At 46.5% G+C, this 1,153,433-nt stretch overlaps 20 protein-coding genes, 4 long non-coding RNA genes, 5 other non-coding genes and 3 pseudogenes across 63 annotated transcripts; 19 read left to right on the plus strand and 13 right to left on the minus strand.

Annotated features, from left to right (window-relative positions):
- Positions 1 to 8,852: 8,852 nt before the first annotated feature.
- On the minus strand, positions 8,853 to 16,542 carry LOC140207435 (uncharacterized; annotated as a pseudogene).
- A 2,393-nt stretch (positions 16,543 to 18,935) lies between these two features.
- LOC140208245 (NACHT, LRR and PYD domains-containing protein 3-like) lies at positions 18,936 to 100,048 on the plus strand. Of its 10 annotated transcripts, XM_072276776.1 has the most exons (19): positions 18,936 to 19,302; positions 31,454 to 31,547; positions 36,211 to 36,503; positions 60,640 to 60,854; positions 62,573 to 62,703; positions 74,104 to 74,196; positions 75,592 to 75,929; positions 81,332 to 81,503; positions 81,604 to 81,669; positions 83,042 to 83,208; positions 84,938 to 85,109; positions 85,209 to 85,274; positions 89,601 to 91,335; positions 92,610 to 92,696; positions 92,852 to 93,022; positions 97,219 to 97,389; positions 97,545 to 97,715; positions 98,999 to 99,166; positions 99,322 to 100,048. In XM_072276776.1, the coding sequence occupies exons 6-19, from the start codon at positions 74,136 to 74,138 to the stop codon at positions 99,404 to 99,406; spliced, it is 3,630 nt and encodes a 1,209-aa protein (XP_072132877.1). In that variant the 5' UTR covers positions 18,936 to 19,302; positions 31,454 to 31,547; positions 36,211 to 36,503; positions 60,640 to 60,854; positions 62,573 to 62,703; positions 74,104 to 74,135; the 3' UTR covers positions 99,407 to 100,048. The 10 variants fall into 10 exon arrangements, with proteins under 10 accessions (XP_072132877.1, XP_072132876.1, XP_072132875.1 ...); XM_072276775.1 differs by lacking the exon at positions 60,640 to 60,854; XM_072276774.1 differs by lacking the exons at positions 60,640 to 60,854; positions 62,573 to 62,703.
- Positions 100,049 to 118,471: 18,423 nt separating this feature from the next.
- trnae-cuc (transfer RNA glutamic acid (anticodon CUC)) lies at positions 118,472 to 118,543 on the plus strand. The gene has a single exon. It is a non-coding gene; the product is annotated as a tRNA-Glu (tRNA).
- An 8,927-nt stretch (positions 118,544 to 127,470) lies between these two features.
- On the minus strand, positions 127,471 to 127,552 carry trnas-uga (transfer RNA serine (anticodon UGA)). The gene has a single exon. It is a non-coding gene; the product is annotated as a tRNA-Ser (tRNA).
- Positions 127,553 to 218,313: 90,761 nt separating this feature from the next.
- On the plus strand, positions 218,314 to 233,366 carry LOC140208315 (uncharacterized). Its single transcript, XR_011888724.1, has 2 exons — positions 218,314 to 218,357; positions 229,855 to 233,366. It is a non-coding gene; the product is annotated as an uncharacterized lncRNA (long non-coding RNA).
- A 17,546-nt stretch (positions 233,367 to 250,912) lies between these two features.
- On the minus strand, positions 250,913 to 379,541 carry LOC140208249 (NACHT, LRR and PYD domains-containing protein 3-like). 7 transcript variants are annotated; one of them, XM_072276793.1, is made up of 11 exons: positions 379,350 to 379,541; positions 280,676 to 280,825; positions 277,249 to 277,338; positions 273,290 to 273,865; positions 272,547 to 272,713; positions 269,368 to 269,539; positions 269,196 to 269,261; positions 253,668 to 255,405; positions 253,112 to 253,198; positions 252,789 to 252,956; positions 250,913 to 252,642 (listed from the first exon to the last, which is right to left on the minus strand). In XM_072276793.1, the coding sequence occupies exons 3-11, from the start codon at positions 277,256 to 277,258 to the stop codon at positions 252,555 to 252,557; spliced, it is 3,072 nt and encodes a 1,023-aa protein (XP_072132894.1). In that variant the 5' UTR covers positions 277,259 to 277,338; positions 280,676 to 280,825; positions 379,350 to 379,541; the 3' UTR covers positions 250,913 to 252,554. The 7 variants fall into 7 exon arrangements, with proteins under 7 accessions (XP_072132894.1, XP_072132893.1, XP_072132889.1 ...); XM_072276792.1 differs by lacking the exon at positions 379,350 to 379,541 and adding an exon at positions 284,394 to 284,524; XM_072276788.1 differs by lacking the exon at positions 379,350 to 379,541 and adding an exon at positions 284,394 to 284,524 and having other exon boundaries at positions 280,676 to 280,829.
- LOC140208242 (uncharacterized) lies at positions 285,494 to 295,639 on the plus strand. Of its 2 annotated transcripts, XM_072276770.1 has the most exons (3): positions 285,504 to 285,565; positions 288,140 to 288,272; positions 292,426 to 295,639. In XM_072276770.1, the coding sequence occupies exon 3, from the start codon at positions 292,749 to 292,751 to the stop codon at positions 293,619 to 293,621; it is 873 nt and encodes a 290-aa protein (XP_072132871.1). In that variant the 5' UTR covers positions 285,504 to 285,565; positions 288,140 to 288,272; positions 292,426 to 292,748; the 3' UTR covers positions 293,622 to 295,639. The 2 variants fall into 2 exon arrangements, with proteins under 2 accessions (XP_072132873.1, XP_072132871.1); XM_072276772.1 differs by lacking the exon at positions 288,140 to 288,272 and having other exon boundaries at positions 285,494 to 285,565.
- LOC140208309 (uncharacterized) lies at positions 304,111 to 596,709 on the minus strand. The gene is given in 7 exon segments (XM_072276898.1): positions 304,111 to 306,508; positions 323,067 to 323,455; positions 369,334 to 370,005; positions 490,290 to 490,553; positions 490,890 to 491,448; positions 560,789 to 561,346; positions 595,640 to 596,709. Coding segments are annotated over 7 exon segments (5,091 nt in total). The 5' UTR covers positions 596,626 to 596,709; the 3' UTR covers positions 304,111 to 304,845.
- Positions 343,646 to 404,024, plus strand: LOC140208282 (uncharacterized). 3 transcript variants are annotated; one of them, XR_011888716.1, is made up of 3 exons: positions 343,646 to 343,823; positions 350,725 to 350,892; positions 403,828 to 404,024. XR_011888716.1 is itself a non-coding variant. In XM_072276863.1 (3 exons), exon 3 carries the CDS (start codon positions 359,167 to 359,169, stop codon positions 360,454 to 360,456), a length of 1,290 nt encoding a protein of 429 aa, XP_072132964.1. In that variant the 5' UTR covers positions 343,650 to 343,823; positions 350,725 to 350,892; positions 358,927 to 359,166; the 3' UTR covers positions 360,457 to 362,799. The 3 variants fall into 3 exon arrangements, 2 of the variants coding, with proteins under 2 accessions (XP_072132964.1, XP_072132965.1); XM_072276863.1 differs by lacking the exon at positions 403,828 to 404,024 and adding an exon at positions 358,927 to 362,799 and having other exon boundaries at positions 343,650 to 343,823; XM_072276864.1 differs by lacking the exon at positions 403,828 to 404,024 and adding an exon at positions 358,927 to 362,799 and having other exon boundaries at positions 343,650 to 343,823; positions 350,729 to 350,892.
- On the plus strand, positions 359,291 to 386,953 carry LOC140208304 (uncharacterized). 2 transcript variants are annotated; one of them, XM_072276892.1, is made up of 2 exons: positions 359,291 to 359,337; positions 385,488 to 386,953. In XM_072276892.1, exon 2 carries the CDS (start codon positions 385,825 to 385,827, stop codon positions 386,527 to 386,529), a length of 705 nt encoding a protein of 234 aa, XP_072132993.1. In that variant the 5' UTR covers positions 359,291 to 359,337; positions 385,488 to 385,824; the 3' UTR covers positions 386,530 to 386,953. The 2 variants fall into 2 exon arrangements, with proteins under 2 accessions (XP_072132993.1, XP_072132991.1); XM_072276890.1 differs by lacking the exon at positions 359,291 to 359,337 and adding an exon at positions 380,077 to 380,147.
- Positions 388,191 to 397,400, minus strand: LOC140207463 (uncharacterized). Its single transcript, XR_011888560.1, has 2 exons — positions 397,335 to 397,400; positions 388,191 to 388,951 (listed from the first exon to the last, which is right to left on the minus strand). It is a non-coding gene; the product is annotated as an uncharacterized lncRNA (long non-coding RNA).
- On the plus strand, positions 408,389 to 457,453 carry LOC140208308 (uncharacterized). The gene is given in 4 exon segments (XM_072276897.1): positions 408,389 to 412,130; positions 415,214 to 415,220; positions 434,337 to 435,371; positions 455,405 to 457,453. Coding segments are annotated over 4 exon segments (5,766 nt in total). The 5' UTR covers positions 408,389 to 409,455.
- Positions 423,333 to 425,951, minus strand: LOC140208319 (uncharacterized). The gene is made up of 2 exons (XR_011888729.1): positions 425,662 to 425,951; positions 423,333 to 424,771 (listed from the first exon to the last, which is right to left on the minus strand). It is a non-coding gene; the product is annotated as an uncharacterized lncRNA (long non-coding RNA).
- Positions 447,278 to 484,986, plus strand: LOC140208285 (uncharacterized). Of its 4 annotated transcripts, none has more exons than XM_072276868.1 (3): positions 447,278 to 447,315; positions 475,053 to 479,243; positions 484,920 to 484,986. In XM_072276868.1, the coding sequence occupies exon 2, from the start codon at positions 475,460 to 475,462 to the stop codon at positions 476,747 to 476,749; it is 1,290 nt and encodes a 429-aa protein (XP_072132969.1). In that variant the 5' UTR covers positions 447,278 to 447,315; positions 475,053 to 475,459; the 3' UTR covers positions 476,750 to 479,243; positions 484,920 to 484,986. The 4 variants fall into 4 exon arrangements, with proteins under 4 accessions (XP_072132969.1, XP_072132968.1, XP_072132971.1 ...); XM_072276867.1 differs by lacking the exon at positions 447,278 to 447,315 and adding an exon at positions 467,068 to 467,139; XM_072276870.1 differs by lacking the exons at positions 447,278 to 447,315; positions 484,920 to 484,986 and adding exons at positions 467,068 to 467,139; positions 480,458 to 482,282.
- LOC140207370 (probable G-protein coupled receptor 139) lies at positions 506,512 to 510,235 on the minus strand (annotated as a pseudogene).
- Positions 522,059 to 544,831, plus strand: LOC140208269 (NACHT, LRR and PYD domains-containing protein 3-like). The gene is made up of 8 exons (XM_072276838.1): positions 522,059 to 522,119; positions 523,340 to 523,506; positions 524,272 to 524,443; positions 524,541 to 524,606; positions 530,424 to 532,161; positions 543,862 to 543,948; positions 544,430 to 544,597; positions 544,744 to 544,831. The coding sequence occupies exons 1-8, from the start codon at positions 522,059 to 522,061 to the stop codon at positions 544,829 to 544,831; spliced, it is 2,547 nt and encodes an 848-aa protein (XP_072132939.1).
- LOC140208300 (uncharacterized) lies at positions 575,638 to 585,784 on the plus strand. Of its 2 annotated transcripts, XM_072276886.1 has the most exons (3): positions 575,648 to 575,709; positions 578,284 to 578,416; positions 582,571 to 585,784. In XM_072276886.1, the coding sequence occupies exon 3, from the start codon at positions 582,894 to 582,896 to the stop codon at positions 583,764 to 583,766; it is 873 nt and encodes a 290-aa protein (XP_072132987.1). In that variant the 5' UTR covers positions 575,648 to 575,709; positions 578,284 to 578,416; positions 582,571 to 582,893; the 3' UTR covers positions 583,767 to 585,784. The 2 variants fall into 2 exon arrangements, with proteins under 2 accessions (XP_072132988.1, XP_072132987.1); XM_072276887.1 differs by lacking the exon at positions 578,284 to 578,416 and having other exon boundaries at positions 575,638 to 575,709.
- A 64-nt stretch (positions 596,710 to 596,773) lies between the features above and the next one.
- LOC140208281 (uncharacterized) lies at positions 596,774 to 796,850 on the minus strand. Of its 7 annotated transcripts, none has more exons than XR_011888714.1 (3): positions 796,640 to 796,836; positions 788,744 to 788,911; positions 596,774 to 597,032 (listed from the first exon to the last, which is right to left on the minus strand). XR_011888714.1 is itself a non-coding variant. In XM_072276861.1 (3 exons), the coding sequence occupies exon 3, from the start codon at positions 753,820 to 753,822 to the stop codon at positions 753,118 to 753,120; it is 705 nt and encodes a 234-aa protein (XP_072132962.1). In that variant the 5' UTR covers positions 753,823 to 754,159; positions 788,744 to 788,911; positions 796,640 to 796,850; the 3' UTR covers positions 752,715 to 753,117. The 7 variants fall into 7 exon arrangements, 4 of the variants coding, with proteins under 4 accessions (XP_072132962.1, XP_072132963.1, XP_072132961.1 ...); XR_011888713.1 differs by lacking the exon at positions 596,774 to 597,032 and adding an exon at positions 735,626 to 735,822; XM_072276861.1 differs by lacking the exon at positions 596,774 to 597,032 and adding an exon at positions 752,715 to 754,159 and having other exon boundaries at positions 796,640 to 796,850.
- Positions 611,544 to 625,751, minus strand: LOC140208251 (uncharacterized). Of its 4 annotated transcripts, none has more exons than XM_072276798.1 (2): positions 625,639 to 625,751; positions 611,544 to 615,898 (listed from the first exon to the last, which is right to left on the minus strand). In XM_072276798.1, exon 2 carries the CDS (start codon positions 615,489 to 615,491, stop codon positions 612,426 to 612,428), a length of 3,066 nt encoding a protein of 1,021 aa, XP_072132899.1. In that variant the 5' UTR covers positions 615,492 to 615,898; positions 625,639 to 625,751; the 3' UTR covers positions 611,544 to 612,425. The 4 variants fall into 4 exon arrangements, with proteins under 4 accessions (XP_072132899.1, XP_072132898.1, XP_072132897.1 ...); XM_072276797.1 differs by lacking the exon at positions 625,639 to 625,751 and adding an exon at positions 620,350 to 620,915; XM_072276796.1 differs by lacking the exon at positions 625,639 to 625,751 and adding an exon at positions 620,003 to 620,915.
- LOC140208293 (uncharacterized) lies at positions 625,960 to 635,161 on the plus strand. Its single transcript, XM_072276877.1, has 2 exons — positions 625,960 to 626,001; positions 630,228 to 635,161. Exon 2 carries the CDS (start codon positions 630,775 to 630,777, stop codon positions 631,828 to 631,830), a length of 1,056 nt encoding a protein of 351 aa, XP_072132978.1. The 5' UTR covers positions 625,960 to 626,001; positions 630,228 to 630,774; the 3' UTR covers positions 631,831 to 635,161.
- Positions 653,065 to 655,755, plus strand: LOC140207436 (uncharacterized). The gene has a single exon (XM_072275958.1). The coding sequence runs from the start codon at positions 653,065 to 653,067 to the stop codon at positions 654,436 to 654,438; it is 1,374 nt and encodes a 457-aa protein (XP_072132059.1). The 3' UTR covers positions 654,439 to 655,755.
- Positions 672,591 to 675,317, plus strand: LOC140208277 (uncharacterized). 2 transcript variants are annotated; one of them, XM_072276850.1, is made up of 2 exons: positions 672,591 to 673,268; positions 673,353 to 675,317. In XM_072276850.1, exons 1-2 carry the CDS (start codon positions 672,678 to 672,680, stop codon positions 674,217 to 674,219), a joined length of 1,458 nt encoding a protein of 485 aa, XP_072132951.1. In that variant the 5' UTR covers positions 672,591 to 672,677; the 3' UTR covers positions 674,220 to 675,317. The 2 variants fall into 2 exon arrangements, with proteins under 2 accessions (XP_072132951.1, XP_072132950.1); XM_072276849.1 differs by having other exon boundaries at positions 672,591 to 675,317.
- On the plus strand, positions 742,250 to 751,460 carry LOC140208317 (uncharacterized). The gene is made up of 2 exons (XR_011888727.1): positions 742,250 to 742,315; positions 750,700 to 751,460. It is a non-coding gene; the product is annotated as an uncharacterized lncRNA (long non-coding RNA).
- LOC140208272 (uncharacterized) lies at positions 764,912 to 836,297 on the plus strand. Its single transcript, XM_072276842.1, has 6 exons — positions 764,912 to 765,097; positions 769,233 to 770,494; positions 816,335 to 816,829; positions 817,082 to 817,334; positions 835,615 to 835,914; positions 836,080 to 836,297. Exons 2-6 carry the CDS (start codon positions 769,724 to 769,726, stop codon positions 836,295 to 836,297), a joined length of 2,037 nt encoding a protein of 678 aa, XP_072132943.1. The 5' UTR covers positions 764,912 to 765,097; positions 769,233 to 769,723.
- Positions 836,298 to 849,942: 13,645 nt separating this feature from the next.
- On the minus strand, positions 849,943 to 872,015 carry LOC140208313 (uncharacterized). Its single transcript, XM_072276903.1, has 3 exons — positions 870,956 to 872,015; positions 852,215 to 852,389; positions 849,943 to 852,133 (listed from the first exon to the last, which is right to left on the minus strand). Exons 1-3 carry the CDS (start codon positions 872,013 to 872,015, stop codon positions 850,960 to 850,962), a joined length of 2,409 nt encoding a protein of 802 aa, XP_072133004.1. The 3' UTR covers positions 849,943 to 850,959.
- A 31,456-nt stretch (positions 872,016 to 903,471) lies between these two features.
- LOC140208750 (U2 spliceosomal RNA) lies at positions 903,472 to 903,654 on the minus strand. Its single transcript, XR_011888906.1, has one exon. It is a non-coding gene; the product is annotated as a U2 spliceosomal RNA (small nuclear RNA).
- A 6,617-nt stretch (positions 903,655 to 910,271) lies between these two features.
- LOC140208806 (U2 spliceosomal RNA) lies at positions 910,272 to 910,403 on the plus strand (annotated as a pseudogene).
- A 5,061-nt stretch (positions 910,404 to 915,464) lies between these two features.
- On the plus strand, positions 915,465 to 915,657 carry LOC140208850 (U2 spliceosomal RNA). The gene has a single exon (XR_011888953.1). It is a non-coding gene; the product is annotated as a U2 spliceosomal RNA (small nuclear RNA).
- An 8,619-nt stretch (positions 915,658 to 924,276) lies between these two features.
- LOC140207371 (uncharacterized) lies at positions 924,277 to 926,886 on the plus strand (the record flags this gene model as incomplete). Its single annotated transcript, XM_072275917.1, has 1 exon — positions 924,277 to 926,886. A coding segment is annotated over one exon (774 nt), but the record flags the coding sequence as incomplete, so codon positions are not given.
- Positions 926,887 to 934,193: 7,307 nt separating this feature from the next.
- On the plus strand, positions 934,194 to 934,275 carry trnas-gcu (transfer RNA serine (anticodon GCU)). The gene has a single exon. It is a non-coding gene; the product is annotated as a tRNA-Ser (tRNA).
- Positions 934,276 to 975,007: 40,732 nt separating this feature from the next.
- On the minus strand, positions 975,008 to 1,015,917 carry LOC140208260 (NACHT, LRR and PYD domains-containing protein 3-like). 2 transcript variants are annotated; one of them, XM_072276824.1, is made up of 10 exons: positions 1,015,776 to 1,015,917; positions 990,248 to 990,414; positions 983,836 to 984,007; positions 983,673 to 983,738; positions 977,605 to 979,360; positions 976,906 to 976,992; positions 976,580 to 976,750; positions 976,254 to 976,424; positions 975,932 to 976,099; positions 975,008 to 975,768 (listed from the first exon to the last, which is right to left on the minus strand). In XM_072276824.1, the coding sequence occupies exons 2-10, from the start codon at positions 990,338 to 990,340 to the stop codon at positions 975,609 to 975,611; spliced, it is 2,844 nt and encodes a 947-aa protein (XP_072132925.1). In that variant the 5' UTR covers positions 990,341 to 990,414; positions 1,015,776 to 1,015,917; the 3' UTR covers positions 975,008 to 975,608. The 2 variants fall into 2 exon arrangements, with proteins under 2 accessions (XP_072132925.1, XP_072132924.1); XM_072276823.1 differs by lacking the exon at positions 1,015,776 to 1,015,917 and having other exon boundaries at positions 990,248 to 991,225.
- Positions 1,015,918 to 1,025,013: 9,096 nt separating this feature from the next.
- LOC140208307 (NACHT, LRR and PYD domains-containing protein 3-like) lies at positions 1,025,014 to 1,103,388 on the minus strand. Its single transcript, XM_072276896.1, has 11 exons — positions 1,101,907 to 1,103,388; positions 1,095,518 to 1,095,607; positions 1,091,653 to 1,092,084; positions 1,090,911 to 1,091,077; positions 1,088,080 to 1,088,251; positions 1,087,908 to 1,087,973; positions 1,027,251 to 1,028,988; positions 1,026,717 to 1,026,803; positions 1,026,391 to 1,026,561; positions 1,026,068 to 1,026,235; positions 1,025,014 to 1,025,921 (listed from the first exon to the last, which is right to left on the minus strand). The coding sequence occupies exons 2-11, from the start codon at positions 1,095,525 to 1,095,527 to the stop codon at positions 1,025,834 to 1,025,836; spliced, it is 3,099 nt and encodes a 1,032-aa protein (XP_072132997.1). The 5' UTR covers positions 1,095,528 to 1,095,607; positions 1,101,907 to 1,103,388; the 3' UTR covers positions 1,025,014 to 1,025,833.
- Between the last annotated feature and the right edge of the window lie 50,045 nt (positions 1,103,389 to 1,153,433).

The raw sequence follows: 1,153,433 nt of genomic DNA on the forward strand, positions 1-1,153,433 counted from the left end.
ATTCCATAGAGGATTAACAAAGAGGTTAGAGAGTATTTGTTATGGAGAGTGCAATGAAGATTCACCAGACTGATCCCTGGAGTGGTGGGGTCATCATATGAAGAAAGATCAAATGTGATAACCCTTTCATTTAGAGAATCGAGGACTGAGAGGTGAACACATTGAAATGCACAACATCATTACTGGTTGAACCAGGGATCCCAGTCTCTGAAAAAGGGGGTGGACTGTCTGGGACTGAGATGAGGGGAAATGTCTCCACTCCGAGGGTGGTGAATGTCTGTAAATCCTCACCACAGAGGGCGGTGAAGACTTGGTGATCGTCTTCACATAAAACAGAGGCCGGCAGATGTGTGCAGACCGGAGGAATCGAGGAAATGAGGATCGGGCAGAAACGTGGCTGAGATGGGAGAGCAGCCGTCATCTTGTTGATGGTTAGAGGGGCTGAATGGCGACCTCCTGCTGTTTCTCACTTGATGTTTCAGTGTTCCTGTCCAGTGAGGCTGGAGGAATGTGAATAGAAATTAGTGTTTATAAACAGAACTGATTTAAATGAAACCTGCACATTTCCAGTTTGGTTCTGAATTGTGTGTTGCACCGGAATGGGAATCGAGCCTGTGACTCTATGACCTGGGCGTGGAGGGAAAGGGACAGGGAAGATCCGGAGGAAAAAGTAAAAATGTATCTGGTGTAAATATGGAATGATGTGGGAAATGAAGCATGTGAGGGGCGAGGAGCAGAGTCACCAGTTCAGATGGGAGACCCTCCACCCGTCATGTGATCCCATTTCCTGTTCACGCTTTTCCACAGACCTGCATCATCTGTAGTTCACTGCTCTCCGTGTCCGTGTACCTTCACCTTTCACCCGTTCAGACAAGGCAGTGAGATCCGGATCTGTCACGGCCTCTCGTTGTGGGTGGACAATGATTTATTCTGCAATATTTTCAGCATGTTTCCATAGAGCCACATAACAATTACAGCATGGAAACAGGCCATCTCGGCCCTTCTAGTCCGTGCCGAATGCTTACTCTCACCTCGTCCCAGGCCTCAGACCATAACCACTGGGCTGAGGCCTTGGATTAGGCCTCATTCCACTGTTTTTACCTGCTGAAGGGCAGCCAATGTTTCTGGCTGTATGACCCATTTATGTGAGAATTTAGCCTTTTGTATTTATCTGAGCTTTTCATAAGTTTAGTTATAGTTTAGTACAGTTTAGTTAAGCTTCACTCCAGAATTTCCAAAATAACAACCCAGTCAGTCAAATAGTTCCACACAATTAAAATAGTTTACAGTATTACATTTTTAAAATGTTTATGTACTACTTATATAATTTAACTATTTAATATGTATATTCTTATTTTAAATCACAATGGTTAAAATCTATTGTTACGAATTAGGTTCTATTGCTGCCGCAGAGACAACAAATTACATGATATCTGCCGGTGCTATTAAACCTGATTCTGATAATTGGTCTGGGAGACCCACCACCGGTCACCTGATCCCATTTACCGCAGATCGTAATGTGAGATTGAAGCCTTTTCTATTTATTTGCATTCCTCAGAAATGACAACAGTTAAGTTTCCTTCTCTGGTTCCAGAGCAGAAGCTCAGTCTGTCTAATATTTCCACACAATTAAAATGGGGAATTTGTTTATTCTTATCACGCACTAAGCTACAGTGAAAATCTTGCCTGACCTACCATCCACACAGATCGATACATTACTACGGTACATTGAGCTGATATACGACAAAACAATAACTGTAACAAAGCATTATGGCTGCAGAGAAAGTGCAGTGCAGATAGACATATGGGGCAGTGTCACGTCGAGTAACATTGTGAGGTCGAGTCCATTTTATTGGACTGGAGACCATTAATTTGGCTGACAACCGCAGACAGGAAGCTGTCCATGAGCCTGGTGGTACGCACTTTAAGGCTTTCGTATCTCTTCCCCGATGGGGGATTGGGTTTGCAGCAATAATGTCCAAAGTTGTGGGCATCTTTGAGTGCACGGCCTGCTTTCCCGAGGCAGGGGAAGTGTAGGCAGAGTCCATAGAGGGGAGGCTTGTTTCTATGATGTTTCCAGATGAGACCAAAGATCTCTTCAGTTCCTTGCAGTCATGGGCAGAGCTTTAGCCATACAAAATCGTGAAGTATCGACAAGAAGCTCAGAGACCTCGGCCTTCACCCTGCCTTGTGCAGCTGGATCCTGGACTTCCTGTCAGATCGCCGGCTGGTGGTAAGAGTGGGCTCCCTCACCTCTGTCACTCTGACCCTCAGCACACACGCCCGACAGGGTTGTCTCCTTGGCCCCCTCCTTTAGTCTCTGTGCACTCATGACTTGTGTCGCCACCCACAGCTCCAATCTGTTAATTAAATTTGCTGACAACACTACATTGATTGGCCTAATCCCAAATAACAACTTTCAATCGATCAAATGCTTCCTGACAAGGCTTGGTCCAAGCAAACTTTTCACCCTTCTTCAGGAGATTAGTCAGAGGAAGAGCGATATCAGCAAAGTTCTTACACAACTTACGATAATATCCAACCATTCCCAGAAACCTTTCAAGAGCCTTCTTACCAGTCTGTCACAAAAACTGTAGGTCAACTGTCTAAGAAAAATAACAAGATGGCTTGAGTCACAAAAATAGATTGAGGTGCTTTTATTTACAAAAAGAGTGGAAAAACAAAAACTTGGATGTCCTCATGAAAACAAGATCTTTTTTTTTTAAAAATACATATATATACACACACACACACACACACACATACATACACAGCTTGCAATTGTCACTTGTCTGGTTAACAGCCACCCTCAGACTAAACAGAAAAAGAAATGACCCAAAGCCTTGGTAACCTGAGGCTTATAACTGCTAAGCCAATCCCCCTAGACTAACCAAAAGCTAATTAACTCAATTATCTTCCATTTCACACAATCTGAAACTCTACAACCAGTTCTCACAGTAAACACATAGACTTCATCACAGGATTCACCATTTCCCGGTTAAATAAGTTGTATAAACCCCAAAACTTTACCACAAGATGAGTAATTAGGTAACATAACCCTTGTCCCAGGTAAAGATGGTATCCTCCACCATCGGCACACCTGTGCAGGTTGCTGCTGCCTCTATATAAGACAGCTCTATGCAGCAGCTCTGCTTCAGACCCAGTGACTGTGGAGGAGAGAGACGTCAGATTATCATGACACTTCGGCAAAACACTTACTGGAAAGATGACTATGAATAAATTCACCTGAGATAATAAAACTGTGACATAGTGTGTTTCTTTTTTTCATACCTGTTACTGCTGGGGATGAGTGTAAAATTGTGACTGTGCACTCACCACAATAACAGAGGGAAATAACGTGTGTGGATTACCCTTTGAGTGTTTTACTGAGTGTGCCATGAGATGTCTGTAATCAGTGACGGGCCTTCGTCACACAGTCGGAATAGGAACGTCAGAAATTGCCTGGATTTTGCCTGCACAGGAGCCAACTTGCCTTGACCTACAACACAGCCAAGACAGATCACGGTGGCATGGCCAAATTCACTCTTAGCTAAGTCAACTGTAAGGTTGGCCCTGGAAAGCCTGTCAAACAGCTTTTCTACTATAGAGATATGCTCTTCCCAAGTGTCACTCCCTGTGACTAAGTCATCAATATAGGCATCTGTGTGTCCTAACCCTTGAATTACAGGATCAATCATTCTCTGAAATGTTCCTGGAGCATATTTCATTCCAAATGGCAAAACATTGTATTCATACAACCCAGAAGGTGTCACAAATGCAGAAATTTCTCTACCTCAGTCCATCAATGGAACACACCAATACCCTTTCAACAGATCAATCTTTGTAAGAAACTACCTTTTCCAACCTTATCGATGCAATCATCCACCCTAGGGATAGGATAGGCATCTGTTTTTGTTACTGCATTTACCTTCCTATAATCAGTGCAAAATCTAACACTACCATCAAGTTTGGGCACAATAACGCAGGGTGAGCTGCAATCTGCTGTTGAAGGCCTAATAATACCATTTTCAGCATATATTCAATTTCCTGCTCAGCCAATTTACACCTTTCTACATTCATGCGATATGGGTGTTGTTTAATCGGTTTGGCTTGACCAATATCTACGTCATGTACTGCGACCGTGGTTTGCTTGGGAGCATCAGGAAATAAATCTTTAAACTTCAGAATTAATTCCTTCAGCTGATATTGTTGCTTTGGCTGCAGATGAGCCAACTTGTTGTCAATGTTTTCGAGAACAACCGAGTTCATTAGCCTAACTGAGACCATGTTTGGCTTGTGTAAAGTTACAGACGAGTCAATTGTTTCATTCTCAGGGTTGTTAGATTTATATGTTTGACAACACTCACCGATGGTGCCTGCTTGCCAGAATAAGGCTTTATCATATTGATGTGAACCACCTATGTTAGTTTACGTTGGTTGTGTGTTTTAATAACATAATTTACATCATTAATTTGAGAGACTAATTCATACAGTCCATTGAATTTCACTTGAAGTAGAATCGTCAACATTGGAGATAAGGCAAGCACATTATCCCCCACCTTGTATTTTCTTTTGTGTTCGTCCACTTATCAAACCAACACTTCATTTTGTTTTGAGAAATCTTTTAAGTTTTGTCTCGCTAGACGACAGGCTTGGTATAGTTTATTTTTGAACTTCAAAACATAGTCTAACAAGTTAACATATACATCCCCCTCAATCCACTGTTCCTTTAACAAGCTCAAAGGTCCCCTCACTCTATGACCAAATACAAGTTCAAATGGACTAAAGCCCAGTGACTCTTGTACCAACTCTCTTAAGCCTGATTTATACTTGTGTGTCAAGTGTACGCCATAGGCACCACGTACCCTACGCCATACCCAACGCCGTAGGGTGACGTGCACCATCTAAAAAGTAACTCACGCGTCACAGCGACGCAGACCACAACAACTGTGATTGGTCCGCTTGGTAGCATCGCATTTCTGGTTGCTTTACTCCGCCATGTCTGTACACTGATGCGAAATAAATGGTTGGAGACAATGAACCAAATCGTCAAATCTACCTGCCGACATGGGAAAATATTTGAAATGCATTTCCTCATCTATGTCTCTTACGAAGAAGCTCAACAGTGTCAGAGAAACCCCACCACCAACATGCGTTTTGTTGGTGAAGTGCAGAGCAATGCAGACACAACTTATGCATGCTTGCTACGGCGTAGGGCTACGCAAAAATTAAATTGGGCCTATGGTGTAGGATATGGCGTATCCCGAAAGCACAAGTATAAATCAGCCTTTACAGTGAACAAAAGCAAATGTATTCCTTCATTCCAGTCGTTTCCATTTTCAACACAATATGTTTCACTCATTGTTTTGAGGGTAGAATGAAATCTTTCTAAAGCCCCTTGTGATTCCGGATGGTACGCAGACGATGTAATTTGTTTAGCTCCCAGTTCATAAACTACCTGCTGGAATAATCCAGATGTAAAATTACTTCCTTGATCACATTGGATTTCTTTAGGCAAACCAAATAAAGTAAAAAAAAACTTGTTAAGAGCCTTCGCCACAGTTTTAGGTTTAATATTTCTGAGAGGTATTGCCTCTGGGAATCTGGATGCAGTACACACAATAGTTAGCAAATACTGATGGACAGCTTTAGTCTTTGGCAATGGGCCAACACAATCCACTATAAATTTGGAAAAGGGTTCACTGAATGCAGGTACAGGCCGGAGTGGGGTCACTGAGGTGACCTGATTAGGTTTACCCACAACTTGACAAGTGTGACAGGATCTGCAAAAGGTCACAACATCTTTCCTCAAATTAGGCCAGAAAAATTCTCTCATAATCCTGTTTACAGTTTTATTCTCTCCAAAATGGCCACCTAAGGGCATACTGTGGGCCAAAGTTAAAATTTCAGTCCAATAAAATTTAGGAACTACAACTTGGTGAACAATTGCCCATTCCTCACTCGCAGGTATAGCAGGTGGCCTCCACTTCCTCATTAACACTCCATCCTTGAGATAATACCCTACTGCCACTTTCTTAATCTCATCGTCTGAGAGAGCTGTTTCTTATAAAGCTTCAATCTCAGGGTCTCGGTTCTGTTCTGCTATAAACTCCTTCCTAGACAGGGATAAATCTTCCTCATCAGACTTACTACTTGAATCCTGTTGAAACAATGAAGGCTGAAAGGTCCCTTACAAGTCATCATAACCTGAATCCTGGTCAACCTGATTTTGGCTATCATGGGTATCAGAATCATGCTGCACAGAACCGTCTGCATTGGCAGACTTTTTAGCCATACCTCGAGTTACTGCACAGGAAGGATAAATGTTAAAATCCATCTGTGGGTCGTCAGTGGTTGGCTTAGTTGTCAACTGCACTGCAGGAACAACCTTACCATCCACCAGGTCATTCCCTAACAGCAAAGTAACATCTTCCACCTGTAAACTGGAGCATAGTCCGATCTTAACAGGTCCCGAAACAAACCCTGACTGTAAGGTTACCTTGTGCAATGGAACAGAAACAATGCTGCCCCCAATGCCTTTAATAAGATTTACCTCATCACTGTTCGTCTCTTCACCAAACTTTAGAACGCTGTCTCATGGAAGTGACTGAGAATCCCCAGTATCTCGAAGAATTTTCACTGGTACCGGGGTTGACCCTTCCATTACTAATACAAACCCATCTGACATAAAATGATCAAATCCCTTCTTAACTCAGTCAGACCTCTCAGTCCTTAACTGAGCCTCAACAGAATGTTCAGAACCCTTTGGGTTTATAGGTGCTTCAACATACTGATCACAGGCATTTGGGACTGTCTCCTTTTCCTTCTTCAGGACAGAACAATTAGCCATCATATGACCAGCTTTTTTACAATAGTAACAAAAAAGACCAGAATATTTCTCCTTCAACTGCTTCCCTTCATCCTTACTCTTGTCACTAGTCCCAGCTTTAATTTCTGATTTACCCTGGTTATCCCTGCTACTCTTTTGAAAGGTCTTATTCTGGGTACACTTAACCTTATGAGTTAAAGCAAACACATCTGCTAATCTAGCAGACTCCTGCAAAGTGGCAGCATCCTTTTCACCTAAATACATCTTTATGTCATCAGGGACGCACATTTTGAAATCTTCAATGAAAACCAGCTCTTTCAAGCTGTTAAAATCATCATTTACATTTTTATATGTGCACCAGCGGTCAAAACACACAAACTTCTCATCAGCAAATTCCATATAAGTTTGGTTCAGAGATTTCCTCAAATTTCTAAACTTTTGCCTGTATGCTTCTGGGACCAACTCGTAAGCTTTGAGCACAGCCTGTTTCACTGTGTCATAATCAGTTGCTTCATCAACTGTCAAAGCAGAATAGGCTTGCTGAGCCTTCCCCTTAATTACACTTTGTAAGAGAATAGGCCAACCCTCTTTTGGCCACTTTAAACTCTGAGCAACTGTCTCAAATTGCTGGAAGTATTTATCAACCTCTGCCTTGTCAAATGGAGGTACCAATTTAACTTCTCAACTGGCCTCAAACTTATCACCAGAGTCTGACGTGAGACACCTTTGCTACAATCTTTCTATCTTTTCCAACTTGAACATCCACTGTCTTTCTGCTTCCTCTCTGTTCTTCTGCCTGTTCTCTCTGATTTCCTGCCTCTCTAGCCTCAAACTGACTCTGCCTTTCCACAGCCTCCATCTTTAATTTTTCTAACTTGTACTGGAGCTCAAGCTGACTCGGTTACTTTCAGGAAACACCTCCAACTCCTGCACTTTAAACACACTCTAAGATACATAATGCTCAGTTATGATCTTCTGCATCTGTGTCCTTCTCATTGTCAATTTCACCTTAGCAAGTTTTAACCTTTTAGCAATACTCAACAACTCAATCCTTCTGGTGTCCTTTACTGCCTCAGAGGTTGATGCTTCCAGAAATCTATCAACATCCATTGCTGCTGATTTTCCACACACAAATAAATCAAAAGGGATTTCCCCAATGAAATTGATAATTAATCAATACGCCTCCAAATCTTTTCCTATATCGGATGCAGGTCCCAATTTTGTCCCTGTAACACTTTAGAAATGAACCAGCAGCAACAAACTACAACTGGAGTCTGGTTTTGATGTTAAATCCACTATCTTTAATAGTATCTACTTATAATATCGTAACTTAAGCAAGATAAGCAAAAGTTAACAGTGCTATGTGTATATCTGTGTGTAAATATAACTCCCAAACTATTGAGCTCAGGGGAAACAAGGCTTAGTCTTGAGATGGTGAATTATGAAAGTTCAGTTCATCCACAGAATAGGTGATGAGAGAGAGATATTTGTAGTCCAGGGTAAATGTTGAGAGAAGGCAACTATGTCAAATTCCACAGGTTCCACAGTGGTAAAACAAGAGAACAGTAGCTGTAGATTTTATCCGTTGTCGTTTCACATCCACATACGAATTATCACCGAAAGTGACTTGTCACAAGGGGTATCGTCTTCAAGTGAATTTCCACACCACACCCAGGCAAGGGTTAACACATAAGTGGTCTCCACAGGATACCCCAAATCAGATCCACTCCTATTGATCAAACGAGGTGACAACCACACGTTCGATGTATGCTGAGTTGATAATTAACCCACCCTTGTCGGCATAGGAAAGTTCGAAACAATGACCCTTGGCCACTAGTTCCCTGGTTTCGATCCTTCCACTTTTCCGCCTTTGTCTCCATCTGAATCTGAGTGTCTGTGTCCTCAGTTAAAATTAAACAAGCTGTGAGTGATGTGAACAAGCTGAAAGTCAGACTGATTCACTTTCTTAATCTCTCTCTCTCGCTCTTAAAATGACAGTCCACAGCAAACGAAACCTTGTGATTCAGAACAACAGTAACTCCCCATTGTGAACTGACTGGTGTGCCAGTAGTTTGGATGACCGAGTGAATCCTTTCCCACATTCTGAGCAGGTGAACGGCTTCTCCCTAGTGTGAACTCGCTGATGACTCTGTAGGTGGGATAACTGAGTGAATCTCTTCCCACAGTCTGAGCAGGTGAACGGCTTCTCCCCAGTGTGAACTTGCTGATGTCTCTGTAGGGTGGATGACTGAGTGAATCTCTTCCCACATTCTGAGCAGGTGAACGGTTTCTCCCCAGTATGAACTCGCTGATGAATCTGTAGGTAGGATGACTGAGTGAATCTCTTCTCACAGACTGAGCATGTGAATGGCCTCTCTCCAGTGTGAACTGATTGGTGTGCCATTAGTTTGGACGACTGAGTGAATCCTTTCCCACATTCTGAGCAGGTGAATGGCCACTCCCCACTGTGAACTGACTGGTGTGCCAGTAGTTTGAATGACTGAGTGAATCCTTTCCCACATTCTAAGCAGGTGAACGGCTTCTCCCCAGCGTAAACTCGCTGATGACTCTGTAGTTGGGACAACTGAGTGAATCCCTTCCCACAGACTGAGCAGGTGAATGGCTTCTCCCCAGTGTGAACTTGCTGATGTCTCTGTAGGGTGGATGAGTGAGTGAATTGCTTCTCACATTCTAAGCATGTGAATGGCTTCTCCCCAGTGTGAACTCGCTGATGACTCTTTAGGTGGGATAACTGAGTGAATCTCTTCCCACAGACTGAGCAGGTGAATGGCTTCTTCCCAGTGTGAACTCGTTGATGTCGCCGTAGTTGGGATGACTCAGTGAATCTTTTCCCACAGACTGAGCAGGTGAACGGCTTCTCCCCAGTGTGAACATGCTGATGTCTCTGTAGGTGGGATAACTGAGTGAATCCCTTCCCACATTCTAAGCAGGTGAACGGCTTCTCCCCAGTGTGAACTCACTGATGACTCTGTAGGTGGGATGACTGAGTGAATCCCTTCCCACATTCTAAGCAGGTGAACGGCTTCTCCCCAGTGTGAACTTGCTGATGTCTCTGTAGGCTGGATGAGTGAGTGAATCCCTTCCCACAGACTGAGCAGTTGAACGACTTCTTCCCGGTGTGAACTCGCTGATGACTCTGTAGGTGGGATAACTGAGTGAATCTCTTCCCACATTCTGAGCAGGTGAAAGGCTTCTCCCCAGTGTGAACACGCTGATGTACCCGTAAGTGGGATGACTCAGTGAATCTCTTCCCACAGTCTGAGCAGGTGAATGGCTTCTCCCCAGTGTGAACTCGCTGGTGTCTCTGTAGGGTGGATGACTCAGTGAATCTCCTCCCACAGTCTGAGCAGGTGAACGGCTTCTGCCCAGTGTGAACTCGCTGGTGAGCCATTAGGTTAGATGACCAACTGAATCCCTTCCCAGAGTCTGAGCAGGTGAACGGCTTCTCCATGGTGTGAACTCACTGGTGAGCCATTAGGTCAGATAACTAAGTGAATCCTTTCCCAGAATTTCAGCAGATGACCAGCCTCTGCCCAGTGTGAACTGACTGGTGTGTCCACAGGTGGGAAGACCGACTGAGTCCCTTCTCACACACAGAACAGATGAATGGCCTTGTCCAGTGTGAACTTGCTGATGTACCTTCAGTTGAGATGACCGATTGAATCCATTCCCACTGTGTGAAATGACGGGTGTGCCAGTCAGTCAGATGACCGAGTGAATCCCTCCCAACAGTCTGACCAGGAAGGATGGTCGATTGAATCCCTTGCTCTACTTCTTAAATATCTAGACAGAGACAGCAAAACTGGCGTGCTGTGTTTGCAATTCCTGGAGAAAAATTCCTTCTTATTTTTAACCTGTAAAAAGATCATCAAAATCCATCAGTGGATGTAGGACAACATTTCAGATGAGATTACTTGAGTTGCCAAGGTTTGATCTGGTATCACACTGTTACAATGAGGTTCAACCCAAGTCCGACAAAGAAATCATCTTCTGACTGGTCACAGTGCTGGTATCTGGAATGACCATCAATTCCCTGATGCTCTTCCTGTCTCTATCAGAATGGGGCATTTCTGCCATCTCCAATCTGTGACTTGGCTCAGTTTGACTCTCTCCATTGTTGTTATTCCCTGTTCCTGCTGAGCAGCATGGGTGCCTGGCCCCACAGTAAGTGAAACAGTCTCACGCAAATTGTCTTTCTTGACGTGCAGCGAGGATTTACTTTTATGTATTATTAACTTGAAGTGCCACAGTTTTAACGCCATATAAAAAAATCCTGCTGAGATGAATGGTTGGTCCACACAGCTATGAAAAGGACTTAGAGTGAATTTTTGTATTATTTCAGGTTCTTGTCACAGTCACAGAAAATTACAGCACAGAAACAGGCCCTTTGGGCCATCTGGGTTGTTCTGAACTATTTAAACTGCCCACTCCCATACCCCTACCATCCAGGTACCTGTGCAAACCTCTTAAATGTTGAAATTGAGCTCGCATTCACCACTTGTGCTGGCTGCTCATTCCACACCCGGATGACCATCTGTGTGAAGAAGTTTCCCCTCATGTTCCCCTTAACGTTTCACCTTTCACCCTTAACCCATGTCCTCTAGTTGTAGTCCCACCCAATCCCAGTGGAGAAAGTCAGCTTGCTTTTACCCTGTCTATGCCCCTCTATCACAAACAAATCTCCCCTCAGTCTTCCACATTCCAAGGAATAAATTCCTGACCTGTTCAATCTTTCCTTATAACCCAAGTCCTCCAGACCTGGTAACATCCTTGTGAATTTTCTCACAACTCTTTCAACATCTTTTACATCTTTCCTGTAAGTAGGTGACCAAAACTGCACACAATACTTCAAATTAGGCCTCACCAATGTCTTATACAAGTCAACATAACATCCATCTATTGTTGTCAGTACTTTGGTTCACAAAGGCCAATGGGCTGAAATCCTGCTTTCCGTCTCTATCTTACTGTGACACCACTTTCAGTGAAGTAAGGACTTGTACTCCCAGGTCCCTTTCTTCTACAACACTCCACCGTGCCCGACCAGTCACTGTGAAAAACCTGCCCTGGTAGGTCATACCAAAGTGCAACAACTCGCACTTGTCTGCATTAAATTCAATTTTCCGCTTCTCAAACCATTTTCCCAGCTGGTCCAGATCGCACTGCAAGTCATGATAGTCTTTCTCGTTGTCCACTACACCACCAATCTTGGTGTCATTCACAAATTTGCTGATCCAGTTAACCACACTATCATCCAGATTACTGATATAAATGACAAACAACAACAGATCCAGCACTGATCCCCATGACACACCACTAGTCACAGGCTTCTAGTCAGAGAGGCAACCATGTGCTACCACACTCTGGCTTCTCCCAAAGTCAGTGTCTCATCCAATTTACTATCTCATCTTGAATGCTGAGTGACTGAACCTTCTTGACCAACCTCCCATATGAGACTTTGTTAAGTGCCTTGCTAAAGTCCATGTAGACAACACCCACTGCCTTGCCTTTATCCACTTTCCTGATAACTTCCTCGAGAGACTCTATAAGATTGGTTAGACATGACCTACCGTGCACAAAGCCATGCTGTCTATCCTTTATCAGTCCACACCTAACCAAATACTTACAGTATATATCCGGTTCCTGCACAAATGTTCCAATAACTTACCCAAAAACTATTGGGAAACTTTCAGAAACCAACAGCAGACAACTAAAAAAAGAGTCAAATGAGCTCAGGGTGTGGAATCATGATATTGTAGTCATTAATGGGTTTTGGTAGCACCCAACAATCTGAGGCATTTAGAGGAACAAAATATCCCGGGCCTCAATATCTAATGACAAGCAAGGTTCCCTGCACCTGTAACTTTTCAAATTTTATTTTGGCAGGCATATACAAACTCTACATCCTCAAAATTTCACTTCTGAAGGCCTCCTACTTACCAAGTACTCCTTTGCCAGAAAGCAGCCTGTCCCAAACCACACTTGTCAGACCCTTTCTCATACCATCAAAATTGACCTTTCTCCAATTTAGAATCTCAACCCGTGGTGCAGATCTCTCTTTTTCCATATTTACTTTGAATCTCATGCATTATGATCACTAATTTCTGTCACCAGCCCTGGATCATTTCCTAACAGCTTATTGCACACTTCTACGTCAAGAATTCTACGTACTGATTAAGGGCACATTTGACAAACTCTACCCCATCTAGTCCTTTTACAGTATGGGAGTCCCAGTCAATATATGGAAAGTTAAAATCACTTACTGGAACAACCTTTGTATCGTGGCATGGTGCAATCTCTCAACAAATTTATTCCTCTAAATTCATCAGACCGTTGGGTGCAACCAAGTCCCAACAATGGCTACAATATCATAATTCCCTTTCCTGAGCTCATCTGGCTTTCCTGCGATGCTTCTTGCATTGTGATATACACAGCTCAGCACATCATCACACCATGCTCAACCATTTGATTGCTGACTCTGTCTGAGGTCTGAACAACATCTGACTGGTGTCAAGAAAACAAACTCTCCCTCTTTGTCACAAAAACAAAGGAGCAGATTGTGGATGACAGGAGGAATGGAGACAGGCTAACCCCTATTGACATCAATGGATCTGGGGTTAAGAAGGTGAACAGCTTTAAGTTCCTCAGCATAAACATCACCAAGGATCTCACATATAACCATATAACAATTACAGCATGGAAACAGGACATCTTGGCCCTTCTAGTCCGTGCTGAATGCTTAATCTCACCTAGTCCCACCGACCTGCACTCAGCCCATAACCCTCCATTCCTTTCCTGTCCATATAGCTATCCAATTTTACTTTAAATGACAATATCGAGCCTGCCTCTACCAGTTCTACTGGAAGCTCATTCTACACAGCTACCACACTCTACCACTCCCCTCATGTTACCCCTAAACTTCTGCCCCCTAACTCTCAACTCATGTCCTCTTGTTTGAATCTCACCTACTCTCAATGGAAAAAGCCCATACACATCAACTCTATCTATCCCCCTCATAATTTTAAATACCTCTGTCAAGTCCCCCCTCAACCTTCTACGCTCCAAAAAAATAAAGACCTAACTTGTTCAACCTTTCTCTGTAACTGAGGTGCTGAAACCCAGGTAACATTCTAGTAAATCTCTGTATTCTCTCTATTTTGTTGACATCTTTCCTGTAACTCGGTGACCAGAACTGTACACAATACTCCAATTTTGGCCTTACCAATGCCTTGTACAATTTTAACATTACATCCCAACTCCTATACTCAATGCTCTGATTTATGAAGGCCAGCATACCAAAAGCTTTCTTCACCACCCTATCCACATGAGATTCCACCTTCAGGGAATGATGCACCATTATTCCCAGATCCCTCTGTTCTACTGCATTCTTCAATGCCCTCCCATTTACCATGTATGTCCTATTTTGATTAGTCCTACCAAAATGTAGCACCTCACACTTACCAGCATTAAACTCCATTTGCCATCTTTCATGTACATGGTCTGTACATACCGGCTGTGTTGTAAAAAGAGCACAGCAGCACCTCTTTCACCTCAGATGGTTGAAGAAGTTGGGGATGGGGCCCCAAATCCGAAGGTCTTTCTACAGGGACACACAATTGACAGCATCCTGACTGGCTGCATCACTGCCTGGTATGGGAACTGTACTTCCCTTAATCGCAGAAACCTGCAGAAAGTGGTGCGGACAGCCCAGCGCATCTGTAGATGTGAACTTCCCACTATTCAGGACATTTACAGAGACAGGTGTGTAAAAGGGGCCCAAAGGATATTGGGGACGCAATTCACCACAACCACAAACTCTTCCTGCTGCTACCATCCAGGAAACGGTACCACAGCAAAGGGACCAACAGGCTCCGGGACATCATCTTCTACCAGGCCATCAGACTGATTAATTCATGCTGATACAATTGAATTTCTATGTTATATTGACTGTCCTGTGTACAAACTATTTATTATAAATGACTATAAATTACACATTGCACATTTAGATGATGTAAAGATTTCTACTCCTCATGTATATGAAGGACGTATGCAATAACGTCAATTTCATTCAATTCACCCTCTCCACTATCTGTTCTGTCATCCTGGCTCCCATTTCCCCTACAACTTATTTTAACCACACCACCCCTCCCCCCAACACTAGCACTAGCGAGCCTTACCACTGGGATATTAGTCCCCTCTTGTTCTGTTCCTCTAACTAACGAATCCCCTATCACCCCTTTGATTTTTCTCTGCCAGGTAATCTCAACAGTTTCTAAAGTGGTCCACCTGTTGTTGTGCGGGATGGACACAAGAGTACTCTGCGATGGCTATTTAACCTCATTCCCCTTCCTGACTCTCACCCAGTTTCCTGTGTCCTGCACCTTGGGTGTAACTCACCTCTCTTCATGTCATGTCTATCACCCCCTCCAACTCCTGGATGATCCAGAATTCATCCATTTCAAGTTCCAACTCCTTAAAGTGCAGGGTTACAAGCTGCAGCTGGATGCACATCATGTACGTCATGGCATCAGGGACACTGGAGGTCTTCCCACCTTCCCACCAATCTCCCCTCAAATTTGTAATGACCAGTGTGCACATAAAGCTTGTATTATGCAATTTTCCCACATGTGCACAGTGAATTTTATATAGAGAGGTATTCATTTTAACAGCTATCAAATCACTGTCTGTAAGAACTTTGATCTCCTCTGGGTTTGTTTAAGTTCATCTACACTCTCACACAACCTATGTTGCAGGCCTGTAACAGGTAATGATGGATTTTCTTGCCAGAGCTTTTGCACACCGTCCATATGTCATTTGCTTGCTAAATGACACTTAAAAAAGTCAGATTTCAAGCTATCACTCCACTTCTTCCCACTTGCAAATTCTCCAGTAACTTTTGCATCGCCACAATACACACAGGTAACACCAGTTTCTGTATTGTACGTAAATATTTCCCCTGAACCCTCCCCCAGGTGACTGACGGTGGTGAACTCAGTGATGGCAATGCCAATGAATATGAAGCGAAGGGCAGTAGTCTGTCTCATTGGAGTCTGGCACATTTGTGATGTGAAAGCTACTTGTTGCCCAGGGCAAAGGTGTTTGATATCATTATGTACCCAGAGAGAGTGGGACAAAACATGTTCTCACGGGTAGAAAGTCCAGAACAAGAGGGGGTGGAACAAGCAACAGACACAAAATGCTGGGGGAACTCAGCAGGCCAGGCAGCATCTATGGAAAAGAGTACTAATGCTGAGTTCCTCCAGCAATTTGTGTGTGTTGCTCGGATTTCCAGCATCTGCAGATTTTCTCTTGTTTGTGACTGGAGGCAGAACAAAGGTGATTTTCTCAACAGCTGATGTAAAAGATTTTGTTCTCTTTCTCCGAGTTCCCGATCCTTGCATTTAGACAGCTGGAGCTCAGCTCTGTCTGAGAGACCCATCGGTTCCCATTCCCTCATCAGCCGGAAGCTCCCCGGGGCCCGTGTCCGGATGATGGGGCTGAGAGAGAGGGAAGAGAGCAGGACTGTCCCGGGATTGCGGGTCACGGAGTCCGGAGTCACAGCAACTACCCGAAGTCGGTGTTGAAAACGCCGCCCGGTGAGACCCCCAACCCGGAGACCCCTTCTCACCTCAACCGATCATCCGGGGCCTTTTGTGCCCCGCGCGCTGGTGAGCTCGAGCTTGGTCGGTTTAACGGCTGGGCTACTAATCACGTGACCAGCCCCTTCCCCACCGCTGTCAACAGAGGAGTCAGGCGCTGCGATATTCCCATTGGTACGAAGCAATGTCAATCACTGCTTCCAACCAATAGCGGAGGCGGACCAGCCGAGGGGGCGTTACCCCCGCTGACTCCGTCTCCCGAACTTTCCGTCACGGCGGGACAACCGTCAAAGTAAATGTCCGCTTTCTGATTTATTTCCATTTCCCTCCGAGGGAAGTTGGGGCGTTTGTGAAGCGTCTCCTGCGGCCGGAGTCTGATGTGTCGCTGAGAGGTAGGAGGAGACCGCTCGGCCCGTCGGTTTGATGCCGGTTCCCCGGGGAGGGAGAGGATGAAGACGGTGAGAGAGGGGGCGGACAGGATGTTTGTCCCGGTGGGGACAGGAGGGGCTCATCTGTGGAAATGTCTGAGCCCACGGTGGTGGCGATTCACCACATTGGGGGGCAAACACCGGCAGACTGTTGCCCTGCAAGCGGGGCCAATGGTCCGGGCAAAGTGACAATTATTTGTGTTTTGTTGAGACTGTACCGGGAATATGGTGTAAAATCCCGCTCCCCACACTAACACGGGTCACACAGACCAAAGAACAAACTGCCGGAGGAACTCAGTGGGTCGGGCAGCATCTGTGGAGGGAAATGGACCGTCAACATTTCGGGCCGAGACCCTCCCTCTGGACTGAGAGTGGACGGGAAATAGTCCGAGAAAAGAGGTGAGGGGTGGGGATGGGGCAAGAGCTGGGGAGTGAGAGGTGGATCCAGGTGAGGGGGAGGTGGGAAGGTGGAAATAGTGACGGGGTGGGAGGTGAGTGGTTGGGGCAACACGGGGCTGCAGAAGATGGAAATTAATTCCATAGAGGATTAACAAAGAGGTTAGAGAGTATTTGTTATGGAGAGTGCAATGAAGATTCACCAGACTGATCCCTGGAGTGGTGGGGTCATCATATGAAGAAAGATCAAATGTGATAACCCTTTCATTTAGAGAATCGAGGACTGAGAGGTGAACACATTGAAATGCACAACATCATTACTGGTTGAACCAGGGATCCCAGTCTCTGAAAAAGGGGGTGGACTGTCTGGGACTGAGATGAGGGGAAATGTCTCCACTCCGAGGGTGGTGAATGTCTGTAAATCCCCACCACAGAGGCCGGTGAAGACTCAGTGATTGTCCTCACATATAACAGAGGCCGGCAGATGTGTGGAGACCGAAGGGATCGAGGAAATGAGGATCGGGCAGAGACATGTGGCTGAGATGGGAGAGCAGCCGTCATCTTGTTGATGGTTAGAGGGCTGAATGGCCACCTCCTGCTGTTTCTCTTTCTATTCAAATATTTTTATTGTTACTATCCAAAATTAATAAGAGTACATCGAAGTAACCAACACTTACAATGTCTGTCTCAAGAAAAAAAGACATTGTTTTTAAGATTGAAAATTGTTTCAATTCTCCTGCTGTTTCTCACTTGATGTTTCAGTGTTCCTGTCCAGTGAGGCTGGAGTAAAGCGAATAGAAATTGTTTTCAACACAGAACTGATGTAAATGAAACCTGCACAATTCCTGTGTGGGTCTGATTGTGTGTCTGAGCGGGATGGGAATTGAACTAAAGCTCTGAGAACTCTGTGACCCGGGGGGGGGTGGAGAGGAAGGGACAGGGAAGATATGGAGGGAAAAATTAAAAATGTTGCTGAAATAATACGGGAAATAATGAAATAAAGTGGGAAACGCGTCGGGCAGCGTGTGAGGGGCGAGGAGACGTCACCGGGTCACGTGATCCCGTTTTGCCGCAGAGATGCGGCATCTGCAAACACCAGGAATTCTGCAGATGCTGGAAATTCAAGCAACACGCATTAAAGTTGCTGCTGGACACAGCAGGCCAGGCAGCATCTCTAGGAAGAGGTACAGTCGACGTTTCGGGCCAAGACCCTTCGTCAGGACCAAATGAAAGAAGAGCTAGTAAGAGATTTGAAAGTGGGAAGGGGAGGGGGAGATCCAAAATGATAGGAGAAGACAGGAGGGGGAGGGATGGAGCCAAGAGGTGGAAAGTTGTTGGCAAAACGGATATGAAAGGATCATGGGACAGGAGGCCTAAGGAGAAGGAAAAGGGGGAGGGGAACTCAGAGGATGGGCAAGGGGTATAGTCGGAGGGACAGAGAGAGAAAAGGAATGTGTGTCTATAAATAAATAAATAAGGGATGGGGTACAAGGGGGAGGTGGGGCATTAGCGGTAGTTAGAGAAGTCGATGTTGATGCCATCAGGTTGGAGGCTACCCAGACGGAATATAAGGTGTTGTTCCTCCAACCTGAGTGTGGCTTCATCTTTACAGCAGATAGACATATCAGAATGGGAATGGGTTGTGGAATTAAAATGTGCGGCCACTGGGAGATCCTGCTTTCTCTGGCGGACAGAGCGTAGGTGTTCAGCGAGTCGATCTCCCGGTCTGCGTCGGGTCTCGCCAGTATACAGAAGGTGCTGTGGGAGGAAGTGCACGGGCATGTGTAGCACTTGTTCCGCTTACAAGGATAAGTACCGGGAGGGATCTCCCAGCCCGCCCGCGCAGCATCCCTGGTTTGGTTCCGAGGCCCCGCCCACCGCGCTGATGACGCGCAGACGACATCGCGCATGCTCAGTACGGGCAGGGCGGTGTTGTTTTCCGAACTTTGTTGAAGTGAGTCGGCGGTGGGATCGGGATCGGGATCCGGGAACGGATTATTCTCTGCGGGGCAACACCGACAATTTCCATTCGGTGAGTATTGAAGTCGGCCCCGAGTGGGGGAGGTCTGATGTTGGGCAGTGAGTCCCTTTAACTTTCTCGAATTCAAACAAGAGAAAATCTGGAGTTGCTGGAAATCCAAGCAACTTCCGCAAAGTGCTGGAGGAACTCAGCAGGCCCGGCAGCACCCAGGAAAAGAGTACAGTCGCGTTACCGGCCGAAACCCTTCTGCAGGACAGGAGAATAAAAGGTGGGGGTGGGAAAGGGAGAGAGAAACACAAGGTGATCGGTGAAACCTGAAGGGGGAGGGGATGAACTTTCCCGAACTGGCGGCCTCGCCTCGCTTCCTTGACAGAATCTGCCGGGGTCGGTCCGGGTTGTGAGACCTTCACACCGAACCGTCTGAGATGAGCCGCCGCTCAGCCCCTGTTGTTCTGGTCCTGTTAGCAGGATGACGTGAAACATATTTCTATAATGTTACTGACCAAGAATCGTATAATTTGTTTTCCGTGTGTTATCTGAATGCACTTGCCTATGATGCTTCCACAAATCAGTGATTTTCTCTACCTGTAACTTCCCGTACTTGCGCACTTGTCAATAAATTCAACAGAACCTGAGAAAACTCAGTGAGATTTGATTAGTGACGATCATCTTGGCAGCTCGGTTGGCCAAATGTAAAGATACAGGACACTGTTAAATGTAAGACGCTGAACAGTGTTGATGATCAGAGGGTTCTTAGAGTCCAAATTCATCGCTCCCTGAAAATGACTGCACAGATTGATCGAATGGTTAAGAAGCTAAATGGTATGGTTGTCTTTATTAGTCGAGACATTGAGTTCAAAAGTCTGGAAGTTGTGTTGCAGCTTTATAAAACCCTGAGGGTGGCTTCATCTTGGCACAGGAGGAGGCGATGGGTTGACACGTCGAAACGGGAAAAAAGGAGGACATCTCCTTCATCGCGGAATGAAAAGCCTCATCCTGAGAGCAGATGCGGCGAAGACGGAGGAATTGTGAGAAGGGGATGGCATTTTTGTGAGAAACAGGGTGAGAAGAGGAATGGTCCAGGCAGCTGTGAGAGTCTGGTGGCTTATCGAAGACATCAGTAGATATGCTGTTTCCAGAGATAGAGACAGAAAGATCAAGAAAGGGGAGGGTAGTGTCAGAAATGGACCAGGTAAACTTGAGGGCAGGGTGAAAGTTGGAGGCAAAGTTAACAAAGTCAACAAGCTCAGCGTGCGTGCAGGAAGCAGCGCCAATGCAGTCATTGATGTAGCGAAGGAAAAGTTGGGGACAGATACCAGTATAGGTTTGGAACATGGATTGTTCCACAAAGCCAACAAAAAGGCAGGCAGAGCTGGGACCCATACGGGTGTCCATGGCTACACCTTTAGTTTGGAGGAAGTGGGAGGAGCCAAAGGAGAAATTATTAAGAGTGAGGACTAATTCTGCTAGATGGAGCAGAGTGGTGGTAGGGGGGAACTGGTTAGGTCTGGAATACAAACAGAAGCGGAGAGCTTTGAGACCTTTCAGGTGGGGGATGGAGGTATACAGGGACTGGACATCCATGGTGAAAATAAAGCGGTGGGGGCCAGTAAACTTAAAATCATCAGAAAATTTCAGAGTGTGAGAAGTGTCACGAACATAGGTAGGAAGGGATTGAACAAGCGGGGATAAAACAGTGTCAAGGTATGCAGAAATGAGTTCGATGGGGCAGGAGCAAGCTGAGACAATTGGTTTACCTGGACAGGCAGGTTTGTGGATCTTGGGTAGGAGGTAGAAATGGGAAGTGTGGGGTGTGGGAACCATCACCAACTTTATCTGCACAGGGGATCTCCCATCCACTGCTACCAACCTTATAGTTCCCACACTCCGCACTTCCTGTTTCTACCTCCTACCCAAGATCCACAAACCTGCCTGTTCTTTTTTAAAGAAAGGGGTTTCCCACCTCCACCATCAACTCTACTCTCAAATGCTTCTCTCCCATTTCACGCACATCTGCTCTCACCCCATCCTCCCACCACACCACTAGGAATATGGTTCCCCTTGTCCACACCTACCACCCCACCAGCCTCTGGGTCTAACATTTGATTCTCCTTAACTTCCGCCATCTCCAAGGGGATCCCAACACTAAGCACATCTTTCCCTCCCCACCCCCCCCCCCCGCTTTCCACAGGGATTGCTCCCTATGCGACTCCCTTGTCCATTCGTCCCCCATTCCTCCCCACCGATCTCCCTCCCGGCACTTATCCTTGTAAGCGGAACAAGTGCTACACATGCCCTTACACTTCCTCCCTCACTAACATTCAGGGCCCCAGACAGTCCTTCCAGGTGAGGTGACACTTCACCTGTGAGTCGGCTGGGGTGATATACTGCGTCCGGTGCTCCCGATGTGGCCTTCTATATATTGGTGAGACCCGACGCAGACCGGGAGACCATTTCTCTGAACACCTACGCTCTGTCCGCCAGAGAAAGCAGGATCTCCCAGTGGCCACACATTTTAATTCCATGTCCCATTCCCATTCTGACATGTCTATCCATGGCCTCCTCTACTGGCAAGATGAAGCCACTCTCAGGTTGGAGGAACAACACCTTGTATTCCGTCTGGGTAGCCTCCAACCTGATGGCATGAACATTGACTTCTCTAACTTCTGTTAATGCCCTACATCCCCTTCATACCCCATCTGTTATTTATTTACTTTCCAGCTCTTAGCTCCATCCCTCCCCCTCCTGTCTTCTCCTATCATTTCCGATATCCCCCTCCCCCTCCCACTTCCAAATCTCTTACTATCTCTTCTTTCAGTTAGTCCTGACCAAGGGTCTCAGCCCAAAACATTGACTGTACCTCTTCCTATAAATGCTGCCTGGCCTGCTGCATTCACCAGCAAATTTTATGTGTGTTGCCGGCCACTTATTCATTTATTTACCAGCTATCTGCGCTCCTGAAAGATGTATTCCCTAAACTTAACTCTCCCTGCGGAAAATCCCAATCAGCAACCCAGGCGGTCAATTTGCACACACTTAAAATTGTGAATGCCCCTCAGGATAGAGGGATGCATATTTAAAACCGAGATGCAGCAAAATTTCTTTAGCCAGAGTGTGGCGAATTTGTGAAATTAGCAGAGGCAGCTGCAGAGGCCCAGCTGGGGGTATTTAAGACCAACAGTAGATGGGAAATTGAGAAGATAGGTGAGAGGTGGGGATGGGGCAAGAGCTGGGAAGTGAAAGTGGATCCAGGTGAGGGGCAGGTGGGAAGGTGGAAGTAGTGTTAGGGGTGGGAGAAGAGTCATGGTGGAAACACGGGTGAGGTTAGACAGTGCAATGAAGGTTCACCAGACTGATCCCCGTAGTGGTGGGGTCATCATATGAAGAAAGATCAAATGTGATAACCCTTTCATTTAGAGAATCGAGGACTGGGAGGTGAGCACATTGAAATGCACAACATCTGGAACCAGGGATCCCAGTCTCTGTAAAAGGAGGTGCACTGTCCGGGACTGAGATGAATTAAATGAAATTGAATTGAATTTATTTCTTATGTCCTTCATATACGTGAGGAGTAAAAATCTTTATGTTACATCTCCATCTAAATGTGCAATGTGCAATCATAGTTATTTAAAGTAATTTATAAAAATAGAACAGTCAATGTAATATAGAGTACACTCGAGTCAGCGTGAGTTAATCAGTGTGATGGTCTGGTGGAAGAAGCTGTCCAGGAGCCTGTTGGTCCTGGCTTTTATGCTGCAGTACCATTTCCCGGATGGTAGCAGCTGGCACAGACTGTGGTTGGGATGGCTTGGTTCCACAATGATTCTTCAGGCCCTTTTTACACACCTATCCTTGTAAATGTCCTGAACAGTGGAAAGTTCACAACTACAGATGCGCAGGGATGTCCGCACCACTGTCTGCAGGTTCCTGCGATTAAGGAAAGTACAGCTCCCATACCAGGCAGTGATGCAGTCAGTCAGGATGCTCTCAATTGTGTCCCTGTAGACGGTTCTTAGGACTTGGGGGCCCATATCAGACTTCTTCAACCGTCTGAGGTGAAAGAGGCACTGTCGTGCTTTTTTCACCACACAGCCGGTAAGTATGGAACTGTGATATCCTCAGAGATGTGGATGCCGAGGAACTTAAAGCTGTTCACTTTCTCAACCCGAGATCCAATGATGTCAATAGGGGTTGGCCCGTCTCCATTTCTCCTGTAGTCCACAACCAGCTCCTTTGTTTTGGCAACATTGAGGGAAAGGTTGTTTTCTTGACTTCTTTCCTGTAGGCCATCTCGTTACTGATTGAGATTAGGCCAATCAATGTAGCGTTGTCGGCAAATTTAATTAGCAGATTGGAGCTGTGGGTGGTGATACAGTCATGAGTATACAGGAAGTAAAGGAGAGGACACAATATGCAGCCCTGAGGGGCACCTGTGTTGGCAATTTGAGGGTTGGAGGTGAGGGAGCCCACTTTTATAACCTGCTGGCAATCTGACAGGAAGTCCAGGATCCAGCTGCCCAAGATGGGGTCAAGTTGAGGGCTCTGAGATTCTTATTGAGCCTGGATGGAGCTATAGTGTTGAATGCTGAACTCTAGTCCAAGAGCAGCATTCTCACAAAAGCATCCTTCTTCTCCAGATGTGTAAGGACGGTATGTAGAGCTGTGGCTATTGCATCATTTGTCGATCGATTGTTTCAGACTAAACACATTGATGAAGGGAGAGCCATGCAGTGTATATGGGATTTCAGCAAAGCATTTGATAAGGTACCCCATGCAAGGCTTACTGAGAAAGTAAGGAGGCATGGTATCTAAGGGGACGTAGCTTTGTGGATCCGGAACTGGCTTGCCCACAGTGGTTATAGACGACCCATATTCTGCATGGAGGTCGGTGACCAGTAATGTGCCTCAGGGACCTGTTCTGGGACCCTTACTCTTCGTGATTTTTATAAATGACCTGGGTAACGAAGTGGAGGGATGGTTCGTAAATTTGCTGATGACAAAAAGGTTGGGCATGTTATGGACAGTGTGGAGGGCTGTCAGAGGTTACAGCAGGACATTGATAGGATGCAAAACTGGGCTGAGAAGTGGCAGATGGAGTTCATCCCAGATAAGTGTGAGGTGGCTCACTTTGGTAGGTCAAATATGATGGCAGAATATAGTATTAATGTTAAGACTCTTGGCAGTGTGGAGGATCAGAGGGATCTTGGGGTCCAAGTCCATAGGACGCCCAAAGTAGCTGCGTGGGTTGACTCTGTGGTTAAGAAGGCGTATGGTGCATTGGCCTTCATCAACCGTGGGATTGTTTAAGAGCTGCGATGTAATGTTGCAACTATATAGGACCCTAGTCAGAGCCCACTTGGAGTACTGTGCTCAGTTCTGGTCACCTCACGACAGGAAGGACGTGGAAACCATAAAAAGGGTGCAGAGGAGATTTACAAGGATGTTGCCTGGATTGGGGAGCATGCCTTATGAGAATAGGTTGAGTGAATTTGGCCGTTTCTCCTTGGAGCGACGGAGGATGAGAGGTGACCTGATGGAGGTGTACAAGATAATGAGAGGCATTGATCATATGGATAGTGAGAGGCCTTTTCCCAGGGCTGAAATGGCTATCATGAGAGGGCAGAGTTTTAAGGTGCTTGGAAATAGGTATAGAGGAGATGTCAGGGGTAAGTTTTTTACGCAGAGAGTGGTGAGTGTGTGGAATGGGCTGCCGGCGACGGTGGTGGAGGCGAAACGATAGCATCTTTAAAGAGACTCCTGGATTGGTACATGGAGTTTAGTAAAATAGAGAGCTATGGGTAAGCCTAGGTAGTTCTAAGGTAAGGACATGTACGGCGCAGCTTTGTGGGCCAAAGGGCCTGTGTTGTGCTGTATGTTTTCTGTTTCAGGATCCGTACTCGGAGATATAATGTGGTGGCCATTACAGAGACTTGGATGGCTCAGGGTCAGGAAAGGTTACTTCAAGTGCCGGGTTTTAGATGTTTCAGAAAGGACAGGGAGGAAGGCAAAAGAGGTGAGGGTGTGGCACTGTTGATCAGAAATAGTGTCACGGCTGCAGAAAAGGTGGACATCATGGAGGGTTTCCCTACTGAGTCTCTGTGGGTGGAGGTTAGGAACAGGAAGGGGTCAATAACTTGGTGGTTTTTATAGGCCGCCTAATAGTCACGGGGATACCGAGGTGCAGATAGGGAAACAGATCCTGGAAAGGTGTAATAATAACAAAGTTGTCATGATGGGAGATTTTAATTTCCCAAATATTGATTGGCACCTCCCTGGAGCAAGCGGTTTAGATGAGGTGGAGTTTGTTAGGTGTGTTCAGGAAGGTTTCTTGACACCATATGTAGATAAGCCTAGAAAAGGAGAGACTGTACTTGATTTGGTATTGGGAAATAAATCTGGTCAGGTGTCCGATCTCTCAGGGCACTTTGGAGATAGTGATCATAATTCTATCTCCTTTACAATAGCATTGAAGAGAGACAGGAACAGAGAAGTTAGAAAAGTGTTTAATTGAAGTCAGGGGAATATTGAGGCTGTCAGGCAGGAGATTGGAAGCTTAAATTGGGAACAGATGTTCTCAGGGAAAAGTACGGAAGAAATGTGGCAAATGTTCAAGGGATACCTGTGTGGAGTTCTGCATAGGTATGTTCCAATGAGACAGGGAAGTTATGGTAAGGTACAGGAACTGTGGTGTACAAAGGCTGTAATAAATCTAGTCAAGAAGAAAAGAAAAGATTACAAAAGGTTCAGAGAGCTAGGTAATGCTAGAGATCTAGAAGATTATAAGGCTAACAGGAAGGAGATTAAAAAGGAAATTAGGAGAGCCAGAGGGGCCCATGAGAAGGCCTTGGTGGGCAGGATTAAGGAAAACTCCAAGGTATTCTACAAGGATGTGAAGAGCAAGAGGGTAAGATGTGTAAGAATAGGACCTATCAAGTGTGACAGTGGGGAAGTGTGTATGGAACTGGAGGAAACAGCAGAGGTACTTAGTGAATACTTCAGTATACACTATGGAAAAAGATCTTGGTGATAGTAGTGATGACTTGCAGCAGACTGACAAGCTTGAGCATGTAGATATTAAGGGAGAGGATGCGCTGTAGCTTTTGGAAAGCATTAAGTTGGGTGAGTCACCGGGACCGGATGAGATGTACCACAGGCTACTGTGGGAGGCGAGGGAGGAGATTGCTGATCCTCTGGTGATGATCTTTGAATCATCAATGGGGACGAGAGAGGTTCTAGAGGATTGGAGGGTTGCGGATGTTGTTCCTTTATTCAAGAAAGCGAGTAGAGTTAGCCCAGGAAATTATGGACCAGTGAGTTGATGGAGAAGATCCTGAGAGGCAGGATTTATGAACATTTCGAGAGGTATAATATGATTAGGAATTGTCAGCATGGCTTTGTCAAGGGCATGTTGTGCCTTACGAGCCTGATTGAATTTCTTGAGGATCTGACTAAACACATTGGTGAAGGAAGAGCAGTAGAAGTAGTGTATATGGATTTCAGTAAGGAATTTGATAAGGTACCCTATCGCAGGCTTATGGGAAAATAGGAGGCATGGGATCCAAGGGGACCTTGCTTTGTGGATCCAGAACTGGCTTGCCCACAGAAGGCAAAGAGTGGTTGTAAATGCATCATATTCTGCATAGAGTCCGGTGACCAGTGGTGTGCCTCAGGGATCTGAAATGAGAGGTGGTACACTTTGGAAGGACAAACTCCAAGGCAGAGTACAAAGTAAATGGCAGGATACTTGGTAGTGTGGAGGAGCAGAGGGATCTCGGGGTACATGTCCACAGATCCCTGAAAGTTGCTTCACAGGTGGATAGGGTAGTTAAGAAAGCTTATGGGGTGTTAGCTTTCATAAGTCGAGGGATAGAGTTTAAGAGTCATGATGTAATGATGCAGCTCTATAAAACTCTGGTTAGGCCACACTTGGAGTACTGTATCCAGTTCTGGTGGCCTCACTATAGGAAGGATGTGGAAGCATTGGTAAGGGTACAGAGGAGATTTACCAGGATGCTGCCTGGTTTAGAGAGTATGGATTATGATCAGAGATTAAGGGAGCTAGGACTTTACTCTTTGGAGAGAAGGAGGATGACAGGAGGCATGATAGAGGTGTACAAGATAATAAGAGGAATAGATAGAGTGGATAGCCAGTGCCTCTTCCCCAGGGCACCACTGCTTAATACAAGAGGACATGGCTTTAAGGTAATGGGTGGGAAGTTCAAGGGGGATATTAGAGGAAGATATTTCACTCAGAGAGTGGTTGGTGCGTGGAATGCACTGCCTGAGTCAGTGGTGGAGGCAGATACACTAGTGAAGTTTTAAGAGACTACTAGACAGGTATATGGAGGAATTTAAGGTAGGGGCTTATCTGGGAGGCAGGGTTTGAGGGTTGGCAAACATTGTGGGCTGAAGGGTCTGTACTGTGCTGTACTATTCTATGTTCTATAACTATTGCAGTAATTAAATCATCCAGATCGTTGACAGAGATGATGAGCAATAATGAACCCAGCACTGAACCCCGCTGCACTCCACGAGTCATTGGTCTCCAGTCAGAGAGTCAAACCATCTTCCACCACTTACTGGCTTCTCCCGTGAAACCAATGTCAAAGTCAGTTTGCCACCTCATCCTGAATGCCAAACCCCTGGACCTTCTTGACTAATCTGCCATGTGGGACTCTGCCAAATGTCTTGCTAAATTGTACTAAACTATATATTTTTAATTCAGTAAAGTAACTGCTCTTTTTCCTAGAGCAGTAATTGTCTCGTTGTCCCAGTCTGATAACTGACCAACAACATTCTTGCACGTTATACTTTCGCTGCTCCGGGGAGAAACTAACCATGAAAGTTATGAAATATGAAATTATACAGTTGTGCTGTTGCCCAATGCCCAGTGTCTGAGTCCAGGATCTGATGACCCCGGGGCTGCTGCAGCACCGTCCACACTGCAAGTGTCCTCTCAGGGCAGTGGAGTGAGTCTGCTTCAAAAAGCCTGGGATATCCCTATGAACACAGCCCCAAATCGGCAATGTCCAGAGTCTGGCTGTGTGGAAAGTGAAATGAAAAAGATGGTTTCCCATCTCCAACGAGCAGAGCAGTGGCATTACTGCCCCACAGCGGCTGTGATTGGGTCCCAGGGATAGGGAATGTGATCTTTGTCTGTCTATCTGCACAGTTTGTTATTGGGGAACGGAGAAGAACATGGGAAGTGGATCTTCAGCCCGATGGACCAATCAGAATTAATCCCCGAAGAGTCATCAGGACGATGTGTCATATCATAGGCATATGTTTCAACATTATTGGCTTTGTGACAGCAGTACAATTCAATATATGATAATAGAAAGAAACTGTATTACAGTAAGTATCTGTCACTAAAAGTTAAATTAAATAAGTTATGCAAAAATGAATTCAGTGAAGTAGGTTCATGGGTTCCATGTCAATTCAGAAATCAATTGGCAGAGGGAAGGAAACGGTTCCTGACTCATTGAGTGTGTGCCCTCAATCTCCTGTACCACCTTCCTGGTGATACCAATGAGAAAAGGGCATCTCCTTGGTGAAGCAGATCCCTAATGACTGATGCTGCTGTTTTGAGGCATCGCTCCATGACGATGTCCTGGATGCTATGGAGACCACTGCCCATGATGGAGCTGACTGAATTGACAACATTCCTGACAGTATTTCGGTCCTGTGCAGTAGCTTCTCCACTTACCCCACCCCACCATATCAAGTGATGTGCAGCCAGTTAGGACAATTTTTATGGTACAACTGTAAAATCTGCGAGTCTTTGGTCACATCCCAAATCTCGTCAAAGTCCTAATGAAATATAGTCTGTGACGTGCATTCTTTGTAACTGCATCGATACGTTGGCCACTGGATAAATCCTCAGAGATGTTGACACACAGGAACATGAAGTCGCTCACTTTTTCCACTGCTGACCGATCAATGACGATTGGTGTGTCTGTGCCCTCATCTTACCCGTTCAGAAGCCCACAGTTAGAGTGTTGGTCTTACCGATGTTGAGTACAAGGTTGTTGCTGCAGCACCACTCATCTAGGTGATATATCTCACTCCTGTTTGCCTTCTCGCCATCTGAAAATCTGTCAACAATAGCGGTGTCGTTAGCAAATCTGTCACTGGCATTTGAGCTGTGCTTAGCCGCCCAGCCATGGGTGCAGAGAGAGTGGAGCAGTGGGCGAAGCATAAGTCCTTGATGTGCACCAGTATTGATTGTCAACGATGTGCAGTCGTTATTTCCGATCCGCACAGATTGTAGTTTTCCAGTGAGGAAATCCAGGATCCAGTTGCAGAGGGAGGCAGAAAGTCCCAGGGGTTTGAGATTTTTGATCAGAGCTGTCAGAATAATTGCATTACACACTGAGCTCTAGTCGAGAAACAAGCCTCGTGATGAGCCGATGAGTTCGCATTGTGACCTATTACGGATACAGGAAAATTGCGATAGGCAGAGCTAACTCTCGTCATCCAAACCTCTCAAAGCATTTCATCACAGTAGTTGTGATTGCTGTGGACGATAGTCTTTAATGCAACTCACACTGCTTTTCCTGGGCACTGGTATAATTGTTAGCCTCTTAAGGGATGTGGAAACTTCCAACTGCAGCGAAAACAACCCCATCTCCGAGACGTTCATAGAATACAACTCCTGTTGTTCTGGGTGGCTGAAATCCCTTGTAACTCTCTGTGACGACTGCATCCACCACATCCTCTCTCTCCCAAAATCGATGGAAACACAAACATTTTCCCACGATGCCCCAGGATTAGTCTCAGTAAGGGTCTCTATAAATGCCATCAGCGTCCCATGATGGGGTGCAGAATGGCGCACTGTAATGCTATTTAAAGACCCAAGTGGGGCTCGGTTTCAGACACCAGTAATGCCATCAGTGTCCCAGGATGGGGCACAGAATGGGACACCAGTAATCAAATTCATTATCTCAGGGGCGAGGTTATGTGGGGCGAGAACCCGTTTGGCTGTGTTACCCAAATTACCAAATTTCCCCGGGATTAATAAAGTATATCTATCTATCTATCGATCTAGCGAGAACCCGTTTTGGCTGTGTTATGAGGTCGGTGCATCTGGACCGTTTACTCCTGGACCTGTTGCAGCCTGTCTGTATAATGTTAATTTGATAACTATCTCAGCAGTTGATCTACAGATATATTTGGACACGCTGCGGCACTGTAATTTTATATCAATGCAGAATGGTGATAATTGGGAACAATTTAACTCATTACTGTCAATTTGTTAATGATGGTGGATTTAAAGTCTGGAAGAAAATGTCGAAGTCTCATGGGTCAAGGACAATGGAAGCAGACAGATCAGTTGTCTTTGCTCCTGCCTCGTGCTTGGAAATGGAGACTGCCATTTTGTGGAACTGTTTTACATCCTCCATTTTGATAGACAAAGTTGCTTTGCTTTCTGTGTTTTAAAATAGGCACAATGATGCTTCAGGTCATCAACTGAACTAGAGATCTTTTCCAAAGAAGTTATTTGTGAGGTGTTCTTTGATATAATATAACATGCAGTTTTGTGAATGCTGGGGATGGTGCCAGCCTAATGTGATTCGAGATGATTACTGAAGAGAACGCATTACGGTTCTCTTCCTAGTTATTCCCCTGCTCTTGATGAATGTATAGAATGGCATAGGATTCACCTTCATCCAACTTGCCAAGAATTTTTCATGACCCCTCTTGGCTTTTGTAATTCCCTTTTTTAGTTATTTTCTGGTGTATTTATACTGCTCATGTGTCCTGTTTGATCCTAACTCTGAAGCTTTACATACATTTCCTTTTCCTTCTTGATCAAGTTTATCACCTCCCGGTTATCTCTAATGTTTTTGAGTCTTTTCATCCCCGTCCTTTCGTTTAACAGGAACATTTGATAAATATCAAATGTTGAATGGTTCACACAGTAATTCCCCAAGAATAGTCCAACAGCGTTTTGACACATTGCAAACTGCCACACACACGTTCCTCACAACTGCTGAAATCAAATGGAACCGGTTCGACAAATCACTCTCAGTCTGATGTGAACAAAGTCACTTTAATATTGTATTGTATGGTCCTGACGAAGGGTCTCGGCCTGAAACGTCGACTGCACCTCTTCCTACAGATGCTGCTTGGCCTGCTGCGTTCACCAGCAACTTTGATGTGTGTTGTTTGTTAATATTGTATTTATCCATTTCTGCTGCAGGGTAGAGTGATCGAACCCTTAACGTGATATAAAGAACATGACCTATGGTCTCGAACCCATAACGTTACAAGTTACAGTTACTGCCCTGTTTGCTGTGAGTTTACAAAATTTTATTTTTACCTCAGCTCTCATCATCCGCAGTTGCTTTTTTTTAATTCCAAGATTCCTTCAAATAAACCAGTCTGTGCCATTCCCAACTGCGGCATTCTGTAAATTAACGAACATTACCCTCGGGTATGGAAGCTGCAGCGTTCCCAGTCACGGATCCCACTAAACGTTTAACTGCTGTTGATGTCAGGGGGAGACCGTGAGGGTAAGGGGAAGGGCAGGGTGACTGTGTGGAAGGTGGAGAGGGACAAGCTGAAATTGTGTGGGGCAAGTAGAGAGATGGGGAATGAAGGGAGAGGGCAAGAGAGAGGTGGAGTAAGAGAGTGAGATGTGGGGAGGGAAAGAAGGGGAGAGGGACAAAGGGGGGAGTGAGGTGGGGAGAGGGAAAGCAGGGTTAGAGGTCTAGCGCGAGGGGAGAGAGGGATAGAGAGGGGGAGAAGTACAGAGAGGGAAAGAAAGGGCAGTGAGAGGGATGGATGGATGGTGAGAGGGTAATGGGAAGCGTAGAGACGGGATTGGAATAGGAGAGAGGATGAAGGAAAGAGGCAGAGAGAGAGAGGAGCGAGAGTGTGGAAGGAGTAAATGGGGAGAGTGAGGGAGTGACATAGTAGGAGATAGGGTTAGGGAGAGTAGGAGGGGAAGGTAGAATAAATGTTGTCGATGAGGGGGTGAGTGAGTGGGATGTCGAAGGAGGGGTGTGCAGGAGGCATCGAAGAGGAATGGGTGAGTGAGGGGGGCAGCAAGTAAGGAGGGGTGTGACTAGGTTGACAAGGAGAGAGGGATGGGTGAGATCATCAGTGAGTAGGGAGGGGCGGTGGGCTGTACATTGAGGAGGATGTGTGACCGAGTTGGGTGGCGAGGAAAGACAGGCGAGTGAGAATGACGTCAACGACAGAGCAGCGAGGGAGATGGGATTGGGGCAGAAGGAGTGAAGCTGTGGGGTGCGGAGGGGTAGGAGGGTGAGCACTAGGGGGGATGATGAGAAAGGATGGCGAGGTTGATGGGTGGTGAGTAGAAGGGGCGAGTTGGGAGGGGTGAGGGAGAAGAGAGCAGGGTGAAGAGTGGTGGTGAGGAGGCAAGGATGAGTGAGGGAGGCCAGAATTATTGGATTAAATATTTATTCATTCACAATGTCAGGGATGTTTGTCATGTCTGATCACAAATCACTGAACAAATCCACCCTGAGATTGTGGTTCCTAGTCTTGGTATTCCACAGCTGGGGTGTTTATTATGCACGTTTCCCAGTCTCCAATCCCACACGGGGGTTTTCCACAAACAATTCTCGGTCTTTGGATATTATCGTGCACCATTCCTGGTTTCCATATCCCACACCGGCTGCTTTACTGCGAATGATTCCTATTCTCCCTTTCCCACACCGGGAGCTTTACTGTGCACAGTTCCTGATCTCCCTGCCGAACTGTTAATCTGTCCAGATCCATTGACCTGCCCTCCATCCCCTCCCATCCATGTACCTATCCAAGTTTCTCAAATAGATGTTGTTAAGACCTCAGACAGAGTCAGGAATGGAAGGTTAATCATGTTGTGACTCGTGTTCTGAGCTGCTTATATTTCAATGCAACAGTATTGAAGGAAAAGGCAGATGAGCTTGGGTCATGGATCAACACATGGAATTATGATATTGTTGCCATTATTGAGACTGGCTTGCAGGGAACTGGCAGCTCGATTTTCTGGGGTTATGTTGTTTTAGACATGACAGAGCATGAGGGATTAAAGGGGTAGGGGTGGCTTCACTACTCAGGGAAAATGTCACGGCAGTGTGCAGTAAGGACAGATGGGGCAACTCATCCAGTGAGGTCTTATGGGTAGATCGGAGAAATTAAAATTGTTTAAACATGTTAATGGGTCTGTCTTATAGACCACCCAAGAGTCTGAGGGATTTACAGGAACAAATTAGTAGACATTACAGAAAATTGCAAGAAACATAATTGGTTATAATTTGATTTTAACCTTCCACATACGGACTGGAACTCTCATACTGTAAATTAAGTAGATGTACTCATGTATTTGACAAATGTCTTCAGAAAAGTTTTGTTAATCAGTACATTGAAGTCCAAAAGACTCAAGTGTGATTCTTGATCTCCCATTAGGGACTGGGACAGGACACATGTAACAGAAGTCTGTGTAGGGAAATTCTTTGCATCGGTGATCATAATGTCATCAGATTCAAAGGAAGTGTGGACAACGATAGCTCTGCTCCAGGGGTTGAGATGCTAAATTGGAGAAAGAACAATTTTGATGTTATGAGAAAGAATCTGACTAGTGTGAATTGGCTATATTCTGACAAATGAATACTTGGTAAATGGGAAACCTTGAAAGATACAATTTGTAGACTTCAATGTATTTATGTGCCTGTCCGAATAAAAGGTAAATATACCAGTTTATCAAGAGAGATTAAGGCCCTGGTATAGAAAAAAAATAGGTGCATAACAGGTGTAGGCAGGTAGAAAAAATGTGAGGTATTTTTGGAGTCGAGGAAATACAGGATAACATTGAGGAAAGAATGGCTATCGGGTGGCATAAGGTTGTCCTAGCAGACAAGGTGAGGGATTATACCGATATTTTAAAAGCAAAAGATTGCAGGGTGCACAATTGATCATCTGGATTATTAGAATGGTAATGTACGCATGGAGCAAAAAAAGATAGAGGAGTTCTTAAGTGGATTTTTGCTTCTGTGTTCACTCAGGAAGAGAATCTATAGAAGTGAGGCAAAGGAGAAGTGAGGCCATGGATGTTATACAGAGTATGGATGAGTAAGTGTTTGGCATATTGGGCAAATTCGAGTGTATATATCCCCAGCGACTAAGAAGTTCAGCCATCAGACCCCAATGGATGCGAATGCAGAAATTACAGGGACGTAGCTGATATGTTTATGTTATGCTCAAAGACAGGGGAAGTACCAGAAGATTGGAGGATAGCTAATTTTGATCTGCTGTTTAAAAAAGGCTCCAAAATTAACCAGGAAATTATAGGCCAGTGTGCCTGACATCAGTTGTGGGAAGACATTGGAAGGACGGGATATAGCAGTATTTAAATAAACAGGACTGATTAAGGATATCCAACATGACTTCATGTGTTCTAGACAATCTTACTGAGTTTTTTGAAGAAGGCACGAGGAATGTTACCAGGAAAGTTGATGAAGGAAAGGCACTGGATATTTTCTAAATGGGCATTTGACAAGGTCCTGCATAGGGTGTTGATTAATAAATTTTATTCTCTTGGTGTTGAGGGTGAGGTAGTAAATGGGAGTAGACGTTGGCATGGAGGAGGAAGGCAAATAGTGGTAGCAGATGGTTGCCGCTCTGACTGGAGACCTGTGACTGGTGGAATTCCGCAGGGATCGGTGCTGACATCCGTTGTTTGTCATCTATATCAATGACCTCGATGATAATTAGATTAACCGGATCAGCAAATTTGTGGGTGACACCAAGGTTTAGGGTGTATTTGACAGCGATTGAAGACTATCAGGGTTTGCAGCGGGATCTGTATCAGGAGGGAAATGTCAGATGGAATTGGATGCAGACCTGTCAGCTGTTGCACTTCGGTAGGATCAACCAGGATAGGACTACACAGTGAGCAGTAGGGCACTGAGGAGTGCGGTAGAATAAAGGCGCCCGGGAATACAGGTCCACAATCCATTGAAAGTGGCAGCACAACTAAATAAGGTAGTGAAGAAATCTTTGGCACATTGGCCTGCATAAATTAAAGTATTCAGTACAGGAGATTGCATGATTTAAGAGGGTTATGAGGCCTAATTTGGAGTATTGTGTGCAGTTTAATAACCTACCTATAGGAAAGATGTAAATAAGGTTGACAGAGTACAACGAAAATTTAAAAGGATGTTGCTGTGATTGGTGGACCTGAGTTATAAGGGAAGATTGAGTAGATTATGACTTTGTTTCTTGAAACGCAGAAGATTTGGGGGAGATTTGATGGACGTCTACAAAATCATGGTGGGTATAGATGGGGTAGAGGGATGGTGATAGTGAGGGTTAGGTCAGGGGATAGAGGGGAGTGATGCTCCCATTTTTAATCAGCACACAACTCCCCCCTCCCCCGTGCTCATTTCAATCAGTTCGTCATTCCCTCCCTGTCGGCCATTTCAACGTGTGTGATAATTTTCAGTGAGCGCGTCACTTCTTCGGTAAAACTTAGGACCATTTGGAATAAATTACTTTTAAGAGAAATAAATTCAACAAGTATTTCCGGCGGGGTGTGGATCAACGACCTCTGCTTGTGAAATGAAACCCGCTGTTAACCGTGGGCGAGGAGGTTTCTTGGGGCAATAGTTGTCCGGTTGGAAATGCAATAATCTCTCCCAGTTTTCTTTCCATTTGGTGGAAAAATATAGTCGAACGTGTTTGGTTTAATTTCAGCAGAAATGCGGTTCCCTGTGCCTGAACAAGTGAGGGACGTTTGAGCTGAAATTATACCTACTCCGACAGTCCTGTTTACAAACGGAGCGGAGATCAGACCCTCCCAGAACCTGGGCTGGATCAAATTCGCAGCCTGGGACTCGCTGAGTTAAATGGAGAAACTCCGCCCCACTGGTTGCGATGAAAGAAAAAGGAGAGATCGACACGGAAATCTGGACAGAAAGGTTAATTGAGCCTGTTTGTTTTCCTCTTCAGTGTTTGCTACACCGATCCCACTCCCGCCTGCTCCCGCTGTCAGACCCGTCCTGAGCCGGTGAGAGGTAGTGTGACCTGGACTGCGGCAGTCCCGCTCTACCCCGGCTCAGCCGGCCCTGTCTATCTGTAATGAACGATGGACACATCACAGCCGAGTGGCCTCGGGAACAGCAGCTCAGACTCAACTCTCCGTACAGGGTGAGAACACCGGCACAGGAACATTGTCGGTCACCCGGGTAGTCAGACTGATTTCCCGGGACCACACTGAAAGCCGTCCGGTTACAACATCAGAGGTAAGTGTTGTCTATGATTCTGCACAATTATTTAGTGTTTACAGCGAGGCTCGGCTTTGGTCGGGATCGGGAGTGAATTTAGTGGGAGAAGGGAGTCCTGACATGTTCATGTTAACGAGTCAATTACTGTCCAAATGGATTAAAAGAAATGAGGTCTTTGCCATCAACCAGAAATACTCTCAAGGGTGGTTACTACTGAGTGCGAGCAGAAGAAATCTTTCACCCCGGTAGTGACATGTGAAACATCCCACGCGGCAGTCGACCTTCGAGACCCCAGCTAATGTACTTTACATCGCGTCACTGGCTCTATCGCTCTTCCCTGTAGCAGGAAAGATTAAACTTTCTTCACGCTTGACTGACAGTGTTTTGTCCAACCGGTTTGGATTTGATTTCAGCGGAACGGCCGCTCCCTGTTCTCAGGAATGTGCCGGGACAGGCTGCTGCTTGCTCACAGACCCTGAGCACTGAGTCTCACAGAACAACAAACCGCACCTTCCATATCAGTCAATCATCTGCCCGCTTCCCCTTTCCATTCCAGTCCTGATGAAGGGACTCGGTCCGTAATGTCGACTGTTTACACCCATCCATAGAGCTGCCTGACCTGCTGAGTTCCTCCAGTGTTGTGTGTGTTACCATGGTTACGAGAGAACCGTGTGGGGCGGTGGGCGGGGTTATTTGTAAGAAACGATACACCGTATCCACACTATCAGAGTATTCTTCGGGAATTAAGGTGAAAATAATTCAGCTTCTGATATTTATTTCCGATCTTTATGTCCAAACGCCGAGTTGTCTGTGCATTGGATCAGCGATCAAGGAGATTTTTGTTTTTTTTAAATCGCTTCTGGCTGTGGTGCCTTTTGTGTTCCAACTGTTTCCTGCTTGCATGATTTAAATTTTCCACAGGTTAGGTAAAGATTAAGATCAGCTCTAAAATAATGGCCTCCTGTTTCAAAGCAAGGGTGTGAGAGCTGTACAGCGAACACACGTTCCTTTTTCAGAGTTTCTTATTTCAGACGAATACATCTATTGTTCCTGTGTCGATTGTGAGCTATTTGAACTCTTCTCGTTTATCGCCAGTGGACGCTAAGTCTTTGATTCTGTCGAAGGCTGAGATTATTGATAAACAGCGGGTTTGAAGTATTACAGGGATGGACATGGGGAATGCATGATGAAATTTTGGATCAGTTCAGCAATGATGTCAGTATCTGCATCAGCAGTTTTGAGGGGCCCGTGTGGTCCGGTTATGCATGTTGGTCCGCTGACCAGAAAAAACTCTGACAATTTAATTAATGTAAGCTGGTATAATGATTGCATTGGAGGGAGATAGGACTTTATTTATGTATTTGAACTGAAAACAAACATTAATTACTTACGCAAACATATCAAAGTTGCTGGTGTACGCAGCAGGCCAGGCAGCATCTTTAGGAGGAGGTACAGTCCAGCTTTGTGGGTTATTTATGTGCCCCAGCTGCGTTAGGGGGTCGGATTTATGACTAACTCGGGGTGCTGGACAGCACGGTATCGGACCGAGAGACACGCTCCCCGTTCCCTGTCAATCCCGGTGCAGACTCCCTGGGGTTCTCGCGCACCAGCTCAGCTCACCGCCCCGCCCACTGCCCGACACGCGCGCTCTCGCGGAGCTCATTACTCTCGCGCTCGCGGGCTCACGATGAGACCATTTGGGAAACCTTGCGCGCCCGTCATCTGTTGTCAGGTGATGTGCGAGTTATTTAGCACCCATTGGAGTCCGAAAATGTCAATTTATGCCTCATCTCAGACTGAACTGTCTGTGCAGCTTAAGCACTCTGATCCAGGTCCATTATCGCTCATCCAGGAAGTCAGACTGTGGTTACCCGGCACCGCGCTGAACACCATCCGGTTACGGGATCAGATGTAAGTGGTGTCTCCTATATCAGGGTATAGGTATTATCGGTTTCCCTGCTGGAGAAAGGGTTAAAGTGACTTTGCTCATTCCATAGTGAGAGTGAATTGGGACGTTACAGGCGGAAACCCTTCGGCAGGACTGGAGAATAAAAGGTGGGGGTGGGGGAGGGAGAGAGAAACACAAGGTGATCGGTGAAACCTGAAGGGGGAGGGGATGAACTTTCCCGAACTGGCGGCCTCGCCTCGCTTCCTTGACAGAATCTGCCGGGGTCGGTCCGAGATGTGAGACCTTCACACCGAACCGTCTGAGATGAGCCGCCGCTCAGCCCCTGTTGTTCTGGTCCTGTTAGCAGGATGACGTAAAACATATTTCTATATTGTTACTGACAGAGAATTGTATAATTTCTGTTCTGTGTGTTATCTGAATGCACCTGCCTGTGATGCTGCTGCAAGTCAGTTTCTCTGTACCTGTTTGAGACGCATTGATGACGTATTCACAAGTGGACATAGAGTGCAAAACGTCAGTGAAGGTTCACGAGCAATGGCTGAGTACAGTGAGTGGACAATCAACTCAAATGAACATAAATGTCATTGACAGACGATGGGAGAATATAACAAAAGAATATTTCCAGACAGGATGAAGATTAACATTGTATCCTGCACTCCACAACCTGGAAGGACTTCATAAAGATCATCAGGCTCCTACGGCCCCGTGACGTTCGTCTGAAAACTGATACAATATTTAACAAGGAAGAAGACGATGTTTAGACCATAAGACCATAAGACAAAGGAGCAGAAGTCGGCCATTCGGCAAATCGAGTCTGCTTAGCCATTTTATCATGAACTGATCCATTCTCTCATTTATTCCCACTCCCCCGCCTTCTCACCATAATCTTTGATGCCCTGGCTACTCAGATACCTATCAATCTCTGACTTAAATACACCCAATGACTTAGCCTCAACTGCTGCCCGTGGCAACAAATTCCATAGATTCACCACCCTTTGGATAAAAAAAAAAATCTTCGCATTTCTTTTCTGAATGGGCGACCTTCAATCCTTAAGTCATGCCCTCTCGTACTAGACTCCCCCATCATGGGAAACAACTTTGCCACATTCACTCTGTCCATGCCTTTTAACATTCGAAATGTTTCTATGATGTCCCCCCTCATTCTTCTAAACTCCAAGGAATACAGTCCAAGAGCGGAAAAACGTTCCTCATATGTTAACCCTCTCATTCCCGGAAACATTCTGGTGAATCTTCTCTGTACCCTCTCCAACGTCAGCACATCCTTTCTTAAATAAGGAGACCAAAACTGCCCACAGTACTCCAAGTGAGGTCTCACCAGCGCCTTCTAGAGCCTCAACATCACATCCCTGCTCCTATACTCTATTCCGCTAGAAATGAATGCCAACATTGCATTCACCTTCTTCACCACTGACTCAACCTGGAGGTTAACCTTAAGGGTATCCTGTACGAGGGCTCCCAAGTCCCGTTGCATCTCAGAACTTTGCATTCTTTCCCCAGTTCACTAATACTCTGCCCGTTTATTTCTTCTGCGAAATGTTGGCATTTGCCCCCACCGGCTTTCTGCTCGCTCCTATAGGTCTATCCCATCCTTCTCATTGTTCGCCCAATAACCCATTCTCCTGCGTGGGTTGTACTGAGTCGCAAAGATTGAAGTAAAAGATAAGGTAATAAATCGCTGGAAGTCATCACTTGGAGTGTTCAGGCATTTAATTGTTTAGATGGATTCAGTTTTCTACCAACACGAAGATTCAAGGAGGAACCTGGAGAGACAGAGGGATAGATTGTACACGCCATTTGGACGAACTGCAGTTCACGAGTAGGGTATCTGTATGCGGGAGGATGTCCGTTTGATATGCTGAATGAGGAGAAGAGTAAAGGAACGTCATGTTCAGACTTCAAACTTCAAAGTTCAAAATCAATCTTCCATCGAAGTACGTATATATCACCGTAATATTAGTCTACGTTTCATTATCTTTCGGTCATTCATAGTAGATACTAAGAACTATAATAGAATCAATAAGAAATAAAAACACAAACACAGACGAATAAACAACCAAAGTGGCAAAGAATGGAAACTGCAGCTGGAGGCAGTTTGAAGAACTGGTCGGACGGTGAGTCTCTCAGCCGCATCGACTCAGAGGACAGGTGAGGAGCCGGGGCTTGATTTCGAGTTCTGCAGTAAGGACTGAGTTCAGGGGCAAAAGGTACAGAGAGAAGACATCCACCCGTTTAAACCCAGCCGCGGCACCCCTCCACCTCCCCTATCCTCCCCTGGTCCTGAAACAAATCCAGACACGTCTGAGCCCAGATTAGGCTGCGCTCTGGTCAACGTCAGTTCTCTATGTCTGGGGGGGCGGGGGCTAAAACGAAAACCTGGCTCTCGGTATAAAAAGCAATACTCTATGGCTTTCGAAATGGAGAGATGTCAATGGAGCAGACTGATACGGCCGCTACCTGGGGATCGCCAGGGAGTGCCTGGAGCTGGGGCTGGACATGACAGTCAGCGAACCGCTGGAGGTGCATTGTTGAATAGGCGGTGGGCACTGGGAAACCCGAAAAAAAGATACTGTCAGAATACAAAGCAGTCCATTAAGACCACAGGCTGCGACTGTTGTACGTGTTTCTCAGGAGAGCAGTCCACTTACAACGGAAATCTCCAGGGCAGTTAAGAGAAGAAAGACACACATGATATGGTCATTAGAAATAAACACGTTTATAATGCATGTATGCTATTGAGTAATGGAACTTCAGATTCATATGACAGGAGACAGGGACAAACTTAACATAAGAGGCATAGGAAATAGGAGCAGGAGTAGGTCATCCGGCTTATCGAGCCATTCAATAAGATCATCGCCGATCTGTCCGTAAACTCAGCTCCAGTTTCCTGCCTTTTCCCAATAACCCTTAATTCCCCTTTGTAAAAACCTATCTACCTGTATCTTAAATAAACTTAGTGAGGAAACCTCATCTGCTTCCCTGGGCAGAGAATTCCACAGATTCACCTCTCTCTGGGAAAAACAGTTTCTCCTCATCTCCGTCCTAAATCTTCACCCCTGACTCTTGAGGCAATGTCCCCTAGTTCCAGGCTCAAATACCAACTTTCCTACTTCTATCTTATCTATCCCTTTCAAAATTGTGTATGTTTCTGTAAGATCCCCTCTCATTCTTCTGAATTCCAGAGAGTGCAGTCCCAGGCGACTCAATCTCTCCTCACAGGTTAACCCCTTCATCCCTGGAATCAACCTGGTGAACCTCCTCTGCACTGCCTCCAAAGCCAGCATATCCTTCCTCAGGTATAGAGACCAGAACTTCACACAGTACTCCAGGTGTGGCCTCACCAGTACCCTGTATAGTTGCAGCATGACCTCCCTGCTCTTGAATACAATCCCTGGAGCAATGAAGGCCAACATTCCGTTTGCCTTCTTAATAACCAGTTCCATCTGCTAGCAAACTTTCTGCGATTCATGAACAAGCACTCCCAAGTCCCTCTACACAACAGCATGCTGCAGTCTTTGGCCATTTAAATAACAATCTGCTCTTCTATTATTCCTTCTAAAGTGGAAGATCTCGCAATTACCAACGTTGTATTCCATCTGCCAGATCTTAACCCACTCACTTAACCTATCTATATCCCTCTGCAGACTCTCCACATCCTCTGTGCAATTTGCATTTCCATTCAGTTTAATGTCATCAGGAAATTTTGCTACGCTACACTCAGTCCCCTCTTCCAAATCATCAATGTAAATGGTAAACAGCTGCGGGCCCAGCACCGATCTCCACGGCACCCCACTGACCACAGACAGCCAACCGGAGAAACACCCATTTATACCAACTCTCTGCATTCTATCGGCGGGAGTTCGGCCAAGACCCCGAGACAAGAGGCAGGATGTATGTAGGAAATGTGGGCGAAATGGGCATTAGGTCAGAGGGAGCCGAGGCGGCGTGGAGGGAAGGGGTAGGCGAGGGCAGTGAGAAAGGATGACCAGCGAACACCCCCGGGAAGTGACATGTTTCACTCTGCGTGAGCCCTTCGGGTCCCAGTAGGGAGGTCACGAGGGGAAGACGATACAAGTGGCGATGATCAGGCTCCATGTGAATCCGCTAGACGATCCACTCCTGGATGTAGAAACAGTAAACAAACGAGGACATGTCCTGATCGAATTCAGGGCCACTATATCGTCCGTAAGCCCCTTAGTAGGGACCGTGGACAATTCTGATTTGATGGAGACAGACGTGAAAGCACAGAGGAACATCTGGAGAAATTTCTGAAATGCCGGTGCGCTGCCCCTGTTACTGTTGGATCGAGAATCTCTGGAGGGAAGGCCCCCAAACCCCCGGCTTTGCCTGCTGATGGCGAACGAGGCTGAGGTCGAAGCATTCCAATAGAGATGGTTCTCGGTACTCGGTGTCGGAGGGCTGATCAGAGCTCGAAGTTTTCTGACGACTCAAGTCGGACTGTCGTCGGGCATGGCAGGGAGAATTTTCTTCCTTCTCCCGTCTGCGTGAGATGTGGGACTTTTGAGAGACTTTGAACTTTTTTACTGTTCCATGGCCTGTTCTTCATCAAGTTATGGTATTGCTGCACTGTTGTAACTATATGTTATAACTATGTGTTTTTTGTCAGCTTTTCAGTCTTGGTTTGTCCTGTGTTTCTGTGATATCACACCGGAGGAATATTATATCATTTCTTAATGCATGCATTACTAAATGACAATAAGAGAGGACTACGTGTCCTCATAATCTAATTTAATCAAATGTAGTGGCACTGCCTGAGAGTACTATGACTATAGAAACAGCGGGGATAGCTGGCGTCAGCATGGCAGATCCATTTCCCAAGCCCATAGAAGTTAGAGTAGAAGGTAGAGTGATTGAGGAAACGTTCGTTATAGCCAATAACTCACCCGTTAACACACTAGGACGCCGGGCTTTGTGCAAACTAAACGTCGTAATCCATTGCACCCCCGCGGGATGGTACCTCGAGCTGCCCAGTAAAAAGTTACCTGAGCTTCGCTCTATAATGCTGCAAAAGACGGGACCCACAGACCATCAGACACAAACATTTCTAAACGTTTCGCTATTTCTTCCTTAATGACAGCTTCAAGCATTTTCCCGACTACAGATGTTAAGCTAACTGGCCTATAGTTGCCCATCTTTTGCTACATCCTTTTTTAAGAAGTGGCGTGACATTTGCTGTCTTCCAATCCGCCGGGATCTGCCCAGAGTCTAGAGAGTTTTGATAAATGATTATCAACGAGTCTACTATAACGCCCTCCAATTCCTTCAGCACGCTGGGATGCATCCCATCGGGACCAGGGGACTTAGCTACCTTCAGGCCCTCTAGTTTGCTCATCATTATCTCCTTAGTGACAGCGATTTTATCGAGGTCCTCATCTCCCATTTCGTCCATAACTTTCTACTTTGGCATATTAGACGTGTCCTCCACCGTGAATACCGACACAAAATAGTCGGTCAATGCCTCAGCCATTTCCTCAGCACCCATATCAATTTCCCCTTATTGTTTTCCAAGGGACTTACGATTATATCCGGACGTGTATCATGTATGGCCCTATCTCTAATAATGGATCGGTCGTAATATAATTGTAGGACTCTGACACTAAAACTGGTCAGAAATGTATTTATAGTAATGTCCAGTATCTTTCATAAGTTTGTATTTTAAAGCGAGATTTTGGTGAACGATGCGTGCCACGAGATGGTTCTGTGTAAGTAATCAGATTGAACTAGACTCTAACAGGATCCTGGACTGTTTTTGGATAGTTCCTCGTTCCTCTTGGCATTGTCTGCTTTAATTGTCTTGAATTTGTTCTTTCTTATTTATATAATGTTGATATATTTGTGTTAATACCCTGTTAGGGAATGTCCTTTTCCACACAAAACTCAGATCCAGGTATTCATTAGGAGTCTCTTTGTTTACGTGACCTGGAGAGCCGTACCTCCGGAGAGAAACGTCTCTGCTGACAATCAGCACACGCACCGTGTTTATGGTTGATTCTAACTGGTATAGCTTATTCAACATTTCCATCTTTGGTTTTGCTCCAAGGAAGCGAGAGCGGAAAACACCGAAGTCACGTGGCCTGGTGGCGTACAGCTGCAAGCTGGAAGACAGAACAATGCAGTCCTATGTCTACAGCAATAGGCTAAAGGGCAACGCCAGGATTCTCTGCTGATGCAGGCACTGAGCAATACAGACACTCAATTCTACATTCTTGCAAAGAACCAGACCAGACCCAGATGGCTAAAATCCCTCTCCTTTTCGATCATTCCAATTAATTCTCCTCCTCGGGAAAGGGGAGTTCATATGAAGGGGGAAGTGGACGCGTGGCCAGACAGGCCAGAGGGGGACAGTGCAAAGCAGTTACCAACTTGCAGGCATTTACAAAGTTCCCCAAGAATCTCCAATTCCCCACTTTCACCATTATTCCGTGTCACAGCCAGTTTCGCCAGGGGAGCCACTTTATATGTCAGCATGTAAAGCCACCTGCGTGTCTATGGGTCCCGTCTTTTGGAGCACCATAGAGAGAAGCTCAGGCAGCTTTTCAATGGGCTGCTCAAGCTACCATCCCGTGAGAGTGCAATGGATTATGACGTTTAGTTTGCAAAAAAAAAGCCTGGCGTCCTAGTGTGCTAACGGGTGAGTTATTGGCTATAACGACGTTTCTTCAATCACTCTACCTTTTACTCTAATTTCTATGGGCTGGGGAAATGGATCGATCATGGGGACTCCGGCTTTTTACAGTAGTAGTACTCTCAGGCAGTGCCACAGAGGGGCTTACGGACGATAGAGTGGCGCCGGTATCGATCAGGACATGGACTCGTTTCTTAGCTATTTCTACATCCAGGAGAAGATCCTCCTGCGGGTTCGCATGGAGCCTGATCATCACCGCTTGTATCGTATTCCCCTCGTGACCCCCCTACTGGGAATCGCAGGGCTCACGTAGAGTGAAATGTCTCATTTCCCGGGGGTGTTTACGGGTCATCCTTTCTTACTGCCCTGGCCTATCCCTTCCACCCACGCCGCCCCGACTCTCTCTGGTCTAATGCCTATTTCGCCCACATTTCCTATATACGCCCTGCCTCCTGTCCCGGGGTCTTGGCAGACCTCCCGCCTTCCACTTCCATTTTTGTATGTACTGCCCCCTTTCTCCCGTGATCTTAAACAACCCATTTCGTTGCATGTCGGTCAGGGTCTGGGTTACCACATCTGTTACTGGGTCTGCCAGTTCAGACTGGTCAATTAAAAGACATGGCGGAGCTCAGGTCGGGGGCAGTTCGGAAGGTTTGTACAGCTCACGGGGCATTTGGCTAGTCCAGGAGTATTTCCGCATTAAATTCCCAGGTGTATTTGATCGGGCTATGAAATAATTGACAGTCTCTCCTTTCGTTTGCATGCACCGGGTAACCTCTCTGAATTCTCCGTGTTGTGGGGCCGCGACAAGAACAGGGCCTTTAATTTCGCGCACCCTCGTGTCCATAGCCCGTCAGGCTTCCTCGCCGACTGACGGTGGCCAGTCTCTCTCGGGAGTAACCCTGGCAGCGAGAAGTTGGGTTCCGCCACAGCCCAGGAAGTTCCGTATATGATACGGAGCAGCGCCCGTAAATCGGCAGGCGGCGGGTAAAGTATTTGACAGGTCCGAGTAAACCAATTATGAAACGCTGGAGGTTCATAAATCATGGTGTCGCTGATCAGATTGCGAACCTCAGGCAGGGTCCAACATTTTAAAATACGGATATTGTCCACAATTATCCGGGGGAATTGAGAGTTCCCTCCCTTTGCTATCGGGCAACACCTCTCCCCTGTCTGGTGGAAACGCGACCCTCTGTGAACGGAGGGTCCGTCCCCGCCCGTAGGCTGCGGAAGAAACGGGCACAGGGGCGGGGCTCCGGTCCAGGTGGGCGAACATCCGGTGCCGCCACAGCGTGGGCTGGCTGCCCGTTCTGGGGTCTTTTCTGTTGCAATCAATGGATTCTATTAAATTCCGTAAAAAAAATATATTTTCTCCATCAGGTGAGATTTCCCTCTCCCAGTTTCCTTCTTGTTCTCACCAGAACCCAGGAACTGGGCACTGGCTGGTCAGGGACAGCTTTACTCACGCCTCACCCTGGTCCTGGTCTTGATTCCCCTCTTTCAGGGAAGTCTCACAGGGAGGGATGGAGATTCCTTTCAGAGGGATAGGATATAGGGATATACGGGGATCCCCTCCTTGCCGCCAGGTTATTAGGGAATGTCCTTTTCCACACAAGACTCGGACCCAGGTATTCGTTAGGGACTCTTTAGGGAAGCCGATCCTCCGGGGAGCATCGACCCCGCTAACAATATTTATAGTTGATTGGAACGGGTATGGTCTGTTCAACATTTCCATATTTGGTATTGTTCTGTGCAATCTCGAGGGAAAACACTTAAGTCACGTGGCCTTGTGCTGTATAGCTGCAGGCCAGAGGGCAGTGCGACGTATTCTTTTGTCTACAGCAGCCCGCCAGAGGGCGACATCAGGAAGTTTTGCTGATGCAGGCATTAGGCAATACAAGCACAAGATGCTATATCACAAATAGGGCTGAGTGAGACCCCAGTGATCCTCTTGGCGGTCTTCACTGTCCCCTGTGGTTCGATGCCTTGCAGCTTCCGCACCATAGAAAGATGGAGCCGGACATGACACTGCCCATGGTGTTCTGGTACCATAGAAAGATGGAGCCGGACATGACGCTGTCCATGGTGTTCTGGTACCATAGAAAGATGCAGCCGGACACGACACTATCCATGGTGTTCTGGTACCATAGAAAGATGGAGCCAGACATGACACTATCCATGGTGTTCTGGTACCATAGAAAGATGGAGCCGGACATGACACTATCCATGGTGTTCTGGTACCATAGAAAGATGGAGCCGGACACGACACTATCCATGGTGTTCTGGTACCATGAAAAGATAGAGCCGGACACGACACTTTCCATGGTGTTCTGGTACCATAGAAAGATGGAGCCGGACATGACACCGTCCATAAAAGCTCTGGTACCATAGAAAGATGGAGCCGGACATGACACTGTCCATGGTGTTCAGGTACCATAGAAAGATGGAGCCGGACACGACACTGTCCATGGTGTTCAGGTACCATAGAAAGATGGAGCCGGACACGACACTGTCCATGGTGTTCTGGTACCATAGAAAGATGGAGCCGGACATGACACCGTCCATAAAAGCTCTGGTACCATAGAAAGATGGAGCCGGACATGACACTGTCCATGGTGTTCAGGTACCATAGAAAGATGGAGCAGGACACGACACTGTCCATGGTGTTCTGGTACCAGAGAAAGATGGAGCCGGACAGGGCACTGTCCATGATGTTCTGGTACCATAGAAAGATGGAGCCGGACACGACACTATCCATGGTGTTCTGGTACCATTATCCATGGTGGTCTGGGAGACGCTGCTCTGTAGTGAGGAAGTGTTGTGAGTACAGGTTAGATCGCTACCTATGTGAACACGCAGGAAATTCGTGCTCCTGACCCTCTCCAGAGCAGAGCCATTGATGCGCGATGGAGACTGGTCGATCTGTCCCTTCTTGGTCCCCCATCATCGTATCCACGCTGACACTCCTGCTGCTGTTCTTTCACCATTTAACAAGCGCCTCTACCTCCTCTCCCTATGCTGACTCACTATTGTTGCTGATGATACCAGCCTCTGTCATATCATCGGCGAACCTGATGATGTTGTTCGAGTGCAGACGTCAGACAGCAGTTTGGGGAGCGGCGGACTGAGTACACAACCTGAGGGTGGGGGTGATCCGCGCTCAGCGTAATGGAGCTTCCGATGTTGCTGGCAACACGGACTGACCGAGTCTTCCCGTCAAAAAGGCCAACATCCAGTTACGGAGAGGAGTGCTGTGTCACAACGAGAGCACTTTACCCACCAGCCTCTGAGTTATGACCGTGTCAACGCCCAGCTGAGGTGTGTGAACAATATCCTGGCGTAGGAACCATCGTCTTCTCGGTGGGGCAAATCGGGGAGAAGGGCAAGACCATGACGTCATCAACGGAACCGTTTGAGCGAGAGAGCGAACTGGAAATGACCCAATGTAACCGGAAAGTGATATTTTATTCGACCCAGTACCAACCTCACAATGCACAGCAAGACTGTTGAAGACAGTGACACTGCGTGTTATCTTTTAGCCCAGTTATCGTTGTTCTCCTGGGCACCGAAATCGTGGCGGCTGCCTTGAAGCTTGAAAAGACATTGGACTCTTTCAGAGAGAATTTAAATTTGCCCGTCAAGAGTTCTCTTACCGGGGCCATATGGTCCCTTGGCACCTGACTGGGTAAGTTGTCCGGCTCTGCGGGTTTGTCTAGGTTGTCCCTGAGTAGTTTCCTCCTCATTTCGGCTCTGGCCAGACAGGGTGTCTGTTCTCTGGAAGAGAGGGAGCTTTTCTTCAATGGCACATCATTCCATTGGTCCAATCGTGCACACAAATCATTCAGCCGATCAGAAACGGAGGCGTCTCCGTTATTGAGGTGTAGCGTCCACTTGTAATCCGATTGGCATTGGTACCTTGCCATATCCTCCGCTTGTCCCTGCTGTCACAAAGGTGTCTGTGCATTTTCTGTGCGAACTGTCACATCTACTCCCTGAGGGCACGCTATCCGCTCTTTTGCCTTCTGCAGTTCTGTTCCGTGCGATCATGAATGGTTCAGGACAGACAGATTTGAGGAGGACAGAATTAGCAGGAACAGAGAAGCAGAACATGCTGACAATTTACCTGAGCAAAGGAGACAGGAACAAATACAGTAGTTGTTGGAAATATCGAAGGGTTGCAGGAATTTGAAAATCACGGATGTCCGAATGATTCTAAAAAGGGGACACTGGTCGGATTTAAACATTGCTTGCCAGGTGTTACAGTCTCAGTGAAACACTCCCACCGGCCCTTCACTCTGCCTGGGAGCAACGAAACACCCTCACACAAACAGCAAAAACACCTCAGGTCGCTGCTACTGATATAACTCGGCGTTTAACACAATCATCCGCTCAGTACCGATCAACAAGCTTCAGATTTGGGCTCCCCACCTCGCTCTGCAGCTGGATCCGCAGTTTCCTCAGCTGGAGTTCACAGTCAATGCAGATCAGTAGAAACCACTTCTTCCTCGCTGAGAGTTGTGATGAGCCGCTGGGTTTATCTTGCCGTGGACTGTCATTCTGAAGAGAGAGTGCCTGAGTGACGTCAGCCGACGGCTGTCTCGGCTCCTGTTTGATTCTCACTGAGAGAGAGAGAGGGACGGAGCTATGGGACTCTGCAGCTTGTTTTGATTGAAGCAAGGACACTCACTCACAGACGGTCAGTCGCAGTTGCAGTCGGACAATGGAAGGAAGTCGGTGACTAGAGGGTCACTGGTTGGAACTTTCGAGAGCCCACGAGGGTGGGTTGAGTATCGACCCAACACATCGATAAGTGGCTATCACGTTGTGTGATCGGGGCAACCTTGTGGAATCTACCTTTGTGTTAACCCTTGCCTGGGTGCTAGTTCCCTTTAAAGGTACCCCTGTGATAAGCTACTATTGGCGATGATTCGTAAGTGGATTTGGAACGACGACGGGTAAAACCTACAGCGATTGTTATCCTGTTTTACCACCGTGGAAACTGTGGAATACGATATAAAGGCCTTATCTCGACATTCACCTTGGTTTACAAATATCTCTCTCACATCCTTCAATCCGTGGATGAACTGAACTTTCATACCTTACCATCTCTAGAATTTAAGCCTGGTGCTCCTCCCCGCGAGCTCAATAGTTTGGGAGTTATATTGACACATCTGTATGCTGATAGCACTGTTAACTTTTGATCATTCTTGTTTACGTTGCTATATTAAGTAGATACTAATAAAGATAATGGTTTTAACATCACAAGCAGACTCCGGCTGTGGTCTATTGCTGCTGGTTCATTTAACCCGTTACGGGTCCGTAACAGAGTTAACACAGACACGCCTGAAGGTTGCGTGTTTAGTCGACCGCTGCACGATCTGTCATCTTTGTATATCTAAACACAGCTACGAGATCTGTGCTATATTCGCATGTTCTTATGATTTTTTTTGTTGTTAGAATCACAGCTGACGGCGAAAATTGCAAAGTCTTGCAAAATTTCATGGACGTACATGTTTGTGAAAGTCACGTGCGCCCTTTTCCCGCTCCCTTTTCACCGCAGACCTGCCTTGTTTCCGAGGCTCCGCCCCCAGCTGTGATGACGTAAATTACAGTCCTGACTTCCCTTCAGTTCTGTGTTGAAGTGGGTCGGCGGCGGCGGATCGTCTGTAGGATCCGGATTGGGAGAGGACCATCACCCCCAGAGTGGGGAATCGGGAGGACGGTTCACTGTCCGGGCGTGAAGAGAACACGTTCTCATCGGTGAGTACTGAGCCTAGTCCCGAGGGTGGACATCTGATGTAAGGTCGTGCATCCAGTTAACTTCCCCGATCTGGCGGCCTCTCTGCGCTCGCTGGAAGAACCTGCCGGGGTCGGTCTGCGTTCTGGGACCTTCACAACAGACCGACTGAGATGACCGCCGCTCAGCCCCTTTTTCCCTGGTCCTAGGGGCGTGATGAGGTGGTGATACCGAGACTGTAGTCATCCGTTGAGGTTTGTGCTGGGAACTTTCCCTTCATCACCCAGCCCCGCATTGGGTCCAAACTTCACCTGGATCGATAGCCGGAGTTTACAATTGTTTTACATCATTCCAGGGAGAGGGAAGCGGCCCGTCCACCTGTTGTGTGTTCTTGCAGACAGAGAAGGTTAAAGAGGGTAATAGCACCTTCGGGACACTGTTCCATCTGCCTGAGTAGATCCACCTTTCACCCGTTCAGACAAGGCAGTGAGATCCAGATCTCTCACGACCTCTCGTTTTGGATGGCCATCGTTGTGTTTATTTTTGTTGAATCCATGCCACTGTTCCGACTTGCCGAAGTGCAACCAAAGTTTCCGCTTTTTTAACCCCATTAAATGCTAGAAATAAGCCTTTTCCATTTATCTGGGCTTCTCAGAAGTTTGTAAACTTCAGTTAAACCTTCCTTCAACGGGTGTTACATATCATCCACACAGATCAATATAACAGCACATCGAGGTGATATAAGGTAAAACAATAACAGAGTGTAGCAAAGCGTTATGGTTACAGAGACAGTGAAGTGTGCATCGAGTTAGACGGTGAGATCCAGGGTACAACTTTTCACGCTGGGAATATTCAATGTGCTTACAACAGCAGCTTGAAAGGTTTCCTGGAGCCTGTTGCTGTGTGTTTTCAATGTTGTTTTAAATCTTCGACCCGGCTGAGAAGAGAGAATATCGAGGGTTATGAGGATCTTTGATGCTGCCGGCTTTACTGTTGCAATGGGAAGTGCAGTCACAGTCCAGGGAGGGGAGTCTGGTTTCTGTCATGTCCTCAGCTATGCCCACAGTTCTCTGTAGTTCCTTTCAGTCAAATGTAGAGCAGCAGACTTATGAAGGCGTTATGTAGACGGATGGGATACTTTCTACGGCGCTTTGATAAGGTTTGGGGAGGGGCAATGTGCCTAAGCCAAAGTTATTGTTGTTTGATCGAGGTTTGTCATTTTAGGATCTCTTTCTATCCTATTATTCAGTAGCCGTGCATTGCTGCATGGCCACCAGTGACTGTCCTTGATCCCTCACCCACATGGTTCCATCTCCTCAATCACTCACATCTTGTGCAACCTCTCTCCAGCCCGTGTGTGCCCACCTCATTGAGGTACAGTGCTTCATCCAACATTTGACTTCATTGTGAAATATTATCTTGCATCTCCTATCTCACTGAGCTTTCCAGAAATCGTTTTTTGTTAGCTAGAACTACCAGAGGTTTAATTAAATGCAGCATCTGGTAGGGTAAGACGCACAAGCTACGAGCCACGGTTATGACCAGAAAAATTCTAGCATGGATAAAGAAGTAGTTGGTAGGTAGGAGATAAGGGGTGGGGAAAAAAGCGAGTCTTTACGGTTTGAAAGAATCCAAGGTAAATTACACAGGTGCAGGTGGATGGGACATTGCAGGGATTGGCACGGACGGGCTGAAAGCCCTGCTTCTGCGCTGTAGGAGAATGAATCGAAATTAGGTGTTTCACTAACGTCCCAAATGCTCAGAGGAAACATGTTGTCGGGCCCTGGAGATTTATCCATCCAAATGCGCCTCAACAGAGCAAGCGCCTGTTCTGTAAACTGTATACAATCTGTGACTTGACGAACGTTTCCTCATTTCTATCGTCTCTATATCTGTCTCCTCAGCACATGTAGACACGGAAAAGAAACACTGAAGGTCTTCCCCATCTCGTTTGGCTCCTTGCATAGTTTAGCACTCTGATTCTCAGAAGTTCTTTTGTCCAGTTAATCGGGCAGGAAGGGAACCACAGGTTTTTATTTTCTTATTTATCTTGCCACCAAGAAGTTTGTTATTCATGGAAATGTTTTCATCCCAGTAGTTCTTCACAAAGTTTACAAGAAAGATACTTGGAATGAAAAGCTTTATCTATGTGATACATTTGTTGTCCCTGCGCCTGTTCTCAAAGGAGGGATGGGGGCGCTGGGAGTAGGAACCTCACTGAAACCTACCAGATACTGATGTTTCGATAGAGTGGACGGGTGAAGATGTTTTCATCAGCAGTGGAGTCTAGGAACTGAGAGCCATTCAGCTGTATCTAGAAAAATTTTCTCCTCCATCATTCTATGCAGTCGCAGGGGCCAAACTTGATTGTATTGTCAAATGTAGTTTTACGTTATTCAAAGGTACAGTAATTTGATAGAATTTTTAATAGCTTAACTAAGCAAAGACGAAAATTTCATTAATATCACCACAATATAATGTACTTTTTAAATAACAGATAACCGACGTTTGAAGCAGACTTATCGTATTGAACGAAGTGCTTTATTTTGGAACAGCTTCTGCACTGCTGAAGTTCCGTAGAGTTGGAACTACCAGCAGGTTTACTGGATGCACCTCGACAGGGTTAAAACAGCAACTGGTATACTAGTTTCACCATTACAAAATGGCTGAGTGTTCAGTGCTCACTGTGGTCATAATGAAACTCAGTAAATATGAGGTTGAATGTTGCTTCCTTTTTCGTTAAGTTCTGGTGGGTCTCTTCCTCAGTCACCAGGGAAACAGCCCACCAAAGCTTCAAGGAGTGTTGAGGATTTTTATCACTCTGTAGTCAGAGCCCCTTAGCGGAGAGACAGTGGCCTCAGGATTCAGTGTGGTTTCGAGGATTTACTGTCTGGAATATATGATGTCTGTGCTGGAATAAAGAGATGACTAATGAATGTTGGGATTGTATATATGCAAATCTATTTAGAAGGTCACAAACATCTTGCAGTCAGTCAATATTTGTGAATTAAAAGAAGAGAAAAATCTCTATACTCTGTTTCCAAGGCTATATTTACTGCTTAATACTAAAATATAATTTTCCTGTTCCACTACGGGAAAAGTGGTGGCTAACTGACCTGGTGTAGATCCCATCCAATAATAAAATAATCATCAATATACTCAATTTATCTGTGGAGACAAACAGAAGGCAACAAAAGTTGTTAAAAAAGTAAAGGTACAGTCGAGGGTCTCGGCCTGAAACGTCGACTGTACCTCTTCCTAGAGATGCTGCCTGGCCTGCTGCGTTCACCAGCAACTTTGATGTGTGTTGCTTGAATTTCCAGCATCTGCAGAATTCCTGTTGTTTGTGTAAAAAAGTAAAGGTAAAATACCAAAGTAAACAAGCCAATAATATTAAGGAGGTTTGTAAATGTTTGTTCAGATACATTAAGTGTGAAAGAGAGGCAGGACTGGATATCAGAACGCTGCAATACGTTACCAGGGATGTAGTAAATGGGGACAAGGAATGGCGGACGAACTGAATAAGTATTTTGCACCAGTCTTCGTGCAGGAAGACACTAGCAGGATACTGGAAACTCCAGGTGTCGGGAACATCAAGTGTGTGATGTTACCATAGCTAGAGAGATATTTCTTGGGAAACTGAAACGTCTGAAGTTAGATATCTCACCTGAACTAGATAGCGTGACCGAGAATTCTAAAAGCGGGGGCTGCAGATATGGTGAGACATTAATAATGTTCTTTCAAGAATCACTAGCTTCTGTAATGGTTCCGGAAGACTGGAAAATTGCAAATGTCACTTCACCTTTAAGAAAGGAATAGGACAGAAGGGAACCCATATGCCAGTTTGTCTGACCTCAGTAGGTGGGAAGATATTGGAGTCGATTATTAAAGATGTGGTCTCAGGGTACTTGGAGACCCGTCATTAAATAGGTCGTAGTTGGCATGATTTCCTCAAGGGAAAATCTTGCCTGACAAATCGGATGAAGTTCTTTGAAGAAATAACAAGCATGATTGACAAATGCGAATCGGTTGATGCTGTGTATTTGGATTTTCAGAAGATCTTCGTTACGCTACCGCACATAAGGTTGCTTAACAAGTGACGAGATCACGGTATTACAAGAAAGATTCTGACATGGATAAAGCAGTGGTTGATTGGCAGGGAGAAAAGCGTGGGAACAAAAGAAACCTTTTCTGAATTTCTCCCAGAGACTAGTGATATTCCACAAGGGCCTGTGTTGGGACCGATTCTTTTACGTTATATGTCAAAGATTTGGACAATGGAATTGATGGCTTTGTTGCAAGTTTTCAGACAGTATGAAGGTAGGTGGAGGGGAATGTGGTTTTGAGGAATTAGAAAGGCTACAGAAGGACATGGACAGATTAGGAAACTGATCAAGATGTGGAATACAGTGTCGAGAAGTGTATGGTCATGCTCTTTGTTAGAAGAAATGAAAGGGTTAGCTATTTTCTAAATACAGCAGAAAACGGAGGTGCAAAGGGACTTAAGCGTCCTTGTGCAGGATTCTCTAATGATTATTTTGCAGGTTGAGGCAAGGTGAGGAAGGCAAATGCAATGTTAGCATGTATTTCAAGCGGAAAAGAATATAAAAGCAAGGATATAATGTTGAAACTTTATAAAGCACTGGTGATGCCGCACTTGGAGTGTTGTGAACAGGTTTAGGCCTCTAAATGTCGAAAGAAATGTGCTGAAATTGTATAGGGTTCAAAAGTTGTTCACGGAAATGATTACACCATTGAATAGCTTGTCGTATGAATAGCGTTTGATGGCTCTGGGCCAGTATTCACTAGAATTCAGAGGAATGAAGGGTGACCTTATTGAAACCTATCGAATGGTGAAAAGCCTTGATAGAGTTGATGTGGAGATGATGGTTCCTCTGGTGGGTTAGTTTACCTCAGAATAATAGGCGCCCTATTAGAACGGGGTGAGCAGGAATTTATTTTGCCATGGCATGTCCAATCTGTGGATATTTTTTTTTTTTTTTTTTTTTTTGCACAGGCAGCTGTGGTGGCCAAATCGTTGTGTGTATTTAAGACAGAGTTTGATAGATTCCTGATTGTTCAGAGCATGAAAGGATAGATTCTTGATTGGCCCCTTAGCGGAGAGACGGTGGCTTCTGGTTCCAGTGTGGATCCAGTATGCTGTGAGCATTTACTGTTGGAATATACGATGTCTGTGCTGGAATGAAGAGATGATGAATGAATGTTGGGATTGTATTTTTTCAAATCTTTTTATAATGTCACAAACAATTGCAATCGTTCAATATTTGTGAATCAAAAGAAAAGAAAAATCTCGATACTTTCTTTCCAGGGCTACATTTACTATTTAATGTTAAAATATATCATTCCTGTTCCGCTACGGGAAACGTGGCAGCTAAATGACATGGTGTAGAACCCGCTCAACAATAATATAATCAACAATATGTCCAATTTATACGTGGAGACAAGCTGAAATGTATCCCGGGCCATTTTTGAACCACGGGCCGGAACACAACCTCGACCCCCGTCCAGACACAGGTTCCTCAGGTTACAATTCGGTCACGGGTTGGTGTAGGAGTGTTAGTGTTTGAACTGGGAATAGCTGAGACACCGCGGCACATTAGCGGCAGTAAAGAGTCCTGGGAGTGCTGGCCCATTCGTTATAATCCTGGGATGGGGGTCCAGGAATATGGAATTCCCACTGTTTGGATTTCCCCCGAGCTCACTGCTTCTACAGATGACATTGGGCATTCCTCCTTCCGCAATGAAGCAGACGACTCAGACAACAGTTTGCGAGGAATTCTGATTACACTATCCTGTGTGAGACAGGGGGTAGACTTGCGAAAATCTTGGGGGTGGGTTGGGATCCAGTGAGGACGGATCCTGGAATACCATACAGGTTTTGACACATATATAATGGAACCGTCTTTCAAGCTGCCCAGGCGTATGAAATGATGCGTTAGTATTAATGTTTTGTGCTCAGATGTTTGGCTCTGGAGTTCCTTTGGAAACAAGAAGAGAATGAGTTGCCATTCCTTCCCTCACAGTGAGAGGCTGTGAGTTAATGGGCTGTTCCATGATTGCAGCAGTAAACATGGACCCGGGGTTTAGTGTTCAATCCGTGTTTGGAAAGTCCCTCTTACTGTCCCCTGTCTGTCAGCTAGTGGGAGTCAAATAGAAACTAAAGAAGGAGAAGCTAAAGACAGACCAATTGATATTACAGAAGTAGCAGCATTACAATGGTGGGAACTACAGAGGCATGAGAGGGGAATTTGCCAGAATTGATTGGAAATGATGAGATGCCAGCAGAGCAGCAATTTGTGGGAAGTTGGAGGATTTGTCCTGACCGAGGGTCTCGGCCTGAAACGTCGACTGTACTTCTTCCTAGAGATGCTGCCTGGCCTGCTGCGTTCACCAGCAACTTTGAATGTGTTGCTTGAATTTCCAGCATCTGCAGATTACCTCGTGTTTGGGAACCTATATGCCAGTTTCTCTGACCTCAGTATTTGGGAAGATATTGGTGTCGATTATTAAGGCTGTGGTCTCAGGGTACTTGGAGACCCGTCATAAAGTGGGCCATAGTCTACTGGATTTCCTCAAGGGAAAATCTTGCCTGATAAATCTGACGGAGTTCTTTGAAGAAATAACAAGCATAATAGACAAAGGAGAAGCAGTTGGTGCTGTGTATTTGGATTTTCAGAAGGTCTTCTTTACTCTGCCACATATAAGGTTCCTTGACAAGCGACGAGATCATGGTATTACAAGACAGATTTTGGTATTATTAAAGCAGTGGTTGATTGTAATGGGGCAAAGCGTGGGAATAAAATAAACTTTTCTGAATTTCTCCCAGTGACTAGTGATATTCCACAAAGGCCCGTGTTGGGACCGATTCTTTTACGTTATATGTTAAATATTTGGGCGATGGAATTGATGGCTTTGTTGCACAGTTTGCAGACAGTGTGAAGAAAGGTGGAGGGACATGTGACTTTGAGGAATTAGAAAGGCAACAGAAGGACATAGACAGATTAGGAAACTGGTCAAAACGTGGAATACAGTGTCAAGAAGAGTATGGTCATGCACTTTGATAGACGAGATGAAAGGGTTAGTTATTTTCTAAATACAACAGAAAAATGAGGTTCAAAGGTACTTGGAGGTCCTTGTGCAGGATTCCCTAATGATTAATTTGCAGGTTGGGGCTGTGGTGAGGACGGCAAAGGCGATGTTAGCATTCATTTCAAGAGGATTAGAATATAAAAGCAAGAATGCAATGTTGAAACTTTATAATATCCAGGCCACACTTGGAGTATTGTGAGCAGTTTTGGGCTTCTTAACTTCGAAAGGAATGTGCTGAAACTGTATGGGGTTCAAAGGCTGCTCACGGAAATGCTTCCACGATTGATTGGCTTGTCATATGAACAGCGTTTAATGGCTCTGGGCCAGTGTTCACTGGAATTCCGAGGAAGGGAGGGTGACCGTATTGAAACCTATCGACTGGTGCAAAGCCTTGACAGAGTTTATGTGGAGATGATGGTTCCTCTGGTAGCAGAGTCTATGAGCAGATGACTCTACCCCAAAATAGAGGGGCGTCCTATCAGAACGGTGTGAGCAGGAATTTATTTTGCCATGGAATGTCGAATCTGTGGAAGTTTATTTTTCCCCCACAGGTAGCTGTTGTGACCAAATCTTTGTGTATATTTCAGACACAGGTTGATAGATCGCTGATTGATCAGGCCATGAAAGGGTGTGGTGAAAAGGTAGGAGACTGGGAATGACAGGAAACTTGGATCAGACATAATGAAATTGTGGAGTAGACTCGATGGGCTAAATGGCCTAATTCTGCTCCTATATGGTATGGTCGAATGGAGATAGAACATCCCATGGAACATAGAATAGTACATCACGGGAACACCTTCTTTGAAATCAAACCTGGAATCATTTTCCTGAACCGCCTTTTAACCCTCTCCATTTTTAACACATTTTTCTCATGTTAGGGGCTCAAACCTGCTAAGAATACTCTAAGGGTTGCCTCATCAGGACTTTATAAATTCTCAACAGTCCATCCTTTCTTTTATATTGCAGTCCTCTTCAAATGAATGCAAAGATCGCATTTGCCTTCTCCACCATCAACTAAACCTGTATATTAACCTGTAAGGAAATTGCACAACCACTGCAACCCTCTTTGCAACTCAGTTGTTATTGTTTTTTTTTTTTTGAATTTTGGGCCCAGCCTGTCCATAATCTCCACACAATTCAAATAGGAAACCTGCTTATTATTCTCAAGTACAGAGGTGCAATGAAAACCCTGTTTAGCATCTCATCCATACAGATCAATAGAGCACAACAGGACATTCAGGTGATATAAAGTAAACAATAACAGAGTGTAACAAAGCATTATGGTTCCAGAGAAACTAAAGAGCAGGTAGCCATGTGGTGCAAGGTCGTAACAAGTTACATTGTGAGGTTAAAGTCAAACTTATAACGTCGGGGACCATTCACATATTTTCTGCTCCAGCTTGCCGCATTTCCATCTGTTATCTAACTCATTAATATCAATACCTGCAGCACCCCGCGAGTCTCATGCCTACGTTCGGAGAGACAACCATTTGCAAGCACTCTCTGGCTTCTGCACTCGCTTCATCCTGAATTCTAAGGACCTTTCCCTTTTGGACCAGCCTCCCATACAGAACTTTTTTCAAACGCCCTGTTAATATCAATGTAGGCAATGACACCCACATTACCTTCATCAAACTTCTTGATAACTTCCTCAAATATTTGAATAATTTGATTAGACATGACCTGTCAGGCTGACTGTCTCTCATCAGGCCCGGTCTTTCGAAATTTTATAAATTCTGTTTATTAAAATACCTTCCAATGACATACCCAAGACTGATGTCAGGATCCAATGACAGACCCAAGACTGACGTCAGGATCCAATGACAGACCCAAGACTGATGTCAGGATCACGTGCCTATAATATCCCTTCTTACCTTTCGAGCCTCTCTGGCCTAAATGAGCAAAACCAGCTATCCTCCCATCCTCTGGCATATCACTCATAGCTCTGTACATTTTAAATGTCTCTGCCAGTGTTCGAGCAGTTTCTGCACTGGCCTCCCACAGGGTCCGAGGTACACTTTGTCAGGCCCTGGGGATTTAACTTTTCTAATTCAGCAAGCACCTGTTCCGCAATCTGTATACAATCCATAACAAGATTAACTTTTCCCGATTTCTATATTCTCTGTATCTCTCTCCCAAGTAAATACAGGCAAACAAAAGGTATTGAAGATCTACCCCATCCCTTTCGGTTCCTTGTCTAGATAGCACGCTGATCTTTTCTGACAGTTAATTGGGCAGTGAGAAATATTTGGCTCAATAAATTATTCTGCCACCAAATTGTCTGTATCCCTGGAAAAGCGCCCATTACAGTTGTTGTTTACAAAGTTCACAAGAGTGATTCTGGAATAAAAAGTTTTATGTATGAGGAGCATTTGGTGTTTCTGGGCCTGTTCTCAATGGAGGGGTGGTGACTCTCGGAACAGGAACCCCAATGAACTCCTGAGGTCTAGATAGAGTGGATAGGGACAAGATGTTTTCAACAGCAGGGGAGTCTAGTAACTGAGGTCACAATTTCAATCCATTCAATTGTACCTGGGGACCTTCCCTTCCATCATTCTGTCCAGTAGCCAGATCTGAATTGAACCTGTATCAATGCCTGCGGTCGATCATTGATATAAGCTATTTGCAGACTCAAGAATATAATGGCATTTTAACCACTTAATTGAACAAACAATTAAACTTTATGGTTATCAACATGAAGCATTGTGTGACATCTTTTGTAAATATCCCATAGTTGCCATCTGGAGTGGATAGGCCGCATCCAACAACGTGGATTTGATTTTGGAACAGCTTCTGCACTACTGGAAGTTCTGTAGAGATGGAAATACCAACAGATTTACTGGATGCACCTCGAGACAGGGTTAAAACAGACATTGGAATCTTAGCTTCCCCATTACAAAATGGCTGAGGGTTCAGTATTCATCTTTGTCATAATGAAACTCAGAGCATGTGAGTTGATCCTTATTTCCTATTTTCAGTTAGTTCTGCTGATCCACTTCCCCCATCACCAGGGTAACAGCCCACCAGAGCTGCAAGGAGTGTTGAACATTTTATCACTCTCTGGTCACCGCCCCTCAGTGACCTCAGAAACCGGGGTGGATGTCTGGATGCCTTGAGCATTCACTGTACGGAATATATGATGTTTCTATTGCAATAAAGAGATAACGAATTAATGTAGGGATTGCATTTATGCAAATCTCTTCAGGATGTCACAAACATCTCGCAGTCAGCAATATTTGTGCATAACAATGGCAAAAACCTGTACTGAGTTTCCAGTGATTTATTTTCAATTTTATATTAAAAGCATTTTCTTATTGTTTCACTGTGGGAGATGTGGCGGTGAATTGCACTGATCCAGGTCCCGCTCCGCAATAAGTTAATAAACATATGTGCTCAACTCACCTGCTGAAGACAAGTTAAAATATATTCCCACCCACTGGTGACCCATGGTCCGGGTTCCCCACCCGGTTAAATCATTATCGGGTTCTAGCCCTGTTATGGGATGGAGCGGAGTGTTAATTTTAGAAGTGGGATTACACGAGACACTGCTGAATATTACCAACAGGAAAGAGTCCTGGGAGTGTTGGTGCTTGGGCTATAATCCTGGGATGGGACTTCTGGATTACGGAACTGGCACAGTGTTATCCAAAGAGATATTACATCTAAACATATCCTTACCTTCCTCGCTCGCTACCGCCTTCTTCCTTCAACAGGGATCACTCCCTCCACAATTCCCTTGTTCATTCATCCCTCCTCTCTAATCTCCCTCCATCCACTTATCCCTGCAAGCGGCCTGAGTCCTACACCTACCCGGACACCTCCTCCCTCACCTCCACTCAGACACAAAACAGTCCTTCCAGGTGAGGCAACACTTCACCTGCGAATCTGCTGGGCTTATCTATTGTGTCCCGTGCTCCCGATGCGGACTCATTTACATTGGTGAGTGCCGCCATAAACTAGGATTCCATTTTGTTGAGCATCTCTGTATTATCTGGCACATGGGGGACTTCGCAGTGGTCAAACAATTTAATTCTGATTCCTATTCCCACATCTCGATCGGTGGCCTCCTCTTGTGCCAAGATGAGACCACCCTCAGAGTGGAGGAGCAACACCTTATATTCCATCTGGGTACCCTCCAAAATGATTGAATGAATATTAAATTATCCTTGCAGTAAACAATTCCCATCCTCCCCCAAAAAAAACTCCTCTATTCCCCAATCTGAACTTTAATTTACCCTCACGAAACTATTATTTCTCCCTGGATCCTCCCCCCCCCCCCACCACCGCTTCCCTTTCTCCTATTGACAAGTCTCTGATTCTTTCATCTCCAGCCCTTGACCTGTCCTACAGTTGACTTCACCTGACACCTTCCAGCTCGCCTCTCTCCCCTCCCTTACCTTTTTATTCAGATATCTTCCCCCTCCTCCTCAGTAATGAGGAAGGCTCTTTGCCTGAAATGTCGACGGTTTACTCTTTTCCATAGATACTGCCTGATGTGTTGAGTTCCTCCAGTATTTTGTGTGTATTGTTTGGATTTCTAGCGTTTGCAGGCTTTCTCATATTTAAGTGTGGTAATTACCGTAACAATTGTTTAGGCTTTGTTGAGATTATATCTGGAATATGGTGTTAAAATTCTGCTCCCCATACTAACACATTTCGTTATGTAGACCAAAGAACAAACTGCCGGAGGAACTCAGTGGGTCGGGCAGCATCTGTGGAGGGAAATGGACCGTCAACATTTCGGGCCGAGACCCTCCCTCTGGACTGAGAGTGGACGGGAAATAGTCCGAGAAAAGAGGTGAGGGGTGGGGATGGGGCAAGAGCTGGGGAGTGAGAGGTGGATCCAGGTGAAGGGGAGGTGGGAAGGTGGAAATAATGACGGGTGGGAGGTGAGTAGTTGGGGCAACACGGGGTTGCCGAAGATGGATTTTAATTCCATGGAGGATTATCAAGGAGATTAGAGAGTATTTGTTTTAGAGATTCAGCAGACTGATCCCTGGAGGACGATGATGATCACTGATCGCCTTGACATGAAACAGGTCGGCAGATGTGTGCAGACTGAAGGGATCGAGGAAATGAAGATTGGGCAGGAACGTATGGCTGAGATGGAAGAGCAGCCGTCATCTTGTTGATGGTTGGAGGGGCTGACTAGCCAACTTCTGCTGTTTCTCACTTGATGTTTCAGTGTTCCTGTCCAGTGAGGCCCCAGAGGAATGTGAATAGAAATTAGTGTTTATGAACATAGAATTTGGTTGAATGAAACTTGCACAATATCCATTCAGGTCTGAATTGTGTGTCAGATGGGGATGGAAATCGAACCCATAACTCTGAGACGGGTTGGGGTGTGGAGAGCGATGGGGACGGCGAAAGTACCATGGAAACATTAAAAGAAATGTAGCTGGTGTAAATATGAAATAATGTATAAAATGCGGCAGGTAGGTCAAGCATCATTTAGAGCATGGGGGGCATCACTGGTACAGTCAAAGCTATTTTCCCTAACGCAGTCTGCAATGCCGTTGATGCCCAGTCAAATAGACCAAGGATTGTTCCCCAGGGTTGGGGAGCCCAAAGTCAAAGGGCACAGATACAAACGAGCGTAGAGATCAGAGAGACCTGAGAGGTAATATCAGTACACAGAGCGAATGAGTATCTGGAACAGGCTGTGTAGTGTTTGCATCGTTGGTTATCTACCTCGGGTTCAGTATTTTCACCGTGTCTGGAAGTTCCCGCTCCTGTCGCCTGTCTTTGAGCAGCTGGAAAATAAAGAAATATTCAAGTTGTTCGAGACCTGAAATCAGATCCGAAAATGTTTGAAACCATTCCGACACAGGGAGTTGGAGCTGAAGCATTAACTTTTATCCTCTTTATCTGTAGTGTTTCTTGTATTTGCAGCATTTTCAAACATTACGTTGAAATGATTTAAGTCTCCTGGGAAATAGACTTGTGTAGGACGTTCAATTTAAATTCGTTCCCTTTCAGCACAGAAAGAGGGCTTTCGGCCCATCTAGTCTGTGCCTTCCTCTGCCTGAACCCATCCACATGCACCCAGACCATATCCCTCGATACCTCCTTCATCCATGTACACATGCAAACGTCTCCTAAATACTGCATTTGAAACCTGCATCCGCATTCGTGCCACCCTCTGAGTGAAATAGTTCCTACTTCGATTCCCTTTAGATATTTCACTTTTTACTCTAAGCCTATGACCACACTGAACATGAAGCGCAAAAGCCTGCCAACATTCACCCTATTTACACCATCATAGGTTTGTTTACCTCCAACAGGGGTTCCCAACCTGGGGTCCACAGATCCTCCCGTAAATGGTAGGGGTCCATGACAAAAAAAAATGTCTGGGAACCCCTGCTAGCATCTCCCCCCTCATTCTCCTGCGCTCCAAGGAATCAATAGATTATCCTGCAACCAGCTTGTCTGCTATTCATGGAAATGTGTACATAACAGTTTCACAAGAGTGATTCTGGAATGAAAGGTTTTATGTATGAGTGGCATTTGGTGTCTCTGGGCCTGTTCGCAATGGAGGGGTGGCGACTCTGGGAACAGAAACGTGAATGAAATCCCGAGGACTGGATAGTGCGAAAGGGGCAAGATGTTTTCAACAGTAGGGGAGTGTAGGATCTGAGTCACAACCTCAATCTATTCAGTTGTATCTGGGGACCTTCTCTTCCATCCTTCTGTGCAGTAGCAGGATCTGAATATCACCTGTATCAATGCCAGGGTTTGATCGAGGTTATAGGGTATTTGCAGACGCAAGAATATAATGGAATTTTTAACCACTTAATTGAACAAAGAAGAACACTTAATGGTTATCACCACAATGCATTGTGTGATGTCCTTATGTAAATATCCTATAGTGACATTTGGAACAGACCGGCCGCATCGAACAATGTGTTTTGATTTTGGACCAGTTTCTGCACTGCTGGAAGTTCTGTAGAAATGTAAATACCAACAGATTTAATGGATACACCTCGAGACAGGGTTAAAACAGCCATTGCAATTTTAGCCTGCCCATTACAAAATGACTGAGAGCTCAGTATTCATCGTTGTCATAATAAAACTCAGAGCATGTGAGGTTGAGTTCTTTATTTCCTATTTTCAGTTGGTTCTGCTGAGCCACTTCCTCCATCACCAGGGTAACAGCCCACCAGAGCTGCAGAGTGTTGAACATTTTTTATCACTCTCTGGTCACTACCCCTCAGTGGCCTCAGGAGCCGGCGTGGAGGCCCGGATGCCTTGAGCATTCACTGTCTGGAATATATCATGTTTATATTGCAATGTAGAGATAACTAATGAATGTAAGGATTGCATTTAAGCAAATCTGTGCAAATCTGTTTCGGATGTCACAAACAGGGGTCAACAGGGATCACTCGCTCCACAATTTCCTTGATCATTCATCCCTCCTCACTAATCTTCTTCCAGATACTTATCCCTACATACGGCCTGAGTACTACACCTACCCGTACACCTCCTCCCTCACATCCATTCAGAACCCGGAACAGTCCTTCCAAGTGAGGCAACACTTCACCTGCGAATCTGCTGGGATCATCTATTGTGTCCCGTGCTCCCGATGCGGACTCATTTACATTGGTGAGTGCCGCCATAAACTAGGATTCCGTTTTGTTGAGCATCTCTGTATTATCTGGCACATGGGGGACTTCGCAGTGGTCAAACAATTTAATTCTTATTCCCATTCCGAAGTCTCGATCGATGGCCTCCTCTTGTGCCAAGATTAGACCACCCTCAGAGTGGAGGAGCAACACCTTTATATTCCATCTGGGTACCCTCCAACCCGATTGCATGAATATTGAATTATCCTTCCAGTAAACAATCCCCCCCCCCTCCACACACACACTTCTCTATTCCCCACTCTGAACTTTCATTTCTGCTCACCAGCCTATTACTTCCTCCTGGATCCCCTCTTTCCCTTTATCCTATTGACAACTCTCTGATTCTTTCTTCTCCAGCCCTTGACCTACCCATCACCTGAATTCAGCTATCACCTTCCAGGTCGCTTCTCTCTCCTCCCCGACCTTTCTATTCAGATATCTTCCCCCTCCTCCTCAGTAATGAAAAAGGCTCGTGGTCCAAAAAGACTCGTGGTCTGCCTGTTGTGCTGAATTTCTCCAGCATTTTGTGTGTGTTGTTTTGGATTTTCAGCATTTGCAAGCTTTCATCATGTTTAAGTATGGTAATTACCATAACAATTATTTGTGCTTTGTTGAGATTGTACCGGGAATATGGTGTAAAATCCCGCTCCCCATACTAACACGGGTTATACAGACCAAAGAACAAACTGCCGGAGGAACTCAGTGGGTCGGGCAGCATCTGTGGAGGGAAATGGACCGTCAACATTTCGGGCCGAGACCCTCCCTCTGGACTGAGAGTGGACGGGAAATAGTCAGAGAAAAGAGGTGAGGGGTGGGGATGGGGCAGGAGCTGGGGAGTGAGAGGTGGATCCAGGTGAGGGGGGAGGTGGGAATGTGAAAATAGTGACAGGGGTGGGAGGTGAGTGGTTGGGGCAACACGGGGCTGCAGAAGATGGAAATTATTTCCATACAGGATTATCTAAGAAGTTAGAGAGTGTTTGTTTTAGAAATTCACCGGGCTGATTGCTGGAGGACGCTGAAGTCCCACTGATCGTCTTCACATAAAACACAGATCGGTAGATGTGTGAGGACCGAAGGGGTCGAGAAAATGAGGCTGAGATTGGAGAGCAGCCGTCATCTTGTTGATGGTTAGAGGGGCTGAATGGCCACCTCCTGCTGTTTCTTACTTGATGTTTCAGTGTTCCTGTCCAGTGAGGCTCCGGAGAATGTGAATAAGAATTAGTGTTTATAAACATCAAAGTGATTTCAATGAAATCTGAACAATTCTTGTTCGGGTGGGAATTGTGATTCATACCTGGATGGGAATCCAACCCGTAACTCTGAGAACCGATAGATGGAGAGATGGGGACGGGAAGATACAGAGGGAAAAATTTCAAAGTTAGCTGGTGTAAATATGAAATAATGTGTAAAATGCTGCACAAAAACTCAAGATGCTGGGGATCTGCACCAAAAACGGGACATGGTTGAAGTCATTCTGACGAACGGTTGTGAACCCAAATCGCTAACTTTGTTCCTCGGGAACTGGGCCTGTGTTTAGTCACTTGTTTTAAAATACTTAGAGGAAGAAACCACATTTCTCCCCTGCAAATTATCCTGGTACCACATTCCCTGTTATTCCCGGAAATGTGTTCAGTACAACTGTTGCTCACGTGCTTCACAACAGTAATCCCTGTAATGAGAGGCTGCATGTACGACAAACATTTGATGACCCTGGACCTGTACTCTATGGAGTTCAGAAGTACAGAGGTGGACGGGTTCTTATTTAAACCGACGGAATGCTGAACAGCCTGGATCCAGTGGACATGGAGGGATGTTTCCAACAGATGGGGAGTCTGTGGTCTGAGAGGACAGCCTCCGAATAAAGAAGTTTCCCTTTAAAACTGAGATGAGAGAAACTTCTTCAGCCAAAGAGCGGTCAATGTGTGGACTTTGGTGCAACAGATAGTGATTGAGGCTGCCACTGGGTATATTTACGGCAGAGGTTAATATATTAATGATCATTTTTGTTAGCCAGAACTACTAGAGAATTAATTGAATACAGCACGAGGCATGGTGAAAAACAGCCTTTACAATTTTAGTTTCACCGTTACAAAATGGCTGCACTGTTAACCTTTGGCATAATGAAACTCGCAGCATACAATGTTCAGCTTGTTATTTCCCTTTTCGGTTTCTTTTGGTGAGCCACTTTCTCCGCTTCCAGGGTAACAGCCCACCAGAGCTGCAAGAAGTGTTGCATATTTGTTTTTATTTCTCTTTGGTCACCGCCTCTCAGCGTAGAGACAGTGGCCTCGGCAGCAAATGTAACAGAATGACAGTGGGAGGAAAGGATGCTGTGAGTATTGACTGTATGGAATGTATACACCAGGGTCCCACTGAGCTCAGAACTAACAAACCGGTGGGGGTGGGGGGGACATTTACACAGTTTGGGGTGTTGCTGATATTTTGCAATCAGTTACTATCTGTGCATTAAAATGAAGAGGAAAAAAACTACAGTTACAGGAAATTTAAAGTAAAAAAAGAGAATGCTGGAAATATACAGCAGATCGCAGCACCTTGGACAGTCTAATTCTGTAACTGGGTCTTACACATTTCTCCTTTCACAGAAGTACCCTAATGTACTGAGTTTAAAGCAGTTTCTATTTTATAATTTTACATTTTGTTCCTGCTACACTGCAGGGAAACATGACAGCCAACTGTGCTGGGCAAGATCCCGCCCAGCAATGATATTGTGATCAAATGTGCTCTGTTGAGCTGATGGAGACAAGCTGAAATTCCAAACAGCAGAAGAAGACAGCAAAAAGGAAAATATCGACCAGTTAGCCTGACCTCAGTGGTTGGGAAAATGTTGGAGTCAATTGTTGAGGATGATGTGATGGAGTACTTGGTGACACAGAACAAGATAGTATATAGTCAACATGGTTTCCTTCAGGGAAAATCCTGCCAGTCAAACCTGTTGGAATTCTTTGAGGAGAGTACAAGTAGGATAGACAAAGGGGATGCAGTGGATGTTGTATATCTGGACTTTCAGAAGGCCTTTGACATGGTGCCACACATGAGCCTGCTTACCAAGTTAGGTGCCCGTGGTATTACAGGAATGGTACTAACATGGTTAGTGCATTGGCTGATTGGTAAGAGGCAGCGAATGAGAATAAAAGGATCATTTTCTTGTTGGCTGCCAGCGACTAATGGTGTTCTGCAGGGGTTGGTGTTGGGACCACTTCTATGTATGCTGTATTTAAATGATTTAGATAATGGTATAGATCAGAGTCAGAATCAGGTTTATTATCACCGACATGTGATGTCAAATTTGTTAACTTAGCAGCAGCAGTTCAATGCAAAATATAATCTAGCAGGGGAAAAATAATAACCAAAATAATAATAAATAAACGAGTATTACAATTACGGCATACATATATTGAATAGATTTTTTTAAACAGTGCAAAAACAGAAATACTGTAAAAAGTGAGGTAATGTCCAAAGATTCAATGTCCATTTAGGAATCGGATGGCAGAGGGGACGAGCTGTTCCTGAATCGCTGAGTGCGTGCCTTCAGGCTTCTGTACCTCCTATCTGATGGTAACAGTGAGAAAAGGACATGCCCTGTGTGCTGGAGGTCCTTAAAAATGGACACTGCCTTTCTGAGACACCACTTCCTGCAGATGTCCTGCGTACTTTGTAGGCTAGTATCCAATATGAATCTGACTAGATTTACAACCTTCTTTTGGTCCTGTTCAGTAGCCCTTCCATACCAGACAGTGATACAGCCTGTCAGAATGCTCTCCACGGTACAACTGTAGAAGTTTTTGAGTGTATTTGTTGACATACCAAACCTCTTCAAATGCCTAATAAAGTATAGCCGTTGTCTTGCCTTCTTTATAACTACATCGATATGTTGGGACCAGGTTAATCCTCAGAGATCTTAACACCCAGGGATTTGAAACTGCTCACTCTCCCCACTTCTGATCCCTTTATGAGGATTGGTATGTGTTTCTTCATCTTACCCTTGCTGAAGTCCACAATCAGCTCTTTTGTCTTACTGACGTTGAGTGCCAGGTTGTTGCTGCGGCACCATTCCACTAGTTGGCATATCTCAGTCCTGTACGCCCTCTCGTCATCACCCGAGATTTTACCAACAATACCTGTGTCATCAGAAAATTTGTAGATTGTATTTGAGCTATGCCTAGCCACACAGTCATGTGTATACAGAGAGTAGAGCAGTGTGCTAAGCACACACCCCTGAGGTGCGCTAGAATTGATCATAAGCGAGGAGTATATGTTATCACCAATCGGCACAGAATGTGGTCTTCTGGTTAGGAAGTCGAGGATCCAATTGTAGAGGGAGGTAAAGAGGCCCAGGTTCTGCAACTTCTCAATTAGGATTGTGGGAATGATGGTATTAAATGCTGAGCTATAGTCGATGAACAGCATCCTGACGTAGGTGTTTGTGTTGTCCAGGTGGTCTAAAGCCGTGTGGAGAGCCATTGAGATTGCATCTGCCATTGACTTATTGTGGCGATAGGCAAATTGCAGTGGGTTCAGGTCCTTGCTGAGGCAGGAGTTCAAACTAGTCATGACCAACTTCTCAAAGCATTTCATCACTGTCGATGTGAGAACTACCGGGCGATAGTCATTAGGGCAGCCCACATTATTCTTCTTAGGCACTGGTATAATTGTTGCCCTTTTGAAGCAAGTGGGAACTTCGGCTCGTAGCAGTGAGAGGTTGAAAATGTCCTTGAATACTCCCGCTAGTTGGTTGGCACAGGTTTTCAGAGCCTCACCAGGTACTCCATCGGGACCTTCTGCCTTGCGAGGGTTCACTCTCTTTAAGGACAGCCTAACATCGGCCTCTGAGACAGATATCACAGGGTCATCAGGTGCAGCAGGGATTTTCACGGCTGTAGTTGTGTTCTGCCTTTCAAAGCGTGCATAGAAGGCATTGAGTTCATCTGGTAGCGAAGCATCGCCGCCATTCACGCTATTGTGTTTCGCTTTTAGGACGTACAGACCCTGCCGGAGTTGCTGTGCATCCGAAGTCGCTTCCTACGTCTTTCGAAATTGTTTTTTCGTTCTTGAAATAGTCCTCCCCAAACCATACCTGGTCCCTGCACAGGCCTGGGTTGCCAGACTTGAATGCCACAGATCTAGCTTCAGCAGACGACATACCTCCTGGTTCATCCACGGCTTTTGGTTTGGGAACGTACAGTCAGTCTTTGTGGGCACACACTCATCTACACAGGTTTTAATGAAGTCAGTAACAACTACAGCATACTCAAAGATGAATCCCTGAATACAGTCCAGTCCGCCGATTCAAAGCAGTCCTGTAGGGGCTCCTGTGCTTCCCTTGTCCAAACCTTCTTGGTCCTCACTGCTGGTGCCGCAGTCTTCAGTCTCTGCCTGTACTCAGGGTGTAGAAGTACAGCCAGGTGATCAGACTTCCCGAAGTGAGGGCGTGGAGTAGCACGGTAGGCCTATTGATGGTGATGTAACAATGGTCCAGTGTGTTGTTTCCTCTGGTATTGCATATCATCTGTTGATGGTAGTTGCTTGGTGATGTTTTTCAGACTGACCTGTTTAAAATCACCCAAAACGATATTTTGTTAAGCAGATTTGTCCCTCGCCATTTATGGAATTCCCAGCAGTTCAATATTGTAGTTAAAATTGTGAAGTGTTACGGATTTGCAAGAAAACATGCTTCTTTTAATGCTACATCTCACAATAATATTTAAAATATATGTTTAAAATCCGGCAGTATTTTTAGCGATCGGTCAATAACGTTGGTGTCTATTTCCCAGTTAGAACCCCAACACTTCTGGGATCAGCAAGAGTGAGATGCAGAGATATTTCGTGTTGCAACTCGGGGCTTCATTATGGCCAATTCTCTGTTTCCACAGCAAGCGTTACTAACAAGGCCATAAACCGAGCACTGTCAAAATGACTGTGGGGTAATCTAGACAGAACGTGTTAAGAACACTAGCTGTGAAGCACATTGCAATCGATGCACGTTAATTGCGGTTAGCCAATATTTTGGAACATGGCCTATAGCACGGTCTCATCAAGAATGATGAGTTCGGAGAAGGACATAAAGATGCGGAAGGTGCTGGCGTGGAGGGCTATGATTGAGATGAAGGAAATCCGGATGTCGAACCTGACCAGAGGGCTTAAAAAGAGGATTTTCATAGCAGTCATAGAGTCCATTCTCACGAACGGATGCGAGACATGGACACTCACCAAGACTATACTAAAGTCTGTAGATGGTTGCTATACACAAATGCTCTGAATGGCTCTTGACGTGAGTTGGCAACAGCACATGACGAACGTCGAGCTCTATGACGACCTACCGATGCTCACCACTAAAATCCAGGCGAGAAGACTGCAACTAGCGGGGCACTGTCTACGCCACCACGAGCTACCTGCCAGCCTAGTCATCATATGGGAGCCCAAGCACGGGAGGATGAGCCCTGGGCGCCCTCCCAAGACTATGGTCAACATGCTGCTAGAAGACAGCGGCGCGGCTAATGTGGATGAACTGAACACACTGATGAGGGACAGGGAGAAGTGGAGAGTCCGTTATCGTGCCCGACGCCGGCCCCCTCGGCCTGAGTCGACGTAGTGGTAGTAGTAGTAGTAGTAGTATTAGTACTAGTCGTACTATAGCATGGCTGAATAGAATGAACAGAACTCCTTCACCAGGACATTCTCTAATAACGAAAAGAAAATGAATAGCACACAAAATCAATTTGCCTCACCAGGGGGAATATATAGAGGGGCGATGCAGCTTATGAGCCTGAGAAGCCATTACTTACAAAATCCAAATATTCTGGTAGCTTTTTATTTCCAGAAAAATAACATTAACAAATTGATAGATCGTTAACGCTGTTGCTAAGTTAAAGAGTGAATTATATCTATAGGCTTCAATGGGTACATTTAATGTCAGAGAAATGTATGTTTCTTCGCAAATATCCACGAGAACAGAGGAGTGCCCCAAAGTATGAATGACAGTCAAATGTTAGAAACTCAAAGACAACCCGCAGCTCCTCTCACTCACACATAAACAGCAGCAAAACAACGACCGCCCCTCCCCACCAGCAAAAAAGCATCCGCACACTCCACCGAGCACTCAAGCGTTTGGCAAAGCATCAGTAAAGATACAGACAAAGCCTACTCTTTCACCCGGTAATTCGACATACCACAGGCTCTCTCTGTCCCTAATAAGGGATAAAAAGAGATGTCCCTGTTTCGCAGCGAGAGGAGAGACATAACAAACAACTCGCTGATTTCCGATGTTAAAAAAGTCAGTTGTGTTGCTTTTTCCGAGCTCTGTGCCCAAAGAACTCGAGTCCCTGGCACACAGTCATCTTGTTGCTTCTGATCCTCCATCTCCCACGACACACCAGTCATCAGAGGGAATGCAAATCATCCTTTCACTGTCAGGTTGAACGTTGTAAACATTATCTCCAGCACAAACTTATCCAGCCTGGAAATGTCAAAATTATCCCCAGCCTTGTCTTCAGAAAGTAGGAAATACTGCACAATATTTATTAATTTGAAGAACCCAGTCAATAACCGAGGTTTGAATTTGACTTCCACAGGTTCTGAACCACGATTAGCACCACTACAATTTGAATGTGCAAATTCCTAGTTTGGTAAATTAATGGACCGCGTGCAAAAGGAAAGGTGAACTCAAATACTCAAAGTTCACAGTCCCATCTGCAGCCTTTCATTGATTCCTGGAGGCAGATTTCGTTACAGTAATCGCTGTCCCCCTCCCTCTTCAGTGGATCATCAGATAATAAACAAGTCATGCATTAAAATTTAACCAAATGCATTAAATGTAATCATGATGCATGGTATCGCACTAGTCCACAGGATGAGCTGTTTTTTTTTAATATATATGAAGGTCAGATGTAAAGGTTGGTGAAGGTATAATCACTGTTAGTAGGCACAGATTTAATAAAGGCGAGGAAATGGTGCAAATCGTTTCATCAAAGCAAATTGCACAAAAATTAATCCACTGAGACTTTAGAAACCTTCTAACATCGCTCCTGTATTTAACTTCATGGAAACTTGCCAGTGACATCCATGTTAAAATGAAAGGAGAATCAGGTGTGATTAAGAAATCTGCGCAATTCCGCAACAAGAGGAATGGAAGTCGCATGGTCAGCAGGAGTGTTATGGGTTTCGCTGTTGTTACAGACGTCCGTTGATCATCACAGCGCCACCAGTGGTGGGAGGGTCAAAGCAGTGGGTACTGTCTGCTCAGACTCTCCAACCTGCATTGAAATTCCACCGATCCACAATTCGGTATGACACCACTCCGGGTCCATGCCACAGGACTGGTTCCTGAAACTTGTTCTTGCTTTGAACAGCGTGAGCAGATCAGCCGGTAATGCGGCCAACGTGGGTACTCCAGGGATTGTGTGATTGGGGGTGTGAATGTGTGCAGAAGGATCAGGCCATATCATGACTGCATTGGATATGAACATGTTACTGTCAGTGTGTAGCTGAATGGACATGGCAAAGTTCTCCTTTGTGCCTTAATTGATGTCTGACCCGTCTGCTAATTTTACTTGTTACAGAGAACCAGAAGCTGCCCACACTTATCCTCAAAATGGCTGAAGCAGCAAGTAAGGGAGGGGTTCCAGAAGCTACAACATCAGGAAAACAGATGGGTATGTAGGAATCATTTTGTTGACACCAAATTGGGCAATCTCATATTCAGCATCTGCTCTGTACCTGACATGTATATCTCAACTTCCCACACCGGTTCAAATCAATCATCAGAATTTCTTCAGATATAACCACTGCATCCAGATTTGTCTCATAAACAAATGTGGAGATGTCACAGTTATCTCCATAGTCAAAATCGCCATCTGAACAGCGCGGGTCCTGGCACTAATTCCAGTGACCCACAGGTCACTCCCTGCCATTTGGAAAACAACCCATTTATCCCTACTTTATGTCATGTTGACCAACTAATTCCGTATCCATATAAATACTTTATCCCCAGCACCTGGTGGTTGAAGTTTCCCGATGAATCTCCAATGTGGGATGTTACTGAAAATCCAAATGCTCCACATTCTCTGGTCTCGCCTTAACTATTCTGCTAGTTGCATCACCAAGAACATTCCAGTGGATTCAGTCAGCTTAATTTCTCCTTTACAATTCATTGGTGGATTTGTTCGATCCTTTCAACTTTCTCCTGTCATAGTGTTTACTATGGCTGAACATTATTCACACCACTGAGGTCAAACTAACCAGAATACTGTTCCTAAATTTTACTCTAACTTTTTCTTATGCAATTTTAAGTATATCAAACCATTCAAACTGTCTCGGTTTACCTGTGCCTGTAAGGTTTTCGGGACACCATTTAGAGCAGCATTTACCCGCTGAAGGCAATTTTTTGAAGTAGGTAAATGCAGGTGGAATTACTGAGAACTGAGTGTCTCCAAAGCTGATCCATGTTGCAACTGCACACAATACTCGAACTACGACTCGCGAACGACCCCTACAACTCCAAAATGACATACCAATTTACCTATTCAACTGAGACGAGACAACCTGCAGAATCGGGAATTCTAACCAACGCACACAAAATGCTTGAGGGGCTCGGCGGGCCAGACATCAGCTACGGGAAAGAGTAAAGTGTCGACGTTTTGGAAAGGGTCTTGGCCCGTAACATCGACTGTAGACAGATTTCCACAGTTGCTGCCTGAACTGTCGAATACTTACAGCAGTTTCTGTACGACTCTACTCACAGTTTGACTTATAAAATCCAATGTACCAAATATTTCTTTACAACCCCAACTGCACGTGACACCACTTTCAATAAACTAAAATCCCTGGTGTCATATCCATGTTCGTCAGTGCACTACTCACTACCCTGACTTTCACTGTGTAATTCCTTCTCTGATCTGTCCTTCCAAAGTGTAACACGTTTTTGTGTCTGTTTCAGATTGTGTTCGGCGACGTGCTGCACAAAAACCCCGTCTTTAGGATCCAGAGAGAAATTTGCTGTCCAATAGGTGTTCGATAATGTCTTTAATTTCCCCCATTTTCCTTCACAGGTCCGAGCTCAGTGATCACCGAGCTCCTGGCAAGCTGTGACGATTTCCAGCTGCTGCTGTTGATGGATTTCTACCAGGACAGGCTGGAGCAGGCGATGCTCCCGGATCCCAGTACAGATCCCTTGTGGCCGCTCAATGCTCACAGCGAGTGGAGCAGTTCACAGTTCTCTGACGCTGGAATAAACGAGTTTAAATGGAAATACGGCAGGAACTTTAGTTTCGGGAAGACTGTACCGTGTGACGGCAGGATGTCAGCGAGGACTGGGACATCATCAGTGGTGAACGGAGTGAGCCTGGCGTTAACGGCCGAGAATCAGTTCAGTGGAGAGGAACATCGGGTGAGTGGGAGGGAGAACGTGTTTGAATTTTCGCACATCACAGCACTGATGGGTGTCGGAACTCTGATTAATAGGGATATCAAAGCATAAGAACAAATCACAAATAAATAAATATAATTGTTAAAAATGTTAATCTCAAGCAATGATTGAAAAGGTTGTAAATACCTCTGGCGGCGGCTCAATGATCAGAGCGAGGGGAGTATCTCACAATTCTGAGGTTGCAATAAACGAGTTTAAATGGAAGTACGGCAGAAACTTTTATCTCGGGAGGACTGTACAATGTGACGGCAGGATGTCCGTGAGAACTGGGGCGTCATCAGTGGGTGCCACAGGAGCTGGAGTGTGTTCTGTTCTGGGTGATGATAATTGTGTTACAATCTGTAACTGCAAGGCTTATTGAGAAAGTAAGGAGGCATGGGATCCAAGGGGACATTGCTTTGTGGATCCAGAACTGGCTTGCCCACAGAAGGCAAAGAGTTGATGTAGAAGGGTCATATTCTGCATGGAGCTCGGTCACCAGTGGGGTGCCTCAGGGACCAGTTCTGGGACCCTTACTCTTCGTGATTTTCATAAATCACCTGGACGAGGAAGTGGAGGGATGCGTTCATAAGTTTGCTGATGACACAAAGGTTGAAGGTGTTGTAGGTAGTGTGGAGGGCTATCAGAGGTTACAGCGGGGCATTGCTCGGATGCAGAACTGAGTTAGAAGTGGCGGATGGAGTTCAACCCAGATAAGTGTGAAGTGGTTCATTTTGGTAGGTCAAATATGATGGCAGAATATAATATTAAAACATAGAACATAGAATAGTACAGCATATTACAGGCCCTTCGGCCCACAATGTTGTGCCGACCCTCAAACCCTGCCTCCCATATAAGCCCCCACCTTAAATTCCTCCATATACCTGTCTAGTAATTCTTAAACTTCACTAGTGTATCTGCCTCCACTACTGACTCAGGCAGTACATTCCACACACCAAACACTCTCTGTAAAAAAACTTCCTCTAATATCCCCCTTGAACTCCCCACCCCTTACCTTAAAGCCATGTCCTCTTGTATTGAGCAGTGGTGCCCTGGGGAAGAGGCACTGGCTATCCACTCTATCTGTTCCTCTTATTATCTTGTACACCTCTATCATGTCTCCTCTCATCCTCCTTCTCTCCAAAGAGTAAAGCCCTGGCTCCCTTAATCTCTGATCATAATGCATACTCTCTAAACCAGGCAGCATCCTGGTAAGTCTCCTCTGTACCCTTTCCAATGCTTCCACATCCTTCCTATAGTGAGGTGACCAGAACTGGACACAGTACTCCAAGTGTGGCCTAACCAGAATTTTATAGAGCTGCATCATTACATCGCGACTCTTAAACGCTATCCCTCGACTTATGAAAGCTAACACCCCATAAGCTTTCTTAACTGCCCTATCTACCTGGGAGGCAACTTTCAGGGATCTGTAGCCCTGTATCCCCAATTAATTGTAAGACACTTGGCAGTGTGGAGGATCAGAGGGATTTTGAGGTCCGAGTCCACAGAACACTCAGAGCAGCTGCGCAGGTTGACTCTGTGGTTAAGAAGGCATACGGCGTTTTGGCCTTCATCAATCGTGGAATTGAATTTAGGAGCTGAGAGGTAACGTTGCAACTATATAGGACCCCAGTCAGACCCCACTTGAAGTACTGTGCTCAGTTCTGGTCACCTCACTACAGGAAGGATGGGGAAGCCATAGAAAGGGTGCGGAGGAGATTTACAAGGATGTTGCCTGGATTGGGGAGCATGCCTTATGAGAATAGGTTGAGCGAACTCGGCCTTTTCTCCTTGGAGTGAAGGAGGATGAGAGGTGACCTGATAGAGGTGTATAAGATGATGAGAGGCATTGATCTTGTGGAGAGTCAGATGCTTTCTTCCCAGAGCTGAAATGGTTGCTACAAGAGGACACAGGTTTAAGTTGCTGGGAAATAGGTACAGATAAGATGTCAGGGGTACATTTCTTTTACGAAGAGAGTGGTGAGTGCGTGGAATAGGCTGCCGGCAACGGTGGTGGAGGCGGATACGACAGGGTCTTTTAAGAGACATTTGGATAGTTACATAGAGCTTAGAAAGACAGAGGGCTATAGGTAAGCCTAGTAATTTCGAAGGTAGGGACATGTTCGATACAACTTTGTGAGCCAAAGGGCCTGTGTTGTGCTGTAGGTTTTCTATGTTTCTATGCAAACAGTGTGAATCTGGGAATACTGCCATGTTGTAATGTGTAATCACTGAATAAACCTCCACTGGAAAAGGCAAAGGAAAGGCATCAGGTGTCAGCCGGTAATCCGCTGTAACTTTGGACACTGGCGGACTGAGGAGATGAATCACATCTTCTTTTCTGCGACTGTTCACTCTGTTATAAAAACCTTCTGACTTCTTTCTTCCTCTGTGATCGTTACTTGTCTGGTTTCTGTTTTACACCGTCAAATCCGATGAGGAATTATTTATGGATTTGGAGCCACGTCAAAGAAGCGGTCACAGACTAGCCAGGATCTCATTGAAACATAGAAATATAGAAAATAGATGCAGGAGTAGGCCATTCGGCCCTTCGAGCCTGCAACACCATTCAGTATGATCATGGCTGATCATCCAACTCAGAACCCTGTACCTGCCTTCTCTCCATACCCCCTGATCCCCTTAACCGCAAGGGCCATATCTAACTCCCTCTTAAATATAGCCAATGAACTGGCCTCAATTGTTTCCTGTGGCAGAGAATTCCACAGATTCACCTCTCTCTGTGTGAAGATGTTTTTCCTCATGTCGGTCCTAAAAGGCTTCCCCTTTATCCTCAAACTGTGACCCCGCGTTTTGGACTTCTCCAACACAGGGAATAATCTTCCTGCATCTAGTCTGTCCAATCCCTTTAGGATTTTATACATTTCAATAAGATCCCCCCGCCCCCACAATCTTCTAAATTCCAGCGAGTATAAGCCTAGTCGATCCAGTCTTTCATCATATGAAAGTCCTGCCTTCCCAGGAATCAATCGGGTGAACCTTCTTTGTACTCCCTCTATGGCAAGAATGTCTTTCCTCAGATTAGGGAACCAAAACTGCACACAATACTCCAGGTGTGGTCTCACCAAGGCCTTGTACAACTGCAGTAGTACCTCCCTGCTCCTGTACTCGAATCCTCTCGCTATAAATGCCAGCATTCCATTCTCCTTTTTCACCGCCTGCTGTACCTGCATGCCCACTTTCAATGACTGATGTATAATGACACCCAGGTCTCGTTGCACCTCCCCTTATCTAATCGGCCAGCATTCAGATGATAATCTGTTTTCCTGTTCTTGCCACCAAAGTGGATAACTTCACATTTATCCACATTAAATTGCACCTGCCATGCATTTGCCCACTCACCCAACCTATCCAAGTCACCCTCCATCCTCTTAGCATCCTCCTCACAGCTAACACTGCCACCCTGCTTCTTGTCATCCGCAAACTTGGAGATGCTGCATTTAATTCCCTCATCCAAGTCATTAATATATATTGTAAACAACTGGGGTCCCAGCCCTGAGCCTTGCGGTACCCCACTAGTCACTGCCTGCCATTCTGAAAAGGTCCCGTTTATTCCCACTCTTTGCTTCCTGTCTGCCAAACAATTCTCTATCCACATCAATACCATACCCCGAATACCGTGTGCTTTAAGTTTGCACAATAATCTCCTGTGTAGGACCTTGTTAAAAGCCTTTTGAAAATCCAAATATACCACATCCACTGGTTCTCCCCTGTCCACTCTACTAGTTACATCCTCAAAAAATTCTATGAGATTCGTCAGACATGATTTTCCTTTCACAAATCCATGCTGACTTTGTCCGATGATTTCACCGCTTTCCAAATGTACTGTTATCGCATCTTTGATAACTGACTCCAGCATTTTCCCCGCCGCTGATGTCAGGCTAACCTGTCTATAATTCCGCGGTTTCTCTCTCCCTCCTTTTTTAAAAAGTGGGGTTACATTAGCCACCCTCCATCCTCAGGAACTAATCCAGAATCTAAAGAGTTTTGAAAAATTATCACTAACGCATCCACTATTTCTTGGGCTGCTTCTTTCTGCACTCTGGGATGCAGACCATCTGGCCCTGGGGATTTATCTGCCTTTAATACCTTCAATTTACCTAACACCACATCTCTACTAACATGTATTTCGCTCAGTTCCTCCATCTCACTGGACCCTCTGTCCCCTACTATTTCTGGAAGATTATTTATGTCCTCCTTAGTGAAGACAGAACCAAAGTAATTATTCAATTGGTCTGCCATGTCCTTGTTCCCCATGACAAATTCACCTGTTTCGGACTGTAAGGGACCTACATTTGTCTTAATCAATCTTTTTCCTTTCACATATCTATTAAAGCTTTTACAGTCAGTTTTTATGTTCCCTGCCAGTTTTCTCTCATAATCTTTTTTCCCCCTGTCCTAATTAACCCTTTGTCCTCCTCTGCTGGACTCTGAATTTCTCCCAGTCCTCAGGTGTGCCGCTTTTTCTGGCTAATTTGTATGCTTCTTCTTTGGAATTGATACTATCCTTAATTTCCATTGTCAGCCACAGGTGCACTACCTTCCTTGATTTATTCTTTTGCCAAACTGGGATGAACAATTGTTGTAGTTCATCCATGCGACCTTTAAATGCTTGCCATTGCATATCCACCGTCAACCCTTTAAGTATCATTTGCCAGTCTATCTTAGCTAATTCACGTCTCATACCTTCAAAGTTACTCTTACCCAAGGGGCCTCGCACAATAAGATTGCAATCTAACTCTTCCTCATTGCTCAACACCCAGTCTAGAATGGCCTGATCTCTAGTTGGTTCCTCGACATGTTGGTTCAGAAAACCATCCCGCAGACGTTCCAAGAAATCCTCTTCCTCAGCACCCTTACCAATTTGGGTCACCCAATCTATATGTAGATTGAAGTATCCCATTATAACTGCTGTTCCTTTATTGCACATATTTCTAAATTCCTGTTTAATGCCATCTCCAAACTCACTACTACTGTTAGGTGGCCTGTACACAACTCCCACCAGCGTTTTCTGTCCCTTAGTGTTATGCAGCACTACCCATATCGATTCCACATCCTCCAGGTTAATGTCCTTCCTTTCTATGGTGTTAATCTCCTCTCTAACCAGCAACGCTACCCCACCTCCTTTTCTTTCACGTCTATCCCTCCTGAATATTGAATATCCCCAATGTTAATTTGGTGGAGCAGATTCACTGTGAATGTGCCTCCATGTGCTCTGCACTCAGAATGTACAGTCCATGTCCAGACAGGATCAGCACCTGTCCGGGTGACTGCTCAGTGTGATCCCGTTACAGAGCACATCATTTATTTCTCATTCTCTGTGTGAATCTGTCAGTCCCCAATAAGTTCACTGTTACTCTTCACAGAAAATCTCTGATCTTGCTGATAAGGGAGAGCGGGCAGACAGTTCTAAACTCCTCCTGAGCCTGGTGATGGAGAAAGGCTCCCGCGCCTGGAGGGTGATGTGGGAAACGGTTGTGAAAATGCGGAATTGTGTCCCAACGTTTGACGAAATACTGAAGGAAATACAGGAATATGGTGAGAAAATATCAGAGATTAATTTAAATTTTGGATCGCATCACAGCACACTTTACAATTTTACAAAAATGATTTCCTCAATTTGTTTAAATTTAATCAGGTTATGATCCTTCCCATCGGCCAAGTCCCGCTCAACTTTCACTAAAGGGTCTCAATGAGCTGAACGGTAAGTGAACGTGCATTGAACATTGCAGAGTATAACACAGGAATAAGCCATTAGGCATATCATATTGTGCCAAACCAGCTAAGAAGTAAATCAAATGTACCCAAACTCTAATCTCTCCTTCCTACACCATGTCCATATGCACCTATCCTCCTTACATCCATTTGCCTGTCCAAACGTCTCTTAAAAGCTTCTAATAGTTTGCCTCTATCAGCTTATAAGGCAGTGCATTCCAGGCAGCCACAACTCTCTGATTTAAAAAAAAAAGCTATCCCTCACATCCCCTTCATTCTACACCCTCTCACCTTCAATATATTCCCTCTGGTAATAAACACTTCAACTGTGGAAGACCGATTCTCTCTCTCCAATCTATCTAAGCCTCTCATAATGTTGTCAACCTGTGTTAGAGCTCCCCTTGGCCTCCGATGGTCCAGAGAAAACAACCAATTTTTTCTCCAGCCTCTCGTGATAGCACATACCCTCTAAACCAGGCAGCTGTCTGAAGCCTCAACACCCCTCCGGTAGTGGGGTGATCGGAACGGTACGCAATGGCCCACATGTGGCCGAAGGAGAGTTTCTAAAATTGAAACTTGACGCCTGTTTCCACCAACGGTTGTAAATTGACTTAGGTAATGTTAAGTATCTCAAACCGTTCAAACTGTCTCGGTTCATCACTGCGTGTCAGGTTTCTGAGGCACCATTTGCCCGTTGAGGGCAAGTTTCTGAAGTAGCTAATCGCAGGTGTAATTACTGAGAACTGAATGCTTCCAAAGCTGATCCAAGATGGAACTGCACACAATAATCCAAATTAGACCTTGCGAATGACCCATTAAACTCCAACATAACATGCCAATTACTCTACTCAGCCGAGAAGAGATAATCTGCAGATTCCGGTAATCTAAGCAATGCACACAAACTGCTGGAGGAACTCAGGGGGTTAGGCAGCAGCTGTGGGAATCAACGTTTCGGGAAGCGTCCCGGCCTACAAAGTCGGCTGTATACACATTTCCTTAGTTGCTGACTGCCTGCTGAAATTCTCCAGCACCTTGTGTGTCTATCCTCAACAGTTAGATTTATAACATCAAATGTATCAAAGCTTTCTTTACGACCCTTTCTCCACATGACATTACTTTGAATTTAATTAAATTCCTTTGTGCTGTATCTACTTTCCTCACTGCACTGTTCAGTGCCCCGTCCCTCGCTGTGTAATTCCTTCCCTGACTTGTCCTTCCAAATTGTAACACATTTGTGTGCCTATTTTGGATTGTATTTGGTCACCTGCTGCACAGACACCCCGTCTTTAGGTTCCAGAGAGAAATTTTCTGCCCAATAGGTGTTGGGAAATGTCTTTAATTTTCTCCATTTTGCGTCACAGTTCGGAGCTCAGTGATCACCGAGCTCCTGGCAAGCTGGGACGATTCCCAACTGCTGCAGCTGACGGATTTCTACTGGGACAGGCTGGAGCAGGCGGTGGAAGGAGGGGTGCACGGAGTGAGCCTGGTGTTAACGGCCGAGAATCAGTTCAGTGGAGAGGAACATCGGGTGAGTGGGAGGGAGAATGGGTTTGAATTTTCACACGTCACAGGACTGATGGGTGTCTGAACTCTGACTCATTGGATAATAAAGCATAAAAACATTTCACAAATGTATATAATTCTTAAAACTGTAAATGAGAAGCAATGATACCCCCAGAGGCAGCTGAATGTTCAGAGCGAGAGGAGCAGATAACAATTGAATGAGGTTGCAATAAATGTATTTAGATGGAAATAGAAACATAGAAAACATAGAAAGCCTACGGCAGAATACAGGCCCTTCTGCCCACAAACTTGTGCCGAACAGGTCCCTACCTTAGAAATTACTAAGGTTACCCATAGCCCTCTATTTTTCAAAGCTCCATGTACCTATCCAGAAGACTCTTAAAAGACCCTATCATATCCGCCTCCACCACCGTTGTTGGCAGCCCACTCCACGCACTCACCACTCTCTGTGTTTAAAAAAAACTTACCGCTGACATCTCATCTGTACCTACTCCCCAGCACCTTAAACCTGTGCCCTCTTGTGGCAGCCATTTCAGCCCAGGGAAAAATCCTCTGACTATCCACACGATCAATGCTTCACATCATCTTATACGCCTTCATCAGGTTGACTCTCATCCTCCGTCGCTCCAAGGAGAAAAGGCCGGGTTCACTCAACCTGCTCTCATAAGGCATGCTCCCCAATCCAGGCAACATCCTTGTAAATGAGGCCACCAGATCAGAGCACTGTACACCAAGTGGTGTCTGACCAGGGTCCTATATGGCTGCAACATTACCTCTCGAATCCTAAATTCAAGTCCACAATTGATGAAGGCCAATATACCGTATGCCTTCTTAACCACATGGACAACATGCGCAGATGCTTTGAGCGCCCTATAGACTCGGACCCCAAGATCCCTCTGGTTCTCCACACTACCAAGAGCCAACATATTTGACCAACCAAAATGAACCACTTCACACTTACCTGGGTTGAACACCATCTGCCAATTCTCAGCCCAGTTTTGCATCCTATCAATGTCCCGCTGTAACCTCCACACTATCCACAACACCACCAACCTTTGTGTCATTAAATATGGTAGGAACTTTTATTTTGGGAAGGCCGTGCAGCGTGACGGCAGGATGTCAGTGAGAACCGGGACATCATCAGTGGGTGCCACAGGAGCTGGAGTGTGTTCTGTTCTGGGTGGAGATCACTCTGTTACAATCTGTAACTGTAAACAGTGTGAATCGGGGAATACTGTCATGTTGTAATGTGTAATCGCTGAATAAACCTCCACTGGAAAAGGCAAAGGAAAGGAATTATGTGTCAGCCGGTAATCCGCTGTATTGTTGGACACTGGCGGACTGAGGAGATGAATCACATCATCTTTTCTGCAATTTATCTGAGACTGTTCACTCTGTTATAAAAACTTTCCTGACTTCTTTATTCCTCTGTGATCGTTATTTTCTGATTTCTGTGTTACACCGTCAAATCTGGTGAGGAATTATTTATGGATTTGGAGCCAGGTCAATGAAGCGGTCACAGACCAGCCAGGATCTCATTGACTGGTGGACCAGGTTCACGGTGAATGTCCCTCCGTGTGCTCTGCACTCAGAATGTACAGTCCATGTCCATTCAGGATCAGCACCCGTCCGGGTGACTGCTCAGTGTGATCCCGTTACAGAGCACATCACTTACTTCTCATTCTCTGTGTGAATCTGTCAGACCCCAATATGTTCACTGTTACTCTTCACAGAAAATCTCTGATCTCGCTGATAAGGGAGAGCGGGCGGACAGTTCTAAACTCCTCCTGAGCCTGGTGATGGAGAAAGGCTCCCGCGCCCGGAGGGTGATGTGGGACACCTTTGTGAAAATACGGAATTGTGTCCCAAATTTGGACAAAATACTGAAGGAAATACAGACATATGGTGAGATAATATCAGAGATTAATTTAAATTTGGATCGCAGCACAGCACACTTAAAATTTTTACAAAAATCATTTCCTCAATTTGTTTAAATTTAAACAGGTTGTGATCCCTCCCCTCGACCAATTCCCGCTCAACTTTTACTAGAGGTCCTCAGTAAGTTGAAAGGTAAGTGACCGTGCATTGAACATTGCAGAGTATAAGATGGGGATAAGCCATTCGGCGTATCACATTGTGCCGAACCAGCTAAGAAGTAAATCAAACACACCCAAACTCTAATCTCTCCTTCCTACACCATGTCCATATGCCTCCATCTTCCTTATATCCATGTGCCTGTCCAAACGTCTCTTAGAAGTCTCTAACAATTTGCCTCTCCCACCTTACCAGGCAGTGCATTCCAGTCATCCATGACTCTCTGATTTAAAAAAAAAACTATTCCTCACATCCCCCTTAATCCAACCCCCTCTCACCTTCACTGCAGGCCCCTAGTGATAGACATTTGAACCCCAGGAAACCGATTCTCTCTGTCCACTCTGTCTAAGCCTCTCATAATTTTGTCAACCTGTGTCAGATCCCTCGGCCTCCGATGATCCAGAGAAAGCAATTCATTTTTCTCCAGCCTCTCATGATAGCACATGCCCTCTGAACCAGACAGCATCCTGGTAAACCTCTTCTGCTCCCTCTCTAAAGACTCAACATCCCTCCGGTAGTGGGGCAATCGGAACGGTACGCAATGGCCCAGATGAGGCTGAAGCAGAGTTCATAATGTTGAAACCTGACCTCTGTTTCCACCAACGGTGGTACTTTACGTCGGGCGGTTAAGTTGTTGAGCCACAAAGATCTGACCAAGTAAATGTTGGCACTGTGACAGAGAACACAGTGAGACACAGGGAAACGTGTTTGCTAGAGGGAGAGTTTTCAAAGGACACTTTGAGGAAAGAGGCAGAGAGCTGGCGAGTTTGACTAAAGTGGTCACACCGCTCTGGGACCTGCAACCACAGATCTCCACCGGAGTCTGGCTGGAGAAGGGGGTGATCCAGAGAATAGAAAAATAAACGCACCAAAAAGTCAAAACCTTCTCTTGCCAGCCACTGCCCCCTCCTGAACAGCCTCATCCTTAACCATTTTCTAAACTCCCCCAGTTCCTGCAGATTATCCTTTCTTAGAGTTGGGCGTCCGCTGAAGTTCCAGTCACAGAACAGTAATAATAGCATCACTTTAATTAGAAAAGCAGGTAACATCCCAACCGGTCTGTTCAACCACAGAGCAGCATATGAACACCGCTGTGTTCACATCTGCACTCCCCAGTACAAACACTGTTACAGTGTTAGAGAGGGTGAGATTGGGGGACAAATTCCTCAGCTCAGTCCACAGAAGCTGAAATTCATGACTGCCGGTGTTGTGTGATGGACACTGTGGAAGGGTCAAAGATGGGAATTAGGACAGAGAAACCGAGCGTTGTGGGATCGCGGCATGGAAGGTGCTAAGAACTGAAAATGTCTATAAATAATATTGCAATTAGTTGAATTGTGACCGTCTGGATGGGAAGCTCACTGCATCCATAAGCCCATCATGTCAGTGAAAATAGAGCCCGGGGCAGTGCATGAGCTCAGAGATTGTGAGGCTTCATCATTGCAGACTGAGTTGGATCACTCAACTGCATATTTAACAGAGGAGAGAGCGTAGGAAAGACAAATATCACAAAATTTATTAATATTGCATCAGCGCATGTTTTAACTGATTATTCGAAGCACTTAACAGAAATATAAGGAATCTCGGCCAGAACGCTGGTTCAGTCTCTCTCATTTACAATAACAAATCCCAAAGATAATAATTTAAATATGGGATCAGAGACAGACGAATCAGGAAGTTTACAAACTACTAACGTCTCTGTCACCTCTGTTAAAGCTGTTCTAGTCCACATCCGGTCAATGAAACCCCTCAGTTTCCCTGCACCATTGATTTGGTAAATCGCTACAAGATTCTTCTTCACTATTCCTCATGTTGTTTGCCGAGGGAACAGACACGACAGTGAAATTCCCACAACCATTTCTGAATACGAAACAGATACACTCCTTGATTATTGAAGAGCATCATACCTACCACTGTCACATTCTCTAAAGTAAATATGTACACAATCAATGTTTTCCTATGCTCCCAATCACAGCCAAATACATTGAATGGAGACCCACACACGCCTGACAGGGTCCTGTCACATTGTGAGACACCACACAACCAGGGCAGGGTCCAGGCACATTATGAGTCCCTACACATCGCTGGCAGAGTCCTGGCACATTGTGAGACCCCACGTGACTCTGACAGGGTACTGACACACTGTGAGACCCCACACACCCCTGACACGGTCCTGACATACTGTGAGACCCCACACACCCTTGACAGGGTCCTGACACATTATGAGACCTCACATACCACTGACAGGTTCCTGACACACTATGAGACCCCACACACCTCTGACACGGTCCTGACATACTGTGAGATGCCACACACCCCTGACAGGGTTCTGACATACTGAGACTACACACACCCCTGACAGTGTCCTGACACACTGTGAGACTACACACACCCCTGACAGGGTCCTGGCACACTGTGAGACCCCACACACCCTTGACAGGGTCCTGACACATTATCAGACCTCGCATACCACTGACAGGTTCCTGACACACTATGAGACCCCACACACCTCTGACACGGTCCTGACACACTGTGAGATGCCACACACCCTTGACAGGGTTCTGACATACTGAGACTACACACACCCCTGACAGTGTCCTGACACACTGTGAGACTACACACACCCCTGACAGGGTCCTGGCACACTGTGAGACCCCACACACCCTTGACAGGGTCCTGACACATTATCAGACCTCGCATACCACTGACAGGTTCCTGACACACTATGAGACCCCACACACCTCTGACACGGTCCTGACACACTGTGAGATGCCACACACCCTTGACAGGGTTCTGACATACTGAGACTACACACACCCCTGACAGTGTCCTGACACACTGTGAGACCACACACACCCCTGGCAGGGTCCTGGCACACTGTGAGACCCCACACACCCTTGACAGGGTCCTGACACAGTGTGAGAGCTCACACACGCCTAACAGGGTTTCTGACTCACTGTGAGACCAGATCTTATCAGGGAGATTAATGCAAATGTACCCTTAGGAGGCAGCTAGGGACTGTATAAAGGAAATAGAAACAGTATATAACGTAGCGAAAGTGAGTGGGAAGTTAGTTAATTGGGAAGCTTTTAAAATCTAACAAAAGGCAACAAAAAGCATAAAGGAGGGATGAAGGCAAATGAATTGAAATTATAGACTAACACACATAGAATGATGGAGAAACCCAACAGACCAGGAAACATCTATGGTGAAAGTACAGTCAACGTTTCGGGTCGAGAACATTCTTTTGCATAACTGTGGCGGACTGGAAGTCTCTACAAAGGCCAGCCAAAACTGCCCAACGCATCACCAGCACCCCTAGCCTTCCTTCCATCAGGGACATATATACAGGAAGGCTTCAGAAAATGGCCAGCAGCATCAGGAATGATCCCACCTATCCCGCCTATGGGCTGTTTGCCCCTCTCCCACGAGGCTCCTGTCTGAACCACTTGAAGTCAGAGTGGCTCCTGTATCATAGGTATCTACATTGATTGTGTTTTTCATTGCGTTCTTAGTTTGAGTTTTTGGTGCTGTATCAGATCCGGAATAACAACTATTTCCTTCTCCTTTATACTTGTGTATCTTCAATCTTGAATCTGTTGAGCATTTGCAACACACACTCCTTAAGAGACACGAGACTGCAGATCTGCCGTCTCAAGCCATTTTCTGGAGGAATTCAGTGACCTGAGCAGCATCTGTGATGATGGAATGATGGAACGGGGAGGGGGGGAGGCGGAATTGTCTGCGTTTTGTGTCAAAATGCTGACTATCTCAATCTCCTGAACAAGACACGGACATTTTCTCCCCCAACCGCCCCTCCCTCCACCCCCCAATGTGCACGTGCTGATCAGCAAAGCAACTTCTTTGCATTTTGAATCAGTGACCCTGGGAGGGAAAGCTGTGATTCCCTGATCTGTTCCTTTGACAGAATGCCCATTTTCCTTTTCTCCATCTCCATCCGCTACATCAACACTGGGGATTAAAAGTTTCTTCCACAGGAACCATCATGTCTGTGGCGGTACTTGGGTTTGTCCAGTACGGGACAGTCGGGGGTCAGTAAACTACCAAGAAAAATAAAACGTTCACAGCACAATTAATGTGGAAATGTGATGATCTGGTGTTTATCAAGATCGCGCCTCTCTGTCTAGTTTGGGGTCTGTTAATCAAAATTTACTTCACTGTACGAACATCCATTGATTAATGCAATTAATGCAATAGTGTTGAGCTAACTCTTGCGTACTTAAATACTTAATTCTGAGTTGAGGCATCTAACAGTTTGTCCACTGTCTGTTCCCATGGAAGATGTTCAACAGAAGCACAAGGAGACTCTGCGGGCACAAACTGAAACACTGAGAGTCAACACGATCCTGATGAGGGAGAAGGTGAAGGTTTTCCAGCTGGTTGATCGATACGCTGAGCTCACGGTCATTTCTACTGTTCGAGATCGGACACTGGTGGAACATGAGCTGCTGGCAAGAGGCAGAGACCACGAGGAGTGGAGAGTGAAACATCTCCGCAGAGAGCTGGAGAAACTCCGGACAGATCGGTTGTTCCAGAGCAGCTTTTCCCGGAGTAACTCCAAATCTGGGAGTTCAGCAGCAGTGGCTGGAGTTGCGGGGATTGGGAAAACAACAATGGTTCAAAAGATTGTTTATGACTGGGCCACAGGGAAAATATACCAACAATTCCAGTTTGTCTTCAGTTTCAAGTTCCGGGATTTAAACTCTATTAACTGCAGAATAAACCTGAGGGAACTGATTCTGGATCAGTATCCTCACTTTGGGAATTTACTCAGAGAGGTCTGGAAGAACCCAGAGGGATTGCTGTTTATATTGGATGGTTTGGATGAATTCAAACACAGAATCGATTTTGCTGACAGTCGGAGAGATACAGAACCCAAGCACCAGTGCTCAGATCCAGAGTGGTGGTGTGAAGTGTCTGACATTGTGTACGGTTTAATCCAGGGCAAGCTGCTCCCAGGATGTTCAGTGCTGGTGACCACCCGCCCCACTGCGTTACATTTATTGGAAAAGGCTGATATCTGTGTCTGGGCTGAAATCCTGGGATTTTCTGGTGAGGAACGGAAGGAATATTTCATCAGGCATTTTGAAGATCAGACAGTGGCAGCAGCTGTTTTCAAACACGTGAAGGAGAACGAGATCCTGTACACCATGAGCTACAACCCCTCCTACTGCTGGATCCTCGTTCTGGCACTGGGCCCCTTCTTCACACAAAAAGTCAGGGACCCGCAGCGAGTTCCCAAGACCATCACCCAACTGTATTCCTACTATATTTACAACGTCCTGAAAAACCACGGCCGTGAGATAGAGAACCCCCGTGATGTGTTACTCAGGGTTGGTCAGATGGCCTTCAGAGGAGTGTTCGATAAGAAGATTGTGTTTACAGATGGAGATTTGATCAACTACAATCTGCAGCCTTCCCAGTTCCTGTCCGGGTTCCTGATGGAGCTTTTGGAGAGAGAGGATTCTGTCCGGAGTGTGGTGTACACATTCCCACACCTCACCATCCAAGAGTTTATAGCTGCAGTCTCACAATTCCTGAATCCACATCCCGGGGATATTGTGAAATTCCTCACTGAAGCCCACAGCAGGACAGATGGGCGATTTGAGGTATTTCTCCGTTTTGTTGCTGGTCTCTCCTCCCCAATGACAGCTCGGGGCCTGGAGGAGTTTCTGGGCCCATTTCCTCATCAAACAACCTGCCGGGTGATTGACTGGGTGAAGGAGGAGGTTAAACGCCAGAGTGGAAACAGCAGTGAAGCTGGTAAAAGGAGCCTCCTGAACACATTGCACTACCTGTTTGAGTCTCAGAATAGTGGACTGGCTCAGGCCGCACTGGGATCTGTGGAAACACTTTCATTCCGTGAAATGACACTGAATCCGGTTGACTGCGCGGTCCTGTCTCATGTCATCAGATTCTGTGATACAATAAAACTGCTGGACCTGTTTCGCTGCCACATTCAGTGTGAAGGAATCCAGCGGCTGGGACCCGGGCTGTACAAGTGCCAGGAGCTGAGGTATCAGAATTTATCTCTCAATCTGAACTGTGAAACTGTTCCATTGTGTTGTTTCAATGTAAGGAACTGTGACAAATGCCCAGGGTTCGGTCAGTAAATCCCCAACGACGGGACGGTTCTGTGGTTCCTTGTGAAGGGATGTTGGAGACTTCATCAGATCAGTGAACAACGACCATTGGTTTAATGGTAATAAATCACAGGAATGGCCGTGTTTCTCGCTGCCTGTGACACGTCCATCGACAATGTTCCTTCTCACTGTCACTGACACCCAGAGTGACACTGACTGCAGCAGGTGGGTCAGAGATTCACACCCCATTCCGGAGAAAGACAAACGACCGTACAGACTCTACATCCACTTCTCGGTGTTTGACGGGAGACCATCACCGGTCTGTCCCAGCTTTACAACGTCTTCCCGGTCAGAGAAAAGAGACCATTAGCGGACCATCCCAGTGAGAGGGAGAGACTTACCTCTGTGAGATTATCCTCCTTCTGCCCTTCCCCGTGTGTGACTATCACCATCAGTCCACCTGTGTGACTATGTGCACGACCCCGCCCCAGATGTCCTCTGCTGATTATGGGCTCTTCAGCATACAAGCGACCTACCTCAGCATCCGATCCTCCTAAGGGATTTCTCTTCCCCAACCCTTTCCACTTCGCCATCCCCCTTCCTCCTGTGGGATCTTTCTTCCACATCCCCGCTTCAATATGTGGAATCTTCCTTCACCATCCCCTTCCTGCCAAGGTATATCTCTTCCTCACCCCGTTTCTCCTGTCGGATGGCTGTTCCCCATCCCCCATTCTCCTGTGGGATCTCTCTTCCCCATCCCCCTTCCTCCTATGGGATCTATATTCCCTATCTCCCTTCCTCCTGTGGGATCTCTCTTCCCCATCCCCCTCCCTCCTTCAAGTTCAGTCTTCCTATCCTTTTTTCTCAGGTGGGGTCTGTGGACATTTCCCCATTGACAAATCTTCACTGTGGGACTTACTCCCCTTCAACCCTGTATCTCCCGACCCGCTCACGTCAGGAACACTTTTCTAACCATTAGGGAATGGGACAGAATATGTGGAGTTTACAGGGTCACACCGACAGACTAAATTACTGACATTCGGTGAATACCCTGGAGCTGGGCAGTGAGGGACATTGACAGTGATGGGAACTCCGATCAGTGATTTACTGAAGGGTTTAATGTTTCCTGAAATATCCGAGTGAGAGAAATTCCCTCAGACCCACGGTTTGAATCACTTTGTTCATCAGTTTGTCTGTTTGTGTTTAGACTTGGGGAGAATGAACTGGGAGATTCAGGAGTGAAACTGGTGTCTGCGGCTCTGAGGAACCCGGAGTGTAAAATACAGAAACTGGGGTAAGTACCAGACTGTGGGAGATTGTGTTTACAGTCACTGGGTGTCTGACACTGAACATTAATGTGATCAGTAATTGTGTTACTGATAAACAGTGGGGATCTGTACCGTCTTCTGTCTCTATGTGTCCTTCACACTCACTCTCTTTTATCTGCAGGCTGGACGAGGTTGGTCTCACAGATTTTGGTGCTGAGGATCTCGCGTCTGCTTTCAGTACAAACCCATCACTGACAGAGCTGGATCTGAGTGGTAATAAACTGGAAGATTCAGGAGTGAAACTGGTGTCTGCGGCTCTGAGGAACCCGGAGTGTAAAATACAGAAACTGCGGTAAAGGCCAGACTGTGGGAGTTTGTGTTTATAGTCACTGGGTGTCTGAACATAGAACATAGGACATAGAATAGTACAGCACAGCACAGGCCCTTCGGCCCACAATGTTGTGCCGACCCTCCAACCCTGCCTCCCATATAAGCCCCCAACTTAGATTCCTCCATATACCTGTCTAGTAGTCTCTTAAACTTCACTAGTGTATCTGCCTCCACCACTGACTCAGGCAGTGCATTCCACGCACCAACCACTCTCTGAGTAAAAAACCTTCCTCTAATATCCCCCTTGAACTTCTCACCCTTTACCTTAAAGCCATGTTCTCTTGTATTGAGCAGTGGTGCCCTCGGGAAGAGGCACTGGCTGTCCACTCTATCTATTCCTCATATTATCTTGTACACCTCTATCATGTCTTCTCTCATCCTCCTTCTCTCCAAAGAGTAAAGCCCTAGCTCCCTTAATCTCTGATCATAATGCATACTCTCTAAACCAGGCAGCATCCTGGTAAATCTCCGCTGTACCCTTTCCAATACTTCCACATCCTTCCTATAGTGAGGTGACCAGAACTGGACACAGTACTCCAAGTGTGGCCTAACCAGAGTTTTATAGAGCTGCATCATTACATCGCGACTCTTAAACTCTATCCCTCGACTTATGAAAGCTAACATCCCATAAGCTTTCTTAACTACCCTATCCACCTGTGAGGCAACTTTCAGGGATCTCTGGACATGTACCCCGAGATCCATCTTCTCCTCCACACTACCAAGTATCCTGCCATTTACTTTATATTCTGCCTTGGAGTTTGTCCTTCCAAAGTGTACCACCTCATACTTCTCCGGGTTGAACTCCATCTGCCACTTCTCAGCCCACTTCTGCATCCTATCGTGTCTCTCTGCAATCTTTGACAATCCTCTACACTATCTACAACACCACCAACCTTTGTGTCTTATGGATCCTTGTCAAATGTCTTACTAAAATCCATATAAATCACATCCACTGCACTACCCTCATCTATGTGCCTGGTCACCTCCTCAAAGAACTCTATCAGGATTGTTAGACACGATCTGCCCTCACAAAGCCATGCTGACTGTCCCTGATCAGAGCATGAATCTCTAAATGCCCAGAGATCCTATCTCTTAGAATCTTTTCCAACAGCTTTCCCACCACAGACGTAAGGCTCACTGGTCTATAATTACCCGGACTATCCCTACTACCTTTTTTGAACAAGGGAACAACATTCGCCTCCCTCCAATCCTCCGGTACCATTCCCGTGGACAACGAGGACATAAAGATCCTAGCCAGAGGCTCAGCAATCTCTTCCCTCGCCTCGTGGAGAAGCCTGGGGAATATTCTGTCAGGACCCAGGGACTTACCTGTCCTAATGTATTTTAATAACTCCAACCCTTCCTCTCCCTTAATATCAACATGCTCCAGAACATCAACCTCACTCATATTGTCCTCACCATCATCAAGTTCCCTCTCATTGGTGAATACCGAAGAGAAGTATTCATTGAGGACCTCGCTCACTTCCACAGCCTCCAGGAACATCTTCCCACCTTTATCTCTAATCGGTCCTACCTTCACTCCTGTCATCCTTTTTTGCTTCACATAATTGAAGAATGCCTTGGGGTTTTCCTTTACCCTACTCGCCAAGGCCTCCTCATGCCCCCTTCTTGCTCTTCTCAGTCCCTTCTTAAGCTCCTTTCTTACTTCCCTATATTCCTCAATAGATCCATCTGAGCCTTGCTCCCTAAACCTCATGTATGCTGCCTTCTTCCACCTGACTAGATTTTCCCCGTCACTTGTTACCCATGGTTCCTTCACCCTACCATTCTTTATCTTCCTCACCGGGACGAATTTATCCCTTACATCCCGCAAGAGATCTCTAAACATCGACCACATGTCCATAGTACATTTGCCTGCAAAAACATCATCCCAATTCACACCTACAAGTTCTAGCCTTGTAGCCTCATAATTTGTCTTTCCCGAATTTAAAATGTTCCTGTCCTCTTTGATTCTATCCTTTTCCGTGATAACTATAAAGGCCAGGGAGCGGTGGTCACTGTCTCCCAGATGCTCACCCACTGAGAGATCTGTGACCTGACCCGGTTCATTACCTAGTACTAGATCTAGTATGGCGTTCGCCCTGGTCGGCCTGTCCACGTACTGTGACAGGAATCCATCCTGGACACACTAACAAACTCTGCCCCATCTAAACACTTGGAACTAATCAGGTGCCAATCAATATTAGGGAAGTTAAAGTCACCCATGATAACAACCCTGTTATTTTTGCACCTTTCCAAAATCTGTTCCTCTGTATCTCTGCTGCTACCAGGGGGTGTATAGAATGCCCCCAGTAGAGTAACTGCTCCCTTCCTGTTCCTGACTTCCACCCATATTGACTCAAAAGAGGATCCTTGTACATTACTCACCCTTTCTGTAGCTGTAATAGTATCCCTGACCAGTAATGCCACCCCTCCTCTCCTTTTTCTGCCCTGTCTATCCCTTTTAAAGCACTGAAATCCAGGAATATTGAGAATCCATTCCTGCCCTGGAGCCAGCCAAGTCTCTGTAATGGCCACTACATCATAATTCCATGTATGTATCCAAGCTCTCAGTTCATCACCTTTGTTCCTGATGCTTCTTGCATTGAGGTGCGCACATTTCAGCCCCTTCTACCTTACTGTCTTTACACCGTTTATTCTGCTTATCTTTCCTCAAAGCCTCTCTGCATGTTAGGTCTGGCTTTACTCCATGCACTTCTTTCACTGCTCTATCGCTCTGTGTCCCATCCCCCTCGCAAATTAGTTTAAACCCTCCCGAACCATGCTAGCAAACCTTCCTGCAAGAATATTGCTCCCCCTCGAGTTCAGGTGCAACCCATCCAATCTGTACAGGTCCCACTTTCCCCAGAAGAGATCCCAATGATCTAAAAATCTAAAACCCTGCTCCCTGCACCAACTCCTCAGCCACGCATTCAACTGCCATCTCCTCCAATTCTTACCATCACTGTCAGGTAGCACTGGCAGCAATCCTGAGAACGCCACCCTTGAGGTCCTGCTCTTCAGCCTTCTGCCTAATTCCGGAAACTCACACTTTAGGACCTCATCCCTCTTCCTGCCCATGTCGTTGGTGCCAACATGTATCACGACTTCTGGTTGCTTTCCCTCTCGTACCAGGATGTCGTGCAGCCGGTCAGAGACATCCCGGACCCTGGCACCCGGGAGGCAGCAAACCATGCGGGTGTCCTTCTCACGTCCACAAAATCTCCTGTCTGCTCCCCTGACTATAGAGTCTCCAATGACGACAACTCTCCTCTTCTCCGTCCCACCCTTCTGCACCACAGGGTCAGACTCAGTGCCGGAGGCCCTGCCACCGTGGCTCACACCTGGTCGGTCGTCTCCGCCAACAGTATCCAGGATGGTAAACTCACTATTCGGGGGAATGGCTAAAGGGGTGCTCTGCACTACCTGTCTGCTCACCTTTGCTTTCCCCCCTCTGACTGTCACCCAACGACCTGCTTCCGACAGCCTAGGTGTGACTACCTCCCTGTAACTCTCATCTACGACTGCCTCATTCTCCCTTATGAGTCGAAGGTCATCCAGCTGCTGCTCCAGATTCCTTACATGGTCTTCCAGATCGCCCAGCCGTATGCATTTCTGGCAGATGTGACTCTGCGGGAGAGGGGCGTTCCCCCAAGACTGCCACATCTCACATGAGAGGCACATCACCATCTCAGGAGACATTGTAAAAACTATCTGCGAGCTAGCTTGTCCTCCGCCTCTTCTCGCCGAAGACTCTCGTGTCGAAGCCTCAAAGCTCCACTCCTTCACTGGCCCACTCACGCTCTGGCCGCTTCTCTTGAGCTATCCCTCTATTTATCTGTTTGAGCTTTTCAAAATGTTTGGTCACCTGACAATCAGCTGCTTTCTGCTGAGTCTGAGCTATTCAAATCTTGATTGTCTAATCAACGGCTTACTGCTGATCTATTCAAATCTTGATTGACATGATTGCACAGACCAACTGCCAAAACTGCCAGAACCTCTCGAGTCAAAGCCTCAAAGCTCCATTCCGTCACTGGCCCACTCACGTCTGACACTGAACATTAATATAATCAGTAATTGTGTTACTGATAAACACTGGGGATTCGTACCGTCTCCTGTCTCTCTGTGTCCTTCACCCTCACTCTCTCTCATCTCCAGGCTGAGTAATGTCGGTCTCACAGATTCTGGTGCCGAGGATCTCGGCTCCGCTCTCAGTACAAAACCATCAGTGACGGAGCTGAACCTGAGTCGTAATAAACTGGGAGATTCAGGAGTGAAACTGGTGTCTGAGGCTCTGAGGAAATCAAAGTGTAAAATACAGAAACTCGAGTAAGTACCAGATTGTGGGAGATTGTGTTTACAGTCACTGGGTGTCTGACACTGAACATTAATGTGATCGGTAATTGTGTTACTGATAAACACTGGGGATTTGTACCGTCTCCTGTCTCTCTGTGTCCTTCACCCTCACTCTCTCTCATCTCCAGGCTGGACAATGTCGGTCTCACAGAATCTGGTGTCGAGGATCTCGCCTCCACTCTCAGCACAAAACGATCTCTGACGGAGCTGAACCTGAGTGATAATACTATAAGAGATTCAGCAGTGAAGCTGGTGTCTGTGGCTCTGTTGAACCCGGAGTGTAAAATACACACACTGCGGTAAGTACCAGACTGTGGGAGATTGTGGTTCCAGTTACTGGGTGTCAGACACTCAACATTAATAGAACATAGAACATAGAAAACCTGCAGCACAATACAGGCGCCCAGAAAGCTGTGCTGAGCTCATCGCTACCTTAGAACTACCTAGGTTTTACCCATCGTCCGCCATTTTTGTAATTTCCATGTAGCCATCCAGGATTCTGTCAAAAGATCTTATCGTTTCCGTCTCCACCACCGCCACCAGCAGCCCATTCCACACAATCATCACTTTCTACGTAAAGAAACTTACTCGTGACATCTCCTCTGTACCTACTTCCAAGCACCATAAAACTGTGCCCTCTCATGTTAGCCATTTCAGCCCTGGGGAAAAGCCTCTGACTATCCACATGATCAATGCCTCTCATCATCTTATACAACTCTATCAGGTCACCTCTCGTCCTCCGTCGCTCCAAGGAGAAAAGGCCGAGTTCACTCAACCTATTCTCATAAGGCCTGCTCCCCAATCCAGGCAACATCCTTGTAAATGTACCCTGCACCCGTTCTATAGTTTCCATGTCCTTCCTGTAGTGAGGTGACCAGAATTGAGCACAGTACTCCAAGTGGTGTCTGACCAGGGTCTTATGCGGCTGCAACATTACCTCTCGGCTCTTAAACTCAATCCCACGATTGATGAAGGCCAATACACCGTATGCCTTCTTAACCACAGAGTCAACTTCCGTAGCAGCTTTGAGTAACCTATGGACTCGGACCCCATGATCCCTCTGATCCTCCACACTGCCAAGAGTCTTACCATTAATTCTATATTCTGGCACCATATTTGACTTACCAGAATGAACCACCTCACACTTAACTGTGTTGAACCCCATCTGCCACTTCTCAACCCAGTTTTGCATCCTATCAATGTCCCGTTGTAACCTCTGACAGCCCTCCACACTATCCACAACACCCTCAACCTTTGTGTCATCAGCAAATTTACTAACCCATCCCTCCACTTGCTCATCCAGGTCACTTATAAAAATCACTGTGTTGGGGTCCCAAAACAAATCCCCAAGGCACACCACTGGACACCGGCCTCCACGGAGAATATGAGCCGTCTGCAACTACTCTTTGCCTTCTGTGGGAAAGCCAGTTCTAGATCCACAAAGCAATCTTCCCTTGGATCCCATGCCTCCTTACTTTCTCAATAATGTGATCAGTAATTGTGTTACTGATAAACATTGGGGATTTGTACCGTCTGCTGTCTCTCTGTGTCCTTCACATTTCCGCCCCTCTCTCATCTCCAGGTTGCACAATATCAGTCTCACAGATTCTGGTGCCGAGAATCTTGTCTCCGTTCTCAATAAACTCCCATCACTGACGGCGCTGGACCTGAATGCAAACTTCCTCCATGTTGAATCTGTCCCCGCTCTCCGCCGCCTCATACTGACCCACCCGAGTCTGACGTGGATCGGGTGAGTGTTTGTGTTCATGTTCAATGTGATAAAGTATCAGGGGATCCGCGGGGTTTCTGCTGATATTTGTCTGTGAGTGTTGTAGAATGATGAACTCCAGTCCCCTCTCACTGACACTGCTATTTATTTCATTTTTATTCATCTATCTCTTTCAGCATGTGGAACAATCATGCAACTGGCGGGAGGGAGGAACTGGAGTCTCTGCAGAAACTCAGACCCGGAGTGAGAGTGCAATATTAGATCTGAATATGTGAACATCCGCGCCCACGGGATGGGGACGTTTTGGCCGATTTCCCGCCCTCCCCTTTAATGTTCACGCTCCGGGTTTAATTCCAAATGGTTCTAAAGGAACACGCTCCAGCAGAGCGCTCTCTGACTCAGAAGTTGTCCTGCAGTGACGTCCTTCTGCCTCCTGTATGGTGCAGCTGCTTCTGCCGTTTATCTGGGTCCGAGATCTTCCCCAAGTAGGACGCCGGGGAATTACATAGAAAGAGAACGGTGGTGGTGGGGGGCTCAGTCTGGGACACCGGTGTCCCGGGGTGGGATTATTCGGGGAGAGAATCCTTCTGCTCACTTTGCTGAGGACGGTGCATTCGGCAGTCTGGCTGATAAAATGATGTTAACTCGACAAATATCTCGGCGGTAACCCTCGATCTGCAGCGATATCGGACATGGCCCTGAAATGTGATTTTATAATTAACCCCGATGCAGAATGACGCTGAGAAACGGGACTGATTATTCAACGTGTCATTCATTGTCGCCGGTCAGTTAATTGTGTGTGACTCTGGGTGAGTCGGAAGCAGGCTATTTATTCCCGCACCGTCAGCAGCTCACACATTGTTTAATTTACATTTGTCATGATGAAATCAATAAATCTGTAACTTCCTGTCTTGGTGTCGGACTTGAGTCTCATTTGAGGTTTCTGCTGCCCCCTACACCCTGTGCAATGCAACAGTGGGTCGGAGCTCCTCACACTGACACAGTAGCGTCTCAGCTCCAGACTGAGGGAGGTCGGACTGCGAAAGTCTGGGTGCCCAGGATCTCATCTCCACCCAACCCACTTCCTGGCTAACTGACCCTCTCCTGCCCCTCGCAGACAGTTAAAATTGACGTGATTCCATACTGTCAACGATTAATATCAGACGTGAGTCCACTGAGGTCCCAAGTACGGGAGGGATGGGGGATGGAACATCGGCGTTAAACACGGAGTAAAGCTCCCTCCACACCGTCCCATCGCACACTCCCGGGATCAGACACAGAGTGAAACTCCCACCACACCGTCCCATCACACACTCCCGGGGTCAGAAACAGAGTGAATCTCCCTCCGCACTGTCCCATCACGCACTCCCGGTGTCAGACACAGAGTGAATCTCCCTCCGCACCGTCCCATCACGCACTCCCGGGGTCAGACACAGAGTGAATCTCCCTCCGCACCGCCCCATCTCGCACTCCCGGGGTCAGACACAGAGTGAATCTCCCTCCACACTGTCCCATCACACACGCCCGGGGTCAGACACAGAATGGAGCTGTGCTGACTGAGCTGGGAGAAATCGAGGCAAAACTATTGGATAAAGTTCGTGGAATACTTTGGAGGTGGCTCTAAAAGTCTCTTGGACAACTGAGTGAGTGACGGCGTTGGTGTGGAAGCTCGGTGTGGAGTTTTACTGCCGGTTTGGACTGGGTTTCTCGGCGGCTGCTAACTGCGTAGCTCCCAGCTGCGGCCGCTGGCAGCTCGCCAGGAAGCCGGTTCGCTCCAAAACCGGAGGCAAACGCCGTCGTTCCCCCCCCCCCCCTCCATTGACATCGGGGCAACGTTCCTCCTCCTTTATCTCCCTGATTTTCGTCCGGTGTCAGAGCCGGAGCATCTGAAAGGACGTTTCGACCTCTCCCGGCCTGGGTTTCTGCAAGTCCGACGGAGCCTTTCCTGGCGCCGAGCCAGCGAGGAACTGTCGACTGCAAACTTTCCCGGACAGTTATTGGATTCGTTCCAGGACTTCTAACCGACACCGCTGTAAAATTCGCGGACTAGAAACAGCTCCAGCATGCCGGACCGGTCTCCAGGGAGTCGCGGGCCTGCGGGGAGTTACGCAAGGGCGGCTGCCTCCCCGGCCTCGGACAACGCCCTGTTTCGGTCGGTGAAGGTGGAACGCGGGGTACAGTGTATTTTGCGCCCGGGAATGACACTAGAAAAATGTGCGGAGGCCATGGTGGACCTTGTGGGGAAAGGCGGCATTTTGGCCACCGAAAAGGAGCTCGGAAAGGCGGTGTTCTATCTGGCGAATGAAGAGCTAGTGCACCGGGCCCTAAGCAGGGGACTCACGGTAGACAACATCTTTTTACCGATGTAGCTGGTGACGGCCCCCACGCAACGTATCGTGCTTGGGCATGTTAAGCCTTTCATTCCGAATGAGGACCTGCTTCCCCCACTGGCCCGTTTAGGGTAAGTAAGGTCGGAGATCACTGCCATCCGAGACAAATTTAAGAGACGCACCCTCCGCAATGTAATCTCTTTCCGGCGTCGGGTATTCATGCAGCTGGAAAGAGAGGACGATGTTGAGGGCCGGTTTACTGTCTGGCACGAGGGAGTAGATTATCAGGTGTACTGGAGCTCCGAGCGCCCACGGTGCCATGCGTGCAGGGAGGTGGGGCACTTTCGGAGGGACTGTCCTACCACCCGGAAACCGAGGGACCCCACTTCGGGCACCAGTGCCCCAGCTACCTCTGCCCCTGATCCTACTCCTGCGCGTGCACCTGCGCCTGCATCTGACCCTGCCCCCGCCCCTGATCCTACCCCGACCCCTCACCCTGCCCCTACCCCTGTCCGTACTCGTATGGTTGGGTCGGTCCCTGCTCCTCTCCCTGTGGTTCTGGTGGGGGACGGGGTGGAGTCTGTGCGGAGTAAGAAGGCAAAGAAGAAATCCAAACACACTTAGAAGTCGGCCTCTGAGGCCGCAGAGCTCACGCCCATTTGCCCTGAAGTGGAGCGTGGGGCTCGGGAGGTGCGCAAGCAGACGGGGAGATGGAAACAGAGAGCACCGCCCCATTGGTGAATCCTGCACCTGTCTGCTCCTCAGGCGTGAAGAGGAGAAGGGGATGTAGATGCGGGGGAGTCCCAGGAAGAGGTGGGAGTCCGGGCGGATGTTAGTTCGAAACCTGAGTCCCCAGATGTAGCCACCAGTCCTGGGGTAGCTGGTGTGGTTGTGCAAAAAGCTTGTGACAGCCCTGTTTGCACAAATGAGGCAGCCCTGGAGGCCTCCACCCAGGACTTACTAGTCAGCGCCTCCCTGGAGGCAGGTGAACCGAATAGTGTAAGAGGAGACGAGACAAAGCTCTCTCACTCTCAGCACCAGGCTGCTTGTGAATCCCTTGGACCAAAGGTGCCGGGTTCCCCTTTATACCTGCCTCCTGGGGAGGACGATATTCTATGCACGTCGACCCCAACAATAAATGGCTTGCAGGGAGTCCCTGGGGATTGTCCCTCCACCGTCGCAAATGTGGATGAGGCTGATGCGACGGTGGAGCGGGCAGGTAAGAGCGAGGTACCCGCTGCGCAGTGTGGGTCACAAGCGCGGCCATCTATTGGAACATGCGGGAAGGACGATGGGGAATCTATCTGCAGTGAAGGGTTGGAGGGGGACTCCTTCGATAGTGAGACAATGGAAATCCTCACCCCTCCTGAGAAATCCCCATTGATACCTGTAGAGGAAATTAAGCATATCATTCTCACCTCTGAGGGTGCCAAGCACCGGCCTCACCTAGCCTCGCTTCGCTGGCCCAGCATGCCGAGGCTGGTGAAGTCCCTGCGAGTCATCCTCAGACGGAAGGGAAAGGGGAAGAGGAATGCGGTGTCGGGGAACGGCAGACGGCAACTAAAATCTTTCCTGGATGACCTGGTAAGGGACATCAGAGGGAGAAGCAGCCTCCCTCCTACGGGGGATGGTGAGTCACAGGGTGGCGTTGGTACCGCTCGAGCCCGGAAAGCAAAAAGTATCCTTGCTTTCTTTCCGGACAGTGTGGTGGAGGGCGCCTCCGCTCTCACCGAAATGGACACAGCTGCTGAGGCCTAGTGTGCTCCCGCCATGAAGCTTACCATAGCTAGTCTCAATGTAAACGGCAGCAGGGGTCCTCTTCGCAGGCATAACAATCTCTCAGTTCTCAGAGATGGGCGGTATGCGGTGAGTTTCCTGCAGGAAACCCATACCATCCCTGGGGACGAGTCTGCTTGGCTCCTGGAGGGGCGGGGCGGGGTCTACATGAGCCACCTCAGCTCCAACTCTAGCGGGGTGGCGATCCTGTTGGCTCCGACCTTCCAGCCAGAAATCGAAAGGGTCCAAGACGTTGTGCCCAGCCGTCTGCTCCACCTGGCTGTGCGCCTGGATGGTGTACCATTGCACTTTATCAATGTGTATGCTCCCAGGCGCGGTGTGATGCAGACGCGCCTATTCTGTCAGCTGTCCACCCTGCTGAGTTCCATCGATCCTGGGGACTACGCCATCCTCGGGGGAGACTTCAACTGTACCCTCGAGGCGGAGGACCGCTCGGGCCTCCAACGCGACCCAGCATCGGCAAAAAAGTTAAAGGAGCTAGTCGGCTTCTTTGACTTGGTGGACAGCTGGCGGAATCTTCACCCCGACTCTAGCGCCTTCTCGAGAAGGTCTAGAGAGGGAGGTTCCAGGATAGACCACCAGTCTACCTGTCGGGCTTCTGTCTCCCGTGTGTCAGCGTCCTCCATGCGGCCAGTGTCGTGCTCGGTCATCACCTTGTGTGGATGGAATTTATTCCACTACACCCTCGGGTGGGATCCGGGTATTGGCATTTTAACAACCGGCTGCTGGAGGACAGCCGATTCCGGGATTCGTTCCGAGCGTTCTGGGTCTCCTGGAAGGAGAGGCGGAGAGAGTTCTGCTCCCTACGGCTGTGGAAAGCCCACATCCGGTTTTTGTGTCAGGAGTACACTAGGGGGTCGACAAAGAGGCGGGGCTCTGAGATTGAGCAGTTTGAGAGAGCATTGCTTGACCTGGAGTCCCGCCTCGGTCCGACCGCTGGAGACCAACAGCTGTGGCAGGAATACCAGGAGAAGAAGGACGCACTAAGGAACCTGCAGCTCCAGCGGTCCCGAGGTGCGTACGTGAGGTCACGGATCCAAATGCTGCAGGATTTGGACCATGGCACACCCTTCTTCTACTCGTTGGAGAAGTGGCGGGGAGTTCAAAAGCAGCTAGTGGAGTTGCTGGCTGCCGATGGCTCCTCCATCACGGACCCCGAAGGAATTAACAACGAAGTCCATTCATTCTATCGGTCCTTATTCTCGCCTGATCCGTCAAATGCTGAGGCGTGTAATGAGGCCTGGAAGGATTTGCCTAAGGTCAGCCCAGAGGACGCAGTGCGTCTGGATGCCCCCCTGACTCGGGAGGAGCTGTCCACTGCCCTTCCGCAACTCCGGAGGGGTAAGTCCCCTGGCTTAGATGGACTGAGTGTTGAGTTTTATCGGGCTTTTTGGGATGTCCTGGGGGATGATTACAGCCTTGTTCTAGGGGAGAGCCTAGCCACCGGAAAAATGCCCCTCTCATGGCGAAGATCTGTTGTGGTCCTGCTGCCCAAGAAGGGAGACCTCCGCCTGCTAATGAACTGGCGGCCGGTCTCCCTCTTGTGCGCGGACTACAAGATCTTCGCCCGGGCAATGGCTAACCGTCTGGGTTCGGTAATTGGACAGGTGGTCCATCCTAACCAATCTTACACAGTCCCGGGCCGCTCCATCCTGGACAATGTCCACTTACTACGGGACCTGATCCACCTGCTCCAGGAGACTGGGTCCCCGGCAGCGTTTCTTTCTCTTGACCAGGCGAAGGCGTTTGACCGAGTGGACCACAGTTTCCTAGTGGGCACCCTGGAGGCTTTTGGGCTCGGACCACACTTTGTGGCCCGAGTTCGGCTCCTGTACTCTTCCGCAGAGTGCCTAGTTAAGATTAACGGATCATTGACAGGACCTATTCCCTTCCGAAGAGGAGTGCGTCAAGGGTGCCCCATGTCTGGTCAACTGAATGTGATCTGTGTCGAGCCATTCCTCAGCCTTCTTCGGCGAAGGCTGACAGGTCTGGTTCCGCGCGAACCGGACATGGAGGTCGTCCTCTCGGCCTACGCCGATGACGTACTCCTCATGATGACAGACCCCTGTGACCTGCGGAGGATGCGCGAGTGCCAAGATGTTTTCTCGGCGGCATCCTCCGCCAGGATCAACTGGGCGAAATGTTCCGGACTCTTAGTAGGCCAGTGGCAGGTGGACTTCCTGCCGGAGGAGATGAGAGCTTTTGAGTGGAGCACCAGACGCCTTCTCTATCTGGGAGTCTGCCTGAGTCCTTATGGGGAGACCTGGCTGGCGAACTGGCAGGACCTGGAGACAAAGGTCATGGCCCGGCTGGGGCACTGGTCAGGCCTTCTCAGGGTGCTTTCCTATCGAGACAGAGTGGTGGTCATAAACCAGCTGATGGCCTCCATGTTGTGGTACCGGATGGTCACCTTGGCCCCTCCTGCCCCTTTTGTCGCGAGAATGCAGATGAAGCTAGTGGACTTCTTCTGGGGTAACAGGAAACACTGGGTCTCTGCAGCGGTTCTGAGTCTCCCAGTAGGAGAGGGCGGACAGTCGCTGGTGTGTGTACGCACACGGCTGGCGGCTCTCCGCCTCAGGACTCTGCAGAGATTCCTGTACGCCAAGCACCCTCCCAGGTGGCACGTGTTGGCGACTTTCTTCCTCCGGAAGGGCCGCTGTCTTCACGAAGATATGCAGCTACCACCGGCGGGCGTCAGCCGTGCAGCTTTGCAGAGGCTGCCCGGCTTCTATCAGGACCTACTGAGAGTCTGTAACATGGTTGCCTCAGGCCGGGAATCCCCTCCTCTGGCAGAGGGCGGGGTCCTGGCCGACCCCTGCCCTGCCTCAACGGATGTCGGTGCGGCTCAGGTGTGTGGATCGACTCAAGTTGAGCTGCTCGTCGGGCCCAGGCCCCGCAGCCTTACCCGAGAGACGAATCCACACAACTTGAGCCGTCTTTCATCGACACCCACAATCTCATTCAGGGATGCAGGCAGGAGGTACCTTTATGGGCTGCTGCTCCACACCCTCCACTTCCTAACATTTGTCCACCGTCCCGACACGTCATGGCGGTCGGTCTTTCCACCTGGAGGTGAGGGGGGTCCCCAATGGAAGTCCCTTTACAAGGGAGTCCTTCCCATGCACCTTGGGGATCTCGGTTGGAGGGTGCTGCATAAAGCGGTGCTTTGCAATAAGTTCTTTAGTTTGTACACGGATCTCCCAGCCGCGTGTCACTTCTGCGGGCTGGAGGAGACCGTGTACCATATGTACGTGGAGTGTGTGAGGCTGCAGCCCCTTTTCGCGTATTTGCGTGGGCTGCTTCTCGCCTTCTGGTTGCATTTCAGTCCCACCCTATTCATATATGGTCATCCAGTAAGGAGGGGGGCACAGAGGGATGAGGATGTCCTTGTCAACTTGCTCCTGGGGCTGGCGAAAATTGCCATCCGTGGCTCCTGGAAAAGGGTGCAGGAGGTTCTCCCCGGGCGGACTGCCTGGCTATGTTTAGGGGGTATGTTCGTGCCCGGGTGAATATTGAAAAGGAATACGCACAGTCCACGGCGACCGTAGAGATGTTCCGGGACCGTTGGGCTCCGCGGGGTGTAAATGCCATCATTGATGAGGATGGCAATATATTGGTTTAACATGTATTGTCTGTTTGTACTGTAGTAAATGTGTTAGTCACTGGTTTTGTAAAAATTTATAGCACCGACATTTGTAATAAAGAATTTTGTTTAAAAAAAAAGGGGTCAGACACAGAGTGAAGCTCCTTGCACATCGTCCCATCACACACTCCCGTGGTCAGACACAGAGTAAAGCTCCCTCCAAACAGAATCATCCATCACTCCCGGGATCAGACACAGCGAGGAGCTGTTCTGCTTCAGCAGGGAGAAATCGAGGAAAAACTGCTGTATTAAGTCCGTGAGATACTTTGGAGGTGGTTCGAAATGTCTCTTGGACATCTGAGTGAGAGGCTTGTTTAGTGTGGAAGCTTCGTTTGGAGTTTTTTTGCCAGTCTGGACTCGGTTTGTTGGCGGTTGCTAACTGCGTAGCACCCAGCTGCGGCCGCTGGCAATTCGCTGTGCAAACTTTTGCGTCCGGTTACTCTACTCACTCCAGGACTTTATAAACGGTACTGTCGCATATTTCTCGATTCGGACATAGTGCTAGCATGCCGGACCGGTACCCAGGGAGTTATGCAAAGCCGGTTTCCTCTCCAGCCGTGGAGAATACCCTGCTTCAGTCGGTGGAAGATGAAAGCGGGGTGCAATGTATTTTGCATCCTGGCGTTACTCTGGAACAATTTGCGGAAGTCATGGAGAACTTGGTTGGGAAAGGTGGTATTTTGGCCACCGAAAACGAGTTCGGGAAGGCAGTGTTTTATTTGAAGAATGAGAGTTGGTGCACCTGGCTCTCAGTAAGGTGATCACTGCGGAAAACATCTTTATGCAGATGGAGCTGGTGGCAGCTCCCACGCAACGAATCGTCTTCGGTCACTTCAAGCCTTTCTTCCCCAATGAGGACCTGCTTCTTGCACTAGCCCACTTGGGACAAGTAAGGTCGGAGATAAATGCCATCCGTCCCAAATTTAAGAGGCGCACCCTCCACATCGTAATCTCTTTCCAGCGTCAGGTATTCATGCAGCTGGAAAGGGAGGACGAAGTTGAGGGCCGGTTTACTGTCCGGAACGAGGGGGTAGATTATCAAGTGTACTGGATCTCCGAGCGCCCACGGTTCCATGCGTGCAGGGAGGTGGGCACTTTCGGAGGGACTGTCCAAACACCAGAAACCCGAGGGAGCCCACTTCGGGCACCAGTGCCCCAGCTACCTCTGCCTCGATCCGACTCCTGCGCGTGCACCTGCTCCTGCCCCTGATCCTGCCCCCGGCCCCTCACCCTGCCCCTACCCCTGTCCCTGCTCCTGCCCCTGCCTTTCAGGTGGGGGACGGGGTGGAGTCTGTGCGGGGCAAGAAGGCAACGAAGAAATCCAAACACCCTAAGAAGTCGGTGCCCGAGACCGCAGAGCTCACGCCCATTTGCCCTGAAGTGGAGCGTGAAGCACGGGGAAGTGCGCAGTTAGACGGGGCGATGGAAACAGAGAGCATCGCCCCATCAGTGAATCCTGCACCTGTGTGCTCCTCCGGCCTGAAGAGCAGAAGGGAATGTTCCCGCAAGAGGGCAGGAGATGTAGATGCGGGGGAGTCCCAGGAAGGGGTGGGAATCTGGGCAGATGTTGGTTCCAAACCTGAGTCCCCAGATGCAGCCACCAGGCCTGGGGTAGATGGTGTGGTTGTGCAGAAAGCTTCTGATAGCCCTGTTTGCACAAATGAGACAGCCCTGGAGCACGCCACCCAGGACTTAGTAGTAAGTGCCTCCCTGGAAGCAAGTGTATCGAATAGTGTAAAGGGAGAGGAGACAAAGCTCTCTCATTCTCAGCATCAGGCTGCCTGTGAATCCCTTGGACCAAAGGTGCCGGGGTCCCCTTAATACTTGTCTCCTGGGTAGGATGATATTCTATGCACGCTGACCCATCAATTAATGGCTTGCAGGGAGTCCCTGGATATTATCCCTCCACTGTCGCAAATGTGGATGAGGCTGATGTGACGGTGGAGCGGGCAGGTAAGAGCGAGGTACCCGCTGCGCAGTGTGGGTCACAAGCGCGGCCATCTATTAGAACATGCGGGGAGGACGATGGGGAATCTATCTGCAGTGAAGAGTTGGGAATCTATCTGCAGTGAAGAGTTCCTTCGATAGTGAGACAATGGACATCCTCACCCCTCCTGAGGAATCCCCATTAATATCTGTGGAGGAAATTAAGCATTTCATTCTCACCTCTGAGGGTGCAAAGCATCGGCCACAACTAGCCTCGCTTCGCTGGTCGTGCATGCCGAGGCTGGTGAAGTCCCTGAGAGTCATCATCAGACGGAAGGGAAAGGGGAAGAGGAATGCGGTGTCGGGGAACGACAGACGGCAACTGAAATCTTTCCTGGATGACCTGGTAAGGGACATCAGAGGGAGAAGCAGCATCGCTCCTACGGGGGATGGTGGGTCACAGGGTGTCGCTGGTACCGCTCGAGCCCGGAAAGCAAAAAGTATCCTTGCTTTCTTTCCGGACAGTGTGGTGGAAGGCGCCTCCGCTCTCACCGGGATGGGCACAGCTGCTGAGGCCTAGTGTGCTCCCGACATGAAACTTACCAGAGCTAGTCTCAATGTAAACGGCAGCAGGGGTCCTCTTCGCAGACATAACAATCTCTCAGTCCTCAGGGATGGGAGATATGCGGTGAGTTTCCTGCATGAAACCCATGCCATCCCTGGGGACGTATCCGCTTGGCTCCTGGAGTGACAGGGCGGGGTCTCAGTGAGCCACCTCAGCTCCAGCTCTCGCGGGGTGGCGATCCTGTTGGCCCCGACCTTCCATTCGGAAATCGTAAGAGTCCAAGATGCTGTGCCCGGTCGTCTGCTCCACCTGGCTGTGCGCCTGGATGGTGTACCATTGCATTTTATCAATGTGTATGCTCCGAGGCGCGGTGTGATGCAGACCCGCCTATTCTGTCAGCTGTCCGCTCGGCTGAGCTCCATCGATCCTGGGGACTGCGTCATCCTCGGGGGGGAATTAGAACATAGAACATAGAATAGTCCAGCACAGTACAGGCCCTTCGGCCCGCAATGTTGTGCCGACCCTCAAGCCCTGCCTCCCATATAAACCCCCACCTTAAATTCCTCCATTTACCTGTCTAATAGTCTCTTAAACTTCACCAGTGTATCTGTCTCCACCACTGACTCAGGCAGTGCATTCCACGCACCAACCATTCTCCGAGTAAAAAACTTCCTCTAATATCCCCCTTGAACTTCCCACCCCTTACCTTAAAGCCATGTCCTCTTGTATTGAGTAGTGGTGCCCTGGGGAAGAGGCGCTGGCTATCCACTCTATCTATTCCTCTTATTATCTTGTACACCTCTATCATATCTCCCCTCATCCTCCCTCTTTCCAAAGAGTAAAGCCCTAGCTCCCGTAATCTCTGATCATAATGCATACTTTCTAAACCAGGCAGCATCCTGGTAAATCTCCTCTGTACCCTTTCCAATGCTTCCACATCCTTCCTATAGTGAGGTGACCAGAAATGGAAACAGTACTCCAACTGTGGCTGAACCAGAGTTTTATAGAGCGGCATCATTACACCGCGACTCATAAACTCTATCCCTCGACTTATGAAAGCTCACACCCCATAAGCTTTCTTAACTGCCCTATCCATCTGTGAGGCAACTTTCAGGGATCTGTGGACATGTACCCCGAGATCCCTCTGCTCCTCCACACTACCAAGTATCCTGCCATTTACTTTGTACTCTGCATTGGAATTTGTCCTTCCAGACTGTACCACCTCAAACTTCTCCGGGTTGAACTCCATCTGCGACTTCTCAGCCCACTCCTGCATCATATCAATGTCTCTCTGCAACCTTTGACAATCCTCTGCACTATCTACAACACCACCAACCTTTGTGTCGTCTGCAAAACTGCCAACCCACCCTTCTACCCCCACATCCAGGTCGTTAATAAAAATCACGAAAAGTAGAGGTCCCAGAACAGATCCTTGTGGGACACCACTAGTCACAATCCTCCAATCTGAATGTACTCCCTCCACCACCACCCTCTGCCTTCTGCAGGCAAGCCTCTTCTGAATTCACCTGGCCAAACTTCCCTGGATCCCATGCCTTCTAACTTTTTGAATAAGCCTACCGTGTGGAACCTTGTCAAGTGCCTTACTAAAATCCACATAAATCACATCCAGTGCACTACCCTCATCTATATGCTTGGTCACCTCATCAAAGAACTCTATCAGGCTTGTTAGGTACGATCTGCCCTTCAGAAATCCATGCTGACTGTCCCTGATCAGACCATGATTCTCATTCTCTAAATGCCTATAGATCCTATCTCTAAGAATCTTTTCCAACAGCTTTCCCACCACAGACGTAAGGCTCACTGGTCTATAATTACCCGGACTATCCCTACTACCTTTTTTGAACAAGGAGACAACATTCGCCTCCCTCCAATCCTCAGGTACCATTCCCGTGGACAACGAGGACATAAAGATCTTAGCCAGAGTCTCAGCAATCTCTTCCCTCGCCTCGTAGAGCAGCCTGGGGAAAATTCCATCAGGCCCCGGGGACTTATCTATCCTAATGTATTTTAACAACTCCAACACCTGCTCTCCTTTAATATCAACATGCTCCAGAACATCAACCTCACTCATATTGTCCTCACCATCATCAAGTTCTCTCTCATTGGTGAAAACCGCAAAGAATTATTCGTTGAGGACCTCGCTCACTTCCACAGCCTCCAGGCACATCTTCCCACCTTTACCTCTAATCGGTCCTACCTTCACTCCTGTCATCCTTTTTTGCTTCACATAATTGAAGGATGCCTTGCGGTTTTCCTTTACCCTACGCGCCAAGGCCTTCTCATGCCCCCTTCTTGCTCTTCTCAGCCCCTTCTTAAGCTCCTTTTTTGCTTCCCTATATTCCTCAATAGACCAATCTGATCCGTTCTTCCTAAACCTCATGTATGCTGCCTTCTTCCATCTGACTAGATTTTCCACCTCACTTGTCACACATGGTTCCATCACCCTACCATTCTTTACCTTCTTCAGAGGGACAAATTTAATCCTAACATCCTGCAAGAGATCTCTAAACATCGACCACATGTCCATAGTACATTTCCCTGCAAAAACTTCATCCCAATTCACACCCACAAGTTCTAGCCTTATAGCCTCATATTTAGCCTTTCCCCACTTGAAAATTTTCCTGTCCTCTCTGATTCTATCCTTTTCGATGATAATGCTAAAGGCCAGGGAGCGGTGGTCACTGTCCCCCAGATGCTCACCCACTGAGAGATCTGTGACCTGACCCAGTTCATTACTTATTACCAGATCTAGTATGGCATTACCCCCTGGTCGGCCTGTCCACATACTGCGACAGGAATCCGTCCTGGACACACTTAACAAACTCTGCCCCATCTAAACCCTTGGAACTAAGCAGGTGTCAATCAATATTAGGGAAGTTAAAGTCACCCATGATAACAACCCTGTTATTTTTGCACCTTTCCAAAAACTGCCTCCAAATCTGCTCCTCTGTATCTCTGCTGCTACCAGGGGGCCTATAGAATACCCCCAATAGAGTAACTGCTCCCTTCCTGTTCCTGACTTCCACCCATATTGACTCAAAAGAGGATCCTGTTACATTACCCACCCTTTCCGTAGCTGTAATAGTATCCCTGACCAGTAAAGACACCCCTCCTCCCCTTTTTCCGCCCTCTCTATCCCTTTCAAAGCACTGAAATCTAGGAATATTGAGAATCCATTCCTGCCCTGGTGCCAGCCAAGTCTCTGTAATGGCCACTACATCATAATTCCATGTATGTATCCAAGCTCTCAGTTCATCACCTTTGTTCCTGATGCTTCTTGCATTGAGGTGCGCACATTTTAGCCCCTTCTACATTACTGTCTTTACACCGTTTATTCTGCTTCTCTTTCCTCAAAGCCTCTCTGCATGTTAGGTCTGGCTTTACTCCATGCACTTCTTTCACTGCTCTATCGCTCTGTGTCCCATCCCCCTCGCAAATTAGTTTAACCCCTCCCAAACCATGCTAACAAACCTACCTGCAAGGATATTGCTCCCCCTCGAGTTCAGGTGCAACCCATCCAATCTGTACAGGTCCCACCTTCCCCAGAAGAGATCCCAATGATCTAAAAATCTAAAACCCTGCTCCCTGCACCAACTTCTCAGCCACGCATTCAACTGCCATCTCCTCCAATTCTTACCATCACTGTCATGTAGCACTGGCAGCAATCCTCAGAACATCACCCTTGAGGTCCTGTTCTTCAGCCTTCTGCCTAGTTCCCGAAACTCTCACTTCAGGACCTCATCCCTCTTCCTGCCTATGTCGTTGGTCCCAACATGTATCACGACTTCTGGTTGCTTTCCCTCTCGTACCAGGATGTCGTGCACCCGGTCAGAGACATCCCAGACCCTGGCACCCGAAGGTAACAAACCATGCGGGGTCCTTCTCACGTTCACAAAATCTCCTGTCTGCTCCCCTGACTATATCATCTCCAATGATGACAGCTCTCCTCTTCTCCGACCCACCCTTCTGCACCACAGGGTCAGACTCAGTGCCGGGGGCACTGGCACCGTCGCTCACACCTGGTCTGTCGTCCCCGCCAACAGTATCCAGGACGGTAAACTTATTATTCGGGGGAATGGCTACAGGGGTGCTCTGCACTACCTGTCTGGTCACCTTCGCTTTCATCCCTCTGACTGTCACCCCAACGACCTGCTTCCGACAGCCTAGGTGTGACTACCTCCCTGTAGCTCTCATCTTTGACTGCCTCATTCTCCCTTATGAGTCGAAGGTCATCCAGCTGCTGCTCCAGATACCGTACACGGTCTGCCAGATCGCCCAGCCGTATGCACCTCTGGCAGATGTGACTCTGCGGGAGAGGGGAGTTCCTCCAAGAATGCCACATCTCACATGAGATGCACATCACCGTTTCAGGAGACATTGTAAAAACTACCTGCGAGCTAGCTTGCCCTCCGCCTCTTCTCTTCGAAGCCTCTTGAGTCAAAGCCTCAAAGCTCCTCTCCTTCACTGGCCCACTTCAACTGTACCCTCGAGGTGGATGACCGCTCGGGCCTCCAACGCCACCCAGCATCGGCAAAAAAAGTTAAAGGAGCTAGTCGGGTCCTTTGACTTGGTGGACAGCTGGCGGAATCTTCACCCCGACTCTGGCGCCTTCTTGAGAAGATCTAGAGAGGGAGGTTCCCGGATAGACCGCCTGTATACCTCTCGGGCTTGCATCTCCCGCGTGTCGGCGTCCTCCATGCGGCCAGTGTCGTGCTCGGATCATCACCTTGTGTGGATGGAATTTATTCCTCTGTGCCCTTGGCTGGGATCCGGGTATTGGCATTTTAACAACCGGCTACTGGAGGATAGCCGTTTCCGGAATTCGTTCCGAGCATTCTGGGTCACCTGGAGGGAGAGACGGAGAGAGCTCTGCTCCCTGCGGCTTCCGGTTTTTTATGTCGGAAGTACAGTAGGGGGTCGACAAAGAGGCAGGTCTCTGAGGTTCAGCGGCTTGAGAGAGCGTTGCTTGGCCTGGAGTTCCGTCTTGGTCCGACACTGGAGACCAACAACTATGGCAGTAATACGAGGAGAAGAAGGACGCATTAAGGAATCTGCAGCTCCAGCAGTCCCGAGGTGCGTACGTGAGGTCACGGATTCAAATGCTGCAGGATTTGTACCGTGGCTCACCCTTCTTCTACTCGTTGGAGAAGTGGCTGGGAGTTCAAAAGCAGTTATTGGGGTTACTGGCTGCCGATGGCTTCTCCATCACGAACCCCAACGGAATTAACAAAGAAGTCCGTTCATTCTATCGGTCCTTATTTTCGCCGGATCCGTCAAAAGCAGGGGCATGCAATGAGGTCTGGAAAGATATGCCTAAGGTCAGCCCAGAGGACGCAGTGCGCCTGGACGCTCCCTTGACTCGGGAGGAGCTGTCCACTGGCCTTTGGCAACTCCGGAGGGGTAATTCCTCTGGCTTAGATGGACTGTGTGTAGAGATTTACCTGGCGTTGTAGGATGTCCTGGGGGTAGACTATACCCCTGTTCGAGGGGAGACCTTTGGCACCGGGGAAATACGTCTGTCATGGCGTACAGCTCTCGTGGTCATCCTGCCCAAGAAGAGAGACTTCCGCCTGCTAAAGAACTGGCGTCCGTTCTCTCTATTGTGCACAGACTACAAGATCCATTATGACCAATCTTACACAGTCCCGGTCCATTCAGGACGATGTCCATCTCGTCCGGACCTGATGAACCTGCTCCAGGAATCTGGGACCGCGGCAGCCTTTCTCTCTGTTGACTAGAAGACCGTTTGGCATCGCGGGGCATTAGCGCTGTCATGCACAGAAATGGAAAGATTTTCATTTAATGTCGTTTGTTTGCTAATTGTGTCTTATTTACTTTGTATATATTGTAGCATTGAATTTATAATAAAGACATTTTCTTAAAAAAAGGTTGAGATGCCACAGAGATATGACACAGAGAGAAGCTCTCTCCGCACCGTCCCATCACACACTCGGGGGGGGGGGGGTCCGACACAGAATCAAGCTCCTTCCACAGCGTCCCATGCCACACTCTTGAGTGAAAGATACAGAGAAGCTCCTTCCATACCGTCTCATGACACAGGGCCAGGTTCAGACACAGAGTGAAAGGTCCTCCGCATATTACCTTCCAAAGACCCGGGTCTGACAGCGAGTGAAGCTCCCTGTGCACTGTCCCATCTCACATCCCGGTGTCCGTGTCACCGGAGTACTGATATGGCCCAATTGCGGAGGGAGAAACTTTGAAACGGGTCGAGAATTCACAGACTTTTATGCGACCCGTGATAGAGTGAAAGGAAAGCAATAAACGCACGGCCAAGCAGGGCCGTTAACTAAAACGCTCAAATCGAACGAAGCCTACACTGCGGATGAAGAGAACAACTAAATATAAAACTAATTCCGCTGGTCTTCAGAATCAGTTGACTCGACAGTCCTATTTCTCAGGCAAGGACGAATGCAAGCAGCGAGCGAAGCGTTGCTGTGCTGTGCTGTGCTCAAGTCTCGACAAGCACTCGACGGAACGAATTGAGTTAAATACTATCACAATGAAATAATAATTAGCAAATACTTGGATCTTCACGAGCACTATTGCCGTATCTGCTGCGCTGCCGAATCCGTGTTTCTGAGACGCCCCACCCGCACAAAGCGCAGCCCCTGAGGCGCCACAGCCCTACGCCCGCTGGAAGTCCCTGATGAGTGTCTTGTTCAAGAGGTCCCTCGCTGGGATCTAAGTACGTTCTTCTGAACCATACCTTTCCCAATCCACAAGTACCACGTGCCCAGCGAGATGCCAGGAGGCGCCGCACCGTGTAGACAACGGAACCAATTACCAGGGGAGGAGAAGGGGGAGGTGGGGTGACTGGGGCTAGGGGAGAGGTAGTAACCGACTTGAGCTGGGAAACATGAAATACTGTGTAGGTCTTCAGTAAAGCTGGTAGAAGCAATCTTTCCGACTCCTTGTTGACAGCCTTGTCTACTACAAACGGTCCCACTTAGCGCGGTACCAAATTGCCGCTCTCGACTTTCCTCGATGACAACCAGGCCTCCTCCATTGGCTTGAATGGCCTTACCTGTCGACGGAGCCGATCAGCCTGCCGGGAATGCTGTTTCTGGGCGTGCAGCAGAGAAGCCCTGGCTCGCTTCCATGGGCGCGTGTAGCGCTGGATCAGCTGTTCAATGATGAACTCCTACGTCAGTCTCCCGATCAGGGAAGAGCGGGGGCTGGAATCCCTTCTGGCATTCAAAGGGAGACATACCCGTGGAGGAAGAATGGAGGTTATTGAGGGCGATCTCTGCCCAAACCAACTGGGAGCTCTAGGACGGGAGTTTGGAAGAGGCAAGGCAGCGCAGGGTTTCTCCAACTCCTGGTTCACTCTCTCAGTCTGACTATTGGATTGGGAGTGGAAAGCAGATGAGAGGCTGGCTGTGGCTCCTAAAAGACAGCAGAACACCTTTCAAAACTGGGAATTGAACGGAATTGAATTGAACTGATCAGACGTTACGTCCTGAGGAAAGCTGTGAAGACTGAACTCAGGCTGAACCATGAATGCGGCGAAGGGAGCTTGGGGACGGCAATGAAGTAGGCAGCTTTGCAACATCGATCCACAGCAGCCAAAATAGTGGTGTTTCCATTGAGTGGGGTCCACCCAGTGATGCACTCTACATAGAGGTGGGACCAGAGGCGGTGGGGCACTGACGGTGGACATACCAGGACCGCAGGACGTTGACGTGGTCTTGCTCTGAGCGCAGGTGGGACACGCAAATACAAAGTTGTGGACATCCTGGGACACTGATGGCCGCCAAAATGTTCTCTTTATAAACTCCAGGGTCCGTTGAATTCCCCGATGCCCATCCAGACGGGAGGAGTGACACCATTCCAACACTTTGGAAGGCACCGCAGTATGGACAAACATCCGGTTGGGAGGTCCCCCACCCCGGCAGTGGTCCCACTCTTATGCAGCATCACCTCTGCCTCCCCAGATCACCCGCGAAGCAATACACAAGCGAAGAAGAACAGGCTCTGGATCGGCATGTCCTCGGATGCGTCGAACTGCCAAGAGAGAGCGTCGGCCTTGGTATTATTGTTTCCGGGACAATAGGTGAGGATGAAATTGAACCGTGAGAAGAAGAGAGCATACAAGGCTCGGCGAGAGTTGAGTCTCTTTGTATCCTGAACTTAGGAGTGGTTCTTGCGATCTGTTCAGACAAAAAAAGGATGGTCTGCCCCCTCCAGCCAGTCTTGTCATTCCGTCAGGGCCTCCCTGACAGCCAGAAGTTCCCAGTAGCCAACATCGTAATTCCTCTCGGCCGGAGTCATGAAACGGAAAAGAAAAACACCAGCGTGCACCCGGCTATCCGCAGACTAGGGCTGAGAGAGGACTCGACTCGACTATGAATCGTTGTGATGTGTGGCTAAACTTGGGATCAGGGGGTATGGAGAGAAGGCAGGTACAGGGTTCTGAGTTGGATGATCAGCCATGATCATACCGAATGGCGGTGCAGGCTCGAAGGGCCGAAGGGCCTACTCCTGCACCTATTTTCTATGTTTCAATGTTTGGTTGTTTCAGCACCGCCAAAGTAGTGAAACTACGCTTTAGCTCCGAAAATACTTGGTCGGCACCGTGTGTCCAATGCAATCCTGCCGATGTCTTCCCGGTGATGCATTTGTACGAACCGCGTTAGAGCCGGAATTCTGTATGAAGCGGCGATAAAAGTTTGCAGACCCAATGAAGCGCCGTACCTGTTTGACTGTAGATATTTTGGGCCACTGTTTAACTGCCTGAACTTTACTGAGGTCCATTTCAACACTGGCCAGGGTAACTTTATTGCCCAAATAGGACACTTGATTGAGAGCACGAACACTGATTCCTTCTCACCCATCACTGAAAATAAACCCGAGTGGATAACCTCGCTTACTCCATCACTGAATTGATTCCACAACCCACTGACAACCTTCAATGACGGTACAGCTCACTCATTTATTTATTTTAATTATCTATATTCTAAAATTTAATTTGCATTTTCCTTATTGGATAGTTGTCTATCGTTGAGCGTGGTATTTTGGCAGTTTCCCTGGTGGTCTAGTGGTTAGGATTCGGCGTTCTCACCGCCGCGGCCCGGGTTCGATTCCCGGTCAGGGAATTAGAATATTTCTTACTGTAATTTATTGCGTTTATTGTAACTTATCGTGTTTATTAACTTACTATCACAACAGCAGCATTTTTGTCTATGTTTCGCCTACATCCACCTAATTCAGGACCATAATACCATATGATACAGTAGAATTAGGCCGATTCGCCATTTCATGATGGATGATCCATTTTTTTTACTCAGCCCCATTCTCCCTGTATCCTTTTATGTGAAGCCAAGTCAAATCAATTCGCTTCTGTTGTCATTTCGACAATAAACCTCTGGTACAGTACACAGTAAAAACGGGACCATGATGCTACGTAAAACAACACAAGACTACACTAGACTATGTGAGACAGCACAAGGCTACACTAGACTACGTAAAAACAACATAAAATCTGCACTAGAATAGAGAACTGCACAGGACTACATAAAGTGCACAAAACAGCGCAGGGCAGTACAATAAATAATAAACACACAATAGGCACAGTAGAGGACAAATTACAATATAATAATAAATGATGTAGATATCAGTCTAGTCTCTGAGTTTTGAGGAGTCTGATGGCTTGGGGGAAGAAACTATTGCACAGTCTGGTCGTGAGAGCCCGAATGCTTTGGTACATTTTGCCAGGTGGCAGGAGGGAGAAGAGTTTGTGTGAGGGGTGCGTGGGGTCCTTCGTAATGCTGTTAGCTTTGCGGATGCAGCGTGTGGTGTAAATGTCTGTCATGGAGGGAAGAGAGACCCCTATGAACTTCTCAGCTGACCTCACTGACCGCTACAGGGTCTTGCGATCCGAAACGGTGCAATTCCCCGAACCAGGCAGTGATGCAGCTGCACAGGATGCTCTCGATACATCTTCTGAAGAATGCGGTGAGAATGGGGGGTGGGAGATGGACTTTTCTCAGCATTCGCAGAAAGTAAGGACACTGCTGGGCTTTCTTGGCTATGGAGCTGGTGTTGAGGGACCAGGTGAGATTCTCCGCCAGGTGAACACCAAGAAATTTGGTGCTGTTAACGATCTCAACGGAGGAGCCTCCAATGCTCAGCAGAGTGTGGTCGCTCCGTGTCCTCCTGAAGTCAACAACCATCTCTTTTGTTTTGCTCACATTCAGAGACAGGTTGTTGGCTCTGCACCAGTCTGTCAGCTGCTGCACCTCCTCTGTGTGTGCTGACTCGTCGTTCTTGCTGATGAGACCCACCACGGTCGTGTCATCGGTGAACTTGACAATGTGGTTCGAGCTGTGTGTTGCAGCACAGTCGTGGGTCAGCAGAGTGAACAGCAGTGGACTGAGCACACAGCCCTGGGGGGCCCCCGTGCTCAGTGTGAAGGTGTTGGAGATGCTGCTTCCAATCCGGACTGACTGAGGTCTCCCAGTCAGGAAGTCTGGGATCCAGTTGCGGAGGGAGGTGTTCAGGCCCAGCAGCTTCAGCTTTCCAGTCAGGTGCTGAGGAATGATTGTGTTGAACTGAACTGAAGTCTATGAACAACATTCGAACATATGTGTCTTTTTTGTCCAGGTGGTGGTGGAGATGGCGTTGTCTGTTGAACGGTTTTCCTGATCAATGATGAATCGTTCAACCTCTGCCTTAAATAAGCATACAGACTTGGCCAGACTTTGTCTGTGGTAATGAATTCCACAGATTCACCATTTTGGCTAAAGAACTTACTCCTCATCTCTGTTCTCAGAGGATGTCCTCTATTCTGAGGCTGCGTCCTCTGGTCTTAGCCTCTCGCGCCATAGGAAACGTCCTCTCCACATCCACTCTATCAGGGCCTCTCACCATTCCATAGGTTTCAATGAGGTCGCTCCTCATTCTCCTGAATTCCAATGACCACAGGCCGGAGCCAGCAAACGCTCTTCATATGAGAAGACATTCAATCCTCGAATCATTTTCATGACCCTCCTTTGAACCCTCTCCAGTTGCAACACGTACTTTCTAAGATAAGGGACGCAAATCTGCTCACGATGCTCCGTGAGGCCTCATCAGTGCTTCGTAAGGACTCTAAATCACATCCTTGCTTTTATATTGTATTGTGTTTGGAATGAAGACTGACATCGCATTTGCCTTCCTCACCACAGACTCAACCTGCAGAATAACCTTTAGGGAATCCTGCACAAAGACTCTCAATTCCCTTAGCCTCTCTGTTTTGTTTTGCATTTTCTCCCCATTAAAAAAAAATGTCTACTCTATCACTTCATCTACCAAGGTGCATGTCCATATATTTCCCTGCACTGCATTTCATCTGCCATGTGTTTGACTGTTCTTCCACGGCCCTTCAGAGGATCCCATTTTGCTTTCGCTCTGAAGAACCTGTGTTTGCTGAGTGGAGTGATTCGACCATTCCTGGTGCCTGACCTGGAACTGTTGGAATGTTTCATTAATCAAGTTGTTTTAACGGGATCAAAGACTGTTTAATGACAATATTCTGTACCCATTTAGCGCTCGAGTAAGCCTCTTCATCTGATCTATTTGCCATCCATCTACATGTGCACCAGCCGGACAGGTTAATTAGAAAGAGGGCAGTCAACATGCCTGTGTCCATTCTGATTCTGACTACTGGTGATTGATCAAAGTCTTCTTGTTTACACGTTCGTCCCGGTGATGAAAGCACCACGTGATTCCACTGCTCTGCATGGCTCAGAAGAAGCGGAAAGTGAGTCAGAGACAATATCATTGCTCAGCAATATGGCAGTATCTCCATCGCCTGATCAGAGCGGTACTTGGCTTCGTAACCAAGCATTCTCATTTACCATTGACTTCCATGTCATGTCTGTCCAATGATAACTGTCGCATCCCACTGGTAAGAGTCGTGAGGAAATTATAACCATCATGACCACCAGCGAGTCTCAGTTTCCTGCGGGAGGCCCATATTCATCCAACCCCCGGCCTTCGTGAAAGTGTTATACCTGCCTAATCTACTTCTTCTGGCAGCTCATTCCACACATCCACAAAACTCTGTTAAAATGTTGCTGCACAAGTTCCTTTCAAATCTTCCCTTCTCACTCTAAATCCATCTCCCGAGTTTTAGTCTCCCCTGCACAGGGAAGACTTTTATTGGCCTTATCGCTGCCTTTCATCATTTAAATCGCATTCTCCTCATATTGTAATGAGCAAATGCCAAGCTTGAACAAACCTTTAATATAACCTGGTTCTTCCTGCCCGGACAACGTCATTGTATAACTTACTTCCACTCGTTCCAATTTGACGGGATATTTTCTCTAATACAGCGTCCGAAACTGTACATAGCACTCTATCCACAACCTCAACAACGAGCTATACAGCTGCATTGTAATGTCCCAACTTATGTTCCTTCCTGCTGCCCTGGACCAGGAAGGCCGGGGTGAGACAACGGCTTTTCAATATTCTATCGACCCGTGACGCCGAAATCAGCGAACTGTGCACTTGTGCCGCTGGGTCCCTCGTGTCAATTGCACTCCCTCATGCCCTGCCATTTACAGCACAAGTGCTTTGCAAATTCGATTTCCAAACTGCACTACATTATACTTACCTGCACTGGGATCCACTTGCCACACCTCCGCTCACATCTCTATCTGATCTACATACGCCTGTAATATGCAATAATCGTCAACAGCACCGCCTAAACTTGCGTCATGCAGAAACCTCCTGATCAGGACGTGATTTCACATCAAAATTGCCGACATGAAGGACCAATAAGGAGCAACAGCGACGACTGTGGCATACATCGAGTGTCCGATATCCAGCTGACTATCACACCTCCTGGTCTGCACTCTCCAGTTCCTTCCCAACTCTTGCCCCATTCTTAGCTCCCCATACTGGTCATCTACCCTCTACGGTCAGTTCAGCGTAAGTGTGTGGATCCGAAATGGGTGCCGTCTATTTCCGTCCACAGATTCTACCTGACCTGCCGTCCACTGCACCTGGAGAGATTTGTTCTATGTGTTAGATAAGAAGAGCATGAATTTGAAAAATATCCGATGTGCAGAATCAATAAACCTCAAAATAACTGTGTGAGGTCTTGCAGACAGTAATTTTCAAGAAAACACGTTTGATCTTCTTCAGTACTCACTGCATCTCAATCCCTCGCCGATTAAACACACACAGAGATGCTGTCTCTCTGTAGAAGAGGGTGACCATACATTTCCCATATTGGACTCTAGTCCTATTCACTCAGTTTGACTGCATCACCTTGACTCATCTGGACGTGATCATCGCTGCTCAAAGCTCAGTGAGTATTGTCTGGTCCAGTCGGGTTTATTGCTGTGTGCCCAGGGACGGTGAGGTACAGGTACAATGAAAAACTTGCAACATCATTGCAGGCTCGAAGAGACACAGACATAAAGCATACATACAGACAGTCTCAATAAAGCCCGAAATAGCTGTGCGAGGTCTTACAGACAATTCCTTACAATAAATACAATGTATAATTTGATCTTCATCACTACTCACTGCACCTCAATCCCTCGCCTATTAAACACACTCAGAGATTCTGTCTCTCTGTAGGAGAGGGTGACCATACATTGCCCACATTGGACTCTAACTATAATTGCTCAGTTTGCCTACATCATCTGGACTCATCTGCTCAAATCTCAGTGAGTATTGTCAGGTGCAGCCGAGTTTATTACCGTGTGCACAGGGACCGTGAGGTACAGGTACAAGGAAACATCATTGCAGAAAGACAGTACGCAGAACATAAATTATACAATGCTGCATCATTAACAAATGATAGATATAATTGTGTACCATTTTCAGACCCGGCCATGATTCCTCGACCAGACTATTGACATAGATTGGGAACAAGTCATCTCCAAGCATCTGTCCCTATTATATCCACTGGGATAACATCCGGCCCAAGAAAGGCCTGTCTATTGCTTTTCTTTAAACACCCAGACAACAGAAAGAAGGTCAGGCCTCTCGCCCTCTTCAGCCAGCCCTGGCATTCAATAAGATCATCCTGGCCCAAACTTACCCTCAATCCTCCTCTCCATTCCACACTTTCCGGTTAAAAGTCTTCCGCTGTTCTCCACCAAGTCTTCTTCCTTCTCCGTGGGTGAAAAGAGATAAACTTCTTTCTTCCGCCTTTAATTCGATGTACTGACTACGCCCCCAACTTTGGACAGATGCATACGGATATAAATGTCAATAAAAAAAACGGGACATTGTTAAGTTTTGCTCAGGATTGACTGGACTTAAGGGAGGCAGAAGCAGTCAGGGTCTGCGGGAGAGAACAAGCCCCGGGTAAAACCATTTCCGCCATTGGTTAACACATTAGATTGACATCTGCACACACCAATTGGAGTAGGCAGGTTGCACATCATCTGAGGAGGGTTGGCTTGTGGGTTGTTGGCTGCTGACTGGCGCGTGCGCAGCCGGTGCACCGCATCAGGGACAACCTGCTCGGGTGATATTGATGGAAGATCAGCGAACCTGCCTGCGTCAGGCAATAGGCGGGGTCACTCTCTGCCCAAGGGAGCAATGGAGAGTCTGTAGAGTGAGTGAAATGAACCGTTCCTGCTTGCACCAGTCTGCGCAGTTCAGCAACAGAGTCATAATCTCACCATCCCCCTCCCCCTCCACCTCGGCTGAACAGCATTTCTTATTAAAATATGTGAATAGTTTATTGGTTCAAAATCCAAGCCTTTTCAGCTAATCGAATTTCACACGGTGGTCGTCTACTAACGGAGCACTGAACCAAAGTTCCGGGAACAGGTTTGTTGGGAAAACGCGAGTCCTTCATGCCCTTTCTCCTGTTCTCCCCGATATTTCATCAGCAGTTCACACCCCCTCCCCTACACTCTACCCCCGCTGTCTTGTAGAAGAATACCCATAAATTCCCACTCCAATCACGCAGCACTTTCACCGAACACCGACATTGCTCGCTAAACTTTTGCCTCAGCTTGTGAGGAAACTATGGGTGTCAGAAGGAAATGAGCGAGAGAACGAGAGAGAGAGAGAGAGAGAGGGAGAGAGATGTGCGTACCCGTGTGTGTGTGTGTGTGTGTGTGTGTGTGTGTGTTAGAGAGAGAGCGAGACATGGAAGTAAGACAGGAAAGAGAGGCACATCGTAGACATGAAAAGATTGATAAATGGAGGAGTGTGAAAGGCAGTGGGTGGGAGAGGGAGAGGTACACGGCAATTTCCCAATTTCATGTTCACATTGGGCCACTGTTTTCCGCACTGCTTTCTTGACCATCAGAGAGCAATATTTCATCCCAACAACAAAAAGTAGTGCTGACGAAGGGTCTCGGCCTGAAACGTCGACTGCACCTCTTCCTAGAGATGCTGCCTGGCCTGCTGCGTTCACCAGCAACTTTGATGTGTGTTGGTTAACAAAAAGTAGTGGATCTTTATGTCCCTTTATTCAAAGTCGGAAGCTGGTGGGCTCGTAAGTATTGTCACCCTTCGGACTGAGGAGGGGAAATGGTTCATGCGTTTACACATGACCGTCCAGCAGAGGGAGCAAGAGATGGCGACACGATACAGTTACTGATACCACTTCTCCCAGTTTCTTCAATTATAAAAGAAATTAACATTAAATTGGTGTCATTAATTCTTAAAATTCGTAACTTCGTGCTGCTTTGGATGCAAGAATTCTGCTCAGTGCGGTAAATCGTCCGCAGTCTAACTGAAGGAAGTAGGTTGGTGAACGAAGTGAGGCGCTTTGTATCCATACAGCTGTAGAACCCACCGACATCAGTCGCTCTGTTTCTACTCAAAATCAATCGTTAGACACTCGGTTGCGAAACAAAAACATCGTAGCTAAATACACTGTTTTGGCATGTCCATTTGGCTCGTTTCCTCCTGTCCCCACCCATCAGCAAGTAGATGTTTCATCGCACTTGTGTGTACACTAACATAAATTCCAGTTCACTTTGAAGTAATCACCAATTACGCGTAATACACGTCCCCCTCGATTAGATCCGTCACCAGATACGGGTGAATTAAATGACTGTCATTAAATTTTCTGCAGTAGGAGCTCACCGGGTCGACCAGCCTCTGAGGGTGTGGTGTGGAGGGGTGCGTGGAGGCTGTAAGAAGTATGTAATATTTTGCGTTGTAACACTGAATCAGGACCTCGGTAATCTGGTGTTGAACTGACAGAAATATGGGATGGTTATCAACTCCACAGCTTCTCGAATCTCCCCAGCCGAGGGAACAGGATTTATTGAAGAACGTGTTACCGGCTCCAGTGTTGCGTTGGAAATCAGTACATCGACATTCTGTCGGTAATGAAACTCGGATCGGGAAAGTGCCGCGTCGGGCAGAGCTTCCACCTCACAACCTGAGACACCCAGGAAAACTAATACCTGGTGCCATCCGTGTCGACGTTGTTCTTTTGCAGTTTGGAAGAATTTTGATCGGGAAGCGTCAGGATGGTTCACTATTGTCGCTCATTAATGAGCTGTACTTACTGCTGAGCGTGTGAGGCTGATGACGTGACGTAGCCGGACAACGGGCTGCAAAGAGAATATTTAGGCTCCGATTGGTTAGTTCAGCGAGGGGCTCAAACAGTATTTATTGCAGGAATGTGTGAGGTCATGTATTTCGGTGGGGTTGATATTAAATAAGGGACGATAGGTTGCGGTGAAACTATCAGAGGAAATTGTTCACGAAACAGAGATGGCGAGCCGGTGAGTGGATCAGGTATTTTTCAAAGCAGCTGCAGATTGTAGTTTATTTGAACTAGATTGGAAATTTGAAATAGAGAAACCATTGTCATATATTTGTACGGGGTTGCTGAGGTCGGCGCTGGTGCGGTGACGATACTTTTACTTCGCTTATTTGCTGAAGGGTGCAGTCGCACTGGAGAGGCTCGGAACAATTTGACTGACCCACCTCCCGTGATGAATGCATGTGCTCTAACGAACAACTGAATTTAAAACTGTACTCTGTACAGTATAGAATTAGGGCTGAATCTAGGGTCATGGCTGAGACGTGCCGTCTAGGAAAATTAGTTCAAGTATGAGAAATTATCATTTAAAACCGAGTTAAACCGGAATAACCGCGCGTACCTTACTGATACCATAAAATACTCCACGAGATATGGTTGCGGATATTATAACACAGGATGCCACTTTACATAGGACATGAGTGCATTTCTGAAATATTAAGGACATCTTGGATTGTGAAAAAGGTAAAGACGACAGTTTGAAACGTGGGGAACTGCAGCCATGATCATACGGGATAACTGGACGGAAGCCATCTGTAACTGGCGTGGTCCCCCAGACTGGAAGGAACGTTTCAGAATTTTCTATTCAGCAGCTAATTAAACTCAAGGGACTGACCTCCCCGGTTGACGTTCGTGCAGAACGGCGATTAAAATGCCAGGACCCTATTATCAATTAAATGCCGTCAGGCTGACGAATAGTATCTCTGTCAGGAACTGTACTGCATGAAACCTCAGGGTTTGGGGCATCTGTAGTCAATGACACTGTTTGTCACTCGCCACACATTGCCCGCTTCTACCGCTTGCTGCCCGTGATCGGCAATATTTCCGGGTGCAGAGACGTACCGGAGATTTAATCAGGGGGATGCTACTGCTCTTGTAGCTGAGGGAGACGCTACTGCGCTTGCGTGGATTCTGCCAGAACTACAGTAATTGATTAAGGTCAGAGTCTGACAGAGGATGAGAAGACGTCACCATGTGTATCGTAGAGCGAAATGCTGGAGTCCGCTTCTCCCCGCTGACGCTGAAGAATCTGCTCTGCATATTTCATTCTTTCAGTTTTATGAGACGCAGAGAGTTTAAGCTGCCTCAAGGAGACTGATCAGAGTTGGATAGAAATGAACTCTTCACGCTGAGTAGAAATGCATTGGACTGAATTGTACTAAAGAGTGTAAAAGCCTAGAAAAGCCTAGTCTTTGCAGGCGTCAACTCAGGGAAGATGCGGCGCTCAGACAGCAGACAGAGGGTCAAATTTTATTGGCAGGTATTTGGATTTCTGTTCCTTCATAGCGCTGCGAGCAGGGCTCGAACCTGCGTGGGGAATCCCCATTGGATTTCAAGTCCAACGCCTTAACCACTCGGCCATCGCAGCTCCATCTATGTTAGTTACCCACCGCAGCACTGCAGCTGAAGCGAGGAATGAACGTGATTTATTTTCAGTAATGGAACTGATGAATCATCATTCCGATACGAATAGCATAATTGGACAGTTTTGGAATTTGTTTCAACACCGTTAGGTCAGAGTTTGAGTGTCAAGGAATAGCATTGGCGTCAGTGTCGTAAATGAAGGAGATTTCCACGGTTTGAGATAAAAGTCAAGATCAGAATCAGTTTTATTATGACGGACTTTTTTTTTTAGTTTTATAGCAGTTTTATCTTGTAACACATAAAGAATAATTATATAAGATCATAAGTCCATAAGACAAAAGACCAGAAACAAGTCATTCGTTCCATCGAGTCTGTACCGCCATTGTCGTACAGCTGATTTATTATCCCCCTCAAACACATTCTATCGGACATTGGCATTGACATCCTTAACAATGAATAAGTTATCAACTTCTGCTTCTAACTCCCAATGCCTTGGTCTCCATAGCCGTCTGTGACAACTAATCCCTCAGCTGCACCACCCTCCGGCTAAAGATATTCCGTCTCATCCCTGTTCTAGACCATCATCGTTCTCTTCTGAGGCCCTGCTCTCCAATCCTAGATTGCCCTACGAAAGGAAGCATCCTCCGCACTTCTACTCTAAGTATGCATTTCAAAATTCGATGAATTTCAATGAGATACCCTTGCAGGGAGCACAGACACGGAGCTATCAAAAGCGCCTCGTTTGAATGCGTTAACCCATGCGTTCCCGTGAACCTACCCTGGACCCTCCAAGTGTCTTCTGACCAGTATCCTACATCTGTCAACATTACATTGTTGCTTTTATATTCTACTTCTCCTGAACTGAATATTAAAATTGCATTTGCCTTCCTTTACCACTGACTAAGCCTGGAAGTAAACATTTAGGGAATATTGCACAAGGTCTCTTTGCACCTCTGATTTCTGAAAACTATCATCATTTAGAGACGTTTTTTCAATTTTTTTTCTTCCAATATGCATCACCATACTACACGATTATCAATTTGACAAATCTTCGTCCATTCTCCTCAACTGTCTGATCTCAAATGTGCTTTGAATCTTTTGAATTTTTGAACACGTTAAAGGTACTACCTGGCATATAATTTCCTTTTTTTTAGCCTCCCTTCCTTCTTCCAGAGTGGAGTGAAAATCGCAATTTTGCAAACATCAGGATCTATTCTAGAATGTAATGATACATGAAGAAGTACTACAAGTGCCTACAGAATCTCTTCAGTTACCACTTTCAGAACCCTGGGGTGTGGTGCAACTGGTCACGATGATATATAACTTCAGACCTTTCAGCTTCACAGGCACCTTCTCCAGAATCATAACATCTACTCTCACTTATGCCCTCTGACACATGTTTATCGGTGCCACTATGCTGGTGTTTTCCACAGCGCAGCTAGAAGCAAAATATTCATTCAGTTCGTCCGCCTTTTCTTTTTCCCCCATTACTACTTCTTCCGTGTCATTTTCCAGCTTTCTGATATCCACTCTCGCATTCCTTTTATTCTTCATATGTCTGAAAAATGGCATTTTCTCCATTATTAGCCATTTAATCTTTACTATCATCAATTTTTATTTGCCTTCTTTTGATTTTTGAAAGCGACCCAAACCTTCAGCTTCCCACTAATGCATCCCAAAAGCCCTCACTTTTGCCTTTAATCTGTCTTTACTTTCCAGTGTCAGCCACTGTTGTCTCATCCTCCCTATCGAATATTTATTCTTATTTGTGATGCATCTATCCTGCGCCTTTCCAGTTGCCCCCGGAACACCAGCCCTGCTGGATCTGCCGTTAACCCTGCTGGTGCCCCTTTCCAATCCATTTGGACAGCTCCAGACCTAGGTCGCTGTTGTTTTCTGCGAGTGACGGGGTCGAGGACTGTTATCCTCCCTGATTTTATTTCTGTGAGTGATGGGGTTGAGGGCTGTTATAGTCCCTGATTTTTAAATTTCTGCGAGTGACGTGGTCGGGAACTGTTATTGCTGTTGTTTTTCCATGCGGCTGACGGGGTTGAGGACTGTTATCGTCCCTGATTTTTTTTTTCTGCCAGTGACGTGTTCGGGGACTGATATTGTCGCTATTTTTTTTTTTTTTGCTGCGGAGGAGCAGGCACTTTGGGGTCTGCGAGATTTGTTTCTCTTTTTTTTTCGTGCTGGGGTTGATGTTTGTCCGTACATCAACATCCATGACCTCTCTCTATTTAATTGCTGTCTGGAGCAGACAAATATCAGAGTTGTATTGTACGTGCAGGCTTTGACATTAAAACTAACCTTTTGAACCTTTTTATTCTCTTCACTCGTGCCACTGCAGTTCCTCTTACTGCAAAAAATACTCATACGTCTAATTTTAGCTTCTCATTCTCGGACTGCAGGATAAAATCGATCATATTACAATCACTACCTCTCAAGTATTCCTGTATATTAATCTAACTGGTCAAATCACAACGCAACACACAATCCACAATTGCCTTCTCCTAATGGGCTCAACCACAGCGTGTTTTTAATTAGCTATCCTGTAGGTATTGCGGAAATTACCTCTCTGGGGATCCAGCGCCCACTAGACTTACCCAAACCACCTGAAATCCTACAATGATCATCGTAATATTGCCGTTTTTACATGCCTTGTACGTCTCCCGTTGTCATTTGTACTCACAAAGTCGACAGCTCGAGGCCTGTATATAACTTCCGACCTCTGATCCTCTGTTACCTCTCTCTAAGGATTAAGATTATGAGGACACGCCGTCCCCTTTTTTATTGTTATTTGGTAATACATGCATTAAGAAATGATACAATGTTTTTTTCCAGAATGATATCACGAAAACACATGACAAACCGACTTAAAAACTAAAAAAAACCCACATAATTATAACATATAATTACAACAGTGCAAAGCAATATAGTAATTTGATAAGAACAGACTATGGCACAGTAAAAGTCTCAAAGTCTCTCGAAAGTCCCATCATCTCACGCAGACGGTGAACCTCCAGCGCCGCCAACTTGCCAATGCAGCATCCTGGAAGCATCCGACCACAGTCCGACTCCGAGTCCGTCCGAAAACTCCAAGCCTCCGACCAGCTCTCCGACACCGAGCACCGAGCACCATCTCTGCCAAGCGCCTCGACCCCGGCCCCGGCAACAGGCAATAGGCAAAGCTGAAGATTTGGGACGTCGTCTCCGGAGATTCTCGATCGCACAGTAGCAGCAGCAGCGAAGCAGGCATTTCAGAAGTTACTCCAGATGTTCCTCCGCGCTTCTCACGTCTGTCTCCATCAAATCCGGATTGTGCACAGCGTCCTACTTAACAAATTCGATATTCATTCTGAACGGAATCGATTTATTTGCAATATATCACCATAAATTACACTAAAATAAAGGAAGTAGATATTTACAAAGGGAATTGTTAGCGAGTGTTCATGTGTTGAGAAATGCCTAAGCAGAGGGGAAAAGGCTCTTAATAAAATAAAAAAGATTTTCTATTTTCAGAATACTATTTCCACCACCCCACGCCACCCCACTCCCCACCCTGAGGGTAGTAATGGTGTTTGGTCTGGTGAAGGTCCTGAATGACGCACGCAGCCTTCTTTTGGCACCGTATTTCTAACATGCCCTCGATAGTGGCGAGGCGTGCCCGTGGTGGAACTGGTTGAGGATACAGCCCTCTGTTCCTTCTTCCGATCCTATGCATTGGAGCCCCGCCCACACCAGACTGTGACGCAACGACTGACAAAGCTCTCCACGTACGTCCATAGAAACTCATTTGATTCTTTGACGACGCTCTAAATCTCGTTAGTGAACAGTAATGGCGTCTGGTCCATGTCGGGACCAGGATAGATCCTTTGAGATGTTGACCCCCAAGAACCTGAAGATATTCACCCTTCTGAACCCTCAGTGAGGACTTGCGCTTGTTCTTCTGACGCATTAATTCTCACTTGACAATTAATTCCTTTGTTTTACTGAAATTGATTAGGTTGTTGCTTCGACTCCACCCGACCAGTGTATCTATCTGAAGTTTGTACGCCTTTTGGTGTCATTAGAAACGGGATTGCATGCTCAGTGAACACAAACTATGTGTTCCTTCAAGTTCGGAGTGGTTATCAGGGAAAACCACTGCCCCTCGGGTGCTTTACCCGTCCCAGTCATTCCTAAGCAGTACAGTAAACACATTGGCTGTTCCTCTGGACTACCCGGTGTGAATGACTGTGAGTAGTCTGTTCTCCGTCGTTGCTGAAATGGTTCAGTATCTACAGAATGGAGCAACGAGAGGCGTCACGGGGAACGACACGCTTCATGACGGGTTTGCACATTTCATTGCAAACGCAAGATGGGCTGAGATTGACGTTCACGTGAATGGTTTTAGCTCGTTATGTTGTCAGATATTACTGGTATTCGACTCAGAGTTGGCTTATTATTAGTGATCACACCCGCAGCCTCCAATTGGAACACAACCTAGTCGTGGTTTGAAGGCTTGCGTGCCTCAGTAACCTGGACAGCGAAGCTGGCTGGCGTTAGGAGTTAATGCTGTGGCTCTTGGTAGGGTCACTCATGCCAAACAAGTCAAATGGTAGAGGGCAGACTGAGAATGTTCCACCGGTCCTACAGTTTCGAGGTTTGAGCTCAGAGATAACAAGCCGAACTGGTCAAAGAAAAGTTTAGGGGAAAAAAAATGAAGAGTCCGTCTACACATCTATCCGTCGGTATTTCTGAAACGCTACCCGGGATTTGGCTGGCAATTGTGCAAACCGAGAGGAAGCTACTGACACGATGAATGAATCCCTGAACATCGCCGACTGACAGGGATGGAGGATCTTCATTGCTGCCGGGAAAAGCCAGTGGCGAGACTGGCAGTAAGTTATGAAATTATTCAGCTCCGCCACGGGGACAAGCCTCCGTTGTATCCAGGACGGAGATGGGAGAGAGAGTGGTAGGTGTAGAGAGAAGTGAGAGACGGGGAGGGGGGCGAGAGACGTGAGAGGCAGGAGAGGACCTCCCAGGCGGCGCTGCGGGGAACCTCCTGCTAAACGCAGGCGCGGTGCCGACCGCAGCTGGCACTGGCGCTTTTCCTAATCGGGCGGCGGTGAGTTAGGGCTGATCCCGTGGTTGTGTAAATCGGGGGTTACATCGGGAAAGGGCCGGGCCCGAGCTTGCCGTCCGAAGCAGGGGTGCAGTGCCAGTTATTTAGGTGCCGGAGCTGTACAAGGGGTGATGATAAGTTCGTCTATATATATGTGTGTGTGTGTGTGTGTGTGTCTGTGATTATATATATATATATATACATGTATGTACACACTCACACATATGTATACATATGCATGTATATGTAACGCTCAGCTATATCGACTCGTATTTATCTCGGAGAAACCTTGTCCGCCGCCCAACCGTGTCTCCCGGTTGCGTCCTTCGCTGTGTAATAACACCTGGTACAAAGAATGTGTATAAAAATAAGTAACAGATGGGGTACGAGGGGGAGGTGGGGTATTAGCGGAAGTTAGAGAAGTCGATGTTCATGCTATCAGGTTGGAGGCTACCCAGACAGAATATAAGGTGTTGTTCCTCCAACCTGAGTGTGGCTTCATCTTTACGGTAGAGGAGGCCGTCGATAGACATGTCAGAATGGGAATGGGATGTGGAATTAAAATGTGTGGCCACTGGGAGATCCTGCTTTCTCTGGCGGACAGAGCGTACATGTTCAGCAAAGCGGTCTCCCAGTCTGCGTCGGGTCTCGCCAATATATAAAAGGCCACATCGGGAGCACCGGGCATAGTATATCACCCCAGCCGACTCACAGGTGAAGTGTTGCCTCACCTGGAAGGACTGTTTGGGGAACCGCTAATGCCCCACCTCCCCCTCGTACCCCATCTGTTACTTATTTTTATACACACATTCTTTCTTTCACTCTCCTTTTTCTCCCTCTGTCCCTCTGAATATACCCCTTGTCCATCCTCTGGGTCCCCCCCCCCCCACATCCTTGTCTTTCTTCCCGGACCTCCTGTCCCATGAGCCTCTCGTATTCCTTTTGCCTATCACCTGTCCAGCTCTTGGCTCCATCCCTCCCCCTCCTGTCTTCTCCTATCATTTTGGATCTCCCCCTCCCCCTCCAACTTTCAAATCCCTTACTCACTCTTCCTTCAGTTAGTCCTGACGAAGGGTCTCGGCCTGAAACGTCGACTGCACCTCTTCCTAGAGATGCTGCCTGGCCTGCTGCGTTCACCAGCAACTTTGATGTGTGTTGCTTGAATTTCCAGCATCTGCAGAATTCCTGTTGTTTGCGTTAAGATAGATAGACAGTCAGATAGATAGACAGATAGATAGATAGATAGACAGACAGATAGACAGTCAACTAGACAGATAGATAGATAGACAGAGTGATAGATAGAGAGATAAATAGAATGAGAAATAGACAGATATACAGACTGATAGGTAGATAGACAGATAATTTTATCTTGAGTCAAATTAGGGTGGCTAATGTTCAGATACTAGAAAAGTTGTCCAAGCGAACCTTGTGGGAAGCAGGTCCATTAATTTGGGGTCTTGGCTGAGCTATTTAAACGATGTTTAATCGCGGTTAAGAGACAGGGTGAACAGCTATTGTCATGTTTTTTCTGCTCGGATTCTGTCAGGAAATTACTGGCCTGTGAGTCTGACGCCAGTAGTGGGTAAATTATTTCAAGGTACTCGAAGGGACAGTATATATGTGGTAGGTATTTCGATAGACACGACATTATTGTTGAAATTCAACGCGGCTTTGTGAGTGGTACGTCCTATCAAAGCAATTTTACAAACTTTTTTTCTAGGAGTTACCGGAAAATCTGATGAAGACGTGGCAGTGGATCGCGTTGACTGGGACATTAACAAGGCTTTTGACAAAGCCCACATGGGAGGTTAGTCCAGACGGTTCAGTCCCTTCCTTTCAGTGGGATGTAATAAACCGGATTCAACATGACTACGGTAGAAGCTTGAGAGTGAAGTTAAATGGTCGCCACTCTGAATGGAGACTTGACACTAATGGCGTGGTGCAGTGATCACCTCTGGCTCTGTTGTTAATGCAGACGTGTGGGATGTTGCACCCTGGGAGGACTGACCAGCGTAGGACGTGCACATGGAATAGTATGTCACTGAGGAGTGCAGTGGAACAAAGCGGTCTGTGAGTACAGACCAATAATTCATTGAGAGTGGCGCCGTAGGTAGTTTGGGTCGTAAAGCGGGGTTTTGGGAAGTTAGGCATTGATAAGTCAGACTATTCAGTTGCGGATGTAATTCTGAAGTTGCATTGTACGTTGGTGAGGCTCCCTTTGGAGTATTGTGTGGAGTTCTCATCAACTACCTGCACACAGAAATCACTGCGAGTGAACAAACACAGAGAAAGTTTGCAAGGTATTTGTCGAAACTTGAGGACCTGATTTCTAGTGAATGTTTGAAAAGGTTAGGTCATTGTTTTTTTTCCTTATTTTGAGCGCAGCAGAATCTGAAGAGATTACATAGCGGCACGCAAATTATGAGGGGTAAGCGGAAATAGGCTTCTGTCACTATTTGAGTGAGACTAAAACAATCGTTCATAGATTAGGGATGAACAGTAAAATATTAAAGGGAAAACTGATGGGGGGTTCTATTCTAAGAGTGGGGAGAGTGTGCAACTAGCTGCCAGCCAAAGTGGTGACGTGGATTTGATGTAACATTTCAGACAAATTTGGGTAAGTACGTGAATGTAACGGTATGGAAATCCCGGCAGAATTTGTCACGAACTGGATGGGTCCAGGTCTTTGTGCTGTGGTACACTATTTCTCTGACTCCTCTAAAATACATTGAATGAGCATCGAATCCATTGTTTGTCATGCCCCGCGAAGAAAAAAGTGTGTTACCCAATGTCACAATGAGTAAAAATAGACTGAAACAAGCACTAGTTGTTTGTTCACGGTCCTGTAGCTAATCTGACTAAAGGGACATTAATTGGCTTAAGGGACATTCCTTCTGGTGTATAAGAGCTCACTGAACCAGCGCTTCTGGACAATTGGCACCTTTCGTAAAACTGATCGCCGCTTCTGGCAGACAATGGGATATCCAGCAATTTATTACATCGTCTCCATTTACTATCCCGTACTGGCAGCCGTTGGGATTCCAGGTAAGGTCGCAGAAATGCCGAGATGTGTGACATACTGTGGTCTTTAAATTATGCGCTGCTATTTAGAGCAGACGTTGTTTTGATGTTCAAGTCTTTTCATATAAAATCACTTAGGAAATAATGAAAAAGAAGCACGTTTCATCGATTTGTTTAAAATATGACTTACGTGACTTTGAAGCCATGATTATTTTTTCTTTGTTTTAATGTACTGTATCATAACCTTACACATTTATGTTTTGGAGGTAATTAAACGAGTCTGGTTCAGACGCTAATACACCGTGATTGTGTTTGATTCACGATGTCCTCGGCCTGGAATAGTTAATGTAGCTGTCCTGTGTATTCAGCCAAATGGTATCTGCTGTCCTGGTTGTCAGTTCACTGGAAAGTTGTTATCTGAAGGGTCATAGGAGATACAGGGGAAAAGTAAAATTACTCCAGAGAGAAAAATGTTCTATGGAAATACCCTGAATTTAGGATTGACGAGAATCCTAATTTATTTTGGAGGGATAGAGTTATGCAGCACAAAAAAGAGATATTTGATCCAAAGGTTCCATGCCAAATAAGATGCCGGGCGATGGTTCAGCGTTCGCCTCACAACCTTTCAAACGCTTCATAACCATTTACCCGTCCAACTGCCTTTTATCATTGGGCCTGCCGCAGCCACATCATCGCGCAGCATATTTCACCTAATTGTCTCATTTGTATACACGTTGCCCCTCAAATACCTATTGAGCCTTTCCCACTGTATTTATAGCCAGGCCGGCAGGATCAGAATTCCTCAACCCTGTAAAAATAGACTGGGTGAATTTATACTGTCTCTGTCCCTGGTGGTTTTCTGTGCTTCTGTGTGTTTAACTCCCATCTACCTGCGCTGCAGCGAATAATGCCCGGCTCCGATCAATCTCTCTCTGCAAAGCAGTTTCTAAAGTCCTGGAAACATTCTAGTAAATCGTTTCTGGACTAATTCAGTGTGAGTCTTTCCAACTATAATCTGTCCACAATGCTCACAGTTCTGTGTGTACAGGTGTAGCAGAGTCGTGCGCATTTGAATTTCCATCCAAACTTTTCTACTCAATTACTTCACTGATGAATCCTATCGATCCTGGTTTCATAACCACCCTGTCCACCTTATGTTCCACTTTCAGTGAATCATGTTCCTGAAATACACACACCTCTATTCTCGAGACTCCACGGAGCCCTAATGTTCACTGAGAAACTCCTACCTTGCTTATCTTTCCAAAAAAAACCCTCCATGTGTCCCAATTAAACTCCACCATTCCATTCTTTCAACAACTTACTGAACTGATGAAGATAATAACCTAATGCTTGATAGCTGACCTCGCTCTCCACTAGACAATCTATTTTGTTGTCGTCTGTAAATTTATTCCCCGGGTTTTGAACCAAGTCTCCGATATTGATGACACATGACAATTGGCCCAGCAAGAATCCTGAACAAATCACTATCAGCTAACTCGCGATCCCAGAAACAAATTTCCACCATGGTTTTCCTCTTCTACCATCAAGAATTATCATTATGGAACTGACGTCTTTGTGGCAAAGTTTGCGGATGATACGAAGACAGGTGGATGGGTGGGTATTGCTGAGGAAGCAATGCGATTGCAGCAGTTCATAGACATATTGGAAGAAAGAGCACAAAAGCGGCAGATGGAATGCAGTATTGGGAAATGTACGATAATGCATTTTGGTAAAACGAACAATAGTGTGGACTGTAATCTAAACGGCTCGATATGGACTACCAGCCTTACCACGCACGCAACGTCACACTGAGCAATCGAGATACATTATGAATAACTGTCTCACTCTTTCTCTCTCTTTTCTGAGTTAATTTAGCAGCGATTGTGATCCTGTCTCGCAGAAATTGTGGGCTTTCCAAATGTATCACTCGCTACCTCGTGGCCATGGCGGTTGCAGATCTGACGGTCGTTGTCCTTGGTGTTGTATTGAACAAAATCAATGCTCTCTATTTGTATGCTGATTTTCTGGTGAAACCCCCACTGTGTGGTGTGGAAATTATTCTGGGGATTGCAGCCATGGATTCTTCCGTTTGGCTGACTGTCGCTTTCACTTTCGATCGCTACGTCGCGATCTGCCTTCCGAAGCTGCGGACCCGATATTGTACGGAGAGAACAGCGACCGTGGTGATCGTGGTAGTGGCCATAGGTAGCTGTGTTCAGTCATTTCCATTTTACTTTGCAAGTGAACCAGGGGAGTGCATTCCCAAACCCGAGTACTATACATCATCCCTGTGGAGAGGTTACGAGCTATTTGACACAATCATAACCCCGTTATTACCAGTTGGTTTAATTCTGCTGTTCAATGTTTTAACCGCCAGATCTATTATAGCAGCGAATATGGTTCGCCGTGGACTTCGGAGCAATACTGACAACAAAAGTGATCCAGAGGTTCAGAACCGGAGAAAGTCAATGGTTTTGCTGTTCGCTCTATCTGCCAATTTCATATTATTGTGGATAACCAATATTGTGCACTCCATGACCTGGGCAGCGGTAAACGTGTTTTTCACTGACAAATATTACAACACGCCTATATTCATCCTACAAGCGTTCGGGGAAATGTTGATGTTGCTCAGCTCCTGCACCAACACGTGTATCTACGGACTGACACAGAGGAAATTCAGGGAGGAGCTGAAGAATGGGGCGAAGTATCTGTTTACACTAAATGGGAAGCTCTCTAAATAAAATGTAAATATAATTATCCCTAATTGTGTTTTACCATAATTATGTAGAATATTTTACTTCTGTATCGCTGTTCAGTGGCTGTTTCAGCTCTCGCTCTATAACTCATTGTGTTTTGCATGGAAACGAGACCAGGAGATTAAGCAGCAACAATGTGATTATTATCTTTGCGCACCACGTGACTATTCAGACCTATAACATTAGGTCAAAGTCCTCTGTGGTGGATGAAGAACTGAAACTCAGAACTAAGAATGACGAAGTTCAAATATCAGAGTAGTTTTATAGAATAAGTGCACCGATGACACGAGATGTGACAATGAACATACAAAAGCAGACAAAATGTACAAACCACTGTGCGTCTGTAGAAGTTTGTAAAAGTTTAAATGCCGAATCTGGAGAGGCTTATATGAATATACTTGTAACACAACCTCGCAATAGGTCGTCTCGAATCCAACCACATTACGTTACTCTGACCTCTGCTGACTTCTTTTCCATTCCGAATGAGGTCGGGTGTCACAACTGCAAATTTCCTTCCATAGATGCTGCCTGGCTTGCTTAGCTTTCTGTTGCGTGTAAAAAAAACACCTCGGCTGAATCCAAAATGCGAGCTGTACGTCAGGGTCTCTTATGCATGTGCTGATGTCAATGATGCCTATGTCACGTGCTAATCTTCAGTAGTATGACGTCAACACCTATTCATGTTGGGGGAGCGGGGTGTGACTGGGGACATCCCATTCCCTTCACAAACACGTCATAAGGATTTCAGGAATTTATGACCATGTACGGGTTTCAGGCACCTGCAGGATCTCTACCCAGTGCCTTTCGTTGTTCCGTCTTTTTTCCCGCGTTTATGCAAACTCATTGGGAATATAGTACTGTGTCACTTAGTTTCCTTCCATTAAATCTGATCTAGCTATGTTGTAGTCCAGGAGTTTCCGAAACTTTTTATGTCATGTACTCCTATCATTAACAGAGGGATACGTGGACCCCAGAATGGAGACCTCTATTGCAGCAGAAAATATTCCTGTTGAGTCTTGCATTATGTTCACTGGATTTCAAAGCAGAGCATGCTCCCTTTTACATTTCCGTGAGCAAGGGACGGAAGCAATCTTTCATTGCCCGGTGACCGTTGCAGCTTTGTCACATATGGGCGTATAACTGTGGACCAGGGGAAAACATTGTATGTATTTTCCAGATTTATTTTGTAATTGAAACTGGTCCAAGTATTGTTTTGCAGCACCTGAGGTCAAAGTGTCCATCCATATCCGAACAAAGTACCCCGGCGATAAAGACCCCAGACGAATCCTAAGGAAGAGCCGCAATCAGAAACATCGTCTGTTCATTCACCTCCAACATTTTGAGTGAATTTCGCCAGATATCCGTTATGTGCCTATTCTATTATATTTCAGATATAATCGGCATTATAATTGTTTGATTTTGAGAGCATTCTGTATGCAATCATTTATCACTGAGAGTGGCCACTTCAAGCGCATGGCTTTGCTGATTTCTCTGTACGGGTGTTATTCTCCGGCTCCGGGATGAACTAAATGCCTAGCAGTCTATGCTTAAGTAGCAGTGTTATCCTCTTACCAGGGAACTGACCCGGCAGCACAGAAGTCTTTGTAAAACACAACCACCTTGCTAATTCCTAGGATGTAATTAATACTCCAGGCTGTAAGTTCTTCCTACAAAGGATAATCCGTTTATATCTGCATTTTACCTGAGTTTTGAAGAATCAAGGGCGATCTTGTTCAAAATGCAGGTTTGAATTGAGACAGGAAATATGTTGAATAATTTTCATTTGTCTGTCACGCATGAACAAGAGACATTTTTTGTATAAAATCTGATCTTAATTGGATTGTATTAACACAACGTACTCTGTAAGCCAGATCATTAAAAATGTTCCATGCGCGTTAAACAAACAATAAAACACCAACTGAAGTCAGAGCTCTAGCGAGCGTTTCGGCACTGGCATCAAAGGACTGTACACGCCGGCACAGATCAGCCATTACTGAGACCAATACTAACGGAGGCGTGTGAGGCCCTTTGGCCCACTGCCTGCGCAGTCTTCCTCTGTTCTGCCTGCCTCTCCTCTCCATTCGTATTGATGAAAGCTGGAAGCTGATATGAAAGAGAGCACACCGCATATGTGAATGACGTCAAATGCATTGAAAAATAAAGCTCATCGGTCATTTCTAAAATGAATAGCATCCCTAGTTAATAAATGTTATGTAGGGGAGAACAAGGGTAACAAAATGCTAATCCAGCTGATTAGTATTTGGACCATAAGGATCAGTCATGGACATGTCTGATGGGATTTTAATCAAGCAAGCGCGGGGCGCTGTACATGGAGTTCTAATATGTGAAAATATGCCATTAATGACAGATCGTTAATAGAATTGTACACTATAGCTTTAAAGAGTATCTGTCCGCCTAAGCATAGAGATCACAGACAGTGTGTACACAAGCTGGCAGGATGTTAAAAGCACAAATGACATGTTTGCCTTCAGTGGGACGGCCAGTGGGTGGAATAGTCAGGAGTTCATATAAACCTTTGGTAGAACTCCAGTTATAGTTTTCTATACAATACATTGTGATATAATACGTATAACATTACAGCACATTACAGGCCCATCGGCCGGCGACGATGTCCAGACGCTTCAATGTACTCTAAATTCAATCTAACCATCCGCGACAACACAGCCTACTATTTACATAGCCAATCTGCCTAACTGAGAGTTTTTAGATAATAATCCTCCACGCTGTCGACGACTCAGTCAACTTTCGTCTCATCTGTAAAGCTTCAAATCCCCACTACACCAAACAAGTCGTTTTTAAATATCTCAAAGAGCGGTGGTTTCAGAACAGGTTCCCCTGAAGACAGCAATGGTCACAGTCCTCCAAGCGGAATAGTCTCCCACTACTAACATCCTCTGGTTTCTCCGCGAAAGCTAATTCGGTATCCACACAGCCACATTTTCCGGCTCGCATGCCTTCAGTTTTTATTAATGACCCTACAATGGGGAACCTTATCAAGTGCCTTACTAACGTCCATAGGCACCACATCCACTGCTCTACCTTCATCAACATCCTTCGTCACATCATCAAAGAATTCAGCCAGACTCGTGATTCATGACCTGTTCCTTACAAAGCCATGTTGACTGTCCTTAAGCGGACTATATTTCTTCATGTACTAGTAAATCCTGTCTGTCCAATAATTCAGCCACCGCTGAAGTAAGACTCTGGTCTGTGGTTCTCAGTTTTAACTTCTCCCCATTTCCAGAAGAAAGGAATAACATTTGTCACCTTCCAATTGTCTGGTACTCCTGTGGCAAATTAGAATTTGAAAGAGTGCTTTACCAGGGTGTGACCGGGAAAACAAGGAATCAAACTACAGGACCAGTAGTTCAGGAAATCCCGTGACTTTCGGAGACGGGATTGCAGAATGTGAAAGTAATGAAAAACCACAGAGGAATAATCGACCGAATGTCATGTGTCTACTTGGAAGGATTTGTTATGATGCGTCCGACCAACAGTCTCCGCGTTTTTCCGCATCGTGAGTGGCTCAATGATTCAATTGGGCACTCTGAGATCGGGCATCACATGACGAAACTGGCATGGCGGGTGCCTGGACTGTGGGCAATTCCATCATCTCAGTTATTCAGGCTATAAAAGAGAAATCTGGACCCCTTGTGAAGCTTACTGTGGGAAATATGGTGCTCCCGTTACTGCGTCACTGTGAAGAGATTCACCCTCAAACATAATGTCTGTTTCACTGTTAAATATAATGAAAATACTACCCCCTTGGTCCGAACATTCAGGCATTTTGTTCGTATCTAACTGGCTCCAGTGCAAACCCTTCAGTTGCCCCCTGTTTCATGCGTTCCACGTAGTTACAGCATGTTTCAAAATGTAGTTACAAAATGTTTCCCATGATGGGAGAGTCTAGTACGAGAGGGCATGAATTAAGGATTGAAGGGCGCTCATTCAGAACAGAAATGCGAAGAAATTTTTTTAGTCAGAGGGTGGTGAATCTATGGAATTTGTTGCCACGGGCAGCAGTGGAGGCCAAGTCATTGGGTGTATTTAAGGCAGAGATTGATAGGTATCTGAGTAGCCAGGGCATCAAAGGTTATGGTGAGAAGGCGGGGGAGTGGGACTAAATGGGAGAATGGATCAGCTCATGATAAAATGGCGGATCAGACTCGATGGGCCAAATGGCCGACTTCTGAACCTTTGTCTTATGGTCTTATGGTCTTATTCTCCGCCCAACTGACTTGTCCAGTGATTTGCATTTTTTTCCTCAAATGCAACGCCTGTTAACCTGTACATGCTGATTTGCACATAATTTACTGTCACTGTTGCAAAATATTTCCCTACACTCTAGTTGGAAAATTGTCTGAAATTTCTAGTTTTGGGAAAAACTCCCTCATATTTCCGGTATCACTCCCGAAATGATTTATTATCCAAATAGGTCATCGGAATTGAGTGCAGCGCTACTCTCGACAGTGGCAGGAGGAGAGCCATCCACCATGTGGGAAGTCTGATCCAAGTTCACAGTAGAACGGGGTTGAATGAGAAAGATTCAAATGTGTTGGAACTTCAACGAAACATATCTTTGTTTCCGGTTCAGTGATGCTTTATTATTGTCGGGGCCAAAACCAGACTGAAATGCTCCATAATCACAGACGCTTTATCGGCCCGCGGTGCTGGAGCCCAAGATGCTAAAAGCGTTTTCCGCATTGCTCCGTCTGGTCGCCATTTCTTTGCCGGGTGCTTTGCTGATTCGCCTCTGATATTGTCTCCAGCTGTTTGCATTCGGGTCTGATGACCTTGCTGTGTGGAATAGTGATTCTAAATTCCTGCAAATCTGCTGATATTTTATTAACATTCCTGAAGCTGAAATGGTCTGAATTGATAACGTGTGGCAGCTTCTGTGTTATTTTGAGGTGCACCGCCGTTGTGAGACGTTGGGTTATTACAGAGTGTTCCTCATTCGTATAAAATCCATCGCTATTAGGAGCAGAAAATCAGAAGTGATGCTTTTTCGTTTATTTTTGTGCTGAATTTTGTTCCTGAAGAAACTGTGATTCCAGATGATTTTCTTCTTTTTCACATTCTCTCCGACAACGGAATCTCCAAAAAATACGGCGTGAATTATTTCTGAATGATTCACTGGTCCTTGCGTCTCCATACATTTCAAATTTTCAAATATTTAAAACCCAATTAATTCAGCAGATGCTGGGAATCCAATGCGACACACACACGAAATGTGGGGTGAATTCAGCAGGCGGGCAGCATTTATGGAAATGAATAAACTGTTAACGTATCGGGTCGAGATCATTGTTCAGGTCTGGAGAGTCAGGGGGAAGTCGTCAGAATAAAATGGCGGGAGGAGAGGAAAGTGATGGATGAAGCGAGGTGAAAGGCGAAGGTCTGGCGGTGAAGGAATCTGATAAGAGAGGACGGTGGAGTACAGGAAACCGGAAGCATTTTGGGACGCCGTGTGAGATGATAGGTGGGTGAGAATAGGCATGAACCCGGGGTGGTGAATAGAAGAAGAGCGCAGAGAGGGGAATCATTTTTTTCTCGACGTTCATGCCACCAGGTTGGCTACCTAGACGGAAAATAAATTGTCGCTCCTCCGTCTTGAGGGCAGCCACACTGTGGCACAAGAGGAAGCCATGAGCCGAAAATGTCGGAATGGGAATGGGAATCAGAATTAAAACGTTTGAACGCCGGGAAGCTCTGCTTTTCACGGATGGAGCGATGGCGCTGAACGAAATGAGACCCAGTTTATCACAGGTCTCAGCAACGTTGCGAAGGCCGCGCCAGAAGCCCCAGACACAACAGACGACCGCAGCAGATTCGCAGGTGAAGTGTTGCCTTACCTGGAAGAACTGTTTGGGACCCGGACTAATGGTGAGGGAGGAGATGAATGTGCCGTTGTGGCGCTTTGGGTGCCTGCAGGGATAAGCGCCGTGAGGGAGATCGGTGCGGAGGGTGAATGAGACAGGGGTTCATGGAGGGAGCGATCCCTGCGGAAAGCGGAGAGATGGGGATGGGAGGTAGTGATATCTTTGTTGGTAGCATCGCTATAAAAGTGGGATCGGCCTGTCCACACTCACCAAGTCTCCCGCCAGTTTAACGGCGATGGAGTTCCTCTTGCTGTTACCTACCGCTCCATGGCGTTACAACCCTAAAATTCATAACTTCCGATTTCCACCATCTCCAGACAAACTTATCGTTACCTCTCCATCACTGCCCCCGCCCCCCAACCACGCTCCGCTTTCCACAGGACGGCTTCCTTCGTTATTCCGTTTTGTTTCCGACCCTCACCATTCACCTCCCTGCCGGCGCTTACCCCTGCAAGCGGCCACAGCGCTACACCTGTCTACCCAACTCCCACATCACCACCAGTCTTTGTCCCCAAACAGCACTTTCAGATGAGACAACAATTTGCCAACGAATCCACTGGGGTAGTCGGAGTGTGCAATGTTCCCGAAGCAGTCTTCTCTACATTGGCAAGACCCATCGTTAATCGGAGGACCACTTCGTCGAGCCGCTCAGCTCCAACCGCCGAAAAAAGATCTTCCCGCAGGCCAAGCATTTAAATTCCGATTTCTGTTCCTGTTCTGACATGTCGTTCCTCAGCTTCCTCTCGTTCCACGATGAGACCCTCCTCAGGGTGGAGGAGCAACAGCCTGTATGTTGTCTGGGCAGCCCCCAACCTGACGGCATGAATATCGATTCTCCTTCCGGTGGAAAGAATGATCACCCTTCCCCTTTTGTCCTATTCGCCAATCTGGCCTTTTACCTCTTCTCACCTGCCCATCACCTCCTTGTCGGTCCTCCCCAGCTTCCCTTTCTCCTGTGGACCATTCTCCCGTCCAATCAGATTCCTTCCTCTCCATCGCTTTAGTTTTCCCGCCCACCAGGCTTGACCTATCACCGTCCAGCTATCCTTCCCCTCCTCCGTTACCTTTTCATTCTGGCGTCTCGCCACTTCGTTTCCGGTCCTGAAGAAGGGTTTCGGCCCCACACTTCGGCTGTTTATCCATTCCCATAGATGCTGCCTGACCTGCGGAGTTCCTCTCGCAGTTTGTTTGTGTCGCTTTTAGTATTTTTGCTGTGAGGCATCGTGACGGAGGGTGCGAGTCAAACGTGTTATTACAATGTTTTTGAGCCATTGATGCCTCACTGCGTTTCAATAATGACGTTGAATTAAAAACCGGGTGACCCATAATGTCCCGGTTATCAATGACTCCGAAAACCTGTACTCAGATAAAGCGATTTAAAGGCCAGGAGCTTTCCATCCTTACAGCTACAAACACCTGGAACTCGTTACTCTCATAAACGTCAAGCTGTCATTGCTCTCACGATGTCATTTTGAGATGGTCATTGGTCTAATGATTCATTAGTAGATTTGTAGGTCTACAGTGTTGAATTTATCTTTCAGCTTTGTGGCTCCGATTTGTGACTATCTCATTAACGAGCTGTATGTTATGAGGAAGTTTATTAGGTCGTGGTGTTTATAACACCAGAACTTTCAATGTGTTTTAACAGCAATATTGCAATGTGTTCCATACTTATTTTGTTTACCTTCGTACGTTTCCAGTGTTAAAATTTGGGGGTTATACCGCAGCATGTATGTGGTTCTAGTGTACTGTGTGCGATGCATTCGAGAGGCTACCGAGTGTTTCAGCCTCATTCACGAAATGAACAAAGTTGCAGATGACAATATAGGAGGTTGGTCGGGATCCTCAGGGAAGAGTGAGGGACATGACGTGTTGAAACTAGAGAGTTGTGTCCATCCATCCAGGGAGAATTTGGAGCGACACGGATAATCATTGGACAACATTTCGACCTCCTTCTGGAAAGCAATAGAGAAGGACACTGGTCACATAGACCATCAGTGTCGAATCCTTTTCACAATGAGTGCCGGAGGAGAGTTCAACACCTCCTTCATCTGCTCCCTGAGCTTAGTCTGACAGACGAGGTAAAGAGCACAGATGTTGCAGCATGGAGCACAGTTCATTGAAAAATGAAGGTATCTTCAAACAATGTGGGACGCCCACTGCATCAGTCATCCTGTTCCCGATAGCCATCACCGATACAATGCCCATACAGGGTGAAATTTTCCGAGACGATCAGTAGTAAAACGAGGGACTTCCTGCTACTCCGCACCTCCGGGTCTCTGGAACTCTGACCATTGCTGGGACCCCGGAGTCAGCGGTGGACTCTACTGGCCAGTAGAACGATGGTGATGGTGAAAGCATTGAGCAGGGTAATAACAACAAATGGGGTAATAGTGATGGTGATGGTGAAAGGATTGAGCAGGGTAATAACAACGAATGGGGTAATAGTGATGGTGAAGGTGAAAGGATTGAGCAGGTAATAACAACGAATGGGGTAATAGTGATGGTGAAGGTGAAAGGATTGAGCAGGTAATAACAACGAATGGGGTAATAGTGATGGTGATGGAGAAAGGACTGAGCAGGGTAATAACAACGAATGGGATAATAGTGATGGTGATGGTGAAAGGATTGAGCAGGGTAATAACAACGAATGGGGTAATAGTGATGGTGATGGTGAAAGCATTGAGCAGGGTAATAACAACGAATGGGGTAATAGTGATGGTGATGGTGAAAGGATTGAGCAGGGTAATAACAACGAATGGGGTAATAGTGATGGTGAAGGTGAAAGGATTGAGCAGGTAATAACAACGAATGGGGTAATAGTGATGGTGATGGAGAAAGGACTGAGCAGGGTAATAACAACGAATGGGATAATAGTGATGGTGATGGTGAAAGGATTGAGCAGGGTAATAACAACGAATGGGGTAATAGTGATGGTGATGGTGAAAGCATTGAGCAGGGTAATAACAACGAATGGGGTAATAGTGATGGTGATGGTGAAAGGATTGAGCAGGGTAATAACAACGAATGGGGTAATAGTGATGGTGATGGTGAAAGCATTGAGCAGGGTAATAACAACGAATGGGGTAATAGTGATGGTGATGGTGAAAGCATTGAGCAGGGTAATAACAACGAATGGGATAATAGTGATGGTGATGGTGAAAGCATTGAGCAGGGTAATAACAACGAATGGGATAATAGTGATGGTGATGGTGAAAGCATTGAGCAGGGTAATAACAACGAATGGGATAATAGTGATGGTGATGGTGAAAGCATTGAGCAGGGTAATAACAACGAATGGGATAATAGTGATGGTGATGGTGAAAGGATTGAGCAGGATAATAACAACGAATGTGGTAATACTGATGGTGATGGTGAAAGGACTGAGCAGGTAATAACAACGAATGGGGTAATAGTGATGGTGATGGTGAAAGGACCGAGCAGGGTAATAACAACGAATGGGGTAATAGTGATGGTGATGGTGAAAGGACTGAGCAGGGTAATAACAACGAATGGGATAATAGTGATGGTGATGGTGAAAGCATTGAGCAGGGTAATAACAACGAATGGGATAATAGTGATGGTGATGGTGAAAGGACTGAGCAGGGTAATAACAACGAATGGTGTAATACTGATGGTGATGGTGAAAGGACTGAGCAAGTAATAACAACGAATGGGGTAATAGTGATGGTGATGGTCAAAGCATTGAGCAGGGTAATAACAACGAATGGGGTAATAGTGATGGTGATGGTGAAAGGACCGAGCAGGGTAATAACAACGAATGGGGTAATAGTGATGGTGATGGTGAAAGGATTGAGCAGGATAATAACAACGAAATGGATAATAGTTGAAAAGACTGAACGAAGGACATCCAGTACAGTGACACCTGAAATTGCCAACTCCGCAGGCAAGGCCACCCTATGTTAGAAGAAGAATATATATCTTGGACCATGAAGAACCAGAAAATGTTCTTTAAACGACTCAGTGAAGCCACAAAGATCAGAACCACAGGCGTCGTCCTCCCAGTTCAATACTAAGCGTTTAGATCCTGGAAGCAAATGCCCACAAATCTGGTCTGGTTGGAAAGTGGAGATAGTAGACATGAGATTATTTTACTAGTGACTTTTGTGGTTAGACACAAGAACGGTGGCTCTTTTGATTTAAAGCAAATTAAATACGTATTTTAAGCAACATACTTGGGATTATGGTGATATAAATACTTGTTTTGATTTATGCAATTTACTTTGTTTATTTGAGCGTGGTTTATCGGAGGATGTAAGTAGTTGTGCGTTGTGTGTGCTGGGTCGGAGAAACGTTGTCTCGTTTGTCGGTGTGCAAGTGTGCAGTTAAATGACGACAAAATTAAGTTGACTTGAATAAGTGCTGGAGGAAGCTAAGAAATCAACCTCTAAACCTCACCCCCGCAAAAAAGAGCCCACTTGACCCGCAATAGAAGGCGATTTTGGATTCCCCAGTGGAGAAATGATAATGACAGAGACAACGTTACCAGTAGAAAGTGGTTAAAGGGGAGAATGTAAGGCTGCCAATGTGGGGCATCCCGTTAGCATAGTGATTTTGGAGAGGTTACTATGTGCACACAGAAAACAGGAGAAAATGAAACTTTATATCCCGTTTCCTTGACACATGGGAATCATCTGCTGGTACAGACTTGCAGAACAACTCTGCGCTAGCAGTACAAACGGAAACTGCATAACGACATTTATCAGAGATTAAGGGAGCTAGGGCTTTACTCTTTGGAGAGAAGGAGGATGAGAGGAGACATGATAGAGGTATACAAGATAATAAGAGGAATAGATAGAGTGGATAGCCAGCGCCTCTTCACCAGGGCACCACTGCTCAATACAAGAGGACATGGCTTTAAGGTAAGGGGTGGGAAGTTCAAGGGGGATATTAGAGGAATGTTTTTTACTCAGAGAGTGGTTGGTGCATGGAATGCACTGCCTGAGTCAGTAGTGGAGGCAGATACAGTAGTGAAGTTTAAGAGACTACTAGACAGGTATATGGAGGAATTGAAGGTGGGGGCTTATATGGGAGGCAGGGTTTGAGGGTCAGCACAACATTGTGGGCCGAAGGGCCTGTACTATGCTGTACTATTTTATGTTCTATGTTCTATTATCAAAGACCGCTTATTCTGACATGCCGGCCTCTGATACATTCCTATTGTTCCGCCCGATACACTGAAACATCTCAGCCGAGCAATCACCAAAAGGTTCTTTCCGTGCTTAAAAGAGCAGGGACTCTTTCTTTTACCGGACACATCTATTATCGTCCAGAGGGCATAGTGGCAGAAGTGTTTTTGAGTGAAGAACAGAATGAGCGATTTAAATTGCCAAACCTAACCTCTCATATCACTGGAGCCATCAAACTCCCCGCAAATCCTGAACTACTTGGACCCGTGCTTCAGACTTTACAGGAGTTAAACTCACGCAGTGTATAACTCTGCCTAATACTAATGCTACCCGGCAACTTCATTCCGCTCAGGCTGGTTGAATAACATTTGCCCCTTACATCGATAAAACTAAGTTTGACCTGTCAGTTCGTCCTGCTTTGCCTGAGCATATTGCACAATTGTTGTTATTGAAGATACCTCCCTCCCTGTGGGCGATAAACAAAGATCATGTGGAACTTGTATATTCCGCCCCGCCTCACGAAGACCAGTGCTATACGATCCTCTGTACGGCAATATAATTTGTCACCGGCGGCAGGAGAATTTATCCGGTCTGTCATTGAATCAGGAAGGTCTGGTACCAACCTGTAGTCCCTGTAATTCTCCTAGTTTACCAGTTCCGAAAGCAGGTCGTGATAATGAGTGACGATTTGTACAAGAACTAAGGGCTATTAACAAGAAAGTTGTATACCTCTTCCTCCCACCGTAGCCAATACTAACGTCATCTCCATATTCCTGCCGCATCTGCATGTTTTTTTTTTCTGTTATAGACCCTGTTCTGCCTTTTTCTCCATCCCTTTACATAAGGGTAGTCAGCATTTGTTTGCTTTCACTTACAGTGCTGGACAGTGATCTGGGACCAGGTTGCATCATGGGTAAACTGACAGCCCCTGGGTTTATGCCGCAGCGGTCATAGGAGATTTAAACACCCTCCGGTTGCCAGGGCAAAGTAGAATTTTACAAAGTGCCGATTATCTGCTTATTCTCTCCCCCGTCCCCATTAATTGTGAAAAAAATATTGTTGCTTTATTGACAAACCTGGCTGAAAAAGGACACAAAGTATCCCTCAATAGACTGCAGCTTTGTCAGCCCACTCTACAATATTTCGGACACACGCTTTCTCAAGGAACAGAGCAACTTACCAAAGAACGAATTGCCGCTTTTATTAATGCACCGCCTCCCTGCACCCGAAGTGAAATGCATCCCGTTTTGGGAATGGCCAATTATTGTAGACATTGTATTCCTGAAGATCGAATGATGGAGTCTCCTCTTCGACGAGCCTCATTACCGAACATGTCTGCCGAAATACAGTGGACTCAGGAAATGAACACAGCCTTTAAAGCTCTTAACACCGCTTTGTCAACCCTCCCTGCTTTGGGCATATCTGACTATCCAGCTCTTTTCCAATTAATTGTAAATGAAGAGCAAGGATTTCATTAAAACCTGTGTGGATGAGTGTATGCCTGCTAAATCTTACTGATGAAGGGTCTAGGACCTGACCTGCTGAGTTCTTCCAACGATTTTTTATGTATTACTCTGATTTCCAGCTCTGCACATTTTCTCTCGTTTGTGATGAGACAGACGGCAATTAACGAAAGAAGGACATGAGCTGCATACAGACAACACAGTCAACCCCAGGTTATTACCATCTGTGGAATGAGATGGACTAGTCATTTAATCTTATCAGGAAGTTATGCTGTAGTCCGTAAGCCACTCAATCTGATTGGGTTTCAATGAGCCAAAACTGGAATGAACGTTTGGCAGTGTGGAGGATCAATAGATAATAAACAATAGACAATAGGTGCTGGAGTCGGCTATTCGGCCCTTCGAGCCAGCACTGCCATTCACTGTGATCATGGCTGATCATCCACTATCAGTATCCAGATCCTGCCTTATCCCATAACCCTTTGATTCCGCTATCTTTAAGAGCTCTATCCATCTCTTTCTTGGAAATATCCAGAAACTTGGTCTCCACAGCCTTCTGGGGGTAGCGCATTCCATATATCCACCACTCCCTGTGTAAAAAAGTCTTTCCTCAACTCCGTGCTAAATGGCCTACCCCTTATTCTTAAACTGTGGCCTCTGGTTCTGGACTCACCCATCGGGCATGCTTCCTGCCTCCAGCGTGTCCAATCCCTTAATAATCTTATATGTTTCAATAATATCCCCCTCAGCCTTCTAAATTCCAGAGTATACAAGCCCAGTCGCTCCAATCTTTCGACATATGACAGTCCCGCCATCCCGGGAATTAACCTTGTGAACCTACGCTGCACTCCTTCAATAGCAAGAATGTCCTTCCTCAAATTTGGAGACCAAAACTGAACACAATACTCTAGGTGTGGTCTCACCAGAGCCCTGTATAGCTGCAGAAGTACCTCTTTGCTCCTATACTCAATTCCCCTTGTTACGAAGGCCAGCATGCCATTAGCTATCTTCACTTTTCTGCTGTACCTGATCAAAGGGATCTTGAGGTCCGAGTTCATACGCCACTCAAAGCTGCTGCGCAGGTTGGCTGTGTGGTCAAGAAGGCATACAGTGCCTTGCCCTTCATCAACTGTGGGACTGAGTTTAGGATCCAAGAAGTAATGTTACAGTTATATAGGAACTTGTTCAGACTCCACCTGGAATACTGTGCGCAGTTCTGGTTATCACACTACAGGAAGGATATGGAAACTATTAAACAAAGGTGCAGAGGAGATTTGCAAGGATGTTGCCTCGATTGGGGAAAATGCCATATAAGAATAGGTCGAGTAAATTTGGCCTTTTCTCCATGGAGCGACTGAAGTTGATTGGTGACCTTATGGAGGTGTATAAGATGTGAGGGACATTGATCGTGTGGATAGTCAGAGGGTTTGTCCCAGGGCTGAAATAGATAACTCGCGGGGGCATAGTTTTACGGTGCTTGGAAGTAGGCGCAGAGGAGATATCAGCGGTAAGTTTGTTACATCGTGAGTGGTGAGTGCGTGGAATGGGCTTCCCGCAACGGTGGTGGAGTCAGATACGACAGAGCCTTTTAAGAGACTCCTGTATGGGCACATGGAGCTTGGAAAACTAACGGGCTATGGGTAATCGGAGGAAACGTCTAAAGTAAGTACACGTTTGTGGAGTAGGTTTACTCCGTCTGCATGTTTCTAAGGCTCTTGGAATTGAGACTGTTATTGCGTTCACGTGGTGGTCGGAGATGGGATTTAATACTTCCGTATCATTGCAAATATTATTAATTAGAAATTGTTGAGTTACTAATAACTGGCCCATGGTGCGCAAATCTATTCTGCGCTCGAATAGTTACCCGTCGTGTCAACTTCCGTCAAACCTCGAGCGAGAATAATCACAGCTGATCGGTTGCAGGACAGACATCAGCGAGACGGAACTGGAAATGCAACAGAGGGAGTAGTGTTCCGTCAGAAAGCGGTACAGCACCTTGTAAAGTAATTCAGCGGCATTTTTTTTGGCTTGCCGCATCAGATAATCAATGTAAAAGGTACACTGTTCTAATCCTCAGACACGAGGTATCTGACCTTTTTATTTACCCTTGTGATGAACGGTAAGCATAGATGACTGAAATATTAATGAATATTTTAACCCACCGTATCTTACAAGCTGAGCGTCTCCGGTAATTTATGTTTCAATTCGAATTTCCAGTATCATTCTTTTTCACCAAAAATCGATTATACTTTCAGATAGAACTGAGTTAGTTCAGAGAGAGAGCGAGAGAGAGGGGGAGAGAGAGAGGCAGAGAGACAGAGAGAGAGAGAGAGAGAGAGAGAGAGAGAGAGAGAGAGAGACAGAGAGAGAGAGAGAGAGAGAGAGAGAGAGAGAGAGAGAGATCAAGGGAAATTTTCCCGTGGCTTTGGAAGTTCTCTGAAGTTTTGCGTGCATTTATTATCAGTGTAGATATATGTTCCTACCTACTGCAATGCGGATTATTTTGTTCAGTAGAGCATCAGACAGGGAGAAGCATAGCACAGAAGGAGAGGGAAGGAAACAGACTCTCACGCGTCCTTGGGATGGGAACAGAGATGCAGACGGAGTTATGCGCGGACAAAGAGGGAGCAGTCGGCAGATGGAGACAGAAGTTAAAAAAAAAGAAAACAAAAACACATTTGAGCCGCTATGTTGCAGTCGGAACATGTCTCCCTCATGGTGAAACTCACCAATCTAAACTGGTGTAATGTATCAGTGTGGGAGAAGAACTAAGCGGGGGTGTTTATGGGGGATCACGTGCATCCTGAGAGAGATTGTGAATAAAATACTGGGAGCGTCACTAACAGAGAGAATCAGAAACAGTGGAGAGGATGGAGAGAAAAGACCGGATCCATCTTGACTGGACAATCCCGGAGCAAAACGCTGTGACCATCACCTGAAGGAAGAATGAGAATAACGGAGAGAATGAAAATAAAACGGGAGGGACTTGACTGGACCGTCCCGGACAGTTTCCGAGTTCTACAGAGCGTCCATCGGGGTCAATTACAGCTGCGATGATCCTTACACATTTGACATGAATGTGATGAGGGGCAAATGTCATTTCTACAGTATAGACAGCGAGTGAAATATATCACCACTAAATGCACGCGTATTTCAGAGCGCTCAGCTGTTAGCCGTGGTTCTGCCTATCGGCAAGTGGATAGCTTATAGAGGAAACATGACGATTGATTTAATTCCATTGCAGAAACCAGCTGGTTGCTCTATGATTTAACGAATTTGGGTAACAGTTTCAGCGGGTATTTCACCGCGTTCTTCAGCTGCTGTCTGAACTTGCTCTGAGTCACGGCGTAAATACACGTGTTGCTGCAGGAGCTGAGGATCTGCAGCATCGTCGCCGCGGACTCTGCGATGTAAATCGGATCAATGTCCGAATAAACGGTAATGTTTGCAATCCGTCGGTAGATATCAAATACCAGCCGCGTTAACCATAGGAATATAAAACTACCGGTTATACTGAATAGCAAAACGACCGATTTCCTGCGGTTCTCCATCTCCGGGTCCTTGTCTTCCTTTCCGTTGCTGCGGCCCCGGAGCCCCCTCCGGACTTTACTGGCGGAAAAGATCCGTCTAACTGTCAGAGAATTGAACAATAAAATCAGAATAAATGGCAGACAAGGCATGAAAATGCGATGAATAATCTGAAGTGCGGCCCACGAGGGGGACGTATAGAAGCTCGCTTTGGTCAAGCAGCCATAGGAAACTCCATTAATTATCAACGAAGACTCAAATGTAAAGTAGAAAGGGATACTTTCCAAACACCCCAGCACACTGACTGTCCCGATAACCACAGCCGCCGTTCTTTCGGTACAATATTTTGTTTTCAGCTTTTCACAACAAATGGCCACAAATCTGTCAAAGGTGAACGCGATTGTCAGCCAGACAGAGATCCCGGTGCTTGCTAAAAGTAGACAACAAACGACCCTACAAACGGGAGTCCTATTGAGAATAGAATACTTAAAGTATATGTAAACAGTCCATTTCAGCAGAGGGTCAGAGATAACGACCAGGAGATCGGCTGCTGCCATTCCCAGCAGGTAGCGAGTGATACATTTGGAGAGACCGCACTTTCCTCGGGCCAGGATGACAATCGCCACTACGTTCACTGCAAGAGGGAGGGAAGGAAGCAGAGAAATTACTGACTAGTCAGGGAAATAGAGCAGCAGTTTGTCAGAATCTAATTAGACCTTATATTATTTTTCTTCCAAGGTGGAAACCGAACCCAAAACACATGAAGCCGCTGACAGTGCGCATTATCGGCGCGACACAGAATTTGCCGCGAGTTTTGTAAATGGGTTAAGTCTGGGGGAATTTCCAAAAGCGACAGGATAGCGGCTTAAGTGCCCCCTCGGCGCAGTAAGGGATTGACATTAAATATCAGCATCATTGCCTCTGAGCAGAACAGGAATGAAATGAAATCCACATCTGCACTTCCTTCTGCTCACATCTCTAAAATAAATGTGCCTTTCGCGTTGTCCCATCACCCAGTGACGCAATTCACAGGCAGTTCCTACCGACAGAACTACAGAGGGACGGCTGGTTCCCACACATGTAGTGCAGCCCGGTGTCCTCGTGTGCAGACATTTCAATTCACAGTTATTCCATGACATCCAGGCAGCATAAGGAGGCACCTTGGCTTCAATATGCAACGATGTCTGCTGCTAAAGCAATGGGATTAATATAGTCAGCGCCTTCCGCCCATGACTGAAATGCGGGCACTGGACAGGTGTCTGTGGAAACAAGTAGCGAGAGAAACACTTCAGCACATCGGAATGAACTCTCAGTTTCTGCTGTTTGCAGGTGTGACAGCGGCTTACCGGGAATTCCAACGGCTGAAATAACTGGGTGGTAAATGTCTTCAATCCGCCAGATTACCGGATATCCCATTTGAGTGAGGCAGTGAACGCTATTGCTCTGAATTCCACAGCTCGACAAGACACTCTGGGCTGACGTACTGCAACAGGCTCTGATTTATACCGGGGATCAATCTCCAGTGACAAGGTCCCACCTCTGCCCATTGTTACTGATCAAACAAATTACATCACCGGCAGTGTCTCAGCTTCAAATGCTGTGGGCATGTAACACGAACACGTCAATACCATTAACATTAACTCAGTCAGATCCCACTGTGTCATTCCATCCAATGCGCAATGAGACCAGCAGGTGAACAATAAGTGGCTTCATTCACAAAGTTTACACAGTTGTATTGGCAGTGGTCAGGACTGCTCTTATTTTCCAACCAGAAACTTTCAGTGTGGTTCTCTTTCCACAAGCATTCCGGAATCGATGTTTCCAGCATTTGCGGCAATTTTCACTGTCACGCCTGCTGTTTCATCTACAAATAAATCCCGCTTCCCCTCAGTGTGCTCTGGATCCGGGGACACATGAAAATCCCTCTCAGTCTCCTCCTGCTGAACTCAGGTCAATGTCATTCACTTTCTTCTTTTCATTCAGCAGCTCCACTTTGGCCTGTCAGCTATTCAACCCACCCCATCCCGTCCCACTATGTGCCACCATATAAAACATACCCGCTGTGTACACAGTGAACACAGACACTCTGTCCAGTTCTCCATCAGGTATAAAACATATCCGCTGTGTTCACGGACACTCTGTCCGGTTCTCCATCAGATGTAAAACATACCCGCTGTGTACACAGACACTCTGTCCGGTTCCCCATCAGATATATAACATTCCCGCTGTGTACACAGACACACTGTCCGGTTCCCCATCAGATATAAAACACACCCGCTGTGTACACAGACACTCGGTCTGGTTCCCCATCAGATATAAAACACACCCGTTGTGTACACAGACACTCTGTCCGGTTCTCCATCAGATATAAAACATACCCGCTGTGTACACAGACACTCTGTCCGGTTCTCCATCAGATATAAAACACACCCGCTGTGTACACAGACACTCTGTCCGGTTCTCCATCAGATATAAAACATACCCGCTGTGTACACAGACACTCTGTCCGGTTCTCCATCAGATATAAAACACACCCGCTGTGTACACAGAAACTCTGTCCGGTTCTCCATCAGATATAAAACACACCCGCTGTGTACACAGACACTCTGTCCGGTTCTCCATCAGATATAAAACACACCCGCTGTGTACACAGACACTCTGTCCGGTTCTCCATCAGATATAAAACATACCCGCTGTGTACACAGACACTCTGTCCGGTTCCCCATCAGATATAAAACATACCCGCTGTGTACACAGACACTCTGTCCGGTTCCCCATCAGATATAAAACATACCCGCTGTGTACACAGACACTCTGTCCGGTTCTCCATCAGATATAAAACACACCCGCTGTGTACACAGACACTCTGTCCGGTTCTCCATCAGATATAAAACATACCCGCTGTGTACACAGACACTCTGTCCGGTTCTCCATCAGATATAAAACATACCCGCTGTGTACACAGACACTCTGTCCGGTTCCCCATCAGACAGAAAACACACCCGCTGTGTACACAGACACTCTGTCCGGTTCTCCATCAGATATAAAACATACCCGCTGTGTGCACAGACACTCTGTCCAGTTCTCCATCAGCCCTGGACGACATCAATGATTACGTCACTTGATCAACTTCCCCGGCATAATACTTATTTTCGATCAACTGAATTCGGAGATTTCCATGGTTCCCTCCATCTCTCAAACCATCTTCTCCACATCTGTAGTATCTGTGTGTGTGTGTGTGTGTTTACAAGCACCTATTACACATTCTTTTAAGCAAAGGAATAAAATTTCCGACTAGTGCCGTGGATTTTGAAGCGGTGAAGTAACGGAGAAAGGCGCTGCTGAATCTACCTGAGGAACGGTTGGAGGCTGAAATACTGCGGCGTTTAATTAGCTGTAGAAATATAATGGGCTGATAAGGCTGCATTCCCTGGCCTGTGGGTTACGAGCACCAAAATCAGCACGTTTCTGTCCAGTGTAAATACCGGCATGATATTTTCGATCATGTATAGATTCAACTCCGTAAACAGATGTCTTCATCTCCTGCTTATCATAAAATAGCTGTGTGCTTGGGATTATCTCCACAGTGCCCTGCTAGTAATTCATGTAATACCGCCAACAATGGCCACACACCAAATAAATTTAAATTAGAAACCATTATCACCACACACATACACACACACACACACACACACACACACACACACACACACACACACACACACACACACAACTCACAATTAGAAACATACACACACACATACACATTTTCTCCATCTCTCTCTGGAACACACAACTTCCTCAGTCTCTCATATATATCCTCCATCTATCTTTCTCTCTAACTCTCTCTCTCTCTCTCTCTCTCCCTCTCCCTCTCCCTCTGTCGATCTCTCCCCAGTTATTCGCCGATGGCCCTGCTCATGCCTTTATATCCCGTCACTGAACGCGTTAAACAATATATTTCACGGTTGGGTCTGCATATCATTCAAGGGACAGAACAAAAACCCGAAGTGACATTGAAACAGTCGCAGGTCCATGTTACAGAAACAGGAGATATTCACAGCAGAATGAGAGATAAAAAAGAGCAATAAGTTGGAAGAACATGGAGTAATAGCTCAGTCTGCTGGCGAGAAAAGGATTCATGATGCAATAGGTTTTAAGCAGATAATGAGGAGAGGATTGACATGAAATTCACGTAAATCACGGATTAGTGAGAGAGAACGACAGCAGTGCAGAGACAATCAACAAACGGGAGACATTCAGTCGGATAATACGAGAGTGTGTTTTCAGTCTCTACCTGCTTGTCGCAGGTATAGTGCGGTTCATACAGAACCCACCGGTCTCAACGCACTGTGAGAGTGTGGGGTTCATTCTGTAGAAATCAGACCCTGTTACTGACTGAGAGGGAGTGGTTCGGTAGTTGTCACTCTCTGGTTCAGTTGGAGTGTATGCATTTCATTCTGTATCTGTCAGTCTCTGTTATAGTGTGAGAGTGTGGGTTTCATTCTGTATCTGTCAGTCTCTGCTACAGTGTGAGAGTGTGGGTTTCATTCTGTATCTGTCAGTCTCTGTTACAGTGTGAGGGTGTGGGTTTCATTCTGTATCTGTCAGTCTCTGTTACAGTGTGAGAGTGTGGGTTTCATTCTGTATCTGTCAGTCTCTGCTACAGTGTGAGAGTGTGGGGTTCATTCTGCATCTGCCAGTCTCTGCTACAATGTGAGAGTGTGGGTTTCATTCTGTTTCTGTCAGTCTCTACTCAAGCATTAAGTGAGTCGTCTCAATCCTGTACCTGTGAACCTCTGGTTCAGTCTGAGCGTGTGTATTTTTATCTCCATTTCCCGCTTCTCCTCAAATCTAGTAAATACTCTTAAAATAGATTTTGTATTCCGTGAGCTATTTTTAAAAGAAGAGTCTTCTGCAGATGGTTTGTAAGACAATGAGACCATAAAATATAAGAGCAGAAGCAGGCCATTCGGCCCATCGAGTCTGTTCCGCCATTCAATCATGAGCTGATCCAATTATTCCAATCATTCCAGCTCCCCTGCTTTCACTCCATATCCTTTGTGCTCTGGCTAATCAAGAACCTATCTATTTCTGCCTTAAATACACCCAATGACTTGGCCTCCACAGCAAATCGACAGATTTACCACGCTCTGACTAAGATAGTTTCTCCTCATCTCAGTTCTCAAAGTACGTCCTTCAATCTTGAAGTGGTGCCCTGTTGTCCCAGAATCCCCTATCATGGGAAATAACTTTTCGGTATCTCATCTGTTCAGACATTTTTAACATTCGTAATGTTTCTATGAGATTCCCCTTTCATTCTCCTGAACTCCAGGGAATACAGCCCAAGATCTGCCAGACCTTTCTCATAGGGTAACCCTTTTATTCCTGGAATTATTCTCGTGAATATTCTCTGAACCCTCTCCAATGTTAGTATATCTTTACCAAAATAAGGAGCCCAAAAACTGCACGCAATACTCCAAGTGTGTTCTCACGTGTGATTTATAGATCCTCAAGATCGCATCTCAACATCACACCTGCTTTTTTTATTCTATCCCTCTAGAAATTAGCGCCAGCATTGCATTCGCCTTCTTCATAACCGACTCAACCTGGAGGTTATCCTTTAGGATATCTTGCACAAGGGCTCTCAAGTCCCTTTGCATCTCTGCATTTTGAATTCTCTCCCCATCTAAATAACAGCCTGCCCGTTTATTTCCTCCACCAGAGTGCATGAGCATGCACTTTCTATCATTGTATTTCATTTGCCACTTCTTTGCCCATCCCCCTAAACTATCTAAGTCTCTCTACAGGCTCTCTGTTTTCACAACACTACCCGCTCCTCCACCTATATTTGTATTATCCGCAAATTTATCCACAAATCCATTAATACCGTAGTCCACATTATTGACAGACATCGCAAAAAGCAGCGGTCCCAGCACCGACCCCTGCGGAACTCCACTGGTAACCGGCAGCCAGCCAGAATAGGATCCTTTTACTCCCACTCTCTCTTTTCTGCCGACCAGCCAATGCTCCACCCACGCTGGTAGTTTCCCCTGTAATATCATAGGGTCTTATCTTGCTAAGCAGCCTTATGTGCAGCATCTTGTCAAAGGCCTTCTGAAATTCCAAGTACACCTCGTCTACTGCATCTCCTTTGTCTACCGTGCTTGTAATTTCCTGAGAGATTTGCAGTAGGGTTTGTCAGGCAGGATTTGCCTTTCAGGAAGCCATGTTGGTTTTGGCCTATCTTACCATGTGCCTCCAGGTACTCAGTAATCTCATTCCTAACAATCGATTCCAACAACTTCCCAATCGCTGATGTCAGGTTAAAAGGTCCATAGTTTCTATATGTTAAAATGGTGAGATGGACCATGCATTATGAATGATGACGTTTTACGGAGCAGCACATTCTGCGTAACAGAGTCATAAGGCAAACAGACTGTTCGGCCCGACTTCATTCTGCACGTTATTCGTTGCTCAACCTCATCGAGCCAATTGGGCAGCGCCTGATCCATAAATTTCTACGGCTTGACAACACAAATTCTCAAATGTTGAATTAAAACAAATAAAATAAATAAATTAAATTATTTAAATAAATAAGTGCGTAACTATTTTCATAATTTAATCGAAATAAATCTCAGAATCAGCGCGTTTCATGTTCCAGCAGCATTTATATGAATACATTTCTCTCAGCAATTCTAAGTTGCTCCCTTCACCGTGTATCTCTGCACTCTTATGTTTGCCGGGTCTGTTATCCGTTCCACTGTGTGCACCAGAGTTTGAGTTTATTCGAGCGACGTCCCACTTAAATAATATAATATTCATTTCGATTTTCTTGTGACAGCTTCAGGCTGGTCTGCAATATGTCTTGTATATTTTTCATGGAGTGTGATGGGACGGTGCGGAAGGAGCTGCACTCTGTGTCCGACTCCGGGAGAGTGTGTGATGGGACAGTGTCGAGGGAGCTTCACTGTTTTCGGACATCCGTGATATACTGTATTTAATGAAGCAGCTAATGCTGTCGAGCCCCTGTCATCTATCGCGATTGCATTACTGTGCTGGACCTATGCCGGATCCTCGGAGATATTGTCGCCCGAGATTTTGACACTTCTCTCCGTGTCCACTGCTGAGCCATCAAGGAGGGTTGCTGTTTCCTGCCGGATTCCTCTTCCGGAATGCTGCCGTCAGTCCCGCAGTCATTCTGATGTTGTTGTGCGGGGTGTGCGTTTCCGCAGCAATTAAGTGGTCGGACCGGTCTTGGACGGTTCGCTGATAATCTCTAAAATGCTGATGGGTTTACTTTCCGTGTTAACCGGGGAGCTGCAAAGGGATAGGGAACATATATGGAGTGAAGAATGGGGATTTGCGTAATGGGGCATGACTGTGGAAAATAGAAAAAAAATGAAAAATAGAAAACCCACCGCACAATACAGGCCCTTCGGCCCACAATGCTGTGATATTACCCAGGGTTACCTATAGCTCTCTATTATTCTAAGCACGATGAACCTACCCAGGAGTCCCTTAAAATGGTTTGGAATAAATTTACATTTGAAATCGCTGCAAGTAGATATCCGTTAACCCGTGAGGACCTCAGCGCAGTGTATGATTCCACGTAGGTCATGCATGTGAAATGTTAACTTTGCTGGAGGGGTTTGGGTCCGGGTTAACGTTATGAAAATTTATGTTATGGACCGTATTTACTCTGTACGATTATTTGCTTCGCTTGGTTAGAATTCCTGTCACGTAACACTCAGTATGTTTGTGCAGATCTATCAGTCCGAGGACTTGAGGTAATTGTGGACGCTTCAATATATTCGATACAATATCGTCAGGTTCTTGTTGTTCTCATCTGTTTGAAGGGGGTCATCTTGTTCTGCTACTTTAGGAAGAATTCCCTCATTCATTGTTTTGTACGGGTCAGGGAGATCCACTATTTGAACTCATCTGGAAATTTTGAGCTGAGTTATTCCTGGTTTTCTCTAGGGACAGAAGGCTGAATTATGTGGAGGTTTCGGGAGATTATACATAGAAGCTATTTTTGGCATTGCATGGTTCTTATATTCTTATATTCTCTATCATTCAGATATATTTCAGAGACAATTTATCTGCATTCGGCACTGTGTTACTGCAAAGTGTTTTCTCGGAGAGAAATGTCAACATTCAATTTATTTTCAATGGTTTGTCCGTTTAATATTTCATCTAATAATCCCGATTTATAAAGCTGCGATTTTAAATTTCAGATAGTTTGCTGACATAATTCTTTCTACTGTTTGATGAGTTACCAGGCTGCGTCTCATGCTGAGAAGAATTGTGGTTCAGCGTTGCTATATTATCACCACCGCGCCATCATTGTGAGCAAATTCATCACTTTTTAGGAGTTTAAAATGGCACCTGATCGGCTGTTTACTTGTGTCATACCCTTGAGTGGTTTGTTCTTGAGAGGGGATTATCTTTTTTGTTTATTTAGTATATTTGCCGGTTTTAAGATTGTATCGGACATTGTATACGGAGAGAAAATAATGACTGTCATTACACTGTTCAACTAGACTCTGCATCCAGTATGCTCAAGCAGCTTTGTGCGCGGTGTTACATGCACAATGGGGCAAGGCACAGAGATACTGTGTTTATTTGGAGAATGGCCTGCCTGACGTGTTAGAATTTTGAATGTTTGAGTTGTATTCTGAGTCTCGTACATTGTTTGACTTCAATTCACATCGAAGTATATTCTGTATATTACGGTACCAGGGTCACGGTTTATTAGGGGGAGATCACTAATAATGCTGTGATGTGTGATTTTCATGTCCTCTTTGGCCCGAACAGTTATACAACTTCAACTAACGTGTTCTATCGGAGCCTTGTTTTATTTGTTTCATGTACCGTCAACTTTTGTTACTGTTGTGGGCAATGCCAGACTGCAATATAGATGCTTTATCGGCAATTTCTTTGCCGGGTGCATCGCTGATTCGCATTTGATCTTGTCTCCATCAGTTTGCATTCGGATCTAATGATCCTGACCTGTGGCTCAGTAATTCTGAATTTCACTGATTTTCTCAGATTCACAACTATTTATATGTATTTAATTGCGACTTCAGAAGCTGAATTGTCTGAATACAGTGCATTGGCCTTCATCAATCGTGGGACTCGGTTTAAGAGCCAAGAGGCAATGTTGCAGCTGTATAGGATCCTGGTCAAACGCCACTTGGAGTACTGTGCTCAATTCTGGTCGCTCACTACAGGAAGGACGTGGAAACCATAGAAAGGGTGCAGAGGAGATTTACAAGGATGTTGCCTGGATTGGGGAGAATAGGTTGTCTGAACTCGTCCTTTTCTCCTTGGAGCGACTGAGGATGAGAGACGAACTAATAGGGGTGTACAAGATAATGAGAGGCATTGATCATGTAGATAGTCAAAGCCTTTTCCCCAGGTCTGAAATGGCTAGCAGGAGAGGATATAGTTTTAAGGTGTTTGGAAGTAGGTACAGAAGAGAGGTCAGGGGTAAGTTTTTTACTCAGAGTGATGAGTACGTGGAATGGGCTGCTGGCGGTGGTGGAGGCGGAAACGATAGGATCTTTTAAGAGACTTCTGGATGGCTACATGGAGCTTAGTAAAATAGAGGGCTATGGGTGAAGCCTAGGTAGTTCTAAGGTAGGGACATGTTCGGCACAGCTTTGTGGGCCGAAGGGCCTGTATTGTTTTGTATGTTTTCTATTTTTTTTCGAAAGATAAAATATGACTAGTTCTTTATTATTTTGGGGTACACCACCGGTGTGAGGTCTTGTATTACGACAGGGTGCTTTGTCGTTCAGATAAATTCCATCACTGTTGGGAGCAGAAAACCAGACGGGATATATTTTCTTTATTTTCGTGCTGAAATTTATTCCTGCCACAATTTCTTCCTTTCACATTTCCCCCGACAAGTTAATCTCCTAAATCACATGCAGTGAGAAGCATTTATTAATGATTCTCTCATCCATGCGTCTTCAACCATTTCAAATTGTCAAAAAAAAATCTTCATATTTTAAACATGTGAAATTCAGCACATGATTGAATCCAAAACAACGCACAAAATGCTGGAGGAACGAAGCAGGTCAGACAACATCTCTGGACATGAATAAACAGTTGACGTTTATTCCATCATCCAGCCAAGACCTTTTTTTCAGGTCTGACAAGTAAGCGGGGAGACGCCGGAATAAATGGCGTGGGGAGGGAAAGGGTGATAGATGAAGAGAATTGTGTATAAAAGATAAAGCGTTGGAGCGGAAGGAAACTGGTACGAGAGGATAGAGGAGCACAGGGAAAACGGAGCAGGACGGGGACGAAGTGTGAGGTGATCGGCGGGTGAGAATAAACATGAGGCCAGAGCGGTGAACAGAAGTAGAGGGGAAGAGGAGGGATTTTTTTGACTGACATTCATGACATCAGGTTGTTGCTCCTCCGTCTTGAGTGCATCCTCACCGTGGCACAGGGATAAACCATGGACCGAAAATATCGGGTCGGGATTGGGAATCAGGATTCACATGTCTGGACACCAGAAAGCTCCGCTTTTCACGGCTGGAGCGCTGGTTGCTCGACGAAATGAAGCCCAGTTCATCACGGGCCTCGCCAATGCGGAAAAGGCCGCAACAGATCAGGTGAAGTGTTACCTCACCTTGAAGAATTGTCCGGGGGACCGGAATAGGAGGAGGTGAGTGGCAGGTGTAGTAGGCTGGCCGCTCCGGGAAAAGGACCGTGAGGGAGATCAGTCGTGAGGGACGGATGACAAAGGGAATCACGGAGGGAGCGATCCCTTCCGAAAGCGGAGTGATGAGGATGAGAGGGAGTGATATGTTTTTTTGAGCGACCCTTTAAAAATATGGTCGACCCATCCGCACTCACCTAATCTTCCCGTCGCCTGAACAGCGACAGTGTTCCTCTTGTCACTACGTACCACCCAATGTCACCCTGCATTCAACATATTCTACACTGACTGCTCCTTTTGTCCTTATCTACCACTCAATGTCACCCCGAATTCAACATATTCCACACTGCAATTTCCAGCATCCTACGAAGAAAGTTAAGCTTACCTCTCCCTCACCCCCGACTCTCCGCTTTCCGCATGGTTCAGGCGCAAAGATTTTTAATTCTGTCTGGGAAGTCTCCAACCTAATGGCGTGAATATTGGGTCTCCTACCGTTAATAACGCTCTCTCTCCGCTCTTGATCTATTCTCCACACTGGCCTCTTCTCACTTGCCTATCACCCCCTCGTGGTCCCCTCCTCCTTCCCTTTCTCCTGTGGTGCATTCCCCTCTCCCATCCGAGTCCTTCCTCTCCAGCCCTTTAGCTTTCCTGTCCGGCTGGCTTCTCCTATCACCTTCTTGCTATTCTCCTTCCCCTCCACCAGCTTTTCTATTCTGCCGTCTTCACCCTTCCTTTCCAGTTCTCAAGAAGGACCTTGGACAGAAACGCCAACTGTTTTATTTTTCCACTTCCGTGGATGATATCTAATCTGCTGAGTTCATCCTGCATTTTGCGTGTGCTGCCTTTAATTTTTGGTGGTGAGATATCGTGCAGGAGCATCCGATTCAAATGTGTTACTGCAATGTTCTCTTTGAGCCAGTGATGCCTCGCTGTATTTCAATGTTGAACTTGCTTTAAAAATCTGTTCCCTATAATGTTCATGTTGCTAATGACTAATGAAACTTACACTCATATAAGGTGTTTCAGAGGCCGGGAACTTTCCATCTTTGCAGCTACAACAATTTGGAACTAGTTACTCTCACGAATCACTGTGTGATTTTGAGATGGTCATTTGTCTGATATTACATTGCAGGAAGACAGTGTTGAATTTATTTGTCAGTTTTACGGCTCCGAGTTGTGACTCGGAAAGGAAAGGCTGCACCTGCTTGAAACAATTGGGCTGCTTAAGGTACTGAAACCAAATGAACAGAGTTGCAGATGACAAAGGATGAGACTGTATCAGGGCAGCGTGAGTGTCAGGAAGTGTTGAAACCAGAGAGTTGTGAACGTCCATTCAGGGAGTATCTGGAGCGACAGGATAATCAAAGGACAACATTCCATTGAAAGTAGAAGAGATGGATGCTGGTCAGATGAACCCTCAGTGCCAATTCCGTTTCCGAATGAGAGTGAGAGGAGAATTCAGCACCTGCTTCAGCTGCTGTCTGAACTTAGTCTGGCTGACGGCGTAAAGAGCGGTGTTTGTGCAGCAGCTCAGAAGTTGCAGCATGTAGCACAGTTCATTGAAAAATGAAGGTATCGTCAACCAATATGGGACGTCCACTGCATGAAGCATCCTGTTCCAGATAGCCATCACCCCATACAACGCCCATAACAGGATGAAATTTCCCGAGACGATCAGCAGTAAAACGAGGGACTTTCTGCGGCTCTGCATCTCCGGGTCTCTGGAACTCTGACCACGGCTGGGAGCCCGGAGTCTGCCGCGGGCTCTACTGGCCAGTAAAACGTGTGTGATGGTGAAAGCATTGAGCAGGATAACAACGAGAAATGGGATCACAGTCGAAATGACAGAACGTACGACATCGATTACTGTCCAAAATAGTGACTCAAGTAATTCCCATCTCCGCATGCAAGGCCACCGTATGTTAGAGGAAGTATATATATCTTGGACCATGAAGAACCAGGAAATGTTCTTTAGACAACTCAGTGCAGTCACTGTGCTCAGAACCACAGCCGCCGTTCTCCCAGTGCAATACTTAGCGTTTAGATCCTGGAAGCAAATGGCCACAAATCGATCAAAGGTGAAGGCGACGGTGAACCAAACAGAGCAATCTGTGGCGGCCTGCAAAAGGAAGACGTGGGTTCTGCACACGCGGACGTAAAACAGGAAGGAAAAGTCATCCGGAAAAGCCTTCGGAATTTTCATCAAGATGACGTCGAGGAAAACGACCGCTAGGTCAGCGGCTGACATGGCCAGCAGATAGCAGGTGACAGTTTTAGAGAGTCCGCACTTTCCCCGTGATAGTATGACTATCGTCACCACGTTCACTGTGAAAAGCAGGACAGAAATTATACATCAAACTGAGAGCATCGTTGTATAATTTGCTAAGAACAAAATCAAATACTTGCACGCGTCAGAGGTAGAAGAATTTATCGCGGATTGGATACAGTTTTTGGGTCAGTCAGGAATTAATATTCAATACGAATGCTAATTAGTGAAAGTGACGTATCCCACTGGACAGAAGACGCTTTGAAATCCGATATCTGAGTGAGGACAACAATGAGCGGATGTCGTTTGCATCATTTCTCTCCCCAAATAAAATATACAGTCTGAGAGAAGCAGCTAATATGAAGTTCAACATGAACCAAATTCAGTCGAACAAATGGAGCTGATACTTGCCCCGGTTCAGTGCAGTATCACCGATCTCCGCAAACGAGACTGCAGGAGGGTATGTTGCCTCCCTGGTGCATGGTTCAGGGATGTCTCTGAGCGGCTGCAAGACATTCTGGAGTCGGAGGGTGAACACTCAGTGGTCGTGGTGCACATAGGTACTAACGATATAGGTAAAAAACGGGATGCGGTCCTACAAGGTGAATTTAGGGAGTTAGTAGATAAATTAAAAAGTAGGAACACAAAGATAATAACCTCTGGATTACTACCAGTGCCACGTGCTAGTCAGAGTAGAAATAGGAGGATATTTCAGATGAATACGTGACTTGAAACATGGTGCAAGGGGGAGGGTTTCAAATTTCTGGGGCATTGGAATCAGTTCTGGAGGAGGTGGGAGTGGTACAAACAGGACAGTCTGCACCTGGGCTGGACTGGAACCAACGTCCTAGGGGCAGCGTTTACTACTGTTGTTCAGGAGGATTAAACTAACGTGGCAGGGGATGGGAACAAGTGCAGAGAGACAGAGGAGTGTAAAATGAGGGTAGAAGCAAAAAGTAGAAAGTTGAAAAGTAAAAGTGACAGGCCGGCAAATCCAGGGCAAGAACCAAAAAAGGCAACTTTTCAACATAATTGTATACGGGCTAAGTGTGTTGTAAAAGCAAGCCTGAAGGCTTTGTGTGTCAATGCAAGGAGCATTCGTAACAAGGTGGATGAATTAAATGTGCAGATAGTTATTAATGAATATGATATAGTTGGGATCACAGAGATATGGTTCCAGGGTGACCGAGGATGGGAGCTCACCATTCAGGGATTTTCAATATTCAGGAGGGATAGACATGAAAGAAAAGGAGGTGGGGTGGCATGCTGGTTAGAGAAGAGATTAACGCAATAGAAAGGAAGGACATTAGCCGGGAGGAAGTGGAATCGATATGGGTAGAGCTGCATAACATTATGGGGCAGAAAACGCTGGTGGGAGTTCTGCACAGGCCACCTAACAGTAGTAGTGAGGTTGGGGATGGCATTAAACAGGAAATTAGAATTGCGTGCAATAAAGAAACAGCAGTTATAATGGGTGACTTCATTCTACATATAGGGTGAAATAAATTGGTAAGGGTGCTGAAGAAGAGGATTTCTTGGAATGTATGCGGTATGGTTTTCTGAACCAACATCTCGAGGAACCAACTAGAGAGCAGGCCATTCTAGTCTGGGTATTGAGCAATGAGGAAAGGTTAGTTAGCAATCTTGTTATGCGAGGCCCCTTGGATAAGAGTGACCATAATATGGTGGAATTCTTCATTAAGATGGAGAGTGATATAGTTAATTCAGAAACAAAGGTTCTGAACTTAAAGAAGGGTAACTTTGAAGGTATGAGACGTGAATTAGCTAAGATAGACTGGCAAATGATGCTTAAAGGGTTGACGGTGGATATGCAATGGCAAGCATTTAAAGATCTCATGGATTAACTACAACAATTGTTCATCCCAGTTTGGCAAATGAATAAACCAGGGAAGGTAGTGCACCCGTGGCTGACAAGGGAAATTAAGGTTAGTATCAATTCCAAAGAAGAAACATACAAATTATCCAGAAAAAAGCGGCACACCTGAGGACTGGGAGAAATTCAGAGTCAAGCAGAGTAGGACAAAGAGCTTAATTAGGAAAATAAAAAAAAGATCATGAGAGAAAGCTGGCAGGAAACATAAAAACTGACTGTAAAACGTTTTATAGATATGTGGAAAGAAACGGATTGGTTAAGACAAATGTAGGTCCCTTACAGTCAAAAACAGGTGAATTGATCGTGGGGGACAAGGACATGGCAGACCAATTGAATAACTACTTTGGTTCTGTCTTCACTAAGGAAGACATAAATAATCTTCTGGAAATTGGAGACCGAGGGTCTAGTTAGATGGAGGAACTGAGGGAAATACATATTAGTAAGGGAGTGTTGTTAGGTAAATTGAAGGGATTAAAGGCAGATAAATCCCCAGGACCAGATGGTCTGCATCCCAGAGTGCTTAAGGAAGTAGCCCAAGAAATAGTGGATGCATTAGTGGCAATTTTTCAAAACTCTTTAAATTATGGATTAGTTCCTGAGGATTGGAGGGTGGCTAATGTAACCCGGCTTTTTTTAAAAAAAGAGGGAGAGAGTAAGCGGGGAATTATAGACCGGTTAGCCTAACATCTGTGGAGGGGAAAGTGCTAGAATCAGTTATCAAAGATGTGATAACAGCACTTTTGGAAAGAGGTGAAATCATTGGACGAAGTCAGCATGGATTTGTGAAAGGGAAATCATGTCTGACGAATCTCATAGAATTTTTTGAGGATGTAACTAGTAGAGTGGATAGGGGAGAACCAGTGGATGTGGTATATTTGGATTTTCAAAAGGCTTTTGACAAGGTCCCACACAGGAGATTAGTGTGCAAACTTAAAGCACACGGTAGTGGGGGCATGGTATTGATGTGGATAGAGAATTGGCTGGCAGACAGGAAGCAAAGAGTGGGAATAAACGGGACTTTTTCAGAATGGCAGGCAGTGCCTAGTGGGGTACCGCAAGGCTCAGTGCTGGGACCCCAGTTTACAGTATATACAAAGTCTTAGGCGAGGGAATTAAATGCAACATCTCTAAGTTTGCGGATGACACGAAGCTGGGCGGCAGTGTCAGCTGTGAGGAGGATGCTAAGAGGATGCAGGGTGACTTGGATAGGTTAGGTGAGTGGGCAAATTCAAGGCAGATGCAATTTAATGTGGATAAATGTGAGGGTATCCACATTGGTGGCAAGAACAGGAAAACAGATTATTATCTGAATGGTGGTCGATGAGGAAAAGGTGACGTGCAACGAGACCTGGGTGTCATTGTACACCAGTCATTGAAAGTGGACATGCAGGTACAGCAGGCGTTGAAAAAGGCGAATGTTATGCTGGCATTCATAGGAAGAGGATTCGAGTACAGGAGCAGGGAGGTACTACTGCAGTTGTACAAGGCCTTGGTGAGACCACACTAGAGTATTGTGTGCAGTTTTGGTCCCCTAATCTGAGCAATGACATTCTTGCCATAGAGGGAATACAAGGAAGGTTCACCAGATTGTTTCCTGGGACGGCAGGAGTTTCATATGATGAAAGACTGGATCGGCTATGCTTATACTCTCTGGGATTTAGAAGATTGAGGGGGAATCTTATTGAAACGTATATAATTCTAAAGGGATGGATAGGCTCGATGTCGAAAGATTGTTCCCGATGTTGGGGAAGTCCAGAACGAGGGGTCACAGTTTGAGGATAAAGGGGAACCCTTTTAGGACCGAGATGAGGAAAAACTTCTTCACACAGAGAGTGGTGAATCTGTGGAATTCTCTGCCACAGGAGACAGTTAAGGCCAGTTCATTGGCTATATTTAAGAGGGAGTTATATATGGCCCTTGTGGCTAAAAGGATCAGGGGCTATGGAGAAAAGGCAGGTACAGGGTTCTGAGTTGGATGATCAGCCATGATCATACAGAATGGCGGTGCGGGCTCGAAGGGCCGAATGGCCTACTGTTGAACTATTTTCTATGTTTCTATGTTTTTATCATGGTAACAAACGGCCAAAGTCAATAAGGCAGAGGTTGACCGTTTCGATCGATTACCGTGGCTGCATGCAAAATGGTACTGGGGTCAATAAAATTCATAACATTTCATCTTGACATGGTTCGTTTAACCATATAACCATATAACAATTACAGCACGGAAACAGGCTATCTCGGCCATTCTAGTCCGTGCCGAACGCTTAATTTCACATAGTCCCACCAACCTGCACTGAGCCCATAACCCTCCATTCTTTAGTGTCCAGATAGCTAACCGATTGAACTTTAAATGACAATATCGAACCTGCTTCAACCACTTCTGCTGGAAGCTCATTACACACAGCTACCACTATCTGAGTAAAGAAGTTCCCCCTCATGTTACCCCTAAACTTCTGTCCCTTAATTCTCAACTCATGTTCCCTTGTTTGAATCTCCCCTATTCTCAACAGTAAAAGGCTATCCACGTCAATTCTATCTATCCCCCTCATAATTTTAAATACCCCTATGAAGTCCCCCCTCTTCCTTCTACGCTCCAAAGAATAAAGATCCAACTTGTTCAACCTTTCTCTATAATTTAGGTGCTGAAACCCTGGTAACATTCTAGTAAATCTTCTCCCTACTCTCTGTATTTTGTTGACATCTTTCCTATAGTTCGGTGACCAGAACTGTATACAATACTCCAAATCTGGCCTTTCCAATGCCTTGTACAATCTCAACATTACATCCTAATTCCTATACTCAATGCTCTGATTTATAAAGGCCAGCATACCAAAAGCTTTCTTCACCACCCTATCCACATAAGATTCCACCTTCAGGGAACTATGCACCATTATTCCTAGATCCCTCTGTTCTACTGCATTCTTCAGTGCCCTACCATTTACCATGTATGTCCTATTTTGATTAGTCCTACCAAAATGTAACACCTCGCATTTATCAGCACTAAACTCCATCTGCCATCTTTCAGCCCACTCTTCTAACTGGCCTAAATCTCTCTGCAAGCTTTGAAAACCTACTTCATTCTCCACAACTCCACCTATCTTAGTATCATCTGCATACTTACTAATCCAATTTACCACCCCATCATCCAGATCATTAATGTATATGACAAACAGCATTGGACCCAGTACAGATCCCTGAGGAACACCACTGGTCACCGGGCTCCAATCTGACAAACAGTTATCCAGTTATCCACCTCTACTCTCTGGCGTTGCCCATCCAGCCACTGCTGAATCCATTTTACTACTTTAATATTAATACCTAAAGATTGAACCTTCCTAACTAACCTTCCGTGTGGAACCTTGTCAAAGGCCGTACTGAAGTCCATATTGATAACATCCACCGCTTTACCCTCGTCAACTTTTCTGGTAACCTCTTCAAATATTCAATAAGATTTGTCAAATATGACCATCCACGCACAAATCCATGTTGACTGTTCCTAATCAGACCCTGTCTATCCAGATAATTATATATACCATCACAAAGAATACTTTCCATCGATTTACCCACCACTGACGTCAAACTTACAGGCCGATAATAGCTAGGTTTACTCTTAGAACCCTTTTTAAACAATGGAACAACATGAGCAATACGCCAATCCTCCGCTCCATCCCCGTTTCGAATGACGTTTGAAATATTTCTGTCGGAGCCCCTGCTATTTCCACACTAACTTCCCTCAAGGTCCTAGGGAATATCCTGTCAGGACCCGGAGACATATCCACTTTTATATTCCTTAAAAGTGCCAGTACTTCCTCTTCTTTAATCATCATAGCTTCTATAACTTCCCTACCTGTTTCCCTTAACTTACACAATTCAATATCCTTCCCCTTAGTGAATACCGAAGAAAATAAATTGTTCAAAATCTCCTCCATCTCTTTTGGCTCCACACATAGCTGTCCACTCTGATTCTTTAAGGGACAACTTTTATCCCTCACTATCCTTTTGCTATTAATATAACTGTAGAAACCCTTTGGATTTATTTTCACCTTACTTGCCAAAGCAACCTCGGATCTTCTTTTAGCTTTTCTAATTTCTTTCTTAAGATTTGTTTTACATTCTTTATATTCCTCGAGCATCTCATTTACTCCATGCTGCCTATATTTGTTGTAGATATCTCTCTTTTTCCGAACCAAGTTTGCAATATCCCTTGAAAACCATGGCTGTCTCAAACTTTTAAACTTTCCCTGCAACCTAACAGGAACATAAAGATTCTATACCCTCAAAATTTCACCTTCACATGACCTCCATTTCTCTATTACATCCCTCCCATAAAATAAATCGTCCCAATCCACTCCTTCTAAATCGTTTTGCATTTTATTAAAGTTAGCCTTTCTCCAATCAAAAGTCTCAACCCTGGGTCCAGACCTATCCTTCTCCATAATTATATTGAAACTAATGGCATTGTGATCACGTGCTCCCCAACACGTACCTGCCTCACCTGACCTATCTCATTCCCTAACATGAGATCTAACACTGCCCCTTCTCTACTTGGTACCCCTATGCATTGCTGCAGATAACTATCTTGCACACATTTTACAAACTCCAAACTATCCGGTTATTTTACAGTATGGGCTTCCCAGACTATGTGTGGAAAATTAAAATCTCCCACAAGCACAACTCTGTGCTTACGACAAATATCTGCTATCTCCTTACAAATTTGCTCCTCCAATTCTCGCTCCCTATTTGGTGGTCTATAATGCACCCCTATAAGTGTTACTATACCTTTTCCATTCCTCAAATCCACCCAAATATCCTCCTTAGACGAGCGCTCTAATCTATCTTGCCAGAGCACCACTGTAATATTTTTCTCTGACAAGCAATGCAACACCTCCCCCTCTTGTCCCTGCGATTCTATCACACCTGAAGCAACGAAATCCAGGAATATTTAGTTGCGCAACCTTTGTGTCTTCTACTGATTTCGCTCCTGCGTTATCAAATCAGACGTTTCACAAAAAGGCACGGATCGAACAGTATATTATACTTGAACATCTCCTAAGTTCCTTTGTAAGGGCAGTGTTTCGGGTGCATAGAAAAGCTGAAAACAGTAGAGTACTGCAGTCTGATGTTTCAGATGGGAGTAATGCTGAGAAACACTCGGATATAGTTCCTGCGGAAACTGTCGGACGCTCATTGAGCGCCTCGGCCATTAGACCACAAGTGGAGTATATTTTGAGAGTGATTGAAAGCATTAATACCCAATGAACACACGGGTACACAATGAGAGTGTGAAAAGGCTGCAGAGAATCGAAACTGGCGGCATGAACAAAAAACAAGAATATTTAGGTCAACCCAAAGTGTAAAATAAAATAATCAGGTAGGGGTCGAGAGTAAGGCAATGTGACCAACAGCAACTTAGGTACGGGTAGATTGAACGTGCAGTGAACGCACTGTGAATGGCTGGGGTGGTCTATTTCAATTTCCTCAAAGCCACCGGGTCAAGAAAATGACAACATTAGTGAACCAATAAGCACGAGTTTTAATGTGGCGGGATACAGGTTACGTAGTAACTTCACTCACTGAATAGATGGTCTTCAGGTTTTCATTAAATCTAAACCCATTGATTTTCCGTCTCACCCACTGTCGTCTTGCATTCAGTTGCAGATCGACCGTAATATCCCAAACTCTCTAACCTCCCACCGCACCCACCCCCGGACTGATCGAGCTGTTATTTCTGGGCCATTTTACTTCTTTCGCTAAGGTTAATAATCTGTGTATACTAATCTTCCTGATTTGTTCCACAGCTACTCTTTCTGCGGATAGAAAATGTTCGACTGGTTTGTCAGTGGTGCAGATGCCATGTACTGTGTTCGTTTAACCCTGTCAGAATTTGCAACCCGTGTTTTGGACTAACAAACCATAGAAATGCAGAAGGGGCTATTTTTTTCTCTTCACTAATCACTATGTGCTCCGGGCTGAATACAGTGCGTGCCTGACCGGCCTTTAGCGAGAAAGTCAGACATGGCCCACGTCTTCGTGAGGAGCAGAGTCTGAAATGCCGCACAGATATTGGTCAGAGCTTCGGGAGGGGGACAGAGTGTAGATGAGACTTCTCTCTCTCTCTCTCTCTCTCTCTCTCTCTCTCTCTCTCTCTCTCTCGCCGAAGACAGGAATTGAATCGGGAATACGGGTTCATCGTGCCCGGTGACAGAGAGCATGAAAGTCTTTATTAGCCGAAGGCGTTTGATTCTACAGAGGAGGCGCTGATCTGTGGGGTTTACTTTGAATATTGAGTAATGGAGAGGACAGAGACTTGTACTGAGCCCAGAGTTAAAAACAAACAGGCGGATGAAGACGTCCATTGTAGCTGTGTGTGATATTTATGGAAGGTTAGTGCAGCGGGCAGGGATAGAGTTTGGAATCGACGCGAAGGTAAGTTTACATTCTCGATAAGTAAAAAACAACACAAAAAAAGAGAACGGCGCATATCTCTGAAAATCGGCGGTAATTGGTTCTGTCTACACGAAACGCTAGAGCAACTCAGCAAGGCTTGTTGACGACTTCCTAACCTACGACAGCGACCATCTAGAAGTTCGGGAGCAGCACAGCATGGGGATTCCGCTGCCTGGACATTTCCCTCTAAAATACGCCATTCAAAATCGAAATTCCCTCACAGTCTCTGAGTCAGGACCCTGGTACTGTCTCCCCAACAGCCATGCGGGATACCCAGTCCTCAAGTACATCAGCTGTTCCACAAGACAACTGGCACACCCGTTCTCAAAGACAGGTCGGGATAGATAATGCAATGCCGGGTCAGCTTGAGAAATTCACCGCTCTTGAGCAAGTAAAACTGAAATTGAATGTAAAGATTTGACAGCATCCTTAACTGTCGGAAAAGACAATAAGTCGTCAGTCTGTCACGGGCGTTTTCAACATTTACCGACTATAAATGCTGAGTTACGAATATATATCAAGCAAACAAAAAGGACAGTGTGTATTTGTGGGTAACATGGGGAGTAGTGGACGTGACATGCGTGTTGTTTGCGATAATAAGACCTTGGTACAGCTACCGCTCGAAATAGTTTCAACATGAGACTTCGACTTACCAGGGATGGCAACGACAGCAAGAATTGGATAGTAAATCGGCGCGAAGTCCAAGAGCGCAATGTGGATCCTTCGCGATAATGTGAGGTCATTTGAATGAGTTTTGAAGTTAGCATCCCCATTGAAACGTTCCGATCCATTGGTGTAACTTTCCACTGAACCGATCCCAGATTCCGACCCATTCTTGAACTGTCCCGCTCTACTCTCCAGGATCGGTGTGTCGGAACTCCGATTCCCAGGTCTGTTGAACAATGTCATTACCGGAGGCGTTGCTCGTACTGACAATCATTGTAGGCGACCCCTATTTGTACTAAAGAAGCACAAACCGATGACGCAATCAGATCCCGTGGATGTTCACTTAATTAATCCCAAAGCATGAACAGGTGCAGTTAACCCCTGCATAGACAGTGAAATAAAGCGGCAGGGATAGAGTGGAGGGAACAGTATGTAAGGAGCGGGGTTTAAAGCCGGATGTCATTGTCATCTGGTAGAGAAAACTATCACCGGGACTGATACACCGAACATTTTCTCCAGACGGCTGGAGCATCAGATAGTTGTTTCTTTGTTTGTCTGTTTGGCTTGCGCCGTCTGTAGTCGGCTTGTATAAGCCATCGGTGATAAACTTTCTAAGGCTCAAGGTCGAGATCAAAACCTCAACTTTACAAACGTACAAACCGATAAAAAGCCACAACTTATAAAAAGAGAAAGGTTGGAAGCAATGTGGCGCCTTTGAAATTTCGATGTCGAAACATGATAGAGTATCTGGCGGACAGTGATGCTCTAATGAAAATATATTGCATTCTCCGATTATAATTTATCTTGTACACTTGGATCTATACTCGGCATCATCCCCACCTCCCACCACGTTCACTTTTCATAAATTACGATGCCATTTAATTACATCTTTTAAATCACCAAGCGAGGGAGAAGTAACAATTTCTTGTCAATTACTTTGCACCATCAGAAGCTTCTGATTATATTTCTCCTCCCTGAATGGGCATTCTTTACAACGACGAGAAAATCTGCAGATGCTGCAAATCCAAGCAGCACACACAAAATGCAGAAGGAACTCAACAGGTCAGGCAGCATCTATGGAAAGGAGTGAATAGCCGACGTTTCAGGTCGAGATCCTTCATCGGGACTGGGAACAAAGAAGCCTGAAGTCCCACAGCAGCGGGCCGAAGAACGATAACTTCACTTTACCCATTCGATTCCCAAACATGTAATTAATTCTGTTCAGCAGCACTGTTCCCAACTTTGCATTAAAATGGACTGAGTTTTATTCTAATTGTCTTTGCTTGGAAAATCTGTGATTAATTTATGCATGGTTTATGTTGTTCCTTTTTTTTGGCGAATGCTGTTTGAATGATGTTGCGTGCCTGTAATAACCGTGATACTGCCGGAAATAAGTTTATATTTGCAGCTGCGCATACACGTAGCTCTCCACACAACTTTAAGCTCAGATTGCTACTTCCGAACTGTCACATACCTTGAGACCATAAGATATCGGAGCACAATTAGGCCACATCGACTCCGCTCCGCATTCCCACCATGGGCGAGTCATGAGCCCTCTCAACCTCTATCACCAACTTTCTCCCCCGATACCTTTGACATCCTTACTTATCCGGAACCTATCAATCTCCGCTGTAAATATACCCGATGACCTCCCCTCGACAGTCGTCTGTGACAACTAATTCCACAGATTCAGCACCTGCTGGCTCAAGACATTCCTCCCTATCTCTCGTTCAAAGGGGCGGCCTTCTATTCTGCGTCTGTGCCCCGTCTCCTGGACTGCCCAACATCTGTGCCCCCTCTCCTGGACATCCCCACAATAGGACACATCATCCTCATCTCCACTCTAAGTTTCCAATATGTGATGGATTTCAATGGTTCCCCCGCCAACTTCCATTTGTTTTCTAAATTGTCAGTGAATACACGCTGTGACCCCTCAAATGCTCCTCATAGGCTAACTTTTTTCATTCCCTAGATCATTCTCGTGAGCCTAGTCTGGACACTTTCCAACGCCGGCCCATATTTTATTTGATTAACGGTTTCAAATTGCTCACAATACTCCAAGTGCGAAGAGTCCAATGACACCTATGATGCCGTACGGCAAGAGGTACAGCAGAACACGGGCAAGGACTGTAGGAGGAGAAACAGTTTTTTTTCAGTAAGACTACTGAAATATCTGCCATGTCACATCACGTACGATGCCTCTGCACCGTTACGTTATTTACTTTTTTATTTGTATCGTATATACATCTCATAATTTGTGAATTTATGTGTGTAACATTACTTCAGTGCTGAGAGTGTGTCACGGGTATTTTGTTGTGCACCGTGATCTGGAGGAACGCTTTCTCGCTTGGCAATACACATATGCACAGTTGAATAAGAATAACCTTGAACATAATTGTTTCCGTATTCCATGTACAGTAAATGAATGCTAACTTTTTTTTTGCCTTTCTAATCACCGACTCAAGCTGCAAGTTAATCTGTCAGAAATCCTGCATCAGGTTCACCACGTCCCTTTGCACCTGTGATTTCTGAATTTGCTCCCCGTTTAGACAACAGGCTGCGACTTCATTCAATTTCGCAAGTTGCGAGAGCATACACCTCTCTACACTGCATTCCATGTGTCGCTTCTCATCCATGTGCTATCATAGAATCTGTCTAAATCCCTCTGCAGACTTCCAGCTACCTTGAGCATTACCAGCCCTGCACCTATCTTTCTCTAATGCACCACCCTGACCACAAAACCATCATCTCCATGTTCAATATTACTGACATTTACCGGGAAACCCCTCATGAACATAAACCTCTCCAGAAGATCACATCTTCCAATTATCATTATTATTATTATTAATATTATTATATTACTACTAAAACTACTGCTACTGCATTTCCGCAGCTCAAGCTGGTAAAGCATCAGGTACGGGCTTAGCCAAGCACATTCATTTATCCATTGCTGGGAACTTCCGGGGTATTCTGGTGGTTTTTAGTATTGTGGCTTCCTGAAGATCCACATAAGTATTTCTAGGCCTAATTACCTGAATGCTATTGTGCAGTGATTCTGTGACGATAACAGTTGTAGGTATTTCTATTGGGACAATCTATGCCCTGCTCATGTTCCACAGTCTTTCAATTTTCTCTTTTAATTCAGATTATTCTGGTGCTTTCTACTTTTTGATTCCTGCAGGTTAAGTGTGTTTGGACTGACAGTATCGATTAAGTGAATTGTTCTTTCTGGTTTATTGTCTAACAATACAATTGAACGGTTATATCTTATCTATAATAATTGTTCAGGCGTAATGTAATTTGAAGGACTCAACTGCGTGACTTAAGCAGGCATGTGTGTTCAGTAGGATATGCTGTATTTTATTGTTGAATTTGGAAAATATGTTTAGCATTTAATTGAATCCACAAAAGTAAAGTGAGTTTGTTTATTATTTATTTATGGAGACAGAGAGTGGAACAGGCACTTCCGGCCCATCGAGCCACACACACCGCCCAGCAATCCACTGATTGAACCCTAACCTTATCACGGGACACTTTACAATGACAAATTAACCTGTCAATCGCTTCACCTTTGGTATGTGGGAGGAAACTGTAACACCTAGAGGATACCCACGCGGTGAAGTGGGGAACGTACAAACCTCTCACAGGCAGCAACAGGAATTGAATCCCCATCGCCTGTACTGTAAAGTGTTCTGCTAACCACTACGCTACCGTACCCAAAATATACAGCGTCCTCCAATAAATCCACTCTAATCGAATAACGCCAGGTAACAATCATTATGAAGCTCTCTGGACAGCTGATAATAACAGCACCAATCCTGCGACACAGGGCACTCACTAATACGGCTACCTACAGAATCGCTCTACGAGAAATGCCATGGCATCTGTCAGAATCTGTCCCTGCCTCAACTCGTAATCAAGGAGACATAGAAACATAGAAACATAGAAAATAGGTGCAGGAGTAGGCCATTCGGCCCTTCGAGCCTGCACCATCATTTATTATGATCATGGCTGATCATCCAACTCAGAACCCCGCCCCAGCCTTCCCTCCATACCCCCTGACCCCCGTAGCCACAAGGGCCATATCTAACTCCCTCTTAAGTATAGCCAATGAACTGGCCTCAACTGTTTCCTGTGGCAGAGAATTCCACAGATTCACCACTCTTTGTGTGAAGAAGTTTTTCCTAATCTCGGTCCTAAAAGGCTTCCCCTCTATCCTCAAACTGTGGTCCCTCGTTCTGGACTTCCCCAACATCGGAAACAATCTTCCTGCATCTAGCCTGTCCAATCCCTTTAGGATTTTATACGTTTCAATCAGATCCCCCCTCAATCTTCTAAATTCCAACGAGTACAAGCCCAGTTCATCCAGTCTTTCTTCATATGAAAGTCCTGCCATCCCAGGAATCAATCTGGTGAACCTTCTTTGTACTCCCTCTATGGCAAGGATGTCTTTCCTCAGATTGGGGGACCAAAACTGCACACAATACTCCAGGTGTGGTCTCACCAAGGCCTTGTACAACTGCAGTAGTACCTCCCTGCTCCTGTACTCGAATCCTCTCGCTATAAATGCCAGCATACCATTCGCCTTTTTCACTGCCTGCTGTACCTGCATGCCCACTTTCAATGACTGGTGTATAATGACACCCAGGTCTCGTTGCACCTCCCCTTTTCCTAATCGGCCACCATTCAGATAATAATCTGTTTTCCTATTTTTTGCCACCAAAGTGGATAACTTCACATTTATCCACATTAAATTGCATCTGCCATGAATTTGCCCACTCACCCAACTTATCCAAGTCACCCTGCATCCTCTTAGCATCCTCCTCACAGCCAACACCGCCACCCAGTTTCGTGTCATCCGCAAACTTGGAGATGCTGCATTTAATTCCCTCATCCAAGTCATTAATATATATTGTAAACAACTGGGGTCCCAGCACTGAGCCTTGCGGTACCCCACTAGTCACCGCCTGCCATTCTGAAAAGGTCCCATTTATTCCCACTCTTTGCTTCCTGTCTGCTAACCAATTCTCCACCCACACCAATACCTTACCCCCAATACCGTGTGCTTTAAGTTTGCACACTATCTCCTGTGTGGGACCTTGTCAAAAGCCTTTTGAAAATCCAAATATATCACATCCACTGGTTCTCCCCTATCCACTCTACTAGTTACATCCTCAAAAAATTCTATGAGATTCGTCAGACATGATTTTCCTTTCACAAATCCATGCTGACTTTGTCCGATCATTTCACCGCCGTCCAAATGTGCTGTTATCACATCCTTGATAACTGACTCCAGCAGTTTCCCCACCACCGACGTTAGGCTAACCGGTCTATAATTCCCCGGTTTCTCTCTCCCTCCTTTTTTAAAAAGTGGGGTTACATTAGCCACCCTCCAATCCTCAGGAACTAGTCCAGAATCTAACGAGTTTTGAAAAATTATCACTAATGCATCCACTATTTCTTGGGCTACTTCCTTAAACACTCTAGGATGCAGACCATCTGGCCCTGGGGATTTATCTGCCTTCAATCCCTTCAATTTACCTAACACCACTTCCCTACTAACATGTATTTCGCTCAGTTCCTCCATCTCACTGGACCCTCTGTCCCCTACTATTTCTGGAAGATTATTTATGTCCTCCTTAGTGAAGACAGAACCAAAGTAATTATTCAATTGGTCTGCCATGTCCTTGCTCCCCATAATCAATTCACCTGTTTCTGTCTGCAGGGGACCTGCATTTGTCTTTACCAGTCTTTTCCTTTTTACGTATCTATAAAAGCTTTTACAGTCCGTTTTTATGTTCCCTGCCAGTTTTCTCTCATAATCTTTTTTCCCCTTCCTAATTAAGCCCTTTGTCCTCCTCTGCTGAACTCTGAATTTCTGCCAGTCCTCAGGTGAGCCACTTTCTCTGGCTAATTTGTATGCTTCTTCTTTGGAATTGATACTATCCCTAATTTCTCTTGTCAGCCACGGGTGCACTACCTTCCTTGATTTATTCTTTTGCCAAACTGGGATGAACAATTGTTGTAGTTCATCCATGCAACCTTTAAATGCTTGCCATTGCATATCCACCGTCAATCCTTTAAGTGTCATTTGCCAGTCTATCTTAGCTAATTCACGTCTCATACCTTCAAAGTTACCCCTCTTTAAGTTCAGAACCTTTGTTTCTGAATTAACTATGTCACTCTCCATCTTAATGAAGAATTCCACCATATTATGGTCACTCTTACCCAAGGGGCCTGTCACGAAAAGATTGCTAATTAACCCTTCCTCTTTGCTCAGAACCCAGTACAGAATAGCCTGCTCTCTAGTTGGTTCCTCGACATATTGGTTCAAAAAACCATCCCGCATACATTCCAAGAAATCCTCTTCCTCAGCACCTTTACCAATTTGGTTCACCCAATCTACATGTAGATTGAAGTCACCCTTTATAACTGCTGTTCCTTTATTGCACACATTTCTAATTTCCTGTTTAATACCATGTCCGACCTCACTACTACTGTTAGGTGGCATGTACACAACTCCCACCAGCGTCTTCTGCCCCTTAGTGTTACGCCGCTCTACTCATATCGATTCCACATCTTCCCGGCTTATGTCCTTCCTTTCTGTTGCGTTAATCTCTTCTTTAATCAGCAACGCCACCCCACCTCCCCTTCCTTCATGTCTATCCCTCCTGAATATTGAATATCCCTGAACGTTGAGCTCCCATCCCTGGTCACCCTGGAGCCATGTCTCCGTGATCCCAACTATATCATAATCATTAATAACAATCTGCACTTTCAATTCATCCACCTTATTACGAATGCTCCTTGCATTGACACACAAAGCCTTCAGGCGCTCTTTTACAACTCTCTTAGCCCTTATACAATTATGCGGAAAAGTGGCCCTTTTTAATGCTTGCCCTGAGACGTGTGTGAGAATATTGTTTGTGAATTTTATTTCGGCATTCAAATCGGTTGCGTCATCGACCAGGTTGAAGAAGCTCCCACTTCCCCTTCTGAGTAGACCACCGTGCAAATGGGTGTTGGACTTCCTAAACAACAGATCTCAGATAGTCAGTGTGCACAGCAACTCTCGCTTTCCTTATTTTTCAGAAATGGTGCTCCAGGTCCCGGACTGTGTGCTGAGTCCAGCGATGTACAAACTGCGCTCATCCCTGCATGAAAAGCACCCGAGTAATGGCGTTGTTGATATCGCAGATGACACGACAGTGGTGGGGTTCATCGTCAATAACAATGAGGAAGTAGAGGTGACCGCAGCTCACCGCCAGGCAGATAACTTCAGCCTCACTGTCAACAAGGCAATGGAGATGGTTATCGCCTTCGGGAGTCCCCGCACCACTCCTACCCCTCCAGAAATCTGCGGCGCAGCAGTGGAAATTGTGTGTGGTCTCAAACGCTTTGGGATGCATATATTGCACAACCCCTCATGGTCCCAGGTAAAATCCTACGCAATTCAGAACGCTCATATACGCCTTTCCTATCTGAGGAGGGCGGATGGTGTACATCAACCATCAGGACCACTGGCAGGTGTGTCGTGGAGGCCGATCCTGGCAGTAGTCTATTTGCCACGTATACAAACAGCCTGCTGAATAACTGTGTATCTCACCTCCGTCGTGGATCAGGCTACGGAGCTTCCACGCCACCATGACTGGACTCAGTAAATTACTTTCCCCATGCTGTAAAACATCAAAATTTCCACTCCACAGCGTACCGTCAAAACCACAACATAGCTAGTATTTTACTATTTCCTGTCAGACACGTTATCCAAATAAAATAATGATACTGATAATATCATGATAACAAGAGAAATAAATGAATAATAAATATTGAGAACGTCAGCTGACGATCCTTTAAAAATGGGATCTCTAGTTTGTGGGAACAGGTCAGTGATGGGGCGAGTGAATCTGTGTGAAGTTATCCCCTCTAGTACAAGACTCTGAGTGTTAAGGGGTAATAACTGTTCGTGAACCTGGTGCTGTTGGTCCCGAGACTCCTCCAGCTTTTTCTGATGGTTATGGCGAGAACTGAACATCGCCTGAACGGCGAGCTCCGTGATGATTTATACTGCTTTCCAGCGCTCTGTTTAGATGTGCTCAACCTCGGGAGTTAGGCTTTTCAAGTGATGGACTGGGCCGTGTCGAGTACTTTTTGCAGGGTTTTCCGTTCACAGGCTCTGGTGATTCCATTCATCCGTGAAGCAACTGGCTGTCCACCACACATTAATGTCAAAGTTTGAGATGTCATGGCCAGGAAATTATAGTTACCTGAAAGGCCGTGAATGTTGTCCACATGGACTTTCGCAAGGCCTTTTGCCAATGACCCGCTTGGGAGTTTGCTCAATCAGTCCCAATTGTCATTCAGAATGAGGTAGTAAATTTGTTTAGTCAGTGGCCTCGCCGGAATAGCCAGAGAGGGGTTGTAGATGGGTGTTTCTCTGACTGGAGGCCTGTGACTAGCGTTGTGCTGAACGACACTGCTTTGCGTCCATTGATGCAGGGCATCTGTATCAGCGATCTGGGTGATGAACCGGTAAACTGAATCAGCCAATTTGTGTATGACACCAAGACGTGAAAGGCAGTGGACAGCAAAGCGGGCTGTCAAAGCCTGCAATTTGGGAAAAGAAAATTCCCAAATATGGGAGATGGAATTTAATGCAGACAAGTGTGAGGTGCATCATATGGGTGGAAAAACCAGGTTAGGAGTTGTATGGTTAACAATAGGGAACTGAACTGAAGGGTGTGGTAGAACAGACCGATCGGTGAGTACAGATATATAATACATTGAAAGTGCCATCAAGATTAGGTAGGATCGTAAAGACAGCTCTTAGCGCATTTGCTTTAATAAATTAAGGACAACACAGCAGATCTGCAAGACAGCTGTAAATACCTAGGGATCCTGCAGACGCATGGAAGCCACGATAAGGACACAATAAATAATGAAAAATCCAAGACCTCCAAAGAGTGAGACAGGTTGTAAAAGGTCAGCTGAATGGGAAGAGGAAGATCGGAGCCATCAATACATTCGCCCCAGCGGTTATAAGATACCCCGTCACAATATTGTGCTGGCCAAGGAGCGAACTGGAAGCTGCTGATATCAATACCCGGAGACTACTAACAAGACATGGAGGATTCTATCCAAAGTCCATCGTCGAGCGACTATACACCCACTGGAATAAAGGACGACGGGGACTAGGAAGTGTCAAGGACACAGTCATGGAACAAATGAGAAACACCCATGAATATGTCAGGAAGATGGTCCCTGAGGCACCTGGGGGAATACCTCACACAGCAGGCAGGGGATATGGAAGTAGAAGAGGGTGAACCAGAGCCAGAGGACCAGAGGCCATGGAAGGACAAGCCGCTGCACGTGTGATGTCCCATCGCCAGATATCAGAGGCGGCTGACGTAAGCAAGTCCAGTCAATGACGAAATGGCCGGGCTGAGGGGCAGCACAGAGGCGCTACTCATGGCGGCACAAGAAGAGGAGCCGAACACACGAAGTGTGTCGAAACCTGAAGAGCGAATGGATGGACAAACCTCTGGGCGTCCACAGCCTTTCACAGGGTCTTCTGAGAATCAACGCCTCTGGCAAAGATAGTTCCACATTCGACAGAGATCGATGACGTACCAGAGGACGAGAGGATTCCTGTTATTTCTGAAGGAGGAGCTAGGGAACTGAGGGCCAGTGAGCCTCATATTATAAGTGAGAAATGCATAGTAAGGATTCTGAAGAGCCGGAATGGGCGATAATGTCTCGCGAATTGAACTGAGTTTATGAGCAGGTGAACAAACAGTTAGAAGCATATATGGTGCTAGGCATTTAATACCCGAGCATTGGCAAGTCCCCGCAAGATGGTCTGCTCCAGGATGTTACAATACATAGTGTCCAGCAATTAACATCGTGCTAGGTGGCACAATGTGCTGGTGGGATGGGGGGGTGTCATTATTTAGGATTGCATGCCTGTGACCAGTGATGTGCGGCAGCGATCGATGTTGGGTCTTTGATAAATCTTTTTCCAGGTCCTAAATTATCGGTCCCGCCTTCAATACCAGGGAAGCATGACTTGCAAAAGGATTCACTGTTACAAAACAACCTCTGAAATAGAGTCTGTAAGGTTTCTGGCGGCCCAAAAGTATGACATTGTTTCATGTCAAAACAGCGGAGGTTTAGATGCGAACTGCTCGCGTTTTGGAATTTATGAATTGTATTGTCACGCTGAACACTGAAAGATTTAACAAAACTGGAAATTTTATTAACCAAAGTGAAAAAAAACAAAACAGTAGAAATTACACATTCTTGTATAATTCAAAATAATTGAACCATAATGTCATTAGAGGCAAGGACGGTACGACGGAGCCCCGAAGGGTTAGCACCGCCACTTTAAATGCACTCCAGGGTACAAAGGAATCTGTGTCCAGCTAAGTAAAACCCCGACTCGTGACAAGCGTACAGGTAAACATTGTGATAAGCGACAAAAGTCCAAGCATACTGAATTGCGCACCCGCAAAGTCCCGAGGAAAGTTAATTGGTGCTACCCGAGGACAATGGCTACTGAAATGGAAACGAGCGAAGACCCAACTATAACACGTTAAAACACGGAACAATATATTATAACTGCCATTATTAAAACTCAGGAAACACACGCCCAAAAAAATTTTTTTAAAGAACACACGAAACAGGAAGCAAGGTTAGAGCTGTCAGAATCCTCCGTCGACGACCCGAGATTGTGACAGAGCCCGTCCCCCTATGGCCGGCACCTGACAGCCCAGCGCTACATAGAATGTACCACGGAATCCTGAAGTAAAGCCAAGATCCAAAATACCTCTGGTTCCTCCGGACCCTGTCAGTCCCAAACTATTGTATTGTCGGAGTCCCTTTTACTTCGTGAATTAAACAGTCTATGGATTGTGTAAACACTTTCACTGTCTAAGCTCCTAGGTGGAGTGTGTGACTTGGGATTCCGGGTCAATATCAATGTTTCAATGTGGATACAAGGAAGGTGGGATGAAATCTCATAGAACGAGAAGTTGTAACGGGTTAATTTTCCAAATGAATTTAATGCACTGATAAAGCGAGTCGCTAGTTTACGTGATTCTAGTTTGAGTGGAAGATAGTTATTTCAAAGCCAGATTGCTGACCGGAGCTTGGAAGTGAATTGAGCACCTCAGTCCCAAGCAGTATCAATGGGAAACTGTGTATACGGAAAGCCTGGTGTGTGAGATGCTCTGCGGTTTGTCCGGCTGATGGTACCTTGTTCAGAGGAATGAATCAGCAAGACCTGAAAAACCTATGGGGCAGAGCTGAAATAGTGGTGAATGAAAGTGACTGAGGCAGACTGGCAATAGACCAGGGGCGTGAAGGACAAGGTAGAGGAATGGGTGCTGCTCCGCACGACGGTTCCTCCAGTTTCCGGCAGTCGGCAGTATAAGTCAACGTCGATTGGATGAGCAAAAGCCAGGGTTTCCAAGGCGATAAGAGTGAAGACCATCGAAATCAGAATGAGGACAAAGATGAGCAAGTAAAACGGTCAGTTTTCGGGGGTGAGAATCCCTGTTAGCCACGGAATTAACCCAGTGAACTGTAAACACGGATGTCATCAGCCCCATAGTCTTTTCGCGGACAAATATAGGATCCACCTCGAAAACTCGGCTCCCTGTCTTTGCGTTGCCCTTAAAGTCTCCTGGTGAACCTATCTCCATTACAGTACCGGGCAGCGCTTTCCAATTCACAACCAGTTATTCTTTGTAAAACACATCGTGATGTTCAAGACACCATCAACCCCACTCCCGCATTCATCAGGCCCGGAAAGCAACAGATTTGGAAAGGCCATCGAAGAGGAAGAAAAATCGCTGCGGAACACAGAAAATGGGATAGAACTTCGGCGCTGATACAGGGTTTCGATTCGAAACGTCGACAATTACTTCACCCTACAGATCAAGCTCGATCTGACTCCTAATTGAGGTTGTATGCTGCCATGGAAATCTCGACCCTGGCCTGCGTATTGCGTCCGATAGCACGCATAGTACCTCAGGAAATACAAGGAAGTTCCCGGACTGTACCTTCTTGAGCAGCGGAGTTCACACTTTGTGCAGAGTCAGTTCAGGATGGATCGTACAAACAAAACAAGAAGCATTTGAACGGGTGCGAATCGGATGACTGACCGGAGAACTGCTGAGAACGTGGAAATCTGCGGAGTCAGTGGGAGCTGGTGGAAGAAATATGGTGTTCATTGAAAGGTGGAAGGTTCATGGTGTCATGGAAAACCTATGGGGAAGCGGGCAACCCGTTGAGTTTGGTGGCGAGGTGTAGGGTCATTGGGAAATGTCGGTATGAGTAGGGTTAGTGGGCACTAGTCGGGATGTGTTGGGGTTGTTGTCCAGTGGGGAGGTATGGTTTCAATGGAACTATCACGAATGTGCTGTGGTAGAGGAAGCTGTTGGAGAGGAGGTTTCAGAACGGAACAGTTTGTCGAGGATTGGGTTAGTAAGCAATATATTTGGAGGTGTGTGGTTGGTAGAGGGTCTGGTGGAATGTAGGTCAATGAAGCGGCCGATGTGTGATTGCCCGATCAGGGGTTAATGTGACGGCGTAGCTGTTGGAACGATTAGGTCAGCGGAAAATCTGATGGGAAGGAATGGAGTCACTGTCATACGTCGATCATGAAGACGTAGATTCTGAAGGAAAGCTCAGTGAATTGCTGTGATAATTGGGCTTGTGTAAAACTTCTGGTGTCCGTGATTTCAGTGGCAAGGACCCGTGGTTATGGAATGGACTCATTGTGTTTTGCTCGACAAGGTTCCGTCTCACTGGGAAGAGATCTTACAGAGAGTTGAGGTCAGTGGGAGCAGGTGGAGGATGGGTGTGTTCAGTGTGAGAGCGTGTGTCAGTGGTGGAGGCTTGTGGAAATTTCTGGATCAATGGGTACCGGTAGCGTGCAAGGCGTTGGGGGATTGGAAGAGGCTTGTGGAGGAGTTGTGCTGTCTGTTTTGTTAACTGAAGCCGAGCCGAGGTCAATGTGTCTCGTTGCAAACATGAGTCGTCAGTGCTTGAATGTGGTACAAGAGGCGTGATTTCATTGGGATTCATAATACAACACTGCTCAGTCCTCAGTGTTGAATTTTAAATGCCATATTTCCCGTTACTCTATTACTCGTCCTGCATCACCTGGTTTTGCAACTCCAGACTTACTCAGCTCTTTATTAATGTTACGAGCAACAAAGTTCTGCTGCAACTGATCTCTGAGGAAATCCAGTGTAACTGTTCCACCTTCCAGAAAAAGGAAACATACCAGTGTTCTGTTTTGTTTCTGTACAGAAGCAGTTTCTATTATCCCAAGATATTTAATCTTTCTGACAGTCAATTGTCTTGCATCATCTTATATACCTTTTGGAAATCGGGACCTATCCCATTTGTTTATTCATCCACTGCATCATTGGAGGATTCTATCCCGTTTACTTCTTTTTTTTAGTTTTGGAAGCGATTTCACTTTAGAAATTCAAATTGTCGAAGTGACGACCGATAGAGACCCTTTGCGGCATTTTATTTCTCTGTTTGGAAAGCTGCTTTGATTCGAGGCGCATTATTTGTGTTTACCCCGTACTGACCATTTACAATGCGGCCCGTTGTTTCTGCGCTCCTTTTTTTTTAATATTCCCTGACAGATTCTCTCTCATCTTCCATCATTCAAGGATAATCTAACCCCTATCCTTCCGAACTTTTCATATAAATGAAAGTCAACTGATTTTAGCAATTGTATTGGAAAATTTTGTTTAATTGGCAAGAAAAGAAAGTTTAACATGAGTAGTAACACTTAATATTGTAATTTACCTTACTAAGGCAAAATTGGCAGGTATACGTTAGTTCCGCCGAAGATAATGTGAAATACCAAAAAGCATCCATCTTCATAACAATGAATGACTCATGACTGCCGCCTCCAGGAATAGTTGGAGTAGCGCTTGTTCCATTCATCCAGTGTGGTCACAGGCGACAGGTTCATTCTCCTGCTTCCATTTCATTTCATTTCCTTCAGCAGACCGGCAACAGCTACGGTTGTAGGATAAGTGGATCAGCTGCAGAACTTCCTGCTGAAACTTTGACAGTGTGGAATATAAACATCTATAAATCCACTTTGATTGTCCTACTCACGAATCATGGTGGAAATGTGTTTTTATTCCGTCATGCTGTTGGCATGGTTGAGTATCGAGGAATTTGTTCACAATTTAACAGCGTTTCTGGCAATTTGAATTAAGCTCAGTAAACCAATAGAATACCGCCCCCCCCCGCCCACTTAGTTAGGAAAGCTAGTTCCAGAGGGACATGTGGTTGTATATTCCAGTTGGGTCACTGGGGAGGTTCAGCTGTCTAAACCTACGGTCCGGCCTGGTCCAGCCCATCAAAAAGGTGAAGACATTCACTGCCTACTGATATCTACAAACACTGTACTCAGTTCATTTGTAATTAGGCTCTGTGATCGTTGCCGACCCTGTCAGCGATACCGCACCCCGTGACGGGAGGTATGGATCAATGACATTGGAGAGCAAGGAACGGGGAGAGTAAATACAGGAGAGCAAATAACTCCGGAAAATCTGAATTTCATTCATTTTATCTTCCTTCAATGCCGGATTAGAGATCAGATCGCCATTGCCAATATGATTATTATACATTCTGCAGATTTGCTGAAAATCTATCAGTTTTAATTGCAACAAACACTCTAATGTAATGGGTTTACCTCTGTTGGCATCACAGTGATACTCGTTATCTCCAAACACTACTCCCGCGGATAAACTCTGAGAGAGGGTCTGCATTACCACCGACAGATCTTTTGATAAATTAGTTTAATGTTAAATAAGCATTCATGGCTAAATGAGATTTAGCCCCACTGGGCCATGACGCAGCACCATTAGAGATTGTTCTCGGCTCATTTTACTGGGTGATCATAGAAATATAATTATAAAAGAAGCAGCGGGAGAGCCAGCAGCTTCCAGTAGCCTCAGTAATACACAAGTGAGATACGGCTTTGTCTGTCAGAGACGGATTCTCACGTTTGGATCCAAGTACGCAAATTCAAATGTCTGAATTTGAAAGCATTCATCAAATTGTGATTTCACCCAGAAGCAGATGGGAGTTCCGGATTGCTAAACTGAATTTACACCAAACACACCCTGTCTACACCATTTCGTTTAGAAAAGGCTAATGTGAAAGGAAGTCGGGTAACCTGTGCAACAATTTCGAGACGGTTGTGATATTTAAGCAGATGGAAACTACTTGTTGATTACTTAATGTTTTTAAAGTGATATAGCAATTCTGGATTGTACAGTACGTTTCCAGACATCTCGAATTAGACGAAGGGGCAGCTGCATCGTTATGTACTCCATCAAACGGCCAGGTCAATAGGACATGGGGACTGATTTGTTGTCAAATTAGAGCAAAATTGGGCCGAGCACGATCACATCTCATTCACAGTGTGGGTTTCGATTTGTGCTGAAACTAGAGAAGTTCAGCCAGACAGGAAAAAAAGGCAAAAAAAAAAAAAAAACGTCTCCCAGTAAAATGGTGATTATAGTAAGGAAACTGAAACATTAACTAAATGGAAAACTCCGAACAATACAGAAAGGGATTGGATGTCGCGATTGGCAGCCACGGCCAGATCACTCCAAAGGCTCAGGTAATGCAACTTCGAGAATGGATCGATGCGCTTTCAATTTTGGATACTTGGGTGAGTTAATGTGCAAGGTAAAACACATTTTACTGAAGGGAGATAAACAAACAACTGACAACTATATAGGACCCTGGTCAGACAACACTCGGAGTACTGTGCTCAGTTCTGTTTACCTCACTACGGGAAGGATGTGGAAACCATAGAAAGGGTGCAGAGGAGATTTACAAGGATGTTATCTGGATTGGGGAGCATGTCATATGGAAACAGGTTGAGTGAACTTGGCCTTTTCTCCTTGGAGCGACGGAGGATGAGAGCTGACCTGATAGAGGTGTATAAGATGATGAGAGGCATTGATCGTGTGGGTAGTCAGAGACTTTTACCCTGGGCTGAAATTGTTGCCAAAGAAGGACACAGGTTTAAGATGTTGGGCAGTAGGTACAGAGGAGATGTCAAGGGTAAGCTTTTAACTCAGAGAGTGGTGAATGCGTGGAATAGGCTTCCGGCGATAGTGGTGGAAGTGGATAGGATTGGGTCTTTCAAGAGACTCCTGGATGGCTACATGGAGCTTAGAAACATAGAGGGCTGTGGGTAACCTGAGGTAATTTCTCACTAAGTACATATTCGGCACAGCTTTGTGAGCCAAAGGGCTTGTATTGTGCTTTAGGTTTTCTATGTTTCTGTGTAACTTATAACAGGAAATGAGAGTCTTTTACTGAAAGAAAGGGAAAGCTGAACTGTTGGGAACAAAAGTATTGTTTGAGGACAGGAACGTTTTCACAGAGTATAATTTATTCATATGTTTGCAGAGCAGATGTGGATTTATTTTTTCATGACACACGCCGGTGATAATAAACCGGATTCTGATTCCGAAATGGGGAAGTTATTTGACTCTTTCTCCTGCGGGTACAGACTTCCAAACAATTTCAAAACTAAATTAGCGGGAGAGAGCAGAAGAACTTTCAACTGCCCTCTGAATCTGGTCTGGGTCACTCCGTAAATAAATGTATTTGTGCAAGTGCTGAAATTCTGAATCACAGAACCTCAAAACTTTCTCCATCTCTCGCATTGTATCCTGCTGATTTATTTTGCATTTTGTTAGTCTCATTATACCTTTCTTTATGCTTAATATTCTGCACGTATCTAATCCGAAGATCATGTTTATAACGTCAGAAAATAGTTCAACTATTTGAATTAATTATGTCAGTTTTATTGACGAAGGAGCGTATAATTTCAAATCGCTCATGCATAAAAGGTATGCCAAGATCTAATTCAGATTGTTGCTTTTGATTTGATTACCAATTTTAGTCCGTTTTAGTAAATGAGAGATCTACTGAAGTTTGATTATCGCCACAGTAGTTTACGGCAGACACAATCTCAATGGTTCCTCACATGGCCTTAGATCACCTGGGGGGGGGGGGGAGGAGCCTTTGTGTCAGGATGCTGTTAGTTGAATATAGCTCAGCGTTTAACTCCATCATACCCACAGTCCTGAATGATAAACTATATAATCTGGGCCTCTGTACCACCCTCTGCAATTGGATCCTGGACTTACTAACCGGAAGACCACAATATTGGAAATAATACCACTTCCTCCACCACCCCCAACCCCGCTAATGATCAGCATGGCGCGCCTCTGGAGTGTGTGCTCAGCCCACTGTTCTAGTCCCTCTATACACACGACGGTGTGCTAGGTATAGTTCAAATACCGTCAAAAAATCGCTGATGACACAACATTGTTGGTAGAATCTCAGAGGGCGTACAGGAGCGAGATATACCAGCTGATTGAGCAGTGTCGCAGCAACAACAATGTCAGTGAGACGAAAAACCTGATTATGAAGTTCAAGAAGGGAAAGAGAAAGAAACGCCAACGGATCCCCATAGGAGGATCAGAAGTGGGGAGATTGAACAATTCAAAATTGCTGGGTGTTAAAGTCTCCCAGGGTCTAACCTGGTCCCAACATGTCGACAGAACAATTAAGAGGCAAAGACAGTGGCTATATTTCATCAGGAGTTTGAAGACATTTGGCTTGTCACCGGAAACACTCGAGAACATCTACACTCGTACTGTGGAGACCATTCTGACAGGCTGCAGCAGAATAATTGAAGTTACAAAGAATTGTAAAATTAGTCAGGTCCATTTTGTTTTCTAGCCCCCACAGGATTCAAGACACCTACAAGGACCGGTGCATCGTAACCCAATGTCCATTACTACTGACCTACATCACCCAGGGCATGCCGACCTCCCATTACTGCCGTCCGGAAGAAGGTACAGAGCATGAAGGCACACGTTCAGCGATTCAGGAACAGTTTCTTCCCTTCTGCCAGACATTGAAACCACGAGGATGCACTTGCTGTCTTGAGACAAATTAGCGTGGATCAATCCACAGGTCCTGACAAAATGTCCAGCGGACCCAGTGGGAAGCGAGAGATGAAATTGGACTGGCCTTGGTACAGGAATTTTATATATCTTTAGCCATGGTTGAGATGCCGGCGGAATGGAGTTTTGGAGGATAGCTAAAGTTGTTCATGGATGACTGTAAGAAGTAGCTTGGTAACTATTAGCCGCTGAGCCGGACCTGACTAATATAGAACATAATAGGTAAATATAGGTAATATAGAACATAAAAGGTGACTAATATAGAACATAATAGGTAAATATAGGTAATATAGAACATAAAAGGTGACTAATATAGAACATAATAGGTAAATATAGGTAATATAGAACATGAAAGGTATACTTAGGGATATGAAAGACAGTGTCTGATTAAGGATTGCCAACAGGGCTCCGAGCGCGGTAGCTTGTGTCTAATTAATCTTATGGAGTTTTCCACGAAGTTTACCAGGCGGATTGATAAAGGAAGGATAGTGGCGGGTCCGTTGATGTTTATTAACGATCGAGATGATAATGAGGTAAATTTGGTCAGTAAATTTGTGGATGATACTAAGGCTGGAAGCGTAATGGACAACGGGGAAGGTTGTTAAGGATAGCAGCGGAATCTTGAACATCTGGAAAAATAGGAAGAAGTTTACAGACGGAATATGCAGAATGAAGATGCTTTTTGAACACGGATTCTGGGTCTGCCCACAACGAAATGACACTTCTGGAGTGGGCGTCATGTAATGAACCAGATTTGATTACAGTAAAGGAACTCCTAATGAGACAATGAGCATAATATAATGGAAGAGGATTCATCCTGTGTTCTGAGAGGGACGAGCTAAATTTAGATGTGTCGGTATCATAGTGGAATCAAAATCAATTCAGAGGCATCCGGAAGTATCTGAGGAAAGGAAGGAGACAACAGCAGGGATGGTGGCAGAGCATCAGTGGCTGGAGTTTCAGCCAGCAGTTCAGATGGCGCAGGGTAGATTCCTCTATAAGAAGATGTGTTCTAAAGGGAGGATGAGGTACCCATGTCTGACAAAATAACTCGTGTCTCTGTTATTCCCCACGACAGCATTGAAGTGTTTATAAAAGCACAGACTGTTCTGTTTATTGAACTAAAGTGTCATTTTGAACGTCCAAATTATGGATTTGACGGCTCTAACAATTCAGCATTGCATTCAGTTAATGTCGGGTCTGCAGACCTCTCCAATCCCGGTGGTAGCTCTCCAGGAAGTCACAGACACGCGGTCAGTATGCCGAGTTGAGAGTTTGTACCGATCCGATAGGAACTGATCCACGTCCTTCCCCGTCTGCAGATCAGCCTTGATTTGATTCCCTGCTGCGTACAGACTCACATTCACGAGTCTTTAAAACGCACCTTCTCAGTATTAGGATTCTTTGCAGAGTTTGTGGGGATTTTGTGTACATCAGTTGTTGCAGCGTTTCTCTGTTTATGTATGGCAGTTCGGAAAAGAAACGTTTATTTTTCTTCCTCACCCTTCTGTAAAAGTCAGCAAAGAAAAAGATCTGAAGATAGGATATGAAAATACATACGGACTTTGATGATAGTCTTACTTTGAACCGGTAATTTCTGAAGTATCCTGTGATTCGAGCAACACAGGGATTCGTATTTTCATTGAAGATCGTTTAATAACTTGTCTTAATTTGATTTTGCGCAAACGGATAACTGAGTAGTTCATCCCTGTAGTTGCACACTTTGCCTCTTGATGGAAAATTAACAATTTAGTATCCAGACTAGGGGGCGGGCATTTAGACTTAAATGTAATATCAACGCGCCGAGTGTGCTCGGATATTCAGTCACTGTGCGTGGTCAGTGATGATGGGGTATTGCTATTGACAGTAAAATTGTGTTAAATAACGAATTTAAATATGAACATCGCTGTTACGTCCAAGTTAGGACAGGAAATGTAACGACAGTGTTAGTTTAGTGAGGGAAGTTCTGATTGAGCAAGGAGATGATCTGCGCGGATATTCATGGAACTGATACAAACATTTCTAACATGATTGCCGAAGTTGAGGGAGCGAGCTCGTCTGTGTGCTCAGTGATCGGTCTGGATAGGCAGTGATAATACCAGAGTGGTCAGTGACGCGCCGCCAGCCTCGTGATTGTTCTGTTTACTGTGTGTTGAAATGATGGGTCACTCTGAATGAGGAAACCCTGCCAGCGATCTCACTCACGTTCGAGAAGCGCAATAAAATTAATCGTTAATCTTCACGCTCGATGGTGAAAGTTTTCTGTCATTCATGAAATACCTGATTTTGCAACATATTGTTTGCGTGAGGTCGCGGTAACCTGTCGAGTGCAGGAAATTGTTCGATATGAACAACTGGGGATGAAGGAAATCCCGGCTGACGTCATAAAGATTAATGCGAAGGTGTTTATTTTCAGCATAGCATGGGCGAGCAAACGCTGGTGGAAAGTGCTGGTACCGCAGGGGGACTCTACGTGCAATCTAAACATAGAGTAGAAGTTATGGTAAAGGACACAAAATTAATACTCCCCGTCGATACACGTCAGGAAAGCGGTCTTTACAGTTGCAGTATTCACTGAAGGGAGGGGGAAATTCTGCTGCTGTTCTCCACACATAATGTCGATATTCTCATGTCTGTAAATAAGAACAAATTTCCCGAACTGAGAGAGATCGTATCCCATGGTGTGTGTGGTAGGCTGGGTGGAAATTTCTAAAGACATGGAGAAACACAGCACAGGAACAGGCCACTCGGCCCGTGTAGTCATGCTGAACTATTCTGCCGGGTCCCATCGACTTGTGCCACGACCATAGCCCTGCCCTGCACGCCACTCCCGTCCATGTACTTACCCTAACTTTTGTTAAATGTTGTAATCGATCCGGCGCTCGTCACTTCCTTTTTTTTTTGATTTTTTTAATTTTATTTTTATTTGGATAATGAATTCACAAATATCATGTACTTTTTTCACACATATAACCTTTTCCAGCCTGTTCCACTCTCGCCACCCTCATGTTCCTCTTAATCATTTCACCTTGCACCCTTAACCGATGACCATAAGACCCACCCAACCTCAGTGGGAGATTGCCTGCTCGCACTTACCCTGTCTATACCCCTCAAAATGTTATACACCTATATATCAAATCTCCCATTATTCTCCTACGATCCAGGAAATAAAGTGATAACCTATTCAAGCTATCATAAATCTATCCTCAAGACCTGGAAACATTCTCGTAAAATCTCTATGAACTCATTCAATCTTATTGATATCTTTCCTTCAGACAGCTGAGCGTAACTGCGCACAAATTCGGGCTCACAAACTCCAAAATAACATCTCATCTCCAATACTCAATACCTTGACTTATGAAGATCTATGTATGTACCAAAAGCTCTCTTTACGACCCTGTCGACCTGTGATGCCGCTTTCGAGAGATTATGGATCTCTATTCCCGGATCCCGCTGTTCCACCGCACTCATCGGTGACCGAACATTCAACGTGTAATTCATCCCAAAGTGCAACAGCTCGCAGATACCTGAATGAAATTCCATCCACCACTTTCCTGCCCATTTTGCCGGCTGGTCCATTGACCCTAAATGACCTTAATAGATCTGGGGAAGTCTGGCAAGTTTAGAACACACGCCAATGACATTAGGTCTGTGCTAAGTCTGAAGGAGCAAGCCGTTCCAGAGTTTTAAGTCTGTAGATCCCTATAGGTAAAACACCAAAGTATGTGCGCTGTATTTCCCCCGTATTTCCCGCACTTTGAAATCCAGCAACTTGTCTGTCCTTGCCATCCCCCGCGGCCAAGTTGGGGCTTCAATAAAAAAAAACTACAGCAATTGCACCCCGAATGGCGGACTGACATTTGCATTTCCACAAAATTAACATCAATTTTTTTCAAACTTCAGTTAACATTGAGATTGCAAGGTGTTTCTTGATCAGCGATATCTGGGAAACGAGACAAGAGCTTACCTCCAGTCTCGAACAGCGAACTGGGGGGACTGGTCTGTTAAACAAGAGAAGTTTCGGCAACACAGAATCGCACGCTGGAGCGGTGCAGTGCATCCGAACCAGGCGGACAGTGGGACTTGCAAGACAGAACTGCGGGCCACAAGGGCGTCACTGATCTACACTAACAAACGTAGGTCGTTCACTCGGTAAGAGAGGGGTATGTAAACGAGTGAATGCAGAAACTAAAAACGATTGAAAGGATCGTCAGTTGAGCTGGAGTGAAGAAACATGCGCGATAGTAAGGCGAGTGAGGAATGAGAAGACCACGTAATTACACCGGTTCCCATTGGTGCGGAGTTTGCCTGCAATGAGTGGCGAATTAGTTGGGCCAGTCTGCGAAACATCACTAATTCATCACATCCTCGCAGCAATGAGAGCCAGGGGATGTTTTATCGCGTCCTTCAGTTGCTCCCTAAACTTGGTCTGGGTGACGGCGTAAAAAGCCGTGTTTGTGCAGCAGCTCAGAAGCTGCAGCATCGAGCCCAGTCCTCGCAGAGAATCAGGAGGATGCAGCAACGCAGAGCAGCAGACGAAATTGCCAGAGATGACCAGCAGTAAAACGAGGGATTTCCTGCGGCTCTCCATCTGCGGGTCCCTGTCACCCTGTCCCTTGTCAGCACGCCGGAGTCTGCTGCGCCCTCTGCTGGTGACTAGAACATGCCGGACGGTTAATCCATTCGTCAGGAGAACCAGCAGGAATGGGATTACAGGATGAGGAGGTAATTAAATAATTCCATTGGTATTGAGACGGATAAAGACATATAATGCGCGGTATCCATACAAATAAATGGATGAATTATCATTGCATAACGCCCTGGGAGCCGAAAATACCAGTAGGTGTTTCTTAAACAGCTGATTGCAGTCACTGCCCCCAGAATCACAGCCGTAGTTTTCCCTGTGCAATATTTTGTTTTCAGTTTCTGGCGACAGATGGCCACAAATCCATCAAATGTGAAAGTGTCGGTGAACCACACCGGACAATCGGTGGCGGCGTAAAGCAGGACGGCGTGGATATTACACACCGGTGTATCCGCAGCCCAGAGGAAAAGTTCCATTGATGCGGGATCCTGCTTAGTATTAGGTCCAGTGCAACGACCATAAGATCCGCCGCTGCCATGGCAACCAGGTAGCGAGTGACAACTCTGGAGAGACCGCACTTTCCTCCCGACAAGATTAAAATCGTCACCAGGTTCACTGCGAGGAGCATAGAAAATAATCAGTAGACACACATCAGGGAGCCTTCTCTGTGAGGTGGACATACAATTTATCAGATTTGTTTTCTGTCATGTTAGTAAATCATTGCTCCTCAGGAAGTCTATAGAGAAAATTAACTACTAGATTCAAATCCTGGGTGAAATTAGCGAAAAAATCAAAGGCAAAATTTGCCGACAGATATCACCCAAGAGCAGCAGCGAATAACACAGATGAGGATCACTGATAATTTCGCAACTTCGGGCGTGTTTGGGGAGAAGATGTAAATGGGACATCAAACACGAACTCTACAGAAACTTAAATAACTTTCCGGAACAACGACTGCTTACATCAACGGCAGGCTTGCGCCACTGATCACTATACCCGCCGTCCTGCCGTGCAACAGTCTTTGGCACATATATATAGCTAGGGAGCCTGAGAATAGGACACAGTCCCGTGTTGTCAACGTGGAGTGGAGAACCGGCTTGCAAATCTGGCGGGAGAAAACTATGTTGCGAATTACTGACAATTACAAAATGTCTCCCTGGTGTTTCCCGCTCCCTCCACTCTCCCTCCCGCTTTTCTCAACTATGAGCCCCTCTCCCTGATCCCTTCCCACTCTCAGTCCACAGCAGAGACCCGTATCAGAAACAGATTTGTCATCAACATCTTATGTCAAGAAATTAGTTATTCTTGCGGCAGTAGTACAGTGTAGTACATGCAATTACTACGGTACTGGGGAAAGGTCTCCGGCACCCTCGCTATATATAAAATACTGTCACCGATCATCCGATCTGCAGTAGCTCCAGTGAATTCGCTCAATGAGCGAGTGATTCGGAGAAGCGGAATCTATCTAAGTTTCACACGACCCATTGACTGATTCGCAGCCGCTGACCTAAAACTCGGAGAAACTGGTCGACTCCCTAGGACACGTTGAGCAGGAGATCTGACTTTGCGGCGGCGGAGGCTATGTTCACAGGCCGGAAGTTAACTGGGATGGTGATATTCCTATGATTTTTTTCCTCCAAGGTTCTTTATCCCCTTCAGTTACTCCTGCCCTTATTAAAGAGATTTTCCTCCATTTCTCTGCATTTATTCCATTCCAGCTGAAATTTTACTTACCCGCAATAATGTCCTCTTTTATCCCCAAAGCAATGCATCGCAGCCCGTTAGTAATTTTTCAGTTTGCGGATTTTTCTGTTTTTCTTTTCGCTTCAGAACACCGACAGGGTTCACAGTCAACTGCAAACATCCACATAGTTAACAGCATTCTGAAAGACCCCACGCATTCCTCATACAAACTCTTCTCCCTCCTGCCATCTGGCAAAAGTCACCGAAGCATTCGGGCTCTCACGACCAGACTATGTAACCGTTTCTTTACCCAAGCCATCAGACTCCTCAATACCCAGAGTCTAGACTGACACCAACCTACTGCCTTCTACTGTGCTTATTGTCTTGTTTATTATTTATTGCAATGCCTGCACTGTTTTGTGCACTTTATGCAGTCCTGGGTAGGTCTGTAGTCTAGTGTAGTTTTGTGTTGCTTTACGTGTTCCAGCCTGGTTTTTGTATTGTTTCCTTTTGCACCATGGTTCCGAAAACTTTGTCTCGTTTTTACTGTGTACTGTACCAGCAATTATGGTCGAAATAACAATAAAAAGTGACTTTACTTGACTTGACTTGAAACGCTGACCATAATAAAATAATTAGTGATGAATGTTTTTGAATGGAATCAGTTTGTACAAAGACTACTCGAAATCACTGAGATCACTGTCAAATGAGCTGGCCGAGAATTAAAAGAGAACAACAGTAAGGACACTGGCATTTTATAATAGTGGAGTTCTAATTGTAGAATGACATCTGATACAGACATCGTTTGGAGGACAGTCAGAGGAGAGCGAATGATCACGAGATTATTTTAACGATAGTATAGTACAAATCGAGATGCCTTTCCTTTTTTTTTGAATAAAATGCCAATGGAATTCAAGGAAGAAATCTAAACCTCAGACGGTGTTGCACTATTCAGTCCATACAGACAGCTACATTTTCTGCTGCACAATGTTATTCAGATGAATATTGTTTGAAATGACCACAGAATAAGAGAGTCGGGATTATAGTCACCATAATGTAACTCCTCTCAAGAGAAGACAGATAATGAGCCGTCTCTCTTTATCATTATTATAACCCAATTCTAAGAAAGCCTCAGAGTGACATTTGAAAAGCGAATGAAGGATTGTTTTAAATTACGTGAATTACCACGGGAAAGGGCAGAGGTGGAACAATTCAGACATTTGCTCACAAATTCCGGTAATGCGGAGATGGAGCTGCAGCGGGACGAATGCCAGTGGTGAACCGTGAGGAAAGGATCACGGATTCCCTGGACAGCCCGGGAGTTTTAGAACAGACAGTCGGTTCTGGGAGAAGTGGGAAGGCGGGATGTTCTGTTCGATGACGTGGCAGGCACGTACGGAGCCGGGCGGTGCTGGGTGAGCGGTGACGTTGGCGGCTGGTTGATAGTCAGACCGGTTGTCTGTGAGAATAATGCACGTTTAGAAGTCAGATTAAATTCCGTTGCAAACACAAGGAGAGGAAGCAACTTGATTCAAAGCCGATATTTTCGAACGGAGGATGGAGCCACTGAAAGAAAGCAACGCTTCCAGAGGCAAAATATTAAACCTCGTTCATGAACTGATGTGAGCAACGGTTGAACGGAGTTTACCGAATGGATCATTGGCCATTGCACCAGCACAATTACAAGAGCCACAGTGAAGAGCATCGTTGCAGAATTTGAACTTTCGGAGATTTCTTACCTGGAGCAATAATTTCAATTGGGTGATAAACATTAGAAAGCAGTTAGGTATTGTTTTATAGTTGAACTTTGGAGAGAGACTCACCGGGAAGAGCAATGATAGCGAGACCGGGGTAGTAAATAACTTGAATGACTTTTAATTTGTGCGTAATTCGAAGATCCAAAGTCAAAGTCGCAAAGATAAATTGAGCAGCCCAGACGATATTCTTCGGAATTTCTGCCACATTCCACTCTGCTGTTCCCGGTCTCTGCTCGATTACGGAACCAGAAAACCTTCCTTCCGCAGAGTGTGCTCTCTCTGTCCGCTTTGAAGATCAGCGAATCGCTGTGAGTGTCTGAGCGGCTGCTCAGTGAGAACTCTGTGATTCAGATGCTATTTAATAGGAGAGGGAAACTCTCTTGTGACGCCAGAATCCTTCGTGGATATCGGCATTTAATGAAATGACACATGCATTTAATTATTTCTGCATAGTTCCTGAGCAGCAGGTGTGGTGAGGTGCTGTTAAATAATTTCCAGCATTTCGAAACAATTTTGTAGATTCAGCGAAAATGAAGCTGAGTAAAATTCAAAGACAAAGATAACTAAAATGTGCAGATTTTCGTTGAGAGGAAGATGAAATTTGTTTCAAAAGCTTACTTTTGAATATTGTTAATGTGTCATGGTCTGGTCTGTGAAGTCCGCATTCCGGTTCACGGTTCGGTCCGTGGACTCAAGACTCTGGGTCTTCCAGTTGTCCCTTGTTCAGGTTGAGTTAATCATAGGCAACTGATTCCTATCTTGGGGCTTGGAATATCAGCAGCCTTGGGGTTGAGTGTGGGCTGCTGGTTTGTCTTGTCAAGATCCCCTGGGAGCAACCTCCCGGTGGAAGGCCAGAACGGCCACTTGCCATCTTTAGGCCGCGGTGGGGAACCATCCCCTCATGGAGCCTTGCTGTCAGTAGTCGCAGCTGTCTTTGTGGTATGGATTCGGCCGTTTCCTGGGCCAGCTGAAGGGCCGTCAGCCACTCCGAGCTAGGTAAGGATCCGGCTGTTCCCGTAGCCAGCCGAGGCCGTTGGACGTAACTGCAACTCGGAGCAACCCCGAAGCAGGGATAGAACTGTCTATTGTTCTTCGATGTTTGTCTCTTCTTGCCTTCGCCTCCGTGGAGTAAGTCAGGCCGTTCTGCAGTTGCCCTGCGGGGGGATCTGTCTTGTCTTGTCCTCGCCTCCGTTGGGTAAATCAGGCCGTTCAGCCGTTGCCCTGCGGGGGGACATGTCTTGTCTTTGCCTCTATTAAGTAAGTCCGGCCATTCTGCCGTTACCCGACGGAGGGACCTGTCCCATCTTGGTGTGGAGATAAAGTTGAGTCCCGGCTTGTCTAAGGATAAGTCCCGGTTCTATGTCTATGTACTGTCCAGTCTCGTGTTCGTGTCATGTTAAAGATGAGTCCCGGCTTTTCGAAGGATAAGTCCCGGCTCTATGTTGATGTTCAGCTCCCAGTCTGTCTCTGAGCTCAAGCCTCCGAATTATCAGACTCCGCATTTCAAGACCCGAGACCCAGACCCCAGCCTCAAGTCCCAGACCCCAGCCTCAAGCCTCAAGACCCAGACCACAACCTCAAGCTTCAAGAACCAGACCCCAGTCTCAAGCCTCAAGACCCAGACCCCAGCCTCAAACCTCAAAACCCAGACCGCATCCTCAAGCCTCGACCCAGACCACAGCCTCAAGCTTCAAGACCCAGAACCCAGCCTCAAGCCTCAAGACCCAGACCCCAGCCTCAAGCCTCAAGACCCAGACCCCAGCCTCAAGCCTCAAGACCCAGACCCCAGTCTCAAGCCTCAAGACCCTGACCAGAGCCTCAAGCCTCAAGACCCAGACCCCAGTCTCAAGCCTCAAGACCCAGACCCCATCCTCAAGCCTCAAGACCCAGACCCCAGTCTCAAGCCTCAAAACCCAGACCCCAGTCTCAAGCCTCAAAACCCAGACCGCATCCTCAAGCCTCAAGACCCAGACCCCAGTCTCAAGCCTCAAAACCCAGACCCCAGCCTGAAGCCTCAAAACCCAGACCCCAGCCTGAAGCCTCAAGACCCAGACCCCATCCTCAAGCTTCAAGACCCAGACCGCATCCTCAAGCCTCAAGACCCAGACCCCAGCCTCAAGCCTCAAGTCCCAGACCCCAGCCTCAAGCCGCAAGACCCAGACCACAGCCTCAAGCCTCAAAACCCAGACCGCATCCTCAAGCCTCAAGACCCAGACCCCAGCCTCAAGCCTCAAGACCCAGACCCCAGCCTCAAGCCTCAAGACCCTGACCGCATCCTCAAGCCTCAAGACCAAGACCACAGCCTCAAGCCTCAAGACCCCAGGACTCCAAGCCTGTCTCTAAGCCTCAAGACCCTAAGACGCCAAGCCTGTCTTCAAGCCTCAAGACCCCAGCCTCCAGTCCTGCAGGCATGTCATGTCCATGCCTGGTTCTAGGGCCTGAGCCCGAGGCAAGATCCCGGTTCTGGGTCCTTGTCCAATCTCTGGCTCTGGGTCCAAGCCCAAGTCTGCGTTCTTGTCCCTGCTTCTTATCTGTATCCTGTCACGTCCCTACTCTAGTCAAGTTCTGCTCCTGGTACTTCAGTGTCTGTGTCTTGCATTTGGGTCCGCCATCTACCAGCGCCTCCATTGTGACAGAATGTAAAAAAGAGTGACATAAGTATTTGGCTTAGGGAGACGGGGAGAGAGGGGGAGAGAGAGGGAGTGAGAGGGAGATAGTGGGAGATTTACCTCCACCATACTTCTCACACTCAACGTCACCGTTCAGGTGATGGGGGAAAGAGAGGGAGACGGCAGAGAGAGAGAGAGAGAGAGAGAGACGGGAGAGAGACGGGAAATAAAGCGCTCTGGGATAGAGAGTCTGGAGGGAGACTGAGAGTCTGGGGCAGACAGACGGGGGTGAGGAGAGAGTGGAGGACCCTGGAGGAAGAAAACCCTGTCTAATTTCCATCAGCAGATATATTTTAGTGATTTTATTATGGTTATTATTTTATGTTGTTTTTTCTGTGTATGCCTGCAAGAAACTGACTTGTTCGGTACAGCTTTGTAGGCTGAACTGCCTGTATTGTGCTGTAGGTTTTCTATGTTTCTATGTTCTATGCTTTTAGAATGAATCTCAGAGCTTTATGTGGTGACATGGATGTACTTTCATAATAAATTTGCTTTTAACATTGAAAGAGACTGTTGGAGAGAGAGAATCTGGGAGGGCGGAGAGAGAACGACTGGGGAGGGAGGAGAGTGAGACGGGGAGAAAGGCCAGTGAGAGAAAGGGAGAGACCAAGACGGGAGATAGACCAGGAGGAGAGGGAGATAAGTCGTAGATGAGAGAGCAGCCGGGGTGAGGGAGAGATTTGGGATGAGACCCGGGATATAGAGACGGGGCGAGGTGGTGTGGGGGAGGGTAGAGAGACTGGGGGCCTAGAGAATGATAGAGGGTAGGAAGTGACGGGTGGGAGCAAGAGGGGTAGAGAGAGAAAGAGATAGGGACAGTGGGAGAAACGAAATAAAGGGTGGTGAGAGGGGCTGGAGGACAGGGTGGGGAGAGAGAGGTGGGGGAAGAGATAGAGAAGGAAAAGGAGACAGGAGGAAGAGAGGGGAGTGAGGGAGAGAGAGGTTGAGGGAGTGGGTAATGGACGACGAAGAGGCGATGATGGTTTTACTCATCTTGTCTCCCCTCCTCACCTTTTCTTTCTCCCCTCCCCTCCTCAATCTGATCCCTCCCTCTCACCCCGCCCCTTGCTAACCAGCCCGCACCGACAGACCTCGCCTCCATCTTCTCCAGCGAGCCCGCGCCCACTCCTGCCTTTGACGGGCCTCAGTGACGTCACGTGCCCCACTGCACGGGACAGCCTGAAGGATTCGGGCCGAGCGGCCTGAGGGGGGGAGGGGAGGGAAAACAGTGAAGGCGGTATTTTGGAGATGGGAAGGGGTGGTAACGGTGCCAACCTCTTCCCGTAGCTACATTCCTCCCCAGTGTTCCAGCTTCCTTGTTACGAGTCGCCCTGTCCCACCCTCGGCATCCTGTCACCCCTGACACACTCCGCTCTCTGTCCCCTCTATCACCGCCCATCTCATCCTGGCTGGCGGCCATTTTGTGATGGTTACCATTGACAACTGCTCCCCCAGCATCGTAGAATGAAGCACACCCTTTTCCTCACCTTCCACTCACTTCCCTCCCTGTTTATTCAATCTCAACTCCTCATCCCTCCTCTCCTTTCCCTCGGTGCCCGCTGTTGCAACTCTCTATTTAACCTTCTGCCGACAGCCATTTTGCGGCAGTGTGTGACCCTCCCTCCCACTTTCTCCACCATGAAGTGTGTCACTCCCTCACACTCATCATCTCGTCACCCTATTTCCCATCCCATCACCTGCAAACCCATTCCCGCATACAACTCGCTTTCCTCTCCCCACCACTTCTATGTTGTGCATGTGCACTTTCTGCTGGGTGGCCACCATTTTGCGATGTTAATTTCCGCCTCTCCTCGTCGCCCTCTATCTCTCTCTCTCTCTCTGTTACCCAGTGAGTCACTCCCTAACTCTCCCCGTCACCCCTGACACCCTCCCCTCTCTGTCCCCTTGTCCTTTCTTCCGCCACCCACCACATCCTGGGTGGTGAACATTTCCATATGGGAAATTTCGCTCCCCCACCCGATCCCTTCCTTCCGTCGTTGAGTGAGTTTCTCCCCTCTCCCTCCGTTACGACACTCAACTCTCCGTCCATCAGCCCTGACCGCGTCCTGACCCCTCGCTCTCCCTTTGCCCCTCGAGCACACCCCTCCCCTTTCCTGCCGTCCGTCTTATTAGCGAAGGAAATATCACCACCCACCCTTCATCCACTATTGAGTAAGTCACCCCTCCGCACTCCCCATCCTATTACTCCCCACCCTGTCCTATCAGCCCCCTGCCTCCCTTCAAATTCTATAACTTCCCCTCCTTCCCCGTCCCATCACTTCCCCTCCCTCCTCGTCCCATCAGTCCCGCTCCTTTCCTGACGTTTCACTCTTCCTCACCCCGACTTTATCTTCTCCATGTCGGCCACCAGTTTGTGACAGGAACTGTCTCCTCCCCTTTTCGTCCCCTATTGAGTCAGTGACTTCGCCACGGTCACCGTCTCATCAGTCCACTCCTCGTCCCGTCACTGCTCTTCCTCCCAATCCCCTCACCCTTCCTCCCCAAAATCCACAGTTATATGTGTATGTGTGAATATCTGAGATATATACATAAGTTTATTCAATGACAACATTATTAGAATTAAAACATATATACAATGCCTAAGACTATATAAAACACAAATTAAAATACTGTTATTACAATCATTAAGACACTCGATCCCCGTATTGTATCCACGGGCACCGCATGTTCCTTCGCCATAGATTCTGTGAGCGACAGAGGCCATTGCAAGTCAGTGTCTCACTCCATCCCTGGCGGCCACATGAACCAAGGATTCGCTCATTTTAAATCAGTGCCTCCCTCCCTCTCTTGTGCTCACTTCTACCAAAGCCGTCACTCCCTCCCCAGCTGACATTTCCAGTGAAGCGTCGGCCATTTGAGGTGTGGTGAGCAGCAGCAATAATTGCAGAGTTCAGCACCGACAGTCACTCTCGAAATTGCATTCAGCAACAGTGATGGACAAATACCCAACATGCAGCTTATTGAAACTTCCTCCCAGTGTGAACACGGTAGTGTGTCACAAGGTTAGATGACTGAGCGAATCCCTTCCCACATTGAGAGCAGGTGAATGGTTTCTCCCCAGTGTGAACTCGCTGGTGTCTCTGTAGGCTTGAGGACTGAGTGAATCCCTTCCCACAGTCTGAGCAGGTGTAAGGCCTCTCCCCAGTGTGAACTCGCTGATGTACCTTCAGTTGAGATGAGCAAATGAATCCCTTCCCACAGTCTGAGCAGGTGTATGGTCTCTCCCCAGTGTGAACTCGCTGGTGTGTCAGCAGATCGGTTGACCAAGTGAATCTCTTCCCACAGTCTGAGCAGGTGAACGGTCTCTCTCCAGTGTGAACTCGCTGATGTGTCAGCAGATGGTATGACTGAGTGAATCCTTTCCCACAGTCTGAGCAGATGAATGGCCTCTCTCCAGTGTGAACTCGCTGATGTACCTTCAGTTTAGATGAGCAAGTGAATCCCTTCCCGCAGTCCGAGCAGGTGAACGGCTGCTCCCCGGTGTGAACTGACTGGTGAGACATTAGGTCAGGTGATCGAGTGAATTCTTCCCAACAAGTTCAGCAGATGACCAGCCCCAGCCCAGGGTGAACTGACTGGTGTGTGCACAGATGGAAAGACTGCCTGAATCCGTTCTCACACACAGAACAGCTGAATGGCCTTGTCCCAGTGTGAACTTGCTAATGTACCTTCAGTTGAGATGACCGATTGAATCCATTCCCACAGTATGATCAGATGAATGGATTCCCCTCTGTGTAAAATGACGGGAATGCCAATCGGTCTGATGATCGAGAGAATCACTCCCCACAATCTGAGCAGGAGGGATGATTGAGTGAATGCCTTGCTCCACTTCTTCCACTGTATGGTGCAACTGTAACGAAAACCAATCTCCCCCGGGATCAATAAAGTATGACTATGACTATTAAATATCTGGACAGAGACAGCGAAACTGGCGTGTTCTGTTCGAGATTCCAGTAGACAAATTCCTTGTCATTTTTAACCTGTAAAAAGATTTACAAAATCCATCAATTGGTATTGGAAAACCTTTCAGATGAGGTCACTTGAGTTGTCAAAGTGTATTCTGGCATCACACTATTACAGTGAAGTTCAACACAAGTTGGAGAGAAATCAACTTCTAACTGGGCACAGTGCTGGTATCTGGAATGACCATCAAACTCTCTGATGCTCTTCCTGTCTCTATAAGAATGGGGTATTTCTGCCATCTCCAATCTGTGACCTGGCTCAGTTTGACTCTCTCCATTGGTATTATTCCCTGTTCCCACTGAGCTACTTGGAATCCTGGCCCCATGGTAACTGAAACACTCACACAAATAGCCGGCTGTGCATTCCACGCACCCACCCCTCTCTGTGTAAAAAACTTACATCTGACATCCCCTTGGTATCTATTTCCAAGCACCTCAAAACTATGCCCTCTCATGTTAGCCATTTAAGCCCTGGGAAAAAACCTCTGGCTATTCAAACGATCAATGCCCCTCATCATCTTATACATCTAAAACAGGCTCCAAACATAAACAAGAAAATTATACATTGCTTTGAGGATTTGTTAGAAGTATATAAAATTATGAGGGTATAGATAGGGTAAATGCAAGCAGCTTTTTCCACTGAGGTTGGGTGGGATGACAACCAGAGTTCATGGGTAAGTGGGGAAGGTGAAAATTTAACAGGAACATTGAGGAAAGCTCTTTACTGAAATGGTCATGAGTGTGTGAAATGAGTTGCCAGCACAAGTGGTGAATATGAGCTCAGTTTCACCATTTAAAAGAAGTTTGGATGGGAGCCTGGATGGTAGGGGTCTGAAGGTGAAAGTCCCAGTGCAGGTAGTTGCAGTAGAGACCTTAAATGTTTTTTCCAGCATTGACTAGATGGACCAAATAGCCTGTTTCTGTACTGAACCTCTCCATGTTTCTGTGACAGAGAAGCTGGACAAACTTGTTTGGAAGGGAAAAGGTAGGAGTGACAATGGAGCAGCAATGGCTGGAGTTTCTGGGAGCAATTCGGGAGTTGAGTGATCGATACATCCCAAAGAAGTGGAAGCATTGGAAAGACAGGAGGACACAACTGTGGATGAAATGAGAAGCCAAAGCCAATATAAGATCCAAAGAGAGGGCAAACAAAAGGGGAAAAACTATTGGGAAACTTTTAGAAACCTGCAGAAGATGACAAAAACAAAAAGTCGGATGAGCTCAGGGTGTGGAATTATGATATTGTAGTCATTAATGAGTGTTAGTAGCACCCAACAGTCTGAGACATTTAGAGCTACAAAATATCCGGGGCCTCAATATCTCTTGAAACCCAAGGTTCCCTGCACCAGTTACCTTTCAACTTTTATTTTGGCAGGCACATACAAACTCTACACCCTCAAAATTTCACTTCAGAAGGCCTCCTACTTACCAAGTACTTCCTTGCCAGAAAACAGCCTGTCCCAAACCACACTTGCCAGATCCTTTCTGATACCATCAAAATTGACCTTTCTCCAATTTAGAAGCTCAACCTGTGGTCCAGATCTCTCTTTTTCCATATTTACTTTGAATCTCATGGAATTATGGTCACTAATTTTTGTCACCAGCCCTGGATCATTTCCTAACAGCTTATTGCACACTTCTACGTTGGGAATTCTATGTACTGATTAAGGGCACCTTTGTTTGTTGGCATGGTCTGCGATCACTTTACAGATTTGTTCCTCTAAATCCCTCAGACTGTTGGGTGCAACCAAGTCCCAATAATGGCTACAATATCATAATTCCCTGTCCTGAGCTCATCTCGCTTTCCTATGATGATTCTTGCATTGTGATATACACAGCTCAGCACGTTCATCGCACCATGCTCAACCATTTGATTGCTGACTCTATCTGAGGTCTGAACACATCTGACTGGTGTTAAGAAAACAAACTCTCCCTCATGGTCCCAAAAACAAAGGAGCTAATTGTGGATGACAGGAGGAATGGAGACAGGCTAACCTCTATTGACATCAATGGACCTGGGGTTGAGAGGGTGAATAGCTTTAAGTGCCTCGGTATAAACATCACTGAGGATCTCACATGGTCTGTACATAGCGGCTGTGTTGTGAAAAAAGCACAACAGCACCTCTTTCACCTCACACGGTTGAAGAAGTTTGGGATGGGGCCCCAAATCCTAAGAACTTTCCACAGGGACACAATTGAGAGTATCCTGACTGGCTGCATCACTGCCTGGTATGGGAACTGTACTTCCCTTAATCGCAGGAACCTGCAGAGAGTGGTGCGGACAGCCCAGCACATCTGTAGATGTGAACTTCCCACTATTCAGGACATTTACAGAGACAGGTGTGTAAAAAGGGCCCAAAGGATATTGGGGACCCAAATCACCACAACCACAAACTGTTCCTGCTGCTCCCATCCAGGAAACGGTACCACAGCAAAAGGACCAACAGGCTCCGGGACATCATCTTCCACCAGGCCGTCAGACTGATTAATTCATGCTGATACAATTGCATTTCTATGTTATATTGACTGTTCTATGTACAAACTATTTATTATAAATTACTATAAATTACACATTGCACATTTAGATGGAGACGTAACGTAAAGATTTCTACTCCTCATGTATATGAAGGATGTATGTAATAAAGTCAATTCACCCTCCCCACTATCTGTTCTGTCATTCTGGCTCCCATTCCCCCTACAACTTATTTTAACCACATCACCCTCTCCCCACACTAGCACTAGCAAGCCTCACCACTGGGATATTAGTCCCCTCTTGTTCTGTTCCCCTCACTAACGAATCCCCTCTCAGCCCTTTGACTTTCCTCTGTCAGTAATCCCCCTAACAGTTTCTAAAGTGGTTCCACCTGTTGCGTGGGATGGCAACAAGAGTACTCTGCAATGGCTATTTAAACCCATTCCCCTTCCTGACTCTCACCCAGTTTCCTGTGTCCTGCACCTTGGGTGTAACTCACCTCTCTTCATGTCATATCTATCACCCCCTCCAACTCCTGGCTGATCCGGAATTCATCCATTTCAAGTTCCAACTCCTTAAAGTGCAGGGTTACAAGCTGCAGCTGGATGTATATCTTGTGGGTGAAGGCACAGGGGACACTGGAGATGCACAGTGAATTTTACCTGGAGAGATATTTATTTGAACAACCAGCAAAGCACTGTTGATAACAACTTTGATCTCCTCTAGGTTCGATCGAGTTCATCTGCACTCTCACACAACCTATGTATCAGGCCTGTAACAGGTTATGAAGTATTTTCTCACCACAGCTTTTGCATATTGTCCATATGTGTTTTGCTTGCTAAATGACGCTTTAAAAAGTCAGATTTCCAAATATCACTCCACTTCTTCCCACTTGTAAATTCTCCATCAACTTTTGCATCACCACAATACACACAGGTAACACCAGTTTCCATATTGGACATAAATATTTCCCCTGAACCCTCCTGAGGAATTGAGGATGTATTTTATAAAATCATTTTGAACCTGCGTAGCCTCTGGATAAAAGAATAATTGAGACTGAATAGGAATTTTTTAACTGAAGTAAACTCTGTCTTCAGCGGTGAGCTAAGACAGGCTCATTACTGGTTCTCTGCGGCTTGCAGAGAGAGACACTGAGAGCGGATAACATTATACATTGTACCCTCGTTTGAGTGAAGGGAGGAGGACTCGCCGATAAGGACAGGAATGACAGGACTGTAATTAAATCAGGGCCTTGCAGAGGGAATACCTGATGAGGACTGGAGAGCACATCCATCTGTATTTAAAACTTCATTTTTTGAACTCTCTTATCTAAGTAATTAAGTTTTGCACCAACAGACTTGTTGGGTGTACCAATTCAAATAACATCTTGCAATAGTAATGTATGGGGCTTACTATGTGTAAATATACGGCTGTAACCTGACTAAGTCAGTCCACTTGTCAGATGGCGGCAGTGTTTACGTACCTTCCCTTTGACAACTGGGTCTCAAACTCCCACAGGAGAATGCACAATAAACTGTGGTGATGATAAGAAGCTGGTCTCCCGAGTTTTATTCAGATTCAATGTTAACATTTGGCGTTATGAACAGGATCCCAGTACAGGGAGAGACAAGCAGACAGACTGAGTTTTATTCAGATTTAATGTTAACATTTGGCGTTATGAACAGGATCCCAGTACAGGGAGAGACAAGCAGACAGACTGAGTTTTATTCAGATTCAATGTTAACATTTGGCATTATGAACAGGATCCCAGTACAGGGAGAGACAAGCGGACAGACTGAGTTTTATTCAGATTGAATGTTAACATTTGGCGTTATGAACAGGATCCCAGTACAGGGAGAGACAAGCAGACAGACTGAGTTTTATTCAGATTTAATGTTAACATTTGGCGTTATGAACAGGATCCCAGTACAGGGAGAGACAAGCAGACAGACTGAGTTTTATTCAGATTCAATGTTAACATTTGGCGTTATGAACAGGATCCCAGTACAGGGAGAGACAAGCAGACAGACTGAGTTTTATTCAGATTTAATGTTAACATTTGGCGTTATGAACAGGATCCCAGTACAGGGAGAGACAAGCAGACAGACTGAGTTTTATTCAGATTCAATGTTAACATTTGGCGTTATGAACAGGATCCCAGTACAGGGAGAGACAAGCAGACAGACTGAGTTTTATTCAGATTTAATGTTAACATTTGGCGTTATGAACAGGATCCCAGTACAGGGAGAGACAAGCAGACAGACTGAGTTTTATTCAGATTTAATGTTAACATTTGGCGTTACGAACAGGATCCCGGTACAGGGAGAGACAAGCGGACAGACTGAGTTTTATTCAGATTCAATGTTAACATTTGGCGTTACGAACAGGATCCCAGTACGGGGAGAGACAAGCGGACAGGCTGAGTTTTATTCAGATTCAATGTTAACATTTGGCGTTACGAACAGGATCCCAGTACGGGGAGAGACAAGCGGACAGACTGAGTTTTATTCAGATTCAATGTTAACATTTGGCGTTACGAACAGGATCCCAGTACAGGGAGAGACAAGCGGACAGACTGAGTTTTATTCAGATTGAATGTTAACATTTGGCGTTATGAACAGGATCCCAGTACAGGGAGAGACAAGCGGACAGACTGAGTTTTATTCAGATTCAATGTTAACATTTGGCGTTATGAACTGGATCCCAGTACAGGGAGAGACAAGCGGACAGACTGAGTTTTATTCAGATTCAATGTTAACATTTGGCGTTATGAACAGGATCCCAGTACAGGGAGAGACAAGCAGACAGACTGAGTTTTATTCAGATTCAATGTTAACATTTGGCGTTATGAACAGGATCCCAGTACAGGGAGAGACAAGCAGACAGACTGAGTTTTATTCAGATTTAATGTTAACATTTGGTGTTATGAACAGGATCCCAGTACAGGGAGAGACAAGCAGACAGACTGAGTTTTATTCAGATTCGATGTTAACATTTGGCGTTATGAACAGGATCCCAGTACAGGGAGAGACAAGCAGACAGACTGAGTTTTATTCAGATTGAATGTTAACATTTGGCGTTATGAACAGGATCCCAGTACAGGGAGAGACAAGCAGACAGACTGAGTTTTATTCAGATTCAATGTTAACATTTGGCGTTATGAACAGGATCCCAGTACAGGGAGAGACAAGCGGACAGACTGAGTTTTATTCAGATTTAACGTTAACATTTGGTGTTATGAACAGGATCCCAGTACAGGGAGAGACAAGCGGACAGACTGAGTTTTATTCAGATTTAATGTTAACATTTGGCGTTATGAACAGGATCCCAGTACAGGGAGAGACAAGCGGACAGACTGAGTTTTATTCAGATTTAATGTTAACATTTGGCGTTATGAACAGGATCCCAGTACAGGGAGAGACAAGCAGACAGACTGAGTTTTATTCAGATTTAACGTTAACATTTGGCGTTATGAACAGGATCCCAGTACAGGGAGAGACAAGCGGACAGACTGAGTTTTATTCAGATTTAATGTTAACATTTGGCGTTATGAACAGGATCCCAGTACAGGGAGAGACAAGCAGACAGGCTGAGTTTTATTCAGATTTAATGTTAACATTTGGCGTTATGAACAGGATCCCAGTACAGGGAGAGACAAGCGGACAGACTGAGTTTTATTCAGATTTAATGTTAACATTTGGCGTTATGAACAGGATCCCAGTACAGGGAGAGACAAGCAGACAGACTGAGTTTTATTCAGATTCAATGTTAACGTTTGGCGTTATGAACAGGATCCCAGTACAGGGAGAGACAAGCAGACAGACTGAGTTTTATTCAGATTCAATGTTAACATTTGGCGTTATGAACAGGATCCCAGTACAGGGAGAGACAAGCAGACAGACTGAGTTTTATTCAGATTCAATGTTAACATTTGGCGTTATGAACAGGATCCCAGTACAGGGAGAGACAAGCAGACAGACTGAGTTTTATTCAGATTTAATGTTAACATTTGGCGTTACGAACAGGATCCCAGTACAGGGAGAGACAAGCAGACAGACTGAGTTTTATTCAGATTCAATGTTAACATTTGGCGTTGTGAACAGGATCCCAGTACAGGGAGAGACAAGCGGACAGACTGAGTTTTATTCAGATTCAATGTTAACATTTGGCGTTACGAACAGGATCCCAGTACAGGGAGAGACAAGCGGACAGACTGAGTTTTATTCAGATTCAATGTTAACATTTGGCGTTATGAACAGGATCCCAGTACAGGGAGAGACAAGCGGACAGACTGAGTTTTATTCAGATTCAATGTTAACATTTGGCGTTATGAACAGGATCCCAGTACAGGGAGAGACAAGCAGACAGACTGAGTTTTATTCAGATTCAATGTTAACATTTGGCGTTATGAACAGGATCCCAGTACAGGGAGAGACAAGCGGACAGACTGAGTTTTATTCAGATTTAATGTTAACATTTGGCGTTATGAACAGGATCCCAGTACAGGGAGAGACAAGCGGACAGACTGAGTTTTATTCAGATTCAATGTTAACATTTGGCGTTATGAACAGGATCCCAGTACAGGGAGAGACAAGCAGACAGACTGAGTTAGTGTCCGGGCCACTCTGGGGCTGCGGAGACCGACCGGGCGCCCAATAGGTATTTTACCTTTTGTCTCTCTCCGTTAGTAACTCACCTCTCCTCATCTCACATGGGGGCAGAACAAAGGTGATTTTCTCAACAGCTGATGTAAAAGATTGTGTTCCCTCGGAGGGAAATGGAAATAAATCAGAAAGCGGACATTTACTTTGGGATTTGTTCCGCCTTGACGGAGAGCGGTAACGCCCTCTCGGCTGGTCCGCCTCGGCTATTGGTTGTAACCAGTGATTGACATCGCCTCGCACCAATGGGAATAGCGCGGCTCCTGAATCCTCTGTTGACAGCGGTGGGGGAGGGTCTAGTCACGTGATTAGTAGCCCAGCCGTTGAACGGACAAAGCTCGAGCTCTCCAGCGCGTGAGTGACGTAAGACACGGCGCACGTGAGCGCAGATGTCGGCGTGGGGGAGCCCATGTGTGACGTCAGGCGCGTGGGTGCACCTGTGTGACGTCACCTGTGGGGGAGCGCTCGTATTTAAAAACACCTGAATGGACGTTTCTGATGATTTCGGTGGGACAACAACATTAATCACGGGTTTCATCACTGAATCCAGTGTTGTGAGATGTAAAGTCCCCTGTTATGTGTCCGGCTGTGCCGTGTTGTTGGTGGAGTGGGCAGCCTGGTGTTTGTCTCGATTCGGGTCACAACACCAGAATTGCCAGCGGGGTCCACACACAGTGTATTAGTCAACAGAAAACCTCTCGTCCCTGCGGTCTCTGTCTCCTGGTAAACTCAACACCCTGACAATGTGAACCATAGACACCCCTTCCTCTCAGAGTCAGGGAATCAATCAGACAGCTGATCACTGAGAGGAATTATATTTATTGGTCATTAAAGTTCACCCAGATTGGTTTGGACGGATTTGATGTGGAGTTCGGGGTGTCACAGTGAAAGGGCCGGACGGCCGAACTCTCTCCGTTGTCCAAACTTCCTTCCAGGTGAGGCGACACTTCACCTGTGAATCTTCCGGGGTCGCCCGTTGTGTCCGCTGCTCCCGATGCGGCCGCCTCGACACTGGTGACACCAGATCCTCCGCAGTTGTGCGGGGTCGGGTTGTGTTTTGGTGGGGGGGGGGGGTCGATGTTATTGTTCCCTTTTGTGCGGGAGGGGTGGGTTTTGGGGGTTGATGATCGGGATGCCGTTCTTTTTGATGTAGGGGTGGGGTGGGAGTTTGATTTTTCTCTCTGAACGACTTTCATGTTCTTTCTTTGTTTCGTGACTCTGTGGAGGAGAACAAAAACTCAGTTGTTCATAAATACCTGCTTTGACAGTAAATTAACCTTTGAACTATCCGCTCCTAGCGTGAATTCCCGGTGTCCAAACATTTTCATTCCCATTCCTTCCCATTCCCGTCCCGACGCGTCAACCCATCGCCTCCTCTTGTGCCAAGGTGAAGCCACCGTCAGGGTCCAGGATCAGCACCTTGTATTCCGTCTGAATACCTCCTCCCCAACCCGATGGCATGAATATCGATTTCTCCTTCCTTTGAACAAATCTCCCCCTCACCCCTCCCTCCCACTCCCTCTCTTCCTCTCTGACTTTTCACGTCCTCTCACCTGCTGATCACTTCTCTCTGGGTGCACTGCTCCATCCCTTTCTCCTGTTCTCCACTCTCCTCTCCTATTAGATTCTATTTTCTTCAGCTCTTGACCTTTCCCACCTACCTGGCTTCACCTATCATCTTCCTGCGAGACATTTCTTCGCCCGCCCCGATTTTATTCAGATATTTCCCCCATTGCATTTCAGTCCTGAAGGAGGGTTCAACTGGAAACATCGACTGTTGACTCTTTTCGATAGATGGTGCCCGGCCTGCTGAGTTCTGCCAACATTTTGTTTGTGTTGCTTTGGATTTTCAGCATCTGCAGACTTTGTCGTGTTTGTGATTTACCTCTCCGTTGTCGCTCCAGCCTCCGACCACTGGTGGCGCTGCATGGACCTTCGGCCACTGGTGGCGTTGCACGGACCTCCGGCCACTGGTGGCGTTGCACGGACCTCCGGCCACTGGTGGCGCTGCCGCGAACATCCTGCTAACGCATGCGCGGTGCCGAATGCAGCTGCCGTTGGTGGGTCTCCGATTCGGGGCGGCGGTGAGTGGAAACATCCCCGAGTTTGTGTGAATCTGGGCCGCTGAAATTCGGAAAGTCCCGGGCCCGAGCTCTGCCTGACGGCTGGAGCAGGGGTGCAGTGACAATCTTTTAGGTGCCGGAGCTGTACGAGGGGTGGTTGATAAGTTCGTGGCCTAAGTTAGAAGGCTTGAAGTTTACAGCTGTCGTTACATGTACGTGTAGTTCCGCTCTGTGAGTGATCATGCAGAAAGTTTGAAGCTAATAACTGTTGTGGTATTTCTGTGTCAGATAATTGAAAATTGACAGGTTTTCTAAAATTGACTCCTTCCACCTTAGACCACGAACCTATCAATCACCTCTGGTATGTCACACCCAGTGTGTGTACCTGCTCATTTCATGTACTGGGCAACTTCCTTGTCCCATTGATGTAATGAGCAGGTACACAAATTGGGTGTGGTATATGTATGTAGATATATATGAATAGGGCTTTTTATAATGTCAAGCACTAAACCAAGATGCAAGAAATATATGAATTCCAGAGCTCCACAGAACTTTACAACTCCTCCCTTGGAGGATCAGACACCCTGAGCCGATAGGCTGGTCCTGGACTTATTTCATAATTTACTGGCATAATTTACATATTACTATTTAACTATTTATTACTATGTTTCTATTACTATTTATTATTTCCATGACTATTATTTCCGAGGACTGAGAGCACCAACTGGAGAGAACCCTTCTGACTCAGGGTTTCCATTAATTCAGTCAGGAGCAAGTTTGGTGAGTCTCATTTACTCAAATACTGGTCCTTTAGACATTACATATCTGTACAAAGTAAGGTAGGGAATAGTTGTGGTGAGACTGAATGTGCCCAGAAATACCAGTTATGCCTCTGTCAGACCCAGTTGCAATCACTCCAGGTCTGGTAATGTACTGTCAGTATCCCAGCTCTTTAAAGTCACTCACGTTCCCTCAGTGTTTGTTCATTTGAAGAACTTGCATCTTCTGAAGTAGCTTTTGGTCTGTTCTGAGTGTGGAGAGAGAAAGAGAAATAATTGTTTGAAATGACTTGTTGCAAACTCACTCCCCATACCCTGTGCATTCTCAACCAGATTATTGATTTAGATGACAAGTAGCAATGGGTGTAACCCTGGGGAACTCCACGAGGCACGGGCCTGGACTCCAATAAACAGCCTCCCATCATCACCATCTGCTTCCTCCCATCTAGCTGTTCCCAGACTCTGGGCTCTGTGACAAAGCCCAGGTCCCTCCTTTCTCTGCCAGTGTAAAGTCTCAGGCCATCCAGTTCTGTAGCACCGTTTGGTGAATTGTAATCATCCTGGTGGATATCTTGGTTACCTGTGACAAAGCCCAGGTCCCTCCTTTCTCTGCCAGTGTAAAGTCTCAGGCCATCCGGTTCTGTAGCACCGTTTGGTGAATTGTAATCACCCTAGTGGATATCCCTGTTACCTGTGCTGAGTGTCAGTCAGCGCTCCAGCTGTATTATTGGCCAATTCTTCCAGAGCGGCTGCTGAATTAATTATTTCCCTGGAATTTCTGGCTCCCCCACAGGAGGGGAAGGCAACCATCCCCAATCCGTTATATGCCTTCGTTGCCTATTCCATTGGGGGTGATCCAGGACCCTCCAGTGTGACACACGGTCGGCCAAACAGCAGCGACCACTCCAACCCTCGTCCCGCCCTGGAGGACCCGTCCGGTCGGGTGTGGCTCCGTGCCGCTGCCCTGTTCTTTCTCCCGACAGCCAGGGATAGGCCCCGTTTTCCTGATTGATTCCTGGGATGGCAGGACTTTCATATGAGGAAAGACTGGATCGGCTAGGCTTATACTCGTTGGAATTTAGAAGATTGAGGGGGGATCTGATTGAAACGTATAAAATCTTAAAGGGATTGGACAGGCTAGATGCAGGAAGATTGTTCCCGATGTTGGGGAAGTCCAGAATGAGGGGTCACAGTTTAACGATAAAGGGGAAGCCTTTTAGGACCGAGATGAGGAAAAACTTCTTCACACAGAGAGTGGTGAATCTGTGGAATTCTCTGCCACAGGAAACAGTTGAGGCCAGTACTTTGGCTATATTTAAGAGGGAGTTAGATATGGCCCTTGTGGCTAAAGGGATCGGGGGTATGGAGGGAAGGCAGGTACAGGGCTCTGAGTTGGACGATCAGCCATGATCATACTGAATGGCAGTGCAGGCTCGAAGGGCTGAATGGCCTACTCCTGCACCTATTTTCTATGTTTCTATGTTTTTCCACAAACCCAGTAAGTTCCATTTACTGGTCCAGGGGTATGATAAGTTTGGTTCTTGGTACAGTCACTACCTCCCACTTGGTAGGGTGCACTCTCACTGTGGTCACACCAACAAGTGGTACTGACCACTGCTGGAGAGGTAACTCGTATCCCCAGCCATAGCCTGGAGGGGACCGACGACTCCGTCCCTCAAAGCAACACCTTCATCAACATAACACGGTGTCTGGCCTTCCAGACCTGGATATGGTGCAATTGATAATGCCACCATTACGGCTACCAGAAAACACCATGACTGAATTTACTTCACTGGTATTCAGGGGCACCACTGACATGGGGTTCGTAGTCTTACCGTGCTGGGGAATTTCGGCACATACCCAACGTGCTCCCCGCTCCACTTGCTTAGCGTAGGTGTGGCAGAGGGACAGGAAAGTGTGAACCTGGGGGCTCCCGAGACAGGGGCAGGTCCCCTTCGGGTCATTAAAGTCAGCATTAGCCAGTACGGTTTTCAGTCCTTATCAGTCCGGCCAGTAACGTGTTTACAGTCCATTCGACGTACCCTCCGGAGCGGCCCTTCCCCCTTCACTGCAGTAGGTGTTGTCAGTGGCACTCGGTACAGTCCTTTCCACCTCGGTCCCAACATCTTCCCATCCCAGTTCTTCAGCAGGACAAAATCTCCAGGCTCGATGGTGGGGTCGTCACCCTTAGGCTGGGTTTCGTCCTCTCGGTAGGCCTGTCGTACCTGGGAACGCAAGCTTTGCAGAGTTTTAGTTAATTTGCACAAGTATTTTCCCATCTCCTCCCCCAAGGTCTGTATATCCAATGTTGCAGGTACGTTCTCAGGGAGGAGCGGCAAACGAGGTCGGGGTCCCCATGGGGTTCTCATCGGCTTCCCATAGATAATTTCTGCAGGTGACAACCCCGTCTTACTTGATGGCGTGATTCTCATATGGAATAGGGCCAAGGGGAAAACCTCCAACCAGGTCAGTCCAGTTTCTTGTGTCAGTTTGGCCAACTTATCTTTCAAGGTACCATTGGCTCGTTCCACTATGCCGGCTGCTTTCGGATGATGGATGCAGTGGAACTGTGGTTTTATAGCAATTTCTTTACAGATTTCCTCATTTATTTTGGCAACAAGATGTGGCCAATTGTCCGAGCTTATCATTTCTAAACGTCCATAGCGAGGAATTAATTCTTTCAGGAATATTTTCACAACGCTCATAGCGGTATTATTAGTTGTAGGAACAGCTTCAGTCCATCTGCTAAATACATCTACTATCACTAAGCAACACTGACAACAGTGTACTCTAGGTAATTCTGTAAAATCAAGTTGTAAACAAGACAAAGGTCCACTAGGCAAGGAGGTAGTTCTGGAACCACATGGCATCCCCTTTCCAGCATTCATTTCTTTTGACAAATTGAGCGTGCTGTGGCTCACTCTTCAGCTAGTTTCTGGAGATCAGGGTGCCGCCAAGATGGTAATAATGTATTAAGCATTCCCTCCTTGCCCAGGTGTATACAGTTATGTACATAATCTATCAGAATAGGTGAGAACACAGAGGGAACACAGACCTGTCCTGCAGGGGTCACCCATAAATTGGTCTGAGGTTCAAGGTGGCAACCCATTTGGGACCACAGTTTGCGTTTTCCTTCAGGGGCGTCCCCATGAAACTTACATATTTCCCCCATGTTTGGCATGCCCATCCTTAGATTGTGTCTAATTGGAGCTTGCTGGGTTCCCGAGGCTACTAAAAGTGTGGGGTTCAGGGCTGTCTGTTCGGCCGCTGCATCAGCCCTAGTATTACCCTTAAATATGTCATCAGATTCCCCAGTGTGGGTTGCATATTTAATAATAACCAAAGCTCGAGGTAACTGTGGAGCGGTGAGTAACTTGTCTGCAAAGGAAGCATTACTAATGGGGTGGCCAAAGGAGGTCAGGAATCCCCAAAGCCCCATAGTCAGTGCATAACGGGAATCTGTGTAAATGTCTGCCCTTTAGTCTGTTGCTAGGATACAGGCACGAGTTATAGCAAACAGCTCAACCTTCTGGGCGGAGACAGCTGCTTCCATTACTTCACTGTCCGTCACTATCACATCGTTTCCCTGCTGGATCCACAAAAGAGCTTCCATCCTCATAGAACGTTGCCTCGGGCTTGAGGGGGTATTGCGGAATGGGTGGGAGAGTCTGTCCTTCTTTCACGGTGATCTGGACAGGGGGCAGTTGGTGCGGCCGACTTCATGGCCTGAAATTGCCCAGAGATGGGGTACAACGTCTTGGGTTCAGTCAATATTAAAAGAATGTCTTACCTTCACCTTCAACTCCTTCCAGTATCGGAGTTGGCCGGTGGCCAAGCCTTGTTATTCACCCTCGGTGCTGGAGGCTTGTTTCATCAGGGTGTAGGCAAGGAACCCGAGGCTCTTTGGCTTGAACCCAGGGAAAACCCTAACGGTGGTATGGGGAACCACCAGTCCTGTCTTTCGCCAAAGGAAATCCGGAACTTCGGCCAGTAATGCACAGTCCTCTCTTCCTTTAACATCTCCAATCACCATGCCTGGGAACTTCTGTCCCTCGAGGGGTGCATAATATTAGCTTTCCTCAGTTGAGCACCCCTTAGGGTCATAGCCCAGGGTCACATGAGGGTTGGCCGCTGGCAGAAGGGGTTCAAATGCAGTGGAGTCCAGATAAAGTGCCCACCACTGGGAGGTCGGAAACTGGGGAAGCTGTTGGTTGTTCGCTAGTCCCAGGGAGACACCCTTGTCCATGCATAGAATCTCGACTTCCAGCGGACTGAGCAAGTCTCTCCCTGCTGGATTACACCCCAGACTGGTGGTGACTGTAAATGAAACCTCACACTGGAATTCCACCTGCAGTGGCTGGGTACGTGAATACGTATGTTCCGTGCCTTCGAACCCAGACACAGTGATTGTAGCGTCTGATGGCTGGAATCCCTTTTCCAGTACTATTTCCTGATCGAGAGTGGTTGTGGTGGCCCCCGTAAATGGAATTGGAATTGCAGCAACTTGCAATATTTCATTGGGTTTTCCTGAGGGGTGGTACTCACAGCAGGAAGCGTCCTTGCTTGTCAATTTCCAAACAGTTTTTGTCCCTATCTGTCCCTTGGTAGGTTTGTGTTCCCATTTCTGATCCCCAGATAAAGCCCGCTCGCATCCTTCTACCCGCTGAACATATTCAGGTCTAATATTAGTTCCTTTCGGGGTTGATCGGAATTCGAAAGCCGGGTCCCAATAATATGTCAAAGCTCGTCGCATTTGATTTTGATCATTGCCAGGCCGATCCATATTATTTGTTTTAATCACGTTGGCTAACTTAGTTGGTAAGCATTGGAGCAGAAAGGCATTAAACTGGGGGGACGGATTTCCATCATTGAAGGCTTGGTGTCCTGCGAAAGTGCTGCAGCAGGCCAGAAATCGCTCCCAATAGTCTGGTCCCCATTCCCCAGGCTTAGGTTTGCATTCAGGTACTTTAGTGATGTTTACAGGTTGCTGGAGAGCCCTTTCCAAGGCTTGAATAATCTGGTCTGTCTGTTCATTCTCATTATGGTTTTCCACCTGTAACTCCTGATAGGTTTGGTATCTCAATTCTGCTTTCCATTTCTGCCCCTCATTAGCTGAGAGAATCATGCAGCAGAGACCGAATGAATCTTCCCGGGTCACATTATACATTTGTATAGTACTGCGGACATACTGAGCAAACTGTGCAGGTTTTTCTTTTCTATCTGGGGCTGAATCATGATCATTATCATTTCCTGAGGCTTCCAGGGTGCATACACAGGAATCACTGAGGACTGTCCCTCCTCCTGCTCGTGGATTGGGCAGCATTTGGGTCGGCAATTGTCTTCGTGGAGCCATTAACTCTGGGGTTTTATTGGATTCTTCCCTCCCTGTCTCGGAATAATCCTCAGTATTCCCGTTCTGGATCTCAGGATATAGAGAGCCTCCCCTTCCCTGCCGCCGCTGTTTGACCCGAGCGGCCACCGTATCTGAGTACTGGGAGGATTGGGGTTCAGGAGCACTGGGTGCACTTGGCCCTTGGTAAGGTGGGGGGTGCCCACTCCTCATCACGGTCACTGTCCTGACACAGGGTCAGTATGCCAGACATGGGTTCCGGATCCCTTGTTTCCCAAACAGTTCGAACTTCAGACTGACGTTCCTGCCCTTCTCTGCTACCTAGGCCACCCTTGGTTTGCTTATGTTGTTTTTCCTGCTCTCGTTTTCGGTGCCCATCCACCCATTCACGCTCCGCTTTTAGCGTCTCCCAACCTTTGGCGTTCCTTCTGCAGTACATACCTCTATCCCTTTGTCACATGCATTATCCCTCCAGCTTGCTGATCATATACTGTTCCACTTCACATCTACCTTTTCCTTCCACCCCCTTTTCAACAATTTCCACTTCTTTCCACAGTTCTTTCTCCAAATCAGATTGGCTGCTTGTTTACATGAGCTTATATACCAGGTTCTGCACTCCACAGCGGCCACATTTTATTCCCCAATTTCTTATTCAGCCCTGCACTCAACATTCGCAAATCTTTTTTCCTTGTCCGGAAAACTCTCATACAGATTGTGTAGGGCTGCTCCTGGCCTGCTCGTGTCAATCGACTGCAGTTGACCCGTGTTCTCTAAGTAATTTACCCGGCACAAAGCCTCCAGCTCAATTAACAATCAGATAAATTCACCCGGCTGGCACCCCCTGATCAATTGATAAACTTACACGGCACGTCTGCCTCCTGCCCACTTTGCAAAATTTAGCCAGTACTGCCTCCTGCCCATTTGGTAAAATTTCTCCCGACAGATTCTTTCCCGATCCCATCAAGGTTATATGATCAGTCTCAGGCGAGGGACCATACCTCCAAAGGAACTAACGGAGAGCGACAAAAGGTAAAATACCTATTGGGCGCCCAGTCAGTCTCCACAGTCCCCAGAGTGGTCCAGACACTAACTCAGCCCGTCTGCTTGGGTATACTGGGATCCTGTTTGTGACGCCAAATGTTAAAGTTGAATCTGAATAAAACTCGGGAGACCAGCTTCTTATCGTCACCACAGTTTATTGTGCATTCTCCTGCAGGAGTTTGAGACCCAGTTGTCAAAGGGAAGGCACGTAAACACTGCCACCTTCTGACAAGTGGACTGACTTAGGTTACAGCCGTATATTTATACATAGTAAGCCCCATACATTACTTTTGGAGGATGGTATTTGAACTGGTACACCCACCAAGTCTGTTGGTGCAAAACTTAATTACTTAGATAAGAGAGTTTGCTAAATCAAGGTTTTAATTACAGATTGATATATTGTCCAGCCCTTATCAGGTATTCCCTTTGCAAGGCCCTGATTTAATTACAGAGAGATGTTCATTCCTGTCCTAATCGGCGAGTCCTCCTCCCTTTACTCAAATGAGCATACAATGTATAATATTATCAACTAATGAGAGTACAATGTATAATGTTATCAGCTCTCAGTGTGTCTCTCTGCAAGCCGCAGGGAACCAGTAATGAGCCTGTCTTAGCTAACCACTGAAGACAGAGTTTACTTCAGTTCAAAAATTCCTAAACAGTCCCAGTTATCCTTGCAGCCAGAGGTTACATAGGATCAAAATGATTTTCTTTATATATCCTCAATTCCTCAGGAGGGTTCAGGGGAAATATTTATGTACAATACAGAAACTGGTGTCACCTGTGTGTATTGTGGTGATGCAAAAGTTGCTGGAGAATTTACAAGTGGGAAGAAGTGGAGTGATATTTTGAAATCTGAGTTTTTGAAGCGTAATTTAGCAAGCAAACCAAATATGGACAATGTGCAAAAGCTCTGGTGAGAAAATCTTTCATTACCCGTTACAGGCCTGCGACATAGGTTGTGTGAGAGTGCAGATGGGACTCGATCAAACCCAGAGGAAATCAAAGTTCTTATTGACAATGATTTGATAGCTGTTAAAATGAATACCACTCTATATAAAATTCACTGTGCACACTAGGTAGAAAAAGCACAATACAAGATTTATGTGCACACTGGTCATTGCAAATTAGAGGGGACATTGGTGGGAAGGTGGGGAGACCTCCAGTGTCCCTGAAGCCCTCACCTACAAGATGTGCATCCAGCTGCAGCTTGTAACCCTGCAGTTTAAGGAGTTGGAACTTGAAACGGATGAATTCTGGATCATCCAGGAGCTGGAGGGGGTGATAGATATGACATGAAGAGAGGTGAGTTACACCTGAAGTGCAGGGCACAGGAAACTGGGTGAGAGTCAGGAAGGGGAATGAGGTTAAATAGCCATCGCAGAGTACTCTTGTGTCCATCCCACACAACAACAGGTGGACCACTTTAGAAACTGTTGGGGGGATTTACCTGGCAGAGGAAAGTCAAGGGGTGATAGGGGATTCGTTCATTAGGGGAACAGAACAAGAGGGAACTAATATCCCAGTGGTAAGGCTTGCTAGTGCTATTGTGGGGAGAGGATGATGTGGTTAAAATAAGTTGTAGGGGGAATGGGAGACAGAATGACAGAACAGATAGTGGAGAGGGTGAATTGAATTGAATCGACTTTTATTACATACATCCTTCATATACATGAGGAGTAGAAATCTTTACATTATGTCTCCAGCTAAATCAGCAATGTGTAATTTATATTAAATTATAATAAATAGTTTGTACATAGGTCAGTCAATATAACATAGTTATGCAATTGTATCAGCATGAATTAATCAGTCTGATGGCCTGGTAGAAGATGATGTCCCGGAGCCTGTTGGTCCTTTTGCTGTGGTACCGCTTCCTCGATGGTAGCAGCAGGAACAGTTTGTGGTTGTGGTGATTTGGGTCCCCAGTATCCTTTGGGCCCTTTTTACACACCTGTCTCGGTAAATATCTTGAATAGTGGGAAGTTCATATCCTACAGATGTGCTGGGCTGTCCGCACCACACTCTGCAGGGTCCTGCGATTAAGGGAAGTACAGTTCCCATACCAGGCAGTGATGCAGCCAGTCAGGATGTTCTCAGTTGTGTCCCTGTAGAAAGTTCTGAGGATTTGGGCCCCATCCCCAACTTCTTCAACCGTCTGAGGTGAAAGAGATGTTTTTGTGCTTTTTTCACAACACAGCCAGTATGTACAGACCATGTGAGATCCTCGGTGATGTTTATGCTGAGGAACTTAAAGCAGTTCACCCTCTCAACCCCAGATCCATTGATGTCACTAGAGGTTAGCCTGTCTCCATTCCTCCTGCCGTCCACAATCAGCTCCTTTGTTTTTGTGACAATGAGGGAGAGTTTGTTTTCTTGACACCAGTCAGATGTTGTTCAGACCTCAGATAGAGTCAGCAATCAAATGGTTGAGCATGGTGCGATGAATGTGCTGAGCTGTGTATATCACAATGCAAGAAGCATCGTAGGAAAGCCAGATGAGCTCAGGACAGGGAATTATGATATTGTAGCCATTATTGGGACTTGGTTGCACCCAACAGTCTGAGGGATTTAGGGGAACAAATTTGTAGAGAGATGGTAGACCACGCCAAGAAACAAAGGTTGATTCATTAAGTGATTTTAACTTTCTCTATTTTGACTGGGACTCCCTTACTGTAAAAGGACTAGATGGGGTAGAGTTTGTCAAATGTGCCCTTAATCAGTTCATAGAATTCCCAACATAGAAGTGTGCAATAAGCTGTTAGGAAATGATCCAGGGCTGGTGACAGAAAATAGTGATCATAATGCCATGAGATTCAAAGTAAATATGGAAAAAGAGAGGTCTGGACCATGGGTTGAGATTCTAAATTGGAGAAAGGACAATTTTGATGGTATCAGAAAGGATCTGACAAGTGTGGTTTGGGGCAAGCTGTTTTCTGGCAAAGGAGTACTTGGTAAGTGGGAGGCCTTCAGAAGTGAAGTTTTGAAGGTGTTTACTTTGTATGTGCCTGTCAGAATAAAAGTTGAAAGGTAACTGGTGCAGGGAACTTTGGTTTTCAAGAGATATTGAGGCCCCGGATATTTTGTTCCTCAAAATGCCTCAGACTGTTGGGTGCAACCAAGACTCAATAATGACTGCAATATCATAATTCCACCCCCATGCTCGTCTGACTTTTTTTTTAGTCGTCTTCTGTTGGTTTCTAAAAGCTTCCCAATCATTTTTGCTCTTTTGTTTGCCTTCTCTTTGGCTTCTCATTTCAGCCGTGGTTGTGTCCTCCTGCCTTTCCAATGCTTCCACTTCTTTGGGGTGTGTCTATCACTCCGATCCCGAATTGCTCCCAGAAGCTCCAGCCATTGCTGCTCCGTTGTCACTCCCACCTTTTCCCTTCCAAACAAGTTTGGCCAGCTTCTCTGTCATAGAAATATGGGGATGTTCAGTACAGAAACAGGCTATTTGGCCCATCTAGTCAATGCTGGAAAAACTTTTAAGCTGTCTGATGCAACCTCCTGCACCGGGACCATCGCCCTCCGTACCCCTCCCATCCAGGCTCCCATCCAAACTTCTTTTAAATGGTGAAACTGAGCTCATGCTCATCACTTACGCTGACATCTCATTCCACACTCTCACAACCATTTCAGTAAAGAGCTTTTCCAAATGTTCCCGTAAAATTTTCACCTTCCCCATTTACCCATGACCTCTGGTTGTCATCCCACCCAACCTCAGTGGAAAAAGCTGCTTGTATTTACCCTATCTATACTGTCATAATTTTGTATACAGTATTTCTGGCAAATCCTCAAAGCAACGTATAATTTCCTTGTTTATGTTTGGAGCCTTTTTTGGTGTATAAGATGATGAGGGGCATTGATCGTGTGGATAGCCAGAAGCTCTTCCCAGGGCTGAAATGGCTAACACGAGGGGGCATAGTTTTAAGGTGCTTGGAAACAGATACCGAGGGGATGTCAGGGGTAAGTTTTTTACACAGAGAGTGGTGGGTGCGTGGAATGCACTGCCGGTTATTGTGTGAGAGTGTTTCAGATACTGTGGGGCCAGGCACCCATGCAGCTCAGTGGGAACAGGGAATAATACCAATGGAGAGAGTCACACTGAGCCAGGTCACAGATTGGAGATGGCAGAAATGCCCCATTCTTATAGAGACAGGAAGAGCATCAGAGAGTTTGATGATCATTCCAGATACCAGCACTGTACCCGGTTAGAAAATGATTTCTCTCTCTAACTTGGGTTGAACCTCACTGTAACAGAGTGATGCCAGATCACACCTTGACAACTCAAGTGATCTAATCTAAAATGTTGTCCTTCACCCATTGATGGATTTTGTAAATCTTTTTACAGGTTAAACACGACAAGGAATTTGTCTACGGGGATCTAGAACACAACACACCAGTTTTGCTGTCTCTGTCGAGGTATTTAATATTTGATATCACTCAATCATCCTTCCCGCTCAGACTGTGGGATCATCGGACCGACTGGCATGCCCGTAATTTTAAACGGGATCCAATTCATCTGCTCAGACAGTGGGAGTGGATTCATGCGGTCATCCCACCTACAAGCACACCAGCGAGTTCATTCTGGGGAGAGGCCGTTCATCTGCTGAAGCCTGAGTTATACCTCTGCGTAGGCGCTACAGTGTAGCCTACGCAGTAGCCCATGCAAGTGGCCTACGCCATTGTGAGCATTTCTACTTGTGTGTCTTCGTCGCTCTGCCAAAATGCTAGTTGGCTTTGGGCTTTCTATCCCACTGTTTTGAATTGACTCGTGTTGAGCTGGAAATGGTGGCGACTGCTGAGTATATCTTGTTGGAGTTGGAGCTAATAGACGTTGAACAGGAGTTACTTTTATTGAAATTACTGCAACGCAGAGTTTTTCCATTGTGCATTCCACGACGTCCAAACCGGTTTGTCAAAATTTCTTTCCACGAATTTGATGCTATTTGCAAGTCTTCATAGTCTGCCGACAAAGCGTGGTACAAATGTACATATTTTCTGACTTCCTCACTTAACCTCTCCTCGATTAGGTCCATTTTCCAACTTCGAAGCAACAGGAAATGCGTAGGAGGAAATGCGCTGCTACCAAGCGGACCAATCACAGATCCTGCGGTCTGCATCGCCGTGACACGTAGTTACATTTTTGGGAAGGTGCATGTTAGGCTACGGCGTATGTTACGGCCCAGCATGCCGCATCAAGTATGCGTCTACGTGGAGCCTGGGACGTAGCTTCGAAGGAGAAGTACAATTCAGGCTTCAGTGTGTGGGAAGGGATTGACTTGGATATCTCAACTACAGAGACACCAGCGAGTTCACACTGGGTAGAGGCCGATCGCTTGCTCAGACTTTGGTAAGAGAATCTCTCAGCAAAATCAACTTAATATACATCTTTGAGTTCACACTGGAGAGAGGCCGTTCACCTGCTGTGAATGTGGGAAGCGATTCACTCAGTATTCTAACCTTATGTAACTCTCACTTCAGCTAGCAGCAGGGGATAGCCCCGCAGCCCGGCCAAAGTTAAGAAATCTCATTTGGGTGGATGCTGTGTGATGTGTCCCCTGTTACAAATCAGTACTGTACCCTGAAATAAGAAACAGTCCACAATATGTGATAAAACGATTGAGCTTTATAATTCTTATTTTGACTATATGGTTAGTGAAGTAAACAAAACAAATGGAAAAACAGTCCACTGTCTCCAGTTGCATCTTCTCATCTGTTCCCAGCAAAAGACCATGAAAATCTCTCTTCCAGACTTACAAGGAAGAATATTTCTGTCATTGGATAGCTCCACACTTGAAAACCCTGTTATCTCTAGTCGTAACCTAAACATTTCACTTTTTGTGTTTGCCCTGTTCGTGACATTCTCGTTAGACATTCATTTCGTCCATGATATTCTTTGCATCATATTGAACATGTGATCAGGAAAGAGGAGTCAGAATGCACGGTAATTATGGGAAAGATTGAAGGGAAGAAATCAAGAGGAAGACAAATGATGATGGAGACAGCAGCCAGAGAATTGGAATGGAATACCAATGAATTGATCCACTTGACCCGAAACAGGAGTGTGTGGGCCATGGCAGTCAAAGCTCAAACTGGGCTTGGCACCTGATGATGATGATGATAATGAACCTAAACATTGCTGCTACAGACAAACCTCAGCAGTGAAACAGTGTAGAGAGGCCATTACGTTAGCAGTGAAACCTTACAGCATGTTACTCTTATGACACACTACCGGGTTCACACTGGGGAGGAAGTTTCAATAAGCTGCTTGCCAGATGTTGCTGAATGCAATTTTGAGAGTGACTGTCGGTGCTGAACTCTGCAATTATTGCTGCTGCTCACCACACCCAGTTCTGCACCCTGGTCACTGGGCATGGGAGGAGTTTCTTCTACATACTCACCTTTAATGGTACTAGATCTGTGACAAATAAATCAGTTCTATTTTAAACACTGTCTCCAATACTCAGTGAATTTATAACACCTAGTGTACAGTAGAGAGTCAACTCAGGCCGGCTGGACACTGCCAGTGATTCTGTTCCACGACAGTCCTTTCAAATGCTCCCCTGCTGTTCACCCCTGGTTTTCCCTGTGGATGAGTTCCAAATAGTCACCACTCTGTGGGTGAAGAGGTTTCCCTTGAATTTCCTGCAGACTGAAGAAGTGGAGGTGACTGCAGTTGTGTCTGCGATGTTCTTCACCCCTCTAATCTCTGGGCTGAGGAAGAATGACATTGGTAGTTAACCTCCTTATTCAGGGCTCATTTCCACGTTATGGGTCATTTCCCCTGTTTCTAAAGGGTTGTTGAAAACACCCTGTCCTCTAAAGACTGAAAGCAGAATGGGAAACCATTAGTTGGATCTTCAACAAAGAAGGGTCAGAAACCAGAGGGGGGTCTGCACAGGGCAGAGTTTGGGGCTCTGGACAATGGTCGGGGTAAGAACATATGATGAGGAGAAGGGAATCAGCAGTGGGGCGTGGCGATGAATGACAGAGTAGCAACATTTGGAAGCTGATAGACAGAGAAAATAATTCAGTTGTCAGACTGATGACACAAACAAAACCTATGGTGAGGTGCCCCACTGGTCGAGGAACATGTGTGTGTTGGGAATGGTTTTATCTATTGAGGGAGTTGTTCCTGCTAGTTTATCCTGTAATATTATACCCAGATGGTTATTATGGATTGTCCTCTCTGAAATAATGTGCAGTATTGATTATCATATAATTTGTAATATTTTGACTCTAAAACTGGATCAGGCTTGAACTTATGATGCCTTTATGGAGTGATGGAGGGCATTCATGAGTTTGTATTTTAAAGCACGATTTTGGTGAATGATATTTGCCACTTGATTGTAACTTTGTCGGTAATCAAATTCAGTTAAACTGCTGCAGGATCCTGGAATGTATTGGATTGTGTCTTGTTTCTCTTGGCATTTTCTGCATTTATTGCCTTGTTTGTTTGTATTGTATGTATTTTTGATTATTTCATTCTTTTTATTAACCATCTTGTCCTGCATCTATTGCCTTGTTTGTTTGTATTGTATGTACTTTTGATTTTTTCATTCTTTTTATTAACCATCTTGTCCTGTATTTCTGCAAGGAACCTCTCTGTTTCTAGGAAGAGGTCTCCAAAACTCAGTCAGGTGCTTGATGCTCCTCGTCTGCTCAGATCATTGGGATGTCTCCGATGGAGGGTCATACGCATTCCACTGGTTAATGTTTTCTTCCGTAGTGATGATTCATTTTTCTGATTTGGCCTCTCATTTTGTCTTCTGGTCTGTATTTCTTATCACTATTGCAGACACACACAGGGAGTGCTGAATCCAGTTCATTTTTGATGAAAATATATACTTAGAAGTTTTATCTGACTGTTGTGTGATTTTTTTTTCATGTATGTTATTTCTCTCCCTCCTTCTGTCCAAGGTAGTGTTAATCCAAGTGGGTCTGAGTGTAAGTAGTCTTTTCTAAAGTTTTCTAAATTTCTTAGTTACTTTTGTATATTTTACTGATTGAAATTTGACCAAGATATTGTTTATTTAAAAAAAAGTCAGTGTCGGTATTGATGCAAGTGTTTACTGCCTTTGTTGTATTTGCTAACTATTGTGCTCTGTTTGGCAGGGTGTTTTTAACCCTTGAACTAAATTTTGTCAAAGGTTTTCCTTATTTTGCACCACTTTCTATTGTCTTTGACTGTTGATATTCCAGATACGTGGGTATCAAGATTCCCGATGAAGGGTCTTCACCCGAAATGTTGATTCCCATCCATAGATGCTGCCTGACACGCTGAGCTCCTCCAGCACTTTGCGTGTAGTTCTCTAGATTTCTAGCATCTGCAGGTTCTCTTGTTTCCCAGATACTTATATATTTGTTGAAAGAACAAGCTAGTCGTGGGGTTATCTGGCTCTGTTGGTAAAATATTAAATAAAATCATTAGAAAGAGGTGGCATAGGGTTGGAAGGTGTAGAATCTGTGGGTAGAATTAAGGAACAGCAAATGTAAAAAGAAATCTCTGATGGGAATCGTATGGAGACCTCCAAACAGCAGTAAGTCTGTGGTCCACAAATGACAATGGGAGATAGAAAATGCGTGCCAAAAGGGCAATCTTACAATCGTCATGGGGGATCGTCATGCAGATGATTCAGAAAATTAGGATGGTGTTGGTCTCAAGAGGAGGAATTCCTAGAATGCCTACAGGATGCTTTTTTAGAGCAGCTCGTGGTTTAGCCCACTTGGGGATCAGCTCTTCTGGATTGGGTGTTGTAATGAACTGGAATTAATTAGGTCACTAAATTCAAAGAACACTTAGGGGCAGGTGATCTTAATATGATCACATTCACCCTGACATTAGAGAAGCAGAAGCTAAAGTCAGATGTGGAATAATTAGAGAGGCATGAGAGAAAAAATGGTCAAAATTGATCTGAAAAGAACACAGGCAGGGATGAAAACAGCAGCAATGGCTGGAATTTCTGGAAGCAATTCGGAAGGCAGAGAGTGAACACGTCACAAAGAGGAAGTAGTATTCTGAAGGTAAGGGGACAAAACCGTGGCTGATAAGAGAAACCAAAGACAACATAAAAACCAAAAAGAGGGTATAGAGCAAAAATTACTGCGAAGTTAGAGGACTGGGAAGCTTTTAAAAACCAATAGAATGTAACTAAAATAATTAAGAAGGAAAAGATGGAATACATAGGTGAGCTAGCCAGTAATATTAAAGAGGACGCCAATATTTTCTTCAGGTACATATAGTGTAAAAGAGAGGCGGATGTGGATATCAAACCACTGGAAAATGATGCTGGAGAGGTAGTAATGGGGTGGGGGTGCAAGGTGATGGCAGATGAGCTGAATAAGTATTGTACATCACTCTTATCTTTCAAAGACACTGGCAGGAATATGGAATTCCCAGATGTCAGTAGTCAGAATGTGTAAAGTTACGTTACTTGGGAGAAGGTTCTTGGGAAACAGAGACGGTCTGAAGGTAAATAGGTCACGTGGACCAGATGGTGTTCACCCCAGAGATCTGAAAGCGGTGGCTGAAGAGATATGGAGGCATTAGCAGTGATCTTTCGAGAATCGTTAAGGAAATTATATCCTAAGAAGTTTTTTCCTTCACTAGTCCCCCTCTCCCAGTTTCACCTATCACCTACCACTTCTTCCACCCCTCCAACCCCCACACTTCTTCCTCTGACGTCTCATCTTTTTTTTTCCCAGTCCTGATGAAGGGTCTCGGCCCAAAATGTCGACTGTTTACTATTTCCCATATATGCTGCCTGGCCTCCTAGGTTCCTCCAGTATTTTGTGTATGTGTTGCTTGGATTTCCAGCACCAACAGATTTTCTCCAGTTTTTGATAAAAGCAAAAGCGGGGTCATATAATATTCTAAGAAAATGGTGGGAAGTTAGAGGATTGAAAAGCTTTTACATAACCAACAGGAGACAACTAGAAAAAAAAAATCACAGAGGAGAGACAAGATGAAAAATTGAGTTAAGTAAGCCAATAATATCAAGTATCAAAAGTTTTTCAGATATATAAACAGTAAAAGGGAGGCAAGAGTTGATATTGTACTGCTGGAAGATGATGCTGGCGAGTTAATAATAGAGCAAAGAAATAGTGGCCAAATGTAGTAAGTATTTTGTGTCAATCTTCACTGTGTAAGACACTAACAGTATAAGACCTTAAGACATAGGAGTAGAATTAGGCCATTCAGCCCCATCAAGTCTGCTCCGCCGTTCTATCATGGCTGATCCCGGTTCTCACTCAACCCCACGCACCTGCCTTCTCGCCATATGCCCTGACTGATCAGCAAACTATTAGCTTCTGCCTTAAATGTACCCACAGACTTGGCCCCCACCGCCGTCTGTGTCAGAGAATTCCAACAGACTTGGCCCCCACCGCTGTCTGTGTCAGAGAATTCCACAGATTCACTGCTCTCTGACTAAATAAAATCCCCCTTAACTACTTGTATAGGTAAGCATATGATGTATGAAAATTGGCACGGCAGAGAAATGATTAACAATTACGAATCTGTGGGTCTGTTATGTTGTTGGGCGGATTGACCCTTGATACTAGATAACGGGAGAACATTATATGTGACTCTGGTCTACCGATCATATGCTTCAGAGCAAGCTGAAAGTTCTGATTTGTGTAAAAGTAATTAATCACCTTGTCTCTAAAGAATGTTTTTTTTTTAACATTGTTTGTTTGTAAGATTAATAGGATGTATTGTCCCTGAAGGAGGCAACGGCCGGTTGTTGCCTGTCACCCGACCATCGACTGGAGGGGGGGGTGGCGATACAGGTATAAAGGTGGGAGAGTCCGTTCTTGGGCCGACTACTCGCCTGGGCCCCAGCTTCGGGCCGAGCAGCCGAACCGGCGCCAAGGACCTCCACCCCAGCCAGTCCACGGTCGATCGCCTGCCTCAGGGACCACGCAGGCGTTGCTAAGTATACTCGGAGGTGTAGACTACCAGGGGTTGCTTAAGTTAGCCCTACCTGTTTGTGGTGTAGGTATGTATAATAAAAAAGCATTTCTCACAACTCTCTATTTCCTTCTCTGTATTAACAATGAAGCGAGTACTCGGAGGAACTACCGAGTCTGGGTTGATTTGTTCATGCAAAACCAAATAGTCACAGCAGCCACCCGTCACGGTTATTCTTATTGGGTATCAGGTCTGTGAAACAATTGACGGCGTCGCAGCAGGATACGTGGATTGCCGAAAGTGTTTCACTGGAACAAAGAGGTTTCCCCGGAACAATATCGCATACCTGGCAATGAACACGCTGGTAAAATCTGCAGAGCCGGAGTGCCGAGGTCCGAAATGAAGATCTGGGATCCGCCAACCACCAATACGAGCCTTCGTGGATGATCTGACCATCACTACGGAGTCAGTGCCCGGTGCTGTGTGGATTCTGAAGGGGCTGGAAAGGGTGATGAGGTGGGCAAGGATGTCCTTTAAGCCTGTAAAATCAGGATCTGTAGTGCTGGAGAAGGGGGAGAGCACAGGAGAAATTTCTCTATTGAGGACATTCCAACCCCTACCATCACAGAGAATCCTGTTAAAAGTCTTGCGAAGAGGTTTGATGCAACACTCAGAGATAAGGCAGCAATAAGGAACACCTGTGGGGAGTTTGAACAATGGCTGCCAGAGGTGACATGACTGGCCTTCCAGGGCGGTTTAAGGCATGGATTTACCAGCATGATGTACGACCCAGAATCCTCTGGCCGCTGCTTCTCTATGAGTTTCCAATTTCCACTGTTGCTGAATTAGGGAGGGTAATCAGCCGGTTCCTGCGAAGATGGCTGGGTTTACCAAGGAACATCAGCAGCATCGCTCTGTGCGGGAATAACTGCAAACCGAGGCTCCTCCTGAAATCCATCGAGGAGGAGTTGAAGGTTTTGCGAGCAAGAGAGGTGCTGCAGTTTCGGGAATCTTCAGATCCACAGGTTGCCGGAGCAAGAGTGGTAGTGAGAACTGGAAGAGAGTGGAGAACGGAAGCTGCGGTGGAAGAAGCTGAGGCGCGACTGTGTCACAAAGTGCTGGTGGGGGCAGTCGCCAAGGGAAGAGTTGGACTCGGAGGCCTTGAAGTCCCCCAGTTTGACAAAGTACAAGGGAAAGAGTGACGAGAACTGGTCCAGAATGAAGTAAGGGCAGCTGTGGAGGAGGAGAGGACCAGCAGAGCGGTGGCAATGAAACAACAAGGAGCCTGGACCAAATGGGAGCGGGTGATCGAGCGAAAGATCACGTGGAATGATCTCTGGAAGGTGGATTCACACCGCATCAGGTTCCTTATCCAGGCTGTTTATAACGTCCTTCCTAGTCCGTCCAACCTGCACTGCTGGGGCCCTGCAGAACGACCAGCTTGCCCCCTCTGTGAGACGACCGGTACGCTGGAGCACATTCTGTGCTGCTGCCCCAGAGCTCTTGCTGATGGCCGTTATCGGTGGCGGCATGACCAGGTTCTCCGGACAATTGCGGAGACAATCTGCAGCACCCTTAACATCTGCCGGAAAATAAGTCCGGTCAAGAATACCATCTGCTGTGTCAAAGAGGGGGAAAGACCAACAGAGCACCAGAAAGCAAGCGGGTTGCTCTTCACTGCGCAGGACTGGAGCTAAAGGCAGACCTGGGAAAACAGCTGCAGTTTCCTCCCCACATCACAGAGACTACACTGCGGCCCGACACTGTGTTGTGGTCCGACTCATTGAAGCACGTCCCTATGCTTGGGCTTACCGTGCCGCGGGAAGAACGCATGGAGGGGACCCACGAGCAGAAAAGAGCCAAGTATGAAGATCTGAAGAACAACTTGCAGAGAAGAGGCCGGAGAGCAGGAGTGCTGGCCCGTGGAGGTCGGGTGTCGTGGCTTTGCAGGCCAGTCGCTCTACAAAGTACACACTGCCCTTGGAATCACGGGAGAGAGAAGAAGGAGAGCCGTTTCTACCACCATAGATGCGGCAGAGAAAGCGTCAGGATGGCTCTGGATAAAGAGGGCAGATCCGTGGGTAGCTGCTAGGACACAGGCCGGGGTCTGATCAACCCCGGCTGGGTCGCCTTGGGCGAGGGTGTATGATGTTGAAAGACCCGAAACACCTGACGACCCCAGGTAACGTCACTGATGATGTGTCCCAGCTTAGCATCAGTCAGATGTTTCTGTAAGAAGAAGGTGGGCGGATAATACTGATGGGTTTGCTGCGCTTGCTAACACCCTTGCTGAGCTGGGACCTCCCATAAGCTGGGATGATCGCCTAGATAATACTGGCGAGAAATGGGGAAGTAAGATGGCTAGTCTGTTGCGAGAAATAAATTTTCCATCAAAACAAGGTTCTCATACTGATGACTATTGGCTGCTGGCCACAGCCTTGCGCCAACAGTTGGAAAGGACCCGTGAGGTGGAACAAGAAAGAGATACGTTGAGGGATGACGGATTGCTGTGAAGGAGAGGTGCTCAGTCATGATTGAGGTGGTGAGGACCAGTCAGAATAGGGCGCAGGAAGCTGAGGAGAAGGGAATTCAGATGGCATGTAGGCTAGTGCAAATTAAACATCAGGAGGTGCTCACCGCCAGAATTATACCCCCGATGCCGTGAAGATAAGATCAATGTTGTTACCCAAGGGAGATCCAGATACCTGGGATGGGGATATATGGTATGATGATAATGATAATGGGTCCTTTGGTGAGGGGGAAACTGCTTTTCCCCCAGAACCATTGTAGGCTCGGCCTGCTGTGATGAATTCTCAAAAGACTGTACCTGGGCAGCCGGGAGTACAGACTCTCGAGTATAATGATAAGGAGCTATCTGAGATGGCTGTCCGTTTTAAGCAAAGGTCTGGGGAGTCGCTAGCGGAATGGTTACTCTGCTTGTGGGATGATAGAGGTGCTGGTATAACCTTTCACAGGTACAGTGGGACTGGGAGACTGCCGCTGAAGGCATTCACCGCTGAAGACAACAGGCCCTGGTCAATAGGATGTCTGGGGACTGGGACGCACAGTGGCGGCAGGGTCGAGATCCCGACCAAGAGGAATTCACCGGAGGGATGTACACGAGATTGGTGCGGTCAGCCGCCCCATCCATTCGGGCTGTGGCTCTTGCATTGTTGGGGCCCTCAGTTCAGGAGGATGTGGAGGACGTGACTAGTGCTTCGGCGAACCTTTCGGACTTGCAGGTGGTTAAACCCCGAGTCCGTTCGACACGGCTAACGAATATTGGAGGGGAAGGTACTAACGGTACCAATGGGACTAGGAAACCCGCCCTGACGCGCAGGGGAGATGTTCGCTACCCTTTTGAAAGCAGGCGTCGGTAAGGAGAAGATTGACGGGGTGCCGACTAGTGTATTGTATGCTACGTATCGTGAGCACATGGAAGCTGGGAAGACGCCGGTGGACCCTCCTGCTCCTCCTGCCTTCTCACTGTACCCATCGTCAGCTGGATTGCAGGACGTAATGAAAAAGGCCATACAGGAGGAGACCGGGAAATGGCGGCCTCCCAAACCCTCCCGGACCTAGTGGGATGACCGGGTTCCCCCGACATATGAGATCCATTCGATGTGGACCCGGGGGCACCGTAGGCGTTATATACCATTATGTCCATTGGGCTAAGGGAAATTATCAACGGACTGTTGCTCTGGTCGATAGTGGGGCAGAACATACTGTGATCCCGGGAGACCCCGATAAGTGGAGGGGACCCGAGTATAATATTGAAGGGATGGGGGGTGGGGGTAGTGCCCTTACTAGGGCCCAGGAAGTAACGGTATGAGTAACGATTGACAAAAACGTCCCGCGTTCTGTGTCTGTCCTAATTGCTGTAACCACCAAGCGTATCTTCGGAATGAATGCGTTACGGGGAATGCAATTGAAGACATCGTTAGGGACCTTTAGTTTTGGGATCCGGAGCATGCGGGTGTAGTCGGGAGGGCAAAGTGGGAGCCCCTGTTTATGCCTCCACCGACGCAGATAGTGTCGGTTCCACAATACCGGATCCCGGGAGGTCACAAGGAAATGACTGAAACTATTGCCTCCTTGGAGCAAGCTGGGGTTATTCGACCCGCCACGTCCCCGTACAATAGCCCAGTCTGGCTGATAAAGAAGCCAGACAGGTCCTGGCAAATGACTGTTGACTATCGACAATTGAATCAATACTCTTCCCCGTTGAGTTCTGCTGTGCCCGACATAGTGACGCTGGTAGATGATATTCCGGATGATGCAGATGGTCGATGTATGCTGTTATTGATCTGGCCAGCGCCTTCTGTTCGATTCCCTTGGAGGAGGAATCACAGGAGCAGTTGGCTTTCACCTGGAACGGTCGGCAATATCCCTTCACTCGTTTGCCACAGGGACCTGTCCATAGTCCGACCTCATGCCGCGGGATAGTGGCAGGTGATCTGGAGACCTGCGCACTGCCCCCTAACGTCGGAGTTCACCACTACATCGATGATGTCATGTTACAGGGACCGGACGGGGAGGGTGTCGCAGAGGCGCTGCGGTCCCTGTTACAGTGTGTGAGAGAGGGGATGGGCTGTGAATGAAGATAAGGTGCAAGGTCCCAGTCAATCCCTGACGTTTCTGGGCATCCACTGGCATGCTGGGGAGAGGATTATACCGGAAAAGGTACGAAATAAAATACAAACCACAGCTACTCCCGCTAATAAACAAGAAGCTCGGCGCTTTATGTGGTTATTGGTATATTGGAGAAGACATATTCCCGAATTGACTCTCCTACTGAAACCACTGTACGCGGTCACTCGTAAGAAGAGCAAACTCACATGGGGAGATGAGCAAAAGGAGGCATTCGAGCAGGCCAAAACAGCAGCTGAACAGACTCTTCCCCTTTCACCTCGGGTCCCGGGGGCCCCGTATGAATTACGGGTGTTTGTTCACGATAACGAGGCCGTGTAGAGTCTGTGGCAGCTGCAGAATGGGAGGAGGGTGCCCCTCGGGTTCTGATCACGCACTATACCGGAGGCTGCCGGACGATATACCCCGTTAGAACGACAGCTCCTGGCTTGTTACTGGGCCCTGGTGGAAATGGAGTCCATCACGGGATCAGACTCCACGGTGTTGCGACCTGATTTGCCTATTATGTCCTGGGTGCTCGCCCCAGATGCGAAGATGAGGCAGGGGCGTGCACAGCAGTCATCCATATGGAATTGGAAATGGTATATACAGGACCGGGCCGCTAAAGTATCCGAAGGAGTCAGCCGTCTTCAGGAACAAGTAGCCAGATGACCTATGACAGCGGGAACCGAGGAAGAGAAGGCGGCTCCCCCTCTCGAACCCTCCCCCATTCGATGGGGCCGGCCGTACGAGGAATTGACATCGGGTGAAAAGGCTGGTGCCTGGTTTACCGACGGCTGGAACCGTTGGGTGTGAGAGGGCCAACCGTGGAAGGCCGCTGCCCTGCGACCCTCGGACGATTCTCAGTTAATACAAGAAGGAGAGGACGGATCCAGTCAGCTGCCGGAACTTGTGGCGGTTACCCTGCCCTCTTCCCTCCCCACCAAGGAAATTAGAATATATACCGACTCGTTGGCGGTGGCTAATGGAATGGCTGTCTGTATGGTGAGCTGGCAGATGCACCAATGGGCAGGTCATAATAAACCTATCTGGGGCAAGGAATATTGGCAGCAGGTATGACAAGAGGTGCGGAGGCGCGATATTTATGTGTATCATGTGAATGCCCACCAGGAGGACATTACGACGCTCCACAATAGTCACGTAGACGGATCGGCTGCGGTATCTGCTATTACAGTGCCTCTAGTTAGATGGGCCCACGAACAGTCCGGCCGTCCCGCGGAGAAGGGGACGCGAGAGTGGGGACAAGACCTTTGACGGTGGATGACTGTCGGACTACTGTGTCGGAATGTCCTATCTGCCAGCAAGTCAAGTCTCGCTCTGTCCCGGGTGGACCTTTCGGCCATATTAAGAGAGGCTCCGTACCCGGCGAAAGTATGTCAGATTGATTACATTGGACCCCTGCCCCCACATAAGAATGATAAATATGTCTTGACAAAGGTGGACACTTATTCTGGATTCCTGTCGGCCAGACCCTTTCCTAGTACCAGTCAGGAGTCCACTATTCCGGGGGTGGAATACCTGTTGTTACGAGCGCTCCCCCACAGGTGACGTCACACAGGCGCACCCACACGCCTGACGTCACACATGGGCTCCCCACACGGGGATCTGCCGTCACGTGCGCGGTGTCTACGTCACCCACGCGCTGGTGAGCTCGAGCTTGGTCGGTTTAACGGCCGGGCTACTAATCACGTGACCAGCCCCGCCCCCCACCCCTGTCAACAGAGGATTCAGGCGCTGCGCTATTCCCATTGGTGCGAGGCGATGTCAATCACCGCTTCCAACCAATAGCGGAGGCGGACAAGGCGAGTGGGTGTTACCCCGCTGACACCGTCTCCCGAACTTTCCGTCACGGCGGGACAACCGTCAAAGTAAATGTCCGCTTTCTGATTTATTTCCATTTCCCTCCGAGGGAAGTTGGGCGTTTGTGAAGCGTCTCCTGCGGCCGGAGTCTGATGTGTCGCTGAGAGGTAGGAGGAGACCGCTCGGCCCGTCGGTTTGATGCCGGTTCCCCGGGGAGGGAGAGGATGAAGACGGTGAGAGAGGGGGCGGACAGGATGTTTGTCCCGGTGGGGGACAGGAGGGGCTCATCTGTGGAAATGTCTGAGCCCACGGTGGTGGCGATTCACCACATTGGGGGCAAACACCGCAGACTGTTGCCCTGCAAGCGGGGCCAATGGTCCGGGCAAAGTGACAATTATTTGTGTTTTGTTGAGACTGTCCCGGGAATATGGTGTAAAATCCCGCTCCCCACACTAACACGGGTCACACAGACCAAAGAACAAACTGCCGGAGGAACTCAGTGGGTCGGGCAGCATCTGTGGAGGGAAATGGATCGTCAACATTTCGGGCCGAGACCCTCCCTCTGGACTGAGAGTGGACGGGAAATAGTCCGAGAAAAGAGGTGAGGGGTGGGGATGGGGCAAGAGCTGGGGAGTGAGAGGTGGATCCAGGTGAGGGGGAGGTGGGAAGGTGGAAATAGTGACGGGGGTGGGAGGTGAGTGGTTGGGGCAACACGGGGCTGCAGAAGATGGAAATTAATTCCATAGAGGATTAACAAAGAGATTAGAGAGTATTTGTTATGGAGAGTGCAATGAAGATTCACCAGACTGATCCCTGGAGTGGTGGGGTCATCATATGAAGAAAGATCAAATGTGATAACCCTTTCATTTAGAGAATCGAGGACTGAGAGGTGAACACATTGAAATGCACAACATCATTACCGGCTGAACCAGGGATCCCAGTCTCTGAAAAAGGGGGTGGACTGTCCGGGACTGAGATGAGGGGAAATGTCTCCACTCCGAGGGGGTGAATGTCTGTAAATCCCCACCACAGAGGCCGGTGAAGATTCAGTGATCGTCCTCACATAAAACAGAGGCCGGCAGATGTGTGGAGACCGAACGAATCGAGGAAATGAGGATTGGGCAGAAACATGTGATCTCTGTCCCTCTATCCCTCTCCCCTCCCTCTCCTCCTCCCTCTTCCCCGGTCATGTCCCCCCTTCCCCTCCCCTCCCTCCTGATCTCTGTCCCTCTCTCCCCAACCCCGACCCCGACCCCCAACTCTCCCCTCCCTCTCTCCGTCTCCCCTCCCTCTCTCCGTCTCCCCTCCCTCTCCCTCCTCTCTCTTCCCCGGCCATGTCCCCCCTCCCCACCCCCTCCCTCCTGATCTCTGTCCCTCTCTCCCCGACCCCAACCCCGACCCCCAACTCTCCCCTCCCTCTCTCCGTCTCCCCTCCCTCTCCCTCCTCCCTCTTCCCCGGCCATGTCCCCCCCACCCCCTCCCCTCCCTCCTGATCTCTGTCCCTCTCTCCCCGACCCCGACCCCCAACTCTCCCCTCCCTCTCTCTGTCTCCCCTCCCTCTCCCTCCTCTCTCTTCCCCGGCCATGTCCCCCCACCCCCTCCCCTCCCTCCTGATCTCTGTCCCTCTCTCCCCGACCTCGACCCCCAACTGTCCCCTCCCTCTCTCCGTCTCCCCTCCCTCTCCTTCCTCCCTCTTCCCCGGCCATGTCCCCCCACCCGCTCCCTCCTGATCTCTGTCCCTCTCTCCCCGACCCCGACCCCGCACTTCAACCCCAACTCTCCCCCCCCTCTCTCCGTCTCCCCTCCCTCTTCCCCGGCCATGTCCCCCCACCCGCTCCCTCCTGATCTCTGTCCCTCTCTCCCCGACCCCGACCCCCAACTCTCCCCTCCCTCTCTCCGTCTCCCCTCCCTCTCCCTCCTCTCTCTTCCCCGGCCATGTCCCCCCATCCCCTCCCTCCTGATCTCTGTCCCTCTCTCCCCGAGTCCCCCCGTCCCTCGACACTCCCCACCGTTCACGGTTTACGGTTCCCGGTCTCCGGGTCCCCCCTTATCGCATCCCCCTCTCTCCCCCTCTCATATCCCTCCACCTCTCTCTCCCCCCTCTCAGGCTTTATCCCTCTCTGTCCCTCCTCCCTTCATTCACACTCTCTCATTCCTCTCCATTTTCACCTTTCTCCCCCTCTCCCTTCCAATTTCTCTATCTCTCTCTCTCTCTCTCCCTTGTTCCCCTCCGCTCTTCCTTTCGTTTTCCTGCCTTCCTCTCGCCGCTCTCCTCCTTTCCAGTCTCTCTCTCTCCGTCCATCCCCCCTGTCCGTTATCTCTCTCTGTCCCATCACTGTCCCTCCCCACCCCCTTCTCTCTGTCGTTCTCAGTCTATCTCTCTCTCTGTCCGCCCCCCCCACTCACACACACTCTCTCTCTCTCTCTCTCTCTCTCTCTCTTCCCCGGCCATGTCCCCCCACCCCCTCCCTCCTGATCTCTGTCCCTCTCTCCCCGACCCTGACCCCGCACTTCAACCCCCAACTCTCCCCTCCCTCTCTCCGTCTCCCCTCCCTCTCCCTTCCCCGGCCATGTCCCCCCACCCCCTCCCCTCCCTCCTGATCTCTGTCCCTCTCTCCCCGACCCCGACCCCGCACTTCAACCCCCAACTCTCCCCTCCCTCTCTCCGTCTCCCCTCCCTTTCCCTCCTCTCTCTTCCCCGGCCATGTCCCCCATCCCCTCCCTCCTGATCTCTGTCCCTCTCTCCCCGACCCCGCACTTCAACCCCCAACTCTCCCCTCCCTCTCTCCGTCTCCCCTCCCTCTCCCTCCTCTCTCTTCCCCGGCCATGTCCCCCCTCCCCTCCCTCCTGATCTCTGTCCCTCTCTCCTCGAGTCCCCCCTGTCCCTCGACACTCCCCACCGTTTACGGTTTACGGTTCCCGGTCTCCGGGTCCCCCCTTATTCCATCCCCCTCTCATCCCCTCTCTCCCTCCCTCTCTCATCCCATTCCCCTCTCATCCCATCCCCCTCTCCCTCCCCCCTTATCGCATCCCCCTCTCATCCCATCCCCCCTCCCTCCCCTCTCTCATCCCTCCACCTCTCTCTCCCCCCTCTCAGGCTTTATCCCTCTCTGTCCCTCCTCCCTTCATTCACACTCTCTCATTCCTCTCCATTTTCACCTTTCTCCCCCTCTCCCTTCCAATTTCTCTCTCTCTCTCTCCCTTGTTCCCCTCCGCTCTTCCTTTCGTTTTCCTGCCTTCCTCTCGCTGCTCTCCTCCTTTCCAGTCTCTCTCTCTCCGTCCATCCCCCCCGTCCGTTATCTCTCTCTGTCCCATCACTGTCCCCTCCCCACCCCATTCTCTCTCTCTCTCTCCCTCTCCCTCCCTCCCTCCCTCCCTCCCTCTCTCCCTCTGCGACAGACCATCGCCTGCCTGGTCGCGAATGTGATCTGCGCTCTCGCCTGCACTCCTGCCGTCATCCTGTACTCGCTGACCGTCCGGGTCTTCCCCTGCATCGGGTACTGCTACACCGGGTGCCGGATGGTGAGTGTTCCGCCCCCCGCCCCGCACACCCAACACACTGGCGAACCAGCCCTCAATCCCCCCGTCAACCCCCGGAGATCTCCACTCGGCCTTCCCCTCTCCCGCGACGCTTTCCTCCCTCCCGGTAGCGCTCCCTCCCTCCACGCCAAGCTCCCTCAGAACCCTCCCTCCCCTCGGTTGTAGCGTCCCCTCCCCCGGCAGCTCCCTCCACAGACGGGCCACCCTCTGGGTGAAACAGTTTCCCCTCGGGCTCCCCTATTAAATCTCTAAAACCTGCGCCCTCTGGATCTCGATTCCCCGACCCTGGGGAAATGTCTGTGTTCGTTCACCCTGTCTGTGCCCCTGGTGGTTTTACACACCCCTGTCAGGTCACCCCGACACTCCCGGGAATAAATTCCCAACCCGCCCGACCTCTCTCCGTAACTCAGTCCCTCCAGTCCCGGCGACATCCCCGTAAATCCCCGGGATCTCCGGTCTCCTGTTCCCGGTGTCCGATCCGGCGATGGCGGGGATGCCGAGCATCGCCTTCACCGCCCCGTCTCCCCGTCACCCCACTTTCAGGGAACCGTCACCCGAAACCTGGTGTGTTCCATCACCACTGTCACCCCCCTCTCCGTCTCCCTAAACCTGTCACCCCTGTCACCCCCTCTCCGTCACCCAAAACCTGTCACCCCTGTCACCCCCTCTCCGTCACTCAAAACCTGTCACCCCTGTCACCCCTCTCCGTCACCCAAAACCTGTCACCACTGTCACCCCCTCTCCGTCACCCAAAACCTGTCACCCCCTCTCCGTCACCCAAAACCTGTCACCCCTGTCACCCCCTCTCCGTCACTCAAAACCTGTCACCACTGTCACCCCTCTCCGTCACCCTAAACCTGTCACCCCTGTCACCCCCTCTCCGTCTCCCCACTTTCAGGGAACCGTCACCCAAAACCTGGTGTGTTCCATCACCACTGTCACCCCCTCTCCGTCACCCTAAACCTGTCACCCCTGTCACCCCCTCTCCGTCACCCAAAGCCTGTCACCCCCTCTCCGTCACCCAAAACCTGTCACCCGTCACCCCCTCTCCGTCTCCCTAAACCTGTCACCCCTGTCACCCCCTCTCCGTCACCCAAAACCTGTCACCCCCTCTCCGTCACCCTAAACCTGTCACCCCCTCTCGTCACCCAAATCCTGTCACCCCTGTCACCCCCTCTCCATCACCCAAAACCTGTTACCACTGTCACCCCCTCTCCCTCTCCTCACTTTCAGGGAACCGTCACCCGAAACCTGGTGTGTTCCATCACCACTGTCACCCCCTCTCCGTCTCCCAAAACCTGTCACCCCTGTCACCCCCTCTCCGTCACCCAAAACCTGTCACCCCCTCTCCGTCACCCTAAACCTGTCACCCCCTCTCCGTCTCCCCACTTTCAGGGAACCGTCACCCGAAACCTGGTGTGTTCCATCACCACTGTCACCCCCTCTCCGTCTCCCAAAACCTGTCACCCCGTCACCCCCTCTCCGTCACCCAAAACCTGTCACCCCCTCTCCGTCACCCTAAACCTGTCACCCCTGTCACCCCCTCTCCGTCACCCAAATCCTGTCACCCCCTCTCCGTCACCCAAAACCTGTCACCACTGTCACCCCCTCTCCGTCTCCTCACTTTCAGGGAACCGTCACCCGAAACCTGGTGTGTTCCATCACCACTGTCACCCCCTCTCCGTCACCCTAAACCTGTCACCACTGTCACCCCCTCTCCGTCACCCAAAACCTGTCACCCCTGTCACCCCGTCTCCCCACTTTCAGGGAATCGTCACCCAAAACGTTAACAGAGATTTCTCTTCACTCCCCCCAACACTGGTAAACACATCTCCCTCTCCCACACTCCCCCTCTCTCCCCACCCAACGCGCTCCTTCCCTCTCCCCCGACTTTACCACCATACCCAAACAGCTCTTCTCCTCCTCCTTCTTACTGGCCATCTCTCCCTCTTCACTCCCCCCCCACTATCTCTTCCCCTCTCACCCCTCCCTCAGAACTACCCCTCTTCTCTCTCACACTCTCAACTCTCCCACACTCTATATCTCCTCTCTGCTCAGCTTTGTCTTTCACCCCCCTTTCCCCTTTCCGTCTCTCACCCCCTCTCTCCCCTCTCCCTCTTTCACCCCTCTCTGTCCCTCACTCTTCTCGATTTCCCACCCCTCTCCCTCTTTTACCTCGTTCACCTCTCTCCGTCTCTCCCCCCCCCGTTCTCCACCTTTCCCTCCCTGTCCTACCTCTATCTCCTGCCTCTCACGTTTCCCTCCCCCCTCTACCCTCTGTCTCCCACCGCTCCCTCTTCCCCCGTCTGACTCTCCCGCTGTCAACTATTCCCTGCCGCCTCTCCTCTTTCTCCCCATCTCTCTCCCACCCACCCCCTCTCTTCCTCACCCATCGCCCCCCAGTCTGGGTCTCCCACCTCCGCCTACTCCACACTCCCGCTCCCAACCCTACCCCCATCCCCCTCTTCTGTCTCTCTCTCCCCATCTTTTGTCTGTCTTCCCCGGCCCGAGCCCTTCTCTCTCCCTCTCTCACCCCATGTCTCCCTCTCTCCCTCTGGCAGAGGTCTGTGAGCGGGGTGACGGTGATTTTGCTGGTGAACTGCCTGGTCTCCCTGGTGATGTCCGTCCTCACGGCCATCGTCAACTGCAGGAACCTCGAGTGCTGTGCTGCACGGCCTCCGGTGGTGAGTGGGATCTTCCTGTGCACCTGGGGGGTGGGCGGCGGGGGATGGGACGTGGGTAGAAGAGATGAGGGGAGATGGAAAGCGGGTCGGGAGAGACAAGAGGGAGCAAGAGAGCAGGAGAGGTAGAGAGATGGGGGCAGAAAGGGAATGAAAGGGGTGGGGAGAGGAGGATAGGCTGGGGAGAGAGAGAGGTGGGGGGAAGAGATGGAGGGACAGAGGGAGTGGAGAGAGGGGACGGAGGGAGAGGGAGGCTGAGGGAGTGGGTAGTGGATCCCATCTCCTCTCCTCACCTTCTCTTTCTCCCGTCCCCTCCTCAATCTGATCCCTCCCTCTCCCCCACCCACAGAGAATGGTGGTGATCCACGCTAACCAGCCCGCACCGCCGGACCTCGCCTCCATCTTCTCCAGCAAACCAGCGCCCACCCCAGCCTCTGACGGGCCGCGGTGATGACACGTTTCCCGCTCCACGGGACAGCCCAAAGGATTCGGGCCGAGCGGCCTGAGAGAAAAATCAAGGCGGGATTTTGGAGACGGAGTTGGGGGGGGGGTTGGTGGGTAATATTCCTGTGGTCACATTCCTCCCCGTGGGTACCCCGCAGTTCAAGCTCCCTTGTTACAAGTCGGTCTGTCCCACCCTCGCCATCCGGTCACTCCTGAAACACTCCGCTCTCTGTCCCCTCTATCACCGCCATCTCACCCTGGCTGGTGGCCATTTTGTGATGGCTGCTATTGATAACTGCTCTCCCAGCATCGTAGAAATAGTCACACCCTTGTCCTCATCTCCCACTCGCTTCCCTCCCTGTTTATTCAATCTCAACTCCTCATCCCTCCTCTCCTCCCCCCCACCCCCAGCTCTCCCAACTTTCCATTTAACCTTCTGCTGACAGACACTCAGTGACCGGGTGTGACCCTCCCTCCCACTTCCTCCACCACGAAGTGTGTCACTCTCTCACACTCACCATCTTGTCAACCCCTTTCCCATTCCATCACTCACAAACCCCTCCTCTCCCTCCCGTCACTTTCCTCTCCCCACCACCTCGATGTTGTGCACTTTATGATGGTCGTCTGCCATTTTGCGATGCCAATTTTCGCCTCTCCTCATCGCCCCTTCTCTCTCTGTTACCCAGTGAGTCTCTCCACTACTCACCCCGTCACTCCTGACACCCTCCCCTCTCTGTCCCCTTGTCCTTTCTCCCGCCATCCACCACATCCTGGGTGGTGAACATTTTCCGATGGGAAATTTCCCTTCCCTCCGTCGTTGAGTGAGTATCTCCCCTCTCCCTCCGTTACGACACTCAACTCTCCGTCCATCAGCCCTGACCGCGTCCCGACCCCTCGCTCCCCCTTTCCCCTGTCCGCACCCCCCTCTTCTTGCAGCTCGTCTTATTTGCGAAGGATCGTAACCACCCACCCTTCCTGCTCTATTGAGTAAGTCACTCCCTAGACACTCCCCATCCTGTTCCTGCCCACCCTGTCCTATCAGACCCCTCTCTCCTAGTCCTGTAACTTCCCGTCTCTTCCCGTCCCATCACTTCCCCTCCCTCCCCGTCCCATCAGTTTCCCTCCTTCCTGCTCACACCACTCTCACTCCCTTCCTGTCGTTTCACTCCTCCTCACCCCGTCTCAAACCACCAGTTTGTGACAGGAACTTTTACCCCTTTTCGTCCCCTATTGAGTCAGTGACTTCGCCACGGTCACCGTCTCATCAGTCCACTCCTCATCCCCTCACTCCTCTTCCTCCCAAACCCCTCACCCTTCCTCCCCAAAACCCACATGTATATGTGTATGTGTGAATATCTGAGACATATGCACATTAGTTTTTTCAATGAGAAAATTATTAGAATTCAAACATACATGCAATACCCAAGACGATATAAAACACAAATTAAAATACTGTTATTACAATCAATAACACACTCGATCCCGGGATTGTATCCACGGGCACCGTATGTTCCTTCGCCATAGATTCTGTGTGCGACAGTGGCCATTGTAAGTCAGTGTCTCACTCCATCCCTGGCCGCCACATTAACCAAGGAACACACACAAAAATGCTGGTGAACACAGCAGGCCAGGCAGCATCTCTAGGAAGAGGTACAGTCGACGTTTCGGGCCGAGACCCTTCATCAGGACTAACTGAAAGAAGAGATAGTCAGAGATTTGAAAGTGGGAGGGGGTGGAGAGATCTGAAATGACAGGAGACGACAGGAGGGGGAGGGATGGGGCCAAGAGCTGGACAGGTGATTGGCAAAAGGTATACAGAGATGGAGAAGGGGGAGGGTCATGGGACAGGAGGCCCAGGGAGAAAGAAAGGGGGAGGTGAAACCCACTATAGTGAGAGGCACAGTGGGAGAATAAAGGGAGAGAAAAAAATGGGGAAAAATAATAATGATAATAAATAATAAATAAGGGATGGGGTACGAGGGGGAGGTGGGGCACGTGTGAGTGAGGCGAGGGACAGAAGGAATATACAGATCAATAGTGGCTGAGAGGATAGTGCAGGAGGGAGGGCTTCAGGGTTTTAGATAATTGGGCTTTGTTCCAGGGAAGGTGGGATCTGTTCCGACAGGACGGTTTACACCTGAACTGGAGGGGTACTAACATTCTTGCAGGAAAGTTTGCTAGGGCTGCTTGGGGGGGTTTAAACTAAATCTGCAGGGGGCAGGGATCCAGAATGTGAGAGAGGATAGCGAGATGAAGTATAAAGGACAGGTGGGGACTACACGGTTCCAGAATGCGAAGTGTGAAGTAGAGAAAGGTGAGGCGGAACGAGTGATAAGGAGGATACATGTGCAGAGGGATGGTCTGACGGAGCATGGAGTTAAATGTGTGAGCTGCTGACGTGCGGGAATAAATAAGCTGCTCCCGACTCAATCACAGTCACACACAATTAACTGACCGGCGACAACGGGTGACCGGTTGAATAATCAGTCCCGTTTCTCACCGTCACTCCGCATCGGGGAACCGATGATTATTAAATCACACTTCAGGGCTGTGTCCGGGATCGCTACAGATCCAGGGTCACTGCCGAGGTATTTGTCAATTTAACATCATTATATCGGCCAGACTGCCGAATGCACCGTCCTCAGCAAAGGGAGCAAAAGGATTCTCTCCCGGGATAATCCCACCCCGGGACACCGGTGTCCCAGACTGAGCCCTGCCCCCGGGCTCTTCCTGTCTGTGTAATTACCCGGGTCTCACGTGGGGGGGGTCTCAAACCCGCACATCCGGTGGAAGCAGCGCCGCTGGACAGGAGACGGAAATACATCACCTCGGGCACGCAAAGATCAACACAAAGCGCGAGCACGGAACTGGCTCCGTTAGAACGGTTGGGAATTAAACCTGGCGTGTGGACATTAAAGGTAAGGGGAAGGTGGGGGGGCGGGGCGGGAGTTAAAGGGGAGGGCGGGGAATCGGCTAAAATGTCGGCATCCCGCGGGCGGGGATGTTCACACATTCAGATGTTCACACGGACACTGTCAGTCCAGGTCTGGGTTCCTGCAGAGATCTCAGTTCCTTCATCCCGGTCTCACTGAACTGATTGTTCCACAGCCTGAAACAGATGGGAGAATAAAGATGAAATAAACAGATTCCACAACGGTGTCAGTAACAGGGGACAACACTCACAGACAAATATCACCAGAAAACCCGCGGATCCGCTGATATTTTATCACGTTGAACATTAACACAAACACTCACTGGATCCACTTCAGACTCGGGAGGGTCAGTATGAGACGGCGGAGAGCGGGGACAGATCGGTCTGTCAGCGAGTTTAATCCCAGGTTCAGCCACGTCAGTGATGGGTTTGTACTGAGAGCGGAGACGAGATCCTCGGCACCAGAATCTGTGAGACCGACATTCTCCAGCCTGGAGATGGGAGAGAGTGAGGGTGAAGGACACAGAGAGACAGGAGACGGTACAAATCCCCAGTGTTTATCAGTAACACAATTACTGATCACACTAATGTTCAGTGTCAGACACCCAGTGACTGTAAACACAATCTCCCACAGTCTGGTACTTACCAAAGTTTCTGTATTTTGCACTCTGGGTTCCTCAGAGCCGCAGACACTGGTTTCACTCCTGAATCTCCCAGTTCATTCCGCCCGAGTCTAAACACAAACAGACAAATTGATGAACAAAGTGATTCAAACCGTGGGTCTGAGTGAATTTCTCTCACTCTGATATTTCAGGAAACATTAAACCCTTCAGTAAATCACTGATCGGAGTTCCCATCACTGTCAATGTCCCTCACTGCCCAGCTCCAGGGTATTCACCAAATGTCAGTAATTTAGTCTGTCGGTGTGACCCCGTAAACTCCACGTATTCTGTCTCCTTCCCTGATGGCTAGAAAAGTGTTACTGATGCGAGAGGGTGGGGAGGGGCAGGGGTGAAGGGGGCAGGGGGATGGGGAAGAGAGATCCCACAGGAGGAAGGGGAATGGGATAGAGAGATACCGTAGAAGGTAAGCATTTGTTACAATTCTTCACAATTTTACTTCAGTTTTACCCAAATCCCTTTACATTGAAACAGCACAATGGGACAGTTTCACAGTTCAGAGTGAGAGATAAATCAAGTTACCTCAACTCCCGGCACTTGTGCAGCCCGGGTCCCAGCCGCTGGATTCCTTCACACTGAATGTGGCAGTTCCACAGGTCGAGGTGTTTTATTGTATCACAGAGTCCGATGGCCTGAGACAGGTCCGTGCAGTCAATCGGGGTCAGTGTCATTCCACTGAATGAAAGTGTTTCCACAGATCCCAGTGTGGCCTGAGCCAGTCCACGATTCTGAGACTCAAACAGGTAGTGCAATGTGTTCAGGAGGCTCCTTTTACCAGCTTCACTCCTCGTGTTTCCACTCTGGCGTTTAACCTCCTTCTTCACCCAGTCAATCACCCGGCAGGTTGTTTGATGAGGAAATGGGCCCAGAAACTCCTCCAGGCCCCGAGCTGTCATTGGGGAGGAGAGACCAGCAACAAAGCGGAGAAATATCTCAAATCGACCATCTGTCGTGTTGTGGGCTTCAGTGAGGAGTTTCATAATATCTCTGCCGTCTGGGATCAAGAATTGTGCGACTGCAGCTACAAACTCTTGGATGGTGAGGTGTGGGAATGTGTACACCACGCTCCGGACTGAATCCTCTCTCTCCAAAAGCTCCATCAGGAACCCGGACAGGAACTGGGAAGGCCGGAGATTGTACTTGATCAAATCTCCATCTGCAAACACAATCTTCTTCTTGGACACTCCTCTGAAGGCCATCTGACCAACCCTGAGTAACACATCACGGGGGTTCTCAATCTCACGGCCGTGGTTTTTCAGGATGTTGTAAATACAGTAGGAGTACAGTTGGGTGATGGTCTTGGGAACTCGCCGAGGGTCCCGGTCTCTTTGTGTGAAGAAGGGGCCCAGTGCCAGAGCGAGGATCCAGCAGTAGGAGGGGTTGTAGCTCATGGTGTACAGGATCTCGTTCTCCTTCACGTGTTTGAAAACAGCTTCCGCCACCATCTGATCATCAAAATGCCTGATGAAATATTCCTTCTGTTCCTCACCAACAAATCCCAGGATTTCAGCCCAAACACTGATATCCGCCTTTTCCAATAAATGTAACGCAGTGGGACGGGTGGTCACCAGCACTGAACAGCCTGGGAGCAGCTTGTGCTGGATTAAACTGTACACAATGTCAGACACTTCACACCACCACTCGGGATCTGGACACTGGTGCTTGGGTTCTGTATCTCTCCGACCGTCAGCAAAATCGATGTTGTGTTTGAATTCATCCAAACCATCGAATATAAACAGCAATCCCTCTGGGTTCTTCCAGACCTCTCTGAGTAAATTCCCAAAGTAAGGATACTGATCCAGAATCAGTTCCCTCAGGTTTATTCGACAGTTAATAGAGTTTAAATCTCGGTATTTGAAGCTGAAGACAAACTGGAATTGTTGGTATATTTTCCCTGTGGCCCAGTCATAAACAATCTTTTGTACCATTGTTGTTTTCCCGATCCCCGGGACTCCAGCCACTGCTGCCGAACTCCCAGATTTGGATTTACTCCGGGAAAAGCTGCTCTGGAATAACTGATCTGTCCGTATTTTTTCCAGCTCTCCACGGAGATGTTCCTCTCTCCACTCCTCGTGGTCTCTGCCTCTTGCCAGCAGCTCATGTTCCACCAGTGTCCGATCTCGAACAGTAGAAATGATCGTGAGCTCAGCGTATCGATCAGCCAGCTGGAAAACCTTCACCTTCTCCCTCATCAGGATCGTGTTCACTCTCAGTGTTTCAGTTTGTGCCCGCAGAGTCTCCTTGTGTTTCTGCTGAACATCTTCCATGGGAACAGACAGTGGACAAACTGTTAGATGCCTCAACTCAAAACTCAGTATTTAAGCACACAAGAATTAGCTGAAAATTATTGCATGAATTGGATTAATCAATGGATGCTCGAACAGTAAATTCCATTAACAGACCCCTGACTGGACAGAGAGGCCTGGTCCAGATAAACACCAGATCATCACATTTCACAATTAACTGTGCTGTGAAGGTGAGTATTTCCCTGGTAGTTTACTGACCCCCGACTGTCCCGTACTGGACTACCTTCCACTGCTGTTCCAGCTGTCATTTATTCCTGTGGAAGAAACTTTCAATCCCCAGCATTGATGTGCCGAGTGTGTGTGGTGTCTCACATTGTGTCAGGACCGTGTCGGGGGTGTGTGGGGTCTAACAGTGTTTCAGGACCCTGTCAGGAGTGTGTGGGGTCTCTCAGTGTGTCATGACCTTTTCCGGGGTGTGTGTGGTCTCACAGTGTGTCATGACCCTTTCAGGGACAAGTGGGATCTCACAGTGCATCAGGACCCTGCCAGGGGTGTGTGGGGTCCAACAGTGTGTCAGGACCCTGTCAGGGGTGTGTGGAGTCTCGCTCTGTGTCTGGACATGCTCAAGGCTGTGTGGTGTCTCACAGTGAGTCAGGACCCTGTCAGGGGTGTGTGGATTCTCACCGTTTGTCAGGAACCTGTCATGGTTGTCTGGGGTTTCACAGTGGGTCAGGACCCTGTCAGAAGTGTGTGGGGTCTCACAGTCCGTCAGGATCTTGTCAGGTGTATTTGGTGTCTCACAGTGGGTCAGGACCCTGCCAGGGTTGTGTGGTGTCTCACAGTGTGTCAGGACCCTTTCAGGGGTGTGTGGATTCTCACCGTATGTCAGGAACCTGTGAGGGACGTGTAGGTTCCCACACCGTGTCAGGACCCTGTCCGGGGCTGAGTGGGGTCTCACAGTATGTTTGGGCCCTGCCAGGGGTGTGTGGGGTCCGACAGTGTGTCAGGACACTGTCATGGTTGTCTGGAGTCTCACAATGTGTCAGGATCCTGGCAGCGGTGTGTGCGGTTTCACAGCGTGACAGGATCTTGTCAGGGGAGTGTGGGGTCTCTCAGTCTGTCAGGACCATGTCAGGAGTGTGTGGGATCTCACAATCTCAGGACCCTGTCAGGGGTGTGTGGTGAGTCACAGTGTGTCAGGGCCCTGTCAGGAGTTGTGAGGTCTCACAGTGTGTCAGGACCCTGTCAGGAGAGTGTGTGGTCTCACAGTGTGTCAGGATCTGTCGGGTGTTTGTGGTGTCTCAGAGTGTGTCAGGATCCTGTCAGGGGTGTGTGGGGTCTCACAGTTTGTTAGTACACTCTGAGGGGAGTGTGGGATCTCACAGTGTGTCAGGAACCTGTTAGGGGTGTGTGAGGTCGCACAGTGTACCAGGACCGTCTCAGGTGTGTATCGGGTCTCTCAGTTTATCAGGAACCTGTCAGGGGTTTGTGGGGTCTCAGTCTGACAGGATCTTGTCAGGGCTGTGTGTGGTGTCTAACTGTGTGTCAGGACATTGTCATGGTTGTCTGGGGTCTCACAGTGGGTCAGGAGCCTGTCAGGGTTGTGTGTGGTCTCACAGTGTGTCAGGACCTTGTTAGGGGTGTTTGGGGTCTCACAGTGTGTCAGGCCCTGTCAGGTGAGTGTGGGGTCTCACAGTGTGTCAAGATCTGGGCGATCTGGAAGACCGTGAGGAATCTGAAGCAGCAGCTGGATGACCTTCAACATAGAACATAGAATAGTACAGCACAGTACAGGCCCTTCGGCCCACAATGTTGTGCCGACCCTCCAACCCTGCCTCCCATATAAGCCCCCACCTGAGATTCCTCCATATACCTGTCTAGTAGTCTCTTAAACTTCACTAGTGTATCTGCCTCCACCACTGACTCAGGCAGTGCATTCCACGCACCAACCACTCTGAGTAAAAAAACCTTCCTCTAATATCCCCCTTGAACTTCCCAACCCTTACGTTAAAGCCACGTCCTCTTGTATTGAGCACCGGTGCCCTGGGGAACAGGCGCTGGCTATCCACTCTATCTATTCCTCTTATTATCTTGTACACCTCAATCATGTCTCCTCTCATCCTCCTTCTCTCCAAAGAGTAAACACCTAGCTCCCTTAATCTCTGATCATAATGCATACTTTCTAAACCAGGCAGCATCCTGGTAAATCTCCTTTGTACCCTTTCCAATGCTTCCACATCCTTCCTATAGTGAGGTGACCAGAACTGGACACAATACTCCAAGTGTGGCCTAACCAGAGTTTTAATAGAGCTGCATCATTACATCGCGACTCTTAAACTCTATCTCTCGACTTATGAAGGCTAACACCCCATAAGTTTTCTTAACTACCCTATCCACCTGTGAGGCAACTTTCAGGGATCTGTGGACATGTACCACGAGATCCCTCTGCTCCTCCACACTACCAAGTATCCTGCCATTTACTTTGTACTCTGCCTTGGAGTTTGTCCTTCCAAAGTGTACCACCTCACACTTCTCCGGGTTGAATTCCATCTGCCCACTTCTGCATCCTATCAATGTCTCTCTGTAATATTTGACAATCCTCTACACTATCTACAACACCACCAACCTTTGTGTCCTCTGCAAACTTGCCAACCCACCCTTCTACCCCCACATCCAGGTCGTTAATAAAAATCACAAAAAGTAGAGGTCCCAGAACAGATCCTTGTGGGACACCACTAGTCACAATCCTCCATCTGAATGTACTCCATGCGCTACCATTCTCTGCCTTCTGCAGACAAGCCAATTCTGAATCCACCTGGCCAAACTTCCCTGGATCCCATGCCTTCTAACTTTCTGAATAAGCCTACCATGTGGAACCTTGTCAAATGCCTTACTAAAATCCATATAGATCACATCCACTGCACTACACTCATCTATATGCCTGGTGACCTCCTCAAAGAACTCTATCAGGCTTGTTAGACACGATCTGCCCCTGATCAGACCATGATTCTCTAAATGCCTATAGATCCTATCTCTAAGAATCTTTTCCAACAGCTTTCCCACCACAGATGTAAGGCTCACTGGTCTACAATTACCTGGACTATCCCTAATACCTTTTCTGAACAAGGAAAAAACATTCGCCACCCTCCAATCCTCTGGTACCATTCCCATGGACAACGAGGACATAAAGATCCTAGCCAAAGGCTCAGTAATCTCTTCTCTCGCCTCGTGGAGCAGCCTGGAGAATATTCCATCAGGCCCCGGGGACTTATCTGTCCTAATGTATTTTAACAACTCCAACACCTCCTCTCCCATAATATCAGCATGCTCCAGAACATCAACCTCACTCATATTGTCCTCACCAACATCAAGTTCTCTCTCATTGGTGAATACCGAAGAGAAATATTCATTGAGGACCTCGCTCACTTCCACAGCCTCCAGGCACATCTTCCCAACTTTATCTCTAATCGGTCCTACCTTCACTCCTGTCATCCTTTTTTCCTTCATATAGTTGAAGAATGCCTTGGGGTTTTCCTTTACCCTACTCGCCAAGGCCTTCTCATGCCCCCTTCTTGCTCTTCTCAGCCCCTTCTTAAGCTCCTTTCTTGCTTCCCTATATTCCTCAATAGACCCATCTGATCCTTGCTTCCCAAGCCTCATGTATACTGCCTTCTTCCTCCTGACTAGATTTTCCACCTCACTTGTCATCCATGGTTCCTTCACCCTACCATTCTTTATCTTCCTCACCGGGACAAATTTATCCCTTACATCCCGCAAGAGATCTCTAAACATTGACCACATGTCCATAGTACATTTCCCTGCAAAAACATCATCCCAATTCACACCCGCAAGTTCTAGCCTTATAGCCTCATAATTTGCCTTTCCCCAATTAAAAATTTTCCTGTCCTCTTTGATTCTATCCTTTTCCATGATAATTATAAAGGCCAAGGAGCGATGGTCACTGTCCCCCAGATGCTCACCCACTGAGAGATCTGTGACCTGACCCAGTTCATTACCTAGTACTAGATCTAGTATGGCATTCCCCCTGGTCGGCCTGTCCACATACTGTGTCAGGAATCCATCCTGGACACACTTAACAAACTCTGCCCCATCTAAACCCTTGGAACTAATCAGATGCCAATCAATATTAGGGAAGTTAAAGTCACCCATGATAACAACCCTGTTATTTTTGCACCTTTCCAAAATCTGCCTCCAAATCTGCTCCTCTGTATCTCTGCTGCTACCAGGGGGCCTATAGAATACCCCCAATAGAGTAACTGCTCCCTTCCTGTTCCTGACTTCCACCCATACTGACTCAAAAGAGGATCCTGTTACATTACCCACCCTTTCTGTAGCTGTAATAATATCCCTGACCAGTAATGCCACCCCTCCTCCCCTTTTCCCCCCTCTCTATCCCTTTTAAAGCCCTGAAATCCAGGAATATTGAAAATCCATTCCTGCCCTGGTGCCAGCCAAGTCTCTGTAATGGCCACTACATCATAATTTCATGTATGTATCCAAGCTCTCAGTTCATCACCTTTGTTCCTGATGCTTCTTGCATTGAGATACATGCACATTAGCCCTTCTCCCTTACTATCTTTACACCATTTATTCTGATTCTCTTTCTTCAAAGCCTCTCTGTATGTTAGATCCGGCTTTACTCCATGCACTTCTTTCACTGCTCTATCGCTCCGAGTCCCATCCCCCTCGCAAATTAGATTAAACCCTCTCGAACCATGCTAGCAAACCTACTTGCAAGGATATTGCTCCCCCTCGAGTTCAGGTGCAACCCATCCAATCTGTACAGGTCCTACCTTCCCCAGAAGAGATCCCAGTGATCTAAAAATCTAAAACCCTGCTCCCTGCACCAACTCCTCAGCCACGCATTCAACTGCCATCTCCTCCAATTCTTACCATCACTGTCACGTAGCACTGGCAGCAATCCTGAGAACGTCACCATTGTTCTTCAGCCTTCTGCCTAGTTCCCGAAACTCACACTTCAGGACCTCATCCCTCTTCCTGCCTATGTCGTTGGTCCCAACATGTATCACGACTTCTGGTTGCTTTCCCTCTCGTACCAGGATGTCGTGCACCCGGTCAGAGACATCCCGGACCCTGGCACCCTGGAGGCAACAAACCATGCGGGTGTCCTTCTCACGTCCACAAAATCTCCTGTCTGCTCCCCTGACTATAGAGTCTCCAATGACGACAGCTCTCCTCTTCTCCGTCCCACCCTTCTGCACCACAGGGTCAGACTCAGTGCCGGAGGCCCTGCCACCATGGCTCACACCCGGTCGGTTGTCCCCGCCAACAGTATCCAGGACGGTAAACTTATTATTCAGGGGAATGGCTACAGGAGTGCTCTGCACTACCTGTCTGCTCACCTTCGCTTTCCCCCCTCTGACCGTCACCCAACGACCTGCTTCCGACAGCCTAGGTGTGACTACCTCCCTGCAGCTCTCATCTATGACTGCCTCATTCTCCCTTATGAGTCGAAGGTCATCCAGCTGCTGCTCCAGATTCCTTACACGGTCTTCCAGATCGCCCAGCCGTATGCACTTCTGGCAGATGTGACTCTGCGGGAGAGGGGCGTTCCCCCAAGACTGCCACATCTCACATGAGAGGCACATCACCGTCTCAGGAGACATTGTAAAGACTAACTGCGAGCTAGCTTGCCCTCCGCCTCTTCTCGTCGAAGCCTCTCGAGTCAAAGCCTCAAAGCTCCACTCCTTCACTGGCCCACTCACGCTCTGGCCGCTTTCCACTGGCCGCTTCGCTTGAGCTATCCCTCTATTTGACGCAGACGGGAGAACGAGGCAGTCATAGATGAGAGCTACAGGGAGGTAGTCACACCTAGGCTGCCGGAAGCAGGTTGTTGGGTGACAGTCAGAGGGGCGAAAGCAAAGGTGTGTAGTCTGGTAGTGCAGAGCACCCTTGTGTCCATTCGCCTGAATAATATGTTCACCATTCTGGATACTGTTTGCGGGGACAACCGACCGGGTGTGAGCCACGGTGGCAGGGCCTCCGGCACTGAGTCTGACCCTGTGGTGCAGAAGGGTGGGACGGAGAAGAGGAGAGCTGTCGTCATTGGAGACTCTATAGTCAGGGGAGCAGACAGGAGATTTTGTGGACATGTGAAGGACACCCGCATGGTTTGTTGCCTCCAGGGTGCCAGGGTCCGGGATGTCTCTGACCGGGTGCACGACATCCTGGTACGAGAGGGAAAGCAACCAGAAGTCGTGATATATGTTGGGACCAACGACATAGGCAGGAAGGGGGATGAGGTCCTGAAGTGTGAGTTTCAGGAACTAGGCAGAAGGCTGAAGAACAGGACCTCAAGGGTGACGTTCTCAGGATTGCTGCCAGTGCTACGTGACAGAGATGGTAAGAATTGGAGGAGATGGCAGTTGAATGCGTGGCTGAGGAGTTGGTGCAGGGAGCAGGGTTTTAGATTTTTAGATCATTGGGATCTCTTCCGGGGAAGGTGGGACCTGTACAGATAGGATGGGTTGCACCTGAACTCGAGGGGGAGCAATATCCTTGCAAGTAGGTTTGCTAGCATGGTTCGAGAGGGTTTAATCTAATTTGTGAGGGGGATGGGACACAGAGCGATAGAGCAGTGAAAGAAGTGCATGGAGTAAAGCCAGATCTAACATATAGAGAGGCTTTGAAGAAAGAGAATCAGAATAAATGGTGTAAAGATAGTAAGGGAGAAGGGCTAATGTGCATGTATCTCAATGCAAGAAGCATCAAGAACAAAGGTGATGAACTGAGAGCTTGGATACATACATGAAATTATGATGTAGTGGCCATTACAGAGACTTGGCTGGCACCAGGGCAGGAATGGATTTTCAATATTCCTGGATTTCAGGGCTTTAAAAGGGATAGAGAGGGGGGAAAAGGGGAGGAGGGGTGGCATTACTGGTCAGGGATATTATTACAGCTACAGAAAGGGTGGGTAATGTAACAGGATCCTCTTTTGAGTCAGTATGGGTGGAAGTCAGGAACAGGAAGGGAGCAGTTACTCTATGCGGGTATTCTATAGGCCCCCTGGTAGCAGCAGAGATACAAAGGAGCAGATTGGGAGGCAGATTTTGGAAAGGTGCAAAAATAACAGGGTTGTTATCATGGGTGACTTTAACTTCCCTAATATTGATTGGCACCTGATTAGTTCCAAGGGTTTAGATGGGGCAGAGTTTGTTAAATGTGTCCAGGATGTTTCCTATCTCAGTATGTTGACAGGCCGACTAGGAGGAATGCCATACTAGATCTAGTACTAGGTAATGAACCGGGTCAGGTCACAGATCTCTCAGTGGGTGAGCATCTGGGGGACAGTGACCACCGCTCCCTGGCCTTTAGCATTATCATGGAAAAGGGTAGAATCAGAGAGGAGAGGAAAACTTTCAATTGGGGAAGTGCAAATTATGAGGCTATAAGGCTAGAACTTGCGGGTGTGAATTGGGATGATGTTTTTGCAGGGAAATGTACTATGGACATGTGGTCCATGTTTAGGGATCTCTTGCAGGATGTTTGGGATAAATTTGTCCCAGTGAGGAAAACAAAGAATGGTAGGGTGATGGAACCATGGGTGACAAGTGAGGTGGAATATCTAGTCAGGTGGAAGAAGGCAGCATACATGAGGTTTAGGAAGCTAGGATCAGATAGGTCTATGGAGGTATTTAGGGTAGCAAGAAAGGAGCTTAAGAAGGGGCTGAGAAGAGCAAGAAGGGGGCATGAAAAGGTCTTGGCGAGTAGGGTGAAGGAAAACCCCAAGGCATTCTTCAATTATGTGAAGAACAAAAGGATGACAGGAGTGAATGTAGGTTCCTTTTAGATAAAGGTGGGAAGATATGCTTGGAGGCTGTGGAAGTGAGCGAGGTCCTCAGTGAATACTTCTCTTCGGTATTCACCAATGAGAGGGAACTTGATGATGATGAGGACAATATGAGTGAGGTTGATGTTCTGGAGCATGTTGATATTAAGGGAGAGGAGGTATTGGAGTTGTTAAAATACATTAGGACGGGTAAGTCCCCGGGGCTAGACAGAATATTCAGCAGGCTTCTCCATTCGGCAAGGGAAGAGATTGCTGAGCCTCTGGCTAGGATCTTTATGTCCTCGTTGTCCATTGGAGGGAGGTGAATGTTGTCGCTTTGTTCAAAAAAGGTAGTAGGGATAGTCCGGGTAATTACAGACCAGTGAGCCTTACGTCTGTGGTGGGAAAGCTGTTGGAAAAGATTCTTAGAGATTGGATCTATGGGCATTTAGAGAATCATGGTCTGATCAGGGACAGTCAGCATGGCTTTGTGAAGGGCAGATCGTGTCCTGCAAGCCTGATAGAGTTCTTTGAGGTGACGACCAGGCATATAGATGAGGGTAGTGCAGTGGATGTGATCTACATGGATTTTAGTAAGGCATTTCACAAAGTTCCACACGGTAGGCTTATTCAAAAAGTCTGAAGGCATGGGATCCAGGGAAGTTTAGCCAGGTGGATTCAGAATTGGCTTGCCTGCAGAAGGCAGAGGGTGGTGGTGGAGGGAGGACATTCAGATCGGAGGATTGTGACTAGTGGTGTCCCACAAGGATCTGTTCTGGGACCTCTACTTTTTGTGATTTTTATTAACGACCTGGACGTGGGGTTAGAAGGGTGGTTTGGCAAGTTTGCAGATGACACAAAGGTTGGTGGTGTTGTAGATAGTGTAGTCAAAGATTGCATAGAGACATTGATAGGATGCAGAAGTGGGCTGAGAAGAGACAGATGGAGTTCAACCCGGAGAAGTGTGAGGTGGTACACTTTGGAAGTACAAACTCCAAGGCAGAACTAGGATGCTGCCTGGTTTAGAGATTATGGATTATGATCAGAGATTAAGGGAGCTAGGGCTTTACTCTTTGGACAGAAGGAGGATGAGAGGAGACATGATGGAGGTGTTCAAGATATTAAGAGGAATAGGTAGAGTGGACAGCCAGCGCCTCTGAACATCTGGAGGAGAGTGATGCTTATGTGAGAATGCTGTTCTTGGACTACAGTTCAGTATTCAACACCATCATTCCCTCCAGGCTTGACAAGAAGCTCAGAGACCTCAGCCTCGACCCTGCCTTGTGCAGCTGGATCGTGGAGTTCCTGTCAGATCGCCAGCAGGCGGTAAGAGTCGGCTCCCTCACCTCTGCCCCTCTGACACTCGATGTAGGTGCCCCTCAGGGCTGTGTCCTAAGCTCCTTCCTTTACTCTCTGTATACGCATGACTGTGTCGCCATCCACAGCTCCAATCTGCTAATTAAATTTGCTGACAATACTGTATTGATTGGCCAAATCTCAAATAATAACGAGGTAGCCTACATAGAAGGAATCATCACCCTGACACAGTGGTGTCAAGAAAACAACTTCTCCCTCAATGTCGCAAAAGCAAAGGAGCTGGTCGCAATGTCGCAAGAACAAGAGGAATAGAGACAGGCTAACCTCTATTGACATCAATGGATCTGGGGCTGAGAGGGTGAACAGCTTTAATTTCCTCGGCATTCACGTCACTGAGGACCTCACATGGTCTGTGCACACCGGCTGTGTGGTGAAAAAGGCACACCAGCACCTCTTTCACCTCAGATGGTAGAGGAAGTTTGGGATGGGCCCCCAAATGCTAACGATTTTCTACAGGGCCACAGTTGAGAGCATCCTGACTGGCTGCATCACTACCTGGAATGGGAACTGTACTTCTCTCAATCGCAGGGCTCTGCAGAGAGTGGAGCGGACAGCCCAGTGCATCTGCAGATGTGAACTTCCCGCTATTCAGAACATTTCAGAGACGGGGTAAAAAGGACCCAAAGGATCATTCTGAACCCAAGTCTCACCAAGCGCAAACTGTTCCAGCTGCTACTATCCGGGAAACGGTACCACAGCATAAAAGCCAGGACCAACAGGCTCCGTGACAGCTTCTTCCACCAGGACATCAGACTGATTAATTCACGCTGATACAAATCTATTTCTACAATTGTACACATATATACACGCTCACCGCACACACTTTACTGTAATTGTGCTGCTGGTGCAGAAAAACAGTTTACACGACATGTGTCTGTGATATTAACCCTGATCTGAGAATTTTTATCTGGCTGTTGTCTCATTTTTTTAGATCTGTTATTCATCGTACTCATACTGTCCTCATTCATATCAATCTAAGTGTGATCCAGTGCACATGGTGTTTTCTAGAAACTGTCATTTAAGTTCTTATTTTTCTTTGCATATTTTCCAGATCTGTTTCAGACCAGGATATTATACCAAAATTATACGTCAATATGGGCATAGTGAGTGTTTACTACCTTTGTTATATTTTTACTGTTCAGCTCTGTTTGGCAGATTTTCTTGATCCTTGATGTAAATTCAGATTTTCTTTGGTCTTAAAGTAAATTTTGTTGGAAGGTTTTCCTTTATCACACGATTATCTATTTTCTTTGCTATTGATATCCTAAATATATGTTTCATATTCTGTTGCATTGTATCCTGATGCTCTGTTTGATATTCTACTGGCTCCATTGCACTGTTCTTTATGTTTCATGTTCTGTACTTTTCTAGTCTAAATTTCATGCTTATATCTTTGGAAATTAGTTCCATTATTTGAATTATTTGTTTTAGCTTTGTTGATGCAAGAGCAAATAATTTCAAATCATCAATGTATAGCTGTGCAAAGGTATAATTCGTATTTTTACCTGATTTGATACCTGATTTTTGTCCATTTCAGTAAATTATAAGCAGGTTTAAAGCCAAACCAAACCATACTGGCCCTAGTGAGTCACTCTGGAAAATCCCTCAATTTATTTTGATAATGATGGTTGTCCCTTTGTGGTTGTTAATAGGACGATTATTTTACGCCAATGATTCATCAGATGTTGTAGAAATTTCACAAGTATTGGATGAATTTCATATCTATTTGTAACTTCTCTTAACCATGTGAGGGAGAGAATCAAATGTTTTTTGATAGACAATATTACACTGAAAGATTTCTGTTTTCCACAGGGTTGGAAATAGAATTACATAATCTGTTATCTGTTGTTCATAACCGAACGGTATTTTTTCTGCTGTCCTGTGAGTATATTGTGGTTATCTGAGTTGTTATTAGTCACGGGATGCACGATGCTACAATTATATAATTGTCTTATTATTATTATTATTAAGAGCCAATAATAACATAGTAAGTGACCATTCAGTAGTCTTTTAAATGCAGAATTAAAGCTGTCCCTGAGGCTGGTGGCACATATCTTCAGCCTTTTCTATCTTCTGCCCCACGGGAGTATGAAAGAGAGAATGTTTGAGGTGGTTTGGGGTTCAGCACAGCCAAGAAGGGCCAAAACACCTGTTTCTGTGCTGTAGTTTTTTTATGGTTTCTATGGTTTCTAAACAACATCCATGTGTAACTTCATCCATCACCTTTGTCACATCCTGGAGGAACTCAATCAAGTTGTCAAGACGCAAACCCCATCCAAAACTTTTAATGATTATGGACCTGTATTCCCAGATCACTTCGCTGTACCGCACTCCTCAGTGCCGTACCGGTAACTGTATAAGACCGACCCTGCTTGGTCTTTCCAAAGTGCAACACGTCACGCTTGTCTGCAATCTGCCCAATTTATTCTTAAATGTTAAAAAAGAACCCGCATTTACCACCTCATCTGGCAGCTCATTCCACACTCCCACCACTCTCTGTGTGAAGAAGCCCCCCACCCCGCACTGCCACTAATGTTCCCTTTAGACTTTTCCCCCATCATGCTTAACCCACGTCCTCTGGTTTTGTTCTCCCCTTGCCTCGGTGGAAAAAGCCTGCTTGCCTTCACTCTATTTATACCCATCATAATTTTATATACCTCTATCAAATCTCCCCTCATTCTTCTACGCTCCAGGGAATAAAGCCCTCACCTATTCAACCTTTCTCTGTAACTGAGTTTCTCAAGTCCTGGCAACATCCTTTTAAACCTTCTCTTCACTCTTTCAACCTTATTAATATCCTTCCTGTAATTTGGTGACCAAAATTGAACACAATACTCGAGATTCGGCCTCACCAATGCCTTGTACAACCTCATCATAACATTCCAGCTCTTATATTCAGTACTTTGATTAATTAAGGCTAATGTACCAAAAGCTGTCTTTATGACCCTATCTACCAGTGACGCCACTTTTAGAGAATTTTGTATCTGTATTCCCAGATACCTGTTCTACTGCACTCCTCAGTGCCTTACCATTTACCCTGTATGTTCTATCTTGGTTTGTCCTTCCAACGTGCAATACCTCACACTTGTCTGTATTAAACTCCATCTGCCATTTTTCAGCCCATTTTTCCAGCTGGTCCAAGTCCCTCTGCAAGCTTTGAAAACCTTCCTCACTGTCCACTACACCTCCAATCTTTGTATCATCAGCAAATTTGCTGATCCAATTTACCACATTATCATCCAGATCATTGATAGAGATGACAAATAACAATGGACCCAGCACTGATCCCTGTGGCACACCACTAGTCACAGGTCTACTTGTATATTGGTAGAGTCTTTGACAAGGTCCCACATGGGAAGCTCATACAGAAAATTAACATGCTTGGGAACTGTGGGGAATTGTCCTGGCTGGCGGGGACGCACACTGGGAGAAACTTCTTGGCTGGCAGGTGGTGAATCTGTGAAATTATTGTCATGGACTGCTGAGGAAGACATGTCATTGGATATATTTAAAATGCAGGTCGATATGTTCCTGATTAGGAAGAGCGTCAACATTTACAGAAGGCGGGATAATGGGGTTGAGAGGATTTGGGGAGCAAAATCACTGAGCCGATTGGCTTAATTCTGCTCCTAAGTCTTATGATTTTAGGGTGCATCTGGAGTATTGTATTCACTTCTGATTGTCCAGCTTTCAGAAGGATTGGAGAGGGTACAGAACAGGTTCATCAGGGTGTTGCCTGGATTCGGTGTCATGTGCTACAATTGGAGGTTTGATAAACTTGGTTTGTTTACTCTGGAGTTAGAATAGAGTTCTGACAGAGGTACACAAGTTTGAGAGATAAGATGTGGGTCGACAGCCTGTATTTTGTTTGTTATTTTTTTACATAAGACTGGTGTCTAATATCAGAGGGCATTTGTTAAGATGAGATGTGGTAAATTTACAGCAATTGTGAGTGTTTATTTTTCCATAGAGTTCTGGTACCTGGAATTTACTATCTGGGTCATCGAAGGCAACTATGTCATATACGCTCCTAGATATACATGAATGTACAGCAAATGCAAGCATATGGTCAACAATATAAGAAAGAATAGCAAAGTATTTTTTTTTTACTTTCCCAGATACATAAAGCGCAAAAGAAAATGGAGAGGATCGATATAGGACTGCTCGAAAATGCTGTTGTCGTTGCCGTAACAGGTGAAAAGGAATTGCCAGACAAATTCTGTGGAAGTCACGAGCGGAATTACAAAAGGTAATGAACACCAGTGAACAGAATTGTGTGTTGTGCTATTACAAAGGAAAAGGGGCTTGGAAGATGGAAGGTCTGAAGATAGAAGAGTCACCTGGACTGGGTCGTACAGTGTATCAGGAGCCTGCCTGGGGTGTGTGGGGATTCCCAGAGCGTTAGGACCTGGAGTGAAGGCTTCAGCAGAACCAACAGATGGATTAATGGAAAAATAAAATGTAGAATATTCAGGCTGCAAAGAGAAATACTTTGGATTGTTACTTCAATCCAGAGATCAGCGAATGGCTAATGGTGAATTTTGATTCCCAGGTTTTGCCAAGTCACAGACTAACATTTGAGATGTGGTTTGAACTGAGCATTTCATCACTCACCTATCAGTTGAGTGGGTAATTCAGATAACCCTTGGGTGATGTTCATGTATTCCTGTGGATCAGGACCTGTTTAAATATAAAAAGAATCCATGGAAACAGAGCTAAAATAATTAAAATAACTAAAATGTTTATTTCAATGTGCTTTTGTGTTCAGTGTGTGGTTTTAACGTACCGAGTTCCTGTATTTCCCTCAGTATTCTGTCCAACTTCGGTAACTCAGTCCTCCACATCACAAAGGATTCCCACATCGCCCTCCGGGCCCAGGAGCCTTTACCCATCACCAGACTGAGGAAGAGTCTGGAACTCTCTGTCCGGTTTCCCTTCTCTGTCAGTTCAGTGACTTTCTAGAAAAGGAAAGTAATAAATTTACCGCGGAGCAGACAGACAGACATGGAGAATGTGCAGGAAAATATCTGTTCATGGTGCCAGTAGCTTCAGAAATGATGCAGTCACTGGGCTGCTGCCTCATCCTCCCTGGGTTCAGTCGTTAACAAAGAAACTCTAGCTGAGGGAACTTCTAAATCAATATTGTGAAAGAATAAGGATCTACTGACACCCTGCAGTATATTCATCGTGATTAATTTACTTATCCATCAATGTGTAACATTACATCAAAAAGATGTGACAACAAGAACAGAAGACGGGGAGAGCGAGGGAGCAAAAAATGGATGGTGGGCATCACTGAATCGTGGCTGAAAGATCATGTTTGGCTGCTCACATCCAAGGATAAATATTTAATCGATAGGATAGGCAGGTGGGTGAAAGGGTTGCGTTGACTCTGTTGTCATAAAAAAATAAAAGTCCTTCTAAAGAAGTGATAACAGATTGGACGATGTAGCTGTTAAGATACTGCGTAGGGAAAAATGACCCTGATGGAACAGTAACCAGGATGTGGGATACAAATTCCAGTGGGAGAGAGGAGAGGCACGTAAAGAGGTCAATGTTAAAATAGTCATGGGGAATTTCAATATGCAGGTAGCTTTGGAAAATCAGGTCAGTGCTGAACCCCAAATGAGGGAATTTATAGAATACCTATGAGATGGCTTTTGAGAGAAGCCTATGGTTGTGTCCACTATAGGAAAGGCAAATCTGGATTCGGTGTTGTGTATTGCACCAGATTTGATTGGGGAGCTTATGGTAAATAAACCCTTCAGAGGCAATGATCATAAAATAGCAGAACTGACACTGCAGTTTGAGAGGGAGAAGGTAACGTTAGATGTATCAGTATTACACTGGAATAAATGAATTACAGAGGATTGAGAGAGGAACTGGACAAAGATAAATTGGCAGAGGACATTAGCAGGGGCAACAGCAAAGCAGGATTAGATGAAGATTCTGGGAGCGATTCAGAAGACACAGGTAGAGGTAGATAATCCGAAATATGAAGGATTATTCCAAAGGGAGGATGATCAACAATCTCTATACATAGAATATAGCAAAATATAGTGGAAAGCTGGAGGACTGGGAAGCTTTTACTAACCAGTAGAAAGCAATTAAAAGCTGTAAGTACAGAGAGTGTGAACTATGAAGGTAGGCCAGCTAATAATGTAAAATAGCTTACCAAATATATGCCCTTTCAGGACAACCTATTGATTTTTGATGTCATGCGATATCAGCTTTGTGCGTGGTAGTTCCTGTCTAACCAATCTGAATGTTGGACCAGGAAGTTACCGGGAAAGTTGATGAATGGAAGGAAGTGGGTGTTGTCTCTATGGACTTTAGCCCAGCATTTGACAAGGCACCGCAAAGGAGGGTGGTCAAGAAAGTTCAGTTGCTCAGCACTCAAGGTAAACTGGTAAATTGGATGAGACAATGGCTTTTTGGAAGAAGACAGAGTGTGGTTAGAGACTGTTGAATCTCTGACTGGGAGTTTGTAATATGTGCGGTGCCACAGGGATCGGTGCTGGGTCCGATGTTTGTCATCTATATCAACGATCTGGGTGAAAATGTGGTTAACGGGATCAGCAAATTTGCAGATGAGACCAAGAGTGGGGACGTGTAGTGGAGAGTGAGGAAGACTACCAAACCTTGCAGTGGTGTCTAAACTAGCTGAGAAATGGGCTGAAATGGGGTGAAAATGAATATGTTATGATTGCACTGCCCCTGAGGAACGTTGTCTCATCCTGCCCTGCAGAGCTGATATATAGTGAGAATGACAATAAAGTTTTTTGAATCTTGAAAATGGTGGATGCAATTTATTGCAGATAAGTGTGACGTGTTGCACTTTGGAAGGACCAAGCAGGGTCGGTCTTATACAGTGACCGGTAGGGCACTGAGGAGTGTGGTAGAGTGAAGTGATCTGGGAATACAGGTCCATAATCATTAAAAGTGGCAGCAAAGGTTGATAGATTGGACAGGAAGTATCTGGAACACTAGCCTTCATAAATGAAAATATTCAGTACAGGAGGTGAGATATGATGTTGAACGTGTATAAAACGTTGCTGAGGCCTAGTTTTCAGTACTGTGTGCAGATCCGATCACCTACTTAGAGGACAGATGTAAAGAAGGTTGGAAGAGTACAGAGAAAATTTACAAGGATGTTGCCGGAACTGGAGGACCTGAGGTATAAGGAAAGACCAAACAGGTTAGGACTTTATGCCTTGGAATGCAGAAGATTGAAGGGTGGTTTGATAGAGGTACACAAAATTATAAGGTGTATAGACAGGGTAAATGAGGGGAAACTCTTCACTCAGAGGGTGGTGAGAGTGTGGAACGAGCGAGCAGTGCGAGTGGTACAAGTGGTTAAGAGAAGTCTGGATAGATACATGAATGATAAGGGTATAGAGCACCATGACCCGGTGCAGGTCAGTGGGAATAGGCAGCTTCAGTAGTCTGGCATGGAATAGATGGGCCAAAGGGCCTGTTTCTGTACTGTACTTTTCTATGACTATGACAAGTCAGCCACTCTGTTAGGGAACTCAGATGGAGACCAGACCAGCTGTGGTTAGCAGGTTCCCCTCCCTCAAGTACCGCAGTGAAGCCAGTTGGCCCAGTTTACAATCTGACAGCTTCATATTCATCCTGGATTAATGAGCTGAGGTGAATTTGACTGACGGTCCCGATAAGACGTGAAATTAGTTTTAGACTGAATGTCTGTTCAACAGCCCAGATATGCAGCCACTGCTCGTATATCACACTGATAAATACAGCAGGTGTGAGAGGAAAAGGTGACGCTGAACCTGTAGCTCCCAGTGCTCCCCACCTTAACAGCTGAAACCAGATCGGCTGGAGACAGTCAGAGATCAACATCTCCATTGTCATGTAGACCTCCTAGAACGTGCAGGAGATGAATATTGATCACTATTCCCTCTGATACCAGCAGTTCGGTGACAATAGACTAAACACACTCACTTCATTTTCCTCTCTACTGAAATGTCCCTCCTTTGTCAACACCCAACCGAGTCTTTCAACCTTTTCTTCAATCGCTTGTTTGAGTCTTTCCCTGTAGAACTTTGTCAGCTGGTACAGTCGATATTCCTCCCCCTGTGCCAGGAGGTCGGAGATGGTAAACTTTGGCTCTGCGAATATAAAAAGTGAATGTAGTCACAAACTGAAATATCGCTTGTCTCCACCGCTGTCACTCAACCCAACAAACCAGTCATGTCTTGAACCTCAGTGTTCACCTGCCTTCAGCTAGAAACATGGATTTTGTCCTAATCTCCAACACTGGCCTTAAAACTGACCCATCAATGCGCTGGGCATGACGTTACCAGAAGGATCACATTTACTAGAAACCTGTCTCTCCCACCATCCCACCCACTCACCTATCGTAGTTTAAGATGGGCAATAAATGTTGGGATTGTCAACGATAGTTGCTTCCCAGAGATACTCTTTCCATCCTGGCGAATACATTTCCATTAAATCATATCACGGAAATACTTCCTTATCTGAATAGCTGCATTTCCTCTGATACACATACTGCAAATCATCAGAGCAGGTGGTACATTTCCTGTAGTGGGGTTAACGGGTGCCCCACTACACCACATGTACCACACCTACACATTTCCCCTTTCTGACCAACCCTCCAACAAGGAATCACATTTACCCGCTTCCTGCCTCATTCTGTGAACACATTACCCTCATATTTCACTCACCTGCTCCTTGTTGGACACTTGACAATTCCATGTTCAGTGAGCTTCCGAGTTGACAGACAGTCGTCTCACTTGTACCGGTTCCAGGGTCCTGCTCAGTGTCTCTGACATCACTGTCTCTGGGCTGACAGACAGTCGCCTCACTTGTACCGGTTCCAGGGTCCTGATCAGTGTCTCTGACGTCACTGTCTCTGGGCTGACAGACAGTCGCCTCACTTGTACCGGTTCCAGGGTCCTGATCAGTGTCTCTGACGTCACTGTCTCTGAGCTGACAGACAGTCGCCTCACTTGTACTGGTTCCAGGGTCCTGATCAGTGTCTCTGACGTCACTGTCTCTGGGCTGACAGACAGTCGCCTCACTTGTACTGGTTCCAGGGTCCTGATCAGTGTCTCTGACGTCACTGTCTCTGGGCTGAATTTGCTCCACTTCCGCTGCGGCCGGACCGCATTCCACTGGGACATTGCTCTCAATCTGACCCTGCTTTGGTACCTTGCTTCCCGTGTCCCGATCATCTTCCCGCGATGATCCACCTGGTAAAAACCACTTGAGTACTTTCTGTACCCGATTTAACTTCCCACCTGAAGTAAATGAGCAATAGCAGGTTTAGAGTGATTTATACTCGAACAAGGATTCACAATGAGTGTCTGCAATGGAGCCGAGACTCTGGCTGACCAGATTTGGAGTGGGACTGTGCTGGTCAATGTGAACCACACTTCCTGCTAGGTGACCATCCCGATAAACCAGTGACTGGACACATCCACTCCCAGAAAAAGAACTGGACAGACACAGTAATACTGATCACCGACTATACATTAGTTGAACACTCTGATAAGCAGCGGTTATTAATGGAACAGCATCAGGTGATACTGGGAATTATTACTGGCATTATCTTCCACAAACATAAATCTCCCTGGATCACAAACTGTCCAGTCACCTTGTGCCACTCACAGACAAGCCACTGGATTACTCATGGTCCAATCCTCTAGATCACACGTTTTCCGTTTCCTTTGTCACACATTGTCTTGTCCCCTGGGTCACAGACTGACCATTGCTTTGAAACAAACAATGTCCAGTCCCCTGGGTGACAGACTGACCATAACCTTGAAGCCCGTGATGCCTGGTCCCCTGGGTCCCATCCTGTCTCCTGGATGATGATTGTCATGTAACAATTATACAAGTCATTGGCAAAGAGAGAGTCTTGCGTGCATTTCGAATAGCTGAGCTTAAAGTCTAGCCTTTGCCGTTGCTGATCTATAGGATGGATGTGATTCAGCTGGAAAGAGTGTAGAGGAGATTGACAAGTACGTTACTGGATGGGGCTGTTTGGTTTTTGTGTTATATGGTTCAGCTGGGACAGTTTGCCCTGGATCATGGGAGTTTGAAGGGTAACCTTACACATGTACATAAAGTAATCAGGGGTGCAGATAGGGTGGATAGTCATAGTCTTTTTCCCAGGTTAGGGGAGTCTGAGACTCGAGGGCAGAAACTTAAAATTATGCATAAAGTAAAAAATTGTCAGTTACCACAATGTATCCAAAGGTTGTTTAAAATGAGAAAAAGTCAACATGATTTGAGAGAAACGTGTACATTTCAAAAACAAAGGATAAGAACAAATGTAAAATAAATCATTGTATTTCAGTCAGAGGGGTGAATCTATGGAACAGTTGTAGTGAGAAGTTAAAAACATGCACCACATTTAACAAGTTTAAAAAATATTTAAAAATAATTTAATGAACAGATATTAATATACATGATTTAAAATCAGTGGGCGTAATGTAAATAAATGATACTTGGAATTGGATTTTGTGTTAAAAGATTATATTTTTTTAATGTGATTGTTGACACCAAATATGTTTTTTTGCATAAATAAGTGGGGTAGGTGTAATAAGCTGTAGCTTCAGTCTACACCTTTTCAGTTAGTTTTAAAGAATATCCATGTTTTCTTGTTTTTTTATTATTTAATTTTGTCTTATGAAATCATTGTTGGAAATGATTTTTTTTGTTATGTTTGTACTGACCAAAATAAAATTTCATTCATTCAAAAGGGACCGAAGGGGCAATTTTTCATGTGGTGGGTGATGGATATAAATTACATGCAGCCAGAGGAGGCTGTAACACAAATAAAATTACAAAGTTGAGAAGATGTGGGCAGGAAAAAGGATAGAAGAAGCCGCCAAGGGAAATTTGGGAAAAGCTGCTGGGAAATCGGGCAAGCTCAGGGACATTTAGAGCAGCATGAATTAGATGGGCCGAAGGACCCGTTTCCAGGCTGTAATCTCTGTTTTATTCCACCTGGAATCACAGAGTTGAGCACAATCACAATGCCCACCGGAGACAGAGACAGTTGGTCACTGGTTATACCGGGTCTCCCATCAGAGGTACTGGGAATTTAAATTCAGGTAGCAGATCATCTCAAGAGGGAAATATTGAGAAATCACTTTCACCATTTGGCCACAGACCAGACATGGATCGGGGTATTAAAACAGAATCAGAATCAGGTTTATTATCACCGGCATGTGATGTGAAATTTGTTAACTTAGCAGCAGCAGCTCAATGCATTACTTAATCTAGCAGGGAAAAAAATAATAATGAATAAAAAAATAATAAACAAACAAGTAAACCAATTACAAATATTGAATAGATTTTTTACAAACTTGCAAAAACAGAAAGACTGTATATAAAAAAAAACTAAGGTAGTGTCCAGAGATTCAATGTCCATTTAGGAATCAGATGGCAGAGGGGAAGGAGCTGTTCCTGAATCGCTGAGTGTGTGCCTTCAGGCTTCTGTACCTGCTTTCTGATGGTAACAGTGAGAAAAGGGCATGCCCTGGGTGCTGGAGGTCCTTCATAATGGACGCTGCCTTTCTGAGACCCCGTTTCCTAAAGATGTCCTGGGTACTTTGTAGGCTAGTGCCCAAGATAGAGCTGACTAGATTTACAATCTTCTGCAGCTTCTTTCGGTCCTGTGCAGTGGCCCCTCCATACCAGACAGTGATACACCAAACCAGACCACAAGTTTATCTAAAATGAAGTGTCTCCTGATCCTCAGCCATTTCCAAGGCTGGCAATGTTCTCGGCTCGGCTACAGAAAACAGAGTTCGGAAAATTCCCCTCATCTACTTTGCGCATCGAGGGGGGAGTTGATAGCTGCCCTGCCAAAACCTGAAATGTTGAATTATCACATAATATCTGAAATCCCGGAAATGCTCTTATCACCTGCCTCTGAATTTTATAAATGAAATTTGGAGATCTCTTTCACCTCTAAACAGGCCCTGGTGTGCAGCAAACCCTGAACCTGGACTTTTACGTAACAAACAATACCGTTGTCACATTCCCGTTTGTGTTTCACTCTCAACCTGCTGATTCAGGGTTTCCGGCTCCTTTCACTCAGGTGAAGTTTTGCATGGTGAACTGAGTCATTCAACCATTTCTGGTGTCAGGTCCCTGTGCTGGACCTGTTGGATTGATTGATTACACAGAGCTGCTTTAATATTGAAAGGCAGAGTGGATGTGGCAAAGTTGTTTCTCATGATGGAGGAGTCTAGTACGAGAGGGCATGACTTAAGGTTTGAAGGGCGCCCATTCAGAACAGAAATGCAAATTTTTTTTGTAGCCAGAGGGTGGTGAATCTACGGAATTTGTTGCCACGGGCAGCAGTGGAGGCCAAATCATTGGGTGTATTTAAGGCAGAGATTGATAGGTATCTGAGTAGCCAGGGCATCAAAGGTTATGGTGAGAAGGCGGGGCAGTGGGACTAAATGGGAGAATGGATCAGCTCATGATAAAATGGCGGAGCAGACTTGATGGGCCAAATGGCCGAATTCTGCTCCTTTGTCTTATGGTTTACCAGTGGGATCAATGACACTGCTTGATGAAACTTTTTTCTGACCTGTTAGTGCCTGTGTAAGTTCCTTTATCCAACAGGGCAGAAGTTTAATTATAAAGATCCCAGTGAACGTACCTGTAGCCATTCTGATTCTGACTGACGATTGTCGTTGTCTTGTTTACACTTTGGTCCCGGTGCAGGACAGCTCCACCTGCTGGTGATGCCCTGAATTACACACAACAAGCAGACAGTGAGTCAGAGAGAGTAGGATTACTTTGCAAATGTGAGAGTATCACCATCCTCTGCATCAGAGCAGCAGTTCGCTTAGGGACCAAACATTCCGTGCTAACTTCAAATCCCACACCACGTCTGTATGTCCGTCCAATGATATCTGACGAATCCTACCGACAGAATCACAGAGCAACAGAGCACAGACACAGACCCTTCAGCCCATCAAGACAATGCTGACCACAGTGCCCACAGAGATGGTCCCAATTTCCTGTGTTTGATCCATTTCCCTCCTGGCCTCTTCACTCTATCTACACATCCCAAATGCTTCTAGAATTATACAATTGTGCTGCCTCGTCCACTTCCTCTGTCCGTACCCTCCACATCATCACCAGCCTCTGCATGAAACCGTTGCTGCTCCTGTTGGTTTTACAATCTATTTACCACTCCTCTGCCCATTTAGATCCCCTATAAACTACGATAATCTTCACCGTGAGTACCATCCACTAATTTTGTGTCATCTGTGAACTTACTGGTCAAGCTTGTGCACTTGCATTCAAATCATTGCTATCAAATAACGAATATCAAATGTCCCAACTTGTAGCTTTGTGGTACACCACTAGTTACCCGCCCCCATTCTGAGGAGAAGCCTTCAACCACCACTCTTTGCTTGCTACCTTCAAGGCAATTTTTAAATCCATCTAACTTTCTCTCTCTGTACCGCATGGGACCTTATCTCCCAGACCAAGCTGTCATGAGGCATCTTGCCAAAGGCTTTACTGGAGTTAAATGTACAACATCCACTCCCCCACCCTCACTGACAATCATCTTCAAAACCTTAAAATGTATTGTTCAACACAACTTTCCATGCACAATGCCATGGTGACTCCTGATCAGTCTCTGTCGATCCAAGTGTTGGTAGATATTGTGTGTGTGATCGGTCCATATTGTGGAAAATTATCTCCGGCACCTCCCCTTCCATTTTCTCCACTTACCACCAAAAAACCAAAGCGGCACCCCGTAGTAAGCTTATGTTTCTCCAAATGCTCAAAGTTTCTGTCCCCAAGTATCCGTTCCAAGGGTTGGCCCACCCCCTGATGTAACACTCACTGGTCTATAATCCCCAGGATTAAACCCACTGGGTTTAGTGAATCACAGAACAACATTTGACAGCCTCCAATCATGTGTTACTACCCCTGTGGCCAGAGAGGATACAATGATCATTGTCAATGCCCCGTAACCTCCCCCTTCACTTCCTGTAGTAACGTGGTGTGTATTGGTAGATTCAACAACATCTCTTTCTGAACGTTTCCATGCTGCTATGTTATCGTCACAATCACTGTCCATCTCATTGGTAACTCTGAAGCAAAGCATTCATTAAACATCTTGCCAATCACCGCATCCTCCAGGCACATTTCCACCTTTGCTCCTGAGTAGTCCTAGTCCTATCCTCAATCTATTCACCATCCTCTTCTTCACCCACATGTAGAATGCCTTGAGCTTTCCTTTATCCTACTTCCCAAGGACTTCAAGTTCCCTTTGACCTCTAAGTCACTTCTTAAGCTCCATCCAGGCTACCTTATAATTCTCTGGAGCCTTGCTTGAATGTTGCTTCCTAAACCTAAATAATGAGTCCTTTTCCCTGTTGCTTAAATGTTCCCATCTCTTGTGAACCACGGTTTGTTTATATAAACATTCTTTCACTTTTTGTGGAACAAATCTACCTCGAACTGCATTGAGGTGTTCCTGAAACAGCCTTCACAGTTCCATTGTGCATTTCCCTTTAAAAATGTTTTCCCAATTTACACTCTCAAGTTGCTCCGAATACCATTGCAACTATCCATCCACTAATTAAATACTGTCTCGTATGGTCTGCTATTATCTTTGTCCATGACCATGATAAAAGTTGGGGTGTTGTGGTCACTGTCTCAAAAAGGGCCACCCATTGTGACATCAGTCACCTGACCAGCATCATTGCCTCATACTAGATACAGTATGGCAACTCCTCCAGTGAGCCCATCCACATACTGTGTCAAGAATCCTTCCTGGACACGCAACACATTCTGCCTCATTGACACATTTTGGAACAAGGAGGTGGAATCAACATCAGGAAAGTTGAAGTCAACAGATATAACAACCTTGTTGCTTCTGCACCTTTCCCAACGCTGCCAAGTTATCTGCTCTCATTATCCCGGTGGCTTTGGGGGAGGCCTATAGAATACTCCCAGAATGATAGCCCCCTTCCTATTTCTGAATTTCACCCACATTGATGTCCTCTGTGTATGTCGCTGTGATACCATCCCTAATTAGTACAGAGAATTCCCCCCCATTCACCCCCCACCCCCATATGTATTATGAAACAACTAAAACCTGGAGCATTAAACACCAATCCTGCCCTTGTAACAGTCAGGTCTGTGTAATGGTGATAACATGTACCATCCATGTTCTAAGTTACTTTTACTCTTAATACTTGTTGTATTGAATTAAACACATCTCCAACTCACTACCTGATGCCCTGTCCACAACTGATCCTTCCACAGTCTCTTTGAACGTTGCATCTACCTTTATATCAACTGTTCTATCATCTGACCAAACACTCCAGTTCCCATCCCACAATGACTGAGTTTAAACTGACCCCGGCAGCTCCAGCTGACCTGGCTGCAAGAACATTTGATCATCTCAAGTACAGATATAACCCATGCCTTTGGTACAGGGTCAAATGGGAACATTGTAAAACCTAATTCTGCTTCATCACAGATTCGTAGGTTCTGACAATTTATTAGTAGAAAAGCACTTGATGACGACAGGGTATGTAAATGTAAATTATTGGTTGGCTGTTGCTAGTTAGGACTGAATGAAATGTGGTGCTGGGACATTTGGTTTCAAGAGGGTTTGCTCTTTGCAGAGGCTTGCTCAACCATATTCTAGGCAACTATATCATTACAGCTTGCAATAGACAGAGGAATCAATGACATGTTGCTGTAGTTCATGGTCACTCCACATTTCTGCGGTCACTACAGCAGGAGACAACTGCGGCGTCTTCTAAAGGGAGGAAATTCTCAACGCATTTTGAGATAATTGTGACCTAACACAGACAAGCAAGGAAACATCAGAAGTGATGTTTGAAATGAGCAAACAATATGAGGGAATGTGCATGGCTTCACAGAGCTGCTGCTGACAGTACATTAGTAGATCTAGAATGATTGCAACTGGGCCTGATAGAGGCATAAATGGTATTTCTAGGCTTATTAAGTCTCACTTCAGCTATTTCCTACTTTCCATGGTACAGAGATGTAATGTCTAAAGGACTAGAGTTTGAGTAACTGAGACTCACCAGACTTTCTCCTGAGTGAATCAGTGGAAACTCTGATTCAGGATGGTGCTCTCAGTCCTTGGGCTGTTTCATTGTTGCTGTTCCCTCATCTTCAGTTGTGGTTTTGTTCCAGTCATGGGCTTTTCTTCCAATAAATCTCTCAGCCCAGATCTAACTTTAACCGGAGAGATAATGAAGCATAGACATAAACCAGATAGAGGTTTATAAGATTATGAAAGACATAGATAGAGTAGACAAGGAGTATCTTTTCGCTGTTTAGAAATGTCTAATACCAGAGGACATGCAATGACGGTGTGAGGGAGTGGATGCAAAGGAAATGTGAGGGTAAGTTGTTCTACTCAGAGAGGTGTAGATGCTTGGAATCCGCTGTCTGTTATGGTAGTGGAAGCAAATACACGGGGGCTTTTAAGAGACGTTCAGATAGGCACATGGGTGTGAGGAAGATTGAGAGCATATGGAAATTGTATAGGTAGGAGTTATTGGGGAGGTTGATTAACTTTTCAGCTGGTTTGGCGCACCATTGTGGCCGATGCGCCTGTTCCTGTGATGTACTGTTCTGTCTTCAGCATCTTGAGTTTCTCTTTGACTCCCACTGGCAGATAGACAGGTGACAGTGAGGGGGAATTTCAAAATGTCAATTGAATTCTGAAACCCCTGTCTATATCTACTGGTGCAAACAGACAACAGCATATTTAATCACAGCCACTCCCTGTGAGGGATGGAATGGAAACTCATTTCCTGCTTTGCTTCCAAAGGAACTTCAGAACCAAACATCTGAGCACAGAACAGAAATACTCGCTCAACATCTCATAAACCCGGACAACCTGATCCCCTGATTCATTTTATCTGGGTCAAAACATGTGTGATGTCCCGGAATCCAACCTCTGAGGGTCACAGCCCACACCGAGAGCCTCGCACATCTTTCCCACATCTCACACTGAAAGATTCACGCTACCAATATCCAGCCCCTGGAGACGTCTGCTTCACTGCGGAAGGAGGAAAATCCAGCCGCATCTGTAAAAGCGCCAACGTGGACCGAAGCCCAAACACTGCCAGTTCCATATTCCTGGAGACCCCATCCCAAGATTGTATCTCAAGCACCAACTCTCCCAGGGCTCTTTGCTGCCGGTAATATGCGGCAGTGTCTCAGCTAATGCCAGTTCAATCTTCTTGCTGCGTGGGATCTCGCCCAGTACAGCTGGCTGCTATATTTCCTGCAGTGTAGCAGGAACAAAATGTAAAATTATAAAGTAGAAAATGCTGGGAACTCAGTACGCCAGACTACATCTCTGAAAGGACAAATGGTGGAAGACCCAGTTTCAGAACTGAGACTGTCCAAGGTGCTGCTGATCTGGTGAGCATTTCCAGTATTTTCTCCTCCTTCCTTTAAATTTCCTGCAACTGTAGTATTCTCTCCCTCTTCATTTTAATGCACAGATAGTAACTGATTGTAAAATATCAACAACACCCTAAACTGTAAATGCCACCCCACCCCAACCCATTTGTTAGTTCCTCAGTTCATCCTGACCCTGGTGTAATACATCCCATACAGTCAATGCTCACAGCATCCTTTCCTCCCACTGTCACTCTGTTACATTTGCTCCTGAGGCCACTGTCTCTACGCTGAGAGGCGGTGACCACAGAGCGATAAAAAGTGCAACACTTGCTGCAGCTCTGACGGGCCGTTGCCCTGGAAACGGAGGAAGTGGCTCACCGAAAATAACTGGAAGAGGAAATAACAAACTCAACATCAGATGCTCTGAGCTCCATTATCACAATGATTAACACTGCAGGAATTTTGTAACGGTAAAACTAAAATTGAAATGGCTGTTTTTACCCTGCCACGTGCTGCGTTCAATTAAACCTCTGGTAGCTCCAGCTATCAAAAACCCAATCCTGGAAAAGATGCAAAACAAAACTTCACAATGAAGACAAAGTTTGAAAGAGAGATTGCTGAAATATATCATTGCAGCAATGGTACTGTATACAGGCTGGGCAGAGGTTGAACAAGATGGGTGACCATTGAAGTGGTGAGATACAGGCTGGACAGAGATTGAACAAGATGGGTGACATATATCATTGAGGTGGTGAGATACAGGCTGGACAGAGATTGAACAAGATGGTTGATATATATCATTGAGGTGGTGAGATACAGGCTGGACAGAGATTGAACAAGATGGGTGATATATATCATTGAGGTGGTGAGATACAGGCTGGACAGAGATTGAACAAGATGGGTGATATATATCATTGAGGTGGTGAGATACAGGCTGGACAGAGATTGAACAAGATGGGCAGGGAATGAGCAGATGGAGCCAGATGGGAGCAGGGGATCAAGGGCGATCTCTGATGGTCCTCCAGCAAAACACAGATCCTGAAATGATAGTACTCACTAGTAGATAACAGATATCAGTAGTATACCAAAGCCAGAACAAACAATAACTTTGGTATATGCCCTTTTCCACTTCACACACTTCATCAATGCTCCACAGAAAGTAACCCATCCGGGTACTTCACATCTTCACACAGCTACTGCTCTTCCTTTAACTGAATGAAGTAGTGGAGAACTGTGGACACAGCTGAGCACATCATAGAAACCAACCTCCCCTCCATGGACTCAGTCTACACTTCCCACCACCTCAGTAAAGCTGCCAACATAATGAAAGATCACCACAACCCCAAACATTCTCACTTCTCACCCTCCCATCGGGGCGAAGATAAAGTAAAACAGAAACATCCCACCCAGGCTCCGTGACGGTGTCCATTCGGCTGTTAAGAGAACCGAATGTACCCAGCGGGATGAGTGGACTCCTGACCTCACAGTCTAAATCGATGTGACCTTGTACTACATATCTACCTACACTGCACTTTCTCTGTAACCATAAGGATTTATTCCACTCTGGTATTGCTTTACCTCAATGAACTGCTGCAATGTATTGATCTGTGCGGATAATACCGAACTCACGGTTTTCACTCAACCTCTGTACATGTAAAACAAAATAAAGATTCCCCATTTTAATCGTGTGGAAATATTAGACAGACTGGGTTGCTCCTTTGGAAATTCTGCAGGGAGTGTACATAATTATGAGAAACCCAGCTAAATGAACAAGACTTAATTCTCTCATTAACCGAGCCAGATATCGGGAAACACTGTCAGCATTTCGGCAAGTCGTAGTCATGGAAAGAAAATGGAAATAAACTTCCCAGACCCCCGAGAGGACGTGAGAGATCTGGATCTCACTGTCCTGTCTGAACGGGGAAAGATGAAACTACTCATACACGTGAAGCAGTGACCCAAGGGTGCTATTACTATGTTTAACCCTCGAGTCTGCAAGAACACAACGGGACGAATGGCCGCTTCCAGTCTGCTGGAAATATGTAAAACAACTATCGATCCAGGTGAAGTTTGGATCCGAGACCGGGCCGGGTGATGGAGATAAAGGTCCCCAGGTACAACTCACCGGATGGGTTCGGTCTCGGCATCACCACCTCATCCCGCTCCGGGGACCAGATCACCAGGGGCTGAGCGGCGGCTCATCTCAGACTCTTCCGTGTGAAGGTCTCACAACTCGGACCGACCCCAAGGCCGCCAGTTCGAGGAAGTTAGCGGAACTCACCGCCAAACATCAGGTCCCCGCTCCCCCCGGGATCGGCTTCAGTACTCTCCGATGGGAAATTGTCGGTCTCCTTCACCCTGGTGACCGGCCTCAATACTCACCGACGGGAACCTGCTCTATTTGCCCCGCAGACAGCGATCCGCTTCAACAGAGAACGGAAAGAAAACCAGCGCCCATCCGGGGACTGTGAGGGCGGGGCGGAGGCGGGGCCTCGGAAGCAGAACCCCGCGGATGCTGCAGATCTGCGTTTAACGGGAGCGAGACCCGGGATCACGTGACGGGTGGAGGGTCTCCCACGTGACCCGGTGACTCCGCCCCCTCACTCCTCGATCGTGGAATTAATTTCCATCTTCTGCAGCCCCGTGTTGCCCCAACCACTCACCTCCCACCCCCGTCACTATTTCCACCTTCCCACCTCCCCCTCACCTGGATCCACCTCTCACTCCCCAGCTCTTGCCCCATCCCCACCCCTCACCTCTTTTCTCGGACTATTTCCCGTCCACTCTCAGTCCAGAGGGAGGGTCTCGGCCCGAAATGTTGACGGTCCATTTCCCTCCACAGATGCTGCCCGACCCACTGAGTTCCTCCGGCAGTTTGTTCTTTGGTCTGTGTGACCCGTGTTAGTGTGGGGAGCGGGATTTTACACCATATTCCCGGTACAGTCTCAACAAAACACAAATAATTGTCACTTTGCCCGGACCATTGGCCCCGCTCGCAGGGCAACAGTCTGCCGGTGTTTGCCCCCCAATGTGGTGAATCGCCACCACCGTGGGCTCAGACATTTCCACAGATGAGCCCCTCCTGTCCCCACCGGGACAAACATCCTGTCCGCCCCCTCTCTCACCGTCTTCATCCTCTCCCTCCCCGGGGAACCGGCATCAAAGCGACGGGCCGAGCGGTCTCCTCCTACCTCTCAGTGACACATCAGACTCCGGCCGCAGGAGACGCTTCACAAACGCCCCAACTTCCCTCGGAGGGAAATGGAAATAAATCAGAAAGCGGACATTTACTTTGACGGTTGTCCCGCCGTGACGGAAAGTTCGGGAGACGGAGTCAGCGGGGGTAACGCCCTCTCGGCTGGTCCGCCTCCTCTATTGGTTGGAAGTATTGATTGACATCGCTTCGCACCAATGAGAATAGAGCAGCGCATGAATGCTCTGTTGACACCACTGGGGGAGGGGCTGGTCACGTGATTAGTAGCCCGGCCGTTAAACCGACCAAGCTCGAGCTCACCAGCGCGCGGGGCACAAAAGGCCCCGGATGATCGGTTGAGGTGAGAAGGGATCTCCGGGTTGGGGGTCTCACCGGGCGGCGTTTTCAACACCGACTTCGGGTAGTTGCTGTGACTCCGGACTCCGTGACCCGCAATCCCGGGACAGTCCTGCTCTCTTCCCTCTCTCTCAGCCCCACCATCCGTACACGGGCCCCGGGGAGCTTCCGGCTGATGAGGGAATGGGAACCGATGGGTCTCTCAGACAGAGCTGAGCTCCAGCTGTCTAAATGCAAGGATCGGGAACTCGGAGAAAGGGAACAAAATCTTTTACATCAGCTGTTGTGAAAATCACCTTTGTTCTGCCTCCAGTCACAAACCAGAGAAAATCTGCAGATGCTGGAAATCCGAGCAACACACACAAATTGCTGGAGGAACTCAGCATTAGTACTCTTTTCCATAGATGCTGCCTGGCCTGCTGAGTTCCCCCAGCATTTTGTGTCTGTTGCTTGTTCCACCCCCTCTTGTTCTGGACTTTCTACCCGTGAGAACATGTTTTGTCCCACTCTCTCTGGGTACATAATGATATCAAACACCTTTGTCCTGGGCAACAAGTAGCTTTCACATCACAAATGTGCCAGACTCCAATGAGACAGACTACTGCCCTTCCCTTCATATTCATTGGCATTGCCATCACTGAGTTCACCACCATCAGTCACCTGGGGGAGGGTTCAGGGGAAATATTTATGTACAATACAGAAACTGGTGTTACCTGTGTGTATTGTGGTGATGCAAAAGTTGCTGGAGAATTTGAAAGTGGGAAGAAGTGGAGTGATAGTTTGAAATCTGACTTTTTAAAGCGTCATTTAGCAAGCAAATCAGATATGGACAATGTGCAAAAGCTCTGGCGAGAAAATCCTTCATTACCCGTTACAGGCCTGCTACATAGGTTGTGTGAGAGTGCAGATGAACTCCATCAAACCCAGAGGAGATCAAAGTTCTTACTGACAGTGATTTGCTAGCAGTTAAAATGAATACCTCTCTATATAAAATTCACTGTGCACATGTTGTCACTGGTTAAAAGAATGAACAGTACAAGATTTACTTTACTTTGTACTTTATTGTCGCCAAACAATTGGTAGTAGAATGTATAATCATCACAGCGAAATTTGATTCTCCGCTTCATACTCCCTGGATTACAAATATTAAATATTATAAATATTAAAATTAGTTAAAATTAGTAAATATTAAAAATTTAAATTATAAATCATAAATAGAAGATAGAAGAATGGGAAGTAAGGTAGTGCAAAAAAACCGAGAGGCAGGTCCTTGCTCCAGATATTTGGAGAGTACAGCCCAGATCCGGGTCAGGATCCATTCAGCAGTCTTATCACAGTTGGAAAGAAGCTGTTCCCAAATCTGGCCGTACGAGTCTTCAAGCTCCTGAACCTTCTCCTGGAGGGAAGAGGGATGAAAAGTCTGTTGGCTGGGTGGGTTGCGTCCTTGATTATCCTGGCAGCACTGCTCTGACAGCGTACGGTGTAAACTGAGTCCACGGACAGAAGATTGGTTTGTGTGATGCGCTGCGCCGTGTTCACGATCTTCTGCAGCTTCTTTCGGTCTAGGACAGGACAACTTCCATACCAGGTTGTGATGCACCCTAGAAGAATGCTTTCTACAGTGCATCTATAAAAATTAGTGAGGGTTTTAGAGGACAGGCCAAATTTCTTTAGTTTTCTCAGGAAGTAAAGGTGCTGGTGGGCCTTCTTGGCAGTGAACTCTGCCTGGTTGGACCAGGTCAGGTCATTTGTGATATTTACCCCGAGGAACTTAAAGCTCTATGTGCAGACCGGTCATTACAAATTAGAGGGGACATTGGTGGCGGAACCTCCACTGTCCCTTATGCCCTCACCTACAAGATGTGCGTCCAGCTGCAGCTTGTAACCCTGCACTTTATGGAGTTGGAACTTGAAATGGATCAATTCCAGATCATCCAGGCAGTGATGCAGCCAGTCAGGATGCTCTCAGTTGTGTTCCAGTAGAAAGTTCTTAGGATTTGGGACTCAATCCCAAGCTTCTTCAGCCGTCTGAGGTGAGCAAGGTACTGTTGTGCTTTTTTCACAACACAGCCGGTATGTACAGACCATGTGAGGTCCTCGCTGATGTTTATGCCAAGGATCTTAAAGCAGTTCACTGTCTCAACCCCAGATCCATTGATGTCAATCGGGATTAGCCTGTCTCCATTCCTCCTGTCGTTCACAATCAGCTCCTTTGTTTTTTTTAGATTAGATTGGATTCAACTTTATTGTCATTGTGCCAAGTACAGATACAAAGCCAATGAAATGTGGTTAGCATCTGACCAGAAATGCAAAGAATCGTGTTATTTACAAAATAACTGAATAAAAAAGTGCTACAGCACACAAATATAAAAGTACTGAGACAGTACAATATGGATGCAATACTGCTTAGCGCTGTGACGAGAGGTTCAGCAGGGTCACAGCCTCAGGGAAGAAGCTTTTCCTGTGCCTGTTGGTGTGGGAGCGGAGGCTCCTTTAGCACCTCCTTGATGGGAAGAGAGTTAAAAAGTCCATGGTTAGGGTGAGATGTATCCTTGATAATTCTTTTCGCTCTACCCAGGCAGCGTTTATGGTAGATGTTCTCAATGGTGGACAATGGGCTGTCGATAATCCGCTGGGTAGTCTTCACCACACACTGGAGTGCTTTGCGCTCTGATACAGGACAATTGCCATACCACACTGAGATGTAGTTGGTGAGTATGCTCTCAATGGTACAGCAGTAAAAGTCTGTCATATCCTGGGACAGAGGTGAGCTTTCTTGTTGTTCCGCAGGAAGTAAAGGTGCTGTTGTGCCTTCTTGATCAGGATGGAGGAGTTCAGGGACCAGATGAGATCCTCGGAAAAGTGGACACCAAGGAATTTGAAGCTTGATACACGCTCCACTACAGTTCCGTTGATGTAGATGGGGACGTGAGTGTGGCTCCTGGCATGCCTGAAGTCCACAATGATCTCCTTGGTCTTCTGGGTGTTAAAGGCCAGATTGCTGTCGGCACACCACGCGGCCAGGTGCTGGACCTCGTCCCTGTAGGCTGTCTCGTCATCCCCTCTGATCAGACCAACCACCATGGTGTCATCTGCGAACTTGATTATGGAGTTAGAACCATGTACAGGAATGCAGTCATAGGTGAAAAGGGAGTACAGAAGAGGGCTCAGCACACAGCCCTGAGGCACGCCGGTGTTCAGGGTGAGAGTGGAGGAGGAGAGGTTATCTAACTTAACTGATTGGGGTCTGTTCGTCAGACAGTCCAAGGTCCAATTGCAGAGGGATGAGCTGATACCAAGCTGGCCAAGTTTGGTGATCAGCTTGAAGGGGCTTACAGAATTGAATGCCGAACTAAAGTCAATGAACCTCATTCTGACATAAGAGTTGGGGTTGTCCAGGTGGGTCAGGGCAGAGTGAAGTGCCGTGGAGATGGCGTCCTCTGTTGACCTGTTGGTGTGATAGGCAGATTGATGGGGGTGCAGGGTAGTGGGCAGACAGGATTTCAGATGTGACAGAACCAGTCTTTCAAAGCACTTTGCAATGATGGGGGTGAGTGCAACTGGGCGGAAATCATTCAGGCTCGTGGCAGTGGAATGCTTCGGCACTGGCACGATGGTGGCGATCTTGAAGCTTGTGGGGACAACACCCCGGGCCAGTGACAGATTAAAAATGTCCGTGAAGACCCCGGCCAACGGCCCTGCACAGACTCTGAGCACATGGTCAGGTATTCCATCCGGACCAGCTGCCTTCCGTACATTCACCCTGCTCAGGGTCCACAAACATCAGAGGTGGAAAGTGAGAGAGACAGTTCACCAGGTGGGAGATCCGCTTTGAGGGTGACCTCCTTGTTCCCTCGATCAAAGCGAGCGTAGAAGTAATTGAGCTCATCAGGGAGGGTAGCAGAGCTGGAAGGGGGCACAGTACTAGGAGGTTTGAAGTCTGTAATGACCTGTATGCTATGCCACATGGGCTGGGGGTCAGAGGAGTTGAAATGCTCCTCGATTCTCTGTTTGTAAATGTGTTTAGCCTGAGAGATTCCCCTCCTCAGGTTGGCCCTGGCTGAGCTGTAAGCCTCCTGGTCTCCAGACCTGAAGGCTGAATCTCTGGCTTTGAGTGGGAGGTGAACCTCTCTGTTCATCCATGGTTTCTGATTGGGGAAAACTTTTATTTGTTTTAGTGATGTCTCTCTATCTACACACTTGTTGATGTGCTCAAGGACAGAGTTGGTTTATAAATCAATGTTAATCTGAGAGTCTGTGGTGGCATGGGCAGCAAACATGCTCCAGTCTGTGTGCTGGAATTGGTGCTGAAGAGCAGAGTCAGCCCCCTCCAGCCAGATCTTAATAGTCTTCATTGTGGGTTTCACATGGTTAATGACTGGGCTATACTTGGGAAACAGAAACAGTGAAAGATGGTCAGATTGTCCCAGGTGGGGGAGGGTAGTGAGTTTGTAAGCATCAGCCACATTTGTGTAGACATTGTCTAAGGTTTTATTCCACGTGGTGGTGCATAATACATTTTGGTAAAATCTTGGAAGCACGGTACGTAGGTTACAATGATTAAAGTCCCCAGCGACAGTCAAAGCTCCATCTGGATGCAATGTCTGCAGCTTGCTAATAGCAGCACTGAGGTCTTTCATGGCTACTTTAGCATTAGCATCCAGTGGAACATAAACTGCGACAGCAATGATGCATGTTTTGTGACAATGAGGGGAGGTTGTTTTCTTGACACCAGTCAGATGTTGTTCAGACACCAGATACAGTCAGCAATCAAATGGTTGAGCCTGGAGCCTTCTCCTCCCCACCCTCCCGCCACCTTCTTTATTGGGTCTCTGCCCCTACCCTCTTCAGTCCTGACGAAGGGTTATGGCCGGAAACGTTAACTGATCATTTCCACGGATGCGGCCCGACCTGCTGAGTACCTCCAGCGTGTTGTGAATGGTGCGATGAATGTGCTGTGCTGTGTATATCACAATGCAAGAAGCATCGTAGGAAAGCCAGATGAGCTCAGGACAGGGAATTATGATATTGTAGCCATAATTAGGACTTGGTTGCACCCAACGTCTGAGGGATTTAGAGGAACAAATTTGTAGAGAGATCGCAGACCATGCCAAGAAACAAAGGTTGATTCAGTAAGTGATTTTAACTTTCCATATATTGACTGGGACTCCCATACTGTAAAAGGACTAGATGGGTTAGAGTTTGTCAAATGTGCCCTTAATCAGTAAGTAGAATTCCCGACGTAGAAGTGTGCAATAAGCTGTTAGGGAATGATCCAGGGCTGGTGACAGAATTTAGTGATCATCATGCCATGAGATTCAAAGTAAATATGGAAAAAGAAAGGTCTGGACCAGGGGTTGAGATTCTAAATTGGAGAAAGGTCAATTTTGATGGTATCAGAAAGGATCTGACAAGTGTGGTTTGGGACAGGCTGTTTTCTGGCAAAGGAGTACTTGGTAAGTGGGAGGCCTTCAGAAGTGAAATTTTGAAGGTATCTAGTTTGTACATGTCTGCCAAAATAAAAGTTGAAAGGTAACTGGTGCTGGGAACCTTGGTTTTCAAGCGATATTGAGGTCCCGAATATTTTGTCCCTCTGAATGCCTCAGACTGTTGGGTGCTACCAAGACTCATTAATGACTACATTATCATAATTCCACCCCAAGCTCATCCGACTTTTTTTTAGTCGTCTTCTGTGGGTTTCTAAAAGCTTCCCAATCGTCTTTGCTCTTTTGTTTGCCCTCTCTTTGGCTCTTATGTTGGCTTTGGTTTCTCATTTCAGCCACGGTTGTGTCCTCCTGCCTTTCCAATGTTTCCACATCTTTCGGATGTATCGATCACTGAGCTCCCAAATTGCTCCCAGAAACTCCAGCCATCGCTGCTCCATTGTCACTCCTACCTTTTCCCTTCCAGACAAGTTTGGCCAGCTTCTCTGTCATAGAAACATGGAGAAGTTCAGTACACAAACAGGCTATTTGGTCCATCTGGTCAATGCTGAAAAATCATTCAAGCTGTCTAATGCAACTACCTGTACTGGGACCATCGTCCTCCAGACCCCTACCATCCAGGCTCCCATCCAAACTTCTTTTAAATGGTGAAACTGAGCTCATATTCACCACTTGTGCTGGCATCTCATTCTGCACTCTCACAACCATTTCAGTAAAGAGCTTTTCCAAATGTTCCTGTTTAATTATCAACTTCCCCACTTACCCCTGACCTCTGGTTGTAGTCTCACCCAACCTCGGTGGAAAAAGCTGCTTGCATTTGCCCTATCTATACCCTCATAATTTTGTATACTTCTAACAAATCCTCAAAGCAATGTATAATTTCTTTCTTTATGTTTAGAGCCTTTCTTAGATGTGTAAGATGATAAAGGGCATTGATCATGTAGATAGCCAGAGGTTTTTTCCCAGGGCTGAAATGGCTAACATGAGGGGGTATAGTTTTACAGTGCTTTGAATCAGATACCGAGGGGATGACAGGGGTAAGTTTTTTTACAGAGAGTGGTGGGTGCGTGGAATGCACTGCCGGCTACTTGTGTGAGTATTTCAGTTACTGTGGGGCCAGGAACCCATGCAGCTCAGTGGGAACAGGGAATAATACCAATGGGGAGAGTCAGACTGAGCCAGGTCACAGATTGGAGACGGCAGAAATGCCCCATTCTGATAGAGACAGGAAGAGCATCAGAGAATTTGCTGGTCACTCCAGATACCAGCTCTGTGCCCAGTTAGAAGATGATTTCTCTCTCCAACCTGGATTGAACCTCACTGTAACAGTGTGATGCCAGATCACACCTTGGCAACTCAAGTGATCTCATCTGAAATGTTGTCCGACACCCATTGATGGATTTTGTAAATCTTTTTACAGGTTAAAAATGACGAGGAATTTATCTACGGGAATCTTGAACACAACACACCAGTTTTGCTGTTCTTGTCCAGATATTTAAGAAGTAGAGCAAGCGAATCACTTGATCGTCCCGCCCGCTCAGACTGTGGGGAGGGATTCACTCAGTCATTTCAACTGAAGATATATCAGCAAGTTCACACCGGACAAGGCCATTCATTTGTTCTGTGGGTGAGAAGGCATTCAGTTGCTCATCCCACCTGTGGACACATCAGTCAGTTCATCCTGGGCAGAGGCTGGTCATCTGCTGAATTTGTGGGGGAGGATGCATTCAGTCATCTGACCTAATGGCTCACCAGCGAGTTCACACCAGGGAGCAGCCGTTCACCTGCTCAGACTGTGGGAAGGGATTCACTTGCTCAACCAAACTGAAGGTACATCACAGAGTTCACACTGGGGAGAGGCCGTTCACCTGCTCAGACTGCGGGAAGCGATTCAGCATATCATCTCACCTTCTGATTCACCAGGCAGTTCACACTGAAGTGAGGGATTTCATCTGCTCAGTCTGCGGGAAGAGATTCTCTCAGTCATCCAACCTACAGAGACACCAGCGAGTTCACACTGGGGAGAAGCCATTCACCTGCTCAGAGTGTGGAAAGGGATTCACGCGGTCATCCCACCTGCAGAGTCACCAGCGAGTTCACACTGGGGAGGGGCTGTTCACCTGCTCAGACTGTGGGAAGGCATTCACTCAGGCATCTCACCTACGGAGACACCAGTCAGTTCACAATGGAGAGAGGCCATTCACCTGCTCAGTCTGTGGGAAGACATTCACTCAGTTATCCAACCTACAGACACACCAGCGAATTCACACTGGGGAGAAGCCGTTCACCTGCTCAGTCTGTGGGAAGGGATTCACACAGTTAGCTAACCTACAAACACACCAGTCAGTTCACACTGGGAAGAGGCCGTTCACCTGCTCAGACTGTGGGAAGGGATTCACCACATCGTCTCACCTACTGAGTCACCAGTCAGTTCACACTGCAGTGAGGGATTTCACCTGCCTAGACTGTGGGAAGAGATTCTCTCAGTCATCCAACCTACAGACACACAAGCGAGTTCACACTGGGGAGAAGCCGTTCACCTGCTCAGACTGTGGAAAGGGATTCACTCGATCATCCAACCTACAGAGTCACCAGCGAGTTCACACTGGGGAGTGACTGTTCACCTGCTCAGACTGTGAGAAGGGATTCTCTGTCATCTGATCTTTTGGCACACCAGCGAGTTCACACTGGGGAGAGGCCATTCACTTGCTGTGAATGTGGGAAGGCATTCACACGATCATTTCATCCACTGAAACACCAGTGAGTTCACACTGGTTAAAGGCTGATCACCTGCTCACACTTTGGGAAGAGATTCTCTCAGCCATCTTCACCAAGGGTGCATCATTGAGTTCACACTGGGGGGAGGCCGTTCTTCTGCTGTGAATGTGGGAAGGGATTCACTCAGTCATCTAACCTTGTGACACACTAGCAAGTTCACACTGGGGAGAATGTTTCAATAAGCTGCCTGCTGGATATTTGTCCATTACCATAGCTGAATGCAATTTCAACAGTGACTGTCGGTGCTGAACTCTGCAATTATTGCTGCTGCTCACCACACCCAGTTCTGCACCCTGGTCACTGGGCATGGGAGGAGCTTATTCTGCTGCATATTCACCTTTAATGGGACTGGAGATTAATATTCTGGATCTGAGACAAATAAATCAGTTCTATTTTAAACGCTGTCTTCATTACTTAGTGAATTTATAACACACCTTGTACAGTAGAGAGTCAACTCAGGCTGGCTGGACACTGCCAGTGATTCTGTTCTACAACAGTCCTTTTAAATCCTCCCCTGTTGTTCCCCTTTTGCTCTCCCTGTGGGATGGGTTCCAATCACCACTCTGCGGGTGAAGAGGTTTCCCTTGAATTTTCTGCAGACTAAAGAAGTCGAGCTGATTGCAGTTCTGTCTGAGATGTTCTTCACCCCTGAAATCTCTGGGCTGAGTTAACCTCCTTATTCAGGGCTCATTTCCACATTATGGGTCATTTTTCCTGCTTCTAAAGGGTTGTTAGAAAACACCACTGTCCTCTGAAGACTGAAAGCAGGATGGGAAACCATTAGTTGGATGCTCAATGAAGCAGGGTCAGAAACCAGAGGCGGGTCTGCACAGGGCAGAGTTTGGGGCTCTGAACGATGGTCAGGGTAAGAATGTATGATGAGGAGAAGGGAATCAGCAACGGGGTGGGGCAACGAATGACAGAGTAGCAACATTTGGAAGCTGATTGACAGGGAAAATAATTCCGTTGACTGATGACACAAACAACGCCTGTGGTGAGGTGCTCCATTGATCGAGGAACATGTGTGTGTTGGGAATGGTTATATCTATTGAGGGAGTTGTTCCTGCTTGTTTATTCTGTAATATTATATCCAGATGTTTATATTTTAGATTATCCTATCTGTAATAATGTATTGATTATCATATAAATTGTGAGATTCTGTCCTGAACTGGATCAGGCTGGAATTTATGGTGCCTTAATGAAGTTATGGTGGTCATTCATGAGTTTGTATTTTAAAGCAAGATTTTGGTGAATGATATTTGCCACTTCATTGTGCCTTCATATGTAATCAGATTGAGTTAAACTGCTTTAGGATCCCGGAATGTGTTGGATTGTGTCTGGTTTCTCAGCATTTGCTGCATTTATTGCCTTGTTTGTTTGTATTGTATGTGTTTTTGATTTTGTTTCTCTTTTTGTGAACCCCCTTGTGCTGTATTTCTGCAAGGAACCTCTCTGTTTCTGGGAAGAGGTTTCCAACTCTAGTCAGGTGCTCGATGCTTCCCTGTCACCATCTCGTCTGCTCAGATCGTTGGGATGTCTCCCATGGAGGGTCATACTCTGGTTAATGTTTTCTTCCATAATGATGATTTATTTTTCTCAGTTTGCCTCTCATTTAAGTTTTCTGGTCTGTATTTCTTATCATGATTGCAGATACACACATGGAGTGCTGAATCCTGTTCAGTTTATATACTTAGAAGTTTTATCTGACAGTTGTGATTTTTTTTTTCATGTGTGTTATTCCTCTTCCTCCTTCTGTCCAAGGTTATTTTAATCTAAATGGGTTTGAGTGTAAATAGTCTTTTCTAAAGTTGTCATTTCAGTTCTTATTTATCTTTGTAAATTTTACTGATTGAAATAGGACAAAATATTTTCATTAAAAAAGTCAATGTCTGTATTCATGAGAATGTTTATTGCTTTTGTTGTATTTAACTATTGGGCTCTGTTTGGTAGGTTTTTTAAAGCCTTGAACTAAATTTTGTCAAAGGTTTTCCCTATTTCACACTACTTTCTATTGTCTTTGCTTGTTGATATTTCAGATACGTGTGTATCAAGAGTCCCGATGAAGGGTCTTGGCCCAAAATGCTGATTTCCATCCATAGATGCTGCCTGAGCTCCTCCAGCACTTTGTGTTTAGTTCAGAAACAAAGGTTCTGAACTTAAAGAGGGGTAACTTTGAAGGTATGAGACGTGAATTAGCTAAGATAGACTAGCAAATGACACTTAAAGGATTGACGGTGGATATGCAATGGCAAGCATTTAAAGGTTGCATGGATGAACTACAACAATTGTTCATCCCAGTTTGGCAAAAGAATAAATCAAGGAAGGTAGTGCACCCGTGGCTGACAAGAAAAATTAGGGATAGTATCAATTCCAAAGAAGAAGCATACAAATTAGCCAGAGAAAGTGGCTCACCTGAGGACTGGGAGAAATTCAGAGTTCAGCAGAGGAGGACAAATGGCTTAATTAGGAAGGGGAAAAAAGGACATAAATAATCTTCCAGAAATAGTAGGGGACAGAGGGTCCAGTGAGATGGAGGAACTGAGCGAAATACATGTTAGTAGGGAAGTGGTGTTAGGTAAATTGAAGGGATTGAAGGCAGATAAATCTCCAGGGCCAGATGGTCTGCATCCTAGAGTGCTTAAGGAAGTAGCCCAAGAAATAGTGGATGCATTAGTGATAATTTTTCAAAACTCGTTAGATTCTGGACTAGTTCCTGAGGATTGGAGGGTGGCTAATGTAACCCCACGTTTTATAAAAGGAGGGAGAGAGAAACCGGGGAATTATAGACCGGTTAGCCTAACGTCGGTGGTGGGAAAACTGCTGGAGTCAGTTATCAAGGATAACAGCACATTTGGAAAGCGGTGAAATGATCGGACAAAGTCAGCATGGATTTGTGAAAGGAAAATCATGTCTGACGAATCTCATAGAATTTTTTGAGGATGTAACTAGTAGAGTGGATAGGGGAGAACCAGTGGATGTGGTATATTTGGATTTTCAAAAGGCTTTTGACAAGGTCCCACACAGGAGATTAGTGTGCAAACTTAAAGCACACGGTATTGGGGGTAAGGTATTGATGTGGGTGGAGAATTGGTTAGCAGACAGGAAGCAAAGAGTGGGAATAAACGGGACCTTTTCAGAATGGCAGGCGGTGACCAGTGGGGTACTGCAAGGCTCAGTGCTGGGACCCCAGTTGTTTACAATATATATTAATGACTTGGATGAGGGAATTAAATGCAGCATCTCCAAGTTTGCGGATGACACGAAGCTGGGTGGCAGTGTTAGCTGTGAGGAGGATGCTAAGGGGATGCAGGGTGACTTGGATAGGTTGGGTGAGTGGGCAAATTCATGGCAGATGCAATTTAATGTGGATAAATGTGAAGTTATCCACTTTGGTGGCAAAAATAGGAAAACAGATTATTATCTGAATGGTGGCCGATTAGGAAAAGGGGAGGTGCAACGGGACCTGGGTGTCATTATACACCAGTCATTGAAAGTGGGCATGCAGGTACAGCAGGCGGTGAAAAAGGCGAATGGTATGCTGGCATTTATAGCGAGAGGATTCGAGTACGGGAGCAGGGAGGTACTACTGCAGTTGTACAAGGCCTTGGTGAGACCACACCTGGAGTATTGTGTGCAGTTTTGGTCCCCTAATCTGAGGAAAGACATCCTTGCCATAGAGGGAGTACAAAGAAGGTTCACCAGATTGATTCCTGGGATGGCAGGACTTTCATATGAAGAAAGACTGGATGAACTGGGCTTGTACTCGTTGGAATTTAGAAGATTGAGGGGGGATCTGATTGAAACGTATAAAATCCTAAAGGGATTGGACAGGCTGGATGCAGGAAGATTGTTCCCGATGTTGGGGAAGTCCAGAACGAGGGGCCACAGTTTGAGGATAGAGGGGAAGCCTTTTAGGACCGAGATTAGGAAAAACTTCTTCACACAGAGAGTGGTGAATCTGTGGAATTCTCTGCCACAGGAAACAGTTGAGGCCAGTTCATTGGATATATTTAAGAGGGAGTTAGATATGGCCCTTGTGGCTACGGGGGTTAGGGGGTATGGAGGGAAGGCTGGGGCGGGGTTCTGAGTTGGATGATCAGCCATGATCATAATAAATGGCGGTGCAGGCTCGAAGGGCCGAATGGCCTACTCCTGCACCTATTTTCTATGTTTCTCTAGATTTCTCGAATCTGCAGGTCCTCTTGTTTCCCAGATACTTTTGTTTCTTGAAAGACCAAGCCAAGAACAAGCTGGTAGTGGGGTTGTGTGGCTCTGTTGGTAAAATATTAAATAAAATCATTGGAAAGAGGTGGCATAGGGTTGGAAGGTGTAGAATTAAGGAACAGCAAATGTAAAAAACAAAAAAATCCCTGATGGGAATTGTAGAGACCTCCAAACTGAAGTAAGTATGTAGTCCACAAATGACAATGGGAGATAGAAAATGCATCCCAAAAGGGCAATGCAGAGGAGATGTACAAGGATGTTGCCTGGATTGGGGAGCATGCCTTATGAGAGTTGGTTGAGTGAACTCGGCCTTTTCTCTTTGGAGTGACGGAGGATGAGAGGTGACCTGATAGAGGTGTATAAGAAGAGGAGAGGCATTGGTTGTGTGGACAGACAGGTTTTTTCCCCAGGGCTGAAATGGCTAACACAAGAGGGCACTGTTTTAGGGTGCATGGGTGTAGGTACAGAGGAGATATAAAGGGTAAATTTTTTATGCAGTGAGTAGTGAGTGCGTGGAATGGGCTGCCAGAGACAGTGTTGAGGTGGAAACGATGGGGTCTTTTAAGAGTCTCCTGGATAGGTACATGGAGCTTAGAAAAATAGAGGAGTATGGGTAAGCCTAGGTAGTTCTAGGGTAAGGAAATGTTTGGCACAGCTTTGTGGACCAAGGGGCCTGTTCTGTGTTGTAGGTTTTCTGTATCTCTAAGGTGCTGCATGTGAGGTTGCTTAACAAGATCACAGCGCATGGAATTACAGGAAAGGTGCTTGTATGGGTCGAAGCTTGGCTGACTGACCAGGGAGAAAGAGTCAGAATAATGTGGCAATTCTGTTTTGCTGTCACTAACTAATGGTGTTCCATGGGGGTCAGTATTGAGACTGCATCTTTTCATGTTAAATCTGAATGATATGGATGACGGAATTGATACCTTGGTGACGAACTTTGCAGTTGATACAAAGATAGGTACAGGGCAGGTAGTTTAGAGCAAAGTGGGAGTCTGCAGATGGACTTCGATAGGTTTGGATAACAGGCAACTAAGTAGTAGATGAAATACAGTGTATGCAAATATATGCTCACGTACAATTGGTAGGAGGAATAAGGGCGTTGGAAAAAAAAATAAATGGGAGAAAATTCAAAAATCTGAGGTGCATAGGTACTTGGGAGTCCTTGAGCAGGAGTCCGGAAAGGTTTGCTTGCAGATTGAGTTGATAAAAGATGAAAACGGTAATGTTAACATATAAGAGCAAGGATGTGACACTGTAGCTTTATAACACATCGGTCAGTTCGCTGTTGGTGTATTGTGAGCAGTTTCCGACCTCCTGTCTGAGAAAAAGATGTGCTCGTATTGGAGCGGGTCTGGAGAAGGTTCATGAAGGTTCTAGGAATGAAAGGGTTAACTTAGGATCGTTAGACGGCTTTGACCCTGTACTCACTGGTCCAGAAGAAAGAGAGGGGATCTCATTGAAACCTATCAAATATTGAAAGGCCTGGACAGAGTGGCTATGAAGAAGATGCACCCTACGCTGTGTGAGTCTGGGACCAGAGGCCACGGCCTCAATGTATAGAGCATCCACTGAGAGCAGAGATGAGGAGGAATTTCTGTAGTCAGGGAGTGGTAAATCTTTGGAATTCATTGCCACAGATGGAGCAGAGGCCAAGTCAGTGAGTGTATTTTAAATGGATGTTGAAAGATTATGGGGAGAAGGCAGGAGAATGGGGTTGAGAGAGATAATCAATTGGACACGAAGGAATGGTGGAACAGACTCGATTGGCTGAGCAGCCTCTGTCTCACATCTCATGGCTCATGGACTGAAGAGGCTAGTGCGGTTGCATTAGGGTTAAGGTATCGTGAGGGTATCCACGCCTGGATTATTTCCTATTGATGCTGCCTGGCCTGCTGCGTTCCACCAGAATTTTCTGTGTGTCGCTTGAATTTCCAGCATCTGCAAATTTTCTCGTGTTTACACCCTGGATTATTGTATTCAGTTTTGGTGGTTCTGCTGTAGGAGAGAGGACGTCAAGCTGGAATGAGTGCAGGAGAGATTTACGAGAATGGTGCCGGTACTCGAGGGACTGAGTTCTGGAGAGAGGCTGGGCAGGTTGGGACTTCACACCTTGAAGTGCAGGAGATTGAGGCTGACATGATGCAAGTGTTCCAAACCCTGAGTGTCCAGAACTGGGGAACGTGCGCAGTCCTTTTCCCCACTTTTGTGGAACCAACAACCAGACGGCACTGGTTCAAGGTGAGAGAGGATTGATTTAATAGGGATGCCAGGGGAAAATTATTAATCCGCTCTCCCTTCCGGTTCATCGTTTAACTAACTCGATGAGTCCACTCTCAGGTTAAAGGAGCAACACCTCATATTACATCCGGGTAGTCTACAACCCGATGGCATGAACATCGATATCTTTAACTTCTACCTCTTCCTTTTCCTTTCATCAACACACACACCCGTCTCCTCCATTCTGTCTCCCCACTTCTCTCTTCTCCACTGTGGACCGTCTCCCTCTGGTTCCTCTTTTACTTCCTCTTTTCCCCATGGTCCGCTCTCCTATCCTATCAAATTCCTTCTTTTCAGTCCTTTGCATTTTCCACCTCCCACCTCTCAGCGTCTCACTTCATCTCCCACCTCCCCCACCCACTCACCTTCACTCTTACCTGGCTTCACCTACCATCTACCAGCTTGGACTCTTCCACTCCCCGCATCATCTTGTTCCAGCTTCTCCCCACTTCCAGTCCTGATGAAGGGTCTCGGCAGGAAATCTCTGTTTTGCTTTATCCCCCTCTATAGAAGCTACCTGACCTCCTGACTTCCTCCAACATCTTGTGTTTCTTACTCTGCATCTCCAACACCTGCAGAATCTCATCGGGACAGAGTGCAGAATGCAGAGAGTACATTGGGTCTCACTAATGTCGAGGAGGACACACGTGGAAAACTGGAAACAGTAGATGACCCCTGTTTGGGACCCTGTCTAGTGGTGAGGAGAGTGGTTTGGGGCAGGTCTAGAACTTCATCCACTTGCAGAGTTGGCTTCCAGCCCCCTACACCCCTCCTTATTGCTGTAAACCTCTCTCTTTTCTGGACAGCACTTCCACTTGGTGGTGATTTGCCACAATAACAGGAGCCCCTGATTTGTGGACTCTGTTGTCACCGGGTGGTGCTCTGCCGCAGTAACGCTGAGAGACAGAAATGTGACGCTGCAGACTGCTGAAATGTTTATTCAAGATTCAAGGTTGTTTAATTCCATTTCCAACAGACAAGTGTAAATGAGATCGAAATAGTTATTACTCCGGCTCCAAAGCAACACAAAAACACAATAGTAAAAACATATATCCACAGCTTATGTACTGTGCACGGATTGATCATATGATACTCTATGAAGATGCTTCATAAATACCCTATCGTTTGTGAATATGTTCTAAATTTCAGGGCCAAATCATCTCACCTCTGCTGGTAAATCATCCCATGTAATACACTGGCAAAACTGCACTGCTGGCTCCATAGCTACTCTAAGATTTCTTTCTGCTTGGGGATTAAAACTGTGCATAGAATTCCAGATGTGGCCTCACTAACACCCTGTGCAATAGTAGCTACACAGGCCCGTTACATAATCTCCACTCCCTGTGCGGTGAAGGCCAAAATACAATCTGCCTTTTGAATTACTTGATGCAGAACCAGAACGTCGTCATTAGATTTCCTTCCTTTGCTTCTGTGTTATCAGCAGATTTGGACATTTCCCATCTCGTTCCCTCCTCCAGGCAATTAAGCAGTGAATATGTTTACTGAACATACAAACATGTACCAGAGCCTGTCTGCAGGGTTAGTACTTTGCTCTGGGTGTAAGATGTGGGAATTCCGGGAATCTTCCCGTCTCCCAGACGGCCATATCGGCGCCCGGTGTGCTGAGATGCAGCTGATGAGAGAACGTGTTAGGGATCTGGAACTGCGGCTTGATGATCTACAGCTTATAATGGAACGTGAGCAGGAGATCGATAAGTGGGTGACTGTCAGGGAAGGGATGGGAAGAGCTCAGATAGCAGAGAGCACCCCTGTGGCCATCCCCCTCAGTAATTGTTATCTCGTTTTAGATGCTGTTGAGGGGGATGACCTGACAGAGGACGACCACGGCGATGCGGTCTCTAGCATTGGGTCTGGTTCCGTGGAGCAGAAGGGAAAAAGGAAGATGATCTCTGTTTTAAGTCATCATAACCTGAATCCCAACTTTGGCTATCATGGGTATCAGAATCATGCTGCACAGAACCGTCTGCATTGGCAGACTTTTTAGCTGTACTTCGAGTTACTGTGCAGGAAGGATAAATGTTAAAATCCATCTGTGGGTCGTCAGTGGTTGGCTTAGTTGTCAACTGAACTGCAGGAACAACCTTACCATCTGCCAGGTCATTCCCTATCAGCAAAGTAACATCTTCCACCGGTAAACTGGAGCATAATCCGATCTTAACAGGTCCTGAAACCAACCCTGACTGTAAAGTTACCTTGTGCAATGGAAAAGATACAATGCTGCCCCCAATGCCTTTAATAAGATTTACCTCACCAATGTCAGTCTCATCACCAAACTTTAGAATACTGTCTAATATAAGTGACTGAGAAGCCCTAGTATCTCAAAGAATTTTCACTGGTACCGGGGTTGACCCTTCCATTACTAATATAAACCCATCTGACATAAAATGATCGAATCCCTTCTTAACTCATTCAGACCTCTCAGTCCTTAACTGAGCCTCAACAGAATGTTCAGAACCCTGTGGGTTTATAGGTGCTTCAACATACTGATCACAGGCATGTGGGACTGCCTCCTTTTCCTTTTTCTTCTTCAGGACAGGACAATTAGCCATCATATGACCAGCTTTCTTACAATAGTAACAAGAAAGACCAGAATATTTCTCCTTCAACTGCTTCCCTTCATCCTCACTCTTGTCACTAAACCCAACTTCAATTTCTGGTTTACCCTGGTTATCCCTGCTACTCCTTTGGAAGCTCTTATTCTGGGTAAACTTAACCTTATGAGTTAAAGCAAACACATCTGCTAATCTAGCAGACTCCTGCAAAGTGGCAGCATCCTTTTCATTTAAATACGTCTTTATGTCATCAGGGATGCACCTCCTGAATTCTTCAGTTAAAACCAAATCTTTCAAGCTGTTAAAATCATCATTAACATTTTTATATGTGCACCAGCGGTCAAAACACACAAACTTCTCATAAGCAAATCCATATAAGTCTGGTTCACAGATTTCCTCAAATTTCTAAACTTTTGCCTGTATGCTTCTGGGACCAACTCATAAGCACTGAGCACAGCCTGTTACACTATGTCATAATCAGCTGCTTCAACAACAGTCAAAGCAGAATAGGCTCGCTGAGCCTTCCCCTTAATTACACTTTGTAAGAGAATGGGCCAACCCTCTTTTTGCCACTTTAAACTCAGAGCAACCTTCTCAAAATGCTGAAAGTATTTATCAACCTCTGCCTCATCAAATGGAGGTAGCAATTTAACTTTCCGACTGGCCTCAAACTTATCCCCAGAGTCTAACGCGAGACCCTTTTGCTGCAATCTCTCTATCTTTTCCAGCTCGAACAGCCTCTGTCTTTCTGCTTCTTCCCTGTTTTGCTGCCTCTTCTCTCTGTTTTACTGCCTCTCTAGCCTCAACCTGCCTCTGCCGTTCCACAGCCTCCATCTTTAATTTTTCTAACTTGTACGGGAGCCCAAGCTCACTAGGTTTACTTTCAGGAAACACCTCCAACTCCTCCACTTTAAACACACCCTCATATACATAATGTTCAGCTATTATCCTCTGCATCTGTAACCTCCTCATTGTCGATTTCACCTTCACAAGTTTTAACCTTTCAGCAATACTCAAAACGCAATCCTTCTGGTGTCCTTTAGTGCCTCAGAGGTTGGCGCTTCCAGACATCTATCAACATCCATTGCTTCTGCCACACAAATAAATCAAAAGGGATTTCACCAATGAAGTTGGTTAGTAATCTATACACCCCCAAATCTGTTCATATCCAGGATGCAGGCCCCAATTTTTTTATGAACCATAACGCTCTAGAAACGAACCAGCAGCAATAAACTACACCTGGAGTCTGGTTTTGATGTTAAATCCACTATCTTTATTAGCATCTACTAACAATATAGTATTTTAAGCAAGATAAACAGAAGTTAACAGTGTTATGCGTACGTGTGTGTAAATATAACTCCCAAACTATTGAACTCGGGGGAAACAAAGCTTGGAGTCTTGAGATGGTGAACTATGAAAGTTCAGTTCAACCACAGAGCAGTTGAGGAGAGAGAGATATTTGTAATCCAGGGTAAATGTCGAGAGAAGGCAATAACGTGAATTCAAGTTTCCATGGTGGTAAAACGAGAGAACAGTCGCTGCAGATTTTATCCGTCATCGTTCCAAATCCATTTACGAATTATCACAGGAAGTGACTTGTCACAAGGGGTATCGTCTTCAAGTGAATTACCACACCACACCCAGGCAAGTGTTAACACATAGGTGGTCTTCATAGGATACCCCAAATCCGATCCACTCCTATGGATCAAATGAGGTGACAACCACACATTTGATGTTCGCTGAATCGATAATTAACCCACCCTTGTGGGCAGAGGAAAGTTCTAAACAGTGACCCTTGGCCACCAGTTCCCTTGTTTCGAACCTTCCATTTTTCCTCCTTCATCTCCATCTGACTCTGAGTATCTGTGTCCTCGGTTAAAACAAGCAGCGAGCGATGTAAACAAGCTGCAAGTCAGACTGATTTCCATTCTTAATCTCTCTCTCTCTCTTAAAATGACAGTCCACAGAAAATGAAACCTAGGGATTCATAACAATGGCCCAGTGTGAACTGACTGGTGTGCCAGTAGGTGGGATGACTGAGTGAATCTCTTCCCACAGTCTGAGCAGGTGAACGGCCTCTCCCCAGTGTGAACTCGCTGATGACTCTGTAGGTTGGATGAGTGAGTGAATCTCTTCCCACATTCTGAGCAGGTGAACGGCCTCTCCCCAGTGCGAACTGACTGGTGTGCCAGTAGGTGGGATGACCGGGTGAATCTCTTACCACATTCTGTTCAGGTGAATGGCTTCTCCCCAGTGTGAACTCGCTGGTGTTTCTGCAGGGTGGACGAATCAGTGAACCTCTTCCCACAGACTGAGCAGTTGAACGGCTTCTCCCCAGTGTGAACTCGCTGATGTCTCTGTAGGTCGGATGACTGAGTGAATCTCTTCCCACATTCTGAGCAGGTGAACGGCCTCTCCCCAGTGTGAACTCGCTGGTGTTTCTGTAGGGTGGACAAATTAGTGAATCTCTTCCCACAGACTGAGCAGGAGAATGGCCTCTCCCGCGTGTGAGCTGACTGGTGTGCCAGCAGTCCGGATGACCTAGTGAATCTCTTCCCACATTCTGAGCAGGTGAACGGCTTCTCCCCAGTGTGAACTCGCTGATGACTGTGTAGGTTGGATGAGTAAGTGAATCTCTTCCCACATTCGGAGCAGGTGAACGGCTTCTCCCCAGTGTGAACTCGCTGGTGACTCTGTAGGTGGGATGAATCAGTGAATCTCTTCCCACATTCGGAGCAGGTGAACGGCTTCTCCCCAGTGTGAATTCGCTGATGACTCTGCAGATCGGATGACTGAGTGAATCTCTTCCCACAGACTGAGCAGGTGAACGGTTTCTCCCCAGTGTGAACTCGCTGATGTCTCTGTAGATCGGATGACCGAGTGAATCTCTTCCCACATTCTGAGCAGGTGAATGGCTTCTCCCCAGTGTGAACTTGCTGATGTCTCTGTAGGGTGGACGAATCAGTGAATCTCTTCCCACATTCTGAGCAGGCGAACGGCTTCTCCCCCGTGTGAACTCGCTGATGACTCTGTAGGCAGGATGACCAAGTGAATCTCTTCCCACATTCTGAGCAGGTGAACGGCCTCTGCCCCGTGTGAACTGACTGGTGTGCCAGTAGTCTGGATGACCTAGTGAATCTCTTCCCACATTCTAAGCAGGGGAACGGCTTCTCCCCAGTGTGAACTTGCTGATGTCTCTGTAGGGTGAATGACTGAGTGAATCCCTTCCCACAGACTGAGCAGGTGAACGGCTTCTCCCCAGTGTGAACTCGCTGGTGACTCTGTAGGTGGGATGAATCAGTGAATCTCATGCCACATTCTGAGCAGGTGAATGGCTTCTCCCCAGAGTGAATTCGCTGGTGTTTCTGTAGGGTGGATGAATCAGTGAATCTCTTCCCACAGAATGAGCAGGTGAACGGCTTCTCCCCAGTGTGAACTCGCTGATGTCTCTGTAGGTCGGATGACTGAGTGAATCTCTTCCCACATTCTGAGCAGGTGAATGGCTTCTCCCCAGTGTGAATTCGCTGATGTCTCTGTAGGATGGATGAATCAGTGTATCTCTTCCCACAGACTGAGCAGGTGAATGGCTTCTCCCCAGTTTGAACTCGCTGGTGAGCCATTAGGTTAGATGACTGAGTGAATCCTTTTTCCTTTCCCAGAAATTCAGCAGATGACCAGCCTCTACCCAATGTGAACTGACTGGTGTGTCCGCAGGTGGGAAGACCGACTGAATCCTTTCTCACACACAGAACAGATGAATGGCCTTGCCCAGTGTGAACTTGCTGATATACCTTCAATTGAGATAACCGAGTGAATCCATTCCCACTATCTGAGCAGGTGAACGGCCTTTCCCTTGGAAAGTTATGGGCATGTCAGTCGGTCAGAAGACTGAGAGAATACCTTCCCACAGTCTGAACAGGAACGATGGTCGATCCCTTGCTCCAGTTCTTAAATATCTTGACAGGGACAGCAAAACTGGCGTGCCGTGTTTGAGATTGCTGGAGGCAAATTCCTTCTCGTTTTTAACCTGTAAAAAGATTTACAAAATCCATCAATTGGTGTAGGACAACATTTCAGATGAGATTACTTGAGTTGCCAAGGTTTGATCTGATATCACACTGTTACAGTGAGGTTCAACCCAAGTTGGACAGAGAAATCATCTTCTGCATGGGCACAGTGCTGGTATCTGGAGTGACCATCAAATTCTCTGATGCTCTTCCTGTCTCTATAAGAATGGGGCATTTCTGCCATCTCCAATCTGTGACCTGGCTCAGTTTGACTCTCTCCATTGGTATTATTCCCTGTTCCTGCTGAGCCCCATGGATGCCTGGCCCCACAGTAACTGAAACACCCTCTCACAAATAGTCTTTCTTGACATGCATCTGGGATTTTCTTTTATGTATTATTAACTTAAAGTGCCACAGTTTTAACGCCATATAAAAAATTCCTGCTGAGATGAATGGTTGGTCCACACAGCTGTTAAAAGGACTTGGAGTGAATTTTTGTATTATTTCAGGTTCTTGTCACAGTCACAGAAAATTACAACACAGAAACAGGCCCTTTGGGCCATCTGGTTTGTGCTGAACTATTTAAACTGCCCACTTCCATACCCCTACCATCCATGTACCTATGCAAACCTCTTAAATGTTGAAATTGAGCTCGCATGCACCACTTGTGCTGGCTGCTCATTCCACACCCGGATGACCGTCTGTGTGAAGAAGTTTCCCCTCATGTGCGCCTAATATCTCACCTTTCACCCTTAACCCATGGCCTCTGGTTGTAGTACCGCCCAATCTCAGTAGAGAAAGCCAGCTTGCATTTACCCTATCTATACCCCTCTATCACAATCAAATCTCCCCTCGGTCTTCTACATTCTAAGGAATAAAGTCTTGACCTGCTCAATCTTTCCTTATAACCCAAGTCCTCCAGACCTGGCAAAATCCTTGTGAATCTTCTCTGAACTCTTTCAACCTCTTTTACATCTTCCTGTAGGTTGGTGACCAAAACCGCACACAATACTCCAAATTAGGCCTCACCAATGTCTTGTACAAAGTCAACAGAACATCCATCTATTGTTGTCAGTACTTTGGTTCAAAAAGGCCAACGTGCCAAAATCTTTCTTTCCATCCCTATCTAACTGTGACACCACTTTCAGTGAAATACAGACCTGTATTCTCAGATGCCTTTCTTCTACAGCAATCCTCAGTGCCCTAACATTCACTGTGTAAGACCTAGGTCCAACCAAAATGCAACACCTCACACTTGTCTCCATTAAATTCCATTTTGCATTTCTTATCCCATTATTCCAGCTGATCCAGATTGCACTGCAAGCCATGATAGTCTTCCTTGCTGTTCACGACACCACTAATCTTGGTGTGATCCACAAATTTGCTGATCCAGTTAACCACACTATCAACCAGATTACTGATATAGATGACACACAATAACAGATACAGCACTGATCCCTGTGGCAAACCACTAGTCACAGGCCTCCAGTCAGAGAGGCAACCATGTGCTACCACACTCTGGCTTCTCCCAAAGACAGTGACTCACCCAATTTACTATCTCATCTTGAATGCTGAGTGACTGAACCTTCTTGACCAATCTCCCATATGAGACTTTGCCCAGTGCCTTGCTAAAGTCCATGTAGGCAACATCCACTGCCTTGCCTTCAACCACTTTCCTCATAACCTCCTCAAGAGACTCTATAAGATTGGATAGACATGACCTACCGTGCACAAAGCCATGCTGTCTATCCTTTATCAGTCCACACCTATCCAAATACTTACAGTATATATCCGGTTCCTGCACATACATTCCAATAACTTACCCAAAACCTGTTGGGAAACTTTCAGAAACCAAAAGCAGACAACTAAAAAAAAAAGTCAGGTGAGCTCAGGGCATGGAATCATGATACTGTTGTCATTCATGCGTCTTGGTAGCACCCAACAGTCTGAGGCATTTAGAGGAACAAAATATCCTGGCCTCAATATCTCTTGAAAAGCAAGGTTCCCTGCACCTGTAACTTTTCAACTTTTATTTTAGCAGGCATGTATAAACTCTACATCCTCAAAATTTCACTTCTGAAGGCCTCCCACTTACCAAGTACTCCTTTGCCAGAAAGCAGCCTGTTCCAAACCACACTTGTCAGAGCCTTTCTCATACCATCAAAATTGACCTTTCTCCAATTTAGAATCTCAACCCGTGGTGCACACCTCTCGTTTTCCATATTTACTTTGAATCTCATGGCATTATGATCACTAATTTCTGTCACCAGCCCTGGATCATTTCCTAACAGCTTACTGCACACTTCTACGTCAGGAATTCAAATTACAGATTAAGGGCACATTTGACAAACTCTACTCCATCTAGTCCTTTTGCTGTATGGGAGTCCCAGTCAATATATGGAAAGTTAAAATCACTTACTGGAACAACCTTTGCATCTTGGCATGGTGCAATCTCTCTACAAATTTATTCCTCTAAATCCCTCAAACTGTTGGATGCAACCAAGTCCCCACAATGGATACAACTTCATAATTCCCTGTCCTGAGCTCATCTGGCTTTCCTACGATGCTTCTTGCATTGTGATATACACAGCTCAGCACATTCATCGCACCATGCTCAACCATTTGATTGCTGACTCTGTCTGAGGTCTGAACAACATCTGACTGATGTCAAGAAAACAAACTCTCCCTCATTGTCACAAAAACAAATGAGCAGATTGTGGATGACAGGAGGAATGGAGACAGGCTAACCCCTATTGACATCAATGGATCTGGGGTTAAGAAGGTGAACAGCTTTAAGTTCCTCAGCATAAACATCACCAAGGATCTCACATATAACCATATAACAATTACAGCATGGAAACAGGCAATCTCAGCCCTTCTAGTCCGTGCTGAATGCTTACTCTCACCTAGTCCCACCAACCTGCACTCAGCCCATAACCCTCCATTCCTTTCCTGTCCATACAGCTATCCAATTTTACTTTAAATGACAATATCGAGCCTGCCTCTACCACTTCTGCTGGAAGCTCATTCCACACAACTACCACACTCTACCACTCCCCTCATGTTACCCCTAAACTTCTGCCCCCTAACTCTCAACTCATGTCCTCTTGTTTGAATCTCACCTACTCTCAATGGAAAAAGCCTATACACGTCAACTCTATCTATCCCCCTCATAATTTTAAATACCTCTGTCAAGACCCCCCTCAACCTTCTACGCCCCAAAAAAATAAAGACCCAACTTGTTCAACCTTTCTCTGTAACTAAGGTGCTGAAACCCAGGTAACATTCTAGTAAATCTCTGTATTCTCTCTATTTTGTTGACATCTTTCCGATTATTCGGTGACCAGAACTGTACACAATACTCCAAATTTGGCCTTACCAATGCCTTGTACAATTTTAACATTACATTCCAGCTCCTATACTCAATGCTCTGATTTATGAAGGCCAGCACACCAAAAGCTTTCTTCACCACCCTATCCACATGAGATTCCACCTTCAGGGAATGATGCACCATTACTCCCAGATCCCTCTGTTCTACTGCATTCTTCAATGCCCTACCATTTACCATGTATGTCCTATTTTGATTATCCTACCAAAATGTAGCATCTCACACTCACCAGCATTAAACTCCATTTGCCATCTTTCATGTACATGGTCTGTACATACCGGCTGTGTTGTGAAAAGAGCACAGCAGCACTTCTTTCACCGCAGATAGTTGAAGAAGTTGGGGATAGGGCCCAAAATCCAAAGGTCTTTCTACAGGGACACACAATTGAGAGCATCCTGACTGGCTGCATCACTGCCTGGTATGGGAACTGTACTTCCCTTAATCGCAGGAACCTGCAGAGAGTGGTGCAGACAGCCCAGCACATCTGTAGATGTGAACTTCCCACTATTCAGGACATTTACAGAGACAGGTGTGTAAAAGGGGCCCAAAGGATATTGGGGACCCAATTCACCACAACCACAAACTGTTCCTGCTGCTCCCATCCAGGAAACGGTACCACAGCAAAGGGACCAACAGGCTCCGGGACATCATCTTCTACCAGGCCATCAGACTGATTAATTCATGCTGATACAATTGTAAACTATGTTATATCGACTGTCCTATGTATAAACTATCTGTTATAAATTACTGTGAATTGCACTTTTAACATTTAGATGGAGATGTAAAGATTTCTACTCCTCATGTATATGAAGGACGTATGTAATAAAGTCAATTCAATTCAATTCAATTCACCCTCTCCACTATCTGTTCTGTCATTCTGGCTCCCATTTCCCCTACAACTTATTTTAACCACACCCCCCCTCTCCCCACACTAGCACTAGCGAGCCTTACCACTGGGATATTAGTCCCCTCTTGTTCTGTTCCCCTCACTAACAAATCCCCTATCACCCCTTTGACTTTTCTCTGCCAGGTAATCTCAACAGTTTCTAAAGTGGTCCACCTGTTGTTGTGGGGGATGGCCACAAGAGTACTCTGCGATGGCTATTTAACCTCATTCCCCTTCCTGACTCTCACCCAGTTTCCTGTGTCCTGCACCTTGGGTGTAACTCACCTCTCTTCATGTCATATCTATCACCCCCTCCAACTCCTGGATGATCCAGAATTCATCCATTTCAAGTTCCAACTCCTTAAACTGCAGGGTTACAAGCTGCAGCTGGATGCACATCTTGTACGTCATGGCATCAGGGACACCGGAGCTCTCCCCACCTTCCCACCAATCTCCCCTCAAATTTGTAATGACCAGTGTGCACATAAAGCTTGTATTATGCAATTTTTCCACATGTGCACAGTGAATTTTATATAGAGAGGTATTCATTTTAACAGCTATCAAATCACTGTCTATAAGAACTTTGATCTCCTCTGGGTTTGTTTAAGTTCATCTACACTCTCACACAACCTAAGTTGCAGGCCTGTAACAGGTAATGATGGATTTTCTTGCCAGAGCTTTTGCACACAGTCCATGTGTCATTTGCTTGCTAAATGACGCTTAAAAGTCAGATTTCCAAATATCACTCCACTTCTTCCCACTTGCAAATTCTCCAGCAACTTTTGCATCACCACAATACACACAGGTAACACCGGTTTCTGTATTGTACATAAATATTTCCCCTGAACCCTCCCCCAGGTGACTGACGGTGGTGAACTCAGTGATGGCAATGCCAATGAATATGAAGGGAAGGGCAGTAGTCTGTCTCATTGGAGTCTGGCACATTTGTGATGTGAAAGCTACTTGTTGCCCTGGACAAAGGTGTCTGATATCATTATGTACCCAGAGAGAGTGGGACAAAACATGTTCTCACGGGTAGAAAAGTCCAGAACAAGAGGGGGTGGAACAAGCAACAGACACAAAATGCTGGGGGAACTCAGCAGGCCAGGCAGCATCTATGGAAAAGAGTACTAATGCTGAGTTCCTCCAGCAATTTGTGTGTGTTGCTCGGATTTCCAGCATCTGCAGATTTTCTCTTGTTTGTGACTGGAGGCAGAACAAAGGTGATTTTCACAACAGCTGATGTAAAAGATTTTGTTCCCTTTCTCCGAGTTCCCGATCCTTGCATTTAGACAGCTGGAGCTCAGCTCTGTCTGAGAGACCCATCGGTTCCCATTCCCTCATCAGCCGGAAGCTCCCCGGGGCCCGTGTACGGATGGTGGGGCTGAGAGAGAGGGAAGAGAGCAGGACTGTCCCGGGATTGCGGGTCACGGAGTCCGGAGTCACAGCAACTACCCGAAGTCGGTGTTGAAAACGCCGCCCGGTGAGACCCCCAACCCGGAGATCCCTTCTCACCTCAACCGATCATCCGGGGCCTTTTGTGCCCCGCGCGCTGGTGAGCTCGAGCTTGGTCGGTTTAACGGCCGGGCTACTAATCACGTGAGCAGCCCCTCCCCCACCGCTGTCAACAGAGGAGTCACGCGCTGCACTATTCCCATTGGTACGAAGCGATGTCAATCACTGCTTCCAGCCAATAGCGGAGGCGGACCAGCCGAGAGGGCGTTACCCCCGCTGACTCCGTCTCCCGAACTTTCCGTCACGGCGGGACAACCGTCAAAGTAAATGTCCGCTTTCTGATTTATTTCCATTTCCCTCCGAGGGAAGTTGGGGCGTTTGTGAAGCGTCTCCTGCGGCCGGAGTCTGATGTGTCGCTGAGAGGTAGGAGGAGACCGCTCGGCCCGTCGGTTTGATGCCGGTTCCCCGGGGAGGGAGAGGATGAAGACGGTGAGAGAGGGGGCGGACAGGATGTTTGTCCCGGTGGGGACAGGAGGGGCTCATCTGTGGAAATGTCTGAGCCCACGGTGGTGGCGATTCACCACATTGGGGGGCAAACACCGGCAGACTGTTGCCCTGCAAGCGGGGCCAATGGTCCGGGCAAAGTGACAATTATTTGTGTTTTGTTGAGACTGTACCGGGAATATGGTGTAAAATCCCGCTCCCCACACTAACACGGGTCACACAGACCAAAGAACAAACTGCCGGAGGAACTCAGTGGGTCGGGCAGCATCTGTGGAGGGAAATGGACCGTCAACATTTCGGGCCGAGACCCTCCCTCTGGACTGAGAGTGGACGGGAAATAGTCCGAGAAAAGAGGTGAGGGGTGGGGATGGGGCAAGAGCTGGGGAGTGAGAGGTGGATCCAGGTGAGGGGGAGGTGGGAAGGTGGAAATAGTGACGGGGGTGGGAGGTGAGTGGTTGGGGCAACACGGGGCTGCAGAAGATGGAAATTAATTCCATAGAGGATTAACAAAGAGGTTTGAGAGTATTTGTTATAGAGAGTGCAATGAAGATTCACCAGACTGATCCCTGGAGTGGTGGGGTCATCATATGAAGAAAGATCAAATGTGATAACCCTTTCATTTAGAGAATCGAGGACTGAGAGGTGAACACATTGAAATGCACAATAACATTACCGGTTGAACCAGGGATCCCAGTCTCTGAAAATGGAGGTGGACTGTTCGGGACTGAGATGAGGGGAAATGTCTCCACTCTGAGGGTGGTGAATGTCTGTAAATCCCCACCACAGAGGCCGGTGAAGACTCAGTATCGTCCTCACATAAAAAAAAGAGACCAGCAGATGTGTGGAGACTGAAGGGATCGAGGAAATGAGGATCGGGCAGAAACATGTGGCTGAGATGGGAGAGCAGCCGCCATCTTGGTGATGGCTCGAGGGGCTGAATGGCCACCTCCTGCTGATTCTCACTTAGTGTTTCAGTGTTCCTGTCCAGTGAGCCCGGAGGAATGTGAATAGAAAGTAGAAACATAGAAAAACTGCAGCAGTATAGAGGCCCTTCGGCCCACAATGCTGTGCCGAACATGTTCTTACCTCAGAAATTACCCAGGGTTACCCATAGCCCTCTGTTTTTCTAAGCTCCATGTACCTGTCCAGGAGTCTCTTCGAAGACCCTATTGTAGCCCATTCCACACACCACTCTCTGTGTAAAAAAACTTACCCCTGACATCTCCTCTGTACCTAATCTCCAGCACCTTAATCCTGTGTCCTCTTGTGGCCACCATTTCAGCCCTGGGAAAAAGCCTCTGACTGTCCACACGATCAATGCCTCTCATCATCTTATACACCTCTATCAGGTCAGCTCTCATCCTCCGTCGGTCCAAGAAGAAAAAGCCGAGTTCACTCAACCTATTCTCATAAGACATGCTCCCCAGACCCAGCAACATCCTTGTATATCCCCTCTGCACTCTTTCTGTGGTTTCCACATCCTTCCTGTAACGAAGCGACCAGAATTGAGCATAGTACTTCAAGTGCGGTCTGACCAGAGTCCTACATTACCCTTCGCCTTTTAAATTCAATCCCATGGTTGATTAAGGCCAATGCACCGTATGCCTTCTTAACCACAGAGTCAACCTACACAGCAGCTTTGAGTGTCCTATGGACTCGGACCCCAAGATTCTCCTGGCGGAGAATCTCACCTGGTCCCTAACACCAGCTCCATAGCAAAGAAAGCCCAGCAGTGTCCTTACTTTCTGTGAAGGCTGAGGAAGGTCCATCTCCCACCCTCCGTCCTCACCACATTCTACAGAGGACGTATCGAGAGCATCCTGAGCAGCTACATCACTGTCTGGTTCGGAAACCATCTCGGATCGCAAGACCCTGCAGTGGATACTGAGGTCAGCTGAGAAGATCATCGGGGTCTCTCTTCCCACCATTGGAGACACTTACACCACCCACTGCATCCGTAAAGCAAACAGCATTGTGAAGGACCCCATGCACCCCTCATACAAACTCTTCTCCCTCCTGCCACCTGGCAAAAGGCACCGAAGTTTTCAGGCCCTCATGACCAGTCTATGTAACAGTTTTTTTCCCCCCCAAGTATTCAGACTCCTCAATACTCAGAGCCTGGACTGACACCAACCTACTGTCTTGTTTATTATTTATTGTAATGCCTGCACTGTTTTGCACACTTTATGCAGTCCTCAGTAGGTCTGGAGTCTCGTGTAATTTTGTGTGTTTTTTTTTTACGTAGTTCAGTGTAATTTTTGTATTGTTCATGTAGCACCATGGTCCTGAAAAACATTGTCTCATTTTTACTGTGTACGGTACCAGCAGTTATGGTGGAAATGACAATATACAGTGCCTTGACTTGACTCTGATCCTCCGCACTGCCAAGTCTTGCCATTAATGCTACATTCTGCCATCATCTTTGACCTAATACAATGAACCAGCTCACACTTATCTGGGTTGAACTCCATTTGCCTCTTCTCAGCCCAGTTTTGCATCCTATCAATATAGATAGATAGATAGATGGATAGATATACTTTATTAATCCCGAGGGAAATATGGTTTCGTTACAGCCGCACCAACCAAGAATTGAGCGTAAATATAGCAATACAAAAGCCCCAACAATCGAACACCAAAATGCAAACTATGCCAGATGGAAAATAAGTCCAGGACCAGTCTATTGGCTCAGGGTGTCTGACCCTCCACGGGAGGAGCTGCATGTTCGATGGCCACAGGCAGGTACGACCTCCCGTGCTGCCAAGTGTTGTATCACGGTGGAATGTGGCCGAAGTCCAACAGTAAAAAGTTCAATATCCAGTCTGCAAACACATTCCTCAATCATAATATACCCCGGATTGCACTATCCGTTGTTAGCCAGATCAGTAAGCACCGAACTCCTTTACGCTTACTGCTCTCAGTGCACTTCCGGTCAGCCGGAACGGTATTACCCACCGAACTCTTCTCCAAAAGTCTCTGTTGTCTCGACCCGGTCCTCTTTCCTTGGCTTTGTGATCCCCCTCTGTGTGTTTTCCTCCGGATTTCAGCAGGGGTGGCCGCCGCTCTGTTCGCTAAGCCGGCCGGTGTTTGCTGGTCCATGAAATATACAATGCGACCTTGCTTCTGTCCGGCGTGTCGGGATGTAACCATTTCCAGTGCTAAAGAAAACCCAAAGAAAACTCTCTCTACCAGCATGTTAGGTAGCGTGCAGCTTCGACGTGTTACCGTGAGAAAAAAAATACAAAAGATAACGTAAATTAAAAAGTAAGAAGAAGAAAGTAAGAATAGATCGGAACGGCTGTACCAGGCTGCATGCACGACCGGTGCATGCACAAGATATATCTTCAAGTCTGTGAGCCAACACTATAGATAAAATTTTAGTATCAAAATTGAGTAAAGTGATAGGTCTATACGAAGAACATTCAGTAGGATTCATATTCTTTTTGAGAATGAGCAAAATGGAAGCTCCGTAAAAAGACTGCGGTAGTCTTCCTTCCTCTAATGGTAGAACATAAATGTGGTAGAAGCAAGGAGGAAAAAGCCTAATAAAATTCTCCAGAGAATCCACCGGGTCCTGGGGATTTCCCAGAATGCAATTCTCAAATAGCCTGAGCAATTTCATCCTGGGAAATAGGTTGATCCAATTGCCTACGATCATCTAACGAAAGATTAGGAATATTTAATTGATCTAAAAATTATTCTTTGCAATATTATCATTAACAGAGTCAGAACTATACAATTTAGAATAAAATTCTCTAAAAGTGTCATTAATTACAAGGTGGTCAGTTGTCATATCCCCATTAATTTTATGTATTTCTTTAATTTGCTGCTTGGCTGAAAATCGCTTCAATTGATTAGCCAGTAGCTTACCAGTTTTATCTCCATGAATGTAAAGTTGTCTTGTATCTTTTAAAAGTTGGCTTTCAATTGGATATGTTATAAGAAGATCATATTTAGTTTTAGTTTCAATACGTCTCTTATATGTTTCAGGATCAGGTACCGAAGCATATTTATGGTCCAGTTGCTTTAACTGATTGGCTAATTCATTTCTTTCTTTGTTAGCTTTTCTAATGATGTTTGCAGTATAAGAAATAATTGATCCCGGATGTATGCTTTAAAAGTATCCCATATAATAAGGCTAGACGCCTCTTCCAACGTATTTTCTTCAAAAATAAAGGGTAATTTGATTCTCCATAAATTTTTTAAAAATCCTCATCGGATAACAGAGTTAAATTAAATCGCCAAAATCTACACATGGGGATAGTACCAGGAAGATTTAAAGATAGAATTACAGGAGAGTGGTCAGAAATAGCAATCTCTTTATATTCAATTGATCGAATTAATGGAATCATTTGACTATCAATAAAAACAAAGTCAATCCCAGTATAAGAATGATAGACATGAGAGAAAAAAGAATACTCCCTGTCCGTCAGATGCAGAAACCGCCAAGCATCAACTATACCACATTTAGTTAGAAAAGATTGGATAAACAAAGCTGATATACTAAGTGTGGCTGGTTTAATAAATGAGCGATCTAATACTGGATCTAACCAGCTGTTACAGTCTCGTCCCATCACAAGGGCGTAAGTACACAAATCTGGCAAAAATGAAAATAGACGTTCAAAAAATCCAGGATCATCTATGTTGGGGGCATAAACATGAGCAAAAACAATCAACTTACTGTCTAAACTCCCTGATACAATAACAAATCGACCGTTAGGGTCCGAAACATCTTTATGCTGAATAAAGGAAACTGTATTATCTACAAAAATCGAAACTCCACGTGATTTTCCCTTAAACGAAGAGTGGAATTGCATACCCTTCCACCCAGTAAAAAAAAAACGTAAGGTATCACAGCTGTGTATCTGTGTTTCTTGTAAAAAAAAATAATGGGTGCTTTTATTTTTTAATATAAGCAAACACTTTGTTCCTTTTGGTGGGGTAATTCAGCCCTTTCACATTCAAACTAAACAGGTTAATATTTTGAACCATTTTAAATACCAATCAACAAGTAATTAAAAGATCTAGCCATAAGTTATTAAAACTAGAAAGCAAACGGTAAAGTAAGGTATTCAAACGAACAATCATATATTCAACCCAATACAGCTCCCAGAGAGAAATAGGCCCTACCCCCTCCCCTACCCAAAGCGAGAAAGCTGACCAATAGACAGTCAGTGAGCTAAGAACTAAGTACCGGCCCCCAAAAATCCCGTTGACAGAAAAAAAAACTCCAGTCCTGCAAGGTCATTATGTCCCTACCAAGACACAACATAAAAAGTAAAATAACTCAGTATTCGAAAATATGAAAGGATCACTTCAAACAAATTCAAAGAAAGCTATATTAAAATAAAGCCTCAAAACGGGATAAAATAAAGTATCAAAAAAATATATAACAAAAGACAATATATGAATAGCCAAAACATGAGTTTAATAAAACCTTATTTCAATTTCATATTAACAGAAGAAAAAATTTGATCAAATAAGAAATATAAGTGTTAGACTTCATCCTTTAGAAACTCTTTTGCATCTTCAACTGAACTTATTCTTTTTCGCAATCCGTTCTTCAAAACAATACTCAGACGTGCGGGGAACTGAAGGGATGGTTTATATCCTTTATTATAAGACTCCAACATAACTTGTTTATATTTCATGCAATCAGCCAAAACTTCAGGCGAATAGTCTTCCACAAATCTAACCTTGTAATTTTGGAAATCGATCATTCCTTCTCTCTGGGTATGGCAAATTAAAAGGTCCTTAATTTGAAATTCATGAAAGGCTAGTCCGACCGAGCTGGGTTTCGCCGCCAAGGACAATGGCTTCTAAGTCAGCTCGGAAGTGAATAAAGCAGGGAAAAGCTGATTCAGAAAGTTTGCAAAAAATTTGTAGGGTCAGCACCTTCAATTGATTCTTCAAGACCCAGGATTCGCATGTTACTTCTCCTGTTTCTATTTTCGAGACTGATGATCCTTTTCAGCATTTTATCATTGGATAAAGATCACTCTTTGCAGAGTTTAATTGTATCTTCAATGTCCTCTTCAAGTGTCATTAGCTTCGCAGTATTCTCCTGAATTCGGTTCTCATACTCAAATAAAGTTCGCTGAATTGTATCCAATTTGTCGTTGAGCCGTTCAAACTCGTCAGAGAATTCCGATTTTTGCTGTTTAAGCAAGTCACTGATTGAATCCAAAGTGACTGGGGATTCATCTTCTGTTTCTCTTTCTTTTGCAAACGCTTTGGTTCTTTTCCCAGCCACAGTAAAGCAGTATTGAAGTATTCTAATAAGGTTTCAAAAAAAAAAGACTGGTAGGAAACAATTAAGTAAACAGGGTAGGAGCAATCGAAAAGTGACCAACAGGGCTCTGACTGCTTCTTATATCTAACATATGCTACCTTCTTCCACTTGACGAGTTGCCTCACTTGTTTCGTCAGCCACGGTTCCCTTTTCCGACCATTTTCTCCTTGGCTCAGTGATACAAACCTATCCTGAACCCAGCACAAGTAGTCCCTAAACTTCCTCCACATTACTTCTGTGCTTTCACCTTTGAACACCTGTTTCCAATTTACTCTCGCTAGTTCCTGCCTCATACATTCATAGTTAGCCCTTCCTCAGTTAAGCACTTTCCCATTTTGTCTGTTTTTATCCTTTTCCATAGCTATGCTGAAGCTAAGGGAGTTGTGGTCACTCTCACCAAAATGCTCCCCCACCAAGAGGTCTGCCACCTGACCAGGTTCATTACCCAGAACTAGATCCAGTATGGCCTCTCCTCTCGTCAGCCGGTCCCCATACTGTGTCAGGAATCCTTCTTGAACACATCTGACAAATTCAGCCCCGTCTATCCCCCTTGCAGTCAGGAGGTGCCAGTCAATATGAGGGAAGTTGAAGTCACCCATAACTACAACCCTGTATTTCCTGCACCATTCTAAAATCTGCCTGCTTATCTGCTCCTCAGTGTCCCGAAGGCTATTTGGGGGCCTATAGACTACTCCCAGCACAGTGATTGATCCCTTCCTATTTCTGACTTCCACCCACACCGACTCAGTGGACACTCCCTCTGCAGCATCCTCCCTTTCTACAGGCGTGATACTATCCCTGATCAGTAATGTTACTCCCCCCCTTTTCTACCTCCCATCCTATTCCTTGTAAAACACCTAAACCCCGGTACCTGCATCAGCCAATCCTCCCCTTCCTCCAGCCAAGTTTCAGTAATGGCCACAACATCGTAGTTCCATGTACTGATCCATTCTCTAAGTTCATCCCCTTTATTCCTAATACTCCTAGCATTGAAATACACACACTTCAACCCCTCGAACTGGCTACATTTATGATTTGTCCCCTGCCTGTCCTTCCTCACCAACTCAGAACACACAGCATCGTGCCCTTGTCCTTCTACCCTCATCTCTGCACTCACATTCTGATTCCCACCCCCCTGACAAACTAGTTTAAACCCTCCCCAACAGCTCCAACAAACCTGCCCACCAGGATATTGGTCCCTTTCCAGTTCAGGTGCAGCCCGTCCTTGTTGTACAGGTCAAACCTTCCCCAGAAGAGATCCCAATGCTCCAGAAATCTGAACCCCTGCCCCCTGCACCAACTCTTCAGCCACACTTTCAACTGCCATGACTTCCAGTTCCTACCCTCTGTCTCGTGGCACAGGCAGCAATCCTGAGATTACCATCCCTGAGATCCTGCTTTTTCACTTTTTTCCTAACTCCCAATATTCCTACGCTCCAAAGAATAAGGACCTAATTTGTTCAACCTTTTGCTGTAACTTAGGAGATGAAACCCAGGCAACATTTTAGTAAATCTCCTCCGTACTCTCTCAATTTTATTGACATATTTCCTATAATTTGGTTACCAGAACTGTATACAATACTCCAAATTTGGCCTTACCAATGCCTTGTACAATTTCAACATTACATCCCAACTCCTATACTCAATGCTCTGATTTATAAAGGCCAGCATACCAAAAGCTTTCTTCACCACCCTATCCAAACGAGACTCCACCTTCAGGGAACTATGCACCATTACTCCTAGATCCCTCTGTTCTACTGCATTCTTCAGTGCCCTACCATTTACCATGTATGCCCTATTTTGATTACTCCTACCAAAATGCAGCACCTCACATTTATCAGCATTAAGCTCCTTCTGCCATCTTTCAGCCCACTCTTCTAAGTGGTCTAAATCTCTCTGCAAGCTTTGAAAACCTCCTTCATGATCCACAACTCCACCTATCTTAGTATCATCTGCATACTTACTAATCCAATTTACCACCCCATCATCCAGATAATTAATATATATGACAAACAACATTGGACCCAGTACAGATCCCTGAGGTTTAGTCATCAGAGACAATTGTGCTGTCCCTGACTTCCCACATTCTACAATCGGAGCACTGGATTGCCCTATCTACTGCCTCCATTACCAACTCCTAAGTTAATCAAAATAATTAAAGAAACATACCCAGCCTTACCTTACTGGGAGCAAGCTCGTCCTCTGCCTTTGCTCGCCGAAACTTCTCGAGCCAAAGCCTCAAAGCTCCACTCCTTCACTGACCCCACTCACTCACTGGCTTGAGCTGCCCCTCTTTTCACTTGTTTGTTGAGCTTCTCAATTTTCAATTGCCCAATCAGCTGCTTTCTGCTGGGTCTGAGCTGTTCAAATCTTGATTGACTTGATTGCACAACCCAACTGCCAAAATCTCTTGAGCCAAAGCCTCAAAGCTCCACTCCTTCACTGGCCGCTCTCCACTCCAGTCCACGTTAAACTCCAGTCCCATTAAAGGTGAATATGCAGCAGAAGAAACTCCTCCCATGCCCAGTGACCAGGGTGCAGAACTGGGTGTGGTGAGCAGCAGCAATAATTGCAGAGTTCAGCACCGACAGTCACTCTCGAAATTGCATTCAGCAATGGTGACGGACAAATATCCAGCATGCAGCTTATTGAAACTTTCTCCCCAGTGTGAACCCGGCAGTGTGTCACAAATAACATGCTGTAAGGTTTCACAGCTAATGTAACGGCCTCTGTGCAATGTTTCACTGCTGAGGTAATGTTTTCTCTGTAACAGCAATGTTTAGGTTACGACTAGAGACAACAGGGTTTTTGAATGCAGGGCTATCTAATGACAGAAATGTTCTTTCTTGTTCGTCAGGAAGAGGAATTTTTGCGGTGTTTTACCGGGGAGAGATGAGAAGACATGAATGGAGAGAGTGGGCCCTTTTTCTTCTTTATTTTTTCTTTACTAGCCCTATAGTCAAAGAAAGAACTATAAAGCCTAATCGTTTAATCGCATATTATGTACCATTTATTATTTCGGGGTACTGATATGTAACAGGGAACACATCAAGCAGCTTCCACCCAAACAAGATTTCTTAAGTTTGGCCGGGCTGGGGGGCTATCACCCCCTATATTAAGCTGCTAGCCAAAGTGAGAATTACATAAGGTTAGAATACTGAGTGAATTGCTTCCCACATTCACAGCAGGTGAACGACCTCTCCCTGGTGTGAACTCAATGATGCACATTCGGCAGAGATGGCTGAGAGAATCTCTTACCGAAGTCTGAGCAGGTGATCGGCCTCTACCCAGTGTGAACTCAATGATGCACATTCGGTGGAGATGGCTGAGAAAATCTCTTCCCGAAGTCTGAGCAGGTGATCAGTCTCTACCCAGTGTGAGCTCGCTGGTGTTTCTGTAGGTTCGATGACCGAGTGAATCCCTTCCCACACACTGAGCAGGTGAACGGCCTCTCCCCTGTGTGAACTCGCTGATGTACCTTCAGTTGGGATGACCAAGTGAATCCCTTTCCACAGTCTGAGCAAGAGAAGGGCCACTCTCCAGTGTGAACTCGCTGATGAAACTTCAGGTGGGATGAGCAAGTGAATGCCTTCCCGCAGTCGGAGCAGGTGAACGGCCTGTCCCCAGTGTGAATAGACCAGTGTGCTTGTAGGCGGGATGATCGAATGAATCCCTTCCCACACACTGAGCAGGTGAACGGCCTCTCCCCAGTGTGAACTCGCTGGTGTCTGAGTAGGACACATGACGAAGTGAATCCCTTCCCACAGTCTGAGCAGGTGAACGGCCTCTCCCCAGTGTGAACTCGCTGATGTACCTTCAGTTGAGATGAGCAACGGAATCTCTTCCCGCAGTCTGAGCAGGTGAACGGCCTCTCCCCAGTGTGAACTCGCTGATGTCTCTGTAGGACAAGTGACGAAGTGAATCCCTTCCCACAGTCTGAGCAGGTGAACGGCCTCTCCCCAGTGTGAACTCGCTGATGTACCTTCAGTTGAGATGACACAGTGAATCCCTCCCCACAGTCTGAGCAGGTGAACGGCCTCTCCCCAGTGTGAACTCGCTGATGTACCTTCAGGTGGGATGAGCAAGTGAATCCCTTCCCGCAGTCGGAGCAGATGAACGGCCTCTCCCCAGTATGAAAAGACCAGTGTGCTTGTAGGTCGGATGATCGAAAGAATCCCTTCCCACACACTGAGCAGGTGAACGGCCTCTCCCCAATGTGAACTCGCTGGTGTCTGTGTAGAACAGAGGATGAAGTGAATCCCTTCCCACAGTCGGAGCAGGTGAACGGCCTCTCCCCAGTGTGAACTCTCTGATGCACCTTCAGTAGGGATGAGCAAGTGAATCCCTTCCTGCAGTCTGAGCAGGTGAATGGCTTCTCTCCAGTGTGAACTCGCTGATGAACCTTCAGGTGGGATGAGCAAGTGAATCTCTTCCCACAGTCCAAGCAGGTGAACAGCCGCTCCCCAGTGTGAACTGACTGGTGTCTCAGTAGGTCAGATGAGTTAATGAATCCCTTCCCACAGTCTGAGCAGGTGAACGGCCGCTCCCCGGTGTGATCTCGCTGGTGAGCCATTAGGTCGGATGACCGAGTGAATCCTTTCCCACAAATTCAGCAGATGACCAAATTTCTGCCCAGGGTGAACTGACTGGTGTGTCTACAGGTGGGATGACCAACTGAATGCCTTCTCACCCACAGAACAAATGAATGACCTTGTCCGGTGTGAACTTGCTGATATATCTTCAGTTGAAATGACTGAGTGAATCCCTCCCCACAGTCTGAGCAGGAAGGATGATCGAGTGAATCCCTTGCTCCACTTCTCAAATATCCAGACAGATACAGCAAAACTGGCGTGTTGTGTTCGAGATTCCCGTAGACAGATTCCTTGTCATTTTTAACCTGTAAAAAGATTTACAAAATGAATCAACGGGTGTCGGACAATATTTCAGATCAGATCACTTGAGTTGTCAAAGTGTATTCTCGCATCACACTATTACAGTGAGGTTCAACCCAAGTTGGAGAGAGAAATCATCTTCCAACTGGGCACAGTGCTGGTATCTGGAATGACCATCAAACTCTCTGATGCTCTTCCTGTCTCTATAAGAATGGGGCATTTCTGCCATCTCCAATCTGTGACCTGGCTCAGTTTGACTCTCTCCATTGTTATTATTCCCTGTTCCTGCTGAGCAGCATGGGTGCCTGGCCCCACAGTAACTGAAACAGTCTCACGCAAATTGTCTTTCTTGATGTGTAGCGAGGATTTTCTTTTATGTATTATTAACTTAAAGTGCCACAGTTTTAACGCCATATAAAAAAATTCCTGCTGAGATGAATGGTTGGTCTGCACAGCTGTTAAAAGGACTTAAAGTGAATTTTTGTATTATTTCAGGTTCTTGTCACAGTCACAGAAAATTACAACACAGAAACAGGCCCTTTGGGCCATCTGGTTTGTGCTGAACTATTTAAACCACCCACTCCCATACCCCTACCATCCAGGTACCTATAGAAACCTCTTAAATGTTGAAATTGAGTTCGCATGCACCACTTGTTCTGGCTGCTCATTCCACACCCAGATGACCATCTGTGTGAAGAAGTTACCCCTCATGTTCCCCTTAACGTTTCACTTTTCACCCTTAACCCATGGCCTCTGGTTGTAGTCCCACACCATCTCAGTGGAGAAAGCCAGCTTGCATTTACCCCATCTGTGCCCCTCTATCACAATCAAATCTTTGCTCAATCTTCCACATTCCAAGGAATAAAGTCCTGATCTGTTCAATCATTCCTTATAACCCAAGTCCTCCAGACCTGGCAACATCCTTGTGAATTTTTGCAGAACTCTTTCAACCTCTTTTACATCTTTCCTGTAGGTAGGTGACCACAACTGCAAACAAGACTCCAAATTAGGCCTCACCAATATCTTCTACAAGTCAACATAACATCCATAAGACCGAAAGAAGCTGCAGAAGATCGTGAACACGGCGCAGCACATCACACAAACCAATCTTCCGTCCGTGGACTTACATTACACCGCACGCTGTCGGAGCAGTGCTGCCAGGATAATCAAGGACACGACCCACCCAGCAAACACACTTTTTGTCCCTCTTCCCTCCGGGAGAAGGTTCAGGAACTTGAAGACTGGTACGGCCAGATTTGGGAACAGCTTCTTTCCAACTGTGATAAGATGCTGAACGGATCCTGACCCGGATCAGGGCCGTACCCTCCAAATATCCGGACCTGCCTCTCGGTTTTTTTCCACTACCTTACTTCCCATTTTTCTATTTTCTATTTATGATTTTTAATTTAAATTTTTAATATTGACTAATTTTAACTACTTTTAATATTTTAATATTTAATATTTGTAATCCAGGGAGTGTGAAGCGCAGAATCAAATATCGCTGTGATGTTTGTACATTCTAGTACAAATTGTTTGGCGACAATAAAATATAAAGTATCTATCATTGTCAGTACTTTGGTTCATGAAGGCCAATGGGCTGAAATCCTGCTTTCCGTCTCTATCTTACTGTGACACCACTTTCAGTGAATTAAGGACTTGTATTCCCAGGTCACTTTCTTCTACAACTCTCCACTGTGCCCAACCAGTCACGGTGAAAGACCTCCCTTGGTAGGTCATACCAAAGTGCAACAACTCACACTTCTCTGCATTAAATTCCGTTTTCCATTTCTCAAACTATTTTTCCAGCTGGTCCAGATCGCACTGCAAGCCTTGATACTCTTCCTCGCTGACCACTACACCACCAATCTTAGCGTCAGCCACAAATTTGCTGATCCAGTTAACCACACTATCATCCAGATTACTGATATAGATGACAAACAACAACAGATCCAGCACTGATCCCTGTGGCACACCACTAGTCACAGGCCTCCAGTCAGAGAGGCAACCATCTGCTACCACACACTGGCTTCTCCCAAAGACAGTGTCTCATCCAATTTACTATCTCATCTTGAATGCTGAGTGACTGAACCTTCTTGACCAACCTCCCATATGAGACTTTGTCAAGTGCCTTGTTAAAGTCCATGTAGACAACATCCACTGCCTTGCCTTCATCCACTTTCCTGATAACTTCCTCCAGAGACTCTATAAGATTTGTTAGACATGACCTACCATGCACAAAGCCATGCTGTCTATCCTTAATCAGTCCACATCTATCCAAATACTTATATATCCGGTTCCTGCAAATACATTTCAATAACTTTCCCACTACTGATGTCAAGCTCACCAATGTACAATTTCTTAGTTTATTTTTACAGCCTTCCTTGAACAGCGGAACAACATTGGCTGCCCTCCAATCCTCCAGTACCTCACCTGGCTCTAAAGATCATTTAAATATCTGTCCTTGTGCCCCGACAATTTCTGCACTTGTCTGCCGCAGGGTCCCAGGGAACAACTTGTCAGGCCCTGGGGATTTATCCACGCTAATTTGCCTTAAGACAGCAAACACCTCCACCTCTGTAATCTGTACAGGGTCCATGAAGTTGATGCTGCTTTGCCTCACTGCTATAGACTGTGTGTCCATCTCCTGTGTAAATACAGATGCAGAAAAAAATCTCCCACATCTATTTTGTCTCAGATCAGAACTACTGTTCTGATCTTGCATAGGATTAATTTTTTTTCCCCCCTTGCAATCCTTTTTGCTCTTAACATATCTGCAGAATCCCCGTGGATTCTCCTTCACCATGTCTGCTGGGGCAACCTCATGTCTTCTTTGTCTTTCTTAAGTGTTCACTTGAATTCCCTGTACTTCATAAGTACCCCATTTGTTCCTATCTGCCCGTACCTGGTATGCGCCTCCTTTTTATTGATCTGGCAGATGAAGCACAAAGGGCTGATAGAGCTGCATGGTGGGAGGTGGGGGTGGGGGAGGGTTAAACTAAAGTTGCAGGGGGAATGGGAGCCTGAATAACAGAACAGATACTGGAGACGTTGTGGAGACAGTTGTTGTTCAGACCTCAGACAAAGACAGGAATGAAAAAGTTAAGCATGGTGCAGTGAATATGCTCAATCCTGTATATTTCAATACAAGGAGCAGCTTAGGAAAGGCGGATGTGTTCAGGGCATGGATCAACACCTGGAATTATGACACTAGGATCTGGCAACTGTGGCCTGGGACAGGCTGTTTTGTGGCAAAGGTGTGCTTGGTAAATTCAGGCCTTCAAAGCAAAATTTTGTAAGCACAAAGTGGGTATGTGCTTGTCAGAATAAAAGATAAAGATAGAAACTGTATCTCTTGGTTTTCAAGAGATATTGAGACCCTGGTGAAGCACAAAATGGAGTTGCATCACAGAGATAGGCAGGTAGGTTCTTATGGAGTATAAGAAATTCAAGAGAACACATTAGAAATAAATCAGGATGGCTAAAAGAAAGCATGAGATTGCCCTCGCAAAAAAGATAAAGGATAATTGTCAGAGATTCTAGAAATAGATTAAGAACAAAAGGATTGCAAGGCACAAAGTTGGTCCTCTGGAAGACCGGAATAGCAATCCACGTGTGGAACGAAAGCAGATGGGTGAGATCTTAATTTTTTTTTTATCTCATTTATCAGGAGATGGACAGAGTGTCAATGAGAGTGTGGAAAAGCAGCATTAAAATTGTGGACCCTGTACAGATTAAAGAAGAGGAGATGTTTGCTATCCTGAGGCAGATTAGGGTGGATAAATCTCCGGGGCATGACAAGGCACTCCCTCGGACCCTACGGGAGGCAAGTGCAGAAATAGTTGGGGCCCTAGCAGAGATAATTAAATCATCCTTAGTAATGGGAGAGTTATCAGAGGATTGTAGGGTAGCCAAAGTAATTTTGCTGTTCAACATAGAACATAGAAATCTACAGCATATTCCAGGCCATTCAGCCCACAATGTTGTGCCAACCATGAAACTTACTCTAGAAACTGCCTAGAATTTCCCTAGCACATAGATCTCTATTTTTCTAAGCTCCATGTACCTACCTAAGAGGCTGTTAAAAGACCCTATTGTATCTGCCTCGACCACCACTGCTGGCAGTGCATTCCACACACCCACCACTCTCTGTGTAAAAAAACTTACCCCTGACATCCCCTCGGTATCTATTTCCAAGCACCTTAAAACTATGCCCCTCGTGTTAGCCTTTTCAGCCCTGGGGAAAAACCTCTGGCTATCCACACGATCAATGTCCCTCATCATTTTATACATCTAAAAAAGGCTCTAAGCGTAAACAAGGATATTATACATTGCTTTGATGATTTGTTGGAAGTTTAAAAAGGTATGAGGGTATAGATAGGGTAAATGCAAGCAGCTTTTTCCACTGATGTTGGGCGAGACGACAACCAGAGGTCATGGGTAAGTGACTTCCCCATTTATACAACAAATACAATACAGCACAATACAGGCCCTTCGGCCCACAATGCTGTGCCAGACATTACTTACTTTAAAAATTACCTAGAGTTCCCCATAGCCCTCTATTTTTCTACGCACCATGTACCTATCCAGGAGCCTCTTAAAAGACCCTATTGTATCCGGCTTCATCACAGTGGCCGGCAGCCCATTCCACGCACTCACCACCCTGTGTAAAAAAAACTCACCTCTTGTGGTGATGTCACGTGTCAGGACGTGACTGGGCAGAGTTCCCAGCATGCGCAGAAATGAAGAATTATCAAGAAGCATGGCAGTGTAAAACTTGTTTTTTTCTGCTGTTAAATACAAGTTCAGTTCTGCAGAATATGGTTTGTTATCAGTAACCCACGGTACGTATAAAGAACACAACACCCCTGACATCTCCTTCGTACCTACTTCCAAGCGCCTTAAAACTGTGCCCTCTCTGCAGATTTTCTCTTGTTTGTGACTGGAGGCAGAACAAAGGTGATTTTCTCAACAGCTGATGTAAAAGATTTTGTTCCCTTTCTCCGAGTTCCCGATCCTTGCATTTAGACAGCTGGAGCTCAGCTCTGTCTGAGAGATCCATCGGTTCCCATTCCCTCATCAGCCGGAAGCTCCCCGGGGCCCGTGTACGGATGGTGGGGCTGAGAGAGAGGGAAGAGAGCAGGACTGTCCCGGGATTGCGGGTCACGGAGCCCGGAGTCACAGCAATTGTCCCTCCCACTCCGCTCTCCCCTTTCCATGTCTCCCCTCACCTTCTCCCTTATCCCCGGGGACGCGCTCTTACCTGCTGTCGGTCTGCTGAGGCCTTCCGTATACTGCGCGCATGCGTGATATTCGGCAACGTCGCAACGCTGACGCCTGCGCATTTGATCGGTGCTTCGGCAAGGGCGAAATTTCTATCGCACAGCTTTATGGGTAATCACGGTGCCATTAAAAGTTTCTGCATACACCAGTTCCACTTCCATAGCTCAGTTTTTTTTGTGCATATAGAAAATTCAGCAGCTGTTTTAATGCAGAAAGCGGCTCCCGTAAAAAATATACTCAATATCACCGTGTATCTAATACCAAAGTACAATCCTCGTACAAATGTAGATATAAAACTCAAGAGATTCTGCAGTTGCTGGAAATACAGTACAGAGACACACACACACACAAAATGCTAGAGGAACTCTGCAGTTCAGGCAGCAACTAAGCAGAGGAGTACACAGTCTAGGTATGCTGAAAGGGCTCGTCCTAAACGTTGTCTATTTATTCCACTCCACATTTGCTGCCTGATCTGTTGATTTCCACCACTAATTTACAGAAATTAACCACCTTTTTCTTCCAATCAAACTGTTTCAAAATGTTTCTGATCTTTCATTTGTAGCTATATCCTGCCGGCCTGATTTCTCTTCCTCCTCCTCCTTGTAAACTCTAAGTCCCATCTCTTTCTGGAGCCCCAAAGCCCTGAATCAGGCTGACAACTCTTTGTTTTCTGACTCTGCTCCATCAATGATTCACTCGCTCGTCTACTGTCAGACTTTAGAGGCACATTGCAACAACCCAGCTGTCTGAGACACAGTCCTTTGAAATTAGTGAAAATGACCCAAAACGTTGAAAAGAGCAGGGAAGAAGGAGCTTCAGCACCTTAGTCCAGAGCCCTGAAGAACGTTAAAACCACAGTGAGCTCATCGTCTTATTCAGCCTGGAGAAAAGCATGCAGAAAATTTCTTGCAGGTGAATAAGATGATGAGAGGCATTGGTCGTGTGAATAGCCAAAGGCTTTTTCCCAGGGTTGAAACGGATAACACGATGGGGCATAGGTTTAAGCTGCTTGGAAATAGGTACAGAGGAGATGTCAGAGCTAAGTTTTTTTAAACAAAGAGTGGTGTTTGTGTGGAATGCACTGCCAGCGACGGTGGTGGAGGTGGATACAATGAAGTCTTGTAAGAGAATCTTAGAAAGGTACATGGAGCTTATGAAAATAGAGGGCTATACGGTTGGGTAACTCTAAGCAGTTTCTAGAGTAGGTTACATGGTCGGCACAACATTGTGGGCCGAAGGGTCTGTAATGTGCTGTAGATTTCTATGATTCTATGACATTCAAGGGAAATCTCCTATCCCACGGAGTGGTGACATGTTGTAACCTGTCATCACAGGGAGAGTGAGAGGGAAATGGCAGGGATAGATTGTGATATACTGATATGGAACAGAAACATGGGCAGGAACTAAATGGGCCGAGTGGCCTCTCTACTGTACATCGTGAGTGTGGTAGAGACAGTAAGTACCTGAGACACGGAATTTGATACAGAACTAATTTGTCTTTCACAGATCCATAATATTAAACACCACTCTAGTTTAGGGCTAACATCAGCAGAACTGACTCCTCCAATGCTCAGTGACTATGGTTCGGTCCTGGGTGGGATGAGCAGCCGCAAGAACTGCAGATTTTGACAGTAACAGAAAAGGAAGATGAGGCTCTGTTCTGGGGAGATGTTGAAAAAGAGGATTTGCCATAAATGCCAGCTGAACTGAATGTGGATAAATCATCTGGTACAGATAGATTGTATGTGAGGAAACTGCGAAGTTGTGGTCAGAATCTTCCAACATCTACAGCTTTGGGGTGCATCTGAGGACAAGAGAATAGGATATACAGTATTTTTGCTCAAAAGAGATGCAAGGATAAATCTAGCAATCCTAGATCAGGCAGATTAACCTCAGTGTAGGAAAGCCTTGCAAATGATAATCAGTCTCAGAACTAACACTTCGACAAAGTGTGACAATAACAGAAAAAATAGATTTATGAAAGGCAAGTCATGTTGAACTGATTAAATAATGGAGAGGGGGATTGATAGTTAGATATGGCCCTGGTGGCTAAAGGGATCAGGGGGTATGGAGAGAAGGCAGGTACAGGGTTCTGAGTTGGATGATCAGCCATGATCATACTGAATGGCGGTGCAGGCTCGAAGGGCCGAAGGGCCTACTCCTGCACCTATTTTCTATGTTTCTAACAGTCCCTCAGTTACCTTGATGGCTAAATATTTAACATAGAGCTGATTTGAAGTTCCTCCCTGATGTGAAGTTGCTGGCGTTGCACCAGCTGGGATGATTGAGTAAACCTGTTTGCTCACTCCGGACAGAAATGTGGCCTCTATTTTATTGTAAACTCACCCGAGCATCATAAAGTGGATTAAGTGAATGAGTCATTTCGCACACACGGAGCAGATGAACGGCCGAATCCCAGTGCGAAACTGTTGGTGCACAGGTATTTTAAAATCTATCCCTGCCGTTCAGCTCTCACTCTCACTGTGATAACAGGTTGGAACAAGTCACCACTCCCTGGGAGAAGAGACTTCCGCTGAATTACATAGAATCACAGGAACCTACAGCACATTACAGTCACTTCGGTCCAGGATGTTGCTCCAGCATTTTGCGTGCGTGTTTGTGTGTGTACATGTCAAGCAACTGCAGAATCTCTTGTTTTTTATATCTGCATTGTAAGAGGGTTTTACTTTGGCATGAAACACAGGGAATGCCTGTTGATATTCAGTATATTGTTTATGGGAGTTGCTGTCTGCATTAAAACAGGTGCTGAGTTTTTTGTACATACAAACACTGATCCATGGGCATGGAACCGGTGCTTGCAGACACTTTTAATGGCATCGTGATTACCCAGAAAGCCCAGCGTTTAAATTACGCAGTCGCTGACTCACCGATTGAATGCGCTGGCGTCAGGGTTGCCGATGTTCCCGAATATCACGCATGCGCACAGTACACAACCGGCCTCGTGTGCATCCGATTGCAGGTAAGAACGATTCTCTGGTCGGACTTTTTCCAACACCGATTCTTCCCTTTCTCTCTCGATCACTATAAGGGCCCCAGGGGGCTTCCGGCTGATGAGGGAATGGGAACCGATGGGTCTCTCAGACAGAGCTGAGCCCCAGCTGTCTAAATGCAAGGATCGGGAACTCGGAGAAAGGGAACAAAATCTTTTACATCAGCTGTTGAGAAAATCACCTTTGTTCTGCCTCCAATTACAAACAAGAGAAAATCGGCAGATGCTGGAAATCCGAGCAACACACACAAATTGCTGGAGGAACTCAGCATTAGTACTCTTTTCCATAGATGCTGCCTGGCCTGCTGAGTTCCTCCAGCATTTTGTGTCTGTTGCTTGTTCCACCTCCTCTTGTTCTGGACTTTTCTACCCGTGAGAACATGTTTTGACCCACTCTCTCTGGATCCATAATGATATCCAACACATTGTCCTGGGCAACAAGTAGCTTTCACATCGCAAATGTGCCAGACTCCAATGAGACAGACTACTGCCCTTCCCTTCATATTCATTGGCATTGCCATCACTGAGTTCACCACCGTCAGTCACCTGGGGGAGGGTTCAGGGGAAATATTTATGTACAATACAGAAACTGGTGTTACCTGTGTGTACTGTGGTGACGCAAAAGTTGCTGGAGAAAGAAGGATTTTGGCACATTGGCCTTCATAAGCCAATGTACTGAGTACAGGAGATGGATGCTATGTTGACTCTGTATGAGAAATTGGTGATGCCTAACTTGGGACTATTGTGTGCAGTTTTGGTCACCTACCTAGAGGAAAGAAGTAAAAGAGGTTGAAAGAGTTCAGAGAAAATTCAGAAGGATATTGCTACGTCTGGAGGACTTGGTTATAAGGAAAGATTGAACAGGTCAGGACTTTATTCCTTGGAATGTAAAAGATTAAGGGAAGATTTGATGGAATTGTACCAAAATTATGAGGGTTATAGATAGGGTAAATGCAAGCTGGCTTTAACCACTGAGATGGTGTGGGACTACAACCAGAGGCCATGGGTTAAGGGTGAAAGGTGAAACGTTAAGGGGAACATGAGGGGAAACTTTTTCACACAGATGGTCATCCAGGTGTGGAATGAGCAGCCAGCAGAAGTGGTGAATGTGAGCTCAGTTTCACCATTTAAGAGGTTTGTGTAGGTACCTGGATGGTAGGGATATGGGAATAAAACATTTAAATAGTTCAGCACAAACTAGATGGGCCAAAGGGTCTGTTTCTGTGTTGTACTTTTCTATGACTGTGACAAGAACCTGAAATAATACTAATATTCACTCTAATTCCTTTTAACAGACCAACCATTCATCTCAGCAGCAAATTTTTATATGGCATTAAAACTGCGGCACTTTAAATTAACAGTGCATAAAAGAAGGTCCCAGCTGCAGGTCAACAAAGGCTATTTGTGTGAGAGTGTTTCAGTTCCTTTGGGGCCAGGCACCCATACAGCTCAGTGGGAACAGGGAATAATACCAATAGAGAGAATCAAACTGAGCCAAGTCAGAGATTTGAGATGGCAGAAATGCCCCATTCTTATTGAGACAGGAAGAGCATCAGGGAGCTTGATTCCAGATACCAACACTGTGCCCAGTTAGAAGATGATTTCTCCTTCCAACTTGGGTTGATCCTTACTGTAACAGTGTGAAGTCAGTTCACACCTTGGCAACTCGAGTGATCTCATCTGAAATGTCCTTCACCCATTGATGGATTTTGTAAATCTTTTTACAGATTAAAAACGACAAGGAATCTCTCTGCAGGAATCTTCAAAACAATACACCAGTTTTTCTGTCTCTGTCCAGATACTGAAGAACTGGAGCAAGTGATTCACTCAATCATCAGTCCTGCTCTGACTGTGGGGAGGAATTCACTTGGTCATCTAACCTGAAGGTACATCAGCGAGTTCACACTGGGGAGAGGCCGTTCACCTGCTCAGACTGCGGGAAGGGATTCGTTCAGTCATCCGACCTACTGGTGCACAAGCGAGTTCACACTGGGGAGAGGCCATTCACCTGCTCAGACTGTGGGAAGGGATTCCTTTCATCATCTAAACTGAAGGTACATCAGAGAGTTCACACTTGAGAGAGGCCATTCACCTGCTCAGACTGCGGGAAGGGTTTCACTCGGTCATTCCACCTGCAGAGACACCAACGAGTTCACATTGGATCGAGGCCTTTCACCTGTTCAGACATTGGAAAGAGTTTCTCTCAGCCATCTCCATCAAATGTGCATCATTGAGTTCACACTGGGGAGAGACCGTTCACCTGCTGTGAATGTAGGAAGGGATTCACTCAGTCATTTAACCTTGTGACACACTACCGGGTTCACACTGGGAGGAAGTTTCAATAAGCTGAATGCTGGATATTTGTCCATCACCGTTGCTGAATGCAATTTCGAGAGTGACTGTCGGTGCTGAACTCTGCAATTACTGCTGCTGCTCACCACACCCAGTTCTGCGCCCTGGTCACTGGGCATGGGAGGAGTTTCTTCTGCTGCACATTCACCTTTAATGGGACTGTTGTTTAATATCCTGGATCTGAGGCAAATAAATCAGTTCTGTTGGAATTCTTGTCTCTGGTACTTAGTGAATTTATAATGCACCTAGTGTACAGTAAAGAGTCAACTCAGGCCAGCTGGACCCTGCCAGTGATTCTGTTCCACGATAGTCCTTTTAAATCCTCCCCTGTTGTTCCCCTCTTGCTCTCCCTGTGGTGATGGGTTCCAAACAGTCACCACTGTGTGGGTGAAGGGGTTCCCCTTGAATTTTCTGCAGACTGAAGAAGTCAAATTGACTGCAGTTCTAGCTGACATGTTCTTCACCCCTCAAATCCCTGGGCTGAGGAAGAATGACATTGGTAGTTCACCTTCTTATTTCCACATTATAGGTCATTTTCCCTGCTTCTGAAGGGTTAACAAAGAAACATAGAAAACCTACAGCACAATACAGGCCCTTCAGCCCACAAAGTTTTACCAAACATGCCCCTACCTTAAAAATTACTAGGGTTACCCATAGCCCTCTGCTTTTCTAAGCTCCATGTACCAATCCAAAAGTCTTTTCAAATACCTGATCGTATACACCTCCACCACTGTCGTCGGCAGCCCATTCCAGGCGCTCACCACTCTCTGCATAAAAACTTACCGCAGACATCTCCTTTGTACCTACTCCCAAGCACCTTAAATCTGTGTCCTCTTGTGGCAGCCCTGGGGCAAAAAAGCCCCTGGCTATCCACACGATCAATGCCTCGCATCATCTTATACACCTCTGTCAGGTTACCTCTCATCCTTCTTCACTCCAAGGAGAAAACGCCGAGTTCACTCAACCTGTCTTCAGATAGCATGTCCCCCCCCCTCCCAATCCAGGCAACATCCTTGTACATCTCCTCTGCACCCCTTCTGTGGTTTCCACATCCTTCCTGTAGTGAGGCAACCAGAACTGACAACAGTACTCCAAGTGGGTTCTGACCAGCATCCTACATAGCTGCCAGGGTTGTTAGAAAAAGCCACTGTCCTCTCAAGACTGAAAACAGAATGAGAAGCCATTAGTTGGATGTTGAACGGAGCAGGGTCAGAAACCAGAGGCGAGTCTGCACAGGGTAGAGTTTGGGGCTCTGGACGATGGTCGGGGTAAGAACGTATGATGAGGAGAAGGGAATCAGCAGCGGGGTGTGGCAATAAATGACAGAGTAGCAACATTTGGAAGCTGATTGACAGAGAAAGTAATTTGGTTGTCTGACTGATGACAGAAACAATGCCTGTGGTGAGGTGCTCCACTGGTCGAGGAACATGTGTGTTGGGAATGGTTTTATCTATTGAGGGAGTTGTTCCTGCTTGGTTATCCTGTAATATTATATCTGGATGGTTATTATGGATTGTCCTATCTGAAATAATGTATTGACTATCATATAAATTGTGAGATTTTGACTCTAAAACCGGATCAGGCTTGAATTTATGGTGCCTTTATGAAGTTACGGTGGACATTCATAAGTTTATATTTTAAAGCAAGGTTTTAGTGAATGATATTTGCTATTTGATTGTACCTGTGTACGTAATCTGATTGAGTTCAACTGCTGCAGGATCCCAGAATGTGTTGGACTGTGTCTGGTTTCTCTTGGCATTTTCTGCATTAATCACCTTGCTTGTTTGTATTTTATGCATTTTTGATTTATTTTCTTTGTTAACCACCTTGGCCTGTATTTCTGCGAGGAATCCCTCTGTTTCAGGGAAGAGGTCTCCAACTCTCAGTCAGGGGCTCGATGCTTCCTTGTCACCATTTCATCTGCTCAGATCATTGGGATGCCTCCCAAGGAGGGTGATACTCATTCCACTGGTTAGTTATTTCTTCCATAGTGGTAATACATTTTTCTGAGTTGGCTTCTCAATTAAGTTTTCTGGCCTGTGTTTTTTTTTATCAGACTTTCATATATACTCATTATACTCATATAATCATGTTTATTTTTGATGAAAATAGATAGTTTAGAAATTCTATCAGACTGTTGGGTGATTTTTTTTTAATGTTTGCTTTCCAACCCTACGCCACCTTCCTGATGATTTGATTTGATTTGACTTTTTACCAACACAGCCACAGCACCCTCTCTGCCTACCTGTGTCTCCTTTCCAGAAACGTACCAGTATATGGGACACAAGAGATACAGCAGATGCTGGAAGTTTAGAGCAACAAGACAATGTATGTGAGGAGCTCAACAGGTCAGGCAGCATCTATCGATGGGAATCAATGTTTTGGGCCAAGACCCTTCATCGGAACTCTTGATACACAGTTATCTGGAATATCGTCGGCAGCCCATACCATGCACTCACCACTCTCTGAGTAAAATACTTACCCCTGACATCTCCTCTGTACCTACTCCCAAGCACCTTAAACCCATGCCTTCTTGTGGCAGCCATTTCAGCCCTGGGAAAAAGCCTCTGACTGCCCTAAATGATCAGTGCCTCTTGTCATCTTATACACCTCTATCAGGTCACCTCTCATCCTCTGTAGCTCCAAGGAGAAAAGGCCAAGTTCACTCAACCTATTCTCATAAGGCATGCTCCCCAATCCAGGCAACATCCTTGTAAATCTCCTCTGCACCCTTTCTATGGCTTTCACATCCTTCCTGTAGTGAGGCGACCAGAACTCAGCACAGTACTCTTCAGTGGGGTCTGACCAGGGTCCTATATAGCTGCAACATTACCTCTCGGCTCCTAAATTCAATTCCACCATTGATGAAGGCCAATACACCGTACGCCTTCTTAACCACAGAGTCAACCTGTGCAGCTGCTTTGAGCATCCTGTGGACTCGGACCCCAAGATCCCTCTGATCCTCCACACTGCCAAGATCTTACCATTAATACTACATTCTGCCATCATACTTGACCTAACAAAATGAACCATCTCACACTTATCTGGGTTGAACTCCATCTGCCACTTCTCAGCCCAGTTTTGCAGCCTATCAATGTCCGCTGTAATCTCTGACAGCCCTCCACACTATTGACAACACCACCAACCTTTGTGTCATCAGCAAACTTGCTACCCCATCCCTCCACTTCCTCATCCAGGTCATTTATAAATATGATGAAGAGTAAGTGTCCCAGAACAGATCCCTGAGGCACATCACTGGTCACTGCTCACCATGTTGAGCCCAGCTGGGGATCAGCTATTCTGGATTTGGTGTTGTGCAATGAACCGAATTAGAGCACTTAAGGTAAAAGAACCCTGAGGAGAGAATGATCTTAATATAATTGAATTCACACTGAAATTTGAGAAGGAGAAGCTAAAGTGAGATCTATCAATATAACCGTGGAATAAGGACAAATACAGAGGAATGAGAGGGGAATTGGTCAAATTTGATAACAGACAAAAAACACTGGCAGGGATGACGGTAAAGCATCAAAGGCTGTAAATGCGGGAAGCAATTCGGAAGACACAGGATATATACATTGAAAAAGGAACGACTATTCTAAAGAGAGCGTCATACAACCACGGCTAATGAGAAGGCAAAGCCAACATAAAAGCCAGAGAGAGGGCATATAACAGAGCAAAAATTGGTGGGAAGCTAGATGATTGGGAAGCTTTTATAAACCAACAAGAGGCAACTAAAAAATTAATTAAGAAAAAAAAGATGGAATACGAAGTTACAAGATGATACCAAATGTTTCTTCAGGTCTATGAAGTGTAAAAGAGGCAAGAGTGGATGTCGGACCGGGGGAAAACGATGCCTGGGGAGGGTGGGTGACAAGGAGATGGCGGCTGAACTGAATAAGTATTTCACACCAGTCTTCATTGTGGATGCACCTAGTGGGATGCTGTATGTCCAGATGTCAGTGGTCAGAAGTGTGTGAAGTTGTCGTTACTCGAGAGAAGGTTCCTGGCAAACAGAAAGGTCTGAAGGTAAATAGATCACCTGGACTAGATGGTGTACATCCCAGAGTTCTGGAAGAGGTGGCCGAAGAGATTGTGGAGGGATGAGCAATGAAGTTTCAAGAATCAGTGGAGTGAGTCTGGTATGGTTGCGGAAGACTGCAAATTCGGAAATGTATCTCCACTACTCAAGAAGGGAGAGAGATTGAAGAACGGAAATTTTAGTACAGTTCGTCTGACCTCACTGGTTGGGTAGATATTGAAGTCGGATGTTGGGGATGTGTTTCCAGAGCATTTCGAGGCACGTGATAAAATCGGCACTCAGCATGTTTGCCTCCAGGAAAATCTTGCCTAGAAAGTGTGTTGAAATTCTTTGAATTTATTGAAGTCATTATAAGCAAGCTAGACAAAGGAGAATCGGGTAATGATGTACATCTGCATTTTCAGAAGGTCTTTGACGAGGTGCCACACATGAGGCTAGTTAACAAGTTATGAATCCATGACATTACATGAAAGATTATTGTATGGATAAAACAGTGGCTGATTGGCAAAGGATAGTAATAAAGGGGACGTTTTCTGTTTGGCTGCCAGTGATTAGTGATGTTCCACAGGACTTGGATGGCAGAATTGATAGCTTTATTGGAAAGTTTGCCAATGATATCAAGATAGCTGGAGGACCGGGCAGAGAGGCTATAAAAGAGGCTATAAAAGACCAGGCAGAGAGGCTGTAAAAGGACTTTGACGATTCAAGGAATGGGTGTAAATATGGCAGATGGAATACCGTGTAGGGAAGCGTATAGTCATGCACGTTTGGAAAAGAAATACTGGGGTACACTATTTTCTAAATAGTCTAAACTTAGGAGCCCTTGTGCAGGATTCCCTAAAGGATAATTTATAAGTTGAGGTGGCAGTGAGGCCAAATGCGATTTCAGGAGGACTAGAATATAAAAGCAAGAACTTAATGTTGAGGCTTTATAAAGCATTGGTGAAGCTTCACTTAGATTATTGTAAGCAGTTTTGCACCCCTTATCTTAGAAAGGATGGGCTAAGACTGGAGAGAGTCTAAAGGATTGAATGTCCTATCCTATGAAGACCATTTGATGATTCTGGGCCTGTATTCACTGAAATTCAAAAGAATGAAAGGTGATATAATTGAAACTTATCGAATGTTGAAAGACCTCAGTAGACTGATATGTCCCATGGTGGGAGAGTCTAGGACCAGAGGAAACTGTTTCGGAACAGAGGGGCGTCCTTCTGGAACGAAGCTGAGATTAGACAGAGGGTGGTGGATCTGTGGAATTCATTGCCACGTGCAGTTCTAGAAACCAAGACTTCATGTCTAGCGATCGTCCGTCTATAGAGAGTTTGTCAACCTATAATAATTATTGTTTTTCAGCTGCAGCTGGTAAAACTTGAGGTGCAGGCATCGCAAAGCATAATCATTTCTCAGTTTGCGCGGAATCTGTCTACTCAGATCGCGGGATGTCTCTCTGGAGGGACATGAATGGATAACTTCATCTTCCATAGTGACCATTTCTTCATTTTTCTGGATAGTGCTTTCATTTAACTTTAGTGTTGTGTACTTCTTATTAGTTTTACACACGGTGGCATGGAGTGCTCAATCCTGGTTTCGTTGAGGAAAACTTTATCCTTGGGTATATTACTTCACCCCTCCCCATCTCCAGTTTCACCCATGACCTCCCACCTTGGACTTCTTCCTCCCCTGTCCCCTCTACATCCCTTACCCTGACTTTGCATCTTTTTTTCCCCCAAAAATGCCAAGACCTCAAGAATATTGGGGCAGAAGTGAGAATAGGTGCTATTACAGAGGAGAAAATGTGCTTTGGAAGCTGGAAGGTCTGAAGGTAGATAAGACTCCCGGCCAAATGGTGTAAACCCAAGGGTTCAGGAAGAGGGAGCTGAAGAGTTTGTGCAGACATTAAGGACATAGAGCACGACAGCACAGAATAATGCCATTCGGCCAATCTGGTCTGTGCCAACCTATCAATCTGCTGAGTTCCAGCAACTTCCACTGGGACCATATTCCCCCTCCCATCTATGAACCCATCCAATCTTCTCTGAGATGTTGAAATCGAACCTGCCACTTGCACTGGCACCCCATTCCACAACCTCACCGCCTCTGAGTGAAGAAATTCCCCCTCATGTTTCTCTTAAGGAATGAGTAATGATCTTTCAAGAATCACTAGATTTGGGAATGGTTATGGTGAACTAGAAAGTTGCAAATGCCACTCCGTTCTTTAAGAGGGGAGGGAGGGATAAGAAAGAAAATTATAGGACAGTTAGTCTGACCTCAGTAGGTGGGGAGATGTTGGAGTCCATTAACGATGAGGATTCAGGGTACTTGGAGGTGCACAATACAGTACGGCCAAAGTAGGCATGGTTTTCTTCAGGAGAAATCTTGCCTGACAGATCTGTTGGAATTCTCTGATGAAACAACAGGCAGGACACACAAAGGAGAGGCAGTGGATGCTGTTTGTTCGGATTTTCAGATGGTCTTTAACAAGGTGCTGCACATGAGGCTACCTAACAAGATCATAGCTCATGGTGTTTGATGTTTCTGTGCCTGTTCCCACAGGAAGTTTGGAAGTTCCTGAATACTGTAAAACCCGAGATAGAAAGGATGTGAGAGGACGTTTCCCATAGTGCAGAGCCCAGGACCAGGGGGCAGACTCTCAGATGAGACGGAAATCAATTTAGACCAGAAATGAGGAGGAATTCTCCTGCTGTATCTCATGATCTTATGATTGTTTAACACGGCCGTTTCTGACCTGTACTTTTGTGGCCATCCCCCTCACTCTCTTACATACTTATCTCTCTCCACCTCAGATGCACCCAGCCTTCACACCCTCGGGGCAGTGAATCCCAAAGATTGTACACTCAGCCAGATAGATGGACACTTCCCTGATCCCAGTGGAACTGCATCTCCACACACACTCCTCACTTGAGATGACTGTCTATACTCATGACACAGGACATCACATCACTGTCATTCTCTTAATACCTTGTGTGACCTGCTGATCTCTGGGTATCCTCCCTCAAAAAGCTTCTCCTCGGTCACCATCTGTGAGATTATATAAAAAACAATTAAAACGATCTCTCAGACAGCTCCTGTACTCCTCCACCCCGGACTATGTTTCGCTGCTTAAAACTCTCCCACTTCAGCCCCTTCCTTTCTCCCTTTCCCCTTCCAAACTCCAGATATCCCACCAGATCCGAATCCACTGTAAGGACATTTATATCTCACAAGCGGCTGTACAAACCCGTGTCCTTCTCTGATACAGAGGTCACTGACGCTCCACCGCCATCCCAGTCTGCACCAACAGCCCATGACTGTGACAGCTGTTCCCAGACTCTGGGGTTTTGTAACAAACACGATGTTAACAGCAAGATTAGACAGTGATGAATTTGAAAAGAGATTGTTGCTCATTGAAAGGATGCCCGAGCGTCCGATACAACGGAGCAGATCCTCCCGTTGACAACTTTATTTGACCGACCCGGGTCACGGAACGTCCGATCATCCCAGTTCCTCACAACAGCAACCCCACCCGACTACGGTCCCACACCCTTCCCTCCACTCACCCCACACCCACAGTCCACCCATAACCTCTACCCACACACAGACAGATACCCTTCGCCCCAAACCCTCTCCCAGCCTGGGAACAACAACTGATCCCACCACCCGGGCTCGGGGGCAAAGCTAAAATCGGGGCTGCGGGACCGGAGAGCCCGGAGCCTCCAGCCGTCCAGCAGAACTCGGTCCCGGCCCTTTCGCACTGCAGTCAGCCCCCAACTTACACAAAAGCGGGATCGGTCCTTCCTCACCGCCGCCTGAACAGGAGAACCGCCGGCGACGGCTGCGGTCGGCACAGCGACTGCGTTTAGCGGGAGGTTCGCCGCAGCACCACCCGTGGTCGGAGGTCTGCACATCGCCACCGGTGTCGGAGCTCCTCCACAGCGCCACCGGGGTCGGAGCTCCTCACAGCGCTACCGGTGTCGGAGCTCCCCACAGCGCCACCAGTGGCTGGAGCTCCCCACAGCGCCTCCAGTGTCGGAGCTCCCCACGGCGCCACCAGTGGTCGGAGCTCCCCACAGCGCCTCCGGTGGCGGAGCTCCTCCACAGCGCCACCGGGGTCGGAGCTCCCCATGGCGCCACCGGGGTCGGAGCTCCCCACGGCGCCTCCAGTGTCGGAGCTCCTCCTCAGCGCTTCCGGTGTCGGAGCTCGCCACAGTGCCACCAGTGTCGGAGCTCCTCACGGCGCCACCGGTGTCGGAGCTCCCCACAGCGCCACCGGTGTCGGAGCTCCTCACAGCGCTACCGGTGTCGGAGCTCCCCACGGCGCCACCAGTGGTCGGAGCTCCCCACAGCGCCACCAGTGTCGGAGCTCCCCACAGCGCCTCCAGTGTCGGAGCTCCCCACAGCGCCTCCAGTGGTCGGAGCTCCCCTCAGCGCCACCAGTGGTCGGAGCTCCCCTCAGCGCCACCAGTGTCGGAGCTCCCCACAGCGCCTCCAGTGTCGGAGCTCCCCACGGCGCCTCCAGTGGTCGGAGCTCCCCTCAGCGCCACCAGTGTCGGAGCTTGCCACAGCGCCACCGGCGTAGGAGCTCCCCACCGCTGAAAACCAACGCTCCAGGAGCTGCGCTATTGCCATTGGTGAAAAGGAATGTCAATCACTGGTTAGACCCAATAGCAGAAGCGGACCAGCGGAGAGGGCGGTAACCCCGCTGGTTCCGTCTTCCGCTTCGGCGCCGATTTCTCCGTGAAAGCGGAACAAACCCCGAAGTAAATGTCCGCTTTCTGATTTATTTCCATTTCCATCCGAGGGAAGCCGGGGGCGTTTGTGAAGCGTCTCCTGCGGCCGGAGTCTGATGTATCGCCGAGAGGTAGGAGGAGACGTACGAAGGCGTGAACTCGGAGACCTGGGCCTTCACCCGGCCTTGCGTGTCTGGATCCTGTCAAATGTCCGGCAGGTGGTCAGAGTGGCTCCCGCACCTCTGTCTCTCCGACCCCCGGCACACACACACCCTGTCCCCTTCACTCTCCGTGTGTTCACCCGTGACACACACACACACACACCCTGTCCCCTTCACTCTCCGTGTGTTCACCCGTGACACACACACACACCCTGTCCCCTTCACTCTCCGTGTGTTCACCCGTGACACACACACACCCTGTCCCCTTCACTCTCCGTGTGTTCACCCGTGACACACACACACACCCTGTCCCCTTCACTCTCCGTGTGTTCACCCGTGACACACACACCTACACCCTGTCCCCTTCACTCTCCGTGTGTTCACCCGTGACCGTGACACACACCCTGTCCCCTTCACTCTCCGTGTGTTCACCCGTGACACACACACACACCCTGTCCCCTTCACTCTCCGTGTGTTCACCCGTGACACACACACACACCCTGTCCCCTTCACTCTCCGTGTGTTCACCCGTGACACACACACCTACACCCTGTCCCCTTCACTCTCCGTGTGTTCACCCGTGACCGTGACACACACCCTGTCCCCTTCACTCTCCGTGTGTTCACCCGTGACACACACACACACCCTGTCCCCTTCACTCTCCGTGTGTTCACCCGTGACACACACACACCCTGTCCCCTTCACTCTCCGTGTGTTCACCCGTGACACACACACACACCCTGTCCCCTTCACTCTCCGTGTGTTCACCCGTGACACACACACACACCCTGTCCCCTTCACTCTCCGTGTGTTCACCCGTGAGACACACACACCCTGTCCCCTTCACTCTCCGTGTGTTCACCTGTGACACACACACACACCCTGTCCCCTTCACTCTCCCTGTGTTGACCCGTGACACACACACACACCCTGTCCCCTTCACTCTCCGTGTGTTCACCCGTCACACACACACACACACCCTGCCCCCTTCACTCTCCGTGTGTTCACCCGTGACACACACACACACACACCCTGTCCCCTTCACTCTCCGTGTGTTCACCCGTGACACACACACACACCCTGTCCCCTTCACTCTCCGTGTGTTCACCCGTGACACACACACACACCCTGTCCCCTTCACTCTCCGTGTGTTCACCCGTGAGACACACACACCCTGTCCCCTTCACTCTCCGTGTGTTCACCTGTGACACACACACACACCCTGTCCCCTTCACTCTCCCTGTGTTGACCCGTGACACACACACACACCCTGTCCCCTTCACTCTCCGTGTGTTCACCCGTGACACACACACACACCCTGTCCCCTTCACTCTCCGTGTGTTCACCCGTGACACACACACACCCACCCTGTCCCCTTCACTCTCCGTGTGTTCACCCGTGACACACACACACACACACCCTGTCCCCTTCACTCTCCGTGTGTTCACCCGTGACACACACACACACCCTGTCCCCTTCACTCTCCGTGTGTTCATCCGTGACACACACACACACCCTGTCCCCTTCACCCTCCCTGTGTTCACCCGTGACACACACACACACACACCCTGTCCCCTTCACTCTCCGTGTGTTCACCTGTGACACACACACACACCCTGTCCCCTTCACTCTCCCTGTGTTGACCCGTGACACACACACACACCCTGTCCCCTTCACTCTCCGTGTGTTCACCCGTGACACACACACACACCCTGTCCCCTTCACTCTCCGTGTGTTCACCCGTGACACACACACACCCACCCTGTCCCCTTCACTCTCCGTGTGTTCACCCGTGACACACACACACACACACCCTGTCCCCTTCACTCTCCGTGTGTTCACCCGTGACACACACACACACCCTGTCCCCTTCACTCTCCGTGTGTTCATCCGTGACACACACACACACCCTGTCCCCTTCACCCTCCCTGTGTTCACCCGTGACACACACACACACACACCCTGTCCCCTTCACTCTCCGTGTGTTCACCCGTGACACACACACACACCCTGTCCCCTTCACCCTCCGTGTGTTCACCCGTGACACACACACACACACACCCTGTCCCCTTCACTCTCCGTGTGTTCACCAGTGACACACACACACACACACCCTGTCCCCTTCACTCTCCGTGTGTTCACCAGTGACACACACACACACCCTGTCCCCTTCACCCTCCATGTGTTCACCCGTGACACACACACACACACACCCTGTCCCCTTCACTCTCCGTGTGTTCACCCGTGACACACACACACCCTGTCCCCTTCACTCTCCGTGTGTTCACCCGTGACACACACACACACCCTGTCCCCTTCACCCTCCGTGTGTTCACCCGTGACACACACACACACACACCCTGTCCCCTTCACTCTCCGTGTGTTCACCCGTGACACACACACACACCCTGTCCCCTTCACTCTCCGTGTGTTCACCCGTGACACACACACACCCACCCTGTCCCCTTCACTCTCCGTGTGTTCACCCGTGACACACACACACACACACCCTGTCCCCTTCACCCTCCGTGTGTTCACCCGTGACACACACACACACCCTGTCCCCTTCACCCTCCGTGTGTTCACCCGTGACACACACACACACACACCCTGTCCCCTTCACTCTCCGTGTGTTCACCCGTGACACACACACACACCCTGTCCCCTTCACTCTCCGTGTGTTCACCCGTGACACACACACACACCCTGTCCCCTTCACTCTCCGTGTGTTCACCCGTGACACACACACACCCACCCTGTCCCCTTCACTCTCCGTGTGTTCACCCGTGACACACACACACACACACCCTGTCCCCTTCACTCTCCGTGTGTTCACCAGTGACACACACACACACCCTGTCCCCTTCACCCTCCATGTGTTCACCCGTGACACACACACACACACACCCTGTCCCCTTCACTCTCCGTGTGTTCACCCGTGACACACACACACCCTGTCCCCTTCACTCTCCGTGTGTTCACCCGTGACACACACACACACCCTGTCCCCTTCACTCTCCGTGTGTTCACCCGTGACACACACACACACACCCTGTCCCCTTCACCCTCCGTGTGTTCACCCGTGACACACACACACACACACACACACCCTGTCCCCTTCACTCTCCGTGTGTTCACCCGTGACACACACACACACACCCTGTCCCCTTCACTCTCCGTGTGTTCACCCGTGACACACACACACACCCTGTCCCCTTCACTCTCCGTGTGTTCACCCGTGACACACACACACCCTGTCCCCTTCACTCTCCGTGTGTTCACCCGTGACACACACACACACACACACCCTGTCCCCTTCACTCTCCGTGTGTTCACCCATGACACACACACACACCCGGCCCCCTTCACTCTCCGTGTGTTCACCGTGACACACACACACCCTGTCCCCTTCACTCTCCGTGTGTTCACCCGTGACACACACACACACACACACCCTGTCCCCTTCACTCTCCGTGTGTTCACCCGTGACACACACACACACACACACCCTGTCCCCTTCACTCTCCGTGTGTTCACCCATGACACACACACACACCCGGTCCCCTTCACTCTCCGTGTGTTCACCCGTGACACACACACACACCCTGTCCCCTTCACTCTCCGTGTGTTCACCCGTGACAGACACACACACCCTGTCCCCTTCACTCTCCGTGTGTTCACCCGTGACAGACACACACACCCTGTCCCCTTCACTCTCCGTGTGTTCACCCGTGACACACACACCCTGTCCCCTTCACTCTCCGTGTGTTCACCCGTGACCCACACACACACCCTGTCCCCTTCACTCTCCGTGTGTTCACCCGTGACACACACACACCCTGTCCCCTTCACTCTCCGTGTGTTCACCCGTGACACACACACACCCTGTCCCCTTCACTCTCCGTGTGTTCACCCGTGACACACACACACCCTGTCCCCTTCACTCTCCGTGTGTTCACCCGTGACACACACACACCCTGTCCCCTACACTCTCCGTGTGTTCACCCGTGACACCCACACACACACTGTCCCCTTCACTCTCCGTGTGTTCACCCGTGACACACACACACACCCTGTCCCCTTCACTCTCCGTGTGTTCACCCGTGACACACACACACCCTGTCCCCTTCACTCTCCGTGTGTTCACCCGTGACACACACACACACCCTGTCCCCTTCACTCTCCGTGTGTTCACCCGTGACACACACACACACACACCCTGTCCCCTTCACTCTCCGTGTGTTCACCCGTGACACACACACACACACACACCCTGTCCCCTTCACTCTCCGTGTGTTCACCCATGACACACACACACACCCGGTCCCCTTCACTCTCCGTGTGTTCACCGTGACACACACACACCCTGTCCCCTTCACTCTCCGTGTGTTCACCCGTGACACACACACACCCTGTCCCCTTCACTCTCCGTGTGTTCACCCGTGACACACACACACACACCCTGTCCCCTTCACTCTCCGTGTGTTCACCCATGACACACACACACACCCGGTCCCCTTCACTCTCCGTGTGTTCACCCGTGACACACACACACACACCCTGTCCCCTTCACTCTCCGTGTGTTCACCCGTGACACACACGCACACACACCCTGTCCCCTTCACTCTCCGTGTGTTCACCCGTGACACACACACACACACACACCCTGTCCCCTTCACTCTCCGTGTGTTCACCCGTGACACACACACACACACACACCCTGTCCCCTTCACTCTCCGTGTGTTCACCCATGACACACACACACACCCGGTCCCCTTCACTCTCCGTGTGTTCACCCGTGACACACACACACACCCTGTCCCCTTCACTCTCCGTGTGTTCACCCGTGACACACACACACACACCCTGTCCCCTTCACTCTCCGTGTGTTCACCCGTGACACACACACACACCCTGTCCCCTTCACTCTCCGTGTGTTCACCCGTGACACACACACACACACACCCTGTCCCCTTCACTCTCCGTGTGTTCACCCATGACACACACACACACCCGGTCCCCTTCACTCTCCGTGTGTTCACCCATGACACACACACACACCCGGTCCCCTTCACTCTCTGTGTGTTCACCCGTGACACACACACACACACCCTGTCCCCTTCACTCTCCGTGTGTTCACCCGTGACACACACACACACCCGGTCCCCTTCACTCTCCGTGTGTTCACCCGTGACACACACACACACACACCCTGTCCCCTTCACTCTCTGTGTGTTCACCCATGATACACACACACACCCGGTCCCCTTCACTCTCCGTGTGTTCACCCGTGACACACACACACACACACACACACCCTGTCCCCTTCACTCTCCGTGTGTTCACCCGTGACACACACACACCCTGTCCCCTTCACTCTCCGTGTGTTCACCCGTGACACACACACACACCCTGTCCCCTTCACTCTCCGTGTGTTCACCCGTGACACACACACCCTGTCCCCTTCACTCTCCGTGTGTTCACCCATGACACACACACACACCCGGCCCCCTTCACTCTCCGTGTGTTCACCCGTGACACACACACACACACACACACCCTGTCCCCTTCACTCTCCGTGTGTTCACCCGTGACACACACACACACACACACCCTGTCCCCTTCACTCTCCGTGTGTTCACCCGTGACACACACACACCCTGTCCCCTTCACTCTCCGTGTGTTCACCCGTGACACACACACACACACACACACACACACACACACACACACACACACACACACACACACACACACACACACACCCTGTCCCCTTCACTCTCCGTGTGTTCACCCATGACCGTGTCGCCATCCACAGCTGCAATCTGCAGGTTAAATCCGCTGACTGACCGGTCTCATCTCCAATAATAATAGGTCAGCCGGCAGAGAAGGAGTCATCACCCCGACTCAAGGAAACAACCTCTGCCTCCCGGTGACAGAAACAACGGAGCTGGTTGTGGGCGACAGGAGGAATGGAGATAGGGGCCAAATTCAACATTTCCAAGTCTGTTATTGACACAAAATGCATATTTCAATACTGATCAAGGCACAATGTGTTTTATTTATTGTTAATGGCATAAAACATATTTATAGATGGTTACTGACACAGAATCGTATAATTTGTGTTCTGTGTGTTATCTGAATGTACTTGCCTGTGATGCTGCTGCAAGTCAGTGTTTCTCTGTTCCTGTACCTTCCCGTACTTGTGCACTTGGCAATAAATTCAACAGGACCTGAGACAACTCAGTGAGATTTGATTAGTGACGATCACCTTGGCAGCTCGGTAGGTTGAATGTCTGAGACAGTACGCTGTTAAATGCAAAACCCTGAACAGTGTTGATGATCAGAGGGATCTTAGACTCCAAGTTCATTGCTCCCTGAGAGAGACTGCACAGATTGATCAGGTGGTTAAGAAGGCAAATGGCGTGGTTGTCTTCATTAGTTGATGCATTGAGTTCAAACGTCAGGAAGTTGTGTTGCAGCTTTATAAAACTCCAGTCAGGCCACATCCGGAGTGTTTCATACAGTTCTGATCACCCCACTCTGGGAAGGATGACGGGGCTTTGGAGAGGGCGCAGAAGAGGTTAGCCTGGGTTAGAGGGCATGAGCTGTAATGAGAGGCTGGACAAACTTGGGTTGTTTTCTCCAGAGCGGAACAGGCTGGCCTGAGACTGGATGGACGTTTATAAGATTATGAGAGGAACAGATGGAGTGGACAGACGATTCAAAGAGGTTGAAAAGTCGAATACATTTAAGGTCAGAGGAGATGTGAGGGGCAAGTTTCAGTGAGTTTTGTTCTTAGTAACATTAAGCAGAAATGTTTGTTTTTCCTTTTTATTGTTAATGTGCTTCATTGTCTTTCATGTTAAAGTTAGACCTGCGGTGAGAGATTTATTGGAAGAAAAACCCCAACTGGAAGCGAACCACGACTGAAGATGAGGGAACAGCAACAAGTGAACCAGCCCGAGGATTGAGAGCATCAACTGGAGAGCACCCATCTGACTCGGAGAATCCAGTGATTCAGTCAGGAGAAAGTTTGGTGAGTCTCATTTACTCAAACACTGGTCCTTTAGACATTGCGTACCTGTACAAAGGAAGGCAGGAAATAGTTGGTGTGAGACTGAATGTGCCCAGAAGAACCAGTTATGCCTCTGTCAGACCCAGCTGCAATCACTCCAGGTCTGGTAATGTGCTTCCAGCAGCCCAGCCCTTTAATACCACTCCCATTCTGTGGAAGTCGAATCCAGATAAAGTCTCTCAGAGACCGTGTAAGTACAAACTCTTTATTCCACGCACTTTGGCCTTACTCAGTTAGCCGCTCAAACAGGAACAGTGTATGACTGTTCTGCCCAATCCACTAACTGACTAACAATTCCCCTTACACCACAGATATATCCGTCCAGATACCCCCCACACAAGACAGGCTGGAGCCAAAGTTATTTGCTAAAGACAAATTACAAAATAGTCATAATGGCTTACACACACACAACAGACTGAATCTGTCCTACCTCTACACATGAGTGCACAAGGAGATAAGCATCCTGAAACCCCAGCTAGCCACCCTCAAGGAGAAATGTGGCTCAGCGTGGCTTAGCACATCTGTTGACCATCAGCAGTTTCTTTCAGAAAAACAGGCTGCTATTGTTTAACAAAGAGTTAATCCTTTAACATATCTTATCATTAGATTCAACTTTATTGTCATTGTGCTGAGTACAAATACAAAGCCAATGAAATGCATTTAGCATCTGACCAGAAATGCAAAGAATAGTGTTACTTACAAAATAACTGTGAATTAAAAAAGTGCTACAGCACACAAATATGAAAGTACTGAGACAGTACAATATGGGTGCAATACTGCTTAGCGCTGTGATGTGAGGTTCAGCAGGGTCACAGCCTCAGGGAAGAAGCTCTTCCTGTGCCTGCTGGTGCAGGAGCGGAGGCTCCTGTAGCGCCTACCGGATGGGAGGAGAGTAACAAGTCCATGGTTAGGGTGAGATGCATCCTTGATAATGTGTTTCGCCCTGCCCAGGCAGCGTTTATGGTAGATGTTCTCAATGGTGGGCAAGTGGGTGCCGATAATCCGCTGTGCAGTTTTCATCACACACTGGAGTGCTTTGCAGTCCGATACGGGACAATTGCCATACCACACTGAGATGCAGTTGGTGAGTATGCTCTCAATGGTACAGCGGTAAAAGTCCGTCAATATCCTGGGACAGAGGTGAGCTTTCTTCATGCTGCGCAGGAAATAAAGGCGTGTTGCGCCTTTTTGATCAGGATGGAGGAGTTCAGGGACCAGGTGAGATCCGCGGAAATGTGGACACCGAGGAATTTGAAGCTTGATACACGCTCCATTACAGATCCGTTGTTGTAGATGGGGACGTGAGTGTGACTCCCGCCATGCCTGAAGTCCACAATGATCTCCTTTTGACCAGTACATGATGATCAAAGCAGTAATGTTTTACAGAGAAAGCAACCGAATACAGCATTGACTTATCAGTGGGTAAAAACAGTGTACAACAGTAATTATAACAATGATATCTACAACTATTAGGCCATAATGCAATATCATGCCCCACATATTACCGAACAGGCCTTTGAAGACCCCCATTTCGACCCTTTGGTGACCCCATGTAAATCCTGCCCTATTTAATGCTGCAGTCTCCTCGGCCAGAGAGGGATGTAATGTTAGTAGGCTCATTAGGGAAATAAGTGTAGCATTCTGCGTCAATAATAGCACAGGTTCCCCCTTTCTCAGCTGGGATAAAATCTAAAGCCATACGATTCTGTAGGACTGTTTGCCAAATTGCAATAATTTCAGTGGATATTTTTGTTCCTTGGGCCTGTGTTTCTGTCAGGGCCCCTGCAGTATTGTGGCCAGCTCCTCAAGTGCTGTAGCCAAATTGATTATCTCTCGTGAATTCCTGGCTACTCCATAGGAGAGAAAAGTGATCATCCAAAGTTGTTCAGTCTTAGTTATTCTTCTCTGCTGCTGGCCACCTGCAAGTATGGCCAGGATGCATGTTTCCCAGTATAGGAACTTCTGTTTGGTGGAGGCCTGAGATACCATCCCTCAAAACACTGACAGCCATGGTCATCTCTGACTAGACCACAGTTCCTCACCTCTCTCCCCCGGGTGTTATTTGAGAAAGCCCAGGCTGAGAGTTCCTCACTCTGGTTGAGCGGGATTTCTGACATTGTAATCGTAGTTTTACCATGCTGTGGAGTTTCAGCACAAACCCAGCAGACACCTAGTTCTACCTGTTTGGCATAGGTGTGACAGAGAGACAGAAAGGTGTTAACATGGGGGCCCCCGGATGCTGGGGTGAGCCCTCTGAAAGACATAAACACAAATACCACTATCAACCAATACATCTTCCTTTAGTCCGAGAGAGTCCTTCTACTCAGTTCCTTCAGTAACATGTTTGCAGTCTGTTCGATGTATCCACCGAGATTGCCCCTTCAGTTTCACAGACGTGGGAGTGGTCAGTAACACCTGATATGGTCCTCTCCACCGAGGTCTGAGATTCCCTCGATCCCAGTTCTTGATCAGGACAAAATCCCCAGGTTCTAGGGTGAGATAGTCACTCCTCTCTGCGGGGTAGTTCTCTTCCTTGCAAGCCTGTCGTACCTGTGAATGTAATGCTTGGAAAATTTTGGTTAGTTTGCATGTATATTTCCCCATCTCTTCCCCTAGGGTATGCATATTGAATTTTGCTGGTAGACTTACTGGGAACAATGGTACCCAAGGTCTTGGTCCCCAGGGTGTCCTCATGGGCCGTCCATAAATGATTTCAGCTGGTGACAACCCTGTTTTCCCCTGTGGGGTAACCCTCATGTGGAACAGGGCTAACGGTAGAACCTTCAACCAAGTGAGTCCAGTCTCCACCGTTAGTTTGGCCAATTTACTCTTCAGAGTGCCATTGGCTCTTTCCACAATGCCAGTGGGCCGTGGGTTGTGTACACAGTAGAATTGTTGCTGGATAGCCAAGTTGTTACATGTTGTTACATGTCTCTTTATCTACTTTCACCACAAAGCGTGGGCCATTGTCAGAGCTCAGTATCTCTCAGTTTCTCAGTACCTGGGAATTATTTCCCATAATAATACCTTCACAACAGTCATACCAGTATTATTGGTAGTTGGAATAGCTTCAATCCATCTACTAAACACATCTATAATAACTAAGGAGTATCTATAGCAATATACTCTAGGCAATACAATAAAATCAACTTGTAGACACGAGAAAGATTCACCTGTCAAGGGAGTCGTACCCGGTGTGCAGGGTACAGGTTACCGACCATTCCCTCCTTTTCCAGGTGTGTACAATTATGTATATAATCGACCAATATTGGTAAAAACTGTGTAGGAACACAAACCTGTCCCACTGGGGTGATCTGAAAACCTGGGTCGGGGTCTTTCCGACACCCCATCTGGGACCACAGTTTGAGCTCCTCCTCAGAGGCGTCCCCCTGAAAAGTACGTACCTCCCGCATGTCTGGCAAACCCGTTCTGCTTCAGTCACAGAGGGTTGCTTGACGGGAACCCGAGGGGACTACAACTACCGAGGATTGTGCTGCACTTTTCACTGTCTAATCTGCTAAAGCGTTGCCTTTAGTGACCCGGTCAGACATGTGGCTGTGGGCCGCACATTTAGTAATAGCCAGAACTCGGGGTAGCTGTAGAGCGGTGAGCACGAGGGGTGATTGATAAGTTCTTGGCCTAAGGTAGAAGGAGTCAATTTTAGAAAACCTCACATATTTATTTTTCAACATAGCCCGGTCCTACATTTACACACTTAGTCCAGCGGTCGTGCTGCATACGGATCTTGGACCTCCAGAAAGTGTCCACAGCAGGGGTGATTGATAAATTTGTAGCCTAAGGTAGAAGGAGATGAGTTATACAGCTCTCGTTAATTAAGATGTTCACCTTTAATACTAGTTCCTGTTGGGGTTGATATGGTTTGGAAAACCGGGTCCCAATAATATGTCAAAGCTTGTTGCATTTGATTTTGGTCATTGTCAGGCCAATACTTATTATTAGTTTTAATCATGTTGGCTAATTTAATTGGTCAGCATTCTTAATTACTTAGATAAGAGAGTTCACTAAATCAAGGTTTTAATTACAGATTGATAAATTGTCCAGTCCTTATCAGGTATTCCCTTTGCAAGGCCCTGATTTAATTACAGAGAGATGTTCATTCCTGTCCTTATCGGCGAGTCCTCCTCTCTTTACTCAAATGAGGATACAATGTATAATATTATCAGCTAAAGAGGGTGCAAGGTATAATGTTATCAGCTCTCAGTGCATCTCTCTGCAAGCCGCAGAGAACCAGTAATGAGCCTGTCTTAGCTAACCGCAGAAGACAGAGTTTACTTGTTCAAAAATTCCTATACAGTCCCAGTTATCCTTGCAGCCAGAGGTTACATAGGATCAAAATGATTTTTTTAATATCCTCAATTCCTCAGGAGGGTTCAGGGGAAATATTTATGTACAATACAGAAACTGGTGTTACCTGTGTATATTGTGCCCATGCAAAAGTTGCTGGAGAATTTACAAGTGGGAAGAAGTGGAGTGATATTTGGAAATCTGACTTTTTGAAGCGTAATTCAGCAAGCAAACCAAATATGGACAATGTGCAAAAGCTCTGGTGAGAAAATCCTTCATTACCCGTTACAGGCCTGTTACATAGGTTGTGTGAGAATGCAGATGGGACTCGATCAAACCCAGAGGAAATCAAAGTTCTTATTGACAATGATTTGATAGCTGTTAAAATGAATACCACTCTATATAAAATTCACTGTGCACACTGGGTAAAAAAAAGCACAATACAAGATTTATGTGCACACTGGTCATTGCAAATTAGGGAGGACATTGGTGGGAAGGTGGGGAGACCTCCAGTGTCCCTGATGCCCTCACCTACAAGATGTGCATCCAGCTGCAGCTTGTAACCCTGCACTTTAAGGAGTTGGAACTTGAAACGGATGAATTCCGGATCATCCAGGAGCTGGAGGGGGTGATAGATATGACATGAAGAGAGGTGAGTTACACCTGAAGTGCAGGACACAGGAAACTTGGTGAGAGTCGGGAAGGGGAATGAGGTTAAATAGCCATCGCAGAGTACTCTTGTGGCCATCCCACACAACAACAGGTGGATCCACTTTAGAAACTGTTGGGGGGATTTACCTGGCAGAGGAAAGTCAAAGGGGTGATAGGGGATTCGTTTGTTAGGGGAACAGAACAAGAGGGGACTAATATCCCAGTGGTAAGGCTTGCTAGTGCTAGTGTGGGGGTAGGGGGTGATGTGGTTAAAATAAGTTGTTGGGGGAATGGGAGCCAGAATGACAGAACAGATAGTGGAGAGGGTGAATTGAATTGAATTGACTTTTATTACATACATCCTTCATATACATGAGGAGTAGAAATCTTTACATTATGTCTCCAGCTAAATCAGCAATGTGTAATTTATAGTAAATTATAATAAATAATTTGTACATAGGTCAGTCAATATAACATAGTTATGCAATTGTATCAGCATGAATTAATCAGTCTGATGGCCTGGTGGAAGATGATGTCCCGGAGCCTGTTGGTCCTTTTGCTGTGGTACCGTTTCCTGGATGGTAGCCGCAGGAACATCCAATGGTTGTGATTTGTGGTTGTGAATTGGGTCTCCAATATCCTTTGGGCTCTTTTTGCACACCTTTCTCTGTAAATGTCCTGAATAGTGGGAAGTTCACATCTACAGATGCATTGGGCTGTCTGCACCACTCTCTGCAGGTTCCTGCGATTAAGGGAAGTACAGTTTCCTTACCAGGCAGTGATGCAGCCAGTCAGGATGTTCTCAATTCTGTTCCTGTAGAAAGTTCTTAGGATTTGGGGCACCATCCCAGCCTTCTTCAACCGTCTGAGGTGAAGGAGGTGCTGTTGTGCTCTTTTCGCAACACAGCCGGTATGAACAGACCGTGTGAGATCCTTGGTGATGTTTATGCTGAGGAACTTAAAGCTGTTCACCCTCTCAACCCCAGATCCATTGATGTCAATAGGGGTTAGCCTGTCTCCATTCCATCAGTCATCCACAATCAGCTTTGTTTTTGTGACAATGAGGGAGAGTTTGTCCTCTTGACACCAGTCAGATGTTGTTCAGACCTCAGATAGAGTCGGCAATCAAATGGTTGAGCATGGTGCGATGAATGTGCTGAGCTGTGTATATCACAATGCAAGAAGCATGATAGGAAAGCCAGATGAGCTCAGGACAGGGAATTATGATATTGTAGCCATTATTGGGAATTGGTTGCAACCAACAGTCTGAGGGATTTAGAGGAACAAATTTGTAGAGAGATCGCAGACCATGCCAAGAAACAAAGATTGATTCAGTGAGTGATTTTAACTTTCCATATATTGACTGGGACCTCCATACTGTAAAAGGACTAGATGGGGTAGAGTTTGTCAAATGTGCCCTTAATCAGTACGTAGAATTCCTGACGTAGAAGTGTGCAATGAGCTGATGATCCAGGGCTGGTGACAGAAATTAGTGATCATAATGCCATAAGATTCAAAGTAAATATGGGAAAAGATAGGTCTGGACCGCGGGTTGAGATTCTAAATTGGAGAAAGGTCAATCTTGATGGTATCAGACAGGATCTGGCAAGTGTGGTTTGGGACAGGCGTTTTCTGACAAAGGAGTACTTGGTAAGTGGGAGGCCTTCAGACGTGAAATTTTGAGGGTGTCTAGTTTGTATATGCCTGCCAAAATAAAAGTTGAAAGGTAACTGGTGCAGGGAACCTCGGTTTTCAAGAGATATTGAGGCCCGGGATATTTTGTTCCTCCAAATGCCTCAGACTGTTGGGTGCTACCAAGACTCATTAATGACTACAATATCATAATTCCACCCCCAAGCTCATCCGACTTTTTTTTTGTTGTCTTCTGTTGGTTTCTGAAAGCTTCCCAATAGTTTTTGCTCTTCTGTTTGCCCTCTCTTTGGCTTTTATGTTGGCTTTGGCTTCTCATTTCATCCACAGTTGTGTCCTCCTGCGTTTCCAATGCTTCCACTTCTTTGGGATGTATCGATCACTCGGCTCCTGAATTGCTCCCAGAAGCTCCAGCCATCACTGCTCCATTGTCACTCCTACCTTTTCCCTTCCAAACAAGTTTGACCAGCCTCTCTGTCATAGAAACATGGAGAAGTTCAGTACACAAACAGGCTATTTGGCCCATCTAGTCAATGACGAAAAATCATTTAATCTGTCTAATGCAACTACCAGCACTGGGACCATCGCTCTCCATACCCAAACCATCAAGGCTCCCATCCAAACTTCTTTAAATGGTGAAACCGAGCTCATATTCACCACGTGCTGGCATCTCATTCCACACGCTCACGACCATTTCAGTAAAGAGCTTTTCCAAATGTTCCCGTTAAATTTTCACCTTCCCCACTTACCCATGACCTCTGGTTGTCATCCCACCCAGCCTCAGTGGAAAAAGCTGCTCGCATTTACCTTATCTATACCCTCATAATTTTGTATATTTCTAACAAATCCTCAAAGCAGTGTATAATTTCCTTGTTCATGTTTAGAGCCTTTCTTAGATGTATAAGATGATGAGGGACATTGATTGTGTGGATAGCCAGAGGTTTATTCCCAGGGCTAAATGGCTAACACGAGGGGACATAGTTTTAAGGTGCTTGTAAATAGATAACGAGCGGATGACAGGGGTAGGTTTTTCACACAGAGAATGGTGGAATGCACTGCCGGCTATTCGTGTTTCAGTTACTGTGGGACCAGGAACCCATGGAATTCAATGGGAACAGGGAATAATACCAATGGAGAGAGTCAAACTGAGCCAGGTCACAGATTGGAGATGACAGAAATGCCCCATTCTCATAGAGACAGGAAGAGCATCAGAGAGTTTGATGGTCATTCCAGATACCAGCACTGTGCCCAGTTAGAAGATGACTTCTGTCTCCAACTAGGGTTGAATTTCGCTGAAACAGAGTGATGCCAGACCAACCGTGACAACTCGTGATCTCATCTGAAATGTTGTCCTTCACCCATTGATGGATTTTGTAAATCTTTTTACAGGTTAAAAATGACAAGGAATTTGTCTATGGGAACCTCGAACACAATACGCCGGTTTTGCTGTCTCTGTCCAGAAATTTAAGAAGTGGAGCAAGGGATTCAATCAACTATCCTTCCTGCTCAGACTGTGGGGAGGGATTCACTTGGTCATCTGACCGACTGGCACGCTCGTCATTTTACACAGGAGAGAGGCCATTCACCTGCTTAGACTGTGGGAAGGGATTCACTCTGTCATCTGACCTAATGGCACACCAGCGAGTTCACACCGGGGAGCGGCAGTTCACCTGCTCGGACTGTGGGAAAGGATTCACTTCGTCATCTCAACTGAAGGTACATCAGCGAGTTCACACTGGAGAGAGGCCGTTCACCTGCTCAGACTGTGGGAAGGGATTCGTAGAGTCATCTCAACTGAAGGTACATCAGCGAGTTCACACTGGGGAGAGGCCGTTCACTTGTTCAGTGTGTGGGAAGGGATTCACTCAGTCATCTCAGCTTAAGGTACATCAGCAAGTTCACACTGGAGAGAGGCCGTTCACCTGCTCAAACTGTGGGAAGGGATTCAGTCAGGCATCTCACCTACTGAGACACCAGTCAGTTCACACTGGAGAGTGGCCATTCACCTGCACAGACTGTGGGAAGGGATTCACTCAGTCATCCCCCCTAATGGCACACCAGCGAGTTCACACTGGGGAGAGGCCGTTCACCTGCTCAGACTGTGGGAAGGGATTCACTTGGTCATCTGACCTAATGGCTCACCAGCGAGTTCACACAAGGGAGAGGCCGTTCACCTGCTCGGAATGTGGGAAGGGATTCACTACATCATCTCAACTGAAGGTACATCAGCGAGTTCACACTGGGGAGAGACCATTCACCTGCTCAGACTGTGGGAAGGGATTTACTTTGTCATCGAATTTGAAGGCGCATCAGAGAGTTTACAATGGAGAGAGGCCATTCACCTGCTCAGATTGTGGGAAGGGATTCACTTCGTCATCTCAGTTACTGAGACACCAGTCAGTTCACACTGGAGAGTGGCTGTTCACCTGCTCGGACTGTGGGAAGGGATTCACTTCGTCATCTCAACTGAAGGTACATCAGCGAGTTCACACTGGGGAGAGGCCATTCACCTGCTCAGACTGTGGGAAGGGATTCACTTCGTCATCTCAGTTACTGAGACACCAGTCAGTTCACACTGGTGAGAGGCCGTTCTCCTGCTCAGTGTGTGGGAAGGGATTCATTCTGTCATCACAACTAAAGGTACATCAGCGAGTTCACACTGGGGAGAGGCCTTTCACCTGCTCAGACTGTGGGAAGGGATTCACTTCATCATCTCAGTTACTGAGACACCAGTCAGTTCACACTGGTGAGAGGCCGTTCACCTGCTCAGACTGTGGGAAAGGATTCACTTCGTCATCTCAACTTAAGGTACATCAGCGAGTTCACACTGGGGAAAGACCATTCACCTGCTCAGAGTGTGGGAAAGGATTCACTCAGTTAATCCACCTACAGAGACACCAGCAAGCTCACACTGGGTAGAGGCTGTTCACCTGCTTTGGTTGTGGGAAGGGATTCACTCGGTCATCTCAACTACAGAGATACCAGCAAGCTCACACTGGGTAGAGGCCGTTCACCTGCTCAGACTGTGGGAAGGGATTCACTCGGTCATCTCAACTACAGAGACATCAGTGTGTTCACACTGGGGAGAGGCAGATCTCCTGCTCGGACTTTGGGAAGAGAATCTCTCAGCCAAATCAATCAGGTTTGCATCATTGAGTTCACACTGGGGAAACCCGTTCAACCGCTGTGAATGTGGGAAGCGATTCACTCAGTCATCTAACCTTGTAACTCTCACTTCGACTAGCAGTTTAATGTGGGGGTCGATAGCTCCCGGCCCGGCCAATCTTAAGAAATCTCGTTTGGGTGGATGCTGCACGATGTGTCCCCTGTTACAAATCAGTACCCCAAAATAACAAGCAGTACACAATATGTGATTAAATAATTGAGAATTATAATTCTTATTTTGACTACAGGGTTAGTAAAGAAAACAAAATAAAGAAAAAGGGCCCACTCTCTCCATTCACGTCTTCTGATCCCTCCTTGGCAAAAGACCATGAAAATCTCTCTTCCAGACTCTCAAGAAAGAACATTTCTCCCATTGGATAGCCCCGTACTCCAAAACCCTGTTATCTCTAGTCATAACCTAAATGTTACTGCTACAAACCACTACCTCAGCAGTGAACCATTGCAGAGAGGCCATTACATTAGCAGTGAAACCTTACAGCATGTTACACTTGTGACATACTGCCAGGTTCACACTGGGGAGAAAGTTTCAATAAGCTGCATGCTGGATATTTGTCCATCACTGTTGCTGAATGCAATTTCGAGAGTGACTGTCGGTGCTGAACTCTGCAATTATTGCTGCTGCTCACCACACCCAGTCTGCACCCTGGTCACTGGGCATGGGAGGAGTTTCTTCTGCTACATATTCACCTTTAATGGGACTGGAGTTTAACATTCTGCATCTGTGACAAATTAATCAGTTCTATTTTAAACTCTGTCTTTGGTACTTAGCGTGTTTATAACACAACCAGTGTACTCAGGCCTGCTGGACCCAGCCAGTGATTCAGTTCCACGACAGCCCTTTTGAATCCTCCCCTGTTGTTCATCTCTCACTCTCCCTGTGGGATGGGCCCCAGTCACCACTGTGTGGGTGAAGAGGTTTCCCTTGAATTTTCTGCAGACTGAAGAAGTTGAGCTGACTGCAGTTCTGTCTGAGATGTTCTTCACCCCTCAAATCTCTGGACTGAGAAAGAATGACATTGGGAGTTAATCTCCTTATTCAGGGCTCATTTCCACATTATGGGCCATTTTCGCTGCTTCTACAGTGTTGTTGAAAACACTACTCTCCTCTAAAGACTGAAAGCAGAATGGGAAACCATTAGTTGGATGTTCAATGGACTCAGGGTCAGAAACCAGAGGTTGGTCCGCACAGGGCAGAGTTTGGGGCTCTGGACGATGGTCGGTATAAGAATGTATGATGAGGAGAAGGGAATCAGCAGCGGGATGTGGCAATGAATGACAGAGTGGCAACATTTGGAAGCTGATTGACAGAGAAAATCTTTCCATTGTCTGACTGATGATACAAACAATGCCTGTGGTGAGGTGCTCCACTGGTCGAGGAACATGTGTGTGTTGGGAATGGTTTTATCTATTGAGGGAGTTGTTCCTGCTTGTTTATCCTGTAATATTATATCTGGATGGTTATTGATTGTCCTGTTAGTAGTAATGTAGTGATTATTATATAATTTGTAAGATTTTGACTCTGAAACTGAATCAGGCGTGAATCTATGGTGCCTCAATGAAATTATGGTGGTCATTCATGAGATTATATTTTGAAGTAAGATTTTGGTGAATGATATTTGCCACTTGATTGTACCTGTGTAAGTAATCAGATTGAGTTAAACTGCTGCAGGATCCTGGAATGTGTTGGATGGTGTCTGGTTTCTCTTGGCATTTTCTGCACTTGCTGCATTGTTGGTTTGTATTTCATATATTTTCATTTGTTTGTTTCCTTTTGTTACCCACCTTGTCCCGTATTTCTGCAAGGAACCCCTCTGTTTCTGGGAAGAGGTCTCCAACTCTCAGTCAGGTGCTCGATGCTTCCTTGTCAACATCTCATCTGCTCAGATCGTTGGGATGTCTCCCATGGAGGGTCGTACTCATTCCACTGGTTAATGTTTTCTTCCATAGTGATTATTCATTTTTCTGAGTTGGCCTCTCATTTAAGTTTCTGGTCTGTATTACTTATCACAATTGCATATACACACCTGGAGTGCTGAATTGTGTTCATTTTTGATGAAAATATTTACTTTCAAGTTGTATCTGACTGTTGTGTGATTTCTTTTTCATGTGTGTTATTTCTCTTCCTCATTCTGTCCAATCTAAGTGGGTTTGAGTGTAAATAGCCTTTTCTAAAGTTATCATTTCAGTTCTTAGTTATCTTTGTAAATTTTGCTGATTGAAATGGGACCAAGATATTTTTATTTTTAAAAAAAGTCAATGTCGGTATTGATGAAAGTGTTTATTGCCTTTGTTGTATTTGTTAACAATTGATCTCTGTTTGGCAGGTTTTTTTTAAGCCTTGAACTAAATTTTGACAAAGGTTTTCCCTATTTCACACTACTTTTTATTTTCTTTGCTTGTTGATATTCCAGATAGGTGGGTATCAAGAGTCCCGATGAAGGGTCTTGGCCCGAAATGTTGATTCCCATCCATAGATGCTGCCTGACATGCTGAGCTCCTCCAGCACTTTGTGTGTAGTTCTCTAGATTCCTAGCATCTGCAGGTCCTCTTGTTTCCCAGATACTTGTATGTTTGTTGAAAGAACAATCTAATAGTGGGGTTGTGTGGCTCTGTTGGTAAAATATTAATTAAAATCATTAGAAAGAGGTGGCATTGGGTTGGAAGGTGTAGAATCTGTGGGTAGAATTAAGGAACAGCAAATGTGAAAACAAAGATCCCTGATGGGAATTTTATAGAGACCTCCAATCAGTTGTAAGTATGTGGTCCACAAATGACAATGGGAGATTAAAAATGCGTGCCAAAAGGGCAATGTTACAATAGTCATGGAGGATTGTCATGCAGGTGATAAGGAAAATTAAGTGTGTTGTTCTCAAGAGGAGGAATTCCTAGAATGCCTACAAGATGCTTTTTTAGAGCAGCTCGTGGTTGAGCCCACTTGGGGATCAGCTATTCTGGATTGGGTGTTGTAATGAACTGGAATTAATTAGGTCACTTACGTTCAAAGAACCCTTAGGGGCAAGTGACTAAATATGATCAAATTCACCCTGACATTAGAGAAGGAGAAGCTCAAGTCAGATGTGGAATAAATGTGAGGCTGCTTAACAAGATCACAGCTCATGGAATTACAGGAAACATACTTGTCTGGATCGAAGGTTGCCTGACTGATAAGGGAAAAAGAGTCAGAATAATGTGGGCAATTCTGTTTTGCTGTCAGTAACTAATGGTGTTCCGTAGGGGTCAGTATTGAGACCACATCTTTTCATATTAAATCTGAATGATATGGATGACAGAATTGATACCTGGGTGATGAACTTTGCAGTTGATACAAAGATAGGTACGGGACAGGTAGTTTAGAGCAGAGCCGGAGTCTGCAGAAGGACTTTGATAGGTTTGGAGAACAGACAATGAAGTAGCAGATGAAATACAGTGTATGCAAGTGTACGGTCATGTACAATTGGTAGAAAGAATAAAGACAGAGAGAAAAAAAATAAATGGGAGAAAATACAAAAATCAGAAATAGGTACTTGGGAGTCGGTGAGCAGGAGCCCCTGAAGGTTTGCTTGCAGATTGAGTTGATTAAGGATGACAGCTGTAATGTTCGCATATAAGAGCAAGGATGTGACACTGTAGCTTTATAACACATCGGTCAGATTGCTGTTGGTGTATTGTGACCAGTTTCCGACCCCTTATCTGAGAAAAAGATGTGCTCGTATTGGAGCGCGTCCGGAGAAGGTTCACAAGAATGATTCCAGGAATGACAGGGTTAACGTATGAGGAGCGTTAGACGGCTTTGACCCTGTACTCACTGGTCCAGAAGAAAGAGAGGGGATCTCATTGAAACCTATCAAATATTGAAAGGCCTGGACAGAGTGGCTATGAAGAAGATGCACCCTACGCTGTGTGGGTCTGGGACCAGAGGCCACGGCCTCAATGTATAGAGCATCCACTGACAGCAGAGATGAGGAGGAATTTCTGTAGTCAGGGAGTGGTAAATCTTTGGAATTCATTGCCACAGATGGAGCAGAGGCCAAGTCACTGAGTGTGTTTTCAATGGATGTTCACGGATTAAGGGGAGAAAGCAGGAGAATGGGGTTGAGAGAGATAATCAATTGGACACAAAGGAATGGTGGAACAGACTTGATAGGCTGAGCAGCCTCTGTCTCACATCTCGTGGCTCATGGACTGAAGAGTCTAGTGAGGTTGCATTAGGGTTAGGGTATTGTTACGGTATCCGTGCCTGGATTATTGTATCCAGTTTTGGTCATTCTGCTGTAGGAGAGAGGACATCAAGCAGGAATAAGTGCGGAGGAGATTTATGAGAATGTTGCCGGTACTCGAGGGACTGAGTTCTGGAGAGAGGCTGGGCAGGTTGGGACTTCACACCTTGAAGTGCAGGAGATTGAGGCTGACATGATGCAGGTGTCCCAGACCCTGAGTGTACAGAAATGGGGAACGTGAGCAGATGAGTGAACTCGGCCTTTTCTCCTTGGAGCGACGGAGGATGAGAGGTGACCTGATAGAGGTGTATAAGTTGATGAGAGGTATTGATCGTGTGGATAGTCAGAGGTTTTTTTCCCAGGGCTGAAATGGCTGCTACAAGAGGGCACAGGTTTAAGGTGCTGGGGAGTAGGTACAGAGGAGATGTCAGGGGTAAGTTTTTTTTTAACGCAAAGATTGGTGAGTGTGTGGAATGTGCTGCCGGCAACGGTGGTGGAAGCAGACACGATATGGTATTTTAAGAGACCTTTGGATAGGTACATGGATCTTAGAAAAATAGAGAGCTATGGGTAAGCCTAGTAATTTCTTAGGTAGGGACATGCTCGGCACAACTTTGTGGGCCAAAGTGCCTGTATTGTGATGTAGGTTTTCGATGGGTTTTTTTCCCTTTTTCCCCACTTTTGTGGAATCAACAACCAGTGGGCACCACTTTAAGGTGAGAGAGGATCGATTTAATAGGGATCGCAGGGGAAAGTTATTAATCCACTCTCCCTTCCGGTTTCACTAACACGATGAGTCCACTCTCAGGTTAAAGGAGCAACAACACATACTACATCTGGGTAGTTTACAACTCGATGGCATGAACATCGATATCTTTAACTTCCACCTCCACCTTTTCCTTTCATCAATCCACACGCCCGTCTCCTCCATTCTGTCTCCCAACTTCTCTCTTCACTGCGGATCGTCTCCCTCTGGTTCCGCTTTTACTTCCTTTTCTCCCCATGGTCCGCTCTCCGATCCTATCAGATTCCTTCTTTTCAGCCCTTTGCATTTTCCAGCTTCCACCTCACAGCGTCTCACTTCATCTCCCACCTCCCCCACCCACTCACCTTCACTCTTACCTGACTTCACCTATTATCTACCAGCTTGGACTCTTTCCACTCCCTGCACCATCTTATTCCGGCTTCTCCCCACTTCCAGTCCTGATGAAGGGTCTCAGCAGGAAATCTCTGTTTTGATTTATCCCCCTCTGTAGAAGCTACCTGACCTCCTGACTTCCTCCAACATTTTGTGTATGTGACTTTGCATCTCCAATATCTGCAGAATCTCATCAGGACAGAGTGCAGAATGCAGAGACTACATCGGGTCTCACTAATGTCGAGGAGGCCACACCTGGAAAACTGGAAACAGTCGATGACCCCAACAGGCACGATGTTGAAAAGTTGCCTCATGTGGAAGGACTGTTTGGGGCCCTGACTGGTGGTGGGGAGAGTGGTTTGGGGCAGGACTGGCACTTCATCCACTTGCAGAGTTGGCTTCCAGCCCCCTACACCCCTCCATATCGCTGCAAACCTCTCCCTTTTGTGGACAACACTGCCACCCGGTGGTGATTTGCCACAATAACAGGAGCCCCTGATTTGTGGACTCCATTGTCACCGGGTGACGCTCTGCCGCAGTAACACTGAGAGACAGAAATGTGACGCTGCAGACTGCTGAAATGTTTATTCAAGATTCAAGGTAGTTTAATTCCATTTCCAGCAGACAAATCTGAATGGGATCAAAATAATTATTACTCCGGCTCCAATGCAGCACAAAAACACAATAGTAAAAACATATATCCACAGCTTGTAAACTGTGCACGGATTGATTGTATGTCCATAAAGTGACGCTCGGTATAGTCAAGTCAAGTCACTTTTTATTGTGATTTCGATCATAAACTGCTGTTACAGTGCACAGTAAAAACAACATACCTCCAGGACCATGGTGCTACATGAAACAACACAAAACTACACTAGGCTAAGTGACACAACGCAAAGCTACACTAGACTACGTAAAATAACACAAAAACTACACTTGACTACAGACCTACACAGGACTGCATGAGGTGCACAAAACAGTGCAGGGCACTACAATAAATAATAAACAAGAAAATAGGCACAGTAGAGGACAAATTACAATATAATAATAAATGATAAAATAATAAATAAAAGTATGCCTGCATATAAGATGACAGACAGGAAATGATAAAGTAGAGGTGTTTGGTGGTGTGGAAGGGTGGGTTAGTGGGTAGAGACATTTATCAGCCTAACTGCTTGGGGAAAGTAGCTGTCCCAGAGGCTGGCCGTCCTGGTGAGGATGCTGCGTAGTCTACCCAGATGGGAGTGGGACAAACAGTCCATGAGTGGGATGGGTGGAGGTTGATTATGAAAATCAGGCTGGTGTTTGATCTCAAGAGAGGGAATTTGGAAAATACCAATGAGATGCCTTTTTGAACAGCTTGTAATTGTGCCCATTAAGGAAAAGTTAATTTTGGATTGGGTGTTGTGTAATGAACCAGGTTTGATTACGAAGCTTATGGTAAAGGAAACGTGGACTTGGTGATCATAACATGTTAGAATTCACTCTGCACTTTGAGAGGGGAAAGGTACAAGAAGATGCATCATTATTAGTGGAGTGAGGGGAACTACGAAGGCATGGGAGAAGAGCTCACCAAAGTTGATTGCAAGGGGACACAAGCATGGATGATGGCAGAATAGTAATGGCTGTTTTCCTGCCTGTCCAGCCTCAACCTGCCTCTGCCTTTCCACAGCCTCCATCTTTAATTTTTCTAACTTGTACGGGAGCCTAAGCTCACTAGGTTTACTTCCAGGAAACACCTCCAACTCCTCCACTTTAAACACACCCTCAGATACATAATGTTCAGCTATTATCCTCTGCATCTGTGACCTCCTCATTGTCGATTTCACCTTAGCAAGTTTTAACCATTTAACAATACTCAACAACTCAATCCTTCTGGTGTCCTCTAACACCTCAGAGGCTGGTGCTTCCAGAAATCTATCAACATCCATTCCTGCTGATTTTCCACACACAAATAAATCAAAAGGGATTTCTCCAATGAAATCAATAATTAATCAATACACCTCCAAATCTGTTCCTATCCCGGATGCAGGCCCAAATTTTGTTATGAACCGTAACGCTTTAGAAATGAGCCGGACGCAATAGACTACACTTAGAGTCTGTTTTTGATGTTAAATCCACTACCTTTATTCGTATCTACTAACAATATAGTAATTAGCAAGATAAACAAAAGTTAACAGTGTTATGTGTACTTGTGTGTAAATATAACTCCCAAACTATTGAGCTCAGGGGAAACCAGGCTTGGAGTCTTGAGATGGTGAACTATGAAAGTTCAGTTCAACCACAGAATAGGTGATGAGAGAGAGATATTTGTAGTGCAGGGTAAATGTCAAGAGAAGGCAATTCTGTCGAATTCCACAGTGGTAAAACGAAAGAACAGTCGCTGTAGATTTTATCCATCGTCGTTCCAAATCCACATACAAATTATCACTGAAGGTGACTTGTCACAAGAGGTATCGTCTTCAAGTGAATTCCCACACCACACCCAGGCAAGGGTTAACGCATAAGTGGTCTTCACAGGATACCCCAAATCAGATCCACTCGTATGGATCAAACAAGGTGACAACCTCACATTTGATGTTCGCTGAATCGATAATTAACCCACCCTTGTGGGCATAGGAAAGTTCTAAACAGTGACCCTTGGCCACTAGTTCCCTTGTTTTGATCCCTCCATTTATCCTCCTTCATCTCAGTCTGACTCTGAGTGTCTGTGTCCTCGGTTAAAACTAAACAAGCTGTGAGTGATGTAAACAAGCTGCAAGTCAGACTGATTTCCATTCTTAATCTCTCTCTCTCTCTCTCTCTCTCTCTCTCTCTCTCTCTCTCTCTCTCTCTCTCTCTCTCTCTCTCTCTCTCTCTCTCTCTCTCTCTCTCTCTCTCTCTCTCTCTCTCTCTCTCTCTCTCTCTCTCTCTCTCTCTCTCTCTCAAAATGACAGTCCACAGGAAACAAAATCTAGGGATTCATAACAATGGCCACTCCCCATTGTGAACTGACTGGTGTGCCAGTAGGTTGGATGACCGAATGAATCCTTTCCCACGTTCTGAGCTGGTGAATGGCTTCTCCCCAGTGTGAACTCGCTGATGTCTCTGTAGGTTGGATAACTGAGTGAATCTCTTCCCACAGACTGAGCAGGTGAACGGTTTTTCCCCAGTGTGAACTCGCAGATGTGTCAGTAGGGTGGATGATTGAGTGAATCCTTTCCCACATTCTGAGCAGGTAAACAGCCACTCCCCAGTGTGAACTGACTGGTGTGCCAGTAGTTGGGATGACCGAGTGAATCCTTTCCCACATTCTGAGCAGGTGAATGGCTTCTCCCCAGTGTGAACTCGCTGATGACTCTGTAGGTTGGATGAATCAGTGAATCTCTTCCCACATTCTGAGCAGGTGAACGGCTTCTCCCCAGTGTGAACTCGCTGATGTCTCTGCAGGGCGGATAACTGAGTGAATCCCTTCCCACATTCTGAGCAGGTGAATGGCTTCTCCCCAGTGTGAACTCGCTGATGAATCTGTAGTTTGGATAACTGAGTGAATCCCTTCCCACATTCTGAACAGGTGAACGGCTTCTCCCCAGTGTGAACTCGCTGATGACTCTGTACGGTGGATGAATCAGTGAATCTCTTCCCACAGACTGAGCAGGTGAACGGCTTCTCCCCAGTGTGAACTCGCTGATGTCTCTGTAGGTTGGATGAATCAGTGAATCTCTTCCCACAGACTGAGCAGGTGAATGGCTTCTCCCCAGTATGAACTCGCTGATGACTCTGTAGTGTGGATAACCAAGTGAATCTCTTCCCACAGACTGAGCACGTGAACGGCTTCTCCCCAGTGTGAACTCGCTGATGTGCCATTAGGTTGGATGACTCAGTGAATTCCTTCCCACAGTCCGAGCAGCTGAACGGCAGCTCGCCGGTGTAAACACGCTGGTGAGCCTTTGTGTCAGATGACTGAGTGAATCCTTTCCCACAAATTCAGCAGATGACCAGCCTCTGCTCGATGTGAACTGACTGGTGTGTCGACAGGTGGGAAGACCGACTGAATCCTTCCTCACACACAGAATAGATGAATGGCCTTGTCCAGTGTGAACTTGCTGATGTACCTTCAGTTGTGATGACCGAGTAAATCCATTCCCACTGTCCGAGCACGTGATCGGCCTCTCCCCTGTGTAAAATAATGGGTGTACCAATTGGTCAAATGAACGAGTGAATCCCTCCCCACCTTCTGAGCAGGAAGGATGGCTGATTGAATCCCTTGCTCCTTTTCTTAAATGTCTAGACAGAGACAGCAAAACTGGCGTGTCGTGTTTGAGATTCCTGGGGACAAATTCCTTCTCATTTTTAATCTGTAAAAAGAATAACAAAATCCATTAGTGTGTGTAGGACAACATTTCAGATGAGATTACTTGAGTTGCCAAGGTTTGATCTGGTATCACACTGTTACAGTGAGATTCAACCCAAGATGGACAGAGAAATCATCTTCTAACTGGGCACAGTGCTGGTATCTGGAATGACCATCAATTCTCTGATGCTCTTCCTGTCCCTATAAAAATGGGGCATTTCTGCCATCTCCAATCTGTGACCTGGCTCAGTTTGACTCTCTCCATTGGTATTATTCCCTGTTCCCGCTGAGCAGCATGGGTGCCTGGCCCCACAGTAACTGAAACAGTATCACGCAAATAGTCTTTCTTGACATGCATTTGGGATTTTCTTTTACATATGATTAACTTAAAGTGCCACAGTGTTAACGCCATATAAAAAAATTCCTGCTGAGATGAATGGTTGGTCTGCACAGCTGTGAAAAGGACTTAAAGTGAATTTTTGTATTATTTCAGGTTCTTGGGCCATCTGGTTTGTGCTGAACTATTTAAACTGCCCACTCCCATACCCCTACCATCCAGGCACCTACTCAAACCTCTTAAATGTTGAAATCGTGCTTGCATGCACCACTTGTGCTCTTTGCTCATTCCACACCCGGATGATCGTCGGTGTGAAGAAGTTTCCCCTCATGTTCCCCTTAACGTTTTACCTTTCCCCCTTAACCCATGGCCTCTGGTTGTAGTCCCACACCATCTCAGTGGTAAAATCCCTATCTATGTCCCTCATAATAGTGGTATACCCCAATCAAATCTCCCCTCAGTCTTCTACATTCCAAGGAATAAAGTCCTGACCTGTTCGATCTTTCCTTATAACTCAAGTCCTACAGACCTGGCAACATCCTTGTGAATTTTCTCTGAACCTCTTTCACATCTTTCCTGTAGGTTGGTAACCAAAACCGCACACAATACTCCAAATTAGGCTTCACCAGTGCCTTCTACAAGTCAACATAACATCCGTCTATTGTTGTCAGTACTCTAGTTCATGAAGGCCAATGGGCTGAAATCTTTCTTTCTGTCTCTATCTAACTGTGACACCACTTTCAGTGAATTAAAGACTTGTATTCCCAGGACCCTTTCTTACTACAATACTCCTCCATGCCTGACCAGTCACTGTGAAAGACCTCCCTTGGTAGGTCATACCAAAGTGCAATACCTCACACTTGTCTGCATTAAATTACATTTTCCATTTCCCAAACCATTTTCCCAGCTGGTCCAGATCATACTGCAAACCATGATACTCTTCCTCGCTGACGACTACACCACCAATCTTGGTGTCAGCTACAAATTTTCTGATCCAGTTAACCACCCTATCATCCAGATTACTGATATAGATGACAAACAATAACAGATACAGCACTGATCCCTGTGGCACACCGCTAGTCACAGGATGCGGTCAAGAGGCAGCCATCTGCTACCACACACTGGCTTCTCCCAAAGACAGTGTCTCATCCAATTTACTATCTCATCTTGAGTGCTGAGTGACCAAACCTTCTTGATCCACCTCCCATATTCCACCTCTGTAATCTGTACAGGGTCTAGGAATTTGATGCTGCTTTGCCTCACTTCTATAGACTCTGCGTTCATCTCCTGAGCAAAAAATATCTCCCACATCTATTTTGTCTCCTCATATGGATTACCATTCTGATCTTGCAGAGGATTAATTTTTTCCCTTGCAATCTTTTCACTCTTAACATATCTGCAGAATCCATGAGGATTCTCCTTCATCTTGCCTGCTGGGGTAACCTCATGCCTTCTTTGTCTTTCATAAGTGTTCACTTGAATTTCCTGTATCTCACAAGTACCCCATTTGTTCCAATCTGCCTGCACCAGGTATGCACCTCCTTTTTATTGATCTGGGAGATGAAAGCCAAAGGGGTGATAGAGCTGCTATGGGAGGTGGTGGTGGGGGAGGGTCAAACTGAAGTTGCAGGGGGAATGGGAGCCTGAATAACAGAATAGATAGTGCAGGGTTTGCGGAGACAGTTGTTGTTCAGTCCTCAGACAAAGTCAGGAATGAAAAAGTTGAGCATGGTGCAGTGAATATGCTGAGCCCTGTATATTTCAATACAAGGAGCAGCGTAGGAAAGGCGGATGTGTTCAGGGCATGGATCAACACCTGGAATTATGACACTAGGATCTGGCAACTGTGGCCTGGGACAGGCTGCTTTATGGCAAAGGTGTGCTTGGTAAATTGAGGCCTTCAAAGCGAAATTTTGAAAGTACAAAGCGGGTATGTGCTTGTCAGAATAAAAGGTAAAGATAGAAACTGTAGGGAACCTTAGATTTCAAGAGATATTGAGACCCTGATGAAGCACAAAATGGAGTTGCATAACAGGGATAGGCAGGCAGGTTGAAATGGAGTATAAGAAATAAATCAGGATGGCGAAAAGAAGGCATGAGATTCCCCTTGCAGAAAAGATGAAGGATAATCCTCAGGGATTCTGGAGATAGATTAAAAGCAAAAGGATTGCAAGGCACAAAGTTGGTCCTCTGGAAGACCGGAATGGCAATCCATGGCTGGAACCAAAGCAGATGGGGGAAGATCTTAAATATTTTTTTCATTTCTATTTACTCAGATGGACACAGTGTCAATGAGAGTGTGGAAAAGCGGCATTAAAATCGTGGACCCTGTACAGATTAAAGAAGAGGGTGGATAAATCTCCAGGGCATGACACATGACAAGGTGCTCCCTCGGTCCCCATGGGAGGCAAGTGCAGAAATCGTCGGGGCCCCAGCAGAGATAATTAATTCATCCTTAGTAACGGGAGAGTTATCAGAGGATTGTAGGATAGCCAAAGTTATTTCACTGTTCAAAATAGAACATAGAAATCTACAGCATATTCCAGGCCATTCAGCCCACAATGTTGTGCCAACCATGAAACTTACTCTAGAAACTGCCTGGAATTTCCCTAGCACATAGACCTCTATGTTTCTAAGCTCCATGTACCTATCTAAGAGGCTGTTAAAAGACCCTATTTTATCTGCCTCGGCCACCACTGCTGGCAGTGCATTCCACACACCCACCACTCTCTGTGTAAAAAAAACTTACCACTGACATCCCCTCGGTACATATTTCCAAGCAGCTTAAAACTATGCCCCTCGTGTTAGCCATTTCAGCCCTTGGAAAAGCCTCTGGCTATCCACATGATCAATGCCCCTCATCATCTTATTCACCTAAAAAAAAGCTTTGTTGGAAGTAGGCAAAATTATGAGGGTATAGATAGGGTAAATGCAAGCAGCTTTTTGCACTGATGTTGGGTGGGACGACAACCAGAGGTCATGGGTAAGTGACTTCCCCATTTATACAACACAATACAGGCCCTTTGGCCCACAATGCTGTGCCAGACATTACTTACTTCAGAAATTCCCTAGAGTTCCCCATAGCCCTGTATTTTTCTACGTGCCATGTACCTATCCAGGATCCTCTTAAAAGACCCTATTTTATCCGGCTTCATCACAGCTGCCGCAGCCCATTCCACGCACTCACCACTCTGTGTAAAAAAAACTTACCCCTTGTGGTGATATCACGTGTCAGGACGTGACTGGACAGAGTTCCTAACATAAGCAGAAATGAAGAATGATAGAGAAGCATGGCAGTGTAAGACGTGGTTTTGCTGCTGTTAAGTAGAAGTTCAATTCTGCAGAATATGGTTTGTTATCAGTACCCACGGTACGTATAAAGAACACAACACCCCTGACATCTCCTTCGTACCTACTTCCAAGCATCTTAAAACTGTGCCCTCTCTGCAGATTTTCTCTTGGTTGTGATTGGAGGCAGAACGAAGGTGATTTTCACAACAGCTGATGTAAAAGATTTTGTTCCCTTTCTCCGAGTTCCCAATCCTTGCATTTAGACAGCTGGAGCTCAGCTCTGTCTGAGAGATCCATCGGTTCCCATTCCCTCTCAGCCGGAAGCTCCCCGGAGCCCGTGTACGGATGGTGGGGCTGAGAGAGAGGGAAGAGAGCAGGACTGTCCCAGGATTTCGGGTCACGGAGTCCGGAGCTCACAGCAACTGTCCCGAAGTCGGTGTTGAAACCCCACCAATCTCCCTTCTCCCCACCCCGCAACAGTCTCCCTACAGCCGATCTCCTTAAGCTTACCGTGTACTGCGCGCATGCGTGATATTCGGCAACGGAACAGCCCTGACGCTTGCGCATTTGATCGGTGCTTCGGCGACGGCGAACTTTATATTGCAGGGCTTTATTGGTAATCACGGTGCCATTAAAAGTTTCTGCAAGCACCAGTTCCACGTCCATAGCTTTTTTTTGTGTGTGTAGAAAATTCAGCAGCTGTTTTAACGCAGAAAGCGGCTCCCATAAACAATATACTCAATATCAACGTGTATCTAATGCCAAAGTACAATCCCCTTACAGATGTAGATATAAAACACAAGAGATTCTGCAGTTGCTGGAAATACAGAGACGCACACACACACAAAATGCTAGAGGAACTTTGCAGTTCAGGCAGCGACTAAGCAGAGGAGTACGCAGTGTGGGCATGCTGAAGGGGCTCGGCAGAAATGTTGTCTATTTATTCCTCTCCACATTCGTTGCCTGATCTGCTGATTTATTCCGGTATTTTGCAGACCCACTTTTTTTTTCAATCAATGTTTCTAAATGTTTCTCATCTTTGATTTATAGGCACATCCTGCTGGTCAGATTCCTCCTCCTCCCCATAAACTCTAGACCCCATCGCTCTCTGGAGCCTCAAAGCCCTGACTCAGGCTGGCATCTCATTGGTTTCTGAATCTGCTCCGTCGAAGATTCATTCGCTAGTCTGCTGTCAGACTTTAGAGGCGCATTGCAACAACCCAGCTGTCTGAGGCACAGTCCTTTGAAATGAGTGAAAATGACCAAAAACGTTGAAAAGAGCAGCGAAGGAGTTTAGCTAAATTATTTCACAGCACTGAAGAACTTCAAATACACAGGGAGCTCATCGTCTTATTCAGCCTGGAGAAAATCATGCAGGTGTATAAGATGATGAGAGATATTGGTCGTGTGAATAGCCAGAGGCTTTTTCCCAGGGCTGAAATGCCTAACACGAGGGGCATAGTTTTAAGGTGCTTGGACCCAGGCGCACAGGAGATGTCAAAGAGTGGTGGGTGTGTGGAATGCACAGCCAGAGACATTGGTAGACGTGGATACAATAGGGTCTTTTAAGACACTTGGACAATCGACAATAGGTGCAGGAGTAGGCCATTCAGCCCTTAGAGTCAGAACCACCTTTCACTGTGATCATGGCTGATCGCCCACAATCAGTATCCAGTTCCTGCCTTCTCCCCATAATCTTTGATTCCACTATCTTTAAGAACTCTATCCATCTCTTTCTTGAGAGCATCCAGAGACTTGGCCTCCACAGCCTTCTGGGGCAGAACATTCCATATATCCACCATTCTCTGGGTGAAGAAGTTTTTCCTCAACTCCGTTCTAAATGGCTTACCCCTTATTCTTAAACTGTGGCCTCTGGTTCTGGACTCACCCATCAGCGGGAACATGCTTCCTGCCTCCAGCGTGTCCAATCCCTTAATAATCTTATGTTTCAATAAGATCCCCTCTCATCCCTCTAAATTCCAGAGTATACAAGCCCAATCGCTCAAATCTTTCAACATATGACAGTCCCGCCATCCCGGGAATTAATCTTGTGAACCTACGCTGCACTCCCTCAATAGCATGAATGTCCTTCCTCAAATTTGGAGACCAAAATTGCACACAGTACTCCAGGTGTGGTCTCACCAGGGCCCTGTACAACTGCAGAAGGACTTCTTTGCTCTAATACTCAATTCCTCTTGTTATGAAGGCCAGCATGCCATTAGCTTGCTTCACTGTCTGCTGTACCTGCATGCTTGCTTTCAGTGACTGATGTACAAGAACACCTAGATCTCGTTGTACTTCCCCTTTTCCTAACTTGACACCATTTAGATCGTAATCTGCCTTCCTGTTCTTGCCAGCAAAGTGGATAACCTCACATTTATCCACATTAAACTGCATCTGCTATGCATCCGCCCACTCACCCAGCCTGTCCAAGTCACCCTGCATTCTCATACGTCCTGCTCACATTTCACACTGTCACCCAGCTTTGTGTCATCAGAAAACTTGGTGATGTTTTAATCCCTTCATCCAAATCATTAATATATATTGTAAACAGCTGTGGTCCCAGCACTGAACCCTGCGGTACCCCACTGGTCATCGCCTGCCATTCTGCCATTAATCGCTACTGTTTGTTTCCTGTCTACTAACCAATTTTCTATCCATGTCAGTACCCTACCCCCAATACCATTTGCTCTAATTTTGCACACTAACCTCCTATGTGGGACTTTATCAAAGGCTTTCTGAAAGTCCAGGTACACTACATCCACTGGCTTTCCCATGTCCATTTTCATAGTTATGTTCTCAAAAAATTCCAGAAGATTAGTCAAGCATGATTTCCCCATCGTAAATCCATGCTGACTCGGACCTATCCTGCCACTGCTATCCAAATGTGCCGCTATTACATCTTTTATAATTGATTCCAGCATCTTCCCCACCACTGTTGTCAGACTAACTGGTCTATAATTGCCTGTTTTCTCTCTCCCTCCTTTCTTCAAAAGTGGGATAACATTAGCTACCCTCCAATCCACAGGAACTGATCCTGAATCTATAGAACATTGGAAAATGATTACCAATAGACAGGTACATGGAGCTTAGGAAAATAGAGGGCAATGCGGTCAGGAAATTCCAGGCAGTTTCTGGAGTAGGTTACATGATCGGCACAACATTGTGAGCCGAGGGGCCTGTAATCTGCTCTAGATTTCTGATTCTATGAAATTCAAGGGAAATCTCTTCTCCTGCAGAGTAGTGACGAGTTGCAACCTGTCATCACGGGGACAGTGAGAGGTGAAGTGAACGACAGGGCTAGATTTTACAATACTGATATGGAACAGAAACATGGGCAGGGACCAGACGGACTGAGTGGCCTCTCTAGTGTACAGAGTGAGTGTGGCAGAGACAGTAAGTATCTGTGACATGAGATTTGAAACAGAACTGATTTATCTTTTACAGATCCACAATATTAAACATCAGTCTAGTTTAAGGCTAACATCAGAAGAACATTTGATTTGATAAGGTACACCATGCAAGGCTTATTGAGAAAGTAAGGAGGCCTGGGATCCAAGGGGAGATTCCTTTCTGGATCCAGATCTGGCTTGCCCACAGAAGGCAAAGAGTGGTTGTAGACAGGTCATATTCTGCATTGAGTTCGGTGACCAGTGGTCTGCCTCAGGGATCTGTTCTGGGACCCCTACTCTTGGTGATTTTTATAAATGACCTGGATGAGGAAGTGGAGGGATGGGTTAGTAAATTTGCTGATGACACAAAGGTTGGAGGTGTTGCGGATAGTGTGGAGGGCTGTCAGAGGTTACAGCGGACATTGATAGGATGCAAAACTGGGCTGACAAGTAGAAGATGGAATTCAACCCAGATCAGTGTGAGGTGGCTCACTTTGGTAGGTCAAATATGATGGCAGAATATAGTATTAATGGTAAGACTCTTGGCAGTGTGGAGGATCAGAGGCATCTTGTGGTCCGAGTCCATAAGTCACTCAAAGCTGCTACGCAGGTTGACTCTGTGGTTAAGAAGGCGGTACGGTGCATTGGCCTAAATCAACCCTGGGATTGAGTTTAGGAGCTGAGAGGTAGTGTTACAGCTAAATAGGACCCTGGTCAACCCCACTTGGAGTACTGTGCTCAGTTCTGTTCGCCTCACTACAGGAAGGACGTGGAAACCGTAGAAAGAGTGCAGAGGAGATTTACAAGGATGTTGCCTGGATTGGGGAGCATGTCTTATGAGAATAGGTTGAGTGAACATGGCCTTTTCTCCTTGGGGCGACAGAGGATGAGAGGTGACCTGATAGAGGTGTATAAGATGATGAGAGGCATTGATCTTGTGGATAGTCAGAGGCTTTTTCCCAGGGCTGAAATATTTGCCACAAGAGGACACAGGTTTAAGGTGCTGGGGAGTAGGTACAGAGGAGATGTCAGGGGTAAGTTTTTTTTTTGCACAGAGAATGGTGAGTGTGTGGAATGGGCTGCCAGCGATGGTGGTGGAGACGGATATGATAGGGACTTTGAAGAGTCTCCTGGACATGGAAGTTAGAAAAATAGGGGGCTATGGGTAACCCTAGGTAATTTCTGAGGTAAGGATATATTCGGTACAGCATTGTGGCTGAAGGGCCTATGTTCTGCTGTAGTTTTTCTATGTTTCTAATTTCAATTCACATTCCCCCTTCCTCACTGGACAGGAACATTGAAACATCAAGTGAGAAACAGCAGGAAGTGGCCATTCAGCCCCTCTAACCATCAACAGAATGGTGGCTGCTCTCCCATCTCAGCCACATGTTTCTGCCCGATCCTCATTTCCTCGATCCCTTCAGTCTCCACACATCTGCTGGTCTCTTTTTTTTATGTGAGGACGATACTGAGTCTTCACCGGCCTCTGTGGTGGGGATTTACAGACATTCACCACCCTCAGAGTGGAGACATTTCCCCTCATCTCAGTCCCGGACAGTCCACCTCCATTTTCAGAGACTGGGATCCCTGGTTCAACCGGTAATGTTATTGTGCATTTCAATGTCTTCATCTCTCAGTCCTCGATTCTCTAAATGAAAGGGTTATCACATTTGATCTTTCTTCATATGATGACCCCACCACTCCAGGGATCAGTCTGGTGAATCTTCATTGCACTCTCCATAACAAATACTCTCTAACCTCTTTGTTAATCCTCTATGGAATTAATTTCCATCTTCTGCAGCCCCGTGTTGCCCCAACCACTCACCTCCCACCCCCGTCACTATTTCCACCTTCCCACCTCCCCCTCACCTGGATCCACCTCTCACTCCCCAGCTCTTGCCCCATCCCCACCCCTCACCTCTTTTCTCGGACTATTTCCCGTCCACTCTCAGTCCAGAGGGAGGGTCTCGGCCCGAAATGTTGACGGTCCATTTCCCTCCACAGATGCTGCCCGACCCACTGAGTTCCTCCGGCAGTTTGTTCTTTGGTCTGTGTGACCCGTGTTAGTGTGGGGAGCGGGATTTTACACCATATTCCCGGTACAGTCTCAACAAAACACAAATAATTGTCACTTTGCCCGGACCATCGGCCCCGCTTGCAGGGCAACAGTCTGCCGGTGTTTGCCCCCCAATGTGGTGAATCGCCACCACCGTGGGCTCAGACATTTCCACAGATGAGCCCCTCCTGTCCCCACCGGGACAAACATCCTGTCCGCCCCCTCTCTCCCCGTCTTCATCCTCTCCCTCCCCGGGGAACCGGCATCAAACCGACGGGCCGAGCGGTCTCCTCCTACCTCTCAGCGACACATCAGACTCCGGCCGCAGGAGACGCTTCACAAACGCCCCAACTTCCCTCGGAGGGAAATGGAAATAAATCAGAAAGCGGACATTTACTTTGACGGTTGTCCCGCCGTGACGGAAAGTTCGGGAGACGGAGTCAGCGGGGGTAACGCCCTCTCGGCTGGTCCACCTCCGCTATTGGCTGGAAGCAGTGATTGATAGTGCTTCGCACCAATGGGAATAGCGCAGCGCGTGACTCCTGTGTTGACAGCGGTAGGGGAGGCGCTGGTCACGTGATTCGTATCCCAGCCGTTAAACCGACCAAGCTCGAGCTCACCAGCGCGCGGGGCACAAAAGGCCCCGGATGATCGGTTGAGGTGAGAAGGGCTCTCCGGGTTGGGGGTCTCACCGGGCGGCGTTTTCAACACCGACTTCGGGTAGTTGCTGTGACTCCGGACTCCGTGACCCGCAATCCCGGGACAGTCCTGCTCTCTTCCCTCTCTCTCAGCCCCACCATCCGTACACGGGCCCCGGGGAGCTTCCGGCTGATGAGGGAATGGGAACCGATGGGTCTCTCAGACAGAGCTGAGCTCCAGCTGTCTAAATGCAAGGATCGGGAACTCGGAGAAAGGGAACAAAATCTTTTACATCAGCTGTTGTGAAAATCACCTTTGTTCTGCCTCCAGTCACAAACAAGAGAAAATCTGCAGATGCTGGAAATCCGAGCAACACACACAAATTGCTGGAGGAACTCAGCATTAGTACTCTTTTCCATAGATGCTGCCTGGCCTGCTGAGTTCCCCCAGCATTTTGTGTCTGTTGCTTGTTCCACCCCCTCTTGTTCTGGACTTTCTACCCGTGAGAACATGTTTTGTCCCACTCTCTCTGGGTACATAATGATATCAAACACCTTTGCCCTGGGCAACAAGTAGCTTTCACATCACAAATGTGCCAGACTCCAATGAGACAGACTACTGCCCTTCCCTTCATATTCATTGGCATTGCCATCACTGAGTTCACCACCGTCAGTCACCTGGGGGAGGGTTCAGGGGAAATATTTGTGTACAATACAGAAACTGGTGTTACCTGTGTGTATTGTGGTGATGCAAAAGTTGCTGGAGAATTTGCAAGTGGGAAGAAGTGGAGTGATATTTGGAAATCTGACTTTTTATAGCATTATTTAGCAAGCAAATCAGATATGGACAGTGTGCAATTGCTCCAGTGAGAAAATCCTTCATTACCTGCTACAGACCTGTTACATACGTTGTGTGAGATTGCAGATCAAAATTATTACTGACAGTGATTTGCTAGCTGTTAAAATGAGTACCTCTATATATAAAATTCAGTGTGCACATGTTGTGTCTCCACTTTAAGGAGTTGGGGCTGGAAATGGATGAATTCCGTATCATCCGGGAGTCGGAGGGGGTGGGATAAAGAGAGGTGAGTTACACCCAAAGTGCAGGACGCAGGAAACTCGGTGAGAGTCAGGAAGGGGAATGAGGTTAAATAGCCATCGCAGAGTACTCTTGTGGCCATCCCCCACAACAGCAGGTAGGCCATAGATAGGGTGCAGAGGAGATTTATAAGGACTTTGCCTCGACAGGCGAGCGTGACTTATGAGAATATGTTGAGTGAACTCGGCCTTTTTTCCTTGTAGTGACGGAGGATGAGAGGTGACCTGATAGAGGTGTATGAGATAATGAAAGGCATTGATTCTGTGGATAGTCTGAGGCTTTTTCCCAGGGCTGAAATGGCTAGCACGAGAGGGCATAGGTTTAAGGTGCTTGGAAGTAAATACAGAGGAGATGTCGGGGATAAGTTATTCATGCAGAGAGTGGTGAGTGCGTGGAATGGGCTGCCGGCGGCAGTGGAGGAGGCAGAAACAATAACGTATTTTAAGAGACTCCTGGATGGGTACATGGAGCTTAGAAAAGTAAAGGGCTCTGGGTAAGCCTCGGTAGCTCTAAGGTAGGGACATGTTTGGCACAGCTTTGTGGGCCGAAGAGCCTGTTTTGTGCTGTAGGTTTTCTATGTTTTTTTATGTTCTATGTATTCTACCACTTTAGAAACTGTTGGGGGGAGGAGATTACGTGGCAGAGGAAAGTCAAAGGGGTGATAGGGGATTTGCTAGTTACGGCAACAGAACTAGAAGGGGACTGATATCCTAGTGTTAAGGCTTGCTTGTGCTGGTATGGTGGGTGGGGGGGTGGTGTTAAACCAAAGTTGTAGAGGGGATGGGAGCCAGAATGCCAGGTAATAGAGAGGGTGAATTGAATTGACTTTCTTACTTACATCCTTCACATGCATGAGGAGTAAAACTCTGTGTTGCATCTCCATCTAAATGTGCAATGTGCAATTTATAGTAATTTATAATAGAACAGGACAGTCAATATAACATAGAAATACAGTTGTATCAGCATGAATTAAGCAGTGTGATGGCCTGATAGAAGAATCCTGTTGGTTCTGGCTTTTATGCTGCAGTACTGTCTCCCGGATGGTAGCAGCTTGGAACAGTCTGTGGTTCGGGTGAGTAGGGTCCCCAGTGGTCCTCTGGGCCCCTTTTACACACCTGTCCCTGTAAATGTCCTGAATCATGGGCAGTTCACAACTACAGATGCGCTGGGCTGTCCACACCACTCTCTGCAGGTTCCTGTGATTAAGGGAAGTACAGTTCCCAGACCAGGCAGTGATGCAGCCAGTCAGGATGCTCTCAGTTGTGACTCTGTAGAAAGTTCTTAGGATTTGGGGCCCCATTTCAAACTTCTTCAACCGTCTGACGTGAGGGAGGCACTGCTGTGCCTTTTTCACCACACAGCCGGTATGTACAGACCATGTGAGATCCTCGGTGATGTGTATGCCGAGGAACTTAAAGCTGTTCACCCTCTCAACCCCAGATCCATTGGTGTAAATAGGGGTTAGCCTGTCTCCATTCCTTCTGTAGTCCATAATCAGCTCCTTTGTTTTTGTGGCAGTGAGGGAGAGGTTGTTTTCTTGACACCAGGCAAATGCTGTTCAGACCTCAGGACATGGAATTGTGATCTTGTTGCCATGACTGGGGCTTGTTTGCACCCAACAATCTGAGGAATTTGGAGGAACAAATTAGCAAGAGAGATCGCAGAGTACGCCAATGCTTGATATACTAAGCGATTATAAATTTCCATAGATTGACGTGACTCCCATATGTAAAAGGACTAGATGGGGTAGAGTTTGTCAGATGTGCCATTAATCAGCACATAGAATTCCCAGCATAGAAATGTGCAATAAGCTATTAGAAAATATTCCAGGGCTAGTGACAGAATATTAGTGTATGGGAACACTTTGCATCTAGTGATCATAATGCCATGAGATTCCAAGTTAACATGGAAAAAGAAAGGACTGAACCATGGGTGGAGATTCTAAATTGGAGAAAGGTCAATTCTGATGGTATCAGAATGGATCTGACAAGTGTGGACGGGCTGTTTTCTGGCAAAGGAGTACTTGGTAAGTGGGAATTCTTCAGAAGTGAAGTATTGAGGGTGTAGAGTTTGTATGTGCCTGCCAAAATAAAAGTTGAAAGGTAACTGGTGCAGGGAACCTTGGTTTTCAAGAGATATTGAGGCCCTGGATATTTTGTTCCTTCAAATGCCTCAGACTGTTGGGTGCTACAAAGACTCATTAGTGACTACAATATCATAATTCCACACCCTGAACTCATCTGACATCTTTTTTTAGTCATCTTCTGTTGCTTTCTAAAAGCTTCCCAATAGATTTTGCTCTTTTGTTTGCCCTCTCTTTGCTTTTTATGTTGGCTTTGGCTTCTCATTTCATCCACGGTTTTGTCCCCCTGCCTTTCTAATGCTTCCACTTCTTTGGGATGTATCGATCACTCAGCTCCCGAATTGCTCCCAGAAACTCCAGCCATTGCTGCTCCATCATCATTCTTACCAGCTTCCCCTCCCAATCACGTTTGGCCAGTTCAGTACAGAAACATGCCCACTCTGGACCATCAGAATGGTAATCTGTATGAGGAGACAAAATATATGGGGGAGATTTTAAATATTATTTGTGCATCCATGTTTACTCAGGAGATGGACACAGAGTCTATAGAAGTGAGGCAAAATGGCATCAACTTCATGGACCCTGTACAGATTGCAGGGGTGGAGGTGTTTGCTGTCTGAAGGCAAATTAGTGTGGATAAATCCCCAGGGCCTGACAAATTGTTCCCTGGGACTCTGCGGAAAACAAGTGCAGAAATTGTTGGGGCACAAGCACAGATATTTAAATAATCCTTAGTGACAGTTGAGGTACTGGAGGATTGGAGGACAGCCAATGTTGTTCCGCTGTTCAAGAAAGGCTCTAAAAATAAAGTAGGAAATTATACGTCAATGAGCTTGACATCAGTAGTGGGAAAGTCATTGGAACGTATGTGCAGGAACCAGATATGTAAGTATTTGGATAGATAGATTAAGGATAGGCAGCATGGCTTCGTGCATGGTAGGTCATGTCTAACCAATCTAATAGAGTCTCTCGAGGAAGTTGTCAGGAAAGTGGATGAAGGCAAGGCAGTGGATGTTGTCTACATGGACTTTAGCAAGGCACTTGACAAAGTCTGATATGGGAGGTTGGTCAAGAAGGTTCAGTCACTCAGCATTCAAGATAAGATAGTAAATTGCATGAGACACTGGTTTTGGGAGAAGCCGATGGTTGCCTCTCTGACTGGAGGCCTGTGACTAGTGGTTTGCCACAGGAATCGGTGCTGGATCTGTTGTTGTTTGTCATCTAGATCAGTAATCTGGATGATAGTGTGGTTAACTGGATCAGCAGATTTCTGGATGACACTAAGATTGTGGGTGTAGTGGATAGTGAGGAAGGATATAATGGCTTGCAGTGTGATCTGGACCAGCTGGAGAAATGCAAAATGGAATTTAATGGAGACAAGTGCGAGGTGTTGCATTTTGATAGGACCTGGGTCTTACACAGTGAATGGTCGGGCACTGAGGAGTGCTGCAGAAGGAAGGGATCTGGGAATACATGTCCATAATTCACTGAAAGTGGTGACACAGTTAAATAGGGACGGAAAGAAAGATTTTGGCATATTGGCCTTCATGAACCAAAGTACTGAGTGCAGGAGATGGATGTTATGTTCACACTGCACGAGACATTGGTGAGGCCTAATTTGGAGTGTTGTGTGCAGTTTTATCACCTACCTACAGGAAAGATGTAAAAGAGGTTGAAAGAGTTCAGAGAAAATTCACAAGGATGTTGCCAGGTCTGGAGGACTTGGGTTATAGGGAAAGTTTGAACAGGTCAGGGCTTTATTCCTTGGAATGTAGAAGATCGAGGGGAGATTTGATGGAGGTGTGCCAAAATTATGAGGGTTATAGATGGGGTAAATGCAAGCTGGCTTTTTCCACTGAGATGGGGTGGGACTACAACCAGAGGCCATGGATTAAGGGTGAAAGGTGAAACATTAAGGGGAACATGAGGGGAAAGTTTTTCACACAGATGGTCATCCAGGTGTGGAATGAGCAGACAGTCCAACTGGTGCATGCGAGCTCAATTTCAACATGTAAGAGGTTTGTATAGGTACCTGGATGGTCGGGGTACAGGGGTAGACAGTTTAAATAGTTCAACATAAACTAGATGGGCCAAAGGGCCTGTTTCTGTGTTGTACTTTTCTATGACTCTGTGACAAGAACATGAAATAATACTAATATTCATTTAATTCCTTTTAACAGCTGTGCAGACCAACCATTCATCTGGGCAGAAAATGTTTTCATGGCTTTAAAACTGTGGCACTTTAAACTGACAGTAGATAAAAGAAAATCCCAGCCGTACGTCAACAAAGGGGAGAACCCATTCATCTGCTCAGACAGTGGGAATGGATTCAGTCGGTCATCTCAACTGAAGGTACATCAGCAAGTTCACACTGGGACAAGGCCATTCACCTGTTCTGTGTGTGAGAAGGGATTCAGTCGGTCTTCCCACCTGTGGACAAACTGGTCAGTTCACTTCGAACAGAGGCTGATCATCTGCTGAAGTTGTGGGGAAGGATTCACTCGGTTATCTGACCTAATGGTACATCAGCGAGTTCACACTGGGGAGAGGCCGTTCACCTGCTCAGACTGTGGGAAGGAATTCACTCAGTCATTTAAACTAAAGGTACATCAGCGAGTTCACAGTGGAGAGAGGCCATTCACCTGCTCAGACTGTGGGAAGGGATTCCCTGAGTCATCTCAACTGAAGGTACATCAGCGAGTTCACACTGGGGAGAGGCCGTTCACCTGCTCAGACTGTGGGAAGGAATTCACTCAGTCATCTCAACTGATGGTACATCGGCGAATTCACACTGGAGAGAGGCCATTCACCTGCTCAGACTGTGGGATGGGATTTACTCAGTCATCTCAACTGAAGGTACATCGGCGAATTCACACTGGGGTGAGGCCATTCACCTGCTCAGTCTGTGGAGAGGATTTCACAAAGTCATCTGCTGTACTGAGACACCAGTCAGTTCACACTGGGGAGAGGCCATTCACCTGCTCAGTGTGTGGGAGGGGATTCGTAGAGTCATTTGAACTGAAGGTGCATCAGCGAGTTCACACTGGGGAGAGGCCGTTCACCTGCTCAGACTGTGGGAAGGGCTTCATTCAGTCATCTCATCTGAAGGCACATCAGCGAGTTCACACCGGGGAGAGACCGTTCACCTGCTCAGTCTGTGGGAAGGGCTTCACTTGCTCACCTCATCTACTGAGACACCAGTCAGTTCACACTAGGGAGTGACGATTAACTTGCTCAGTCTGTGGGAAGGGATTCAGTTGGTCATTTCACATACTGACACACAGGGAAATGGCCGTTCACCCGCTCTGTCCGTGGGAAGGGATTCATTACGTCATCTCAACTGAAAGAACATCAGCGAGTCCACACTGGGGAGAGGCCGATCACCCACTCAGACTGTGGGAAGAAATTCTCTCAGCCAAATCAACCAATTGGGCATCACTGAGTTCACACCGGGGAGAGGCCGATCACCTACTGTGAATGTGGTGAAGTACTCGTGGTGGACATGGACTGTGCCTTTAAATAAGAGAGAGAGAAAAACTGTCTACAGTACTGCTAGTTGCTTCTTGGTTGCCATGGTGAGAGAGAGGCGGGGTTATGTGATGGACAGTTCGATGTTCACAGTTGCTTCTTGGTTGCCATGGTGAGAGAGAGGCGGAGTTATGTGATGGACAGTTCGATGTTCACAGTTGCTTCTTGGTTGCCATGGTGAGAGAGAGGCGGAGTTATGTGATGGACAGTTCGATGTTCACAGTTGCTTCTTGGTTGCCATGGTGAGAGAGAGGCGGAGCTATGTGATGGACAGTTTGATGTTCACAGTTGCTTCTTGGTTGCCATGGTGAGAGAGAGGCGGAGTTATGTGATGGACAGTTCGATGTTCACAGTTGCTTCGTAGCGTGTTTATTTAAGCAAGGTCAGATGACTCTCCCAGAGACACACAGTGGGACACCGGTTACGGCGACCGGTCAGTGAAAGGAGGCCAGTGACAGAGGAGTCACTGGGTGGAACTTTCGAGTGCCCACAAGCGTGGGTTGAGGATCGATCAGGAGAATCGATCAGTGGCTGTCACGGTGTGTGTCAGGGCTGACCCTGTGGAGGCTACCGGTGTGTCTACCCTCGCCTGGGTGGTAGCTCACCCTCGAAGACGGTCCCCTTAGTGATAAGCTGCGTCTGGCTAACTCGAGAGTGGATTCTGAGCCTGACGACGGAAGATCAATGGGACCTGTTTACTCGTTCTTCTCCAAGTGTGGTTTTCACCTTGGATCACAAATATCTATCTATCTCTCTCTCTCTCTCTCTCTCACACACACACACACACACACACACACACACACACACACACACACACACACACACACACTCACACCAATTCCGTGGATTGAACTGAACTTCCTTACATTTCCATCGTAAGACTTTAACTCTTGCCACCCAAGCTTTAACAAGTTTGGGAATTGTATTTACACACAAATATATGCATAACATGGCTAACTTTTGATTTACCTGGTTTAAGTTACTATATTGAGTAGTTACTAATAAATAGTGGTTTTTAATATCAAAACCAGACTCCAGGTGTGCTCTGTTGTTGCTGGTTCATTTAGACCATTGTGTGTACGTAACAGATTCATTCAGTTATCTATCCTTATGACACACTACCAGGTTCACACTGTTGAGAGGGTGTTCACCTGCTCTGAATGTGGGAAGCGATTCACTCAGTCATCTAACCTCATATAACTCTTGCCTCAGCTAGCATCTTAATATAGCTGGTGATAGCACCCCAGCCCGGCCAGACTGAAGAAATCTCGTTTGGGTGGATGCTGCGCGATGCGTCCCCTGTTACAAATAAGTACCCCGAAATAAGAAACAGTACATAATATGCGATTAAACAATTGAGGTTCATAATTTTTACTTTAACTATTGGGTTAGTGAAGTAAACAAATAAAAGAAAAAGGGTCCACTCTCTCCATTCACATCTTCTCATTTCTCCCCGGCAAAAGACCGCAAAAATCTCTCTTCCAGACTCACATGGAAGACCATTTCTGTCATTGGATAGCCCCACACTCCAAAACCCTGTTATCTCTAGTCGTAACCTAAACATTACTGCTGCAGAGAAACCATTACCTCAGCAGTGAAACATTACAGCATGTTATACTTGTGACATACTACCGGGTTCACACTGGAGAGAAAGTTTCAATAAGCCTCATGCTGGATATTTGTTCATCGCCACTGCTGAATGCAATTTCGAGAGTGATTGTCGGTGCTGAACTCTGCAATTATTGCTGTTGCTCACCACACCCAGTTCTGCACCCTGGTCACTGGACATGGGAGGAGTTTCTTCTGCTGCATATTCACCTTTAATGGGACAGGAGTTTAATATTCTGGACCTGAGACAAATAAATCAGTTTATTTTAAACTGTCTCTGGTACTTCGTGAATTTATAACATACATAGTGTACAGCAAAGAGTCAACTCAGGCAGGCTGGACCATGCCAGTGATTCAGTTCCACGACAGTCCTTTTTAAATCTTCCCCTGTTGTTCCAAACAGTCACCACTGTGTGTGAAGAAGTTTCCGTTGAATTTTCTGCAGAATGAAGAAGTGGAGCTGACTGCAGTTCTGTCTGAGATGTTCTTTGCCCCTCTAGTCTCTGGGCTGAGGAAGAATAACATCGTTAGTTAACCTCCTTAATCACGACTCATTTCCACATTATGGGTCATTTTCCCTTTTTCTAAAGGTTTGTTAGAAAACATTACTGTCCTGTGAAGACTGAAAGCAGAATGGAAAACTATCAGTTGGATTTTCAACGAAGCAGGGTCAGAAACCAGAGGCGGGTCTGCACAGGGCAGAGTTTGGGGCTCTGAACGATGGTCGGGATAAGAACAAATGATGAGGAGAAGGGAATCAGCAGCCAGGCGTGGCAACGATGACAGAGTAGCAAGATTTGGAAGCCAATTGACAGAGAAAGTAATTTGGTTGTCTGACTGCTGACACAAACAATGCCTGTGGTGAGGTGCTCCACTGGTCGAGGAACATGTGTGTGTTGGGAATGGTTTTATCTATTGAAGGAGTTGTTCCTTCTTGTTTATCCTGTAATATTATATCTAGATGGTTATTATGGATTTTCTTATTAGTAGTTATGTATTGATTATCATATAATTTGTAAGATTTTGACTCTAAAACTGAATCAGGCTTGAATTTATTGTGCCTTGATGAAGTTACAGTGGTCGTTCATGAGTTTGTATTTTAAAGCAAGATTTTGGTGAATGATATTTGCCACCCGATCGTACCTTTGTAAGTAATCAGATTGAGTTAAACTGCTGCAGGATCCCAGAATGTGTTGGATTGTGTCTGGTTTGTCTTGGCATTTTCTGCATTTATTGCCTGGTTTGTTTGCCTTTTATGTATTTTAGATATTTTGAAATGTTACCCACCTTGTCCTGTATTTCCCCAAGTAACCCCTGTTTCTGGGAAGAGGCCTCCAACTCTGAGTTGGGCTCTCGAAGCTTCCCTGTCACCAGCTCGTCTGCTCAAATCATTAGGATGTCTCCCATGGAGGCTCAGACTCATTCCACTGATTAACGGTTTCTTCCATAGTGATGATTCATTTTTTTGAGTGGCCTCTCATTTCAGTTTTCTGGTCTGTATTTCTTATCAGAATTATATATACTCGCATGGAGTGCTGAATCCTGTTTATTTTTGATGAAAATATATACTTTAGAAATCTGATCAGACTGTTAGGTGATTTTTTTTTTATGTCTGTTATAGCTCTTCCACCTTCTGTCCTCAGTAGTGTAATCTAAGTGTGTTTGAGTGTAAATAGTCTTTTCTAAATTCATCATTTCAGTTCTTATTTTTCTTTGTAAAGTTTCCAGATCGGAATGGAACCAAGATATTTTGCCGAGAAATATGTTAAAATGGGAATAGTAAGAGAGTTTATTGCCTTTGTTGTATTTGTTATACCATGGACATATGGACATAGCCAACATGGGGGCATCCTTATCACGTGCCCCAGCCACTGCAGCTGACGCTGGGTGATCATGGCCTCGATACTCCTGCAGTTGGTCTTTACAAGTATTTCAGTGTGAGGCACCCGCTCACGCCAGGTAATTCCCAGAATGTGCTGGAGACAGCCGATGTGGAAGCGCTCCAAGGACTTGATGTGATGGCTGTAGGTTACCCAAGCTTCACGGCTATAAAGGAGGGTGGTGACACAGACCGCTTGGTGTATGGTGACCTTTGTGGAGGGACGAAGGCTCCTGTGCTGAAAGACTCTACGCCGAAGTCTCCTAAAGGCCGCTGATGCCTGTTTAATGCGGCTCTGGATGTCGTTGTCAATGCTGCTATCCTCAGAGAGAATGTCCTCAGATGTTTGAAAGATGGCACTACTGACAGCTTTTCAAAACCAACAGTGAAGGTAGGTAGAGTGGGTGGAACACTGGTACTCCAGTGGCAAACCACTTCCATCTTGGTGGTATTGACAGTCAGCCCCATCCTGCTGTACGCTCTCACTGCCACAGTAAGGACAGTCTGGAGATCCTCTGGAGTATGGGCCAAAAGAGCACAGTCGTCTCTTGATTCAGTTAGTGATTTGGTGGTAGGTGTTGCGCGGAGCCTCCTGATGTCAAAGAGGTTGCCATCTAATCTGATGTCCACTGCCACACCGCTGCTGTCTTCAATAAGCTTGGTAACACACAAGAGGAAGATGTTAAAGTGCATTGGTGCTAGCACACACCCCTGCCTCACCCCTGTATATACAAGGAAGGGCTTCGACTCTTGTCGTCCTATGGTCACCCGAGCAGTCATCCCATCGTGGAACTGGCAGAGGATGTTAACAAATTTATTGGGATAGCCAAACCTGAGGAGAACATCCCATAAGAGCTCTCTTTGCACAGTGTCAAATGCTTTGGAGAGGTCAACAAAGGCCATAAACAGCTCCTGATGTTGCTCCCGGCACTATTCCTGAAGCTGCCGGGCTGTGAAGATCATGTCGATTGTGCTCCTGTTCTTCCTAAATCCACACTGCGATTCAGGCAGCATTGACTCGGTGATGTTGCTGATGAGTCTCTGAAGCATCACCTTGGCCAGGAATACAAAGGTAAGCTCGCCAATAAAGAGGATACTAAATGTTTCTTTAGATGCATAAAGTGTAAAGGAGAGGTGAGAGTGCATATCGGAAAACGATGCTGGAGAGGTGGTAATAGAGGCAAGGAGCTGGCGGATGAACTGAGTAAGTGTTTTATATCAGTCTTCACTATGGAAGACACCAGCAGGATGCTGGAAGTCCAGATGTCAGTGGTCAGAAATATTTACAGGACATTACTCGGGAGCAGGTTCTTGGGAAGTCTGAAGGTAAATAGGCCACCTGGACCACATAGTGTACATCCCAGAGTTCTCAAAGAGGTGACTGAAGAGGTTGTGGAGGGATTAGTAATGATGTTTCAATAATCAATTGAATCTGGCATGGTTCTGTACGACTGAAAATTTGGAAATATCACTCCACTCTTCAAGAAGGGAGGGAGGTAGATGAACAGAACTTATAGACCAGTTAGTCTCACTTCACTCTTTGGGAAGATATTGGAGTCGGATGTTGAGGATGTATTTTCAGGGTATTTTCGGTCATTTTCAGCATGGTTTCCTCAAGGGAAAATCTTGCCTGACAAGTATGTTGAAAGTCTCTGAATTCATTGAAGAAGTAACAAGCAAGATGAACAAAGGAGAATCGGTTGATGCTGTGCACGTGAAGTTTCAGAAGGTCCTTGACAAGGTGCCACACATGAGGCTGCTTATCAAGTTATGAGCCCATGATATCACAGGAAAGACCCTTGCATGGATGAAGCAGTGGCTGATTGGCAGGAGGTAAAGAATAGTAATAAAGGGAACCTTTTCTGATTGGTTGCTGGTGACCAGTGGTGTTCCACAGGGATCTGTGTTGGGACCGATTCTTGTATATTATATGACAGTAACTTGGATGACAGAATTGACGGCTTTGTTGCAAAGATGCGGATGATACCAAGTCAGTTGGAGGGACAGGACGTTTTGAGGAAATTGAGAGGCTCAAAAGGACAGCCAGATTATGAAAAATACTTTAGTCAGAGGGTGGTAAATCTGTGGAATTTGTTGCCATGAGAGGCTGTGGAGTCTAAGTCATTGGTTGTGTTTAAGGCAGAGATAGTTAGTTTCTTGATTAGCCAGGTATTCAATGGGTATGGGATGAAAGTAGGGGAGTGGAGATGACTGGAAGAACTGGATCAGCCCATGATTGAATGGCGGAGCAGACTCGATGGGCCGAATAGCCTACTTCTGCTCCTGTATCTTATGATCTTATGGTTTGAAAGTGGTGAAGCCTTGAATTCTAATCCTGCTAAGAAATGGACACACAAGAAGTGCGTCTTTAGAATGTAACATACCTGGAGTATTGCTTTATTCCCTTTGTGTCAGATCAGCGATGCCCCATGTGTCTTACTTGTAAACAACGAAAGCATCAAGTTTGCAGAAACACTTCCATAAATGACACACTGAAAAAGATGCTTGTGGTTTTACTCAGTTCCGGAAGATGAAAGAAGCATTTGAAAAGCGTTGCACACTGGAGGCATTCGGAAAGAAAGCTACAAATGACTTTGATCGTGGTCTCATCGCTTCTCATAACATTTCCACAATGATAGCAAAAGTCTGCAAGGTCTCATACAGTTAGTGAGAGATTAATAAGGCCTGCCGTATCAGGTACACACCACTGTTCTCAAAACAGATACCAGTATTTTAAAATCGATTCCTCTGAGTATTAACTCTGTCGCACCTCAGATTGATGAAATGAGTGAAGACATTGAGTATCAGTATGCACAGAGCTAAAGAAAAACAGAATTTGGGAACCAACTGTATGAGTCAACTGCGTGAGACATCAAGGCATTGATAATGGCATATGTACAGTTCATCAAAAATGGAACAATCGATCAAGAGATTCTCGATTGTAAAAAGTTGAAAATAGATATCAACAGAGAATCAGTCCACGACGAGCTCAAAGTGAAATTGATAACAAAATTATTCTGATTAGGAACATGATTTCTTGTCCAACGGATGGAGCACCATATATGACAGGTTGCCATGCTGGTTCAGTGGAATTTATGAAAATGAAATTGTGTCTATTGTGTCATTCATCGTCAACGTCCCGCAGCTACTGTTCAGTGGGCAGGTGCTGTCAAATCTATGTTTAAAGATAAATATGAAGTTAAAGCAGAATATTTTTTCATGTTAGCATATGGTAGCCATGTTTTACACTATGGAGGCGATGGAAAGTATATTGGGCCTAAGAGGGGTGTTGGTAAGTATGTGGGTGTTGGGCTAAAAAGGTTGGCAAACACTGCTATAGAAGAAAGAGTTAGCCAACGGATGAGCATCACCGTCCATGGGTGAAATCCCCGCAATCTGAGCAGACTAGGTGTCGACGAGAAAGTGTGCCAAGACTGGCTCAAAGTTGGAGACGTCTTCCCAGAAACAGAGTGTTTCTTTGTGGCAATACAGGACCAGGTGGTTAAGACAGGACATCAAAAATGCACAATCAAAAAAAAACTAACAAATTCAAGATGATAAAAGTAGAATATGCCATGTGAAACCAGAAAATATCCTGCAGTATCCTGCAACAGTTTAATTCAATCTTACACAGGTACAATCAGGTGACAAACATCTTTCACCAAAATCTTGCTTTAACATACAAAACATTCTATACATTATTATACAGTAAATACAATCCTAATCGAGTTTTGGAGTCTCTTATGACCAATCCATTACTAGAGATGGGGCAATACCTGGTACCTGTCCGGATCTAACATTACAGGGTAATAGGGATGGTCATTCCGAACACACACAACGCATGAAAATCAATAAGCCAGAAACACCAGAAATATGCTGACTTGAATGAGGAAAATGAAAGACTGTGTGTACATGAACATTGTCCCATTTGTGATTTACACGACTGGCATCATTCTAAAGTCACCACACAACAGTATTAAACAATTCGACCCGCACGACAATATCTATGTAAATCTCCAGACAGCCACAATACGCAACACCATCAGAATCGGCCGAAAGTTCCAAGCGATTGAGAAATCAGTGGGCTTCTCCATGTCCATGTCCATACCGCAATTTTTATCAGTTTGAGCTGAGATAGAAAATAAAAATAATAATAAATATGCGATTCTACCTGAGTGAATGCAGAGGAGAGTCAACACGCAATTTGATCGGATGGAAATTTATTAAAAATCAGGAAGTGAGATGACATCATTTTCTTTGAAGCAGACTAGGCATCGGAGGTTTCCGTGAAAATTTTGGCAATTATGCAAGAGTTCTCTGGTGTTGAACATACCCCCGCAACATCTTTGTCTAATGCGACGGACAAGTGCGAGCTTTACTGTAAATTCGTGCAGTCTGTTGACATTTTTTTCCATTTCATTCTTATGCAAGAGACCAAAGTAACTAATGAGTTGCATTTTTGCCTGTTTGGTCTTGAATGTTCCCAGAGCCTGTCCACTTTATCATGACCGAAAAGGGTCTGGCGGTGGCGAGCGCGGAAATATGGTGGAAAACTAAACATTAAAGGTAGGATGAGTTTAATAATTGGTAGCAGTGGAGGTGGCGGGGTGCGGGTGTCGGAGAGTCTGTTCCTGTGCTGCGTCTCTCTCTCGGGCTCGAAACCAGATTTACTCTCCCCGCTGCCACCTTCTCCGATGATCATTGGTTCTGCAGAGTCAAGATCAGAAACATTGCGAATCCCTCCGAGAAGAGCTTAGATATGTTGTTTGTTAATTTGTTGAATAATTGACGTGAGCGGATATTTCGCTGCGCTAATGAACTGCTCTCTGAACTTGGACTGAGTTACCCCACAAATAAATGTGTTTGTACAACAGCTTAATATCATCGGCATGTCTCCGGAGTGTTGAAAAATGTATCCAGAATCGTTGTAATTATTCTGATCCAACCCGGCGATGGTGTTATAAAGGAATTCGGCAACACTCACCGACCACAGGATGATGAAGCTTCCGGAGATGGTGAGAAGTAAGATCACAGACCTCCTCCTGCTCTCCATCTCCGGGTCACTGCGGTTCTCCGCCTTGCTCTGACCCCTCAGCCCCTTACGGACGCGACTGGTCACTAAAATGTGTCTGACTGTCAGAGCGTTAAACAGGAGTATTAACACGAACGGGAGTAATGGCGTTAGGACGGTAGAAAGCCGGTCATATCCCACCCACTCGGGATCCGTACAGTAGCCCGGTATTTCAATACAGTCCCGGGGTATAATGTCGACTACTTTCAGAGGACGATATATAAAGAAGTAGGACACATTATTAAAACAGATCAGAACGCCGGTTGTTGTCAGAACCACAGACGCAGTTTTCCCGGTGCAATACTTTATTTTCCGTTTCTGACAACAAATGGCGACAAACCGATCAAACGTGAAGCTGACGGTGAACCAGACAGAACAGTCTGTGGCTGCTTCTCCCAGGGCAGCGATCACACTGCACACGGGGGTGACGTCCAGGAAAGTCCCAGGGAGGTAATAATAACAGACCCGCCACAATATCACCGCAAACACGATGGTCAGTAGATCCGCCACTTCCGTGGCCACCAGGTAGCGAGTGGAGCGGGTGGAGAGGCCGCACTTTCCCCGGGACAGGATCACCATCGCCACTAAATTCACTGGGAAACAACCGAGAGAGCGAATGAATTACTGTCTGTCCACTCCGTGGGTCTCGGGGCAGGGAAATGCTGGAAATGGAGAGCAGCTCATTCCCGGAGGGTTAAAGCGCGGAAGGCGGGGATCGCCGGCGCCTCAAAGGTGCCAATGCCGGGAGAAACGTTACGGTCCGGGGCGCTGACTGCACGGCGGGCAGGTTTCAGGAAGGAGGCCGGGATCGCTTTGGAAAATCAGTGTAAATCTCTGTCCATCGGATTTCTGACTGATGTGCAAAGCCGAGAAAGCCTCGGTAACTTTCTCAGCCATAGTGATTCCCGCGATCCCGTCACATCTGTTCACACTGTCCGGTACCGCTCAGCCCCGCTGTCTCCGACTTTGTCCATGGACAATTTCCAAAGCTCGTTGCAGATTTACTTCCCCTGTTCGCAGGCATCGATCTCCTCCTTGGCCTCCGCCCACACGGGCCCGGCTCGGCTCGGCTCGGCTCGCTTATTTTAAAATCCGCAGCTACTCTTCGTCGCGGTTCCTTCATACTCTGTCAGGGGTTCGGATCAGAAAGTTCCCATGTTGGTTTTATTTAATATTCTCCCTGACCCGCTCCGAATTACTGCGACGTTACTCTAAATGCTCCGGTGCTGGGTGTCCCGGAGCGGAATGTCGCCGCTAACTTACCCCGTCTGACCTGTATCGGACACCGCTGTGTCGGCTCTGAACTCCCTCTTCACCACATCGATATGGAAACAAACCCCGGGAAGCAAAAACGCACAGCCACTCTCATTTAATTTTTCCAAACCCCCGTAACTCTCGGGTTCTAATATACAGTTGGTGTCATTTTCAGGATATAAATATACATTTTTTGTCAATAAAAGACTCTGGAATGTTGATTTGGTCCCTCAGCCAAATTGTTGACTCAGTTTGGGAACAACTGGGCTCCGAGCACTGGTTCCTATAATACCAACTGGGACATCCTGCAGGCCCAAGAAGAGTCTGGTTATTCCTTGTATCTAACACACACAGACACCAGGAACAGCATTAGGCCACTCGGCCACTCTAGCACGTCCTGTCATTCAATAAGACCAGGGCCCCAAACACCACTCCCTTCCCCACTTTGCCCGGAGCATTGGCCCCGCTTGCAGGGCAACAGTCTGCCGGTGTTTGCCCCCCCACCCCCAATGTGGTGAATCGCCACCACCGTGGGCTCAGACATTTCCACAGATGAGCCCCTCCTGTCCCCACCGGAACAAACATCCTGTCCGCCCCCTCTCTCACCATCTTCATCCTTTCAATAACCCCCCCCTCCCTCCCCGGGGAACTGGCATCAAACCGACGGGACGAGCGGTCTCCTCCTACCTCTCAGCGATACATCAGACTCCGGCCGCAGGAGACGCTTCACAAACGCCCCCACCTTCGCTCGGAGGAAAGAGGAAATGAATCAGAAAGCGGATATTTACTTTGGAAATGGTTCCGCTTTTACTGGGAGGTCAAAACGGTGGCGAGTCACGTCTGCGAGGCGTAAACAGTGATTGAAATTGCCTCGGGCCAATGACTATAGCGCAGCGGCGGTGAGGGATCTCGTGGTCGGTAGAACCATAGAAAACTACAGCACAGAAACAGGCCATTTGGCCCTTCTTGGCTCCGCCGAACCATTTTCTGCCTAGTCCCACTGACCTGCACCCCGACCATATCCCTCCATACACCTCCCACCCATGTACCTGTCCAAGTTTTTCTTAAATGTTAAAAGTGAGCCCGCATTTACCACCTCATCTGCCAGCTCATTCCACACTCCCAACACTCTCTGTGTGAAGAAGCCTCTCCCCTCCCCCCAAATGTTCCATATATAACCATATAACTATTACAGCACGGAGACAGGCTATCTCGGCCCTTCTAGTCCGTGCCAAACTCTTAACTTATCCTAGTCCCACCGACCTGCACTCAGCCCATAACCCTCCATTCCTTTCCTGTCCATATATCTATCCAATTTAACTTTAAACAACAACATACAACCTGCCTCAACCACTTCTGCTGGAAGCTCGTTCCACACAGCTACCACTCCCTGAGTAAAGAAGTTCCCCCTTGTGTTACCCCTAAACTTTTGTCCTCTAGCTCTCAACCCATGTCCTCTTGTTTGAATCTTCCCCACTCTCAATGAAAAAAGTCTAACCACGTCAACTCTATCAATCCCCCTCATAATTTTAAACACCTCTATCAAGACCCCCTCAACCTTCTACGCTCCAAAGAATAAAGACCTAACTTCTTCAACCTTTCTCTGTAACTTCGGACTTGAAAACCAGGCAAAATTTTAGTAAACCTCCTTTGTACTCTCTTAATTTTATTAACATCTTTCCTATAATTCAGTGACCAGAACTGTACACAATACTCCAGATTTGGCCTTACCAATGTCTTATACAAATTCAACATTACATAGAAACATAGAAAATAGGTGCAGGAGTAGGCCATTCGGCCCTTGGAGCCTGTACCACCATTTATTACGATCATGGCTGATCATCCAACTCAGAACCCTGCACCAGCCTTCCCTCCATACCCCCTGACCCCCGTAGCCACAAGGGCCATATCTAACTCCCTCTTAAATATAGCCAATGAACTGGCCTCAACTGTTTCCTGTGGCAGAGAATTCCACAGATTCACCACTTTCTGTGTGAAGAAGTTTTTCCTAATCTCGGTCCTAAAAGGCTTCCCCTCTATCCTCAAACTGTGGCCCCTACATCCCAACTCCTATACTAAATGCTCTGATTAATAAAGGCCGGCAAACCAAAAGCTTTCTTCACCACCCTATCCACATGACATTCCATCTTCAGGGAACTATGCACCATTATTCCTAGATCCCTCTGTTCTACAGCATTCTTCAATGCCCTACCATTTACCATGTATGTCCTGTTTTGATTATTTCTACCAAAATGTAGCACCTTACATTTTTCTGCATTAAACTCCATCTGCCATCTTTCAGCCCACTCTTCTAACTGTTCGAAATCTCTCTGCAAGATTTGAAAACCTACTTCATGATCCACAACACCACCTATCTTAGTATCATCTGCATACTTACTAATCCAGTTTACCACCCCATCATCCAGATCATTAATATATATTACAAACAACATTGGACCCAGTACAGATCCCTGAGGCACACCACCAGTCACGGGCCTCCAACCTGACAAACAGTTATCCACCACCACTCTCTGGCATCTCCCATCCAGACACTGCTGAATCCATTTTACTACTTCCATATTAATGCCTAACAATTGAACCTTCCTAGCTAACCTTCCATGTGGAACTTTCTCAAAGGCCTTACTGAAGTCCATATCGACAACATCCACCATTTTACCCTTGTCAACTTTCTTAGTAACCTCATCAAAAAATTCAATAAGATTTGTCAAATATGACCTTCCACGCACAAATCCATATTAACTGTTCCTAATCAGACCCTGTCTATCCAGATAATTATATATACCATCTCTAAGAATACTTTCCATCAATTTACCCACCATTGACGTCAAACTCACAGGCCGATAATTGCCAGGTTTAGTCTTAGAACCCTTCTTAAACAATGGAACCACATTTAAACTTTTTAAACTTGCCCCCTTTCACCCTTAACCCATGTTCTCTGTTTTTCTTCCCTCCTCCAGCCTCAGTGGAAAAAGCCTGCTTGAATTCACTCTATCTATACCCACCATAATTTTATATACCTCTATCAAATCTCCCCTCATTCTTCTACACTCCAGGGAATAAAGTCCTCACCTATTCAATCTTTCCCTGGAACTCCATTTCTCAAGTCCAGGCAACATCCTTATAAACCTTCTCTGCACTCTCTCAACTTTATTAATATCCTTCCTGTAATTTGGTAACCAGAACTGCACACAATACTCCAAATTCGGCCTCAGCAATGCCTTATACAACCTCATCATAACATTCCAACACTTATACTCAATACTTTGATATACAAGGGCGAATGTAGCAAAAGCTCTCTTTACGACCCTATCTGTGTCGCCACTTTTAGGAAATTTGTATTTGTATTCCCAGATCCCTCTGTTCTACTGCACTCCTCAGTGCCCTACCACTTACCTTGCATGTTCTACCTTGGTTAGTCCTTCCAAAGTGCAATACCTCACACTTATCTGCACTCAACTCCATCTGCCATTTTTCAGCCCATTTTTCCAGCTGGTCCAAATCCCTCTGCAAGCTTTGAAAACCTTCCTCACTGTCCACTACACTTCCAATCTTTGTATCATCAACAAATTTCCTGATCCAATTTACCACATTATCATCCAGATCATTGATATAGATGACAAATAACAATGGACGCAGCACCGATCCCTGTGGCACACCACTAGTCACAGGCCTCCACTCAGAGAAACAATCCTCTACTACGACTCTTTGGCTTCTTCCGTTGAGCCAATGTCTAATCCAATTTACCACCTCTCCATGTATACCGAGTGACTGAATTTTCCTAACTAACCTCCCATGTGGGACCTTGTCAACGGCCTTACTGAAGTCCTTGTAGACAATATCCACTGCCTTCCCTTCATCCACTTTCCTGGTAGCCTCCTCGAAAAACTCCAATAGATTGGTCAAACATGACCTACCACACTCAAAGCCATGTTGACTCTCCCTAATAAGTCCCTGTTTATCTAAATGCTTTTAGATTCTGTCTCTTAGGACTCCCTCAAATACCTTACCCACTACCGACTTCAAATTTACCAGCCTATAATTTCCTGGATTACTTTTCGATCCTTTTTAAACAACGGAACAACATGAACCACTCTCCAATCCTCCGGCACCTCAGCTGCAGACAGCGACATTTAAAATATTTCTGCCAGGGCCCCTGCAATTTCAACACTAGTCTCCTTCAAGGTCTGAGGGAATGCCCTGTCAGGTCCTGGGGATTTATCCACTTTAATTTGCCTCAAGATAGCAAGTACCTCCTCCTTTTCAATCTGTACAGTTTCCATGATCTCACTACTTGTTTCCCTTAATTCCATAGACTTCATGCCAGTTTCCTTAGTAAATACAGATGCAAAAAAAAATACATTTAAGATCTCCCCCATTTCTTTTGTTTCCACACATAGCCAACCACTCTGATATTCAAGAGGACCAATTTTATCCCTTACAGTCCTTTTACTCTTAATATACCTGTAAAAACTCTTCGGATTATCCTTCACTTTGACTGCCAAGGCAACCTAATGTCTTCTTTTATCCCTCTTGATTTCCTTTTTAAGTATTTTCTTGCACTTTTTATACTCCTCAAGCACCTTATTTACTCCCTGTTTCCTATATATGTCATACCTCTTCTTCTTTATCAGAGTTGCAATATCCCTTGAGAATCAAGGTTCCTTATTCCTCTTCATTTTGCCTTTAATTCTGACAGGAACATACAAGCTCTGCACCCTCAAAATTTCTCCTTTGAAGGCTTCCCACTTACCGATCATATCCTTGGCAGAGAACAACCTGTCCCATCCCATGCTTTTTAGATCCTTCAAATTTGGCCTTCTTCCAGTTTAGAACCTCAACCCTAGGACCAGATCTATCTTTATCCATGATCAAGTTGAAACTAATGGTGTTATGATCACTGGAACCAAAGTGCTCCCCTACATACACTTCCATCACTTGTCCTAACTCATTTCCTAATAGGAGATCTAATATCACATCCCCTCTAGTTGGTACCTCTATATGGGAATGGGAAGTAGAGTTGAAGTGGGTGGCTACTGGGAGATACTGTCTGTTGTGGCGGATGGCAACACTTCACTTGTGACCACCATTCAGGGCCCCAAACAGTCCTTCCTAGTGAGGCAACACTTCACTTTTGAGTCTGTTGGGGTCATCTGTTGCATCCGGTGCTCCCGGTGCGGCCTCCTCTACATCGGTGAAAACCGACGCAGATTGGGGGACCGCTTCGTTGAGTACCTCTGCTCCGTCCGCCACAACAGACAGGATCTCCCGGTAGTCACCCACTTCAACTCTGCTTCCCATTCCCATTCAGATATGTCCATACATGGCCTCCCTACTGCCATGATGAGGCTAATCTCGGGTTGGAGGAGCAACACCTCATATACCATCTAGGTAGTCTCCAACCCCTTGGTATGAACATAGAATTCTCCAACTTCTGGTAATTCCCTCCCCCTCCCTTCCTCTATCCCTATGTAACTCTGCCTCTCCCCCAGCTGCCTATCACCTCCGTCATGGTTCCGTCTCCTTCTACTACCCATTGTTTTCCTGCCCATCACCTCCCTGCTTCCCCTCCCCCACCCCTTTGTCTTTCAAATTCCTGGTTTTTCAACTGAACCTACCAGCCTTCTACTTCCAACCCTCCCCCACCTCCTTTATAGGGCCTCTGTCCCTTCCCTCGTCAGTCCTGATAAAGGGTTCCGGCCCAAAATGTCGATTCATCATTTCCACGGGTGCTGCCCGACCTGCTGAGTTCCTCCAGCATGTTGTGAGTGTCAGTAGGATCTTTATTCTTTTTAAGAATTAAAGAAATAGAAGCTTCATAAAACGATTGTGGTAATCTGATTGCTTCTTTGAATATTCTAGACAACCAAGGAGAGAGAATAGAGGAAAATGTTAATTTTCTTATTTAAGATTTTAATTTTAATTTTAGTCTGATATTTACATCCTGGATTAAATTGTTATATTACACCCCTGTAGCTTTGGTTTGTACTAATAATCAAAGATCTCCCTTTTATCGTCTATCTCGGGGTACCAGGCAAGGAGGCCCTCTTAGTCCATTATGATTTAATATTGCCCTTGAATCTTTAGCAATTGCTATCTGAGACTCGCCCAACATTTTTGGTATTACTCGCAAAAATGAAATACATAAATTATCATTATATGCAGATGATTTGTTATTATATATCTCTAATCTGGAGAAATCAATTCCTGTAATTTTATATTTGTTGGCTCAATTTAGTAACTTTTCTGGTTATAAATTGAACCTTAATAAGAGTGAACTATTTCCCCTAAATAAGCAGGTTCCTATTTATGGATGTTTGCCATTTAAATTGGTTATTGACTCTTTTATATATTTAGGGGTTAAAATCACGAAAAGGCATGGAGATTTATTTAAAGTTTTTTTTTTACCTTTAATTAATCAGATTAAACTTTTCTTTACTAACTGGTCACCAATGTCTTTGTCACTGATCAGTGGGATCAATGCTATCAAGATGATTATTTTGCCTAAATTTTTATATGTATTTCAATCGGCACCAATTTTTATTCCAAAATATTTCTTTGATAATGTTGATTCAAAAATTTCCTCATATATATGGCAGAACAAAAACCCTAGGTTAGGTGAAAGGCATTTACAGAAATCTAAAAAAAGTTGGGGGGGGAGGCGGTGGTGATAGATGTCATTCTGAGATAGCTTCTTTAACTCACATGTTTTGGTCATGTCCTTTGTAGAAGAAATATTGGAAAGATATTTTTGATATTATTTCAATGGTTTTGAATATAGATTTACAACCTCACCTAATTACTGCTATTTGGGGGTTACCAATGATAGAATCAAATCATTTAACCTCTTCAGCTCATCGGATGATTGCATTTCTTATTTTCATGGCTAGAAGATCCATGTTGCTGAACTGGAAAGAAATTAATCCTCCTACCACATTTCATTGGTTTTCTCAAACAATGCCGTGTTTAAATTTGGTAAAAAAAATAGAAGTGTTGTTTATGAGCCCTCTATTAAATTCGAAAAGACTTGGAGGCCATTTATTCAACATTTTCAGATGAATGTAAGTTGACCATTTCCAAACTTATATTATTTCTTTGTAATATTGGTTGAGAGGAACGGAGTGGTTGACACGAAGGTTTTCTCTTTTCTCCTTTGTTTTAGAATGTTACAAAACAGCCCCTTTTTTATACCCTGGGCCCGAAACGTCGACTGTACCTCTTCCTAGAGATGCTGCCTGGCCTGCTGCGTTCACCAGCAACTTTGATGGGTGTTGCTTGAATTTCCAGCATCTGCAGATTTCCTCGTGTGTGCATTTTTTTTTAGTTTAGTTGATTAATTCTGTTTAGATTAGTTTTTTTGGGAGGTTATTATCTTTTTTTCCTTTTTTCATGTTTTTTTTAGATTTTTTTCTTTGTTTTATATTATTTATTTGTATCCTATATGATTGGGAGTTTTATTATTTAAGTATTATCTGGCTTTATAATCACTTATGCTAATTATAACAAAGTATTCCCAATAACTTTGTACTACTACTATGTTATGTTTATTTTTATTGAACTAATAAAAAGATTGAAAAAGAAAGGAAATGGAACTAGTGCTTGCAAAAACCTTTCATGGCACCGTAATTACCCATATTTCCCTGCGTCCAAAACGCACAGGCGTCAGCGTTCTGACGTTACGGAATATCACGCATGCGCGCAGTACACAGTTGGCCCCTCCAGCGCGGCTGCAGGTAAGCGTGAGGTGTGGGCAGCGGTGGGGAGACATGGAGAGGGGAGAGCGGAGAGCGGAGAGCGGAGAGACAATTGCTGTGATCTTCAGACACCGTGACCCGCAATCCCGGGACAGTCCTGCTCTCCTCCCTCTCTCTCAGCCCCACCATCCGTACACGGGCCCCGGGGAGCTTCCGGCTGATGAGGGAATGGGAACCGATGGGTCTCTCAGACAGAGCTGAGCTCCAGCTGTCTAAATGCAAGGATCGGGAACTCGGAGAAAGGGAACAAAATCTTTTACATCAGCTGTTGTGAAAATCACCTTTGTTCTGCCTCCAGTCACAAACCAGAGAAAATCTGCAGAGAGGGCACAGTTTTAAGGTGCTTGGAAGCAGGTACGAAGGAGATGTCAGGGGTGTTGTGTTCTTTATACGTACCGTGGGTTACTGATAACAAATCATATTCTGGCGGAATTGAACTTTTATTCAACAGCAACAAAATCACGTTTTACACTGCCATGCTTCTCGATCATTCTTCATTTCTGCGCATGCTGGGAACTCTGTCCACTCACGTCCTGACACGTCATACACCACAAGGGGTGAGTTTTTTACCCAGAGTGGTGAGTACGTGGAATGGTAACCGTGATGAAGCCGGATACAATAGGGTCTTTTAAGAGGCTCCTGGATAGGTACATGGCGCGTAGAAAAAAAACAGGGCTATGGGGAACTCTAGGGAATTTCTAAAGTTAGTAATGTTTGCCACAGCATTGTGGGCCGAAGGGCCTGTATTGTGCTGTATTGTATTTGTTGTATGAATGGGGAAGTCACTTACCCATGACCTCTGGTTGTTGTCCCACCCAACATCAGTGGAAAAAGCTGCTTGCATTTACCCCATCTATACCCTCATATCTTTTTAAACTTCCAACAAATCGTCAAAGCAATGTATAATTTCCTTGTTTATGCTTAGAGCCTTTTTTAGGTGTATAAGATGATGAGGGGCATTGATCATGTGGATAGCCAGAGGTTTTTCCCCAGGGCTGAAATGGCTAACACGAGGGGCATAGTTTTAAGCTGCTTGGAAATAGATACTGAGGGGATGTCAGGGTTAAGTTTTTTTACACAGAGAGTGGTGGGTGCGTGGAATGCACTGCCAGCAGTGGTGGTCGAGCCAGATACAATAGAGTCTTTTAACAGCCTCTTAGATAGGTACATGGAGCTCAGTAAAATAGGGGTCTATGTGCTAGGGAAATTCCAGGCAGTTTCTAGAGTAAGTTTCATGGTTGGCACAACATTGTGGGCTGAATGGCCTGGAATATGCTGTAGATTTCTATGTTCTATATTGAACAGTGAAATAACTTTGGCTATCCTACAATCCTCTGATAATCCCCCGTCACTAAGGATGATTTAATTATGTCTGCTAGGGCCCTGACAATTCCTGCACTTGCCTCCCATAGGGTCTGAGGGAGCACTTCATCATGCCCTGGAGATTTCTCCAGCCTAATATGCCTCAGGATAGCAAACATCTCCTCTTTTTTACCAGGGTCTCAATATCTCTTGAAAACCAAGGTTTCCTACAGTTTCTATCTTTACCTTTTATTCTGACAAGCACATACCCGCTTTGTACTATCAGAATTTTGCTTTGAAGGCCTCCCATTTACCAAGCACAACTTTGCCAGAAAGCAGCCTGTCCCAGTCCACAGTGGCCAGATCCTAGTATCTTAATTCCAGGTGTTGTTCTATGCCCTGACCACATCTGCCTTTGCTATGCTGCTCCTTGTATTGAAATATACAGGCCACAGCATGTTCACTGCACCATGCTCAACGTTTTTCATTCCTGGCTTTGAGGTCTGAACAACAACTGTCTCCACAACCCCTCCACTATCTGTTCTGTTATTCAGGCCCCCATTCCCCCTGCAACTTTAGTTTAACCCCCCTTACCCCACCCCACCCCACACCATGCAGCTCTATCAGCCCTTTGTGCTTCATCTCCCAGATCAATAAAAAGGAGGTGCATACCAGGTACAGGCAGATAAGAACAAATGGGGTACATATGAAATACAGGAAATTCAAGTGAACACTTATGAAAGAAATAAAAGAAGGCGTGAGGTTACCCCAGCAGACAAGGTGAAAGAGAATTCTCAAGGATTCTGCAGATATGTTAAGAGCAAAAAGATTGCAAGGTAAACAAAACTAATCTTCTGCAAGATCAGAATGGTAGTCCTAATGAAGAGACAAAATAGATGTGGAAGATTTTTTTTGCATCCATATTTACACAGGAGATGGACACAGAGTCTATAGAAGTGAGGCAAAGCAGCATCAACTTCATGGATCCTGTACAGATTACAGAGGTGGAGGTGTTTGCTGTCTGAAGGCAAATTAGCATGGATAAATCCCCAGGGCCTGACAAGTTGTTCCCTGGGACTCTGCGGAAGACAAGTGCAGAAATTGTCGGGGCCCAAGCACAGATATTTAAATGATCTTTAGAGACAGGTGAGGTACTGGAGGATTGGAGGACAGCCAATGTTGTTCCGCTGTTCAAGGAAGGCTCTAACAATAAACTAAGAAATTGTACGTTGGTGAGCTTGACATCAGCAGTGGGAAAGTTATTGGAACGTGTGTGCAGGAACTGGAGATATGCTGTAAGTATTTGGATAGGTGTGGACTGATTAAGGATAGACATCAGGGCTTTGAGCATGGTAGGTCATGTCTAACCAATCTTGTAGAGTCTCTCGAGGAAGTTATCAGGCAAGGCAGTGGATGTTATCCACATGGACTTGAGCAAGGCACTGGACAAAGTCTCATATGGGAGGTTGGTCAAGAAGGTTCAGTCACTCAGCATTCAAGATGAGACAGTAAATTGGATGAGACACTGTCTTTGGGAGAAGCCAGTGTGTGGTAGCAGATGGTTGCCTCTCTGACTGAAGGCCTGTGACTAGTGGTGTGCCACAGGGATCAGTGCTGGATCTGTTATTGTTTGTCATCTATATCAGTAATCTGGATGATCAGGAAATTTGTGGATGACACCAAGATTGGTGGTGTAGTGAACAGTGAGGAAGACTATCATGGCTGCTGTTGCGATCTGGACCAACTGGGAAAATGGTTTGAGAAATGGATAATGGGATTTAATGCAGACAAGTGTGAGGTGTTGCACTTTGGTATGACCTACCAAGAGAGGTCTTTCACTGTGACTGGTAGGGCACTGAGGAGTTTTGTAGAAGAAAGGGATCTGGGAATACAAGTCTTTAATTCACTGATATTGGGGGAGTCCAGAACCAGAGGCCACAATTTGAGAATAAGGGGTAGGTCATTTAGCATGGAGTTGAGGAAAAACTTTTTCAGCCAGAGAGTTGTGGATCTGTGGAATGCAGTGGAGGCCAATTCTCTGAATGCTTTCAAGAAAGAGAGAGATCTCTTAATGATAGCAGAGTCAAGGGATATGGGGAGAAGGCAGGAACGGGGTACTGATTGTGGATGATCAGCCATGATCACAGTGAATGGCGGTACCGGCTCGAAGGGCCAAATGGCCTACTCCTGCACCTATTGTCTATTGAAAATGGTGTCATGGATGTGACGGAAAGAAAGATTTTGGCCCATTGGCCTTCATGAACCAAAGTACTGACAACAATAGATAGACGTTATGTTGACTTGTAGAAGACATTGGTGAGGCCTAATTTGGAGTATTGTTTACAGTTTTGGTCACCTACCTACATGAACATTGTAAAAGAGGTTGAAAAAGTTCAGAGAAAATTCACAACAATGTTGCCAGGTCTGGAGGACTTGGGTTATTAGGAAGGATTGAACAAGTCCGGACTTTATTCCTTGGAACATAAAAGATTGAGGGGAGATTTGATGGAGGTATACCACTATTATGAGGGGTATAGATAGGGTAAATGCAAGCTGGCTTTTACCACTGAGATGGGGTGGGACGACAATCAGAGGCCATGGGTTAAGGGTAAAAGGTGAAACGTTAAGGAGAACATGAGGGGAAACTTCTTCACACAGATGGTCATCCGGGTGTGGAATGAGCAGCCAGCACAAGTGGTGCATGCGAGCTCAATTTCAACATTTAAGAGGTTTGTTTGGTACCTGGATGGTAGGGGTATGGGAGTGGGCAGATTAAATAGTTCAGCACAAACCAGATGGCCCAAAGGGCCTGTTTCTGTATTGTAATTTTCGATGACTGTGACAAGAACCTGAAATAATACAAAAATTCCCTGTAAGTTCTTTTAACAGCTGTGCAGACCAACCATTCATCTCAGCAGGAATTTTGTATATGGTGTTAAATCTGTGGCACTTTAAAGTTAATAATGCATAAAAGAAAATCCCAGATGCATGACAAGAAAGACAATTTGCCTGATACTGTTTCAGTGACTGTGGGCCCAGGCACCCATGCTGCTCAGCAGGAACAGGGAATAATACAAATGGAGAGAGGCAAACTGAGCCAGGTCACAGATTGGAGATGGCAGAAATGCCCCATTCTTATAGAGACAGGAAGAGCATCAAGGAATTGATGGCCATTCCAGATACCAGCACTGTGCCCAGTCAGAAGATGATTTCTCTCTCCAACTTGGGTTGAACCTCATTGCAACCAGATCAAACCTTGAGAACTCAAGTAATCTCATCTGAAATTTGGTCCTAACCCAATGATGGATTTTGTAAATCTTTTTACAGGTTAAAAACGAGATGGAATTTAGCTCCTAGGATCTCAAACCCGGTACGCCAGTTTTGCTGTCTCTGTCCAGATGTTTGAGAAGTGGAGCAAGGATTTCAATCAACCATCCTTCCAGCTCAGACTGTGGGGAGGGATTCACTTGGTCATCTGACTGACTAGCATGCCCGTCATTTTGCACAGGGGAAAGGCCGTTCACCTGCTCAGACAGTGGGAGTGGATTCACTCGGTTATCTCAATTGAAGGTACATCAGCAAGTTCACACTGGACAAGGCCATTCATCTGATCTGTGTGTGAGAAGGGATTCAGTCGGTCATCCCACCTGTGGACACACCAGGCAATTCACACTGGGCAGAGGCTGGTCATCTGCTGAACTTGTGGGGAAGGATTCACTCGGTCATCTGACCCAATGGCTCACCAGCGAGTTCACACCGGGGAGAAGCCATTCACCTGCTCAGTCTGTGGGAAGAGATTCACTCAGTCATCCAACCTACTGGCACATCAGCGAGTTCACACTGGGGAGAAGCCGTTTGCCTGCTCAGTCTGTGGGAAGAGATTCACTAATTCATCCACCCTACAGAGACATCAGCGAGTTCACACTGGCAAGAAGCCAATGACCTGCTCAGTCTGTGGGAAGAGATTCGCTGATCAATCCACCCTACAGAAACATCAGCGAGTTCACACTGGGGAGAAGCCGTTCACCTGCTCAGAATGTGGGAAGAGATTCACTGAGTCATCCAGCGTACAGAGACATCAGCGAGTCCACACTGGGGAGAAGCCATTCACCTGCTCAGTCTGTGGGAAGAGATTCACTGAGTCATCCAACCTACAGAGTCATCAGCGGGTTCACACTGGGGAGAAGCCGTTCACCTGCTCAGTCTGTGGGAAGAGATTCACTAATTCATCCACCCTACAGAGTCATCAGCGAGTTCACACTGGCGAGAAGCCATTCACCTGCTCAGTCTGTGGGAAGAGATTCACTGATAAATCCACCCTACAGAAACATCAGCGAGTTCACACTGGGGAGAAGCCGTTCACATGCTCAGAATGTGGGAAGAGATTCACTGAGTCATCCAGCCTACAGAGACATCAGCGAGTCCACACTGGGGAGAAGCCGTTCACCTGCTCAGTCTGTGGGAAGAGATTCACTAATTCATCCAGCCTACAGAATCATCAGCGAATTCACACTGGGGAGAAGCCGTTCACCTGCTCAGAATGTGGGAAGGGATTCACTCAGTCATCCAACCTGCAGAGTCATCAGCGAGTTCACACTGGGGAGAAGCCGTTCACCTGCTCAGTCTGTAGGAAGGGATTCACTAATTCATCCAGCCTACAGATTCATCAGCGAGTTCACACTGGGGAGAAGCCATTCACCTGCTCAGAATGTGGGAAGAGATTCACTCAGTCATCCAGCCTACAGAGTCATCAGCGAGTTCACACTGGGGAGAAGCCGTTCACCTGCTTAGAATGTGGGAAAGGGTTCAGTCAGTCATCCAAACTGCTGGCACACCAGTCAGTTCACAGTGGGGAGTGGCCGTTCACCTGCTCAGACTGTGGGAAGGGATTCACTTGCTCATCTAAGCTAATGGCTCACCAGCGAGTTCACACTGGAGAGATGCTGTTCACCTGCTCAGTCTCTGAGAAGAGATTCACTGAGTCATCCAACCTAGTGGCACATCAGCGAGGTCACACTGGGGAGAAGCCGTTCACCTGCTCGGTCTGTGGGAAGAGATTCACTCAGTCATCCAACCTACAGATTCATCAGCGAGTTCACACTGGGGAGAAGCCATTCACCAGCTCAGAATGTGAGAAAGGATTCACTCAGTCATCCAACCTACTGGCACATCAGCGAGTTCACACTGGGGAGAAGCTGTGCACCTGCTCAGTCTGTGGGAAGAGATTCGCTGATCAATCCAGCCTACAGAGACATCAGCGAGTCCACACTGGGGAGAAGCCATTCACCTGCTCAGTCTGTGGGAAGAGATTCACTGAGTCATCCAACCTACAGAGACATCAGCGAGTTCACACTGGCGAAAAGCCCTTCACCTGCTCAGTCTGTGGGAAGAGATTCGCTGATCAATCCACCCTGCAGAAACATCAGCGAGTTCACACTGGGGAGAAGCCGTTCACCTGCTCAGTCTGTGGGAAGAGATTCGCTGATCAATCCAGCCTACAGAGACATCAGCGAGTCCACACTGGGGAGAAGCCATTCACCTGCTCAGTCTGTGGGAAGAGATTCACTCGGTTATCCAACCTACAGGGTCATCAGCGAGTTCACACTGGGGAGAAGCCGTTCACCTGCTCAGAATGTGGGAAGGGTTTCACTCAGTCATCCAACCTACAGAGTCATCAGCGAGTTCACACTGGGGAGAAGCCGTTCACCTGCTCAGAATGTGGGAAGGGATTCACTCAGTTATCCAGCCTACAGAGTCATCAGCGAGTTCACACTGGGGAGAAGCCGTTCACCTGCTCAGTCTGTGGGAAGAGATTCACTAATTCATCCAGCCGACAGAATCATCAGCGAGTTCACACTGGGGAGAAGCCATTCACCTGCTCAGAATGTGGGAAGAGATTCACTCAGTCATCCAGCCTACAGAGTCATCAGCGAGTTCACACTGGGGAGAAGCCTTTCACCTGCTTAGAATGTGGGAAAGGATTCAGTCAGTCATCCAGACTGCTGGCACACCAGTCAGTTCACAGTGGGGAGTGGCCATTCACCTGCTCAGACTGTGGGAAGGGATTCACTTGCTCGTCTAAGCTAATGGCTCACCAGCGAGTTCACACTGGAGAGATGCTGTTCACCTGCTCAGTCTCTGAGAAGAGATTCACTGAGTCATCCAACCTAGTGGCACACCAGCAAGGTCACACTGGGGAGAAGCCGTTCACCTGCTCAGTCTGTGGGAAGAGATTCACTCAGTCATCCACCCTACAGAAACATCAGCGAGTTCACACTGGGGAGAAGCCGTTTACCTGCTCAGTCTGTGGGAAAAGATTCACTCAGTCATCCAACCTACACAGTCATCAGCGAGTTCACACTGGGGAGAAGCCGTTCACCTGCTCAAAATGTGGGAAAGGATTCACTCAGTCATCCCTCCTACTGGCACACCAGTCAGTTCACAATGGGGAACGGCCATTGTGATGAATCCCTAGATTTCGTTTGCTGTGGACTGTCATTTTGAGAGAGAGAGAGAGAGATTAAGAATGGAAATCAGTCTGACTTGCATCTTGTTCACATCACTCACAGCTTGTTTAGTTTTAACCGAGGACACAGACACTCAGAGTCAGACAGAGATGAAGGAGGAAAAATGGAAGGTTCAAAACAAGGGAACTACTGGCCAAGGGTCACTGTTTCGAACTTTCCTCTGCCCACAAGGGTGGGTTAATTATTGATTCAGCATACGTTGAATGTGTGGTTGTCACCTCGTTTGATCCATAGGAGTGGATCTATTTTGGGGTATCCTGTGAAGACCACTTATGTGTTAACCCTTGCCTGGGTGTGGTGTGGAAATTCACTTCAAGACGATACCTCTTGTGACAAGTACCTTCTGGTGATAATTTGTATGTGGATTTGGAATGACGACAGATAAAATCTACAGCGACTGTTGCCTCGTTTTACCACCATGTATGATGTGGAATTCAACGTTATTGACTTCTCTCCACACTTACCCTGGATTACAAATACCTCTCTCTCCTCAACTATTCTATGGTTGAACTGGACTTTCATAGTTTACCATCTCAAGACTCCAAACCTTGTTTCCCCTGAGCTCAATAGTTTGGGAGTTATATTTACCCACATATATACATATAACACTGTTAACTTTTGTTTATCTTGCTTAAGTTACTATATTGTTAGTAGGTACTAATAAAGATAGTGGATTTAACATCAAAAACAGACTCTAGGTGTAGTCTATTGCTACTGACTCATTTCTAAAGTGTTACAGGGTCAAAATTTGGGCCTGCATCCGATATAGGAAAAGATTTGGAGGCGTATTGATCAGTTATCGGTTTCATTGTAGAAATCCCTTTTGATTTATTTGTGTCTGGAAAATCAGCAGCAATGGATGTTGATAGATGTCTGGAAGCGCCAACCTCTGAGGCGTTAGAGGACACCAGAAGGATTGAGTTGCTGAGTATTGCTAAAAGGTTAAAACTTGTGAAGGTGAAATCGACAATGAGGAGGTCACAGATGCAGAGGAAAATAGCTGAGTATTATGTATCTGAGGGTGTGTTTAAAATGCAGGAGTTGGAGGTGTTTCCTGAAAGTAAACCTAGTGAGCTAGAGCTCCCGCACAAGTTAGAAAAAATAAAGATAGAGGCTGTGGAAAGGCAGAGGCAGGTTGAGACTAAAGACGCAGAAAAACAGAGAGGAAGCAGAAAGACAGAGGCTGTTCGAGCTGGAAAAGATAGAGAGATTGCAGCAAAGGGGTCTAGCGTTAGACTCTGGTGATAAGTTTGAGGCCAGTCGGGAAGTTAAATTGGTGCCTCCATTTGACGAGGCAGAGGTTGATAAATACTTTCAGCATTTTGAGAAGTTTGCTCAGGGTTTAAAATGGCCAAAAGAGGGTTGGCCTATTCTCTTACAAAGTGTAATTAAGGGGAAGGCTCAGCAAGCCTATTCTGCTTTGACAGTTGATGAAGCAGCTGATTATGACATAGTGAAACAGGCTGTGCTCAAAGCTTATGAGTTTGTCCTAGAAGCATACAGGCAAAAGTTTAGAAATTTGAGGAAATCTGTGAACCGGACTTATATGGAATTTGCTTATGAGAAGTTTGTGTGTTTTGACCGCTGGTGCACATATAAAAATGTAAATGATGATTTTAACAGCTTGAAAGAGTTGGTTTTAATTGAAGAATTCAAAATGTGTGTCCCTGATGACATAAAGATGTATTTAAATGAAAAGGATGCTGCCACTTTGCAGGAGTCTGCTAGATTAGCAGATAAGTTTGCTTTAACTCATAAGGTTAAGTTCACCCAGAATAAGAGCTTCCAAAAGAGTAGCAGGGATAACCAGAGTAAACCAGAAATTAAAGCTGGGACTAGTGACGAGACTAAGGATGAAGGGAAGCAGTTGAAGGAGAAATATTCTGGTCTGCCTTGTTACTATTGTAAGAAAGCTGGTCATATGGTGGCTAATTGTTCTGTCCTGAAGAAGAAAAAGGAAAAGGAGGCAGTCCCACATGCCTGTGATCAGTATGTTGAAGCACCTATAAACCCACAGGGTTCTGAACATTCTGCTGAGGCTCAGTTAAGGACTGAGAGGTCTGACTGAGTTAAGTAGGGATTCCATCATTTTATGTCAGATGGGTTTGTATTAGTAACAGAAGGGTCAACCCCGGTACCAGTGAAAATTCTTCGAGATACTGGGGCTTCTCAGTCACTTATATCAGACAGCGTTCTAAAGTTTGGTGATGAAACTAACATAGGTGAGGTAAATCTTATTAAAGGCATTGGGGGCAGCATTGTTTCCGTGCCATTGCGCAAGGTCACTTTACAGTCAGGGTTGGTTTTGAGACCTGTTAAGATCGGATTATGCTCCAGTTTACCAGTGGAAGATGTTACTTTGCTGTTAGGGAATGACCTGGCAGATGGTAATGTTGTTCCTGCAGTGCAGTTGACAACTAAGCCAACCACTGACGACCCACAGATGGATTTTAACATTTATCGCAGTAACTCGAAGTATGGCTAAAAAGTATGCCAATGCAGACAGTTCTGTGCAGCATGATTCTGATACCCCTGATAGCCAAAATCAGGTTGACCAGGATTCAGGTTATGATGACTTGTCAGGGACCTTTCAGCCTTCATTGTTTCAACAGGATTCAGGTAGTAAGTCTGATGAGAAAGATTTATCCCTGTCTAGGAAGGAGTTTATAGCAGAACAGAACCGAGACCCTGAGATTGAAGCTTTATAAGAAACATTTCTCTCAGATGATGAGATTAAGAAAATGTCAGTAGGGTATTATCTCAAGGATGGAGTGTTAATGAGGAAGTGGAGGCCACCTGCTATACCTGCGAGTGAGGAATGGACAATTATTCACCAAGTTGTAGTTCCTAAATTTTATTGGACTGAAATTTTAACTTTGGCCCACAGTATGCCCTTAGGTGGCCATTTTGGAGAGAATAAAACTGTAAACAGGATTATGAGAGAATTTTTCTGGCCTAATTTGAGGAAAGATGTTGTGACCTTTTGCAGATCCTGTCACACTTGTCAAGTTGTGGGTAAACCTGATCAGGTCACCCCAGTGACCCCACTCCGGCCTATACCTGCATTCGAAGAACCCTGTTCCAAATTTATAGTGGATTGTGTTGGCCCATTCCCAAAGACTAATCAGTATTTACTAACTATTATGTGTACTGCATCCAGATTCTCAGAGGCAATACCTCTCAGAAATATTAAAGCTAAAACTGTGACGAAGGCTGTTAACAAGTTTTTTACTTTATTTGGTTTGCATGAAGAAATCCAGTCTGATCAAGGAAGTAATTTTACATCTGGATTATTCCAGCAGGTAGTTTATGAACTGGGAGCTAAACAAATTACATCGTCTGCGTACCATCCAGAATTACAAGGGGCTTTCGAAAGATTTCATTCCACCGTCAAAACAATGATTAAGACATACTGTGTTGAAAATGGAAAAAAATGGGATGAAGGAATACATTTGCTTTTGTTCACCGTAAAGGCTGATTTATACTTGTGCATTCGGGATACGCCGTATCCTACACCGTAGGCCTGATTTAATTTTTGTGTAGCCCTACGCCGTAGCGAGCATGCGTAGTTGTGTCTGCATCGCTCTGCACTTCACCACCAAAACGCAAGTTGGCGGTGGGGTTTCTCTGACACTGTTGAGTTTCATCATGAGAGACATGGACGAGTAAATGCATTTCAAATATTTTTGGATGTCGGCAGGTAGATTTGACGATTTGGTTCATTGTCTCCAACCATTTATTTTGCATCAGTGTACAGACATGGTGGAGAAAAGCAACCGGAAATGCAATGCTACCAAGCGAACCAATCACAGTTGTTGCGGTCTGCATCGCCGCGACGCGTGAGTTACTTTTTTGAAGAGGTGCACGTTACCCTGCGGCGTAGGGTACATAGTGCCTATGGTGTACACTTGACGCACAAGTATAAATCAGGCTTAAGAGAGTTGGTACAGGAATCACTGGGCTTTAGCCCATTTGAACTTGTATTTGGTCATAGAGTGAGGGGACCTTTGACCTTGTTAAAGGAACAGTGGATTGATGGGGATGTATATGTTAACTTGTTAGACTATGTTTTGAAGTTCAAAAATAAACTCTACCAGGCCTGTAGTCTAGCGAGACAAAACTTAAAGATTTCTCAAAACAAAGTGAAGTGTTGGTTTGTTAAGCGGACCAAAACAAAAGAAAATACTAGGTGGGGGATAATGTGCTTGCCTTATCTCCAATGTTGATGATTCTACTTCAAGTGAAATTCAATGGACTGTATGAAATAGTCTCTCAAATTAATGATGTGAATTATGTTATTAAAACACACGACTGACGTAAACTAACACAGGTGGTACACATCAATATGACAAAGCCTTATTCTGCCAAGCAGGCACCATCGGTGAGTGTTGTCAAACATATAAATCTGACAGCCCTGAGAATGAAACAATTGACTCATCTGAGACTTTTCACAAGCCAAACATGGTCCCAGTTAGGCTAATGAACTCGGTTGTTCTCAAAAACGTGGACAACAAGTTGGCTCATCTGCAGCCAAAGCAACAACAACAGCTGAAGGAATTAATTCTGAGGTTTAAAGTTATATTTCCCAATGTTCCCAAGCAAACCACGGTTGCAGTACATGACGTATATATGGGTCAAGCCAAACCGATTAAACAACACCCATATCGCATGAATATAGAAAAGTGTAAATTGGCTGAGCAAGAAATTGAATATATGCTGAAAGTGGTATTATTAGGCGTTCAACATCAGATTGGAGCTCACCCTGCGTTATTGTGCCCAAACTTGATGGTAGTGTTAGATTTTGCACTAATTATAGGAAGGTAAATGCAGTAACAAAAACAGATGCCTATCCTATCCCTAGGGTGGATGATTGCATTGATAAGGTTGGAAAAGGTAATTTCTTACAAAGATTGATCTGTTGAAAGGGTATTGGTGTGTTCCATTGACGGACTGAGGTAGAGAAATTTCTGCATTTGTGACACCTTCTGGGTTGTATGAATATAATGTTTCGCCATTTGGAATGAAATATGCTCCAGGAACATTCCAGAGAATGATTGATTCTGTAATTCAAGGGTTAGGACACACAGATGCCGATATTGATGACTTAGTCACAGGGAGTGACACTTGGGAAGAGCTGTAGCAGAAGAGCTGTTTGACAGGCTTTCCAGGGCCAACCTTACAGTTGACTTAGCTAAGAGTGAATTTGGCCATGCTACTGTGATCTGTCTTGGCTGTGTTGTAGATCAAGGCAAGTTGGCTTCTGTGCAGGCAAAATCCAGGCCATTTCTGAAGTTCCTATTCCGACTGTGTGATGAAGGCCCGTCACTGATTACAGACGTCTCAGGGCACACTCGGTAAAACACTCAAAGGGTCATCCACACACATTATTCCCCTCTGTTATTGTGGTGAGTGCACACGTCACAATAAATCAACAGTCACAATTTTACACTCATCCCCAGCAGTAATAGGTATGAAAAAAAGAAACACACTATGTCACAGTTTTATTATCTCAGGTCAATTTATTCATATTCATCTTTCCAATAAGTGTTTTGCCGAAGTGTCATGATAATCTGACGTTTCTCTCCTCCACAGTCAGTGGGTCTGAAACAGAGCTGCTGCATAGAGCTGTCTTATATAGAGGCAGCAGCAACCTGCACAGGTGTGCCGATGGTGGAGGATACCACCTTTACCTGGGACAAGGGTTATGTTACCTAATTACTCATCTTGTGGTAAAGTTTTGGGGTTTATACAAGTTATTTAACCGGGAAATGGTGAATCCTGTGATGAAGTATATGTGTTTATTGTGAGAACTGGTGGTAGAGTTTTAGATTGTGTGAAATGGAAGATAATTGAGTTAATTAGCTTTTGGTTAGTCTAGGGAGATTGGCTTAGCTGTTATAAGCCTCAGGTTACCAAGGCTTTGGGTCGTTTTTTTTTCTGTTTAGTCTGAGGGTGGCTGTTAACCAGACAGGTGACAATTGCAAGCTGTGTGTGTATGTGTATAGTATTTTTTTTTTAAAAAATTCTTGTTTTCATGTGGACATCCAAGTTTTTGTTTTTCCACTATCTTTGTAAATAAAAGCACCTCAATCTATTTTTGCGACTCAAACCATCTTGTTATTTTTCTTAGACAGTTGACCCACAGTTTTTGTGACAGACTGGTAAGAAGGCTCTTGGAAGGTTTCTGGGAATGGTTGGATATTATCGTAAGTTGTGTAAGAACTTTGCTGATATCGCTCTTCCTCTGACTAATCTCCTGAAGAAGGGTGAAAAGTCTGTTTGGACTGAGACTTGTCAGGAAGCATTTGATCAATTGAAAGTTATTATTTGGGATTAGGCCAATCAATATAGTGTCGTCAGCAAATTTAATTAACAGATTGGAGCTGTGGGTGGCGACACAAGTCATGGGTGCACAGAGAGTAAAGGAGGGGGCCAAGGATTCAACCCTGTGGGGCACGTGTGCTGAGGGTCAAAGAGACAGAGGTGAGGGATCCCTCTCTTACCACCTGCCAGCCATCTGACAGGAAGTCCAGGATCCAGCTACACAAGGCAGGGTGAAGGCCGAGGTCTCTGAGCTTCTTCTCGATACTTCACAACTTCGTATGGCTAAAGCTCTGCCCATGACTGCAAGGAACTGCAGAGAACTTTGGTCTCATCTGGAAACATCATAGAAACAAGCCTCCCCTCTATGGACTCTTCCTACACTTCCCCTGCCTTGGGAAAGCAGGCCTTGTACTCAAAGATGCCCACAACTTTGGACATTATTGCTGCAAACCCAAACCTCCATCGGGGAAGAGATGCAAAAGCCTTAAAGCGCGTACCACCAGGCTCATGGACAGCTTCCTGTCTGCAGTTCTAGGCCAAATTAATGGTCTCCAGTCCAATAAAATGGACTCGACCTCACAATGTAACTCGACGTGACCCTGCCCCATATGTCTATCTGCACTGCACTTTCTCTGCAGCTGTAGCTCAGTACATGATAAGTCCCCATTTTAATTGTGTGGAAATATTAGACAGACTGAGCTTCTGCTTTGGAACCACAGAGGAAAAGTTAACTGAACTGATGAACACCAATAAATAGAAAAGGCTTCAATCTCGCATTACGATCTGCGGTAACTGGGATCAGGTGACCGGTGGTGGGTCTCCCAGACCAATTATCAGAATCAGGTTTAATAGCACTGGCTGATCTTATGTAATTTGTTGTCTCTACAGCAGCAACAGAATTTAATTCATAACAATAGATTTTTACCTTTGATTTAAAATAAGAATATACATATTAAATAGTTAAATTATATAAGTAATACAAAATAAAATTAAAATGTAATACTGTAAACTACTTTAATTGTGTGGAACTATTTGACTGACTGGGTTGTTGCTTTGGAAATTCTGGAGTGAAGCTGAACTAAACTGTACACATTTATGAAAAGCTCAGATAAATACAAAAGGCTAAGTTCTCATATGAATGGGTCAGACACCCAGAAACATTGGCTGCCCTTCAGCAGGTAAAAACAGTGGAATGAGGCCTAGTCCCAGGCCTCGGCCCAGTGGTTATGGTCTGAGGTCTGGGACTTGGTGAGAGTAAGCATTCGGCACGGACTAGAAGGGCCGAGATGGCCTGTTTCCATGCTGTAATTGTAATGTGGTTATATGGAAACATGCTGAAAATATTGCAGAAAAAAACATTGTCCACCCACAACGAGAGGACATGACAGACCCGGATCTCACTGCCTTGTCTGAACGGGTGAAAGATGAAGTTACACGTACACTCCAGCAGTGACCGGCAGATGCTGCAGATCTGCGGGAAAACGTGAACAGGAAACGGGATCATGTGCTGGTGGAGGGTCTCCCACCTGATCCGGTGACTCTGCTCCTCGCCCCTCGCACGCTGCCTGAACTATCCGCCACATTTCCCACATCATTCCATATTTACACCAGATATGTATTTACTTCATCCCTCCAAATCGTCCCTGTCCCTTTCCCTCCACCCCAAGGTCACAGAGTCACGGGCTCGATTCCCATCCCGGTCCAACACACAATTCAGACCCAAACCGGAAATGTGCAGGTTTCATTTAAATCCGTCCATGTTTGTAAACACTCATTTCTATTCACATTCCTCCAACTTCACTGGACAGGAACACTGAAACATCAAGTGAGAAACAGCAGGAGGTGGCCATTCATCTCCTCTAAGATGATGGCTGCTCTCCCATCTCAGCCACATGTTTCTGCCCGATCCTCATTTCCTTGATACTTTAGGTCTCCACACATCTGCCGGCCTCTGTTTTATGTGAGGACGATCACTGAGTCTTCACCACCCTCTGTGGTGGGGATTTACAGACATTCACCACCCTCGGAGTGGAGATATTTCCCCTTATCTCAGTCCCGGACAGTCCACCCCCTTTTTCAGAGACTGGGATCCCTGGTTCAGCCTGTAATGATGTTGTGCATTTCAATGTGTTCACCTCTTAGTCCTCGATTCTATAAATGAAAGGGTTATCACATTTGATCTTTCTTCATATGATGACCCCACCACTCCAGGGATCAGTCTGGTGAATCTTCATTGCCCTCTCTATAACAAATACTCTCTAACCTCTTTGTTAATCCTCTATGGAATTAATTTCCATCTATTGCAGCCCCGTGTTGCCCCAACCACTCACCTCCCACCCCGTCACTATTTCCACCTTCCCACCTCCCCCTCACCTGGATCCACCTCTCACTCCCCAGCTCTTGCCCCATCCCCACCCCTCACCTCTTTTCTCGGACTATTTCCCGTCCACTCTCAGTCCAGAGGGAGGGTCTCGGCCCGAAATGTTGACGGTCCATTTCCCTCCACAGATGCTGCCCGACCCACTGAGTTCCTCCGGCAGTTTGTTCTTTGGTCTGTGTGACCCGTGTTAGTGTGGGGAGCGGGATTTTACACCATATTCCCGGTACAGTCTCAACAAAACACAAATAATTGTCACTTTGCCCGGACCATCGGCCCCGCTTGCAGGGCAACAGTCTGCCGGTGTTTGCCCCCCAATGTGGTGAATCGCCACCACCGTGGGCTCAGACATTTCCACAGATGAGCCCCTCCTGTCCCCACCGGGACAAACATCCTGTCCGCCCCCTCTCTCACCGTCTTCATCCTCTCCCTCCCCGGGGAACCGGCATCAAACCGACGGGCCGAGCGGTCTCCTCCTACCTCTCAGCGACACATCAGACTCCGGCCGCAGGAGACGCTTCACAAACGCCCCAACTTCCCTCGGAGGGAAATGGAAATAAATCAGAAAGCGGACATTCACTTTGACGGTTGTCCCGCCGTGACGGAAAGTTCGGGAGACGGTGTCAGCGGGGGTAACGCCCTCTCGGCTGGTCCACCTCCGCTATTGGCTGGAAGCAGTGATTGATAGTGCTTCGCACCAATGGGAATAGGGCAGCGCGTGACTCCTCTGTTGACAGCGGTGGGGGAGGGGCTGGTCACGTGATTAGTAGCCCAGCCGTTAAACCGACCAAGCTCGAGCTCACCAGCGCGCGGGGCACAAAAGGCCCCGGATGATCGGTTGAGGTGAGAAGGGATCTCCGGGTTGGGGGTCTCACCGGGCGGCGTTTTCAACACCGACTTCGGGTAGTTGCTGTGACTCCGGACTCCGTGACCCGCAATCCCGGGACAGTCCTGCTCTCTTCCCTCTCTCTCAGCCCCACCATCCGTACACGGGCCCCGGGGAGCTTCCGGCTGATGAGGGAATGGGAACCGATGGGTCTCTCAGACAGAGCTGAGCTCCAGCTGTCTAAATGCAAGGATCGGGAACTCGGAGAAAGGGAACAAAATCTTTTACATCAGCTGTTGTGAAAATCACCTTTGTTCTGCCTCCAGTCACAAACAAGAGAAAATCTGCAGATGCTGGAAATCCGAGCAACACACACAAATTGCTGGAGGAACTCAGCATTAGTACTCTTTTCCATAGATGCTGCCTGGCCTGCTGAGTTCCTCCAGCATTTTGTGTCTGTTGCTTGTTCCACCTCCTCTTGTTCTGGACTTTCTACCCGTGAGAACATGTTTTGTCCCACTCTCTCTGGGTACATAATGATATCAAACACCTTTGTCCTGGGCAACAAGTAGCTTTCACATCACAAATGTGCCAGACTCCAATGAGACAGACTACTGCCCTTCCCTTCATATTCATTGGCATTGCCATCACTGAGTTCACCACCGTCAGTCACCTGGGGGAGGGTTCAGGGGAAATATTTATGTACAATACAGAAACTGGTATTATCTGTGTGTACTGTGGTGATGCAAAAGTTACTGGAGAATTTGCAAGTGGGAAGAAATGGAGTGATATTTAGAAATCTGACTTTTTATAGCATCATTTAGCAAGCAAACCAGATATGGACAGTGTGCAAAAGCTGTGGTGAGAAAATCCTTCATTACCCACTACAGGCCCGCTACATCGGTTATGTGAGAGTGCAGATGAACTTGATCAAACCTAGAGGACATCAAAGGTTTTATTAACAGTGATTTGCTAGCTGTTAAAATGAATAGCTCAAAATATAAAATTTAGTGCCCACACATTGTCACCAGGCAAAAAATTGCACAGCACAAGATTTTTCCGCACACTAGTCATTACAAATTAGAGGGGAGTCCTCCAGTGTCCCCGATGCCCTCACCTACAAGATGTGCATCCAGCTGCAGCTTGTAACCCTGCACTTTAAATAGTTGGAACTTGAAATGGATGAATTCTGGATCATCTAGGAGTCGGAGGGGGTGATAGATATGACATGAAGAGAGGTGAGTTACACCCAAGGTGCAGGACACAGGAAACTGGGTGAGAGTCAGGAAGGGGAATGAGGGTAAACAGCCATTGCAGGAGACTCTTGTTGCCATCCCCCACAACAACAGGTAGACCACTTTAGAAACTCTTGGTGGGGATTACCTGACTGACCAAAGTCAAAGGGATGATAGGGGATTTGTTAGTTGGGGAACAGAACTAAAAGGGGTTGAATATCCTAATGGTAAGGCTTGCTGGTGCATACCTGTGGGGTGGGTGGTTAAACTGAAGTTACAGGGAATATTGGAGCCAGAATGATAGAACAGATAGTGAAGGGGGTGAATTGAATTGAATTGACTTTATTACTTTCATCCTTCATATACATGAGGAGTAGAAATCTTTGCATTACGTCTTCATCTAAATGTGCAATTTATAGTAAATTATAATAATTAATATGTACAACAGGGCATTCAGTGTAACATAGAAATACAATTGTACCAGCATGAATGAATCAGTCTGATGGCCTGGCGAAAGAAGCTGTCCTGGAGCCTGCTGGTCCTGGCTTTTATGCTGTGGTAGTGTTTCCCGGATGGTAGCAGCTGCAACATTCTGTGGTTGGGGTGACTCAGCTCCCCAATGATCCAATGGGACCTTTTTACACAATAATGTTAATATCCTGGATAGGGGAAAGTTCACATATACAGTTGGGCTGGGCTGTCTGCACCACTCTCTGCAGAGTCCTGCGACTGAGGGAAGTATTGTTCCCATCTCAGGCAGTGATGCAGACTCTCAGGATGCGCTCAATTGTGCCCCTGTAGAAAGTTCTTGGGATTTGAGGAGCCATACCAAACTTCTTCAACAGTCTGAGGTGAAGGAGGCGCTGTTGTGCCTTTCTCACCACACAGCCAGTATGAACAGACCAGGTGAGATCCTTGGTGATGTTTATGTTAAGGAATTTGAAGTTGTTCACCCTTTCAACAGCAGATCCATTGATGTCTCCATTTCTCTGTAGTCCACAACCAGCTCCTTTGTTTTTTGCAAGATTGAGGGAGAGGTTGTTTTCTTGACACCAGACAGATGTTGTTCAGACCTCAGGGAAAGTCAGTAATCAAAAGGTTGAGCATGGCGCAGTGACTCTCCTAAGCTGTCTATATCACAATGCAAGAAGCATCGTAGCAGAAGCCAGATGAGCCCAGGACAGGGAATTATGATATTGTAGCCGTTACTGGGAGTTGTTTGCACCCAACAGTGAGGGATTTAGAGGAACAAATTTGTAGAGAGATCGCAGACTATGCCAAGAAACAAGGGTTGAGATTGTAAGCAATTTAAAATTTCCATATATTGACTAGGACCCCACACCATAAAAGGACAAAATGGAGTAGAGCTTGTCAAATGTGCCCTTAATCAGTACGTAGAATTTCCAATGTAGAAATGTGGAATAAGCTATTAGGAAATGATCCAGAGAGAGTGACAGAAATTACTGTATGGGAACACTTTGTATCCAGTGATCATAATGCCATGAGATTTTTTTTTAGCTGTCTTCTGTTGGTTTTTAAAAGTTTCCCAATATTTTTTGTTCTTTCTGCCCTCTCTTTGGCTTTTATGTTGGTTTTGACTTCTCACTTCAGCCACGGTTGTGTCCTCCTGCCTTTAGAGTGCTTCACTGGGATGTATCTGCCGTGCACTCAGCTCCCGAATTGCTGCCAGAAACTCCAGCCACTGCTGCTCCATTGTCACTCCTACCAGTTTCCCCTTCCAGTCAAGTTTGGACAGCTTCTCTGTCAAAGAAGTTTGGAGAAGTTCAGTGCAGAAACAGGCCACTTGTCCCATCTAGACAATGCTGAAAATATTTAAGCCGTCTAAAGCAACTACCTGCACCAGCACCATCGCCTTCCACACCCTACCATCCAGGTACCTATCAAACTTCTCTTAATGGTGAAATCGACCTCACGTGCACCACTTGTGCTGACATCTCATTCCACACTCTCAGGACCATTTCAGCGAACAGCTTTTCCAAATGTTCCTGTGAAATTTTCACCTTCCCCTCTTACCCATGTCCTCTGGTTGTCATCCCACCCAATCTCAGTGGAAGAAGCTGCTTGCATTTACACTATCTATACCCTCATAATATTGTATACTTCTAACAAATCCTCAAAGCAATGTATAATTTCCTTGTTTATGTTTAGAGCCTTTTTTAGGTGTATAAGATGATGAGGGGTATTGATCGTGTGGATAGCCAGAGGCTTTTCCCAGGGCTGAAATGGCTAACGTGAGGGGCATAGTTTTAAGCTGCTTGGAAATAGGTACCGAAGGGAAGGCAGGGGTAAGTTTTTTTACACAGAGAGTGGTGGGTGTGTGGAATGCACTGCCAGCAGTGGTGGTCGAGGCAGATACAATAGGGTCTTTTAATAGCCTCTTAGATAGGTACATGGAGCTCAGTAAAATAGAGGTCCATGTGCTAGGGAAATTCTAGGCAGTTTCTAGAGTAAATTTCATGGTTGGCACAACATTGTGGGCTGAATGGCCTGGAATATGCTGTAGATTTCCATGTTCTATGTTGAACAGCGAAATAACCTTGGCTATCCTACAATCCTCTGATAACACCCCTGTCACTAAGGATGATTTAATTATCTCCGCTAGGGCCCTGACAATTTCTGCAGTTGCCTACCGTAGGGTCCGAGGGAGCACCTTGCCATGCCCTGGCGATTTATCCATGCTGATCTGCCTCAGGATAGCAAACATCTCCTCTTTTTTAATCTGTACAGGGTCCATGATGTTAATGCCGCTTTTCCACACTTCCACAGGCTCTGTGTCCATCTCCTGGGTAAAGGAAAAGGAAAGGTACATTGCATCCGGAGTTTCTCCGGTTAGCGGGCGATTCCCTCTACGCCTCTCTGACGTAGTGGGGAACCGCGTACGAGGCAAGTTACAGCGGTGGTTTGCCATTGCCTTCTGCTGGGTGAGTTTCCAAAGAGATCACCAGCTCGTAACCCAGCACGGATGGAAAGCGTGCAGGGGAGCCGGCTGGATTCGAACTCGGGACCTTTCATCCCAAAGTCCGTCACTGATGCCACTACGCCACCAACCGTGTCTCTCCTGAGTAAATAGAGGTGAAAAAAAATATTTCCCATCTGCTTTGGTTCCAAACATGCATCGCCAACTTTGTCCCTTGTAATCCTTTTGCTCTTAATCTATCTCTAGAATCCCTTAGAATTGTCCTTCATCTTTTCTGCAAGGCCAGCCATCCTGATTTATTTCTTATGTGTTCTCTTGCATTTCTTATACTCCATAAGAACCTACCTGCCTATCCCTGTTATGCAACTCCATTTTGCGCTTCACCAGGGTCTCAATATCTCTTGAAAACCAAGGATCCCCACAGTTTCTATCTTTACCTTTTATTCTAACAAGCACATACCCGCTTTGTACTTTCAAAGTTTTGCTTTGAAAGCCTCCCATTTACCAAGCACACCTTTGCCATAAAGTAGCCTGTCCCAGGCCACCGTTGCCAGATTCTAGTGCCATAATTCCAGGTGTTGATCTATGCCCTGAACCCATCCGCCTTTCCTACACTGCTCCTTGTATTGAAATATACAGGCCTCAGCATATTCACTGCACCATGCTCAACTTTTACATTCCTGACTTTGTCTGAGGACTGAACAGCACTATCTCCACAACACCTGCACTCTCTGTTCTGTTATTAGAACATAAAACATAGAATAGTACAGCACAGTACAGGCCCTTCGGCCCACGATGTTGTGCCGACCCTCAAACTCTGCCTCCCATACAAACCCCCACCTTAAATTCCTCCATATACCTGTCTAGTAGCCTCTTAAACTTCACTAGTGTATCTGCCTCCACCACTGACTCAGGCAGTGCATTCCACGCACCAACCACTCTCTGAGTAAAAAACCTTCCTCTAATATCACCCTTGAACTTCCCAGCCCTTACCTTAAAGCCATGTCCTCTTGTATTGAGCAGTGGTGCCCTGGGGAAGAGGCGCTGGCTATCCACTCTATCTATTCCTCTTATTATCTTGTACACCTCTATCATGTCTCCCCTCATTCTCCCTCTCTCCAAAGAGTAAAGCCCTAGCTCCCTTAATCTCTGATCATAATTCATACTCGCTAAACCAGGCAGCATCCTGGTAAATCTCCGCTGTACCCTTTCCAATGCTTCCACATACTTCCTGTAGTGAGGCGACCAGAACTGGACACAGTACTCCAAGTGTGGCCTAACCAGAGTTTTGTAGAGCTGTATCATTACAACGCGACTCTTAAACTCTATCCCTCGATTTATGAAAGCTAACACCCCTTAAGCTTTCTTAACTACCCCATCCACCTGTGAGGCAACTTTCAGGGATCTGTGGACATGTACCCCCAGATCCCTTTGCTCCTCCACACTACCAAGTATCCTGCCATTTACTTTGTACCCTGCCTTGGAGCTTGTCCTTCCAAAGTCTACCACCTCACACTCCTCCGGGTTGAACTTCATCTGCAACTTCACAGCCCATTTCTGCATCTTATCAATGTCTCTCTGCAATCTTTGACAATCGTCTACACTATCTACAATACCACGAACTTTGTGTCATCTGCAAACTTGCCAACCCACCCTTCTACCCCCACATCCAGGTCATTAATAAAAATCACGAAAAGTAGAGGTCCCAGAACAGATCCTTGTGGGACAGCACTAGTCACAATCCTCCAATCTGAATGTACTCCCTCCACCACGACCCTCTGCCTTCTGCAACCAAGCCAATTCTGAATCCACCAGGCCAAACTTCCCTGGATCCCATGCCTTCAGACTTTCTGAATAAGCCTACAGTGTGGAACCTTATCAAATGCCTTACTAAAATACATATAGATCACATCCACTGCAATACACTCATCTATATGCCTGGTCACCTCCTCAAAGAACTCTATCAGGCTTGTTAGACACGATCTGCCCTTCACAAAGCCATTCTGACTGTCCCTGATCAGACCATGATTCTCTAAATGCCCAGAGATCCTATCTCTAAGAATCTTTTCCAGCAGCTTTCCCACCACAGACGTAAGGCTCACTGGTCTATAATTACCCGGACTATCCCTACTACCTTTTTTGAACAAGGAGATAACATTCGCCTCCCTCCAATCCTCCGGTACCATTCCCGTGGACAACGAAGACATAAAGATCCTAGCCAGAGGCTTAGCAATCTCTTCCCTCACCTCGTGAAGCAGCCTGGGGAATATTCCATCAGGCCCCGGGGACTTATACATCCTAATGTATTTTAACAACTCCAACACCTTCTCTCCCTTAATATCAACATGCTCCAGAACATTAACCTCACTCATATTGTCCTCAGCATCATCAAGTTCCCTCTCATTGGTGAATACCGAAGAGAAGTATTCATTGAGGACCTCGCTCACTTCCACAGCCTCCAGGCACATCTTCCCAACTTTATCTCTAATCGGTCCTACCTTCACTCCTGTCATCCTTTTTTCCTTCATATAGTTGAAAAATGCCTTGGGGGTTTCCTTTGCCCTACAACCCAAGGCCTTCTCCTGCCCCCTTCTTGCTCTTCTCAGCCCCTTCTTAAGCTCCCTTCTTGCTTCCCTATATTCCTCAATAGACCCATCTAAACCTCATGTATGCTGCCTTCTTCCACCTGACTAGATGTTCCACCTCACTTGTCACCCATGGTTCCTTCACCCTACCATTCTTTATCTTCCTCACCGGGACAAATTTATCCCTAACATCCCGCAAGAGATCTCTAAACATCGACCACATGTCCATAGTAAATTTCCCTGTAAAAACATCAACCCAATTCACACCTGCAAGTTCTAGCCTTATAGCCTCATAATTTGCTCTTCCCCAATTAAAAATTTTCCTGCCCTCTCAGATTCTATCCTTTTCCATGATAATACTAAAGGCCAGGGAGCAGTGGTCACTGTCCCCCAGATGCTCACCCATTGAGAGATCTGTGACCTGACCCGGTTCATTAACTAGTACTAGATCTAGTATGGCATTCCCCTTAGTCGGCCTATCCACAAACTGTGACAGGAATCCGTCCTGGACACACTTAACAAACTCTGCCCCATCTAAACCCTTGGAACTACTCAGGTGCCAATCAATATTAGGGAAGTTAAAGTCACCCATGATCTCAACCCTGTTATTTTTGCACCTTTCCAAAATCTGCCTCCCAGTCTGCTCCTCTGTATCTCTGCTGCTATCAGGGGGCCTATAGAATACCCCCAGTAGAGTAACTGATCCCTTCCTGTTCCTGACTTCCACCCATACTGACTCAAAAGAGGATCCTGCTACATTACCCACCCTTTCTGTAGCAGTAATACTATGCCTGACCAGTAATACCACCCCTCCTCCCCTTTTTCCACCCTCTCTATCCCTTTTAAAGCACTGAAATCCAGGAATATTGAGAATCCATTCCTGCCCTGGTGCCAGCCAAGTCTCTGTAATGGCCACTACATCATAATTCCATGTATGTATCCAAGCTCTCAGTTCATCGCCTTTGTTCCTGATGCTTCCTGCATTGAGGTACACACATTTCAGCCCTTCTACCTTACTGTCTTTACACCGTTTATTCTGCTTCTCTTTCCTCAAAGCCTCTCTATATGTTAGATCTGGCTTTACTCCATGCACTTCTTTCACTGCTCTATCACTCCGGGTCCCATCCCCCTCGCAAATTAGTTTAAACTCTCCCGAACCATGCTAGCAAACCTACCTGCAAGGATATTGCTCCCCCACGAGTTCAGGTGCAACCCATCCAATCTGTACAGGTCCCACCTTCCCCAGAAGAGATCCCAATGATCCAAAAATCTAAAACCCTGCTCCCTGCACCAACTCCTCTGCCACACATTCAACTGCCATCTCCTCCAATTCTTACCATCTCTGTCACGTAGCAGTGGCAGCAATCCTGAGAATGTCATCCTTGAGGTCCTGTTCTTCAGCCTTCTGCATGGTTCCCGAAACTCACATTTCAGGACCTCATCCCTCTTCCTGCCTATGTCGTTGGTCCCAACATGTATCACGACTTCTGGTTGCTTTCCCTCTCGTACCAGGATGTCGTGCACCTGGTCAGAGACATCCCGGACCCTGGCACCCGGGAGGCAACAAACCATGCGGGTCTCCTTTTCATGTCCACAATATCTCCTGTCTGCTCCCCTGACTATAGAGTCTCCAATGACGACAGCTCTCCTCTTCTCCATCCCACGCTTTGCACCACCGGGTCAGACTCAGTGCCAGAGGCCCTGCCACCGTGGCTCACACCTGGTCGGTTGTCCCCGACAACAGTATCCAGGACAGTAAACTTATTATTCAGGGGAATGGCTACAGGGGTGCTCTGCACTACCTGTCTGCTCACCTTCGCTTTCCCCCCTCTGACTGTCACCCAACGACCTGCTTCTGACAGCCTAGGTGTGACTACCTCCATGTAGCTCTCATCTATGACTGCCTCATTCTCTCCTATGTGTAGAACGTCATCCAGCTGTTGCTCCAGATTCCTTACACGGTCTTCCAGATCACTCAGCCATATGCACTTCTGGCAGATGTGACTCTCCGGGAGAGGGGCGTTCCCCCAAGGCTGCCACATCTCACATGGGAGGCACATTACCATCTCAGGAGACATTGAAAAGACTAACTGCGAGCAAGCTGGTCCTCCGCCTCTTCTCGTCGAAGCCACTCGAGTCAAAGCCTCAAAGCTCCACTCCTTCACTGGCCCACTCACTCACTGTCCGCTTTGCTTGAGCTACCCGTCTATTTATCTGGTTAAGCTTTTCAAAATACTTGGTCACCTGTCCTCAACTGCCCAATCAGCTGCTTTCTGCTGAGTCTGAGCTATTCAAATCTTGACTGTCTAATCAACGGCTTTCTGCTGATCAATTTAAATCTTGATTGACTTGACTGCACAGCCCAACTGCCCAAAACTGCCAGAATCTCTCGAGTCAAAGCCTCAAAGCTCCACTCCTTCACTGGCACGCTCACTCACTGGCTGCTTTCCACAGGTTCCCATTCCCCCTTCAACTTTAGTCTTACCCCACCTCCCACCTCTTACCCCACCTCCCACCATACAGCTCTATCACTCCTTTGGCTTTCCTCGCCCAAATCAATAAAAACAAGGAGGTGCACACCAGGTACAGGAAGACAGGAACAGTTGGGGTACTTATGAAGTACAGGAAATTCAAGTGAACACTTATGAAAGAAATAAAAGAAGGCATGAGATTGCCCCTGCAGACAAGGTGAAGGAAAATTCTCATGGATTCTGCAGATATGTTCAGAGGTAAAAGATTGCAAGGGAAAAAATTAATCCTGTGGAAGATCAGAATGGTAATCCATATGAGGAGACAAAACAGATGGGGGAGATCTTTTCTGCATCTGTATTTACTCAGGAGATGGTCACAGGGTCTATAGAAATGAGGCAAAGCAGCATCAACTTCCTGGACCCTGCACAGATTACAGAGGTGGAGGTGTTTGCTGTCTTAGGGCAAATTAGCGTGGATCAATCCCCAGGGCCTGACAAGTTGTTCCCTGGGACTCTGCAGAAGACAAGTGCAGAAATTGTCGGGGCTCAAGCACAGATATTTAAATGATCCTTAGAGACTGGTGAGGCACTGGAGGATTGGAGGACAGCCAATGTTGTTCTGCTGTTCAAGAAAGGCTCTAAAAATAAACTAGAAATTATACGTTGGTGAGCCCGACGTCAGTAGTGAGAAAGTTATTGGAGACGGATGTACAAGTATTTGGATTGATGTGGACTGATTAAGGATAGACAGTATGGCTTTGTGCATGGTAGGTCATGTCTAACCAATCTTATAGAGTCTCTCGAGGAAGTTATCAGGAAAGTGGATGAAGGCAAGGCAGTGGGTGTTGTCTACATGGACTTTAGCAAAAGCACTCCACAAGTTCTCATATGGGAGGTTGGTCACGAAGGTTTAGTCACTCAGCATTCAAGATGAGATAGTAATTTGGATGAGTCACTGTCTTTGGGAGAAGCCAGTGTGTGGCAGCAGATGGTTGCCTCTCTGACCGGAGGCCTGTAACTAGTGGTGTGCCACAGGGATTAGAGCTGGATCTGTTGTTTGTAACCTATATCAGTAATCTGAATGTTAACATGGTTAGCTGGATCAGCAAATTTGTCGATGGCACCAAGAATGGGGTGTAGTGGACAGCGAGGAAGACTATCATGGCTTGCAGTGCGATCTGGACCAGATGGAAAAATGGGTGAAGAAATGCAAAATAGAATTTAATGGAGACAAGTGTGAGGTGTTGCATTTTGGTCTTACACAGGGAATGGTCAGGCACTGAGGAGTGCTGTAGAAGGAAGGGATCTGGGAATACAGGTCTATAATTCACTGAAAGTGGTGTCACAGTTAGATAGGGACAGAAAGAAAGATTTTGGCAAATTGGCCTTCATGAACCAAAGTACTGAGTACAGGAGATGGATGTTTTGTTGACATTGTACAAGACGATGGTGAGGTCTAATTTGGAGAATTGTGTGCAGTTTTGGTCAGCAACCTACAGGAAGATGTAAAAGAGGTTGAAAGAGTTCAGAGAAAATTCACAAAGGTGTTGCCAGGTCTGAAGGACTTGGGTTATAGGGAAAGATTAAACGGTCAGGACTTTATTCCTTGGAACGTAGAAGATTGAGTGGAGATTTGATGGAGTATATGACAATTATGAGGGTTATAGATAGGGTAAATGCAAGCTGGCTTTTACCACTGAGATGGTGTGGGACTACAACTGGAGGCCATGGGTTAAGGGTGAAAGGTGAAACGTTAAGGGGAACATGAGGGGAAACTTCTTCACATAGACAGTCATCCGGGTGTGGAATGAGCAGCCAGCACAAGTGCTGAATGCGAGCTCAATTTCAACATTTAAGAGGTTTATATACGTACCTGGATGGTAGGGGTATGGGAGTGGGCAGTTTAAATAGTTCAGCACAAACTAGATGGTCCAAAGGGCCTGTTTCTGTGTTGTAATTTTCTATGACTGTGACAAGAACCTGAAATAATACAAAAATTCATTCCAAGTCCTTTTAACAGCTGTGCAGACCAACCATTCATCTCAGCAGGAATTTTTTTATATGGCGTTAACACTGTGGCACTTTAAGTTAATCATACGTAAAAGAAAATCCCAAATGCATGTCAAGAAAAACTATTTGCGCGAGAGTGTTTCAGTTACTGTGGGGCCAGGCACCCATGCTGCTCAGCAGGAACAGGGAATAATACCAATGGAGAGAGTCAAACTGAGCCAAGTCACAGATTGGAGACGGCAGAAATGTCCCATTCTTATAGAGACAGGAAGAGCATCAGGGAATTGATGGCCATTCCAGATACCAGCACTGTGCCCAGTTAGAAGATGATTTCTCTGTCCAACTTGGGTTGAACCTCACTGTAACAGTATGATAGTTCAGCACAAACAAAAGGGCCTGTTTCTGTGTTGTCCTTTTCTGTGACAGTGAAAAGAACCTGAAATAATACAAAAATTCACTCTAAGTCCTTTTCACAGCTGTGTGGACCAACCATTCATCTCAGCAGGAATTTTTTATATGGCATTAAAACTTAAAACTGTGGCACTTTAAGTTAATAATACATAAAAGAAAATCCTCGCTGCACGTCAAGAAAGACTATTTGTGTGAAAGTGTTTCAGATATGATGGGGCCAGGCACCCATGCTGCTCAGCAGGAACAGGAAATAATACCAATGGAGAGAGTCAGACTGAGCCAAGTCACAAATTGGAGATGGCAGAAATGCCCCATTCTGATAGAGACAGGAAGAGCATCAGAGAGTTTGATGGTCATTCCAGATACCAGCACTGTGACCAGTCAGAAGATGATTTATCTCTCCAACTTGGGTTGAACCTCACTGTAACAGTGTGATACCAGATCAAACCTTGGCAACTCAAGCAATCTCATCTGAAATGTTGTCCTACACCCATTGATGGATTTTGTAAATCTTTTTACAGGTTAAAAACGAGGAGGAATTTGCTTCCAGCAATCTCAAACACGGCACACCAGTTTTGCTGACTCTGTCGAGATACCTAAGAAGTGGAGCAAGGGATCGACCATCCTTCCTGTTCAGACTGTGGGGAGGGATTCTCTCAGTCATCTGACCAACTGACACACCCGTCATCTTACACAGGAGAAAGGCCGTTCTCCTACTCAGACAATGGGAATGGATTCACTCGGTTATCTCAATTGAAGGTACATCAGCAAGTTCACACTGGGCAAGGCCATTCATCTGTTCTTTGTGTGAGAAAGGATACAGTCGGTCTTCCCACCTGCGGACACACCAGTCAGTTCACACTGGGTAGAGGCTGGTCATCTGCTGAATTTCTGGGAAAGGATTCACTGAGTCATCTAACCTAATGGCTCACCAGCGAGTTCACACTGGGGAGAAGCCATTCAGCTGCTCAGAATGTGGGAAAAGATTCACTCACTCTTCCGCCCTACTGGTACACCAGCGAGTTCACACTGGGGAGAAGCCGTTCACCTGCTCAGAATGTGGGAAGAGATTCACTCAGTCGTCCCACCTACAGAGTCATCAGCGAGTTCACACTGGGGAGAAGCTGTTCACCTGCTCAGAATGTGGGAAGAGATTCACTCGGTTATCCCACCTACAGAATCATCAGCGAGTTCACACTGGGGAGAAGCCGTTCACCTGCTCAGAATGTGGGAAGGAATTCACTCAGTCGTCCCACCTACAGAGTCATCAGCGAGTTCACACTGGGGAGAAGCCATTCACCTGCTCAGAATGTGGGAAGACATTCGCTCATTCATCCAACCTACAGAGTCATCAGCGAGTTCACACTGGGGATAAGCCGTTCACCTGCTCAGTCTGTGGGAAGAGATTCACTCGGTCATCCCACTTACAGAGTCATCAGCGAGTTCACACTGGGGAGAAGCCGTTCACCTGCTCAGAATGTGGGAAGGGATTCACTCAGTCATCCCACCTACAGAATCATCAGCGACTTCACACCGGGGAGAAGCTGTTCACCTGCTCAGAATGTGGGAAGGGATTCGTTCAGTTATCCAACCTACAGAGTCATCAGCGAGTTCACACTGGGGATAAGCCATTCACCTGCTCAGTCTGCGGGAAGAGATTCACCCACTCTTCCAGCCTACTGGTACATCAGCGAGTTCACACTGGGGAGAAGCTGTTCACCTGCTCAGTTTGTCCGAAGAGATTCAGTCGGTCAACCCACCTACAAAGTCATCAGCGAGTTCACACTGGGGAGAAGCCGTTCACCTGCTCAGAATGTGGGAAGAGATTCTCTGAGTCATCCCACCTACAGAGTCATCAGCGAGTTCACACTGGGGAGAAGCCATTCACCTGCTCAGAATGTGGGAAGAGATTTACTCAGTTATCCAACCTACAGAGTCATCATCGAGTTCACACTGGGGAGAAGCCATTCACCTGCTCAGTCTGTGGGAAGGGATTCACTCGGTTATCCGACCTACAGAGTCATCAACGAGATCAGACTGGGGAGAAGCCATTCACCTGCTCAGTCTGTGGGAAGAGATTCACTCGGTCATCCGATCTACAGAGTCATCAGCGGGTTCACACTGGGGAGAAGCCGTTCACCTGCTCAGTCTGTGGGAAGGGATTCACTCAGTCATCCAACCTACAGAGTCATCAGCGAGTTCACACTGGAGAGAAGCCATTCACCTGCTCAGTCTGTGAGAAGAGATTCACTCACTCTTCCGCCCTACTGGTACATCAGCGAGTTCACACCGGGGAGAAGCCGTTTACCTGCTCAGAATGTGGGAAGAGATTCACTCGATCATTCACCCTACAGAGTCATCAGCGAGTTCACACTGGGGAGAAGCCGTTCACCTGCAAAGAATGTGGGAAGGGATTCACTCAGTCATCCCAACTACTGGCACACCAGTCAGTTCACAATGGGGAGTGACCGTTGTTATGAATCCCTAGGTTTCATTTGCTGTGGGCTGTCATTCTAAGAGAGGGAGAGATTAAGGCGGATCAGTCTGACTTACATCTTGTTCACATCACTCGCAGCTTGTTTAGTTTTAACCGAGGACACTGACACTCAGAGTCAGGTGGAGATAAAGGAGGAAAAATGGAAGGTTCAAAACAAGGGAACGAGTGGCCATGGGTCACTGTTTAGAACTTTCCTATGCCCACAAGGGTGGGTTAATTATCGATTCAGCATACATTGAATGTGTGGTTGTCACCTCGTTTGATCCATTGGAGTGGATCTGATTTGGGGTATCCTGTGAAGACCACTTATGTGTTAACCCTTGCCTGGGTGTGGTGTGGTAATTCACTTGAAGACGATACCCCTTGTGACAAGTTACTTTTGGTGATAATTCGTATGTGGATTTGGAACAATGATGGATAAAATCTACAGCAACTGTTCTCTCGTTTTACCACCATGGATACTGTGGAATTTGACATAATTGCCTTCTCTCAACATTTACCCTGGATTACAAATATCTCTCTCTCATCACCTATTCTGTGATTGAACTGAACTTTCATACTTTACCGTCTCAAGACTCCAAGCCTTGTTTCCCCCGAGCTCAGTAGGCTGGGAGTTATATTTACACACATATGTACACATACCTCTGTTAACTATTGTTTATCTTGCTTAAGTTATTATATTAGAAGTAGATACTAATAAAGATAGTGGTTTTAACATCAAAACCAGACTCCAGGTGTAGTATATTGCTGCTGGTTCATTTCTAAAGCATTACGGTTCGTAAAAAAATTGGGGCCTGCGTCCTGGATATGAACAGATTTGGGGGCATATAGATTACTTCTCGACTTCATTGGTGAAATCCCTTTTGATTTATTTGTGTGTAGGAAATCAGAAGCAATGCATGTTGATAGATGTCTGGAAGCGCCAACCTCTGAGGCATTAGAGGATGCCAGAAGGATTGAGTTATTGAGTATTGCTGGAAGGTTAAAACTTGCTAAGATGAAATTGACAATGAGGAGGTCACAGATGCAGAGGATAATAGCTGAGTATTATGTATCTGAGGGTGTGTTTAAAGTGGAGGAGTTGGAGGTGTTTCCTGAAAGTAAACCTAGTGAGCTTGAGCTCCCATACAAGTTAGAAAAAATAAAGATGGAGGCCGTGGACAGGCGGAGGCTGTGGACAGGCAGATGCTGATTGAGGCTAGAGAGGCAGAAAAACAGAGAGGAAGCAGAAAGGTAGAGGATGTTCAAACTGAAAAAGATAGAGCAATTGCAGCAAAGAGGTCTAGCGTTAAACTCTGGTGATAAGTTTGAGGGCAGTCAGGAAGTTAAATTGGTACCCCCATTTGAAAAGGCAGAGGTTGATAAATACTTCCAGCAATTTGAGACAGTTGCTCAGAGTTTAAAGTGGCCAAAAGAGGGTTGGCCCATTCTCTTACAAAGTGTAATTAAGGGGAAGGCTCAGCAAGCCTATTCTGCTTTGACAGTTGTTGAAGCAGCTGATTATGACATAGTGAAACAGGCTGTGCTCAAAGCTTATGAGTTGGTCCCAGAAGCATACAGGCAAAAGTTTAGAAATTTGAGGAAATCTGTGAACCAGATTTATATGGAATTTGCTAATGAGAAGTTTGTGTGCTTTGACCGCTGGTGCACATATAAAAATGTTAAGTGGTGATTTTAACAGCTTGAAAGAGTTGGTTTTAATTGAAGAATTCAAAAGGTGCATCCTTGATTTAGATTTAGATGAAAAGGACGCTGCCACTTTGCAGGAGTCTGCTAGATTAGCAGATGAGTTTGTTTTAACTCATCACGTTAAGTTTACCCAGAATAAGAGCTTCCAAAAGAATAGCAAGGATAACCAGGGTAAACCAGAAATTAAAGCTGGGACTCGTAACAAGAGTGAGGATGAAGGGAAGCAGTTGAAGGAGAAATATTCTGGTCTTACTTGTTACTATTGTAAGAAAGCTGGTCATATGGTGGCTATTTGTTCTGTCCTGAAGAAGAAAAAGGAAAAGGAGGCAGTCCCACATGCCTGTGATCAGTATGTTGAAGCACCTATAAACCCACAGGGTTCTGAACATTCTGTTGAGGCTCAGTTAAGGACTGAGAGGTCTGACTGAGTTAAGAAGGGATTCCATCATTTTATGTCAGATGGGTTTGTATTAGTAATGGAAGGGTCAACCCCGGTACCAGTGAAAATTCTTTGAGATATTGTGGCTTTTCAGTCACTTCCATGAGACAGCGTTCTAAAGTTTGGTGATGAGATGTACAATGATGAGGTAAATCTTATTAAAGGCATTGGGGGCAGCATTGTTTCTGTGCCATTGCACAAGGTAACTTTACAGTCAGGGTTTGTTTCGGGACCTGTTAAGATTGGATTATGCTCCAGTTTACCAGTGGAAGATGTTACTTTGCTGTCAGGGAATGACCTGGCAGATGGTATAGTTGTTCCTACAGTGCAGTTGACAGCTAAGCCAACCACTGACAACCCACAGATGGATTTTAACATTTATCGCAGTAATTCGAAGTATGGCTAAAATGTCTGCCAATGCAGACGGTTCTGTGCAGCATGATTCTGATACCCATGATAGCCAAAATCAGGTTGACCAGGATTCAGGTTATGATGACTTGTCAGGGACCTTTCAGCCTTCATTGTTCCAACAGGATTCAGGTAGTAAGTCTGATGAGAAAGATTTATCCCTGTCTAGGAAGGAGTTTATAGCAGAACAGAACTGAGACCCTGAGATTGAAGCTTTATAAGAAACATCTCTCTCAGATGATTGGATTAAGAAAATGTCAGTAGGGTATTATCTCAAGGATGGAGTGTTAATGAGGAAGTGGAGGCCACCTGCTATACCTGCGAGTGAGGAATGGGCAATTGTTCACCAAGTTGTAGTTCCTAAAGTTCATAGGACTGAAATTTTAACTTTGGCCCACAGTATGCCCTTCGGTGGCCATTTCGGAGTGAATAAAACTGTAAACAGGATTATGAAAGAAGTTTACCGGCCGAATTTGAGGAAAGATATTGTGACCTTTTGCAGAACCTGTCACACTTGTCAAGTTGTGGGTAAACCTAATCAGGTTACCCCAGTGGCCCCACTCCGGCCTATACCTGCATTCGGAGAACCCTGTTCCAAAGTTATAGTGGATTGTGTTGGCCCGTTGCCAAAGACTAAAGCTGTCCATCAGTATTTGGTAACTATTATGTGTACTGCATCCAGATTCTCAGAGGCAATACCTCTCAGAAATATTAAAGCTAAAACTGTGACGAAGGCTCTTAACAAGTTTTTTACTTTATTTGGTTTGCCTGAAGAAATCCAATGTGATCAAGGAAGTAATTTTACATCTGGATTATTCCAGCAGGTAGTTTATGAACTGGGAGCTAAACAAATTACATCGTCTGCGTACCATCCGGAATCAAAAGGGCCTTTAGAAAGATTTCATTCTACCCTCAAAACAATGATTAAGACGTACTGTGTTGAAAATGGAAAAGACTGGGATGAAGGAATACATTTGCTTTTGTTCACAGTAAAGGCTGATTTATACTTGTGCGTTCGGGATACGCCGTATCCTACACCATAGGCCCAATTTAATTTTTGCGTAGCCCTCCGCCGTAGGGAGCATGCGTAGTTGTGACTGCATCGCTCTGCACTTCACCACCAAAACGCAAGTTGGCGGTGGTGTTTCTCTAACACTGTTGAGCTTCTTCATGAAAGACATGGACGAGGAAATGCATTTCAAATATTTTCCCATGTCGGCAGGTAGACTTGACGATTTGGTTCATTGTCTCCAACCATTTATTTCGCATCAGTGTACTGACAAGGTGGAGAAAAGCAACCAGAAATGCGATGCTACCAAGCGGACCAATCACAGTTGTTGCAGTCTGCGTCACCGCGACGCGAGTTACTTTTTTGAGGAGGTACACATCACCCTACGGCGCAGGGTACATGGTGCCTACGGTGTACATTTGATGCACAAGTATAAATCAGGCTGAAGAGAGTCGGTACAGGAATCACTGGGCTTTAGTCCATTTGAACGTATTTGGTCATCGAGTGAAGGGACCTTTGACCTTGTTAAAGAAACAGTGGATTGATGGGGAGGTATATGTTAATTTGTTAGACTATGTTTTCAAGTTCAAAAATAAACTACACCAAGCCTGTCGTCTAGCGAGACAAAACTTAAAGATTTCTCAAAACAAAATGAAGTGTTGGTTTGATAAGCGGACCAAAACAAAAGAAAATACATGGTGGGGGATAATGTTGACAAATCGTCTTCAGGCGAAATTCAATGGACTGTATGAAATAGTCTCTCAAATTAATGATGTGAATAATGTTATTAAAACACACGACTGACGTAAGCTAACACGGGTGGTACACATCAATATGATAAAGCCTTATTCTGACGAGCAGGCACCATCAGTGAATGTTGTCAAACATATAAATCTGACAACCCTGAGAATGAAACAATTGACTCGTCTGAAACTTTACACAAGCCAAATATGGTTCTGGTTAGGCTAATGAACTTGGTTGTTCTCGAAAATATTGACAACAAGTTGGCTCATCTGCAGCCAAAGCAACAACAGCTGAAGGAATTAATTTTGAAATTTAAGGATTTATTTCCCAATGTTCCCAAGCAAACCACGGTCGCAGTACATGACGTAGATATTGGTCAAGCCAAACCGATTAAACAACACCCATATCGCATGAACGTAGAAAAGTGTAAATTGGCTGAGCAGGAAATTGAATATATGCTGAAAATGGTATTATTAGCCCTTCAACATCAAATTGGACCTCATCCTGCGTTATTGTGCCCAAACCTGATGGTAGAGTTAGATTTTGCACTGACTATAGGAAGGTAAATGCAGTAACAAAATCAGATGCCTATCCTATCCCTAGGGTGGATGATTGCATCGATAAGGTTGGAAAAGTTAATTTCTTACAAAGATTGATCTGTTGAAAGGGTATTGGTGTGTTCCATTGACGGACTGAGGTAGAGAAATTTCTGCATTTGTGACACCTGTGTTGTATGAATATGCAATTTCTCTGCAGCCATAATGCTTTGTTACAGTTATTGTTTTGTCGTATATCAGCTCAATGTACCATAGTAATGTATCGATCTGTGTGGATGGTAGGTCAGGCAAGATTTTCACTGTAGCTCAGTACGTGATAAGAATAAACAAATTCCCCATTTTAATTGTGTGGAAATATTAGACAGGCTGAGCTTCTGCTTTGGAAGCACAGCGGGAAACTTAACTCAACTGAGGAACACAAATAAATAGAAAAGGCTTCAATCTCACATTACGATCTGCGGTAACTGGGATTAGGCGACCGGTGGTGGGTCTCCCAGACCAATTATCAGAATCAGGTTTAATAGCACTGGCAGATGTCATGTAATTTGTTGTCTCTGCAGCAGCAATAGAACCTAATTCATAACAATAGATTTTAATCATTGTGATTTAAAATAAGAATATACATATTAAATAGTTAAATTATATAAGTAGTACAACATAAATATTTTTTAAATGTAATACTGTAAACTATTTTAATTGTGTGGAACTATTTGACTGACTGGGTTGTTGCTTTGGAAATTCTGGAGTGAAGCTGAAGTAAACCATACACATTTATGAGAAGCTCAGATAAATAGAAAAGGCTAAATTCTCACATAAATGGGTCAGACATTCAGAAACATTGGCTGCACTTCAGTAGGTAAAAACAGTGGAATGAGGCCTAGTCCCAGGCCTCAGCACAGTGGTTATGGTCTGAGGTCTGGGACTTGGTGAGAGAAAGCATTCGGCATGGACTAGAAGGGCCGAGATGGCCTGTTTCCGTGCTGTAACTGTTATGTGGTAATATGGAAACATGCTGAAAATATTGCAGAAAAATCATTGTCCACCCACAACGAGAGGACGTGACAGATCCGGATCTCACTGACTTGTCTGAACAGGCAAAAGATGAAGCTACACGTACACGTAGAGCAGTGAACTACAGATGATGCAGGTCTGTGGAAAAACGTGAACAGGAAATGGGATCACATGACTGGTGGAGGGTCTCCCACCTGAACCGGTGACTCTGCTCCTCGCCCCTCACACGCTGCCCGAACCATCCGCTACATTTCCCACATTATTCCATATTTACACCAGATCTATTTTTACTTTTTCCCTCCAGATCTTCCCTGTCCCTTACCCTCCACCCCCAGGTCACAGAGTGACGGGCTCGATTCCCATCCCGGTCCAACACACAATTCAGACCCAAAACGGAAATGTGCAGTTTTCATTTAAATCTGTCCATGTTTATAAACACTCATTTCTATTCACATTCCTCCAGCCTCACTGGACAGGAACACTGAAACATCAAGTGAGAAACAGCAGGAGGTGGCCATTCAGCCCCTCTAACCATCAACAAGATGAAGGCTGCTCTCCCATCTCAGCCACATGTTTCTGCCCGATCCTCATTTCCTCGATCCCTTCGGTCTCCACACATCTGCCGGCCGCTGTTTTATGTCAGGACGATCACCGAGTCTTCACCGGCCTCTGTGGTGGGGATTTACAGACATTCACCACCCTCGGAGTGGAGACATTTCCCCTCATCTCAGTCCCGGACAGTCCATCCCCTTTTTCAGAGACTGGGATCCCTGGTTCAGCCGGTAATGATGTTGTGCATTTCAATGTGTTCACCTCTCAGTCCACGATTCTCTAAATGAAAGGGTTATCACATTTGATCTTTCTTCATATGATGACCCCACCACTCCGGGGATCAGTCTGGTGAATCTTCATTGCACTCTCCATAACAAATACTCTCCAACCTCTTTGTTAATCCTCTATGGAATTAATTTCCATCTTCTGCAGCCCCGTGTTGCCCCAACCACTCACCTCCCACCCCGTCACTATTTCCACCTTCCCACCTCCCCCTCACCTGGATCCACCTCTCACTCCCCAGCTCTTGCCCCATCCCCACCCCTCACCTCTTTTCTCGGACTATTTCCCGTCCACTCTCAGTCCAGAGGGAGGGTCTCGGCCCGAAATGTTGACGGTCCATTTCCCTCCACAGATGCTGCCCGACCCACTGAGTTCCTCCGGCAGTTTGTTCTTTGGTCTGTGTGACCCGTGTTAGTGTGGGGAGCGGGATTTTACACCATATTCCCGGTACAGTCTCAACAAAACACAAATAATTGTCACTTTGCCCGGACCATCGGCCCCGCTTGCAGGGCAACAGTCTGCCGGTGTTTGCCCCCCAATGTGGTGAATCGCCACCACCGTGGGCTCAGACATTTCCACAGATGAGCCCCTCCTGTCCCCACCGGGACAAACATCCTGTCCGCCCCCTCTCTCCCCGTCTTCATCCTCTCCCTCCCCGGGGAACCGGCATCAAACCGACGGGCCGAGCGGTCTCCTCCTACCTCTCAGCGACACATCAGACTCCGGCCGCAGGAGACGCTTCACAAACGCCCCAACTTCCCTCGGAGGGAAATGGAAATAAATCAGAAAGCGGACATTTACTTTGACGGTTGTCCCGCCGTGACGGAAAGTCCGGGAGACGGTGTCATCGGGGGTAACGCCCTCTCGGCTGATCCGCCTCCGCTATTGGCTGGAAGCAGTGATTGACATCGCTTCCCACCATTGGGAATACCGCAGCGCCTACTCCTCTGTTGACAGCGGTGGGGGAGGGGCTGGTCACGTGATTAGTAGCCCAGCCGTTAAACCGATAAAGCTCGAGCTCACCAGCGCGCGGGTGACGTAAGACACGGCGCACGTGCTGACAGATCCCGCTGTGGGGAGCCCATGTGTGACGTCAGGAGCGTGGATGCGCCTGTGTGACGTCACCTGTGGGGGAGGGCTCGTATTTAAAAACACCTGAATGGACGGTTCTGATGATTTCGGTGGGACAACAACATTAATCACGGGTTTCATCACTGAATCCAGTGTTGTGAGATGTAAAGTCCCCTGTTATGTGTCCGGCTGTGCCGTGTTGTTGGTGGAGTGGGCAGCCTGGTGTTTGTCTCCATCGGGTCACAACACCAGAATTGCCAGCGGGGTCCACACACAGTGTATTAGTCAACAGAAAACCTCTCGTCCCTGCAGTCTCTGTCTCCTGGTAAACTCAACACCCTGACAATGTGGACCATAGACACCCCTTCCTCTCAGAGTCAGGGGATCACTCAGACAGCTGATCACTGAGAGGAATTATATTTATTGGTCATTAAAGTTCACCCAGATTGGTTTGGATGGATTTGATGTGGAGTTCGGGGTGTCACAGTGAAAGGGCCGGACGGCCGAACTCTCTCCGTTGTCCAAACATCTTTCCAGGTGAGGCGACACTGCACCTGTGAATCTGTGAATATATATATGAATAGGGCTTCTTACAATGTCAAGCACTAAACCAAGATGAAAGAAATTTATGAATTCCAGAGCTCCACAGAAATGTAGTGATAGTTAAGACATTAACAAGATTATAGCCTATCACTGCATTTCAGTGTGTAACTGGTACAATAAAACATATAATACTTAATTTAATAATATGACACGGTTGCACTCACTAATTATCACAAAATATAATTAGCAAATAAAGTAACGTTGTTTGCTTAGAAGCCATAGGGTTGTTGGTGAAAAAATTTAACTTTTGTATTAGCGAGTTCTATGTCAATGCATCGGATGACAGATTTACGAGTGAAGTCGAATATTGAAAGGAAAGGACAGAGAGGTCGTGGAGGGCTGTCATCTAGTTATCACAACGCCATAAATACAACTTAAGTATACCAACGATGGGCTTGCTCTGCGGCTTGAGATACTAAACAGAAGAATGGCGCTTTATTCACAAAATCCTCATAGCCCACAGTGACTGTGCACTGATCCCAGCAATGGAACCCGCCACTGCAGCCCCACAGTGCACTGTGTACAGATTGCAAAACTACGAAAGAGTATGTGAATAGCCTCCCCTCCCCCACTCCGCTCTTTCTGCGTCACCAGCAGACTGGGACATCTCACGTCTCGCTGCCTCCGCCAGGCCATTAAACTGTGAAGAACTGTGGTCAGGGACTGATCTCTGGGGTACTCCAAACGATACCTCCTTCCGGTCTGAAAACGACCCACTCATCCGACCACACACAACCGGCAGTTTATCGGTCTCCAAAGAAGAAAACCTAATCAGGTACTCCTGAGGATCAATACCATTGCTGGCTCCTAGTTTACCACCATCAAATGCCAGGAGGGACATAATAATCAGAAAGTCTCCAGTCACAGCCGTGTAAATAAAATGTGATCTTAGTAGGTGTGTGGCACATGCTCAGAATGCGAAGGAGACAGACAAACTGAGCCAAGTCACAGACTGAGGAAGGGGAGGAATGATCCATTTTGATACCGAGAGGGAAGCAGAACGTTTCTTATTGTGCCTGATGCCAGAACTGTAGCTAGTTAGAAGATGAAATCTTGTTCCTCCAAATTGTTTTGAGTTGTGACAGTGTTTTACCAGAAGGCACCATGGAGACTAAAATTATCTCAGTTGAAATGTCCTTCACCCACTGACGTGCTTTGTAAACTTTTAGCAGTGTAGAAAAGTCAAAGGATTTGTGTATGGGAATCACAGCCACAACAGGTACTTACTGTCTCTAGTGAGTTCACAATAAATAGAGGCCACATTTCTGTCGAGAGTGAGCAAAGAGTTTTACTCAATCTTCACAGCTGCTGCAACACCAGAAACTTCACATCAGGGAGGAAGTTCAAATTAGCTCCGTGTTAAATGTTTAACCATCACGGTGACTGAAGGCAGCTGCAGGTTCATGAGGGACTGTTACTGTCAGAATCTGCAGTTCTTGCGGCTGCTCATCGCACCCAGGACTGAACCCTGGTCACTGAGCATTGGAGGAGTTTGTTCTGCTGATAATTAGCCTGAAAGTAGACTGATGTTTAATGTTGTGGATCTGTGAAAGATAAATCGGTTCTGTATCAAATCCCGTGTCTCAGGTACTTACTGTCTCTACCACACTCACAATGTACACGAGAGAGGCCACTCGGCCCATCTGGTCCCTGCCCATGTTTCTGTTCCATATCAGTATTTTAAAATCCATCCCTGCCGTTCCCCTCTCACTCTCCCTGTGATGACAGGTTGCAGCTAGTCACCACACCGTGCGATAGCAGACTTCCCTTGAATTTCATAGAATCATAGAAATCAATAGCACAGTACAGGCTGTTCGGCCCACAGTGTTGTGCCGACCATGTAACCTACTCTCCAAACAGCCTAGAATTACCGTCGCACATAGCCCTCTATTTTTCTAAGCTCCACGTACCTATCTATTCTCTTTAAAGACTCAATTGCATCCGCCTCCACCACCATCACCGGCAGTGCATTCCATACGCCCACCGCTCTGACTTCTGTCTTGCAAATACTTTCAAACACCTTAACGCTCTGCCCCCGAGTGTTCGCCATTTCAGTCCAGGGAAAAAGCAACTGGCTATTCCACGACCAATGCCTCTCATGATTTTATACACCTGTACGAATTCCCTGCATGATTTTCTCCAGTTTGAATCAGATGATGAGCTCACTGTAGCTTTGACATTCCTCAGGACTCTGGACTAAGGGGGTTAAATTCCTTCTCCGCTGCTCTTTTCAACATTTCGTGTCATTTTCAGTAATTACAAAGACAGTTGGGTTGTTGCAATGCGCCTGTGAAGTCCGACAGCAGACTAGCGAGTGAATGTTCGATGGAGCAGAGTCAGAAACTAGAGTTGGCATCCTGAGTCAGGGCTTTGGGGCTCCAAAAGGAAATGGGGCCTATCATTTACAAGGACGAGGAGGAAGTGAATCAGACCGGCAGCATGTGGCTACAAATGAAGGATCAGAAACATCTGGAAACTGGTTAACTGAAAAAAGTGTGGGTAAATTCTGCAAATTACTGGTGGAAATCAACAGATCAGACAGCAAATGTGGAGAGGAATAAATAGACAACGATTAGGCCGAGCTCCTTCAGAATGCCTAGACTGTGTGCTCCTCTGCTTAGTTGCTGCCTGAACTGCAGAGTTGCTTCAGCATTTTGTGTGTGTGCGTCTCTGCATTTCCAGTAACAGCAGAACCCCTTGTGTTTTATATCTATATTTTTAAGAGGATTGTACTTTGGCATTAGATACATGTTGATATTGAGTATATTGTTTACGGGAGCCGCTTTCTGCGTTAAAACAGTTGCTGAGTATTCTATATACACAAAAAAAACTGAGGTGGACAAGGAACTAGTGCTTGCAGAAACTATTAATGGCACCGGGATGACCCATAAGGGCCTGCGTTAAAAATTTCGCCGGCGCTGAAGCATTGATCAAATGCGCAGGCGTCAAGGTTGATGACGTTGGTGAATATCACGCATGCGCGTAGTACACAAAGGCCTCGGGATCACGGCTCCAGGATCGGGCGCAGGTAAGCGAGAATCTCGGGGCGATGCTGTGACTCCGGACTCCGTGACCCGCAATCCCGGGACAGTCCTGCTCTCTTCCCTCTCTCTCAGCCCCACCATCCGGACACGGGCCCCGGGGAGCTTCCGGCTGATGAGGGAATGGGAACCGATGGGTCTCTCAGACAGAGCTGAGCTCCAGCTGTCTAAATGCAAGGATCGGGAACTCGGAGAAAGGGAACAAAATCTTTTACATCAGCTGTTGTGAAAATCACCTTTGTTCTGCCTCCAGTCACAAACCAGAGAAAATCTGCAGATGCTGGAAATCCGAGCAACACACACAAATTGCTGGAGGAACTCAGCATTAGTACTCTTTTCCATAGATGCTGCCTGGCCTGCTGAGTTCCCCCAGCATTTTGTGTCTGTTGCTTGTTCCACCCCCTCTTGTTCTGGACTTTTCTACCCGTGAGAACATGTTTTGTCCCACTCTCTCTGGGTACATTATGATATCAAACACCTTTGTCCAGGGCAACAAGTAGCTTTCACATCACAAATGTGCCAGACTCCAATGAGACAGACTACTGCCCTTCCCTTCATATTCATTGGCATTGCCATCACTGAGTTCACCACCGTCAGTCACCTGGGGGAGGGTTCAGGGGAAATATTTATATACAACACAGAAACTGGTGTTACCTGTGTGTATTGTGGTGATGCAAAAGTTGCTGGAGAATTTGCAAGTGGGACGAAGTGGTGTGATATTTGGAATTCTGACTTTTTAAAGTGTCATTTAGCAAGAGAAACACATATGGACAATGTGCAAAAGCTCTGGTGGGAAAATCCTTTATTACCCGTTACAGGCCTGCTACATAAATTGTGTGAGAGTGTAGATGAACTCGATCGAACCCAGAGGAGATCAAAGTTCTTACTGACAGTGATTTGCTGGCTGTTGAAATAAATACCTCGCTATATAAAATTCATTATGCACATGTCACTGGTTAAAAGAATGCACAGTATAAGATTTATGTGCACACTGGTCATTACAAATTAGAGGGGACATTGGTGGGAAGGTGGGGAGACCTCCAGTGTCCCTGATGCCCTCACCTACCAGATGTGCATCCAGCTGCAGCTTGTAACCCTGCACTTTACGGAGTTGGAACTTGAAATGGATGAATTCCGGATCATCCAGGAGTCGGAGGGGGTGATAGATATGACATGAAGAGAGGTGAGTTACACCCAAGGTGCAGGACACAGGAAACTGGGTGAGAGTCAGGAAGGGGAATGAGGTTAAATAGCCATCACAGAGTACTCTTGCTGCCATCCCACGCAACAGCAGGTGGACCACTTTAGAAACTGTTGGGGGGATTACCTGGCAGAGGAAAGTCAAAGGGCTGATAGGGGATTCGGTATTTAGCGGAACAGAACAAGAGGGGACTGATATCCTAGTGGTAATGCTTCTAGTGTGGGGTGAGGGGTGATGAGGTTAAAATAAGTTGTAGGGGGAATGGGAACCAGAATGACAGAACAGATAGTGGAGAGATTGAATTGAATTGACTTTATTACATACATTCTTCCTATACATGAGGAGTAGAAATCTTTGTTACTTTTATGTCTAAATGTGCAATGTGTAATTTATAGTAATATATAATAAATAGTTTGTACATAGGACAGTCAATATAACGTAGAAATGCAATTGTATCAGCATGAATTAATCAGTCTGATGGCCTGGTGGAAGATGATGTCCCGGAGCCTGCTGGTCCTTTTGCTGTGGTACCGTTTCCTGGATGGTAGCAGCAGGAACAGTTTGTGGTTGTGGTGAATTGCGTCCCCAATATCCTTCGGGCCCTTTTTACACACCTGTCTCTGTAAATGTCCTGAATAGTGGGAAGTTCACATCTACAGATGTGCTGGGCTATCTGCACCACTCTCTGCAGGTTCCTGTGATTAAAGGAAGTACAGTTCCCATACCAGGCAGTGATGCAGCCAGTCAGGATGCTCTCAATTGTGTCCCTGTAGAAAGTTCTTAGGATTTGGGGCCTTATCCCAAACTTCTTCAACCGTCTGAGGTGAAAGAGGTGCTGTTGTGCTCGTTTCACAACACAGCCGGTATGTACAGACCACGTAAGATCCTTGGTGATGTTTTTGCCGAGGAACTTAAAGCTGTTCACCCTCTCAACCCCAGATCCATTGATGTCAATAGGGGTTAGCCGGTCTCCATTCTTCCTGTCATCCACAATCAGCCCCTTTATTTTTGTGACAATGAGGGAGAGTTTGTTTTCTTGACACTAGTTAGATTTTGTTCAGACCTCAGATAGATTCAGCAATCAAATGGTTGAGCATGGTGTGATGAATGTGGTGAGCTGTGTATATCACAATGCAAGAAGCATCGCAGGAAAGCCAGATGAGCGCAGGACAGGGAATTATGATATTGTAGCCATTATTGGGACTTGGTTGCACCGAACAGTCTGAGGGATTTAGAGGAACCAATTTGTAGAGAGATGGCAGACCATGCCAAGAAACAAAGGTTGATTCAGTAAGTGATTTTATCTTTCCATATATTGACTGGGACTCCCATACTGTAAAAGGACTAGATGGGGTAGAGTTTGTCAAATGTGCCCTTAATCAGTAATTAGAATTCCTGATGTAGAAGTGTGCAATAAGCTGTTAGGAAATGATCCAGGGCTGGTGACAGAAATTAGTGATCATAATCCCATGAGATTCAAAGTAAGTATGGGAAAAGAGAGGTCTGGACCATGGGTTGAGGTTCTAAATTGGAGAAAGGTCAATTTTGATGGTATCAGAAAGGATCTGACAAGTGTGGTTTGGGACAGGCTGTTTTCTGGCAAAGGAGTACTTGGTAAGTGGGAGGCCTTCAGAAGTGAAGTTTTGAGGGTGCCTAGTTTGTATATGCCTGCCAAAATAAAAGTTGAAAGGTAACTGATGCAGGGAACCTTGGTTTTCAAGAGATATTGAGGCCCCGGATATTTTGTTCCCCTAAATGCCTGAGACTGTTGGGTGCCACCAAGACTCATTAATGACTACAATGTCATAATTCCACACCCTATGCTCAGCTGACTTTTTTTTACTCATCTTCTGTTGGTTTCTAAAAGCTTCCTAATAGTTTTTGCTCCTTTGTTTACCCTCTCTTTGGCTTTTATGTTGGCTTTGGCATCTCATTTCAGCCACGGTTGTGTCCTCCTGCCTTTCCAATGCTTCCACTTCTTTTGGATGTATCTATCACTCAACTCCCGAATTGCTCCCAGAAACTCCAGCCATTGCTGCTCCATTGTCACTCCTACCTTTTCCCTTCCAGACAAGTTTGGCCAGCTTCTTTGTCATAGGAACATGGAGGACTTCCGTACAGAAACAGGCTATTTGGCCCATCTAGTTAATGCCGAAAAAACATTTAATCTATAACGCAACTATCTGCACCGGGACCATCGCCCTCCATACCCCTGTCATCCAGGCTCCCATCCAAACTTCTCTTATTTGTGAAAAAGAGCTCATATTCACCACTTGTGCTGACATCTCATTCCATACTCTCATGAGCTTTTCCACATGTTCCCATTAAATTTTCACCTTCCCTACGTACCCATGACCTCTGGTTGTCATCCCACCCAATCTCAGTGGAAAAAGCTGTTTGCACTTACCCTATCTATACCCTTATAATTTTGTATACTTCCAACAAATCCTCAAAGCAATGTATAATTCCCTAGTTCATGATTAGAGCCTTTTTGAGGTGTATAAGATGATGAGGGGCATTGATCACGTAGATAGCCAGAGGCTTTTCCCCAGGGTTGAAATGGCTAACATGAGGGAGCATAGTTTTAAGGTGCTTGGAAATAGATACTGGGAGATGTCAGGGGTAAGTTTTATTACACAGAGAGTGGTGGGTGCGTGGAATGCACTGCCAGCAGTGGTGGTCGAGGCAGATACAAGATGGTCTATTAACAGCCTCTTTGATAGGTACATGGAGCTTAGCAAAATAGAGGTCTATGTACTGGGGAAATCTAGGCAGTTTCCAGAGTAAGTTACATGGTTGGCAGAATATTGTGGGCTGAATGGCCTAGAATATGCTGTAGATTTCTATGTTCTATGTTGAACAGCGAAATAACTTTGGCTATCCTACAATCCTCTGATAATCCCCTGTCACTAAGGATGATTTAATTATCTCTGCTAGGGCCCCGACAATTTTTGCACTTGCCTCCCATAGGGTTTGAGGGAGCACCTTATCATGCCCTGGAGATTTCTCCAGCCTAATCTGCCTCAGGATGGCAAACATCTCCTATTCTTTAATCCGTACAGGGTCCACGGTTTTAATGCCGCTTTTCCACACTCCCACAGACCCTGTGTCCATCTCCTGAGTAAATGGGATGAAAAATATATTTGAGATCTCCCCCATCTGCTTTGCTTCCACACGTGGATTGCAATTCTGGTCTTCCAGAGGACCAACTTTATGCCTTGCAATCCTTTTGCTCTTAAGCTATTTCCAGAATCCCTGAGGATGATCCTTCATCTTTTCTGTGAGGGGAATCTCATGCTTTCTTTTAGCCGTCCTGATTTACTTCTTATGTGTTCTCTTGCATTTCTTATACTCCATAAGAACCTACCTGCCTATCCCTGTTCTGCAACTCCATTTTGTGCTTCACCAAGGTCTCAATATCTCTTGAAAACCAAGATTCTCTACAGTTTCTATCTTTACCTTTTATTCTGACAGGCACATACCCGCCTTGTACTTTCAAAATTTCGCTTTGAAGGCCTCCCATTTAATAAGCACACCTTTTCCATAAAGCAGCCTGTCCCAGTCCACAGTTGCCAGATCCTAGTATCTAAATTCCAGGTGTTGATCCATGCCCTGAACACATCCGCCTTTCCTACGCTGCTCCTTGTATTGAAATATACAGGGCTCAGCATATTCACTGCACCATGCTCAACTTTTTCATTCCTGACTTTGTCTGAGGTCTGAACAACAACTGTCTCCACAATCCTTCCACTATCTGTTCTGTTATTCAGGCTCCCATTCCCCCTGCAACTTTAGTTTAACCCCCCTTACCCCCACCTCCCACCATGCAGCTCTATCAGCCCTTTGTGCTTCATCTCCCAGATCAATAAAAAAGAGGTGCATACCAGGTACAGGCAGATAGGAACAAATGGGATACTTATGAGATACAGGAAATTCAAGTGAACACTTATGAAGGAAATAAAAGAAGGCATGAGGTTGCCCCAACGGACAAGGTGAAGGAGAATCCTCGGGGATTCTGCAGATATGTTCAGAGCAGAAAGATTGCAAAGGAATAAATTAATCCTCTGGAAGATCAGAATGGTAATCCATATGAGGAGACTAAATAGATGTGGGAGATTTTTTTCTGCATCAGAATTTACTCAGGAGATGGACACAGAGTCTATAGAAGTGAGGCAAAGCAGCATCAACTTCATGGACCCTGTACAGATTACAGAGGTGGAGGTGTTTGCTGTCTTAGGGCAAATTAGCGTGGATAAATCCCCAGGGCCTGACAAGTTGTTCCCTGGGACTCTGTGGCAGACAGGTGCAGAAATTGTCGGGGCCCAAACACAGATATTTAAATAATCGTTTGTGACAGGTGAGGTACTGGAGGATTGGAGAACAGCCAATGTTGTTCCGCTGTTCAAGAAAGGCTCTAAAAATAAACTAGAAATTATACGTTGGTGAGCCCATCAGTAGTGGGAAAGTTATTGGAATGTGTGTGCAGGAGCCAGATATAGAAGTATTTGGATTGATGTGGACTGATTAAGGATAGGCAGCATGGCTTTGTGCACGGTAGGTCATGTCTCACCAATCTTATAGAGTCTCTCGAGGGAGTTATCAGGAAAGTGGATGAAGGCAAGGCAGTGGATGTTGTCTACATGGACTTTAGCAAAAGCACTTGACAAAGTCTCATATGGGAGGCTGGTCAAGAAGGTTTAGTCACTCAGCATTCAAGATGAGATAGTAAATTGGATGAGTCACTGTCTTTGGGAGAAGCCAGTGTGTGGCAGTAGATGGTTGCCTCTCTGACCGGAGGCCTGTGACTAGTGGTGTGCCACAGGGATCAGAGCTGGATCTGTTGTTCTTTGTCGTCTGTATCAGTAATCTGAATGTTAACATGGTTAGCTGGATCAGCAAATTTGTGGATGACACCAAGATTGGGGTGTAGTGGTCAGCGAGGAAGACTGTCATGGCTTGCAGTGCAATCTGGATCAGCTAGAATAATGGGTTAAGAAATGCAAAATGGAATTTAATGGAGACAAGTGTGAGGTGTTGCATTTTGATAGGACCTGGGTCTTACACAGGGAATGGTCGGGCACTGAGGGGTGCTGTAGAAGAAAGGGATCTGGGAATACATGTCCATAATTCACTGAAAGTGGTGTCACAGTTAAATAGGGACGGAAAGAAAGATTTTGTCATATTGGCCTTCATGAACCAAAGTACTGAGTACAGGAGATGGATGTTATGTTCACACTGCACAAGACATTGGTGAGGTCTAATTTGGAGTATTGTGTGCAGTTTTGGTCACCAACATGCAGGAAAGATGTAAAAGAGATTAAGAGAGTTCAGAGAAAATTCACAAGGATGTTGCCAGGTCTGGAGGACTTGGGTTATAAGGAAGGATTGAACAGGTCAGGACTTTATTCCTTGGAACATAGAAGATTGAGGGAAGATTTGATAGAGGAGTACCACTATTATGAGGGGTATAGATAGGGTAAATGCAAGCTGGCTTTTACTACTGAGATGGGGTGGGACGACAATCACACCATGAGTGTGGCCATGGGTTAAGGGTGAAAGGTGAAACGTTAAGGGGAACATGAGGGGAAACTTCTTCACACAGACAGTCATCTGGGTGTGGAATGAGCAGCCAGCACAAGTGGTGCATGCGAGCTCAATTTCAACATTTTAGAGGTTTGTAGAGGTTTGCACAGGTACCTGGATGGTAGGGGTATGGGAGTGGGTGGTTTAAATAGTTCAGCACAACCCAGATGGCCCAAAGGGCCTGTTTCTGTGTTGTAATTTTCGATGACTGTGACAAGAACCTGAAATAATACAAAAATTCACTCTAAGTTCTTTTAACAGCTGTGCAGACCAACCATTCATCTCAGCAGGAATTTTTTATATGGCGTTAAAACTGTGGCATTTTAAGTTAATAATACATAAAAGAAAATCCCAGATGCACGTCAAGAAAGACAATTTGCCTGATACTGTTTCAGTTACTGTGGGGCCAGGCACCCATGCTGCTCAGCAGGAACAGGGAGTAATACCAATGGAGCGAGTCAAACTGAGCCAAGGAACAAATTGGAGACGGCAGAAATGCCCCATTCTGATAGAGACAGGAAGAGCATCAGGGAATTGATGGTCATTCCAGATACCAGCACTGTGACCAGTCAGAAGATGATTTCTCTGTCCAACTTGGGTTGAACCTCAGTGTAACAGTGTGATACCAGATCAAACCTTGGCAACTCAAGCAATCTCATCTGAAATGTCCTACACCCACTGATGGATTTTGTAAATCTTTTTACAGGTTAAAAACGAGAAGGAATTTGTCTCCAGGAATCTCAAACACGACACGCCAGTTTTGCTGTCTCTGTCTAGACATTTAAGAAGTGGAGCAAGGGATTCAATCGACCATCCTTCCTGCTCAGACAGTGGGGAGGGATTCACTTGATCATCTGACAGACTGGCACACCGTCATTTTATACAGGAAAAAGGCTGTTCACCTGTTCAAACAGTGGGAATGGATTCACTCGGTCATCTCAATTGAAAGTACATCAGCAAGTTCACACTGGGCAAGGCCTTTCACCTGTTCTGTGTGTGAGAAAGGATTCAGTCAGTCGTCTCACCTGTGGACATACCAGTCAGTTCACACTGGGCAGGGGCTGGTCATCTGCTGAATTTCTGGGTAAGGATTCACTTAGTCATCTAACCTAATGTCTCACCAGCGAGTTCACACCGGGGAGTGGACGTTCACCTGCTCAGACTCTGGGAAGGGATTCACTCAGTCATCCCACCTATGGAGACACCAGCAAGTTCACACTGGGAAGAAGCCGTTTACCTGCTCAGAATGTGGGAAGAGATTCGCTCGGTCATCGCACCTACGGAGTCATCAGCGAGTTCACACTGGGGAGAAGCCATTCACCTGCTCTGAATGTGGGAAAGGATTCACTCAGTCATCCCACCTACTGGCACACCAGTCAGTTCACACAGGAGATTGGCCATTCACCTGCTCAGACTGTGGGAAGGGATTCACTCACTCATCCAAACTACAGAGACATCAACAAGTTCACACTGGGGAGAAGCCGTTCTCTTGTTCAGAATGTGGGAACAGACTCACTCAGTCATCCAACCTACAGAGACATCAGCGAGTTCACACCGGGGAGAAACCGTTCACCTGCTCAGTCTGTGGGAAGAGGTTCACTCCGTCATCTCACCAACAGAGTCATCAGCGAGTTCACACTGGGGAGAGGCCATTCACCTGCTCCGAATGTGGGAAGAGATTCACTCAGTTATCCCACCTACAGAGACATCAGCAAGATCACACTGGGGCGAAGCCGTTCACCTGCTCAGTATGTGGGAAAGGATTCACTCAGTCATCCACCCTACTGGTACATCAGCGAGTTCACACAGGAGAGAGGCCATTCACCTGCTCAGTCTGTGGGAAGGGATTCACTCAGCTATCCCACCTGCAGAGACATCAGCAAGATCACACTGGGGCGAAGCCGTTCACCTGCTCAGTATGTGGGAAAGGATTCACTCAGTCATCCCACCTACTGGCACACCAGTCAATTCACACTGGGGAGTGGCCATTCAGCTGCTCAGAATGTGGGAAAGGATTCAGCCAGTCATCCCACCTACTGGCACACCAGTCAGTTCACACTGGGGAGAAGCCGTTCACCTGCTCAGACTCTGGGAAGGGATTCACTCAGTCATCCAACCTACGGAGACACCAGCAAATTCACACTGGGAAGAAGTCGTTTACCTGCTCAGTCTGTGAGAAGAGATTCACTCACTCTTCCACCCTACTGGCACATCAGCGAGTTCACACTGGGGAGAAACCGTTCACCTGCTCAGTCTGTGGGAAGAGATTCACTCGGTCATCGCACCTACAGAGTCATCAGCGAGTTCACACTGGGGAGAAGCCATTCACCTGCTCCGAATGTGGGAAAGAATTCACTCAGTCATCCCACCTACTGGCACACCAGTCAGTTCACACAGGAGATTGGCCATTCACCTGCTCAGACTGTGGGAAGGGATTCACTCATTCATCCGAACTACAGAGACATCAACAAGTTCACACTGGGGAGAAGCCATTCTCTTGTTCAGAATGTGGGAACAGATTCACTCGGTCATCCAACCTACAGAGACATCAGCGAGTTCACACTGGGGAGAGGCTGTTCACCTGCTCAGACTGTGGGAAGAAGTTCACTCGGTCATCTCACCTACAGAGTCATCAGCGAGTTCACACTGGGGAGAAGCCATTCACCTGCTCCAAATGTGGGAAAGGATTCACTCAGTCATCCAACCTACAGAGTCATCAGCAAGTTCACACCGGGGAGAAGCCGTTCACCTGCTCTGTCTGTGGGAAGAGATTCACTCAGTTATCCTCCCTACAGAGCCACCAGCAAGTTCACACTGGGGAAAAGCCATTCACCTGCTCAGTCTGTGGGAAAGGATTCACTCAGTCATCCAACCTACAGAGACATCAACGAGTTCACACTAGGGAGAAGCCGTTCAACTGCTCAGTCTGTGGGAAGAGATTCACTCAGTTATCCTCCCTACAGAGTCATCAGCGAGTTCACACTGGGGAGAAGCCGTTCACCTGCTGCAAATGTGGGAAAGGATTCACTCAGTCATCCAACCTACAGAGACATCAACGAGTTCACACTAGGGAGAAGCCGTTCAACTGCTCAGAATGTGAGAAAGGATTCACTTGATCATCCACCCTACTGGTACATCAGCGAGTTCACACAGGAGAGAGGCCATTCACCTGCTCAGTCTGTGGGAAGGGATTCACTCAGTCATCCAACCTGCAGAGACATCAGCAAGATCACACTGGGGCGAAGCCGTTCACCTGCTCAGAATGTGGGAAAGGATTCATTCAGTCATCCCAACTACTGGCACACCAGTCAGTTCACAATGGGGAGTGGCCGTTGTTATGAATCCCTAGGTTTCATTTTCTGTGGACTGTCATTTTGAGAGAGAGAGAGATTAAGAAGGTGAATCAGTCTGACTTTCAGCTTGTTTACATCGCTCACAGCTTGTTTAGTTTTATCCGAGGACACAGACACTCAGAGTCAGACGGAGATGAAGGAGGATAAATGGAAAGATCGAAACAAGGGAACTAGTGGCCAAGGGTCACTGTTTCGAACTTTCCTCTGCCCACAAGGCTGGGTTAATCATCGATTCAGCATACATCGAATGTGTGGTTGTCACCTCATTTGATCCACAGGAGTGGATCGAATTTGGGGTATCCTGTGAAGACCACTTATGTGTTAACCCTTGCCTGGGTGTGGTGTGGAAATTCACTTGAAGACGATACCCCTTGTGAAAAGTCACTTTTGGTGATAATTTGTATGTGGATTTGGAACGACGACAGATAAAATCTACAGCGACTGTTCTCTCGTTTTACCACCATGGATGCTGTGGAATTCAACGTTATTGCCTTCTCTCGGCATTTACCCTGGATTACAAATATCTCTCTCTCCTCAACTATTCTGTGGTTGAACTGAACTTTCATAGTTTACCATCTCAAGACTCCAAGCCTTGTTTCCCCTGAGCTCAATAGTTTGGGAGTTATATTTACCCACATATATACACATAACACTGTTAACTTTTGTTTAGGACTCATTTCTAAAGCGTTACAGGGACAAAATTGGGGCCTGCATCCGATATAGGAAAAGATTTGGAGGCCTATTGATTAATTACCGATTTCATTGGAGAAATCCCTTTTGATTTATTTGTGTGTGGAAAATCAGCAGCAATGGATGTTGATAGATGTCTGGAAGCGCCAACCTCTGAGGCATTAAAGGACACCAGAAGGATTGAGTTGTTGAGTATTGCTAAAAGATTAAAACTTGCTAAGGTGAAATCAACAATGAGGAGGTCTCAGATGCAGAGGATAATAGCTGAACATTATGTATCTGAGGGTGTGTTTAAAGTGGAGGAGTTGGAGGTGTTTCCTGAAAGTAAACCTGGTGAGCTTGGGCTCCCGTACAAGTTAGCAAAATTAAAGATGGAGGCTGTGGAAAGGCAGAGGCAGGTTGAGACTGGAGAGGCAGGAAAACAGAGAGAAGAGGCAGAAAAACTGGAAGGAAGCAGAAAGACAGAGGCTGTTTGAACTGGAAAAGATAGAGAGATTGCAGCAAAGGGGTCTAGCGTTAGACTCTGGTGATAAGTTTGAGGCCAGTCGGGAAGTTAAATTGGTGCCTCCATTTGACGAGGCAGAGGTTGATAAATACTTTCAGCATTTTGAGAAGGTTGCTCAGGGTTTAAAATGGCCAAAAGAGGGTTGACCTATTCTCTTACAAAGAGTAATTAAGGGGAATGCTCAGCAAGCCTATTCTGCTTTGACAGTTGATGAAGCAGCTGATTATGACATGGTGAAACAGGCTGTGCTCAAAGCTTACGAGTTGGTCCCAGAAGCATACAGGCAAAAGTTTAGAAATTTGAGGAAATCTGTGAACCGGACTAATATGGAATTTGCTTATGAGAAGTTTGTGTGTTTTGACCGCTGGTGCACTTATAAAAATGTAAATGATGATTTTAACAGCTTGAAAGAGTTGGTTTTAATTGAAGAATTCAAAATGTGCGTCCCTGATGACATAAAGATGTAATTAAATGAAAAGGATGCTGCCACTTTGCAGGAGTCTGCTAGATTAGCAGATAAGTTTGCTTTAACTCAAAAGGTTAAGTTCACCCAGAATAAGAGCTTCCAAAAGAGTAGCAGGGATAACCAGGGTAAACCAGAAATTAAAGCTGGGACTAGTGACGAGACTAAGGATGAAGGGAAGCAGTTGAAGGAGAAATATTCTGGTCTTCCTTGTTACTATTGTAAGAAAGCTGGTCATATGATGGCTAATTGTTCTGTCCTGAAGAAGAAAAAGGAAAAGGAGGCAGTCCCACATGCCTGTGATCAGTATGTTGAAGCACCTATAAACCCACAGGGTTCTGAACTTTCTGCTGAGGCTCAGTTAAGGACTGAGAGGTCTGACTGAATCAAGAAAGGATTTGGTCATTTTATGTCAGATGGGTTTGTATTAGTAATGGAAGGGTCAACACCGGTACCAGTGAAAATTCTTCGAGATACTGGGACTTCTCAGTCACTTATATTAGTTCGGTGATGAGACTGACACTGGTGAGGTAAATCTTATTAAAGGCATTGGGGGCAGCATTGTTTCTGTGCCATTGCACAAGGTAACTTTACAGTCAGGGTTTGTTTCAGGACCTGTTAAGATTGGATTATGCTCCAGTTTACCAGTGGAAGATGTTACTTTGCTGTCAGGGAATGACCTGGCAGATGGTAAAGTTGTTCCTGCAGTGCAGTTGACAACTAAGCCAACCACTGATGACCCACAGATGGATTTTAACATTTATCGCAGTAATTCGAAGTATGGCTAAAAAGTCTGCCAATGCAGACGGTTCTGTGCAGCATGATTCTGATACCCATGATAGCCAAAATCAGGTTGACCAGGATTCAGGTTATGATGACTTGTCAGGGACCTTTCAGCCTTCATTGTTTCAACAGGATTCAGGTAGTAAGTCTGATGGGAAAGATTTATCCCTGTCTAGGAAGGAATTTATAGCAGAACAGAACCGAGACCCTGAGATTGAAGCTTTATAAGAAACATTTCTCTCAGATGATGAGATTAAGAAAATGTCAGTAGGGTATTATCTCAAGGATGGAGTGTTAATGAGGAAGTGGAGGCCACCTGCTATACCTGCGAGTGAGGAATGGGCAATTGTTCACCAAATTGTAGTTCCTAAAGTTCATAGGACTGAAATTTTAACTTTGGCCCACAGTCTGCCCTTAGGTGGCCATTATGGAGTGAATAAAACTGTAAACAGGATTATAAAGGAATTTTACTGGCCTAATTTGAGGAAAGATGTTGTGACCTTTTGCAGAACCTGCCACACTTGTCAAGTTGTGGGTAAACCTAATCAGGTTACCCCAGTGGCCCCACTCCGGCCTATACCTGCATTCGGAGAACCCTGTTCCAAAGTTATAGTGGATTGTGTTGGCCCATTGCCAAAGACTAAAGCTGTCCATCAGTATTTGCTATTATGTGTACTGCATCCAGATTCTCAGAGGCAATACCTCTCAGAAATATTAAAGCTAAAACTGGCGAAGGCTCTAACAAGTTTTTTACTTTATTTGGTTTGCCTTAAGAAATCCAGTCTGATCAAGGAAGTAATTTTACATCTGGATTATTCCAGCAGCTAGTTTATGAACTGGGAGCGACACAAATTACATCGTCTGTGTACCATCTGGAATCACAAGGGGCTTTAGAAAGATTTAATTCTACTGTCAAAACAATGATTAAGACATACTGTGTTGAAAATGGAAAAGACTGGGATGAAGGAATACATTTGCTTTTGTTCACGGTAAAGGCTGATTTATACTTGTGCGTTCGGGATATGCCATATCCTACACCATAGGCCTGATTTAATTTTTGTGTAGCCCTACGCCGTAGCGAGCATGCGTAGTTGTGTCTGCATCGCTCTGCACTTCACCACCAAAACGCAAGTTGACGGTGGGGTTTCTCTGACACTGTTGAGCTTCTTCGTGAGAGACATGGACGAGGAAATGCATTTCAAATATTTTCCCATGTCGGCAGGTAGATTTGACGATTTGGTTCATTGTCTCCAACCATTTATTTCGCATCAGTGTACAGACATGGCGGAGTAAAGCAACCAGAAATGCGATGCTACCAAGCGGACCAATCACAGTTGTTGTGGTCTGCGTCGCTGCGACGCGTGAGTTACTTTTTAGAGCAGGTGCACGTCACCCAATAGCGTAGGGTACAGCGAGGGTACGGCGTAGGGTACGTGGTGCCTACACCGTGGGTACGGCGTAGGGTACGTGATGCCTATGGCGTACACTTTACGCACAAGTATAAATCAGGCTTAAGAGAGTTGGTACAGGAGTCACTGGGCTTTAGTCCATTTGAACTTGTATTTGGTCATAGAGTGAGGGGACCTTTGACCTTTTTAAAGGAACAGTGGATTGATGGGGATGTACATGTTAACTTGTTAGACTATGTTTTGAAGTTCAAAAATAAACTATACCAAGCCTGTCATCTGGCAAGACAAAACTTGAAGATTTCTCAAAACAAAATGAAGTGTTGGTTTGATAAGCGGACCAAAACAAAAGAAAATACAAGGTGAGGGATAATGTGCTTGCCTTATCTCCAATGTTGACGAATCCACTTCAGGCGAAATTCAATGGACTGTATGAAATAGTCTCTCAAATTAATGATGTGAATTATGTTATTAAAACACACGACCGACGTAAACTAACACAGGTAGTACACATCAATATGATAAAGCCTTATTCTGACAAGCAGGCACCATTGGTGAGTGTTGTCAAACATATCAATCTGACAACCCTGAGAATGAAACAATTGACTCGTCTGAGACTTTTCACAAGCCAAACATGGTCCCAGTTAGGCTAACGAACTCGGTTGTTCTCGAAAACATTGACAACAAGTTGGCTCATCTGCAGCCAAAGCAACAACAACAGCTGAAGGAATTAATTCTGAATTTTAAAGATTTATTTCCCAATGTTCCCAAGCAAACCACGGTCGCAGTACATGACGTAGATATTGGTCAAGCCAAACCGATTAAACAACACCCATATCACATGAACGTAGAAAAGTGTAAAGTGGCTGAGCGAGAAATTGAATATATGCTGGAAAATAGTATTATTAGGTCTTCAACATCAGATTGGAGCTCACCCTGCGTTATTGTGCTCAAACCTGATGATAGTGTTAGATTTTGCACTGATTATAGGAAGGTAAATGCAGTAACAAAAACAGATGCCTATCCTATCCCTAGGGTGGATGATTGCATCGATAAGGTTGGAAAAGGTAATTTCTTACAAAGATTGATCTGTTGGAAGGGTATTGGTGTGTTCCATTGACGGACTGAGGTAGAGAAATTTCTGCATTTGTGACACCTTCTGGGTTGTATGAATACAATGTTTTGCTGTTTGGAATGAAATATGCTCCAGGAACATTCCAGAGAATGATTGATTCTGTAATTCAAGGGTTAGGACACACAGATGCCTATATTGATGACTTAGTCACAGGGAGTGACATTTGGGAAGAGCATATCTCTGTAGTAGAAAAGCTGTTTGACAGGCTTTCCAGGGCCAACCTTACAGTTGACTTAGCTAAGAGTGAATTTGGCCACGCCACTGTGATCTATCTTGGCTGTGTTGTAGGTCAAGGCAAGTTGGCTCCTGTGCAGGCAAAATCCAGGCCATTTCTGAAGTTCCTATTCCGACTGTGTGACGAAGGCCCGTCACTGATTACAGATGTCTCATGGCACACTCGGTAAAACACTCAAAGGGTCATCCACATACATTATTCCCCTCTGTTATTGTGGTGAGTGCAGGCGTCACAATAAATCAACAGTCACAATTTTACACTCATCCCCAGCAGTAATAGGTATGAAAAAAAGAAACACACTATGTCACAGTTTTATTATCTCAGGTCAATTTATTCATATTCATCTTTCCAATAAGTGTTTTGCCGAAGTGTCATGATAATCTGTCGTCTCTCTCCTCCACAGTCACTGGGTCTGAAACAGAGCTGCTGCATAGAGCTGTCTTATATAGAGGCAGCAGCAACCTGCACAGGTGTGCCGATGGTGGAGGATACCATCTTTACCTGGGACAAGGGTTATGTTACCTAATTACTCATCTTGTGGTAAAGTTTTGGGGTTTATACAAGTTACTTAACCGGGAAATGGTGAATCCTGTGATGAAATCTATGTGTTTATTGTGAGAACTGGTGGTAGAGTTTCAGATTGTGTGAAATGGAAGATAATTGAGTTAATTAGCTTCAGGTTGGTCTAGGGGGATTGGCTTAGCTGTTGTAAGCCTCAGGTTACCAAGGCTTTGGGTTGTTTTTTTGTCTAGTCTGAGGGTGGCTGTTAACCAGACAGGTGACAATTGCAAGCTGTGTATACATATATAGTTTTTTTTTTAATTTCTTGTTTTGATGTGGACATCCAAGTTTTGTTTTTCCACTATTTTTGTAAATAAAAGCACCACAATCTATTTTTGCCACTCAAGCCATCTTGTTATTTTTCTTAGACAGTTGACCCACAGTTTTTGTGACAGACTGGTAAGAAGGCTCTTGGAAGGTTTCTGGGAATGGTTGGATATTATCGTAAGTTGTGTAAGAACTTTGCTGATATCGCTCTTCCTCTGACTAATCTCCTGAAGAAGGGTGAAAAGTTTGTTTGGACCGAGCCTTCTCAGGAAGCATTTGATCGATTGAAAGTTATTATTTGGGATTAGGCCAATCAATGTAGTGTCGTCAGCAAATTTAATTAACAGATTGGTGCTGTGGGTGGCGACACAAGTCATGGGTGCACAGAGAGTAAAGGAGGGGGCCAAGGAGACAACCCTGTGGGGCATGTGTGCTGAAAGTCAGAGAGACAGAGGTGAGGGAGCCCACTCTTACCACCTGCCGGAGATCTGACAGGAAGTCCAGGATCCAGCTACACAAGTCAGGGTGAAGGCCGAGGTCTCTGAGCTTCTTGTCGATACTTCACGCCTTCGTATGGCTAAAGCTCTGTCCATGACTGCAAGGAACTGCAGAGAACTTTGGTCTCATCTGGGAACATCATAGAAACAAGCCTCCCCTCTATGGACTCTTCCTACACTTTCCCTGCCTTGGGAAAGCAGGCCGTGTACTCAAAGATGCCCACAACTTTGGACATTATTGCTGCAAACCCAATACCCCATCAGGGAAGAGATACAAAAGCCTTAAAGAGCATACCACCAGGCTCATGGACAGCTTCCTGTCTGTGGTTGTAAACCAAATTAATGGTCTCCAGTCCAATAAAATGGACTGGACCTCACAATGTAACTCAACGTGACCCTGCCCCAAATGTCTATCTGCACTGCACTTCCTCTGCGGCCATAATGCTTTGTTACAGTTATTGTTTTGTCATATATTAGCTCAAAGTACTGTTGTAATGTATTGATCTGTGTGGATGGTAGGTCAGGCAAGATTTTCACTGTAGCTCAGTACGTGATGAGAATAAACAAATTCCCCATTTTAATTTTGTGGAAATATTAGACAGACTGAGCTTCTGCTTTGGAACCACAGAGGGAAACTTAACACAACTGAGGAACACAAATAAATAGAAAAGGCTTCAATCTCGCATTACCATCTGCAGTAACTGGGATCAGGTGACCGGTGGTGGGTCTCCCAGACCAATTATCAGAATCAGGTTTAACAGCACCGGCAGATATCATGTAATTTGTTGTCTCTGTCTATTCATAACAATAGATTTTAACCATTGTGATTTAAAATAAGAATATACATATTAAATAGTTAAATTATATAAGTAGTACAACATAAACATTTTAAGAATGTAATACTGTAAACTACTTTTATTGTGTGGAACTATTTGACTGACTGGGTTGTTGCTTTGGAAATTCTGGAGTGAAGCTGAACTAAACTACACGTTTATGAGATACTCAGATAAATAGAAAAGGCTAATTCTCACATAAATGGGTCAGACATTTGGAAACATTGGCTGCACTTCAGCAGGTAAAAACACTGGAATGAGGCCTAGTCCCAGGCCTCAGCCCAGTTGTTATTGGTCTGAGGCCTGAGACAAGGTAAGAGTAAGCATTCGGCACGGACAAGAAGGGCCAAGATGGGCTGTTTCCATGCTGTAATTGTAATGTGGTTATATCGAAACATACTGAAATTATTGCAGAAAAAATCATTGTCCACCCACAACGAGAGGACGTGACAGATCCGGATCTCACTGACTTGTCTGAACGGGTGAAAGATGAAGCTACACAGACACGTAGAGCAGTGAACTACAGATGCTGCAGATTTGTGGAAAAACGTGAACAGGACATGGGATCAGGTGACGGGTGGAAGGTCTCCCATCTGAACCGGTGACTCTGCTCCTCGCCCCTCACACGCTGCCCGAACCATCCGCCGCATTTCCCACATTATTCCATATTTACACCCGATACGTATTTACCTTTTCCCTCCATATCTTCTCTGTCCCTTTCCCTCCGGCCCCAGGTCACAGAGTCACGGGCTCGATTCCCATCCTGGTCCAACACACAATCTAGACCCAAACCGGAAATCTGCAGGTTTCATTTAAATCAGTTCTATGTGTATAAACACTAATTTCTATTCACATTCCTCCAGCCTCACTGGACAGGAACACTGAAACATCAAGTGAGAAACAGTAGGAAGTGGCCATTCAGCCCCTCTAACCATCAACAAGATGACAGCTGCTCTCCCATCTCAGCCACATGTTTCTGCACGATCCTCATTTCCTCGATCCCTTCGGTCTCCACACATCTGCCGGCCTCTGTTTTATGTGAGGATGATCACCAAGTCTTCACCGGCCTCTGTGGTGGGGATTTACAGACATTCACCACCCTCGGTGTGGAGACATTTCCCCTCATCTCAGTCCTGGACAGTCCACCCCCTTTTTCAGAGACTGGGATCCCTGGTTCAGCCGGTAATGATGTTGTGCATTTCAATGTGTTCACCTCTCAGTCCTCAATTCTATAAATGAAAGGGTTATTGCATTTGATCTTTCTTCATATGATGACCCCACCACTCCAGGGATTAGTCTAGTGAATCTTCATTGCACTCTCTATAACAAATACTCTCTAACCTCTTTGTTAATCCTCTATGGAATTAATTTCCATCTTCTGCAGCCCCGTGTTGCCCCAACCACTCACCTCCCACCCCCGTCACTATTTCCACCTTCCCACCTCCCCCTCACCTGGATCCACCTCTCACTCCCCAGCTCTTGCCCCATCCCCACCCCTCACCTCTTTTCTCGGACTATTTCCCGTCCACTCTCAGTCCAGAGGGAGGGTCTCGGCCCGAAATGTTGACGGTCCATTTCCCTCCACAGATGCTGCCCGACCCACTGAGTTCCTCCGGCAGTTTGTTCTTTGGTCTGTGTGACCCGTGTTAGTGTGGGGAGCGGGATTTTACACCATATTCCCGGTACAGTCTCAACAAAACACAAATAATTGTCACTTTGCCCGGACCATTGGCCCCGCTTGCAGGGCAACAGTCTGCCGGTGTTTGCCCCCCAATGTGGTGAATCGCCACCACCGTGGGCTCAGACATTTCCACAGATGAGCCCCTCCTGTCCCCACCGGGACAAACATCCTGTCCGCCCCCTCTCTCACCGTCTTCATCCTCTCCCTCCCCGGGGAACCGGCATCAAACCGACGGGCCGAGCGGTCTCCTCCTACCTCTCAGCGACACATCAGACTCCGGCCGCAGGAGACGCTTCACAAACGCCCCAACTTCCCTCGGAGGGAAATGGAAATAAATCAGAAAGCGGACATTTACTTTGACGGTTGTCCCGCCGTGACGGAAAGTTCGGGAGACGGAGTCATCGGGGGTAACGCCCTCTCGGCTGGTCCACCTCCGCTATTGGCTGGAAGCAGTGATTGACATTGCTTCGTACCAATGGGAATAGCGCAGCGCGTGACTCCTCTGTTGACAGCGGTGGGGGAGGGGCTGGTCACGTGATTAGTAGCCCAGCCGTTAAACCGACCAAGCTCGAGCTCACCAGCGCGCGGGGCACAAAAGGCCCCGGATGATCGGTTGAGGTGAGAAGGGGTCTCCGGGTTGGGGGTCTCACCGGGCGGCGTTTTCAACACCGACTTCGGGTAGTTGCTGTGACTCCGGACTCCGTGACCCGCAATCCCGGGACAGTCCTGCTCTCTTCCCTCTCTCTCAGCCCCACCATCCGTACACGGGCCCCGGGGAGCTTCCGGCTGATGAGGGAATGGGAACCGATGGGTCTCTCAGACAGAGCTGAGCTCCAGCTGTCTAAATGCAAGGATCGGGAACTCGGAGAAAGGGAACAAAATCTTTTACATCAGCTGTTGTGAAAATCACCTTTGTTCTGCCTCCAGTCACAAACAAGAGAAAATCTGCAGATGCTGGAAATCCGAGCAACACACACAAATTGCTGGAGGAACTCAGCATTAGTACTCTTTTCCATAGATGCTGCCTGGCCTGCTGAGTTCCCCCAGCATTTTGTGTCTGTTGCTTGTTCCACCCCCTCTTGTTCTGGACTTTCTACCCCTGAGAACATGTTTTGTCCCACTCTCTCTGGGTACATAATGATATCAAACACCTTTGCCCTGGGCAACAAGTAGCTTTCACATCACAAATGTGCCAGACTCCAATGAGACAGACTACTGCCCTTCCCTTCATATTCATTGGCATTGCCATCACTGAGTTCACCACCGTCAGTCACCTGGGGGAGGGTTCAGGGGAAATATTTATGTACAATACAGAAACTGGTGTTACCTGTGTGGATTGTGACGATGCAAAAGTTGCTGGAGAATTTGAAAGTGGGAAGAAGTGGAGTGATATTTGGAAATCTGAGTTTTTAAAGCGTAATTTAGCAAGCAAACCACATATGGACAATGTGCAAAAGCTCTGGCGAGAAAATCCTTCATTACCCGTTACAGGCCTGCTACATAGGTTGTGTGAGAGTGCAGATGAATTCAACTGAACCCAGAGGAGATCAAAGTTCTTACTGACAGTGATTTGCTAGCAGTTAAAATGAATACCTCTCTATATAAAATTCACTGTGCACATGTTGTCACTGGTTAAAAGAATGAACAGTACAAGATTTACTTTACCTTGTACTTTATTGTCGCCAAACAATTGGTAGTAGAATGTACAATCATCACAGCGAAATTTGATTCTCCGCTTCATACTCCCTGGATAACAAATATTAAATATTATAAATATTAAAATTAGTTAAAATTAGTAAATATTACAAATTTAAATTATAAATCATAAATAGAAGATAGAAGAATGGGAAGTAAGGTAGTGCAAAAAAACCGAGAGGCAGGTCCGGATATTTGGATAGTACGGCCCAGATCCGGGTCAGGATCCGTTCAGCAGTCTTATCACAGTTGGAAAGAAGCTGTTCCCAAATCTGGCCGTACGAGTCTTCAAGCTCCTGAACCTCCTCCTGGAGGGAAGAGGGATGAAAAGTGTGTTGGCTGGGTGGGTTGCTTCCTTGATTATCCTGGCAGCACTGCTCCGACAGCGTACGGTGTAAACTGAGTCCACGGACGGAAGATTGGTTTGTGTGATGCGCTGCGCCGTGTTCACGATCTTCTGCAGCTTCTTTCAGTCTTGGACAGGACAACTTCTGTACCAGGTTGTGATGCACCCTAGAAGAATGCTTTCTACAGTGCATCTATAAAAATTAGTGAGGGTTTTAGAGGACAGGCCAAATTTCTTTAGTTTTCTCAGGAAGTAAAGGTGCTGGTGGGCCTTCTTGGCAGTGAACTCTGCTTGGTTGGACCAGGTCAGGTCATTTGTGATATTTACCCCGAGGAACTTAAAGCTCTATGTGCAGACCGGTCATTACAAATTAGAGGGGACATTGGTGGCAGAACCTCCAGTGTCCCTTATGCCCTCACCTACAAGATGTGCGTCCAGCTGCAGCTCATAACCCTGCACTTTTTGGAGTTGGAACTTGAAATGGATCAATTCCAGATCATCCAGGCAGTGATGCAGCCAGTCAGGATGCTCTCAGTTGTGTTCCAGTAGAAAGTTCTTAGGATTTGGGACTCAATCCCAAGCTTCTTCAGCCGTCTGAGGTGAGCAAGGTACTGTTGTGCTTTTTTCACAACACAGCTGGTATGTACAGACCATGTGAGGTCCTCGCTGATGTTTATGCCAAGGATCTTAAAGCAGTTCACTGTCTCAACCCCAGATCCATCGATGTCAATTGGGATTAGCCTGTCTCCATTCCTCCTGTCATCCACAATCAGCCCCTTTGTTTTTTTTAGATTAGATTGGATTCAACTTTATTGTCACTGTGCCAAGTACAGATACAAAGCCAATGAAATGTGGTTAGCATCTGACCAGAAATGCAAAGAATCGTGTTATTTACAAAATAACTGAATAAAAAAGTGCTACAACACCCAAATATAAAAGTACTGAGACAGTACAATACGGATGCAATACTGCTTAGCGCTGTGACTAGAGGTTCAGCAGTGTCACAGCCTCAGGGAAGAAGCTCTTCCTGTGCCTGTTGGTGTGGGAGCGGAGGCTCCTTCAGCACCTCCTTGATGGGAGGGGAGTTAAAAAGTCCATGGTTAGGGTGAGATGTATCCTTGATAATTCTTTTCGCCCTACCCAGGCAGCGTTTATGGTAGATGTTCTCAATGGTGGACAATTGGCTGTCGATAATCCGCTGGGTAGTTTTCACCACACACTGGAGTGCTTTGCGCTCTGATACAGGACAATTGCCATACCACACTGAGATGCAGTTGGTGAGTATGCTCTCAATGGTACAGCAGTAAAAGTCTGTCATATCCTGGGACAGAGGTGAGCTTTCTTGTTGCTCCGCAGGAAGTAAAGGTGCTGTTGTGCCTTCTTGATCAGGATGGAGGAGTTCAGGGACCAGATGAGATCCTCGGAAAAGTGGACACCAAGGAACTTGAAGCTTGATACACGCTCCACTACAGTTCCGTTGATGTAGATGGGGACGTGAGTGTGGCTCCTGGCATGCCTGAAGTCCACAATGATCTCCTTGGTCTTCTGGGTGTTAAGGGCCAGATTGCTGTCGGCACACCACGCGGCCAGGTGCTGGACCTCGTCCCTGTAGGCCGTCTCATCATCCCCTCTGATCAGACCAACCACCATGGTGTCATCTGCGAACTTGATTATGGAGTTAGAACCATGTACAGGAACGCAGTCATAGGTGAAAAGGGAGTACAGAAGAGGGTTCAGCACACAGCCTTGAGGCACGCCGGTGTTCAGGGTGAGAGTGGAGGAGGAAAGGTTGTCGAACTTAACTGATTGGGGTCTGTTCGTCAGACAGTCCAAGGTCCAATTGCAGAGTGATGAGCTGATACCAAGCTGGCCAAGTTTGGTGATCAGCTTGAAGGGGCTTACAGAATTGAATGCTAAACTAAAGTCAATGAACCTCATTCTGACGTAAGAGTTGGGGCTGTCCAGGTGGGTCAGGGCAGAGTGAAGTGCCGTGGAGATGGCGTCCTCTGTTGACCTGTTGGTGCGATGGGGGTCCAGGGTAGTGGGCAGACAGGATTTCAGATGTGATAAAACCAGTCTCTCAAAGCACTTTGCAATGATGGGGGTGAGTGCAACTGGGCGGAAATCATTCAGGCTCGTGGCAGTGGAATGCTTCAGTACTGGCACGATGGTGGCGATCTTGAAGCTTGTGGGGACAACACCCCGGGCCAGGGACAGATTAAAAATGTCCGTGAAGACCCCGGTCAACTGCCCTGCACAGAGTCTCACCACACGGCCAGGTATTCCATCCAGACCAGCTGCCTTCCGTACATTCACCCTGCTCAGGGTGGCACAAACATCGGAGGTGGAAAGTGAGAGAGACAGTTCACCAGGTGGGAGATCCGCTTTGAGGGTGACCTCCTTGTTCCCTCGATGAATGCGAGCGTAGAAGTAATTGAGCTCATCAGGCAGGGTAGCAGAGCTGGAAGGGGGCACAGTACTAGGAGGTTTGAAGTCTGTAATGACCTGTATGCCATGTACATGGACCGGGGGTCTGAGGAGTTGAAATGCTCCTCGATTCTCTGTTTGTAAATGTGTTTAGCCTGAGAGATTCCCCTCCTCAGGTTGGCCCTGGCTGAGCTGTGAACCTCCTGGTCTCCAGACCTGAAGGCTGAATCTCTGGCTTTGAGCAGGAGGTGAACCTCTCTGTTCATCCATGGTTTCTGATTGGGGAAAACTCTTATTTGTTTTAGTAATGTCTCTCTATCTACACACTTGTTGATGTGCTCAAGGACAGAGTTGGTGTATAAATCAATGTTAATCTGAGAGTCTGTGGTGGTATGGGCAGCAAACGTGCTCCAGTCTGTGTGCTGGAATTGGTGCTGAAGAGCAGAGTCAGCCCCCTCCAGCCAGATCTTAATAGTCTTCATTGTGGGTTTCACACGTTTAGTGACCGGGCTATACTTGGGAAGCAGAAACAATGAAAGATGGTCGGACTGTCCCAGATGGGGGAGGGTAGTTAGTTTGTGAGTGTCAGCCACATTTGTGTACACATGATCTGAGATTTTATTACACCTGGTGGTGCATAATACATTTTGGTAAAATCTTGGAAGCACGGTACGTAGGTTACAATGATTAAAGTCTCCAGCGACAGTCAAAGCTCCGTCTGGATGCAATGTCTGCAGCTTGCTAATAGCAGCACTGAGGTCTTTCATGGCTACTTTAGCATTAGCATCCAGTGGAACATAAACTGCGACAGCAATGATGCATGTTTTGTGACAATGAGGGAGAGGTTGTTTTCTTTACACCAGTCGGATGTTGTTCAGACCTCAGGTACAGTCAGCAATCAAATGGTTGAGCATGGAGCGATGAATGTGCTGAGCTGTGTATATCACAATGCAAGAAGCATTGTAGGAAAACCAGATGAGCTCAGGACAGGGAATTCTGATATTGTAGCCATTATTGGGGACTTGGTTGCACCCAACAATCCGAGGGATTTAGAGGAACAAATTTGTAGAGAGATCGCAGACCATGCCAAGAAACAAAAGTTGATTCAGTGAGTGATTTTAACTTTCCATGTTTTGACTGGGACTCCCATACTGTAAGAGGACTAGATGGGGTATAGTTTGTCAAATGTGCCCTTAATCAGTACATAGAATTCCTGATGTAGAAGTGTGCAATAGGTTGATGATCCAGGGCTGGTGACAGAAATTAGTGACCATAATGCCATGAGATTCAAAGTAAATATGGAAAAAAGAGAGGTCTGGACCATGGGTTGAGATTCTAAATTGGAGAAAGGTCAATTTTGATGGTATCAGAAAGGATCTGACATGTGTGGTTTGGGACAGGCTGTTTTCTGGCAAAGGAGTACTTGGTAAGTGGGGGGCCTTCAGAAGTGAAATTTTGAAGGTGTAGAGTTTGTATGTGCCTGCATAATAAAAGTTGAAAGTTAACTGGTGCAGGGAACCTTGGTTTTCAAGAGATATTGAAGCCCTGGATATTTTGTTCCTCTAAATGCCTCAGACTGTTGGGCGCTACCAAGACTCACTAATGACTACAATATCATAATTCCACGCCCTGAGCTCTGACTTTTTTTTTAGTCGTCTTCTGTTGGTTTCTAAAAGCTTCCCAATCGTTTTCACTCTTTTGTTTACCCTCTCTTTGGCTTTTATGTTGGCTTTGGCTTCTCATTTCAACCACGGTTGTGTCCTCCTGCCTTTCCAATGTTTCCACATCTTTCGGATGTATCGATCACTGAGCTCCCAAATTGCTCCCAGAAACTCCAGCCATCGCTGCTCCGTTGTCACTCCCAACTTTTCCCTTCCAAACAAGTTTGGCCAGCTTCTCTGTCATAGAAACATGGAGAAGTTCAGTATAGAAACAGGCTATTTAGCCCATCTGGTCAATGCTGAAAAAACATTTAAGCTGTCTAATGCAAGGGTCCCCAACCTTTTTTGCACTGCAGACCGATTTAATATTGACAATATTCTTGCGGACCGGCCAACCCGGTGGGTGGGGGGGGTGTTGGTGGGTAGGGTTGCCAACGGACAAGAGTAGCAGTCAAATACGTTGCGTTTACCCAGAGAAAGACTACAATGACCATGAAGCCTTGCGCGGGCACCAGTGCGCATGCGCGTCGTGACTTGCCGATTTTTCCTGCAAATCCTTTTTGGTGATTCTGTTCGGAGTGGCAGGAGTTGGGGGGGGGGGGCTGTGTTAATCACGACTGGAATATAGGTGATAAATGGCTAATACACCCAATTTTGTTTCTAAAAGGGTTTATCTAACGAATTTAATATTAAACACACAGCACATATTTTCCTCGCATGAATATAGTGATAAGTCAATTATCAGAGGAGCTTGAAGTAAGTGATGAATGAACTTCCAGTAGAAGTGGCAGAAGCAGGTTCGATATTATCATTTAAAGAAAAATTGGATAGCTATATGGACAGGAAAGGAATGGAGGGTTATGGGCTGAGTGCAGGTCAGCGGGACTAGGTGAGAGTAGCGTTCGGCACGGACTAGTAGGGCAGAGATGGCCTGTTTCCATGCTGTAATTGTTATATGGTTATATAGGTAAGTCAATAGCATCATGACATTTTAAGTAACATTTGGATTTTAAACACACAGCACATATTTTCCCCGTATGAATATATAAGATCATTGGAACACACCAATATCGCTGAATCAGTGGGAGCCCTGGGCTTGTTTCCCTGCGACAACACGGTCCTATCGAGGGATGGTGGGAGACAGCGATACTCGAAGTGAGTTCCTGTCCAGTCTATTCCGCAATTTAGTTTTCGTTGCATTCATTGGAGAAAACTCCGCTTCGCAGAGATATGTTGGAAATGGAAGCAACGTTTTCAGTGCTTTCGTGGCTATTTCAGGATATTTAGCCTTGACTTTGATCCAGAATGCCGACAGGGATGTTATGTCAAACATACTTTTCAGCCCGCCGTCATTTGCAAGCTCGAGGAGTTGATCTCCTTCCCGCGCTGACACAGATGACGTGCGGGTCATGACCTCACATGCGTAATGGCTGATCAGTGGCCGTGACAGGGAATGGGAAAAGGTGCAGCTGACTCATATCACCAAATCATATTGTTTCCTTGTGGCCCGGGAGCACATGCTTTGCGACCCGGTGGTTGGGGACCGCTGGTCTAATGCAACTACCTGCACCGAGACCATCGCCCTCCATACCCCTATCATCCAGGCTCCCATCCAAACTTCTTTGAAATGGTGAAACCGAGTTCATATTCACCACTTGTGCTGACATCTCAATCCACACTCTCACGACCACTGCAGGAAAGAGCTTTTCCAAATATTCCCATTAAATTTTCACCTTCTCCACTTAACCATGACCTCTGGCCATCCCACGCAACCTCAGTGGATAAAGCTGCTCGCATTTACCCTATCTATACCCTCATAATTTTGTATATTTCTAACAAATCCTCAAAGCAATGTATAATTTCCTTGTTTATGTTTGGAGCCTTTTTTAGATGTATAAGATGATGAGGGGCATTAATCGTGTGGAGAGCCAGAGGTTTTTTTCCCAGGGCTGAAATGGCTAACAACAGGGGACATAGTTTTAAGGAGCTTGGAAATAGATACTGAGGGGATGTCAGGGGTAAGTTTTTCACACAGAGTGGTGGGTGCATGGAATGCACTGCCGGCTATTTGTGTGTGAGTGTTTCAGTTACTGTGGGGCCAGGAACCTATGCAGCTCAGTGGGAACAGGGAATAATACCAATGGAGAGAGTCAAACTGAGCCAGGTCACAGATTGGAGATGGCAGAAATGCCCCATTCTTATAAAAAAAGGAAGAGCATCAGAGAATTTGATGGTCATTCCAGATACCAGCACTGTGCCCAGTTAGAAGATGATTTCTCTCTCCAACTTAGGTTGAACCTCACTGTAACAGTGTGATGCCAGATCACACCTTGGCAACTCAAGTGATCTCATCTGAAATGTTGTCCTTCACTCATTGATCGATTTTGTAAATCTTTTTACAGATTAAAAATGACAAGGAATTTGTCTACGGGAATCTCGAACACAACACGCCAGTTTTGCTGTCTTTGTCCAGATATTTAAGAAGTGGAGCAATGATTCACTCGATCATCCTTCCTGCTCAGACTGTGGGGAGAGATTCATTTGATCATCTGACCGACTGGCATGCCCGTCATCTTACACAGGGGAGAGGCCGTTCACCTGCTCAGACAGTGGGAATGGATTCACTCCATCATCTTAACTGAAGGTACATCAGCAAGTTTACACTGAGACAAGCCCATTCACCTGTTCTATGTGTGAGACGGGATTCAGTCGGTCATCCCACCTGTGGATACACCAGTCTGTTCACACTGAGCAGAAGCTGGTCATCTGCTGAATTTGTGGGGAAGGATTCACGCGGTTATTCGACCTAATGGCTCACCAGCGAGTTCACACCAGGGAGAGGCCGTTCACCTGCTCAGACTGCGGGAAGGGATTCACTCAGTCATCTAACCTGAAGGTACATCAGAGAGTTCACACTGGGGAGAGGCCATTCACCTGCTCGGACTGTGGGAAGGGATTCGCTCGATCATCCCAACTGAAGGTACATCAGCGAATTCACACTGGGGAGAGGCCATTCACCTGCTCAGACTGTGGGAAGGGATTCACACAGTTAGCTAACCTACAAGCACATCAGCGAGTTCACACTGGGGAGAGGCCGTTCACCTGCTCAGACTGTGGGAAGGGATTTGCTCGGTCATCTGATCTACAGATACATCAGCGAGTTCACACTGGGGAGAGGCCGTTCACCTGCTCAGACTGTGGGAAGGGATTCACTTCGTCATCTCAACTGAAGGAACATCAGAGAGTTCACACTGGGGAGAGGCCGTTCACCTGCTCAGACTGTGGGAACGGATTCACTTCGTCATCTCAACTGACGGTGCATCAGAGACTTCACACGGGGGAGAGACCGTTCACCTGCTCAGACTGTGGGAAGGGATTCACTCGATCACCTGATCTGCAGATACATCAGCGAGTTCACACTGGGGAGAGGCCGTTCACCTGCTCAGTCTGTAGGAAGGGATTTACTCAGTCATCTCATCTGCAGATACATCAGCGAGTTCACACAGGGCAGAGGCCGTTCACCTGCTCAGACTGTGGGAAGGGATTCACACAGTCAGCTCACCTACAAGAACACCAGTCAGTTCACACTGGGGAGTGGCCATTCACCTGCTCAGTCTGTGGGAAGGGATTCACTTCCTCATCTAAACTGAAGGTACATCAGCGAGTTCACACTGGGGAGAGGCCATTCACCTGCTCAGTCTGTGGGAAGGGATTCAATTTATCATCTCATCTGAAGGTACATCAGCGAGTTCACACTGGAGAGAGGCCGTTCACCTGCACAGACTGTGGGAAGGGATTCACTCTGTCATCTGACCTACTGAAACACCAGCGATTTCACACTGGGGAGAGGCCGTTCACCTGCTCAGTCTGTGGGAAGGGATTCACTCGATCATCTGATCTACAGAGACACCAGCAAGTTCACACTGGGGAGAGGCCGTTCACCTGCTCAGACTGTGGGAAGGGATTCACTCAGTCATCCCAATTGAAGGTGCATCGGAGAGTTCACACTGGGGAGAGGCCGTTCACCTGCTCAGACTGTGGGAAGGGATTCACTCAGGCATCTCACCTACTGAGACACCAGTCAGTTCACACTGCGTAGCGGCCATTCGCCTGCTCAGTCTGTGGGAAGGGATTCACTCGATCACCTGATCTGCAGATACATCAGTGAGTTCACACTGGGGAGAGGCCGTTCACCTGCTCGGTCTGAGAAGGAAGTCACTCAGTTGTCCAACCTACAGAGACACCCGCAAGTTCATATAACCATATAACAATTACAGCATGGAAATAGGCCATCTTGGCCCTTCTAGTCCATGCTGAACGCTTACTCTCACTTAGTCACATCTACCTGCCTCTACCCTCCGTTCCTTTCCTGTCCATATACCGATCGAATTTTTTTTAAATGACAAAATCAAACCCGCCTCTACCACTTCTACTGGAAGCTCGTTCCACACAGCTACCATTCTCTGAGTAAAGAAGTTCCCCCTTGTGTTACCCCTGAACTTTTGCCCCTTAACTCTCAACTAATGTCCAGTTGTTTGAATCTCCCCTACTCTCAAAGGAAAAAGCCTATCCACGTCAAGTCTATCTATCCCCCTCATAATTTTAAATACCTCTATCAAGTCCCCCCTCAACCTTCTACGCTCCAAAGAATAAAGATCTAACTTGTTCAACCTTTCTCTGTAACTCAGGTGCTGAAACCCAGGTAACATTCTAGTAAATCTCCTCTGTATTCTCTCTATTTTGTTGACATCTTTCCTGTAACTCGGTGACCAGAACTGTACACAATACTCCAAATTTGGCCTTACCAATGCCTTCTACAATTTTAACATTACATCCCAACTCCTATACTCAATGCTCTGATTTATAAAGGTCAGCAAACCAAAAGCTTTCTTCACCACCCTATCCACATGAGATTCCACCTTCAGAGAACTAAGCACCATCATTCCTAAACATGAGGAATTCTGCAGATGCTGGAAATTCAAGCAACACACATCAAAGTTGCTGGTGAACGCAGCAGGCCAGGCAGCATCTCTAGGAAGAAGTACAGTCGACGTTTCATGGGTATGGTGGATTTCTACCACTGTTTCCTCCCCTCAGCAGCCCGAATCATGCGCCCCCTGTTCACCCTGATGTCGGGTAAGGGCAAGGACATTACCTGGGATAAAGAGGCCGCAGCCGCTTTTGTTAAAACCAAAGAACCCTTAGCAAACGCCGCGATGCTAGTGCACCCCAGAATGGGCGTTCCTACTGCCCTCACGGTGGACGCATCCAACACAGCAGTTGGTGGAGTGCTGGAACAACTCATCGAGAGTCGCTGGCAACCCCTGGCATTCTTCAGCAAACACCTACGACCACCCGAACTCAAATACAGTGCTTTCAACCGGGAGCTATTGACACTATACCTGGCAATCCGGCATTTCAGATATTTCTTAGAAGGTAGGCCCTTCACTGCGTTCACAGGCCACCAACCGCTTACCTTTGCGTTCACTAAGGTGTCCGACCCCTGGTCTTCCCACCAGCAGCAACATCTGTCCTACATCTCCGAATATACGACGGACATCCGGCATGTCCGGGAAAGGACAACGTCATGGTGGACACACTATCCAGACCTACCATACAGGCCCTGCCCCAGGGGGTGGACTATGCAGCGCTGACAGATGCACAGCAGGCAGACGCTGAGATCCCCAGTTACAGGACTGCAGTCTCCGGTTTGCAGCTCCAAGACCTCCCCGTAGGCCCAGGTGAGAGGACCCTACTGTGTTACGTAGCTACCGGCCAACCCCGCCCCATCGTCCCAGCAGCCTGGCGCCGGCAGGTTTTCGAATCCATTCACAACTTAGCGCACCCCTCCATCAGGACAACCGTCCGGCTGGTCGCCAACAGGTTCGTGTGGCATGGACTGCGTAAACAGGTCTGTGAATGGGCCAAAATGTGCATGCAGTGCCAAACGGCCAAGGTGCAGTGGCACACCAAGGCTCCGCCGCAGCAGTTCGAACCCACCTGACGGAGGTTCGACCACATCCATGTGGATATCGTGGGGCCCCTGCCAGTATCACGAGGAGCGCGGTACCTCCTAACTATGATAGACTGGTGCACCAGATGGCCACAGGCAGTCCCGCTCACCGACACCACCTCCGAATCCTGTGCCCGAGCACTGATCGCAACCTGGGTAGCCCGCTTCGGGGTACCTGCCCACATTACCTCCGACAGGGGTGCCCAGTTCACCTCCAGCCTGTGGTCGGCTATGGCCAGCCTTTTAGGATCGCAGCTACACCACACAAATACCTTCCACCGTCACCTGAAGTCGGCTCTCATGGCCGTCCTGGAGGGGCCTAACTGGGTGGATGAACTTCCCTGGGTCCTGCTCGGAATTCGCTCGGCGCCCAAGGAGGATCTGCACACCTCATCAGCCAAGTTGGTGTACGGCGCACCCCTGGTCGTCCCAGGAGAGTTCATACCAGCCCCAAGGGGGCAAGAGGAAGAACCCACAGCAGTCCTGGTCTGACTACGGGAGCGTCTCAGTAACCTGGCCCCCATCCCCACTTCACAGCACGGACAGAGCCCGACCTGCGTACCCAAAGACCTGCAGAACTGTAAGTTTCTTTTTGTACGACGGGGCGGACTCCGGGCACCGCTACAGCGGCCCTACGAGGGGCCGTTTAAGGTGATCAGGAACAACGGGTCCACGTTCGTGCTGGACATTGGGGGGGGGGGAGAGGAGGTTTTCACGGTGGACCGACTCAAACCGGCCCATGTGGACTTGGCGCAGCTGGTCCAGGCTCAGGCACCGCGGCGCAGGGGCAGACCTCCCAAACAGAGGCCAATCCAGACTGTGGACATTGGGGGAGGTATCGCCGGTTCTGGGGGCGGGGGGTGGTTACGTGGTGACCCACTTTCTAGCACACACGAACCGGCGCGCGCTGGCAGAGAGGCCGGCCCCAAAAAGGGCGCCAGGCCATCTTCAGCAGCAGGGGGGAAATCCCGTGCGCGTTAAGGGTCTGTGATTATGCATTCCCCACAGCAGTCCCACCCAGGGAGGGCGGGAACAGGAAGGCTTTAAAGCAGGCCGCGAAGTTTGAATAAATCTCTTTTATCACAACCCTAACTCACCGACTACGTGTGGTTATTTTTAGCGCTGTGTGTAGCACACAGCTACAATATAATATTTTCAAGTCTGCGAGCCAATACTTTGGATAAAATTTTAGTATCGAAATTGAGTAAAGAGATTGGTCTATACAAAGAACATACAGTAAGATTCTTATTCTTTTTGAGAATGAGCGAAATGGAAGCTTCGTAAGAAGACTGCGGTAGTCTCCCTGCCTTAAAGGAATCTGTAAGGGTAGAACATAAGTGTGGTATAAGCAAGGAGGAAAAAGCCTTATAAAACTCTCCAGAGAATCCAGCGGATCCTGGGGATTTCCCAGAATGCAATTCTCAAATAGCCTGAGCACTTTCCTCCTGGGAAATAGGTTGATCCAATTGCCTACAATGATCTAATGAAAGATTTGGGATATTTAATTGATCTAAAAATTATTCATTGCAATATTATCATTAACAGAGTCAGAACTATACAATTTAGAATAAAATTCCCTAAAAGTGTCATTAATTTCAAGGTGGTCAGTTGTCATGTCCCCATTAATTTTATGTATTTCTTTAATTTGCCGATTGGCTGAAAATGGCTTCAATTGATTAGCCAGTAGCTTACCAGTTTTATCTCCGTGAATATAAAGTTGACTGAGAGAAGACGGTGGCGTGACGAAGCGCACAGCGACCACTCCAGCGATGAATATTGTTATTTGTCAAGTAGGATGCTGTGCACAATACTGATTTGATGGAGACGGATGTGAGAAGCACGGAGGAACATCTGGTGTAACTTCTGAAATGCCTGTTTCGCTGCCGCTGCTACTGTGCGATCCAGAATCTCCGGAGGGGAAGGCCCTGAATCCTTGGCTTTGCCTGTTGCTTGGCGGCCGGGACCAGGGTCAAAGCACTCAGCAGAGATGGTGCTGGATGTCGGAGGGCTGGTCGGAGGCTCGACATTTTCGGATGGACTCAGAGTCGGCTGTGGTCGGGTGCTTCCAGGGTGCTGCATCGGCAAGTTTGCGGCGCTGGAAGTTCATGGCAGGGAGAGTTTCTTCCTTCTACCGTCTGTGTGAAATGATGGGGCTATCGGGACTTTGAGACTTTTTTTTTAACCGTGCCCATGGTCTGCTCTTTATCAAATACAGTATTGTTTTGCAGGGTTGTAACTATGTTATAATTATGTGGTTTTTGTCAGTTTTAGTCTTGGTCTGTCTTGTGTTTCCGTAATATACTGGAGGAACATTGTATCATTTCTTAATGCATGCATTACTAAATGACAAACGAGGACTGAGTGTCCTCATAATCTAATCTTATCTTTTAAAAGTTGGCTTTCAATTGGATACATTAAAAGATCATATTTAGTTTTAGTTTCAGTACGTCTCTTATATGTTTCAGGATCAGGAACTGAAGCATATTTATGGTCCAGTTGCTTTAACTGATTGGCTAATTCATTTCTTTCTTTGTTAGCTTTTTTAATGATGTTTGTGATATAAGAAATAATTTGACCCCAGATGTATGCTTTAAAAGTATCCCATATGATAAGGCTAGACGTCTTTTCCAACATATTTTCTTCAACAATAAAGAGTAATTTGATTCTCCATAAATGTTTAAAAAATCTTCATCGGATAACAGAGTTAAATTAAATTGCCAAAATCTACTCATGGGGATAGGACCAGGAAGCTTTAAAAAATAGAATTACAGGAGAGTGGTCAGAGATAGCAATCTCTTTATATTCAACCGATTGAACTAACAGAATCATTTGACTACCAATAAAAAAAGTCAATCCCAGTATAAGTATGATGGACATGAGAGAAAAAAAAGAATACTCCCTGTCCGTCGGATGAAGAAATCGCCAAGCATCAACTCTACCACATATAGTTAGAAACGATTGGATAAACAAAGCTGATTTATTAAGTGTGGCTGGTTTAATAGATGAGCGATCTAATACTGGATCTAACCAGCAGTTAAAATTTCCTCCCATCACAAGGGAGTACGTACACAAATCTGGCAAAAATGAAAATAGACTTTCAAAAAATCATAGATCATCTACATTGGGGGCATAAACATTAGCAAAAACAATCAATTTACTGTCTGAACTCCGATACAATAACAAATCGACCATTAGGGTCCGAAACAACTTTATGCTGAATAAAGGAAATTGTATTGCCTACAAAAATCGAAACTCCACATGATTTTGCATTAAACGAAGAGTGGAATTGCATATCCTTCCACCGAGTAAAAAAAAACGTAAGCTATCACAGCTGCGTATGTGTGTTTCTTGTAAAAAAAAAAAGGTGCTTTTAATTTTTGAATATAAGCAAACACTTTGTTCCTTTTGGTGGGGTGATTCAGCCCTTTCACATTCAAATTAAATAGGTTACTATTTCAAACCATTTTAAATACTAATCAACATGTAACTAAAAATATCTGGCCATGACTTATTAAAACTAGAAAGCAAACCATAAAGTAAGATATTCAAACAAACAATCATATATATTTTTTTCTCTTTTTCAATCTTTATTAGTATCATAATAATAAACATACCACAGTATTGATACAAAATTATTGGGAATACAGCATTGTAATTTTCATAGTTAAATATAAGCCCAGTTGACACATGAGTATTAAATCTCCCTATCATACATGATACAGATGAACAATATAAAACAAAGAAATCTATATAAAAAAATCATGAAAAAGAAAAAAAAAAACAAAAATATATCCCGGAAAAAAACTAACATAAACAATGTTAATCAACTAAACTAAAAAAAGGCATGGGCTGTTTTGTAACATCGTTAAAAAAAGGGAACCATTAGTGTTGTTGACTCCGTTCCTCTCACCATGTATTACAAAGAAATAAAATAAGTTTGGAAAAGGTCAAGTTACATCATATGAAAATGTTTAATAAATGGCCTCCAAGTCTTCTTCGAATTTAATAGAGGGATCATAAACAACACTTCTAATTTTTTTTTTCAAATTTAAACACAACATAGTTTGAGAAAATCAATGAAATGTGGTGGGAGGATTAATCTCTTTCCAATTCAGCAAAATGGATCTTCTAGCCATTAATGTAAGAAATGCAATCATCCGACGAGCTGAAGGGGTTAAATGACTTGATTCTATCATTGGTAACCCAAAAATGGCAGTAATAGAGTGAGGTTGTAGGTCAATATTCTAAACAGTTGAGATAATATCAAAAATATATTTCCAATATTTTTTTCAACGAAGGACATGACCAAAACATTTGAGTTAGAGAAGCTATCTCAGAGTGACATCTATCACAGATAGAATTTATATGAGAATAATAACGAGATAATTTATCCCTAGACATATGAGCCCTATCTACTACTTTAAACTGTATCAACGCATGTTTCGCACATATAGATGAATTAACTAATTGAAGATGTTTTTCCCATTTTACAATTGGTACAATAATCTTAAGTTCCCTTTCCCAATCACTCTGATTTTTATTAGACATATTTTCATAATTATATCATAAATAATTGCTATTACACCATTCTGAAGAGGCTTTAAATCTAATTTTGTTTTTCCAAAATATCCATTGAATATACAAACGTTTGTAAATTCGGGAAGGTAGAAAAAACAGTATTTTAGAAAAATTTCTAACTTGTAAATATCTAAAAAAGTGAGATCTAGGCAAATTATATTTATTAGTTGTTCAAAAGACGTGAAACAATTATCTGAAAATAAATCACAAAATCGTACTCTACTTTTAATTTTCCAAGCCAAATATTCTTAATCTATAGTAGTGGGTTGAAAAAAGAAATTAGATACAATAGGACTTGCTAAAGTAAATTGATTCAACCCAAAAAGAATTCCAAATTGAAACCATATATGTCAAGTATATTTAACTATTGGGTTATCCATTTGTTTATACAATTTAGAAAGAGTAAAGGGAAGCGAAGACCCTAAAATAGAACCCAATGAAAACCCTTGTAAAGAATTACATTCAAGACTCACCCAACGTGGACTTGAAGTTGCGTCCAAGTCTCATAACCAAAAATTTAAATATCAAATGTTAATTGCCCAATAGTAAAATCTAAAATTCAGCAAAGCTAAACCTCACCTCCTTTTTAGATTTCTGTAAATGTCCTTTGCCTAACCTAGGATTTTTGTTCTGCCATATATATGAGGAGATTTTGGAATCAACATTATCAAAAAATAATTTTGGAATGAAAATTGGCACCACTTGAAATACGTATAAAAACTTAGGCAAAATAATCATCTTGATAACATTGATCTGACCGATCAATGATAAAGACATTGGTGACCATTTAGTAAACAAAAGTTTAATCTGATCGATTAAAGGTAGAAAAATTAGCTTTAAATAAATCTTTACGCTTTTTCGTAATTTTAACCCCTAAATATATAAAAGAGTCAGTAACCAATTTAAATGGTAAACATCCATCAATAGAAACCTGCATATTTAAGGGAAATAGTTCATTCTTATTAAGCTTAAATTTGTAACCAGAAAAATTACTAAACTGAGCCAACAAGAATAAAGTAACAGGAATAGATTTTCCAGGATTAGAGATACATAATAACAAATCATCTGCATATAATGATAACTCCTGCATTTCATTTCCATGGGTAATACCAAAAATGTTAGGTGAGTCTGGGATGGCAATTGCTAAAGGTTCAAGGGCAATATCAAATAATAATGAACATCCCTGCCTAGTACCCCGAGATAAACAAAAAAAGGAAGATCTTTGATTGTTACTACAAACAGAAGCTACAGGGGAATGATATATCAATTTAATCCAAGATATAAATATCGGACTAAAATTACATTTCTCAAACACAGTAACTAAATATGGCCATTCAACTCTGTCGAAAGCCTTCTCAGCAGCTAATGAAATAATACATTCCAGAGTGTTAAATGAAGGAGTATAAGCAATATTCATTAACCTCCTAATATTAAGAAAATGAATAATGATTTTGAATAAATCCTGTTTGGTCCACAGAGATAATTTGAGGTAGTACCTTTTCTAACCTAGTCACTAATATTTTAGAAAAAAAATTGGAGTCTACATTCAAAAGCGATATCGGTCTGTATGATGCACAATCAGTAGGATCTTTATTCTTTTTAAGAATTAAAGAAATAGAAGCTTCATAAAATGATTGTGGTAATTTACCTAATCTGATTGCTTCTTTAAATATTCTAGATGACCAAGGAGAGAGAATAGAGGAAAAAAAACTTTAAAAATTCCACTGTAAAACCATCAGGACCAGGTATTTTGCCAGAATTCATTGTTATTTCTTCATCTGTCATCGGAGTTTCTAATGTTGAACATTCTTTGTGTGATAATTTTGGAAAGTTCAATTTCCTTAAAATATCATGCATAGTGTTAGAGTCATGAGGAAAATCAGAATTGTATAAAGAAATATAAAATTCTTCAAAAGTTTTGTTTATCTCGTCATGATCAACTGTCAAAGTGTCATCATGTTTACGAATCTGGATAATTTGACATTTAACTGAAGTAGTTTTCAATTGATTAGCTAATAATTTACCCAATTTATCACTATGAATATAGAACTTATTTCTAGTTTTCATTAATTGATTTTCAATTGAGGATGTTAATAATAAGTTATGTTCCATTTGAAGTTCGACTCTCTGTTTGTAGAGCTCCTTACTAGGAGCAATAGAATATTTCTTATCAATTTCTTTAATTTTATCAACCAACAAAAATGTTTCATTCTTAATATGTTTGTTTAAACCAACAGAAAAAGAAATAATCTGTCCGCAGATATAAGCTTTAAAAGCATCCCAAACTGTGCCTTTGGAAATTTCTTCCGTAATGTTAGTTGGAAAAAAAGAAATCAATCTGTTCCTTCATAAATTTAACAAAGTACAGGTCTTGAAGCAAATTGGAATTAAATCACCATTGCCTATTAGTACAAGTGGTATCCATTAACTTGATAGAAAGTTTCACTGGAGCATGATCTGAAATGGCGATAATGTCATATTTGCAGTCGATTACAGATGGAATTAGACGAGTCAATAAAAAAGTAATCAATTCGAGAATAAGAATGATAAACATGTGAGAAGAATGAAAACTCTTTGTCCTTAGGGCGCAGGAATCTCAAACAATTATATATTCAACCCAACACAGCTCCCAGAGAGAAATAGGCCCTACGCCCTCCCCCATCCAAAGCGAGAAAGCTGACCAATAGACAGTCAGTGAGCTAAGAACTAAGTACCGGCCCCAAAAAAATCCTGTTGACAGAAAAAACTCCAGTCTTGCAAGGTCATTATGTCCCTATCAATACACAACATAAAAAGCAAAAGAACTCAGTATTCGAAAATATGAAAAGGTCACTTTAAACAAATCCAAAAAAGCTGTATTAAAATAAAGCCTCAAAAAGGGATAAAATAAAGTAGTATCAAAAAAAACAAAAGACAATATATGAACAGCCAAATGTAAGCTTAATGAAACCTTATTTTAAATTCATATTAACAGAAGAAAAAACTTGATCAAATAAGAAGTATAACAGTTTTAGACTTCATCCTTCAGAAAATCTTTTGCATCTTCAACTGACTTTATTCTTTTTCACAATCCGTTCTTCAAAACAATACTCAGATGAGCGGGGAACCGAAGGGATGGTTTATATCCTTCATTATAAAATTCCAACATAACTTCTTTATATTTCATGCAATCAGTCAAAATTTCAGGTGAATAGTCTTCCACAAATCTAACCATGTAACTTTGGAAATCAATCATTCCTTGTCGCCGGGTATGGCAAATTAAAAGGCCCTTAATATGAAACTCCTGAAAGGTTAGTCCGACCGATCTGGGTTTCGCCGCTGAGGACAACGGCTTCAAAGTCGGAGAGCGAAAAGCTCGATTGAGCTTCGGCTCAGAAGTGAATAAAGCTGGGAAAATCTGCTTCAGAAAGTTTGCAAAGACTTCGAACGGTCAGCGCCTTCAACTGATTCTTCAAGACCCAGGATTTGCAAGTTATTTCTCCTGTTCCTGTTTTCGAGACTGATGATCCTTTTCAGCATTTTATCACTGGATAAAGATAACTCTTTGCAGAGTTTAATTGTATCTTCAATGTCCTCTTCAAGTGTCATTAGCTTCGCAGTATTCTCCTGAATTTGGTTCTCATGCTCAAATAAAGTTTGTTGAATTGTATCCAATTTGCTGTTAAGCCATTGAAACTCCTCAGAGAATTCCTATTTCTGCGATTTAAGGAAGTCACTGATTGAATCCAAAGTGACTGGGGATTCATCTTCTGTTTCTCTTTCTTTTGCAAATGCTTTGGTTCTTTTCCCAGCCACAGTAAAGCAGTATTGAAGTATTATAATAAGGTTTCAAAAAAAAAGACTGGTAGGAGACAATTAAGTAAACAGGGTAGGAGCAATCGAAAAGCGACCAACAGGGCTCTGACTGCTTCTTATATCTAACATCTGCTTCCTTCTTCCACTTGACGAGTTGCCTCACATGTTTCGTCAGCCATGATTCCCTTTTCCTACCATTTTTTCCTTGCCTCAGTGGGACAAACCTATCCTGAACCCTGCACAAGTGGTCCCTAAACTTCCTCCACATTACTTCTGTGCTTTCACCTTTGAACACCTGTTTCCAATTTACTCTCGCTAGTTCCTGCCTCATCCATTCATAGTTAGCCATTCCCCAGTTAAGCACTTTCCCATTTTGTCTGTTTTTATCCTTTTCCATAGCTATGCTAAAGCTAAGGGAGTTGTGGTCACTCTCACCAAAATGCTCCCCCACCAAGAGGTCTGCCACCTGACCAGGTTCATTACCTAGAACTAGATCCAGTATGGCCTCTCCTCTCATCGGCCGGTCCCCATACTGTGTCAAGAATCCTTCTTGAACACACCTGACAAATTCAGCCCCGTCTATCCCCCTTGCAGTCAAGAGGTGCCAGTCAATATGAGGGAAGTTGAAATCACCCATAACTACAACCCTGTATTTCCTGCACCATTCTAAAATCTGCCTGCTTATCTGCTCCTCGGTGTCCCGAGGGCTATTTGGGGGCCTATAGACTACTCCCGGCACAGTGATTGATCCCTTCCTATTTCTGACTTCCACCCACACCCACTCAGTGAACACTCCCTCTGCAGCGTCCTCCCTTTCTACAGCTGTGATACTATCCCTGACCAGTAATGCTACTCCCCCCCTTTTCTACCTCCCATCCTATTCCTTTTAAAACACCTAAACCCCGGTACCTGCATCAGCCAATCCTGCCCTTCCTCCAGCCAAGTTTCAGTAATGGCCACAACATCGTAGTTCCATGTACTGATCCATTCTCTAAGTTCATCCCCTTTATTCCTAATACTCCTAGCGTTGAAATAGACACATTTCAACCCCTCGAACTGGCTACATGTATGTTTTGTCCCCTGTCTGTCCTTCCTCACCAACTCAGAACACACAGCATCATGCCCTTGTCCTTCTACCCACATCTCTGCACTCACATTCTGATTCCCACCCCCCTGACAAACTAGTTTAAACCCTCCCCAACAGCTCTAACAAACCTGCCCACCAGGATATTGGTCCCTTTCCAGTTCAGGTGCAGCCCGTCCTTGTTGTACAGGTCAGACCTTCCCCAGGAGAGATCCCAATGCTCCAGAAATCTGAACCCCTGCCCCCTGCACCAACTCTTCAGCCACACATTCAACTGCCATGACTTCCTGTTCCTACCCTCTCTGTCTCGTGGCACAGGCAGCAATCCTGAGATTACCACCCTTGAGGTCCTGCTTTTTCACTTTTTTTCCCCTAACTCCCCATATTCCTTCTTCAGGACTTCATCCCTACTCCTATCTATGTCATTGGTCCCCACGTGGACCACGACATCTGGCTGCTCACCCTCTCTCCTGAGAATACCGAGAACTCCATCCGAGATATTGTGGACTCTGGCACCAGGGAGGCAACAGACCATCCGGGATTCTATATCTTTCCCACAGAACCTCTTATCTGTCCCCTTAACTATCGAATCCCCTATCTCTACTGCTCTCCTCTTTTCACTCCTTCCTTTCTGAGCTGAGGGTCCAGTCTCGGTGCCAGAGACGCGACCACTACAATTTGTCCCTGGTAGGTCATCCCCACCAACAATATCCAAAACAGTATACTTATTGTTGATGGGAACGGCCACAGGGGTGCTCTGCTCTTTCTGTCTATTCCCCTTCCCTCTCCTGACAGTCACCCGACCTGTCTCCTGGCTTTTAGGGGTGACTGTCTCCCTGAAACTCTGATCTATTACTGCCTCTGCCCCCCGAATGAACCGATTTGACAGGAGCTGCAGCTGGATGCACCTCTTGCAGGTGTAGACATCGGAGAAAATTGTGCTGTCCCTGACTTCCACGTCCTGCAATCGGAGCACTGGACTGCCCTATCTACTGCCTCTATTACTGACTCCTAGGTTAATTAATTAAATAAACTTACCCGGTCTTACCTCACTGGGAGCAAGGTCATCCTCTGCCTCTGCTCGCTGAAATCTCTTGAGCCAAATCCCCAAAGCTCCACTCCTTCACTGGCCCACTCACTCACTAGCCGCTCCACTTGAGCTGCCCCTCTTTTTATTTGTCTGTTGAGTTTTTCAATTTTCAATTGCCCAATCAGCTGCTGTCTGCTGAGTCTGAGCTATCCAAATCTTGATTGACATGACTGCACAATCCAACTGCCAGAACCTCTCGAGCCAAAGCCTCAAAGCTCCACTCCTTCACTGGCCGCTCTCCACTCCAGTCCATATAAAACTCCAGTCCCAATAAGGTGAATACACAGCAGAAGAAACTCCTCCCACACTCAGTGACCAGGGTGCAGAACTGGGTGTGGTGAGCATCAGCAATAATTGCAGAGTTCAGCACCGACAGTCACTCTCGAAATTGCATTCAGCAATGGCGACGAACAAATATCCAGCAAGCAGTTTATTGAAACTTTCTCCCCAGTGTGAACCTGGTAGTGTGTCACAAGTGTAACATGCTGTGAGGTTTCACTGTTAATGTAATGGCCCCTCTGTAATGTTTCACTGCTGAGGTAATGGTTTCTCTGCAGCAGCAATGTTTAGGTTACGACTAGAGATAACAGGGTTTTGGAGTGCGGGGCTATCCAATGAGAGAAATGTTCTTTCTTGTGAGTCTGGAAGAGAGATTTTCACGGTCTTTTGCTGGGGAGAGATGAGAAGTCGCAAATGGAGAGAGTGGGCCCTTTTTCTTTTTTTCTTTACTAACCCTATAGTCAAAGTAAGAACTATAAAGCCCAATTGTTTATTCACATATTATGTACCGTTTGTTATTTCGGGGTACTGATTTGTAACAGGGGACACATCGAGCAGCATCCACCCAAATGAGATTTCTTAAGTTTGGCCGGGCTGGGGGGCTATCACCTCCTACATTAAGCTGCTTGCCGAAGCAAGAGTTACATAAGGTTAGATGACTGAGTGCATCCTTTCCAACATTTACAGCAGGTGAACAGCTTCTCCCCAGTGTGAACTCAATAGTGCACATTTGGTGCAGATGGCTGAGGGAATCTCTTCCCAAAGTCTGAGCAGGTGATCGGCCTCTACCCTGTGTGAACACGCTGGTGTCTCTGTAGGTTGGATGACCGAGTGAATCCCTTCCCACACACTGAGCAGGTGAACGGCCTCTCCCCAGTGTGAACAGACCGGTGTGCTTGTAGGTGGGATGACCGAGTGAATCCCTTCCCACACACTGAGCAAATGAACGGCCTCTCCCCAGTGTGAACTCGCTGGTGTACCTTCAGTTCAGATGATGTAGTGAATCCCTTCCCACATTTGGAGCAGGTGAACGGCCTCTCTCCAGTGTGAACTCGCTGATGTATCTTCAGTTCAGATGACTGAGTGAATCCCTTCCCGCAGTCTGAGCAGGTGAACGACCGCTCCCCGCTGTGAACTTCCTTGTGTGCCATTAGAGTGGATAACTGAGTGAATCCCTTCCCACAGTCTGAGCAGGTGAATGGCCTCTCTCCAGTGTGAATTCTCTGATGTATCTTCAGTTTAGATGACTGAATGAATCCCTTCCCACAGTCTGAGCAGGTGAATGGCCGCTCCCCACTGTGAATTCGCTGGTGTGTCAGTAGGGTGGATGACCGAGTGAATCCCTTCCCACAGTCTGAGCAGGTGAACGGCCTCTCCCCTGTATGAACTCGCTGATGTACCTTCAGTTGCGATGAGCAAGTGAATCCCTTCCCACAGACTGAGCAGGTGAACGGCCTCTCCCCAGTGTGAACTCGCTGATGCACCTTCAGTTCAGATGACTGAGTGAATCCCTTCCCACAGTCTGAGCAGGTGAACGGCCTCTCCCCAGTATGAACTCGCTGGTGTACCTTCAGCTGGGATGAGCAACTGAATCCCTTCCCGCAGTCCGAGCAGGTGAACGGCCTCTCCCCAGTGTGAACTCGCTGGTGTACCTTCAGTTCAGATGACTGAGTGAATCCCTTCCCGCAGTTTGAGCAGGTGAATGGCCTCTCCCCAGTGTGAACTCGCTGGTGTACCTTCAGGTGAGATGAGCAAGTGAATGCCTTCCCACAGTCTGAGCAGGTGAACGGCCTCTCCCCAGTGTGAACAGACCAGTGTTCTTGTAGGTGGGATGATCGAGTGAATCCCTTCCCACACACTGAGCAGGTGAACGGCCGCTCCCCAGCGTGAACTCGCCGGTGTCTCTGTAGGACAGATAACCGAGTGAATCCCTTCCCACAGTCTGAGCAGGAGAATGGCCTCTCCCCAGTGTGAACTCGCTGATGTAGCTTCAGGTGGGATGAGCAAGTGAATCCCTTCCCACAGTCTGAGCAGGTGAAGGCACTCTCTCCAGTGTGAACTCGCTGATGTAGCTTCAGGTGGGATGAGCAAGTGAATCCCTTCCCACAGTCTGAGCAGGTGAACAGCTGCTCCCCAGTGTGAACTGACTGGTGTCTCAGTAGGTGAGATGAATTAGTGAATCCTTTCCCACAGTCGGAGCAGGTGAATGGCCTCTTCCCAGTGTGAACAGACAGGTGTGCTTGTAGGTGGGATGATTGAGTGAATCCGTTCCTACACACTGAGCAGATGAACGGCCTCTCCCCAGTGTGAACTCGCTGGTGTCTCTGTAGGACAGATGACGAAGTGAATCCCTTCCCACAGTCTGAGCAGGTGAATGGCCGCTCCCCAGTGTGAACTCGCTGGTGAGCCATTAGGTCAGATGACCGAGTGAATCCTTCCCCACAAATTTAGCAGATGACCAGCCTCTGCCCAGTGCGAAATGACTAGTGTGTCCACAGGTGGGAATACCGACTGAATCCTTTCTTACACACAGAACAGGTGAATGGCCTTGCCCAGTGTGAACTTGCTGATGTACCTTCAGTTGAAATGACTAACTGAATCCATTCCCACTGTCTGAGCAGATGAATGGGTTCCCCCGTGTAAAATGACGGGAATGCCAGTCGGTCAGATGATTGAGTAATTCCTCCCCACAGTCTGAGCAGGAAGGATGATCGAGTGAATCCCTTGCTCCACTTCTTAAATATCTGGACAGAGACAGCAAAACTGGTGTTTTGTGTTCGAGATTCCCGTAGACAAATTCCTTGTCATTTTTAACCTGTAAAAATATTTACAAAATCCATCATTGGGTGTTGGGCAATATTTCCGATGAGATCCCTTGAGTTTCAAGGTGTGATCTGGCATCACACTGTTACAGTGAAGTTAAATCCAAGTTGGAGAGAGAAATCATCTTCTAACTGGGCACAGTGCTGGTATCTGGAATGACCATCAAATTCTCTGATGCTCTTCCTGTCTCTATAAGAATGGGGCATTTCTGCCATTTCCAGTCTGTGACCTGGCTCAGTTTGACTCTCTGTGCTGGTATTATTCCCTGTTCCCACTGAGCTGCATGGGTTCCTGGTCCCACAGTAACTGGAACACTCACACAAATAGCCGGCAGTGCATTCCACACACCCACCACTCTCTGTGTAAAAAACTTACCCCTGACATCCCCTCGGTATCTATTTCCAAGCACCTTAAAACTATGCCCCTCGTGTTAGCCATTTCAGCCCTGGGGAACAACCTCTGGCTATCCACATGATCAATGCCCCTCATCATCTTATACATCTAAAAAAGGCTCTAAACATAAAGAAGGAAATTATACATTGCTTTGAGGATTTGTTGGAAGTATACAAAATTATGAGGGTATAGATAGGGTAAATGCAAGCAGCTTTTTCCACTCAGGTTGGGAGGGATGACAACCAGACATCATGGGCAAGTGGGGAAGGTGAAAATTTAACGGGAACATTTGGAAAAGCTCTTTACTGAAATGGTTGTGAGAGTGTGGAATGAGATGCCAGTACAAGTGGTGAATATGAGCTCCGTTTCACCATTTAAAAGAAGTTTTGATGGGAGCCTGGATGGTAGGGGGATGGAGGGCGAAGGTCCCAGTGCATTGACTAGATGGTCCAAATAGCCTGTTTCTGTACTGAACCTCTCCATGTTTCTATGACAGAGCAGCTGGACAAACTTGGTTGGAAGGGAAAAGGTAGGAGTGACAATGGAGCAGCAATGGCTGGAGTTTCTGGGAGCAATTCAGGAGCTGAGTGATCGATACATCCCAAAGAAGTGGAAGCATTGCAAAGGAAGGAGGACAAAATCCTGGCTGAAATGAGAAGTTAAAGCCAAAATAAAAGCCAAAGAGAGAGCAAACAAAAGAGCAAAAACTAACAGGGAATGGCCTTGCCAGTGTGAACTTACTGATGTACCTTCAATTGAAATGACCAACTGAATCCATTCCCACTGACTGAGCAGGTAAATGTGTTCCCCCTTGTGTGAAATGATGGGAATGCCAGTCAGTCAGATGATTGAGTGAATCCCTCCCCACAGTCTGAGCAGGAAGGATGATCGAGTGAATCCCTTGCTCCACTTCTTAAATATCTGGACAGAGACAGCAAAACTAGCGTGTTGTGTTGGAGATTCCCGTAGACAAATTCCTTGTCAGTTTTAACCTGTAAAGAGATTTACAAAATCCATCAATTGGTGTAGGACAACAGTTCAGATGAAGTCAAGGTGTGATCCGACATCACACTGTTACAGTGAAGTTCAAACCAAGTTAGAGAGAGAAATCATCTCGTAACTGGGCACAGTGATGGTATCTGGAATGACCATCAAATTCTCTGATGTTCTTTCTGTCTCTATGAGAATGGGTACAGAGGAGATGTGAGGGGCAAGTTTTTTTATGCAGAGTGCTGAGTGTGTGGGATGGGCTGCTGGCGACAGTGGCAGAGGTGGATACAATAGGGTCATTTAAGAGACCCCTGGACAGGTATATGGAGCTCAGAAGATTAGAGGTAATTTCTCAGGTAAGGACATGTACGGCACAGCTTTGTGGGCCAACGAGCCTGTCTATGTTTCCACTGTCCCCAATCTGTGACCTGGTTCAGTTTGACTCTCTCCATTTGTATTATTCCCTGTTCCCAGTGAGCTGCATGGGTACCTGGCTCCACAGAAACTGAAATACTCTCACATACAAATAGCCTTTGTTGACATGCAGCTGGGAGTTTCTTTTATGCGTTATTAACTTGAAGTGCCACAGTTTTAACACCATATAAACAATTCCTGCTGAGATGAATGGTTGGTCCGCACAGCTGTTAAAAGGACTTAGTGTGAATTTTTGTATTATTTCAGGTTCTTGTCACAGTCACAGAAAATTACAGCACAGAAACAGGCCCTTTGGGCCATCTAGGTGGTGCCCAGCTGCTTAAACTTTCTACTCGCATACCCCTACCATCCAGGTACCTACACAAACCTCTTAAATGTTGAACTTGAGCTCGCATGCACCACTTGTGCTGGCTGCTCATTCCACACCCGGATGACCGTCTGTGTGAAGATGTTCCCCCTCATGTTCCCCTTAACGTTTCACCTTTCACACTTAACCCATGGTCTCTGGTTGTAGTCCCACCCAATCCCAGTGGAGAAAGTCAGCTTGCATTTACCCCATCTATGCCCCGCTATCACAATCAAATCTCTGCTCAATCTTCCACATTCCAGGGAATAAAGTCCTGATCTGTTCAATCTTTCCTTATAACCCAAGTCCTCCAGACCTGGCAACGTCCTTGTGAATTTTCGCAGAACTCTTTCAACCTCTTTTACATCTTTCCTGTAGGTAGGTGACCACAACTGCAAACAAGACTCCAAATCAGGCCTTACCAATATCTTCTGCAAGTCAACATAACATCCGTAAGACCGCAAGAAGCTGCAGAAGATCGTGAACACGGCACAGCACATCACACAAACCAATCTTCCGCCCGTGGACTTACATTACACCGCACGCTGTCGGAGCAGTGCGGCCAGGATAATCAAGGACACGACCCACACAGCCAACAGACTTTTCGTCCCTCTTCCCTCCGGGAGAAGGTTCAGGAGCTTGAAGACTCGTACGGCCAGATTTGGGAACAGCTTCTTTCCATCTGTGATAAGACTGCTGAACGGATCCTGACCCGGATCCGGGCCGTACCCTCCAAATATCTGGACCTGCCTCTTGGTTTTTTTGCACTACCTTACTTCCCATTTTTCTATTTTCTATTTATGATTTATACATTAAATTTTTAATATTGACTAATTTTAACTACTTTTAATATTTTAATATTTAATATTTGTAATCCAGAGAGTGTGAAGCGCAGAATCAAGTATCGCTGTGATGATTGTACATTCTAGTACAAATTGTTTGGCGACAATAAAGTATAAAGTATCTATCATTGTCAGTACTGTGGTTCATGAAGGCCAATGGGCTGAAATCCTGCTTTCCGTCCCTATCTAACTGTGACACCACTTTCAGTGAATTAAGGACTTGTACTCCCAGGTCCCTTTCTTCTACAACTCTCCACCGTGCCCGACCAGTCACGGTGAAAAACCTCCCTTGGTAGATCATACCAAAGTGCAACAACTCACATTGTCCGCATTAAATTCCATTTTCCATTTCTCAACCCATTTTCCCAGCTGGTCCAGATCGCACTGCAAGCCTTGATACTCTTCCTCACTGACCACTACACCACCAATCTTGGTGTCAGCCACAAATTTGCTGATCCAGTTAACCACACTATCATCCAGATTACTGGTATAGATGACAAACAATAACAGATCCAGTACTGATCCCTGTGGCACACCGCTAGTCACAGGCCTCCAGTCAGAGAGGCAACCATCTGCTACCACACACTGGCTTCTCCCAAAGATAGTGTCTCATCCAATTTACTGTCTCATCTTGAATGCTGAGTGACTGAACCTTCTTGACCAACCTCCCATATGAGACTTTGTCAAGTGCCTTGCTGAAGTCCATGTAGACAACATCCACTTCCTTAACTGATAACTTCCTCGAGAGACTCTACAAGATTGGTTAGACATGACCTACCGTGCACAAAGCCCTGATGTCTATCCTTAATCAGTCCACATCTATCCAAATACTTACAGCATATCTCCAGTTCCTGCACACACGTTCCAATAACTTTCCCACTGCTGATGTCAAGCTCACCAATGTACAATCTCTTAGTTTATTTTTAGAGCCTTTCTTGAACAGCGGAACAACATTGGCTGTCCTCCAATCCTCCAGTACCTCACCTGTCACCCAGGATGATTTAAATATCTGTCCTTGTGCCCCGACAATTTCTGCACTTGTCTTCCGCAGGGTCCCAGGGAACAACTTGTCAGGCCCTGGGGATTTATCCACGCTAATTTGCCTTAAGACAGCAAACACCTCCACCTCTGTAATCTGTACAGGATCCATGAAGTTGATGCTGCTTTGCCTCACTTCTATAGACTCTGTGTCCATGTACTGTGTAAATACGGTTGCAGAAAAAAATCTCCCACATCTATTTTGTCTCAGATCAGAACTACTGTTCTGATCTTGCACAGGATTAATTTTTTTTCCCCTTGCAATCCTTTTTGCTCTTAACATGTCTGCAGAATCCCTGTGGATTCTCCTTCACCATGTCTGCTGGGGCAACCTCATGCCTTCTTTGTCTTTCATAAGTGTTCACTTGAATTTCCTGTACTTCATAAGTATCCCATTTGTTCCTATCTGCCTGTACCTGGTATGCACCTCCTTTTTATTGATCTGGGAGATGAAAGCCAAAGGGGTGATGGAGCTGCATGGTGGGAGGTGGGAGTAGGGGAGGGTTAAACTAAAGTTGCAGGGGGAATGGGAGCCTGAATAACAGAACAGATACTGGAGAGGCTGTGGAGACAGTTGCTGTTGAGACCTCAAAGACAGGATTGACAAAGTTAAGCATGGTGCAGTGAATATGCTCAATCCTGTATACTTCAATACAAGGAGCAGTGCAGGAAAGGCGGATGTGTTCAGGGCATGGATCAACAGCTGGAATTATGACACTAGGATCTGGCAACTGTGGCCTGGGACAGGCTGCTTTATGGCAAAGGTGTGCTTGGTAAATTGAGGCCTTCAAAGCAAAATTTTGTAAACACAAAGTGGGTATGTGCTTTTCAGAATAAAAGATAAAAACAGAAACTGTATCTCTTGGTTTTCAAGAGATATCGAGACCCTGGTGAAGCACAAAATGGAGTTGCATAACAGGGATAGGCAGGTAGGTTCTTATGGAGTTTAAGAAATGCAAGAGAACACATAAGAAATAACTCAGGATGGCTAAAAGAAGGAATGACGTTGCCCTTGCAGAAAAGATGAAGGATAATCCTCAGTGATTCTGGAGATAGATTAAGAGCAAAAGGATTGCAAGGCACAAAGTTGGTCCTCTGGAAGACCGGAATGGCAATCCATGGCTGGAACCAAAGCAGATGGGGGAGATCTTAAATATTTTTTTCATTTCTATTTACTCAGATGGACACAGTGTCAATGAGAGTGTGGAAAAGCGGCATTAAAATCATGGACCCTGCACAGATTAAAGAAGAGGAGATGTTTGCTATCCTGAGGCAGATTAGGGTGGATAAATCTCCAGGGCATGACAAGGTGCTCCCTCGGACCCTACGGGAGGCAAGTGTAGAAATTGTTGGGGCCCTAGCAGAGATAATTAAATCATCCTTAGTGCTGGAGGAGTTATCCGAGGATTGTTGGATAGTCAAAGTTATTTCGCTTTTCAACATAGAACATAGAAATACACAGCATATTCCAGGCCATTCAGCCCACAATGTTGTGCCAACCATGAAACTTACTCTAGAAACTGCCTGGAATTTCCCTAGCACATAGCCCTCTATTTTTTCTAAGTTCCATGTACCTATCTAAGAGGCTGTAAAAAGACCCTATTGTATCTGCCTCGACCACCACTGCTGGCAGTGCATTCCACACACCCACCACTCTCTGTGTAAAAAAACTTACCCCTGACATCCCCTTGGTACCTACTTCCAAGCAGCTTAAAACTATGCCCCTCTTGTTAGCCATTTCAGCCCTGGGGAACAACCTCTGACTATCCACACGATCAATGCCCCTCATCATCTTATCCATCTGAAAAAGGCTCTAAGCATAAACAAGGAAATTATACCATTTCTTTTGGATTTGTTAGAAGTATACAAAATTATGAGGGTATAGATAGGGTAAATGCAAGCAGCTTTTTCCATTGATGTTGGGTGGGACGACAACTAATGGTCATGGGTAAGTGACTTCCCCATTTATACAACACAATACAATACAGCACAATACAGGCCCTTCGGCCCACAATGCTGTGCCGAACGCTACTTACTTCAGAAATTCCCTAGAGTTCTCCATAGCCCTGTAGTTTTCTACGTGCCATGTACCTATCCAGGAGCCTCTTAAAAGACCCTATTGTATTTGGCTTCATCACAGTCGCCGGCAGCCCATTCCACGCACTCACCACTCTGTGTAAAAAACTCACCCCTTGTGGTGATATCACGTGTCAGGACGTGACTGGACAGAGTTCTTAACATGAGCAGAAATGAAGCATGATCGAGAAGCATGGCAGTGTAAAACCTGGTTTTGTTGCTGTTAAATAAAAGTTCAATTCTGCAGAATATGGTTTGTTATTAGTAACCCACGGTACGTATAAAGAACACAACACCCCTGACACCTCCTTCGTACCTACTTCCAAGCACCTTAAAACTGTGTCTTCTCTGCTGATTTTCTCTTGGTTGTGACTGGAGGCAGAACAAAGGTGATTTTCACAACAGCTGATGTAAAAGATTTTGTTCCCTTTCTCCGAGTTCCCGATCCTTGCATTTAGACAGCTGGAGCTCAGCTCTGTCTGAGAGACCCATCGGTTCCCATTCCCTCATCAGCCGGAAGCTCCCCGGGGCCCGTGTACGGATGGTGGGGCTGAGAGAGAGGGAAGAGAGCAGGACTGTCCCGGGATTGCGGGTCACGGAGTCCGGAGTCACAGCAACTACCCGAAGTCGGTGTTGAAAATTAAGCACGGAAATTCACTCTCACCTTTACCCGATACTTGCAAGGCCGTTGTGAACTGCGCGCATGCGTGACATTCTCTGAGGTCAACAGCGCTGACGCCTGCGCAGTTGATCGGTGCTGCAGCATCAGCGAAATTTTTAACACAGAGCTTTATGGGTAATCAGAGTACCATTAACAGTTCCTGCAAGCACCGGTTCTCTGTCCATACCCCAGAGTTTTTTTTTGTGTGTAGAAAATTCAGCAGCTGTTTTAACACAGAAAGCGGCTCCAGTAAACAGTACACTCAATATCGACGTGTATCTAATGCCAAAGTACAATCCTCTTACAAAGGCAGATATGAAACACAAGAGATTCGTCTGTTGCTGGAAATACAGAGACACACACACAAAATGCTGGAGGAACTCTGCAGTTTAGGCAGCGACTAAGCAGACGAGTACACAGTCTAAGCATGCTGAAGTGGCTCGGCCTAAACGTTGTCTATTTAATCCTCTCCACGATTGCTGCCTGATCTGTTGATATCCACCAGTATTTTGAAGAAATTAACCACCCTTTTTTCGATCAACCAGTTTCCAAATGTTTCTGATCTTTCACTTGTATCCACATCCTGCTGGTCTGATTCCTCTTCCTCTTCCTTCTGGTAAGCTCTAGACCCCATCTCTTTCTGGAGACGCAGAGCCCTGATTCAGGCTGGAAACTCTTTGGTTTCTGACTCTGCTCCGAAGAAGATTCACTCGCTAGTCTGCTGTCAGACTTTAGAGGTGCATTGCGACAACCCAGCTGTCTGAGGCATAGACCTTTGAAATTAGTGAAAATGACACAAAACTTGAAAATTGCAGGGAAGAAGGAGTTTAACCATCTTAGTCCAGAGCCCTGAACAACGTCAAAACCACAGTGAGCTCATCGTCTTATTCAGCCTGGAGAAAATCATGCAGGAAATTCATGCAGGTGTACAGGATGATTAGAGGCATTTGTCGTGTGAATGGCCAGAGGCTTTTTCCCAGGGCTGAAACGGCTAACACGAGGGGGCTTAGTTTTAAGCTCCTTGGAAGTAGGTACAGAGGATATGTCAGAGCTAAGATTTTTAAACATAGAGAGACAATAGACAATAGACAATAGGTGCAGGAGTAGGCCATTCGGCCCTTCGAGCCAGCACCGCCATTCACTGTGATCATGGCTGATCATCCACTATCAGTATCCAGTTCCTGTCTTATCTCCATAACCTTTGATTCCACTATCTTTAATAGCTGTATCCATCTCTTTTTTGAAAGCATCCAGAGACTTGGCCTCCACAGCCTTCTGGGGCAGAGCATTCCATATATCATCCAATCTCTGGGTAAAAATGTTTTTCCTCAACTCCGTTCTAAATGGCTTACCCCTTATTCTTAAACTGTGGCCTCTGGTTCTGGACTCATCCATCAGCGGGAACATGCTTCCTGCCTGCAACATGTCTAATCCCTTAATAATCTTATATATTTCAATAAGAGAGGTGTGTATGTGGAATGCACTTCCAGCGACGGTGGTAGAGGCGGATACAAAGAGACTCCTAGATAGGTACATGGAGCTTAGAAAAATAGAGCGCTATGTGGTAGGTTTCTTGAGTTGGTTACATGGTCGGCACAACACTGTGGGCCGAAAGGCCTGTAATGCGGCGTAGATTTATGTGATTCTATGGAATTCAAGGGAAATCTCTTCTCCCACGGAGTGGTGACTAGTTATAGACTGTCATCACAGGGAGAGTGAGAGGGGAGCGGCAATGATAGGGCAGTGACAGAAACATGGGCAGGGACCGGATAGACTGAGTGGCCTCTCTAGTGTACATTGTGAGTTCAGCTGAGACAGTAAGCACCTGCGACACGGGATTTGATACAGAACTGATTTATCTTTCACAGATCCACAATATTAAACACCAGTCTAGTTTGAGGCTAACATCAGCAGAACAGACTCCTCCAATGCTCAGTGACCAGGGTTCAGTACTGGGTGCGATGAGCAGCCGCACGAACTGCAGAATCTGACAGTAACAGTCCCTCATGAACCTGCAGCTGCCTTCAGTCACCGTGATTTAACACAGAGCTGATTTGACCTTCCTCCCTGATGTGAAGTTGCTGGTGTTGCAGCAGCTGGGATGATTGAGTAAAACTCTTTACTCACTCCGTACAGAAATGTGGCCTCTATTTATTGTGAACTCACCGGAGAATCACAAGGTGGGTTAACTGAATGAGTCTCTTCGCACACACGGAGCAGGTGAACGGCCGCTTCCCAGTGCGAAGCTGTTGGTGTATCTGGGATGTCCCACTGAATCCCTTCCAAAATGAGAGCCAGTGAATGACATCACACTGCTATAACGTCATGGCAATGTATCCAATCAGATCACGGACATGGACACGTGATCGGGATCTCCTTGTAGCGAGTGGGGCGCTGTCTTCTCCAGCATCTTCGCCTCCACATTCAAGGATCGGCGGCATTCAAGCGCTGGTGAACTGACAGATACAGCGGAACTAACGTGCTGTTGTGTTTGAGATTCCCATACACAAATCCTTTGCCTCTTCTACCCAGTTAAAAGTTTACAAAGCACGCCAAGTGGGCGAAGGACATTTCAGCTGAGATAATTTTGGTCTCCATGGTGATCTCTGATTAAAAACTCTGTCACAGCTCAAAACAATTTGGAGGAACAACACCTCATCTTCTAACTGTCCACAGTTCAAGCATTCGGGCATAGTGTCAAACTCTCGGCAAATCAAAGTGAAAAAAAGACTATCAAACACCGAATGTTCACAGAGAAATATATCGTGCAAACGTCCTTGTGTCTGGAAGAATTATTTTCCTCGCGCTGCCGTTTAGTAACGCCTCTGATGCTGTCTTTCTATTCCTTTGTTTCTGTGTCGACGGGGGATCTTATATTCCCCCAAACCTGTGTTGAGTTGTGGTCACCCCTCACCGGGACAAAGTCTGCCATTTCTCCAATGTCCTGCCGGTGACCACAGTAACACTATCTGCCTTTCACCCTGCACTCATAAATTCCCTGCTGTGCAGAAACCTGCCCGTGTCTGAACTACACGCAACATTTGGTACACCTGTATACCTGTGCGTTGATGCAAATAGCGAATCAGCCAATCATGCGGCAGCGTCTCAACACATAAACATTGTGCAGATATGATGACGAGGTTCAGTCCCTGTTGAGACCAAACGTCAGACAAGGGAAGAAATGTGATTGAACTGACTTTGAGCGTGGGATAATTATTGATGCCAGACGGAATGGTTTGAGAATTTCTGAAGCGACTCAGCTTCTGGGATTTTCACGCACATCAGTGAATCAAATAACTACACGTTGCCACAGCGGCTGCGGAAGAGCATTCCTGAACACACAACACGTCGAGCCTTGTCGTGGATGGGCTGCAGCGGCAAAAGGCGGCACCGGCTTCCACTCCTGTACCTGACAACCGGGCCACTGAGTGGGTGTTTACTGAAGTAGCTTCAACTGCTGAGGAGTCAACAGGTTCACCACCTTATGGGAAATGCACTTCCCCCTCATCTCCGTCCTAAATCTAATTCCCGAATCTTGAGGCTGTGATCCCCAAGTGTAGTCTCACCCGCCAGTGGTAATGATTTCCCTGCCTCTGATTTACCCATCCCTCTTTCATTACTTGGTTCATTTCAGTCCGATCCCCTCTCTTTCTTCTGAAGTGCAGTCAGTTTACTCCCAGGAGACACATAGGCTTAACCCCGTCATCACTATAATCTATTCCTCGGTACTACCTCTAGAGCCAAACCAAATTCCGTGACATAATGTTGCAGGTCTACAAAACTATGGTTAGAATACATTTAGAGTATTGTGCTCAGTCCTAAACGTCCAACATTGACCATAGCACTGTGCAGCACAGGAACCGGCCACTCGGCCCACAAAGTTGTGCCGACCAGCATGAGTGGAGCCACTGGAAAATGGGCTGAAAACTTTGCAGATGTGATTCAATGCAGGAAAGTGTAAGGTGTTGCGCTTTGGGAGCTCCAACCCGGGTAGGAATTACACAGTAAACGGTAGTGAATTGTGGCGTGCGGGGGAACAGAGAGATCTGGGAATACAGTCCCATAATCCCGAGATAGGGTCACAAAAAAGCTTACTACACCTTGGCCTTCATAAATCAAACTACTGAGTACAAGAATTGTGACGTTATATTGCAGTTGAATGTGACGTCAGTGAGGACAAACTTCTATTGTTTGTCGTTCTGATCAACAATCTACAGGAAATATGTGAATAATTTGAAAGATTGCAGAGAAAATTTCAATGATGCTCCCAGGACTTTGGGATCTGCGTTATAGGGTAATATTCAATAGGTTGGGTCTTGCCCAAATGAGGCTTTACCACTTCAGGTTGGATGACTCTAGAGGAGATCATAGGTTAAGGGTAAAAGATGAAATACTTAAGGGTCAGAGGAGAGGGAAGTTCACTCAGAGGTCGGTGTGAGTGTGGAATGAGTTGTCTGGGGAAGTGGAGAACGTAGGTTCAATTGCAACATTCAGTAGCCACTTGGACAGCTACATGGATTGGGGGGGGAGGGGTGGATAGTAGGAAAGACTCTTTTCCGGGTGCAGGCCGATGGGACTAGAGCAGGGAACAGGTCAGAACAGTTTGGAAGAAACAAGGTGTATGTTTATGTGTGTTTTGTTCAATAAGTACATCCCATCCCAAAGAATGCTCTCCAGTAATTTACATATCCTGACGTGAGGTGGGTCATTGTATTCCAATATTATTCATCCGGCTTCCTAAATAATATAATAACATTTATCCCTGGCTTTCTGGGATCTTGCTTGTGGCTAGAGAGAGGACAAATGTATTGCTGAAGTCCCCAGTAATGTCATCTACTCCATCTCACAATAATGTGCAGTGTAGCCCCCCAGGCTCTGGAAGGTTCTCGAACTTAATTCTCTTTAAGTCAGTGGACAAGACCTCCTTACTGGTGCGGTATTTACAGCAGGAAAAATACCCTTCAGCCCATGTGCCAAAGCGACCGAGATCTGCATTCGATTTAATTCCAGTTTCAGGGGGAATGGGTCAGACGCAGACAGACAGAACTAGTTTAGGTGCTCACCTGGTCGGCATGGAAGGGCTGTGTTGAAGGACCCGTGCCAATGTTGAAAGGGATGGATCTCTTCCGAGACATTGATTCTGTATCTTTCAATAGATGCTGCCTGACCTGCTAAGTTTCTTGAATTTTTTGCATCCCGTTCTGGTCAACATTCAGTCGAGAAGATGTCTTGTGCTGGGAGAATGCAGAGGAGGTTTACCGGGACTCTGGGATACGTGTCATGGGGTGAGATTGGATTGTGTTGAAGTCCAGTGTTAATGTGCAGAAGGATCCCAGGATCCAGTTCATCGCTCCCGGAAAGTGGCTGCATGGGACAATGAGATGGTAAAGAAGGCGTACGGTCTGTTTACTTTTAATAAGCGTGGCAGTGAGCCCCAATGTCAGGTAGCTGGGTTGCAGTTTACTAAATCTCTAGATGAACCGCATCTGGCATATTGCATTATATTACCGGGAAAATGTCGATGCTTTGGACAGTGAGTAGAAGAGGGTAAACATGACGCTGCCTGGATAAGGAGAGATTGAGCAATCGAGGGATATTTGCTCGGGAACAGTAGAGGCTGAGGAAGGCCACACAGAGGAGTATGGGTATATGAGAGTCGCAGACAGAGTGGATAGACGCTTCCTTTTTTCCTTGAGGAAGAAATGTCTGATACCAGAGGGAATGTATTTAAGGTGAATGGGGGAAACAGCATCTCATTACAAACAACAGAAAATCTTCCGATGCTGGAAATCCAAGCAACGCACACAAATTGCTGCAGGGACTCAGCAGGCTCGGCAGCATCGATGAAAAATAAAAGTCCAGTCGACATTTCTGGTCGGGAACCTTATAGTCCTTTTTCGCAGCATTTATTTATTTGTTTGTTCATTTGTTTGTTTGTTTACTTATTTAAATTTAGTGTAATTTTGTATCATTTCCAACCACTCCTGTTGTAATAAAACAACTTATGTAAGCCAGTGATGTTAAACATGATTCAGAATGTTTAAAGGAGATGTTCTTTACGTTTTTTTTTTCATTCTCATCGTGGCGGGTGTCTGGAAGGATTGCCGAATGTGATGGTGGAGGCCGATTCCATGGAGGTTATCAGATACCACATGAATGCGTAAACATGGAAGGATGTGCACCTTGTGTAGGCAGAAGGAATGGCTGTAGTTAGTCATGAAATTGTCCGTTCGATTAGTTCAGAACAACGCAGTGAGCAGGAGGGCCTGTTCCCCTGCTGTACTTTTCCATGCAGGCGAGACCACAGCGGAGTAACTGTGCGCATTTCTGGTCGCCCGCCTCAGGGAGGACGTGTTTAATCTAGAAAGGCGCAGAAATGACTCACGAATTTGTTTGCTGGGACCGGAGGACTCGAATCAAAAGGAGACGGTACAGTGACTGTGCAATGATCCCAACACCGAGGGCGATGCAGCACCGATTATCCTCCCCGACCCTACCCTCAGATTCAATTGTAGGTGACGTTAATGGTGGCAAATGGCACAACTGGTCCATAATGGAAGCGGCGTGACGTAATTCACAAACACCGTCATTGAGTTGTTGTGCTCGCAATGAGAGGTGGTGCGTGACGTAATGACCAGAGTCTGAGGGGATTATTTTTAGGTTTCCTCATAATGGAAGTAAAGGCACACGAACGGGGCATGTTTTGTTCGCAAATCTTACGAGCTGGCAGTAAATGAGCTCTGATTCCAGAATCTGTACCCGCGCCTGCAGCCCACAGTACTGACAGCATAACTAAGAAAATGCATGTGAATTGCCTCCCCTCCCTCACCTCCAGCCACACAGTGACTGTGGGTAGAACTTACCAACAGGATGGGACACTCTAGTGGAGCTATATCAGCGGGAACCTGAACTCTCATTGTCCAGCTTCCCAGAACCGATGGCAACTTTAATCGTTTCCATTTGGTTGCCTCTCACTCTTCGAAGATCCAAGAGATAAATACCCATCCTGGCAAACTCTCCCCATAAAAGAGCCCCAATGTCCAAGCAACATCCTTAAATATCTTTTCTACATTCCTCCCGGTCTAACCACAGTCCGCTCTTTTTCACACACACACACACACACACACACGCACACACAGACAGACAGGCGCGCACATATATACACACACACACAAACACAATATCTCTCCTGTTCTCCCAACCCCACGCGTGCACCGCTCTCGTTTCATCACCTCATTCAGCCACTCTCTCACGTCTCTCCCTCACACTCGCGTCCCTGTCTCCCTACCTCTATTTCCCCTCATTTCCTATTTTTACGGTCCACATCACTGTTGTTACTAATTTCCCGGAGCTGCCGGTCGATGGGACAGTTCGCCCGGGAATAACACCTGGGATCGGGCGGTGAATCTGGGTTGTGCTCAGGACGCGGCTTTATTAATGACCTGTCGCACCCAGTTGAACGAATATTTCACCGCGCTGATCACCTGCTCCCTGAATTTCGACTGAGTCACAGCGTAAATAAATGTGCTCGTGCAGCAGCTGAAATTCTTCAGCAAAATCCTGGCGTTGTGAAAGATCACCTCAGAATCATTGAAATCGAATCCAATTCCTTTGATCTCATAATACATGAAATTTACAACTAGTGTCAGCCACAGGGTGATGAAGCTTCCGGAGATGGCGAGGAGTAAGATCACAGACCTCCTCCTGCTCTCCATCTCCGGGTCACTGCGATTCTCGCCTTTGCCCTGACCTCTCAGTCCCCTACGGACCCGACTGGCCACTAAAATGTGCCTGAATGTCAGAGCGTTGAGTAACAGGATCACAACGAATGAACGGATTCAAAACTATATCAAGCTAATCGTATACTACCCATCCGGGGTCAGTGAAAGTATATTCCATAAGCTTGCAGAACCATGTTACATTCTCGATGATCTCTCTGGGTTCCCAGAGGAAGTAACGGGGAACATTTTTTCAGAAAGGACAGCACGGCGGTTGTTGTTAGAACCACAGCCGCAGTTTTCCCGGTGCAATATTTTGTTTTTAGTTTCTGACAGCAAATAGCGACAAAGCGATCAACAGTGAACATGACGGTGAACCAGACAGAACAGTATGTGGCTGTGAACCTCAGTACCTCGACAACTCTGCACATCGGGGTAGTGTTCAAAAAATTCCACGGAAAGTAATAATTTATGACTTGACGCACAAAGACCTCGGTGACAACGGTCAGTAGATCCGCCGCTGCCGTGGCCACCAGGTAGCGGGTGGTACAGGTAGAGAGGCCACACTTTCCCCGGGACAGGATCACAATCGCCACTAAGTTCACTGCAGGGAGAGAGACAGAGAACAGACACTGGGAATTATTGAACACATACTCCGGGAATGGACACGGGTTCGGGTTTCCGCCAATGGCCATGAGCGCCAGAGGCGGTGAACAGCTGCTCAACTAACACCAAGCACGGGTCACACTGTCTCAGACCTGCCTTCCCCACTGTGGAGATATGACGAGATGTGGGTAATCGTCGGGAACAACAGCGATCCAGTTCCGATGGGGCCAGTTTCACTGATTTAACCTTGACTGACCGGGCCTCTGGAAAACCCAACACTCATGTGGCTGGAAGTAGGTGCAGAGGAGATGTCAGGGGTAAGTTTTTTTTAAATTACTTTATCTACAATTTTCAGTTTTACAAAGACAAAATATATTGAAGACAAAACAATACAAAGGAAATACCGCGCCAGGCGGAGAACAGACAAAACAAATCAAAAACCAAAAAAAAAAAAAAAACAAAAAGGTTGCCAGACAATTTACAAGATTACATAAGCAATGTGCAGTAAAGTGAATGAAGGAATCCGGTTAGGCACCACACCCGCTCATGAGACTATGCAGGTCAAGGTCACTGTGTATGTGAGGTAATGTGACACTGAGCCAATAAGGGTCCCCATATTCTCTCAAATGTATTCTGTGTATTGGGTTTGTGCGGACGCAGTCTTTCCATTTGTATAACAGACAACATCTGCTTGAGCCAGTGTGCGAAGGTGGGTGGAGTAGCAGACTTCCAGCTCAGAAGAATAAGTTTCTTCGCCACCACCATTCCCAGATGCAGAGCAATCTGCATGTCCCGGCAACTCAAGAGTCTCTGCAGAGCATCCAAAGATGGCGAGGTCGTGATTGGGCTGAATGTCTCTGGAATAGACTTTTGAGACCCACTCAAAGATTGCAGTCCAAAAGTTGTATAATGTAGGGCAAAACCAGAAAAGATGTGCTAGTGAGCCCTCGGCAGAGCGGCACTTGTCGCATTCAGGAGACACGGATGGGAAGATGCGATTCAGTCTTGCTTTTGAATAATGCAATCTATTTATTGCCTTGTACTGCAGGGGTCCCCAACCTTTTTTGCAGTGCGGACCGGTTTCATGTTGACAATATTCTTGCGGACCGACGGACCAGCCGACCGGAGGGGCGGGATGGTTGCCAACGGACAAGAGTACCGGTCAAATACGTTGCGTTTACCCAGTGAAAGACTACAATGACCATGAAGCCTTGCGCGGGCATCAGTGCGCATGTGTAATTTGCGCATGTGTGCACCTGTTGATTATTTTTTCCGCAAATCGTTTTTGGCGATTCTATTCGGAGGTGGATGTTAATCACGACCGGAATATGGGTGATAAGTGGCTAATACACTCAATTTCGTTTCTAAAAGGCTTTATCTAACGAATTTAATATTAAACACACAGCGCATTTTCCTCGCATGAATATAGCGATAAGTCAATGATCAGGGGAGGACAGGGGAGTTTGAAGTAAGTATTGGACGAACTTCCAGTACAATTGTCAGAAGCAGGTTCGATATTATCATTTGAAGATAAATTGAATAGGTATATGGACAGGAAAGAAATGGAAGGTTATGGGCTGAGTGCAGTTCGGTGGGGCGAGGTGAGAGTAGCATTCGGCACGGACTAGAAGGGCCGAGATGGCCTGTTTCCGTGCTGTAATTGTTATATGGTTATATAAGTCAATAGCATCATAACATTTGAAGTAACGTTTGGATATTAAACACAGCGCATATTTTCCCCGTATGAACTTATAAAATCATTGCAATGCACCCGCGGAATCAGTGGGAGCCCTGGGCTTGTTTTCCTGCAACAAGACGGTCCCATCGAGGGGTGATGGGGGACAGCGATACTCGAATGGGGTTCCTTATGTTCAGTCTAATCCGCAATTTAGTTTTTGTTACATTCATCGCAGAGATATGTTGGAAATGGAAGCAATGTTTCCGGTGCTTCCGCGGCTATCTCAGGATATGGAGCCTTGACTTTGATCCAGAATGCCGGCAGAGATGTTATGTCAAACAGACTTTTCAGCCCGCCGTCATTTGCAAGCTCGAGGAGTTGATCTCCTTCCTGCGCTGACATGGACGACGCGCGCGTGATGGCTCAACAGTGCGTGACAGGGAATGAGGAAAGGTGCAGCTGACTCCTATCGCCAAATCATATCGTTTCCTCGCGGCCTGGTAGCGCATGCTCTGCGGCCTGGTTCGGTCCGCGGCCCGGTGGTTGGGGACCGCTGCTCTAAATCACATTTCCCCTTAGAGTTGTCTTTCAAAAGCCCCGATAGAACTCTAGACAAGGTGCCACTCAAACCATCCCATTCAGATCTCCCTGGAGAGCTGCTTGTCTCCAGCACTGGGGCAATTCAGAACAAGGTGTCACCAAAGGCCCAAGAGCTCGCTCTGATGAATAACTCATAAGCAGTCAACACCCCAATGTAAAACTTTCCCAGTCACGCATGCGCGGAGAGATGTCCGTCCCGAGCACTGGCACCACTCTGGTCAACGTCCCATTAAAGGCAAGAGCAACGTTCGAGTCGATCCCGTGAGTTAGGGGAGAGGCGGAGGTGTACTTTCTTTTGTCATTAAATATGAACATTCAGAATGTTCTTTTTACAGGTTCGATACCATTGACGGATCATTGACGGTGCACTGAACATTAAGTTAGAAACTTGGAAAGTGATCATAAACAGGTTCACGCCGGTTAACACACAGAATAAACAAACATGAATTGCTCTGCTCACTCACCAGGACCTCCCATGACGGCAATGAACACTCGTAATATTTTATCCACACTCAAGTACCTGTCCAACATTGCAGACATTTTCCCTGTGCAGTAATTTGTCCTCCTGTGCCACAGGCGATCTCCCGGAATGAAATGTTCATGCAGCGCATGCCTGGGGTTTTAATACCATTCAGCGACTCCACGGGGACAGATTCCAACAGCTTTAAAACTAAAGATTTAAAAAAAATATTTACATTCCGATTACGTCAGGCAAGTGCAATCCCCGCCGAGACCGTTTGTGATTAATTTAGGAATTAATTGTGAAACTGCAAACAATGGAAATTGTGATGGTTCTGAAGGGTGTATATTGCTGGAGGCAGTCCTCCAGCAAAGGGGTTTTGTTTCAATGACCATCAGACCCAACTCTCTACCTCAGTTTCGTCCATCGGTTGAAGAGATTGACTGAGAGTAAAACAGCCATTCCACTCTGATTCACCGCCAATTGTAATCACAGCTCACCGCACTTTACCCTTATCTCCCACTCCCGATTACCAGCAGCCATCCTCAGCTTGTTTGTGTGAAGTGTACCAGACAGTGCCCTGGGTCAGAAACATGTTCACCACCATTGAGAGACATATACCGTCTCAGACAGGAACGTGCTGCCTGCTGTTTCTCTGACTCCGACAGAGAACAGAGAAAGCTAAAGCACAGGATCAGGTCGTTCGGCCCACAGTGTCTGTGCCGACCATGACGTCACATTAAGCCGATCCTACCTATCTGCACATAATCAGTCTCCTGCATTCACTGCCTGTCCAATCTTCGAAAAGAGTAATCTTGGGCTCCTGGGTTCTCTGCTTTCAGAAGGCTTTGACCATTTGTTCGAATTAGTTGGACTCAACAAAATTGTCTAAGCCTTCAAAAGCGTCATCAATTGCAACGTGTTTCCCCTCTAACCCTAATGCTTGGCCATCAAACTCAGAGTGGTGAGTATTTGTCAGAAAACACGACGGAGAAATGGAGATGTGGAAAAGAAAGTGCAGTCGCGTATGTGTGTGCGTCCGCCTGTGTGTGTGTGTGTGAGAGAGAGAGAGAGAGAGAGAGAGAGCGTTTGCACCTCTCCGTGTCTGCCTTAGTTTGAGAGTGTGCGTGTCTGTGTGTTTGTATGTCGTGTACATTTCTGTTTCTGTATCTGTTTTCGTTATGTGTTTTACCCTGACTGTGTTTGTCCCTTTTTGATTGTTTGTGTGTGTCAGTGTGTGAGTTTGTGTTTGTCTGTGCGTTTGCCTGTTTCTGTCTGTCAATGTGTGTGCCTGTGTGTTTCTGTGGCTGTATTTCCGTACGCCTACGCCCAGCTATGTGCTGGTTTTAGTGTGAAGATCTGCGTGTTAGTATGTGTCAGTTGTGTATTTCGATCTGTGCTTGCGTGTGCGCGCGCGAACGCGTAAGCGTGTGTTTCTGTGTGAGGCAGTGTGTTGTTGTGTGCCTGTGCACGCATTCCTGACTATGTGTGTGTGTGTCTGTGTAGTAGCCCGCGTGTACATGTGTGTCCCTGTATGTGTGAGTTTTCGCGTGTTGCTGTGTCTGTGTGTATTCGTGTGTTTGTGTCGCTGTCTGTTCATATATGTGTACGTGTCTGTGTGTCTGGTGTGTGCGCGAGTCCGTGCTTCTGTGTGGGTTTGGGTGTTTGTGTGTACATGTGTGTACCTTTCAATTTGCGTGTGTGTCTATGCAGATCTTCGCGTGTTTGCTTCTGTAATTGTGTGTGCGCACCTGTGTATGTGAGTGTGTCCCTGCGTGCGTCTGTCTGAGTGTGAACGTTGAGTGTCTCCAGTATGTTTTTTTTGCGTGTGTCTGGGTGCGCGTGCGCGTTGCTATGTTTCTGCGAGCATGTCTGATTCGCTTTCTTGCTGGCACTCTCAGTAGAACAGAGAAATACAATGGAATCAACAAAACCCTACACACAAATCCGACAAACTCATAATATTGAAAGCATGAGCTGTACAGTTCTGGAAAGAGGGTCCATAGACGGCGGAGTCAGTACTGAGTTGAGCTGAGTAAAGGTATCCACCGTGTTTCTGGAGCCTGATGATTGAAAGATAAATGCTGTTCCTGAACCTGCTGGGGTGGGCTCCTTGTCGATGTGTTCAATTTGCTCTCTATGGGCTGGGGTGAGTCCTGCACATCCCCCGACTCGGTCGCGTGTTTCCATCCCAGAAGGTGGTGAGTTATACTGCTCTCGTTACATGCACGTATAGTTCATCTCTTTGTGTGATCATGCAGAAAATTTGACGTTAATAACTCATTTCCTTCTACCTTAGGCCACGAACATATCAATCACCCCCTCGGTGCACCACCTCTGGAGGTCCAAGACGCTGACGCCCACAAAGAAGGGATCTGTATGCTCCACGACCGCTGGACTAAGTGTGTCAATGTGGGAGGGGACTATGTTGAAAAATGAATGTGCTAGGTTTTCTAAAATTGACTTCTTCTACCTTGGGGCACGATCTTATAAATCACCCCTTGTATTCTCCATCGCGCGTCTAAAAATAGCTTTTTTTTTTAAGCTTTAGATGCCATGCCAAATCTTCGCAAATTTCTACGGAAAACCTAAAGGTGCTGTGGCTTTTTTTAATATTTCGACAATAAGACCATAAGAAATTGATGATGGTTATGATGATGATGATGATGATGATGAAGATGATGATGATGATGATGATGATGATGATGATGATGATGATGATGATGATGATGATGAGCATGACGGCATCCGTCTGTCTCGAAAGACAGTGGAAATATAGTCTGCGCTATGGGTCGGTCCGTAGTAGAGCTGCCGCCTCCTTCTGCATCTGTACAGTCCAGTTTTGGAGGGGCAGGTCGAGCTGCAGTTTCTGCCAGTGAATGTTGTGTCAGGCTATGGAGGCGACCCACGCCGATCTTAACAGCTCCTTCCTCTGTTGTTTCTGTCTCTACAAACAGTGACAGTGGCGTGGGCTCTCCAGGGTAGAGCTTGGGTGGAAGGTACAGAGATCTTAAGATACCCAGTCGTCAAGATCCACTCCCCCCCCCCCAACCCCGGTCTCGCCGGTGTAGTCCAGAGGAAAGCGAAGCACTGTGTTTCTACCGGCTTGGTTTCAGGAGCTGCCGGACGGATGTCCTGTGACGTCCAGCACGTTAAAGGCGTCAGTCCGGATTTTCTCGTCTGGTTTACACCCGTCGCCTTCGCCTCTCCCGGGGCTGCCACAATCCAGTTGGGTAATTACCTATAGCTGGGGATTTGGTTCACGAGCACCAGGGCGTGTCCACACGCTGGTGGGTCTGCGTGATACGAGTCCGTGGGCCGACCCCTCCCCGTCTTCTATAGTCCTGCCTGAGACTGAAGGGTGTTCAGTTTTCCTGTGTCGCCAGCGAGAAGCACCACATGAGGCTTGGTCTTGGAGAGTCAATGTACTTGCAGGAAAAGAGTTACACATTATTATTACAATTCCTCCTGTTTTCCAAGAACATGTTGCCGCTGACATGTCAATGCACCAAACACTGTTATGGTGGTGTGGTGTGGGAATCATTGTTCCCTCTGAGCTCCACGGGTGCGCGGCCGTGTTGTCACGTAAATGCTCCCGCGCACGTGGCCTCTGTTGCAGCGCAGATGGAATTGCGAACAGCTAGAAAACAATTTCGAAACGTGAAAGCTTCCTTTTGCTGTACTGTATTTTATAATACCTTCAATTGACAAGTAAAATCGAAAATATGTGATTTATTTTACATTTCATTCTAAATATTCATAAACGACGCGTTGCAAGGGCCGCACAGCTTTCAGGCCGTGTAAACATTTCCTGTTGCGAGCAATGGTTGGTCCGCGCCCCTGTAAAAAATAGATAGAGGGGACGTTGAAGCCTGCACAACGTTACAACCCATGCACATTAATCACGATTAACCAATAGATTTCAATAAGTTTCAGCACCACCGGGAGGGAATACGTTACGACCAAACGAGTTCTTAAAATCTCCTCCTCTCCGCTAGACTGCAGTTCACCCCAGAACAAGGCGCAGAACCTGGTTAGCTCGACCCCCCACTCCCCACAATCAGGTCCCTCGAAGGCATGAGAAAAGATACTGGATTGTTCTATGAGCAGCTGGCAAATATCACAAGTCCTGGTTATACTCAGGCATACACTCTCTGACGAGTATTGATATTAGCACCCGTCTAGTAAACACAATAGCAACGGCAAACCACGTCTTAGAAAAAATTGCCAAGAGCAATCACGGTCCTGGAAAGACCATCTTCGCAACCTCATACAACAAGGCACGTAACGACAACGATAACAACAGTACAGTACCGAACTTTCTATTGCAGACGGGACACTAAGGCTCAATAGAATAGACAAAACAGTTTGACCCGAAGGTCTATGGCGTCAAGGAAATAGTAAAGTAAACACAGAATAAGTTCATTTCGCCTCGTTTGAATAAGAGATGAGCTTTAATTACTTAACAATACGGAATGAATGTGGACCAGCGAATGCTCAGAAACCCGATTACAGTAATTATTGATGATTTTCCTTGAAAATTCACTGCGAATGCTTCCACAATCTCTTCAGCCGCCCTTTGCAGAAACCTCGGGTGAAGTCCATCTGGTTCAGGTGAGTTTTATAACTTCGGACGTCACAGCTTCCAGTCACATCGTTCTTAGTCAAGGCAATTGCAGATACGTTAGAATTTGGACATATCCCTAGTGATTTCCACCGTGATGACTGATACAAAATACTTTGTAAGTTCATCCACCATTTCTTTGTCCGCCAATGCTACCTCTCCAGCGATCTGATACCCACTCTTGCCTCTCTATTACTCTTCATATATCTCAAAACAAAAGTATCCTCTTTTATATTACCGGCTGTCTTACCTGCAAATTTCTTATTATTCTCCTCTCTTTATTACTTTTTAGTTGACTGTTACAGTTGTTTTTCAAATCAGCCCAATATTTTCGTTTCTCACTAATTTTGGTTATATGGTAAGCTCTTACTTTTGCTTTATTTTTGTCTTTTACTTCCAATGCTGGTCACGTTGCCTCATTCTCCTTTTACACCGTCGATCTTGGCACCTTTCTGAACTCTGAAGACAGAAATTATAGGATTATTGACGAGTGGAACTGTGCAAAATTCGCTCTCAAGGGAATTAACGAATCCCTTCAGCACATTGGATCAACTTTCTGAGCGTTTCCAGCGGGGACCCAATGCGGATGAATATGTTATTGGAAGCGCTGTACTTTCCGTGCAGTATCACACTAGGGGGAAAGCTCCTCATCGCCCCGAATCGACTTCAGCTCTATGCTTCTTGCAGCCGGAGTCGGACCCTTCCACATTCTGTGCTTCAGTGTTCCCGGACGGAGGGATTGGGGGTCGCGTTATTTACTCCTTCAATGCTGGGGCCGTCACTATCAGTCCATCCCGGCTACCCTTCAGTACGTAGGTGGGTGGGTAATTCGGAAATCTACCCACATTGACAATGAAAATTAAGCGGTGGAAAAGAGGTGATTATTCCATTATAGAGACTGTTGCTGAGATCTAATGTGGGTCAACGCATATACGGTGCAGTTTTCTTTATGTCAAACGGTTGTCGCAGTTCAAAGGGTAATTAGTACATTGGCAGCTGGTTTGTTTGAATTTTCTTGTGAGGACATGTTTGTGAACCTCAACATGTTTTTGCGGATTCAGTAGAAACAGAGTTCAATCTCTTTTGGTTTTTTTTTGCGTTGTTACTGGATGAAAGTCGGATTATTTTTCACTGCATTCGCAGGTATTAGATAAATGATGGAAGACGATGGTATTCGCTGCTATTTAGATGAATGAGAGGAGACTTTATCTGCTTGTTCAGATAAATGAGTAGAGCGGTGACAGGTTTTATACAACATGATGAGACATCTTGACAGGAATGTGGAGAATACGTTTGCTGCTGTAAGGGGAGCTGAAACTGGTGAAGATAGGTGAGATTATTTTTACGAAGTGGGGCTAATGTGTCTTTGAATTCTCTTCTTCAAAAGAAAAGAGAAGCAGAGTTTTTTTTCGTGTTTAATTCCGCAGAGCACATATTCTTGACTGGCAAGTGAGTGAAGTGTTGCAGGCTGTGGCCGGTTTGGGCCGCTGAGATCACAGTTCAGTCGTGATCATAGAATCAGAGAACAGCGGAACAGAACTGAGAGTCCGAACGCCCTGCTACTAAGTCAACAGGGCCAGCATCAATCTCAGACAAACAGGCCCTGTGTAATTAATGTTTACATCGTTTTCTATTAGTCAATGAGGAGAAACCGTTGATGTATACGCAAAGTAAATACGCTGTCAGACAAATTCACCAGCGGGAAATGATCCAAATCTCATATGATGGCGCTGTGATCCTGCAATTTGTTTCCAGTCAGTGAGTAATAGACTGAAGGAGAAGGGTATCCTTATCTTGTTAACGACTTTGACTGGTAGTTATCTCTGGGAGATGGTAATCTTGGCACAGCCGCTCCCGAGTTGTCCATTACCCTAATGTTACAACTGCGGACAACTGTTAACGATCGTATTTAAATGGGCCAATTTAAAATCAGAGCAGGTCCAGGCTACGGGGGCACAGTTAAATCTGGGAAAGGGATTGTCCACTGTTCAAGAGAGAACATTATTCCAAATTTATAATGTTTCATCAGATTTGAGAGCGCCCTTCCTTCTGCTGTCTCTGTGCAATAAACCCACAGCGATCTTTGCCCTGAGCTGTCGCTGGAGTTTATAATCTGACAATAAACTGGGCCCAAGGTGAACAATAACTGAAAGCGACGGCACCAACCGAACGGAACCGGGATGCGAGTAGTGATTCCTCTCTGGAGGTGGTAAAATTTCTCGCACTGAAGTATTAATTCTGGGTCGGACCACAAGTTAGAAAGACTCATTCAAGCAAGGTGAATCTTTGTGTGGTTTAACAAAATCGTTGTGGAGGAAGGTGTGGCGTTACATGCCGAATAGCGTGAAGTTCAGGTTTATGAGCGTGTTACCAACTGAACATTGCTCAGGGTGTGTTCACTTACTGTTAGAGTCCATAAAATTCAGATACTCGGATCCCCTGAAACCAGACCCATGAGTTCTGCATCAGGTAGGAACATGGACTGTATTCGGCAGTGTTATGGTATTTTAATAAGCACACTTGTAACGACAGTATTACTAATATTTCTACTATATCACTATTGTCATTGAAATTGCGCGGCTGTACGGATCTGTGTGCTCGATTATTTTGTATGTGTTTTTTTTTTAGCTAAGACCAGGTAGATCTGGCAGTGATATTTATATTAACAAATATTGTGGTAATTCTCACTGGCCGTAGATTAAAATAGCAAATTCTGCACTCATTAGGCACTTTGCTATGAACTTCCTGTACCTAATAATGTGGCCACTGAGTGCACGTCCAGGGGATTCTGCTGCGTTCCCCGTCCGCTTCAATGCTGACCACTGCGCTGTATTGGCTGGTATTCGATAAAGACGGGGATTTTATTGTATTCGCTGTTACTGAGATGAAGGAGGGGAGATTTTATCCACTAGTGGTTAGATAAATGAATTGAGTCCTTGCTGGGGACACTGAACACCACGCGGAGTCTAGACAGGAATGTGGAAAACATGTTTGCTGCTGTAGGGGGAGATGAAACAGGTGAAGATAGATGAGGTTATTTTACTGAGGTGGAACTAGTGTGTCTTTGGAATTCTCTTCCGCAAAGGGAAAGAGAAGCAGAGCTTTCTTTCAATGTGTTTAATTCCACTGAACACAGATTATTGACAGTCAAGGGAATGGTTTGTTCCAGGCGTTCGCAGGGATGTGTCACTGAGATCACAGTGCGCCTGTGATAATAAAGAATGGCGGAACAGGACAGAGGGAGCGAATGTCTTATAACTATTTAAACATGCCAGCAGCGCACTCTGAGAGATCAGAGAAAAAGTGAATTTAATGTCTGGTGTTTCTCCATCGATCTCAGACGAGGAACGGTTGATGTATTTGTAAAATAAGTGCGATGCCAGGCAAATTCGCCATCGGGAAATAATCATAATTTCTTATGATTCTACTGAGACATGGTAGCTTGTTTCCAGAAAGTGAGTAATAAACTGAAAGGGAAGGGCGTTCTATCTTACTGTTGAATTTCACCGGTTGTTATCTCTGGGAGGTGGTTATCTCGGCACAGTTGCCCCCCAATCGGCCCATTACTGTAATGGTACAACTGCGGCCTTCTGTTAAAACTGGCTTTCTAAACAAGCTGACATTGACTTACCTCCTTCAGACAGCACTTACAGAATGCCCAGTGTTAAAAAAAAGCAAAAAATACTCCAAATGCATAGTATTTTACAAGAGTTGACGGCGCCCTTCCTTCTCCTCTCTGTGAGTAACAAACCCACAGCGATCTTTGCCCTGAGCTGTCTCTGGAGTTTATAATCTGACAATAAACTGGTCCCGAGGTGAAAAATAAATTAAAGCGACGACACCAGCGGAACCGATCCAGGATGCGGGTTGGGCTCCCTCCCTGGGGCAGATCAAATTTTCCAGACCAAGGCAATCATTGCATGGCGCACTGAAGTCGTACTTTTGGCTCGAACCACATGTTAGAAAGGCTCATTCAAAGAAAATGAGTCTTTGCGTTTTTCACTACAAGCGTTGTGGAACAGGGTGCGGCGTGACACGCTGAATAAGCTGAAGTTCAGGTTTATGAGCGAGTTATCAACTGATCATTGCTCAGGGTGTGATCACTTACTGTTAGGGACATAACATTCAGATGCTCGGATTCACTGAGAACAGACTCGGGAGTCCAGCACCAGGTAAGAACAGGAACTGTACTGGGCTGTGTTATGGTGCTCTAATAACCCTATTCGTCACGGAAGTATTTCTAACTTTTCTACCGTATACATACTATCAGTTGCTGTTCCCGGGGAAGCTGAAGCAGGTGAAGATAGATGAGGTGGAACAGTTTTCAAGGGAAACGACACGCAGAGTTTTTTTTTCCCAATATGTTTAATTCCGCAGCGCACAGATTCGAGAATGACAAGGCAGTGAATTATTCCAGGCGGTCGCAGGGATGTGCCACTGAGATCCCAGTCCTGTTGTGAATGGCGGAACAGGACTGAGGGGGTGAATGTCCGGTTACTAATTCAACATACCAGCAGAGCACACTGAGAGATAAGAAACGCAGTGAATTTAATGTTTTTTTTCCCCATCGTTCTCTGAGGAGGAACGGTAGAAGTATTTGTAAATAAATGCGATGCTGGTTGATGTATCTGTGAAGTAAATGGTTTGTCAGGTAAATTCGCCGGCGGGAAATGATCATAATTTCATACGATTGCTGCTGTGACATGGTAACCTGTTTCCAGTCAGTGAGCAATAAACTGAAGGGGAAGGGTGTCCTTATATCGCTGTCGACTTTGGCCATTTGTTATCTCTGGGAGATGCTTATTTCGGCACAGTTGCTCAGTTACTGTAATGGTCCAACTGCAGACAACTGTTAAAAATGGCTCTTTATAAACAGGGTGACCTTGAAGTCAGCTCCAGGCAGAGGGGGCACAGTAAAATCTGGAGAAAGGGAATGCGTCCTGTTCAGAAGAGAACATTATTCCAAATACATAATATTCCATCAGAGTTCAGAGCGCCCTTCCTTTCCCTGTCTCTGTGCAATAAAACCAGGGCGATCTTTGCCCTGAGCTGTCGCTGAGGTTTATCATCTGACAATAAACTGGTGCTAAGGTGAACAATAAATCAAAGCGACGGCACCAGTGGAGCGGACCAGGATGCGGGTTTTCTTCCTCTCCGAAACAGTTCAAATATTCGAGAGAAACGTAATCTTTGCACCGCTTGCACTTAAGTATTAAATCCGGCTCGGACCACTTGTTAGAAAGACGCGTTCAAGCATAATGAGTCTGTCTGTGGTTTAACGCAAGCGTTGTGGAACAGGGTGCGGCGTTACAAGCTGAATAGGCTGAAGTTCAGGTTTATGAGCGAGTTATCAACTGAACTTTGCTCAGTGTGTGTTCACTTACTGGTAGGGATATAAAACTCAGATGCTCAGATTTGCAGGAAACTGAATCAGGAGCCTAGCAACAGGTAAGTACAGAGACTATACGGGGAAATGTTATGGTGTTTTATTACGATAGTATTTCTCGTGTTTCTACCAGTTCAATATTGTGGATTAACGGATTCGTGTCTCTTTTTTTTATTCTGTGTATTTTTTTTTCATTGGCAAAGACGGTGTATATCTGTCAGTGATAAAATAAAAATCCCAGCAATAAAATTCGCCGGCAGTTTAAGTAAATATGGAAGTCTGCTCTCAGTGGGCATTTTACTTTGTACAACTTGCACCTAATGGTGTGGGCACTGAGAGTGTTCGGGGTCTCCTGCTGCTCTACGCCGTCCAAAATCAATGTTCGGCGTTCAGTGACGCCCTTCTGCACCCCGCTGTTGGGCGCATGGTTATTTGAGTTACTGTCGCCTTCCTGTCAGATTATATCAGTCTGGCCAATCTCCTTGATCTCTCTCATTAACAAGGCGTTTTCGTCCGCAGAACTGCCGCGAATTTGGGCGTGCAAATCCAAGGAGAAGGGCATCCAATTTGATAACTTTTTCGCTGTTAAAATAAAGAACTATATAAAGGAAATGTGTCATATAAACAGATAGTATTTAAAATGATTAGCAAACTGAGGAACATCTGTAGCGGCCAATTCTAACCAAACCAAGTTGTCATTGCCTACGATCCCCACGGACTTGATATACTTGTATGACGCGCCCTCGGCTCCAATAAAGGTTGTTTCAAAAGTCAAAGGCATGTACTCGATCCTTTATTAGCGATCAGCAAACGTACAACCTTGAAGCAAAGACGCGTACAAGTACACAAGTGTAACCTCAGCGTAAACGAGCCGATGATTACAGAAGATACGCCCCCCGGCTGAATACTGCGCCGAACAAAGCATAAATATGTAACTGATCCCTTCGCGTTTACCACGTCGCCACTGATGCGACAAGTTACCATAAAAAGCATCATAAATACACAACGCAGAATACAATGCAGATAGAGAACAGATACGTGGCTCCTACAGACAGGCTCAGCTCTGATACAGGGTTTTCCACCTGGAATATTAACAGGCTGTCTGTTTTGTTGAATAATTCTAGTATTTTGTTTATTTATTTTAAAAATGTTTTTGTCAGCTCGCTCTTTTGGATGCATGGCGGATCTACATTGTGTTTAACAAGTGTCATGTAACTCTGATAATGGCCATCTGAATGCTCAAAGAAATCTTGACCGGAGTTCAGGCGTTAATTATGTTCTTAAGGTCCTGCTGGAGAAACTAAAGTGCTTCAGGACAAAATGTCGCGAAGTTATGGGTGATTCTGCGTTGTTCAGGATGGCAGAGGGTTTCTATATAGACTCAAACCGTATATTGCCAGAAGCGTCAACGCCAGGCGATGTTAAACTGAAATGAGGCGGTCAGAATCAGGTGTGACTGAGAAACCTGTATAATTCAGTGACGAGAGGAATAGGTGTCCCATTTGTCCATTACTCACCATAGCACCACCAGTGGTAGGAGGACCAAAGCAGTCTGCTCAGCCTGTCTAACCATTCCATTGACACATCACTCCCGGTCCAAGACACAGGATTGGTTCCTAAAACAGAATTGCCTACAATATAGCGAGCAGATACCCTGGAGAATCCTGGCCCAGTGTACAATCCATGGAGAGAGTGGAAATGGGCATTGTGTGGCTGTGGGTAGCTGGCCGCGGGTAGGTCAGGCCATGTCGAGTGTTCGGTGGATAGGCCCAAGATGTTTGGAAGAGAGCGACTCAGTTAAAGTGCTTTCATTTACACCTCAAATAATATCTGAATTTTCTGTTAATCTTGTTTGTTACAAAGCAGAAAAATCTGACCAGAACTGTCCTCAAAATGGATAACGGAATGAGCAGTGGAGGAGTTCCAGTGACGTCAACATCGGGAAAGGACACGGGTATGTTGGCGAATTATTTTAATTTATAAATATTGCCTTGACTACGTGTCTGGATTTAATTCAATATCGGCAAGTCACAAAATATTTGTGAAAACTGAGCAGAGAGATGAGAGAGAGAGTTACCATCTCTGGGGGAAACACAGTCACACGTGGAAGGGGTACAATTACCGTCTGCTCCTGCTCCTCCAGAAGATTGAGATACACATTAAAACAGTGAGGTGTTCCAGAGCACAGGAATTCTGCAGATGCTGGAAGTTTCGAGCAGCACAAAGATACACAAAATTTTGGCTGACTCAGCAGGTCAGGCAGCATCCATCGAGAGGAATAAACAGTTAACGTTTCAAACCAGGACCACAAGGAATAGAAAGTAATCTGACAATATCCAGAATTTCTGCCCCTTCATTTCCAGTCTGATGAAGGGCCTTGGCCCGAAACGTTCATTGTTTATTCTCCACCGTAGATGCTGCCTGGCATGCTGAGTACCTCCAGAAATTTGTGAGATATCCCAGAGATTTTCTGAGGAAGGGGTTGACCGGAATTGCAGAAAGTAACCCAGGGCAAAGCAGTGGTGATGGGCAGTACCAGGAGAGTGATGGTGATGGGTTACTACTGTATATTCTCAGCAATAGGCAGAGTCCTTTCCAAACACGGAGGTATATTCTCGGGGACACGAAACAGCAGCCTTCCACAGATGGAACTATACCCCCTTCTACACCCCCCGTGCCCCCCAACACGCACCCCCCCGGCCCAAGCCCTTTCCTCTCCCCCCCCCCCCCCACCCAACCAATGTATATATATTCGGACTGTATTTGGTGATCTTGTGGGCACATGGCCAAGTGGTTAAGGCATTCGACTAGCGATCTGAATGTCGTGAGTTTGAGCCCCAGCCGAGGGAATGTGTTGTGTCCTTGAGCAAGACACCTAATCACACATTGCTCTGCGATGACACTGCTGCCAAGCTGTATGGGTCCTAATGCCCTTCCCTTGGACAACATCAGTGTCGTGGAGAGGGGAGACTTGCAGCATGGGCAACTGCTGTCTTCCATACAACTTTGCCCAGACCTGCGCCCTGGAGTGTGAAGACTTTCCGGGCGCAGATCCATGGTCTCGCAAGACTAACGGATGCCTTTATTATTTGGTGATCTTTAGGTTCCAGAGAGAAAGTTGCTGCCCAATATGGGGTCGGTAAATTCTTTAATTTTCGCCATTGTGCTTCACAGGTCCGGGCTCAGTGATCACCGAGCTCCTGGCAAGCTGGAATGATTCCCAGCTGCTGCAGCTGACGGATTTCTACCGGGACAGGCTGGAGCAGGCGATGGAAGGAGGGGTGCACGGAGTGAGCCTGGCGTTAACGGCCGAGAATCAGTTCAGCGGAGAGGAACATCGGGTGAGTGGGAGGGAGAATGGGTTTGAATGTTCACACGTCACAGGACTGATGGGTGTCGGAACTCTGACTCAGCGGATAATAAAGCATAAAAATAAATCAGAAATGAATATATATAATTCTTAAAACTGTGAATTTGAAGGAATGATTAAAAAAGGTGTAAACACTCCAGTGGCGGCTCAATGTTCAGAGCGAGGGGAGCCGGTAACAATTGTATGAGGTAGCAGTAAAGGAGCTTAAATGGAAATATGGTAGGAACTTTCATCCTGGGAAGACTGTACAGCGTGACGGTACGATGTCAGTGAGAATTGGGACATCATCAGTGCTTGCCGCAGGAGTTGGAGTGTGTTCTGTTCTGGGTGGAGATGATTGTGTTACAATCTGTAACTGCAAACAGTGTGGATCGGGGAACACTGTCATGTTGTAATGTGCAATCACTGAATAAACCTCCACCAGAAAAGGCAAAGGAAAGGCGTCAGGTGTCAGCCGGTAATCCGCTGTCATGTTGGACACTGGCCGACTGAGGAAATGAATCACAACATCTTTTCTGCAATTTATCTGAGACTGTTCGCTCTGTTATAAAAATCTTCCTAACTTCTTCATCAGTGATCGTTATTTTCTGATTTCTGTTTACACCATCTAATCCAGTGAGGAATTATTTATGGATTTTGACTGCTCAGTGTGATCCCGTTACAGAGCACATCATTTATTTCTCATTCTCTGTGTGAATCTGTCAGTCCCCAATATGTTCACTGTTACTCTTCACAGAAAATCTCTGATCTCGCTGATAAGGGAGAGCGGGCGGACAGTTCTAAACTCCTCCTGAGCCTGGTGATGGAGAAAGGCTCCCGCGCCCGGAGGGTGATGTGGGAAACCTTTGTGAAAATGCAGATTGGTGTCCCAAAGTTGGACAAAATACTGAAAGAAATACAGATATATGGTGAGATAATATCAGAGATTAATTTAAATTTGGATCACACACAGCACACTTTACAATTTTAGAAAAATGACTTCCTCAATTTGTTTAAATTCATCAGGTTGTGATCCCTCCCATCGACCAATTCCAGCTCAACTTTTACTAGAGTTTCTCAGTAAGCTGAAAGGTAAGTGAACATGCATTGAACATTGCAGAGTATAACACAGGAATAAGCCATTAGGCCTATCATACTGTGCCAAACCAGCTGAGAAGTAAATCAAACGTACCCAAACTCTAACCTCTCCTTCCTACACCATGTCCATATGCGTCCATCTTCCTTACATCCATGTGTCTATCCAAACGTCTCTTAGAAGTCTCTAACAATTTGCCTCTACTACCTTACCATGCAGTGCATTCCAGGCAGCCACTACTCTGTGATTAAAAAAAAAATATTCCTCACATCCCCCTTAATCCAACCCCCTCTCACCTTCACTGCAGGCCCTCTAGTGATAGACATTTGAATCCCCGGAAACCGATTCTCTCTGTCCACTCTATCTAAGCCTCTCATAATGTTGTCAACCTGTGTCAGAGCTCCCCTCAGCCTCCGATGATCCAGAGAAAACAATTCAATTTTCTCCAGCCTCTCGTGATAGCACATGCCCTCTAAGCCAGACAGCATCCTGGTGAATCTCTTCCGCACCCTCTCTAAAGCCTCAACATCCCTCCGGTAGTGGGGCTATCGGAACGGTACGCAATGGCCCAGATGAGGCTGAAGCAGAGTTCATAATGCTGAAACCTGACCTCTGTTTCCACCAACGGTGGTACTTTACGTCGGGAGGTTAAATTGTTGAGCCACAAAGATCTGATCAGGTAAATATTGGCACTGTGACAGAGAACACAGTGAGATACAGGGAAACATGTTTCCTAGAGGGAGAGTTTTCAAAGGACACTTTGAGGAAAGAGGCAGAGAGCTGGTGAGTTTGACTAAAGTGGTCACACCGCTCTGGGACCTGCAACTACAGATCCCCACCGGAGTCTGGGTGGAGAAGGGGGCGATCCGGAGAATGGGAAAGAAAAAACACACGAAAAAGTCAAAACCTTCTCTTGCCAGCCACTGCCCCCTCCTGAACAGCCTCATCCTTAACCATTTTCTAAACTCCCCCAGTTCCTGCAGATTATCTTTTCTTAGAGTTGGGTGTCCACTGAAGTTCCAGTCACAGAATAGTAATAATAGCATCACTTTAATTAGAAAAGCAGGTAACATCCCAACCGGTCTGTTCAACCACAGAGCAGCATATGAACACCGCTGTGTTCACATCTGCACTCCCCAGTACAAACACTGCTACAGTGTTAGAGAGGGAGAGATTGGGGGACATATTCCTCAGCTCAGTCCACAGAAGCTGAAATTCCTGTTTGCCGGCGTTGTGTGATGGACACTGTGGAGGGTGAGAGATGGGAATTAGAACAGGGAAACCGAGGGTTGAGGGATTACGGCAAGGAAAGTGCAAAGGACTGAAAATATCTATAAATAATATTGCAATTAGTTAAATTGTGACCGTCTGGATGGAAAGCTCACTACATCCATAAGCCCATCATGTCTGTGAAAATGGAGCCCGGGACAGTGCATGGGCTCAGAGATTGTGAGGCTTCATCATCGCAGACTGAGTTATGTCCCTCAACTGCACAGTTAACAGAGGAGAGTGCGTAGGAAAGACAAATATCACAGAACTTATTAATATTGCATCAGCCCATGTTTTATCTGATTATTCGAATCTCTTACCAGAAATATAAGGAATCTCGGCCAGAATCCTGGTTCAGTCTCTCTCATTTACAGAACAAATCCCAAAAATGATAATTTAAATATGGAACCAGAGATAGACGAATCAGGAAGTTTACAAACGCCTCACGTCTCTGTCACCTCTGTTAATGATGTTCCAGTCCACATCCGGCCAATGAAACCCCTCAGTTTCCCTGCACCATGGATTTGGTAAATCGCTACAAGCTTATTCGTCACTATACCTGATGTTGTTTGCCGAGGGAACAGACACGACAGTGAAATTCCCATACTCATTTCTGAATATGAAACAAATATACTCCCTGATTATTGAAGAACATCTTTTCTACCGGTGTCACATTCTCTAAAGTAAGTATGTCCACAATCAATGTTTTCATGCGCTCCCTATCACAACCGAATATATTGAATGGAGACCGCACACACCCCTGACAGGGTCCTGAAACATTGTGAGGCCCCAAACACTCCTAACAGGGTCCTGACACACTGTGAGACCCCACACACCCTGGCAGGGTCTTGACACACTGTGAGACCTCACACAACCCTAACAGAGTTCAGACACACTGTGAGACCCCACACAACCCTGACAGGGTTCTGACACACTGTGAAACACCACACACCCCCGACAGGGTCCAGACACACTGTGAGACCCCACACAACCCTGACAGGGTCCTGACACAGTGTGAGACCTCACACAACCCTAACAGAGTCCAGACACACTGTGAGACACCACACACACCTGGCAGGGTCCTGACACAGTGTGAGACCAGGTCTTATCAGAGAGATTAATGTAAATGAACCCTTACGAGGCAGCTGGGGACTGCATAAAAGAGAAGGAAATGTATTATCATGTAGCAAATGTGAGTGGGAAGTTAGTTGATTGGGAAGCTTTTAAAATCCAACAAAACGCAACAAAAAAAGCATAAAGAAGGGATGAAGGCAAACGAATTGAAATTATAGGCTAACACACATAAAATGATGGAGATACTCAACAGACCGGGCAGCATCTATGGAGAAAGTACAGTCAACGTTTCGGGCCGAGAACATTCGGTGGGACTGGAGAAAATCCGCTGAGGAGTAGGTTTGAAAGGTGGAGGGCTGGGGTGGGAGGGGAGAGAGAAACGCCAGGCGATAGGTGAAACTTGGAGGGCGAAGGATGAGCAAAGAGCGAGGAAGTTGGTTAGTGAAAGAGACAGAAGGCCATGGAAGAAAGGAAAAAAGGGGGCGGAGAGAGCACCAGAGGGAGGCGTAGATGATCTCGGTATGGCCTGTTGTACATCAGTGAGACCCAGCATAGATTGGGAGACCGTTTCGTCCAGTATCTACGCTGTGCCCGCCAGAACAAGCGGGATCTCCTAGTAGCCACCCGTTTTATTTCCACTTCCCATTCCCATTCCGATACGTCAGTCCATGGCCTCCTCCAGTGTCGGGATAAGGCCACACTCAGGTTGGAGGAGCAACACCTTGTGTTCTGTTTGAGTAGCTTTCAACCTGATGGCATGAATATCTCAAACTTCCAGTAAAGCTTCTCCTCCCCCTTCACCGTTCCCCATGCTCTCGTACTTCACCGTTCCCCATGCTCTCGTACTTCACTGTTCCCCATGCCCTCGTACTTCTCTCATGCCACCTCCCTCTGGTAACGCCCCCACCACCACCACCTTTTTCTTTCTTCCAGGGCCTTCTGTCTCTATCAAGAATCAACTTCCGAACTCTTTCCTTCATCCCTTCCCTTCCAAGTTTCATCTATCGCCTGGCATTTCTCTCTTTCTCCCCCTCCCCCCCCACCCCACCACCGTTCAAATCTAATCCTCAGCTTTCTGTCTCCAGCCCTGCAGAAGGATCCCGGCCCGAAACGTCATTTGTTCCATAGATGCTGCCTGGTCCACTGAGTTCCCCCAGCATTGTGTGTGTGTTGCTTGGATTTCCAGAATCCGCAGATTTTCTCTTGTTTGTTAAATTATAGGCCAGTCAGCCTAACCTAAGTGATTGGGAAGCTGCTGGAGTCTAAAAATTATTTTAAATTATTATGATTGCACATTGCACATTTAGATGGAGACGTAACGTAAAGATTTTTACTCCTCATGTATGTGAATGATGTAAGAAATAAAGTCAATTCAATTAATGTTCAGGTTTCGAGGTATTTGGAGCCTAATGATAAAAGAAGTCAAAGTCAGCGTGGTTTATATGAGGGGAAATCTTCCTTTACAAATTTGCTAGAGTTCATTGAGTAAATACCAAGCAGGGTGGACAAAGGCGAGGCAGTGGATGTCATTTACTTGGATTTTCAGAAGGCATTTGATATGCTGCCAGACATGAGGCTGCTTAACAAGATATAATCCCATGGCGTTACAGGAAAGTTACTGGCATGAATAGAGGAATGGCCGGCGGCTAGGAAGCAGGGAGTGGGAAGAAAAGGAACATTTTCTGTTTGTCTACCGGTGACTGGTGGTTTTCCTCAGGCGTCAGTATTGGGACCGCTACTTTTCACATTGTTTGTCAACGAATTAGATAATGGAACTGATGGCTTTGTGGCAAAGTTTGCGGATGATACAAAGATAGGTGAAGGGGTAGGTGGTGCTGAGAAAGCAATGTGATTGCAGCAAGACAGACAGATTGGAAGAGTGGGCAAAATGTGGCAGATGGAAAACAGTGTTGGAAATTGTATGATAATATATTTTGGTAAAAGGAACAATAGTGCGGACTGTTATCTAAATGGGGAGAATGTTTGAACATTCGAGTTTAATGTGGCATCATGCCGGCACCAAGGTTGTGGGCCGAAGGGCCTATTCTTGTGTTGTTCTATGTTATATGCAGGTCCTGTGTCAGATCAAATCCTGTACAACCTGCTACAGAAATTTATCCGTCTCTGCTCTCTTCTTCACCACCCGACCTGTAATCGGCATGGTTTTCAAACTTGTATGTCAGGACATAGACCAACAGCATCTCCCCTTTCTCCCCTTTCCACAGACGTTGTCTGACCTGTACTCACATCTACACCCCGTCCTTCTACAGCCGTGCTGCAGAGGGCAGGTCAATATGCTGCATAACAGTGGCGGACTGGAAGGCTCTACAACGGGTAGTCAAAACTTCCCAACGCATCACCGGTACCCCCAGCCTACCTTCCATCAGGGACGTATATACAGAAAGGCTCCGGAAAAGGGCCGGCAGCATCAGGAAGGATCCCACCTATCCTGCCTCTGGGCTGTTTTCCCCTCTCCCATGAGGGAGGAAGCGACGTATCATCCACAGCAGGACCACCAGACTCAAAATCAGTTACTTTCCTCAAGCAGGAAGACTGATCAACATCTCCAATGACTAAGCGACCACTCCACAACTAACAACCCCCACCCCACCACCAGCACGGTTTGAAATCTTTCTGTCAGAACCACCTGAGGTCCGAATGACTTCTGTATCGTATATATTTATATTTATTGTGGTTTTCATTGCGTTCTTTATCTGAGTTTTTTGTGCCATATCAGATCCGGAATAATAATTATTTCCTTCTCCTTTACACTTGTGTATCTTGAATCTTCAATCTGTTCAGCAATTGCAACACATACTCTTTACGAGACACGATACTGCAGATCTGCCGTCTCAAACCACTTCCTGGAGGAGTTCAGCTGTGCAGCTTCTGTGATGATGGAGGGGGTGGGAAACTGTTTGCGTTTTGTGTCAAAATGCTGATTGTCTCAATCTCTTGAACAAGACATTCACATTTTCTCCCCCAATCACCCACCCACAGTACATGTACTGATCAACAAACCTAATTCTTGGTATTTTGAATTAGTGACGGTGAGAGGGGAGGGGGAGCTGTGATTCCCAGACCTGTTCCTTTGACAGAATGCCCACTACCCTTTTCTCCATCTCCATACGCCACATCAACACTGGGGACTAAAAGTTTCTTCCACAGGAACGATGATAGCTGTGACAGTAGTGGCAGTTTGTCCAGTACGGGGCAGTCGGGGGTCAGTCAACTACCAGGGTAATACTCACCTTCACAGCACAGATAATTGTGAAGTGTGATGATCTGTGTTTATCGAGACTGCGCCTCCTGTCCAGTCAGGGGTCTGTTAATCGCATTTACTTTACTGTACGAACATCCATTGATGAATCCAATTAATGCGATAGCTTTGATCTAACTTTTTTGTACTTAAATACTGATTTCTGAGTTGAGGCATCTGACAGTTTGTTCACTGTCTGTTCCCATGGAAGATGTTCAGCAGAAACACAAGGAGACTCTGCGGGCACAAACTGAAACCCTGAGAGTGAACACGATCCTGATGAGGGAGAAGGTGAAGGTTTTCCAGCTGGTTGATCGATACGCTGAGCTCACGGTCATTTCTACTGTTCGAGATCGGACACTGGTGGAACATGAGCTGCTGGCAAGAGGCAGAGACCACGAGGAGTGGAGAGAAAAACATCTCCGTGGACACCAGGAAAAAATCCGGACTGATCAGTTGTTCCATGGCAGCTTTTCCCGGAGTAAATCCAAATCTGGGAGAAAAGCAGCAGTTGCTGGAGTCGCGGGGATTGGGAAAACCACAATGGTACAAAAGATTGTTTATGACTGGGCCACGAGGAAAATATACCAGCAGTTCCAGTTTGTCTTCAGTTTCAAATTCCGGGATTTAAACTCCATTAACTGCAGAATAAACCTGAGAGAACTGATTCTGGATCAGTATCCCTATTTTGGGAATATCCTGAGAGAGGTCTGGAAGAACCCAGAGGGATTGCTGTTTATATTTGATGGTTTGGATGAATTCAAACACAGAATCGATTTTGCTGACAATCGGAGAGATACAGAACCCAAGCACCAGTGCCCAGATCCCGAGTGGTGGTGTGAAGTGTCTGACGTTGTGTACAGTTTAATCCAGGGCAAGCTGCTCCCAGGGTGTTCAGTGCTGGTGACCACCCGTCCCACTGCGTTACATTTATTGGAAAAGGCAGACATCAGTGTCTGGGCTGAAATCCTGGGATTTGTTGGTGAGGAACGGAAGGAATATTTCATCAGACATTTTGAAGATCAGACAGTGGCAGAAGCTGTTTTTAAACACGTGAAGGAGAACGAGATCCTGTACACCATGAGCTACAACCCCTCCTACTGCTGGATCCTCGCTCTGGCACTGGGTCCCTTCTTCACACAAAGAGTCAGGGACCCGCAGCGAGTTCCCAAGACCATCACCCAACTGTATTCCTACTATATTTACAACATCCTGAAAAACCACGGCCGTGAGATTGAGAACCCCCGTGATGTGTTACTCAGGGTTGGTCAGATGGCCTTCAGAGGAGTGTCCGAGAAGAAGATTGTGTTTACAGATGGAGATTTGATCAACTACGATCTGCAGCCTTCCCAGTTCCTGTCCGGGTTCCTGATGGAGCTTTTGGAGAGAGAGGATTCTGCCCGGAGCGTGGTGTACACATTCCCACACCTCACCATCCAAGAATTTGTAGCTGCAGTCATAAAATTCCTGACCCGAAATCCTGATGATATCCTGAAATTCCTCACTGAAGCCCACAGCACGACAGATGGGCGGTTTGAGGTATTTCTCCGTTTTGTTGCTGGTCTCTCCAACCCAATGACAGCTCGGGGTCTGGAGGAGTTTCTGGGTCCATTTCCTCATCAAACAACCTGCCAGGTCATTGACTGGGTGAAGGAGGAGGTTAAACGCCAGAGTGGAAAAACGGGGAGTGAAGCTGGTAAAAGGAGCCTCCTGAACACATTGCACTACCTGTTTGAGTCTCAGAATCGGGAATTGGCTCGGACCGCAGTGGAATCGGTGGAAACACTTTCATTCAGTGAAATGACACTGACCCCGATTGACTGCGCGGTCCTGTCTCATGTCATCGGAATCTGTGATACAATAAAACACCTCAACCTCCAGGAATGCCACATTCAGTGTGAAGGAATCCAGCGGCTGGGCCCCGGGCTGCACAAGTGCCAGGAGTTGAGGTAACTTGATTAATATCTCACTCTGAACTGTGAAACTGTCCAATTATGTTGTTTCAATGTGAAGAGATTTGGTAAAACTGTAGTATATAGGATTGTGAAGAATTGTGACAAATGACATGTGGCATCTCTCTTCCCATCACGCATCCCCCAGACTCTTGTGGGGTCACTCTTCCCCATCCCCTTCCTCCTGTGGGATCTCTCATCCCCATCCCCCATCTTCTTGTGGGATTTCTCGTCCCCATCCCACATCCTGCTGTGGGATCACTCTTCCCCATCTCCCTTCCTCTTGTGGGATCTCTCTTCTCAACCCACATCCTTGTGTGGTATTTCTCTTCCCCATCCACCTTCCTCCTGTGGGAACTCTATGCCCCATTATCCGTACTCCTGTGGGATCTCTCTTCCCCAACCGCCTTCCTCATTTGGCATCTCTCTTCCCCTCACCCATCCTCCATCCTCCTGTTGGATCTCTGTTCCCAACTCTCATCCTTCTGTGGGATCTCTCTTCCACATCCCACTTCCTCCTCTGGGATCTCTCATCCCCATCCCCCATCTTCTTGTGAGACCTCTCGTCCCCATCCCACATCCTGCTGTGGGATCACTCTTCCCCATCTCCCTTCCTCTTGTGGGATCTCTCTTCTCAGCCCCCATCCTTGTGTGGTATTTCTCTTCCCCATCCACCTTCCTCCTATGGGAACTCTATTCCCCATTATTCATACACCTGTGGGATCTCTCTTCCCCAAACGTCTTCCTCATTTGGCATCTCTCTTCCCCTCACCCATCCCCCATCCTCCTGTTGGATCTCTGTTACCAACTTTCATCCTTCTGTGGGATTTCCCTTCCCCATCCCACTTCCTCCTGTGGGATCTCTCTTCCCAATCGAACGTCCTCCTTAGGGATATCTCCTCCCCATCCCCCTTCCTCCAGTGCGATCTGTCTCCCCCATCAACTTCCTACAGTGAGATCTCTCGTCCCCATCCCCCTTCCTCTGTGGCATTTCTGTTCCCATCCCTCTTCTTCCTGTGGGATCTTCCTTCCGCATTGTCCCTCATCCTGTGGGACCTCTCTTTCCCTTCCACCTTCCTGCTGTGGGATATCTCTTCCCCATCCCCCTTCCTCCTGTGGGATATCTCTTCCCCATCCTCCTTCCCCCTCTGGGATCTATCCTCCACATCCCCCTTCCTCCTTTGGCATTGCTCGCCCATCCGACTCCTCCTGTGGGATCTCTCTTCCCAATCTCCATCCTCCTGTGGGATCTCTCTTCCCCATCCCTCTTCCTCCTGTGGGATCTATCTTTCCCATCCCCGTTCCTCCTGTGGGATCTTTCTTCCCCATCTCTCTTCCTCTTGTGGCTCCCTTCCCCACCTCCTTTCCATCTTAACGATCTCTCTTCCCATCCACCTTCCTCCTGAGGGATCTCTATTCCTCATTAGCCATACTCCTGTGGGATCTCTCTACCCAACACCCATCCCCCATCCTCGATCCTCCTGTGGGATCTCTCTTCCCAATGCACTTCCTCCTGGGAGATCTCTCTTCCCAACACCTTTGTCGTGTCGGATCTCTATTCTCCCTTCCCATTCCTTCTGTGGGCTCTCTTCCCATCCCCATTTCTCCTGTAGGATCTCTCTTCCCCATGCACCGTCCTCCAGTGGGATCTCTCTTCCTCATCCACTTCCTCCTTTGTGATCTCTCTTCCACATTGTATTTCCTCCTGTAGGATCTCTCTTCAGCATCACGCTTCCTCCTGTGCGATCTTTCTTCCCCATCCCCTTCCTCCTGGGGATCACTCGTCCCCATCCACGTCCTCCTGTGGGATCTCTGATTCCCATCCCCCTCCCTCCTGTGGATTCCCTCTTCCCCGTCTCGCTTCCTCCTGTGTGGTCTTTCTTCCCAATCCACTCCCTCATGTGGGATCACTGTTCCCAATTTCCCTTCCTCCTATGGGATCTCTTCCCCATCTCCCTTTCTCCTGCTGGATCTTTCTTCCCAACCCCCTTCAACCTGTGGGATCTCTCTTCACCATCCCCTTCCTCCTGTGGGATCATCCCCCTTCCTCCCCTCGGATCTCTCTTCCCAACCCACTTCCTCATGTTGGATCACTTTCGCCCATCCACTTCCTCCTGTGGGATCTCTCTTCCCCGTTCCCATTTCTTCTGGTGGGATCTCTATTCCCAAATCCCCTTCCAACAGTGGGATCTCTATTCCCCACCCCCCTCCCACCTGTGGGATCTCTCTTCCCTAACACCCTTCGTCCAGTGGGATTTCTCTTCCCCAACCCCCTTCCTTCTGTGGGATCTGGTGCAGGAAGCAAGGATTTATATTCTTGGACCACTGGGGTATGTTTTGGTGTAAGGATGAATTGTACAAAAGGGACGGGTTGCATCTTAATAAGCGGGACACCAGCATTCTGGCAGGCAGGTTGCGGGGTGTGTTTAAACTAAGTAGTGGCGGTGTGGGGGGGGGGGGAAGGGGCCGAACTGGCAACATAAGGATGGAGATAAAGGGAAAGTGAGAATAAGAACAGCTAAGAAACAGCAGAATCAACAGACCAGAAAACTGAAGAAAGGATCGTACGGTATGGCCAAGTGAAATAGGAACTGATATGGGAGGTGAGGGGAGTAATGAATTAAAAGTATTGTATATGGATGCACGGAGTATAAGAAATAAAGTGGATGGGCTTGAGGCACAGTTGGAAATTGGTAAGCATGATGTTCTGGGAATAACAGAGACATGGCTTCAAGTGGACAGGGCCTGGGAAATGAATATTCAAGGTTACGTCCTATTGAAAGGACAGACTGATGGGCAGAGGGGGTGGGGTAGCTCTGTTGGTGAGGAATGGGATAGATATAGGATGCAGAAGTGGGCTGAGAAGTGGCAGATGGAGCTCAAACCGGAGAAGTGTGAGGTGGTGCACTTTGGAAGGACAAACTCCAAAGCAGAGTACAAAGTAAATGGCAGGATACTTGGTAGTGTGGAGGAGCAGAGGGATCTCCGGGTACATGTCCACAGATCCCTGAAAGTTGCCTCACAGGTGGATAGGGTAGTTAAGAAAGCTTATGGGGTGTTAGCTTTCATAAGTCGAGGGTTAGAGTTTAAGAGTCGTGATGTAATGATGCAGCTCTATAAAACTCTGGTTAGGCCACACTTGGAGTACTGTGTCCAGTTCTGGTCACCTCACTATAGGAAGGATGTGGAAGCATTGGAAAGGGTACAGAGGAGATTTACCAGGATGCTGCCTGGTTCAGAGAGTATGGATTATGATCAGAGATTAAGGGAGCTAGGGCTTTACACTTTGGAGAGAAGGAGGATGAGAGGAGACATGATAGAGGTGTACAAGATAATAAGAGGAATAGATAGAGTGGATAGCCAGCGCCTCTTCCCCAGGGCACCACTGCTCAATACAAGAGGACATGGTTTTAAGGTAGGGGGTGGGAAGTTCAAGGGGGATATTAGAGGAAGGTTTTTTACTCAGAGAGTGGTTGGTGCGTGGAATGCACTGCCTGAGTCAGTGGTGGAGGCAGATACACTAGTGAAGTTTAAGAGACTACTAGACAGGGATATGGAGGAATCTAAGATGGGGGCTTATATGGGAGGCAGGGTTTGAGGGTCGGCACAACATTGTGGGCCGAAGGGCCTGTACTGTGCTGGACTATTTTATGTTCTATGTTCTATCTTCATTCAGTCCCTTGCGAGGGGCGACATAGAAGCAGGAAACGTAGAGTCAGTATGGATAGAACTGAGAAATTCTAAGCGTAGAAAGTCCCGAATGGGAGTTATCTACAGGCCCCCAAACATTAGCCTGGATGGAGGGTGTAGGTTGAATCAAGAGTTAAAATTGGCATGTCGCAAAGGTAATGCTACAGTTGTTATGGGGGATTTCAACATGCAGGTAGACTGGAGGAATCAGGTTGGTACTGGACCCCTAGAAATGGAGTTTGTGGAGTCCCTCCGAAAAGGATTCTTAGAACAGCTTGTACTGGAGCCTAGCAGAGAGAACGCAATTCTAGATTTAGTGTTGTGCAATGAACTGGATTTGATCAGGAACTTCGAGGTAAAGGAGCCATTAGGAGGTAGTGACCATCATATGATAAGTTTTAATCTACAATTTGAGAGGGAGAAGGGAAACTCGGAAGTGCCAGTCTTACAGTTGAACAAAGGGAACGATGGTGCTATGAGGGAGGAGCTGGCCAAAGTGCAATAAAATAATACCCTAGCAGGGATGACAGTGGAACAGCAATGGCAAGTGTTTCTGGGAATAATGCGGAAGGTGCAGGATCAGTTCATTCCAAAGAGGAAGAAAGATCCTAAGGGGAGTAAGGGGAGGCCGTGGCTGATGAAGGAAGCAATGGAAAATATAAAAATAAAAGAGAAGAAGCATAACGTAGCAAAGACGAGTGGGAAACCGGAGGATTGGGAAACTTTTAAAGAGCAACAGAATGTAACTAAAAAGGCAATATGTGGTGAAAAAATGAGGTACGAAGGTAAACTAGCCAACGATATAAAGGAGGATAGTAAAAGCTTCTTTAGGTATGTGAAAATGAAAAAAATAGTTAAGACCAAAATTGGGCCCTTGAAGACAGAAGCGGGTGAAGTTATTATGGGGAACAAGGAAATGGCAGAAGAGTTGACCAGGTACTTTGGATCTGTCTTCACTAGGGAAGACACAAACAATCTCCCAGATGTAATAGTAGCCAAAGGACCTAGGGTAATGGATGAATTGAAGGAAATTTATATTAGTCAGGAAATGGTGTTGGATAGGCTGTTGGGTCTGAAGGCTGATAAGTCCCTGGGACCTGATGGTCTGCATCCCAGGGTACTTAAGGAGGTGGCTTTAGAAATCGTGGACACATTGGTGATCATTTTCCAATGTTCTATAGATTCAGGATCAGTTCCTGTGGATTGGAGGGTGGCTAATGTTGTCCCCCTCTTCAAGAAGGGAGGAAGAGAGAAAACAGGGAATTATAGACTGGTTAGCCTGACGTCGGTGGTGGGAAAGATGCTGGAGTCAATTATAAAAGATGAAATTACGACACATCTGGATAGAAGTAACCGGATCGGTCCGAGTCAGCATGGATTTACGAAGGGGAAATCATGCTTGACTAATCTTCTAGAATATTTTTGAGGATGTAACTATGAAAATGGACAAGGGAGAGTCAGTGGATGTACTGTACCTGGACTTTCCGAAAGCCTTTGATAAAGTCCCACATAGGAGATTAGTGGGCAAATTTAGGGCACATGGTATTGGCGGCACAGCACTGACATGGATTGAAAATTGACTGGTTGACAGAAAACAAAGAGTAGCGATTAACGGGTCCCTTTCGGAATGGCAGGCAGTGACCAGTGGGGTACCGCAGGGTTCAGTGCTGGGACCGCAGCTGTTTACAACATATATTAATGATTTAGAAGAGGGAATTAAAAGTAACATTAGCAAATTTGCCGATGACACAAAGCTGGGTGGCAGTGTGAAATTTGAGGAGGATGTTATGAGAATGCAGGGTGACTTGGACAGGCTGGGTGAGCAGGCAGATGCATGGCAGATGCAGTTTAATGTGGATAACTGTGAGGTTATCCACTTTGGTGGTAAGCACGGGAAGGCAGATTATTATCTAAATGGAGTCAAGTTAGGGAAAGGGGAAGTACAACGAGATCTAGATGTTCTTGTACATCAGTCACTGAAAGCAAGCATGCAAGTTCAGCAGGAAGTGAAGAAAGCTAATGGCATGCCGGCCTTCATAACAAGGGGAATTGCGTATAAGACCAAAGAGGTCCTTCTGCAGCTGTACAGGGCCCTGGTGAGACCACACCTGGAGTACTGTGTGCAGTTTTGGTCTCCAAGTTTGAGGAAGGACATTCTTGCTATTGAGGAAGTGCAGCGTAGGTTCACAAGGTTAATTCCCGGGATGGCGGGACTGTCATATGTCGAAAGATTGGAGCGACTGGGCTTGTATACTCTGGGAGTTTAGAAGGCTGAGAAGGGATCTTATTGGAACATATAAACATAGAGACATAGAAAATAGGTGCAGGAGTAGGCCATTCGGCTCTTCGAGCCTGCACCGTCATTCAGTATGATCATGGCTGATCATCCAACTCAGAACCCTGTATCTGCCTTCTCTCCGTACCCCCTGATCCTCAACTGTTTTCTGTGGCAGAGAATTCCACAGATTCACCACTCTCTGCGTGAAGAAGTTATTCCTAATCTTGGTCCTAAAAGACTTCCCCTTTATCCTCAAACAGTGACCCCTCGTTCTGGACTTCCCCAACATCGGGAACAATCTTCCTGCATCTAGCCTGTCCAATCCCTTTAGGATTTTATACGTTTCAATAAGATCCCCCTCAATCTTCTAAATTCCAATGAGTATAAGCTTAGCCGATCCAGTCTTACATCATATGAAAGTCCTGCCATCCCAGGAATCAATCTGCTGAACCTTCGTTGTACTATAATATTATTATTATAGAACATATAAGCTTATTAAGGGATTGGACACGCTGGAGGCAAGAAGCATGTTACTGCTGATGGGTGAATCCAGAACCAAAGGCCAAAGTTTAAGAATAAGGGGTAGGCAATTTAGAACGTTTTCACCCAGAGAGTGGTGGATATATGGTATGCTCTGCCTCAGAAGGCTGTGGAGGCCAAGTCTCTGGATGCTTTCAAGAAAGAGATGGATAGAACTCTTAAATATAGCGGAATCAAGGGTTATGGGGATAAGGCAGGAGCTGGATACTGATTGTGGATGATCAGCCACGATCACAGTGAATGGCGGTGCTGGCTAGAAGGGCCAAATGGCCTACTCCTGCACCTATTGTCTAATGTCTATTGTCTATCTCTCTTCCCAATCTCCCTTCCATCTGTGGGATCTCTCTTCCCCACACCTTTCCTCCTCTGGGATCTCTCTTCCCAGCCCTCTTCCTCCTATGGGATCTCCTTTTCCCATTCCCCTTCCTTTTGTGGGATCTCTTTTCCCAATCCCCATCCTCGTGTGGTATCACTCTTCCCCATCCCCCTTCCTCCGGGGAAACCTCTCTTTCCAATCCACTTCCTCCTGGGAGATCTCTCTTCCAAACCCCTTCGCCCTGTCGGATCTCTATTCCACATCCCCCTTCCTCCTGTGGCAAATTTCTTCCCCTCCCCATTCCTCTTGTGGGATTTATATTCCCCATCCACTTCCTCTTTTGGGATCTCTCTTCCACATCGTACTTCCTCCTGGGGGATCGCACTTCCCAATCCACTTCCTCCTGTGGGATCTCTGATCCCCATCACCCTCCCTCCTGTTGATTCTCTCTTCCCCATCTCACTTCCTCCTGTGGGATATCTCTTCCCAATTCCCCTTCCTTCTGTGGGATCTGTTCCCCATCCCCCTTCCTCCTGCGGGATCTTTCTTCCCAACCCCATTCCTCCTGTGGGATCTCTCTTCACCATCCCCCTTCCTCCCGTGGGATCTCTCTTCCCCATCCCCCACCCCCTGTAGGATCTCTCTTCTGCATCCCCCATCCTCTACTGAGATATTTCATCCCAAGCCAATTCCTCTTGTGGGATCTCTCTTCACCTTCACCCTTCATTCTGTGGGATCTCTCGTCCCCATCCCCAATCTTCCTGTGGGTTCTCTCTTCCCCATTCCCATGTCTTCTGTGGTACTCTCTTCCCTATCCACCTTCTTCCTGTGGGATCTCTCTTCCCCATCCCACTTCTTCCTGTTTCATCTCACTACCCAGCCGCACTTCCTCCTGTCTGATCTCTCTTCCCCATCCCCTTTACTCCAGTTGGATCTGTCTTCCCCATCCCCCTTCCTCATGTGGGATCTCTCTTCCCTGCACCCATCCTCTTGTGGCGTCTCTCTTCCCAACTCCCATCCACCAATGGGATCTCAATTCCCCATTCCCCTCCCTCCTGTGGGATCGTTCTTCCCCAACAACCTTCCGACTGTGGGATCTCTCTTCCCCAACCTCTCACTCCTATGGGATCTCTCTTCCTCATTCCCCCTTCCTCTTGTGGGATTTCTCTTCCCAATCCCCACTCTCGTGTGATATCTGTCTTCCCCATACCCCATCCTCCTTTAGGATCTCTCTTCCCATTCCGAATTCCTCCTGTGAGATCTCTATTCCCCATTAGCCATACTTCTGTGGGATCTCACTTCCTAAACCCCCTTCCTCATATTGCATCTCTCTACCCATCACCCATCCCCCATCCTCCTGTGGCATCTCTCTTCCCAATCCCCTTCCTACTGTGGGATCTCTCGTCCCCATCCCAAATCCTCTTTAGGGATCTTTCTTCCCCATCCTAGTTCCTCCTCTGGGATCTCTTTTCCGAATCACCCTTCCTCCTGTGGGATCCTTCTTCCCCATCACCCTTCCTCCTGCGGCATCTCTGTTCCCATTCCCCTTCCGTCTGTTGGATCACTCTTCCCCATCCTCCATCTTTCTGTGGGATCACTCTTCCCCATCCACCTTCCTCCCGTGGGATCTCTCTTCCCTAAAACTTTCCGCCTGTGGGATCACCCTTCCCCATCCACTTCCTCCTTTTGGACCTCTCTTTCACATTGTACTTCCTCCTGTGGGATCTCTTTTCCCCATCCCCCTTCCTCCTGTTTGATCTTTCTTCCCCATTTTCTTCCACCTGGGGGATCTCTCTTCCCCATCTCACTTCCTCCTTTGTGGTCTCGCTTCCCAATCCACTCCCTCCTGTGGGATCTCTTCCCCATCCGCCTTCCTCCTATGGGATCCTTCTTCCCAAACCCCTTCCTCCTGTGGGGTCGTCTTCCGCATCCCCCTTCCTCCACTGGAATCTCTCATCCCAACCCACTTCCTCGTCTGGGATCTCTCTTCACCATCACTTTTCATTCTGTGGGATCTCTCGTCCCCAACCCCCTTCCACATGTTGGATCACTCTTCCCCATCACCTTCCTCCTGTGGGATCTCTCTTCCCCATTCCCATTTCTTCTGTGGGATCTCTCTTCCCCATCAACCTTCCTCCTGTGGGATCTCTCTTCCCCATCTCACTTCCTCCTGTGGAATCTCACTTCCCCGCCACACTTCCTCCTGTCTGATCTGTCTTCCCCGTCCCCCTTACTCCTGTTGGATCACTCTTCCCCATCCCACTTCCTCCTCTCCTATCTCTCTTTCCAATTACCCCTCCTCCCTTGGGATCCTTCTTCCCCATCACCTTTCCACCTGTGGGCTCTCTGTTCCCATCCCTCTTCCTCCTGTTCGATCATTCTTCCCCATCCCCCATCCTTCTGTGGGATCTCTCTTCCCCATCACACTTCCTCCTGTGGGATATCTCATTCCCATCTCCTTCCTCATGTTGGATCTATCTTCCCCATCCCCTTTCCTCCTGTGGGATTTCTCTTCCCCGTCAACCTTCCACCTGTGGGATCTCTCTTCACCATCCCCTTCCTCCTGTGGGAACTCTCTTCCCCATCCCTCTTCCTCCTGCAGAATCTCACTTCCCAGCCACACTTCGTCCTGTGGGATCTCTCTTCCCCATCCTCCTTCCTCTTGTGGAATCTCTCTTCCCAACCCCAATCCACCAGTGAGATCTCTATTCCCCACCCCCCTCCCTTGTTTGGTATCTGTCGCCCCCATACCCATCATCCTTTGGGATCTCTCTTCCCCAACCGAATTCCTCCTGTGGGATCTCTATTCTCCATTAGCCTTAACCCTGTGGGATCTGTCTTCCCAAATCCCCTTCCTCATGTGGCATCTCTCTTCCCAATCCCCTTTCTCCTGTGTGATCTCTGGTCGGCATCCCCCATCCATCTGTGGGATCTCTCATCCTAATCCCCATCCCCCTGTGGGATCTCTCGTCACCATCCCATTTCCTTCTCTGGGATCTCTCTTCTCAATCACCCTTCCTCCTGTAGGATCCTTCTTCCCCATCACTCTTCCTCTTGTGGGCTGTCTGTTCCCACCCCCTACCATTGTGGTATCTCTCTTCCCCATCCCCCTTCCTCCTGTGGGAGCTCTCTTCCCCATCCACTTCCTCCTTTGGGATCTCTCTTCCACATCGTACTTCCTCCTGTGCGATCTTTCTTCCCCATCTCGCTTCCTTCTGTGTGGTCTTTCTTCCCAATCCGCTCCCTCCTGTGGATTTCTAGTCCCCATCCCCCTTCCACATTTTGGATCATTCTTCTCCATCCCCCTTTCTCCTGTGGGAGCTCTCTTCCCCATCCACTTCCTCCTTTGGGATCTCTCTTCCACATCGTACTTCCTCCTGTGCGATCTTTCTTCCCCATCTCGCTTCCTCCTGTGTGGTCTTTCTTCCCAATCTGCTCCCTCCTGTGGATTTCTAGTCCCCATCCCCCTTCCACATATTGGATCACTCTTCCCCATCACCTTCCTCCTGTGGGATCTCTCTTCCCCATTCCCATTTCTTCTGTGGGATCTCTCTTCCCCATCCCCCTAACTTCTGTTGGACCTCGCTTCCCCATCCCTCTTTCTCTTGTGGGATCTCTCTTCCCAAACCCCATGAACCAGTGGGATCTCTATTCCCCACCCCCTCCCTCCTGTTGGACCTCTCTTCCCCAACATCCTTCCTCCTGTGGGATCTCTCTTCCCCATCCTCCTTACCCCTGTGGGATCTCTCTTCACCATCCCCCTTCCTCCTGTGGTATCTCTCTTCCCCATCCATCTTTCTCCTGCCGGATCCCTTATCCATTACGCCCTCTAGCCTGCAGGTTCTGTCTTCCTGTCCCTTTTCTTCAGTTGGGGTCTCTTCCTCCATCTCCCATCGATAATGCCGATTTACCTATCTTCCTCCCTGTGGGACTTTCCCTCATCCTTCAACTCTGCCCCCTCTGAACCTCTCACATCAGGAGCACTTTTCTAACCATCGGGGAATGGGACACAATATGTGGAGTTTACAGGGTCACACCGACAGACTAAATTACTGACATTCGGTGAATTCCCTGGAGCTGGGCAGTGAGGGACATTGACAGTGATGGGAACTCCGATCAGTGATTTACTGAAGGGTTTAATGTTTCCTGAAATATCCGAGTGAGCGAAATTCCCTCAGACCCACGGTATGAATCACTTTGTTCTTCAATTTCTCTCCTTGTGTTTAGACTCGGGGGGAATGAACTGGGAGATTCAAAAGTGAAACTGGTGTCTGCGGCTCTGAGGAACCCGGGGTGTAAAATACAGAAACTGTGGTAAGTTCCAGGCTGAGGGAGACAGTCTTTACGGTCACTGGGTGTCTGACACTGAACATTAATGTGATCAGTAATTGTTTCACTGATAAACACTGGGCTTTTGTGGCATACCATGTCTCTCTGTGTCCTTCACCCTCATTCTTTTCCGTAGGCTGAACCATGTCGGTCTCTCAGATTCTGGTGCCGAGGTTCTCGTCTCCGCTCTCAGTTCAAACCCATCACTGACGGAGCTGGACCTGAGTGGTAATAAACTGGGAGATTCAGGAGTGAAACTGGTGTCTGCGGCTCTGAGGAACCCGGAGTGTAAAATACAGAAACTGTGGTAAGTACCAGACTGTGGGAGATTGTGTTTACAGTCACTGGGTGTCTGACACTGAACATTAATGTGATCAGTAATTGTGTTACTGATAAACACTGGAGATTTGTACCGTCTCCTGTCTCTCTGTGTCCTTCACCCTCTCTCTCTCATCTGCAGTCTGAACAGTGTCAGTCTCAGAGATTCTGGTGCCGAGGACCTCGTCTCCGCTCTCAGTACAAACCCAGCACTGACGGAGCTGAGCCTGAGTGGTAATAAACTGGGAGATTCTGGAGTGAAACTGGTGTCTGCGGCTCTGAGGAACCCGGAGTGTAAAATACAGACACTGCGGTAAGTACCAGACTGTGGGAGATTGTGTTTACAGTCACTGGGTGTCTGACACTGAACATTAGTGTGATCAGTAATTGTGTTAATGATAAACACTAGGGATTTGTACCGTCTCCTGTCTCTCTGTGTCCTTCACCCTCACTCTCTCTCATCTCCAGGCTGATCAATGTCGGTCTCACAGATTCTGGTGCCGAGGATCTCGTCTCCGCTCTCAGTACAAACCCATCACTGACGGAACTGAGCCTGAATGATAATAAACTGGGAGATTCAGGAGTGAAACTGGTGTCTGCGGCTCTGAGGAACCCGGAGTGTAAAATACAGAAACTGTGGTAAGTACCGGACTGTGGGAGATTGTGTTTACAGTCGCTGGGTGTCTGACACTGAACATTAATGTGATCAGTAATTGTGTTACTGATAAACACTGGGGATTTGTACCGTCTCCTGTCTCTCTGTGTCCTTCACCCTCACTCTCTCCCATCTCCAGGCTGAATGGTGTCGGTCTCACAGATTCTGGTGTCGAGGATCTCGTCTCCGCTCTCAGTACAAACCCATCACTGACGGTGCTGAACCTGGGTTACAACTCGCTGACAGACCGATCTGTCCCCGCTCTCCGCCGCCTCATACTGACCCTCCCGAGTCTGGAGCAGATCTGGTGAGTGTTTGTGTTACTGTTCAATGTGATAAAATATCAGCGGATCCGCGGGTTTTCTGGTGATATTTGTCTGTGAGTGTTGTCCCCTGTTACTGACACTGTTGTGTAATCTGTTTATTTCATCTTTATTCTCCCATCTGTTTCAGGCTGTGGGACAATGAGTTCAGTGAGACCGGGGAGAAGGAACTGAGACCTCTGCAGGGAGTCAGACCCGGACTGAGAGTGAACGTGTGAACATCTGAATGTGTGAACATCCCCGCCCGCGGGTTTGGGAAATTTTGGCCGATTCGCCGCCCTCCCCTTTAACTCCGGCCCTTACCTTTAATGGCCGCGCTCCAGGTTTAATTCCCAACGGTTATAACGGGACTGGCTCCAGTCTGGCGCTGTGTGCCGTTCGCTGGGCTCCTGCAGTGACGTATTTCCGCCTCCTGTCCAGCGGCCCTGCTTCCGCCAGGTGAGTGTTTTCGAGACTCACCCTCCCACGTGAGACCCCGGGGAATTACACAGAAAGTAAGAGCCCAGGGGCCGGGGCTCAGTCTGGGACACCGGTGTCCCGGGGTGGGATTGTCCCGGGAGAGAATCCTTTTGCTCCCTTTGCTGAGGACGGTGCATTCGGCTGTCTGGCTGATATAATGATGTTAAATTGACAAATACCTCGGCAGTGACCCTGGATCTGCAACGATCTCGGACACGGCCCTGAAGTGTGATTTTATAATCATCGGTTCCCCGATGCAGAGTGACGGTGAGAAACGGGACTGATTATTCAACCGGTCACCCGTTGTCGCCGGTCAGTTAATTCTGTGTGACTGTGATTGAGTCGGGAGCAGTTTATTTATTCCCGCACGTCAGCAGTTCACACGTTGTTTAATTTACATTTGTCATGATGAAATCAATAAACTTGTAACTTCCCATCTTGGTGTCGGTCTTGAGTTTTATTTGAGGTTTCTGCTTCCACCGCCCCCCCACCCTCCACCCCGCACCCTGTGCACTGCAACAGTGGGTCGGAGCTCCTCACACTGCCACAGTAGCGTCTCAGCTCCAGGCTGGGGGGGGACGGACTGGCAGAGTCTGGGTGCCCAGGATCTCATCTCCACCCAACCCTCTTCCTGGCTAAATGTCTACCCCTGCCCCCTCCCCCCTCTCCCGGCAGACAGTTGAAATAGAATATAATATCAGATGTGAGGTCCCAAGTACGAGAGGGATGGGGATGGAATACAGGCGTTAAACACGGAGTGAAGCTCTCCCCACACCGTCCCATCACGCACTCCCGGGGGTCAGACACAGGGTGAATCTCCCTCCACACCGTCCCATCACACACTCCCGGGGTCAGACACAGGGTGATTCTCCCTCCACACCACCCCATCACACACACCCGGAGTTAGACAAAGAGTGAAGCTCCGTCCGCACCGTCCCATCACACATTCCCGGGGTCAGACACAGAGTGAATCTCTCTCCACACCGTCCCATCACACACTCCCGGGGTCAGACACAGGGTGAAACTCCCTCCACACCGTCCCATCACACACTCCCGGGGTCAAACACAGAGTGAATCTCCCTCCACACCGTCCCATCACACACTCCCGGGATCAGACACAGAGTGAATCTCCCTCCACACCGTCCCATCACACACTCCCGGGGTCAGACACAGAGTGAATCTCCCTCTGCACTGTCGCATCACACACACCTGGGGTCAGACACAGAGTGAATCTCCCTCCACACTGTCCCATCACACACTCCCAGGGTCAGACACAGAGTGAAGATCCCTCCACACCGTCCCATCATACACTCCCGGGGTCGGACACAGAGTGAAGCTCCCTCCGCACCGTCCCATCACACACTCCCGGGGTGGATATATCAACTGAGTTCTCAAGTTAAAACAGATTACTGAGGAGACTGTCATTAGGTTCACCTTGAAACTGTAGCACAGGGAACCACACAGACAGGCAGACACAAACACACACACACACACTGGATGAATATTTGTAGAACTGGTCACAGAGACGGGGAGGGATGCAGTGTGCACAGACCAGGAGAAGATGGAAGGTGCACAAACGGACAGGGGAGTAGAGATGGGAATCATAACCATAGCAGTTAACAATCACATTTGACTTCTAGAGTCGAGAAGTAGCCCAGAATGAAATTGAAGTTGAGGATAATTTTGCAAAACGGGACTCCACTCCCTCCTGTCCTCTTCCACGGTCCGCACTCGTAACGAGACTCCGACCTTCCTGTCCACTCACACGGACCGTGATCCCAATCAAATGCCACTCTTCCCCATTCATTCCCATCGTCCGCACTCCCAATGGACCCCACCCCTTCCCATTCACTCCACCCATCCGTATTCGTACCGGGACGCACCCCTACCCATTTGCTTGCATCGTCCAAACTTCCAGTGGGCCGCGCCCCTTCCCATTTACCCCACCATCTGCACCGCTTCCCATTCACTCCCATCGTCTGAAATCCCAATAGATCTCACCCCTTCCCGTCCACTCCCAATGGGACCCAACCCTTCCCTTTCACCACCACCATCTGCCTCCCAATGGGACCCCTTCCAGTTCGTTTCCAACGGACTCCCGAATTCCGTGTTTGACAGAACTCGGGGCTGTGTTTAGGGAATTTGACGAGAACGCTGATAGTTTATTAGTTACAAGGAAAGTCGAGGTTCGTGTGGATTTTGACGACTTTGTAACACTAACGAGATTCTAACTTCAGGCAGAGACGGTGGAACTGATCGGACTTCAGGAACTTTGGTTCGCCTTCCGGAAGATGGTCACCTTGTTTCTGATGGCCGGTAGAGAGCGAGTGAGACACTGACAAGAGAGTGGGAGTGACAGGCAGAGTTAAAATGATGACTCTGATTGAAAATTATCCCCGAGGGGATGACACTCTGATTGAAAATTATCCCCGAGGAGGGAGTTATGTGCTGATTAAAAATAGGATTCTGGATTAAAGCCAGAATATAAAATTATCACCAGGGAGAGAGTGACGGGCTGACATAACATTGTCTCCAGGGAGGGAGTGACCCGCACATTGAAAATGGTCTCCAGGGAGGGAGGGATGCTCTGAGAGAAAAAGGACGCCAGGAGGGGAGTAACACACTGACAAGTCAGAGGCAGTGGCGGCCCGAACTGAAATAGTCCCTGATACATTTGTTACAATGGCCGATAGGGAGAGAGTGATGGACAGAATTCAAATGGCCAACAGGGAGGGAGAGACGCACCGGGTGAAATGGCCGAAATGGAGACAGTGACACATTGAGAAGAGAGAGGGGGTAATGGGTCGATGTAAAATGATCTACTGGGAGAGAGTGACGATCTGACATAAAATGGCCGCTGCTTCGCTTAAACTGTCTGATGGGCAGTTCAGGGTCAGTGATACCTTGTTTAAAGTGAGCGCCGGGAAGGGAGGGGGTGAGACGCCGATTGAAAACGGCCGTCACCATCGTTAACGTTGTTGAGGAAAAGGGGGAGATGTGGTGAGTGAAGGAGACCCCGTTCGGCCGGGTTGAAACGGGATCAAGGAGGGAGCGACGCCTTGGTTAAAGTGAGCGGCAGAGAAGGAGTGAAGGACACGTTGACTTCAAATGGCCGACGTTTCACTGGAAATGTCTGCTGGGGAGGGAGTGGCGGTTTGGTAGAAGTGAGCACAAGAGAGGGAGGGACGCGCTGATTTAAAATGGGCGAGTCCTTGGTTAATGTGGCCACCAGGGATGGAGTGAGACACTGACTTACAATGGCCACTGTCACTCACAGAATCTATGGCGAAAGGACATGCGGTGCCCGTAGATACAATCCCGGGATCGAGTGTCTTAATGATTGTAATAACAGTGTTTTAATTTGTGTTTTATATCCTCTTGTGTTTTATTTCTTATAGTATTGTCATTGAATAAACTAATGTATATATCTCAGATATTCAAACATACACATACACATGTGGGTTTTGGGGAGGAGGGGTGAGGGGTTTGGGAGGAAGAGGAGTGACGGGACGAGGAGTGGACTGATGAGACGGTGACTGTGGTGAAATCACTGACTCAATAGGGGACGAAAAGGGGAGAAAGTTCCTGTCACAAACTGGTGGCCGACATGGAGAAGACAAAGACGGGGTGAGGAGGAGTGAAACGACAGGAAAGGAGCGGGAGAGATGGGATGGGGAGGGAAGGAAAGTGAGGGGATGGGGACCCGTGTTAGTGTGGAGAGCGGGACTGAACTATAACTATACTTATGAAAAGCTCAGATAAATACAAAAGGCTAAATTCTCACATAAATGGGTCAGACATCCAGAAACATTGGCTGCACTTCAGCAGGTAAAAACAGTGGAATGAGGCCTGGTCCCAGGCCTCAGCCCAGTGGTTATGGGCAAAGGCCTGGGACGAGGTGAGAGAAAGCATTCGGCACGGACTAGAAGGGCCAAGATGGCCTGTTTCCCTGCTGTAATTGTTATGTGGTTATATGGAAACATGCTGAAAATATTGCAGAATCACATATTGTCCACCCACAATGAGAGGACGTGACAGATCTGGATCTCACTGCCTTGTCTGAACGGGTGAAAGATGAAGCTGCACGGACACGGAGAGCAGTGACCCGCAGATGCTGCAGATCTGTGGAAAAACGTGAACAGGAAATGGGATCACATGACTGGTGGAGGGTCTCCCACCTGAACCGGTGACTCTGCTCCTCACCCCTCACACGCTGCCAGACCCAACTGCTGCATTTCCCACATTATTCCATATTTACACCAGATCTATTTTTACTTTTTCCTCCGGATCTTCCCTGTCCCTTACCCTCCAGCCCCAGGTCACAGAGTCACAGGCTCGATTCCCATCCCGGTCCAACACACAATCTAGACCCAAACCGGAAATGTGCAGGTTTCATTTAAATCAGTTCTATGTTTATAAACACTAATTTCTATTCACATTCCTCCAGCCTCACAGGACAGGACCACTGAAACATCAAGTGAGAATCAGTAGGAGCTGGCCATTCAGCCCCTCTAACCATCAATAAGATGACAGCTGCTCTCCCATCTCAGCCACATGTTTCTGCCCGATCCTCATTTCCTCGATCCCTTCGGTCTCCACACATCTGCCGGCCTCTGTTTTATGTGAGGACGATCACTGAGTCTTCACCGGCCTCTGTGGTGGGGATTTACAGACATTCACCACCCTCGGAGTTGAGACATTTCCCCTCATCTCAGTCCCGGACAGTCCATCCCCTTTTTCAGAGACTGGGATCCCTGGTTCAGCCAGTAATGATGTTGTGCATTTCAGTGTGTTCACCTCTCAGTCCTCGATTCTCTAAATGAAAGGGTTATCGCATTTGATCTTTCTTCATATGATGACCCCACCACTCCAGGGATCAGTCTGGTGAATCTTCATTGCACTCTCTATAACAAATACTCTCTAACCTCTTTGTTAATCCTCTATGGAATTAATTTCCATCTTCTGCAGCCCCGTGTTGCCCCAACCACTCACCTCCCACCCCGTCACTATTTCCACCTTCCCACCTCCCCCTCACCTGGATCCACCTCTCACTCCCCAGCTCTTGCCCCATCCCCACCCCTCACCTCTTTTCTCGGACTATTTCCCGTCCACTCTCAGTCCAGAGGGAGGGTCTCGGCCCGAAATGTTGACGGTCCATTTCCCTCCACAGATGCTGCCCGACCCACTGAGTTCCTCCGGCAGTTTGTTCTTTGGTCTGTGTGACCCGTGTTAGTGTGGGGAGCGGGATTTTACACCATATTCCCGGTACAGTCTCAACAAAACACAAATAATTGTCACTTTGCCCGGACCATTGGCCCCGCTTGCAGGGCAACAGTCTGCCGGTGTTTGCCCCCCAATGTGGTGAATCGCCACCACCGTGGGCTCAGACATTTCCACAGATGAGCCCCTCCTGTCCCCACCGGGACAAACATCCTGTCCGCCCCCTCTCTCACCGTCTTCATCCTCTCCCTCCCCGGGGAACCGGCATCAAACCGACGGGCCGAGCGGTCTCCTCCTACCTCTCAGCGACACATCAGACTCCGGCCGCAGGAGACGCTTCACAAACGCCCCAACTTCCCTCGGAGGGAAATGGAAATCAATCAGAAAGCGGACATTTACTTTGGGATTTGTTCCGCTCTGATGAGGAAAGCTTGAAGGCGGTTTTCAGCGGGGGTAACGCCCTCTCGGCTCGACCGCCTCCTCTATTGGATGTAACCAGTGATTGACATCACTCCCCACCAATGGGAGTAGCGCGGCCGCTAACTCCTCCGTTGTCTGTGGGGGTGGGGTGGGGGCTCGTGCTCAGTAGTTCAGCCGTTAAACCGACCAAGCTCGAGCGCAGCAGCGCGTGTGTGACCTCAGGCGCAGTGCACGTGACAGCAGATGCAAACGCGGAGAGCCCGTGGGTGACGTCACATGAGGGTGGGTGCTTCTATTTAAAAACACCTTCATGATTTGGAACAATAAAACTAAATTAGGGTTTCATCACTGAGTCCAGTGTTGTGATGTAAAGTCCCTGCTCTGTGTTCCGCTGTGCCGTGTTGTTAATGGAGCGGGCGGCGTGGTGTTTGTCTCGAGTTGGGTCGCAGAATCACAAATGTTTCTGGGCAACACACACAAAATGCTGGAGGAACTCAGCAGTCCGGCAGCATCCCGCCGAAGGGTCTCCGCCCGAAACGCCCACTGTACAATTGTCCAAAGATGCTGCCGGCCTGCTGAGTTCCTCCAGCATTGTGTGTGTGTTGCTCGGATTTCCAGCATCTGCAGATTTTCTCTTGTTTGTGAAATGTTTCAGGGGAGGACTTTCCAGACTGATCTGGTTTGGAATTGCTTCAGATAGAGTAGTATCTTGTTTTTTAGTATTTTCATATACACCGGTTTTTTTTTAATGAATGCGAACTAGAATTGCCAATGGGGTCTACACAGTGTCTTAGTCAACAGAAGATATCTATTCCCTGCAGTCTTTGTCTCCTGGTAAACTAAACTATTCAATGAAACCTGATATCCCAAACTGTAGGATGGTCTTGGGAAATGAACTCCTGAAACAAGTTCACAACTTTAAATACCTTGCATCATGGGTAACATCTGATGGCAAATGCGAAACAGACATAAAAGCAAGAATAACAATGGCAAGAACAGCATTGACAGAAATGAGAAACATCCTAACGAACAAGAAAATAGGAATTGACATCCGCCTTTGAACTGTCAGCTGCTACATTCTCCCTATATTGCTGTATGGCTGCGAGTCATGGACCATCACAAATGCAATGGAAAAAAGAATCAATGCAGCAGAGATGTGGTTCCTCAGAAGAATGCGATGCCTATCATATAAGGACAGGATAACCAACGAGAAGTTCGACAGAGAACGAAAACAAAACGTACATTACTTGAAACAATCAGAAAACAGCCATCAAAGTTCTTTGGACACATCACGCGAAGAGAGACATTAGAACATTTAGGTACAACTGGAAAGCTGGAAGGAAGAAGAAGCAGAGGCAGACAGAGAATGAAAATTATAGGTGGATTAACATCATGGTTAGAAACAGGGGAGGCAGCAACTACAATTTGGAGGGTCAGGGACCGTGATGGATGGAGAGACATGATCGCCCACGCCGAACGGCAAGGCACGAAACTAAACACTCTGACAATGTGGGCCATACATATCCCTTCCTCTAAATGTCAGGGAATCATTCGGACAGCTGATCGCTAAGGCGAATTATATTTGTTGGCCATTAACTTTCGCTCGGAGTCGGCTGGATGGAGCTGATGTGGAGTTCGGGCTGTCCCAGTGAAAGAGCCGGACGGCCGAGCTCCCTGCGTTGTCCCTCCGGCCTCCGGCCGATGGTGGCGCTGCTGGGCCCTGGGAGACGCGCAGGCGCGCTGCCGGCACCGACTGTTGCCGGCTGTCCGGGCGTCTGATTCCGAGTTTGTGGAAATCGGAGGCCGGTTGCGGGGGGAAGCGCCCCGGAACCGAGTTCTGCCGGACGGCTGGAGGCCCCGGGATCTCCGGTCCCACAGCCCCGGTTTCAGCTTTGCGGCCGAGACCGGGCTGTGAGCTCTGTTAGTTGTGGATCCCCAAGCTGGGAGGGGGTTTGGGGTGAAGGGGATCTGTTTGTGTTGGTTGAGGTTAAGGATGGATTGAGGGTGTCGGGTGAGTGGTAGGCGGGTGGAGGGGAGGTGGGAGAAAGTGAGATGATTGGACGTTCCTTTACCCGGGAGGATGGACACGGAGCAAATTAAGCTGTAAACAAGAGAGGCTCTGGTCCATTGGATCAGACAGCTCAGCTCGCGTGTCCTTTCAGGAAGCAACGATTCTCCCTTCATATTAATTACTGTCTAATCTTGCTGTTAACATTGTGTTTGTTACAGAGTTCCAGAGTCTGGGGCAGCTGTTCCCGTCATGGGCTGCGAGGGCAAATTGGAAGCGGGGTGGTGTCAGCGATCTTGTGAGATATTACAGTGGATTCTGATCTGGTGGCATATCCGGCATCTGCAAAGGGAAAGGAAAAGGGAAAAAGGAAGGGGCTGAGGGGAGACAGGTTTAACCAGGGACCATGGTCCGGGGTGGAGGGAGACAGAAACCGTCTGATAGTTCGTTTTATTTGTATGTTTTTCTAATTTCACAGATGGTGACTGAGGAAGAAGCTTGTTGAGGAGGACACCCGGAGGTGAGCAGGTCAGACACAGTATCAGAAGAGTGACAGAGATGTGATTTCCTGTGTCATGGACATAGGCTGTCGTCTCTAGTGAGGAGTTTGTGTGGAGATGCAGCTTCCCTGGAGGTGGAGGAAAGAGGACACACCAACAGGTGGAACCAGCTGTGGGAAGTCATGGTTTTCAGGTCTGACGACGAGCTGAATTACCATAACCTTCAGACTGAATCAGAAAACCATTCTGAGGGTATTTGAAATGTCAGAAGCAGGGGAGATGTGATCACATGTGCAGAGGGCAGGGGTTGTGTCTCCATCAGACCCTCAGTGAGATGGTTCAAGTTACAATGTGCAGGGATGAAAGCACAGCGTTTGGGGCCGGATTTAATCACTGATTCTGACACAGTGAGAGGGTAAGTTTTGCTGTCAGGAAGCAACGTTAATGTAAGAAGACACAGGAACTTTATCAATTGCCAGTTGTTTCGGAGAAGTGACCAATCTGTACGTTACCTTGACAGTATGGATATTCACAAGTGGTGACAAAAGGGTGCAGCCTGGTTTATTTCAGGCTGGAGAGGGGTGTGTAGTTTTGAAATCAATGCCTTGTGGTGCCACCGTCGTTAATTTGTCATGTCCGGAGTGATGGATCACACAGCACAGAAACAGACCTTTGGCCGGCCGTACCTGTTCTGACCATCCACTCACTGTCTACACTGGTCCCAAATATCAGCACTTGGTTCATTGCCGACTGTATCTCAGCAGTTTCAATGCTCATCTACATCATAAATATTGTGAAGGGACCTGCTTCTATCACCTCGGGCAGTGTGTTCCAGATTTCAATTACCACCTGAGTGAACAATCTCTTCTTCACCTCTTCGTCCTCTGTTTAAATCTATGCCCTCTGATCCGTGACACATCTGTCCCAGAATCGCGGCTGATATGGGCATCGGTGAAGCCTTTGATGCGGTTCAGCATGGTAAGTTGCTGTGGAAAGTCAGATCACATGGGATCCAGGGAGAGCTGGCTGACTGGATGCACAGTTGTCTTGATGGTAGGAAGCAGACAGTGATGGTGGGAGGCTGTTTATTGGACTCAAGGCCCAGCCTAGTGAGGTTCCCCAGGGTTACATTCCATTGGGCTCATTATTCATTGATATTTAATTATATTTGCATTTGCACAGTTTGTTGAATTCTATGCTCTACTTGATCTTTCATTGATCCTGTTACTATTCTATAGATTTGCTAAGTGTTCCTGTAGGAAAAATAATCTCAAGGTTCTATGTAGTGACATATATGTACTCTGATAATAAAATTTACTTTGAACATTTCTACTTGTCATCTAGATCAATAATTTGGTTGAGAATGTGCAGGGTGTGGATAGTAGGTTTGCAGCAAGTAAGTTCAAACAATTACTTTTTCTGAAAGATATTAAGTATAAACACTCCATCTTGTTTCCCTCTCTGCATTCGACCACCCCCTCCCCTTACTATCTTCCCTCTCTGCCCCATCTTCCCTTGCACCCCCACATTAGGCATATGTTCAGGGTTAAAGTGAATTCTTTCAGGGGAGTCTGAAGGGGAATTCTTCACTCAGTGGTTCATGGGAGTGTGGAATGAGCTGCCAGTGGAAGTGGTGGATGTGGGTTCGATTTAGACACTAAAGAGAAATTTGGGTGAGGACAATGGATGGGAGGTGTATGGAGGCTATGGTGCAGGTAATTGGAACTGGGCAGTAAAAACAGAAACAGGTCGGCATTCACTAGAAGGGCCGAAGGGCCTGTTTCAGTGCTGCTGGGCTCTGTGACTCCAATAATATTCTGATTTGTAATTTCCAGTCAGTACTTTGCTGCTAATGACTGAACCCAGAAATTTACCCAAACAAGAATTGAAAGACTCTTAGCTGGCTACAAAAAGCATTTACAAGCTGTGATACTTGCCAAAGGGGGTATTACTAAGTACTGACCATGCAGGGTGCCCAAACTTTTGCTTCAGGCCCTTTTCTTTTTTTTGTTATTTTTAAACTGTAAAAGATAGAAATAAAACTGTAATCTTGCTTAAATTATTAAAGAAATGTGTCACCTTTAACTTTATGCCTTTTGGAAATCAGGTCATCTTTTACTCGCTTAGCTATTCACAGTAACAGAAATTTTGACCAGGGATGCCCAGACTTTTGCCTGCCACTGTGTATATCTTGTACCTTCTGAATTGCTTCCAGAAACTCCAGACATTGCTGCTCTGTCTTCATCCTTGCCCATGTTCTTTGCAAATCAATTTTGACCAATTTTTCTCTCATGCCTTTCTAATTCTTTTTATTCCACATCTGACTTTAGCTTCTCCTTCTCAAATGTCAAAGTGAATTTGAGCATATTAAGATCACTTGCCCCTAAGGGTTCTTTGAACTTCAGTGACCTAATTAATTCCAGTTCATTACAACACCCAATCCAGAATAGCTGATCACCAAGTGGGCTCAACCATGAGCTGCTTTAGAAAAGCATCTTGTAGGCATTCTAGGAATTCCTCCTCTTGAAACCAACATCATCCTAATGTTCTTAATCACCTGCATGACAATCCCCCATGACTATTGTAAGATTGCCCTCTTGGCACGCACTTTCTCTCTCCCATTGTCATTTGTGGACCACAGACTTACTATTGTTTAGAGGTGTCTACACATTTCCCATCAGGGATTTTTTTTTACATTTGCTCTTCCTTAATTCTACCCACAGATTCTACACATTCCAACCCTATGCCACCTCTTTCTAATGATTTTATTTAATATTTTAGCAACAGAGCCACACTATCCCACTACCAGCTTGTTCTTGGCTTGTTCTTTCAAGGAACATATAAGTATCTGGGAAACAAGAGGACCTACAGATGCTAGAAATCTAGAAAACTACATAAAAATTGCTGCAGGAGGTCAGCATGTCAGGCAGCATCTATGGATGGGATTCAACATTTCGGGCCAAGACCCATCATCGGGACTCTTGATACCCACGTATCTGGAATATCAACAAGCAAAGACAATAGAAAGTAGTGCAAAATAGGGAAAACCTTTGACAAAATTTAGTTCAAGGCTTTAAAAACCTGCCACACAGAGCTCAATAGTTAACAAATACAACAAAGGCAAAAAATATTTTCATCATTTCCGACATTGACTTTTTTAATGAAAATATCTTAGTCCCATTTCAATCAGTAAAATTTAGAAAGATAAATAAGAACTGAAATGACAACTTTAGAAAAAGCCTATTTACACTCAGACCCACTTAAGATTAGCACTACCATGGACAGGAGGAGGAAGAGAAATAACACACATGGAAAAAAAAACACAACAGTCAGATAAAACTTCTGTAGCCTTCTGGTAAGCCTCAGGCTCGCTCAGCTTGGTTTCATCTCGGGGGAGCAGTCTCCGGCTCTGCCAAACTGGGTAATCGAGTTTGTGTGGATGCTGTGTGATGTACCCCACACCACCAAAGAACAGACAGTACACCATATGCCATTAAATGATTACACTTCATGAGTACTTCTTGGTGATGGGTTAGTAGAAACAAATACAATCAAGGCGCCAAGTCAGTAACTCCACCAGTTGTGTGCACAAATAAATCGTTGGAGGTCACGAATCAGGTATTCTTTCCTCCGAACTCCGCCGACCCTCGAATGGGACCACCCTCGGTGGTCGACCAAAACACTCCTCACGAGTCTGTCCTCGTCTCCTCTCCTTGCCGAAGACCCTGGGCCTCAGACTCCCGCTCGGGGTCTGTTCAGTCGCCCAGCTTACAGCATCTCGCGGGTCGCATCTCCTCTCTCTGTCCCCGTCGTGCCTTCTGAACAAAGCCCACCAAAATCAATAGCTTTCACACACAAGAAAGAATAACATCTATTCTGTTGCTTAGCAATGGCACTCCAAAGTCATCTATGATTATAACCCAAATATGCTGCTACAGAGAACCCCTTACATCAACAGTTAATATTACAGAGAAGCCATTTTATTAGCCGTAGCAGTTAACATGAAGAAGAAACCCCTTACACTACTAAGTATGTATTTTCATCAGAAATGAACAGGATTCAACGCTCCATGTCTGTATATGCAATTGTGATAAGAAATACAGACTAGAAAACTTAAATGAGAGGCTAACTCAGAAAAATAAATCATGAACATGGAAGAAAACATTAACCAGTGGAATGAGTTTGACCCTCCATGGGAGACATCCCAACGATCTGAGCAGACTAGATGTTGGCAAGGAAGTACCGAGTACAGGTGTCCCCACTTTTCGAACGTTCGCTTTACGAAACCTCACTGTTACGGAAGACCTACATTAGTACCCTGTTTTCGCTTTCAGAAGGTGTTTTCACTGTTACGAAAAAAAGATTCAGCGCGCGATAAAAGATCAGCGCACGATAAAAAATCAGCACGCCCCGAGCAGCCGCTCTCCCCGGATTGGGAACTGCTTTGCTTTAACACGTGCCTGTGAGCAGCCGTTTGCAAGATGAGTTCTATGGTATCGGAAAAGCCTGAAAGAGCTCGTTAGGGTGTTACACTTACGGTAAAAATAGACATAACTAAGCGTTTTGATCGTGCTGAACGAAGTAAGGACAATGTGAGTTTGGTTTGTGGAAGCTGACGAGCATGATGTTGTAGAGGTTTTGGAATCCTATCACCAAGTACTGACAGATGAAGAGCTGATGCAATTGGGAGAAAAAAGGATAACAATCGCAACCGAATGAGTAATGATAAATTACGACTTTAATTTTGAAAGGGTACGTTGGGTTAGGGGATATTTGCAGGATGGTTTGAGTCCTTACAAAGAACTGTGTGATAGGAAACTGCGCGAGGCTCAGCAGTCAAGCAAGCCTCCCATATCAGCCACAGCAGACGACGAACCTCGACCTTCGACATCGAGGCGAGCAGAGATAGAAGGTAAAGAGCTGCCTGCTCTAATGGAAACAGGTGACGAGATGACACCCCAGTGTCCCACCACCCCAACCCCTAGGCCATGGACAGATACCGATTCGCAGAGAATGCAAAGCCAGCCAGGAGGCACACAACACAAGAAAAAAGCCGAAATAAAAATGCTAATTAATTAGGTGCCGACACATAATTGTCAGCCCAGATCAGAGACGACGCAATCGGAAATCAGCACTCTTCTGGGCCGACAATAACGGGTGGCACCTAATTAATTAGCATGTTTGTTTTGGCTTTTTCTTTTAAGATGTGCTGGATGCCTCCCGATTACCGCTGTACCCCTGCGTTCTTCGCGGCAATGTATCGGGTTGACGGCCTGGAGGGTGGGGGCCACTACACCAGACAACCAGCATCAATTCAGTCTAACACACCATCATCCGTGTGCTCTGCGCTGTCTTCCTAATTCCAGTAAGTGATACTACACTGTACATACATTATTTCTACTTTATATCGGCTGTGTATTTTTACGTGTTATTTGGTATGATTTTGCAGCTTCATAGCTTAAAGGTTACTGGAGAGCGCTTGCACCGTGTTTTTGCCAACAGCCCTTGCGTGAGATTTTCTGCCGACGGCACTTACGTGAGATTTTCGCTACGGAGAACAGTTCAGTAATGATTGTGGAAAAGTATTTCTACTTTATATAGGCTGTGTATTTATCATATCATTCTTGCTTTTACTATGTGTTACTGTTATTTTAGGTTTTAAATGTTGTTTGGCATAATTTGGTAGGTTATTTTTGGGTCTGCGAATGCTCACAAAATTTTCCCATATAAATAAATGTTAATTCCTTCTTCGATTTACGACATTTCGGCTTACGAACTGTTTCATAGGAACACTCTACCTTCGGATGGCGGGGGAAACCTGTATCTAAACTGAGAGTTGGAGACCTCTTCCCAGATACAGAGGGATTCCTTGCAGAAGTACAGGACAAGGTGGTTAACAAAAAAAAATAAAAAAAATACGTACAATACAAACAAACGAGCAATCAATGCAGAAAATGCCAAGAGAAACCAGACACAATCAAACTCATTCCAGGATCCTGCAGCAGTTTAACTCAATCTGATTACCTATGCAGCTACAATCAAGTGGCAAATATCATTCACCAAAATCTTGCTTTAAAATACAAACTTAGGAATGACTACCATAACTTCATCAGAGCACCATAAAGCCTGATCCAGATCGGGACAGAATCTCACAATTTATATGATAACCAATACATTATTACACAGAGGGTAATCTAAAATAACCATCTGGATTTAATATTATGGGATAAACAAGCAGGAACAACTCCCTCAATAGATGTAACCGTTCCCAACACACACGTCCTCAACCAGTGGAGCATCTCACCACAGGTATTGTTTGTGTCGTCAGTCAGACAAACAAATTATTTTCTCTGTCAATCAGTTTCCAAATGTTGCTACTCTGTCATTCATTACCACGCCCCACTGCTGATTCCCTTCTCCTCATCATACGTTCTCACCCCGACCATCGTCCAGAGCCCCAAACTCTGCCCTGTGCAGACCCGCCTCTGGTTTCTGATCCTGCTCCGTTGAACATCCAACTGATGGTTTCCCGTTCTGCTTTCAGTCTTTGGAGGACAGTGGTGTTCTCTAACAACCCTTTAGAAGCAGGAAAAAATGAACCATAATGTGGAAATAAGACCTGAATAAGGTGGTTAATTCCCAATGGCATTCTTCCTCAGCCCAGAGAATTGAGAGGCAAAGAACATCTCAGACAGAACTGCAGTCAGCTCAACTTCTTCAGTCTGCAGAAAATTCAAAGGAAACGTCTTCACCCAAGAGTGGTGACTGGAACCTATCCCACAGGGAGAGCGAAAGGAGAACAACAGTGGAGGATTTTAAAGGACTGTTGTGGATCACAATCACTGGCAGTGTCCAGCCAACCTCAGTTGACTCTCTACTGTACACTAGGTGTGTTATAAATTCACTAAGTACTGAAGACAGAGTTTAAAATAGAACTGATTTATTTGTCTCAGATCCAGAATATTAAACTCCAGTCCCATTAAAGGTGAATATGCAGAAGAAACTCCTCCCATGCCCAGTGACCAGGGTGCAGAACTGGGTGTGGTGAGCAGCAGCAATAATTGCAGAGTTCAGCACCAACAGTCACTGTCAAAATTGCATTCAGCAACGGTGACGGACAAATATCCAGCATGCAGCTTATTGAAACTTTCTCCCCAGTGTGAACCTGGTAGTGTGTCACAAGGTTAGATTACTGAGTGAATCCCTTCCCCATTCACAACAGGTGAACGGCCCTCTCCCCAGTGTGAACACAATGATGCATATTTGGCGGAGATGGCTGACAGAATCTCTTCCCAAAGTCTGAGCAGGTGATCAGCCTCTAACCAGTGTGAACTCACTGGTGTGCCAACAGATCAGATGACTGACTGAATCCCTTCCCACAGTCTGACCAGGTGAATGGCCATTCCCCAGAGTGAACTGACTGGTGTCTCGGTAGGTGAGATGCCTGAGTGGATCCCTTCCCACAGTCTGAGCAGCTGAACAGTCACTCCACAGTGTGAACTCGCTGGTGACTCTGTAGGGTGGATGATCGAGTGAATCCCTTTCCACAGTGTGAGCAGGTGAACAGCTTCTCCCCAGTGTGAACTCGCTGGTGTGTATGTAGGTGAGATGACTGAGAGAATCTCTTCCCACAGTCTGGGCAGGTGAATGGCTTCTCCCCAGTGTGAACTGACTGGTGACTCAGAAGGTGAGACGATGTGGTGAATCCCTTCCCACAGTCTGAGCAGGTGAACGGCCTCTTCCCAGTGTGAACTGACTGGTGTCCTTGTAGGCTAGCTAACTGTGTGAATCCCTTCCCACAGTCTGAGCAGGTGAAAGGCTTCTCCCCAGTGTGAATTCGCTGGTGTGTCTGTAGGTTGGATGACTGAGTGAATGTCTTCCCACAGACTGAGCAGGTGAACGGCCTCTCCCCAGTGTGAACCGACTGGTGTCTCCGTAGGTGAGATGCCTGAGTGAATCCCTTCCCACAGTCTGAGCAGGTGAACGGCCACTCCCCAGTGTGAACTCGCTGGTGACTCTGTAGGTGGGATGACCGAGTGAATCCCTTTCCACAGTCTGAGCAGGTGAACGGCTTCTCCCCAGTGTGAACTCGCTGGTGTCTCTGCAGGTTGGATGACTGAGTGAATGTCTTATCACAGACTGAGCAGGTGAAATCCCTCACTGCAGTGTGAACTGACTGGTGAATCAGTAGGTGAGCTGATACGGTGAATCCCTTCCCACAGTCTGAGCAGGTGAATGGCCTCTTCCCAGTTTGAACTGATTGGTGTCTTCTGAGGTGAAATGACCGAGTGAATCCCTTCCCACAGTCCGAGCTGGTGAATGGCCTCTCCCCAGTGTGAACTGACTGGTGCCTTCTGAGGTGAAATGACTCAGTGAATCCCTTCCCACAGTCTGAGCAGGTAAATGGCCGCTCCCCGGTGTGAACTGACTGGTGCCTTCTGAGGGGAAATGACTCAGTGAATCCTTTCCCACAGTCTGAGCAGGTGAACGGCCACTCCCCAGTGTGAACTCGCTGATGTACCTTTAGCTTAGATGAGCAAGTGAATTCCTTCCCACAGTCTGAGCAAATGAATGGCCGCTCCCCGGTGTGAAGTCGCTGGTGAGCCATTAGTTCAGATGACCAAGTGAATCCTTCCCCACAAATTCAGCAGATGACCAGCCTCTGCCCAGTTTGAACTGACTGGTGTGTCCACAGGTGGGAAGACAGCCTGAATCCCTTCTCACACACAGAACAGGTGAATGGCCTTGTCCCAGTGCGAACTTGCTGATGTACCTTCATACGAGATGACGGAGTGAATCCATTCCCACTGTCTGAAGCAGATGAATGGGTTCCCCGCTGTGTAAAATGACGGGAATGCCAGTCGGTCAGATGATCGAATGAATCTCTTCGAATGAGTCTGAGCAGGAAGGATGATCGAGTGAATCCTTGCTCCACTTCTTAAATATCTGGTCAGAGACAGCAAAATTGGCGTGTTGTGTTCGAGATTCCCACAGACAAATTCCTTGTCATTTGTAACCTGTAAAAAGATTTACAAAATCCATCAATAGGTGTAGGACAACATTTCAAATGAGATCACTTGAGTTGTCAAGGTGTGATGTGACATCACACTGTTCCAGTGCAGTTCAACCCAAGTTGGAGAGAGAAATCATCTTCTAACTGGGCACAGTGCTTGTATCTGGAATGACCAACAAATTCTCTGATGCTCTTCCTGTCTCTATAAGAATGGGGTATTTCTGCCATCTCCAGTCTGTGACCTGGCTCAGTTTGACTCTCTCCATTGGTATTATTCCCTGTTCTCACTGAGCTGCATGGGTTCCTGGCCCCACAGTAATTGAAACACTCTCACACAAATAGCTGGCAGTGCATTCCACGCACCCACCACTCTCTGGGTAAAAAACTTACCCCTGACATCCCCTCGGTATCTATTTCCAAGCACCTTAAAACTATGCCCCTCGTGTTAGCCATTTCAGCCCTGGGAACAAAAAATCTGGCTATCCACATGATCAATGCCCCTCATCATCTTGTACAGCTAAAAAATGCTCTAAACATCAACAAGGAAATCATACATTACTTTGAGGATTTGTTCGAAGTATACAAAGTTATGAGGGCATAGATAGGGTAAATGCAAGCAGCTTTTTCCACTGAGGTTGGTTGGGATGACAACCAGAGGTCATGGGTAAGGGGGGGGAAAGGTGAAAATTAAACAGAAACATTTGGAAAAGCTCTTTACTGAAATGGTCATGACGTGTGGAATGAGATGTCAGCACAAGTGGTGAATATGAGCTCAGTTTCACCATTTAAAAGTAGTTTGTTTGGGAGCCTGGATGGTAGGGGTATGGAGGGCGATGGTCTCGGTGCAGGTAGTTGCATCAGACAGCTTATGTGTTTTTTTCAGCATTGACTACATGGGCCAAATAGCCTGTTTCCATACTGAACCTCTCCATTTTTTTTTATGACAGACAAGCTGGCCAAAATTTTTGGAAGGGAAAAGGTAGGAGTGACAAGGAGCAGCAATGGCTGGAGTTTCTGGGAGCAATTCAGGAGCTGAGTGATCGATACATCCCAAAGAATTGGAAGCATTGGAAAGGCAGGAGGACACAACCATGGCTGAAATGAGAAGCCAAAGCCAACATAAAAGCCAAAGAGAGGGCAAAAAAAAAAAACCAAAAACTATTGGGAAGCTTTTAGATATCTACAAATGACGAATAAAAGAAAAGTCAGATGAGCTCAGGGGGTGGAATTATGATATTGTAGTCATTAATGAGTCTTGGTAGCACCCAACAGTCTGAGGCATTTAGAGGAACAAAATATCCGGAGACTCAATATCTCTTGAAAACCAAGGTTCCCTGCACCAGTTACCTTTCAACTTTTATTTTGGTAGGCACATACAAACTCCACACTGTCAAAATTTCACTTCTGAAGACCTTCCTCTTACATAGAAAATAGGTGCAGGAGTAGGCCATTCGGCCCTTCGAGCCTGCACCGCCATTCAGTATGATCATGGCTGATCATCCAACTCAGAAACCTTCCCTCCATACCCCCTGACCCCCGTAGCCACAAGGGCCATATCTAACTCCCTCTTAAATATAGCCAATCAACTCTGGCAATTAATCCTTTGCCAGAGAACAGCCTGTCCCAAACCACACTTGTCAGATCCTTTCTGACACCATCAAAATTGTCCTTTCTCTAATTTAGAATCTCAACCTATGATCCAGACCTCTCTTTTTCCATATTTACTTTGAATCTCATGGAATTATGATCACTAATTTCTGTCACCAGCCATGGATTATTTCCTCACAGCTTATTGCACACTTCTGGATCAGGAATTCTACGCAATGATTAAGGGCACATTTGACAAACTCTACCCCATCTACTTTTACAGTATGGGAGTCCCAGTCAATATATAGAAAGTTAAAATGAGTTACTGAATCAACCTTTGTTTCTTGGCATGGTCTGCAATCTCTCTACAAATTTGTTCCTCTAAATCCCTCAGACTGTTGGGTGCAACCAAGGCCCAATAATGGTTATGTCATGGTCCGGTCTGTGAAGTCCACATTCCGGTTCATGGTCTGGTCCGTGGACTCAGGACTCCGGGTCTTCCAGCTGTCCCTCGTTTGGTTGAATTAATCACAGGCACCTGATTCGAATCTGGGGCTTGCAACGTAAGTAGCGCTGGGGTCGAGTGTGGGCGGCTGGTTTGTCTTGTCAGGCCCCCTTGGAGCAACCTGCTGATGGAAGGCTAGTGAAACCATTTGTGATCTCTAGGCCTGGTTGGAGGACCACCGCTTCATGGAGCCTTGTTACCACTCATTTTACAGTACCCTTTGTGGTATGGACTTGGCTGTTTCCTGAGCCAGCTGAGTGGCCGTCAGCCACTCTGAGCTAGATCGGGATCCGGGTGTTTCCGTGGCCAGCTGAGGTTGCTGGCCGAAATGAGACTCGGAGCTTCCCCGGAGCAGAGATGGAACTGTCTGTCATTCTTTGGTGTTTGTCTCTCCTTGTCCTCGCCTCCGTGGGGTAAGACAGGCCATTTTTCCGTTGCCCTGCGGAGGGTCCTGTCTTGTCTTGTCCTGTCCTCGCCTCCGTGGGGTAAGTCCGCCCGTTCTGCCGTTACCTGCGGAGGGTCTTGTCTTGTCTTCGCCTCGATGGGGTAAGTTGGGCCGTTCTAACGTTGCCCCGTGGAGGGTCTTGTCTCTCCTTGTCCTCGCCTCCGTGGGGTAAGTCAGGCCGTTTTGCCATTGCCCTGTGGGGGGATCTGTCTTGTCTTGTCCTCACCTCAGTGGGGTAAGACAGGCCGTTTTGCCATTGCCCTGCGGAGGGTCTTATCTTGTCCTGTCCTCGCCTTGGTGGGGTACGTCCGGCCGTTCTGCCGTTACCTGACGGAGGGTCTTGCCTTGTCCTCGCCTCGGTGGGGTAAGTCCGGCTGTTCTGCCGTTACCTGACGGAGGGTCTTGTCTTGTCCTCGCCTCGGTGGGGTAAGTCCGGCCGTTCTGCCGTTACCTGACGGAGGGACCTGTACCACCTTCGTGTGGAGATGAAGTTCAGTCCCGGCTTGTCTTAGGACAAGTCCCGACTCGATGTCTACGTTCTGTCCTGTCTCATGTTAGTGTCGTGTTAATGATGAGTCCCGGCTTGTCGAAGGATAAGTCCCGGCTCTGTGTTGATGTTCGGTTCCCGGTCTGTCTCTGAGCTCCGAGAACCCAAGCCTCGACGATCCCACAGCCCAGCTCCGAGAACCCAAGCCTCGACGATCCTGCAGCCCAGCTCCGAGAACCCAAGCCTCGACGATCCCGCAGCCCAGCTCCGAGAACCCAAGCCTCGACGATCCCACAGCCCAGCTCCGAGAACCCAAGCCTCAACGATCCCGCAGCCAAACTCCCAGCCTGCAAGCCAAGCTCAAGACCCAAGACCCCAGCCTGCAAGCCAAGCTCAAGACCCAAGACCCCAGCCTCAAGCCTCAAGAGCAAAGACCCCAGCCTGTCTCCAAGCTCAGTCCTCTAGACCCCAGCCATGTCCTGTCCTGAAGCCATGTCATGTCCTTGCCTGGTTCTGGGGTCCGAGCCCGAGGCAAGACCCAGGTTCTGTGTCCTTATCCAGCCTCAGGCTCGGAGTACAAGCCTTATCTCCTAGTCCATGGTTCCTAGTCTTGGTGCCGCTTTCCCTAGCCCAAGTCTGCGTTCCTGTCCCTGCTCCTGGTCTGAATCCTGTCACATCCCTACTCTAGTCAAGTCCAGATCCTTGTACTTCAGTGTCTGTGTCTCGCATTTTGGTCTGATCCCAACGCCCCTATTGTGACAACAGGAGACAGGTAGTTGGTCACTTGTTATACCGGGTCTCCCATCAGAGGCACTGGGAAATTAAATTCAGCTAGCAGAGCATCTCAAGAGAGAAATATTGAGAAATCACTTTCACCATTTGGCCACAGACCAGACATGGATCGGGGTATTAAAACAGAATCAGAATCAGGTTTAATATCACCGGCATGTGATGTGAAATTTGTTAACTTAGCAGCAGCAGTTCAATGCAATACATAATCTAGCAGAGAGAGACAATAATGAATAAAATTAAAAATAATAACAATAATAATAAATAAACAAGTAAACCAATTACAAATATTGAATAGATTTTTTTTTAAAGTGCAAAAACAGAAAGACTGTATATTTTAAAAAAAAAGTAAGATAGTGTCCAAAGATTCAATGTCCATTTAGGAATCGGCTGGCAGAGGGGAAGAAGCTGTTCCTGAATCACTGACTGTGTGCCTTCAGGCTTCTGTACCTGCTTTCTGATGGTAACAGTGAGAAAAGGGCATGCCCTGGGTGCTGGAGGTCCTTCATAATGGACGCTGCCTTTCCGAGACCCCGTTTCCTAAAGATGTCCTGGATACTTTGTAGGCTAGTGCCCAAGATAGAGCTGACTGGATTTACAATCTTCTGCAGCTTCTTTTGGTCCTGTGCAGTAGCCCCTCCATACCAGACAGTGATACACCAAACCAGACCACAAGTTTATCTAAAATGAAGTGTCTCCTGATCCTCAGCCATTTCCAAGGCTGGCAATGTTCTTGGCTCAGTTACAGAAAACAGAGTTAGGAAAAATTCCCCTCATCTACTTTCCGCATCGAGGGGGCAATTGATAGCTGCCCTGCCAAAACCTGAAATGTTATATCATCACACAATTTCTGAAATCCCGGAAATGCTCTTATCACCTGTTTCTGAATTTTATAAATGGAAGTTGGAGATGTCTTTCACCTCTAAACAGGCTCTGAAGTGCAACGAAACCCTGAGCCTGGACTTTTACTTAAAACAACACCGCCGTCACATTCCTGTTTGTGTTTCACTCTCAACCTGCTGATTCAGGGTCTCCGGCTCCTTTCACTCAGGTGGAGCTTTGCCTGGTGAACGGAGTCATTCGACCATTACTGGTGTCAGGTCCCTGCGCTGGGACTGTTGGACTGATCGATTACACAAAGCCGCTTTACCAGTGGCATCAATGACACTGCTTGATGAAAATTTTCTCTGCCCTGTTAGCGCCTGTGTAAGTTTCTTCATCTGAACTATTGTGCACCACAGGGCAGAGGTTTAATTATAAAGATCCCAGTGAACGTACCTGTAGCCATTCTGATTCTGACTAACGATTGTTGATTGTTGTCCTCTTGTTTACATTTGGTCACAGTGTAGGACAGCCCCGCCTGCTAGTGATGCCCTGAATTACACAAAACAAGCAGACAGTGAGTCAGACGGAGTAGGAATACTTTGCAAATGTGACAGTATTGCCATCCCCTGTATCAGAGCAGCAGTTCACTTAGGGACCAAACATTCCCTGTTAACTGTTACCACGTCTGCATGTCTGTCCAGTGATATCTGGCAAATCCTACTGATAGAGTCACAGAGCAACAGATCACAGACACAGACCCTTCAGCCCAATGAGACAATGCTGACCACATTGCCCACGGAGATGGCCCCAATTTCCTGTGTTTGATCCATTTCCCTCCTGGCCTCTTCACTCTATCTACACATCCCAAATGCTTCTAGAATTATACAATTGTGCTGCCTCGTCCACTTCCTCTGTCCGTACCCTCCACATCATCACCAGCCTCTGCATGAAACCGTTGCTGCTCGTGTTGGTTTTACAATCTATTTACCACTCCTCTGCCCATTTAGATCCCCTATAAACTACGATAATCTTCACCGTGAGTACCATCTACTAATTTTGTGTCATCTGTGAACTTACTGGTCAAGCTTGTGCACTTGCATTCAAATCATTGCTATCAAATAACGAATATCAAATGTCCCAACTTGTAGCTTTGTGGTACACCACTAGTTACCCGCCCCCATTCTGAGGAGAAGCCTTCAACCACCACTCTTTGCTTGCTACCTTCAAGGCAATTTTTAAATCCATCTAACTTTCTCTCTCTGTACCACATGGGACCTTATCTCCCAGACCAAGCTGTCATGAGGCATCTTGCCAAAGGCTTTACTGTAGTTCAATGTACAACATCCACTCCCCCACCCTCACTGACAATCATCTTCAAAACCTTAAAATGTATTGTTCAACACAACTTTCCATGCACAATGCCATGGTGACTCCTGATCAGTCTCTGTCGATCCAAGTGTTGGTAGATATTCTGTGTGTGATCGGTCCATATTGTGGAAAATTATCTCCGGCACCTCCCCTTCCATTTTCTCCACTTACCACCAAAAAACCAAAGTGGCACCCCGTAGTAAGCTTATGTTTCTCCAAATGCTCAAAGTTTCTGTCCCCAAGTATCCGTTCCAAGGGTTGGCCCACCCCCTGATGTAACACTCACTGGTCTATAATCCCCAGGATTAAACCTACTGGGTTTATTGAATTACAGAACAACATTTGACAGCCTCCAATCATGTGTTACTACCCCTGTGGCCAGAGAGGATACAATGATCATTGTCAATGCCCCGTAACCTCCCCCCTCACTTCCTGTAGTAACGTGGTGTGTATTGGTAGATTCAACAACATCTCTTTCTGAACGTTTCCATGCTGCTATGTTATCGTCACAATCACTGTCCATCTCATTGGTAACTCTGAAGCAAAGCATTCATTAAACATCTTGCCAATCACCGCATCCTCCAGGCACATTTCCACCTTTGCTCCTGAGTAGTCCGAGTCCTACCCTCAATCTATTCACCATCCTCTTCTTCACCCACATGTAGAATGCCTTGAGCTTTCCTATATCCTACTTCCCAAGGACTTCAAGTTCCCTTTGACCTCTAAGTCACTTCTTAAGCTCCATCCAGGCTACCTTATAATTCTCTGGAGCCTTGCTTGAATGTTGCTTCCTAAACCTAAATAATGAGTCCTTTTCCCTGTTGCTTAAATGTTCCCATCTCTTGTGAACCACGGTTTGTTTATATAAACATTCTTTCACTTTTTGTGGAACAAATCTACCTCGAACTGCATTGAGGTGTTCCTGAAACAGCCTTCACAGTTCCATTGTGCATTTCCCTTTAAAAATGTTTTCCCAATTTACACTCTCAAGTTGCTCCGAATACCATTGCAACTATCCATCCACTAATTAAATACTGTCTCGTAGGGTCTGCTATTATCCTTGTCCATGACAAAAGTTGGGGTGTTGTGGTCACTGTCTCAAAAGGGCCACCCATTGTGACATCTGTCACCTGACCAGCATCATTGCCTCATACTAGATACAGTACGGCAACTCCTCGAGTTAGCCCATACACATACTGTATCAAGAATCCTTCCTGGACACACAACACATTCTGCCTCATTGACACATTTTGGAGCAAGGAGGTGGAATCAACATCAGGAAAGTTGAGATCAACAATGATAACAACCTTCTTGCTTCTGCACCTTTCCCAACGCTGCCAAGTTATCTGCTCTCATTATCCCCGTGGCTTTGGGGGAGGCCTATAGAATACTCACAGAATGATAGCCCCCTTCCTATTTCTGAATTTCACCCACATCGATGTCCTCTGTTTATGTAGCTGTGATACCATCCCTAATTAGTACAGACAATTCTCCCCCTTTCACCCCCCACCCCCATATGTATTATGAAACAACTAAAACCTGGAGCATCAAACACCAATCCTGCCCTTGTAACAGTCACGTCTGTGTAATGGTGATAACATGTACCATCCATGTTCTAAGTTACTTTTATTCTTAATACTTGTTGTATTGAATTAAACACATTTCTAACTCACTACCTGATGCCCTGTCCACAACCGATCCTTCCACAGTCTCTTTGAACATTGCATCTACCTTTATATCAACTGTTCTATCACCTGACCAAACACTCTGGTTCCCATCCCACAACGACTGAGTTTAAACCAACCCCGGCAGCTCCAGCAGTCCTGGCTACAAGAACATTTGATCATCTCAAGTACAGATATAACCCATGCCTTTGGTACAGGGTCAAATGGGAACATTGTAAAACCTAATTCTGCTTCATCACAGATTCGTAGGTTCTGACAATTTATTAGTAGAAAAGTACTTGATGACGACAGGGTACGTAAATATAAATTATTGGTTGGCTGTTGCTAGTTAGGACTGAATGAAATGTGGTGCTGGAACATTTGGTTTCAAGAGGGTTTGCTCTTTGCAGAGGCTTGCTCAAACATATTCTAGGCAACTATATCATTACAGCTTGCAATAGACAGAGGAATCAATGACATGTTGCTGTAGTTCATGGTCACTCCACATTTCTGCGGTCACTACAGCAGGAGACAACTGCGGCGTCTTCTAAAGGGAGGAAATTCTCAACGCATTTTGAGATAATTGTGACCTAACACAGACAAGCAAGGAAACATCAGAAGTGATGTTTGAAATGAGCAAACAATATGAGGGAATGTGCATGGCTTCACAGAGCTGCTGCTGACAGTACATTAGTAGATCTAGAATGATTGCAACTGGGCCTGATAGAGGCATAAATGGTATTTCTAGGCTTATTAAGTCTCACTTCAGCTATTTCCTACTTTCCATGGTACAGAAACGTAATGTCTAAAGGACTAGCGTTTGAGTAACTGAGACTCACCAAACTTTCTCCTGAGTGAATCAGTGGAAACTCTGATTCAGGATGGTGCTCTCAGTCCTCGGGCTGTTTCATTGTTGCTGTTCCCTCATCTTCAGTTGTGGTTTTGTTCCAGTCATGGGCTTTTCTTCCAATAAATCTCTCAGCCCAGATCTAACTTTAACCGGAGAGATAATGAAGCATAGACATAAACCAGATAGAGGTTTCTAAGATTATGAAAGACATAGATAGAGTAGACAAGGAGTATCTTTTCGCTGTTTAGAAATGTCTAATACCAGAGGACATGTAATGAAGGTGTGAGGGAGTGGATGCAAAGGAAATGTGAGGGTAAGTTGTTCTACTCAGAGAGGTGTAGATGCTTGGAATCTGCTGTCTGTTATGGTAGTGGAAGCAAATACACGGGGGCTTTTAAGAGACGTTCAGATAGGCACATGGGTGTGAGGAAGATTGAGAGCATATGGAAATTGTATAGGTGGGAGTTATTGGGGAGGTTGATTAACTTTTCAGCTGGTTTGGCGCACCATTGTGGCCGATGCGCCTGTTCCTGTGATGTACTGTTCTGTGTTCTGTTCTATCTTCAGCATCTTGAGTTTCTCTTTGACTCCCACTGGCAGATAGACAGGTGACAGTGAGGGGGGAATTTCAAAATGTCAATTGAATTCTGAAACCCCTGTCTATATCTACTGGTGCAAACAGACAAAAGCATATTTAATCACAGCCACTCCCTGTGAGGGATGGAATGGAAACTCATTTCCTGCTTTGCTTCCAAAGGAACTTCAGAACCAAACATCTGAGCACAGAACAGAAATACTCGCTCAACATCTCATAAACCCGAACAACCTGATCCCCTGATTCATTTTATCTGGGTCAAAACATGTGTGATGTCCCGGAATCCAACCTCTGAGGGTCACAGCCCACACCGAGAGCCTCGCACATCTTTTCCACATCTCACACTGAGAGATTCACACTACCAATATCCAGCCCCCGGAGACGTCTGCTTCATTGCGGAAGGAGGAACATCCAGCCGCATCTGTAATAACACAAACGTGGACCGAAGCCCAAACACTGCCAGTTCCATATTCCTGGAGCCCCCATCCCAAGATTATATCTCAAGCACCAACTCTCCCAGGGCTCTTTGCCGCTGGTAATATGCGGCAGTGTCTCAGCTAATGCCAGTTCAATCTTCTTGCTGCGTGGGATCTCGCCCAGTACAGCTGGCTGCCATGTTTCCTGCAGTGTAGCAGGAACAAAATGTAAAATTATAAAGTAGAAAATGCTGGGAACTCAGTACGTCAGACTACATCTCTGAAAGGACAAATGGTGGAAGACCCAGTTTCAGAACTGAGACTGTCCAAGGTGCTGCTGACCTGCTGAGCATTTCCAGTATTTTCTCCTCCTTCCTTTAAATTTCCTGCAACTGTAGTATTCTCTCCCTCTTCATTTTAATTCACTGATAGTAACTGATTGTAAAATATCAGCAACACCCTAAATTGTAAATGCCACCCCACCCCAACCCATTTGTTAGTTCTCAGTTCATTCTGACCCTGGTGTAATACATTCCATACAGTCAATGCTCACAGCATCCTTTCCTCCCACTGTCACTCTGTTACATTTGCTTCTGCGGCCACTGTCTCTACGCTGAGAGCCGGTGACCACAGAGCGATAAAAAGTACAACACTTGCTGCAGCTCTGACGGGCTGTTACCCTGGAAACGGAGGAAGTGGCTCACCGAAAATAACCGAAAAAGGAAACAACAAACTCAACATCAGATGCTGTGAGTGTCAGTATTACAAAGATTAACACTGCAGCCATTTTGTAACGGGGAAACTAAAATTGAAATGGCTGCTTTTACCCTGCCACCTGCTGTGTTCAATTAAACCTCTGGTAGCTCCAGCTATCAAAAACCCAATCCTGGAAAAGATGCAAAACAAAACTTCACAATGAAGACAAAGTTTGAAAGAGAGATTGCTGAAATATATCATTGCAGCAATGGTACTGTATACAGGCTGGACAGAGGTTGAACAAGATGGGTGACATATATCATTGAGGTGGTGAGATACAGGCTGGACAGAGATTGAACAAGATGGTTGATATATATCATTGAGGTGGTGAGATACAGGCTGGACAGGGAGTGAACAAGATGGGTGATATATATCATTGAGGTGGTGAGATACAGGCTGGACAGAGATTGAACAAGATGGGTGATATATATCATTGAGGTGGTGAGATACAGGCTGGACAGAGATTGAACAAGATGGGTGATATATATCATTGAGGTGGTGAGATACAGGCTGGACAGAGATTGAACAAGATGGGTGATATATATCATTGAGGTGGTGAGATACAGGCTGGACAGAGATTGAACAAGATGGGCAGGGGATGAGCAGATGGAGCCAGATGGGAGCAGGGGATCAAGGGCGATCTCTGATGGTCCTCCAGCAAAACACAGATCCTGAAATGATAGTACTCACTAGTAGATAACAGATATCAGTAGTATACCAAAGCCAGAACAAACAATAACTTTGGTATATGCCCTTTTCCACTTCACACATTTCATCAATGCTCCGCAGAAAGTATCCCATCTGGGTACTTCACATCTTCACACAGCTACTGCTCTTCCTTTAACTGAATGAAGTAGTGGAGAACTGTGGACACAGCTGAGCACATCATAGAAACCAACCTCCCCTCCATGGACTCAGTCTACACTTCCCACCGCCTCAGTAAAGCAGCCAACGTAATGAAAGATCCCCACAACCTGAACATTCTCACTTCTCACCCTCCCACAGGGGTGAAGATAAAATAAAACAGAAACATACCACCCAGGCTCCATGAAGATGTCCATTCTGCTGTTATAAGCGAACTGAATGTTCCCCAGGGTGATGAGTGGACTCCTGACCTCACAGTCTAAATCGATGTGACCTTGCACCACATATCTACCTACACTGCACTTTCTCTGTAACCATAAGGATTTGTTCCACTCTGGTATTGCTTTACCTCAATGAACTGCTGCAATGTATTGATCTGTGCGGATAATACCGAACTCACGGTTTTCACTCAACCTCTGTACATGTAAAACAAAATAAAGATTCCCCATTTTAATCGTGTGGAAATATTAGACAGACTGGGTTGCTCCTTTGGAACTTCTGGAGGGAGTGTACATAATTATGAGAAACCCAGATAAATGAACAAGACTTAATTCTCTCATTAACCGAGCCAGATATCGGGAAACACTGTCAGCATTTCGGCAAGTCGTAGTCATGGAAAGAAAATGTAAATAAACTTCCCAGACCCCCGAGAGGACGTGAGAGATCTGGATCTCACTGTCCTGTCTGAACGGGGAAAGATGAAACTACTCATACACGTGAAGCAGTGACCCAAGGGTGCTATCACTATGTTTAACCCTCGAGTCTGCAAGAACACAACGGGACGAATGGCCGCTTCCAGTCTGCTGGAAATATGTAAAACAACTATCGATCCAGGTGAAGTTTGGATCCGAGACCGGGCCGGGTGATGGAGATAAAGGTCCCCAGGTACAACTCACCGGATGGGTTCGGTCTCGGCATCACCACCTCATCCCGCTCCTGGGACCAGATCACCAGGGGCTGAGCGGCGGCTCATCTCAGACTCTTCCGTGTGAAGGTCTCACAACTCGGACCGACCCCAAGGCCGCCAGTTCGAGGAAGTTAGCGGAACTCACCGCCAAACATCAGGTCCCCGCTCCCCCCGGGATCGGCTTCAGTACTCTCCGATGGGAAATTGTCGGTCTCCTTCACCCTGGTGACCGGCCTCAATACTCACCGACGGGAACCTGCTCGATTTGCCCCGCAGACAGCGATCCGCTTCAACAGAGAACGGAAAGAAAACCAGCGCCCATCCGGGGACTGTGAGGGCGGGGCGGAGGCGGGGCCTCGGAAGCAAAACCCCGCGGATGCTGCAGATCTGCGTTCAACGGGAGCGAGACCCGGGATCACGTGACGGGTGGAGGGTCTCCCACGTGACCCGGTGACTCCGCCCCCTCACTCCTCGATCGTGGAATTAATTTCCATCTTCTGCAGCCCCGTGTTGCCCCAACCACTCACCTCCCACCCCCGTCACTATTTCCACCTTCCCACCTCCCCCTCACCTGGATCCACCTCTCACTCCCCAGCTCTTGCCCCATCCCCACCCCTCACCTCTTTTCTCGGACTATTTCCCGTCCACTCTCAGTCCAGAGGGAGGGTCTCGGCCCGAAATGTTGACGGTCCATTTCCCTCCACAGATGCTGCCCGACCCACTGAGTTCCTCCGGCAGTTTGTTCTTTGGTCTGTGTGACCCGTGTTAGTGTGGGGAGCGGGATTTTACACCATATTCCCGGTACAGTCTCAACAAAACACAAATAATTGTCACTTTGCCCGGACCATTGGCCCCGCTTGCAGGGCAACAGTCTGCCGGTGTTTGCCCCCCAATGTGGTGAATCGCCACCACCGTGGGCTCAGACATTTCCACAGATGAGCCCCTCCTGTCCCCACCGGGACAAACATCCTGTCCGCCCCCTCTCTCCCCGTCTTCATCCTCTCCCTCCCCGGGGAACCGGCATCAAACCGACGGGCCGAGCGGTCTCCTCCTACCTCTCAGCGACACATCAGACTCCGGCCGCAGGAGACGCTTCACAAACGCCCCAACTTCCCTCGGAGGGAAATGGAAATAAATCAGAAAGCGGACATTTACTTTGACGGTTGTCCCGCCGTGACGGAAAGTTCGGGAGACGGAGTCAGCGGGGGTAACGCCCTCTCGGCTGGTCCGCCTCCTCTATTGGTTGGAAGTATTGATTGACATCGCTTCGCACCAATGAGAATAGAGCAGCGCATGAATGCTCTGTTGACACCACTGGGGGAGGGGCTGGTCACGTGATTAGTAGCCCGGCCGTTAAACCGACCAAGCTCGAGCTCACCAGCGCGCGGGGCACAAAAGGCCCCGGATGATCGGTTGAGGTGAGAAGGGATCTCCGGGTTGGGGGTCTCACCGGGCGGCGTTTCCAACACCGACTTCGGGTAGTTGCTGTGACTCCGGACTCCGTGACCCGCAATCCCGGGACAGTCCTGCTCTCTTCCCTCTCTCTCAGCCCCACCATCCGTACACGGGCCCCGGGGAGCTTCCGGCTGATGAGGGAATGGGAACCGATGGGTCTCTCAGACAGAGCTGAGCTCCAGCTGTCTAAATGCAAGGATCGGGAACTCGGAGAAAGGGAACAAAATCTTTTACATCAGCTGTTGTGAAAATCACCTTTGTTCTGCCTCCAGTCACAAACAAGAGAAAATCTGCAGATGCTGGAAATCCGAGCAACACACACAAATTGCCGGAGGAACTCAGCATTAGTACTCTTTTCCATAGATGCTGCCTGGCCTGCTGAGTTCCCCCAGCATTTTGTGTCTGTTGCTTGTTCCACCCCCTCTTGTTCTGGACTTTCTACCCGTGAGAACATGTTTTGTCCCACTCTCTCTGGGTACATAATGATATCAAACACCTTTGTCCTGGGCAACAAGTAGCTTTCACATCACAAATGTGCCAGACTCCAATGAGACAGACTACTGCCCTTCCCTTCATATTCATTGGCATTGCCATCACTGAGTTCACCACCGTCAGTCACCTGGGGGAGGGTTCAGGGGAAATATTTATGTACAATACAGAAACTGGTGTTACCTGTGTGTATTGTGGTGATGCAAAAGTTGCTGGAGAATTTGAAAGTGGGAAGAAGTGGAGTGATAGTTTGAAATCTGACTTTTTAAAGCGTCATTTAGCAAGCAAATCAGATATGGACAATGTGCAAAAGCTCTGGCGAGAAAATCCTTCATTACCCGTTACAGGCCTGCTACATAGGTTGTGTGAGAGTGCAGATGAACTCCATCAAACCCAGAGGAGATCAAAGTTCTTACTGACAGTGATTTGCTAGCAGTTAAAATGAATACCTCTCTATATAAAATTCACTGTGCACATGTTGTCACTGGTTAAAAGAATGAACAGTACAAGATTTACTTTACTTTGTACTTTATTGTCGCCAAACAATTGGTAGTAGAATGTATAATCATCACAGCGAAATTTGATTCTCCGCTTCATACTCCCTGGATTACAAATATTAAATATTATAAATATTAAAATTAGTTAAAATTAGTAAATATTAAAAATTTAAATTATAAATCATAAATAGAAGATAGAAGAATGGGAAGTAAGGTTGTGCAAAAAAACCGAGAGGCAGGTCCTTGCTCCAGATATTTGGAGAGTACAGCCCAGATCCGGGTCAGGATCCATTCAGCAGTCTTATCACAGTTGGAAAGAAGCTGTTCCCAAATCTGGCCGTACGAGTCTTCAAGCTCCTGAACCTTCTCCTGGAGGGAAGAGGGATGAAAAGTCTGTTGGCTGGGTGGGTTGCGTCCTTGATTATCCTGGCAGCACTGCTCTGACAGCGTACGGTGTAAACTGAGTCCACGGACAGAAGATTGGTTTGTGTGATGCGCTGCGCCGTGTTCACGATCTTCTGCAGCTTCTTTCGGTCTAGGACAGGACAACTTCCATACCAGGTTGTGATGCACCCTAGAAGAATGCTTTCTACAGTGCATCTATAAAAATTAGTGAGGGTTTTAGAGGACAGGCCAAATTTCTTTAGTTTTCTCAGGAAGTAAAGGTGCTGGTGGGCCTTCTTGGCAGTGAACTCTGCCTGGTTGGACCAGGTCAGGTCATTTGTGATATTTACCCCGAGGAACTTAAAGCTCTATGTGCAGACCGGTCATTACAAATTAGAGGGGACATTGGTGGCGGAACCTCCACTGTCCCTTATGCCCTCACCTACAAGATGTGCGTCCAGCTGCAGCTTGTAACCCTGCACTTTATGGAGTTGGAACTTGAAATGGATCAATTCCAGATCATCCAGGCAGTGATGCAGCCAGTCAGGATGCTCTCAGTTGTGTTCCAGTAGAAAGTTCTTAGGATTTGGGACTCAATCCCAAGCTTCTTCAGCCGTCTGAGGTGAGCAAGGTACTGTTGTGCTTTTTTCACAACACAGCCGGTATGTACAGACCATGTGAGGTCCTCGCTGATGTTTATGCCAAGGATCTTAAAGCAGTTCACTGTCTCAACCCCAGATCCATTGATGTCAATCGGGATTAGCCTGTCTCCATTCCTCCTGTCGTTCACAATCAGCTCCTTTGTTTTTTTTAGATTAGATTGGATTCAACTTTATTGTCATTGTGCCAAGTACAGATACAAAGCCAATGAAATGTGGTTAGCATCTGACCAGAAATGCAAAGAATCGTGTTATTTACAAAATAACTGAATAAAAAAGTGCTACAGCACACAAATGTAAAAGTACTGAGACAGTACAATACGGATGCAATACTGCTTAGCGCTGTGACGAGAGGTTCAGCAGGGTCACAGCCTCAGGGAAGAAGCTCTTCCTGTGCCTGTTGGTGTGGGAGCGGAGGCTCCTTTAGCACCTCCTTGATGGGAAGAGAGTTAAAAAGTCCATGGTTAGGGTGAGATGTATCCTTGATAATTCTTTTCGCTCTACCCAGGCAGCGTTTATGGTAGATGTTCTCAATGGTGGACAATGGGCTGTCGATAATCCGCTGGGTAGTCTTCACCACACACTGGAGTGCTTTGCGCTCTGATACAGGACAATTGCCATACCACACTGAGATGTAGTTGGTGAGTATGCTCTCAATGGTACAGCAGTAAAAGTCTGTCATATCCTGGGACAGAGGTGAGCTTTCTTGTTGCTCCGCAGGAAGTAAAGGTGCTGTTGTGCCTTCTTGATCAGGATGGAGGAGTTCAGGGACCAGATGAGATCCTCGGAAAAGTGGACACCAAGGAATTTGAAGCTTGATACACGCTCCACTACAGTTCCGTTGATGTAGATGGGGACGTGAGTGTGGCTCCTGGCATGCCTGAAGTCCACAATGATCTCCTTGGTCTTCTGGGTGTTAAGGGCCAGATTGTTGTCGGCACACTACACAGCCAGGTGCTGGACCTCGTCCCTGTAGGCTGTCTCATCATCCCCTCTGATCTGGCCAACCACCATGGTGTCATCTGCGAACTTGATTATGGAGTTAGAACCATGTACAGGAATGCAGTCATAGGTGAAAAGGGAGTACAGAAGAGGGCTCAGCACACAGCCCTGAGGCACGCCGGTGTTCGGGGTGAGAGTGGAGGAGGAGAGGTTGTCTAACTTAACTGATTGGGGTCTGTTAGTCAGAAAGTCCAAGGTCCAATTGCAGAGGGATGAGCTGATAGCAAGCTGGCGAAGTTTGGTGATCAGCTTGAAGGGGCTTACAGAATTGAATGCTGAACTAAAGTCAATGAACCTCATTCTGACATAGGAGTTGGGGCTGTCCAGGTGGGTCAGGGCAGAGTGAAGTGCCGTGGAGATGGCGTCCTCTGTTGACCTGTTGGTGTGAAAGGCAAATTGATGGGGGTGCAGGGTAGTGGGCAGACAGGATTTCAGATGTGACAGAACCAGTCTCTCAAAGCACTTTGCAATGATGGGGGTGAGTGCAACTGGGCGGAAATCATTCAGGCTCGTGGCAGTGGAATGCTTCGGCACTGGCACGATGGTGGTGATCTTGAAGCTTGTGGGGGACAACACCCTGGGCCAGGGACAGATTAAAAATGTCTGTGAAGACCCCGGCCAACTGTCCTGCACAGACTCTGACCACACGGCCAGGTATTGCATCCGGACCAGCTGCCTTCCGTACATTCACCCTGCTCAGGGTCCACAAACATCGGAGGTGGAAAGTGAGAGAGACAGTTCACCAGGTGGGAGATCCGCTTTGAGGGTGACCTCCTTGTTCCCTCGATCAAAGCGAGCGTAGAAGTAATTGAGCTCATCAGGGAGGGTAGCAGAGCTGGAAGGGGGCACAGTACTAGGAGGTTTGAAGTCTGTAATGACCTGTATGCTATGCCACATGGGCTGGGGGTCAGAGGAGTTGAAATGCTCCTCGATTCTCTGTTTGTAAATGTGTTTAGCCTGAGAGATTCCCCTCCTCAGGTTGGCCCTGGCTGAGCTGTAAGCCTCCTGGTCTCCAGACCTGAAGGCTGAATCTCTGGCTTTGAGCAGGAGGTGAACCTCTCTGTTCATCCATGGTTTCTGACTGGGGAAAACTTTTATTTGTTTTAGTGATGTCTCTCTATCTACACACTTGTTGATGTGCTCAAGGACAGAGTTGGTTTATAAATCAATGTTAATCTGAGAGTCTGTGGTGGCATGGGCAGCAAACATGCTCCAGTCTGTGTGCTGGAATTGGTGCTGAAGAGCAGAGTCAGCCCCCTCCAGCCAGATCTTAATAGTCTTCATTGTGGGTTTCACATGGTTAATGACCGGGCTATACTTGGGAAACAGAAACAGTGAAAGATGGTCAGATTGTCCCAGGTGGGGGAGGGTAGTGAGTTTGTAAGCATCAGCCACATTTGTGTAGACATTGTCTAAGGTTTTATTCCACGTGGTGGTGCATAATACATTTTGGTAAAATCTTGGAAGCACGGTACGTAGGTTACAATGATTAAAGTCCCCAGCGACAGTCAAAGCTCCATCTGGATGCAATGTCTGCAGCTTGCTAATAGCAGCACTGAGGTCTTTCATGGCTACTTTAGCATTAGCATCCAGTGGAACATAAACTGCGACAGCAATGATGCATGTTTTGTGACAATGAGGGGAGGTTGTTTTCTTGACACCAGTCAGATGTTGTTCAGACACCAGATACAGTCAGCAATCAAATGGTTGAGCCTGGAGCCTTCTCCTCCCCACCCTCCCGCCACCTTCTTTATTGGGTCTCTGCCCCTACCCTCTTCAGTCCTGACGAAGGGTTATGGCCGGAAACGTTAACTGATCATTTCCACGGATGCTGCCCGACCTGCTGAGTACCTCCAGCGTGTTGTGAATGGTGCGATGAATGTGCTGTGCTGTGTATATCACAATGCAAGAAGCATCGCAGGAAAGCCAGATGAGCTCAGGACAGGGAATTATGATATTGTAGCCATAATTAGGACTTGGTTGCACCCAACGTCTGAGGGATTTAGAGGAACAAATTTGTAGAGAGATCGCAGACCATGCCAAGAAACAAAGGTTGATTCAGTAAGTGATTTTAACTTTCCATATATTGACTGGGACTCCCATACTGTAAAAGGACTAGATGGGTTAGAGTTTGTCAAATGTGCCCTTAATCAGTAAGTAGAATTCCCGACGTAGAAATGTGCAATAAGCTGTTAGGGAATGATCCAGGGCTGGTGACAGAATTTAGTGATCATCATGCCATGAGATTCAAAGTAAATATGGAAAAAGAAAGGTCTGGACCAGGGGTTGAGATTCTAAATTGGAGAAAGGTCAATTTTGATGGTATCAGAAAGGATCTGACAAGTGTGGTTTGGGACAGGCTGTTTTCTGGCAAAGGAGTACTTGGTAAGTGGGAGGCCTTCAGAAGTGAAATTTTGAAGGTATCTAGTTTGTACATGTCTGCCAAAATAAAAGTTGAAAGGTAACTGGTGCTGGGAACCTTGGTTTTCAAGCGATATTGAGGTCCCGAATATTTTGTCCCTCTGAATGCCTCAGACTGTTGGGTGCTACCAAGACTCACTAATGACTACATTATCATAATTCCACCCCAAGCTCATCCAACTTTTTTTTAGTCGTCTTCTGTGGGTTTCTAAAAGCTTCCCAATCGTCTTTGCTCTTTTGTTTACCCTCTCTTTGGCTCTTATGTTGGCTTTGGTTTCTCATTTCAGCCACGGTTGTGTCCTCCTGCCTTTCCAATGTTTCCACATCTTTCGGATGTATCGATCACTGAGCTCCTGAATTGCTCCCAGAAACTCCAGCCATTGCTGCTCCATTGTCACTCCTACCTTTTCCCTTCCAGACAAGTTTGGCCAGCTTCTCTGTCATAGAAACATGGAGAAGTTCAGTACACAAACAGGCTATTTGGTCCATCTGGTCAATGCTGAAAAATCATTCAAGCTGTCTAATGCAACTACCTGTACTGGGACCATCGTCCTCCAGACCCCTACCATCCAGGCTCCCATCCAAACTTCTTTTAAATGGTGAAACTGAGCTCATATTCACCACTTGTGCTGGCATCTCATTCTGCACTCTCACAACCATTTCAGTAAAGAGCTTTTCCAAATGTTCCTGTTTAATTATCAACTTCCCCACTTACCCCTGACCTCTGGTTGTAGTCTCACCCAACCTCGGTGGAAAAAGCTGCTTGCATTTGCCCTATCTATACCCTCATAATTTTGTATACTTCTAACAAATCCTCAAAGCAATGTATAATTTCTTTCTTTATGTTTAGAGCCTTTCTTAGATGTGTAAGATGATAAAGGGCATTGATCATGTAGATAGCCAGAGGTTTTTTCCCAGGGCTGAAATGGCTAACATGAGGGGGTATAGTTTTACAGTGCTTTGAATCAGATACCGAGGGGATGACAGGGGTAAGTTTTTTTACAGAGAGTGGTGGGTGCGTGGAATGCACTGCCGGCTACTTGTGTGAGTATTTCAGTTACTGTGGGGCCAGGAACCCATGCAGCTCAGTGGGAACAGGGAATAATACCAATGGGGAGAGTCAGACTGAGCCAGGTCACAGATTGGAGACGGCAGAAATGCCCCATTCTGATAGAGACAGGAAGAGCATCAGAGAATTTGCTGGTCACTCCAGATACCAGCTCTGTGCCCAGTTAGAAGGTGATTTCTCTCTCCAACCTGGATTGAACCTCACTGTAACAGTGTGATGCCAGATCACACCTTGGCAACTCAAGTGATCTCATCTGAAATGTTGTCCGACACCCATTGATGGATTTTGTAAATCTTTTTACAGGTTAAAAATGACGAGGAATTTATCTACGGGAATCTTGAACACAACACACCAGTTTTGCTGTTCTTGTCCAGATATTTAAGAAGTAGAGCAAGCGAATCACTTGATCGTCCCGCCCGCTCAGACTGTGGGGAGGGATTCACTCAGTCATTTCAACTGAAGATATATCAGCAAGTTCACACCGGACAAGGCCATTCATTTGTTCTGTGGGTGAGAAGGCATTCAGTTGCTCATCCCACCTGTGGACACATCAGTCAGTTCATCCTGGGCAGAGGCTGGTCATCTGCTGAATTTGTGGGGGAGGATGCATTCAGTCATCTGACCTAATGGCTCACCAGCGAGTTCACACCAGGGAGCAGCCGTTCACCTGCTCAGACTGTGGGAAGGGATTCACTTGCTCAACCAAACTGAAGGTACATCACAGAGTTCACACTGGGGAGAGGCCGTTCACCTGCTCAGACTGCGGGAAGCGATTCAGCATATCATCTCACCTTCTGATTCACCAGGCAGTTCACACTGAAGTGAGGGATTTCATCTGCTCAGTCTGCGGGAAGAGATTCTCTCAGTCATCCAACCTACAGAGACACCAGCGAGTTCACACTGGGGAGAAGCCATTCACCTGCTCAGACTGTGGAAAGGGATTCACGCGGTCATCCCACCTGCAGAGTCACCAGCGAGTTCACACTGGGGAGGGGCTGTTCACCTGCTCAGACTGTGGGAAGGCATTCACTCAGGCATCTCACCTACGGAGACACCAGTCAGTTCACAATGGAGAGAGGCCATTCACCTGCTCAGTCTGTGGGAAGACATTCACTCAGTTATCCAACCTACAGACACACCAGCGAATTCACACTGGGGAGAAGCCGTTCACCTGCTCAGTCTGTGGGAAGGGATTCACACAGTTAGCTAACCTACAAACACACCAGTCAGTTCACACTGGGAAGAGGCCGTTCACCTGCTCAGACTGTGGGAAGGGATTCACCACATCGTCTCACCTGCTGAGTCACCAGTCAGTTCACACTGCAGTGAGGGATTTCACCTGCCTAGACTGTGGGAAGAGATTCTCTCAGTCATCCAACCTACAGACACACAAGCGAGTTCACACTGGGGAGAAGCCGTTCACCTGCTCAGACTGTGGAAAGGGATTCACTCGATCATCCAACCTACAGAGTCACCAGCGAGTTCACACTGGGGAGTGACTGTTCACCTGCTCAGACTGTGGGAAGGGATTCTCTGTCATCTGATCTTTTGGCACACCAGCGAGTTCACACTGGGGAGAGGCCATTCACTTGCTGTGAATGTGGGAAGGCATTCACACGATCATTTCATCCACTGAAACACCAGTGAGTTCACACTGGTTAAAGGCTGATCACCTGCTCACACTTTGGGAAGAGATTCTCTCAGCCATCTTCACCAAGGGTGCATCATTGAGTTCACACTGGGGGGAGGCCGTTCTTCTGCTGTGAATGTGGGAAGGGATTCACTCAGTCATCTAACCTTGTGACACACTAGCAAGTTCACACTGGGGAGAATGTTTCAATAAGCTGCCTGCTGGATATTTGTCCATTACCATTGCTGAATGCAATTTCAACAGTGACTGTCGGTGCTGAACTCTGCAATTATTGCTGCTGCTCACCACACCCAGTTCTGCACCCTGGTCACTGGGCATGGGAGGAGCTTATTCTGCTGCATATTCACCTTTAATGGGACTGGAGATTAATATTCTGGATCTGAGACAAATAAATCAGTTCTATTTTAAACGCTGTCTTCATTACTTAGTGAATTTATAACACACCTTGTACAGTAGAGAGTCAACTCAGGCTGGCTGGACACTGCCAGTGATTCTGTTCTACAACAGTCCTTTTAAATCCTCCCCTGTTGTTCCCCTTTTGCTCTCCCTGTGGGATGGGTTCCAATCACCACTCTGCGGGTGAAGAGGTTTCCCTTGAATTTTCTGCAGACTAAAGAAGTCGAGCTGATTGCAGTTCTGTCTGAGATGTTCTTCACCCCTGAAATCTCTGGGCTGAGTTAACCTCCTTATTCAGGGCTCATTTCCACATTATGGGTCATTTTTCCTGCTTCTAAAGGGTTGTTAGAAAACACCACTGTCCTCTGAAGACTGAAAGCAGGATGGGAAACCATTAGTTGGATGCTCAATGAAGCAGGGTCAGAAACCAGAGGCGGGTCTGCACAGGGCAGAGTTTGGGGCTCTGAACGATGGTCAGGGTAAGAATGTATGATGAGGAGAAGGAAATCAGCAACGGGGTGGGGCAACGAATGACAGAGTAGCAACATTTGGAAGCTGATTGACAGGGAAAATAATTCCGTTGACTGATGACACAAACAACGCCTGTGGTGAGGTGCTCCATTGATCGAGGAACATGTGTGTGTTGGGAATGGTTATATCTATTGAGGGAGTTGTTCCTGCTTGTTTATTCTGTAATATTATATCCAGATGTTTATATTTTAGATTATCCTATCTGTAATAATGTATTGATTATCATATAAATTGTGAGATTCTGTCCTGAACTGGATCAGGCTGGAATTTATGGTGCCTTAATGAAGTTATGGTGGTCATTCATGAGTTTGTATTTTAAAGCAAGATTTTGGTGAATGATATTTGCCACTTCATTGTGCCTTCATATGTAATCAGATTGAGTTAAACTGCTTTAGGATCCCGGAATGTGTTGGATTGTGTCTGGTTTCTCGGCATTTGCTGCATTTATTGCCTTGTTTGTTTGTATTGTATGTGTTTTTGATTTTGTTTCTCTTTTTGTGAACCCCCTTGTGCTGTATTTCTGCAAGGAACCTCTCTGTTTCTGGGAAGAGGTTTCCAACTCTAGTCAGGTGCTCGATGCTTCCCTGTCACCATCTCGTCTGCTCAGATCGTTGGGATGTCTCCCATGGAGGGTCATACTCTGGTTAATGTTTTCTTCCATAATGATGATTTATTTTTCTCAGTTTGCCTCTCATTTAAGTTTTCTGGTCTGTATTTCTTATCATGATTGCAGATACACACATGGAGTGCTGAATCCTGTTCAGTTTATATACTTAGAAGTTTTATCTGACAGTTGTGATTTTTTTTTTCATGTGTGTTATTCCTCTTCCTCCTTCTGTCCAAGGTTATTTTAATCTAAATGGGTTTGAGTGTAAATAGTCTTTTCTAAAGTTGTCATTTCAGTTCTTATTTATCTTTGTAAATTTTACTGATTGAAATAGGACAAAATATTTTCATTAAAAAAGTCAATGTCTGTATTCATGAGAATGTTTATTGCTTTTGTTGTATTTAACTATTGGGCTCTGTTTGGTAGGTTTTTTAAAGCCTTGAACTAAATTTTGTCAAAGGTTTTCCCTATTTCACACTACTTTCTATTGTCTTTGCTTGTTGATATTTCAGATACGTGTGTATCAAGAGTCCCGATGAAGGGTCTTGGCCCAAAATGCTGATTTCCATCCATAGATGCTGCCTGAGCTCCTCCAGCACTTTGTGTTTAGTTCAGAAACAAAGGTTCTGAACTTAAAGAGGGGTAACTTTGAAGGTATGAGACGTGAATTAGCTAAGATAGACTAGCAAATGACACTTAAAGGATTGACGGTGGATATGCAATGGCAAGCATTTAAAGGTTGCATGGATGAACTACAACAATTGTTCATCCCAGTTTGGCAAAAGAATAAATCAAGGAAGGTAGTGCACCCGTGGCTGACAAGAGAAATTAGGGATAGTATCAATTCCAAAGAAGAAGCATACAAATTAGCCAGAGAAAGTGGCTCACCTGAGGACTGGGAGAAATTCAGAGTTCAGCAGAGGAGGACAAATGGCTTAATTAGGAAGGGGAAAAAAGGACATAAATAATCTTCCAGAAATAGTAGGGGACAGAGGGTCCAGTGAGATGGAGGAACTGAGCGAAATACATGTTAGTAGGGAAGTGGTGTTAGGTAAATTGAAGGGATTGAAGGCAGATAAATCTCCAGGGCCAGATGGTCTGCATCCTAGAGTGCTTAAGGAAGTAGCCCAAGAAATAGTGGATGCATTAGTGATAATTTTTCAAAACTCGTTAGATTCTGGACTAGTTCCTGAGGATTGGAGGGTGGCTAATGTAACCCCACGTTTTATAAAAGGAGGGAGAGAGAAACCGGGGAATTATAGACCGGTTAGCCTAACGTCGGTGGTGGGAAAACTGCTGGAGTCAGTTATCAAGGATAACAGCACATTTGGAAAGCGGTGAAATGATCGGACAAAGTCAGCATGGATTTGTGAAAGGAAAATCATGTCTGACGAATCTCATTGAATTTTTTGAGGATGTAACTAGTAGAGTGGATAGGGGAGAACCAGTGGATGTGGTATATTTGGATTTTCAAAAGGCTTTTGACAAGGTCCCACACAGGAGATTAGTGTGCAAACTTAAAGCACACGGTATTGGGGGTAAGGTATTGATGTGGGTGGAGAATTGGTTAGCAGACAGGAAACAAAGAGTGGGAATAAACGGGACCTTTTCAGAATGGCAGGCGGTGACCAGTGGGGTACCACAAGGCTCAGTGCTGGGACCCCAGTTGTTTACAATATATATTAATGACTTGGATGAGGGAATTAAATGCAGCATCTCCAAGTTTGCGGATGAAACGAAGCTGGGTGGCAGTGTTAGCTGTGAGGAGGATGCTAAGGGGATGCAGGGTGACTTGGATAGGTTGGGTGAGTGGGCAAATTCATGGCAGATGCAATTTAATGTGGATAAATGTGAAGTTATCCACTTTGGTGGCAAAAATAGGAAAACAGATTATTATCTGAATGGTGGCCGATTAGGAAAAGGGGAGGTGCAACGGGACCTGGGTGTCATTATACACCAGTCATTGAAAGTGGGCATGCAGGTACAGCAGGCGGTGAAAAAGGCGAATGGTATGCTGGCATTTATAGCGAGAGGATTCGAGTACGGGAGCAGGGAGGTACTACTGCAGTTGTACAAGGCCTTGGTGAGACCACACCTGGAGTATTGTGTGCAGTTTTAGTCCCCTAATCTGAGGAAAGACATCCTTGCCATAGAGGGAGTACAAAGAAGGTTCACCAGATTGATTCCTGGGATGGCAGGACTTTCATATGAAGAAAGACTGGATGAACTGGGCTTGTACTCGTTGGAATTTAGAAGATTGAGGGGGGATCTGATTGGAACGTATAATATCCTAAAGGGATTGGACAGGCTGGATGCAGGAAGATTGTTCCCGATGTTGGGGAAGTCCAGAACGAGGGGCCACAGTTTGAGGATAGAGGGGAAGCCTTTTAGGACCGAGATTAGGAAAAACTTCTTCACACAGAGAGTGGTGAATCTGTGGAATTCTCTGCCACAGGAAACAGTTGAGGCCAGTTCATTGGATATATTTAAGAGGGAGTTAGATATGGCCCTTGTGGCTACGGGGGTTAGGGGGTATGGAGGGAAGGCTGGGGCGGGGTTCTGAGTTGGATGATCAGCCATGATCATAATAAATGGCGGTGCAGGCTCGAAGGGCCGAATGGCCTACTCCTGCACCTATTTTCTATGTTTCTCTAGATTTCTCGAATCTGCAGGTCCTCTTGTTTCCCAGATACTTTTGTTTCTTGAAAGACCAAGCCAAGAACAAGCTGGTAGTGGGGTTGTGTGGCTCTGTTGGTAAAATATTAAATAAAATCATTGGAAAGAGGTGGCATAGGGTTGGAAGGTGTAGAATTAAGGAACAGCAAATGTAAAAAACAAAAAAATCCCTGATGGGAATTGTAGAGACCTCCAAACTGAAGTAAGTATGTAGTCCACAAATGACAATGGGAGATAGAAAATGCATCCCAAAAGGGCAATGCAGAGGAGATGTACAAGGATGTTGCCTGGATTGGGGAGCATGCCTTATGAGAGTTGGTTGAGTGAACTCGGCCTTTTCTCTTTGGAGTGACGGAGGATGAGAGGTGACCTGATAGAGGTGTATAAGAAGAGGAGAGGCATTGGTTGTGTGGACAGACAGGTTTTTTCCCCAGGGCTGAAATGGCTAACACAAGAGGGCACTGTTTTAGGGTGCATGGGTGTAGGTACAGAGGAGATATAAAGGGTAAATTTTTTATGCAGTGAGTAGTGAGTGCGTGGAATGGGCTGCCAGAGACAGTGTTGAGGTGGAAACGATGGGGTCTTTTAAGAGTCTCCTGGATAGGTACATGGAGCTTAGAAAAATAGAGGAGTATGGGTAAGCCTAGGTAGTTCTAGGGTAAGGAAATGTTTGGCACAGCTTTGTGGACCAAGGGGCCTGTTCTGTGTTGTAGGTTTTCTGTATCTCTAAGGTGCTGCATGTGAGGTTGCTTAACAAGATCACAGCGCATGGAATTACAGGAAAGGTGCTTGTATGGGTCGAAGCTTGGCTGACTGACCAGGGAGAAAGAGTCAGAATAATGTGGCAATTCTGTTTTGCTGTCACTAACTAATGGTGTTCCATGGGGGTCAGTATTGAGACTGCATCTTTTCATGTTAAATCTGAATGATATGGATGACGGAATTGATACCTTGGTGACGAACTTTGCAGTTGATACAAAGATAGGTACAGGGCAGGTAGTTTAGAGCAAAGTGGGAGTCTGCAGATGGACTTCGATAGGTTTGGATAACAGGCAACTAAGTAGTAGATGAAATACAGTGTATGCAAATATATGCTCACGTACAATTGGTAGGAGGAATAAGGGTGTTGGAAAAAAAAATAAATGGGAGAAAATTCAAAAATCTGAGGTGCATAGGTACTTGGGAGTCCTTGAGCAGGAGTCCGGAAAGGTTTGCTTGCAGATTGAGTTGATAAAAGATGAAAACGGTAATGTTAACATATAAGAGCAAGGATGTGACACTGTAGCTTTATAACACATCGGTCAGTTCGCTGTTGGTGTATTGTGAGCAGTTTCCGACCTCCTGTCTGAGAAAAAGATGTGCTCGTATTGGAGCGGGTCTGGAGAAGGTTCATGAAGGTTCTAGGAATGAAAGGGTTAACTTAGGATCGTTAGACGGCTTTGACCCTGTACTCACTGGTCCAGAAGAAAGAGAGGGGATCTCATTGAAACCTATCAAATATTGAAAGGCCTGGACAGAGTGGCTATGAAGAAGATGCACCCTACGCTGTGTGAGTCTGGGACCAGAGGCCACGGCCTCAATGTATAGAGCATCCACTGAGAGCAGAGATGAGGAGGAATTTCTGTAGTCAGGGAGTGGTAAATCTTTGGAATTCATTGCCACAGATGGAGCAGAGGCCAAGTCAGTGAGTGTATTTTAAATGGATGTTGAAAGATTATGGGGAGAAGGCAGGAGAATGGGGTTGAGAGAGATAATCAATTGGACACGAAGGAATGGTGGAACAGACTCGATTGGCTGAGCAGCCTCTGTCTCACATCTCATGGCTCATGGACTGAAGAGGCTAGTGCGGTTGCATTAGGGTTAAGGTATCGTGAGGGTATCCACGCCTGGATTATTTCCTATTGATGCTGCCTGGCCTGCTGCGTTCCACCAGAATTTTCTGTGTGTCGCTTGAATTTCCAGCATCTGCAGATTTTCTCGTGTTTACACCCTGGATTATTGTATTCAGTTTTGGTGGTTCTGCTGTAGGAGAGAGGACGTCAAGCTGGAATGAGTGCAGGAGAGATTTACGAGAATGGTGCCGGTACTCGAGGGACTGAGTTCTGGAGAGAGGCTGGGCAGGTTGGGACTTCACACCTTGAAGTGCAGGAGATTGAGGCTGACATGATGCAAGTGTTCCAAACCCTGAGTGTCCAGAACTGGGGAACGTGCGCAGTCCTTTTCCCCACTTTTGTGGAACCAACAACCAGACGGCACTGGTTCAAGGTGAGAGAGGATTGATTTAATAGGGATGCCAGGGGAAAATTATTAATCCGCTCTCCCTTCCGGTTCATCGTTTAACTAACTCGATGAGTCCACTCTCAGGTTAAAGGAGCAACACCTCATATTACATCCGGGTAGTCTACAACCCGATGGCATGAACATCGATATCTTTAACTTCTACCTCTTCCTTTTCCTTTCATCAACACACACACCCGTCTCCTCCATTCTGTCTCCCCACTTCTCTCTTCTCCACTGTGGACCGTCTCCCTCTGGTTCCTCTTTTACTTCCTCTTTTCCCCATGGTCCGCTCTCCTATCCTATCAAATTCCTTCTTTTCAGTCCTTTGCATTTTCCACCTCCCACCTCTCAGCGTCTCACTTCATCTCCCACCTCCCCCACCCACTCACCTTCACTCTTACCTGGCTTCACCTACCATCTACCAGCTTGGACTCTTCCACTCCCCGCATCATCTTGTTCCAGCTTCTCCCCACTTCCAGTCCTGATGAAGGGTCTCGGCAGGAAATCTCTGTTTTGCTTTATCCCCCTCTATAGAAGCTACCTGACCTCCTGACTTCCTCCAACATCTTGTGTTTCTTACTCTGCATCTCCAACACCTGCAGAATCTCATCGGGACAGAGTGCAGAATGCAGAGAGTACATTGGGTCTCACTAATGTCGAGGAGGACACACGTGGAAAACTGGAAACAGTAGATGACCCCTGTTTGGGACCCTGTCTAGTGGTGAGGAGAGTGGTTTGGGGCAGGTCTAGAACTTCATCCACTTGCAGAGTTGGCTTCCAGCCCCCTACACCCCTCCTTATTGCTGTAAACCTCTCTCTTTTCTGGACAGCACTTCCACTTGGTGGTGATTTGCCACAATAACAGGAGCCCCTGATTTGTGGACTCTGTTGTCACCGGGTGGTGCTCTGCCGCAGTAACGCTGAGAGACAGAAATGTGACGCTGCAGACTGCTGAAATGTTTATTCAAGATTCAAGGTTGTTTAATTCCATTTCCAACAGACAAGTGTAAATGAGATCGAAATAGTTATTACTCCGGCTCCAAAGCAACACAAAAACACAATAGTAAAAACATATATCCACAGCTTATGTACTGTGCACGGATTGATCATATGATACTCTATGAAGATGCTTCATAAATACCCTATTGTTTGTGAATATGTTCTAAATTTCAGGGCCAAATCATCTCACCTCTGCTGGTAAATCATCCCATGTAATACACTGGTAAAACTGCACTGCTGGCTCCATAGCTACTCTAAGATTTCTTTCTGCTTGGGGATTAAAACTGTGCATAGAATTCCAGATGTGGCCTCACTAACACCCTGTGCAATAGTAGCTACACAGGCCCGTTACATAATCTCCACTCCCTGTGCGGTGAAGGCCAAAATACAATCTGCCTTTTGAATTACTTGATGCAGAACCAGAACGTCGTCATTAGATTTCCTTCCTTTGCTTCTGTGTTATCAGCAGATTTGGACATTTCCCATCTCGTTCCCTCCTCCAGGCAATTAAGCAGTGAATATGTTTACTGAACATACAAACATGTACCAGAGCCTGTCTGCAGGGTTAGTACTTTGCTCTGGGTGTAAGATGTGGGAATTCCGGGAATCTTCCCGTCTCCCAGACGGCCATATCGGCGCCCGGTGTGCTGAGATGCAGCTGATGAGAGAACGTGTTAGGGATCTGGAACTGCGGCTTGATGATCTACAGCTTATAATGGAACGTGAGCAGGAGATCGATAAGTGGGTGACTGTCAGGGAAGGGATGGGAAGAGCTCAGATAGCAGAGAGCACCCCTGTGGCCATCCCCCTCAGTAATTGTTATCTCGTTTTAGATGCTGTTGAGGGGGATGACCTGACAGAGGACGACCACGGCGATGCGGTCTCTAGCATTGGGTCTGGTTCCGTGGAGCAGAAGGGAAAAAGGAAGATGATCTCTGTTTTAAGTCATCATAACCTGAATCCCAACTTTGGCTATCATGGGTATCAGAATCATGCTGCACAGAACCGTCTGCATTGGCAGACTTTTTAGCTGTACTTCGAGTTACTGTGCAGGAAGGATAAATGTTAAAATCCATCTGTGGGTCGTCAGTGGTTGGCTTAGTTGTCAACTGAACTGCAGGAACAACCTTACCATCTGCCAGGTCATTCCCTATCAGCAAAGTAACATCTTCCACCGGTAAACTGGAGCATAATCCGATCTTAACAGGTCCTGAAACCAACCCTGACTGTAAAGTTACCTTGTGCAATGGAAAAGATACAATGCTGCCCCCAATGCCTTTAATAAGATTTACCTCACCAATGTCAGTCTCATCACCAAACTTTAGAATACTGTCTAATATAAGTGACTGAGAAGCCCTAGTATCTCAAAGAATTTTCACTGGTACCGGGGTTGACCCTTCCATTACTAATATAAACCCATCTGACATAAAATGATCGAATCCCTTCTTAACTCATTCAGACCTCTCAGTCCTTAACTGAGCCTCAACAGAATGTTCAGAACCCTGTGGGTTTATAGGTGCTTCAACATACTGATCACAGGCATGTGGGACTGCCTCCTTTTCCTTTTTCTTCTTCAGGACAGGACAATTAGCCATCATATGACCAGCTTTCTTACAATAGTAACAAGAAAGACCAGAATATTTCTCCTTCAACTGCTTCCCTTCATCCTCACTCTTGTCACTAAACCCAACTTCAATTTCTGGTTTACCCTGGTTATCCCTGCTACTCCTTTGGAAGCTCTTATTCTGGGTAAACTTAACCTTATGAGTTAAAGCAAACACATCTGCTAATCTAGCAGACTCCTGCAAAGTGGCAGCATCCTTTTCATTTAAATACGTCTTTATGTCATCAGGGATGCACCTCCTGAATTCTTCAGTTAAAACCAAATCTTTCAAGCTGTTAAAATCATCATTAACATTTTTATATGTGCACCAGCGGTCAAAACACACAAACTTCTCATAAGCAAATCCATATAAGTCTGGTTCACAGATTTCCTCAAATTTCTAAACTTTTGCCTGTATGCTTCTGGGACCAACTCATAAGCACTGAGCACAGCCTGTTACACTATGTCATAATCAGCTGCTTCAACAACAGTCAAAGCAGAATAGGCTCGCTGAGCCTTCCCCTTAATTACACTTTGTAAGAGAATGGGCCAACCCTCTTTTTGCCACTTTAAACTCAGAGCAACCTTCTCAAAATGCTGAAAGTATTTATCAACCTCTGCCTCATCAAATGGAGGTAGCAATTTAACTTTCCGACTGGCCTCAAACTTATCCCCAGAGTCTAACGCGAGACCCTTTTGCTGCAATCTCTCTATCTTTTCCAGCTCGAACAGCCTCTGTCTTTCTGCTTCTTCCCTGTTTTTCTGCCTCTTCTCTCTGTTTTACTGCCTCTCTAGCCTCAACCTGCCTCTGCCGTTCCACAGCCTCCATCTTTAATTTTTCTAACTTGTACGGGAGCCCAAGCTCACTAGGTTTACTTTCAGGAAACACCTCCAACTCCTCCACTTTAAACACACCCTCATATACATAATGTTCAGCTATTATCCTCTGCATCTGTGACCTCCTCATTGTCGATTTCACCTTCACAAGTTTTAACCTTTCAGCAATACTCAAAACGCAATCCTTCTGGTGTCCTTTAGTGCCTCAGAGGTTGGCGCTTCCAGACATCTATCAACATCCATTGCTTCTGCCACACAAATAAATCAAAAGGGATTTCACCAATGAAGTTGGTTAGTAATCTATACACCCCCAAATCTGTTCATATCCAGGATGCAGGCCCCAATTTTTTTATGAACCATAACGCTCTAGAAACGAACCAGCAGCAATAAACTACACCTGGAGTCTGGTTTTGATGTTAAATCCACTATCTTTATTAGCATCTACTAACAATATAGTATTTTAAGCAAGATAAACAGAAGTTAACAGTGTTATGCGTACGTGTGTGTAAATATAACTCCCAAACTATTGAACTCGGGGGAAACAAAGCTTGGAGTCTTGAGATGGTGAACTATGAAAGTTCAGTTCAACCACAGAGCAGTTGAGGAGAGAGAGATATTTGTAATCCAGGGTAAATGTCGAGAGAAGGCAATAACGTGAATTCAAGTTTCCATGGTGGTAAAACGAGAGAACAGTCGCTGCAGATTTTATCCGTCATCGTTCCAAATCCATTTACGAATTATCACAGGAAGTGACTTGTCACAAGGGGTATCGTCTTCAAGTGAATTACCACACCACACCCAGGCAAGTGTTAACACATAGGTGGTCTTCATAGGATACCCCAAATCCGATCCACTCCTATGGATCAAATGAGGTGACAACCACACATTTGATGTTCGCTGAATCGATAATTAACCCACCCTTGTGGGCAGAGGAAAGTTCCAAACAGTGACCCTTGGCCACCAGTTCCCTTGTTTCGAACCTTCCATTTTTCCTCCTTCATCTCCATCTGACTCTGAGTATCTGTGTCCTCGGTTAAAACAAGCAGCGAGCGATGTAAACAAGCTGCAAGTCAGACTGATTTCCATTCTTAATCTCTCTCTCTCTCTTAAAATGACAGTCCACAGAAAATGAAACCTAGGGATTCATAACAATGGCCCAGTGTGAACTGACTGGTGTGCCAGTAGGTGGGATGACTGAGTGAATCTCTTCCCACAGTCTGAGCAGGTGAACGGCCTCTCCCCAGTGTGAACTCGCTGATGACTCTGTAGGTTGGATGAGTGAGTGAATCTCTTCCCACATTCTGAGCAGGTGAACGGCCTCTCCCCAGTGCGAACTGACTGGTGTGCCAGTAGGTGGGATGACCGGGTGAATCTCTTACCACATTCTGTTCAGGTGAATGGCTTCTCCCCAGTGTGAACTCGCTGGTGTTTCTGCAGGGTGGACGAATCAGTGAACCTCTTCCCACAGACTGAGCAGTTGAACGGCTTCTCCCCAGTGTGAACTCGCTGATGTCTCTGTAGGTCGGATGACTGAGTGAATCTCTTCCCACATTCTGAGCAGGTGAACGGCCTCTCCCCAGTGTGAACTCGCTGGTGTTTCTGTAGGGTGGACAAATTAGTGAATCTCTTCCCACAGACTGAGCAGGAGAATGGCCTCTCCCGCGTGTGAGCTGACTGGTGTGCCAGCAGTCCGGATGACCTATTGAATCTCTTCCCACATTCTGAGCAGGTGAACGGCTTCTCCCCAGTGTGAACTCGCTGATGACTGTGTAGGTTGGATGAGTAAGTGAATCTCTTCCCACATTCGGAGCAGGTGAACGGCTTCTCCCCAGTGTGAACTCGCTGGTGACTCTGTAGGTGGGATGAATCAGTGAATCTCTTCCCACATTCGGAGCAGGTGAACGGCTTCTCCCCAGTGTGAATTCGCTGATGACTCTGCAGATCGGATGACTGAGTGAATCTCTTCCCACAGACTGAGCAGGTGAACGGCTTCTCCCCAGTGTGAACTCGCTGATGTCTCTGTAGATCGGATGACCGAGTGAATCTCTTCCCACATTCTGAGCAGGTGAATGGCTTCTCCCCAGTGTGAACTTGCTGATGTCTCTGTAGGGTGGACGAATCAGTGAATCTCTTCCCACATTCTGAGCAGGCGAACGGCTTCTCCCCCGTGTGAACTCGCTGATGACTCTGTAGGCAGGATGACCAAGTGAATCTCTTCCCACATTCTGAGCAGGTGAACGGCCTCTGCCCCGTGTGAACTGACTGGTGTGCCAGTAGTCTGGATGACCTAGTGAATCTCTTCCCACATTCTAAGCAGGGGAACGGCTTCTCCCCAGTGTGAACTTGCTGATGTCTCTGTAGGGTGAATGACTGAGTGAATCCCTTCCCACAGACTGAGCAGGTGAACGGCTTCTCCCCAGTGTGAACTCGCTGGTGACTCTGTAGGTGGGATGAATCAGTGAATCTCATGCCACATTCTGAGCAGGTGAACGGCTTCTCCCCAGAGTGAATTCGCTGGTGTTTCTGTAGGGTGGATGAATCAGTGAATCTCTTCCCACAGAATGAGCAGGTGAACGGCTTCTCCCCAGTGTGAACTCGCTGATGTCTCTGTAGGTCGGATGACTGAGTGAATCTCTTCCCACATTCTGAGCAGGTGAATGGCTTCTCCCCAGTGTGAATTCGCTGATGTCTCTGTAGGATGGATGAATCAGTGTATCTCTTCCCACAGACTGAGCAGGTGAATGGCTTCTCCCCAGTTTGAACTCGCTGGTGAGCCATTAGGTTAGATGACTGAGTGAATCCTTTTTCCTTTCCCAGAAATTCAGCAGATGACCAGCCTCTACCCAATGTGAACTGACTGGTGTGTCCGCAGGTGGGAAGACCGACTGAATCCTTTCTCACACACAGAACAGATGAATGGCCTTGCCCAGTGTGAACTTGCTGATATACCTTCAATTGAGATAACCGAGTGAATCCATTCCCACTATCTGAGCAGGTGAACGGCCTTTCCCTTGGAAAGTTATGGGCATGTCAGTCGGTCAGAAGACTGAGAGAATACCTTCCCACAGTCTGAACAGGAACGATGGTCGATCCCTTGCTCCAGTTCTTAAATATCTTGACAGGGACAGCAAAACTGGCGTGCCGTGTTTGAGATTGCTGGAGGCAAATTCCTTCTCGTTTTTAACCTGTAAAAAGATTTACAAAATCCATCAATTGGTGTAGGACAACATTTCAGATGAGATTACTTGAGTTGCCAAGGTTTGATCTGATATCACACTGTTACAGTGAGGTTCAACCCAAGTTGGACAGAGAAATCATCTTCTGCATGGGCACAGTGCTGGTATCTGGAGTGACCAGCAAATTCTCTGATGCTCTTCCTGTCTCTATAAGAATGGGGCATTTCTGCCATCTCCAATCTGTGACCTGGCTCAGTTTGACTCTCTCCATTGGTATTATTCCCTGTTCCTGCTGAGCCCCATGGATGCCTGGCCCCACAGTAACTGAAACACCCTCTCACAAATAGTCTTTCTTGACATGCATCTGGGATTTTCTTTTATGTATTATTAACTTAAAGTGCCACAGTTTTAACGCCATATAAAAAATTCCTGCTGAGATGAATGGTTGGTCCACACAGCTGTTAAAAGGACTTGGAGTGAATTTTTGTATTATTTCAGGTTCTTGTCACAGTCACAGAAAATTACAACACAGAAACAGGCCCTTTGGGCCATCTGGTTTGTGCTGAACTATTTAAACTGCCCACTTCCATACCCCTACCATCCATGTACCTATGCAAACCTCTTAAATGTTGAAATTGAGCTCGCATGCACCACTTGTGCTGGCTGCTCATTCCACACCCGGATGACCGTCTGTGTGAAGAAGTTTCCCCTCATGTGCGCCTAATATCTCACCTTTCACCCTTAACCCATGGCCTCTGGTTGTAGTACCGCCCAATCTCAGTAGAGAAAGCCAGCTTGCATTTACCCTATCTATACCCCTCTATCACAATCAAATCTCCCCTCGGTCTTCTACATTCTAAGGAATAAAGTCTTGACCTGCTCAATCTTTCCTTATAACCCAAGTCCTCCAGACCTGGCAAAATCCTTGTGAATCTTCTCTGAACTCTTTCAACCTCTTTTACATCTTCCTGTAGGTTGGTGACCAAAACCGCACACAATACTCCAAATTAGGCCTCACCAATGTCTTGTACAAAGTCAACAGAACATCCATCTATTGTTGTCAGTACTTTGGTTCAAAAAGGCCAACGTGCCAAAATCTTTCTTTCCATCCCTATCTAACTGTGACACCACTTTCAGTGAAATACAGACCTGTATTCTCAGATGCCTTTCTTCTACAGCAATCCTCAGTGCCCTAACATTCACTGTGTAAGACCTAGGTCCAACCAAAATGCAACACCTCACACTTGTCTCCATTAAATTCCATTTTGCATTTCTTATCCCATTATTCCAGCTGATCCAGATTGCACTGCAAGCCATGATAGTCTTCCTTGCTGTTCACGACACCACTAATCTTGGTGTGATCCACAAATTTGCTGATCCAGTTAACCACACTATCAACCAGATTACTGATATAGATGACACACAATAACAGATACAGCACTGATCCCTGTGGCAAACCACTAGTCACAGGCCTCCAGTCAGAGAGGCAACCATGTGCTACCACACTCTGGCTTCTCCCAAAGACAGTGACTCACCCAATTTACTATCTCATCTTGAATGCTGAGTGACTGAACCTTCTTGACCAATCTCCCATATGAGACTTTGCCCAGTGCCTTGCTAAAGTCCATGTAGACAACATCCACTGCCTTGCCTTCAACCACTTTCCTCATAACCTCCTCAAGAGACTCTATAAGATTGGATAGACATGACCTACCGTGCACAAAGCCATGCTGTCTATCCTTTATCAGTCCACACCTATCCAAATACTTACAGTATATATCCGGTTCCTGCACATACATTCCAATAACTTACCCAAAACCTGTTGGGAAACTTTCAGAAACCAAAAGCAGACAACTAAAAAAAAAAGTCAGGTGAGCTCAGGGCATGGAATCATGATACTGTTGTCATTCATGCGTCTTGGTAGCACCCAACAGTCTGAGGCATTTAGAGGAACAAAATATCCTGGCCTCAATATCTCTTGAAAAGCAAGGTTCCCTGCACCTGTAACTTTTCAACTTTTATTTTAGCAGGCATGTATAAACTCTACATCCTCAAAATTTCACTTCTGAAGGCCTCCCACTTACCAAGTACTCCTTTGCCAGAAAGCAGCCTGTTCCAAACCACACTTGTCAGAGCCTTTCTCATACCATCAAAATTGACCTTTCTCCAATTTAGAATCTCAACCCGTGGTGCACACCTCTCGTTTTCCATATTTACTTTGAATCTCATGGCATTATGATCACTAATTTCTGTCACCAGCCCTGGATCATTTCCTAACAGCTTACTGCACACTTCTACGTCAGGAATTCAAATTACAGATTAAGGGCACATTTGACAAACTCTACTCCATCTAGTCCTTTTGCTGTATGGGAGTCCCAGTCAATATATGGAAAGTTAAAATCACTTACTGGAACAACCTTTGCATCTTGGCATGGTGCAATCTCTCTACAAATTTATTCCTCTAAATCCCTCAAACTGTTGGATGCAACCAAGTCCCCACAATGGATACAACTTCATAATTCCCTGTCCTGAGCTCATCTGGCTTTCCTACGATGCTTCTTGCATTGTGATATACACAGCTCAGCACATCATCGCACCATGCTCAACCATTTGATTGCTGACTCTGTCTGAGGTCTGAACAACATCTGACTGATGTCAAGAAAACAAACTCTCCCTCATTGTCACAAAAACAAAGGAGCTGATTATGGACGACAGGAGGAATGGAGACAGGCTAATCCCTATTGACATCAATGGATCTGGGGTTAAGACGGTGAACAGCTTTAAGTTCCTCGGCATAAACATCACCGAGGATCTCACATATAACCATATAACAATTACAGCATGGAAACAGGCCATCTCGGCCCTTCTAGTCCATGCTGAATGCTTACTCTCACCTAGTCCCACCAACCTGCACTCAGCCCATAACCCTCCATTCCTTTCCTGTCCATACAGCTATCCAATTTTACTTTAAATGACAATATCGAGCCTGCCTCTACCACTTCTGCTGGAAGCTCATTCCACACAGCTACCACACTCTACCACTCCCCTCATGTTACCCCTAAACTTCTGCCCCCTAACTCTCAACTCATGTCCTCTTGTTTGAATCTCACCTACTCTCAATGGAAAAAGCCTATACACGTCAACTCTATCTATCCCCCTCATAATTTTAAATACCTCTGTCAAGACTCCCCTCAACCTTCTACGCCCCAAAAAAATAAAGACCCAACTTGTTCAACCTTTCTCTGTAACTAAGGTGCTGAAACCCAGGTAACATTCTAGTAAATCTCTGTATTCTCTCTATTTTGTTGACATCTTTCCGATTATTCGGTGACCAGAACTGTACACAATACTCCAAATTTGGCCTTACCAATGCCTTGTACAATTTTAACATTACATTCCAGCTCCTATACTCAATGCTCTGATTTATGAAGGCCAGCACACCAAAAGCTTTCTTCACCACCCTATCCACATGAGATTCCACCTTCAGGGAATGATGCACCATTACTCCCAGATCCCTCTGTTCTACTGCATTCTTCAATGCCCTACCATTTACCATGTATGTCCTATTTTGATTATCCTACCAAAATGTAGCATCTCACACTCACCAGCATTAAACTCCATTTGCCATCTTTCATGTACATGGTCTGTACATACCGGCTGTGTTGTGAAAAGAGCACAGCAGCACTTCTTTCACCGCAGATAGTTGAAGAAGTTGGGGATGGGGCCCAAAATCCAAAGGTCTTTCTACAGGGACACACAATTGAGAGCATCCTGACTGGCTGCATCACTGCCTGGTATGGGAACCTGCAGAGAGTGGTGCAGACAGCCCAGCACATCTGTAGATGTGAACTTCCCACTATTCAGGACATTTACAGAGACAGGTGTGTAAAAGGGGCCCAAAGGATATTGGGGACCCAATTCACCACAACCACAAACTGTTCCTGCTGCTCCCATCCAGGAAACGGTACCACAGCAAAGGGACCAACAGGCTCCGGGACATCATCTTCTACCAGGCCATCAGACTGATTAATTCATGCTGATACAATTGTAAACTATGTTATATCGACTGTCCTATGTATAAACTATCTGTTATAAATTACTGTGAATTGCACTTTTAACATTTAGATGGAGATGTAAAGATTTCTACTCCTCATGTATATGAAGGACGTATGTAATAAAGTCAATTCAATTCAATTCACCCTCTCCACTATCTGTTCTGTCATTCTGGCTCCCATTTCCCCTACAACTTATTTTAACCACACCCCCCCTCTCCCCACACTAGCACTAGCGAGCCTTACCACTGGGATATTAGTCCCCTCTTGTTCTGTTCCCCTCACTAACAAATCCCCTATCACCCCTTTGACTTTTCTCTGCCAGGTAATCTCAACAGTTTCTAAAGTGGTCCACCTGTTGTTGTGGGGGATGGCCACAAGAGTACTCTGCAATGGCTATTTAACCTCATTCCCCTTCCTGACTCTCACCCAGTTTCCTGCATCCTGCACCTTGGGTGTAACTCACCTCTCTTCATGTCATATCTATCACCCCCTCCAACTCCTGGATGATCCAGAATTCATCCATTTCAAGTTCCAACTCCTTAAACTGCAGGGTTACAAGCTGCAGCTGGATGCACATCTTGTACGTCATGGCATCAGGGACACCGGAGCTCTCCCCACCTTCCCACCAATCTCCCCTCAAATTTGCAATGACCAGTGTGCACATAAAGCTTGTATTATGCAATTTTCCCACATGTGCACAGTGAATTTTATATAGAGAGGTATTCATTTTAACAGCTATCAAATCACTGTCTATAAGAACTTTGATCTCCTCTGGGTTTGTTTAAGTTCATCTACACTCTCACACAACCTAAGTTGCAGGCCTGTAACAGGTAATGATGGATTTTCTTGCCAGAGCTTTTGCACACAGTCCATGTGTCATTTGCTTGCTAAATGACGCCTAAAAGTCAGATTTCCAAATATCACTCCACTTCTTCCCACTTGCAAATTCTCCAGCAACTTTTGCATCACCACAATACACACAGGTAACACCAGTTTCTGTATTGTACATAAATATTTCCCCTGAACCCTCCCCCAGGTGACTGACGGTGGTGAACTCAGTGATGGCAATGCCAATGAATATGAAGGGAAGGGCAGTAGTCTGTCTCATTGGAGTCTGGCACATTTGTGATGTGAAAGCTACTTGTTGCCCAGGGCAAAGGTGTTTGATATCATTATGTACCCAGAGAGAGTGGGACAAAACATGTTCTCACGGGTAGAAAAGTCCAGAACAAGAGGGGGTGGAACAAGCAACAGACACAAAATGCTGGGGGAACTCAGCAGGCCAGGCAGCATCTATGGAAAAGAGTACTAATGCTGAGTTCCTCCAGCAATTTGTGTGTGTTGCTCGGATTTCCAGCATCTGCAGATTTTCTCTTGTTTGTGACTGGAGGCAGAACAAAGGTGATTTTCACAACAGCTGATGTAAAAGATTTTGTTCCCTTTCTCCGAGTTCCCGATCCTTGCATTTAGACAGCTGGAGCTCAGCTCTGTCTGAGAAACCCATCGGTTCCCATTCCCTCATCAGCCGGAAGCTCCCCGGGGCCCGTGTACGGATGGTGGGGCTGAGAGAGAGGGAAGAGAGCAGGACTGTCCCGGGATTGCGGGTCACGGAGTCCGGAGTCACAGCAACTACCCGAAGTCGGTGTTGGAAACGCCGCCCGGTGAGACCCCCAACCCGGAGATCCCTTCTCACCTCAACCGATCATCCGGGGCCTTTTGTGCCCCGCGCGCTGGTGAGCTCGAGCTTGGTCGGTTTAACGGCTGGGCTACTGATCACGTGACCAGCCCCTCCCCCACCGCTGTCAACAGGGGAGTCACGCGCTGCGCTATTCCCATTGGTGCGAAGCAATGTCAATCACTGCTTCCAACCAATAGCGGAGGCGGACCAGCCGAGAGGGCGTTACCCCCGATGACTCCGTCTCCCGAACTTCCCGTCACGGCGGGACAACCGTCAAAGTAAATGTCCGCTTTCTGATTTATTTCCATTTCCCTCCGAGGGAAGTTGGGGCGTTTGTGAAGCGTCTCCTGCGGCCGGAGTCTGATGTGTCGCTGAGAGGTAGGAGGAGACCGCTCGGCCCGTCGGTTTGATGCCGGTTCCCCGGGGAGGGAGAGGATGAAGACGGGGAGAGAGGGGGCGGACAGGATGTTTGTCCCGGTGGGGACAGGAGGGGCTCATCTGTGGAAATGTCTGAGCCCACGGTGGTGGCGATTCACCACATTGGGGGGCAAACACCGGCAGACTGTTGCCCTGCGAGCGGGGCCGATGGTCCGGGCAAAGTGACAATTATTTGTGTTTTGTTGAGACTGTACCGGGAATATGGTGTAAAATCCCGCTCCCCACACTAACACGGGTCACACAGACCAAAGAACAAACTGCCGGAGGAACTCAGTGGGTCGGGCAGCATCTGTGGAGGGAAATGGACCGTCAACATTTCGGGCCGAGACCCTCCCTCTGGACTGAGAGTGGACGGGAAATAGTCCGAGAAAAGAGGTGAGGGGTGGGGATGGGGCAAGAGCTGGGGAGTGAGAGGTGGATCCAGGTGAGGGGGAGGTGGGAAGGTGGAAATAGTGACGGGGGTGGGAGGTGAGTGGTTGGGGCAACACGGGGCTGCAGAAGATGGAAATTAAATCCATAGAGGATTAACAAAGAGGTTAGAGAGTATTTGTTATAGAGAGTGCAATGAAGATTCACCAGACTGATCCCTGGAGTAGTGGGTCATCATATGAAGAAAGATCAAATGTGATAACCCTTTCATTTATAGAATCGAGGACTGAGAGGTGAACACATTGAAATGCACAACATCATTACAGGCTGAACCAGGGATCCCAGTTTCTGAAAAAGGGGATGGACTGTCTGGGACTGAGATGAGGGGAAATGTCTCCACTCCGAGGGTGGTGAATGTCTGTAAATCCCCACCACAGAGGGTGGTGAAGACTCAGTGATCGTCCTCACATAAAACAGAGGCCGGCAGATGTGTGGAGACCTAAAGTATCAAGGAAATGAGGATCGGGCAGAAACATGTGGCTGAGATGGGAGAGCAGCCATCATCTTCGAGGAGCTGAATGGCCACCTCCTGCTGTTTCTCACTTGATGTTTCAGTGTTCCTGTCCAGTGAAGTTGGAGGAATGTGAATAGAATTGAGTGTTTACAAACATGGACGGATTTAAATGAAACCTGCACATTTCCGGTTTGGGTCTGAATTGTGTGTTGGACCGGGATGGGAATCGAGCCCGTGACTCTGTGACCTTGGGGTGGAGGGAAAGGGACAGGGACGATTTGGAGGGACGAAGTAAAAATGTATCTGGAGTAAATATGGAATAATGTGGGAAATGTGGCGGATGGGTCTGGCAGCATGTGAGGGGCGAAGAGCAGCAGAGTCACCGGTTCAGGTGGGAGACCCTCCACCAGCACATGATCCCGTTTCCTGTTCACGTTTTCCCACAGATCTGCAGCATCTGCCGGTCACTGCTGGAGTGTACGTGTAACTTCATCTTTCGCCCGTTCAGACAAGGCAGTGAGATCCGGATCTGTCATGTCCTCTCGTTGTGGGTGGACAATGTTTTATTCTGCAATATTTTCAGCATGTTTCCATATAACCACATAACAATTACAGCACAGAAACAGGCCATCTCGGCCCTTCTAGTCCGTGCCGAATGCTTACTCTCACCTTGTCCCAGGCCTCAGACCATAACCACTGGGCCGAGGCCTGGGACTAGGCCTCATTCCACTGTTTTTACCTGCTGAAGGGCAGCCAATGTTTCTGGGTGTCTGACCCATTCATATGAGAACTTAGCCTTTTGTATTTATCTGAGCTTTTCATAAATGTGTACAGTTTAGTTCAGCTTCACTCCAGAATTTCCAAAGCAACAACCCAGTCAGTCAAATAGTTCCACACAATTAAAGTAGTTTACAGTATTACATTTTAATTTTATTTTGTGTTACTTATATAATTTAACTATTTAATATGTATATTCTTATTTTAAATCAAAGGTAAAAATCTATTGTTATGAATTAAATTCTGTTGCTGCTGTAGAGACAACAAATTACATAAGATCAGCCAGTGCTATTAAACCTGATTCTGATAATTGGTCTGGGAGACCCACCACCGGTCACCTGATCCCAGTTACCGCAGATCGTAATGCGAGATTGAAGCCTTTTCTATTTATTGGTGTTCATCAGTTCAGTTAACTTTTCCTCTGTGGTTCCAAAGCAGAAGCTCAGTCTGTCTAATATTTCCACACAATTAAAATGGGGACTTATCATGTACTGAGCTACAGCTGCAGAGAAAGTGCAGTGCAGATAGACATATGGGGCAGGGTCACGTCGAGTTACATTGTGAGGTCGAGTCCATTCTATTGGACTGGAGACCATTAATTTGGCTGACAACTGCAGACAGGAAGCTGTCCATGAACCTGGTGGTACGCGCTTTAAGACTTTTGCATCTCTTCCCCGATGGAGGTTTGGGTTTGCAGCAATAATGTCCAAAGTTGTGGGCATCTTTGAGTACAAGGCCTGCTTTCCCGAGGCAGGGGAAGTGTAGGAAGAGTCCATAGAGGGGAGGCTTGTTTCTATGATGTTTCCAGATGAGACCAAAGTTCTCTGCAGTTCCTTGCAGTCATGGGCAGAGCTTTAGCCATACGAAGTTGTGAAGTATCGAGAAGAAGCTCAGAGACCTCGGCCTTCACCCTGCCTTGTGTAGCTGGATCCTGGACTTCCTGTCAGATGGCTGGCAGGTGGTAAGAGAGGGATCCCTCACCTCTGTCTCTTTGACCCTCAGCACACATGCCCCACAGGCTTGAATCCTTGGCCCCCTCCTTTACTCTCTGTGCACCCATGACTTGTGTCGCCACCCACAGCTCCAATCTGTTAATTAAATTTGCTGACGACACTATATTGATTGGCCTAATCCCAAATAATAACTTTCAATTGATCAAATGCTTCCTGACAAGGCTCGGTCCAAACAGACTTTTCACCCTTCTTCAGGAGATTAGCCAGAGGAAGAGCGATATCAGCAAAGTTCTTCCAGAACTTACGATAATATCCAACCATTCCCAGAAACCTTTCAAGAGCCTTCTTACCAGTCTGTCACAAAAACTGTGGGTCAACTGTCTAAGAAAAATAACAAGATGGCTTGAGTGGCAAAAATAGATTGAGGTGCTTTTATTTACAAAAAGAGTGGAAAAACAAAAACTTGGATGTCCACATGAAAACAAGAATTTAAAAAAAAAAATACTATATTATATATATATATATATAAATACACACACACACACACACACACACACACACACACACACAGCTTGCAATTGTCACCTGTCCGGTTAACAGCCACCCTCAGACTAAACAGAAAAAAAAACGACCCAAAGCCTTGGTAACCTGAGGCTTATAACTGCTAAGCCAATCTCCCTAGACTAACCAAAAGCTAATTAACTCAATTATCTTCCATTTCACACAATCTAAAACTCTACCACCAGTTCTCACAATAAACACATATACTTCATCACAGGATTCACCATTTCCCGGTTAAATAACTTGTATAAACCCCAAAACTTTACCACAAGATGAGTAATTAGGTAACATAACCCTTGTCCCAGGTAAAGATGGTATCCTCCACCATCGGCACACCTGTGCAGGTTGCTGCTGCCTCTATATAAGACAGCTCTATGCAGCAGCTCTGTTTCAGACCCAGTGACTGTGGAGGAGAGAGACGTCAGATTATCATGACACTTCGGCAAAACACTTATTGGAAAGATGAATATGAATAAATTCACCTGAGATAATAAAACTGTGACATAGTGTGTTTCTTTTTTTCATACCTATTACTGCTGGGGATGAGTGTAAAATTGTGACTGTTGATTTATTGTGACGCGTGCACTCACCACAATAACAGAGGGAATAATGTGCGTGGATGACCCTTTGAGTGTTTTACTGAGTGTGCCATGAGATATCTGTAATCAGTGACGGGCCTTCATCACACAGTCGGAATAGGAACTTCAGAAATTGCCTGGATTTTGCCTGCACAGGAGCCAACTTGCCTTGACCTACAACACAGCCAAGACAGATCACAGTGGCATGGCCAAATTCACTCTTAGCTAAGTCAACTGTAAGGTTGGCCCTGGAAAGCCTGTCAAACAGCTCTTCTACTACAGCTCTTCCCAAGTGTCACTCCCTGTGACTAAGTCATCAATATAGGCATCTGTGTGTCCTAACTCTTGAACTGCAGAATCAATCATTCTCTGGAATGTTCCTGGAGCATATTTCATTCCAAATGGCGAAACATTATATTCATACAACCCAGAAGGTGTCACAAATGCAGAAATTTCTCTACCTCAGTCCGTCAATGGAACACACCAATACCCTTTCAACAGATCAATCTTTGTAAGAAATTACCTTTTCCAACCTTATCAATGCAATCATCCACCCTAGGGATAGGATAGGCATCTGTTTTTGTTACTGCATTTACCTTCCTATAATTAGTGCAAAATCTAACACTACCATCAAGTTTGGGCACAATAACGCAGGGTGAGCTCCAATCTGATGTTGAACGCCTAATAATACCACTTTCAGCATATATTCAATTTCTTGCTCAGCCAATTTACACTTTTCTATATTCATGCGATATGGGTGTTGTTTAATCGGTTTGGCTTGACCCATATATACGTCATGTACTGCAACCGTGGTTTGCTTGGGAACATTGGGAAATAAAACTTTAAACCTCAGAATTAATTCCTTCAGCTGTTGTTGTTGCTTTGGCTGCAGATGAGCCAACTTGTTGTCCACGTTTTTGAGAACAACCGAGTTCATTAGCCTAACTGGGACCATGTTTGGCTTGTGAAAAGTCTCAGACGAGTCAATTGTTTCATTCTCAGGGCTGTCAGATTTATATGTTTGACAACACTCACCGATGGTGCCTGCTTGGCAGAATAAGGCTTTATCATATTGATGTGTACCACCTGTGTTAGTTTACGTCAGTCGTGTGTTTTAATAACATAATTCACATCATTAATTTGAGAGACTATTTCATACAGTCCATTGAATTTCACTTGAAGTAGAATCATCAACATTGGAGATAAGGCAAGCACATTATCCCCCACCTAGTATTTTCTTTTGTTTTGGTCCGCTTAACAAACCAACACTTCACTTTGTTTTGAGAAATCTTTAAGTTTTGTCTCGCTAGACTACAGGCCTGGTAGAGTTTATTTTTGAACTTCAAAACATAGTCTAACAAGTTAACATATACATCCCCATCAATCCACTGTTCCTTTAACAAGGTCAAAGGTCCCCTCACTCTATGACCAAATACAAGTTCAAATGGGCTAAAGCCCAGTGATTCCTGTACCAACTCTCTTAAGCCTGATTTATACTTGTGCGTCAAGTGTACACCATAGGCACTATGTACCCTACGCCGCAGGGTAACGTGCACCTCTTCAAAAAAGTAACTCACGCGTCGCGGCGATGCAGACCGCAACAACTGTGATTGGTTCGCTTGGTAGCATTGCATTTCCGGTTGCTTTTCTCCACCATGTCTGTACACTGATGCAAAATAAATGGTTGGAGACAATGAACCAAATCGTCAAATCTACCTGCCGACATCCAAAAATATTTGAAATGCATTTACTCGTCCATGTCTCTCATGATGAAGCTCAACAGTGTCAGAGAAACCCCACCGCCAACTTGCGTTTTGGTGGTGAAGTGCAGAGCGATGCAGACACAACTACGCATGCTTGCTGCGGCGTAGGGCTACACAAAAATTAAATCAGGCCTATGGTGTAGGATACGGCGTATCCCGAATGCACAAGTATAAATCAGCCTTTACGGTGAACAAAAGCAAATGTATTCCTTCATCCCATTTTTTTCCATTTTCAACACAGTATGTCTTAATCATTGTTTTGACGGTAGAATGAAATCTTTCTAAAGCCCCTTGTGATTCCGGATGGTACGCAGACGATGTAATTTGCTTAGCTCCCAGTTCATAAACTACCTGCTGGAATAATCCATTTGTAAAATTACTTCCTTGATCAGACTGGATTTCTTCATGCAAACCAAATAAAGTAAAAAACTTGTTAAGAGCCTTTGTCACAGTTTTAGCTTTAATATTTCTGAGAGGTATTGCCTCTGGGAATCTGGATGCAGTACACATAATAGTTAGTAAATACTGATTAGTCTTTGGGAATGGGCCAACACAATCCACTATAAATTTGGAACAGGGTTCTTCGAATGCAGGTATAGGCCGGAGTGGGGTCACTGGGGTGACCTGATTAGGTTTACCCACAACTTGACAAGTGTGACAGGATCTGCAAAAGGTCACAACATCTTTCCTCAAATTAGGCCAGAAAAATTCTCTCATAATCCTGTTTACAGTTTTATTCTCTCCAAAATGGCCACCTAAGGGCATAGTGTGGGCCAAAGTTAAAATTTCAGTCCTATAAACTTTAGGAACTACAACTTGGTGAATAATTGTCCATTCCTCACTCGCAGGTATAGCAGGTGGCCTCCACTTCCTCATTAACACTCCATCCTTGAGATAATACCCTACTGACATTTTCTTAATCTCATCATCTGAGAGAAATGTTTCTTATAAAGCTTCAATCTCAGGGTCTCGGTTCTGTTCTGCTATAAACTCCTTCCTAGACAGGGATAAATCTTTCTCATCAGACTTACTACCTGAATCCTGTTGAAACAATGAAGGCTGAAAGGTCCCTGACAAGTCATCATAACCTGAATCCTGGTCAACCTGATTTTGGCTATCAGGGGTATCAGAATCATGCTGCACAGAACTGTCTGCATTGGCATACTTTTTAGCCATACTTCGAGTTACTGCGATAAATGTTAAAATCCATCTGTGGGTCGTCAGTGGTTGGCTTAGTTGTCAACTGCACTGCAGGAACAACATTACCATCTGCCAGGTCATTCCCTGACAGCAAAGTAACATCTTCCACTGGTAAACTGGAGCATAATCCGATCTTAACAGGTCCCAAAACCAACCCTGACTGTAAAGTGACCTTGCGCAATGGCACGGAAACAATGCTGCCCCCAATGCCTTTAATAAGATTTACCTCACCTATGTTAGTCTCATCACCAAACTTTAGAATGCTGTCTGATATAAGTGACTGAGAAGCCCCAGTATCTCGAAGAATTTTCACTGGTACCGGGGTTGACCCTTCCGTTACTAATACAAACCCATCTGACATAAAATGATGGAATCCCTACTTAACTCAGTCAGACCTCTCAGTCCTTAACTGAGCCTCAGCAGAATGTTCAGAACCCTGTCGGTTTATAGGTGCTTCAACATACTGATCACAGGCATGTGGGACTGTCTCCTTTTCCTTTTTCTTCTTCAGGACAGAATAATTAGCCACCATATGACCAGCTTTATTACAATAGTAACAAGGCAGACCAGAATATTTCTCCTTCAACTGCTTCCCTTCATCCTTAGTCTTGTCACTAGTCCCAGCTTTAATTTCTGGTTTACCCTGGTTATCCCTGCTACTCTTTTGGAAGCTCTTATTCTGGGTGAACTTAATGTTATGAGTTAAAGCAAACTTAACTGCTAATCTAGCAGACTCCTGCAAAGTGGCAGCATCCTTTTCATTTAAATACATCTTTATGTCATCAGGGACACACATTTTGAATTCTTCAATTAAAACCAACTCTTTCAAGCTGTTAAAATCATCATTTACATTTTTATATGTGCACCAGCGGTCAAAACACACAAACTTCTCATAAGCAAATTCCATATAAGTCCGGTTCACAGATTTCCTCAAATTTCTAAACTTTTGCCTGTATGCTTCTAGGACAAACTCATAAGCTTTGAGCACAGCCTGTTTCACCATGTCATAATCAGCTGCTTCATCAACTGTCAAAGCAGAATAGGCTTGCTGAGCCTTCCCCTTAATTACACTTTGTAAGAGAATAGGCCAACCCTCTTTTGGCCATTTTAAACCCTGAGCAAACTTCTCAAAATGCTGTAAGTATTTATCAACCTCTGCCTCGTCAAATGGAGGCACCAATTTAACTTCCCGACTGGCCTCAAACTTATCACCAGAGTCTAACGCTAGACCCCTTTGCTGCAATCTCTCTATCTTTTCCAGCTCGAACAGCCTCTGTCTTTCTGCTTCCTCTCTGTTTTTCTGCGTCTTTAGTCTGAACCTGCCTCTGCCTTTCCACAGCCTCTATCTTTATTTTTTCTAACTTGTGCGGGAGCTCTAGCTCACTAGGTTTACTTTCAGGAAACACCTCCAACTCCTGCATTTTAAACACACCCTCAGATACATAATACTCAGCTATTTTCCTCTGCATCTGTGACCTCCTCATTGTCGATTTCACCTTCACAAGTTTTAACCTTTTAGCAATACTCAGCAACTCAATCCTTCTGGTGTCCTCTAACGCCTCAGAGGTTGGCGCTTCCAGACATCTATCAACATCCATTGCTGCTGATTTTCCAGACACAAATAAATCAAAAGGGATTTCTACAATGAAACCGATAACTGATCAATACGCCTCCAAATCTTTTCCTATATCGGATGCAGGCCCAAATTTTGACCCTGTAACACTTTAGAAATGAGTCAGTAGCAATAGACTACACCTAGAGTCTGTTTTTGATGTTAAATCCACTATCTTTATTAGTACCTACTAACAATATAGTAACTTAAGCAAGATAAACAAAAGTTAACAGTGTTATATGTATATATGTGGGTAAATATAACTCCCAAACTACTGAGCTCAGGGGAAACAAGGTTTGGAGTCTTGAGATGGTAAACTATGAAAGTCCAGTTCAACCATAGAATAGTTGAGGAGAGAGAGGTATTTGTAATCCAGGGTAAGTGTGGAGAGAAGTCAATAACGTTGAATTCCACAGCATACATGGTGGTAAAACGAGAGAACAGTCACTGTAGATTTTATCCGTCGTCATTCCAAATCCACATACAAATTATCACCAGAAGGTACTTGTCACAAGAGGTATCGTCTTCAAGTGAATTTCCACACCACACCCAGGCAAGGGTTAACACATAAGTGGTCTTCACAGGATACCCCAAAATAGATCCACTCCTATGGATCAAACGAGGTGACAACCACACATTCAACGTATGCTGAATCAATAATTAACCCACCCTTGGGGGCATAGGAAAGTTCGAAACAGTGACCCTTGGCCAGTAGTTCTCTTGTTTTGAACCTTCCATTTTTCCTCCTTCATCTCTGTCTGACTCTGAGTGTCTGTGTCCTCGGTTAAAACTAAACAAGCTGTGAGTGATGTGAACAAGATGCAAGTCAGACTGATTTCCATTCTTAATCTCTCTCTCTCTCTCTCAAGATGACAGTCCACAGCAAATGAAATCTAGGGATTCATCACAATGGCCGTTCCCCATTGTGAACTGACTGGTGTGCCAGTAGGAGGGATGGCTGAGTGAATCCTTTCCCACATTCTGAGCAGGTGAACGGCTTCTCCCCAGTGTGAACTCGCTGATGACTGTGTAGGTTGGATGACTGAGTGAATCTTTTCCCACAGACTGAGCAGGTAAACGGCTTCTCCCCAGTGTGAACTCGCTGATGTTTCTGTAGGGTGGATGACTGAGTGAATCTTTTCCCACAGGCTAAGCAGGTGAATGGCTTCTCCCCAGTGTGAACTCGCTGATGATTCTGTAGGGTGGATGAGTGAGTGAATCTCTTCCCACAGACTGAGCAGGTGAACGGCCTCTCCCCAGTGTGAACTCGCTGATGTTTCTGTAGGGTGGATGACTGAGTGAATCTTTTCCCACAGGCTAAGCAGGTGAATGGCTTCTCCCCAGTGTGAACTCGCTGATGATTCTGTAGGGTGGATGAGTGAGTGAATCTCTTCCCACAGACTGAGCAGGTGAACGGCCTCTCCCCAGTGTGAACTCGCTGATGATTCTGTAGGGTGGATGACTGAGTGAATCTCTTCCCACAGACTGAGCAGGTGAACGGCTTCTCCCCAGTGTGACCTTGCTGGTGTGCCACTAGGTTGGATGACTCAGTGAATCTCTTCTCAGAGACTGAGCAGGTGAACAGCATCTCTCCAGTGTGAACTCGCTGGTGAGCCATTAGCTCAGACGAGCAAGTGAATCCCTTCCCACAGTCTGAGCAGGTGAATGGCCACTCCCCACTGTGAACTGACTGGTGTGCCAGCAGTCTGGATGACTGACTGAATCCTTTCCCACATTCTAAGCAGGTGAAAGGCTTCTCCCCAGTGTGAACTCGCTGATGACTCTGTAGGCTGGATGACTGAGTGAATCTCTTCCCACATTCTGAGCAGGTGAATGGCTTCTCCCCAGTGTGAACTCGCTGATGATTCTGTCGGCTGGATGAATTAGTGAATCTCTTCCCACAGACTGAGCAGGTGAACGGCTTCTCCCCAGTGTGAACTCGCTGATGACTCTGTAGGCTGGATAACTGAGTGAATCCCTTCCCACATTCTGAGCAGGTGAACGGCTTCTCCCCAGTGTGAACTCGCTGATGACTCTGTAGGTTGGATAACCGAGTGAATCTCTTCCCACAGACTGAGCAGGTGAATGGCTTCTCCCCAGTGTGGACTCGCTGATGTCTCTGTAGGCTGGATTGATCAGCGAATCTCTTCCCACAGACTGAGCAGGTGAACGGCTTCTCCCCAGTGTGAACTCGCTGATGTTTCTGCAGGGTGGATTGATCAGCGAATCTCTTCCCACAGACTGAGCAGGTGAAGGGCTTTTCGCCAGTGTGAACTCGCTGATGTCTCTGTAGGGTGGATGAATTAGTGAATCTCTTCCCACAGACTGAGCAGGTGAATGGCTTCTCCCCAGTGTGAACTCGCTGATGACTGTGTAGGTTGGATGACTCAGTGAATCTCTTCCCACAGACTGAGCAGGTGAATGGCTTCTCCCCAGTGTGGACTCGCTGATGTCTCTGTAGGCTGGATTGATCAGCGAATCTCTTCCCACAGACTGAGCAGGTGCACAGCTTCTCCCCAGTGTGAACTCGCTGATGTGCCAGTAGGTTGGATGACTGAGTGAATCCTTTCTCACATTCTGAGCTGGTGAATGGCTTCTCCCCAGTGTGAACTCGCTGATGAATCTGTAGGTTGGATGACTGAGTGAATCTCTTCCCACAGACCGAGCAGGTGAACGGCTTCTCCCCAGTGTGACCTCGCTGATGTGCCACTGGGTTGGATGACTCAGTGAATCTCTTCTCAGAGACTGAGCAGGTGAACAGCATCTCTCCAGTGTGAACTCGCTGGTGAGCCATTAGCTTAGATGAGCAAGTGAATCCCTTCCCACAGTCTGAGCAGGTGAACGGCCACTCCCCACTGTGAACTGACTGGTGTGCCAGCAGTTTGGATGACTGACTGAACCCTTTCCCACATTCTAAGCAGGTGAACGGCTTCTCCCCAGTGTGAACTCGCTGATGACTCTGTAGGCTGGATGACTGAGTGAATCTCTTCCCACATTCTGAGCAGGTGAATGGCTTCTCCCCAGTGTGAACTCGCTGATGAATCTGTAGGCTGGATGAATTAGTGAATCCCTTCCTACAGACTGAGCAGGTGAACGGCTTCTCCCCAGTGTGAACTCGCTGATGACTCTGCAGGTTGGATGACTGAGTGAATCTCTTCCCACATTCTGAGCAGGTGAACGGCTTCTCCCCAGTGTGAATTCGCTGATGATTCTGTAGGCTGGATGAATTAGTGAATCTCTTCCCACAGACTGAGCAGGTGAACGGCTTCTCCCCGGTGTGGACTCGCTGATGTCTCTGTAGGCTGGATGACTCAGTGAATCTCTTCCCACATTCTGAGCATGTGAACGGCTTCTCCCCAGTGTGAACTCGCTGATGTTTCTGTAGGGTGGATTTATCAGTGAATCTCTTCCCACAGACTGAGCAGGTGAATGGCTTCTCGCCAGTGTGAACTCGCTGATGACTCTGTAGGGTGGATGAATTAGTGAATCTCTTCCCACAGACTGAGCAGGTGAACGGCTTCTCCCCAGTGTGAACCCGCTGATGACTCTGTAGGTTGGATGACTCAGTGAATCTCTTCCCACAGACTGAGCAGGTGAATGGCTTCTCCCCAGTGTGGACTCGCTGATGTCTCTGTACGCTGGATGACTCAGTGAATCTCTTCCCACATTCTGAGCAGGTGAACGGCTTCTCCCCAGTGTGAACTCGCTGATGTTTCTGTAGGGTGGATTGATCAGCGAATCTCTTCCCACAGACTGAGCAGGTCATTGGCTTCTCGCCAGTGTGAACTCGCTGATGTCTCTGTAGGGTGGATGAATTAGTGAATCTCTTCCCACAGACTGAGCAGGCGAACGGCTTCTCCCCAGTGTGAACTCGCTGATGTGCCAGTAGGTTGGATGACTGAGTGAATCTCTTCCCACAGACTGAGCAGGTGAATGGCTTCTCCCCGGTGTGAACTCGCTGGTGAGCCATTAGGTCAGATGACCGAGTGAATCCTTCCCCACAAGTTCAGCAGATGACCAGCCTCTGCCCATTGTGAATTGCCTGGTGTGTCCACAGGTGGGATAACCGACTGAATCCCTTCTCACACACAGATCAGATGAATGGCCTTGTCCAGTGTGAACTTGCTGATGTACCTTCAATTGAGATAACCAAGTGAATCCACTCCCACTGTCTGAGCAGGTGAACGGCCTTTCCCCTGTGCAAAATGACGGGCATGCTAGTCAGTCAGATGACCAAGTGAATCCCTCCCCACAGTCTGAGCTGGAAGGATGGTTGATTGAAATCCTTGCTCCACTTTTCAAACATCTGGACAGAGACAGCAAAACTGGCGTACCGGGTTTGAGATCCTAGGAGCTAAATTCCATCTCGTTTTTAACCTGTAAAAAGATTTACAAAATCCATCATTGGGTTAGGACCAAATTTCAGATGAGATTACTTGAGTTCTCAAGGTTTGATCTGGTTGCAATGAGGTTCAACCCAAGTTGGAGAGAGAAATCATCTTCTGACTGGGCACAGTGCTGGTATCTGGAATGGCCATCAATTCCTTGATGCTCTTCCTGTCTCTATAAGAATGGGGCATTTCTGCCATCTCCAATCTGTGACCTGGCTCAGTTTGCCTCTCTCCATTTGTATTATTCCCTGTTCCTGCTGAGCAGCATGGGTGCCTGGGCCCACAGTCACTGAAACAGTATCAGGCAAATTGTCTTTCTTGTCATGCATCTGGGATTTTCTTTTATGCATTATTAACTTTAAAGTGCCACAGATTTAACACCATATACAAAATTCCTGCTGAGATGAATGGTTGGTCTGCACAACTGTTAAAAGAACTTAGAGGGAATTTTTGTATTATTTCAGGTTCTTGTCACAGTCATCGAAAATTACAATACAGAAACAGGCCCTTTGGGCCATCTGGTTTGTGCTGAACTATTTAATCTGCCCACTCCCATACCCCTACCATCCAGGTACCAAACAAACCTCTTAAATGTTGAAATTGAGCTCGCATGCACCACTTGTGCTGGCTGCTCATTCCACACCCGGATGACCATCTGTGTGAAGAAGTTTCCCCTCATGTTCTCCTTAACGTTTCACCTTTTACCCTTAACCCATGGCCTCTGATTGTCGTCCCACCCCATCTCAGTGGTAAAAGCCAGCTTGCATTTACCCTATCTATACCCCTCATAATAGTGGTATACCTCCATCAAATCTCCCCTCAATCTTTTATGTTCCAAGGAATAAAGTCCGGACTTGTTCAATCTTTCCTAATAACCGAAGTCCTCCAGACCTGGCAACATCCTTGTGAATTTTCTCTGAACTCTTTCAACCTCTTTTACAACCTTCATGTAGGTAGGTGACCAAAACTGCACACAATACTCCAAATTAGACCTCACCAATGTCTTCCACAAGTCAATATAATGTCTATCTATTGTTGTCAGTACTTTGGTTCATGAAGGACAATGGGCCAAAATCCTTCTTTCCATCACATCTATGACACCATTTTCAATAGACAATAGGTGCAGGAGTAGGCCATTTGGCCCTTCGAGCTGGTACTGCCATTTACTGTGATCATGGCTGTTCATCCACAATCAGTACCCGGTTCCTGCCTTCTCCCCATATCCCTTGACTCTGCTATCATTAAGAGATCTCTCCAACTCCTTCTTAAAAGCATTCAGAGAATTTTCCTCCACTGCCTTCTGAGGCAGAGCATTCCACAGATTCACAACTCTCTGGGTGAAAAAGTTTTTCCTCAACTCCATTCGAAATGACCTACCCCTTATTCTCAAATTGTGGCCTCTGGTTCTGGACTCCCCCAACATCAGTGAATTGAGGACTTGTATTCCCACATCCCTTTCTTCTACAACACTCCTCAGTGCTCTACCAGTCACGGTGAAAGAACTCCCTTGGTAGGTCATACCAAAGTGCAACACCTCACACTTGTCTGCATTAAATTCCATTTTCCATTTCTCAAACCATTTTCCCAGTTGGTCCAGATCGCACAGCAGCCATGATAGTCTTCCTCATTGTTCACTACACCACCAATCTTGCTGTCAGCTACAAATTTGCTGATCCAGTTAACCACACTATCATCCAAATTACTGATATAGATGACAAACAACAACAGATCCAGCACTGATCCCTGTGGCACACCACTAGTCACAGGCCTCCAGTCAGAGAGGCAACCATCTGCTACCACACAGCGGCTTCTCCCAAAGACAGTGTCTCATCCAATTTACTATCTCATCTGGAATGCTGAGTGACTGAACCTTCTTGATCCACCTCTCATATTCCACCTCTGTAACCTGTACAGGGTCGAGGAATTTAATGCTGCTTTGCCTCTCTTCTATAGACTCTGCGTTCATCTCCTGAGCAAAAAATATCTCCCACATCTATTTTGTCTCCTCATATGGATTACCATTCTGATCTTGCAGAGGATTAATTTTTTCCCTTGCAATCTTTTCACACTCAACATATCTGCAGAATCCATGAGGATTCTCCTTGACCTTGTCTGCTGGGGCAACCTCATGCCTTCTTTGTCTTTCATAAGTGTTCACTTGAATTCCCTGTATTTCATAATTACCCATTTGTTCCGATCTGCCTGTACCTGGTATGCACCTCCTTTTTATTGATCTGGGAGATGAAAGCCAAAGGGGTGATAGAACTGCATGGTGTGGGGTGGGGTTGGGGGGGGGGGGTTTAAACTAAAGTTGCAGGGGGAATGGGAGCCTGAATAACAGAACAGATAGTGCAGGGTTTGCGGCAACATTTGTTGTTCAGACCTCAGACAAAGTCAGGAATGAAAGACGTTGAGCATGGTGCAGTGAATATGCTGAGCCCTGTATATATCGATACAAGCAGTAGCATAGGAAAGGCAGATGTGTTCAGGGCATGGATCAACCCCCGGAATTATGACACTAGGATCTGGCAACTGTGGCCTGGGACAGGCTGCTTTATGGCAAAGGTGTGCTTGGTAAATTGAGGCCTTCAAAGCGAAATTTTGAAAGTACAAAGCGGGTATGTGCTTCTCAGAATAAAAGGTGAGGATAGAAACTGTATGGAACCTTGGTTTTCAAGAGATATCGAGACCCTGGTGAAGCACAAAATGGAGTTGCAGAACAGGGATGGGCAGGTAGGTTCTTGTGGATTAGAAGAAATGCAAGAGAACACATAAGAAATAAATCAGGACGGCTAAATGAAGGCATGAGATTGCCCTCACAGAAAAGATGAAGGATAATCCTCAGGGATTCTGGAGATAGATTAAAAGCAAAAGGATTGCAAGGCACAAAGTTGGTCCTCTGGAAGACCGGAATGGCAATCCATGTGTGGAACCAAAGCAAACGGGGGAGATCTTAAATATTCTTTTCATCCCTATTTACTCAGATGGACACAGTGTCAATGAGAGTGTGGAAAAGCGGCATTAAAATCATGGACCCGCACAGATTAAAGAAGAGGGTGGATAAATCTCCGGGGCATGACAAGGTGCTCCCTCAGTCCCCATGGGAGGCAAGTGCAGAAATCGTCGGGCCCCAGCAGAGATAATTAATTCATCCTTAGTGAAGGGAGAGTTATCAGAGGATTGTAGGATAGCCAAAGTTATTTCGCTGTTCAACATAGAACATGGAAATCTACAGCATATTCCAGGCCATTCAGCCCACAATGTTGTGCCAACCATGAAATTTACTCTAGAAACTGCCTAGAATTTCCCTAGCACATGGACCTCTATGTTTCTAAGCTCCATGTACCTATCTAAGAGGCTGTTAAAAGACCCTATTGTATCTGCCTCGACCACCACTGCTGGCAGTGCATTCCACACACCCACCACTCTCTGTGTAAAAAAACTTACCCCTGACATCCCCTTGGTACCTATTTCCAAGCGGCTTAAAACTACATCTCTCACGTTAGCTATTTCAGCCCTGGGAAAAGCCTCTGGCTATCCACACGATCAATGCCCCTCATCATCTTATCCAGCTAAAAAAGGCTTTGTTGGAAGTAAGCAAACATATGAGGGTATAGATAGGGTAAATGCAAGCAGCTTTTTCCACTGATGTTGAGTGGGACGACAACCAGAGGTCATGGGTAAGTGACTTCCCCATTTATACAGCACAATACAGGCCCTTCGGCCCACAATGCTGTGCTGAACATTACTTACTTTAGAAATTCCCTAGAGTTCCCCATAGCCCTGTATTTTTCTAGGAGCCTCTTAAAAGACCATAATGTATCCGGCTTCATCACAGTCGCCGGCAGCCCATTCCACGCACTCACCACTCTGTGTAAAAAACTTACCCCTTGTGGTGATGTCACGTGTCAGGACGTGACTGGACAGAGTTCCCAGCATGAGCAGAAATGAAGAATGATCGAGAAGCATGACAGTGTAAGACATGGTTTTGCTGCTGTTAAATACAAGTTCAGTTCTGCAGAATATGGTTTGTTATTAGTAACCCACGGTACGTATAAAGAACACAACACCCCTGACATCTCCTTCGTACCTGCTTCCAAGCACCTTAAAACTGTGTCCTCTCTGCAGATTTTCTCTTTTTAGTGATTGGAGGCAGAACAAAGGTGATTTTCACAACAGCTGATGTAAAAGATTTTGTTCCCTTTCTCCGAGTTCCCGATCCTTGCATTTAGACAGCTGGAGCTCAGCTCTGTCTGAGAGACCCATCGGTTCCCATTCCCTCATCAGCCGGAAGCTCCCCGGGGCCCGTGTACGGATGGTGGGGCTGAGAGAGAGGGAAGAGAGCAGGACTGTCCCGGAAGTCACAACAATTATCCCTCAGTCGGTGTTGAATCCCCTCCCCAACAATCTCCCTGACACCCGGAGACTCGCTCCTACCTGCTGCAGGTCTTCTCAGGCCCACCGTGTACTGTGCGCATGCGTGATATTCGGCAACGTCAGCACCCTCACGCCTGCGCATTCGATCGGTGCTTCGGCGACGGCGAAGGCGAAATGATTAACGCAGGAATTTATGGGTAATCCCGGCGCCATTAAAAGTTCCTGCAAGCACAGGTTCCATGTCCATACCTAATTTTCTTTTGTGTGTATGGAAAAGTCAGCAACTGTTCTAACGCAGAAAGCGGCTCCCATAAACAATATACTCAATATCAACGTGTATCTAATGCCAAAGTACAACCCTCTTACAATATAGATATAAAATACAAGAGATTCTGCAGTTGCTGGAAATACAGAGACGCACTCACACCCAAGATGCTGGAGGAACTTTGCAGTTCAGGCAGCAACTAAGCAGAGGAGTACACAGCGTCGGCATGCTGAAGGGGCTCGGCAGAAACGTTGTCTATTTATTCCTCTCCACATTCGTTGCCTGATCTACTGATTTATTCCAGTATTTTGCAGAAATTAACCAACTTTTTTTTTCAATCAATAAGTTTCCAAATATTTCTGATCTTTCATTTGTAGGCACATCCTGCTGGTCAGATTCCTCCTCCTCCCCATAAACTCTAGACCCCACCTCTCTCTGGAGCCTCAAAGCCCTGACTCAGGCCGGCATCTCATTGGTTTCTGAATCTGCTCCATTGAAGATTCATTTGCTAGTCTGCTGTCAGACTTCAGAGGCGCATTGCAACAACCCAGCTGTCTGAGGCACAGTCCTTTGAAATTAGTGAAAGTGACCAAAAACATTGAAAAGAGCAGCGAAGACGGAGTTTAGCTAAATTATTTCACAGCACTGAAGAACTTCAAATACACAGGGAGCTCATCGTCTTATTCAGCCTGGAGAAAATCATGCAGGGAATTCATGCAGGTGTATAAGATGATGAGAGATATTGGTCGTGTGGATAGCCAGAGGCTTTTTCCCAGGGCTGAAATGCCTAACACGAGGGGCATAGTTTTAAGGTGCTTGGAAGCAGGCACACAGGAGATGTCAAAGAGTGGTGGGTGTGTGGAATGCACAGCCAGACACATTGGTAGACGTGGATACAATAGGGTCTTTTAAGACACTCTTAGACAATCGACAATAGGTGCAGGAGTAGGCCATTCAGCCCTTTGAGTCAGAGCCACCATTCACTGTGATCATGGCTGATCATCCACAATCAGTATCCAGTTCCTGCCTTCTCACCATAACCTTTGATTCCACTATCTTTAAGAACTCTATCCATCTCTTTCTTGAGAGCATCCAGAGACTTGGCCTCCACAGCCTTCTGGGGCAGAGCATTCCATATATCCACCACTCTCTGGGTAAAAATGTTTTTCCTCAACTCCGTTCTAAATGGCCTACCCCTTATTCTTAAACTGTGGCCTCTGGTTCTGGACTCACCCATCAGCGGGAACATGCTTCCTGCCTCCAGCGTGTCCAATCCCTTAATAATCTTATGTTTCAATAAGATCCCCTCTCATCCCTTTAAATTCCAGAGTATACAAGCCCAATCGCTCCAATCTTTCAACATATGACAGTCCTGCCATCCCGGGAATTAATCTTGTGAACCTACGCTGCACTCCCTCAATAGCATGAATGTCCTTCCTCAAATTTGGAGACCAAAATTGCACACAGTACTCCAGGTGTGGTCTCACCAGGGCCCTGTACAACTGCAGAAGGACCTCTTTGCTCTTATACTCAATTCCTCTTGTTATGAAGGCCAGCATGCCATTAGCTTGCTTCACTGCCTGCTGTACCTGCATGCTTGCTTTCAGTGACTGATGTACAAGAACACCTAGATCTTGTACTTCCCCTTTTCCTAACTTGACGCCATTTAGATAGTAATCTGCCTTCCTGTTCTTTCCACCAAAGTGGATAACCTCACATTTATTCACATTAAACTGCACCCGCCATGCATCCGCCCACTCACCCAACCTGTCCAAGTCACCCTGCATTCTCATAACGTCCTGCTCACATTTCAGACTGCCACCCAGCTTTGTGTCATCAGAAAACTTGGTGATGTTACTTTTAATCCCTTCATCCAAATCATTAATATATATTGTAAACAGCTGTGGTCCCAGCACTGAACCGTGCGGTACCCCACTGGTCATCGCCTGCCATTCTGCCATTAATCCCTACTGTTTGTTTCTTGTCTACCAAACAATTTTCTATCCATGTCAGTACCCTACCCTCAATACCATTTGCTCTAATTTTGCACACTAACCTCCTATGTGGGACTTTATCAAAGGCTTTCTGAAAGTCCAGGTACACTACATCCACTGGCTTTCCCATATCCATTTTCATAGTTATGTTCTCAAAAAATTCCAGAAGATTAGTCAAGCATGATTTCCCCATCGTAAATCCATGCTGACTGGGACCTATCCTGCCGCTGCTATCCAAATGTGCTGCTATTACATCTTTTATACTTGATTCCAGCATCTTCCCCACCACTGTTGTCAGACTAACTGGTCTATAATTGCCTGTTTTCTCTCTCCCTCCTTTCTTCAAAAGTGGGATAACATTAGCTACCCTCCAATCCACAGGAACTGATCCTGAATCTATAGACATTGGAAAATGATTACCAATAGACAGGTATATGGAGCTTAGGAAAATAGAGGGCAATGCGGTCGGGAAATTCCAGGCAGTTTCTGGAGCAGGTTACATGATTGGCACAACATTGTGAGCCGAGGGGCCTGTAATCTGCTCTAGATTTCTGATTCTATGAAGTTCAAGGGAAATCTCTTCTCCTGCAGAGTAGTGACGAGTTGCAACCTGTCATCATGGGGAGAGTGAGAGGTGAAGTGAACAACAGGGCTAGACTGTAAAATACTGATATGGAACAGAAACATGGGCAGGGAGCAGACGGATTGAGTGGCCTCTCTAGTGTACAGAGTGAGTGTGGTAGAGACAGTAAGTATCTGTGACATGAGATTTGAAACAGAACTGATTTATCTTTGACAGATCCACAATATTAAACACCAGTCTAGTTTAAGGCTAACATCAGAAGAACGTTGGATTTGATAAGGTACACCATGCAAGGCTTATTGAGAAAGTAAGGAGGCCTGGGATCCAAGGGGAGATTGCTTTGTGGATCAAGAGCTGGCTTGCCCACAGAAGGCAAAGAGTGGTTGTAGACAGGTCATATTCTGCATGGAGGTCGGTGACCAGTGGTGTGCCTCAAGGATCTGTTCTGGGACCCCTACTCTTCGTGATTTTTATAAGTGATCTGGATGAGGAAGTGGACAGATGGGTTAGTAAATTTGCTGATGACACAAAGGTTGGAGGTGTTGTGGATAGTGTGGAGGGCTGTCAGAGGTTACAGCAGACATTGATAGGATGCAAAACTGGGCTGAGAAGTAGAAGATGGAATTCAACACAGACAAATGTGAGGTGGTTCACTTTGGTAGGTCAAATATGATGGCAGAATATAGTATTAATGGTAAGACTCTTGGCAGTGTGGAGGATCAGAGGCATCTTGTGGTCCGAGTCCATAAGTCACTCAAAGCTGCTACACAGGTTGACTCTGTGGTTAAGAAGGCGTACGGTGCATTGGCCTTAATCAACCCTCGGATTGAGTTTAGGAGCTGAGAGGTAGTGTTACAGCTAAATAGGACCCTGGTCAACCCCACTTGGAGTACGGTGCTCAGTTCTGTTCGCATCACTACAGGAAGGACGTGGAAACCATAGAAAGAGTGCAGAAGAGATTTACAAGGATGTTGCCTGGATTGGGGAGCATGCCTTATGAGAATAGGTTGAGTGAACATGGCCTTTTCTCCTTGGGGTGACGGAGGATGAGCGGTGACCTGATAGAGGTGTATAAGATGATGAGAGGCATTGATCTTGTGGATAGTCAGAGGCTTTTTCCCAGGGCTGAAATATTTGCCACAAGAGGACACAGGTTTAAGGTACTGGGGTGTAGGTACAGAGCAGATGTCTGGGCAAGTTTTTTTACGCAGAGAGTGATGAGTGTGTGGAATGGGCTTCCAGTGACGGTGGTGGAGGTGGATATGATAGGGTCTTTCAAGAGACTCCTGGACATGGAAGTTAGAAAAATAGGGGGCTATGGGTAACCCTAGGTAATTTCTGAGGTAAGGATATATTCAGCACAGCATTGTGGCTGAGGGGCCTATGTTCTGCTGTAGTTTTTCTATGTTTCTAATTTCTATTCACATTCCTCCTGCCTCACTGGACAGGAACACTGAAACACCAAGTGAGAAACAGCAGGAGGTGGCCATTCAGCCCCTCTAACCATCAACAGAATGGTGGCAGCTCTCTCATCTCAGCCACATGTTTCTGCCCGATCCTCATTTCATCGATCCCTCCGGTCTCCACACATCTGCTGGCCTCTGTTTTATGTGAGGACGATCACTGAGTCTTCATCGGCCTCTGTGGTGGGGATTTACAGACATTCACGACCCTCGGAGTGGAGACATTTCCCCTCATCTCAGTCCCGGACAGTCTACCCCCTTTTTCAGAGACTGGGATCCCTGATTCAACCGGTAATGATGTTGTGCATTTCAATGTGTTCACCTCTCAGTCCTCGATTCTCTAAATGAAAGGGTTATCACATTTGATCTTTCTTCATGCGATGACCCCACCACTCCAGGGATCAGTCTGGTGAATCTTCATTGCACTCTCTATAACAAATACTCTCTAATCTCTTTGTTAATCCTCTATGGAATTAATTTCCATCTTCTGCAGCCCCGTGTTGCCCCAACCACTCACCTCCCACCCCGTCACTATTTCCACCTTCCCACCTCCCCCTCACCTGGATCCACCTCTCACTCCCCAGCTCTTGCCCCATCCCCACCCCTCACCTCTTTTCTCGGACTATTTCCCGTCCACTCTCAGTCCAGAGGGAGGGTCTCGGCCCGAAATGTTGACGGTCCATTTCCCTCCACAGATGCTGCCCGACCCACTGAGTTCCTCCGGCAGTTTGTTCTTTGGTCTGTGTGACCCGTGTTAGTGTGGGGAGCGGGATTTTACACCATATTCCCGGTACAGTCTCAACAAAACACAAATAATTGTCACTTTGCCCGGACCATTGGCCCCGCTCGCAGGGCAACAGTCTGCCGGTGTTTGCCCCCCAATGTGGTGAATCGCCACCACCGTGGGCTCAGACATTTCCACAGATGAGCCCCTCCTGTCCCCACCGGGACAAACATCCTGTCCGCCCCCTCTCTCCCCGTCTTCATCCTCTCCCTCCCCGGGGAACCGGCATCAAACCGACGGGCCGAGCGGTCTCCTCCTACCTCTCAGCGACACATCAGACTCCGGCCGCAGGAGACGCTTCACAAACGCCCCAACTTCCCTCGGAGGGAAATGGAAATAAATCAGAAAGCGGACATTTACTTTGACGGTTGTCCCGCCGTGACGGAAAGTTCGGGAGACGGTGTCAGCGGGGGTAACGCCCTCTCGGTTGGTCCACCTCCGCTATTGGCTGGAAGCAATGATTGACATCACTTCGGACCAATGGGAACAGCGCATCGCGTGACTCCTCTGTTGACAGCGGTGGGGGAGGGGCTGGTCACGTGATCAGTAGCCCGGCCGTTAAACCGACCAAGCTCGAGCTCACCAGCGCGCGGGGCACAAAAGGCCCCGGATGATCGGTTGAGGTGAGAAGGGATCTCCGGGTTGGGGGTCTCACCGGGCGGCGTTTTCAACACCGACTTCGGGTAGTTGCTGTGACTCCGGACTCCGTGACCCGCAATCCCGGGACAGTCCTGCTCTCTTCCCTCTCTCTCAGCCCCACCATCCGTACACGGGCCCCGGGGAGCTTCCGGCTGATGAGGGAATGGGAACCGATGGGTCTCTCAGACAGAGCTGAGCTCCAGCTGTCTAAATGCAAGGATCGGGAACTCGGAGAAAGGGAACAAAATCTTTTACATCAGCTGTTGTGAAAATCACCTTTGTTCTGCCTCCAGTCACAAACAAGAGAAAATCTGCAGATGCTGGAAATCCGAGCAACACACACAAATTGCTGGAGGAACTCAGCATTAGTACTCTTTTCCATAGATGCTGCCTGGCCTGCTGAGTTCCTCCAGCATTTTGTGTCTGTTGCTGGTTCTACCTCCTCTTGTTCTGGACTTTTCTACCCGTGAGAACATGTTTTGTCCCACTCTCTCTGGGTACATAATGATATCAAACACCTTTGCCCTGGGCAACAAGTAGCTTTCACATCACAAATGTGCCAGACTCCAATGAGACAGACTACTGCCCTTCCCTTCATATTCATTGGCATTGCCATCACTGAGTTCACCACCGTCAGTCACCTGGGGGAGGGTTCAGGGGAAATATTTATGTACAATACAGAAACTGGTGTTACCTGTGTGTATTGTGGTGATGCAAAAGTTGCTGGAGAATTTACAAGTGGGAAGAAGTGGAGTGATATTTGGAAATCTGACTTTTTTAAGCGTCATTTAGCAAGCAAACCACGTTTCCTGTTACAGGCCTGCAACATAGGTTGTGTGAGAGTGCAGGTGAACTCCATCAAACCCAGAGGAGATCAAAGTTCTTACTGACAGTGATATGCCAGCTGTTAAAATAAATACCTCTCTATATAAAATTCACTGTGCACATGTTGTCACTGGGTAAAAAGAAATGTACAGTACAAGATTTATGTGCACACTGGTCATTACAAATTAGAGAGGACATTGGTGAGAAGGTGGGGAGACCCCCAGTGTCTCTGATGCTCTCACCGACAAGATGTACATCCAGCTGCAGCTTGTAACCCTGCACTTTACGGAGTTGGAACTTGAAATGGGTGAATTCTGGATCATCCAGGAGTTGGAGGGGGTGATAGATATGACATGAAGAGAGGTGAGGTACACCCGAGTGCGGGACACAGGAAACTGGGTGAGAGTCAGGAAGGGGAATGAGGTGAAATCGCTATCGCAGAGTAATCTTGTGTCCATCCCACACAACAACAGGTGGATCCACTTTAGAAACTGTTGGGGGGATTACCTGGCAGAGGAAAGTCAAAGGGGTGATAGGGGATTCGTTAATGAGGGGAACAGAACAAGAGGGGACTAAGCTTGCTAGTGCTAGTGCGGGGAGAGAGGGTGATGTGGTTAAAATAAGTTGTAGGGGGAATGGGAGCTAGAATGACAGAACAGATAGTGGAGAGGGTGAATTGAATTGAATTGACTTTATTACATGCATCCTTCATATACATGAAGAGTAGAAATCTTTATGTTATGTCTCTAAGTGTGCAATTTGTAATTTACAGTAATTTATAATAAATAGTTTGTACATAGGACAGTCAATATAACATAGAAATGCAGTTGTATCAGCATGAATTAATCAGTCTGATGGCCTGGTGGAAGATGATGTCCCAGAGCCTGTTGGTCCTTTTGCTGTGGTACTGTTTCCTGGATGGTAGCAGCAGGAACAGTTTGTGGTTGTGCTGAATTGGGTCCCCAATATCCTTTGGGCCCTTTTCACACACCTGTCTCTGTAAATGTCCTGAATAGTAGGAAGTTCACATCTACAGATGCGCTGGGCTGTCCGCACCACTCTCTGCAGGGTCCTGCGATTAAGGGAAGTACAGTTCCCATACCAGGCAGTGATGCAGCCAGTCAGGATGCTCTCAGTTGTGTTCCTGTAGATAGTTCTTAGGATTTGGGGCCCCATTACCAAATTCTTCAACCATCTGAGGTGCAAGAGATACTGTTGTGCTTTTTTCACAACACAGCTTGTATGTACAGACCATGTGAGATCCTCGGTGATGTTTATGCCGAGGAACTTAAAGCTGTTCACCCTCTCAACCCCAGATCCACTGATGTCAATAGGGGTTAGCCGGTCTCCATTCCTCCTGTCATCCACAATCAGCTTTGTTTTTGCTATAATGAGGGAGAGTTTGTTTTCTTGACACCAGTCAGATGTTGTTCAGACCTCAGACAGAGTCAGCAATCAAATGGTTGAGCATGGTGTGATGAATGTGCTGAGCTGTGTATATCACAATGCAAGAAGCATCGTAGGAAAGCCAAATGAGCTCAGGACAGGGAATTATGATACTGTAGCCATTATTGGGACATGGTTGCACCTAACAGTCTGAGGGATTTAGAGGAACAAATTTGTAGAGAGATGGTAGACCACGCCAAGAAACAAAGGTTGATTCAGTAAGTGATGTTAACTTTCCCTATTTTGACTGGGACTCCCATACTGTAAAAGGACTAGATGGGGTAGAGTTTGTCAAATGTGCCCTTAATCAGTTCATAGAATTCCCAACGTAGAAGTGTGCAATAAGCTGTTAGGAAATGATCCAGGGCTGGTGCCAGAAAGTAGTGATCATAATTCCATGAGATTCAAAGTAAATATGGAAAAAGAGAGATCTGGACCATGGGTTGAGATTCTAAATTGGAGAAAGGTCAATTTTGATGGTATCATAAAGGATATGACAGGTGTGGTTTGGGGCAAGCTGTTTTCTGGCAAAGGAGTATTTGTAAGTGGGAGGCCTTCAGAAGTGAAATTTTGAAGGTGTCTAGTTTGTATGTGCCTGCCAAAATAAAAGTTGAAAGGTAACTGGTGCAGGGAACTTTGGTTTTCAAGAGATATTGAGGCCCTGGACATTTTGTTCCTCAAAATGCCTCACACTGTTGGGTGCTACCAAGACTCAATAACGACTGCAATATCATAATTCCACCCCCGTGCTCTTCTGACTTTTTTTTTAAGTCGTCTTCTGTTGGTTTCTAAAAGCTTCCCAATAGCTTTTGCTCTTTTGTTTGCCTTCTCTTTGGCTTCTCATTTCAGCCATGGTTGTGTCCTCCTGCCTTTCCAATGCTCCCACTTCTTTGGGATGTATCGATCACTCAGCTCTGGAATTGCTCCCAGAAACTACAGCCATTGTTGCTCTGTTGTCACTCCTACCTTTTCCCTTCCAAACAAGTTTGGCCAGCTGCTCTGTCATAGAAACATGGGGATGTTCAGTGCAGAAACAGGCTATTTGGCCCATCTAGTCAATGCTGAAAAAACATTTAAGGTCTCTACTGCAACTACCTGCACTGGGACTTTCGCCTTCAGACCCCTACCATCCAGGCTCCCATCCAAATTTCTTCTAAATAGTGAAACCAAGCTCATATTCTTCACTTGTGCTGGCATCTCATTCCACACTCTCATGACCATTTCAGGAAAGAGCTTTTCCAAATGTTCCTGTAAAATTTTCACCTTCCCCATTTACCCATGACCTCTGGTTGTCATTCCACCCAACCTCAGTGGAAAAAGCTGCTTGCATTTACCCTATCTATACTGTCATAATTTTGTATACAGTATTTCTGGCAAATCCCCACAGCAATGTATAATTTCCTTGTTTATGTTTAGAGCCTTTTTTAGATATATATGATGATGAGGGGCATTGATCATGTGGATAGCCAGAAGCTCTTCCCAGGGCTGAAATGGCTAACACGAGGGGGCATAGTTTTAAGGTGCTTGGAAACAGATACCGAGGGGATGTCAGGGGTAAGTTTTTTACACAGAGAGTGGTGGGTGCGTGGAATGCACTGCCGGTTATTGTGTGAGAGTGTTTCAGTTACTGTGGGGCCAGGAACCCATGCAGCTCAGTGGGAACAGGGAATAATACCAATGGAGAGAGGCAAACTGAGTCAGGTCACAGATTGGAGATGGCAGAAATGCCCCATTCTTATAGAGACAGGAAGAGCATCAGAGAGTTTGATGATCATTCCAGATACCAGCACTGTACCCAGTTAGAAAATGATTTCTCTCTCTAACTTGGGTTGAACCTCACTGTAACAGAGTGATGCCAGATCACACCTTGACAGCTCAAGTGATCTCATCTGAAAGGTTGTCCTACACCCATTGATGGATTTTGTAAATCTTTTTACAGGTTAAACACGACAAGGAATTTGTCTACGGGGATCTAGAACACAACACATCAGTTTTGCTGTCTCTGTCGAGGTATTTAATATTTGATATCACTCAATCATCCTTCCCGCTCAGACTGTGGGGAGGTATTCACTCGATCATCGGACCGACTGGCATGCCCGTAATTTTAAACGGGATCCAATTAATCTGCTCAGACAGTGGGAGTGGATTCATGCGGTCATCTCAACTGAAGGTACATCAGCAAGTTCACACTGGGACAAGGCCATTCACCGTTTCTTGGTGTGACAAGGGATTCAGTCAGTCATCCCACCTGTGGACACACCAGTCAGTTCACATTGGGCAGAGGATAGTCATTTGCTCAGTTTGTGGGGAAATTTCACTTGGTTATCTGACCAAGTTCACACTGGAGAGAGGCCGTTCACCTGCTCGGTGTGTGCAAAGGGATTCACTCAGTCACCCACATACAAGCACACTGGTCAGTTCACACTGGGGAGTGGCCATTCACCTGCTCGTACTGTGGGAAGGGATTCACTTAGTCATCCACCCTAATGTCTCACCAGCGAGTTCACACCGGGGAATGGTCATTCACCTGCTTGGACTGCGAGAAGGGATTCACTTGCTCATCTAAACTGAAGGTACATCAGCGAGTTCACACTGGGGAGAGGCCGTTCACCTGCTCAGACTGTGGGAAGGGATTCACTCAGTCATCTGAACTGAAGGTACATCAGAGAGTTCACACTGGAGAGAGGCCGTTCACCTGCACAGACTGTGGGAAGGGATTCACTCAGTCATTTAAACTAAAGGTACATCAGCGAGTTCACAGTGGAGAGAGGCCATTCACCTGCTCAGACTGTGGGAAGGGATTCACTCAGTCAGCCCACCTACAAGCCCACAGGTCAGTTCACACTGGGGAGAGGCCGTTTACCTGCTCGTACTGTGCAGAGGGATTCACATTGTCATCTCAGCTATTGAGACACCAGTCAGTTCACACCAGGGAGTGGCCATTCAACTGCTCAGTCTGTGGGAAGGGATTCACTCGGTCATCCCACCTACTGAGACACCAGTCAATTCACACTGGGGAGCGGCCATTCACCTGCTCAGACTGTGGGAAGGGATTCACTTGCTCATCTCAACTGAAGGTACATCAGCGAGTTCACACAGGGGAGAGGCCGTTCACCTGCTCAGTCTGTGGGAAGGGATTCACTCAGTCATCTGAACTGAATATACATCAAGGAGTTCACACTGTGGAGAGGCCGTTTACCTGCTCAGACTGTGGGAAGGGATTCACACGGTCATCTGAACTGAAGGTACATCAGAGAGTTCACACTGGGGAGTGGCCATTCACCTGTTCAGACTGTGGGAAGGGATTCACTCGATCATCCCACTTACAAACACACCAGCGAGTTCACACTGGAGAAAGGCCGTTTACCTGCTCAGTCTGTGGGAAGAGATTCAGTCAGTCATACAACCTACAGAGTCACCAACGAGTTCACACTGGGGAGCGGCCGTTCATCTGCTCAGAATGTGGGAAGGGATTCACTCGGTCATCCCACCTACAAGCACACCAGCGAGTTCATTCTGGGGAGAGGCCGTTCACCTGCTGAAGCCTGAGTTATACCTCTGCATAGGTTCTACAGTGTAGCCTACCCATGCAAGTGGCCTATGCCATTGTGAGCATTTCTACTTATGCATTCGTGTGTCTTCGTCGCTCTGCCAAAATGCTAGTTGGCTTTGGGCTTTCTATCCCACTGTTTTGAATTGACTCGTGTTGAGCTGGAAATGATGGCGACTGCTGAGTATATCTTGTTGGAGTCGGAGCTAATAGACGTTGAACAGAAGTTACTTTTATTGAATTTACTGCAACGCGGAGTTTTTCCATTGTGCATTCCACGACGTCCAAACCGGTTTGTCAAAATTTCTTTCCACGAATTTGATGCCATTTGCAAGTCTTCATAGTCTGCCGACAAAGCGTGGTACAAATGTACATATTTTCTGACTTCCTCACTTAACCTCTCCTCGATTAGGTCCATTTTCCAACGTCGAAGCAACAGGAAATGCACTGCTACCAAGCGGACCGATCACAGATCCTGCAGTCTGCATCGCCGTGACACGTAGTTACATTTTTGGGAAGGTGCATGTTAGGCTACGGCGTATGTTACGGCCCAGCATGCCACGTCAAGTATGCGTCTACGCGGAGCCTGCGACGTAGCTTCGAAGGAGAAGTACAATTCAGGCTTCAGTATGTTGGAAGGGATTGACTTGGACATCTCAACTACAGAGACACCAGCGAGTTCACACTGGGTAGAGGCTGATCGCTTGCTCAGACTTTGGGAAAAGATTCTCTCAGCAAAATCAACTTAATATACATCTTTGAGTTCACACTGGAGAGAGGCCGTTCACCTGATGTGAATGTGGGAAGCGATTCACGCAGTCATCTAACCTTATGTAACTCTCGCTTCGGCTAGCAGCTTAATATAGGGGTTCATAGCCCCCCAGCCCGGCCAAACTTAAGAAATCTTGTTTGGGTGGAGGCTGTGTGATGTGTCCCCTGTTACAAATCAGTACTGTACCCTGAAATAAGAAACAGTCCACAATATGTGATAAAACGATTGAACTTTATAATTGTGACTTTGACTATGTGGTTAGTGAAGTAAACAAAAAAAAAGGAAAAACAGTCCACTCTCTCCATTCGCATCTTCTCATCTGTTCCCAGCAAAAAACCATGAAAATCTCTCTTCCAGACTTACAAGGAAGAATGTTTCTGTCATTGGATAGCCCCTCCCCTGAAAACCCTGTTATCTCTAGTTGTAACCTAAACATTTCCCTTTTTGTGTTTGCTCTGTTCATGACATCCTCGTTAGATATTCATTTTGTCCATAATATTCTTTGCATCATATCGGACATGCGATTAGGAAAGAGGAGTCGGAATGCACGGTAATTATGGGAAAGATTGAAGGGAAGAAAGCAAGAGGAAGACAAATGATGATGGAGACAGCAGCCAGAGAACTGGAAATGAATACCAATGAATTGATCCACTTGACCCGAAACAGGAGTGTGTGGGCCATGGCAGTCAAAGCTCAAACCGGGCACGGCACCTGATGATGATGATAATGAACCTAAACATTGCTGCTACAGACAAACCTCAGCAGTGAAACATTACAGAGAGGCCATTACGTTAGCAGTGAAACCTTACAGCATGTTACACTTCTGACACACTACGGGGTTCACACTGGGAAGAAAGTTTCAGTAAGCTGCATGCCAGATGTTGCTGAATGCAATTTCGAGAGTGACTGTCGGTGCTGAACTCTGCAATTATTGCTGCTGCTCACCACACCCAGTTCTGCACCCTGGTCACTGGGCATGGGAGGAGTTTCTTCTACATACTCACCTTTAATGGTACTAGTTCTGTGACAAATAAATCAGTTCTATCTTAAACACCGTCTCCAGTACTTAGTGAATTTATAACACACCTAGTGTACAGTAGAGAGTCAACTCAGGCCGGCTGGACCCTGCCAGTGATCCTGTTCCACGACAGTCCTTTCAAATCCTCCCCTGTTGTTCACCCCTGGTTTTCCCTGTGGATGAGTTCCAAATAGTCACCACTCTGTGGGTGAAGAGGTTTCCGTTGAATTTTCTGCGGTCTGAAAAAGTCGAGCTGACTGCAGTTCTTTCTGAGATGTTCTTCACCCCTCAAATCTCTGGGCTGAGGAAGAATGATATTGGGAGTTAACCTCCTTATTCAGGGCTCATTTCCACATTGTGGGTCATTTCCCCTGCTTCTAAACGGTTGTTAGAAAACACCACTGTCCTCTAAAGACTGAAAACAGAATGGGAAACCATTAGTTGGATGTTCAACGGAGCAGGGTCAGAAACCAGAGTCGGGTCCGCACAGGACAGAGTTTGGGGCTCTGGACGATGGTTGGGGTAAGAATGTATGATGAGGAGGGAATCAGCAGTGGGGCGTGGCAACAAATGATATTAGAGTAGCAACATTTGGAAGCTGATTGACAGGGAAAATAATTCAGTTGTCAGACTGATGACACAAACAAAACCTGTGGTGAGGTGCCCCATTGGTCAGGGAACATGTGTGTGTGTTTGGAATGGTTATAGCTATTGAGGAAGTTGTTCCTGCTTGTTTATCCTGTAATATTATATCTGGTTGGTTATTATGGATTGTCCTATCTGAAAAAATGTATTGCTTTTCATATAATTTGTAATATTTTAACTGTAAAACTGGATCAGGCTTGAATTTATGGTGCCTTTATGAAGTGATCGAGGGCATTCATGAGTTTGTATTTTAAAGCAAGATTTTTGTGAATGATATTTGCCACTCGATTGTAACTTTGTCAGTAATCAGATTGAGTTAAACTGCTGCAGGATCCTGGAATGTGTTGGATTGTGTCTTGTTCCTTTTGGCATTTTCTGCATTTATTGCCTTGTTTGTTTGTATTTTATGTATTTTTGATTTTTGAATTCTTTTTATTAACCACCTTGTCCTGTATTTCTGCAAGGAACCCCTCTGTTTCTAGGAAGAGGTCTCCAAAACTCAGTCAGGTGCTCGATGCTTCCTTGTCACCTCCTCTGCTCAGATCGTTGGGATGTCTCCCATGGAGGGTCATACTCATTCCACTGGTTAATGTTTTCATCCATAGTGATGATTCGTTTTTCTGTTTTGGCCTCTCATTTATGTTTTCTGGTCTGTATTTCTTATCACTATTGCAGATATACACACATGGAGTGCTGAACCCTGTTCAGTTTTGATGAAAATATATACTTAGAAGTTTTATCTGACTGTTATCTGATTTTTTTTTTCATGTATGTTATTTCTCTTCCTCCTTCTGTCCAAGATAGTGTTAATCTAAGTGGGTCTGAGTGTATGTACTCTTTTTTAAAGTTTTCTAAATTTCTTAGTTACCTTTGTAGATTTTACTGATTGAAATGTCACCAAGACATTTTTTTATTTTAAAAACGTCAGTGTCGGTATTGATGAAAGTGTTTATTGCCTTTGTTGTATTTGCTAACTATTGTGCTCTGTTTGGCAGGTTTTTTTTTAACCCTTGAACTAAATTTTGTCAAAGGTTTTCCTTATTTCACACTACTTTCTATTGTTTTTGACTGTTGATATTCCAGATACGTGGGTATCAAGATTCCCGATGAAGGGTCTTCACCTGAAATGTTGATTCCCATCCATAGATGCTGCCTGACACGCTGAGCTCCTCCAGCACTTTGTGTGTATTTCTCTAGATTTCTAGCATCTGCAGGTCCTCTTGTTCCCAGATACTTATATATTTGTTGAAAGAACAAGCTAGTAGTGGGGTTGTGTGGCTCTGTTGCTAAAAAAATTAAATAAGATCATTAGAAAGAGGTGGCATAGGGTTGGAAGCTGTAGAATCTCTGTGGGTAGAATTAAGGAAGAGCAAATGTAAAAAAAAATCCCTGATGGGAATTGTATAGAGACCTCCAAACAGCAGTAAGTCTGTGGTCCACAAATGACAATGGGAGATAGAAAATGCGTGCCAAAAGGGCAATCTTACAATCGTCATGGGGGATTGTCATGCAGATGATTCAGAAAATTAGGATGGTGTTGGTCTCAAGAGGAGGAATTCCTAGAATGCCTACAGGATGCTTTTTTAGAACAGCTCGTGGTTTAGCCCACTTGGGGATCAGCTCTTCTGGATTGAGTGTTGTAATGAACTGGAATTAATTAGGTCACTAAATTCAAAGAACACTTAGGGGCAAGTGATCTGAATATGATCACATTCACCCTGACATTAGAGAAGCAGAAGCTAAAGTCAGATGTGGAATAATTCGAGAGGCATGAGAGAAAAAAAATGGTCAAAATTGGTTTGAAAAGAACACAGGCAGGGATGAAAACAGAGCAGCAATGGCTGGAATTTCTGGAAGCAATTCGGAAGGCAGAGAGTGAACACGTCACAAAGAGGAAGTAGTATTCTGAAGGTAAGGGGACAAAACCGTGGCTGATAAGAGAAACCAAAGACAACATAAAAACCAAAGAGAGGGCATAGAGCGAAGTTAGAGGATTGGGAAGTGTTTAAAAACCAACACAATGCAGTTAAAGTACTTAAGAAGGAAAAGATGGAACACATAGGTGAGCTAGCCAGTAATATTAAAGAGGATACCAATTTTTTCTTCAGGCACATATAGTGTAAAAGAGAGGCGGAAGTGGATATCAAACCACTGGAAAATGATGCTGGAGAGGGAGTAATGGGGTGGGGGTGCAAGGTGATGGCAGATGAACTGAATAAGTATTGTATATCACTCTTATCTGTCGAAGACACTGGCAGGAATATGGAATTCCCAGATGTCAGTGGTCAGAATGTATAAAGTTACGTTACTCGGGAGAAGGTTCTTGGGAAACAGAGATGGTCTGAAGATAAATAGGTCACCTGCACCAGATGGTGCTCACCCCAGAGATCTGAAAGAGGTGGCTGAAGAGATGTGGAGGCATTAGCATTGATCTTTCGAGAATCGTTAAGGAAATTATATCCTAAGAAGTTTTTTTTCCTTCACTTCACCCCCCTCCCAGTTTCACCTATCACCTACCACTTCTTCCACCCCTTTCACCCCCACACTTCTTCCTCTGACGTCTCATCTTTTTCCTCCCAGTCCTGATGAAGGGTCTCGGCCCAAAATGTCGACTGTTTACTATTTCCCATATGTGCTGCCCAGCCTCCCGGGTTCCTCCAGTACTTGTTGTATGTGTTGCTTGGATTTCCAGCATCCACAGATTTTCTCCTGTTTTTGATAAAAGCAAAAGTGGGGTCATATAATATAGCAAGAAAACAGTGGGAAGTTAGAGAATTGGAAAGCTTTTGTATAACAAACAGGAGACCACTGGGAAAAAAAAAGTCACTCTGGGGAGACAAGATGAAAAATTGAGTTAAGTGAGCCAATAATATCAAGTATCAAAAGTTTTTCAGATATATAAACAGTAAAAGAGAGGCAAGAGTTGATATTGTACTGCTGGAAGATGATGCTGCGAGTTAGTAACAGAGCAAAGAAATAGCAGCAGAATGTAATAGTATTTTGTGTCAATCTTCACTGTGTAAGACACTGGCAGTATAAGACCATAAGACATAGGAGCAGAATTAGGCCATTCAGCCCCATCGAGTCTGCTCCGCCGTTCTATCATGGCTGATCCCGGTTCTCACTCAACCCCCTGCACCTGCCTCCTCGCCATATGCCCTGACTGATCCGCAAACTATTAGCTTCTGCCTTAAATGTACCCACAGACTTGGCCCCCACCGCCGTCTGTGTCAGAGAATTCCACAGATTCACTGCTCTCTGACTAAATAAAATCCCCCTGAACTACTTGTATAGGTAAGCATATGATGTATGAAAATTGGCACGGCAGAGAAATGGTTAACAATTACGAATCTGTGGGTCTGTTATGTTGTTGGGCGGATTGACCCTTGATACTAGATAAGGGGAGAACAATATATGTGACTCTGGTCTACCGATCATATGCCTCAGAGCAAGCTGAAAGTGCTGATTTGTGTAAAAGTAATTAATCACTTTGTCTCCAAAGAATGTTTTTTTTAACATTGTTTGTTTGTAAGATTAATAGGATGTATTGTCCCTGAAGGAGGCAACGGCCGATTGTTGCCTGTCACCCGACCATCGACTGGAGGGGGGGGGGGGCGATACAGGTATAAAGGTGGGAGAGTCCGTTCTTGGGCCGACCACTCGCCTGGGCCCCAGCTTCGGGCTGAGCAGCCGAACCGGCGCCAAGGACCTCCACCCCAGCCAGTCCACGGTCGATCGCCTGCCTCAGGGACCACGCAGGCGTTGCTAAGTATACTCGGAGGTGTAGACTACCAGGGGTTGCTTAAGTTAGCCCTACCTGTTTGTGGTGTAGGTATGTATAATAAAAAGCATTTCTCACAACTCTCTATTTCCTTCTCTGTATTAACAATGAAGCGAGTACTCGGAGGAACTACTGAGTCTGGGTTCATTTGTTCATGCGAAACCAAATAGTCGCAGCATCCACCCGTCACGGTTATTCTTATTGGGTATCAGTTCTGTGAAACAATTGGCAGCGTGGCAGCAGGATACGTGGATTGCCGAAAATGTTTCGCTGGAACAAAGAGGTTTCCCCGGAACAATATCGCATACCTGGCAATGAACACGCTGGTAAAATCTGCAGAGCCGGAGTGTCGAGGTCCGAAATGAAGATCTGGGATCCGCCAACCACCAATACGAGCCTTCGTGGATGATCTGACCATCACTACGGAGCCAGTGCCCGGTGCTGTGTGGATTCTGAAGGGGCTGGAAAGGGTGATGAGGTGGGCAAGGATGTCCTTTAAGCCTGTAAAATCAGGATCTGTAGTGCTGGAGAAGGGGGAGAGCACAGGAGAAATTTCTCTATTGAGGACATTCCAACCCCTACCATCACAGAGAATCCTGTTAAAAGTCTTGGGAGGAGGTTTGATGCAACACTCAGAGACAAGGCAGCAATAAGAAATACCTGTGGGGAGTTTGAACAATGGCTGCAAGAGGTTGACAGGACTGGCCTTCCAGGGCGGATTAAGACATGGATTTACCAGCACGGTATACGACCCAGAATCCTCTGGCCACTGCTTCTCTGAGTTTCCAATTCCCACTGTTGCTGAATTAGAGAGGGCAGTCAGCCGGTTCCTGCGAAGATGGCTGGGTTTACCAAGGAACATCAGCAGCATCGCTCTGTACAGGAGTAACTGCAAACCAAGGCTCCTCCTGAAATCCATCGAGGAGGAGTTCAAGGTTTTGTGAGCAAGAGAGGTGCTGCAGTTTCGGGAATCTTCAGATCCACAGGTTGCCGGAGCAAGAGTGGTGGTGAGAACTGGAAGAGAGTGGAGAACGGAAGCTGCGGTGGAAGAAGCTGAGGCGCGACTGTGTCACAAAGTGCTGGTGGGGGCAGTCGCCAAGGGAAGAGTTGGACTCGGAGGCCTTGAAGTCCCCCAGTTTGACAAAGTACAAGGGAAAGAGTGACGAGAACTGGTCCAGAATGAAGTAAGGGCAGCTGTGGAGGAGGAGAGGACCAGCAGAGCGGTGGCAATGAAACAACAAGGAGCCTGGACCAAATGGGAGCGGGTGATCGAGCGAAAGATCACGTGGAATGATCTCTGGAAGGTGGGTTCACACCGCATCAGGTTCCTTATCCAGGCTGTTTCTGCCGTCCTTCCTAGCCTGTCCAACCTGCACTGCTGGGGCCCTGCAGAACGACCAGCTTGCCCCCTCTGTGAGAAGACCGGTACGCTAGAGCACATTCTGAGCTGCTGCCCCAGAGCTCTTGCCGATGGCCGTTATCGGTGGCGGCATGACCAGGTTCTCCGGACAATTGCGGAGACAATCTGCAGCACCCTTAACATCTGCCGGAAAACAAGTCTGGTCAAGAATACCATCTGCTTTGTCAAAGAGGGGGAAAGACCAACAGAACACCAGAAAGCAACCGGGTTGCTCTTCACTGCGCAGGACTGGAGCTAAAAGCAGACCTGGGAAAACAGCTGCAGTTTCCTCCCCACATCACAGAGATTACACTGCGGCCCGACACTGTGTTGTGGTCCGACTCATTGAAGCACGTCCCTATGCTGGGGCTAACCGTGCCGCGGGAAGAACGCATGGAGGGGGTCTACGAGCAGAAAAGAGCCAAGTATGAAGATCTGAAGAACAACTTGCAGAGAAGAGGCTGGAGAGCAGGAGTGCTGGCCCGTGGAGGTCGGGTATCGTGGCTTTGCAGGCCAGTCGCTCTGCAAAGTACACACTGCACTTGGAGTCACGGGAGAGAGAAGAAGGAGAGCCATTTCTACCACCATAGATGCGGCAGAGAAAGCGTCAAGATGGCTCTGGATAAAGAGGGCAGATCCGTGGGTAGCTGCTAGGACACAGGCCGGGGTCTGATCAACCCCGGCTGGGTCACCTGGGCGAGAGTGTATGATGTTGAAAGACCTGAAACACCTGACGACCCCAGGTAACGTCACTGATGATGTGTCCCAGCTTAGCATCAGTCAGATGTTTCTGTAAGAAGAAGGTGGACAGATAATACTGATGGTTTTGGTGTACTTGCTAACACCCTTGCTGAGCTGGGACCTCCCATAAGCTGGGATGATCGCCTAGATAATACTGGCAAGAAACTGCGAAGTAAGATGGCTAGACTGTTGCGAGAAATAAATTTTCCATCAAAACAAGGTTCTCATACCGATGGCTATTGGCTGCTGGCCACAGCCTTGTGCCAACAGTTGGAAAGGACCCGTGAGGTGGAACAAGAAAGAGATACGTCGAGGGATGAAGGAATGCTGTGAAGGAGAGGTGCTCAGTCATGATTGAGGTGGTGAGGACCAGTCAGAATAGGGCACAGGAAGCTGAGGAGAAGGGAATTAAGATGACATGTAGACTAGTGCAAATTAAACATCAGGAGGCGCTCACCGCCAGAATTATACCCCCGATGCCATGAAGATAAGATCAATGTTGTTATCCAAGGGAGATCCAGATACTTGGGATGGGGATATATGGTATGATGATAATGGGTCCTTTGGTGAGGGGGAAACTGCTTTTCCCTCAGAACCATTGCAGGCTCGGCCTGCTGTGATGAATTCTCAAAAGACTGTACCTGGGCAGCCGGGAGTACAGACTCTCGAGTATAATGATAAGGAGCTATCTGAGATGGCTGTCCGTTTTAAGCAAAGGTCTGGGGAGTCGCTAGCGGAATGGTTACTCCGCTTGTGGGATGATAGAGGTGCTGGTATAACCTTTCACAGGTACAGTGGGACTGGGAGACTGCCGCTGAAGGCATTCACCGCTGAAGACAACAGGCCCTGGTCAATAGGATGTCTGGGGACTGGGACGCACAGTGGCGGCAGGGTCGAGATCCCGACCAAGAGGAATTCACCGGAGGGATGTACACGAGATTGGTGCGGTCAGCCGCCCCATCCATTCGGGCTGTGGCTCTTGCATTGTTGGGGCCCTCAGTTCAGGAGGATGTGGAGGACGTGACTAGTGCTTCGGCGAACCTTTCGGACTGCAGGTGGTTAAACCCCGAGTCCGTTCGACACGGCTAACGAATATTGGAGGGGAAGGTACTAACGGTACCAATGGGACTAGGAAACCCGCCCTGACGCGCAGGGGAGATGTTCGCTACTCTTTTGAAAGCAGGCGTCGGTAAGGAGAAGATTGACGAGGTGCCGACTAGTGTGTTGTATGCTATGTATCGTGAGCACATGGAAGCTGGGAAGACGCCGGTGGACCCTCCTGCTCCTCCTGCCTTCTCAGTACCCATCGTCAGCTGGATTGCAGGACGTAATGAAAAAGGCCATACAGGAGGAGACCGGGAAATGGCGGCCTCCTAAACCCTCCCGGACCTAGTGGGATGACCGGGTTCCCCCGACATATGAGATCCATTCGATGTGGACCCGAGGGCACCGTAGGCGTTATATACCATTATGTCCATTGGGCTAAGGGAAATAATCAACGGACTGTTGCTCTGGTCGATACTGGGGCAGAACATACTGTGATCCCGGGAGACCCCAACAAGTGGAGGGGACCCGAGTATAATATTGAAGTGATGGGGGGGCGGGGGTGCCCTTACTAGGGCCCAGGAAGTAACGGTACGAGTAACGATTGACAAAAACGTCCCCCCGTTCTGTGTCTGTCCTAATTGCTGTAACCACCGAGCGTATCTTCGGAATGAATGCGTTACGGGGAGTGCAATTGAAGACATCGTTAGGAACCTTTAGTTTTGGGATCCGGAGCATGCGAGTGGTAGTCGGAAGGGCAAAGTGGGAGCCCCTGTTTATCCCTCCACCGACGCAGATAGTGTCGGTTCCACAATACCGGATCCCAGGAGGTCACAAGGAAATGACTGAAACTATTGCCTCCTTGAAGCAAGCTGGGGTTATTCGACCCGCCACGTCCCCGTACAATAGCCCGGTCTGGCTGATAAAGAAGCCAGACAGGTCCTGGCAAATGACTGTTGACTATCGACAATTGAATCGATACTCTTCCCCGTTGAGTTCTGCTGTGCCCGACATAGTGACGCTGGTGGATGATATTCCGGATGATGCAGATGGTCGATGGTATGTTGTTATTGATCTGGCCAGCGCCTTCTGTTCGATTCCCTTGGAGGAGGAATCACAGGAGCAGTTGGCTTTCACCTGGAACGGTCGGCAATATCCCTTCACTCGTTTGCCACAGGGACCTGTCCATAGTCCGACCTCATGCCGCGGGATAGTGGCAGGTGATCTGGAGACCTGCGCACTGCCCCCTAACGTCGGAGTTCACCACTACATCGATGATGTCATGTTACAGGGACCGGACGGGGAGGGTGTCGCAGAGGCGCTGCCGTCCCTGTTACAGTGTGTGCGAGAGAGGGGATGGGCTGTGAATGAAGATAAGGTGCAAGGTCCCAGTCAATCCCTGACGTTTCTGGGGATCCACTGGCATGCTGGGGAGAGGATTATACCGGAAAAGGTACGAAATAAAATACAAACCACAGCTACTCCCGCTAATAAGCAAGAAGCTCGGCGCTTTATGTGGTTATTGGTATATTGGAGAAGACATATTCCCGAATTGACTCTCCTACTGAAACCACTGTACGCGGTCACTCGTAAGAAGAGCAAACTCACATGGGGAGATGAGCAAAAGGAGGCATTCGAGCAGTCCAAAATGGCAGCTGAACGGGCTCATTCCCCTTTCACCTCGGGTCCCGGGGGCCCCGTATGAATTACGGGTGTCTGTTCATGATAACGTGGCCGTGTAGAGTCTGTGGCAGCTGCAGAATGGGAGGAGGGTGCCCCTCGGGTTCTGATCACGCACTATGCCGGAGGCTGCCGGACGATATACCCCGTTAGAACGACAGCTCCTGGCTTGTTATTGGGCCCTGGTGGAAATGGAGTCCATCACGGGATCAGACTCCACGGTGTTGCGACCTGATTTGCCTATTATGTCCTGGGTGCTCGCCCCAGATACAAAGGTGAGGCAGGGGCGTGCACAGCAGTCATCCATATCGAATTGGAAATGGTATATACAGGACCGGGCCGCTAAAGTATCCGAAGGAGTCAGCCGTCTTCAGGAACAAGTAGCCAGATGACCTATGACAGCGGGAACCGAGGAAGAGAAGGCGGCTCCCCCTCTCGAACCCTCCCCCATTCGATGGGGCCCGCCGTACGAGGAATTGACATCGGGTGAAAAGGCTGGTGCCTGGTTTACGGACGGCTGGAACCGTTGGGTGTGAGAGGGCCAACCGTGGAAGGCCGCTGCCCTGCGACCCTCGGACGATTCTCAGTTAATACAAGAAGGAGAGGACGGATCCAGTCAGCTGCCGGAACTTGTGGCGGTTACCCTGCCCTCTTCCCTCCCCACCAAGGAAATTAGAATATATACCGACTCGTTGGCGGTGGCTAATGGAATGGCTGTCTGTATGGTGAGCTGGCAGATGCACCAGTGGGCAGTTCATAATAAACCTATCTGGGGCAAGGAATATTGGCAGCAGGTATGACAAGAGGTGCGGAGGCGCGATATTTATGTGTATCATGTGAATGCCCACCAGGAGGACATTACGACGCTCCACAATAGTCACGTAGACGGCTTGGCTGCGGTATCTGCTATTACAGTGCCTCTGGTTAGATGGGCCCACGAACAGTCCGGCCGTCCCGCGGAGAAGGGGACGTGAGAGAGGGACGAGACCATGGGATATCTTTGACGGTGGATGACTGTCGGACTACTGTGTCGGAGTGTCCGATTTGTCAGCAAGTCAAGTCTCGCTCTGTCTCGCGTGGACCTTTTGGCCATATTAAGAGAGGCTCCGTACCCGGCGAAAGTATGGCAGATTGATTACATTGGACTCCTGCCCCCACATAAGAATGATAAATATGTCTTGACAAAGGTGGACACTTATTCTGGATTCCTGTTGGCCAGACCCTTTCCTAGTACCAGTCAGGAGTCCACTATTCCGGGGTGGAATACCTGTTGTTACATTATGGCACATCCGAGGAAATACAGTCAGATAATGGATCCCACTTTACAGGGCAACAGATCCAGGATTGGGAGAAAGAGCAAGGTATTTATTGGGTCTACCATATATTTAATTACCCCCAAGCAGCTGGCTTGATTGAACGATTTAATGGACTTCTGAAGCAGCAGATTCAATTGATGACCCCCACCCACACTATGAAGGGGCAATGTATGTGTTGACAATGGTGAACATTCATTCTGGATTCCTGTTGGCCAGACCCTTTTCCAGTGCCAGTCAGCAGTCCACTATTCATGTTCATGCCATCAGGTTGGGGAGGGGGTACTCAGCCGGAATATAAGGTGCTGATCCTGGACCCTGAGGGTAGCCTCATCTTAGCACAAGAGGAAGTGATGGGTTGACAGGTCGGAACAGGAATGGGAATCAGAATGAAAATGTTTGGACAGCGGGAAGTTCCGCTCGGAGCGGATAGTTCAGAGATTAATTTATTATTAAAGCGGTATCCATGAACATCACCACGAAACAAAGAAAGAACATGAAAGTCGTTCAGAGAGAAAAATCAAACTCCCACCTCACCCCCTACATCAAAAAGAACGGCATCCCGATCATCAACCCCCAAAACCCACCCCTCCCGCACAAAAGGGAACAATAACATCGACCCCCGCCCCCACCAATAAAAACAACCCGACCCCGCACAACTGCGGAGGGTCTGGTGTCACCAGTGTCGAGGCGGCCGCATCGGGAGCAGCGGACACAACGGGCGACCCCGGAAGATTCACAGGTGAAGTGTCGCCTCACCTGGAAGGATGTTTGGACAACGGAGAGAGTTCGGCCGTCCGGCCCTTTCACTGTGACACCCCGAACTCCACATCAAATCCGTCCAAACCAATCTGGGTGAACTTTAATGACCAATAAATATAATTCCTCTCAGCGATCAGCTGTCTGAGTGATCCCCTGACTCTGAGAGGAAGGGGTGTCTCTGGTCCACATTGTCAGGGTGTTGAGTTTACCAGGAGACAGAGACTGCAGGGACGAGAGGTTTTCTGTTGACTAATACACTGTGTGTGGACCCCGCTGGCAATTCTGGTGTTGTGACCCGAATCGAGACAAACACCAGGCTGCCCACTCCACCAACAACACGGCACAGCCGGACACATAACAGGGGACTTTACATCTCACAACACTGGATTCAGTGATGAAACCCGTGATTAATGTTGTTGTCCCACCGAAATCATCAGAAACGTCCATTCAGGTGTTTCTAAATACGAGCGCTCCCCCACAGGTGACGTCACACAGGTGCACGCACACGCCTGATGTCACACATGGGTTCCCGACACCAGGATCTGCCCTCACGGTGTCTTACGTCACCCACGCGCTGGTGAGCTCGAGCTTTATCGGTTAAACGGCTGGGCTACTAATCACGTGACCAGCCCCTCCCCCATCGTTGTCAACAGAGGATTCAGGAGCTGCGCTATAACCATTGGTGCGAAGCGATGTCAATCACTGGTTACAACCAATAGCCGAGGCGGACAAGGCGAGTGGGTGTTACCCCGCTGAATCCGTCGCCCGATCAAGTGACGACTCATCAGAGCGGAACAAATCCCAAAGTAAATGTCCGCTTTCTGATTTATTTCCATTTCCCTCCGAGGGAAGTTGGGGCGTTTGTGAAGCGTCTCCTGCGGCCGGAGTCTGATGTGTCGCTGAGAGGTAGGAGGAGACCGCTCGGCCCGTCGGTTTGATGCCGGTTCCCCGGGGAGGGAGAGGATGAAGACGGTGAGAGAGGGGGCGGACAGGATGTTTGTCCCGGTGGGGACAGGAGGGGCTCATCTGTGGAAATGTCTGAGCCCACGGTGGTGGCGATTCACCACATTGGGGGGCAAACACCGGCAGACTGTTGCCCTGCAAGCGGGGCCAATGGTCCGGGCAAAGTGACAATTATTTGTGTTTTGTTGAGACTGTACCGGGAATATGGTGTAAAATCCCGCTCCCCACACTAACACGGGTTATATATGTTGTGTTCTTTAATACACACCGTGGGTTTCTAATAAAGAACCATATTCTGGAAAAAACTTATCAACACTTTACTTATCAACAACCACAAGTATCTTGCAAAGCCATGTTTTCTGGATCTTTCTATCATTCCTGCGCATGCTCAGAACTCTCTGCAATCACGTTCCTACACGTCATATCACCAGATCTTCCTTTCCTTAAAAAGAAAAACAATTAGCAACATTGACCAGAGCAAATGCATAATTTAACATGTCTCCATCATTTTCTCTGGGGGTCTGCAAACACCAGTAGATCTTCTAAGTAGTTCACACAGTTTCTTGTGTTTTGTTGTCATTTCCATGTTTTGTCCAGTCTGAAACTGAAACTATGAAGTTGGCTCTTTATTGAAGTCTTTGCGATGCCTTCTTAACACTGCTCCTTCCTCTGTTTGGACCATGTATCATCTGGGTTGTACTTCGTCAAGTACTGTAGCTTTCTGTGTCCATGTGTTCATTTTGTCTTGTATCCTTACTTCATCTTCTTGGTGAAGTTCAGGGAATGGCGGAGAACATCTGTCAAAGTATGTTTTCTTGTTTGGTTTCTGTTCATCTTTCCATCTTTTCACTTGTTCACCTCCCTCTGTTCTCAGGAGGCTCTCATTTTTTGGCAGATTGGATCTCAAACGGCATCCCATCAAGAGCTGAGCAGGTGAACATTGACTTTCAAGCAGAGTACTACAATAGGCTAACAAAGCTTTATAAAAATCACCTCCACTATATTTTGCTTTGTGCATCAGTTTCCTGATAATTCCTACCAAATTCTCAACTAATCCATTGGACTGAGGGAAAAATGGTCTGGATGTTGTATGAACAAAGCCCCATTCATGAGCAAAATGTCTCATGCATTCACCATTGAATTGTGGACCATTGTCTGTGAAAACTTCATCAGGTACACCATATCTGGAAAAAAAAACTGATTTCATGCATGTAATTACATTCTCTGTTGTTGTTCTGCTTAAACCTTCACACACTTCAGGATACAATGAGTAGTAATCTGTCATTAATAGATAATCTTTGTCGTCAGATACAAAAAAGATCAACACCTATCTTCTGATAAGGTCTCTAAGGACTAGGACGTGGATGCAGTGGCTCCTTAGGGTTGCTGGGTCGGTATTTAAGGCATATTTGACAAGAAGACACCAATTCTGCAATTTCTTGATTCATCCTGGGCCAAAACATCACTTCTCGCACCCCCCCCCCTTACATTTTTCAATACCTCTGACGCCTTTATGAATTTTCCCAATCATTTCTTTTCCGAGACTCTTAGGAATCACGATTCTGCTACCTTTGTACAATGTCCCGTCGACAACAGAAAGTTCTGTTCTGTGGTTCCAATATTCTTGTACTTCTGAGGTACAGTCATGCTTATTATCTGGCCATCCATCCATCGCCACTTGTATTACCTGACTGACAATTTTGTCCTTCTCTGTCGCAAGACGCAGCATTTCCAACTATACAGGAACAACAGGTACAGTCTCTATGATCACACCAACAAATGCCTGAACATCAACAGCGTCCCTGTGACTGCCTTTTGTTGTTGGATCCACAGCTCTGGAAAGTGTGTCAGCCGTGTACATAAATTTTCCAGGTGTGTATGACACATTCAACACATACCTTTGCAATTTGGTCATCATTCGCTGAATTCGCAAAGGACAGTCGCTTAAAGGTTTGTGAAACAAGCTTATGATCAGTTTCAACATCATTAGATTGCCCTGACACAAACTGATGAAATCTCTCACAAGCAAACATAATGCTGAGCAATTCTTTTTCAATTTGGGTATACCTTGTTTCTGGATCAGATAATGAATGAGATGCAAATGCCACTGGTAGCCATTCCTTATCATGTTTCTGGAGTAACACTGCCCCTAAACCTGCTTGAGATGCATCACACGAAATTTTGATGGCTATCTCAGCATCACAGCATTTCAACACAGGTTCCTTAGTGAGCACTTTCTTGAGATTTTGCCATGCCTTCTCCTGTTCATGATTCCAGCTCCATTTGTTTTTCCTTTTCCGTTACCTGTTTCAATGGAGCAAGCTGTTCCAAAAGATTGGGTATGAATTTTCCCATGTAGTTGACCATTCCCATAAACCTTTGAAAATCCTTTTTACATTGCGGACTTGGCATGTTCTCAATAGCAGAAACCTTCAATGGATCAGGACGCACACCCGCATTGCTGATGATATCACACACAAAGGTAAGTTCAGTCACTCCTAGCTGACATTTGTCTTTATTCAACTTTAGGTTTGCCTTGCGTGTTGCCTCTAAGACTTGTCTGAGCCTGCCGTCATGCTCTTGTTTAGATGATCCGCAAACAATAATATCGTCCTTGGAAGTATCTATGCCCTCAATGTGCTCATATAGCATGTAAATAGTTTTATGGTACACTTCAGGAACTGATGCAATTCCAAATGGAAACCTAAGAAAATGGTATCTGGCAAAAGCAGTGCTCTCAATCTATCTCTAGAATCCCTAAGGGTTATCCTTCTTTTCTGCGAGGGCAATGTCATGCCTTCTTTTAGCCATCCTGATTTATTTGATATGTATTCTCTTGCATTTCTTGTACTCCATAAGAATCTACCTGCCTATCCCTGTTAATGCAACTCCATTTTGTGCCTCACCAGGGTCTCAATATCTCCTGAAATCCAAAAGATACAGTTTCCATCTTTACCTTTTATTCTGACAAGCACATACCACTTTGTACTTTCAAAATTTCGCTTTGAAGGCCTCCCACTTACCAAGCACACCTTTGCCATAAAGCAGTCTGTCCCAGTCCACAGTTGCCAGATCCTTGTGTCATAATTCCATTGTTGTTCCGTGCAGTGAACACATCCACCTTTCCTACACTGCTGTTTGTATTAAAATACACAGGACTGAGCATACTCACTGCACCATGCTCAACTTTTTCATTCCTGACTTTGTCTGACTTTGAACAACATCTGTCTTCACAACCCCTCCACTACCTGTTCTGTTATTCATGCTTCCATTCCCCCTGAAACTTTAGTTTAACTCCCTCTACCCCCACCTCCCACTATACAGTTCCATCACCCCTTTGTGCTTCATCTCCCAGGTCAATAAAAAGAAGGTGCATTCCAGGAACAGGCAGATAGGAACAAATAGAAATAGAGGAATTTCAAGTGAACACTTATGAAAGAAATAAAAGAAGGCATGAGGTTGCCCAGGCAGACATGGTGAAGGAGAATCCTCAGAGATTCTGCCAATATTTTAAGAGCAAAAAGATTGCAAGGGAAAAAAATAATCCTCTGGAAGATCAGAATGGTAATCCATATGAGGAGACAAAATATATGGGGAGATTTTAAATCCTATCTTTGCATCTGTATTTACTCGGGAGATGGTTACAAGGTCTATGGAAGTGAGGCAAAGCAGCATCAACTTCATGGACCCTGTACAGATTACAGAGATGGAAGAGTTCATTGTCTTAAGGCAAATTAGCGTGGATAAACCCCCAGGGCCTGACAAGTTGTTCCCTGGGACTCTGCGGAAGACAAGTGCAGAAATTGTCGGGGCACATGCAGAGATTCTTAAATCATCCTTAGTGACAGGTGAGGTACTGGAGGATTGGAGGACAGCCAATGTTCTTCCGCTGTTCCAGAAAGGCTCTAAAAATAAACTAAGAAATTGTACGTTGGTGAACTTGACATCAGAGGTGGGAAAAGTTACTGGAGGGTTATGTGCAGGAACCGGATATATAAATATTTGGACAGATGTTGACTGATGAAGGATAGGCAGCATGGCTTTGTGCATGCTAGGTCATGTCTCACCAAAGTCTCTCGAGGAAGTTATCAGGAAAGTGGATGAAGGCAAGGCAGTGGATGTTGTCCACATGGACTTTAGTAAGGCACTTGACAAAGTCTCATATGGGAGGTTGTTCAAGAAGGTTCGGTCATTCAGCATTCAAGATGAGATAGTAAATTGAATGAAACACTGTCTTTGGGAGAAACCAGAGTGTGGTAGCAGATGGTTGCCTCTCTGACTGGAGGTCTGTGACTAGTGTGCAATAGGGATCGGTGCTGGATCTGTTGTTGTTTGTCATCTATATCAGTAATCTGGATGACAGTGTGGTTAACTGGATCAGCAAAGTTGTGGATGATACCAAGTTTGGTGGTGTAGTGGACAGCGAGGAAGATAACCATGGCTTGCAGTGCGATCTGGACCCGCTGGAAAAACGTGTTGAGAAATGGAAAATGGAATTTAATGCAGACAGGTGCGAAGTGTTGCACTTTGGTGGGACCTACCAGGGTTGGTCTTACACAGTGACTGGTCGGGCACCGAGAAGTGTTGTAGAAGAAATGAATCTGAGAATACAGGTCTATATTTCACCGAAAGTGGTGTCACAGTTCGATAGGGATGGAAAGAAAGATTTTGGCACATTGGCCTTCATAAACCAAATTAATGAGTACTGGAGAGGGATGTTATGTTGACTTTGTACAAGATATTGGTGAGGCCTAATTTTGAGTGTTGTGTGCAGTTTTGGTCACCAACCTACAGGAAGATGTAAAAGAGGTTGAAAGAGTTCAGAGAAAATTTGCAAGGATGTTGCCAGGTCTGGAGGACTCAGGTTATAAGGAGAGATTGAACAGGACAGGGCCTTATTCCTTGGAATGCAGAAGATTGAGGGGAGATTTGTTGGAGGTGTACAAAATTTATGATGGTTATACGTAGATGGGGTAAAAGCAAGCTGGCTTTTTGCACTAAGATTTGGTGGGATTACAACCAGAGGCCCTGGATTAAGGGTGAAAGGTGAAACATGAAGGGGAACATGAGGGGAATCTTCTTCGCACAGACAGTCACCCGTGTGTGGAATGAGCAGAGAGCCCAACTGGTGCATGCGAGCTCAAGTTCAGCATTGAAGAGGTACCTGGATGGTTGGGGTAAATGGGGTAGACAGTTTAAATAGATCAGCACAAACTAGATGGGCCAAAGGGCCCTTTTCTGTGTTGTACTTTTCTATGACTCTGTGACAAGAACATGAAATAAAACTGATATTCATTTAATTCCTTTTAACAACTGTGCGGACCAACCATTCTTCTGGGCAGGTAATATTTACATGGCTTTAAAACTGTGGCACTTTGAATTGACTGTAGATAAAACAAAAACAGAGTTGCACGTCAACAAAGGCTATTTGCGTGAGAGTTTTTCAGTTACTGTGGGGCCAGGCACCCATGCAGCTCAATGGACAATAGACAATAGGTGCAGGAGTAGGCCATTCGGCCCTTCAAGCCAGCACCGCCATTCACTGTGATCATAGCTGATCATCCACAATCAATATTCAGTTCCTGCTTTATCCCCATAACCTTTGATTCCACTATCTTTAAGAGCTCTATCCATCTCTTTCTTGAAAGCATCCAGAGACTTGGCCTCCACTGCCTGCGGGGGCAGAGCATTCCACATATCCATCACTCTGTTCTAAATGGCCTATCCCTTATTCTTAAACTGTGGCCTCTGGTTCTGGACTCACCCATCAGTGGGAACATGCTTCCTGCCTCCAGCGTGTGCAATCCCTTAATAATCTTATATGTTTCAATCTGATCCCCTATCATCCTTCTAAATTCCTGTGTATACAAGCCAAGTCGCTCCAATCTTCCAACATATGACAGTCCCATCATCCCGGGAATTAATCTTGTGAACCTACGCTGCACTCCCTCAACAGCAAGAATGTCCTTCCTCAAATTTGGAAACCAAAACTGCACGCAATACTCCAGGTGTGGTCTCACCAGGGCCCTGTACAGCTGCAGAAGGACCTCTTTGTTCCAATACTCAATTCCCCTTGTTATGAAAGCCAGAATACCATTAGCTTTCTTCAGTGCCTGCTGTACCTGCATGCTTACTTTCAGTGACTGATGAACAAGAACACCTAGATCTCGTTGTACTTCCCCTTTTCCTAACTTGACTCCATTTAGATAATAATCTGCCTTCCTGTTCTTGCCACCAAAGTGGATAACCTCACATTTATCCACATTCAACTGCATCTGCCATGCATCCGCCCACTCACCCAACCTGTCCAAGTCACCATGTACAAGCTGTCCAAGCACAGTGGGAACAGGGAATAATACCAAAGGATAGTATCAGACTGAGCCAGGTCACAGATTGGAGACGGCCAGAATGCCCCATTCTCACAGAGACAGGAAAAGCATCAGCGAGTTTGATGGTCATTACAGATACCAGTACCGTGCTCAGTTAGAAGATGACTTCTCTCTCCAACTTGTGTTGAACCTCACTTTAACAGTGTGAGGCCAGATCACACCTTGGCAACTCAAGTGATCTCATCTGAAATGTTGTCCTTCACTCACTGATGGATTTTGTAACTTTTTTTTTTCAGGTTGAAAAGGACAAGGGACTTATCTACGGGAATCTTGAACACAACAAGCCAGCTTTGCTGTCTCTGTCCACGTGTATAAGAAGTGGAGCAAGAGATTCACTCGATCATCCTTCCTACTCAGACAGTGGGGAGGATTCACTCGATCATCTGACCGACTGGCATGCCTGTCAGTTTACACAGGGGAGAGGCCGTTCACCTTTTCAGACTGTGGGGATTCAAGGTCATCTCATTAAGGTACACCTGCAAGTTCACACTGGGACAAGGCCATTCCCCTATTCTGTGGGTGAGAGGTGATTCAGTCGGTCATCCCACCTGTGGACACACCAGTCAGTTTGCACTGGGCAGAGGCTGGTCATCTGCTGAATTTGTGGGGAAGGATTCACTCAGTCATCTGACCTAATGGCTCACCAGCGAGTTCACATCGGGGAGCGGCCGTTCAGCTGCTCGGACTGTGGGGAAGGATTCACTCAGTCATCTGACCTAATGGCTCACCAGCGAGTTCACATCGGGGAGCGGCCGTTCAGCTGCTTGGACTGTGGGAAGGGATTCACTTGTTCATCTAAGCTAAAGGTACATCAGCGAGTTCACACTGGGGAGAGGCCGTTCACCTGCTCAGACTGTGGGAAGGGATTCATTCAGTCATCCGATCTGAAGGTACATCAGCGAGTTCACACTGGGGTGAGGCTGTTCAACTGCTCAGACTGTGGGAAACGATTCACTTCGTCATCTCAACTTAAGGTACATCGGCGTGTTCACACTGGGGAGAGGCCGTTCAACTGCTCAGACTGTGGGAAAGGATTCACTTCATCATCTCAACTTAAGGTACATCAGCGAGTTCACACTGGGGAGAGGCCGTTCACCTGCTCAGACTGTGGGAAGGGATTCATTTCGACATCCAATCTGAAGGTACATCAGCGAGTTCACACAGGGGAGCGGCCGTTCACCTGTTCAGACTGTGGGAAGGGATTCACTTTGTTATCTCAAATACTGAGACACCAGTCAGTTCATACCGGGAAGTGGCCAATCACCTGCTCAGTCTGTGGGAAAGGATTCGTTAATTCATCTCAACTGAAGGTACATCAGCGAGTCCACACTGGGGAGAGGCCGTTCACCTGCTCAGTCTGCGGGAAGGGATTCAATCAGTCATTTCACCTACTGACACACCGCGCAGCCCACACAGGGAAATGGCCGTTCACCTGCTCAGTCTGTGGGAAAGGATACATTAAGTCATCTGAACTGAAGGTACATGAACGAGTCCACACTGGGGAGAGACCGTTCACCTGCTCAGTCTGTGGGAAGGGATTCATTTCTTCATCCCACCTGAACGTACATCAGCGAGTTCATACTGGGGAGAGACCGTTCACCTGCTCAGTCTGTGGGAAGGGATTCATTTCGTCATCCAATCTGAAGGTACATCAGCGAGTTCACACAGGGGAGCGGCCGTTCACCTGCTCGGACTGTGGGAAGGGATTCAGTTTGTCTTCTCAACTACTGAGACACCAGTCAGTTCATACCGGGGAGTGGCCATTAACCTGCTCAGTCTGTGGGAAGGGATTCAATCAGTCACTTCACCTACTGACACACCACGCAGCCCACACAGGGAATTGGCCATTCACCTGCTCAGTCTGTGGGAAAGGATTCATTAAATTATCTCAACTGAAGGAACATCAGCGAGTTCACACTGGGGAGAGGCCATTTACCTGCTCAGTCTGTGGGAAGGGATTCATTTCGTCATCCAATCTGAAAGTACATCAGCGAGTTCATACTGGGGAGACACCGTCCACCTGCTCAGACTGTGGGAAAGGATTCATTCAGTCATCCAACCTACAAGGACACTGGTCAGTTCACACAGGGTAGAGGCTGATCACCTGCTTAGACTTTGGGAAGAGATTCTCTCAGCCAAATGAGCCAAATGTGCATCATTGAATTCACACAGGGGAGAGGCCGTTCACTTGCTTTGAATGTGGTAAAGGATTCATTCAGTTATCTATATTTATGACACACTACCAAGTTCACACCGGGGAGTTGCTGTTCTTCTGCTCTGAATGTGAAAAGCGATTCACTCAGTCATCTAACCTTATGTAAACTTCGAGTCGGCTAGCAGCTTAATATAGGGGGTGATAGCCCCGCAGCCCGGCCAAACTTAAGAAATCTCGTTTGGGTGGATGCTGCGCAATGTGTCCCCTGTTACAAATCAGTACCCTGAAATAACAAACAGTACACAGTATGCGATTAAACAATTGAGCTTTATAACTCTTATTTTGACTGTATGGTTCGTGAAGTAAACAAAAAAAGAAGAAAAATGGCCCACTCTCTCCATTCACATCTTCTCATCTCTCCCCAGCAAAAGACCACGAAAATCTCCCTTCCAGACTCACAAGGATGAACATTTCTGTCATTGGATAGCCCCGCACTCCAAATCCCTGTTATCTTTATTCCTAATCTAAACATTGCTGCTACAGAGAAACCATTACCTCGGCAGTGAAACATTGCACAGAGGCCGTTACATGAGCAGTGAAACCTTACAACATGTTACACTGGGATACATTACCGGGTTCACACTGGAGAGAAAGTTTGAATAAGCTGCATGCTGGATATTTGTCCATCACCGTTGCTGAATGCAATTTCGACAATGACAGTCAGTGCTGAACTCTGCAATTATCACCACATCCAGTTCTGCACCCTGGTCACTGGGCATGGGAGGAGTTTCTTCTGCTGCACAATCACCTTTAATGGGACTGGAGTTTAATATTCTGTATCGGAGACAAATAAATCAGTTCTATTTTAAACTCTGTCTCTGGTACTTAGTAAATTTATAACACAACCAGTGTACAATAGAGAGTCAACTCGGGCCGTCTGGACCCTGCCAGTAATTCAGTTTCACGATAGTCCTTTTTAAATCCTCCCCTGTTGTTCATCTCTCGCTCCCCCTGTGGAGATGGGTTCCAAACAGTCACCACTGTGGGTGAAGAGGTTTCCCTTGAATTTTCTGCAGACTGAAGAAGTCGAGCTGACTGCAGTTCTGTCTGACATGTTCATCGCCCCTCTAATCTCTGGGCTGAGAAAGAATGACATTGGGAGTTAACCTCCTTATTCAGGGCTCATTTCCACATGTGGGTCATTTTCCCTGCTTCTGAAGGGTTGTTAGAAAACACCACTGTCCTCTAAAGACTGAAAGCAGAATGGGAAACCATCAGTTGGATATTCAACGGAGCAGGGTCAGAAACCAGAGGCGGGTCCGCACAGGGCAGAGTTTGGGGCTTTGGACGATGGTCGGGGTAAGAACATATGATGAGGAGAAGGAAATCAGCAGCGGGGTGTGGCAACGAATGACAGAGTAGCAACATTTGGAAGCTGATTGACAGAGAAAATAATTCCGTTGTCTGACTGATGACACAAACAATGCCTGTGGTGAGGTGCTCCATTGATCGAGGCACATGTGTGTTTTGAAATGGTTTTATCAATTGAGGGAGTTGTTCCTGCTTGTTTATCCTGTAACATCCCGATGGTTTTAAGGATTGTCTTATCTGCAAAAGTGTATTGATTATCTGTGTTCCTGTGCCTACTCCTAGTCTGCGTCCTGTCCCGTCATTTAGTTTTGTCCATTCCTGTTCCCTCATACTTCAGTGCCTGTGTCATGCTTTTGGGACCGTTCCCAGCGTCCCCCATTATGACACTTGAAGCAAGATTTTGGTGAATGATATTTGCCACTTGATTGTACCTTTGTAAGTAATCAGATTGAGTTAAACTGCTGCAGGATCCTGGAAAGTGTCGGACTGTGTCTGGTATGTCTTGGCATTTTCTGCATTCATCACCTTGTTTGTTACTCTTTTATGTATCTTTGTTAATTTTTACATTAACCACTCTGTCCTGTATTTCTGCAAGGTACCTCTCTTTCTGTGAAGACGTCTTCCACTCAGAGTCGGGCGTTCGATGCTTCCTTGACGAACATCTTATCTGCTCAGATCATTGGGGTGTCTTCCATGGAGGGTCATAATCATTCCACTGGTTAACATTTTCTTCAATACTGGTGATTCATTTTTCTGAGTAGGCCTCTCATTTAAGTTTTCTGGTGTGTACTTCCATCACAATTGCTTATGCTTGCATGGAGTGCTGAATCCTGCTTATTTTAGAAGAAAATATATATTTAGGAGTTTTATCTGACTGTTGTGTAAGTTTTTAATGTCTGTAATTCCTTGTCCTCCTTCTGTCCTAGGTAGTGTTGATCCAAGTCTGTTTCAGTGCAGATACTGTTTTCTAAATTTGTCTTTTCCGCTCTTATTTTTCTTTGTAAAGTTCCATTTCAGAATGGGACCAAGATATTTTTCCGAAATAATTAGTTTCGTTAAGGAAAATATTTTGATCCCCGATTCGATTTTGAGAGAAAGTGGGGCTCCTTTGCCAAATATTATCATTTAATATGAATTTATTTATATAGTTTCCTTCCAATTTTATGTTATATAAATGTGATTTGGCAGTTGTTGTTGTTGTTTTAAAAAGAATCTTTTATATATAATTGCAAGACGTAATGCTCCGGGTGTTGGTTCCTAATGTTTTTTTAGTAGTTCGTGGGTATTTTTTTCATTAGTTGGGGTTCTCTTTTTCCCTTTTTCTAAGTTTTTTTTCATTAGCATATACAAGCTTTTTTCTTCAGCTTTATTAATTATATATACTAATTTGTTGAACTTTTGCATTTTATAGTTGTAGAAGATTATATATCAATAAAAAGATTTTAAAAATGAAATGAAAAGAAAATATGTTCTTAGGAGATATTTTGCTTAATTCCCCATCCTGCTTACATTTGTTTCTCTCACTTCATCTCCACCCCCCAAATGCCAATACTTCAAGTGTATCGGGGTAGAAGTGGATATATATACTATTACTAAGGAGAAAATTTGCTTTGGAAGCTGAAAGGCCTGGAGGTAGGTAAAACTCCTGGACCAGACAATGTACACCCCAGTGTTCAGAAAATGGTAGGTGAAGAGATTGTGAAGACATTAAAGTCATAGAACATGACAATCTAGTCTGTGCCAAAGTATTCATCCAGCAACCTCCATTCCCTTCCATCCATGCACCCATCCAAACTTTGCTTAAATGTTGAAATCGCCCCTGCCACTTGCTCTGGCAGCCCGTTCCACATTCTCACCAGCTCTGAGGGAAGAAGTCCCCCCTCGTGTTTATCTTAAAGAATGGGTCATGACCTTTCAAGTATCACTAGACTTGGGAATAGTTCTGGCGAGCTAGAAAGTTGCAAATGTCATTCCATTCTTTAAGAAGGGAGGGAAGCAGAAGAAAGGATATTATATGACAGTTTCTGACGTCAGTGGTTGGAGTCCATTAAGGATGATTTTTCGGGGTACGTGGCACACGATAAAGTAGGCCAAATTCCTCATGGTTTCCTGGAGGGAAAATCTTGTCTCGGAAATCTGTTGGAACTCTTTGATGAAATAACAGGCAGGATAGACAAAGGAGAGGCAGTGGATGTTGTTTGCTTGGATTTCCAGATGGTCTTTAACAAGGTCTTGCTCCCATGAGCCTGCTGAACAAGGTCACAGCTCATGGTATTACAGGAAAGATACTACAATCAATCGAAGAGTGGTTTACTGGCAGCAGGCAAAGACTCAGAACAATGCGAGCCTATTCTGTTTGCTGCTAGTAAACAATGACATTCCGCTGGGATCAGTATTGAGACCGCTTTTTTTCGTGTTAGATATCAATGATCTGGATGACAGAATTGATGGCTTGGTGACCAGCTTTGCAGTTAATACGAAGATAGGTGCCGGGCAAAGCTGGTCACCAAACCATCAATTCTACCTTAGAGTAAAGCGGGTGTCTAATGAAGGACTCGGACAGGTTTGGAGAACAGACAATGAAGTGGCAGATGGAATGCAGTGTTGGGACTGCGGTCTACAGCCAGGGACTCAGGTTCATGTAGCATAGTGATGCACGAACATTGTTAGCAAAACACTCTGATACAATACGGGTTTCGTTTGTCACAGACAACAATGCCATTTTGGTACTACCAGTAAAGAACATTTCCAGAGTGGTCAAGAAGCTTCCAAACAGCCCGGGCCATCTGTGAAAACCCTTCCACATAGATGGAATCTTAGCCCCTTTTTAAGTTTAAATTCAAGGATAATTACCATAAAAATGAATATTCTCCCTCGCTTACTTTACCTTTTCCGGACTTTACCTGTGGAGGTAGACGATAATCAATTCAGGAAATGGGACAAAAGGATTTCCCGCCTTATTTCACAAGGAAAGAAACCTAGAATCGGATTTAACACCTTCCAGTTAGGAAAGGAAGGAGGAGGTATAGCACTTCCTTGCTTGAGAAATTATTTTTATGCTTCACAGATAACCCCTCTGTTATATTGGTGTAATAAGGGATAGAAGGCTAGGTGGAAGGAAATAGAATTTGGATTGATTGACAGTTTTCCTCTACAGGACTCAATTGCGAACAAAGGATTGATGACCCAATTGGAAAAGTTAAAAATAGCTGGATAAATGTCACACTAAAAGTATGGCAGAAGGTGGCTAATTCATGTGGAATCTATAACATGTTAACACTTTTCAGATGGTGTGCTGATGATACCACATTCCTTCCCAGCAGAGGAGATAAAAGATTTGAACTATGGATAGAGAAAGGTCTTACAACCTACATCTCATTCACACACTAAAGTATTACGAAGTTCTCAATCCCTGTAGGACAAACATGGCCTGGAACACAATCACTTTTTTAGGTACCTTCAAAAAGAATTCAAAAAGAAAATAATTATCATATTTGGAATAAATGGATTGAATTTATAACCCCAAAGCGAGCAGACTTTTAGATGACTCTCCTAATGGTTTAGACTGCCTTCCCTATCAACATAGTAATAGTGTTAACGTAAGCTCCCTTGGTTCGAATGTTCACTGTTCTATTTCTGGAAAATGAGGAATTAACACAAGCAAAGAAAAAGATTTGAGAAAAAATATGATGAAATGAAGTAAATAAGTACACAGAGATTGGATAAGTATGTTTGTGGGTAGGAACAAACATTAACACCTACGAAGGAAGCTACATGGGGTTACACACAATATTTTGAACCAGAAAGAAATGGACCAGAAGAGATACATGGAGATTATTATTCATACACTATTATTACTATTTTAACAACTATTATTATTATTTAGTTTAATAGAGTGGAATTACAACTGCACGTAAATATCTATTTAAGTGCCTAATTATTTTTATATCATCTCAGTGTGTACTTGTGAATATATAAATATATATAGATTTATATATATATAAACATGGAAAAGGTTTTATATGTAAAAACAAGTTTGTGTAATACTTAAAATACCTTATCCAAATAAAAAATAACATTAAATAAAGAAAACCCTCCCAACCCCTACATCACTCCCCATTTCTGTAAACCTCTCCAACCCCGACAGCACTCGCCATCTCTGTAAAACCCTCCACCATCCACCCTGGAGCTGACCCGAGAAAGACACTGTCCATGACGCATGGCAGGGCTCATAAAACACCCTGTTGTCCAGAGGAAACTACAGTCTGATCAAGGTCAGGGGAAGCAGACAAACCAGTTCTCTCTGTCTCCCCCCATTTTGTGGACTCTGAATTGACTCTTGCTCTTGGATAATCTAATCAGAGCATCCACCCTGGAGCATTCAGACGACAGCTAACCCGAGAAAGACACAGGGTGAATGTAGACACAGGAAGCTTCAGGTGATCATCTGCTAATCCTGAGACCATTCCTAAACAAGCATACGTTTGTTATGTAAAGGGCGTGGACTCTGTACTGACTCCTGACTCCGGGACAATCTAATCAGAACAATAGACCTGAGACCGTTCTCAGAGGAGTGGATACTGATTATGCAAAATGCCGGACCTACCAAACAAGCAATCTGTAGCCTCGTTTGGTTGCCTCTGTCTGCCTGGGCTGCCTCATTAAACTGGATGTAAAGACCCAAATACACAAGGCTGGGGTGGGCGGAGCCATGAAACAACGTTGGCTGTTGCCCTGTACAATGAGCAGTGAGAAGGTGACCCAGGTAGGTCAGGACAGAGATCCAGTGGTTCAGTTTGTGAGGGGCAGTATAAGACTCAGGAGCTCCAAATAGACAGGGGCGATAACTCTCCAGCAGCCAGAGACCAACCATCCTGAATAGGGAGGACCCCACGGACACGTGGAGATCGGGATCACGAGGCCAGCCGTAGAATCCTTTCCCGGGTGATACCTTTTCTCTTCATTGACTGCTCATGGAGTGTCAGGGGTTCTAGTAGAATGCACACAGGTAGATAGCGTGTGAACCTACGTGCTTTATAGTTGAAATAATAAAATTTACTTGTTGGTAAATACAGATTCTCTGTACCTCTCTGATCATTATTACAAGGGATGATCCTTGTAACAGGGGCGTCCATCATTCAAGTTGCCCACCAATAGGACATGCGCGCTGCACAGTGTTACCATCGGGAGGGAGCTCACGCTCAGCGATTCAGGAACAGCTTCTTTCCCTCCGCCACCTGTAACTCAGTTTTTTTCCCCTCTATATTTATTTATCCTGTATTTCATTTTACTGCTACCGAAAAGTTAACAAATTTCACGACAAATGTCTGTGATATGAAACCTGGTTCTGATTCGGATGCAGGAGGGTTGTGTTAGATTGAATTTAAATTGGTTGAAAGATAATGAGAGGCATTGATCATGTGGACAGTCAGAGGCTTTTTCCCAGGACTGAACACGAGAGGGCATTATTTTAAGGGGCTTGGAAGTAGGTACAAAGGAGATATCAGGGGTAAGATTCTTTTCCGCAGAGGGTGGTGAGCGCGTGGAATTGGCTGCCGGCAGCTGTGGTGGAGGCGGAAATGATAGGGACTCCTGGATGGATACATGGAGCTCAGAAGAATAGATGACTATGGGTAAGCCTAGGTAATTCTCAGGTAGGGACATGTTCGTTACAGCCTTGTGGGCCGAAGGGCCTGAATTGTGCTGTATGATTTCTATGTTTCTATGTTACTAAGGCGATAAGAAGTGAGGTTTATCTAATTCCGAATGGGAAAAGGGAGAGAAAGAGAGGTGATCACACTTTGGTCAGCCCTGACATCAGTGAATTGACTCAGTTAACGATACAGGAAGAGGTCACTGATCCACCTAGTTTAATGCCGAGACTTTCCGCAGCACTGGAAAGGCCTCAGTTGGAGTATTGCGAGCAGTTTTGGGCACATTACCCTGAAAAGACGTGTTGAAGCTAAAAAGGGTTTCATTCACGAAAATGATTCCAGGATTGAACGTCTTGTCCTATGACAAGCATTGGACGGCTCTGAGCCTGTACTGACTGGAATTCAGAAGAATAAGGGTGACCTCATTGAAACCTATCGAATGGTGAAAGGCCTTGACAGAGTGGATGCGGAAAGGATGTTTTCTCCGGGGAGAGAGTCCAGGATCAGAGGACACAACCTCAGAATAGAGGACCGCCCTTCAAGTCCGGTAAAGAGGATGGATTTTTTTTAGATAGAGAGCGGTGCGTTTGTGGAAATCTTTGCCAGTCACCACTGCGGAGGCCATGTTTTTAGGGATATTCAAGGCAGCAAGTGATAGATTTTTCATAGTTCGGGGCAGGAAGGGATACGGGGAGAAGGCAAGAGATTGGTGCTGAAAGGAAAATTGGATCAGCCATGATGAAATGGTGGAGCAGACTCGATGGCCAAATGGAGTAACTCTGCGCCTGTATCTCATGGTCTTACCTTCTTCGTGCTGACTATCACTTGGACCATCTCGTTAACTTTGTTTCTTGTATCGTTTCGATATATACACATAAATCGCCCGTCACCTGTGTACGCAGTTACCTTTGTAGGGTCCTGGTAAACCCATCTCCATCAGAGTATGAGAGAGCTCCATCCAAATCACAGCCACTGGTTCTCTGTGAGACATGTCCTGATGTTCCGGTCACCGTCAGTCTCTCCCTCTCAGACCACAAAGCCTCCACCAGCAGGTCGTCTTATTTACACCAACTCAAATGTTTTAAGTTGTTGGTAAAATCAGACCTGAACTGTGTTTGTACTCAGGGTAAACTCCGCTTCTCAAGTATCCACGCTGACTTCCGTGTACTTCCTAAAGTACTGGACCTGCTGCCGGACGCAACATCCAGGCAAATGCCAAGATTTCTATAGCAGCTGACATCTCTTGGAGGACTGGGTCAGGCATAATCTGAAAGGAAAAACAATTTGTCAACGTTTCTGAACGAAACCATCCGGGCCTGGTAAATGCAGGGGGTTTTGGGATGAGCCGAGTTTCTCTACAAGATCTACCCATATCTTCACTCCGCGGTCTCACCATTCTGTAGATATCATTATCTGCCTGTCCCCATCACATTCCTTTACCACTATTTTAGTTGTGTTCTATAAGTTCTTCAAGGCCTGTAGATACATTCTTCGAAATAAACTCCCATTCTCCTGATAGACGCACGACTTCTCACAGACAAGTTTTCATATGAAGGTTTTCGCACAGATGTTGTTTTGGACCGAGGTCCTGATTCACCTCCAATCTCCGTCAAGCACATTGCAGGCTGCTTGGGGCTACCTCCTGTCATTCCTCAGGCTTCTACCCTCACACTAATGGACAGGCTGAGAAGACGAACCAAGACCTGGAGCAGGTTCTTCTCTGCCTCTCTCCTCTCGGAGTAACCATTTAATCTTGGCCGAGTTCGCCCACAGCACCCTTCAGCATTCATCACTGGGTATGACCCCTTTCGAGTGTCAAATTGAGTTTCTGCCTCGCTCTGTCTCCTGATCAGGAATTAGAGGTCGGGTTGCCCTCCGCAGAATAATTTGTTTAAAGGTGTCTCAAGGGCAAAGGATTCTGAAAGAAAGTTCAGCCCGGCAGCAGGCCAAGGCCAACAGACAAAGGCGGTTTGGCCCCTCTTTCAATATTGATTAGCGGGTCTCTGTTCGTCCACTCAAACCTGAATCGCGAAAACTAGCCCCTCGCTTTATCGGCCTCTTTAAAGTCACAAGGAAAACTGTCCCGGCAACATATATATCACATCCTCCTTCTTCTCTAAAAATTCACCCCGCCTATCGGGATTTAAACTTTTACCTTGTCCCTATTTGGCCCCGAATCGGAAGACTCACATGCCTTTCCCTCCGCGCCACCACACCGCCACCGCCCCCCCCCACCCCCCCCCGCCCCTCACTACCGAGGATCATCTTGCTAGTTCGGGAGGAATATTTTGGATCCTGTCCTTAATTCAGAATTCCAAAGGACATTCCGGACAGTACTGGGCCATCAGATGCGGCCATGGTGGGACGGGATTTGTCGCACCCTCGTGTCGGAGGTAGAGTATTCTCAGGTCTCTTTTTTTTTCTTTGCTGTTTTGTTTGTCAGTTCTCTGAGTTTTATGAATTGTAACTCAAATGTGTTGTTGCGCTTTGGGGATTTTTATATGTTAGAGTTGTGTCTTCTATAGTTGACAATCACGGTGCAATTATCCATGGATGCTTCTAATTAATTCTCCCTGAGACTTTGCAGGTATCTAAGTAAATATCCATGAACCTTTGTTCCTCTTCAGATTGGTTACCTGTAAACTTGTCCCGAGTCTGGGCACGGCTTCCTTCGTGCCCTGGAGTATATCTAAAGGGGCAGTGCGAATTCCTGGGGCTCGGTCGGCCTGATCCCTGCCTAGTGGTCACTGAGCATTGATGGAGTCTGTTCTGCTGATGTTAGCCTTAAACTAGACTGGTGTTTAATATTGTGGATCTGTGAAAGATAAATCAGTTCTCTATCAAATTCCGTGTCCTAGGTGCTTACTGTCTCTACCACACTCACATTGTACACTAGAGAGGCCACTCGGCCCATCTGATCCCTGCCCATGTTTCTGTTCCATATCAGTATTTTATTAATCCATTCCTGCCGTCCCCCTCTCACTCTCTCTGTGATGACAGATTGCAACTAGTCACCAGTCCATGGGAGAAGAGATTTCCCTTGAATGTCATAGAACCATAGAAACCTACAGGACATTACAGACCCTTCGGCCCACAATGTTGTGCCGACCATGTAACCTACTCTAGAAAACGCCTAGAATTACCCTACCTCATAGCTCTCTATTTTCCTGAGCTCCATGTACCTATCTGAGGTTCTCTTAAAGGACCCTATTGTATCCGCCTCTACCACTGTCACCGGCAGTGCATTCCACACACCCACCACTCTTTGTGTAAAAAAATCTTACCACTGACATCTCCCTTGCAACTACTTACTTTAAACTTACCCCTTGTGTTAGCAATTTCCGTCCTGGGAAAAAGCCTCTGGCTATTCGCACAACCAATGGCTCTCATCACCTTCTCCACCTGCATGAATTTCCTGCATGTTTTTCTCCAGACTGAATAAGATGATGAGCTCCCTGTGGTTTTGACGTTCCCCAGTGGTCCGGCCGAAGGTGGTTAAACTCCTTCTTCCCTGATCTTTTGAACGTTTTGGGACATTTTCACTCGTTTCAAAGGACTGTGCCTCAGACAGCTGGGCTGTTGCAATGCGCCTCTAAAGTCTGACAGCAGACTAGTGAGTGAATCTTCGATGGAGCAGAGTCGGAAACCAAAGTGTTGCCAGCATGAGTCAGTGCTTTGGGGCTCCAGAGAGATATGGAGTCTAGAGTTTACGAGGAGGAGTAGGAAGAGGAATCAGGCCAAAAAGATGTGCCTGCAGATGAAAGAACAGAAACATTTGGAAACTGATTTTTTAAAAAATGCAAAACACTGGAGGAAATCAGCAGATCAGGCAGCAAATGTGGAGAGGAATAAACAGACAACGTGTAGGCCGAGCTCCTTCAGAATTCCTAGACTATGTGCTCCTCTGCTGAGCTGCTGCCTGGACAGCAGAGTTCGTCCAGCATTTTGTGTGTGTGCGTCTCTGTATTTCCAGCAACTGCAGAATCTCTTGTGTTTTATACCTGCCTTTGTAAGAGGGTTGTACTTTGGCATTAGATACACTTCGATATTGAGTATATTGTTTATTGGAGCCGTTTTCTGCGTTAAAACAGCTGCTGAGTTTTCTATACAGACACTAAAAAACTGAGATATGGACATGGAACCAGTGTTTGAAAAAACTGTTAATGGCACCGAGATTACCCATAAAGCATTGCGTTATAAATTTCGCCGGCGCTGAAGCATCGATCATATGCGCAGGCGTGAAGGTTGGTGAATATCAGGCATGCGCGCAGTACACAAAGGCCTCGGGATCACGGCTGCAGGTTCGGCTGCAGGTAAGTGAGAATCTCGGGACGATGCTGTGACTCCGGACTCCGTGACCCGCAATCCCGGGACAGTCCTGCTCTCTTCCCTCTCTCTCAGCCCCACCATCCGTACACGGGCCCCGGGGAGCTTCCGGCTGATGAGGGAATGGGAACCGATGGGTCTCTCAGACAGAGCTGAGCTCCAGCTGTCTAAATGCAAGGATCGGGAACTCGGAGAAAGGGAACAAAATCTTTTACATCAGCTGTTGTGAAAATCACCTTTGTTCTGCCTCCAGTCACAAACAAGAGAAAATCTGCAGATGCTGGAAATCCGAGCAACACACACAAATTGCTGGAGGAACTCAGCATTAGTACTCTTTTCCATAGATGCTGCCTGGCCTGCTGAGTTCCCCCAGCATTTTGTGTCTGTTGCTTGTTCCACCCCCTCTTGTTCTGGACTTTTCTACCCGTGAGGTCATGATTTTTTAATTTTTTTTTAAGTTTTCTACAAACTACAGTGTCGAAGAAAAAAATCAATAGTGTAAATAGAAGGATCATTGCAATACAGACAAAAATAGCAATAATACACATCTTAACAAATGAGCAAGTCACCCATATTAAAAATGAAAAGTTAGAAAGGAAAGCACCCAACCCTCCCACGATCCAACTCCAAGCCAACCATTACATTATAAGTATAAATATTTAAAAGGACATTTGAGATAAACTTTTATCACCCCAGATCTATATATTGTAGGAAAAAGAGAAATGAATAATAAAAAAAGCAGCCTGCTAACTAAACAAAGAATCAAAGAAAGCTGGAAATGCAGGATCTGACTATCAAGGGAAGAAAAAAATACACCTGTCAATCTAGGTGAGAATTATGAAAATATCCAAGAAAAGGTCCCCACACCTTATGGAATTTTATATCTGAATTAAAAAGTGAATAGTAACCGTATACGCTTATAACAATTACAGCACGGAATCAGGCCATCTCGGCCCTTCTAGTCCGTGCTGAACTCTTATTCTCACCTCGTCCCGCTGACCTGCACTCAGCCCTTAACCCTCCATTTTTTTCCTGTCCATATAGCTGTCCAATTTTACTTTAAATGACAACATCGAACCTGCCTCAACCACTTCTGCTGGAAGCTCGTTCCACACAGCTACCACTCTCTGAGTAAAGAAGTTCCCCCTCATGTTACCCCTAAACTTTTGCCCTTTAACTCTCAACTCATGTCCTCTTGTTTGAATCTCCTCCAATCTCAATGGAAAAAGCCTATCCACATCAACTCTATCTATTCCCCTCATAATTTTAAACACCTCTATCAAGTCCCCGCTCAACCTTCTACGTTCCAAAGAATAAAGACCTAACTTGTTCAACCTTTCTCTGTAACTTAGGAGATGAAACCCAGGCAACATTTTAGTAAATCTTCTCTTTACTCTCTCAATTTCATTGACACCTTTCCCATAATTCGGTGACCAGAACTGTACACAATACTCTAAATTTGGCCTTAGCAATGCCTTATACAATTTCAACATTACATCCCAACTCCTATACTCAATGCTCTGATTTATAAAGGCCAGCATACCAAAAGCTTTCTTCACCACCCTATCCACATGAGATTCCACCTTCAGGGAACTATGCACCATTATTCCCAGATCCCTCTGTTCTACTGCATTCTTCAATGCCCTACCATTTACCATGTATGTCCTATTTTGATTAGTCCTACCAAAATGTAACACCTTACATTTATCAGCATTAAATTCCATCTGCCATCTTTCAGCCCAATCTTCTAACTGGCCTAAATCTCTCTGCAAGCTTTGAAAACCTTCTTCATGATCCACAACTCCACCTATCTTAGTATCATCTGCATACTTACTAATCCAATTTACCTCCTCACCATCCAGATCATTAATATATATGACAAACAACATTGGACCCAGCACAGATCCCTGAGGCACATCACTAGTCACCATCCTCCTATCTGACACGCAGTTATCGTCTCTGGCGTCTCCCATCCAGCCACTGCTGAATCCATTTTACTACTTCGATATTAATGCCTAACGATTGAATCTTCTTAACTAACCTTCCATGTGCAACGTTGTCAAAGGCCTTACTGAAGTACATATAGACAACATCCACCGCTTTATCCTCATCAACTTTCCTAGTAACCTCATCAAAAAGTTCAATAAGATTTGTCGAACATGACCTTCCACGCACAAATCCATGTTACCTGTTCCTAATCAGACCCTGTCTATCCAGATAATTATATATACCATCTCTAAGAATACTTTCCATCAATTTCCCCACCACTAACGTCAAACTCACAGGCGGATAATTGCTAGGTTTACTCTTAGAACCCTTTTTAAACAATGGAACAACATGAGCAATAAGCCAATCCTCCAGCACCATTCTCATTTCCAATGACATTTGAAATATTTCTGTCAGAGCCCCTGTCATTTCCACACTAACTTCCCTCAAGGATTCTAGGGAATATCCTGTCTGGACCCAGAAACTTATCCAGTTCTATATTCCTTAAAAGCACCAGTACCTCCTCTTCTTTAATCATCATACTTTCCATAACTACCCTTCTTGTTTCCTTTACCTTACACAATTCAATATCCTTCTCCTTGGTGAATACCGAAGAAAAGAAATTGTTCAAAATTTCCCCCATCTCTTTCGGCTCCGCACATACCCATCCACTCTGATTCTCTAAGGGATCAATTTTATCCCACACTATCCTTTTGCTATTAATATCTTTTCAAGATCCAAACAAGACATAATATCCCTGAGCCATCGAACATGGGTAGGGGGAACTACATCTCTCCACTTAAGGAGTACTGCACGTCCAGCTGAAAGAGAGAGAAAAGACAATGTTCATCGTTTAGCCAGGATCAAATGCTTGTCAGAGTCTCGAGAAATACCGAAAAGAGCGATCAAAGGATCAGGTTCCAAATGACAGGGACGTGTTTTGACCCATTCTCTCTGGGTACATAATGATATCAAACACCTTTGTCCTGGGCAACAAGTAGCTTTCACATCACAAACGTGCCAGACTCCAATGAGACAGACTACTGCCCTTCCCTTCATGTTCATTGGCATTGCCATCACTGAGTTCACCACCGTCAGTCACCTGGGGGAGGGTTCAGGGGAAATATTTGTGTACAATACAGAAACTGGTGTCACCTGTGTGTATTGTGGTGATGAAAAAGTTGCTGGAGAATTCGCAAGTGGGAAGAAGTGGAGTGATATTTGGAAATCTTGACTTTTTAAAGCATAATTTAGCAAGCAAGTGACATATGGATGATGTGCAAAAGCTCTGGTGAGAAAATCCTTCATTACCCGTTACAGGCCTGCTGCATAGGTTGTGTGAGAGTGCAGATGAACTCGATCAAACCCAGAGGACATCAAAGTTCTTATCGACAGTGATTTGCTAGCTGTTAAAATGACTGTCTCTCTATATAAAATTCACTGTGCACATGTTGTCACTGTGTAAAAAAAATGGACAGTACAAGATTTATATGCACACTGGTCATTACAAATTAGAGGGGACATTGGTGGGAAGGTGGGAAGACATCCGGTGTCCCTGATGCCCTCACCTACAAGATGTGCATCCAGCTGCAGCTTGTAACCCTGCACTTTACAGAATTGGAACTTGAAATGGGAGAATTCTGGATCATCCAGGAGTTGGAGGACGTAATAGATATGACATGAAGAGAGGTGAGTTACACCCAAAGTGCAGGACACAGGAAACTGGGTGAGAGGCAGGAAGGGGAATGAGTTTAAATAGCAATCACAGAGTACTGTTATTGCTATCCAACACAACAACGGGTGGACCACTTTAGAAACTTGCGGGGGATTACCTGGCAGAGGAAAGTCAAGGGGGTGATAGGAGATTCGTTAGTTAGGGGAACAGAACAAGAGGGGACGAATATCCTAGTGGTAAGACTTGCTCATGCGAGTTGTAGGGGGAATGGGAGCCAGCATTAACAGAACAGATAGTGGAGAGGGTGAATTGAATTGACTTTATTACTTACGTCCTTCATATACATGAGGAGTAGAGATCGTTATGTTATGTCTCCGTCTAAGTGTGCAATTTGTAATTTATAGTAATTTATAATAAATAGTTTGTACATAGGACAGTCAATATAACATAGAAATGCAATTGTATCAGCATAAATTAATCAGTCTGATGGCCTGGTGGAAGATGATGTCCCGGAGCCTGTTGGTCCTTTTGCTGTGGTACCGTTTCCTGGATGGTAGCAGCAGGAACAGTTTGTGGTTGTGGTGAATTGGGTCCCCAATATCGTTTGGGCCCGTTTTACATCCGTGTCTCTGTAAATGTCCTGATTAGTGGGAAGTTCACATCTACAGATGCGCTGGGCTGTCCGCACCACACTCTGCAGGTTCCTGCGATTAAGGGAAGTACAGTTCCCATACCAGGCAGTGATGCAGCCAGTCAGGATGCTCTCAATTGTGTCCCTGCAGAAAGTTCTTAGGATTTGGGGCCCCATCCCCAACTTCTTCAACCGTTTTGAGGTGAAAGAAGTGCTGCTGTGCTCTTTTCATAACACAGCCGGTATGTACAGACCATGTGAGATCCTTGGTGATGTTTATGCTGAGGAATTTAAAGCTGTTCACCCTCTCAACCCCAGATCCATTGATGTCAATAGGGGTTAGCCTGTCTCCATTCCTCCCGTCGTCCACTATCAGCTCCTTTGTTTTTGTGACAATGAGGGAGCGTCTGTTTTCTTGTCACCAGTCAGATGTTGTTCAGACCTCAGAGTCAGCAATCAAATGGTTGAGCATGGTGCGATGAATGTGCTGAGCTGTGTATATCACAATGCAAGAGGCATCATAGGAAATCCAGATGAGCTCAGGACAGGGAATTATGATATTGTAGCCATTATTGGGACTTGGTTGCACCCAACAGTCTGAGGGATTTAGGGGAACAAATTTGTAGAGAGATTGCAGACCATGCCAAGAAACAAAGGTGTGATTTTAACTTTCCATATATTGACTGGGACTCCCATACTGTAAAAGATGTCAAGGGGGTAGAGGTTGCCAAATGTGCCCTTTATCAGTTCGTAGAATTCCCGACATAGAAGTGTGCAATGAGCTGTTAGGAAATGTTCCAGGGCTGGTGACAGAAATTAGTGATCATAATGCCATGGGAATCAAAGTAAATACGGAAAACGAGAGGTGTGCACCACAGGTTGAGATTCTAAATTGGAGAAAGGTCAATTTTGATGGTATCAGACAGGATCTGACAAGTGTGGTTTGGGACAGGCTGTTTTCTGGCAAAGGAGTACTTGGTAAGTGGGAGGCCTACAGAAGTGAAATTTTGAGGGTGTCTAGTTTGTATGTACCTGTCAAAATAAAAGTTGAAAGGTAACTGGTGCAGAGAACCTTGGATTTGAAGAGATATTGAGACCCCAGATATTTTGTTCCTCCAAATGCCTCAGACTGTTGGGCGCTACCAAGACTAATTAATGACTACAATATCAAAATTCCACACCTGAGCTCATCCAACTTTTTTTTAGTCGTCTTCTGTTGGTTTCTAAAAGCTTCCCAATAGCTTTTGCTCTTTTGTTTGCCCTCTCTTTAGCTTTTATGTTGGCTTTGGCTTCTCATTTCATCCACAGTTGTGGCCTCCTGCGTTTCCAATGCTTCCACTTCTTTGGGATGTATCGATCACTCAACCTCCTGCACCGGGACCATCGCCATCCATAACCTTCCCATCCAGGCTCCCATACAAATTTCTTTTAAATGGTGAAACTGAGCTCATATTCACCACTTGTGCTGACATCTCATTCCACACTCTCACGACCATTTCAGTAAAGAGCTTTTCCAAATGTTCCCGTTAAATTTTCACCTTTCCCACTTACCCATGACATCTGGTTGTCATCTCACCCAACCTCAGTGGAAAAAAATGCTTGCATTTACCCTATCTGTACCCTCATAATTTTGTATACTTCCAACAAATCCTCAAAGCAATGTATAATTTCTTGTTTATGTTTGGAGCCTTTTTTGGTGTATAAGATGATGAGGGGCATTGATCATGTGGATAACCAGAGGCTTTTTTTCCCAGGGCTGAAATGGCTAACACGAGGGGGCATAGTTTTAAGGTGCTTGGAAACAGATACTGAGGGGAAGTCAGGGGTAAGTTTTTTACCCAGAGAGTGGTGGGTGCGTGGAATGCACTGCCGGCTATTTGTGTGAGTATTTCAGTTCCTGTGGGGCCAGTCGCCCATGCAGCTAAGTGCGAACAGGGAATAATACCAATGGAGAGAGTCAAACTGAGCCAGGTCACAGATTGGAGATGGCAGAAATGCCCCATTCTTATAGAGACAGGAAGAGCATCAGAGAGTTTGATGGTCATTCCAGATACCAGCACTGTGCCCAGTTAGAAGATGATTTCTCTCTCCACCTTGTGTGGAACTTCACTGTAACAGAGTGATGCCAGATCACACCTTGACAACTCAAGTGATCTCATCTGAAATATTGTCCTACACCCATTGATGGATTTTGTAAATATTTTTACAGGTTAAAAATGACAAGGAATTTGTCTACGGGAATCTCGAACACAACACGACAGTTTTGCTGTCTCTGTCCAGATACTTAAGAAGTGGAGCAAGGGATTCACTCGATCATCCTTCCTGCTGAGACTGTGGGGAGGGACTCACTCGGTCATCTCAACTGAAGGTACATCAGCAAGTTCACACCGGGACAAGGTCATTCACCTGTTCTGTGTGTGAGAAGGGATTCAGTCAGTCTTCCAACCTGTGGACACACCAGTTAGTTCTCACTGGGCAGATTGCTAGTCATCTGCTGAATTTGTAAGGAAGGATTCACTCGGTCATCTAACCTAATGGCTCACCAGCGAGTTCACACTGGACACCGGCTGTTCACCTGCTTGGACTGTGGGAAGGGATTCACTGAATCATATAAGCTACTGAGACACTGGTCAGTTCACACTGGGGAGCAGCCGTTCACGTGCTCAGACTGTGGGAAGGGATTCCCTTGTTTCTCTAAACTGAAGGTACATCAGCGAGTTCACACCGGGGAGCGGCCGTTCACCTGCTCGGACTGTGGGAAGGGATTCACTGAATCATTTAACCTGCAGATACACCGGTCAATTCACACCGGTGAGAGGGCATTCACGTGCTCAGACTGCGGGAAGGGATTCGCTTGCTCATCCCAACTGAAAGTGCATCAGCGAGTTCACACTGGGGAGAGGCCGTTCACCTGCTCAGACTGTGGGAAGGGATTCACTTCGTACTCTGTTTTACAGAGACACAGGCAAGTTCACACTGGGGAGAGGCCGTTCACCTGCTCAGTGTGTGGGAAGGGATTCACTCGATCATCCTACCTACAAGCACACAGGTCTGTTCACACTGGGGAGAGGCCGTTCACCTGCTCCGACTGTGGGAAAAGATTCACTCGATCAGCCCAACTGAAGGTACATCAGCGAGTTCACACTGGGGAGAGGCCGTTCACCTGCTCAGACTGTGGGGAGGGATTCACTCAGTCATCTGAACTGAAGAAACACCAGCGAGTTCACACTGGAGAGAGGCCGTTCACTTGCTCAGTGTGTGGGAAGGGATTCACTCGGTCATCCCACCTACTGACACATCAGTCAGTTCACACTGGAGAGAGGCCGTTCACCTGCTCAGACTGTGGGAAGGCATTCACTCGGTCATCTGTCCTAGAGAGACACTGGCGAATTCATGCTGGGGAGTGGCCATTCACCTGCTCAGTCTGTGGGAAGGGATTCACTTGCTCATCCCTACTGAAGATACATCAGCGAGTTCACACTGGAGAGAGGCCGTTCATCTGCTCAGACTGTGGGAAGGGATTCATTCAGTCATCTGAACTGAAGGTACATCAGCGAGTTCACACTGGAGAGAGGCCTTTCACCTGCTCAGACTGTGGAAAGGGATTCACTTCGTCCTCTCAACTTAAGATACATCAGCGAGTTCACACTGGAGAGAGGCCTTTCACCTGCTCAGTCTGTGGGAAGGGATTCACCTCGTCATCTCAACTTAAGGTACATCAGAGAGTTCACACTGGAGAGAGGCCGTTCACCTGCTCAGACTGTGGGAAGGGATTCACTTGCTCATCTCAACTGAAGGTACATCAGCGAGTTCACACTGGGGAGAGGCCGTTCACCTGCACAGACTGTGGAAAGGGATTCACTTCGTCCTCTCAACTACTGAGTCACCAGCGAGTTCACACTGGAGAAAGGCCATTCACCTGCTCAGACTGTGGGAAGGGATTCACTCAGTTGTCTCATCTACAGAGACACCAGCGTGTTCACACTGGGGAGAGGTCGTTCACCTGCTCAGTGTGTGGGAAGAGATTCACTCGGTCATCCAACCTACAGAAACACCAGCGAGTTCATACTGGGTAGAGGCCGATCTGCTGCTCAGACTTTGGGAAGAGATTCTCTCAGCCATCGCCACCAAATGTCCATCATTGAGTTCACACTGGGGAGAGGCCGTTCACCTGCTATGAACTTGTGAAGCAATTCGCTCAGGCATCTAACCTTATGTAACTCTCGCTTCGGCTAGCAGCTTAATATAGGGGGTGATAGCCCCCCAGCCCGGCCAAACTTAAGAAATCTCGTTTGGGTGGATGCTGCGCTTGGGTTGATGTTACAAATCAGTACCCTGAAATAACAAACGGTACACAATATGTGATTAAACGATTGGGCTTTGTAGTTCTTACTTTGACTATAGGGTTAGTAACGAAAAAATAAAGGAAAATGGCCCACTCTCTCCATTCATGTCTTTTATCTCTCCCCAGCAAAAGACCACAAAAATCTCTCTTCCAGACTCACAAGAAAGAACAACATTTCTCTCATTGGATAGCCCCGCACTCCAAAACCCTGTTGTCTCTAGTCATAACATAAACATTGCTGCTACAGAGAAACCATTACCTCAGCAGTGAAACATTACAGAGAGGCCATTACATTAACAGTGAAACCTCACAGCATGTTGCAGTTCTGACACACTACCGGGTTCACAATAGACAATAGGTGCAGGAGTAGGCCACTTGGCCCTTCGAGCCAGCACTGCCATTCACTGTGATCATGGCTGATCATCCACAATCAGTACCTCGTTCCTGCTTTATCCCCATAACCTTTGATTCCACTATCTTTAAGAGCCCTATCCATCTCTTTCTTGAAAACATCCAGAGACTTGGCCTCCACAGCCTTATGGGGCAGAGCATTCGATATATCCACCACTATCTGGGTGAAAAAATTCCTTAATTCCAATTCCTTAATAATCTTATATGTTTCAATAAGATCCCCTCTCAGCCTTCTAAATTCCAGTGTATGCAAGCTCAGTCGCTCCAATCTTTCGACACATGACAGTCCCACCATCTTGGGAATTAAATTTGTGAACCTACGCTGCACTCCCTCAATAGCAAGAATGTCCTTCCTCAAATTTGGAGACCAAAACTGCACACAATACTCCAGGTGTGGTCTCACCAGGGCCCTGTACAACTGCAGAAGGACCTCTTTGCTCCTATACTCAATTCCCCTTGTTATGAAGGCCAGCATGCCATTAGCTTTCTTCACTGCCTGCTGTACCTGCATGCTTGCTTTCAGTGACTGATGTACGAGAACACCTGGATCTCGTTGTACTTCCCCTTTTCTTAAATTGATTCCATTTAGATAATAATCTGCCTTCCTGTTCTTACCACCAACATGGATAACCTCACATTTATCCACATTAAACTGCATCTGCCATGCATCCACCCACTCACCCAGCCTGTCAAAGTCACCCTGCATTCTCATAACACCCTCCTCACATTTCGCACTGCCACCCAGCTTTGTGTCATCGGCAAATTTGCTAATGTTACTTTTAATCCTTTCATCTGAATCATTAATATATATTGTAAACAGCCGCGGTCCCAGCTCTGAACCCTGTGGTACCTCACTGGTCACCGCCTGCCTTTCCGAAAGGGACCTGTTAATCGCTGCTCTTTGTTTTTTTGTCAGCCAGCCAATTTTCAATCCATGTCAGTACTCTGCCCCCAATACCATGTGCCCTAATTTTGTCCACTAATCTCCTATCTGGGACTTTATCAAAGGCTTTCTGAAAGTCCAGGTGCACTATATCCACTGGCACTCCCTCATCCATTTTCATACTTACATCCTCAAAAAATTTCAGAAGATTAGTCAAGCATGATTTCTGCACTGGGGAGAAAGTTTCAACGAGCTGCATGCTGGATATTTGTCCATCACCGTTGCTGAATGCAATTTCGAGAGTGACTGTCGGTGCTGAACTCTACAATTATTGCTGATGCTCACCACACCCAGTTCTGCACACTGGTCACTGAGCATGGGAGGAGGTTCTTCTGCTGCATATTCACCTTTATTGGGACTGGAGTTTAACGTGGACTGGAGTGGAGAGCGGCCAGTGAAGGAGTGGAGCTTTGAGGCTTTGGCTCGAGAGATTTCAGCGAGCAGAGGCAGAGGATGAGCTTGCTCCCAGTCAGGTAAGGCTGGGAAAGTTTATTTAATTAATTAACTTAGGAGTTAGTAATGGAGGCAGTAGATAGGGCAGTCCAGTGCTCCGATTGTAGGATGTGGGAAGTCAGAGACAGCACAATTGTCTCCGATGTCTACACCTGCCAGAGGTGCATCCAGCTGCAGCTCCTGTCAAATTGGATCATTCGGGGGGCAGAGGCAGTAATAGATCAGAGTTTCAGGGAGACGGTCACCTCTAAAAGTCAGGAGACAGGTAGCTGGGTGACTGTCAGGAGAGGGAAGGGGAATAGACAGAAAGAGCAGAGCACCCCTGTGGCCGTTCCCATCAACAATATGTATACTGTTTTGGATACTGTTGGTGGGGACGACCTACCAGGGACAAGTTGCAGTGGTCGCGTCTCTGGCACCGAGACTGGACCCTCAGCTCAGAAAGGAAGGAGTGAAAAGAGGAGAGCAGTAGAGATAGGGGATTTGATAGTTAAGGGGACAGTTAAGAGGTTCTGTGGGAAAGATTGAGAATCCCAGTCTGTTCCCTCCCTGGTGCCAGGGTCCATGATACCTCGGATGGAGTTCTCGGTATTCTCAGGAGAGAGGGTGAGCAGGCAGATGTCGTGGTCCACGTGGGGACCAATGACATAGATAGGAGTAGGGATCAGGTCCTGAAGAAGGAATATAGGGAGTTAGGGGAAAAAAGTTAAAAAGCAGGACCTCAAAGGTGGTAAACTCAGGATTGCTTCCTGTGCCGTGAGACAGAGAGGGTAGGAACAGGAAGTCATGGCAGTTGAATGTGTGGCTGAAGAGTTGGTGCTGGGGGCAGGGGTTCAGATTTCTGGAGCATTGGGATCTCCTCTGGGGAAGGTCTGACCTGTACAACAAGGACGGGCTGCACCTGAACTGGAAAGGGACCAATATCCTGGTGGGCAGGTTTGTTAGAGCTGTTGGGGAGGGTTTAAACTAGTTTGTCAGGGTGGTGGGAATCAGAATGTGAGTGCAGAGATGAGGGTAGAAGGACAAGGGCATGATGCTGTGTGTTCTGAGTTGCTGAGGAAGGACAGGCAGGGGACAAAACATACATGTAGCCAGATCGAGGGGTTGAAATGTGTCTATTCCAACGCTAGGAGTATTAGGAATAAAGAGCATGAACTTAGAGAATCGATCAGTACATGGAACAATGACGTTGTGGCCGTTACTGAAACTTGGCTGGAGGAAGGGCAGGATTGGCTGATGCAGGTACCGGGGTTTAGGTGTTTAAAAGGAATAGGATGGGAGGTAGAATGGGGGGGGGGGGGCGGAGTAGCATTACTAGTCAGGGATTGTATCAGGGCTGTAGAAAGGGAGGACGCTGCACAGGGAGTGTCCACTGTGGTTGGAAGTCAGAAAGAGGAAGGGATCAATCACTGTGCCGGGAGTAGTCTATCGGCCCCCAAATAGCCCTCGGGACACCGAGGAGCAGATAAGCAGGCAGATTTTAGAATGGTGCAGGAAATACAGGGTTATAGTTATGGGTGATTTCAACTTCCCTCATATTGACTGGCACCTCCTGACTGCAAGGGGGATAGACGGGGCTGAATTAGTCAAGTGTGTTCAAGAAGGATTCCTGACACAGCATGTGGACCGGCGGACGAGAGGAGAGGCCATACTGGATCTAGTTCTGGGTAAAGAACCTGGTCAGGTGGCAGACCTCTTGGTGGGGGAGCATTTTGGTGAGAGTTACCACAACTCCCTTAGCTTTAGCATAGCTATGGAAAAGGATAAAAACAGACAAAATGGGAAAGTGCTTAACTGGGGAAGGGCTAACTATGAAGGGATGAGGCAGGAACTAGTGAGTCTAAATTGGAAACAGGTGTTGAAAGCTGAAAGCACAGAAGTAATGTGGAGGAAGTTTAGGGACCACTTGTAATGGGTTCAGGATAGGTTTGTCCCACTGAGGCAAGGAAAAAAATGGTCGGAAAAGGGAACCGTGGCTGACGAAACACGCGAGGCAACTCGTCAAGCGGAAGAAGGAAGCATATGTTAGGTATAAGAAGCAGTCAGAGCCCTGTTGGTTGCTTTTCGATTGCTCCTACCCTGTTTACTTAATTGTCTCCTACCAGTCTTTTTTTTTGAAATCTTATTATAATACTTCAATACTGCTTTACTCTGGCTGAGAAAAGAACCAAAGCATTTGCAAAAGAAAGAGAAACAGAAGATGAATCCCCAGTCACTTTGGATTCAATCAGTGACTTCCTTAAACAGCAAAAGTAGGAATTCTCTGACGAGTTTCAACAACTTAACGGCAAATTGGATACAATTCAACAAACTTTATTTGAGCATGAGAACCAAATTCAGGAGAATACTGTGAAGCTAATGACACTTGAAAAGGACATTGAAGATACAATTAAACTCTGCAAAGAGTTCTCTTTATCCAATGATAAAATGCTGAATATGATCATCAGTCCCGAGAATAGAAACAGGAGAAATAACTTGTGAATCGTGGGTCTTGAAGAATCAATTGAAGGCGCTGACCCTACAAAGTCTTTGCAAACTTTCTGAAGCAGCTTTTTCCTGCTTTATTCACTTCCGATCCGAAGCTCGATCGAGCTTTTCGCTCTCTGACTTTGAAGCCATTGTCCTCGGCGGCGAAACCCAGATCGATCGAACTAACCTTTCAGGAGTTTCGTATTAAGGACCTTTTAATTCGCCACACCCAGAGACAAGGAATGATTGATTTCCAAAATTACATGGTTAGATTTGTGGAAGAATATTCACCTGATATTTTGACTGATTATATGAAATATAAAGAAGATATCTCGGAATTTTATAATGAAGGATATAAACCATCCCTTCGGTTCCCTGCCCGTCTAAGTATTGTTTTGAAGAACGGATTGCGAAAAAGAATAAATGCAGTTGAAGATGCAAAAGAGTTTCTGAAGGATGAAGTCTAAAACTGTTGTATTTCTTATTTGATCAAGTTTCTTCTTCTGTTAATATGAATTTAAAATAAGGTTTCATTAAGCTTACATTTTGTGTGTTCATATATTGTCTTTTGTTTTTTTTTGCTACTTTATTTTATCCCTTTTTGAGGCTTTATTTTAATACAGCTTTCTTTGAATTTGTTTAAAGTGATCTTTTCATATTTTTGAATACTGAGTTGTTTTGCTTTTTATGTTGTGTCTTGATAGGGACATAATGACCTTGCAGGACTGGAGTTTTTTTTCTGTCAACAGGACTTTTTTGGGGCTGGTACTTAGTTCTTAGCTCACTGACTGTCTATTGGTCAGCTTTCTCGCTTTGGATGGGGGAGGGTGTAGGGCCTATTTCTCTCTGGGAGCTGTGTTGGGTTGAATATATGATTGTTTGAGATTTCTACACCCTAAGGACAAAGAGTTTTCATTCTTCTCACATGTTTATCATTCTTATTCTTGAATTGATTACTTTTTTATTAACTCTTCTAACTCCATCTGTAATCAACTGCAATTATGACATTATCGCCATTTCGGATCATGCTCCAATGAAACTTTCTATCAAGTTAATGGATACCACTTGTACTAATAGGCAATGGCGATTTAATTCCAATTTGCTTCAAGACCTGTACTTTGTTAAATTTATGAAGGAACAGATTGATTTCTTTTTTTCCAACTAACATTACGGAAGAAATTTCCAAAGGCACAGTTTGGGATGCTTTTAAAGCTTATATCTGCGGACAGATTATTTCTTTTTCTGTTGGTTTAAACAAACGTATTAAGAATGAAACATTTTTGTTGGTTGATAAAATTAAAGGAATTGATAAGAAATATTCTATTGCTCCTAGTAAGGAGCTCTACAAACAGAGAGTCGAACTTCAAATGGAACATAACTTATTATTAACATCCTCAATTGAAAATCAATTAATGAAAACTAGAAGTGAGTTCTATATTCATAGTGATAAATCGGGTAAATTATTAGCTAATCAATTGAAAACTACTTCGGTTAAACGTCAAATTATCAAAATTCGTAAACATGATGACACTTTGACAGTTGATCATGACGAGATAAAACTTTTCAAGAATATTATGTTTCTTTATATCTTTCTGATTTTCCTCATGACCCTAACACTATGCATGATATTTTAAGGAAATTGAACTGTCTGAAATTATCACACAAAGAATGTTCAACATTAGAAACTCCTATTACAGATGAAGAAATAACAATGAACTCTGGCAAAATACCTGGTCCTGATGGTTTTACAGTGGAATTTTTAAAGTTTTTCCTCTATTCTCTCTCCTTGGTCGTCTAGAATATTTAAAGAAGCAATCAGATTAGGTAAATTACCACAATCATTTTATGAAGCTTCTATTTCTTTAATTCTTAAAAAGAATAAAGATCCTACTGATTGTGCATCATACAGACCGATATCGCTTTTGAATGTAGACGCCAATTTTTTTTCTAAAATATTAGTGACTAGGTTAGAAAAGGTACTACCTCAAATTATCTCTGTGGACCAAGCAGGATTTATTTAAAATCATTATTCATTTTCTTAATATTAGGAGGTTAATGAATATTGCTTATACTCCTTCATTTAACACCCAGGAATGTATTATTTCATTAGATGCTGAGAAAGCTTTCGACAGAGTTGAATGGCCATATTTAGTTACTGAGTTTGAGAAATGTAATTTTAGTCTGATATTTATATCTTGGATTAAATTGATATATCATTCTCCTGTAGCTTCCGATTGTAGTAACAATCAAAGATCTTCCTTTTTTCGTCTATCTCGGGGTACTAGGCAGGGATGTTCATTATTATTTGATATTGCCCTTGAACCTTTAGCAATTGCCATCCGAGACTCACCTAACATTTTTGATATTACCCGTGGAAATGAAATACAGGAGTTATCATTATATGCAGATGATTTGTTATTATATATCTCTCATCCTGGGAAATCTATTCCCGTTGTTTTATCCTTGTTGGCTCAGTTTAGTAATTTCTCTGATTACAAATTGAACCTTAATAAGAGTGAACTATTTCCCCTAAATATTCAGGTTTCTATTGATGGATGTTTACCGTTTAAATTGGTTACTGACTCTTTTACATATTTAGGGGATAAAATTACGAAAAAGCATAAAGATTTATTGAAAGCTAATTTTTTACCTTTAATCCATTACATTAAATTTTTGTTTACTAAATGGTCACCAATATCTTTATCATTGATTGGTCAGATCAATACTATCAAGATGATTATTTTGCCTAAATTTTTATATGTATTTCAGGTGGTGCCAATTTTCATTCCAAAATTCTTTTTTGATAATGTTGATTCCAAAATCTCCTCATATATATGACAGAACAAAAATCCTAGGTTAGGTAAAAGACATTTACAGAAACCTAAAAAGGAGGTGAGGTTTAGCTTTGCTGAATTTTAGATTTTACTATTGGGCAATTAACATTTGATGTTTAAAATTTTGGTTGTGAGACTTGGATACAACTTCAAGTCCACATTGGGTAAATCTTGAACGTAATTCTTTACAAGGGTTTTCAATGGGTTCTATTCTAGGGACTTTGCTTCCCTTTACTCTTTCTAAATTGTATAAACAACTGGATAACCGAATAGTTAAATATACTTAACATACATGGTTTCAATTTTGAAAATTGTTTGGGTTGAATAAATTTATTTTAGCACGTCCTACTATATCTAATTTCTTTTTTCAACCCTCTACTATGGATCAAGCATATTTGGCTTGAAAAATTAAAGGTATAGTATGATTTTGTGATTTATTTTCGGATAATTGTTTCATGTCTTTTGAACAACTATCTAATAAATATAATTTGCCTAGATTTCACTTTGTTAGATATTTACAGGTTAGATACTGTTTCTCTTACCTTCCTGAATTTACAAACGTTTGCATATTCAATGGATATTTAGGAAAAAATGTGAGATTTAAAGCCTCTTCAGAAAGGTGTAATACCAATTATTTATAATGTAATTATGAAAATATGTCCAGTTGTATCTAATAACATTAAGACTGATTGGGAAAGGGAACTTAAGATTATTGTACCAATTGAAAATGGGAAAAAAATTCTTCAGTTAGTTAATTCATCCTCTATATGTGCTAAACATGTGTTGATACAGTTTAAGGTAGTACATAGGGCTCATATGTCTAAAGATAAATTACCTCGTTATTATTCTCATATAAATCCTATGTGTGATAGATGTCATTCTGAGATAGCTTCTCTAACTCAAATGTTTTGGTCATGTCCTTTGTTGAAAAAGTATTGGAAAGATATTTTTGATATTATCTCAACTGTTTTGAATATTGATCTACAACCTCACTCTATTACTGCCATTTTTGGGTTACCAATGATAGAATCAAGTCATTGAACCCCTTCAGCTCGTCGGATGATTGCATTTCTTACATTAATGGTTAGAAGATCCATTTTCCTGAATTGGAAAGAGATTAACCCTCCCACCACATTCCATTGGTTTTCTCAAACTATGTTGTGTTTAAATTTGGAAAAAATTAGAAGTGTTGTTTCTGATCCCTCTATTAAATTCGAAAAGACTTGGAGGCCATTTATTAAACATTTTCACATGATGTAACTTGACCTTTTCCAAACTTATTTTATTTCTTTGTAATACATGGTGAGAGGAACGGAGTCAACGACACTAATGGTTCCCTTTTTTTTAACGACGTTACTAAACAGCCCGTGCCTTTTTTTTAAGTTTAGTTGATTAACATTGTTCAGGTCAGTTTTTTTGCGGGGGTATATTTTTGTTTTTTTTTTCTTTTTCATGGTTTTTAATAGATGTTTTTGTTTTATATTGTTCATCTGTATCATGTATGATAGGGAGATTTAATACTCATGTGTCAGCTGGGCTTATTTAACTATGAAAATTACAATGCTGTATTCCCAATAATTTTGTATCAATACTGTGGTATGTTTATTATTATTATAGCAATAAAGATTGAAAAAGAAAAAAAGAATATATGATTGTTTGTTTGAATATCTTACTTTACAGTTTGCTTTCTAGTTTTAATAACTTATGGCTAGATTTTTTAATTACATGTTGATTGGTATTTAAAATGGTTTGAAATATTAACCTATTTAGTTTGAATGTGAAAGGGCTGAATCACCCCATCAAAAGGAACAAAGTGTTTGCTTATATTAAAAAATTAAAAGCACCCTTTTTTTTTACAAGAAACACACATACGCAGCTGTGATAGCTTACATTTTTTTTACTCGGTGGAAGGATATGCAATTCCACTCTTCGTTTAATGCAAAATCACATGGAGTTTCAATTTTTGTAGGTAATACAGCTTCCTTTATTCAGCATAAACTTGTTTCGGACCCTAATAGTCGAGTTGTTATTGTATTAGGGAGTTTAGACAGTAACTTGATTGTTTTTGCTAATGTATATGGCCCCCAATGTAGATGATCCAGGATTTTTTTGAATGTCTATTTTCATTTTTACCAGATTTGTGTACTTACTCCCTTGTGACGGGAGGAGATTTTAACTGCTGGTTAGATCCAATATTAGATCGCTCATCTATTAAACCAGCCACACTTAATAAATCAGCTTTATTTATCCAATCTTTTCTAACTATATGTGGTAGAGTTGATGCTTGGCGTTTACTTTATCCGACGGACAGGGAGTATTTTTTCTCTCATGTCCATCATTCTTATACCGGGATTGACTTCTTTTATTGATAGTCAAACGATTCCATTAGTTTGAAAAAAATGAATATAAAGAGATTGCTATTTCTGACCACTCTCCTGTAATTCTATCTTTAAATCTTCCTGGTCCTATTCCCATGAGTAGATTTTGGCGATTTAACTCTGTTATCCAATGAGGATTTTTAAAAAAATTATGGAGAATCAAATTACTTTTTTTTTTGAAGAAAATACGTTGGAAGAGAAGTCTAGCCTTATTATATGGGATACTTTTAAAGCCTACATCCGGGGTCAAATTATTTCTTTTACTGCAAACATCATTAAAAAAGCTAACAAAGAAAGAAATGAATTAGCCAATCAGTTAAAGCAACTGGACCATAAATATGCTTCGGTACCTGATCCTGAAACATATAAGAGACGTATTGAAACTAAAACTAAATATGACCTTCTTTTAATGTATCCAATTGAAAGCCAACTTTTAAAAGATAGATTAGATTATGAGGACACTCAGTCCTCGTTTGTCATTTAGTAATGCATGCATTAAGAAATGATACAATGTTCCTCCAGTATGATATTACAGAAACACAAGACAGAACAAGACTAAAACTGACAAAAACCATATAATTATAACATAGTTACAACAGTGCAAAACAATACTGTAATTTGATAAAGAGCAGACCATGGGCACGGTAAAAAAAAGTCTCAAAGTCCCGATAGCCCCATCATTTCACGCAGACGGTAGAAGGAAGAAACTCTAACTGCCATGAACTTCCAGCACCGCAAACTTGCCAATGCAGCGCCCTGGAAGCACCCGACCACAGCCGACTGACTCCGTTCGAAAACGTCGAGCCTCCGACCAGCCCTCCGACATCGAGCACCATCTCTGCTGAGTGCTTCGACCCTGGCCCCGGCCGCCAAGCAACAGGCAAAGCCAAGGATTCGGGGCCTTGCCCTCCGGAGATTCTGGATCGCACAGTAGCAGTGGCAGCGAAACAGGCATTTCAGAAGTTACACCAGATGTTCCTCTGCGCTTCTCACATCTGTCTCCATCAAATCAGGATTGTGCACAGCATCCTACTTGACAAATAACAATATTCATCACTGGAGTGGCCGCTGCGTGCTTCGTCGTGCCACCATCTTCTCTCAGTCAACTTTATATTTATGGAGATAAAACTGGTAAGCTACTGGCTAATCAATTGAAGCCATTTTCAGCCAAGCGGCAAATTAAAGAAATACATAAAATTAATGGGGACATGACAACTGACCACCTTGAAATTAATGACACTTTTAGGGAATTTTATTCTAAATTGTATAGTTCTGACTCTGTTAATGATAATATTGCAATGAATAATTTTTAGATCAATTAAATATCCCTAATCTTTCGTTAGATGATCGTAGGCAATTGGATCAACCTATTTCCCAGGAGGAAATTGCTCAGGCTATTTGAGAATTGCATGCTGGGAAATCCCCTGGACCCGTGGATTCTCTGAAGAGTTTAATAAGACTTTTTCCTCCTTGCTTATACCACACTTATGTTCTACCCTTACAGATTCCTTTAAGGCAGGGAGACTACCGCAGTCTTTTTACGAAGCTTCCATTTCGCTCATTCTCAAAAAGAATAAGAATCCAACTGAATGTTCTTCATATAGACCTATCTCTTTACTCAATTTCCATACTAAAATTTTATCCAAAGTATTGGCTAGCAGACTCAAAAATATTATATTGTAGCTGTGTGCTACACACAACACTAAAAATAACCACACGTAGTCGGTGAGTTAGAGTTGTGATAAAAGAGATTTATTCAAACTTCGTAGCCTGCTTTAAAGCCTTCCCGTTCCCGCCCTTCTTGGGCGGGACTGCTGTGGGGAATGCATAACGGCAGACCCTTTCCGCGCATGGGATTTCCCCCCTGCTGCTGAAGATGGCCTGGCGCCCTTTTTGGGGCCGGCCTCTCTGCCGGCGCGTGCTGGTTCATGTGTGCTAGAAAGTGGGTCGCCACATAACCACGCCCCCCAGAACCGGTGATACATCCCCCAATGTCCAGAGTCTGGATCGGCCTCTGTTTGGGAGGTCTGCCCCTGCGCCGCGGTGCCTGAGCCTGGACCGGCTGCGCCAAGTCCACATGGGCCGGTTTGAGTCGGTCCACCGTGAAAACCTCCTCTCCCCCCCCCCCCCGATGTCCAGCACGAACGTGGACCCGTTGTTCCTGATCACCTTAAAAGGCCCCTCGTAGGGCCGCTGTAGCGGTGCCCGGTGTCCGCCCCGTCATACAAAAAGAAACTTACAGTTCTGCAGGTCTTTGGGTACGCAGGTCGGGCTCTGTCCGTGCTGTGAAGTGGGGATGGGGGCCAGGTTACTGAGACGCTCCCGTAGTCTGTCCAGGACTGCTGCGGGTTCTTCCTCTTGCCCCCTTGGGGCTGGTATGAACTCTCCTGGGACTACCAGGGGTGCGCCGTACACCAACTCAGCCAACGAGGTGTGCAGATCCTCCTCGGGCGCTGAGCGAATTCTGAGCAGGACCCAGGGAAGTTCGTCCACCCAGTTAGGCCCCTCCAGGCCGGCCATGAGAGCCGACTTCAGGTGACAGTGGTAGGTATTTGTGTGGTGTAGCTGTGATCCTAAAAGGTTGGCCATAGTTGACCACAGGCAGGAGGTGAACTGGGCTCCCCTGTCGGAGGTAATGTGGGCTGGTACCCCAAAGCGTGCTACCCAGGTTGCGATCAGTGCTCGGGCGCAGGATTCGGAGGTGGTGTTGCTGAGCGAGACTGCCTCTGGCCATCTGGTGCACCAGTCTATCATAGTTAGGAGGTACCATGCTCCTCGTGACACTGGCAGGGGCCCCACGATATCCACATGGATGTGGTCGAACCTCTGGTGGGTGGGCTCGAACCGCTGCGGCGGAGCCTTGGTGTGCCACTGCACCTTGGCCGTTTGGCACTGCATGCACGTTTTGGCCCATTCACTGACCTGTTTACGCAGTCCATGCCACACGAACCTGTTGGCGACCAGCCGGACGGTTGTCCTGATGGAGGGATGCGCTAAGTTGTGAATGGATTCGGAAACCTGCCGGCGCCAGGCTGCTGGGACGATGGGGCGGGGTTGGCCGGTAGCTACGTAACACAGTAGGGTCCTCTCACCTGGGCCTACGGGGAGGTCTTGGAGCTGCAAACCGGAGACTGCAGTCCTGTAACTGGGGATCTCAGCGTCTGCCTGCTGTGCCTCTGCCAGCGCTGCATAGTCCACCCCCTGGGACAGGGCCTGTATGGTAGGTCTGGATAGTGTGTCCGCCATGACGTTGTCCTTTCCCGAGACATGCCGGATGTCCGTCGTATATTCGGAGATGTTGGACAGATGTTGCTGCTGGTGGGAAGACCAGGGGTCGGACACCTCAGTGAACGCAAAGGTAAGCGGTTTGTGGCCTGTGAACGCAGTGAAGGGCCTATCTTCTAAGAAATATCTGAAATGCCGGATTGCCAGGTATAGTGTCAATAGCTCCCGGTTGAAAGCACTGTATTTGAGTTCGGGTAGTCGTAGGTGTTTGCTGAAGAATGCCAGGGGTTGCCAGCGACTCTCGATGAGTTGTTCCAGCACTCCACCAACTGCTGTGTTGGATGCGTCCACCGTGAGGGCAGTAGGAACGCCCATTCTGGGGTGCACTAGCATCGCGGCGTTTGCTAAGGGTTCTTTGGTTTTAACAAAAGCGGCTGCGGCCTCTTTATCCCAGGTAATGTCCTTGCCCTTACCCGACATCAGGGTGAACAGGGGGCGCATGATTCGGGCTGCTGAGGGGAGGAAACAGTGGTAGAAATCCACCATACCCATGAAACGTCAACTGTACTTCTTCCTTGAGATGCTGCCTGGCCTGCTGCGTTCACCAGCAACTTTGATGTGTGTTGCTTGAATTTCCAGCATCTGCAGAATTCCTCATGTTTAGGAATGATGGTGCTTAGTTCTCTGAAGGTGGAATCTCATGTGGATAGGGTGGTGAAGAAAGCTTTTGGTTTGCTGACCTTTATAAATCAGAGCATTGAGTATAGGAGTTGGGATGTAATGTTAAAATTGTACAAGGCATTGGTAAGGCCAAATTTGGAGTATTGTGTACAGCTCTGGTCACTGAGTTACAGGAAAGATGTCAACAAAATAGAGAGAATACAGAGGAGATTTACTAGAATGTTACCTGGGTTTCAGCACCTGAGTTACAGAGAAAGGTTGAACAAGTTCGATCTTTATTCTTTGGAGCGTAGAAGATTGAGGGGGGACTTGATAGAGGTATTTAAAATTATGAAGGGGATAGATAGACTTGACGTGGATAGGCTTTTTCCTTTGAGAGTAGGGGAGATTCAAACAACTGGACATTAGTTGAGAGTTAAGGGGCAAAAGTTCAGGGGTAACACGAGGGGGAACTTCTTTACTCAGAGAGTGGTAGCTGTGTGGAACGAGCTTCCAGTAGAAGTGGTAGAGGCGGGTTCGATTTTGTCATTTAAAAAAAATTCGATCGGTATATGGACAGGAAAGGAACGGAGGGTAGAGGCAGGTAGATGTGACTAAGTGAGAGTAAGCATTCAGCATGGACTAGAAGGGCCAAGATGGCCTATTTCCATGCTGTAATTGTTATATGGTTATATGAACTTGCGGGTGTCTCTGTAGGTTGGACAACTGAGTGACTTCCTTCTCAGACTGAGCAGGTGAACGGCCTCTCCCCAGTGTGAACTGACTGGTGTGCTTGTAGGCTAGCCAGCTGTGTGAATCCCTGCCCACAGACTGAGCAGGCGAATGGCCGCTATGCAGTGTGAACTGACTGGTGTCTCCGTAGGTGAGATGCCTGAGTGAATCCCTTCCCACAGTCTGAGCAGGTGAACGGCCTCTCCCCAGTGTGAACTCTCCGATGCACCTTCAATTGGGATGACTGAGTGAATCCCTTCCCACAGTCTGAGCAGGTGAACGGCCTCTCCCCAGTGTGAACTTGCTGGTGTCTCTGTAGATCAGATGATCGAGTGAATCCCTTCCCACAGACTGAGCAGGTGAACGGCCTCTCCCCAGTGTGAAATCGCTGGTGTTTCAGTAGGTCAGATGACTGAGTGAATCCCTTCCCACAGACTGAGCAGGTGAATGGCCTCTCCCCAGTGTGAACTCGCTGATGTACCTTCAGTTTAGATGAGGAAGTGAATCCCTTCCCACAGACTGAGCAGGTGAATGGCCACTCCCCAGTGTGAACTGACTGGTGTTCTTGTAGGTGAGCTGACTGTGTGAATCCCTTCCCACAGTCTGAGCAGGTGAACGGCCTCTGCCCTGTGTGAACTTGCTGATGTATCTGCAGATGAGATGACTGAGTAAATCCCTTCCTACAGACTGAGCAGGTGAATGGCCTCTCCCCAGTGTGAACTCGCTGATGTATCTGCAGATCAGGTGATCGAGTGAATCCCTTCCCACAGTCTGAGCAGGTGAACGGTCTCTCCCCCGTGTGAAGTCTCTGATGCACTGTCAGTTGAGATGACGAAGTGAATCCGTTCCCACAGTCTGAGCAGGTGAACGGCCTCTCCCCAGTGTGAACTCTCTGATGTTCCTTCAGTTGAGATGACGAAGTGAATCCCTTCCCACAGTCTGAGCAGGTGAACGGCCTCTCCCCAGTGTGAACTCGCTGATGTATCTGTAGATCAGATGATCGAGCAAATCCCTTCCCACAGTCTGAGCAGGTGAACGGCTTCTCCCCAGTGTGAACTCGCTGATGTGCTTGTAGGTTAGCTAACTGTGTGAATCCCTTCCCACAGTCTGAGCAGGTGAATGGCCTCTCCCCAGTGTGAATTCGCTGATGTACCTTCAGTTGGGATGATCGAGCGAATCCCTTCCCACAGTCCGAGCAGGTGAATGGCCTCTCCCCAGTGTGAACTCTCTGATGTACCTTCAGGTTAGATGACTGAGTGAATCCCTTCCCGCAGTCTGAGCAGGTGAACGGCTGCTCCCTGGTGTGAACTCGCTGGTGAGCCATTAGGTCGAATAACCGCGTGAATCCTTCCCCACAAATTCAGCAGATGACCAGCCTCTGCTCAGTGTGAACAGACTGGTGTATCCACAGGTGGGATGACCGACTGAATCCCGTCTCACACATAGAACAGGTGAATGGGCTTGTCTCAGTGTAAACTTGCTGATGTACCTTCAGTTAAGATGATGGAGTGAATCCATTCCCACTGTCTGAGCAGGTGAATGGCCTCTCCCCTGTGTAAGATGACAGGCGCGTCAGTCAGTCAGATGATCAAATGAATCTCTCCCGACAGTCTGAGCAGGAAGGATGATCGAGTGAATCATTGCTCCACTTCTAAAATATCTGGACAAAGACAGCAAAACTGGCGTGTTGTGTTCGAGATTCCCGTAGACAAATTCCTTGTCATTTTTAATCTGTAAAAAGATTTACAAAATCGATCAATGAGTGAAGGACAACATTTCAGATGAGATCACTTGAGTTGCCAAGGTGTGATCTGGCATCACACCGTTACAGTGAGGTTCAACCCAAGTTGGAGAGAGAAATCACCTTCTAACTGGGCACAGTGCTGGTATCTGGAATGACCATCAAATTCTCTGATGCTCTTCCTGTCTCTCTAAGAATGGGGCATTTCTGCCATCTCCAATCTGTGACCTGGCTCAGTTTGACTCTCTCCATTGGTATTATTCCCTGTTCCCACTGAGCTGCATAGGTTCCTGGCCCCACAGTAACTGAAACACTCACACACAAATAGCCGGCAGTGCATTCCATGCACCCACCACTCTGTGTGAAAAACTTACCCCTGACATCCCCTCAGTATCTATTTCCAAGCTCCTTAAAACTATGTCCCCTGTTGTTAGCCATTTCAGCCCTGGGAAAAAAACCTCTGGCTCTCCACACGATTAATGCCCCTCATCATCTTATACATCTAAAAAAGGCTCTAAACATAAACAAGGAAATTACACATTGCTTTGAGGATTTGTTAGAAATATACAAAATTATGAGGGTATAGATAGGGTAAATGCGAGCAGCTTTTTCCACTGAGGTTGCGTGGGATGGCCAGAGGTCATGGTTAAGTGGAGAAGGTGAAAATTTAATGGGAATATTTGGAAAAGCTCTTTCCTGCAGTGGTTGTGAGAGTGTGGATTGAGATGTCAGCACAGGTGGTGAATATGAACTCGGTTTCACCATTTCAAAGAAGTTTGGATGGGAGCCTGGATGATAGGGGTATGGAGGGCGATGGTCTCGGTGCAGGTAGTTGCATTAGACCAGCGGTCCCCAACCACCGGGTCGCAAAGCATGTGCTCCCGGGCTACAAGGAAACAATATGACTTGGCGATATGAGTCAGCTGCACCTTTTCTCATTCCCCGTCACGGCCACTGATCAGCCATTACGCATGTGAGGTCATGACCCGCACGTCATCTGTGTCAGCGCGGGAAGGAGATCAACTCCTCGAGCTTGCAAATGACGGCGGGCTGAAAAGTATGTTTGAAATAACATCTCTGTCGGCATTCTGGATCAAAGTCAAGGCTAAATATCCTGAGATAGCCACGAAAGCACTGAAAACGTTGCTTCCATTTCCAACATATCTCTGCGAAGCGGAGTTTTCTCCAATGAATGCAACGAAAACTAAATTGCGGAATAGACTGGACAGGAACTCACTTCGAGTATCGCTGTCTCCCATCATCCCTCGATAGGACCGTGTTGTTGGAGGGAAACAAGCCCAGGGCTCCCACTGATTCAGCGATATTGGTGTGTTCCAATGATCTTATATATTCATACGGGGAAAATATGTGCTGTGTGTTTAAAATCCAAATGTTACTTAAAATGTCATGATGCTATTGACTTACTTATATAACCATATAACAATTACAGCACGGAAACAGGCCATCTCTGCCCTACTAGTCCGTGCCGAATGCTACTCTCACCTAGTCCCGCCGACCTGTACTCAGCTCATAACCCTCCATTCCTTTCCTGTCTATATAGCTATCCAATTTTTCTTTAAATGATAATATCGAACCTGCTTCTGCCACTTCTACTGGAAGTTCATTCATCACTTACTTCAAGCTCCTCTAATAATTGACTTATCACTATATTCATGCGAGGAAAATATGTGCTGTGTGTTTTATATTAAATTCGTTAGATAAACCCTTTTAGAAATGAAATTGGGTGTATTAGCCATTTATCACCTATATTCCAGTCATGATTAACACCGCTCCCCCCCCCCCCCCACTCCGAACAGAATCACGAAAAAGGATTTGCAGGAAAAATCGGCAGGTCACGACGCGCATGCGCACTGGTGCCCGCGCAAGGCTTCATGGTCATTGTAGTCTTTCTCTGGGTAAACGCAACGTATTTGACTGCTACTCTTGTCCGTTGGCAACCCTACCCACCAACCCCGCCCCCCCACCGGGTTGGCCGGCCCGCAAGAATATTGTCAATATTAAACCGGTCCGCAGTGCAAAAAAGGTTGGGGACCCTTGCATTAGACAGCTTAAATGTTTTTTCAGCATTGACCAGATGGGCTAAATAGCCTGTTTCCATACGGAACTTCTCCATGTTTCTATGACACAGAAGCTGGCCAAACTTGTTTGGAAGGGAAAAGTTGGGAGTGACAACGGAGCAGCAATGGCTGGAGTTTCTGGGAGCAATTTGGGAGCTCAGTGATCGATACATCCAAAAGATGTGGAAACATTGGAAAGGCAGGAGGACACAACCGTGGTTGAAATGAGAAGCCAAAGCCAACATAAAAGCCAAAGAGAGGGTAAACAAAAGAGTGAAAACGATTGGGAAGCTTTTAGAAACCAACAGAAGACGACTAAAAAAAAAAAGTCAGAGCTCAGGGCGTGGAATTATGATATTGTAGTCATTAGTGAGTCTTGGTAGCGCCCAACAGTCTGAGGCATTTAGAGGAACAAAATATCCGGGGCCTCAATATCTCTTGAAAACCAAGGTTCCCTGCACCAGTTAACTTTCAACTTTTATTATGCAGGCACATACAAACTCTACACCTTCAAAATTTCACTTCTGAAGGCCCCCCACTTACCAAGTACTCCTTTGCCAGAAAACAGCCTGTCCCAAACCACACTTGTCAGATCCTTTCTGATACCATCAAAATTGATCTTTCTCCAATTTAGAATCTCAACCCATGGTCCAGACCTCTCTTTTTTTCCATATTTACTTTGAATCTCATGGCATTATGGTCACTAATTTCTGTCACCAGCCCTGGATCATCAGCCTATTGCACACTTTTACATCAGGAATTCTATGTACTGATTAAGGGCACATTTGACAAACTATACCCCATCTAGTCCTCTTACAGTATGGGAGTCCCAGTCAATACATGGAAAGTTAAAATCACTTACTGAATCAACTTTTGTTTCTTGGCATGGTCTGCGATCTCTCTACAAATTTGTTCCTCTAAATCCCTTGGATTGTTGGGTGCAACCAAGTCCCCAATAATGGCTACAATATCAGAATTCCCTGTCCTGAGCTCATCTGGTTTTCCTACAATTCTTGCATTGTGATATACACAGCTCAGCACATTCATCGCTCCATGCTCAACCATTTGATTGCTGACTGTACCTGAGGTCTGAACAACATCCGACTGGTGTAAAGAAAACAACCTCTCCCTCATTGTCACAAAACATGCATCATTGCTGTCGCAGTTTATGTTCCACTGGATGCTAATGCTAAAGTAGCCATGAAAGACCTCAGTGCTGCTATTAGCAAGCTGCAGACATTGCATCCAGACGGAGCTTTGACTGTCGCTGGAGACTTTAATCATTGTAACCTACGTACCGTGCTTCCAAGATTTTACCAAAATGTATTATGCACCACCAGGTGTAATAAAACCTCAGATCATGTGTACACAAATGTGGCTGACACTCACAAACTAACTACCCTCCCCCATCTGGGACAGTCCGACCATCTTTCATTGTTTCTGCTTCCCAAGTATAGCCCGGTCACTAAACGTGTGAAACCCACAATGAAGACTATTAAGATCTGGCTGGAGGGGGCTGACTCTGCTCTTCAGCACCAATTCCAGCACACAGACTGGAGCACGTTTGCTGCCCATACCACCACAGACTCTCAGATTAACATTGATTTATACACCAACTCTGTCCTTGAGCACATCAACAAGTGTGTAGATAGAGAGACATTACTAAAACAAATAAGAGTTTTCCCCAATCAGAAACCATGGATGAACAGAGAGGTTCACCTCCTGCTCAAAGCAAGAGATTCAGCCTTCAGGTCTGGAGACTGGGAGGTTCACAGCTCAGCCAGGGCCAACCTGAGGAGGGGAATCTCTCAGGCTAAACACATATACAAACAGAGAATCGAGGAGCATTTCAACTCCTCAGACCCCCGGTCCATGTACATGGCATACAGGTCATTACAGACTTCAAACCTCCTAGTACTGTGCCCCCTTCCAGCTCTGCTACCCTCCCTGATGAGCTCAATTACTTCTACGCTCGCATTCATCGAGGGAACAAGGAGGTCACCCTCAAAGCGGATCTCCCACCTGGTGAACTGTCTCTCTCACTTTCCACCTCCGATGTTTGTGCCACCCTGAGCAGGGTGAATGTACGGAAGGCAGCTGGTCTGGATGGAATACCTGGCCGTGTGGTGAGACTCTGTGCAGGGCAGTTGACCGGGGTCTTCATGGACATTTTTAATCTGTCCCTGGCCCGGGGTGTTGTCCCCACAAGCTTCAAGATCGCCACCATCGTGCCAGTACTGAAGCATTCCACTGCCACGAGCCTGAATGATTTCCGCCCAGTTGCACTCACCCCCATCATTGCAAAGTGCTTTGAGAGACTGGTTTTATCACATCTGAAATCCTGTCTGCCCACTACCCTGGACCCCCATCGCACCAACAGGTCAACAGAGGACGCCATCTCCACGGCACTTCACTCTGCCCTGACCCACCTGGACAGCCCCAACTCTTACGTCAGAATGAGGTTCATTGACTTTAGTTCGGCATTCAATTCTGTAAGCCCCTTCAAGCTGATCACCAAACTTCGCCAACTTGGTATCAGCTCATCCCTCTGCAATTGGACCTTGGACTTTCTGACTGACAGACCCCAATCAGTTAAGTTAGACAACCTTTCCTCCTCCACTCTCACCCTGAACACCGGCGTGCCTCAGGGCTGTGGGCCGAGCCCTCTTCTGTACTCCCTTTTCACCTATGACTGCATTCCTGTACATGGTTCTAACTCCATAATCAAGTTCGCAGATGACACCACGGTGGTTGGCCAGATCAGAGGGGATGATGAGACGGCCTACAGGGACGAGGTCCAGCACCTGGCCGCGTGGTGTGCCGACAGCAATCTGGCCTTTAACACCCAGAAGACCAAGGAGATCATTGTGGACTTCAGGCATGCCAGGAGCCACACTCACGTCCCCATCTACATCAACGGAACTGTAGTGGAGCGTGTATCAAGCTTCAAGTTCCTTGGTGTCCACTTTTCCGAGGATCTCATCTGGTCCCTGAACTCCTCCATCCTGATCAAGAAGGCGCAACAGCGCCCTTACTTCCTGCGGAACAACAAGAAAGCTCACCTCTGTCCCAGGATATGACAGACTTTTACTGCTGTACCATTGAGAGCATACTCACCAACCACATCTCAGTGTGGTATGGCAATTGTCCTGTATCAGAGCGCAAAGCACTCCAGTGTGTGGTGAAAACTACCCAGCGGATTATCGACAGCCAATTGTCCACCATTGAGAACATCTACCATAAACGCTGCCTGGGTAGGGCGAAAAGAATTATCAAGGATACATCTCACCCTAACCATGGACTTTTTAACTCCCCTCCCATCAAGGAGGTGCTAAAGGAGCCTCCGCTCCCACACCAACAGGCACAGGAAGAGCTTCTTCCCTGAGGCTGTGACACTGCTGAACCTCTAGTCACAGCGCTAAGCAGTATTGCATCCGTATTGTACTGTCTCAGTACTTTTATATTTGGGTGTTGTAGCACTTTTTTATTCAGTTATTTTGTAAATAACACGATTCTTTGCATTTCTGGTCAGATGCTAACCACATTTCATTGGCTTTGTATCTGTACTTGGCACAGTGACAATAAAGTTGAATCCAATCTAATCTAAAAAAAACAAAGGGGCTGATTGTGGATGACAGGAGGAATGGAGACAGGCTAATCCCAATTGACATCGATGGATCTGGGGTTGAGACAGTGAACTGCTTTAAGATCCTTGGCATAAACATCAGCGAGGACCTCACATGGTCTGTACATACCGGCTGTGTTGTGAAAAAAGCACAACAGTACCTTGCTCACCTCAGACGGCTGAAGAAGCTTGGGATTGAGTCCCAAATCCTAAGAACTTTCTACTGGAACACAACTGAGAGCATCCTGACTGGCTGCATCACTGCCTGGATGATCTGGAATTGATCCATTTCAAGTTCCAACTCCATAAAGTGCAGGGTTATGAGCTGCAGCTGGATGCACATCTTGTAGGTGAGGACATAAGGGACACTGGAGGTTCCGCCACCAATGTCCCCTCTAATTTGTAATGACCGGTCTGCACATAGAGCTTTAAGTACCTCGGGGTAAATATCACAAATGACCTGACCTGGTCCAACCAGGCAGAGTTCACTGCCAAGAAGGCCCACCAGCACCTTTACTTCCTGAGAAAACTAAAGAAATTTGGCCTGTCCTCTAAAACCCTCACTAATTTTTATAGCTGCACTGTAGAAAGCATTCTTCTCGGGTGCATCACAACCTGGTATGGAAGTTGTCCTGTCCAAGACCGAAAGAAGCTGCAGAAGATCGTGAACACGGCACAGCACATCACACAAACCAATCTTCTGTCCGTGGACTCAGTTTACACCATACGCTGTCAGAGCAGTGCTGCCAGGATAATCAAGGACGCAACCCACCCAGCCAACAGACTTTTCATCCCTCTTCCCTCCAGGAGAAGGCTCAGGAGCTTGAAGACCCGTACGGCCAGATTAGGGAACAGCTTCTTTCCAACTGTGATAAGACTGCTGAATGGATCCTGACCCGGATCTGGGCCGTACTCTCCAAATATCCGGACCTGCCTCTCGGTTTTTTTGCACTACCTTACTTCCCATTCTTCTATCTTCTATTTATGATTTATAATTTAAATTTTTAATATTTACTAATTTTAACTAATTTTAATATTTATAATATTTAATATTTGTAATCCAGGGAGTATGAAGCGGAGAATCAAATTTTGCTGTGATGATTATACATTCTACTACCAATTGTTTGGCGACAATAAAGTACAAAGTAAAGTAAATCTTGTACTGTTCATTCTTTTAACCAGTGACAACATGTGCACAGTGAATTTTATATAGAGAGGTATTCATTTTAACTGCTAGCAAATCACTGTCAGTAAGAACTTTGATCTCCTCTGGGTTTGATGGAGTTCATCTGCGCTCTCACACAACCCATGTAGCAGGCCTGTAACGGGTAATGAAGGATTTTCTCGCCAGAGCTTTTGCACATTGTCCATATCTGATTTGCTTGCTAAATGACGCTTTAAAAAGTCAGATTTCAAACTATCACTCCACTTCTTCCCACTTTCAAATTCTCCAGCAACTTTTGCATCACCACAATACACACAGGTAACACCAGTTTCTGTATCGTACATAAATATTTCCCCTGAACCCTCCCCCAGGTGACTGATGGTGGTGAACTCAGTGATGGCAATGCCAATGAATATGAAGGGAAGGGCAGTAGTCTGTCTCATTGGAGTCTGGCACATTTGTGATGTGAAAGCTACTTGTTGCCCAGGGCAAAGGTGTTTGATATCATTATGTACCCAGAGAGAGTGGGACAAAACATGTTCTCACGGGTAGAAAAGTCCAGAACAAGAGGGGGTGGAACAAGCAACAGACACAAAATGCTGGGGGAACTCAGCAGGCCAGGCAGCATCTATGGAAAAGAGTACTAATGCTGAGTTCCTCCAGCAATTTGTGTGTGTTGCTCGGATTTCCAGCATCTGCAGATTTTCTCTTGTTTGTGACTGGAGGCAGAACAAAGGTGATTTTCACAACAGCTGATGTAAAAGATTTTGTTCCCTTTCTCCGAGTTCCCGATCCTTGCATTTAGACAGCTGGAGCTCAGCTCTGTCTGAGAGACCCATCGGTTCCCATTCCCTCATCAGCCGGAAGCTCCCCGGGGCCCGTGTACGGATGGTGGGGCTGAGAGAGAGGGAAGAGAGCAGGACTGTCCCGGGATTGCGGGTCACGGAGTCCGGAGTCACAGCAACTACCCGAAGTCGGTGTTGAAAACGCCGCCCGGTGAGACCCCCAACCCGGAGACCCCTTCTCACCTCAACCGATCATCCGGGGCCTTTTGTGCCCCGCGCGCTGGTGAGCTCGAGCTTGGTCGGTTTAACGGCTGGGCTACTGATCACATGACCAGCCCCTCCCCCACCGCTGTCAACAGAGGAGTCACGCGCTGCGCTATTCCCATTGGTGGGAAGCGATGTGAATCTCTGCTTCCAGCCAATAGCGAAGGCGGACCAGCCGAGAGAGCGTTACCCCCGCTGACACCGTCTCCCGAACTTTCCGTCACGGCGGGACAACCGTCAAAGTAAATGTCCGCTTTCTGATTTATTTCCATTTCCCTCCGAGGGAAGTTGGGGCGTTTGTGAAGCGTCTCCTGCGGCCGGAGTCTGATGTGTCGCTGAGAGGTAGGAGGAGACCGCTCGGCCCGTCGGTTTGATGCCGGTTCCCCGGGGAGGGAGAGGATGAAGACGGTGAGAGAGGGGGCGGACAGGATGTTTGTCCCGGTGGGGACAGGAGGGGCTCATCTGTGGAAATGTCTGAGCCCACGGTGGTGGCGATTCACCACATTGGGGGGCAAACACCGGCAGACTGTTGCCCTGCAAGCGGGGCCGATGGTCCGGGCAAAGTGACAATTATTTGTGTTTTGTTGAGACTGTACCGGGAATATGGTGTAAAATCCCGCTCCCCACACTAACACGGGTCACACAGACCAAAGAACAAACTGCCGGAGGAACTCAGTGGGTCGGGCAGCATCTGTGGAGGGAAATGGACCGTCAACATTTCGGGCCGAGACCCTCCCTCTGGACTGAGAGTGGACGGGAAATAGTCCGAGAAAAGAGGTGAGGGGTGGGGATGGGGCAAGAGCTGGGGAGTGAGAGGTGGATCCAGGTGAGGGGGAGGTGGGAAGGTGGAAATAGTGACGGGGTGGGAGGTGAGTGGTTGGGGCAACACGGGGCTGCAGAAGATGGAAATTAATTCCATAGAGGATTAACAAAGAGGTTAGAGAGTATTTGTTATAGAGAGTGCAATGAAGATTCACCAGACTGATCCCTGGAGTGGTGGGGTCATCATATGAAGAAAGATCAAATGTGATAACCCTTTCATTTAGAGAATCGAGGACTGAGAGGTGAACACATTGAAATGCACAAAATCATTACCGGCTGAACCAGGGATCCCAGTCTCTGAAAAAGGGGGTGGACTGTCCGGGACTGAGATGAGGGGAAATGTCTCCACTCCGAGGGTGGTGAATGTCTGTAAATCCCCACCACAGAGGCCGGTGAAGACTTGGTGATCATCCTCACATAAAACAGAGGCCGGCAGATGTGTGGAGACCGAAGGGATCGAGGAAATGAGGATCGTGCAGAAACATGTGGCTGAGATGGGAGAGCAGCCATCATCTTGTTGATGGTTAGAGGGGCTGAATGGCCACCTCCTGCTGTTTCTCACCTGATGTTTCAGTGTTCCTGTCCAGTGAGGCTGGAGAAATGTGAATAGAAATTATTGTTTATACACATGGATGGATTTAAATGAAACCTGCACATTACCGTTTTGGGTCTGAATTGTGTGTTGGACCGGGATGGGAATCGAGCCTGTGACTCTCTGACCTGGGGGTGGAGGGAAAGGGACAGGGAAGATCTGGAGGAAGAAGTAAAAATGTATCTTGTGTGAATATGGAATAATGTGGGAAATGCAGCGGATGGGTCGGGCAGCGTGTGAGGGGCAAGGAGCAGAGTCACCGGTTCAGGTGGGAGACCCTCCACCCGTCACGTGATCCCATTTCCTGTTCACGTTTTTCCACAAATCTGCAGCATCTGCCGGTCACTGCTCTAAGTGTCTGTGTAGCTTCATCTTTCGTCCATTCAGACAAGTCAGTGAGATCCGGATCTGTCACGTCCTCTTGTTGTGGGTGGACAATGATTTTTTCTGCAATATTTTCAGCATGTTTCTATATAACCACATAACAATTACAGCATGGAAACAGGCCATCTCGACCCTTCTAGTCCGTGCTGAATGCTTACTCTCACCTCGTCCCAGGCCTTTGCCCATAACCACTGGGCTGAGGCCTGGGACTAGGCCTCATTCCACTGTTTTTACCTGCTGAAGGGCAGCCAATGTTTCTGGATGTATGACCCATTTATGTGAGAATTTAGCCTTTTGTATTTATCTGAGCTTTTCATAAGTTAAGTTAGAGTTTAGTACAGTTTTGCTAAGCTTCACTCCAGAATTTCCAAAGCAATAACCCATTCGGTCAAATAGTCCCACACAATTAAAATAGTTTATTACATTTTTTAATTTTGTACTACTTATATAATTTAACTATTTAATATGTATGTTCTTATTTTAAATCACAATGGTTAAAATCTATTGTTATGAATTAGGTTCTATTGCTGCCGCAGAGACAACAAATTACATGACATCTGCCGGTGCTATTAAACCTGATTCTGATAATTGGTCTGGGAGACCCACCACCAGTCACCTGATCCCAGTTACCGCAGATCGTAATGTGAGATTGAAGCCTTTTCTATTTCTTCGTGTTCCTCAGTTCAGTTAAGTTTCCTTCTGTGGTTCCAAAGCAGAAGCTCAGTCTGTCTAATATTTCCACACAATTAAAATGGGGAATTTGCTTATTCTTATCACGTACTGAGCTACAGTGAAAATCTTGCCTGACGTACCATCCACACAGATCAATACATTACAACAGTACATTGAGCTGATATATGACAAAACAATAACTGTAACAAAGCATTATGGCTGCAGAGAAAGTGCAGTGCAGATAGACGTATGGTGCAGGGTCACGTCGAGTTACATTGTGAGGTCGAGTCCATTTTATTGGACTGGAGACCATTAATTTGGCTGACAACCGCAGACAGGAAGCTGTCCATGAGCCTGGTGGTACGCACTTTAAGGATTTTGTATCTCTTCCCCGATGGGGGATTGGGTTTGCAGCAATAATGTCCAAAGTTGTGGGCATCTTTGAGTACACGGCCTGCTTTCCCGAGGCAGGGGAAGTGTAGGAAGAGTCCATAGAGGGGAGGCTTGTTTCTATGATGTTTCCAGATGAGACCAAAGTTCTCTGCAGTTCCTTGCAGTCATGGGCAGAGCTTTAGCCATACGAAGGCGTGAAGTATCGACAAGAAGCTCAGAGACCTCGGCCTTCACCCTGCCTTGTGCAGCTGGATCCTGGACTTCCTGTCAGATGACGGACAGGTGGTAAGAGTGGGCTCCCTCACCTCTGTCTCTCTGACCCTCAGCACACATGCCCCACAGGGTTGTCTCCTTGGCCCCCTCCTTTACTCTCTGTGCACCCATAACTTGTGTCGTCACCCACAGCTCCAATCTGTTAATTAAATTTGCTGACAACACTACATCGATTGGCCTAATCCCAAATAACAACTTTCAATCAATCAAATGCTTCCTGACAAGGCTCGGTCCAAACAAATTTTTCACCCTTCTTCAGGAGATTAGTCAGAGGAAGAGCGATATCAGCAAAGTTCTTACACAACTTACGATAATATCCAACCATTCCCAGAAACCTTTCAAGAGCCTTCTTACCAGTCTGTCACAAAAACTGTGGGTCAACTGTCTAAGAAAAATAACAAGATGGCTTGAGTGGCAAAAATAGATTGTGGTGCTTTTATTTACAAAGATAGTGGAGAAACAAAAACTTGGATGTCCACATCAAAACAAGAAATTAAAAAAAAACTATATATATATATATATACAGCTTGCAATTGTCACCTGTCCGGTTAACAGCCACCCTCAGACTAAACAAAAAAAGAACCCAAAGCCTTGGTAACCCAAGGCTTACAACAGCTAAGCCAATCCCCCTAGACCAACCTGAAGCTAATTGACTCAATTATCTTCCATTTCACACAATCTGAAACTCTACCACCAGTTCTCACAATAAACGCATATACTTCATCATAGGATTCACCATTTCCCGGTTAAGTAACTTGTATAAACCCCAAAACTTTACCACAAGATGAGTAATTAGGTAACATAACCCTTGTCCCAGGTAAAGATGGTATCCTCCACCATCGGCACACCTGTGCAGGTTGCTGCTGCCTCTATATAAAACAGCTCTATGCAGCAGCTCTGTTTCAGACCCACTGACTGTGGAGGAGAGAAACGTCAGATTACCATGACACTTCAGCAAAACACTTACTGGAAAGATGAATATGAATAAATTCACCTGAGATAATAAAACTGTGACATAGTGTGTTTCTTTTTTTCATACCTATTACTGCTGGGGATGAGTGTAAAATTGTGACTGTTGATTTATTGTGACGCGTGCACTCACCACAATAACAGAGGGGAATAATGTGTGTGGATGACCCTTTGAGTGTTTACCGAGTGTGCCATGCGACATCTGTAATCAGTGACGGGCCTTCGTCACACAGTCAGAATAGGAACTTCAGAAATTGCCTGGATTTTGCCTGCACAGGAGCCAACTTGCCTTGATCTACAACACAGCCAAGATAGATCACAGTGGCATGGCCAAATTCACTCTTAGCTCAGTCAGCTGTAAGGTTGGCCCTGGAAAGCCTGTCAAACAGCTCTTCTACTACAGCTCTTCCCAAGTGTCACTCCCTGTGACTAAGTCATCAATATAGGCATCTGTGTGTCCTAACCCTCAAATTACAGGATCAATCATTCTCTGGAATGTTCCTGGAGCATATTTCATTCCAAATGGTGAAACATTGTATTCATACAACCCAGAAGGTGTCACAAATGCAGAAATTTCTCTACCTCAGTCCGTCAATGGAACACACCAATACCCTTTCAACAGATCAATCTTTGTAAGAAATTACCTTTTCCAACCTTATCGATGCAATCATCCACCCTAGGGATAGGATAGGCATCTGTTTTTGTTACTGCATTTACCTTCCTATAATCAGTGCAAAATCTAACACTACCATCAGGTTTGGGCACAATAACGCAGGGTGAGCTCCAATCTGATGTTGAAGGCCTAATAATACTATTTTCCAGCATATATTCAATTTCTTGCTCAGCCAATTTACACTTTTCTACGTTCATGTGATATGGGTGTTGTTTAATCGGTTTGGCTTGACCAATATCTACGTCATGTACTGCGACTGTGGTTTACTTGGGAGCATCAGGAAATAAATCTTTAAAATTCAGAATTAATTCCTTCAGCTGTTGTTGTTGCTTTGGCTGCAGATGAGCCAACCTGTTGTCCACGTTTTTGAGAACAACCGAGTTCATTAGCCTAACTGGGACCATGTTTGGCTTGTGAAAAGTCTCAGATGAGTCAATTGTTTCATTCTCAGGGCTGTCAGATTTATATGTTTGACAACACTCACCGATGGTGCCTGCTTGTCAGAATAAGGCTTTATCATATTGATGTGAACCACCTGTGTTAGTTTACATCAGTCGTGTGTTTTAATAACATAATTCACATCATTAATTTGAGAGACTATTTCATACAGTCCATTGAAATTTACCTGAAGTGGATTCGTCAACATTGGAGATAAGGCAAGCACATTATCCCCCACCATATATTTTCTTTTGTTTTGGTCTGCTTATCAAACCAGCACTTCATTTTGTTTTGAGAAATCTTTACGTTTTGTCTCGCTAGACGACAGGCTTGGTGTAGTTTATTTCTGAACTTCAAAACATAGTCTAACAAGTTAACATGTACATCCCCATCAATCCACTGTTCCTTTAACAAGGTCAAAGGTCCCCTCACTCTATGACCAAATACAAGTTCAAATGGACTAAAGCCCAGTGACTCCTGTACCAACTCTTTTAAGCCTGATTTATACTTGTGCGTCAAGTGTACGCCATCGGCACTACGTACCCTACGCCATACCCACGGTGTACCTTACGCCGTAGGGTGACGTGCACCTCCTCTAAAAAGTAACTCACGCGTCGCGGCGACGCAGACCACAACAACTGTGATTGGTCCGCTTGGTAGCATCGCATTTCTGGTTGCTTTTGTCTGCCATGTCTGTACACTGATGCAAAATAAATGGTTGGAGACAATGAACCGAATCGTCAAGTCTACCTGCCAACATCCGAAAATCTTTGAAATGCATTTCCTTGTCCATGTCTCTCATGAAAAAGTTCAACAGTGTCAGAGAAACCCCACCACCAACTTGCATTTTGGTGGCGAAGTGCAAAGCGATGCAGACACAGCTACGCATGCTCGCTACGGCGTAGGGCTACGCAAAAATTAAATTGGGCCTACGGTGTAGGATACGGCATATCCCGAACGCACAAGTATAAATCAGCCTTTACTGCGAACAAAAGCAAATGTATTCCTTCACCCCAGTCTTTTCCATTTTCAACACAGTATGTCTTAATCATTGTTTTGACAGTAGAATTAAATCTTTCTAAAGCCCCTTGTGATTCTGGATGGTACGCAGACGACGTAATTTGTTTAGCTCCCAGTTCATAAACTACCTGCTGGAATAATCCAGATGTAAAATTACTTCCTTGATCAGACTGGATTTCTTTAGGCAAACCAAATAAAGTAAAAAAAAACTTAAGAGCCTTCGTCACAGTCTTAGCTTTAATATTTCTGAGAGGTATTGCCTCTGGGAATGTGGATGCGGTATACATAATAGTTAGCAAATACTGATGGACAGCTTTAGTCTTTGGCAATGGGACAACACAATCCATTATAACTTTGGAACAGGGTTCTCTGAATGCAGGTATAGGCCGGAGTGCGGCCACTGGGGTGACCTGATTAGGTTTACCCACAACTTGACAAGTGTGACAGGTTCTGCAAAAGGTCACAACACCTTTCCTCAAATTAGACCAGTAAAATTCCTTTATAATCCTGTTTACAGTTTTATTCACTCCATAATGGCCACCTAAGGGCATACTGTGGGCCAAAGTTAAAATTTCAGTCCTATAAACTTTAGGAACTACAACTTGGTGAATAATTGTCCATTCCTCACTCGCAGGTATAGCAGGTGGCCTCCACTTCCTCATTAACACTCCATCCTTGAGATAATACCCTACTGACATTTTCTTAATCTCATCATCTGAGAGAGATGTTTCTTATAAAGCTTCAATCTCAGGGTCTCGGTCCTGTTCTGCTATAAACTCCTTCCTAGACAGGGATAAATCTTTCTCATCAGACTTACTACCTGAATCCTGTTGAAACAATGAAGGCAGAAAATTCCCTGACAAGTCATCATAACCTGAATCCCGATTTTGGCTATCTTGGGTATCAGAATCGTGCTGCACAGAACCGTCTGCATTAGCAGACTTTTTCGCCGTACTTCGAGTTACTGTGCAGGAAGGATAAATGTTAAAATCCGTCTGTGGGTCGTCAGTGGTTGGCTTAGCTGGCAACTGCACTGCAGGAACAACATTACCATCTGCCAGGTCATTCTCTGACAGCAAAGTAACATCTTCCACTGGTAAACTGGAGCATAATCCAATTTTAACAGGTCCCAAAACCAACCCTGACTGTAAAATTACCCTGTGCAATGGCACAGAAACCATGCCACCCCCAATGCCTTTAATAAGATTTACCTCACCAATGTTAGTCTCACCACCAAACTTTAGAAGGCTGTCTAACATAAGTGACTGAGAAGCCCCAGTTTCTCGAAGAATTTTCACTGGTACCGGTGTTGACCCTTCCATTACTAATACAAACCCATCTGACATAAAATGATCGAATCTCTTCTTAACTCGGTCAGACCCCTCAGTCCTTAAATGAGCTGCAACAAAATGTTCAGAACCCTGTGGGTTTATAGGTGCTTCAACATACTGATCACAGGCATGTGGGACTGCCTCCTTTTCCTTTTTCTTCTTCAGGACAGAACAATTAGCCATCATATGACCAGCTTTCTGACAATAGTAACAAGAGAGACCAGAATATTTCTCCTTCAACTGCTTCCCTTCATTCTTACCTTATTACTAATCCCATCTTTAATTTCTGGTTTACCCTGGTTATCCCTGCTACTCTTTTGGAAGCTCTTATTTGGGGTAAGCTTAATCTTATGAGTTAAAGCAAACTCATCTGCTAATCTAGCAGACTCCTGCAAAGTGGCAGCATCCTTTTCATCTAAATCTAAATCAAGGGTGCATCTTTTGAATTCTTCAATTAAAACCAACTCTTTCAAGCTGTTGAAATCATCATTTACATTTTTATATGTGCACCAGTGGTCAAAACACACAAACTTCTCATAAGAAAATTCCATATAAATCTAGTTCATGATTTCCTCAAATTTCTAGACTTTTGCCTGTATGCTTCTGGGACCAACTAATAAGCTTTGAGCACAGCCTGTTTCACTGTGTCATAATCAGCTGCTTCATCAACTGTCAAAGCAGAATAGGCTCACTGAGCCTTCCCCTTAATTACACTTTGTAAGAGAATGGGCCAACCCTCTTTTCACTACTTTAAACCCTGAGCAACCTTTTCAAAATGCTGAAAGTATTTATCAACCTCTGCCTCGTCAAATGGGGGTACCAATTTAACTTCCCGACTGGCCTGAAACTTATCACCAGAGTCTCACGCTAGACCTCTTTGCTGCAATCTCTCTATCTTTTTCAGTTTGAACATCCTCTACCTTTCTGCTTCCTCCCTGTTTTTCTGCCTCTTCTCTCTGTTTTCCTGCCTCAAACTGCCTCTGTCTTTCCACAACCTCCATCTTTATTTTTTCTAACTTGTACGGGAGCTCAAGCTCACTAGGTTTACTTTCAGGAAACACCTCCAACTCTTCCACTTTAAACACACCCTCAGATACATAATACTCAGCTATTATCCTCTGCATCTGTGACCTCCTCATTGTCAATTTCATCTTAGCAAGTTTTAACCTTTTAGCAATACTCAATAACTCAATCCTTCTGGCGTCCTCTAATGCCTCAGAGGTTGGCGCTTCCAGACATGTATCAACATCCATTGCTTCTCATTTTCTACACACAAATAAATCAAAAGGGATTTCACCAATGAAATCGATAAGTAATCTATACGGCCCCAAATCTGTTCATATCCAGGATGCAGGCCCCAATTTTTTTACGAACCCTAACACTTTAAAAATGAACCAGCAGCAACAGACTACACCTGGAGTCTGGTTTTGATGTTAAAACCACTATCTTTATTAGTATCTACTTCTAATATAGTAACTTAAGCAAGATAGGTAGTGGTGGAGGGAGTACATTCAGTTTGGAGGATTGTGACTAGTGGTGTCCCACAAGGATCTGTTCTGGGACCTCTACTTTTCGTCATTTTTATTAACGACCTGGAGGTCGGGGTAGAAGGGTGGGTTGGCAAGTTTGAAGACGACACAAAGGTTGGTGGTGTTGTAGATAGTGTAGAGGATTGTCAAAGATTGCAGAGAGACATTGATAGGATGCAGAAGTGGGCTGAGAAGTGGCAGATGGAGTTCAACCCGGAGAAGTGTGAGGTGGTACACTTTGGAAGGACAAACTCCAAGGCAGAGTACAAAGTAAATGGCAGAATACTTGGTAGTGTGGAGGAGCAGAGGGATCTCAAGGTACATGTCCACAGATCCCTGAAAGTTGCCTCACAGGTGGATAGGGTAGTTAAGAAAGCTTATGGGGTGTTAGCTTTCATAAGTCGAGGGATAGAGTTTAAGAGTTGCGATGTAATGATGCAGCTCTATAAAACTCTGGTTCGGCCACACTTGGAGTACTGTGTCCAGTTCTGGTCACCTCACTATAGGAAGGATGTGGAAGCATTGGAAAGTGTACGGAAGAGATTTACCAGGATGCTGCCTGGTTTAGAAAGTATGCATTATGATCAGAGATGAAGGGAACTAGGGCTTTACTCTTTGGAGAGAAGGAGGATGAGAGGAGACATGATAGAGGTGTACAAGATAATAAGAGGAATAGATAGAGTGGATAGCCAGCACCTCTTCCCCAGGGCACCACTGCTCAATACAAGAGGACATGGCTTTAAGGTAAGGGCTGGGAAGTTCAAGGGGGATATTAGAGGAAAGTTTTTTTACTCAGAGAGTGGTTGGTGCGTGGAATGCACTGCCTGAGTCAGTGGTGGAGGCAGATACACTAGTGAAGTTTAAGAGACTACTAGACAGGTATATGGAGGAATTTAAGGTGGGGGCTTATATGGGAGGCAGGGTTTGAGGGTCGGCACAACATTGTGGGCCGAAGGGCCTGTACTGTGCTGTACTATTCTATGTTCTACAAACAATAGTTAACAGTGGTATGTGTATATATGTGTGTAAATATAACTCCCACCCAACTGAGCTCGGGGGAAACAAGGCTTGGAGTCTTGAGACGGTAAAGTATGGAAGTTCAGCTCAATCATAGAATAGGTGATGAGAGAGAGATATTTGTAATCCAGGGTAAATGTTGAGAGAAGGCAATTATGTCAAATTCCACAGTTTCCACGGTGGTAAGAGAACAGTTGCTGTAGAACTTATCCATCGTTGTTCCAAATCCACATACGAATTATCACCGAAAGTGACTTGTCACAAGGGGTATCATCTTCAAGTGAATTACCACACCACACCCAGGCAAGGGTTAACACATAAGTGGTCTTCACAGGATACCCCAAATCCGATCCACTCCTATAGATCAAACGAGGTGACAACCACACATTCAACGTATGCTGAATCGATAATTAACCCAACCTTGTGGGCATAGGAAAGTTCTAAACAGTGACCCTTGGCCACTCGTTCCCTTGTTTTGAACCTTCCATTTTTCCTCCTTTATCTCCACCTGACTCTGAGTGTCTGTGTCCTCGGTTAAAACTAAACAAGCTGTGAGTGATGTAAACGAGATGCGAGTCAGACTGATTCGCCTTAATCTCTCTCCCTCTTAAAATGACAGCCCACAGCAAATGAAACCTAGGGATTCATAACAACGGTCACTGCCCATTGTGAACTGACTGATGTGCCAGTAGTTGGGATGACTGAGTGAATCCCTTCCCACATTCTTTGCAGGTGAATGGCTTCTCCCCAGTGTGAACTCGCTGATGTCTCTGTAGGCTGGATGATCGAGTGAATCTCTTCCCACATTCCGAGCAGGTGAACGGCTTCTCCCCAGTGTGAACTCGCTGATGTATCATTAGGGCAGAAGAGTGAGTGAATCCCTTCTCACAGACTGAGCAGGTGAACGGCTTCTCTCCAGTGTGAACTCGCTGATGACTCTGTAGGTTGGATGACTGAGTGAATCCCTTCCCACAGACTGAGCAGCCGAACGGCTTCTCCCCAGTGTGAACTCGCTGATGAATCTGTAGGTCGGATGACCGAGTGAATCTATTCCCACATACAGAGCAGGGAAATGGCTTCTCCCCAGTGTGAACTCGTTGATGACTCTGTAGGTCGCATGACCGAGTGAATCCCTTCCTACAGACTGAGCAGGTGAACGGCTTCTCCCCAGTGTGAACTCGCTGATGACTCTGCAGGTTGGATAACTGAGTGAATCTCTTCCCACATTCTGTGCAGGTGAACGGCTTCTCCCCAGTGTGAACTCGCTGATGACTCCGTAGGTGGGATGACTCAGAGAATCTCTTCCCACATTCTGAGCAGGTGAACGGCTTCTCCCCAGTGTGAACTCGCTGATGACACTGTAGGTGGGACGACCGACTGAATCTCTTCTGACAGACTAAGCAGGTGAACGGCTTCTCCCCAGTGTGAACTCGCTGATGTAACAGTAGGGTGGATGACTGAGTGAATCTCTTCCCACAGACTGAGCAGGTGAACGGCTTCTCCCCAGTGTGAACTCGCTGATGACTCTGTAGGTGGGATGACCGAGTGAATCTCTTCCCACATACTGAGCAGGTGAACGGCTTCTCCCCAGTGTGAACTCGCTGATGTACCAGTAGGGTGGAAGACTGAGTGAATCCCTTCCCACAGTCTGAGCAGGTGAATGGCTTCTCCCCAGTGTGAACTCGCTGATGACTCTGTAGGTGGGATGACCGAGTGAATCTCTTCCCACAGTCTGAGCAGGTGAACGTCCACTCCCCGGTGTAAACACGCTGGTCAGCCATTACGTCAAATGACTGAGTCAATCCTTTCCCAGAAATTCAGCAGATGACCAGCATCTACCCGGTGTGAACTGACTGGTGTGTCCACAGGTGAGACGACTGACTGAATCCTTTCTCACACACAGAACAGGTGAAAGGCCTTGCCCAGTGTGAACTTGCTGATGTACTTTCAATTGAGATGACCCAGTGAATCGATTCCCACTGTTTGAGCAGGTGAACGGCCTTTCTCCTGTGTAGAATGACGACTGTGCCAGTCTGTCAGATGATCAAGTGAATCCCTCCCCACTGTCTGAGCAGGAAAGATGGTTGATTGAATCCCTTGCTCCACTTCTTAAATGTCTAGACAGAGACAGCAAAACTGGTGTTTGAGATTCCTGGAGACAAATTACTTCTCGTTTTAACCTGTAAAAAGATTTACAAAATCCATCAATGGGTGAAGGACAACATTTCAGATGAGATTACTTGAGTTGCCAAGGTTTGTTCTGGTATCACACTGTTACAGTGAGGTTCAACCCAAGTTGGACAGAGAAATCATCTTCTGACTGGTCGCAGTGCTGGTATCTGGAATGACCATCAATTCCCTGATGCTCTTCCTGTCTCTATCAGAATGGGGCATTTCTGCCATCTCCAGTCTGTTCCTTGGCTCAGTTTGACTCTCTCCATTGGTATTATTCCCTGTTCCTGCTGAGCCGCATGGGTGCCTGGCCCCACAGTAACTGAAACACTCTCACGCAAATAGTCTTTCTTGACATGCAACTGGGGTTTTCTTGTATTATTAACTTAAGGTGCCACAGTTTTAACACCATATAAAAAATTCCTGCTGAGATGAATGGTTGGTCCACACAACTGTTAAAAGGACTTAGAGTGAATTTTTGTATTATTTCAGGTTCTTTTCACAGTCATAGAAAATTACAACACAGAAACAAGCCCTTTGGGCCATCTAGTTTGTGCTGAACTATTTAAACTGCCCAATCCCATACTACTACCATCCAGGTACGTATATAAACCTCTTAAATGTTGAAATTGAGCTTGCATTCACCACTTGTGCTGGCTGCTCATTCCACACCCGGATGACGGTCTGTGTGCAGAAGTTTCCCCTCATGTTCCCCTTAACGTTTCACCTTTCACCCTTAACCCATGGCCTCTAGTTGTAGACCTACCATCTCAGTGGTAAAAGCCAGCTTGCACTTACCATATCGAGAACCCTCATAATCGTCGTATACCTCCATCAAATCTCCACTCAATCTTCTACATTCCAAGGAATAAAGTCCTGACCTGTTCAATCTTTCTTTATAACCCAAGTCCTCCAGACCTAGCAACATCCTTATGAATTTTCTCTGAACTCTTTCAACCCCTTTTACATCTTTCCTGTAGGTTGGTGACCAAAACTGCACACAATACTCCAAATTAGGCCTCACCAATGTCTCGTGCAGTGTGAACATAACATCCATCTCCTGTACTCAGTACTTTGGTTCATGAAGGCCAATATGCCAAAATCTTTCTTTCCGTCCCTATTTAACTGTGACACCACTTTCAGTGAATTATGGACATGTATTCCCAGATCCCTTCCTTCTACAGCGTTACTCAGTAACCGACCATTCACTGTGCAATTCTAGGTCCTACCAAAATGCAACACCTCACACTTGTCTCCATTAAATTCCATTTTGCATTTCTTCACCCATTTTTCCATCTGGTCCAGGTCGCACTGCAAGCCATGATAGTCTTCCTCACTGTCCACTACACCCCCAGTCTTGGTGTCATCCACAAATTTGCTGATCCAGTTAACCACACTATCATCCAGATTACTGATATAGGTGACAAACAGTAACAGATCCAGCACTGATCCCTGTGGCACACCGCTAGTCACAGGCCTTCAGTCAGAGAGGCAACCATCTGCTACCACACTCTGGCTTCTCCCAAAGACAGTGTCTCATCCAATTTACTATCTCATCTTGAATGTTGAGTGACTGAACCTTCTTGACCAAACTCCCATATGAGAATTTGTCATGTGCTTTTGCTAAAGTCCATGTAGACAACATCCACTGCCTTGCCTTCATCCACTTTCCTGATAACTTCCTCGAGAGACTCTATAAGATTGGATAGACATGATCTGCTGCCTATCCTTAATCAGTCCACATCAATCCAAATACTTGTATATCCGTCTCCTGCACACACATTCCAATAACTTTCCCACTACTAATGTCAGGCTCACCAATGTATAAATTCCTAGTTTATTTTTAGAGCCTTTCTTGAACAGCAGAACAACATCGGCTGTCCTCCAATCCTCCAGTACCTCACCTGTCACTAAGGATGACTTAAATATCTGTGCTTGGGCCCCAACAATTTCTGCACTTGTCTTCCGCAGGGTCCCAGGGAACAACTTGTCAGGCCCTGGGGATTTATCCACGCTAATTTGCCTTCAGACAGCAAACAGCTCCATCTCTGTAATCTTTACAGGGTCCATGAAGTTGATGCTGCTTTCCCTCACTTCTATAGACTCTGTGACCATCTCCTGAGTAAATACGGATGCAGAAAATATCTCCCCCATCTATTTGTCTCCTCATATCGATTACCATTCTGACCTTCCAGAGAATTAATTTTTCCCCTTGCCATCTTTTCGCACTTAACATATCTGCAGAATCCATGAGGATTCTCCTTCACCTTGTCTGTTGGGGCAACCTCATGCCTTCTTTTATTTCTTTCATAAGTGTTCACCTGAATTTCCCGTACTTCATAAGTATCCCATTTGTTCCTATCTGCCCGTACCTGGTATGCACCTCTTTTTTATTGATCTGGGAGATGAAAGCCAAAGGGGTGATGGAGCTGCATGGTGGGAGGTGGGGGTGGGGGGGGGTGTTAAACTAAAGTTGCAGGGAGAATGGGAGCCTGAATAACAGAACAGATAGTGGAGGTGTTGTGGAGACAGATGTTGTTCAGTCCTTAGGCAAAGTCAGGAATTAAAAACATTGAGCATGGTGCAGTGAATATGCTCAATCCTGTACATTTCAATACAGGGAGCAGCGTAGGAAAGGCGGATGTGTTCAGGACATGGATCAACATCTGGAATTATGACACTAGGATCTGGCAACTGTGGACTGGGACAGGCTGCTTTATGGCAAAGGTGCGCTTGGTAAATGGGAGGCCTTCAAACCGAAATTTTGAAAGTACAAGGCGGGTATGTGCCTGTCAGAATAAAAGGTAAAGATAGAAACTGTAGGGAACCTTGGTTTTCAAGAGATATTGAGACCCTGGTGAAGCACAAAATGGAGTTGCAGAACAGGGACAGGCAGGTAGGTTCTTATGGAGTTTAAGAAATGCAAGAGAACACATAAGAAATAAATCAGGATGGCTAAAAGGCATGAGATTCCCCTCGCAGAAAAGATGAAGGATAATCCTCAGGGATTCTGGAGATAGATTAAGAGCAAAAGGACTGCAATGCACAAAATTGGTCCTCTGGAAGACCGGAATGGCAAACCATGTGTGGAACCAAAGCAGATGGGGGAGATCTGAGTATGGAATGAGCTGCCAGACGAGGTGGTAAATGCGGGTTCTTTTTTAACATTTAAGAATAAATTGGACAGATACATGGATGGGAGGTGTATGGAGGGATATGGTCCGTGTGCAGGTCAGTGGGACTAGGCAGAAAATGGTTTGGTGCAGCCAAGAAGGGCCAAAGGGCCTGTTTCTGTGCTGTAGTTTCTATGGTTCTATCTCAAATATATTTTTCATCTCATTTACTCAGGAGATGGACACAGGGTCTATGGGATTGTGGAAAAGCGGCATTAAAATCGTGGACCCTGTACGGATTAAAGAAGAGGAGATGATTGCCATCCTGAGGCAGATTAGGGTGGATAAATCTCCAGGGCATGACAAGGTGCTCCCTTGGACCCCACGGGAGGTAGTGCAGAAGTCGTTGGGGCCTTAGCAGATATAACTAAATCATCCTTAGTGACAGGGGAGTTATCTGAGGATTGTAGGATAGCCAAAGTTATTTCACTGTTCAACATAGAACATAGAAATCTACAGCATATTCCAGGCCATTCAGCCCACAATGTGGTGCCAACCATGTAACTTACTCTAGAAACTGCCTGGAATTTCCCTAGCACATAGACCCCTATTTTACTGAGCTCCGTGTACCTATCTAAGAGGCTGTTAAAAGACCCTATTGTATCTGCCTCGACCACCGTTGCTGGCAGTGCATTCCACACACCCACCACTCTCTGTGTAAAAAAAACTTAATCCTGACATCCCCTTGGTATCTATTTCCAAGCACTTTAAAACTATGCCCCCTCGTGTTAGCCAGTTCAACCCTGGGGAAAAACCTCTGGCTATCCACATGATCAATGCCCCTCATCATCTTATACACCTCAAAAAGGCTCCAAACATAAACAAAGAAATTATATATTGCTTTGAAGATTTGTTAGAAGTATACAAAATTATGAGGGTATAGATCGGGTAAATGCAAGCAGCTTTTTCCACTGAGGTTGGGAGGGATGACAACCAGAGGTCATGGGTAAGTGGGGAAGGAGAAAATGTAATGGGAACACATGGAAAAGCCCTTCACTGAAATGGTCGTGAGAGTGTGGAATGAGATGTCAGCACAAGTGGTGAATATGAGCTTGATTTCACAATTAAGAGAAGTTTGATAGGTACCTGGATGGTCGGGGTATGGAGGGCGATGTTCCTGGTGAAGGTAGTTGCATTAGACAGATGAAATGTTTTTTCGACATTGACCAGATGGGTCAAATACCCTGTTTCTGTACTGAACTACTCCATATTTTTATGACAGACAAGCTGGACAAACTTGTTTGGAAGGGAAAAGGTAGGAGTGACAATGGAGCAGCAATGGCTGGAGCTTTTGTGAGCAATTCGGGACCTGAGTGACAGATTCATCCCAAAGAAGTGGAAGCATTGGAAAGGCAGGAGGACACAACCGTGGCTGAAATGAGAAGCCAAAGCCAACATAAAAGCAAAAGAAAGGGCAAACAAGAGAGCAAAAACTATTGGGAAGCTTTTAGGAACCAACAGAAGACAATTAAAAAAAAAGTCAGATGAGCTCAGGGGGTGGAATTATGTTACTGTAGTCACTAATGAGTCTTGGTAGCACCCAACAGTCTGAGGCATTTAGAGTAACAAAATAACTGGGGCCTAAATATCTCTTGAAAACCAAGGTACAATATGATAATTCCCCGTCCTGAGCTCATCTGGCTTTCCTACAATGCTTCTTGCATTGTGATATACACAGCTCAGCACATTCATTGCACCATGCTCAACCATTTGATTGCTGACTCTATCTGAGGTCTGAACAACATCTGACTGGTGTCAGGAAAACAACCTCTCGCTCATTGTCACAAAAACAAAGGAGCTGATTGTGGACGACAGGAGGAATGGAGACAGGCTAACCCCTATTGACATCAATGGATCTGGGGTTGAGAGGGTGAACAGCTTTAAGTTCCTCGGCACAAACATCGCCGAGGATCTCACATGGTCTGTGCGCACCGGCTGTGTTGTGAAAAGAGCACATCAGCACCTCTTTCACCTTAGACGGTTGAAGAAGTTCGGGATGGGGCCCCAAATCCTAAGAACATTCTACAGGGACACAACTGAGAGCATCCCGACTGGCTGCATCACTGCCTGGTATGGGAACTGTACTTCCCTTAATCGCAGGAACCTGCAGAGAGTGGTGCGGACAGCCCAGCACATCTGTAGATGTGAACTTCCCACTATTTCAGGACATTTACAGAGACAGGTGTGTAAAAAGGGCCCAAAGGATATTGGGGACCCAATTCACCAAAACCACAAACTGTTCCTGCTGCTACCATCCAGGAAACGGTACCACAGCAAAAGGACCAACAGGCTCCGGGACATCATCTTCCACCAGGCCATCAGATTGATTAATTCATGCTGATACAATTGCATTTCTATGTTATATTGACTGTCCTATGTACAAACTATTTATTATAAATGACTATAAATTACACATTGCACATTTAGTCGGAGATGTAACGTAAAGATTTCTACTCCTCATGTATATGAAGGATGTATGTATTAAAGTCAATTCAATTCAATTCAGCCTCTCCACTCTCTGTTCTGTCATTCTGGCTCCCACTCCCCCTACAACTTATTTTAACCACATCACCCTCTCCCCACACTAGCACTAGCAAGCCTTACCACTATGATATTGGTCCCCCCTTGTTCTGTTCCCCTAACAAATCCCCTATCACCACTTTGACTTTCCTCTACCAGGTAATCCCCTGCAACAGTTTCTAAAGTGGTCCACCTGTTGTTGGCGGGTTGGACACAAGAGTACTCTGCAATGGCTATTTAACCTCATTCCCCTTCCTGACTCTCACCCAGTTTCCTGTGTCCTGCACCTTGGGTGTAACTCACCTCTCTTCATGTCATATCTATCACCCCCTCCAACTCCCAGCTGATCCAAAATTCATCCATTTCAAGTTCCAACTCCTTAAAGTGCAGGGTTACAAGCTGCAGCTGGATGTACATCTTGTAGGTGAGGGCATCAGGGACACTGGAGGTCTCCCCACCTTCTCACCAATGTCCCCTCTAATTTGTAATGATGGGTGTGCACATAAATCTTGTACTGTACATTTTTTTACCCAGTGACAACATGTGCACTGTGAATTTTATATAGAGAGATATTCCTTTCAACAGCTAGCAAATCACTGTCAGTAAGAACTTTGATCTCCTCTGGGTTTGATTGAGTTCATCTGCACTCTCTCACAACCTGTATAGTAGGCCTGTAGCGGGTAATGAAGGATTTTCTCTCCACAACTGTTCCACACTGTCCATATGTGATTTGCTTGCTAAATGACGCTTAAAAAGGTCAGATTTCCAAATATCACTCCACTTCTTCCCACTTGCAAATTCTCCAGCAACTTTTGCATCACCACAATACACACAGGTAACACCAGTTTCTGTATTGTACATAAATATTTCCCCTGAACCCTCCCCCAGGTGACTGACGGTGGTGAACTCAGTGATGGCAATGCCAATGAATATGAAGGGAAGGGCAGTAGTCTGTCTCATTGGAGTTTGGCACATTTGTGATGTGAAAGCTACTTGTTGCCCAGGACAAAGGTGTTTGATATCATTATGTACCCAGAGAGAGTGGGACAAAACATGTTCTCACGGGTAGAAAGTCCAGAACAAGAGGGGGTGGAACAAGCAACAGACACAAAATGCTGGGGGAACTCAGCAGGCCAGGCAGCATCTATGGAAAAGAGTACTAATGCTGAGTTCCTCCAGCAATTTGTGTGTGTTGCTCGGATTTCCAGCATCTGCAGATTTTCTCTTGTTTGTGACTGGAGGCAGAACAAAGGTGATTTTCACAACAGCTGATGTAAAAGATTTTGTTCCCTTTCTCCGAGTTCCCGATCCTTGCATTTAGACAGCTGGAGCTCAGCTCTGTCTGAGAGACCCATCGGTTCCCATTCCCTCATCAGCCGGAAGCTCCCCGGGGCCCGTGTACGGATGGTGGGGCTGAGAGAGAGGGAAGAGAGCAGGACTGTCCCGGGATTGCGGGTCACGGAGTCCGGAGTCACAGCAACTACCCGAAGTCGGTGTTGAAAACGCCGCCCGGTGAGACCCCCAACCCGGAGATCCCTTCTCACCTCAACCGATCATCCGGGGCCTTTTGTGCCCCGCGCGCTGGTGAGCTCGAGCTTGGTCGGTTTAACGGCTGGGCTACTGATCACGTGACTAGCCCCTCCCCCACCGCTGTCAACAGAGGAGTCACGCGCTGCGGTATTCTCATTGGTACGAAGCGATGTCAATCACTGCTTCCAGCCAATAGAAGAGGCGGACCAGCCGAGAGGGCGTTACCCCCGCTGACACAGTCTCCCGAACTTTCCGTCACGGCGGGACAACCGTCAAAGTAAATGTCCGCTTTCTGATTTATTTCCATTTCCCTCCGAGGGAAGTTGGGGCGTTTGTGAAGCGTCTCCTGCGGCCGGAGTCTGATGTGTCGCTGAGAGGTAGGAGGAGACCGCTCGGCCCGTCGGTTTGATGCCGGTTCCCCGGGGAGGGAGAGGATGAAGACGGTGAGAGAGGGGGCGGACAGGATGTTTGTCCCGGTGGGGACAGGAGGGGCTCATCTGTGGAAATGTCTGAGCCCACGGTGGTGGCGATTCACCACATTGGGGGGCAAACACCGGCAGACTGTTGCCCTGCAAGCGGGGCCAATGGTCCGGGCAAAGTGACAATTATTTGTGTTTTGTTGAGACTGTACCGGGAATATGGTGTAAAATCCCGCTCCCCACACTAACACGGGTCACACAGACCAAAGAACAAACTGCCGGAGGAACTCAGTGGGTCGGGCAGCATCTGTGGAGGGAAATGGACCGTCAACATTTCGGGCCGAGACCCTCCCTCTGGACTGAGAGTGGACGGGAAATAGTCCGAGAAAAGAGGTGAGGGGTGGGGATGGGGCAAGAGCTGGGGAGTGAGAGGTGGATCCAGGTGAGGGGGAGGTGGGAAGGTGGAAATAGTGACGGGGTGGGAGGTGAGTGGTTGGGGCAACACGGGGCTGCAATAGATGGAAATTAATTCCATAGAGGATTAACAAAGAGGTTAGAGAGTATTTGTTATAGAGAGGGCAATGAAGATTCACCAGACTGATCCCTGGAGTGGTGGGGTCATCATATGAAGAAAGATCAAATGTGATAACCCTTTCATTTATAGAATCGAGGACTAAGAGGTGAACACATTGAAATGCACAACATCATTACAGGCTGAACCAGGGATCCCAGTCTCTGAAAAAGGGGGTGGACTGTCCGGGACTGAGATAAGGGGAAATATCTCCACTCCGAGGGTGGTGAATGTCTGTAAATCCCCACCACAGAGGGTGGTGAAGACTCAGTGATCGTCCTCACATAAAACAGAGGCCGGCAGATGTGTGGAGACCTAAAGTATCAAGGAAATGAGGATCGGGCAGAAACATGTGGCTGAGATGGGAGAGCAGCCATCATCTTAGAGGAGATGAATGGCCACCTCCTGCTGTTTCTCACTTGATGTTTCAGTGTTCCTGTCCAGTGAAGTTGGAGGAATGTGAATAGAAATGAGTGTTTACAAACATGGACGGATTTAAATGAAACCTGCACATTTCCGGTTTGGGTCTGAATTGTGTGTTGGACCGGGATGGGAATCGAGCCCGTGACTCTGTGACCTTGGGGTGGAGGGAAAGGGACAGGGACGATTTGGAGGGATGAAGTAAATACATATCTGGTGTAAATATGGAATGATGTGGGAAATGTGGCGGATAGTTCAGGCAGCGTGCGAGGGGCGAGGAGCAGAGTCACCGGATCAGGTGGGAGACCCTCCACCAGCACATGATCCCGTTTCCTGTTCACGTTTTCCCGCAGATCTGCAGCATCTGCCGGTCACTGCTGGAGTGTACGTGTAACTTCATCTTTCACCCGTTCAGACAAGGCAGTGAGATCCGGGTCTGTCATGTCCTCTCGTTGTGGGTGGACAATGTTTTTTTCTGCAATATTTTCAGCATGTTTCCATATAACCACATTACAATTACAGCATGGAAACAGGCCATCTCGGCCCTTCTAGTCCGTGCCGAATGCTTACTCTCACCAAGTCCCAGACCTCAGACCATAACCACTGGGCCGAGGCCTGGGACTAGGCCTCATTCCACTGTTTTTACCTGCTGAAGGGCAGCCAATGTTTCTGGGTGTCTGACCCATTCATATGAGAACTTAGCCTTTTGTATTTATCTGAGCTTTTCATAAATGTGTACAGTTTAGTTCAGCTTCACTCCAGAATTTCCAAAGCAACAACCCAGTCAGTCAAATAGTTCCACACAATTAAAGTAGTTTACAGTATTACATTTTAATTTTATTTTGTATTACTTATATAATTTAACTATTTAATATGTATATTCTTATTTTAAATCAAAGGTAAAAATCTATTGTTATGAATTAAATTCTGTTGCTGCTGTAGAGACAACAAATTACATAAGATCAGCCAGTGCTATTAAACCTGATTCTGATAATTGGTCTGGGAGACCCACCACCGGTCACCTGATCCCAGTTACCGCAGATCGTAATGCGAGATTGAAGCCTTTTCTATTTATTGGTGTTCATCAGTTCAGTTAACTTTTCCTCTGTGGTTCCAAAGCAGAAGCTCAGTCTGTCTAATATTTCCACACAATTAAAATGGGGACTTATCATGTACTGAGCTACAGCTGCAGAGAAAGTGCAGTGCAGATAGACATATGGGGCAGGGTCACGTCGAGTTACATTGTGAGGTCGAGTCCATTTTATTGGACTGGAGACCATTAATTTGGCCTAGAACTGCAGACAGGAAGCTGTCCATGAGCCTGGTGGTACGCGCTTTAAGGCTTTTGCATCTCTTCCCCGATGGAGGTTTGGGTTTGCAGCAATAATGTCCAAAGTTGTGGGCATCTTTGAGTACAAGGCCTGCTTTCCCAAGGCAGGGGAAGTGTAGGAAGAGTCCATAGAGGGGAGGCTTGTTTCTATGATGTTTCCAGATGAGACCAAAGTTCTCTGCAGTTCCTTGCAGTCATGGGCAGAGCTTTAGCCATACGAAGTTGTGAAGTATCGAGAAGAAGCTCAGAGACCTCGGCCTTCACCCTGCCTTGTGTAGCTGGATCCTGGACTTCCTGTCAGATGGCTGGCAGGTGGTAAGAGAGGGATCCCTCACCTCTGTCTCTTTGACCCTCAGCACACGTGCCCCACAGGGTTGAATCCTTGGCCCCCTCCTTTACTCTCTGTGCACCCATGACTTGTGTCGCCACCCACAGCTCCAATCTGTTAATTAAATTTGCTGACGACACTATATTGATTGGCCTAATCCCAAATAATAACTTTCAATTGATCAAATGCTTCCTGACAAGTCTCAGTCCAAACAGACTTTTCACCCTTCTTCAGGAGATTAGTCAGAGGAAGAGCGATATCAGCAAAGTTCTTACACAACTTACGATAATATCCAACCATTCCCAGAAACCTTCCAAGAGCCTTCTTACCAGTCTGTCACAAAAACTGTGGGTCAACTGTCTAAGAAAAATAACAAGATGGTTTGAGTCGCAAAAATAGATTGAGGTGCTTTTATTTACAAAGATAGTGGAAAAACAAAAACTTGGATGTCCACATGAAAACAAGAATTTTTTAAAAAAAAAATACTATACACATACACACACAGCTTGCAATTGTCACCTGTCTGGTTAACAGCCACCCTCAGACTAAACAGAAAAAAAAACGACCCAAAGCCTTGGTAACCTGAGGCTTATAACAGCTAAGCCAATCTCCCTAGACTAACCAAAAGCTAATTAACTCAATTATCTTCCATTTCACACAATCTAAAACTCTACCACCAGTTCTCACAATAAACACATATACTTCATCACAGGATTCACCATTTCCCGGTTAAATAACTTGTATAAACCCCAAAACTTTACCACAAGATGAGTAATTAGGTAACATAACCCTTGTCCCAGGTAAAGGTGGTATCCTCCACCATCGGCACACCTGTGCAGGTTGCTGCTGCCTCTATATAAGACAGCTCTATGCAGCAGCTCTGTTTCAGACCCACTGACTGTGGAGGAGAGAAACGTCAGATTATCATGACACTTCGGCAAAACACTTATTGGAAAGATGAATATGAATAAATTGACCTGAGATAATAAAACTGTGACATAGTGTGTTTCTTTTTTTCATACCTATTACTGCTGGGGATGAGTGTAAAATTGTGACTGTTGATTTATTGTGACGTGTGCACTCACCACAATAACAGAGGGGAATAATGTGTGTGGATGACCCTTTGAGTGTTTTACCGAGTGTGCCCTGAGACGTCTGTAATCAGTGACGGGCCTTCATCACACAGTCGGAATAGGAACTTCAGAAATGGCCTGGATTTTGCCTGCACAGAAGCCAACTTGCCTTGATCTACAACACAGCCAAGACAGATCACAGTAGCATGGCCAAATTCACTCTTAGCTAAGTCAACTGTAAGGTTGGCCCTGGAAAGCCTGTCAAACAGCTCTTCTGCTACAGCTCTTCCCAAGTGTCACTCCCTGTGACTAAGTCATCAATATCGGCATCTGTGTGTCCTAACCCTTGAATTACAGAATCAATCATTCTCTGGAATGTTCCTGGAGCATATTTCATTCCAAATGGCGAAACATTATATTCATACAACCCAGAAGGTGTCACAAATGCAGAAATTTCTCTACCTCAGTCCGTCAATGGAACACACCAATACCCTTTCAACAGATCAATCTTTGTAAGAAATTACCTTTTCCAACCTTATCAATGCAATCATCCACCCTAGGGATAGGATAGGCATCTGTTTTTGTTACTGCATTTACCTTCCTATAATTAGTGCAAAATCTAACACTACCATCAAGTTTGGGCACAATAACGCAGGGTGAGCTCCAATCTGATGTTGAACGCCTAATAATACCACTTTCAGCATATATTCAATTTCTTGCTCAGCCAATTTACACTTTTCTATATTCATGCGATATGGGTGTTGTTTAATCGGTTTGGCTTGACCCATATATACGTCATGTACTGCAACCGTGGTTTGCTTGGGAACATTGGGAAATATAACTTTAAACCTCAGAATTAATTCCTTCAGCTGTTGTTGTTGCTTTGGCTGCAGATGAGCCAACTTGTTGTCCACGTTTTTGAGAACAACCGAGTTCATTAGCCTAACTGGGACCATGTTTGGCTTGTGAAAAGTCTCAGATGAGTCAATTGTTTCATTCTCAGGGCTGTCAGATTTATATGTTTGACAACACTCACCGATGGTGCCTGCTTGGCAGAATAAGGCTTTGTCATATTGATGTGTACCACCTGTGTTAGTTTACGTCAGTCGTGTGTTTTAATAACATAATTCACATCATTAATTTGAGAGACTATTTCATACAGTCCATTGAATTTCACTTGAAGTAGAATCATCAACATTGGAGATAAGGCAAGCACATTATCCCCCACCTAGTATTTTCTTTTGTTTTGGTCCGCTTAACAAACCAACACTTCACTTTGTTTTGAGAAATCTTTAAGTTTTGTCTCGCTAGACTACAGGCCTGGTAGAGTTTATTTTTGAACTTCAAAACATAGTCTAACAAGTTAACATATACATCCCCATCAATCCACTGTTCCTTTAACAAGGTCAAAGGTCCCCTCACTCTATGACCAAATACAAGTTCAAATGGGCTAAAGCCCAGTGATTCCTGTACCAACTCTCTTAAGCCTGATTTATACTTGTGCGTCAAGTGTACACCATAGGCACTATGTACCCTACGCCGCAGGGTAACGTGCACCTCTTCAAAAAAGTAACTCACGCGTCGCGGCGATGCAGACCGCAACAACTGTGATTGGTTCGCTTGGTAGCATTGCATTTCCGGTTGCTTTTCTCCACCATGTCTGTACACTGATGCAAAATAAATGGTTGGAGACAATGAACCAAATCGTCAAATCTACCTGCCGACATCCAAAAATATTTGAAATGCATTTACTCGTCCATGTCTCTCATGATGAAACTCAACAGTGTCAGAGAAACCCCACCGCCAACTTGCGTTTTGGTGGTGAAGTGCAGAGCGATGCAGACACAACTACGCATGCTCGCTACGGCGTAGGGCTACACAAAAATTAAATCAGGCCTACGGTGTAGGATACGGCGTATCCCGAATGCACAAGTATAAATCAGCCTTTACGGTGAACAAAAGCAAATGTATTCCTTCATCCCATTTTTTTCCATTTTCAACACAGTATGTCTTAATCATTGTTTTGACGGTGGAATGAAATCTTTCGAAAGCCCCTTGTAATTCTGGATGGTACGCAGACGATGTAATTTGTTTAGCTCCCAGTTCATAAACTACCTGCTGGAATAATCCAGATGTAAAATTACTTCCTTGATCAGACTGGATTTCTTCATGCAAACCAAATAAAGTAAAAAACTTGTTAACAGCCTTCGTCACAGTTTTAGCTTTAATATTTCTGAGAGGTATTGCCTCTGAGAATCTGGATGCAGTACACATAATAGTTAGTAAATACTGATTAGTCTTTGGGAATGGGCCAACACAATCCACTATAAATTTGGAACAGGGTTCTTCGAATGCAGGTATAGGCCGGAGTGGGGTCACTGGGGTGACCTGATCAGGTTTACCCACAACTTGACAAGTGTGACAGGATCTGCAAAAGGTCACAACATCTTTCCTCAAATTAGGCCAGAAAAATTCTCTCATAATCCTGTTTACAGTTTTATTCTCTCCAAAATGGCCACCTAAGGGCATACTGTGGGCCAAAGTTAAAATTTCAGTCCAATAAAATTTAGGAACTACAACTTGGTGAATAATTGTCCATTCCTCACTCGCAGGTATAGCAGGTGGCCTCCACTTCCTCATTAACACTCCATCCTTGAGATAATACCCTACTGACATTTTCTTAATCTCATCATCTGAGAGAAATGTTTCTTATAAAGCTTCAATCTCAGGGTCTCGGTTCTGTTCTGCTATAAACTCCTTCCTAGACAGGGATAAATCTTTCTCATCAGACTTACTACCTGAATCCTGTTGAAACAATGAAGGCTGAAAGGTCCCTGACAAGTCATCATAACCTGAATCCTGGTCAACCTGATTTTGGCTATCAGGGGTATCAGAATCATGCTGCACAGAACTGTCTGCATTGGCATACTTTTTAGCCATACTTCGAGTTACTGCGATAAATGTTAAAATCCATCTGTGGGTCGTCAGTGGTTGGCTTAGTTGTCAACTGCACTGCAGGAACAACATTACCATCTGCCAGGTCATTCCCTAACAGCAAAGTAACATCTTCCACTGGTAAACTGGAGCATAATCCGATCTTAACAGGTCTCAAAACCAACCCTGACTGTAAAGTGACCTTGCGCAATGGCACGGAAACAATGCTGCCCCCAATGCCTTTAATAAGATTTACCTCACCTATGTTAGTTTCATCACCAAACTTTAGAACGCTGTCTGATATAAGTGACTGAGAAGCCCCAGTATCTCGAAGAATTTTCACTGGTACCGGGGTTGACCCTTCTGTTACTAATACAAACCCATCTGACATAAAATGATGGAATCCCTACTTAACTCAGTCAGACCTCTCAGTCCTTAACTGAGCCTCAGCAGAATGTTCAGAACCCTGTGGGTTTATAGGTGCTTCAACATACTGATCACAGGCATGTGGGACTGCCTCCTTTTCCTTTTTCTTCTTCAGGACAGAACAATTAGCCACCATATGACCAGCTTTCTTACAATAGTAACAAGGCAGACCAGAATATTTCTCCTTCAACTGCTTCCCTTCATCCTTAGTCTCGTCACTAGTCCCAGCTTTAATTTCTGGTTTACTCTGGTTATCCCTGCTACTCTTTTGGAAGCTCTTATTCTGGGTGAACTTAACCTTATGAGTTAAAGCAAACTTATCTGCTAATCTAGCAGACTCCTGCAAAGTGGCAGCATCCTTTTCATTTAAATACATCTTTATGTCATCAGGGACACACATTTTGAATTCTTCAATTAAAACCAACTCTTTCAAGCTGTTAAAATCATCATTTACATTTTTATATGTGCACCAGCGGTCAAAACACACAAACTTCTCATAAGCAAATTCCATATAAGTCCGGTTCACAGATTTCCTCAAATTTCTAAACTTTTGCCTGTATGCTTCTAGGACAAACTCATAAGCTTTGAGCACAGCCTGTTTCACTATGTCATAATCAGCTGCTTCATCAACTGTCAAAGCAGAATAGGCTTGCTGAGCCTTCCCCTTAATTACACTTTGTAAGAGAATAGGCCAACCCTCTTTTGGCCATTTTAAACCCTGAGCAAACTTCTCAAAATGCTGAAAGTATTTATCAACCTCTGCCTCGTCAAATGGAGGCACCAATTTAACTTCCCGACTGGCCTCAAACTTATCACCAGAGTCTAACGCTAGACCCCTTTGCTGCAATCTCTCTATCTTTTCCAGCTCGAACAGCCTCTGTCTTTCTGCTTCCTCTCTGTTTTTCTGCGTCTTTAGTCTCAACCTGCCTCTGCCTTTCCACAGCCTCTATCTTTATTTTTTCTAACTTGTGCGGGAGCTCTAGCTCACTAGGTTTACTTTCAGGAAACACCTCCAACTCCTGCATTTTAAACACACCCTCAGATACATAATACTCAGCTATTTTCCTCTGCATCTGTGACCTCCTCATTGTCGATTTCACCTTCACAAGTTTTAACCTTTTAGCAATACTCAGCAACTCAATCCTTCTGGTGTCCTCTAACGCCTCAGAGGTTGGCGCTTCCAGACATCTATCAACATCCATTGCTGCTGATTTTCCAGACACAAATAAATCAAAAGGGATTTCTACAATGAAACCGATAACTGATCAATACGCCTCCAAATCTTTTCCTATATCGGATGCAGGCCCAAATTTTGACCCTGTAACACTTTAGAAATGAGTCAGTAGCAATAGACTACACCTAGAGTCTGTTTTTGATGTTAAATCCACTATCTTTATTAGTACCTACTAACAATATAGTAACTTAAGCAAGATAAACAAAAGTTAACAGTGTTATATGTATATATGTGGGTAAATATAACTCCCAAACTATTGAGCTCAGGGGAAACAAGGTTTGGAGTCTTGAGATGGTAAACTATGAAAGTCCAGTTCAACCATAGAATAGTTGAGGAGAGAGAGGTATTTGTAATCCAGGGTAAGTGTGGAGAGAAGTCAATAACGTTGAATTCCACATCATACATGGTGGTAAAACGAGGCAACAGTCGCTGTAGATTTTATCTGTCGTCATTCCAAATCCACATACAAATTATCACCAGAAGGTACTTGTCACAAGAGGTATCGTCTTGAAGTGAATTTCCACACCACACCCAGGCAAGGGTTAACACATAAGTGGTCTTCACAGGATACCCCAAAATAGATCCACTCCTATGGATCAAACGAGGTGACAACCACACATTCAACGTATGCTGAATCAATAATTAACCCACCCTTGGGGGCATAGGAAAGTTCGAAACAGTGACCCTTGGCCAGTAGTTCCCTTGTTTTGAACCTTCCATTTTTCCTCCTTCATCTCTGTCTGACTCTGAGTGTCTGTGTCCTCGGTTAAAACTAAACAAGCTGTGAGTGATGTGAACAAGATGCAAGTCAGACTGATTTCCATTCTTAATCTCTCTCTCTCTCTCTCAAAATGACAGTCCACAGCAAACGAAATCTAGGGATTCATCACAATGGCCGTTCCCCATTGTGAACTGACTGGTGTGCCAGTAGGAGGGATGACTGAGTGAATCCTTTCCCACATTTTGAGCAGGTGAACGGCTTCTCCCCAGTGTGAACTCGCTGATGACTGTGTAGGTTGGATGACTGAGTGAATCTTTTCCCACAGACTGAGCAGGTAAACGGCTTCTCCCCAGTGTGAACTCGCTGATGTTTCTGTAGGGTGGATGACTGAGTGAATCTTTTCCCACAGGCTAAGCAGGTGAATGGCTTCTCCCCAGTGTGAACTCGCTGATGATTCTGTAGGGTGGATGAGTGAGTGAATCTCTTCCCACAGACTGAGCAGGTGAACGGCCTCTCCCCAGTGTGAACTCGCTGATGACTCTGTAGGGTGGATGACTGAGTGAATCTCTTCCCACAGACTGAGCAGGTGAACGGCTTCTCCCCAGTGTGACCTTGCTGGTGTGCCACTAGGTTGGATGACTCAGTGAATCTCTTCTCAGAGACTGAGCAGGTGAACAGCATCTCTCCAGTGTGAACTCGCTGGTGAGCCATTAGCTTAGACGAGCAAGTGAATCCCTTCCCACAGTCTGAGCAGGTGAATGGCCACTCCCCACTGTGAACTGACTGGTGTGCCAGCAGTCTGGATGACTGACTGAATCCTTTCCCACATTCTAAGCAGGTGAAAGGCTTCTCCCCAGTGTGAACTCGCTGATGACTCTGTAGGCTGGATGACTGAGTGAATCTCTTCCCACATTCTGAGCAGGTGAATGGCTTCTCCCCAGTGTGAACTCGCTGATGATTCTGTCGGCTGGATGAATTAGTGAATCTCTTCCCACAGACTGAGCAGGTGAACGGCTTCTCCCCAGTGTGAACTCGCTGATGACTCTGTAGGCTGGATAACTGAGTGAATCCCTTCCCACATTCTGAGCAGGTGAACGGCTTCTCCCCAGTGTGAACTCGCTGATGACTCTGTAGGTTGGATGACTGAGTGAAACCCTTCCCACATTCTGAGCAGGTGAACGGCTTCTCCCCAGTGTGAACTCGCTGATGACCCTGTAGGTTGGATAACCGAGTGAATCTCTTCCCACAGACTGAGCAGGTGAATGGCTTCTCCCCAGTGTGGACTCGCTGATGTCTCTGTAGGCTGGATTGATCAGCGAATCTCTTCCCACAGACTGAGCAGGTGAACGGCTTCTCCCCAGTGTGAACTCGCTGATGTTTCTGCAGGGTGGATTGATCAGCGAATCTCTTCCCACAGACTGAGCAGGTGAAGGGCTTTTCGCCAGTGTGAACTCGCTGATGTCTCTGTAGGTTGGATGACTCAGTGAATCTCTTCCCACAGACTGAGCAGGTGCACAGCTTCTCCCCAGTGTGAACTCGCTGATGTGCCAGTAGGTTGGATGACTGAGTGAATCCTTTCTCACATTCTGAGCTGGTGAATGGCTTCTCCCCAGTGTGAACTCGCTGATGAATCTGTAGGTTGGATGACTGAGTGAATCTCTTCCCACAGACCGAGCAGGTGAACGGCTTCTCCCCAGTGTGACCTCGCTGATGTGCCACTAGGTTGGATGACTCAGTGAATCTCTTCTCAGAGACTGAGCAGGTGAACAGCATCTCTCCAGTGTGAACTCGCTGGTGAGCCATTAGCTTAGATGAGCAAGTGAATCCCTTCCCACAGTCTGAGCAGGTGAACGGCCACTCCCCACTGTGAACTGACTGGTGTGCCAGCAGTTTGGATGACTGACTGAACCCTTTCCCACATTCTAAGCAGGTGAACGGCTTCTCCCCAGTGTGAACTCGCTGATGACTCTGTAGGCTGGATGACTGAGTGAATCTCTTCCCACATTCTGAGCAGGTGAATGGCTTCTCCCCAGTGTGAACTCGCTGATGAATCTGTAGGCTGGATGAATTAGTGAATCCCTTCCTACAGACTGAGCAGGTGAACGGCTTCTCCCCAGTGTGAACTCGCTGATGACTCTGCAGGTTGGATGACTGAGTGAATCCCTTCCCACATTCTGAGCAGGTGAACGGCTTCTCCCCAGTGTGAATTCGCTGATGATTCTGTAGGCTGGATGAATTAGTGAATCTCTTCCCACAGACTGAGCAGGTGAACGGCTTCTCCCCAGTGTGGACTCGCTGATGTCTCTGTAGGCTGGATGACTCAGTGAATCTCTTCCCACATTCTGAGCATGTGAACGGCTTCTCCCCAGTGTGAACTCGCTGATGTTTCTGTAGGGTGGATTTATCAGTGAATCTCTTCCCACAGACTGAGCAGGTGAATGGCTTCTCGCCAGTGTGAACTCGCTGATGACTCTGTAGGGTGGATGAATTAGTGAATCTCTTCCCACAGACTGAGCAGGTGAACGGCTTCTCCCCAGTGTGAACCCGCTGATGACTCTGTAGGTTGGATGACTCAGTGAATCTCTTCCCACAGACTGAGCAGGTGAATGGCTTCTCCCCAGTGTGGACTCGCTGATGTCTCTGTACGCTGGATGACTCAGTGAATCTCTTCCCACATTCTGAGCAGGTGAACGGCTTCTCCCCAGTGTGAACTCGCTGATGTTTCTGTAGGGTGGATTGATCAGCGAATCTCTTCCCACAGACTGAGCAGGTCATTGGCTTCTTGCCAGTGTGAACTCGCTGATGTCTCTGTAGGGTGGATGAATTAGTGAATCTCTTCCCACAGACTGAGCAGGCAAACGGCTTCTCCCCAGTGTGAACTCGCTGATGTGCCAGTAGGTTGGATGACTGAGTGAATCTCTTCCCACAGACTGAGCAGGTGAATGGCTTCTCCCCGGTGTGAACTCGCTGGTGAGCCATTGGGTCAGATGACCGAGTGAATCCTTCCCCACAAGTTCAGCAGATGACCAGCCTCTGCCCAGTGTGAATTGCCTGGTGTGTCCACAGGTGGGATGACCGACTGAATCCCTTCTCACACACAGATCAGATGAATGGCCTTGTCCAGTGTGAACTTGCTGATGTACCTTCAATTGAGATAACCGAGTGAATCCACTCCCACTGTCTGAGCAGGTGAACGGCCTTTCCCCTGTGCAAAATGACGGGCATGCTAGTCAGTCAGATGACCAAGTGAATCCCTCCCCACAGTCTGAGCTGGAAGGATGGTTGATTGAAATCCTTGCTCCACTTCTCAAACATCTGGACAGAGACAGCAAAACTGGCGTACCGGGTTTGAGATCCTAGGAGCTAAATTCCATCTCGTTTTTAACCTGTAAAAAGATTTACAAAATCCATCATTGGGTTAGGACCAAATTTCAGATGAGATTACTTGAGTTCTCAAGGTTTGATCTGGTTGCAATGAGGTTCAACCCAAGTTGGAGAGAGAAATCATCTTCTGACTGGGCACAGTGCTGGTATCTGGAATGGCCATCAATTCCTTGATGCTCTTCCTGTCTCTATAAGAATGGGGCATTTCTGCCATCTCCAATCTGTGACCTGGCTCAGTTTGCCTCTCTCCATTTGTATTATTCCCTGTTCCTGCTGAGCAGCATGGGTGCCTGGGCCCACAGTCACTGAAACAGTATCAGGCAAATTGTCTTTCTTGTCATGCATCTGGGATTTTCTTTTATGCATTATTAACTTTAAAGTGCCACAGATTTAACACCATATACAAAATTCCTGCTGAGATGAATGGTTGGTCTGCACAGCTGTTAAAAGAACTTACAGGGAATTTTTGTATTATTTCAGGTTCTTGTCACAGTCATCGAAAATTACAATACAGAAACAGGCCCTTTGGGCCATCTGGTTTGTGCTGAACTATTTAATCTGCCCACTCCCATACCCCTACCATCCAGGTACCAAACAAACCTCTTAAATGTTGAAATTGAGCTCGCATGCACCACTTGTGCTGGCTGCTCATTCCACACCCGGATGACCATCTGTGTGAAGAAGTTTCCCCTCATGTTCTCCTTAACGTTTCACCTTTTACCCTTAACCCATGGCCTCTGATTGTCGTCCCACCCCATCTCAGTGGTAAAAGCCAGCTTGCATTTACCCTATCTATACCCCTCATAATAGTGGTATACCTCCATCAAATCTCCCCTCAATCTTTTATGTTCCAAGGAATAAAGTCCGGACTTGTTCAATCCTTCCTAATAACCCAAGTCCTCCAGACCTGGCAACATTGTTGTGAATTTTCTCTGAACTTTTTCAACCTCTTTTACAATGTTCATGTAGGTAGGTGACCAAAACTGTAAACAATACTCCAAATTAGGCCTCACCAATGTCTTCTACAAGTCAACATAACGTCTATCTATTGTTGTCAGTACTTTGGTTCATGAAGGCCAATGGGCCAAAATCTTTCTTTCCGTCACATCCATGACACCATTTTCAATAGACAATAGGTGCAGGAGTAGGCCATTTGGCCCTTCGAGCCGGTACCGCCATTCACTGTGATCATGGCTGATCATCCACAATCAGTACCCCGTTCCTGCCTTCTCCCCATATCCCTTGACTCTGCTATCATTAAGAGATCTCTCTCTTTCTTGAAAGCATTCAGAGAATTGGCCTCCACTGCATTCCACAGATCCACAACTCTCTGGCTGAAAAAGTTTTTCCTCAACTCCATGCTAAATGACCTACCCCTTATTCTCAAATTGTGGCCTCTGGTTCTGGACTCCCCCAATATCAGTGAATTAAAGACTTGTATTCCCAGATCCCTTTCTTCTACAAAACTCCTCAGTGCCCTACCAGTCACAGTGAAAGACCTCTCTTGGTAGGTCATACCAAAGTGCAACACCTCACACTTGTCTGCATTAAATCCCATTATCCATTTCTCAAACCATTTTCCCAGTTGGTCCAGATCGCAACAGCAGCCATGATAGTCTTCCTCACTGTTCACTACACCACCAATCTTGGTGTCATCCACAAATTTCCTGATCATCCAGATTACTGATATAGATGACAAACAATAACAGATCCAGCACTGATCCCTGTGGCACACCACTAGTCACAGGCCTTCAGTCAGAGAGGCAACCATCTGCTACCACACACTGGCTTCTCCCAAAGACAGTGTCTCATCCAATTTACTGTCTCATCTTGAATGCTGAGTGACTGAACCTTCTTGACCAACCTCCCATATGAGACTTTGTCCAGTGCCTTGCTCAAGTCCATGTGGATAACATCCACTGCCTTGCCTGATAACTTCCTCGAGAGACTCTACAAGATTGGTTAGACATGACCTACCATGCTCAAAGCCCTGATGTCTATCCTTAATCAGTCCACACCTATCCAAATACTTACAGCATATCTCCAGTTCCTGCACACACGTTCCAATAACTTTCCCACTGCTGATGTCAAGCTCACCAACGTACAATTTCTTAGTTTATTGTTAGAGCCTTCCTTGAACAGCGGAACAACATTGGCTGTCCTCCAATCCTCCAGTACCTCACCTGTCTCTAAAGATCATTTAAATATCTGTGCTTGGGCCCCGACAATTTCTGCACTTGTCTTCCGCAGAGTCCCAGGGAACAACTTGTCAGGCCCTGGGGATTTATCCATGCTAATTTGCCTTCAGACAGCAAACACCTCCACCTCTGTAATCTGTACAGGATCCATGAAGTTGATGCTGCTTTGCCTCACTTCTATAGACTCTGTGTCCATCTCCTGTGTAAATATGGATGCAAAAAAAATCTTCCACATCTATTTTGTCTCTTCATTAGGACTACCATTCTGATCTTGCAGAAGATTAGTTTTGTTTACCTTGCAATCTTTTTGCTCTTAACATATCTGCAGAATCCTTGAGAATTCTCTTTCACCTTGTCTGCTGGGGTAACCTCACGCCTTCTTTTATTTCTTTCATAAGTGTTCACTTGAATTTCCTGTATTTCATAAGTACCCCATTTGTTCTTATCTGCCTGTACCTGGTATGCACCTCCTTTTTATTGATCTGGGAGATGAAGCACAAAGGGCTGATAGAGCTGCATGGTGTGGGGTGGGGTGGGGTAAGGGGGGTTAAACTAAAGTTGCAGGGGGAATGGGGGCCTGAATAACAGAACAGATAGTGGAGGGGTTGTGGAGACAGTTGTTGTTCAGACCTCAAAGCCAGGAATGAAAAACGTTGAGCATGGTGCAGTGAACATGCTGTGGCCTGTATATTTCAATACAAGGAGCAGCATAGCAAAGGCAGATGTGGTCAGGGCATAGAACAACACCTGGAATTAAGATACTAGGATCTGGCCACTGTGGACTGGGACAGGCTGCTTTCTGGCAAAGTTGTGCTTGGTAAATGGGAGGCCTTCAAAGCAAAATTCTGATAGTACAAAGCGGGTATGTGCTTGTCAGAATAAAAGGTAAAGATAGAAACTGTAGGAAACCTTGGTTTTCAAGAGATATTGAGACCCTGGTAAAAAAGAGGAGATGTTTGCTATCCTGAGGCATATTAGGCTGGAGAAATCTCCAGGGCATGATGAAGTGCTCCCTCAGACCCTATGGGAGGCAAGTGCAGGAATTGTCAGGGCCCTAGCAGACATAATTAAATCATCCTTAGTGACGGGGGATTATCAGAGGATTGTAGGATAGCCAAAGTTATTTCACTGTTCAATATAGAACATAGAAATCTACAGCATATTCCAGGCCATTCAGCCCACAATGTTGTGCCAACCATGAAACTTACTCTAGAAACTGCCTGGAATTTCCCTAGCACATAGACCCCTATTTTACTGAGCTCCATGTACCTATCTAAGAGGCTGTTAAAAGACTCTATTGTATCTGGCTCGACCACCACTGCTGGCAGTGCATTCCACGCACCCACCACTCTCTGTGTAAAAAAACTTAACCCTGACATCCCCTCAGTATCTATTTCCAAGCAGCTTAAAACTATGCCCCTCGTGTTAGCCATTTCAGCCCTGGGGAAAAACCTCTGGCTATCCACATGATCAATGCCCCTCATCATCTTATACACCTAAAAAAGGCTCTAAGCATAAACAAGGAAATTATACATTGCTTTGACGATTTGTTGGAAGTTTAAAAAGATATGAGGGTATAGATGGGGTAAATGCAAGCAGCTTTTTCCACTGATGTTGGGTGGGACAACAACCAGAGGTCATGGGTAAGTGACTTCCCCATTCATACAACAAATACAATACAGCACAATACAGGCCCTTCGGCCCACAATGCTGTGGCAAACATTACTAACTTTAGAAATTCCCTAGAGTTCCCCATAGCCCTGTTTTTTTTCTACGCGCCATGTACCTATCCAGGAGCCTCTTAAAAGACCCTATTGTATCCGGCTTCATCACGGTTACCATTCCACGTACTCACCACTCTGGGTAAAAAACTCACCCCTTGTGGTGTATGACGTGTCAGGACGTGAGTGGACAGAGTTCCCAGCATGCGCAGAAATGAAGAATGATCGAGAAGCATGGCAGTGTAAAACGTGATTTTGTTGCTGTTGAATAAAAGTTCAATTCCGCCAGAATATGATTTGTTATCAGTAACCCACGGTACGTATAAAGAACACAACACCCCTGACATCTCCTTCGTACCTGCTTCCAAGCACCTTAAAACTGTGCCCTCTCTGCAGATTTTCTCTGGTTTGTGACTGGAGGCAGAACAAAGGTGATTTTCACAACAGCTGATGTAAAAGATTTTGTTCCCTTTCTCCGAGTTCCCGATCCTTGCATTTAGACAGCTGGAGCTCAGCTCTGTCTGAGAGACCCATCGGTTCCCATTCCCTCATCAGCCGGAAGCTCCCCGGGGCCCGTGTACGGATGGTGGGGCTGAGAGAGAGGGAAGAGAGCAGGACTGTCCCGGGATTGCGGGTCACGGTGTCTGAAGATCACAGCAATTGTCTCTCCGCTCTCCGCTCTCCGCTCTCCCCTCTCCATGTCTCCCCACCGCTGCCCACACCTCACGCTTACCTGCAGCCGCGCTGGAGGGGCCAACTGTGTACTGCGCGCATGCGTGATATTCCGTAACGTCAGAACGCTGACGCCTGTGCGTTTTGGACGCAGGGAAATATGGGTAATTACGGTGCCATGAAAGGTTTTTGCAAGCACTAGTTCCATTTCCTTTCTTTTTCAATCTTTTTATTAGTTCAATAAAAATAAACATAACATAGTAGTAGTACAAAGTTATTGGGAATACTTTGTTATAATTAGCATAAGTGATTATAAAGCCAGATAATACTTAAATAATAAAACTCCCAATCATATAGGATACAAATAAATAATATAAAACAAAGAAAAAAATCTAAAAAAAACATGAAAAAAGGAAAAAAAGATAATAACCTCCCAAAAAAACTAATCTAAACAGAATTAATCAACTAAACTAAAAAAAAATGCACACACGAGGAAATCTGCAGATGCTGGAAATTCAAGCAACACCCATCAAAGTTGCTGGTGAACGCAGCAGGCCAGGCAGCATCTCTAGGAAGAGGTACAGTCGACGTTTCGGGCCCAGGGTATAAAAAAGGGGCTGTTTTGTAACATTCTAAAACAAAGGAGAAAAGAGAAAACCTTCGTGTCAACCACTCCGTTCCTCTCAACCAATATTACAAAGAAATAATATAAGTTTGGAAATGGTCAACTTACATTCATCTGAAAATGTTGAATAAATGGCCTCCAAGTCTTTTCGAATTTAATAGAGGGCTCATAAACAACACTTCTATTTTTTTTACCAAATTTAAACACGGCATTGTTTGAGAAAACCAATGAAATGTGGTAGGAGGATTAATTTCTTTCCAGTTCAGCAACATGGATCTTCTAGCCATGAAAATAAGAAATGCAATCATCCGATGAGCTGAAGAGGTTAAATGATTTGATTCTATCATTGGTAACCCCCAAATAGCAGTAATTAGGTGAGGTTGTAAATCTATATTCAAAACCATTGAAATAATATCAAAAATATCTTTCCAATATTTCTTCTACAAAGGACATGACCAAAACATGTGAGTTAAAGAAGCTATCTCAGAATGACATCTATCACCACCGCCTCCCCCCCCAACTTTTTTTAGATTTCTGTAAATGCCTTTCACCTAACCTAGGGTTTTTGTTCTGCCATATATATGAGGAAATTTTTGAATCAACATTATCAAAGAAATATTTTGGAATAAAAATTGGTGCCGATTGAAATACATATAAAAATTTAGGCAAAATAATCATCTTGATAGCATTGATCCCACTGATCAGTGACAAAGACATTGGTGACCAGTTAGTAAAGAAAAGTTTAATCTGATTAATTAAAGGTAAAAAAAAAACTTTAAATAAATCTCCATGCCTTTTCGTGATTTTAACCCCTAAATATATAAAAGAGTCAATAACCAATTTAAATGGCAAACATCCATAAATAGGAACCTGCTTATTTAGGGGAAATAGTTCACTCTTATTAAGGTTCAATTTATAACCAGAAAAGTTACTAAATTGAGCCAACAAATATAAAATTACAGGAATTGATTTCTCCAGATTAGAGATATATAATAACAAATCATCTGCATATAATGATAATTTATGTATTTCATTTTTGCGAGTAATACCAAAAATGTTGGGCGAGTCTCAGATAGCAATTGCTAAAGATTCAAGGGCAATATTAAATCATAATGGACTAAGAGGGCCTCCTTGCCTGGTACCCCGAGATAGACGATAAAAGGGAGATCTTTGATTATTAGTACAAACCAAAGCTACAGGGGTGTAATATAACAATTTAATCCAGGATGTAAATATCAGACTAAAATTAAAATTAAAATCTTAAATAAGAAAATTAACATTTTCCTCTATTCTCTCTCCTTGGTTGTCTAGAATATTCAAAGAAGCAATCAGATTACCACAATCGTTTTATGAAGCTTCTATTTCTTTAATTCTTAAAAAGAATAAAGATCCTACTGACACTCACAACATGCTGGAGGAACTCAGCAGGTCGGGCAGCACCCGTGGAAATGATGAATCGACATTTTGGGCCGGAACCCTTTATCAGGACTGACGAGGGAAGGGACAGAGGCCCTATAAAGGAGGTGGGGGAGGGTTGGAAGTAGAAGGCTGGTAGGTTCAGTTGAAAAACCAGGAATTTGAAAGACAAAGGGGTGGGGGAGGGGAAGCAGGGAGGTGATGGGCAGGAAAACAATGGGTAGTAGAAGGAGACGGAACCATGACGGAGGTGATAGGCAGCTGGGGGAGAGGCAGAGTTACATAGGGATAGAGGAAGGGAGGGGGAGGGAATTACCAGAAGTTGGAGAATTCTATGTTCATACCAAGGGGTTGGAGACTACCTAGATGGTATATGAGGTGTTGCTCCTCCAACCCGAGATTAGCCTCATCATGGCAGTAGGGAGGCCATGTATGGACATATCTGAATGGGAATGGGAAGCAGAGTTGAAGTGGGTGACTACCGGGAGATCCTGTCTGTTGTGGCGGACGGAGCAGAGGTACTCAACGAAGCGGTCCCCCAATCTGCGTCGGTTTTCACCGATGTAGAGGAGGCCGCACCGGGAGCACCGGATGCAACAGATGACCCCAACAGACTCAAAAGTGAAGTGTTGCCTCACTAGGAAGGACTGTTTGGGGCCCTGAATGGTGGTCACAAGTGAAGTGTTGCCATCCGCCACAACAGACAGTATCTCCCAGTAGCCACCCACTTCAACTCTACTTCCCATTCCCATATAGAGGTACCAACTAGAGGGGATGTGATATTAGATCTCCTATTAGGAAATGAGTTAGGACAAGTGATGGAAGTGTATGTAGGGGAGCACTTTGGTTCCAGTGATCATAACACCATTAGTTTCAACTTGATCATGGATAAAGATAGATCTGGTCCTAGGGTTGAGGTTCTAAACTGGAAGAAGGCCAAATTTGAAGGATCTAAAAAGCATGGGATGGGACAGGTTGTTCTCTGCCAAGGATATGATCGGTAAGTGGGAAGCCTTCAAAGGAGAAATTTTGAGGGTGCAGAGCTTGTATGTTCCTGTCAGAATTAAAGGCAAAATGAAGAGGAATAAGGAACCTTGATTCTCAAGGGATATTGCAACTCTGATAAAGAAGAAGAGGTATGACATATATAGGAAACAGGGAGTAAATAAGGTGCTTGAGGAGTATAAAAAGTGCAAGAAAATACTTAAAAAGGAAATCAAGAGGGATAAAAGAAGACATTAGGTTGCCTTGGCAGTCAAAGTGAAGGATAATCCGAAGAGTTTTTACAGGTATATTAAGAGTAAAAGGACTGTAAGGGATAAAATTGGTCCTCTTGAATATCAGAGTGGTTGGCTATGTGTGGAAACAAAAGAAATGGGGGAGATCTTAAATGTATTTTTTTTTGCATCTGTATTTACTAAGGAAACTGGCATGAAGTCTATGGAATTAAGGGAAACAAGTAGTGAGATCATGGAAACTGTACAGATTGAAAAGGAGGAGGTACTTGCTATCTTGAGGCAAATTAAAGTGGATAAATCCCCAGGACCTGACAGGGCATTCCCTCAGACCTTGAAGGAGACTAGTGTTGAAATTGCAGGGGCCCTGGCAGAAATATTTTAAATGTCGCTGTCTGCAGCTGAGGTGCCGGAGGATTGGAGAGTGGTTCATGTTGTTCCGTTGTTTAAAAAGGATCGAAAAGTAATCCAGGAAATTATAGGCTGGTAAATTTGAAGTCGGTAGTGGGTAAGGTATTTGAGGGAGTCCTAAGAGACAGAATCTAAAAGCATTTAGATAAACAGGGACTTATTAGGGAGAGTCAACATGGCTTTGAGTGTGGTAGGTCATGTTTGACCAATCTATTGGAGTTTTTCGAGGAGGCTACCAGGAAAGTGGATGAAGGGAAGGCAGTGGATATTGTCTACAAGGACTTCAGTAAGGCCGTTGACAAGGTCCCACATGGAAGGTTAGTTAGGAAAATTCAGTCGCTCGGTATACATGGAGAGGTGGTAATTTGGATTAGACATTGGCTCAACGGAAGAAGCCAAAGAGTCGTAGTAGAGGATTGTTTCTCTGAGTGGAGGCCTGTGACTAGTGGTGTGCCACAGGGATCGGTGCTGCGTCCATTGTTATTTGTCATCTATATCAATGATCTGGATGATAATGTGGTAAATTGGATCAGGAAATTTGTTGATGATACAAAGATTGGAAGTGTAGTGGACAGTGAGGAAGGTTTTCAAAGCTTGCAGAGGGATTTGGACCAGCTGGAAAAATGGGCTGAAAAATGGCAGATGGAGTTGAGTGCAGATAAGTGTGAGGTATTGCACTTTGGAAGGACTAACCAAGGTAGAACATGCAAGGTAAGTGGTAGGGCACTGAGGAGTGCAGTAGAACAGAGGGATCTGGGAATACAAATACAAATTTCCTAAAAGTGGCGACACAGATAGGGTCGTAAAGAGAGTTTTTGCTACATTCGCCCTTGTATATCAAAGTATTGAGTATAAGTGTTGGAATGTTATGATGAGGTTGTATAAGGCATTGCTGAGGCCGAATTTGGAGTATTGTGTGCAGTTCTGGTTACCAAATTACAGGAAGGATATTAATAAAGTTGAGAGAGTGCAGAGAAGGTTTATAAGGATGTTGCCTGGACTTGAGAAATGGAGTTCCAGGGAAAGATTGAATAGGTGAGGACTTTATTCCCTGGAGTGTAGAAGAATGAGGGGAGATTTGATAGAGGTATATAAAATTATGGTGGGTATAGATAGAGTGAATTCAAGCAGGCTTTTTCCACTGAGGCTGGAGGAGGGAAGAAAAACAGAGAACATGGGTTAAGGGTGAAAGGGGGCAAGTTTAAAAAGTTTAAATGTGGTTCCATTGTTTAAGAAGGGTTCTAAGACTAAACCTGGCAATTATCGGCCTGTGAGTTTGACGTCAATGGTGGGTAAATTGATGGAAAGTATTCTTAGAGATGGTATATATAATTATCTGGATAGACAGGGTCTGATTAGGAACAGTTAATATGGATTTGTGCGTGGAAGGTCATATTTGACAAATCTTATTGAATTTTTTGATGAGGTTACTAAGAAAGTTGACAAGGGTAAAATGGTGGATGTTGTCGATATGGACTTCAGTAAGGCCTTTGAGAAAGTTCCACATGGAAGGTTAGCTAGGAAGGTTCAATTGTTAGGAATTAATATGGAAGTAGTAAAATGGATTCAGCAGTGGCTGGATGGGAGACGCCAGAGGGTGGTGGTGGATAACTGTTTGTCAGGTTGGAGGCCCGTGACTGGTGGTGTGCCTCAGGGATCTGTACTGGGTCTAATGTTGTTTGTAATATATATTAATGATCTGGATGATGGGGTGGTAAACTGGATTAGTAAGTATGCAGATGATACTAAGATAGGTGGTGTTGTGGATCATGAAGTAGGTTTTCAAATCTTGCAGAGAGATTTCGAACAGTTAGAAGAGTGGGCTGAAAGATGGCAGATGGAGTTTAATGCAGAAAAATGTAAGGTGCTACATTTTGGTAGAAATAATCAAAACAGGACATACATGGTAAATGGTAGGGCATTGAAGAATGCTGTAGAACAGAGGGATCTAGGAATAATGGTGCATAGTTCCCTGAAGATGGAATGTCATGTGGATAGGGTGGTGAAGAAAGCTTTTGGTTTGCCGGCCTTTATTAATCAGAGCATTTAGTATAGGAGTTGGGATGTAGGGGCCACAGTTTGAGGATAGAGGGGAAGCCTTTTAGGACCGAGATTAGGAAAAACTTCTTCACACAGAAAGTGGTGAATCTGTGGAATTCTCTGCCACAGGAAACAGTTGAGGCCAGTTCATTGGCTATATTTAAGAGGGAGTTAGATATGGCCCTTGTGGCTACGGGGGTCAGGGGGTATGGAGGGAAGGCTGGTGCAGGGTTCTGAGTTGGATGATCAGCCATGATCGTAATAAATGGTGGTACAGGCTCCAAGGGCCGAATGGCCTACTCCTGCACCTATTTTCTATGTTTCTATGTAATGTTGAATTTGTATAAGACATTGGTAAGGCCAAATCTGGAGTATTGTGTACAGTTCTGGTCACTGAATTATAGGAAAGATGTTAATAAAATTAAGAGAGTACAAAGGAGGTTTACTAAAATTTTGCCTGGTTTTCAAGTCCGAAGTTACAGAGAAAGGTTGAAGAAGTTAGGTCTTTATTCTTTGGAGCGTAGAAGGTTGAGGGGGTCTTGATAGAGGTGTTTAAAATTATGAGGGGGATTGATAGAGTTGACGTGGTTAGACTTTTTTCATTGAGAGTGGGGAAGATTCAAACAAGAGGACATGGGTTGAGAGCTAGAGGACAAAAGTTTAGGGGTAACACAAGGGGGAACTTCTTTACTCAGGGAGTGGTAGCTGTGTGGAACGAGCTTCCAGCAGAAGTGGTTGAGGCAGGTTGTATGTTGTTGTTTAAAGTTAAATTGGATAGATATATGGACAGGAAAGGAATGGAGGGTTATGGGCTGAGTGCAGGTCGGTGGGACTAGGATAAGTTAAGAGTTTGGCACGGACTAGAAGGGCCGAGATAGCCTGTCTCCGTGCTGTAATAGTTATATGGTTATATATGGAACATTTGGGGGGAGGGGAGAGGCTTCTTCACACAGAGAGTGTTGGGAGTGTGGAATGAGCTGGCAGATGAGGTGGTAAATGCGGGCTCACTTTTAACATTTAAGAAAAACTTGGACAGGTACATGGGTGGGAGGTGTATGGAGGGATATGGTCGGGGTGCAGGTCAGTGGGACTAGGCAGAAAATGGTTCGGCGGAGCCAAGAAGGGCCAAATGGCCTGTTTCTGTGCTGTAGTTTTCTATGGTTCTACCGACCACGAGATCCCTCACCGCCGCTGCGCTATAGTCATTGGCCCGAGGCAATTTCAATCACTGTTTACGCCTCGCAGACGTGACTCGCCACCGTTTTGACCTCCCAGTAAAAGCGGAACCATTTCCAAAGTAAATATCCGCTTTCTGATTCATTTCCTCTTTCCTCCGAGCGAAGGTGGGGGCGTTTGTGAAGCGTCTCCTGCGGCCGGAGTCTGATGTATCGCTGAGAGGTAGGAGGAGACCGCTCGTCCCGTCGGTTTGATGCCAGTTCCCCGGGGAGGGAGGGGGGGGGTTATTGAAAGGATGAAGATGGTGAGAGAGGGGGCGGACAGGATGTTTGTTCCGGTGGGGACAGGAGGGGCTCATCTGTGGAAATGTCTGAGCCCACGGTGGTGGCGATTCACCACATTGGGGGTGGGGGGGCAAACACCGGCAGACTGTTGCCCTGCAAGCGGGGCCAATGCTCCGGGCAAAGTGGGGAAGGGAGTGGTGTTTGGGGCCCTGGTCTTATTGAATGACAGGACGTGCTAGAGTGGCCGAGTGGCCTAATGCTGTTCCTGGTGTCTGTGTGTGTTAGATACAAGGAATAACCAGACTCTTCTTGGGCCTGCAGGATGTCCCAGTTGGTATTATAGGAACCAGTGCTCGGAGCCCAGTTGTTCCCAAACTGAGTCAACAATTTGGCTGAGGGACCAAATCAACATTCCAGAGTCTTTTATTGACAAAAAATGTATATTTATATCCTGAAAATGACACCAACTGTATATTAGAACCCGAGAGTTACGGGGGTTTGGAAAAATTAAATGAGAGTGGCTGTGCGTTTTTGCTTCCCGGGGTTTGTTTCCATATCGATGTGGTGAAGAGGGAGTTCAGAGCCGACACAGCGGTGTCCGATACAGGTCAGACGGGGTAAGTTAGCGGCGACATTCCGCTCCGGGACACCCAGCACCGGAGCATTTAGAGTAACGTCGCAGTAATTCGGAGCGGGTCAGGGAGAATATTAAATAAAACCAACATGGGAACTTTCTGATCCGAACCCCTGACAGAGTATGAAGGAACCGCGACGAAGAGTAGCTGCGGATTTTAAAATAAGCGAGCCGAGCCGAGCCGAGCCGGGCCCGTGTGGGCGGAGGCCAAGGAGGAGATCGATGCCTGCGAACAGGGGAAGTAAATCTGCAACGAGCTTTGGAAATTGTCCATGGACAAAGTCGGAGACAGCGGGGCTGAGCGGTACCGGACAGTGTGAACAGATGTGACGGGATCGCGGGAATCACTATGGCTGAGAAAGTTACCGAGGCTTTCTCGGCTTTGCACATCAGTCAGAAATCCGATGGACAGAGATTTACACTGATTTTCCAAAGCGATCCCGGCCTCCTTCCTGAAACCTGCCCGCCGTGCAGTCAGCGCCCCGGACCGTAACGTTTCTCCCGGCATTGGCACCTTTGAGGCGCCGGCGATCCCCGCCTTCCGCGCTTTAACCCTCCGGGAATGAGCTGCTCTCCATTTCCAGCATTTCCCTGCCCCGAGACCCACGGAGTGGACAGACAGTAATTCATTCGCTCTCTCGGTTGTTTCCCAGTGAATTTAGTGGCGATGGTGATCCTGTCCCGGGGAAAGTGCGGCCTCTCCACCCGCTCCACTCGCTACCTGGTGGCCACGGAAGTGGCGGATCTACTGACCATCGTGTTTGCGGTGATATTGTGGCGGGTCTGTTATTATTACCTCCCTGGGACTTTCCTGGACGTCACCCCCGTGTGCAGTGTGATCGCTGCCCTGGGAGAAGCAGCCACAGACTGTTCTGTCTGGTTCACCGTCAGCTTCACGTTTGATCGGTTTGTCGCCATTTGTTGTCAGAAACGGAAAATAAAGTATTGCACCGGGAAAACTGCGTCTGTGGTTCTGACAACAACCGGCGTTCTGATCTGTTTTAATAATGTGTCCTACTTCTTTATATATCGTCCTCTGAAAGTAGTCGACATTATACCCCGGGACTGTATTGAAATACCGGGCTACTGTACGGATCCCGAGTGGGTGGGATATGACCGGCTTTCTACCGTCCTAACGCCATTACTCCCGTTCGTGTTAATACTCCTGTTTAACGCTCTGACAGTCAGACACATTTTAGTGACCAGTCGCGTCCGTAAGGGGCTGAGGGGTCAGAGCAAGGCGGAGAACCGCAGTGACCCGGAGATGGAGAGCAGGAGGAGGTCTGTGATCTTACTTCTCACCATCTCCGGAAGCTTCATCATCCTGTGGTCGGTGAGTGTTGCCGAATTCCTTTATAACACCATCGCCGGGTTGGATCAGAATAATTACAACGATTCTGGATACATTTTTCAACACTCCGGAGACATGCCGATGATATTAAGCTGTTGTACAAACACATTTATTTGTGGGGTAACTCAGTCCAAGTTCAGAGAGCAGTTCATTAGCGCAGCGAAATATCCGCTCACGTCAATTATTCAACAAATTAACAAACAACATATCTAAGCTCTTCTCGGAGGGATTCGCAATGTTTCTGATCTTGACTCTGCAGAACCAATGATCATCGGAGAAGGTGGCAGCGGGGAGAGTAAATCTGGTTTCGAGCCCGAGAGAGAGACGCAGCACAGGAACAGACTCTCCGACACCCGCACCCCGCCACCTCCACTGCTACCAATTATTAAACTCATCCTACCTTTAATGTTTAGTTTTCCACCATATTTCCGCGCTCGCCACCGCCAGACCCTTTTCGGTCATGATAAAGTGGACAGGCTCTGGGAACATTCAAGACCAAACAGGCAAAAATGCAACTCATTAGTTACTTTGGTCTCTTGCATAAGAATGAAATGGAAAAAAATGTCAACAGACTGCACGAATTTACAGTAAAGCTCGCACTTGTCCGTCGCATTAGACAAAGATGTTGCGGGGGTATGTTCAACACCAGAGAACTCTTGCATAATTGCCAAAATTTTCACGGAAACCTCCGATGCCTAGTCTGCTTCAAAGAAAATGATGTCATCTCACTTCCTGATTTTTAATAAATTTCCATCCGATCAAATTGCGTGTTGACTCTCCTCTGCATTCACTCAGGTAGAATCGCATATTTATTATTATTTTTATTTTCTATCTCAGCTCAAACTGATAAAAATTGCGGTATGGACATGGACATGGAGAAGCCCACTGATTTCTCAATCGCTTGGAACTTTCGGCCGATTCTGATGGTGTTGCGTATTGTGGCTGTCTGGAGATTTACATAGATATTGTCGTGCGGGTCGAATTGTTTAATACTGTTGTGTGGTGACTTTAGAATGATGCCAGTCGTGTAAATCACAAATGGGACAATGTTCATGTACACACAGTCTTTCATTTTCCTCATTCAAGTCAGCATATTTCTGGTGTTTCTGGCTTATTGATTTTCATGCGTTGTGTGTGTTCGGAATGACCATCCCTATTACCCTGTAATGTTAGATCCGGACAGGTACCAGGTATTGCCCCATCTCTAGTAATGGATTGGTCATAAGAGACTCCAAAACTCGATTAGGATTGTATTTACTGTATAATAATGTATAGAATGTTTTGTATGTTAAAGCAAGATTTTGGTGAAAGATGTTTGTCACCTGATTGTACCTGTGTAAGATTGAATTAAACTGTTGCAGGATACTGCAGGATATTTTCTGGTTTCACATGGCATATTCTACTTTTATCATCTTGAATTTGTTAGTTTTTTTTTGATTGTGCATTTTTGATGTCCTGTCTTAACCACCTGGTCCTGTATTGCCACAAAGAAACACTCTGTTTCTGGGAAGACGTCTCCAACTTTGAGCCAGTCTTGGCACACTTTCTCGTCGACACCTAGTCTGCTCAGATTGCGGGGATTTCACCCATGGACGGTGATGCTCATCCGTTGGCTAACTCTTTCTTCTATAGCAGTGTTTGCCAACCTTTTTAGCCCAACACCCACATACTTACCAACACCCCTCTTAGGCCCAATATACTTTCCATCGCCTCCATAGTGTAAAACATGGCTACCATATGCTAACATGAAAAAATATTCTGCTTTAACTTCATATTTATCTTTAAACATAGATTTGACAGCACCTGCCCACTGAACAGTAGCTGCGGGACGTTGACGATGAATGACACAATAGACACAATTTCATTTTCATAAATTCCACTGAACCAGCATGGCAACCTGTCATATATGGTGCTCCATCCGTTGGACAAGAAATCATGTTCCTAATCAGAATAATTTTGTTATCAATTTCACTTTGAGCTCGTCGTGGACTGATTCTCTGTTGATATCTATTTTCAACTTTTTACAATCGAGAATCTCTTGATCGATTGTTCCATTTTTGATGAACTGTACATATGCCATTATCAATGCCTTGATGTCTCACGCAGTTGACTCATACAGTTGGTTCCCAAATTCTGTTTTTCTTTAGCTCTGTGCATACTGATACTCAATGTCTTCACTCATTTCATCAATCTGAGGTGCGACAGAGTTAATACTCAGAGGAATCGATTTTAAAATACTGGTATCTGTTTTGAGAACAGTGGTGTGTACCTGATACGGCAGGCCTTATTAATCTCTCACTAACTGTATGAGACCTTGCAGACTTTTGCTATCATTGTGGAAATGTTATGAGAAGCGATGAGACCACGATCAAAGTCATTTGTAGCTTTCTTTCCGAATGCCTCCAGTGTGCAACGCTTTTCAAATGCTTCTTTCATCTTCCGGAACTGAGTAAAACCACAAGCATCTTTTTCAGTGTGTCATTTATGGAAGTGTTTCTGCAAACTTGATGCTTTCGTTGTTTACAAGTAAGACACATGGGGCATCGCTGATCTGACACAAAGGGAATAAAGCAATACTCCAGGTATGTTACATTCTAAAGACGCACTTCTTGTGTGTCCATTTCTTAGCAGGATTAGAATTCAAGGCTTCACCACTTTCAAACCATAAGATCATAAGATACAGGAGCAGAAGTAGGCTATTCGGCCCATCGAGTCTGCTCCGCCATTCAATCATGGGCTGATCCAGTTCTTCCAGTCATCTCCACTCCCCTACTTTCATCCCATACCCATTGAATACCTGGCTAATCAAGAAACTAACTATCTCTGCCTTAAACACAACCAATGACTTAGACTCCACAGCCTCTCATGGCAACAAATTCCACAGATTTACCACCCTCTGACTAAAGTATTTTTCATAATCTGGCTGTCCTTTTGAGCCTCTCAATTTCCTCAAAACGTCCTGTCCCTCCAACTGACTTGGTATCATCCGCATCTTTGCAACAAAGCCGTCAATTCTGTCATCCAAGTTACTGTCATATAATATACAAGAATCGGTCCCAACACAGATCCCTGTGGAACACCACTGGTCACCAGCAACCAATCAGAAAAGGTTCCCTTTATTACTATTCTTCACCTCCTGCCAATCAGCCACTGCTTCATCCATGCAAGAATCTTTCCTGTGATATCATGGGCTCATAACTTGATAAGCAGCCTCATGTGTGGCACCTTGTCAAGGACCTTCTGAAACTTCACGTGCACAGCATCAACCGATTCTCCTTTGTTCATCTTGCTTGTTACTTCTTCAATGAATTCAGAGACTTTCAACATACTTGTCAGGCAAGATTTTCCCTTGAGGAAACCATGCTGAAAATGACCGAAAATACCCTGAAAATACATCCTCAACATCCGACTCCAATATCTTCCCAAAGAGTGAAGTGAGACTAACTGGTCTATAAGTTCTGTTCATCTACCTCCCTCCCTTCTTGAAGAGTGGAGTGATATTTCCAAATTTTCAGTCGTACAGAACCATGCCAGATTCAATTGATTATTGAAACATCATTACTAATCCCTCCACAACCTCTTCAGTCACCTCTTTGAGAACTCTGGGATGTACACTATGTGGTCCAGGTGGCCTATTTACCTTCAGACTTCCCAAGAACCTGCTCCCGAGTAATGTCCTGTAAATATTTCTGACCACTGACATCTGGACTTCCAGCATCCTGCTGGTGTCTTCCATAGTGAAGACTGATATAAAACACTTACTCAGTTCATCCGCCAGCTCCTTGCCTCTATTACCACCTCTCCAGCATCGTTTTCCGATATGCACTCTCACCTCTCCTTTACACTTTATGCATCTAAAGAAACATTTAGTATCCTCTTTATTGGCGAGCTTACCTTTGTATTCCTGGCCAAGGTGATGCTTCAGAGACTCATCAGCAACATCACCGAGTCAATGCTGCCTGAATCGCAGTGTGGATTTAGGAAGAACAGGAGCACAATCGACATGATCTTCACAGCCCGGCAGCTTCAGGAATAGTGCCGGGAGCAACATCAGGAGCTGTTTATGGCCTTTGTTGACCTCTCCAAAGCATTTGACACTGTGCAAAGAGAGCTCTTATGGGATGTTCTCCTCAGGTTTGGCTATCCCAATAAATTTGTTAACATCCTCTGCCAGTTCCACGATGGGATGACTGCTCGGGTGACCATAGGACGACAAGAGTCGAAGCCCTTCCTTGTATATACAGGGGTGAGGCAGGGGTGTGTGCTAGCACCAATGCACTTTAACATCTTCCTCTTGTGTGTTACCAAGCTTATTGAAGACAGCAGCGGTGTGGCAGTGGACATCAGATTAGATGGCAACCTCTTTGACATCAGGAGGCTCCGCGCAACACCTACCACCAAATCACTAACTGAATCAAGAGACGACTGTGCTCTTTTGGCCCATACTCCAGAGGATCTCCAGACTGTCCTTACTGTGGCAGTGAGAGCGTACAGCAGGATGGGGCTGACTGTCAATACCACCAAGATGGAAGTGGTTTGCCACTGGAGTACCAGTGTTCCACCCACTCTACCTACCTTCACTGTTGGTTTTGAAAAGCTGTCAGTAGTGCCATCTTTCAAACATCTGAGGACATTCTCTCTGAGGATAGCAGCATTGACAACGACATCCAGAGCCGCATTAAACAGGCATCAGCGGCCTTTAGGAGACTTCGGCGTAGAGTCTTTCAGCACAGGAGCCTTCGTCCCTCCACAAAGGTCACCATACACCAAGCGGTCTGTGTCACCACCCTCCTTTATAGCCGTGAAGCTTGGGTAACCTACAGCCATCACATCAAGTCCTTGGAGCGCTTCCACATCGGCTGTCTCCAGCACATTCTGGGAATTACCTGGCGTGAGCGGGTGCCTCACACTGAAATACTTGTAAAGACCAACTGCAGGAGTATCGAGGCCATGATCACCCAGCGTCAGCTGCAGTGGCTGGGGCACGTGATAAGGATGCCCCCATGTTGGCTATGTCCATATGTCCATGGTATAACAAATACAACAAAGGCAATAAACTCTCTTACTATTCCCATTTTAACATATTTCTCGGCAAAATATCTTGGTTCCATTCCGATCTGGAAACTTTACAAAGAAAAATAAGAACTGAAATGATGAATTTAGAAAAGACTATTTACACTCAAACACACTTAGATTACACTACTGAGGACAGAAGGTGGAAGAGCTATAACAGACATAAAAAAAAAATCACCTAACAGTCTGATCAGATTTCTAAAGTATATATTTTCATCAAAAATAAACAGGATTCAGCACTCCATGCGAGTATATATAATTCTGATAAGAAATACAGACCAGAAAACTGAAATGAGAGGCCACTCAAAAAAATGAATCATCACTATGGAAGAAACCGTTAATCAGTGGAATGAGTCTGAGCCTCCATGGGAGACATCCTAATGATTTGAGCAGACGAGCTGGTGACAGGGAAGCTTCGAGAGCCCAACTCAGAGTTGGAGGCCTCTTCCCAGAAACAGGGGTTACTTGGGGAAATACAGGACAAGGTGGGTAACATTTCAAAATATCTAAAATACATAAAAGGCAAACAAACCAGGCAATAAATGCAGAAAATGCCAAGACAAACCAGACACAATCCAACACATTCTGGGATCCTGCAGCAGTTTAACTCAATCTGATTACTTACAAAGGTACGATCGGGTGGCAAATATCATTCACCAAAATCTTGCTTTAAAATACAAACTCATGAACGACCACTGTAACTTCATCAAGGCACAATAAATTCAAGCCTGATTCAGTTTTAGAGTCAAAATCTTACAAATTATATGATAATCAATACATAACTACTAATAAGAAAATCCATAATAACCATCTAGATATAATATTACAGGATAAACAAGAAGGAACAACTCCTTCAATAGATAAAACCATTCCCAACACACACATGTTCCTCGACCAGTGGAGCACCTCACCACAGGCATTGTTTGTGTCAGCAGTCAGACAACCAAATTACTTTCTCTGTCAATTGGCTTCCAAATCTTGCTACTCTGTCATCGTTGCCACGCCTGGCTGCTGATTCCCTTCTCCTCATCATTTGTTCTTATCCCGACCATCGTTCAGAGCCCCAAACTCTGCCCTGTGCAGACCCGCCTCTGGTTTCTGACCCTGCTTCGTTGAAAATCCAACTGATAGTTTTCCATTCTGCTTTCAGTCTTCACAGGACAGTAATGTTTTCTAACAAACCTTTAGAAAAAGGGAAAATGACCCATAATGTGGAAATGAGTCGTGATTAAGGAGGTTAACTAACGATGTTATTCTTCCTCAGCCCAGAGACTAGAGGGGCAAAGAACATCTCAGACAGAACTGCAGTCAGCTCCACTTCTTCATTCTGCAGAAAATTCAACGGAAACTTCTTCACACACAGTGGTGACTGTTTGGAACAACAGGGGAAGATTTAAAAAGGACTGTCGTGGAACTGAATCACTGGCATGGTCCAGCCTGCCTGAGTTGACTCTTTGCTGTACACTATGTATGTTATAAATTCACGAAGTACCAGAGACAGTTTAAAATAAACTGATTTATTTGTCTCAGGTCCAGAATATTAAACTCCTGTCCCATTAAAGGTGAATATGCAGCAGAAGAAACTCCTCCCATGTCCAGTGACCAGGGTGCAGAACTGGGTGTGGTGAGCAACAGCAATAATTGCAGAGTTCAGCACCGACAATCACTCTCGAAATTGCATTCAGCAGTGGCGATGAACAAATATCCAGCATGAGGCTTATTGAAACTTTCTCTCCAGTGTGAACCCGGTAGTATGTCACAAGTATAACATGCTGTAATGTTTCACTGCTGAGGTAATGGTTTCTCTGCAGCAGTAATGTTTAGGTTACGACTAGAGATAACAGGGTTTTGGAGTGTGGGGCTATCCAATGACAGAAATGGTCTTCCATGTGAGTCTGGAAGAGAGATTTTTGCGGTCTTTTGCCGGGGAGAAATGAGAAGATGTGAATGGAGAGAGTGGACCCTTTTTCTTTTATTTGTTTACTTCACTAACCCAATAGTTAAAGTAAAAATTATGAACCTCAATTGTTTAATCGCATATTATGTACTGTTTCTTATTTCGGGGTACTTATTTGTAACAGGGGACGCATCGCGCAGCATCCACCCAAACGAGATTTCTTCAGTCTGGCCGGGCTGGGGTGCTATCACCAGCTATATTAAGATGCTAGCTGAGGCAAGAGTTATATGAGGTTAGATGACTGAGTGAATCGCTTCCCACATTCAGAGCAGGTGAACACCCTCTCAACAGTGTGAACCTGGTAGTGTGTCATAAGGATAGATAACTGAATGAATCTGTTACGTACACACAATGGTCTAAATGAACCAGCAACAACAGAGCACACCTGGAGTCTGGTTTTGATATTAAAAACCACTATTTATTAGTAACTACTCAATATAGTAACTTAAACCAGGTAAATCAAAAGTTAGCCATGTTATGCATATATTTGTGTGTAAATACAATTCCCAAACTTGTTAAAGCTTGGGTGGCAAGAGTTAAAGTCTTACGATGGAAATGTAAGGAAGTTCAGTTCAATCCACGGAATTGGTGTGAGTGTGTGTGTGTGTGTGTGTGTGTGTGTGTGTGTGTGTGTGTGTGTGTGTGTGTGTGAGAGAGAGAGAGAGAGAGATAGATAGATATTTGTGATCCAAGGTGAAAACCACACTTGGAGAAGAACGAGTAAACAGGTCCCATTGATCTTCCGTCGTCAGGCTCAGAATCCACTCTCGAGTTAGCCAGACGCAGCTTATCACTAAGGGGACCGTCTTCGAGGGTGAGCTACCACCCAGGCGAGGGTAGACACACCGGTAGCCTCCACAGGGTCAGCCCTGACACACACCGTGACAGCCACTGATCGATTCTCCTGATCGATCCTCAACCCACGCTTGTGGGCACTCGAAAGTTCCACCCAGTGACTCCTCTGTCACTGGCCTCCTTTCACTGACCGGTCGCCGTAACCGGTGTCCCACTGTGTGTCTCTGGGAGAGTCATCTGACCTTGCTTAAATAAACACGCTACGAAGCAACTGTGAACATCGAACTGTCCATCACATAACTCCGCCTCTCTCTCACCATGGCAACCAAGAAGCAACTGTGAACATCAAACTGTCCATCACATAGCTCCGCCTCTCTCTCACCATGGCAACCAAGAAGCAACTGTGAACATCGAACTGTCCATCACATAACTCCGCCTCTCTCTCACCATGGCAACCAAGAAGCAACTGTGAACATCGAACTGTCCATCACATAACTCCGCCTCTCTCTCACCATGGCAACCAAGAAGCAACTGTGAACATCGAACTGTCCATCACATAACCCCGCCTCTCTCTCACCATGGCAACCAAGAAGCAACTAGCAGTACTGTAGACAGTTTTTCTCTCTCTCTTATTTAAAGGCACAGTCCATGTCCACCACGAGTACTTCACCACATTCACAGTAGGTGATCGGCCTCTCCCCGGTGTGAACTCAGTGATGCCCAATTGGTTGATTTGGCTGAGAGAATTTCTTCCCACAGTCTGAGTGGGTGATCGGCCTCTCCCCAGTGTGGACTCGCTGATGTTCTTTCAGTTGAGATGACGTAATGAATCCCTTCCCACGGACAGAGCGGGTGAACGGCCATTTCCCTGTGTGTCAGTATGTGAAATGACCAACTGAATCCCTTCCCACAGACTGAGCAAGTTAATCGTCACTCCCTAGTGTGAACTGACTGGTGTCTCAGTAGATGAGGTGAGCAAGTGAAGCCCTTCCCACAGACTGAGCAGGTGAACGGTCTCTCCCCGGTGTGAACTCGCTGATGTGCCTTCAGATGAGATGACTGAATGAAGCCCTTCCCACAGTCTGAGCAGGTGAACGGCCTCTCCCCAGTGTGAACTCGCTGATGCACCTTCAGTTCAAATGACTCTACGAATCCCCTCCCACACACTGAGCAGGTGAATGGCCTCTCCCCAGTGTGAACTGACTGGTGTCTCAGTACAGCAGATGACTTTGTGAAATCCTCTCCACAGACTGAGCAGGTGAATGGCCTCACCCCAGTGTGAATTCGCCGATGTACCTTCAGTTGAGATGACTGAGTAAATCCCATCCCACAGTCTGAGCAGGTGAATGGCCTCTCTCCAGTGTGAATTCGCCGATGTACCATCAGTTGAGATGACTGAGTGAATTCCTTCCCACAGTCTGAGCAGGTGAACGGCCTCTCCCCAGTGTGAACTCGCTGATGTACCTTCAGTTGAGATGACTCAGGGAATCCCTTCCCACAGTCTGAGCAGGTGAATGGCCTCTCTCCACTGTGAACTCGCTGATGTACCTTTAGTTTAAATGACTGAGTGAATTCCTTCCCACAGTCTGAGCAGGTGAACGGCCTCTCCCCAGTGTGAACTCGCTGATGTACCATTAGGTCAGATAACCGAGTGAATCCTTCCCCACAACTTCAGCAGATGATCAGCCTCTGTTCGAAGTGAACTGACCAGTTTGTCCACAGGTGGGAAGACCGACTGAATCCCTTCTCACACACAGAACAGGTGAATGGCCTTGTCCCAGTGTGAACTTGCTGATGTACCTTCAGTTGAGATGACCGACTGAATCCATTCCCACTGTCTGAGCAGATGAATGGGTTCTCCCCTTTGTTGACGTACGGCTGGGATTTTCTTTTATCTACTGTCAGTTTAAAGTGCCACAGTTTTAAAGCCATGAAAACATTTTCTGCCCAGATGAATGGTTGGTCTGCACAGCTGTTAAAAGGAATTAAATGAATATTAGTATTATTTCATGTTCTTGTCACAGAGTCATAGAAAAGTACAACACAGAAACAGGCCCTTTGGCCCATCTAGTTTATGTTGAACTATTTAAACTGTCTACCCCTGTACCCCGACCATCCAGGTACCTATACAAACCTCTTACATGTTGAAATTGAGCTCGCATGCACCAGTTGGACTGTCTGCTCATTCCACACCTGGATGACCATCTGTGTGAAAAACTTTCCCCTCATGTTCCCCTTAATGTTTCACCTTTCACCCTTAATCCATGGCCTCTGGTTGTAGTCCCACCCCATCTCAGTGGAAAAAGCCAGCTTGCATTTACCCCATCTATAACCCTCATAATTTTGGCACACCTCCATCAAATCTCCCCTCGATCTTCTACATTCCAAGGAATAAAGCCCTGACCTGTTCAAACTTTCCCTATAACCCAAGTCCTCCAGACCTGGCAACATCCTTGTGAATTTTCTCTGAACTCTTTCAACCTCTTTTACATCTTTCCTGTAGGTAGGTGATAAAACTGCACACAACACTCCAAATTAGGCCTCACCAATGTCTCGTGCAGTGTGAACATAACATCCATCTCCTGCACTCAGTACTTTGGTTCATGAAGGCCAATATGCCAAAATCTTTCTTTCCGTCCCTATTTAACTGTGTCACCACTTTCAGTGAATTATGGACATGTATTCCCAGATCCCTTCCTTCTGCAGCACTCCTCAGTGCCCGACCATTCACTGTGTAAGACCCAGGTCCTATCAAAATGCAACACCTCGCACTTGTCTCCATTAAATTCCATTTTGCATTTCTCCAGCTGGTCCAGATCACACTGCAAGCCATTATATCCTTCCTCACTATCCACTACACCCACAATCTTAGTGTCATCCAGAAATCTGCTGATCCAGTTAACCACACTATCATCCAGATTACTGATCTAGATGACAAACAACAACAGATCCAGCACCGATTCCTGTGGCAAACCACTAGTCACAGGCCTCCAGTCAGAGAGGCAACCATCGGCTTCTCCCAAAACCAGTGTCTCATGCAATTTACTATCTTATCTTGAATGCTGAGTGACTGAACCTTCTTGACCAACCTCCCATATCAGACTTTGTCAAGTGCCTTGCTAAAGTCCATGTAGACAACATCCACTGCCTTGCCTTCATCCACTTTCCTGACAACTTCCTCGAGAGACTCTATTAGATTGGTTAGACATGACCTACCATGCACGAAGCCATGCTGCCTATCCTTAATCTATCTATCCAAATACTTACATATCTGGTTCCTGCACATACGTTCCAATGACTTTCCCACTACTGATGTCAAGCTCATTGACGTATAATTTCCTACTTTATTTTTAGAGCCTTTCTTGAACAGCGGAACAACATTGGCTGTCCTCCAATCCTCCAGTACCTCAACTGTCACTAAGGATTATTTAAATATCTGTGCTTGTGCCCCAACAATTTCTGCACTTGTTTTCCGCAGAGTCCCAGGGAACAATTTGTCAGGCCCTGGGGATTTATCCACACTAATTTGCCTTCAGACAGCAAACACCTCCACCCCTGCAATCTGTACAGGGTCCATGAAGTTGATGCCATTTTGCCTCACTTCTATAGACTCTGTGTCCATCTCCTGAGTAAACATGGATGCACAAATAATATTTAAAATCTCCCCCATATATTTTGTCTCCTCATACAGATTACCATTCTGATGGTCCAGAGTGGGCATGTTTCTGTACTGAACTGGCCAAACGTGATTGGGAGGGGAAGCTGGTAAGAATGATGATGGAGCAGCAATGGCTGGAGTTTCTGGGAGCAATTCGGGAGCTGAGTGATCGATACATCCCAAAGAAGTGGAAGCATTAGAAAGGCAGGGGGACAAAACCGTGGATGAAATGAGAAGCCAAAGCCAACATAAAAAGCAAAGAGAGGGCAAACAAAAGAGCAAAATCTATTGGGAAGCTTTTAGAAAGCAACAGAAGATGACTAAAAAAAGATGTCAGATGAGTTCAGGGTGTGGAATTATGATATTGTAGTCACTAATGAGTCTTTGTAGCACCCAACAGTCTGAGGCATTTGAAGGAACAAAATATCCAGGGCCTCAATATCTCTTGAAAACCAAGGTTCCCTGCACCAGTTACCTTTCAACTTTTATTTTGGCAGGCACATACAAACTCTACACCCTCAATACTTCACTTCTGAAGAATTCCCACTTACCAAGTACTCCTTTGCCAGAAAACAGCCCGTCCACACTTGTCAGATCCATTCTGATACCATCAGAATTGACCTTTCTCCAATTTAGAATCTCCACCCATGGTTCAGTCCTTTCTTTTTCCATGTTAACTTGGAATCTCATGGCATTATGATCACTAGATGCAAAGTGTTCCCATACACTAATATTCTGTCACTAGCCCTGGAATATTTTCTAATAGCTTATTGCACATTTCTATGCTGGGAATTCTATGTGCTGATTAATGGCACATCTGACAAACTCTACCCCATCTAGTCCTTTTACATATGGGAGTCACGTCAATCTATGGAAATTTATAATCGCTTAGTATATCAAGCATTGGCGTACTCTGCGATCTCTCTTGCTAATTTGTTCCTCCAAATTCCTCAGATTGTTGGGTGCAAACAAGCCCCAGTCATGGCAACAAGATCACAATTCCATGTCCTGAGGTCTGAACAGCATTTGCCTGGTGTCAAGAAAACAACCTCTCCCTCACTGCCACAAAAACAAAGGAGCTGATTATGGACTACAGAAGGAATGGAGACAGGCTAACCCCTATTTACACCAATGGATCTGGGGTTGAGAGGGTGAACAGCTTTAAGTTCCTCGGCATACACATCACCGAGGATCTCACATGGTCTGTACATACCGGCTGTGTGGTGAAAAAGGCACAGCAGTGCCTCCCTCACGTCAGACGGTTGAAGAAGTCTGAAATGGGGCCCCAAATCCTAAGAACTTTCTACAGAGTCACAACTGAGAGCATCCTGACTGGCTGCATCACTGCCTGGTCTGGGAACTGTACTTCCCTTAATCACAGGAACCTGCAGAGAGTGGTGTGGACAGCCCAGCGCATCTGTAGTTGTGAACTGCCCATGATTCAGGACATTTACAGGGACAGGTGTGTAAAAGGGGCCCAGAGGACCACTGGGGACCCTACTCACCCGAACCACAGACTGTTCCAAGCTGCTACCATCCGGGAGACAGTACTGCAGCATAAAAGCCAGAACCAACAGGATTCTTCTATCAGGCCATCACACTGCTTAATTCATGCTGATACAACTGTATTTCTATGTTATATTGACTGTCCTGTTCTATTATAAATTACTATAAATTGCACATTGCACATTTAGATGGAGATGCAACACAGAGTTTTACTCCTCATGCATGTGAAGGATGTAAGTAAGAAAGTCAATTCAATTCACCCTCTCTATTACCTGGCATTCTGGCTCCCATCCCCTCTACAACTTTGGTTTAACACCACCCCCCCACCCACCATACCAGCACAAGCAAGCCTTAACACTAGGATATCAGTCCCCTTCTAGTTCTGTTGCCGTAACTAGCAAATCCCCTATCACCCCTTTGACTTTCCTCTGCCACGTAATCTCCTCCCCCCAACAGTTTCTAAAGTGGTAGAATACATAGAACATAAAAAAACATAGAAAACCTACAGCACAAAACAGGCTCTTCGGCCCACAAAGCTGTGCCAAACATGTCCCTACCTTAGAGCTACCGAGGCTTACCCAGAGCCCTTTACTTTTCTAAGCTCCATGTACCCATCCAGGAGTCTCTTAAAATACGTTATTGTTTCTGCCTCCTCCACTGCCGCCGGCAGCCCATTCCACGCACTCACCACTCTCTGCATGAATAACTTATCCCCGACATCTCCTCTGTATTTACTTCCAAGCACCTTAAACCTATGCCCTCTCGTGCTAGCCATTTCAGCCCTGGGAAAAAGCCTCAGACTATCCACAGAATCAATGCCTTTCATTATCTCATACACCTCTATCAGGTCACCTCTCATCCTCCGTCACTACAAGGAAAAAAGGCCGAGTTCACTCAACATATTCTCATAAGTCACGCTCGCCTGTCGAGGCAAAGTCCTTATAAATCTCCTCTGCACCCTATCTATGGCCTACCTGCTGTTGTGGGGGATGGCCACAAGAGTACTCTGCGATGGCTATTTAACCTCATTCCCCTTCCTGACTCTCACCGAGTTTCCTGCGTCCTGCACTTTGGGTGTAACTCACCTCTCTTTATCCCACCCCCTCCGACTCCCGGATGATACGGAATTCATCCATTTCCAGCCCCAACTCCTTAAAGTGGAGACACAACATGTGCACACTGAATTTTATATATAGAGGTACTCATTTTAACAGCTAGCAAATCACTGTCAGTAATAATTTTGATCTGCAATCTCACACAACGTATGTAACAGGTCTGTAGCAGGTAATGAAGGATTTTCTCACTGGAGCAATTGCACACTGTCCATATCTGATTTGCTTGCTAAATAATGCTATAAAAAGTCAGATTTCCAAATATCACTCCACTTCTTCCCACTTGCAAATTCTCCAGCAACTTTTGCATCACCACAATACACACAGGTAACACCAGTTTCTGTATTGTACACAAATATTTCCCCTGAACCCTCCCCCAGGTGACTGACGGTGGTGAACTCAGTGATGGCAATGCCAATGAATATGAAGGGAAGGGCAGTAGTCTGTCTCATTGGAGTCTGGCACATTTGTGATGTGAAAGCTACTTGTTGCCCAGGGCAAAGGTGTTTGATATCATTATGTACCCAGAGAGAGTGGGACAAAACATGTTCTCACGGGTAGAAAGTCCAGAACAAGAGGGGGTGGAACAAGCAACAGACACAAAATGCTGGGGGAACTCAGCAGGCCAGGCAGCATCTATGGAAAAGAGTACTAATGCTGAGTTCCTCCAGCAATTTGTGTGTGTTGCTCGGATTTCCAGCATCTGCAGATTTTCTCTTGTTTGTGACTGGAGGCAGAACAAAGGTGATTTTCACAACAGCTGATGTAAAAGATTTTGTTCCCTTTCTCCGAGTTCCCGATCCTTGCATTTAGACAGCTGGAGCTCAGCTCTGTCTGAGAGACCCATCGGTTCCCATTCCCTCTTCAGCCGGAAGCTCCCCGGGGCCCGTGTACGGATGGTGGGGCTGAGAGAGAGGGAAGAGAGCAGGACTGTCCCGGGATTGCGGGTCACGGAGTCCGGAGTCACAGCAACTACCCGAAGTCGGTGTTGAAAACGCCGCCCGGTGAGACCCCCAACCCGGAGATCCCTTCTCACCTCAACCGATCATCCGGGGCCTTTTGTGCCCCGCGCGCTGGTGAGCTCGAGCTTGGTCGGTTTAACGGCTGGGCTACTAATCACGTGACCAGCCCCTCCCCACCGCTGTCAACACAGGAGTCACGCGCTGCGCTATTCCCATTGGTGCGAAGCACTATCAATCACTGCTTCCAGCCAATAGCGGAGGTGGACCAGCCGAGAGGGCGTTACCCCCGCTGACTCCGTCTCCCGAACTTTCCGTCACGGCGGGACAACCGTCAAAGTAAATGTCCGCTTTCTGATTTATTTCCATTTCCCTCCGAGGGAAGTTGGGGCGTTTGTGAAGCGTCTCCTGCGGCCGGAGTCTGATGTGTCGCTGAGAGGTAGGAGGAGACCGCTCGGCCCGTCGGTTTGATGCCGGTTCCCCGGGGAGGGAGAGGATGAAGACGGGGAGAGAGGGGGCGGACAGGATGTTTGTCCCGGTGGGGACAGGAGGGGCTCATCTGTGGAAATGTCTGAGCCCACGGTGGTGGCGATTCACCACATTGGGGGGCAAACACCGGCAGACTGTTGCCCTGCAAGCGGGGCCGATGGTCCGGGCAAAGTGACAATTATTTGTGTTTTGTTGAGACTGTACCGGGAATATGGTGTAAAATCCCGCTCCCCACACTAACACGGGTCACACAGACCAAAGAACAAACTGCCGGAGGAACTCAGTGGGTCGGGCAGCATCTGTGGAGGGAAATGGACCGTCAACATTTCGGGCCGAGACCCTCCCTCTGGACTGAGAGTGGACGGGAAATAGTCCGAGAAAAGAGGTGAGGGGTGGGGATGGGGCAAGAGCTGGGGAGTGAGAGGTGGATCCAGGTGAGGGGGAGGTGGGAAGGTGGAAATAGTGACGGGGGTGGGAGGTGAGTGGTTGGGGCAACACAGGGCTGCAGAAGATGGAAATTAATTCCATAGAGGATTAACAAAGAGGTTAGAGAGTATTTGTTATGGAGAGTGCAATGAAGATTCACCAGACTGATCCCTGGAGTGGTGGGGTCATCATATGAAGAAAGATCAAATGTGATAACCCTTTCATTTAGAGAATCGAGGACTGAGAGATGAAGACATTGAAATGCACAATAACATTACCGGTTGAACCAGGGATCCCAGTCTCTGAAAATGGAGGTGGACTGTCCGGGACTGAGATGAGGGGAAATGTCTCCACTCTGAGGGTGGTGAATGTCTGTAAATCCCCACCACAGAGGCCGGTGAAGACTCAGTATCGTCCTCACATAAAAAAAAGAGACCAGCAGATGTGTGGAGACTGAAGGGATCGAGGAAATGAGGATCGGGCAGAAACATGTGGCTGAGATGGGAGAGCAGCCACCATTCTGTTGATGGTTAGAGGGGCTGAATGGCCACTTCCTGCTGTTTCTCACTTGATGTTTCAATGTTCCTGTCCAGTGAGGAAGGGGGAATGTGAATTGAAATTAGAAACATAGAAAAACTACAGCAGAACATAGGCCCTTCAGCCACAATGCTGTACCGAATATATCCTTACCTCAGAAATTACCTAGGGTTACCCATAGCCCCCTATTTTTCTAACTTCCATGTCCAGGAGACTCTTCAAAGTCCCTATCATATCCGTCTCCACCACCATCGCTGGCAGCCCATTCCACACACTCACCATTCTCTGTGCAAAAAAAAAACTTACCCCTGACATCTCCTCTGTACCTACTCCCCAGCACCTTAAACCTGTGTCCTCTTGTGGCAAATATTTCAGCCCTGGGAAAAAGCCTCTGACTATCCACAAGATCAATGCCTCTCATCATCTTATACACCTCTATCAGGTCACCTCTCATCCTCTGTCGCCCCAAGGAGAAAAGGCCATGTTCACTCAACCTATTCTCATAAGACATGCTCCCCAATCCAGGCAACATCCTTGTAAATCTCCTCTGCACTCTTTCTACGGTTTCCACGTCCTTCCTGTAGTGAGGCGAACAGAACTGAGCACAGTACTCCAAGTGGGGTTGACCAGGGTCCTATTTAGCTGTAACACTACCTCTCAGCTCCTAAACTCAATCCCAGGGTTGATTTAGGCCAATGCACCGTACCGCCTTCTTAACCACAGAGTCAACCTGCGTAGCAGCTTTGAGTGACTTATGGACTCGGACCACAAGATGCCTCTGATCCTCCACACTGCCAAGAGTCTTACCATTAATACTATATTCTGCCATCATATTTGACCTACCAAAGTGAGCCACCTCACACTGATCTGGGTTGAATTCCATCTTCTACTTGTCAGCCCAGTTTTGCATCCTATCAATGTCCGCTGTAACCTCTGACAGCCCTCCACACTATCCGCAACACCTCCAACCTTTGTGTCATCAGCAAATTTACTAACCCATCCCTCCACTTCCTCATCCAGGTCATTTATAAAAATCACCAAGAGTAGGGGTCCCAGAACAGATCCCTGAGGCAGACCACTGGTCACCGAACTCAATGCAGAATATGACCTGTCTACAACCACTCTTTGCCTTCTGTGGGCAAGCCAGATCTGGATCCAGAAAGGAATCTCCCCTTGGATCCCAGGCCTCCTTACTTTCTCAATAAGCCTTGCATGGTGTACCTTATCAAATCAAATGTTCTTCTGATGTTAGCCTTAAACTAGACTGATGTTTAATATTGTGGATCTGTAAAAGATAAATCAGTTCTGTTTCAAATCTCATGTCACAGATACTTACTGTCTCTGCCACACTCACTCTGTACACTAGAGAGGCCACTCAGTCCGTCTGGTCCCTGCCCATGTTTCTGTTCCATATCAGTATTGTAAAATCTAGCCCTGTCGTTCACTTCACCTCTCACTGTCCCCGTGATGACAGGTTGCAACTCGTCACTACTCTGCAGGAGAAGAGATTTCCCTTGAATTTCATAGAATCAGAAATCTAGAGCAGATTACAGGCCCCTCGGCTCACAATGTTGTGCCGATCATGTAACCTACTCCAGAAACTGCCTGGAATTTCCTGACCGCATTGCCCTCTATTTTCCTAAGCTCCATGTACCTGTCTATTGGTAATCATTTTCCAATGTTCTATAGATTCAGGATCAGTTCCTGTGGATTGGAGGGTAGCTAATGTTATCCCACTTTTGAAGAAAGGAGGGAGAGAGAAAACAGGCAATTATAGACCAGTTAGTCTGACAACAGTGGTGGGGAAGATGCTGGAATCAATTATAAAAGATGTAATAGCGGCACATTTGGATAGCAGTGGCAGGATAGGTCCGAGTCAGCATGGATTTACGATGGGGAAATCATGCTTGACTAATCTTCTGGAATTTTTTGAGAACATAACTATGAAAATGGACATGGGAAAGCCAGTGGATGTAGTGTACCTGGACTTTCAGAAAGCCTTTGATAAAGTCCCACATAGGAGGTTAGTGTGCAAAATTAGAGCAAATGGTATTGGGGGTAGGGTACTGACATGGATAGAAAATTGGTTAGTAGACAGGAAACAAACAGTAGCGATTAATGGCAGAATGGCAGGCGATGACCAGTGGGGTACCGCAGGGTTCAGTGCTGGGACCACAGCTGTTTACAATATATATTAATGATTTGGATGAAGGGATTAAAACATCACCAAGTTTTCTGATGACACAAAGCTGGGTGACAGTGTGAAATGTGAGCAGGACGTATGAGAATGCAGGGTGACTTGGACAGGCTGGGTGAGTGGGCGGATGCATAGCAGATGCAGTTTAATGTGGATAAATGTGAGGTTATCCACTTTGCTGGCAAGAACAGGAAGGCAGATTACGATCTAAATGGTGTCAAGTTAGGAAAAGGGGAAGTACAACGAGATCTAGGTGTTCTTGTACATCAGTCACTGAAAGCAAGCATGCAGGTACAGCAGACAGTGAAGCAAGCTAATGGCATGCTGGCCTTCATAACAAGAGGAATTGAGTATTAGAGCAAAGAAGTCCTTCTGCAGTTGTACAGGGCCCTGGTGAGACCACACCTGGAGTACTGTGTGCAATTTTGGTCTCCAAATTTGAGGAAGGACATTCATGCTATTGAGGGAGTGCAGCGTAGGTTCACAAGATTAATTCCCGGGATGGCGGGACTGTCATATGTTGAAAGATTTGAGCGATTGGGCTTGTATACTCTGGAATTTAGAGGGATGAGAGGGGATCTTATTGAAACATAAGATTATTAAGGGATTGGACACGCTGGAGGCAGGAAGCATGTTCCCGCTGATGGGTGAGTCCAGAACCAGAGGCCACAGTTTAAGAATAAGGGGTAAGCCATTTAGAACGGAGTTGAGGAAAAACTTCTTCACCCAGAGAATGGTGGATATATGGAATGTTCTGCCCCAGAAGGCTGTGGAGGCCAAGTCTCTGGATGCTCTCAAGAAAGAGATGGATAGAGTTCTTAAAGATAGTGGAATCAAAGATTATGGGGAGAAGGCAGGAACTGGATACTGATTGTGGGCGATCAGCCATGATCACAGTGAAAGGTGGTTCTGACTCTAAGGGCTGAATGGCCTACTCCTGCACCTATTGTCGATTGTCCAAGTGTCTTAAAAGACCCTATTGTATCCACGTCTACCAATGTCTCTGGCTGTGCATTCCACACACCCACCACTCTTTGACATCTCCTGTGCGCCTGGGTCCAAGCACCTTAAAACTATGCCCCTCGTGTTAGGCATTTCAGCCCTGGGAAAAAGCCTCTGGCTATTCACACGACCAATATCTCTCATCATCTTATACACCTGCATGATTTTCTCCAGGCTGAATAAGACGATGAGCTCCCTGTGTATTTGAAGTTCTTCAGTGCTGTGAAATAATTTAGCTAAACTCCTTCGCTGCTCTTTTCAACGTTTTTGGTCATTTTCACTCATTTCAAAGGACTGTGCCTCAGACAGCTGGGTTGTTGCAATGCGCCTCTAAAGTCTGACAGCAGACTAGCGAATGAATCTTCGACGGAGCAGATTCAGAAACCAATGAGATGCCAGCCTGAGTCAGGGCTTTGAGGCTCCAGAGAGCGATGGGGTCTAGAGTTTATGGGGAGGAGGAGGAATCTGACCAGCAGGATGTGCCTATAAATCAAAGATGAGAAACATTTAGAAACATTGATTGAAAAAAAAAGTGGGTTCTGCAAAATACCGGAATAAATCAGCAGATCAGGCAACGAATGTGGAGAGGAATAAATAGACAACATTTCTGCCGAGCCCCTTCAGCATGCCCACACTGCGTACTCCTCTGCTTAGTCGCTGCCTGAACTGCAAAGTTCCTCTAGCATTTTGTGTGTGTGTGCGTCTCTGTATTTCCAGCAACTGCAGAATCTCTTGTGTTTTATATCTACATCTGTAAGGGGATTGTACTTTGGCATTAGATACACGTTGATATTGAGTATATTGTTTATGGGAGCCGCTTTCTGCGTTAAAACAGCTGCTGAATTTTCTACACACACAAAAAAAAGCTATGGACGTGGAACTGGTGCTTGCAGAAACTTTTAATGGCACCGTGATTACCAATAAAGCCCTGCAATATAAAGTTCGCCGTCGCCGAAGCACCGATCAAATGCGCAAGCGTCAGGGCTGTTCCGTTGCCGAATATCACGCATGCGCGCAGTACACGGTAAGCTTAAGGAGATCGGCTGTAGGGAGACTGTTGCGGGGTGGGGAGAAGGGAGATTGGTGGGGTTTCAACACCGACTTCGGGACAGTTGCTGTGAGCTCCGGACTCCGTGACCCGAAATCCTGGGACAGTCCTGCTCTCTTCCCTCTCTCTCAGCCCCACCATCCGTACACGGGCTCCGGGGAGCTTCCGGCTGAGAGGGAATGGGAACCGATGGATCTCTCAGACAGAGCTGAGCTCCAGCTGTCTAAATGCAAGGATTGGGAACTCGGAGAAAGGGAACAAAATCTTTTACATCAGCTGTTGTGAAAATCACCTTCGTTCTGCCTCCAATCACAACCAAGAGAAAATCTGCAGAGAGGGCACAGTTTTAAGATGCTTGGAAGTAGGTACGAAGGAGATGTCAGGGGTGTTGTGTTCTTTATACGTACCGTGGGTTACTGATAACAAACCATATTCTGCAGAATTGAACTTCTACTTAACAGCAGCAAAACCACGTCTTACACTGCCATGCTTCTCTATCATTCTTCATTTCTGCTTATGTTAGGAACTCTGTCCAGTCACGTCCTGACACGTGATATCACCACAAGGGGTAAGTTTTTTTTACACAGAGTGGTGAGTGCGTGGAATGGGCTGCGGCAGCTGTGATGAAGCCGGATAAAATAGGGTCTTTTAAGAGGATCCTGGATAGGTACATGGCACGTAGAAAAATACAGGGCTATGGGGAACTCTAGGGAATTTCTGAAGTAAGTAATGTCTGGCACAGCATTGTGGGCCAAAGGGCCTGTATTGTGTTGTATAAATGGGGAAGTCACTTACCCATGACCTCTGGTTGTCGTCCCACCCAACATCAGTGCAAAAAGCTGCTTGCATTTACCCTATCTATACCCTCATAATTTTGCCTACTTCCAACAAAGCTTTTTTTTAGGTGAATAAGATGATGAGGGGCATTGATCATGTGGATAGCCAGAGGCTTTTCCAAGGGCTGAAATGGCTAACACGAGGGGCATAGTTTTAAGCTGCTTGGAAATATGTACCGAGGGGATGTCAGTGGTAAGTTTTTTTTACACAGAGAGTGGTGGGTGTGTGGAATGCACTGCCAGCAGTGGTGGCCGAGGCAGATAAAATAGGGTCTTTTAACAGCCTCTTAGATAGGTACATGGAGCTTAGAAACATAGAGGTCTATGTGCTAGGGAAATTCCAGGCAGTTTCTAGAGTAAGTTTCATGGTTGGCACAACATTGTGGGCTGAATGGCCTGGAATATGCTGTAGATTTCTATGTTCTATTTTGAACAGTGAAATAACTTTGGCTATCCTACAATCCTCTGATAACTCTCCCGTTACTAAGGATGAATTAATTATCTCTGCTGGGGCCCCGACGATTTCTGCACTTGCCTCCCATGGGGACCGAGGGAGCACCTTGTCATGTGTCATGCCCTGGAGATTTATCCACCCTCTTCTTTAATCTGTACAGGGTCCACGATTTTAATGCCGCTTTTCCACACTCTCATTGACACTGTGTCCATCTGAGTAAATAGAAATGAAAAAAATATTTAAGATCTTCCCCCATCTGCTTTGGTTCCAGCCATGGATTGCCATTCCGGTCTTCCAGAGGACCAACTTTGTGCCTTGCAATCCTTTTGCTTTTAATCTATCTCCAGAATCCCTGAGGATTATCCTTCATCTTTTCTGCAAGGGGAATCTCATGCCTTCTTTTCGCCATCCTGATTTATTTCTTATACTCCATTTCAACCTGCCTGCCTATCCCTGTTATGCAACTCCATTTTGTGCTTCATCAGGGTCTCAATATCTCTTGAAATCTAAGGTTCCCTACAGTTTCTATCTTTACCTTTTATTCTGACAAGCACATACCCGCTTTGTACTTTCAAAATTTCGCTTTGAAGGCCTCAATTTACCAAGCACACCTTTGCCATAAAGCAGCCTGTCCCAGGCCACAGTTGCCAGATCCTAGTGTCATAATTCCAGGTGTTGATCCATGCCCTGAACACATCCGCCTTTCCTACGCTGCTCCTTGTATTGAAATATACAGGGCTCAGCATATTCACTGCACCATGCTCAACTTTTTCATTCCTGACTTTGTCTGAGGACTGAACAACAACTGTCTCCGCAAACCCTGCACTATCTATTCTGTTATTCAGGCTCCCATTCCCCCTGCAACTTCAGTTTGACCCTCCCCCACCACCACCTCCCATAGCAGCTCTATCACCCCTTTGGCTTTCATCTCCCAGATCAATAAAAAGGAGGTGCATACCTGGTGCAGGCAGATTGGAACAAATGGGGTACTTGTGAGATACAGGAAATTCAAGTGAACACTTATGAAAGACAAAGAAGGCATGAGGTTACCCCAGCAGGCAAGATGAAGGAGAATCCTCATGGATTCTGCAGATATGTTAAGAGTGAAAAGATTGCAAGGGAAAAAATTAATCCTCTGCAAGATCAGAATGGTAATCCATATGAGGAGACAAAATAGATGTGGGAGATATTTTTTGCTCAGGAGATGAACGCAGAGTCTATAGAAGTGAGGCAAAGCAGCATCAAATTCCTAGACCCTGTACAGATTACAGAGGTGGAATATGGGAGGTGGATCAAGAAGGTTTGGTCACTCAGCACTCAAGATGAGATAGTAAATTGGATGAGACACTGTCTTTGGGAGAAGCCAGTGTGTGGTAGCAGATGGCTGCCTCTTGACCGCATCCTGTGACTAGCGGTGTGCCACAGGGATCAGTGCTGTATCTGTTATTGTTTGTCATCTATATCAGTAATCTGGATGATAGGGTGGTTAACTGGATCAGAAAATTTGTAGCTGACACCAAGATTGGTGGTGTAGTCGTCAGCGAGGAAGAGTATCATGGTTTGCAGTATGATCTGGACCAGCTGGGAAAATGGTTTGGGAAATGGAAAATGTAATTTAATGCAGACAAGTGTGAGGTATTGCACTTTGGTATGACCTACCAAGGGAGGTCTTTCACAGTGACTGGTCAGGCATGGAGGAGTATTGTAGTAAGAAAGGGTCCTGGGAATACAAGTCTTTAATTCACTGAAAGTGGTGTCACAGTTAGATAGAGACAGAAAGAAAGATTTCAGCCCATTGGCCTTCATGAACTAGAGTACTGACAACAATAGACGGATGTTATGTTGACTTGTAGAAGGCACTGGTGAAGCCTAATTTGGAGTATTGTGTGCGGTTTTGGTTACCAACCTACAGGAAAGATGTGAAAGAGGTTCAGAGAAAATTCACAAGGATGTTGCCAGGTCTGTAGGACTTGAGTTATAAGGAAAGATCGAACAGGTCAGGACTTTATTCCTTGGAATGTAGAAGACTGAGGGGAGATTTGATTGGGGTATACCACTATTATGAGGGACATAGATAGGGATTTTACCACTGAGATGGTGTGGGACTACAACCAGAGGCCATGGGTTAAGGGGGAAAGGTAAAACGTTAAGGGGAACATGAGGGGAAACTTCTTCACACCGACGATCATCCGGGTGTGGAATGAGCAAAGAGCACAAGTGGTGCATGCAAGCACGATTTCAACATTTAAGAGGTTTGAGTAGGTGCCTGGATGGTAGGGGTATGGGAGTGGGCAGTTTAAATAGTTCAGCACAAACCAGATGGCCCAAGAACCTGAAATAATACAAAAATTCACTTTAAGTCCTTTTCACAGCTGTGCAGACCAACCATTCATCTCAGCAGGAATTTTTTTATATGGCGTTAACACTGTGGCACTTTAAGTTAATCATATGTAAAAGAAAATCCCAAATGCATGTCAAGAAAGACTATTTGCGTGATACTGTTTCAGTTACTGTGGGGCCAGGCACCCATGCTGCTCAGCGGGAACAGGGAATAATACCAATGGAGAGAGTCAAACTGAGCCAGGTCACAGATTGGAGATGGCAGAAATGCCCCATTTTTATAGGGACAGGAAGAGCATCAGAGAATTGATGGTCATTCCAGATACCAGCACTGTGCCCAGTTAGAAGATGATTTCTCTGTCCATCTTGGGTTGAATCTCACTGTAACAGTGTGATACCAGATCAAACCTTGGCAACTCAAGTAATCTCATCTGAAATGTTGTCCTACACACACTAATGGATTTTGTTATTCTTTTTACAGATTAAAAATGAGAAGGAATTTGTCCCCAGGAATCTCAAACACGACACGCCAGTTTTGCTGTCTCTGTCTAGACATTTAAGAAAAGGAGCAAGGGATTCAATCAGCCATCCTTCCTGCTCAGAAGGTGGGGAGGGATTCACTCGTTCATTTGACCAATTGGTACACCCATTATTTTACACAGGGGAGAGGCCGATCACGTGCTCGGACAGTGGGAATGGATTTACTCGGTCATCACAACTGAAGGTACATCAGCAAGTTCACACTGGACAAGGCCATTCATCTATTCTGTGTGTGAGGAAGGATTCAGTCGGTCTTCCCACCTGTCGACACACCAGTCAGTTCACATCGAGCAGAGGCTGGTCATCTGCTGAATTTGTGGGAAAGGATTCACTCAGTCATCTGACACAAAGGCTCACCAGCGTGTTTACACCGGCGAGCTGCCGTTCAGCTGCTCGGACTGTGGGAAGGAATTCACTGAGTCATCCAACCTAATGGCACATCAGCGAGTTCACACTGGGGAGAAGCCGTTCACGTGCTCAGTCTGTGGGAAGAGATTCACTTGGTTATCCACACTACAGAGTCATCAGCGAGTTCATACTGGGGAGAAGCCATTCACCTGCTCAGTCTGTGGGAAGAGATTCACTGATTCATCCAACCTACAGAGACATCAGCGAGTTCACACTGGGGAGAAGCCGTTCACCTGCTCAGTCTGTGGGAAGAGATTCACTGATTCATCCACCGTACAGAGTCATCAGCGAGTTCACACTGGGGAGAAGCCGTTCACCTGTTCAGAATGTGGGAAGGGATTCACTCAGTTATCCAAACTACAGATTCATCAGCGAGTTCACACTGGGGAGAAGCCATTCACCTGCTCAGAATGTGGGAAGGGATTCACTCAGTTATCCGCCCTGCAGAGACATCAGCGAGTTCACACTGGGGAGAAGCCGTTCACCTGCTCAGAATGTGGGAAGAGATTCACTGATTCATCCAACCTACAGAGTCATCAGCGAGTTCACACTGGGGAGAAGCCATTCACCTGCTCAGAATGTGGGAAAGGATTCACTCGGTCATCCCAACTACTGGCACACCAGTCAGTTCACACTGGGGAGTGGCTGTTTACCTGCTCAGAATGTGGGAAAGGATTCACTCAATCATCCACCCTACTGACACATCTGCGAGTTCACACTGGGGAAAAACCGTTCACCTGCTCAGTCTGTGGGAAGAGATTCACTCAGTTATCCAACCTACAGAGACATCAGCGAGTTCACACTGGGGAGAAGCCATTCACCAGCTCAGAACGTGGGAAAGGATTCATTCGGTCATCCAACCTACTGGCACACCAGTCAGTTCACAATGGGGAGTGGCCATTGTTATGAATCCCTAGATTTTGTTTCCTGTGGACTGTCATTTTGAGAGAGAGAGAGAGAGAGAGAGAGAGAGAGAGAGAGAGAGAGAGAGAGAGAGAGAGAGAGAGAGAGAGAGAGAGAGAGAGAGAGAGAGAGAGAGAGAGAGAGAGAGAGAGAGAGAGAGAGAGAGAGAGATTAAGAATGGAAATCAGTCTGACTTGCAGCTTGTTTACATCACTCACAGCTTGTTTAGTTTTAACCGAGGACACAGACACTCAGAGTCAGACTGAGATGAAGGAGGATAAATGGAGGGATCAAAACAAGGGAACTAGTGGCCAAGGGTCACTGTTTAGAACTTTCCTATGCCCACAAGGGTGGGTTAATTATCGATTCAGCGAACATCAAATGTGAGGTTGTCACCTTGTTTGATCCATACGAGTGGATCTGATTTGGGGTATCCTGTGAAGACCACTTATGCGTTAACCCTTGCCTGGGTGTGGTGTGGGAATTCACTTGAAGACGATACCTCTTGTGACAAGTCACCTTCAGTGATAATTTGTATGTGGATTTGGAACGACGATGGATAAAATCTACAGCGACTGTTCTTTCGTTTTACCACTGTGGAATTCGACAGAATTGCCTTCTCTTGACATTTACCCTGCACTACAAATATCTCTCTCTCATCACCTATTCTGTGGTTGAACTGAACTTTCATAGTTCACCATCTCAAGACTCCAAGCCTGGTTTCCCCTGAGCTCAATAGTTTGGGAGTTATATTTACACACAAGTACACATAACACTGTTAACTTTTGTTTATCTTGCTAATTACTATATTGTTAGTAGATACGAATAAAGGTAGTGGATTTAACATCAAAAACAGACTCTAAGTGTAGTCTATTGCGTCCGGCTCATTTCTAAAGCGTTACGGTTCATAACAAAATTTGGGCCTGCATCCGGGATAGGAACAGATTTGGAGGTGTATTGATTAATTATTGATTTCATTGGAGAAATCCCTTTTGATTTATTTGTGTGTGGAAAATCAGCAGGAATGGATGTTGATAGATTTCTGGAAGCACCAGCCTCTGAGGTGTTAGAGGACACCAGAAGGATTGAGTTGTTGAGTATTGTTAAATGGTTAAAACTTGCTAAGGTGAAATCGACAATGAGGAGGTCACAGATGCAGAGGATAATAGCTGAACATTATGTATCTGAGGGTGTGTTTAAAGTGGAGGAGTTGGAGGTGTTTCCTGGAAGTAAACCTAGTGAGCTTAGGCTCCCGTACAAGTTAGAAAAATTAAAGATGGAGGCTGTGGAAAGGCAGAGGCAGGTTGAGGCTGGACAGGCAGGAAAACAGCCATTACTATTCTGCCATCATCCATGCTTGTGTCCCCTTGCAATCAACTTTGGTGAGCTCTTCTCCCATGCCTTCGTAGTTCCCCTCACTCCACTAATAATGATGCATCTTCTTGTACCTTTCCCCTCTCAAAGTGCAGAGTGAATTCTAACATGTTATGATCACCAAGTCCACGTTTCCTTTACCATAAGCTTCGTAATCAAACCTGGTTCATTACACAACACCCAATCCAAAATTAACTTTTCCTTAATGGGCACAATTACAAGCTGTTCAAAAAGGCATCTCATTGGTATTTTCCAAATTCCCTCTCTTGAGATCAAACACCAGCCTGATTTTCATAATCAACCTCCACCCATCCCACTCATGGACTGTTTGTCCCACTCCCATCTGGGTAGACTACGCAGCATCCTCACCAGGACGGCCAGCCTCTGGGACAGCTACTTTCCCCAAGCAGTTAGGCTGATAAATGTCTCTACCCACTAACCCACCCTTCCACACCACCAAACACCTCTACTTTATCATTTCCTGTCTGTCATCTTATATGCAGGCATACTTTTATTTATTATTTTATCATTTATTATTATATTGTAATTTGTCCTCTACTGTGCCTATTTTCTTGTTTATTATTTATTGTAGTGCCCTGCACTGTTTTGTGCACCTCATGCAGTCCTGTGTAGGTCTGTAGTCAAGTGTAGTTTTTGTGTTATTTTACGTAGTCTAGTGTAGCTTTGCGTTGTGTCACTTAGCCTAGTGTAGTTTTGTGTTGTTTCATGTAGCACCATGGTCCTGGAGGTATGTTGTTTTTACTGTGCACTGTAACAGCAGTTTATGATCGAAATCACAATAAAAAGTGACTTGACTTGACTATACCGAGCGTCACTTTATGGACATACAATCAATCCGTGCACAGTTTACAAGCTGTGGATATATGTTTTTACTATTGTGTTTTTGTGCTGCATTGGAGCCGGAGTAATAATTATTTTGATCCCATTCAGATTTGTCTGCTGGAAATGGAATTAAACTACCTTGAATCTTGAATAAACATTTCAGCAGTCTGCAGCGTCACATTTCTGTCTCTCAGTGTTACTGCGGCAGAGCGTCACCCGGTGACAATGGAGTCCACAAATCAGGGGCTCCTGTTATTGTGGCAAATCACCACCGGGTGGCAGTGTTGTCCACAAAAGGGAGAGGTTTGCAGCGATATGGAGGGGTGTAGGGGGCTGGAAGCCAACTCTGCAAGTGGATGAAGTGCCAGTCCTGCCCCAAACCACTCTCCCCACCACCAGTCAGGGCCCCAAACAGTCCTTCCACATGAGGCAACTTTTCAACATCGTGCCTGTTGGGGTCATCGACTGTTTCCAGTTTTCCAGGTGTGGCCTCCTCGACATTAGTGAGACCCGATGTAGTCTCTGCATTCTGCACTCTGTCCTGATGAGATTCTGCAGATATTGGAGATGCAAAGTCACATACACAAAATGTTGGAGGAAGTCAGGAGGTCAGGTAGCTTCTACAGAGGGGGATAAATCAAAACAGAGATTTCCTGCTGAGACCCTTCATCAGGACTGGAAGTGGGGAGAAGCCGGAATAAGATGGTGCAGGGAGTGGAAAGAGTCCAAGCTGGTAGATAATAGGTGAAGTCAGGTAAGAGTGAAGGTGAGTGGGTGGGGGAGGTGGGAGATGAAGTGAGACGCTGTGAGGTGGAAGCTGGAAAATGCAAAGGGCTGAAAAGAAGGAATCTGATAGGATCGGAGAGCGGACCATGGGGAGAAAAGGAAGTAAAAGCGGAACCAGAGGGAGACGATCCGCAGTGAAGAGAGAAGTTGGGAGACAGAATGGAGGAGACGGGCGTGTGGATTGATGAAAGGAAAAGGTGGAGGTGGAAGTTAAAGATATCGATGTTCATGCCATCGAGTTGTAAACTACCCAGATGTAGTATGTGTTGTTGCTCCTTTAACCTGAGAGTGGACTCATCGTGTTAGTGAAACCGGAAGGGAGAGTGGATTAATAACTTTCCCCTGCGATCCCTATTAAATCGATCCTCTCTCACCTTAAAGTGGTGCCCACTGGTTGTTGATTCCACAAAAGTGGGGAAAAAGGGAAAAAAAACCATCGAAAACCTACATCACAATACAGGCACTTTGGCCCACAAAGTTGTGCCGAGCATGTCCCTACCTAAGAAATTACTAGGCTTACCCATAGCTCTCTATTTTTCTAAGATCCATGTACCTATCCAAAGGTCTCTTAAAATACCATATCGTGTCTGCTTCCACCACCGTTGCCGGCAGCACATTCCACACACTCACCAATCTTTGCGTTAAAAAAAAACTTACCCCTGACATCTCCTCTGTACCTACTCCCCAGCACCTTAAACCTGTGCCCTCTTGTAGCAGCCATTTCAGCCCTGGGAAAAAAACCTCTGACTATCCACACGATCAATACCTCTCATCAACTTATACACCTCTATCAGGTCACCTCTCATCCTCCGTCGCTCCAAGGAGAAAAGGCCGAGTTCACTCATCTGCTCACGTTCCCCATTTCTGTACACTCAGGGTCTGGGACACCTGCATCATGTCAGCCTCAATCTCCTGCACTTCAAGGTGTGAAGTCCCAACCTGCCCAGCCTCTCTCCAGAACTCAGTCCCTCGAGTACCGGCAACATTCTCATAAATCTCCTCCGCACTTATTCCTGCTTGATGTCCTCTCTCCTACAGCAGAATGACCAAAACTGGATACAATAATCCAGGCACGGATACCGTAACAATACCCTAACCCTAATGCAACCTCACTAGACTCTTCAGTCCATGAGCCACGAGATGTGAGACAGAGGCTGCTCAGCCTATCAAGTCTGTTCCACCATTCCTTTGTGTCCAATTGATTATCTCTCTCAACCCCATTCTCCTGCTTTCTCCCCTTAATCCGTGAACATCCATTGAAAACACACTCAGTGACTTGGCCTCTGCTCCATCTGTGGCAATGAATTCCAAAGATTTACCACTCCCTGACTACAGAAATTCCTCCTCATCTCTGCTGTCAGTGGATGCTCTATACATTGAGGCCGTGGCCTCTGGTCCCAGACCCACACAGCGTAGGGTGCATCTTCTTCATAGCCACTCTGTCCAGGCCTTTCAATATTTGATAGGTTTCAATGAGATCCCCTCTCTTTCTTCTGGACCAGTGAGTACAGGGTCAAAGCCGTCTAACGCTCCTCATACGTTAACCCTGTCATTCCTGGAATCATTCTTGTGAACCTTCTCCGGACGCGCTCCAATACGAGCACATCTTTTTCTCAGATAAGGGGTCGGAAACTGGTCACAATACACCAACAGCAATCTGACCGATGTGTTATAAAGCTACAGTGTCACATCCTTGCTCTTATATGCGAACATTACAGCTGTCATCCTTAATCAACTCAATCTGCAAGCAAACCTTCAGGGGCTCCTGCTCACCGACTCCCAAGTACCTATTTCTGATTTTTGTATTTTCTCCCATTTATTTTTTTTCTCTCTGTCTTTATTCTTTCTACCAATTGTACATGACCGTACACTTGCATACACTGTATTTCATCTGCTACTTCATTGTCTGTTCTCCAAACCTATCAAAGTCCTTCTGCAGACTCCGGCTCTGCTCTAAACTACCTGTCCCGTACCTATCTTTGTATCAACTGCAAAGTTCATCACCCAGGTATCAATTCTGTCATCCATATCATTCAGATTTAATATGAAAAGATGTGGTCTCAATACTGACCCCTACGGAACACCATTAGTTACTGACAGCAAAACAGAATTGCCCACATTATTCTGACTCTTTTTCCCTTATCAGTCAGGCAACCTTCGATCCAGACAAGTATGTTTCCTGTAATTCCATGAGCTGTGATCTTGTTAAGCAGCCTCACATTTATTCCACATCTGACTTGAGCTTCTCCTTCTCTAATGTCAGGGTGAATTTGATCATATTTAGTCACTTGCCCCTAAGGGTTCTTTGAACGTAAGTGACCTAATTAATTCCAGTTCATTACAACACCCAATCCAGAATAGCTGATCCCCAAGTGGGCTCAACCACGAGCTGCTCTAAAAAAGCATCTTGTAGGCATTCTAGGAATTCCTCCTCTTGAGAACAACACACTTAATTTTCCTTATCACCTGCATGACAATCCTCCATGACTATTGTAACATTGCCCTTTTGGCACGCATTTTTAATCTCCCATTGTCATTTGTGGACCACATACTTACAACTGATTGGAGGTCTCTATAAAATTCCCATCAGGGATCTTTGTTTTCACATTTGCTGTTCCTTAATTCTACCCACAGATTCTACACCTTCCAACCCAATGCCACCTCTTTCTAATGATTTTAATTAATATTTTACCAACAGAGCCACACAACCCCACTATTAGATTGTTCTTTCAACAAACATACAAGTATCTGGGAAACAAGAGGACCTGCAGATGCTAGGAATCTAGAGAACTACACACAAAGTGCTGGAGGAGCTCAGCATGTCAGGCAGCATCTATGGATGGGAATCAACATTTCGGGCCAAGACCCTTCATCGGGACTCTTGATACCCACCTATCTGGAATATCAACAAGCAAAGAAAATAAAAAGTAGTGTGAAATAGGGAAAACCTTTGTCAAAATTTAGTTCAAGGCTTAAAAAAAACCTGCCAAACAGAGATCAATTGTTAACAAATACAACAAAGGCAATAAACACTTTCATCAATACCGACATTGACTTTTTTTTAAAATAAAAATATCTTGGTCCCATTTCAATCAGCAAAATTTACAAAGATAACTAAGAACTGAAATGATAACTTTAGAAAAGGCTATTTACACTCAAACCCACTTAGATTGGACAGAATGAGGAAGAGAAATAACACACATGAAAAAGAAATCACACAACAGTCAGATACAACTTGAAAGTAAATATTTTCATCAAAAATGAACACAATTCAGCACTCCAGGTGTGTATATGCAATTGTGATAAGTAATACAGACCAGAAACTTAAATGAGAGGCCAACTCAGAAAAATGAATAATCACTATGGAAGAAAACATTAACCAGTGGAATGAGTACGACCCTCCATGGGAGACATCCCAACGATCTGAGCAGATGAGATGTTGACAAGGAAGCATCGAGCACCTGACTGAGAGTTGGAGACCTCTTCCCAGAAACAGAGGGGTTCCTTGCAGAAATACGGGACAAGGTGGGTAACAAAAGGAAACAAACAAATGAAAATATATGAAATACAAACCAACAATGCAGCAAGTGCAGAAAATGCCAAGAGAAACCAGACACCATCCAACACATTCCAGGATCCTGCAGCAGTTTAACTCAATCTGATTACTTACACAGGTACAATCAAGTGGCAAATATCATTCACCAAAATCTTACTTCAAAATATAATCTCATGAATGACCACCATAATTTCATTGAGGCACCATAGATTCACGCCTGATTCAGTTTCAGAGTCAAAATCTTACAAATTATATAATAATCACTACATTACTACTAACAGGACAATCAATAACCATCCAGATATAATATTACAGGATAAACAAGCAGGAACAACTCCCTCAATAGATAAAACCATTCCCAACACACACATGTTCCTCGACCAGTGGAGCACCTCACCACAGGCATTGTTTGTATCATCAGTCAGACAATGGAAAGATTTTCTCTGTCAATCAGCTTCCAAATGTTGCCACTCTGTCATTCATTGCCACATCCCGCTGCTGATTCCCTTCTCCTCATCATACATTCTTATACCGACCATCGTCCAGAGCCCCAAACTCTGCCCTGTGCGGACCAACCTCTGGTTTCTGACCCTGAGTCCATTGAACATCCAACTAATGGTTTCCCATTCTGCTTTCAGTCTTTAGAGGAGAGTAGTGTTTTCAACAACACTGTAGAAGCAGCGAAAATGGCCCATAATGTGGAAATGAGCCCTGAATAAGGAGATTAACTCCCAATGTCATTCTTTCTCAGTCCAGAGATTTGAGGGGTGAAGAACATCTCAGACAGAACTGCAGTCAGCTCAACTTCTTCAGTCTGCAGAAAATTCAAGGGAAACCTCTTCACCCACACAGTGGTGACTGGGGCCCATCCCACAGGGAGAGTGAGAGATGAACAACAGGGGAGGATTCAAAAGGGCTGTCGTGGAACTGAATCACTGGCTGGGTCCAGCAGGCCTGAGTACACTGGTTGTGTTATAAACACGCTAAGTACCAAAGACAGAGTTTAAAATAGAACTGATTAATTTGTCACAGATGCAGAATGTTAAACTCCAGTCCCATTAAAGGTGAATATGTAGCAGAAGAAACTCCTCCCATGCCCAGTGACCAGGGTGCAGACTGGGTGTGGTGAGCAGCAGCAATAATTGCAGAGTTCAGCACCGACAGTCACTCTCGAAATTGCATTCAGCAACAGTGATGGACAAATATCCAGCATGCAGCTTATTGAAACTTTCTCCCCAGTGTGAACCTGGCAGTATGTCACAAGTGTAACATGCTGTAAGGTTTCACTGCTAATGTAATGGCCTCTCTGCAATGGTTCACTGCTGAGGTAGTGGTTTGTAGCAGTAACATTTAGGTTATGACTAGAGATAACAGGGTTTTGGAGTACGGGGCTATCCAATGGGAGAAATGTTCTTTCTTGAGAGTCTGGAAGAGAGATTTTCATGGTCTTTTGCCAAGGAGGGATCAGAAGACGTGAATGGAGAGAGTGGGCCCTTTTTCTTTATTTTGTTTTCTTTACTAACCCTGTAGTCAAAATAAGAATTATAATTCTCAATTATTTAATCACATATTGTGTACTGCTTGTTATTTTGGGGTACTGATTTGTAACAGGGGACACATCGTGCAGCATCCACCCAAACGAGATTTCTTAAGATTGGCCGGGCCGGGAGCTATCGACCCCCACATTAAACTGCTAGTCGAAGTGAGAGTTACAAGGTTAGATGACTGAGTGAATCGCTTCCCACATTCACAGCGGTTGAACGGGTTTCCCCAGTGTGAACTCAATGATGCAAACCTGATTGATTTGGCTGAGAGATTCTCTTCCCAAAGTCCGAGCAGGAGATCTGCCTCTCCCCAGTGTGAACACACTGATGTCTCTGTAGTTGAGATGACCGAGTGAATCCCTTCCCACAGTCTGAGCAGGTGAACGGCCTCTACCCAGTGTGAGCTTGCTGGTATCTCTGTAGTTGAGATGACCGAGTGAATCCCTTCCCACAACCAAAGCAGGTGAACAGCCTCTACCCAGTGTGAGCTTGCTGGTGTCTCTGTAGGTGGATTAACTGAGTGAATCCTTTCCCACACTCTGAGCAGGTGAATGGTCTTTCCCCAGTGTGAACTCGCTGATGTACCTTAAGTTGAGATGACGAAGTGAATCCTTTCCCACAGTCTGAGCAGGTGAACGGCCTCTCACCAGTGTGAACTGACTGGTGTCTCAGTAACTGAGATGATGAAGTGAATCCCTTCCCACAGTCTGAGCAGGTGAAAGGCCTCTCCCCAGTGTGAACTCGCTGATGTACCTTTAGTTGTGATGACAGAATGAATCCCTTCCCACACACTGAGCAGGAGAACGGCCTCTCACCAGTGTGAACTGACTGGTGTCTCAGTAACTGAGATGACGAAGTGAATCCCTTCCCACAGTCTGAGCAGGTGAATGGCCTCTCCCCAGTGTGAACTCGCTGATGTACCTTCAGTTGAGATGACGAAGTGAATCCCTTCCCACAGTCCGAGCAGGTGAACAGCCACTCTCCAGTGTGAACTGACTGGTGTCTCAGTAACTGAGATGACGAAGTGAATCCCTTCCCACAATCTGAGCAGGTGAATGGCCTCTCTCCATTGTAAACTCTCTGATGCGCCTTCAAATTCGATGACAAAGTAAATCCCTTCCCACAGTCTGAGCAGGTGAATGGTCTCTCCCCAGTGTGAACTCGCTGATGTACCTTCAGTTGAGATGATGTAGTGAATCCCTTCCCACATTCCGAGCAGGTGAACGGCCTCTCCCTTGTGTGAACTCGCTGGTGAGCCATTAGGTCAGATGACCAAGTGAATCCCTTCCCACAGTCTGAGCAGGTGAACGGCCTCTCCCCAGTGTGAACTCGCTGGTGTGCCATTAGGGGGGATGACTGAGTGAATCCCTTCCCACAGTCTGTGCAGGTGAATGGCCACTCTCCAGTGTGAACTGACTGGTGTCTCAGTAGGTGAGATGCCTGAGTGAATCCCTTCCCACAGTTTGAGCAGGTGAACGGCCTCTCTCCAGTGTGAACTTGCTGATGTACCTTAAGCTGAGATGACTGAGTGAATCCCTTCCCACACACTGAACAAGTGAACGGCCTCTCCCCAGTGTGAACTCGCTGATGTACCTTCAGTTGAGATGACTCTACGAATCCCTTCCCACAGTCTGAGCAGGTGAACGGCCTCTCTCCAGTGTGAACTCGCTGATGTACCTTCAGTTGAGATGACGAAGTGAATCCTTTCCCACAGTCCGAGCAGGTGAACTGCCGCTCCCCGGTGTGAACTCGCTGGTGTGCCATTAGGTCAGATGACAGAGTGAATCCCTTCCCACAGTCTAAGCAGGTGAATGGCCTCTCTCCTGTGTAAAATGACGAGCGTGCCAGTCGGTCAGATGACCAAGTGAATCCCTCCCCACAGTCTGAGCAGGAAGGATAGTTGATTGAATCCCTTGCTCCACTTCTTAAATTTCTGGACAGAGACAGCAAAACCGGCGTATTGTGTTCGAGGTTCCCATAGACAAATTCCTTGTCATTTTTAACCTGTAAAAAGATTTACAAAATCCATCAATGGGTGAAGGACAACATTTCAGATGAGATCACGAGTTGTCACGGTTGGTCTGGCATCACTCTGTTTCAGCGAAATTCAACCCTAGTTGGAGACAGAAGTCATCTTCTAACTGGGCACAGTGCTGGTATCTGGAATGACCATCAAACTCTCTGATGCTCTTCCTGTCTCTATGAGAATGGGGCATTTCTGTCATCTCCAATCTGTGACCTGGCTCAGTTTGACTCTCTCCATTGGTATTATTCCCTGTTCCCATTGAATTCCATGGGTTCCTGGTCCCACAGTAACTGAAACACGAATAGCCGGCAGTGCATTCCACCATTCTCTGTGTGAAAAACCTACCCCTGTCATCCGCTCGTTATCTATTTACAAGCACCTTAAAACTATGTCCCCTCGTGTTAGCCATTTAGCCCTGGGAATAAACCTCTGGCTATCCACACAATCAATGTCCCTCATCATCTTATACATCTAAGAAAGGCTCTAAACATGAACAAGGAAATTATACACTGCTTTGAGGATTTGTTAGAAATATACAAAATTATGAGGGTATAGATAAGGTAAATGCGAGCAGCTTTTTCCACTGAGGCTGGGTGGGATGACAACCAGAGGTCATGGGTAAGTGGGGAAGGTGAAAATTTAACGGGAACATTTGGAAAAGCTCTTTACTGAAATGGTCGTGAGCGTGTGGAATGAGATGCCAGCACGTGGTGAATATGAGCTCGGTTTCACCATTTAAAGAAGTTTGGATGGGAGCCTTGATGGTTTGGGTATGGAGAGCGATGGTCCCAGTGCTGGTAGTTGCATTAGACAGATTAAATGATTTTTCGTCATTGACTAGATGGGCCAAATAGCCTGTTTGTGTACTGAACTTCTCCATGTTTCTATGACAGAGAGGCTGGTCAAACTTGTTTGGAAGGGAAAAGGTAGGAGTGACAATGGAGCAGTGATGGCTGGAGCTTCTGGGAGCAATTCAGGAGCCGAGTGATCGATACATCCCAAAGAAGTGGAAGCATTGGAAACGCAGGAGGACACAACTGTGGATGAAATGAGAAGCCAAAGCCAACATAAAAGCCAAAGAGAGGGCAAACAGAAGAGCAAAAACTATTGGGAAGCTTTCAGAAACCAACAGAAGACAACAAAAAAAAAGTCGGATGAGCTTGGGGGTGGAATTATGATATTGTAGTCATTAATGAGTCTTGGTAGCACCCAACAGTCTGAGGCATTTGGAGGAACAAAATATCCCGGGCCTCAATATCTCTTGAAAACCGAGGTTCCCTGCACCAGTTACCTTTCAACTTTTATTTTGGCAGGCATATACAAACTAGACACCCTCAAAATTTCACGTCTGAAGGCCTCCCACTTACCAAGTACTCCTTTGTCAGAAAACGCCTGTCCCAAACCACACTTGCCAGATCCTGTCTGATACCATCAAGATTGACCTTTCTCCAATTTAGAATCTCAACCCGCGGTCCAGACCTATCTTTTCCCATATTTACTTTGAATCTTACGGCATTATGATCACTAATTTCTGTCACCAGCCCTGGATCATCAGCTCATTGCACACTTCTACGTCAGGAATTCTACGTACTGATTAAGGGCACATTTGACAAACTCTACCCCATCTAGTCCTTTTACAGTATGGAGGTCCCAGTCAATATATGGAAAGTTAAAATCACTCACTGAATCAATCTTTGTTTCTTGGCATGGTCTGCGATCTCTCTACAAATTTGTTCCTCTAAATCCCTCAGACTGTTGGTTGCAACCAATTCCCAATAATGGCTACAATATCATAATTCCCTGTCCTGAGCTCATCTGGCTTTCCTATCATGCTTCTTGCATTGTGATATACACAGCTCAGCACATTCATCGCACCATGCTCAACCATTTGATTGCCGACTCTATCTGAGGTCTGAACAACATCTGACTGGTGTCAAGAGGACAAACTCTCCCTCATTGTCACAAAAACAAAGCTGATTGTGGATGACTGATGGAATGGAGACAGGCTAACCCCTATTGACATCAATGGATCTGGGGTTGAGAGGGTGAACAGCTTTAAGTTCCTCAGCATAAACATCACCAAGGATCTCACACGGTCTGTTCATACCGGCTGTGTTGCGAAAAGAGCACAACAGCACCTCCTTCACCTCAGACGGTTGAAGAAGGCTGGGATGGTGCCCCAAATCCTAAGAACTTTCTACAGGAACAGAATTGAGAACATCCTGACTGGCTGCATCACTGCCTGGTAAGGAAACTGTACTTCCCTTAATCGCAGGAACCTGCAGAGAGTGGTGCAGACAGCCCAATGCATCTGTAGATGTGAACTTCCCACTATTCAGGACATTTACAGAGAAAGGTGTGCAAAAAGAGCCCAAAGGATATTGGAGACCCAATTCACAACCACAAATCACAACCATTGGATGTTCCTGCGGCTACCATCCAGGAAACGGTACCACAGCAAAAGGACCAACAGGCTCCGGGACATCATCTTCCACCAGGCCATCAGACTGATTAATTCATGCTGATACAATTGCATAACTATGTTATATTGACTGACCTATGTACAAATTATTTATTATAATTTACTATAAATTACACATTGCTGATTTAGCTGGAGACATAATGTAAAGATTTCTACTCCTCATGTATATGAAGGATGTATGTAATAAAAGTCAATTCAATTCAATTCACCCTCTCCACTATCTGTTCTGTCATTCTGGCTCCCATTCCCCCAACAACTTATTTTAACCACATCACCCCCTACCCCCACACTAGCACTAGCAAGCCTTACCACTGGGATATTAGTCCCCTCTTGTTCTGTTCCCCTAACAAACGAATCCCCTATCACCCCTTTGACTTTCCTCTGCCAGGTAAATCCCCCCAACAGTTTCTAAAGTGGATCCACCTGTTGTTGTGTGGGATGGCCACAAGAGTACTCTGCGATGGCTATTTAACCTCATTCCCCTTCCCGACTCTCACCAAGTTTCCTGTGTCCTGCACTTCAGGTGTAACTCACCTCTCTTCATGTCATATCTATCACCCCCTCCAGCTCCTGGATGATCCGGAATTCATCCGTTTCAAGTTCCAACTCCTTAAAGTGCAGGGTTACAAGCTGCAGCTGGATGCACATCTTGTAGGTGAGGGCATCAGGGACACTGGAGGTCTCCCCACCTTCCCACCAATGTCCTCCCTAATTTGCAATGACCAGTGTGCACATAAATCTTGTATTGTGCTTTTTTTTACCCAGTGTGCACAGTGAATTTTATATAGAGTGGTATTCATTTTAACAGCTATCAAATCATTGTCAATAAGAACTTTGATTTCCTCTGGGTTTGATCGAGTCCCATCTGCATTCTCACACAACCTATGTAACAGGCCTGTAACGGGTAATGAAGGATTTTCTCACCAGAGCTTTTGCACATTGTCCATATTTGGTTTGCTTGCTGAATTACGCTTCAAAAAGTCAGATTTCCAAATATCACTCCACTTCTTCCCACTTGTAAATTCTCCAGCAACTTTTGCATGGGCACAATATACACAGGTAACACCAGTTTCTGTATTGTACATAAATATTTCCCCTGAACCCTCCTGAGGAATTGAGGATATTAAAAAAATCATTTTGATCCTATGTAACCTCTGGCTGCAAGGATAACTGGGACTGTATAGGAATTTTTGAACAAGTAAACTCTGTCTTCTGCGGTTAGCTAAGACAGGCTCATTACTGGTTCTCTGCGGCTTGCAGAGAGATGCACTGAGAGCTGATAACATTATACCTTGCACCCTCTTTAGCTGATAATATTATACATTGTATCCTCATTTGAGTAAAGAGAGGAGGACTCGCCGATAAGGACAGGAATGAACATCTCTCTGTAATTAAATCAGGGCCTTGCAAAGGGAATACCTGATAAGGACTGGACAATTTATCAATCTGTAATTAAAACCTTGATTTAGTGAACTCTCTTATCTAAGTAATTAAGAATGCTGACCAATTAAATTAGCCAACATGATTAAAACTAATAATAAGTATTGGCCTGACAATGACCAAAATCAAATGCAACAAGCTTTGACATATTATTGGGACCCGGTTTTCCAAACCATATCAACCCCAACAGGAACTAGTATTAAAGGTGAACATCTTAATTAACGAGAGCTGTATAACTCATCTCCTTCTACCTTAGGCTACAAATTTATCAATCACCCCTGCTGTGGACACTTTCTGGAGGTCCAAGATCCGTATGCAGCACGACCGCTGGACTAAGTGTGTAAATGTAGGACCGGGCTATGTTGAAAAATAAATATGTGAGGTTTTCTAAAATTGACTCCTTCTACCTTAGGCCAAGAACTTATCAATCACCCCTCGTGCTCACCGCTCTACAGCTACCCCGAGTTCTGGCTATTACTAAATGTGCGGCCCACAGCCACATGTCTGACCGGGTCACTAAAGGCAACGCTTTAGCAGATTAGACAGTGAAAAGTGCAGCACAATCCTCGGTAGTTGTAGTCCCCTCGGGTTCCCGTCAAGCAACCCTCTGTGACTGAAGCAGAACGGGTTTGCCAGACATGCGGGAGGTACGTACTTTTCAGGGGGACGCCTCTGAGGAGGAGCTCAAACTGTGGTCCCAGATGGGGTGTCGGAAAGACCCCGACCCAGGTTTTCAGATCACCCCAGTGGGACAGGTTTGTGTTCCTACACAGTTTTTACCAATATTGGTCGATTATATACATAATTGTACACACCTGGAAAAGGAGGGAATGGTCGGTAACCTGTACCCTGCACACCGGGTACGACTCCCTTGACAGGTGAATCTTTCTCGTGTCTACAAGTTGATTTTATTGTATTGCCTAGAGTATATTGCTATAGATACTCCTTAGTTATTATAGATGTGTTTAGTAGATGGATTGAAGCTATTCCAACTACCAATAATACTGGTATGACTGTTGTGAAGGTATTATTATGGGAAATAATTCCCAGGTACTGAGAAACTGAGAGATACTGAGCTCTGACAATGGCCCACGCTTTGTGGTGAAAGTAGATAAAGAGACATGTAACAACATGTAACAACTTGGCTATCCAGCAACAATTCTACTGTGTACACAACCCACGGCCCACTGGCATTGTGGAAAGAGCCAATGGCACTCTGAAGAGTAAATTGGCCAAACTAACGGTGGAGACTGGACTCACTTGGTTGAAGGTTCTACCGTTAGCCCTGTTCCACATGAGGGTTACCCCACAGGGGAAAACAGGGTTGTCACCAGCTGAAATCATTTATGGACGGCCCATGAGGACACCCTGGGGACCAAGACCTTGGGTACCATTGTTCCCAGTAAGTCTACCAGCAAAATTCAATATGCATACCCTAGGGGAAGAGATGGGGAAATATACATGCAAACTAACCAAAATTTTCCAAGCATTACATTCACAGGTACGACAGGCTTGCAAGGAAGAGAACTACCCCGCAGAGAGGAGTGACTATCTCACCCTAGAACCTGGGGATTTTGTCCTGATCAAGAACTGGGATCGAGGGAATCTCAGACCTCGGTGGAGAGGACCATATCAGGTGTTACTGACCACTCCCACGTCTGTGAAACTGAAGGGGCAATCTCGGTGGATACATCGAACAGACTGCAAACATGTTACTGAAGGAACTGAGTAGAAGGACTCTCTCGGACTAAAGGAAGATGTATTGGTTGATAGTGGTATTTGTGTTTATGTCTTTCAGAGGGCTCACCCCAGCATCCGGGGGCCCCCATGTTAACACCTTTCTGTCTCTCTGTCACACCTATGCCAAACAGGTAGAACTAGGTGTCTGCTGGGTTTGTGCTGAAACTCCACAGCATGGTAAAACTACGATTACAATGTCAGAAATCCCGCTCAACCAGAGTGAGGAACTCTCAGCCTGGGCTTTCTCAAATAACACCCGGGGGAGAGAGGTGAGGAACTGTGGTCTAGTCAGAGATGACCATGGCTGTCAGTGTTTTGAGGGATGGTATCTCAGGCCTCCACCAAACAGAAGTTCCTATACTGGGAAACATGCATCCTGGCCATACTTGCAGGTGGCCAGCAGCAGAGAAGAATAACTAAGACTGAACAACTTTGGATGATCACTTTTCTCTCCTATGGAGTAGCCAGGAATTCACGAGAGATAATCAATTTGGCTACAGCACTTGAGGAGCTGGCCACAATACTGCAGGGGCCCTGACAGAAACACAGGCCCAAGGAACAAAAATATCCACTGAAATTATTGCAATTTGGCAAACAGTCCTACAGAATCGTATGGCTTTAGATTTTATCCCAGCTGAGAAAGGGGGAACCTGTGCTATTATTGATGCAGAATGCTACACTTATTTCCCTAATGAGCCTACTAACATTACATCCCTCTCTGGCCAAGGAGACTGCAGCATTAAATAGGGCAGGATTTACATGGGGTCACCAAAGGGTCGAAATGGGGGTCTTCAAAGGCCTGTTCGGTAATATGTGGGGCATGATATTGCATTATGGCCTAATAGTTGTAGATATCATTGTTATAATTACTGTTGTACACTGTTTTTACCCACTGATAAGTCAATGCTGTATTCGGTTGCTTTCTCTGTAAAACATTACTGCTTTGATCATCATGTACTGGTCAAAAGGAGATCATTGTGGACTTCAGGCATGGCGGGAGTCACACTCACGTCCCCATCTACAACAACGGATCTGTAATGGAGCGTGTATCAAGCTTCAAATTCCTCGGTGTCCACATTTCCGCGGATCTCACCTGGTCCCTGAACTCCTCCATCCTGATCAAAAAGGCGCAACACGCCTTTATTTCCTGCGCAGCATGAAGAAAGCTCACCTCTGTCCCAGGATATTGACGGACTTTTACCGCTGTACCATTGAGAGCATACTCACCAACTGCATCTCAGTGTGGTATGGCAATTGTCCCGTATCGGACTGCAAAGCACTCCAGTGTGTGATGAAAACTGCACAGCGGATTATCGGCACCCACTTGCCCACCATTGAGAACATCTACCATAAACGCTGCCTGGGCAGGGCGAAACACATTATCAAGGATGCATCTCACCCTAACCATGGACTTGTTACTCTCCTCCCATCCGGTAGGCGCTACAGGAGCCTCCGCTCCTGCACCAGCAGGCACAGGAAGAGCTTCTTCCCTGAGGCTGTGACCCTGCTGAACCTCACATCACAGCGCTAAGCAGTATTGCACCCATATTGTACTGTCTCAGTACTTTCATATTTGTGTGCTGTAGCACTTTTTTAATTCACAGTTATTTTGTAAGTAACACTATTCTTTGCATTTCTGGTCAGATGCTAAATGCATTTCATTGGCTTTGTATTTGTACTCAGCACAATGACAATAAAGTTGAATCTAATGATAAGATATGTTAAAGGATTAACTCTTTGTTAAACAATAGCAGCCTGTTTTTCTGAAAGAAACTGCTGATGGTCAACAGATGTGCTAAGCCACGCTGAGCCACATTTCTCCTTGAGGGTGGCTAGCTGGGGTTTCAGGATGCTTATCTCCTTGTGCACTCATGTGTAGAGGTAGGACAGATTCAGTCTGTTGTGTGTGTGTAAGCCATTATGACTATTTTGTAATTTGTCTTTAGCAAATAACTTTGGCTCCAGCCTGTCTTGTGTGGGGGGTATCTGGACGGATATATCTGTGGTGTAAGGGGAATTGTTAGTCAGTTAGTGGATTGGGCAGAACAGTCATACACTGTTCCTGTTTGAGCGGCTAACTGAGTAAGGCCAAAGTGCGTGGAATAAAGAGTTTGTACTTACACGGTCTCTGAGAGACTTTATCTGGATTCGACTTCCACAGAATGGGAGTGGTATTAAAGGGCTGGGCTGCTGGAAGCACATTACCAGACCTGGAGTGATTGCAGCTGGGTCTGACAGAGGCATAACTGGTTCTTCTGGGCACATTCAGTCTCACACCAACTATTTCCTGCCTTCCTTTGTACAGGTACGCAATGTCTAAAGGACCAGTGTTTGAGTAAATGAGACTCACCAAACTTTCTCCTGACTGAATCACTGGATTCTCCGAGTCAGATGGGTGCTCTCCAGTTGATGCTCTCAATCCTCGGGCTGGTTCACTTGTTGCTGTTCCCTCATCTTCAGTCGTGGTTCGCTTCCAGTTGGGGTTTTTCTTCCAATAAATCTCTCACCGCAGGTCTAACTTTAACATGAAAGACAATGAAGCACATTAACAATAAAAAGGAAAAACAAACATTTCTGCTTAATGTTACTAAGAACAAAACTCACTGAAACTTGCCCCTCACATCTCCTCTGACCTTAAATGTATTCGACTTTTCAACCTCTTTGAATCGTCTGTCCACTCCATCTGTTCCTCTCATAATCTTATAAACGTCCATCCAGTCTCAGGCCAGCCTGTTCCGCTCTGGAGAAAACAACCCAAGTTTGTCCAGCCTCTCATTACAGCTCATGCCCTCTAACCCAGGCTAACCTCTTCTGCGCCCTCTCCAAAGCCCCGTCATCCTTCCTAGAGTGGGGTGATCAGAACTGTATGAAACACTCCGGATGTGGCCTGACTGGAGTTTTATAAAGCTGCAACACAACTTCCTGACGTTTGAACTCAATGCATCAACTAATGAAGACAACCACGCCATTTGCCTTCTTAACCACCTGATCAATCTGTGCAGTCTCTCTCAGGGAGCAATGAACTTGGAGTCTAAGATCCCTCTGATCATCAACACTGTTCAGGGTTTTGCATTTAACAGCGTACTGTCTCAGACATTCAACCTACCGAGCTGCCAAGGTGATCGTCACTAATCAAATCTCACTGAGTTGTCTCAGGTCCTGTTGAATTTATTGCCAAGTGCACAAGTACGGGAAGGTACAGGAACAGAGAAACACTGACTTGCAGCAGCATCACAGGCAAGTACATTCAGATAACACACAGAACACAAATTATACGATTCTGTGTCAGTAACCATCTATAAATATGTTTTATGCCATTAACAATAAATAAAACACATTGTGCCTTGATCAGTATTGAAATATGCATTTTGTGTCAATAACAGACTTGGAAATGTTGAATTTGGCCCCTATCTCCATTCCTCCTGTCGCCCACAACCAGCTCCGTTGTTTCTGTCACCGGGAGGCAGAGGTTGTTTCCTTGAGTCGGGGTGATGACTCCTTCTCTGCCGGCTGACCTATTATTATTGGAGATGAGACCGGTCAGTCAGCGGATTTAACCTGCAGATTGCAGCTGTGGATGGCGACACGGTCATGGGTGAACACACGGAGAGTGAAGGGGACAGGGTGTGTGTGTGTGTGTGTGTGTGTGTGTGTGTGTGTGTGTGTGTGTGTGTGTGTGTGTGTGTGTGTGTGTGTGTGTGTGTGTGTGTGTGTGTGTGTGTGTGTGTGTGTGTCACGGGTGAACACACGGAGAGTGAAGGGGACAGGGTGTGTGTGTGTCACGGGTGAACACACGGAGAGTGAAGGGGACAGGGTGTGTGTGTGTGTGTGTGTCACGGGTGAACACACGGAGAGTGAAGGGGACAGGGTGTGTGTGTGTGTGTGTGTGTCACGGGTGAACACACGGAGAGTGAAGGGGGCCGGGTGTGTGTGTGTGTCATGGGTGAACACACGGAGAGTGAAGGGGACAGGGTGTGTGTGTCACGGGTGAACACACGGAGAGTGAAGGGGACAGGGTGTGTGTGTGTGTCACGGGTGAACACACGGAGAGTGAAGGGGACAGGGTGTGTGTGTGTCACGGGTGAACACACGGAGAGTGAAGGGGACAGGGTGTGTGTGTGTGTGTGTGTGTGTCACGGGTGAACACACGGAGAGTGAAGGGGACCGGGTGTGTGTGTGTATCATGGGTGAACACACAGAGAGTGAAGGGGACAGGGTGTGTGTGTGTGTGTGTCACGGGTGAACACACGGAGAGTGAAGGGGACCGGGTGTGTGTGTGTGTCACGGGTGAACACACGGAGAGTGAAGGGGACAGGGTGTGTGTGTGTGTGTCACGGGTGAACACACAGAGAGTGAAGGGGACCGGGTGTGTGTGTGTGTCATGGGTGAACACACGGAGAGTGAAGGGGACCGGGTGTGTGTGTGTGTCATGGGTGAACACACGGAGAGTGAAGGGGACAGGGTGTGTGTGTGTGTGTGTCACGGGTGAACACACGGAGAGTGAAGGGGACAGGGTGTGTGTGTGTGTCACGGGTGAACACACGGAGAGTGAAGGGGACAGGGTGTGTGTGTGTGTGTCACGGGTGAACACACGGAGAGTGAAGGGGACAGGGTGTGTGTGTGTGTCACGGGTGAACACACGGAGAGTGAAGGGGACCGGGTGTGTGTGTGTGTCATGGGTGAACACACGGAGAGTGAAGGGGACAGGGTGTGTGTGTGTGTGTGTGTCACGGGTGAACACACGGAGAGTGAAGGGGACAGGGTGTGTGTGTGTGTGTGTGTCACGGGTGAACACACGGAGAGTGAAGGGGACAGGGTGTGTGTGCGTGTGTGTCACGGGTGAACACACGGAGAGTGAAGGGGACAGGGTGTGTGTGTGTGTGTCACGGGTGAACACACGGAGAGTGAAGGGGACCGGGTGTGTGTGTGTGTCATGGGTGAACACACGGAGAGTGAAGGGGACAGGGTGTGTGTGTGTGTCACGGGTGAACACACGGAGAGTGAAGGGGACAGGGTGTGTGTGTGTGTGTCACGGGTGAACACACGGAGAGTGAAGGGGACAGGGTGTGTGTGTGTCACGGGTGAACACACGGAGAGTGAAGGGGACCGGGTGTGTGTGTGTGTCATGGGTGAACACACGGAGAGTGAAGGGGACAGGGTGTGTGTGTGTGTGTGTGTCACGGGTGAACACACGGAGAGTGAAGGGGACAGGGTGTGTGTGTGTGTGTGTGTCACGGGTGAACACACGGAGAGTGAAGGGGACAGGGTGTGTGTGTGTCACGGTGAACACACGGAGAGTGAAGGGGACCGGGTGTGTGTGTGTGTCATGGGTGAACACACGGAGAGTGAAGGGGACAGGGTGTGTGTGTGTGTGTGTGTCACGGGTGAACACACGGAGAGTGAAGGGGACAGGGTGTGTGTGTGTGTGTGTCACGGGTGAACACACGGAGAGTGAAGGGGACAGGGTGTGTGTGTGTGTCACGGGTGAACACACGGAGAGTGAAGGGGACAGGGTGTGTGTGTGTCACGGGTGAACACACGGAGAGTGAAGGGGACAGGGTGTGTGTGTGTGTCACGGGTGAACACACGGAGAGTGAAGGGGACAGTGTGTGTGTGGGTGTCACGGGTGAACACACGGAGAGTGTAGGGGACAGGGTGTGTGTGTGTCACGGGTGAACACACGGAGAGTGAAGGGGACAGGGTGTGTGTGTGTCACGGGTGAACACACGGAGAGTGAAGGGGACAGGGTGTGTGTGTGTCACGGGTGAACACACGGAGAGTGAAGGGGACAGGGTGTGTGTGTGTCACGGGTGAACACACGGAGAGTGAAGGGGACAGGGTGTGTGTGTGGGTCACGGGTGAACACACGGAGAGTGAAGGGGACAGGGTGTGTGTGTCACGGGTGAACACACGGAGAGTGAAGGGGACAGGGTGTGTGTGTCTGTCACGGGTGAACACACGGAGAGTGAAGGGGACAGGGTGTGTGTGTCTGTCACGGGTGAACACACGGAGAGTGAAGGGGACAGGGTGTGTGTGTGTGTCACGGGTGAACACACGGAGAGTGAAGGGGACCGGGTGTGTGTGTGTGTCATGGGTGAACACACGGAGAGTGAAGGGGACAGGGTGTGTGTGTGTGTGTGTGTCACGGGTGAACACACGGAGAGTGAAGGGGACAGGGTGTGTGTGTGTGTGTGTGTCACGGGTGAACACACGGAGAGTGAAGGGGACAGGGTGTGTGTGTGTCACGGTGAACACACGGAGAGTGAAGGGGGCCGGGTGTGTGTGTGTGTCATGGGTGAACACACGGAGAGTGAAGGGGACAGGGTGTGTGTGTGTGTGTGTGTCACGGGTGAACACACGGAGAGTGAAGGAGACAGGGTGTGTGTGTGTCACGGGTGAACACACGGAGAGTGAAGGGGACAGGGTGTGTGTGTGTGTCACGGGTGAACACACGGAGAGTGAAGGGGACAGGGTGTGTGTGTGTGTGTCACGGGTGAACACACGGAGAGTGAAGGGGACAGGGTGTGTGTGTGTGTGTCACGGGTGAACACACGGAGAGTGAAGGGGACAGGGTGTGTGTGTGTGTGTGTGTGTGTCACGGGTGAACACACGGAGGGTGAAGGGGACAGGGTGTGTGTGTGTGTGTCACGGGTGAACACACGGAGAGTGAAGGGGACAGGGTGTGTGTGTGTGTCACGGGTGAACACACGGAGAGTGAAGGGGACAGGGTGTGTGTGTGTCACGGTGAACACACGGAGAGTGAAGGGGGCCGGGTGTGTGTGTGTGTCATGGGTGAACACACGGAGAGTGAAGGGGACAGGGTGTGTGTGTGTGTGTGTGTCACGGGTGAACACACGGAGAGTGAAGGGGACAGGGTGTGTGTGTGTCACGGGTGAACACACGGAGAGTGAAGGGGACAGGGTGTGTGTGTGTGTCACGGGTGAACACACGGAGAGTGAAGGGGACAGGGTGTGTGTGTGTGTGTCACGGGTGAACACACGGAGAGTGAAGGGGACAGGGTGTGTGTGTGTGTGTGTGTGTGTCACGGGTGAACACACGGAGGGTGAAGGGGACAGGGTGTGTGTGTGTGTGTCACGGGTGAACACACGGAGAGTGAAGGGGACAGGGTGTGTGTGTGTGTCACGGGTGAACACACGGAGAGTGAAGGGGACAGGGTGTGTGTGTGTCACGGGTGAACACACGGAGAGTGAAGGGGACAGGGTGTGTGTGTGTGTGTGTCACGGGTGAACACATGGAGGGTGAAGGGGACAGGGTGTGTGTGTGTGTCACTGGTGAACACACGGAGAGTGAAGGGGACAGGGTGTGTGTGTGTGTGTGTCACGGGTGAACACACGGAGAGTGAAGGGGACAGGGTGGGTGTGTGTGTGTCACGGGTGAACACACGGAGAGTGAAGGGGACAGGGTGTGTGTGTGTGTCACGGGTGAACACACGGAGAGTGAAGGGGACAGGGTGTGTGTGTGTGTCACGGGTGAACACACGGAGAGTGAAGGGGACAGGGTGTGTGTGTGTGTGTGTCACGGGTGAACACACGGAGGGTGAAGGGGACAGGGTGTGTGTGTGTGTCACGGGTGAACACACGGAGGGTGAAGGGGACAGGGTGTGTGTGTGTGTGTGTCACGGGTGAACACACGGAGAGTGAAGGGGACAGGGTGGGTGTGTGTGTGTCACGGGTGAACACACGGAGAGTGAAGGGGACAGGGTGTGTGTGTGTGTCACGGGTGAACACACGGAGAGTGAAGGGGACAGGGTGTGTGTGTGTGTGTGTCACGGGTGAACACACGGAGGGTGAAGGGGACAGGGTGTGTGTGTGTGTCACGGGTGAACACACGGAGAGTGAAGGGGACAGGGTGTGTGTGTGTCACGGGTGAACACACGGAGAGTGAAGGGGACAGGGTGTGTGTGTGTGTGTGTCACGGGTGAACACATGGAGGGTGAAGGGGACAGGGTGTGTGTGTGTGTCACTGGTGAACACACGGAGAGTGAAGGGGACAGGGTGTGTGTGTGTGTGTGTCACTGGTGAACACACGGAGAGTGAAGGGGACAGGGTGTGTGTGTGTGTGTGTCACGGGTGAACACACGGAGGGTGAAGGGGACAGGGTGTGTGTGTGTGTCACGGGTGAACACACGGAGAGTGAAGGGGACAGGGTGTGTGTGTGTGTGTGTCACGGGTGAACACAGGGAGGGTGAAGGGGACAGGGTGTGTGTGTGTGTCACGGATGAACACACGGAGAGTGAAGGGGACAGGGTGTGTGTGTGTGTCACGGGTGAACACACGGAGAGTGAAGGGGACAGGGTGTGTGTGTGTGTGTGTCACGGGTGAACACACGGAGAGTGAAGGGGACAGGGTGGGTGTGTGTGTGTCACGGGTGAACACACGGAGAGTGAAGGGGACAGGGTGTGTGTGTGTGTCACGGGTGAACACACGGAGAGTGAAGGGGACAGGGTGTGTGTGTGTGTCACGGGTCAACACAGGGAGAGTGAAGGGGACAGGGTGTGTGTGTGTGTCACAGGTGAACACACGGAGAGTGAAGGGGACAGGGTGTGTGTGTCTCACGGGTGAACACACGGAGAGTGAAGGGGACAGGGTGTGTGTGTGTGTCACGGGTGAACACACGGAGAGTGAAGGGGACAGGGTGTGTGTGTGTGTCACGGGTGAACACACGGAGAGTGAAGGGGACAGGGTGTGTGTGTGTGTGTGTCACGGGTGAACACACGGAGAGTGAAGGGGGCAGGGTGTGTGTGTGTGTGTGACGGGTGAACACACGGAGAGTGAAGGGGACAGGGTGTGTGTGTGTGTCACGGGTCAACACAGGGAGAGTGAAGGGGACAGGGTGTGTGTGTGTGTCACAGGTGAACACACGGAGAGTGAAGGGGACAGGGTGTGTGTGTCTCACGGGTGAACACACGGAGAGTGAAGGGGACAGGGTGTGTGTGTGTGTCACGGGTGAACACACGGAGAGTGAAGGGGACAGGGTGTGTGTGTGTGTCACGGGTGAACACACGGAGAGTGAAGGGGACAGGGTGTGTGTGTGTCACGGGTGAACACACGGAGAGTGAAGGGGACAGGGTGTGTGTGTGTGTCACGGGTGAACACACGGAGAGTGAAGGGGACAGGGTGTGTGTCACGGTCACGGGTGAACACACGGAGAGTGAAGGGGACAGGGTGTAGGTGTGTGTGTCACGGGTGAACACACGGAGAGTGAAGGGGACAGGGTGTGTGTGTGTGTCACGGGTGAACACACGGAGAGTGAAGGGGACAGGGTGTGTGTGTGTGTCACGGGTGAACACACGGAGAGTGAAGGGGACAGGGTGTGTGTGTGTGTGTCACGGGTGAACACACGGAGAGTGAAGGGGACAGGGTGTGTGTGTGTGTGTCACGGGTGAACACACGGAGAGTGAAGGGGACAGGGTGTGTGTGTGTGTCACGGGTGAACACACGGAGAGTGAAGGGGACAGGGTGTGTGTGTGTGTCACGGGTGAACACACGGAGAGTGAAGGGGACAGGGTGTGTGTGTGTGTGTCACGGGTGAACACACGGAGAGTGAAGGGGACAGGGTGTGTGTGTGTGTGTCACGGGTGAACACACGGAGAGTGAAGGGGACAGGGTGTGTGTCACGGTCACGGGTGAACACACGGAGAGTGAAGGGGACAGGGTGTAGGTGTGTGTGTCACGGGTGAACACACGGAGAGTGAAGGGGACAGGGTGTGTGTGTGTGTCACGGGTGAACACACGGAGAGTGAAGGGGACAGGGTGTGTGTGTGTCACGGGTGAACACACGGAGAGTGAAGGGGACAGGGTGTGTGTGTGTGTCACGGGTGAACACACGGAGAGTGAAGGGGACAGGGTGTGTGTGTGTGTGTCACGGGTGAACACACGGAGAGTGAAGGGGACAGGGTGTGTGTGTGTGTGTCACGGGTGAACACACGGAGAGTGAAGGGGACAGGGGGTGTGTGTGTCACGGGTGAACACACGGAGAGTGAAGGGGACAGGGGGTGTGTGTGTGTCACGGGTGAACACACGGAGAGTGAAGGGGACAGGGTGTGTGTGTGTCACGGGTGAACACACGGAGAGTGAAGGGGACAGGGTGTGTGTGCCGGGGGTCGGAGAGACAGAGGTGAGGGAGCCACTCTGACCACCTGCCGGACATTTGACAGGATCCAGACACGCAAGGCCGGGTGAAGGCCCAGGTCTCCGAGTTCACGCCTTCGTACGTCTCCTCCTACCTCTCGGCGATACATCAGACTCCGGCCGCAGGAGACGCTTCACAAACGCCCCCGGCTTCCCTCGGATGGAAATGGAAATAAATCAGAAAGCGGACATTTACTTTGGGGTTTGTTCCGCTTTCACGGAGAAATCGGCGCCGAAGCGGAAGACGGAACCAGCGGGGTTACCGCCCTCTCCGCTGGTCCGCTTCTGCTATTGGGTCTAACCAGTGATTGACATTCCTTTTCACCAATGGCAATAGCGCAGCTCCTGGAGCGTTGGTTTTCAGCGGTGGGGAGCTCCTACGCCGGTGGCGCTGTGGCAAGCTCCGACACTGGTGGCGCTGAGGGGAGCTCCGACCACTGGAGGCGCCGTGGGGAGCTCCGACACTGGAGGCGCTGTGGGGAGCTCCGACACTGGTGGCGCTGAGGGGAGCTCCGACCACTGGTGGCGCTGAGGGGAGCTCCGACCACTGGAGGCGCTGTGGGGAGCTCCGACACTGGAGGCGCTGTGGGGAGCTCCGACACTGGTGGCGCTGTGGGGAGCTCCGACCACTGGTGGCGCCGTGGGGAGCTCCGACACCGGTAGCGCTGTGAGGAGCTCCGACACCGGTGGCGCTGTGGGGAGCTCCGACACCGGTGGCGCCGTGAGGAGCTCCGACACTGGTGGCACTGTGGCGAGCTCCGACACCGGAAGCGCTGAGGAGGAGCTCCGACACTGGAGGCGCCGTGGGGAGCTCCGACCCCGGTGGCGCCATGGGGAGCTCCGACCCCGGTGGCGCTGTGGAGGAGCTCCGCCACCGGAGGCGCTGTGGGGAGCTCCGACCACTGGTGGCGCCGTGGGGAGCTCCGACACTGGAGGCGCTGTGGGGAGCTCCAGCCACTGGTGGCGCTGTGGGGAGCTCCGACACCGGTAGCGCTGTGAGGAGCTCCGACCCCGGTGGCGCTGTGGAGGAGCTCCGACACCGGTGGCGATGTGCAGACCTCCGACCACGGGTGGTGCTGCGGCGAACCTCCCGCTAAACGCAGTCGCTGTGCCGACCGCAGCCGTCGCCGGCGGTTCTCCTGTTCAGGCGGCGGTGAGGAAGGACCGATCCCGCTTTTGTGTAAGTTGGGGGCTGACTGCAGTGCGAAAGGGCCGGGACCGAGTTCTGCTGGACGGCTGGAGGCTCCGGGCTCTCCGGTCCCGCAGCCCCGATTTTAGCTTTGCCCCCGAGCCCGGGTGGTGGGATCAGTTGTTGTTCCCAGGCTGGGAGAGGGTTTGGGGCGAAGGGTATCTGTCTGTGTGTGGGTAGAGGTTATGGGTGGACTGTGGGTGTGGGGTGAGTGGAGGGAAGGGTGTGGGACCGTAGTCGGGTGGGGTTGCTGTTGTGAGGAACTGGGATGATCGGACGTTCCGTGACCCGGGTCGGTCAAATAAAGTTGTCAACGGGAGGATCTGCTCCGTTGTATCGGACGCTCGGGCATCCTTTCAATGAGCAACAATCTCTTTTCAAATTCATCACTGTCTAATCTTGCTGTTAACATCGTGTTTGTTACAAAACCCCAGAGTCTGGGAACAGCTGTCACAGTCATGGGCTGTTGGTGCAGACTGGGATGGCGGTGGAGCGTCAGTGACCTCTGTATCAGAGAAGGACACGGGTTTGTACAGCCGCTTGTGAGATATAAATGTCCTTACAGTGGATTCGGATCTGGTGGGATATCTGGAGTTTGGAAGGGGAAAGGGAGAAAGGAAGGGGCTGAAGTGGGAGAGTTTTAAGCAGCGAAACATAGTCCGGGGTGGAGGAGTACAGGAGCTGTCTGAGAGATCGTTTTAATTGTTTTTTATATAATCTCACAGATGGTGACCGAGGAGAAGCTTTTTGAGGGAGGATACCCAGAGATCAGCAGGTCACACAAGGTATTAAGAGAATGACAGTGATGTGATGTCCTGTGTCATGAGTATAGACAGTCATCTCAAGTGAGGAGTGTGTGTGGAGATGCAGTTCCACTGGGATCAGGGAAGTGTCCATCTATCTGGCTGAGTGTACAATCTTTGGGATTCACTGCCCCGAGGGTGTGAAGGCTGGGTGCATCTGAGGTGGAGAGAGATAAGTATGTAAGAGAGTGAGGGGGATGGCCACAAAAGTACAGGTCAGAAACGGCCGTGTTAAACAATCATAAGATCATGAGATACAGCAGGAGAATTCCTCCTCATTTCTGGTCTAAATTGATTTCCGTCTCATCTGAGAGTCTGCCCCCTGGTCCTGGGCTCTGCACTATGGGAAACGTCCTCTCACATCCTTTCTATCTCGGGTTTTACAGTATTCAGGAACTTCCAAACTTCCTGTGGGAACAGGCACAGAAACATCAAACACCATGAGCTATGATCTTGTTAGGTAGCCTCATGTGCAGCACCTTGTTAAAGACCATCTGAAAATCCGAACAAACAGCATCCACTGCCTCTCCTTTGTGTGTCCTGCCTGTTGTTTCATCAGAGAATTCCAACAGATCTGTCAGGCAAGATTTCTCCTGAAGAAAACCATGCCTACTTTGGCCGTACTGTATTGTGCACCTCCAAGTACCCTGAATCCTCATCGTTAATGGACTCCAACATCTCCCCACCTACTGAGGTCAGACTAACTGTCCTATAATTTTCTTTCTTATCCCTCCCTCCCCTCTTAAAGAACGGAGTGGCATTTGCAACTTTCTAGTTCACCATAACCATTCCCAAATCTAGTGATTCTTGAAAGATCATTACTCATTCCTTAAGAGAAACATGAGGGGGAATTTCTTCACTCAGAGGCGGTGAGGTTGTGGAATGGGGTGCCAGTGCAAGTGGCAGGTTCGATTTCAACATCTCAGAGAAGATTGGATGGGTTCATAGATGGGAGGGGGAATATGGTCCCAGTGGAAGTTGCTGGAACTCAGCAGATTGATAGGTTGGCACAGACCAGATTGGCCGAATGGCATTATTCTGTGCTGTCGTGCTCTATGTCCTTAATGTCTGCACAAACTCTTCAGCTCCCTCTTCCTGAACCCTTGGGTTTACACCATTTGGCCGGGAGTCTTATCTACCTTCAGACCTTCCAGCTTCCAAAGCACATTTTCTCCTCTGTAATAGCACCTATTCTCACTTCTGCCCCAATATTCTTGAGGTCTTGGCATTTTTGGGGGAAAAAAAGATGCAAAGTCAGGGTAAGGGATGTAGAGGGGACAGGGGAGGAAGAAGTCCAAGGTGGGAGGTCATGGGTGAAACTGGAGATGGGGAGGGGTGAAGTAATATACCCAAGGATAAAGTTTTCCTCAACGAAACCAGGATTGAGCACTCCATGCCACCGTGTGTAAAACTAATAAGAAGTACACAATACTAAAGTTAAATGAAAGCACTATCCAGAAAAATGAAGAAATGGTCACTATGGAAGATGAAGTTATCCATTCATGTCCCTCCAGAGAGACATCCCGCGATCTGAGTAGACAGATTCCGCGCAAACTGAGAAATGATTATGCTTTGCGATGCCTGCACCTCAAGTTTTACCAGCTGCAGCTGAAAAACAATAATTATTATAGGTTGACAAACTCTCTATAGACGGACGATCGCTAGACATGAAGTCTTGGTTTCTAGAACTGCACGTGGCAATGAATTCCACAGATCCACCACCCTCTGTCTAATCTCAGCTTCGTTCCAGAAGGACGCCCCTCTGTTCCGAAACAGTTTCCTCTGGTCCTAGACTCTCCCACCATGGGACATATCAGTCTACTGAGGTCTTTCAACATTCGATAAGTTTCAATTATATCACCTTTCATTCTTTTGAATTTCAGTGAATACAGGCCCAGAATCATCAAATGGTCTTCATAGGATAGGACATTCAATCCTTTAGACTCTCTCCAGTCTTAGCCCATCCTTTCTAAGATAAGGGGTGCAAAACTGCTTACAATAATCTAAGTGAAGCTTCACCAATGCTTTATAAAGCCTCAACATTAAGTTCTTGCTTTTATATTCTAGTCCTCCTGAAATCGCATTTGGCCTCACTGCCACCTCAACTTATAAATTATCCTTTAGGGAATCCTGCACAAGGGCTCCTAAGTTTAGACTATTTAGAAAATAGTGTACCCCAGTATTTCTTTTCCAAACGTGCATGACTATACGCTTCCCTACACGGTATTCCATCTGCCATATTTACACCCATTCCTTGAATCGTCAAAGTCCTTTTACAGCCTCTCTGCCTGGTCTTTTATAGCCTCTTTTATAGCCTCTCTGCCCGGTCCTCCAGCTATCTTGATATCATTGGCAAACTTTCCAATAAAGCTATCAATTCTGCCATCCAAGTCCTGTGGAACATCACTAATCACTGGCAGCCAAACAGAAAACGTCCCCTTTATTACTATCCTTTGCCAATCAGCCACTGTTTTATCCATACAATAATCTTTCATGTAATGTCATGGATTCATAACTTGTTAACTAGCCTCATGTGTGGCACCTCGTCAAAGACCTTCTGAAAATGCAGATGTACATCATTACCCGATTCTCCTTTGTCTAGCTTGCTTATAATGACTTCAATAAATTCAAAGAATTTCAACACACTTTCTAGGCAAGATTTTCCTGGAGGCAAACATGCTGAGTGCCGATTTTATCACGTGCCTCGAAATGCTCTGGAAACACATCCCCAACATCCGACTTCAATATCTACCCAACCAGTGAGGTCAGACGAACTGTACTAAAATTTCCGTTCTTCAATCTCTCTCCCTTCTTGAGTAGTGGAGATACATTTCCGAATTTGCAGTCTTCCGCAACCATACCAGACTCACTCCACTGATTCTTGAAACTTCATTGCTCATCCCTCCACAATCTCTTCGGCCACCTCTTCCAGAACTCTGGGATGTACACCATCTAGTCCAGGTGATCTATTTACCTTCAGACCTTTCTGTTTGCCAGGAACCTTCTCTCGAGTAACGACAACTTCACACACTTCTGACCACTGACATCTGGACATACAGCATCCCACTAGGTGCATCCACAATGAAGACTGGTGTGAAATACTTATTCAGTTCAGCCGCCATCTCCTTGTCACCCACCCTCCCCAGGCATCGTTTTCCCCCGGTCCGACATCCACTCTTGCCTCTTTTACACTTCATAGACCTGAAGAAACATTTGGTATCATCTTGTAACTTCGTATTCCATCTTTTCTTTCTTAATTAATTTTTTAGTTGCCTCTTGTTGGTTTATAAAAGCTTCCCAATCATCTAGCTTCCCACCAATTTTTGCTCTGTTATATGCCCTCTCTCTGGCTTTTATGTTGGCTTTGCCTTCTCATTAGCCGTGGTTGTATGACGCTCTCTTTAGAATAGTCGTTCCTTTTTCAATGTATATATCCTGTGTCTTCCGAATTGCTTCCCGCATTTACAGCCTTTGATGCTTTACCATCATCCCTGCCAGTGTTTTTTGTCTGTTATCAAATTTGGCCAATTCCCCTCTCATTCCTCTGTATTTGTCCTTATTCCACGGTTATATTGATAGATCTCACTTTAGCTTCTCCTTCTCAAATTTCAGTGTGAATTCAATGATATTAAGATCATTCTCTCCTCAGGGTTCTTTTACCTTAAGTGCTCTAATTCGGTGCATTGCACAACACCAAATCCAGAATAGCTGATCCCCAGCTGGGCTCAACATGGTGAGCAGTGACCAGTGATGTGCCTCAGGGATCTGTTCTGGGACACTTACTCTTCATCATATTTATAAATGACCTGGATTAGGAAGTAGACGGATGGGTTAGTAAATTTGCTGATGACACAAAGGTTGGGGTTGTTGTGGATAGTGTGGAGGGCTGTCAGAGATTACAGCGGACATTGATAGGCTGCAAAACTGGGCTGAGAAGTGGCAGATGGAGTTCAACCCAGATAAGTGTGAGATGGTTCATTTTGTTAGGTCAAGTATGATGGCAGAATGTAGTATTAATGGTAAGATCTTGGCAGTGTGGAGGATCAGAGGGATCTTGGGGTCCGAGTCCACAGGATGCTCAAAGCAGCTGCACAGGTTGACTCTGTGGTTAAGAAGGCGTACGGTGTATTGGCCTTCATCAACGGTGGAATTGAATTTAGGAGCCGAGAGGTAATGTTGCAGCTATATAGGACCCTGGTCAGACCCCACTGAAGAGTACTGTGCTGAGTTCTGGTCGCCTCACTACAGGAAGGATGTGAAAGCCATAGAAAGGGTGCAGAGGAGATTTACAAGGATGTTGCTTGGATTGGGGAGCATGCCTTATGAGAATAGGTTGAGTGAACTTGGCCTTTTCTCCTTGGAGCTACAGAGGATGAGAGGTGACCTGATAGAGGTGTATAAGATGACAAGAGGCACTGATCATTTAGGGCAGTCAGAGGCTTTTTCCCAGAGCTGAAATGGCTGCCACAAGAAGGCATGGGTTTAAGGTGCTTGGGAGTAGGTACAGAGGAGATGTCAGGGGTAAGTATTTTACTCAGAGAGTGGTGAGTGCGTGGTATGGGCTGCCGACGATATTCCAGATAACTGTGTATCAAGAGTCCCGATGAAGGGTCTTGGCCCAAAACATTGATTCCCATCGATAGATGCTGCCTGACCTGTTGAGCTCCTCACATACATTGTCTTGTTGCTCTAAACTTCCAGCATCTGCTGTATCTCTTGTGTCCCATATACTGGTACGTTTCTGGAAAGGAGACACAGGTAGGCAGAGAGGGTGCTGTGGCTGTGTTGGTAAAAAGTCAAATCAAATCAAATCATCAGAAAGGTGGCGTAGGGTTGGAAAGCAAACATTAAAAAAAAATCACCCAACAGTCTGATAGAATTTCTAAACTATCTATTTTCATCAAAAATAAACATGATTATATGAGTATAATGAGTATATATGAAAGTCTGATAAAAAAAAACACAGGCCAGAAAACTTAATTGAGAAGCCAACTCAGAAAAATATATTACCACTATGGAAGAAATAACTAACCAGTGGAATGAGTATCACCCTCCATGGGAGACATCCCAATGATCTGAGCAGATGAAATGGTGACAAGGAAGCATCGAGCCCCTGACTGAGAGTTGGAGACCTCTTCCCTGAAACAGAGGGATTCCTCGCAGAAATACAGGCCAAGGTGGTTAACAAAGAAAATAAATCAAAAATGCATAAAATACAAACAAGCAAGGTGATTAATGCAGAAAATGCCAAGAGAAACCAGACACAGTCCAACACATTCTGGGATCCTGCAGCAGTTGAACTCAATCGGATTACGTACACAGGTACAATCAAATAGCAAATATCATTCACTAAAACCTTGCTTTAAAATATAAACTTATGAATGACCACCGTAACTTCATAAAGGCACCATAAATTCAAGCCTGATCCGGTTTTAGAGTCAAAATCTCACAATTTATATGATAGTCAATACATTATTTCAGATAGGACAATCCATAATAACCATCCAGATATAATATTACAGGATAACCAAGCAGGAACAACTCCCTCAATAGATAAAACCATTCCCAACACACACATGTTCCTCGACCAGTGGAGCACCTCACCACAGGCATTGTTTCTGTCATCAGTCAGACAACCAAATTACTTTCTCTGTCAATCAGCTTCCAAATGTTGCTACTCTGTCATTTATTGCCACACCCCGCTGCTGATTCCCTTCTCCTCATCATACGTTCTTACCCCGACCATCGTCCAGAGCCCCAAACTCTGCCCTGTGCAGACTCGCCTCTGGTTTCTGACCCTGCTCCGTTCAACATCCAACTAATGGCTTCTCATTCTGTTTTCAGTCTTGAGAGGACAGTGGCTTTTTCTAACAACCCTGGCAGCTATGTAGGATGCTGGTCAGAACCCACTTGGAGTACTGTTCTCAGTTCTGGTTGCCTCACTACAGGAAGGATGTGGAAACCACAGAAGGGGTGCAGAGGAGATGTACAAGGATGTTGCCTGGATTGGGGGGGGGGGGACATGCTATCTGAAGACAGGTTGAGTGAACTCGGCGTTTTCTCCTTGGAGTGAAGAAGGATGAGAGATAACCTGACAGAGGTGTATAAGATGATGCGAGGCATTGATCGTGTGGATAGCCAGGGGCTTTTTTGCCCCAGGGCTGCCACAAGAGGACACAGATTTAAGGTGCTTGGGAGTAGGTAGAAAGGAGATGTCTGCAGTAAGTTTTTATGCAGAGAGTGGTGAGCGCCTGGAATGGGCTGCCAACGACGGTGGTGGAGGTGTATACGATCAGGTATTTTAAAAGACTTTCGGATTGGTACATGGAGCTTAGAAAAGCAGAGGGCTATGGGTAACCCTAGTAATTTTTAAGGTAGGGGCATGTTTGGCAAAACTTTGTGGGCTGAAGGGCCTGTATTGTGCTGTAGGTTTTCTATGTTTCTTTGTTAACCCTTCAGAAGCAGGGAAAATGACCTATAATGTGGAAATAAGAAGGTGAACTACCAATGTCATTCTTCCTCAGCCCAGGGATTTGAGGGGTGAAGAACATGTCAGCTGGAACTGCAGTCAATTTGACTTCTTCAGTCAGCAGAAAATTCAAGGGGAACCCCTTCACCCACACAGTGGTGACTGTTTGGAACCCATCACCACAGGGAGAGCAAGAGGGGAACAACAGGGGAGGATTTAAAAGGACTATCGTGGAACAGAATCACTTGCAGGGTCCAGCTGGCCTGAGTTGACTCTTTACTGTACACTAGGTGCATTATAAATTCACTAAGTACCAGAGACAAGAATTCGAACAGAACTGATTTATTTGCCTCAGATCCAGGATATTAAACAACAGTCCCATTAAAGGTGAATGTGCAGCAGAAGAAACTCCTCCCATGCCCAGTGACCAGGGTGCAGAACTGGGTGTGGTGAGCAGCAGCAATAATTGCAGAGTTCAGCACTGACAGTCACTCTCAAAATTGCATTCAGCAACGGTGATGGACAAATATCCAGCATTCAGCTTATTGAAACTTCCTCCCAGTGTGAACCCGGTAGTGTGTCACAAGGTTAAATGACTGAGTGAATCCCTTCCTACATTCACAGCAGGTGAACGGTCTCTCCCCAGTGTGAACTCAATGATGCACATTTGATGGAGATGGCTGAGAGAAACTCTTTCCAATGTCTGAACAGGTGAAAGGCCTCGATCCAATGTGAACTCGTTGGTGTCTCTGCAGGTGGAATGACCGAGTCAAACCCTTCCCGCAGTCTGAGCAGGTGAATGGCCTCTCTCAAGTGTGAACTCTCTGATGTACCTTCAGTTTAGATGATGAAAGGAATCCCTTCCCACAGTCTGAGCAGGTGAATGGCCTCTCCCCAGTGTGAACTCGCTTGTGCACCAGTAGGTCGGATGACTGAACGAATCCCTTCCCGCAGTCTGAGCAGGTGAACGGCCTCTCCCCAGTGTGAACTCGCTGATGTACCTTCAGGTTAGAAGACCAAGTGAATTCCTCCCCACAGTCAGAGCAGGACTGATGATTGAGTGAATCACTTGCTCCAGTTCTTCAGTATCTGGACAGAGACAGAAAAACTGGTGTATTGTTTTGAAGATTCCTGCAGAGAGATTCCTTGTCGTTATTAATCTGTAAAAAGATTTACAAAATCCATCAATGGGTGAAGGACATTTCAGATGAGATCACTCGAGTTGCCAAGGTGTGAACTGACTTCACACTGTTACAGTAAGGATCAACCCAAGTTGGAAGGAGAAATCATCTTCTAACTGGGCACAGTGTTGGTATCTGGAATCAAACTCCCTGATGCTCTTCCTGTCTCAATAAGAATGGGGCATTTCTGCCATCTCAAATCTCTGACTTGGTTCAGTTTGACTCTCTCTATTGGTATTATTCCCTGTTCCCACTGAGCTGTATGGGTGCCTGGCCCCAAAGGAACTGAAACACTGTCACACAAATAGCCTTTGTTGACCTGCAGCTGGGACCTTCTTTTATGCACTGTTAATTTAAAGTGCCGCAGTTTTAATGCCATATAAAAATTTGCTGCTGAGATGAATGGTTGGTCTGTTAAAAGGAATTAGAGTGAATATTAGTATTATTTCAGGTTCTTGTCACAGTCATAGAAAAGTACAACACAGAAACAGACCCTTTGGCCCATCTAGTTTGTGCTGAACTATTTAAATGTTTTATTCCCATATCCCTACCATCCAGGTACCTACACAAACCTCTTAAATGGTGAAACTGAGCTCGCATTCACCACTTCTGCTGGCTGCTCATTCCACACCTGGATGACCATCTGTGTGAAAAAGTTTCCCCTCATGTTCCCCTTAACGTTTCACCTTTCACCCTTAACCCATGGCCTCTGGTTGTAGTCCCACACCATCTCAGTGGTTAAAGCCAGCTTGCATTTACCCTATCTATAACCCTCATAATTTTGGTACAATTCCATCAAATCTTCCCTTAATCTTTTACATTCCAAGGAATAAAGTCCTGACTTGTTCAATCTTTCCTTATAACCAAGTCCTCCAGACGTAGCAATATCCTTCTGAATTTTCTCTGAACTCTTTCAACCTCTTTTACTTCTTTCCTCTAGGTAGGTGACCAAAACTGCACACAATAGTCCCAAGTTAGGCATCACCAATTTCTCATACAGAGTCAACATAGCATCCATCTCCTGTACTCAGTACATTGGGTTATGAAGGCCAATGTGCCAAAATCCTTCTTTCTCCAGCAACTTTTGCGTCACCACAGTACACACAGGTAACACCAGTTTCTGTATTGTACATAAATATTTCCCCTGAACCCTCCCCCAGGTGACTGACGGTGGTGAACTCAGTGATGGCAATGCCAATGAATATGAAGGGAAGGGCAGTAGTCTGTCTCATTGGAGTCTGGCACATTTGCGATGTGAAAGCTACTTGTTGCCCAGGACAAGGTGTTGGATATCATTATGGATCCAGAGAGAGTGGGTCAAAACATGTTCTCACGGGTAGAAAAGTCCAGAACAAGAGGAGGTGGAACAAGCAACAGACACAAAATGCTGGAGGAACTCAGCAGGCCAGGCAGCATCTATGGAAAAGAGTACTAATGCTGAGTTCCTCCAGCAATTTGTGTGTGTTGCTCGGATTTCCAGCATCTGCAGATTTTCTCTTGTTTGTGACTGGAGGCAGAACAAAGGTGATTTTCACAACAGCTGATGTGAAAGATTTTGTGCCCTTTCTCCGAGTTCCCGATCCTTGCATTTAGACAGCTGGAGCTCAGCTCTGTCTGAGAGACCCATCGGTTCCCATTCCCTCATCAGCCGGAAGCCCCCTGGGGCCCGTATAGTGATCGAGAGAGAAAGGGAAGAATCGGTGTTGGAAAAAGTCCGACCAGAGAATCGTTCTTACTTGCAATCGGATGCACACGAGGCCGGTTGTGTACTGTGCGCATGCGTGATATTCGGGAACATCGGCAACCCTGACGCCAGCGCATTCAATCGGTGAGTCAGCGACTGCGTAATTTAAACGCTGGGCTTTCTGGGTAATCACGATGCCATTAAAAGTGTCTGCAAGCACCGGTTCCATGCCCATGGATCAGTGTTTGTATGTACAAAAAACTCAGCACCTGTTTTAATGCAGACAGCAACTCCCATAAACAATATACTGAATATCAACAGGCATTCCCTGTGTTTCATGCCAAAGTAAAACCCTCTTACAATGCAGATATAAAAAACAAGAGATTCTGCAGTTGCTTGACATGTACACACACAAACACACACGCAAAATGCTGGAGCAACATCCTGGACCGAAGTGACTGTAATGTGCTGTAGGTTCCTGTGATTCTATGTAATTCAGCGGAAGTCTCTTCTCCCAGGGAGTGGTGACTTGTTCCAACCTGTTATCACAGGGAGAGTGAGAGCTGAACGGCAGGGATAGATTTTAAAATACCTGTGCACCAACAGTTTCGCACTGGGATTCGGCCGTTCATCTGCTCCGTGTGTGCGAAATGACTCATTCACTTAATCCACTTTATGATACTCCGGTGAGTTTACAATAAAATAGAGGCCACATTTCTGTCCGGAGTGAGCAAACAGGTTTACTCAATCATCCCAGCTGGTGCAACGCCAGCAACTTCACATCAGGGAGGAACTTCAAATCAGCTCTATGTTAAATATTTAGCCATCAAGGTAACTGAGGGACTGTTAGAAACATAGAAAATAGGTGCAGGAGTAGGCCCTTCGGCCCTTCGAGCCTGCACCGCCATTCAGTATGATCATGGCTGATCATCCAACTCAGAACCCTGTACCTGCCTTCTCTCCATACCCCCTGATCCCTTTAGCCACCAGGGCCATATCTAACTATCAATCCCCCTCTCCATTATTTAATCAGTTCAACATGACTTGCCTTTCATAAATCTATTTTTTCTGTTATTGTCACACTTTGTCGAAGTGTTAGTTCTGAGACTGATTATCATTTGCAAGGCCTTCCTACACTGAGGTTAATCTGCCTGATCTAGGATTGCTAGATTTATCCTTGCATCTCTTTTGAGCAAAAATACTGTATATCCTATTCTCTTGTTCTCAGATGCACCCCAAAGCTGTAGATGTTGGAAGATTCTGACCACAACTTCGCAGTTTCCTCACATACAATCTATCTGTACCAGATGATTTATCCACATTCAGTTCAGCTGGCATTTATGGCAAATCCTCTTTTTCAACATCTCCCCAGAACAGAGCCTCATCTTCCTTTTCTGTTACTGTCAAAATCTGCAGTTCTTGCGGCTGCTCATCGCACCCAGGACCGAACCACAGTCACTGAGCATTGGAGGAGTCAGTTCTGCTGATGTTAGCCCTAAACTAGAGTGGTGTTTAATATTATGGATCTGTGAAAGACAAATTAGTTCTGTATCAAATCCCGTGTCTCAGGTACTTACTGTCTCTACCACACTCACGATGTACAGTAGAGAGGCCACTCGGCCCATTTAGTTCCTGCCCATGTTTCTGTTCCATATCAGTATATCACAATCTATCCCTGCCATTTCCCTCTCACTCTCCCTGTGATGACAGGTTACAACATGTCACCACTCCGTGGGATAGGAGGTTTCCCTTGAATGTCATAGAATCATAGAAATCTACAGCACATTACAGACCCTTCGGCCCACAGTGTTGTGCCGACCATGTAACCTACTCTAGAAACTGCTTAGAGTTACCCAACCGTATAGCCCTCTATTTTCATAAGCTCCATGTACCTTTCTAAGATTCTCTTACAAGACTTCATTGTATCCACCTCCACCACCGTCGCTGGCAGTGCATTCCACACAAACACCACTCTTTGTTTAAAAAAACTTAGCTCTGACATCTCCTCTGTACCTATTTCCAAGCAGCTTAAACCTATGCCCCCTCGTGTTATCCGTTTCAACCCTGGGAAAAAGCCTTTGGCTATTCACACGACCAATGCCTCTCATCATCTTATTCACCTGCAAGAAATTTTCTGCATGCTTTTCTCCAGGCTGAATAAGACGATGAGCTCACTGTGGTTTTAACGTTCTTCAGGGCTCTGGACTAAGGTGCTGAAGCTCCTTCTTCCCTGCTCTTTTCAACGTTTTGGGTCATTTTCACTAATTTCAAAGGACTGTGTCTCAGACAGCTGGGTTGTTGCAATGTGCCTCTAAAGTCTGACAGTAGACGAGCGAGTGAATCATTGATGGAGCAGAGTCAGAAAACAAAGAGTTGTCAGCCTGATTCAGGGCTTTGGGGCTCCAGAAAGAGATGGGACTTAGAGTTTACAAGGAGGAGGAGGAAGAGAAATCAGGCCGGCAGGCTATAGCTACAAATGAAAGATCAGAAACATTTTGAAACAGTTTGATTGGAAGAAAAAGGTGGTTAATTTCTGTAAATTAGTGGTGGAAATCAACAGATCAGGCAGCAAATGTGGAGTGGAATAAATAGACAACGTTTAGGACGAGCCCTTTCAGCATACCTAGACTGTGTACTCCTCTGCTTAGTTGCTGCCTGAACTGCAGAGTTCCTCTAGCATTTTGTGTGTGTGTGTGTGTCTCTGTACTGTATTTCCAGCAACTGCAGAATCTCTTGAGTTTTATATCTACATTTGTACGAGGATTGTACTTTGGCATTAGATACACAGTGATATTGAGTATATTTTTTACGGGAGCCGCTTTCTGCATTAAAACAGCTGCTGAATTTTCTATATGCACAAAAAAACCTGAGCTATGGACGTGGAACTGGTGCTTGCAGAAACCTTTAATGGCACCGTGATTACCCATAAAGCCGTGCGATAGAAATTTCGCCCTTGCCGAAGCACCGATCAAATGCGCAGGCGTCGGCGTTGTGACGTTGCCGAATATCACGCATGCGCGCAGTATACGGAAGGCCTCAGCAGACCGACAGAAGGTAAGAGCGCGTCCCCGGGGATGAGGGAGAAGGTGAGGGGAGACATGGAAAGGGGAGAGCGGAGGGAGAGAGACAATTGCTGTGATCTCCGGGCTCCGTGACCCGCAATCCCGGGACAGTCCTGCTCTCTTCCCTCTCTCTCAGCCCCACCATCCGTACACGGGCCCCGGGGAGCTTCCGGCTGATGAGGGAATGGGAACCGATGGGTCTCTCAGACAGAGCTGAGCTCCAGCTGTCTAAATGCAAGGATCGGGAACTCGGAGAAAGGGAACAAAATCTTTTACATCAGCTGTTGTGAAAATCACCTTTGTTCTGCCTCCAGTCACAAACAAGAGAAAATCTGCAGAGAGGGCACAGTTTTAAGGTGCTCGGAAGCAGGTTCGAAGGAGATGTCAGGGGTGTTGTGTTCTTTGTACGTACCGTGGGTTACTGATAACAAACCATATTCTGCAGAATTGATCTTTTATTTAACAGCAGAAAAAAACAAGTTTTACACTGCCATGCTTCTTGATAATTCTTCATTTCTGCGCATGCTGGGAACTCTGCCCAGTCACGTCCTGACACGTGACATCACCACAAGGGGTGAGTTTTTTACACAGAGTGGTGAGTTCGTGGAATGGGCTGCCGGCCACTGTGATGAAGCCGGACATAACAGGGTCTTTTAAAAGGCTCCTGGATAGGTACATGGTGCGTAGAAAAATACAGGGCTATGGGGAACTCCAGGTAATTTCTAAAGTAGTGTTCGGCACAGCATTGTGGGCCAAGGGGCCTGTATTGTGCTGTATTGTATTGTGTTGTATAAATGGGGAAGTCACTTACCCATGACCTCTGGTTGTCGTCCCGCCCAACATCAGTGGAAAAAGCTGCTTGCATTTACCCTATCTATACCCTCATACCTTTTTAAACTTCCAACAAATCATCAAAGCAATGTATAATATCCTTGTTTATGCTTAGAGCCTTTTTTAGATGTATAAAATGATGAGGGGCATTGATCGTGTGGATAGCCAGAGGTTTTTCCCCAGGGCTGAAATGGCTAACACGAGGGGCATAGTTTTAAGGTGCTTGGAAATAGGTACCGAGGGGATGTCAGGGGTAAGTTTTTTTTACACAGAGAGTGATGGGTGTGTGGAATGCACTGCCAGCAGTGGTGGTCGAGGCAGATACAATAGGGTCTTTTAACAGCCTCTTAGGTAGGTACATGGAGCTTAGAAAAATAGAGGTCTATGTGTTAGGGAAATTCTAGGCAGTTTCTAGAGTAAGTTTCATGGTTGGCACAACATTGTGGGCTGAATGGCCTGGAATATGCTGTAGATTTCTATGTTCTATGTTGAACAGCAAAATTACTTTGGCTACCCTACAATGCTCTGATAACTCTCCCATTACTAAGGATGATTTAATTATCTCTGCTAGGGCCCCAACTATTTCTGCACTTGCCTCCCGTAGGGTCCGAGGGAGCACCTTGTCATGCCCCGGAGATTTATCCACCCTAATCTGCCTCAGGATAGCAAACATCTCCTCTTCTTTAATCTGTATAGGGTCCACAATTTTAATGCTGCTTTTCCACACTCTCATTGACACTCTGTCCATCTCCTGAGTAAATGAGATAAAAAAAAATTAAGATCTCACCCATCTGCTTTCGTTCCACACATGGATTGCCATTCCGGTCTTCCAGAGGACCAACTTTATGCCTTGCAATCCGTTTGTTCTTAATCTATTTCTAGAATCCACGACAATTATCCTTTATCTTTTTTACGAGGGCAATCTCATGCTTTCTTTTAGCCATCCTGATTTATTTCTTATGTTTTCTCTTGAATTTCTTATACTCCATAAGAACCTACCTGCCTATCTCTGTTATGCAACTCCATTTTGTGCTTCACCAGGTTCTCAATATCTCTTGAAAACCAAGAGATACAGTTTCTATCTTTATCTTTTATTCTGACAAGCACATACCCACTTTGTGCTTACAAAATTTTGCTTTGAAGGCCTCAATTTACCAAGCACACCTTTGCCACAAAGCAGCCTGTCCCAGGCCACAGTTGCCAGATCCTAGTATCTAAATTCCAGGTGTTGATCCATGCTCTGAACACATCTGCCTTTCCTACGCTGCTCCCTGTATTGAAATATACAGGGCTCAGCATATTCACTGCACCATGCTTAACTTTTTCATTCCTGTCTTTGTCTGAGGACTGAACAACAACTGTCTCCACAACGTCTCCAGTATCTGTTCTGTTATTCAGGCTCCCATTCCCCCTGCAACTTTAGTTTAACCTTCCCCCACCCCCACCTCCCACCATGCAGCTCTATCAGCCCTTTGTGCTTCATCTGCCAGATCAATAAAAAGGAGGTGCATACCAGGTACAGGCAGATAGGAACAAATGGGGTACGTATGAAGTACAGGAAATTCAAGTGAACACTTATGAAAGACAAAGAAGGCATGAGGTTGCCCCAACAGACATGGTGAAGGAGAATCCTCATGGATTTTGCAGATATGTTAAGAGCAAAAAGGATTGCAAGGGGGGAAAAAAAAATAATCCTATGCAAGATCAGAACAGTAGTTCTGATCTGAGACAAAATAGATGTGGGAGATTTTTTCTGCATCTGTATTTACACAGGAGATGGACACAGAGTCTATAGAAGTGAGGCAAAGCAGCATCAACTTCATGGACCCTGTACAGATTACAGAGGTGGAGGTGTTTGCTGTCTTAAGGCAAATTAGCGTGGATAAATACCCAGGGCCTGACAAGTTGTTCCCTGGGACTCTGCGGCAGACAAGTGCAGAAATTGTCGGGGCACAAGGACAGATATTTAAATGATCTTTAGAGACAGGTGAGGTTCTGGAGGATTGGAGGACAGCCAATGTTGTTCCGCTGTTCAAGAAAGGCTCTAAAAATAAACTAAGAAATTGTACATTGGTGAGCTTGACATCAGTAGTGGGAAAGTTATTGGAACGTGTGTGCAGGAACTGGAGATATGCTGTAAGTATTTGGATAGGTGTGGACTGATTAAGGATAGACATCAGGGCTTTGAGCATGGTAGGTCATGTCTAACCAATCTTGTAGAGTCTCTCGAGGAAGTTATCAGGCAAGGCAGTGGATGTCATCCACATGGACTTGAGCAAGGCACTGGACAAAGTCTCATATGGGAGGTTGGTCAAGAAGGTTCAGTCACTCAGCATTCAAGATGAGTTAGTAAATTGGATGAGACACTGTCTTTGGGAGAAGCCAGTGTGTGGTAGCATATGGTTGCCTCTCTGACCGGAGGCCTGTGACTAGTGGTGTGCCACAGGGATCAGTGCTGGATCTGTTATTGTTTGTCATCTATATCAGTAATCTGGATGATCAGCAAATTTGCGGATGACACCAAGATTGGTGGTGTAGTGAACAGTGAGGAAGACTATCATGGCTGCTGTTGCGATCTGGACCAACTGGGAAAATGGTTTGAGAAATGGAAAATGGAATTTAATGCAGACAAGTGTGAGGTGTTGCACTTTGGTATGACGTACCAAGAGAGGTCTTTCACTGTGACTGGTAGGGCACTGAGGAGTTTTGTAGAAGAAAGGGATCTGGGAATACAAGTCTTTAATTCACTGATGTTGGGGGAGTCCAGAACCAGAGGCCACAATTTGAGAATAAGGGGTAGGTCATTTAGCATGGAGTTGAGGAAAAACTTTTTCAGCCAGAGAGTTGTGGATCTGTGGAATGCAGTGGAGGCCAATTCTCTGAATGCTTTCAAGAAAGAGAGAGATCTCTTAATGATAGCAGAGTCAAGGGATATGGGGAGAAGGCAGGAACGGGGTACTGATTGTGGATGATCAGCCATGATCACAGTGAATGGCAGTACTGGCTTGAAGGGCCAAATGGCCTACTCCTGCACCTATTGTCTATTGAAAATGGTGTCATGGATGTGACGGAAAGAAAGACTTTGGCCCATTGGCCTTCATGAACCAAAGTACTGACAACAATAGATAGACGTTATGTTGACTTGTGGAAGACATTGGTGAGGCCTAATTTGGAGTATTGTGTACAGTTTTGGTCACCTACCTACATGAAGGTTGTAAAAGAGGTTGAAAGAGTTCAGAGAAAATTCACAAGGATGTTGCCAGGTCTGGAGGACTTGGGTTATTAGGAAAGATTGAACAGGTCAGGACTTTATTCCTTGGAACATAAAAGATTGAGGGGAGATTTGATGGAGGTATACCACTATTATGAGGGGTATAGATAGGGTAAATGCAAGCTGGCTTTTACCACTGAGATGGGGTGGAACGACAACCAGAGACCATGGGTTATGGGTAAAAGGTGAAACGTTAAGGGGAACATGAGGGGAAACTTCTTCACACAGACCGTCATCCGGGTGTGGAATGAGCAGCCAGCACAAGTGGTGCATGCGAGCTCAATTTCAACATTTAAGAGGTTTGTATAGGTACCTGGATGGTAGGGGTATGGGAGTGGGCAGATTAAATAGTTCAGCACAAACCAGATGGTCCAAAGGGCCTGTTTCTGTGTTGTAATTTTCTGTGACTGTGACAAGAACCTGGAATAATACAAAAATTCACTCTAAGTTCTTTTAACAGCTGTGCAGACCAACCATTCATCTCAGCAGGAATTTTTTATATAGCGTTAAAACTGTGGCACTTTTAAGTTAATAATACATAAAAGAAAATCCCAGATGCATGACAAGAAAGACAACTTGCCTGATACTCTTTCAGTTACTGTGGGGCCAGGCATCCATGCTGCTCAGCAATGGAGAGAGTCAAACTGAGCCAAGGAGCAAATCGGAGACGGCAGAAATGCCCCATTCTGATAGAGACAGGAAGAGCATCAAGGAATTGATGGTCATTCCAGATACCAGCACTGTGCCCAGTTAGAAGATGATTTCTCTCTCCAACTTGGGTTGAACCTCACTGTAACAGTGTGATGCCAGATCAAACCTTGAAAACTCAAGTAATCTCATCTGAAATGTTGTCCTAACCCAGTGATGGATTTTGTAAATCTTTTTACAGGTTAAAAACGAGATGGAATTTAGCTCCTAGGATCTCAAACACAGTTTTGCTGTCTCTGTCCAGATGTTTGAGAAGTGGAGCAAGGGATTCAATCGACCACCCTTCCAGCTCAGACTCTGGGGAGGGATTCACTTGGTCATCTGACTGACTGGCATGCCCGTCATTTTACACAGGGGAAAGGCCATTCACCTGCTCAGACAGTGGGAGTGGATTCAGTCGGTTATCTCAATTGAAGGTACATCAGCAAGTTCACACTGGACAAGGCCATTCATCTGATCTGTGTGTGAGAAGGGATTCAGTCGGTCATCCCACCTGTGGACAAACCAGGCAATTCACACTGGGCAGAGGCTGGTCATCTGCTGAATTTGTGGGGAAGGATTCACTCGGTCATCTGACCTAATGGCTCACCAGCGGGTTCACACTGGGGAGAAGCCGTTCACCTGCTCAGTCTGTGGGAAGAGTTTCACTAATTCATCCAACCTACAGAGTCATCAGCGAGTTCACACTGGGGAGAAGCCGTTCACCTGCTCAGAATGTGGGAAGGGATTTACTCAGTCATCCAACCTTCAGAGTCATCAGCGAGTTCACACTGGGGAGAAGCCGTTTACCTGCTCAGAATGTGGGAAGGGATTCACTAAGTTATGCAGCCTACAGATTCATCAGCGAGTTCACACTGGGGAGAAGCCGTTCACCTGCTCGGTCTGTGGGAAGGGATTCACTAATTCATCTTCCCTACAGAGTCATGAGCGAGTTCACACTGGGGAGAAGCCATTCACCTGCTCAGAATGTGGGAAGAGATTCACTCAGTCATCCCACCTACAGAGTCATCAGCGAGTTCACACTGGGGAGAAGCCATTCACCTGCTTAGAATGTGGGAAAGGATTCACTCAGTCATCCAGACTGCTGGTACACCAGTCAGTTCACAGTGGGGAGTGGCCGTTCACCTGCTCAGACTGTGGGAAGGGATTCACTTGCTCATCTAAGCTAATGGCTCACCAGCGAGTTCACACTGGAGAGATGCTGTTCACCTGCACAGTCTCTGAGAAGAGATTCACTGAGTCATCCAACCTAGTGGCACACCAGCAAGGTCACACTGGGGAGAAGCCGTTCACCTGCTCAGTCTGTGGGAAGAGATTCACTCAGTCGTCCCCCCTGCAGAGCCATGAGCGAGTTCACACTGGGGAGAGGCCGTTCACCTGCTCAATCTGTGGGAAGAGATTCACTCACCCATCCACCCTACAGAATCATCAGCGAGTTCACACTGGGGAGAAGCCATTCACCTGCATAGTCTGTGGAAAAAGATTCACCCAATCATCCACCCTACAGAAACATCAGCGAGTTCACACTGGGGAGAAGCCGTTCACCTGCTCAGTCTGTGGGAAGAGATTCACTCAGTCATCTAACCTACAGAGTCATCAGCGAGTTCACACCGGGGAGAAGCCGTTCACCAGCTCGGAATGTGGGAAAGGATTCGCTCAGTCATCCCACCTACTGGCACACCAGTCAGTTCACAATGGGGAGTGGCCATTGTTATGAATCCCCAGATTTCGTTTGCTGTGGACTGTCATTTTGAGAGAGAGAGGGAGATTAAGAATGGAAATCAGTCTGACTTGCATCTTGTTTGCATCGCTCACAGCTTGTTTAGTTTTAACCAAGAACACAGATACTCAGTCAGACGGAGATGAAGGAGGAAAAATGGAAGGTTCAAAACAAGGGAACTAGTGGCCAAGGGTCACTGTTTCGAACTTTCCTCTGCCCACAAAGGTGGGTTAATTATCAATTCAGCGAACATTCGATGTGTGGTTGTCACCTCATTTGATCCATAGGAGTGGATCGGATTTGGGGTATCCTGTGGAGACCACTTATGTGTTAACCCTTGCCTGGGTGTGGTGTGGAAATTCACTTGAAGGCGATATCCCTTGTGACAAGTCACTTTTGGTGATAATTTGTATGTGGATTTGGAACAACGACGGATGAAATCTACAGCGACTGTTCTCTCGTTTTACCACCATGGATGCTGTGGAATTCAACGTTATTGCCTTCTCTCGACATTTACCCTGGATTACAAATATCTCTCTCTCCTCAACTATTCTGTGGTTGAACTGAACTTTCATAGTTCACCATCTCAAGACTCCAAGCCTGGTTTCCCCTGAGCTCAATAGTTTGGGAGTTATATTTACCCACATATATACACATAACACTGTTAACTTTTGTTTATCTTGCTTAAGTTACTATATTGTTAGTAAGTACTAATAAAGATAGTGGACTTAACATCAAAAACAGACTCTAGGTGTAGTCTATTGCTGCTGACTCATTTCTAAAGTGTTACGGGGACAAAATTGGGGCCTGCATCCGATATAGGAAAAGATTTGGAGGCGTATTGATCAGTTATCGGTTTCATTGGAGAAATCCCTTTTGATTTATTTGTGTATGGAAAATCAGCAGCAATGGATGTTGATAGATGTCTGGAAGCACCAACCTCTAAGGCACTGAAGGATACCAGAAGGATTGAGTTGTTGAGTATTGCTAAGTGGTTAAAACTTGCTAAGGTGAAATTGACAATGAGGAGGTCACAGATGCAGAGGATAATAGCTGAACATTATGTATCTGAGGGTGTGTTTAAAGTGGAGGATTTGGAGGTGTTTCCTGAAAGTAAACCTAGTAAGCTTGGCCTCCTGTACAAGTTAGAAAAATTCAAGATGGAGGCTGTGGAAAGGCAGAGGCAGGTTGAGGCTAGAGAGGCAGGAAAACAGAGAGAAGAGGCAGAAAAACAGGGAGGAAGCAGAAAGACAGTGGCTGTTCAAGCTGGAAAAGATAGAGAGATTGCAGCAAAGGGGTCTAGCGTTAGACTCTGGTGATAAGTTTGAGGCCAGTCGGGAAGTTAAATTGGTACCTCCATTTGACGAGGCAGAGGTTGATAAATACTTTCAGCATTTTGAGAAGGTTGCTCAGGGTTCAAAATGGCCAAAAGAGGGTTGGCCTATTCTCTTACAAAGTGTAATTAAGGGGAAGGCTCAGCAAGCCTATTCTGCTTTGACAGTTGATGAAGCAGCTGATTATGAGATGGTCAAACAGGCTGTGCTCAAAGCTTACGAGTTGGTCCCAGAAGCATACAGGCAAAAGTTTAGAAGTTTGAGGAAATCTGTGAACCGGACTTATATGGAATTTGCTTATGAGAAGTTTGTGTGTTTTGACCGCTGGTGCACATATAAAAATGTAAATGATGATTTTAACAGCTTGAAAGAGTTGGTTTTAATTGAAGAATTCAAAATGTGCGTCCCTGATGACATAAAGATGTAATTAAATGAAAAGGATGCTGCCACTTTGCAGGAGTCTGCTAGATTAGCAGATAAGTTTGCTTTAACTCAAAAGGTTAAGTTCACCCAGAATAAGAGCTTCCAAAAGAGTAGCAGGGATAACCAGGGTAAACCAGAAATTAAAGCTGGGACTAGTGACGAGACTAAGGATGAAGGGAAGCAGTTGAAGGAGAAATATTCCGGTCTCTCTTGTTACTATTGTGAGAAAGCTGGTCATATGGTGGCTAATTGTTCTGTCCTGAAGAAGAAAAAGGAAAAGGAGGCAGTCCCACATGCCTGTGATCAGTATGTTGAAGCACCTATAAACCCACAGGGTTCTGAACATTCTGTTGAGGCTCAGTTAAGGACTGAGAGGTCTGACTGAGTTAAGAAGGGATTCGATCATTTTATGTCAAATGGGTTTGTATTAGTAATGGAAGGGTCAACCCCGCTACCAGTGAAAATTCTTCGAGATACTGGGGCTTCTCAGTCACTTATATTAGTTCGGTGATGAGACTGACACTGGTGAGGTAAATCTTATTAAAGGCATTGGGGGCAGCATTGTTTCTGTTCCATTGCACAAGGTAACTTTACAGTCAGGGTTGGTTTCGGGATCTGTTAGGATTGGATTATGCTCCAGTTTACCAGTGGAAGATGTTACTTTGCTGTTAGGGAATGACCTGGCAGATGGTAAAGTTGTTCCTGCAGTGCAGTTGACAACTAAGCCAACCACTGACGACCCACAGATGGATTTTAACATTTATCGCAATAACTCGAAGTATGGCTAAAAAGTCTGCCAATGCAGACAGTTCTGTGCAGCATGATTCTGATACCCATGATAGCCAAAATTGGGATTCGGGTTATGATGACTTGTCAGGGACCTTTCAGCCTTCATTGTTTCAACAGGATTCAGGTAGTAAGTCTGATGAGAAAGATTTATCCCTGTCTAGGAAGGAGTTTACAGAAGAACAGAACTGAGACCCTGAGATTGAAGCTTTATAAGAAACATCTTTCTCAGATGATGAGATTAAGAAAATGACAGTAGGGTATTATCTCAAGGATGGAGTGTTAATGAGGAAGTGGAGGCCACCTGCTATACCTGCGAGTGAGGAATGGGCAATTGTTCCTAAAGTTTATAGGACTGAAATTTTAACTTCGGCCCACAGTATGCCCGTAGGTGGCCATTTTGGCATGAATAAAACTCTAAACAGGATTATGAAAGAATTTTACTGGCCGAATTTGAGGAAGGATATTGTGACCTTTTGCAGAACCTGTCACAGTTGTCAAGTTGTGGGTAAACCTAATCAGGTCACCCTAGTGGCCCCACTCCGGCCTATACCTGCATTCGGTGAACCCTTTTTCAAATTTTATTAAAGCTAAATATTAAAGCAATATTAAAGCTAAAACTGTGGCAAAGGCTCCTAACAAGTTTTTTAACTTTATTTGGTTTGCCTAAAGAAATCCAGTCTGACCAAGGAAGTAATTTTACATCTGGATTATTCCAGCAGGTAGTTTATGAACTGGGAGCTAAACAAATTACATCGTCTACGTACCATCCGGAATCACAAGAGGCTTTAGAAAGATTTCATTCTACCCTCAAAACAATGATTAAGACGTACTGTGTTGAAAATGGACAAGACTGGGATGAAGGAATACAACAGGAATTCTGCAGATGCTGGAAATTCAAGTAACACACATCAACGTTGCTGGTGAACGCAGCAGGCCAGGCAGCATCTGAAGGAATACATTTGCTTTTGTTCACCGTAAAGGCTGATTTATACTTGTGCGTTCGGGATACGCCATATCCTACACTGTAGGCCCGATTTAATTTTTGCGTAGCCCTATGCCATAGCGAGCATGCGTAGTTGTGTCTGCATCGCTCTGCACTTCACCAGCAAAATGCAAGTTGGTGGTGGGGTTTCTCTGACACTGTTGAGCTTCTTCGTGAGAGACATGGACAAGGAAATGCATTTCAAATATTTTCAGATGTTGGCAGGTAGATTGGACGATTTGGTTCATTGTCTCCAAGCATTTATTTCGCATCAGTGTACAGACATGGCGGAGAAAAGCAACCAGAAATGTGTAGGAGGAAATGCGATGCTACCAAGCGGACCAATCACAGTGGTTGCGGTCTGCGTCACCGCGACGCGTGAGTTACTTTTTTGAGGAGATGCCTGTCACCCTACGGCGTAGGGTACAGCGAGGGTACGGCGTACACTTGATGCATTAGTATAAATCAGGCTTAAAAGAGTCGGTACAGGAGTCACTGGGCTTTTGTCCATTTGAACTTGTATTTGGTCATAGAGTGAGGGGACCTTTGACCTTGTTAAAGGAACAGTGGATTGATGGGGAGGTATATGTTAACTTGTTAGACTATGTTTTGAATTTCAAAAATAAACTACACCAAGCCTGTAGTCTAGCCAGACGAATCTTAAAGATTTCTCAAAACAAAATGAAGTGTTGGTTTGATAAGCGGACTAAAACAAAAGAAAATACTAGGTGGGGGATAATGTGCTTGCCTTATCTCCAATGTTGATGGATCCACTTCAAGCGAAATTCAATGGACCGTATGAAATAGTCTCGCAAATTAATGATGTGAATTATGTTATTAAAACACACGACCGACGTAAGCTAACACAGGTGGTACACATCAATATGATAAAGCCTTATTCTGACAAGCAGGCACCATCGGTGAGTGTTGTCAAACATATCAATCTGGCAACCCTGAGAATGAAACAATTGACTTGTCTGAGACTTTACACAAGCCAAACATGGTCCCAGTTAGGCTAATGAACACTGTTGTTCTCGAAAACATTGACAACAAGTTGGCTCATCTGCAGCCAAAGCAACAACAACAGCTGAAGGAATTAATTCTGAAGTTTAAAGATTTATTTCCCGATGTTCCCAAGCAAACCACGGTCGCAGTACATGACATAGATATTGGTCAAGCCAAACCGATTAAACAACACCCATATTGCATGAATGTAGAAAAGTGTAAATTGGCTGAGCAAGAAATTGAATATATGCTGAAAATGGTATTATTAGGCCTTCAACATCAGATTGGAGCTCACCCTGCGTTATTGTGCCCAAACCTGATGGTAGTGTTAGATTTTGCACTGATTATAGGAAGGTAAATGCAGTAACAAAAACAGATGCCTATCCTATCCCTAGGGTGGATGATTGTATCGATAGGGTTGGAAAAGGTAATTTCTTACAAAGATTGATCTGTTGAAAGGGTATTGGTGTGTTCCATTGACGGACTGAGGTAGAGAAATTTCTGCATTTGTGACACCTTCTGGGTTGTATGAATACAATGTTTCGCCATTTGGAATGAAATATGCTCCAGGAACATTCCGGAGAATGATTGATTCTGTAATTCAAGGGTTAGGACACACAGATGCCTATATTGATGACTCAGTCACAGGGAGTGACACTTGGGAAGAGCATAACTCTGTAGTGGAAGAGCTGTTTGACAGGCTCTCCAGGGCCAACCTTACAGCTGACTCAGCTAAGAGTGAATTTGGCCACGCCACTGTGATCTGTCTTGGCTGTGTTGTAGGTCAAGGCAAGTTGGCTCCTGTGCAGGCAAAATCCAGGCCATTTCTGAAGTTCCTGTTCCGACTGTGTGACGAAGGCCCGTCACTGATTACAGATGTCTCATGGCACACTCGGTAAAACACTCAAAGGGTCATCCACACACATTATTCCCTCTGTTATTGTGCTGAGTGCACGCGTCACAATAAATCAACAGTCACAATTTTACACTCATCCCCAGCAGTAACAGGTATGAAAAAAAGAAACACACTATGTCACAGTTTTATTATCTCAGGTCAATTTATTCATATTCATCTTTCCAGTAAGTGTTTTGACGAAGTGTCATGATAATCTGACGTCTCTCTCCTCCACAGTCACTGGGTCTGAAACAGAGCTGCTGCATAGAGCTGTCTTATATAGAGGCAGCAGCAACCTGCACAGGTGTGCCGATGGTGGAGGATACCATCTTTACCTGGGACAAGGGTTATGTTACCTAATTACTCATCTTGTGGTAAAGTTTTGGGGTTTATTTAAGTTATTTAACTGGGAAATGGTGAATCCTATGATGAAGTCTATGTGTTTATTGTGAGAACTGGTGGTAGAGTTTCAGATTGTGTGAAATGGAAGATAATTGAGTTAATTAGCTTTTGGTTAGTCTAGGGGGATTGGCTTAGCAGTTATAAGCCTTGGGTCGTTTTTTTTTCTGTTTAGTCTGAGGGTGGCTGTTAATCAGACAGGTGACAATTGCAAGCTGTATATATTTTGTTTTTCCACTATTTTTGTAAATAAAAGCACCTCAATCTACTTTTGCGACTCAAGCCATCTTGTTATTTTTCTTAGACAGATGACCCACAGATTTTGTGACAGACTGGTAAGAAGGCTCTTGGAAGGTTTCTGGGAATGGTTGGATATTATCGTAAGTTCTGGAAGAACTTTGCTGATATTGCTCTTCCTCTGACTATTCTCCTGAAGAAGAGTGAAAAGTTTGTTTGGACCGAGCCTTGTCAGGAAGCATTTGATCAATTGAAAGTTATTATTTGTGATTAGGCCAATCAATGGAGTGTCATCAGCAAATTTAATTAACAGATTGGAGCTGTGGGTGGCGACACAAGTCATGGGTGCACAGAGAGTAAAGGAGGGGGCCAAGGAGACAACCCTGTGGGGCGTGTGTGCTGAGGGTCAGAGAGACAGAGGTGAGGGAGCCCGCTCTTACCACCTGCCGGCCATCTGACAGGAAGTCCAGGATCCAGCTGCACAAGGCAGGGTGAAGGCCGAGGTCTCTGAGCTTCTTGTCAATATTTCACACCTTTGTATGGCTAAAGCTCTGCCCATGACTGCAAGGAACTGCAGAGAACTTTGGTCTCATCTGGAAACATCGTAGAAACAAGCCTCCCCTCTGTGGACTCTTCCTGCACTTCCCCCTGCCTCGGGAAAGCAAGCCGTGTACTCAAAGATGCCCACAACTTTGGACATTATTGCTGCAAACCCAATCCCCCATCGGGGAAGAGATACAAAAGCCTTAAAGTGCTTACCACCGGGCTCATGGACAGCTTCCTGCCTGCAGTTGTAAGCCAAATTAATGGTCTCCAGTCCAATAAAATGGACTCGACCTCACAATGTAACTCGACGTGACCCTGCCCCATATGTCTATCTGCACTGCACTTTCTCTGCAGCCATAATGCTTTGTTACAGTTATTGTTTTGTCGTATATCAGCTCAATGTACTGTTGTAATGTATCGATCTGTGTGGATGGTAGGTCAGGCAAGATTTTCACTGTAGCTCAGTACGTGATAAGAATAAACAAATTCCCCCTTTTAATTTTGTGGAAATATTAGATAGACTGAGCTTCTGCTTTGGAACCACAGAGGGAAACTTAACACAACTGAGGAACACAAATAAATAGAAAAGGCTTCAATCTCGCATTACGATCTGCGGTAACCGGGATCAGGTGACCGGTGGTGGGTCTCCCAGACCAATTATCAGAATCAGGTTTAATAGCACCGGCAGATGTCATGGAATTCATTGTCTCTGCGGCAGCAATGGAACCTAATTCATAACAATAGATTTTAACCATTGTGATTTAAAATAAGAATATACATATTAAATAGTTAAATTATATAAGTAGTACAAAACAAAAAATTTAAAAATGTAATACTGTAAACTATTTTAATTGTGTGGAACTATTTGACTGAATGGGTTGTTGCTTTGGAAATTCTGGAGTGAAGCTGAACTAAACTGTACTAAAGTATAACTAAACTTATGAAAAGCTCAGATAAATACAAAAGGCTAAGTTCTCACATAAATGGGTCATATAGCCAGAAACATTGGCTGCTCTTCAGCAGGTAAAAACAGTGGAATGAGGCCTAGTCCCAGGCCTCGGCCCAGTAGTTATGGTCTGAGGTCTGGGACTTGGAGAGAGTAAGCATTTGGCACGGACTAGAAGGGCCGAGATGGCCTGTTTCCATGCTGTAATTGTTATGTGGTTATATGGAAACATGCTGAAAATATTCCAGAATAAATCATTGTCCACCCACAACGAGAGGACGTGATAGATCCGGATCTCACTGCCTTTTCTGAACGGGCGAAAGATGAAGTTACACGTACACTCCAGCAGTGACCGGCAGATGCTGCAGATCTGCGGGAAAACGTGAACAGGAAACGGGATCATGTGCTGGTGGAGGGTCTCCCATCTGATCCGGTGACTCTGCTCCTCGCCCCTCACACGCTGCCCGACCCATCTGCCGCATTTCCCACATTATTCCATATTTACACCAGATACATTTTTACTTCTTCCCTCCATATCTTCCCTGTCCCTTTCCCTCCACCCCAAGGTCACAGAGTCACGGGCTCGATTCCCATCCTGGTCCAACACACAATTCAGACCCAAAACGGAAATGTGCAGGTTTCATTTAAATCCGTCCATGTTTGTAAACACTCATTTCTATTCACATTCCTCCAGCCTCACTGGACAGGAACACTGAAACATCAAGTGAGAAACAGCAGGAGGTGGCCATTCAGCCCCTCCAACCATCAACAAGATGATGGCTGCTCTCCCATCTCAGCCACATGTTTCTGCACGATCATTATTTCTTCGATCCCTCTGGTCTCCACACATCTGTCGGCCTTTGTTTTATGTGAGGACGATCACTGAGTCTTCACCGCCCTCTGTGGTGGGGATTTACAGACATTCACCACCCTCAGAATGGAGACATTTCCCCTCATCTCAGTCCTGGACAGTCCACCCCCTTTTTCAGAGACTGGGATCCCTGGTTCAGACGGTAATGATGTTGTGCATTTCAATGTGTTCACCTCTCAGTCCTCGATTCTCTAAATGAAAGAGTTATCACATTTGATCCTTCTTCATATGATGACCCCACCACCGGGGATCAGTCTGGTGAATCTTCATTGCACTCTCCATAACAAATACTCTCTAACCTCTTTGTTAATCCTCTATGGATTTAATTTCCATTTTCTGCAGCCCCGTGTTGCCCCAACCACTCACCTCCCACCCCCGTCACTATTTCCACCTTCCCACCTCCCCCTCACCTGGATCCACCTCTCACTCCCCAGCTCTTGCCCCATCCCCACCCCTCACCTCTTTTCTCGGACTATTTCCCGTCCACTCTCAGTCCAGAGGGAGGGTCTCGGCCCGAAATGTTGACGGTCCATTTCCCTCCACAGATGCTGCCCGACCCACTGAGTTCCTCCGGCAGTTTGTTCTTTGGTCTGTGTGACCCGTGTTAGTGTGGGGAGCGGGATTTTACACCATATTCCCGGTACAGTCTCAACAAAACACAAATAATTGTCACTTTGCCCGGACCATCGGCCCCGCTTGCAGGGCAACAGTCTGCCGGTGTTTGCCCCCCAATGTGGTGAATCGCCACCACCGTGGGCTCAGACATTTCCACAGATGAGCCCCTCCTGTCCCCACCGGGACAAACATCCTGTCCGCCCCCTCTCTCCCCGTCTTCATCCTCTCCCTCCCCGGGGAACCGGCATCAAACCGACGGGCCGAGCGGTCTCCTCCTACCTCTCAGCGACACATCAGACTCCGGCCGCAGGAGACGCTTCACAAACGCCCCAACTTCCCTCGGAGGGAAATGGAAATAAATCAGAAAGCGGACATTTACTTTGACGGTTGTCCCGCCGTGACGGAAAGTCCGGGAGACGGTGTCAGCAGGGGTAACGCCCTCTCGGGTCGTCCGCCTCCGCTATTGGCTGGAAGCAATGATTGACACTGCTTCGTACCAATGGGAACAGCGCATCGCGTGACTCCTCTGTTGACAGCGGTGGGGGAGGGGCTGGTCACGTGATTAGTAGCCCGGCCGTTAAACCGACCAAGCTCGAGCTCACCAGAGCGCGGGGCACAAAAGGCCCCGGATGATCGGTTGAGGTGAGAAGGGGTCTCCGGGTTGGGGGTCTCACCGGGCGGCGTTTTCAACACCGACTTCGGGTAGTTGCTGTGACTCCGGACTCCGTGACCCGCAATCCCGGGACAGTCCTGCTCTCTTCCCTCTCTCTCAGCCCCACCATCCGTACACGGGCCCCGGGGAGCTTCCGGCTGATGAGGGAATGGGAACCGATGGGTCTCTCAGACAGAGCTGAGCTCCAGCTGTCTAAATGCAAGGATCGGGAACTCGGAGAAAGGGAACAAAATCTTTTACATCAGCTGTTGTGAAAATCACCTTTGTTCTGCCTCCAGTCACAAACAAGAGAAAATCTGCAGATGCTGGAAATCCGAGCAACACACACAAATTGCTGGAGGAACTCAGCATTAGTACTCTTTTCCATAGATGCTGCCTGGCCTGCTGAGTTCCTCCAGCATTTTGTGTCTGTTGCTGGTTCCACCCCCTCTTGTTCTGGACTTTCTACCCGTGAGAACATGTTTTGTCCCACTCTCTCTGGGTACATAATGATATCAAACACCTTTGTCCTGGGCAACAAGTAGCTTTCACATCACAAATGTGCCAGACTCCAATGAGACAGACTACTGCCCTTCCCTTCATATTCATTGGCATTGCCATCACTGAGTTCACCACCGTCAGTCACCTGGGGGAGGGTTCAGGGGAAATATTTATGTACAATACAGAAACTGGTGTTACCTGTGTGTATTGTGGTGATGCAAAAGTTGCTGGAGAATTTGAAAGTGGGAAGAAGTGGAGTGATAGTTTGAAATCTGACTTTTTAAAGCGTCATTTAGCAAGCAAATCAGATATGGACAATGTGCAAAAGCTCTGGCGAGAAAATCCTTCATTACCCGTTACAGGCCTGCAACATGGGTTGTGTGAGAGTGCAGATGAACTCCATCAAACCCAGAGGAGATCAAAGTTCTTACTGACAGTGATTTGCTAGCAGTTAAAATGAATACCTCTCTATATAAAATTCACTGTGCACATGTTGTCACTGGTTAAAAGAATGAACAGTACAAGATTTACTTTACTTTGTACTTTATTGTCGCCAAACAATTGGTAGTAGAATGTACAATCATCACAGCGAAATTTGATTCTCCGCTTCATACTCCCTGGATAACAAATATTAAATATTATAAATATTAAAATTAGTTAAAATTAGTAAATATTACAAATTTAAATTATAAATCATAAATAGAAGATAGAAGAATGGGAAGTAAGGTAGTGCAAAAAAACCGAGAGGCAGGTCCGGATATTTGGATAGTACGGCCCAGATCCGGGTCAGGATCCGTTCAGCAGTCTTATCACAGTTGGAAAGAAGCTGTTCCCAAATCTGGCCGTACGAGTCTTCAAGCTCCTGAACCTTCTCCTGGAGGGAAGAGGGATGAAAAGTGTGTTGGCTGGGTGGGTTGCTTCCTTGATTATCCTGGCAGCACTGCTCCGACAGCGTACGGTGTAAACTGAGTCCACGGACGGAAGATTGGTTTGTGTGATGCGCTGCGCCGTGTTCACGATCTTCTGCAGCTTCTTTCAGTCTTGGACAGGACAACTTCTGTACCAGGTTGTGATGCACCCTAGAAGAATGCTTTCTACAGTGCATTTATAAAAATTAGTGAGGGTTTTAGAGGACAGGCCAAATTTCTTTAGTTTTCTCAGGAAGTAAAGGTGCTGGTGGGCCTTCTTGGCAGTGAACTCTGCTTGGTTGGACCAGGTCAGGTCATTTGTGATATTTACCCCGAGGAACTTAAAGCTCTATGTGCATACCGGTCATTACAAATTAGAGGGGACATTGGTGGTGGAACCTCCACTGTCCCTTATGCCCTCACCTACAAGATGTGCATCCAGCTGCAGCTCATAACCCTGCACTTTATGGAGTTGGAACTTGAAATGGATCAATTCCAGATCATCCAGGCAGTGATGCAGCCAGTCAGGATGCTCTCAGTTGTGTTCCAGTAGAAAGTTCTTAGGATTTGGGACTCAATCCCAAGCTTCTTCAGCCGTCCGAGGTGAGCAAGGTACTGTTGTGCTTTTTTCACAACACAGCCGGTATGTACAGACCATGTGAGGTCCTCGCTGATGTTTATGCCAAGGATCTTAAAGCAGTTCACTGTCTCAACCCCAGATCCATCAATGTCAATTGGGATTAGCCTGTCTCCATTCCTCCTGTCATCCACAATCAGCCCCTTTGTTTTTTTTAGATTAGATTGGATTCAACTTTATTGTCACTGTGCCAAGTACAGATACAAAGCCAATGAAATGTGGTTAGCATCTGACCAGAAATGCAAAGAATCGTGTTATTTACAAAATAACTGAATAAAAAAGTGCTACAACACCCAAATATAAAAGTACTGAGACAGTACAATACGGATGCAATACTGCTTAGCGCTGTGACTAGAGGTTCAGCAGTGTCACAGCCTCAGGGAAGAAGCTCTTCCTGTGCCTGTTGGTGTGGGAGCGGAGGCTCCTTTAGCACCTCCTTGATGGGAGGGGAGTTAAAAAGTCCATGGTTAGGGTGAGATGTATCCTTGATAATTCTTTTCGCCCTACCCAGGCAGCGTTTATGGTAGATGTTCTCAATGGTGGACAATTGGCTGTCGATAATCCGCTGGGCAGTTTTCACCACACACTGGAGTGCTTTGCGCTCTGATACAGGACAATTGCCATACCACACTGAGATGCAGTTGGTGAGTATGCTCTCAATGGTACAGCAGTAAAAGTCTGTCATATCCTGGGACAGAGGTGAGCTTTCTTGTTGCTCCGCAGGAAGTAAAGGTGCTGTTGTGCCTTCTTGATCAGAATGGAGGAGTTCAGGGACCAGATGAGATCCTCGGAAAAGTGGACACCAAGGAACTTGAAGCTTGATACACGCTCCACTACAGTTCCGTTGATGTAGATGGGGACGTGAGTGTGGCTCCTGGCATGCCTGAAGTCCACAGTGATCTCCTTGGTCTTCTGGGTGTTAAGGGTCAGATTGTTGTCGGCACACCACGTGGCCAGGTGCTGGACCTCGTCCCTGTAGGCTGTCTCGTCATCCCCTCTGATCAGACCAACCACCGTGGTGTCATCTGCGAACTTGATTATGGAGTTAGAACCATGTACAGGAACGCAGTCATAGGTGAACAGGGAGTACAGAAGAGGGCTCAGCACACAGCCTTGAGGCACGCCGGTGTTCAGGGTGAGAGTGGAGGAGGAGAGGTTGTCTAACTTAACTGATTGGGGTCTGTTAGTCAGAAAGTCCAAGGTCCAATTGCAGAGGGATGAGCTGATACCAAGTTGGCGAAGTTTGGTGATCAGCTTGAAGGGGCTTACAGAATTGAATGCCGAACTAAAGTCAATGAACCTCATTCTGACGTAAGAGTTGGGGCTGTCCAGGTGGGTCAGGGCAGAGTGAAGTGCCGTGGAGATGGCGTCCTCTGTTGACCTGTTGGTGCGATGGGGGTCCAGGGTAGTGGGCAGACAGGATTTCAGATGTGATAAAACCAGTCTCTCAAAGCACTTTGCAATGATGGGGGTGAGTGCAACTGGGCGGAAATCATTCAGGCTCGTGGCAGTGGAATGCTTCAGTACTGGCACGATGGTGGCGATCTTGAAGCTTGTGGGGACAACACCCCGGGCCAGGGACAAATTAAAAATGTCCATGAAGACCCCGGTCAACTGCCCTGCACAGAGTCTCACCACATGGTCAGGTATTGCATCCGGACCAGCTGCCTTCCGTACATTCACCCTGCTCAGGGTCCACAAACATCAGAGGTGGAAAGTGAGAGAGACAGTTCACCAGGTGGGAGATCCGCTTTGAGGGTGACCTCCTTGTTCCCTTGATCAAAGCGAGCGTAGAAGTAATTGAGCTCATCAGGGAGGGTAGCAGAGCTGGAAGGGGGCACAGTACTAGGAGGTTTGAAGTCTGTAATGACCTGTATGCCATGTACATGGACCGGGGGTCTGAGGAGTTGAAATGCTCCTCGATTCTCTGTTTGTATATGTGTTTAGCCTGAGAGATTCCCCTCCTCAGGTTGGCCCTGGCTGAGCTGTGAACCTCCCAGTCTCCAGACCTGAAGGCTGAATCTCTTGCTTTGAGCAGGAGGTGAACCTCTCTGTTCATCCATGGTTTCTGATTGGCGAAAACTCCTATTTGTTTTAGTAATGTCTCTCTATCTACACACTTGTTGATGTGCTCAAGGACAGAGTTGGTGTATAAATCAATGTTAATCTGAGAGTCTGTGGTGGTATGGGCAGCAAACGTGCTCCAGTCTGTGTGCTGGAATTGGTGCTGAAGAGCAGAGTCAGCCCCCTCCAGCCAGATCTTAATAGTCTTCATTGTGGGTTTCACACGTTTAGTGACCGGGCTATACTTGGGAAGCAGAAACAATGAAAGATGGTCGGACTGTCCCAGATGGGGGAGGGTAGTGAGTTTGTGAGTGTCAGCCACATTTGTGTACACATGATCTGAGGTTTTATTACACCTGGTGGTGCATAATACATTTTGGTAAAATCTTGGAAGCACGGTACGTAGGTTACAATGATTAAAGTCTCCAGCGACAGTCAAAGCTCCGTCTGGATGCAATGTCTGCAGCTTGCTAATAGCAGCACTGAGGTCTTTCATGGCTACTTTAGCATTAGCATCCAGTGGAACATAAACTGCGACAGCAATGATGCATGTTTTGTGACAATGAGGGAGAGGTTGTTTTCTTTACACCAGTCGGATGTTGTTCAGACCTCAGGTACAGTCAGCAATCAAATGGTTGAGCATGGAGCGATGAATGTGCTGAGCTGTGTATATCACAATGCAAGAAGCACTGTAGGAAAACCAGATGAGCTCAGGACAGGGAATTCTGATATTGTAGCCATTATTGGGGACTTGGTTGCACCCAACAATCCGAGGGATTTAGAGGAACAAATTTGTAGAGAGATCGCAGACCATGCCAAGAAACAAAAGTTGATTCAGTAAGTGATTTTAACTTTCCATGTATTGACTGGGACTCCCATACTGTAAGAGGACTAGATGGGGTAGAGTTTGTCAAATGTGCCCTTAATCAGTACATAGAATTCCTGATGTAAAAGTGTGCAATAGGTTGATGATCCAGGGCTGGTGACTGAAATTAGTGACCATAATGCCATGAGATTCAAAGTAAATATGGAAAAAAGAGAGGTCTGGACCATGGGTTGAGATTCTAAATTGGAGAAAGGTCAATTTTGATGGTATCAGAAAGGATCTGACAAGTGTGGTTTGGGACAGGCTGTTTTCTGGCAAAGGAGTACTTGGTAAGTGGGGGGCCTTCAGAAGTGAAATTTTGAAGGTGTAGAGTTTGTATGTGCCTGCATAATAAAAGTTGAAAGTTAACTGGTGCAGGGAACCTTGGTTTTCAAGAGATATTGAGGCCCCGGATATTTTGTTCCTCTGAATGCCTCAGACTGTTGAGCGCTACAAAGACTCACTAATGACTACAATATCATAATTCCACGCCCTGAGCTCTGACTTTTTTTTTAGTCGTCTGCTGTTGGTTTCTAAAAGCTTCCCAATCGTTTTCACTCTTTCGTTTACCCTCTCTTTGGCTTTTATGTTGGCTTTGGCTTCTCATTTCAACCACGGTTGTGTCCTTCTGCCTTTCCAATGTTTCCACATCTTTCGGATGTATCGATCACTGAGCTCCCAAATTGCTCCCAGAAACTCCAGCCATCGCTGCTCCGTTGTCACTCCCAACTTTTCCCTTCCAAACAAGTTTGGCCAGCTTCTGTGTCATAGAAACATGGAGAAGTTCAGTATAGAAACAGGCTATTTAGCCCATCTGGTCAATGCTGAAAAAACATTTAAGCTGTCTAATGCAAGGGTCCCCAACCTTTTTTGCACTGCGGACCGGTTTAATATTGACAATATTCTTGCGGACCGGCCGACCCGGTGGGGGGGGGGCGGTGGGGGGGTGGGTAGGGTTGCCAACGGACAAGAGTAGCAGTCAAATACGTTGCGTTTACCCAGAGAAAGACTACAATGACCATGAAGCCTTGCGCGGGCACCAGTGCGCATGCGCGTTGTGGCCTGCCGATTTTTCCTGCAAATCCTTTTTCGTGATTCTGTTCGGAGTGGGGGGGGGGAGCGGTGTTAATCATGACTGGAATATAGGTGATAAATGGCTAATACACCCAATTTCATTTCTAAAAGGGTTTATCTAACGAATTTAATATTAAACACACAGCACATATTTTCCTCGCATGAATATAGTGATAAGTCAATTATTAGAGGAGCTTGAAGTAAGTGATGAATGAACTTCCAGTAGAAGTGGCAGAAGCAGGTTTGATATTATCATTTAAAGAAAAATTGGATAGCTATATGGACAGGAAAGGAATGGAGGGTTATGGGCTGAGTACAGGTCGGCGGGACTAGGTGAGAGTAGCGTTCGGCACGGACTAGAAGGGCAGAGGTGGCCTGTTTCCGTGCTGTAATTGTTATATGGTTATATAGGTAAGTCAACAGCATCATGACATTTTAAGTAACATTTGGATTTTAAACACACAGCACATATTTTCCCCGTATGAATATATAAGATCATTGCAACACACCAATATCGCTGAATCAGTGGGAGCCCTGGGCTTGTTTCCCTCCAACAACACGGTCCTATCGAGGGATGATGGGAGACAGCGATACTCAAAGTGAGTTCCTGTCCAGTCTATTCCGCAATTTAGTTTTCGTTGCATTCATTGGAGAAAACTCCGCTTCGCAGAGATATGTTGGAAATGGAAGCAACGTTTTCAGTGCTTTCGTGGCTATCTCAGGATATTTAGCCTTGACTTTGATCCAGAATGCCGACAGAGATGTTATTTCAAACATACTTTTCAGCCCGCCGTCATTTGCAAGCTCGAGGAGTTGATCTCCTTCCCGCGCTGACACAGATGACGTGCGGGTCATGACCTCACATGTGTAATGGCTGATCAGTGGCCGTGACGGGGAATGAGAAAAGGTGCAGCTGACTCATATCGCCAAATCATATTGTTTCCTTGTAGCCCGGGACCACATGCTTTGCGACCCGGTGGTTGGGGACCGCTGGTCTAATGCAACTACCTGCACCGAGACCATCGCCCTCCATACCCCTATCATCCAGGCTCCCATCCAAACTTCTTTGAAATGGTGAAACCGAGTTCATATTCACCACTTGTGCTGACATCTCAATCCACACTCTCACGACCACTGCAGGAAAGAGCTTTTCCAAATGTTCCCATTAAATTTTCACCTTCCCCACTTACCCATGACCTCTGGTTGTCATCCCACCCAACCTCAGTGGAAAAAGCTGCTTGCATTTACCCTATACCCTCATAATTTTATATACTTCTAACAAATCCTCAAAGCAATGTATAATTTCCTTGTTTATGTTTAGAGCCTTTTTTAATGAGGGGCATTAATCGTATGGAGAGCCAGAGGTTTTTTTCCCAGGGCTGAAATGGCTAACAACAGGGGACATAGTTTTAAGGTGCTTGGAAATAGATACTGAGGGGAAGTCAGGGGTAAGTTTTTTACACAGAGAGTGGTGGATGCATGGAATGCACTGCCGGCTATTTGTGTGAGTATTTCAGTTACTGTGGGGCCAGGAACCCATGCAGCTCAGTGGGAACAGGGAACAATACCAATGGAGAGAGTCAAACTGAGCCAGGTCACAGATTGGAGATGGCAGAATGCCCCATTCTTATAGAAACAGGAAGAGCATCAGAGAATTTGATGGTCATTCCAGATACCAGCACTGTGCCCAGTTAGAAGATGATTTCTCTCTCCAACTTGGGTTGAACCTCACTGTAACAGTGTGATGCCAGATCACACCTTGGCAACTCAAGTGATCTCATCTGAAATGTTGTCCTTCACTCATTGATCGATTTTGTAAATCTTTTTACAGATTAAAAATGACAAGGAATTTGTCTACGGGAATCTCGAACACAACACGCCAGTTTTGCTGTCTTTGTCCAGATATTTAAGAAGTGGAGCAATGATTCACTCGATCATCCTTCCTGCTCAGACTGTGGGGAGAGATTCATTTGATCATCTGACCGACTGGCATGCCCGTCATCTTACACAGGGGAGAGGCCATTCACCTGCTCAGACAGTGGAATGGATTCACTCTATCATCTTAACTGCAGGTACATCAGCAAGTTTACACTGAGACAAGCCCATTCACCTGTTCTATGTGTGAGACGGGATTCAGTCGGTCATCCCACCTGTGGATACGCCAGTCTGTTCACACTGAGCAGAGGCTGGTCATCTGCTGAATTTGTGGGGAAGGATTCATGCGGTTATTCGACCTAATGGCTCACCAGCGAGTTCACACCAGGGAGCAGCCGTTCACCTGCTCAGACTGCGGGAAGGGATTCACTCAGTCATCTAACCTGAAGGTACATCAGAGAGTTCACACTGGGGAGAGGCCATTCACCTGCTCGGACTGTGGGAAGGGATTCACACAGTTAGCTAACCTACAAGCACATCAGCGAGTTCACACTGGGGAGAGGCCGTTCACCTGCTCAGACTGTGGGAAGGGATTTGCTCGATCATCTGATCTACAGATACATCAGCGAGTTCACACTGGGGAGAGGCCGTTCACCTGCTCAGACTGTGGGAAGGGATTCACTTCGTCATCTCAACTGAAGGAACATCAGCGAGTTCACACTGGGGAGAGGCCGTTCACCTGCTCAGACTGTGGGAAGGGATTCACTCGATCACCTGATCTGCAGATACATCAGCGACTTCACACTGGGGAGAGGCCATTCACCTGCTCAGACTGTGCGAAGGGATTCAGTTGCTCATCCCAACTGAAGGTACATCAGCGAGTTCACACTGGGGAGAGGCCGTTCACCTGCTCAGTCTGTAGGAAGGGATTTACTCAGTCATCTCATCTGCAGATACATCAGTGAGTTCACACAGGGCAGAGGCTGTTCACCTGCTCAGACTGTGGGAAGGGATTCACACAGTCAGCTCACCTACAAGAACACCAGTCAGTTCACACTGGGGAGTGGCCATTCACCTGCTCAGTCTGTGGGAAGGGATTCACTTCCTCATCTAAACTGAAGGTACATCAGCGAGTTCACACTGGAGAGAGGCCATTCACCTGCACAGACTGTGGGAAGGGATTCACTCAGTCATCTGACCTACTGAAACACCAGTGATTTCACACTGGGGAGAGGCCATTCACCTGCTCAGTCTGTGGGAAGGGATTCACTCGATCATCTGATCTACAGAGACACCAGCAAGTTCACACTGGGGAGAGGCCGTTCACCTGCTCAGACTGTGGGAAGGGATTCACTCAGGCATCTCACCTACTGAGACACCAGTCAGTTCACACTGCATAGCGGCCATTCGCCTGCTCAGTCTGTGGGAAGGGATTCACACAGTTAGCTAGCCTACAAGCACACCAGTCAGTTCACACTGGGGAGAGGCCATTCACCTGCTCGGTCTGAGAAGGAAGTCACTCAGTTGTCCAACCTACAGAGACACCCGCAAGTTCATATAACCATATAACAATTACAGCACGGAAATAGGCCAACTTGGCCCTTCTAGTCCGTGTTGAACGCTTACTCTCACTTAGTCAAATCTACCTGCCTCTACCCTCCGTTCCTTTCCTGTCCATATACCGATCGAATTTTTTTTAAATGACAAAATCGAACCCGCCTCTACCACTTCTACTGGAAGCTCGTTCCACACAGCTACCACTCTCCGAGTAAAGAAGTTCCCCCTCGTGTTACCCCTGAACTTTTGCCCCTTAACTCTCAACTAATGTCCAGTTGCTTGAATCTCCCCTACTCTCAAAGGAAAAAGCCTATCCACGTCAAGTCTATCTATCCCCCTCATAATTTTAAATACCTCTATCAAGTCCCCCCTCAACCTTCTACGCTCCAAAGAATAAAGATCTAACTTGTTCAACCTTTCTCTGTAACTCAGGTGCTGAAACCCAGGTAACATTCTAGTAAATCTCCTCTGTACTCTCTCTATTTTGTTGACATCTTTCCTGTAACTCAGTGACCAGAACTGTACACAATACTCCAAATTTGGCCTTACCAATGCCTTGTACAATTTTAACATTACATCCCAACTCCTATACTCAATGCTCTGATTTACAAAGGCCAGCATACCAAAAGCTTTCTTCACCACCCTATCCACATGAGATTCCACCTTCAGAAAACTATGCACCATTTTCCTAAACATGAGGAATTCTGCAGATGCTGGAAATTCAAGCAACACACATCAAAGTTGCTGGTGAACGCAGCAGGCCAGGCAGCATCTCTAGGAAGAAGTACAGTCGACGTTTCATGGGTATGGTGGATTTCTACCACTGTTTCCTCCCCTCAGCAGCCCGAATCATGCGCCCCCTGTTCACCCTGATGTCGGGTAAGGGCAAGGACATTACCTGGGATAAAGAGGCCGCGGCCGCTTTTGTTAAAACCAAAGAAGCCTTAGCAAACGCTGCAATGCTAGTGCACCCCAGAACGGACGTTCCTACTGCCCTCACGGTGGACGCATCCAACACAGCAGTCAGTGGAGTGCTGGAACAACTCATCGAGAGTCGCTGGCAACCCCTGGCATTCTTCAGCAAACTCCTACGACCACCCAAACTCAAATACAGTGCTTTCAACCGGGAGCTATTGGCACTATACCTGGAAATCCGGCATTTCAGATACTTCTTAGAAGGTAGGCCCTTCACTGCGTTCACAGGCCACAAACCGCTTACCTTTGCGTTCACTAAGGTGTCCGACCCCTGGTCTTCCCACCAGCAGCGACATCTGTCCGACATCTCCGAATACACGATGACATCCGGCATGTCTCGGGAAAGGACAACGTCATGGTGGACACACTATCCAGACCTACCATACAGGCCCTGTCCCAGGGGGTGGACTATGCAGCGCTGGCAGAGGCACAGCAGGCAGACGCTGAGATCCCCAGTTACAGGACTGCAGTCTCCGGTTTGCAGCTCCAAGACCTCCCCGTAGGCCCAGGTGAGAGGACCCTACTGTGTTACGTAGCTACCGGCCAACCCCGCCCCATCGTCCCAGCAGCCTGGCGCCGGCCGGTTTTCAAATCCATTCACAACTTAGTGCACCCCTCCATCAGGACAACCGTCCGGCTGGTCGCCAACAGGTTCGTGTGGCATGGACTTCGTAAACAGGTCAGTGAATGGGCCAAAACGTGCATGCAGTGCCAAACGGCCAAGGTGCAGTGGCACACCAAGGCTCCGCCGCAGCGGTTCGAGCCCACCCGCCGGAGGTTCGACCACATTCATGTGGATATCGTGGGGCCCCTGCCAGTGTCACGAGGAGCATGGTACCTCCTAACTATGATAGACTGGTGCACCAGATGGCCAGAGGCAGTCTCGCTCAGCAACACCACCTCCGAATCCTGCGCCCGAGCACTGATCGCAACCTGGGTAGCACGCTTTGGGGTACCAGCCCACATTACCTCCGACAGGGGAGCCCAGTTCACCTCCTGCCTGTGGTCAACTATGGCCAACCTTTTAGGATCACAGCTACACCACACAAATACCTACCACTGTCACCTGAAGTCGGCTCTCATGGCCGGCCTGGAGGGGCCTAACTGGGTGGACGAACTTCCCTGGGTTCTGCTCAGAATTCGCTCAGCGCCCGAGGAGGATCTGCACACCTCGTCGGCTGAGTTGGTGTACGGCGCACCCCTGGTAGTCCCAGGAGAGTTCATACCAGCCCCAAGGGGGCAAGAGGAAGAACCCACAGCAGTCCTGGTCTGACTACGGGAGCGTCTCAGTAACCTGGCCCCCATCCCCACTTCACAGCACGGACAGAGCCCGACCTGCGTACCCAAAGACCTGCAGAACTGTAAGTTTCTTTTTGTACGACGGGGCGGACACCGGGCACCGCTACAGCGGCCCTACGAGGGGCCTTTTAGGGTGATCAGGAACAACGGGTCCACGTTCGTGCTGGACATCGGGGGGGGGGGGAGAGGAGGTTTTCACGGTGGACCGACTCAAACCGGCCCATGTGGACTTGGCGCAGCTGGTCCAGGCTCAGGCACCGCGGCGCAGGGGCAGACCTCCCAAACAGAGGCCGATCCAGACTCTGGACATTGGGGGATGTATCGCCGGTTCTGGGGGGCGTGGTTATGTGGCGACCCACTTTCTAGCACACATGAACCAGCGCGCGCCGGCAGAGAGGCCGGCCCCAAAAAGGGCGCCAGGCCATCTTCAGCAGCAGGGGGGAAATCCCATGCGCGGAAAGGGTCTGCCGTTATGCATTCCCCACAGCAGTCCCGCCCAAGAAGGGCGGGAACGGGAAGGCTTTAAAGCAGGCTACGAAGTTTGAATAAATCTCTTTTATCACAACTCTAACTCACCGACTACGTGTGGTTATTTTTAGTGTTGTGTGTAGCACACAGCTACAATATAATATTTTTGAGTCTGCTAGCCAATACTTTGGATAAAATTTTAGTATGGAAATTGAGTAAAGAGATAGGTCTATATGAAGAACATTCAGTTGGATTCTTATTCTTTTTGAGAATGAGCGAAATGGAAGCTTCGTAAGAAGACTGCGGTAGTCTTCCTGCCTTAAAGGAATCTGTAAGGGTAGAACATAAGTGTGGTATAAGCAAGGAGGAAAAAGTCTTATTAAACTCTTCAGAGAATCCACGGGTCCAGGGGATTTCCCAGCATGCAATTCTCAAATAGCCTGAGCAATTTCCTCCTGGGAAATAGGTTGATCCAATTGCCTACGATCATCTAACGAAAGATTAGGGATATTTAATTGATCTAAAAATTATTCATTGCAATATTATCATTAACAGAGTCAGAACTATACAATTTAGAATAAAATTCCCTAAAAGTGTCATTAATTTCAAGGTGGTCAGTTGTCATGTCCCCATTAATTTTATGTATTTCTTTAATTTGCCGCTTGGCTGAAAATGGCTTCCATTGATTAGCCAGTAGCTTACCAGTTTTATCTCCATAAATATAAAGTTGACTGAGAGAAGATGGTGGCACGACGAAGCACGCAGCGGCCACTCCAGTGATGAATATTGTTATTTGTCAAGTAGGATGCCGTGCACAATCCTGATTTGATGGAGACAGATGTGAGAAGCGCAGAGGAACATCTGGTGTAACTTCTGAAATGCCTGTTTCGCTGCCACTGCTACTGTGCGATCCAGAATCTCCGGAGGGGAAGGCCCCGAATCCTTGGCTTTGCCTGTTGCTTGGCGGCCGGGGCCAGGGTCGAAGCACTCAGCAGAGATGGTGCTCGATGTCGGAGGGCTGGTCGGAGGCTCGACGTTTTCGAACGGAGTCAGTCGGCTGTGGTCGGGTGCTTCCAGGGCGCTGCATTGGCAAGTTTGCGGTGCTGGAAGTTCATGGCAGTTAGAGTTTCTTCCTTCTACCGTCTGCGTGAAATGATGGGGCTATCGGGACTTTGAGACTTTTTTTTACCGTGCCCATGGTCTGCTCTTTATCAAATTACAGTATTGTTTTGCACTGTTGTAACTATGTTATAATTATATGGTTTTTGTCAGTTTTAGTCTTGTTCTGTCTTGTGTTTCTGTAATATCATACTGGAGGAACATTGTATCATTTCTTAATGCATGCATTACTAAATGACAAACGAGGACTGAGTGTCCTCATAATCTAATCTATCTTTTAAAAGTTGGCTTTCAATTGGATACATTAAAAGAAGGTCATATTTAGTTTTAGTTTCAATACGTCTCTTATATGTTTCAGGATCAGGTACCGAAGCATATTTATGGTCCAGTTGCTTTAACTGATTGGCTAATTCATTTCTTTCTTTGTTAGCTTTTTTAATGATGTTTGCAGTAAAAGAAATAATTTGACCCCGGATGTAGGCTTTAAAAGTATCCCATATAATAAGGCTAGACTTCTCTTCCAACGTATTTTCTTCAAAAAAAAAAGTAATTTGATTCTCCATAATTTTTTTAAAAATCCTCATTGGATAACAGAGTTAAATCGCCAAAATCTACTCATGGGAATAGGACCAGGAAGATTTAAAGATAGAATTACAGGAGAGTGGTCAGAAATAGCAATCTCTTTATATTCATTTTTTTCAAACTAATGGAATCGTTTGACTATCAATAAAAGAAGTCAATCCCGGTATAAGAATGATGGACATGAGAGAAAAAATACTCCCTGTCCGTCGGATAAAGTAAACGCCAAGCATCAACTCTACCACATATAGTTAGAAAAGATTGGATAAATAAAGCTGATTTATTAAGTGTGGCTGGTTTAATAGATGAGCGATCTAATATTGGATCTAACCAGCAGTTAAAATCTCCTCCCGTCACAAGGGAGTAAGTACACAAATCTGGTAAAAATGAAAATAGACATTCAAAAAAATCCTGGATCATCTACATTGGGGGCCATATACATTAGCAAAAACAATCAAGTTACTGTCTAAACTCCCTAATACAATAACAACTCGACTATTAGGGTCCGAAACAAGTTTATGCTGAATAAAGGAAGCTGTATTACCTACAAAAATTGAAACTCCATGTGATTTTGCATTAAACGAAGAGTGGAATTGCATATCCTTCCACCGAGTAAAAAAATGTAAGCTATCACAGCTGCGTATGTGTGTTTCTTGTAAAAAAAAAAGGGTGCTTTTAATTTTTTAATATAAGCAAACACTTTGTTCCTTTTGATGGGGTGATTCAGCCCTTTCACATTCAAACTAAATAGGTTAATATTTCAAACCATTTTAAATACCAATCAACATGTAATTAAAAAATCTAGCCATAAGTTATTAAAACTAGAAAGCAAACTGTAAAGTAAGATATTCAAACAAACAATCATATATTCTTTTTTTCTTTTTCAATCTTTATTGCTATAATAATAATAAACATACCACAGTATTGATACAAAATTATTGGGAATACAGCATTGTAATTTTCATAGTTAAATAAGCCCAGCTGACACATGAGTATTAAATCTCCCTATCATACATGATACAGATGAACAATATAAAACAAAAACATCTATTAAAAACCATGAAAAAGAAAAAAAAAACAAAAATATACCCCCGCAAAAAAACTGACCTGAACAATGTTAATCAACTAAACTTAAAAAAAAGGCACGGGCTGTTTAGTAACGTCGTTAAAAAAAAGGGAACCATTAGTGTCGTTGACTCCGTTCCTCTCACCATGTATTACAAAGAAATAAAATAAGTTTGGAAAAGGTCAAGTTACATCATGTGAAAATGTTTAATAAATGGCCTCCAAGTCTTTTCGAATTTAATAGAGGGATCAGAAACAACACTTCTAATTTTTTCCAAATTTAAACACAACATAGTTTGAGAAAACCAATGGAATGTGGTGGGAGGATTAATCTCTTTCCAATTCAGGAAAATGGATCTTCTAGCCATTAATGTAAGAAATGCAATCATCCGACGAGCTGAAGGGGTTCAATGACTTGATTCTATCATTGGTAACCCAAAAATGGCAGTAATAGAGTGAGGTTGTAGATCAATATTCAAAACAGTTGAGATAATATCAAAAATATCTTTCCAATACTTTTTCAACAAAGGACATGACCAAAACATTTGAGTTAGAGAAGCTATCTCAGAATGACATCTATCACACATAGGATTTATATGAGAATAATAACGAGGTAATTTATCTTTAGACATATGAGCCCTATGTACTACCTTAAACTGTATCAACACATGTTTAGCACATATAGAGGATGAATTAACTAACTGAAGAATTTTTTTCCCATTTTCAATTGGTACAATAATCTTAAGTTCCCTTTCCCAATCAGTCTTAATGTTATTAGATACAACTGGACATATTTTCATAATTACATTATAAATAATTGGTATTACACCTTTCTGAAGAGGCTTTAAATCTCACATTTTTTCCTAAATATCCATTGAATATGCAAACGTTTGTAAATTCAGGAAGGTAAGAGAAACAGTATCTAACCTGTAAATATCTAACAAAGTGAAATCTAGACAAATTATATTTATTAGATAGTTGTTCAAAAGACATGAAACAATTATCCGAAAATAAATCACAAAATCATACTATACCTTTAATTTTTCAAGCCAAATATGCTTGATCCATAGTAGAGGGTTGAAAAAAGAAATTAGATATAGTAGGACGTGCTAAAATAAATTTATTCAACCCAAACAATTTTCAAAATTGAAACCATGTATGTTAAGTATATTTAACTATTCGGTTATCCAGTTGTTTATACAATTTAGAAAGAGTAAAGGGAAGCAAAGTCCCTAGAATAGAACCCATTGAAAACCCTTGTAAAGAATTACGTTCAAGATTTACCCAATGTGGACTTGAAGTTGTATCCAAGTCTCACAACCAAAATTTTAAACATCAAATGTTAATTGCCCAATAGTAAAATCTAAAATTCAGCAAAGCTAAACCCCACCTCCTTTTTAGGTTTCTGTAAATGTCTTTTACCTAACCTAGGATTTTTTGTTCTGTCATATATATGAGGAGATTTTGGAATCAACATTATCAAAAAAGAATTTTGGAATGAAAATTGGCACCACCTGAAATACATTTAAAAATTTAGGCAAAATAATCATCTTGATAGTATTGATCTGACCGATCAATGATAAAGATATTGGTGACCATTTAGTAAACAAAAATTTAATGTAATGGATTAAAGGTAAAAAATTAGCTTTCAATAAATCTTTATGCTTTTTCGTAATTTTATCCCCTAAATATGTAAAAGAGTCAGTAACCAATTTAAACGGTAAACATCCATCAATAGAAACCTGAATATTTAGGGGAAATAGTTCACTCTTATTAAGGTTCAATTTGTAATCAGAGAAATTACTAAACTGAGCCAACAAGGATAAAACAACGGGAATAGATTTCCCAGGATGAGAGATATATAATAACAAATCATCTGCATATAATGATAACTCCTGTATTTCATTTCCACGGGTAATATCAAAAATGTTAGGTGAGTCTCGGATGGCAATTGCTAAAGGTTCAAGGGCAATATCAAATAATAATGAACATCCCTGCCTAGTACCCCGAGATAGACGAAAAAAGGAAGATCTTTGATTGTTACTACAATCGGAAGCTACAGGGGAATGATATATCAATTTAATCCAAGATATAAATATCAGACTAAAATTACATTTCTCAAACTCAGTAACTAAATATGGCCATTCAACTCTGTCGAAAGCTTTCTCAGCATCTAATGAAATAATACATTCCTGGGTGTTAAATGAAGGAGTATAAGCAATATTCATTAACCTCCTAATATTAAGAAAATGAATAATGATTTTAAATAAATCCTGCTTGGTCCACAGAGATAATTTGAGGTAGTACCTTTTCTAACCTAGTCACTAATATTTTAGAAAAAAAATTGGCGTCTACATTCAAAAGCGATATCGGTCTGTATGATGCACAATCAGTAGGATCTTTATTCTTTTTAAGAATTAAAGAAATAGAAGCTTCATAAAATGATTGTGGTAATTTACCTAATCTGATTGCTTCTTTAAATATTCTAGACGACCAAGGAGAGAGAATAGAGGAAAAACTTTAAAAATTCCACTGTAAAACCATCAGGACCAGGTATTTTGCCAGAGTTCATTGTTATTTCTTCATCTGTAATAGGAGTTTCTAATGTTGAACATTCTTTGTGTGATAATTTCAGACAGTTCAATTTCCTTAAAATATCATGCATAGTGTTAGGGTCATGAGGAAAATCAGAAAGATATAAAGAAACATAATATTCTTGAAAAGTTTTATCTCGTCATGATCAACTGTCAAAGTGTCATCATGTTTACGAATTTTGATAATTTGACGTTTAACCGAAGTAGTTTTCAATTGATTAGCTAATAATTTACCCGATTTATCACTATGAATATAGAACTCACTTCTAGTTTTCATTAAATGATTTTCAATTGAGGATGTTAATAATAAGTTATGTTCCATTTGAAGTTCGACTCTCTGTTTGTAGAGCTCCTTACTAGGAGCAATAGAATATTTCTTATCAATTCCTTTAATTTTATCAACCAACAAAAATGTTTCATTCTTAATACGTTTGTTTAAACCAACAGAAAAAGAAATAATCTGTCCGCAGATATAAGCTTTAAAAGCATCCCAAACTGTGCCTTTGGAAATTTCTTCCGTAATGTTAGTTGGAAAAAAAGAAATCAATCTGTTCCTTCATAAATTTAACAAAGTACAGGTCTTGAAGCAAATTGGAATTAAATCGCCATTGCCTATTAGTACAAGTGGTATCCATTAACTTGATAGAAAGTTTCATTGGAGCATGATCCGAAATGGCGATAATGTCATAATTGCAGTTGATTACAGATGGAGTTAGAAGAGTTAATAAAAAAGTAATCAATTCAAGAATAAGAATGATAAACATGTGAGAAGAATGAAAACTCTTTGTCCTTAGGGTGTAGAAATCTCAAACAATCATATATTCAACCCAACACAGCTCCCAGAGAGAAATAGGCCCTACACCCTCCCCCATCCAAAGCGAGAAAGCTGACCAATAGACAGTCAGTGAGCTAAGAACTAAGTACCAGCCCCAAAAAAGTCCTGTTGACAGAAAAAAAACTCCAGTCCTGCAAGGTCATTATGTCCCTATCAAGACACAACATAAAAAGCAAAACAACTCAGTATTCAAAAATATGAAAAGATCACTTTAAACAAATTCAAAGAAAGCTGTATTAAAATAAAGCCTCAAAAAGGGATAAAATAAAGTAGCAAAAAAAAACAAAAGACAATATATGAACACACAAAATGTAAGCTTAATGAAACCTTATTTTAAATTCATATTAACAGAAGAAGAAACTTGATCAAATAAGAAATACAACAGTTTTAGACTTCATCCTTCAGAAACTCTTTTGCATCTTCAACTGCATTTATTCTTTTTCGCAATCCGTTCTTCAAAACAATACTTAGATGGGCAGGGAGCCGAAGGGATGGTTTATATCCTTCATTATAAAATTCCGAGATATCTTCTTTATATTTCATATAATCAGTCAAAATATCAGGTGAATATTCTTCCACAAATCTAACCATGTAATTTTGGAAATCAATCATTCCTTGTCTCTGGGTGTGGCGAATTAAAAGGTCCTTAATACGAAACTCCTGAAAGGTTAGTTCGATCGATCTGGGTTTCGCCGCCGAGGACAATGGCTTCAAAGTCAGAGAGCGAAAAGCTCGATCGAGCTTCGGATCGGAAGTGAATAAAGCAGGAAAAAGCTGCTTCAGAAAGTTTGCAAAGACTTTGTAGGGTCAGCGCCTTCAATTGATTCTTCAAGACCCACGATTCACAAGTTATTTCTCCTGTTTCTATTCTCGGGACTGATGATCATATTCAGCATTTTATCATTGGATAAAGAGAACTCTTTGCAGAGTTTAATTGTATCTTCAATGTCCTTTTCAAGTGTCATTAGCTTCACAGTATTCTCCTGAATTTGGTTCTCATGCTCAAATAAAGTTTGTTGAATTGTATCCAATTTGCCGTTAAGTTGTTGAAACTCGTCAGAGAATTCCTACTTTTGCTGTTTAAGGAAGTCACTGATTGAATCCAAAGTGACTGGGGATTCATCTTCTGTTTCTCTTTCTTTTGCAAATGCTTTGGTTCTTTTCTCAGCCAGAGTAAAGCAGTATTGAAGTATTATAATAAGATTTCAAAAAAAAAGACTGGTAGGAGACAATTAAGTAAACAGGGTAGGAGCAATCGAAAAGCAACCAACAGGGCTCTGACTGCTTCTTATATCTAACATATGCTTCCTTCTTCCGCTTGACGAGTTGCCTCACGTGTTTCGTCAGCCACGGTTCCCTTTTCCGACCATTTTTTTCCTTGCCTCAGTGGGACAAACCTATCCTGAACCCATTACAAGTGGTCCCTAAACTTCCTCCACATTACTTCTGTGCTTTCAGCTTTCAACACCTGTTTCCAATTTAGACTCACTAGTTCCTGCCTCATCCCTTCATAGTTAGCCCTTCCCCAGTTAAGCACTTTCCCATTTTGTCTGTTTTTATCCTTTTCCATAGCTATGCTAAAGCTAAGGGAGTTGTGGTAACTCTCACCAAAATGCTCCCCCACCAAGAGGTCTGCCACCTGACCAGGTTCTTTACCCAGAACTAGATCCAGTATGGCCTCTCCTCTCGTCCGCCGGTCCACATGCTGTATCAGGAATCCTTCTTGAACACACTTGACTAATTCAGCCCCGTCTATCCCCCTTGCAGTCAGGAGGTGCCAGTCAATATGAGGGAAGTTGAAATCACCCATAACTATAACCCTGTATTTCCTGCACCATTCTAAAATCTGCCTGCTTATCTGCTCCTCGGTGTCCCGAGGGCTATTTGGGGGCCGATAGACTACTCCCGGCACAGTGATTGATCCCTTCCTCTTTCTGACTTCCAACCACAGTGGACACTCCCTGTGCAGCGTCCTCCCTTTCTACAGCCCTGATACAATCCCTGACTAGTAATGCTACTCCGCCCCCCCCCCCCCATTCTACCTCCCATCCTATTCCTTTTAAACACCTAAACCCCGGTACCTGCATCAGCCAATCCTGCCCTTCCTCCAGCCAAGTTTCAGTAACGGCCACAACGTCATTGTTCCATGTACTGATCGATTCTCTAAGTTCATGCTCTTTATTCCTAATACTCCTAGCGTTGGAATAGACACATTTCAACCCCTCGATCTGGCTACATGTATGTTTTGTCCCCTGTCTGTCCTTCCTCAGCAACTCAGAACACACAGCATCATGCCCTTGTCCTTCTACCCTCATCTCTGCACTCACATTCTGATTCCCACCACCCTGACAAACTAGTTTAAACCCTCCCCAACAGCTCTAACAAACCTGCCCACCAGGATATTGGTCCCTTTCCAGTTCAGGTGCAGCCCGTCCTTGTTGTACAGGTCAGACCTTCCCCAGAGGAGATCCCAATGCTCCAGAAATCTGAACCCCTGCCCCCAGCACCAACTCTTCAGCCACACATTCAACTGCCATGACTTCCTGTTCCTACCCTCTCTGTCTCACGGCACAGGAAGCAATCCTGAGTTTACCACCTTTGAGGTCCTGCTTTTTAACTTTTTTCCCCTAACTCCCTATATTCCTTCTTCAGGACCTGATCCCTACTCCTATCTATGTCATTGGTCCCCACGTGGACCACGACATCTGCCTGCTCACCCTCTCTCCTGAGAATACCGAGAACTCCATCCGAGGTATCATGGACCCTGGCACCAGGGAGGGAACAGACTGGGATTCTCAATCTTTCCCACAGAACCTCTTAACTGTCCCCTTAACTATCAAATCCCCTATCTCTACTGCTCTCCTCTTTTCACTCCTTCCTTTCTGAGCTGAGGGTCCAGTCTCGGTGCCAGAGACGCGACCACTGCAACTTGTCCCTGGTAGGTCGTCCCCACCAACAGTATCCAAAACAGTATACATATTGTTGATGGGAACGGCCACAGGGGTGCTCTGCTCTTTCTGTCTATTCCCCTTCCCTCTCCTGACAGTCACCCAGCTACCTGTCTCCTGACTTTTAGAGGTGACCGTCTCCCTGAAACTCTGATCTATTACTGCCTCTGCCCCCCGAATGATCCAATTTGACAGGAGCTGCAGCTGGATGCACCTCTTGCAGGTGTAGACATCGGAGACAATTGTGCTGTCCCTGACTTCCCACATCCTACAATCGGAGCACTGCACTGCCCTATCTACTGCCTCCATTACTAACTCCTAAGTTAATTAATTAAATAAACTTTCCCGGCCTTACCTCACTGGGAGCAAGCTCATCCTCTGCCTCTGCTCGCTGAAATCTCTCGAGCCAAAGCCTCAAAGCTCCACTCCTTCACTGGCCGCTCTCCACTCCAGTCCACGTTAAACTCCAGTCCCAATAAAGGTGAATATGCAGCAGAAGAACCTCCTCCCATGCTCAGTGACCAGGGTGCAGAACTGGGTGTGGTGAGCATCAGCAATAATTGTAGAGTTCAGCACCGACAGTCACTCTCGAAATTGCATTCAGCAACGGTGATGGACAAATATCCAGCATGCAGCTCGTTGAAACTTTCTCCCCAGTGCAGAAATCATGCTTGACTAATCTTCTGAAATTTTTTGAGGATGTAAGTATGAAAATGGATGAGGGAGTGCCAGTGGATATAGTGCACCTGGACTTTCAGAAAAGTCCCAGATAGGAGATTAGTGGACAAAATTAGGGCACATGGTATTGGGGGCAGAGTACTGACATGGATTGAAAATTGGCTAGCTGACAAAAAAACAAAGAGCAGCGATTAACAGGTCCCTTTCGGAAAGGCAGGCGGTGACCAGTGAGGTACCACAGGGTTCAGAGCTGGGACCGCAGCTGTTTACAATATATATTAATGATTCAGATGAAAGGATTAAAAGTAACATTAGCAAATTTGCCGATGACACAAAGCTGGGTGGCAGTGCGAAATGTGAGGAGGGTGTTATGAGAATGCAGGGTGACTTTGACAGGCTGGGTGAGTGGGTGGATGCATGGCAGATGCAGTTTAATGTGGATAAATGTGAGGTTATCCATGTTGGTGGTAAGAACAGGAAGGCAGATTATTATCTAAATGGAATCAATTTAAGAAAAGGGGAAGTACAACGAGATCCAGGTGTTCTCGTACATCAGTCACTGAAAGCAAGCATGCAGGTACAGCAGGCAGTGAAGAAAGCTAATGGCATGCTGGCCTTCATAACAAGGGGAGTTGAGTATAGGAGCAAAGAGGTCCTTCTGCAGCTGTACAGGGCCCTGGTGAGACCACACCTGGAGTATTGTGTGCAATTTTGGTCTCCAAATTTGAGGAAGGACATTCTTGCTATTGAGGGAGTGCAGCGTAGGTTCACAAATTTAATTCCCAAGATGGTGGGACTGTCATGTGTCGAAAGATTGGAGCGACTGAGCTTGCATACACTGGAATTTAGAAGGCTGAGAGGGGATCTTATTGAAACATATAAGATTATTAAGGAATTGGAATTAAGGAATTTTTTCACCCAGATAGTGGTGGATATATCGAATGCTCTGCCCCATAAGGCTGTGGAGGCCAAGTCTCTGGATGTTTTCAAGAAAGAGATGGATAGGGCTCTTAAAGATAGTGGAATCAAAGGTTATGGGGATAAAGCAGGAACGAGGTACTGATTGTGGATGATCAGCCATGATCACAGTGAATGGCAGTGCTGGCTCGAAGGGCCAAGTGGCCTACTCCTGCACCTATTGTCTATTGTGAACCCGGTAGTGTGTCAGAACTGCAACATGCTGTGAGGTTTCACTGTTAATGTAATGGCCTCTCTGTAATGTTTCACTGCTGAGGTAATGGTTTCTCTGTAGCAGCAATGTTTATGTTATGACTAGAGACAACAGGGTTTTGGAGTGCGGGGCTATCCAATGAGAGAAATGTTGTTCTTTCTTGTGAGTCTGGAAGAGAGATTTTTGTGGTCTTTTGCTGGGGAGAGATAAAAGACATGAATGGAGAGAGTGGGCCATTTTCCTTTATTTTTTCGTTACTAACCCTATAGTCAAAGTAAGAACTACAAAGCCCAATCGTTTAATCACATATTGTGTACCGTTTGTTATTTCAGGGTACTGATTTGTAACATCAACCCAAGCGCAGCATCCACCCAAACGAGATTTCTTAAGTTTGGCCGGGCTGGGGGGCTATCACCCCCTATATTAAGCTGCTAGCCGAAGCGAGAGTTACATAAGGTTAGATGCCTGAGCGAATTGCTTCACAAGTTCATAGCAGGTGAACGGCCTCTCCCCAGTGTGAACTCAATGATGGACATTTGGTGGCGATGGCTGAGAGAATCTCTTCCCAAAGTCTGAGCAGCAGATCGGCCTCTACCCAGTATGAACTCGCTGGTGTTTCTGTAGGTTGGATGACCGAGTGAATCTCTTCCCACACACTGAGCAGGTGAACGACCTCTCCCCAGTGTGAACACGCTGGTGTCTCTGTAGATGAGACAACTGAGTGAATCCCTTCCCACAGTCTGAGCAGGTGAATGGCCTTTCTCCAGTGTGAACTCGCTGGTGACTCAGTAGTTGAGAGGACGAAGTGAATCCCTTCCCACAGTCTGTGCAGGTGAACGGCCTCTCTCCAGTGTGAACTCGCTGATGTACCTTCAGTTGAGATGAGCAAGTGAATCCCTTCCCACAGTCTGAGCAGGTGAACGGCCTCTCTCCAGTGTGAACTCTCTGATGTACCTTAAGTTGAGATGACGAGGTGAATCCCTTCCCACAGACTGAGCAGGTGAAAGGCCTCTCTCCAGTGTGAACTCGCTGATGTATCTTAAGTTGAGAGGACGAAGTGAATCCCTTTCCACAGTCTGAGCAGATGAACGGCCTCTCTCCAGTGTGAACTCGCTGATGTATCTTCAGTAGGGATGAGCAAGTGAATCCCTTCCCACAGACTGAGCAGGTGAATGGCCACTCCCCAGCATGAATTCGCCAGTGTCTCTCTAGGACAGATGACCGAGTGAATGCCTTCCCACAGTCTGAGCAGGTGAACGGCCTCTCTCCAGTGTGAACTGACTGATGTGTCAGTAGGTGGGATGACCGAGTGAATCCCTTCCCACACACTGAGCAAGTGAACGGCCTCTCTCCAGTGTGAACTCGCTGGTGTTTCTTCAGTTCAGATGACTGAGTGAATCCCTTCCCACAGTCTGAGCAGGTGAACAGCCTCTCCCCAGTGTGAACTCGCTGATGTACCTTCAGTTGGGCTGATCGAGTGAATCTTTTCCCACAGTCGGAGCAGGTGAACGGCCTCTCCCCAGTGTGAACAGACCTGTGTGCTTGTAGGTAGGATGATCGAGTGAATCCCTTCCCACACACTGAGCAGGTGAACGGCCTCTCCCCAGTGTGAACTTGCCTGTGTCTCTGTAAAACAGAGTACGAAGTGAATCCCTTCCCACAGTCTGAGCAGGTGAACGGCCTCTCCCCAGTGTGAACTCGCTGATGCACTTTCAGTTGGGATGAGCAAGCGAATCCCTTCCCGCAGTCTGAGCACGTGAATGCCCTCTCGCCGGTGTGAATTGACCGGTGTATCTGCAGGTTAAATGATTCAGTGAATCCCTTCCCACAGTCCGAGCAGGTGAACGGCCGCTCCCCGGTGTGAACTCGCTGATGTACCTTCAGTTTAGAGAAACAAGGGAATCCCTTCCCACAGTCTGAGCACGTGAACGGCTGCTCCCCAGTGTGAACTGACCAGTGTCTCAGTAGCTTATATGATTCAGTGAATCCCTTCCCACAGTCCAAGCAGGTGAACAGCCGGTCTCCAGTGTGAACTCGCTGGTGAGCCATTAGGTTAGATGACCGAGTGAATCCTTCCTTACAAATTCAGCAGATGACTAGCAATCTGCCCAGTGAGAACTAACTGGTGTGTCCACAGGTTGGAAGACTGACTGAATCCCTTCTCACACACAGAACAGTTGAATGACCTTGTCCCGGTGTGAACTTGCTGATGTACCTTCAGTTGAGATGACCGAGTGAGTCCCTCCCCACAGTCTCAGCAGGAAGGATGATCGAGTGAATCCCTTGCTCCACTTCTTAAGTATCTGGACAGAGACAGCAAAACTGTCGTGTTGTGTTCGAGATTCCCGTAGACAAATTCCTTGTCATTTTTAACCTGTAAAAATATTTACAAAATCCATCAATGGGTGTAGGACAATATTTCAGATGAGATCACTTGAGTTGTCAAGGTGTGATCTGGCATCACTCTGTTACAGTGAGGTTCAACACAAGGTGGAGAGAGAAATCATCTTCTAACTGGGCACAGTGCTGGTATCTGGAATGACCATCAAACTCTCTGATGCTCTTTCTGTCTCTATAAGAATGGGGCATTTCTGCCATCTCCAATCTGTGACCTGGCTCAGTTTGACTCTCTCCATTGGTATTATTCCCTGTTCGCACTTAGCTGCATGGGCGACTGGCCCCACAGGAACTGAAATACTCACACAAATAGCTGGCAGTGCATTCCACGCACCCACCACTCTCTGGGTAAAAAACTTACCCCTGTCATCCCCTCGGTATCTGTTTCCAAGCACCTTAAAACTATGCCCCCTCGTGTTAGCCATTTCAGCCCTGGGGAAAAAAAGCCTCTGGTTATCCACATGATCAATGCCCTCATCATCTTATACACCAAAAAAGGCTCTAAACATAAACAAGAAATTATACATTGCTTTGAGGATTTGTTGGAAGTATACAAAATTATGAGGGTACAGATAGGGTAAATGCAAGCATTTTTTTCCACTGAGGTTGGGTGAGATGACAACCAGATGTCATGGGTAAGTGGGAAAGGTGAAAATTTAACGGGAACATTTGGAAAAGCTCTTTACTGAAATGGTCGTGAGAGTGTGGAATGAGATGTCAGCACAAGTGGTGAATATGAGCTCAGTTTCACCATTTAAAAGAAATTTGTATGGGACCCTGGATGGGAAGGGTATGGATGGCGATGGTCCCGGTGCAGGAGGTTGAGTGATCGATACATCCCAAAGAAGTGGAAGCATTGGAAAGGCAGGAGGACACAACTGTGGATGAAATGAGAAGCCAAAGCCAACATAAAAGCTAAAGAGAGGGCAAACAAAAGAGCAAAAGCTATTGGGAAGCTTTTAGAAACCAACAGAAGACGACTAAAAAAAAGTTGGATGAGCTCAGGTGTGGAATTTTGATATTGTAGTCATTAATTAGTCTTGGTAGCGCCCAACAGTCTGAGGCATTTGGAGGAACAAAATATCTGGGGTCTCAATATCTCTTCAAATCCAAGGTTCTCTGCACCAGTTACCTTTCAACTTTTATTTTGACAGGTACATACAAACTAGACACCCTCAAAATTTCACTTCTGTAGGCCTCCCACTTACCAAGTACTCCTTTGCCAGAAAACAGCCTGTCCCAAACCACACTTGTCAGATCCTGTCTGATACCATCAAAATTGACCTTTCTCCAATTTAGAATCTCAACCTGTGGTGCACACCTCTCGTTTTCCGTATTTACTTTGATTCCCATGGCATTATGATCACTAATTTCTGTCACCAGCCCTGGAACATTTCCTAACAGCTCATCGCACACTTCTATGTCGGGAATTCTACGAACTGATAAAGGGCACATTTGGCAACCTCTACCCCCTTGACATCTTTTACAGTATGGGAGTCCCAGTCAATATATGGAAAGTTAAAATCACACCTTTGTTTCTTGGCATGGTCTGCAATCTCTCTACAAATTTGTTCCCCTAAATCCCTCAGACTGTTGGGTGCAACCAAGTCCCAATAATGGCTACAATATCATAATTCCCTGTCCTGAGCTCATCTGGATTTCCTATGATGCCTCTTGCATTGTGATATACACAGCTCAGCACATTCATCGCACCATGCTCAACCATTTGATTGCTGACTCTGAGGTCTGAACAACATCTGACTGGTGACAAGAAAACAGACGCTCCCTCATTGTCACAAAAACAAAGGAGCTGATAGTGGACGACGGGAGGAATGGAGACAGGCTAACCCCTATTGACATCAATGGATCTGGGGTTGAGAGGGTGAACAGCTTTAAATTCCTCAGCATAAACATCACCAAGGATCTCACATGGTCTGTACATACCGGCTGTGTTATGAAAAGAGCACAGCAGCACTTCTTTCACCTCAAAACGGTTGAAGAAGTTGGGGATGGGGCCCCAAATCCTAAGAACTTTCTGCAGGGACACAATTGAGAGCATCCTGACTGGCTGCATCACTGCCTGGTATGGGAACTGTACTTCCCTTAATCGCAGGAACCTGCAGAGTGTGGTGCGGACAGCCCAGCGCATCTGTAGATGTGAACTTCCCACTAATCAGGACATTTACAGAGACAGGGATGTAAAACGGGCCCAAACGATATTGGGGACCCAATTCACCACAACCACAAACTGTTCCTGCTGCTACCATCCAGGAAACGGTACCACAGCAAAAGGACCAACAGGCTCCGGGACATCATCTTCCACCAGGCCATCAGACTGATTAATTTATGCTGATACAATTGCATTTCTATGTTATATTGACTGTCCTATGTACAAACTATTTATTATAAATTACTATAAATTACAAATTGCACACTTAGACGGAGACATAACATAACGATCTCTACTCCTCATGTATATGAAGGACGTAAGTAATAAAGTCAATTCAATTCACCCTCTCCACTATCTGTTCTGTTAATGCTGGCTCCCATTCCCCCTACAACTCGCATGAGCAAGTCTTACCACGAGGATATTCGTCCCCTCTTGTTCTGTTCCCCTAACTAACGAATCTCCTATCACCCCCTTGACTTTCCTCTGCCAGGTAATCCCCCGCAAGTTTCTAAAGTGGTCCACCCGTTGTTGTGTTGGATAGCAATAACAGTACTCTGTGATTGCTATTTAAACTCATTCCCCTTCCTGCCTCTCACCCAGTTTCCTGTGTCCTGCACTTTGGGTGTAACTCACCTCTCTTCATGTCATATCTATTACGTCCTCCAACTCCTGGATGATCCAGAATTCTCCCATTTCAAGTTCCAATTCTGTAAAGTGCAGGGTTACAAGCTGCAGCTGGATGCACATCTTGTAGGTGAGGGCATCAGGGACACCGGATGTCTTCCCACCTTCCCACCAATGTCCCCTCTAATTTGTAATGACCAGTGTGCACATAAATCTTGTACTGTCCATTTTTTTTACACAGTGACAACATGTGCACAGTGAATTTTATATAGAGAGACAGTCATTTTAACAGCTAGCAAATCACTGTCGATAAGAACTTTGATGTCCTCTGGGTTTGATCGAGTTCATCTGCACTCTCACACAACCTATGCAGCAGGCCTGTAACGGGTAATGAAGGATTTTCTCACCAGAGCTTTTGCACATCATCCATATGTCACTTGCTTGCTAAATTATGCTTTAAAAAGTCAAGATTTCCAAATATCACTCCACTTCTTCCCACTTGCGAATTCTCCAGCAACTTTTTCATCACCACAATACACACAGGTGACACCAGTTTCTGTATTGTACACAAATATTTCCCCTGAACCCTCCCCCAGGTGACTGACGGTGGTGAACTCAGTGATGGCAATGCCAATGAACATGAAGGGAAGGGCAGTAGTCTGTCTCATTGGAGTCTGGCACATTTGTGATGTGAAAGCTACTTGTTGCCCAGGACAAAGGTGTTTGATATCATTATGTACCCAGAGAGAATGGGTCAAAACACGTCCCTGTCATTTGGAACCTGATCCTTTGATCGCTCTTTTCGGTATTTCTCGAGACTCTGACAAGCATTTGATCCTGGCTAAACGATGAACATTGTCTTTTCTCTCTCTTTCAGCTGGACGTGCAGTACTCCTTAAGTGGAGAGATGTAGTTCCCCCTACCCATGTTCGATGGCTCAGGGATATTATGTCTTGTTTGGATCTTGAAAAGATATTAATAGCAAAAGGATAGTGTGGGATAAAATTGATCCCTTAGAGAATCAGAGTGGATGGGTATGTGCGGAGCCGAAAGAGATGGGGGAGATTTTGAACAATTTCTTTTCTTCGGTATTCACCAAGGAGAAGGATATTGAATTGTGTAAGGTAAAGGAAACAAGAAGGGTAGTTATGGAAAGTATGATGATTAAAGAAGAGGAGGTACTGGTGCTTTTAAGGAATATAGAACTGGATAAGTTTCTGGGTCCAGACAGGATATTCCCTAGAATCCTTGAGGGAAGTTAGTGTGGAAATGACAGGGGCTCTGACAGAAATATTTCAAATGTCATTGGAAATGAGAATGGTGCTGGAGGATTGGCTTATTGCTCATGTTGTTCCATTGTTTAAAAAGGGTTCTAAGAGTAAACCTAGCAATTATCCGCCTGTGAGTTTGACGTTAGTGGTGGGGAAATTGATGGAAAGTATTCTTAGAGATGGTATATATAATTATCTGGATAGACAGGGTCTGATTAGGAACAGGTAACATGGATTTGTGCGTGGAAGGTCATGTTCGACAAATCTTATTGAACTTTTTGATGAGGTTACTAGGAAAGTTGATGAGGATAAAGCGGTGGATGTTGTCTATATGTACTTCAGTAAGGCCTTTGACAACGTTGCACATGGAAGGTTAGTTAAGAAGATTCAATCGTTAGGCATTAATATCGAAGTAGTAAAATGGATTCAGCAGTGTCTGGATGGGAGACGCCAGAGACGATAACTGTGTCTCAGATAGGAGGATGGTGTCTAGTGGTGTGCCTCAGGGATCTGTACTGGGTCCAATGTTGTTTGTCATATATATTAATGATCTGGATGGTGAGGAGGTAAATTGGATTAGTAAGTATGCAGATGATACTAAGATAGGTGGAGTTGTGGATCATGAAGAAGGTTTTCAAAGCTTGCAGAGAGATTTAGGCCAGTTAGAAGAGTGGGCTGAAAGATGGCAGATGGAATTTAATGCTGATAAATGTAAGGTGTTACATTTTGGTAGGACTAATCAAAATAGGACATACATGGTAAATGGTAGGGCATTGAAGAATGCAGTAGAACAGAGGGATCTGGGAATAATGGTGCATAGTTCCCTGAAGGTGGAATCTCATGTGGATAGGGTGGTGAAGAAAGCTTTTGGTATGCTGGCCTTTATAAATCAGAGCATTGAGTATAGGAGTTGGGATGTAATGTTGAAATTGTATAAGGCATTGCTAAGGCCAAATTTAGAGTATTGTGTACAGTTCTGGTCACCGAATTATGGGAAAGGTGTCAATGAAATTGAGAGAGTAAAGAGAAGATTTACTAAAATGTTGCCTGGGTTTCATCTCCTAAGTTACAGAGAAAGGTTGAACAAGTTAGGTCTTTATTCTTTGGAACGTAGAAGGTTGAGCGGGGACTTGATAGAGGTGTTTAAAATTATGAGGGGAATAGATAGAGTTGATGTGGATAGGCTTTTTCCATTGAGATTGGAGGAGATTCAAACAAGAGGACATGAGTTGAGAGTTAAAGGGCAAAAGTTTAGGGGTAACATGAGGGGGAACTTCTTTACTCAGAGAGTGGTAGCTGTGTGGAACGAGCTTCCAGCAGAAGTGGTTGAGGCAGGTTCGATGTTGTCATTTAAAGTAAAATTGGACAGCTATATGGACAGGAAAAAAATGGAGGGTTAAGGGCTGAGTGCAGGTCAGCGGGACGAGGTGAGAATAAGAGTTCAGCACGGACTAGAAGGGCCGAGATGGCCTGATTCCGTGCTGTAATTGTTATAAGCGTATACGGTTACTATTCACTTTTTAATTCAGATATAAAGTTCCATAAGGTGTGGGGACCTTTTCTTGGATATTTTCATAATTCTCACCTAGATTGACAGGTGTATTTTTTTCTTCCCTTGATAGTCAGATCCTGCATTTCCAGCTTTCTTTGATTCTTTGTTTAGTTAGCAGGCTGCTTTTTTTATTATTCATTTCTCTTTTTCCTACAATATATAGATCTGGGGTGATAAAAGTTTATCTCAAATGTCCTCTTAAATATTTATACTTATAATGTAATGGTTGGCTTGGAGTTGGATCGTGGGAGGGTTGGGTGCTTTCCTTTCTAACTTTTCATTTTTAATATGGGTGACTTGCTCATTTGTTAAGATGTGTATTATTGCTATTTTTGTCTGTATTGCAATGATCCTTCTATTTACACTATTGATTTTTTTCTTCGACACTGTAGTTTGTAGAAAACTTAAAAAAAAATTAAAAAATCATGACCTCACGGGTAGAAAAGTCCAGAACAAGAGGGGGTGGAACAAGCAACAGACACAAAATGCTGGAGGAACTCAGCAGGCCAGGCAGCATCTATGGAAAAGAGTACTAATGCTGAGTTCCTCCAGCAATTTGTGTGTGTTGCTCGGATTTCCAGCATCTGCAGATTTTCTCTTGTTTGTGACTGGAGGCAGAACAAAGGTGATTTTCACAACAGCTGATGTAAAAGATTTTGTTCCCTTTCTCCGAGTTCCCGATCCTTGCATTTAGACAGCTGGAGCTCAGCTCTGTCTGAGAGACCCATCGGTTCCCATTCCCTCATCAGCCGGAAGCTCCCCGGGGCCCGTGTACGGATGGTGGGGCTGAGAGAGAGGGAAGAGAGCAGGACTGTCCCGGGATTGCGGGTCACGGAGTCCGGAGTCACAGCATTGTCCCGAGATTCTCACTTACCTGCAGCCGTGATCCCGAGGCCTTTGTGTACTGCGCGCATGCGTGATATTCATCAACCTTCACGCCTGCGCATATGATCGATGCTTCAGCGCCGGCGAAATTTATAACGCAATGCTTTATGGGTAATCACGGTGCCATTAACAGTTTTTTCAAACACTGGTTCCATGTCCATATCTCAGTTTTTTAGTGTCTGTATAGAAAACTCAGCAGCTGTTTTAACGCAGAAAACGGCTCCAATAAACAATATACTCAGTATCGAAGTGTATCTAATGCCAAAGTACAACCCTCTTACAAAGGCAGGTATAAAACACAAGAAATTCTGCAGTTGCTGGAAATACGGAGACGCACACACACAAAATGCTGGACGAACTCTGCTGTTAGGGCAGCAACTAAGCAGAGGAGCACATAGTCTAGGAATTCTGAAGGAGCTCGGCCTACACGTTGTCTGTTTATTCCTCTCCACATTTGCTGCCTGATCTGCTGATTTCCTCCAGTGTTTTGCATTTTTTAAAAAATCAGGTTCCAAATGTTTCTGTTCTTTCATCTGCAGGCACATCTTTTTGGCCTGATTCCTCTTCCTACTCCTCCTCGTAAACTCTAGACTCCATATCTCTCTGGAGCCCCAAAGCACTGACTCATGCTGGCAACACTTTGGTTTCCGACTCTGCTCCATCGAAGATTCACTCACTAGTCTGCTGTCAGACTTTAGAGGCGCATTGCAACAGCCCAGCTGTCTGAGGCACAGTCCTTTGAAACGAGTGAAAATGTCCCAAAACGTTCAAAAGATCAGGGAAGAAGGAGTTTAACCACCTTCGGCCGGACCACTGGGGAACGTCAAAACCACAGGGAGCTCATCATCTTATTCAGTCTGGAGAAAAACATGCAGGAAATTCATGCAGGTGGAGAAGGTGATGAGAGCCATTGGTTGTGCGAATAGCCAGAGGCTTTTTCCCAGGACGGAAATTGCTAACACAAGGGGTAAGTTTAAAGTAAGTAGTTGCAAGGGAGATGTCAGTGGTAAGATTTTTTTACACAAAGAGTGGTGGGTGTGTGGAATGCACTGCCGGTGACAGTGGTAGAGGCGGATACAATAGGGTCCTTTAAGAGAACCTCAGATAGGTACATGGAGCTTCGGAAAATAGAGAGCTATGAGGTAGGGTAATTCTAGGCGTTTTCTAGAGTAGGTTACATGGTCGGCACAACACTGTGGGCCGAAGGGTCTGTAATGTCCTGTAGGTTTCTATGATTCTATGACATTCAAGGGAAATCTCTTCTCCCACGGACTGGTGACTAGTTGCAATCTGTCATCACAGAGACAGTGAGAGGGGGACGGCAGGGATGGATTAATAAAATACTGATATGGAACAGAAACATGGGCAGGGATCAGATGGGCCGAGTGGCCTCTCTAGTGTACAATGTGAGTGTGGTAGAGACAGTAAGCACCTAGGACACGGAATTTGATAGAGAACTGATTTATCTTTCACAGATCCACAATATTAAACACCAGTCTAGTTTAAGGCTAACATCAGCAGAACAGACTCCTCCAATGCTCAGTGACCACTAGGCAAGGATCAGGCCGACCGAGCCCCAGGAATTCGCACCGCCCCTTTAGATATACTCCAGGGCACGAAGGAATCCGTGCCCAGACTCGGGACAAGTTTACAGGTAACCAATCTGAAGAGGAACAAAGGTTCATGGATATTTACTTAGATACCTGCAAAGTCTCAGGGAGAATTAATTAGAAGCATCCATGGATAATTGCACCGTGATTGTCAACTATAGAAGACACAACTCTAACATATAAAAATCCCCAAAGCGCAACAACACATTTGAGTTACAATTCATAAAACTCAGAGAACTGACAAACAAAACAGCAAAGAAAAAAAAAGAGACCTGAGAATACTCTACCTCCGACACGAGGGTGCGACAAATCCCATCCCACCGTGGCTGCATCTGATGGCCCAGTACTGTCCGGAATGTCCTTTGGAATTCTGAATTAAGGACAGGATCCAAAATATTCCTCCCGAACTAGCAAGATGATCCTCGGTAGTGAGGGGCGGGGGGGGTGGGGGGGGCGGTGGCGGTGTGGTGGCGCGGAGGGAAAGGCATGTGAGTCTTCCGATTCGGGGCCAAATAGGGACAAGGTAAAAGTTTAAATCCCGATAGGCGGGGTGAATTTTTAGAGAAGAAGGAGGATGTGATATATATGTTGCCGGGACAGTTTTCCTTGTGACTTTAAAGAGGCCGATAAAGCGAGGGGCTAGTTTTCGCGATTCAGGTTTGAGTGGACAAACAGAGACCCGCTAATCAATATTGAAAGAGGGGCCAAACCGCCTTTGTCTGTTGGCCTTGGCCTGCTGCCGGGCTGAACTTTCTTTCAGAATCCTTTGCCCTTGAGACACCTTTAAACAAATTATTCTGCGGAGGGCAACCCGACCTCTAATTCCTGATCAGGAGACAGAGCGAGGCAGAAACTCAATTTGACACTCGAAAGGGGTCATACCCAGTGGTGAATGCTGAAGGGTGCTGTGGGCGAACTCGGCCAAGATTAAATGGTTACTCCAAGAGGAGAGAGGCAGAGAAGAACCTGCTCCAGGTCTTGGTTCGTCTTCTCAGCCTGTCCATTAGTGTGAGGGTAGAAGCCTGAGGAATGACAGGAGGTAGCCCCAAGCAGCCTGCAATGTGCTTGACGGAGATTGGAGGTGAATCAGGACCTCGGTCCAAAACAACATCTGTGTGAAAACCTTCATATGAAAACTTGTCTGTGAGAAGTCGTGCGTCTATCAGGAGAATGGGAGTTTATTTCGAAGAATGTATCTACAGGCCTTGAAGAACTTATAGAACACAATAAAATAGTGGTAAAGGAATGTGATGGGGACAGGCAGATAATGATATCTACAGAATGGTGAGACCGCGGAGTGAAGATATGGGTAGATCTTGTAGAGAAACTCGGCTCATCCCAAAACCCCCTGCATTTACCAGGCCCGGATGGTTTCGTTCAGAAACGTTGACAAATTGTTTTTCCTTTCAGATTGTGCCTGACCCAGTCCTCCAAGAGATGTCAGCTGCTATAGAAATCTTGGCATTTGCCTGGATGTTGCGTCCGGCAGCAGGTCCAGTACTTTAGGAAGTACACGGAAGTCAGCCTGGATACTTGAGAAGCGGAGTTTACCCTGAGTACAAACACAGTTCAGGTCTGATTTTACCAACAACTTAAAACATTTGAGTTGGTGTCAATAAGACGACCTGCTGGTGGAGGCTTTGTGGTCTGAGAGGGAGAGACTGACGGTGACTGGAACATCAGGACATGTCTCACAGAGAACCAGTGGCTGTGATTTGGATGGAGCTCTCTCATACTCTGATGGCGATGGGTTTACCAGGACCCTACAAAGGTAACTGCGTACACAGATGACGGGCGATTTATGTGTAGATATCGAAACGATACAAGAAACAAAGTTAACGAGATGGTCCAAGTGATAGTCAGCGCGAAGAAGGTAAGACCATGAGATACAGGCGCAGGATTACTCCATTTGGCCATCGAGTCTGCTCCACCATTTCATCATGGCTGATCCAATTTTCCTTTCAGCACCAATCTCTTGCCTTCTCCCCGTATCCCTTCCTGCCCCGAACTATGAAAAATCTATCACTTGCTGCCTTGAATATCCCTAAAAACATGGCCTCCGCAGTGGTGACTGGCAAGGATTTCCACAAACGCACCGCTCTCTATCTAAAAAAAATCCATCCTCTTTACCGGACTTGAAGGGCGGTCCTCTATTCTGAGGTTGTGTCCTCTGATCCTGGACTCTCTCCCCGGAGAAAACATCCTTTCCGCATCCACTCTGTCAAGGCCTTTCACCATTCGATAGGTTTCAATGAGGTCACCCTTATTCTTCTGAATTCCAGTCAGTACAGGCTCAGAGCCGTCCAATGCTTGTCATAGGACAAGACGTTCAATCCTGGAATCATTTTCGTGAATGAAACCCTTTTTAGCTTCAACACGTCTTTTCAGGGTAATGTGCCCAAAACTGCTCACAATACTCCAACTGAGGCCTTTCCAGTGCTGCGGAAAGTCTCGGCATTAAACTAGGTGGATCAGTGACCTCTTCCTGTATCGTTAACTGAGTCAATTCACTGATGTCAGGGCTGACCAAAGTGTGATCACCTCTCTTTCTCTCCCTTTTCCCATTCGGAATTAGATAAACCTCACTTCTTATCGCCTTAGTAACATAGAAACATAGAAATCATACAGCACAATTCAGGCCCTTCGGCCCACAAGGCTGTAACGAACATGTCCCTACCTGAGAATTACCTAGGCTTACCCATAGTCATCTATTCTTCTGAGCTCCATGTATCCATCCAGGAGTCCCTATCATTTCCGCCTCCACCACAGCTGCCGGCAGCCAATTCCACGCGCTCACCACCCTCTGCGGAAAAGAATCTTACCCCTGATATCTCCTTTGTACCTACTTCCAAGCCCCTTAAAATAATGCCCTCTCGTGTTCAGTCCTGGGAAAAAGCCTCTGACTGTCCACATGATCAATGCCTCTCATTATCTTTCAACCAATTTAAATTCAATCTAACACAACCCTCCTGCATCCGAATCAGAACCAGGTTTCATATCACAGGCATTTGTCGTGAAATTTGTTAACTTTTCGGTAGCAGTAAAATGAAATACAGGATAAATAAATATAGAGGGGAAAAAAACTGAGTTACAGGTGGCGGAGGGAAAGAAGCTGTTCCTGAATCGCTGAGCGTGAGCTCCCTCCCGATGGTAACACTGTGCAGCGCGCATGTCCTATTGGTGGGCAACTTGAATGATGGACGCCCCTGTTACAAGGATCATCCCTTGTAATAATGATCAGAGAGGTACAGAGAATCTGTATTTACCAACAAGTAAATTTTATTATTTCAACTATAAAGCACGTAGGTTCACACGCTATCTACCTGTGTGCATTCTACTAGAACCCCTGACACTCCATGAGCAGTCAATGAAGAGAAAAGGTATCACCCGGGAAAGGATTCTACGGCTGGCCTCGTGATCCCGATCTCCACGTGTCCGTGGGGTCCTCCCTATTCAGGATGGTTGGTCTCTGGCTGCTGGAGAGTTATCGCCCCTGTCTATTTGGAGCTCCTGAGTCTTATACTGCCCCTCACAAACTGAACCACTGGATCTCTGTCCTGACCTACCTGGGTCACCTTCTCACTGCTCATTGTACAGGGCAACAGCCAACGTTGTTTCATGGCTCCGCCCACCCCAGCCTTGTGTATTTGGGTCTTTACATCCAGTTTAATGAGGCAGCCCAGGCAGACAGAGGCAACCAAACGAGGCTACAGATTGCTTGTTTGGTAGGTCCGGCATTTTGCATAATCAGTATCCACTCCTCTGAGAACGGTCTCAGGTCTATTGTTCTGATTAGATTGTCCCGGAGTCAGGAGTCAGTACAGAGTCCACGCCCTTTACATAACAAACGTATGCTTGTTTAGGAATGGTCTCAGGATTAGCAGATGATCACCTGAAGCTTCCTGTGTCTACATTCACCCTGTGTCTTTCTCGGGTTAGCTGTCGTCTGAATGCTCCAGGGTGGATGCTCTGATTAGATTATCCAAGAGCAAGAGTCAATTCAGAGTCCACAAAATGGGGGGAGACAGAGAGAACTGGTTTGTCTGCTTCCCCTGACCTTGATCAGACTGTAGTTTCCTCTGGACAACAGGGTGTTTTATGAGCCCTGCCATGCGTCATGGACAGTGTCTTTCTCGGGTCAGCTCCAGGGTGGATGGTGGAGGGTTTTACAGAGATGGCGAGTGCTGTCGGGGTTGGAGAGGTTTACAGAAATGGGGAGTGATGTAGGGGTTGGGAGGGTTTTCTTTATTTAATGTTATTTTTTATTTGGATAAGGTATTTTAAGTATTACACAAACTTGTTTTTACATATAAAACCTTTTCCATGTTTATATATATATAAATCTATATATATTTATATATTCACAAGTACACACTGAGATGATATAAAAATAATTAGGCACTTAAATAGATATTTACGTGCAGTTGTAATTCCACTCTATTAAACTAAATAATAATAATAGTTGTTAAAATAGTAATAATAGTGTATGAATAATAATCTCCATGTATCTCTTCTGGTCCATTTCTTTCTGGTTCAAAATATTGTGTGTAACCCCATGTAGCTTCCTTCGTAGGTGTTAATGTTTGTTCCTACCCACAAACATACTTATCCAATCTCTGTGTACTTATTTACTTCATTTCATCATATTTTTTCTCAAATCTTTTTCTTTGCTTGTGTTAATTCCTCATTTTCCAGAAATAGAACAGTGAACATTCGAACCAAGGGAGCTTACGTTAACACTATTACTATGTTGATAGGGAAGGCAGTCTAAACCATTAGGAGAGTCATCTAAAAGTCTGCTCGCTTTGGGGTTATAAATTCAATCCATTTATTCCAAATATGATAATTATTTTCTTTTTGAATTCTTTTTGAAGGTACCTAAAAAAGTGATTGTGTTCCAGGCCATGTTTGTCCTACAGGGATTGAAAACTTCGTAATACTTTAGTGTGTGAATGAGATGTAGGTTGTAAGACCTTTCTCTATCCATAGTTCAAATCTTTTATCTCCTCTGCTGGGAAGGAATGTGGTATCATCAGCACACCATCTGAAAAGTGTTAACATGTTATAGATTCCACATGAATTAGCCACCTTCTGCCATACTTTTAGTGTGACATTTATCCAGCTATTTTTAACTTTTCCAATTGGGTCATCAATCCTTTGTTCGCAATTGAGTCCTGTAGAGGAAAACTGTCAATCAATCCAAATTCTATTTCCTTCCACCTAGCCTTCTATCCCTTATTACACCAATATAACAGAGGGGTTATCTGTGAAGCATAAAAATAATTTCTCAAGCAAGGAAGTGCTATACCTCCTCCTTCCTTTCCTAACTGGAAGGTGTTAAATCCGATTCTAGGTTTCTTTCCTTGTGAAATAAGGCGGGAAATCCTTTTGTCCCATTTCCTGAATTGATTATCGTCTACCTCCACAGGTAAAGTCCGGAAAAGGTAAAGTAAGCGACGGAGAATATTCATTTTTATGGTAATTATCCTTGAATTTAAACTTAAAAAGGGGCTAAGATTCCATCTATGTGGAAGGGTTTTCACAGATGGCCCGGGCTGTTTGGAAGCTTCTTGACCACTCTGGAAATGTTCTTTACTGGTAGTACCAAAATGGCATTGTTGTCTGTGACAAACGAAACCCGTATTGTATCAGAGTGTTTTGCTAACAATGTTCGTGCATCACTATGCTACATGAACCTGAGTCCCTGGCTGTAGACCGCAGTCCCAACACTGCATTCCATCTGCCACTTCATTGTCTGTTCTCCAAACCTGTCCGAGTCCTTCATTAGACACCCGCTTTACTCTAAGGTAGAATTGATGGTTTGGTGACCAGCTTTGCCCGGCACCTATCTTCGTATTAACTGCAAAGCTGGTCACCAAGCCATCAATTCTGTCATCCAGATCGTTGATATCTAACACGAAAAAAAGCGGTCTCAATACTGATCCCAGCGGAATGTCATTGTTTACTAGCAGCAAACAGAATAGGCTCGCATTGTTCTGAGTCTTTGCCTGCTGCCAGTAAACCACTCTTCGATTGATTGTAGTATCTTTCCTGTAATACTATGAGCTGTGACCTTGTTCAGCAGGCTCATGGGAGCAAGACCTTGTTAAAGACCATCTGGAAATCCAAGCAAACAACATCCACTGCCTCTCCTTTGTCTATCCTGCCTGTTATTTCATCAAAGAGTTCCAACAGATTTCCGAGACAAGATTTTCCCTCCAGGAAACCATGAGGAATTTGGCCTACTTTATCGTGTGCCACGTACCCCGAAAAATCATCCTTAATGGACTCCAACCACTGACGTCAGAAACTGTCATATAATATCCTTTCTTCTGCTTCCCTCCCTTCTTAAAGAATGGAATGACATTTGCAACTTTCTAGCTCGCCAGAACTATTCCCAAGTCTAGTGATACTTGAAAGGTCATGACCCATTCTTTAAGATAAACACGAGGGGGGACTTCTTCCCTCAGAGCTGGTGAGAATGTGGAACGGGCTGCCAGAGCAAGTGGCAGGGGCGATTTCAACATTTAAGCAAAGTTTGGATGGGTGCATGGATGGAAGGGAATGGAGGTTGCTGGATGAATACTTTGGCACAGACTAGATTGTCATGTTCTATGACTTTAATGTCTTCACAATCTCTTCACCTACCATTTTCTGAACACTGGGGTGTACATTGTCTGGTCCAGGAGTTTTACCTACCTCCAGGCCTTTCAGCTTCCAAAGCAAATTTTCTCCTTAGTAATAGTATATATACCCACTTCTACCCCGATACACTTGAAGTATTGGCATTTGGGGGGTGGAGATGAAGTGAGAGAAACAAATGTAAGCAGGATGGGGAATTAAGCAAAATATCTCCTAAGAACATATTTTCTTTTCATTTCATTTTTAAAATCTTTTTATTGATATATAATCTTCTACAACTATAAAATGCAAAAGTTCAACAAATTAGTATATATAATTAATAAAGCTGAAGAAAAAAGCTTGTATATGCTAATGAAAAAAAACTTAGAAAAAGGGAAAAAGAGAACCCCAACTAATGAAAAAAATACCCACGAACTACTAAAAAAACATTAGGAACCAACACCCGGAGCATTACGTCTTGCAATTATATATAAAAGATTCTTTTTAAAACAACAACAACAACTGCCAAATCACATTTATATAACATAAAATTGGAAGGAAACTATATAAATAAATTCATATTAAATGATAATATTTGGCAAAGGAGCCCCACTTTCTCTCAAAATCGAATCGGGGATCAAAATATTTTCCTTAACGAAACTAATTATTTCGGAAAAATATCTTGGTCCCATTCTGAAATGGAACTTTACAAAGAAAAATAAGAGCGGAAAAGACAAATTTAGAAAACAGTATCTGCACTGAAACAGACTTGGATCAACACTACCTAGGACAGAAGGAGGACAAGGAATTACAGACATTAAAAACTTACACAACAGTCAGATAAAACTCCTAAATATATATTTTCTTCTAAAATAAGCAGGATTCAGCACTCCATGCAAGCATAAGCAATTGTGATGGAAGTACACACCAGAAAACTTAAATGAGAGGCCTACTCAGAAAAATGAATCACCAGTATTGAAGAAAATGTTAACCAGTGGAATGATTATGACCCTCCATGGAAGACACCCCAATGATCTGAGCAGATAAGATGTTCGTCAAGGAAGCATCGAACGCCCGACTCTGAGTGGAAGACGTCTTCACAGAAAGAGAGGTACCTTGCAGAAATACAGGACAGAGTGGTTAATGTAAAAATTAACAAAGATACATAAAAGAGTAACAAACAAGGTGATGAATGCAGAAAATGCCAAGACATACCAGACACAGTCCGACACTTTCCAGGATCCTGCAGCAGTTTAACTCAATCTGATTACTTACAAAGGTACAATCAAGTGGCAAATATCATTCACCAAAATCTTGCTTCAAGTGTCATAATGGGGGACGCTGGGAACGGTCCCAAAAGCATGACACAGGCACTGAAGTATGAGGGAACAGGAATGGACAAAACTAAATGACGGGACAGGACGCAGACTAGGAGTAGGCACAGGAACACAGATAATCAATACACTTTTGCAGATAAGACAATCCTTAAAACCATCGGGATGTTACAGGATAAACAAGCAGGAACAACTCCCTCAATTGATAAAACCATTTCAAAACACACATGTGCCTCGATCAATGGAGCACCTCACCACAGGCATTGTTTGTGTCATCAGTCAGACAACGGAATTATTTTCTCTGTCAATCAGCTTCCAAATGTTGCTACTCTGTCATTCGTTGCCACACCCCGCTGCTGATTTCCTTCTCCTCATCATACGTTCTTACCCCGACCATCGTCCAAAGCCCCAAACTCTGCCCTGTGCGGACCCGCCTCTGGTTTCTGACCCTGCTCCGTTGAATATCCAACTGATGGTTTCCCATTCTGCTTTCAGTCTTTAGAGGACAGTGGTGTTTTCTAACAACCCTTCAGAAGCAGGGAAAATGACCCACATGTGGAAATGAGCCCTGAATAAGGAGGTTAACTCCCAATGTCATTCTTTCTCAGCCCAGAGATTAGAGGGGCGATGAACATGTCAGACAGAACTGCAGTCAGCTCGACTTCTTCAGTCTGCAGAAAATTCAAGGGAAACCTCTTCACCCACAGTGGTGACTGTTTGGAACCCATCTCCACAGGGGGAGCGAGAGATGAACAACAGGGGAGGATTTAAAAAGGACTATCGTGAAACTGAATTACTGGCAGGGTCCAGACGGCCCGAGTTGACTCTCTATTGTACACTGGTTGTGTTATAAATTTACTAAGTACCAGAGACAGAGTTTAAAATAGAACTGATTTATTTGTCTCCGATACAGAATATTAAACTCCAGTCCCATTAAAGGTGATTGTGCAGCAGAAGAAACTCCTCCCATGCCCAGTGACCAGGGTGCAGAACTGGATGTGGTGATAATTGCAGAGTTCAGCACTGACTGTCATTGTCGAAATTGCATTCAGCAACGGTGATGGACAAATATCCAGCATGCAGCTTATTCAAACTTTCTCTCCAGTGTGAACCCGGTAATGTATCCCAGTGTAACATGTTGTAAGGTTTCACTGCTCATGTAACGGCCTCTGTGCAATGTTTCACTGCCGAGGTAATGGTTTCTCTGTAGCAGCAATGTTTGGATTAGGAATAAAGATAACAGGGATTTGGAGTGCGGGGCTATCCAATGACAGAAATGTTCATCCTTGTGAGTCTGGAAGGGAGATTTTCGTGGTCTTTTGCTGGGGAGAGACGAGAAGATGTGAATGGAGAGAGTGGGCCATTTTTCTTCTTTTTTTGTTTACTTCACGAACCATACAGTCAAAATAAGAGTTATAAAGCTCAATTGTTTAATCGCATACTGTGTACTGTTTGTTATTTCAGGGTACTGATTTGTAACAGGGGACACATTGCGCAGCATCCACCCAAACGAGATTTCTTAAGTTTGGCCGGGCTGCGGGGCTATCACCCCCTATATTAAGCTGCTAGCCGACTCGAAGTTTACATAAGGTTAGATGACTGAGTGAATCGCTTTTCACATTCAGAGCAGAAGAACAGCAACTCCCCGGTGTGAACTTGGTAGTGTGTCATAAATATAGATAACTGAATGAATCCTTTACCACATTCAAAGCAAGTGAACGGCCTCTCCCCTGTGTGAATTCAATGATGCACATTTGGCTCATTTGGCTGAGAGAATCTCTTCCCAAAGTCTAAGCAGGTGATCAGCCTCTACCCTGTGTGAACTGACCAGTGTCCTTGTAGGTTGGATGACTGAATGAATCCTTTCCCACAGTCTGAGCAGGTGGACGGTGTCTCCCCAGTATGAACTCGCTGATGTACTTTCAGATTGGATGACGAAATGAATCCCTTCCCACAGACTGAGCAGGTAAATGGCCTCTCCCCAGTGTGAACTCGCTGATGTTCCTTCAGTTGAGATAATTTAATGAATCCTTTCCCACAGACTGAGCAGGTGAATGGCCAATTCCCTGTGTGGGCTGCGTGGTGTGTCAGTAGGTGAAGTGACTGATTGAATCCCTTCCCACAGACTGAGCAGGTTAATGGCCACTCCCCGGTATGAACTGACTGGTGTCTCAGTAGTTGAGAAGACAAACTGAATCCCTTCCCACAGTCCGAGCAGGTGAACGGCCGCTCCCCTGTGTGAACTCGCTGATGTACCTTCAGATTGGATGACGAAATGAATCCCTTCCCACAGACTGAGCAGGTGAACGGTCTCTCCCCAGTATGAACTCGCTGATGTACGTTCAGGTGGGATGAAGAAATGAATCCCTTCCCACAGACTGAGCAGGTGAACGGTCTCTCCCCAGTGTGGACTCGTTCATGTACCTTCAGTTCAGATGACTTAATGTATCCTTTCCCACAGACTGAGCAGGTGAACGGCCATTTCCCTGTGTGGGCTGCGCGGTGTGTCAGTAGGTGAAATGACTGATTGAATCCCTTCCCGCAGACTGAGCAGGTGAACGGCCTCTCCCCAGTGTGGACTCGCTGATGTACCTTCAGTTGAGATGAATTAACGAATCCTTTCCCACAGACTGAGCAGGTGATTGGCCACTTCCCGGTATGAACTGACTGGTGTCTCAGTAGTTGAGATAACAAAGTGAATCCCTTCCCACAGTCTGAACAGGTGAACGGCCGCTCCCCTGTGTGAACTCGCTGATGTACCTTCAGATTGGATGTCGAAATGAATCCCTTCCCACAGTCTGAGCAGGTGAACGGCCTCTCCCCAGTGTGAACTCGCTGATGTACCTTAAGTTGAGATGATGAAGTGAATCCTTTCCCACAGTCTGAGCAGTTGAACGGCCTCTCCCCAGTGTGAACACGCCGATGTACCTTAAGTTGAGATGACGAAGTGAATCGTTTCCCACAGTCTGAGCAGTTGAACAGCCTCACCCCAGTGTGAACTCGCTGATGTACCTTCAGATCGGATGACTGAATGAATCCCTTCCCACAGTCTGAGCAGGTGAACGGCCTCTCCCCGGTGTGAACTCGCTGATGTACCTTTAGCTTAGATGAACAAGTGAATCCCTTCCCACAGTCCGAGCAGCTGAACGGCCGCTCCCCGATGTGAACTCGCTGGTGAGCCATTAGGTCAGATGACTGAGTGAATCCTTCCCCACAAATTCAGCAGATGACCAGCCTCTGCCCAGTGTGAACTGACTGGTGTGTCCACAGGTGGGATGACCGACTGAATCACCTCTCACCCACAGAACAGAGGAATGGCCTTGTCCCAGTGTGAACTTGCAGGTGTACCTTAATGAGATGACCTTGAATCCCCACAGTCTGAAAAGGTGAACGGCCTCTCCCCTGTGTAAACTGACAGGCATGCCAGTCGGTCAGATGATCGAGTGAATCCTCCCCACTGTCTGAGTAGGAAGGATGATCGAGTGAATCTCTTGCTCCACTTCTTATACACGTGGACAGAGACAGCAAAGCTGGCGTGTTGTTTTCAAGATTCCCGTAGATAAGTCCCTTGTCCTTTTTAACCTGAAAAAAAAAAGTTACAAAATCCATCAGTGAGTGAAGGACAACATTTCAGATGAGATCACTTGAGTTGCCAAGGTGTGATCTGGCCTCACACTGTTAAAGTGAGGTTCAACACAAGTTGGAGAGAGAAGTCATCTTCTAACTGAGCACGGTACTGGTATCTGTAATGACCATCAAACTCGCTGATGCTTTTCCTGTCTCTGTGAGAATGGGGCATTCTGGCCGTCTCCAATCTGTGACCTGGCTCAGTCTGATACTATCCTTTGGTATTATTCCCTGTTCCCACTGTGCTTGGACAGCTTGTACATGGTGACTTGGACAGGTTGGGTGAGTGGGCGGATGCATGGCAGATGCAGTTGAATGTGGATAAATGTGAGGTTATCCACTTTGGTGGCAAGAACAGGAAGGCAGATTATTATCTAAATGGAGTCAAGTTAGGAAAAAGGGAAGTACAACGAGATCTAGGTGTTCTTGTTCATCAGTCACTGAAAGTAAGCATGCAGGTACAGCAGGCACTGAAGAAAGCTAATGGTATTCTGGTTTTCATAACAAGGGGAATTGAGTATTGGAACAAAGAGGTCCTTCTGCAGTTGTACAGGGCCCTGGTGAGACCACACCTGGAGTATTGCGTGCAGTTTTGGTTTCCAAATTTGAGGAAGGACATTCTTGCTGTTGAGGGAGTGCAGCGTAGGTTCACAAGATTAATTCCCGGGATGATGGGACTGTCATATGTTGGAAGATTGGAGCGACTTGGCTTGTATACACAGGAATTTAGAAGGATGATAGGGGATCAGATTGAAACATATAAGATTATTAAGGGATTGCACACGCTGGAGGCAGGAAGCATGTTCCCACTGATGGGTGAGTCCAGAACCAGAGGCCACAGTTTAAGAATAAGGGATAGGCCATTTAGAACAGAGTGATGGATATGTGGAATGCTCTGCCCCAGAAGGCAGTGGAGGCCAAGTCTCTGGATGCTTTCAAGAAAGAGATGGATAGAGCTCTTAAAGATAGTGGAATCAAAGGTTATGGGGATAAAGCAGGAACTGAATATTGATTGTGGATGATCAGCTATGATCACAGTGAATGGCGGTGCTGGCTTGAAGGGCCGAATGGCCTACTCCTGCACCTATTGTCCATTGTCCATTGAGCTGCATGGGTGCCTGGCCCCACAGTAACTGAAACACTCTCACGCAAATAGCCTTTGTTGACGTGCAACTGTGTTTTTTTTATCTACAGTCAATTCAAAGTGCCACAGTTTTAAAGCCATGTAAATATTACCTGCCCAGAAAAATGGTTGGTCCGCACAGCTGTTAAAAGGAATTAAATGAATATCAGTATTATTTCATGTTCTTGTCACAGAGTCATAGAAAAGTACAACACAGAAAAGGGCCCTTTGGCCCATCTAGTTTGTGCTGATCTATTTAAACTGTCTACCCCATTTACCCCGACCATCCAGGTACCTCTTCAATGCTGAACTTGAGCTCGCATGCACCAGTTGGGCTCTCTGCTCATTCCACACACGGATGACTGTCTGTGTGAAGAAGATTCCCCTCATGTTCCCCTTCATGTTTCACCTTTCACCCTTAATCCAGGGCCTCTGGTTGTAATCCCACCAAATCTTAGTGCAAAAAGCCAGCTTGCCTTTACCCCATCTACGTATAACCATCATAAATTTTGTACACCTCCAACAAATCTCCCCTCAATCTTCTGCATTCCAAGGAATAAAGCCCTGTCCTGTTCAATCTCTCCTTATAACCCAAGTCCTCCAGACCTGGCAACATCCTTGCAAATTTTCTCTGAACTCTTTCAACCTCTTTTACATCTTCCTGTAGGTTGGTGACCAAAACTGCACACAACACTCAAAATTAGGCCTCACCAATGTCTTGTACAAAGTCAACATAACATCCCTCTCCAGTACTCATTGATTTGGTTTATGAAGGCCAATGTGCCAAAATCTTTCTTTCCATCCCTATCGAACTGTGACACCACTTTCGGTGAAATATAGACCTGTATTCTCAGATTCATTTCTTCTACAACATTTCTTAGTGCCCGACCAGTCACTGTGTAAGACCAACCCTGGTAGGTCCCACCAAAGTGCAACACTTCGCACTTGTCTGCATTAAATTCCATTTTCCATTTCTCAACCCGTTTTTCCAGTGGGTCCAGATCACACTGCAAGCCATGGTTATCTTCCTCACTGTCCACTACACCACCAAACTTGGTATCATCCACAACTTTGCTGATCCAGTTAACCACACTGTCATCCAGATTACTGATATAGATGACAAACAACAACAGATCCAGCACTGATCCCTGTGGCAAACCACTAGTCACAGACCTCCAGTCAGAGAGGCAACCATCTGCTACCACACTCTGGTTTCTCCCAAAGACAGTGTCTCATCCAATTTACTGTCTCATCTTGAATGCTGAATGACCGAACCTTCTTGAACAACCTCCCATATGAGACTTTGTCAAGTGCCTTACTAAAGTCCATGTGGACAACATCCACTGCCTTGCCTTCATCCACTTTCCTGATAACTTCCTCGAGAGACTTTGGTGAGACATGACCTAGCATGCACAAAGCCATGCTGCCTATCCTTCATCAGTCAACATCTGTCCAAATATTTATATATCCGGTTCCTGCACATAACCCTCCAGTAACTTTTCCCACCTCTGATGTCAAGCTCACCAACGTACAATTTCTTAGTTTATTTTTAGAGCCTTTCTGGAACAGCGGAAGAACATTGGCTGTCCTCCAATCCTCCAGTACCTCACCTGTCACTAAGGATGATTTAAGAATCTCTGCATGGGCCCCGACAATTTCTGCACTTGTCTTCCGCAGAGTCCCAGGGAACAACTTGTCAGGCCCTGGGGGTTTATCCACGCTAATTTGCCTTAAGACAACAAACTCTTCCATCTCTGTAATCTGTACAGGGTCCATGAAGTTGATGCTGCTTTGCCTCACTTCCATAGACCTTGTAACCATCTCCCGAGTAAATACAGATGCAAAAATAGGATTTAAAATCTCCCCATATATTTTGTCTCCTCATATGGATTACCATGCTGATCTTCCAGAGGATTATTTTTTTCCCTTGCAATCTTTTTGCTCTTAAAATATTGGCAGAATCTCTGAGGATTCTCCTTCACCATGTCTGCCTGGGCAACCTCATGCCTTCTTTTATTTCTTTCATAAGTGTTCACTTGAAATTCCTGTATTTCTACTTGTTCCTATCTGCCTGTTCCTGGAATGCACCTTCTTTTTATTGACCTGGGAGATGAAGCACAAGGGGGTGATGGAACTGCATGGTGGGAGGTGGGGGTAGAGGGAGTTAAACTAAAGTTTCAGGGGGAATGGAAGCATGAATAACAGAACAGGTAGTGGAGGGGTTGTGAAGACAGATGTTGTTCAGTCCTCAGACAAAGTCAGGAATGAAAAAGTTGAGCATGGTGCAGTGAGTATGCTCAGTCCTGTGTATTTCAATACAAACAGCAGTGTAGGAAAGGTGGATGTGTTCACTGCACGGAACAACAATGGAATTATGACACAAGGATCTGGCAACTGTGGACTGGGACAGGCTGCTTTATGGCAAAGGTGTGCTTGGTAAGTGGGAGGCCTTCAAAGCGAAATTTTGAAAGTACAAAGCGGATATGTGCTTGTCAGAATAAAAGGTAAAGATGGAAACTGTATCCTTTGGATTTCAGGAGATATTGAGACCCTGGTGAGGCACAAAATGGAGTTGCATTAACAAGGATAGGCAGGTAGATTCTTATGGAGTACAAGAAATGCAAGAGAATACATATCAAATAAATCAGGATGGCTAAAAGAAGGCATGAGATTGCCCTTGCAGAAAAGAAGGATAACCCTTAGGGATTCTAGAGATAGATTGAGAGCACTGCTTTTGCCAGATACCATTTTCTTAGGTTTCCATTTGGAATTGCATCAGTTCCTGAAGTGTACCATAAAACTATTTACATGCTATATGAGCACATTGAGGGCATAGATACTTCCAAGGACGATATTATTGTTTGCGGATCATCTAAACAAGAGCATGACGCCAGGCTCAGACAAGTCTTAGAGGTAACACGCAAGGCAAACCTGAAGTTGAATAAAGACAAATGTCAGCTAGGAGTGACTGAACTTACCTTTGTGTGTGATATCATCAGCAATGCAGGTGTGCGTCCTGATCCATTGAAGGTTTCTGCTATTGAGAACATGCCAAGTCCGCAATGTAAAAAGGATTTTCAAAGGTTTATGGGAATGGTCAACTACATGGGAAAATTCATACCCAATCTTTCGGAACAGCTTGCTCCATTGAAACAGGTAACGGAAAAGAAAAAACAAATGGTGCTGGAATCATGAACAGGAGAAGGCATGGCAAAATCTGAAGAAAGTGCTCACTAAAGAACCTGTGTTGAAATGCTATGATGCTGAGATAGCCATCAAAATCTCATGTGATGCATCTCAAGCAGGTTTAGGGGCAGTGTTACTCCAGAAACATGATAAGGAATGGCTACCAGTGGCATTCGCATCTCGTTCATTATCTGATCCAGAAACAAGGTATACCCAAATTGAAAAAGAATTGCTCAGCATTATGTTTGCTTGTGAGAGATTTCATCAGTTTGTGTCAGGGCAATCTATTGATGTTGAAACTGATCATAAGCCTCTGATTGCATTGTTTCACAAACCTTTAAGCGACTGTCCTTTGCGAATTCAGCGAATGATGACCAAATTGCAAAGGTATGTGTTGAATGTGTCATACACACCTGGAAAATTTATGTACACGGCTGACACACTTTCCAGAGCTGTGGATCCAACAACAAAAGGCAGTCACGGGGACGCTGTTGATGTTCAGGCATTTGTTGGTATGATCATAGAGACTGTACCTGTTGTTCCCGAAAAGTTGGAAATGCTGCGTCTTGCGACAGAGAAGGACAAAATTGCCAGTCAGGTAATACAAGTGGCGATGGATGGATGGCCAGATTATAAGCATGACTGTACCTCAAAGTACAAGAATATTGGAACTACAGAACAGAACTTTCTGTTGTGGATGGGACATTGTACAAAGGTAGCAGAATTGTGATTCCTAAAAGTCTCAGAAAAGAAATGATACGGAAAATTCATAAAGGCGTCAGAGGTATTGAAAAATGTAAGAGAGGGTGCGGGAAGTGATGTTTTGGCCCAGGATGAATCAAAAAATTGCAGAATTGGTGTCTTCTTGTCAAATATGCCTTAAATACCAACCCAGCAACCCTAAGGAGCCACTGCATCCACGTCCTAGCCCTTAGAGACCTTATCAGAAGATAGGACTTGATCTTTTTTGTATCTGACAACAAAGATTATCTATTAATAACAGATTACTACTCATTGTGTGGTTTAAGCAGAACAACAGCAGAGAATGTAATTACATGCATGAAATCAGTTTTTTTTCCAGATATGGTGTACCTGCCGAAGTTTTCACAGACAATGGTCCACAATTCAATGGTGAATGCATGAGACATTTTGCTCATGAAAGGAGCTTTATTCATACAACATCGAGACCACTTTGCCCTTAGTACAATGGATTAGTTGAGAATTCGGTAGGAATTATCAAGAAACTGATGCACAAAGCAAAATATAGTGGAGGTGATTTTTATAAAGCTTTGTTAGCCTGTCATAGTACTCCACTTGAATGTCAATGTTCAGCTCTTGATGGGATGCCGTTTGAGATCCAATCTGACAACAGAGGAGAGCCTTCTGAAAACAGAGGGAGGTGAACAAGTGAAAAGATGGAAAGATGAACAGAAACCAAAGAAGAAGACATACTTTGACAGATGCTCTCGTCCATTCCCTGAACTTCACCAAGAAGATGAAGTAAGGATACAAGACAAAATGAACACGTGGACACAGAACGCTACAGTACTTGAAGAAGTACAACCCAGATCATACATGGTCGAAACAGAGGAAGGAGCAGTGTTAAGAAGACATTGCAAAGACCTCAATAAAGAGCCAACTTCAAAGTTTCAGTTTCAGACCAGACAAAACATGGGAATGACAACGTAACACAAGAAACTGTGTGAACCACTTAGAAGATCTACTGGTGTTTGCAGACCCCCAGAGAAAATGATGGAGACATGTTAAATTATGCATTTGCTCTGGTCAATGTTGCTAATTGTTTTTCTTTTTAAGGAAAGGAAGATCTGGTGATATGACGTGTAAGAACGTGATTGCAGAGAGTTCTGAGCATGCGCAGGAATGATAGAAAGATCCAGAAAACATGGCTTTGTAAGGCACGTGTGGTTGTTGATAAGTAAAGTGTTGATAAGGTTTTCCAGAATATGGTTCTTTATTAGAAACCCACGGTGTGTATTAAAGAACACAACATATATAACCCGTGTTAGTGTGGGGAGCGGGATTTTACACCATATTCCCGGGACAGTCTCAACAAAACACAAATAATTGTCACTTTGCCCGGACCATCGGCCCCGCTTGCAGGGCAACAGTCTGCCGGTGTTTGCCCCCCAATGTGGTGAATCGCCACCACCGTGGGCTCAGACATTTCCACAGATGAGCCCCTCCTGTCCCCACCGGGACAAACATCCTGTCCGCCCCCTCTCTCCCCGTCTTCATCCTCTCCCTCCCCGGGGAACCGGCATCAAACCGACGGGCCGAGCGGTCTCCTCCTACCTCTCAGCGACACATACAGACTCCGGCCGCAGGAGACGCTTCACAAACGCCCCAACTTCCCTCGGAGGGAAATGGAAATAAATCAGAAAGCGGACATTTACTTTGGGATTTGTTCCGCTTTGACGGGAAGGCTGACAAATGGTGTCAGCGGGGGTAACACCCTCTCGGCTGGTCCGCCTCGGCTATTGGTTGTAACCAGTGATTGACATCGCTTCGCACCAATGGGAATAGCGCAGCTGCAGAATCCTCTGTTGACAGCGGTGGGGGAGGGGCTGGTCACGTGATTAGTAGCCCAGCCGTTAAACCGATAAAGCTGGAGCTCACCAGCGCGCGGGTGACGTAAGACACCGCGCACGTGAGGACAGATCCCGGTGTGGGGGACCCATGTGTGACGTCAGGCGCGTGCGTGCGCCTGTGTGACGTCACCTGTGGGGGAGGGCTCGTATTTAAAAACACCTGAATGGACGTTTCTGATGATTTCGGTGGGACAACAACATTAATCACGGGTTTCATCACTGAATCCAGTGTTGTGAGATGTAAAGTCCCCTGTTATGTGTCCGGCTGTGCCGTGTTGTTGGTGGAGTGGGCAGCCTGGTGTTTGTCTCGATTCGGGTCACAACACCAGAATTGCCAGCGGGGTCCACACACAGTGTATTAGTCAACAGAAAACCTCTCGTCCCTGCAGTCTCTGTCTCCTGGTAAACTCAACACCCTGACAATGTGGGCCAGAGACACCCCTTCCTCTCAGAGTCAGGGGATCACGCAGACAGCTGATCACTGAGAGGAATTATATTTATTAGTCATTAAAGTTCACCCAGATTGGTTTGGACGGATTTGATGTGGAGTTCGGGGTGTCACAGTGAAAGGGCCGGACGGCTGAACTCTCTCCGTTGTCCAAACATCTTTCCAGGTGAGGCGACACTTCACCTGTGAATCTTCCGGGGTCGCCCGTTGTGTCCGCTGCTCCCGATGCGGCCGCCTCGACACTGGTGACACCAGACCCTCCGCAGTTGTGCGGGGTGGGGTTGTGTTTTTTGGTGGGGGGGTCGATGTTATTGTTCCCTTTTGTGCGGGAGGGGTGGGTTTTGGGGGTTGATGATCGGGATGCCGTTCTTTTTGATGTAGGGGTGGGGTGGGAGTTTGATTTTTCTCTCTGAACGACTTTCATGTTCTTTCTTTGTTTCGTGGCTCTCTGGAGAAGAAAAGAAACTCCAGAGTTTTTTACGGATACCTGCTTGATAATAAATTAACCTTTGAACTATCCGCTCCTAGCAGGACTTCCCGGTGTCCAAACATTTTCATTCCCATTCCCGTTCCGACGTGTCAACCCATCGCCTCCTCTTGTGCTAAGATGAAGCCACCTCAGGGTCCAGGATCAGGACCTTATATTCCGTCTGGGTACCCCCCGCCCCCCAACCCGATGGCATGAATATCGATTTCTCCTTCCGGTGAACAAATCTCTCCCTCACCCCTCCCTCCCACTCCCTCTCTTCCTCTCTGACTTTCCACGTCCTCTCACCTGCTGATCACTTCTCTCTGGGTCCACTGCTCCATCCCTTTCTCCTATTCTCCACTCTCCTCTCCTATTAGATTCTATTTTCTTCAGCTTTTCAGCTTTCCCACCTACCTGGCTTCACCTATCACCTTCCAGCGAGACATTTCCTCATCCGGACCGATTTTATTCAGGTATTTCCGTCATTTCATCTCAGTCCTGAAGGAGGGTTCAACTGGAAACGTCGACTGTTGACTCTTTTCGATAAATGCTGCCCGGCCTGCTCAGTTCCGCCAGCATTTTGTTTGTGTTGCTTTGGATTTCCAGCATCTGCAGACTTTAAACACGAGGAATTCTGCAGATGCTGGAAATTCAAGCAACACACACCAAAGTTGCTGGTGAACGCAGCAGGCCGGGCAGCATCTCTAGGAAGAGGTGCAGTCGACGTCCTGACGAAGGGTTTCGGCCTGGAACGTTGACTGTACCTCTTCCTAGAGATGCTGCCTGGCCTGCTGCGTTCACCAGCAACTTTGATCTGCAGACTTTGTCGTGTTCGTGATTTGCCTCCCTGTTATCGCTCCGGCCTTCCGGCCACTGGTGGTGCTGCATGGTTCTCCGGGCACTGGCGGCGCTGCATGGACCTCCGACCACTGGTGGCGCTGCACGGACCTCCGGCCACTGGTGGCGTTGCACGGACCTCCGGCCACTGGTGGCGTTGCCCGGACCTCCGGCCACTGGTGGCGTTGCCCGGACCTCCGGCCACTGGTGGCGTTGCCCGGACCTCCGGCCACTGGTGGCGCTGCCCGGACCTCCGGCCACTGGTGGCGCTGCCGCGAACATCCTGCTAACGCATGCGCGCTGCCGAATGCAGCTACCGCTGGCGGGTCTCCGATTCGGGGCGGCGGTGAGTGGAAACATCCCCGAGTTTGTGTGAATCTGGGCCGCTTAAATTCGGAAAGTCCCGGGCCCGGGCTCTGCCTGACGGCTGGAGCAGGGGTGCAGTGCCAGTTTTTTAGGTGCTGGAGCTGGACGAGGGGTGATTGATAAGTTCGTGGCCTAAGTCAGAAGGCCTGAAGTTTACAGCTGTCGTTACATGTACGTGTAGTTCCGCTCTGTGAGTGATCATGCAGAAAGTTTGAAGTTAATAACTGTTGTGGTATTTCTGTTTCAGATCATTGAAAATTGACTGGTTTTCAAAATTGACTCCTTCCACCTCAGGCTAAGAAACTCGATGTCACACCTAATCAGTGTACCAGCTCATTTCATGCACTGGGTAACTTCCTTCCCCCATTCATGTAATGAGCAGGTACACAAATTGGGTGTGACATATATAAATGAATAGGGCTTCTTATAATGTCAAGCACTAAACCAAGATGAAAGAAATATATGAATTCCACAGCTCAATAGACAATAGGTGCAGGAGTAGGCCATTCGGCCCTTCGAGCCAGCACCGCCATTCACTGTGATCATGGCTGATCATCCACAATCAGTATCCAGTTCCTGCCTTAACCCCATAACCTTTGATTCCGCTATCTTTAAGAGCTCTATCCATCTCTTTCTTGAAAGCATCCAGAGACTTGGCCTCCACAGCCTTTGGGGCAGAGCATTCCATACATCCACCACTCTCTGGGTGAAAAAGTTTTTCCTCAACTCCGTTCTAAATGGCCTGCTCCTTATTCTTAAACTGTGGCCTCTGGTTCTGGACTCACCCATCAGCAGGAACATGTTTCCTGCCTCCAGCATGTCCAATCCCTTAATAATTATAGATGTTTCAATTAGATCCCCTCTCAGGCTTCTAAATTCCAGAGTATACAGGCCCAGTCGCTTCAATCTTTCGACATATGACAGTCCCGCCATCCCGAGAATTAACCTTGTGAACCTACGCTGCACTCCCTCAATAGCAAGAATGTCCTTCCTCAAATTTAGAGACCAAAACTGCACACAGTACTGCAGGTGTGGTCTCACCAGGGCCCTGTACAGCTGCAGAAGGACCTCTTTGCTCTTATACTCAATTCCCCTTGTTATGAAGGCCAACATGCCATTAGCTTTCTTCACTGCCTGCTGTACTTGCATGCTTGCTTTCAGTGACCGATGTACACAGAAATATAGTGACAGTTAAGACATTAACAAGATTATAGCCTATCAAACATCTGAACAGGGATACAAGCCTGACTTCGAAGGACCATTACTTTCAGAACTGCATTTGGAGCCGGTTAGAAAATTTGAATTAGATGCAGGCGAAACACAGCTTTTGTTAGTTTTACTGTTATCAATGACTTGTATGTTATCCTTGTTACACTCCTCAGCTTGTTTACGGAAGAAAGAAGTTAACATTGTTTGCTTAGAAGCCATAGGGTTGTTAGTGAGAAAAATTTACTTTTGTATCAGCGAGTAATCCACGGACCACCACAGATGTAGCCTTACTGATACGGCTGAGTCAGAGCAGACAGCAGGGCCCACAGCGCTTAGCAGTGTTCCTAAGCAGGTATAAAAATAACAGAAATAAAGCAAGTAAGTTTTTTACACTTTTAGATATCTACATTGGAACCAAGTAATCAAGTATGAAAAAAAAACGTCTAATGAAGTTTTGCTAAAGCCACGAATATTGCTGAATATTAGTATCAAAAGTGGAAGGTTGGCAACTCTGCCTCGTACCGTTTCTCTCACAGAAATGTTTGGACAGGAAGTGTACCTGTGAGTGTCGATACTCACAATATCCTCACACGTCGAGTACTACATGGTTAGACCTATACAGATTCTGTTTAGTCTTTAAATGTATAAAAAGTTAAAGAAGCTTGAATCTTTACATAAATTATTGTCGTATCTATACGAATAAAAAATATCGTATTTGGAAGTGATAAATGTTAATAGGGGAGGAGGGCAACCATTTGGGAGGTTTGGAAATGCGTTTCGTCTCGTTCATTGCCTCCCTAAGTTACTCTTTTTCCTGTCAACACAAAGAGACAAACAGCCTCTTTCCAATCAACTACAGTTGGTGGAGCTCGGCCAAGGGGTTGATGCGCTATTAATGACAGTTGAAATGATGTAAAACTAGCTTATAGCCTAGAAATTTTTTTTCCCCATTTGCCTTGTGAAAAAAACTAAATTCACTTTATCCAGGTGTAGACGAGGATTTTGGATGATTACCTTGAATTCTTCATCAAAATCGGGCCGAAGATAAGCGAGCAGTGAATTTTTCTTTCATTATTTTGGACTTTTAACCTGGGTTTCGATGTTCATTCCTTGCTTAATACAGCTGCTACCTGGAATCCAATGGTACCCGTTGGAAAGAGCGGAAAAACGCTCACACTTGTGTCCAGTCGTCCCTCGGCTGGAGAGAGACGGAGGATCTGTGAAATGGAGGGAGGCTACAGCAGGGCATGCTGGGAAAACAACGGGTCGAGCGAGGACGAACTTCACAAATACCTAAATAAAAAACAGTCACAGATCCAGGATTTCACCAAAAACGATCAAATATCCTATCCTAATGTTATTAGTGGTATTTTCCCCACCAGTTACCACTCCCTATCCCAAACCCCCGCCTCTGTAAAATTCCCCCTATTTAATATGCAGCCGCTGTTAAATTCCCCGCTTGTTCATTTTGACGTTTTTTTACCGAGGTACCGGAGTGGTGCCCCGGTGAGCTCCGGCAGCACTGCACTCCTGTTTAGATCCAAGTAAAATGGACCCGGGGATCAAGCTGCCCGGGTTTGTGAGGTGTTGAGCCAGTATTTCTGGTCTGGGATCAAATGTTTGTTTCTGGAGTTCCTCTGGAAGCAATGCTGTTAACCTGAGGAGAGAATGAGTTTGTATTCCATCCCTCACAAGGACAGGCTGTGATTAAATGGGCTGTTCTGTGTTTGCACCAGCAGAAATAGACCTGGGGGGGTTTCAGTGTTCAAACTGTGTTTGGAAATTCCTCCACGCTGTCACTTGTCTGTCAGACAGTGGAAATCAAACAGAAACTCAACTTGCTGGAGATCTGCACTAAATTCTGAACCCATTCTGACAGAAGATTGTGAACCTGAATGGTTAAATTTGTTTCTCTCCCCACAGCAGTTCCTTTCCTGTTGAGCGACTCTGGTGATTCCAGTTTCTTTCTATTAAATTCACTCTGGGATGGTTTACATTTCCTGATTGTCTGTTGTACTTGGGAATGTGTTCAGTGCAGTTGTTGCTGACAAGGTTCACATGAATAATCTCAGGAATGATCGGTTTTATGTGTGAGGAGCATTTGATGGTTATGGGGCTGTGCTCAGTGGAGTTCAGACGGGGTGGTGAAAGGGGAGGTGGTTAAGTAAACCTACTGAATGCTGAGAAGCCTGGATACAGTGGACATGGAGAGGATGTTTCCATTAGACGGAGAGTCTGTGATCTGACAGCACAGTCTCAGAATAAAGACGCTTCCCTTTAAAACTGAGATGAGAAAAATTTCTTCAGCCAAAAGATGGCTGATCTGTGGAATTTGTTGCCACAGAGGGTGGTTGGAGGCTGCCATTTGGGTATATTTAGGGCAGAGATTAATATATTCATCATTACTAAGTAGCTTCAGGGTTACAGGAGGAAGGCGGGAATATGGTGTTGGAATAAATCTCAGCCATGGTTGAGTGCTGGAGCAGACTCGATGGATCGAATCACCTAATTCTGTTCCTGCATCTTATATCTTAGCGATGACTGAACGATGACTCCTTCCTATCCCTCATCAGGTTTTGTGACGTGTCAGGGGCAGTTACAGATTTGTTCACTGAGATCATTAGATTTGTCTTCAATGTTTAGATTTCAGTGAGCAGAAATATTTTGTTCTCCTTTGTGTTGTTAACGTGCTTCATCATCTTTCATGTTAAAGTTAGACCTGCGGTGAGAGATTTATTGGAAGAAAAGCCCACAACTGGAAGAGAACCACGACTGAAGATGAGGGAACAGCAGCAAGTGACCCAGCCCGAGGACTGAGAGCACCAACTGGAGAGAACCCTTCTGACTCAGGGTTTCCATTGATTCAGTCCGGAGCAAGTTTGGTGAGTCTCATTTACTCAAACACTGGTCCTTTAGACATTACATATCTGTACAGAGTAAGGTAGGGAATAGTTATGGTGAGACTGAATGTGCCCAGAAATACCAGTTATGCCTCTGTCAGACCCAGTTACAATCACTTCTGGTCTGGTAATGTACTGTCAGTATCCCAGCTCTTTAATCTCACTCACATTCCCTCAGTGTTTGCTCATTTGAAGAACTTGCATCTTATGAAGTAGCTTTTGGTCTGTTCTGAGTGTGGAGAGGGAAAGAGGGGTATTTATATTACTATCTTGCAAAAAGAAGTAATTGTTTGACATTACTTGCTGCAAACTCACTCCCCATACCCTGTACATTCTCAACCAGATTATTGACATAGATGACAAGTAGCAATGGGTGTAACCCTGGGGAACTCCACGAGGCGCGGGCCTGGACTCCAATAACCAGCCTCCCATCATCACCATCTGCTTCCTGCCATCTAGCTGTTCCCAGACTCTGGACTCTGTGACAAACACAATGTTAGCAGCAAGATTAGACAGAGATTAATATAAAGAGAGATTTGTTGCTTCCTGGTGCGTGGAATGCACTGCCTGAGTCAGTGGTGGAGGCAGATACACTAGTGAAGTTTAAGAGACTACTAGCCAGGTATATGGAGGAATCTAAGGTGGGGGCTTATATGGGAGGCAGGGTTTGAGGGTCGGCACAACATTGTGGGCCGAAGGGCCTGTACTGTGCTGTACTATTCTATATTCTATATCAAGACAGAAACACCTCCTCCTCCGTCATCTGTATAGGGTCCATGATCGCATTGCTGTTTCGCCTCACTGTAAAGACGCTGTATGTCTCCTGAGTAAACATAAATGCAAAAAATCCATTTTAAATCTCCCCCACCTACGTCAGCTTCATGCATTAATGCCCTCTCTGAACTTCAAGAAGACCAATTTTGCCTTTTGGTATACTTTTGTTTTGAATATATTTGATGAAGGAGTTGGTGCTCTCCTTTTCATTATCTGCTGGAGCAAACTCGTGCCGTACTTCAGCCCTCTTGATTCCCTCCTTTAGTAACTCTTGAATTATTTATACTTATCAGTACCTCATTTGTTCTTTCCTGCCTATACTTGCTATGCACTCCTTCACCAGGGTCTCAATATCTGTCAAAAACCAAGGTTCCCTAAACATGTTAGCCCTGCCTTTTATTCTGTCAGCAACATTCAAACTCTGTACTGGTCGTCATTTATGCATTCCATCTCTGTACTCTTAAAATAGCAGTTTTGAAGGCCTCACACTTACCAAGCACAGATTTGCTCGAAAACAACCTGTTCCAATCCACGTTCACCAGATCCTTTCTGATACCATTAAAATTGGCCTTTTCTCCAATTTAGAACCAGACCTACCCATTTCCATAATGATCTTTAAACTAATGGTATTATGATCACCAGATCCAAAGTATTTACCTGCACAGACCTCTGTTACCTGCCCCGTCATGTACCCTAATAGTATTTCAGTCTATAGTTATGACCTCAATATATTGATCAAGGGAACTTCCTTGAACACATTTTACCAACGATATCCCAAACAGCCCTTTAAAGTATGGGTGTCCCGGTCAATAAGTGGAAAGTTACAACCATCTAGCATCATAACCTTCTAAGTTGCCTGTGATTTCTCAAACAATTTGATCCCCCAAATCCTATTGACTATTGGGCACTCTGTAATATAATCCCATCCCTTCCTTATTGTTCAGTTTCACCCATAAGGCCTCAGTGGATGAGCTTTCCAGTTTGTCCTGTATGAGCAATGCAGGGACATTTTCCCTAACTAGTGATGTCACTTGTCCTTCTCTAATCCCTCCCACTCAATCAAATTGTGTCTAACGCAACAGAACCCTGGAAGACTGACCTGCCAGTCCTGCACCTCCTCCAATCAAATCACATTAATGCTTGCAATACTGTAATTCAATACGCTGATCCATGCTCTAAGCTCATCAGCCTTTCCTACAATACTCCTTGCAATGAAATAATACACATTTGGGAACATTTGTTTCACCATGTTCTTTCTTTAGACTCCTGACTTTTTATGTTGGATTAACAGCATCTTTCCCACACAACCACTCCACTATCCACTCTGGTTCTTCATCCCCTTGCAGCTCAAGTTTGACACCTCACCCCATCCCGATGCAGTGTTAACAACCCTTCCCGCAAGGGTATCAGTCCCCCTCCAGTTCGGATGCAAAACGATCATGTCTGTCCAGGTCCCATCTTCCTTGGAATCATCCAAACATCTGCAGCACTCCACAATGCACCATCTCATCAGCCACACGTTAGACTGTATTATATCCTATTTCAGGCCTCACTAGCATGTGGTATGGGTGGCAATCCTGAAGACACAACCCTGGATGTTGTGCACTTTAACCTATCACCTACATCCATGAACTCACTTTGCAGCACCTCTTCACCCTTCCTGCCCTGTCATTGGTGCCGACGTGAACCTTGTCCTCTGCTCACACTACCCTTAAACATGTTTCAGACTGGATGCGAGATTTCCCCGACCATGGCAACACACCATCCAGAAATCTTGTTCTCATTAATAGTGATGGCAGTCACTGCTGCTTCCCGTCACTCACGGGCCACAGTGAAGAGATATGCAAAGTATGCATTAGCTATACAGGACCCTGGTCAGACCCCACTTGAGCTCAGCTCTGGTCACTTCACTACAGGAAGGATGTGGAAACTATAGAAAGGGTGCAGAGGAGATTTACAAGGATTGGGGAGCATGCCTAATGAGAATAGGTTAAGTGAACTCAGGCTTTTCTCTTTGGAGCGGTGGAGGATGAGAGGTAACCTGATATGGGTGTATAAGATGATGAGAGGCATTGATCGTGTGGGTAATCAGAGGCTTTTTCCCAGAGCTGAAATGGCTAGCACGAGAGGGCACAGATTTAAGGTGCTTGTAAGTACAGAGGAGATGTTTTACGCAGAGTGGTGAGTGCATGGAACTGTGGTGGAGACGGATATGAAGGGGTGTTTTAAGAGACTTCTGGATACATGGAGCTTAGAAAACTAGAGGGCTATGGGTAACCTTAGGTAATTTCTAAAGTAAGTACATGTTCAGCACAGCATTGTGGGCTGAAGGGCCTGTATTGTGCTATAGGTTTTCAATGTTTCTATGTTTCTAAAGTTCACCTGCTATTTCTTTGTCTTCCATTACTAGCTCACCAATATCATTTTCCAGTGGACCAATATCAACTCTCAACTCCATTTTTTCTTTTTATGTAACTGAACAAAAACATTTGTTATCCTGCTTGATATTATTGTCTAGTCTCACCTCATATTTCATCTTTTCCCTTCTTATAGCTTTTTTAGTTGCCTTTTGTTAGATTTTAAAAGGTTTCCAATCATCCAACTTCCCACTCACTTTTGCTTCCATATTGACACTCACTCACTCATGGACTAATCACAGGACACACAAAAGGCGAACAGTATAGATCACCAGCATTTCATCCGAAGTTGCACTGGTGATGTTGCCTAGCTGGGTAACGAAACATCTGCAAGTGAACAAGCCAGTTCGGCGAGCCACTAAACAGGATCTGGGTTATTACACAGCACCCAATCTAAGCGAGCCTTTCCCCAAGTAGGCTCAAGCACAATCGCAATAAATCCCCTCTCCTGCGACCCGACACCTGAAGTATGCTTGATTTTCCCATTCCCCTTGCATATTGAAGTTCGTCAGTACAAATGTGTCATTACCCTTATTACATGCCTTTTCCCTTTGCAACTCAAACCCACATCTTGGTGACTATTTGGAGGCCTGTATATGATTCCCATAATGTGCTTTGTTACCCCTGTAATTTCTTATCTCCACCCACAAAGAGTCAACGTCCTCTGACTTTATGTCCCCTTTTTCTGAAGGTGTAATTCCATCTCGAAAACATAGCCAATGTCTTCCTGCCTGTCCTTTCGAAACAAAGTATATCTTTTGATGTTAAACTCCCAAACAAGATCTTCTTTCAGCCACAACTCAGTAATGGCCACAACGTCGTACCAACCAAAATCGAATTTTGCCTCTGTGGTACAATTTAACACTTGGCTGTGTCCACATTTAAACCTGCTGGCTCATCTTCAGCTCTATCATACTGGTTTCCATCGCCCTGTCATATTAGTTTAAAACACTCCCAACAGCTCCAGTAAATTCGCCTGCAAGAATATCGGACCCTGCTGGAATCCCTGCCCCTTGCTGTATTCTTCGGCCACACACTTATCTGCCACCTCATTCTATTCCTATCCCCACTGTCTGGTGGCACAGGCAGTGATCCCGAGATTACTACCTTTGAGTTCCTGCTTCTCAGCTTCCTTCCTAACTCCCTGTGTTTTGTTTTCCAGACCTCTTCCCTGTTCTCTTCCTATATCATTGGTACCAATATTTATCATGACTGGTGACTTTTCCTTTTCAGGATATTATGGACGTGTCCGGTAACGTTTCGGACCCTGGCTCCTGAGAGGCAAAGTAGCATCGGTGTCTCCTTTTTGAGTCCACAGAATCGCTTACCTCTCCTGCTGACTATAGAGTCCCGTATTACTGCTGACATCTTCTTCAGATTTCTGCTGTTCTGCACAACATCCGGGAGTTGCCTGAGTTCATGTCCCAGCTCCTCGGAGCATAGGATACCGTAGAGGTGTGGTGGGGCTTATTGCCTGAGTTCACGTACTAGCTCCTCAGAGCAGAGGAGACTGTAGAGGTGTGGTGAGGGTGTATTGCCTGAGTTCATATAACAGTTCCTCGGAGAAGAAGAGACTGTAGACTACTGCGGGGTGTGTTACATCGTGACTGGCTGAGCTTGGAAAAGGAAATGGAAATAATGTTCCTTTTCTGTGGCTCAGTACTGACAGTTTCAACCTAAAGAAGTGTCGAGAGTATCCGCTCCATTATGAGAAAGTAAAAGTCAGTAGAGCAAGTAAATTGCCCCCCGACCCCCACTGTTACCCTCTGCGGTGTTGCCCAGTTCAGCAGAAGCTGAGCAGTGAAAGCGGTGAAACCAGCCGCTCCACACAACACTCTCCTCTCCAGAATCACGTGTGCACTTGGTGCTCGCTGGAACACCGGGGAATCTGCAAACTACGAACAGAGGGGAGAGGGGAGGCTTTAACAGCGAACCTGAATCGGATCAGAAATGTTTCGGGGCCATCGTTCATCTTCAGACGCTCTTATCTCTGATCTCCCAATTTCACCCAAACAGTGTCCTTAACAATTTCTTATTATTGGGGTAAATACGTGAATGTTCAGTGTTCATCAGATCAGGCATTGACCACCTATTTCTGTCCATCCTAAGATGTTCAGCAGAAACACAAGGAGACTCTGCGGGCACAAACTGAAACACTGAGAGTGAACACGATCCTGATGAGGGAGAAGGTGAAGGTTTTCCAGCTGGTTGATCGATACGCTGAGCTCACGGTCATTTCTACTGTTCGAGATCGGAGACTGGTGGAACATGAGCTGCTGGCAAGAGGCAGAGACCACGAGGAGTGGAGAGAGGAACATCTCCGCGGACAGCTGGAGAAAATCGGGATTGCTCATCTGTTTGAGAATAGTTACTCACATAGTTTTTGGGACAAAATGAAAAGATTCTTCACACAATCAACTTCGGGATGTTCAGCAGCAGTGGCCGGAGTCCCAGGGATCGGGAAAACAACACTGGTACAAAAGATTGTTTATGACTGGGTCACGGGGAAAATATACCAACAATTCCAGTTTGCCTTCAGTTTCAAATTCTGGGATTTAAACTCCATTAATTGCAGAATAAACTTGAAAGAACTGATTCTGCATCAATATCCACATTTTGGGAATGCCCTGAGAGAGGTCTGGAAGAACCCAGAGGGATTGCTGTTTATATTCGATGGATTGGATGAATTCAAGCACAGAATCGATTTTGCTGACAGTCAGAGAGATACAGAACCCAAGCACCAGTGCCCAGATCCTGAATTCAAGTGCAAGGTGTCTGACATTGTGTACAGTTTAATCCAGGGCAAGCTGCTCCCAGGGTGTTCAGTGCTGGTGACCACACGTCCCACTGCGTTACATCTATTGGAAAAGGCGAAGATCAGTGTCTGGGCTGAAATCCTGGGATTTGTAGGTGAGGAACGGAAGGAATATTTCATCAGGTATTTTGAAGATCAGACGGTAGCGGCAGCAACCCCTCCTACTGCTGGATCCTCGCTCTGGCATTGGGTCCCTTCTTCACACAAAGAGTCAGGGACCCAGAGCGAATTCCCAAGACCATCACCCAACTATATTCCTACTATATTTACAACATCCTGAAAAACCATGGTCGTGAGATTGACAGTCCCCTGATGTGTTACTCAGGGTTGGTCAGATGGCCTTCAGAGGAGTGCTCGAGAAGAAGATTGTGTTTACAGGTGGAGATTTGATCAACTACAATCTGCAGCCTTCCCAGTTCCTGATGGAGCTTTTGGAGAGAGAGGATTCTGCCCGGAGCGTGGTGTACACATTTCCCACACCTCACCATCCAAGAGTTTGTAACTGCAGTAGCACAGTTCCTGAATCCACATCCCGGGGATATCCTGTAAAGGGATTTGGGTAAAACTGTAGTGAATCAGATTGTGAAGAATTGTGACAAGTGACCAGGGGATCGGTCAGTAATTCCCCAAGGACAGGAGGGTTCTGTAGTTCCTTGTGAAGGGATGTTGGAGACTTCATCAGATCAGTGAACAACGGCCATTGGTTTAATGGTAGTAAATCACAGGAATGGCCGTGTTTCTCACTGACTGTGACACGTCCATTGACAATGTTCCTTCTCAGTTGTACAAGGCCTTGGTGAGACCGCACCTGGAGTATTGTGTGCAGTTTTGGTCCCCTAATCTGAGGAAAGACATCCTTGCCATAGAGGGAGTACAAAGAAGGTTCACCAGATTGATTCCTGGGATGGCAGGACTTTCATATGAAGAAAGAATGGATGAACTGGGCTTGTACTCGTTGGAATTTAGAAGATTGAGGGGGGATCTGATTGAAACGTATAAGATCCTAAAGGGATTGGACAGGCTAGATGCAGGAAGATTGTTCCCGATGTTGGGGAAGTCCAGAACGAGGGGTCACAGTTTGAGGATAGAGGGGAAGCCTTTTAGGACTGAGATTAGGAAAAACTTCTTCACACAGAGAGTGGTGAATCTGTGGAATTCTCTGCCACAGGAAACAGTTGAGGCCAGTTCATTGGCTATATTTAAGAGGGAGTTAGATATGGCCCTTGTGGCTACGGGGGTCAGGGGGTATGGAGGGAAGGCTGGGGCGGTGTTCTGAGTTGGATGATCAGCCATGATCATAATAAATGGCGGTGCAGGCTCGAAGGGCTGAATGGCCTACTCCTGCACCTATTTTCTATGTTTCTATGGTTCACTGTTACCAACACTGACTGCAGCAGGTGGGTCAGAGATTCACACCCCCTTCCCAGTGAGAAGGAGATAAATACCATTGTGAGATTGTCCTCCCTGCCCTTCCCCGTGTGTGACTTTTCTCACTACCAGATACCGTGAGCGCATCTCTTCTGGGCCTCTTTTCAGTCTCACCCCTCCCGTACAATCTTTTTCTGTAACCCCTCATCTTGTATGATTATCGTTTCCCCCCGAGTCCTCCTGTGAGACAACTCATCCCTATCCCCCTTCCTCCTGTGGGATCTTTTCCCCAATCCCTTCCTCCTGTTGGATGTCTTCCCCATCCCCCTTCCTCCTGTGGGATCTCGCTTCCCCATCCCCCTTCATCCTGTGGGATCTCTCTTCTCCTCCCCCTTCCTCATGTGGGATCTCTCTTCCCCATCCCCCTTCATCCTGTGGGATCTCTCTTCCCCATCCCCCTTCATCCTCTGGGATCTCTCTTCCCCATCCGCCTTCCTCCTGCTGGATCTCTCTTCCCCATCTGCCTTCCTCCCGCGAGATCTCGCTTCCTCATCCGCCTACCTCCTGCAGGTTCTATCTTCCCCATCTGCCTTCCTCCCGCGAGATCTCGCTTCCTCATCCGCCTACCTCCTGCTGGATCTCTCTTCCCCATCTGCCTTCCTCCCGCAGGATCTCGCTTCCTCATCCGCCTACCTCCTGCAGGTTCTATCTTCCTATCCTTTTGCTTGGCTGGAGTCCCACCACTATCTCCCATCGACACTTTCCCATTCACAAATCTTCCTCACTGGGGGACTTACTTCCATCCTTCAATTCTTGCAGGTAGGTTTGCTAGAGAGGCTCTAGTGGATTTAAACAAGATACAAGTGGCGAGGGGAACCAAAGTGTAGGAACAGATGTAGGGGAGAAGGAAGAAAAAGGAGATAGTAAAGTTGTTTGCACCGTTAGTGATAAACAGAGAGATAGAGGTGGAAAATTTCTTAAATGCATTTATTTTAATGCTAGGAGCATTGTAAGAAAGGTGGATGAGCCTAGAGCATGGATTGATACCTGGAAGTATGATGTTGTAGCTATTAGTGAAACATGGTTGCAGGAGGGGTTTGTTTGGCAACTAAATATTTCTGGATTTCATTGCTTCAGGTGTGCTAGAATCAGAGGGACAAGAGGGGGAGGTGTTGCTTTGCTTGTCAGAGAAAATATTACAGCAGTGCTCTGGCAGGATAGATTAGAGGGCTCGTCTAGGGAGGCTATTTGGGTGGAATTGACGAATCGGAACAGTGTAGTAACACTTATAGGGGTGTATTCTAGACCACCAAATGGGGAGCAAGAATTGAAGGAGCTAATTTGTAAGGAGATAGCAGATATTTGTAGTAAGCACACGGTTGAGAGTGTGGGAGATTTTAATTTTCCACACGTAGACTGGGAAGCCCAGACTGTAAAAGGGCTAGATGGTTTGGAGTTAGTAAAATGTGTGCAGGATAGTTTTTTGCAGCAACACATAGAGGTACCAGCTAGAGAAGGAGCAGTGCTGGATTTCCTGTTAGGGAATGAGATAGGGCAGGTGACGAAGGTATGTGTTTGGGAGCAATTCGGGTCCAGTGATCACAATGCCATTAGTTTCAATATAATTATGGAGAAGGATAGGTCTGGACCGAGGGTTGAGATTTTTGATAGGAGAAAGGCTAACTTTAAGGAGATGCGAAAGGATTTAGAAGGAGTGGATTGGGACAATTTGTTTTATGGGAAGGATGTAATAGAGAAATGGAGGTCATTTTAAGGTGAAATTTTGAGGGTACAGAATCTTTATGTTCCTGTCAGGTTGAAAGGAAAGGTTAAAAGTTTGAGAGAACCATGGTTTTCAAGGGATATTGGAAACTTGGTTTGGAAAAAGAAAGATATCTACAATAAATATAGGCAGCATGGAGTAAATGAGGTGCTCGAGGAATATAAAGAAGGTAAAAAGAATCTTGAGAAAGAAATTAGAAAAGCTAGAAGAAGATACGAGGTTGTTTTGGCAAGTAAGGTGAAAATAAATCCAAAGTAAATGCAAAGGGTTTCTACTGTTATATTAATAGCAAAAGGACAGTAAGGGATAAAATTGGTCCCTTAGAGAATCAGAGTGGGCAGCTATGTATGGAGCCAAAAGAGATGGGGGAGATTTTGACCAATTTCTTTTCTTCAGTATTCACTAAGGAGAGGATATTGAATTGTGTATGGTAAGGGAAACAAAGAGGGTAGTTATGGAAACTATGATAATTAAAGAAGAGCAAGTACTGGAGCTTTTAAGGAATATAAAAGTGGATAAGTCTCCAGGTCCTGACAGGATATTCCCTAGGACCTTAAGGGAAGTTAGTGTGGAAATAGCAGGGGCTCTGACAGAAATATTTCAAATGTCATTAGAAATGGGGATGGTGCCGGAGGATTGGAGTATTGCTATATATGGTATATATAATTATCTGGATAGACAGGGTCTGATTAGGAACAGTCAACATGGATTTGTGCATGGAAAGTAATGTTTGACAAATCTTATTGAATTTTTTGAAGAGGTTGCTAGGAAAGTTGACAAAGGTAAAGCGGTGGATGTTGTCTATATGGGCTTCAGTAAGGCCTCTGACAAGGTTCCACACGGAAGGTTAGTTAGGAAGGTTCAATCGTTAGGTATTAATATTGAAGTAGTAAAATGGATTCAGCAGTGGCTGGATGGGAGACGCCAGAGAGTAGTGGTGGATAAATGTTTGTCAGATTGGAGGCCGGTAACTAGCGGTGTGTCTCAGGGATCTGTACTGGGTCCAGTGTTGTTTGGCATATACATTAATGATCTGGATGATGGGGTGGTAAATTGGATGAGTAAATATGCAGATGATACTAAGATAGGTAGAGTTGTGGATAATGAAGTAGGTTTTCAAAGCTTGCAGAGAGATTTAGGCCAGTTAGAAGAGTGGGCTGAAAGATGGCAGAGGGAGTTTAATGCTGATAAATGTGAGGTACAACATTTTGGTAGGACTAATCAAAATAGGACATACATGGTAAATGGTTGGGCATTGAAGAATGCTGTAGAACAGAGGGATCTGGGAATAATGGTGCATAGTTCCCTGAAGGTGGAATCTCATGTGGATAGGGTGGTGAAGAAAGCTTTTGGTTTGCTGGCCTTTATTAATCAGAGCATTGAGTATAGGAGTTGGGATGTAATGTTGAAATTGTACAAGGCATTGCTAAGGCCAAATTTGGAGTATTGTGTACAGTTCTGGTCACTGAATTATAGGAAAGATGTCAATAAAATAGAGAGAGTACAGAGAAGATTTACTAGAATGTTACCGGGGTTTCATCACCTATGTTACAGAGAAAGGTTGAACAAGTTGGGTCTTTACTCTTTGAAGCGTAGAAGGTTGAGCGGGGACTTGATAGAGGTATTTAAAATTATGAGGGGGATAGATAGAGTTGACGTGGATAGGCTTTTTCCATTGAAATTGGGGGAGATTCAAACTAGAGGACATGAGTTGAGAGTTAAAGGGCAAAAGTTTAGGGGTAACATGAGGGGGAACTTCTTTACTCAGAGAGTGGTAGCTGTGTGGAACGAGCTTCCAGCAGAAGTGGTTGAGGCAGGTTCGATGTTGTCATTTAAAGTAAAATTGGATAGCTATATGGACAGGAAAGGAATGGAGCGTTACGGGCTGAGTGCGGGTCAGTGGGACTAGGTGAGAGTAAGCATTTGGCATGGACTAGAAGGGCCGAGATGGCCTGTTTCCGTGCTGTAATTGTTATATATCGTTATATGGTTAACCCTACCCCTCTGGAGTCTCTCACATCAGAAACATTTCTCTCATCGGGAAATGAGGCAGAATATGTGGAGTTCACAGGGTCACATCGACAGACTAAATTACCGACATTCGGTGAATACCCTGGAGCTGGGCAGTGAGGGACATTGATAATGATAGGAACTCCGATCAGTGATTTACCGAAGGGTTTAATGTTTCCTGAAATATTCGAGTGAGAGAAATTCCCTCAGACCCACAGTTTGAATCACTTTGTTGATCAACTTGTTTGTTTGTGTTCAGACTTGGGAGGAATAAACTGGGAGATTCAGGAGTGAAACTGGTGTCTGCGGCTCTGAGGAACCCAGAGTGTAAAATACAGAAACTGTGGTAAGTACCAGACTGTGGGAGATTGTGTTTTCGGTCACTGGGTGTCTGACACTGAACATTAATGCGATCAGTAATTGTGTTACTGATAAACACTGGGGATTTGTACCGTCTCCTGTCTCTCTGTGTCCTTCACCCTCACTCTCTCTCATCTCCAGGCTGTGGGATGTCGGTCTCACAGATTCTGGTGCCGAGGATCTCGTCTCCGCTCTCAGTACAAACCCATCACTGACGGAGCTGGACCTGAGTGGTAATAAACTGGGAGATTCAGGAGTGAAACTGGTGTCTGCGGCTCTGAGGAACCCGGAGTGTAAAATACAGAAACTCTGGTAAGTACAAGACTGTGGGAGATTGTGTTTACAGTCACTGAGTGTCTGACACTGAACAATAATGTGATCAGTAATTTCTTTATTAACCTTTTTATTGATTTAAAAGTATAAATACAGTAAAGAGAATTAGTTCAAGTATATATATCAGTAACAATATAAACCAAGATTAAGATAGACATTGTCAAAGTCATAGATATTAAACTAGTATAATATATAATAAAAGAAAATGAAAATAACAATTCTCCTCTTAACCAGTTTATGAAGAGAAAGGAAAAAACATTGGGTTTTAAATGAAAAGGGAAAAAAAACACTACACTATAACAAAACAAAAAAAGGGGGACTGGGCATCTCATTTTGAGGATACGACCCAAAAAGAGAGAGAGAGAAAGACTTTCTGATCAAATCTAAAACTTCGATTAAAAAAAGATTGTAAGAGTAATAAATCAAATTAAATGAAAATATTGGATAAAAGGTCACCATATTTGCTCAAATTTAAAGGATGTATCAAATGTCCGACTTCTTATTTTCTCTAAACTTAAACAGGACATAATGGAGGAGAGTCAGTAAATGACTGTAGGTGGATTAGAATCCTTCCACTCCAATAAAGTGGCTCTCCCAGCCGGTAAGGTCGAAACGGCTATCATACATCGAGCGGAAACAAGAATATTTCGTAAGCAAATTAGGTTGTAGATCCAGATCCAAGACTTTTGATAGTGTTTTAAAAACATCTCTGCAAAAGTTATCTGGCTTTATACAAGACCAATACGTATGAGTTAAAGCATCCAGCTCAATATTACATCTGTCACAAGTAGGATTAATACTGGAGAAAATATGCGCTGGTTTATCCTTTGACACATGGGCCCGATGCGCTACCTTGAACCGTATCAAGGAACGACAGGCACAAATAGATGAGTTGTTAACCAAATGAAAAGTTTTACTCCATTGATTATCTGAAAATGACTCTTGAAGAGCATTTAATTTTATCATCAGATATCATTCGTGAACTCAATAACCGTTTATAGATTAAGCTAACAACCTTTTTTGAAATGGACTCTCCAGGAGGCGCTCATGGTGTGAGGTACATTTTGGCTTCGCTCCATTCCCTTTTCTTCTTTTACCCGTAACCACCCTTATTTAATCTGTTTATACCTACACTAATAGGTTTATAACACAAATATATCTTTGAACTTTGATTTTAACTCGCTGGAAATGTGAACCAGAGGACGAGAAGTTAAAAATGGGAAGGACTCCAACGGCAACGGGAAAAAAAAGATGGCGATCCTAAAGCATCTAAGCAAATACCAATAACTTTTGAAATAATGTCGAATCTTCTAGATGAAAAACTTAATCAAAGATTTGCTGTGTTTGAAGAAGTTTTGACGATGATTCAAGATGATATTAGATCGTTTAGATGTGAAATTGATCAACAGCAAACTAGAATTTCAGAACTGGATGCTGCCCGTTGGCAGAGGACAAAAGATTGAAGCCCTGGAAAAAAATCTGGCTTCAACATCCCATGTTGGAACGTTATAAATCCAAGATTATTGATCTCGAAGATCGATCCCGATGACAGAACTTGCGGATAATCGGGCTTCCCAAAGATATCGAGACGGCCGATCCTACCAAATACTTTTCTCAATTTTTAATGGATATGTTTGGTTCAGAGGTTTTGGAGGCCCCTCCATTGCTCGATCGCGTGCACCATACATTGCGCCCCAAACCTTCCAGAGAATTTAAACTGAGACCCATTATTATTCTGTTCCATTATGCTCACATGAAGGATCGTGTGGTGCGAGCTGCGCAGCGGAAAGATATGATCCAATTTCAAAGTTTCAAATTTTGCCTCGTTGAAGATTTCAGTCCTGAAGTTCTGAGGGAATGGATAGCTTTTAAACCACAGATGTCAGAATTTTATCAAAAAGGCCTTAACCAGCGTTGCTGTTTCCAGCACGTTTGAAAATTGTTCTTGGCCGATAACTCTCGTCGTCTGTTTAAATCTCCGGATGAAGCTCAGTTTTCTTGACAATCAGCGTTCCTCTGCTCCGGACTAATTAACGGACTGTTGTTTATTCTCTTTGTTCTTACATGCTTGTTTTTTCAGTAGATCCAGATCCAAAACTTTTGATAGTGTTTTCAAAACATCTCTCCAAAAGCTTACAGCTTTGGATTTTTATAATCTGAGGGCTTTTGCCCTGGGTTTGTAGGGTAGGTATTTTTCATATTTTCGGATAAGTTTTCTTTCTTTACTGATTCTGTATTTTATTTATTCTTTTTTACTTTTTATTTTTCTTTCTTTGAAACTTTATAGGCCTATATCCTTGCTAAATGTGGATTCCAAGATATTTTCAAAATTACTGGCAACTAGACTGGAGAAAGTATTGCCTCCAATTATTTCTGTTGACCAGACTGGATTTATTAAAAATCATTATTCCTTCTTTAATATTAGGAGATCAATGAATATTGTTTATACTTCTTCATCCAGAACTCCAGAATGTGTCATTTCACTGGACACTGAGAAAGCTTTTGACAGAGTCGAATGGACATATTTGTTTAATTCGCTTGAGAAATTCAATTTTAGTCCGATATTTATATCTTGGATTAAACTGATATACCTTACCCCCTTCGGCATTTACCAATAATCAAAGATCTCCCTTTTTTCCAGTTATTTCCTGGTACTCGGCAGGGTTGCCCTCTTTGTCCATTATTATTTGATATTGCCCTGGAACCTTTAGCTATTGCTATTCGTGACTCTCCTAATATATTTGGCATTACCCGCAGGAATGAGATACACAAACTATCACTATATGCAGATGATTAATTATTATATATCTCTAACCCTGAGAAATCCATTCCGGCAGTGTTAGCTCTGCTTCCTCAGTTGAGTAACTTTTCCGGTTACAAATTGATTAATAAGAAGCATAAGGACTTATTGAAGTTCAATTTTTTTTCCTAAATCCTTTTTTAATACTGTTGATTCCAAAAGTTCCTCTTATATATGGCAGAATAAAAATCTCAGATTAAGTAAAAAATACTTACGTAGAACATAGACATAGAACATAGAATAGTACAGCACAGTACAGGCCCTTCGGCCCACAATGTTGTGCCGACCCTCAAACCCTGCCTCCCATGTAAGCCCCCCATCTTAGATTCCTCCATATACCTGTCTAGTAGTCTCTTAAACTTCACTAGTGCATCTGCCTCCACCACTGACTCAGGCAGTGCATTCCATGTACCAACCACTCTCTGAGTAAAATACCTTCCTCTAATATTCCCCTTGAACTTCCCACCCCTTACTTTAAAGCCATGTCCTCTTGTATTGAGCAGTGGTGCCCTGGGGAAGAGGCGCTGTCTATCCACTCTATCTATTCCTATTAACCTCTACACCTCTATCATGTCTCCTCTCACCCTCCTTCTCTCCAAAGAGTAAAGCCCTAGCTCCCTTAATCTCTGATCATAATGCATACTTTCTAAACCAGGCAGCATCCTGGTAAATCTCCTCTGTACCCTTTCCAATGCTTCCACATCCTTCCTTTCGTGAGGTGACCAGAACTGGACACAGTACTCCAAGTGTGGCCTAACCAGAGTTTTATAGAGCTGCATCATTACATAGCGATTCTTAAACTCTATCCCTCGACTTATGAAAGCTAACACCCCATAAGCTTTCTTAACTACCCTATCCACCTGTGAGGCAACTTTCAGGGATCTGTGGACATGCACCCCGAGATCCCTCTGCTCCTCCACACTACCAAGTATCCTGCCATTTACTTTGTACTCTGCTTTGGAGTTTGTCCTTCCAAACTGTACCATCTCACACTTCTCCGGGTTGAACTCCATCTGCCACTTCTCAGCCCACTTCTGCATCCTATCAATGTCTCTCTGCAATCTTTGACAATCCTCTACACTATCTACAACACCACCAACCTTTGTGTCGTCTGCAAACTTGCCAACCCACCCTTCTACCCCCACATCCAGGTCGTTAATAAAAATCACAAAAAGTAGAGGTCCCAGAACAGATCCTTGTGGGACACCACTAGTCACAATCCTCCAATCTGAATGTCCTCCCTCTACCACCACCCTCTGCCTTCTGCAGGCAAGCCAATTCTGAATCCACCTGGCCAAACTTCCCTGGATCCCATGCCTTCTAACTTTCTGAATAAGCCTACCGTGTGGATCCTTGTCAAATGTCTTACTAAAATCCATATAGATCACATCCACTGCACTACCCTCATCTATATGCCTGGTCACCTCCTCAAATAACTCTATCAGGCTTGTTAGACACGATCTGCCCTTCACAAAGCCATGCTGACTGTCCCTGATCAGACCATGATTCTCTAAATGCCTATAGATCCTATCTCTAAGAATCTTTTCCAACAGCTTTCCCACCACAGACGTAAGGCTCACTGGTCTATAATTACCCAAACTCCCTTCTACCTTTTTTGATGGGGGACATTTTGGCCAATTCCCTGCCCTCCCCTTTAATGGCTGCACGCCAGGTTTAATTCCCAACCGTTCTAACGGAACTGGCTCCAGCCTGAAGCTGTCTGTCGTTCGGAGCGTTCCCACAGTGATTAATTTCCGCCTCCTGTCCAGTGGCACAGCTTCCAGTGGATGTGCGGGTTTGAGACTCCCCCACGAGACCCCGGGGAATTAGACAGGAAGAGCCTGGGGGCCGGGGTTCAGTCTGGGACACTGGTGTCCCGGGGCGGGATTATCCCGGGAGAGAATCCTTTTGCTCCCTTTGCTGAGGACGGTGCATTCGGCAGTCTGGCTGATATAATGATGTTAAATTGACAAATACCTCGGCAGTGACCCTGGATCTGCAGCGATCTCAGACACGGCCCTGAAGTGTGATTTTATAATCATCGGTTCCCCGATGCAGAGTGACGGTGAGAAACGGGACTGATTATTCAATCTGTCACTCATTGTCACCGGTCAGTTAATTGTGTGTGATTCTGAGTGAGTTGGGAGCAGCTTATTTATCCCTGCACACGAGCAGCTCACACATTGTTTAATTTACATTTGTCATGATGAAATCAATAAACCACTGTAATTTCCTGTCTTGGTGTCGGACTCGAGTCTCACTAGAGGAGAAACAGTACCCTGGGGTAACTGCTGCCCACCGCACCCGGTGAACTGCAATAATGGTGTGAGCTCCTCACACTGGTACGGCAGCGTCTCAGCTCCAGGCTGAGGGATGTCAGTCTGATAGTGTCTGGTCCCCAGGATCTGTTCACTCCCCATCCCGGCTGACCACCGCATCCTCTCACGCCAGATACTCGCACTATCCTGATCCCCACCTTCCTGCGTGCTTTCTTGCTCTCACAGTCAAAAACAATAAAGGAGATTGGAAGCTCATATACTGTATAATATCGGACCCACGTCCACCAAGGTCGCAAACAGAAGGGAACAGAAGCAATCAACACGGGCTGAAGCTCCCTCTTTACAGACCTGGCACACAAACCCGGGGCCAGACAGAGTCAAGCTTCCTCCGCACAGACCCAGCTCACACCCCCACAATCAAAGCATCTCATAATCTTATACACCTCTATCAGGCCACCTCTCATCCTCTGTTGCTCCAAGGAGAAAAGGCCAAGTTCACTCAACCTATTCTCATAAGGCATGCTCCCCAATCCAGGCAATATCCTTGTAAATCTCCTCTGCACCCTCCCCATGGTTTCCATATCCTTCCTGTAGTGAAGCGACCAGATCTGAGCCAGTACTCCAAGTGGGGTCTGACCAGTGTCTATATAGCTGCAACATTACCTCTCGGCTCCTAAATTCAATGCCACGATTGATGAAGGCCAATATACCGTACACCTTCTTAACCACGGAGTCAACCTGCACAGCTGCTTTGAGCATCCTATGGACTCGGACCTCAAGAACCCTCTGATGCTCCACACTGCCAGGAGTCTTACCATTAACACTACCTGTAAAAGTACAATGAAGGAATAGGGAAAAAGCCTAAGAAGGTTAATGCGTACGGATAACTGCATTCTACTCTTTATTTGTTGTTTAATCTCCCCGAGGGGAGGTGCAGCATTCCGAGGGGTACTGCAATACTGGGTCGATGCACGGAGTGGACGAAGGAAGCCCCTATTCCATCTTCCTGTTCCAAAAATCAATGTAATATATGGTCCCAGATAAGGGACGCATCAGATTTTAAACTGATAAGAACTGATTTTTTTGAAAAATATACTTTATTCAGAAATATTACAAAATAAAATTATTTGCAAAAAAACATTTGTTGACCCTAAGTCCTTATAGAATAAAGTTATTTACAATAAATCATGTGTTTACTCTGTCCTTATTCAAAATAAAGATGTTTACAATAAATCATTCATTGACTCTCATTCCTTTACTGATGTTCCATTACAGTCTATACCTTTCCACATTTCCAGCCACTCCTGTAGCACGATGTTGATTCATCTATCCACACCACTGAGGAGAGGAATACTCTTCGCCACCCGACTCCTCGCACTCCCACGCGCGGGTGACAAACCTTAAACTGTGGTCCTTCTCCACCCGGCTTTTGCGGTGGCTGCACCAAGTTTGAGTGCATCCCCCAGCACGTGATTTATAATTTAAATTTTTAATATTTACTATCGATTTGTACTCCAGGGAGCACGAAGAGCAGAATCAAATATCGCTGTGATGATTGTACGCTCTAGTATCAATTGTTTGGCAACAATAAAGTACTCCTGCAGCTGAGAATGTGCCAGTAAATCATCAATTTTCGGGCCGACCGAAGAGCGTCCTTCACCGAGTTGATGATCTGACAGCAGCACCGGATGTTGGTCTCCGTGTGCGTCCCCGGGAACAGCCCGTAGATCAGAGAGTCCTCGGTTACGCAGCTGCTGGGGTTGAAACGTGACACCGTCCCTTCTGTCATCCTCCACACCCTCTCTGCGAACTGACAGTGTGCGAAGAGGTGGGTCACAGACTCCTCCTCACTGCAGTCCTCCCGTGAGCAGTGGGGAGCGGAGACGATGTTCCAGGCGTACAGGAGGGATCTGACTGGGAGGGCCCCTCTCATCGCCAGCCAGGCAAGGTCCTGGTGACTGTTGGTGAGGTCTGGCGATGAGGCATTTTGCCAGATGAACTGGACGGTCTGCTCAAGGAACCACCCCACTGTGTCCATCTCGTCCTTCTCCTGCAGTGCCTGCAGGACATTACGTGCCGACCACTGCCTGATGACCCTGTGGTCAAAGGCGTTCTCCTGGAAGAACTTTTCTATGAAGGACAGGTATGGCAGCAACGACCAGCTGACGGGGGCGTTGCGCGGGAGTGGGGCCAGACCCATCCTTCCTAGCCCGGGTGACAGGTAGAACCTGGGCACATAGTGGTACTTGGTGCCCACATACCTGGGCTCTACACACAACCTGATGCAGCCACACACGAAGCTGGCCATCAGAATGAGGGCGACATTGGGGACATTCTTGCCCCCATTATCCAGGGACTTGTGCATGACGGTCCGTCTCACCCGCTCCACCTTGGATCCCCAGAGAAATCTGAAGACAGCTCGGGTGATTTCTGAGCTGTAGGAGCGGGGGACGGGCCACACCTGCGCCAAGTACAGCAGCCCTGAGAGCACCTCACACCTGATGACCAGGTTCTTGCCCGTTATCGACAGGGAGCGCCCTCCCCACAGTCCCAGTCTCTGTTTCACCTTGGCAGTCCGCTCCTGCCAGTTCTTGTTGCACGCCTCATCCCCTCCAAACCAGATCCCCAACACCTTCACGTGGTCAGACCTGATGGCGAAGGGGATGCTGGATCGGTCGGGCCAGTTGCCGAATAGCATAGCTTCGCTCTTCGTGCGGTTGACCCTGGCCTCCGACACTAGCTCAAACTGTTCGCAGATGCCAATCAACCTGCAAACTGACCTCGGATCAGAGCAGAAGAGGGTGACGTCGTCCATGTACAGGGAGGTTTTCACTTGGGTCCCTCCACTGCCTGGCAGCATCACCCCTCTTATGCCCTCATCCCTCCTGATGGCTTCGGCAAAGGGTTCAATGCAGCAGACAAACAAGACAGGGGAGAGAGGTTTCCCACCCATTGACCTGGACTGCACTACAGATGTCTGTGTCGAGCAGTCTGATCTGATTCCGGATTCCCTCCCCAAAACCAATTTTGGAGAGCACATCCGCCATGTACGTGTGCAATATCCTGTCGAAGACTTTCTCCTGGTCCAAGCTGACCAGGCAGGCGTTCACCCCCGTCCTGCACATCGGCGATGGTGTCCCTCAGCAGCGTGAGGCTGTCTGAGATCTTCCTGCCCGGTACAGCGCAGGTTTGGTCCGGGTGGATCACCTGTCCCAGAGCAGACTCGACCCTGTTGGCAATGGCCTTCAACAGGATCTTGTAGTCCACATTCAGGAGAGATGGATCTCCAATTCCTGATGTCCTCCCTTTCCCCCTTCTGCTTGTAGATGAGGGTGATCGTGCCCTTCCTCATGGACTCTGACATACTGCCGGCCAGAAGCATAGCATTGTACACTTCCAGCAGGTCTGGGCCCATCCAGTTCCACAGAGCCGAGTACAACTTAGCCGGTAAGCCGTCGCCTCCGGGAGTCTTACCCGACCCAAAGGAATGGATGGAGCCTGTCAACTCGACCAGAGTCAGTGGCTGATCCAGACTCTCCCGCTTGCCGTCGCCTAAGACCTGCGTGATAGATGACAGGAAGTTGCGGGAGGCTGTGGATTCTGTGGCCTTTTCATCGTACAGACCGGCATAGAAGGACCTGCAGATCCTCAGTATGTCATTCTACGAGGACACGACTGAGCCGTCCTCTTCCTTAAGGTTGAGGATCACAGAGCTCCCCTTGTGCACCTTCTGGAAGAAGAAGCCTGAGCACGTCTCGTCCTGCTCCACGGTTTGGACCCTTGATCGGTAAATGATCTTGGAGGATTCAGCGGCAAGGTGCTGGGCTTTCGGGCTCTTCACCTCTCGCAGTTCCTCCCCGACATCCACCCCCTTCGACTGCAGAAGGAGGAGTTACTGCAACTCTGTCTGGAGTTTACGCAGTTCCATATAACCATATAACAATTACAGCACGGAAAGAGGCCATCTTGGCCCTTCTAGTCCACGCTGAACTCTTACTCTCACCTAGTCCCACCGACCTGCACTCAGCCCATAACCTTCCATTCCTTTCCTGTCCAATTTAACTTTAAATGACAACCTCAAACCTGCCTCGACCAGTTCCCTCTGCTCCTGGCTTGCTTTCTGGATACCCTTGCGTATGAAGAACTTCTTGATGTTCTCCTTGGTGGCTTCCCACCAGAGAACTGGGGAATCAAAGGTTTTCAAGGTTTTCCAACCTGTGTACTCCTCCTCTAGTCCTGCTTGTAGCAGAAAGAGTGAAGATGTATCAATTAGTCGGCCAGGCAGCATCTCTAGGGAGAGGTACAGTCGACGTTTCAGGCCGAGACCCTTCCTTCAGTTAGTCCTGACGAGGGGTCTCGGCCTGAAACGTCGACTGTACCTCTTCCTGGAGATGCTGCCTGGCCTGCTGCGTTCACCAGCAACTTTGATGTGTGTTGCTTGAATTTCCAGCATCTGCAGAATTCCTCGTGTTTGTGCATCAGTTAGTGATCTCCAAACTGAGTTGGGTCTCACTGATGTAGAGGAGGCTACACTGGGAGGAAGAGTGATTATGAAAGAGGTGTAGGGATAGATGTAACACTTATTGTGGTTGCAGGGTGTTTGGCAGACGAGAGTCACAGCGAGAGTGATCCCTGTGATAAATGGAGACGGACGTGGAGAGGAAGATGTGCCTGGTGGTGAGATCCTGGTGGAGATAGTGGAAATTGCAGAGAATATGTTGAATGCAGAGCTTCAGTGAATGGCAGATGCAGAAAAGGTAATCCTATCGTTATTATGTCGTGGAGGGGACATGGGGAGAGGGCAGACGTGCAGGAAATGGAGGAGTTACGGGTGAGTTCTGTATTGATTGCAGTGGGCAGGAAACCCCTTTATTGATTGAAAAAAGATTTCTTGGATGTCCTAGCATGAAAAACCTCCTCATAAAATCAGATGCAGCAGAGACAAAGAAACTGAGAGAAGGGAATAGTATCCTTGAAAGTGACAGTGTGAGCAGAGTTTCCATAGGTCCATTTAATGTCAGAAAGTAACTGTTGTGGACAAGGTAACTGTGGGAGTCAGTAGGTTTGTTAAAGAGGCCAGAAGGTAATCCGTTTCTGGAGACAGAGAGAGACAGATCAGGAAAGGGGAGTGAGATCATGAAAATGGACCAAGCAAATTTGAGAGAGGGGGTGTATGTTGGTGGGAAAGTTGACAAATCTGACGACAACATGAGGAAATCTGCAGATGCTGGAATTTTAAGCAACACACATAAAAGTTGCTGGTGAACGCAGCAGGCCAGGCAGCATCTCTAGGAAGAGGTACAGTCGACGTTTCAGACCGAGACCCTTCGTCAGGGCTCACTCCAGACTAAGTCTGACGAGCTCCACACGGGAGCTGGAAACAGCATCAATGACGTCATCAATGTGGTGGAGAAAGTTTTACCTGTCTACCTTTGAACGCTCCAAAAACAGCCCAAAATTTTAAAACAACACCAAATTACTTCACTATACTCAATGCGGCACTAGCCAAAGGGCAGATTACAAATCATTTCCTTACTCAATGAGAAAGGTTCAATCTTCTTCCATGGTGTCAGGTAGTTTCTTTGCATCCCAATCGCAGTACTCTTGGCAACTCACAGCAGGCTGGTCCCAGGGTAACTCTGTAACCCAAAATCATAGTCATACTTTATTGATCCTGGGGGAAATTGGTTTTCATTACAGTTGCACCATAAATAATAATAAAACCATAAATAGTTAAATAGTAATATGTAAATTATGCAAGGAAATAAGTCCAGGACCAGCCTATTGGTTCAGGGTGTCTGACCCTCCAGGGGAGGAGTTGTAAAGTTTGATGGCCACAGGCAGGAATGACGATCTGTACTGCATCTCGGTGGAATGAGTCTCTGGCTGAATGTACTCCTGTGCCCAACCAGTACATCATGTAGTGGATGGGAGACATTGTCCAAGATAGCATGCAACTTGGACAGCATCCTCTCTTCAGACACCACCGTCAGAGAGTCCAGTTCCATCCCCACAACATCACTGGCCTTACGAATGAGTTTGTTGATTCTGTTCACACAAAATAATCTGCAGATGCTGGGGTTGTTGATTCTGTCGGTGTCTGCTACCCTCAGCCTGCTGCCTCAGAACACAACAGCAAACATGATAGCACTGGCCACCATAGACCCGTAGAACATGCATCATAAAGACCTGTGGCTAGTACATTCTGCCCAGGAGATGTGCCCTGGCACTGAAGAGCAATCTCCCTGTTCAATCACAGCTACACTACCATTTAAAAGAAAATGATTAAAATAAATTTGAGAAACTTCAGCCTTGCAAACAGCCAAGCTTTAAAGTTCCCAAACCACAGCGGGAGAAAGGCAAAGAAGTCAGAATGTTACAGTGCTGGTTATTTAACATTCTGTAATCTACAACTTAGTATTCTTCTATCACACCAATAGTGTTGAACGAATAGAGTTCACTGCATAGGGTTATTGAAACGCTAATCTGTGGCTGGTCCTGCAAAAAAAAAATTGCTCCCCAGGGATGGACGAAAGGAACTGGGATAATAATCTCACGACAGAATGGCAATCTTTTGAAATAAAATAAGTGCTGGGAATACTTGCCACTTCAGTCAGCATTTTGCAGAGAAATAGAGCAAATGTGTCAGGTTAATGGCTCTTAGAACTGATGAAAGATCACTGCCATGATTAAGAATCACATCTGAATCATTAACTGCTTCTTTCTCTACAGAATGCTGCATTACCACCAAATCCTTTTCGGCATTTTATGCCTCTTTTCCCCAGATTTCCACCTTTTTTTTTCCTCCTTGGAGACGTAGTAAGTGATACAAGCCATAGGTTGGAGAATGTTGTTAAATGCTGCATGGAGCTAGACAAACTTAGGCAAATACGGAATGTTCATAATTACTTCCGGTATTTGGCTGGTGGGATACGGCAGAAAGGCCTTCGGATGTCAGGAAAGTAGTATACCCACATTCTCCCGATTATCGCCGATTTCTTAATGGAACCAGTTCTGGTCAACAAGCTTTCTTTACCAATGAAGTCCAGCCGGACGGTTAGATTATTTTCTGTGGAAATAATCCATTGACTGCAATGCCGTTATTTGCCACATGCCAGCTCACACTTAAATATTGTCCGAGTTGCAACCCTACCCCCTCCCTTTCATCCGACTCTATCCCGTCCCTCTCCCCGACCAACTCAACTACCCATCGTCCCCCATCAAACGACCTCACTTACCCCATTTACAACCCTCTCCTTCTTCGCAATCCCCAGCCATCGCTTCCACCCGATGTTCCTAGCCACCCTCCTCCCGTTTCCGGAGGACCCCTCCCCAATCACCTGCCCCGCCAGGCTCGCCAAACGACCCGGCCGCAACTTCGCTTCTCTCGCTGCAACGCCTTCCGTAAACGTCATCACGCTTGCAATGACATCAGACGCTAGAGGGCGGGCAGAACAGCTGAGGAGGAGGAGTTTGCATACAAACCAGGGCCGCCTCTCTCATTTGGTTGGCGGAATATCCGCTATTTTACATGATCAGCTGTATTCCGAAAGAGATTTCGCGACAAGGGAGAAAAATACAACTTATGTCAAAGACTGAGCGAAATTACACCAAACCTACTTCAAAAGTTGAAGAGAGGTAGGATAAATCGGTGTCCTGTAGACAGTCGGTCCAACTTAATAGAGGGAAGACCAGCAAGATCCGAAAGGGTCCGGACATTTGTGGTAGCGCTTCTCGGCCTTTTGGCTAAGATCAAGTGTAGTATCTGTTCTTATCAGACCAGAAGGTGGAGGAGGAGAGTTCGCGCTGACGCAGGGGTGGATCCTAATGCTGATTGGCCTCCAATCTAACACCCCATACCAGCGACGACAGCAGTGAGTCAGAAGATGGCAGCAGCGAGCAGTACATCAGCTCGAGGCCAGGGTATCAAGAACACTGTCAGGCTGACAGTGCGAGACCGGAACGGGGGCACTGGCTTCACCCGAGAGACCTTCATCTGGAAGGTCTCGCTGGATTGCTGCGGATTTGCGCCCGATGACATCTACTGCGTCCAGGACTTCGCAGGTTTCTTCGATGTCACTTTCCGGCAGGCTGCAGGGTGGCAGAAGCTGTACCAGCAGCTTCAGCTGAAGGGGACAGAGGCGCCGCTGTCGCTGCTGAAAGCACAGCCCCTCTTTGCAACGGCTACGCAACAGGAAAGGACAATCACGGTGCACATGTTCAACCCGCACGTGCCAGTGGTAGATGTCCTTACGTTCCTCGCTCGGTATGTGGAGAGCGTAGGAACACCAGCAGACGTGAAGGACGGGCTGGGAATCTGGACCAGCAAACGGCAGGTGAAGGTGAAGCTGAGGTTGGATTCCAACGGCGGCATCATCCAGCCCCCCTCCGTCTTCGCCATCGGAGGGAACCGAGGGTACATGGTGTACGCGGGACAACCCAGGGTGTGCCGAAACTGCGGCAAGGAAGGGCACATCGCAGCCCAGTGCAGGGTGGTGATGTGCAAGAACTGTAAAATGGAAGGCCACCTGACCAAAGACTGCACGCAGGCCAAGGCCTGCAACCTCTGCGGACAGGCCGGCCACCTGTACAGAGCCTGCCCGAAGCGTGGGGGCACCTACGCACAGGCGACCAGGGGAGGTGCTGGCCCTGAAAGGGCCCAGGCTGATGCGGACGTACCCGCCAGTGCTGCAGATGAGGCACCCGACAGGACGGATGACGAGACCAGGGAGGAAGGTGCAAGCACCCCAAGACCTGCCACCCCACTGCAGACCCTCCAGGACCAGGCAAACGACGAGCAGGAGTCCACGGAGGAGGGGAGAGCTGAGGCGGAAACCGAATGGAAGGTCGTGAAACGAAAAAAGACCCAAAAGGCGGCGGCCAAGCGACAGAAGGCGGAGCAACGCCAGAAAAGGGCAGGGAACCACGCAGCCCCTGGTACCCTGTCCTCTTCAGAGGAGGAAGGAGTTGGGGGAGGCCAGCAGCCCCGGCGGAAGAAGCGGCTGGCAGAACAGGTGGAGAGGAGGAGAGAGAGGGGAGAAAGTCTGCTGGCCACCCCCCAAGTACAGGAGGCGGAGAGCAGCAGACGCACAGAGCTCCGGGAATCCGGGAGCAGAGCCACGGCTGGCACCCAGCAGCCGGAAGGGGAAGCAGCCCAGGAAGTCAGCAACCCCCCGGGCCCAGACCCAGAACCAGAACGGCCACACACGGAGGAGTACTACCAGCAGTACCTGAGCCCACAGGAGGTGGAAAACTTCACAAAGGCGGTGGGGATGAAGGCTCAGGATGGCAAGAGTGAGGACGGAGAGCAGCCAAAATAAAAGACTTAACGATGGCAGACCTTAAATTGGCGTGCTTGAATGTGCGAAGTTTGAAGAGTACTGGGCGATGCGTCAGCACGCTCCAGTACCTGGACACTGTAAAGGCCGATGTGACCTTCCTCCAGGAGTGTGGACTACCACATCTCCGTAACTACCGGAGGTGGTCACGGTGGTGGAAAAAAGGTTTGTCGGTGTGGTCGGGGGGCAACGATTGTCGCGCTTCCGGCCTGGGGATTCTGCTGCGGGGAGGCAACTTCTCAATCACCCAAGCTAAAGAGGTGGTTGCGGGGCGCCTCCTGGTAGCAGACGTCAAATACCGGGGCACTCCGCTCCGGCTGATCAACGTGTACGCCTCCCCCGTGCGGAGCGAGCGGCTGGCCGTCTTCGAGCAGCTCCCACAGCTGCTGGTGACGACCCAGCCGGTCGTTCTGGCCGGAGACTTCAATTGCACCATTGATGCGGCTGGAGGACCCGGCAGTGCCGACGGCAGGCTAGACAGTACCTCTAGACTCCTGAGGGAAATGGTGAAGACAGCCAAGCTGCGCGACGCCTTTGGCACCCCCACAGGTGGAGCACAGCCGCAAGCCACCTGGACACGATCGGACGGCTCAGCCCGCTCCCGGATCGACTTCCTCTTCCTGTCTGAGTCCCTCACGGTCAGGTCCACCGACGTCACGCCGGTGTTCTTCTCTGACCACTGCCTTCTGAGAGCCACCTGTCACTTACGGGAGGACCAGAAGGCAGGCAGGGGGACGTGGAAGCTGAACGTAAAGCTGCTGACCCCAGAGAACATCGAGGAACTAGAGAGGGAGTACACAGGTTGGAGAACCTTGAAAGCCTTCTTTGATTCCCCGGTTCACTGGTGGGAAGCCACCAAGGAGAACATTAAGAGGTTCTTCATCCGCAAGGGTATTCAGAAGGCAAGGCAGGAGCAGAGGGAACTGCGTAAACTCCAGACAGAGTTGCAGCAACTTCTCCTTCTGCAGTCGAAGGGGGTGGATGTCAGGGAGGAACTGCGAGAGGTGAAAGGCCGGCAAGCCCAGCACCTCGCCGCTGAATCCTCCAAGATCATCTTCCGATCAAGGGTCCAAACCGTGGAGCAGGACGAGACGTGCTCACGCTTCTTCTTCCAAAAGGTGCACAGGGGGAGCTCTGTGATCCACAACCTTAAGGAAGAGGACGGCTCAGTCGCGTCCTCGCAGACCGACATACTGAGGATCTGCAAGTCCTTCTATGCCGGTCTGTACGAGGAAAAGGCCACAGAATCCACAGCCTCCCGCAACTTCCTGTCGTCTATCACGCAGGTCTTAGACGACGGCAAGCGGGAGAGTCTGGATCGGCCACTGACCCTGGACGAGCTGACAGGCTCCATCCGTTCCTTCGGGTCGGGTAAGACTCCCGGAAGCGACGGCTTACCGGCCGAGTTGTACTCGGCTCTGTGGAACTGGATGGGCCCAGACCTGCTGGAAGTGTACAACGCTATGCTTCTGGCCGGCAGTATGTCTGAGTCCATGAGGAAGGGCATCATCACCCTCATCTACAAGCAGAAGGGGGAAAGGGAGGACATTAGGAATTGGAGACCCATCTCTCTCCTGAATGTGGACTACAAGATCCTGTCCAAGGCTATCGCCAACAGGGTCAAGTCTGCTCTGGGACAGGTGATCCACCCGGACCAAACCTGTGCTGTACCGGGCAGGAAGATCTCAGACAGCCTCGCGCTGCTGAGGGACACCATCGCCTACGTGCAGGACAGGGGGGTGGACGCCTGCCTGGTCAGCTTGGACCAGGAGAAAGCCTTCGACAGGATATCGCACACGTACATGGCGGACGTGCTCTCCAAAATGGGATTTGGGGAGGGAATCCGGAATTGGATCAGACTGCTCTACACAGACATCCGTAGTGCAGTCCAGGTCAACGGGTGGGAAACAGACAGCTTCCCCATCAGGTCTGGAGTCAGGCAGGGCTGCCCCCTCTCCCCTGTCTTGTTTGTCTGCTGCATAGAACCCTTTGTGGAAGCCATCAGGAGGGATGAGGGCATAAGAGGGGTGACGCTGCCAGGCAGTGGAGGGACCCAAGTGAAAACCTCCCTGTACATGGACGACGTCACCGTCTTCTGCTCTGATCCGAGGTCAGTTCGCAGGTTGATTGGCACCTGCGAACAGTTCGAGCTAGCGTCGGGGGCCAGGGTCAACCGCACGAAGAGCGAAGCCATGCTCTTTGGCAACTGGCCCGACCGATCCAGCGTCCCCTTCACCATCAGGTCTGACCACGTGAAGGTGTTGGGGATCTGGTTCGGAGGGGCTGAGGCGTGCAACAAGAACTGGCAGGAGCGGACTGCCAAGGTGAAACAGAAACTGGGACTGTGGGGAGGGCGCTCCCTGTCGATAACGGGCAAGAACCTGGTCATCAGGTGTGAGGTGCTCTCAGGGCTGCTGTACTTGGCGCAGGTCTGGCCCGTCCCCCGCTCCTACAGCTCGGAAATCACCCGGGCTGTCTTCAGATTCGTCTGGGGATCCCAGATGGAGCGGGTGAGACGGACCGCCATGCACAAGTCCCTGGACAACGGGGGCAAGAACGTCCCCAATGTCGCCCTCACCCTGATGGCCAGCTTCGTATGTGGCTGCATCAGGTTGTGTGTAGAGCCCAGGTATGTGGGCACCAAGTACCACTATGTGCCCAGGTTCTACTTGTCGCCCTGGCTGCGAAGGATGGGTCTGGCCCCACTCCCGCACAACGCCCCAGTCAGCTGGTCGTTGCCGGCATACCTATCCCACGTAGCAAAGTTCTTCCAGGAGAACGCCTTTGACCACAAGGCCATCAGGCAGTGGTCGGCACGAAGTGTCCTGCAGGCACTGCAGGAGAAGGACGTGATGGACACAGTGGGGTGGTTCCCTGAGCAGACTGTCCAGTTCATCTGGCAAAATGCCTCATCGCCAGATCTCACCAACAGGCACCAAGACCTCGCCTGGCTGGCGGTGAGAGGGGCCCTCCTAGTCAGAGCCCTCCTGTACGCCCGGAACGTCGTCTCCGCACCCCACTGCCCACGGGAGGACTGCAGTGAGGAGGAGTCTGTGACCCACCTCTTTGCACACTGCCAGTTCGCAAAGAGGGTGTGGAGGAGGATGGACGGGCTAGTGTCACGTTTCATCCCCAGCAGCTGCGTGACAGAGGACTCTCTGATCTACGGGCTGTTCCCGGGGACGCACACGGAGACCAACATCCGGTGCTGCTGGCAGATCATCAACTCGGTGAAAGACGCTATTTGGTCAGCCCGAAACTTGGTGATCTACCAGCACATGGAGATGTCCGTGGGAGAATGCTGCCGACTGGCACACTCTCGGCTGCAGGAGTACGTGCTGAGGGACGCACTGAAACTTGGTGCAGCCACCGCAAGGGCCCGGTGGGGAAGGACCACAGTATAGGTTTCTCCACCCGTGGGAGTGGGAGGGGTCGGTGGGCGGGGAGTATACCCCTCAACAATGAGATGCTAAGCTGAACTACTGGAGTGCCACGTGGGTGGCTATAAACACGGGTATTTTACTGAGTATAATGGAAACGTATGTAAAGGATGAAAAGTTATTGAATGGTTTATTGTATATATTTATTTTTGAATAAAGTATATTTTGAAATAAAAAAAAATCTGTTCTTATCAGTTTAATATCTGATACGTCCCTTATCTGGGGACCATATATTAAATTGATTTTTGGAACAGGGAGATGGAATAGGGGCTTGCTCCGTCCACTCCGCGCATCGACCCGGTATTGCAGTGCCTCCGGGAACGGTGCACCTCCCCTCGGGGAAACTAACAACAAATGAAAAATAGAATCCGGTTGTCTCCATGCTTCCTGTTTCTGCCCCGTACTTTTCGCAGGCTACATTTGTTTTTAATGAGGGGACACAGCAGCTCAAAGGCAACCATGGGAAAATGGCAACAGAAACAGCACGCACACAATTTACAGCAGTCGTGGATAAAGTCAGGTCGGCAGTAAAACACACGCAGACGATTAATAACGAACGTGGGAATAAAGTACACACACACACACATCCAAGGGAAAAGTCAATACGATGCCCGAGCCCCCTCACTGTACAGGCACGGCTCAATGCCATCAGGGACAATCACCAACCCTATTCAATGCACAGCTTACCAACAATTTCCTCCAGCGCTGTTCCACGGTTCTCAGCCTGGAATGAAGCAGAGTGGTCCCTCGGAAATGGCAAAGAGAGCGTCCAGCCCTTTTCATGCAGGAAGGCTGAAGTGCCCGGCCCAGGTAATTCACAGGAACGCTAACGGCTCAGTGCCGGCAGGGTTAAGCTGATTACAAGGCCGGTGGTTAGGTGTGCAGTGATGGGCGAGGAGGGGTCAATCCTTGATTGGCAGGGGGCGTGTCTTCTGACCAGGCGTGGGCAGTGCTGTCACGTGACAGTCAGCACAGTCCACCCCTCGGCAGCCTCGCCACTCGCCAGGCGTTCCCGCAGTGAAAAGGAAAGGAATACATCTTACTCTATTTATAAGGTGAACGCTATATCTGACTATACAGAACTAAAGTAAGACAGACGTGCTCATAAAAATTTGGCAGACAACATAATATACACACAGCGATGATAAATAACGAGAATGAGTGCAATCGCCCAGTTGCCCACCACCCCACCGCCACAAAGCTCCTTCCACAGGGTGTAGAGGTCAGGGTTGGGGATCCATGTCCATGTACAGCTGCCTGCGCGTAAAACGGGGAGGGCTTGTCTCCAGCCCTTGCCTCTGCCCCCACTGCATCTATTCAAGGAGGGTGATACCATCCCGCACGGTCCTCCCGTTAGCTGGTGTCATGAGGGGCAGGATCACTGACTATATCGGGGTGCGCGGTGCTGACCAGGTATCCTGTGAGGGTACCGGTCACCCGGGTGTTTTATGAAAATTACGGTCGCAGGCTCCCTGGCAGATGCCGTTGACCAGCGCCCACTCTCTAACAACCCGGGTGCCCTGACTGACCGTACCCCATTGCGGGCGCCGGTGTAGATCCCACTCCAGGAGGGTGGGGTATCGGACCCTCACAGCGGTCACCACCCGATCCCACAGGGTAGAGCCTACCCGGATCTTCGGCTGCGGCGCCCGTGGGGCGTTGTGGATCAGACAGGCTCCCCGGGGCGCTCGCCTCTTGATCAGAGAGGCTCATGTTGGGGCCCCCCTCATCCCACAGCCGGAGCAGCCCCGCGGCCAGGTGCTCGCAACGTGGATCCAACTGCTCCGGCCAGTCCACCGGTTTACCGTGGTCCGCCAGGCCTCAAATCCCTCTCTCGTCGGTCCAGCCGGGAATCCTACGCTCGGTGCCTGTACTGGCCATTTTGCCCCTGTTCCAGAACACTTTCCCCACGCAGCGCCAGTGAGGAAACAGATTCTGCAGGTCTCAAAGTCAAGGGCTCTGGGCTCACAGTCTGGGTAGTGAAGGATTTTATTTACAGAAGGCAAACGGGGGAAAATGGCAACGGAAGCAACACGCGCACAACTTACAGTAGTCGGATCAGCAATAAATCACATTAAATCGCGTGGGGACAAAGTATACAACCACCCTTGACTTTGTGCAGGCGCGGCTCTTCTGCTTAGGGACAATATCCACACACCCAACCCTATTCAAAGCACAACTCACGGACAGCAGGGTGGTCCCTCGGAGGCAGCACAAAAGAGAAAGGGTCATGCACACGTGGGCTGCTTTATAGGTCTGGAAGGTCCAGCCCAGGTGATTCACAGGGAAGCCAATGGCTCGGTGCCAGCAGGGTTAAACTGATTACAAAGGCCAATTACCCGAGGCCAAGTACAAGGCTAATTAACGAGGCCAATGGTGAGGTGTGCATTGATGGGCGAGGCGGGGTCAAACCTTGATTGGCAGGTGACGTGTTTCCGGCCAGGTAAATGGGCAGAGCCGTCACGTGACGGTCCCGACCCCACCCCCCCCTCAGTCCAGATGCCAACTGCGTTTCATTGGCTTTGTATCTGGAGTCGGCACAATGACAAAGCTGCGTCCGGTCTGATCTAATCACTCAATTCAGACCCAAACAGGAAATGTGCAGGTTTCATTTAAACCCCTCCATGTGTATGAACACTAATTACTATTCACATTCCTCCAGCCTCACTGGACAGGAAACATCAAGTGAGAAACAGCAGGAGGTGGCCATTCAGCCCCTCTAACCATCAACAAGATGACGGCTGCTCTCCCATCTCAGCCACATGTTTCTGCCCGATCCTCATTTCCTCGATCCCTTCGGTCTCCACACATCTGCCGGCCTCTGTTTTATGTGAGGACGATCACTGAGTCTTCACCGGCCTCTGTGGTGGGGATTTACAGACTTTCACCCCCCTCGGAGTGGAGACATTTCCCCTCATCTCAGTCCCGGACAGTCCATCCCCTTTTTCAGAGACTGGGATCCCTGGTTCAGCCAGTAATGATGTTGTGCATTTCAATGTGTTCACCTCTCAGTCCTCGATTCTCTAAATGAAAGGGTTATCACATTTGATCTTTCTTCATATGATGACCCCACCATTCCAGGGATCAGTCTGGTGAATCTTCATTGCACTCTCTATAACAAATACTCTCCAACCTCTTTGTTAATCCTCTATGGAATTAATTTCCATCTTCTGCAGCCCCGTGTTGCCCCAACCACTCACCTCCCACCCCCGTCACTATTTCCACCTTCCCACCTCCCCCTCACCTGGATCCACCTCTCACTCCCCAGCTCTTGCCCCATCCCCACCCCTCACCTCTTTTCTCGGACTATTTCCCGTCCACTCTCAGTCCAGAGGGAGGGTCTCGGCCCGAAATGTTGACGGTCCATTTCCCTCCACAGATGCTGCCCGACCCACTGAGTTCCTCCGGCAGTTTGTTCTTTGGTCTGTATGACCCGTGTTAGTGTGGGGAGCGGGATTTTACACCATATTCCCGGGACAGTCTCAACAAAACACAAATAATTGTCACTTTGCCCGGACCATTGGCCCCGCTTGCAGGGCAACAGTCTGCCGGTGTTTGCCCCCCAATGTGGTGAATCGCCACCACCGTGGGCTCAGACATTTCCACAGATGAGCCCCTCCTGTCCCCACCGGGACAAACATCCTGTCCGCCCCCTCTCTCCCCGTCTTCATCCTCTCCCTCCCCGGGGAACCGGCATCAAACCGACGGGCCGAGCGGTCTCCTCCTACCTCTCAGCGACACATCAGACTCCGGCCGCAGGAGACGCTTCACAAACGCCCCAACTTCCCTCGGAGGGAAATGGAAATAAATCAGAAAGCGGACATTTACTTTGACGGTTGTCCCGCCGTGACGGAAAGTTCGGGAGACGGTGTCAGCGGGGGTAACGCCCCCTCGGCTGGTCCGCCTTCGCTATTGGGTGGAAGCGGTGATTGACATCGCTTCCCACCAATGGCAATAGCGCAGCACGTGAACGCTCTGTTGACAGCGGTGGGGGGAGCTGGTCACGTGATTAGTAGCCCGGCCGTTAAACCGACCAAGCTCGAGCTCACCAGCGCGCGGGGCACAAAAGGCCCCGGATGATCGGTTGAGGTGAGAAGGGGTCTCCGGGTTGGGGGTCTCACCGGGCGGCGTTTTCAACACCGACTTCGGGTAGTTGCTGTGACTCCGGACTCCGTGACCCGCAATCCCGGGACAGTCCTGCTCTCTTCCCTCTCTCTCAGCCCCACCATCCGTACACGGGCCCCGGGGAGCTTCCGGCTGATGAGGGAATGGGAACCGATGGGTCTCTCAGACAGAGCTGAGCTCCAGCTGTCTAAATGCAAGGATCGGGAACTCGGAGAAAGGGAACAAAATCTTTTACATCAGCTGTTGTGAAAATCACCTTTGTTCTGCCTCCAGTCACAAACAAGAGAAAATCTGCAGATGCTGGAAATCCGAGCAACACACACAAATTGCTGGAGGAACTCAGCATTAGTACTCTTTTCCATAGATGCTGCCTGGCCTGCTGAGTTCCTCCAGCATTTTGTGTCTGTTGCTGGTTCTACCTCCTCTTGTTCTGGACTTTCTACCCGTGAGAACATGTTTTGTCCCACTCTCTCTGGGTACATAATGATATCAGACACCTTTGCCCTGGGCAACAAGTAGCTTTCACATCACAAATGTGCCAGACTCCAATGAGACAGACTACTGCCCTTCCCTTCATATTCATTGGCATTGCCATCACTGAGTTCACCACCGTCAGTCACCTGGGGGAGGGTTCAGGGGAAATATTTATGTACAATACAGAAACTGGTGTTACCTGTGTGTATTGTGGTGATGCAAAAGTTGCTGGAGAATTTACAAGTGGGGAGTGATAGTTGGAAATCTGACTTTTTAAAGTGTAATTTAGCAAGTAAACCATATATAAATAATGTGCAAAAGCTCTGGTAAGAAAATCCTCCATTAACCTTTACAGGCCTGCTACATATTCTGTGTGAGAGTGCAGATGAACTGGATCAAACCCAGAGGGGATCAAAGTTCTTATTGACAGTGATTTGCTAACTGTTAAAATTAATACCTCTCTAAATAAAATTCGGTGTGCATATGTTGTTACCGGGTAAAACAAAATGCACAGTATGAGATTTATGTGCACATTGGATATTACTAATAAGAGGAGACATTGGTGGGAAGGTGGGGAGACCTCCAGTGTCCCTGATGCCATGACGTACAAGATGTGCATCCAGCTGCAGCTTGTAACCCTGCAGTTTAAGGAGTTGGAACTTGAAACAGATGAATTCCGGATCATCCAGGAGTTGGAGGAGGTGATAGATATGACATGAAGAGAGGTGAGTTACACCCAAGGTGCAGGACACAGGAAACTGGGTGAGAGTCAGGAAGGAGAATGAGGTTAAATAGCCATCACAGAGTACTATTGTTGCTATCGCGCAACAATGTGCAATGTTTAATTTATAGTAATTTATAATAAATAGTTTGTACATAGGACAGTCAATAGAACATAGAAATTTAGTTGTATCAGCCTGAATTAATCAGTCTGATGGCCTGCTGGGAGATGATGTCCCGGAGCCTGTTGGTCCTTTTGCTGTTGTACCGTTTCCTGGATGATAACAGCAGGAACAGTTTGTGTTTGTGGTGAATTTGGTCCCCAATATCCTTTGGGCCCTTTTTACACCTCTGTCTCTGTTAATGTCCTGAATAGTGGGAAGTTCACATCTACAGATGTGCTGGGCTGTCTGCACCACTCTCTGCAGGTTCCTGCGATTAAGGGAAGTACAGTTCCCATACCAGGCAGTGATGCAGCCAGTCAGGATGCTCTCAATTGTGTGTCCCTGTAGAAAGTTCTTAGGACTTGGGGCCCCATCCCAAACTTCTTCAACTGTGTGAGTTGAAAGAGGTGCTGCTGTGCTCTTTTCACAACACAACCGGTATGTACAGACCATGTGAGATCCTCGGTGATGTTTATGCTGAGGAACTTAAAGTTATTCACCCTCTCAACCCCAGATCCACTGATGTCAATAGGGGTTAGCCTGTCTCCATTCCTCCTGTCGTCCATAATCAGCTCCTTTGTTTTTGTGACAATGAGCGAGAGTTTGTTTTCTTGACACCAGTCAGATGTTGTTCAGACCTCAGACAGAGTCAGCAATCAAATGGTTGAGCATGGTGTGAATGTGCTGAGCTGTGTATATCACAATGCAAGAAGCATCGTAGGAAAGCCAGATGAGCTCAGGACAGGGAATTATGATATTGTAACCATTACTGGGATTTGGTTGCACCCAACAGTCTGAGGGATTTAGAGGAACAAATTTGTAGAGAGATCACAGACTATTCCAAGAAACAAAGGTTGATTCAGTAAGTGATTTTAACTTTCCATATATTGACTGGGACTCCCATACTGTAAAAGAAGTAGATGAGGTACAGTTTGTCAAATGTGCCCTTAATCAGTACATAAAATTCCTGATGTAGAAGTGTGCAATACGCTGTTAGGAAATGATCCAGGGCTGGTGACAGAAATTAGTGATCATAATACCATGAAATTCAAAGTAAGTATAGAAAAAGAGAGCATATAGAAAAAGGCATGAACATCGACTTCTCTAACTTCCGCTAAGGTCCCACCTCCCCCTCGTACCCCATCTGTTACTCATTTTTATGCACACATTCTTTCTCTCACTCTCCTTTTTCTCCCTCTGTCCCTCTTGCCTATCCTCTGGATCTTCCCCCCCCCCCTTGTCTTTCTTCCCAGACCTCCTGTCCCATGATCGTCTCATATCCCCTTTTGCCTATCACCTGTCCAGCTCTTGGCTCTATCCCTCCCCCTCCTGTCTTCTCCTATCATTTTGGATCTCCCCCTCCCCCTCCAACTTTCAAATCCCTTACTCACTCTTCCTTCAGTTAATCCTGACGAAGGGTCTCGGCCTGAAATGTCGACTGCACCTCTTCCTACAGATGCTGCCTGGCCTGCTGTGTTCACCAGCAACTTTGATGTGTGTTGTTGATAGAAAAAGAGAGGTCTGGACCATGGGTTGAGATTCTAAATTGGAGAAAGGTCAATTTTGATGGTGTCAGAAAGGATCTGGACAGGCTGTTTTCTGGCAAAGGAGTACTTGGTAAGAGGGAGGCCTTCAGAAGTGGAATTTTGAATGTGTAGAGTTTGTATGTGCCTGCCAAAATAAAAGTTGAAAGGTAACTGGTGCAGGGAACCTTGGTCTTCAACAGATATTGACGCCCCGGATAATTTGTTCTTCTAAATGCCTCAGACTTTTGGATGCTACCAAGACTCATTAATGACTACAATATCATAATTCCACACCCTCAGCTCATCTGACTTTGTTTTCAGTCATCTTCTGTTGGTTTCTAAAAGCTTCCCAATAGTTTTTGCTCTTTTGTTTGCCCTCTCTTTGTCTTTTATGTTGGCTTTGGCTTCTCATATCAGCCATGGTTGTGTCCTCCTGCGTTTTCAATGCTTTCACTTCTTTGGGATGTATCGATCACTCAGCTCCCGAATTGCTCCCAGAAACTCCAGCCATTGCTGCTCCGTTGTCACTCCTACCTTTTCCCTTCCAAACAAGTTTGTCCAGCTGCTCTGTCATAGAAACACGGAGAAGTTCAGTACAGAAACAGGGTATTTGGCCCATCTGGTCAATGCTGAAAAAACATTTAAGCTGTCTAATGCAACCTCCTGCACTGGGACCATCGCCCTCCATACCCCACCATCCAGGCTCCCATCCAAACTTCTTCTAAATGGTGAAACTGAGGTCATATTCACCACTTCTGCTGGCATCTCATTACACACTCTGATGACCATTTCAGTAAAGAACTTTTCCACATGTCCCCGTTGAATTTTCACCTTCCCCACTTACCCATGACCTCTGGTTGTCATCTCACTCAACCTCAGTGGAAAAAGCTGCTTGCATTTACTCTATGTATACCCTCATAATTTTGTATACTTCTAACAAATCCTCAAAATAATGTATAATTTTCTTGTTTATGTTTAGAGCCTTTTTTAGCTGTATGAAATGATGAGGGGCATTGATCATGTGGATAGCCAGAGGATTCTTTTCCAGGGCTGAAATGGCTAACACAAGAGGACATAGTTTTAAGGTGCTTGGAAATAGATACTGAGGGGATGTCAGGGGTAAGTTTTTTACACAGAGAGTGGTGGGTGCGTGGAATGCACTGCCGGCTATTTGCATGAGAGTGTTTCAGTTACTGTGGGGTCAGGAACCCATGCAGCTCAGTGGGAACAGGGAATAATACCAATGGAGAGAGTCAAACTGAGCCAGGTCACAGATTGGAGATGGCAGAAATGCCCCATTCTTATAGAGAGAGGAAGAGCATCAGAGAGTCTGATGGTCATTCCTGTTACCAGCATTGTGCCCAGTTAGAAGATGATTTCTCTCTCCAACTTGGGTTGAACTTCACTGTAACAGTGTGATGCCAGATCACACCTTGACAACTCAAGTAATCTCATCTGAAATGTTGTCTGACACCCATTGATAGATTTTGTATATCTTTTTACAGGTTAAAAATGACAAGGAATTTGTCGATGGGAATCTTGAACACAACACACCAGTTTTGCTGTCTCTGTCCATGTACTTAAGAAGTGGAGCAAGGGATTCACTCGATCATCCTTCCTGCTCAGACTGTGGGGAGGGATTCACTCAATTACCTGACCGACTGGCATGCCCATCATTTTACACAGGGGGGAACCGATTGATCTGCTCAGACAGTGGGAATGGATTCAGTCGGTCATCTCAACTGAAGGTACATCAGCAAGTTCACACCGGACAAGGCAATTCACACTGGGCAGAGGCTGGTCATCTGCTGAATTTGTGGGGAAGGATTCACACGGTCATCTAATGTAATGACAGATCAGCGAGTTCACACAGGGGAGAAGCCATTCATCTGCTCAGACTGTGGGAAGGGATTCACTTGCTCATCTAAACTGAAGGTACATCAGAGAGTTCACACTGGGGAGAGGCCATTCACCTGCTCAGACTGCAGGAAGGGATTCACTCGGTCAACCGACCTACTGGTACATCAGCGAGTTCACACTGGAGAGAGGCCGTTCACCTGCTCAGACTGCGGGAGGGGATTCACTCGCTCATCCCAACTGAAGGTACATCAGCGAGTTCACACTGGGGAGAGGCCATTCGCCTGTTCAGAGTGTGGGAAGGGATTCACACAGTTAGCTAACCTACAAGAACACCGGTCAGTTCACACTGGGAAGCGGCCGTTCACCTGCGCAGTGTGTGGGAAGCGATTCACTCGTTCATCTGATCTACAGATACACCAGCGAGTTCACACTGGGGAGAAACCATTCACTTGCTCAGTCTGTGGGAAGGGATTCACTTGGTCATCTCTTCTACAGATACACCAGCAAGTTCACACTAGGGTGAGACCATTCACCTGCTCAGACTGTGGGAAGGGATTCACTTGCTCATCCCAACTGAAGGTACATCAGCGAGTTCACACGGGGGAGAGGCCGTTCACCTGTTCAGACTGTGGGAAGGGATTCACTTTGTCATCTCACCTACTGAGACACCAGTCAGTTCACACTGGGGAGAGGCCGTTCACCTGCTCAGTCTGTGGGAAGGAATTCACTCGGTCATCTCAACTACAGAGACACCAGTCAGTTCACACTGGGGAGAGGCCATTCACCTGCTCAGTGTGTGGGAAGGGATTCACTCAGTCATCTCATCTGCAGAGACACCAGCAAGTTCACATCAGGTAGAGGCCGATCACCTTCTCAGATTGTGGGAAGGGATTCACTCGGTCATCTTGCCCACTGACACACCGGTCAATTCACACTAGGGAGAGGCCATTCAACCTGCTCAGACTTTGGAAAGAGATTCTGTCAGCTACATCAACCAAATGTGCATCACTGAGTTCACACTGGGGAGAGGCCGTTCACCTGCTGTGAATGTGGGAAGCGATTCACTCACTTATCTAACTTTATGAAACTTTCGCTTCGGCTAGCAGCTTAATATAGGGGGTGGTAGCCCCCCAGCCCGGCCAAACTTAAGAAATCTCGTTTGGGTGGATGCTGCACGATGTGTCCTCTGTTACAAATCAGTACCCCAAAATAACAAGCAGTACACAATATGTGATTAAATAATTGAGAATTATAATTCTTATTTTGACTATAGGGTTAGTAAAGAAAACAAAAAAAAGAAAAAAGGCCCACTCTCTCCATTTGCGTCTTCTCATCTCTCACCGGCAAAATACAGCGAAAATCTCCCTTCCAGACTCACAAGAAAGAACAACATTTCTGCCATTGGATAACCCCGCGCTCCAAAACCCTATTATGTCTATTCGTAACCTAATCATTGCTGCTACAGAGAAACCATTACCTCAGCAGTGAAACATTGCAGAGAGGCCATTCCATGAGCAGTGAAACCTTACAGCATGTTACACTTGTGACACCCTACCGGGTTCACACTGGGGAGAATGTTTCAATAAGCTGCATGCTGGATATTTGTCCATCACCGTTGCTGAATGCAGTTTCGAGAGTGACTGTCGGTGCTGAACTCTGCAATTATTGCTGCTGCTCACCACACCCAGTCTGCACCCTGGTCACTGGGCATGGGAGGAGTCTCTTCTGCTGCACAATCACCTTTAATGGGACTGGAATGTAATATTCTGGATCTTAGACAAATAAATCAGTTTATTTTAAACACTGTCTCCGGTACTTAGTGAATTTATAACACAATTAGTGTACAGTAGAGAGTCAACTCAGGCCGGCTGGACACTGCCAGTGATTCAGTTCCACGACAGCCCTTTTAAATCCTCCCCTGTTGTTCAACTCTCTCTCCCCCCTTGTGGGATTGGTTCCAAACAGTCACCACTCTGAGGGATTTTTTTGTTTTTTTTATTAAGTGCAATCGTGAACAATAGCCAGATCAGAAATGCTGATCAAGTCAACTAGTTCCCAAAGAGAACTCTGATAGGCCAATTAGAAGGTTCACTGCTGCTCAGCGATAGAATATATTAAAAAAAAATCATATGTACAGGTAAGAAACATTAAAACATAGTAGAAATACTGGAGTCATGATGAAATCTGCTGGAGAGAGACATTTATACACAGGCTGCCCTCCATAATTTAAAGAGATTGAAGGATAAGGTTGCAGGGTGACAGAATGAGGCAGGAGCATTTGGAACTAAAAACTAATCCCTACCGGGAGGAAACAGCACCTGCTCTTTCCGCACTGTTCCCCAGCAGTTTAAGGACTAAGTCCAGCCAGAAGATAACTCACAAGTGCTCTTGAAAGTCAGGTATTAACCCTACTTGCCAACAACCAAGCATTGCCGTCCTGGTCCCCTTCATGATAGCTTAAGAAGCATGTGACTTCCCTCCCAGAGCTGGTAGGTGTTTGTGCACTCGACTCTTGAAGGCTTGCACCCCATCGTCGCAGATGTTTCCAACCACAGCATCTGGAAGGCTGTTCCAAATTCTGATAGTACAGTGAAGGAAGCTTCTATCCGGTGTGTGGGTTCTCGCATCAGGCATAGAAACAGCCTGAGCAGGCATAGACAATCTTGATCGTCTGGTACGCCGTCTCTCATGAGATGAAGGCAGCACGGTGCGAAGGTCTGCAGGGCTGTGGCTGGTGTGCATTTTGTATATTCTGCATTGTGCATTTTCATCTACACCTATAATCCTGGGAGCCTTTCTTTGATGGAATCAAGCTGGCTGAGGACACTCTGTGAGGCATTCACCCATGATACTTCATACCTGGGCTTTGTAAACCGTGGCTCTGCCCTCTTTGTCTAATTCGGATGCTACTTTCCACAGAGCTCCAAGCCTTTGTCCAGCCACGGATGAAATAGTGGAAAGGAGTTTATCCCATACCAACTTGCTGTCAATATTAATACCAAGGATTTTGCAGTTCCCAAAATACAGGTCGGGGTTAGATGGATTCCTCTTCCTAGACATCACCATTGCCTTGCACTCAGTAGGCTCAAAGGTGACATTCCAGTTGTCTGCCCAGGCTTTCATCCTGTCAAGATCCCTATTCAGGCCTGCTGTCACTATATCACTCTGTCCCACTCTAATTGAAGAGGTTTCCCTTGAATTCTCTGCAGATGGAGCAGGGTCAGAAACCAGAGGCAGGTCCGCACAGGGCATAGTTTGGGGCTCTGGACGATGGTCGGGGCAAGAACGTATGATGAGGAGAAGGGAATCAGCAGCGGGGTGGGTCAACGGATGACAGAGTAGCAACATTTGGAAGCTGACTGGCAGAGAAAGTCTTTCGGTTTTCTGACTGATGACACAAACAATACCCGTGGTGATGTGCTCCACTGATTGAGGAACATCTGTTGGTTGGGAATGGTTTTATCTATCGAGGGAGTTGTTCCTGCTTGTATTGATTATCACATAATTGTTAATATTTTGACTGTAAAACTAGATCAGGCTTGAATTTCTGGTGCCTTTATGATGTGATTGAGGGCATTCATGAGTTTGTATTTTAAAGCAAGATTTTGGTGAATGATATATGCCACTTGATTGTACCTTTGTAAGTAATCAGATTGAGTTAAATTGCAACAGGATTGTTTCTGGTTTCTCTAGCGTTTTCTGCACTTACTACTTTGTATCTCAAGTATTTTTGATTTTTTTTCCCCTTTCCTTTCGTTAACCACCTTGTCCTGTATTTCTGAAAGGAACCCCTCTGTTTCTGGGAAGAGGTCTCCAACTCTGTCAGGTGCTCGATGCTTCCTTGTCAACATCTCGTCTGCTCAGATCGTTGGGATGTCTCCCATGGAGGGTCGTACTCATTCCACTGGTTAATGTTTTCTTCCCTAGTGATGATTCATTTTTCTGAGTTGGGCTCTCATTTAAGTTTTCTGGTCTGTATTTCTTACCACGGTTGCAGATACACACATGGAGTGCTGAATCCAGTTCAGTTTTGATGAGAATATATACTTAGAAGTGTTATCTGACTGTTGTGTGATTGCCTTTTTTTTTCCAAGTGTGTTATTTCTCTTCCTCCTTCTGTCCATGGTAGTGTTAATCTAAGTGGGTTTGAGTGTAAGTAGTCTTTTCTAAAGTTCTTATTTATCTTTGTAAATTTTATTGATTGAAATGGGACCAAGATATTTTTATAAAAAAAAGTCAATGTCGGGATTGATGGAAGTGTTTATTACCTTTGTTGTATTTGTTAACTATTGAGCTCTGTTTGGCAGGTTCTTGTTTAAGCCTTCAACTAAATTTTGTCAAAGGTTTTCCTTACTTTGCACTACTTTTTATTGTCTTTGCTTGTTGATATTCCAGATACGTGGGTACCAAGAGTCCCGATGAAGCGTCTTGGCCCGAAATGTTGATTCCCATCCATAGATGCTGCCTCACATGCCGTGCTCTTCCAGCAATTTGTGTGTAGTTCTCATCAGGGGTGATTCAGAAGTTCATAGCCTAAGGTAGAAGGAGATGAGTTATTAACTTCAAACTTTCTGCATAATCACTCAAAGAGTTGACCTGCATGTGCCTGTAAGGAGAGCTGTATAACTCATCTCCTTCTACCTTAGGCCACAAACTTATCAATCACCCCTGCTGTGGACACTTTCTGGAGGTCCAAGATCCGTTTGCTCCACGACCACTGGACTAAGTGTGTAAATGCAGGAGTGGACGATGTTGAAAAAATAAATGTGCTAGGTTCTCTAAAATTGACTCATTCTACTTTTGGCCACAAACTTATCAATCTCATTACAAAGAGGAAGTAGTATTCTAAATGTAAGGTGACAAAACCGTGACTGACAAGAGAAATGAAAGACAACATAAAAAAACAAAGAGAGGACATGGAGCAAAAACTACTAGGAAGCTAGAGGATTCAGAAGCTTTTAAAAACCAGAACGCAACTGAAGTAATTATGAAGGAAAAGATGGAATACATAGGTGAGCTAGCCAGTAATATTAAAGAGGATACCAAATGTTTGTTCAGGTACATATAAACATGTAAAAGAGAGGCGGAAGTGGATATCAGGCCACTGAAAAATGATGCTGGAGAGGGAGTAATGGGGTGGGATGCAAGGTGATGGCAGATCAACTGAATAAGTTGAATAACTGAATAAACTCACTCTTATCCGTCAAAGACCCTGACAAGAATATGGAATTCCCAGATATCAGTGGTCAGAATGCGTAAAGTTACGTTACTCAGGAGAAGGTTCTTGGGAAACAGAGATGGTCTGAAGGTAAATAGATCACCTGGACCAGATGGTGTACACCCCAGGGATCTGAAAGAGGTGGCTGAAGAGATGTGGAGGCATTAGCAATGATCTTTCGAGAATCATTAAGGAAATTATATCCTAAGAAGTTTTTTCCTTCACTAGTCCCCCTCTCCCAGTTTCACCTATCACCTGCCACTTCCTCTACGCTTTTCACCCCCACTCTTCTTCCTCTGACGTCTCATCATTCTTTTCCCCCCAGTCCTGATGAAGGGTCTCAGCCTGAAACGTTGACTGTTTACTATTTCCCATATATGCTGCCTGGCCTCCTAGGTTCCTCCAGCATTTTGTGTATGTGTTGCTTGGATTTCCAGCATCCACAGATTTTCTCCTGTTTTTGATAAAACCAAAAGCGGGGTCATATAATATAACAAGAAATTAATGGGAAGTTAGAGGATTGGAAAGCTTTTACATAACCAACAGGAGACAACTAAAAAAAAAACACAGGAGATACAAGATGAAAAATTAAGGTAAGTGAGCCAATAATATCAAGCATCAAAAGTTGTTCAGATTTATACAGAGTAAAAGAGAGGCAAGAGTTGATATAACGCTGGAAGATGATGCTGGCGAGTTAGTAACAGAGCAAAGGAATAGTGGCCATATGTTATTATAAGTGCTTTGTGTCAATCTTCACTGTGTAAGACACTGGCAGTATAAGACCGTAAGACATAGGAGCAGAATTAGGCCATTCAACCCCATCGAGTCTGCTCCGCCATTCTATCATGGCTGATCCCGGTTCTCACTCAACCCCATACACCTGCCTCCTCGGCATATCCTGTAATGCCCTGACTGATCAGCAAACTATTAGCTTCTGCCTTGAATGTAGCCACAGACTTGGCCCCCACCGCCGTCTGTGTCAGAGAATTCCACAGATTCACTGCTCTCTGACTGAATAAAATCCTCTAAAAGGTCACTCCTCAGTTTTGAGGCTGTGACCTCTGTTATGACTACCCCCACCATATGAAAAGTCCTCTCCTCATCCACCCTATCTAGATCTATCCACATTTGGTGGGTTTCAGTGAGATTTAACTCCCCCACCACCCCCATCTATTCAACATAGGTCAGTGCAGCAGTACGGGCCCAAGGCTGGCAAACGCTCCTCATATCTCAACCGCTTCTTTCACAGAATCATCTTCTTGAATATCCTCCGGACTCTCTCCAATGACAACACACCTTTTCTGAGATCTAGGTCCCCAATATTCTAAATGGAGCCTAAGTGGTGTCTTATAAAGTATCAACATTTTCTCAGGTGAATGGCCTCTCCCCAGTGTGAAATCACTGATGTACCTTCAGTGCAGATGACACAGTAAATCCCTTCCCACAGTCTGAGCAGGTGAACGGCCTCTCCTCAGTGTGAACTCGCTGATGTATCTTCAGTTTACATGATTTAGTGAATCCCTTCCCACAGTCTGAGCAGGTGAACAGCCGATCCCCGGTGTGAACTCGCTGGTGAGCCATTAGGTCAGATAACCGAGTGAAACCTTCCCCAAAAATTCAGCAGATGACCAGCCTCTGCTCAGTGTGAACTGACTGGTGTGTCCACAGGTGGGAAGACCGACTGAATCCCTTCTCACACACAGAACAGGTGAATGGCCTTGTCCCAGTGTGAACTTGCTGATGTACCTTCAGCTGAGATGACCGACTGAACCATTCGCACTGTCTGAGCAGATGAATGGGTTTCCCCTTTGTTGACGTACAGCTGGGATTTTCTTTTATCTACTGTCAGTTTAAAGTGCCACAGTTTTAAAGCCATGAAAACATCTTCTGCCCAGATGAATGGTTGGTCCGCACAGCTGTTAAAATGAATTAAATGAATATTAGTATTATTTAATGTTCTTGTCACAGAGTCATAGAAAAGTACAACACAGAAACAGGCCCTTTGGCCCATCTAGTTTGTGTTGAAGTATTTAAACTGTCTACCCCTGTACCCCTACCATCCAGGTACCTATACGAACCTCTTAAATGTTGAAAATGAGCTCGCATGCACCAGTTGGGCTGTCTGCTCATTCCACACCTGGACGACCGTCTGTGTGAAAAATTTTCCCTTAATGTTTCACCGTTCACCCTTAATCCATGGCATCTGGTTGTAGTCCCACCCAACCTCAGTGGAAAAAGCCAGCTTGCATTTACCCCATCTATAACCCTCATAATTCTGGTATATCTCCATCAAATCTCCCCTCAATCTTCTACATTCCAAGGAATAAAGCCCTGTCCTGTTCAATCATTCCTTATAACCCCAGTCCTCCAGACCTGGCAACATCCTTGCGAATTTTTCCTGAACTCTTTCAACCTCCTTTACATCTTCCTGTGGGTTAGTGACCAAAACTGCACACAACACTCAAAATTAGGCCTCACCAATGTCTTGTACAAAGTCAACATAACATCCATCTCCTGTACTCAGTAATTTGGTTTATGAAGGCCAATGTGCCAAAATCTTTCTTTCCATCCGTATCAAACTGAGTCACCACTTTCAGTGAAATATCGACCTGTATTCTCAGATTCATTTCTTCTACAACACTTCTCAGTGCCCGACCAGTCACTGTGTAAGACCAACCCTGGTGGGTCCCACCAAAGTGCAACACTTCGCACCTGTCTGCATTAAATTCCATTTTCCATTTCTCAACCCACTTTTCCAGCGGGTCCAGATCGCACTGCAAGACATGATAGTCTTCCTCGCTGTCCACTACACCACTGATCTTGATGTCATCTACAACTTTGCTGATCCAGTTAACCACCATATCATCCAGATTACTGATACAGTTGACAAACAACTAGTCACAGGCTTCCAGTCAGAGAGGAAGATCCATCTGCTTCCATACTCTGGTGATGAAGTTTTAAGGGGATTGGGTGACATAAGAAATGATTCTTGGACTCTTGTAAATAACGGGTTAAAATTTAAGTGCGAAATTATGTGTGCTCTGTTCTGGATAGTGTGCACATTTCTGTTTTGTCCTTCACTGAGGAATCTGCTTGCAGCTTGTTTAGATTAACGACTCACAGATGTCTCTTGGGAACATTATGTGGAGTTGAGTTCTCATGAGACACAAATTGAACTAAGTTCCCTCCTATGTCTAACAAAAGAGAATAACTGATAAGGATTGGACAGAACATTCATTTGTAATTAAAACCCTGATTTAGTGGACTCTCTTATCTAAGCCAACGAAAAGGGAGACATATCCGAGACCTATGCCAGTGTCCATGGCTACACACTGAATCTGGAGTAAGTGGGAGGAACTGAAGGAGAAACTGTTGCTGTGAGGACCGGTTCTGTCAGACGGAGGATGGTGATGATGGAGGGGAACTGGCTGGTTCTTTCCTTGAGAAATGTGGAAAGTTTTAGGGCCCTTTTAATAGGGGCACTGGACATCCATAGAGAAAATGAGACGGTCAGGGCCAGGGAATTGAAAGTTAGTGAGTAGATCGAGAGCACGGGAAGGTTTGGGAATGCCGGTGGGAAGGGACTGAAGAATGGGGCATAGGATGGACTGGAGCGATGAGAACACAGGATCAGTGGGGCAGGAGCAGGCAGAGACAATGAGCCTACCCAGACATGCAGACTTGTGAATCGAGTAGGAGGTAGAAGAGAGCAGTTCAGGGCAATGGAACCACGGGTTTTCCACACGGAGTGGAGGTACTCCAGAGTTGGTGATGTCAGTGATAATGTCGGAGACAGTTCTCTGATCGTCCGGAGTCGGGATTATTCAAGGTGTAGGCATGAGGATGTGTCTGAGAGGTACCACCGTGTCTCAGCAAGGTGGAGGTCAGTCCGCCACTCTACAACAGCAGCACCCTGTCTGCGGGATTGTTGGTAAGGTTTGGACTGGTGCTGAGAGATTGGAGGTGCAGTGTATTCAGAGGGGGTAAAGTTCGAGGAGAAGTGAGTATTCCTGATGTTGAGGCGGTTGATGTCTCGTTGGCAATTAGTGATGAAGATATCCCAGAGCAGGGAGAGAACCAGGAAGAGGAGGGGGGTTGGAGACAGGAGAATGTACTGTCAGTGCTGGGTGATGAATTCTTGCCGATAAGGCGGGCTCGGAGACGGAGGTAAATGTGAAATAAACTTCACCTTCCCAGCAGCAGCTCCTCCTGAGCGTCTGAGAAGCTCCAACCAATTGTTTATGAAAGTGTCTGCAGAAATACACACGGAATAGACACATAATATTATATGTTGCATACAACGAATACGAGGCGTTACGTTTTCCCCGAGGGTGTAGTACTCCCATTAATCCCCACGCGGAATTGAGACAACCATGCTGCAGAGAGTGAGAGACAGAATGGAACCGAATCCGCCAGTTTGTCAAAACGACCGCGGCAGGACTCGAACCTGCAACAAAGCTATTGAAATCTTATTTAATTCAACATAAATTTATCTCATTTTACAACTCAAAACATTCACAGTTTCTCCGAGTTACAGAGCACGGAATCGATACTGATGCCACGCGTCCATAGCGTCTAAAGTGCATAAAGTAACTAATTCCGTGTTTCCTGTGGTATGAACAAATCTCTCTAAACTGTCTTTATCCACCTCCATGAATTCTGGTAAGCACAGCGAGCAAAGTAAATCGGCATAGAATCTGAACACACATGTGTGGACCTTAAGCAGAAGTTTTAAATGCTGTGAAAAAATTCAGAACTTCGGAACACAACAGAGGGAAGAGCAGACGAGGTGGCCGAGAGGTGAAGGCGATGGACTGCTAATCCATTGTGCTCTGCACGCGTGGGTTCGAATCCCATCCTCGTCGCGACATGTGAAACGGGGGACCACCTTTGAAACTGTCACTTTAAAACATACAAGCCTCCAAATTTTGTCACAGGGACGCCAGACAATTCGTTATGTGAGTCATGAAAAGCAATATTCATCATTAATTTATCACTAAATTTGGCCTCAATACCACAAGATATAGGAACAAAATTAGGCTATTCGGCTGACCGATCTCCGCCATTCGATCACGGCTGACGCCTCACCTTCAGTTTTGTGAACAGTTTTGAGTCCCTCATCTTTAGAAATATGTGCTGGCATTGGAGAGAGTCTAGAGGACGTTCACAAGGATAATTGATGGCTCTGGGGCTCTACTAGCTGGAATTCAGAAGGATGAGAAGGGGATCTCATTGAAGCTATTTGAACGTTGAAAGGACTAGCCGGAGTAGATGTGGAAATGGTGATTACCATGGTGGGAGAGTCTAGAACGAGAGAGCACAGAGTCAGGATAGAAGTGCGCCTTTTCAAAAAAAGATTTCTTTGGCCAAAGGGTGGCAAATTTGTGGAATTTATTGCCACATCCAGTTGTGGAGGCCATGTCGTTGGGCGTATTTAAGGCAGAGATTGGTAGGTTTTTGATTGGAGATGGCACCAAAGTTACGGGGAGAGGGCTAGGAACTGGAGTTCATGAGGAGTTAAAAAAAAGGATCAGCCGTGATTGAATGGCGAAGCAGACTGGATGGGCCAGACGGCCTAATTCTGCTCCTATGTCTTATGGCCTCATGGTCATACACATCATTCCTCTCAACTCCATTCGCCTGCCTTCTCCTCGTCACATTTGACATCCTTACTACCTGTCCACCTCCTCCAACGCCGCTTTAAATATACCCAGTTACTTGCCTTTTACGGCTATCTGTGGCAATAAATTCCACAAATCCATAACTTTCTGTCTACAGGAATTGCTTCTCGTCCTTTTCTAAAGGGACGTCATTATCTGAGGTTGTGCCCGCTGGCCTTCGACTCTAGCACTACATGACAATCCTCTCCATGGTCTGACCGCAGACCTCTGTCGAACACCACCCTGCCCATATCTCACCCGTCAGACCCTGAAGCCGTTCTCATACCACCCCACCATCACTGAAGCTGCATCTCCGCTCCCGCACTGGCTTGAGCAGCAACACAAGACCAGGGTACCTAATCTTGATCCTGTGGGCCCATAACTGCACGTCAGCCGCTCCCGCAGCCCCCATCTGACCCCTCACGCTCAGCAGACGCCCATTGCTCAACGACCACAGAACCCCACCAGAAACATCCACATGAGTAGCAACTCAGAGCACACCCCCACACTCACTCATCTAACTGACCGCACACCGCTCCCTCGGGTCCGATATCTGTGAATCCACACACTCACTCATCTAACCGACCGCACACCGCTCCCTCGGGCTCCGGTATCTGTGAATCCACACACTCACTCATCTAACTGACCGCACACCGCCCCCTCGGGCTCCGGTATCTGTGAATCCACACACTCACTCATCACACTCACTCATCTAACTGACCGCACACCACCCCCTCGGGCTCCGGTATCTGTGAATCCACACACTCACTCATCTAACTGACCGCACACCGCTCCCTCGGGTCCGATATCTGTGAATCCACACACTCACTCCCCACTCTCACTCATCTAACTGACCGCACACCGCTCCCTCGGGTCCGATATCAGTGAATCCCCGGGAGGATGCCTTTCGGCATTTTGACCCGGTGCTGCTTCGCGCGTCATTCTGCAGTTTCCCGTGGGCAGTGAAAGTCTACGTTGATTGTATCAGTACAAGCCAGGTTTAACAAAGCGATAAGGGCGAGATTCATCTGATTCCGAACGGGGAAAGGGAGGAAAGAGGGAGGGCCATTCTTTGGGAAATCAGTTTCGCTGGCCACCACAGAAATAACCCAGTGAACGCTCTAGAAAGAGGTCACTCGCCCTATCTAATATAAGGTTCAGACTTTGTATATCACTGTTAGGGCTGCACTTTGAGTGTTGTGAGCAGATCTGCGCTCCTTCGCTTAGAAAGGATTTGCCGAAACTAGAGAGGGCTCAATCCTGGTTTACGAAAATGATTCCAGGCATTAATGGCTCGTCATATGAAGAGGGTCTGTTGGCTCTGGCCCGGTGTTCACCGGAATTCAGAAACATGAGCTGTGACGTCGTTGGAACATACCGAACGGTGAAAGGTCTTGACAGAATGGATGTGGGGTGGATACTTTCTAAGAATGGATGTGGGGTGGATAATTTCTATGATTGGATATGGGGTGGATAATTTCTATGAATGAATGTGGGGTGGATAATATCTATGAATGGATGTGGGGTAGATAATTTCTATGAAATGATGTGGGGTGGATAATTTCTATGAATGGAATTGGGATGGATAATTTCTATGACGAGAGAGGCTAGGACCAGACGACGCTGCCCCAGGGTAGAGGGGCGTCTTTGTAGAACGGCGAACAGAATTAATTTCGTTAGCCAGAGAGTGGTGAATCTCTGTAGTTCTTTGCCACGGGCACCTGCGGAGACCAAGTCTTTATGTATATTTAAGAGGGAAAGTGACAGACTTTTCATTGTGCTGGTTAGGGAGAGAGAAAGCGGGACACTGGGGCTGAAAGGAAAATTGGATCAGCCATGATAAAATGGTGGAGCAGACTCGATGGGCGACCTGGATTGATTCTGCTCCTACTCCTGATGGCCTTATGGTCTTACCTTCTTTGTGCTCAGTATTATTGGAGCCGTCTCGTTAACTTTGAGATCGATATCTACACATAAATTGCCCGTCATCTGTGTATGCAGTTACCTTTGAAGACTCCTGGTGAACCCATTTCCATCACAGGATCAGACAGCGCCATCCAATGCACAAACACTTCTTGATTGTAAACCACAGCGTATGTAGCCCAGCTGGTATCCCGGTAAATCTTCTTTTCACCCACTTTCACGTTTCCACCGTTTTCCTAAACACAACATCTCAAGTGTGGTCTAACCTTTGCGTTATAGATCTGCAAACATTTTCTCACCACGTTTGAGCTCGGTTCCCGACAATGAAGGCCAGCACGCCTTCCTAATAAAGCTCCCAACTTGTTCACAGTTCAGAGTACATTTATCATCAAAGTGTGTACACAGTACACAGCCTGATCCGAGATTGCTCGTCGATGTAGGTCTGTGCGTGTTATAGCGTGCCTCAATAATATTACCAAGTTTTTCAGGGAGGTTAGCAGGAAAGCTGATGAAGGCTTTTGCCCGGTTAACTTAGCAAAAACTTTGTCAATATCCGGCATGAGAGGTTGGTCCGGTGTGTTCAGTCATTTGGCACTGTGGATGAAGTAGTAAATTGGATTCAACATTGGTTTACAGCAGGGTTTCACTTCCTGGTGTCAACGGACACCTCGGTTAATAGTCGGGCTCCATGGCATAAACCATTTGAAACCCTTGTCTTACAGGCAGAATCCAGGGATTCTGGTAGATGGTGGTCTCTCTAACTGGAGGCTTGTAGTTACTGGTGTAAAGCAGGTGTTGCTCTGGGTCCATTGTTGTTTGTCATATATATCAACGATCTGAGTGATAATCTGATAAATTGAATCTGCAGATTTGCGAATGATACCAATATTGGATGAGAAGTTGACAGCAGGAGTTGCTAATGGTCTTGAATACAGGTAAGCATGTGGTGTATCGCTTTGGGAGGGCAAACCGTGGCAGGACTTACACTGTAAAAGACAGGGCAGTCTGTACTGCGGTATAACAGGGGGACCTGGTAAGACCGGTTCATAATTCCTAGAAAGCGGCTTCACAGGCAGATCGGGTCGGAAGGAGAACTATTGGTGCATTGGCTTTCAGACATCAGAGTGATGTGTACAGGAGTTGTGATGCTCTGTAGAGGTTGTATAAGATGTGGTAATGCCTGATAGGGAGCATTGTATGTGTTCTGGTCGCCTACTTGCATGAGCGATACCAATTATTTTGACAGAGTGCAGAGAGAAATTGCGAGGATGATGTTGGGACTTGAGGGCCGCTGTTAGAGGAAAAGATCGAGTAGGTTAGGAATAGGTTCCGGTTCCCCCAAGCGTTGGAGTCAGCGGGAACTTTTGTAAAGAGATGTACAAATTTGTGAAGGGCAGAGATAGGGCAAACACAAACAGGCGTTTTACACTGAGGTTTGACTAGAGTAGACGAGAGCTCATAAGTTACGGGTGAAAAGTGAAATATTTCAGGGCAATATGCGGTGGAACATCTTCTCAAGGCAGTGAGACTGTGGAACGAGCTTCCAACGGAAATGGTGGATGCGGGACCGATTTCAACATTAAAGAGCAATGGGATAGTTATGGACGGTGTGGTCCGGATGCAATGCCCATGGGACTAGGGAGAGTGTAAGTTCGGCACTGCCGGATGAGCAGAAGGGCCTGTTTCAGTACCGTACTGCTCTATGATTCTCTGCTCTGTGACTCTGCTACCAAATGCAACTGCGGCATGATCTCCAGCGGGGGGAAATGTACCTCCATCAGCCTGGATGTGGCGTGGCATCAATATGGGACCACTTCCCATTCCTCTCATAGTCTGTTGTAGGCAGAAATATATACCGCGCTTTGTGTGCAAATCTAGCCAGTGAGTTAAGCAATAAGTTGCCAAAACAACATAGTATATTCTAAAAATCAATTTGGAATTAACTTCTGAATTTCGCGGCACTTGATTTGGCCCTGTGTAAGCACAGAAACCCCTGTGAATGAACCTATAAGCAACAGGCACGATGCTGGCGGAACTTTTAATGTCAGGCAGCATCTGCGGACGAATATGGACAGTTGTTTTTTGTGGGCGAGACAGCTTATGTTGACCCTTCATAGAATCCAGATCCTCAACACAATTAACCATTTTATTCTCATGCGCACAGAAAAAGGTTCGAGAATTAATGCCAGAATGCTCCCTGATATACCATTAATCTCCTTTCCCTGACACGCAGATATTTGAGCAGCTGTAATTTTAAGCCACTGCACAGCCGAAACCTCAGTTATTGATGCTGGTTTCAGAATGCTGTGTTCTTTCGAATACGTCTCTCTTTGGACCTACACTCTGTTACCGATGTCCGCAATTGACGAAGGATTCGTGTTGTAATCTGATGTTTCATGAAATGTCAAACAACCCAGGTCCCCTACTTCTGCATGTTTCTCTATCTAAACCCGAGAACAGCGAGTTTCAGGAATAGCTCGCTTTATATATCCTGATGTTTCGCTGTGCGCGTGTATTGATGTTCCACAGCGCAGTTCATCTCTGTTCAGCAGCTTCATACGCACTTTTTCTCTGAGTCAATTTCTTTCTGAAATCCAATTTCGAAAATCACCTGGTCACTCTGTAATATCGTTACTAGTACTTATTTGCATTTAAACTGGTGTTGATACAATGCCTTCTATTTGTCTCTGTCTCTGGGACAGCAGCCGATAATGTCTGTAATGCTGGAGTCATTGGTTTGCATTTCTCGCAACCATTATCTGTGTTTACTACTGACTCCGGTTACAGTGCAAACAGTGAGGGTTTGCGCCAAAAAAAAAACAAACATTAATGTTAATGTATCATATCCAGATAAAAAAAAATCACCGGAGCAAAGTAAGTGAATGATATTAAAGGTGCGTCATCACAGAGAGAAATAGCAAGGCAGAGACTCCATGTTGGAGTGGAATCAGCGCTGATGAGGTGGACTCAACAACAGGATTACAGACTACTGTCGCCACCAGCGATGCTCAGATAATGTCCTGTCATTGCCGGAGTAGTTTGGCAACATCGTACTTGGTGTTGTAATCCCAGCATCGGCCGTCTCTTGAGGCTTTAAAACTGGTGTTGCGTCCAGTTCAATGAAATAAGGCGTGTTATTTCCCCATTGGCAGTAGAGAAATAATTGCTAATTAGCAGTAATTAGCACCAGTCCATGTACGAGTTGTTTTCATCATTTTGTAACCGATTATTTTATAAAAGTACGTCATTCTGTGCTTCAGCTACATTTCGGACGGAAACATTCAGACGCGGTGGACTCTCAGCAACGTGTGATCGGTGAAGAGTTTTACCCAGTGGGCGTAAAAGAAATCTGCTATTTGGGCTTTGATATAACCGTTTAAGTTTATTTACTGGCTATTTACAACTTATAACATTTAGAAATTAGGAACATTCCGAACAGAACTGTAAATACTAACAGTCTGGATTAACAATGCTTGATGAGAGGACTATTTGTTACACAGTGATTATAATTGTCGGTATCCCGGGTAAGTACCTTTCTGTTACTTATACGGAAGCAGAGACCTCACGCGTCTCTGGGATACGTCCACACTACGCCGGATAATTTTGAAAACGAAACTTTTTCTCTTCGTTTACACCTTCTCTCCACACTGAAACGGCACTTTCATCCCCCGAAAACGGAGATTTTCAGCAACGATCTCCAGAGTGAATAAATCTGAAAACGCCTAATACCCGTTGTAGTGTGTACGGGGTAAATGGAGAGATTTAAAAACGCTGTAATGACAACACCACAACAACAATACTTTTTCTGCTTCTGCTTGGTGCTGCGCAAGCACTGCCGGACGGCTGTTATAACGGGCAGTCGGTGTGAATGGCGTGAGAGTTAATTTGTAAAGTGAGCTTCTTTGACTATTGAAAAACGCTGTCATGACGCGCCGGAACAGATCGCCGCAGCGCGGCATTTCGTTGTTTTCTTGAACGCAACCACCCAACAATTTCAGAACAGACGGTAACGAGACTGAAGCCAGAAGGGTTAGAAATGTACTCACCAAATACCTTGACCCATAGCTTACTGAATAAATAAGTATATTCACTTTGCCCTGTTTTCTGACCTTGCTTGTATGAAGGTGCTTCACCTACTTATGCAAGTACTTCTCTGACAATAGATGTGTAACAACCTAATGTAACATTGTATGGAAACAAAAGATAACACCGATGCAGACGTTTTATATATTTAACAAGGTGCTTTATTAATGCAACAGAGTTAGTCAGTTTTTCAATGCTCGTCGTCAGCCGGGTCATACTGTCCGTGAACTGCCTGTCGGTTGCCTCCATACGCTCCAGTATTTGTTTTTTTTTAGTTTTAAGTCCTCTTGCGCGAGAGCCAAGAGCAAGTCCTTTTAAGTTTTTCGACTCTAACTGGACAAACGCGCACCAAGTACACCGTTTTCTGTGTGTCCTGCGCATGCCCAGTGGGAGGAGATTCGCCCAAATATCCGTCTAATGTGGACGGAGATATTTTGAAAAACGCGTAGTGTGGTCGCCTGTCATTTTTTACTCGAAAGCGGCGTTTTCAAAATTATCCGGCGTAGTGTGGACGTAGACTCAGCTACTGCTGATGTTGTTATAATCGGTGTTTATTAAACATCTCTAAGATGCTGTCTCTTTCCCCTCAGTCTCCTGCCCTGTTAATATTTTAACCTGGGTCATGCAGACTTGTCACTGGGACTGCCTGTAGTCTTCTCATTTGTGACGTGAGACTTCTAACTGTACAGACACAACAAACACAATCCATGTCTATCAAAACCTCCTGTCATCAGCGAATCTCATTCCTTCCAACCCTGTCCCGTCAGCAGTAGACTAACGTTTAAACTCAAAGTAAGTAGCTTTGATTTCAACTTGTGAAATTCTGTTTCCTTTTCCTGTTCGGTTTCACGGGCAGTGAGCATCACAGGCAGTTCTGATTTTATTAGCGCCTTTCTAGTTTCCCCGATCAGAGGATTAACGTAACAATCCACAGGATTCTTGTCTCTACAGTCACATAAGAACCATATAAAGGCCAATATTCTCCTTCCCTAAAGGACATTTGTGAAACAAATGCGGCTTTACAACAACTTGGTAGTGTCGTGTGCTTCGTCACCGAGGCCAGTTTGTTGGGGAAGGGTGAAAGAGACTCGGCTAAAGACAGGAATTCAAATCGGGCGGCAGGGTTCCATTTCACCGTAAACGATGCGCCGCCACAGCTGTGATCCGGAGACTCCTGTCGCTCCACAAACACACACGCAACTTCCAGCGGCTGAGCGCCCAATTGCAAATTTACCAATTTCCACCAAAAAATTCTCTTCCCTCTTTCTGAAAGGTAAACTCAACTTTTCCCCTTCTATTTTTCCCTCCCAGCACTGTTCAATTAAAAAGCGTTCCATGTTCTGTTCTTTGACAATTCCCAAGTTTTTTCAGTCACCAAATTCTTATCTATGTTTCTTGGTGTCAGCTCTTTTCCCCCTAAGATGCGCGTGCACGCAGCTGCGCCATAACTGAAATGGGTCACTCTGTAAATATATTTTTAAAATCTTTGTTAATATCATTATTAAATACTGTGAAAATAACTGTATTACTGAATATAATCCATAAATGTGCTAAATACTGAATGTACGCATTTACATTGGAACGTTTCAGAGCTTCAGCGTATTTGCATTGTCATTGTTTCAAGCTACAACACTGTCAAAAATGGTAACAATAGAGACAGAAACCACCAACGCCGTTCAGTCAAAACAGTCTACTTTGGCACACTCCCTGTCAGATGTGACTGCCTAACAACGTTACTCGTGTTGTGTGTTATGTCTTGTCATTGTTCGACATGCATATTACAGATTTTTTTTAAAAAACTCACATTTAAAGTGCCGTGCACTTTTCAAACCGTGTAAAAATGTTCTGCTCAGAGCAATGGTTTGTCCCCGAAGCAGTAAAAAAAAATAAAGGGAACTTTGCTGGGGTGCAGGTTCTTGGTTTCAGAATCTGACCTTGCAATCGAATAGTAACTAAGACTTCGGAAAGAAGTGTAGATGAGCACTTTAATTACACCACCTCTCTGCTTGGAGATGCCGCGCTTGGAGTTCTGTGAACAGTTTTGGTCGCCCTGTTATCGGAAAGGCAGGAGTGCGCTGAAAGGAGAGCAGACAGTATTTACAAAGAAGCTGCGGGGACTCTCGGGCCTGAGTTACAGGGAGAGGTTCGGCCGAGTGGCATTTTATTCCTTAAGGCAGGTGATTGGCCAATGCGTTAATAGAGGTGCATAAAACCACGATAATGTATAGATCCAGTCATTCATCTCCATGGGGTTGGGTAATCGTGAGCAAAAGTGGGTATATTTAAAATCAGAGGACAGAAATGTAGTTGGGTTCCTAGCGACGTCTTCCCACACAGAAGTTGCTCTGTGTATTGAAGAGCCTGACAAAGGAAATGGGCGATGCAGAATCATTAACAATATTTAAAATACAGCTGGACATTTTGACAAATGTGAAAGCCTTAGAGAGAGGTGTTCCAAACGCGAACGAACGGGACCAGCTCAGATGGCCATGTCGGTCGGCAAGGAGATATTGGGCCGAAGGGCGCGTTTCTGTGCTCTATCATTCCTGGACTCTACTCATCGCTGCTGCATCTGTGATCGTGAGGAGATAATGTGAGCATGTGCTACTTACTGTAAAGCGCTTTATGCTGCGGTCAGGTTTTCAAACAAACCGCATAAACACAGGTATTCTTTACTTCCACTGATAATGTCCAGCAGAGATGAACGATGGATTTTATTTCAAGCGAACAAATCATGGCTGTATTTCTATGCACAATGCGTTTGATTTTCTCTATTGTTATTTTTGGTCTTTTTTTCTGTTTCATTGTAGTTAACCTTGTGGCAATCATCATTCTCTGCCGAGGAAAATGCGGTCTCTCCAAATGTATCACACACTACCTGGTGGCGATGGCCGCGGCGGATCTAATGGTGGTGATGATCGAAGTCCTGTTCTACCGGATGGGTCGAGCATACGGATTTGACACCGTCCTGGACAACGCTCCGTTCTGCCTTGTCCACTACGTCATGTGTCACGTGGCCGTTGATTGCTCCGTCTGGTTCACTGTCGCCTTCACTTTCGATCGCTTTGTGGCCATTTGCTCTGCTAAATTTAAAACAAAATACTGCATCCCCAAAATCGCGGGTTTGGTGATTGGCGCTGTATTTGTTGGTCTCTGTTTAAAAAACATCCCATTTTACTTCCTGTATATGGAAACAACAGGTTTTTTGAAGGGTAACTGGGTCTGTTTCGGTAGACCCGCACTTGCTTTCTCGGGATCGTTTGAGGGGTTTTATTGGGTGGACCGTCTGTTGAATCCGCTACTTCCTTTCTTCCTCATTTTGACCCTCAATGCTCTGACCGTCAGACAGATACTGGCGGCGAGCAGAGTCCGCAGGGGACTCAAGGGACGGGGAAATTGCGGGAAACAGCAAGATCCGGAGATGGAGAGTCGGAGACAATCCATCATTCTGCTCTTCAGCCTGTCGGCGAGTTTCCTTCTCTGTTGGGCGACAAGCACTCTGGTCTTCATTCTCATGCGATGCCTCCACACAGACCTGGAAATGTCTATTCGGCTTTTCCAGGCACAGTTTTGGGGTTCTGTGATTCAGAATTTCAGCAGCTGCACGAATACATTTATTTACGGAGTGACCCAGACAAAATTCAGAGAACAGTTGAAAGTTGTTCTATTCTTCCCTGCTATTTTAGTTTGGAAACATTTTAGAAGTTTGTACCGCTCAATTGAAAGGGTGAAATAATTTTCCCATTTCAAGAAATATAAGTTGAACTTCCGGAAAACTTTGCTGTTCCCAGCAGTTCTGCCTTTCCGTCATTTCAGAAAACAAACTATTTTTTTTTATATAGATTAGATTGCTTGGATATCTCCCTTCTGTAAAATGTATTTTACCTCGCACATTATATCACTGTAATATCCGGTATTGAAAACAAAGAGATCTAGTCTGGAAGGGTGCATTATGCAAACCTTTAGAGTGACCCAGCCGTGTCTGCCATCTCGACATCCGTTCTCTTTCCATCTTGCTCGGAGTTTTCCCTTTATTTAATGTTCCACTTTGCCTACTATACCAGCATGTAACCGGGAGATTTATTGCTCTTTTCTCTGTCTAGCTGAACTTTTCCAGTTTCGGCAAACATCGAAGCGCACAATATAATTGAATCGATTCACTGAACGGCTAATTCTGCTGCTGTAGTCTCATGATCTACTGGAACTTGTTTTGATTCCACGTCACATCCCGTCAGTTTCTCAAGCCTTCAAAACCTGCTCTTTGATTTTAAACTGTAAATCTCGAGTCAAAAACTTCGTTTCCCAATCTTTTTTTTCTTAACCGAATTTTCCTTGACAAGTTATGTAAATATTTCTGTGTGCTCGTCTGTGACGCGAAATTCACATTGTACAGTATTTCCAAAAGCTCGATGCCTCTCTCTCACTCGATCACAATCACTCTGGTCACTCTCTGTCACGCTGCATGTGTCATCAGGCTATCGTGAAAAGAGCGTGACGCGTCTGGAAATCCGGACGTCTGTCCTTGTTCTCGGAAAACATTGACTGGCGTTATATTAAAATAAGCAAGAGCAGTACAGATTGTCTAATAAGTAGTACTACACACGATTTATTATAAATTACCATAATTACACATTGCAAATTTAGACGGGAAAAATCGTAAAGATTTTTGCTGCTCTTTATACGAAGTATGTCAGAAATATAGCCAATTCAGTTCTTTTTTTTTTCTTAAGTCTGTCTGCCCAGTATTATCTGAAAATAAAAGTAACGTGCTGACAGTGAACTATGCCCACTTAAACGGACAATTTAATGCCATTCCAAATCACTTTACATAAACGTCCCAATCAGTAGAGCAACATATTATGATCGAGTCCCAACTTTTAAATTGCCCGTTCGTCTAACTCGGAATTTCTGGAAACATTCTGTGCAATCCAGAATTGCCACCTCACTTTAAAAACATTGAACTAGTGACAAGTCGTTTCCATTCACTTAAATACCAAAATTCTCTCGAATTTCCTCAATACGTTGTGTCACTTTGCTTCACGTTGCTCTCTTCAACAACAAGGTTGCAGAAAGGTTAGATTAGCTGTAATTTCAGTTTAGTTATCGCTATGAGAATATTTATAATTTGACGTGTAGCAAAATCCGGAATTCACTTCTAATTTTAGGTGCAATCAGTGCTTGATTATTGCTTTAAAATTCAGACAGATTAATTTGCGTTCAGACCGATCTACCTTATTGAAGCCCAGCGACATCTCTCAGACACCGTCTCTTACTTACCCCTCCAACGGGACCCCACCACGGAGCACCAGGCCATTGTCTTCATACCATCACTGACCTTATTAGCTCTGGGAATCAACTTCCACTCTAACACCCTCACAGTTCCCGCACCCAGCGACTCCCGTTGCTACCTTGTACCCAATAGCCTCAAACATGCCTGTTACAGCTTGTTCCGCCCCACTGAACTCATATCTGTATAACCTGACTCAGTTTCATCCCTTCCTATACACATCCATGACAGCTCTCACGCTTTGGATCTTTTCAATGTCTTCAGGTGCCCTGGCCCATGTCCAGTCCCTATACACATTATCCCTCACCAGGATGTTCCCAAAGCTCCCCCATTTCTATCTGGACACCAAACCCAACGACTTCCATTCCACCATCTCTTTCCTCCGTCTGGCGGAGCGTGTCCTCACTCTCAATAATTTCTCCTTTAGATCCTCCCACTTCCTGCAAACAAAAGGTGTGGCCATGAGCACTCGCATGGGTCCGAGCTATGTCGGCCTTTTCGTCCGCTCCGTGGAGGCGCTGGTCAATAAATTCAAACGGATATACCAAACACCAGAGAGTCTGCAGATGCTGGAAATCCAAAGCAACGCACACAAAATGCCAGAGAAGCTAAGCAGGCCAGGCAGCATCTATGGAAAAGAGTAAACAGTCATTTGTTTCGGGTTGAGACCCTTCATCGGTACAGGAAAGGGAGGGGAGAAGTCAGATTAAAAAGCTGTGGCTGGGTGCGGAATAGTTAAATTGGCAGTTGATAGATGTAACCGGGAGAGAGGGAGGGGTGAAATAAAGAGCTGGAAAGTTGATTGTTAAAGAAATAAAGGTCTGGAGAAGGGGGAATCTGAATCGAGCAGAAAGAAGCCCGTGGAAAAGAGAGACGTGGGGTGGGTAGGGGAGAGCACCAGAGAGTGGGGATGATCAGGGTAGAAGAAAAGTTGTGAAACGGAGACATGAATGCGGAATGGTGAAGAGTTTGTCGGGGTGGGGGTGGGCAATGACCAGACGTTAGAGAAATCGATGTTCATGCCATAATATTGCAGGCTACCCTGATGGAATACAAGGTGTCAGTGCTCGAACCTGTGTGTCGCCGCCTTGGCAGCAGAGGAGGCCACGGACTGGCGTGTCAGAATGGAAATGGGAAGTAGAATTGAAATGGGAGGCCACCGCTTTTCGTGGCAGGTGCTCGACGAGGGGGAGAGGCTTCCGATCTACGTTGGGTCTCATTGATATCTAGGAGCATCGGATACAGTAGATGACCCCAACAGACGCGCAGGTGAAGTTCGCCACACCAGGAAGGACTGTTTGGGGCCCTGAGGGAGGAGGTGTAAAGGAAGATGTTGCGCTTGTTCCAGGTGCAATGATAAGGGCCAGGAGGAAGATCAGTGGGGAGGGACAAGGGAGTCACATAGGGAGTCATCCCTGCAGAAAACAGAAATGGTCGGGAGTGTATGAGGATAGAAAGATTTGCTCGGTGGCGCGATCCCGTTGCAGGTGGTGGAAGTTAAGTGCAATTATGTGCTGAATGCGGCTTGTGGTGTGGTAAGTGAGGACAAGAGGAACTCTATCCGTGATGGGGCGGTGGGAGAGTGGTGTAAGGGCAGATGCGCGTGAAATGGAAGAGATGTGGGTGAGGCAGCGTTAATGTTGGAGGGGAGGAAGCCCCGATCTTTGAAGAAGGCGGACATCTCAGTTGCTCTGAAATGAAAAGCCTCGTCCTGAGAGCACATACAGCGGGGACGGAGGAGCTGAAAGAAGGGGTGCCATTATTTACAAATGACAGGGTGGAAAGAGGTACCGTCCGGACTGCTGTGAGTCTGTAGGTTTATTAAGTACACCAGTGTCTCCGGTGACTGTCTCCGGAGATGGAGACAAAGATGGAGAAAGAGAAGAGAGGTGTCGGAAGTGGACAGGGTAATCTTGAGAGCAGGGTGAAAGTAGGAGGCAAAGTTGAATAAATCGACGAGCTCCGCACGAGTGCGGGAAGCAGCAACAATGCAATCGTCGATGTAGCTTTGGGTAATTTGGGGAACGTTGCTGCTGTAGACTTTGAACAAGTCCCGGTGACTTATCCAAATTGACGCTTTCCAAAAGCTCCAGCACATCCTCTTCCTTAATATCTGCATGTTCAAGCTTTGCAGTCCGCTATAAGTTCTCCCTACAATCTCCAAGATCCCTTTTCCGGAGTGAATACTGAAGCAAAGTATTCATTAAGTATCTCTGCTAGCTCCCCCGGTTTCATACACTCTTTCCCACTGTCACACTTGATAGGTCCTACTCTCTCACTTCTTATCCTCTTGCTCTTCACATACTTCTCGAACACCTTGAAGTTTTCCTAATCCTGTCCGCCAAGGCCTTCTCATGGCCCCTTCTGGCTCTCTTGATTTCATTAATAGAACATATAGAACATAGAATAGTACAGCACAGTACAGACCCTTTAGCCCACAATGTTGTGCCGACCCTCAAGCCCTGCCTCCCATATAAGCCCCCACCTTAGATTCCTCCATATGCCTGTCTAGTTGTCTCTTAAATTTCACTAGTGTATCTGCCTCCACCACTGACTCAGGCAGTGCATTCCACGCACCAACCACTCTCTGAGTAAAAAACCTTCCTCTAATATCCCCCTTGAACTTCCCATACCTTACCTTAAAGCCATGTCCTCTTGTATTGAGGAGTGGTGTCCTGGGGAAGAGGCGCTGGCTATCCACTCTATCTATTCCTCTTATTATCTTGCTCACCTCTATCATGTCTCCTCTCATCCTCCTTCTCTCCAAAGAGTAAAGCCCTAGCTCCCTTAATCTCTGATCATAATGCATACTTTCTAAACCAGGCAGCATCCTGGGAAATTTCCTTTGTGTCCTTTCCAATGCTTCCACATTCTTCCTATAGTGAAGCGATCAGAAATGGACACAGTACTCCAAGTGTGGCCTAACCAGAGTTTTACAGAGCTGCATCATTACATCGCGACTCTTAAACTCTATCCCTCGACTTATGAAAGCTAACACCCCATAAGCTTTCTTAACTACCCTATCTACCTGTGAGGCAACTTTCAAGGATCTGTGGACATGTACCCCGAGACCCCTCTGCTCCTCCACACTACCAAGTATCCTGCCATTTACTTTGTACTCTGCCTTGGAGTTTGTCCTTCCAAAGTGTACCACCTCACACTTCTCCGGGTTGAACTCCATCTGCCACTTCTCAGCCCACTTCTGCATCCTATCAATGTCTCTCTGCAATCTTTGACAATCCTCCACACTATCTACAACACCACCAACCTCTGTGTCGTCTGCAAACTTGCCAACCCATCCTTCTACCCCCACATCCAGGTCGTTAACAAAAATCACGAAAAGTAGAGTTCCCAGAACAGATCCTTGTGGGACACCACTAGTCACAATCCTCCAATCTGAATGTACTCCCTCCACCACCACCCTCTGCCTTCTGCAGGCAAGCCAATTCGGAATCCACCTGGCCAAACTTCCCTGGATCCCATGCCTTCTAACTTTCTGAATAAGCCTACCGTGTGGAACCTTGTCAAATGCCTTACTAAAATCCATATAGATCACATCCACTGCACTACCGTCATTATATGCCTGGTCACCTCCTCAAAGAACTCTATCAGGCTTGTTAGAGACGATCTGCCCTTCACAAAGCCATGTTGACTGTGTCTGATCAGACCATGATTCTCTAAATGCCTATAGATCCTCTCCCTAAGAATCTTTTCCAACAGCTTTCGCACCACAGACGTAAGGCTCACTGGTCTATAATTACTCGGACTATCCCTGCTACCTTTTTTGAACAAGGGGACATCATTCGCCTCCCTCCAGTCCTCCGGTACCATTCCCGTGGACAACGAGGACATAAAGATCCTAGCCAGAGGCTCAGCAATCTCTTCTCTCACCTCGTGGAGCAGCCTGGGGAATATTCCATCAGGCCCCGGGGACTTATACATCCTAATGTATTTTAACAACTCCAACACCTCCTTTCCCTTAATATCAACATGCTCCAACACTAACCTCACTCATATTGTCCTCACCATCATCAAGTTCCCTCTCATTGGTGAATACCGAAGAGAAGTATTCATTGAGGCCCTCGCTCACTTCCACAGCCTCCAGGCACATCTTCCCACCTTTATCTCTAATCGGTCCTACCTTCACTCCTATCATCCTTTTTTTCTTCACATAATTGAAGAATGCCTTGGGGTTTTCCTTTACCCTACTCGCCAAGGCCTTCTCATGCCCCCTTCTTGCTCTTCTCAGCCCCTTCTTAAGCTCCTTTCTTGCTTCCCTATATTCCTCAATAGACCCATCTGATCCTTGCTTCCTAAACCTCATGTCTGCAGCCTTCTTCCTCCTGACTAGATTTTCCACCTCACTTGTCACCCATGGTTCCTTCACCCTACCATTCTTTATCTTCCTCACCTGGACAAATTTATCCCTTACATCCCGCAAGAGATCTCTAAACATCGACCATATGTCCATAGTACATTTCCCTGCAAAAACACCATCCCAATTCACAGCCGCAAGTTCTAGCCTTATAGCCTCATAATTTGCCTTTCCCCAATTAAAAAAAATTCCTGTCCTCTTTGATTCTATCCTTTTCCATGATAATTATAAAGGCCAGGGAGCGGTGGTCACTGTCCCCCAGATGCTCACACACTGAGAGATCTGTGACCTGACTCGGTTCATTACTTAGTACTAGATCTAGTATGGCATTCACACTGGTCGACCTGTCCACATACTGTGACAGGAATCCATCCTGGACACACTTAACAAACTCTGCCCCATCCAAACCCTTGGAACTAATCAGGTGCCAATCAATATGAAGGAAGTTAAAGTTACCCATGATAGCAACCCTGTTATTTTTGCACCTTTCCAAAATCTGCCTCCCAATCTGCTCCTCTGTATCTCTGCTGCTACCAGGGGCGTAACTGCTCCCTTCCTGTTCCTGACTTCCACCCATACTGACTCAAAAGAGGATCCTGCTACATTACCCACCCTTTCTGTAGCTGTAATAGTATCCCTGACCAGTAATGCCACCCCTCCTCCCCCTATTCCGCCCTCTCTATCCCTTTTAAAGCACTGAAAGCCAGGAATATTGAGAATCCATTCCTGCCCTGGTGCCAGCCAAGTCTCTGTAATGGCCACTACATCATAATTCCATGTATGTATCCAAGCTCTCAGTTCATCACCTTTGTTCCTGATGCTTCTTGCATTGAGGTACACACATTTCAGCCCTTCTACCTTCCTGTCTTTACACCGTTTATTCTGCTTCTCTTTCCTCAAAGCCTCTCTGTATGTTAGATCTGGCTTAACTCCACGCACTTCTTTCATTGCTCTATCGCTCTGGGTCCCATCCCCCTCGCAAATTAGTTTAAACCCTCCGGAGCATGCCAGCAAACCTATCTGCAATGATACTACTCCCCCTCGATTCAGGTGCAACCCATCCTTGAGCTCCTTCCTGCTAGCCTTATAATCTTCTAGCTCTCTATCATTACCTAACTACTTGAACCTTTCGTAAGCTCTTCTTTTCTTCTCGACTGGGATTTACAACAACCTTTGTACACTTCTTCGGCTTCTCTGCTCCAGGACGACAAATAACAGTTTTTGCAGTCTAACTTGGGTCTGACGTTCCTTCCCGGTGGAAATATTCCCAGGAATATTCTCGGACACATGACGGAGACGTCCGCATACATCTTAAATTGACGGGACCAGAATTGGGAGCCATACAGTGCAGAATGAAAGAGAAAAAATACAGAGGAAAATTTCATCAACGGATCGTTCTCCATTCGGAAATCTGATTGCGGATGGGAAGAAGCTGCTCCTGAAACTTTGAGTGTATTGCGTCGGCCCCTGTACCCGCTAGACGAGGGAGGGGGTGGGGGTGTGAACTCTTTACTGACGGATACGGCTTTTTCAGGCATCGTCTTTTGAAGGTGTCTTGCGGGTTTGGGAGTCTGGTGTCTATGATGCAGCCTTACGAGTCCACGTCTTTCAGCAGACTATTCTCATCCTGTGCAGTGGCCCCTCCATAGCGGACGCTGGTGCTTTCAGTTAGAATGCTCCCCACGGTATATCTGTCGAAATGTGCAATTCCCCTCAAACTCTGAATGAACTTAGGCCGCAGTCGTGCTCTGTTTGAGATTGCATCAATATATCTGGGCCCGGAATAGATCCTCAAAGAGGTTAAGACCGATGAAATTGAAGCTGCTCACTCTTTCCACTTCCGGTTCGTTAACGAGAGGACTGTTGGATGGTCGCTCCACCTCCCCTTCCTGAGCACAGAGGCTGAGGGGAGGCCTGGCAGAAGGTGATAGAAGTTATCAGAGGCCTAGAAGGTGAATTGTTGTGGCCAAAATAGAAATATCAAGTGCGTGATGGTCTGTATTTATCGCGAGAGGACAGTGGCTTCGGCTTCGAGGAGATGCGCGGGACACGTTTGTTTGTTTGTTTGTTTTTTGCACAGATAATGGTGTGTATCTGGATAGTCTGTCAAGTGCCTTGTTTATTATTTATTATTATTTATTATAGTGCCTGCACTGTTTTCTGCACTTTATGCAGTCCTGGATAGGTCTGTAGTCTAGTGTAGTTTTTGTGTTTTTTTCTTACGTAGTTCAGTGTCGTTTTTGTATTGTTTCATGTCGCATCATGGTCCTGGAAAACGTTGTCTCATTTTAGCTATGTTCTGTACCAGCAGTTATGGTTGAAATGACAATAAAAAGTGACTTGATTTGAAGTGTGGCAGTGGGTAATACATTGCTGTTTACGATGTTGTTGGCTTCGCACATGAGCATGCAGTGAATGAATGGAGATGGATCATGTACAGTCAATAGAGTTTAGGCTCATTAGGTATCTTGTTGAGCGCAGAAATAATGAGACAAAGGGCTTGTTCCTGTACTCCACTATTCCCACGATCCCAACATGTCCAGGTATTGTATTCACATTGTAATATGAGTCCATTCATCATCTTCTGTCCACTCACCCCCATTGATCTCGTTCTTCTGCACTGATGGGTGTAATATAGCACCCTGCATCCTGTAGCACAGGAGTAACACTTCCGCACACCCTGTCCCTGACGAGGGGAACACTCCCAGCTGTGCAGTGACGTAATCAGTGACGTCACACTCTCAGGATTCTTCGGTCAAGCGCGTGCTGCGGTGTGTAGCTCTGGATGATCCCAAATGTGAAACTTGAGCCTCCCTCGCATTCCCGCTCACAAACTCTTTCTGTGTTGCACAGGAGAAGGCCGTCACAATTTTATCAATGAAAAATGCATGGCATATTGCAGAGCAGTCCGAAGCTGTCATAAGAAAATCGAAATGAATATTATATTATTTATGAGTGGAAAATAACTGCAGTTAATTCCTGATCTTGTGCACATTGAAGAATACGTGACAGAATCAGCAAAGAGTGCGGAATACACGGTGAAGGACGCAATTCAGAACTGTTGAGAGAAATGCCGCTCAAACATGAAACTCGCTGCCTCTGTGCGTTTTATTTTGATAAATTTATTAATTTAGTTGTCCTGTTATTTAATTAAATTAACTAACATATTTATTTTCCTTATTTTAATTCAACATTTCAGAGATTGTTTTGCCAAAGCATAGAAATTTACGAATCAGGTGCTGTTCGATTGGCTCTATTTGTTTTAGCAACGAACCTCATGCAGAATGATGCCGGGCCGAATGGTCTGTTTGGCATATGACTCTATTACACAGGATGTACTGCTCCGTACAACCGTCATCATTCATCGGTGCACTGTCACTGTCACAATTTTAACACAAACCAACTGCAGGAGACTCTTGTTCTAAAAATAGCTCAGGGAATACAGAATCTATTTTAGGAGTTTTTACTGAATTTGAGGAACAGCGGGAAAGAAGGAGGAAAATAGACCCGCTCACACTGAATCAGAGGCTCAAAGGTACAGGACCGAGACGACACACGTAATGCTCGAGCAGAAACTGACAGATACAGAATGAACCCCAAAATCTCACAGTGTAACAGAGATTGATAGATACAGACAGAAACCCACACTCTCACACTGTAGCAGAGACTGACATATAGAGAATGAAATACCTGCTCTCAGGCTGAACCAGAGAGTGACACATACAGAAGCCCACACTCTCAATCTGAACCAGGGACTGATGTCTACAACATGAACCCGGCACTCTCACATCGCACCAGAGACAGGTGGCTACAAACGGAACCGTCCTTCAACATTTTACCGGCGACAATCTATAGAAATTTAAACCAGCAGTCTCATATTATCCGACTGAATGTCTCCCGTTGGTTGATTGTCTCTACACTGCTGTCGTTCTCTCTCTGGTTCTTCATTTCATGTGAAATGCAAATAAACTCTCCCTTCATTTTCAGCTTGAAGCCTGCTGCGTAATAAATACTTTGTTCTCCTGCAGACTGAGCAATTACACTATATTCTCCCAACTCACGATTCATTTTCTTCCTCTAGTTTCTGCAACATGGTACTGCGGCTGTTTAAATATCTCTTCTGCTTCTTCTGTCACTTTATCGATGGTCCGATCAGTCGTAAACTACCCTGTTTAACGGGTTCAGTGAGGGAAGAGGAAGGAACGGTCAGGGAAATAATTTAATACATGCATTGGCATTTATTTGCCTGTGTGTGTGTGTGTGTGTGTGTGTGTGTGTGTGTGTGTGTGTGTGTGTGTGTGTGTGTGTGTGTGTGTTTGTGTGTGTGTGAGAGAGAGAGAGAGAGACTCTGTGTGTGCGCTCTATTCGTGGCGTCGTACCTCATTTACACTTGGGACAACCGTGATCATGAATTGTCAATGTGAAAGAACCCAGCTGACTGTGCCCATGACAGTTAAATACCAATTTCAAGAGAACTTCTACTTAGCAAAAAGTATTTCCAATCAGCAAGTTCACCTGCTTTCTTGTTGTGAAGAAAACTGTCCTCTCTATTGAAAATAGTATTTATTACGTTCAGCCTGCTGTGAACTCACTGCTAAACATTATGTAATTAATAGGTTGTGAATTGAATTGTTTTATCAAGAAAATGACAAGAATATTAACGGAATACTCAGTCTACTTGTATTTAGGCCACAAAGTGCATTTTTATTGACAAGTACTTTATCGGGAGAAAGCTGGAGAATGAAGCTGAGAAGGAAATGGATCTGCCATGATGAAATGCGCAATGGGCTGAAAGGCCTGATTCTCCTATGTCTTCAAAGTAGAAATATTCAAACGTTAATGCATGATGTTTGATCTTTAAAGCATCATTTGTCTGGCAGAATACTATTTTAACAGTGGAGTTAATGTGATCTCAGACTCGTTTGTGACTACTAGGTGAATGCGCCACTTATTGAAGCTAAATTCCACAGTTTAGCAATCTGTCTCAAATGTTTGGGAATGGCCTTTTGTTCTCATTTAGAGGCAAATGTTGTCCATTATTGGCGACCATTTGATGTAAGGCTGTTTCGTCTAAGAATAAGTTAGAGCTGGTTAGGTCTTATTTCTTTGGAGCGTAGAAGGTTGAGGGGGGACTTGATAGAGGTGCTTAAAATTATGAGTGGTATAGATAGTGTTGACGTGGATAGGCTTTTTCCATTGAGAGTGGGGGAGATTCAAACAAGAGGACATGAGTTGAGAGTTAAAGGGCAAAAGTTTAGGGGTAACACGAGGGGGAACTTCTTTACTCAGAGAGTGCTAGCTGTGTGGAACGAGCTTCCAGCAGAAGTGGTTGAGGCAGGTTCGATGCAGTCATTTAAATTAAAATTGGATAGCTATATGGACAGGAAAGGACTGGAGGGTTATGGGCCGAGTGCAGCTCGATGGTACGAGATGAGAGTAAGCGTTCGGCACGGACTAGAAGGGCCGAGATGGCCTTTTCCGTGCTGTAATTGTTATATTGTGTGTGTGTGTGTGTGTGTGTGTGTGTGTATGTGTGTGTGTGTGTGTGTATGTGTGTGTGTGTGTGTGTGAGAGAGAGAGAGAGAGAGCTGCCTTTGGGAGACTTCGGCGTAGAGTCTTTCAGAACAGGAGCCTTCGTCCCTCCACAAAGGTCGCCATATACCAAGCGGTCTGTGTCACCACCCTCCTTTATAGCCGTGAAGCTTGGGTAACCTACAGCCGTCACATCAAGTTCTTGGAGCGCTTCCACATAAGCTGCCTCCAGCACATTCTGGGAATTACCTGGCGTGTGCGGGTGCCTCACACTGAAATACTTGTAAAGACCAACTGCAGGAGTATCGAGGCCGTGATCACCCAGCGTCAGCTGCAGTGGCTGGGGTACGTGATAAGGATGCCCCCATGTCGGCTACCCCGCAGAGTGTTATACGGTCAGCTACATCATGGTCGACGCTTAGCTGGAGGGCCGAAGAAGCGCTATAAGGATCAGATGAAGAATGCTTTAAGGAAGTGCAAGATCAGACCCGAGGACCTGGAGGATGTTGCTGCTGACCGTAACACGTGGCGACAGCTGTTATGGGACGGGGTTGGTATTCTAGAGATGGAAAGAGCAACCAGAAGACAGCAGAAGACAGCCAGGAGAAATACAACCATGGTTGCCACCCGTACCACATATACATATCCCACCTACAATAGAGCTTGTGGGTCCAGGATAGGACTGTATAGTCATCAAAGATCTCACCGTTAATGGAGTGAACGTTGTCATCGGATTTCGATAGACAACAGAAGAAGAAGTGTATGTGTCTGTGTGTGTCTAGGTGATTATAATGGTTTCAATATGACCTTAGTTGATGATGTGACCTCACTTGGCGGCCCTGCATTTATATCTACAAGGGCACCTCGTAGGGAATGTACGGACTCGGGTATTGTTATGTTAAAGCAGCAGATGAAGACCTCAGTGTACCGAGTGGAATCTATACTTGGCAGAAAATATTCTGTTAAATCATGCCGGTATTTACACCAGAGACAAACGTGTTGATAGTTGCGCTCGTAACCCACAGGGCACTGAATAGTCTTATCAGCCCATTATATTCCTACAGCTAATTGAACGCCACAGTATTTCAGCATCCAACTGTTCCGCTGGTAGAGTCAACAGAGAAGACAGCTTAAGAGATGGGGGCGGTGGGCTGGGGGGTGGGGGGACCATGGAGAGCTCTGGACTTGAAAATATCGGAAATAAACATCATCATGGAAAAGCTGATCAAAATGACGTAAACCTCGTTGTCGTCCAGGTCTGATAGTGTCTGTGTCTGTGTCTGTGTACACAGCGGGTATGCTTCATATCTGAGAGCACATAGTGGGACAGGATGGGGTGGGTTTGGTGCCTGAGCGGCCAAAGTGGAGCTGCTGAGGAAAAATAAAATGAAAGTCTGCAGGAGGAGACTGGGAGGGGTTTTCATGTGTCCCCGGATCCAGAGCACCAGATCTATTTGTAGATGAAACAGGGGTGACAGTGAGAAGTGCAGAAAATGCTGGAAACATCGATTCCGGAATGCTTGTGGAACGAAGACCACAGTGGAAGTTTCAGGTGGGAAGATGGGAACAGTCGTGACCGCTACCAATACAACTGTGGGATGTTGTAAATAGAGATCCTCATTGCTCACTTACTGTTCCCATTGCACATTCTGGTCGAATTACACAGAGAGATCTGAATGTGGTAATGCCAATGATATTGAAGTGATCGTGTTACATCCCCACAGCATTTACACCTGAGACACTGCAGGTGATGTAAAGAGGTGGGACCTTGTCACTGGAGATTGATCCCCGGTATAAATCAGAGCCTGTTGCAGTACGTCAGCCCAGAGTGTCTTGTCGAGCTGTGGAATTCAGAGCAATAGCGTTCACTGCCTCACTCAAATGGGATATCCGGTAATCTGGCGGATTGAAGACATTTACTACCCAGTTATTTCAGCCGTTGGAATTCCCGGTAAACCGCTGTCACACCTGCAAACGGCAGAAACCTAGAGTCAATTCTGATTTCCTGAAGTGTTTCTCTCGCTACTTGTTTCCACAGACACCTGTCCAGACGCCGCATTTCAGTCATGGGCGGAAGGCGCTGACAATATTAATCCCATTGTTTTCGTAGCAGGCAGCGCTCCATATTGGAGCCGAGATGCTTCCTGTGACTGAAATCCTCTCCGCTGTCTCGATGTCATGGAATAATTGTAAATTGCACAGGAGGACACCGGGCTACACTGCATCCGCGGGAGCCGGCCGACCTTCTGTTCTGTCCGTCAGTGAATTGCGTGACTGGGTGATGGAACAACCCGAATGGTTTATTTATTTTAGAAATGTGATCAGAGGGAACTGCCGGTATGGATTTCATTTCATTCCTGTGCTGCTCAGAGCCAGTGATGCTGGTATTTAATGCCCATCCCTTACTGCGGCCGAGGGGGCATTTAGACAGCTGTCATCTCGGCGGTGTGGGACTTCACCCAGATGCAACCCATTTACAAAACTCGCAACAAGTTCTCTGTCAGCCCGATATTGCACATGTCAGTGGCTTCATATGTTCTTGGTCCGGTTTCCATCATTTGTAGCAGGAAAAAAAACACAATATCAAGTCTAATACTTTCATAATTTTGCTCTATTGCCCTGACAGGTCAGTAATTTCTCTGCTTCTTTCCCTCTCTCTTGCAGTTAACCTGGTGGCGATTGTGATCCTGTCCCGAGGAAAGTGCGGTCTCTCCAAATGTATCACTCGCTACCTTCTGGGAATGGCAACGGCCGATCTCCTGGTCGTTATCTCTGACCCTCTGCTGAACTGGACTGTTTACATATACTTTAGGTCTTCCTTCCTCTATTGGACTCCCGTTTGTAGGGTTGTTCGTTGTCTGCTTTTAGCAAGCACCGGGGTCTCTGTCTGGCTGACAGTCGCGTTCACAAGTGACAGATTTGTGGCCATTTGTTGTGAAAAGCTGAAAACAAAATATTGCACCGAAGGAACGGCGGCTGTGGTTATCGGGACAGTGAGTGTGCTGGGCTGTTCAGAAAGTATCCCTTTCTACTTTACATTTGAGCCTTCGATGATAATTAATGGAGTTTCCTATGGCTGTTTCACCAAAGCGAGCTTCTATACGTCCCCCTCGTGGGCCACACTTCAGATTATTCATCGCATTTTAATGCCTTGTCTCCCGTTTATTCTGATTTTATTGTTCAATGCTCTGACAGTTAGACGGATTATTTCCGCCAGTAAAGTCCGGAGGGGGCTCCGGGGCCGCAGCAACGGAAAGAAAGACAAGGACCCGGAGATGGAGAACCGCAGGAAATCGGTCGTTTTACTATTCAGTATAACCAGTAGTTTTATATTCCTATGGTTAACACGGCTGGTTTTTGATATCTACGTACTGATTGCAAACATCCCTCGCTACTCGGCCGCGGATCCGATTTACATCGCAGAGTCCGCGGCGACGATGCCGCAGATCCTCAGCTCCTGCAGCAACACGTGTATTTACGCCGTGACTCAGAGCAAGTTCAGAGAGGAGCTGAAGAACGCGGTGAAATACCCACTGAAACTGTTAACTAAATTCCTAAAGTTATAGAGCGACTTGCTGGTTTCTGCAGGAGATTTAAGTCTAACACCATGTTTCCTCCATAAGTTGTCCACTTGCCGATATGTAGGACCATGGGTAACAACTGAGCGCTCTGAAATACGCCTGCATTTTGTGGTGATATATGTCACTCGCTGTTTACCCTGTACACGTGAAATGTGTCCTTCATCAGATATGAAATAAGTAAGGATCACCTCAGCTGTAATTCACCCCGATGGAAGGTCTATCGTCAGGTCCCGCCAGTTTTATTTTAATCATCTCCATTATATCTGACAGCGTCTATTTAGGAAGAATCCTCTCCCTTTTGTCCATTCTCTCCGTTGTTTCTGATTCATCCTGTTTAGTGATGTTGGCGGTGTTTTGCTCCCAATATCTCTCACGTTGTCATCGCTTACTCCTTCTCCAACGCCGGTGAGGGAAACGTTATCAGACTGCAACATAGCGGAGTCATGTGTGCATGCGTGCGCGCGTGTGTGTGTGTGTGTTTCCTTTTCCGACTCCGTTTCCATCTCCGGACTGCTCCGCTTTGTCCTTTCATTTCTGCCACTTTATCTCCGTTCACATCCTAAAGTCCCGTGAAAATTTCCTCTGTTCTCTGTTTCCCTCTGTCCACACGTCCGGTCACGCTCTGAACAAAATATAATCTTATTGCAGACTAGTGAGTTTCACCGTGAGGGAAACATGATCGCCCTGAAGCATAGCGTGTGTTTTTTTTTAATTCATTTTTCAATCCATCTCCATCCCGACCTGCTCCCATGTTGTCCCTGCAGGTCTCCGGCTCGATCTCTGTTCACATCCCGAAGCCCCCTCACAGTCTGTTTCTTTCCTTTTCCGTCCGTTCTCTGTTTCTCTCTGACCACGCCTTCTGTCCGGTACTGAACAAAGTAAATCTCATTGCAGGAACATATATTTATATTGATAATAAACGTACACTGAAATTTAATGAACTTCGAGAGCAAAAGGAAAAAGTTATTTGTTTTTTTTTTCTCCCTCTCTCGAGCTAACTGGAAGGTTTATCGATGTTTGAAAAATAAAAGAGTGATACTGAAAATCCGAATTAAAATTGCTTTAAAAGATGTTGTACCGCTTTCTGACGGAACGTTACTCACTCTGTTGTATTTCCAGTTCCGTCTCGCTGATGTCTTCCCTGCCACCGATCAGCGTTATACAACACCGGTGATCCTCCTCGCCCGGGGCTGACGGAAGTAAGAGTTGACACGACCAATATCTTTTCGAGCGCACGATAGATCAATGCACTTCGCGTCAGTTATTACCAACTCAAAGCTTATCATAAATAATATTTCCAATGATACGTAAGGATTATGTCCCATCTCCGGCTTCATTCTAGCCTCGGCCAATTTAACTCCCAATCAGATTGAGTGGCTTAAAGACTACAACATAATTGCCTGGCCAGATTAAATGATAAAACGAGAGCATTCCGGAGCTGGTAATGAACTGGGGTCAGTTTTGTCTCTTGTCTGCAGCGCAGGTTCTTATGTTGTTGACCGTTGTCCGAGTCTAATCGCAAATATGAGAACATGTGCAGAAGCTGGAAAGCAAAATAATACCCACACAATCCGAAGGAGCTCAGCAAGCCAAGTAGAATTTATACGAAAGAGTAAACAGTCAATGTTTCGGGCCTGCACACTTCAGCAGGGAGATCCAATTTAATAGGATTGGACGTTTCTACCATGATTATATGTATAAGATGATGAGGGGAGTTGATCGTGCGGATACCCAGAGGCTTCTTTCCCGGGGATGAAATGGTTAATCCGTGAGGTGTACTTCAAATGTGCTTGGAAATAGGTACCGACGGAATGTCAGAGTTAAGTTTTCACACGGAGAGTGTTGGGTGCGTGGAATGCACTGCCGGCGGTGATGGAAGTGAATACAATAGCCTCTCAGATAGGTACATGGAACTCGGAAAACTAAAGGTCTATGCGCCAGGGAAATACAAGGCAGTTTCTGGAGTAGGTCATATGGTGCGCACAACATTGTGGGCCGAAGGGCCTGTAATGTGCTGTAGTTTTCTATGTTGTATGTTATCTAATTGTCGTGTCGGTGACCGGTGTTAGACAGTCAATCATGTCTCTTACAGCTGCTGGTAATTGTGCAGAACACCATGCAGTGGGTTGTCTGCGGCCCCGAGTCGTTCTGTTAAATTGCCATTAGTAAACCCTTGACGTGCTATCTTGATAATCGCCCTTAAGTATTGCAAAAAACAGTCATTCATTATCATGACCTGGTGATATAAGAGAATTACAGGGACTACAGGTTGGTAGTAACACTTCCTGATCGAAAAGTGCTTTTATGACAGGTTTCATACTTTCCATTGCCTCGAGTCACAAATCATACTGAAGTATAGAGGGTAGAATAGCATAAATCTTTGAGTGGTGGGGCGGAATGTACAAGTTCCTCGTGATTTATGGGAATCGCCCACAAGGAGGGAGGTACCTGCGAAAGCAACACGTGTACGACATATTCAGTCAAAGCAGGGGGAACAAACGGGTCAAACTTTGTTTCAACGATGAAGAGGGAAATATTATACATCCAACCTGAGCGGAATGAAGTTGTAGAGAAGCATTAGTACTGAACAGATTTATGCGCTGTGTTCAATTTAACTCCTGTAAAGTCTGCAGCACGGGTTCCAGCGGTTCAGAAGTTGCAGGGGTTTTGATGGCTCTAGTGACATGAGGAATTGAGTTCGGCAATTTAAATCGCTCATTCTGTTCTGCATTCAAAAACACTTCTGCCACTACGCCCTCTGGGTCATTATAGATGCGTCCGGTTAAGGAAAGAGTTTCTGCTCTGTTACACACGGAAAGGGGCTTTTGGTGATTGCTCGGCTGAGATGTTTCAGTGTATCGGGCGGTGCGGTGTAAATGTATCAGGGGTTGGCATGTCAGGATAAGCTGCCGTTGATAATAAGCATCGTCAGGCAGTTTAAGAGGGTGCTTACATCTGTATGTTTGCGCAGAGTTGTCCTGTAAGACTATTCCAGCAGAAGATTCCCAACTGTCAAGGAAACGGGAAATACATAGACACATCGAAAACCTACAGCACGATACAGGCCCTTCGGCCCATAATTCTGTGCCGAACATCTCCTTACTTTAGAAATTACCTAGCGTTACCCTTAGCCCTCTATTTGTGTGAGCTCGTGTACCTTTCCAGGAGTCTCTTAAGATACCCTATTGTATCTGCCTTCACCACCATCGCCGGCGGCCCATTCCACGCACTTACCTCTCTCTGCATAAAAAAAACTTACCCCTGACAACTCCTCTGTACCTACTTCCAAGCACCTTAAAACTCTGCCCTTTCGTGCTAGCAATGTTAGCCCTGGGAAAAAGCCTCTGACTATCCACACGAACAAGGCCTCTTATCATCTTATATACCTCTGTCAGGTCATCTCTCATCCTCCGTCGCTTCAAGGAGAAAAGGCCGGGTTCACTCAACCTATTCTCATAAGGCATGCTCCCTGATCCAGGCAATCCTAGCAAACTCCTCTGCATCCTTTCTATGGTTTCCACATCCTTCCTGTAGTGAGGCAACCAGAACTGAGCACAGTGCTCCAAGTGGGGTCAGACCAGGGTCCTCTATAGCTGCAACATTACCACCCGGCTTTTAAACTCAGTCCCACGATTGATGAAGGCCAATGCACTGTATGCTTTCTTAACCACAGAGTCATCCTGCACAGCAGCTTTGAGTGTCCCATGGACTCGGACCCCAGGATCCCTCTGATCCTCCACACTGCCAAGAGTCTTATCATTAATACAGTCAGAAATGGGAAATACAGTCAGTTATGTTTCCTCTTAGTTTTTGCCTGCACCTGGTAACCTCGCGGAAATAACTATGCTGCCGTGATGCCGCACAATTGCAGCCTTACAGGGTCCCCTTTCACCCCGATCCATTGATAACGTTATCTCCGTCGTTATCGTTTTTCCCTTTACATATCCCTAAGAAGGTTTGGAGTGAGGGAGATCGTGGATGCGGGTTGGAAGGAGTGGGCTCAGTGGGAGGAGTCACCGAGACGGAAAGGTTTGGGTGATTTGGCAACACATTACAATGGAGGATCTGCAACCTGCGTGTTTGAAAGCCTCTAGCCCCTCACGGTACATTTTTTTTTCTGGATTTTGACTCTACTTCCCCACACACAATCATCACAGAATTTTTCCCGCGCCCACAGTTTCTCTCTTCCGTCTCTCTGCCAAACCCCGGTCTCTTTCTCATCGCAGTCTCTCTTTACACCCCCATCTCGCTCTCCCCAGACTCGTTCTCCCCCTTCCCGCCGTACACAGTGCCCTGTCTCTCCTCACTCTGTCTCTTTCCAGTCTCGCTCTCTCCCTGTCTCTACTCCTTCCAGTCTGTCTTCCCCACCCACCCGTCTCTCCCCAGCACTCTCTTAGCCCTCCCCCAACTCCGGCCTCTCTACACATCCGAAATCTCTCATCACCCCGTCCTCTCTCTCTCCACCCAAGATCCTTCTATCCCGATCACTCTGTCCCCGTTGCTCTCTCCTACCTCACTGGCCTCTCTCCCGTCTCGCTTCTCCACTCTCCCCTCTAGTCTCTATCTCTGAGATTCTTCCTCTACCCATTCTTTCTATCCCCAAATCTGCCTCTCGCTTTTACCCAGTCTCTCTCTTCCTCCCCCAGCCTCCCTTCCCGACCACTCTCTCACCTGTCTCTCGCTCTCTCCCTGGTTTCTTTCTCCCATAGTACGGCTCCATGGCATGCCTTTCCTCCTATCTTTCTCTCCCCTCCGTCTCTCTCTCTGTCTTCTCTCGCCCTCTCCCTTTCCCGTCATCTTCTCGCCTGTCTCGCTCCCTTCCCATCTCCTTTCCTGTCTCTTTCGTCCCTTGTCATTATCCCTAGCCCAGTCTCTCTTAACACTGTCACGGACCCCGTGACGGGGATAAAGAACCAGCAGAGATGGAAAACACTTTGGAGTCTCGTATTGCTAAAAACTACTAATATTTATTAGTAACTACGCAATACAGTAATATCAATGTAGATAAATCAAACGGGTTAGCAATGATTATATATAAAAGTAAGTGTGGAATATTTGTGTATGAAAACCAAGCTTCTTTAAGTCTAGGGGTAAAAAGATACAGTCTTACGACGTTGGGTAAAGTTCAGTTCAGTTCGTGGTATTTAGTTGAGTAGTGATGGAGAGAGAGACAGAGAGAGAGAGAGTCAGAGAGAGAGAGAGTGACAGAGAGAGAGAGAGACAGAGAGAGAGAGAGAGAGAGAGAGAGACAGAGAGAAAGAGAGAGACAGAGAGAGAGAGAGACAGAGAGATAGACAGAGAGAGAGAGAGACAGGGAGAGAGAGAGAGAGAGTGAGTTGAGTCTTCAGGTGAGCTGATGCCGTCGATCTTCTCGTCGTCCTCCGAAATCCTTCACAAGTCACCGACTGTGACTTTAACAGGGGCACTGGTTTTCTGTGGTGGGGCTATCACCCAGGCGAGGGTGGCCACATAGACAACTCCCCACCAGTCAACCCCTTCTTCACCGATGGAATAGCAATTTGGATCGATCCGCTTGATCGATCCTCCAAAACCCACTTTCTCTGCGGCCAACAATGCTCACTCAGTGTCCAGATCATCTGTCCTGAGGTCTGTATTATCTGACCTCTCATTTATTTCACCAGGCTGAGCATCACCTGTCATTCAAAGAGTCCCTCCCGCCTTTGTAAAGGAGTGCAAGCAGGCAGCATGTCCTTGAAAGTAACATCAACAACCAGCCTTCGGTCACCATAGCAACCTTCGAGCTGCTCGGTGCTGTCTCCAACTCCAAACTCAGTAAAAATCCAAAGTTACTTCCAATGCCTTAAAGTGACAGTCCAACCGTTAATCTTCGTCTCTCTGTCTCTTTTCAAAAGCAACATATTGGTGGTGAATAACTCTGTCTCTCGCTCCTTTCCAAACAAACCATGAATGATAAATGTCTCTCTCCAAACAGTTAATAGGGCAGCCTTGGATCCCCTCCTGCTCCCCTTCCTCAAGGGAAAAAAATGTCGAAGACGATTTTTTTGTTTAAATGTCCATCACAGGGTTTTAAACAATACAGGGAAAAAAAAACATCAGATGACAAAGCAAAAATGTGTACAGTTTTCAACTTAACATCGGGATAAGCAATCAGCTATGATGTTATCAGTACCTTTTACATGTTTTATTACCAAATCAAATTCCTGCAATACTAGATTCCAATTTAACAACCTCCTATTTTATCTTTCATTTTATTTAAAAATATCAGCGGATTGTGATCTGTGTAAATCAAAAGAGGTCTTTTGGCAGGGCAAGTATAAACTTCAAAATGTTGTAAGGCCAGAATAAGTGCCAATAACTCCTTTTCAACAGTTGAATAATTTTTCTGGTGTACATTAAATTTCTTTGAGAAATAAGCTATTGGGTGTTCAATATCATCCGCACCCTTCTGTAACAGTACTGCCCCAGCAGCTTCGTCACTAACATCTGTGGCGATTGAGAATGGCTTCGAGAAATCCGGCGCTTTGAGCACAGGTTGATAACACAGGATGGTTTGCAAATGTTCAAACGCCTCCTGGCAAAGATCACTCCATGAAAACCTTTCACTCTTCCCTAAGAGCTTTGTTACGGGGAGAGCAATGCCAGCAAAGTTCTTACAGAATTTTCGATAATACCCAACCATCCCTAAAAACCTTCTCAAAGCTTTCCTGCTAGTTGGAACAGAAACTTCAGCAATGGGTTGAAGCTTGGCCTGTACGGGAGCCAGCTGGCCTTGGCCCACCGGATACCCCAGATATGTGACCATGGCATGGCCAAACTCACTTTTAGCCAGGCTCACCGTAAGATTGGCCTTGGAAAGTCTATCAAACAGTTGCTCTACTGCTGCATTATGTTCTTCCCATGTGTCACTCCAGACCACCAGGTCATCAATACCGGCCTCTGTGTTTTCTAACCCTTTAATCACCGAATTGGTCATTCTCCGAAATGTCCCTGGTGCATTTTTCATCTCGAAGGGCAAAACATTGTATTCATACAGCCCTGAGGGTGTAACAAACGCTGAGATCTCTCTGGCCCTGTCGGTCAATGGAACACACCAGTATCCCTTCAACAGATCAATCTTCGTGAGGTACTTAGCCTTTCCCACTTTATCAACACAGTCATCCACTCTGGGGATAGGATAAGCATCCGTCTTGGTTATGGCATTAATTTTCTGGTAGTCAGTACAGAATCTCATGGTACCGTCCGGCTTAGGTACAAGGACGCATGGTGACGCCCAGTCTGAGGTAGATGGCCTAATAATACCGATTGCTAGCATGTACCCGATCTCTTTTTCAACTTCTCTATTTTTTCCTGAAGTTCATTCTGTAAGGATGCTGTTTAATGGGCTGAGCTGAATTCAGAATGACATCATGCACTGCCCCGGTGGATCGTCTTGCTTTGTCAGGAAATAAATCTTTATGTTTCTTAATGAGCTCCTGCAATTGCTCTCTTTGTGCAGGCCCCAAATGTCCAACGAAGGGTCTCAGCCTGAAATATCAACTGTACCTCTTTCTAGAGATGCTGCCTGGCCTGCTGCGTTCTCCAGCAACTTTGATATGTGTTGCTTGAATTTCCAGCATCTGCAGAATTCCTGTAGGTTGTGTGTGACCAACCTTATCAGTAAGGTTTTTTTAAGATAAGGGAATTTGTAAGTCTCGTGGACACGATACTCAGTTTAGTGAAATGATTTTTCTCCTCTTTATCAAATTCCTCAGCCCCCCCTTGTTTTCGTGGTCATACCTACTGGTACCACCTCAGACTCATGATACGGTTTCAACATATTAACATGAACAAACTGCGTGGCCTTCCTCCTGTCAGGAATTTCAATATCGTAATTCAAAGAATCAATTTTCTTCACTATGCAGTATGGCCCATGGAATTTTGCTTGGAGGGGGTTGGTCACAAGAAGCAGTAGTACTTTGTTACTGACTCTTACTCACTCTTCCTTCAGTTAGTCCTGACGAAGGGTCTCGGCCTGAAACGTCGACTGCACCTCTGCCTAGAGATGCTGCCTGGCCCGCTGCATTCACCAGCAACTTTGATGTGTGTTGCCAGTACTTTGTTTCCCACTTCAAACACTTGCTCCCTCGCTCTCTTATCAAACCACTGATTCATTTTAATTTGGGAGTGCTGCAGATTCTTCCTGGCAAGGTCGCAGGCCTTGTTAAGCCTTTTTTCGGAATTTTAAAACATAGTCTAACACGCCGACACACACGTCTGGGTTAGACCATTGCTCTCTGAGCAGGGGCAAAGGTCCTTTGGGCCTATGGCCGAAAATGAGTTCAAACGGGCTGAACCCCAGGGACTCTTGAATAGTGTCCCTCACAGCAAAAAGTAGTAAGTGTATCCCCTCATCCCAGCCCTTCTCATTCTCATGGCAGTAGGTCTTAATCATAGTTTTTAAAGTGGAATGAAACCTCTCCAGAGCCCCTTGAGACTCCGGGTGATAGGCAGATGACACAATCTGTTGAGCTCCCAGCTCAGGCACTACTTGCTGGAACATTTTTGAATTGAAGTTGCTGCCCTGGTCGGATTGAATTTCTTTGGGTAAACCTACCAGTGCAAAAAACTTGCTGAGTGCTTTTACCACAGTCTTGACCAGGATGTTTCTGAGAGGCACAGCTTTCGGAAACCTAGATGCAGCACACATTATTGCTAACAAATACTGGTGACCAGCTGCAGTCTTTGGCAAAGGGCCTGCACAATCCACTATGACCCGGGAAAAGGTTCACCAAAAGCAGGGATTGGCCGAAGTGGGGCTTTTGAAATGGCCTGGTTAGGTTTTCCCACCACCTGACACGTATGACACCCTCTACAGTAATTGACAATATCCTTCCTCACGTTAGGCCAATAAAACTCCCTCATGATCCTGTGCACCGTCTTCTTTACTCCAAAATGTCTCCCTGAAGGCATCTTATGGGCCAGGTTTAAAAATTCAACCCTGCAAACCTTTGGAACCACCACCTGGTGCACAATAGCCCAATCCTCAATGGCAGGCACAGTGGCTGGTCTCCACGTCCTCATCAACACCCCATCCTTAAGATAATACCCCATTGTTTCTTTCTGAATTTCCTCCTCAGGGAGAGCTGTCTCTTTTAAATCCACAATTTCTAGATCTCTATTTTGCTCCTCTATGAACTCCTTCCTTGACAAGGACAGGTCTTTTCTCTCCTCCTTGCTTTCCTCAGCCTTACTACCCCTAAATCCTGTTGGTATAAGGACGGTAGGAAAGTCTCGGATAAATCAATATTATCAGCAGCAGCCTTTCTGTGCCACTGCGCATGCGGGATACACATCAGCGTCTCTGGGCGGGTCCTCAGCAGCAGCAGGCTTACTTGTGAGCTGAACTGCTGGATAAATATCCCCACCTGCAAAGTCATTACCGAGTAAGATATCAACATGGTCTATCCGTAGTTCAGATTGGACCCCTTTTCTGACTGGTTTCGTTACCAAGTCACATTTCAAGATTATCTTATGCAAAGGCACGACCTCTGTTCCTTTTCCAAGGCCCTTAAAGATGTTTACTTTCCCAGTGTCTGTCTCAGCACCGAATTCCAAAACATTATTTTATATCAGTGACTGGAAAGCTCCAGTACCTCTCCATATTCTAACCGGGACTGGGTTTGACCCCTCCTTCACAGACACAAACCCTTCTTAAATAAATCTCTCGAGTCCCTCTTATATTTTAACCGTCTGAACGCCGGCAGTTGGGGTTTTCTCTTTCTCCTTTCCTTTTCCCCTTTTCGTAGCAAAACAATTTGACGCCACATGGCCAGGTTTTCCACAAGAGTAACACTTAAAACTGGGAAATTTTCTCCCCGACTGCTTCCCTTCCTCCTTAGTTTTATCACTAATCCCCGGTTTACTCTCTGGTTTAGCCTGTGGATTATCTCTACTCCCTTGTGGGTTAATCTCAGTGGGGAAAAACTTAACTTTATGAGTTAGAGCATATTCGGCTGCTAACTTAGCATTTTCTGACAGTGTCGCTGCCCCTTTTCCATCTAAGTGCGTTCTTATCTCCGCCGAGACGCAGTTTTTAAACTCTTCAATCAATATTAAATTCTTCAAGTTACCAGTATTCTCATTTTCCTCTTTTGAAGCACACCACCGATGAAAGTATACGCGTTTCTCATGGGCAAACTCCAGATACGTTTGGTTCCAGGATTTTCTCAAACCTCGAATCCTTTGGCTGTAGGCCTCCGGGGCTAACTCATAAGCCTTAAACACAGCATCCTTCACTTTATCATAATCTTTTGCGTCTTCAAGAGACAGGGCTGCATATGCTTGCTGGGCCTTTCCCTTTACCACACTGTGTAGTAACACCGCCCACTGCTCCCGCGGCCACTCCCGATTACGGGTCACCTTCTCGAAATGTAGGAAATACCTATCAATTTCTGCTTCATCAAATGGAGGCACTAACCTAACTTCCCGACTGACACTAAACTTCTCCTCACGGTTCACCACCTGAGCGTTCTGTTGCCATCCCTCCCTTTCAAACGCTCTCTGTTTCTCTGCCTCTCTCATCTACAATTTCAACCTCTCTAACTTTAACTGTTCCAGGTGTACCTCCACCTCCTCATTCACTACAGGAAACCTCCTTAACTTCCCCTCTTCAAGTGTCTGTACAGAGACATAATATTCAGCTATTTTCCTTTGAATTTCTGCTTTCATCATACCTCTCTTTACATTCACTTCTTTAGCAAGGTCCCGCAACTCATATTTTCTAGCCTTCTTCACGGACACGGGGTCTGGCGGTTCCAGAAATCCCGAAACTTCCATTTCTGCTGTTTTTCCACACAACCAAATCAAAATTCCAAATCAAAAGGGATTTTTCCCAATCAATTCAAACCAGCCTCCCGACCGATTTGTTCATATCGCGGACATAGGCCCCAATTTTGTCACGTACCCCATGACAGGAATAAAGTACCAGCAGAAATAGAAACCACTTTGGAGTCTAGTATTGCTAGAAACTAATAATATTTATTAATAACTACACAATACAGAAAACTAAGTGAACATAAATCAAACAGGGTAGCAATAAGTAGATGTAAGTAAGTGTGGAATATATATACGTGTGAAAAACCAAGCTTCTTTAGGTCTAGGGGTAAAAAGATACAGTCTTACGATATTGAGTAAAGTTCAGTTCAGTTCGTGGAATTTAGTTGAATGGCGATGGAGATGGCGATGGAGAGAGAGAGAGAGAGAGAGAGAGAGAGAGAGAGAGAGAGAGAGAGTTGAGTCTTGAGGTGAGCTGTTGCCGTCGATTTTCTTGCTGTCCTCCGAAATCCTTCACAAGTCACTGACTGTGAACTAACAACAAAGAGGACCGTACTTCGGTGTGGTTGAGCTGTCTACCCAGGCCAGGGTCGGATACATAGACAACTCCCCACCGGTCTTGCCTTTGAATCTTCACTGGCAGAGCACTTGGATCGATCTGCCTGATCGGTCCTCCAAAAACCCACTTTCTCTGTGGGCACCACAAAGCTCATTTAGTGTCCCGATCATGTGTCTGAGGTTTGTATTATCTGACCTCCTATTTATTTCCCTGTGCTAAGCATCACCTGTCATTCAAAGAGTCCCTCCTACCTTTGTCTGTGAGGACATGTAAGCAAGCAACAAGTCCTTGGAATTAACATCAATAATGTCCTGTCGAGCACCTTCGAGCTGTTCAGTATTATCTCCAAAGTTAGCTCCCGTGACAGTCCAACCATCACTCTTTGTCTCTCTCTCTCTCTCTCTTCAAAACAAACCATCAATGATAAATGACTCTCCTGTAACTCTTCAAACAGTTAATGTGGACACTCCTGGATCCCTTCACACCATAAACCTCCCTCACCTCCTACCATCTTCAGGAAGGTGTGCAGAAGTTCCTGAAGTCCGATAATATCCACCTCCTCCGCCAGGAGAAGGAACATAGTCCGTTTTGCAAAGTCGTCAACATCCACACGACCCTCGACTTTCCTTGTAACTAATAAACCCATCGGCGTCCATGTCAAATTCCGTAAACGCCGCCCTGAGTTCTGTCAAACACGGAATTCGGGCGTCCCCGCCAGTTTCCAGGTTCACAGACCCGTTGAAAATGAACTGGAAGGAGCCCCATTGGGAGGCAGATAGTGGGCGTGAATAGGAAGGGGTGGGTCCCATTGGGTGTGAACGGGAAGGGGTGGGTCCCATTGGGAGTGAACGGCAAGGACTGGGTCCATTGGGTGTGCGGAAGATGGGAAGGAATGAGAAGGGGTGGGGTCCATTTGGAGTTCAGGCGATGGGGATGAATAGGCAAGGGTGGAGTTTGATTGGGAGCGTGCCCCGTGTGAGCGGACTGGAAGGGACCGCGTCCTCCTAGGAGTGCGGATGGTGGGAGAGGACGGGAAGGGGTGGGGTCCCGGTTTTGCAAAATTTTCCTCATCTTCAATTTCATCCTCAGCTACTTCTGGACCCTAGAAATCAAATGTGATTGTTAACTGCAGGGGTTCTAATATCGACCTGTACTCCCCTGCCCGTGTGTGCCCCCTCACACCTTTGCCCACTCCGTGCACCCCTTCGTTACACTACTTCTCTTCCTGCCCCTCTGACCTTCTCTACAGAGATTCCTCTGGTGTGTGTGTGGGGGGGGGGGGAGGGGGCCGTGGTCCCTGTGCTACGAGCTGAGAGTGTCCTCACTAATCCGTTTCAACTTGAGAATTTAGCTGATATATTTCACTCTACAGAGACCTTTTCTCCATGTCTGGGCAGGAGATGGCAAGATTGGACAGTGCAGAGGGAGCTTCACTCTGTGCCAGACCCCGGGAGTGTGTGATGGGACGTGAAGAGGGAGATTCACTCTGTGTCTGACCCCGGGAGTGTGTGATGGGACGGTGTGGAGGGAGATTCACTCTGTGTCTGACCCCGGGAGTGTGTGATGGGACGGTGTGGGGGGAGATTCACTCTGTGTCTGACCCCGGGAGTGTGTGATGGGACAGTGTGGGGGGAGATTCACTCTGTGTCTGACCCCGGGAGTGTGTGATGGGACGGTGGGGAGGGAGATTCACTCTGTGTCTGACCCCGGGAGTGTGTGATGGGACGGTGCGGAGGGAGATTCACTCTGTGTCTGACCCCGGGAGTGTGTGATGGGACGGTGGGGAGGGAGATTCACTCTGTGCCAGACCCCGGGAGTGTGTGATGGGACGTGAAGAGGGAGATTCACTCTGTGTCTGACCCCGGGAGTGTGTGATGGGACGGTGTGGAGGGAGATTCACTCTGTGTCTGACCCCGGGAGTGTGTGATGGGACGGTGTGGGGGGAGATTCACTCTGTGTCTGACCCCGGGAGTGTGTGATGGGACAGTGTGGGGGGAGATTCACTCTGTGTCTGACCCCGGGAGTGTGTGATGGGACGGTGGGGAGGGAGATTCACTCTGTGTCTGACCCCGGGAGTGTGTGATGGGACGGTGCGGAGGGAGATTCACTCTGTGTCTGACCCCGGGAGTGTGTGATGGGACGGTGGGGAGGGAGATTCACTCTGTGTCTGACCCCGGGAGTGTGTGACGGGACGGTGCGGGGGGAGATTCACTCTGTGTCTGACCCCGGGAGTGTGTGATGGGACGGTGGGGAGGGAGATTCACTCTGTGTCTGACCCCGGGAGTGTGTGACGGGACGGTGTGGAGGGAGCTTCACTCCCTGTCTGACCCCGAGAGTGTGTGATGGGACGGTGCGGAGGGAGATTCACTCTGTGTCTGACCCCGAGAGGGCGAGACTGGACGGTGTGGAGGAAGATTCACTCTGTGTCTGACCCCGGGGGTGTGTGATGGGACGGTGTGGAGGGAGCTTCACTCTGTGTCTGACCCCGGGAGTCTGTGATGGGACGGTGTGGAGGCAGATTCACTCTGTGTTTGACCCCGGGAGTGTGTGATGGGACGGTGTGGAGGCAGATTCACTCTGTGTTTGACCCCGGGAGTGTGTGATGGGACGGTGCGGAGGGAGATTCACTCTGTGTCTGACCCCGGGAGTTTGTGATGGGATGGAGTGGAGGGAGATTCATTTTGTGTCCGACCCCGGGAGTGTGTGATGGGACAGTCAGGGCCACAGACAGTCCTTGCAGGTGAGGCGACATTTCACCTGTGAGTCGACTGGGGTGATATACTGCGTCCGGTGCTCCCGATGCGGCCTTCTATATATCGGCGAGACCCGACGCAGCCTGGGAAACCGTTTCGCTGAACACCCACACTCTGTCGCCAGAGAAAGCAGGATCTCCCAGTGGCCACACATTTTAATTCCACGTCCCCTTCCCATTCTTGTATGTCTGTCCACGGCCTCCTCTCCTGTCAAGATGAAGCCATACTCAGGTTGGAAGAACATCTTATGTTCTGAGTGGGTAGCCTCCAAACTGATGGCATGAACATTGACTTCTCAAACCCGTTAATGCCCCACCACCCCTTTCTACACCATCCCTTGTTTATTTATTTATTTATAATCTTTTATGTTTTTTTCTTTTGTTTCCCCTCTCTTTTTTCTCCCTCTGTCCCTCTCACTATAACTCCTTGCCTCTCCTCTCCCCCTTTCTTTCTCGCTTGGCCTCCCATCCCACGATCCTCTCCCTTCTCCAGCCTTGTATCCATTTTGACAAACATCTTTCCGGCTCTCAGCTCCATCCCTCCCCCTCCTGTCTTCTCCAATCATTTTGAATCTCCCCCTCCCCCTCTCAAATCTCTTCATTCAGTTAGTCCTGACGAAGGGTCTCGGCCCGAAACGTCAACCGTACCTTTTCCTATAGGTGCTGCCGGACCTGCTGAGTTCCACCAGCATTTTGTGTGTGTGGCTTGAATTTCCAGCATCTGCAGATTTCCCCGTGTTTGCATTTTCTGATCTCCTTTGTCGTTTTTTTTTCTGCGAGAGCAAGGAGAGTGCGCAGGGAGGTGGAGGTCAGGGTAGTGTAAGTATCTGGGGAATGAGGAAGCAGTGGTCAGCCTGGATGGGGATGGGGAGTGAAGAGATCCTGGGGACCAGACACTATTTTACTGACATCCCTGAGCTTGGAGCTGAGAGGCTGCTGTACCAGTGTGAGGAGCTCAGACCCATTCTTGCAGTACACCGGGTGCGGGGGGCAGCAGGAACCCCAGGTCACTGTTTCTCCTCTAGTGAGACTCGAGTCCAACACCAAGACAGGCAGTTACAGCGGTTTATTGATTTCATCAGGACAAATGTAAATTAAACAATGTGTGAGCTGCTGACGTGCGAAAATAAATAAGCTGCTCCCGATTCACTCACAGTCACACACAGTTAACTGTCCGGTGACAATGAGAGACTGGTTGAATAATCAGTCCCGTTTCTCACCGTCACTCTGCATCGGGGAACCGATGATTACAAAATCACACTTTAGGGTCGTGTCCGAGATCGCTGCAGATCCAGGGTCACTGCCGAGGTATTTGTCAATTTAACATCATTATATCAGCCAGACAGCCGAATGCACCGTCCTCAGCAAAGGGAGCAAAAGGATTCTCTCCCGGGATAATCCCACCCCGGGACACCGGTGTCCCAGACTGAGCCCCGGCCACCGGTCTCTTCCTGTCTGTGTAATTCCCCGGGGTCTCACGTGGGGGAGTCTCGAACACGCACATCCGGCGGAAGCTGTGCCGTTGGACAACAGGCGGAAATACGTCACTGAGGGACCGCTTCCGAAGTCACAGAGCGCTGAACGGGAGTCAGCTCCGTCAGAAACGTTGGGAATTAAAGCCGGCGCGCGGCCATTAAAGGTAAGGGCAGGAGTTAAAGGGGAGGGCAGGAAATCGGCCAAAATGACCCCATCCCGCGGGCGGGGATGTTCACACATTCAGATGTTCCAACAGTCACGGTCAGTCCGGGTCTGGGTTCCTGCAGAGATCTCAGTTCCTTCTCCCCAGTCTCACTGAACTCATTGTTCCCCAGCCTGAAACAGCAGGGAAATAAAGACGAAATAAACAGATTATATAACAGTGTCGGTAACAGGGGACTGGGGTTAATGTTTCAACAGCACTCGCAGACAAATATCACCAGAAAACCCGCGGATTCGCTGATATTTTATCACATTGAACATTAACACAAATACTCACCAGATCCACTCCAGACTCGGGAGGGTCAGTATGAGGCGGCGGAGAGCGGGGACAGATCGGTCTGTCAGCGAATTTAATCCCAGCTCCAGCTCCGTCAGTGATGAGTTTGTACTGAGAGCGGAGACGAGATCCTCGGCACCAGAATCTGTGAGACCGACACTGTCCAGCCTGGAGATGAGAGAGAGTGAGGGTGAAGTACACAGAGAGACAGGAGACGGTACAAATCCCCAGTGTTTATCAGTAACTCAATTACTGATCACATTATGTTCAGTGTCAGACACCCAGTGACTGTAAACACAATCTCCCACAGTCTGGTACTTACCACAGTTTCTGTATTTTACACTCCGGGTTCCTCAGAGCCGCAGACACCAGTTTCACTCCTGAATCTCCCAGTTTATTAAAACCCAGGTCCAGTTCCGTCAGTGATGGGTTTGTACTGAGAGCGGAGACGAGATCCTCGGCACCAGAGTCTTTAAGGCAAACACCGCCCAGCCTGGAGATGAGAGAGAGTGAGGGTGAAGGACACAGAGAGACAGGAGACGGTACAAATCCCCAGTGTTTATCAGTAACACAATTACTGATCACATTAATGTTCAGTGTCAGACATCCAGTGACTGTAAACACAATCTCCCACAGTCTGGTACTTACCACAGTTTCTGTATTTTACACTCCGGGTTCCTTAGAGCCGCAGACACCAGTTTCACTCCTGAATCTCCAAGTTTATTAAAACCCAGGTTCAGCTCCGTCAGTGATGGGTTTGTACTGAGAGCGCAGGCGAGATCCTCGGCACCAGAATCTGTGAGACCGACTTTGTCCAGACTGTAGGTGAGAGAGAGTGAGGGTGAGGGACACAGAGAGACAGGAGATGGTACAAATCCCCAGTATTTATAAGTAACACATTTAATGATCACAATAATGTTCAGTGTCAGACACCCAGTGACTGTAAACACAATCTCCCACAGTCTGGTACTTACCCCAGTGTCTGTATTTTACAGTCCAGGTTCCTCAGAGCCGCAGACACCATTTTCACTCCTGAATCTCCCAGTTTATTCTCCCCAAGTCTAAGCACAAACAGACAAATTGATGAACAAAGTGATTCAAACGGCGGATATTTCCACAGATTGTACGGGAGGGGTGTGTCTGAACTGAGGCCCACAATCGGGAGTGGAGATGCGCCCATGGGTTCTGGGTATCTGGTAGTCAGCACAGTCACACAGGTGGACTGATGGTGATAGTCACACACGGGGAAGGGCAGGGGAGGACAATCTCACAATGGTATTTATTTCCTTCTCACTGGGACAGTCTGCTGACGGTCTCTTGTCCCTCACTGGGAAGGGGGTGTGAATCTCTGACCCACCTGCTGCAGTCAGTGTTGGTAACAGTGAGAAGGAACATTGTCAATGGACGTGTCACAGGCAGCGAGAAACACGGCCATTCCTGTGATTTACTACCATTAAACCAATGGCCGTTGTTCACTGATCTGATGAAGTCTCCAACATCCCTTCACAAGGAACCACAGAACCCTCCTGTCCTTGGGGAATTACTGACTGATCCCCGGGCATTTGTCACAATTCATCACAATCTGATTTTGCTAGTTTTAACCAAATCCCTTAACATTGAAGCAACACAATGGAATATTTTCACAGCTCACAGTGAAAGATAAATCAAGTTACCTCAACTCCTGGCACTTGTGCAGCCCGGGTCCCAGCCGCTGGATTCCTTCACACTGAATGTGGCAGTTCTCCAGGTCGAGCTGTTTTATTGTATCACAGAGTCCGATGGCATGAGACAGGACCGCGCAGTCAATCGGGGTCAGTGTCATTCCACTGAATGAAAGTGTTTCCACAGATCCCAGTGCGGCCTGAGCCAGTCCACGATTCTGAGACTCAAACAGGTAGTGCAATGTGTTCAGGAGGCTCCTTTTACCAGCTTCACTCCTTGTGTTTCCACTCTGGCGTTTAACCTCCTCCTTCACCCAGTCAATCACCCGGCAGGTTGTTTGATGAGGAAATGGACCCAGAAACTCCTCCAGGCCACGAGTTGTAATTGGAGAGGAGAGACCAGCAACAAAACGGAGAAATACCCCAAATCGCCCATCTGTCGTGTTGTGGGCTTCAGTGAGGAATTTCAGGATATCCCCGGGATGTGGATTCAGGAATTGTGCGACTGCAGCTACAAACTCTTGGATGGTGAGGTGTGGGAATGTGTACACCACGCTCTGGGCAGAATCCTCTCTCTCCAAAAGCTCCATCAGGAACCCGGACAGGAACTGGGAAGGCTGCAGATTGTAGTTGATTAAATCTCCATCTGTAAACACAATCTTCTTCGCGGACACTCCTCTGAAGGCCATCTGACCAACCCTGAGTAACACATCACGGGGGTTCCCAATCTCACGGCCGTGGTTTTTCAGGATGTTGTAAATATAGTAGGAGTACAGTTGGGTGATGGTCTTGGGAACTCGCTGCGGGTCCCTGACTCTTTGTGTGAAGAAGGGGCCCAGTGCCAGAGCGAGGATCCAGCAGTAGGAGGGGTTGTAGCTCATGGTGTACAGGATCTCGTTCTCCTTCACGTGTTTGAAAACAGCTTCTGCCACCGTCTGATCTTCAAAATGCCTGAAGAAATATTCCTTCCGTTCCTCACCAACAAATCCCAGGATTTCAGCCCGGACACCGATGTCTGCCTTTTCCAATAAATGTAACGCAGTGGGGCGAGTGGTCACCAGCACTGAACACCCTGGGAGCAGCTTGCCCTGGATTAAACTGTACACAATGTCAGACACCTCACACCACCACTCGGGATCTGGGCACTGGTGCTTGGGTTCTGTATCTCTCTGACCGTCAGCAAAGTCGACGTTGTGTTTGAATTCATCCAATCCATCGAATATAAACAGTAATCCCTCCCGGTTCTTCCAGACCTCTCTCAGGGAATTCCCAAAGTAAGGATACTGATCCAGAATCAGTTCCTTCAGGTTTATTCTGCAGTTAATGGAGTTTAAATCTCGGAATTTGAAACTGAAGACAAACTGGAATTGTTGGTATATTTTCCCCGTGGCCCAGTCATAAACAATCTTTTGTACCATTGTTGTTTTCCCGATTCCCGGGACTCCGGCCACTGCTGCGGACATGCCTGTTTTGTTTCCAAAGACAGATCTTTTAAATTTTTGCAGAAAACTCCTCGTAAATAATTGATCAGTGCGGATTTTTTCCAGCTGTCCGCGGAGATGTTTTTCTCTCCACTCCTCGTGGTCTCTGCCTCTTGCCAGCAGCTCATGTTCCACCAGTCTCCGATCTCGAACAGTAGAAATGACCGTGAGCTCAGCGTATCGATCAACCAGCTGGAAAACCTTCACCTTCTCCCTCATCAGGATCGTGTTCACTCTCAGTGTTTCAGTTTGTGCCCGCAGAGTCTCCTTGTGTTTCTGCTGAACATCTTTGGATGGACAGAAATAGGTTGTCAATGCCCAATCTGATGAACATGGAGCACACAACAGTTTTTCTTCAATAAAAATAAAAAAAACTTGTTAAAGGCATTGTTTGGGTAAAATTGGGAGGTCAGAGCTAAGAGTGTCTGAGAATGAACGATGGCCCAGAAACATTTCTGATCTGATTCAGTTTCACTGTGAAAGGCTCCCCTCTCCCCTCTGTTCGTAGTTTGCAGATTCCCCGGTGTTCCAGCGAGCACCAAGTGCACACATGATTCTGGAGAGGAGAGTGTTGTGTGGAGCGGCTGGTTTCACCGCTTTCACTGCTCAGCTGCTGCTGAACTGGGCAACACTGCAGACGGTAACAGTGGGGGGAGGGGGGCATCTACTTGCTCTACTGACTTTTACCTTTCTCACAATGGACCCCATGTTCTTGACAGTCCTTTAGGATTACGCTGTCAGTACTGAGCCACAGAAAAGGAACACTATTTCTGTTTCCTTCTCCAGGCTGTACCAGTCTCAATGTAACACACCCCGCACTAGTCTACTGTCTCTTATTCTCTGAGGAGCTGGTACATGACCTCAGGCAATTCCCCGATGATGTGCGGAAGAGCAGGAAGCTGAAGAGGATGGCAGCGATAATAGGGAACTCTATAGTCAGGGGGACAGGGAGGCGATTCTGTGGACAGAAAATGGAAACACCGATGGTCTTCGCCTCTCAGGTGCCTTTGTCCGAAATGTTTCTGGACGCGTCCACAATATCCTGAGAAAGGATGTTGAGCAGCCAGAGGTCGGGGCAAACGTTCATACCGACGACATAGGAAGAGAAAAGGGAGGAGGTCTGGAAAACAGAACATAGGGAGTTAGGTAAAAAGCTGAGAAGCAGGACCTCAAATGTAGTCATCTCAGGATTGCTGCCTGTGCCACCTGACAGTGGAAATAAGAGTAGAATGAGGTGGCAGAGAAATTGTGGTTGAAGATTTGGAGCAGGGGGCAGTGATTCAGATTTCTGGATAATTGGGACCACTTCTGGGGCAGGTAAGACCTGTAGAAAAGGGATGGGCTGCACGTGAATCCGATGAGGACCAATATTCTTACGGGCAGATTTACTGGAGCTGTTGGGAGTGTTTTAAGCTAAAATGTCAGGGGGATTGGAACTCGGACGATAGAGTTGTGGATGAACCAGCAGGTTTACAAGTAGACGATGGGTGTAACATGAATGTAAGGAAGGACAAGCCAATGACTGGGTTCAAATCTGGACAGAGCAAAGTGTTCAATTGGACCACATAGACTAAATTCAAAAGGACGCAGATGCAGGTCTGAACGCATTGTACTTAAATGCGCACAGCGTTCGGAATAGGCTGGACGAACGCTTGGCGCAATTAGAGATTGGTCGGTATGATGTTGCGGGCATCACTGAGTCGTGGCTGAAAGAAGACCACAGTTGGGAGCTTAACGGTACAGGATGTACGTCTTGTCGAAAGGACAGGCAGGAAGGCATAGGCGGTGGTATTGTAGCTGTGTTGGTTCGAGATAGAATCACATCTTTAGAAAAGTGATGGCATAGGGTCAGAGAATGTTGAATCTTTGTGGGTGGACATAAGAATCCGCAACGGTTAAAAAAAAAAGATTTATGGGAATCCTTTATTGCCCTGCAAATAGTAGCGAAGGTGTGGGGTTGAGATTGCAAAGGGAGCTGGAAAAGGCATGTAATAAATGTGATGACGCAATTGTAATGGGGGACTTCAATATGCTCGCGGAATAAGAAAATCAAACAAACTTCAGGAGTTGGATCGCAAGAGAGGGACTTTACTGAATTCCGATGAGTTAGCGTTTTAGAGCAGTTTGTGCTTAGCAATACTCAGGGAAGGGCTATCTTTGATTGGGTGTTGTGCAATAACCCTGATCCTATGAGGGAGCTTAATGTAAAAGAACCCTTAAGAGGTAGTGATCATCATTTGAATGAATGAATGAATTGATTCTGCAGTTTGAGAGGGAGAAGCATAACTTACAGTATCAGTATCGCAATGGAATAAAGGGAATTACAGAGGCACGAGAGAGAAGCTTACCCAGGTAGATTGGAGAAGGATACCAGTGGAGATGACGGCAGAGCTGAGATGGCTGAAGCTTCCGGGAACAGGTCACAAGTTGCAGGATAGATATGGGCTACGGAGGCAGAAGTTCTCAAGTGGCACGTATAGGCCACCATAGTTGACAAAGGAATTTAAAGACTACATAAAAGCCAAGGAAAGGGCATACAAGACAACAAACGTGAGGGAAAGTTGGATGAATAGAAAACTTTTAAAATCCAACAAAAGGCAACTAAAAAAGCTATAAGAAGGGGAAAGATGAAATATGAGGGCAGAAAAGCCAATAATATAAAGCAGGATAATAAACACTAAACACTTTTTTCAGTTATATAAACAGTAAGAAGGAAGTGAGAGTTGATACTGGAACACTGGAAAATGATGTTGGTGACATAGTAATGGTGGACAAACAAATGGCAGAATAACTTAATGTGTACTTTACATATATCTTCACTGTGCAAGACGCTAGCAGCGTGAAGTGGTCTGCGAGTGACAGGCAGTAGGAGTGAGTGCCATTCTATTACAAATTAAAAAGTTCTCGCATACTGAAAGCTCTTAAGGTGCAAAGTCACCTGTGCCAGATGGACTACATCCTACAGTCATGAGAGAGGATGCTGAAGAGTTGACGGATGCATTGGTCATGAACTTTGAAGAATCACTTGATTCGGGCATGGTCCTGGAGGACTGGAAGATTGCAATTGTACCTCTACTCTTTAAGAAGGGAAGAGGGCAAAAGAAAGAAAATTATAGGCCAGTTAGCCAAACCTCGGTGATTGGGAAAGAGTTGGAGTCTCCTATTAAGGTTGAGATTTCAAGGTACTTGGAGACTAATGACAAAGTAAGTTAGCGTGGGTTTTGTTAGAATTCATTGAGGAAGTCAGAAGTAGGGTGGACAAAGGAGTCAGTGGATGGCATTTACTTGGATTTTCAGAAGGCATTTGATAGGGTGCCGCACATGAGTCTGCTTAACCGGATAAAAATCTATGGTGTCACAGGAAAGATACTGGCATGTGTCGCGGAATTACTGACAGGCAGCGAGTGGGAATAAAAGGGGCCTTTTCTGGTCGGCTGCCAGTGACTGGTGCTGTTCCGCAGGGATCAGTATTGGGACCACTGGCTTTCAGATTGTTTGTCAATGATGTAGACGATGGAATGAAAGTTTGAGGATGATACAGAGATAGGTGCAGGGGTAGGTAGTGCGATTGCAACAGGACTGAGACAAATTGGAAGAATGGGCAAAAAGTGGCAGATGGAATAGAGTGTTGTAAATGTTCGATGATGCATCTAATATAAATGCTGAGCCTTTACAAGACGGTATTCAGGCCGCAGTTGGAGTATTGTCAACAGTTTTGTGCCTCATACCTCTGAAAAGATGTGTTGTCATTAGAGAGGGTCCAGAGGAGATTCAAGAGGATGATTCTGGGAATGAAGGGGTTAACATATGAGGTGTGTTTTGGCAACTTTGGGCCTATACTCACTGGAATTTTGCGGAATACGAGGGAATGTGTTTGAAACCTACCAAATGTTGAAAGGACCAGACAGGGTGGATATCCAGAACTAGAGGGCACAGCCTCAAAATTGAGGGGCGATGCTTTAAAACAGGTAAGGAGGATTTCGTTTTAGCTAGAGAGTACTGAATCTGTGGAATGCTCTGTCACAGACTGCAGTGGAGGCCGAGTCCATGGGTATATTTAAGGCAGAAGTTCCAAATCGGTCAGGGCATCAAAGGATATGGCGAGAGGGCAGGTGTATGGGGCTGACTGGGATCTGGGATTAGCCATGATGGAATGGCGGAGCAGACTGATGGGCTGAATGGCCTAATTCTGCTGCTACGTCTTGTGGGCTTTGGAGGAATAACAACAACTCTCGGCTTCGCTTTGGATCGGAGGTATGAGATTTCCCTTGCTGAAGTTGGATGTTCCAATGGGAATGGTTTGCCTTCAGTTTTGTCAGATCCCAGGATATTCGGCCCTACAGAAAGGGGAACGCCGTGGTTTCATCTCTGACTGACTGGAATGTCTGTTTATCAAACTCGTAGAGGCCTCTGGGTGCACAGCCTGAGACCCGGAAGGTGTCGGGTGTTGTGACAAATGAAAATCGCTTTCTGTCCTTCAGCCACAGCAACAAAAACCTGTCTTCCCGACTCTGGCAGTCTCTAAACCGGCCTCTAAATACAGGTATTCAGACTGTCAGAGTGAAATAAAGACTTTGAGATTTCCGTTCCATCTCTTACCCTTCAGATGCACCGGCACTTCAGATACACCCCGCTCAGTGTCCATGTAGGCGAACTGGCTGTCACCTGTTCAACAGATTAACCTGCATGAAGTCTGTTCTGTGTAATACTGTAAATTCATCAGCATTTACATCTGTAACACACAGTGTATTGTTCACCGTACCACGTTCCCGTATTTCATTCAATATTCTGCTCAGCTTCGGTAAATGGTGGTGTAGTTTCACAAAGGATTCCCACATCACCCTCCGGGCCCCTGAGCCCTTCTCCATCACCAGGTCCAGAAGGAGTTTGGAAGCGCCCGCTCGGTTTCCCTTCTCCGCCAACTCAGTCACGCTCTGTAATGAACAATGGGGAATATATTGAGGAGCGGAGGGATGGGTACAAATCTACGCCGAACATGGACTGACCCAGCACATTCTGCTCGCCACAGATCAGTAACAGCCACTGAAGTGTTCATAGTGGGGGAAAGAATTTAAAAGAAGTGAGCGGGGTCAGTCATGTCCTTCTCAACGCCACAGATTGTCGGGAAACATCCGCTTGGCAAGTTTTAAGTGGAGTAGACACAGTGTGAGTGAGCCAGGGATAGAGTGGGGAGTTGAGGCTTTGTGTCAGAGAAGGTTCAGTGAGGCGAGGTGGAGGCTTTAGGTAGATTTTGGATAGTATTTTCCCTTCCTTTTCATGGTTAGAACAGTGAGAATACCAGGCAGGATAGTGGAATGCTCTTCATACTGCATGTAGCAAGGCAGGGAGACCGCCAGTGTCCCAGATAACTACACCTTCAGGAATTGCATCCAGCTGCAGCTTCTTACAGACTGTGATCAGGAATTGGAACTGGAGCTGGTTGAACCCAGGATCATTCAAGAGGATGAGAGGTTGACTGACAGGCTATACAGGGATGGAGCTATACCTAAGGCGCAGGACACAGGTAACTGAGAGGCAGCCACTGCAGGAAACTCCTCTGTAACAGGTATACAGATTTCTGTTTCGGGGTATGACCTAGCAGAGGAAAGCCACGGTCACTAAGCCTCTGATACCGAGTTTGGTTTTGTGACTCAGAACGAGTGAGAAGCGTGAGCTGAACTAACAGGGGGAATTCCGCGGTTAGGAAAACAGACTGGAGATTCTGTTGACGAGAACAATATTTCTGGATGGTGTGTCAGGGATATCTCGGTTCGAGTCTGAAACTTTCTTAAGGGCAGTGTGAGCAGCCAGAGGTCATGGTCCACGTTGGTACCAATGACAAGAGTAGTAAGTGTGATGAGGTCCTGCAAAGTGAGTTCATGGAGTTAGATGCTAAAATGAAGTGCAGGAACTCCAGGGTTGTGTTCTTAAGATTGCTACCCGTGCCCCATGCTGGGGAGGACTGAAATAGGACGATAATACAGTTTAACGTCTGGCTGATGAGATGGTGCATGACCGAGGGCTTCAGATGTTTGGATGTTTGGGCTCTCTTCCAAGGAAGTTGTGGCCTGGACACCTGTGATCGTTTTACACCCGAACTGGAGGCGGACTGATACCCCTGTGGGAAGGGTTGTTAGCGCTGCATGGGGAGGGGGAGGTGTTAAACTTGAGTTGCAGGGGGTGAGGAACCAGCATGGATGGTGGAGTGGTTGTGTGGGAAAGATGTTGTTAAGCCAACATACAAAGTCGGGAAACTAAAGGATGAGAATCGTTTTTCCCAAAATACGTATTATTTCAATGCAAGGAGTACTGTATGAAAGACAGATCAGCCTAGCATGAGGATCAGCACATTGAATTACAGCATTGTAACCATTATTGTGATTTGGTTGGAGGAGGCGCAGGATTAACAGCTCAGCATTCCAGTGTTCCGTTGCATTAGACATGATTCGATAGAGTGGGAGGGATTACAGAGGGACGGGTGGCATAACTAGTCAGAGAAAATGTCACTGCATTGCTCAGACAGGACAAACTGGATAGCTGGTCCAATGAGACTACATAGGTGAAACTACGGAATAAGAAAGGGATGACCATGTTAGTTGGATTATATTATAGAGCACCCAATAATCAATGGGGTTTAGGAGAACAAACGTGCAGGGAGATCACAGAAACAAGAAACATAAGATTCTGATGGTAGACAATTGACTTTCCATTTATTGACTGACTCACTGGGTTAAAGGGCTGGATGGGATAGTGCAGGTCAAACGTGTCCAGGGAAGTTTCTGTAATCAATATACTCAGGTCACAACTGGAGAGAGCGCATTCTGGAATTACTATTAGGGAACAAGACAGGGCAAGCGGCAGAGGTGTGTGCAGGAGAACACTTTGGATCTGGTGATCATAATGCCATTAGTTTAAATATCATTATGCAAAAGGATAGGTCTGGTCCTCGGGTTAAGATTCTAATTTGGAGAAAGGCCAATTTTAATGGTACCAGAAAGGATCTGATGAAAGTGGATTGGGACTGGTTGTCTTCTGGTACAGATGTGCTTGGTAAGTGTGAACCCTCCAAAACTGATATTTTGAGAGTACAGAGTTCAAATGCATAAATGACCACAAGTACAGAGTTTGAAAGTTCCTGACAGAATAAAAGGCAGGGGTACCTTCGTTTAGAGAACATTGTTTTTTTAGAGATATCAAGGCCCTGAGCACATCACAAGTATAGGCTCGAAGGATCAAATGAGGTACTTGATGAGTACAAGAAATGCAAGAGTTACTAAAGTAGGAAATCAAGAGGGTGAAAGTACGGCATGAGTTTGCTCTAGCAGACAAGGGAAAACAGATCCCCAAATCCTTCATGAAATATATTTGGAACAAAAATATACCAACGGACTAAATTGGTCCTCTTGAAGTTCAGAGTGGGCATTTGTGCATGAAGCCGAAGTAGGTGGGGGAGATTTAAAATTGATTTTTTGCAATTATATTTACTCAGGAGACATACCAGCGTCTTTAGAGTGAGGCAAAACAGCAGTGAGATCATGGACTCTATACAGATTACAGAGGAGGAGGTGGTTTCTGTCTTGAGTCAGATTAGGGGGGGTAAATCCCTAAGGTTTTCCTTCGTAATTGTCTGAGGTGAGTGCAGAGATTGCAGGTGCTCCAGTAAAGATATTTAGAACGTCAGATGTGGAAGTATTGGAGGGTAGATAATGTTGTTCTGGTGTTTGAAAAGGCTGTAAGAAAAAGCCAGGGAATTACAGGTTGATGAGCCTAACACTAGTGATGGTAAAGTTATTGGCAGGTATTCTGAAGGACTGGATATGAGTATTTGGATGGACAAGGATTCATTAGGGATAGTCAACACTGATTTGTACCTGGTATATCCTGTCTAACCAGTCTTATAGTTTCTCGATGACGTTACCAAACGAGTAATGAAGGCAAGTGAGTGTATGTTGTATACATGGACTTCAGCGAGGCCTTTGACAAGGTCCTTCATGGCAGCCTGGTCAATAAGATTAAATTGCTTGGCATTCATGACATGGTAGTAAGTTAGTTTAGATATTGGATTCGTGTAGAAATTTGCTTGACTTACTGGCGGTCTTAGACCAGTGGTGTGCTTCAGGGATCTGTACTGGACCTGGTGTTGTATGTCATATACTGTATATAAATGCTCTGGATGACAATGTGGTACACAGAGTCAGCAAATCTGTGGATGACATCAACGTATTAATGGCGAGGAAGTTTATCAGAGCTTGCAGCGGGACCTGGAACAGCTGGAAAGAAGTGGAATGGAGTTCGGCGGATAGAATTTAATGAAGACAAGTGTGAAGTGTGCACTATTTGAGGCCAAGCCACGATAACATTAAGACATTGACTGGTTGGGCATTGAGCGGTGCGGTAAAAACAAGGTATCAGGGAATACCGATCCAAAATTTCTTAAAAGTTTTGTCAAAGGTAGATGTCCTGCTAAAAACTTTAGAATATGGGATTTCATAAATCAAAGTATTGAAGACAGAAGTTGGAATACTATGTCAAATTTGATCTTGCAGGGACTAATTGGGAGCAATGGGAGCACCTACCTCTCGGAACGATATCAATGTGATTGAACGAGTGCAGAAAAACAATACAAGGTTTTGTCAGGACTTGAGGGCCTGAGATATAGGGAAAGTTTGAATAGGTTAGGACTGTCATAGAGTGTAGGAGGACCAGAAGAGATGTGATAGAGGGAAAAAAGTTTATAAATTGTACAGATAAAGTAGATGCAAACAGGCATCTGTTACTGAGGTTGGGTGAGACCGGAATTAGAGGTCATGGATCAAGGAGGAAAGATGAAAGAAAATTTGAGGGAGAACTTCTTCCTCTGAAGCTGGTGAGAGTCCGGAACGAGCTGCCGTCGGAAGTGGTATATTTGCATTCGATTTGAACATTTAAAAACAAGTTGGATAAGTACATGAATGAGAGGGGTATGGATGTATCTAGTCGGTGTGCAGATCAATGCGACTTGACATATAATAGGTCAGTGTGGACTTGATGGGCCGAAGAGCCTGTTGTTGTACTGTAGAGTTCGATGACTATGGCTAAGTCAAACTATGACAAGCTGTCTCATGTGGAATGTTAGGGATAGGAATAACGTGTGGCTCTTCACTAAAATTCAGTCTGGTAAGCATATAACCATATAACAATTACAGCAAGGAAACAGGTCATCTCGTACCTTCTAGTCCGTGCCGAACTCTTACTCTCACCTAGTCCCACCGACCTGCACTCAGTCCATTATCCTCCATTCTTTTCCTCTCCGAATAGCTATCCAATTTAACTTTAAATGACAACCACTTCTGCTGGAAGCTCGTTCCACACAGCTACCACTCTCTGAGTAAAGAAGTTCCCCCTCCTGTTACTCCTAAACTTTTGCCCTTTAACTCTCAACTCATGTCCTCTTGTTTGACTCTCCTCCACTCTCAATGGAAAAAAAGCCTATCCACGTCAACTCTATCTATCGCCCTCATAATTTTAAATACCTCTATCACGTCCCCCCTCAACCTTCTACGCTCCAAAAAATAAAGACCCAACTTGTTCAACCTTTCTCTGTAACCTAGGAGATGAAACCCAGGCAACATTCTAGTACTCTTTCAATTTTGTTGAGATAATTCGGTGACCAGAACTGTACACAATACTCCAAATTTGGCCTTACCAATGCCTTGTACAATTTCAACATTACATCCCGACTCCTATACTCAATGGTCTGATTTACAAAGGCCAGCATACCAAAAGTTTTCTTCACCACCCTATCAACATGAGATTCCAACTTCAGGAAACTATGCACCATTATTCATAGATCCCTCTGTTCTACTGCATTCTTCAATGCCCTATCATTTACCATGTATGTCCTATTTTGATTAGTCCTACCAAAATGTAGCACCTCACATTTATCAGCATTAAACTCCATCTGCCAGCTTTCAGCCCACTCTTCTAACTGGCCCAAATCTCTCTGCAAGCTTTGAAAACCTACTTCATTATCTACTGCTCCACCAATCTTAGTATCATCTGCATACTTACTGATCCAATTTACCACCCCATCATCCAGATCATTAATATATATGACAAACAACATTGGGCCTAGTACAGGTCCCTGAGGCACACCACTGGACACCGGCCTCCAATCTGACAAATAGCTATCCACCACTGCTCTCTGGCATCTCCCATCTAGCCACTGCTGAATCTATTTTACTACTTAGATATTAATACCTGCCGATTGAACCTTCCTAACTAACCTTCCGTGTGGAACTTTGTCAAAGGCCTAACTGAAGTCCATATAGACAATATCCACCGCTTTACCCCATCAACTTTCCTAGCAACCTCTTCAAAAAATTCAGTAAGATTTGTCAAACATGACCTTCCACGCACAAATCCATGTTGACTGCCCCTAATCATACCCTGTCTATCCAGATAATTATATATACGAAGCTATAGGTGAATGCGCCCCAGTAACACGAGGACCATTAGAAAGGAGTTTCTTGGTAATTCCGTGTTAGCTGCAGTTCTTGGACTATTTTCAATCGTATTATTTTGCAGTTCCCAGTGTTAACAGTATATGCTGTAGCAATTAGAGACTCCAAATGGAACAGTGACAAGAAACAGAAGGTAACTGAACCATAAGGCATGTTGGGATATTGATCGAAAGCAAGAGCGTCAGTTGTTGAAAAGAGAGACGATATTCAGCACTGCCTGTTCAATTGACGATGGGGTTGAAGGTTGACTCGAGAATGATCTGAGAAATAAATCAGTATATATTAGATTTGTGGGAAGCCCGCGGGTAATGAAAATATTCTGGTGAATGGCCATTAAGGTCGAGCATTGGGAACATGATGTGATGTCAGACTGAATGGTGTAAAGTGGTTCTCTGTCTACTTGCAATGTCCGTCAAGTATCACAGCACTAAAATCAGCTCTCAATCATTGTCTGTATCCTAACCTGTCTAAAAGTGAATGTGTTCAGAAAATTGGACAGAGGCTTATATTGGTAAATGAAGGTTCAGTGTTTCTGAAAACCAAAATTCTTTTCCTGATGCTCACCACAAGCATTGCAGGATTTTAATATCCCAGAGGTGCCGTTGCGCCCGTTCTGTCGGTCCGTGATTGATTCAGTAGAATCTACAGTTAGTCTATATCCCTCCCACTTACGTGATAGTCTCGCCCGGTGAAGTGATCCTCGGCCATTAACATGAAGCCGACTCCCTCCACACCCTCCTCAATCGCCTGCTCCAGTCGCTCCATGTAGAATCTCGTCAACAGGAACAGTTGGTGATCCTCACAATTTGACAGGAAGGCGGAGATTGCGGAGTTCAGATCTGTAGTCAGTCACAGAGCATAAAATAGTAGAGTGTACCATGTGTATGCGGACACGATGCCAATTTAAACCAATCCCATCTTCAGGAACATGGTCAATATCCCTCCGTTCCCGGCCTACTCATGAGTTCAAACGCCTCTCAGATGCTGCTGAGTATCTGTTTCCAGTCCCTCCCTCGGCAGCTCATTCCAGACACCGATCACTCTCTGTGGAAAACATGCGTCCTAAATCTCCTTTAAACTTTACCCCCTCACCTTAAACCTATTCACTCCAGTGCTTGATATTTGCACTGAGTCACAGACTATCGAAGTGTGCTGTGCCTCTCGTAAATTTATGAAATTCTCTGAGATAAGGCCTCAGACTCCGACACTCCAAAAAAGCAATCCAGGTTTGTTCGACCCCTCCTGGCAGCCAATATCCTGTAATCTGGGTAACTGATTATATTCTGTAATCGTGATGAAACTCGTCTGCACCCTCGCCAGACCCTCCACATTATTCTCATGATATGGCTACCATATTTGTGCACATTACCGAGACTGTCTCTTAACCAAAGTTTATCCAGTTACAGAACAACTTTAAAAAATACATACTCACACCTCAACCCGTCCTTAGCACGCTGCCAGTTATGTTGTCACTTTCAGGAAGCTATGCACATCCATCACAAGACCGGTCCATACATCAGCCTTCCTAATCGCCCCAGCATTCACTGCACACTTCGTTCGGGAACTTGACCTCCCAAGGTTCAAATCCTCGCATTTGCCCGAACTATCTGTACTTGGTGTCTCTCCGTTCATATTTCTAATTGGATGCTGAACATTTTGACAACAGTCTCAATTTACACAACTCCGCCGAGTCTGTAAATCAACGAATCAGTCCGCCTATGTGTTTCTATATATAGAATTATTTTGAGTAATAAGTTACTTACATCACATATGACGCATAGCGAGCCAGTGATCCTTGCGGAGACTACTGGTCACAGACCTTCGCCCAGAAGAATGCTCCTCCAGTCCTTCTCTATTTTATGTGTCCAAGACAACACTGAACTCAATGTACAAAGTCTCCGCTGAAGATTCCTCAACCCAGAACGTCTATTGTTCATTTCCCTCTATAGGTGCTGCCTGACCTGTGAGCTCCTCCATCATTGCGTGCGTTGCCCTCTCTACTTACCCTCTTGATTTACTTTAACCTTATTCACCAAGGACATTCATTGCCTCGGTAGCCTCTCCCAGATTCCCTGTTTAAAATTTCTCCTGTTCATTGCCCCCCGCACCCAGCCTGTTCTCCCACAATATAACATTCTTTAACTCGACAACAGAAAACAGACACCGGGAAACTTCCCTCATCTCCTTTGAGCAACAACCTGAAAATCCGGGAAGAATTCAGCATTGCCCTTCCTAAAGAAACATCTGTTTCTCTCACCGGCTGTCTGCTGCCTGGACTGTTACATTGCCCGCTGTTGTATTCCTCTCTGAGTTTCACCCACACCGACTGTATTTTCAGGAGCTCCTTCCCCTTCACTCAGGTGAAGATTTGCACAGAGTGATTCCCCACGCTGGGCCTGGTGAATTGTTCCAGTGCTCAAGGTCGCTTTACCAGTAGGATCAATGATGACAGTTTTTCTGCGCCCATTTAGCGCCTACGTTTATTCCTCTGAACTATTGATCATTTGACTACGCGTGTACCATGATGACAGAGTTTTAATGAGAAAGAGTCCAGTGAACATACCTGTGTACATTCTGACTCTGACTGAGTTGGTTGATTGTCGGCTGCTTGTCCGCCGTCCGGGTGGAAGAAAGCACCACCTGCTGGCGATGATCTGAATTACACAAATAAAACAGAGTGAGTCGCTGCTCAGTCTCCTACATTCCAGGGAGTAAAGTCATAGAGTGGCCATCCTCCCTCCAGCACTGAGGACTGGGACAGCACACTCGCAAGTCTTCTCTGTACTCTTTCCACTTTAACCAAGCCTTTTCAAACATATAGCGGCTAGAACTATACTTCATACTGCAAACACAGTCTCACCAATGAATTATACAACGGCCCCATAGTGGTAACACAAGTCGTTACAGTTCGAACGACCCAGTTGCAATTCCCGCCGTTGCCAATCAGAGTTTGCAGGTTCTCGCCGTGATCGCATGGGTTTCCTCCAGGTGATCCGGCTACCCCAACCCCCAACCGTCTTAATGGTTAGTTGGTCATTGTAAATTGCCCTGTAACAAGACTAGGATCAAATTGGGGGACTAAATGAGCAGCGTGTCTCACTGTATCTCAATACACAAAATAAATTAAATAATGTCCTAACTCCTGCACTCAGCACCCTAACTGTTGAAGGACGGCGTGGTAAACATCTCTTCACCACCCCGTGTCACCGCCTTGAGCGAACTGTGCACTTAGACTCCTCGGTCCCTCTGTCCTACGACAATCTCAGACCATTAGCTGCAATATTGCAATATTCAGAATGAAACTGAAGAGTGCCAGGAAAACCAACGTACCAGCAAAGTTTGATGGTGATAGCATCCCTCAAAAATAAGCAGTGGAGGTGAAGAACAGATTCATGGATTAAAGCCGGTAGAGGGAAAACCAGAAGAGCTATGGAGAGAAGCAAGGAGCATTTCACAAGAGGTGCCAACAAAAAGTATTGCAAACAAAAAAAAGATCAGGAAAGCAAAATAGATTCCTGTGGAAGCTGAGCAGCGAAAAGAAGAGAAGTGAAGGACAATGGAGATTGAAACAAACACCTCCAAATAAACACAACGTTCAATAAGATAGAAAGGAGAAGTAAGGAAACATACTTAAAGGAGCAATGCAAAGAAGCTGAAGAATCCAACAGAATTGGAAAAAGAAAAACAAGAGATCTATTCAAGACGATTAGAGAAATCAAAGGAACATTTCATGCAAAAATAACTATAGTAAAAGACAAAGAAGCCCTTACAGCAGAAGACATCAAAAAGAGATGGCAGAAATATACTGAAGAATTGTACAGGAAATATCCCAACAGGAAGACACCTGCCGTGACTCCCTCGACGATATAGGGCCGGACATTCTGGAAAGTGAAGTCGAATGGGCGATAGAAAACGTTGCTAATAATAAGGCTACAGGATGTGACAGGAGTCCAGTTGAATTGTTTAAAACTTTCAAAGGTGATGATGTAAAAGTGTTGCATGCAATTTGCCAGCAGATCTGGAAAACCTAGCAGTGGCCTTTAGACTGTAAAAAAGAAAACGGTTTATATCCCAATTCCCAAGGACCAGCAGGCTCCGGGACAGCTTCTTCTACCAGGCCATCAGACTAATTAATTCACGCTGATTTGAGTATACTCTATATTGTATGGACTGTTCAATTTACTACAAATTATTATAAATTAATTTGATTGCACGTTGCACATTTCGACCGAGACATAATGTAAAGATTTTTAATCCTCAAGTATGTGAAGGATGTAAGAAATCAATTCTATTTAGTTCAATTCAATTCAAACTTGCTAATCGTGCCATACATACAAATCAATGGCATGAATAATGAATTTTAGAGGTCTCTACACTGACACACACATCCCACTCGTCACAGGCCTCCATTCGCTAAAACCAGCTTCAATCATCTCCCTCTGCTTCCTGTTCTCGAGCCCAGTGTGAATCCACCTCGCCAGCTCCCCGTGAATCCAACGTGACCGAACCTTCCAGATCAGCTGCCATGTGGGATCTTGCTACGGACTTTACCAAAGTTCAGAAGAACAACATCACTGGCCTAATTCACCAAACTCCCTAGTTAACTCTTAAATAATCTCCAAAAATACTTGACAGATATGTTGTCCTGTTGGGCAGTGGAGACGGTGATTTCCCCATAACCCATGTCCAACCGCCCGAGACTTCAGGTTCACTGCAGACTGAGAAAATTCCGATCCCGGCTGTCGAATTACCAACCTGGACTGAAGCCCGTATACTGCCAGTTCCATATCATCAGAGTCACCAGCCCAATATTATCACCCATACAAAGACGCTTTGATGCCGGTGATTTGCCGTGGTGTTCCTGCCATTTCCGATTCACAAACTAAGGTGGAACTGGAACCTCATGACCCTCTGCCGGGGCCGGGGCTCCGGCTGGTTCCCCGGTCTGTATGGAGGATGCGGATACACTTCAACCTGTCCCCAGCAGCTAAACCAAACACATTTGATTACAATCTTCTTGCTGTGTGGGATCTCGCCCGGCATAGCTGGCTGCCATGTTTCCTGCAGTGTAGCAGGAATAAAATGTAAAATTATAAAGTAGAAAATGCTGGGAACTCAGTAGATCAGACTACATCTCTGAAAGGACAAATGGTGGGAGACCCAGTTTCAGAAATGAGACTGTGCAAGGTGCTGCCGATCTGCTGAGCGTTTCCAGTATTTTCTCCTCCTTACTTTAAATTTCCTGCAACTGTAGTATTCTCTCCCTCTTCATTTTAATGCACAGATAGTAACTGATTGTAAAATATCAGCAACACCCTAAACTTTAAATGCCACCCCACCCCAAACCATTTGTTAGTTCCTCAGTTCATCCTGACCCTAGTGTAATACATCCCATACAGTCAATGCTCACAGCATCCTTTCCTCCCACTGTCACTCTGTTACATTTGCTCCTGAGGCCACTGTCTCTACGCTGAGAGCCGGTGACCACAGAGCGATAAAAAGTGCAACACTTGCTGCAGCTCTGACGGGCTGTTACCCTGGAAACGGATGACGTGGCTCACTGCAAAAAAAAACAGAAAAAGAAAATAATAAACCCAACATCAGATTCTATGAGTTCCATTCTGTCAAAGATTAACACGGCATCCAGTTTGTAACAGTGAATCTAAAATTGAAATGGCTGCTTTTACCCTGCCACGTGCTGTGTTCAATTAAACCTCTGGTAGTCCTAACTATCAAAAAAACAATCCTGGAAAAGATGCCAAAAAAAACTTCACAATGATGGCAAAGTTTGAAAGAGAGATTTCTGAAATGTATCATTGCGGCAATGGGATACAGGCTGGGCAGATGTTGAACAAGATGGTAGATATTTATCATTGATGTGGTAGGGTACAGGCTGGACAGAGATTGAACAAGAAGGTTGATATTTTTTCACTCAGGTTGTAGGACACAGGCTGGACAGAGGTGGAACAAAATGGTTGATATATATCACTGAGGTGGTGGGATACAGGCTGGAGAGAGGTTGAACAAGATTGTTGATAAATGTCACTGAGGTGATGGGATGCAGGCTGGGCAGAGATTGAACAAGACGGTCGATATATATCATTGAGGTTGTAGGATACAGGCTGGACAGCGGTTGAACAAGATGTTTGATATATGCCACTGAGGTGATGGGATGCAGGCTGGACAGAGGTTGAACCAGTTGGGCAGGGGGTGAGTAGATAGAGCCGGATGGGAGAAGGGTATCATGGCCGATCTCTGATGGTCCTCCAGCAATACGCAGATCCTGAAATAATAGTACGCACTAGTAGATAACAGATTCCAATATAACAAAGCCAGAACAAACAATAAGAACTTTGGTGTATGCCCTTTTCTACTTCACACACTTTATCAATTCACCGCAGAAAGTATCCCATCCCGGTACTTCACATCTTCACATGGCTACTGCTCTTCCTTTAACGGAATGAAGTAGCGGAGAACTGTGGACACAGCTGAGCACATCACAGAAACCAACCTCCCCTCCATGGACTCAGTCTACACTTCCCACCGCCTCAGTAAAGCAGCCAACATAATGAAAGATCACCACAACCCCGAACATTCTCACTTCTCACCCTCCCATCAGGGCGAAGATAAAGTAAAACAGAAACATACCACCAGGCTCAGGGATGGTGTCCATTCGGCTGTGATAAGCGAACTGAATGTTCCCCAGCGGGATGAGATGGAGCTCACAGTCTAAATCGATCTGACCTTGCACCACATATCTACCGGCACTGCACTTTCTCTGTAACCAGAATGAGTTGTCACACTCTGGTATCGTTTTACCTCAATGTACTGCTGTAATATATTCATGTGTATGGATAATACCGAAGACACGGTTTTCACTCTACTTCTGTACATGTAAATCAAACTAAAGATTCCCCATTTTAATCATGTGGGAATATTAGACAGCCCGGGTTGCTCCTTCGGAAATTCTGGAGGGAATGTACACAATTCCGAGAAACCCGGATAAATGAACAAGACATAATTCTCTCATTACTAGGGACACTTATCGGAAAACACTGTCAGCATTTTGGCAAGATGTAGTCATGGAAACAAGATGGAAATAAACTTCCCAGTCCCCCGAGAGGACGTGAGAGATCTGGATCTCACTGTCCTGTCTGAACGGGGAAAGATGAAACTACTCATACACGTGATTCAGTGTCCCGAGGGTGCGATTTCTCTGTTTAACCCTCGTGTCTGCAAGAACACAACAGACCGAACGGCCGCTTCCGGAGGGCTGGAGTTATGTAAAACTACTATCGACACCAGGCATCGATCATGGTGAAGTTTGGATCTGATTCCGGGCCGGGTGACGGAGGTAAAATCTGAACAAAGCCGACATAATTGTTACGGTAATTACCATATTTAAACGCGAGAAAGCTTGCAAACGCTGGAAATCCAAACAATACACACAAAATGCTGGAGGAACTCAGCATAACAGGCAGTATCTATGGAAAAGAGTAAACAGTCAACATTTTGGGCCACGAGCCTTTTTTCATTCCTGAGGAGGAGGGGAAGTGATCTGAATAAAAAGGTCGGGGAGGGGAACGAGGTGAGCTGGAAGGTGATCGGTGAGGTCAAGTGATGGACAGGTCAAGGGCTGGAGAATAAAGAATAGGAGATTTGGCAATGGGAGAAAGGGAAAGAGGGGACCCAGGGGGAAGTAATAGGCTGGTGAGCAGAAATGAAAGTTCAGAGTGGGGAATAGAGAAGTGGGTGGGGGGTATTTGTTTACTGGAAGGATAATTCAGTCGGGTTGGAGGGAACCCAGACTGAATATAAGGTGCTGCTCCTCCACCCCGAGGACGGTCTCATCTCGGCACAAGAGGAGGCCATCGATCGAGACGTCGGAATGGGAATCAGAATTAAAATGTTTGGCCACTGCGAAGTCCCCCTTGTGGCAGATGATACAGAGATGCTTAACAAAACGGTCTCCCAATTTGTGGCGGGTCTCACCAATGTAAATAAGGCCGCATCGGGAGCACGGGACACAATAGGTGACCCCAGCAGATTCGCAGGTGAAGTGTTACCTCACCTGGAAGGACTGTTTTGTGTCTGAATGGAGGTGAGGGAGGGGGTGTCCGGGTAGGTGTAGCACTCAGGCCGCTTGCAGGGATCAGTGACTGGAGGGAGATTAGAGAGGAGGGATGAATGAACAAGGGAATTGTTGAGAGAGTGGTCCCTGTTGAAAGAAGGAGGCGGGGTGCGAGCGAGGAAGGTAAAGATATGTTTAGTTGTAATATCTCTGTGGAGAACAGTACCAGTTCCGTAATCCTGGAGTCCCATTCTAGGATTATAGCCCAAGCAACAACACTCCCAGGACTCTTTCCTGCTGGTAATATTCAGCAGTGTCTCGTCTAATCCCAGTTCTGAAACTCACACTCCCCTCCATCCCATAACAGAACTGGAATCTGATGATGCTTTAACCGGGCGGGGAACCCGGGCCGTGGGTCAGCAGCGCCTGGCAATATATCTTAACTTGTCTCCAGCAGGTACGTTGAGCACATATGTTTATTATCTTATTGCGGAGCGCGACCTGGATCAGTGCAATTCGCCGCCACATCTCCCATGGTGAAACAATAAGAAAATTCCTTTAATATAAAAATGAAAATAAATCACTGGAAACTCAGTACAGGTTGTTGTGTTTTTGATGCACAAACATTACTGACTGCAAGTTGTTTGTGGCATCCGGAAGAGATTTGCATAAATGCAATCCCTACATTCATTTGTTATCTCTTTATTGCAATATAAACTCCAGACAGTGAATGCTCAAGGCATCCTTGCATCCACTCGGACTCCTGAGGTCACTGTCTCTCCGCTGAGGGGCGGTGACCAGAGAGTGATAAAAATGTTCAACACTCCTTGCAGTTCTGGTGGGTGTTGCCCTGGTGATGGGGGAAGTGGATCAGCAGAACTAACTGAAAATAGGAAATAAGGAACAACTCACATGCTCCAAGTTTCATTATGACAAAGATGAATACTGAGCTCTCAGTCATTTTGTAATGGGGAAGCTGAAATTCCAGTGGCTGTTTTAACCCTATCTCGAGGTGCATCCAGTAAATCTGTTGGTATTTCCACCTCTACAAAACTTCCAGCAGTACAGAAGCTAGTTCCAAAATCAAAACACATTGTAGGATGCGGCCTATCTGCTCCACATGGCAACTATGGGATATTTACAAAAGATATCACAGAATACATTGTGGTGATAACCATAAAGTTTACTTCTTTGTTCCATCAAGTGGTTAAAATTCCATCACATTCTTGTGTCTGCAAATAGCTTATATCTATGATCAACCCCAGACATTGATACAGGTTCAATTCAGATGCTGCTATTGGACAGAATGATGGAAAGGAAGGTACCCAGATACAATTGAATAGATTGAGATTGTGACATCAGTTACAAGACTCCCTTACTGTTGAATACATCTTGTCCCTATCCACTCTATCTAGACCTCAGGATTTCATTGAGGTTCCTGTTCCGAGAGTCACCACCCCTCCATTGAGAACAGGCCCAGAAACACCAAGTGCTCCTCATACATAAAACTTTTCATTCCAGAATCACTCTTGTGAACTTTGTAAACAACAACTGTAATGGGCACTTTTCCACGGATACAGACAATTTGGTGGCAGAATAATTTATTGAGCCAAATATTTCTCACTGCCGAATTAACTGTTAGAAAAGATCAGCGTGGTATCTAGACAAGGAACCGAAGGGGATGGAGTAGATATTCAATGACTTTTGAATGTCTGTATTTACTTGGGAGAGAGATACAGAGAATATAGAAATCCAGAAAAGTTAGTCTTTTTGTAGATTAGATACGGATTACAGAACAGATTACAGAGGTGAACGCTGTGCCAGTTCCCATCCCAGGCTTATAGCCCAAGCACCAACACCCCCAAGACGTCTAATCCCAGTTCTAAACTTAACACTCCTCTCCATCCCATAATAGACCTAGAAGCTGATGATGCTTTAACTGGGCGGGGAACCCGGACCATGGGTCACCAGTGGGTGGGAACATATTTTAACTTGTCTTCAGCAGGTGAGTTGAGCACATATGTTTATTGTCCTATTGCGGAGCGGGACCTGGATCAATGCAATTCGCCGCCACATCTCCCATAGTGAAACAATAAGAAAATGCTTTTAATATAAAATTGAAAATAAATCACTGGAAACTCAGTACGGGTTTTTGTCATTGTGAATCACAAATATTGCTGACTGCAAGATGTTTGTGACATTCTGAAGATATTTGCATAAATGCAATCCCTGCATTAATTCTTTATCTCTTTATTGCAATAGAAACATCATATATTCCGTACAGTGAATGCTCAAGGCATCCAGACATCCACCCCGGTTTCTGAGGTCACTGAGGGGCGGTGACCAGAGAGTGATAAAAATGCTCAACACTCCTTGCAGCTCTGGCGGGTGTTACCCTGGTGATGGGGGAAGTGGATCAGCAGAACTAACTGAAAATAGGAAATAAGGAACAACTCACATGCTCTGAGTTTCATGATGACAAAGATGAATACTGAACCCTCAGCCATTTTGTAATGGGGAAGCTAAAATTTCAGTGGCTGTTTTAACCCTATCTCGAGGCGTATCCAGTAAATCTGTTGGTATTTCCATCCCTACAGAACTTCCTGCAGTGCAGAAGCTGTTCCAAAATCAAAACATGTTATTTGATGCGACCTATCCGGTCCAAATGGCAACTACGGGATATTTTTAAAAAAATATCACAGAATAGATTGTGGTGATAACCATAAAGTTTACTTCTTTGTTTGATTAAGTGGTTAAAGTTCCATCATATTCTTGTGTCTGCAAATAGCTTATATCTATGATCAACCCCAGGCATTGATACAGGTTCAATTCAGATACTGCTACTGGACAGAATGATGGAAGGGAAGGTACACAGATACAATTGAATAGATTGAAATTGTGACCTTAGTTACTAGACTCCCCTACTGTTGAATACTGTTGACCCTATTCACTCTATCCAGACCTCAGGATTTCATTGAGGTTCCTGTTCCGAGAGTCACCACCCCTCCATTGAGAACAGGCCCAGAGACACCAATTGCTCCTCATACATAAAGGTTTTCATTCCAGAATCACTTTTCTCAACTTTGTAAATAACAACTGTAATGGGCACATTTCCATGGATACAGACAATTTGGTGGCGGAATAGTTTATTGAGCCAAATGTATTGTTTCTTACTGCCCAATTAACTGTCAAAAAAGATTAGCGTGCTATCTAGCCAAGGAACCGAATGGGATAGGGTAGATCTTCAATGTTTTTGTTTGCCTGTATTTACTTCGGAGACAGATACAGAGACTATAGAAATCTGGAAATGTTAGCCTTGTTATGGATTGTATACAGATTACAGAACAAGTGCTTGCTGAATTAGAATGGATAAATCCCCAGGGCCTGACAAGGTGTTCCCTCAGACCCTGTGGGAGGTCAGTGCAGAAACTGCTCGAAAATTGGCAGAGACATGTAAAATGCACAGAGCTGTGGGTGATATGCCAGAAGATGGGAGGAGAGCTGGTTTTCCACAATTGTGTTAGAAAGGCTCGAAGGGATACAATATGCACGCGATCCTGACATCAGTCTTGGGTATGTCCTTGGAAGGTATTTTACGAAATGGAATTGATAGTATTTCGAAAGACTGGGCTTATTGATCAGACTGGCAGGTCATGTCTAATCAAATTATTCTGCATGGAAGGCTGGTCCAAAAGGGAAAGGTGCGTAGGGTCAAGTAGAAGACAAAGATTGCAGATGGTTGTCTCTCTGAATATAGGCTGAGACTCGCCAGGTGCTGCAGGGAAAGCGACTGGGTGCTTGGCACTGATAGTAATGATAGAGAATACCGATGAAAATATGGCAAACGAGAGCAGCAAATAAGTGGATTATACCGAGATGGGATGTAATAGACAGTGAAGAAATTGTCTGTAAAATAATAATACATTTCCCAGTTTAGTTGTGTGGAGATAATGGACAAGCTGGGCCAAAAATAATTTTAAAAAGGTGCAAGGAGACTTGGGAGAGTTTGTGTAGTTTCCTACATATTAATATACAGGCTGAGCCGGTGGTGAAGAAAGCAAATGCGATCTCTGCATTCATTTCAAGAGGACTGTAATATAAAAGGAATGATGAACTCTTGAGAATTTATGAAGTCCTGATTATGCAACATATAGAATCATAGAAAACATACAGCACAGTACAGGCCCTTTGGCCCACCAAGCTCTGCCGAACATATACCTTGGAACTACCTCGGCTTTGCCCAAAGCCCTCTATTTTTCTAAGCTCCATGTAGCCATCCAGGAATCTCTTAAAAGACCCTATCGTTTCTGCGACCACCACCGCTGCCGGCAGCCCATTCCACGTACTCACCACTCTCTACGTAAAAACCTTACCCGTGACATCTCCTCTGTATCTGCTTCCAAGCACCTTGAAATAAGCCCTCTCGTGCGAGCCCTTTCAGCCCTGGGGAAAAGCCTCTGACTATCCACACGATCAATGCCTCTCATTATCTTATACACCTCTATCAGGTCACCGCTCAACCGCTGTCGCTCCAAGGAGAAAAGGCCGAGTTCACTCCACCTATTCTCACAAAGTGTGCTCCCAAATCCAGGCAGCATCCCTGTAATTCTCTTCTGCATCCTTTCTATGATATCCACGTCCTTCCCATAGTAAGGCGACTAAAATTGAACACAGTACTTCAAGTGGGGTCTGACAAGGGTCCAGTATATCTGCAACATTACCTCTCGGCTCTTAAACTCAATCCCGTGATTGATGTAGACCAATGCATGGTATGCCTTCTTAACCACAGAGTCAACCTGCGTCGGAGTTTTGAGTGACCTATGGACTCCAGACCCCAAGATCACTCTGATCCTCCACACTGCCGGAGTCTTAACATTAATGCAATATTCTTCCATTATATTTGACCTACCAAAATGAACCACCTCACACTTATTGGGTTGAACTATATCTGCCACTTCTCAGCCCAGTTTTGCATCCTATCACTGTCCCGCTCTAACCTCTGACAGTCCTCCACACTATCCACAACACCACCAACCTTTGTGTCATCAGCAAATTTATCATCCCTCCACTTCCTCATGCAGGTCATTCATTAAAATCGCACAGAGTAGGTGTCCCAGAACAGATCCCTGAGGCACATCACAGGTCACCGGCCTTCATGTAGAATATGACCGTCTACAATCACCCTTTGCCTTCTGTGGACAAACCAGTTCTGGATCCACAAAGCAATGTCCCCGTGGTTCTCATGTCTCGTTACTTTCTCAATAAGCCTTGCATGGGGTACCTCATCAAATGCCTTGCTAAAATCCATGTACAATACATCTGCTGCTCTACCTTAATCAATGTGTTTAGTCACACCCTCAGGAATTTCAATCAGGCTCCGAAGGCACGATCTGCCTTTGACAAAGCCATGCTGACTATTCTTAAACATATTATGCCTCTCCAAATGTTCATAAATCCTGCCTCTCAGGATCTTCTCCATCAACTTACCAACCACTGAGGTAAGACTCACTGGTGTATAATTTCCTGGTCTATCTCTACTCCCTTTCTTGAATAAAGGAACAACATCCGCAACCCTCCAACCTCCGGAACCTCTCCCGTCTTCGTTGATGATGCAAAGACCATTTCAAGAGGCTGAGCAATCCATTCCCTCGCTTCAAACAGTAGCCTGGGATACATCCCGTCCGGACCCGGTGACTTATCCAAGTTGATGCTTTCTAAAAGCTCCAGCACATCCCCTTTCTTAATATCTATATTCTCAGGCTTTTCAGTCCACTGCAAGTCATACGTATAATCTCCAAGATCTTTTTCCACAGTGAATACTGAAGCAAAGAATTCATTAATTACCTCTGCTATTTCCTCCGGTTCCATACACACATTTCTATTGTCACAATTGATTGGTCCTATTCTCTCACATCTTATCCTCTTGCTCTTCACATACTTGTAGAATGCCTTGGGGTTTTTCTTAATCCTGTCTGCCAAGGCCTTCTCATAGCCCTTCTAGCTCTCCGAATTTCATTCTTCAGCTCATACCTGCTAGCCTTATAATCTTCCATATTCATATCATGACCAAGTTTATGGAACCTTTCGTAAGCTCTTCTTTTCTTCTTGACTCGATTTACAACAGCCTTTGTACACTACGCACCTTGTCCCCTACCATTCTTTCCATGTCTTATTGGAATGTACCTACTCAGAACCCCACGCAAATATCCCCTGAACATTTGCCACATTTCTTCCGTACATTTCACTGAGAACATCTGTTTCCAATTTATGCTTCCAAGCTTTGCCTGATAGCCTCGTTTTTCCCCTTACTCCAATTAAACTTTTCTCTAACATTATCTGTTCCCAACCCTCTCCAATGCTGTGGTAAAGGAGATAGAACTGTGATCACTATCTCCAAAATGCTCTCCCACTGAGACACCCGACACCAGACCATTTCCCAATTCCAGATCAAGTACAGCCCCTCCTCGTGTAGGCTTATCTACATACTGTGTCAAGAAACCCTCCTGGACACACAGATCAAACTCTACCCCATCTAAACCGCTCACTCTAGGGAGATGCCAATCAATATTTGGGAAATTAAAATCTCCCACAACAACCCTGCTATTATTTTTGCTTTCCAGAATCTGCCTCCCTATCTGCTCCTCCATTTCCCTGTTATTATTGGGTGGTCTATAAAAACACCCAGTAGAGTTATTGTCCCCTTCCTATTCCTAAGTTCCTCCCACAGAGACTCCGTAGACAACCCTTCATGACTTCGTCCTTTTCTGCAGCCGTGACCCTCTCTCTGATCTGCAGTTCCACGCCCCCACCTCTTTTGTCTCCCTCCCTATCCTTTCTGAAACATGTAAATTCACGCCCTTGAGGTAGCCATCCCTGCCCCTGCACCATCCACGTCTCTGTAATAGCCATAACATCATAGCTCCAAATGTTAATCCATGTACTAAGCTCATCCGCTTTATTCATGATACTCCTCGCATTAAAATAGACACAACTCAAACCATCGGACTGAGCGTGTCCCTTGTCTATCACCTGCCTATCCTCCCTATCTCACTGTCTCCAAGCTTTTTCTATTGTGCGCCAACCTCCCTTTCCTCCGTCACTTAGAGTATTGTGCGCAGGTTTGGGCCCCTAACATGAGAAAGGATGCGTTAGAAATAGAGAGGGTTAAAAGGAGGTTCAGGAAAATGTTTCAACATTTGATTCCAAAGAGCAAGATCCCGTGATGTTATGTTCTATCTCCCTTCGTCCATACGATGTCGGAGGAGAATTAGGCCATTTGGCCTTTCGAGTCTGCTCCGCACTTTCTTCATTGCTGATCCAATTTTCCTGACATTCCCAATCTCCTGCCTTTTCAGCACATAGTTTCATACCCTGACCAATAAAGAACCTAATAACCTCCGTCTTAAATATACACAAAGATTTGGCCTCCACAGCTACCTGTGGCAAAGAAAGAAACTTCCACAGATTCAATGTTCCCTCGCAAAATACATTCCTGCTCACCCCGTTCTGAAAGGACGCCCCTCTATTCTGAGGGAGTGTTATCTGCTCGTAGACTATCCCAGCAGAGGAACCATCATTTCCACATCGACTCTACCAAGTCTTTTCACCATTCGATCGGTTTCAGTCAGTTCACTCTTCATTCTTCTGAATTCCAGTGAATACTGGCCCAGAGGTATCAAACGCTGTTCATATGACAAGCCTTTCAGTCGTGGAGTCAGTTCCGTGAACAACCTTTGAACCCTATACAGCTTCTGCACAATCCTTTCGAAGTTAAGAGGCCTAAACCTGTTCACAATGCTCCAAGTGCGGCCTCACCAGTGCTTTATCAAGTTTCAACAATCGATCCTTGGTTTTATATTCTATTCTTTTTCAGATGGATGCTAATATCGCATTTGCCTTTCTCACGATAGGCTCAACCTGCAAATTAATCTTTAGGGATTCTTGCACTAGGACCCCCATGTCTGTTTGCACTTCAGTTTTCTTTTGTATTTTGAAAGTAACTAACCTTTTCATTTCGTCTACCAAAGTGCATGAACATACACTTCTCAACACTGTATTCCATTTCTCTGCCCAGTTTCCTAATCTGTGGCCATTCTAATTCCTCAAAACCACATCCCCCTCCACCTATCCTCATTCCGTCTGCAAACTTTGCAACAAAGCCATCAATTCCATCGTCCAAATCATTGACAAACGACGGAAAAGAATCTGTTCCAACACAGACCCCTGTGGAATATCACTGGTACCCGGGAGCAATCTGGAAAAGGTTCCTTTTATTCCCACGCTTTGTCCCTTTACAATCAACCATGGCTTTATACAGGTCAGAATTTTTCTTGTAATACCATGAATCGTAGCTTGTTAAGCAACCTTATGTGTGGCAGCGTTACAAAGACCTTCTGAAAATCCAAATACACAGCATCAACCGGTTCTCCTTTGTCTATCATGCTTGTTATTTCCTCACGGAACTCCATCAGATTTGTCCGGCAAGATCATGACCTATTTTATGACGGGTCTCCCAGTCCTTTGAGACCACATCCTTAATAATCGACTGCAATATCTTCCCAAATACTGAGCTCAGACAAGTTGGCATATTGGCACCCTTCTGCCCCATTCCTTTCTTGAAGAGTGAAGTGACATCTGCAATTTTCCACTCTTCCGGAACCATTTCAAAAGCTAGTGATTCTTGAAATAAATTTATTAATGTCTCACGATGTCTTCAGCCACCGCTTTTAGAATTCTGGGGTACACGCCATCTCGTCCAGGTGATATATCTAACCTCAGACCTTTCAGTTTCCCAAGAGACCTCTCTCTAGTTATGGTAATTTCACACACGTCATGCCCCCTGACACCTGGAACTTCCAGTTTACTGCTAGTGTCTTCCTCCATGAAGACTGGTGTAAAATACTTATTCAGTTCGTCCGCCATGACTTTACTACCTCTCCAGTATCGTTTTCCAGCGTTGTGATATCAATTCGTGTCTCTGTTTCACAGTTTATGTATCTGAATAAACGTTTAGTAACCTCTTTAATATAATTAGCTTTTTTACTTTAGTATTCCTCCTTTACCTTCTTAACAACTTTTGTTGCCTTCTGTTTGTTTTTATAGCCTTACCGACCCTTTAACTTCCCACAAATTGATGCTCTGCTGTAAGTGATCAATTCCAAACAATTCGGTCCAATTCCTCTCTCAGGCCTCTGTAATTCCATTTACACCACTGTAATATGGATACTTCTGAGTTTAGCTTCTCCTTCTCGAGTTTCTATTTGACTCCCACTAGCTGACAGACAGGGGACAGTGTGAGGGACTTTCCAAACTTGGATTGAACACTAAACCCTGGACCCACGTTTACTGCTGCAAACACGGAACAGCCCATTAACTCACAGCCACTCACTGTGGTGGAGGGAATGGCAACTCATTCTCTTCTTTGCTTCTAAATGAGCCACAGACCCAAACATCTGAGCAGAGAACATAAATACTAATTCATCACCTGATACGCCCGGGCAGCTTGATCGATGGGTCCATTATATATGTGTCTACACTTGTGTGGTATCCCAGGACCCGTCCTCACGGGATCCCAACCCACCCCCAAGAGATTCGCACATCTTCCCCACGTCTCACACAGGATGGTGTAATCAGAGATTCCCCGCAACCCGTACCCATCTGTCCGAAACTTCTGCTACCTTGCGGAAGGTGGAATCTCCAGCACCATCAGTAGAAGCAATAAACTCGGGCGAAGCTTGGAAGGGACAGATAAGGTAGAAGTAGGAAAGTTGTTTCCATTGGTAGGTGAAACTAGAACTAGGGACATTGTCTCAAGATTCAGGGGAAGATTCAGAACAAAGATGAGGAGAAACTGTTTTTTTTTTCCCACAGAGTGGTGAATCTGTGGAATTCTCCGCCAGGGAAGCAGTTGAGGCTTCTTCACTAAATATGTATAATATACAGTTAGATAGATTTAACATTGTAAGAATTAAGGGTTATGGGGAAAAGGCAGGTAGATGGAGTTGAGTTTACGGACAAATCAGCCACGATTTTATTGAATAGCGGGGTAGGCCGGATGGGCCGGATGGCCTACTACTGCTCCTATTTCTTATGTTTTTATGTTTTAAACTCAAACACTGCAAATTCCATATTCTTGGCATCCCCATCCCAGGATTACAACCATGGCCTAGCACTCCCAGAATTCTTTGTTACAGGCAATGTGCTGCAGTGTCTCAGCTGTTCCCGGTTGACAAACTAACACTCCTGAAAAACTCATGTCTGAACTGGACCCTGAACAACCTTTGCCTGGACGGAGATTGTGGTTGAACTCCAGGCCTTGGGTCACAACGTGGACATGGATACGTTTCAACTTGTCTCCACAGCTGAATTGAACATACGTGTTGATTATTCTATTGGTAAGTGAGATCTAGACCAGGTTAGTTAGCCGCCACATTTCCCGTTGTGGAACAGGAAGAACATGTTTTAACAGTTAATAGTAAATATAGCCCTGGAAGCTCAGTAGAGCAGATTTGTCTTTTCTTTTGATTCACAGCTATTGACCGATTGCAGGATGTTTGTGACATCCTGAAAAGATTTGACCAAATGCAATCTCAATATTCATTAGTCATCTCTGTATTTCAACACAGACATCGTATATTCCATACAGAAAATTCTCAAAGCTTCCTCGAATCCACACTGAATCCTGAGGCCATTGTCTCTCCGTTAAAGGGCTCTGACTACAGAGTGATAAAAATCTTCAACACTCCTTGCAGTTCTGGTGGGCTGTTACCTTGGTGATTGAGGAAGAGGCCCACCAGAAGTAAACGAAAAAGGAAGTAACATTCAACCTCATATGCTCTGAATTTCCTTATGACCACAACGAACACTGAACACTCTGCTATTTTGTAATGGTGAAACTAAAATGCCAGTTGTTGTTTTAACCCTGTCGAGGTGCATCCAGTAAATCTGCTGTTAACTGCAGCTCCACAGAACTTTCAGCAGTGCAGAAGCTGGTCCAAAATAAAGCACTTTGTTGAATATGACCAGTCTGCTTCAAACGTCGGTAATGTATTATTCTGAAAAGGCATTACATTGTGGTGATATTTATGAGGTTTCTGTCTTTGCTTAGTTAAGCGACTCAAAATGCTGTCAAATTTCTGTACCTTCAAATAACATAAAACTGCAGTTGACAATACAGCCAGGTTCGGACCCTGCTACTGGATAAAATGTTGGAGGAGTAGATTTACAGATAAAACTGAATGGCTTGTGGGGTTATCCTCTCAGTTCCTACACTCCACTGCTGATGAAAACTTTTTCATCCGTCCACCCCATTGAGATTTCAGTATCTGCTATGTTTCAATGAGGTTCCTACTACCAGCGCCCCATGCCTGCTTGAGAACAGCCCCAGAGACAGCAAAGGCACTACATACATAAAGCTTTTAATTCCACAAATCATTCTTGTAAACTTTGTAAACAACCAGAGTAATAAGCACATTTCCACGAATAACAAACTATTTATTGGCCGTATAATTAAATGAGAAAATCTGTTGTTTCCTTACAAGATGGGGGAATTCTTGAAGGATTTATCTGAGTCTGCACGTACTTGGGAGAAAGATATAAAGACGATAGAAGTGAGGAAACATGAGTCAAGTCATAGATTGTATCCAGTTTACAGAACAGGTGCTTGCTCTCCTGAGGTGAATTTGCATAGGTAAATGTCTAGAGCATGACAACTTGTTCGCCATGTGCATTTGGAACGCTAGTGATGAAACTGCGCGAATGCTGGCAGAGATATATAAAATGCCCACAGGCACAGGAGATGGCCTTAATAAGAGGATTTGGGATGTTAACGTTAAAGTTGTAAAAGACACTGTGTATCCGAATTTGCAGAATTCTGTGGAGTTCCGATCAGTTACTTGAAAAAAAAAACTCAATAATCGTGAAAGAGTCCAGGGGAAATTACACAGATGTTGCTGCTAGTTAAGGAAATGATGGCATGGGTTGGTTGAACAGTTTAGAACTTGATTTCCTGGAGCACAGGAAAATGAGCGGAGATTCCAGCTGTGGTACCCGCCTTTTTAATATCATACAACACTACCATTAACGAGGGGTCCATGGAAACATCTCCCAGCAGAAGTGGTCGGTGCAGATCAGTATTTAAGAATAGTTATTTACATCTATATGGATGAAAGAGCTATGGAAGAGTATGGTATGGAGGCATGTGGATGGGACCATGCTGGGAATGGCACGGACGAATGGGCTGAAAGACGTCTTTCTGCGCTGTAAGAGAATGAATCTAAATTGAACGTTCTACACAAGTCCATTTCCAAGAAGAATTTAATCATTCCAGAGTATTATCATAAGAAGCTACAAATGCAAGAAACACCCAAAAGTTAAAGAACTGAAAATAACCGAAAAGAGAAATAACAAACTCAACATCACATGCTGTGAGTTTCATTATGGCAAGAATTATCACTGCAGCCAATTTGTAACGGTGAAACTAAAAATTGCAATGACTGCTTTTACCCTGCCTTGAGCTGCGTTCAATTAACCCTCCGGTAGCTCTAGTTAAAAAAAAAAGTTCCTGGAAGATTCTGTGAGGTAAAAGTGGCAAGAAAATACATCACAATGAAAGCAAATGTTAGAAGAAATATTACAGATATATATCATTGAGGTGATGGGATACAGTATGGACAGTGATTGAACAAGATGGTTGATATATATCATTGAGGTGATGGAATACAGACTGGACAGAGATTGAACAAGATGATTGATATATATCATTGAGGTGATGGGATACAGACTGGACAGAGATTGAACAAGATGGTTGATATAGATCATTGAGGTGATGGGATACAGTATGGATAGTGATTGAACAAGATGGTTGATATATATCATTGAGGTGATGGGATACAGTATGGACAGTGATTGAACAAGATGGTTGATATATATCATTGAGGTGATGGGATACAGTATGGACAGAGATTGAACAAGATGGTTGATATATATCATTGAGGTGATGGGATACAGTATGGACAGAGATTGAACAAGATGGTTGATATATATCATGGAGGTGGTGGGATACAGACTGGACAGAGGTTGAACAAGATGGTTGATATATATCATTGAGGTGATGGGATACAGACTGGACAGAGATTGAACAAGATGGTTGATATAGATCATTGAGGTGATGGGATACAGTATGGACAGAGATTGAACAAGATGGGTGATATATATCATTGAGATAGTGGGATACAGACTGGACAGAGGTTGAACAAGATGGTTGATATATATCATTGAGGTGATGGGATACAGACTGGACAGAGATTGAACAAGATGGTTGATATATATCATTGAGATAGTGGGATACAGACTGGACAGAGGTTGAACAAGATGGTTGATATATATCATTGAGATAGTGGGATACAGACTGGACAGAGATTGAACAAGATGGTTGATATATATCATTGAGGTGATGGGATACAGACTGGACAGAGATTGAACAAGATGGTTGATATATTTCATTGAGATAGTGTGATACAGACTGGACAGAGATTGAACAAGATGGGTGATATATATCATGGAGGTGGTGGGATACAGACTGGACAGAGATTGAACAAGATGGTTGATATATTTCATTGAGATAGTGTGATACAGACTGGACAGAGATTGAACAAGATGGGTGATATATATCATTGAGATAGTGGGATACAGACTGGACAGAGGTTGAACAAGATGGTTGATATATATCATTGAGGTGATGGGATACAGACTGGACAGAGATTGAACAAGATGGTTGATATATATCATTGAGGTGATGGGATACAGACTGGACAGAGATTGAACAAGATGGTTGATATATATCATTGAGATAGTGGGATACAGACTGGACAGAGATTGAACAAGATGGTTGATATATATCATTGAGGTGATGGGATACAGACTGGACAGAGATTGAACAAGATGGTTGATATATATCATTGAGATAGTGGGATACAGACTGGACAGAGATTGAACAAGATGGTTGATATATATCATTGAGATAGTGGGATACAGACTGGACAGTGATTGAACAAGATGGTTGATATAGATCATTGAGGTGATGGGATACAGACTGGATAGCGATTGAACAAGATGGTTGATATATATCATTGAGATAGTGGGATACAGACTGGACAGAGATTGAACAAGATGGGTGATATATATCATGGAGGTGGTGGGATACAGACTGGACAGTGATTGAACAAGATGGGTGATATATATCATTGAGATAGCGGGATACAGACTGGGCAGAGGTTGAACAAGATGGGTGATATATATCATTGAGATAGTGGGATACAGACTGGACAGAGATTGAACAAGATGGGTGATATATATCATGGAGGTGGTGGGATACAGACTGGACAGTGATTGAACAAGATGGTTGATATTAAGGTGGAATGACAGTGGCTTGACAGATGTTGAACAAGTTGGGAGTGAATGAGAAGATGGAAACAAGGGGTAAAGGGATCAAGGGCAATCACTGTTATTCCTCCAGCAATACACGGATACTGAATTAATAGTTCATAGTAATGCATGAAAGATCCTAAAATGACGAAGATAGAAGAAATAATAGGAACTTTGGTTTATGACCTTTGCCCCTCACCAACTTTCATCAAGGTACCATAAGAGGATACTTCACGTCTTCATTTGGCTACTGCTCTGCCTATGGCTGCGAAGAACTGCAGAGAACTGTGGACAGAGCTGAGCATATCACAGAAACAAACCTCCCTGCATGGACTCTGTCTGTACTTCCCGCTGATTCAGCAAAGCAGCCAGCATAACCTCACAGCCCTGGACAATCTCGCTTCTCAGGGATTGGTGCAGCAAGTTAGATAGGGGTTCCAAAACCTTTTGTTTACGCCAAGGTCCCCCTCCATTAATCGAGTGGTCCTTTGTCGTCAGGTTGGGAGCCCCTGATAGAGGTATACCGTATTATAACGGTCTATATAGAGTGAATGCATGAAGGTATTTCCCCCTTAGTTTTGGTAAGGTCATGAATTTAGGGTGACAATTGAAATATTTAAGGGGAATCAGATCAGAGCTACTTCATTCAGAAGGTGTTGCGAATGTGGAATCAGCTCCCAGCGGAACTGGTAGATGCAGGTTCATTTGCAGCATTTCAGCGCAGTTTGCGCGGGTACATCGATGAGAGAAGTATTGAGGGCTGTGATTTGGGTGCAAGTGGATGGCCCAAGCAGAAAACTTAACGGTCTAGATGGGCTGAGAGACCTGTTTCTGCGCTGTAGGGGAATAAATCACAACTGAGCATTCTACCGAAGTCCATTTCAAAACAATGTTTTCAAAAGCTACAAATGCAAGAGACATATTCAAGATAATGAACCGAAAATAACCCTAAATGGAAATAACAAATAATCTCACATGCTGCGAGGGTCGTTGGGACAAATAATAACGCTGCAGCAATTTTGTAAAAGTAAATCTCTAGAACAGTAATAGTTGCTTTTACACTGTAAGAGCATCGATTTAGGAGCAGATTTAGGCCATTTGGAACATCTAGTCTGCTCCTACCATTTACTCCCAGCTGATCAATTTTTCTTCAGCCCCAATCTTCTACCTTCCTCCATTTAATCCCTGGCCAATGAAGAATCCTTCGATCACTACTTTAAATATTCATATAAACGGCCCCCGCAGCTGCCTACGGCAAAGGGTGCCACAGATTCACCACTCTCTCGCTAAAGAGATTCCGGCTCATCCCCGTTCTAACAGGGCGTCCCTCCATTCTGAAGCTGTGACGTCAGGCCTTAGTCTACTCCGGCAGAGGAAGCGTCCTGTCCGCAGCCAATCTATCACTCGATATGTTTTTCCTTAGGTCACCCCTCAGTCTTCTGGGTTCCAGTGAATATTGGCCCAGAGTCATCAAACGCTCCGCATTTAACAAGCCGCTGAATCCTGGATCATTTTTGTGAACCTCCTTTGAACCTCCTGTTTCAGCACATCCAATATAAGATAAGCCGCCCAAAACTGTTCGTAATACTCCAAGTGAGGCCCCGCCAGTGCTTTATGAAGTCTCAACGTTATATTCTTGCTTTTATATTCAAGTCCTCTTGAAATGAGTGTTAACATTGCATTTGTCTTCCTCACCACAGACCCAATCTGCAAATTAACCTTTAGGGAATGCTGTACAAGGTCTTTCAAGTTCCCCTTTGCGTCTCAGTTATTTGTATTTTCTCTCCATTTAAAAAAAAAGGAAACCATTTCATTTCTTCTACCAGAGTGCATGACCATGCCCTTCCCGACACTATATTTCACTCGTCACGTCATTGCGAATTCTGCTAATCTTCCTAAGTCCTTCTGTAACCTCTCTACATCCTCAAAAATACCTGCCCCTCCACTTCTCTCCATATCGTCTGCAAACATTGCAACAATCTTCAATCCAATCATCCAGATCATTGACATACAAGCTAAAAAGAATCGGTCCTGTCTCAGACCCTTGCAAAACACAACTTGTCACCCGCAGCCAAAGAGTAAAGGCTCGCTTTATTCCCACTCCTTGTCTCCTGCCTATCAACTACTGCTTTACCCATGCTGGAATGTTTTCTGTCATACCCTGGGCTTGTAGCTTGTAGCTCTTACCCTACCAGGTGCGGCATTCAATTAAACCTCTGGTAGTTCCAGCTAACAAAAAACGATTCCTGGGAAGCTCAACGAGATAAACGGTGCAAGGTAAGAGAAAGGATAGAGGAGTCATTGCTGATATGACATTGAGGAAGGTAGTCACGGGCTGGATAGAATTTGCACAAGATGTGTATGAATGAGGAGATGAAACAACGTGTGTGAGGGATCAAGGACAATCACTGGTGGTCATTCAGCAATACACAGATACTAAATAGTAGCTCATAATACGATATAAAAACACGAAAATGACAAAACTACGTTTGTAGATCAAATAACAATAACTTTGGCTTATCCTTTTTACCCCTCCTCAAACCTTATTAACACCCCATAAAAAGTATCCCATCGGGATACATAACGACTTCACATGGCTACTGCTCTACACTTGACTACTAGACACTGTAGAAAGCTGTGGGCACAGCTGAGGACATGGCAGAAGCCAGACTCCCCTCCCTGAACTGTGCGTGCACTTCCTTTGGCATCGATAAAGCAGACAGCATTATCTAAGTTCCTTATAACCCTGGGCATTCTCGCCTTTCACCCACATTGAAGACTTGAAAACATGGAAAACACATCGACCAGATCTCAGGGACCGCTTCCACGCTGCTGTTAGAAGCAAACTGAATTGATCCCACTACGACAAGGTAGTCTCCTGACTTCAGAATATAACTCCATTTGATCTTGCACCGTATGCCGAACTACACTGCACTTTCTCTGCAGCAAAAGTGCTTTATAATACCCTATTATTGCCTCGAAGAGCTGTTGTAATGTGTTGATCTGAATGAATGGTATTTAAGACAGGATTTTGACTGTATCTCCGTACATGATAATAATAAACGGATTCTGAAGTGATGTTTAACTGAAGTTTACAAATTATTCAGAAACCCAGAAAAATGGAAAAGGCTTATTTCCCTTATTATTTGGGTTATAGATATTGGCTGCGATTCGGCATGTCGTAACAGTGGAAAGGATTCAACAACAAAAACAAAACGATGTCATCCCACAACGAAAGGTCGCGACAGACCTCGATCTCACTGTCTTGTCTGAACGGGATAAAGGTGAAACGTATACGTGGAACAGTGTCCCGAAGGTGCAATTACTCTGCTTAAGCAACACTGACAGCAAAAACACAACAAGCCGAAGGGACGCTTCCTAAGCCCTGTAATTAAGTGAAAGAGTTATCGATCCATATGAACGTTGGATCCGATACCGAGGCGAGTAATGGAAGTAAAATTCCCGGAATATATCACAACGGATGGGTTTAATCCCGGCATCACCACCTCATTCCGCTGCTAGGACCAGAGCAATAGGGGTTGAGCGGCGGCTCACCTCATGCGGCTTGGTGTGAAAGACCGACTTCGCGGGCCGACCCCGGTATGTTCTCACCAGCAAGCGTGGAGAGGCCGCCAGAACGGAGAAATGAATGGGAATCACTACCCGATAACAGGCGAGCACGCTGAGACCAGTTTCAATACTCACCAATGAGAACTTGATGCCTTCACGGTCGGAGAATGGATCCTTTCCCGGATTCCCGACCCTTGGGGTAATGGTCCTCTCCCAATCCCGACCCCGCAGACGATCCGCCGCCGCCGACCTGCTTCCACACAGAACTGAAGGAAAGCCGGGACTGTAGTTGATACGTCACCAGAGCTGGGGGCGGGGCCTCGGAAACAAACCCGCAGAGTCTGCAGAGCTGCGGTAAAATGGGAGCGGGAAAAGGGCTCACGGGATGTACACATACATATAGGTTTATGACATTTTACAAGTATTTGCAATTTTCGCCGTCAGCTGTGATTCTACCAATAAAAGTACATAAGCACATGCGAATATATCAACAGATGTTGTGGCTATGTTTAGATACACATACACAGATATGACAGATTGTGCAGCATTCGACTGAACACACATCGTTCTGGTGTGCTTGGGTTAAGTCTCAGCGAGGAAGAACGTTTGTACTGATCTGCATTGACTGTGTTCTCCCGCTAAGGAAACTAAGGATCTAGTTGCAGAGAGACGTGCAGAGCCCAAGTCTGAAGCTTGTTGATTCGTACTGAGAGGATGATGGTGTTAAACGCAATTTCTCTCAACAACAGCAACTTCGGATGTGCTTCTTTTTCTTTTTTTTTTTGTTTTATGCGCGAGGTTATTTCGTTGCTCCCAAGTAGAATAAAAAGCCAGTGAAAGTGTACTGCTGAGATTCTAATATCTGTCCAGAAGTACTTAAATACGAATCATCGGGACTGCCGTGATTTTCACATTCCTGCAAGCATTCGCTATTTCCAGCAACTACTCTATTTGATCCTGTCTCCACTGCTCAGGGAAATTGCCAGCATGTCCTGCTTCTCTGTTCCAGCTAATTCTGTCCTTCTCAAATCTGTCTGCCCTTAAACATTCATGTTCCCATGTAACAAACCTGCAGAAAGCATGAGAGCGGATAGCGTGCAACAGGGAGGAGATGCGGAAGTGCGCACAGAAAATGCGCAGACTCCTCTGTGACACCAGGGCCACGCGGAGCACGTGACAAGGTACACACACCAGAACAGATTACCCGTGAACCCTACAGGTCAATAACTGCGTCGCCTCCATTTCTGGTAGGCTGAATGCACGTTTCAATGCACGATTTGACCAATTGAACAATGAAAGAAAAGCCTCCTTTTGTCCAGAGGAACAGGGACTCTGTCTGGCCGCAGCCGAGGTGAGGAGGACACTACCGAGGGAAATACAAAGCAAATCCGCAGAGTCGGACAATTTACCCAGTTAGTGGCCAATGGGCCATGTGGCCCAGGAAAGAGAAGACTTAACAGACAACTTTTATATCTCTCCGAAAGAGTCCACTGTCTCTTCAAGCTTCAAGGCAGCCGCCATGATTCCGGTGCCCAGGAGAACAACGATAACTGGGCTAAATGATAACGCCCAGTGGCTCTGAATTCAACAGTAATTCTGTGCTTTGAGCGGGTGGTAATGGGTCGTATAAAATATCGCGCGGTTACATGGGATCATTTCCAGTTCGCCTTCCGCTCAAACGGTTCCATTGATGCTGTCATGATCTTTCCCTTCTACCCAATTCGTCACACCGAGAAGACGATGCCTCGTACGCTAGGATGTTGTTCACATGTCTCAGCTCGGCGTTAACACGATCATCCCTCAAAGGCTGGTGGGTGAACTACCCTCGCTGAGATTCAACACTCCTCTCTGTAACTGGAGCTTAAACTTCTTGACCGAAAGCCCCACCCAGTCCGTGTTGGCAGAAACATCACAAGCTCCATTACGCTGAGAGCTGATCACCCCTCTCCAAACCCACTCAGGGTTTTGTACTCAGACCGCTGCTCTCCAAATTGTTGAATGACGTCTGCACTGCCATATTCTACAGTGCTTGGTATCATCAGCAACAATGACGAAATATTACCAAGAAGCAACGAATGTAAGAAGCAATCAGTGCAAGAAGCAATGAGCGTGTTAAGCTGCACCGGGCTTAGTGAGTTTGTGCAGCCGAGAAACCGTTTCCAACGTGCGGGATAAATTGGGTAAATTACACAGCGTCCTGAACCTTCCACAGATTCCACAATATACAGATCAGAACACCGAAGTTCGTCCTTATCTGAACCTGGTTGGGACCAAAAGTGGAAAACTTGCCCCGTAAGGTCGGACAGGTCTTCGCACCAGAGGGGCTGCTCCTCCCTGAAACCCCGTACACCCCGGTTATGTAGCGCGTTACCTGCAGCTATGGGCAGAGAAATGGCAGATGGATTTAAATTAGGTTAGGAGGTGAGGTATTGCACTTGGGAGTTCTAATATTAATTGAAGGCCTGCAGTAAACAGTTGTATCATTTACGAACAGGGGCATCTCGTGGTGCAAATGTATCGCTCTCTGAAATGACAATCCAAGTAAATGAGGAGCCAAACAAGGCATAAGGCGTTTTTCTGGTCAGATGTCGAGTTGTTGACCTTAAACGGCGGACTGCAGTTGCAGATGGACATGGAGGCCCTGACGAGGGAGCAGAGGAGTTTCATCAATATGCTGTCCGAGCGGTTTGCTGTATTTTGTTACCTCTGTCAAGCCCTTCGAGGGCTTATTTTACAGATTGTGTCAAGGTGGTGTTTCGCTGGTCTAGTGCCCTCACTTTCGAGGTGAGGGTAGCCAGTCGGTGCTCTGCTTCTGATACGTGTTGTAACTAATTTTCAACAGCATGTCCAATAAGGCCGTATCCTTGCTCGTCTCCTGATCAGAAAACCGATTATTATTTAACACAGTGGAGACTATACCCTGATATTGATATTACTGCACTTTAACTCACGGGAAGGCAACTTACGGGCAATATGTTGGCCGGTTCTCCCAATCCATGACTGCTGTCCGTCCACTCCACTACGTTAAACTCAGTCTTCCCTTCGGTTACGTCATGCTATTTCTGGAACATTGTGGTCAACCCTGCCGACTAGACCAATGCGTGACGAAAATATTTTAAAATTCGTCCCTTGTGCATTTTTGTTTCAGCAGCAAAGGTACCGCAAAGCAGGCACGGTACACGTAGTACAGGTTAAAAGATATTGCTTCAGCGGATTCATATTATGAATAAGCTAAAAAATAACGATACATATAAAAAAGAGACAAAACAATATTCCCAACCAATCACTGTGCAAACACGAAAAATCTGCAGATGCTGGAATATCAAGCAACACACATCAAAGTTGCTGGTGAACGCAGCAGGCCAGGCAGCATCTCTAGGAAGAGGTACAGTCGAAACATATGTGTCGCAATCACTGTGCAACTCTATACAACACAGTGCTGCATAGAAACGCAGATGCCAACGGTATTTTTTCCTCTCTCTCCATGTCCTTGTCTCTATCTTCAAATCTTATGTTGTAACCCAGCATAAGAGACCTTGCCCAACTACAGAAGAAAAAAAAATGCCCGATTTATACCTTTCAAGATCTCAGTACTTTTCCAGACAAATATCATCTTCTATTCTCTAGGCTGTAGACTTCTAATTACCCGAAGTTCTTACACATTCCGATAGACCAGTTCCGTTGCAGCTCTCAAAAAATTCCCTTGACAAAACCGTTTTGTCTTACAACTTTCCATTTTCTGTTACGTATTTTCTGTGACCTGATCCAGGTGTGTAAGGTGATGAGAGACATTGATCATATTGATAACCAGAATCTTTTTCTCTGGGCTGAAATGGCTAATACGAGGGGAGGGCATAGTTTTAAGATCCCATCCCCCCCCTCATCCCATCCCCCCTCCCCCCTTATCGCATCCCCCTCTCATCCCATCCCCCCCCTTCATCCCATCCCCCTCCCTCCCCTCTCTCATCCCTCCACCTCTCTCTCCCCCCTCTCAGGTTTTATCCCTCTCTGTCCCTCCTCCCTTCATTCACACTCTCTCATTCCTCTCCATTTTCACCTTTCTCCCCCTCTCCCTTCCAATTTCTCTCTCTCTCTCTCTCTCTCTCTCCCTTGTTCCCATCCGCTCTTCCTTTCGTTTTCCTGCCTTCCTCTCGCCGCTCTCCTCCTTTCCAGTCTCTCTCTCTCTCTCCGTCCATCCCCCCCCCGTCCGTTATCTCTCTCTGTCCCATCACTGTCCCTCCCCACCCCCTTCTCTCTGTCGTTCTCAGTCTATCTCTCTCTCTCTCTCTCTCTCTCTCTCTCTCTCTCTCTCTCTCTCTCTGCGACAGACCATCGCCTGCCTGGTCGCGAATGTGATCTGCGCTCTCGCCTGCACTCCCGCCGTCATCCTGTACTCGCTGACCGTCCGGGTCTTCCCCTGCATCGGGTACTGCTACACCGGGTGCCGGATGGTGAGTGTTCCGCACCCCGACACCCCCGCACACCCAACACACTGGCGAACCAGCCCTCAACACCCCCTCAACCCCCGGAGATCTCCACTCGGCCTTCCCCTCTCCCGCGACGCTTTCCTCCCTCCCGGTAGCGCTCCCTCCCTCCACGCCAAGCTCCCTCAGAACCCCCCCTCCCCTCGGTTGTAGCGTCCCCTCCCCCGGCAGCTCCTTCCACAGACGGGCCACCCTCTGGGTGAAACAGTTTCCCCTCGGAGTCCCCTATTAAATCTCTAAAACCTGCGCCCTCTGGTTCTCGATTCCCCGACCCTGGGGAAATGTCTGTGTTCGTTCACCCTGTCTGTGCCCCTGGTGGTTTTACACACCCCTGTCAGGTCACCCCGACACTCCCGGGAATAAATTCCCAACCCGCCCGACCTCTCTCCGTAACTCAGTCCCTCCAGTCCCGGCGACATCCCCGTAAATCCCCAGGATCTCCGGTCTCCTGTTCCCGGTGTCCGATCCGACGATGGCGGGGATGCCGAACGCCGCCTTCACCGCCCCGTCTCCCCGTCACCCCACTTTCAAGGAACCGTCACCCGAAACCTGGTGTGTTCCATCACCACTGTCACCCCCTCTCCGTCACCCAAAACCTGTCACCCCTGTCACCCCCTCTCCGTCTCCCCACTTTCAGGGAACCGTCACCCGAAACCTGATGTGTTCCGTGAAGAGAAAGCTACATTCCCGAGACAGGAGTTACCAGAGATTTCTCTCCACTCCCCCCAACACTTGTAAACACATCTCCCTCTCCCACACTCCCCCTCTCTCCCCACCCAACGCGCTCCTTCCCTCTCCCCCGACTTTACCCCCATACCCAAACAACTCTTCCCCTCCTCCTTCTTACCGGCCATCTCTCCCTCTTCACTCCCCCCCTCACTATCTCTTCCCCTCTCACCCCTCCCTCGGAACTACCCCTCTTCTCTCTCACACTCTCAACTCTCCCACACTCTATCTCTCCTCTCTGCTCAACTTTGTCTTTCACCCCCCTTTCCCCCTTTCCGTCTCTCACCCCCTCTCTCCCCTCTGCCTCGTTCACCCCTCTCTGTCCCTCATCCCCTCTCCGTCTCTCCCCCCTCTGTTCTCCACCTTTCTCTCCCTCCCTGTCCGACCTCTCTCATCTCCAGCCTCTCACATTTCCCTCCCACCTCTCTCTACCCTCTGACTTCCACCACTCTCTCCCCCCCGTCTGACTCTCCCTTTATCAACTATTCTCTGCCGCCTCTCCTCTTTCTCCCCATCTCTCTCCCACCCACCCCCTCTCTTCCTCACCCATCGCCCCCCAGTCTCTTCCTCCCCGTCTGGGTCTCCCACCTCCGCCTACCCCAAACTCCCGCTCCCGACCCTACCCTCTCTCCCCCCTCTTCTGTCTCTCTCTTCCCCGGCCCGAGCCCTTCTCTCTCCCTCTCTCACCCCATGTCTCCCTCTCTCCGTCTGGCAGAGGTCTGTGAGCGGGGTGACGGTGATTTTGCTGGTGAACTGCCTGGTCTCCCTGGTGATGTCCGTCCTCACGGCCATCGTCAACTGCAGGAACCTCGAGTGCTGCGCCGTGCGGCCTCCGGTGGTGAGTGGGATCTTCCTGTGCACCTGGGGGGGGTGGGCGGCGGGGGATGGGACGTGGGTGGGAGAGATGGGGGGAGATGGAAAGAGGGTGGGGAGAGATGGGAGGGAGCAAGAGAGAGAGATGGGGGCAGAAAGGGAATGAAAGGGGTGGGGAGAGGAGGATAGGGAGGGGGAGAGAGAGGTGGGAGGAAGAGATGGAGGGACAGAGGGGGTGGAGAGAGGGACGGAGGGAGAGAGAGGCTGTGGGAGTGGGTAGTGGATCCTGTCTCCTCTCCTCACCTTCTCTTTCTCCCGTCCCCTCCTCAATCTGATCCCTCCCTCTCCCCCACCCACAGAGAATGGTGGTGATCCACGCTAACCAGCTCGCACCGCCGGACCTCGCCTCCATCTTCTCCAGCGAACCGGCGCCCACCCCGGCCTCTGACGGGCCCCAGTGACGACACGTTCCCCGCTCCACGGGACAGCCCAAAGGATTCGGGCCGAGCGGCCTGAAAGGAAAATCAAGGCCGGATTTTGGAGACGGAGTTGGGGGTGGGGGTTGGTGGGTAACATTCCCGTGGTCACATTCCTCCCCGTGGGAACCCCCCAGTTCAAGCTCCCTTGTTACGAGTCGCCCTGTCCCACCCGCGGCATCCGGTCACTCCTGACACACTCCGCTCTCTGTCCCCTCTATCACCGCCCCTCTCACCCTGGCTGGTGGCCATTTTGTGATGGTTATCATTGAAACCGCTCTCCCAGCATCGTAGAAATAGTCACACCCTTTTCCTCACCTCCCACTCACTTCCCTCCCTGTTTATTCAATCTCAACTCCTCATCGCCCTCTCTTTCAGTTACCCTGTGAGTCTCTCCACTACTCACTCCATCACTCCTGACACCCTCCCCTCTCCGTCCCCTTGTCCTTTCTCCTGCCATCCAACACATTCTGGGTGGTGAACGTTGTCCGATGGGAAATTTCGCTCCCTCACCCGATCCCTTCCCTCTCTCGTTGAGTGAGTCTCTCCCCTCTCCCTCCGTTCAGACACTCAACTCTCCGTCCCATCAGCCCAGATCGCGTCTCGACCTCTCGCTCCCCATTTCCCCTGTCCGCGCTCTCCTTCTTGCCGTCCGTCTTATTTGCGAAGGATCGAAATCACCCACCCTTCCCCCACACGCCCCATCCTGTTCCTGCCCACCCTCTCCTTTCAGACCCCTCTTTCCTGGTCCTGCAACTTCCCCTCCCTTCCCGTCCCATCAGATCCCCTCCCACCTCGTCCCATTACTTTCCCTCCTTCCTGGTCAGATCACTCCCGCTCCCTTCCTGTCGTTTCACTCCTCCTCACCCCGACTCTATCTTATCCACGTCACCACCAGTTTGTGACAGGAACTTTCGCCTCCCCTTTTCGTCCCCTATTGAGTCAATGACTTCGCCACGGTCACCGTCTCATCAGTCCACTCCTCGTCCCGTCACTCCTCTTCCTCCCAAACCCCTCACCCCTCCTCCCCAAAACCCACATGTATATGTGTATGTGTGAATATCTGAGATATATACATTAGTTTATTCAATGACAAAATTATTAGAATTAAAACATACATGAAATACCCAAGACTATATAAAACACAAATTAAAATACTGTTATTATAATCAATAAGACACTCGATCCCGGGATTGTATCCACGGGCACCGCATGTTCCTTCGCCATAGATTCTGTGTGCGACTGTGACCATTGTAAGTCAGTGTCTCACTCCATCCCTGGCGGCCACATTAACCAAGGAACACACACAAAAATTCTGGTGAACACAGCAGGCCAGGCAGCATCTCTAGGAAGAGGTACAGTCGACGTTTCGGGTCGAGACCCTTCGTCAGGACTAATTTAAAGAAGAGATAGTCAGAGATTGGAAAGTGGGAGGGGGAGGGGGAGGGATGGGGCCAAGAGCTGGACAGTTAATTGGCAAACGGTATACAGAGTTGGAGGAGGGGGGGGGTCATGGGACAGGAGGCCTAGGGAAAAAGAAAGGGGAGGTGAACCCACTATAGTGAGAGGGACAGAGGGAGAAAAAAGGGAGAGAAAAAATGGGGAAAAATAATAATGATAATAAATAATAAATAAGGGATGGGGTACAAAGCAGAGGTGGGGCATTAACTGAAGTTAGAGAAGTCAATGTTCATGCCATCAGGTTGGAGGCTACCCAGACGGAATATAAGGTGTTGTTCCTCCAATCTGAGTGTGGCTTCATCTTTACAGTAGAGGAGGCCGTGGAAAGACATGTCAGAATGGGAATGGGACGTGGAATTAAAATGTGTGGCCACTGGGAGATCCTGCTTTCTCTGGTGGACAGGGCTTAGTTGTTCAGCAAAGCGGTCTCCCAGTCTGCGTCGGGTCTCGCCAATATATAGAAGGCCACATCGGGAGCACCGGACGCAGTATATCACCCCAGCCGACTCACAGGTGAAGTCTCGCCTCACCTGGAAGGACTGTCTGGGGCCCTGAATGGTGGTGAGGGAGGAAGTGTAAGGGCATGTGTAGCACTTGTTCCGCTTACAAGGATTAGTGCTGGGTGGGAGATAGGTGGGAAGGGATGTGGGGGGGACGAATGGACAAGGGAGTCACTGGGATTGTGTGATGGAACGGCGTGGAGGGAGCTTCACGCTGTGTCTGACCCCGGGAGTGTGTGATGGGATGGTGTGGTGGGAGATTCACGCTGTGTCTGACCCCGGGAGTGTGTGATGGGACGGTGTGGAGGGAGCTTCACGCTGTGTCTGACCCCGGGAGTGTGTGATGGGACGGTGTGGTGGGAGATTCACGCTGTGTCTGACCCCGGGAGTGTGTGATGGGACGGTGTGGTGGGAGATTCACGCTGTGTCTGACCCCGGGAGTGTGTGATGGGACGGTGTGGTGGGAGATTCACTCTGTGTCTGACCTCGAGAGTGTGTGATGGGACGGTGTGGTGGGAGATTCACTCTGTGTTTGACCCCGGGAGTGTGTGATGGGATGGTGTGGTGGGAGATTCACTCTGTGTCTGACCCCGGGAGTGTGTGATGGGACGGTGTGGTGGGAGATTCACTCTGTGTTTGACCCCGGGAGTGTGTGATGGGATGGTATAGAGGGAGTTTCATGCTGTGTTTGACCCCGGGAGTGTGTGATGGGACTTTATTTATCATTTCCCTTTTTTGTCCCCTTGCCCATCCTCTGGGTTCCCCCTCCTCACCCTTTTCCTTCTCCCTGGACCTCCTGTCCCATGATCCTCTCATGCCCTTTTGCCAATCACCTGTCCAGCTCTTGGCTCCATCCCTCCCCCTCCTGTCTTCTCCTATCATTTTGGATCTCCCCCTCCAACTTTCAAATCTCTTACTCACTCTTCCCTCAGTTAGTCCTGACGAAGGGTCTCGACTGTACCTCTTCCTAGAGATGCTGCCTGGCCTGCTGCGTTCACCAGCAACTTTGATGCGTGTTGTTTATTATCAAAGTTCTTATTTGTCACCATATACTACCCCGAGATTCATTTTATTGCAGTCATTTACAGGACAATAAATCAATATAGCAGAATTTATGAAAAACTATACAAAAACAAAGACTAACCAACAAGCAACGTGCAAAGGAAGGGAAATTTGTGCAAATAAAATATTAAATAATACTGACACGAGTTGTAAATTATTTGAAAGTGAGTCCGTAGGTTCTGGAATCAGTTCAGAGATGATGTGAGTGAAGTTATCCACGCCGGTGTCTCAGAAAAAACCCGCCATCATCGGGCCCTTCCTGTCTGTGTAATTCCCCGGCATGAAACGTAAAAGTTGCCCGTGGACGCAGCAGGCCAGCCAGCATTACGTACTCCCGGGATAATCCCACCCCGGGACACCGGTGTCCCAGACTGAGCCCCGGCCCCCGGGCTCTTCCTGTCTGTGTCATTCCCCGGGGTCTCGAACCCGCACATCCGGCAGAAGCAGCGCCGCTGGACAGGAGGCGGAAAACGTCACCACGGGAGACCAGAGAGCGTCGCACAGCGCGAGCCTGAAGCTAGTTCCGTTAAAAACGGTTGGGAATTAAACCTGGCGCGTGGCCATTAAAGGTAAGGGGAAGGTGGGGGGCGGGGCGGGAGTTAAAGGGGAGGGCGTGGAATCGGCCAAACTGTCGGCATCCCGCGGGCGGGGATGTTCACACATTCAGATGTTCACACGGTCACTGTCAGTCCGGGTCTGGGTTCCTGCAGAGATCTCAGTTCCTTCATCCCGGTCCCACTGAACCGATTGTCCTCCAGCCTGAAACAGATGGGAGAATAAAGATGAAATAAACAGATCACACAACAGTGTCAGTAACAGGGGACAACACTCGCAGACAAATATCACCAGAAAACCCGCGGATCCGCTGATATTTTATCACATTGAACATTAACACAAACACTCACCAGATCTGCTCCAGACTCGGGAGGGTCAGTATGAGGCGGCGGAGAGCGGGGACAGATCGGTCTGTCAGCGAGTTTAATCCCAGGTCCAGCTCCGTCAGTGATGGGTTTGTACTGAGAGCGGAGACGAGATCCTCGGCACCAGAATCTGTGAGACCGACACGGTCCAGCCTGGAGATGAGAGAGAGTGAGGGTGAAGGACACAGAGAGACAGGAGACGGTACAAATCCGCAGTGTTTATCAGTAACACAATTACTGATCACATTAATGTTCAGTGTCAGACACCCAGTGACTGTAAACACAATCTCCCACAGTCTGGTACTTACACCAGTTTCTGTATTTTACACTCCGGGTTCCTCACAGCCGCAGACACCAGTTTCACTCCTGAATCTCCCAGTTTATTGTAACCCAGGTTCAGCTCCGTCAGTGATGGGTTTGTACTGAGAGCGGAGACGAGATCCTCGGCACCAGAATCTGTGAGACCGACATCGTCCAGCCTGGGGATGAGAGAGAGTGAGGGTGAAGAACACAGAGGGACTGGAGACGGTACAAATCCCCAGTGTTTATCAGTAACACAATTACTGATCACATTAATGTTCAGTGTCAGACACCCAGTGACTGTAAACACAATCTCCCACAGTCTGGTACTTACACCAGTTTCTGTATTTTACACTCCGGGTTCCTCAGAGCCTCAGACACCAGTTTCACTCCTGAATCTCCCAGTTCATTACCACTCAGTCTAAACACAAACAGACAAATTGATGAACAAAGTGATTCAAACTGTGGGTCTGAGGGAATTTCTCTCACTCGGATATTTCAGGAAACATTAAACCCTTCAGTAAATCACTGATCGGATTTCCCATCACTGTCAATGTCCCTCACTGCCCAGCTCCAGGGTATTCACCGAATGTCAGTAATTTAGTCTGTCGGTGTGACCCTGTAAACTCCACATATCCTGTCTCATTCCCCGATGGTTAGAAACGTGTTCCTGGAGTGAGAGGGTCGGGAGGGGCAGGGATGAAGGAGGAACGGGGATGGGGAAGAGAGATCCCACACGAGGAAGGGTGATGGCATTTGTTACAATTCTTCACAATCGTATTTATCACAGTTTTACCCAAATCCCTTTACATTGAAACAACACAACTGGACAGTTTCACAGTTCAGAGTGAGAGATAAATCAAGTTACCCCAACTCCCGGCACTTGTGCAGCCCGGGTCCCAGCCGCTGGATTCCTTCACTCTGAATGTGGCTGTTCTCCAGGTCGAGGTGTTTTATTGTATCACAGAGTCCGATGACATGAGACAGGACCGCGCAGTCAATCGGGGTCAGTGTCAATCCACTGAATGAAAGTGTTTCCACAGATCCCAGTGCGGCCCGAGCCAGTCCACGATTCTGAGACTCAAACAGGTAGTGCAATGTGTTCAGGAGGCTCCTTTTACCAGCCTCACTCCATGTGTTTGCACTCTGGCGTTTAACCTCCTCCTTCACCCAGTCAATCACCCGGCAGGTTGTTTGATGAGGAAATGGACCCAGAAACTCCTCCAGGCCCCGAGCTGTCATTGGGTTGGAGAGACCAGCAACAAAACGGAGAAATACCTCAAATCGACCGTCTGTCGTGCTGTGGGCTTCAGTGAGGAATTTCAGGATATCCCCGGGATGTGGATTCAGGAATTGTGCGACTGCAGCTACAAACTCTTGGATGGTGAGGTGTGGGAATGTGTACACCACGCTCCGGGCAGAATCCTCTCTCTCCAAAAGCTCCATCAGGAACCCGGACAGGAACTGGGAAGGCTGCAGATTGTAGTTGATCAAATCTCCATCTGTGAACACAATCTTCTTATCGGACACTCCTCTGAAGGCCATCTGACCAAGACTGAGTAACACATCACGGGGGTTCTCAATCTCACGGCCGTGGTTTTTCAGGATGTTGTAAATATAGTAGGAATACAGTTGGGTGATGGTCTTGGGAACTCGCTGCGGGTCCCTGACTCTTTGTGTGAAAAAGGGGCCCAGTGCCAGAGCGAGGATCCAGCAGTAGGAGGGGTTGTAGCTCATGGTGTACAGGATCTCGTTCTCCTTCACGTGTTTGAAAACAGCTGCTGCCACCATCTGATCTTCAAAATGCCTGATGAAATATTCCTTCCGTTCCTCACCAACAAATCCCAGGATTTCAGCCATGACACCGATCTCTGCCTTTTCCAATAAATGTAACGCAGTGGGGCGGGTGGTCACCAGCACTGAACACCCTGGGAGCAGCTTGTGCTGGATTAAACTGTACACAATGTCAGACACCTTGCACTTGAATTCAGGATCTGTGCATGTGGACCGAGGTTCTGTGTTTCTCTGACTGTCAGCAAAATCAATTTCGTCATTGAATTCATCCAAACCATCAAATATAAACAGCAATCCCTCTGGGTTCTTCCAGACCTCTCTCAGGATATTCCCAAAGTAAGGATACTGATCCAGAATCAGTTCCTTCAGGTTTATTCGACAGTCAATGGTGTTTAAATCCCGGAATTTGAAACTGAAGACAAACTGGAATTGTTGGTATATTTTCCCTGTGGCCCAGTCATAAACAATCTTTTGTACCATTGTTGTTTTCCCGATTCCCGGGACTCCGGCCACTGTTGCCGAACTCCCAGATTTGGATTTTCTCCGGGAAAAGCTGCTCTGGAACAACTGATCTGTCCGGAGTTTCTCCAGCTCTCTGCGGAGATGTTCCTCTCTCCACTCCTCGTGGTCTCTGCCTCTTGCCAGCAGCTCATGTTCCACCAGTCTCCGATCTCGAACAGTAGAAATGACCGTGAGCTCAGCGTATCGATCAACCAGCTGGAAAACCTTCACCTTCTCCCTCATCAGGATCGTGTTCACTCTCAGTGTTTCAGTTTGTGCCCGCAGAGTCTCCTTGTGTTTCTGTTGAACATCTTCCATGGGAACAGACAGTGAACAAACTGTTAGATGCCTCAACTCAGAACTCGGTATTTAAATACACAAGAGTTAGCTCAAAGCTATTGCATTAATTGGGGTCTCACAGTGTGTCAGGAACCTTTTGGGGCCTGTGGGGTCTCACAGTGTGTCAGGTCCCTCTCAGGGGTGTGTGGGGTCTCACAGTGTGTCAGGTCCCTCTCAGGGGTGTGTGGGGTCTTACAGTGTGTCAGGACACTGTTAGGGGTGTGTGGGGTTGCACAGTGTATCAAGAGCCTGTCAGGGGTGTGTGGGGTCTCAGAGTGTGTCAGGACCCTCTCAGGGTTGTTTGAGGGATCATAGTGTGTCAGGACCCACAATGTGTCAGTGTTTCACCGTGCGTCGGGACACTATCAGGGGTGTGTGCGGTCTCACAGTGTGTCAGGACCCTGTCAGGGGTGTGTGCGGTCTCACAGTGTGTCAGGACCCTGTCAGGGGTGTGTGGGGTCTCACAGTCTGTCAGGACGCTGTCACGGGTTTCTGGGGTTTTGCAGTGTGTCAGGACCCTGTTACTGGTTTGCGGGGTTTCACAGTGTGTCAGGACCCTTTTCTTGGGGTGGGGGGTCTCAGAGTGTGTCAGGACCCTGCCAGGGTTGTGTGGGGTCTCACAGTGTGTCAGGTCCCTGTCAGGGGTGTGTGGGGTCTCACAGTGTGTCAGGTCCCTGTCAGGGGTGTGTGGGGTCTCACAGTGTGTCAGGACCCTGTCAGGGGTGTGTGGGGTCTCACAGTGTGTCAGGACCCTGCCAGGGTTGTGTGGGGTCTCGCAGTGTGTCAGGCCCTTGTCAGGGGTGTGTGGTCTCACAGTGTGTCAGGACCCCTCTGGGGTGTGTGGGGTCTCACAGTGTTTCTGAACCCTGTCACGGGTGTGTGGGGTCTCACAGTGTGTCAGGTCCCTGTCAGGGGTGTGTGGGGTTTCACTGTGTGTCAGGGCACTGTGAGTGGTTTGTGCGGTTTCACAGTGTGTCAGGATCTTGTGGTGGTTGTGGGGGGTCTCACAGTGTGTCAGGATGCTGTTGTGGGGGATCTAACAGTGAGTCAGAACCCTCTCAGGTGTGTATGGGATCGCAATGTGTGTCAGGACCCTGTCAGGGCTGTGTGGCGTCTCACAGTGCGTCAGGTCACTGTCAGGGGTGTGTTGGATCTCACAGTGTGTCAGGACCATTTTGGGGTGTGTCGGGTCTCACAGTGCGTCAGGAGCCCTTTCAGGTGTGTGTGGGGTCTCACAGTGTGTCAGGTCCCTGTCAGGAGTGTGTGGGGTCTCACAGTGTAACAGGACACTGTCTGTCAGTTGTGTGTGGGGTCTCACAGCGTGTTTGAACCATACCAGGGGTGTGTGGGTTCTCACAGTCTGTCAGGACGCTGTCACGGGTTTGTGGGGTTTCACTGTGTGTCAGGACCCAGTGATTTGTTTGGGGGTCTCACAGTGTGTTGGGACCCTTTTCTGGGGGTGGGGGGGAATCTCACAGTGTGTCAGGATCCTTTTGGGGTGTGTGGGGTCTCACAGTGCTTCTGAACCCTGTCAGGGGTGTGTGGGATCGCACCGTGTGTCAGGACCCTCTCAGGGGTGTATGCGGTCTTACAGTGTGTCAGGACCCTACCTAGGTTGTGTGAGGTCTCACAGTGTGTCTGGACCCTGTCTGTCAGTTGTGTGTGTGGTCTTAAAGTGTGTCAGGTCCCTGTCAGTGGTGTGTGGGGTGTGACAGTGTGTCAGGACCTTTTCAGGTGTGTGTGGGGTCTCACAGAGTGTCAGGACCGTGTGAATAGTGTGTGGGATATCAATGTGTGTCAGGACCCTGTCAGGGGTGTGTGGCGTCTCACAATGTGTCAGGTCCCTGTCAGAGTGTGTGGGGTCTCACACTGTGTCAGGACCCTGTCGGGTTGTGTGAGGTCTCACAGTGTGTCAGGGCCCTGTCGGGTTGTGTGAGGTCTCACAGTGTGTCAGGGCCCTCTCAGGCGTGTGTGGCATCTCACAGCATTTCCTGAGCCTGTCAGGGGTGTGTGCAGTCTCACAGTGTGACAGGACGCTGTCATGGGGGTGTGGGGTCTTACAGTTTGACTGGACAGTGCCAGGGGTGTGTGGGGTTTCACAGTATGTCAGGACCCTGTCAGGGGTGTGTGGGGTCTCACAGTGTGTCAGGACCCTGCCAGGGGTGTGTGGGGTCTCACAGTGTGTCAGGACCTTTTCAGGTGTGTGTGGGGTCTCACAGAGTGTCAGGACCGTGTGAATAGTGTGTGGGATATCAATGTGTGTCGGGACCCTGTCAGGGGTGTGTGGGGTCTCACACTGTGTCAGGACCCTGTCGGGTTGTGTGAGGTCTCACAGTGTGTCAGGGCCCTGTCGGGTTGTGTGAGGTCTCACAGTGTGTCAGGGCCCTCTCAGGCGTGTGTGGCATCTCACAGCATTTCCTGAGCCTGTCAGGGGTGTGTGCAGTCTCACAGTGTGACAGGACGCTGTCATGGGGGTGTGGGGTCTTACAGTTTGACTGGACAGTGCCAGGGGTGTGTGGGGTTTCACAGTATGTCAGGACCCTGTCAGGGGTGTGTGGGGTCTCACAGTGTGTCAGGACCCTGCCAGGGGTGTGTGGGGTCTCACAGTGTGTCAGGATCCTGTCAGGGGTGTGTGGGGTCGCACAGTGTGTCAGGACCCTGCCAGGGGTGTGTGGGGTCGCACAGTGTGTCAGGATCCTGTCAGGGGTGTGTGGGGTCGCACAGTGTGTCAGGACCCTGCCAGGGGTGTGTGCAGTGTCTCACAGTGTGTCAGGTCCTTGTCAGAGGTGTGTGGGGTCTCACAGTGTGTCAGGACCCTGCCAGGGTTGTGTGGTGTTTCACAGTGTGTCAGAACACTGTGAGTGGTTTGTGGGGTCTCACAGTGTGCCAGAACCCTCTCAGATGTGTGTGGGATCGCACTGTGTGTCAGCACCCTGTCAGGTGTGTGTGGGGTCTCACAGTGTGTCTGGACTGTGTCAATAGTGTCTGGGGTCTCACAGTTTGTCAGGACCCTGTCAGGGGTGTGTGGGGTCTCACAGTGTGTCAGGACCCTGTCAGGGGTGTGTGGGGTCTCACAGTGTGTCAGATAACTGTCAGGGGTGGTCTCACAGTGTGTCAGGAGCCTCTCAGATGTGTGTGGGATCTCAATCTGTGTCAGGACCCTCTCACGTGAGTGTGGCATCTCACAATGTGTCAGGTTGCTGTCAGGGGTGTGTGGGGTCTCGTAGTGTGTCAGGACCCTGCCAGGGGTGTGCGCAGTGTCTCACAGTGTGTCAGGTCCTTGTCAGAGGTGTGTGGGGTCTCAGTGTGTCAGGACCCTGCCAGGGTTGTGTGGTGTTTCACAGTGTGTCAGAACACTCTGAGTGGTGTGTGGGGTCTCACAGTGTGCCAGAACCCTCTCAGATGTGTGTGGGATCGCACTGTGTGTCAGCACCCTGTCAGGTGTGTGTGGGGTCTCACAGTGTGTCTGGACTGTGTCAATAGTATCTGGGGTCTCACAGTGTGTCAGGACCCTGTCGGGAGTGTGTGGGGTCTCACAGTGCGTCATCACCCTCTCGGGTGTGTGTGAGGTATCACAGTGTGTCAGGACCCTCTCACGTGTGTGTGGCATCTCACAATGTGTCAGGTTGCTGTCAGGGGTGTGTGGGGTCTCACAGTGTGTCAGGACCCTGTCAGGGGTGTGTGGGGTCTCACAGTGTGTCAGGGTCCTGTCAGGGGTGTGTGGGGTCTCACAGTGTATCAGGGTCCTGTAAGGGGTGTGTGGGGTCTCACAGAGTGTCATCAGTGTGAAAGTAAGCATGCAAGTACAGCAGGCAGCGAAGCAAGCTAATGGCATGCTGGCCTTCATAACAAGGGGAATTGAGTATTAGAGCAAAGAAGTCCTTCTGCAGTTGTACAGGGCCCTGGTGAGACCACACCTGGAGTACTGTGTGCAGTTTTGGTCTCCAAATTTGAGGAAGGACATTCTTGCTATTGAGGGAGTGCAGCGTAGGTTCACAAGGTTAATTCCCGGGATGGCGGGACTGTCATATGTCGAAAGATTGGAGCGACTGGGCCTGTATACTCTGGAATTTAGAAGCCTGAGAGGGGATCTTATTGAAACATATAAGATTATTAAGGGATTGGACATGCTGGAGGCAGGAAACATGTTCCTGCTGATGGGTGAGTCCGGAACCAAAGGCCACAGTTTAAGAATAAGGGATAGGCCATTTAGAACGGAGTTGAGGAAAAACTTTTTCACCCAGAGAGTGGCGGATATATTGAACGCTCTGCACCGGAAGGCTGTGGAGGCAAAGTCTCTGGATGCTTTCAAGAAAGAGATGGATAGAGCTCTTAAAGATAGTGGAATCAAAGGTTACGTGATAAGGCAGGAACTGGATTCTGATTGTGGATGATCAGCCATGATCACAGTGAATGGCGGTTCAGGCTCGAAGGGTCGAATGGCCTACTCCTACACCTAATGTCTCTTGTCTATTTTCTATAGGACCCTGTCCGGGGTATGTGGGGTCTCACAGTTTGTCAGGACCATTACAGGAGTGTGTGGGGTCTCACAGTGTGTCCGGACCCTGTCAGGGGTGTGTAGGGTCTCATAGTGTGTCAGGTCCCCGTCAGGGGTGTGTGTGGTCTCACAGTGTGTCAGGAACCTGTCTGTCAGTTGTGTGTGTGGTCTCACAGTGTGTCAGGACCGTGCCAGGAATGTGTGGAGTCTCACAGTGCGTCATGTCCCTGTCAGGGATGTGTGGCGTCTCACAGTGCGTCAGGACCCTGTCAGGTGTGTGTGGCGTCCACAATGTGTCAGGACCCCTCTGGGGTGTGTGGGGTCCCACAGTGTTTCTCAACCCTGTCAGGCATGTGTGCTGTCTCACAATGTGTCAGGACCCTTTTGGGGCCTGTGGGGTCTCACAGTGTGTCAGAACCCTCTCAGGGGTGTGTCTATTCTCACAGTCTGTCAGGAACCTATCTAGGGTATGTGGGGTCTCACAGTGTGTCAGGACCCTGTCTGGTGTGTGTGGAGTCTCACAGTGCGTCAGGTCCCTGTCAGGTGTCTGCGGGGTCCACAGTGTGACAGGACACTGTCAATAGTGTGTGGGGTCTCACACTGTGTCTGGACCCTGCCAGGTGTGTGTGGGGTCTCACAGTGTGTGAGGACCCTGTCGGGGGTGGGGGGGCGGTCTCACAGTGTGTCAGGAGACTCCTAAGTGTGTGTGGGATCTCAATGTGTGTCAGGACCCTGTCAGTTGTGTGTAGCGTCTCACAGTGTGTCAGGTCGCCGTCAGGGTTGTTTGAGGTCTCACAGTGTGTCAGGACCCTGCCAGGATTGTGTGGGATCGCAATGTGTATCAGGACCCTGTCAGGTGTGTGTGGCGTCCACCGTGGGTCAGGTCGCTGTCAGGGGTGTGTGGGGTCCCACAGTGTTTCTGAACCCTGTCAGGCATGTGTGCCATCTCACAATGTGTCAGAACACATTTGGGGTCTGTGGGGTCTCACAGTGTGTCAGGACCATGTCAGCGGTGTGTAGGGTCTCGCTGTGTGTCAGCACCCTGTCAGGGGTGTGTAGGGTCTCACAGTGTGTCAGGTCCTCGTCAGAGGTGTGTGGGGTCTGACAATGCGTCAGGGCCCTGTCAGGGGTGTGTAGGGTCTCACAGTGTGTCAGGTCCTCGTCAGAGGTGGTGGTGTCTGACAATGCGTCAGGGCCCTGTCAGGGGAGTGTAGGGTCTCACAGTGTGTCAGGACCCCTCAGGGGTGAGTGGGGTCCCACAGTGTTTCTGAACCCTGTCAGGCGTGTGTGCCGTTTCACAATGTGTCAGGAGCCTTTTGGGGCCTTTGGGGTCTCACAGTGTGTCAGGACCATGTCAGGAGTGTGCGGGATCCCACAGTGTGTCCGGACCCTGTCAGGGGTGTGTGGGGTCTCACAGTGTGTCAGGGCCCTGTCAGGGGTGTGTAGGGTCTCGCTGTGTGTCAGCACCCTGTCAGGGGTGTGTAGGGTCTCACAGTGTGTCAGGTCACCGTCAGAGGTGTGTGGGGTCTGACAGTGTGTCAGAACCCTTTCATGTGTGTGTGGTGTCGTGTGGTGTGTCACGATCCTATCAGGGGTGTGTGTGGTCTCACAGTGTGTCAGGACCCTGTCGGTGGTTTGTGGGGTCTCACAGTGTGACAGGTCCCTGTTAGGGGCCTGTGGGGTCTCACAGTGTGTCAGAACCCTGCCTGGGTTGTTTGGGGTCTCACAGTGTGTCAGGAACCTATCCAGAGTGTGTGGGGTCTCACAGTGCGTCAGGACCCTGCCAGGGGTATGTGGGATTGCAATATGTGTCAGGACCCTGTCAGGTGTGTGTGCGGTCTCGTAGTGTGTCAGGACCCTATCCAGGGTGTGTGGGGTCTCACAGTGCGTCAGGACCCTGCTAGGGTTGTGTGGGATCGCAATTTGTGTCAGGACTCTGCCAGGCGTGTGTGGGGTCACAATGTGTGTCAGGACCCTGTCAGGTGTGTGTGCGGTCTCGTAGTGTGTCAGGACCCTATCCAGGGTGTGTGGGGTCTCAGAGTGCGTCAGGACCCTGCTAGGGTTGTGTGGGATCGCAATTTGTGTCAGGACTCTGCCAGGCGTGTGTGGGATCGCAATGTGTGTCAGGACCCTGTCAGGTGTGCGTGGCGTCCACAGTGGGTCAGGTCGCTGTCAGGGGTGTGTTAGGTTTCATGGTGTGTCTGGACCCTCTCAGGTGTGTGTGGGATCTTAATGCATGTCAGGACACCGTGAGTGGTTTGTGGGGTTTCACAGTGTGTCAGGATCTGGTCGTGGGTGTGTGGGGTCTCACTGTGTGTCAGAACACTCTGAGATGTGTGTGGGATCGCAATGTGTGCCAGGACGCTGTCAGGAGTGTGTGGCGTCTCACAATACGTCACGTCCCTGTCAGGGGTGTGTGGGGTCTTACAGTGTGTCAGGACCCTGTCTGGTGTGTGTGGAGTCTCACACTGTGTCATAAACCTGTCAGGGGTGTGTGGGGTCTCACAGTGTGTCAGGACCCTGCCTGGGTTGTTTGGGGTCTCACAGTGTGTCAGGAACCTATCCAGAGTGTGTGGGGTCTCACAGTGTGTCAGGACCCTTTTGGGGTGTGTCGGGTCTCACAGTGTGTCAGGACCCTATCCAGGGTGTGTACGGTCTCACAGTGTGTCCCGACTCTGTCAGGTGTGTGCGGCGTCTCACAATGTGTCAGGTCCCTGTCAGGTGTGTGTGGGGTCTCACAGTATGTCAGGACTATGTCAGGGGTGTGTGGGGTCTCACAGTGTGTCAGGACCCTCTTAGGGGTGTGTGGGGTCTCACCGTGTGTCAGGATCCTCTTAGGGGTGTGTGGGGTCTCACACTGTGTCAGGTCCCTGTCAGGGGTGTGTGGGGTCTCACACTGTGTCAGGACTCTGTCAGGGGTGTGTGCGGTCTCACCGTGTGTCAGGATCCTCTTAGGGGTGTGTAGGGTCTCACAGTGTGTCAGGTCCCCGTCAGAGGTGTGTGGGGTCTGACAATGTGTCAGGGCCCTGTCAAGGGTGCGTGGGGTCGCACAGTGTGTCAGGACCGTGCCAGGGGTGTGTGGGGTCTCACAGTGTGTCCGGACTCTTTCATGTGTGTGTGGTGTCGCGTAGTGTGTCACGATCCTGTGAGGGGTGTGTGTGGTCTCACAGTGTGTCAGGACTGTGTCAGGGTTGTGTGGGGTCTCACAGTTTTCAGGAGCCTGTCAGGGGTGGGAGGGGTCTCACAGTGTGTCAGGAGCTGTGCCGGGGTGTGTGGGGTCTCACTGGTTGTCTGGACACTGATGTGTGTGGGATCACAATGTGTGTCAGGACCCTGTCAGGGTTATGTGGCGTCTCACAGTGCGTCATGTCCCTGTCAGGGGTGTGTGGCGTCTGACAGTGCGTCATGTCCCTTCTGGGGTGTGGGGGGTCTCACAGCGTTTCTGAACCCTGTCAGGGGTGTGTGCGGTCTCACATGTGTCAGGACCTTTTTGGGGCCTGTGGGGTCTCACAGTGTGTCAGGACCCTTTTGGGGTGTGTGGTGTCTCACAGTGTGTCAGGACCCCTCTGGGGTGAGTGGGGTCCCACAGTGTTTCTGAACCCTGTCAGGCATGTGTGCCGTCTCACAATGTGTCAGGACCCTTTTGGGGCCTGTGGGGTCTCACAGTGTGTCAGGACCATGTCAGGAGTGTGTGGGGTCCCACAGTGTGTCCGGACACTGTGAGGGGTGCGTGGAATCTCACAGTGTGTCAGGTCCCCGTCAGAGGTGTGTGGGGTCTGACAATGTGTCGGGGCCCTGTCAGGGGTACGTGGGATCTCACAGAGTGTCAGGACCCTCTCAGGAGTGTGTTGGATCTCACAGTCTGTCAGGACCATATCCAGGGTGTGTGGGTCTCACAGTGTGTCAGGAACCTGTCTGTCAGTTGTGTGTGTGGTCTCACAGTGTGTCAGGATCCTGTCAGGGGTGTGTGGGGTCTCACAGTGTGTCAGGGTCCTGTAAGGGGTGTGTGGGGTCTCACAGTGTATCAGGGTCCTGTAAGGGGTGTGTGGGGTCTCACAGTGTATCAGGGTCCTGTAAGGGGTGTGTGGGGTCTCACAGAGTGTCATCAGTGTGAAAGTAAGCATGCAAGTACAGCAGGCAGCGAAGCAAGCTAATGGCATGCTGGCCTTCATAACAAGGGGAATTGAGTATTAGAGCAAAGAAGTCCTTCTGCAGTTGTACAGGGCCCTGGTGAGACCACACCTGGAGTACTGTGTGCAGTTTTGGTCTCCAAATTTGAGGAAGGACATTCTTGCTATTGAGGGAGTGCAGCGTAGGTTCACAAGGTTAATTCCCGGGATGGCGGGACTGTCATATGTCGAAAGATTGGAGCGACTGGGCCTGTATACTCTGGAATTTAGAAGCCTGAGAGGGGATCTTATTGAAACATATAAGATTATTAAGGGATTGGACATGCTGGAGGCAGGAAACATGTTCCTGCTGATGGGTGAGTCCAGAACCAGAGGCCACAGTTTAAGAATAAGGGATAGGCCATTTAGAACGGAGTTGAGGAAAAACTTTTTCACCCAGAGAGTGGCGGATATATTGAACGCTCTGCACCGGAAGGCTGTGGAGGCAAAGTCTCTGGATGCTTTCAAGAAAGAGATGGATAGAGCTCTTAAAGATAGTGGAATCAAAGGTTACGTGATAAGGCAGGAACTGGATTCTGATTGTGGATGATCAGCCATGATCACAGTGAATGGTGGTTCAGGCTCGAAGGGTCGAATGGCCTACTCCTGCATCTAATGTCTCTTGTCTATTTTCTATAGGACCCTGTCCGGGGTATGTGGGGTCTCACAGTTTGTCAGGACCATTACAGGAGTGTGTGGGGTCTCACAGTGTGTCCGGACCCTGTCAGGGGTGTGTAGGGTCTCATAGTGTGTCAGGTCCCCGTCAGGGGTGTGTGTGGTCTCACAGTGTGTCAGGAACCTGTCTGTCAGTTGTGTGTGTGGTCTCACAGTGTGTCAGGACCGTGCCAGGAATGTGTGGGGTCTCACAGTGCGTCATGTCCCTGTCAGGGATGTGTGGCGTCTCACAGTGCGTCAGGACCCTGTCAGGTGTGTGTGGCGTCCACAATGTGTCAGGACCCCTCTGGGGTGTGTGGGGTCCCACAGTGTTTCTCAACCCTGTCAGGCATGTGTGCTGTCTCACAATGTGTCAGGACCCTTTTGGGGCCTGTGGGGTCTCACAGTGTGTCAGAACCCTCTCAGGGGTGTGTCTATTCTCACAGTCTGTCAGGAACCTATCTAGGGTATGTGGGGTCTCACAGTGTGTCAGGACCCTGTCTGGTGTGTGTGGAGTCTCACAGTGCGTCAGGTCCCTGTCAGGTGTCTGCGGGGTCCACAGTGTGACAGGACACTGTCAATAGTGTGTGGGGTCTCACACTGTGTCTGGACCCTGCCAGGTGTGTGTGGGGTCTCACAGTGTGTGAGGACCCTGTCGGGGGTGGGGGGGGCGGTCTCACAGTGTGTCAGGATCCTCCTAAGTGTGTGTGGGATCTCAATGTGTGTCAGGACCCTGTCAGTTGTGTGTAGCGTCTCACAGTGTGTCAGGTCGCCGTCAGGGTTGTTTGAGGTCTCACAGTGTGTCAGGACCCTGCCAGGATTGTGTGGGATCGCAATGTGTATCAGGACCCTGTCAGGTGTGTGTGGCGTCCACCGTGGGTCAGGTCGCTGTCAGGGGTGTGTGGGGTCCCACAGTGTTTCTGAACCCTGTCAGGCATGTGTGCCATCTCACAATGTGTCAGAACACATTTGGGGTCTGTGGGGTCTCACAGTGTGTCAGGACCATGTCAGCGGTGTGTAGGGTCTCGCTGTGTGTCAGCACCCTGTCAGGGGTGTGTAGGGTCTCACAGTGTGTCAGGTCCTCGTCAGAGGTGTGTGGGGTCTGACAATGCGTCAGGGCCCTGTCAGGGGTGTGTAGGGTCTCACAGTGTGTCAGGTCCTCGTCAGAGGTGGTGGTGTCTGACAATGCGTCAGGGCCCTGTCAGGGGAGTGTAGGGTCTCACAGTGTGTCAGGACCCCTCAGGGGTGAGTGGGGTCCCACAGTGTTTCTGAACCCTGTCAGGCGTGTGTGCCGTTTCACAATGTGTCAGGAGCCTTTTGGGGCCTTTGGGGTCTCACAGTGTGTCAGGACCATGTCAGGAGTGTGCGGGATCCCACAGTGTGTCCGGACCCTGTCAGGGGTGTGTGGGGTCTCACAGTGTGTCAGGGCCCTGTCAGGGGTGTGTAGGGTCTCGCTGTGTGTCAGCACCCTGTCAGGGGTGTGTAGGGTCTCACAGTGTGTCAGGTCACCGTCAGAGGTGTGTGGGGTCTGACAGTGTGTCAGAACCCTTTCATGTGTGTGTGGTGTCGTGTGGTGTGTCACGATCCTATCAGGGGTGCGTGTGGTCTCACAGTGTGTCAGGACCCTGTCGGTGGTTTGTGGGGTCTCACAGTGTGACAGGTCCCTGTTAGGGGCCTGTGGGGTCTCACAGTGTGTCAGAACCCTGCCTGGGTTGTTTGGGGTCTCACAGTGTGTCAGGAACCTATCCAGAGTGTGTGGGGTCTCACAGTGCGTCAGGACCCTGCCAGGGGTATGTGGGATTGCAATATGTGTCAGGACCCTGTCAGGTGTGTGTGCGGTCTCGTAGTGTGTCAGGACCCTATCCAGGGTGTGTGGGGTCTCAGAGTGCGTCAGGAACCTGCTAGGGTTGTGTGGGATCGCAATTTGTATCAGGACCCTGCCAGGTGTGTGTGGGATCGCAATCTGTGTCAGGACCCTGTCAGTTGTGTGGGGGGTCTCACAGTGTGTCAGAACCCTGTCAGTAGTGTGTGGGGTCTGACAATGTGACAGGGCATTGTCAGGGGTGTGTGGAGTCTCACAGTGTGCCAGGACCCTGTGAGCGGTGTGTGTGTATCACAGTTCGTCAGGACCCTGTCAGGGTGTTTGGGGTCTCACAGTGTTTCTGTACCCTGTCAGGGGTGTCTGGGGTCTCACAGTGTGTCAGTGTCCTGTCAGGTGTGTGTGAGGTCTCACAGTGTGTCAGTGTCCTGTCAGGTGTGTGTGGAGTCTCACAGTGTGTCAGTGTCCTGTCAGGTGTGTGTGGGGCGTCACAGCTTGTCCTGACCCTGTCAGGGGTGTGTGGGGTCTCACAGTGTGTCAGGACCCTGTCTCGGGTGTGTGGGGTCTCACAGTTTGTCAGGAACCTGTCGGGTGTGTTTGGGGTCTCACAGTGTGTCACGACACTGTCAGGGGTATGTCAGGTCTCACCGTGTGTCAAGATCCTTTCAAGGGTGTGGGGATCTCACAGAGTGCTTGGACCCTGTCAGGGGTGTGTGGGGTCTCACAGAGTGTCATCAGTGTGAAAGTAAGCATGCAAGTACAGCAGGCAGTGAAGAAAGCTAATGGCATGCTGGCCTTCATAACAAGGGGAATTGAGTATTAGAGCAAAGAAGTCCTTCTGCAGCTGTACAGGGCCCTGGTGAGACCACACCTGGAGTACTGTGTGCCGTTTTGGTCTCCAAATTTGAGGAAGGACATTCTTGCTATTGAGGGAGTGCAGCGTAGGTTCACAAGGTTAATTCCCGGGATGGCGGGACTGTCATATGTCGAAAGATTGGAGCGACTGGGCCTGTATACTCTGGAATTTAGAAGCCTGAGAGGGGATCTTATTGAAACATATAAGATTATTAAGGGATTGAACATGCTGGAGGCAGGAAGCATGTTCCCGCTGATGGGTGAGTCCGGAACCAAAGGCCAGAGTTTAAGAATAAAGGGTAGGCCATTTAGAATGGAGTTGAGGAAAAACTTTTTCACTCAGAGAGTGGCGGATATATTGAATGCTCTGCCCCAGAAGGCAGTGGAGGCCAAGTCTCTGGATGTTTTTTAGAAAGAGATGGATAGAGCTCTTAAAGATAGTGGAATCAAAGGTTACGTGATAAGGCAGGAACTGGATTCTGATTGTGGATGATCAGCCATGATCACAGTGAATGGCGGTTCAGGCTCGAAGGGTCGAATGGCCTACTCCTGCATCTAATGTCTCTTGTCTATTTTCTATAGGACCCTGTCCGGGGTATGTGGGGTCTCACAGTTTGTCAGGACCATGTCAGGAGTGTGTGGGGTCTCACAGTGTGTCCGGACCCTGTCAGGAGTGTGTAGGGTCTCGCTGTGTATCAGCACCCTGTCAGGGGTGTGTAGGGTCTCACAGTGTGTCAGGTCCCCGTCAGAGGTGTGTGGGGTCTGACAATGTGTCAGGGCCCTGTCAAGGGTGCGTGGGGTCGCACAGTGTGTCAGGACCGTGCCAGGGGTGTGTGGGGTCTCACAGTGTGTCCGGACTCTTTCATGTGTGTGTGGTGTCGCGTAGTGTGTCACGATCCTGTGAGGGGTGTGTGTGGTCTCACAGTGTGTCAGGACTGTGTCAGGGTTGTGTGGGGTCTCACAGTTTTCAGGAGCCTGTCAGGGGTGGGAGGGGTCTCACAGTGTGTCAGGAGCTGTGCCGGGGTGTGTGGGGTCTCACTGGTTGTCTGGACACTGATGTGTGTGGGATCACAATGTGTGTCAGGACCCTGTCAGGGTTATGTGGCGTCTCACAGTGCGTCATGTCCCTGTCAGGGGTGTGTGGCGTCTGACAGTGCGTCATGTCCCTTCTGGGGTGTGGGGGGTCTCACAGCGTTTCTGAACCCTGTCAGGGGTGTGTGCGGTCTCACATGTGTCAGGACCTTTTTGGGGCCTGTGGGGTCTCACAGTGTGTCAGGACCCTTTTGGGGTGTGTGGTGTCTCACAGTGTGTCAGGACCCCTCTGGGGTGAGTGGGGTCCCACAGTGTTTCTGAACCCTGTCAGGCATGTGTGCCGTCTCACAATGTGTCAGGACCCTTTTGGGGCCTGTGGGGTCTCACAGTGTGTCAGGACCATGTCAGGAGTGTGTGGGGTCCCACAGTGTGTCCGGACACTGTGAGGGGTGCGTGGAATCTCACAGTGTCTCAGGTCCCCGTCAGAGGTGTGTGGGGTCTGACAATGTGTCGGGGCCCTGTCAGGGGTACGTGGGATCTCACAGAGTGTCAGGACCCTCTCAGGAGTGTGTTGGATCTCACAGTCTGTCAGGACCATATCCAGGGTGTGTGGGTCTCACAGTGTGTCAGGAACCTGTCTGTCAGTTGTGTGTGTGGTCTCACAATGTGTCAGGACCGTGCCAGGGATGTCTGGGGTCTCACAGTGCGTCACGTCCCTGTCAGGGATGTGTGGCGTCTCACAGTGCGTCAGGACCCTGTCAGGTGTGTGTGGCGTCCACAATGTGTCAGGACCCCTCTGGGGTGTGTTGGGTCCCACAGTGTTTCTCAACCCTGTCAGGCATGTGTGCTGTCTCACAATGTGTCAGGACCCTTTTGGGGCCTGTGGGGTCTCACAGTATGTTTGGACCCCCTCAGGGGTGTGTCGGATCTCATAGTCTGTCAGGACCCTATCCTGGGTGTGTGGTGTCTCACAATGTGTCAGGAACCTTTTGGGGTGTGTGGGGTCTCACAGTGTGTCAGGACCCTGTCAGGGGTGTATGGGGTCTCATAGTGCGTCAGGACCCTGCCAGGGGTATGTGGGATCGCAGTGTGTGTCAGGACCCTGTCAGGTGTGTGTGGCGTCTACAGTGGGTCAGGACCCTGCCAGGGTTGTGTGGGGTTTCACAGTGTGTCAGGACACCGTGAGTGGTTTGTGGGGTTTCATTGTGTGTCAGAATCTGGTCGTGGGTGTGTGGGGCCTCACTGTGTGTCAGAACACTCTCAGATGTGTGTCGGATCGCATTGTGTGTCAGGACGCTGTCAGGAGTGTGTGGCGTCTCACAGTGTGTCAAGTCCCTGTCAGGTGTGTGTGGGGTCTTACAGTGTGTCAGGACTCTTTTGGGGCCTGTGGGGTCTCACAGTGTGTCAGAACCCTCTCAGGGGTGTGTCTATTCTCACAGTCTGTCAGGAACCTATCCAGGGTATGTGGGGTCTCACAGTGTGTCCGCACCCTGTCTGGTGTGTGTGGAGTCTCACAGTGTGTGAGGACCCTGTCGGGGGTGGGGGGGCGGTCTCACAGTGTGTCAGGAGACTCCTAAGTGTGTGTGGGATCTCAATGTGTGTCAGGACCCTGTCAGTTGTGTGTAGCGTCTCACAGTGTGTCAGGACGCTGTCAGGGTTGTTTGAGGTCTCACAGTGTGTCAGGACCCTGCCAGGGTTGTGTGGGATCGCAATGTGTATCAGGACCCTGTCAGGTGTGTGTGGCGTCCACCGTGGGTCAGGTCGCTGTCAGGGGTGTGTGGGGTCCCACAGTGTTTCTGAACCCTGTCAGGCATGTGTGCCATCTCACAATGTGTCAGAACACATTTGGAGTCTGTGGGGTCTCACAGTGTGTCAGCACCCTGTCAGGGGTGTGTAGGGTCTCACAGTGTGTCAGGTCCTCGTCAGAGGTGTGTGGGGTCTGACAATGCGTCAGGGCCCTGTCAGGGGTGTGTAGGGTCTCACAGTGTGTCAGGTCCTCGTCAGAGGTGGTGGGGTCTGACAATGCGTCAGGGCCCTGTCAGGGGTGTGTGCAGTCTCACAGTGTGTCAGGACCGTGCCAGGGGTGTGTGGGGTCTCACAGCGTGTCAGGACCCTTTCATATGTGTGTGGTGTCGTGTGGTGGGTCACGATCCTGTCAGGGGTGTGTGTGGTCTCACAGTGGGTCAGGACCCTGTCAGTGGTTTGTGGGGTCTCACAGTATGACAGGACCTTGTCAGAGGTATATGGGGTTTCACAGTGTGTCAGGACCGTGTCAATAGTGTGTGGGGTCTCACAGGGTGTCAGGACCCTGTTAGGGGTGTGTGGGGTCTCACAGTGTCTCTGGACCCTGTCAGGTGTGTGTGGCGTCTCACAGTGTGTCAGGACCCCTCATGTGTGAGTGGGGTCCCACAGTGTTTCTGAACCCTGTCAGGCGTGTGTGCCGTTTCACAATGTGTCAGGACCCTTTTGGGGCCTGTGGGTTCTCACAGTGTGTCAGGACCATGTCAGGAGTGTGTGGGATCCCACAGAGTGTCCGGACCCTGTCATGTGTGTGTAGGGTGTCGCTGTGTGTCAGGACCCTGTCAGGGGTGTGTGGCATCTCACAGTGTGTCAGGACCCCTCAGGTGTGAGTGGGGTCCCACAGTGTTTCTGAACCCTGTCAGGCGTGTGTGCCGTCTCACAATGTGAAGGACCCTTTTGGGGCCTGTGGGGTCTCAGAGTGTGTCAGCACCCTGTCAGGGGTGTGTAGGGTCTCACAGTGTGTCAGGTCACCGTCAGAGGTGTCTGGGGTCTGACAGTGTGTCAGGGCCCTGTCAGGCGTGTGTGCCATCTCACAATGTGTCAGGACCCTTTTGGGGGGTGTGGGGTCTCACAGTGTGTCAGGACTATGTCAGGAGTGTGCGGGATCCCACAGTGTGTCCGGACCCTGTCAGGGGTGTGTAGGGTCTCGCTGTGTGTCAGCACCCTGTCACGGGTGTGTAGGGTCTCACAGTGTGTCAGGTCCCCGTCAGAGGTGTGTGGGGTCTGACAGTGTGTCAGGGCCCTGTCAGGGGTGTGTGGGGTCTGACAGTGTGTCAGGGCCCTGTCAGGGGTGTGTGCAGTCTCACAGTGTGTCAGGACCGTTCCATGGATGTGTGGGGTCTCACAGTTTGTCAGGACCCTTTCATGTGTGTGTGGTGTCGTGTGGTGTGTCACGATCCTATCAGGGGTGTGTGTGGTGTCACAGTGTGTCAGGACCCTGTCAGTGGTTTGTGGGGTCTCACAGTGTGACAGGTCCCTGTTAGGGGCCTGTGGGGTCTCACAGTGTGTCAGAACCCTGCCTGGGTTGTTTGGGGTCTCACAGTGTGTCAGGAACCTATCCAGAGTGTGTGGGGTCTCACAGTGCGTCAGGAACCTGCCAGGGGTATGTGGGATTGCAATATGTGTCAGGACCCTGTCAGGTGTGTGTTCGGTCTCGTAGTGTGTCAGGACCCTATCCAGGGTGTGTGGGGTCTCACAGTGCGTCAGGACCCTGCTAGGGTTGTGTGGGATCGCAATTTGTGTCAGGACCCTGCCAGGCGTGTGTGGGATCGCAATGTGTGTCAGGACCCTGTCAGGTGTGTGTGGCGTCCACAGTGGGTCAGGTCGCTGTCAGGGGTGTGTTAGGTTTCACGGTGTGTCTGGACCCTCTCAGGTGTGTGTGGGATCTTAATGCATGCCAGGACACCGTGAGTGGTTTGTGGGGTTTCACAGTGTTTCAGGATCTGGTCGTGGGTGTGTGGGGTCTCACTGTGTGTCAGAACACTCTGAGATGTGTGTGGGATCGCAATGTGTGCCAGGACGCTGTCAGGAGTGTGTGGCGTCTCACAGTACGTCACGTCCCTGTCAGGGGTGTGTGGGGTCTTACAGTGTGTCAGGACCCTGTCCGGTGTGTGTGGAGTCTCACACTGTGTCATAAACCTGTCAGGGGTGTGTGGGGTCTCACAGTGTGTCAGGACCCTTTTGGGGTGTCTCGGGTCTCACAGTGTGTCAGGACCCTATCCAGGGTGTGTACGGTCTCACAGCGTGTCCCGACCCTGTCAGGGCTGTGCGGCGTCTCACACTGTGTCAGGTACCTGTCAAAGGTTTGTTTGGGTCTCACACTGTGTCAGGGTCCTGTTAGGGGTGTGTGGGGTCTCACAGTGTGTCAGGGTCCTGTTAGGGGTGTGTGGGGTATCACAGTGTGTCAGTGTCCTGTTAGGGGTGTGTGGCGTCTCATAGTGTGTCAGGGTCCTGTTAGGGGTGTGTGGGGTATCACAGTGTGTCAGTGTCCTGTTACAGGTGTGTGGGATCGCAATGTGTGTCAGGACCCTGTCAGGGGTGTGTGGGGTCTCACAGTGTGTTAGGACCCTGTCAGGGGTGTGTGGGGTCTCACAGTGTGTCAGGTCCCCGTCAGAGGTGTGTGGCGTCTGACAATGTGTCAGGGCTTTGTCAGGGGTGCGTGGCGTCTCACAGCGCGTCATGACCCTGTCAGTTGTCTGTGGGGTCTCACAATGTGTCAGGACCCTGCCTGGGCTGTGTGGGGTCTCACAGTGTGCCTGGACCCTGCCAGGTGTGTGTGGGGTCTCACTGGTTGTCTGGACACAGATGGGTCTGGGATCGCAATGTGTGTCAGGACCCTGTCAGGGGTGTGTGGCGTCTCACAGTGTGTCAGGACCCCTCAGGTGTGAGTGGGGTCCCACAGTGTTTCTGAACCCTGTCAGGTGTGTGTGCCGTCTCACAATGTGTCAGGACCCTTTTGGGGCCTGTGGGGTCTCACAGTGTGTTAGGACCCTCTCAGGGGTGTGTCGGATCTCACAGTCTCTCAGGACCCTATCCTGGGTGTGTGGGGTCTCACAATGTGTCAGGATCCTTTTGGAGCCTGTGGGGTCTCACAGTGTGTCAGGACCATGTCAGGAGTGTGTGGGATCCCACAGTGTGTCCGGACCCTGTCATGGGTGTGTAGGGTCTCGCTGTGTGTCAGCACTCTGTCAGGTGTGTGTAGGGTCTCACAGTGTGTCAGGTCACCGTCAGAGGTGTGTGGGGTCTCACAGTGTGTCAGGGCCCAGTCAGGGGAGTGTGCAGTCTCACAGTGTGTCAGGACCCTTTTGGGGCCTGTGGGGTCTCACAGTGTGTCAGGACCCTTTCATGTGTGTGTGGTGTCGTGTGGTGTGTCACGATCCTGTCAGGGGTGTGTGTGGTCTCACAGTGTGTCAGGACCCTGTCAGGGGTGTGTGGGGTCTCACAGTATGTTAGGACCCTGGCAGGGGTGTGTGGGGTCTCACAGTGTGTTAGGACCCTGTCAGGGGTGTGTGTGGTCTCACAGTGTGTCAGGACCCTGTCAGTGGTTTGTGGGTTCTCACAGTGTGACAGGTCCCTTTTAGTGGTGTGTGGGGTCTCACAGTGTGTCAGGACCCTGTCATGGTTGTTTGAGGTCTCACAGTGTGTCAGGATCCTGTCGGGGGTGTGTGGGGTCTCACAGTGTGTCAGAACCCTCTCAGATGTGTGTGGGATCGCAATGTGTGTCTGGACCTTGTCAGGGGTGTGTGTGGTCTCGTAGTGTGTCAGGACCCTGTCAGGGGTGTGTCGAGTCTCACAGTGTGTCATGTCCTCTCAGGTGTGTGTGGGGTCTCACAGTTTGTCAGGTCCCTGCTAGTGGTGTGTGGGGTCTCACAGAGTGTCGGACCCTGCCAGGGTTGTGTGGGGTCTCACAGTGTGTCAGGCCCCGGTCCGGGATGTGTGGGGTCTCACAGGGTGTCAGGGCCCTGTCAGGGGTGTGTGCGGTCTCACAGCGTTTCCAGAGCCTGCCAGGCATGTGTGCGGTCTCACAGTGTGTCAGGTCCTGTCAGGGGTGTGTGGTGTCTCACAGTGTGTCAGGTCCGTGTCAGGGCTGTGTGGCGTCTTCCAGTGTGTCAGGACCCTGTCAGGTGTGCGTGCCGTCTCACAGTGTGTCAGGACCCTGTCAGGTGTGTGGGGGGTCTCACAGTGTGTCAGAACCCTGTCAGTAGTGTGTGGGGTCTGACAATGTGACAGGACATTGTCAGGGGTGTGTGGAGTCTCACAGTGTGCCAGGACCCTGTGAGCGGTGTGTGTGTATCACAGTTTGTCATGACCCTGTCAGGGTGTTCGGGGTCTCACAGTGTTTCTGTACCCTGTCAGGGGTGTCTGGGGTCTCACAGTGTGTCAGTGTCCTGTCAGGGGTGTGTGGTGTCTCACAGTGTGTCAGGTCCGTGTCAGGGCTGTGTGGCGTCTTCCAGTGTGTCAGGACCCTGTCAGGTGTGTGGGGGGTCTCACAGTGTGTCAGGACCCTGTCAGGTGTGTGGGGGGTCTCACAGTGTGTCAGAACCCTGTCAGTAGTGTGTGGGGTCTGACAATGTGACAGGACATTGTCAGGGGTGTGTGGAGTCTCACAGTGTGCCAGGACCCTGTGAGTGGTGTGTGTGTATCACAGTTTGTCAGGACCCTGTCAGGGTGTTCGGGGTCTCACAGTGTTTCTGTACCCTGTCAGGGGTGTCTGGGGTCTCAGTGTGTCAGTGTCCTGTCAGGTGTGTGTGGGGTCTCACAGTGTGTCAGTGTCCTGTCAGGTGTGTGTGGAGTCTCACAGTGTGTCAGTGTCCTGTCAGGTGTGTGTGGGGCGTCACAGCTTGTCCTGACCCTGTCAGGGGTGTGTGGGGTCTCACAGTGTGTCAGGACCCTGTCACGGGTGTGTGGGGTCTCACAGTTTGTCAGGAACCTGTCAGGTGTGTTTGGGGTCTCACAGTGTGTCACGACACTGTCAGGGGTATGTCAGGTCTCACCGTGTGTCAAGATCCTTTCAAGGGTGTGGGGATCTCACAGAGTGCTTGGACCCTGTCAGGGGTGTGTGGGGTCTCACAGTGTGTTAGGACCCTGTCAGGGGTATGTGGGGTCTCACAGTGTGTCAGGACCCTGTCACGGGTGTGTGGGGTCTCACAGTTTGTCAGGAACCTGTCAGGTGTGTTTGGGGTCTCACAGTGTGTCACGACACTGTCAGGGGTATGTCAGGTCTCACCGTGTGTCAGGATCCTTTCAAGGGTGTGGGGATCTCACAGAGTGCTTGGACCCTGTCAGGGGTGTGTGGGGTCTCACAGTGTGTTAGGACCCTGTCAGGGGTATGTGGGGTCTCACAGTGTGTCAGGATCCTGTCAGGGGTGTGTGGGGTCTCACAGTGTGTCAGGACTGTGTCAGGGTTGTGTGGGGTCTCACAGTGTGTCAGGAGCCGGGCAGGGGTTTGTGGGGTCTCACAATGTGTCAGGACCCTGCCTGGGTTGTGTGGGGTCTCACAGTGTGCCTGGACCCTGCCAGGTGTGTGTGGGGTCTCAGTGGTTGTCTGGACACAGATGGGTGTGGGATCGCAATGTGTGTCAGGACCCTGTCAGGGGTTTGTGGCGTCTCACAGTGTGTCAAGTCCCTGTCAGGGGTGTGTGGGTCTTAGTGTGTCAGGACCCTTTTGGGGCCTGTGGGGTCTCACAGTGTGTCTGGACCCTGTCTGGTGTGTGTGGAGTCTCACAGTGCGTCAGGTCCCTGCCAGGTCCCTTTGGGGTCTCACAGTGTGTCAGGACCGTGTCAATAGTGTGTGGGGTCTCACAGTGTGACAGGACCCTGTTAGAGGAGTGCGGGGTCTCATAGTGTGTCAGGCCCCGGTCCGGGATGTGTGGGGTCTCACAGTGTGTCAGGTACTGTCAGGGGTGTGTGGTGTCTCACAGTGTGTCACGTCCGTGTCAGGGCTGTATGGCGTCTTCCAGTGTGTCAGGACCCTGTCAGGTGTGTGGGGGGTCTCACAGTGTGTCAGGACCCTGTCAGGTGTGTGGGGGGTCTCACAGTGTGTCAGAACCCTGTCAGTAGTGTGTGGGGTCTGACAATGTGACAGGACATTGTCAGGGGTGTGTGGGGTCTCACAGTGTGTCAGGACCCTTTTGGGGTGTCTCGGGTCTCACAGTGTGTCAGGACCCTATCCAGGGTGTGTACGGTCTCACAGCGTGTCCCGACCCTGTCAGGGCTGTGCGGCGTCTCACACTGTGTCAGGTACCTGTCAAAGGTTTGTTTGGGTCTCACACTGTGTCAGTGTCCTGTTAGGGGTGTGTGGCGTCTCATAGTGTGTCAGGGTCCTGTTAGGGGTGTGTGGGGTATCACAGTGTGTCAGTGTCCTGTTACAGGTGTGTGGGATCGCAATGTGTGTCAGGACCCTGTCAGGGGTGTGTGGGGTCTCACAGTGTGTTAGGACCCTGTCAGGGGTATGTGGGGTCTCACAGTGTGTCAGGTCCCTGTCAGGGGTGTGTGGGGTCTCATAGTGTGTCAGTGTCCTGTTACAGGTGTGTGGGATCGCAATGTGTGTCAGGACCCTGTCAGGGATGTGTGGGGTCTCACAGTGTGTCAGGTACCTGTCAAGGGTTTGTTTGGGTCTCACACTGTGTCAGGTCCCCGTCAGAGGTGTGTGGCGTCTGACAATGTGTCAGGGCTTTGTCAGGGGTGCGTGGCGTCTCACAGCGTGTCAGGACCCTGTCAGTTGTCTGTGGGGCCTCACAGTGTGTCAGGACCGTGCCAGGGGTGTGTGTGGTCTCACAGTGTATCAGGACCCTTTGATGTGTGTGTGGTGTCGTGTGGTGTGTCACGATACTGTCAGGGGTCTGTGTGGTCTCACAGTGTGTCAGGACCCTGTCAGTGGTTTGTGGGGTCTCACAGTGTGACAGATCCCTTTTAGTGGTGTGTGGGGTCTCACAGTGTGTCAGGACCCTGTCATGGTTGTTTGAGGTCTCACAGTGTGTCAGGATCCTGTCGGGGGTGTGTGGGGTCTCACAGTGTGTCAGAACCCTCTCAGATGTGTGTGAGATCGCAATGTGTGTCTGGACCCTGTCAGGGGTGTGTGTGGTCTCGTAGTGTGTCAGGACCCTATCCAGGGTGTGTGGGGTCTCAGAGTGCGTCAGGAACCTGCTAGGGTTGTGTGGGATCGCAATTTGTATCAGGACCCTGCCAGGTGTGTGTGGGATCGCAATGTGTGTCAGGACCCTGTCAGGTGTGCGTGGTGTCCACAGTGTGTCAGGACCCTGTCAGGGGTGTGTCGAGTCTCACAGTGTGTCGTGTCCTCTCAGGTGTGTGGGGGTCTCACAGTTTGTCAGGTCCCTGCCAGTGGTGTGTGGGGTCTCACAGAGTGTCAGGACCCTATCCAGGGTGTGTGGGGTCTCAGAGTGCGTCAGGAACCTGCTAGGGTTGTGTGGGATCGCAATTTGTATCAGGACCCTGCCAGGTGTGTGTGGGATCGCAATGTGTGTCAGGACCCTGTCAGGTGTGCGTGGCGTCCACAGTGTGTCAGGACCCTGTCAGGGGTGTGTCGAGTCTCACAGTGTGTCATGTCCTCTCAGGTGTGTGTGGGGTCTCACAGTTTGTCAGGTCCCTGCTAGTGGTGTGTGGGGTCTCACAGAGTGTCAGGACCCTGCCAGGGTTGTGTGGGGTCTCACAGTGTGTCAGGCCCCGGTCCGGGATGTGTGGGGTCTCACAGGGTGTCAGGGCCCTGTCAGGGGTTTGTGCGGTCTCACAGCGTTTCCAGAGCCTGCCAGGCATGTGTGCGGTCTCACAGTGTGTCAGGTCCTGTCAGGGGTGTGTGGTGTCTCACAGTGTGTCAGGTCCGTGTCAGGGCTGTGTGGCGTCTTCCAGTGAGTCAGGACCCTGTCAGGGGTGTGTGGTGTCTCACAGTGTGTCAGGTCCGTGTGGCGTCTTCCAGTGTGTCAGGACCCTGTCAGGTGTGCGTGCCGTCTCACAGTGTGTCAGGACCCTGTCAGGTGTGTGGGGGGTCTCACAGTGTGTCAGGTCCTGTCAGGGGTGTGTGGTGTCTCACAGTGTGTCAGGTCCGTGTGGCGTCTTCCAGTGTGTCAGGACCCTGTCAGGTGTGCGTGCCGTCTCACAGTGTGTCAGGACCCTGTCAGGTGTGTGGGGGGTCTCACAGTGTGTCAGAACCCTGTCAGTAGTGTGTGGGGTCTGACAATGTGACAGGACATTGTCAGGGGTGTGTGGAGTCTCACAGTGTGCCAGGACCCTGTGAGTGGTGTGTGTGTATCACAGTTTGTCAGGACCCTGTCAGGGTGTTCGGGGTCTCACAGTGTTTCTGTACCCTGTCAGGGGTGTCTGGGGTCTCAGTGTGTCAGTGTCCTGTCAGGGGTGTGTGGTGTCTCACAGTGTGTCAGGTCCGTGTCAGGGCTGTGTGGCGTCTTCCAGTGTGACAGGACATTGTCAGGGGTGTGTGGAGTCTCACAGTGTGCCAGGACCCTGTGAGTGGTGTGTGTGTATCACAGTTTGTCAGGACCCTGTCAGGGTGTTCGGGGTCTCACAGTGTTTCTGTACCCTGTCAGGGGTGTCTGGGGTCTCACAGTGTGTCAGTGTCCTGTCAGGTGTGTGTGGAGTCTCACAGTGTGTCAGTGTCCTGTCAGGTGTGTGTGGGGCGTCACAGCTTGTCCTGACCCTGTCAGGGGTGTGTGGGGTCTCACAGTGTGTCAGGACCCTGTCACGGGTGTGTGGGGTCTCACAGTTTGTCAGGAACCTGTCAGGTGTGTTTGGGGTCTCACAGTGTGTCACGACACTGTCAGGGGTATGTCAGGTCTCAACGTGTGTCAAGATCCTTTCAAGGGTGTGGAGATCTCACAGAGTGCTTGGACCCTGTCAGGGGTGTGTGGGGTCTCACAGTGTGTTAGGACCCTGTCAGGGGTATGTGGGGTCTCACAGTGTGTCAGGACCCTGTCACGGGTGTGTGGGGTCTCACAGTTTGTCAGGAACCTGTCAGGTGTGTTTGGGGTCTCACAGTGTGTCACGACACTGTCAGGGGTATGTCAGGTCTCACCGTGTGTCAAGATCCTTTCAAGGGTGTGGGGATCTCACAGAGTGCTTGGACCCTGTCAGGGGTGTGTGGGGTCTCACAGTGTGTCAGGATCCTGTCAGGGGTGTGTGGGGTCTCACAGTGTGTCAGGACCCTGTCAGGGGTGTGTGGGGTCTCACAGTGTGACAGGACCTTGTCAGGGTTGTGTGGGGTCTCACAGTGTGTCAGGAGCCGGGCAGGGGTTTGTGGGGTCTCACAATGTGTCAGGACCCTGCCTGGGTTGTGTGGGGTCTCACAGTGTGCCTGGACCCTGCCAGGTGTGTGTGGGGTCTCACTGGTTGTCTGGACACAGATGGGTGTGGGATCGCAATGTGTGTCAGGACCCTGTCAGGGGCTTGTGGCGTCTCACAGTGTGTCAAGTCCCTGTCAGGGGTGTGTGGGTCTTACAGTGTGTCAGGACCCTTTTGGGGCCTGTGGGGTCTCACAGTGTGTCTGGACCCTGTCTGGTGTGTGTGGAGTCTCACAGTGCGTCAGGTCCCTGCCAGGTCCCTTTGGGGTCTCACAGTGTGTCAGGACCGTGTCAATAGTGTGTGGGGTCTCACAGTGTGACAGGACCCTGTTAGAGGAGTGCGGGGTCTCACAGTGTGTTAGGACCCTGTCAGGGGTTTGTGGCGTCTCACAGTGTGTCAAGTCCCTGTCAGGGGTGTGTGGGTCTTACAGTGTGTCAGGACCCTTTTGGGGCCTGTGGGGTCTCACAGTGTGTCTGGACCCTGTCTGGTGTGTGTGGAGTCTCACAGTGCGTCAGGTCCCTGCCAGATCCCTTTGGGGTCTCACAGTGTGTCAGGACCGTGTCAATAGCGTGTGGGGTCTCACAGTGTGTCAGGACCCTGTCAGGGGTGTCTGGGGTCTCACAGTGTGTCAGGACCCTGTCAGGGGTGTGTGGGGTCTCACAGTGTGTCAGTGTCCTGTCAGGTGTGTGTGGGGTCTCACAGTGTGTCAGTGTCCTGTCAGGTGTGTGTGGAGTCTCACAGTGTGTCAGTGTCCTGTCAGGTGTGTGTGGGGCGTCACAGCTTGTCCTGATCCTGTCAGGGGTGTGTGGGGTCTCACAGTGTGTCAGGACCCTGTCACGGGTGTGTGGGGTCTCACAGTTTGTCAGGAACCTGTCAGGTGTGTTTGGGGTCTCACAGTGTGTCACGACACTGTCAGCAGTATGTCAGGTCTCACCGTGTGTCAAGATCCTTTCAAGGGTGTGGGGATCTCACAGAGTGCTTGGACCCTGTTAGGGGTGTGTGGCGTCTCATAGTGTGTCAGTGTCCTGTTAGGGGTGTGTGGGGTATCACAGTGTGTCATTGTCCTGTTACAGGTGTGTGGGATCGCAATGTGTGTCAGGACCCTGTCAGGGGTGCGTGGCGTCTCACAGCGTGTCAGGACCCTGTCAGTTGTCTGTGGCGTCTCACAGTGTGTCAGGTCGCTGTCAGGGGTGTGTGTGGTCTCACAGTGTGTCAGGACCCTGTCAGTGGTTTGTGGGGCCTCACAGTGTATCAGGACCGTGCCAGGGGTGTGTGTGGTCTCACAGTGTATCAGGACCTTTTGATGTGTGTGTGGTGTTGTGTGGTGTGTCACGATACTGTCAGGGGTCTGTGTGGTCTCACAGTGTGTCAGGACCCTGTCAGGGGTCTGTGTGGTCTCACAGTGTGTCAGGACCCTGTTAGTGGTTTGTGGGGTCTCACAGTGTGTCAGGACTGTGTGAGGGTTGTGTGGGGTCTCACAGTGTGTCAGGAGCCGGGCAGGGGTTTGTGGGGTCTCACAATGTGTCAGGACCCTGCCTGGGTTGTGTGGGGTCTCACAGTGTGCCTGGACCCTGCCAGGTGTGTGTGGGGTCTCACTGGTTGTCTGGACACAGATGGGTGTGGGATCGCAATGTGTGTCAGGACCCTGTCAGGGGTTTGTGGCGTCTCACAGTGTGTCAAGTCCCTGTCAGGGGTGTGTGGGTCTTACAGTGTGTCAGGACCCTTTTGGGGCCTGTGGGGTCTCACAGTGTGTCCGGACCCTGTCTGGTGTGTGTGGAGTCTCACAGTGCGTCAGGTCCCTGCCAGGTCCCTTTGGGGTCTCACAGTGTGTCAGGACCGTGTCAATAGTGTGTGGGGTCTCACAGTGTGACAGGACCCTGTTAGAGGAGTGCGGGGTCTCACAGTGGGTCTGGACCCTGTCAGATGTGTGTCGGATCTCAAGGTCTCTCAGGACCCTATCCTGGGTGTGTGAGGTCTCACAATGTATCAGGAACCTTTTGGGGTGTGTGGTGTCTCACAATGTGTCAGGAGCCTTTTGGGGTGTGTGGCATCTCACAGTGTATCAGGACCCCTCTGGGGTGAGTGGGGTCCCACAGTGTTTCTGAACCCTGTCAGGCGTGTGTGCCATCTCACAATGTGTCAGGACCCTTTTGGGGCCTGTAGGGTGTCACAGTGTGTCAGGACCATGTCAGGAGTGTGTGGGATCCCACAGTGTGTCCAGAACCTGTCAGGGGTGTGTGGGGTCTCACAGTGTGTCAGAACCCTCTCAGATGTGTGTGGGATCACAATGTGTGTCAGAACCCTGCCAGGGGTGTGTGGGGTCTCACAGTGAGTCATGACCCTGCCAGGGTTGTGTGGGGTTTCACAGTGTGTCAGGACACCGTGAGTGGTTTGTGGGGTTTCACGGTGTGTCAGGATCTGGTCGTGGGTGTGTGGGGTCTGACTGTGTGTCAGAACACTCTCAGATGTGTGTGGGATCGCAATGTGTGTCAGGACGCTGTCAGGAGTGTGTGGCGTCTCACAGTGCGTCATGTCCCTGTCAGGGTTGTGTGGGGTCTTACAGTGTGTCAGGACCCTTTTGGGGCCTGTGGGGTCTCACAGTGTGTCCGGACCCTGTCTGGTGTGTGTGGAGTCTCACAGTGCGTCAGGTCCCTGTGGGGTCTCACAGTGTGTCAGGACCGTGTCAATAGTGTGTGGGGTCTCACAGTGTGTCAGGACCCTGTTAGGGGAGTGCGGGGTCTCACAGTGTGTCTGGACCCTGTCAGGTGTGTGTGGCGTCTCACAATGTGTCAGGACCCTTTTGGGACCTGTGTGGTCTCACAGTGTGTTAGGACCCTCTCAGGGTGTGTCGGATCTCACAGTCTCTCAGGACCCTATCCTGGGTGTGTGAGGTCTCACAATGTGTCAGGAACCTTTTGGGGTGTGTGGTGTCTCACAATGTGTCAGGACCCTTTTGGGGCCTGTGGGGTCTCACAGTGTGTCCGGACCCTGTCAGGGGTGTGTAGGGTCTCGCTGTGTGTCAGGTCACCGTCAGAAGTGTATGGGGTCTGACAGTGTGTCAGGGCCCTGTCAGGGGTGTGTGCAGTCTCACAGTGTGTCAGGACCGTGCCAGGGGTGTGTGAGGTCTCACAGTTTGTAAGGACCCTTTCATGTATGTGTGGTGTCGTGTGGCGTGTCACGATCTTATCGGGGGTGTGTGTGGTCTCATAGTGTGTCAGGACCCTGTCAGTGGTTTGTGGGGTCTCACAGTGTGACAGGTCCCTGTTAGTGGTGTGTGGGGTCTCACAGTGTGTCAGCACCCTGCCTGGGTTGTCTGGGGTCTCACAGTGTGTCAGGACTGTGTCAGGGTTGTGTGGTGTCTCACAGTGTGTCAGGACTCTCTCAGTGGTGTGTCGGATCTTACAGTCTGTCAGGACCCTATCCAGGGTGTGTGGGGTCTCACAGTGTGTCAGGACCCCTCAGGTGTGAGTGGGGTCCCACAGTGTTTCTGAACCCTGTCAGGCGAGTGTGCCGTTTCACAATGTGTCAGGACCCATTTGGGGCCTGTGGGGTCTCACAGTGTGTCAGGACCATGTCAGGAGTGTGTGGGATCCCACAGTGTGTGCGGACCCTGTCAGGGGTATGTAGGGTCTCGCTGTGTGTCAGCACCCTGTCAGGGGTGTGTAGGGTCTGACAGTGTGTCAGGGCCCTGTCAGGGGTGTGTGCAGTCTCAGTGTGACAGGACCGTTCCAGGGATGTGTGGGGTCTCACAGTGTGTCAGGACCCTTTCATGTGTGTGTGGTGTCGTGTGGTGCGTCACGATCCTATCAGGGGTGTGTGTGGTCTCACAGTGTGTCAGGACCCTGTCAGGGGTGTGTGGGGTCTCACAGTGTGTTAGGACCCTGGCAGGGGTGTGTGGGGTCTCACAGTGTGTTAGGACCCTGTCAGGGGCGTGTGTGGTCTCACAGTGTGTCAGGACCCTGTCAGTGGTTTGTGGGGTCTCACAGTGTGACAGATCCCTTTTAGTGGTGTGTGGGGTCTCACAGTGTGTCAGGACCCTGTCATGGTTGTTTGAGGTCTCACAGTGTGTCAGGATCCTGTCGGGGGTGTGTGGGGTCTCACAGTGTGTCAGAACCCTCTCAGATGTGTGTGAGATCGCAATGTGTGTCTGGACCCTGTCAGGGGTGTGTGTGGTCTCGTAGTGTGTCAGGACCCTATCCAGGGTGTGTGGGGTCTCAGAGTGCGTCAGGAACCTGCTAGGGTTGTGTGGGATCGCAATTTGTATCAGGACCCTGCCAGGTGTGTGTGGGATCGCAATGTGTGTCAGGACCCTGTCAGGTGTGCGTGGTGTCCACAGTGTGTCAGGACCCTGTCAGGGGTGTGTCGAGTCTCACAGTGTGTCGTGTCCTCTCAGGTGTGTGGGGGTCTCACAGTTTTGTCAGGTCCCTGCCAGTGGTGTGTGGGGTCTCACAGAGTGTCAGGACCCTGCCAGGGTTGTGTGGGGTCTCATAGTGTGTCAGGCCCCGGTCCGGGATGTGTGGGGTCTCACAGAGTGTCAGGTACTGTCAGGGGTGTGTGGTGTCTCACAGTGTGTCACGTCCGTGTCAGGGCTGTGTGGCGTCTTCCAGTGTGTCAGGACCCTGTCAGGTGTGTGGGGGGTCTCACAGTGTATCAGGACCCTGTCAGGTGTGTGGGGGTCTCACAGTGTGTCGTTGTCCTCTCAGGTGTGTGGGGGTCTCACAGTTTGTCAGGTCCCTGCCAGTGATGTGTGGGGGTCTCACAGAGTGTCAGGACCCTGCCAGGGGTTGTGTGGGGTCTCATAGTGTGTCAGCCCCGGTCCGGGATGTGTGGGGTCTCACAGTGTGTCAGGTAACTGTCAGGGGTGTGTGGTGTCTCACAGTGTGTCACGTCCGTGTCAGGGCTGTGTGGCGTCTTCCAGTGTGTCAGGACCCCTGTCAGGTGTGTGGGGGGTCTCACAGTGTATCAGGACCCTGTCATGTGTGTGGGGGGTCTCACAGTGTGTCAGAACCCTGTCAGTAGTGTGTGGGGTCTGGACAATGTGACAGGACCTTGTCAGGGGTGTGTGGAGTCTCACAGTGTGCCAGGACCCTGTGAGCGGTGTGTGTGTATTACAGTTTGTCAGGACCCTGTCAGGGTGTTCGGGGTCTCACAGTGTTTCTGTACCCTGTCAGGGGTGTCTGGGGTCCTCACAGTGTGTCAGTGTCCTGTCAGGTGTGTGTGGGGTCTGACAGTGTGTCAGTGTCCTGTCAGGTGTGTGTGGGGCGGTCACAGCTTGTCCTGACCCTGTCAGGGGTGTGTGGGGTCTCACAGTGCGTCAGGACCCTGTCACGGTGTGTGGGGTCTCACAGTTTGTCAGGAACCTGTCAGGTGTGTTTGGGGTCCTCACAGTGTGTCACGACACTGTCAGGGTATGTCAGGTCTCACCGTGTGTCAAGATCCTTTCAAGGGGGGTGTGGGGGGATCTCACAGAGTGCTTGGACCCTGTCAGGGGTGTGTGGGGTCTCACAGTGTGTTAGGACCCTGTCAGGGTATGTGGGGTCTCACAGTGTGTCAGGTCCCTGTCAGGGGTGTGTGGGGTCTCATAGTGTGTCAGGGTCCTGTTAGGGGTGTGTGGGGTATCACAGTGTGTCAGTGGTCCTGTTACAGGTGTGTGGGATCGCAATGTGTGTCAGGACCCTGTCAGGGATGTGTGGGGTCTCACAGTGTGTCAGGTACCTGTCAAGGGTTTGTTTGGGTCTCACACTGTGTCAGGTCCCTGTCAGGGGTGTGTAGGGTCTCGCTGTGTGTCAGGTCCCCGTCAGAGGTGTGTGGCGTCTGACAATGTGTCAGGGCTTTGTCAGGGGTGCGTGGCGTCTCACAGCGTGTCAGGACCCTGTCAGTTGTCTGTGGCGTCTCACAGTGTGTCAGGTCGCTGTCAGGGGTGTGTGTGGTCTCACAGTGTGTCAGGACCCTGTCAGTGGTTTGTGGGGCCTCACAGTGTGTCAGGACCGTGCCAGGGGTGTGTGTGGTCTCACAGTGTATCAGGACCCTTTGATGTGTGTGTGGTGTCGTGTGGTGTGTCATGATACTGTCAGGGGTCTGTGTGGTCTCACAGTGTGTCAGGACCCTGTCAGTGGTTTGTGGGGTCTCACAGTGTGACAGGACCTTGTCAGGGGTGTGTGGGGTCTCACAGTGTGTCAGGAGCCGGGCAGGGGTTTGTGGGGTCTCACAATGTGTCAGGACCCTGCTGGGTTGTGTGGGTCTCACAGTGTGCCTGGACCCTGCCAGGTGTGTGTGGGGTCTCACTGGTTGTCTGGACACAGATGGGGTGTGGGATCGCAAGGTGTGTCAGGACCCTGTCAGGGGTTTGTGGCGTCTCACAGTGCGTCATGTCCCTGTCAGGGGTGTGTGGGGTCTCACAGTGTGTCAGGGCCCTCTCAGGCTGTGTCGGATCTCACAGTCTGTCAGGACCCTGCCCAGGGTGTGTGGGTCTCACAGTGTGTCAGGAACTTGGCTGTCAGGTGTGTGTGTGGTCTCACAGTGGATCAGGACCCTGTCAGGGGTGTGTCGGGTCTCACAGTGCGTCAGGTCCCCGTCAGGGATGTGTGGGGTCTGACAGTGTGTCAGGCCCAATCAGGGGAGTGTGCAGTCTCACAGTGTGTCAGGACCGTTCCAGGGGTGTGTGTGGGGTCTCACAGTGTGTCAGGACCCTTTCATGTGTGTGTGGTGTCGTGTGGTGTGTCACGATCCTGTCAGGGGTGTGTGTGGTCTCACAGTGTGTCAGGACCCTGTCAGGGGTGTGTGGGGTCTCACAGTGTGTTAGGACCCTGGCAGGGGTGTGTGGGGTCTCACAGTGTGTTAGGACCCTGTCAGGGGTGTGTGGGGTCTCACAGTGTGTCAGAACCCTCTCAGGTGTGTGTGGGATCGGATATGTGTCGGGACGCTGTCAGGAGTGTGTGGCGTCTCACAGTGCGTCATGTCCCTGTCAGGGGTGTGTGGGGTCTTACAGTGTGTCAGGACCCTTTTGGGGCCTGTGGGGTCTCACAGTGTGTCCGGACCCTGTCTGGTGTGTGTGGAGTCTCACAGTGCATCAGGACCCTGTTAGGGGAGTGCGGGGGTCTCACAGTGTGTCTGGGACCCTGTCAGGTGTGTGTGGCGTCTCACAATGTGTCAGGACCCTTTTGGGACCTGTGTGGTCTCACAGTGTGTTAGGACCCTCTCAGGGTGTGTCGGATCTCACAGTCTCTCAGGACCCCATCCTGGGTGTGTGAGGTCTCACAATGTGTCAGGAACCTTTTGGGGTGTGTGGTGTCTCACAATGTGTCAGGAACGCCTTTTGGGGCCTGTGGGGTCTCACAGTGTGTCCGGACCCTGTCAGGGATGTGTAGGGTCTCGCTGTGTGTCAGGTCACCGTCAGAAGTGTATGGGGTCTGACAGTGTGTCAGGGCCTGTCAGGGGGTGTGTGCAGTCTCACAGTGTGTCAGGACCGTGCCAGGGGTGTGTGCAGTCTCACAGTGTGTCAGGACCGTACAAGGGGTGTGTGAGGTCTCACAGTTTGTCAGGACCCTTTCATGTGTGTGGTGTCGTGTCGTGTGTTACGATCCTATCGGGGTGTGTGTGGTCTCATAGTGTGTCAGGACCCTGTCAGTGGTTTGTGGGGTCTCACAGTGTGACAGGTCCCCTGTTAGTGGTGTGTGGGGTCTCACAGTGTGTCAGCACCCTGCCTGGGTTGTTTGGGGGTCTCACAGTGTGTCAGGACTGTGTCAGGGTTGTGTGGTGTCTCACAGTGTGGTCAGGACTCTCTCAGTGGTGGTGTCGGATCTTACAGTCTGTCAGGACCCTATCCAGGGTGTGTGGGGTCTCACAGTGTGTCAGGACCCCTCAGGTGTGAGTGGGGTCCCACAGTGTTTCTGAACCCTGTCAGGCGTGTGTGCCGTTTTCACAATGTGTCAGGACCCATTTGGGCCTGTGGGGTCTCACAGTGTGTCAGGACCATGTCAGGAGTGTGTGGGATCCCACAGTGTGTGCGGACCCTGTCCAGGGGTATGTAGGGTCGCGCTGTGTGTCAGCACCCTGTCAGGGGTGTGTAGGGTCTGACAGTGTGTCAGGGCCCTGTCAGGGTGTGTGCAGTCTCAGTGTGTCAGGACCGTTCCAGGGATGTGTGGGGTCTCACAGTGTGTCAGGACCCTTTCATGTGTGTGTGGTGTCGTGTGGTGCGTCACGATCCTATCAGGGGTGTGTGTGGTCTCACAGGTGTGTCAGGACCCTGTCACTGGTTTGTGGGGTCTCACAGTGTGACAGGTCCCTGTTACGGGGTGTGTGGGGTCTCACAGTGTGTCAGAACCCTGCCTGGGTTGTTTGGGGTCTCACAGTGCGTCAGGACCCTGCCAGGGATGTGTGGGATCGCAGTGTGTGTCAGGACCCTGTCAGGTGTGTGTGGCATCCGCAGTGGGTCAGGTCGCTGGCAGGGGTGTGTGGGGTCCGACAGTGTTTCTGAACCCTGTCAGGCATGTGTGCCGTCTCACAATGTGTCAGGACCCTTTTGGGGCCTGTGGGGTTTCACAGTGTTTTAGGACCCTCTCAGGGGTGTGTCGGATCTCACAGTCTCTCAGGACCCTATCCTGGGTGTGTGGGGTCTCACAATGTGTCAGGAACATTCTGGGGTGTGTGGGTCTCACAATGTGTCAGGAACATTCTGGGGTGTGTGGGGTCTCACAATGTGTCAGGACCCTTTTGGGGTGTGTGGGGTCTCGCAGTGTGTCTGGACGCTGCCAGGGGTGTATGGGGTCTCACAGTATGTCAGAACCCTTTCAATGTGTGTGGGATCGCAATGTGTGTCAGATCGCTGTCAGGGGTGTGTTAGGTCTCACGGTGTGTCTGGACCCTCTCAGGTATGTGTGGGATCTTAATGCGTGTCAGGACCCAGTCAGTGGTGTGTGGGGTCTCACAGTGTGTTAGGACCCTGCCAGGGTTGTGTGGGGTTTCACAGTGTGTCAGGACACCGTGAGTGGTTTGCCGGATTTTACAGTGTGTCAGGATCTGGTCGTGGGTGTGTGGGGTCTCACTGTGTGTCAGAACACTCTCAGATGTGTGTGGGATCGCAATGTGTGTCAGGACGCTGTCAGGAGTGTGTGGCGTCTCACAGTGCGTCAAGTCCCCTGTCAGGGGTGTGTAGGGTCTTACAGTGTGTCAGGATCCTTTTGGGTCCTGTGCGGTCTCACAGTGCGTCAGGACTCTCTCAGGGGTGTGTCGGATCTCACAATCTGTCAGGACACTATCTAGGGTGTGTGGGGTCTCACAGTTGTCCGGACCCTGTCTGGTGTGTGTGGAGTCTCACAGTGCGTCAGGTCCCTGTCAGGTCCCTGTGGGGTCTCACAGTGTGTCAGGACCGTGTCAATAGTGTGTGGGGTCTCACAGAGTGTCACGACCCCTGTTAGGGGGAGTGCGGGGTCTCACAGTGTGTCTGGACCCTGTCAGGTATGTGTGGCATCTCACAATGTGTCAGGACCCTTTTGGGGCCTGTGGGGTCCCACAGGTGTGTTAGGACCCTCTCAGGGGTGTGTCGGATCTCACAGTCTCTCAGGACCCTATCCTGGGTGTGTGGGGTCTCACAATGTGTCAGGATCCTTTTGGGGTGTGTGGCGTCTCACAGTGTGTCAGGGACCCTTTTGGGCCTGTGGGGTCTCACAGTGTGTCAGGACCATGTCAGGAGTGTGTGGGATCCCACAGTGTGTCCGGACCCTGTCAGGGGTGTGTAGGGTCTCGCTGTGTGTCAGCACCCTGTCAGGGGTGTGTGGGGTCTCACAGTTTGTCAGGTCACCGTCAGAGGTGTGAGTGGTCTGACAGTGTGTCAGGGCCCTGTCAGGGGTGTGTGGGGGTCCTCACAGTGTGTCCAGGACCGTTCCAGGGGGTGGTGTGGGCTCTCACAGTGTGTTTGGACCCTGCCAGGGTTGTGTGGGGTTTCACAGTGTGTCAGGACACCGTGAGTGGTTTGTGGGGTTTCACACTGTGTCAGGATCTGGTCGTGGGTGTGGTGGGGTCTCACTGTGTGTCAGAACACTCTCCGATGTGTGTGGGATCGCAATGTGTGTCAGGATGCTGTCAGGAGTGTGTGGCGTCACACAGTGCGTCAAGTCCCTGCCCGGAGTGTGTGGGGTCTCACACTGTGTTAGGACCCTGTCAGGGGTATGTGGGGTCTCACAGTGTGTCAGTGTCCTGTCAGGTGTGTGTGGGGTCTCACAGTCTGTCAGTGTCCTGTCAGGTGTGTGTGGAGTCTCACAGTGTGTCAGTGTCCTGTCAGGTGTGTGTGGGGCGTCACAGCTTGTCCTGACCCCTGTCAGGGGTGTGTGGGGTCTCACAGTGTGTCAGGACCCTGTCAGGGGTGTGTGGGGGTCTCACAGTGTGTCAGGACCCTGTCACGGGTGTGTGGGGTCTCACAGTTTGTCAGGAACCTGTCAGGTGTGTTTGGGGTCTCACAGTGTGTCACGACACTGTCAGGGGTAATGTCAGGTCTCACCGTGTGTCAAGATCCTTTCAAGGGTGTGCGGATCTCACAGAGTGCTTGGACCTGTCAGGTGTGTGTGGGGTCTCACAGTGTGTCAGTGTCCTGTCAGGTGTGTGTGGAGTCTCACAGTGTGTCAGTGTCCTGTCAGGTGTGTGTGGGGCGTCACAGCTTGTCCTGACCCTGTCAGGGGTGTGTGGGGTCTCACAGTGTGTCAGGACCCTGTCAGGGGTGTGTGGGGTCTCACAGTGTGTCAGGACCCTGTCACGGGTGTGTGGGGTCTCACAGTTTGTCAGGAACCTGTCAGGTGTGTTTGGGGTCTCACAGTGTGTCACGACACTGTCAGGGGTATGTCAGGTCTCACCGTGTGTCAAGATCCTTTCAAGGGTGTGGGGATCTCACAGAGTGCTTGGACCCTGTCAGGGGTGTGTGGCGTCTCATAGTGTGTCAGGGTCCTGTTAGGGGTGTGTGGGGTATCACAGTGTGTCAGTGTCCTGTTACAGGTGTGTGGGATCGCAATGTGTGTCAGGACCCTGTCAGGGGTGTGTGGGGTCTCACAGTGTGTCAGGTACCTGTCAAGGGTTTGTTTGGGTCTCACACTGTGTCAGGTCCCTGTCAGGGGTGTGTGGGGTCTCACACTGTGTCAGGTCCCTGTCAGGGGTGTGTAGGGTCTCGCTGTGTGTCAGGTCCCCGTCAGAGGTGTGTGGCGTCTGACAATGTGTCAGGGCTTTGTCAGGGGTGTGTGTGGTCTCACAGTGTATCAGGACCCTTTGATGTGTGCGTGGTGTCGTGTGGTGTGTCACGATACTGTCAGAGGTCTGTGTGGTCTCACAGTGTGTCAGGACTTGTCAGGGTTGTGTGGGGTCTCACAGTGTGTCAGGAGCCGGGCAGGGGTTTGTGGGGTCTCACGTGTCAGGACCCTGCCTGGGTTGTGTGGGGTCTCACAGTGTGCCTGGACCCCTGCCAGGTGTGTGTGGGTCTCACTGGTTGTCTGGACACAGATGGGGTGTGGGATCGCAATGTGTGTCAGGACCCTGTCAGGGGTTTGTGGCGTCTCACAGTGCGTCATGTCCCTGTCAGGGGTGTGTGGGGTCTCACAGTGTGTCAGGACCCTTCTGGGGTGTGTGGGGTCTCACAGCGTTTCTGAACCCTGTCAGGGGAGTGTGTGGTCTCACAGTGTGTCAGGACCCTTCTGGGGCCTGTGGGGTCTCACAGTGTGTCAGGGCCCTCTCAGGGCTGTGTCGGATCTCACAGTCTGTCAGGACCCTGTCCAGGGTGTGGTGGGTCTCACAGTGTGTCAGGAACTTGGCTGTCAGGTGTGTGTGTGGTCTCACAGTGGTCAGGACCCTGTCAGGGGTGTGTCGGGTCTCACAGTGCGTCAGGGTCCCCGTCAGGGATGTGTGGGGTCTGACAGTGTGTCAGGGCCCAGTCAGGGAGTGTGCAGTCTCACAGTGTGTCAGGACCGTTCCAGGGGTGTGTGGGGTCTCACAGTGTGTCAGGACCCTTTCATGTGTGTGTGGTGTCGTGTGGTGTGTCACGATCCTGTCAGGGGTGTGTGTGGTCTCACAGTGTGTCAGGACCCTGTCAGGGGTGTGTGGGGTCTCACAGTGTGTTAGGACCCTTGCAGGGGTGTGGTGGGGTCTCACAGTGTGTTAGGACCCTGTCAGGGGTGTGTGGGGGTCTCACAGTGTGTCAGAACCCTCTCAGATGTGTGTGGGATCGCAATGTGTGTCAGAACCCTGCCAGGGGTGTGTGGGGGGTATGTGGGATCGCAGTGTGAGTCAGGACCCTGTCAGGTGTGTGTGGCGTCCACAGTGGGTCAGGACGCTGTCAGTGGTGTGTGGGCTCTCACAGTGTGTTAGGACCCTGCCAGGGTTGTGTGGGGTTTCACAGTGTGTCAGGACACCGTGAGTGGTTTGTGGGGTTTCACGGTGTGTCAGGATCTGGTCGTGGGTGTGTGGGGTCTGACTGTGTGTCAGAACACTCTCAGATGTGTGTGGGATCGCAATGTGTGTCAGGACGCTGTCAGGAGTGTGTGGCGTCTCACAGTGCGTCATGTCCCTGTCAGGGTTGTGTGGGGTCTTACAGTGTGTCAGGACCCTTTTGGGGCCTGTGGGGTCTCACAGTGTGTCCGGACCCTGTCTGGTGTGTGTGGAGTCTCACAGTGCATCAGGTCCCTGTGGGGTCTCACAGTGTGTCAGGACCGTGTCAATAGTGTGTGGGGTCTCACAGTGTGTCAGGACCCTGTTAGGGGAGTGCGGGGTCTCACAGTGTGTCTGGACCCTGTCAGGTGTGTGTGGCGTCTCACAATGTGTCAGGACCCTTTTGGGACCTGTGGGGTCTCACAGTGTGTTAGGACCCTCTCAGGGTGTGTCGGATCTCACAGTGTGTCAGGACCCTATCCTGGGTGTGTGAGGTCTCACAATGTGTCAGGAACCTTTTGGGGTGTGTGGTGTCTCACAATGTGTCAGGACCCTTTTGGGGCCTGTGGTGTCTCACAGTGTGTCCGGACCCTGTCAGGGGTATGTAGGGTCTCGCTGTGTTTCAGCACCCTGTCAGGGGTGTGTAGGGTCTGACAGTGTGTCAGGGCCCTGTCAGGGGTGTGTGCAGTCTCAGTGTGACAGGACCGTTCCAGGGTTGTGTGGGGTCTCACAGTGTGTCAGGACCCTTTCATGTGTGTGTGGTGTCGTGTGGTGCGTCACGATCCTATCAGGGGTGTGTGTGGTCTCACAGTGTGTCAGGACCCTGTCACTGGTTTGTGGGGTCTCACAGTGTGACAGGTCCCTGTTAGGGGTGTGTGGGGTCTCACAGTGTGTCAGAACCCTGCCTGGGTTGTTTGGGGTCTCACAGTGCGTCAGGACCCTGCCAGGGATGTGTGGGATCGCAGTGTGTGTCAGGACCCTGTCAGGTGTGTGTGGCGTCCACAGTGGGTCAGGTCGCTGTCAGGGGTGTGTGGGGTCCGATAGTGTTTCTGAACCCTGTCAGGCATGTGTGCCGTCTCACAATGTGTCAGGACCCTTTTGGGGCCTGTGTGGTTTCACAGTGTTTTAGGACCCTCTCAGGGGTGTGTCGGATCTCACAGTCTCTCAGGACCCTATCCTGGGTGTGTGGGGTCTCACAATGTGTCAGGAACATCCTGGGGTGTGTGGGGTCTCACAATGTGTCAGGACCCTTTTGGGGTGTGTGGGGTTTCGCAGTGTGTCTGGACGCTGCCAGGGGTGTATGGGGTCTCACAGTATGTCAGAACCCTTTCAATGTGTGTGGGATCGCAATGTGTGTCAGGTCGCTGTCAGGGGTGTGTTAGGTCTCACGGTGTGTCTGGACCCTCTCAGGTATGTGTGGGATCTTAATGCGTGTCAGGACCCAGTCAGTGGTGTGTGGGGTCTCACAGTGTCTTAGGACCCTGCCAGGGTTGTGTGGGGTTTCACAGTGTGTCAGGACACCGTGAGTGGTTTGCGGGATTTTACAGTGTGTCAGGATCTGGTCGTGGGTGTGTGGGGTCTCACTGTGTGTCAGAACACTCTCAGATGTGTGTGGGATCGCAATGTGTGTCAGGACGCTGTCAGGAGTGTGTGGCGTCTCACAGTGCGTCAAGTCCCTGTCAGGGGTGTGTGGGGTCTTACAGTGTGTCAGGATCCTTTTGGGTCCTGTGCGGTCTCACAGTGCGTCAGGACTCTCTCAGGGGTGTGTCGGATCTCACAGTCTGTCAGGACACTATCTAGGGTGTGTGGGGTCTCACAGTTGTCCGGACCCTGTCTGGTGTGTGTGGAGTCTCACAGTGCGTCAGGTCCCTGTCAGGTCCCTGTGGGGTCTCACAGTGTGTCAGGACCGTGTCAATAGTGTGTGGGGTCTCACAGAGTGTCACGACCCTGTTAGGGGAGTGCGGGGTCTCACAGTGTGTCAGGACCGTTCCAGGGTTGTGTGGGGTTTCACAGTGTGTCAGGACACGGTGAGTGGTTTGTGGGGTTTCACACTGTGTCAGGATCTGGTCGTGGGTGTGTGGGTTCTCACTGTGTGTCAGAACACTCTCAGATGTGTGTGGGATCGCAATGTGTGTCAGGATGCTGTCAGGAGTGTGTGGCGTCTCACAGTGCGTCAAGTCCCTGTCAGGGGTGTGTGGGGTCTTACAGTGTGTCAGGATCCTTTTGGGTCCTGTGCGGTCTCACAGTGCGTCAGGACTCTCTCAGGGGTGTGTCGGATCTCACAGTCTGTCAGGACACTATCTAGGGTGTGTGGGGTCTCACAGTTATCCGGACCCTGTCTGGTGTGTGTGGGGTCTCACAGTGCGTCAGGTCTCTGTGGGGTCTCACAGTGTGTCAGGACCGTGTCAATACTGTGTGGGGTCTCACAGAGTGTCACGACCCTGTTAGGGGAGTGCGGGGTCTCACAGTGTGTCTGGACCCTGTCAGGTATGTGTGGCATCTCACAATGTGTCAGGACCCTTTTGGGGCCTGTGGGGTCCCACAGTGTGTTAGGACCCTCTCAGGGGTGTGTCGGATCTCACAGTCTCTCAGGACCCTATCCTGGGTGTGTGGGGTCTCACAATGTGTCAGGATCCTTTTGGGGTGTGTGGCGTCTCACAGTGTGTCAGGACCCTTTTGGGGCCTGTGGGGTCTCACAGTGTGTCAGGACCATGTCAGGAGTGTGTGGGATCCCACAGTGTGTCCGGACCCTGTCAGGGGTGTGTAGGGTCTCGCTGTGTGTCAGCACCCTGTCAGGGGTGTGTGGGGTCTCACAGTTTGTCAGGTCACCGTCAGAGGTGTGAGTGGTCTGACAGTGTGTCAGGGCCCTGTCAGGGGTGTGTGGGGTCTCACAGTGTGTCAGGACCGTTCCAGGGGTGTGTGGGCTCTCACAGTGTGTTTGGACCCTGCCAGGGTTGTGTGGGGTTTCACAGTGTGTCAGGACACCGTGAGTGGTTTGTGGGGTTTCACACTGTGTCAGGATCTGGTCGTGGGTGTGTGGGGTCTCACTGTGTGTCAGAACACTCTCAGATGTGTGTGGGATCGCAATGTGTGTCAGGATGCTGTCAGGAGTGTGTGGCGTCTCACAGTGCGTCAAGTCCCTGCCCGGAGTGTGTGGGGTCTCACACTGTGTTAGGACCCTGTCAGGGGTATGTGGGGTCTCACAGTGTGTCAGTGTCCTGTCAGGTGTGTGTGGGGTCTCACAGTCTGTCAGTGTCCTGTCAGGTGTGTGTGGAGTCTCACAGTGTGTCAGTGTCCTGTCAGGTGTGTGTGGGGCGTCACAGCTTGTCCTGACCCTGTCAGGGGTGTGTGGGGTCTCACAGTGTGTCAGGACCCTGTCAGGGGTGTGTGGGGTCTCACAGTGTGTCAGGACCCTGTCACGGGTGTGTGGGGTCTCACAGTTTGTCAGGAACCTGTCAGGTGTGTTTGGGGTCTCACAGTGTGTCACGACACTGTCAGGGGTATGTCAGGTCTCACCGTGTGTCAAGATCCTTTCAAGGGTGTGCGGATCTCACAGAGTGCTTGGACCCTGTCAGGTGTGTGTGGGGTCTCACAGTGTGTCAGTGTCCTGTCAGGTGTGTGTGGAGTCTCACAGTGTGTCAGTGTCCTGTCAGGTGTGTGTGGGGCGTCACAGCTTGTCCTGACCCTGTCAGGGGTGTGTGGGGTCTCACAGTGTGTCAGGACCCTGTCAGGGGTGTGTGGGGTCTCACAGTGTGTCAGGACCCTGTCACGGGTGTGTGGGGTCTCACAGTTTGTCAGGAACCTGTCAGGTGTGTTTGGGGTCTCACAGTGTGTCACGACACTGTCAGGGGTATGTCAGGTCTCACCGTGTGTCAAGATCCTTTCAAGGGTGTGGGGATCTCACAGAGTGCTTGGACCCTGTCAGGGGTGTGTGGCGTCTCATAGTGTGTCAGGGTCCTGTTAGGGGTGTGTGGGGTATCACAGTGTGTCAGTGTCCTGTTACAGGTGTGTGGGATCGCAATGTGTGTCAGGACCCTGTCAGGGGTGTGTGGGGTCTCACAGTGTGTCAGGTACCTGTCAAGGGTTTGTTTGGGTCTCACACTGTGTCAGGTCCCTGTCAGGGGTGTGTGGGGTCTCACACTGTGTCAGGTCCCTGTCAGGGGTGTGTAGGGTCTCGCTGTGTGTCAGGTCCCCGTCAGAGGTGTGTGGCGTCTGACAATGTGTCAGGGCTTTGTCAGGGGTGTGTGTGGTCTCACAGTGTATCAGGACCCTTTGATGTGTGCGTGGTGTCGTGTGGTGTGTCACGATACTGTCAGAGGTCTGTGTGGTCTCACAGTGTGTCAGGACCTTGTCAGGGTTGTGTGGGGTCTCACAGTGTGTCAGGAGCCGGGCAGGGGTTTGTGGGGTCTCACGTGTCAGGACCCTGCCTGGGTTGTGTGGGGTCTCACAGTGTGCCTGGACCCTGCCAGGTGTGTGTGGGGTCTCACTGGTTGTCTGGACACAGATGGGTGTGGGATCGCAATGTGTGTCAGGACCCTGTCAGGGGTTTGTGGCGTCTCACAGTGCGTCATGTCCCTGTCAGGGGTGTGTGGGGTCTCACAGTGTGTCAGGACCCTTCTGGGGTGTGTGGGGTCTCACAGCGTTTCTGAACCCTGTCAGGGGAGTGTGTGGTCTCACAGTGTGTCAGGACCCTTCTGGGGCCTGTGGGGTCTCACAGTGTGTCAGGGCCCTCTCAGGGCTGTGTCGGATCTCACAGTCTGTCAGGACCCTGTCCAGGGTGTGTGGGTCTCACAGTGTGTCAGGAACTTGGCTGTCAGGTGTGTGTGTGGTCTCACAGTGGGTCAGGACCCTGTCAGGGGTGTGTCGGGTCTCACAGTGCGTCAGGTCCCCGTCAGGGATGTGTGGGGTCTGACAGTGTGTCAGGGCCCAGTCAGGGGAGTGTGCAGTCTCACAGTGTGTCAGGACCGTTCCAGGGGTGTGTGGGGTCTCACAGTGTGTCAGGACCCTTTCATGTGTGTGTGGTGTCGTGTGGTGTGTCACGATCCTGTCAGGGGTGTGTGTGGTCTCACAGTGTGTCAGGACCCTGTCAGGGGTGTGTGGGGTCTCACAGTGTGTTAGGACCCTTGCAGGGGTGTGTGGGGTCTCACAGTGTGTTAGGACCCTGTCAGGGGTGTGTGGGGTCTCACAGTGTGTCAGAACCCTCTCAGATGTGTGTGGGATCGCAATGTGTGTCAGAACCCTGCCAGGGGTGTGTGGGGGGTATGTGGGATCGCAGTGTGAGTCAGGACCCTGTCAGGTGTGTGTGGCGTCCACAGTGGGTCAGGACGCTGTCAGTGGTGTGTGGGCTCTCACAGTGTGTTAGGACCCTGCCAGGGTTGTGTGGGGTTTCACAGTGTGTCAGGACACCGTGAGTGGTTTGTGGGGTTTCACGGTGTGTCAGGATCTGGTCGTGGGTGTGTGGGGTCTGACTGTGTGTCAGAACACTCTCAGATGTGTGTGGGATCGCAATGTGTGTCAGGACGCTGTCAGGAGTGTGTGGCGTCTCACAGTGCGTCATGTCCCTGTCAGGGTTGTGTGGGGTCTTACAGTGTGTCAGGACCCTTTTGGGGCCTGTGGGGTCTCACAGTGTGTCCGGACCCTGTCTGGTGTGTGTGGAGTCTCACAGTGCATCAGGTCCCTGTGGGGTCTCACAGTGTGTCAGGACCGTGTCAATAGTGTGTGGGGTCTCACAGTGTGTCAGGACCCTGTTAGGGGAGTGCGGGGTCTCACAGTGTGTCTGGACCCTGTCAGGTGTGTGTGGCGTCTCACAATGTGTCAGGACCCTTTTGGGACCTGTGGGGTCTCACAGTGTGTTAGGACCCTCTCAGGGTGTGTCGGATCTCACAGTGTGTCAGGACCCTATCCTGGGTGTGTGAGGTCTCACAATGTGTCAGGAACCTTTTGGGGTGTGTGGTGTCTCACAATGTGTCAGGACCCTTTTGGGGCCTGTGGTGTCTCACAGTGTGTCCGGACCCTGTCAGGGGTATGTAGGGTCTCGCTGTGTTTCAGCACCCTGTCAGGGGTGTGTAGGGTCTGACAGTGTGTCAGGGCCCTGTCAGGGGTGTGTGCAGTCTCAGTGTGACAGGACCGTTCCAGGGTTGTGTGGGGTCTCACAGTGTGTCAGGACCCTTTCATGTGTGTGTGGTGTCGTGTGGTGCGTCACGATCCTATCAGGGGTGTGTGTGGTCTCACAGTGTGTCAGGACCCTGTCACTGGTTTGTGGGGTCTCACAGTGTGACAGGTCCCTGTTAGGGGTGTGTGGGGTCTCACAGTGTGTCAGAACCCTGCCTGGGTTGTTTGGGGTCTCACAGTGCGTCAGGACCCTGCCAGGGATGTGTGGGATCGCAGTGTGTGTCAGGACCCTGTCAGGTGTGTGTGGCGTCCACAGTGGGTCAGGTCGCTGTCAGGGGTGTGTGGGGTCCGATAGTGTTTCTGAACCCTGTCAGGCATGTGTGCCGTCTCACAATGTGTCAGGACCCTTTTGGGGCCTGTGTGGTTTCACAGTGTTTTAGGACCCTCTCAGGGGTGTGTCGGATCTCACAGTCTCTCAGGACCCTATCCTGGGTGTGTGGGGTCTCACAATGTGTCAGGAACATCCTGGGGTGTGTGGGGTCTCACAATGTGTCAGGACCCTTTTGGGGTGTGTGGGGTTTCGCAGTGTGTCTGGACGCTGCCAGGGGTGTATGGGGTCTCACAGTATGTCAGAACCCTTTCAATGTGTGTGGGATCGCAATGTGTGTCAGGTCGCTGTCAGGGGTGTGTTAGGTCTCACGGTGTGTCTGGACCCTCTCAGGTATGTGTGGGATCTTAATGCGTGTCAGGACCCAGTCAGTGGTGTGTGGGGTCTCACAGTGTCTTAGGACCCTGCCAGGGTTGTGTGGGGTTTCACAGTGTGTCAGGACACCGTGAGTGGTTTGCGGGATTTTACAGTGTGTCAGGATCTGGTCGTGGGTGTGTGGGGTCTCACTGTGTGTCAGAACACTCTCAGATGTGTGTGGGATCGCAATGTGTGTCAGGACGCTGTCAGGAGTGTGTGGCGTCTCACAGTGCGTCAAGTCCCTGTCAGGGGTGTGTGGGGTCTTACAGTGTGTCAGGATCCTTTTGGGTCCTGTGCGGTCTCACAGTGCGTCAGGACTCTCTCAGGGGTGTGTCGGATCTCACAGTCTGTCAGGACACTATCTAGGGTGTGTGGGGTCTCACAGTTGTCCGGACCCTGTCTGGTGTGTGTGGAGTCTCACAGTGCGTCAGGTCCCTGTCAGGTCCCTGTGGGGTCTCACAGTGTGTCAGGACCGTGTCAATAGTGTGTGGGGTCTCACAGAGTGTCACGACCCTGTTAGGGGAGTGCGGGGTCTCACAGTGTGTCAGGACCGTTCCAGGGTTGTGTGGGGTTTCACAGTGTGTCAGGACACGGTGAGTGGTTTGTGGGGTTTCACACTGTGTCAGGATCTGGTCGTGGGTGTGTGGGTTCTCACTGTGTGTCAGAACACTCTCAGATGTGTGTGGGATCGCAATGTGTGTCAGGATGCTGTCAGGAGTGTGTGGCGTCTCACAGTGCGTCAAGTCCCTGTCAGGGGTGTGTGGGGTCTTACAGTGTGTCAGGATCCTTTTGGGTCCTGTGCGGTCTCACAGTGCGTCAGGACTCTCTCAGGGGTGTGTCGGATCTCACAGTCTGTCAGGACACTATCTAGGGTGTGTGGGGTCTCACAGTTATCCGGACCCTGTCTGGTGTGTGTGGGGTCTCACAGTGCGTCAGGTCTCTGTGGGGTCTCACAGTGTGTCAGGACCGTGTCAATACTGTGTGGGGTCTCACAGAGTGTCACGACCCTGTTAGGGGAGTGCGGGGTCTCACAGTGTGTCTGGACCCTGTCAGGTATGTGTGGCATCTCACAATGTGTCAGGACCCTTTTGGGGCCTGTGGGGTCCCACAGTGTGTTAGGACCCTCTCAGGGGTGTGTCGGATCTCACAGTCTCTCAGGACCCTATCCTGGGTGTGTGGGGTCTCACAATGTGTCAGGATCCTTTTGGGGTGTGTGGCATCTCACAGTGTGTCAGGACCCTTTTGGGGCCTGTGGGGTCTCACAGTGTGTCAGGACCATGTCAGGAGTGTGTGGGATCCCACAGTGTGTCCCGACCCTGTCAGGGTTGTGTAGGGTCTCGCTGTGTATCAGCACCCTGTCAGGGGTGTGTGGGGTCTCACAGTGTGTCAGGTCACCGTCAGAGGTGTGAGTGGTCTGACAGTGTGTCAGGGCCCAGTCAGGGGTGTGTGCAGTCTCACAGTGTGTCAGGACCGTTCCAGGGGTGTGTGGGGTCTCACAGTGTGTCAGGACCCTTTCATGTGTGTGTGGTGTCGTGTGGTGTGTCACGATCCTATCAGGGGTGTGTGTGGTCTCATAGTGTGTCAGGACCCTTCAGTGGTTTGTGGGGTCTCACAGTGTGACAGGTCCCTGTTAGTGGTGTGTGGGGTCTCACAGTGTGTCAGCACCCTGCCTGGGTTGTTTGGGGTCTCACAGTGTGTCAGGACCCTGTCATGGTTGTTTGAGGTCTCACAGTGTGTCAGGATCCTGTCGGGGGTGTGTGGGGTCTCACAGTGTGTCAGAACCCTCTCAGATGTGTGTGGGATCACAATTTGTGTCTGGACCCTGTCAGTGGTGTGTGCGGTCTCGTAGTGTGTCAGGTCCCTATCCAGGGTGTGTGGGGTCTCACAGTGCGTCAGGACCCTGCTAGGGTTGTGTGGGATCGCAATGTGTATCAGGACCCTGCCTGAGGTGTGTGGGATCTCACAATGCGTCAGGAACCTTTTGGGGTTTGTGGTGTCTCACAATGTGTCAGGACCCTTTTGGTGTGTATGAGGTCTTACAGTGTGTCTGGACGCTGCCAGGGGTGTGTTAGGTCTGACGGTGTGTCTGGACCCTCTCAGGCGTGTGTGGGATCTTAATGCGTGTCAGAACGCTGTCAGTGGTGTGTGGGGTCTCACAGTGTGTTAGGACCCTGCCAGGGTTGTGTGGGGTTTCACAGTGTGTCAGGACACGCTGAGTGGTTTGTGGGGTTTCACACTGTGTCAGGATCTGGTCGTGGGTGTGTGGGGTCTCACTGTGTGTCAGAACACTCTCAGATGTGTGTGGGATCGCAATGTGTGTCAGGACGCTGTCAGGAGTGTGTGGCGTCTCACAGTGCGTCAAGTCCCTGTCAGGGGTGTGTGGGGTCTTACAGTGTGTCAGGATCCTTTTGGGTCCTGTGCGGTCTCACAGTGCGTCAGGACTCTCTCAGGGGTGTGTCGGATCTCACAGTCTGTCAGGACACTATCTAGGGTGTGTGGGGTCTCACAGTTGTCCGGACCCTGTCTGGTGTGTGTGGAGTCTCACAGTGCGTCAGGTCCCTGTCAGGTCCCTGTGGGGTCTCACAGTGTGTCAGGACCGTGTCAATAGTGTGTGGGGTCTCACAGAGTGTCACGACCCTGTTAGGGGAGTGCGGGGTCTCACAGTGTGTCAGGACCGTGTCAATAGTGTGTGGGGTCTCACAGAGTGTCACGACCCTGTTAGGGGAGTGCGGGGTCTCACAGTGTGTCTGGACCCTGTCAGGTATGTGTGGCATCTCACAATGTGTCAGGACCCTTTTGGGGCCTGTGGGGTCCCACAGTGTGTTAGGACCCTCTCAGGGGTGTGTCGGATCTCACAGTCTCTCAGGACCCTATCCTGGGTGTGTGGGGTCTCACAATGTGTCAGGATCCTTTTGGGGTGTGTGGCGTCTCACAGTGTGTCAGGACCCTTTTGGGGCCTGTGGGGTCTCACAGTGTGTCAGGACCATGTCAGGAGTGTGTGGGATCCCACAGTGTGTCCGGACCCTGTCAGGGGTGTGTAGGGTCTCGCTGTGTGTCAGCACCCTGTCAGGGGTGTGTGGGGTCTCACAGTGTGTCAGGTCACCGTCAGAGGTGTGAGTGGTCTGACAGTGTGTCAGGGCCCAGTCAGGGGTGTGTGGGGTCTCACAGTGTGTCAGGACCGTTCCAGGGTTGTGTGGGGTTTCACAGTGTGTCAGGACACGGTGAGTGGTTTGTGGGGTTTCACACTGTGTCAGGATCTGGTCGTGGGTGTGTGGGTTCTCACTGTGTGTCAGAACACTCTCAGATGTGTGTGGGATCGCAATGTGTGTCAGGATGCTGTCAGGAGTGTGTGGCGTCTCACAGTGCGTCAAGTCCCTGTCAGGGGTGTGTGGGGTCTTACAGTGTGTCAGTATCCTTTTGGGTCCTGTGCGGTCTCACAGTGCGTCAGGACTCTCTCAGGGGTGTGTCGGATCTCACAGTCTGTCAGGACACTATCTAGGGTGTGTGGGGTCTCACAGTTATCCGGACCCTGTCTGGTGTGTGTGGAGTCTCACAGTGCGTCAGGTCTCTGTGGGGTCTCACAGTGTGTCAGGACCGTGTCAATACTGTGTGGGGTCTCACAGAGTGTCACGACCCTGTTAGGGGAGTGCGGGGTCTCACAGTGTGTCTGGACCCTGTCAGGTATGTGTGGCATCTCACAATGTGTCAGGACCCTTTTGGGGCCTGTGGGGTCCCACAGTGTGTTAGGACCCTCTCAGGGGTGTGTCGGATCTCACAGTCTCTCAGGACCCTATCCTGGGTGTGTGGGGTCTCACAATGTGTCAGGATCCTTTTGGGGTGTGTGGCATCTCACAGTGTGTCAGGACCCTTTTGGGGCCTGTGGGGTCTCACAGTGTGTCAGGACCATGTCAGGAGTGTGTGGGATCCCACAGTGTGTCCCGACCCTGTCAGGGTTGTGTAGGGTCTCGCTGTGTATCAGCACCCTGTCAGGGGTGTGTGGGGTCTCACAGTGTGTCAGGTCACCGTCAGAGGTGTGAGTGGTCTGACAGTGTGTCAGGGCCCAGTCAGGGGTGTGTGCAGTCTCACAGTGTGTCAGGACCGTTCCAGGGGTGTGTGGGGTCTCACAGTGTGTCAGGACCCTTTCATGTGTGTGTGGTGTCGTGTGGTGTGTCACGATCCTATCAGGGGTGTGTGTGGTCTCATAGTGTGTCAGGACCCTTCAGTGGTTTGTGGGGTCTCACAGTGTGACAGGTCCCTGTTAGTGGTGTGTGGGGTCTCACAGTGTGTCAGCACCCTGCCTGGGTTGTTTGGGGTCTCACAGTGTGTCAGGACCCTGTCATGGTTGTTTGAGGTCTCACAGTGTGTCAGGATCCTGTCGGGGGTGTGTGGGGTCTCACAGTGTGTCAGAACCCTCTCAGATGTGTGTGGGATCACAATTTGTGTCTGGACCCTGTCAGTGGTGTGTGCGGTCTCGTAGTGTGTCAGGTCCCTATCCAGGGTGTGTGGGGTCTCACAGTGCGTCAGGACCCTGCTAGGGTTGTGTGGGATCGCAATGTGTATCAGGACCCTGCCTGAGGTGTGTGGGATCTCACAATGCGTCAGGAACCTTTTGGGGTTTGTGGTGTCTCACAATGTGTCAGGACCCTTTTGGTGTGTATGAGGTCTTACAGTGTGTCTGGACGCTGCCAGGGGTGTGTTAGGTCTGACGGTGTGTCTGGACCCTCTCAGGCGTGTGTGGGATCTTAATGCGTGTCAGAACGCTGTCAGTGGTGTGTGGGGTCTCACAGTATGTTAGGACCCTGCCAGGGTTGTGTGGGGTTTCACAGTGTGTCAGGACACGCTGAGTGGTTTGTGGGGTTTCACACTGTGTCAGGATCTGGTCGTGGGTGTGTGGGGTCTCACTGTGTGTCAGAACACTCTCAGATGTGTGTGGGATCGCAATGTGTGTCAGGATGCTGTCAGGAGTGTGTGGTGTCTCACAGTGCATCAAGTCCCTGCCAGGAGTGTGTGGGGTCTAACAGTGTGTCAGGATCCTTTTGGGGCCTGTGGGGTCTCACAGTGTGTCCGGACCCTGTCTGGTGTGTGCGGTCTCACAGTCTGTCAGGACCCTTTTGGGGCCTGTGGGGTCTCACAGTGTGTCAGGACTCTCTCAGGGGTGTGTCGGATCTTACAGTCTGTCAGGACCCTATCCATGGTGTGTGGGGTCTCACAGTGTGTCAGGACCCCTCAGGTGTGAGTGGGGTCCCACAGTGTTTCTGAACCCTGTCAGGCGTGTGTGCCGTTTCACAATTTGTCAGGACCCATTTGGGGCCTGTGGGGTCTCACAGTGCGTCAGGACCCTGCCAGGGTTGTGTGGGATCGCAAAGTGCATCAGGACCCTGCCAGGGGTGTGTGGGATCGCAATGTGTGTCAGGACCCTGTCAGGTGTGTGTGTGTGGCGTCCACTGTGGGTCAGGGCGCTGTCAGGAGTGTGTGGGGTCCCACAGTGCTTCAGAACCCTGTAAGGCGTGTATGCCGTCTCACAATCTGTCAGGACCCTTTTGGGGCCTGTGGGGTCTCACAGTGTGTTAGGACCCTCTCAGGGGTGTGTCGGATCTCACAGTCTCTCAGGACCCTATCCTGGGTGTGTGGGGTATCACAATGTGTCAGGAACCTTTTGGGGTGTGTGGTGTCTCACAATGTGTCAGGACCCTGTTGGGATGTGTGGGGTCTCGCAGTGTGTCAGGACCCTGTCAGGGGTGTATGGGGTCTCACAGCGTGTCTGGACGCTGTCAGGGGTGTGTGGGGTCTCACAGTGTGTCAGGTCCCTGTGGAGTCTCACAGTGTGTCAGGACCGTGTCAATAGTGTGTGGGGTCTCACAGTGTGTCAGGACCCTTTTGGGGCCTGTGGGGTCTCACAGTGTGTTAGGACCCTCTCAGGGGTGTGTCGGATCTCACAGTCTCCCAGGACCCTATCCTGGGTGTGTGGGGTCTCACAATGTGTCAGGATCCTTTTGGGGTGTGTGGCGTCTCACAGTGTGTCAGGACCCTTTTGGGGCCTGTGGGGTCTCACAGTGTGTCAGGACCATGTCAGGAGTGTGTGGGATCCCACAGTGTGTCAGGACCCTGTCAGGGGTGTGTAGGGTCTCGCTGTGTGTCAGCACTCTGTCAGGTGTGTGTAGGGTCTCACAGTGTGTCAGGTCCTGTCAGGGGTGTGTGGTGTCTCACAGTGTGTCAGGTCCGTGTGGCGTCTTCCAGTGTGTCAGGACCCTGTCAGGTGTGCGTGCCGTCTCACAGTGTGTCAGAACCCTGTCAGGTGTGTGGGGGGTCTCACAGTGTGTCAGAACCCTGTCAGTAGTGTGTGGGGTCTGACAATGTGACAGGACATTGTCAGGGGTGTGTGGAGTCTCACAGTGTGCCAGGACCCTGTGAGCGGTGTGTGTGTATCACAGTTTGTCAGGACCCTGTCAGGGTGTTCGGGGTCTCACAGTGTTTCTGTACCCTGTCAGGGGTGTCTGGGGTCTCACAGTGTGTCAGTGTCCTGTCAGGTGTGTGTGGGGTCTCACAGTGTGTCAGTGTCCTGTCAGGTGTGTGTGGAGTCTCACAGTGTGTCAGTGTCCTGTCAGGTGTGTGTGGGGCGTCACAGCTTGTCCTGACCCTGTCAGGGGAGTGTGGGGTCTCACAGTGTGTCAGGACCCTGTCACGGGTGTGTGGGGTCTCACAGTTTGTCAGGAACCTGTCAGGTGTGTTTGGGGTCTCACAGTGTGTCACGACACCGTCAGGGGTATGTCAGGTCTCACCGTGTGTCAAGATCCTTTCAAGGGTGTGGGGATCTCACAGAGTGCTTGGACCCTGTCAGGGGTGTGTGGGGTCTCACAGTGTGTTAGGACCCTGTCAGGGGTATGTGGGGTCTCACAGTGTGTCAGGATCCTGTCAGGGGTGTGTGGGGTCTCACAGTGTGTCAGGGTCCTGTAAGGGGTGTGTGGGGTCTCACAGTGTATCAGGGTCCTGTAAGGGGTGTGTGGGGTCTCACAGTGTATCAGGGTCCTGTAAGGGGTGTGTGGGGTCTCACAGAGTGTCATCAGTGTGAAAGTAAGCATGCAAGTACAGCAGGCAGTGAAGAAAGCTAATGGCATGCTGGCCTTCATAACAAGGGGAATTGAGTACAAGAGCAAAAAGGTCCTTCTGCAGTTGTACAGGGCCCTGGTGAGACCACACCTGGAGTACTGTGTGCAATTTTTGTCTCCAAATTTGAGTAAGGACATTCTTGCTATTGAGGGAGTGCAGCGTAGGTTCACAAGGTTAATTCCCGGGATGGCGGGACTGTCATATGTCGAAAGATTGGGTGACTGGGCTTGTATACTCTGGAATTTAGAAGCCTGAGAGGGGATCTTATTGAAACATATAAGATTATTAAGGGATTGAACATGCTGGAGGCAGGAAGCATGTTCCCGCTGATGGGTGAGTCCGGAACCAAAGGCCACAGTTTAAGAATAAAGGGTAGGCCATTTAGAATGGAGTTGAGGAAAAACTTTTTCACTCAGAGAGTGGTGGATATATTGAATGCTCTGCCCCAGAAGGCAGTGGAGGCCAAGTCTCTGGATGTTTTTTAGAAAGAGATGGATAGAGCTCTTAAAGATAGTGGAATCAAAGGTTATGGGGATAAGGCAGGAACTGGATACTGATTGTGGATGATCAGTCATGATCACAGTGAATGGCGGTTCAGGCTCGAAGGGTCGAATGGCCTACTCCTACACCTATTGTCTCTTGTCTATTTTCTATAGGACCCTGTCCGGGGTATGTTGCGTCTCACAGTGTGTCAGGACCATGTCAGGAGTGTGTGGGATCTCGCTGTGTGTCAGCACCCTGTCAGAGGGGTGAAGGGTCTTACAGTGTGTCAGGACCCTGTCAGGGGTGTGTGGGGTCTCACAGTGTGTCAGGAGCCGGCCAGGGGTGTGTGGGGTCTCACAGTGTGCCAGGTCTCCCTCAGGGATGTGTGGTGTCTCACAGTGTGTCAGGACCCTGTCAGTGGTGTTTGAGGTATCACAATGTGTCAGGACCCTGTCAGGTGTGTGTGGGATCTCACTGTGTGTCAGCACCCTGTCAGGGGTGTGTGGGGTCTCATACAGTGTGTCAGGAGCCGGCCAGGGGTGTGTAAGGTCTCACAGTGTGCCAGTTCCCTGGCAGGGGTGTGTGGGGTCTCACAGTGTGTCAGGAGCCGGCCAGGGGTGTTTGAGGTATCACGATGTGTCTGGACCCTTTTGGGAGTGTGTGGGGTCTCACAGTGTGTGAGGACCGAGTCCAGGTTGTGTGGGGTCTTACAGTGTGTCCGGACCCTGCCAGTGGTGTGTCGGGTCTCACAGTGTGTCAGGACCCTCTCAGGTTTGTGTCCGGTCTCACAGTGTGTCAGGAGCCGGCCAGGGGTGTGTGGGGTCTGACAGCGTGACAGGATGTTGTCAGGGGTGCGTGGGTCTCAGAGTGTCTCAGGACACTATCAGGGGTCTGTGCGGTCTCACAGTGTGTCAAGATCTTGGCGATCTGGAAGGAATCTAGAGCAGCTGGATGACCTTCGATTCATAAGGGAGAATGAGGCAGTCATAGATGAGAGCTTCAGGGAGGTAGTCACACCAAGGCTGTCGGAAGCAGGTCGTTGGGTGACGGTCAGAGGGGGGAAAGTGAAGGTGAGCAGACAGGCAGTGCAGAGCACCCCTGTGGCCATTTCCCTCAATAATATGTTCACCATTCTGGATACTGTTGGTGGGGACAACCGACTGGGTGTGAGCCACGGTGGCAGGGCCTCTGGCACTGAGTCTGACCCTGTGGTGCAGAAGGGTGGGACGGAGAAGAGGAGAGCTGTCGTCATTGGAGACTCTATAGTCAGGGGAGCAGACAGGAGATTTTGTGGACGTGAGAAGGACAGCCGCATGGTTTGTAGTCTCCCGGGTGCCAGGGTCCAGGATGTCTCTGACCGGGTGCACGACATCCTGGTATGAGAGGGAAAGCAACCAGAAGTCGTGGTACAGGTTGGCACCAACAACATAGGCAGGAAGAGGGATGAGGTCCTGAAGTGTGAGTTTCGGGAACTAGGCAGAAGGCTAAAGAGCAGGACCTCAAGGGTGGCGTTCTCAGGATTGCTGCCAGTGCTACGTGACAGTGATGGTAAGAATTGGAGGAGATGGCAGTTGAATGCGTGGCTGAGGAGTTGGTGCAGGGAGCAGGGGGTTTGGATCATTGGGATCTCTTCTGGGGTATTCTTCACTTATGTGAAGAACGAAAGGATGACAGGAGTGAAGGTAGGTCCATTTAGATAAAGGTGGGAAGATGTGCCTGAAAGCTGTGGAAGTGAGTGAGGTGCTCAATGAATACTTCTCTGCAGTTTTCACCAATGAGAGAGAACTTGATGATGGTGAGGACAATATGAGTTAGGTTGATGTTCTGGAGCATGTTGATATTAAGGGAGAGGAGGAGTTGGAGTTGTTAAAATACATTAGGATGGATAAGTCCCTTGGGCTAGACAGAATATTCCGCAGGCTTCTCCATTAGGTGGGGGAAGAGATTGCTGAGCCTCTGGCTAGGATCTTTATGTCCTCGTTGTCCACAGGAATGGTACCAGAGGACTGGAGGGAGGCGAATGTTGTCCCTTTGTTCAAAAAAGGTAGTAGGGATAGTCCGGGTAATTATAGACCAATGAGCCTTACGTCTGTGGTGGGAAAGCTGTTGGAAAAGATTCTTAGAGATAGTATTTATGGGCATTTAGAGAATCATGGTCTGATCAGGGACAGTCACCATGGCTTCGTGAAGGGCAGATCGTGTCTAACAAGCCTGATAGAGTTCTTTGAGGAGGTGACCAGGCACATAGATGAGGGTAGTGCAGTGGATGTGATCTACATGGATTTTAGTAAGGCATTTGACAGGGTTCCACACAGTAGGCTTATTCAGAAAGTCTGAAGGCATGGGATCCAGGGAAGTTTGGCCAGGTGGATTCAGAATTGGATTGCCTGCAGAAGGCAGAGGGTGGTGGTGGAGGGAGTGCATTCAGATTGGAGGGTTGTGATTAGTGGTGCCCCACAAGGATCTGCTCTGGGACCTCTAATTTTCATGATTTTTATTAACGACCTGGAGGTGGGGGTAGAAGGGTGGGTTGGCAAGTTTACAGATGACACAAAGGTTGGTGGTGTTGTAGATAGTGTAGAGGACTGTCGAAGATTGCAGAGAGATATTGATAGGATGCATAAATGGGCTGAGAAGTGGCAGATGGAGTTCAACCTGGAGAAGTGTGAGGTGGTACACTTTGGAAGGACAAACTCCAAGACAGAATACAAAGTAAATGGCAGGATACTTGGTAGTGTGGAGGAGCAGAGGGATCTGGGGTACATGTCCACAGATCCCTGAAAGTTGCCTCACAGGTAGGTAGGCTTATGGGTTGTTGGCTTTCATAAGTCGAGGGATAATGTCTAAGAGTCGCAATGTAATGATACAGCTCTATAAAACTCTGGTTAGGCCACACTTGGAGTACTGTGTCCAGTTCTGGTCGCTTCACTATAGGAAGGATGTGGAAGCATTGGAAAGGGTACAGAGGAGATTTACCAGGATGCTGCCTGGTTTAGAGATTATGGATTATGATTAGAGATTAAGGGAGCTAGGGCTTTACTCTTTGGAGAGGAGGAGGATGAGAAGAGACATGATAGAGGTGTATAAGCTATTAAGAAGAATAGATACAGTGGACAGCCAGTGCCTCTAAACATCTGGAGAAGAGTGATGCTTATGTGAGAATGCTGTTCTCGGACTACAGTTCAGTATTCAACACCATCATTCCCTCCAGGCTTGACAAGAAGCTCAGAGACCTCGGCCTTGACCCTGCCTTGTGCAGCTGGATCGTGGCGTTCCTGTCAGATTGCCAGCAAGTGGTAAGAGTGGGCTCCCTCACCTCTGCCCCTCCGACACTCGATGTAGGTGCCCCTCAGGGCTGTGTCCTAAGCTCCCTCCTTTACTCTCTGTATACACATGACTGTGTCGCCACCCACAGCTCCAATCTGCTAATTAAATTTGCTGACGATACTATATGGATTGGCCAAATCTCAAATAATAACGAGGTAGCCTACATAGAAGTCATCACCCTGACACAGTGGTGTCAGGAGAACAACTTCTCCCTCAATGTCGCAAAAGCAAAGGAGCTGGTCGCAATGTCGCAAGAACAAGAGGAATGGAGACAGGCTAACCTCTATTGACATCAATGGATCTGGGGCTGAGAGGGTGAACAGCTTTAATTTCCTTGGCATTCACGTCACTGAGGATCTCACATGGTCTGTGCACACCGGCTGTGTGGTGGAAAAGGCACAACAGCATCTCTTTCACCTCAGATGGTAGAGGAAGTTTGGGATGGGCCCCCAAATGCTGACGATTTTCTACAGGGCCACAGTTGAGAGCATCCTGACTGGCTGCATCATTACATGGAATGGGAACTGTACTTCTCTCAATCGCAGGGCTCTGCAGAGAGCGGTGCGGACAGCCCAGTGCATCTGTAGACGTGAACTTCCCACTATTCAGGGCTTTTCAGAGACGGGGTAAAAAGGACCCAAAGGATCATTCTGAACCCAAGTCTCACCAACCACAACCTGTTCCAGCTGCTACTATCCGGGAAACGGTACCACAGCATAAAAGCCAGGACCAACAGGCTCCGGACAGCTTCTTCCACCAGGACATCAGACTGATTAATTCACGCTGATACAAATCTATTTCTACAATTGTACACATATATACACACTCACCGCACACACTTTACTGTAATTGTGCTGTTGGTGCAGAAAAACAGTTTACACGACATGTGTCTGTGATATTAACCCTGATTCTGAGAATTTTTATCTGGCTGTTGTCTCATTTTTTTAGATCTGTTATTCATCGTACTCATACTGTCCTCATTCATATCAATCTAAGTGTGATCCAGTGCACATGGTGTTTTCTAGAAACTGTCATTTAAGTTCTTATTTTTCTTTGCATATTTTCCAGATCTGTTTCAGACCAGGATATTAGACCAAAATTATACATCAATATGGGCATAGTGAGTGTTTAGTACCTTTGTTATATTTTTACTGTTCAGCTCTGTTTGGCAGATTTTCTTGATCCTTGATGTAAATTCAGATTTTCTTCAGCCTTGAAGTAAATTTTGTTGGAAAGTTTTCCTTTATCACACGATTATCTATTTTCTTTGCTTATTGATATCCTAACTATATGTTTCATATTCTGTTGCATTGTATCCTGATGCTCTGTTTGATATTCTACTGGCTCTATTGCACCTTTCTTTATGTTTCATGTTCTGTACTTTTCTAGTCTAAAGTTCATGCTTATATCTTTGGAAATTAGTTCCATTATTTGAATTATTTGTTTCAGCTTTGCTGATGCAAGAGCAAGTAATTTCAAATCATCAATGTATAGCTGTGCAAACGTATAATTCGTATTTTTACCTGATTTGATACCTGATTTTTGTCCGTTTCAGTAAATTATGGGCAGGTTTAAAGCCAAACAGAACCATACTGGCCTTAGTGAGTCGCCCTGGAAAATCCCTCAATTTTGATAATGGTTGTTGTCCCTTTGTGGTTGTTAATAGGACGATTATTTTATGCCAATGATTCATCAGATGTTGTAGAAATTTCACAAGTATTGGATGAAGTTTATATCTATTTGGAACTTCTCTTAACCATGTGAGGGAGAGAATCAAATGTTTTTTGATAGACAATATTACACTGAAAGATTTCTGCTTTCCACAGGTTTTGAAATAGAATTACATAATCTGTTATCTGTTGTTCATAACCGAACGGTATTTTTTCTGCTGTCCTGTGAGTACATTGTGGTTATCTAAGTGAGTTGTTATTAGTTACCGGATGCACGATGCTACAATTATATAATTGTCTTAATATTATTAAGAGCCAATAATAACATAGTAGGTGACCATTCAGTAGTCTTATAAATGCAGTATTGAAGCTGTCCCTGAGGCTGGTGGTACACACCTTCAGTCTTTATATCTTCCGCCCCATGGCAGTATGAAAGAGAGAATGTTTGAGGTGGTTTGGGGTTCAGCACAGCCAAGAAGGGTCAAAAGTTTTTTTTATGGTTTCTATGGTTTCTAAACAACATCCATGTGTAACTTCATCCATCACCTTTGTCACATCCTGCAGGAACTCAATCAAGTTGTCAAGACGCAAATCCCATCCAAAGCTTTTAATGATTATGGACCTGTATTCCCAGATCACTTTGCTCTACCGCACTCCTCAGTGCCCTACTGGTAACTGTATAAGACCGACCCTGCTTGGTCCTTCCAAAGTGCAACATGTCGTACTTGTCTTCAATCTGCCCAATTTATTCTTAAATGTTAAAAAAGAACCCGCATTTACCACCTCGTCTGGCAGCTCATTCCACACTCCCGCCACTCTGTGTGAAGAAGCCCCCACTAATATTCCCTTTAAACTTTTCCCCCCTCACCCTTAACCCATCTCCTCTGGTTTTGTTTTCTCCTTGCCTTGGTGGAAAAAGCCTGCTTGCACTCACTCTGTCTATACCCATCATAATTTTATATACCTCTATCAAATCTCCCCTCATTCTTCTATGCTCCAGGGAATAAAGTCCTAACCTATTCAACCTTTCTCTGTAACTGAGTTTCTCAAGGCCCAGCAACATCCTTGTAAACCTTCTCTGCACTCTTTCGACCTTATTAATATCCTTCCTGTAATTTGTTGACCAAAACTGAACACAACGCTCGAGATTCGGCCTCACCAATGCCTTATACAACCTCATCATAAAATTCCAGCTCTTATATTCAATACTTTGATTAATAAAGGCCAATATACCAAAAGCTCTCTTTACGACCCTATCTACCTGTGACGCCACTTTTAGAGAATTTTGTATCTGTATTCCCAGATACCTGTTCTACTGCACTCCTCAGTGCCTTACCATTTACCCTGTATGTTCTATCTTGGTTTGTCCTTCCAAAGTGCAATACCTCACACTTGTCTGTATTAAACTCCATCTGCCATTTTTCAGCCCATTTTTCCAGCTGGTTCAAGTCCCTCTGCAAGCCTTGAAAACCTTTCTCACTGTCCACTACACCTCCAATCTTTGTATCATCAGCAAATTTGCTGATCCAATTTACGACATTATCATCCAGATCATTGATACAGATGACAAATAACAATGGACCCAGCACTGATCCCTGTGGCACACCACTAGTCACAGGTCTACTTGTATATTGGTAGAGTCTTTGACAAGGTCCCACATGGGAGGCTCATACAGAAAATTAATATGCTTGGGAACTGTGGGGAATTATCCTCGCTGGCGGGGATGCACACTGGGAGAAACATCTTAGCTGGCGGGCGGTGAATCTGTGAAATTATTGTCATAGACTGCTGAGGAAGACACGTCATTGGATACAGTTAAAATGCAGGTTGATATGTTCCTGATTAGGAAGAGCGTCAACATTTACAGAAGGCGGGATAATGGGGTTGAGAGGATTTGCGTAGCAAAATCACTGAGCCGATTGGCTTAATTCTGCTCCTAAGTCTTATGAATTTAGGGTGCATCTGGAGTATTGTATTCACTTCTGATTGTCCAGCTTTTAGAAGGATTGGAGAGGGTGCAGAACAGGTTTATCAGGGTGTTGCCTGGATTCGGTGGCATGTGCTACAAGTGGAGGTTTGATAAACTTGGTTTGTTTACTCTGGAGTTAGAATAGAGATCTGACAGAGGTACACAAGTTTGAGAGATAAGATTTGGGTCGACAGCCTGTATTTTGTTTGTTATTTTTTTACATAAGACTGGTGTCTAATATCAGAGGGCATTTGGTTAAGATGAGATGTGGGAAATTTACAGCAATTGTGAGTGTTTTTTTTTCATAGAGTTCTGGTACCTGGAATTTACTACCTGAGTCATGTTGAAGGCAACTATGTTAGATATACATGAATGTACAGCAAATGCAAGCATATGGTCAATAATATAAGAAAGGATACCAAAGTATTTTTTTTAAACTTTCCCAGATATATAAAGAGTAAAAAAACAGGAGAGGTTCGATATTGGACCGCTGAAAAATGATGTTGTAGCTGCAGTAACGGGTGAAAAGGAAATACCAGACAAACTCTATAGAAGTCACTAGCGGAATTACAAAAAGTAATGAACACCAGTGAACAGAATTGTGTGTTGTGCTATTACAAAGGAAAAGGGGCTTGGAAGATGAAAGGTCTGAAGATAGAAGAGTCACCTGGACTGGGTCGTGCAGTGTATCAGGAGCCTGCCTGGGGTGTGTGGGCATTCCCAGAGCGTTAGGACCTGGAGTGAAGGCTTCAGCAGAACCAACAGATGGATTAATGGAAAAATAAAATGTAGAATATTCAGGCTGCAAAGAGAAATACTTTGAATTGTTACTTCAATCCAGAGATCAGCGAATGGCTAATGGTGAATTTTGATTCCCAGGTTTTGCCAAGTCACAGACTAACACTTGAGATGTGGTTTGAACTGAGCATTTCATCACTCACCTATCAGTTGAGTGGGTAATTCAGATAACCCTTGGGCGATGTTCATGTATTCCTGTGGATCAGGACCTGTTTAAATATAAAAAGAATCCATGGAAACAGAGCTAAAATAATTAAAATAACTAAAATGTTTATTTCAATGTGCCTTTGTGTTCAGTGCATGTTTTTAACGTACCGAGCTCCTGTATTTCCCTCAGTATTCTGTCCAACTTCGGTAACTCAGTCCTCCACGTCACAAAGGATTCCCACATCGCCCTCCGGGCCCGGGAGCCTTTACCCATCACCAAACTGAGGAAGAGTCTGGAACTCTCTGTCCGGTTTCCCTTCTCTGTCAGTTCAGTGACTTTCTAGAAAAGGAAAGTAATAAATTTACTGTGAAGCAGACATACAGACAGACATGGAGAATGTGCAGGAAAATATCTGTTCATCGTCCCAGTAGCTTCAGAAATGATGCAGTCACTGGGCTGTTGCCTGATCCTCCCTGGGTTCAGTCGTTAACAAAGAAACTCTAGCTGAGGGAACTTCTAAATCAATATTGTGAAAGAATAAGGATCTACTGACACCCTGCAGTATATTCAACGTGATTAATTTACTTATCCATCAATGTGTAACATTACATCAAAAAGATGTGACAACAAGAACGGAAGAGAGGGAGAGCGAGGGAGCAAAAAATGGATGGTGGGCATCACTGAATCGTGGCTGAAAGATCATATTTGGGTGCTCACATCCAAGGATAAATATTTAATCGAAAGGAGAGGCAGGTGGGTGAAAGGGTTGGGTTGACTCTGTTGTCATAAAAAATGAAATGTGCTTCTAAAGAAGTGATAGCAGATTGGACGGTGTAGTTGTTAAGATACTGTGTAGGAAAGAAAATGACCCTGATGGAACAGTAACCAGGATGTGGGATACACATTCCAGTGGGAGAGAGAAGAGGCATGTAAAGATTTCAATGTTAAAATAGTCATGGGGAATTTCAATATGCAGGTAGCTTTGGAAAATCAGGTCGGTGTTGAATCCCAAGTGAGGGAATTTATAGAATGCCTATGAGATGGCTTTTGAGAGAAGCCTATGGTTGAGTCCACTATAGGAAAGGCAAATCTGGATTCAGTGTTGTGTATTGCACCAGATTTGATTGGGAAGCTTAAGGTAAATAAACCCCTAAGAGGCAGCGATCATAAAATAGCAGAACTGACACTGCAGTTTGAGAGGGAGAAGGTAAAAGTTAGATGTATCAGTTTACACTGGAATAAATGAATTACAGAGAAATGAGAGAGGAGCTGGGCAAAAATAAATTGGAAGAGGCAACAACCAAGCAGGAATAAAGTATGACTATGACTATGACTATGACTAGGAATAGATGAAGATTCTGGGAGTGATTCAGAAGGCACAGGTAGAGGTAGATAATCCCAAATATGAAGAATTATTCCAAAGGCAGGATGATCAACCGTGGCTGACGAGGAAGTCAATGCAGCAGAAAAGCAAAGGAGAGGGTATAGAGTATAGCAAAACATAATGGAAAACAGAAGGACTGGGAGGCTTTTACTAACCAGCAGAAAGCAACGAAAAGCCGTAAGTAGAGAGAATATGAAATATGAAGGTAGGCTAGCTAATAATGTAAAATAGCTTACCAAATATATGCCCTTTCAGGACAACCTATTGATTTTTGATGTCATGCGATATCAGCTTTGTGCGTGGTGGTTCCTGTCTAACCAATCTGAATGTTGAACCAGGAAGTTACCGGGAAAGTTGATGAATGGAAGGAAGTGGGTGTTGTCTGAATGGACTTTAGCCCAGCATTTGACAAGGCACTGCAGAGGAGGGTGGGGACTCTTTGAATGACAGGTGATGCTCAGCCTGGTGAAATAAATGGGAGATCAGATGATACAGACCTCAGACACATGATCTGGACACTGAATGAGCGTTGCTGTGCCCGCAGAGAAAGTGGGATTTGGAGGATTGATCAGGCGGATTGATCCAAATTGCTATTCCAGTTTGAAGGAAAAGGGGTTGACTGGTGGGGAGCTGTCTCTGTGTCCACCCTCGCCTGGGTGATAGCTCCACCACAGAAGACCGGTCCCCCTGGTTAAAGTCACAGTCGGTGACTTGTGAAGCATTTCGGACGACGACGAGAAGATCGACTGCATCAGCTCACCTGAAGACTCAACTCTGTCTCTCTCTCTCTCTCCCCATCACTACTCAACTAAATACCACGAACTGAACTGAACTTTACTCAACATCGTAAGACCGTATCTTTTTACCCCTAGACTTAAAGAAACTTGGTTTTTCATACATATATATTCCACACTTACTTTAATATATAATCATTGCTAACCTGTGTGATTTATTTACTTTGATATTACTGTATTGCGTAGTAACTAATAAATATTATTAGTGTATAGCAATACGAGACTCCAAAGTGGTTTCCATTTCTGTTGGTTTCTTTATCCCTGTCATGGGGTACGTGACAATAGGCAGTTTCAGTAGACCAGCATGGAATAGATGGGCCAAAGAGCCTGTTTCTGTGCTGTATTTTCCTATGACGATGACATGTCAGCCACTCATTGTTCAGGAACTCAGACGGAGACTAGACCAGCTGTGGTTAGTAGGTTTCCCTCCCTCAAGTACCACAGTGAAGTCAGTTGGCCCAATTTACAATCTGACAGTTTAATATTCATCCTGGATTAATGAGCTGAGGTGAATTTGACTGACGGTCCCGATAAGACGTGAAATTAGTTTTAGACTGAATGTCTGTTCAACAGCCCAGATATGCAGCCACTGCTCGTGTATCACACTGATAAATACAGCAGGTGTGAGAGGAAAAGGTGACACTGAACCTGTAGTTCCCAGTGCTCCCCACCTTAACAGCTGAAACCAGATCTGCTGGAGACCATCAGAGATCAACATCTCCATTGCCACGTAGAACTCCTAGAACGTGCAGGAGATGAATATTAATCAATATTCCCTCTGATACCAGCAGTTCGGTGACAATAGACTAAATACACTCACCTCATTTTCTTCTCTACTGAAATGTCCCTCCTTTGTCAACATCCAACCGAGTCTCTCAACCTTTTCTTCAATCGCTTGTTTAAGTCTGTCTCTGTAGAACTTTGTCAGCTGGTACAGTCGATATTCCTCCCCCTCTGCCAGGAGGTCAGAGATTGTAAACTCTGGCTCTGCAAATATAAAAAGTGAATGTAGTCACAAACTCAAATATCACCTGTCTCCACCGCTCTCACCCAACCCAACAAACCAGTCATGTCAACAACCTCAGTGTTCACCTGCCTTCATCTGGAAACATGGATTTTATCCTAATCTCTGACACTGGACTAAAACCGAACCATCAATGCGCTAGACATGACGTTACCAGAAGGACCACATTTACTAGAAACCTGTTTCTCCCACCGTCCCACCCACTCACCCATCGCGGTTTAAGATTGGCAATAAATGTTGGGACTGCCAATGATAGTCGCTTCCCAGAGATACTCTCTCCATCCTGGCGAATACATTTCCCACAACTGTTATCCTGGAAATACTCTCTTATCCGGATAGCTGCGTTTCCTCTGATACACATCCTGGATATCATCAGAACAGGTAGTACATTTCCTGTAGTGCGGTAACGGGTGCCCCACTACACCACATGTACCACATCCACACATTTCCCCTCTCTGACCAACCCTCCAACAAGGAATCACATTTACCCTCCTCCCTGCCACATTCTGCGAAAACATTACCCTCATATTTCACTCACCCACTCCCTGTTGGGGACTTGACAATTCCGTGTTTAATGAGCTTCTGAGCTGACAGACAGTCGCCTCACTTGTACCAGTTCCAGGGTCCTGATCAGTGTCTCTGACGTCACTGTCTCTGGGCTGACAGACAGTCGCCTCACTTGTACTGGTTCCAGGGTTCTGCTCAGTGTCTCTGACGTCACTGTCTCTGGGCTGACAGACAGTCGCCTCACTTGTACTGGTTCCAGGGTTCTGCTCAGTGTCTCTGACGTCACTGTCTCTGGGCTGAATTTGCTCCACTTCCGCTGCGGCCGGACCGCATTCCATTGGGACATTGCTCTGAATCTGACCCTGCTTTGGTACCTTGCTTCCCGTGTCCCGATCATCTTCCCTCAATGAGTTGCCTGGTAAAAACCTCTTGAGTACTTTCCGCACCCGATTTAATTTCCCACCTGAAGTAAATGATGAATAGCAGGTTTAGAGTGATTTATACTCGAGCAAGGATTCACAATGGGTGTCTGCAATGGAGCCGAGACTCCGGCTGACCAGATTTGGAGTGGGACTGTGCTAGTGAATGAGAACCACACTTCCTGCTAGGTGATCATCACAATAAGCCGGTGTCTGGACACATCCACTCCCAGGAAAAAACTGGATAGACACAGTAATACTGATCGCCGACTACGCATTAGTTGAACACACTGATAACCAGCGGTTATTAATGGAACAGCATCAGGTGATACGGGGAATTATCACTGGGATTATCTTTCATAAACATAAATCTCCCTGGGTCACAAACTGTCCAGTCACCTGTGTCACTCACAAACAATCCACTGGATTACTCATGGTCCGATCCTCTAGATCACACGTTCTCCGTTTGCTTTGTCTTACATTGTCTTGTCCCCTGGGTCACAGACTGACCATTGCCTTGATGCCTGGTCCCCTGGGTCCCATCCCGTCACCTGGAGGATGATTGTCATGTAACAACTATACAAGTCATTGGCAAAGGGAGCGTCTTGGCGTGCAGTTCTCGTAGCTAAACTTAAAGTCTCACCGAGAGAGCTTTGCGTTCATTTGCGGTTGCTGATCTATAGGATGGATGTGATTCAGCTGGAAAGACTGTCGAGGAGATTGTCAAGTATGTTACTGGATGGAGCTGCTTGGTTTTTGTGTTATATGTTTCGGCTGGGACAGTTTGCCCTGGATCAGGGGAGCTTGAAGGGTGACCTTACACACGTACATAAAGTAATCAGGGGTGCAGATAGGGTGGATAGTCATAATATGTTTCCCAGGTTAGGGGAGTCTGAGACTCGAGGGCAGAAATTTAAAAGGGACTGAAGGGGCATTTTTTCACGTGGCGGGTGATGAGTATAAATTGCACGCAGTCAGAGGAGGCTGTAAACACAAATAAAAGGATTCGTTTCCAGGCTGTAATCTCTGTTTTATTCCACCTGGAATCACAGAGTTGAGCACAATCACAATGCCCACCGGAGACAGAGACAGTTGGTCACTGGTTATACCGGGTCTCCCATCAGAGATACTGGGAATTTAAATTCAGGTAGCAGATCATCTCAAGAGGGAAATATTGAGAACTCACTTTCACCATTTGGCCACAGACCAGACATGGATTGGGATATTGAAACAAAATCAGAATCAGGTTTATTATGACCGGCATGTGACGTGAAATTTGTTAATTTAGCAGCAGCAGCTCAATGCAATACATAATCTAGCAAGGAAAAAAATAATACTGAATAAAAAAAATAAACAAGTAAACCAATTACGAATATTAAATAGATTTTTTAAAAACTTGCAAAAACAGAAAGACTGTATATTAAAAAAATCTAAGGTAGTGTCCAGAGATTTAATGTCCATTTAGGAATCGGATGGTAGAGGGGAAGAAGCTGTTCCTGAATCGCTGAGTGTGTGCCTTCAAGCTTCTGTACCTGCTTTCTGATGGTAACGGTGAGAAAATGGCATGCCCTGGGTGCTGAAGGTCCTGCATAATGGACGCTGCCTTTCTAAGACACTGCTCCCTGAAGATGTCCTGGGTACTTTGTAGATTCATACCCAAGATGGAGCTGACCAGATTTACAACTTCCTGCAGCTTCTTTCGGTCCTGTGCAGTAGCCCCTCCATACCAGACAGTGATACACCAAACCAGACCACAAGTTTATCTAAAATGAAGTGTCTCCTGATCCTCAGCCATTTCCAAGGCTGGCAATGTTCTCGGCTCGGCTACAGAAAACAGAGTTTGGAAAATTTCCCTCATCTACTTTGCGCATCGAGGGGGGAGTTGATAGCTGCCCTGCCAAAACCTGAAATGTTGAATTATCACATAATATCTGAAATCCCGGAAATGCTCTTATCACCTGCCTCTGAATTTTATAAATGAAATTTGGAGATCTCTTTCACCTCTAAACAGGCCCTGGTGTGCAGCAAACCCTGAACCTGGACTTTTACGTAACAAACAATACCGTTGTCACATTCCCGTTTGTGTTTCACTCTCAACCTACTGATTCAGGGTCTCCGGCTCCTTTCACTCAGGTGGAGCTTTGCCTGGTGAACGAAGTCATTCGACCATTACTGGTGTCAGGTCCCTGCACTGGGACTGTTGGACTGATCGATTACACAAAGCTGCTTTACCAGTGGGATCAATGACACTTTTCTCTGCCCTGTTAGCACCTGTGTAAGTTTCTTCATCTGAACTAGTAACCATATAACAATTACAGCACGGAAACAGGCCATCTCGGCCCTTCTAGTCCATGCCGAACTCTTACTCTCACCTAGTCCCACCAACCTGCACTCAGCCCATAACCCTCCATTCCTTTCCTGTCCGTATATCTATCCAATTTGTTTTAAACGACAACATCGAACCTACCTCAACCACTTCTGCTGGAAGCTCGTTCCACACAGCTACCACACTCTGAGTAAAGAAGTTCCCCCTCATGTTACCCCTAAACTTTTGCCCTTTAACTCTCAACTCATGTCCTCTTGTTTGAATCTCCTCCATTCTCAATGGAAAAAGCCTATCCACATCAACTCTATAAATCCCCCTCATAATTGTAAACACCTCTATCAAGTCCTCCCTCAACCTCCTATGCTCCAAAGACTAAAGACCTAACTTGTTCAACCTTTCTCTGTAACTTAGGAGATGAAACCCAGGCAACATTTTAGTAAATCTCCTCTATACTCTCTGAACTTTATTGACATCTTTCCTATAATTTGGTGACCAGAACTGTGCACGATACTCCAAATTTGGCCTTACCAATGCCTTATACAATTTCAACGTTACATCCAAACTCCTATACTCAATGCTCTGATTAATAAAGGCCAGCAAACCAAAAGCCTTCTTCACCACCCTATCCACATGAGATTCCACCTTCAGGGAACTATGCACTATTATTCCTAGATCACTCTGTTCTACTGTATTCTGCAATGTCCTACCATTTACCATGTATGTCCTATTTTGATTAGTCCTACCAAAATGTAGCACCTCACATTTTTCAGGATTAAACTCCATCTGCCATCTTTCAGCCCAGTCTTATAACTGGCCTAAGTCTCTCTGCAAGCTTTGAAAATCTACTTCATTATCCACAATGCCACCTATCTTAGTATTATTTGCATACTTACTAATCCAATTTACCACCCCATCATCTAGACCATTAATATATATGACAAACAACACTTGACCCACTACCAATCCCTGAGACACACCGCTACACACCGTCCTCCAATCTGACACACAGTTATCCACCACCACTCTCTGGCATCTCCCATCCAGCCACTGCTGAATCCATTTTACTATTTCGATATTAATGCCTAACGATTGAACCTTCGAAGTGCAGCTACAGGACAGAAGTTTAATGATAAAGATCCCAGTGAACGTACCTGTAGCCATTCTGATTCTGACTGACGATTGTCGTCGTCTTGTTTACACTTTGGTCGCGGTGCAGGACAGCTCCAGCTGTTGGTGATGCCCTGAATTACATACAACAAGCAGACAGTGAGTCAGAAAGAGTACGATTCTTTGCAAAATGTGACCGTATCGCCACCCTGTGTATCAGAGCAGCAGTTTGCTTAGGGAACAAACATTCCCTGTTAACATCAACTCCTACACCATGTCTGTACGTCAGTCCAGTGATATCTGGCGAATCCTATTGACAGAGTCAGAGAGCAACAGAGCACAGACACAGACCCTTCAGCACAATGAGACAATGCTGACCACAGTGCCCACAGAGTTGGTCCCAATTTCCTGTGTTGGGCCCATTTCACTCTTGGCCTCTTCACTCCATCTACACATCCCAACTGCTATCGTCACAATCACTGTCTATCTCATTGGTAACTCTGAAGCAAAGCATTCATTAAGCACCGCATCACCGCATCCTCCAGGCACATTTCCTCCCTTGCTCCTGTGTAGTCCTACCCTCAATCTATTCATCCTCCTCTTCTTTTCCCACATGTAGAACGCCTTGGGCTTTCCTTCATCCTGCTTCTCAAGGACACCTCAAGTTCCTTCGACCTCTAAGTCATTACTTAAGCTCCTTCCAGGCTACCTTATAATTTCCTAGAGGCTTGCTTGGATGTTGCTTCCTAAACCTAAATAATGCTTCCTTTTCCCTCTTGCTTAAATGTTCTCATCTCTTGTGACCACAGTTTGTATATATAAACATTCTTTCACTGTGGGTGGAACCGTATATAAGTGTTCCTGAAACAACCTTCACATTTCCATTGTGTATTTCCCCTTGAAAATGTTTTCCCAATTTACACCCCAAAGTTGCTCCGAATACCATTGTAACTATCCATCCACTAATTAAATACTGTCTCGTAGGGTCTGCTACTATCCTTGTCCATGACCATGATAAAAGTTGGGGTGTTGTGGTCACTGTCTCAAAAGGGTCACCCATTGTGACATCAGTCACCTGACCAGCATCATTGCCTCATACTAGATACAGTACGGTAACTCCTCGAGTGAGCCCATCCACATACTGTGTCAAGAATCCTTCCTGGACACACAACACATTCTGCCCCATTGACACACTTTGGAGCGAGGAGGTGGAATCAACATCAGGAAAGTTGAGGTCAACAATGATAACAACCTTGTTGCTTTTGCACCTTTCCCAACGCTGCCAAGTTATCTGCTCTCATTATCCCTGTGGCTTTGGGGGAGGCCTATAGAATACTCCCAGAATGATAGCCCCCTTTCCGTTTCTGACTTTCACCCACATTGATGTCCTCTGTGTATGTCGCTGTGATACCATCCCTAATTAGTACAGAGAATTCCCCCCCATTCACCCCCCACCCCCATATGTATTATGAAACAACTAAAACCTGGAGCATCAAACACCAATCCTGCCCTTGTAACAGTCAGGTCTGTGTAATGGTGATAACATGCCATCCATTACTCGGATTTCCAGAAACTGCAGATTTTCTCTTTTTTTTTTTGATAGGTCATCATTCAGTCATGGTATAAGATACAAGTCATAATACATAGCAGAATTAGGTAAAATGGTCATTCTAGTCTGCTCCATAATCAATCATGAAGGATTATTTTTCCAACACTGTATTGTTGCTTCCCTGCTATAATACTCAACCCATTTAGCAATCCAGAACATGAATATACCCAACGATAGCCTCCACCACCCTCTGTGACATCAAATTCCACAGATGAACCAACATTTGGCTGAAGTAATTGCTCTCACCTCAGTTTTAAAGTGAAGCTTCTTTATTCTGAGGCAGCACTCTCAGATCCCAGACTCTCCGTCTAATCAAGACACCCTCTCCATTCCCACTGCATCCAGACTTGCTGTTATTCAGTTGTTGTAAATAATCACCCCCGCCCTAACTTCCACCCCCCCCCACACCAAACCCCAACCACCATCCCTCTGAACCCCACTAAACACAGGCCCAGGTCCATCAAATGCTCCACATGCATAATGCTTATTCTTCAGATTATTCTTGTGAACCTTGTTATCAACAGCTGTACTGAATACATTTCCGGGGAAAACAGGACAATTGGTACCAGGATAATGTACTGGGAAAAGCAGTGCTTTCTTTACTCTTCTGTCAACTCTCACAAAATGTTCCAGGGTGAATGTAATACAGATAAACTGGAATCACTGAAATGCTCAGCAGGTAAGGAACAGCTGTGGGGAGAGGAAAAAAGTTAGCAATTCGGTTTCCTAACCTTTCATCAGAATGGATTCAAACATCATCCAGTTTTTAGTGGAAAATCTTGGGTTGTTCTCCATGGAGTGGTAGGGACTGAGGGAAGATCGGATGGAGGTTTATAAGATTATGAAAGACATAGATAGAGTAGACGGGGAGTATTGTTTCACTGTTTAGAAATGTCTAATACCAGAGGACATGCAATGAAGGTGTGAGGGAGTAGTTGCAAAGGAAATGTGAGGGTAAGTTTTTCTACTCAGAGAGGTGTGGATGCCTGGAATGCGCTGTCTGTTATGGTGGTGGAAGCCAACACATTGGAAGCTATTAAGAGATGTTTAGGTAGGCACATGGGTGTGAGGAAGATTGAGAGGATATGGACATTGTGTACGTAGGTGTCATTTTTTTTTTGGGGGGGGGGGTTGACTTACTTTTTATCTGGTTTGGCACACCATTGTGGCCGATGTGCCTGTTCCTGTGATGTACTGTTCCATGTTCTGTTCTATCTTCAGCATCTTGAGTTTCCCTTTGACTCCCACTGGCAGATAGACAGGTGACAGTGAGGGGGAATTTCCAAAAGTGAATTGAATTCTGAAACCCCGGTCTATTTCTACTGGGGCAAACACAAAATAGCGTATTAATCACAGCCTCTCCCTGCGAGGGATGGAATGGGAACTCATTCTCTGCTTTGCTTCAGAACTTCAGAACCTCAGAACCAAACATCTGAGCACAGAACAGAAATACTCGCTCAACATCTCAAAAACCCGGACAACCTGATCCCCTGATTCATTTTATCTGGGTGAAAACGTGTGGTATCCCAGGATCCAACCTCAGAGGGTCACAGCCCACACCCAGAGCCTCACACATCTTTTCCACATATCACATTGGGTGTTTCCACATCTCACACTGACAGACTCACGCTACCAATATCCAGCCCCTGGAGACGTCTGCTTCACTGCGGAAGGAGGAACATCCAGCCACATCTGTAAAAGCACCAACGTAGACCGAAGCCCAAACACTACCAGTTCCATATTCCTGGAGCCCCCATCCCAAGATTGTATCTCAAGCACCAACTCTCCCAGGGCTCTTTGCTGCCGGTAATATGCGGCAGTGTCTCAGCTAATCCCAGTTCAATCTTCTTGCTGCGTGGGATCTCGCCCAGTACAGCTGGCTGCCATGTTTCCTGCAGTGTAGCAGGAACAAAATGTAAAATTATAAAGTAGAAAATGCTGGGAACTCAGTTCATCAGACTACATCTCTGAAAGGACAAATGGTGGAAGACCCAGTTTCAGAACTGAGACTGTTCGAGATGCTGCCTATCTGCTGAGCGTTTCCAGTATTTTCTCCTCCTTACTTTGAATTTCCTGCAACTGTAGTATTCTCTCCCTCCTCGTTTTAATGCACAGATAGTAACTGATTGTAAAATATCAACAACACCCTAAACAGTAAATGCCACCCCACCCCAACCCATTTGTTAGTTCTCAGTTCATCCTGACCCTGGTGTAATACATCCCATACAGTCAATGCTCACAGCATCCTTTCCTCCCACTGTCACTCTGTTACATTTGCTCCTGAGGCCACTGTCTCTACGCTGAGAGGCGGTGACCACAGAGCGATAAAAAGTACAACACTTGCTGCAGATCTGACAGGCCGTTACCCTGGAAACGGAGGAAGTGGCTCACCGAAAATAACCGAGAAAGGAAACAACAAACTCAACATCAGATGCTGTGAGTTTCATTATTACAAAGATTAACACTGCAGCCATTTTGTAACGGGGAAACTAAAATTGTAATGCCTGCTTTTACCCTGCCTCGTGCTGTATTCAATTAGACCTCTGGTAGTTCTTATTAACAAAGGAAAAAAAAACAACAACAAAAACACACAAAAAAATAAAAAAATAATAAAACAACAACGAATCCTGGAAAATTAAATGAAGTAAAAGGTGAAAGAGAGCACTTTACAACGATGACATAGGTCAGAAGAAAGTTTGCTGATACTGATCAGTGAGGTATCCTAAAATGACACAGCTAGAACAAACAATAAGAAATTTGGCATATACCGTTTGCCCCTGACCAAACTTTATCAATGAGTCATGGAAAGTATCCGATCTGGATACTTCCCGCCTTCATACAGCTGCTGCTCTGCCCATGAGAAGTTGAAACATCAGAGAACTGTGGACACAGCTGAGCACAGCATAGAAACAGGCCGCCCCCACCCCCCATGAACTGTCTCTATATTCCCCGTTGCCTCAGCAAAACAGGAAACAGAATCAAAGTTCTCCACAAACCTGGACATTCTCACCTCTCCCCACCCATCCGGTGGAAGATTAAAAGAAAACAGAAACATACCACTGGGCTCAATGGTGGCCTCCATTTTGCTGTGATATCAAATTGAATGTTCCCAGTATGATAGGACACAGCTTAATAAGATGGACTGTCGACCTCACTATCTAACTCCATGTGACCTTGGACCATATGTCTACCTGCACCGCACTTTCTCTGTAACCATAATGATTTGTTACATTCAGTTATTATTTTACCTTCCATCACCTCAATGTTCTGTTGTAATGTATTGATTACTATGGATGGTTCGCAAGACAGGTTTTCACTATACCTCGGTACATGACAATAATAAACGATTCCCCACTTTAATTGTGTGGAAACATCAGAGAGAACGAGCTTTTCCTCTGGAACATCTGTAGAGAGTTTTCACTAAAGTGTACACACTATTGAGGAACCCACATAGAAATATAGAAACATAGAAAATAAGTGCAGGAGTAGGCCATTCGGCCCTTCGAGCCTGCACCGCCATTCAGTACGATCATGGCTGATCATCCAATTCAGAAACCTTCCCTCCATACCCCCTGATCCCTTTAGCCACAAGGGCCATATCTAACTCCCCCTTAAATATAGCCAATGAACTGGCCTCAACTGTTTCCTATGGCAGAGAATTCCACAGATTCACCACTCTCTGTTTGAAGAAGTTTTTCCTAATCTCGGTCCTAAAAGGCTTCCCCTTTATCCTCAAACTGTGTCCCCTCATTCTGGACTTCCCCAACATCGGGAACAATCTTCCTGCATCTCGCCTGTGCAATCCCTGTAGGATTTTATACGTTTCAATAAGATACCCCCTCGATCTTCTAAATTCCAACGACTATAAGACTAGGCGAACCAGTCTTTCATCATATGAAAGTCCTGCCATACCAGGAATCAATCTGGTGAACCTTCTTTGTACTCCCTCTATGGCAAGGAAGTCTTTCCTCAGAGTAGGGGATCAAAACTGCACACAATACTCCAGGTGTGGTCTCACCAAGGCCTTGTACAACTGCAGTAGTACCTCCCTGCTCCACTATTCGAATCCTCTTGCTATGAATGCCAGCATACCATTCGCCTTTTTCACCGCCTGCTGTACCTGCATGTCCACTTTCAATGACTGGTGTATAATGATACCCAGGTCTCGTTGCACCTCCCCTTTTGCTAATCAGCCACCATTCAGATAATACATATATACACACACACACATAAATGGAATACGCTTAATTCTCACATTGATATGGTCACATACCCGGAAATATCGGCAAGTCGTAACAGGGGAATGGAATCAAGAACAAAATGCCCAGACAGAAAGAGATGACGTCACTGATCTGGATCTCACTACTGGTCTCAATGGGTGAAAGATAAAACTGCTCATACACGTGGGGAAATGCCTCGAACGTGGAGTTACTGCCATTAATCTTCTCTGTCTGCAAAAGCACGACAGGCCGAATGGCCGCTTCCCATGTACTGACACTATGTAAAACAATTGTCGACCCCAGGCATCGCTGCAGGTGAAGTTTAGATCCGCTACCGGGCCGGGTGATGGACATAAAGATCCCCGGGTACAACTCCCCAGATGGGAGTAGTTCCAGCATCCCGCCTCATCCCGCTCCCAGGACTAGAGCAACAGGGGCTGAGCGGAGGCTCATCTCCGGCGGCTCGGTGTGAAGGTCCCACAACCAGGATCGACCCCGGCAAGTTTTGGCCAGCAACCCGGACCGAAACCGCCTGTCCGTGTGAGTTAACGATACTCACTACCCATCGTCAGATTTCCCGCTCGGGACCGGCCTCAATACTCACCGATGGGAGCTTCCCCCGCAGACAGTCAATCTTCCCCCGGCTCCCCGCCGACGATCCGCATCAACGCTGAACGGAAAGGAAACCACCGACTATCGAGACTGAGCATGCGCAGTATGAGCTCCGCGTCTCCAGCGCTGTGGCGGGCGGAGAGCGGTGGTGGGGGAGCGGACACAAACCTGCAGATGCTGCAGCTCCGCGGTAAACGGGATTGGTGAGTCTCTCATGTCAATATTAGAATCAGGTTCAATATCACCGGCACGTGTCATAAAAATGTGTTGTCTTTACGGCAGCAATACTAAGTAATACATAATAACAGAGAAAAACTGTGAACCACAATAAGGACGTGTGTGTGTGTGTGTGTGTGTGTGTACAATTTTTTGAGAAGCACAGATGAATGCAAGAGGTTCAAATCTCCCTTAAATAGGGTCATACATCGGGAAACAGTGGCTGCACTTCAGCAGGTCATAACGGTAAAATGGGCTGAAAAACAAATGCCCACCCACAGTGGGAGGAGGTGACTAATCTGGACGCCACCGCCTTGTCTGAACGGGCGAAAAATGAAAGATGAAAGATGGGTATAGTCCCGGGATCACCGCCTCATTCCTCCCCCGCCCGTCAGGACGAGAACAACAGGGACTGAGCGGAGGTTCATTTCGGACGGTTCTCTGTGAAGGTCTCACAACCCGGACCGACGCCGGCAGGTTCTGCTCCAGGAAGCGGGGCGAGGCCGCCAATTCGGAGAAGTTAACGGCACTGACTGCCCAACATCAGGCCTCCCCGCTTGGGACCAGCCTCGATACGCACCGATGTGAACTTGATGTCTTCACCCCGCAGTCAGCGATCCCTCCCTCGGCTCAGTAAAGCAGAGCGGAGGGCGGGACTTGGGAAACAAACCGGTGTGACGAACCAGCAGCAATAGATTACAAATAGAGTCCGGGTTAGATGTTAAAACCACTATCTTTATTAGTAACTACTTATAATATCTTAACTTAAGCAGGATAAACAAAAGTTAACAGTGTTACGTAGGCACATATGTGTGTGGCTTCCAAGGTAACAAACTTGGAAACAAAGCTAGAGTCTTACGAGGGTGAAATATGCAAATTCGGTTGTCCACGAAGTGAATAATGGGAGAGAGAGAGATATCTGTAATCCCAGGCAAATGCAGAGAGTAGGCGATCACGTCGAATTTCACAGATAAACGGAAGAGCCGTCGTCGAAGATCTTATCCGTTGAATCGATCCAAAGTCCACTCAAATATCTCACCAAAGTGACCTGTCACAGGAATGTCGTCTTCAAGTGGTGACCACATCATATACCCAGGCAAGGGTTAACTTCGAGTGGTCCCACAGGACATTCCTGAACCCACTCCGATGGATTATACGAAGTTTGAGACACGTTCATCTGGAGCAATCCTGCCCCGGCAGTTCTTAGTTCTAACTCTTACTCAGACTGCGAAAGTACCTGTGCGTTCTCTCGCTCTCTCTCTTCTCTCTCTCTTCTCTCTCTCTCTCTGTCTCTATTTTAATCTGCACAAACTGCGAAAACTTGTGACTGACGTCATAGTCCCGCCTCACTCAGGCGCTCTTAAAGTGACAGTCCACAGTGCGAAACCGCAGGCCCGTAACAACCGCAACTGCTGCACATCTGCGGTAATGTGTGATCACGTGACCGGTGGGAGGGTCTCCCCTGACAATTTCAGAATCTGGTTTAATATCACCGGCAATGTCCTGGAACGTGTGATCTTTACGGCAGCAGTACAATGTAATTCATCATAGCCGAAAAAAGTAAATTTATAGATGTGAGTGTGTGTGTGTGTGTGTGTGTGTGTGTGTGTGTGTGTGTGTGTGTGTGTGTGTGTGTGTGTGTGTGTGTGTGTGTGTGTGTGTGTGTATTAAATTAAATAAGAGTGCAAAATTTAAATTAAAGCGTAATTAACCGATTCTCCACTGTAGTTGTGTGGAAATATAAGGCAGCCTGGATTGCTGATTTAGATCTTCCAGGGGGAGGTTTAATTGTACTGTACACATTTTTGAGAAGTGCAAATAAATGGAAAAGTTGTTAAATCTCGGAAAGGTGCGGTCATAGAAACATAGAAAACATACAGCACAATACAGGCCCTTCGGCCCATAAAGCTGTGCTGAACATGTCCCTACATTCGAACTACCTGGGTTTTACACATAGCCCTCTATTTTTCTACTGCTGCATATAGTCATCCAGGAGACTATTCAAAGACCCTATCGTTGCCGGCTCCACCATCTCCACCGGCAGCCCATTCCACGCACTCACCACTCTCTGCGTAAAAGTCTTACCCCTGACATCTTCTCTGAATCTGCGTCCAAGCACCTTAAAACTGTGCCCTCTCGTGCTAGCAATTTCAGACCTGGGAAAAAAGCCTCTGAATATCCACACGATCAATGCCTCTCATGATTTTGTACACCTCTAATAAAGATGATTGAGGTCGAATCGTTCGGATAGAGATGGTGCTCGGTACTCGGTGTCGGAGGGCTGATCGGAGCTCGAGGTTTTCTGAAGACTCAGAGTTGACTGTGGTGGGGCATGGCAGGGAGAGTTTTCTTCCTTCTCCCGTCTGCGTGAGATGCGGACTGTTCCTCATCAAGTTATGGTATTGTTGCACTGTTGTAACTATATGTTATAATGTCTTGGTCTGTCCGGTGTTTTGTGATATCACACCGGAGGAAATATTGTATCATTTCTTAATGCATGCATTACGAAATGACAATAAAAGAGGACTGCGAGTCTTCATAATCTAATTTTACAAATTATCCAGCTGCTGCTGGGTGATCAGATTAAATCGGTTATTTCCCTCAGTCCTATTTCTCGGAGCACTGTAACTGCAGATTCCAAATATAGTTGTAAATTGTACCGAAATTTCGACCCTCCTTGTGGAACACGGCTGCCCGCTGCCTTCCGGCCAGAATTCACTCTAATCATCTGCCTCCTGTGAGTAAGCCAATTGTGAACCAAGCAGCCAGGTTTCCCTGTGTCCCATGCCTCCTGACTTTCTGAATGAGTCCACAATGGGGAACTGATCAAACGCCTGACCAAAATTAATGCACCCACATCGACAGTTCTGATTCTTCTGTTTGTTTTAATTTCACTTTTTCAAATAATTCTGTCTGGCTCAGAAAGGACTACACGTCCCTGAATTGTAGTCTGTGTTGCGTATTAATGATAATTTTGTTTTTGTTCCACAACACTCTTTGCCCTCTCATTCACTATACCAGTCCCACCCTGGTCTGACTGTCCAAATGCACCAACTCTCACTTGTTCAAGTTGAAAACTACTAACCATTTCTCAGACCATTTCCGTAACTAACCAAGATGTCTTGGAAATTCATTGTAACCTGTTGCAATATCAGCTAGACTCCCGAAATTAGTATCAAACTGGCTAACCGTGCCATGTACATTCTTATACAAATCAATGGCATGAATAACAAATTAATGAGGTCTCGACACTGACACACACATCCCACTCGTCACAGGCCTCCATTCGCTAAATCCATCTTCAATCATCACCCTCTGCTTCTTGTTCTCGATCCCGGTGTGAATCCACCTCGCTAGCTCCCCGTGAATCCCATGTGACCAAACCTTCCAGATCAGCTGCCATGCGGGATCTCCTTACAGACATTTCCAAAGTTCAGATGAACAACATCACTGCCCTATTTCATCAATCCTCATAGTAAGCTGTTCAAAAACCTCCAGAATACTTGAGAGGTATGATGTCCCACTGGGTGTGCAGACGGCAATTTCCCCATAACCAATGTCCAACCGCCTCAGACTTCAGCTTCACTGCAGACTGAGAAAATTCCAAACCAGCTGTCGAATTACCAACCTGGACTGAAGCCTGCATACTGCCAGTTCCATATTCTCAGAGTCACCTGCCCAATATTATCACCCGTACAAAGACGCTCTGGTGCCGGTGATTTGCCGTGATGTTCCTACTATTTCCAATTCACAAACTGAGATGGAACTGGAACCTAATGACCCTCTGCCATGGCCAGTGGTCAGGCTGGTTCCCCGGTCTGTAGATTGTGAGAGGATGCAGATACACTTCAGCTTGTTTCCAACGACTAAACTGAGCACATTTGATCACAATGCCATTGCTGTGTGGGATCTTGCCCAGCACAGCTATCTGCCATGTTTCCCCTCAGTGTAGCAGGAACAAAATGTAACATTATAAAGTAGAAAATTATGAGAACTCAGGACATCAGTTTACATCTATGAAAGGAGAAATGGTGGAAGACCCGATATCAGAACTGGAACTGTCCAAGATGCTGTCGATCTGCTGAGCTTTTCCAGTATTTTCATCGTCTTACTTCAAATTTCCTGCAACTGTAGTATTCTCTCCCTCTTCATTTTAATGCACAGATGGTAACTGATTGCAAAATATCAGCAACGCGCTAAAATCTAAATACCACCCCACTCCAATCAGTTCATCATTTCAGAGTTCATTCTGACCTTGGTGTGATTCATTCCATACAGTCAATGCTCACAGCATCCTTTCCTCCCACTGTCACTCTGTTACATTTGCTGCTGAGGCCACTGTCTCTACGCTGAGAGCCGGTGATCACAGAGTGATAAAAAGTACAACACTTGCTGCAGCTCTGACGGGCCGTTACCCTGGAAACAGAGGAAGTGGCTCACCGAAAATAACCGAAAAAGGAAACAACAAACTCAACATCAGATGCTGTGAGTTTCATTATTACAAAGATTAACACTGCAGCCATTTTGTAACGGGGAAACTAAAATTGAAATAGCTGTTTTTACCCTGCCACATGCTGTATTCAATTAAACCTCTGGTATTTCCAGCTATCAAAAAAAAACAAACAAAAAAAAAACACACAATCCTGGAAAAGATGCAAAACAAAACTTCACAATGAAGGCAAAGTTTAGAAGAGAGATTGCTGAAATATATCATTGCGGCAATGGGATACAGACTGGACAGAGGTTGAACAAGATGAGCAGGGAATGAGCAGATGAAACCAGGTGGGAAAAGGAATGTCGTCCAGTAATACACAGATACTGAAATAATAGTACACACTACTAGATAACAGATTCCAATATAACAAAGCCAGAACAAACAATAAAAACTTTGGTATATGTCCTTTTCCACTCTACACATTTTATCAATGCTCCGCAGAGAGTATCCCATCCGGGTACTTCACATCTTCACACGGCTACCGCTCTTCCTTTAACTGAATGAAATAGCGGAGAACTGTGGACACAGCTGAGCACATCATAGAAACCAACTTCCCCTCCATGGACTCAGTCTACACTCCCCACTGCCTCAGTAAATCAGCCAACATAATGAAAGATCCCCACAACCTGAACATTCTCACTTCTCACCCTCCCACTGGGGCGAAGATAAAATAAAACAGAAACATACCACCCAGGCTCCGTGACGGTGTCCATTCGGCTGTGATAAGCGAACTGAATGTTCCCCAGCGGGATGAGTGGACTCCTGACCTCACAGTCTAAATCGATGTGACCTTGTACTACATATCTACCTGCACTGTACTTCCTCTGTAACCAGAATGAGTTGTCACACTCTGGTATCGTTTTACCTCAATGTACTGCTGTAATATATTCATGTGTATGGATAATACCGAAGACACGGTTTTCACTCTACTTCTGTACATGTAAATCAAACTAAAGATTCCCCATTTTAATCGAGTGGAAATATTAGACACCTGGGTTGCTCCTTTGGAACTTCTGGAGGGAGTGTACACATTTCCGACAAACCCAGATAGATGAAAATAGAAGACTTAATTCTCGCATTAATAGGGCCAGATATTGAGAAGCATTTCGGCAAGTAATAGCAAAGGAAAAAAGATGGAAATAAACTTCCCAGTCCCCGAGAGGACGTGAGAGATCTGGATCTCACTGTCCTGTCTGAAAGGGGAAAGATGAAACTACTCATACACGTGGATCAGTGTCCCGAGGGAGCGATTACTCTGTTTAACCCTCGAGTCTGCAAGAACACAACAAGCCGAACGGCCGCTTCCAGTGTAAAACAATTATCGACCCCAGGTATCGATCTCGGTGAAGTTTGGATCCGATACCTGGCCGGCTGATGGGGGTAAAGTTTTGCAGGTACAACTGAACGGATGGGTTCAGTCTCGGCATCACCACCTCATCCCGCTCCTGGGACCAGAACAACCGGGGCTGAGCGGCGGCTCATCTCAGGCGGTTCGGTGTGACGGTCCCATAACACGGACCGACCATGACAGGTTGTGTCCAGGAAGCGGGACGAGGCTGCCAGTTCGAGGAAGTTAACGGGACTCTCTGCCCAACAAAAGTTCCCTCCTCCACGGGATCGGTTTCAGAACTCATCGATGGGAAATTGTCGGTCTCGTTCTCCCCTCGGGACCAAACGGCGATCCGATTCAACAGAGAACGGAAAGTAAACCATTGCCCACCCGGAGACTGTGAGAGCGGCGGCGGGGCCGCGGAAGCAATCGGAAGCAGATCAGCGTTTGAAATGGGAGCAAGAAACTGGATCACGTGACGGGTGGAGGGTCTCCTATCTGAGCCGGTTCCTCAGCTCCTCGGTTCCCACACTCTGCCCGACCTACCTGCCGCATTACACATGTAATTTCATATTTCCACCAGCTTCATTTTAAATTTTTCTACGGTACCTTCGCCGTCTCCATCGCTCGCCGCAACCCACCTCGTCTGACACACAATTCAGACCTGAACAGGTATTGTACAGGATTCATTCATATAACTTCTATGTTTATAAACACTGATTTCTATTTACATTCCTCCGGCCTCACTGGACAGGAACACTGAAACATCAAGTGAGAAACAGCAGGAGGTGGCCATTCAGCCCCTCCAACCATCAACAAAATGACGGCTGCTCTCCCATCTCAGCCACATGTTTCTGCCCGATCCTCATTTCCTCGGTCTTCACACATCTGCCGGCCTCTGTTTTATGTGAAGACGATCAGAGATCGTCATCGTCCTCCAGGGATCAGTCTGCTGAATCTCTGAAACAAATACTCTCTAATCTCCTTGATAATCCTCCATGGAATTAAAATCCATTTTTTGCAGCCCCGTGTTGCCCCAACCACTCACTTCCCACCCCCGTTACTATTTCCACCTTCCCACCTCCCCCCTCACCTGGATCCACCTCTCACTCCCCAGCTCTTGCCCCATCCCCACCCCTCACCTCTTTTCTCTGACTATTTCCCGTCCACTCTCAGTCCAGAGGGAGGGTCTCGGCCCGAAATGTTGACTGTCCATTTCCCTCCATAGATGCTGCCTGAACCACTGAGTTTTGCCGGCAGTTTGTTATTTGGTCTGTGTAACCCGTGTTAGTATGGGGAGCAGGATTTTACACCATATTCCAGCACAATCTCACCAAAGCCTAAATAATTGTTACGGTAATTACCAGACTTAAACATGAGAAAGCCTGCAAATGCTGGAAATCCAAAGCAACACACAAAATGCTGGAGAAACTCAGCGTATCAGGCAGTATCTATGGAAAAGAGTAAACCGTCGACATTTTGGGCAAAGAGCCTTCTTCGTTACTGAGGAAGGAGAAGGAAGATATCTGAATAAAAACAGGTAGGGGAAAAGAGGCGAGCTGGAAGGTGATAGGTGAAGTCAAGTGTCGTACAGGTCAAGGGCTGGAGATGAAAGAATCAGAGACGTGTTAAAAGGAGAAAGGTGAAGGAAGGGATCCAGGGAGAAATGATAGGCCGGCGAGAAGAAATGAAAGTTCACAGTGTGGAATAGAGAAGTTTGCGGGGTGGGTGATTTGTTTACTGGAAGGAGAATTCAATATTCATATAATCAGGTTGTGGGATGGAATACAAAATGTTGCTCCTCCGCTCTGAGGGTGGTCTGATCTTGGCACAAAAGGAGGTCATAAATCGAGACATCGGAATGGGAATCAGAATTAAAATGTTTGGCCACTGTGAAGTTCCCCTTATGGTAGATGATACCGAGATGCTCAACAAAACGGTCTCCCAACTTATGGCGGGTCTCACCAATGTAAAGGAGGCCACATCGGAAGCATAGGACACAATGGATGACCCCAGCAGATTCGCAGGTGAAATGTTGCCTCACCTGGAAGGACTGCTTTGGCCTCTGAATGGAGGTGAGGGAGGAGGTGTACAGGTAGGTGTAGTACTTAGGCCGCTTGCAGCGATAAGTGGGTGGAGGGAGATTAGTGAGGAGGAATGAATGAACAAGGGAATTGTGGAGGGAGTGATCCCTGTTGAAGGAAGAAGGCAGGGTGGGAGCAAGGAAGCTAAAGATATGATTAGTTGTAAGATCTATTTGGAGATGGTGGAAGTTGCAGGGGCTGAAGGGGTGGTAATTAAGGACAACAGGAACTCTATCACTATTATAGTGGTGGGAAGATGGGGTGAGCAGGAACGGAAGGAAAATGGAGGAGAAATGAGTGAGGACAGCATCAATAGTGGAAATAGGACAGCCACATGATGGGAACAGATGTGGCGGAAGCGAAGAATAATATAATGTACTTTTGACCTTCACCCTACCCACTGCACCTGAGCCCCTCACCATTTAAACACACTCAGTGTTTCTGTTTCTCCGACAGAAGTGGTGATCTCACATTTCCCACATCGGGCTCCAGCTGGCCTGTTGTTCCCACTCTCTTCTTTTGCCTCCATCACCCCGAAACCTCTCGACAACAGACACAGAACATAGCACAGTACAGCACAGGAACAGGCTCTTCTGCCCACAATGGTGTGCTGAACCAATTAAATTAGTAATCAAATGTCCAACTAAGCTAATCATTTCTGCCTGCACCATGTTCACAATCCTTCCATTTCCCTCACATTCACGTGACAATCTAAACACCTCTTACCAATCCCCAATATATCTGCCTCTACCACCACCGCAGGCAGCACATTCCAGTCGCACCACTCTGTGGGGGGGAAACTTACCTCTCACATCCTCTTTGACACCACCTCACCTTAAATGCAAGCTGTCTGGAATTAGATATTTCAACCATGAGAGAACGATACCGTCTATCTACACTACCTATGCTTTTCATAATCTCAGAAACCTCTACCTAGTCTCAGGCCAGCCTGCACCACACTAGAGAAACAATCCAAGTTTTACACTGGAATGATCGAAGTATCCTGGGACATGGACTTGTGTGGAACATTCAATTTAAATTCATTCTCCTACAGCACAGAGTTTGTCCTACCTCTCGTTACAGCTCATGCCTTACAACCAACGTCTACCCACCCGACCGGAAACTTCTGCTTCATTGCAGAAGGAAGAAAATCCAGCCCCATTTGCAGAAGCACGAAGCCAAAGACAAAGTCCAGACACTGCCAGTTCCATAATCCTGGAGCCCGATCCCAGGATTTTAGTCCAATCACCAACACTCTCAGGACTCTTCCCAGTCGGTAATACGCTGCGGTGTCTTGTCTGTTCCCAGTTCTAAAACTAACACCTCCCTCATCCCAAACAGAACTGGAACCTGATGATGCTTTAACTGGGCAGGGAACCCAGGCTATGGGTCACCAGCAGCTGGGAATATATTTTAACTTTTCTCCAGCAGGTAAATTGAGCACATTTGTTCACCATGTTATTGCTGAGCGGGATCTGGAGCAGAGCAATTCGCCGCCACAACTCCCGTAGTGTAACAAGAACAAAATCTTTTAATATAAAATTGAAAATAAATCACTGGAAGCTCACTACAGGTTTTTCTTCTTTTTGATGTACAAATATTGACTGACTGCAAGATGTTAGCGACATTCTAATCAGATTTGTATAAATGCAATCCCTACATTCATTAGTTATCTTCTTCATTCCAACAAAGGATTCACATTCCATGCAGTGAATGCTCAAGGCATCCAGGCATCCACACCGGCTCCAGAGGCCACTGAGGGGCGGTGACCAGAGAGCAATAGAAATGTTCCAAACTCCTTGCAGCTCTGGTGGGCTGTTACCCTGGTGATGGAGGAAGTGGTTCAGGAGAACTAAGTGAAATAAGAAATAACAGACTCAACCTGACATGCTTTGAGCTTCATTATGACAAAGATGAACAGAGAACACTTGGCCATTTTGTAATGGGGAAGCTAAAATTCCAATGTCTGTTTTAACCCTGTATCGGGGTGCATCCAGTAAATCTGTTGGTATTTCCATCCCTACAGAACTTCCAGCAGTGCAGAAGCTGTTCCGAAATCAAAACACGCTGTTGGATGCCGCTTGTCTGTTCCAAATATCACTATAGGATATTTACAAAGTCCATCACACAATGCATTGTAGTGATAACCATTAAGTGTCCTTCTCTGTTCAATTGAGTGTTTAAAAATTCCATCATATTCTTGTGTCTGCAAATAACTTATAACTACAATCAACCACAGGCATTGATGTAGGTTTTATTCAGATCCTGCTACTGGACAGATTGATGGCAGGGAAGCTCCCCAGATACAATTGAATGGGTTGAGATTGTGACCTCAGATACAATATTCCCTTCCTGTTAAAAACTTCTTGAACCCATCCACTCCATCCAGACCTCATGATTTCATTGAGGTTCCTGTTCCCAGAGTCACCATCCCACCATTGAGAACAGACCCAGAGACACCAAATTCCCCTCATACTTAAAACCTTTCATTCCAGAATCACTCTTGTGAACTTTGCAAACGAAAACTGGAATAAGCACATTTCCATGAATAACAGAAAATTTGCTGGCTGGATAATTTATTCAGAAAACCTGTGTTTTCCGTACTGCCCCAATAGCTGTCTCAAGCTATCTCCTGATGATCTGATATATCTGTGCGTGGAGCCGAAAGAGATGGGAAGATCTTTAATGATAACTCTGTGCCTGAATTTACTTGGGAGTTAGATATAGAAACGAGGAACGTTAGTTAAGTCATAGATTGTATAGGGATTACACATCAGGAGCTTGCTGGCTTGATATGAACTAGGATGTATAAATCCCCTGGGCCTGAGAAGGTGTACCTCGGACCTTATGGCAGGCTAGTGCAGAGACTACAGGAGCCCTGGCAGACACGGAATGTTTCAAAGGTATGGTTAATATCAGAGAAATATCTACAATATACTTCCGGAAATCATTTGTCTTTGCAACCATGTTGCTGGTATGTAAGGAACTGAGTTACTGGGGTAGGTTTGAACTGTTATAAACTGATTCCCTGATGCACAGAATGACGGCAGATGTTAGCAGGGGTTCCCAATCCTTTTTATGCCATGGACCCCTACCATTAACCATGGCATCCGTGGACCCCAGGTTGGGAATACCTGCTAGAGGTATACAAAACTACGATGGTAGAAATAGTGTGAATGCGTGCAGGCCTTTGGCCTTCAGGTTGGGTAAGGTCATGGGTTTAGGACAAAAAGTGAAATATTTGAAGGGAATTTGAGGAGCAACTCCTTCACTCAGAAGGTGGTGCAAATGTGGATGCAGGTTCAATTGCAGTATTGAAGAGAAGTTTGTGTGGGTACATGGATGAGGGAGGTATAGACGTCTATGGTCTGGGTGCACGTGGATGGGTCCAGGCAGAGAATGGCACAGATTAGATGGGCCGAAAGCCCTGTTTCTGTGCGGTAAGAGAATGAATTACATTGTGCGTCCTACACAAGTCCATTTCCCAGGAGACTTCAATCATTCCAACGAAATCTTCTAAAAAACTGCAAATACAAGAAATACTCTACAGATAAAGAATATCTGTGGAGAGGAACAAAGTTAATGCTTCAGCTCCAACACCCCGTGTCAGAATAGCTACAAACAATTTCTGATTTGATTTCAGGTCTCCAGCATCTTGAGTGTTGCTTTAATTTCCAGCTGCTCACAGACAGATGACAGTGAATGGGAATTTCCAAACACGGTGACAATACTGAACCCGAGGTAGATAACCAACAATGCAAACACTGAACAGATCACTCCAGATAGTCACTACCTCTGTGTATTGAGATTACCTCGCAGGTCTATTCGATCTCTCTGATCTTTGGTACGTGTGCCCATTCAGCCCCTCTAACCATCAACAAGATGGCGGCTGCTCTCCCGTCTCAGACACATGTTTCTGCCCCATCCTTATTTCCTCCATCCCTTCAATCTCCACACATCTGCCGACCTCTGCTATACGTGAGGACGATCACTGAGTCTTCACCACCCTCTGTGGTGGGGATTTACAGACATTCACCACCCTCGGAGTGGGGACATTTCCCCTCATCTCAGTCCCGGACAGTCCACCTCCTTTTTCAGAGACTGGGATCCCTGGTTCAACCGGTAATGATGTTGTGCATTTTAATGTGTTCACCTCTCAGTCCTCGATTCTCCAAATGGAAGGGTAATCGCATTTGATCTTTCTTCATATGATGACTCACCACTCCAGGGATCAGTCTGGTGAATCTTCATTGCACTCTCCAATGTCTTTGTTAATCCTCTATGGAATTAATTTCCAACGACTGCAGCCCCATGTTTCCCCCTACCTACTCTTATCCCACCCCTGACACTACCTCCACCTTCCCACCTCGCCTCTCACGTGCATCCACTTCCCACTCCCCAGTTCTTGCCCCATCCCCACCCATCACCTCTCTTCTCAATTTCCCATCTACTCTCAGTCTTAAATACCCCCGACCTGGCTCCACAGCTGCCTCTGCTAATTTCACAAATTCACTACACTCTGACTTTGTCTGTATCTCTGTTTTAAATAGACGCCCCTCTATCCTGAGGCTGATTCACCATTTTAATTGTGTGGAATTTGACCGCCTGGATTGCTGATTGGGATCTTCCGTCGGGAGAATTAAGTGAAATGCATGCATCTTTCAGTAGCCCGGATAGCTGGATAATAATGAATAAATGGCCGACAGGTCGGGGAAGTTAACAGGACACACTGCCCAACATCAGACCACCCATGTCAACACTGGTGTCAGTACTCAGTGATGGAAATGTGGTCTCTCCCCCGGAGGACCCTGTCCCTCTCCCGATCCCACAGACGATCCGCTTCAATAACGAACGGGAAATAACCACCGCCCTCCGGGGGCTGTGTGCATGCGCAGAGTGATTATTGCGCAATCAGAGCGGAGGGTCTCCCCAGGGAACAAATTCCAGTGACTCACTCCGTGGGGGAAAATCAAACTTACCCCTCACATCTCCTTTAACCTACCCACTCTCACTTTAAATGCATGGCCTCTTATCTCATATATTTCAACCCCGGGAAAAAAGATATTGTCTATCTACTCTATAGATGTCTCTCATAAACTTATAAACGTCTATCAAGTCTCACCCCAGCCTGCGTGTGTCCAGAGAAAACAACACAAGTTTGTCCAGCCTCTCGTTATAGCTCATGCGATCTAATCCAGGCAATATCCTGGTAAACCTCTTCTGCACCCTCTTCAAAGCCCCAACATCCTTCCTAGAATGGGAGCAACCAGAACTGTTTGAATTACTCCAGATGTGGTCTAACTAGTTTTATAAAGCTGCAACACAACTTCCCGACTTTTGAACTCAGTGCTTCAACTAATAAAGACAACCACGCCATTTGCCTTCTTAACCACCCGATCTAACTGTGCAGTCTCTTTCAGGGAGCGATGAACTTAGAGTCTAAAATCCCTCTGATCATCAACACTGTTCAGGGTTTTGCATTTAACAGTGTACTGTCTCTACATTCGAACTACAGGTCTGCCAAGATGATCTTCACCAATCAAATCTCACTGAGATTTCTCAGGTCCTGTTGAATTTATTGCCAAGTGCATAAGTACGGGAAGGTACAGGTACAGAGAAACATTGACTTGCAGCAGCATCACAGGCAGGTGCATTCAGATAACACACAGAACAGAAATTATACAATTCTCTGTCAGTAACAATATAGAAATATGTTTTACGTCATCCTGCTAACAGGACCAGAACAACAGGGGCTGAGCGGCGGCTCATCTCAGACGGTTCGGTGTGAAGGTCTCACATCTCGGACCGACCCCGGCAGATTCTGTCAAGGAAGCGAGGCGAGGCCGCCAGTTCGGGAAAGTTCATCCCCTCCCCCTTCAGGTTTCACCGATCACCTTGTGTTTCTCTCTCCCTCCCCCACCCCCACCTTTCATTCTCCAGTCCTGCCGAAGAGTTTCCACCTGTAACGTCCCAATTCACTCTCACTATGGAATGAGCAAAGTCACTTTAACCCTTTCTCCAGCAGGGAAACCGATAATACCTATACCCTGATATAGGAGACACCACTTACATCTGATCCCGTAACCGGATGGTGTTCAGTGCGGTGCCGGGTAACCACAGTCTGACATCCCGGATGAGCGTCAATGGACCTGGATCAGTATGCTTAACCTGCGCGGCCAGCTCAGTCTGAGATGAGGCATAATTTGACATTTTCGGACACCAATAGGTGCTAAATAAATCACACATCACCTGACAACAGATGACGGGCGCGCAGGGTTTCCCAAATGGTCTGAGCGTGGTCCCAGGAGCGCGAGGGTGACGCGGTCCGCGAGAGCGCGCGTGTCTGGCAGTGAGCGGGGCGGGGCGGGGCCGTGAGTTGGAGCACGAGAACCCCAGGGAGTCTGCAGCGGGATTAGCAGGGAACGGGGATCGTGCCTATCGGTCCGATACTGTGCTGTCCAGCACCCCGAGTCAGTCATAAATCCGACCCCCTAACGCAGCTGGGGCAAGTAAATAACGCACAAAGCTGGACGTAAGTAATTAATGTTTGTTTTCAGTTCAAATACATAAATAAAATCCTGTGTCCCTTCGCATGCAGCCATTCTACTAGCTTACATTAGATAAATTGTCAGAGCTTTTATGGTCAACGGACCACACGAGCCCTCAAAACTGCTGCTGCAGATACCGAGGTCATTGTTAATCTGATCCAAAAGTTCATTGCCTATTCCCCATGTCCATCCTTGTAATACTTCAAACCCGCTGTTTATCAAGTATCACGGCCTCCAACAGAATCAAAGACTTTGTTTCCACTGGCAATAAACGAGAGGAGTTCAAATTGCTCACAATCGACACAGGAACAATAGATGTATTCGTCTGAATAAGAAACTCTGAAAACGGAACATGTGTTTGCTGTACAGCTCTCGCACCCTTGCTTTCAAACAGGTGGCCACTGTTCGTAATCTTTAGTTAACTTGTGAAAATTTTCAACCATACAAGTAGATAACAGTAGGAACACACAAATCACCGCCGCCAGAAGAGGCTTAAAAAAAAGCAAATAGCTCCTTGATCGCTGATGCAATGCACAGACAACTGGTTGTTTGGAAATAAAGATCCAAAATAAATATCAGAAGCTGAATTATTCCCACCTTAATTCCAGAAGAATACTCTGATAGCGTGGATACTGTGTATCGTTTCTTACAGATAGCCCCGCCCACCGCCCCACACGGAGCTCTCGCAACCATGACAACACACACAACACTGGAGGAAATCAGCAGGTCAGGCAGCTCTACGGATGGGTGTAAACAGTCGACGTTACGGACCGAGTCCCTTCATCAGGACTGGACTGGAAAGGAGAAGAGGGCAGATGATTGACTGATTTGGAAGGTGCGGCTTGTTGTTCTGTGAGACTCGGTGCTCAGGGTCTGCGGGCAAGCAGCTGCCTGTCCCGGCACATTCCTCAGAACAGGGAGCGGCCGTTCCGCTGAAATCAAATCCAAACCGGTTCGACAAAACACTGTCCTTCCAGCGTGAAGAAAGTTTAACCTGTTCCGCTACAGCGAAGAGCGATAGAGCCAGTGACGCGATGTAAAGTACATTAGCTGGGGTCTCGAAGGTCGACTGTTCTTTTTTCCATAGATGTTTCCTGGCCTGCAGAGTTCCTCCAGCGTTTTGTGTGTGTTGCTCGGATTTCCAGCATTTGCTGATTTTCTCTTGTTTTAGAGGGATCGGTGACGGGTCATTGCCCCGTGAGATGTTTCATAAGTCAGTACCGGGGCGAAAGATGCCTCTGCTCACACTCAGTAGAACCACACTGGAGAGTATTTCTGGCTGACGGCAAAAACCTCGTTTCTCTTAATCCATTTGGACAATAATTGACTCGCTTCTCCCACTAAATTCACTCCCGATCCCGACCAAAGCCGAGCCACGCTAAATTGTTGTGCAGAATAATAGACAACACTTACCTCTGATGTTGTAATCGGATGGCGTTCAGTTTGGTCCCGGGAAATCAGTCTGACTTCCCGAGTGACCGACAACGTTCCTGCACAGGTGTGCTCACCCTGTACGGAGAGTTGAGCCTGATCTGCTGCTCCCGAGGCCACTCGGCTGTGATGTGTCCGTCGCTCATTACAGATGGACAGGGCCGGGTGAGCCGGGGTAGAGCGGGACTGCCGCAGTCCGGGTCACAATAACTCTCACCGGCTCAGGACGGGTCTGACAGCGGGAGGAGGCGGGAGCGGGATCAATGCAGCAAACCCTAAAGAGGAAAACAAACCGGCTGCGTTAACCCTTTCTGTCCGGATTTCCGTGTCGATCTCTCCTTTTTCTTTCATCGCAACCAGTGGGGCGGAGTTTCTCTGTTTAACTCAGCCAGTCCTAGGCTGCGAATTTGATCCAGCCCGGGTTCTGGGAGGGTCTGATCTCCGCCCCTTATGTAAGAAGGACTGCCCGGCGTCGTTATGGATTCAGCTCAAACGTCCCTCATCTGTTCAGGTACAGAGAGCTGTCTTTCTGCTAAAATTAAACCAAACAAGTTCGGCTGTATATATTCACACTCAACTGGTCAAGGATTTTCTCAGCACTTCTCAATTCAGGGGAATTTAGTAACATACATGTACTAAGGATTGTTGCATTTCCATCCGGACAACTATTGTCACAAGAATCCCCCTCGCCCACGGTTAACAGCGGGTTTCATTTCATAAGCAGTGATTGTTGAAACACAACCCGCCGGAAATACTTGTGGAATTTGCTTCTCTTAAAAGTCATCTGTTCCAAATGGCCAGAAGTTTTACGGAGGGAGGGAGTGATGGACTGTTTGAAAATGGTCGCTGTTGACGGAGTGATGCAAGAATATAAGTAGGAACTGTTGTCAGAATGGCCGCCTGGTAGGGAGTGACGACTGATCGAAAATGAGCGCCAGTGAGGGAATTGTGTGCTGACTTAAAAATGGGAGTCTCACCCCCCTCTATCCCCTCACCTACCCCTCACTCTCCCCATCCCTCTACCCCATCTACCCTATTTATATCCATCATGATTGTGTAGACCTCCATCAAATCTCCCACAAATCTTCTGCGTTCCAAGGAACAAAGTCGTAACCTATTCAATCTTCCCTTATAACTCAAGTTTTCCAATCATGGCAACATCCTTGTAAATGTTCACTGCACTCTGTCAACCTTATTTAAATCTTTCCCGTGGGTAGGTGACGCAAACTGCACTCAATACTCCGAATTAGGCCTCATAAACTTATGCAAATTTAACATAACATGCAATCTCCTTTACTGAATAATTTATGAATGCCAATGTGTCAAAAGATTTACTTACTACCTTATCAAGGTTTGCTGCCACTTTCAATGAAATATGGAGCTGTATTCCATTCGCCTTTGCTCCGTCGCACACCTCAGTGCCCTACCGTTCACTGTGTAAGACCTACCTCAGACTTGTCAGCATTAAATTCAATCCGCCATTGTCAGCCCACTTTTCCTGCTGGTCCAGATCCTACTGCAAGCTAATAGTCTTCTTCGGTGTTAACCCAATCTTGGTGTCATCCGCAAACGTGCTGATTCAATGCACCATACTGTCGTCCAAATCATTGATATACATGGCAAACAGCAATGGACCAGCAGCGATCCCTGTGGTATTCCACTAGTCACAGGCCGGCATAGGAGAGGCAGCCATCTATTATCACTCTCCGCCTTCTCCCACAATGCCAATGTCTACTCTCATTTATTATCTCGCTCTGAATGCCAAGCGAATTAATTTTCCTGATCGATCAACCTCTCACGCGGGAACTTGTCAAATGCAAAGTAGACAACATCGACTGCCTTGCCTTCATTAACTGTTCTGGTAATATTCCTCGTAACTTCCTCGAGCAAATCTGTAAGATGGCCTGGAAAACACAAAGTCTTGCTGACAATTCCTGATCTGTCCTCAAATACTCATCTAGCCGCTCCTATCAATAACTTTCCCACTACTGATGTCAGGCACACCAGCCCAAAATTTCCTGCTTAATATTTTGGAAGATTTCTTAAATAGCGGATCAAAAGTTAGCTATCGTCCAGTCCTCTGGTATCTCACCTGTCGCTGAACATAATTTTAATATATTGGCTACGTCCCTGCAATTTCCACACTTGCCTCTCTTGGGGTCCAGCGTCCCCAATCGCTGGGGATTTATCTACTCTAATTTGCCTCAAGTTAGCAAACACGTCCGCCTTTGTAAACTCTATCACGTCCATGACCTACTGTTGCTTTGTCTCACCTGTCCAGATTCTATCCATTTCCCAAGGAAATACAAATGTAAAAACACAATTTAAGAATCCCCCCATCTTTTTTGCCTCCACGCCTTACTTGCCATACTGAAATTCCAGAAGGTAAATTTTGTCCCTTGCAATCCCGTTGTTCTTAAAATACCTGTGGAATCCCATAGGATTCTCCGTCACCTAGTCTGCTAGGGAAACCTCGTACCTTCTTATAGCCGTCCTCGTTTCTTTCTTAATTTTTCTCTGGAATTTTCTATAATCCATAAGTATCTTATTTATTCCCACCTGCCTCTACATGACACACCTCAATTTTGCTCTCTAACATGGTTCAATATCCATTAAAAATGAAGATTCCCCCAAAGCTGGGGGAATCATACTTAACCTTATGATTCCTCACTTTCTCCCTACTCCTTACTCCCTCCCCTCTGCCCCTTTTACTCTACTTTTCTCTCTACTATTCCACTTCTAGGCTCTCTACCTCTCTCACTCACCCTCTCACCAACCTTCAGTCTCTTTCTCTCACAATCTCCTCCTCTAACACTCTCTCCCCATCTCGTCCGTTTCCCTTTCCCTCTCCTCACCTCTCATTCTCTGCTCTCTTTCCATCTCTCTCTAGCTCTCTCTCTCGCTTTCGCCCCACTTCTTCCTCACTCTACCTGCCCCAAACAGTGAAACGCATCTTCAGCTTTCCCCTCTCCAAATTCCACACCTACACCCCCTCACCCTGCTCACCCCCTGACCATCCACATCACTGTGCCTCTTCCCCTCACTCTCGCCTGTACATTAACCCCACTTAAAAGTTTACTGACAACTGATTCGGAATGGTCCAAGTTCCAGATACCTGATAAGGTTCTTTATGTTGTGGAATGTAGTATGTAGTTTGATTTAGTCAAAGGCATCGTGAAAAGTAATTTTTAAAACAGCAGCAGATGATGCGAGCTTGAGGTGAGCATAAAATGCTGTAAGCTCGCAGCAAATGTAACTGGTAACGTTGCGGGTTCACGGCGCTCGGTAATTTTCTTTAAATCATGTTAAAGATTTTGTCGCATTACCGTGCAGCAGAGATAGTCAAATAAAATACTGATGTGACTTTTTTTTTTTCAAACCCACATGAGAATGAATTGTAAGCTGATTAAAGGCCGCTCCCTGTTCTGGGGAATGTGTGCTGACAGGCAGCTGCTGGCACGTAGACCCTGAGCTCAGAGCCAAACAGAACAACAACCCGCATCTTCCAAATGGATTATCTGGCCTCTTCCTCATTCCTTTCGAATACCACTGAGGTGTCTCACAACGAAACGTCCATTTATTATTCAGTTCCATAGATGCTGCCGAAGCGGCTGAGTTCATCCGGCACCTTGTTTGTTACCGTGGTTATGAAAGATCTGCGAGAGGAAGCGTGTGGGGCAGCGGGCAATGCAATGTGAAACGGCTTCAAACTTATCTACACTGTTGGGATATTCTTGGGGAATTAAGGTGTAGAATAGTTCAACTGATATTTATTTCGGATCTTTATTTAATCAACCCGTTGTCAGTGTTATGAATCAGTGACGAATAAGTCATAGGGTCATGGAAACAATACCAGACTGTTGCAGGAATCAGCAGGCGCCGCAACATCTATGGAAAAGAGCACAGTCGACGTTTTGTGCCGAGACCCTTCAGCAGTCCATTCACAAAATCAGGTCCTACGGCCGAATATTTAACCAGCCTACTCTAATCGACCTGCCCAGGGGTAATGGCCCACCATACACCTACCATCCAAACTTCTCTTAAACATTGAAATCGAGCTCGCATGTAACATTTGTAGCTGCCAGCTCGTTCCACACTCTCACGACCCTCTGTGTAAAGAATATTCCCCTCAAAGTCTACTTGAACTTTTCACCTTAACTTTCAACCTTAACCCGTAACCCATGATCTCTACTTGCATTCATCTCATCTCTACCCCCCGTAATGTTATATACCTGGAACAAATCTCATCTCAACTATCTACTTTCCGAGGAATAAAGTCCTAAACTCTTCAATCTTTCCTCATAACTCAGACTCTCCAGACCCAGCAACATCCTTACATTTTTTCTGTATTTTTTCAACCCTATTTACATCTTTTCTGAAGGTAGGTGACCAGAACATAGAACATAGAACATAGAATAGTATAGCACATTAGAGGCCCTTCGGCCCACAATGTTGTGCCGACCCTCAAACCCTGCCTCCCATATAAGCCCCCACCTTAAATTCCTCCATATACCTGTCTAGTAGTCTCTTAAACTTCACGAGTGTATCTGCCTCCACCACTGACTCAGGCAGTGCATTCCACGCACCAACCACTCTCTGAGTAAAAAACCTTCCTCTAATATCCTCCTTGAACTTCCCACCCCTTACCTTAAAGCCATGTCCTCTTGTACTGAGCAGTAGTGTCCTGGGGAAGAGGCGCTGGCTATCCAATCTATCTACTCCTGTTAATATCTTGTATACCTCTATCATGTCTCCTCTCATCCTCCTTCTCTCCAAAGAGTAAAGCTCCAGCTCCCTTAATCTTTGATCATAATCCATACTCTCTAAACCAGGCAGCATCCTGGTAAATCTCCTCTGTACCCTTTTCAATGCCTCCACATCCTTCCTATGGTGAGGCGACCAGAAATGAGCATAGTACTCCAAGTTTGGTCTAACCAGAGTTTTATAGAGCTGCATCATTACATCGCGACTCTTATACTCTATCCCTCGACTTATGAAAGCTAACATCGCATAAGGTTTCTTAACTACCCAATATACCTGTGAGGCAACTTTCAGGGATCTGTGGACATATACCTCCAGATCCCTCTGCTCCTCCAAACTACCAAGTATCCTGACATTTACTTTGTACTCTGCCTTGGAGTGTGTCCTTCCAACGTGTACCACCTCACACTTCTCCAGGTTGAACTCCATCTGCCACTTCTCAGCCCTCTTCTGCATCCTATCAATGTCTCTCTGCAATCTTCGACAATCCTCTACACTATCTACAACACCACCAACCTTTGTGTCGTCTGCAAACTTGCCAACTTGCTCTCCTTAAACACAAAATAATCTGCAGATGCTGGGGTCAAACTCGCCCTTCTACACCAACTCAAGGTCGTTAATAAAAATCACGAAAGTACAGGTCCCAGAACAGATCCTTGTGGGACGCCACTAGTCACAACCCTCCAGTCCGAATGTACTCCTTCCACCACGTCCCTCTGCCTTCTGCAAGTAAGCCAATTCTGCATCCACCTAGCCAAATTTCCCTGGATCCCATGCCTTCAGACATTCTGAATAAGCTTACCGTGTGGAACCTTGTCAAATGCCTTACTAAAATCCATGTAGATCACATCCACTGCACTGCTCTCATCTATATGCCTGGTCACCTCCTCAAAGAACTCTACCAGGCTTGTTAGACACGATCTGCCCTTCACAAAGCCATGCTGACTGTCCCTGATCAGACCATGATTCTCCAAATGCCCATAGATCCTATCTCTAAGAATATTTTCCAACAACTCTCCCACCACAAACGTAATTCTCACTGGTCTATAATTACCCGGATTATCCCTACTAACTTTTTGAATAAAGGGACAACATTCGTCTCCCTCCAATCCTCCGGTTCCATTCCCGTAGACAACGAGGACATAAAGATCCTGGCCAGAGGCTCAGCAATCTTTTCCCTCGCCTCCTGGAGCAGCCTGGGGAATATTCCGTCAGGCCCCGCGGACTTATCCGACTTAATGTATTTTAACAATTCCAACACCTCCTCTCCCTTAATATCAACATGCTCCAGAACATCAAACTCACTGATATTGTCCTCACCATCATCAAGTTCCCTCTCATTGGTGAATAGCGAAGAGAAGTATTCACTGAGGACCTCGCTCACTTCCACAGCCTCCAGGTACATCTTCCCACCTTTATCTCTAATTGGCCCTACCTTCACTGCTGTCATCCTTTTGTTCTTCACATAATTGAAGAATGACTTGGGGTTTTCCTTCACCCTGCTCGCCAAGGCCTTCTCATTTCCCCTTCTTGCTCTTCTCAGCCCCTTATTTAGCCCCTTTCTTGCTTCCCTATATTCCTCAATAGACCCACGTGATCCTTGCTCCGAAACCTCATGTATGCTGCCTTCTTCCACCTGACTAAATTTTCCACCTCACTTGTCACCCATGGTTCCTTCTCCCTACCATTCCTTATCTTCCTCACCGGGACAAATTTATCCCTAACATCCCGCAAGACGTCTCTAAACATCGACCACATGTCCGTAGTACATTTCCCTGCAAAAACATCATCCCAATTCACACCCGCAAGTTCTAGCCTTATAGCCTCATAATTTTCCCTTCCCCAATTAAAAAAAAATCCTGTTCTCTCTGATTCTATCCTTTTCTATGGTAATGCTAAAGGGCAGGGAGCGGTGGTCACTGTCCCCCAGATGTCACCCACTGAGAGATCTGTGACCTAACCCGGTTCATTATCTAGTACTAGATCTAGTATGGAATCCCCCCTAGTCGGCCTGTCAATATACTGTGACAGGAATCCGTCTTTGGCACACGTAACAAACTCTGCCCCGTTTAAATCCTTGTGTGGAATACACAAAATCCAGCAAACTGGGCCAATCCAATGTCTTATACAATTTCAGAGTTACATCCCATCTCCTGTCATCAGTGCAAGTCATTTATAAAAGCCAATGTGCCAAAAGCTTTCTTTACTACCCCAACAACCTGTGATGATAGATTCAATAAATAATGGGCCAGTATTCCTCGGACCCTTTATTCTACCGCACTCCTCAGTGCCCTGCTGTTCACTGTGTAAGATCTACCCTGTTTTGTCCCACCGAACTACATATCATGCCTGCCTGCATTACATTGCATCTGCCATCTTAAGCTCATTTTCCCAGCCGGTCCAAATTGCACTGAAAGTTCTGATAGTTTTCCTCACTGCCAACTATATCCCAATCTTGGTGCCATTCGCAAATTTGGTAATCCACTTAACCACATTACGACCCAGATCATTGATTCAGATGACCAACAACAATGGACCCAGCACTGATCTCTGCGGCTCTCCACCAGTGACAGGCCTCCAGCCAGAGAGGCCACCATGTACTACATGCCCTGCCTTCTCCCACGGCCCCAATGTCTACTCCAGTTTTCTACCTCAATTTAAATGCCAAGCAATTGAATTTTTTTCATCAACCTCGCACACGGGACCTTCGCAAATGCCTTGCTGAGCTCCATGTAAACAGCATCTACTGCCTTTCATTCATCAACATTCCTCGTAATCTCATCGAAAAGATGTGAGATTGCCCAGAACGCACGGTCATGCTGAACAATACTAATCAGTCATGTCTGGTCAAATACTTTGAAATCCGGACTTCCAATAACTTTACCACTACTGATATCATGCACACCTGATTTCCTGGCTTATTTTTGAGCCTTTCTTGAATAGTAGAAGAACACGAGTTAACCTGTAATTTTCTGGTACCTGACCTGACGCTAAGCATTATTTAAATGTACCTGCTACGACCCCTGCAATTACCGCAATGGCCTCCCTCTCGGTCCGAGAGAACGACTTGTCAACCGCTGGAGATTTATCTACCCTAATTTCCCTCAAGTCAGCAAACACCTCATCCTCTGTAATCTGTGTAGGCTCCATGACTTTACTTCTGCTTTGACTCACTTCAATAGATTCCGTGTCCGTAAACACGGATGCAAAGAAAAATCCTTTTAAGATCTCTACCATTATTTTTTTTGCCTCCAGGCATAAATTACCACTCTGATAATCCAGAGGGTCAATTCTGTCCTATGGAATCCTTTTGCTCGGTGTATATTGTCAACAAATACACTCAAAAACTTCTATAGTTGTTCCGTGGAGAGCATTCTGACAGAATGCATCACTGTCTGATATGAAGGGGCCAAAAGAAGCTGCAGAAAGTTGTCAATTTTGTTCGCTCTATCCTGGGTACTAGCCTACAGAGTACCCAGGAAATATTCAGGGAGCGGTGTCTCAGAAAGGCAGCGTCCATTATTAAAGACCTCCAGCATCCATGCATGCCCTTTTCTCACTGTTACCATCATTTAGGAAGTACAGAAGCCTGAAGGCACACACTCAGCGATTCGGGAACAGCTTCTTCCCCTCTGCCATCCGATTCCTAAATGAACATTGAATCTTTGGACACTACCTCACTTTTTACAGTATTTCTGTTTTTGCACGGTTTTAAAATCAATATATTCTATAGTAATTGTAACACTTGTTTATTATGATTATTATTCTATTTATTATTTTTTAATTTTTTTTTCCCCGTGATAGATTATGTATTGTATTAGACCATAAGAAAAGGAACAGAAGTCGGCCATTCGGCCCATTGAGTCCGCTCCGCCATTTTATCATGAACTGCTGCTGCTAAGTTAACAAATTTCACGTCACATGTCGGTGATAATAAACGTGATTCGGATTCTGATTCTCTTAAAATATCTGTGTTATCTCACAGACTCTCCATCACCTTGTCTACAAGGGCAACCTGATGCCTTCTTCTAACCATCCTGGTTTCTTTCTAAAGAGTTCTCTTGCATTTCATCGACTCCATAAGTACCTCCTTTGTTCCCACCCATCTATACCTGTTGTGCACCTAAATGTTTTTCTTTACTACAGCCTCAGTATCTCTTGAAAACCAACTTTCCCAAAAACTGGTACACTGCCCTTTCATTCCGAGAGGCATGCACAAGTTTTGAACTCTCATAATTTCCCCTTCGAAGGTCTCCCATTTACCAAGTACACTTTTGCCAAAAAACAGCCTGTCCCAATCCACACCGGTCAAATCCTTTCTGATACCATGAACGTTGGTCTTTCTCCAATTTAGAATCTCAACCCATGAAACAGAGTTATGCTTTTCCATATTCCCTTTGAATCTAAAGGCATTGTCATCACTAGATGCAAAGAGTTCCCCTGCACAAAACTTTTATCATACGCGAAAAGACCATAAGATATAGGAGCAGAATTAAGCCATTTGGCCCATCAAGTCTGTTCCACCATTTCATGATGGCTGATCCATTTTTCCTGTCAGCGCCAAATCCACTGTCCTCCCCTTCATGCCCCGTCCAATCAAGAATCTACCAATCTCTGCATGCAAAAGATTGGGCACCCCGGTCAAAATTTCTGTTGCTGTGAATAGCTAAGCGAGTAAAAGATGAACTGATTTCCAAGAGGTATAAAGTTAAAGATGACACATTTCTTTAATATTTTAAGCAAGAAAACTTTTTTTAAAATTTCTATCTTTTACAGTTTCAAAATAACAAAAAAATGAAAAGGCCTGAAGCAAATTTTGGGCCCCCTGCAAGGCAGTACTTAGTGACACCCTCTTTGGCAAGTATCACAGTTTGTAACCACTTTTTTTGTAGCCAGCTAAGTGTCTTTCAATTGTTGTTTGGGGGATTTTCGCCCATTCTTCCTTGCAAAAGGCTTCTAGTTCTGTGAGATTCTTGGGCCGTCTTGCATGCACTGCTCTTTTGAGGTCTATCCACAGATGCTCGATGATGTTTAGGTCAGGGGACTGTGAGGGCCATGGCAAAACCTTCAGCCTGCACCTCGTGAGGTCATCCATTGTGGATTTTGAGGTGTGTTTAGCTTCATTATCCTGTTGTAGAAGCCATCTTCTTTTCTTCTTCAGCTTTCCTGCAGACGGTGTGATGTTTGCTTCCAGAATTTGCTGGTATTTAATTGAATTCATTCTTCCCTGGACCAGTAAATGTTCCCCGTGCCACTGGCTGCAACACAAGCCCAAAGCATGATCGATCCACCCCCATAAATAACAGTTGGAGAGGTGTACTGTTTCTGAAATTCTGCACCCTTTTTTTTCTCCAAACATATCTGACCACGTTCACCCCTCTCTCTGCTCCTGCCTCTCACCCTCACCCTCACCATTACCTCAATAGCACTTAAAAGATTCGTGGAAACTGTAGCTGGAAACTCTGCAGGTTCCAGTCCCTCGGTAATGAAGGAATGCTGCATTTGAGAATGCCATAGACTGATTTATTTAAAGGATCTTTGAAAATTATTTTTAACCCAACTGCAGACGATACGAGTCTGAGGTAAACACAAGTTGCTGGTAACTTACACCAAACCGGGCAGCAACTGTAAATGGTAACGTTGCTAGTTCGAGACCCCAGGCAATTTTCTTTAAATCATGTCACTCTGCTCTGCAGCTGAAATAGTTAAATACAATATTAAAGTAATTGTGTTCACGCCCGAAAGAGAGTGAATTGTCAAACAGATTAGATTTGTTTTCAGCAGAAAGACCTCTCCCGGTACTGGGGATTATGCTCGGACAGGCAGCTGCTTGTACGTAGACCCTGAGCTCAGAGTCAAACAGAACAACAACCCGCATCTTCCAAATCAATGATCTGGCCTCTTCCTCATTCCTTTCCAATGAGGTGTCTCTGCCTGAAACACCCATTTATTATTCAATTCCATAGAATAAACTTTTCATCTTTCACCCTTCACCCATGTCCTCTGGTTGCAGTGGAAAAAACTTGCTTGCAGTTACCCTACCTATACGCCTCATAATTCTGTGTACCTCGATCAAATCTCCTCTTGATCTTCCAACCTATTAAATCTGTCCTTATGACTCAGGTCATCCAGAACCGGCAACATGTTTATAAAAAAATTCAGTATTCCTACAACCTTATTCACATCTTTACTGCAGGTAGTTGACCAATCCTTCACACTGTACTCCAAATTCATATACAACTTCAACATAACGTCCCATCTCCTGTACTCAATACATAGATTTATGAAGACGAATATTTGAAAATGCTTTCTTTACGACCCTATCTGTCACGTAACTTTCAATGAATGATGGACCTGTAACCCCAGATCCCTTCGTTCTTCCACACTCCTCAGTCCCCTACCGTTCACTGTTTCAGTCCGACCCTGGCTGTTCCTCCCGAAGTGTAACACCTCGCACTTGTCCGCGTTAAATTATGTTTGACGTTTTTTTTTTAGCTCATTTTTGCAGCTGGTCCAATTCCCAGTGCAAGTCATGATAACATTCCTCGCTGTCCACTACACCCCTAATCTTGGCATTCTCTGCAAATTTAACGATCCAGTTAACGACATAATCATGTAGATTGCTGCTTTCCATGACAAACAGCAACTTAGCCAGCACTGACCTCTGCAACATTTCATTGTCACAGGCCTCCAGTGAGAAAGGTAACCATCTACTGCTGCTTTCCGGTTTCTTCCACCAAAGCAATGTCTTATCCAGTTTATTGAATGCCGAGTGACTGGACCTTCTTGACTTAACTCCCATGCGAGACCTTGGCAATTCCCCTCTAAAGTCCATGAAAACTATATCCACTGCCTGTCTTCATCAACTTTCGTGGTAACACCCTCAAAATATCTATAAGCTTTCTGAGACATGACCAACCACGTACAAAACCATGCTGACTATCCATAATCAGTCAATGTCCATCAAATAAATAATATATCCTAATCCTTAGAATCGCTCCCAATATCTTTCCCTCTACTGATATCAGACTCACTGGCCTGTAACATACTCACACATTTTTAGACACTTTCTGAAAACAGATGATCCTCTCTAATCCACCTCCTCCTCTATAATCTGCATAGGATCCAGGACCTCAGTATTTATAGAGACTCTGTATCCATCTCCCGAGTAAATTCAGATGCAGAATATCCATCTCTTCCATCTCGTCATCTCCCCCATCTCCCCCATCTCCTTTGGCACCACGTATGGTTTATTGTTCTGATCTTTCAGAGGACCAATGTCATCCCTTGCAATCCTTTTGTTCTAATCTGCATAATCCGTTAGTACTGGCCTTCACCCAAAGCATTCATTTAGCACACTTGATTTCTTTCTAAGTGTTACCCTGCACTTCGTATACTCAATAATTGCCTATCTGCCTATACCTCCTATGGAACTCCTTTCATCTCGTAACCACAGCCTCAACGTATCAAAAAAAAAAAAACAAGTTTTCGTAAACCAGTTATCCTTGCCTTTTATACTGACAGGCACATACAAAGTTTATACTTTCAAATTTTCACCTTTGAAGGTCTCCTGCTTATTAGAACGCCTTTGCCAGATAACAGCCTGTCCCATTCCACAGTGGCCAGGTCATTTCTGATACCATCAAAATTGTCCTTTCCAAATTTTAATCTCAACCCATGCAGATACTCCTTTCCATATTTACTTTGAATCTGGTGCCATTGTGATCACGAGATGCACAGAGTACCCCTACACACCCCTCTCTCCTTGCCGCCCACCTCACTCATTCCTCTCTCCTATGATTCCCGGTCACTCACGGTTCTTGCTCACTGCACTTCACTCTCACCCTTCCCACTCGCCTCCTCGTGCACACCCCTTCCTCTCTCTCACCCAACTCTCCTCGCACCCCTCTCCATCATCGTCTCTCCCATTCTGCTGAACCCTCACCCTCCACTCGCTCCCTTCACCCCCTTTTGTTCCCACCTTTCCCTCTCCCATCCTATTCCCCCTCCTTACCCGTGACTCACCCTCTCTCCAACTCTTTCTGATCTCTCCCCTCTCGCTCGCTACCCCTCTCACTCACCCTCTCCCGATTCCTCGCACCCTTTCTCTCAAACTCTCCCTCTCTCTCCACCCTCTCTCTGTCCCTTCCTTTCTCTCCTCTTTCTCTCCAGCTGTTTCACTGCCCCCTCTTTCTTTGTCTCCCCCTCTCTCGCCCTCTCCATGTCTCCCATCTCTTTAACTCTCTCCCACTCCGTCTGCTCCCGACGTAACTTCATCTTCCCCCTCTGCAACTTCCACACACTCATCCTGCCCCTCCTCCGCCTGCTCACTCCTTCAAACCCACTCTCCTCCTTTCCACCAGCCTCTCCCTCCTCCTCACCCTCACGGTTACAGCAAACATTTAAAAATTACTGGCAACGGTAACTGGGAACACAGCCGAGTTAATGTTGCAGTCAGGAATGTCACGGACTGATTACTTGCAGGAATCCTGAAAATACTTGTAGAATAATTGCAGCTGATGCGAGTCCGAGGGGAACATAAAATGCTGGAAACTCGCAGCAAACATTCGCAACACTGTAACGGGTAATGTTGCGGGTTCGAGACCCCAGGTAAATTTCTTAAAGACACATTAATGGTTCTATCGGTCTTCCCTGCAGCAGAAATGGTTAAATACATTATAAAAGTGAATAATTTCACACGTGAATGACAGTGAATTGTCGAACCGGTCGGATTTGATTTCAACGGAAAGGCCGTTCCCTGTTCCGAGGAATGTGCGGGTCCAGCAGATGCTTCCACACAGACCCTGAGCTCCGAGTTTTACAGAACAACCACCCGCATCTTCCAAATCAGTCCATGATCTGCCCTCTTTACCCTTCCTTTCCAGTTCCACTGAAGGGTCTCGGCCCGAAAGTCGACGTATTTCTCCGTTCCATAGACGCTATCGGTCCTGCTGGATTCCTCCGGCATTTTGTGTGTTCCCATGGTTACGACAGACCAACGCGCGGGGCAGAGAGAAGGGACCGCTTGAAAAGTCTGCAGGACATACTCTCCTTGCTAGAATATTCTTGGGCTGTGAAAAATTAAACTTCTGAAAATTATTTCTGATCTTTGTTGAATCAACCCGTTGTCTCTGTTCTGCATCAGAGATCAAGGTGACATAGAAAAGTACAACACAAAACCGGGCCTTTCGGCTGAGCCATTTAAACTGCCTCATCCCTTCGAGCTGTACCGGGGCCAAAGCCCTGCGCACCCCTCCCATCCAAACTATCCCTTAATGGTTGAAGTCGAACTGGCTTGTTACATGTGTAGCCGGCTGTTCTTTCCGCACTCTCACGACCCTCTGAGTCAAGGTGTTTCCTCTCATGTTTTCTTTAAACTTTTCATCTTCAACCCTTAACCCATGACCTCCGGTTGTAGCTCCACACAAGTTCAGTGGAAAACGACCGCTTGTATTTACCCCATCTCTACCCGTCATAATTTTATCTACCTCTCCATCCTCTTCGTTCAAAGGAATAAAGTTCGAACCTATTCAATCTTTCCTCACAAATCATTTTTTTCTAAAATTTGCTTTTTAAATTTAAAAACAGCAGAAGTCTGCAGATGACGCGAGTCTGAAGTAAAAATGAAACGCTGGAAACTCGCTGGAGACAGGGCAGCAACTATGACCGGTAAAGTTGCGTGTTCGAGACCCCAGGTAGTTTACTTTGAATCACATTAAAGATCCGGTCACTCTTCCCTGGAGCAGAAATGGTTAAATACAATATTAAAGCGATGTTGTTCACACCGGAATGAGAGTGAATCGTCGAACCGATAGGATTTGATTTCAGCAGAAAGGCCGCTCCCCGTTCTGAGGAATGCGGGCGAACAGGCCGCTGCGAACACACATAACTGAGCTCCGAGTCTCTCAGAACAACAACCCGAATCTTCCGAATCAATCAGTAATCCGGCCTGTTCACAGATTGGCGAGAGGGAGCGTTTGGTGTAGTGGGCGGGGTTGTTTCAACGACCTCAAAGCATATCCAAAAATATCCGCGAAATACTTGGTGAAATTAGGAGTCAATAATACAACTTCTGATATTTACTTCAGACCTTTGTGTAGTCAACCGGTGAACCGTTATGAACCAGCGACCAAGGAGTCACAGAGTCACAGAGTTAAAGTGTCAGGGAAAAGTATAGCACAGAAACAGGCCCTTCGGCCGAGCCATTTACACTGCCTGCTCCCATCGACCTGAACCGGGGCGGTATCTACCACACTCCCACCTTCTAAACTATCTCCTAAACGTTGAAATCCAGTTCGCATGCGCCACTGGTGCTGGTAGCTCGTTCCACGTTCTCACGACCCACCGAGTGAAGAAGTTTCACCTCATGTCCCTCTCTATTTCTTCAGCTTTCACCCTTCACCCATCACCTCCGGTTGTGTTCCTACCGACATTATTGGAAAAGCCTGCCTACATTTACCCTATCTATACCCCTCATAACGTTGTATACCACTATGAAATCTCCTCTAAATCTGCTATATTCTGAAGAACCAATTTTTATCCATTGAATCTTTCCTTATAACTCAGGTTTTCCAGGCCCGGCCAAATCCTTGTAAACTTCCTCTGCTCTCTTTCAACCTTACTTACATTTTCCCTGTGGGTAGCTGCGCTGAACCTTTCAAATTAGACTCCAGCAGTGTCTTGTACAACTTCAGTTTAACATCCTATTTCGTGTACTCAGTACATTGGCCTATGTGCCAGAAGCTTGCTTTACGACCCCACTAACCTGTGACGTCACTTTGCCACCTAGTCCTCATTCCACAGCAAGCCGTTGTTGTATTCCTTGCTGCAGAACGCACTTCTAAGCTTGGCGTCATCCGAAAATGTCCTGATGCATTTAACCACATAATCATTCAGATCGTTGTTATCGATGAAAACAGCGACGACGATCCCTGATTTATCCCCTTAATTTTCCTCAAGGCAGCAAACATCTCCTCTGTAATTTGTATAGTCCATGATGTTGATGTAGTTTTACCTTACCTCTGTACACTCTCTCTCCGTCCCCCCAGTAAATACAGATGCACATTGATTGCATTTCTTTGGCTGAACAAACGGTTTTCCATTCTGATCTCCCAGAGGACCAAGTCAGTCTCCTGCAATCCTTTAGCTCTTAACAGATCAGCAGCATCCCTTAGGATTCTCCTTCACCTTGCCTGCTAAGGCAACACCATCCCTTCTTTTGACCTTTCTGATTTCTTTCGTAAGTGTTATCTTGCATTTCTTACGGTCCTTAAGCACCTCGTTGCACGAGGGGTTTCCTGCGGTTCTCCATCTCCGAGCCTCTGGCACCCTGCCCCTTGCCAACACACTGGAGTCTCCTGCGCCCTCTGCTGGTGACTAAAACGTGCCCGGCGGTTAATCCATTCGTCAAGAGAACCAACAGGACTGGGATTTACAGAAGTGAGGGTGCAATTAAATGTTCATTGGCATCGCGAAAGATAAGGAGAAATAATATACAGAAGGCAAACAAATAAATGGAGCAAATATCATTGTATAATACTGCGAGAAACGAAGATACCAGTAAATGACACTTAAACCGCCGATCATAGGCACTGTCCTCAGAATCAACATCTGCCTTTAACATTTGCCGGACGATGCTGAGGATGTTCTACGAGTCTGTGGTGACCGGTGCTATCATGTTTGCTGTTGTGTGCTGGGGCAGCAGGCTGAGGGTAGCAGACACCAACAGAATCAACAAACTCTTTCATAAGGCCAGTAATGTTGTAGGGATGGAACTGGACGCTCTGACGGTGGTGTCTGAAAAGAGGATGCTGTCTAAGTTGCATGCCATCTTGGTCAGTATCTCCCATCCACTACATAATGTATTGGGTGGGCACGAGAGTACATTCAGCCAGAGACTCATTCCACCGAGATACAGCACAGAGCGTCATAGGAAGTCATTCCTGCCTGTGGACCTCAAACTTTACAACTCCTCCCTTGGAGGGTCATACACCCTGAGCAGATAGGCTGGTCCTGGACTTATTTCATAATTTACTGGCATAATTTACATATTACTATTTAACTATTTATGGTTCTAATACTATTTATTATTTATGGTGCAACTGTAACGAAAACCAATTTTCCCCGGGATCAATAAAGTATGACTAAACTAAACTAAACTATCAATGCTCTATTTTTGTGGTGCAATATTTTCCTTTAATATTCTTGGCAACAAATGCATCAAAAGTGAAGGGTACTGTGTACTAGACCGAACGAAGAGGAACAGCGTGGAGTTTACACAACCGGAGTATGCTCAGACCAGAAGAAAATTTCGATGTAAGTATTCGGAACCCTGCTCAATATCTGGTCCAGGACAGCGAACAGCAAATCCACCGCTTCCATGACAACCAGATATAGAAAGTGACAACACAGGAGAGAATTCAAAATGCAGACATGCAAAGGGTCTTGGAGGTCCCTGTGCAAGATATCCTAAAAGGTAACCTCCAAGGTTGAGTAGGCGTGAAGAAGGCGAATGGAACGTTGGCATTCATTTCTAGAGGTATAGAATATACGAGCAGGGATGCGACGTCGGGGGTCTATAAGGGTCTCGTGAAACCACACGGAATATTGTGTGCAGTTTTGGGCTCCTTATTTTAGAAAGGATCTTCTGATATTCGAGAGGGTTCAGAGAATATTCACGAGAATGAAAGGGTTACTGTAGGAGGAACGTCCGGCAGCTCTTGGGCTGTATTCCCTGGAGTTCAGGAGAATGAGGGAGATCTCATAGAAACATTCCGAATGCTGAAAGGCCTGAACAGATTAGATATGGCAAAGTTACTTCCCATGGTTGGGGGGTCTCGGACAAGTGCGCAAGACTTCAGGATTGAAGGACGTCCATTTAGAACAGAGATGCGGAGAAATTACTATAGTCAGAGGATGGTATATCTGTGGAATTTGTTGACACGAGCGGTTGTGGAGGCCAAGTCATTTCGTGTACTTAAGGCAGAGATAGATATTTTCTTGCTTAGCCAGTGCATTATGGGGTATGGGGAGAAGACAGGGGAGTCGGGACGACCAGTAGAACTGGATCGGCCAATGATTGAGGCGAAAACTCCTAGAGCAACTGCACCCTATATTCCGGATTGGCATTCTAATCTCCACAACACGAATACCGAATCTGCAACTTTCCCTTTATACTGAGATTGCAAGGTGCTTCTGGAATTCTTAATAGTCAGCGATAACCGGGAGAAGAGCTTTTTTCCGGTTTTCATCTGCGAACCAGTTAGCAGTGAATAACTCAGATAATAATCACTGATGATCAGGCAATTTCGTAAGTGGTGAGGGAAAAGTGGTCGGTGGGGCAGCAAATAACACCGCAAAACTTAAATTCCATTAAATGGCAGAATCAGAATCCGGTTAATTAGCACTGGCATGTGCCCTGAAATTTGTTAACTTAGCAGCAGCAGTTCAATAATAGAGAAGGAAAAAAAATATATACAGCAGTTCAATAATACAGAGGAAAAAGTAAAATAAAAATCAATAAATAAGTAAATCAATTACAGTATATGGGCATTGAATAGATTAATAAAGTACAAAAACAGATATTTAAGAAGTGAGGCAGTTTCATGGGGTTAATGTCCATTGAGGAATCGGACGGCAGAGGGGGAGACGTGTCCGCAATAGTGACCCATTGAAACGGGCGGGAGCAAAGGATTCTGGGAATGCCTAGGGTGGAGCACCGCGGGAGGAGTGTGGGACTGACGTCACAGAAGGAGAGTCAGGGGCGGAGCGTGCAGCGGCTACGTATTACCCAGACATGTGTTTTTTATTTTGAGCAATGGAGAGCATGTCGGTAGGGTTAGTATTTTGCTCTGGATGTCGGATGCAGGAATCCTGGGAATCTTCCGGTCCCCCAGAAGGCCACTTCTGCGCCAGGTGCACCGACATGCAGCTCCTGAGAGGCAATGTTAGGTATGATGACCTACAGCTTATTAGACAGAGTGACCAGGAGATAGAGAGGAGCAACAGGGAATTAGTCAGCCCGAAGCTGCGGGAGTTAGATAAGTGGGTAACGGTTAGGGGAGCGAGGGAAAGAGCTCAGATAGTCGAGAGAACCCCTGTGGCCATTCTCCTCAGTAATCATTATCTCGTTTTTGGATGCGGTTCCGGGGAATGACTGACGGAGCACGATCACAGCGATCGGGTCTGTGTTACTGAGCGCGGTTTCGTGGTGCAGAAGGGAAAGAGGAAGATGAGGAATGCGGTAGTCATAGTGAGGGGAACAGACAGGAGTTTCTGTCAGCCTGATAGAGACACCCGCATGGTGTGTTGACTCCCAGGTGCCAGGGTACGGGATGTCTCGGATCGCGTGCAGCAGAGTATTCTGAAGGGAGGGGGTAAACTGCCAGAAGTCTTGGTACACGTTGATACCAATGACAGAGGGAGAAAAAGGGAGGAGGTCCTGAAGAGGGAATTCAGAAGTTGGTTAGGAAGCTGAAAAGCAGGAGCTGCACGTTAGTAAACTCGAGATTGCTGCCTGTGACTGGTGCTAACGAGCGCAAGAATAGCAGATCAGGCATATTAACGAGTAGCTGAGACTGATGTAGGGAGCAGGGCTTCGGGTTCCTGGAACACCGGGCCATCTTCTGCGGGAGGTACAACCTGTACGAAAAGGAAAAATTACAGCTGAACGCAAAGGGGTTCAACACCCCAGCCGGCACATTTAATATAGCTGCGTTGGAACTAATTTGGCTGGTGGATGGGAACCGGAGTGATCGGCCTTAGGAAGGAGAAAACAGAAATAAATCACAGATAGCGTGCAACGGAAATGATAGAGAGGAAAGACAGCAGATGAGACATAATCACAGCCAGTGGGATGAGTTACAGGGCAATGGAGGCGTGGTGCAGTTGAAACAGAAAGCAACAAATACTGGACTGAAAGATTGCAGTTGAATACACTCAGCATAAGAAATAAAACGGATGATATTTAAATTCAACTGCAGATTGTCAAGTACGTCGTTGTGGCCACCTCTGAAACTTGGCTAAAGGATGCCTGCCATTGGGAGATGAAAGTCCAAGGATATACGGTGTATCGGAAAGATAGGTCAGTAGGCAGAATGGGTGGTGTGGCTCTGTGTATAGAAAGGGATGACACAGGAGCAGAAGGTTTAGAATCTCTATGGGTTGAGTTAAGAAATGGCAACGCTAAAGGAACCCGAATTGCAGTTCCATACATCCTCCAAACAGCAGCCCGGATGTGGATTACAAATTACAGCAGGAGATAGAACAGACGTGTCAAGAGGGCAATATCATGATAATCGTTGGGGATTTTAACATGAAAGTGGATTGGGAAAACCAGGCCATTTCTGGATCTCAGGAGAGAGAAATTAAAGAATGTCTAAGAGATGGATTTTTAGAACAGCTTGTTGTTGAACCCAATACGGGGTCGGCAGTTCTGGATTGGGTGTCGTGCAATGATCAGGAGGTGATAAAAGAGCTGAAGGTTAAGGAACCATAAAGGAACAGTGGTCACAATATGATCGAGTTCAGTTTGAAATTTGAGAAGCAGAAAGTAAATGTCAATGTGTCGGTATTTCAGTGGAATAAAGGAAATTTCAATGGCATGGGAGGGGAACTGGCGGAGGTTGACCAGAAAGGGACACTAACAGGAAGGACAGCACAGCAGCAATGCCTGGAGTTTCTGCGAAAAAAATGAGGGAAGTGCAAGTCAGATATATTCGAAACAAGAAGTCAACTTCGAATGGAAGAAGGACACTACCGTTGCTGACAAGTGAATTCAGAGATAAAACAAAAACAAAAGAGAGGGCATACAAGGACGCCAAATCTAGTGGAAAATAGATGATTGGGAAGCTTTTAAAAACTTGCAGAGGGAAACTAAGAAGGTCATTAGGAAGGAAAAGGTGAATTACGAAAGGAAGCTGGCGACTAATATCAAAAGATGATACTATAACCATTTTAACTATATAATGAGGAAAAGAGAATTGAGGGTAGATAGAGGACTAATAGAAAATGATGCTGGACATATTTGTAATGAGAGACGCAGAGACGGCAGAGGAACTGAATGGGAAGTTTGCATCAGTCTTCACAGTGGAAGACATCTGCAGTGTACCGGACATTCAAGAGTATCAGGGAAGTGAAGTAGGTGCAGTGAAAATTACGACTCAGAAGGTGCTCAGGAAGCTTAATGGTCTGAGGGTAGATAATTCTCCTGGACCTGATGGACTGCACCCTCTGGTTCTGAAGGAAATAGCTGGAGAGATTGCGGAGGCATTAACAATGATCTTTCAAAAAGCGGATAACTGGAAAGTTGCAAATGTTGCTCCGCTATTTCCGACGGGTGGGAGGCAGCAGAACTGAAACTATAGACCTGTTAGCCTGACATCAGTGGTTGGGAAGTTGTTAGAATCGATTGTTAGGGATCAGATTATGGAATACCTGGGAGCACATGACAAGACAGGCCAAAGCTAGCATGGTTTCCTGAATGGAAAATCCTTCCCGACTAACCTACCTCAATTCCTTGAGGAAATTACAAGTAGGGCAAACAAAGGAGATGCAGTAGATGTGGAGTACTTGGATTCTCACAAGGTGCCGCACATGAGGCTGCTTAGCAAGATAAGAGCTCATGGAATTACAGAGGAGTTTGTAACATGGGTGGAGCATTGGGTGGTTGACAGAAAACCGAGAGTGGGAATAAAGGGATCCTATTCTGGCTGGCTGCCGGTAACCAGTGGAGTTCCACAGGGGTCGGCGTTGGGACCGTTACTTTTTATTATGTATGTCAATGATTTGGACTACGTTATTAATGGATCTGTGGCTAAATTTGCCGATGATACAAAGATAGGTGGAGGTGCGTGCAATGCTGAGGAAACAGAGAGACTGCAGAGAGACTGAAATAGTTTAGGGGAATGGGCAAAGAAGTGGCAAATGAAATACAATGTTGGAAAATGTATGGTCAAGCACTTTGGGGGAAGAAATAAACGGTCAAACTATTATTTAGATGGGGTAAGAATTCAAAATGCAGAGACGCAAAGAGACTTGGGTGTCCTTGTGCAAGAAACACTAAAGGTTCACCTCCAGGTTTAGTCTGTTGTGAAGAAGGCGAATGAAATGTATGAGGAAATTCTGGCAGCTCTTGCGCTGTATTCCCTGGAGTTCAGGAGAATGAGGGCATTCTCAGAGAAACATTCCAAATCTTAAAAGGTCTGAACAGATTATATGTGGCAAAGTTATATTTCATGGTAGGGGATTCTAGGACCAGAGGGCACAACTTCAGGATTGAAGGACGTCCATTTAGAACAGAGATGCGGAGAAATTACTTTAGTCAGTGGGTGGTATATCTGTGGAATTTGTTGCCACGAGCGGCTGTGGAGTCCAAGTCATTGGGTATATTTAAAGCAGAGATAGATTGGTTCTTGATTAACCAGGGCATCAGTGGATATGGGGAGAAGGCAGAGGAGTGACGATGTCTGGAAGAATTGAATCTGCTGATGATTGAATGGCGGAGCAGACTCGATGGGTTGAATAGCCTACTACTGCTCCTATATCTTATGGTCTTATGACTTTCTACCTCACTGTTAACAATGCTACCAATTCAGTGCTTCTGCAAAACAATTGTCATTGTTGATACAAATATAATGAATGCAGATACTCTGTCAGTTTAAGCAGTTGCACCAATTGAATTATTTGCTTCATATCGGTGCAAACTTTGAGTGTAGCTGGTTTACCACGTGACGGACTGCAATCAATTTTATGCTCACACAAAATGCTGGAGGAATTCACCTGGTCAGGTAGCATGGATCGAAATGAAAAAAACAGTTGACTTTTTGGGCTGCAACCCAGTTTCGGGATGGAGTGAAACGGCGAAAGATGCCAAAATACGAAGTTGGGAGGAGCTGGAAAGAACACAAGCTGGAAGGGAGTAGGTGAAACCACATCTGTAGGATGGGAGAGCGAAATGTGGCTTGGGTGATAATGGGAACAAAAACAAAGAGCTAGAGAAGAGGGAATCTCATAGGAGAGAGTGGATCATGGGAGAGAGGGAAGCAGGAGAGGACCGGAGAGACGTGACTGGCAGGTGAGGAGAAGAGTAGGAGGCCAGAGTGGTGAAATGAAGAAGCGGGACAGGGGAGAGGGTAAACACCGGAAGTTTCAGATATCTGTGCTCATGTCATAAGATTGGAGGTTCCATAGTGAGAATACGTTTGCAGGTTACTCCTCCAACCTGAGAGTGGGCTCATGTGGCAGAAAAGGGGGCAATGGGGCGACATTTCGGACTGGGAATGGGGATTATAATTGAAATGGTTGGCCAGTGAGAAATTCTGTTTTTTGATGTTGGAGCTAAGGTGCTCGACGAACCGTTAATTAATTTGAAGATGGCGTCCCTGCATGAAACGTCGACACTTTATTCATCTCCATAGATGCTGCCTTATCTATTGAGTTCTTCCAACTTTCTGAATGTGTTGTGATTATTGTGAATAACGGATTGCGTGCGTTCCCTACCTCGTAAGCCTGGATGCGATATCAGCTTATGGCTGTTCACTATATTACAGGAACGTACAACAACTTTTTTTATATATTTCTATTGAAAGATCTGTAACAGAGACAATTTCCAGAGTGAAACAGAGCAGCCCCGTAACAATACCGAATTGGTCTATGATGACAAAGTCTGTGGAGACTGGGAGTGGACAAGATCAACAATAAGAATCATGAAACGGAGAGGTGAGCCTGAGAGTGTTTCTCAACAACATTTACTGACTTCCCGAATCGTCGTTTCTTCATCTGTGAGATTTTGCAATTTCGTGTGAAGCTCTCCATACCTCATCACGTTTGGGATTTTACTTGAATGATATAATGCTTATTTTCACCCCACTGTTGGAAGACACGTCAGCCTTGTGCAGTATTGAATATTCAGTGTGCCGGAGCGAGTATAAATGAATGAGCGTGGAGATTCATCAGCTCAGAGTTTCTTCAGCGAGATCCCGGGCAGCTGGAAGACAGGCTGAATCTCACACAGAATGCTTGAAACGCTTTACCGCGTGAGAAAGATATATTACTTGATTGTTGCCGTTATCGGTGTCCCTGGTAAGAACAGACGCGAACTAACATTTGCTGTTCAATGTGCGCGGCTTTTGGACTCGTTCAGTTACCGACAGCGGTGAGATGCCGGTGTATCAGTGAGTGCGGTGCAGACATTGTGACAAAACCCTTGTGACCGGTCAGAAGTTCCCTTGCAGTTTAATCAGTAGATTCGGCTGGAAAAAAAATGAAAAAGATGTAGAGTGGAAGATCGGGGAGATGGATATATATTGTGGATCCATAGCAAGCTGTTTTGATTTATCAATACAAAGTAAACTCCGATAATCCTGCGCGCTCGGCACCTTTAAGGGCTACTTGGTGTTTTTCCCCCGCATTAATAGTTCAAGATGCTTTAATTTCAAATTTAAGGGAATTGTTAGGAAAAAAATACTGCGAGATTGAAGGGAACGCGGTAAGCGAAACCCCGGTGAGATTCACTTGTGTGTTCGATCTCAGACCATCGGGAGTTTCAAAAATTCAAATAAGCGTCGGTGTGCGTTTAGTTTACAAGGGTTTGTTTCCACGCCATATTATCCGTGAAGTGAGGGTTAGCCAACCCAGCGAAGTCCGTTAGTTGCCTGACGGTGAAGACTACATGGGATACTCCTCTCCGGAACAATAAAGATCGATCCATTTAGAATAATACTTTTGTAATTTGGAGCAGGTCAGGAAGAATGTGCAAAGCAAAAAAAAAAAAAAAAAAAAATGGGAACTTCCAGATCCGATCTCATCACATAGTGTGAAGGAACCGCGGCCAAGGGCAGTTGCAGAATTTAAAAGCAGCGAGCCCAGCTGAGCCCGTGTGGCCGGCTGACAAAGGGGAAGTCGGGGGGGAGATGAACGCTTGCGAACAGAAGAAGTAAATCTGCCTGGAACTTTGAACATTGTAAATGGACAAGGTCCGAGGCAGCGGGGCTGGGCGACATGCGAAGAGAGCCGGAAGATAGCTGATGGGATCGCGGGAATCACAATCGCGGTGAAAGTTGCCGAGGCATTCAAACTTTACACATCGGCCGAAAAGTGCCCTTTGCGATCAGTTGACAATGCCTCCTTCCCAAATCCCGCTTCTCTTTCGGCACCGAGGGCCGTAACCTTTCTCCCTGCTTGCGCGCCTTTGAGGCGTCTGCGAAACCCGATTTACACCTTCCAAACCTCCAGTAATGAGCGCCCGCAAAGTTTGATTGTCCTCTCTTTACAGCTTATCTCGGCACAGAGACACACAGAGCGGTGAGAGAGTAATTCATTCAATCTTTCTGCTTTCCTCCCCCCCCCCCCCCAGTGAATTTACTGGCGATTGTGATCCTGTCCCGGGGAAAGTGCGGCCTCTCCACCTGCACCACTCGCTACCTGGTGGCCATGGCGACGGCCGATCATCGTGTTTGCTGTGATATTGTGGCGGGTCAGTTATTATTACTTCCCTCGGACTTTCCTCGACATCACCCCCGTGTGCAGTGTGATCGCTGTCCTGGGAGAGGCAGCCACAGACTGTTCTGTCTGGTTCACCGTCAGCTTCACGTTTGATCGGTTTGTCGCCATCTGTTGTCAGAAATGGAGAGCAAAGTATTGCACCGGGAAAACTGCGTCTGTGGTTCTGATAACAACCGGCGTTCTGTTCTGTTTGAATAATGTTCCCTACTTCTTCATATTGCAGCCTGTGACAGTGATTGACAATACACCCTGGGACTGCGTTCCAAAGCCGAGCTACTACACGGATCCCGGGTGGCTGGGATATGACTGTTTCACTACCGCTCTAAATCCATTACTCCCGTTCGTGTTAATACTGTTGTTCAACGCTCTGACAGTCAGGCACATTTTGGTGACTAGTCGCGTCCGTAAGGGGCTGAGGGGTCAGAGCAAGGCGGAGAACCGCAGTGACCCGGAGATGAAGAGCAGGAGGAGGTCTGTGATCTTACTTCTCACCATCTCCGGAAGCTTCATCACTCTGTGGTCAGTAAAAGTTTCTGAAGTCCTTTCCGGATTGGGTAAAAATAATTACAATGATTCGGAATACATTTTCCAACACACCGGATACATGCTGATGATATTAAGTTGCTGCACAAACACTTTAATTTATGGGGTAACTCAGTTCAAATTCAGAGAGCAGTTCATCAGCGCAGCGAAATATCCGCTCACGTCAATTATTCAAATAATTAATAAACACAATATCTAAGCTCTTCTCAGAGGGGGTTGTGGTGATTTCCATCTTAACACTGCAGAACTGACACCGGAGAACATGGCAGCGGGGAGAATAAAACTGGTTTAGAGCCGGAGAGAGGCCCAACACGGGAAAATACACATTCACACCTTCAGCCCGCGACATCCGCCTCCTATCAATTATTGAACTCACCCGACCTTTTATGTTTATTCACCCACCATATTCCGGCTCCTGTCACCGCCACACCCCTTTCGGTAATGATAAAGCGGGAGAGGATCCGGGGACAATCAAGTCCTAATCGGCAAAATTGCATCTCATTTGTTACGTTAGTCTTTTGCATCAGAATGAAATGGAAAAGAAAGTCAACAGTCTGCAAGAATTTACAGTAAACCTCGCACTTGTCCTTCATGTTAGATACACCTGTCATAGGGAAATGATTAACACCGCAGAGCTCCGCGATTTGGTTCATAATTGTGCAAATTTCCATGGAGTAAGCAAATGTTTACTCTGCCGCAAGGAGAAGAAAATGTCACCTCGCTTCCTGATTTTTCTCTTCATAAATTTCCATCCGTACAAACTGCATGTTGAATCTCCCCTGTATTCTCCGCAGTACAGTCGCATGTTTAACGTTAATTTTAGCTTTTCTCAGTTAAAACTGGTATAACGTGAGGTATGGACACAGACAAAAAAATCATTTCTCAATTGTGATGAATTTTCGGCCTATTCTAGCGGTGTTATTATTGTTCTGCAGCTCTAACTGTCTAATGTTTCAGTGTACTGATTTTGGGATGATACCAGTCGTATATATTACAACTGGGAGGATTGTTCATGTATCGCAGACTTCCATTTTCCTGTTTCAAGTCGGCATATTTCAGGTGTTTTTCACTGACTGATTCCTGTGTGTTGTAAATGTCGGAATGGCTGCACCAATCAGGTAAATTGTCTTTGCATGTTTATCCTGTGATATTATATCCGGGCGGGTATCATGTATCGCCCTATCTCTAATAATGGATCGGTCGTGATATAATTGTCAGACGTCGACTGAAAAACTGGATTAGGCGTATATTTATAGTGATCTGTCATGAGTTTACATCTTCAAGCGAGATCCTGGTGAATGATGCTTGCCACTAGATGGCGCCTGTGTAAGTGAACAGATTGAAGCAAATTGTTGCTGCATCCTGCAATGTGTTGGATAGTTTCAAACAGCATATTTTGCTTTACAGCCCGAGAGAGGCACAACACGGGAAAATACACTTCATCTTTAATTTGTTAGTTTTTTTTTAGTGTGCTTTTCTGTTATTTTTGTGTCAGCCACCTGGTCCTATATTGCCACAAGGAACCACTCAGTTTCTGGGAAGAGATCTCCACCTTTTATCCTGGCATCGGACGCTTCAGTGCTCCGGGTTGAGACCCGTTGCGTTTGTCAGCTGGAATCTGTCGCCCTCCGAGAGAAACTATCCTACGCACGTTTAAATTTCTGGCGTTGAAAAGGGCGGTGGTGGATAAGCTGAGTGACTACCTCTACGGGGCCAAGTCTGAGGTGAGGACGGACAACAGCCTCTAACTTATATCCTGACCTCGGCGAAATTAGATGCCACAGTTCGTTGGCGGCGTTGTCTGCCTATGATTTCAGCCTGAAGTACCGGCCGGGAAGCAGGGACATTGATGCTGATGCTTTGTCCCGACGGGCGTATGAGGGACTGGTCGGGGACAAGGAGTGGGAGAGTGTTCCTGTCCCGGGGGTGGCAGTTACATATGCTCACATGAAATGTTTCGATTGGTGTCGTTCAGCACAGACAAGGTGGGACAAAAGGCATTTTCCTGTCTGTACTCTTCTATGTTCAGTGGTACTGACGAATTAAGTTAATACATATCTTCATCGTTGTTTATAATGAAGTTTTAAATATTCGAGCAGAAAAAATGAATTATGTTACATTCATGGAAATATATTAAAGTTCGCACATGGTGCGAAGTATTATCTCGTCAGGTGTGGGAATACAATCTCTTTGGAGTCGCAGTAGTGGAGACGCACCCGCAAAATTGGGTGAGTCTAAGACCAGAGAATGCAGGCTCGGGATAGAGGAGCGTCCTTTTAGAAAGGAGATGAGGAGTGAATTCTTTAGGTAGAGAGTCTTTTAGTATATTTAAGGTTGAGGCTGATCGATTCCCGATTGATCCGGGCATGAACGGATACAGGGAGAAGGCAGAAGAATTGGGCTGAGAGGAAAACTTCGTCATCCACGATGAAATGGCGAAGCAACCCGATGCGCCAAAGAGCCTAATTCTGAAGCAGGCGGATGTAGGTGAAACATAAACAGCAGGTTAATAAACACGATATGTTACAATAAATGCTATACTTATAGTAAGACAAATTCTAATTCCTTGACCGGGAATCGAACCCGGGTGCCAGCAGAGAGAACGCCGAATCTTAACCACTAAACCACCAGGAAAGCTGCTGAAACACTGCACACAAAGAATGACTAACGAATGAGCAAATATAAAATAACATATATACATAATAATAATCAATAAACAAGTGATAAAAATTAGTGGCAGAAAACGACAGCAGTGCAGAGACAATCAACCAACACGAGACATTCAGTCAGATAATATGAGACTGTTGGTTTAAATTTCTACTTGATTGTCGCCAGTAAAATGTTGAAGGATGGTTCCGTTTGTAACCACCTGTCTCTGGTGCAATGTGAGAGTGCGGAGTTCATGTTGTGGACATCAGTCCCTGGTTCAGATTGAGTGTGTGGGCTTCTGTGTGTGTCACTCTCTGGTTCGGTGTGAGAGTGTGGGTTTCATACTGTATCTGTCAGTCTCTGTTACAGTGTGAGAATGTGGGTTTCTGTCTGTATCTGTCAGTCTCTGTTACACTGTGAGATTTTTGGGGTCATTCTTTATCTGTCAGTCTCTGCTCGAGCATTACGTGTGTCGTCTCGGTCCTGTACCCTTGAGCCTCTGATTCAGTGTGAGTGGGTCTATATTCCTCCTCCTTTCTCTCTGTTGCTCTAATTCAGTAAATACTCCTAAAATAGATTCTGCATTCCCTGAGATACTTTTAGAACAAGAGTCTCCTGCAGTTGGTTTATGTTAAAATTGTGAGAGAGACAGTGCACCGATGAATGATGACGGTTGTATGGAGCAGTACATCCTGTGTAATAGAGTCATATGCCAAACAGACCATTCGGCCCGTCATCATTCTGCATGCGATTCGTTCCTAAACCAAATAGAGCCAATCGAACAGCACCTGATCCGTAAATTTCTACGCTTTGGCAAAACAGTCTCTGAAATGTTGAATGAAAATAAGGAAAATAAATAATTCAGTTAATTTAATTAAGTAAGAGCATAATTAAATTGATGAATTTATCAAAATAAAACGCACAGAGGCAGTGAGTTTCATGTTCGAGCGGCATTTCTCTCAGCAGTTCTGAATTGCGTCCTTCACCGTGTTTTCCGCACTCTTTGCTGATTCTGTCACCTATTTCTCAATGTGCACAAGCTCAGGAATTAACTGAAGTGATTTCCCACTCATAAATAATATAATATTCATTTCGATTTTCTTATGACAGCTTCGGACTGCTCTGCAATATGCCATGCATTTTTCATTGATAAAATTGTGACGGCCTTCTCCTGTGCAGCACAGAAAGAGTTTGTGAGCGGGAATGCGAGGGAAGCTCAAGTTTCCCATTTGGAAACATCCAGAGCTACACAACTGCAGCACGCGCTTGACCGAAGAATCCTGAGAGTGTGACGTCACTGATTACGTCACTGCACAGCTGGGAGTGTTCCCCTCGTCAGGGACAGGGTGTGCGGAAGTGTTGCTCCTGTGCTACAGGATGCAGGGTGCTATATTACACCCATCAGTGCAGAAGAACGAGATCAATGGGTGTGAGTGGACAGAAGATGATGAATGGACTCATATTATAATGTGAATACAATACCTGGACATGTTGGGATCGTGGGAATAGCGGAGTACAGGAACAAGCCCTTTGACTCATTACTTCTGCGCTCAACAAGATACCTAATGAGACTAAACTCTGTTGACTGTACATGATCCATCTCCATTCATTCACTGCATGCTCATGTGCGAAACCAACAACATCGTAAACAACAATATATTACCCACTGCCACACTTCAAATCAAGTCAAGTCAAGTCACTTTTTATTGTCATTTCAACCATAACTGCTGGTACAGAACATAGTAAAAATGAGACAACGTTTTCCAGGACCATGGTGGTACACGAAACAATACAAAAACTACACTGAACTACATATGAAAAAACACAAAAACTACACTAGACTATAGACTTATCCAGGACTGCACAAAACAGTACAGAACCTACAATAAATAATAATAAATAATAAACAGGACACTTGACAGATTATCCAGGCACACACCATTATCTGTGCAAAAAAAAAAACAAAGTTGTCCCGCGCATCTCCTCTAAGTTACTCTCCTCTCGCGTTAAATACAGACCATCACGAACTTGATATTTCTATCTTGGCCGCAACAATTCACCTTCTAGGCCTCTCATAACTCTATCACCTACTGCCAGGCCTCCCCTCAGCCTCTGTGCTCAGGAACGGGAGGTCGAGGGACCATCCAACAGTCCTCTTGTTGACGGACCAGAAGTGGAAAGAGTGATCAGTTTGAATTTCATTGGTGTTAACCTCTTTGAGGATCGATCCCGGGCCCAAATATATTGATGCAATCTCAAAGAGAGCACGACTACAGCTATATTTCATTCAGTTTGAGGGGAATTGGTATGTCATTGTTCATTTCGACAGATATACCGTGGGGAGCATTCTAACTGAAGACATCACCGTCCGCTATGAAGTGGCCACTGCACAGGATCAGAATAGACTGCTGGAAGATGTGGACTCGTAAGGCTGCACCATAGGCACCAGACTCCCGAACACCTAAGACACCTTCAAATGATGATGCCTCAAAAAGCTGTATCCGTCAGTAAAGAGCTCACCCCACCCCCCCTCGCTTGGAGGGTACAGGGGCCAGATTACACCCCTCCCTCGCCTAGAGGGTACAGTGGCCCGACGACACACACTTAACGTTTCAGGAGCAGCTTCTTCCAATCTGCAATCAGATTTTGGAATGGACATCGATCCGTTGATAAAATCTTCCTCTGTATTTTTCTCTTTCATTCTGCACTGTATATTTAATTTATTTCTGTATATACTGTAGTTATTGCGTTGGACAGCTTCACTACTCCGTTAAGAGAGTGGGGAGTGAGGGACATCGATCACTTCGAAGGCCAGAGGCCGAAGATGTTGGAGCAGAGCCGGGCACAGCTGGACTGTGGCTCCCAATTCTGGTCCCATCAAGTTAGGATAGATGTAGACGTCTCCGTCATGTAGCCGAGAATATTCCTGGGAATATTTCCACCGGTAAGGAACCTCAGACCCAGGTTAGACTGGAAAAGCTGTTATGACTCGTCCTGGAGCAGAGAAGCCGAAGAAGTATAAATCTAGTCAAGAATAAAAGAAGAGCTTACAAAAGGTTGAAAAAGCTAGGAAATGATAGAGAGCTAGAAGATTATAAGGCTAGCAGGAAGGAGCTCAAGAAAGAAATTAGGAGAGCCAGAAGGGACCGTGAGAAGGCCCGGGGGACAGGATTAAGGAAAACCCCAAGACATTCTAGAAGTATGTTAAGAGCAAGAGGTTAAGAAGCGAGAGAATAGGACCAATCAAGTGTGACAGTGGAAAAGAATGCATGGAACCGGAGGAGGGAGCAGGGGCAGTTAATGGATACTTTGCTTCAGTATTCACTACGGAAAAATGATCCTGACGATTGTAGGGATGACTTACAGCGGACTGGAAAGCTTGAGCATGTAGATATTAAGGAAGAGGATGTGCTGGAGGTTTTGGAAAGCGTTAAGTTGGATAAGTCACCAGGTCTTGTATAAAGCCTACAGAAGCAACGTTCCCCAAATCATCAACGCTAAATCGAAGATTGCATTGTTGCTGCTTCCTGCACTCGTGCTGAGCTCGTCGATTTATTCAACTTTGGCTCCAGCTTCCACTCTGCCCTCAAATTCACTTTCGACACCTCTCTTCTCTTTCTGTATCTCTATTTCCATCTCCGGAGACAGTCTATCGACTGGTATATTTAACAAACCTACAGACTCACAGCAGTCCGGACAGTACCTCTTTCCACCCTGTCATTTGTAAATAATGTCACCCCTTCTTTCAGCTCCTCCGTCCCCGCTGTATCTGCTCTCAGGATGAGGCTTTTCATTCCAGAGCAACTGAGATGTCCTCCTTCTTCAAAGAAAGGGGCTTCCTCTCCTCCAACATCAACAGTGCCTCACTCGCATCTCTCCCATTTCACGCACATCTGCCCTTACACCACCGTACCACCGCCCCATCACGGATAGAGTTCCTCTTGTCCTCACTTACCGCACCACAAGCCTCATTCAGCGCATAATTGCACTTCACTTCCACCACCTCCAACGGGATCCCGCCACCGAGCAAATCTTTCTATCCTCATACGACTACCGACCATTTCTGCTTCCTGCAGGGATAACTCCTTCGCTGACCCCCTTGTCCGTCCCCACTGATCTTCCTCCTGGCACTTGTCATTGCAACTGGAACAAGCGCAGCATCTGCCCTTACACCTCCTCCCTCAGGGCCCCAAACAGTCCTTCCAGGTGTGGCGACACTTCACCTGCGAGTCTGTTGGGGTCATCTACTGTATCGGTCGTTGAGAGCTCCTAGATATCAGTGAGACCCAACGTAGATCGGAAACCTCTCCCCCTCGTTGAGCACCTGCCACGAAAAGCGGTGGTCTCCCATTTCAATTCTACTTCCCATTCCCATTCTGACACGCCAGTCCGTGGCCTCCTCTACTGCCAAGGCGGTGACACACAGGTTCGAGCACTGACACCTTGTAATCCGTCAGAGTAGCCTCCAATATTATGGCATGAACATCGATTTCTCTAACGTCTGGTCATTGCCCACCCCCACCCCGACAAACTCTTCACCATTCCGCATTCATGTCTCCCTTTCACAACGTTTCCTCTAACCTGATCATCCCAACCCTCTGGTGCTCTCCCCTACCCACCCCACGTCCCTTTTTTTCCATGGACTTCTCTCTGCTCGATTCAGATTCCTCCTTCTCCAGACCTTTATTTCTTTCTCCAATCAACTTCCCAGCTCTTTATTTCACCCCTCCCTCTCTCCCGGTTACATCTATGAACTGCCACCTTAACTATTCCCCACCCAGCCACAGCTTTTTAATCTGACTTTTCCCCTTCCATTCCAGTACCGATGAAAGGTCTCAGCCCGAAATAAATGGCTGTTTACTCTTTTCCACAGATGCTGCCTGACCTGCTTAGCTTCTCTGGCATTTTGTGTGCGTTGCTTTGGATTTCCAGCATCTGCAGACTCTGTGGTGTTTGGTATATCCGTTTGAATTTATTGACCTGCGTCTCCACGGAGCCGACGAAAAAGCCGGCATAGCTCGGACCCATGTGAGTGCTCATGGCCACACCTTTTGTTTGCAGGAAGTGGGAGGATCTAAAGGAGAAATTATTGAGCGTGAGGACACGCTCCGCCAGACGGAGGAAAGTGATGGTGGAATGGAAGTCGTTGGGTTTGGTGTCCAGATAGAAATGGGGGAGCTTTGGGAACATCATGGTCGGGATGATGTGTATAGGGACTGGACATGGGTCAGGGCACCTGAAAACATTGAAAAGATCCAAAGCGTGTGAGCTATCATGGATGTGTATAGGAAGGGAATGAACCATGGGGGATAAAACTGAGTCAGGTTATACAGATATGAGTTCAGTGGGGCGGAACAAGCTGTAAGAGGCATGTTTGAGGCTATTGGGTACGAGGTAGAAGCGGGAGACGCCGGGGGCAGGAACTGTGAGGGTGTTAGAGTGGAAGTTGATCCCCAGAGCTAATAAGGTCAGCGATGGTATGGAGACAATGGCCTGGTGCTCCGTGGTGGGGTCTCGTTGGAGGAGTAAGTGAGAGACGCTGTCTGAGAGATGTCGCTGGGCTTCCGTAAGATAGATCGGTCTGAAAGCAAATTAATCTGTCTGAATTTTAAAGCAATAATCAAGCACCTGAAATTAGAAGTGAATTCCGGATTTTGTTACAGGTCAAGTTATAAATATTCTCATAGCAATAACTAAACTGAAATGACTGCTAACCTAACCTTTCTGCAACCTTGTTTTTGGAGGGCAACGTGAAGCAAAGTGGCAGAACATATTGAGGGATTCCGTCTGGGTAGCCTCCAACCTGATGGCATGAACATTGACTTCTCTAACTTCCGCTAATGCCCACCTCCCCCTCGTACCCCATCCGTTATTTATTTATATACACACGTTCTTTCTCTCACTCTCCTTTTTCTCCCTCTGTCCCTCTGACTATACCCCTTGCCCATCCTCTGGGTTTCCTCCCTCCCCCTTTTCTTTCTCCCTGGTCCTGCCGTTCCATGATCCTCTCATATCCCTTTTACCAATCAACTGTCCAACTCTTGGCTCCATCCCTCCCCCTCCTGTCTTCTCCTATCATTTCGGATCTCCTCCCTCCCCCTCCCACTTTCAAATCTCTTCCTAGCTCTTCCTTCAGTTAGTCCTGACGAAGGGTCTCGGCCTGAAACGTCGACTGTACCTCTTCCTAGAGATGCTGCCTGGCCTGCTGCGTTCACCAGCAACTTTGATGTGTGTTGCTAGAATTTCCAGCATCTGCAGAATTCCTCGTGTTTACGTTGTTACTAGTTCGACGTTTTTGTAGTGAGATATCAATTCTGGATTGCACAATATGTTTCCAGACATTCCGAATTACACCAAGGGGCAATTTTAACCTTGGGGCTCGATCATAATATGTTGCTCTAGTTATTGGGACGTTTGTGTAAAGTGATTTGGAATGGCATTAAATTGTCCGTTTAAGTGGGCATAGTTCACTGTCAGCACGTCACTTTTATTTTGAGTTAATACTGGGTAGATAGACTTAAGAAAAATAACTGAATTGAATTGGCTATATTTCTGACGTCCTTCACATAAAGAGCAGCAAAAATCTTTACGTTTTTTCCGTCTAAATTTGCAATGTGTAATTATGGTAATTTATAATAAATGGTGTGTAGTACTACTTATTAGACAATCTGTACTGCTCTTGCTTATTTTAATATAACGCCAGTCAATGTTTTCCGAGAACAAGGACAGACGTCCGGATTTCCAGACGCGTCACGCTCTTTTCACGATAGCCTGATGACACATGCAGCGTGACAGAGAGTGACCAGAGTGATTGTGATCGAGTAAGAGAGAGGCATCGAGCTTTTGGAAATACTGTACAATGTGAATTTCGCGTCACAGACGAGCACACAGAAATATTTAAATATCTTGTCAAAGAAAATTCGGTTAAGAAAAAAAAATTGGGGAATGACGTTTTTGATC

The sequence above is a fragment of the Mobula birostris genome, chromosome 13 (genome assembly GCF_030028105.1).
Source record: "Mobula birostris isolate sMobBir1 chromosome 13, sMobBir1.hap1, whole genome shotgun sequence".
NCBI classification, from domain to species: domain Eukaryota; kingdom Metazoa; phylum Chordata; class Chondrichthyes; order Myliobatiformes; family Myliobatidae; genus Mobula; species Mobula birostris.

What these genes read in the sequence shown, in the direction of transcription:
- LOC140208251 (XM_072276798.1), bottom strand. Translation starts at nt 615,491, where the DNA reads ATGGCTCACCAGCGAGTTCACACCGGGGAGAAGCCATTCACCTGCTCA.
- LOC140208307 (XM_072276896.1), bottom strand. An exon ending in GAGGGAAATACAGGAGCTCG is followed by an intron (nt 1,087,974 to 1,088,079) that starts GTACGTTAAAAA and finishes ATATTTAAACAG; the next exon opens with GTCCTGATCCACAGGAATAC. An exon ending in CCGAGTCTGGAGCAGATCTG is followed by an intron (nt 1,025,922 to 1,026,067) that starts GTGAGTGTTTGT and finishes CATCTGTTTCAG; the next exon opens with GCTGGAGGACAATCGGTTCA.
- LOC140208242 (XM_072276772.1), top strand. Translation starts at nt 292,749, where the DNA reads ATGGCTCACCAGCGAGTTCACACCAGGGAGCAGCCGTTCACCTGCTCA.
- LOC140208285 (XM_072276868.1), top strand. Translation starts at nt 475,460, where the DNA reads ATGGCTCACCAGCGAGTTCACACCAGGGAGAGGCCGTTCACCTGCTCA.
- LOC140208300 (XM_072276887.1), top strand. Translation starts at nt 582,894, where the DNA reads ATGGCTCACCAGCGAGTTCACACCAGGGAGCAGCCGTTCACCTGCTCA.
- LOC140208272 (XM_072276842.1), top strand. Translation starts at nt 769,724, where the DNA reads ATGGCACATCAGCGAGTTCACACTGGGGAGAAGCCGTTCACGTGCTCA. An exon ending in CTCAGTCATCCAGACTGCTG is followed by an intron (nt 816,830 to 817,081) that starts GTACACCAGTCA and finishes TCCCCCCTGCAG; the next exon opens with AGCCATGAGCGAGTTCACAC. An exon ending in GCCATTCACCTGCTCAGACT is followed by an intron (nt 835,915 to 836,079) that starts GTGCGAAGGGAT and finishes TCACCTGCTCAG; the next exon opens with ACTGTGGGAAGGGATTCACA.
- LOC140208304 (XM_072276892.1), top strand. Translation starts at nt 385,825, where the DNA reads ATGGTACATCAGCGAGTTCACACTGGGGAGAGGCCGTTCACCTGCTCA.
- LOC140208281 (XM_072276860.1), bottom strand. Translation starts at nt 780,469, where the DNA reads ATGGCACACCAGCGAGTTCACACCGGGGAGCGGCAGTTCACCTGCTCG.
- LOC140208313 (XM_072276903.1), bottom strand. Translation starts at nt 872,015, where the DNA reads ATGGCTCACCAGCGAGTTCACATCGGGGAGCGGCCGTTCAGCTGCTCG. An exon ending in GCCATTAACCTGCTCAGTCT is followed by an intron (nt 852,390 to 870,955) that starts GTGGGAAGGGAT and finishes TTCACACTGGAG; the next exon opens with ACCGGCTGTTCACCTGCTTG. An exon ending in GTTCACACCGGGGAGCGGCC is followed by an intron (nt 852,134 to 852,214) that starts GTTCACCTGCTC and finishes CACCGGCGAGAG; the next exon opens with GGCATTCACGTGCTCAGACT.
- LOC140208245 (XM_072276776.1), top strand. Translation starts at nt 74,136, where the DNA reads ATGGCTGAAGCAGCAAGTAAGGGAGGGGTTCCAGAAGCTACAACATCA. An exon ending in GAAGGAAATACAGGAATATG is followed by an intron (nt 81,504 to 81,603) that starts GTGAGAAAATAT and finishes AAATTTAATCAG; the next exon opens with GTTATGATCCTTCCCATCGG. An exon ending in CCGAGTCTGACGTGGATCGG is followed by an intron (nt 99,167 to 99,321) that starts GTGAGTGTTTGT and finishes TATCTCTTTCAG; the next exon opens with CATGTGGAACAATCATGCAA.
- LOC140208249 (XM_072276793.1), bottom strand. An exon ending in AAGTGTCCAACAAGGAGCAG is followed by an intron (nt 272,714 to 273,289) that starts GTGAGTGAAATA and finishes TTATATTCGCAG; the next exon opens with AGCCAAAGTTTACCATCTCC. An exon ending in CCGAGTCTGAAGTGGATCCA is followed by an intron (nt 252,643 to 252,788) that starts GTGAGTGTTTGT and finishes CATCTGTTTCAG; the next exon opens with GCTGTGGAACAATCAGTTCA.
- LOC140208282 (XM_072276863.1), top strand. Translation starts at nt 359,167, where the DNA reads ATGGCACACCAGCGAGTTCACACCGGGGAGCGGCAGTTCACCTGCTCG.
- LOC140208293 (XM_072276877.1), top strand. Translation starts at nt 630,775, where the DNA reads ATGTCTCACCAGCGAGTTCACACCGGGGAATGGTCATTCACCTGCTTG.
- LOC140208277 (XM_072276849.1), top strand. Translation starts at nt 672,678, where the DNA reads ATGGCTCACCAGCGAGTTCACACTGGACACCGGCTGTTCACCTGCTTG.
- LOC140208269 (XM_072276838.1), top strand. Translation starts at nt 522,059, where the DNA reads ATGGATAACGGAATGAGCAGTGGAGGAGTTCCAGTGACGTCAACATCG. An exon ending in GAAAGAAATACAGATATATG is followed by an intron (nt 524,444 to 524,540) that starts GTGAGATAATAT and finishes TAAATTCATCAG; the next exon opens with GTTGTGATCCCTCCCATCGA. An exon ending in CACAAGTGCCAGGAGTTGAG is followed by an intron (nt 532,162 to 543,861) that starts GTAACTTGATTA and finishes GACGGAGCTGAG; the next exon opens with CCTGAGTGGTAATAAACTGG.
- LOC140207436 (XM_072275958.1), top strand. Translation starts at nt 653,065, where the DNA reads ATGGCTCACCAGCGAGTTCACATCGGGGAGCGGCCGTTCAGCTGCTTG.
- LOC140208260 (XM_072276824.1), bottom strand. Translation starts at nt 990,340, where the DNA reads ATGGAGCGACTGGAGCAGGCGATTGAGGAGGGTGTGGAGGGAGTCGGC. An exon ending in TCACCGGGCGAGACTATCAC is followed by an intron (nt 984,008 to 990,247) that starts GTAAGTGGGAGG and finishes TGTTCATTACAG; the next exon opens with AGCGTGACTGAGTTGGCGGA. An exon ending in GAATGAAATACGGGAACGTG is followed by an intron (nt 983,739 to 983,835) that starts GTACGGTGAACA and finishes TCTGTTGAACAG; the next exon opens with GTGACAGCCAGTTCGCCTAC.